General features: G+C 35.2%; 73 protein-coding genes, 3 long non-coding RNA genes and 1 pseudogene across 150 annotated transcripts; 40 read left to right on the top strand and 37 right to left on the bottom strand.

Annotated features, from left to right (window-relative positions):
• The first annotated feature begins 28,389 nt into the window (after positions 1-28,389).
• Positions 28,390-30,463, top strand: LOC136778962 (enoyl-CoA delta isomerase 1, mitochondrial-like). Of its 3 annotated transcripts, XM_066736199.1 has the most exons (7): positions 28,390-28,665; positions 29,038-29,162; positions 29,226-29,497; positions 29,577-29,755; positions 29,819-29,940; positions 30,025-30,209; positions 30,318-30,463. In XM_066736199.1, the coding sequence occupies exons 2-6, from the start codon at positions 29,060-29,062 to the stop codon at positions 30,183-30,185; spliced, it is 837 nt and encodes a 278-aa protein (XP_066592296.1). In that variant the 5' UTR covers positions 28,390-28,665; positions 29,038-29,059; the 3' UTR covers positions 30,186-30,209; positions 30,318-30,463. The 3 variants fall into 3 exon arrangements, with proteins under 3 accessions (XP_066592296.1, XP_066592295.1, XP_066592298.1); XM_066736198.1 differs by having other exon boundaries at positions 28,391-28,665; positions 30,025-30,463; XM_066736201.1 differs by lacking the exon at positions 28,390-28,665 and adding an exon at positions 28,720-28,861 and having other exon boundaries at positions 30,025-30,463.
• On the bottom strand, positions 30,299-33,668 carry LOC136778958 (dynein regulatory complex subunit 3-like). 5 transcript variants are annotated; one of them, XM_066736189.1, is made up of 9 exons: positions 33,567-33,668; positions 31,988-32,271; positions 31,753-31,925; positions 31,529-31,680; positions 31,250-31,442; positions 30,966-31,173; positions 30,639-30,887; positions 30,493-30,569; positions 30,299-30,433 (listed from the first exon to the last, which is right to left on the bottom strand). In XM_066736189.1, the coding sequence occupies exons 2-9, from the start codon at positions 32,204-32,206 to the stop codon at positions 30,313-30,315; spliced, it is 1,392 nt and encodes a 463-aa protein (XP_066592286.1). In that variant the 5' UTR covers positions 32,207-32,271; positions 33,567-33,668; the 3' UTR covers positions 30,299-30,312. The 5 variants fall into 5 exon arrangements, with proteins under 5 accessions (XP_066592286.1, XP_066592282.1, XP_066592283.1 ...); XM_066736185.1 differs by lacking the exon at positions 33,567-33,668 and adding an exon at positions 32,502-33,014; XM_066736186.1 differs by lacking the exon at positions 33,567-33,668 and adding an exon at positions 32,547-33,014.
• A 48-nt stretch (positions 33,669-33,716) lies between these two features.
• Positions 33,717-38,459, top strand: LOC136778960 (TOM1-like protein 2). 11 transcript variants are annotated; one of them, XR_010823505.1, is made up of 12 exons: positions 33,894-34,472; positions 34,547-34,756; positions 34,947-35,116; positions 35,199-35,480; positions 35,560-35,829; positions 35,930-36,221; positions 36,297-36,420; positions 36,497-36,683; positions 36,966-37,016; positions 37,137-37,414; positions 37,495-37,555; positions 37,622-38,459. XR_010823505.1 is itself a non-coding variant. In XM_066736190.1 (11 exons), the coding sequence occupies exons 3-11, from the start codon at positions 34,699-34,701 to the stop codon at positions 37,332-37,334; spliced, it is 1,632 nt and encodes a 543-aa protein (XP_066592287.1). In that variant the 5' UTR covers positions 33,738-33,836; positions 34,160-34,472; positions 34,547-34,698; the 3' UTR covers positions 37,335-38,459. The 11 variants fall into 11 exon arrangements, 8 of the variants coding, with proteins under 8 accessions (XP_066592292.1, XP_066592287.1, XP_066592293.1 ...); XM_066736190.1 differs by adding an exon at positions 33,738-33,836 and having other exon boundaries at positions 34,160-34,472; positions 37,137-38,459; XR_010823502.1 differs by having other exon boundaries at positions 37,495-38,459.
• Positions 38,460-39,283: 824 nt separating this feature from the next.
• On the top strand, positions 39,284-41,463 carry LOC136779197 (MAPK regulated corepressor interacting protein 2). 2 transcript variants are annotated; one of them, XM_066736644.1, is made up of 6 exons: positions 39,284-39,765; positions 39,845-39,944; positions 40,234-40,352; positions 40,443-40,511; positions 40,595-40,648; positions 40,711-41,463. In XM_066736644.1, the coding sequence occupies exons 1-6, from the start codon at positions 39,714-39,716 to the stop codon at positions 40,779-40,781; spliced, it is 465 nt and encodes a 154-aa protein (XP_066592741.1). In that variant the 5' UTR covers positions 39,284-39,713; the 3' UTR covers positions 40,782-41,463. The 2 variants fall into 2 exon arrangements, with proteins under 2 accessions (XP_066592741.1, XP_066592742.1); XM_066736645.1 differs by having other exon boundaries at positions 39,294-39,765; positions 39,860-39,944; positions 40,711-41,364.
• Positions 41,464-41,857: 394 nt separating this feature from the next.
• On the top strand, positions 41,858-45,177 carry BHD (Birt-Hogg-Dube). 3 transcript variants are annotated; one of them, XM_066736632.1, is made up of 8 exons: positions 41,858-42,049; positions 42,862-42,911; positions 43,044-43,149; positions 43,279-43,550; positions 43,624-43,736; positions 43,793-44,131; positions 44,202-44,436; positions 44,517-45,177. In XM_066736632.1, the coding sequence occupies exons 1-8, from the start codon at positions 42,008-42,010 to the stop codon at positions 44,656-44,658; spliced, it is 1,299 nt and encodes a 432-aa protein (XP_066592729.1). In that variant the 5' UTR covers positions 41,858-42,007; the 3' UTR covers positions 44,659-45,177. The 3 variants fall into 3 exon arrangements, with proteins under 3 accessions (XP_066592729.1, XP_066592726.1, XP_066592727.1); XM_066736629.1 differs by having other exon boundaries at positions 41,909-42,049; positions 42,505-42,911; XM_066736630.1 differs by having other exon boundaries at positions 41,911-42,049; positions 42,505-42,911; positions 43,805-44,131.
• Positions 45,178-45,313: 136 nt separating this feature from the next.
• Positions 45,314-49,304, bottom strand: TBC1D23 (TBC1 domain family member 23). 2 transcript variants are annotated; one of them, XM_066736628.1, is made up of 10 exons: positions 49,165-49,304; positions 48,991-49,090; positions 48,201-48,421; positions 47,900-48,104; positions 47,575-47,811; positions 47,133-47,508; positions 46,851-47,064; positions 46,442-46,777; positions 46,228-46,360; positions 45,314-46,147 (listed from the first exon to the last, which is right to left on the bottom strand). In XM_066736628.1, exons 2-10 carry the CDS (start codon positions 49,017-49,019, stop codon positions 45,877-45,879), a joined length of 2,022 nt encoding a protein of 673 aa, XP_066592725.1. In that variant the 5' UTR covers positions 49,020-49,090; positions 49,165-49,304; the 3' UTR covers positions 45,314-45,876. The 2 variants fall into 2 exon arrangements, with proteins under 2 accessions (XP_066592725.1, XP_066592724.1); XM_066736627.1 differs by lacking the exon at positions 49,165-49,304 and having other exon boundaries at positions 45,314-45,703; positions 45,871-46,147; positions 48,991-49,130.
• Positions 49,305-49,559: 255 nt separating this feature from the next.
• On the top strand, positions 49,560-52,591 carry LOC136779195 (uncharacterized). 2 transcript variants are annotated; one of them, XM_066736642.1, is made up of 4 exons: positions 49,560-49,698; positions 49,923-50,920; positions 51,017-51,208; positions 51,872-52,591. In XM_066736642.1, the coding sequence occupies exons 2-4, from the start codon at positions 50,675-50,677 to the stop codon at positions 52,052-52,054; spliced, it is 621 nt and encodes a 206-aa protein (XP_066592739.1). In that variant the 5' UTR covers positions 49,560-49,698; positions 49,923-50,674; the 3' UTR covers positions 52,055-52,591. The 2 variants fall into 2 exon arrangements, with proteins under 2 accessions (XP_066592739.1, XP_066592738.1); XM_066736641.1 differs by having other exon boundaries at positions 51,818-52,583.
• Positions 52,592-53,133: 542 nt separating this feature from the next.
• Positions 53,134-55,748, top strand: Nthl1 (Nth-like DNA glycosylase 1). 4 transcript variants are annotated; one of them, XM_066736639.1, is made up of 3 exons: positions 53,134-53,522; positions 54,510-55,153; positions 55,214-55,748. In XM_066736639.1, exons 2-3 carry the CDS (start codon positions 54,590-54,592, stop codon positions 55,604-55,606), a joined length of 957 nt encoding a protein of 318 aa, XP_066592736.1. In that variant the 5' UTR covers positions 53,134-53,522; positions 54,510-54,589; the 3' UTR covers positions 55,607-55,748. The 4 variants fall into 4 exon arrangements, with proteins under 4 accessions (XP_066592736.1, XP_066592734.1, XP_066592735.1 ...); XM_066736638.1 differs by lacking the exon at positions 53,134-53,522 and adding an exon at positions 53,547-54,035; XM_066736636.1 differs by lacking the exon at positions 53,134-53,522 and adding an exon at positions 53,547-54,035 and having other exon boundaries at positions 54,130-55,153.
• On the bottom strand, positions 55,644-57,018 carry vito (nucleolar protein viriato). The gene is made up of 3 exons (XM_066736643.1): positions 56,458-57,018; positions 56,263-56,368; positions 55,644-56,195 (listed from the first exon to the last, which is right to left on the bottom strand). The coding sequence occupies exons 1-3, from the start codon at positions 56,511-56,513 to the stop codon at positions 55,707-55,709; spliced, it is 651 nt and encodes a 216-aa protein (XP_066592740.1). The 5' UTR covers positions 56,514-57,018; the 3' UTR covers positions 55,644-55,706.
• Positions 57,019-57,273: 255 nt separating this feature from the next.
• LOC136779192 (uncharacterized) lies at positions 57,274-58,929 on the top strand. Of its 2 annotated transcripts, XM_066736634.1 has the most exons (3): positions 57,274-57,612; positions 57,688-58,584; positions 58,673-58,929. In XM_066736634.1, the coding sequence occupies exons 1-3, from the start codon at positions 57,330-57,332 to the stop codon at positions 58,690-58,692; spliced, it is 1,200 nt and encodes a 399-aa protein (XP_066592731.1). In that variant the 5' UTR covers positions 57,274-57,329; the 3' UTR covers positions 58,693-58,929. The 2 variants fall into 2 exon arrangements, with proteins under 2 accessions (XP_066592731.1, XP_066592730.1); XM_066736633.1 differs by having other exon boundaries at positions 57,688-58,929.
• A 125-nt stretch (positions 58,930-59,054) lies between these two features.
• On the bottom strand, positions 59,055-60,881 carry LOC136779193 (uncharacterized). Its single transcript, XM_066736635.1, has 3 exons — positions 60,468-60,881; positions 60,171-60,401; positions 59,055-59,913 (listed from the first exon to the last, which is right to left on the bottom strand). Exons 1-3 carry the CDS (start codon positions 60,776-60,778, stop codon positions 59,073-59,075), a joined length of 1,383 nt encoding a protein of 460 aa, XP_066592732.1. The 5' UTR covers positions 60,779-60,881; the 3' UTR covers positions 59,055-59,072.
• A 3,530-nt stretch (positions 60,882-64,411) lies between these two features.
• On the top strand, positions 64,412-70,703 carry ADPS (alkyldihydroxyacetonephosphate synthase). 2 transcript variants are annotated; one of them, XM_066736130.1, is made up of 6 exons: positions 64,412-64,832; positions 66,082-66,174; positions 67,353-67,633; positions 67,869-68,157; positions 68,436-68,745; positions 68,841-70,703. In XM_066736130.1, the coding sequence occupies exons 1-6, from the start codon at positions 64,735-64,737 to the stop codon at positions 69,612-69,614; spliced, it is 1,845 nt and encodes a 614-aa protein (XP_066592227.1). In that variant the 5' UTR covers positions 64,412-64,734; the 3' UTR covers positions 69,615-70,703. The 2 variants fall into 2 exon arrangements, with proteins under 2 accessions (XP_066592227.1, XP_066592228.1); XM_066736131.1 differs by lacking the exon at positions 64,412-64,832 and adding an exon at positions 64,927-65,845 and having other exon boundaries at positions 68,841-70,702.
• A 31-nt stretch (positions 70,704-70,734) lies between these two features.
• On the bottom strand, positions 70,735-77,624 carry Hel89B (histone acetyltransferase 1). Of its 2 annotated transcripts, none has more exons than XM_066736129.1 (9): positions 77,219-77,624; positions 77,084-77,130; positions 76,753-77,000; positions 76,298-76,674; positions 75,876-76,215; positions 75,161-75,783; positions 74,258-75,024; positions 71,023-74,161; positions 70,735-70,949 (listed from the first exon to the last, which is right to left on the bottom strand). In XM_066736129.1, the coding sequence occupies exons 2-9, from the start codon at positions 77,092-77,094 to the stop codon at positions 70,749-70,751; spliced, it is 5,706 nt and encodes a 1,901-aa protein (XP_066592226.1). In that variant the 5' UTR covers positions 77,095-77,130; positions 77,219-77,624; the 3' UTR covers positions 70,735-70,748. The 2 variants fall into 2 exon arrangements, with proteins under 2 accessions (XP_066592226.1, XP_066592225.1); XM_066736128.1 differs by having other exon boundaries at positions 77,433-77,624.
• A 969-nt stretch (positions 77,625-78,593) lies between these two features.
• On the top strand, positions 78,594-82,213 carry LOC136778952 (fibroblast growth factor receptor substrate 2). The gene is made up of 4 exons (XM_066736173.1): positions 78,594-79,381; positions 79,465-79,784; positions 79,864-80,261; positions 80,333-82,213. Exons 2-4 carry the CDS (start codon positions 79,476-79,478, stop codon positions 81,069-81,071), a joined length of 1,446 nt encoding a protein of 481 aa, XP_066592270.1. The 5' UTR covers positions 78,594-79,381; positions 79,465-79,475; the 3' UTR covers positions 81,072-82,213.
• Positions 82,214-83,339: 1,126 nt separating this feature from the next.
• LOC136778848 (serine/arginine-rich splicing factor 7-like) lies at positions 83,340-86,208 on the bottom strand. 4 transcript variants are annotated; one of them, XM_066735980.1, is made up of 4 exons: positions 85,886-86,208; positions 85,349-85,728; positions 83,533-83,784; positions 83,340-83,439 (listed from the first exon to the last, which is right to left on the bottom strand). In XM_066735980.1, the coding sequence occupies exons 2-3, from the start codon at positions 85,726-85,728 to the stop codon at positions 83,535-83,537; spliced, it is 630 nt and encodes a 209-aa protein (XP_066592077.1). In that variant the 5' UTR covers positions 85,886-86,208; the 3' UTR covers positions 83,340-83,439; positions 83,533-83,534. The 4 variants fall into 4 exon arrangements, 2 of the variants coding, with proteins under 2 accessions (XP_066592077.1, XP_066592076.1); XM_066735979.1 differs by having other exon boundaries at positions 85,857-86,206; XR_010823485.1 differs by lacking the exon at positions 83,340-83,439 and adding an exon at positions 83,914-84,564 and having other exon boundaries at positions 83,650-83,784; positions 85,857-86,206.
• Positions 86,209-86,442: 234 nt separating this feature from the next.
• Incenp (Inner centromere protein) lies at positions 86,443-90,179 on the top strand. The gene is made up of 9 exons (XM_066735975.1): positions 86,443-86,582; positions 86,883-87,335; positions 87,408-88,490; positions 88,561-88,713; positions 88,781-88,968; positions 89,066-89,249; positions 89,343-89,531; positions 89,617-89,731; positions 89,802-90,179. The coding sequence occupies exons 2-9, from the start codon at positions 86,892-86,894 to the stop codon at positions 89,993-89,995; spliced, it is 2,550 nt and encodes an 849-aa protein (XP_066592072.1). The 5' UTR covers positions 86,443-86,582; positions 86,883-86,891; the 3' UTR covers positions 89,996-90,179.
• Position 90,180: 1 nt separating this feature from the next.
• On the bottom strand, positions 90,181-94,636 carry WDY (WD repeat-containing protein WDY). The gene is made up of 16 exons (XM_066735974.1): positions 94,544-94,636; positions 94,361-94,465; positions 94,096-94,296; positions 93,775-94,017; positions 93,505-93,699; positions 93,210-93,417; positions 92,731-92,936; positions 92,454-92,654; positions 92,130-92,374; positions 91,768-92,034; positions 91,605-91,694; positions 91,265-91,524; positions 90,953-91,193; positions 90,693-90,867; positions 90,391-90,600; positions 90,181-90,314 (listed from the first exon to the last, which is right to left on the bottom strand). The coding sequence occupies exons 1-16, from the start codon at positions 94,634-94,636 to the stop codon at positions 90,243-90,245; spliced, it is 3,012 nt and encodes a 1,003-aa protein (XP_066592071.1). The 3' UTR covers positions 90,181-90,242.
• A 515-nt stretch (positions 94,637-95,151) lies between these two features.
• Positions 95,152-97,777, top strand: BBS8 (tetratricopeptide repeat protein 8). The gene is made up of 8 exons (XM_066735976.1): positions 95,152-95,795; positions 95,909-96,101; positions 96,196-96,328; positions 96,397-96,790; positions 96,870-97,045; positions 97,111-97,282; positions 97,362-97,568; positions 97,639-97,777. The coding sequence occupies exons 1-8, from the start codon at positions 95,622-95,624 to the stop codon at positions 97,753-97,755; spliced, it is 1,566 nt and encodes a 521-aa protein (XP_066592073.1). The 5' UTR covers positions 95,152-95,621; the 3' UTR covers positions 97,756-97,777.
• Positions 97,767-99,474, bottom strand: LOC136778847 (protein YIPF6). The gene is made up of 7 exons (XM_066735977.1): positions 99,093-99,474; positions 98,845-98,979; positions 98,694-98,772; positions 98,561-98,603; positions 98,349-98,480; positions 98,117-98,274; positions 97,767-98,045 (listed from the first exon to the last, which is right to left on the bottom strand). The coding sequence occupies exons 1-7, from the start codon at positions 99,129-99,131 to the stop codon at positions 97,933-97,935; spliced, it is 699 nt and encodes a 232-aa protein (XP_066592074.1). The 5' UTR covers positions 99,132-99,474; the 3' UTR covers positions 97,767-97,932.
• A 2,053-nt stretch (positions 99,475-101,527) lies between these two features.
• On the top strand, positions 101,528-105,285 carry LOC136778963 (neprilysin-1-like). Of its 2 annotated transcripts, none has more exons than XM_066736202.1 (18): positions 101,528-101,594; positions 101,699-101,769; positions 101,860-102,021; positions 102,100-102,183; positions 102,259-102,470; positions 102,542-102,739; positions 102,823-102,936; positions 103,029-103,170; positions 103,240-103,318; positions 103,419-103,509; positions 103,570-103,740; positions 103,822-103,922; positions 103,988-104,046; positions 104,142-104,193; positions 104,281-104,348; positions 104,440-104,579; positions 104,754-104,918; positions 104,998-105,285. In XM_066736202.1, exons 1-18 carry the CDS (start codon positions 101,578-101,580, stop codon positions 105,178-105,180), a joined length of 2,109 nt encoding a protein of 702 aa, XP_066592299.1. In that variant the 5' UTR covers positions 101,528-101,577; the 3' UTR covers positions 105,181-105,285. The 2 variants fall into 2 exon arrangements, with proteins under 2 accessions (XP_066592299.1, XP_066592300.1); XM_066736203.1 differs by having other exon boundaries at positions 101,554-101,572.
• Positions 105,286-105,560: 275 nt separating this feature from the next.
• Positions 105,561-107,622, bottom strand: LOC136779029 (uncharacterized). Its single transcript, XM_066736313.1, has 5 exons — positions 107,585-107,622; positions 106,952-107,280; positions 106,780-106,888; positions 106,042-106,211; positions 105,561-105,951 (listed from the first exon to the last, which is right to left on the bottom strand). The coding sequence occupies exons 2-5, from the start codon at positions 107,231-107,233 to the stop codon at positions 105,787-105,789; spliced, it is 726 nt and encodes a 241-aa protein (XP_066592410.1). The 5' UTR covers positions 107,234-107,280; positions 107,585-107,622; the 3' UTR covers positions 105,561-105,786.
• A 1,678-nt stretch (positions 107,623-109,300) lies between these two features.
• LOC136778925 (LITAF domain-containing protein) lies at positions 109,301-111,078 on the top strand. Of its 3 annotated transcripts, XM_066736117.1 has the most exons (5): positions 109,301-109,421; positions 109,541-109,721; positions 109,993-110,123; positions 110,189-110,345; positions 110,428-111,078. In XM_066736117.1, exons 3-5 carry the CDS (start codon positions 110,009-110,011, stop codon positions 110,531-110,533), a joined length of 378 nt encoding a protein of 125 aa, XP_066592214.1. In that variant the 5' UTR covers positions 109,301-109,421; positions 109,541-109,721; positions 109,993-110,008; the 3' UTR covers positions 110,534-111,078. The 3 variants fall into 3 exon arrangements, with proteins under 3 accessions (XP_066592214.1, XP_066592216.1, XP_066592215.1); XM_066736119.1 differs by lacking the exon at positions 109,541-109,721 and having other exon boundaries at positions 109,356-109,421; positions 109,996-110,123; XM_066736118.1 differs by lacking the exon at positions 109,301-109,421 and having other exon boundaries at positions 109,430-109,721; positions 109,996-110,123.
• Positions 111,079-111,806: 728 nt separating this feature from the next.
• Positions 111,807-112,616, bottom strand: mRpL52 (mitochondrial ribosomal protein L52). Its single transcript, XM_066736116.1, has 4 exons — positions 112,465-112,616; positions 112,283-112,349; positions 112,085-112,217; positions 111,807-112,004 (listed from the first exon to the last, which is right to left on the bottom strand). The coding sequence occupies exons 1-4, from the start codon at positions 112,523-112,525 to the stop codon at positions 111,855-111,857; spliced, it is 411 nt and encodes a 136-aa protein (XP_066592213.1). The 5' UTR covers positions 112,526-112,616; the 3' UTR covers positions 111,807-111,854.
• An 11,601-nt stretch (positions 112,617-124,217) lies between these two features.
• On the top strand, positions 124,218-462,667 carry Ten-a (tenascin accessory). The gene is made up of 27 exons (XM_066736696.1): positions 124,218-125,070; positions 191,883-191,918; positions 225,758-225,816; positions 236,399-236,644; positions 250,565-250,768; positions 250,956-251,111; positions 258,426-258,599; positions 337,783-337,858; positions 430,200-430,480; positions 436,557-436,676; positions 437,359-438,002; positions 438,465-438,678; positions 441,155-441,419; positions 442,453-442,583; positions 443,349-443,495; positions 443,692-443,899; positions 447,316-447,342; positions 450,919-451,038; positions 451,685-451,869; positions 452,166-452,317; positions 452,395-453,053; positions 453,128-453,363; positions 453,446-454,605; positions 454,686-454,908; positions 455,008-456,998; positions 457,250-457,433; positions 457,514-462,667. Exons 4-27 carry the CDS (start codon positions 236,410-236,412, stop codon positions 458,473-458,475), a joined length of 8,754 nt encoding a protein of 2,917 aa, XP_066592793.1. The 5' UTR covers positions 124,218-125,070; positions 191,883-191,918; positions 225,758-225,816; positions 236,399-236,409; the 3' UTR covers positions 458,476-462,667.
• Positions 462,668-462,674: 7 nt separating this feature from the next.
• LOC136779227 (tetraspanin-1-like) lies at positions 462,675-464,070 on the bottom strand. The gene is made up of 6 exons (XM_066736702.1): positions 463,804-464,070; positions 463,555-463,737; positions 463,283-463,453; positions 463,131-463,220; positions 462,904-463,026; positions 462,675-462,790 (listed from the first exon to the last, which is right to left on the bottom strand). Exons 1-6 carry the CDS (start codon positions 464,002-464,004, stop codon positions 462,722-462,724), a joined length of 837 nt encoding a protein of 278 aa, XP_066592799.1. The 5' UTR covers positions 464,005-464,070; the 3' UTR covers positions 462,675-462,721.
• Positions 464,071-464,204: 134 nt separating this feature from the next.
• LOC136779226 (ADAMTS-like protein 4) lies at positions 464,205-476,635 on the bottom strand. Of its 4 annotated transcripts, none has more exons than XM_066736697.1 (13): positions 476,498-476,635; positions 475,144-475,445; positions 469,429-469,576; positions 467,221-467,387; positions 467,023-467,099; positions 466,825-466,946; positions 466,600-466,729; positions 466,228-466,462; positions 465,943-466,149; positions 465,413-465,574; positions 465,001-465,177; positions 464,723-464,921; positions 464,205-464,631 (listed from the first exon to the last, which is right to left on the bottom strand). In XM_066736697.1, the coding sequence occupies exons 2-13, from the start codon at positions 475,183-475,185 to the stop codon at positions 464,510-464,512; spliced, it is 1,788 nt and encodes a 595-aa protein (XP_066592794.1). In that variant the 5' UTR covers positions 475,186-475,445; positions 476,498-476,635; the 3' UTR covers positions 464,205-464,509. The 4 variants fall into 4 exon arrangements, with proteins under 4 accessions (XP_066592794.1, XP_066592795.1, XP_066592796.1 ...); XM_066736698.1 differs by having other exon boundaries at positions 476,558-476,635; XM_066736699.1 differs by having other exon boundaries at positions 475,144-475,419; positions 476,498-476,628.
• Positions 476,636-480,827: 4,192 nt separating this feature from the next.
• LOC136778833 (adenylate kinase isoenzyme 1-like) lies at positions 480,828-481,682 on the top strand. The gene is made up of 3 exons (XM_066735962.1): positions 480,828-480,963; positions 481,036-481,328; positions 481,401-481,682. Exons 1-3 carry the CDS (start codon positions 480,828-480,830, stop codon positions 481,680-481,682), a joined length of 711 nt encoding a protein of 236 aa, XP_066592059.1.
• Positions 481,683-483,489: 1,807 nt separating this feature from the next.
• Positions 483,490-504,285, top strand: LOC136778916 (photoreceptor-specific nuclear receptor-like). Its single transcript, XM_066736096.1, has 8 exons — positions 483,490-483,864; positions 484,044-484,215; positions 488,240-488,672; positions 492,280-492,383; positions 495,884-495,998; positions 500,789-500,904; positions 501,385-501,885; positions 502,127-504,285. The coding sequence occupies exons 2-8, from the start codon at positions 484,089-484,091 to the stop codon at positions 502,363-502,365; spliced, it is 1,635 nt and encodes a 544-aa protein (XP_066592193.1). The 5' UTR covers positions 483,490-483,864; positions 484,044-484,088; the 3' UTR covers positions 502,366-504,285.
• Positions 497,116-499,632, bottom strand: LOC136779153 (leucine-rich repeat-containing protein 45-like). The gene has a single exon (XM_066736554.1). The coding sequence runs from the start codon at positions 499,630-499,632 to the stop codon at positions 497,116-497,118; it is 2,517 nt and encodes an 838-aa protein (XP_066592651.1).
• A 3,904-nt stretch (positions 504,286-508,189) lies between the features above and the next one.
• ERp60 (disulfide-isomerase A3) lies at positions 508,190-510,888 on the top strand. The gene is made up of 5 exons (XM_066735901.1): positions 508,190-508,545; positions 508,873-509,104; positions 509,193-509,401; positions 509,469-509,585; positions 509,644-510,888. Exons 1-5 carry the CDS (start codon positions 508,403-508,405, stop codon positions 510,416-510,418), a joined length of 1,476 nt encoding a protein of 491 aa, XP_066591998.1. The 5' UTR covers positions 508,190-508,402; the 3' UTR covers positions 510,419-510,888.
• Positions 510,888-523,324, bottom strand: LOC136778788 (hrp65 protein-like). 2 transcript variants are annotated; one of them, XR_010823481.1, is made up of 13 exons: positions 522,902-523,324; positions 522,068-522,253; positions 521,769-521,987; positions 521,277-521,578; positions 520,740-521,035; positions 520,466-520,656; positions 520,317-520,395; positions 520,220-520,239; positions 513,856-513,912; positions 512,959-513,032; positions 512,697-512,760; positions 511,463-511,833; positions 510,888-511,036 (listed from the first exon to the last, which is right to left on the bottom strand). XR_010823481.1 is itself a non-coding variant. In XM_066735900.1 (9 exons), the coding sequence occupies exons 1-9, from the start codon at positions 523,178-523,180 to the stop codon at positions 517,331-517,333; spliced, it is 1,794 nt and encodes a 597-aa protein (XP_066591997.1). In that variant the 5' UTR covers positions 523,181-523,324; the 3' UTR covers positions 516,519-517,330. The 2 variants fall into 2 exon arrangements, 1 of the variants encoding a protein (XP_066591997.1); XM_066735900.1 differs by lacking the exons at positions 510,888-511,036; positions 511,463-511,833; positions 512,697-512,760; positions 512,959-513,032; positions 513,856-513,912 and adding an exon at positions 516,519-517,552.
• A 5,842-nt stretch (positions 523,325-529,166) lies between these two features.
• Positions 529,167-653,873, top strand: cv-c (crossveinless c). Its single transcript, XM_066735919.1, has 16 exons — positions 529,167-530,139; positions 542,493-542,735; positions 590,565-592,175; positions 592,461-592,635; positions 592,709-592,948; positions 593,057-593,299; positions 593,645-593,838; positions 595,364-595,406; positions 633,563-633,634; positions 640,874-641,046; positions 648,186-649,917; positions 650,284-650,621; positions 650,705-650,856; positions 650,965-651,246; positions 651,334-651,513; positions 651,603-653,873. The coding sequence occupies exons 2-16, from the start codon at positions 542,541-542,543 to the stop codon at positions 651,715-651,717; spliced, it is 5,745 nt and encodes a 1,914-aa protein (XP_066592016.1). The 5' UTR covers positions 529,167-530,139; positions 542,493-542,540; the 3' UTR covers positions 651,718-653,873.
• Positions 571,585-573,550, top strand: LOC136778802 (serine protease 27-like). Of its 3 annotated transcripts, none has more exons than XM_066735921.1 (5): positions 571,585-571,775; positions 571,935-572,017; positions 572,116-572,387; positions 572,520-572,789; positions 572,875-573,550. In XM_066735921.1, exons 2-5 carry the CDS (start codon positions 571,939-571,941, stop codon positions 573,073-573,075), a joined length of 822 nt encoding a protein of 273 aa, XP_066592018.1. In that variant the 5' UTR covers positions 571,585-571,775; positions 571,935-571,938; the 3' UTR covers positions 573,076-573,550. The 3 variants fall into 3 exon arrangements, with proteins under 3 accessions (XP_066592018.1, XP_066592019.1, XP_066592020.1); XM_066735922.1 differs by having other exon boundaries at positions 571,588-571,670; XM_066735923.1 differs by lacking the exon at positions 571,585-571,775 and having other exon boundaries at positions 571,809-572,017.
• Positions 653,874-654,576: 703 nt separating the features above from the next.
• LOC136778832 (cilia- and flagella-associated protein 298-A) lies at positions 654,577-656,451 on the top strand. The gene is made up of 5 exons (XM_066735961.1): positions 654,577-654,715; positions 654,980-655,129; positions 655,225-655,310; positions 655,381-655,614; positions 656,227-656,451. Exons 1-5 carry the CDS (start codon positions 654,577-654,579, stop codon positions 656,449-656,451), a joined length of 834 nt encoding a protein of 277 aa, XP_066592058.1.
• A 1,855-nt stretch (positions 656,452-658,306) lies between these two features.
• On the bottom strand, positions 658,307-668,241 carry Teh4 (tipE homolog 4). Its single transcript, XM_066736293.1, has 6 exons — positions 667,828-668,241; positions 664,866-665,321; positions 664,365-664,575; positions 663,372-663,826; positions 661,740-662,043; positions 658,307-661,278 (listed from the first exon to the last, which is right to left on the bottom strand). The coding sequence occupies exons 2-6, from the start codon at positions 665,006-665,008 to the stop codon at positions 661,000-661,002; spliced, it is 1,392 nt and encodes a 463-aa protein (XP_066592390.1). The 5' UTR covers positions 665,009-665,321; positions 667,828-668,241; the 3' UTR covers positions 658,307-660,999.
• A 5,458-nt stretch (positions 668,242-673,699) lies between these two features.
• Positions 673,700-686,884, bottom strand: Teh2 (tipE homolog 2). 3 transcript variants are annotated; one of them, XM_066736302.1, is made up of 6 exons: positions 686,783-686,884; positions 683,955-684,109; positions 677,996-679,247; positions 677,652-677,916; positions 676,637-676,818; positions 673,700-676,497 (listed from the first exon to the last, which is right to left on the bottom strand). In XM_066736302.1, exons 3-5 carry the CDS (start codon positions 678,285-678,287, stop codon positions 676,644-676,646), a joined length of 732 nt encoding a protein of 243 aa, XP_066592399.1. In that variant the 5' UTR covers positions 678,288-679,247; positions 683,955-684,109; positions 686,783-686,884; the 3' UTR covers positions 673,700-676,497; positions 676,637-676,643. The 3 variants fall into 3 exon arrangements, with proteins under 3 accessions (XP_066592399.1, XP_066592397.1, XP_066592398.1); XM_066736300.1 differs by having other exon boundaries at positions 676,648-676,818; positions 686,783-686,877; XM_066736301.1 differs by lacking the exon at positions 686,783-686,884 and having other exon boundaries at positions 676,648-676,818; positions 683,955-684,170.
• Positions 679,241-682,250, bottom strand: Teh3 (tipE homolog 3). Its single transcript, XM_066736294.1, has one exon. It carries the CDS (start codon positions 680,775-680,777, stop codon positions 679,431-679,433), a length of 1,347 nt encoding a protein of 448 aa, XP_066592391.1. The 5' UTR covers positions 680,778-682,250; the 3' UTR covers positions 679,241-679,430.
• Positions 685,500-698,378, top strand: tipE (temperature-induced paralytic E). 3 transcript variants are annotated; one of them, XM_066736295.1, is made up of 6 exons: positions 685,500-686,414; positions 686,807-687,092; positions 691,543-691,875; positions 692,153-692,346; positions 693,735-694,057; positions 696,706-698,378. In XM_066736295.1, the coding sequence occupies exons 2-6, from the start codon at positions 686,888-686,890 to the stop codon at positions 696,767-696,769; spliced, it is 1,119 nt and encodes a 372-aa protein (XP_066592392.1). In that variant the 5' UTR covers positions 685,500-686,414; positions 686,807-686,887; the 3' UTR covers positions 696,770-698,378. The 3 variants fall into 3 exon arrangements, with proteins under 3 accessions (XP_066592392.1, XP_066592394.1, XP_066592393.1); XM_066736297.1 differs by lacking the exon at positions 685,500-686,414 and adding an exon at positions 686,536-686,561; XM_066736296.1 differs by lacking the exon at positions 685,500-686,414 and adding an exon at positions 686,603-686,732.
• A 4,158-nt stretch (positions 698,379-702,536) lies between these two features.
• Rho1 (ras-like GTP-binding protein Rho1) lies at positions 702,537-708,424 on the bottom strand. Of its 4 annotated transcripts, none has more exons than XM_066736303.1 (5): positions 708,268-708,326; positions 706,054-706,136; positions 704,032-704,192; positions 703,560-703,943; positions 702,537-703,473 (listed from the first exon to the last, which is right to left on the bottom strand). In XM_066736303.1, the coding sequence occupies exons 2-5, from the start codon at positions 706,109-706,111 to the stop codon at positions 703,435-703,437; spliced, it is 642 nt and encodes a 213-aa protein (XP_066592400.1). In that variant the 5' UTR covers positions 706,112-706,136; positions 708,268-708,326; the 3' UTR covers positions 702,537-703,434. The 4 variants fall into 4 exon arrangements, with proteins under 4 accessions (XP_066592400.1, XP_066592401.1, XP_066592402.1 ...); XM_066736304.1 differs by lacking the exon at positions 708,268-708,326 and adding an exon at positions 707,773-708,007; XM_066736305.1 differs by lacking the exon at positions 706,054-706,136 and having other exon boundaries at positions 708,268-708,424.
• A 1,513-nt stretch (positions 708,425-709,937) lies between these two features.
• Positions 709,938-712,304, bottom strand: LOC136779020 (small glutamine-rich tetratricopeptide repeat-containing protein alpha-like). The gene is made up of 4 exons (XM_066736298.1): positions 712,030-712,304; positions 711,102-711,432; positions 710,555-711,034; positions 709,938-710,267 (listed from the first exon to the last, which is right to left on the bottom strand). The coding sequence occupies exons 2-4, from the start codon at positions 711,419-711,421 to the stop codon at positions 710,156-710,158; spliced, it is 912 nt and encodes a 303-aa protein (XP_066592395.1). The 5' UTR covers positions 711,422-711,432; positions 712,030-712,304; the 3' UTR covers positions 709,938-710,155.
• A 124-nt stretch (positions 712,305-712,428) lies between these two features.
• On the top strand, positions 712,429-715,694 carry LOC136779022 (ribosome biogenesis protein NOP53-like; annotated as a pseudogene).
• Positions 715,695-717,047: 1,353 nt separating this feature from the next.
• Positions 717,048-718,733, bottom strand: LOC136778831 (cilia- and flagella-associated protein 157-like). Its single transcript, XM_066735959.1, has 5 exons — positions 718,578-718,733; positions 718,202-718,473; positions 717,956-718,109; positions 717,311-717,860; positions 717,048-717,182 (listed from the first exon to the last, which is right to left on the bottom strand). Exons 1-5 carry the CDS (start codon positions 718,685-718,687, stop codon positions 717,048-717,050), a joined length of 1,221 nt encoding a protein of 406 aa, XP_066592056.1. The 5' UTR covers positions 718,688-718,733.
• A 372-nt stretch (positions 718,734-719,105) lies between these two features.
• LOC136778800 (uncharacterized) lies at positions 719,106-736,610 on the bottom strand. 3 transcript variants are annotated; one of them, XR_010823483.1, is made up of 5 exons: positions 736,260-736,610; positions 724,075-725,770; positions 720,630-723,994; positions 720,304-720,547; positions 719,106-720,214 (listed from the first exon to the last, which is right to left on the bottom strand). It is a non-coding gene; the product is annotated as an uncharacterized lncRNA (long non-coding RNA). The 3 variants fall into 3 exon arrangements; XR_010823484.1 differs by having other exon boundaries at positions 719,107-720,214; positions 720,630-724,232; positions 725,522-725,770; positions 736,260-736,608; XR_010823482.1 differs by having other exon boundaries at positions 720,630-725,770; positions 736,260-736,609.
• On the top strand, positions 725,764-735,121 carry LOC136778799 (cAMP-dependent protein kinase catalytic subunit alpha-like). The gene is made up of 2 exons (XM_066735918.1): positions 725,764-727,331; positions 727,436-735,121. The coding sequence occupies exons 1-2, from the start codon at positions 726,721-726,723 to the stop codon at positions 727,848-727,850; spliced, it is 1,026 nt and encodes a 341-aa protein (XP_066592015.1). The 5' UTR covers positions 725,764-726,720; the 3' UTR covers positions 727,851-735,121.
• A 3,612-nt stretch (positions 736,611-740,222) lies between the features above and the next one.
• LOC136778990 (metalloendopeptidase OMA1, mitochondrial-like) lies at positions 740,223-742,374 on the top strand. Of its 2 annotated transcripts, XM_066736252.1 has the most exons (8): positions 740,223-740,339; positions 740,437-740,790; positions 740,874-741,013; positions 741,069-741,242; positions 741,334-741,441; positions 741,538-741,738; positions 741,814-741,990; positions 742,061-742,374. In XM_066736252.1, the coding sequence occupies exons 2-8, from the start codon at positions 740,460-740,462 to the stop codon at positions 742,166-742,168; spliced, it is 1,239 nt and encodes a 412-aa protein (XP_066592349.1). In that variant the 5' UTR covers positions 740,223-740,339; positions 740,437-740,459; the 3' UTR covers positions 742,169-742,374. The 2 variants fall into 2 exon arrangements, with proteins under 2 accessions (XP_066592349.1, XP_066592348.1); XM_066736251.1 differs by having other exon boundaries at positions 740,239-740,790.
• A 533-nt stretch (positions 742,375-742,907) lies between these two features.
• On the top strand, positions 742,908-752,243 carry LOC136779206 (small subunit processome component 20 homolog). The gene is made up of 11 exons (XM_066736669.1): positions 742,908-743,009; positions 743,074-743,357; positions 743,447-748,681; positions 748,773-749,028; positions 749,108-749,713; positions 749,802-750,365; positions 750,455-750,637; positions 750,712-751,045; positions 751,125-751,552; positions 751,630-751,899; positions 751,998-752,243. Exons 1-11 carry the CDS (start codon positions 742,965-742,967, stop codon positions 752,139-752,141), a joined length of 8,349 nt encoding a protein of 2,782 aa, XP_066592766.1. The 5' UTR covers positions 742,908-742,964; the 3' UTR covers positions 752,142-752,243.
• A 153-nt stretch (positions 752,244-752,396) lies between these two features.
• On the top strand, positions 752,397-808,465 carry LOC136779207 (probable cytochrome P450 305a1). Its single transcript, XM_066736670.1, has 15 exons — positions 752,397-752,654; positions 753,614-753,868; positions 754,618-754,855; positions 755,813-755,972; positions 756,052-756,157; positions 756,531-756,711; positions 756,944-757,200; positions 789,322-789,327; positions 805,180-805,409; positions 806,203-806,433; positions 806,527-806,637; positions 807,282-807,678; positions 807,785-807,862; positions 807,949-808,103; positions 808,257-808,465. The coding sequence occupies exons 1-15, from the start codon at positions 752,549-752,551 to the stop codon at positions 808,317-808,319; spliced, it is 2,574 nt and encodes an 857-aa protein (XP_066592767.1). The 5' UTR covers positions 752,397-752,548; the 3' UTR covers positions 808,320-808,465.
• LOC136779208 (methyl farnesoate epoxidase-like) lies at positions 758,425-762,209 on the bottom strand. The gene is made up of 8 exons (XM_066736671.1): positions 762,125-762,209; positions 761,796-762,047; positions 760,959-761,247; positions 760,642-760,877; positions 760,349-760,560; positions 760,060-760,146; positions 759,418-759,559; positions 758,425-759,085 (listed from the first exon to the last, which is right to left on the bottom strand). The coding sequence occupies exons 1-8, from the start codon at positions 762,207-762,209 to the stop codon at positions 758,874-758,876; spliced, it is 1,515 nt and encodes a 504-aa protein (XP_066592768.1). The 3' UTR covers positions 758,425-758,873.
• Positions 765,172-767,661, bottom strand: LOC136778982 (uncharacterized). Its single transcript, XM_066736237.1, has 3 exons — positions 767,569-767,661; positions 767,269-767,360; positions 765,172-767,185 (listed from the first exon to the last, which is right to left on the bottom strand). Exons 1-3 carry the CDS (start codon positions 767,590-767,592, stop codon positions 765,526-765,528), a joined length of 1,776 nt encoding a protein of 591 aa, XP_066592334.1. The 5' UTR covers positions 767,593-767,661; the 3' UTR covers positions 765,172-765,525.
• On the bottom strand, positions 782,985-787,132 carry LOC136778929 (uncharacterized). The gene is made up of 3 exons (XM_066736123.1): positions 787,005-787,132; positions 785,224-785,282; positions 782,985-785,131 (listed from the first exon to the last, which is right to left on the bottom strand). Exons 1-3 carry the CDS (start codon positions 787,017-787,019, stop codon positions 783,685-783,687), a joined length of 1,521 nt encoding a protein of 506 aa, XP_066592220.1. The 5' UTR covers positions 787,020-787,132; the 3' UTR covers positions 782,985-783,684.
• On the bottom strand, positions 795,309-799,353 carry LOC136779209 (clumping factor A-like). 4 transcript variants are annotated; one of them, XM_066736673.1, is made up of 3 exons: positions 799,303-799,353; positions 798,870-799,211; positions 795,309-795,869 (listed from the first exon to the last, which is right to left on the bottom strand). In XM_066736673.1, exon 3 carries the CDS (start codon positions 795,856-795,858, stop codon positions 795,328-795,330), a length of 531 nt encoding a protein of 176 aa, XP_066592770.1. In that variant the 5' UTR covers positions 795,859-795,869; positions 798,870-799,211; positions 799,303-799,353; the 3' UTR covers positions 795,309-795,327. The 4 variants fall into 4 exon arrangements, with proteins under 4 accessions (XP_066592770.1, XP_066592769.1, XP_066592771.1 ...); XM_066736672.1 differs by having other exon boundaries at positions 798,870-799,224; positions 799,303-799,347; XM_066736674.1 differs by having other exon boundaries at positions 799,038-799,224; positions 799,303-799,347.
• Positions 808,466-809,647: 1,182 nt separating the features above from the next.
• Positions 809,648-811,521, bottom strand: LOC136778851 (uncharacterized). Its single transcript, XR_010823488.1, has 4 exons — positions 811,417-811,521; positions 811,030-811,345; positions 810,415-810,619; positions 809,648-810,321 (listed from the first exon to the last, which is right to left on the bottom strand). It is a non-coding gene; the product is annotated as an uncharacterized lncRNA (long non-coding RNA).
• LOC136778850 (fork head domain-containing protein L1-like) lies at positions 810,687-813,154 on the top strand. Its single transcript, XM_066735984.1, has 3 exons — positions 810,687-811,059; positions 811,386-811,793; positions 811,881-813,154. Exons 1-3 carry the CDS (start codon positions 810,832-810,834, stop codon positions 812,064-812,066), a joined length of 822 nt encoding a protein of 273 aa, XP_066592081.1. The 5' UTR covers positions 810,687-810,831; the 3' UTR covers positions 812,067-813,154.
• On the bottom strand, positions 811,700-815,301 carry Gmd (GDP-mannose 4,6 dehydratase). Of its 4 annotated transcripts, none has more exons than XM_066735982.1 (7): positions 814,996-815,301; positions 814,662-814,904; positions 814,094-814,591; positions 813,810-814,025; positions 813,653-813,721; positions 813,512-813,591; positions 811,700-811,791 (listed from the first exon to the last, which is right to left on the bottom strand). In XM_066735982.1, the coding sequence occupies exons 1-6, from the start codon at positions 815,047-815,049 to the stop codon at positions 813,529-813,531; spliced, it is 1,143 nt and encodes a 380-aa protein (XP_066592079.1). In that variant the 5' UTR covers positions 815,050-815,301; the 3' UTR covers positions 811,700-811,791; positions 813,512-813,528. The 4 variants fall into 4 exon arrangements, 3 of the variants coding, with proteins under 3 accessions (XP_066592079.1, XP_066592078.1, XP_066592080.1); XM_066735983.1 differs by lacking the exon at positions 811,700-811,791 and having other exon boundaries at positions 813,341-813,591; positions 814,094-814,326; positions 814,399-814,591; XR_010823487.1 differs by lacking the exon at positions 811,700-811,791 and having other exon boundaries at positions 813,543-813,591; positions 813,653-813,742; positions 814,094-814,326; positions 814,399-814,591.
• A 244-nt stretch (positions 815,302-815,545) lies between these two features.
• On the top strand, positions 815,546-816,701 carry Prosbeta6 (proteasome beta6 subunit). Its single transcript, XM_066735992.1, has 4 exons — positions 815,546-815,756; positions 815,900-816,089; positions 816,158-816,394; positions 816,454-816,701. Exons 1-4 carry the CDS (start codon positions 815,659-815,661, stop codon positions 816,637-816,639), a joined length of 711 nt encoding a protein of 236 aa, XP_066592089.1. The 5' UTR covers positions 815,546-815,658; the 3' UTR covers positions 816,640-816,701.
• Positions 816,702-816,819: 118 nt separating this feature from the next.
• On the bottom strand, positions 816,820-818,003 carry mbf1 (multiprotein bridging factor 1). Its single transcript, XM_066735993.1, has 4 exons — positions 817,814-818,003; positions 817,682-817,733; positions 817,344-817,504; positions 816,820-817,241 (listed from the first exon to the last, which is right to left on the bottom strand). Exons 1-4 carry the CDS (start codon positions 817,886-817,888, stop codon positions 817,086-817,088), a joined length of 444 nt encoding a protein of 147 aa, XP_066592090.1. The 5' UTR covers positions 817,889-818,003; the 3' UTR covers positions 816,820-817,085.
• Positions 818,004-818,400: 397 nt separating this feature from the next.
• Positions 818,401-827,748, top strand: Not1 (CCR4-NOT transcription complex subunit 1). 2 transcript variants are annotated; one of them, XM_066735991.1, is made up of 11 exons: positions 818,401-818,598; positions 819,149-819,361; positions 819,439-819,876; positions 819,950-820,231; positions 820,318-824,040; positions 824,127-824,393; positions 824,472-824,689; positions 824,808-825,014; positions 825,106-825,226; positions 825,318-826,846; positions 826,923-827,748. In XM_066735991.1, exons 1-11 carry the CDS (start codon positions 818,497-818,499, stop codon positions 827,002-827,004), a joined length of 7,182 nt encoding a protein of 2,393 aa, XP_066592088.1. In that variant the 5' UTR covers positions 818,401-818,496; the 3' UTR covers positions 827,005-827,748. The 2 variants fall into 2 exon arrangements, with proteins under 2 accessions (XP_066592088.1, XP_066592087.1); XM_066735990.1 differs by having other exon boundaries at positions 818,402-818,598; positions 825,106-825,232.
• Positions 827,749-828,262: 514 nt separating this feature from the next.
• LOC136778790 (pyruvate dehydrogenase phosphatase regulatory subunit, mitochondrial) lies at positions 828,263-833,381 on the bottom strand. 4 transcript variants are annotated; one of them, XM_066735902.1, is made up of 14 exons: positions 832,718-833,381; positions 832,111-832,367; positions 831,826-832,038; positions 831,577-831,740; positions 831,147-831,494; positions 830,828-831,033; positions 830,447-830,762; positions 830,122-830,285; positions 829,901-830,049; positions 829,628-829,835; positions 829,331-829,420; positions 828,922-829,101; positions 828,638-828,838; positions 828,263-828,553 (listed from the first exon to the last, which is right to left on the bottom strand). In XM_066735902.1, exons 2-14 carry the CDS (start codon positions 832,356-832,358, stop codon positions 828,344-828,346), a joined length of 2,697 nt encoding a protein of 898 aa, XP_066591999.1. In that variant the 5' UTR covers positions 832,359-832,367; positions 832,718-833,381; the 3' UTR covers positions 828,263-828,343. The 4 variants fall into 4 exon arrangements, with proteins under 4 accessions (XP_066591999.1, XP_066592000.1, XP_066592001.1 ...); XM_066735903.1 differs by having other exon boundaries at positions 832,936-833,381; XM_066735904.1 differs by having other exon boundaries at positions 832,111-832,216; positions 832,718-833,380.
• Positions 833,382-833,533: 152 nt separating this feature from the next.
• On the top strand, positions 833,534-835,183 carry Mob3 (MOB kinase activator 3). Of its 3 annotated transcripts, none has more exons than XM_066736387.1 (6): positions 833,534-833,704; positions 833,813-834,016; positions 834,098-834,248; positions 834,320-834,547; positions 834,638-834,753; positions 834,824-835,183. In XM_066736387.1, the coding sequence occupies exons 2-6, from the start codon at positions 833,972-833,974 to the stop codon at positions 834,986-834,988; spliced, it is 705 nt and encodes a 234-aa protein (XP_066592484.1). In that variant the 5' UTR covers positions 833,534-833,704; positions 833,813-833,971; the 3' UTR covers positions 834,989-835,183. The 3 variants fall into 3 exon arrangements, with proteins under 3 accessions (XP_066592484.1, XP_066592483.1, XP_066592482.1); XM_066736386.1 differs by having other exon boundaries at positions 833,788-834,016; XM_066736385.1 differs by having other exon boundaries at positions 833,534-834,016.
• Positions 835,184-835,465: 282 nt separating this feature from the next.
• Positions 835,466-838,060, bottom strand: UQCR-C1 (Ubiquinol-cytochrome c reductase core protein 1). Its single transcript, XM_066736223.1, has 7 exons — positions 837,916-838,060; positions 837,389-837,607; positions 836,884-837,269; positions 836,629-836,822; positions 836,334-836,503; positions 836,001-836,255; positions 835,466-835,939 (listed from the first exon to the last, which is right to left on the bottom strand). Exons 1-7 carry the CDS (start codon positions 837,982-837,984, stop codon positions 835,799-835,801), a joined length of 1,434 nt encoding a protein of 477 aa, XP_066592320.1. The 5' UTR covers positions 837,985-838,060; the 3' UTR covers positions 835,466-835,798.
• Positions 838,061-838,570: 510 nt separating this feature from the next.
• Positions 838,571-840,896, bottom strand: LOC136778974 (heparin sulfate O-sulfotransferase-like). The gene is made up of 8 exons (XM_066736225.1): positions 840,802-840,896; positions 839,966-840,730; positions 839,655-839,884; positions 839,510-839,595; positions 839,301-839,439; positions 839,119-839,216; positions 838,891-839,048; positions 838,571-838,809 (listed from the first exon to the last, which is right to left on the bottom strand). The coding sequence occupies exons 2-8, from the start codon at positions 840,075-840,077 to the stop codon at positions 838,598-838,600; spliced, it is 1,035 nt and encodes a 344-aa protein (XP_066592322.1). The 5' UTR covers positions 840,078-840,730; positions 840,802-840,896; the 3' UTR covers positions 838,571-838,597.
• Ntmt (N-terminal methyltransferase) lies at positions 840,724-843,046 on the top strand. 6 transcript variants are annotated; one of them, XM_066736230.1, is made up of 5 exons: positions 840,724-840,862; positions 841,091-841,383; positions 841,491-841,677; positions 841,769-841,877; positions 842,081-843,046. In XM_066736230.1, exons 2-5 carry the CDS (start codon positions 841,210-841,212, stop codon positions 842,409-842,411), a joined length of 801 nt encoding a protein of 266 aa, XP_066592327.1. In that variant the 5' UTR covers positions 840,724-840,862; positions 841,091-841,209; the 3' UTR covers positions 842,412-843,046. The 6 variants fall into 6 exon arrangements, with proteins under 6 accessions (XP_066592327.1, XP_066592326.1, XP_066592324.1 ...); XM_066736229.1 differs by having other exon boundaries at positions 840,724-840,876; XM_066736227.1 differs by having other exon boundaries at positions 840,724-840,876; positions 841,057-841,383; positions 842,081-843,045.
• LOC136778973 (protein tipE-like) lies at positions 843,032-845,813 on the bottom strand. Its single transcript, XM_066736224.1, has 4 exons — positions 845,184-845,813; positions 843,814-844,989; positions 843,366-843,705; positions 843,032-843,171 (listed from the first exon to the last, which is right to left on the bottom strand). The coding sequence occupies exons 2-4, from the start codon at positions 844,538-844,540 to the stop codon at positions 843,105-843,107; spliced, it is 1,134 nt and encodes a 377-aa protein (XP_066592321.1). The 5' UTR covers positions 844,541-844,989; positions 845,184-845,813; the 3' UTR covers positions 843,032-843,104.
• A 425-nt stretch (positions 845,814-846,238) lies between these two features.
• LOC136778933 (uncharacterized) lies at positions 846,239-848,299 on the top strand. Of its 2 annotated transcripts, XM_066736125.1 has the most exons (4): positions 846,239-846,473; positions 847,344-847,440; positions 847,520-847,714; positions 847,884-848,299. In XM_066736125.1, the coding sequence occupies exons 2-4, from the start codon at positions 847,347-847,349 to the stop codon at positions 848,246-848,248; spliced, it is 654 nt and encodes a 217-aa protein (XP_066592222.1). In that variant the 5' UTR covers positions 846,239-846,473; positions 847,344-847,346; the 3' UTR covers positions 848,249-848,299. The 2 variants fall into 2 exon arrangements, with proteins under 2 accessions (XP_066592222.1, XP_066592223.1); XM_066736126.1 differs by lacking the exon at positions 846,239-846,473 and having other exon boundaries at positions 847,213-847,440.
• Positions 848,300-848,732: 433 nt separating this feature from the next.
• tsl (torso-like) lies at positions 848,733-852,945 on the top strand. 4 transcript variants are annotated; one of them, XM_066736102.1, is made up of 4 exons: positions 848,733-849,050; positions 849,395-849,484; positions 849,586-850,273; positions 851,568-852,945. In XM_066736102.1, the coding sequence occupies exons 3-4, from the start codon at positions 849,626-849,628 to the stop codon at positions 851,961-851,963; spliced, it is 1,044 nt and encodes a 347-aa protein (XP_066592199.1). In that variant the 5' UTR covers positions 848,733-849,050; positions 849,395-849,484; positions 849,586-849,625; the 3' UTR covers positions 851,964-852,945. The 4 variants fall into 4 exon arrangements, with proteins under 4 accessions (XP_066592199.1, XP_066592196.1, XP_066592198.1 ...); XM_066736099.1 differs by having other exon boundaries at positions 849,122-849,484; XM_066736101.1 differs by having other exon boundaries at positions 848,733-849,263.
• A 243-nt stretch (positions 852,946-853,188) lies between these two features.
• On the top strand, positions 853,189-855,907 carry LOC136778871 (uncharacterized). The gene is made up of 3 exons (XR_010823494.1): positions 853,189-854,665; positions 854,796-854,938; positions 855,488-855,907. It is a non-coding gene; the product is annotated as an uncharacterized lncRNA (long non-coding RNA).
• Positions 855,908-856,091: 184 nt separating this feature from the next.
• eas (ethanolamine kinase 1) lies at positions 856,092-858,890 on the bottom strand. Its single transcript, XM_066736010.1, has 6 exons — positions 857,944-858,890; positions 857,367-857,504; positions 857,021-857,286; positions 856,718-856,944; positions 856,418-856,640; positions 856,092-856,343 (listed from the first exon to the last, which is right to left on the bottom strand). Exons 1-6 carry the CDS (start codon positions 858,067-858,069, stop codon positions 856,286-856,288), a joined length of 1,038 nt encoding a protein of 345 aa, XP_066592107.1. The 5' UTR covers positions 858,070-858,890; the 3' UTR covers positions 856,092-856,285.
• Positions 858,891-859,127: 237 nt separating this feature from the next.
• On the top strand, positions 859,128-863,856 carry Blm (Bloom syndrome helicase). 2 transcript variants are annotated; one of them, XM_066736360.1, is made up of 6 exons: positions 859,128-859,574; positions 859,644-859,746; positions 859,823-860,422; positions 860,487-861,174; positions 861,286-863,623; positions 863,707-863,856. In XM_066736360.1, exons 1-6 carry the CDS (start codon positions 859,483-859,485, stop codon positions 863,792-863,794), a joined length of 3,909 nt encoding a protein of 1,302 aa, XP_066592457.1. In that variant the 5' UTR covers positions 859,128-859,482; the 3' UTR covers positions 863,795-863,856. The 2 variants fall into 2 exon arrangements, with proteins under 2 accessions (XP_066592457.1, XP_066592456.1); XM_066736359.1 differs by having other exon boundaries at positions 860,487-863,623.
• A 134-nt stretch (positions 863,857-863,990) lies between these two features.
• Positions 863,991-864,885, bottom strand: LOC136779056 (succinate dehydrogenase assembly factor 2, mitochondrial-like). Its single transcript, XM_066736361.1, has 4 exons — positions 864,837-864,885; positions 864,695-864,764; positions 864,488-864,636; positions 863,991-864,424 (listed from the first exon to the last, which is right to left on the bottom strand). The coding sequence occupies exons 2-4, from the start codon at positions 864,728-864,730 to the stop codon at positions 864,166-864,168; spliced, it is 444 nt and encodes a 147-aa protein (XP_066592458.1). The 5' UTR covers positions 864,731-864,764; positions 864,837-864,885; the 3' UTR covers positions 863,991-864,165.
• Positions 864,886-875,962: 11,077 nt separating this feature from the next.
• l(1)G0004 (lethal (1) G0004) lies at positions 875,963-877,176 on the top strand. Its single transcript, XM_066736078.1, has 3 exons — positions 875,963-876,159; positions 876,239-876,325; positions 876,399-877,176. Exons 1-3 carry the CDS (start codon positions 876,097-876,099, stop codon positions 876,921-876,923), a joined length of 675 nt encoding a protein of 224 aa, XP_066592175.1. The 5' UTR covers positions 875,963-876,096; the 3' UTR covers positions 876,924-877,176.
• Positions 876,931-878,960, bottom strand: LOC136778904 (EARP-interacting protein homolog). The gene is made up of 5 exons (XM_066736076.1): positions 878,379-878,960; positions 878,049-878,274; positions 877,765-877,985; positions 877,190-877,668; positions 876,931-877,129 (listed from the first exon to the last, which is right to left on the bottom strand). Exons 1-5 carry the CDS (start codon positions 878,418-878,420, stop codon positions 876,967-876,969), a joined length of 1,131 nt encoding a protein of 376 aa, XP_066592173.1. The 5' UTR covers positions 878,421-878,960; the 3' UTR covers positions 876,931-876,966.
• Positions 878,961-879,029: 69 nt separating this feature from the next.
• On the top strand, positions 879,030-880,472 carry Syx17 (syntaxin 17). Its single transcript, XM_066736077.1, has 4 exons — positions 879,030-879,528; positions 879,588-879,983; positions 880,048-880,264; positions 880,337-880,472. The coding sequence occupies exons 1-4, from the start codon at positions 879,397-879,399 to the stop codon at positions 880,396-880,398; spliced, it is 807 nt and encodes a 268-aa protein (XP_066592174.1). The 5' UTR covers positions 879,030-879,396; the 3' UTR covers positions 880,399-880,472.
• A 635-nt stretch (positions 880,473-881,107) lies between these two features.
• LOC136778903 (puratrophin-1-like) lies at positions 881,108-896,294 on the bottom strand. Of its 4 annotated transcripts, none has more exons than XM_066736074.1 (21): positions 895,623-896,294; positions 894,947-895,528; positions 894,632-894,829; positions 891,461-891,658; positions 890,162-891,323; positions 889,180-889,297; positions 889,007-889,100; positions 888,742-888,927; positions 888,445-888,662; positions 888,246-888,384; positions 886,552-886,677; positions 883,643-884,081; positions 883,290-883,515; positions 883,132-883,207; positions 882,875-883,048; positions 882,399-882,800; positions 882,176-882,319; positions 881,884-882,097; positions 881,684-881,800; positions 881,414-881,617; positions 881,108-881,335 (listed from the first exon to the last, which is right to left on the bottom strand). In XM_066736074.1, the coding sequence occupies exons 1-21, from the start codon at positions 895,659-895,661 to the stop codon at positions 881,124-881,126; spliced, it is 5,268 nt and encodes a 1,755-aa protein (XP_066592171.1). In that variant the 5' UTR covers positions 895,662-896,294; the 3' UTR covers positions 881,108-881,123. The 4 variants fall into 4 exon arrangements, with proteins under 4 accessions (XP_066592171.1, XP_066592170.1, XP_066592169.1 ...); XM_066736073.1 differs by having other exon boundaries at positions 881,108-881,617; positions 890,162-890,248; positions 890,336-891,323; XM_066736072.1 differs by having other exon boundaries at positions 881,108-881,617.
• Positions 896,295-896,853: 559 nt separating this feature from the next.
• On the top strand, positions 896,854-905,859 carry LOC136778866 (uncharacterized). Its single transcript, XM_066736004.1, has 7 exons — positions 896,854-897,271; positions 900,955-901,229; positions 901,673-901,942; positions 902,188-902,492; positions 902,575-902,873; positions 902,966-903,325; positions 903,409-905,859. Exons 2-7 carry the CDS (start codon positions 901,064-901,066, stop codon positions 903,851-903,853), a joined length of 1,845 nt encoding a protein of 614 aa, XP_066592101.1. The 5' UTR covers positions 896,854-897,271; positions 900,955-901,063; the 3' UTR covers positions 903,854-905,859.
• A 6,021-nt stretch (positions 905,860-911,880) lies between these two features.
• Positions 911,881-928,000, top strand: LOC136778917 (beta-1,4-glucuronyltransferase 1). The gene is made up of 4 exons (XM_066736097.1): positions 911,881-912,188; positions 918,227-919,221; positions 919,610-919,790; positions 925,502-928,000. The coding sequence occupies exons 1-4, from the start codon at positions 912,180-912,182 to the stop codon at positions 925,706-925,708; spliced, it is 1,392 nt and encodes a 463-aa protein (XP_066592194.1). The 5' UTR covers positions 911,881-912,179; the 3' UTR covers positions 925,709-928,000.
• Positions 928,001-935,654: 7,654 nt separating this feature from the next.
• On the bottom strand, positions 935,655-937,082 carry LOC136778830 (trypsin-like). Its single transcript, XM_066735958.1, has 8 exons — positions 937,007-937,082; positions 936,939-936,953; positions 936,775-936,896; positions 936,568-936,677; positions 936,316-936,454; positions 936,117-936,233; positions 935,836-936,019; positions 935,655-935,761 (listed from the first exon to the last, which is right to left on the bottom strand). The coding sequence occupies exons 1-8, from the start codon at positions 937,080-937,082 to the stop codon at positions 935,655-935,657; spliced, it is 870 nt and encodes a 289-aa protein (XP_066592055.1).
• A 2,362-nt stretch (positions 937,083-939,444) lies between these two features.
• Positions 939,445-945,624, top strand: LOC136778980 (trypsin delta-like). The gene is made up of 9 exons (XM_066736235.1): positions 939,445-939,583; positions 939,655-939,765; positions 940,147-940,296; positions 941,795-941,953; positions 942,032-942,090; positions 942,272-942,360; positions 942,496-942,634; positions 942,774-943,037; positions 944,407-945,624. The coding sequence occupies exons 1-9, from the start codon at positions 939,550-939,552 to the stop codon at positions 944,551-944,553; spliced, it is 1,152 nt and encodes a 383-aa protein (XP_066592332.1). The 5' UTR covers positions 939,445-939,549; the 3' UTR covers positions 944,554-945,624.
• Positions 945,625-945,856: the final 232 nt, after the last annotated feature.

Genomic DNA, 945,856 nt, shown 5'->3' with positions numbered 1-945,856 from the left:
AGCATGTGTTAACAATTGGTGAAGTAATGTATTTAATAATTATCACTACGATTTGTAGCTGACAAAATGTAATGAAATGTTATTACTGAATAAAATAAATTAAACCTTGATTTTGTGTGTTTTTAATTAAATTAAAAATGTAGATATTGTTATGTTAACATGTAAAAAAAATGGAAGTTGCCGGTTTTGTATAAGAATTATATAGGGCAGTACTTTATAATTCATTTTGAAGCGGGGTGATAAATGAAAAAAAGTTTAATTTGTTGAAAGTGAATTTTATTAAACTCTTAAAGGTGTTATGTAATTTAAAATTATCTTTTAATTAATATAAATATTTATAATTCTATAGAGCGATAATTACATAAAGGTATCGTTTCCTGGTTTCATGAAGATTTATTGGTGTAAAAGGACCACAATGATATTACGTCAGTCAAAAGAACTGGCCTAAAACTAGGAATAGAAAAAGTACAGCTTTGTAGTCGTATTAGATATAAAAATTATATATTGAAACCAATAATGAATATTTTACTATTTAGGTCTTCAATTAGAAACCAAAAGGGCCACCAATAAGCTCGCTACATCCTTGAATCTGTCAAAAGTCTCGTGTACTAACCATTTGGCAAAAAATGATTCTGTAAAAAATGACGTCATCTGGCTTTTCAATCACTGCTGCCAACCCAAATTCCCATGTTCAGAATTTTACTCGCTATGTTGTACAACCAATGCCAGGTATGGCTTTTTCTAATGTTTCGATGCATTTAGGAACTGCTTTAAAAAGACACCAGCGCTCTTACTATGTAGTGCTAATACGCGCGCCTATGTATAACTCATCCTCGCTTATCTCGTATATACACAATGGGAAATTAAATCATATGTAGTTCAGGCATCAGATAGTGTAGTAATGAATTAAATAATATAATTCAACGCGGGAAAGAAAACTATAGTATAATTAACGGGAATCCGTATACCGACATTACATAGCGAAAACTATTTCGCATGCAACGTCGTCATTTGTTGACGGATTGTAAAGTTATTACAGGTTTTTGGAAATGCCAGAAGCTTATCTACTAAGTTACGGTAGGAAAATTAACAAAAAATGAAAAAAAATTTTTTGTTTAAATAAATATATTAACATTATTGAGAAACAACAATTAAATCGCAAAATCCCCCAACGTACTTTACTAGATAATGTTCATACGTTTCCAAAAAGTCCACAAAAATGCAAATCTGTCAAGAAATGACGATGCTGCATGCAAAATAAATAATTGAAGAATTTCGTGTTGGCGACTTCCCGAACACGAAATTCTTCCATTATTTATTTTGCATGCAGCATCGTCATTTCTTGACAGATTTGCATTTTTGTGAACTTTTTGGAAACGGATGAACATTATCTAGTAAAGTACGTTGGGGGATTTTGCGATTTAATTGTTGTTTCTCAATAATGTTAATATATTTAATTAAACAAAAATTTTTTTTCATTTTTTGTTAATTTTCCTAACGTAACTTAGTAGATAAGCTTCTGGCATTTCCAAAAACCTTTAATAACTTTACAATCCGTCAACAAATGACGACGCTGCATGCGAAATAGTTTTCGCCCTGTAATGTCGGTATACGGATTCCCGTTAAGGTGTGGTGTGCTCTTGGCACTTCTACAAGATTCCCAAAGATCATAAAATTAATTCGAATCTTTTACTAATCGGAAGGGATCTTGTAGAAGTGAGCCCCCCCACCACGACAAGGTGGCACACCGTCGGGGAGGAGGCGGCGCCGCCTCACCTGAAACAAAAAGAAAACAAAAATATACTTGAAAAAACGAGTATTCAACCCGAAATGTGGAAGGATTTTCAAAGAAAATATTTCCACATTTCAGATTCTAATTAGGAATTTCAAAGACAGACAAAGATATAAATTAATTAATAAAGCATGCTACAAAAAGTGAATGAATAGAGAAACTAACTAAATTGTTACTTCTTTCTAGCTGTTAATTGAAAAGCTTCCTCCTCTCGAGCGTGAATGTTAATTCACACAAAGGTCAACCAGATCATGACTGATACTCTCCTCAGTGACTAATTACCCTTACATTCTTTATCCCTTGGTGTGGATCCGAGTTGTCACACGAAGAACTACTACGTCGAGGAAACGATTTACACATCAATAAAGATGGACCCCTATTAGGTGAACTTAATGAGCCAACATCGAGAGTCCACAAGGACAAAGTAAGTAAGGGTTGATAGTCGCTGAAGGAGGATCAGCCCGAGCCAGTTGACACTCGAGAGTCCACTTCTCAATAAACACCTGTACTTGAATTAACAATGAATGAAAGTAATAAAAATAAAATTTGCCTATCCTTGAAATTATATAAATAAATGTGGACTTAAGTAAACGGAGAGTGTTTACTTCCTACTCCTTGGTAGCCTTGTCCTATAAGCGTCCTTCCTAAAACATAAATTAAATTAAACAAGTATGAGAAATAAGAAAAGAATGTATTTGCCTGTACGTCTTCCTCCAACGACGGCTCGATTCCGAATGATGGTTTGACTCACTCCAGCCCAGGGTGGCAATGGCGCATGATTGGTGTCGGTTCGTGTTGGATTTATGCCGACAATCGACAATGTGGTCACTACCCATGGTCCTCTCCCGATCCAACTGAAACAGAAAGAAAACAAAAATATACTTGAAAAAACGAGTATTCAACCCGAAATGTGGAAGGATTTTCAAAGAAAATATTTCCACATTTCAGATTCTAATTAGGAATTTCAAAGACAGACAAAGATATAAATTAATTAATAAAGCATGCTACAAGAAGTGAATGAATAGAGAAACTAACTAAATTGTTACTTCTTTCTAGCTGTTAATTGAAAAGCTTCCTCCTCTCGAGCGTGAATGTTAATTCACACAAAGGTCAACCAGATCATGACTGATACTCTCCTCAGTGACTAATTACCCTTACATTCTTTATCCCTTGGTGTGGATCCGAGTTGTCACACGAAGAACTACTACGTCGAGGAAACGATTTACACATCAATAAAGATGGACCCCTATTAGGTGAACTTAATGAGCCAACATCGAGAGTCCACAAGGACAAAGTAAGTAAGGGTTAATAGTCGCTGAAGGAGGATCAGCCCGAGCCAGTTGACACTCGAGAGTCCACTTCTCAATAAACACCTGTACTTGAATTAACAATGAATGAAAGTAATAAAAATAAAATTTGCCTATCCTTGAAATTATATAAATAAATGTGGACTTAAGTAAACGGAGAGTGTTTACTTCCTACTCCTTGGTAGCCTTGTCCTATAAGCGTCCTTCCTAAAACATAAATTAAATTAAACAAGTATGAGAAATAAGAAAAGAATGTATTTGCCTGTACGTCTTCCTCCAACGACGGCTCGATTCCGAATGATGGTTTGACTCACTCCAGCCCAGGGTGGCAATGGCGCATGATTGGTGTCGGTTCGTGTTGGATTTATGCCGACAATCGACAATGTGGTCACTACCCATGGTCCTCTCCAGATCCAACTGAAACAGAAAGAAAACAAAAATATACTTGAAAAAACGAGTATTCAACCCGAAATGTGGAAGGATTTTCAAAGAAAATATTTCCACATTTCAGATTCTAATTAGGAATTTCAAAGACAGACAAAGATATAAATTAATTAATAAAGCATGCTACAAAAAGTGAATGAATCGAGAAACTAACTAAATTGTTACTTCTTTCTAGCTGTTAATTGAAAAGCTTCCTCCTCTCGAGCGTGAATGTTAATTCACACAAAGGTCAACCAGATCATGACTGATACTCTCCTCAGTGACTAATTACCCTTACATTCTTTATCCCTTGGTGTGGATCCGAGTTGTCACACGAAGAACTACTACGTCGAGGAAACGATTTACACATCAATAAAGATGGACCCCTATTAGGTGAACTTAATGAGCCAACATCGAGAGTCCACAAGGACAAAGTAAGTAAGGGTTGATAGTCGCTGAAGGAGGATCAGCCCGAGCCAGTTGACACTCGAGAGTCCACTTCTCAATAAACACCTGTACTTGAATTAACAATGAATGAAAGTAATAAAAATAAAATTTGCCTATCCTTGAAATTATATAAATAAATGTGGACTTAAGTAAACGGAGAGTGTTTACTTCCTACTCCTTGGTAGCCTTGTCCTATAAGCGTCCTTCCTAAAACATAAATTAAATTAAACAAGTATGAGAAATAAGAAAAGAATGTATTTGCCTGTACGTCTTCCTCCAACGACGGCTCGATTCCGAATGATGGTTTGACTCACTCCAGCCCAGGGTGGCAATGGCGCATGATTGGTGTCGGTTCGTGTTGGATTTATGCCGACAATCGACAATGTGGTCACTACCCATGGTCCTCTCCAGATCCAACTGAAACAGAAAGAAAACAAAAATATACTTGAAAAAACGAGTATTCAACCCGAAATGTGGAAGGATTTTCAAAGAAAATATTTCCACATTTCAGATTCTAATTAGGAATTTCAAAGACAGACAAAGATATAAATTAATTAATAAAGCATGCTACAAAAAGTGAATGAATCGAGAAACTAACTAAATTGTTACTTCTTTCTAGCTGTTAATTGAAAAGCTTCCTCCTCTCGAGCGTGAATGTTAATTCACACAAAGGTCAACCAGATCATGACTGATACTCTCCTCAGTGACTAATTACCCTTACATTCTTTATCCCTTGGTGTGGATCCGAGTTGTCACACGAAGAACTACTACGTCGAGGAAACGATTTACACATCAATAAAGATGGACCCCTATTAGGTGAACTTAATGAGCCAACATCGAGAGTCCACAAGGACAAAGTAAGTAAGGGTTGATAGTCGCTGAAGGAGGATCAGCCCGAGCCAGTTGACACTCGAGAGTCCACTTCTCAATAAACACCTGTACTTGAATTAACAATGAATGAAAGTAATAAAAATAAAATTTGCCTATCCTTGAAATTATATAAATAAATGTGGACTTAAGTAAACGGAGAGTGTTTACTTCCTACTCCTTGGTAGCCTTGTCCTATAAGCGTCCTTCCTAAAACATAAATTAAATTAAACAAGTATGAGAAATAAGAAAAGAATGTATTTGCCTGTACGTCTTCCTCCAACGACGGCTCGATTCCGAATGATGGTTTGACTCACTCCAGCCCAGGGTGGCAATGGCGCATGATTGGTGTCGGTTCGTGTTGGATTTATGCCGACAATCGACAATGTGGTCACTACCCATGGTCCTCTCCAGATCCAACTGAAACAGAAAGAAAACAAAAATATACTTGAAAAAACGAGTATTCAACCCGAAATGTGGAAGGATTTTCAAAGAAAATATTTCCACATTTCAGATTCTAATTAGGAATTTCAAAGACAGACAAAGATATAAATTAATTAATAAAGCATGCTACAAAAAGTGAATGAATCGAGAAACTAACTAAATTGTTACTTCTTTCTAGCTGTTAATTGAAAAGCTTCCTCCTCTCGAGCGTGAATGTTAATTCACACAAAGGTCAACCAGATCATGACTGATACTCTCCTCAGTGACTAATTACCCTTACATTCTTTATCCCTTGGTGTGGATCCGAGTTGTCACACGAAGAACTACTACGTCGAGGAAACGATTTACACATCAATAAAGATGGACCCCTATTAGGTGAACTTAATGAGCCAACATCGAGAGTCCACAAGGACAAAGTAAGTAAGGGTTGATAGTCGCTGAAGGAGGATCAGCCCGAGCCAGTTGACACTCGAGAGTCCACTTCTCAATAAACACCTGTACTTGAATTAACAATGAATGAAAGTAATAAAAATAAAATTTGCCTATCCTTGAAATTATATAAATAAATGTGGACTTAAGTAAACGGAGAGTGTTTACTTCCTACTCCTTGGTAGCCTTGTCCTATAAGCGTCCTTCCTAAAACATAAATTAAATTAAACAAGTATGAGAAATAAGAAAAGAATGTATTTGCCTGTACGTCTTCCTCCAACGACGGCTCGATTCCGAATGATGGTTTGACTCACTCCAGCCCAGGGTGGCAATGGCGCATGATTGGTGTCGGTTCGTGTTGGATTTATGCCGACAATCGACAATGTGGTCACTACCCATGGTCCTCTCCAGATCCAACTGAAACAGAAAGAAAACAAAAATATACTTGAAAAAACGAGTATTCAACCCGAAATGTGGAAGGATTTTCAAAGAAAATATTTCCACATTTCAGATTCTAATTAGGAATTTCAAAGACAGACAAAGATATAAATTAATTAATAAAGCATGCTACAAAAAGTGAATGAATCGAGAAACTAACTAAATTGTTACTTCTTTCTAGCTGTTAATTGAAAAGCTTCCTCCTCTCGAGCGTGAATGTTAATTCACACAAAGGTCAACCAGATCATGACTGATACTCTCCTCAGTGACTAATTACCCTTACATTCTTTATCCCTTGGTGTGGATCCGAGTTGTCACACGAAGAACTACTACGTCGAGGAAACGATTTACACATCAATAAAGATGGACCCCTATTAGGTGAACTTAATGAGCCAACATCGAGAGTCCACAAGGACAAAGTAAGTAAGGGTTGATAGTCGCTGAAGGAGGATCAGCCCGAGCCAGTTGACACTCGAGAGTCCACTTCTCAATAAACACCTGTACTTGAATTAACAATGAATGAAAGTAATAAAAATAAAATTTGCCTATCCTTGAAATTATATAAATAAATGTGGACTTAAGTAAACGGAGAGTGTTTACTTCCTACTCCTTGGTAGCCTTGTCCTATAAGCGTCCTTCCTAAAACATAAATTAAATTAAACAAGTATGAGAAATAAGAAAAGAATGTATTTGCCTGTACGTCTTCCTCCAACGACGGCTCGATTCCGAATGATGGTTTGACTCACTCCAGCCCAGGGTGGCAATGGCGCATGATTGGTGTCGGTTCGTGTTGGATTTATGCCGACAATCGACAATGTGGTCACTACCCATGGTCCTCTCCAGATCCAACTGAAACAGAAAGAAAACAAAAATATACTTGAAAAAACGAGTATTCAACCCGAAATGTGGAAGGATTTTCAAAGAAAATATTTCCATATTTCAGATTCTAATTAGGAATTTCAAAGCAGACAAAGATATAAATTAATTAATAAAGCATGCTACAAAAAGTGAATGAATCGAGAAACTAACTAAATTGTTACTTCTTTCTAGCTGTTAATTGAAAAGCTTCTTCCTCTCGAGCGTGAATGTTAATTCACACAAAGGTCAACCAGATCATGACTGATACTCTCCTCAGTGACTAATTACCCTTACATTCTTTATCCCTTGGTGTGGATCCGAGTTGTCACACGAAGAACTACTACGTCGAGGAAACGATTTACACATCAATAAAGATGGACCCCTATTAGGTGAACTTAATGAGCCAACATCGAGAGTCCACAAGGACAAAGTAAGTAAGGGTTGATAGTCGCTGAAGGAGGATCAGTCCGAGCCAGTTGACACTCGAGAGTCCACTTCTCAATAAACACCTGTACTTGAATTAACAATGAATGAAAGTAATAAAAATAAAATTTGCCTATCCTTGAAATTATATAAATAAATGTGGACTTAAGTAAACGGAGAGTGTTTACTTCCTACTCCTTGGTAGCCTTGTCCTATAAGCGTCCTTCCTAAAACATAAATTAAATTAAACAAGTATGAGAAATAAGAAAAGAATGTATTTGCCTGTACGTCTTCCTCCAACGACGGCTCGATTCCGAATGATGGTTTGACTCACTCCAGCCCAGGGTGGCAATGGCGCATGATTGGTGTCGGTTCGTGTTGGATTTATGCCGACAATCGACAATGTGGTCACTACCCATGGTCCTCTCCAGATCCAACTGAAACAGAAAGAAAACAAAAATATACTTGAAAAAACGAGTATTCAACCCGAAATGTGGAAGGATTTTCAAAGAAAATATTTCCACATTTCAGATTCTAATTAGGAATTTCAAAGACAGACAAAGATATAAATTAATTAATAAAGCATGCTACAAAAAGTGAATGAATCGAGAAACTAACTAAATTGTTACTTCTTTCTAGCTGTTAATTGAAAAGCTTCCTCCTCTCGAGCGTGAATGTTAATTCACACAAAGGTCAACCAGATCATGACTGATACTCTCCTCAGTGACTAATTACCCATACATTCTTTATCCCTTGGTGTGGATCCGAGTTGTCACACGAAGAACTACTACGTCGAGGAAACGATTTACACATCAATAAAGATGGACCCCTATTAGGTGAACTTAATGAGCCAACATCGAGAGTCCACAAGGACAAAGTAAGTAAGGGTTGATAGTCGCTGAAGGAGGATCAGCCCGAGCCAGTTGACACTCGAGAGTCCACTTCTCAATAAACACCTGTACTTGAATTAACAATGAATGAAAGTAATAAAAATAAAATTTGCCTATCCTTGAAATTATATAAATAAATGTGGACTTAAGTAAACGGAGAGTGTTTACTTCCTACTCCTTGGTAGCCTTGTCCTATAAGCGTCCTTCCTAAAACATAAATTAAATTAAACAAGTATGAGAAATAAGAAAAGAATGTATTTGCCTGTACGTCTTCCTCCAACGACGGCTCGATTCCGAATGATGGTTTGACTCACTCCAGCCCAGGGTGGCAATGGCGCATGATTGGTGTCGGTTCGTGTTGGATTTATGCCGACAATCGACAATGTGGTCACTACCCATGGTCCTCTCCCGATCCAACTGAAACAGAAAGAAAACAAAAATATACTTGAAAAAACGAGTATTCAACCCGAAATGTGGAAGGATTTTCAAAGAAAATATTTCCACATTTCAGATTCTAATTAGGAATTTCAAAGACAGACAAAGATATAAATTAATTAATAAAGCATGCTACAAAAAGTGAATGAATCGAGAAACTAACTAAATTGTTACTTCTTTCTAGCTGTTAATTGAAAAGCTTCCTCCTCTCGAGCGTGAATGTTAATTCACACAAAGGTCAACCAGATCATGACTGATACTCTCCTCAGTGACTAATTACCCTTACATTCTTTATCCCTTGGTGTGGATCCGAGTTGTCACACGAAGAACTACTACGTCGAGGAAACGATTTACACATCAATAAAGATGGACCCCTATTAGGTGAACTTAATGAGCCAACATCGAGAGTCCACAAGGACAAAGTAAGTAAGGGTTGATAGTCGCTGAAGGAGGATCAGCCCGAGCCAGTTGACACTCGAGAGTCCACTTCTCAATAAACACCTGTACTTGAATTAACAATGAATGAAAGTAATAAAAATAAAATTTGCCTATCCTTGAAATTATATAAATAAATGTGGACTTAAGTAAACGGAGAGTGTTTACTTCCTACTCCTTGGTAGCCTTGTCCTATAAGCGTCCTTCCTAAAACATAAATTAAATTAAACAAGTATGAGAAATAAGAAAAGAATGTATTTGCCTGTACGTCTTCCTCCAACGACGGCTCGATTCCGAATGATGGTTTGACTCACTCCAGCCCAGGGTGGCAATGGCGCATGATTGGTGTCGGTTCGTGTTGGATTTATGCCGACAATCGACAATGTGGTCACTACCCATGGTCCTCTCCAGATCCAACTGAAACAGAAAGAAAACAAAAATATACTTGAAAAAACGAGTATTCAACCCGAAATGTGGAAGGATTTTCAAAGAAAATATTTCCATATTTCAGATTCTAATTAGGAATTTCAAAGCAGACAAAGATATAAATTAATTAATAAAGCATGCTACAAAAAGTGAATGAATCGAGAAACTAACTAAATTGTTACTTCTTTCTAGCTGTTAATTGAAAAGCTTCTTCCTCTCGAGCGTGAATGTTAATTCACACAAAGGTCAACCAGATCATGACTGATACTCTCCTCAGTGACTAATTACCCTTACATTCTTTATCCCTTGGTGTGGATCCGAGTTGTCACACGAAGAACTACTACGTCGAGGAAACGATTTACACATCAATAAAGATGGACCCCTATTAGGTGAACTTAATGAGCCAACATCGAGAGTCCACAAGGACAAAGTAAGTAAGGGTTGATAGTCGCTGAAGGAGGATCAGTCCGAGCCAGTTGACACTCGAGAGTCCACTTCTCAATAAACACCTGTACTTGAATTAACAATGAATGAAAGTAATAAAAATAAAATTTGCCTATCCTTGAAATTATATAAATAAATGTGGACTTAAGTAAACGGAGAGTGTTTACTTCCTACTCCTTGGTAGCCTTGTCCTATAAGCGTCCTTCCTAAAACATAAATTAAATTAAACAAGTATGAGAAATAAGAAAAGAATGTATTTGCCTGTACGTCTTCCTCCAACGACGGCTCGATTCCGAATGATGGTTTGACTCACTCCAGCCCAGGGTGGCAATGGCGCATGATTGGTGTCGGTTCGTGTTGGATTTATGCCGACAATCGACAATGTGGTCACTACCCATGGTCCTCTCCAGATCCAACTGAAACAGAAAGAAAACAAAAATATACTTGAAAAAACGAGTATTCAACCCGAAATGTGGAAGGATTTTCAAAGAAAATATTTCCACATTTCAGATTCTAATTAGGAATTTCAAAGACAGACAAAGATATAAATTAATTAATAAAGCATGCTACAAAAAGTGAATGAATCGAGAAACTAACTAAATTGTTACTTCTTTCTAGCTGTTAATTGAAAAGCTTCCTCCTCTCGAGCGTGAATGTTAATTCACACAAAGGTCAACCAGATCATGACTGATACTCTCCTCAGTGACTAATTACCCATACATTCTTTATCCCTTGGTGTGGATCCGAGTTGTCACACGAAGAACTACTACGTCGAGGAAACGATTTACACATCAATAAAGATGGACCCCTATTAGGTGAACTTAATGAGCCAACATCGAGAGTCCACAAGGACAAAGTAAGTAAGGGTTGATAGTCGCTGAAGGAGGATCAGCCCGAGCCAGTTGACACTCGAGAGTCCACTTCTCAATAAACACCTGTACTTGAATTAACAATGAATGAAAGTAATAAAAATAAAATTTGCCTATCCTTGAAATTATATAAATAAATGTGGACTTAAGTAAACGGAGAGTGTTTACTTCCTACTCCTTGGTAGCCTTGTCCTATAAGCGTCCTTCCTAAAACATAAATTAAATTAAACAAGTATGAGAAATAAGAAAAGAATGTATTTGCCTGTACGTCTTCCTCCAACGACGGCTCGATTCCGAATGATGGTTTGACTCACTCCAGCCCAGGGTGGCAATGGCGCATGATTGGTGTCGGTTCGTGTTGGATTTATGCCGACAATCGACAATGTGGTCACTACCCATGGTCCTCTCCAGATCCAACTGAAACAGAAAGAAAACAAAAATATACTTGAAAAAACGAGTATTCAACCCGAAATGTGGAAGGATTTTCAAAGAAAATATTTCCACATTTCAGATTCTAATTAGGAATTTCAAAGACAGACAAAGATATAAATTAATTAATAAAGCATGCTACAAAAAGTGAATGAATCGAGAAACTAACTAAATTGTTACTTCTTTCTAGCTGTTAATTGAAAAGCTTCCTCCTCTCGAGCGTGAATGTTAATTCACACAAAGGTCAACCAGATCATGACTGATACTCTCCTCAGTGACTAATTACCCTTACATTCTTTATCCCTTGGTGTGGATCCGAGTTGTCACACGAAGAACTACTACGTCGAGGAAACGATTTACACATCAATAAAGATGGACCCCTATTAGGTGAACTTAATGAGCCAACATCGAGAGTACACAAGGACAAAGTAAGTAAGGGTTGATAGTCGCTGAAGGAGGATCAGCCCGAGCCAGTTGACACTCGAGAGTCCACTTCTCAATAAACACCTGTACTTGAATTAACAATGAATGAAAGTAATAAAAATAAAATTTGCCTATCCTTGAAATTATATAAATAAATGTGGACTTAAGTAAACGGAGAGTGTTTACTTCCTACTCCTTGGTAGCCTTGTCCTATAAGCGTCCTTCCTAAAACATAAATTAAATTAAACAAGTATGAGAAATAAGAAAAGAATGTATTTGCCTGTACGTCTTCCTCCAACGACGGCTCGATTCCGAATGATGGTTTGTCTCACTCCAACCTAGGGTGGAAATGATCGCATGAAAGGTGTCGATTCCTTATAGGGTTTATATCGTTATTGGATACGGGGTCATTAACCATGGTCCTCTAGCGCTCGACCTGAAACAAACAAAAAAATTAGAATAAATTTGGAAAAAAAACGAGAATTCAACCCGAAATGTGGAAAGATTTTCAAGGAAAATATTCCCACATTTCAGATTCTAATTAGGAATTTCAAGGACAGAAAAAAATATAAATTAATAAAGCATGCTACAGAAAGTGAATGAAAACAGAAGCTAACGAAATTGTTACTTCTTTCCAGCGGTTAATTGAAAAGCTTCCTCCTCTCGAGCGTGAATGTTAATTCACACAAAGGTCAACCAGATCATGACTGATACTCTCCTCAGTGACTAATTACCCTTACTTTCTTTGTCCCTTGGTGTGGATCCGAGTTGTCACACGAAGAACTACTACGTCGAGGAAACGATTTACACATCAATAAAGATGGACCTCTATTAGGTGAACTTAATGAGCCAACGTTGAGAGTCCACAAGGACAAAGTAAGTAAGGGTTGATAGTCGTTGAAGGAGGATCAGACCGAGCCAGTTGACACTCGAGAGTCCACTTCTCAATAAACACCTGTACTTGAATTAACAATGAATGAAAGTAATAAAAGTAAATTTGCCTATCATTGAAATTATTTAAATAAATGTGGACTTAAGTAAACGGACAGGTAATTAAGCCTTACTCGTTGACAGCCTTGCCCTATACTTGTCCCTCTTAAAACTTAAAAAAATTAAGCAAGTATGAAAAGTAGATAAATAATTAGGATATTTTTTAGTACGTCCTCCTCTGATGACGGTTTGACTCCAAATAATGGTTTGTCTTTCTCCAACTGATGGAGAAAAGGGTACAGGGTTGGTATGAATTCCATATCGAATATATATCGATATTGGACAGTTTTGCCACTAAGAATAGTCCTCTTCCACTCCACCTGAAAATAAGAAATGTTAATAAAATTTGAAAAAACGAGTATTTAACCTGAAATATGGAAGGTTTTTCAAAAAAAATATTTCCGTATTTCATTTTATAATTTGGAATTTAAAGAACTGGCAAAAATGGTATTTAATACGAAGATTATACCAAAAACATACGATTATAAAAAAAGGGAAAATGGTATTTGATTCTAGTTATTGATTGAGATGCATCTTTCTCTCGAGAGAGTGAACGTTAATTCAATTAAGATGTGCCTTTATTAGTTAAACTGGACATGTGGGAAGATAGAATCTCCGTGGAAAATGAAGTTGAGGTGATTCCCTTTATTTTAAAAGGAATTAAGAAACCTGAAAATGACACCCTACCTAATACCGAAAACTATAATGACTATCTATTCACTAGCTAAAGAGCCTACATATAACGCCAATCTAAACCTAATGAAAAACAGAAAATACGCGCAAAATAGAAATAGACGATACGGAGGATCTGAAAAACATTAAAAACAAAACAAGAAATGATTTTAACCGAAGAATGGCCAACTATAACCTACTGATAGGTTTTTGGTCATTCTTTAGTTAATAAAAAAAATTTCCACGGATTTACCCGTGGGACTCACTCATTCAGCGAATTCCCAGCCATAATTCTAACATATTCTGCGACAATACCGAAGATGGCAATGGTGATGTTGATGGCGATGATAATGGCGTTTATGACGACGATGGAGATGAGGACGCTGACGTTATGCACTAGCGAAAAAATGATTTTTAAACGGCACTGCGCGAATTCTTTTTAAGGTACACTTCTCGCGACAACCGCACTACGCGACGAGCAGTTCACGACTGTCACTACAGACTCGGATTTTTAAAGTAGCAGTGCGCTACCCGATTTCTTTTAAACGTACACTACGCGAGAGAACCGCACTACGCGACGAGCAGTTCACGACTGTCACTACAGATTCTGATTTTTAAATCAGCAGTGCGCTACGCGATTTCTTTTAAACGTACACTACCGGGAGAACCGCACTACGCGACGAGCAGTTCACGACTGTCACTACAGATTCTGATTTTTAAAGTAGCAGTGCGCTACGCGATTTCTTTTAAACGTACACTACGCGAGAGAACCGCACTACGCGACGAGCAGTTCACGACTGTCACTACAGATTCTGATTTTTAAATCAGCAGTGCGCGACGCGATTTCTTTTAAACGTGCACTACGTGGGAGAACCGCACTACGCGACGAGCAGTTTACGACTGTCACTACAGATTCTGATTTTTAAATCAGCAGTGCGCGACGCGATTTCTTTTAAACGTGCACTACGTGGGAGAACCGCACTACGCGACGAGCAGTTCACGACTGTCACTACAGATTCTGATTTTTAAATCAGCAGTGCGCTACGCGATTTCTTTTATACGTACACTACGCGGGAGAACCACACAACGCGACGAGCAGTTCACGACTGTCACTACAAATTCTGATTTTTAAATCAGCAGTGCGCGACGCGATTTCTTTTAAACGTGCACTACGTGAGAGAACCGCACTACGCGACGAGCAGTTCACGACTGTCACTACAAATTCTGATTTTTAAATCAGCAGTGCGCGACGCGATTTCTTTTAAACGTGCACTACGTGAGAGAACCGCACTACGCGACGAGCAGTTCACGACTGTCACTACAGATTCTGATTTTTAAATCAGCAGTGCGCTACGCGATTTCTTTTAAACGTACACTACGCGGGAGAACCGCACTACGCTACGAGCAGTTTACGACTGTCACTACAGATTCTGATTTTTAAATCAGCAGTGCGCTACGCGATTCCTTTTTAACGTACACTACCGGGACAACCGCACTACGCGACGAGCAGTTCACGACTGTCACTACAGATTCTGATTTTTAAATCAGCAGTGCGCTACGCGATTTCTTTTAAACGTGCACTACGTGGGAGAACCGCACTACGCGACGAGCAGTTCACGACTGTCACTACACACTCGGATTTTTAAATCAGCAGTGCGCTACGCGATTTCTTTTAAACGTACACTACGCGGGAGAACCACACAACGCGACGAGCAGTTAACGACTGTCACTACAGATTCTGATTTTTAAATCAGCAGTGCGCTACGCGATTCCTTTTTAACGTACACTACCGGGACAACCGCACTACGCGACGAGCAGTTCACGACTGTCACTACAGACTCGGATTTTTAAAGTAGCAGTGCGCTACGCGATTTCTTTTAAACGTACACTACGCGAGAGAACCGCACTACGCGACGAGCAGTTCACGACTGTCACTACAGATTCTGATTTTTAAATCAGCAGTGCGCGACGCGATTTCTTTTAAACGTGCACTACGTGGGAGAACCGCACTACGCGACGAGCAGTTTACGACTGTCACTACAGATTCTGATTTTTAAATCAGCAGTGCGCGACGCGATTTCTTTTAAACGTGCACTACGTGGGAGAACCGCACTACGCGACGAGCAGTTCACGACTGTCACTACAGATTCTGATTTTTAAATCAGCAGTGCGCTACGCGATTTCTTTTATACGTACACTACGCGGGAGAACCACACAACGCGACGAGCAGTTCACGACTGTCACTACAAATTCTGATTTTTAAATCACCAGTGCGCGACGCGATTTCTTTTAAACGTGCACTACGTGAGAGAACCGCACTACGCGACGAGCAGTTCACGACTCTCACTACAGTTTCTGATTTTTAAATTAGCAGTGCGCGACGCGATTTCTTTTAAACGTGCACTACGTGGGAGAACCGCACTACGCGACGAGCAGTTCACGACTGTCACTACAGATTCTGATTTTTAAATCAGCAGTGCGCGACGCGATTTCTTTTAAACGTGCACTACGTGGGAGAACCGCACTACGCGACGAGCAGTTCACGACTGTCACTACAGATTCTGATTTTTAAATCAGCAGTGCGCTACGCGATTTCTTTTAAACGTGCACTACGTGGGAGAACCGCACTACGCGACGAGCAGTTCACGACTGTCACTACAGATTCTGATTTTTAAATCAGCAGTGCGCGACGCGATTTCTTTTAAACGTGCACTACGTGGGAGAACCGCACTACGCGACGAGCAGTTCACGACTGTCACTACAAATTCTGATTTTTAAATCAGCAGTGCGCGACGCGATTTCTTTTAAACGTGCACTACGTGAGAGAACCGCACTACGCGACGAGCAGTTCATGACTGTCACTACAAATTCTGATTTTTAAATCAGCAGTGCGCGACGCGATTTCTTTTAAACGTGCACTACGTGAGAGAACCGCACTACGCGACGAGCAGTTCACGACTGTCACTACAGATTCTGATTTTTAAATCAGCAGTGCGCTACGCGATTTCTTTTAAACGTACACTATGCGGGAGAACCGCACTACGCTACGAGCAGTTTACGACTGTCACTACAGATTCTGATTTTTAAATCAGCAGTGCGCTACGCGATTCCTTTTTAACGTACACTACCGGGACAACCGCACTACGCGACGAGCAGTTCACGACTGACACTACAGACTCGGATTTTCAAAGTAGCAGTGCGCTACACGATTTCTTTTAAACGTACACTACGCGGGAGAACCGCACTACGCGACGAGCAGTTCACGACTGTCACTACAGACTCGGATTTTTAAAGTAGCAGTGCGCTACGCGATTTCTTTTAAACGTACACTACGCGGGAGAACCGCACTACGTGACGAGCAGTTCACGACTGTCACTACAGACTCGGATTTTTAAAGTATCAGTGCGCTACGCGATTTCTTTTAAAAGTACACTACGCGGGAGAACCGCACTACGCGACGATCAGTTCACGACTGACACTACAGACTCGGATTTTTAAATCAGCAGTGCGCTACGCGATTTCTTTTAAACGTACACTACGCGGGAGAACCGCACTACGCGACGAGCAGTTCACGACTGTCACTACACACTCGGATTTTTAAAGTAGCAGTGCGCTACGCGATTTCTTTTAAACGTACACTACGCGGGAGAACCGCACTACGCGACGAGCAGTTCACGACTGTCACTACAGATTCTGATTTTTAAATCAGCAGTGCGCTACGCGATTCCTTTTTAACGTACACTACCGGGACAACCGCACTACGCGACGAACAGTTCACGACTGTCACTACAGACTCGAATTTTTAAAGTAGCAGTGCGCTACGCGATTTCTTTTAAAAGTACACTACGCGGGAGAACCGCACTACGCGACGATCAGTTCACGACTGTCACTACAAACTCGGTTTTTTAAAGTAGCAGTGCGCTACGCGATTTCTTTTAAACGGACACTACGCGGGAGAACCGCACTACGCGACGACCAGTTCACGACTGTCACTACAGATTCTGATTTTTAAATCAGCAGTGCGCTACGCGATTCCTTTTTAACGTACACTACCGGGACAACCGCACTACGCGACGAACAGTTCACGACTGACACTACAGACTCGGATTTTTAAAGTAGCAGTGCGCTACGCGATTTCTTTTAAACGTACACTACGCGGGAGAACCGCACTACGCGACGAGCAGTTCACGACTGTCACTACAGATTCTGATTTTTAAATCAGCAGTGCGCTACGCGATTTCTTTTAAACGTACACTACGCGGGAGAACCACACAACGCGACGAGCAGTTAACGACTGTCACTACAGATTCTGATTTTTAAATCAGCAGTGCGCTACGCAATTCCTTTTTAACGTACACTACCGGGACAACCGCACTACGCGACGAGCAGTTCACGACTGTCACTACAGACTCGGATTTTTAAAGTAGCAGTGCGCTACGCGATTTCTTTTAAACGTACACTACGCGAGAGAACCGCACTACGCGACGAGCAGTTCACGACTGTCACTACAGATTCTGATTTTTAAATCAGCAGTGCGCGACGCGATTTCTTTTAAACGTGCACTACGTGGGAGAACCGCACTACGCGACGAGCAGTTTACGACTGTCACTACAGATTCTGATTTTTAAATCAGCAGTGCGCGACGCGATTTCTTTTAAACGTGCACTACGCGAGAGAACCGCACTACGCGACGAGCAGTTCACGACTGTCACTACAAATTCTGATTTTTAAATCACCAGTGCGCGACGCGATTTCTTTTAAACGTGCACTACGTGAGAGAACCGCACTACGCGACGAGCAGTTCACGACTCTCACTACAGTTTCTGATTTTTAAATTAGCAGTGCGCGACGCGATTTCTTTTAAACGTGCACTACGTGGGAGAACCGCACTACGCGACGAGCAGTTCACGACTGTCACTACAGATTCTGATTTTTAAATCAGCAGTGCGCGACGCGATTTCTTTTAAACGTGCACTACGTGGGAGAACCGCACTACGCGACGAGCAGTTCACGACTGTCACTACAGATTCTGATTTTTAAATCAGCAGTGCGCTACGCGATTTCTTTTAAACGTGCACTACGTGGGAGAACCGCACTACGCGACGAGCAGTTCACGACTGTCACTACAGATTCTGATTTTTAAATCAGCAGTGCGCGACGCGATTTCTTTTAAACGTGCACTACGTGGGAGAACCGCACTACGCGACGAGCAGTTCACGACTGTCACTACAAATTCTGATTTTTAAATCAGCAGTGCGCGACGCGATTTCTTTTAAACGTGCACTACGTGAGAGAACCGCACTACGCGACGAGCAGTTCACGACTGTCACTACAAATTCTGATTTTTAAATCAGCAGTGCGCGACGCGATTTCTTTTAAACGTGCACTACGTGAGAGAACCGCACTACGCGACGAGCAGTTCACGACTGTCACTACAGATTCTGATTTTTAAATCAGCAGTGCGCTACGCGATTTCTTTTAAACGTACACTACGCGGGAGAACCACACAACGCGACGAGCAGTTCACGACTGTCACTACAGATTCTGATTTTTAAATCAGCAGTGCGCTACGCGATTCCTTTTTAACGTACACTACCGGGACAACCGCACTACGCGACGAGCAGTTCACGACTGTCACTACAGACTCGGATTTTTAAAGTAGCAGTGCGCTACGCGATTTCTTTAAAACGTACACTACGCGGGAGAACCGCACTACGCGACGAGCAGTTCACGACTGTCACTACAGATTCTGATTTTTAAATCAGCAGTGCGCTACGCGATTTCTTTTAAACGTACACTATGCGGGAGAACCGCACTACGCTACGAGCAGTTTACGACTGTCACTACAGATTCTGATTTTTAAATCAGCAGTGCGCTACGCGATTCCTTTTTAACGTACACTACCGGGACAACCGCACTACGCGACGAGCAGTTCACGACTGACACTACAGACTCGGATTTTCAAAGTAGCAGTGCGCTACACGATTTCTTTTAAACGTACACTACGCGGGAGAACCGCACTACGCGACGAGCAGTTCACGACTGTCACTACAGACTCGGATTTTTAAAGTAGCAGTGCGCTACGCGATTTCTTTTAAACGTACACTACGCGGGAGAACCGCACTACGTGACGAGCAGTTCACGACTGTCACTACAGACTCGGATTTTTAAAGTATCAGTGCGCTACGCGATTTCTTTTAAAAGTACACTACGCGGGAGAACCGCACTACGCGACGATCAGTTCACGACTGACACTACAGACTCGGATTTTTAAATCAGCAGTGCGCTACGCGATTTCTTTTAAACGTACACTACGCGGGAGAACCGCACTACGCGACGAGCAGTTCACGACTGTCACTACACACTCGGATTTTTAAAGTAGCAGTGCGCTACGCGATTTCTTTTAAACGTACACTACGCGGGAGAACCGCACTACGCGACGAGCAGTTCACGACTGTCACTACAGATTCTGATTTTTAAATCAGCAGTGCGCTACGCGATTCCTTTTTAACGTACACTACCGGGACAACCGCACTACGCGACGAACAGTTCACGACTGTCACTACAGACTCGAATTTTTAAAGTAGCAGTGCGCTACGCGATTTCTTTTAAAAGTACACTACGCGGGAGAACCGCACTACGCGACGATCAGTTCACGACTGTCACTACAAACTCGGTTTTTTAAAGTAGCAGTGCGCTACGCGATTTCTTTTAAACGGACACTACGCGGGAGAACCGCACTACGCGACGACCAGTTCACGACTGTCACTACAGATTCTGATTTTTAAATCAGCAGTGCGCTACGCGATTCCTTTTTAACGTACACTACCGGGACAACCGCACTACGCGACGAGCAGTTCACGACTGACACTACAGACTCGGATTTTTAAAGTAGCAGTGCGCTACGCGATTTCTTTTAAACGTACACTACGCGGGAGAACCGCACTACGCGACGAGCAGTTCACGACTGTCACTACAGATTCTGATTTTTAAATCAGCAGTGCGCTACGCGATTTCTTTTAAACGTACACTACGCGGGAGAACCGCACTACGCGACGAGCAGTTCACGACTGTCACTACACACTCGGATTTTTAAAGTAGCAGTGCGCTACGCGATTTCTTTTAAACGTACACTACGCGGGAGAACCGCACTACGCGACGAGCAGTTCACGACTGTCACTACAGATTCTGATTTTTAAATCAGCAGTGCGCTACGCGATTTCTTTTAAACGTACACTACGCGGGAGAACCGCACTACGCGACGAGCAGTTCACGACTGTCACTACACACTCGGATTTTTAAAGTAGCAGTGCGCTACGCGATTTCTTTTAAACGTACACTACGCGGGAGAACCGCACTACGCGACGAGCAGTTCACGACTGTCACTACAGATTCTGATTTTTAAATCAGCAGTGCGCTACGCGATTCCTTTTTAACGTACACTACCGGGACAACCGCACTACGCGACGAGCATTTCACGACTGACACTACAGATTCGGATTTTTAAAGTAGCAGTGCGCTACGCGATTTCTTTAAAACGTACACTACGTGGGAGAACCGCACTACGCGACGAGCAGTTCACGACTGTCACTACAGATTCTGATTTTTAAATCAGCAGTGCGCTACGTGATTTCTTTTAAACGTACACTACGCGGGAGAACTGCACTACGCGACGAGCAGTTCACGACTGTCACTACAGATTCTGATTTTTAAATCAGCAATGCGCTACGCGATTCCTTTTTAATGTACACTACCGAGACAACCGCACTACGCGACGAGCAGTTCACGACTGACACTACAGACTCGGATTTTTAAAGTAGCAGTGCGCTACACGATTTCTTTTAAACGTACACTACGCGGGAGAACCGCACTACGCGACGAGCAGTTCACGACTGTCACTACAGACTCGGATTTTTAAAGTAGCAGTGCGCTACGCGATTTCTTTTAAACGTACACTACGCGGGAGAACCGCACTACGCGACGAGCAGTTCACGACTGACACTACGAAACTAGGATTTTACAAACGGTATGCGCGACTCGAATTTTATTTCAACGTATACTACGCGGGACAACCGCACTCTGCGACGAACACTTATCGACTGACACTTCGAAACTCGAATTTTTTAAACGGAACTGCGCGACGCGAATTTTATTTTAAGGTATACTACTCTGGAAAACCGCACTCCACGATGAGCACTTATCGACTGACACTACGAGACTTGGATTTTTCAAACGACACTCCTCGACGTGAAATTTTTAAACGCGCTCTCTCACTCTTTAGTGAAGTCGCTAACCGTAACAGACATAAATTATTGCATGTAATTTTATAGAGTTAATTTTAATTTATTTAACTTTAATATAATTAAAGTAAAACTGGCAGGCTTTAACAGTCTTTGAGGCTTCTGTCTTTATTCGCTGCAGCACTCACACACACATACACAATAGATACGCTCCGCACTGACTGTAGTCACAAATTTTCTATTTATTACGCGAATTACACACAGATAAAAGCTTTTATTTTCATCACAGACTGCATTCATTACTATATATTCTATTAAAATATCCCAACTGCATTACTTAAATTTCCCTCTTGACATAATTAAATATGCGGAAATTATATAGAAAAGTTAAGTTTAATTTTTAAACAATTTATTGTCACCAATGCCGAATACTTATAATTGCACAACACTATTAAAAAATTTTAACCAGAATTTTAAATTTATTTAGAAATTAATAATAATTAATAAAATCTTAAATAAATTTAAATTGTTTGTATAAAAATAATAAAAGCTAATTAAATTTATTTAAATTTTATAAAACGCGGCACAATTTTATTAATATTATAAAATAAATAGCTCATATGTGATGAAAATAAAACATTAAATTATTTTTAATCGCGACTAATTTAAACTAAATGTCAGTACTCAGTGGTTACGAAAAACCACAATGCGGGATCTAGTGACGACCGGTACGCGGATAATTGATAACTGAGTTGATGTACCCGCTACGCGAGAGGGCTATGCGGAACAGGTATCGCTTATTGTGGGCGGGTTAATTAGCAATCGCACCTGATTGGTTGCAATTTGAGATATTCCGCAAATAAGTTGCGACTGCTATCGGTATGAGTAGGATCTCTTTCACCAAATTTTAATATGATTATTTTGCCAAGTACGGATTGACCATTTTTTCGAAAATACTTATGCTAATACATTGTAATGTTAACAATTTTATATCATATGGCAAATTTAGCGTTTTAAAAGCCAGTGAAAAAGAATCTTAACGAGTAGTACCTGTCCAGGATGGTATTTTTTGAAGCGCGAGTTTCAGTTTATCTATCAAATTTCCGCGTATGAGTTGTCAGTAAATCGCGCTGTTTCTTTTTATAATCACTGACATTTATTTCGCATTAGTCGCGATTAAAAATAATGTAGTGTTTTATTTTCATCAAATACGTGCTATTTTATTATTATGTTAATAAAATTTTACCGCCCTTTAATAAATCTATGTAAATTTAATTAAAATAAATTATTTTGTTACAGTTTAATTAATTTTAAGTAAATTTTCATTCAATATTATTGATTTTATATAATACAATAATTTAATGGAATACTGTATGTGATGAAAATAAAAGCTTTCATTTGTAAAAGAAGTGTAATAATTAGAAAACTCGTAAAAATTGTAAGTGTGCAGCACACGCGTGTGCGTGTTTAGTGCTTGCACGATTAAAAGTAGAAGACTCAAGGACTCTCTTAACCCATAATTCTCATCATTTTATTTTGAAGTTAAATGAACTCACTACAGTTTAATAAAATAATATTTGTTATACATTAGACGATCTTATTCTAAAATGAATGCGCGTTTAAAAATTCCACGCCGTGTAGTGACATTTAAAAAATTCGTGTCGCGTAGTGCCGTTTAAAAATAATTCTTTTGTAAGTGAATATCGTCATTATATATGCTGTTTTGCAATTAATTTACAATAAAAAATGTAGTTAATAAATATTTTAAAACATCTGCATGTTATAATAAATGATGTTCTGTTAAACAAATGTCTGCATTTATACTATTTATAGTTCCCGCTTACATCTGACGTGTATAACGAAATTTACTGAGCTCAGACGAAGTTTTTTATAAGTTTTTTTAATAGTGTATAGACACTGTGGAAAATTGATCGCCGTCTTTGAAATTCGTAGAGAAAGTACGAAGTGAAGTTAACTGAAAGGTCGCCGAATCAATTTCCTATGGTGTATGTAGTGCACAGTGGGAAATCAGTGGAAAATTGAATCGTGTGTGATTCAGCTAGCTTCACTCTGTAATTTAACATGGAAAATGATTACTATACACTATAGCTGAAAGCACACACGATTCAATTTATAGGGTAATATATACATACGAACGAAGCAAGCGAGTGAGTTAGGTGCGCGAAGTAAAAGCGCTGGTCTTTTTAATGCGATTCCTAAAAGCATCGAAAAATTATGGGAAAGCCAAACCTGGCGATTACTGTACATGAGACTTGGCTGAATTGCTTGGTTACAACTGCCCTAACACAGTCGGAAATTCATTGCTAACAACTTAAAAAATTGAAGTTAAAAAATCAGTTTTCATGCCGGGCAGTTGAAAAGTTAAATAATCTGAATAAAGGTTGGAGTAATTATTTCAAGATGACTCATTTTCAAGTATAACTGCTCTTTATCTGGTGCGAAAATTGCTTTTTTAACTCCAATTTTTTAAGTTGCTAGCATTGAATTTCCGACTGTACTGTTGGCCCCTAGCAGTTCTAGGCGCCAGCCTGCCTGCCAGTTGCCCTATGAGCATCGAGCAATCTCCCGCAGCGTTGCCAACTCCGCCATTTTGATTATACTACGGTGTACAGTGATGTCAGTGATGCCAGAATCAAGTTTTTAGCAACAAAAATTAAGTTAACCGCTAGCCAGCAGCAGTATAGAAAATTAATTTTCTATACTGCTGCTGGCTAGCGGTTAACTTAATTTTTGTTGCTAAAAACTTGATTCTGGCATCACTGACATCACTGTACACCGTAGTATAATCAAAATGGCGGAGTTGGCAACGCTGATCTCCCGTTTCATCTCTGGAACTTTGGTTGCGCGTTTGTTTATGTACTGCCAGTACTGAAAACCTATATTTTACGTTACATACATTGTAGAGTTTTATTACTCGCAGTTTAGTGGTCGTATTCATAGTCGTTCCTCCACCTCGTCTCGAACTCGACTCAGGCTAAAATACTACAGTATATGTTACGTAAACTATAGTATTGAAACTCGAGTCGAGTTGGAGGAACGACCTCCGTGAAGTTGGCCTACCAACTATAGAATTTTAATAATTGAGGTATATAGATCGTTTGATAATCGTTTGATAATGTTTGATAGTCCATAATCAACATTTGATAGTTAATAGTTTTTCTAAAAAATTAAAAATAAAATTTAATGTGAAGTTAACCTGAACATTTATATTTTTCTTTTCAATTGACTTTTAATCACCCTAATTGATAGGGAATCGTTTGATAGAAAGAAATATTTCAAGTTTAGCGTTTGATAGTCCATAGTTTTCATAATAAATGAAAAATAAAATCTGCCCACTATGGTGAATTCATTGCACGACCGTCGCATTTTCGAACATGGACATTAGCATAATTTGCCAACCAGAGGCGTTGTGATAGGTCTAATCGAAAGAGAATCGTTTGATAGAAAGAAATATATCGATTCTGCGTTTTACACTTCGGCCCAATAATCCTGTCAAGGCAAGGGGTAGCGGAAATCAGAGGGGCAAGGGGATATCTAGGGAGTTTCTCCGTAACTGTCAAATGGCGCGGTTAACCTTCGTTTTTGTATCGTAGACAAAAGTAATTTTTTCGGAAAACGATTGCGGAAAAGAAGGAAGGATTTTAATACATAACAGAAGAAAAAATATATCAGATGAGTATAAGTTAATAACAAAAAATGAAAATTATTGTGAAATTATAAGAAAATATATTCTTTGTGGTTCTTTTATTTCTGTTACAGGCTAAATCCTATTCTTCATGAGTTTAAATCGCAGGAAAGAAATACTTAAAGAACGATGAATGAAAAAGGACTAATTTATAAAGCATTTCTGTGTGACCCAGTGATTTCAATAATTGTGACATAATGTTGTAATAGTGAATGTATAAGCGAATGCTGTGTATACAAAGAAATTTTATTACAAAATAATAATAATGTAGGATAATGTTTTGATTCCTATTATTATATATTAAAGCTAGTTCAATTAAAATTTATTATTTTAATTTCTTCCTTAACCACACACAAATTCTATACGTAAATAGTAATTATGTATTCTTGTAGAACCTATCTTTAAGCTACTCTAACTAAATTGCAACTATTTTAAATCTGCAGGTCATAACTATTTACTTCAATGATTTTTATTATTCAATGTGAGACAAGTTGTGTAAAATTTCTGCTAATTTCTTATTAGTCTGTCACATCCTTCGACATATTACTTTGTATGATATTTATATGCCTCCTTTGCACTATTTTCTTGTAGTCTATAACGTATAACAATAATTTTATTATTATTTGTAAATACACGCAGATAAGATGATTATGCTGATTTGTTATTAATGTTATAAATATTGGCATGATTGTTAAACCATTGTCTTATTAAATTTGGAAAATGGGCGTTTGAATGATGCTATTTAAATTGGGCCTCTCTTCTGTGAGACATGTTCTCTTCTCATAATACTTGGATAGATAAAGTTCTTTAAAAGTTATGTGTATAATACAGAGTTCATCTTATTTTTTAGCTTCAAGTAGTTTTCCAGCTACGTGTTTGAATATAGAATACTCTTATTTCCTTACTCTTATTATAATATTGTCAGGATTGATAGAAAGAAATGTCATTCATCTGAAAATGATAGGATATACATATGGCGACTGGATAAATTAAGGTTTTAGGACAGATAAGTCTCATGAACAAATAGGAATAATAAAATAAGTACTGCATATTGGGAATGGATATCCAAATATTTAGCTGGAAAATATAATTTAAAGCTGAAAACAAGATGAACTCCGCATTATACATAAACTTATTGGTCAACAATATCCTCTCAAATGGAAGGAAAAGATATCATGTGGATGAGGTGCCAAACATATTTAAGTATGTACTATCAAACGCAGAACTCGATATATTTCTTTCTATTAAACGGTTCTCTTTCGATTAGACCTATCACAACGCCTCTGGTTGGCAAATTATGCTAATGTCCATGTTCGAAAATGCGACGGTCGTGCAATGAATTCACCATAGTGAGGGCAGATTTTATTTTTCATTTATTATGAAAACTACGGACTATCAAACGCTAAACTTGAAATATTTCTTTCTATCAAACGATTCCCTATCAATTAGGGTGATTAAAAGTCAATTGAAAAGAAAAATTTAATGTTCAGGCTAACTTCACATTAAATTTTATTTTTAATTTTTTAGAAAAACTATTAACTATCAAATGTTGATTATGGACTATCAAACATTATCAAACGATTATCAAACGATCTACAGGGTGTTTCTCTAACGGCGGCATATAGGAGATTCGTGTTAGTTGACTATAGCGCTCAGGATGATGGTATCTGAGAGCGCTGATTGGTCAATATCATGTAGTGCCAACATGAAATGATACGTTACCAATAGATGAATACGAAAAATGAGACCCTTCCGCCATTTTGGAGTGGAGAAGTGTTTACATGCTAGTTGCAGCAGAAAGAGGTGTGAAATGGAAAAATGTCAAATAGTGAGGTTACTAAAGTAAAAATGAAAAATAATGAATGGAAAGTAAGAATATTCGAACTTTCCATTCACTATTTTCCATTTTTACTTTAGTAACCTCACTATTTGACATTTTCCATTTCACACCTCTTTCTTCTACAACTAGCTGTAAACACTTCTCCACTCCAAAATGGCGGATGGGTCTCATTTTTCGTATTCATCTATTGGTAACGTACCATTTCATGTTGGCACTACATGGTATTGACCAATCAGCGCTCTCAGTTACCATCATCCTGAGCGCTATAGTCAACTAACACGAATCTCCTATATGCCACCGTTAGAAAAACGCCCTGTATACCTCAATTATTAAAATTCTATAGTTGGTAGGCCAACTTCACAGAGGTGGAGGAACGACTGTGAATACGACCGTAGGAAGCGTAGGGCCGCCTGGGCCGGTGGGCGGTGTCAGACGTGTCAGTTGTCAGTACGAAAAGCAGATAAGCCTCATATCCAACATAAGAAGTAAAAATTTGAAAAACTGCCAATCAAAATGTGTACTTTCAGATTTTTGCAGTTATGTTGGATATGAGGCTTGCCTGCTGCTTTTCGTACTGACATCCCTCATGCGTGCTTTACCGAAAGTACAAGTCAATAAACAATTCGTTTAATAAAATTCATATGCGAATCAAATTGAACAATCCGGCGTTTGTAAGACAGTGTGCCAGTCCTAACGAGTCAAATGAACTTAAAAACACTCAAATTAGTTGAAAAATAACGTTGTACCATTGTGCCGTGTTCTTGAAGAGAGGTTACTTTTGGTTATTTCCACTTCAAGAACGCGGGAAAGTGGTACAGCGTTATTCTTCATCCGATTTGAGTTTTTTTAAGCTCGATTGACTCGTTAGAATTGGCACCTTGTCATAAAGAAGCCTATTTTTGCAATTTGCTTCGCATTTTACTTTTATTAAACGAATTGTTTATTGACTTGTACTGTCGGTAAAGCACGCGTGAGGGATCCCGTTAAATAAAGGAACGCTTTGGGTCAATTCGACCAAGTATTGGTATATTTGGTATAGTCCCGTCACATTGACTATACCAACTTCGAATTGACCCTTGACCCTTAAAAGCTATACATATGTACTATACTTTATGTAGGTGCTTCAGCATAAATTAATAACAAGTCTTCCGTCTGCTGGCTTCTGGCTCGTCAATGTCAGTCATTCATTATGGTCAATACACTACAGTCAATGTAGTGAGACGAGACTGTCTGTCTGTTACAGTGTATGTATGTACATACATACTTTATCTACTCAGCTTAGTCGCTTAGTCAACAGCTGATGAAATCTCTCTCTATCTATCTTATCATTTTTAATATTTCCTACTCCACAGTCCACATTCCATGAACTCTATCCCCTCTACTTTTGAAGATTTTATTGTTTTATAACAGGTTTCAACACAAGTCAGAGTAAACAAAGGTATTTAAAGAGTTTTATTCAACTAAAATTTTGTATTGATATTTATAATAGAATTGTAATTCCTGTAACGAAAGTACTAAATTTAAAATAAATATATAGTTAAACTAACAAACATTACTTATATCTCCCAAACTCCTCAATAATAGCTGATAGTAAAATGAAAAATATATCAAAAGAAATAAATAAAACGAATATGGTATTATATATTTATAGACTTTTTTATTTTTTATTAGAGTTTCTAAATTAATTAAATGATCATAAATATTCGAATTAGAATCTATATTTACATTTAGATCTTACTTTTAACATTACTATACATATTAAATTGGCATACATCAGTTTTATTACTACAATTGTTTAATATATTTACAGATAATAAAACTTTGCAGTTATCATGTTTGCTTTAAGAAGATTCATTCCCAGGACATCAATTTTTTTATTAAGAAATTATGCAGCTGATGCTAAGCTTGTTGAAGTTACTGAAAACAAAGAAACAGGTAAACCAATATACGTATAATAAAATTTGTTTTAACCATAACACATTAATTTTTATGGTACAGACATAGCAGTTTTATCTATGGCAAGACCACCTGTAAATGGTCTTAATTTGGAGCTTTTAGAGGCTCTTAAATTATCACTGAATAATGTACAAAAAAGTGATGCAAAAGGTGTTATTTTAACATCTTCAAACCCAAAAATATTTTCAGCTGGTCTTGATATAATGGAAATGTATAAGCCTGACCTTAAAAGAGCTGAGCAATTCTGGAACACATTGCAAGAAACATGGTTAACTTTGTGGGAGTTAAATTTGCCAGTTGCAGCTGCAATTAATGTAATAAAAAATACCTCTTAGTTAATTTTACTAATTTTTTATAAGGAAAATATTAAGTAAACATGTAAATTATAATTAGGGGGCAAGTCCTGCAGGAGGTTGTTTATTAGCTATATCCTGTGAATACAGAGTTTTTGTTGAGGGCAAGCATACAATAGGATTAAATGAAACACAGCTAGGAATTGTTGCTCCACAATGGTTTCAGGATATATATATTGCAACAATTGGTCATAGAACAGCTGAGCTAGCATTATTAAAGTAAATAAAAGTTATATATAATTACAGTTATTATTGTTTACTAGATATAAATTTTTGTTACAGAGGATCATTATTTACGCCACAAGAAGCTATAAAAATAAATTTAGTGGATGAGCTAGCTACTGACAAAAATGATGCTATTACTAAATGTAAAAAGTATATAGAATCTTTTGATAACATACCAGGTAAGGAATAATTATGATAATTGTTTTATTTATATTATACACAATATGTACAGAAAACCAGTTTCCAAATATTTATTTACTTAGTCAAAGCCCGAGCTATAACAAAGGATAATTTGAGAAAGCCCCTGACTGCATGGTTAAGAAAAAATCGTGAATTGGATACTAAAATATTTTTAAGTTTCATTCAAATGCCAAAAGTACAAGCAGGCCTCGAATTATATATGCAATATCTTAAAAAGAAATAACATATTTTTAAATATACTATAAAGGTACGTTATATATCTATTTTGATAAATTTTACAAATTTATAACTTTTTAAATATATATGTTTTTAATTTAAATATTTTTCACTCCATTTTTTTTTTATTAATTTTAAGCAATGGATGTATCATTGTATATTTTATCCCCTATATATGCTTGCATATCTTTCTTCTGAACCTCTAGGAAATGAGATACTTCTAGGATCTTCTTATTATTTCTTTGTTCTTCCTTTCTATTTAATAAAAACTAAAGAAGTTAACAACATTTGTTTAATATATATAATATACTTACTGTTTTTGTTCATCTGTGAATTTTTCTAACCATTCATTTAAACAAACTATTATATTATCTTCCCAATCATCAATTATCTAAAATTATTAAGTAAACTTTATTATAGTAATGCTTTATATAAATTATGTTAACTTAATTAAAATTACCTGTAGGTGCATTTCATTAGAAACATTCACATTATTATTTAAAATGTCTTTATCCCCACATACATTTATAAAGTGATTTGGCATTTTATCATTTTCATTAAATTCACTTATGTAGAATAAAAGTACAGAGTTTATACTATCTTTATACTCTGATTCTAAATTTCGCAATTCAGAAAAATATGTTCGAACAGTTTCTATAAAAGTTTCCACTATATCTTTTATATTAAATCGAAATGTTTCATTCATTACCTTCAATCATTAAGAATTAGTAGAATATTTAGTTTTAAATAAAAAAAGATATAATAAAATTGACTAATTTAAACATACTGTTATTTGATCATGCAATGTGAGCTCATTTGCAAGTAAGATTTTCCATGTTTTTAATATAGAATCATTAAAATCATCAGCAAATTTGTGTAATCGTGCAACATTTTTATCTATTACATCTACATCCATTTCTTCTTCAGTGCTTTCTTTTAATTGTTTAATTTTCATCAGTATTTCTGCCTTTGTTTTTAATACATCTTCAACTAGTCTTCAATCAAATAAAAATTTTGATTTTGAATATAATTTGTTCTCATAATTTTTTTGTTGGTAATGCTCATGCTTACGTTCTTGCTTTTTCCTCAACAAGTGTTTTATAATTGTCAACAACATCTTGAAATAGTTTTATTTCATCTAGGCGATAGGTATGTTGCTCTAATCCTTTCTCATACAATTCCTTACATATTTTTAAAAATTGGTTTCTGTATTCTTCAAAACAATTTTTTGAATTCTCATTGACCATATATAATAATTTGCCTTCTGAATGTATACAAAAAAATAGACATTTTGTTACTTTACTCAGCTATTCAAATATATTTTTATTAGGTAAAGTGATAATCTTTTACTTTTGTCATGATGAAACATATCCTGAAAAAGATAATCGTCTTTAAGATTGTCTATGCATAAGGAAGAGGAAAGATTAGTTTTATCCCTAGAATCTCTTTTGGAGCTTATTTCCTCCTCCTTTTCAATTTCTTGTAAATCAAATATTTCTTTGCTGAAAGAAATTGCATTATGTAAAATATTTTTATTACTATAGAATAGTAATTAAATTAATATAAACATTTACTAGTATTTTTGAGCAGCCACTTCTCTTTCTTCTTCATTTATAAGTTTATATTCAAAATATTTTAATTGTGGGTTAAATGCAAGTAAGTATTCTTTATATCCTTCTATTTTTGTGCATGGGTTATTTTTAATGGTAAAGCTTCTTAAATTTATAAATTTTCTCAAATAAATTACCTACAATTGTTATACTCATTAAATTACACTGTGAACTCAATTGCAAAATAAAATAATCTTACATGTTTATTAGTAGAAATCTTGTTATTTGCAACATTAAATATCCTTAATTTATCCAAATCATCTATGCCTTTAATATCTTCAATTTGATTACTATATAAGAGAAGCACTTCTAATTTAAGCAGATGATTTAAATTTTCCATAACTTTAATATGATTAAAAGATAAATTTAGTTCCTTTAGATGTACAAGCGCATCGAGGTTTTCGATTTTTTCAATCATGTTGTGTGACAAGGAAAGTTTGGTAAGATTAGGTAAAATCCAAAGAAAATCGATATTAAGGATTTCTAAAACAGGAAGTAAAGATTTGACAGACAACAAAAAAATTTATGTAATGAAATCTCTTACTAAAGGTTGTTCTCAACAAACATCCTTGAGCTGTTAATTATTGCGAAATTAGTTAGTACTTCGAATTTAATTGCTTTAAGTTTTTAATGTGATAATAAAGTTTTATAAAAAAAACTCGAGTAAATAAGATGAAACAGCAGTTACCAAAGAATGTAGTACTCTAACATACTAAGAAATTCAATATGAATTTGGTCAGCTTCTTGTAAATTTATACCATCTTTGACAAAAAGTTTTCGAAATTCTCCTTTGGGTCGTTGGTTAATTAATAAAGAAACAAGTAATTCCTGATCAATGACGGTTGGCTCTGCATTTTCTCGAAGAATTTCCGGAAGGTTTATTTCAGACATAATACTTTTTTTTTATAATAACGCACATTTATAGTTAAATATATTATACGAAGAAACCGATCTATTTTAAAAGTTACAACAAATTCATACACTTTCTCTTTACCCGATTGATCTTTATATCTTTCGTTTTCGTTTCCCCCGATGTCTCGAATTTAGTTTGCATAGAGCAGAGCAGACTGCTTCACGTCCTTTACGCTTTATACCGTTGATTATACATATATAGTTACTAAGCAACACAACTAAAATTTTTCTGAAATGACTAAAATGCGTATAGATGAATACAATTGAAATTAAATTATCTAGTTTTATTATCAATTGCGTACGATCAATTCAGTTGATTGTATTATTAATTTATAATAATATTATCGTAGGAAAAAAATAAGTAAATGCTTCATTTATCAAAAGAGAAGAAAATTAGAACATATATTGAAATGTCATATTTGTTGTATTAACAAAATTTTAGAGGTAATAAGGAAGCAAACATATTAAATGACTTATTTTAAGATAAATTCATATGTTCAAAAAAGGAGTGAATAAATTTTCAAAAATGGATGTGGTGGGTGTATGCAAATGTACATTTTGTTATAAATATAGGGACTTTTGTCTATTAACATAATTTATCAATTATATCCATCATAAGACTTTTATTTATTGTTATTTGCCTTGATCAGGACAGATTCAGAATGGTGCTCCACTGGTAAACCTCTTGACAAATTTATTTAATTATAATTTAATCGATGAAGATCTAATTTTGAATTGAATTTACGAAAATATCTATAGAAAAATACCAAAAAGTTAGATAACTAGCCTGTAGGTAATATATAAGCTAAAATACATATTTTGAAGTGGAAAGTAGAAGGGATTGCAAAATTATAGAAGCTTAACACCTGCTTAGCACCCTTAGCACCATTTAGCATGAGGCTTCTTCTCTTCAGCATTCTTTCTCCCGTATGTGCAACGGTATATAAAGTCAAGATTCGTTAGAATCTACAATTATGTATAATATATGTTACGTAAACTATGGATTTACAGGATACTTTCACTTGAGTTGAAGCTTAGTAACATAGTGCATGCATACGGCCCATTCTCTCTTTTCTTGAATCATCTTTTAATGGTGTGGGCGGTGTGGCCACTGTAGCCTGTGGGATTTAACCTAGGTTTGTCTGAGCTGTGATATCTTTCTTCTCTTTCTCACCCGCACGACACATACATTCTTGGCGCTTGCACACACACAATATCACACAATATTCCCTCTCTATTACTCTAATCAACCCAACCCTACCATACTACTACTACAACTAAACCTAACCATACATTGAACACTATACCGCACCATACAGTAGTAACCATACCATATCTATAGTGAATTAATACTATCAGAATACGATACTGAACGTAATATGTGGATTGTGGATATTGGTTTTTATTTACACGATGGAAATTGTTACAAAGCATTAATATTAGAAATTATAATTTAAAGTTTCAGCGCGATTAGCAAATCATCGATCAAACCTTCAATCAAATTGACAGATTAGAAGTGACGTATTCATATATATATACATACGTATAGAAGGAATACAGTCAACTGTGGGATTCGTCTGCTTATTTTACAGAAGTAAAAACAAATTTTAATTGGCTGCTAATGTTCAGTCTTGGGGTCTCGGGCTAAAAAATTCTATATTAAATACGACAGCACAAAAAACGCGTATGACTAATGCAAGTGAATAATAATCAGCAGCGGCCACGGCTATATTAAAAATTGTGTAAAAAGGTGAAAAGAGTGCCTGGCCTAGGTATGACATTGTAAATAAGAAAATTGGTTAGAGTGTTGACAGATTAAACTCATTTGACACTTAATTTGTTGTAGTGCAGGTCATATTTTTCCATTTAACACAATAAAAAATATACGAATCAATCATTAATTATAATCTAATTATCTATTATTGACAATACCAGATAAATAAAAGCAAGGAAATACATATACCATTTGGTTGCTTACAGCCATTCCTTTACAACAAAATGTCATTTTTTGGAGTTAATGTTAATCCATTTTCTACACCAGTAGGAATGCGAATAGGTAAGTTTTATTTTTATCTAACAGAATTTATTGTTCTCACTGACACTCTGTTTATCATATACATTGTTGATAAATCTAGAGAATTTATTTTATAACTTCAATTTTTATGCTTGTTGTTATATAGATATAAATTTTGTTGTAGTTTATGCAATTGGTATTAAAATATCTCTAACTGTTATTGCTGTTTTAGAACAAGCAACGGATGGTACCTTGAAGAGTGAAAATTGGGCTCTTAATATGGAAATATGTGATATAATAAATGAGAGCGAAGATGGTCCAAGAGATGCAATTAAGGCGATTAGACGTAGACTAAATCAAGCGGCTGGAAAAAATTATACAATAGTCATGTATACTCTTACAGTATGTAAAATTATTTTATATTAATTTATATTTATTCTGAGTTTAAAAATGTATGAATTTGCTTCTTTTTAAAAATTAAAAGGTTCTGGAAACTTGCGTAAAAAATTGTGGTAAACGTTTTCACACATTAGCATGCTCACGAGAATTTGTTCAAGAATTGGTTAAGTTAATTGGACCAAAAAATGAGCCTCCAATGTCTGTGCAAGATAAAATTTTAAGTCTAATTCAAACATGGGCAGATACATTTCAAAATCAGCCTCATACTCAAGGGGTGATACAAATATATCAAGAGCTAAAAGCCAAAGGCATTCAATTTCCAATGACTGATTTAGATGCTATGGCCCCAATAATTACCCCAGAGAGAGTAAGTAATGTTATTTATTAACTACTTGATGTTATTTGTTTATGGAAGGCAAAGGATATTAATTGTTACTATTTCTCAGAGTGTACCTGAAGTAGATCAGAGTACGGCTAACATTGCAGTAGCTGATCAACAATCAATGTTACCTACATCTACACACACACAGCAAACACAGCCTCAGTTATCCTCTCAGTTAACTAATTTGACTGAGCAGCAACTAGCTAAGTTGCAAAGTGAATTAGATGTTGTGCAAGGCAACATGCGTGTTCTTTCCGAAATGCTGACATTTTTAACAAATCCAGATCAAAGTGGTGATCAAAAACCTGATTCTGCTGACATTGAACTTTTACATGTATAGATGCACATTATTCAACTTAGTTTTATTTATTTTTATTGATTTAACTTACTTCGCTATAATACTGAAATTTTGTACTGCTCTTATTATATTTCAGGAATTACATGGAACATGCAAAGCTATGCAGGAACGTGTTGTGGATTTAATTGGGAAATTAGCAAATGATGAGATGACTGCAGAACTATTGCGTATTAACGATGATCTAAATAATTTATTTCTTCGTTATACTCGATATACAAAAAATAAGGTACCCCCAAGTACCATACTAGCTCAATCTATTGGGCAGTCGCAAGTCGACTCAGTAATAGCAGGAAAAAATAATGAACCAGAATCTTTAATAGACTTATCTGAAGGAGCTGACAGTTTAGAAAAGCAGATGACGAGAATGGGTAACCACATATAATTAGAGATATAATTTTAAAACTATGAATCAATAATAATTTGTTATTAATGGTTGAATAAAGGCATACCCGAGATTGGAGGTAATTCAAATAAGAGAGAACAGGGTGAGAAGAAAGATGGAGGAAATGATGAATTCGATATGTTTGCACAATCACGTAAAGCAACATATGAGACAGCAAAAACAAGGTATAGAGCAATCGTTTTTACTTCCTCATTATCAAAAAATTGAAACTGTTAAATTTTATTATAACAATTTTTACAGTAGCAGCAAATATGAGGATAATTTGGAACATTTGAGTGGAACTGGATTAAGTACAGCAATTCTTAACCGTAATACTATAAAAAATACACAACTGTCTACAGTAATGCCCACTTCAGGTACAACCCTCACACCATTAATTGCTACCACTTCGACTACTACTTCTGGGTCTTCTACCACCTCAAATACTGTAAGTAATATATTTATGTTTAATATTCTTTTTAAAACTTTTTATTGTGACTTAAAATATGTTCTTTCATGTTTTGTTATACTTTCATATTTATATTAAATAGCTACACTGTACGGCATATCATGTGTGTCTTTATACTTGCAAAGTTAAGGTATAGCAAAAGCAAAGAGAATGCCTATAATTTTAAAATCGCTATATTTTTATTTATTTGTTATTCATGTAATTTCGTAGTTTACTGTTTTGTTGAATGTTGTTTTGTTTTGTTTTGTTTCAAATGCTTAGCTAAACCAGGAAATAGAATTCAATGAGATGGCAGCTTGGCTGGAGCATACAGTAAGTACTTGAAGGAATAAGTTATAGAATGCATTTTGTTATTTGTCGCTTGTTGGTTTATTCTCTTTACTGAGACTAGTAAAAAAATAAAAACAACTTTGTTTACTTATTTCATTACAGCCAGGCGTACAGAACGATCAGGAATCATTAACATCATCAGAGTTTGAGCGATTTTTAGCAGAAAGAGCTGCTGCTGCTGATGCTTTACCTACAGTAACTGCTGGAACTACTGCATCTACTACAACAGCTACAACTAATAATCCGAATATCCAACGTCAAATTAACAAAGATCAAGACAAATCATTATTTGCTTTATAGATAAGCTCTCCACAGTTCCGTTACTACAATGTGCAAGTAAAGTGCGACAGAATTACTGAATTTGTGATTTAAACTTTAAGGTGAATTTTTCTTTATTCGATCGGCTATGTAACTGTCGATATTCATTGTTTTTTTATTTTAATACTAAAATTAATTGCAGCTTATACTATGTAGATTACACAGGAATAGAGTCGAGCGGTCAGGAAAAAACAAAGGAGAATGTAGTATGCTTTTACGTACTTATATTATTTATAAGGAATGATTAATATATATACATATATATGCAGGGTATCCCACGACCGATGGCCATACATAAACTTGGGTTCTTGTCTTTTGGTAGGTTTGTTTGCGCATTTCTCTCACCACGCATCAGTCACTAATAAGCGTCTTTTCGAATACGATTTATACTGCTGATAACTCAATAGTTTTCATGCGCCTAATAGGCTAACAATATTATTATAGTAACTCCCATATATATCAATTCTAATTTGTTAAAATAGTATAGTTTTTTTATTTGCGAAAGATTAAAGAAACCCATTAATTTTGGTATGATTTCTGTCTTGGGAAGTCCTCTATATTAATTGTAACGCATACAATCCAGCGGTACTAATTTTTATTATTTGTATATAAAATTCCACACATCAAGATATCCAAATTACAATTAATATTTATTCTTAATGCCTTAAAATATGTAAGAAAATAATGAAAAATACAGTAATTCGTATACAACGTTACAGTGATTAAAAAAATCATAAAAACGAAAACAGCTATTTCATAACTACTGTTTATATGCATTTCGTATTATACATTTTGTAGAAATATTTTTCTATGTTACTGAAAATTATATCTGAATTTTTTAAATTAAAAAAACATTTATTAAATATGTATTATAAATTCATCGAGTGTAATCTACATTTGTTATAATTATATAGTGCTTCTGATAAGATTATATTGAATATACATTATTATTATTATAAGCATCGTAATTATTATTACTATTGTAAAACATAGTAGCTGAAGAAATAGTTATCCTTATTATAAAATGCTTCTCATGTTGTCTCGGATATGTTAATGTGTATGAAGGCGTATTTTAATTATTTTTAAAATATATGCAATTCTAATCTATTGCACTTTATTAATACTGTTTTAGTATCATTAGGTTTATAGAAATAATTCGTTTGCGCTGTTTCTATTTAGACTGGCATCTGTAAAGCTTTATCATTGAATATGTAAAAAAATTAAGACAGACTGCAAAAATACGTTAACGTTATCTGTATCTTAAAGATTAATTTGAAAACTACATTTTTAAATCATAACATGCTAAAAAATAATGCAAATTCTAGAAAAATGCAGTGTCACCTACGAAGCTGCTTGTTGTTACGCAACAAGGGGCTTAAAATATTTCGCTTTTTTAGGGGGAAAAAAGAGCCTTGTCTTTAATAAATCTGGACTGAAATTACCATGTATTATCATGTATCATTCTTCATCTTTTATTCCTACATGCAAGTTGCTATTTAACTATCTTTTGTAATAATTATTTATTATATTCTATTTCCATTCGCGATATCCTCAAAGAAATTGCAATCGCTAGTAAGAATATAATGATCGAGAAAACCTCATCATAAAATTATGTGACAAATCAAAATTAAAGAATGATCAACAATTTGTTTTTTAATAATAATGAAAAAGGATTTCATAAGTTTTTCCAAGGTTCTTCAGGCATAAATGTATAATTGGTGTATTTGCACAGTTTGTTATTCGCGAAAAATAAACGGATCAAGTTGTTAACGTAACAAAATAGAGAATAAAATTTGAAATTGCGCTAAGAGTTACGTAATCCTGTTTCACGCTATTTATCATGATAAATAGTAAATACGGGGGAAAAACGATTGGTATATATGTAAAAATTATCATTGAGAGATTGATCTTTAGGATTATAATTAAAAGAACTAATGGAGTTGATGATTATATAAATTACATTTTAGAGGTGTATATGATTGACTTGGAGTCACGACCGAGAGTATTTGGTCTTTGACTAGTATTGGAGAGGTATTAGTGGTATTGGAGTTTGGAGCAAGTAGTACTTTTAGTTAAAGCGGTAGAGTGTGCGGTTCATTGGTACAAACACCAGGGCATATTACACCAGATCAGGATCAGAATCAGATCAGAGTCTCACTCAGTCTCAATCGGTGGTGATCGGTGGCTCGTTCGTTTCATTTCGTTTCGTCTTTCGGGTCTTTCGTCTCGTCTCATTCATTTACATCAGCATCAGTTCTTATATGTTATATCTCATGCTTTTTTCATAATATTTTTTTTTTAATCCCGAATGACCTGGCATCCCAGTGCTTTATTAGAGCTTTGTTTTTTTCTTCGAATAACATGTATACCGTCTCAAAGGGCCCTAGTAAAATAGTTGCAAAGACTCGGAGAGGTGCGCGATGGTTTTATATAAACGTGCTTGTTATGAATGTAACAAGTATGAAAACCTCTAATCATCAAATTCATTCAAGATCTTCGACTTTCAGGTATAAGTCAGAACTTGGAGAGACTGGATACTTCGCGTGATTTAATAAAAAAAACTCACTCTGGAAATAACCACGAGGCCGCCCGGTAAGTTAAAACATAACCTGGTCCGTCTTCATTAAATAAAATTTTAATCTTTTTCTTATTTTAATTTTTGTCATTGCACCCTCTTTACTGCATTTATAGTAAAATATAAATGTATTTTTTATTAGCCCAATAAAACTCGTATTTATTGAACTGCTACTTAAGTACATATACTTATTATACTCATAACATTACAGTGATAAGCTTATTTAGTAACAAAAGTCGAATAATTTTGAATATTTAGTTAAGATAGTTTACTCAGCATTTCATAGCTTTTCTTGTGTTTTTCCAGTCATGTGCCAAAACCAGTGTTCCACCTTAATGGAAAATCAAAATTTTACTCGCAAAGGCATCAGATACAAGAAGTCATCACACCACAGCATGAAGAACTTATCAAATTTGTTTACGATTGTATGTAATTTGTAATGTTTTCTTTTAGTTAGAATGGACCTTAGATTAATTAGACATATGGAGTATTCATCAAATTTGCGTTGATTTTAGCATGGAATCAAGTGAATCCTCATCCTAAAAATGAATCATTTGATAGTTCGCAGTGCTCTGATACTTACAGTAAGTAAAGCTTGAAAATTTTTGTAAATAAAGCAGATTTGTATTGATTTAAAAACTTTAAATGCCCTATTTATATGTTATAGATCCAAACAATATAGTGTACTACAATGATGGAGAACCAAGCGATATTCTTCAAGGTACATTTATTAAATTTTATGATTAACTAAATTCATGTTTGTCATATTTTTCCTTTTTATAGACTTTAAACCATTTGACTTAGAAGCATGGTGGGGTAAACGTCTATTCAACAACATTACTAAGTCTCTTTAAAATACATTTGGTTCTCCAGTCATCTGTATTGGAAAGATTACCAAAGTGCGTAGAAAATATTAGTGCAGAATTTTGGTACTGCATTTTCTAAAGTTTTAAAACAACTAGAGCTGAAGAACATTATAGTGGTTAATCTATATTCTAAAGCTTATTTTCTATTAAAGTAGCTAAATTGTAACTGGTAAGTAAACGATAGACAAAGTCTATTAAACAAGAACCTTTTATAAAGGAAACTATAAGAAGCTGTTAGTAAAATAATAATTTTATCAATCACTGTTTTTGTTATCTGTAATTTGTAATATTTGCAAGTGATATTACTTATTACTGAATATGCACCTGTTTATCAATTGTATCAAGTATCACCACATTGTTAACTTTTTTAAGATACGTTAAGTTTAGTCAATTTTATTATCATTGGTCATAGATGTAATCCTTTTTAATGGAAACCAAAAATACAACAAAAGCAATATAAATTTTACATTTATAGATCCAGGAAGAATGAATACATTATTATGAAATCTGTATGATAAGTAGATTAATGTACATAAATGATGGTTATAAAAACATAATGATTTTATTGTTACTATTATAATGACTATGCTTAATTATCTTTTCATAAGTGAAACTTTAGTATAGTTTTGTAGACTGATAATTATTAAGAATGTCACTGTAAATTTTAGTTGAGTTAATTGTCTTCTTTTACAAACTATGCTTCCAAAAAATTATAAAACAATAAAAAGTGTTGATCTCTTTATTTTAAATTAGTAGTAAATGCAGCTAATAGGTACTAAATTTCTATTCAGCTATCTTAAAGAAAGACTTATTATAATCTTTTAGAAAGCTTAGTTTGCAAATAGTCAAAATGTAGTACATTATGCTTAACTGCATTAAAGTGTATGGTGCAGTTATGACAATAAATATGTTTTTAGAAAATAAATGAATTTTTTTTCGTGTAACTATGGATATCTTTTATATTTATAGAAGTTATTACTTAACACAAGTGAAAAAAATCATTCATAATAAGATTGTAAATACCACCAAATTCTGGGAAGTATATGTTGCAAGTCATTAAGTGATTGATATATAGCCTATACATGTGTTAAATATCTACTATGTGTGTGTGCGCTGTGCGGTTATGTGTCCGTCAAATCGTTATAATTTAGCTTTTAGTGTCACGTGTTTTTTAGTTCTAAATTTTACTAATATATTTTGTAAATAATCATAAAATGTTTTGCGAAAACATATTTATTAATAATTACGAAGAAAATGTAAGTAATTAACCAATTATGAAGGAAAACACCTCTGAATTTTCTAATATCTAGTTGAAGAAGTTATACTATATTTATTATTTTTTAAAGGTTATGTGATGTATATTTTTTTTTAAAGATTAGCATAAAATTATGTACGTTGGCTAGTTAATGTAAACATAATAACAAGTATTATTACACACAAATTTAGAATACTTATTATTATTTAAGATCTGACTTCTGTTGTTTAATTTACTTTTCTGTACTTAATTATGTATTTTTTCTAATATGATATTTACTATTCTTCAGTGTTTATATCTGTAAATCGCACTATCATAAGCTTTGAATTTTAGATTTAATCTCAAAATAATGAAAAATAGATTTCTTTTCCGCGTTATTACGGCCTTTTTACAAACAAGCAATATCAATATTTAATGTTTTTAAGGCTTTTGTATAATTTGTATATAAATTTTTAGGTAATGTTAGCCTTTGTACAAAAACGTCAGTATAAAAAATTATTACTATAACTTTAATACAGTAGCTGTATTATTAATGTGCAGCATATAATTTATTAAAAAATGAATGCAGCTATATCGTTATGTATATTTTGTGAGATGCATGGACCAAAAATAATATTTACCACTCAGACTTATCATTGTTATGACAATCAATCTTCTGAAAAATCCAAGTTTTATGGTCCCAAAGAGCTATTAAAGCAAAATCAGTCTTTTTTTGAAAATAATCAATATGACTGCAATGCTTGTCAAAGTATGGGTAATATTAAATTTTTAAGTAATGAACATGAGACTAGAACGTCATTTTTGTCTGCACAGCAGTCTCTTCTACAAGATGTTGGAAATTTATTAAATCATGCATGCATCAGGTAATTATTATTTTACTGTAAACCTTATAAGTTGTTATATAGGGATTTTATATATGTTAGTTAAATAATGTTTATAGATTATTTTCTTAAGTATATCTTATTTCTGGCTCTCCTTTTAAAATTTAATTGCAGAAGTTTAAGCTGTGAAGTTCATCCAGGCAAGGAAGGAGTTTGTTACTTTGGAGATGAGTACAGAGGGCATGTTTTAAGTCACACGTTTACACTGAAAGATGCCCAGGTGAATTTTAAAACAAAATTGCATGCTTGACAGCCATTAAAATAAGGCTTTTAAGCCATGTTCATTGATGTAGATTGCAATACTTTAAATATTTAGTATTAATATTACTGAAGTAATTTACTTCAATAGGCAAGAGGCTTTCGCAGATGGTGTAGTTTTATTGTCTTTATGAGAGATAAACAATTTTTATTAAATATGTGGCCATTCTTAATTGACAATTTGAAAGAGGTAATTAAAGAACTACAAGACTTTGCAGAAAAAAAGTATATTATAGAAGAAACAGAATGTCCACAGAGAGCAGTTCGTTTAAAAAAAGCCAATAACTCTAACTCAAATACAAATTGTACTAAGCAGCCAAGGGCTCTTAGTGACATAACAAATGAAAAGCATGTTTTTGTTAGGTATAAAGTCAACATAGTTCACAATCTTTTTCTTAAGTTTTTTCTTTCAATAACTATAATTATACTTTTCTAGGATTCATATGTGGCTTGTGTGGATTCTGAGTGCTGGTGGAAGGCATTTTGTAGAAATCTTTCCAATGAGTTTATTAGATGATGAGCTTAATTATGATATGCTTCATCATTTTGGTAAGTGAAATAAGAAGTCTACAATTTTCTAATGTTTACAAAATAATAATATTTAGGAGGAATTTTAGAAACTGAAGAAGGATTTACATTAATTAATGCTAAACCTTTGATTAATATGAATTTAAGCATGGATGATGCAATAGATTTAGAATTTAATGAAATTGTGGAAAAGTCAATAATTGTAATCTTGAAAAAGTTGAAAAACGCCCTTGTTAAAGAGCAATTTAGGCAATTATTGTACTCTAGTTTAACCGGTGTACAGATTTTAGTTAGAGGACCAAAAATTCAAAGACTCGAATCTTTATATGGCCTTAGTTCTCTTATTCCTCGAGAATGCCGAAGAGTGAAATCTCAAGCAACAGAATATATGGACCCAAATATTTGTAATTTTATAGGTAAGTACTTTTCTTGGGTTGTAGGTATCCATTATATTTGCATAATTTTTATACAAAGATTTGGATGTAGGTGTAGATACATCTGTTGCGGTTCCATTGTCTTGTACAAATGTTTGTAGACTAGATATTATACCAAATGATCAGAAGATAAACAAATCTGAAGCTCACATGGTGAAGTGGGCAGGCACATTACCAGCAAAAGTACCGACATTAATGACAAAACTAGAGAAATCTTTAGACAATGAAAAACTGGAAAATTCTGTCTTAAAAGCTCAATTTGCTGCGCTACACGAAGAATGGGCTAAGTACGTTAATTTAATAGATTTATAAATTACCATTTATAATTTTTCAGGATTTGAATAATCTTATGCTATTTTTTTTGCAGTATTGCAAAAGTTGTGCATGCGATGCGTGGACGAGGTCATAGAGGAGATCTTCCCGCATTAATATTGAGTCTTGGGGCTGGACCACACGACAAAAAGCTATTAGATGCATGGTCTATGGGCTTACCATCAAATCCTGCGTGATTTTATTGCTGTTACTTAAGATATACTTTGATTGAGTTATAATTGGGATACAATTTATTTTTGTAAATAGCAACCTTTGCTTTCCATATATTTTTCTATATAAAAGTTTTATTATTGATGGCTATATATATTTGTTAAAGTCTATCTTATAATAAATAATTATATTGTTACAATTTAAACTTTTTCATATTTATGAATAATTTATCTTGCAGCTAACCTTTAATTGTACTAAGTATCTCATTGGCTTCATCAATTGAACAAATTAAGCCTTGGCTTCATAATTATGATTAATAAACTATTAATCACAACTATTTGAGTATCATTAATTTAAATAATAATTATTGATAATAATTTTTAATCAACTTTGATTGTAAAGAATTAAACAATAATCAAGGTTCACATACAATCTTATACATAGAAATGAGTACCAATAAAGCTATGTATTATCCAACTTTAGTTCTTAATAATTATATAAAATTTTTTACTTAAATTATATATATTTTATTTGCGTTGTTTTTTTTAAACATTGTCTAATGATGAAAATACGTATGCAGAGTATGTAAAAAAGAAAAAAAAATTTTGTGTTGAAGAAAAAATAATTTATCCATTTTTATCACAAAGTGATATTTGATATTTACCTATAATATTTAAACTCTTTATTTTTAATTTTTTACTCGTTAACATATATGCTATACATATATAATACAACAAATTTTATCCATTCATACTAAATCTTTTTGTTTAGATATAGGAGTACTTGTAATGAAATACTATTACTACATATAAATTAGTGCCCATTATTTTACAGTCATTTAAAGTATTAACAATATTTATAACAAATCCAAGAATGAATATTACAAATAGTATTGCAAAATTGTATAGATGTTATTGTTAAATAAGAAGTAATGAGTTTTATAAACTACTTGCAAGTACCAATCTGGATTGGAATACGTCCGCATTTAATGCCATATTAACGTATATCATGCAAATATGATAAATCCATAAGTTTTGCCAGTCTTGAAGAACGACCAAAAATTTGTGCTATCTAAAATTTTACGTTAAAGAATTTGACATAAAGAAAAAAGACAGCAATCTATCAGCTAGTAATTATATTTGAATAGATTTTGTCAACTGGAAGAGTAATGTTAAAAAGGGAACAACAATATTTGTCATAAATGCTGTCTCTAAAAGTTTGTACATTACTTTAATTACCTTTAATCATGTTTTTAGTTGTTCTAATATTTGTTGAGTAATTAATTTGGTAGCTTCGCTTGCATTAGGAATAAGAAATTTGTCCATATCAGAAATAACCGTGGTATCATTGTACTGCGTTGTACCATATTTAAAAGTGATTAAATCAGATTGTCGTTTTCTCGATGTTATTTTAACAATGCTTGTTAGTGGACGTTTTACAATAACATGAGCTGCACCTTTTCGACCTTGAATTTCACGTAACACGATCAAATGGCTATCGGTTACAAGAAGATGACTAAAAACAAAAGCAAATCTGCTAAGTCTTGCGATATTTCACATGTAGTGAAGATAATGATAAAGAAACAAAACATATACCTATCACATAAATCGCCGTTAACTTTTACTTCTTGACACTTGAAGGAATGTAATAATTTTGGATCTTTCAACCACTGTTGTATCGACACAACTTCTACCGGCTCTTCGTTATCATTATTTGTCATTGTTAAATCTGTAAAATATCACATTTGTACTAACTTTCAGAACCCTCCCAGCTATTAGGAGATTATTCAGGAAGAGATACAAAACCTACCTAGTTCTTGGTCATCATCTATACTAAAAACTGGTGCAGTTTTTTTTGGATGTCTAATATATTCCCCACTTGTACTGTTTCTCCTTTCATCATCGTTAAGTACACTAGCAGATGGATTAACTATATAATCAAATAACTTCCCTTTGACTTCTTGGCTTTTTAATTTCATCGCTAATCCAATTTTTCCAAAAATATCAGTATTATTATTTTTTACTTTGGAGGGACTTGCTTCATTAGAATTAGGCTCAGATATATTAGCATTGCATACTAAACAATGTTGTGAATTGTGATCTACTAGACTAGACACAACTTCATCTCCAAAATATTCATGAATTGCTAGCCAATAAAATGTAACAAGTATTAGTAATATAAATACTTACACACAAATACTATAAGTTTTGTACAATACCTTGATAGCCTGAAGTAACCATGCTCACATATTGAGTATGCTTCTTTAAGAAAGAAGCTACAACCATATGAGTATAACGATCTTCTTCTTGCCTACCGCTCCCTGTGAAGCATAAATGTTCACCTCCAGCTAATGACCCAACAGCTAAAGCTTGACGCTGTGCTTGTAATAAACCCTGTACTGCTGTTTCAAAAGCAGCTGGCTCTTGCAATAGCTATATAAATATCATTAGAAAATTAAATTATTGAACCACTTATGAAATTTAAAGACCAATGCATGTACCAAGTTACAATCGAGATGAAACGCCGTTGGCAGATGTCCTGCATTATATTGCTCAGCTGGCCTACAGTCTACAAGAAAAAATCTAACAGACTCCACAGGTCCATTCACCAAAGCTGGTGCCTCAATCGAATTCTCAACTAACTCTTGAGCCGATACTGGTAAACATAGAGCATGTGAAATCATTTTTTCATCTGTGGAGCTTCCAAATATTATAGGATATAAATCCTGTTTGAAAGATGATGGTGTTTTTAAAGCATAGTATTGTGCTAAGGAACAAAAATCTGTTACATCCTCAGCTTCTAAAGCACAGGGCATTGCTGAAATGGTATCTATTATATTTTGTTTCTCTTCATCTTTCATACCCAAAATTTGTTCCCTATATAAATTGAAGATTATTATTTAAATATTACAGAGATTTGAATTAGTAAATTTATAGGAATACCTGGCATTAATAACCATTATTAATGATAAGAACAACATAAAATATGGATCAGCCTGCATAAAGTACAAATCCCACATATTACAAACAGCTGGAAGGGAACATACTCCTGCAAAAAGAGAGTTAACCCATCCTTTGGCATACTGATCAGGTGATATTCTTTTTGTATCAAGAAAGGAACATAATTCTGGCTCATGATAAAGTATTAGCAATCTTAACAGAGAGCTGTATGCATCACCTCTAGAAATAAATGATAGGATAATATAATTTCAAGATTAGTGTCACTAAGAACTTATTTTCTACCATTATAACAACTTTTCATACTAACCTAGGGATATACAAATCTATTATTGCTTCAAACATATTGTAAGTAGCACTACGGGGTAACTTTAGGGCTATTAAAGGGCCCAAAATTTCTAACCAACCATTATCTCTTTCATATTGATTCCCCTTACTTTTACAATAAAATGTTAGAATTGATTCTAAATCAGAAACAATAGACACTCTGTCTTCATCATCATTTCCTAGCTTATCTATAACAATAGATGATATAATTGTGAATATCTCAAATAAAGTTAAAATCAAACTAAATAATAATTTTAATTTTAAATCTATGAAATTTGGCTTACCTACTAGTTGCTGACAATCTTCACGAATAACATTTTGCTCTGGTAGATCAAACACTTCATTAAATTGTATTAATTGGTTACCATTTTCTGTGACATTTAAACATGCCTGCCATACATCTGGCCTTAAATTTGATGGAACTGCCTGGCCTTTACATATGGCGTAAATATCAGATGCAGATGGTGTTTCAGCATCAAGAAGAGCAGCTTCTAACTCCAATAGCCTAACATAATAAATATATATATATATATATATACACATCCTAAACATTGAATATTTAAATTACAAATACCAACAACTAAAGTTCATAAATTCATTACTTCTTGTTATGGAGTTACTTATATTAGTTTAAATATTTATTTCCAAAATGTGGGGAAAAAACAGGATATAAATAATGTTATTTTAGTAAAATATAGATATTATTTACATAAGTATAACCATTGCTCTAAAAATTAAAAGTTACAATAGGCAAAATTAAAACACGTTAAAAATACAAAAACGCGTTAATTGTAAATTTGTTCTGTCAAATAATTGTATGGCATACACAGAAAAACATGATAAACATATATGCTATATTATTCTCTTACTTAAGCCGTTTCTGAGTAATTTATTCTCTGCAAAAATCATCGTAAAATCTATTTCAGATTTTATAATCGAGCCAAAGAAAAGGGACAGAAAAATTATTTTACATAGAAAGAAAGTACACAAGTTAAATAAATCACTTAATAAAAATTAATTCGGGCGAGTAACGTAAAGCCCTATTTATTATAGATAAAGCTCGTATTTGCTTACCAGGTATTTTCGTCGTTTTGTAATGTCATTTTTTCGAACGTCCCACAATGCTTTTAATACTTAAAATTTTTTAACAATTCGAAGAAAGGAATGAAACTTGCTTAAAAGTAATAAAAGTACTTAACATTCATAATTTTAAGATTATACTTGCTGTACCTAAATAGTTAGACATACGTATAAATGAAGAATTTTTAAAGAACCATTGCGATTTTGCAAAACTTTAACAGAAGAATTCATGGTATGTGACATGTTCTCGCCATTTTCTTAATAGGAGAAGTCACAAAGTTTACAACATGCGCAGCTGTGTTAAGTCTGCTTGTGCAGTTATCACTATCAGTGGTAAATAAGTAATCAGTCGGTTGAGCACTTGGAGTTGGATCGGGCATATAGCATAGTGCTTACTCCAAAGCCTCCAAAGAAATACATTGCGTAATACTATAGCATAAGAATGGGGATTGGTGTAGTGTGGAGGAAAGTGTGTATCTATATAATGGAAACAGGTATGCGTGCGATAGAATGGGAATGAATCACCTCTGCTGCAGAGTGCAGTCTGCAGAGAGTGCACCGCAGGGCGCAGTGCAAGGTGCACGCACTGCACGCACGCTGCAGAAGAATAACTGAAAACTGAAGTCTGCTGTCTGACTGAACTGTGAGTGAACTGAACTGTGAGAAGAGTGTGAAGGCAACGACTCAATACGGCAAGGCAAGGTACTGAAATCTGAACTCTGACCCCGGGATTCATAAACAAAACTTAAGCTCAAGTTCAAGCTTAAGGCCCGATTCCACAAGACTTGTTTAAACTGGATTAAGTTAATTATGCTATATTCTATGTGACATAAAATATAGCAAAATTAACTTAATCCAGTTTAAACAAGGCTTGTGGAACCGGGCCTAAAAGGTAAAATCTATAGTCTACGTAACACATCTTATAGGTTTCAAGGTGAGCTTGAACTCAAGTTCTGTTTATGAATCCCGGCCTGAAGTTCTGAAACAGCAGTGATTATTGCTGTGATTGGTGTAAGGCACTGTAAGGAGACGGGGAGAGCAGCAACTGCAGCGAGAAATAAGGTTATATCAGTCGGCAACGTAGTATGAAATGGAGTATGACTGTGGACTGTAGGTAGTGTAGGTGGACTAGGAATACTATGGATTTACCGACAGACAAATTTATGTGAGAGGTCGCCCTTGAGTTGTAAAGTAATAAATTATCATAGGTTGTCAATCTGGAGAATTCTCTCTTTCTTTGAGTTTGAGTCAGTTTGAGTACTACTAATTTGACTTTGAAGACTGAGAAATAGAGGAAAGAAAAAGGTAATTTAACTGCACAAAAGGCCAACATAGAAGATTATATTATTTCAAAGTAAAAAAAGGAAGAAAAAAATTGAAGAAACACCTCAAGAGTATAATATAAGACTACGTGAATATACATACACATGCATATTGCATAGTTACATGATAGATTCACGTAGAACTATCGAAGTGTGTTACAGTGGAAGCAGCACGGCTAATGATTATCAGTCAGCTATTATCAATATATATCTGTATATGCCTTAAGTGCAGTGGTAGATAATACTTTTTTCTTAACCGCTTTCTTTAGCTGCTTCTTGAGAAAGCTTGCACCATTGACGGATTGTTTCATACGCGGTGTTGCGTGATATCACAAATAAATTCTTGAGGTGAGAATATGCCTGATAGTGGTGCAGTTTATCAGCCTACTACTGTAGGCTATTCTTATGACACGGGTGGTGATGCCACTGCAGGTAGCGGAAATTTCAGAAATGCATTAGTAAGATTGATGTCTAGGCATAAGATTACTATTAGAAAATGGAGTGAATGGGTTTTGTTGTCAATTTCAATTTGTTTTTTTGTCACTGGTCTTACCACTATGCTTGTCAACTTAATTTCAACTGATAATGAGCAATATGATGTTGTAAGTACTAATATTTTATTAATTAAAGATTGACGTTCCAATGTTTTGTTAAACTACAAATAGGTGATAATTTTAAATAATTAAATGCAATTTAAGGCGGAAAGAGGAGAAGAAAATTCAACACTACCCACCAAAGTTGATGAACATATTGATGAATCAAAAGGCTCTATAGCATTAGGTGCTGGAATGATGCTGATTGGGTTTCTTCTAGGTTTCACATGGATATGGTTGAGATTTTTCCATCGTGGTAAATCAACTAGAGGTGGAATAACTGGAAGCGGTGGTCAGGTACTCTATTTGATTTTAATTGACTATTTAGTGCTTTAAAGTTTTCGCAAACTATGCGAGCCAAACTTACAATATAAAGGGGCATACAAATTACCTGAGCCAAGGCTGTAATGTTAATTTTGGTAGAAAATGGAGCATTTGTGTGTGCAAATTGAGATCCATGTATTCAGTACAATTTCTCAGTCAGTTGATCAATCAATTTTCATACAAAGTATCATACATGTACATTAATATGAATTAATTCGTACTGAGCTTAGAAGCATAAAGATGTGTCTTCTTTAAACACACACACTGTATATAAAACATTTGCGAACATCACAAATTTTTGTGCTACTGGCAGTTTTTGAGGTTGAAAGCATAGCGAAGGATTTTTTACTAAATATTCATGCATATCATTGCATCTGTATTTTCAAAAATTCATTGTAGCATCAAAATCTGTTAAGGTCATACATTTTTGGCACAGTATTTGTGATTGTCATAGAGATATCTGTAAAGGTTTGGCTTGCTGGATCTGTATGCACCTTTATGTTTTCTGATTTATTTTAATGGATACTGGAAGTTTTGGCTTCTGTGAATCCTTTATTTATCTTATGAATGCTATGATGAAAGATGTTGGGCGGGTTGAATCCATCGACTGACTTGCTGGTGGGTTCCACTTCGCAGTACGGGCCAGTACTTACGGAACTTCCAACTCAGATCAAGTTGAAGCAAGCTAGCTCCCATGATGTAACATCAGTTCCACTTTCGGATCAAGAAGAGGAAACACGTACGTTGATGCAAGATTCAGCTGTCCCTTTGAATACAGCCCAGGGGTCCATCATTAGTGATAACCAAGTTTCAACCTGAGTCCAGCAGTTGATTGGAAAATTTATAATGAATATGCAGGACACATATTGCTTTAGTTTTGTAAGACTTATAAGCAATTTAAACTTTTGGAGCCCTAATACCTTGGAAGATCCCTATGTCTCTTACTTTCAACTTGGAAGGCACAGTTTATGCTAAGACTTATTGCCTAGAATAATAGTATTTAAAATGCAGATTGCCATTGTACATAATGTATACTTTTTTCTATTTTTTTGCACAATTTCTGAATGCAGAAAAGCACTATAAAACTGCTAAGTCATTTTTTTATGGTCTAATATTTTGCACAAGCCAAAAGTTTTTTTCTTTTCACTCTTGATAGCTATTATTAGCTAGAGTAGCTAGTATAGCTATTTATTTGTCAAATACTGTAATTAATAATCATAGTGTTTAAAGTTTCTTGTTTATATTTTCACGACGCGAAGGTCAATATAAGATCTCATTTATATTATTTTTATAGACATTTTAACTATTTTATTACCTAATCATTACTTTACTCCGTCCATTATATAACATTTTTTTATGTTAGCTTTGGGTCCAGACCTTTAACGAAAATATTGATGTATAAAATAAAAATATATATCTTGAATTATATATGAATTAACAAACAATTCGTCTTATATTTTAATTCAGAAAGAAGTTTAATAACATTACTTTTTCTATATTACCATGGAAATTTAGTACATTATTCATTCATTATTTACATTTACTTTTAAACTCTTTTTGAAACCTATTGAAGTGAAATGCTATAATCAATAAATGTAGCCTAAAGTATATTTGCATATCAATTATCTAATCCTAATTGCCTAATTTGCTCTAGTATACGACATAAAAGTTTTAGATAAATCCTTTTACGATTTCAGTTTGAATATGTATAAATTTTTGTGACAACACTGACAGATTACAAGGCATTAAGGGCCGGTTGTTCCACCTATTGGTAAAATTTTTCTGCTTGGAAAAAATTACAAACTGTAGTAAATTCTATTCAATTTCAAGCTTTACCAAACGGATAAATTTATCCAGACGTTTGCCAATAAGTGGAACAACCGGCCGTAAGATAGTCAACATTGATCAGTGATTACAGACACCAACGGTGACCAACGCACATGAGAGTCAAAACCCCATCCGTGTATAACTTTAACAACATTTATACCTTGCAGTATCGTTAAAAACAAACCCATAATAAGGAGGGTTTTATGCCATATTGTAATGTTGTGTGTGTGAATTTATAATGTAATTCATGATTGGATTTCTGTAATAATGCGTGTATTGGACTTAGTGTACATATAAACAGTCAATAGGGCCAGACTCTGTATTTTGTCACTTTAACGAAAATTCTCATTATCAGTAAGGAGTATAAGGCCCGAAAACGAGATATATGTAGATCTACGTTTATCATTATACTTACCAATATTTATCGTTAACGTCGATCTAATAATACTGAAATTTGTCGGTAAGTACTATGGCAAATAGAAAAACTTAAATTCAGCAATAAGATGAAAACGAATCGATCACAGTCAAGAATTTTGGCAATGGCTAAACTGTAATTGGTTCATTTTTATTTTAATGCTTAAGTTTTTGTATGTACATACTATAGCCCTTCCCCCCCCCCTCCTTACGGCTTACGTGTACATACATACATACATAAGATCAACATAAGTTTTCACGTGGAAGTGAAGTAACATATACTATAAAGACTATGGCACACAAAAAAACTTAAGCAAAATTAAAGCAATAAGATGAAAACGAACCAATCACAGTTTAACCATTGCCGAAATTTTCAACAATGATTGGTTCGTTTTCATCTTATTGCTTTAATTTTGCTTAAGTTTTTTTGTGTGCCATAGCCCTAATACTTTAAGAGCAAAGTGGATATCGATATTATAGAGCGACTTTATTCAGTTCTATCTGAAATCTCAGTTATCAACGTACAATATATGTTATTCGAAGACTGATTTCAATTTTGGTAATGCCTTTTGAATCCACGGAGAAGTGTCTTTTGTATAAAACAATGAATTTTTCAAAATAATGGACTTTATTCTTAAAAACTTGGATATCAGGTGCAATCGCGTTCTGCAATGTTGGTATATGCCTTCCCATTATCCCGTTACAGTATACATATTAGCGCTGCAACCACTTCTATTGGTTTTGGTGTGAAGTGTAGGTCGGTAACTCTTCTTTCTCTGCTGACTGACTCTGATTAGTTTTTAAAGTGTTTAAACCGTTTAAACCCCTCGATGTGAAAATATAGCCACTGATTTAAGTATATTTTCGAGAATCTCTCTATTCAGATATTGTTCTTATTTCTTTTCTCTCTTCTCTTGCCAACTAAATATAAAATTAAAAAGAGAGGCTAAATATAATTGATTGTGATATCTGAATTGAAATTTTAAGAAGATGAGTAAACGATTAAAATTGAATAATTTATTTTCTCCAAAAGTATTAAGATCAAACAGAAACATAGTTTCTTCAAATCTTTCATTAGACAAGTCTCAATATTTTGATGAACCTGATGCACCCATGAAAGTTAAAAAGGAATTATGCGAGGAAATCATTACAAATACTACTAAATTGGAAAATAAACATATTATTAAGGACTTAGAAAAAGAAGCTAAAGAAAAGGAAGCAAGGAAAAATACCAGTAAATTAAAAGTAAATGCCAAGCAAAGGGCAAAGATTAAAATTGAATATGAGTCTAGTGATGTAATCAAATCTGATACAAAAAATATAAAGGAAGAAATAAAAGTTAAAAATAAAAGTGTTGCAAGCAAAAAAGCAGAGTCAGAAACAGAATGGGAACCAGCTAATTTTCAAGTTATTGTAAATAACATAAGAGATATGAGAAAACATGAAAGTGCACCTGTCGATACAATGGGTTGTCATAAATGTGCAGATGTTGAGGCTAATCCAGCAGTATATAGGTATCAGTCTTTGCTTGCTTTAATGCTAAGTAGTCAAACTAAAGATCAAGTTACTCATGCTGTGATGAAACGCTTAAAAATACATGGTTGTGAGCCACAAATAATAGCAGGCACTCCACATGACGAGCTTCAAAAATTAATATATCCAGTTAGTTTTTATAAGGTAGAGATAAGTATTTGATAATAGTATAATTTCTAATTTCTAATAAGTAAACTATTTTAGAGGAAGGCAGAATATATAAAAAAGGCAACAAATATATTATTAACTAACTATGGGGGTGATATACCAAAAACTGTTGGAGAGTTATGCAAACTACCTGGTGTAGGTCCTAAGATGGGACATATCTGTATGGATGTTGCATGGGGTGAAGTATCTGGTATTGGAGTAGACACTCATGTACACCGTATAAGCAATAGATTAAAGTGGGTGAGAAAACCTACAAAGACACCAGAAGAAACTAGAACAGAACTGGAGTCCTGGATGCCTAAGCACTTGTGGAGTGAAATAAATCATTTATTAGTAGGTTTTGGTCAAGAAATATGTCTTCCAAGATTTCCAAAATGCAAAGAATGTTTGAATGAAAGTATTTGTCCATTTAAAAACCAAACTAAGTAATATAACTTATAGCGCATGAAAAATGAAACCTGTTCAGTATTAATAAATGTTTTTTTTTATTTTTATACAAACATAATTAAATAGCACTAAACAAAATATCTTAATGTTTGTTTTTGCTCTTTTCTTTTTTTCCTTTTCCACCTTTTTGTTGCTTCCATGCTCTTTTTTTACTTTCCTTTTTATTCTTATGTCGCTCTAATTGTTGCTTTTGCTTGAAAGCTTTACTTTTTTGCACTTGTTTTAAAGCAGCTTTCTTTATTGAGCGTTTCAAATCCTTTTTTGAAGAAAGTTGTGGAGTTACATTAATGTCCTTTTTAACCTTATCTTTAATTTTTTCTTTTAAAGACATTCCTGCTAATTCATCATTCTCTTTTACTTTATTATCATTGTCATCTTTTTGCATTTCTTCATGTTCCTCATTATTCCCTGTATTGTCACCAATAAATATGTTCCCTTCAGCCAAGTCAGCTACATTTAACTCCAAAATACTAACAGTATGTCCTTCAGTTTCATATTGTTTTTCAGTTAATAATGTTTCTAATTCTGGCACATCACGATTTGATAATAATTTTAAATGTTGCTCTCTTGCCTAAAAAAGATGAAAATTAGCAAATAAAAATACTTCTATAGCAATTTCAATAATTAATAATTATTACAGTTTGTTTGATTCTTTTACGTTCCAATTTTAATTGTTGCTGCAATTCTTCTTGAGCTTTCTTGCGTCTTTCTAGTTTCCTTTTATGAAAACCACATAGGAAATCTCTGAAAATAACAGTGGAGTAATATATACACTTAAAACTTCAGCATTAAATTATGATAATCATTTTCTATTATTAACATTAATAATTTACCTTCGTTTATTTTCATCAAATATAAGTATGCCTTTTTTCTTTCTTTTGTTCGCCATTTTGAATATCAGCAATTGACCATGCGCAACCGGTATGTATGTACATACATACAGCGCAATTTCAGCGCAGCGAAAAATACTAATTACGATTGGTCAAATCGAGAAAATGCTAGTTGATTAACAGATCAACCAATAACAAGTATATTTTTCTGTGCTAGAAAAACGGTTATGCGTTTGCACGCAGCCATTAAAATGGTTTTTCATTAAAATTGATTTTGAATCACACGGAAGACCACAGAAAACAGCCAGCTGCCAGACTGCCAGTGTGCCAGTAGATTAGACAGACAGGACAGACACCACTGAGACACCACTAGTCCACTACACTGACTGACACTAACCTTGGTTCAGGGTGAGGTTCACCAAGCCCGGCTTGGGGCTAGCCGGGCTAAACTCATACAGCTCATGTAACGGAAACTATACTACTTTAGCCCGAAAGTATACCATATTAGCCCGGCTAGCCCTCAAGCCGGACTTGGCGAACCTCACCCTCTGGGCCCGGCCCAGCCTGATCGGCCCGGCCTGGGCCTGAAAGTGCTGTGTACATACATGCTGGTGTTGGTAGTGGATAGACTGGCCAGTAGTCCTACTAGTGCTACTTGCTAGTTTCAGTCTCATGATCAGCATTTTCCCTACGTCACTACTGATCATTACGTCACTACACTCACTATTGCACATTTGCACTGACTATGTTATTGGGTTTGGCTAAACCTTGATACGCCAACTGGTGGCGAAAATTAAAACAAAAAAGAGTAGGTAGGTTACTCCAGCAGCGTGTACATACTGTCATAACAACTCTGTGAAAAATTAATATTTTAAATGGAAACCGGTACGAGATTTTTACCGATAAATTCAAAAAGTAAAATATGCTGCTCCGTTTTTAACTGCAATAGTAAAGCGAAAACAAATCCCGAATTAAGCTTCCATCATTTTCCTGAAGCCGGTAAAATTAAAGTCAAGTACATGAATAAATTTGGACAGTATGAGCTTATTGATAGAAGATTGTTGTGGATTAGAGTTTTAAAAATGGGAAAAAAAGTAACTAAAACTATGCGAGTTTGTTCTCTGCATTTTGTAGCAGAAGATTATACTATATCACCAGGTAAAATATAACTTATCTTATTATAATAAATAGTTCAATTTTAGCTTAGCACTATAAATCGATATTTTCGTTTAGATTCTCAGGCTGGAGCAAGATCATTAAAAAAATCAAGCATACCATCAGTAAATTTACCACAGTCTAGTATCAAGAGCTCTATCAGCTACACTACTATTACTCAAATTACTGCAAGGAAATCTCGACTTGAAAATCGGATAAAAAAAGGTTTAATCAGACTTGAAGAAAAAAAAGAAGCGGTAAATTGTGACTGCTTTCTCAACAAAGATGAGATTCTAATCGAAGAAGAAAATCAAATGGAGCAAAATTCTAATAATGTAAATGTTTTTGTTGATTTTGGAGTACAAGTAACAAGTGGAGATTTATTACTTGATAAATCTTTTTTAAGTTTATTAAAAACTGATACAGAATTAAGTACTGCTACAGGAATCGAAACTTTTGAATTACTCAACAGTATTATTACTGCTGTTGAAATAGCTGCACCACACTTAAAAATTCATAATAGCATCTTAAATATTTCCGAAAGAGTACTATTAACTTTTATTAAATTGAAACAAAATGTAAGCTACTCATTTTTATCACTTTTATTTCCAAGAGTAAATGTGAGATATTGCAAAGAGATTATTTGTAATATGCTGGATATTTTATTTGAAATCTTAAATCCGTGTATTCACTATCCATCAAGAAACGAAATTTTAAAAAATATACCTCTTTGCTTTGCTGGTTTTGCTGACACACAAATTATTTTAGATTGCACAGAAATTGAAATTCAAAAACCAAAAAATTTATGTTGTCAAATCACAACATACTCGAACTACAAAGGAAGATATACTGTAAAATTCATGACTGGTGTAACCCCGGGAGGTATAATATCTTTTGTAAGTAGTGCTTATGGAGGCAGAGCATCTGATAAAGCTATATTTGAGCAAAGTAAATTATTACAACAATTAGAAAAAGGTGTGTCTATTATGGTAGATAAAGGGTTTTTAATAGATAATTTGTGTTTCAACAATAATATAAAACTAATTAGACCATCATTTCTTAGAGATAAAAATCAATTCTTAGAAAATGAAGCTGTACAAAATGCAGATATTGCAAGTGCCAGAGTACATGTTGAAAGACTGAACCAGAGATTAAAAGTATTTCAAATTTTGGGTAGTAAAATGTCTATGTGTCTTATGCCAATGTGTCAAAAAATAATTGTTATTATATGTGCCATAATCAATTTAAGTTCTCCAATTTTTAAAGATGATAAATTTCATTGCAATTAAATTTAATAATTTATTTTAATCTTTTTAGCATAAAAATTTTTAAATGTTAAGCAAATTTGCATATATATAAACATGTTCATATATTATACTAAATAATATAATCTGATATTAATATTTCTTATTAAAAATAATAAAAAATAATTAATACTAAAAGCGTAACTTTTTAAAATTATTTTATTCTGCAAGTCCTTCCTTAATACAAACATTATGCAACATTTCATTATAATAAACATTTTTTAAAGATACTAACATACTATCTGTAAAATCTTGATCAAATGGAATTGTTACAGTGAGAAAGCTATTGTCATAAGATGCAAATACAATAAAATCAGTTATATCTATATTTAAGATTGCCATTCCAATTTGAATTTGCGCATAATACATATGCTTCTTTTTCAATGTTAAATCAGTATTTAAATAAGGAAGAAATTGTACTATATCTGAAATAGTATTTGTTTTGCCAGCAAATGGACACTTGACTTCAATTAATTTGGTACATTTTTGATTCTCATCCAAAATAACACCGTCTGGAGAAAATCCTAGCCAAGGATTCATTTCTGGTACAACTAGTCCCATGATTTCAACCTTAACGCCATTATACTTTTCATATGTATGTCTTGCTATTGTTTCATATTCAATACCATGTTTTATTGCCTCTGTTTGTTTAAAAGGCTTTGGATAAAAATATTGATTTGATTTCTTCTCCCAATTTGGGGTTTTATTTCTCATATATGTATATAAGGCATAACATCTTGATCCTGTCACTCGAAATTGTCTTTCTTTAATCCATAATGCTCTACTTTTAAAAGTTTCTTCACAAACTAATTTAGAATTTACATTCAATGAATTTAAAAAGTTTGCACAACACTTTCTTCTTGGTAGACATGGGGAATTCTTTGCTAAAGACAACATTGAATTTGATGGAGAGTTATTAAAAATATTTTGTATCATATGACAATTTGCTTCCAAAGTATTATTATTTTCTTCCATGATTAGGGGTTCATGTCTTCCAGACCTATATTTTTACAAAATTAGTTAAAAGATAGAATATTTTAGAATATTACACATTTAATCTGGTGAATATTATAAAAAAAAAAGTAATTGTATTTAGATATATTAAAGATATTTAAAATGTCAAAGTTTTACTTAACGTCATACTACCATTTCAAAAGTAAAAAAATTTAACAAATAATGTTTACATTAAAAGACTTTAGAAAGATTCACTTTGACATATTTTTTTATCAAATACTATACAATTATACTTATGTATACATGTGCTTATGCAATGCAGAATTCTTATTTTTAGTTATCAGGACTTCTGATATTTCTCTTTTTTGGTAGTCTGTGAGTGTGACAGCTTTGTCTTTCTTAATCTTCTCTTTAAAACATTCATGCTCACAAAGTGGTTTTGGAGTATAAGTTTCCATGGATTTTAATTGTGGAATTTTCCATAAACATTTTGTGTCAGTGCATGATACCAAATCGAAATCATTAACATCAAATCTAAAACATAATTATTGTTAGCAAAGACTAATTATAATTAATGATAAAACAGTAAAAATATAATACCTGCTAAGATATAGGAAAACAGCTACGCTATGTTTACATTTTTTACTTAAACCAGCTTTGCAGGAACATTTCACATCTTTGATTTTTGCAGCAGAAGAAATTGATCCATTTATTTCATGAGGGCTTCCTTTCATATTAGATGTTTGTAAACAAAATGCTATAAAATTGAAGTCACTTGTCTCCTTTACACTCGTTGTTTTACCACAAAATATTATGTGCTTAGCGTTTAATAATTTTTCCCCTTCAATAAAATTACGATGTGAAGGTATTGATTTAGTAAAATTGCAAATTTCATTAATTGTAAGCTTCATCCTGATTTTTAATCGTGCAGTAAGTACATAAAGTAGTTCGGCCTATCAAAAATATTACCTACTCTTTTCGGCCATATTGTTTTTGTGACGTCACGACCGCCAATCCCAATATTCTGTACAGCTCAGTTAGACTGAGTCCGACCAAAACCTTAAAGGTAAAATTTTACCATGTAGGATTGCCAATTTTTCGAAAATACGTATGCTGATTGGCTAATTCACAGCAAATTGGCAATCCTACATGGTAAAATTTTACCTTACAGGTTTTGGTCGGACTTACCCTAACAGATCTAACCCTATAAATTAAAATAATCCAAAGGGAAGCCCCGTCTCTCTATACCTCTCCCTGACATGTCTAAGTACATGGGTTTATTCTTTTTGGACGCGCTACTGAACTTGTGCAATTAAGTTGAAATAAGATCAATATATGGTTTTTAATTGTAGTTTATTGCACCAGTGCAGCAGTGAATCGCGAAAAAAAACGAGTTTTTCACCTATATTTCCTCATCCTAGGCCGGGATTCATAAAGAGAACTTGAGTGGGGCTATACTTATATACTATACCCTGATAGCACGCGATGTTCGAGGGACATCCTCGGCATGTCTATTGGACGCGTGGATATCCTCCAAACGTTTTAAGGATGTCCTGGGAATATTTGTGCTATCGGGGTATGTTGAATGTAACGAGTTAGACACATACATATACAGGGCGTGTTAGTTAACCTGTTATATAGAGATAACGTTTAAGTTACCGTCATATTCATTATCCGCAAATATAACTGTAATATAATTTTTTTGACTTCGAGGTAAGAGGAGGGGAAGGGGAGGGGGGAATTTTGTGTCAATCGTTTGACTTTTAAACGTCATTTGAAGATTACATAAAGGTTTCTTTAGGTTTCTAAATGGAACACCACCTTTTATTATGTTTGGTAGTTAATCTCAAGAGTTTTCAAACACCGTCTTCCTATGTTTTTCAGTATATGCAGTCATTTACAAGATACTTTAATTTGAAACCTCGCGTAGGTGTGGGTTCGGCTGAACTATATATGTGCAATATATATATATATATATATATATATATAGAGAGAGAGAGAGAGAGAGAGGGGGAGAGAGTTACGCGTATGCTTAATATACATGTTCGTACAGCTACGTATATAATTTGAATTCGAAATATCTCGTCAATGACTGGATGGAATGAAAAAATGAAAACAGAACTTTTGAAAGCCCTCGAAGCCAAATACAAAAATACATGGAACAAAAAATAGACGACTCCATTTAAAAAATTTAAAATAACATTCATATAACTTTCAAATGACGCTTGAAAGTAAAATTAATGACACCATTTTATATTATTCTGAAAGTCAAACAATGCTATATTTGAATCATTTTCAATAGTGACGACACTTCAGGATCTCTTTAACGAGTTGACTGACATGCTGTATAATATACAGAGTGTCCCACGAACGATGGCCATGCCAATACCATCGGATAGGGGATAAAAATCTAAGTAAAAAAGTTGTAAAAACTTTTTTGCTAGCACCCTTAGTTAAAAAGTTATTTGCAGTTATAGATTATAGATTACAGTAGCCTTTCTTACAAAGGAAGATTGTTTTGGTCGCATTATAAGGCCAAAAATGCTAAGATTCTGTGAATTAAAATACTAAGAAAAACACAAAGCCAAACATCCACTTGAGCCTGTGAAGCGATTGAAGGCCGATCGGCAGTTTCGAGCAGTTTCGAGTGCAAGCACCATAAAAACAATCAAAACACAAACACTTTTGAGAAAAGCTAAGGGCTAAGATTGACAGTTTTGCAACTTTCGTTTAACAAATTAATTATTTATATTTTTGAATTGTGCGTATTTTTACGATAAAATGAGTCCAAACGTGACATAATTACGACTATTTTTAGCGATACTATTAATCAATTAAAACTTTTAATTAACACTAGAATTGACGTAATTATGTCACGTTTGGACTCATTTTCATCGTAAAAATACGCACAATTCAAAAATATAAATAAGTAATTTGTTAAACGAAAGTTGCAAAACTGTCAATCATAGCCCTTAGTTTTTCTCAAAAGTGTTTGTGTTTTGATTGTTTTTATGGTGCTTGCACTCGAAACTGCTCGAAACTGCCGATCGACCTTCAATCGCTTCATAGGATCAAGTGGATGTTTGGCTTTGTATTTTCCTTAGTATTTTAATTCACTGATTCTTAGTATTTTTAGCCTTATAATGCGACCAAAACAATCTTCCTCTTTAAGAAAGGCTACTGTAATCTATAATCTATAATTGCAAATAACTTTTTTACTTAGATTTTTGTCCCCTATCCGATGGATTGGCATGACCATCGTTCGTGGGACACTCTGTATATATAATTCTTTCATATTAAAATACAGAGTGAAATTAATCGAAACATAATTGAATCAATTTCCCGCAGTGTATAAATGGGTGCTTTCCAATTGGTCTAAAACTTGACACAATTAGACAAATGATAGGGGGAGTTCGCCGGGAGATTTGAACCACTTTTCACTAAAGTTAATATATTCGTTTTTTGTAAATAATATCGAGAGATAAAATTAATGGCTAAAGACATTGTAACTAATTGATAATTACATACAAAAACCAAAGTTTAAATTGATTAATATATAAGCAAAAGTGTGTCAATAAACTAATAAAATAGATTAATTCTCCTATCTGGCGAAATCTCCTGGACTCCCCCTGCATTACGAGGGATGAGGCAAAACAAATGTTAAACTGGCACGGTTGCTTCAACCGGCTTTAACCAACCAATGAATTACGGGAGAAAACGAGATAATGCAAGATTAAACCGATTACAATTGCGTGTATAAGGTTGAAAGTACAAACGCAGTCGGTGCTAAGTGAGTTGCAGCGAAGGAAAGCAAAGGGTTACTTCCACGTATGTATAGTAAGAGTAATAAGAGTTACCAGAAGCGGGTATATATAATAATTTCTAGGAATTCTCCCTCTTTCCTTCTTTACCAGACACACACATCCAAACACGCATATTCATTCATTCATCAGCATCTTTTTACACAACTACGTTTGTGCCTACACTGTGGTAAATTAATTCGTAGACATATTTCAGCAAAATTCATTCTGTACTTCTCTGGTCGATACGTCCAATACAGAAGCGAAGGGGAAATCGCTCCAGAGCAGAGGTATAGGATAGAGAGGTATGGAGTGAATTTAGCTGAAATGCCGGCGAATCAATTTGGCGCAGTGTACGAACTACAATTGTTGATTCTTTTTCTTCATTTCCACTTAAAAAGTGTGAATGGGGGAAGGGGGTGAAAGATGAGAAGTGAGAAATATGTGCTTGTGTGTAGAAAGAGAAAAGAATTCGATAAGCATTGATGGCAGAAAATTAGCGGATTATACAGCGGAAAAATCGCGAATGGAGTGGGGTATATATGCGGAGAATATACGAAGCAAAATGCAATCTTTACTCGATACATATACATACATGATGCATTTTAGTTGCCAAAAAGCGCCACTGACTGGCATCACTGTTGATAAGTTGATTGATCGCTAACACGATCGCTAGATGGCCACACATGAGCAGAAGGGCAGAATGTGAGGAAACGAGGTAGGCGCGAGATCAGATCTTTCGGGTTGGACTAGGTCGAGTAGTAAAGATAAGGGGAGGGATATCCACTTAGCCAGTAGTAAGCAAGTAGTGTGGAATTGGTATAACGATGGTTGGTCGGCGTCGGGCCGGGCGGGGGCTCTATTGATTTAAATTTGGTTTGCCGCTGCGCGTGTCGGCCGTGTCGGGTCGGGTGTCGACTCGGCTGTCTGTGTCGGCATAAAACTGACGGAACGAGCAACAAAAACGAGAAGAGCTTAAAAACGACAACGGCAGCCTTGCTTTATGCACGAGAATAATCTACACTCTTGTCTCCCGCTTCGGAAGGTTAGGCCTTTCATCTAGCACAATGTCCAAAGTCAAAGGAAACAATGCACCAATCGGAGATTCAGTAATACCCAGCCTAAACGGACCCGCCGTCGTCCAAAGTGTCATTCCTAAAATCAGGTCAGCTGCATCTATTTTCATTCATTCGCACTACTAAAGCGTCTTTCTCAATTACCGCTAAATTCCTTTACGAACCCTTTAACCCTAAACAGCACAGACGCGTATTTGTCAATCAAACTGATTACAATTACCAATCTTTTTTCTCGTCTATTGGTAGTTCTCTTTGTAAATTTCTTTCTAGTAAATATTTCATTCGACTAAATTTACTATATAGTTTTTTTGTCTCTACTAAAATATCGTTGGAGCAACTGGCCCTGTTGCATTTGTATAATAGTTGTATCATTGGGAGAGACTTTTCGTATTTTTTCCAAACGTGAATGATGTTAAATGTTAACTTGGAAGATTTTTATAGTACTCGCCGAGGACATTTGTGCTATTATAGGAACCTTGTGCTTGTTTCATCTCTCGTCTCTATGTTAACAATGGATTTACACAGCCACGACTAGGTTATTATTTATCAACGTGAGAATGAATCGTATCAACCAGTGATTTTCATTGCAAAATGTTTTCACGAGCATTAAAGTACACCAATAAGGCATTGGTGTAGTAATGTTTTTGTGCTTGGATACCACGAGAAATATCGATCGATATAGAAAAGATAGTCAACTTGCTGCTGTGTGCCTGTCTGACTGAGCATAGAGTAGCATACTGTATATGTATTGTGACATCAAGTTTCACGCACATGCACTGTCAACACACGTGCCTCGGCAAATAAAAATTCTTAGAATTATTTGAGAAGTAAACATTCCATTGCAGCTTATTATGTTATGCTTGTGACTACGAGTAATATTGATCGTTGTAAAAAACCGGCCTACTGGTGGTTGCAAAGCCATTCTAGCTATACACATCCTAATTATTACATTAGGCTTCCCTTTACATTACTTATTAGTGTACCACGTTTTGTACGTCTTATTTTATCATATGTAGGCGTGAAAGATTACGGGTTTAAGTACATTACACGCGTATACTGCGTGTATATATGTTGTTTACACTGCCTCAAACAATAAAGTTGTGTGAGTATGTTTCTATCTTATTTCCTCAATGCCATTTACTTATCGACTTATTTAAGACAACCCCTCCACCTTACTTCTCTCGTAGGCTTCTTTTTATCACTTCCGCTCGTAAACTTCATTAAATATAGCGTTCGGTGATTTTCATTAAAAATTAATCACCATTTTAATTAAACTGCACCCTTTATACCGGTTCCTTTTTCCTCGTTGATTAATCGTTGCATATTTATTTATTTTAGGCAGAAACTTTTGAAATGGAACGGCTGGGGCTACAGGGATTCTCAGTTTCGCTTAAATCCAGACACAAATATTATCGAGTTTACTGGCAATAGGTAAAACTATGTTTTCATTTCTTGTTTTTTTATGCGTGTTCTTATATTACTCTACGGCAAAATTGAAAATATTAATTTTAAATCGGAAGAAACGATCGGTGTTCTTCACTTTGATTCTCAGATATTCAGTAGATGCAAAATGATACCAAATTGACATCAAATTGATACAAAATACATCAATTTCACATCAATTTGGTGTCATTTTGCTTCTACCGGTTATCCGAGTTGTTTTATTGACGTTTAAAAACGATATTGCTAAATTGTACAGATCTGGTTCTTCTTTAAACGAATTTAAAAAATTGTTGTTACAGATAAAATATACTGAGTGTCTCGCTTGGTAGTTGTTTACTTTTTTAATACTTGGTGCAAGGTGCTACCGAGTCTTTTGTTATTTATATTTATCTGATATTCAACTACAAGGCTGCTGTTCATCAAGACCCGTGACAAAATGCACCTTTTTTGTTTTTAAAATATTTCTTTTACGACGCGATCGAGTTAAAACTTATTATTTTTTCTGTCACGTAGAGAGATATCGGAGAATATTATATTTATCATTCTTCACCGTACAAACATTGTTTATAGTTGAAAACAACCAAATATTGAAAGTTTTCGTAAATTAGGCCAGTTCAATTTGTCAGCACTTCATTCGAATGACGTACTGGAAAGGATTACATTTATTTGAGAAACGTTAAAAAGACAAATGCAGTTTTTACTGCCTGAAATGTAGAATGGTAATGCGCACGTCTTTTTTGTTTATTAAGGCATTAAGTAGCCGGTATACGTTGGTCTGCTGTAAATATGTATTGATTAACATAAGCAAAGATTGATTAAAGGAAAAAAAAAACGTCACTGTAAGAGCAACCATGGATTCTCCATGAATTTTAATACACATTCGAAAAAAGCTTTAACACGAATTTCCTAATAGAGAAATAATCTTGCTTATCGCTATGGAATGTTCGCACTACGGTTAAAGTGAAAGTCATGAAACAAATGGGCAGATTTGCTGACAAATGTCTCAAGTGTTAAGAAATTGTAATTAGACAAATTTAGTTTTCCATTAGTACATATTCAAGGAATTTTGTGTAGTACCGCTGTTTGTAAAATTCTTGTGGAAAATAGAATGAAAATGGTAATAGATAAATAGAGAGCTGTCTCTGACTGGTTTTCAAAATTTTCAGATACTCGATTGGAAATAAGCGGCTTCCATATTTCACGGAGTGGGTTCAGGATGTTATGAAAGTCGACCTGAACAGTAATGTCCCAGCTCTGCCAGTTCCAAAGGACTTCCCAGAACCTGTGCTTAGCCCGGAAGTCGTGGAGCATGTGAAGTCTCTGAAAATCGATTATTCGGTGGAGGGTATGGATCGATTGATAAGGGCACACGGGCACACTCTCCATGAAATTTTCCTCCTTCAACGTGGCTCCTTCCCAAGGATTCCGGATATCGTCCTTTGGCCAAGTACGTATTACCTCTTGCACTTGGACTATTTGCGCAAAGCGAGTCACGGGCAAAATATTTAAAGTTAAATTGCGTCGCTAAAAACAAATAGGGGGACAAGCTCGTACGAAATGCATTTATGTAAAGCAAACAGTGCTTAACATAACAAATCTTCGGGTTGCCTTCAAGTTCTTTCCTATGTTTACATATCTAGAACTCTATGGTAATGGTGTATTGATTTTATGTTTGCTTCTAGGATGCCACGATGACGTTGAGAAAATTATAAGAATGTGTGGAAACTTTGGACTCGTTTGCATTCCTTTTGGCGGTGGGACTAGTGTAAGCGGTGCAGCAATGTGTCCTCCGAAGGAATCACGCACGATTGTTTTATTGGACACTTCGCAAATGAATCGTATTCTTTGGCTAGATAGGGAGAATCTTCTTGTATGCTGCGAGTCTGGTATCATTGGACAAGATTTGGAAAGACAATTGCGAAAGATAGGCTTGACTTCTGGTCACGAGCCAGACTCTTACGAATTTTCCAGGTAAGATTCTCCAAACACCACTGAAATAATCATTTTAGAATGTAATAAAATGGTTTGGAAAGTAGTATATATATATATATGTCACTTGCTAATGATAGAAAGAGAGAGACAGAGAAAGAGAAATTATCTTTATGACCTGCTTCTTCTTTCCCTCTTTTTCTCTTATTATCATTAATAGCTTAACAGAAAGAAAACGGATTTATTTAAATGAATGTTTGGGGAGACGTAGAGAGAAGGTTCAGACCGTTTGAATGGAAATATTGATTTTGAAAGAGCAGTTTAGGAGGATGGGTGGCGACCAGGGCGAGCGGCATGAAGAAGAACACTTATGGGAACATCGAGGATCTCGTTGTGAGAGTTAGAATGGTAACTGGAAGAACGGATGATGCGGAAATCAGTCTGCAAAAGGATGCACTCGTACCACGCTCCTCTTGCGGACCAGACTTTGATCACGTAATCCTTGGTAGCGAAGGCACTCTAGGAGTCGTTACGGAAGTCACGTTGAAGATACGTCCATTGCCTAAGGTTGTAAAATACGGTAGCGTCGTGTTCCCCAATTTCGAGAGTGGTGTACGGGCAATGCGAGAGGTATGAGAAAGCCGGGAAGAGAAATTTGTGTGTGTTTATACTTATAAGTAAACGAAGAGAGTAAATGAAAAATATAATAATAATTGCTCTTGCAGATAGCGAGACAGAGATGCCAGCCTTCGAGCATACGGCTGATGGACAATGAGCAGTTCAAATTCGGCCAAGCATTGCGGCCTGAAGTGGGTTGGGGTGGGATGATATTACAAGGACTGAAGCATTCGTACATAACGAGAATAAAAGGTTTCAAATGGGATAGTTTATGTGTGGCTACGTTGTTGTTCGAAGGGAGTACAGTGGCTGATGTGACTAGTCAAGAAAAAAAGATATATGATATAGCAAAGAAATTTAATGGTGTTCCGGCAGGAGAGACGAACGGGGAGCGTGGGTACACGCTCACCTTTGTCATTGCTTATATAAGAGATCTCGGCCTCGAGTTTGGCGTGGTCTCCGAATCCTTTGAGACTTCTGTTTCTTGGAAAAAAGCAGCATCGTTATGTCAGAACGTTAAGTCTTGCGTGAAACGGGAATGTCACACTTACGGCATCCAGCACTATTTAATTTCTTGCCGCATCACGCAGACTTACGACGCTGGCTGCTGTATATATTTCTATATGGGCTTCAATGCTGCACATCTGAAAGATCCGGTAGGCGTTTACGAGAGGATCGAGCACGCAGCTCGCGAGGAGATCATCGCCAGTGGTGGCTCCATTTCTCATCATCATGGCGTTGGCAAGTTGCGAGCGGATTTCTATCCAGGTGCCGTTGGACAGACCGGAGTCTCTCTTTACCAAGCAGCTAAAGCTCACTTGGATCCTCACGATATTTTCGCTGCCAGAAATTTGGATCCAAGATACAAATCAAAATTGTAAATTTACCACGAGTTCGCCGAGATAAAAGATTAACTATTTGTTGACATAAGCGTATATTAATTATACCCCCTTTTGCAATAATGAGCCTAACTCTGCAAATTTTTTCTTCGTGTTGACTATAGTAATAATAATAAAAGACCTCGTCGAATAAAAGGTCATAACTTTCTCCAAAGATCTATGATTCAATTAATAATTAATCAGTTTTTGCCATTGTCGTGAAAATTATTTATTCCTATGTTTGTCATTTACTCGAGATCACTTGGCCTATGGTAAGTTGCAGAAGTCAGCATTAAATGATCATTGAAATAAGTTTAAAACATACATCAAATCTTGCTGTATAAGGGAAGGTAGTGCCTCGATGTACTTGCCGCTGAGGCATTACCGTGTCTGTTGATTAAAATACACAATCTAAACCTTCGAGAAAAAACTACGGCGGGTTGTTCCTTATTGTAAAAAGGGGTTAATTATATGCTCGTATCATTTTCCCAGTGAAAGTGTGCCAGTAGATCTTATACTAGAGAAGTAGAAGAAACTGAGAAAATTAATTATAAACACCATTGAGTCCTTTTGATACAAATAACGACTTTTAATTGTATTATTGGCCTTTTTATAAGTTATTATAAATAAAGAAAACGCTTGTTTACAAGATAAACGTTACATACTATAAAATCTTATTATTGGCTAACTTGTCTGTTTGGATCTTTGTTAAGCTACCCTATCTTATTCTATATTTCGCGGAAAAAAAATTAATTTTATTACAGAGAGATTGTTTGAATATTAAATAAAGAATACAATAAATTTGCACGCGAGTTTGAAATAATGCACTGAATAAAGAAAAGGGTTACTAATAAGCAGATTGAAATATTCATTGGTATTCATTGAGTATGGTATATTGTGTAAAAATAACCTAATTATAATATGGGCAATAAAGCGTTACAATAATGCAGAAATAATAATAGTTTAAGTCAATACAGTTTCTTCGATTAAAACTGTTGGAGGCTACATACAGATAAGGAGAACTGAAGCAAACAATAATAATAGCTTCTGAGTTACTTCAGTGCATTCTTTCAAATATGCTTCTACAGTCTAATCATTTTCGACAACTGCACAAAAAATACGTAATAACTAAGCTTACTAGCTTTCCGGCTTCAGACTTGAGAGAAACGAATCGAGATCATATTCATCGTCGTATTGTTGCTGCTCCCAAAGCTCGGGGAGTATGTCCAAAACCAAACGACTGACCCCAGTCAATCCACTCACCTTGGACACGCTATCTTCATCATGAGTATCTGATTTCTTCTCTTTCTCCTTGTCAAGAGAAAACAAGTCCAATAACTGTAAAAAAGGGTCAATGATTATCCCACAAATACAGGCTACCCGGTATCATATAAAAACGGGAGATTCATACCTGATCAGTGGCCATAGTTTCCAAACTAGCATTTTCCGGTGATATTATCGTATTGGCCGTAAGAAGTTTAAATTTCTGAAGACCCATAATTTTTTCTTCAACGGTGGCTCGCGTGATGAGCCTGTAAACATTGACAACTTTCTTCTGACCAATTCGATGAGCTCGATCCATGGCTTGAAGGTCTTTCATGGGGTTCCAGTCGTGCTCGACAAATATAACTGTGTCAGCACCGGTTAAATTCAATCCTAAGCCTCCTACTTGCGTGGTCAATAGTAGAACGTCGATGGATGGGTCAGCATTAAATCGAGCGACTACGGAATGCCTTTGTGCTGCTGGAATACTACCGTCGAGACGTAGATAGGTCACCGTTGGCAAATGAACCTTCAGGAGATCATTCTCAACAATATCAAGCATTGCCTTAAGCTGACAAAAGATTAACGCGCGATGCTGACTGACCAGCTGTTGCTGCTGATCCGCAGCAACATTGCTGGAAGAAGCATTTCGCGCTTGTTGTTGCTGAGGTTGACCAATTCCACAGTCTAGTAATAACTGTTTTAAAGCTGGCAATTTGGCACCATGTTCGATATCGGTCAACGCGGTTTGTTGCTGTTTCAACATATTGCAAACTACTTGATGCTTCGGGTGACGTGGACTCAATACCAGTTTGGGGTGATTACAAACGTTGCGCAGATATCTAAGTGCTTCGAACACGTGCCCACCGTGTTTATTGGCAGGCTCACCAGAGGACGAGGTGCTGGACGCCAAAGTAGCCGAGTGACGGACACGGAAGTCTTCATAGAGCAGCCGTTGGAGTGGTGACAGATCGCAATAGTAGTCCTGAGTAATTTTTGGAGGTAGATCTTGTAAAACATCTTCCTTATTTCTTCTGAGTAGGAACGGTAAGACCTGTCTATGCAGGGCCTCCATTGCTAAGGCGCCAGCTTCTTGTTCCTTAGGGCCGGCTTTTGGCTCCCTACATGCCAGGATAGGACGGGAATACTTTGCGGCAAATTGTTTCTCTGTACCTAGGAAACCTGGCATTAGAAAATCAAATAGAGACCAAAGCTCGAGTACGTCGTTCTGAACTGGTGTACCGGACAATATCAGACGATGATTGGCGTGTAATCGTTTAGCTGCTTTTGCGCTTTTCGTTTTACAATTCTTTATTACATGACCTTCGTCGAGGACACAATAGTTCCATTGCAGACTCTCGAAGAATTCGATATCCTTCCGTACAATATCATAGCTAGCAACAGCCAGCTTGTAGGTTTGTACCCAAAAACGTAACTTTTCTCTTTCCGATGGTGTACCTGCATACTGAATCACCGATAGATCTTTTACGTGGAAAAACTTTTCCGCCTCGTAGACCCAATGACCGGTTAAGGTCGGAGGGCATACCACCAAGCTAGGTGGAGCTTGTGGATTACGGTGGTGATCCAGAGCTAATATGCAGAGAGCTTGTAAAGTCTTACCGAGACCCATGTCGTCGCAAAGAACGCCGTGTAAATGGTAACGATTGAGGAAGCTTAGCCAATTTAATCCTTGCTGTTGATATGATCGAAGCTCCGTTGAAACGGATATCGGCAGTTCCGTATCTGGAATACTCCGCGGGTTCAGTAACTGTTCCAAAAATTTACGTTCCTGAGCCTTTTCTTCCACCAACTGAGGCGGATCCGCAATTGAACCTTGATCTAAAGGCAAAAGTTGAACGAGGGTGGCAAATGTAGCGCTGCAAGCTAATCTCACAGCTTGATTCTGATCGCTCATTCTACCAAGCAATGGAACCATAAATAAAACGGCGTAAGGTACTACTTTAACTTCCAATGTTTCGACTAGACAGGTCAAAGCCTCAGCAGCACCTTGCCTGATGGAATCCACTTGGTTCGGTTTGGTTGAGCCCAAAGTATTTGAGGTTAACGAAATTTTTTCACTTCCATTCATTTCCAATAATGGTATAACGCTATGTATCACGTGGACCATAGTCTTCGCAATATCTAATGAAGCCAGAACTGCTATGCAACGTGAAGCCATGTGTCTGACTGCTTTGTAAGGATGTGCCAATAGATGACAGAGTCGTGGTAAGCATTGAATGGCAGGTGGCAGTAGAGATTTATCCAAGCTTGGAGCCATTACTTCGAGTACTTGCAGGCCATTGATCAATCGATTGACTTCTTCATGGGAGCAATCCTGATTCGACTCATTGGATTCTTCCTCCCTCAATGTTTTTGGCAGTATAAGCTCCCATAGTTGAGGTAAACGTTTCGAAAGATTTGGACCAAATTGATCCGCAATTGCAGTCAATGCCAAAGTAGCTCCTCGACGTCGAGTTCTCGCGGCTTTAGCTTCGGGTTCCTCACAAGCTAATAGTTCTTCAAGAGGAATATCCGTGTTCGGAGGCCTACCAGGACCCCTTCCTCCTCCCATGCTATTACCAGCTCCACGATAAGCCAAACGTTCAGCATTCCTCTGTCTTTTGTTCAATGTTAGAATACCATCATACAGATCCGTATCAGTTTTGCTCAAACGTGGTGTAAACTCTGCATCGGAGCATAAGAATGTGCATAAATTCATAGAGATTTTGGCGTTTGGAGTTGGAATTCTATCAACGCACAAATCAACCAAGTGTGACAGGTGTATCGCTGCCAACTTTTGAAGTTCTTCATTCTCTTCTCGCTTGATAGACTCCATCAGCGGTTTCACCAAGGGATTTAGAGGTTGCGGAGATTCAGGAAGGCAATGAAGCATTGTGGCTGCGCCAGCTAATGCAGCCATTGATGTGATGTTAAGAGAAAGTTGTTGAGCTGCAGTAGTTGATGCGCCAAATTCAAGCGCTCGTCGTCTCTCTTCTAAAGTTTCGGCTAGCTTTGGTTTGAGTTTTACAGTTACATTATTGGCAGTGCTAGAATGGCCCGTGGTTGTAGTACCCGTGGTCACGCATAGGCCAGGTATAGATTTCCCAGCTAGCGCTGCAATTTGTTCTAAGGTCATTATTCCGGTTGCAGTGATCTCCACTGGAACAGGCAGTTTGTAGTGTTTTAGAGTGGCTACGTAATCTCTACTCTCGTGCAATAATCGCGTGAAAGTGGCTGCTATTTCATCATAGTATACACATTCGTTTAAACATCCCAGTAGCCTATCCCTGTAAAAATTATCATTATATTTTTAACCAATGGAGCATTTGGACTTCCATCATTGAAAATGGTTTATTGACTTATAATATTAATAATAATCATACCTGAGTATATCTGGTATCACAGGTGGATTAGACTTATCTACAGTAGCCCAATGGGACATCGTAAGACCTACTAATGTGCGTTGTAATGCGGATCGTGAATTAAGATGTGCCAATAATACTTTGGCGTAGCAAAGCGAAGGACTAGGTATATCAGGTGTGTATATGACACCCGGAGCTGGCTGTACTATGTAATGTGATAACAATCCTAACATTCTTGCAGCTCTGCAGCGAGCTTGAACAACATTATTCTGCCGTATGTTACGTGCAACAGTTTCAATTCCACCTATATAAGTCTTTAGCTCTGATAAAGATTTTCCGCTTAGATTGCTATTTTCTCCATTATATACATTCAATTGACTTTCTCCATTTCCTATCGATTGATTGCTTTTGGCTTGTTTATTGAGGGTAGCAAAAGTTATCAGTAAGTTTGGATTAAAGGGCACGTGTTCCGGCTGCATAGCAAGGCAAAGCCATGTACTAACCAATGGGCAAGCTGCATGGAGTAGCAATTCCAGATCACTGTAAATCACTAAGTTCTCCCATACACGCTCAGCTACTTCCTGTATAGCGTATACGTGTTCGATAAGTACACGTTGAAACACGTGACGCAAAGCTTCCTGCAACACTAAACCCCCACCTTCTCCCCATTTATCTTTTTTGTTTTCATTATCGCTATTATCACCTATCAAAGTTTGCAATGTTTGTAACGTGGCTTTGCGAACACTGGAACTCGAATGACTAAGGAATGGCCAGAGCCGCGGCAATACCTGCAACAAAAATTTATTTTTATAAAGATTATAATAATTAAATTTCTATAACAGTTTACAAAAAATTATTGTAGTATTAAATAAATAATAATTAATTAATTTAACTTAAGAAACAAAAATTTCCAAATTATATTACTTGTGAAAATGGTTGAGGTTTGAGACAAGCACGAGCTGCGGGTAAGGAAAGTATAGCAGCAAGAAGACCCATAAAACTGTTACAAGCAGCTGCTAGATCATCTTGTTCGCGTAAAAGTTCCCAAAGGCGAGCCACCACAGCTTCTAGTTGAGGTGGTTCCAGCAAACGTGGAAGTGCAGAAGCCACTGGTATCAATGCACTTGCTGCTGCTGCCCCGACATCATCCACAGGATCGGAAAGGCCTTTCATCGTCGCTGGAAATACTTTTGGCAATATTTCATCCAATAAGTCAGTTCGAACTGCTAGCAAATATTTTAAAGCTAGCAATGCCCCATGTCTTGCCTCCCATTCATCGTGTTCCAAAAGCTTTAACATAACTGATAATATGCCAGTAATCCCCTTATTTACTCCCTCATGACTTTTGTCCGTGGGCAATAAAAGTAGCAGAGAGCCTAAAGCTTGAGCACACGTTTCGCGTACAGGAGCCACTACTTGGTCAGACACAAAGTCTCCAAATCGGTCCAGCCCTAAGACGCACAAAAGTCGTAATGCTGCATCTATAATCCATTGATAATGAGCTTCTTTCATTTCTTTCTCATTTTGATCTTTAGATTTTCCAGCACCTGCCATGAAATTAATACAAACAAAGGAAAAAGAAATATAATATATTTGTTTACTTTTGGCTTAGTTATTACATCAAATATAGAGTATGTACCTTTTCCATGTAGATTTAAAAGCTCCCTTAAAGCAGTAGCCGCACCATGGCGAACTTCCCACTTTTGACTAAATAAATCTTGACAGAGACTTTTTGCAAAAGGTTCCAGTGGCCAATCTACTACTGTATCAGGCCAGCAGCCAGTAACATCTGGCACTGCAAGGCCAATTTCAGTGGGACTGCTGACACTCATTTCAGGCAATGTTGGCTCTTCTAATTTAAACTTTTTACTTTGTAATTCCCACGTATTACTACCAGATGATTGTGCATTTGTAGAATTTCCATGCTCCTGAACATCATCTGGATCATGAGACCGTTGCTTTGATACAGACTGCCGAGCCTGTAATAATAAGTATATATGTTATTCCTACAATGTTATTCAAAATAAAAATAACCTTTAACACATTTAAAACTTGAATTACTTTTCTTCTTGCCCTATTGATTTCCCTTCTACTCAGTCCTTCAGATAATTTTAGAGTTTCCCCAACAGATACTTTTGTATTTGTAGATTTTGAAGCTACTACTGTTGGTGCTAAGTCTTCCGATGTAAATAAATCTGTTGTATCAATGCCCATAAAACGTGGATTTAAGCCTAATTTTGCAGTCAATATGTTTTCATCCTGATGTTCAGTATTTATTTGTTCACCATCAGCAATTACATCATATTCACTGCCTTCAGATCCTGTGAGGTAGGAACTTTGAGCTAATACTTTTACCATGTCAAAATCTTCCAAAGTTAATTTATTAATAGCATTTGTTGATTGCTTAGCTTCAAGTTGCTGTTTTTCCTCTATTGTGTCTATAATTAAAAACAAATTTAGTTAAATTAATATAGGAAAAAAAAAGAATAATAAGCATACCAATAAAAGTATGTTACCCATAAATAAATCAGACTTAATTGGATCAGGGCTCCAAGGTGGGACTTGTTTAAGTATAGCTTGAACTGCATGTGCAGCTGAAATTCTGGTATCCCATTGTGTCGATTTTAATAGAGTTGACACTCTGGCTAACAAATGATGCAAATCATGTGGATGTAACCTTTGCGCTTCTCCTAACTGTTGTGCTGCAGCACGTTTGGTAACTGCATTTGTTCCAGTCTCTAGTAATATAAATAATCTGTCCAATCTGTACAAAAAAAGATAGCTTTTAAAAATTGAAAAATATGAATATTATAAGTAGTTTAAGCATTTATTCAATTAATACATTACCTGGATGTCATGATGATTAATTAGAATAGCCCTACACCTGAGAATACCTACAATAAGAATGGTGATATAGATGCTATATATTTTAAGTATCTTTTAGAAACATAAGAAATGAAGAAACAGATATAATTATCATACCAATGTACGTTGGGTCTCTGTGCAAGGATAAAATAGAATTCAATTATTTGGTATATAAGGATGCTTTGGAAGGTTAATGTATAGTAATTATTTTAAATACGTATGACCAGGAATTATAAAAATGGTACATTGGTAAAGCAACTTTAACAAGTTATCGTAAAAATACAATATGGATATATTCATGTAACATAATGACAAAGTAGCACTAACGAACCAGCTCTTATTGGGTAATATTTCTGTTTGAAACGCTTTCAGCTAACCCGCATAGCCGTTTCCCAGTGTTTCGATTTTTCAGGAATCACATTACGACTTGAACTTAGAGAAAATCGATCAAAAACTTCACTGTCTGTCAAATTTTTTGGAGAGTAACGCATGTTACAAGCATCAAATTTATACTGACAGCCATATTGCTGAAGCGCCCGAGTTTTGTCCCTCGATACCCTTCTTATTGGTCCATTTCACGCATGTCATTAAATCTTTGACCAATCGCACATTTCTTTATGAAGCTAATATCACATCGAGAGGAAGTTACATACACAAGCATAAGAGCGCACGCTGCACGCGGCACAGAGGTGACAGATATGTTGTATGGCTGCGTTATTCATGTCGGGACTGATAAACGGAACGGAACTTAAGTTGAGGCTCTTCTTGAAGCCTATAAGATTAGATTTTACCGATGTTAAGCTTGAACTTGAGCTTAAATTTCGTTTATGAATTCCGGACCCGGGGTTATTTAATCTTATTTTATAACCGTCCCTTGAAATTAAGGAAACCTCGAAATCTATAATTTACGTGACATATACTATAGATGTCGAAGCTTCCTTTAAATTCGAGGGGTGTTTATTAAATATGGCAATACGGGTAAAATCTATAGTCTACGTAACACATCTTATAGGTTTCAAGATGAGCTTGAACTCAAGTTCTGTTTATGAATCCTGATTCCTGGCCCCGGTCTTACAAGTCTCAGGCCCAAAACAAACCCCATAATTAAAATTTTATAGTTTCTGTCACTGAAACTATACCATTTTAATTACGGGTTAACTTTAATCGGAGGTTTTTTTGTCCTGGGCCTTAAGGACCAAATTTATAAACGGAACTTCGGCTTAATACATACGGTCTTAGTTAAGATCAATTGTATCACTTTTACTTTCAATACAGTGCTAAGCTCGGTCATCGTCTTTAGTAATTGCTATGCTGAAATTCGAGCTTAGTTCCGCCTTAGTTTGGTTTTGCGTAGCTACCAAAACTATACATATAAGATATGTGACGTAAAATGTAGACAATCAGTGTTATGTAGACACTATAGACAGTTAATAATGGAACACAGTCTATTTATTAAATTACTTTTGATGTTGATGGACAATATGACATATGACCTGTGTGTAACGTTGCGTATATGTATTACTCCTTTTTAACATTTGATCGTGTGACAGAAATAGACATATGATTTATTTTCTCTAAATTCTTAAATCACAAAATATAACACGTATTATATATTATTTGATCATGTCTGGTGCTCAAATAATACGACTTAATGATCATAGCAGTTTAATATCCATCGAAAAAATTTATGTTCAAATATAAGAATTCAATATAACAATTTAAGTTTTAAAAATGTTTACTCTTTAAATAATGGACTTATATCACAATATAAAAATAAATACTAAAATCAATGATTATTGAAGCTTTCATTATTGTGACATATAGCATAATATGTCGCTAAACAATAAAAGTTCATGATGTTAGGAGTAAATTTTACAAAAAGTTATATTTTATTAAAATATTTGTATGTATGGTATTGTGCCACATATGTTTATAATATAATTAATTTTAAATGATATCAGATAGCAAGAAAATAACTAGTGCATAATTATAATAAGCACTTAATTTTCTCAATACTTCAGTATTTTTCTTTAAATTTTTAAATTGAGGCCTTATTTTACAAAAGAACTTAATTTTCATGGCCTATTTAGTTTTGTGTAACACATGTATGTGGTAAATCAGCTGTTGGGATATGACACAAGTATGACTGTATATCTTCTCTAACAGTGTTAGTTGTTAGAAGGTATTATTTAAGAGGAAATGCATATTTTTACAATATTTTACTATAATGTGATATATTTACTATGGCTTGATTTTAAAATCTTTGTAATGTTGAATTTGGTAAGTTATAATTGTTATATAATTATGCAATTAACAAATATGTTGTATGCACAGTTTTGAATTTATTAATTTGCTTTATATAGATTGAAAAAAGATGGGTTGTGTCAATAGTCGGACAGATATAAATGATTTACATTCAAACATTTTTCAAGTAATGAATGTTGATGATTTGGGCAATTTAATTACACCTGGACGATTAGAAATAACTGACATAGATATAATTTTATATCAACGTGGAAAACCATCTATTAAATGGCCATTAAGATGTTTAAGACGGTATGGTTATGATGCAGAAATATTTAGTTTTGAATCTGGCAGAAGGTGTTCTACAGGACCTGGCATTTATGCATTTAAATGCCGTAGAGCTGCACATTTATTTAATTTAGTACAAACAAATATTCAGGTAGTTTATTAAAATTTTAAAACCCTCAAAACAAAACAATGGAAAATTGTTTGTATTATTGAAATATTTTATTTTATAGCATGTTTGTAATAATAGCACAGATGATACAATATCAAGGGAGCTTCCAGTGGTTGCTCATCCTGCTTCAACAGTACCAAGAATGACAATACCTTTTGAGCCTAATTATTTGGATCCAACTCCTGTTAGAGGGAATAATCGAGTAAATCATAGATTTGCTAGTAATCAACCAAATGGCATTGGAAGATTGGGAAGTATAGGAAGCAACAGTGGGCCTATGTCTCCACAAGGCACTATGGGATCTCCTTCACCCCCTCCTATTTTACCACTTCAACCACCGCCAAATACTTCTCAGCCTTATTTATCTCCAGTTTATGCCAATGATGACATTTTATCAGCTGTAACGAATGTAGAAGTAGAACATAATAATAATAAGAGTCTCCGACGAGCATTACAAAGGTAAAAATATTTAATTTTATAAATGTATACATCATGGTCTTTGGTTGTATATAAAATATTTTCTTTTTAAGGTCTTGCACAATAAGTAGCTCAACGTCTAATAGTGGTTTTATTGGCATAGAACAAATTCCTATGCACAAAAGTCAAGAGATTGTTAATCATGATAAGCCTTGTGCTTTGCCAACAGCATCATACATAAATGTTGATATTAATAGTGATATTAGTCCTCTTTCGCCTAGTCACAGTATTTCTGATGTGCCATCGTCTAAAGAGGATACTAATGAAGTGGATGGTTTGAGTCATGCCTATATGAACATTAGTCCTGGTCAAGAGAACGGAGATTCTAGTATTCTTCGAATACGTCCGCCTCCCTTACCCCCAATACAAACAGATATGGAAGATGGGGCAAAGCATTGTTATGCAAATTTGGAAGGAAATGAAATTGAAAATTTAAGAAAAAGATTCTCTGCAGTTTCGATACATGAGAAATCGCCATTACCACCATCAACTCCAACAGGTGGTAGTATTACTAGAGAAGTAAATTATGCTATCTTAGATTTGGATACCAAAGATATAATCACGGGGTCGCTAGTGGACTCTACTGAAAATACTTTACCATCGCCACCAGAATCTCCTAATAAGTTACAAAAAGGATACGCTACAATAGATTTTAATAAAACTGCTGCACTGTCACATTCAGTTAATCCTAATGTAGTTAACGACAACGAAGGCTCCAGAAAAACACGTCACAATTCAACGATAAATGATCTGAACCTTCCATGCAGACAAAGTTCGTCATTAAGTGAGTGACTCATTTTATGTTATATATATATATATATCATTGTTAAAGGTTGCGTTTCTAATCAATGCATAAATATAATTCGTGTTATAAAATTTAATAATAATGGTGATGATGAATGTTGAAATACTTGAATGTGATAAAAAAATAAAACTGTAGAAACGTAACATACAGTACTTTATACTGCATTTACAATTAAATAATAAAAACCTAAAGTTTAAAATCACATGAAATTTTTCTGTACAATATTAATACATATATGTATTTATCTATAGTCGGTCTGCATGCACACATGTATGCAAGTAATATATTTCTATTTTATTATAGATATAAAAATTAATTTGGTAAATAAGTATATACACAGTATAACATAAATCATAGATGAAATATTGTAGCTATAGATTCTATAGACTATTCTGAGTGAAAAGTTAAACACTTTCTTTTATCGTATAGTTTCGAACTATTTGATATTTTAATTTAGTTTATAACACTACTTCAATGGTAAGAACGAGAAAGTATAAGGAAGCAAAAAAGGCAACTGCTTTTCTCCCTTTTTCGTTCTCACCGCTGAGGCAGATTGCTCTAGGCTGAACTAAAAATCACATAATCTAAAATCGGTACGAGACAGAAATAAATTTATTTAATATTTATACGCAGTATTCTTCAAAGAATGCAGTCAAAATAATTTCTATGACCTGTGCTACACTGTGTATACAGAGCGAGGCACTTAAAAAAGCCCTACAACATAGATATAAGAGAACGTTTGTTTAAATCTTTGTAACAATAATAGATATCAATTTTTTATAAGGCCTCTTTGAAGCTTCTTTGTATTTGCATTCAAAAAGGTCTTGTACAAAAATTTGATACTCCATTTAGTTGCGGAGATGAATGAACTTTTATATTCTAACTCTGAGGCATAAAGTGCTTCTTACCCTATATAAAATCATTTATATATTTTTTATCATGTTTGTCTAATTTTATTTTTTTGCGATAATTTGTATAATACCAATTGCAGGGAATTAAAATTGCTTTAATATAATTTTGTTTAGAAATATTTGATTAACGTAATATTTCTCTTGGAAGCTTATTACAAATAAAAGTTTTTATATAGTTTATAAATATCTTCCTTCCTTTATTAAAAGTCTAATGTACATTATTGCGGAAAAAGTATAATTTTTATACAAAAACTATTTAAATTTTTAGAAACTTATAAAGAAAAAAGCATTTTTTACTAAATAATTTTGAAAATAAAGACAATTTACGCAGTTAAAACATTTATAAGTTTTGTGTAAATAGCTCAATACTAAGGACTCTAACAATATTAAATTAAAGCATTTAAAAAATTATAAGAACAAAAAAAGTTTCGTCGTTTTATGGTATAAAAATTTGGATCATCAATTATAAAGCTAAGCTTAAAAAATTGAATGAAATGATTGCAAAATTAAAAATATTTTACAATACAGCCAAAATGAAAGAGTAAAACTTTTTCATAGTAAGATATAAATTGTAAGAATGAATCAATGCAATATATATACATTTATATTATAGTTAGTATCATAATTCATCTATTATGTACATGAATAACTTTCTTATATTTTCACATAATAATAATGTTATTACATTTAAACTTTTTTTAAGATGGCGCACGACATAATTGATCAACATGACAATAACACTTATTTTTCATACATGGTTTTCAATTATATTTATGCTTCTTCCATTTTGTTAAGCACGCGTGCAACAAAATATAATGTACAGTAATATGGTTATCCATATTAATATAAAATTTGAAGAACTACTTTCAGTCAAATTTAAAACTCAATGGTCATAATACTTTTGTAAGAAACGAGTTTAAAAATTATATAATTAAAAAAAACGTGCACTTATTTTCTTATGTTATCCCATTTAGTTAAAAGAAAAATGCTATTTTACTATTAAGTTTATGTAATAGTTTTTTCAGTTTTAAATATATTGAATACCAATGAAGAAAGTCATATAACATTAAACAAAACTTCATAAAATTACACGATTTTATTTTTTTTTTTACATTTTTCATAATCCTTACAATATTTATGTCCAATAAAAAAAAAGTTCAACATGGTCACAAAAACGTTTAACTATAAAATAAATATAATGCATTAGCATACCAGCTAATACTTGTATCTTAAATACATTATGATATGTGTTAAACGATTTATTTTGGAACGAATTATGGAACATAATATGAAATTCATTTATAACGGTGTAATTTATTTTAAAAAAGAAATGATACTGTTGAATAATATTTCATAAATCTTATTATATTTATATTTATCAAAGTCGAATGTTTTACAGTCTTAATAATTAATCAAGCTTCTAATTATTCGTGTATCTCGTCAGCTGCAATATCAAATTAAAATTAATGTTACAAGAAATTATGATGGTTCCCTAATTATCAAAATTGAACTAAATTCAATTATGAGGCATACTGACCTTTACCTACTACGAGAACGTGAGCCAGATTTGGAGTTGGTCCTGGATCTCCGTGAGTTCCGATTTTTGGAAGTAGAGTTCCTTGAATTTTTTGCTGTTCTTTTCGTACGTCTGTCTCTACTATTAGATCTGCTACGAGATGAAGAACGGGTTCTTGACCGGTTACTTCGTGATTTTGAGCGTGATCGTGTACGGGAACGGGATCTTGAGCGAGATCTTGTTTTTGAGCGAGAACGAGACCTGGTATACGACCTAAAATAAAATGTAAGTTTAAGACAAAGACATAACAACAAATGCCTTAATTGGCGATGTTAATGAATGACTTAATTATACGTTTTACTTTTCAATAAACTTATTCCACCATTTGATTTTTCAGCTTACACAAATGTTTTGAAGATCTATTAGAGCAGTAAATGATATTCATAAGAAAAAATGTCTATCCTAATTATGTACCATCTGTGCAGGTTGCTTAGAGCAGATATAGGTAGAAGTCGTAGAGGCCACGTGTTGACTATGACGAGAAGAGAGGATTGGAAGAGCTGACTAATTATTTGAGTAGTTTGGTGAATAATAGAAGTTCTTAAACTGTGGTAACAAAGACGACGGCTTTTAGAACACGATTTTGTTACGGTTGAAGACGGTGGAGAGAGCAACAATAATGACGGCAAAGCAAAGAGCTGATGATGCCTTCAGTAATAGAGGCAACATTTTGTTTTCCATTTCAAATACACAACATAATTGACATGTTTTTATAAAACTATATTTTCTAAGTGCAGTCAATAATGTTTGTCAAAAGGCAATAAATGATAGTTGAATAAAAGATATTCTGTTGATTGAGGAAATCTGTAATAGTATAAGAATGCTGTATACATGCTCTCTATCAATGCTCGGCGGAAAAAAACTGAATTGTACGAGGATAACTCTTGGCTGTAGTTAATTATGCAGTGCGTCGCAATGTGAAGGCAGGGTGAATCTCGTTTAAATGTTGGTAACAGCACACTTCGCATGTATATGCAAATTCAGCTACATTTCCTACAAATAACAGGTAGTATTATATCTGCATTAATTTTCATTGATCTAGGCAGATTTTACTTGTGTATACCATTTGAATTAACATTACAATAAATTCTCGTTAAGCTTCCTCAAAATTCTCTTCACAAACTTCTGGCAGCTATCTCCACCAATTCATTTTTCTAGTCTTAAAAAGCTTGAACAGTGAGTAAGGCTAATTCCCTTACATAATAGTTAGGACAAAAATAAAAAAGCATGCTTCTATCAAATTTCAACTTTTTACAAATTAAATCAAATTAGTGTTAAAAACATTACTCCAGTTATTTATAATCTTATGATTAAAATAATTCCACAACACATGGTAAGTATCTGGCCACTGTTTGCAAGTCTAATGTTTCATTAAATTATTTCAATAAACAAATTATAAATAATTGCATGGTAATATTTATAATGCAATTTAATTGCACTTATATAAAGTTAAATTTGGCTTAACAAATGTTTTATTATTTCATCACTACTGTATATGGCTTAGCAAGTCAGTAGAAAAAATAACATTCATCTGCCCCTCTGCTCTCTGTAAGTTTCCAAGTTTTATTCTTCCTATTAATGCTAGAAGCTTTACGAGAAATTATTGTAAAAATTAATCTATTATCCTAGAAGTTTATCAGATAAAGATAATAAATAAATATATTTCCTGTATCATTAGTAATAATCTAGATATATTTTTGTAAGTTAAAAATTGAAACAAAATATTATAAACATTTGTCATAACTACAAATTTAAAGTAAATTAAAGACTAACATACCGTTTTCTTCGAGATCCTCTATACTGATGACAATCCTTTGCATAGTGCCCTCTTTCACCACATCCAAAACACTTGTCATCTGGATGGAAAGGTCTACCTCCTCCTCTTCTGTTAAATCCTCTGTCTCTCATTCGTTTTCCATTTGACAATTCAACACGAACCCGTCTTCCACACATAGTACGACCATCCAAAGCTCGTACTGCATCTTCTGCATCTCTTCCATCCTCAAATTGAATAAATGCAAATCCTGGTGGGTTCCTAGCTACCCAAACATTTTTTAAAGGCCCATAATATGAAAATTCACGTTGAAGTTCATCTTGTGTTGCCCTGCTTCCTAAATCTCCCACATAAACTGTGCAGTCTGATGAATGACGGGACATCTAAAAAGTAATCCATCAATTCTATTAAAAGTGAGATAAGTTTACAACCATCTTAAATCAACTAGTCTTCAAGCTAAGATAAATAGCCGATATTACGAAAAAGCCACACTGTGAATTTTGCAGGATACCTTTGAACTGTTATGATAAAATGGAATACCTAAGTTCTACATTAAACTTTATTTCATTTAAGTTTCGAATAACTTGATTGAGCTTCGTACGTATCAATGGCTTCTATGTATAGTGCAATATTGTAGAAACGTAACACCTTTATATTTATATTATGCTCCACTGTTTTGGTTCAGTTTATTGACTTATTATGTGAATAAGGCAATTGACGTAAATTCTTGAGCGTATTTACTGATATCTAACTGTATCAATGTCAGAAAACGGCAGAATATAGAGAAGCCAAAGAGAAAACTAAAATTACTACGGTGGAGCAGTGCGAATTGCGAAGAGAAATAAGCAAATGAATGTTGCGACGGAAGGAGAGGGGACATTTTTTTTACGTTTTTCATTGGTACATTCAAAAATTGAGTGTCAGCTGTCCGATTAAAGTGGCCAATAAGAGAGCTTTATTTTGGATATACGAATCGGAAGTAGATGGCGGTCTACAGGAAACTGTAACTTTTTGAAATAAAACTTGTTCGAACTTGAATGTATATACATACATATAAGTCCAAGCTGTCCAAGTCCAATAGCCGTTACGCGGCAAAAAGGGTTCTTGTGTTTTAATCTCGGATTTAACTTTTTGTCAGTTTTAATGTGGTACATCATTTAAACAGTGTAGTATTGCACTTTGTAAATAATATATTGGTGATTTTTACTTATATAACTTATATTTGTGTGACAAAAAAGTGAGTAAGCTGTGCAATTACAACATAATTATTTAATTGATTGGAGACTTCACATTTATTTTCATTTTACAATTTCAATACAGCATTTAAAAGTACCATCTTTGATGGCTTATTATATTAATAGTTTTTTGTCTTTTAAAGATTTTAAAATTTTGTTGTGTTTATTAACAGTTGGAAGTAGCAAAAGATGCAAATATAAAAACACAACCTTTAATTGTTGATGATGTTATATTTACTTATTGTATATTGAGATGCTACAATTATGATGCTGTATTATTATTTTTTACATTTATATTTTAGATCAGCATCATGAATAAAATCAAAGAAACAATTTTGAACGATTTCTTAGACTGCAATAAACGTTACTTGGATGTTGAAAGATCCATTTTACAAGATTTTGAAGAGAGTTTAGATTTTATCGATACTTTGTTTAATCAAATTAAACGTAGCAATTCTGGTCCTCTTATTACAAAAACTCCAAAAGTTTTGAGAAAGAAGACCTTTAAAGAAATCGAAACAATTCCAGAAGATGATATCCTTAGTAATAGTAACATATCAATTGCTTCACAAAAGAAAAGTATTAATGAAGATGAAGAAGAGAAGCAACAAGAAAGACAGATGCCACTTAGTCGATCTAGAAGACAAGCTTCTAAGAAAGCAGCTGACATTATTAAAGTTCAGCAATCCCTTACTTTAAATACAAAGATTCGTAGACCTAGCAATGATGAAAACGATCTTAATAAAATTAAAAAGGTATTAGTAAAATTTAATGTGATTTTGTTTAAATCTGTTTGATTAAAATCTGTTTTATAAATAAACTTTCAGAAAAAGGTAAGTCACCCAAAGAGAACAAAATCTTCAAGAAGCAGTTCTGAGGAAGAAGAGGATATAAGGCCATCTAAGCTTATAAAAGTTGAAGAGATCAGAGTGAAATTAGAAAGAATAAGTAGTTCTGGAAATTTAACAATTTGTGAATCTAATATTCAAGATAAAATAGAACAAGAGAGGCGTAGTAAAACTAAAAGTCCAAGGCAGTCTCATTTAATTGAGAGTGCTAATAAAATAGTAAACTTAAATAATCAGACGTTGACTGCTCAGTCAGAAGTAGAGGAATCTTCCCTGTATGAAGATGCTATTGCAAAAGATTTGCCAATTATGAATTCAACTTTGAAACAAACTTCTATTGTTGTAACTGAGAAGCCAATGATGAATGTTACTGTAGTTATAGAGCCTTTAAAATTGCCACATTTTTTGAATGAGACTGTAACCTTAAATAAAGCATTAACTCGTTCCAGTGGGAAAAAGAGCAATGGATCAGATGATAAGTTATCTTCTAATGGTTGCTCTTATAGAAAAAGCAATAGTACAAGTTTAATCAACAGAAATGATAAAACCTTTAGCATTCCTGTTGTTACTGGATGTAATAGTAAAAATATGCAGAAAGCAATAAACGATTTAATTACGGATGATGAATCATCTCCAGAACTAAAAAGAGTGAAAAGAAAAGTTAATGGAGCAAATGACAGACTTTATACATCCAGTGATGACGAGCTTGAATTCATACCACCTAAAAAATTATTGAAAGAAGCAAAACAGTCCCCATTAAAAAATGTAAAAAATCTTAAGAACAATAATGTTCTGTTCAGTCCTTATGCCAAGGAGTCAGTTAAGAAACGAGTAGAAGCGTTTGAATTGGCAAGTATGAACAGCCCAACTATTAATGACAGTGATGTTCCAACTAGAATGACTCGTACAAAGACTAAAGCATTACTAAATCAAAATGCAGAGAGTAATAATATTCAAGATTCTGGTAAAAGTATTGCACAACAGTTGGCACGAAAGTCACTTGCAAAGGCTAAAAAGGTATCTCGAGCTAGAGATACAAAGGAAAGTGATGAAATTAAAGAGGTAAGTAAAGTACTATTAATGTCATTTAGTAAATAATATAACAGTTTAAATAACCATCAAATACTTTTAGAATAATATTTACATGACTCAAAATATCAATAATAAAGCAGTTTTAAATGGAAAAGCAAAGCAACAGCTAAAGGCTACACCTATTAATAATACAAAATTGAAATTACCTGTATCTGTTAGTCGTATTCAGCATACACCCAATAATCAAGCAAGTGTAAGCCTAAGTGTTTGTTTATTTAGTTTTCAAATATTTCACTATTATTCGAGTTTTCTTTTTTCAGTACACAAAAACATTAACAGTACCTCGCTCTAACATTGCAACCCATATTGATTCCTTTTTACCCTCTATAAAAATAACCAATATTGATAAAGATAAATTGGAAGATAAAAGAAAAAAGGTGGTGAATGATGAGGATGCACGGCGTAAAAAAGATGAAGCTCTTAGACTTATAACAGAAGAAAAGAAAAGGTAATGTATCTTGAAGCTGATACAATTAATATACCGTAAATATTTGAAAGTTTGCAGTTATATATGAGATTATTTTGGAAATTATTGGTTTTGATAGAAAACGCCAAGAGAAAGAATTAAAAAATAAATTAGCAAGAGAGGCTAAAGAAAAACTAGACATGGAAAGGCGTCAAAAAGCAGAACGTGAGCGTGAAGAAAAAGCAAGATTAGCACAAATAATGCAGGAGAAACAGCGAGAAGAAATGGAAAAAAAACGTTTAGCGCAATTGCAGCGAGCTCAAGTAACTTATACTATTTACATAACATATTCATAGCTGGGATAAGCAATGGTATTAGTTATTATAATTTTTTCAAAAATGTTATATTATTTTTAGGAGAAGGAAGAAAGAAGAAAACACGAGGAACAATTAAGGCTGCAACGATTACAGGAACAGGAAGAAGCAGAGCGTTTGCTAGCTGAACAGCGGCGTAGAGAATATGAGGTAGAAAGAAGAAAGGAAGCTGAATTGAGAGCTCAACAACAAGCTGTAACAGAAGCAATGAAAAAGAATCAAATGATACAAGTAAGAAAAACGTTATGAGAACTGATTAGTACTTGCATCGTATGTCTAATCTGTACTGGTTATTTATCAAATTGTTAAATTTTAGTCTAAAGCACAAGATTCTAAAAATGCCGTTAACTACATTTTGGATAGCGAGCCAGATGAAGACGGAAGTGACGATGAATCTGAACCAAAGTATGCAATACCACATTGGGCAAAACGTAAGCGTATAGATTTATTTAAAAATCGGTGAAATATTATTTTGGTACTAAAATTGATAATGATTTTTAGCAAACGTACGTAAAACGCAGCTGGAAATTCAGAGATTCATCCCACAAAATGCGGTTGTTGCATTTTTCGATTCTCGAAAGTGTACGCCAGATTTAACGGAAATTTTCCAAGGCATAGATAGAAAAAAACTTAAACGTACATCAAGTGCCATTTGGAAAACTCCACCACGATATTCAATGATGTATTCAGAGTAATTAAACTCTTCAAATGTTATTGTATTTTAGAAATTAATTAAGTGTTAAATTTAATATGTTAATCACTGATCTGTCAACAAGAAAATGCATTAGTCCTGAATTAGCATTTAATGAATTTATAATAAGTCACGGACGTTTTAAAACGATACATTTGTTTATATTAATAAGATATATGTATAAAAATCGAATCTTGTTGGTGATTTATCCCATCAAAACATACAGTTTGCCTTTTTTAAATTAAATAGCCCTAAGGGTTAATAGTATCCAAAGCACTTATGCTTGATAAAGGATAGGATTTTAATTTGGTGTATACAGGAGTCTGAAAATATCAAGAAAAAAATAGAATTTTTATATATTTACAGTAAATGGAAGGAGAAACATATGAATGTAATTACAAAAGGAAGAGTGTTGTCGAAGACCAAAGTATCAGGGTCATCCAATTTCGTAAATGGAAGCTTTTTGAATTGATAACTAACGTTCTGCATTTCAAGTCTTTTCCCATACAATTTATACTTTTCAGTTTCAGGAATTTCCTTAATATTATCCATTGTGTCTGGAAGGTCATCTTCAGGGAACATTAATTTTCCAATTCTTTGGTGAAGAATCTTTGAGAAACAAACAAAATATAGAAATTAAGTAACGTTATTATCACTTCGATTTACGCAATACTAATAACTTTCTAATAAAGTATATGTACATTTTTAGTTGTTAAGCTTGCGACTCGTTTGATATCGACAGGTATATAATAGTTGTCGAAATATTGAAAAGCAGGCACATGAGAAACGATGGGGCTCCAGTTTCTAGTAGTTCCGAATGTTGATAAGTATTGCCCTCCATAAGTCCACAATCGTACTGTGCGATCTAAGCTGCCACTGAGCATAAGATATTTTCTGACATAAGCACGCTAATGCATTCGAAGAAATTCCCTTGAACAAGAATCCCAATGACAAAATGTACCTCATAATCAAGTGTGCACTAGATATAACTTCAACAGTAGTTATCCCTTGTAAATGAGCTTTCACAGAAGTAAGGAGTAATGGTAAATCTTGATTTTGCGTTGCTCGTTTTGCGCGACCTTTTATCCTACTTTTCCAAAGAAATGGAAATTCGAGTCTCAGTTTACATATGTTAACTTTTATTGGATTTCGAATAACGTAATTGCTAAGAAGCCAAACTTTGATGTATCCACTTTTGTGACCTACAAGTACATTGTTATGTAAGAAATTCATGAAAAAAAAAACGAAAGCCGATCTTTAATTTTTACAATACCTGTAACAAGAAAATCATTGGATATATCAGTTGCTAAGGTCGTGGCACAGTCTCTGGCAGAATGAATGGAGGAAAATGCAATTAAAAATCCGCCTCCCGGATGATGGCTCCAAACTTGTATCAATCCTGTTTCCAACGACAGTAGTAGCGTACCAGTGTCACTGGTAAATGGGCGAGCTTTTAAGAATAATATAGCACGTACTGCAACTTTCCGTGTAAAACGCAGAGCAGATTTTTGATGAGAACAAACTTCATCGACACTAATTATGAAAAGTATCGAACGTGAGTACTTTATAAGCTTGAAAAATGCTTAAATTCCACGATATTTTCAACATTATACCTTTTTTTTCCCCCATGCAAAATCCGTGATTGTAAGCTATCATCCATATTATACTGAATCGATTGGGTCTTATTTACAGAGATTTGCACCCTGCGAAAGAATTTATTTTCAAACCATTCCTGGATATAATTGTGAGTAAAATACGATGATAAAAAGACGAGACCTATTGCTGATATCGTACACCCGATAAGTTCTATATGGTAAACCTGTTTCAGCTGCCCATAAAATTAATTCTCCACAATAAGAAGCAGTGGCCATGGTCTGTTGTTGTCCGAAGGAGCAGCAAATAATCTCATCGGTGTGTCTACCTACGTCCCATTTTCTTCCTTTTGTACTAACTTCCGAATCTTCTATGCCGAATTCCGTAATGTATCGATTTGCACCAGCGCAAAGAATTTTATCGCTTAACCAAACTACTCCACTAACTTTGCTAAAACAGTTTCGATGAAAGAAGAAAAATAGAATATAAATGAGATATTAGTGAAAACTGTAGTAAATTATAAAAGCGTTTTTTTGGATTTCTACCCATGGTCTTCCAAGCAAAAAGATTTCAAGCACGATCCTGTAATAAAATGCCAAATCTTTAAGGATCCATTTTGTGCACCTGTTAGTAAAAAGTGCTCCGTTGGATCGAAGCAAACCGCAGTGATTTCAAAATATCTGCGAAATCCATGCACGTTTTGTCTGTGTGTCCCTCTAAGTGTATATAAAGCGTAGCCTGACCAAGGGTTCCAGACGATAATTTGTGAATCCATACCGGTGGTAACAACCTGTGGGAAATTAGTTGAGATGAAATATTGAAATAATTCATTATCCTTAAAAAATGTATGATGTCTGAAGGATGCACACCAATTGGAAGAGGTGGTTGTAGAGGATGTGACTGACAGTCTTTAAGTGAGTATATCCATCGGAAAGCTCTTGACCTATTACTTCTTCGCAAGCTATTACAGCGATCGTTGTGCTGGCGACAATAATCTTATTTGTTAAATTATTATAAATTATACTCATTGGAGTCAATCCACTCAGCTGATTCATTAAACCATTGTATGTCTGTAACAAAAAATGAGCATCATGAAAAATACAATCATTTTTGGTTCTTCATTTTTTACAATCACAAGAATCATACCTGAATACAGTACTGTCGATGAACGATCCAAACTTTTACGCATCTGTCGATCGCCAAAGTGTATAATTTGGTACCAGAATGCACGAAAATCACAGCAGCGATGCTGGTACGGTGACCTTGAAAAACACCATTTGCCTTTCTTGGTACAAGTGGGTTCCAAGTGCGCACAATACAGTCAGGTCCTCCAGTGGCCAACAATTGATTCTCTATCCACAGAATTCCATGCTGACTAAAGAGTCAGTTAGGAAAAATGAAAATTTAATGATTTTTCTTATGCCTCATGCAGACTTAAATGTGCTATTTGTATTACATTTTATATTGTTTTATCTAGAGTGCATTTAATCGAACTATGTATAGACGAGGAAAGAGTAGACGCTAAAAACAATTAAATTCTGGAAGATATTTTAAACACAACTATATTCTTTCACAGTCTAATGGACGTGTACATTCAAGTCTGGATTTGGCTTGAAATAATGTACCTTCGCAAAATGTGAAACAAGTGAATCCGAAATTAATGTGAAATTTGTATTGTATTTTTGACAACGATGGATCGCTAAGTAGAAGAGAACACTTTGAGCATCTACTGCTAGACAAAAATGCTCTTAAATTTTCGTAATAAGCAATCTGAGTGACCCAACTTGAGTGAACGTTTCTTGACTCTATTATGCTGAAATCTTTCATTGCACCCTAAAAAGTTGAGAAATAATGCAAATTATAATTTCTGTGCTTATGACGTAATAATTTATACTAATTTATTAAATTTATAAAAGATACTTTAGTCATAGAATTGTAGGAATATTCCAAGTCATTAAATTTAGGATTATGTTTGAAATAATTTAGAAAAGTTAAGTTAAATTTCATAACGAATATGGAGCCCTTGGTATCTCCACAAAAAATATACCAATCCTCTTTAGCATTCATGGATGAATGAGATGCTATACAAACGATTGGATGATCAAAGTTTGTTATCTAGAAATAAAGAAAAATGATATAAAATAAAAAAAAATGTATTTTGAAAGAATCATATTTTATACAATAACTCACTGTCAATTTCAAATGAAATTTTCTTGCTGTGACGTCGTAGAGTCTGAGGTCTCGATTGGTAGAACTCATAGACATCAATTGAATGTCTGGCATGATATTTACATCGGTTATAGTAGGGGGGTAGACAGATTTTGTAATAATTTTTACACTCTGTTGGAACTCTAAATCTAGAGACCAATAATTTATGGCCCCATCTAAACTTGCGCTTACGTAACATCCGCGATGAAAACTTACGCTTTGGCCCTAAAACAATAAATCTATATTGAAAATATTTGTACCAATATTATATCGTGCTTAGTCATTAAAATTTTAAAGACTTGCGGGTACAACTTCAGGATTGAATAGGATTCTACAAATGGGACTGCGATGGCGAGCATTTAGAATTTCTGGTGGTTGTTCAAACAACAATGATTGCTCGTTTAGGTCTACCTTCTTAAAAGTTTCACCTCTTGTACTGAACTCGAATAAAAGATACGAAACAAACTCATCCCATGATACAAAATCATCCAGATTTTCTTTCATCTAAAATGACAACTTCAATAATTTTTTCACAATTTAACTTGAAAGATATCATTTTAATTAATACTCGTTGAAAAAGTAGGTGAAAATCTTCTTCGGAAATCTCTATTTGTAATATATTCTTAAAAATATCTAGCAATTCGTTCGCATCTACACTGTGAGATCTTTTTGCCTATAAACATATAAAATATACATTTTTTTAATTTTTTCAAATTTATATACTACACACACACACTTGTGCTACACTTACAAAAAATATGTCGTGAAGTTTTATTAGTGTCTCTTTGCTAATCTGTTCCGTTAGTGACTTTTCTTTAAAAAATTCTTCACCACTTTTCTCCATTATATTAGCACTATTTATTAACGTTAAAAAAATTTGTTTTTAAGATTACACATTTATAGTCCCATGAATTTTTTGCAGAAAAAATGTATCCACGTCAGATTATTATTATAAAAAACTAGGAAGAGAATAGGTTAAAATTGCTGTACAAAATGTAAATTGACATATTCCGATTTTGCTCCCGAGATTAGAAAGAGAGAGACACTTTGGCTGAAACATCTCGATCATCAATTTTTCGAGGAATAAAATCGATGTAAGCAAGTGTATACATTCAAACTTAAATGTTTATTGATTTATATTACTTTATATATATGTATAAAGGTAAAGTCCGTTCTCCATTCCATGCGGACACACGGACTACCGCTGGATTCGAAAACCTTTGGGGTGAAAGATCCGATGATTCTGAGTAGAAAATCTTGATAAATTTTGTGTTTTAGTTCTTATATAAAAAACTGTTATCCGTTTAAACTTCTTAAATCTGCGTATTCTTATAGATTTTTTATCGACGTATAGACCACCATGAAGACGCGACGTTAAGTAATTTCAACTGGTAATAATTTATTTAAAAAAGGCTGAAGTGAAACAATTTATAGAGTTTTTGGCCCAGATTGAGTTTTTCTATTTAGAGTTTTCATACGGGTATCGATTTACGAAATACATTAATAAGTTTCTGGATTAATGAAAAGAGAGGATTAGATATTAAAAAAAAAGTAGATGAAAATAAGAAATAGTAAATGTGACGAAAGGGAACAGTATTATAGTGGATATAGTAGGTGGTAGATTATAGAATTTGTAAGTAAGCGGAGGGGTAAAAGAGGATCGATACGTTTAAATTTAGTAGCATTAAAAGCATGGAGGAAAAAGAGGAGGTGGTGGAGGGGAAGAATAAGTTCCTGCATGACTGGCTGGCTAGTATAAGTCAATACTATTGCCTATTACTATTGTCCAAGTACGCGTGTACTACCAACCAGTACTATACAAACTTAATATGCTTCAAGGCAATGCTATGCTACCTGATTATCCATCCACAGGTAACAATAAGGGTAACAACCACCAGAACAATATGAACTTGTTTCTTGCCGTGAGTTTGTTTAGTCGGCAAAAGTACGAAGAATGTGTTACTATGTGCACCGAGGTATTACGAGAAAACCCAATGGATCAGGCAAGCAAAGCATTATTTAAAAAATAAAAAAAAATATTTATAAACACAGAAACTATCGTATTTCAAACTCGATGTAAAAAAAGAATATGAAGAAAAATTTGTACTTTACTTAGGCTGCTTGGGTTTTAAAAATGCGAGCGCTGACTCTTCAAGTTTATGTGGATGATATCGAAGGTGAGGAAGAAGGAATAGCTGAGAGTCTCCTGGACAATTACACGATATCGTCTATGCCTAGACCAGGAACATCTTTGAAGAATCCTGGTAGCAGCCAGTCTGGTCAGGGATTAAGACCTAAAACTCAATCTGGTTTGTAATTTGATAGAGATGATTTTTCTTTTTTTTTTTCATTTAAAAGCTTTAAAAGTATTTCTGTCGATACATTAATTAGTTTTTAATTAAGGTAGACCAGTGACTGGAGTAATAAGACCTGCGACCCAATCCGCGGTATCCGAAACAATGGAGCAAGCTCTGAGGACACCCAGAACAGCTACTGCTGCAAGGCCAATTACTGCAAGCTCAGCAAGAAGCATAAGGTATTATGATCAATTTATCATACTACTGACTTAAATTTTTTGATTTTAATATACAAAAATTTGTACAGAGTTGGAACAGCATCTATGCTGACGGAACCTCAAGGGCCTTTTATACAATTATCACGATTAAATATATCAAAGTATGCCAGTCAGGCTGCTATAGCAAAACCTCTTTTCGAGTACATCTACTATCATGAGAACGATCCTCGTTATGCCCTGGATTTGGCTGTTCAAGCAACACAAATTTGTCAGTACAAAGACTGGTGGTGGAAGGTCCAATTGGGAAAATGTTACTACACCTTGGGACTAGTCCGAGATGCAGAGCAACAATTTAGATCAGCTTTGAAAGATTGCAAAAATATTGAGATAATTCTAAGACTGATCAGAGTTTACATTAGATTAGATCAGCCTCTGGCAGGCTTAGATTTATGCAGAAGATCCCTTGAATATTTTCCTAATGACGTTTGTAGTTATTTCTTATTGATTTATTATTTGACTTTTTTTCGTTTTTTATTTATCTTTACTTTTTTTGCTTTTGAAGGTCAGTACCCTTACTGAAATGGCACGTATTTTCGAAGGCTTGAATAATGCAGTAATGTCGATTAAGTATTATAAAATTATTGCGCAAGAAGATGCATCACAGACAGAAGCAATTGCAAGTATAGGTATGCATCATTTTTACAATGATCAGCCTGAAATAGCACTGAGATATTATCGGTGAGTGATAAAAGTATTTTTGGTTTTTAAATATAGTCTTAAAGTATAATTGCATTTCATCCCAGGCGACTTCTGCAGATGGGTGTGTATAATGTGGAGTTATTTAATAACTTAGGATTATGTTGCTTTTATGCACAACAGTATGATCACACAATATCATGTTTTGAAAGAGCCCTTAGTTTGACAACAAGTGAAAATGCAGCTGATGTTTGGTACAATATATCTCACATAGCAATTGTATGTATTAAAAAAGCTACGCATTGTTTAATTGTACACTTTCTTACTTTATTATTATATTGAGCTATTATATTTGCAGAGCTTGGGAGATTTAACATTAGCAGAAGAGTGCTTAAAATTAGCAATTAACGCAGATAATAGGCACGCTTTATCCTACAATAATCTTGGTGTAATAGAAATTAAAAATGGAAATGTTACAGCAGCAAGAACCTACTTTCATGCTGCTGCGAGTATTGCTAATTATGCGTATGAACCTCATTACAATAGTGCTTTATTAGGATATAAGGTAAACTCAATGGCAAAACTCATATGTATATATTTAAATAAATTTCTTAAATCAATACTTATTTTTAAAGGTTGGTGATCTACAAACCAGTTATATTGCGGTACAAAAATCATTAACTGCATACCCTGAACATTCTGACAGCAAAACACTACTTCAAAGATTACAACTATACTTTTCTCATGTTTAATTCATATGACATGATATAAAATAATTTTCATGCAAGTTATTGTTAGCTAATATAAATAAATCAATGTTTTTATAAAACAAAATCTTTAATACCAAAAGACCCCCTTAATATGTGTGAGTCAGTTAAACACAGTCTTTGTTAGGAAGAATGTATGTTTGTATAATAGCTTTTGATGTTTTATGTATGTGATAAAACTAACCAAGAGATAATAAAGTAAAATAAAGAGATAGGGTATACTGCTAAAGCTTTCCTCTCTATTGGTTGACTGTCTCCAAGGAATACCATTGAAGCTGAAAAAAGTAAAGTTTTTTAAAATGCAAAAACATATAGCAAATAATACATTATATTTTTAAAAACTTACCATAAGTAGCCCAAAGAAATCCAATCATAGAAATAATAAATCTAAGTATAAATAAAAGTGTACTTTGTTCTACTAATAATATTATCCTACATATTATTAATGCAATGGTAGTTGGTAATAAGCAGTATCCCAATACACATACACTTTGGAAAAATGATCTGAAAGTAAATAACATTATAATATAAAAATATTATGAAAAAGGAAAAGAGGTATTGATGAAATTAATACATACATGTTACCACCTAGTAATTTAGAGTTTAACGTTACGACCATTGATCCAATCCAGACAATTACAAAAACTTCTGCAAAATCTGGTCCCCCGTCATTAGAATTATTAGCCTTATCCGTATCTCCTTGCAAAATCCTAGATAAAAAATAAGTCAAAAGTGCTCTTCTCAACACAATATTTTCTGTATAATTTATTGCAAATTAAATTGTTCTTACATTGCCATAAATGTACATAATACCAAAGGTCCCCAAAGATCCCCTGTAACAAATGCCTATTTTGTAGTCAAAGATATTTATAGAAATAAACTATTTAAAACTTTTAAATAGGATGGCACTTTTATAAACTTACATTCTTTTAACAAACTTTTCTTCTCTTTAGGGTATAATACATGAAAGAATTTTTGTCCAACCGCTCTAACATCCCTAAGCTGTAAATGGTCTAACTATTAATTAAAATTTAATAACAAACAAAACCAAATAATAAACAAAAGGACTCTCACAATGGTATCTCTGATAGGTTCATCCAACGTATTAAAATCAGGTTCTCCAAGAGTATTTGATCTTACTTTTGGGCCTACTGTCATTTCTCCCTCAACATGTTGAGGATCTATATTATATGTAGTATCATCGTACATCTAAACATATAATAATTAGCATGAAATAAGATTAATGAAAATAATTGCATGAAATGCTAGTTGAAATTTTATAGGTTAATACACGATGTTTATCACTTTATCAAGTTACTTACGTCAAGTTTTGCTTCTCCGCCCGTAGCCATATTTAACATTTAATACAATTCTCTTAAATTTAATGATTCAAAAATGCACAAAAATTATCATTTCATTTCTATATCAATATTTCTTTTTCTGTCAAGCAGACATTGAGAAGACTTTTGCACTTGTATGGAGATTAGTATTAGTGAATGCGTATAGGCCGTATAGTAATTGGTAGTATTTGGTAGGCACCGTCGTGTGTACTACATATACATACACTACACAATGACGATAAGGTAATGATGGGATCTGACACGTGGGCGGAGTCTATATATATAGATAAATAAAAAAACGAATATGGCGCATGAAAGCCTAAGTGTCTAAAGCCGTTTTCCAGAATTCACTGTCAGTACTGCGAATATTCTTCTGTCTTCTTTCATGCTTCATTCTTGACAAAGATATAACGATTTCCGCAGTACTGGCAGTGAATTCTAGAACACGGTATAAATGTCTATTGAAATTACAGGAGGGTTATAATGATTTCGATGGAACATATCTGTACAAACTTTTCTCCCAAATTCAAAAGTTTTAAGGTTTTCAATAATAAATTGCAATTTATTGAAAAATATCCATAAGAATCAATGTAAAACCCGGGCTTCCTCTGCTTTCATTTTTTACCGCTTGGAGCGCTTCAACTATGTCAGATATCCCATATCTGAATAAAAGAAAAAGCTCAGATGGCAAACGTAAAAAAATTTTCTGTGCAGAAACGTGTATGCATGTGAGCTATTACACACATTGACATATTTTTACTTTCAGTGGCGCCGGCTGCCAATGGCGGAACTGTCAGAAGTTGCAAATATTGCAATGTTAGTAGATTGTGAATATTTGGTACCTTCACTTTATCTTCCTTGCGGTTATCAGTGCAGGGAGTAAGGATCGTATTGGGAGACCTAAATTCCCACAATCTACGATTACATTGACGCAGTCACGTCTCGGTGATGATACGTGGTGACTTGTGTCCGTGACGTCCGTGTCTAGTATAGACAGTATAGCATGTGTCACGTGGTAGTCCATCTGTTCATCATGACAAGACTAATGTAGAACCTGTAACTTTGTCAATTGTAGCGGTGTAACTGTGTCATGTGTGCACACTACATGCACAAAAACCATCTCAGCTCTTTAAAAATAAAGTTTAAAATAAATACAACTATAATGAAATCCCTACGTATAATTTTTAAGAGACAATTCTGAAACATTTCCTAACAATCATAAAATAAGCGCATGCATCAGTTTTTTGAAATTATCAGAGTTATGTTTTTGGAGAGAAATATGATAGAAACATTGCATATAAGGTTTCCGTGGGAAGCTATATATCTCAGGCTTATTTCAATCATTCTTTAGAGTTTAGGTAATATAATAAATATAATTAATTACATTTTATTTAAAATAATATATTTGCGTTCTGTATGTATATATAATTTTTGTTTCATTCTTATTCTTATCTGTTTTTTACTGCCTCCCTAATATATATAGTTTTTCCATTCTCTTCCTCTATAAGCTGTATAAAATGCACACTATACAAGGTATACCATACTGAAGACAAACGAGAGCATACAGATGAAAAAGTTCGTTTATCACTAAATAATAGATATATCAATCTTTTTTTCTACAACCTCTCAGAATGCAATCAGGAAGAGGGTTTCGAAAAGTTCCGAAGTATAAGAGTGATATTTTTTTCTTATTGTTTTAAAGATATGCGCATTAATTCTTATGTCTATATTTTGGAACGCTTTCAGTCACCGACCTTGTATAAGGCTAGATCTTATTAATTTTAGATAGAACAGAATATTATTTTAAAGTATTTATTCGTGTCATTGTAAATAAGAAGCACTATACGTTTTTATCTATTTTTAAATATAAGATCAAAAAGAACTAGTTTTACCTTGAATAACTTTATAAAAGCTAATATATACGAGATTATATTTTGATCATGTTTTCTAATTATCTTAATTATTTATTCTATTTTTGTATATTAATTTTATTTGCTTTTTCTCAAATAAAAAATATTTCTCTATATACAATCAATAAGATAAAAATTAGTTTTCGAAAATAATTAGTAATTACGAAATGAATAAGAAATTAAAGAACGCAGGTAAGTATTATTAGAGTTTTTACCTCAGAAAATTAATTTATAAGTTATTTTTTTTTTTACAGTTATTATATTTACAGTTTCTCTACTATTCAGTGATTTCATATTTTCGTGTATTGGTTTTTATTTCATTTGGAATGTTTATTATTATGTGGATATGAAATCGATTATGTGGTTTATCTATATAGCAAATAATATTTATCCTTAAGATTTTAATACCTACTACAAATAACCTTAGGCAGTAAGAACTTTAACATATTATTTATGACTTATCGATAAACATATGTATATAATCGACTAACATTCTACGTAAAACTTACTCTGTTGCAAATTTGTGGAAAACTGAATTTTCTCTTTAAAGGAGTAATATGATTTACCTATTTTTGTGCGTTAATTAATCTAATAATACTATAATAACGAATATTTTTCAGCAAAATAAACCGAAAAAATAATTAAGTTTAGATGTTTTGTTTTCTTTTAATTTATTAGGTTCCTGATAAATATTGCAGTGGTCATAGGAACTTCTGAGCTATGCGATACACCACTTTGTAACGACGTTGGTAAGTAATTGTGCTGTTTGAACAATTTGTCCAATTCTAATAGGTCCAACATATTTTTTTTAATAATTGTGAAACAATATTCCTATATAGTTGAATCAATAAAATCAGGAATGGACCCTTCTGTGAATCCTTGCGATGATTTCCATGGTTTCATATGTGGTAAATGGAATGAGAACAATCCTATTCCTCCTAATAACTACAAAATAGATGTGAATGTTAAATTAAAAATGAAGGCTGAGAGACGTATGAAAGGTATGTATAATTAAATATCGCTAAATTTTAGGATACGAATAAAAAAAAAAAAATAAACAGATAAACATCTTTCTTTAGAAATCTTAACGAGTCGGCTTAGGGTTGGTAGTCCTAAAAGTTTAAAAACAGCGAAAGCTCTGTACAAAATGTGCACAGATATAGGTGAGTATAAATAATCATTTGTATATAGTATAGAAATAAAACATACTGTGTAATTCAATTGATTTCTAATTATAGTGACTCTTGAGAAACAGGGAGCAAATCCACTTCTCAATCAATTATATAAAATTGGCTTTCCTTTATTACATCAACTCAACGATCCAAAATTTGCTAATCTCGACTCTTGGCAGTCGTATCATCTTAATTCATTTGACATTTTAGAACCAAAAGCTTTCTACACTTTAACTGTTGAGACAGACTTGATAACGCCAACAAAGTATATAATAACGGTATTATCCACCTCCTAAAAATACATTAAAATTCAGTAAGAACATTTGATAAAACAATTTGGATTTTGCAGCTCGGCGATCCTTCGGTAATGCTATCACGAGATCACAAAATAGGAAACCCCTCTGATGATTCGTTATATAATTATTACGATCAATACATTTATCTCGTCGTTGAATATCTTAACAAAGCTCGAAGTATAGCTATTAATGACAAAGAGCTTAAGAATGAAATTGGCAAATTGTTAAATTTTGATATGGAGCTAGCTAGTGTAAATTAAAGCTTAATATCGCAACAGAAAATTGTTGAATCAAACTTACTACTTGTTTTAATTTAATTTTATGGTTTTTGTAGTTTACATCTCCACCTGAGGATGCATATGACGCATTCAAAGTATATAATGTAATGACAATTAAGGCTTTTCAAGAACTGTACGATAAAAATGGGGGTAGCCATCCAGCAGCTAAGGTATTTTCTTAATTTTTAATAATAAACAATTATTCTTGATTGTTACTTTATTGACATTAATATTTATTTTATAAATATCTGTTGTGCCTCAGATCGATTGGCTAGAGGTACTTCGTCTTGAATTTGGAGAAAATGGATATGTGCTGAATGAATCTGAGAAAATAGTTATAAAAAATCTATATTTCTTTACAAAATTGCCAGGGCTTTTGAAAAAAACACCTGCACGTACCACTGGTAGATAATATTGTAATATTCCAATAGAAAAAAAGCAATCCTTTTGACACTCATTTTTCTCTGTTATAGCAAATTACGTTGTTTGGAGTATATTACGTACCTTGCTTCGTTATACTAACTTCAAAAAACCTGTAATCCAAGATGAAAAGTAATTGTTGCAATTATATTTTTGTTTATATATATTATGTTATTTTTTAGATAATAGAATTGAAAGGTTATTGATTAGTCAAATTTATACAAATTAATAGGAATATCGAATGCTTGGAACATCCAAACTTAAACAAAGCAATTTCTTACGCGTACGTGCATCGCTACTTTAACTCTCAAACCAAATGGAAGGTAACTATTACTATTAGAGATTAATATGATATAATATATTATTAAATGTTTCTTTCTCAGACGATTGATATGATTAATGATATGAAATTAGTGTTGAGTCGAATGATAGCAAGTACAAAGTGGATGGATATGGATACCAAGGTGAAGTGCGTTGATAAGGTACAGACTACCTTGCTGAAAATCGGTGATCCTTTCGATTCTGTAACTTATGTTGACAGCTTCTACGCTGATGTAAATATGTCTCTTTTGTAAACACCAAGTGGCTTTAATTGTTTACTCGACTATAAATATTTATATTATTCATCTTTCTAGTATGAGCTTGAGAACAATTATTTAGATAGTGTTATAACACTGCTGAAATTTTATTCTCGCAAAGAAAAATCAAATCTTCGAGATTTTTTCGATAGATTGGAGTAAGAAAAGCTTAGCTATCATTATACAGAATATATTCAATGTTTAAAACATTTAACGATTTTAGATGGCCATTGGAACCAACTGTTGTTAAAGCAGGTCATATTGATGCATCCAATAGTATAAGTAACTATCCAACAATTTAACTTTTATAATTATATCACTAATATTTAAGCTTATTAAAAAAGATATTTAGTATAAATAAAGTTTCAATGTTACAGTTATACCAGCTGCTTATTTAGAGACTCCTTTGTATGATATAGATAGGCCAGAGTAAGTAAATTTTGCATTTAGAGAAATGTTTTCTTTTATATTTTATTTTCTCAAAACTATACATGGTTTAACTTTTATCTTTCGCAGAGCATTAAATTATGCTGTGATTGCTTTCTTAGCAAGTCATGAACTTTCTCATGGTTTTGATACTAACGGTAGGCAAACATGCATTTAAATAAATAAACTAAATGATAGGAATAATATACGTGCAATATTGCTTAAAATAAAAATTAAAATTATGTATAGGTCGGCTGTATGATAAAAATGGAAGCGCTGTAGATTGGTGGACGCAGGATATGATTGATCGTTATATACCCAGAGCTAAATGCTTTATTGATCAATATGATGGTTATAAATTTTTGAACCCTTACAATGAGCTTATTTCAGTAAGTGTTTCTAAATGTATATAGTTTAGAAGATTAAAAATGTGGGTAATTTCATAAGTGGCATTAAAAATTGTTTCGAAATAAACGAAACTGTCAAATCGCTGCAAGGCTTAAATTTTCTCATACTTTTATAATATAAATATAGACATAAAAGTAAATGCTTTATTTGTTTAGATAAATGGAAGTTTGACGTCGATCGAAAATATTGCTGATACGATTGGCTTACAAGTTGCATTTACAGCTTTCAAAGAAAAACTGGCAAAACTCGGTAAGGAAGTAAAATTAAAAGGATTGGAAAAGTATACCTCGGAACAATTGTTTTTCATGCAAATTGGCAATGTAAGAGTATTGATAATATTTAGTTTTGACAGATTCAAATAAAAGTCATATATGATAATTAAATATTTCTTTTTTATAGTGGCTATGTGAAAATGTATCGCCGGGAATGGTAAATTATCTTGCAAAGACGGATGCACACCCTCCGGGTATTCTCAGAATTAAAGGAAGTATTGCAAATAATGCAGACTTTGCTCGAGTTTTTAAATGCCCTGCTGGGTCACCTATGATTTCAACTAAAAAATGTTCAATCTTTGGTGCCTAATTTTAGATTATTATTATAAAGTGATATCAATATTTGACAGAACGTATAATATAATATACAGGATGTTTAAAACAAATCTTGCAAAAATAAAATATTTTGGTATTTCTGGAATACATTTTTATATTAATTTGTCTCTCACCCCCCTCCTCATCCTTTAGTCATATTTATGCAGTTGACAAAGTCTTCATTTCATACATTTGAGTCACATGCAAAGATAATACTTTATCGTGTTTTGATTATAACTCGTCGTAGTTTAGGTAATAATATAAGCTAGATGACGTATACCTCGAACTGGGGTAGTTAACGTGTTAATAGTCGATTTATCAGAAATGAAGCAAAATGTTTGTTGGGTATTATATAAAATCAGTCGAAAATCCATGACTAGTTTAAAAGAATATATTTTCAGTCAGAACATATATTTTCATGTTATTTTCATATTCAGGTTTTTATTATCGGTTTTTTATATTATTAATTCATTAATTACCAGCGCAAATATTTGGCTATATCAAAAAGCACAGAACTCTGATGCTGGCAGGGGATGATTAACCCTGTGTATAATATTATTTAATTAATGAACACTAAAAAATGTATCACTGAAAGCTTGCATCAAGAATTTAATAGTAAAAGATCTATGAATGGTTTGACTTTGTAGATATAGGTGAAGACGGTGCCAATTTTTGCAGCTCCAGAAACTGTAAAAAGAGTATATCCTGTATAAGTAGCCAATCCGATAAGTGAGTTATTGTAAACTAAAACACTGCCATCATTGCCCTAAAATATTTATAATTTTATAGTACATATAATTGTAGAAAAATTAGTGATCTATAAAGAATAATTAAGTGTTTTCACAATAAAACGTACGATGTACACTTCATTCTCGTAACCACAGATGTTATGATCATAATAGGATAAGCCAGCCAAGGTTAGAGACTCTTTACAGAAAGGAATTCTTTCAATTACTATTGTCGTTCTTTTGAGGTTGGTACCAGATTCAAGTTGTCGTTTTCCATATCCAGAAAGTGTTCCATGCCCTGTGAGATATATGTATAAAATAAATTATATGATCGATGTCTTTCCATTTATGGTAAAATTTAGATATGTCTTTTGTTAAAAAGTAGAGCTTTCTATTAAAAAAAAATGAGCCGCCATTTTTAAAAATCACAGAATAAGGTTTAATCTACGTAAATGTTTCAAAAATTTGTTAAATACTAAAATAAGTTTTGGAACAGATCTTTTTTGCAATCATTATTAGTCATTTTCGAATTTTCAGGATAATCAGTGGCAGCGATTTAGATGGATGTTACAAAATGCAGATTTTTTTGTGATAAATATATTGATCGATCTATAAAGATTTAAAATAAAAGCTATAAACTTATCAAGCAGTCCAATTGATTTTACTCATTTCTGTCAATCTATAATTTCAGACGTTTGATAACAATTATCTTCTATAACGTGTTAGTTATTGCTTTATGATAAATATAAAAAAAGCGTACTTTCAACTACATTATATTATTTTTGAATATGTATCAAAATGCAAAATGCCTAAAAAATGTTTGGAAGAAAATAAGTTTTTTGTGTTTTTCTATAAAAAATTCTTACAATCCATGCGGAATAGCCGTGTAATCGTAGGTTTATCATAAAGGCCTTCTGGTAGACTAGCAATATTAATAGGACTCTGCGCAGAATTAATCTTCATAGGAGTTTTTAACTATGAAGGAAAATACCACTATTAATTGTCATAATCAATTAAATAAATAATTATATAACTTACCTTAAAAGCACCGATTGGATATAACACACCTGGATCTATTTCATTTGTATTTATTTCGTATACGTAATATTTTTTAACTTGGTGAATTTGACCTTTCCAAAGATATTTAGATCCTGTCTGGATTGTTATATGTTGTAGCTCATTTTTTTTATCAAGGACACAGGCTGCTGTAGCAAGTACAATTTTGGTACTAATAATAACACCATTACAATGATAACTGCCATAAGCCATTATAGCTGCCATATAAGGATGCTCGTTACGCTTTGGAAGCGTTCTACTCATCGTGGAACTGTGTATAAACAAACCATCGAACTCAATGGCTTGGGTGCCTAAAAAGGAGTTATATTTCTATATCTGGGGAAACCTCTTTTCAATGAAGCTGTAGGTACTGTGTAATGAACATCAGCTAAACTATATATAAGCCACCTAAAAACTCTATTACTTATGCGATCAGTTAGAACCTGTCGTATATAGTATAAGATAAAAACGATCCACGTGTTGGGTTTGAGGATTAAATGTTTTTACGGCTGTCTTCAACAGTTTGTGAAAACAGAATTTTATAAAGAGAGATGTTTAAGGGGATTGGTTCAATTAATCCACATTGTCAAATTTTATAATGTCTGCCATACTTACTAAATACAGCTAAACTCAAAACGACACAAAGTATTGCAAATTTGTTAAACATTATGTTTCTTTCAATAATCAGAAAATTTAGAATGGGTATATTTATATGTAAAATTATTATCATATTCTTCTTTTACTGCGCTCACGATTTACTGAGATTTATGGAATATCAATGCTTAAAACATCATTATATAGTTAATAATATGAGATCAAAAAATTATAAAATAAAATTTAAACCGTCAGCGATTTGAAGTTACAGGGTTACTTAGTTTTGCTTATATATTTCTAACTAAAAGTGGATTTCGCTGGAACTGTGATCATCCTCCGATCTCGTGGTAGTTTAGCGGTGACGTTCTCGGCTGTAGTGGGTGATTTCGTTGAAGGAAAAAATTTGCCCGTATGTTTTAAACAATTTTCATGAACATGTAGATTGCAGCAAGTTAAAGGAATGGATTACAAATATACATTAGTTAATGTCTAAAAGTAATGGCAATAACGATAAAAACAGTATAATGACTAAATGATTAAAACTAGAATAATGATAATAATGTTGAAACAAGAATTAGAAGTGCCTCGTGGGCTCTTTGACGGGGCTTTTACATGTCCAGAAGGTAGAATGTAATCGTTTTTTGGGTGCATGGTGGGGACGCGCAAAAGTACTTTTTTAGACGGATGTATTATCCCGCGACTGGTTGCATGGCTTTCTCTATCACGGGTACTTTACAATGGCTTATAATGCTACTTATTTTGTATGGTTCGACTTCCGATCCTCGGAGGAGTCTCCCCCCCCCCCCCCGAACCTATTTGGGTCTGAATTCTCCCTTAATACGCAAAATGTGCAGTTTCCACCCTTGGTATCCTGATACCGCAGCGCACACACTTCCTGCAGGTCTTTAATTTGGAGCCGTTCAGCGTGCACCCCGCGCATGGTCCACCGTATTTGAATTATATGAGGCATAAAGTCCATTTCTCATGAATCTAGTACAGCAATTTAGTGTACCAGAAACACCTTTTTGCCTCGTGTCTACAAGTCCTTTGCGTCATTTCCAGTATCTGGTTCCTAGAGTAATGTTGCCTGTGTGCATGCGGTATCCTTAAGTATAGTAGTCGAGATATTAATCCTGGGGTAGAAAGGGTTGGTTTTGGACGAGAGGCACACACCCTGGACAAAGTAGAGGACCTAGGATCTCCGGGTACATGAGAGATGAGGTTTCTCATGTATGTAGCATTCTCCTGTGAAGTTAAGGCTTTGGTGAAGACATTTCTCTTAATGTAGGAGCCAGGAGGCAATAAGCAAGACGCAAGGTTAATACTTATGAGCACCTTAGGGTCAATTCGATCAAGCAGGCCTGACTCAAGTCTGATTTAAACTGGTTTAGCGGGTTTAGCCATCGTCAGCCCCCCATCGTTACATGATGAACTATACCCTATCTGTACCATTTTTTAGCTCATGTCTGACTTGATGGTATATTTAATGTAACGGAAACTATACTAAGTTAAGAGTCTGTTCTTTATCGATGAGCTATAGAATTAGTGTAATTAGTTAAAACGAGACACATGCATATACATATTTTCTCTTTCTTACTTATTGCACTAGTGCAGCAGCGTAATGAAAAAGAACGGACCTTAAGGCAGGCTTGATTTAAGCCAGTGACATACATGTTTTGATATACTGTGTGCTTTATGCAGTTTTGTGTCTTGAATCTATGCATTTTATGGTAGACTCAGGAACTGGGAATCCTTGAAACACACCGAGCGAACATATGGAACGCACTCCAAATATGATAATATAACCGAGAATAACTGATGATGCATCCTTCTATTTCTATATAATTAACATCGTTAGGTAATATATATCTAAGGATAATATATATACACATACATGCTTTTGAAATCTTTCATACACCTATGTTTAATGGTATTGTACGTACACTTTTAGTTACATATATTTGTTACATGTGGTAGGTTTTTATGGGTATAAATACATGTATGTGTAAAAGACGGAACGGAAAACGAAGTGTAGACTTGTGTGTGTATAGTGCTTTGTGCGATTGAGACTTTTTTGGTCAAATAACAGTGGCACAACCGAAAATACAAGAGTAAATATTGTGACTGGAAAACTTCAATAAGTATTCTAACAATAGAGGTACATAGTCTTGACTCCGTATGTTTATAATAATCTTTTTCTTTATTTTGAAAACCTTGATTAATGGATGACGATTTCATATTCAAAATTGATTCAATTTCGTAATCAGGTCATGTATATTCAGTAAATGATCTTTAATATTTTGTCAGATATTTTAACGTTTATTAAGAATTTTTTTAATAATTTACAATCAGAACAGAAAGTCTGTATGATTTGCAATTTCTAAACATTTTATTCTTTTAATTTATTAATTGAAGATTTTGTTTTTAAGTAGTCAGGTATCAATCATGTACAAAAATGGGCCTCCTCCTCCATATGAGCCTCCTCCATATGCACCACCTAGCTACTCTCAAAGCGTGGGTGGTGTACTACCTGCCAGTCCATTTATTTCAACAGAAAGTTGTATGTATTGTGGAATAAGATTTTTCAATTTTATTTACCATATTTCATAAATTGCTTTCAAATAGATGCAAACGGACAAACTATTGTCACAACAATTGTACCATTGGGACCTGGCTCTACTCATACAATTTGTCCTCATTGTCATGCTGAAATTGAAACTAAAACAAAAAAAGAACCTGGAATGATTGCTTATATTTCTGGCGTGGTAATTGCTTTGCTTGGGTAAGTATAATTCATAATAAATATTTAAGGAAGCAGCTTTTAAATTCATTGTAGGCAGGTTTAGTAAAATTTTATTTTTTAGATGTTGGTTAGGTTGTTGTTTAATTCCTTGCTGTATTGATGAATGTATGGATGTTCAACATAGCTGTCCAAATTGCAAAGCATACCTTGGACACCACAGGAGATAAAGGAAATACAAAATTATCAACTGATAATAATTAATGCATTAAAGTACTAAATGATTTTTATAGCTAAAATATCTATAGCTAATACAATTTTATTGCCTGCTTAAAAATAGGTTTAATTTAAAAAGGGCTTTATATAACATTGAGGAATTTTTGCTACTTTTACTTCCTTTCCACGCTTAAAGTTTCTAATGTATAGTCTTGTGCACATTTTGTATTTTAATTTATCTTGTATTGTAATAAAATTATTTGCTATTGCAAATATAGGGTGTGAACATGAATAATCAAGCTTATTTTGCTAAATCTATTAGCACAGTGCAAAGATCTGATATTTGTAAATATAAATTTTTGCTATGCAGAGATTTATTATTATATACATGTAATCATACTATATTTATAATTAACTAAAAACATAGATAAAGCACTAGCCATTTATGTCACAAAAAAATTTGTAATATATGTATTAATAAGCTTTTTAAAATAAAACACAAAGCATATTCTTGTAAGAGTACTGTTAAAAATATATTATATATATTAATTAAACTTAATCATCAGATATTTTTTAATTGATTTCATTCCTCAAACCTTGATAAATGCCTATTGCAAATATTTCCTAGCTCTAGGTCTAATCTTTTCATATGAACTATATTTTATTAGAGATGGTATTATACTTTAAAAACTTTCTTTATTAGATATAGTTAAATTCTTAATTTTATAGATGAATCAGTATACTAATTAGGTCATTCACCAATGTAACTACTGTTGACAAATTCATTGTTCTCACTCTAATTTGCTCCAAAGTGTGAAAGTAAAAATTTGTTTATTTCTGTAAGTTTGGAAAATGTGAATTTTTTTAATATCCTTTTTGAAGGTTTTTTCTGTTTAAATTCTAATAGGTAAAGCATAAAATGTGATTATTTTTTATAATTGTAGTTAAATAAATATGAATGTCTATGCTCTATGGCAAATTAAAAGCTTGTATAAACAATTGACAAGGACTTTTCCACCTAGCAATTCAATAAGCTATTCAAATCATTCCTACTGACTCCTGAACTATTTAAGAAATACACAGTATAAAAGATTATATAATGTAGGAAACTGAATCAAATACTTTACATGCTATAATCTATTAAATCAATTGGTACAGAAGTTATTGCAGGAATTTAACTGAAATGTAGTTGAATTAATATTATAAACATGAATAAGGGTCTAGAATAAAACTAAGATATAAAATAATTGTAAATAATATCTAATATAAAACAATTTACTGTTCATATAAATATGAAATTTAATGGTTTATTCATTTAAATATATTATAATTAGATTAATTATGATTATCTTTTAATAACAAATTTCCTTTAGGTTTTAATTTATTTTCTAAAATTCTTTGTCTCTCTAATTCTTTTTCTTTCTCAGCTTTGGCATGATTTTCAACAGCTCTATCAACCTGACTAACCAATACTCTTATTCTTTCCTATGAAAATAGAAACATATTTTATGATTAAACAGCTAGTTTATTTTAACAGTTAAGTTAAGATATTTGTAATAAGATACCATGTATTGACGCTGTTTTCTTAACCTCCGGTATTGTCCCGTTGATAAAGGAGCTGGACGACCATCCTTAAAACTGTAGTCAGGTAAATTTGTAAGTGGCCCAAATGCATTAGGGTTTGCTGTTAACTTCTTTCTAGAAAGATAATAAGGTGAGACGAATTGAAATAATATAAAATAAGTCTAAAATTGTTTCAATACTTTTCTCTCCATGATTGGTTCAGATAATTTGTAGTAGATTTATGAAATCCATTGTAAGCAATATAACCTATAAAATTGAAAATACATTAATTTTTTACATTAATATAAGGTTTTTACACTCCCACATTTGCACAACAGATGGAAAATAGTTTATATCATATTTTAAATTTATTCGAACTTACATAATTGACATTGAAACTTGCATATTTTTGTTGATAACAATGGTATGATGGCCATGATCATGGGGGGATGGCTACACTGGGTGACACTTTATTACCGATTATGAGTATGTACGAGTGATTGCATTGTATGGAATGTGGCAGCACTGAGAGCATGAAACGTGCATCGCACAACAGTCCTACAAACTTATGACAAAAAAGACTGCAATAATGGCATGGTGGCAGCACTATCTCTTCTCTCCAATCTCTCTTCGAATAATTGCAGATGATATCTGATAGATGGTGCTAAAAAACCTGTATAGTTTGGGGAGGGGGATTAAACTGCCGAGGCCACGACTCACGAGTCACTCACTGATGGTAAATGGTAACTTGTGAGTACTGGGGCTGTTTTGGGTCTTTCGCTCTTATATACATATACAAATATTATGGTGCATTTGTTAAAACAATTCAGATCATGGATAAAATTCTATATCTTCTTAACTACAGAGATATCAATATTTTGTTTAAGACCTTTTTGATGTATCTTCTATTTATACAGTTAGATATGTCTTATACACAAAATTGATATCTCTTACAATTGCAAAGATAATAGGAATTTTACGTTCCGGCTCGAGTAATTTTAAGTAGTTGATCCTGTGAACAGATTGTCCCGTATCCTATGAGTTATCTCTAAACAGTCTAACCGATAGGCGGTATAGCCATCTGAACCATCTCCACTCGTTCCATTTAGACTAGTTTACTTTAACAGCTCTATACTCTCCTTTTCTTTATTATATTCTTTCTGTTTCTCTCTACTCACTACCGATTTAGACCATCTCCTTTACTTATATATATGTCCCTATTGCAAATTTTATTTAATCTGTTCTCATTTAAACATTTATTTATTCTACTCTTAATGATGTTAATCTAATATGATTGGCAATGTAAATAATTTAAAGCAAATCATTGTTTGTAGTAATTACTAATTAATAAATAATACATAGTAATTAAGTAATTAATTTATATTATTATTAATACTTAATAACTCCTTTGTTCCTAGTAGGGAGGGAGAAATTTTACATAATATTTTACAATAAGTTATTTTTTAAAGTGTGTTGGTGTAAATCTACAAAACTGTATAGATAAGTCCATCGAATTATAATGAGAAAACTTAGAGTAAAAATACGTCTTTGTTACATTTAGAGTTTATAATTAATTATTAACTCTGGATTCTTCGAGCGATGACTGGTCCAAAATAAGGATGCAGGTGACGATGCCTTATTTTCCAAATTCTGAGACGTGTTAGTAGCACATTGATCATACAAAATTGTTTTAATAATTCTTATTGTAGAATTTATAAACTATTGGTAATAGCACATAACCAAATTCTGTTATAATACCTATTTCTTTTTAAGAAATATTTTAAAAAGATTTTTTTAATGATTCTTTTAAAACCATGAAACATATTTCGGTAAAAAAATATTTTCTGTATAGCTATTAATAATTATAATTTGTTAAAGTCAAATTGATTGTTTAGGATATAATATTATATCATAATTTTTGTTTATCAGTGTTTCAACGTTGTAATCGAAACGCTGAAAGCTGAGGGGACAAAAAAACTAATTGCGTATCTTTGCTATATAGGATAATTCTTTTATTACAATCGTAGATTTCTTTTACGTTCAAAACAGAGATTTCACTCCATGAAGGTAGAAGGTGGATTTTCTAAAGGATGGATGATCTGTTCACGGTACATTTAAATGATGCTTCATACAAGCAGACTTATAAAGGCTCAGACCACCGCTGCGTGTACTGTATGAAAACAAGCTTCCGGTATATTCTACGAGGTGAATTTTCTGCGTAACGACAAGATTTTATAGTCGATTTTATTCTTTTCTTACAGTAAAATATTTTCAACTCGATGCTTTTTCTTGCATTCACTTATAATCCTATATACCTATAGTATACTCATGATTTAAAGTAATACCTATATATTTTTTAGCTCCAGATCTGTCGAATTTTATAAAAAGAACTATCTATTGTTTCGTATTGTATATACAGACAGATTTATTTAAAAAATACATTTGTTCATCTGAAAAGTATAATTAATTTATTTTTAAAAGAAATAAAAAAATAAATTTCTAAGTAAGCCTGGAATTATTATTTTCTAAGTAATTAGATAAAATTTTCCTTAACACTTAGCTACAGCAAAAGTTTAGAGTAGCCTAACATATTTATATAATTAAAACATTTAGACATTTATTGGTTTAATTATTTTAATTCTTTTTAGAATGCCTCTTTTAGGCATCTTTATGTATACATTTAAAGGGTTTTCACCTATTTCTTCTTTTTTCTTACTATCTCAAGCATACAAATTAAGAGAGATGACTACAACATTGACATTTCTCATCAAGAGACAATATTTTAAATGAAATTGAAATTTTGGATCAGGCGAAGACATATGTCCTGTAACCCATAATGTAGTATGACACACTTAAAACTTTTTGGAAAACGATGAAATTTCAAAACCGTATAAAGATCATAACAAAACAGCGTGGCCAGGTTTAATAGTTGTAAAATATTCAGATTTTGTAAAAACTGATTTTCTATTTCTTTCCGTGTATATAATCAGCCTTTTAATATAAAAGGCAATTGAATGATTTAAAAAATAACGAGACACTATAGTTTGATGTTCTAAGAACACAATTATTATTATTTAACTTAAAAGAAAAGCAATGAATAGAAATATTGTATAAAATAATGAAAAATCAGGCTTGTGTAAATAATTGTATACGTCGTATGATAGTAAAGAATATTTATTATCCGGACCTCTTTTGTTGTTTCTGCAGGGAAAATGCTTTAGGTGTTCAGGGATATCTTGGATTTCTGAAATAATATTACGGATGACGATAAAACAGCAAGAAGCTTATTGGGTTTGCTACCCTAGTTGACAGCTTCTATACATGGATTTACCGTAGCTCATCCTTCACGTAACGATGAGTCGTAGCTGACGAGTTTGTACGCCGAGCTTTAGCAAGAGAGCTATATGGGCTGGATAGATAGATGGTATATCAATATCTCGTTACAAAATTTGGTCCGAATAAGACTAAAAGCACACTAAATCAACCTAGAAAAAATTAATGCAATTATTCTTCGTAAATAATTTACAAAAACATTACATAATAAAATTAGTGTTATAAAATAATTATATTAAAATTATCTGGTAACGCCAACACGTAGTTGTAAACCTATACACATCTTCTTTGGTAACAACGACGCACACTGACAGTTTATGTATACATATATTATCTTATACATACACTCTATTTCGTTTCTCATTAAATACGACGATAGAATGTATTGAGCGAGCCTATATAGCGTGTTCTCCTAGCACGCATCTCTACCCACGTCCAAATTTCATCGGAGCTTATAATCTCAGACTGAATATATATATATATATATATATATGTTAAAAGTAATTATTTTACAAATCCATAATAATATAATTAGTGACAATTTTTTAAGTCTATTGCAAAATAATAATTACATTAAAAATATGGCGTGTTAACTACGAGTGATACGAAAATACTCGAAGAAAAGTAATATCCTCGATAGTAAATATAGTGATAACTGAGTTGCGTAAAAGGAGATCCATGTTAGGATGCACGACTATTATGCTCTAAATTCAAAAGTTACAATGCAGTAAATGTGTCCCGTGAGTTGGCCCGGTGAACGTAGTCGTGTCGTCGGAGGACAAGTAAGTTTAACTATCTCGTATATGCATATGTCGTGCATATGTATACAGCGTGAAGGGGGATGACCCTAAGGCCGTATAATCGTTCAATGCCTTTGACCCCGGGGAAAGAAGAGGCAACTGGTGGTCGTAAGCATTTAGGTTTAGCACATTTACAGTAGGTCATGCCCTTAACACGTTCCCCTTTATCCCACTATTCTTCTCTCACCTAGCTCTCTTTTTATTTACTCACTCGTAGGATCTGCGAGGATTTGCAAGACGCGAGCATGAAAGGATACCAGTAGAGACAGTGGGCACTCGACAGACAACACATGGCCTCAAGCACTGATGTTAGAAGTGAGACAACAGCAAGGAAAAATTCGAGTGGAGGAAAGTACGTATAAGTGTACGGAAAACTTACATCTATATATATATATATATATATTTGTTATTATATCATTTCTAGAATCATTGACACAAAATATTTATTCAATCAATGCTTAACCTGTAAGATAAACTAAAGAAGAGTCAACTGTGGGTCGTGAGCATTTAAATTTAATATGTTTATAAATGATCGTTCCCTTAATATATTACTGCATCCCATAATTCTTCACACACTTAGCTTTCTTTTTTTCTTTCACTCATTAAATATGCGAGTATATATAAGGATACCAGTAGAGTCAGTGAGCTCTTGATATCAAAACATAATCCCAAGGTCATGTAATCCTCAGCATTTAAGTTTGTCCATGAGGTAGTACGTTTACAGTAAATCATTAATTCCCTTAAAACGTCCCTTTATTCCACAGTTCGCCTCACCTGGTTCTCTTTTTATTTGCAGACTCGCAGGATCTGCGAGGATTTTCAAGACGCGAGCATGGAAGGATGCCAGTAGATACAGTGAGTACTCGACAGTCAACACATGACCCCGACTTCCAAGGCCACATAATCGTTCAATGTCTTTTACCCGGGAGGAAGAAGAGGCAACTGGTGGTCGTAATCATTTAGGCACGTTTACGGTAGATTCTGCCCTTAACACGTCCCTTTATCTCACAGTTCTCATCTCACCTAGATCTGTTTTTATTTATTCGCTCGCAGAATCTGCCAACAGCGATGCAATATCGTGGTCTTCCGTCTCGCCACTATGACTGCAGCTCTTGCAATATGTTGATGAGTGTGTGTGGAAGGCACGTTGGGATATCAAATACCCAAGCCTTGGATTATTGTCCGTGCAAGGATTTGTAAGACCCCAGAAAGGAAGGATGCCAGTAGATACAGCGAGCACACGACAGACAACAATTCATCTCCCATGGGTATATATGTAATCATTCGATGCTTTTTACTGCAGGAGAAAAAGTCAATTGGTGCACATGGCTGTAATCATTTAGGCATGCTTGCAATAGTTCGTGTTCTTATCACCCCCCTTTATCCCACAAATTTTCTCACCCAGTCCTGTTTTCATTTATTCACTCGTAGAAGCTGTGAAAAGTGATACAATATTATAGAAATTTCGTTTCTTCTCTTTGACTACTAACATTAGGTTGCGATCAGCACGCGAGATTCAACGCGAGGATCCGAAATACCCACGACTTGCATGACTGTCTGCTGGAATTCGTAAGACACTAGCATGGAAGGATGCCAGTAGATTCAGTGGGCACTCGATAGACAACACTTGGGAAGTCAACACAATGGAATTCATTGGTCGGTCCGATCGGTTGAACTGCTGGAGATTGGTTGTAGTCCGTTGGCCTTCGGCCAGTCTCTGCCTTCAGCGTTAAACGCAGATTAGCGTCCACCTCGTGCGCTGTGTAATTACGACGCTGCTCTTCCTCTCTCGCTCTATTTCCTAGGGCTGACTACCACTCTATTTTGCTCCTGTTTATCGCGTCCGAGAGGGCAAACGGAAGCCTTGCAAACGGCCGTTGCATCCCGTTAAACGTCGTAAACTTGTCAAAGCCCACCGTTATGTACAAACCTGTAAGCCCCCATTCGATTCAACTATATACATATCTACATTTGACACGTCTCGTAACTGCAGCTACCACAGACCTGTAGACAGCTTTATCAAACGAGCCAAGACTTTAACCCTTCCACGCGGTGATCATCCGAACCCTAGCTCCTTACCCGAGGCTACAATTTTAGAATTCCTGATATCTCAATGCGAAGAGTTTCTATAGAAAAGTTAAAATTAATTAAAAATGCAAAGTTATAATACAATATTACGATAATTTAACGTCTATAAAATTCATAGCACTTTCAAACATAATTTATCTACTTAACTTTACGTTTCTGAGTGTTCGACGTGCTTGATTAAAAATTATTCAAGGTAAAAAGGCTGGGAAAAAGGAGGGAAAGAAGGAATATTAATTCGAATTTAATCTGATATAGTTTTAATGATTTTATGTAAGAAACAGGGGTTGGGTGTATGGTTATATAGAAAGATCTATAATGAGCTTTTTTCCTCTGCGATAAAGAAGCAATGGCTGACCAACGCTTTTGGTCCCTACATTGCTCGTTAGGGGATGATGATGCGTATAGCGACTATACCTTTTCATTTATGCCACATGACAACTTATGGCCCTATTAGCCGATAATGGTGAGAAATACGGCTGGGGTAACGATCTTACCTTATAGTGATCATAAATGTAGGATAAAATGTCGCGCAACGCAAGAGGAAATGCAAGCAGTCGGGAACGAGGTGGGCGTACATATATCCACGGTGAGTGGCGTGAGTTATGAAAACTTCATGATATATCCTGGATACTTTATATATTCATGGCACAGCGCGTAATATCGTAAGGGCACATCGTCGCTTCGTTTTATATGGCTCCGCAATTAAAAGTGATTGCTTGAGATGTTGACGAGTTTCAAAATAATACCAGCCCTTAATAAACATAGCTCAATCAATAACACTGAAGTATCTGAGCTTTTCACGTGTTGTTTATATTATATCTCCCTTTTTAATACCAGTTTAGGATATATTTAGTTTAATATGTAGGATGAGGAGTATATATATATATAGGTGTATATCTAAAATAATATGTCTGCTGCAGCGTTGAATGTTCAGAATTTTTATGTTTTTCGCTGGAGAAATTAATGTCTGAGGGCAAAGCAGAAAGACGAGTGGAAGAGTTTGATGTTGGATTTTAGTATTATTTGACAGGTCATTGATTGTGCACGTTTGGTCCACTTGTTGATGAATATTTAAGGTACTCCATATCGAGTTAGAATCTGCAGATGCAGTTGTAGCTAGCAAATTGGGAAAGTTGCGGCACTGTCGAAGTTGCTAGAGTGCGTTTATGTCTTGTTGTATTATCTTCGAAAGTTCTTGACATCTTATAAGTTTCCAACTTTTGTTATATACGTATTCAAAGTTGTGCGCTTCAGAGCTATGCCATGTCAGATTACTATTGAATACGCGAATAGAGATGTATACAATTTACTTGCTCTTAAGGGTACAGCGACCGCTACTTTACGAATATTTTAACAATTAAACATTTCTTATTTTCTCTTATAAAGCTTATCGTACCATCGACTAATTTTGTTGGTTAGACGCAAATAATGCACGTAGGAAGAACTCAAGTTATCGTTAGTGACGGCTGGACTATTTTTGCCTAAAAATTTTCAAAATATTCGGTATGAATAATACGACGTGTATATATAAAGAATAAAAGATTTTACCAACAAAAGAGTAGCCAGAATTAAAGTTTTATTGGTAATAAGGAAAACTTTTAAACTGTTGATTTTAAGTTTTCTGGTATCATCATTTTATAACGTCTGTGCTAGTCAAAGCTAGCCTCAAATTATTAATATCAGGAGAGTCGATAGAACTTCATGCAAAACAGTTTTGAAAGTAAGCAAGTGAGGACGACGAGAGTCAAGGAGAATCTTTTTTTCGAAACACATAATTTTTTTATACTCTATTAAAAATATTGGTGAAACAAACAGTAATTTAAAATAAAAAAGACATTGTATTTACTCTTACTCTATTGCAATTTATTGCATTAGTGGATATTCATGCTTTTCCTGATCATTTTTATTTACAGTCCTGGCCATAAGATTCGTTATGGTTAAAATTTTTGAGAAAATATTGATTTATTGGGAAAACGTTTCCAATAAAAAAGAAATTTAGAAGAGGATATTATGTATTTGACATTGGCATGTCCTTAAAAAGTCTGTTTTTGATCGATTAAATATTCTTGTAGCTCATAGCTCGAGAGCTTTTTAAAACGCCATAATAAAGTATTTTTCTCTTACGTACTTTTCAACTTATAAGGCTTGAAAGTTGCAGTATTGCCAGCATACGCACTCTACCGATATACTACATAAAAGTGGTCCCCAGATAGATTTACATCTCATTCATGCGTGTGTGTGAGTATGAGTGTGAATGTGTGGGTGGCACAGGCAGGACATGAGATGTAAATCCAACTAGGGACCACCTTCATATAGTACATCAGTAATATATATATATATATATATATATATACCGGTGATACTTCAACTTTCAAGCCTTATAAGTCGAAAAGTAGGTAAGAGAAAATTATTTTGGTACTGTGTTTCAAAAACCTCTCAAACTAAGCTATAAGAATATGTAATTGATCAATACCGGGGTTTTCAAAGTGCTACCTACAGCCTACTTCCAAAATTAACTGTACATGACGAAAGATTAATAAATCTCTTGAAATAAATACTTCAACGATTGTTGCTTCTCTATAATGAACATATATTTATTATTAATATTGCATTATTTGTAGATGTAGTTCTTATTGATGGATTGTACTATCAAATTTACTTTTTATTTAGATGGTCTTTTTTATAAGTTCATTAAATATTATTTTTATTAAGGACTTTTATGATTTTTTCAAAATAATTTATCTTTTCTTATTTTCATTTTTTACTTATTGTTGCTTTCAGTAGGATTACTATATTTTACAAATTGATGGTATTCATTCTCTTATTTATAACATATTAGTAATTGCCTGAAGAAGCATATATTTATGATGACTAAATTCAAGTTCATTAACGTAGCTTACTAGAAATATCAATTAATATTTTTTACATATCTTCCCTTATAACTATGTGATTTCATTTTGAAATAGCAGAAATTTTTCTTTAATAAAATTGATTGATAGGTTGTTTTAAAAGTCAGTATAATAGAGATGTTGCATTGAATACATGATAAGTTTGGCTCGTATGATGAAGACACGTAGAAAGCAAGCAACAATATATCATGAATAACAAGTGAGTAGTTTGTCTCCCTACCCTATACTTGAACTGTCAAAACGATGTTGTTATAGTATAGGAAATCGTATTTACACATTCAGTATACATACTGAATTCTGTATTTCAATTAGTAAAGAAAAGCAAAGCTTTATGTTTTCATTGAATTTAAACGCGTTAGATTATCAATATAAGTTATGTATCGCGTATATGAGAATTTATAAACAAACAATTAAATGTATTTTTGTGTTTCCTTTTCGACATATATATATACTATTATACCTATAACGTCAGACAATGATAATAATTTATATGTGGTCAATACAGATGAGCTTGTAACGATTCCAAATTTAACAATAGAGAGTTTGTTGTGAAATAGGAAAAAGTGCTCAAACTTTGTCTGCCTTTGCTAATGAATAGTTAAACTATTGAAGTTATTAGTTGAGTTTTAGTACCTAATGGTAATTGACTATATTCCAGATTCCTCTGAACTGTATATGCACCCTGAAATATTTAACTAGGTAATTGAAGATCAAGCGAAATCCTGCGCGCTGTCCGTTTTTAGTAAAGGAAAGTAAACTAGTTAATTTAAGTGGTACTCTTGCGATAAATTTCTGTATATTTTAAATGAAACTAACAATATTAGCATTAGCATATGTAGGTAGAGTGATATAAGAGCGTGCAATCGATAGTTTATTAACGTTTCGAATAGTACGAAGAAAAGTACTTATATTGCAATAATAAGACAAATATCTGTAAGTACTGTGAAGCTATATAAGCTGCTAGTTTTTCTTTGAATTCCTAATCTATGCTTGATAATATTTAAATGAATCCACAAATTGCACACGTATATTAGTTAAAAACAACAATGTAATATGAATTTTTAAATAAACAAACGTATATAATAAGAAATCAATATTTTATTTCAAATGTTAGATACAACATGGCAGTAGATGTTTAATTTGTTTTATTTGAGGTATTTGTATAAGAGTCTTCACGTACCTGTGATGTACAGTATACGCTTTTAATGTTATGTCATGGTGTTAGGGAAATTAGAAAAGAATCGTGAGAAAAATAGCAGTGACAAATCTACCAGAGAATTTTATATGAATGTAAGAAACAAGTTTGGAAAGACACTCAAAAGTGAACATCTCATAATATTCTGACAATTCCTATATACTGATCACCAATATCTGCCCAGGTCATATAGCATCCATTCATCTTTTTATAGTAGTGAATCCACTGCCATCAACCTTTATCTTCCAAGTGGTACCACGACTCTGTGCAATCACTACACAGAAATATACTAGGAAAAAGAGTACTCTGGTGTTATTAGCATTCTCTCTTTTTGAAAAAAGTAGCAAGATGTGAAAAAAATATATAAGCTAATTAAATTTAATAGCAAAGCAAAGAATCGTAAGATATATTAAAAGAAGATGCTGTTTAAAAATCCAAGCATTCTTAAAGAAATCTCTGATTTTTTATCCTAGATTTTATAAAATGCATAAAGAGCCTATTGTTGAGGATGGGATAAACAGTGTTTCCAGTGCAAACTGTGGTGGCACATCAATCGCACCAGTTACTTAAATATAAGTAATTTCATGTGTGGTTTTTGCGATAAGTAAAACTAATTAATTACTTGTGGTACTCTCTTATCAATTTCTATGCGGAGCCTTATCAACTCGTATACGTATAAGAGTACGTAAGTATTACTTTTTCGTTCATAGTTTATCTTTTAAAAATTAATTATTTTAGTAGCATTATTCAAAAAGTTTATTCAGCTAAGTAAATACTTTAGAAATAAAACTTTAATTTGTTAACTTTCGCTCTCTTTCTTTTTTATTCTGTGTAATACTGTAAGGGTTCGCTTCTGCACTACTCTACATTATATTATGGTTTGACTTACATGTTCCAATCTGATACTATAGCAGTAAGTAATAATCTGTACTAATTACATATTTTTTGCTGCTTTAAAAAAATAAGCAAAGAACAATCGAAGCAACGTCAGTAAGAAATCCAGGGTGTACGCTGGTGGTTGTAGAAACTGAATTGTATAGATACGAAAGAGAAAGACGGGTGAAAGAGTTGGCGCATCGGCAGAAAAAAGGGAGAAAGGGAAGTATGTAATCAGAGCGAAGAAAAATTTGGCATAGCGAGTGCGAAGAAAGGATATATAGAGAGGACTGAAGAGGATGGGGGAGGGGGGTTGGTTCCTGCTCACCCCCGCGCGTGTTGCCATCGTCGGAGTACACACTACGCCAACACTGGGAGGGTACACGTACAGGAAGCGTCTATATTTTATATCCGGTGTGCCAGAACTGTCGCTATGGCGCAGACTCGAGCCAATCGGGGTCGGACGGCTCGCCAGTTAGTTTTCGCGATTCATCGTGGTCGCTCGACTGCGGCGCAGGTAGACGGATAGTCGCTTGGTTATCTAATGTGATAAGGGGGAAAAGAGGGGAGGGTCGAAAAAGACGAGGGTGGAACAACAAACGGGAGAGAACACGTGTGTAGGGGGGAAGGGATTGGGAGAAGGGTGAAGGGGTGCGCAGGTAGAGGGGAGGGGGAAGGAAGAGGGGTAGTGGTAGAGAGCAGTAGGAGCAGTGTTAGAAGTAGAAGTAGGAGTAGAGGAATAGGAAGGGAAGAGTTGAAGAGAGGAGGAGGAGGAAGGGAGGGGGGAGAAAGAGAGGACGCGATATGGCGAGAGAGAGAGAGAGAGAGAGAGAGAGAGTGACGGGGGGAGGGTTGTGGGGGACAAGGATCCATAATACCTAAGGCCTTCTCCAGCAGTAGTGGTAGCGGAGTGGTAGTAGTAGTGGTAGTAGTAGCTGGTCCCGCATCCGGACGAAAGGGGCAACTTGCGCACTGTTGCGCGCCCGCGTTATCAAGGTAGAGCGCGCGGGACGACGAAACGGATGAAACTGCGCCTACCCGTGACCCCTGACCGAGCCAGTCGAGTGCTATCGCGCAAAGTGTTTACGTCGTCGCGTTGGTAAACACGCGCGCTTTTCACCGTCCTCGCTCGGTCGATCAGCTGGACACCTTGTTCTTATCTCGCCCAAATGCGTAATCGACTTTGATCCCTCGATGCTTTCGCCATCGCGAGTGTTATTGCTTTTTTTCTTTCCAACTCGCGCTCCTCGATCTCTCCCCCCGCCGAGCGTCAACCTGTAACTTTTTCCAACCGATCCGAGTGTGTGCTGTGGTGCGGTGCAATCGTTTCGTTGCTTTCTACGAAAGTTACGTCAGTGTGCGAAGACCCCCTCATCTGGATTCGTTATAGTTGGTGCTTGATAATATTGTGGATTATGCAAGCTCTAAACGCCAATATCGAAGGATTTGATCATTTCGCCAGCGCGGTCACGCTATCCACTCGAACACGACGGCGCTTTTAGTGGATTTACATCTTTCCCATAAGTCCCGACGATTAAAACTGAACAAAGCTTCGTTCCCAGTGATAAATGCGGAGAAAGTCGAAGCTTTGGTAAATGTCGTTACCGAATCATAAGATATTGTCGAGTCTGGTCTCGGATGATTGTGAGCGCACGCTGAGCTACCTCGTGTAGTAGACTTACGTGTTCCAAAGTGACTTCTTTAAACCGATCATCCAACCAAACATCTAATCCCTTTGACGTCATTGTCAGCATCAATGACACACGCAGTCAAGTCATCGAATTGAGGTGAGCCTCGAGGATCGTTTCAAGTTTATTTGGATTGCAAAACGAGTTTTATTCGTGTTGTTGAACGAGTATTTTATTTATTAGTTAATCAGTTTTCGAGAATTTTGGTCTTGGACAGTTTCGAAATTTATGACGCGTGTCCTCTGTTTTTTCATGATTTTATATATATAGGTTTTTTATAAAAGAGTACAATATGGTACGAGGTAGGGCAATGCATTTTTTTATGATATAAAACAGAAAAGTTTAATTTCTTAAATATCGTTTTAAGCAGTCATGTAAACGTATTAAGCTTGCAAGATACCTGCATCGGATGCACCATCGAGCAGAATACTATGCAAATATGCTGAAAGCATAGCTGGGACGCTCGTGGGGTTTTAAAGTGCTACTTAGCCAAGCATTACGCGCACCGCTGGATCGATTTGTCCTCTTCTCACCCCCTTCGCCCTCGCACTACCTCATAACCACCCAAACCACCCCCTTTCCTCTGTTCGATCACCTCAGAACTACTGACAAGATTTCATTATCGTAACAAGATTGATTTCCAATTAGACAATAATCATAAGCAATTAAGCCTCAGAAGGTTGGGTCGGAGATGTCTTGGATCATCTGCATTGCGATTTTCGATGGGTGGACTATTTTCTAAATTAAGCCCCAATTTTTCCAAAGATTATACCCCTTTCCTTCTCGAAAACAAATTTAGCTTTAATTATGTCAAATAAACAATAATCAATTTGATAAAAAAAATTACAATTATTAATTAACTGGAATTAATTGTCGAATGGTTTAATTAATTTACTTTTACATATTATTTACATCGATATCTAAACAACTATTCTTTCATCGATATTTTTAATCTATCAATATTTTTAAGAGACGGTCAATTCTCTTTGTGCATTTGTTCATTTTACATCATAATAATTTGCTAAACAGTAGATTTGTTGAAAATAATTAATAATGTGCTATTTTATTATTCAGAAATTATTTGATTTAACAGGTGTTGGTGGTTATTTCGTTACGTTTTCCGTTCTACAATAATTTCACTTGGGTCATAATATAAATTGTGATTTATACTCACGTGATCTTTAAGTATTCATTTTCTACTACTTCAATACTAATTGTAGCTCTCTTATATATTTTTAAATTATCATAATGATAAATATCTAATGAAAAAGAATGAGACGAAACCTTGATATTGAAAATATGAAAAGAATGTGATAAAGAGGTAATGTAAGTGAGGAAGATAAAAAAGGAAAACAGCAGGAGCATATTATATTTAATGTCTTGACTTATCGATTTGGGTAACAAAGCTCGTGCATAGTGTTACGCACGCTACACTGATAAATATCCGATGACGTAAATTTTTATGGTACAAAAATAATATACAATCTTTTAAATGACAAATTTATCATAATTGGCATCACGTTGCCACGAAACATAACTGATATTTGCTTTAACCGACAAATGCATTGCATTAAATACAAGTTATTGTGTGCCACTATTAAATGAATAATTTAGTAAATAAATTGAGTGAACATTGACTCTGTTTATGTAAACAAAGGGTTAAATGTGAGCTGTTTTGATCAAATATATTACATCTGTGCATTAAAATACATAGTCCTTACGATAAAAATCATTATGATTTACAACTTTAACGTTTTTAGGATCAGTACAATGTAGAAAGGACTCCTTCCCCCCTTCCTCTCTCTCTCTCTCTCTCTCACTCTATCTATCTTTCTAACACACATACACACTGCCACACTATCACTCATCCTTTAAAGACTAAATGAGTATGAATGGAAGCCAAGTCAAGCATTATGACTTTTGCCAGCGATATTCTTTGCGACAACGCTTGGTAAACGCAGTTCTTGTTCCACCGTTAGTATTGGTGCTCTTACCTCTATTTTTCGTAATGTTGGGTGGAGGCGATACTTCCTATTTCCTTATATGCCTTATGGAGACTTGATGTGGTTATGTGACACAGAGCAGCAGCTTCGGTCATAATTCTTGGTATGTAGGCCAAAGGAGCTATAGAGATTCTGACTCACACCGTAGGATAGATTGCCAGGCGAAAATTCATGTGATAAGTCATGTCGCTTTGCATGCATCCTATACGAAACTTTAACAAATTTTACACTCGCTTCACATGAATTTGTCCTTTTTCATACAAAGACCAATTAATTTACACTTACTTAAAATACAAATATTCATTTGCCCGGTTTCCAAGAGATTTTATAATCCTTCGCTCCTATTTATTCATACATCCTGGCTAGTGTATGCGTAGAAAAGCAAAAGCTTATCATAAACTAAACCACTTTGATCTCTAATATAGCTTTAGCAGTGTAGGAAGAACAACTATAATTAAAATTTACCAAAGGTAATGTTGCAGTTTCGTCAAAATCAGAGAAAATCATCATGACGGGGCATAGCTCTCTCGTTTTAATAATATAAAACAGACGGATGGACAAGACGAAATAAAGTCCAAAACCACTGAAATTAACGCACAAATTTATTTGTACAAATTACTAATATTATCATACTTCACACATTAGAAATTCCTTAGACCCCTGTACTCTTTAATACAGTTTTAACGATCTCGTGGAATTAAACTAATTTTACAAGTAATTCTTATAATTAGAAAATTACAAGAAAATTATCCGTCCACTGTAAAAGTATAAGCTTCACGACAGTAAGAGCCTTATTTAAATAATTAATAAAGGGAGTGCAATCATTGATTTAAGAATAAGATACTTAGTGTCTGATTTATATCAGGCTTAACTACTAGTGGATAAGTACAAAGCTGATGATAATCTATAGAGAAGAGTAAAGGCTTGATTGAACATAGACGCATGAGTTTGGGTGAAAAAGGGAAGAGGATGAAAAGACGAAGAAATGGAGGAGAGAGGAGAGGAGGGGAGGGGAGGGGAGAGGGGAGGAGAGGAGAGGAATCGCATTAACATTGCCACAATAAAATGTCCAGTGGGTGAGCTTCACGGAGTCTTGCTCTCGTTATTCGAGTCACACGCGGCGAGATAACGCTTTTCCCCTTTCGGGGAAGAGAGACGTGTCTCCTTTCCCTAGCTTCCTGTCCACCGGGATCTCGTAAACCCGCTCTCGTAACAATCCGTGGCCTGCCCACTTCCATACCGCCCTTTTCTCCTCTTCGCATGCCCAATCTTTCCCTCTTCTTTCTCCCCCTATCCTCTTAACTACCTCTCCACTTCTTCCCCCTCTCCCCTACTTTCTTTTCTCTCCTCAAGCAACTCTTTTCTTCAGTTTCGCTCAATTCTGTTTTAGAATCCCTCGCTTTCTCCAATGTCCCTTGGCTCTCCACTCTCCAGACTCTTCCAAGATGGAAGCAATACCATTGTGGTCGCGAGAAATTCTTCCTACATTTTCTAAGCTCTCATCTGATTTTTTCTTCCTTCGCCGGAGAAGGGGGAGGGGGATGTCTTTAAATGCGTTGAAATACGATTGTGTGTTTCGAAGACCATCGTGCAGCTCTTTGCAAGTACATCAACCAAAATAAAATTTCATCATAAACATACACGGTCTCTCGCTTTGTGGAAAGGTAGGCAACCAGTTATCTAGGTTATTTTTCTGCTCTGAAATATTAAATGATCTTTCCTGACAGAGGGAAAGTTTAAATTTTCTCGAGAGATTAAATTATTTACTACCGGGTTTTCTCTCTCAGCATTTAAAAAAGTATCAACAACCTAATGAGTTAAATTTAAACATTCATTGATGTAAACAGGGATAATTAGTTACATAATTGGACGTGAATATTGTTGATGATTTTGATTTAAAGTTCAGTTTCAGTTTAAATAAGTGAATCAAAGAGAGAGAGAGAGAGAGAGAGAGAGAGAGAGAGAGAGATGGGGGGGGGGTAAATGACAAATAACGTGTTAATGCGAATGCTAATTCAGTGACATGTATTTATGGGTGGTCATTTCTATAAACAGACCGCATAAATACGCGATATATTAATAATTTTAGATTGGTATGACAATGCGTTGAAACATATATATATAATACTGGTATAATTATAGGGGTGCGTGCAGATACGTGTCCCAAGTTATGAACAAATTTCCAAACGCGGTGTTGGGTGGAAGCAACGAGAATACAGGAAGAATATACTATGCAGAGTTATACGTTGCATCTAACGCTAGGTCCATTTCCATTATATTCCGATGAAATATAAACCATGCCGTAAATAACCGTCCTGCTGTGTGCTACATTGTGGGTTTTGGGAGGCTTTCTCTCTGTTTCGAACGTGTATAACTGATAGATACGCATGAGTCACTTTAATAAAATGCATTAGGTCAGCCGAATCTATTAATTAATATTGCGTTTAAGCTTGTCAATGGTATGGAAATTTTTAACGTATATTAATAGTACCATATAAAATATATTTGGTAAATCAGAATTCAGCCTTGATATTAGATAACAATTTTTAATAAAAATAATCCTCCAAAGAGCTTTTTTTCTGTGAATTTAATTGTGAAGAATAATTTTTTGTTTTCTTTTATATAGTATATAAACTATTTGGACAATTTAATTAAAGAATTTTAAACTAGTATTTAAAATTTTAATAAAACAATTTTTGCTGAATTTCTTTCAACCTATGCAGATAAAATTAGTATAACATTTGGAGAGTGATATGGTTCTACACTGTTACCAATGTAAAAAATTGTATTTAAAATTGCCAGGATGACGAATAAAATGTAGAGGTAGTATTAATATATAGCTAAATGGTCATTTATTCTCGTGTCTTCTCAATAGCATCTTCAGTTATCTCTAATAAAAGCTGTGTTTAGTGATGCTAGAGGTCGTTAGCAAGGGTTGATCGCCTCCTATATTTGCAATAATCTATTAATTAACTATCGATATGTGGTTTATAGTTGACTCAAAGCAAATTGGGTATCTCGAGCAGGCTTTGGCATTCCTAATACTCACAGTAGGTAAAGTCTGTATTACTAGCGAAAGCTCGAAATGGAAATTGAGTTGCGGTTCTAGTTAAATGTTAGATTCGTGTTGCCAACGCCTTGTCCCCAAGGATGTCTTTGGATAAACGAAGCTGCAGCTTGAATTGCTGCCTGCTACTCAAAATTTTATTCAGTCGCTTACTTTTTTACGTAGCTTTAATTGTACTATTGTAGGTCTGTTCTTTTAGTAGTAGCTTCTATATAGAGATAGGGTAGAGTGGTATAGGTGTACGCACTAAAGTCTGTCATAATATAAAAGCGAAACTGCAAGAGATAAATACAAAATTTTAATTTTATTAGATAGGGTACTTATTTAGTTAAAAAATCGAAAATGATATAATTAAAAGAGTCAGTTTTAATCAAATTAGCTAACTGTTTGCGAAAAAGTAGCATTTGCTTACTTTTAACGCTAGGGTTGAGATAAGAGTAGGTTTGCATGAAAGTGGATGAGAGTACGCAACTACTTCATTTATGTTCTTCATCATTTCTTTTCTCAAAGTAGCTACATAATGCTTTTTCTACCAAGATTATACAATTTCTTTCTAAACTAATGATTAATATTCCTTCTTAATCATCTACATATTACAATCGCTTTCAAATTCAATCAATTAGCAATTAAACATAAATAAGGAATTCAAAGAATGAATTGTAATCTATATACTATTTAGTTTTACAATACTTGCTAATATTTTGCTTTTCCTAGAGATTTTAACACCTTTCTCTTCGTCAGTATTCTATAAACATTAACAAACTTGTGTGAGTAAAGTAAACCATTTTACCTCGCTACATACTGTTACATCAGTATATCCTAATTTGGAATAGTAATATGTGTATAAAAATGCTAGGAGAAAGCGAATTATTTAATCTTTATGGACCATATCACGTTTAATATCAAGCAAGTATAATGTAAGCAACCTCTAAAGGATATTGCATCGTCATATAATGTATATTTCATTACACATTACCCCGATCAACCGGGGAACGAATGCATTTGTAACCAAGAAATATCTTTGTAATCATACTAGTAGTTATGGAAAAATATCTTTATCATCTGACAAAAAAGAAACGAAGACTTTGCTACCAGCCAGAATCTGCATTGTTATAAAATTGCATTAAAACAAGGTAACAAATGTACATCTATTACAAAAAGTTGATTTTATTTTAAGTAGTCTGTAATGAAAATGAAGAAAAACTACTTTGCCAATAGGAAAACATCATTACGATGCATAATTTATATAGCTTTGGCTATTTATTTATATTTTGAGTCCTTATATAATTGAATGTGAAGATAAGCAAAAAGTATATATATTTTTTATATTAGCCACTTTTGTACTAAGATATTTTTTTATAATTTCTATATGAAAATTCTTAATTATTCAACTTGTATTTTCCTTCTGAGATTACTAGCATCAAGCAACACGGTAGCGTTATAACGCCAAGTAATAAAAGGAAGTTGTGCGAAAACTGTATACTTATACTTTTACGCCAAGTTACGTCGCTCTCGTCAAAAAAATGTTGTGCGATTTAATATTCTTAGGAACGGTTTATGGTATTTAGTTCTTAATACAATTATATTACGCGTATCTGAGTTTTTAAATGAAAACAACGGCGAAATTTTGTATGTAGTAGTATATACGAGCTCCTACCTGCTATTAAGGCTATACCTTCACACTGTACGTGATTATTATTTTTTCCTTTAAATAAGTCAGTTTTGTTAAAAGAGTATATATTTTAAATAAAGAAATTCCTTAATTAATTTATTAAAAATAAATGTTACTCTAATTCTGTTAAAAATTAATATATGAAAAAACTAGTATTTTTGAAATTATTGGAGAAGTTTCTTTGCTATTCAGCAATTTTTAAATTAACATTTATTTTGTTACTGAGGGATATATATATTTCTGTTGGAATACTTCTTTATTTTTTTCTTTCTTATGGGCTTTTGCAAAACCAAAATTACCTAATTTCAATAATTTCGTTGGAATTTGATTAAGAGTGAAATGGAACAAACGTTTAAGAGATATATTTAGAATATAACCTGCCACAGAAAATGACTACGTATATTTAAAATCAAATTAAAAATACATATTAACATAATCAACTGGATTTAACATTACATATGTATATGATTTCTGAGATTTGGTTTAAATTTTAATACAGTTTGAGAATAAAACTGTTTTAATTTACGTAGAAGGTATTTATAATCAATGCAAATCTTTCCATTTCAATTAGCGTTAATTTCGCTATAAACGCATTTTGATAAAATTATTTTGGTTGACTCATACTTTGTGAATAACAAATTTCTTATTGATTGTCATGGCCTGTATTGATAAACTCTTTATAAATATAATTATTCATTCAGTCTTCTCATGACTCTTGTTTCATTGTATTCTACGCTCGCTGTTTTAGGAATTTGTATGCTTGCATTTTTTCTGGTTGGATGTTAAAGTTATTATCATTATGTTTATACATAATTTAGCATTCACCTTTTTCCATAATTACAATCTCGTTAGCTCGATAGTGATGCCAAAACATGGCTATCATTTAAACGTTTATTTCGATGTGGATATTGCTGATTTTACTGCCAGTATAATTGCAATGTGTAAAAATATTATTATTATAACAATGGAAGATTATATTTCAGAGAAGCGCGGATTTTTGTCGAAACTTTTGCTATATTCCAATGAGAATTTATTATTATTGAAAGCTAGGCTTATTTATTTGTGAGTTACTTATCAATTCAAATAATAACTACATTGCGAGTAATTAATAAATCTTCTATTTTAACAGCTTTCTTATAAAGAATTTACTTTTAATTCACGTGTTAAATCAAACAGAACGTTAGTTTTTTCGATAATTAGAGATGTTATTTTTTAATTTTTTATGCGCAAGGTGGGCATTGACTTTACAAAGTGGCTCAATCTAAAATATTAGTTGAATATAAACAATGTTATTTGAAGACTGGTTTTAATTTCAGCAACGTTTTCCAAAACCTCAAGGAAGTATCTTTCGGATAAAACATTAAATTTTCATATAACATTGTTTTTTAAAACTTTATGATTTCTGCTGGAACCTCTCTGTAATGTTAGTATACTCTTCTTTCTTAAGAGAGGCATATACCATCTTCATCATTACTTCAGTTCGTGAAATATAAAGAAATGTTTTGAGGTCGAAATTCAGAGAATGAAAAAGTTTAGGACGCAGTTGGAGGACTGATTTCCGATGTAGTGGCAGAAAAGAAGTTATAACGATTGATTTTTTCATTGAAAAACTTTAACTTGCTGCTTCGAGTCAAAAAGAAGGTACACGAACTTAAAAACTTGTGCATGTAATCTCCTTAGACTAGAATTAGTTTTAGTTATTCGACGCGTAATGACTTTTCGTATGACCAAGAACAAGAACAATATCGAGCCATTAGGCTTCACTACTGCCAATAATATAGCTAGTAACTCACTACTCACGACCCAGCTGTATTTGATCTCTGCAGTATTTTGGGTCATAGCTGCGACTGTGGTTACTACACGACAGAAAATTTAATGTTGATTTTCCCATAAACCTGCAGGTGTTTCAATCAGCGTAACTTACACATTTTTTTTAAGTAAATATATATAGAATAAAGTTTGTTGACCGTATTCACGTTTAAATAATTTTAAAATTATTTAAAATGTAAGCTGACAGGATTACGTAACAGGATTTTTGCTTATGGACTTTGAAGTCCCTTTGACTTCTTTGAAAGATACTGAAAAAACTATTGCAAAATTGACAAAAGTAATGAATTTTAGATTTGCTAACAGCTTCTTGTTTGTGACTTACAAGCGCGATGAGCTATACAGTATTTCCTTGTTCTAAGAAATTTCAGAAATATTACAGCTGCGAACGGAACAACTGTAAACTACGTGTGCATGGGCGCTCAATATTACTACGAAAGAGGGGACGACATATTAATTTGCATAGAGAAAGAAAGAAATGAATCAAAAGTTATAAATAGTACTAAGACTTTGCAATAAGCGTTTACGACGTTTCAAAGGGAATATAGAGGCTGTTACGATAGTCTATGTCAAAGGTTTACAGCTTTTCATACCAACTTTACTTCTTAGTCACTCGATATATCGACTTTCAGACAGGTAAAGAAGCTTAAAAGTTAAAATAATGTTTATAAATCAAGAGGAATAAACTTTGTTTATCTGTACACGTACTGTACAAATCTTAGAATCTTTTACTTACAAAGCATCTAATAAAGAGATGCGATAGATAAACAATCGACCGTAGTTGATCAAATTCGAAATACTACATTGTTATTATTTTATAGAACCAGTTGTACAGAACTTTTGAAAAGCTACATTTTTTTTACTATGATCAGACTCATTCTATTCAGTTGTATATATGATATAAAATGTATAATATATAAACAACTATAGACTGAGATATGCTATTGAATTTTAATTTTAAAAAATGTTCAATTAGATTAAATATTTAAAATATTTCTTATAATAATATATATTAAATACATCAGAAACATATCTTTTGCCTGGGTGATTCTTCCGATGTTTATTAAAACACAAATTACATTGGTGTACTTAGAGATTATTTGCAAAGCTAAACGGTGTGTGGAATTCCTATGTAAAAGCTGTTTGAAACTTTACTAACTCTATGGACAAATAGAACCTGTGAACGTATTTGGGAGGTCTCGATGTATCCGGGACGAATAAAGCATTAACTATTTTGCCAGTAACGCCATTCAACTCTGAGATATATTACCCAAAGATTCGACTAAATTCTCAAACGACGATTTACACGTACAACGTGCAATCTTACCAAACTGCTGTAACTTCAGTCTTCAGAAATACCCATGCCTCCTCAATAGTGTACGTTAACGTGTTCCGTATACTGGACATATCCTAGCATACCTTGTATTCTGGTGTCGTATATAACTACAGATTTTCATCTATATTACGGCAACACTTGTATTCACTTTTAACTACTGTCGTAATCCTGCCGTTAACTTAAACCACCTAAATAACTGTCAAAATAGTCTATAACAGCTTATGTATATCGTTTGCAATAAACGATTTTAATTTCCAAGAAAGTATTTTTTTAAGCCAGCATATAACTCTCTTAAAAAAATTCTTCAAAATATTATCATGTACTGATTTATGCAAATGATCTATTTCTAAAATATGTAAAATTATATTGCACCTAAGAATTTGTGTAGGTATATATATATATAAATCTTTTTGAACAATGTAAATATTTTTTTTATTCAAAAAAATGATGATATTACACAATTTGCATATTTATACACTAGTTATAGGTAATAAGTATAGGGGAGGAACTGTGATAGGGAATATAATTTATTGAATGTCTTCCAACTTTACTTTTCATCTACTCTCTGCTCTGTTATTCCATCACCTTCTGTGATCATCTCATCCCTTCGACCAGTCTGCAGCATTCGACGCAGTAGATAATATCGCGTATGCGCACTCTTCTCTCTCCCTCTCTTATATATATATATATATATATATACATATATATCAGCAGCTTTCTTTTTCCTTTTGTGATCTAAGTGACTTGAAATTTATCACAGTATATAAAAGTGGTTCAATCCTATGAAGAAGGTACTTTTCTATATAAATACATTTTTTTCCTTTAAAATGTTAACATTTTACTAAGCTGCTTAGACGTTTCTCGCCAAAGGCCGTACTTATAAACTGTGGATTTATAAGTTGAAGTACATAATAAGCATGAAGGATATTCAAAGAAAATGTATAATATTCATATATGAGACATTTATTGAATTAGTCATGTAGGTGGCTGTAATGAAAAAATATATCTTTTAAATTTTATTTGAAACAAACATGATAATAATAAAACACGAGTATATATTCACCATTCACATGGACGCATATTACAATTATTAAAATAATAACAAAAACTTGATAACATATAATTTAATGAAAAGCTTACAGCTTATATACTGTATTAAAAATTATACAAGAAGAATGCTTAAATTGAACTAGGAATAAACTTAAGATGTAATAATCTTTTGAAATCTCTGGATTTCTTTTTCTTTCAAGCGATGGGAATTTTCAGACGCGAGGCGAACGAGGGTCTTCGTAAATTATTAGTGAATCTATGCAGAGATTAATAAGTAGCACCTAATTTTCATGGAGATGCAAGCTTATCGATGTACAGCTCGATGCAATAAATATTCAGAGTTTTATTTTCGCTTAATAAATTTGATAGATTTTAGACATCAAACCTTATTACTAACAAATTAATCAGCCATTCCTTTACTACACAATTTAATATATATTCTGCAAACACATCAATTGTACGAAGGAGGTAAGGTTGCAGCAAGGTTTTGCGTTCTATATTTAAGCCAGAGTAAGCTCAATAGCAACGTGCTTACGAAAGATTTCGTTCCGGGCTTTATCAGCATTCAGATAAGCCGTATCCAATATTATGCTTTCCCTATTTTACCAATATTGTGCTTCCGTAACGATGAAAACTGCAATCAGGCGAAGGTATACATATAACGAATCCAGGGATCTAGGGGACACTTGTAAATCTGTCTGCAACTCGAAGAAAAAAGAAACTGATGCAATACGCATGATAAAGAATTAGCTGCTTTTTAAGCTCTTAAACCGATGAATTGTGAGATTCGTTCTGATATTTTTTTCATTTTTAAAAAACAGCTGATATTTCATTTATTCCCTTGTTGCAGCTAACTTTGCAAATTTGCTGTTATTATTGAATGACTTTGATTAATGTTTCAATAAAACAGGAATAATGAGGTATTATACTTATTGAATATTCAATATTAATAATTATGATGGTTATAGAAGAAATAAAAGCTAGACATTGTATGGCCGTGGAAAAGATAATTATTTATCGAAAATCCATTAAAACTTCCGCTCTCGTACCAGTGCGACGTTGTGCTGTAATAAATTTAATCATAAATAAGACTACAGCATTCGTATTTCTCTATGAAGCTACTTGTTATTGCCAAGAATAGATTTGTCTAAAATTTGTACAACGCGGAAATAAATGTTTGTTAACGAAGAGTATCAATTTTTTAAAGTGTAGTGAAAAAGATGGAGAAATGTAAATAGAGCCAACATATATAGAGTAATTTTAATCTGTCCGATTCGCTATGGGGTACATACATGTACGTATGTCGTGGGCGTGTGTGGTGCCATTCCTCAACGAGACAGGAACAAGGCCTCGATTTTAGGGACATAGTAGAATTCACGATCTAGTTACACGAGTGCAGTTTCCCACGCAGCCTGAATGGTACTAAGCAGATTAAAGCCTGTTGTGGGAAGTAAAACCGCGGAAAGAGAATAGTTTCCAGCAACAAAAGATGCTTGACGATTTGTTAAAGAGATAATTCGCGGTCCAGTAACAAAGCGTGCAAAAGTTGAAATCTGTTCTCAAATTTCATGAACGTAAGATATGCTAAATACTTTTTCTTCTTTGCTGTACTTCCTTCTCTGGTTATATGAAACAGATATTCTTCAATTATTACTATAAATGTATCGAAAAGTTGTATTTCGAAGTTCGCTGTCTAGATGAAAATTGTTCAAATGGTGCACTTATACCTTATTATAACTTCATTTTTTAAACATACGTTAAATCATTTTTGCGAGTTATACATCTTGTTTTACAGTACTAAAAGTTTATATCGAACGAGAACCTCTCTTTTAAAAATCTACAATCAACATATAAATGAATTAGAAATCAATAAAGTTTACAACATTTATTTTCCTGTCTTGTAATTTATTATTCGTATAGACACCAACGATAGAACCACTAAAAACCCTAAAACTTGGAATAAAAAAATTAGCTGGAGCGTCAGAAATTATTTTACGATCTCGACAAGAGGTTTCTCCTATTCATAAGCAGTGGTAAAGGTCAGGCTTTTTTTTCGTCTCCAATGTAATTTAGTTGGTTGACATTCGTGCTAAAGGAAGTTATGATTCAAGTCACATGCGTCTTCCTGCGGCAAAGATGTAGAAGAGTGAATTCTGTTTTTAGCATTTATTCTGTTTTAGAAGTGTGCGAGTGTGCACATTTCCTCTTCAGAGACGGTAATCCCAACGTGTCAGATCAGAGACAGCTGGTATCCCTTGCTGAGTGCGCTCGTCTGTTCTGCTTTGGAAGCCTTGGGTGTTACCTCTTTTCCAAATATCCTTGCCCACCGTATACCCGTGCACTTTTTCCTTTCACTTCTCTCTCTCTCTCTCTCTCTCTCTCTCTCTCTCTCTCTCTGCACGCGCTTCTCCTTTCCACTTACCAGTTACCAGTATACCGCCTCGCGGTAGGAAGGCACACACACCTTTGGGTGGTCGATGCCGCATAGCACGTTTGCCACATTCCACGAGCCCTTCTGAATCCTGTGGATACGACGATACTGATATCCCCCCATCCGGGGAGAAAGCCCTATCTGAAATCGAAACATTTCCCGAGAATTTTCGTTTCTAATGGAACGAGGGACTTCACGGGTCCGAGCTAAAGTGAGCGAAGTCAGAAAATCCTCTTCCAAGCGTAAAGTGGATTTTTATTGAGAAACTGGCACCAATCTCGATCTGCCTGCCTTTTATCTCCTTTTGGACTTGGAGAGGCTATAATGTATCTTAACTTTAAAAATTGACCATTTTTCTTCGCCAGATCCCAATTTGGCCCTTATTACCCCATCCCCCTCTGCCTGTCAATAACTTATGAGAGAAAGAATTGCCAATTTATAAACCTATGAATTTCATTAAATCGAACAACCAGCTATTTTTACATCCAGACATTTACAAAGGGTTCTGCTGATCGGTTATGCATACTTGGAGAAAGATGCTTCGTTGTTTTCCAATAACACGAGTCATGTTCGATTGATTAGTCATGCTTAATTTAGTGTAAGTTGCAGGTGGCACCATTCTACTTCTCCGATGATATATATATATATATATATAGGAATCGATCTTGCGCTTTCAATTATCTGTTATTGCTCTTTATATTATGTATATAAGATATGTATAAGAGATGCTTGCACAGAAAACAATATGCAACGCGTTTCTCCAGTCTTGGACAGAATTTTTTCATTATTGTTTTACCTGGCCGTCCCTCTGTTGAGGTAGCGCCGCTAAAGAGATAAATTGTTTCTCTGCGATATTGGAGTATCGGGAAAGCATATTTCATTACGGAGCGGCGTAACGTAAAAATGCATACATACACTATTCGAGTGGTAACGAAATTGCTTCGCTTCCGCTTAAAAGTAACGCTTCTACGTAAAAATAAGCTATTCTCGCAAGAATTACGTTCCCCATCCAATTGTTTCCTTCCAAATAGACTATTTTATAATACTCTAGCATATAGAGATATACAATATATTATAATTGCAATTACAAAATTTCTTTTTTCTAACTCTGTGCCAAGGTCTTTCCTCTGAAATCCTCTTTTAATTTTCATCACCTTTAAAATTCAAGTAAAATTCTAAACTATTTTTAATTAGTTGCACAACAAATAATCTCGCGCTAGATACAGATTCTATCTAAAATTGCACCTTGCTTTCCTTAAACTAATTTATTGCAACTACATGATTGGTTGTATTAAAACTTTCTACATAAAGTTGGTACAAATTGTATCTGTAAAAGATGACACAAGACAAATTTAGTTTATGCCAACAAAGGGGAGTTGGCCCATTGACAAGAGAAGGGCGAATGAGATTAATGGCGTCTCTGGTCATGTGGTTCTCATTTACCCTCTATTACCGTGTCATAAATTTCAACTGAAAGAACTGCACGATATCACTGTGGTGTACGCCATTGGCTTAGAAAAGGATCTAATCTAAAGAATCTTTTTGCTTCGAATATGATTCAAAGTTGTTTATATATATATATATATATATATATATATATATATATTAAGCATATTTTTCAATTAAGCGATAATTATTTAGATCGATTCAAGGTGTGTTAATATGTTTTTGCTTTGTTGCTTCGTATTTCTTTCAACTTTTAATTAATGTTCCTATAACTCACTATATATAGTATATTATTAATAGAATACTGAGTAGTATACATAGAAATAAATCAAACGAAGCATCGTCGAATCTGCTAATAGAGAACTGATAAGGGAAATATATAACGAAATTCGAATGCTTACAGCAAACTCGTTTGTTCGTTTATTCGATCAATTTGTCTTTTGCAAGACTTTCATTTTATCTCTGTTTCTTCGGTCAGACGATTCTTCTCCTCTATCTCCAGCAGCCTCTTGCTAGCTTCGTGTTCCGTCCTGGTTAAGTGTTGGAAGAAAAAAAATACGAGCTGGTCAGCATAAGGTAACACCAGAGGGAATACCTTTGGGTCAACGGCGAGACCCGAGGGTGGGATGAATCCAAGTGGAAATTACTGCGACGCAAACTCGCTCATACGACAGGTTAAAGATTTTTTATAACGCTTCTTTTTATCGTATCAGATTTTCTGAACTGATATTACGCGGTAAAGAGTCTTCATCCTATTTTGTTGTTTTTCTCGGTCGCAATCGTGCATAAGCTACAGAAATAAATAGGAATTTTAATCGTGACTTTTTGTATTAGCTAATATAAAAGCATGTGTGTAGGTTTTAAATGGTTGATGATTTCATTAAACAATCAATTCGTGGGAATTACAAAATTTTGAAAATAAAAAATAGTGATAGATATGAGGGATGTAAAATATATGTGATTAGGGTAATATAATTATGTACCTATCGCCTTGTATGGGGCTCGGTTCGTTCAACTGAATAAAATGAAAAAACTCTATGAGTTCAGGAACAGCTTTGAAAATCGAAAATTTTGCTTTATTACGTATTTGAGGCTTTTGCAAGTTTAACACGAAGTCTGCACTAAGTTATATTTAAAACTTTCTAGCTAGAGCATAGAAATGTTAATGCTTGGAAGCATGATAAGTGTTTGAAATTTCTACATTCAGAAACGAGGATGCAGGATGCATACTCAATCACTGAAACTTATTAAATAAAAGAATAAGTAAAAAAAAGAAATCAGATAAAATATTTTATTTTGTGGTTGACACTGTATTACAGATTGACGTGTAGGTAAGTATGTAATCTATAATAAAATTGTTCATGCTTTTTACTATACAATTCGTATTAATACATTTGTCTGAGTTTCTCATATGCTTTCACTTGGATTACTTTTCTTTGTGCTCTTTCCTTCAATGGACAAGTTAATTATGTAGTTTTGCATGTGCAAACAATTACTACACATTCAAAGCAAGCTTTAAGAGCAAAGTCAATTAAGCGTGGGGAGAAAATCCAACACGTCAAAGCATCAATATCCAATTAACTTGTTTTTCTTGTAAAAATGCAACGATACAATATACTTTTTGCCTTTGATCTTCTTTTTCTTTTATATCCTTTGTCATTCTATACGTATAGAAATCATATGGGTAATAATAATATTCTTTTCATTACTGTAAACTGTAAATAAGCAATTTCATTGATATACAATCCTGTTGTCTACCAATCTTCTAGTCTTTCGACACATCGTTATAACATTTTCACGAATAAAACAAGGATTATTATTTAAGTGTTATACGCGTTTATATCCATATTGAGGCTACGTTTCTTGGCTAATGCTATAGTATATAGTCACATAGCTTGACGTTTAGATTAGAGCAAATTTGAAGGCTTAACTATAGAAATCTGGTATGTCGGTGGAAGTGCATTTAGATGCAGTCAGTCCAGAAATTTCTCTACAAATCACGATCGCGTTATTGGATATTTACGTGGATCGAATTTCGACGTGGTACTAGAAAATGAAAAGCGGCTTGCTCGTCTTCGTTTCTGGAATTTCATCAGGAATTCCGTCTTCTGGTAACTCGCCTTCTCTCGCTCTCGTACTGGAAAATTCGAAGCACGGTCGGGTGCTCGACTTTCAAGCCTTTTCCGAGCACCGCTTCAGTTATTACAGGAGCTCCTGGATTATCGTGCAATTACCAGATGGCGGAAAGGGCTTTCTACGACGATGTGAAATGCGAAGCTGCAGTCCGAAAAATAACATTGTTGGCTTCATATTATTATAATCTGCCAGATACAGTTTTTCCAAATATAATAACGCTTATTGTATCTACTATAATTTCAACTTTTTATTGTTTTCATCAATTAAGTTTAAGCAATTTTATCATAAATATATAGAACTTTATGCCAAATTTGATGAAACAGGAAATAATGTAAAATTAGAAAATCAAAATAATTAAACAGGAAATATCTTAAGTATGATTCTGTTATTGCTTATAGTCCGCAGGTTACTGTACGGAATAATTATTATCTCCCTAATTAACCTCTATATTTATTATGTATACTATTGCCTCCGTATAATCTTTATCTATGCAAGAGAATTTTGATAAGAAAATACAAACGTATAAGTTTTCAGCAAGTACAGCATTTATCGCAGCTTTGGTCAGATATTGTGTAACACGCTTTTTATTTAAACACGTCCTACTCTATTGGGGTGTGGACTTCATTCACTTATCATTATCTTGGACCTTTAAAGCCAGAGGCGACTACAAAACTGTTGCATAGTTTGCTGTGTGCCACGGATGGAAGTACTTCGGTTTTATTTCTGTAGCAATAATCGTACCAAGGATAGAACACATGCATATACAGGGTGCGCCAAAAATCCTCGACACTTCCTGAATATTGCAAAAACTATAAAAGCGTTAGAAAAAAATTAAAGAATAATTTGTATTACTTTAAAAAATCAATGAAATTTTTTTTGCATAATTTTGAGTGGAGGGTTCAAGGTCCTGTAAAGGTTACCTTAACTTTTGCAATGGGACATTCTATCGTTTTGGATAATTTAGTAGCTATTTTCGACAGTTTTCCTAAACACTATATTAATTTGTAACTGGCTCGGTGAAGTTACTCTAGCGAGAACACAGTGTTCAATTCAGTTTGAGCCGCTAAATACTGTGGAGGGGTAACAGTTTCCATAACAGTGCACTTGCACTAAACTTCTATAGCTCCCTGCGATATTGGCGTCACTATGCTGGTGCGGGGTGCCTTCAGTGGTCCAGGAACGAGATGGAGAAATATACGAAAATAGTCACAAATTCCAATGAGTGTGGGAGGTATTAAATGCATTTGATTGTCTATAAATTGATTGGCACCTGAGCGATTAGTTTTAATATTTATCACTGTAAACCAGAGCAATATATTCTTATTTCAGCAGTGGTACTGATTTCGTTCCATTGTCTATGATCGAATGTATTTTTAACCCTCCAGCCTCAGGCGATTTTCCAACTTTTCATTTTTACATGAAAAATATAAATAAAAAGAGCTCAATCAGTATAGAGTAACTACATAGAAATCATACAATACATCTTTATATGCTGTGATTGAACAGATCGTAGCTTGTTTCTATTTGTAAGCAAATAAGTGAAGTGAAAAAAGCCAAAGCGATTAAGGAATAAATAAGATGTGATTTCTACGTTACTCACAAGGTTAGAGGGTTGATAAATATAAAAATCACGTATTTAAAGGTTGCTTGCCAATAAAAATAAATACATTTTTTAACATAAAACACATTTGGTCTATCTTGGTTGGAAATTATAAACAATTTTGAGTATAATACTCTAAATAGCTCTTCTAAAATGTTAAATATATTCGAAAAAAATTGTCTAGACAGCTTTAAAGATAAAAATAACGTATCGTTCACCGTAGAAGAATTTCTGTCTCTATCTAGCTTCTTTAATTCATTCACAGGACTTATTGACAAGGAAATTATTTCAATAATCAGCAGTTATCTTGATAGTTTGAAATTATTAGTTAATTCAATAGAAGATACAGTGATATATCTGGCACTATAATAGAAATAATAATAACACTGATCATCTTGAAATAGTAGGTAATTCAATGGAGCGATTATTAGGAATATAAATAATAATGACAATTGAACAATCTATAGCTCCGGATCCTGTAACAATAACGATGGTAATTATGTGCCAACGATTGTCAGTTCTAACACTTGTAATAATGCTTTTGACCTACTACAAATGCTAGATAGTAATTCATCCAGTAATTTGATTTCAATAGCAAATTGGATAGGATCAGGTAATAAGGGATAACCAATCATAATATATATAATTCAATTTGTTGTTTTAGTTTTTGTTTTTCGAAGGATAATGTTTGGTAAGCATTTTGATCAGAAATATTCATTATTTCCTAGGCCTATCAGTTATAATTATTAGTTTTCCAGGTGAAACAGCTGATAGTTATCTCCTGATGTTTCCACGAAAATTGATCTTTCGTAGAGTCTCGAAGGCGTTGGAATAGTGACGAAAAAGCTACGTGCTAGTGTTCTGCACGGGTGACTGTTGCTAGTGAAAATGCACCTTTATGCACTTTCACGTGCACAATACTTTTTTTTAACCAAGACTCAAATTACTAAGGATTTATTTTTCACTTGCTGGTAATGTTTTGGTAAATTTATCTGTTTGGTAAAGTTTTAAATTAAATGTAGAATTTACTGTAGTTTATAATTTTTCTACCAAATAAAAAATTCAACCAAGTATTGGAAAAATTGGCCCTAAAGGGGACAGTTTGTATTACTATTCGACGCTGAATGCATTCTTACTTAAATTGACCAATTATATCTTTTCGAAATTGGCTTTTAACACGTTCACTGTCAGCCTACGAAATAACGCATAACAAACTACGAGTTATCTCGTAGGCTGTCAGTGAACGTGTTAATAATTAAAATTATAATATTAATAATTTACATGAAGGAATCAATAAAATAAGTATAAAAAATCGGAAATGATTTTATATAATGAACTAAAATATGTTTTATTCTTTATTATTATATCTAGTATTTTTATTCTTATAAAGTATATTTTTACTTTTTTATTATTTTCCTTTATTATTGATCTGATATAGCTCTTCCTCTCTTTTTCTTTGTATATTCTCTCTCTCTCTCTCTCTCTCTCTCTCTACCTCGTTTTCACCGAAATACAGCATTAACATAATCCTCGCGTACCCTATCTGGCAATGCTGCTAAGCCCTAGGCCCCAAATTGGTCATGCGTCGTCGGACTTCTCAAGGTTCCATACTGCTTACGTGAAAATTCGTCCGGGTTTGCTGTCGCTGCTTGAAATAAAATTGAGACCGTTATGCAAATATCCCACGGAGTTCGCTTAATAAGAAGAAACTACCATATTCCTTAATAAGGGTGAATGCAAACAAAAAATAATGAGCAAACAGAGGAAAAAACATGATATTATTGGCCAACAAAATAAAGCATAGAATTTTGATTTACAACTATAATGGAGGCGAATAACAAATTTTTCATCGCAAGGGAAATATTTAAAATAATTTGATTGGCATATTATAGCTTTTGGCGATAAAATCAATTTTTTCTGCAAAAGAGCTTCGTGTAGTGATGCGTTTGCAGTGTGCGTCATATCCATATACATAAACACAAACATAGATATGCAGTACATACGTGCACGATATCGCATCTCTGATCAGAAGCAGTTTTCATCGTTTTTCGCGTGCATTGGACGTTTAATGGTCAGAAGCTATTACCGTTGGACATGATGCTCGTTTTCAAGCATCAGCTTTGACATAAGTACTGCTCTGATGTCGGGACGGCTCCCCAGAACAGTGGGATATCAGAGAGGACAGGGGCTGACTAACGAACATTCATCCCAATATCTACGAGCCGAGCCAAATATTGGCAATTAATTCTAACCATGCGCCACCAATGCGCAGTAACTGTCCACTATCAGTTTCGAGCTTCGGGGAATCGTGTATGTGACAGGCAGAACCAGCCAGTCGCCACCACCGTTGAATTCGTACGCGTTCTTGTAACAATATCCTCCATATCCCAAATAACCCACCCTATATGATTCACGTAATTCGAAACTCTCGGACTTTCACTGATCTGCATCACTCACTTTTATCCTCTTCGTCGATATATCTATATATTTTATATATACGTGAATTTATTTATTCGTATATATATATATATATTCTGGAAATTGTTCAGTTCGCTTTAACGGGAAAGCCATTAGCTATGGAATAGTATACTATACTTTAAATTCAAAGCACAACTGCTATTTTAAATTTCACGAGCTGATTTTTATGCGAAGTGCGATCTGATGAAAGCTTTCAATGTTTCTTCTATCCTCGCCTAATGTAGGAAAATGATGAAGGTAGAGGAGATAGAGAATTTAACGTAGGGTAAGGTGTTTATACCCTCGCAACATCTTACCTTATAAAGCCTTATTTTCCTAGCTTCGAGCTAAATATAGGCTTGCTACCGCAAGGGAAGAAAGTGTCGGCCTCTGTTTTATAATCTGCGAGCCTTTTTCCTCCTCTACGTCGTTAAGTACTTTTAGGCTTAACCGTTACATCTCCTGGCTTTACTCTACAACATCAAAAGCTTATGCATGTATTTTTATGTAGATAATAATACAACTTTACGATTTTATTAATTTTCCCTTAAACCTGGCTGCAAAGTCAATATTTTATTATGAAATATACGAGTGTCTATATGGACCACTTAATTGTTTTTTCTATTATAAGTAGATAAATGAATGGGTAATTTGTTTGGTAAAATTTTTAACAGCTGGCTGATTTCTGAGCTAGTTGATGAAAAAACATCAAGATTGCAGAAATGAATATATATTTAACAATAAATGGTTCAAAAGGTATTATATAGAGTTTGATGTTATTTGAAAAACTCGTTTACTAAGAAGCAAAAATGCATATGATAAAGAAATATTGAATTTTAAATTTTCTTGAAGCTTTCCGTGATAAACTGAAACGTCTGTAAATCCATTGACGTCGTTCTACATTGTAGAAATATCGGGTAAATTCGATTTGTAGAGAATGTAAAAGCTGTGATAAATACACTGATATAAAAAATTTCTCGTTATCAATTATATAGAAATTTATTTAATTCTTTAAAATTTAACTCTTATTCAAATAAATATAATTTTAATAATAAAATATTTATTAAAAAATCCAATATTACTTATTTAAATTAATTAAGTTATATAATTAATTAAATGCATCCATTTAATCCATAACAAAATTCTTTTAATCACTGTCCTAGCATGGTATACATATATACACTTTATCACAGGTGGTCATGAAGATGCTCTTCCTAATAAAACATAGTCCACATCGTATTTCTTAAAAATTTATTATCTCACAACTGCATACACACAATAATGTTTTTAAGTTTACGTAAGGCATCTGTGTAAACCAGCAGAACTTTGAGACTTTTTAAGAGAAATTTCATGTTTTTTTAAAATTATTATGTTATTGATGATATGATGACAAAACAACATAGATGCCGCAATAGAAAGAATAATTTGATACGGCTCATTGAAATATACAGAGAAAAAAGAAAGTAGAGTGTTTTCCTCTGGGATCAAGAACAGAAAAATTGCAGTAGGATCTTGAGCGTCGACTGAACTATATACGGAACACGACATTTGCATTCCCCTCTGTGACGCGTACTGCTGTGCTGTGCCTCATGAATATAGACAGATATGATCCTGTCTTTGAATGCTTTGGTATGACGTCTGGGAGCAAAACCCGAAGCAATCGGCTCCCCTTAGCAAAGCCGATACGTATCATAGCAAGATTCCTGTGCGGCCAAAACGTTTTCCTTCGGCATTACGATGTTTACCGTACACGAACAATTAGATGCGAGCACAATGGGATTTCTTACTTGAAGAGAGTAAATAAAGTGAAAGATAAAAGGAGAGAGAGAGAGAGAGAGAGAGAGAGACGGGGGGCTGCAGCAGAGATTTTATAATTCCTATGAAGTTCTTCTGCTGAGCATTGAGTCGTCTGACAGTGTGTAGTGAAGCATAAAAATTCTTCTGAATAAAGCTTGGGTTGATTGCAATGATGCTAGCAAGAAGCGTTGAGCTAAACTGATGTGCTAAACTGAGCAAATATATACGGGAGCTTGGAAACCACGCGAAGCTCCGTCTTCAGAGTAGGACTAATTGTGACAAATAGCCACCTTTATCCGAGCTTATTTCTGTGTCGCTAATTGTTTGTTCATCGTACAATCAGCTGGCTGCAATCATTACCCTCGAAGTTTGAAATTACCTTACTTTACTATTGGATTGTTATATTTTAACTTTGTGTCATCAATAATATTATTTTTGTAAAGTTAAGAGAGAGCTATTATGTATCAGAATTAATATATTATTTTATTCTGTATTATTATAATATTTAGTATAAATCACTTTATATATTAGATAATTTAACATTTCAAAAGACTCGGTAATGTTTCGAAAGAAAATATTTTAAGAAAGCAGTGAAGACGCTACCAGCTTTTAAGGAAAAATTGGTGTTTCAATTCTTGGATTTTTTTTGAAAACTTTTATTTAATTACACTTTTCTATAATATTCGAACGCGCTCAGATTATTGCCCTATAATTAAATGTTTTATAAACGTTTAAGAGAAACAAAGGAGTGCAAGTATATCAGAGATCGTGTTTTGTTATGCAATAAATATTTTAAGTTATTAGGACTGCATGAAAGCTTCATTTAAATGTATTACGATTATATATCGTGCGTGATTATAATATTTAACAAGTTTCGGTTTCGTTAATTACTACCGTAGGTTATTTAAGCTTCTATTAATGAATCTACCTTTTCATTTGTTCAGTTGTGAATATTTATAAGGTTCTACTATCTTTATTCAAATTCTGTATGTCTATAAATTGTGTTTTCACTAGCTGATAATTAGAAGCTTAATATTTTATTATTCTGTTAATTGTGTGTGTTTAGAGCCGGATTAAATTATATGTATAAAATATATTCAAAATTTTTGTCTTGATTCTTTTGTAGTCTTTTTACAATTTGATCATCGAGGCGGACATTGTTTACCATCTGCTATTAGTAAATTGCCATTGTTTAATACAAGATTTATTTCTCATTTGTTCTTAGCATTCCAGAAAAAATAAAATCGTAAAGTCTTTAAGCCTTACCTTTATTGGTTAAAACTTAGTGTTTTTTGTTGGTTGTACACAGAACTGGTAGATCGTAATAAAAGTGACTTTAAAAGAAATCAGGAATAGTTGTTGATTTTAAGTACATTTAATTGTTCAGAAAAGAACGAAAAGTTTAATTTTTCATTCGTAGATTTCTGTAAATTTATAGTGGCAGACGCAGAATGATAATTTTGTTAAAATATAATTACCGCTTGTTTGTAGGAAGATTTCATGAAAACTGTAGGTTACAAGTTTAAAACTTGTTTGCACGAAAGCTTTGTAATGCCTTAGAGGGGATAACTTATTAAATTACTGCAAATCTTGAAGCAAGAGTCGATCGTAGACTTTGCGAGATTTCGTGCACACGGTTCAACCTTTTAGGAACAGTCGTCTTATAATAATTAGTCCTGTAAATACGTAATAATGAGATACTCAGACAAAATTAGAAAACTTTGCAAATATTAGATTAAACGAAACTTGTTGATCTAACATATTTAACTCTTTTGATGGTATAGCTAGGTAATACAGCATTCTTAGATCTATTATTGTTTTTTTTTAAATTGCATAAATTACTGAAAGGGATTAATCAGAATTTATTACAGTCTACGAAGTAATTCTAGTTTTCATCAGGATCAATTATTTAAGTGTTTAGCTCTATTGGATTAAACATTATTGATCGGGTGGTAGGGGGGGGGGGGATAATTCCACCTATCATTTTCAGCCAATGTCCAATATTATCCTAAAGTTAATGGGAAAAGTCAAATCTTGTTAAATCCGTTCCTAATTTTACGCGCAACTTCGGTTACGCGTGGATTCATTTAACATAATTTTCGTTCATAATCATTTACAAATACTAAAATATTCATACTGTTTAAAGATTTTTTACTTCTTATTAGAATAGATGCTTTTTTGTTTCTTTGTTTATTTAATTTTTCGTGGATTGCAAATCTAAAGTATAAACTGTTTATTTTAGATTACATATGTAAATACCTGATGTATTCAGCAATATATTTAATCAACTTTTAAATTACTAAATCGAATATATGTATAATTATTAATAGACCAATCTGTAGTACACGTTAGTCTAGGAACATAAAATCGTCTGAATGGAAGGTCCATGCAATGCCAGTTAGATCTGATATTTTTATAATTATTGATTTTCATAGGAATAGTTAAATATAATAAAATTTTAGAGAGAAATGCTCTAATAGTAAACGCATTTGCTTAAATTAATGTTCGTAGAATTTTACGGCAAGTGATTTTGCTGTCTGGCAAAAGTTTTTAGGCACCATCGTGTGCATCTAACCAAATCGGAGCCTTTATTTATTATCAAAAAGTCAGAGCTATGGTGTGGTTTTGGTTGGAGGGTCTTTGTGAAACTTGTGAAATTTGTTCTTTAAGCTTGTCGCGGTAATCGTATACCGAAAATTACCTTGCTGTAAAAAACAAAAATAAAGTTCTCAGTTTAAACTTTAAAATATAGTCTCAAAAGGTTTACCTCATATAATCGTTAAATTGCGCAATAAATTATAGTTGAGTAAACAAACACTGCATAAAAATAATAATTCCTTAATTTGGCCGTACACTCTTTCAGCTTTTTGCTTGCCAGATTACATAAAAGTTAACTAACGTACTAAACTTTGATTGATATTTCGTAAGATTTAACTGGTTTATTGCCTTATTCATTTTATTAGGTTAATAGGTTTCGCAAATTGGTACTTTTTTTTAAACGAAAAATTTTTCAAATTCAAGTGAAAAGCTTCTGATGTTATGCATCATATTCTATACAGCTGGCTGGCAGTTTTTGCATGATGCAGACAAAAACGAATCGACAAGAGGGGACGTGGCGCGAAGTCTAGAAAGGACAATGCTATGACATATCACCCTGTCATCACCACAAGTTCGCTACGTTCTGTCTGAAATTTCCACGCGTTTCTGTGTGGGTTTACTCTCCCGCTAAACGCAACTGCACTAGATTCTCAACTAGTTCCTTCAAATTATACTGTAAAAATTTTAGTAAATCTTTAACCTAATCCTAGTCGAGATTTCGAAAATATAAAACATTATATTTTCTACAGTAATACTTCAGTAATTGATATTAAGTCATGCTGTATGGATATAAAGAGAAATGTAAACTGATGTGAAAGCACGGTGTGTCCAAAAATAAGCAAGATTAATATTTAAACTATAGAAAATTAGGTGACTAATTTTAATGATGAAGCTAGGGGTCTGTTGACATATGAATGCTCTTTCATCATTAAATTAGTCATAAAATGTTATGTATATGTTTCGTAAATATTGAGACTGCGTACTCTTAGATACTGCGGCACTCTTACTTCAGTTTATCTTATTTATCAATCGAAAAACACTTTTTTTTCATTTCTTTATTGTCGTGTCGTTATTGAATTATTAGCAAAATGATCGGTGGAATATTTGGATGATAGTTTTATGATTAAACGGCACGCGGCATAGCAAAAGATTTAAAACCTACTACAATATTTCTAAAAGACAACTGAATTATCAATATTCGGTCAATGTTATTTAGATGGAATATTAAAACTTTTCAATTTGATTAGACCAGTTAATGCGTACCTTTAATTATCTATGTTTAATTTGTTTAATTGATCAGGTGCAGATAAAACACTTAAATAATAGATCTATCAAATAAAGCTATATTGTAAGTGACTCTGTGTATACTAAAGCTAATTTTCTTTATTGCTCAAAAGCCATTCAAATTACACCGTGTCTTTGACTGATCTTCCTTCATTTTTATTTTCTATGATCACAAATGCAATGTAATTTCTCATACGTATAACTAATTTATGAACATGGGGCGGCTCAAAATAGTATTGCATTTTTAGTTGAAAAAGTCTCATCAATATTCATTTGCATAGGTAACATGATAAAGAACACATGCATTTGTTTATTGGAAAATTATAAAATTTTTAATATTTATTTAAAAAACTGTTAGTATTAAATACAAACGAATATTATAAAATACAAATAAAATGTCCACTCTAAAATAGTATATATTTATTTCCTGACTTTATTAAATTATAAAAAAATACGATATATTTGTAAAAAGTAGTATGTAGGTGTAGTATAAAAATTGTTTACCATTTCGAATGAATAGAAATTATTTATTTGTTTTTAATTGTTTATATAATAATTTATGTCAAGTAATCATTTTTATCAATATTTAGGTGAAAAGCTGTTTTTAACATATTCTTTTGTTGATTATAAATAATCACTTGTCACAAAAGTAATGTAATTATTATAGACATTATTACTTTTTCATTTAAAATGGTTTATATTTGATGCTGTACATACAGTTTTACACTTATTGATTGAGTATCAGTACTTCGTAAAGGAACGATAGAAAAAAGAAACATCTTATTAAAATAAAGTCTGAGGACATCATGCGTTAACTGGAATTCCGAAAATGAATAAAGTTGAGTGTTTGCACTTTCCCGATATACACCTACTGGCGTAATTGTCAGTTGGGACGGACGTGAAGATAGCACAAAAGTTACTCAGAGTTGATTTCCGAGTTACTTTGGTATAAATTAAATTTATCAGGGAAGAAGCGTTTCCGTGTTATATGCGAGTTCGGGCAGAGGATCGATCGTGGCGTAGAAAGTGCAGTAGCGCGACCGACATTAAAGGAATCAGTCTGAAAAAGGGTTTTGTCCCCGTTTTCTTCATTACTTACTATGCACACTCTCTCGCACAGAGCTGTAGAACTAGCGTAAATCTATGGATAATCTTTTTTTTTTAAATTGTACGATATATTACTTTTTTATATACGTATTCAAATTATTACTAATAAATATATCTTAACCTAGGGGTAGTTAGAAATAAAATATTTACTGATTTTGTATATACTTAGTTTGCCTAATTGCAATCAAATCATTTTTCTGTAAAATTATATAATTTAAAAGATTAATGTTTTTGTAAAGTTAAAAAGATTATTTTATATAAAAATGATTTTTTATACAAAAAATAGAAGATATCTCATTAATACGTAAATTAATTGTTTCTATGGATGATCCAAACCAAGAAACGCGAAGAAAATGAAAATAATATTATTAGTTGTTTTTAAAAATAGTTTGTTTAATGACCACTTACGTTGATTTTGAACGCAACGGTGATTTTTGGTATTATAATTTGAGTTTTAAAGCAAATAAAACCAACAGAGATCTTAGGATTTTGTGTGCTCGTTATATTATATGTTATTTAGGTCCTTAGTAAACGAGCCTACTTTGTTTTTGGCTGTATAAAAACCACGTAAATCGTTGACTTACATGGTTGTTGCTTAGAATAAGGGAATAAACAAACTATTAAATAAATAATGTGTTAGGAAGCTTGCTTGGTTTTTACACTAAAGATACAATTTGCCCTACATTTTATATTGTTTTTTATTTATACAAAGTGGTCTATAGCTGCATTGTAATTTTTTTGATTTTGTGTTTTTAACAGATTTGTAACAATAAACTAATAGAAGAATGATATTATATTTTTTCACAAATAAAAATCCTCGAATCAAAAGGTATAAGGATAAAGTTTAACAATTTCATGAAAGTTTTTTTGTAAAACTTCCCTCCTTTTAGTTGATTATCTCGACACATTTAAACTAGACACCCAGTGTATGTATGATTCATAATTGAAGCTAATTCATCGGTCATAGCTTATATTTATATATGCATAAAATTTATTTTTTAATAATATATTAATTATTCGTAGCTTTTTGTCTGTGTACTTCACAGGGACTTAGAGGGTTCATGCCTAGTTGAATTTCGTAGCATAATATACGGGTACATCCCCTCTCCCTTCTAAAAAAGCCAGTCCACCAAGGTTATGGCTTTGTAAGTAAAAATGTGAAAAAACGCTTGGACACGTAAACTTTTATCTTAAAAGGGACATAATTTCCTGTTAATTTCATCGCTATAACTTCAACCCCTTAATGAGGTTGGCTTCTACCTAGTTTTTTCAAATGACAAAGGGTATATTGTGATTAATCATTTTAAATGATATTAAATTCTCTGGAAAATAGCGTTTTTTCAAATTAAACTTACTGCGAGAAATGGAATTTCAAGCACCCTACTGGTGGTGCTATTATGAAAAATGTTCAAATATAGGTTTACTAATAAATGCCCAGTTTTGGGAGTGAAACGTATATATATATATATATATATATATATAGTAATCGTTAACGTATTTCAATTTTTAGTAGCAAATCCATAACCTTCAGGAATTTTTTTCTGTTATATATCACATACATATTTCAAATGTAATTTTATTTCACATACACTTATGTAAGAAAAGTTTTTTTATTGTAATCTATGTCTTCTTTAAAGGCAATACTATATAAATTTATTCCAGACTTTTGATTATAATGCAAAGGAGCTACCAATTATGAAAGGGGAGTCTCACCTTTGCAAAATCAGATACGAAACTCTTTGACCACTGTCCTACTTTCTGAATGTATCTGCAAACTCGTGAGCGCACTTTAAATTTATAACGATACAAGCAAGACTAAACGATCCCAGTCACGTGTCATAAAAACTCTTTTTTATGTCACACACAGCTAACTTTAATGTCTTTTAATATTTTATCTTTCCTTAATACCAGCATATAAATAACAGATAATCTTATATCATAAATTGTTTTATGTGATCACTATTCTTATATTTTTAATTATTATCATTTCAATGAAGTCTATATTTACCCAACCTTGAAAACACCTTAGTATATTATTTTAAAACCGAACGAACTATGTGAAAATCATCTTTATTTTAGAAGAAGCTTGCATAAATCAGTTTTCTATTTCTGTAAAAGCAAATATTATTTACTGTTAAATGGAAGGAGAGGAAAGGGTTGAAAAATTTACTTCTATCATTATAATCATATTTATAGTTATCAACAATACTGTCAAGGCTTAAAACAAAATGTTACTCTGTAGATTCGAAGAAGCAACAATTATTTAAATTTAGCACGAAAAACGAGTGTTGTTTTTTACAAATTTTTTCATTTCACAGAAACTATTCCAGCTCATAGCTCAATATCGTATCACTTAAGAATAATTAAATTAAAGTCAAAATTAAGTAAGCGAACCAATTTTAAATATATTTATTTTTTATCCGAGCTTTAAAAAATTTGTTGCGCAGTTTAATCGTATACTATCGAGAGAAAAATATGTTCCACCACGTAAAAACGTAGAAGAACTGGCTGACTGGAACGATACGGGAGTCCAGCATACCCGAAGAGCCCCGTAAGATTGTAGCCCCAAGAGACCAATGGGCTCCTCGATAATTGACTCTGTCTTCAGCTCTGGGCTTCGTTTCCAAGATACCTAATTTATCTTCCCTACGTGGTGCCACGTATATTTTTCGCGTTCAACGTTCCTTCGTATACACTGTAAAGCTGCATCAAGTGGAAAAGATATCGCCGGACGTATAGTTCGACTGTAAATTGGGCCGTTCGGACCACCGCCTATACGAAGTACATACGTTTTTCTATATAGGAAATGACATCGCCAATCGTTATCGTGCGTTATTTGAGTGAAAATAAATTGGAAGAGTGTATCTTGCACATTTTTATTAACTCTATTCCTGTCCCAAACGTATGGAATTATAAAAAATTGAAAATATTTGATCAGATAACTTATTTTTAAATACATGCTAAATTATTATTCAAAATGCAAAAATGGATATTTCGAAATTGATCTTATAGCATTTCTTTATGCTAAAATTGTTTTTTTTTTACCTGTTTGTGATGGTAAGATGGTGATGACGCTGATACTCGAAATTAATGCTCAAGCAGCACCAATATACCTCTGAAAGGGTTAAGAACAATAAAAGCTAAGCACACAGCATAAATTTTCTTTAAATGTGATTACTTAAATCTCCACTAGCCTATACGTGTATATTTGATCAAAGGAAAAAGATTTTTATTTCGTAATAAGGCAATAAGTTCATGCGATGCATTTAACCATGCATGACCACTGTCTTTATTTCCTGTATGTGGAAAGTACCAAGAAAGAGTGCTAAGAATACGAATTCGTAATAGTATAGAATCTCGCTTATGTAAAGCTGCAGTATTTATTCTTCAAATCTATTTACAATACGAAACTTCTCTCTAGCTGGATTGCTCAGTTTTCATAAATGCGACAACTTTTTTCCCTCCACTTCAATTAAAGTTTTCTTTAATGTAGAAGCGAACTTTTTGTGAAATGCTGATTACGAGAAAATATGCTTTGTTGTCATTTGCTGCTGCTTCTTTAATTTAATCTGAGATTGCGTTAAAAAAAGTAAATCTAATTAAAGAAGTTTTTCTGCTTAAAATTAGTCTGCGAGTAACAATATGTTTTGGATTTCCGGGGGTTTAAGGGATGATTAAAGTTTTCAGCCTTTAATGAGAAAGCTGTTTGGTGGTATCCGTGGGGCTTAGAAAAGCGTGCATGCATCGGTTCGTTTGATCGACTAGTGTCGTATACTATAGCTATATATATTATGGTATATTGGTTGAAACGTGTTGCCCGCGTGGCAATAAATATCGATAATCGATACCACCGGCAAATGCGGTTTATCCTGTGGCTAGCGAGTGAGAACGGGTCAAGAGGCAGTAAGATTCAGGCTGCCTTTCAAAAGCAGAAGTAGTTCTCGGATTCGTATTAAAAAGTTTACGCCCGAGAAGACACTTTCAGTCGCATTGACCGGTCATGAGAGGTAAATTTGCGACCTCCCTTGCAAAAGCAATTATATTACCATTTCCTTCACGAATATTTCCTTTCTAACCCCACCCTGGTCAACCCTGATCCACCCCCAAACCTCTTATTCCTACTCCTATTCCTCCTTTTCACTCAATCCCCCTCATTCTTTCCTGTTGCGTTCTTCCATTCCCACCACCCCATCCATTCTCTATTACCAGCTCATCTACCTTTCCTTTTCTGTTTTATTCTCTCCTTCCTTTTCCTCGACTCTAAAACGGATGGCTTTTACATTTTCAAGCACACTGCATGGAAAGTTGCTCTCACATTCAAATCAAAAGCCTCAACCGTCCCTGGTTGAAAATTCTTCCCTCTAAAAAGACCGTGCTAGCTCAGCGGTAGGTTTAATCTCAGTTACGCGTTTGCCTCTTAACGTTTGCTTCATTCCCCTTAAATATTCGTCAACATTAGTCCTTAAGCACATATAATATTGAGTTTTATTTAATGTACCATATTAAACGATATCTTTATGCCATTCCACACTGGCGTAGCTTCAGAAATATAATGTCGAGAGAAGAACGTATTAATAAATTATTAAAATCACCGATAAATGTGCACTGAATTTTCATTAAAAAACTCGTTTAGCATGTCAATTAATGTGGCAATGTTGAAAATAAGTAACGTTAATAAGAGTATCGAAATAATAATATCTTAATAAGGTTAATTTTCTCCTCATTTGTTAGTTTTAATCGAACTTTGTGCAGTACACATTACATACGTTTAAACGCATTTTAGCAAATCAACGGTATATGCATATGTGGTGAGTGGGATAGTGGCTCTCATTCGTAATTTCATTTATAAATACATAATACATTTGCTTAATAAACGTACTAGGAACGCACTGGTCTGTAGGCAGAATTTAAATTAAGTTTATTCTGTATAAGCTATGTAGTTACGCGTTAAGCCTTGCATTGTTAGACCTGAATATTATACAAAAGACAAATCTGGCCTAAAATAGACGGCTAGTATATTATTGGCATGGGATGAAACTTTTAGTACTTATATTTTTCGTCCTCGTAATTTATTAACCTTGATTTCAAATTTATATTTTCCTTTGGTTTTCATAAAAAACTCATTTCACTCACTCATGTATATATAATTTGATCAGAATCTTTACGAGTTCCTTCAAATGTCAAGCGATAAAAGGATCAAACTTCTTGATCAGTATTTTCCTTATTTTGTTTTCCCCTACGGCGTTCAGCCATTTATATTAATAACAAATTTAACTTTTAGTAAAAATAGATGTTGCATGTATCACAAAATTTTTATAAAACAGAAGATAACTACAAGTGCGATATATGTACATACTAAATTTCAACATACAGACATAACAATATTAACAATATACAGTCGTGCACGACAATATAATATCTATTTGACACAACAAGAAAAGACCACGAGCCATCTCTTATATCGCGCGCTCTACGAGCCATAGCCAATGGGGATGATCGGGATCGATCGTCTTCGATTGAATTCGGAAAGGCTCGGGCGACGATCGAAGAGAAAGAAATAGGCCAGTCTCAAAAGAAGTCAGTCAAAAAATAGACACCAGAACGAACACACAAGCCACCTCAACAAAGTCACATTATACGAAAACCAATTCTATCCAGTAAATAAATTTAATTATTTATTTCTACGGGTAATAACCCAACAATAGATATATACTTATTTCGATTGTTATAAGAGCAGAAGGAATAAACTACTAGATTTACAGATATATTTTTATATCTTAGGTTATAACTTTGAAAATCAAACGGGGAAGACGAAAGTGTCATAAGCAAAGAAAGGACTATACGGAGAAAAATCTAAAAAGTAGAAACGGTCATGGGAATTCAGATTTTTGGTTTGAAATAGTAGAATGCTCGCGATGAGAGATGTTTATGTGCTATCAGTATAACCTCCGTGGTTAGGAAAATGTTGAGATTGGCTATTTGTTACGAGCAACATTCTCATGTGAAAAGCTGGCGCGCTCTTCTTTTACAACATATCGCACAGTAGTCGTATACCTGCATTTAAATATATGATTACAAAAATTTCTCCACACACAATTTTTCAACGCGTGATTGATACGCGATACGTCCGTGATGCAATATGAGAGTAGAAGGATTCTTATCAATTTTTCAACTATGCCCCTTCTACTTTAAACGGTAATGTATTACGGTTGTATGACTAAAAGTTACGTAACATTCTCTCCACAGCTGTATTCCCTCACAGTTTGGATGTAATCATAAGAGATGATGGCAAATAAAACAGAAAATATACGAAACTTGTATGCTTTATAGCTTTTTGAGATAGTTATTTATATTGTACAAGTTTAAGTAGCTTTTGTAATGTACTTGTTGAACATTTTCATGACTTAGTTATTTAACACAATAATAGTCGAATATGGTAGTAACTGCTTTATTATTCAATTTTCACACCCAAGAAGCCATTAAAAAAATGTCAAATTTTTATATGAATAGTTTATCAAAAATAAATCATGTTTCCAAAATTCCTAAAAATATTCAGTAAAGTTTATTAGTATTCGTTATAAGGATGCAAAGAAATTTATATTATATTTTTATTATTTCATGGATATAATTTTTAATGATTTGTACACTAGCTTGTCATATTGGTATACGCAGGTGTTATTAATTAGTTATCATACACTCAGACATTCAGTTCCCAAAGTACCAAGGTAATGCCATATCATGGTAATGGTTTTGCAGTTGTATCCCTTCGTGGAGTATAAACTCCTAGACAAATATTTACACAACCAACCCTCGCAGAAGTCTTTGCTACATTTCAGCATCGTTGCTGTTGATCGCATTTCATTCAAGACTCAATCTTTATCCGTTATACGAATCCGAATAACACGAATGTGTGAAGCATAAGCACGTACACATTTAACCCTTTAAGCATTTCATCGAATCAATTTATGTACTCTCACGCAAAACAATGGTTATGAATGCGTACGTGTAATATTAAAGCCTGTAGGAACAAAAAATAAAATAAAAATGGTAAACAAAACATTTTCAAGCATCGCTTTAATACTCAACAATATTTATTAGCAAATTGAGCGACAAGTATTTGCTGCCCAAAAACAAAATCATTAAATTTTTAAATAATTTTATTACTGCAATATTAATTGCTTATGACTCCCAAGTTTTTTTTTGTTGAAATGAACTATTTCTCCAAGATTCTTGTGTTTACCGTTTAAATTAATTTAGGTCATAAACATTATGTTTTGCAGCGAAACTTCAAACTTATTCAGTTCAGCGTGTACTTTATCGTAAGGAGTGCCGTTCATTGGCTATTGACTAAGTTTAGCGTTGCATAGTTCTGCGGTTAAAGGGTTTAAGACTTTCATCAATCAATGCACTTATATCGCCCAAAGTCACATCAGAGCTATGCATATAAACGAAGCGGTGAAACGAGAAAAAAAAATATCTACGAGCGAAGAGCGAAAGAATTCCCAGCTTTTAAAACAAATTAAAACTAAATTCATCGCTGCATTTTCCCCCTTTCTACGCTGGAATTGGTGATTCATTTAGAAAGCTGTATTTTTTTTTTAAATAAATTACAGCCACATCGAAGAAAAATCTTTTATTCGAGGGCGCCATTATGTACATTCCATTTCTTTAGTTCTCTGACAAATTGAAGCCAGTATCGATTTTACCGATGCTCCCTTGCCCCACAGGGTTGCTGACTTTAATATAAGTTTATTTCCACAATTTCCATGAAACTTAGCTTAGTGAATTTCATTAACTGTAACCGCATCAGCTTAATTTAAAGGCCAGTAAAGGGCATGTTAAGCAATGATTCATTTGCACTACACACTTGATTCACGTTTAATTTTGCTTGTAATATTATTAGCCTTGATGGAAAGATTCAGTGTTCTCATCGGTAAATATTAATTATTTAGGAATTGTTGTGCTCTTTGCAGAACCGGTAGAAACGTTAATTATAGTCGGCGCTTAATTTCCAGTTAATGTGTATTGTGTCTGCTAGAGCAGATCCAAATATACATGCAGTACATAATGTACAGGGAGGCATAGAGAAATGTAGCAGAGAGGTATTTTTAAGAAGCATAAATATATTTTAGAAAAGTGCTTGAACGTATAACAAGTGTTCATTTGAGGGTGGCTTGCATAGGGGGTTACTACCCTTAAAATCTAAAATAAAAAGAGGGATTAAGTGGTATATAATTTTAAACCATTTTTGATACTCTTTATAATGCCATGGATTTTTTCAATTTGGACCAGTGGCACCGGAAAAATCCTCTTGAAAAATTTGAAACAATTGCAGCTAATTGCTTACACGTTTAAACGAATCAAAGCAACTACCATACAATCAAAGAGATATTTTCTCAAATAGTATTCGAGCAAGCTAGCACATTATCCAAGAGTGTGTTAAAATAACAACAAATATGCTCTTAAATATTCGGCTATGATCTGAACAATACTTTTTTCATTGTTTGCTATAGTCAATGGTCAACATTACAAACGTTTGATTTATAAGAGAATAAATTGTTACCTGCAATCATTTTAAGTTTCAGAAAATCATTTTTCGGTCACCACTGGTCCAAATTAAAAAAAGTATAGTATTGCACAGAGGATTAAAAGTGCTTTAAAGTGATGTGCCACTTAACCCCCCTTTCCATTTAAGATTTTAAGGGTGGTACACCCTCGCTCGAAAGCTCGATGTAACGAGGTCAACAATAGAAAGAACAAGTCTTCCCCTCAAAGTATCACTTGACATGTCCTAGCATCTTTCTCAAATATGTTTTTCTATTCCTGAAAGTCCCTCTGTTACCTTTTCGATGCGCCACCCTGTATGTAATGCTTCCACAGTGTATGACAAACCACATGAATTAGGCATTATAGTTTCTAGGGATAGCAAGTTGTCGAATAATACATGCAGCAATGTCAAACGAGTTATATGTTTGTAATGTATTGCGGTTGTATAGCATGGTCCCTCTTGTCACAGATAAATTTGGGTTTCACATTCATTAATAGATATACAAATGCACTATACATTTAGGTTTATTGGATGTCCTTGAAAATCATATTTTATCTCTTAAAATGCAAATATTTGCTAAATGATCTGTGTTTCAATTAATTACAAAGGCTATAACATAAAGATTATATAAATATTTGTATATTTGACCTAGCTTATGATTTATCCATAGCTACAACACTGTTACACGAGTTACGATCTTACAGCAAAGGGCTTAACCCAATATTTGCTATTGCGTGTATCTTTTAAAGCAATCCATGCAAATTTTTATGTTTTTTTTTCAATTCGTACGCTGGGTAGTAAGAAAAAAGGGGGTAGATGAAAACATTTTAATCACATGAGTATTTAAAGTATTTTAATACCAAACGAAACTAAAAATTTTATGGTACTAAACATGCTCAAATTTCCTATCTCGTGTTGTAACCAAAGGTTAAATATATACATTCTTACAATTGCTTTAATTAAGACAAATAGCTGGTACTGATCATTACAGAAGATTTATGTTCTTTTATTTTTAGCAAATTTAATGTCTATTTTTAATAATTGTAAATAAAACGCATACTTAATTTGGCGCGAAATTACATCCAAGTGCTCAGAAGGTATTGTCAGTATGTCAATTGTAAATGGTTTCATCCGGCGTTTACATTGGCCGTTGTTCGATTCAAGGGACAGAATGGTAAACGAGTCGTTGTGATCGAACATCGTTGCTCACTCGTCCCCTAAACCAACCGCCGTCACCCACAATATTACAGAATTACTACATAGCATGTCCGTCTGTCCTGGCTCTGTCCAATATTGCGTACATTACGCGCATACATCGAGGAAAGCCACTGGCGCTAATATTAGTTCCAGCTAATGGCGCAACGAATTTGCATTAATAATACTAATTAAATAGGTTTGTTCATTAATTGAGTTAACAAGGCTCGAGAATTTCTGTGTATTATATGCATATATAGACTGTAGCAAGGCGTTTACATCGATTTGTGAGAAATGCAATTATAGAAGCGCTGCTAGAAAAAATTGTGCTGTATATCGTTCGGTTATTTTGTAATATTTTACCTTTTTAGGTCATTCATAAAATTAAAATTAATAGTGTATAAGTTACTTCGATTAGGATTTCAATTATTCCTTTGACCGTGGGGCAAATACACGTACAGGGTATATAAAAAGCGTGTAAACTTTTAGATATTTGGAAAATTAAGCGTTTGAGGAAAACATTAATTAATGTGCTATATTTTTAGTACTTTTAAAAATCTAACTAATGATTTTATCGATTTGATCTTGAGATACGTAGTGAAGGACATGTATGTCACCTTGAGCTTTTTAAATGGAAACCTATATTTTTATAAAGTATTCTTATAGATTCTCTCAAGAGAGCTTTACAAATACTATAATTGATCACTTTCCCTAATTGTTCACTAGGTATTTCAAATTAATAATATAAATAGATGACATAAACTATGTGTGCGTATACGTAGCGGTTGCGTGCTTTAACCAAACTCACACCTATATGTAATTTCAAATCGAAGTATCTAGTGAGTGATTGGATGAAATTAAAAATTAATATAGTTGTTTGGATGCTCTTGAGATAAGCCGCAAGAATATAAAATATAAAATAGGGGTTTTTGTGTAAAAATAGTCATTTTGTGATCTTCATTATGTGACTGTAAGGATACATTTTATGATCTAAACATAAATATAATCATAAGATAGCCCTTTTATTGTATGAAAAAAGTATCTTATTAATGTTTTATAAAACTTTACTGTTCTTAAGATAGCAGGTATATCCACATTTTTCGACACCATGTGTATTATTATTCAAATGCCTGAAGTATGTGCATGCTATAGTCGTTTCACTATTATATTACGTAGCAAAAAATTTAAGATATTTTGGATAAAGGTTATTTCTGTACCGTGACTAACATAAAACCTTGGATTATCAAATTTTTAATCGTTAGTTACTTTTTAATTAAGATATAAATTTAAAAATATTACAAAAGTTTCATTGGTATCATCAAAAATGTTCGGATTGTAAAAATATCATAAATTGAATAGCTATAGTATACATATATGTAGACTACGTTTTTGAGACAATTAATGACAATTTGATGGATAATTTGATTTCTCCAGGATTTTATCAGTAATTAACTTTCCTGTCTAATTTAGCAAATTGAACAAAGCAAAATCAATAATACTTATTTTAAAAATAGCCTATTATTTACTGTAATTCGCTTCATTTCTATATATCTGTTTTAGATTATTAATCGATGCTCTAATTGCAAATTACATAGGAACGAATTTCCAATAGTTATAAAAACAAGATAAATGATCATTGCACGTGTTGTACCTCGAAGTTATTCGGTGAAAACGCATCGGGTTCTCTCGTTCAACTCTCTGTCAGACCAATCTTTAGCACGAAACTGTTTTTCCAGAGTAAGCTAGATTTTTTGTTATCTCTTCAGCAAGTACTACGAGGATACGTTCCAATTAAGCTTGATCTACATTTTTTAATGGAAAGGCGTGGGAGAAATGACTAATAAGCTTAGAAATTGACACTCCTTGCAATCCGAGCAGCGTAAGAAGCAGACGAATAAATGCAGCAGCCCAACTGGCCTTTCAGGACACTCCTTGTCTCGAGGGAGGTCTGAGACAAATCTTCCAACAGCGAAACAAAAGTGTCCACTTCCAACCTATTTTATCTTAACTGCCATAGCTTTTCACGACTCAGCTTTCCTATTCCGTTATTCCTTTCTTTCTTTTCTCTTTGATTCATTTCTCATTTCGTTTTCCTTCTTTTATCAATTGCACCGACGTTGCGGAGTGAGAAGATAGAACGAGGCCAAAATATTAGTGATGATGACTGTGAGGAAGTATACATATATAATGTAGAAGGGTTGTTTGAGGGCAAGGTGAAATTTGCGCTCTTTCAACAACCTCGGGTCTATTTCCAGGCTCTTCAACATCACTGTAATTGAGCTCGTGCTTCTTTCTTTTTCCTAATTTCAATTATTTTTATAACATTTATCTTCTTAATTCTCAACGGAAATCGATAGCGAGGCACTAACGTATAGAGCACCTGCGGTGAAGCCGGTGAAGGACAGCTACGTAAGGTTCGCGCATTTTCTTTTACTTCTGCCCATTTAGCGCAGGAAGCGTTTCTGCTCCTACGTAACCAGTTGGAGTCTGCTTGCGAGCAGCCTACTTCAAAAGTCGAGCACAGGCGTTTGCAGCGATGCGTGTCTCGTTTAGCGTTGCTCAAACGTGACTGATGCTGCATCTTCCTCTCATTCTAAAATGCCAGCACGTTTTTGCAAAGCCCGAAGCATCTCGACCATTCTTCGTAGTCACCGTGAGCGCTCAAAATATTGTCAGCCGTGATAAATATAATAGTTCAACCTCAAACTCAATAATAATATATTATTTATATATATATATATTTATTTTTTAAGAAAGCTTCAGTTGTTTTTAACCGTTGCTTTATGTGATTTAAAGAAATTATGGTACACTAAAATAGATTCATTAAGTTTTTCTATTCTTTAGTTTACTACAATGTGTATGTGTGTGTGTAAGCAAACGTATTTTTTATTCTGTAGCGTACTTTGATAAATGTATATATATTTTTTAATTTTTTCGATTGCAAAATGTGTGAAGTTTCTTGGAATTTTCCCAGTAAATTTCTCTTAATCTTTTCAGCATAAATTGCTTATTATTAATGGTACGCGTTAACTAGATTGCATTTGAATATATTCAAATAGAGCTTTTGCAGCGCTGAAAGTAAAATAAAGAAGATCCAGGGAGGTTTTTTCATAACTATTTAGATTAAGCTTTCAGTAATTAAATTGAGAAAACTGTGAGCCTCGGTAGCGTTGTGATTGATCTATCTTTGTTACATCTAGCTTAACCTACATTAACGTATCTGATAGTACGGTGACAGTCTGTAAAATGTGAGATTTAATTATAATAATAAATTTCCTTTGTTCATTAAAGGGTTGTTATTACTTTTAAAAATATAATTTTTTATGTATACATAATACAAAAAAGGATAGAGTAGTAATTGACTGATTTGCTTTGGTATTTAATAATGGTAATTACAAATATAACACGATTTCTTGTGCTTGATGTATAATTAATTGAAGAGCTCGGCAGATATTACACTAAATACATAAAAAGAGATAGACCATCTAAACGAGGAACATTATTCAGAGAGTAGAAAACTTACCGAACTTTAATTATTCTTAATTATATTAAATCAATTAAATCGCGCCATTAATGAGATTATGACAATCTTTCTGTATTACTTTTAAGTTAATAACTCTTATTTCATTTTATAGATATCATATATAATAACACAGTTCTATTCGCTTTCAAATAATTGAAATCCGTTTCACCAACTCCTTCGAAACCTAAATAAAATAAAGACTTGTTTTCCCCTTAACTAGTTTAGAACCCTAGATTTAACGCATAAATTACAGCAAATTATTTTGCATTACGTCTGGTGGAATCTGAGAAAGGGATAGGGTTGAATAAATAATTATTTTTCCTATTTCATCCTAAGTTATAGATATACTTCGATAATTATACCATTAATGTGAGCTTTCGTTTTTCCAATAACACATTTTCTTTCCGATAGATGACCCAACGAAATATAAAAAATGTACAACTGCTCGAATACATCCTTTTGTAAAATAGATGAATAAAATGTATAATAAGCTTAACACTTCAGTTTGAAACAATGTAATAGCCTATATTTCTGTAAAAGGGATACATTACAAATGTATTAGTGGAACTCGAATTTCTAATGACTTACCTGGGTGATGTCTGGTTATGTCTTTATAAATTCCTTATTTTGTAAAACTGAGCTTAATATTGTTTAGACAAGTGGCATTGCATATTCAGTTTAGTTTAAAGTTTGATCATAACCTGAAATCAGGAGGCTGGGTAGTATTCCATCAAATAGTAAAGGCATTGTATAATATATATATATATATAGAAGAGCTGATGACGTCATTGTCCGAGTATCTTTACTCGATACATTTAGTATCGTTAATAAATGTACAAGTAATCTATGAATATCAGTATCATTTCACTGGTTATTCTGATTAGTCTATTTAAGAATGTTTCAGAAAGATAAAATAAGGTTAATTTGCTTCGACGTTATATACATTGACTATTGTTTTTTAAAAAAATATGAATGCAGGCTAGATAATGCTCCTTGTTTAGTCTAAAACCGTACATTTTGTTGAGATGTCTTTCTATTTTTTAGAAAAAAGTTATAATGAGTATAACTATATTTTATCTGGGATATAAATGTATAAACTAACCCGGGGAATTTTTTATTAAGTTTGCTAAAGTTGCTTATTAACTTATATAAGTCCTAGCTTTACAATTAATTAAAACATTATACGTATAACGCATGAAGGCATCTTTTATAAAGCAAGAAAGAACGAGATGAGCTATTTGCAAAGAATACTGTGCTCAGTTGGCAGGAAACATGAACTACAAAGGCATGAATCAGCCTTTAAATTTCTTATCAAAAGGAATTCTCTTAATAAAGGCTGTATTCGATTCAAAAAGCTTACGTCAGCTATTTTGCGTAAATTGTATAATTTATTTTGCAAGTTTTTCTACTTAACCTAAATAATTTTTTGTGACGTATAATTTCATAGCTTAAATACACGCTTTTCTAAATTAATTACGTAAGGCATTGCGAAATATTATGCTCGTGTAAAAAATTGAAAGCATCTTTAAAAAGCGATGTATTCGATGGTATCCAGTACGTCCAGTTGGGTATTATCGATAATTATGGGTTTCGTGCAGAGTAATAGACTTGATAGGGGCGTTCTCGTTGGCAGTTTAGTTCGGCCGGGGATATCCGTGGCTCAAAAGCAGCAACGGGGAGAAGGGAAAACTTGACACGCGACTCACCTCCTTCGAAACTTAAGCGAGCTCAGGAATTGTTCGTCAGGAAAGCTCTTAACTACCTCTCAAGTATTTTCTCTTTTGGTTTTATTATACTTTTCACGTACGTACTATAACCCCATATGCACTTTTGACACTTCCATCAAAGATTACTATTGCTTGAAATTTCCTCTCCATAATATAGCGTACTTTTTGCAAAATTATATACTTTTTTCTCTGTTCTGTTAAATGATACTTTTGCAGTTCAATATATCAGTGTCAGAACTACCTTGTTATTTTTTTATTTTAAATATTAACATTACACACGTATATAGATGATAGTTTTACACGTTGCAAAGGCCTTTATGAAATCTGCTTACATCATTTTGTATCTCTCGTTTAACTATACCTGTGAATTCGTATACTTCGTAAAGATAAAAATGCGACATTTTTATCAACACTTTGACCCTTAAGCATTTCCGAATAGTTTCTCGAAGCTCTCCTTTTATTCACTTTAGTAGAGCGTGAGGAAATATGGAGACGGAAGAGTGAACATGACTAAGGTGCGGGTCAAAGGCAGAGGCAAGAAAAATGCTACAATTTTCAAAGACAAAATTTTAAAAATGAACATTTTCTTTAACTAATAAATTTACTAAAATAGTGACACCTCTTCGTAGCTCGGATAACGGTTTCACACAGAGATTTCGACTGCATAAAGCCATTACTTTCATTAGTATCTCGCAACAGGAAACAAAGTTGAAGCTAAAAACTACCTCCAGGTACATTTCTTCTGGAAAAATACAGACGTCTACGTATTATTGAAGTTTTATAAAGTTCGTAAAGCCATTATCCTTAAAAAATCCGCCTTAAGCATTCCTCTCAAAATCAAAAAGAAAAGAATCTTTTTTTCGAAGGAACAATATTTTATTATTAGCAAAAACGTATATGAATTTAAATGTGCGGGACAAGATGTAGATATATTTCTACTATTTATTTTTATAAATTTACTTATTATTTTCTCGGCAAAGACTACATTTGTAAAAATGTTTTTTAAATACAATGAAGTACTGAGAATTTCCAATAAATCTACAAAAGAAAAAATATTTAAGTAGCGTGCCAACTTCAAACTGCTGGAGATTTCTTTTAAAAACTGTTTTAAATGCAGGAATAGGGGATTAGTCGTGAGATGTTCGATCAGAAACGTGGTGCTAATAAAAGTTCATACTGCCTAACTGATAAAAATTAGCATTGAAGATGCAAAAGTAAATATTGTTAAGTGGTCGGCTAGTCAGTAGAAAAACTTCATGCCATTAGGAAGTATTAAAAAGCTTTGACCCCTGTTGGAAGGCACGACAGCATTTAAATCTTGGACGATGCTAGGAATAAATATCAGGAATCTCGCACAATTAGTAAAATTTACCTGTACTTTAACCGCTACGAATCAAGAGTAACAAAAATGTATACATAACAAATTTATACAATGTTAAAAATTTATGCATTTTCGCTTTGCTGCGAATTCGCGCAAAACAAATAGAGTCGCGATATAAGCTTAACCGTAACAGTCGCTCTAATCTTTATATATTTATATACACTTTCGAAACTATAAAGACGAAGTATTAAAACTGGCAGAAAAAGTTGAAACAAAAAATTAAACAAAATAGACAAGCACTCATAATGCAAGAGCTGAGATTAATAAATTCAGATAAGGTGACCTCGTGTCACTTTAGTGATTACTGATTTTAATTTTTTAATCGAAATAGCCCGGGACAGGAAAAAGTGTAAAAAAACTTTTTTCCATTTCGAAAGCAATTTAATAATCTTTCTCGTATAGGTAATTTAACAGAGAGCTCTAAAGCGTACATAGATGATTAACGGGAAGGACTCGGATTAAGTTTTCATTCGATTCTTCAGCGAGGAAGAATCGATTGATAGAGAGGATTAGCGCTATGGTTCTCTTAACCAGTTTCAATTAATCCTTCCTGAATTGCATTCTTGGCTAGCGTATTCTTTGTTTTTTAGCGATAAGCCTTCGGTTATATAAAATTTCTAACACAATTACCACTAGGTAATCTAACGGATAATATTATCGAAGGGAGAGAGAAAACATTAGGAATTACGACTTCATTCGCCTTTCCCAAATAAAAAGCTTTAGATTAAAATTTGTGTGTTGGACCATATCCTTTTATTTATTTTGCTTTTTACAAAAGTGTGTACATTAAAAATAAAAGTTTGGTTAGTGTGAATGAAACGTATGTTGGGGGAATTGGAAAGCATGAGACAGAGCCGTGTTGAAGGGCTAAAAGTGCAGGAGGGCTTCATGGTCGGCACAGCAATAAGGTTTACCATAGCCTGCAGGTCATGCTGAACGAAATTCAGGATTAAAATAGTTTTTCCTCTCCAGCGCTTGTATAAGTGTGTGTGTATGTGTGTGTACGTGTTTGCTGGATAGGGAGAGGGTGGTGGGCATTTATACATATATATATATACGTAGAAGACCAGGGGGTGAGCTGCAGTACCGTAGCTTTTCGGTAGCAAGCGTTTATTCTTGAAAAACACACATGTGTGTATGCTGTATACATTATGTTTTTGTATACGTACGTTTTGATTGATTCTAGCCCGAGGCTCTATCGATTTTCAGCCATCATTATTGTCACATAGTTCACGTATATCAATTTTTTTTTACTCTTTTGTATATGACTTTTCCATAAGATAACGCGTATACCAGTTTTCAAAAGTACCCTAGAATACAGTGTTCTTTCACAACTTATCTGTTGCTCTTCCTTTCATATTATCGGTTTATCGTACGAAGCATAAATCACGCTCACAGAAATGCAAACTTTTGTCCGCATTATTAAAAAGATCAAGCATCGAAAATACTTTTACATTCGACAAAAATGCACGAGGATGTTAAGAATTTCAATCGATCTGTAACTGTTTTATGCATTCGTAGTTGTACAGGAAAAAAAATCTTCAGTTTGATGTATGCCTAAAAGTTTTTTCATCTCGAATCTCAACACTTTATTCTGGATGAAAGTTTTATCGCTTTATATTTGTGCATAAATCACATTAAAACCCGATGCTTCGCGCGCGCTTAGTTGTACAACCCGGAGAAATTAAAATGTTTTCGAATACAGTATAAAAGGGTTATCGATTAAATCTTCACTGTGTCAGAGGTTCAGATAGGTTCAGAGATGAAGCAGGTGCTGAGGCCATTGTTGGGTGAAATTCAGTAAGTGATGGAACGAGCCTTAAAACGTGCTACATCGAGGTTGTCTTTCTTACTGAAGAGCGAGTCAAAATCTGAAGAGTAGCCAATATCGTTTAAAGCGATTTCCAATAAACTAAAATCTAAAAATAATTGAACGCATATTAAAATACATCTAAAAATTTCAAAAACATAAACCTTATCATTGATTAATAATATTCAACACATAAAATAAGCGAAGTGTTTTTTAAATTAAAAAAAGGATTAAACTGTTCGAAATTTGTGCTCTTTCTTAAAATAAGATTAACAAAGTACTATATGTAAAAACTCGTAAAAAGTACCAAGCTCTCTTGGAAAATGTCTTACTACACCGAATCGTATCCCTTTACACTATTATATCCGAAAGATTTGCCAACACAGCATTTTTATTCCAACCAAAATCTTTTGGCTTCCAATAGGACAATACTGATAAAACGAAGCAAATGCAATTTATAAATTTACTTTGTCAGTCGACCACGTAGTATCGAATTGCAAAAGCAGTTCCATATTGTATACAACAAAGTACACTGGCCACAACTTCCTATAGTGCACTATAGCAATAATGATTATAATTATAGTATAATATAAGAGAAGACACGAGAGAAGGGTAGAGAGACAAGTAAAAGGAGGATAGTCCTTTAAGATGAGAAACGACAATCTAGAGACAGCTATGTACAAGATTGCAGGATGTTCGGCAATGTAGGTCGTGAGTGTAATCATTTGGGGACGTGCTAGAAAGGTTAACATTCGGTTGGCATGTCCCAGATCCAAAGACATTTTCACGCGGTGAGAATACGCGAGGTACACCGGTGGATAGGTATGTGTATGCATGTATATGTATATACACATATAGTATACATATATACGGTAGAGAGGGCACAGGTAGCCAAGCGAGTAGTGCTTCAGCGGGTTGGGCGAGAAGGCACGCGAAAGCAGACATTTTTATGCATGTATTCACACGGCTCCCCGATGCATACTGTGCCAGTGCAGCTCTCCTTCTACCGTGCCCCCGTGAGCTGCATAGCCGTTCGTACGTATACGTACCAGCTTGCACCGAGTCCCGATACTGCCGATAAATATTTGCACATGGGGCTACGGGGAAATTTCCTGAAAACGTGGCTTTTCCTTCGCTTTCTCTCCCACACCAAGCCCCTATATGTCACCCTTCTCTCCCACTCACATCTCTCCGTCTCTTTTCCTCATTCTCAGTCAACCCCTCCTCCCTATTTTACCCTTTTTCAAATTCTTGCACGTATGTCGTTTCCATCCACCACCGCACTGAACAAAAAAATGCTTTTATCTCAACGTCGCGACATATTTTACTGGACACCCCTAAAATGTTTTGATTAACGTCGAAAAAACCTGGTCAAAGCTTATTTGCATTCAAGATGAAAAAACTCATTCGCTAATGGATAAACAAACCTTTCAGCGAAGGCTTAATTTCATAAAGATTCAAAGCACTTGAAGCAGCCCGCTTCAACGGTTTCAGCAAAATTGATTAAACGTGGTTTGTGGAATAATATAAGACATGTGGGTATTGAAAGTCGTAAAAACTCAATTTTATTGTGAAAGTAATTGGTATAAATCATTTGAATTTCAAATCGCAGTAAGTTTTCAAGTAATTTAACGAATCGTAATAACAACGGAAATTGAGGGTAATCGAAAACACTTAAATTAAGGCTGTTGCAGAAAAGCATTTGCATGGTGAAAACGAGAAATCCTGTTAAACTGTATTAGTACTTTCTCTTACGAGAGATTCTTCTTGTGGCTACGGAGCCCCCTCGAGCGATCGATAAAGGAAAACATTTTCATGATGTCACCAAATTGAAACGCAATAGTCTTTATTATACTTTTTTATTTCTATTATACGCCATCGTGTCAAATGTAGATAAGCAGGGGCTGTCGATCTGGGTAGATACGGAGAGATGAATTGTACAGGGCTTAGCATTTATTTTCTTATTGAATTTACATTATTTAGCTATAAATCTGGCTTTCAACAAAGTGAATACATTACATAACTATAATTATCCGTTTAATTACTGTTCATTCGTGATAAGAATATATTATTCATTGCAGCATATATGTATTCGTGTTAGTTATTTGTTCAAATCAAAATTTCTACAATCAATCAAACTTACCGGTACCATAGTTTTATTAAAATTCAATTCAAAGCACATTAATTGCAGCTCAGTATAGTTTGTTTACTTTATTAACTAAAAATCTTAATTTAGATAAAAATCACAGGACAAGAGATGTAAGTTGTTTGGAGGTAAATATAGTGGAATAAAAAAATGGAGACCAAAGTTAAAATAGAAAATCAATAAATTATTAAAGAAAAAATGAAAAAAAAAGCTTTTTCAATTTGACTAATTATACGTGCATGTTTACTCCAAAGGAATTAATTCTACAGAGAAAGTTATGTTGGTTCCACGTCGCTTTACCACATTAAGCATACATGTGCACTTAAATAGAATCATACAGGGGGTAGCTGAACTCGAGCTATCAGACGATAGAGAATATCGAATGGCGCAGCGCGTAGGCAGCTTGCTGTACAGTAGAAATTGTTGGGCAAAGAGATGGCAAACGAAACTTTAGTTTGCCTCCTGGGGCTGATCGATCCTCCTCTTCGACTATTTTCTCTGTTGCGTGCCTCTTGCATTTGAGACGAGCAGCGTATTTCAATGCAGATGGTAGACTTCTGGTTCCAATCGCATTACCGCCTGATCAGTTTTACACCGCGCTAAAAATAAAGAGCAGAAAGCAATGTTTTTCTTTTAAAGTACATTTCCCTTCCACCCTAGTGTAAGCAATGTTTCATTACGCGTAATCATGCGGCTCATTTATTTGAAAGGCGCGTATTTTTAACAAGACTTAGTGCTCTTTCGTCGGAAGAGTCTCATTTTCAAATATATAAGATCGAATCACCTTGTTTATATTATATACGCGCAAACTTATATGCATATGCATATATATATATATATATATATATATATGAAAAAGCGTCGGCTGGAATGATTTTATTTCAATGGCACTCCAGCGTCATAAATTATTGTGTGATTTGAGCGATGGAGCGGAATGCACACAAATTTCTCTATTCTTTCCCGTCTTTCCACTCTTCCGCAATATCTGCATTCGTAAAATATACGGACGGCAAATCGTCTCTTCGAAGTCCGTGGTTCTGTGCTGGACGAAAATGGAACTTATTAGCGATGCAGCCAGCGTGTTCGAGCGTTAAACGGATTTGTCGTTTCGACGAGAAAGTTAATAGCGTCGTTTACTGCAGTTCACCTTGCAATTTATTGTCCATCTCTTTCGCCAGTCACATTTTCAAGTAATCGTCCGCTCTTACGCTGAATGAATTCAGATCTACTCGTCTTGTTTTGCGATTAGTAACTTAACTATTCCCTTTCCTTTCTCACGTTTTCTCTATTAGAGCTCGTTAGAAGCTTCGCTTGTGTGTAACTCGATCAAACTGTAAATTAGACTTTAAAACGTTTATTGGTGGCTTTTGCTTTCTGTTTACCACCAAGCACGGGAACAAACGACCATAATTTCTGTCTATTTTTTTACACGTTGCACAGAACCACTACTCCATTGATAATCTATATTTCAAAAGGGAGATAAAAAACGGCTGTCTCAGCTGCCTGATTAAGGGTAATGTACCGTTCGCGTGTCTACCTGCCGGTGAAATAATCAAATGATGCTCCTTTGCTAAATGGAATAAAGCAGGCAAAAGTGAATATCGAATCTTGCGCTTATTTCAATTATTGTAATACACTATTTTAAGAGGCGTCTGCAAAAGTTCTTAACATCTATTTGTTCTCTACAAATTTTAATCACTGTTTATGAAAATATAATACATTTTTGTTGGTCCAGTTTTAATATGAGTTTATAATTAATACTAAAATACTGAAAGTTTATTTAATAAAAAATTCAGAATCATTAATCATTTTTTTAAGTAAACATCGTTTTAAGGATTTCGTTTCAAGCGTAAGCTTATAGAAAAGTGTCTCATCATCGTAAGAAATTGGTATTGTATGTAAATCAGAAAAATATTTAGTGTCGTTAGTGCACAATGCGTATTCTCTTGCAAACTAAAACGCTCTTTTTAGATTTTCATAAAATCGATACACAAATGTAAATTTTTCAAACTTAAATCAGTTGTTCTCCCAGTTCAATATAATTTGCCTATTTTCGATTTGCGATAAAGTTTTGTAATACCGAAACAAAGGCTGACCAAGTTTAGCCATCGAAGTTGTAAAGTTGGTATCTTTGTAAACTGTAGTTTGGAGACCATGAAAAATTCCCATTGATAGGCTTCGAAAAGCACACTGTGCGATTTACTGTGGCCCAACACGCTGATAGCACATGGAATTGCCAAATAAAATGCCACATTACAAGCTTGGAAATGTTTTGTTTCTGCTATAAATTAACAGTAATTATTGAACAATCTTGTTAACCCTTTTAATGATACAATAAAAGCTCTTTTTATCAATAAAATATTTTAGTATCGATAAATCATATCGTAACTATACAGTTCATGAAAATCTACCGTATCATCATTTTAATCGTTATTATTACTGACTAATTTGGTTGAGTGCAAATTCTTTTCCCTTGTATTTTCTGTTTATGCTCCGTCTCGTGCACCCAGTGGTGCAACTAGTCGCAGAAAACAGTGATGAATATGGTGGTTTTAAAATATCCTGGTAACCCGAGCCGTTGAGTAAATTTTTAGGGTATATTTGAATAAATGGCCTTAAAAATAATATACGAGACTTTCTACAAAAGTGACCTAAGAGATTTTCTAAAAAAGCGTATTAAAATTTTTATAGTTCTTACTCAAACTCTGCTTAGATTAATATTTTTATATCCAGGAGACTGTATGCAAAATTAAATAATAATTTATGAATTTCGTCAAGGGTCCGTTTCTACGATTGCATCGGATTTAAAAGATTAGGTACTGCAATATTAAAAAAAAGATATACATATAGTACTGCCTCTCTGTTTTAAATTAAGTCAAAGGGCATAATGAATTTGACGGGTCTCATCAAAAATACACATATACAAGGTAATATTATCTGTTTATCAAATGGCTGCAGCCTGAGAATCGTGTGCACAACTACGGTCGCAAAAGCAAATCACAATTGCGATTCAATGAGGACAGTTGAGTCCAGCGTAGCGTGAAAATGCTCGCGCTCGTAGTGGCTGGTACGATACACATGCGTCTGTTACCCGTGCTCAGTGCTAAAAAATCCCGAGTTGGTGTAGCGAGTTATTGTGCTTTGCCAGTCCAATCTCGGCCAACTTCACTCATCAGTGACTGAGTGACTGAGTACCGTACTACGTTTATTGACGTTCCTATCCGCACGTAAAAACCAAATCTTTCTTCGACTTTCACTATAATCAACAAATCTCTAATGTTTTTCTATACATTTCCCATTGTTAGCTTTCTACTCTATCAAAATATTTGTCTTAATATTATGGTACATGCTTAAATAAAAATAATTCTTTCTCGAGATCAGGAGATTTCTCTCAAATCTAATTTCATTTTTATCAATAGAGAAGAGGATATACTTATCACAGTTTCAATCGTAACTTCGAATTTATATCTTTCTACACGAGGTAATTATATAATGGTTCATTTAAAGAGGAAACAACGTGATTAAGATGAGATTTTCACTCGAATAGTATTAAATATTTATTCAGAATCATACTTAAATAAACAAAGTAATAATATTTTTCATATTTGTAAGGAGGACAACATTCTACACTTGCCTTATGATATTTTATGGAAATCATGATCAAAATGATGAACTCTAATCTTATTTGTGATTATTAAAAAAAATATAATATTTTTCAGTAAATCTCTAACGTGGTTTTTTCTTGATATTTTCCATTGTTTGCTTGCTTGTATGGCGCATGTGTGTATCAAAATATTTGCATCAATATAGTACATACGAAAATAAAGTTATTCTTTTACAAAGTCACGAGATTTTTCTCAAATCCAATTTCTTTTTTACTGATTGTATAGGATACATCTATCACAATTTCAGTATAGTAGCTTCAAAGTTGCATGCATATCTTCACATGCTGTGTTTACACAATGGTTGATTTAAATGGGCACGAATGCGAATAAGGTCAGATTTTCATTTCAATAGCTTATAAATAACTATTTAGCAGAACAATTCCTATAAATAACGAAATACCTTTTAATATTCTGAAATAAAGAGAACACGAATTTGCACTCGCTTTATTATAGGAAACGTGTACACCAAAGAACGACGATAAAGTAAGAAAATGTATGATTTTATACGCAATGTGTACAGTACACTCAAAATATGATAAAAATAAACGACATAGACGATATGCTGATGGTATACACATCATTCTCAATTAACTGTCGTTGTGTTGGTGTGCTGGAAATCTAAAATTACAAAAATCATAGATATGATCGATCAAGTATGATTCCATTACTAGTAAAAATTATTATTTTCACAAAAGATCCAAAAAAAAAGTTGCACAAGTTGTCACGAAAAGCTTAGCTTTTTTGGTATAATAATTTATTTGCCTTATCTTCCAAGTCTTCGGAAGAAAACTGTTAGCATTTTCAAATGCTTTCGCATTCAGAATATTGTATATGTGCATATAGTGCTGGCTTAACCAGAAAAGCCAGAGGAAGAGAGAGAGAGAGAGAGAGAGAGAGAGAGAGAGAGAGAGAAACAGGAGTTGGGACTCCCTGGACCGTTGGCGTTGCTCCGCTGCTAATATTTAATCCGTGCGAAAATTGACGCGTTTCCTGCGGCGCCGGGATTGGATGAAAAATTCAAATTTGAGGAAAGAAAAGGATGGATGGCGGCGGATGGGAAATTAGCTCCGGCAGCTGTCGCGTGTTAAAACTTGTGAAACGAGCCGTCTTGCGTTTTAGCGAAGCCTGTCTTCGGCGTTAATTAACCAATCTTTTCATACCATATTGCTATAATAATGAGTTTTTCGCTCGCATAGTCACATTTTCCTACCGACAAACGAAATAAAAAACGCGAAAAACGAACCCTTTGGTATAATGATAACACGATATTGATTTATCCTCGTTAAGCTGATAGCAGCTTCCAGCACGAAAACATCTGGTATCGTAACAACTTTTTTCCACCAAGGAACGCTTTTTCATATAAAATAAAAAGCTTCGTTGCAGCAGGTGTTTTTTTTCTAAAAGCATCAACATTATATTTTTGAGTTACATGCATGCTGCTATACCGTAATGGCGTATCGAAATTGAACATAATCTTTAAACGTTTACGATGATGGAGGGAATATTGTTGTTATAATATAACAGTGTTGACACTCGCGTCGTATAATTGAAAATTGTTTGCAAATATTATAGCGAAGGAAAAAGGTTTATGTGTTTTAAAAATGCATATATATGGATTCGCGATTTTGTCGACGATGGAGAGCTAACTGAATTTTTTGGAATGCGGAGAAGTAGTGAGGTAGTATAATACACCGGCATCCAGCGAGAATAGTGGCGATGGTAACGCCGGTGGCACTGGCAGCAGCAGCAGCAGCAGTTTGAAGGTGAAAATCGATCGACTGGAGCGATTTGTATTTACACTGTCGAGTGGCGAGAGCGATAAATCTGTACGAATTTCTCGTCGACGCGGTGAACTTTCTAGACTCGCAGGAATATCAGTCGACGCTGAGCATTGGTTCGAGAAACTGCGAGGCGCGAGGCTGCCTTTGCCATTCACACTCTGTAATCCTACCCTTAGTGTAAAATATACATGTATATAGTACGCTATATCACCACCTCTTGATCCTAATCTGCTTTCGACAAGCGAAACGAAGAAGATAATTCCGAGAATTGTTTGTTTCCCCGAAAAGAGGATAGACGTTTTAGTCGCACACGATTCTCAAAACTTTGGCTTATCTTGGAATTATTTTCTTCGTTTTTTCAATGTTTTATTTTGCTAACTTAATTTCGTCCTTTATCAGACTGCATTTTTCAACGAGTGACGGGGTTTAGGATTGCAACTCTAATAAAGTGTGCTGGTACTACATTTTTCTTCTCTTCCAGATGCTGTATTAAAACCTATCCCCATCCTTTCTTAATCTACTTCTACCTGCTTCTAGGCACACTCCTATTTCTCAGATACCATTCCGTATAAATCGATTTTCGCTAAACTAGATAAGGTAATGCAAACCTTAATCGTGTTTGCATTTTCATCTCCGCAACTAGCAGCTTTTATTATCTAATTGTCACTAATCAAAAAAATATCTCACTAGATCCAATATTGCCTCTTTAGTAAGTTGATTAAATTTTAAGGTATGATAAAAGATAATCTTCTTACGGTTTTATTATCGATTTTGATATGTCGAAATATTTGTATTGAAATTTACCAGGGTAAGTATATCAGGTACATTTGCATAAAACTGTGATCGCTCATATTTAGTCTGCAGATGAATTTCAGATACAGATAAAAATTTCAAGAAAAAAACTCATGTGTCATTTTGAAGTACAATCCGATATTAAATATTTATTTATTAATATAATCATTTTTTGATTTATAAAAAATTTGTTTATACAAGGTATATTAATGGAACAATGTCACCACAGATATTATTGTTTATATAACAAAGTCTAACTAATGGGAATCTTTGAACTGAAATCAATTGAGAAATAATTAATGATCAAAATAAGTTTTTCTTAATAACAAAAACTGTAATTTATTAGAGTATATTTAAGATTTTCATGCTGGAGCGGAATCTTTGCACCTAACTAAATTATTTCGCTCCAGTGGATAAATCCAGTTCGTCTACGTTGTACCTCTCGAGAGCATTGGCAACGGAAACTTGAAGATTTGTGTCACTTGGAAGGTGGATTGTAAACAGAAAACTGATGTACTCTGTCCTTAAGATAAATCATATAAAAAACAAAGAGATCTAATTAGTCACTTGCAAAATTTTGTAACATTTTAGGCTTTCGAATATTTTAAAAGGTTTAATTGCCCAAAGACACTGCAGCGAAACGTAATAGTGCATTTAATCACAATGTCACTGAAAATCGTATCGAAATTAGATTTTGCTGAACATGCAGTCGAAGGATAAAGGGAACCCACTCTCCGTGATTGCAAGTCATTTGCAAGCTCCAGATTTCCGGAATAGAACGTGGATCAGCTAGCGTCAGGCAACTATCCTTTAACAGGGAAGTACCGTCGTTCTACAGCGTTTACTTCTAATTACTGAACAATTTTGAGTCGCTCGTATGCAATATAATCATTAATCCTCGCTCACTAAAATGTAGCTGACTATAATGGCACCTTCTACAATCTCCACAATGAGAGATTTTCAACATTTTTACGAACAATTGTATTTTACATTTGTCTGATCGTTTGTCGATACTATTTTCTCCAACCTAATTTTTTACAACGTTATTTCACCAAGCTTCCGTTACGCGAACACGTCAAATAATCTCGCTAATTTAGACAATACAAATCGATTTAAAATTTACAGTCATTAGCATCAAATTTTCATCTTTCTCATTAGCATGTGCTGAAAATATACAACTCCCCCATTTTACCCTAAAAATATGATCAAATATAGAGGTGTTTGATCAATAAAATGCTTAAGTTAGTTATGATACAATTGATACAAATCTTTTCAAAGTAGTTGAAAAGCAAATTTTTTATTAAAACGAATAGAAAATATTAACCGTGTCCCCGAGTGATTTGTAGACAAAATCAAGTGGGTTTAGTAAATCATGTTATCTTTCTTGAGTCAAGATCAAATGCACTATTTCGAATTTATTGTTATCGTAAGAAAGTCAAACAAAAGATTTTGAGAATTAGGTCCATATCATCGGTGGGCAAAGCTATTGAAGTGCAGATAGGACGATAACGTTGTCCATAAATCCTGTGAGAGTTGGTGGGGGATGGGAGAGATGGGGGGGGGGGTAGAGGGAAGGGAGAAAGTAGGGAGAGAGGGAGAGGTAGGGATCAGTAAAGAGAGAACTAGGTCACGCTGCTCTATCGATGCATTCAGCTGCAGCCATACTATACTCTCTTCCTTTTCCTCTTCCTCCACTCTTCCACTGCCATACCCCCCCCCCCTCCCCTCCCCTTGACGTTCTCTTCCTGCTTGTTCTTTCTCAACTCCTGCCGTTACACCATCCCATCCCTCGGTTGAAACAAACTCTGTGAGTCAGTACCTCCCCCCTCCCCCCTTCTTCTCTCTAGCAAAACGATTTCGAACCGTACTTGCCATGGAACACCAGCGATAGTAGTGCTGCATTTTGCTGGACGTTCTTTCTACGCGTCCAAACTCCCCCCCAAAATCTTATATTTATTCACATTTGCTTATCACAAATCCCAGTTCTGTGATTATTCGACGGTCCTTTTGGATTGTATACTATTACATAAAATATAACTCTCTTTTGGATTATTTTTATTCTGCTTTGCTTAATCGATTTTCTAGGAAACTGCAATGTATGTACGTTATCACAGCAGTATTCTATCCGGAAGTTTGCATTTGCGCAGTAGAGCAGTTCTCGCCTCTTTTTCTACATTCTCGCTATTGCACTTTAATCCTCACTCGACGAATTTGAAACATTATTTTTTAATTTTATTACGAAATGTATTAAGCTTTGTCGAATCTACTTAAATATTAATTTCAGATTACTGCATAAGATTTTATTGTTTTACAAGTATTATCAACAAATTCATTAAGTGTCTACAGGTAATTGATATTGGTTTAATTGCAATTAAAGTTGTACTGATCCGTTTTATCTCTTCTCATTTTGTTATTGTCACATTTTTGTATTATATTTAGGTAGTCTGTATATAATGTTTAATCATGTTTAATCCATAATAGGTTTATATTGCCTTCGGATAATACTTGCACTGGATATGCTGCAGAAAAGTACATTTTTAACAGTCAAGTTTGTGTTCAAACAAAGCTATACATATAATACATTATACATATCGTAGAAATGTTCTATTGTTTCGATGCCCTGACAGTGTTCGAATGTGTCTGAGGACTTAGCCAAACTGCAAATAGAGCCTTTTGTAAGACGATTGAATGTGTCTTTTGATGCCAACATGTTAGGATTGGTCAGCACCATTGCAGAAAGTCGTAACTCATACCTAAAAATTCTCAATCTGAACAATTTTGTTGTGGTAGCTTAACAAAGATATTAGTTGTATTTGCTTCATACAAAAGGCAGTAGACTATATAGTATATGATATTTAATTATATTTATTGCATATATGGCTACCTATTATTGTATATCCAAAAACTACAGATGATATAGAATATTTTTGTCCAAAAAATATAATATCTAGCATTTATATATAATAAACGTTTAATCGATTTTTTGCCTCTTCCGAACGAGGCAAGCGGGTTGAACGCGAAATGTAATAGATGAAAAGGAACTCCGATCACGATTTTCGTCGCGTGCATTTTACTCTCATCAATTCGATTTAGATATTCAAATGTGTAAAGTTACTTTAATGGTCTATATTTAAATTTATCCATGGATCTGTCTCTCATACAGTATTTTTGTCCAACTCTATCTATGCATCTTTTTCTATTAATAAAATAAATCAAAATGAGTTAATATATCCTTAAAAATTCAAAGTTTTAATTATCATGCTTTCATTATTTTGTCAAATAGTTTTCTATAATAATGCTAGTTTAATAAGTTTTAATGAAATTGAATTTAGTAATTATACACGAATAAGATTTTTTGGTTGTATTGAGTGACAAAATTTGTTATTCGTCAGGTGTGCAGTTAATTGTTACTCATACTAAAAATGAAAATAGACTTTACTAATGCTTAGAACTTAATTACTTTGGTTACAAAGTAGGTAACAGATTATTCTTTTATTTATGTAAACTTTGATTTTCATGGTATATCTATTTTTGGTTGGGGCTTGTCTCATGTTACTTAATATATTATGCAAAATCTAAAAGATACCGTTGTACGTAAGATATTAATATTCATAAGCTGTTCTAAGATATTCCAACTAGAGCTTAACGTAATCGTGAAGCCTGTGCTTAATTAAGATTTTGAAGAAAATTGACTGTTGATGAGACTATTATTTTTTTACCTTTATCGTAATAAATTGAAAGGAAATTGTTATTGTAAATTCATAAGTTTGTTAATTTGCTATTGTACATTCATGCATTTTCAATGCAAAATAACACAAGAACATTGTCTTTAAAAATATTTGCTCAAAAAGAAAATACAGGATACACCTCTGTTTCTATTCTATATAGTTAATCTTGAGGAAAAAAATAAATGAATAAGTTATTGGTCACTTTTTTTAATATCAGCAATAAACATGCTATAATTCTGGTAGTAATAAACTTAATGTTCTGCTATACACAAAACACGTCTCATGATATAAATCTAGCGGGATGACCATATGTAGGTTTACACTACTTACGTAACTAAAATACACGACTACTCTTGAATTCAACGCGTGATAAATACATATATACTCTATTTCTTGCATTTCTAGTACAAATTAATAAACGAATTTCAAATTCTCGTATATTATTATAATTAAATTATTAAGTTTAAAATTAGTTAAAAAGAAATTCAACAACCACATGTTACGTATCGTGATATATTACAATTATAATATTTATAAGTGTATGAAATTTATTATTAATTATTGCCGCTAATTTTATTTTATATTCGTAAATTATTATTTACTTAAACAGTCCTTTTGTAATAAATAATTGCTTTATAAACACGGTACAAATGATTAATAATTTGGATTCTACATACGTTAGTCGTATGTTTATTAAATGAGTACAAAATTACTTATCGTTAGCAGAATGTTGTCTGCGTATATTAAATTGATGCTCACCGTTAGTGCACATCTCACCTGGATCTCTGTAGCTTGCAATGGGCAAGGCAAGTTGAAGCAATTGTCTGTAAATGATGGATGTCTCTTATGTACGTGTAGAAGCAGTGGGTGTAATGTATATACGTAGGGTTACTTGGATCAAATGACAATTACCACCGCAGAACTCCCGTTGGACAATGACGTATGGACCACTTCATACCAACGGAGGGCAAGAGGAACATATTCTGTACGGAAACAAAGCTTAATGTTAGATCTTTGCTTGCGTAACAAGACTCCCAGTTATACCAAAATGACATAAAGAGCGATTTGTCGTTAGGCGACCCAGTACAACAACAAAGCTAGGATCTTATCCACATGATAGTCTGAACCTACTTAATTATACATCACTTAATAATATGTAACGCTGCAATAAAAGATAATGATTACAGATAACGCGGTAATTTTCTATATATTTGTTACAAACATATATATAGTTAGGGATAGAGTTGCAATAAATTTTTTGTTCAATGAAACAAGTTGAATATTTGTTTTTGCAATTTCATCAATGCACTTTTCTACAGTGTTTTATTTGATGGAACTACGTATGGTATTTCAGTGAAGACTTGCAATAGGAAATAATACTATATGTATTATGACGTTCGTTAAAGGTTATTTCTTTACTTTTTTTGTGCCAAACTGCAAGCTTTCCTGGTTGTTTTTTCGGAGCCGGTGTTCGCAGTACTTGAATCTCTATTCAATCAAGGTATCTTGTTTTAAGCTGGGTTGCGAACTGTTCGTAAGCACCAATCATGTCGATAGGACTTGATAGATAGATTCACTGATTCGTACCATGTACAAAGGGCTTACTGCGAAAGATATTCGTATTTAACTTCTGGCGTGTTTTTTTTATTTCCATGTACCAATAACGAATATAGTTCCATTTGATAGTAATTTAGACAATTATTCTCAGCGAATCGTATAAATTCTAAAGTTCTTCTTTACATTGCAGCACCGAAGTGATTTTTAAAGAATTGCTGTCAATTATTTACCGTTCCATAAAATCGAAACTTTAATTGAACCGAAAAGCAACATTGCATGGATAGAATATTTTCAACACACCGGCACGAGCCATGCTAATCTCGCAGATGGCAAAGCACCACATTTTTCACGCTAGACGCTCCGTATCTGCCAGCATTTCATTTGCAATATATTGCAAATCCATTACGAGTGGCAAGCCTCGGGTTGTAAACTTTATCACGTCCTCCACGGGCAAGTGCACTCAAAATGCCAGCGCTATATATTTCTCTCGTTGCATAGCTATGAGTCATAAAAGTGTGAAATTCCTTTCTTAAAGGACTTAATGACGTGTGAACTTTTACTAACAATAATACTTTTTAATCATTGTAAAAATCTTCCCACGAGAAATCTTACTCGATTTGTTGTATATTTGCCTTACAAATTTTTAAAAGAATTTTCATAAATTCGAATATACAGGGTTTTTACTTAATTCAGCCCTGAGTGTGGATGTAAATATTCATTTCTCTTCGCAAATATAAGAGATAATAATTTTTTTCATAGAACCTTCCTAAATGTAATTTTAATTCAGATCCAAAAGGACGTCTTATGCAAAAATTTATATCTTCTATAGTTACGAAGATAAATACATTTTTATATCTACACTCTGGGGAGAATCAAGTAATAAACACCCCACATATAGTATAACCAGAGTGGCTGCCACACAAGTGGTACGAGTCTAAGAATTTAATTATTTAGAAGAGCAAGAGTTAATTTTATACATAGTAGAATACATAAATTCTATAATTGGAATAAGATGAAGATATCCAAATCTGTCTGTCTTGACCGCAAGAATAAATTTATGACCAATCACGAAAAAAAGATAACAGCAACGTTTTCATTGTTCAGTTCACATATAAATATTTTTGGGCTTTATCCTTCTTATTGTGGTTTTCGGGTCGGTTCGATATAAACGCGCATAATGAATAATTGAATAAAAATGGAGCGCGTGCAAGGGGTGCCCGAGGGCTACTTTGTGAACATGCAAATTAAGTTGAAACAATTATTTAAAAACGCAAAGCCTATTATAGTGTATCAAGCGTGGAAATGCTTAAAAATTGCTTTTTCGTCGAATACAATTATCAATGAGTTTGTTGATTCGAAATGATTAAGCTATTATGGCAATAGGTGTTCGGGGGAGAATTTGGTGTATCACTGAGGAGGAATAGGAGAATATGCTTGGCCAATCAAGTATTTTGGAAATAGATGCTTGCATTAGATATAGATGGAGAGGCGAAATGGGAGAGTCGCTTGACCTCACGACTTGACACCACGATCCGTCATTTACAAGCAATTAGGTGTATTAGTGTACGTTGGGGCAAAGCGTCATACGTACTGGCTTCTACTTATCTGCCAGCCATTTGATCCAACGCGCCAGTATTATCAATCTGGTAAGCATATCGTAGCCCGGCAGCTCTATCCTGCATTACCTATCGGACTAATCTACTCACCTACCTATGCATGTCCGTGCGATGCAAACATCGCTCTATTGTGTCTATTCGTTGAACTGCACTGCAGCTGTACTCAGGATAATAGCATTGAAAATGATTCTATTCTCGGAAATAATGACGTCGGCTCACACTGTACTTTCCATGCATTCTATCTCACAGTTCTGCCACGACGTTATTTTACCTTCAAAACGAGTGTGTGAACCAGTTTTCCATTTTAGACTCCGGATCTTGCGTGGGTCCACATTTTCATTCTTCGAAATCTCTATTGGTAACCATTTAAATAAATTAATTATAACGGTTCTTGGGAGAAATATTGTGACTAAAATTTATTACGTAATTTGCTAATTGGAAAAATTTCAAATGAATTTATTGTAATAAGTATATGGTACGAAAAGGATTGTAATAAGATTAGTGTAAAGATTTATTTATGTTACGTTTTAAAATTATAGAACAAACGGTCCTGATTGTGTTAAATAGGAATTATTTCAATCGTACGGCTTCTTTGGAAGTCCCGATGGTTTAATGAAACTTCCTTAATAAATATTCGAACGATTCGGAAGGTCAAATTTATACTGTAATTTTAAGTGACAATAAATGGTTGAGTTTGAACGTTAGTTTCGCGTTGCTATACAAGTACCAAACGCGAAATTCATTTACTTCAACAATAAAATTACTAACGTTATTATGACTATTACCTCATTGCGTTGCAACTAACAGCGCGACACCACCCTTAGAATCGCTACTCGTCTCACTGGGCTTGGTTTCTGGTAATGGCGTCGTTATGACTTTTATCTTGCGTACCACTAAAAAGCAACGAGCCTCGAAGCACGCTTGAATTTTCTGAAATTTTGCCATTCTCGATATTTCTCCTGTCTTTTCTTTCACTCCAATTCGCCAAATAGTTGGCGCGCTTTCACGTAAAAGCTATTTCGCCCAAAAAGCTTTCAATGGTCGCGTTCAACAGACTCAACAGTTGTGCAACTGTTGAGTAATTCTTATTAAAATTTTACTGCTATTAATTTAAATTGTAAAATCTATTAGTAATAACCACTAGTAATATATCACTCCATTTAAATTTCGATTTATTGAATTTAGCTCAACGAATAATATAGTGTATAGCTTAGAAGATAACTGGTTGATATAATCAATCCGATATCATTGTTGTAATTTTGGCTAATGTTTCACATGTTATACGAGGTCTCTTAGGTGTACGTAGAAATTCTCTTGGATTGATTAATTATGAAAAAAGTACTACGATTTTTAATTTTGTTTGATAATTAACTAATTATTCTGCTTCTCGTTAATAACACTTTATATACGTATTAGGAATTAAATCTAAGAAGGTAGTTTCGAATAGGGTAATTAACTCTGCCTAGAAACGTTCTTTCATCACTTTTATGCTACAAATGAGCATCATTTACGGTTGATATGTGAAATAAATAGTGAAAAATGTAAAAAATCTGAAAGAATTGTGTTTGCAATAATAATGTTAAAATAAATTTTTCTTATAATGCTTTTTAGTATTATAGCAACTCCAATTGCATCCTCTTCCCTTCATTACACACCATATACATAATAACCGGTCGTTTAAATAAAAACAAAGTTAAAAAACAGCGTTTGGAGGCAAAGGATTAAAATGAATAATGAAATTGTAAATCTGGTCCGTTTTGCAATATCTTTATTATTTACAACTATAATGGATTTTTCGAAGTTTATGATGGTTATAAACAATATCGCTACAATCACCAGTAAACGGTGCACTTAGTTTAAAACTGAAAAAAAGAAAAATTTTCGATACGGTTGGTATTAAAATGAGGGAAAGAACTTAACACGCTTAAAGTAGATGAAACTCAGGCAAAATCACTATCTTTGCTCACGTTAGGGCTAAAATGCAAATTATGGAGGTACGACACAGGGATCGAAGGTATATAATATCATCTAGTATATACATGTACTTGTAGGTCCATGCACAAGTGGTAGGAACGACAACAACAACAGGGTACGTAGCAGCGGTTAATGGGGATGTTGTCGATACCAGCACGTTACCATATGCTGTGACCGTAATTTGCTCTCCCCCTCCTAATTATTGTCCTTCTTGACATATATATTTGTTCTATCACCCAGTATTCCTTCCATCTCTAATTTCATGCTGGTTGTATAAATTTCTTACTCTTCTTTTTCCTCCCAAGTACCTCATAAACTAGTTTACAGTATTGGGATATAGCAGCTTGCAAACATGTTTCTCTGCAACGTCCTGGACATTAAGGGAGTCAGGTATAGCGGCCGTGTATGCATGCAGTTGGCCAGCCCAATAGCTTATACTTCGGTCATGTGTACAAGTCGTATGTGTCGTTACTTATTTCGTTAAAACTCAGGAATAATGGAAGAAAAGATTTAGAGGTTAATAACAACATCGCGGAACAGGCATCAATGACCAATCAAGAGAGTTGTTAAGAACAGCATATTAATTTGGAGGATTTCAAGTTTGCCCATTATCGAAACTTGGTAGCTCGATAGCAGCTATAAGCAGGTGTAGCTATAATTACCATATTCAGCTATTTCTCAAAATGTAGTAAACATGTATACTACGTATATTTTCACTACATTCGACAATTATTCAGGTATATTATACAGATACAGAAGCACCGCAGTGAAAGCATCAAAAGGAATAGAGGTTTCCTACGTACTGCGGCTGTACTTATGTATACCGAAGCGATCATCAATTTTAAAGTTACGTGGGTAAAGTTTATTGCGCACGTTGGATTTGTGCAAAGGCTGACGCTATTGTAAAGTTACTGAAGTTGTTGAAGCCCTCCACTTTACCTTGCCCCCGACGCGGCCTTTTCTACTTTGACCCTCTCCTTCCCGCTCTTTTCAAATTCCTTCTTCTTCACTTCTCTCAATTCTGTTTCCACTCTTTCTTTACCTCCACCAGCGTCTGATGCTCTCTCGCTTCAGTTTATGGCTCCCCTTTCTCACCAATCGCAGTACGACGCACGAGAATTCAAAAGAGCCTGTTTGGGACAATATTATGTCTTGCGCACATGTCACTGACTCTAAAATCGTATAAATTGACTTGAAATAAGAGCTACACATTTTATACGAATCTTGCCATGTTGCATTTTCTCCTAATTCTAATATTGAAATATTATATTGCTTTTGCACAGTTATGAAATAAAATGGAATAATTTTCATTTAAGCTTGCTTTACATTTATTAAAATACATATAAAAATGGATTAATACTGACATGAGTCTTTGGTCAAGGGGTTTAATGGACTAAAGCTTCATCGCCCTTTGAACACTGAGTTGTGCGCTGTGGGTAGCTCGCTTCTTACCGCATAGCGTGTACTGAAGCTAGGATGAATAAGTTTTAAGCTTCGATGCAAAATATATTGATCGTACCTAATATAGTTTGAACCGTATTGCAAAACCTTCACAGAATTATTTATCTCATTGGAGATTTTTAGCATCATATAAGCATGGGAATAGTAACTACATTTACCTAATTCTAACTCACTTCCAAAGTTTTAATAAATATATTTGATACAACTATACAGGGTGAGGCACTTAAGCCGCCCCAGAATACGAATGCCGAAAGAGGTGTATCTCTTTAACTATAACAGATATTCAATTTTTCCATAGGACATTTTCGAAGCCTCTTGTTATTTGCTTTCAGAAAGGTTCTATGCAAAAATTGAATATCTTTTATAGATGAAGAGATACGCGCCTTTCTGCATCCATATTCTGGGGCGGCTTAAGTGCCTCACCCTGTATAATAAATGCGTAAATGAAAACCGTATTTCGGTATTTTTATAATCAGCATGACATATTTATTTAACTTTAGTTTTTTTAAAGACATGTAATTTTTAGTCAACTGATTTATTATTTCTTGGAGATTTTAGCTAATTTATTTTTTACTATTAAAAATATTGAAGACTAGGTCGAGATAATCTTCATTTGTAAAATAAAAGGTTTAAACTTATTTCAGTGGGTATAATACTATATCCGTCGGTCTTAAAGATTGAAATCCCACAGGAATCGTGTCCCCGAAGTGCAAACAGTCTGATGACATTTTACCAATTATAGCACTTTAAATCAATTTATAGCTACGCTTCACCACTTCTTGAGATAAAACAATTTTCTGTTTTATTTTTCTAATACTGTATAATTCAGTTCTGTATAATCATTTTATGTATATTTTTAACCTTTGATAAAACAATTAAGTTCTACTTTGCTTTACTCCAGCACGAAAATATAATTAAATAGGATAAAATTTTAACAAACTTAAGTATTTTGTTAAAATATCTATTGAGATAATTATCTTTAGGAAGTACCATTACTAGTTTTGCAATTACAATTTAATAAGATTTTAGAAATATATTTGAGCATTTACTTTCATTACAATTCTATTCGATTTTCAAGATCTACAAATTTCAAAATACTTTTATTTATCAAAAGAAAAATAATGACAAGATTAAATCGGAACTTTGATAATAAAGATGTGGTTATGGTATTGTCAATAATGTCAACGTTTGCAAATACATGTCGAGAAAGGGAACAAGAGTGCCAGCAATGTAATGTATGACAGCGCGTTTTTTGTGCTTCTGTGCATGAATCACTAAAGGTATTTTTAGTATCGCCAGGTGACGATAAATTATGTATAGAGCCGACACATGCAGTCACTGATGCGGTACGTACGTGATAAATTTTATAGATGATCGTTCACATACAGTTTGGTCTACGTTGCTAAAAATCCTGCCCTGCCTTTTGTCGTACTGTACGTCAATCATACTTCAATCTGGACAAATCTATTATTTCTATAAACATGCAATTATAGCTACTTGTTAAATGACAATTTTATGGATGACCATTTATACATACGGTTCGGTCAACGTTGTTTAAAATCCTTCCACGTTTTTTGCTGTATTATGCGTCAATCCATACTCCCCAATCTGGACAAATCTATTATTTATAAATATACAATTATAGCTACTTGTTAACCGACAATTCACCTCATTAAAGATGTTATCCTCAAGCTATTCAACTGTACGCGGTTTTCTGTTTTTAACATCAATTACGAAACCATTTGGTAGTTCGAGGACAACTTTTATATAGCATCCGAATTGCTGAAATAATTCCATTGTATGAGCAGCAGTAATGTAACAAATTTCATGATGAGTCTTATGTAACATTTTGTCCTCTGTATAAGGTACATGACTGAAATTCTCCAAAACAATTAGGAGACATACAATTTTGCTACTTTACCATGTTGATAATTATCAATGCATTGGATTTCGGGGAGGTACCATGCCTCGTATAAGTTGTGTCACGTAGTTGTGAAGTACATTCCACACCGTGGATAATGTGTTAGCGTCCACTAACCTAGTTGCAACTTAACTGATGAAACTAGATTGGACGTAGTAAATTGTTGCTATCTAACGTCAAGGTACTCGACTCTCTGCAACTATTAATAATTTGCCGATGAAAATTTATGCTATACATATTTTGCCGTTTCTAATTGAAATCATTTTTTACTTATAGGACAATAGCTGATATCAACACCCTCAGACGTAGTAGGTGAGTAATCGTCAAGAGAGTTGCTTTCTACATTTTATTAATATAATCTATAGTAATTATAATTAATAAAATTAAACATTTGTTTAACTAAGTTTAGTATATACATTTCTGTAAATATTTACATATCACACATATTGATTAGTAAACTATTAATTTAATAAATAGCACTTATAAACGTTTTTATAAGATAGTACAAAAACAGTTTATTAACAATATGATTATTTTTTAAGTTTTAGCTGTTTTATTATTAATTACTAAGGACTATTCCCCAAGAAATTCTCTTTTATATAAGATGTCTTATTTTCTGTATCCTTATTTCTGCCTCTTCTTTAACCTCCCCTTTCTCTTTTTATCGTACTCCCTCTATTTCACTCTGATTCTTTCTTTCTTTATTTTCTTTTATCGTGACGTAGTACAGTATATAATATATATGTGTGTAGCGGAAGTCCTAAGCTTCTGTGTGTTCTATCAGCAGTTCAAATTTTGTCCGTTCAGCCTGTGTCCAGAAAGGTTTTAGTGCTTAGCGAAGGCAACAATTTATTTAGTTTTTACTCGAAATTAACGAATCCCTCACGAGTGAAATATTTAATTAGCGTGAAAACTACGCATTGTTGACCAAGGAAGATATACAATGGACTGTAATTTATTAGACAAAAAATGGATTATAATCAAAGTGAAATAAATTCGCACATTGCTTTTTCACATAGTTGTTGCTTCAAATAATATTACAATCGTATGTTTATGCTAATAAAGAATGAAACTTTGATGCTCCTCTTCTTTTCATCTTGTTTATAACTTATATGAAACGTTTGTCTTTTATCTACTACAAAATGCAATAAACTGCGTAAAAATGAAAAAAAATATATAGATTATCGTAATTTTTTTAAATCTCGCTATAAAACGCTATAAAGAGTTTTTTAAGCATTTGATATAGTATTGAAAAAGCAAAATCCTCTCTCAGAATTATGACTCTCTGATATTACATCTTTTGTATGTTCAATTTAGTCCGTAAGAGCGCTATGACAAAGCCGATAATCTTCTTTACATGGATCAGCGAAATGGCCAGTTAGTTTTACCAAAGAAAGCATCTGCATTTTTTGCTTTCAAAATATAAATCAGGAAAAGAATCACTCTTTTATCATACGCTTGAAAGAAAGCATTCAAGGATATTAAAAAGGATTCTAAGTTTTTCTTATTAACTTTTAATTAATTTTAAATATATAATACTGGAATAAAACAACGTTCTATGCTGAAAGGTGCTAAACAGGTAGCTGCTCTATTCCTTCTTATTCCATTCCCGGCATACAAAATACAGTAACAGTGAATGTATACAAGTAAGAAAAAAAAATTGTCAATAGGGAATATGTCGTAAATATGAATATGATTTCTATATAGACATTCCTATACCAATGCCATTGTATCAGCATACACCCAGTGATATTTCAAACTAACATTTATAGAAATATCCAGTAAAATATTGCAATTACATTATATTTCATCAATAATAAATAATTTCTTAGTTGGTGCATTTCTGCAATGGCTATAATAAATATTAAATTATTATGATTAAAATTTTGCTGGTGTTATCAGGAATGTCTTGGAAATCATGGGTATATCGAGTTTTGATATAGATTCTATAATATGTGACCATGCGCATGAATAAATCGTAAAGATATATTTGGCGCAATGCCAAATTTGGACCCCTTTTAACCCCGTGGCGGTCAGCGTGCTTGCTCGACGCCCAGGGCTGGTTGCGTTATCAAACGATTTATATCGGTGTTTTGTAAAATTTGTGGAGCAGGCCTGCGAATGGCAGGAGCGGGCTAGCCGTGCGGAATGCACTAAATGTTACTGGCAAAATGGATATCTGGGCAGTATGACCGAGGGATTGGCTTGCTGAGAGAAGGGTGCATCGCCGCCACCAGCCAAAAGATATCGTGCGCCAGCGTGTTATCGGGTTTAATCAAGGTCCGTTAATGACCGTACCTCCGGCTTTTATGCCACACTCGTTTAACTCTTTGTCTATACACATTCGCTTCTATGCTATTCTCCGCATTCAACAACCACTGTGCTCCCGTCCTCCTCAACCCCTTCTCATTGGTTAACGTCTGAAAATACTTGTTTACCCTGTTTCCGAAAACTTGTGCTCTTCTGTTTGCTGTTTATACTTCGATTTGTTTGCCTATATCTTGAAGAAAATATTGTACAGCAACAAGGCGACATTTGTATTAAAGTAGTGTCAATTATACGATATTTAGTAGGTTATGATCAAGTCTCTTTCAGTATTAAAAATATTTAAACTGATAAATTTGTTTATTTAAATTATATAATTTTTACATTGAAATTGAACAAAAATAAGCTTAGCTTAATAAATTTCTAAGCTCTGATGTAAAGAGAGGAAATTTATATAGACGAGAAACGTTAGATCGTCTGTATTTATAATTACAGTTTGTTTCTATTTGATAAAGTTACTTTAGTGAAATATGTAATAGGGTTTTTTTTACTTATTTTTGATCATTTTTGCTATTGAGGCTATAGGAATTAGTCTTTGATTAGAATTTAGTAAAAAGTAAGTGCAATTGTTTAATTGAAGCTTCTTTGTCGTTCGAGTACATGTAAAATATTCTTGCATTTCACCAAAATGGTTTAGTTGTGAAAATGTTCAAACATATCTCAGTCACTTGAACTCAGGACTGATCATTTTACACTTCAAATTAAAATTTTTGAGAAGAGTATCATTTTTCTTCATTATTTTAAATATTTTTAGATATGGTTAAGGATCATACTGAATTCCATAATTAGATTAATATTATTCGTCTTGCAATTACACGTATTGACGTTAAGCTTACAGAAACAATGCTCATATGCGGCAGTCAAAGGAATAAATATAATTACGTAATTAGCGTAACGTTATTAAACTCTCGACATTACGACTGATTTTATTGGACAAAGTTGCTTTGTTGCAAATCTCAGTAATGCTGACCTTGCTTTCCCACATTGTCAATATAACACCAATCACTTACAACAGTCATATTGGCTTTGTGTGCACGTTATTCACAGTGTTTGTAAATCATATTAAGAACAGCCAGAAATGATTTGAAATGATAAACAACTGAGTTTTCGTAAATACCACATGCAGATTATAGGAACGTAATAATGTATTAAAAGGAAAGTGTGAAACTGATATAAAGCATTATTTACAAATGGCAGAGAGTTTTTCTTTCAAACCCATTCCAATAGTCATATACGAAAGATAAAACATATATAAAGAAGGGTAAGAGGGAAAGGGGGTATTTCGTCTACCCTTGCTGACCAGAACAATCCAGGCTCCCTTTTTTCGGCATTTACTTCTTTTTCAGCCAATAATAGTTTTTCTTCCAGTTCACCTCTCCCTGCTGCTTTTAGGGGACATCATACAACGTTCAAGACGCGCTTTCCCTATAGTAACATCGCATTTATCAGGGGGGCTTTCGTGACCAAAAGAGCACCAGGGTCCGCATTAAAGGCTCGGCTGGCTCCTTTGAACAAAGCAACCTTGAAACAATATTTTCGCCAGCTACAATCGTGGTGGCTGTATTGTCAGACCTTTCGCTCTTTACCCTTTTCTATTCTACCTTAAATTCTGCAAGATCTGCTATTTCACGTTTGTCCCTGACAATTTCATTTCCGACCATCCACCAGACAATTCTACTACTCTCTCCCAGCTCCTGTGCTATACGACCGTGTTTGGGATCCTGTGATACAGAAGTTCAGTGTCTTCGACCCTCGTGAAGAATCTAGTTTGGACCAGCTTATGAAGAAACTAATATTACTTCAAACGTCGGGGCTCTACTCCTCTCCCACACACATATATACCATCTCAGATCTGCTTCTTGATTGCCGGCTGCCAGATTTTACTCACCAAAAGTCCTAACATTCGGCTTTTTATTATCGCAGCTTGCGACAATTAAAAAGTTTTATCATAATTAGCTCGTTTGATCAAAACTCTGCTTTTTGTTCTTTGTACGAAGTATTCGATACTGATCAAACATCGAGTCGCATTTGAACAGCTAAGACAATTCAAATTAAACTTCGCTTAAGGCGAGCTCGTTTAATTTATAAATTCTCGTGCAAGTCGCAGAATTCAAGTGATTGCATAAAGGACAGAATTGCGAAAACTCTTGAGGATTCTTTTGGGAATCTGAGATGGCGGCACCGAGCGAATAACAGGAGAGAACAAAGAGCAGAATAAGCTGAAATAATTGCCAATTACAAAACCGAGCTGGATATTAACATTATCTCGAAAAGCGGTACTCCACCTTCCTGCTGATACAAAAGCGGTAGGAGAGTACTACTACGAGGACGTCGACGGCGACGACGAAAACGACTAGTGCGACGATTTTCTTCTTTGTGCAAACCTTTTCTTCAGTTTTTGCCGCCTTCCGAGATCTCGGCGAGCTGCTGTTACGCCAGCTATTTCTTCCTGATTACCAGTTAAACTATCGCGAGATAAAGAACACTCTCGCTCGCTTGAAAGCAAGTCTAGCAAGCACTTTTGCTTCCGAATACCTATTGTTTAGCTTTCAAATCGCCCGCACTCGATAAACTATGAAATATTTTATTATCACTTTAACGATCTTCATCTATATACGAGCTTTCTCAATAAAAATTACTTGTAATCCTTAAGTGGATTCTCTGGACACATCAATACTATGTACATATATGTATACTGTAAGGATTGTCTAAAATGTGTGCATCAGCAAATAAATGCTACCTGAAGTTTTTCAAGACGAATTTCATTCTTCGCGAGTTTGAATGATATGAAATGCGTTTTGTTTGTGAATAATTGTTTCTATATGGTCAAAAGAATGCTTTAAACGAAAAATTGGGATTCGCGTTTCCATAGAGAATTTTTTAACGAATTGGAAAAACTGGAAATAATCAAATCCAGCGTAAAATAACGCTGTTACTTTCAGCTTTGTAAATTAATAAATATCGAGATAAAAGATACAAGAGCGGGAAGGCATACTATCTAATTATTTTTATGCCGTACTAACAGTTTTTCGACTGCCACGCATTCACCGGTGATAAGCGGAACTATTTTCGTGCTTATCTTTTTACTGTTACATCGTGTATTTTGATAAATATTTTTTAATTTACGAATCTGATAGCAACGGTGTTATTTTACATATATTAATTCTATATAAAGCACTTTTTGCTGTTTCTCAAACTTCCAGCTTAACATCTCTTAAAGAACCAAAGGAGAATTGATGACATATGTCTTTATTGAATCAATTTAATAAGCCACTATAATAACAATGATTTCTTTTTAAGGAGTTAATTAATAAAGTTTCTATATGCAAATTCAGAGATAATTTTGAGACTCATTGTTTATTTCCTTTTTTTAAGTGAATAAAACCATAAATATTTTGGCATGTTATACTAGAGGAAATAAGTAAAGCATGGAAATACCACAAATTTGATACTCTAATTTTCGGAGCTCCCATCATAGCCTTTTAAGCAGAGCTACTATGAGCTTACCCTTTGTATTGTGAGGTCGCTTCTTGCCAGAGCGTGCAGCTCTCCGTGAGCCACACAATTTCGGACCCTCCACTCGGCAACCATCTCCCACTCGGGAATTTAAGATTAAATCATAACGTATTTATTAAACTCGTCTTGATTTAACTATAATAAATATTCGAGCTTCGCTTGCGCGGGCTTTCACGTAAAAATAAGTCGAGGGCGAGGAGATTGCAGTTGCGGAATTAATTACGCGCGGGTAATATTATTTATCAAAAGCCAAAAGGAGTGGGAGGGACAAAGATAGAGGCTATTGAAGAGAAGCAATATCAGAACCTACATTGCTAATGAAAGATAAGGATACGGCCATTGCGGTGGTCGTGAATACTGCTAGAAGCATCTCGCTTTACCGACTCCCAAGGGGTCGTCCAATGATTAGACTGTATTAATTGATGGAATGAAAAAATGAATGCAGTCCTCAAGAGTCGGATTCTGCATTGACTGAATTTCTCAGAAAGAAATCGAGCTCTCTGAATAGAAACAAATATAGTCGCAAGTTAATATGTGCTCAGGAGTGCAGCTCGCTTAAGTATAATTCATTTATTGTATAATTTTTAATTAAAATTGCTATGTACATATTTTTCTTAACTCAAGTAAAGAATAAAGAATTTTACGTTAATAAAATGTTGTTTTAAACTATTATATACAATGAATTGTTGAGTAGAATGATTTCTCTTTAAAAGGTACGACTTATATAAAAATTAACTACTTAGAAGTGGTAGTTTACAACTTGGCGTTCTCGGAGGGATGATATTTTATGTAGAATCATGTTTGCTACGTTGATATATATAGGTATATAAGTATATGTGTCTGGTTAAGGGAAGCGTGTTACCAATACATTTTAAACAACAAGTTTACATCGGGAAAAACAAGTAACTGCTTAAAGAGGAAAAAGGTTTTAGCTTGGCCGGACCGATTTATGGAACCGCGTCGCAGTTTCGGGCTTTGTGGCACTCGTTGCTTAAATTAAAGTGTCCATCGTCCTTTCGCTTGACGTATAGCGGCCGCATTTTTGGCGTAAATTGTATTCGTAAACTTCTTAAAATTGCACGGAGCAGACACTTTAGAAAATTAACCAGGCTCTTTACGAGGCTCCCTTCGTCCTACCATTTACGCGTATGTACTACGTTCTCGTGTCTAAGTTTCAACTTTTAAAGTGTCTAAACCCTTTTTAAGCTTTCGCACGCAATCTCTTTCGTGCTCACAGCCGACACCTACTGGAACAGATCACCGTGTTGTTCTTCCGACGAGCGAATAATTTGCTGCGTCAACCGATGGCAAAAGCTATTATTGGAAGCTTCTGCTTTCAATTGAAGAATCGATTCTGACTGTTGGCAAATATTTCTATTGTTTGAAAATAGATCGAGCGACTGTACGTTCTAACGGCTTTCAGAAACGTGACTATTCTGTTAAAACGTTGAATGTTAGCTCTATGTTACTTTCTACCATAGTAGAACTTGTAATAAATTATATACTAAAGATTAATTAAAACCTCATCGAATACCACGACAGCCAATTAATTAAGAAAATTTAATTTCCTTCTCGTTTTTCACCACCCTGCCTTCGTAAACATGCATTGTAACGTTAAACACTCTTGAATATATATATATATATATGTATATATTGAAGCGCGGTTACGAAACCAGTTTGATTTTAATTATTTCGATGACTTAAATTACTGTAGGGGAGGATGGCCTATAGCACGTACCCTGCCTAATGAAGGTCATTGCACTTATACTGTTATTTCAACGATTAGTGTCAATATTATCATTTGGCTATATTAGCCCAATGTGTGCGAGTCTAAATTAGTTGGGTTTCGTTGGGGAATACAGATTATATAAAAGTTGCAGCAATCAAATTTTTTTTGCCAATGTCAAAAAAATTTAGAAGGTAAGTTTATCTTGATTACTCTAAAACCGTTGTAACTATTTTTTCTACTTAGTACGTACCAATTCGAACAAGTATGATTTAACTTTAAAATGATATGTGAAATAATTATTTTTAATAATTTTCTTAGACGTTTTAAATGTTTAACTAAAAAGACTACTCTCGGGTAAAGCAGGTCAGACAAATTAATAGTTACAATTGGATATATAATTTGCAGATGATGAAAAAATATGTAAGGCAAACTAATAAGACATTTTGAAGCTGAGAAATAATGCAAAAGGTAATAGATGGAAACTAGAAAACAGAGTCAATAGAATAATATTTTTGTATTATTTGTGTGTGATAACGTGTACGTTGACCCCTTGGAAAAAACTGGATATATGGTAGGGAATGTAAAAATTGGGCTAACGGAGTTTGTACTAGTTACAACGATAAAGGATCTTATTTTCGTGATTTTTGCAAGAAATGAGGTTTGACCTAGAAGTCTCATTCATCAATGTAATTAAATTTAATGCTAATGATCAGTTAATTTTAAAATGTGATAGAACAATCAGAATATACGACCAAATTGTAAAATGTCTTATCTATTTTTCTTCAGTGATTTGTAACATTTATACATATAGTCCAAATGAGTTTTATGGTTTATTATAGAGTTGATCCAATTTCCCCAAAAGGCTACCCGTTTTAGACTTACATATAAGGAAAAGTGGATGAAAAACATTTTTTTTATTTTCCATATAAAAAAGTTTTAATATTAAATAACACTGAATGTTTTATTATTTTAAAGTTGCATAATTACCCTAACTGATTAAACCATAATTGTTTCTATTATCAATTAAAGTTACAGTTTTCTTGCTATATATATAAATTTTAAGTGATCCACATTGATCCACCATCTCTACTATATTTTTAACTTGAATCTCTAAATCAGAAATTTCCTCTTATTATCTAATAATATATTACTTGAATATCCAGTAATATTTTATAAAATATTCCCAAGTATGATTAGAATAAGAATGTTGAAATAGAATAGGATCCTTCAAAAGTCTGATGAATTTCATTTAATTATCACACACCATTCTTTATTAAACGTAAGAGGCATCCACGCCTTATAACGCAGTCTTTTTTCATTGGGGAAGAAATAACTGGCTCGAATCAGAAACGGTGGATATTGAGAATATAGTATAGAGGGTAGCTCGTGAAATTCCAGCAACAGACGTGCATCCAAACGTTATCAGAAGACGGCTGGCCATCGGCGCACCAGTCTGGAATACAGACCAAAGGGCTTTCTCTTGGAATTGTGGTTAGTCCATCCGTATACGTTATACTTGGAAGTCGAACCTTGCAATAAATTTCTCTCGTAGCCGGACATAATGCAATATTAAAGCAGAATAAGAGGAGGAAGCAGCAGGACTGCTATTGGCTTGTCAAGCGAGTCTTTTTCAGGAATCCATTTGGACGGGGAGTCATCGTCGACGAGAATAGACCATGAAATTGTGCTTACAAGCAAACTTGATCCTTTCTACCGGATGTGACTCCTGCCAATCGATTGTAGGCATATTGATCTGGACCCCTTGCATTCTCGTACGTGTGTCACATAAAAACTCACCAAGTACGAAGGATCAAGAGAGAATCTCCAATTTTTTATTGCCTATAGAATAGAGAGATTAGATTTAGCTGTTCGACTGCATCGAGCAGTCTTTCGTTGCTTGGATGTATAGCATACCTTCTTAATTTTGTCAGTTATCGTAACGTTTCTTCGTCTAACATTTAACTCTTTCTTACTCGAGGCTTCTTGAAATTAAATGAAAGATTAAATTGAGTAGGCCCAGATTATCTTAGAATGGTTAATATCTCCGATAAAGTGAGCAAACCACACAAAGCGGGATTTAAACCACGACTGATTTACCTTAATGAAGGCGACCGCAATCGGATCTTGCGGTTATGATTGCTCCAAGGCTCGAGAAGCTTTACGCGTTGATATCGTTCCAAGAGTCGCTTGAATCTGACTTGGCAACAGGAGCTGGATCTCTCCCCCTTTTATAACTATTGAAGTTTGGCCAATGCTTATTCCATGAAATGTGAATATAAGCATTAGAGTTAATTACCGAAACTCTCCAATTATAACAATATCAAAAATCGCCTTAAAACTTTTTATTTTCTTGCTTGAAAAGTTTCTAAATATTTATGAAATTAATGCAAGGTTAATAATAAATAGTTATCGACGTAAAATCATAAAATATTTCATACTATTAAGATTTCATGGAAGGAATAATTTCGAATAATATTTGAAAAGTTAAAATTAGGCATGTCAATACGAACGTATCGATATTAATAATTTTTCTGAAAAATCTTATTGGATAAGTGACATCTCTGCTCGTGTGTTATTCAAGGTACGCTTTATTTAAACGAAACACCGTGTATAAGCTCAATAAATGTCGCACGGCACTCGGTCCAATCTAGCATGTCCTCCGTACCAATTCTTTTTCAGCATGAATAAAATATAATAGCGCACAGCTACACGGTAAAGTAGTGGGTCAAAATTTTGAAATGCCCAGAGAATAGTGAGAAAAATCTCAATATCATGACCTTTTTTAAACGTACCAAACATTTTCATCATTTTAAAGAGCAATGAATTGTAGATTGTTAATGCAATGCACGCTAATATATGTATATTACACTGGTAAAGATTCCGCACGACTGCATATGTATTTGTGTCACTCAGTTGATAAATATAATATGTTTCGTACCTTATCCAGTAATATTTTAATGTTGAATATAATACCATTTTCCAATAAACGAGCTCCATACTGATAAAAAACCAATTAAGCTGGATTAAATTTAAACCATGAATATTAATAAAAAATTAGTTGAATTGAAAACTTTCAATGATAAAACTATTAATATTTCTTATGACGTCAATGAAAAAAGTCCATTAACCGGAAGAGAAAGAATGCACCTTTCGGATGAAACGCTACTATCTTTCTGCTTTAATTATGCCACTTGACCATTATGGACCACGATTATATGCGTTGTGTACACGTATATACATATACAGTACATTGGGAAAAATATTGAAGTACTTTTTCAGAGTTTGGACGAAAAGGAACGTTTTCCTTAATGAGCTGGCAGCAAGCCAGCTTCTTGTTCATCTCAGAGTCGAATGACTTGCGATTCAAGTGAATTTGCCTAGAGGCGGAAAATAAGTTGAAATACTGTAATATCCTTTGCGTAGTTTATTACGAACTGTAATGTGACATCGTAAGAGAGTTGCAACTTCCGTTGGGATCTTATTCTTTCTGACTGAAAGTAACAAGTCGGAAGACCCACAGCGAATCAAAACTGTTTTTCCCCTTAGAGGATTGTATGCTGACAATGATGGATTGTTCCGGAAGTTGAGATTTTTATGAATGTCCGAGATAACCTAGTAGTACTGGAGCAAGCATAATAGGCTAAATATGCACGACCGTATATATGTATACATATACTATACAGCAGCCTTTTTATATGAGACACATCGTTATTATTATCGTTCCAGGCTCACTGGCTGTACCCGTGCACCGTCTAATTCACATATTCCAGTCGAAGATGAAATTTACTACTTTAATAATGTAACCTTGCAAACTTTTGTTCTGCGGCTTACAATTCACGGTACCTATTAGCCAGTCCCCATTTCTCTTCCACCTACATTCGTTCGCCTCTAACCTCTACCTCTTTCTTTCCCTGCATCCCCCTCCCCCCCCCCCCTCTCCATCTTCTATTTTCTCTCTCTCTCTCTCCGTCCTTTATCCCAATACCATAAAACTTTAACTCTTTTGCTCTCCAGCCGCATTCTGCAAACGAGTAAAAGCGATTTCAATTATTTGGGTCAAGTTGTTCATAGCTCCTTGTTACTGACCGTGGACGCGTATACGCCATGAACGGAATTGCATAGCGTAAATTCAATAACGGCAAGCCAACTTCCTCCTAGTTTGAAGTGAGCTTGGCTTTCATTAACTAGTAGTCCGCTATAATTAGACCAAATAAGTGCCCAAAATTGGAACCAGTTCTTAGAGTCAATTTTCTTTATGAAGAGAGTCCGTAGAATATAAAACATTCCTATACTGCGTAAACTCTAATGGAAAATATTTGCTTTGTAGGAGGTTACAGAAAATATACGAAAATTTGTACTATGTCAAAAAGATGTTTCCGTGCTTTGATCTCTGAAAAATATTCGTTGTGGCATCTGTACAGTAATATTGAAAAACAAGTTGATAAATTTTATTTCTATGATATTTAATTATTAGACCCTTAATTAGAATCTTTCAATAGCGTAATTCAATCGTGAAATTTACATCTACAGCTCTTATGCAATTTGTTCATGGGAGTTAGAGTTTTGGAGATGGAGATTCAGGAGAATTTGGATAATATATTTATAAATCATGCTTTTCGTTAAATAATTAACAACGTGCACTCACTGTATAACGCGGAAGATTCCAAAGCTGAATGCAACTGAAAACATAAAATTGGCTTTAGGAATTTGTTCCAGTTTTAAACCTTATTTGACTGGACTACAGGGCTAATAATATTTCTGCAGGTGTAGCATAACGTTACGCGCGAGAGAGCTGGGAGTAAAATTGTGTAGCGGCTGAATAAAATACCGGCGTGTGCGTTTTACAGTCAGTCTACCGTAATCATGGATATCGATTTTAGTGGAAAACGATATTGGAACGGAAATATGCATTACTGATTATTAAAAAATTTCTTTCTCCATTATATCATCTTTTTTACGTTCTTTCCTAAATTACCAATTTTAAAATCTACAATGGTTATCAGCTATTTCGATTGCAGCTGCGATAAAATGATAACTATACATATGCGATAGTAACGTAATCTCGTAATAAAAAGTAAGAAAATCGTTGCAAAAATTGATAGATTTAACCTATTTTGTTTTCTGATAAACTCCTTTTTTCCTTTAAACAAATTATTCAATTGTTTCACTTATCTGGAAAGTCTGATTTCCCGAAGAATAATATTGGAGGATGGCTAATATAAGAGTAAGACCGGGGTGTGGTAAGGGGAAATAAATTAAGAGCAGTGAAATAAAAGAAGCATAGGTAGACAGAGAAAGGAGGGAGGGATTGCTAGTAGCAGTAAAAACGAGATGGTAAAGGTGGTTGGGGTAGTTTCTGGATATATATAAGTTAACGGATGGACAGGCAAACTAGGGCTAAATGAGTAAGGCTATACTCCAAAGCTAAACTACTTTACCCTGAGCAAGACGGGGGTTACGGGGGCTTGAGTGCTAGCCGCTTGTTCTGTAATCCAATAGAGACCCTAAGACCCTTCCCGCTTCGTCTCGATATACGTGGTTGCACTTTCTTATACAAAGTATACGGGAAACATGTACATACCAAATTTATACGTGTATGCATGTAAATTTCAATATGGCGCAAATCGGGCTTATGTATTTTCCCGATACTCCATGAAACGCTGAAAGCAATCTACGTAAATAGCCAAAAGCACACTTTTCATTGAAAAATATGAGGTTTCCAAAATTCATTGAATGGAACCGAGAATATTCTTCGCAGAATTCGCATTTGTATGATACGCTATGGTTATAGCCATTTATAAGCTTAAGTGCGCATTCGATGTTTTAAATTAGAAATCATCAATACCGTAACGTATATTTTATCAAATTCATCGCGAATTAGAGTTTTGTGGCTGTTATAAAGAAGATAGTGTATTATTTGATAATTATTCTTATACTTAAAGGTAATTTATTTTGCACTTCAAAACTTTTAAGATTATTAACAGATATTTATGTGCATCTTGTTTGTACGATGTATTATAAAGTATTATTCCTTGTTTTTTGTTTAAAAGTTTTACTTAATAGCAATCAAGAAATTTTTTTAATGACTTTGAAATTTTACTTGCTAATGCACTGATTCTTTTATATCATATTATATTTTGCGCTATAGCGTATAAAAAAATACACTAATATATAGAGACTATGAAAAAAGAGGATCAAAAACAAATGATAGTTAACGATTTATCAACTTTAATAAGCTAAAAGTGGACAATGGGTTTATGTGCTATTTTATTTCTTGCTTACATCTTAGAAAAGTTTAGCGTACGATTATATAGCAACACTCTGTGTCTCAACAAAACTTATTCTAACACCCACGCAGAAATATTCTTGAGTGAATACGAAACAATGTTGTTAATGTTGATTTTTTATATAACACATTTTTTTCCAAAGTTTAAAGCAGAAACATTTTTTTAAAGTAATAAATTAAAAAATATACCCTTAATTCACACAGAGGCCTGATTTGTTATAGCTTTTAGTTTCATTTTCATATCCATACATAAACACACTCACACATATTAACAAATTTGTTAGTTTGGAATAATTTGAACATGAAATTTCTTTCGTGTGACTTACTTATCGAGAAAATGTTTAGTTGTGTCTGAAAAAAAATTTGATGACGTCCCTGAAGTTTTTAGTCATTGAAACACTCAGTACCATAGCATTTACTGAAAAGAAAGTCTTATAGCGAGATGTAAATTGAAGTAGAATAAAATAATCATGTTATATACATGAATTATTTTGAGAAAGGTAAAACAGATTACTAGATGAGAAGCATAGAGAAGAAACAGGCTAGACGAACGCATGGCTGCAGCGCTAGTGACGTACTCTGCAGGGGGTACATGGGCTGGTGAGGTCGGTAAAGCAGAAACGTTCATCGTCTAAGGGTGGTTTATTGCCGATCGGGCATCCAGCATCCCTATCAAGCTTATGTTAAACAAAGAGCGCTGTAGCTAAAGCCATACGATGGAGTTACTTGTCTACCACGATATATCATCAACATTAGAATAAACAAAAATAAATTATTGCTATGATCAATTTCAATGAACCTGTTATCATAAAAATATGATAGGATTTATTAATTTTCTGAAGAAAAAAAAAACATAAATTGCATTGTGTAAACTGAAACCTAATTGATAAGCTTTAGGCTATGATATAATCTTATATAATAAAGAAAATACAGTGAACAAGAGTTACAGAGATCTATATTTATTAATTATATTAATAGCTTTTGATTACTCGATTACTGTTCGATTTGGCAATAAACAATAATTCATCGAGGGATACTTAAAGGACAGTTTTAGGTAAATTTCTTGCTGGAAATTTTGGTCTGCAGATGGTTTAACCAAAATTGATGACAACGCTATACCGAGTGTATTAGGTTTTCGATAGGAAGTGTGGCAAAGTTTTATGTAGCAACTTCAACGGTGTTGGAGGTCGTAAAAGCTAGAATAGGAACATCGCCTCAGCGAGATATCGATTTCATGTGTCTTACGTGTGCCGCGCCTTACAGCTATAAAGGTAGGGATTTGGCCAGCTACATTTATCTCACTCTTGGCAAACTTGATGCCAGTGAATGATGCAAAGTAAAATATCAAATTAAATGACATTAGCCTGCTGCTGTCTTACGCCCACGGCAAATTTATGCTCTAAGACAATGAAAGAAAATGAGAAGACTGAAAAACTGTGATGGCCGATAGATTTGACAAGTGTGCGCGCGCGCAGCGAAAATGGACTCTCAACTTGCCAGCCTATAAGCAAAACATTGATACAAACTTTTATGTAACAGATGTCAAAACAGCATGAGAATTTATACCAGAGTTACAACGACTTTCTTTAGTTCTAAACTCGATAAAGAAATGAAGATAGTTAGTATGCTATACATTTTCGTGTGTGCTCTATTGCCTGAGTTGAAATTGCAATTTCATGGAGTCAAAAAAAAAAATATACCAAATTTTAAGTGAAATATTACTTAAAATTAAAATAAATTGTTTTACCTCTTTATGAGTTGAAAACGTATTAGAAATGAATTTCTATGATGACAAAGAAGATCGCAATAGCCAAAGTTCAATTATTTCTATTTCATGATTTTCTAAGTGTAATAATCAGAAACATGTATAACGGATTTTTGCATGTTAGAGATTAATTCGTTCAAATCCGAAAAAGTTAAAAAGAGAAATGGTCTTATCGAAGAAATATTTTTCAAAAAATTTAGATGTTGCCCTTATTAAAAAGTTATTAATTAATTATTACAAACATTTCATTTCGAGGAATTCTATTCATCAACAAATTTTTCTACAGATATGCTTTAATAAAAATCCTTGAATCTAAGAATTTCCTAACTTTTTAAAAGGGGTTTGAAGCTAAAAATTGTAAAATAGTTTTCTTCAACCTTCTCCCTACTGAGGTTATCGGGTTGGCACGAATTAATCTCAAATTCCTTAGTTTCTTACGTATTATAAAACATAGCAATAATCTTCTTTCTTCGTTTATAAAGATAAGCTATTTTATGAGTATTTATAGTAAAAGCTAGTATACAGGCTGGCATGGAATTCCACTCTTTCGTTACTTTTAGAGCAACAGTAGAATTATAGTCGCATTATGAAAAAGGAACTTATTCAATCCTTTATTAATTTAAACTTTTAACAAAATTATGTGAAAAGACAATAAATTCAACAATATATTATGCAATTCTTTGCAATTACAAATTACAATATTATGAAACACACACACACACACACTAGTTAAAACCATGCTTTTAACAGATTAAGAATCTTTTGTTTTAAAATCAAAATACAGCTGAAATATAAGAATAAAAATCAAGGGATGAGCTGCTTACAGAACACAGATGAAAGACTTTTCATTAAAGATTCCTTTTCGATGATATGTGGATAACGATATCATCGAAATTAACAAATAATTCAACATTTATTTTTGAAATTTATACACATATAGGTTGTCTGTATATAACTTTGCCAGCAAAAATATCACGACACGTTAAAGTTGCAAAAATGTTTACAGAATAAATATACATAGCATTTGACACATGAAAAAATACGTTTAAAATTAATTAAAAATATCACAACTTTTCCGAGTCATCAAGATCAGCATGGTTTTATTTCAATTGCACCTCTTTTTTATCGTATATTCTTATACCTGACCTCGACAGCTTTCCAAAATCCTTATTTTATGTTTTCATTTCATCCAGTTGTTTACGAAATGTTTCGATTTGGAATTGTATGTTTGACAAAAGCAGTGTGTGTAAAGCTTAAACGTGCTACACATGCATAGTTGTGTTCACCCACATAAACTTTCAAATTCAAATATCTCTTAAACGACTGGATGAAATGAAAAAATGAAAAAAGAGTTTTCAAAAGCTTTCGAGGTAAGTTACAAGAGTATGCGATAAAATTGTGAGGAAGGGGGGGGGGAGGGGGGTGCATTTTCAAGAAACTATGGTGACCTTGGTAATTCGAAAGTCATAATTTTTTAAATTACTTTTTCAAGTGCATCGTTCTACCCGTTAAAAGTCCTATGCATTTCTCCCTTGTCCAAATCTTTTGTAACTCTAATTCATCCTGAGATATTTACTGAGTTATTAATAGATAAACACCTTGTCAATTTCTGGTAGCGATTTATAATTCAATTTTTACTGATAACATACTGAACACTACATACCACTATGTGACGTATTAGATTTATTATTTTTCACAATGTCACGACTAAATTCTTACACCAGGAAAATATTCAAATTATTTTAATACAAGTCAGAGTGTTAGGAATACTGAACAATGGAATGTATAAGCGAGCATAATATTTGAATAGTTTATTGACTTTAATTAAATGATTACATTAATCACGTTAAGCTTTGCCAAACGCTAAATCCATATTGAGCTCAAATCCCTCAATAGATATTCTCGGTATGTCTGGATATACTTATGAGATTCTCAGTATATACTAAAAATTTTTGTCATTAAGAGAGTCCATGCTCTTTATAACAATTTGCAATGTATTTGTCATGTGCTGGATCACCTTCACGAATTACGTTAGCATCAACGGTTTTCTAGTAAAATAACCACATAAATATAAAAACTATTAAAACAAAATACGCGCGATGATCGATTATACCTTTACCGGAATCATACACAAATAATCTGACAAGTGTCCTTAAGAAGTTGAAAAGGTCAAAAGACTATGCGAAATTTGACACCGGTCAAGGTGTGTGGGAACCATTTTAGTACAATAGGGTATTATAGTTTTAGGGGGGAGTTGGGATGATTCGCATACCTATTGATATTAGGTGTGTTATTATGACCTAACTAAGTAATAGGTCAGGCAATATGTGTCCGCTAAACAAACTCTACATTATAATACGGACTTCAGATGATTGGTATAGCCTCCCCCCCCCCCCCCTCCCAAGAGAAAAAACAATATACCATTTGTTATTCATAGATTTTTCATGCTAAACTAATAAACAAAGCGGACCATTCATCTTTCAACCTTCACTCTCAAGGACGGGTGATCACAATATTATTCGGACAGTCCTAGTGTCCTTGTAGTGTAAGCTTCCCAAGGACACTTTAAAACTTCATCCTTTAAAAGGTAGTAAATTTTTCTTTATAGTTACCGGTATTGCTTCCAGGCATTCGCGTAAGTCACTGTATGATTCCACATTATTGACCATCATTCCAACCCAAATTAAACAAAGAGCTAATAAGAACACCTTCATAATGCTTTTTCAGTAGGACTGTTACCTGAAAGAGTTTCACGCTGTTTTTTATGTTAGTGCTCACGTACAGTAGTTTTTATCTTTATCAAAAAAAAAAATAAATAAATAAATAAAATTTATCATCATGTTTAAAAATAAATAAAATCTTTTTCAGTTAAGATTAGTTCGTATGAATATGATTAGTTTAGTAGGTGGAGAAAAGAAGAGAAGAGAATTATTATAAGATTAGTAGATATTATTACTCTCAAAACTTTATTTTTTTATTAAATTCAATTTAAGGTTTTTTAACAGCCAAGCCTCGCTCGACTAATAGAATGCTTTGAAATGAAAAATCGATAAGTCTTAATTCCACATATCATACAAAATGTCAAAAACGTTCCTAAAACGTTTTAACTGTCCAATTAAGTCTGGGAACATTTTAGGAAGGCTTCTGAAAATATGTGTACTGTGAGAGATAACGTTTTAATAAGAATTAGATCTAAAAGATTTTATAAGAATTTTCTCTTTAAAACCTTTTCTTCTTTCTATATTTTTCAGGTAGGTGCAAACTAATCTCAAACCTGGTCTATCTAGAAATGACGTAAAACTAACACGAAATTTTAACTTTATTTCCAGACAGTAAAATTTATCGTAATTATTATAGCCATATCATGAACTTTTCCATTTTTTTCGTGTTTTTAAGCTCGTTACAACAGTCACCCACTGTATTTATTTCAATGCTTCCAGAAAAAAAGTCATAAATTTCGTAAGGTAAATGTATGAAGGATCGGTGAGAAAAACAAAGGTGGTACAGGAAAGGGAAATAGATAGAGAAAGAGGAAGAGAGGAAAAAGAGCAAGAGGCAAGTAGCGTGTAAAGTTAATCAAGCGAATAAAGTGATAACGATAATCGTAAGATATTGATTTCTGCTAACCGCTATTGAATAGCACAGCATTAAATCATCGTAGTAGTCGTACGCTGTGTTTTTAGCAGTAGTATAGCAATTCTTTCAATTCTTTTGCTCTTCTTGCAAATATCATTGTAAGTTAAAATTATTTCTGCTGTCGTTAAGACATTTCTCTTATAAATCTTCCTTCAAATAAATCATTATTAAATATTTGTTTTTGTAATTCTCTTTACATCGATAGAGAGAGATACAAATTGTAATCTGAGCTATGTACTCCCAGCTGTAAACAATATTCTATTGAGAGAAAAATTATAATAATCCTCCACACTGTATCCTTGAGAATAAAATTAATTTATAGTTGATAATTCATATTTTATTTTGTTCGTTCACTAGAGAAGAGAAATGAACAAATTGAAAGTACAATACGCACTTCGGTTTTCCGTGACATTGGAGAGTGATTAAAAACTTGATCCTACGGTGGGGACTCCATCCTTTATCTATCGGTACGTTTGCACTCTTCTGGGTTACGACTCCGACTTCGTTTAAGATATAGGAGATCAGACAATATATTAAAGTAGTGAGAGAGATGTGTGAGAAAGAAAGCCATGAGCAAGGAAGATGAAGTTTGCTCTATAGTGTCGGATTACAGGCAGAATTGAGAAGCTCAGACATGGGGAATAGGAAGAGATGGGAGAGCAGGTACGACGAGACAAAGAAATGGAATGGAGAGGAAGGAGGGAGATAAGAGAAAAGAGAGACAGAAATTATTAGAAATACTAAAAAAAGTAAAATATCAGTCAGAAGAAAAGTAGAGGAAGGTCGCAGTATACGCGGACCCATTTTCTCATTTCTTGTACTAAACTTGACTTCCGCGGCTCAACACGAGTAACATGCATATATATGTATATGGGTTATGGTATATAAATATAAAAATAAAAGCAGGAGGGTCAGAGGAAGAAAAATGGCGTTGCATGAAAATTCGATGATTATAGTATAAGAATAAAAGGGATGGTTGCGCGATACTATATGAAAAAGGGGAAAAAAGACAAAAAGAGAGTGGGAGGGGGGAGATGGGAGAGAAAGGAAACGAGAAAGTGATAGTAAGAAATGAGTGTAGCACAGGGATGCGAAGGAAAGTATCTCGGTGCTTTCTTTATTTTCTACGATTTATTTCATGATATCTCAACGCACACGAGTTTCGAGACTGGCACGTCGATAGAATCGGCATATATATAGAGGCTACATGTATGGGAGGAAATAAAAAAAAGACATATAGTATACAAGCATTGGCGAAAGCCCCACAAGCTTCGCCGTTGTCTGGTCAAGTGGAAAAATGTGATATTCCCTGACAAATGGACGCTACCATCTCGTATGTGTGCACCAGAGATGTACGTTTAAATGCGATTGTTTATTTCGTGCTCGATTGGCCGCTAATACCAATTTGCCATGTCCCGCGGTTTATCGGAACTCTATGATTTTTTCACTACAGCCCAAGGCTTCGTTCCTCTGCTCCTCTTTCAACTCGATTGCTGCGTGGCCGTTCGAAAATCGGTGGTTTTCCAAATTTCGTTTCACATCACCACCGAACGCCACTCCATGACATGCCATTCCACGCTACGTCACTCCACTGTTACATTCGGTCGATCGAGGCCGATATGCGTGATGAGAAGCCTCCGAACTTGTTATCATTTCTACGCCACGAGATGTACATGCAACTTTAAAATATACACCAGGACCATCGCGTAATAATTATGCTTGATCGTTACAATCATCTGTTGAAGCTTGAATTTCCATTCCAGTCTAATAAATACAATTTTTGTTTGAAATATTGCTCGATAGCTAAAGATCGTACGAGTGTTACTCAATTTGAGTTTATTGAAATAATCCCGAGGGAATTTGATTGACCAGGAATTATATAGGGGCAAAGGAATATACAGTGATTTAGAATTAATTGGAGGAATAAGTTGTTACATTCGATCGATGCTAGTCGATATTCGCGATGAGAAGCCTTCGAATTTATTGTCATCACCCACGCCACGATATTTTCAACTTTAAATTATATATCACAATCGTTATGATAATAATTATGCTTGTTCGTGTTATAGCTTTTAAAATTTTATTTGAAATATTACTGGATAGCTCAAGATCATACGAGTGTTATTCAATTTGAGTTTATTGAGATTTTCTCGAGTGAAGTTGATTGATCCAATGTCATACGGGTAGAGAAATATATAGTGATGATTTGGAATTGATAGAAGTATAAGTGCATTTAAAAAAGTAACGTTTACAAGTTGGACATCGAGGCTTGAATGATGTGGGTAAGGGGTGGTGGGGTTGCGAGGGTGTGAGTAGCGCGGTGAAACGGTGTGGAAGGTGGGGACGGAGTAGGGGGGGGGGGGGGGAGCAAGCTCGAGATATCGACGGACAGCTATGGCTGCTAGCGGGGGTAATTGTTATCCGATAGAACCAACGGAAAGGGTTGCCGAAGGATGGCCGTGACGTTACCAGAAACAGTTTCATCTATAATTGGATTTGTGATCGACTCACCTTCATCTACACCGCTGCTCAAGAACGTGTGCAAAAATACATTACTTACGTGTCTCTATCGAACCTTCCTGCCAAAACGGTAGAACGAGAGATTACCCAGAATTCGATAGTTTCATGAATACTTGAAGAGAAATCAACTAAGGATCCCGTGTCTAGTATAAGACTAAAATATTAAAACTACTTGAAATACTCTTTTTCTATTGCTTCATATTTTTTATTAACACGTTCCATTACGTACCTTTGTGATAATGAAAATATTAACCTTTCATCATCATGTACATTCGTCGTGCGAGAAAAATATGACTATTATTTAAATTAAATTCGTTTTCGCGACAGAATTACAGAGAGATGTTTAAAGAAACTGTAAGTTTTAATGAGAGCAATCTATTATCGAGGGGAGATATATTTGTGTAGTATATCTTTGCAATATACACATATACAAAATGTAGCTTGCTGTACTATACATATCTATGATAATATTTAACAGGAATAAGAGTAATTTGAAATGGACCTTACGGACCCTTACAAGCTATAATTACTTATGGTTGCTATGCCACGGTAAAGGGTTGCTGGATAAATTAACTCTATTCATGCGTGCTTTTCAACTGTACGGTTTGCTATTCTCAATCGGGAATTTGACTTATCGTTATGTATGCATGAAGCGAATTTCACAGTGATATGCCCCAGCATATCTACGAGAGCTGAATTGCACTGATTGTATTCTCATGCAAAATATGTTGGCCGTAATGACTGGACTGTTCTATATACCCCAGCACATTCCCTGTACTTATATATATGTATATATATAATTATTACCTTTTATTTTTTGTATTAATTTTTTTACAATTTATCCAACAAATGCAACGTGAAACGATATAGTTTAACGCGAGCCTTAGCTCGTGATGATATTATTCAGAGCGAATCAGACGTCGAACAGGGCATGTTAACTTTCTTGGCTCAAACTAAGATTAAACCAGCGTCTATAGCAACAACGATTGCTCTCTGTAATCTTTTACCAGAAGCTAATAGGATAGAGACGTTAATCAATCAGGCATGGCGCAATTAACGCACTCTTTTGACAGGTTGGAACGGGAACATCTGACGGGGATTTCTTTAATCAGTCACCTTCTGGGATAAGGATAGTGAACAGTCAGTAGAACACAGACGCGTTTCTGGCTGCAAAAGAAACGAAAGAAGAATAAGTTGTTACGTGAAATGAGTCGCGCGAGTGAAACTGACAGGTGATTTTTTAATAATCGTAGACTCTCGAGGAACTGGCTTATAACTACGCTAAAATACTCCAAGTCAATATTCCTTTAGTGAAATATACTTGGAAAAAAATTTATTTATATGAATGATACACTATTGATAAATCGGTCTAATTTCTGAGGTATGTGTATAGAGTTTAATAGTAATAAACTAATGGCTGTATGTTGTACATGTTTTATACAAAGAGAATTTTTAACATTTTAAAGCTTCTATTTTTTGTGTTCATATTGAAGATGCGTGTTAATCGACTATATCTATATGGACTTTATTGTAGGTAATTGTTGTTTTTGAACTTTATATTATTACAACACCTAGCCTAATAGGTTTTTTTAGTTACATTTTAATAGTATTATATGTTTGTATGTTTAACAAAATAATATAAAAGTGACTTAAGATCAGGTATTCCACAAGTATTTATGTTTTTCTATAATTAAGGAAATTTATTATTTTTTTAAATATAATATAATAATGAATAATTGCACTTTGTTTAAATTATTGCAAATTTAAACCAATCAATATTATACTTCACACAGAATAAACGCAATAATTTTTTTTAAGCGCTACGATCAATATTAGCTTATCGATAAAGCGTGACAATTTAGTTATTATAGGTATTTGTGATAATGCATTACGACCACTCAGCAGTTTAATATTTTAGTCTTTATCCTCCATTAATCCACAAATTTGTCGTGCCTACCCTAATCGAATCCCTTGACTCTTACCAAGCATTATTTCAAGAGAACATCATGCCAACTTCTGACTTTCTTACCATTCTCCTGTCGTTTGCTTCTAAAGAAAATTGCTGGCCATTTTTCTTCGTCATTTGGCAGCACCCCAGTAAATCGTATCACTCTTAAACTCGAAAAGTCTTTTATAAGTCATAAAAATGTTTATATTATCTTCATTGATTCCTTTACAAGAGAAATATGGTGTTTTATAGCAGTACTTGGTTCTGAATAAAAAATATAAATTTTATTTATTTTTACGAAGAAATAAATATCCTTGAAAATAAAATAGAAGGATATTGGTATTTCTGCAAACATCGTATTTGTATAATAAGCTATTGAGCCAGTTTTATTCCTACAGAGATATCTTATCTTTTAATTAAAATCGTAACAAGTAATTACTCGAAAAATAATTGCTGCTAAAGGTGAAATTGTTTAGAGGGTGCATAGAAAGTATTTGCAAAGAAAGAAGTGGATTCTGCAGGGACAAAGTTAATAAATCTCTGGTAATTAGAAAGAATGTACAGAGGGGATAAGATTGCGTGGAACGAGCAAGTTAGTCGACTTGTTAATTTTTTACGCAACACAAGCGCTAAAATCTCTTAATGCTCGGTTATAAATGATTTGTGAAACTAGAGCAGATACTCTTCGTCACAGCGCTATAACATTAATATCATAGTTGGCACTATACTTGCTCATTTGTCACGTAGGGTTTACGGGAATTAAATTAAAAGCTATACGCTTGTTCGCTCTAGAGAAACATATAAATACATATATAATATTACTTACCTTTTAAATAACTAAATTTATTGTCACTGTAAAAAGCGTAAAGTTTTCATTTTTCAAAAGCGTTCGCGTGTCAACATTTAGAGAATAAAAATTGGAGTGAGAACATTATTGGATGAAAAAAGGGTTTGATGAGTAATAGTCGAGCAGTGAATGACTGAAATTTTGTCTAATAATGTGCTAGTCATGTGTTTTAATTTTTAAAATAAATGATCACACGGAATTTGGATGAGGTATGTTGAACTTTTCCATCTCTTTTGCTCATATCTCGCTGTCCCATCTATCAGCAATGTAGGCATAAGAAATATAGTGAAAGTCAATGTGGACGAAGACCAAGGGAATTGACAAAACGCAGACACGGTCTGCTGAGCGAGAGCAAGGGATAAGAAAGATCCACACAGCTTCGTCCATATCCATCATCACTTATTTTAATAAGCGTGGACAGACCAAGGTATTCTGTAAACACATTATTCGACTGTGTTTCCAAATTTTCAGTCTTTCACGCTGTTTGCATTATACCCACTAGACTCTTACATAACTCAATAATTTTCTACTCCCTTTCCCACCCTTTATTCGCTACTTTAAGAAGTTACGCGAAGATATTGCTACACCCTATATATCATATATAATAGCCTATTAGATTGGATTTGACATGCTTAATCCTCCAAATTGAAATCTAATAGTCATTTCGTCGGAAATATAGTTAAACGTCTCAATTGCGGGGACTCCCACTTGCAAGTCCGGCTGGCAATAGTAATTAAGTGCTAGTGTACCCTCTTGAAGGGAAAGGGAGGACTTCCGAATCCGGAAATGAGGGTAGATGTAATTAGGATGAGTTGTAACGCCGGGACAGCAACCCTTGGCTTTGTTAGCTGCGTTGCACACATCCGCAAACACGGTGAAGTACACACAGCGGCGTGTATATGCGTAATCTATCGCCGACAGACCAGCCTGCTTATTACTGTCGTCGCCAAAATTTGATTACCGCTACTTTAGGCTGAGGCGTTATCATCAAAATAACGCTCCAACGAGTCTCGATACTACGCAAAATCGAAATCACGTCCTGATTCTTGATACTGTGCACCATAATTATCCTTTACAATCTGTTTAGTCAATTTAAGAAGTTTTTGTTATATTAATAACCTTTTGATGCAAAACTGTAGTAATTATTATTCAAACACTTTTACATTATATTTAATTCGATACATGTAACGCTGATTATAAATAACACGATAATAAAAATATATGGTTGCAAGGCAAGCTCAAACAGAGAGAATGGCTTTTTTCATGCACACACACAGCTACTTTAATTACACTATTTTATGCCTAATTTTAACATTTTCTTAAAATTAACCGAATATTATAATTGGAGTTATTATAATTTTCAATATATCTTTTTCATGTGTATATTTGAAAATAGTCACTGTACACTTTAGTTGATATTTGAAGGATAATGCGTTGAAATTTTGTGTAAGTGTTATTTAAGCGTTTTAAACTAAAGCCTTCCAGTAATTGTATTGAAAGGTATCAAAGTGCGATGCTCCTGCCAACCTCTTGTGCTTGAGTCAGGCGACGCTCGTAAAGACATCTCTTTCCCCCTCTACTGTGCGCATTTACGAGTCGAAGAAACTTTATGCACACCTACTTTCTCTAATTACCGGTCGCCAGAATCGCCACTAAATTTCCTTTACAGAGGCTGCACACCCAATCTAGAACTCATCAGGCTAAAAGTCTGTCTAGGTAGAATCGGTTAGAAAAGACTCCTACTATCAAAGATTATAATTAAACCTAATTGATCGGATTTTTTTTACAGCTTCAGCACTATACTACTTTAATCTTGTTAATACACTTTTACGAAAGAAATTAGTTCTTGCAGTAGAAATTATTACTCAAACCAATCAGCTATTAATTTAGAGAAAATCAGGGTTAACAAAATCAATATTTCTATAACAATGTCTTTGTTTTTTTTAGCTATATATGTGTATTATATCTACGTTATAAATAACTTGCTCTGGGAAACTTTCTGTTGTGTTGGATTGTAGATAGTTCGGTTGAAAGGTCGTTGATAACCGTAAAATCTCTCTTAAAAAAAGTGATGGACGAGATGAAATACGTCGCAAGTAACGGTGATTTCAAGAGTTGCAGTCGATCGACTCCAGTAGAAAATTTCCAACGCTTTCCATTCGGCGTTCACCATCAGCCCTACAAATTAAAAAGCCTTCCAGCTGTAATGCCATTCCCTGTATAAAACAGATGATCAGATCTGAGTCTCATCTCTCTTTGCTTTCGTTCGCCTTTCAATAAACACCTTCCTCAATCTCTGATCACGTTCCACCGCGAGTGACTTTATTACGTTCCACTCACCACGCAATCCCTTCCTCAGGCTAGCTCTTTCGTGCGAATCAATTTCTTAAATCGACGATGCCTCGGTAATCTGCTTTCTTAAGTTTTCAAAGCCCAAGCGAAAAAGAAGAAGAAGAATAATAGATGGAACGAAGGACAAGGAGAAAGAAAAGTATAGAGAAAAAGGATGAAAATGGAAAAAGAGTGAGCAGGGTCGTATGCGGTGTGGTCGATAGGGAAACTTTTGCTACCTCCGAATAATTAGCGAGATGGGATACTTACCTAAGTATTCACAGTAGGCCACGAGATCCTAACAGTGAAACTTAGGAGACACCAGACGAGAATTCGTTACCCTGGAGACAGTAATTTCAATAATTACCACTGTTCAAGAAATAAATGAAGTAACTAATTGTTCAATCGAACAAAGAAAATAATTTTTACTAAGATACAATTATAAATAATAATTATAATTGATAAAAATGTTGAAAAACAATTAGATTTATTAATTGCAACTTTAAAAAGTTGAAGATTTTTAAAAGAAAGAGATAAGTAGTAAATATTATTATGTAAAGGAAAAATCTTTCGTTATGATAAAACAATATCGTAAGTTAGCTTTTCCAGACAAACAGCCTTGAAATGGTCCACGGAATCCAAAGCCCGGAAAAGTTGGCGTTGGCGCGCGCATCTCACCCACTCACGATTTTCGTCGCCTCCACCCCATCTGCATTCCTAGTCCCAACGAGCCGCAAAGGAATTCCAATTTTAAACAAAAGTTTCCTTCCTGACGGCGTGGTAACCTCTGTAGCAGCCCCCCTCTTCTTACCGGGTTTGGCCTATCCCTCTTTTCCGCGCTCTCACCCTCTTATGTGCCGTACTGTCGACTTCACCGCGGATTCTAGCTACGCGTTCATGCATGATACCACTACGAACGTTCTATAGCCTCCGGAGCATTAAACTCCAACCGAAAAAACAATAAGCCCCTGCATTTGTTAAAGAAAGCATACATTCTTCCCTTTGTTGAAAATGCCAATCGCAAAATTCTTCGATTAATTGCGATAAGGATTGTATCATTTTTACAAACAGAATTGTTTGCTTTAAGATGTAAATTGTGAAATTCATGATTTTTTTTAATGACTTTTTCAATCGATTGTATTATGGGTCGTCAGTTGTGGATAAATTATGAATATTAACGAAAGCAATGCTTCGATGGGTAGTTTATGAGACTGAATTTATAGCATAGTTCATGTACAGGGTTCGAGATTAATGGGTGCCATCCGGGAAAATTTGGAAAGAGCAGGGGATTTTTTTGTTGAAGACTACAATCCTAATAAATTTTTGTCTATTGCTTTTGGTTCAGAAGTAATTAATTAGTAAAATTATTTAACTTACTTTTCACAAGTTACAAATTTTCTTAGTTAAAAACTCAGGTGTGTTTGCATCTGGCCTTTTTTTTCGTTCGATATTCGATGTTTAGTGCTTGCCTATATTCATACAGATCATATTGAGACTGAGATGCGTGTTCTATTGGCCACTTTCAAACCCAATGAGTTGCCCAGCTGCTAATCAGAGGCTTGCACAGTTAAATAATTTCATTAATTAAGTACTCCTAAATTAATGGCAACAGGAAAAAAATTAATTAGGATTGTTGTCTTCAAACTCCCTACACTTTCTATATTATTTCAATTGGCAGTAATAATTCTCAAAGCCTGTATAGATATTTAAATTTTAGTATTGACAAAAATATCATAAACCCCGGTATTTATTAAATAAAACAAACATCCTTTCGTGTATTGACATGTAAAATATAGAATCTGCAATTAATTAAGACAAATATAGCGTAAATGTTAAGAATAGAATTTTTCAATTCATGAGGTAAATTGCAATTTTTTTAATGTTGCTTTTTCACACAATTGGCTCTTCGTGTTGCTAGTTATGCACAAATTATGAATAGGAAGAATAGCAGTACTGAACGAGACGCACAGGGTAGAGTTGTGTTTCGATGGATCGTTTATGAGGCGAAATGTTTATCAAAGTTCTCTTTGGTATCGACATTCGTCTACGCATCCGTATGCGAGCGTCGAGTCGTTGGATGTATAACGGCGCCAATAGCTTTTCTTTAGCAACGCTTCGAGAAATACCTCTCTCCAGTCTCCAGCAGTGTCAGCATAACAGTACAAACGCTGCTGTTAAAGAAAGTATAAAGAGTGGCTCGTCAAACGCAGATTTTTCGATATGTCACGTCAACTACACAAGAACAATTCCGAGACTCTGGGCCATTTGAACGCTTTAAACAACTTTCTCAATATTTGACATTTCATTTACACCATAAAAACGACAAATGTTAAATTAACTGTATATTAATTGATCGGTTATTGCAATTTAATTATTTACCTCCTCTTATATGATTTAAGAATTCTTCACATCAAAAAGATATAAACAATTTAGATTAAAATATTAAAACTAATCAAGAATACATTTTTACTTCAGAGAGACTTTTATTTCATCTTGAAATTGATTTGCAATAACAAAAATTTTTCAGGTTTATATCCAATTAATCTTTCTTTTTAGTTAATATTTTATGTCATCAATTTTAAAAACAATCGAAATGTTTTATACTAAATTTCTTAGAATATGCTTTATTGGATTTATTTTAAACTTATACCTAAGATCTGAAGTTTGCAATTAGTTGCGATGACTGTCGTGTTCTTTGCAAGATATTTTGTCAGAGAAGCATCCGCGCAATTGATTTTTATAGAATGGTTAAACTAAAAATACCTAAAATACAGTTTTAATTTTCTTCAATACTTCTTGGATGTATATATTATAAGCTGCTTTAGTAGAATGTATCATTAAAAATAATAATGATCATTGAAAATCACGATTTTGCACCTTTGTATATAGCCCGTCTTATAAAGAGGACATATTTCTGAAAAAGTTAATCGCTTAAATATTTTCTTATATTGCTTTCCAGTCATATGGATAGGCATACTTATCATGTCTCTGTTAATCACTTTACTTTCAAACTTTCGAAACAATCAGTAGGTTATTTGGTGTATTTTTTCAAAATATGAACCTTATTTACTTTGTCGTATTATAGGATTGATATCATTAGGTATATAAGTGTATATAAATATTATATATTGCTATTTGTTTGTAAAGCCAGTGTGTAGAATCTCTTTTTCGTAAAAGAGGTAGAAAAATCTACTGAAGTCTAAGGAGAAACTCTCACCCCAAACCTGCATTCTACCACAGTTTGAGAGTAGAAAATTGTAGACTGTGTGTGTTATATTATTCGTAAGTTTTGTTGTCAGCAAAAGTTTAGGTAGTTATTGTAAATCTAATTTTACCAACACAGCACACCTCTTAAAAGCACACAATCCAAATTAGTTACCTAGTTATAATTTTTCTACATTGTCATCGTTTTTTCATGAATTCTAGAGTAAACGCTCGCAGCGCAGAAATTAGGATATTTTACGGAAGAGATTCAACAATTTTTTTAAGAAATATATTATACGTATGTAGTTACACTAGGTCAATCTGCCTGTATGAAATTGAAATATTATTAAAATAGAGTAATGTTTAAAATTTTTATTAATCGTAATTACTCCTTTTCTAAAACGTAGCATCGTAGTCTCTAATTAAATATTTTCCATGTAGAAATCATATATCCATTACGAGTTCGTATTAATTAAATTATTGAACATTTGTGTAATAGTTAAATTATCTCTAAAAAACAGGAATAATACCGTATAAAAAATATAAATTGCAAAATTGATTCCGCACATTTTATAAGGAGTTAGACTTCTAATTGTCATCAGAAAATAATGGCTTAAATGGAACCATTTATTCACAAATAGAGTATAAAAACGAAATTACATTTAATTCATCATCTACTTTATGTGTTCATTCACCATAGCTTCATTCGAAATAATAAAGCGTCCACTTTTATAAATATTTAGCCAAAATACGATAAAAAGAGTAACTTTTTGAGTAGGCACGAAAATTTATGCAAATGTGGACCTGATCTCGTAGCAAAGAATTAATCTGACATTGGAAATTTTCGTTCTATAAAAGGTCGATCTTTTTGACAAACATGAAAGGGATTTGCGTTACATCTAACTTTCTCAGTACAGACTATTATTAATTTTCAAGTTCAGTTCGAGAATCAGAATACCTTCCACAACGCATAAAGGTTGCTCCACGTACTGCAGAGAGTTACTGTTATTAAATAGTGCTTTTCACATGGTCCACTCATCTTCAGCGACTCAATTATAAAACATTAATTCAATACATTTGAGACTTGTTAAGGTATTAGAGGAATTATTTGAGAAATAACGTGCTTAAGCCAGGCTCTGACATTTCGTGCGTTCTTCGCGATGTACCGGTGATTTTAATTGTTGGAATGCTGCGAGAATAGATCCATGGGGGGAAAAAGTAGGAGGGAACAAAAGGTGATAACAAACAAAAGCTAATCTACAAAATCCTCTTACAAACGGCAGAAAGCACGCACTATATGTGCACTCTCCGACTCGAGACATATCAACGCTGCGACTGTTGCAATATCGATAAAACATTGATCCTCCATTCGTGCCGCGGTTCTCACGTATAGGATTCACATTGCCGCTAGATAGTCGATCTCGCAGCACTCCCCCATTTCCCTTTCACGTATAAAATGTGCGTGCATTCCAAGCACATTTCCGCCCATCCTATCCAAGTTTTGCGCCAATCAGCTTTCAAACTCGCTCAATCAAGAAGTCTTATATATCCTGATTTCCACGCAAATTGCCACTTAGTCATGTGACGTAATATTGACAAGATATATATCGGAGAAACTTATACGAATCATTAGTACAGTAGTTAGTAATAAACTGATAATATGCATATATAAATTTGACGATAAAGAGCAATTTTAATAGGTAATAAATAAAGGGAATACAAAATTATTTTAACAGAATAATACCTAAAATTATCATAATACTTCAAACCGATACCATTTTAACGACAAAATGTTATGAAATATTTTAAACACTACAATTTATATAATTTAATTGATTATTTATTATTATACTGCTATATAGACATACCTCCCATGTCGAGCATAGACTGTCAGTTTAACCGTTTGTCGAAGACTCAACGAGAAATTTTAACGAAGTGCTCTTTGCAAAATTCTTACAGTGTAATGTTTATTGATGTATGATCTGCAAGCGAGGCTTTTCCCAGCTAACAAGGACCTGATATATGGTCGATATCAAATTATCTCGTTTTACACTGATTAAACATAAGCTTTTACACGTTTTTTATCACAGTATATTGATTCGCCAGTGAGCGTACGAGGACGAGCTGCGAGCTTAGTACGAATTTCTCGCTTGGAATCACTGGGATTTCGAAATCGAAATAAATGAGACTCTATAATAATAACGTGAAGAATGAATCGATAAGGCCTTTGCAATCTTCAATCTTGTTACTGTATTAACACCGATATCAGGTAGCAGGAAAATTATTGGGAAAGAGAAGAAAGTAGCGAGTAAAAGCAGAGGAGAGTGGGAAGAGAAGGGGAAGCACAAGGGCAAGCAGCCCTTCGCTACCGACTGGGACTTTAACAGTGCGAGAGCAAGGGCAAGAGGCTAAGGAAGGACAGCGGGGATTGCCGCGGCTCAAACACTGCGGTGCAAAATTCACAATCTAATCCAACTAAGCAAATTGCTTCAACTTCCTAGGCGGCTACGCACGGTGTCCCATCGTCCGGCATTTCCACAAACTTAGATCAAAGAGGACCCTTTTCACTCTCCGTCTCTCTCCCTCTCTGCCTCCTCCCTCTCCCTCCCTCCATCCACCTCAGCCGTTCTGGTAATATCGCCCGGATCCCTTTCATCTCGTCGCTTCCTAGCTTCCTACTTCCGGTATCCCGCTTCTTATACTTTAGCTGGTATCAGCCATCCGGTTAGATATGCATGTCTGATTCAAAATCTTTTAAGCATAGAATTTTCTATACACGCATACACAGAATGGATAGCGAGTAGTGGTTCGTATATACGCGGATAACGTTTTCTCACCACCAACGCTCTTAATAATTCGAAGCCAAAGCGAAACTCAAGGGTTCCTTTTATTTATGAAGCTTCGTATTAGGTTGCATCGCGACTCGAATATAGGATACATGCGAGAGTAGAGTTAGGTTTGCAATGGAGGTAGATAGATATAAGGGAAATCGGTAGGATTGCTCGGAGGGGTGAAGCGGTTGAAAGTTTCCGATAAGTAGGCAAATCAGTTTTTGCCAACGGAAGCGCGTAGCTTTACGTTTCTGACTGAAGATACAATCGATTGAAAGAGGGTGGCACTTCCGGGAAGCAATATTGCACGGAGCGAACTAGACTGTAATTCCCACTTGCAAGGTCTTTGGAAACGAAGCTACGTCTGTTGATTATCCAACCGGTAAACACGAAGCATTGTTATCGATTGGGCCAACAATCTGCCGCCCCCGTATTGACGCAATACTGCCTTGCAGTTGCATAATGAATGGTTGGCTAATGACCCTACGGAGGTTGCGGAAACCGCAGTGAGAGGATGGTGGCCCCGGGCTCGAAGCACTTCCGGCATCAAACATGCACCATCCGTATCAAGCCGCTTGGCGAGTCAAACCGAGCTCGACCGAACTGAGCCGAGCCGATCTCGATTTAGTCTGCCCGAAGCTTATCATTCGTTATTCGCTGCGAAATTTTCTTTCATTCTTTCGATTCGTCCACGTTGTTCGATTTTTCGTTTCTCCTAAATAAACCAATCGGTGCTAGATGTGTATATCGATACCCACAAACGCATTAAGATAACGAATAATTTCGCATTGATGACGCTATTGAAATTCATAAAAACTATGGTAATTTTACGCTCCATTAATCAGTGATTTCTGGTTATTTGCAGGCGAATAGAAAATTATAGCTTGAAAATTAGCCCTTGGTGTGTGCTGTGTGTATACACACATGTATAGATTTAAGTTCTTTGTATCAGCAAAGATGTTCCCAAGTGGTTTCCCATTCAATTTCCAGCGAGTCCCATATGCTACTTAACTTAGTTGGTCGTTCTATGATCATATATCGCTGTTATATATTTTTTAAATTATATGACATGCATTTGTCACAATTATTAACCCATTTTTCATAAACCAGAGAATATTGTAAATTTTCTTTAAATTGTTCACACCTCGCTATTACAATACAGAGCAACGGTTAAAAACACGTATATATTGAAAGATTTATTTATTGCTTTCAGTAATCCGGACTACCCAAGTTCTGTTGCTGAACTTCTGACAACCAGCCTAACTCGTCACTGTAAGTCTATTTAGCCTTTTAAGTTATTATTGCCAAGCGAGACTCTAATTTGCTTAAATTAAAACTTTTGCCTCTCCGAACCTTTTTTTTTATCCTCTTTCATCTTCAATAGAAAAATTGTATCGCGTTTAAAATCACAGCTGGCCAAAATCCTGTGGCCTGATTTTATCGTAACGGACATCGGCTTTTCGTCACTTTACCAGACTCGACATGGTAGAGGATAAAACGTCAGACGAGGGTCGCGACTTTCACTGAAACTTCCGCTTTTGTCCTGTCCAACGCAATAACGACTCTAATCTCCTTACGTTCCGAGTAGTTTTTACCGAAAGAAAATGCTTCCGGCGTTGACCAGTCGAGTATAAGAGACTTACAATTTACTTCAGGCTAAGAGGCTTTGCCCGGTATACGCCGCATAAAACGCTGTGGTTTTTTCGTTCATCTTACTTAACGTTCATAACGGTTTACATTTACTCGCTAAGCAGCCGCGTATTTATTGCAAGAAAACACTTCTGCTCTCTCACTCGGCCTGGGCTTTTCTGTTACTTTGCCTAATAATGTTGGAGGGAGAAGAGGAGGAGGAGAAAGGATCCGCTGTGTATTTTTCAAGGATCCCTCAAAGATAACTTCCTGTAATCCTCGGTGTTAAGATTATGCACCGTTTCCAATTGACGAAAAGAGCAAGCCTCGTTCCATTCTTTTCCCTCGCAATTTACGCGAGGCGCCTTCCAAATGAAATTGCACAAAAGCTGAATGGTAAAATAGTTTAGCTATAGAAACAAAGTCGCTAGTGGTTCTTGTGTAAATGAATGTAGTTTACGCGCTTTGACAGAAGCCAACCTTATGGTATGCGCACGATTCACCAATTAAGACTTTGTGAATTTTACTGCAGGAGAAGAAAGAATTTTACATGGAACGCTTTATGGACGTAGAAGTGGGTAGAATCTCTTAGCTTTCGCTCCTATGCATGACAGCCTGGGGACTTTCCAAAGGACAATCCAATTTCCAGGACCAGTCTTACGCTTCAAGCTAGCTGCTTTCAGGGAAAACAAGAGTTCTATATATATCTACCGTCGTATATTTTTTTTCTTCTCATTCTCTAACGTTTTAGTTGATTTTAACGCAGTGCTTGTAATTTTATTATAGGAAATCACAGAAAATTCTTGATAGATATATAACAAAATGGACTCGTTGCACTTATTTAATTTGCACTTGAATCATTTAAAAATTAAGAAACGTCTTTTGAGCATGGTTTTGGTAATCTCGGAATGTATGTATTGTATCGATAAGTGTACTTGACACCAAATAGTATCCATTATCAAAAGCAACGTAGAGTAGCTGTGTAATTTAAAATTTCGGATAAATAATTAGCGTAATAAGCGCTTCGACGGTAATTAAAGCAGTATATTGAGATCGCATATCAAAGAATGTTGGTGGTAAAGCATAATTGCAAAAATTAATTATGACTCATGGAGCCGGAATTATCCAATCCATTGGGGAGGACGTCACTCATTGTACATTTATTCCACTTTTGGAGAGTTTAATGAATGTTTAATGCAATAATGCGCACCGCTCCGCATCCATTTGCACTTTACACATTTAGTTGCGATCAAGCGCTCGCTTGTACGAGGTAAACGAGTCAGGTCAATTTAATAATGCGCTAGGCCTTGCTGTTATCAAGTATCTTGCATAGCTAGAAAATACGCCAGGAATTGGGAAGATGTAGAAGGAAACATTGCTTTTAGAAGCTGTACAACTTGTCATTCGTGGTTGTTAAGTTAATTTTAATTTATTTAATGAAGTAGATGAAGCGTAATTAATATATATACAAATGAATTATCAACAGATCAAATTTCTCATTTCAAGAATCTGTCGTGGAATCTACTTAGAAAAAGAAAGTTCTCGTATAGAATACAAACTCTTGTTTTGTTCTAACAGTATGGCGAATTATATTACATTATTTACTTTTTATCATTTAAAAGCGTGCATCCAGAAAACGAATCACATTATACTTTATACCACATCGAAACAAAACAGAGTAATACAATAGCTTGTAAATTAAATTTTAGTGCAATACAATGTTTCTCTAATTTATTTGTGCAACAATTTACTTCTAAAGAGTTAAACAATTTTTTCTTTTTAGTTAAACTGTACATTTAATTTTTATTTAATGAAAGAACTCTCCTATACAATACTTTGCTTATAGAAGCCCTCTCATAATAATTGAATACATCAGTGGATGAAGGTGTCGTGTCATATTTTCAATATTTTCAGTAAATTAGAATTCAAGTTTTCAATAATAAAATATATAAAGTATGCATAACAAAACCAAATTGAAATTTTAAAAATTCCCGGATAGAATAAAAATGGTAGCATTCTTTTATTAACATTCATATTTTTATATAAAGTTCTCTAAAAATGTCACTGTCGATACCTTCATCCCCTTTTGTCTTTAATCGTAGAGGTACCATATTAACCATAAGCTTGGTAACGATTAGACGAATTTTGGTGCAAAGATTGGTAACGGCGATTGCAAGTAGCATGAGCCAGGCTTATACAGCTCGACGTTAGTTGCAAACGGCAGCGATTTAGCAGTATGGCAGTCAATGTGTCTTTACATCCCAGTTAAGTTAATTTCACTACGCACTAGCGCGCCTCGATCGATCCTACCCCTTGTGGAACCTTGCATCTTCTCCAAGCTCCTGATGACACAGCTACTATCTGGCTTTACCGACCATTTACTAAATGAAGACGAAATTCCAACATGGATTGCTCCTTGGCACTATCGATCTATGAACTCATAATAAACCTATTTGGTTAATTAAACGAAAAGTGAAATTTTCTGATTTTCATACATTTATCATCATCAATCAAATATACATAAAATGTGATAAAATTATTACAATTAATAATAGTTTCTTATTTTCTATCTTGTTTGTAGCACTCGAGTTTATTTTTCTGTGTAAGAAACAATATAAGTTACAGCATATTGAGGATAATTTTAAGAGCAATTTTCTCACGTGTTTTCGCGATAAATCCACTAGAGATTGTAAAACATTGTTTTTCCTGAAATCTCTGAACTATAAAGTTATCGTTAAAATAACTGGTAAATTGTCAAAGCAGTGAAAACTAATTAAAAGAAAAAGTAGAATATTACACTAAATATTGTTATTTTCCATCTATACAATATTCGGTTACATTTCTCCACAAGAGAAACAAAGTCTATCAGAAAAAGAACAATTTCGTAAAGAAACGATTTCCTTGACAATCGGTTTAACATTTTTAACGACTTTTTACGTGTTTTTCGGTAGATTGACAAGAAGCGATATTTTTATTGAAATTTCTACTAATGAGAATTATCGAGCTATTACAGGCTCTTACTCATTATCGCTGACTATTCGTGACCCTTGGTATCCCCCGTCTCATCGATAAATTCTACCCTACGGAAGGGGATCGCTCGCATCAGAGACAACAATTCTCACTGCGAGCAATTTCTGCGGGTAAGCCCTTCTCGTCCACTTGATTTCAATTGAATTTAGAAGCCCGCTCCCGTCATACCGATATTAAATAACTTCCTGGATTAAACAGCGGGGGAATTATATTGCTACATTTGAACGCGTGAATGAACGGATATTGTTATTTAAACATCATCGACAATTACACAATAACACCTTTTCATATACATATACAACCATTCGTGTATCAGTTGCAAAAACTTGAGGCAATAAAACTTTCACTCGAGAGTAAAAAATTGATCAGTGACGAGATTCGACCTTGAAGAATGATTTAATCCTTTTTATCTCTACATGGTTCGTTATACTATATATATAACTCTCCTATTATCATCGTATTCGTTTTTCGTCATTGATACTATGTTGGTAGGGAGCACGGACGGTCGTGGTGGCAAAAGTTAACGAGATGGAGTTAATTAAATTCAGCGGGGAGGATCGGGGGTAGACAATGGACAATTGTGGGGTTGCGGGGATCATTTGAATTCTCCGTTGGTCTCTCTCTCTCTCTCTCTCTTGAATATTGTCTGTCGCGCTAGTCGAATCCCTTTCCTTCCCTTGCGAGCGTTCACTCTGACTCCGATGAATCGATGACCGCTTTTAGTAATGATGTGTACATGGTGGGTCATCCTCTCCCGATGGAGCAGTGGAGCACTAGCCTAGCCTCGTGCAGGAGGCTAACGCGCCGCTGCCAGATCGTGTATAGTGGCAAGCAGAGTTTGCCGAGGGGGACTTATTACGTCCCTGGAATTACCATATAAATTATCATGTGATGAACCCGCTAGAGTGCGAAACTGGCACGCTCGGCCTTTGTCGAGGTTTTGGTTATAGTTAATCGGTCGGCTCGTTTAATTGACATTCTTCACCGCAAAATATACATTCCAACCCTCATCCTATAACTATATACAATAGACTCTTTCTCTCACTTTTTAGCAATCTTGTTAATATCGATTGGCGTACGTATTTGCATACAGTATGTTGTTTAAAGACGGAATAATAAATGGATGGAGCTATAAAAAGAACGAAAAAGCAATATTCCTGTAATGCTTATTATTAGGGAATTCAGTGATGTAATCAAGGTCCGGTCTGTCTTTTAGGCTTATAACTTAAATGTAGAGTTCTCGAGGAGTGAAGGTTTCGCGCAAGCTCGATGAATATGCAAAAGCGTTTTTCGAAGCATATCTTATACTGCTAGGACTACACCGCCCTATGCTTCATGCATTCAGATGCCCTTCTTATATCCCTGGAGAAGAGCACCAAGGGGGAATTGAACAATGTTCTCTAGTGTTAGCTTCATTAGATGCCATTTAAAAACCCGGTTCACATTTATCGTGAAAATCACGCCACAACGCGGCATGCAAATCCCACTCAATTCGCACGAGCGCGGGGGAACTCTTAAAGCCTTTTACAGCATGGCCTTTCTAAGGCTGAATTCGTGGTCTGAAGCTGAGAATGCTACTATATTCTTAAGTGTAGCTATTATCAACTGCGACTTTTGCCAATGTCGGAATAACACTCGAGTGCTTCATGCTTGGTTCAACGTCTACAGGATACAGTCACATTTCAGACATTCGGAACAAAAATCGACCAACTTATTAATTTTGATTTTTTACATTAATAATATCGAGTTTTTGGAATGGAAAAGGTGCTATGATCAGTAGTCACGAATGAAATATACATATATTACCAATTTTTTGCTATATGTGTATTATTTTATTTTTAGCATTTTATATAGAGATAAACAATTTTTTAGTTTGAATTGATTTTCAAACTAATTTATTGCTCTGTTATCGATCATACATCCAAAACTGTTGAATTTTAATATCATAGTTTGTCTGATTATAATGCGTTTATCGTAAATTTTCTTTATTAAATAAATACTATTATTTGTTGGTCTTAGTAATTGAAGCAATGCAATTTAATATCCAATGTATTTATTTGTTCTGGAATACAAAGTGAGATTGTCGTTAAAGCTAGTATTGGAAAACTTTCACGTTTCAGTTGGATCGTTGGCTCGTAGCAGGAGCAGCTCCTCCTCGGCAATAATACACATGTGTGTGACCTACCTCGATAATAAGTACAACTTTTCCCCTAATGTTCATTCTCTCTTGACATCAGATGCAGCAGCCATCTACTCGTCTTTTTCCTTTCTCTCCCCTTCACCATACTTGGCTAATGCCATTTCTTATCGCAACTTTTATTCGTTTCGGCGGAGCGTGAAAATGAAACCATAGAGCGTCATTACGTGCTGTGAATTGCACATAATACGTAATACGAAAACAGAACGCAACGATGAAATACTACTTTTACTGCTGAAAACTATAAACAGCAATTGAGAGTTCATTAGTTAACCAACCAAATCTTGGCAATAAATTGTTGATAAACATAACAATTTCTTTGTAAAAGCTTCTACGTTTTTCTTTTAAGTCAAATTATTTGAAGCTCTGAATGTTCATCATTGTAATAAATTTACAAAATAAAAGCCTTCTTTCACGTTTAAACTATATTTTTTTTCAATTCGTGGATTTAGTATAAAATCGTACGTTAATATGTGAAGAGTTCATTGTTTTTAATCTTCCTTTTTAACATTTGGTAGGCATATTGCACTCTTTAACAGAATTGGCCATTGACAGTCGATTTATTTATAAAAAATATTGGATAATAGCAATAAATTTAATGTAATTTATTATCTTTGAAGGAATGTGTGGAAAAAATGTTACACGATAAACGGAGTTAATTATTATCATTACTAAAATCGTTAAGTCGATCCCTTTATTTTTTCGGACATCGGTTTTTTAAGCTCCGGTTGATTCTCTTCTCCACACTCGCTGAAAAAAGACCAGTTCAATTCAGCCTTCCATATCAAGCTCAATGTCTTTAAAAAATATTTTTATCAATCGCATTGATGGCTATTCTCTTACAATCTACCAGATAGTTTTATATCTAACGTCCAGTATATAAAAACTATACTTTTTAAACGACGTGTTGATTTTTTTATTTGCTGCATCCCGAAAAATATTGAGGTTTTAATTTATTATTATTTCTTTGCAGATAGAATAATTTAAAGATTACCTAAATAATCTATTAGGATAATGCTCTACCTAAAGAACTTTAATTATTATTTACGAATTGCGTGCATATTTATGGTAAAAGGTTAAATACAATATAAATACATTATATTTTGTAATTTTACCGAGAACTGTTAATTAAAGCGCTTGGAAAGCCCGATGGGCCAGTTAAATAAATGACAATCCCCGTCAAAAATCCATAAAGGTAAATCAGTGCTTGAGTGCCTCACGCTTTTGTTTAACCAGATTAATCGAACCTATCAAAACACCTAGCGTAACTTAGTTAATAAGAACACAAGGTTTCAAAACCTTTTAACTGCTATATATATAATAACTTCTTAAATATGAGCTACATCAAAAAGTTTTAATGTTTTCTGCAATCGGAATAAGTCCTTCTACCCAGGATTTCCTGGTCAGTATCGACCTACAGGACACCCTGTATGTTCATAACGAAACACTAAGAAAAAATTGTTACTCCATCGGACTAAACGTAATCCGGTAATATTATAAATCATATAGTCATAAAATATCTTGACGCTTAAACAGGTTCTTTTCACGTTTATGACCACTTGTAAAAATGTTCCATTAAACGAAGGAATGTCCTCTCGGTGGATGCGCGTTAGTCGAACGCTACAATATCTACCATAAGCGCGCGTGTATACACTATATACGTAGGACGTGCCGCAATCTATCTTTTCCGTCGTTTATAGAATACAGCTGGTGGATAATTGGAAACTTTGACTAATAACACTAGAACCTTGAAGAGGACGAGGAGAGGCTATTGAGGACGCTTCGGATTCTTTCTCCAGCACACCAGACATACCTTAAAGTTTTTCAAATCACTTATAGTTCTCCCTAAAATGAGTGGTTAAGGGGACGACGAGGACGTGTACTATAGAAATACATACACACACACACACACACATGAAAGTTCGACGCTTTTGCAAGAGGGTATAAGATAGAATGCGAAAGGTGTGAGAAGGAAAGGGGGATGTAAAGGAGCCCGTACGTCGAAACAAAACATTGTCGTGGAGCACTCTTGTGCTGTGGAGGATGCGACCTGTTAGCCGTTATCGAGGCAAGTGAGAAAAGTGGCTGTGAGAGGTGTCTGGCGATGCATAAGGGCACGTTTCCAGTAACGGCTTATCTACCCCCACTTACTCTCCTTCACATCCTCTTACGACAACCACCACGACTTTCAGACACATTGAGATTTATTAGCATCCCCTCTATAACGTTGCAAAATATTTTTCTAGAAAAATCTATCGCGACCACGTGCTATCATTATGGGACTTTTCGTGAAGCTCCATTTACTATTGTTTGATGTGGCATCGAGTGATCAACTGTGCATATATTTATATATTATACTGAATAAATTGTTTATTAGCTCCTACTGGTTCTGCTACAGATCGTTTTGTGAAAACTAAAGTATGACGTTCAGAGCATTGAGATCCACTAATATTTCAAGAAGAGAGCACTCGATCACGTATGAACTTTCTTTCACTGTACTTGATGCAACACTCTATATAGTGTCTCCATGATTACCTCGCCATTTAACGTTAAAAAATATTCCTCGAGAAATATTTTGTTCAACCACGTGCCTTCATACAACGTGTCTGCCCATGAAGTTCCGTTACTACTGCGCGAGATGTGCATGCATTGTCACCAAGTAATTAACTATATATTGTGCCAAGTAAGCTGACTGCGGCACTTGTTGAATCTACGCCAAATTATTACGCTCAGCCGCGCAAAATCTTCCGACGATTCGCCCGTTAAGATTCAATTCAATATTTGCAAGTTGAAAACATTTCATTGAAAAGTCTTCGCTTGAGCTTCGGCATTGAAAACTTTATCTTTCGTTTCATTAAAATTTTACATAATGTTTGTTCAGCGAATTTCTTGCTCGTTTCAATTGAGTTGCTGTAGAGATGATTTTTTTTTTAACTCACGTTAACTCTGTTACGATAGAACATTACTCTTGTATTTTTCGTTTTCACCACCCACCCCCTCTTTCTCGGGTTTAGAGCTGCTGCTTTCATCAAGTGCCTGTATTTAATATCACTGGCTGAACGAAAAGTAGCTGGTACTGGTGTGTACATAAGAGGCTGACTGTATAGGATGTTATGGCGGAATTGCAAGCTGATAATTAAAGAAGCGAGAGTTTCTTCGTTTTGACAGTGATGAGGTTTTGGACTTTATCTGGCTTACGAGAAGAAGGCGTGGCTGTATTCGTGTCGAGGTCCTCCCCTTCGTGGTGGCAATCTCAAAGCGAGATTTCATAGTCGAAGGAACGGTGGAGCGATCTTAAGACAGCAAGCGCGCGGCCATGTTTGAGGCTAGCTCGGAGCATCAATCAGCAGTCTACGCAATCAAGACTGAGACTGATCTACTCGCGGTAAGGATGTCTCCATGGGAATTTCAAGTGGCACCCGCTACTCAATTATCCAGTACAATAGATATCGAAGACTCGATCGATCTTAGAGGCTTTCTCATGATTTCAATCAGATCCACCCGGCTTTTCAGAAAGAATTACAAAAACGCCTCGAATTTTCGTTGAATCTTACAATTTTGACGAAGCTTCTAATTTTATTAAGTGGTCTATGCTCGATAACGAAAATTTCTCCACGACTTCAATCAAATCCACTATGCTTTTTGCGAAGGAATGGAAGATTGCTCAAATTTCATACGATGAATTTTATCATTTTAACGCAGCTCCGTATAAATGGAGAGAAATATATCAATTAATGTTTTAATGTAAAAAAGTGTACTGATTAATGTGTTCAAGGATTAATTTGACATTAAGTAAATATCTAATTGTAAATAGTAAGTACTGTTTAAATGAGTTGTAATTTACCATAATTAAGAATATGCAGTAGTAAATTATGAAGGTAATTAAAAAGCTTTGGAGCAAAACCGAATAAATCCTTTTTTAGGAAAACGTGTATCAGGTACAATTTGCAATTTGTTAAAAAACACGATATTGAGTAATTATTTTAGTAAAATCAAATACTTACACTTTTTCTATACGATTTTGTTGAAAACTACTGCATTTATATGATAAGTTTTAAAAAATTAGCCGATAATCCCTACTAATAAACAATTTTATAACAATAATTAGTTTATTTGGTTTCGTAGCTCCTCAATTATCGTTGGAAGAAGATAACGAATAAATTCTATACATATTAAAAAAAAAATTTCTTAATAAATAACTTAATAATTCATTCTGTAAATCTGCGTTGAATTGCGATACGAATTTAGAAATTGATATTCGCTACTTAATTATCCAGTACACTATAAATGTCGAGGACTCGATCAATTTCAAACGCTATATCTCGATTTCAATCAGATTTACCATGTTTTCTGCTAACGGCAAAAACGCCTGAAATCTCATCCAGTGACTTATAAAACATTAAACGCGAATTTATTGGATAGAAAAAAATTTTATCACAAATCTATATACGTTCCGATTAATATTATATACCGTACAAATGATATTTAACGAAAAAAGTTTATGACTATCGTGTTTATTGTTGGACGTTATAGCAATAGCCGTTTACGGAAATTACTGGGGTGATTAACTATCTGACAATACAAGCTGCGGTTCAGGTGTAAACAAGGCTGTCAGTACTCAAACCTGAATTATGCACTTTGAATATCAACGGGTGTTGGGGATGAAATTTGATTTCAATTGGAACCTGTATATGTTTCTACCGTGTGGCCGTGAGTACTAAATGAACCACTGGTGTTTCTCGTTAGAGTGTTATGATCGTTTCTTACACTTATATATATTTAGTACACCTTCTAATTGACTTTTTATCTCCTACCATTTCCCTATATAAAACTCGCAGAGAGAACACTTTTTATTTTCTTTTCTTCTTTCACTTCAGGCTAAAATAGTGTAAAGATAGAAGAAAAGGAGCAGAAAAGAAAATGACAAATTGATCATCAGACTACGAATATTTCACGTGAGAGCTTAACGTAATAAATTGTTGCTTTTTTGTTGTATAGATGCCGCAGTGATGGACGGCGAGGGAACGTTGGGTCGTGGTCACGTGAACGGTGGTCGCGGGCTGCGTCGTCAACGTTCTTTAGAATGGAGAGACCGTCATTGTTATGGGCCCGGTGACCAATCAAGCAGCGACGATGAAGGCAACTCCCATCACGGCATAGCGCCCACTTCCGTTTCCTCTGGAAATAGAGGATCTAGAAGTCCTAGTCAAGCTTACTCCTCCATTCGGGCTCAACAATATGCCGGTAAGGCTTCTTCCTGCTCTTATATTTATCCATTTGCTTCATTTTCTAAACTATACCTATTTATTTCAATAATTTTTATCCTTTCAGTACTTTATTTCTTTCTAGATGGATTAAGATATTTAAAATATATTTCCTTTTTTTTAAGAGTGATGGTAAAAAAAGGCTGCGTCTGGCAAACAGATCCATCTTGGGAGAACTCAATTCTTTTATATAGTATATAGATATATATATATATATATATATATTAAATACAAGGTATATATATATATGTATTTAACTCTGTCGTCTCTTGCAATCGATGAATTTTGTATGCCTCGTCCATCATATTCCATCAAACGCTTAATAACAGTCTTCCTATTCACCTCACTTCTCTCAAGCTTCTCTTCAGCTTTCTAGCAAACGCATAAATTAAGGGATTTACCAAATTAGTTTTACTTCTTTAACGTCGTTTGGTACCACAAGCGGATATTAAGTTCGAAAGCAAAATAAGAAAATCTTTCGTCTCCGTTTTGTGCTACTTGCAGCAACTTTTTGCTGGAAGAAAGTGCTGAGAATTTCAAATGCTCTTAACAAACTTAATACAGATACGCGGAATCATTTTTAAACATTATATAATATTAATGCATTAAGAATCAGCCAAAGGTTTATGACAAACAACTGTTTAAATGTCAAAAAGATATTAATTAATTGTTTAAATATCAATTACTTCAATTTAGCCACTGCTTTTGCTCCAGCTAATATAAAGTTTCTATGCGATAAAACCTGTATTAAAGCTACCTTGTGAAATTGGCTATTTTTAAACAAATTAGAGATAATAATTTAAATGGCTATTCAGTTTCATTTACTTTACAAATATTTGGTATCAGAACAATGTATCGTGCTAGCTCGTACATATATACATACATGCATAAAACTAAAAGAGAAGCCTCAAATATTATATTTTCATTTATCGTGGACGATTGAAGAATATTGTACGCGGTCGAAAGGCTATATGTACGAAAAACGAGTGATTCTAAAATAGATATTGCTGGTAAGAACGATCAATGCAATTTTCCGTTAACCCATATCCGTGGACAGAGGTTCGCTTCCCGATTCCCACGAATGTCTCTCATCGATTCGTCTTAAAACTGGTCAAAATGGAAGCTCTGGTATACATGCAGTGTATATACATACATATATACAGTATATACGGTATATGACGAAGAATGACAAGAGGGAATGGGGTGGAGGATGGTAACTATTGGGGGAAATAGGGAAGAGAGACTCAATTAATACCGTTGCTAGGTTTACACCATATCTCTTGGACGTAGTATTAACCGAGCTAGAAGCACAGCTCACGTCTTTCTGCATTTGTTCCAATTCAGTGGCTGCCGATTACCGGCCCTCTCTACCCTGGATACCTGTTCCATACTTGCCCTATCCTCCAACGTCGTTTCATACACAGGCTTTTCCCATTTTCATCCCTATTCTTCCATTACTTCCCCTTTTCACTCGTATTCATACCCCGCGTACTCATAGCACCCATTTACCACGAGTTGCCTGGATGCAGTGTCACGTAACCGCACTCAAAGTGTATCGAAAAAGGCCAATATATTCGAAATACTATAACGATTCGCCTTAGCTGTCTATGCTCGTGAAAGCCCTTTCAATCCACCACGCAAACTGCCACTCTCTTTTTCCCTCGTACTGTATAGGGATAACATCTACTTCTCTACAAATCGATGCTGCGTACGCACGTAAAGCCAAACTTCGGATCTACCAAGCCATATTGCCTTTACCGCAATGCAGTGTCCACCTGAACGTCGCTTACCGCATGAATCTCCTGGAAAAAGATAAGAATCTAATCCTTTCCAATCTAGATGTTCCCTGCCTCAGGTGCTGTTTGCTTTTCGTGACATAACATATCTCCAGGTTAATCCATAATTTTAATGTAACGATAATGTCAATTATTATCTCTACCTTTTTTCCCTTTGAATTAACCCATTTTTGCTTAAAATTCGAGTCCTCTATGTAATATTGCTTTGAACGTTGTTTCTATATATAAAGTGGAATGAATTCATAAACTTGTATATGGATGGAAATAAAAGCGTTTTTATAATTGTATTATATTTTTCATTTTCTGACTATGACCATTAGAAGATTGAGATTTTTTGTTGGGATTGAAGCATGGAGTCTCTCTTTAATAATGGAATCCGATATGTCGCATTACAAGAGAATCTTTCCAGCAGTATATAGATGGCATCTCTTAATCTCCGTCCACGCAGTCATCAATATATCGATGTCGAGCCAAGGGAATCTGTATCTATATAGGCTTGATAGTTCAGACTGTTCTGGACATTATATTGTCAACTCATTACGTCGGCAACGGTTCGTATCACGCTTTACTACCTACGGATTGGAAAATATTGACCTCCCATATGACAATACACATACTGTTGAAACTAAAGCTCGTTATTTCCTGAATGTTAGAGATTCATGACCTTAATTCTCTATAATAAACAAAGCACTGTGAGGCTATAAAACTCCAAAACAAACCTATCTCGTCCTGCTGTCGAAGAACCCTTTCTGATCATTTTTTAAAAAGTGTATTTCGTATAAAATAACAAGTTAATGACTATTAATATTATGGAATAGATATGTATAATCAGTGGAATTTACCTTTTAGCACAAATATCAAAGTAAAACCTTACAGCAATTTACTGACATCCATCTAAAGTAAGATCTGGTAGGGCTGAGAAAGAAAAGCACTCCAATTTTATTTCTGCCATTGACTACGTCGGTTAAATTTACGTTTAGACATACGACGATACCGGCATCCCCGAATTGAATAATTTACACATGTCTGATCAGTAGATTTCAAATTGGATCACTGTCTGACAAACGTTTTATATGTCAAATTATAACAATTTCTTCCTTATTAAAATAATATACGTGACTAATTACATTACCATAGAAAGTTTATATCTACCAAAATTCTTCGTTTATACTAAATTCTAATTAATTTTAATTATAAAGGAAGAATTCTTCAATTATTTTTCCATTATAGCACACAACAATTTAATAAACTTAATTTTGACATAACTCCACTCTAATCACAGCAGATAAAATATGTAAAAAAATTTTACTATGATAAGCATTACAGTGGATGCAATTCGTCGTCTCTTCCCCAGTACACCTTACATGTAAGCTCTTTCGAAGCAAGCAAACAGTTTCGTGGCTTTGCATATTTGGGAACGAAGGTTTCGTTACATTATTGATATGCGAATATCGATATCGAGGCATGCGTACCTACACTCACCTACGAACTACAGTGTTCTTGGGGCAAAGTTAGCATTGACCAGACCCATTGCACTAAGTCGACTGCATGATTTAGATCATGCGTGACTTCGTGGACGGATAAGGGTAGCTACTAGCTAGTGCGGCCTTAGCACAGGCTGGTACACAGGCTAAATCTGTGCAAGGTGTCTTACAATATTAGTAATATCTCGGGCAAATGGGTTATCGCGTACAATGGCAGCACATAAGCTCTTAGCAATGCTTGTGCGATGTAATAGGTGGAGGCTGAAGGTAGTGGGTGATAGTTGGTGCTGGGTAATAGGTATAGTAGGCCTACATAACCATAAGCTGCACGAGGAGCACATTTCTCTCTGAATACTATATAGTAGCCCTCTCTTGCTTCTCGACCTTTGTTCTCTGTATCGTGCACCAGGCGACACCGCAACACCCAGGCCTACCAGCGCCTACATATGTACCTATCCCATAGTAGACATTACCAATAAATTTTCCTGCAAATCCTTACCACGCTTACTTCCTCATGTTCAGCTATATATACTAGCCCTACCCATACCATGCCCATGTATAACACACCTCTGCATCATTATAAAAGCTCTTCTTTATTCAAACGCAAATGTTTACGATGTTGTCTACTAAGCAAATGTGTTCATAAATATATTATACCGTGTATATACCTTTAGTATATTTTTATGTTTTATTAAAATTTTTTTAATTTATTACCGCTGTGTGTATGTATGTATATGTGTGTATTTATCGTAGGACTCTTTTCATCGAAGATCTTCCTTCTTTGATGGTCTCGTTTTTACGGCTCTAAATTACTTTGATCAAAAGTAGGAGCGGACAGTAATTGTATAGCGTCGGTATTATAAAGTTACGGGCATTGTGCAACAACGAAATTACTGACTATACACAAATTACGCAGTGGATACGTAACGACTCCTCCTCTGTCCTCCTCTGCTCTGTTATATCCTGTTCAGTTCCACTCATTCAGCTCAGCTATAGTCCAGCAACGCTTGATCATAGAGCTCGTTTCAGGACTACGTGCAAACCTCGTTCTAAATATCACTCTCGTTTTACGAAGGCTGTGACTTCTCATTGGTTGAAGAAACATACCTGGGAGAACCCTAACGTGGAATAGTATGCATTCAATCACTATAAATTATTATATTCACCTGTATATTTATTATCACTGACGCGTTATATAATTTCTCATCTGATCAAACAGATTGCGAACGCCAGATGCTGCTTGAATTTTACAACTTCTCTTAATTCCACAGTACGAGAAACGTTGATATAAATTCTCAACAGCAGTACACTAATTACATTATACCTATAAGACTATAAGCAATTGTAAAACCAATGACGATATATATCATTAAAACAAGTCATTGTTGGATTAACGATCAGCGTTCAATTAAACGTCGTAAAGCGAATAATCTGATTGCTAGAATCAAATAAATCATCAAATTTAACATTCATAAAACTAACGAAGAGCATTACCTACGATCACATTATAAAAAATATATTTAAGCAAAAAAGATAAGAGTATATAGTCACTTAAGCAATTTTATCATGAAAATCTTCATAAGCCACTTAGAGTGAAATAAATTTGACACACGAATCTAGTGGTGCAAGTTTTGTGGGGAATACTGTGGTCCTTTGACAGTAGTTGGTTGACTAGAAAGTTGGTAGAGAGTTGGGGGTGGGTGGTAGGGCAGACGATAAGGGATAAAAAGAAGAGGAATGAAGGTGAAAACAAGCGAAGCAGCCGATACGGGTTTCTCATTATTTTAAGTGACTTCCGAGGTAGCGTAGCACGTATATGCGTACCATATATCACCACTTGCCACTCAGTCCTGCAGTATCGTATAATCGAGTTGTCAAGCAAACTACCCCTTACGGAGAATGGGTCTACTATCGTTGTCGGCGCCGCAGACGCCACCGACGCCATAGTAGTCGCCTAATGCACGCGTTATTACATTACGCGCATTTAAAACTCCCTCTCCCTCTCCAACCCCCTCCCCCCACTATTAGCAGTTTACCGTCGTCTGTCGTCTGTATCGAATCCAGACCAGGTAGTAGCATCGAGACGCTACTTGTCGCTAATCAAGTTTCATCCTTACGGTATACTGTACGTACCTGTGTACAGTATAACTACACACACACACACACACACACACACACGCAAATATTATACACGGCAGCGTTTCAATATTATTCGTCGACAATGTGGATTACGAGTGGACAAATCACACAGGAGAGCTGCAGAATGGACCAGCATTTTCATCTTTGTATATGGTATTAAATTACGCATTTCATGCTCAATCAGCAAATTACACGCACTCTTCCTTACCCAATCAAGCATGGGGTATAATTATCTTAAATGCTGTATGTCCCGTGTATATAGCGTTTGATCTACCATAGCCCTTGTTGCTCGGTATTCGTTTTGTTAATCATAGTCGGTATATCCATTTCTGTAGTTGTGTACCATAGTCTTGTTGGAAATACACAAGCGGTACTCCCGTTATTGCTTTGATGCTCGAGCAGTCCTCTGAATCCTGAATGAATTTCTGAAAGGGTGCGCGGTGCATTAAGCGCAAGAAGATCGATCCAACGTTAAATGGATGGCTTATAATTTCCAGACATCTAACTGATATATTGCTAACACGTGTAGCAATATAAATCGACTAACGGACCGCGTCGTTGAACTATTGGTTGACCGGTGAAAAAGACTGATAGCCATCGAAAAAATAAAAACTTGCTATGTACATCAAACTTACAGATTACTCGACGTCTCAAAACATCAAGAAACTCGACGATAATCAATCCCTCGATGCACCGCGTGATAGATTACTACAGCGTTGAAAAGAAGTGATTAATTTCGTCTTCTGGATCAACTTCGACTCTTCGTTATTATTTAATGTTAATTTACTCTTAAGAAATTAATTAATACAATGCAGTATTCGGAAATTTATATTAGTTTTCAGGAATAATAAGGAATCACAAGCCTAACTCGTGTAGAGCCGCGCGAGAGCGAGGTCACTTAATAATGTAAATGGAAAATGCCCCCAGTTTTGGAACACCGTGTGTAAGTCATGATTAATATTTCAAATGTCTACTAGGAAAGCTGTGAAGGTGAGAGAGAAGGTAGGGGAAAAGTAGCATGGTAGAGGAAGCAACGGAAGAACTGACCATTGCAAAAGCGTAGGAGGTGCGCCATGGCTTCCTTGTCCAGTACATTGTTAATTATTCGCAAAGGAAATTAATGCTCACCTTGCAATAATTTATACCGACCGCAGCATGAATGGCGGCCAGACGGAATTATTCACACCTTATGCCTCATAATTTCAACCGTGGAGGTCTTATTCCTATCTAGGTTGAAATCAAAGATGTATCTGAATATTATATATAACTCTGCTGTATACAGCATTCATTACATTTTTTATAGTACGTGTATCAAAAGACGTTACGAGGCTAATTGTTACATAGAATTGATATCATTTTATTCTTGGATATCGCGAAAATGATACTTTTCTTTAACTTCGCTTCTTCTCGTTATTTATAACAGTTTCCATCAAAATTGTAGGTTTTAGAATTTAGTTAACGTTATATATTAGATTAGTCTATTTATCTAACTCGTTTCTTCACAGTTATTCTGCGCTATTCAAATTAAGGACAAAGCGATAACTAAGTTTTAATAATTATACGTTCATTGATTTTATGCTTCTCTTAAAATTACAGAGTATAAGCTTAACAGAGTTATTAAAAATGTCAAAAAGACACGGAGAAAATATTAAAATAAAGTTTACTGTGTGCCTTCATTTGTACTGCCGTATCTTCTCATACCTAGAAGAAATGAATGATTTTCAAGTGTAGTTTAATGGTCACAGAATAATTTTAAGTCTAAATTCAATAATTATATTTGGAAATGAAAGATATTACAGTAATACTGAGGGCATACAGTAGAAATTAATTTAACATATTTTCTATGGAGGCTTTAAACGTTACTAACATGTAAATTTATATAAAAAAATAAACACGTGAAAGTTTATAACTATACAAGCATTAACAAGATTTTAAATATATTTATAAGACATATTTAGAGAAATAATTTTATTATTATATTGTATTAAACAAAATAATATTGTTATATTGCCAAAATTTCAGAGTTTGTTCAAATTATTTATATAAAAAGTTCATATTAAGTTAGCATAAAATGAGATAGTACAATAAATGATAATTATTTTGTTCAAAAAAGGATTTAGCACCAGGTGGATGATGACATAGGAAGAAAAGGGGGAGAGCAATTTAAAAACAGCAAAAGTATTTTAAACCTGTCGGTTAAATAAAATTCCTGTACTGTTTATAACATATAATTGTAAAAACTTTTGCTATTAATAGACATAAAATTTGTGGGCGGTTTTATACCAACTACTAAGCTTTTGTTATTCTAAAAAACTATTAATTTGTTTATTACAGGGTTCGAACTCACCAACAAAAAAATATTGAAATAAGGATGTGTAGTTGTATGCAAGGTCAAAACTTTATAATTTATCGATTCACCAATACTACGCCATGCACTTTTATTATATGGTTTTATCGAATGATTCGACGGAATTTTAATTTAATAGTTTACTATAAGCTTTGAAATAAAATCAACGGGACTTACAGGGGTGAGTGAGTCCTTGAGACATTTGCCTTTGACCTCTGCAAGTTCACAAAAACCACACAAAGATTTTCCATTGGCAGCGCGTTCACTGGTGTTACAATTGTTGCGCGAATTAAACGCTCTTTTATCTTCACCGCACGCACCGCACTTCAATGTTAAATTGTTTTGTGGAAGATTGTTTAGACAATAATGAAGAGAAGAGCGGATACGGAAGGGGACACGGCACACGCGACGCGCACTGACGATATTCGCGCGTTTTTCACTTATTACACTGTATTTAAAGGGATATTTTTTATTAAAAATGAAGGAAAATGCGAATTCCGTCAAAATAATTGAGAAAAAGCGATGAAATTGCACTCGCGCATTAAAAAAGTGGAAAAGGCATAAAGTCCGGTCACTGTCGTTCGCGGTTGAAGATTCAAAAATTTCGCCGCGGCCGCCATGTTGGAGAAGAAGATGGCGCCGGAGCGGGGAGAGGGTAGAACCTGCTCGCTCAAATCCGAAAACTGGTATCAGTTCAGTTTTCGGATTTGAGCGAGCAGGTTCTACCCTCTCCCCGCTCCGGCGCCATCTTCTTCTCCAACATGGCGGCCGCGGCGAAATTTTTGAATCTTCAACCGCGAACGACAGTGACCGGACTTTATGCCTTTTCCACTTTTTTAATGCGCGAGTGCAATTTCATCGCTTTTTCTCAATTATTTTGACGGAATTCGCATTTTCCTTCATATTTAATAAAAAATATCCCTTTAAATACAGTGTAATAAGTGAAAAACGCGCGAATATCGTCAGTGCGCGTCGCGTGTGCCGTGTCCCCTTCCGTATCCGCTCTTCTCTTCATTATTGTCTAAACAATCTTCCATAAAACAATTTAACATTGAAGTGCGGTGCGTGCGGTGAAAATAAAAGAGCGCTTATATTCGTAAAAATTCGCGCAACAATTGTATAACACCAGTGAACGCGCTGCCAATGGAAAATCTGTGTGTTGTTTTTGTGAACTTGCAGAGGTCAAAGGCAAATGTCTCAAGGACTCACTCACCCTGTAAGTCCCGTTGATTTTATTTCAAAGCTTATAGTAAACTATTAAATTAATTCGTTTCGGTCCAATTAAAACGTCAAAAATTGTATCTTTTTTCACATTACTAAAAATAATAGAAAACATAAACGGATCTTCTGGTTGTATATACTCTTATAGTTTTAGAGAGTGCTCTGTCATTATCTTCCGTTATTTTTTATCTATCTCAACATATTTATTCAATATTACCGTTTAAATTTTGAAACACGTGAAAATTTCCCTATTATTTTTCAGTTACCTGTAATTTCAGTTTAGAAAATGAGGTTGTATTATACTGAAACATAGGATGGGGTGGCATTACAGATGTGTGCTTAGAGTCCACCAGGCCAATTAGAAAATTCAATATGTAATACCTAATATTGTGACGATTTTGTAGGAAAGTGGTATTTTTTCGCTTTCTTTCGATATTTTTAATTCTTTGAAAGTAGATATTGTTAAGTATTATTCAAAAATCAGTATTCCTTTATTGAAAAGTGTTACTTTCAGTTGCAATGCATGTGGTCAAATCAAACTAATTTTTTTGTTTGTTAATTTTAACTATTCTTTTGGGCTTTTATATTTTATTATAGAAAACGATTCTTGTCCAAATTGAATATATTTTTGGATATGTTAATTACTAATTTAAACTATAAATGGTAAAAATTAAAACTAGTGGATTCAACATGGTGGGATGTCATTTAAAGTATACAAAATCTGTCTAAAAACAGTTAAAATTTGAAAACAAAAATAAGTTTATTTTGACTGCAGGCCTTCCAATTGAAAGTAACACCTTTCAATAACAATAATATCGATTTTTTAACAATATTTGCCAGTATCTACCTTGAATTAATAGAAAATATAGGAAATAATTGGAAAATTACCATTTTTTCTTACAAGATCGTCGCCATATTGGGCACGCCATATTGAATTTTTCTACTTGACCTTGTGAACTGTAAGTAAACATTTGTATACCATCCGATTCTGTTTCAGTACAATACAACTCCATTGTTCAAACTAAAATTGCAGGTGATTGAAAAATAATTTAGAAATTTTCACGTATTTTAATATTTAAACTATAATATTGAGAAAATACGTTGAGATGGATAAAAAATAACTGCAGATCTGAAAGAGCTGACTCCTAAACCATAAGAATAACATAAGCGACAAACAGATCCGTCTATGTTTTCTATGCATATACATAAAGAAAAGTCTAAAAATTTAACAATGAATATGACTCTGATATTATGCATGTATATGCACTGTACTTCACATTCTCATTTTACTGTCATTGTATTGTTGCGCGCATTCCCTATATGTCAATGGATTTAATTATTGACAGATATTAAAAATTATATAAAGATAAATTAATTACCTAAAATTTATAAAGTATCGATAATAATGGATATTTTAATAAAAAAATTAATGATAATATTAGTTGACCGATTTGATTAAATGGGACTTTGAAAAAGAAGTGATTTTTAAACGCGAGACGTTTGAAAAATGTTAGGAAAATTGTGCATTGATTGAACAAGTTAAAAGCTGTGTATTGTCGATATTTGAACGAGACGAGACGCTCTTCTTCTCGAGAAACCCCTGAGGTGAACTGTTTCGTAAGCTCGCTGAAGCTTTTCATCGAGCTACTCTTAAAGGCAAAATGCATTCGATAGCCAGCTCGTAGTTGGCTGCCATGGTAACAATCACCTACAAACAAAATGCTGGCAACTCTCTCTCTCGCGGGGTTCCTCGTTGCGGATCACCTGCACCGTCGTCGTTTGCGTCGTTATTTTCGTCATCGATAACTCTGGAGAGAGATCTGCTTTCGCTTTCACGAAGAAGCAAATAAAGTTGAACCCTTGCTGCTCCACCTTCACCTTTATAGTCGCGATGGCTTACGCGTGAGTTCACTAACATGAATTTAGCCAGAAAAAGGATGAAAATTGGTCGAGTGTATAGCAGACTGCTTTTCCTAATACCGATATGCAATACCCTACATATATGCTAAGGATTATCTTATTTACTTTGCGAATGAAAGAATCTCAAGCGAAATCAACGAAAGTATTCCATAAATATCAAAGTACATCGATATTCAAACCCAGAGGCGAGGGAATAAAAAACTTGACTGTTAGAGAGAAGCTTTGTTAGGGAATAATGTACTGTATCCACAAAGGCTGTATTATTTTTTGCTAGTTGTTTTACAATAACCGTTTGAATCATCGGTATAGGTTCTGTGGTACTGTCATACGGTGCAAAATTGTTGAATAATGAAACAAAAGAAAATTACAAGGCAGGGGTGGTTAAAATTGTAGAACTGTGGAGAAAGCTGCTTTTAGATTTATATTGATTGGAAAATCCAATAATAAGTTGATAGAATGAAGAGGTGGAGAATGGGGCATAAAAAGGTAAGAAACGCGAGACGGCGCTTCCGAAGAGAACTTGGAGTAATTTGGTGGGTGAGGGAATGGGGAGCGTAAAGAGGGGTGATGAGAGATTGTGAGGGTTGGCAGATGAAAGAGGATGAGAGAGGGTTTAGAAAAAGAAGGGAGAGGGGAATGGTCGATGGTCTGGAGGAGGGAAGGAGAAATAGGGAGAGAGAGTGAGTATGTGTGTGTGTGTGTGTGTGAGTGAGAGAGAGAGAGAAGGGTCCGCGCATAACACAATTACACGTGGGGCTGATGCTGGATCGAGCTCGCTCTCGACACAGCATGCCCCAACGGTAGAGGCCAAGATTGAATATGAAAGTTTAATGCGAGCAATATCAGCGCCGCTGCCCCGACTCACGGCTACTCACTCTCAGACACGCGTCCTACCTATCACAGTGCCTATCTTCTTTGTATCTCTCTTACATGTATGTATATGCATCCCATATGTGCGTTTTATGCCACCGAGCCCTCTTCCAGTCTTTTCCAAAATCTTGAGTCACTCGTTTTTGTCCAAATTACACCACAGATTGCAATCGAATTTCTTATTTCTACCCTGACCTCCAGACAGCTATTCAGGAGTACAAATCAACTGAAAACATTTTTATTTTCTGCTAAGCCCAGTAAATAGTTATACAGCTTTCTATTTTTTTCTGTGTATATGTGTATCCATTAGGTCTGTGTGAATTTTAATACACAGACTCCTCTTTTAGTATTTTTTTTAATTCTTGAGTAACTCTCTTTGTTTCAAGCTACACCAAACATTGTAATCGAATTTCATCTTTCAACCGCCACTTCCAGACACCAATTGACAATTAAGATTCAATCGAGTAAATCTCTATTTATGCTAAGCACAATAATCAATTAAAAACTTTCCTTTCCTTCGAATAGTATTTTGCTTGTGGATAGGATTCATGAGGTTGCTAAAGCGTAGGGTTTTACTACGTCTTCGACTATTTGTAAAACTTTCCTCATTAATTACCGCAAGATTCACTTCCTTCGTTCTATCCGCACAGTGGGGTAAGGTGCGCCGACCTTTTCTTTTCTGAGCTTTAATTCTTCTTCTTTGTCCATGTCGAACAGAAGTTTGATGGAGAATTACATAGTGCTTTCTCTCATGTTTTCTTCCTTTTCTTTCGTCCGTGAATCATTTACCAATTTGCTAAAGCAACGAAAAACGATTGCTTTTTTTAGCTTTAACACAATCGGTGTAAACGAATTTTTGCTATTTGTATATATCGATGCTGAGAAACTTTTTTTATATCTTTTTAAGAGTTCTGTGTGTAAATTCACAGCGCAAGCTCTTTAATGTGTCCATCTTAAATATATTTTGGCAGTAACTAAAGTTTTAGCATTTTTTTGTGGTCTAGCTTTTAGCAGTGTATACCACAAGGAGGTCAGGTTTAGTTAAAAGTGAAGATATGAAGAAGATTTGAAGGTGAAATGAATTTTTTTTAATGGAGACCAGTATTTTTTATCGCATAGTAGAGGATCTACAGGTACATAAAAATACATAGATTCTATTAGAAAATATTTCTTCTTTACTATTAATACATGACATAAAAATCTCTAAAAACTAAAATATTGGCTATTTCAAGTTTTTCAAACCAATCCAAAAAGTTTCAGCATAAAATTAATTGAATTATTTAGTTGTAAATGAAAAAATATTACAACATTCGTCATTGAACAATACAATACCAATTGAAACTATTTACAATATTACCTAAAAGTAAAATTATTATTTCTATCCGAGAATGAGTTAAAAGACTATAGAAAATAACGAGAAAAATGTAATCAGTACAAAATTGTTAAGGTAGACACGTTAAAAGGCTCACCCTCTATATAGATTTGATTCGGCTGAAAATGTTCGACTGTGTTGCTTTTTTAGGAGCATCTTGTCGTCGCTCCTTAAGCTTTCTCTCTTCCTCTTACTCCTAAACTGTCTATCTATCTATCTATATATATGTCTACCCCTACGGGCGACATTGCACTGATGCGAATTTAGACGCGCGTCAGCTTAAGCAAATGCGGGTGAGGGCAACGGAGCGCAACGAAGTGCTCGGATCCGGAAGAGAGCCGAGTGGAACGCTGCGTCGCGCCACCTCGGAATACAAGGCACAGCGTGAGAGCTTCCTACGAATCTAGAGAGCTCATGGAGCAATAAAACTAAATATATAGACGACGGTGTTTTCGCAAGAACTCACCACTATCCTCGAGAATCTACGAAACGCGTCAATGAGCGATGCAACTTCATACTCGCTTGTAAACAAACCGTGGGAACTTCAAACAGACGCTATGTAATCGAATCAAGATGAAATCAATCATTGGTAAATCTTCCGGTTCAACGACTTCAATTTCAACTTTAAACCCCTTTAATTTAATAGACATTTATTATTGAATTTCAGTTCTTGCTGTAAATTTATTGAAGTCTCAAGAGTCAATTTTAAACAGAAAATTTCTAATATTCGTGTTGTATTCTCCATTTGCAGGGACTGGCGATCGCTCTTATCGCACTGTTTCGGATACAGAAGGTGCTGGGACCACGGACAATCCAACCACGCCATTTCCGTCATCACAACCATCATTGACTCCGAGTCATCGACAAGCTTCGCCATTTCCTCTCGAAAGCACGAATTCTCGTCGATACCATTACAGTGGAAGCGTGTCATCGGAGCGATCTAGAAATGGAAATGGTACGTATTGTGTGTGTGTGTGTGTGTGTGTGTGTGTGTGTGTGAGAGAGTCTTTCGTAGTAAGGTATAGCTTCTTATAAAAACCTGAATACCATTTGTAAATTTCATTACAAACGTCATGTTTGAAAACAACAAATTATTATTCAAACAAGTCCCTTAATGACAAAGTTCTTTTTTTTTATTTAAGGAGAAACGATTTATGCAGCACCTAGTAAAAAGGGAGGGTCTATTTGTGGTACCTTGAGCAGAAGATCGCGTCGAGGTCATACAAATGCTTTGAGCAGTAGTTCCGAAAGCGATGGTTCTGAAAATCCTGGTCATTCGGATATACATCTTAGCAATGGTCAGTATAAAATATAACAGTATAAAGAAATAATGCTCATGCAATCATGGATGATAACATATTCGTGGAAATCATCTGATATTTTGAAAACTATTTTATATTTTTAAATATATACATATTTAAATTTGTATTCACACACATAATACAATATATCGAAAGATGTACTAGTTTTCAAAGTAGCTATGATTAAATTTAACAAGTATCAATATTTGCACAATCATATGCAATGTAACGAAAGGTTTCTAAGAAGCTCTTTTATTAAATAACAATAATGAATCCCATTCTTATAAAACTATATAAAAATTAGAATCACAAAGCGTAGAGCACGCATGATGATTTATGGATTAAGTCGAAAAGCATTCTAGATTCACAATGGAAGTTACACCTATAATATTCAACGATATCCCCTTCTACGTTTCTGTCTTTGTCAGTGAAGTTACTAAGCTTCTGGCAATAGCCGAAGGCGATGAATCTTGGTAGTAGCAAAGGTTATGGTGGTCAGTGGGTTATCGCACCCCAGAACAATGCCACCGTAATCAGAGACCCTACCTTATGCAACTCGCTCGTTAAATAATCAAAGCACTTTCTGTTTTCCAAGTTCATTGAATTATTGTTAAAATAGTCCAAAGTTACCTTCAAAGTTACCCCCTCCTTCTCAGTTTCCCTCGTATAAACTGAGTATGAAAGCTTTGACGCCCTGTAGGAACATGCGTATATAATACAATAAAAACAAAAGCAAAAGAAAGTATTATGCAACACTTTCAGAGTTTAAAACATATTGTACTTAATGAAAAAAAAACTAACCTCCTAATTGTAGATACCAACGAATGAAACGCAGTTTTAATTTATTTAAGAAAATAATACTCGCGATAAAAAATTGAAACCCGTCCAATCATTATTATAGTAGCAACTAGAAGTTATCATACAATCAAGATCTTGTGTCACGTGACACCTTCACCCACTGTTATCTTCATATGGTACGAAGTATAGCGAGATTAAAGCGAAAATTAGTTAATTATTAGATAAAAACTTAATGGGAAGAGGAGTTTTTGGAAAAGTGCGATGAGGTTGAGCCACGTTGGAGTTGATACAGTAGTAGTGGTCAGCGATGGAGGCGACAACGCACCGGTAGGATCGCGCGACGGTAACTCCTCCGCTAGGCAGCTAGGAGAGCTGTTCTCAGGTAACCGAGTTAACAGTTAGTGCCAGGGCCGGGCTAGTTAGAGAGCGTAGGTCACCGAGAAGTTAGCACCGGGTGACTATATTGTTTTGGAACGCTGAGACTATTTAGGCCTCTCCGGCTTGACTCTCTTTACCCCCCCCCCCCTTCCTTACCCTTCTCGAGGGCAGCGTAACGCAGTTTTGCCAACCACGGCTCAGATGTGAAAGTAGCTTTGCGGCTTTGAGCCAGAGTCACCGCAGGCGTTGCCACCGCCACCACCGCTGCCATCACCACGACCACCCCAACGCTATAGTCCTCCCACCCCCCCCCCTCCCCGTTCCTACGTCTCCTGTTCTCCTCGCTCGCGCGCTGACCCAAACTTAACTTTTAAACGAAATTTCACTGGATCTCATCTCACGGCAGCAGTCACCTCGGCTTCGCGAAGCTGCCTGCCAATTACGTCTTTGCTACATAGCACCGAAATCCATTTTGGGATGTAACTAAGCATCCTATTTGATGCTAGAAAATATCTCATTCGCTTAATCGTTATCCTTCAATCAGAAATGTTGCTGGATACATGGAGAGTTTCTTGATTTGAGTTTATAGTGTTTGACATATCTGGTGTAATAGCATAATAAATCTGAAAAAAGATTGAGGGTGTTTTTATTATTCTAATTCGTCAGGAATTATCGGATTTGGTGCAATAATTTAACTGTTGCAATTTTCATGTAGTGACGTCTCTCATTTATCAGTAAAGTTACATTAATAATACACGCATTGCTCGGTGGTAGAAAAGATTTGTATGGATATGGACAGTGGTAAATAAGAAAATTGAAAATAAATAGTGAAAAGTAGAGTGTACAGAGCATATGTCAAGGATCGAGAATCTAAGCTCTAAAAAGTTCTATCTAAAGTTGTAGGGACCCTGTAACTTTGCAACTACGGTAGACTTAATACAGAAACTTCTTCGAAAGTCATTGCCCTGTCCGCTGAAGTGTAATCGCATTACTTGTGTATTCGAGAAAATTAGTGACTTGGATTAAGAACCCACTAACTCAACCTGAATACGTGAATTTCACGTTTGAGTTTCAACTGTAAGGGCTTCTTACACTAGTACTGGTTGGTCCATCGATGTATCTATGCAATTCTGTGTTGATTCTATATAAGTACGAATATTATGTTTTGGCATCTATTTTGTATACTAATAAATGATAGTACATACGTGGTCCTATCTGCCCGGCATCTGTCGGAAAATTGCGAACAAGTGTTTGAAATTTTAATAATTTATTATGTTTATGTTTCATATTACTAAAATTGATTTATTATTTTATAGTAGACTAACTAGTGTATCATTTAAGAAATTAATGAAAAATATAATTTGTATATTTATTGAATTATTTAATTTCTCATTTAAGTATCCACAATTCTTTCATTCTCCCCTGTATAATATGTTGTTAAATATAAAATGCAAGTGTCTAACTTTCGGTATTCAAACAATTATCGTAATCAAAGTTTGAGGGTATCCAAGAATTCTCATTATGATTTTAAGTAACAATTTTCATTACGATCAACGCAATCGCATAAGCAATAATTCGAGACTAAATCTCTGACGGGATATTGCTAGCCGGAATGTCCCTGCGGTCTAATGGAGGGACGTCGTGGCATTTATTAGCAAATGACTCCCAAAGGCCATAGTTTACCTACGCTAATTTCGTGCGCGGCTTCGCTAGAAAGACGATTGATATTCCGCTTTAACTATCGTAATCGACAGATGCTTTATAAATTTTTCAACTGACTAGAATTCCGGAAAATAACTTATATTTTTTCCTTGGGAAATGTCAATTTCATTGCGTACTTAATAATGGATTATTTTTTTTACTATATGAATTATAAGTCTCCTGAGAATGAGATAATTACGTAAATGTCTGGTGATCTTTTACCATTGGCCAGACAGAAATAGCAGGTAGAATTATAGAACCACAATTCTTAGCAAGAAATAAAGCAAAAATGATTTGCTACGTCGGTGAAGGTGTAGTCCTTCCTTACTTACCGAGTACGCCAGGATGAAGAACGTGTTATTTAAAACGTTTAAATAAAGCAGGCGATGCTTGTTGGCTCGCATGAAATGTTTGCGCAGAGTGACAAATTAATTGATCAATTAATTGCTTCATATTTCTAGAATCTGGAGAATAGATGCTCGTAGTTTTCAGTTTTATAGCTTCACTAGAGCTTGCAAGCATTTAGAAACGGTCACGAGGTGGAGAAAATTCTTAATTAAGGACACAACCGAAGCTAGGGGGAATTACAAGAGTATCCAGTAATGAAACAAGGCCAATTATTAAATAAGGAGACTAGCACAATAAGGATTTAAGCAAGCACTGCCCAAGATTAATTTAAGTTTAAGTTTTCTTCTCTGATAGTAAGGTAAACGTTTCTGTTCGAGGCACCAAAGCGTAATTAAGATATTCTTTTCTTTTGATAAATTTGCCTATGCAAAGATATACCTCAAATGTATCAGTGAGAGGTAGGAGATTTTAATAAGAAGGCTATCTCAACTTTGTGCTTTTTTATAAATAGTTCTCTAGAGTACATTGATCTAAATATTAGTTTAAGAGAGAAAATATTATTTTCTTAAATATTCTCATAATGCATCAGGAACCTTTTGTTTATACAGCATCTTAATCGACCCCGACTAATTAGCTTACCTATTTATTAAACTTTTCTACATCTGACCATGTGCAGTTTCATACTGTGTATAATAATATACTAAAATTAAATAATCTTCATAATTTGAAGTTCAAATCTGTTTTTTATTATAGTTAAGTAATTAAATGTTAGAATTATAACTTATTTAGAGTATTAAATTTTATGATTACCCTCATTAATTTAGTAGTGGGGCTTCTTCAACTATTATAATTGTAATTATTTCTGAATTTCTAGCTTATCATCTCGATCCTTGAGCGGTTTCTCAAGCAGGGAAGCTATGTACATACAGATTGACCTAGTTATTTGAATGGACCTAGTGCCCTTTAGTAATTTTAATGATTAATTAAATTATATTCATACCTGAAAATGTCCGTACGTTTGGCTTTGTGGTCTGTCTGTGTTTAGGTGATTTCCTTGGCCAGGCATAGCACAGATCTAAAGACAGAAAATGTATAAAGTAAAAGTAATAGGTAGCTCTGTCATGGCACATGAAATAATTCGTATTTACATGAATATGTATTGCTCGGTACGGTGGAGGCGTTAGACCATTAAATCGAATTACCAACGCGAGCCGCTAACCGCATCAAGTCACTGTCGGCCACCTTGCATCCCCTTGCAATGTCTGACTACCCTTCCTACCATCTACCGATGAGGGATAACCCGCTTGAACTGGGTGTCAGTGATGTGCCAGCGTGGCTCGTAATTGGCTCTCACCGATTGGCCAAGCCAGCCTACTCGCAAGCGTCATCTCACTTCCTGCATATTCCCTATTAGATGTCCTACCATTGTTATAGTTTTTACCCTAGCTTCCATATACGTCATTATTAGGGGACCATGAAATTTAGTACACGATATATCTATAAAAATAGGATCAATATACCTGAGAAGAAGCTTCTCGTGTAGTTTCTCCAAACTAACAGCTGTTTCACTGAATTTCCTATCGAGTCTTACACGTGTTGACAATTCTCTGCAGGATTTGAAAATTGTTTTGTTGCAAAAGAAATGTATACCTCCATTTTAGTAAAGTTTTCGAGTTAAGCCATAGACGCGTATGGTGCTGACAGAAGTGCATTGCACATTTCATGAACCAGTTTAATTAAGCAATTATTACAGCTTATTAAGGCATTCTCTGACTAAAGTAGTTTATGTACGTCCCATACGACACTGTTGCATCTCCTCAAATGTACAATTAAAAATGCTTTTAATTTATTCTCTGACAATGCAATTTTGCATTATTATTCTTCGTATAAATAACTGTTAAAATATTATTATATAATAATCATTGTTTTCGATGAATCCCTCTTATTGTTACTCCTGTATTTTAATAGCTTTGTCTCCCTTATCTATAGCTAGAGATTACAAAAATTATCACATGATTATATGGTTTCTAAAAATAATATACAAATTTATTAGGAATTTCGTCTATCCAAGCTGAATTACTTTTCATCATACAATATATTTTCCATTTGCTATTTTAATTATTTTATCGCAATCAGATGTCTTCTCATTCACCATCTTTATAGAAGTAAATATAAAAAAGTGCACTGCAACTGCAACATGCTTTTCTCCGACAGCTTATTCAAGGTTCCTAGCTCGGAGCATGTGAGCTATCACAACAATATTACACTATATCTACTCTTTACCGGAGACGATTTATCTGATCCAGCGCGCTATGGCCTTGCGTAAAGTTATGTTATGGCGAATGACTCGGTCCAAGCTGTTCAGTAAATGAAAAGTATGACGTCAAAAAGAGCGAAAAAGCACTAATTTTTAAAACTGTGATGATTCCATCTCAGTTGAAATAATTGAAGTGTAACTGAATGATTTATAATCAAATATCTAATCCAAAACAACTTTCTTAAAGCAATTACAGTGACTTAGTTATTTCATGTAAATAGTCATAATGTGTAGCCATAGCTTTTCTTAAGATTTCTATTTAAAATTTATGATAAATACTTTTGATAAAATTATATTTCATATTCCTTACATTATGAAATATCATATCATACTCTACCCATGAATGGTACTGTTTGGATCAATAAAAGGTGTAGCTACCAGATAACTGTTAAAATTAGAAATGGAGAACGAAGTTAAATTGAATTTTTCAAATTTTTCGATTGTATTGATTGGGTTTTCTGATGGCAAATTGTTCGGTTTATTAGCAGGAGATATCCTGAGCTTTTAATTTTCTGAATACCTTATTAATTTGCAACGATTACAAATCTGTTGGAGCCCATATCATGGGTGAGCTACGACCCATATTGCTACTTTTCGGTGAAAATTTTCAAATCAAATCTTACATCTTTGATTCGAGTTACTTAAATGGGATGTAAAATATAGTCTATCTGATAATCACACGAATGTTAAGCATTGGCTTTTAAAGGTGATGAAGGTATGTAATGCTGTAAATGTATATAGGGTAAAGCGATTAAAATTGTAAGTATTAAACGCTGGATATCAAGGAGTTTACTTAAACTTTTCCTAAATTATGCTTTACTAAGATTTTCAGTTATGGATGCTATTTTAAGTCAAGAAATAGGAAAGCTCGTTAATAAAACGAGAGTGACTTTAAATTCTTTAAAAAATAACTTTTCTTCAATTTTTATATTAAAGTCCTATGTTTGATAAAAAGCAAAACAGTATTAATGGAACTAAAAATACTCTTATTACACATTGCTTCAAATATATTTGGTGTGTTCATTTAATTAAAATTGGTTACTATATATTTGACGTAATATAACAAACGCGTATTAATTAATAAATTCCAATATCCATGGAATAAAAGCTTCCTCTCATAATCTGACTTTTTTCAAACGTCTAGTTATCGGGAACAGTCAAAGGTTCCTAAAGGAATAAAGTTAAATTTTAAATCCCTCTTAAACAAAAACAATTTTTACATTAAAGACTCTTTGATAATTGTTAGACATTATTCAAATTCAACTTCTACATCTAGTTGATACTACAATATTAGTTTATTAAAAATTTATTAAAATAATAAAGACAATAATCCAAATTACTATAATAATATCAAATACGAGACACAATAAGAGTCTGCCAGTTAAAACGTCCCAGAACATGAATGCAAGAAGATGTGTATCTCTAAACTTATAAAATATGTATCTATTAAAATTTTCCATATAGGACACTTCTGAAAACAAATAGTAAAACGTTTCGAAAAGGTCCTATGCAAAATTTTACTATCTCTTTTAATTTGGAAGATTCCCGTTTTTTCGCCTCCATGCTCTGGGGCGATTTAACTGGCAGACTTTATATACACGGCAGGTATATTTATCCGATATGTACTTAAAATAACTTCTTATCACGTGTGACAATCAAATCCGTAAAAAATTTCAAATGAATATTTTGTTAAGAAGAATTATACTATTATAGCTGTAAAGATGGAATAATGTTTATATGTATTTAGATAACTTCGCTCATATTTTCAGATGTAGGTAGAGATCCTCCTCCTGAGCCTGCACCACCACAGGTACCGACACGTGGTCCGTCTTTATACGCTACTCATACTTTGCGTGCGCAACAAAGTCGAAATGGTTGCCCTCCAAACGCAACGGCCAACTTCTCCTTACCACCCGACCAACCACAGACTGAAACATATACGGGTAAGTTCAAAAATTATAAACATAATTTATTGTATTCAGGTAGATTTACCAGGCACATATCAACCGTATAAGTTTTGTTATTTAATTCGAGTTGATAATTATAGGGCAGGTAATGATAACTTAGATAACAGGAATAATTAACATTTAATAACTTTGGAGATGAGAATATGACGGATTAAACAGATGCCCGATTAGCTGATTCTAATTAGCTAACATTTTGCTAATTTGCACGAACAAGCAAAGCTTCTAATTATCCTATCTCCGCAGCTCATCCTAGTTTGTTGGGCCCCTAAGGGTATATTAACGAATTATTACCTTTACGAAAGCTTACGGTTATTAAACTTTAAAAATTGTGCGTTCTCTGCTTTTCTCACTCCTTGCAATAATTTGCTTTTATAAATGTATTTATATAACAACACGTGTATAACATTAGAAATATTACATTGTTTAAAAGCACAGATAATAGTACGTATTCTTGTTTTTCTTTTTATTTCTATAAATTTCACGTAACATATATTGAAAATGATTTTAAATTTATTGTTCATACTATACATTATCCGCCATTTGAAACGCCTCAGAGTACAAATGTAGCAATACGTTTATCTCCGAGTAAATATATAAGAGTTATTAACTTTCTACATAGAAACCCTCGAAATCTCTTGTTAATTGCATTCAGAGAGGTTGTATGTAAATTTTTGATTTTTTTAATACTCACTTTAATAGATAAACACAAAAAATTTCTCTGTGCATATTTCGGGGAGTTTTAAATGGCGGACCCAATATATTAGGTTTTATGGGAAAATGAAGTTTTGCAGATAGGTATATAGATATACAGAATTGAAGAGTGAAGCATTATATTCGTTTTACTCATATCATATCGGTAGTGCTAGATAACGTGTTTCAGTTTTCTATAGCGAGTGTTTAATTTGGTGCATGTGCCGTTCCTATCGGTTATGTAGATGTGCAGATGCGAATATGGAGTGTAGGGAATCTGTTTAAACTAATGGGGAGTAGACCAGGGGTTTTGCATTAACGCCCCTGTTAATTCATTGTAAATATACTCAGCATATATTCGTTTCTCTATATTTCTATGTACATACCATTAGTATATTGCTGCGACTAAACACTCGTATCTATGGGGTCGCTACGGGTCTAAGCACTCGGTGCATAAACACGTGCACTCACGACCATTGTGCATGAGCACACGTATACGCGATTTACGTTTATCGTAGTTTTAATAATAAAATTTTTCCATGGTATGATGGAATTATGCATAAAATATACAAAATTCTTAGTTGGAAATATACAACGCACACATTTGTGGTTATTTAATTGAATTAAATTTACGTGAATATAATATATATCTTAAAGTAATGGAAGAGATACAAATGGTGCGATAGCCATGCACAAGAGAAATAAGTTATTACAATAATTAATCGTTAGATAATATTATAAGACTGACTTATCAAATTTGTATTTTTTTTTAATAGTCTAAAAATTAGTGCAAATTCAATGTGAGTCAATATGAAAAAAATGTGACTGTAAATAGGAATAACAATCCGTTTTGGTTGTCCAGCTTTTTTGTCAGAAACAGGATCGCATGCGTAACACTGTATTTGGATGGGATCACGCAAATTTTACGGGAAACATTTCGCGGCTATATCGGATGTGCATGGTTTACTGTGCTTACACGTAAATTTACTGGAATGCATTTTCGATAAGCCGTGTCGTTTTAACAGAGCGCAAAGTCTCCCTGGATACAATATCCTTTGGATTCATGGACTGAACATTATGCTTGTTTATAGTTACAAGCTTTTTTTCTAGCGAAAAATCGAATTTTAAACATGTTTTTTTTTATTTTTTTAATACCGTACCATTGATTGGTTTAACGATATAAACCGCAGGATATTGTTTTTTCCCCAATGAACTTTAACGTAAATTTTAATTAGGAGATTTCTAATTATTTGAATGCATCATTATTATTACATTTCTAAAGCAGGAAAAATAATGAATTATTTAATTAATACAATAAAATGACAGTAATTTGCATAAGCTTCAAGTGCTCGAGTGTCAGCTCTTTCAAGGGCAAAAAAATATCTAGTGCTCGCTCAATCGACAGATCGAAACTTACCATTTTTGTGTTCTGCTTCGCTATCAACCACCCACTGTACAAACCTGTAGCCAGACACCCTATAGCCTAGCCCTTTTCCACTCTATCTCCCTTTTATAACCCCTTCTCCACTCTCTCCCTCTTTCTTCTCTCCTCTCGTTTTTTCTCTCCCTTTCTCTCTATCCCCCAGCCTTTACCTCTCTCCTCACCCCGTTCCTCTTTCTCGTTTTACACCCTTGTCACACTTCCAGTACGTAATCAAGTTTCGCTGATGTATATCGAATTATACGCACCAGGTAATTTTTATTCTTTTTTGCGGGTGCCTTTGACGCATGTGACGGTAACGCAACGCCACAATCGTATAGGAATCGTTTTCATGAACAGCGGAGATCTGCTTTCAGCGACTATCGTAATAACGTCAGAAACAACTAACCGTAAAATCTGAAAATGCTTAAAGCGGCGCGTAAATGAAAAGAATTTATTCTCTTGTTACATTTCACCATCTTTTTATCCTGTACACTTTTATTTATCCGATATGATTATCAGAACAAATCTCAATTACTGCAAATAAATACCTTCGTCGACATCCTTCGTCGAATTCTGCAAAAAGAGTCTTGTACACGTAATCTATATGCTTTTGTATCATATTTATAATAATTTTACAAGCTTATTGCTACTTATTTATTAATGGCTACCAAAAACAACGTTGCCTGCATAGTACTCGTACATTCACAATTGTTTGAAAACGTTGATTTTCCAGTGAAAACATTTTTTGCGCTTTGTTCTCTTGGCTCCGACACGCTTCAATTATTTGGATCGTTTAACTGACGTTTTGTAATTTCTGTGATAGATATATGTATAGTTTGATTTTTATTAATTAGTTTATTCGATTTCATCATTGTTACAATATTATACGATTTATCACAAAGGAATTCATACTTTAGAATAATAGCATTGTTTCATAAATGACAAATGGCCACGTTGGCTAACAATAATAATAAGAAGATATGGAGTCTAAGTTTTCATGGAAAAACTTAAACTATTACGGACGTTGTTTTTCTGTGGAGTACGGTAAATACATTCCACCTATCCCCCTGCTATCCTCCCTCCCCCTCCCACTCGTTCTCTTTCTTAGCTGCGATCCTTCCAAGCAAATTACCATATAATCCGCGGTCGAGCAACTATTTTGTGATACCCATGAGAATGTCTACGGGGAAACGGATATTATCCGATGTACTTAAGCTCTACGTATTTTTGCATAAGAGGAAATGAGAAATAATTACTGTAGTACCGGTGGGAGTGCGGCTATTGTGTCGTATGACAGGAACTCTGTGCGATGCGAGCACCTTTTAAAGAAATTTTCTTTTATACCAATATTTAAACTTATTTTATTGAATAAAATAAAGATGGGAGAAAACAAACAAATTAAAAGTAGAGGGGCAGGAATTTTTAATTGGAAATAAATCGTTACAGTCGAGATATGACGAAGCGGAAATTAAAAGTATTATTGAGAGACTATATATATATATATATTTTAATAGTCGCACAGTCAATATAGATTATAAATGCTACTTTAATAAAACATTACTTGTTTACTTAACTAAACTAAGAAATTATGAGCGCAATGACAGGTACAAATAAATATAATTAGATTATGTGACATACAATTCGTTAAAATAGACACCACAGTCACGTATTTTCAGTCAGTAAATTTAAAAACTAGTTAACCCGGCAATGGGCGCGCGGGGTGTTCAGAACACCCCAAGAATAGAAATCTATTGGTAACGTAGCGAAAAATTTGTGCAGTCACTTAAAAATATTAGCGTTTAATTAATACAAATAATGTAAAGAAATGCAATTGCTATTGTATACCAAAGGGAACTTCGCATAGATGATATTTATTGAAAAATAAATCTGTATTTGTAAATGTTTTACGTCTAATAACGAAAAACAAATGGGGTGTCCGTGGCACCCCACGCGCCTATCTACGTAAAAAAAAAGCACGCGCCTATTGGCGGGTTAACAATGTACGTATCTCATTTCAGTTGAGTATTTTTGTAGAAATGCCGCAATTCTAGCTACTTTTTGAAAAATAAAAATGTCTTTTGGTAGTAAGAATATTGTATTAAAATAAAAAACACATATAACATTCAGTTGCATCAAGGCTCTTTTGTCTCTTCCTCAAATGTCTACATAGCAAAGTTAGCTTCAAGTTTTCGGGTATTCCTTGCCTTGTCACTAAAGATTTTTACTTTGGTGATATCCCTTCTTATTATATTGGCTCAATAGGAATCAAACCTCCATTCGAAAGAAGGACGATCTTTGAATATTTATATCACATACATACTTACAATATGTGTGGATTTTGTGTTATTTTCTAATGGAGATTCACACAGTTCAACATCAGTAGAAATGAATTGTTTAACATATTTCTTTAACGGTTAACATTGTTATGCCACAATGTTAGCAACGAAGCACTGTTGCAAGTGTGTCCTCACCTTTACACATTGCATTCAGTTGCTTAATGATATAGTTCTGTAGCTTAAAGTTAACTTCAAGTGGACGGTCACAGTTCTATTAAGTTTATGAAGAGCACGCGACCTGCCTGTAAGTGGCACTTGCTAAGATAATTATGAATATAACTTTACACCCAAATTACTCACTGTAATGTGTAAATAGGCATGTCAAGTCGAAGCATATGCAATGCTGGATTACACGATGTTCAACACGAACTTTACAAATGCTTATTGAGATAAATGTTACCATATACAGTATTCCCTATATAAGATAACAGTATTTTCCTTATACCGATAAAAAATCATCAATGTTAAATATTTTATTAAAAAAAAAAAAAAAAACAAACATACAAAGCTTTCTTAATTTCACTCACATGAGCGATATTTCCTACATACAATTTTTCTATAGAATATTTAATATTTCTTGAAAAAACTTGACATTCTTTTAAATCTACATAAACATACTTGTAATAGAAATAATTGGACTATTGAGGGCTCGGTATTGGTATAGGAGGGTGAAATGTGCGTGACCAGTTTCAAAGGACACCTTTAATCATCCTCAGTTCTAATGGGAATTCTTCGTATAGCTCTTCTTCGTGGAGTCTTCCGTATCCAGGCAGGATGAACTCGAGCTGCTATTTACCAACGATAGGTGAAAGGCGGGTAAATGTTTGCTTTCTTCCTCGAAGCCTTCCCGGAACGGAACTCCCTTCTAATGTCTCGCAGTAGAAGGCAGCGCCACATTGGCAAAGCGGCGGGAAATTTTATTAGTATAATCGTCTGGTATTAACGCGAGAGGTCATTGCACACGCGTACAACTTCAGTTGAGAGACGGCAACTGGTAGGCAAGTAGGCTGGGTGCGGTTCGTGTTGATCTCGCACTGCTGACCTCCTCCACGGTTCGCACTTCCTACTCTATATTAATTACCAAACTGCTAATTACTATTTATTATAGTAAAAGGTGTGCAGTCTGCACGTCAGCTCACGTCACGCCACGCTATACCATGCCGTGCCACCTCTGCAGCGGGTAGGCATCGCTCACGATTAAATCTTTCCTTCCTCCCTTCCTTAATTTCTGCCTTCCACTTTTATTCGTAATCTTAATTTTCTTCCCTATGTTAAATTAACCGTAACATTCCATCACTTTCAATCGCATTAAACTGTCTCTTTTTTTTTTTTAGTGATAAGGAAGAAAAAATTATTGCTTTGGTATAGTCCATTTTTTTAGGTATAATGTGTCAAGTTATTCTTGGATGATATTTATTTTGTAATTTTCGGTTTTATGCTTTATCTAAAAGTTTATAACTTCATACACTGATGTATGTATACATTGCTCCTACAATGAGCAGTTAAACACTGCATGCTTTTAGGATATAACGCTTATTTGTACGCGTAAATCATAATAAGCAGAATGTTATGATAGACCTGTTGTGTTGTAACGCATAGTAGTTTACTTACCTGTTCAAGATGTTATTACAGTCTGTTAGTAACGTTATTGTACTCGCTAGTTGCTATGCCGATGACGACAATTTTCACGCACGTGTTCGTTACAACGACTTCAAGTCAATGTTTATATTCTGTTTTTCTTTAGGCATCACTTACTTGGGATTTATGTTTGTTATTAATAGACTTTTTATAATGAACAAAGTGCCTATACATATATATTTTTTAACTTTTCTATCATTTTGAGAACGATAGTCTGTTATCAGTTATAGCACTTTCTATCTACACTGCATTTATTAGTTATTCAACTTATCATTAGAAAACCTTGAATCCTAAGTCTTTTTTTTCTCTTCGTACCTTAAGAAAAAACTTTAATTTGATTCTCATAGAAGATAAATATTAAATATTATTTACTTAAAAACCACACAATGAGAGAGTAATCTCATCGCAATCGATGAAATTCCTCAGTTACTTTAAGGCAAAAATACCGAGGGACCAAAAACCTATAACTTTCTCGACTTACCTTCGACGTGCATCGCACGCTTCTATCCATTTTACACTCGGTGTCGTCTAAAAGTCGATAACTGTTCACCGGCTGCTTTGAATAGCAAACGGTTAAGCGGACTTCCTACCCTGTACATACGCCTTAGAATGATAAGCTGTCCTCTTTCGATGCTAACGCTCGGTCCTCTCTACCGATAAAGTCGTTGCTTATTGTCAAAGTCTCAAATAGAGAAGCATTATTGCAAACGGTAGATCGCTTTATTTTAATAAGTTTTATAATAAGATCATAATATGAGGAAAACAAACTTTATTGATATTATATCACCATGAATGGTACACTACCTTTAACTGTATCTTTCTAAGCAGCTATATCTATACATTTAAGCACTATTCACCATATAATATGCCAATGTATTACTTGCATGTGAATAGTTCGTTGCTATAAATCAAATCGGTAAGTAGGAAGATCGCGTTTTAACACGGTATTACCTCGTAGCTATACTCTGCTTATTAATTGTAAAGCAGATTAACCTAATGAATGATTAATACAGTACCGGTATTGTGAAGGATCTCCCAATATGCTTTCATTGGATTAAATAAATTAAGGGCTGAAGATTACAATTAAAATTCTAAATGAGCTTGTTATAAAATATTCCTAAATTGCTTGTAAATAAATTATAAATTGTTTCAACGACCCATCGTGTATTCGAGAGTTTACTTTTTTTTTTAAAATTAGATTGTATATATATAGAACTTGATTTAAATCGCTATAAAGGAGAGGATGCAATCATTTACGCTAACTCTGGATTTGCTAATCTAAAAGAGAGATATGGGTATACAAATAAACATGGGATAACGGGAGAATCACTTCATATTTTAGCGTATCCGAATAAACTTCTCGTGCGCCGAGTACGCATTAGACAGACTAATTTCCATAGTATAGGACTGTACTAGTTTCGCGCAATTTCCGTCGTTCCAGCATCCAGTGCCACTGTTGATTACCTACCAACCCCTACTGCGCCGAGTTATACCGCTTTGCTTATTTTGGCTTAAGCAGAGATATTTTAGGCAAGCAAAGAGCTAGAGCGAGATGGAGGCTAGCTGCATTTTATGCTCGCGGGAAGGAAGAAGATATAGCTCAATTTTAGCGTTACATCATTTAACCCAATAAAAATTATATTAACAATACACACCTTATGTGTTATCCCTATAGGAAATCCGGTTATAACTTGGAGTACCGCACGTATTGATTATCCATTAACAAAGTCGAATGTATATTTAAGTGATTTCTATCATACATATATAGTATATATACACAACGATCTCTCGAACCGTTATGGTATTAGCTTTTCACGTAGCAATTATGTTCATTCACAAGCACTTTTTAATAAACGCTGTTTTAATTGCCCAATTATATCTAAAATTAGTCACGCAACGTCTATTTTATATTCAATATGAAAATATGATGTCAAAAAACTGTATAGAGATCCAAGAATACGATTATACTATATTGTACTCAATATGGATACTACGTAGGCATATAACAATTGCAATTAGTATCGTGTTGCTATGAAAAAATTGTTTATGCGTTAAACGTAACAATATATTTATATTTAAAAAACGAAAACACATACGTATGAGTACATGGTTATCTGTTATTTTTTACATAAATTAAAGTAAGATAAGAAAATATCTTTGGAAGGGAAGTTTGTGCAGGAAAAAAGGAGGTTGTACATTTAGCTAGGAATGAAGTGGCAACGCTAGGTTTAGGATGACAAGAGTTTTCTGGGGTTGCGTGTGATGGGGTTCACCCTATAAATCTCGGGTTAGCTAGTTTGGTCTCAGTTCACCGCACTACCCCGGGCAAGCTGCATCCGGGCGCCGGGCCTGGCCGTCGATCCGGTCGCCAGCGAGCTTCCTCATTGTGGTACCAAGTGGCATAACTCAAACTGTCCTCGCTTGTTGGTACCAAGCGCGAGGACTCGGCGGAGATTTAGCGCAAGATCTTATCGCAAGGACAACAATAGCGCTGCTACCACACAGAAACAAAGACAAGCCCTGACTTGGAATACTTATCGCTAAACGCTCGCGCGCGAGTCACTACGTTAAATTTATATACGAACTGTCAACGCTAAAGTGCAGTCGTCGCCTTATCTTTCACAGCGAAAGACACCGTCTGCACAGTACCCTTATACCCAATTTTCGACCAGTCACGAGTTTTCGATCAGTTTTGTATAAAAATACTCCCCTAACTTCTCCACTAATTGCGGATTACACTTTTTATAGACATCTCTTAGCATTTTTTCTTCCATTTCTCCATGAAAACGAACCAATGAGCTTCGAGGGAATTTAATTGGTTTCGTATTAACGCTCGTAATACATCATATGTTAAGGCTGGGAGGAGTCAAGTTGAAACCGATTGTAATGAATTATTATTATAGAACCATTAAATTATACAAATTACCGGAAGTACGGGATAATGAAATATAATATTTTCAAATAAAATTCAAACTTTCGCGGACACATTACTTCAATTGGGAAGAGGTTTGTCGGAATTATCGGTTAAAACGAAGACACCGACGCGTTTAACAGGATTTATAATATTATTAAGGTATTGTTATGGATAAGAGCGATTTATTTGAAAGTTTTATATATAAAAAATAAACTAGACTGAGTAACGCAGTGGAGGGAGGGAGGGAGGGAGAGAGAGAGAGAGAGAGAGAGAGAGAGAGAGTGAGAGAGGACGAAGGGTGGAGAGGAGAACGAGAGAATGTGGCGGCTAACTCTCGTGAATACAGTAGTTAATGTTTCGTGCTTACGCAGCGCGATTATCGAATTTACACCCTGAATCGAGTCTTAGTTTCCGGAAAAATATTGCAGTAGCGGGACACCATTTTCGGCTGAAAGCAATTTTCAGCTTAAAGGCTTCCACAGCTTTTATAGCGTCGATATATTTTTCCAATAATATCTGTACTCGCGCAAGCGACTGCCTATGGCGGTATACGCATGTAGACAGACCAAGCTGCTCCACGAATAAGAGACTGAATACTTTACTCAAAATCGAACCCGCTCGCTAGACCTATAACGAAAGCGTTCTACTAAAAATAAATTCCAATTTCCGTCGAAAATTTAACCTTCTTTAAAAGCCAATCCTTCTACCTGTGTTACATTTGTCCAATAATTCTATCTAGTATTTCGTTCATTTTTCAATATTTTTTATACTCTTTGTTCGGTTCTATTATCGGAACTATTAATCTTTAATCCACGTTTAACTTTTGAGTCGATTGTCTATATGAAACTTGAAAACCATTACGCTTAAAAATAGTAAGCTTTTTTGAAACTGTAAAAAGGATTTTAGTGTATATACTAAACCTTTCAATATTATCAAATTAACTTTAAAAACAGCATTATGTTTTATTCAACATTTTTATTATAAATATAACAATCAATATAATATAACTTTAGAAAGTTTAAATTATGTAGCTATATGTAATTGGCAAATTGATATATTCATCTAAATTTTAAGTAAAATAAAGAAACATGCGTATATGATTACTGAATTATTATTAATGTATGGTCTTATTTTTTCTCAAGTAATTTTATTGCTTTTGTTATTAATTTTGTATTATCAATTTTAGAGAAGCGAGTAAACAGGTAATAGATACTCTAATTCTCTTCCACGTACAGTATAATGTTTTCCTATTCTAACTACTTGGCGCGAGACTGTACCAGGTTTCTTGATTTTATAGGATTTTGTTTACTGAAATAGCATCAGATTCAGCAGTAAATTGTAGCTAGCAAGTTACTGTAGCTAAACACTGCTCAAGACTAAGTTCAGCTTCACTGGGCTTTCAATTCATATGGTAAGAGAAACGTTTGTTTTATTAACTTCAACTGAATTTAATTAAATATTAAGCAACTATTAATGAAATTATTTAGATTACAAGAGTATAGCTATTAAATCCGTTGCCAAAGTTTCTGAAAATAATTTCTATATTATATATTAAATTTATAGCATTAAAAATGTTAATTTCCCTTTTAGTTACATTTTGCATAATATTAAGTATAAATGAGACAAAATTAATTTGATATTTTCTTTATGAATTTGTTTGTTAATTACTTTTATATCGTTCTTTGCATTTATGCTGGTAATATAAAATTTTACCACATTTAATGATAGTGGAGAGAATTCGAAGGACGAGACTTAAGAGAAAATAATAAGAAATAGCAAGACAGCGTCATAAGATGGCGCAAGAGATTGTTTGTCACGTAATTAATTTGAGATTAGGTCGTGGAAGGGCGGACAAAGGCTAGAACGTTGGAATCAGCCACCCTCTCATCAGAGTCATGAGAAAGGGAGTGGATGGTAAAGGAAAGGGGAAAGAGCGAGTCCCCAGCCGCCGACGTAAAAAGAAAAATAACCGAAGCTCAGTATTTGTTGGCGCTCGCGCCTCGTAAATATTGCAAAGAGGTCTGAAAAAACCAATCGACTTGATTCTTTTTCTTCTTCCTGCACTTTTTCTTCTTACTTTTCTATTTCTTCTTTTTACACTTTTAAACGACGGTCGATTTAACGTTTTATAAAACTTCACGTAATCTATCGCAATTAGCTTTTTTCAACAAAAGTATACCAGAATAGCCAATTGATATTTAATTGAAGATAGCAACGCTCCAATGATACGGGGCAAAGTGATGAGAATAAACGCTTTGTTAAAAATATACTATTATCGATTAATAAAAACTTTAAGATTTTTATTTTTAACACGTGCTTTTTGACATTACAGTATATTGCATTGATAAACACAATGCTAAAGATAAAAATTGATAAAATTGCTTAGATTTCAGAATAAAATAAGTAACTTCAATGGAAGAATTTCATGAAAAAAAGAACAAAAGAAAATAATAAAAAGTACTGTCGTTATAAGCATATAATTTGGATGGGGCCTGCTGTATAATATAATTAGTGAGGTTTCGCAAAGATTACAGAGGAGTTAACAGGTTCGGTACGATAGTGGGCTGCGTTTTAAATAACGATTAAAATGAACTATTATACGCTTATCGTAGATTACATAATGTTTCGTTAGTAGCGATCATAAGTTTCATGTGGCGGCCGGCGGAATCCCAGAGGTAGTGGCGTGACCATGTCGCGTTATAACTAAACGCGCACGTGTGCGTATATACATGCATGTATACTGTTACTACTACAGTACCACAAGTAAAAGTCCTTGTTGATATCGGCGGTCATTGAGCTTTCTGCATTCTGAGAAATATCACTGAACATACCAACATATTCCACACAGCTGCAAAAATATCTTCAAAGTTTACAAAGTTTTATAACCCGTCATTTCCTATGCTGAAAAATAATTGAAGTAATTCTATAATTAATTTCTAGTAAAGTATACATAATACCAAATTTTTCTCATTTTTAAAAATCCATTACTTTTAATTTCATTGTATACAGTAGACCTATTTTATTGAAATGTAGATAATTTTGGGGGTGATTGGTGGTTTTTGAATATTTTTTAGGAAGAGTCTTATAATCTGTATCAAATAGGGAAATCTGCTGTAGGATGAAGGGGAGAATTCCTGAATTAATATTCCTTGGCTTATTTCATTTCGCACCGATCGGGCTGTTGCGTTCTTCAAATTCTTGGCAAATTGTCCCCTAGCCTCTTCCGCGTCGCGCGTCGCACTTTCCTTCCCCGAATCTTTCTCTCCTTTTCTAGCGGTCTCTGTCTCAACATATTATTTCCGGCAGCGACCTCCCCCTTGCGTTATCTACATTCTGCAAGATCCTTATAGTATACTTATATATCACGTGGGCTCGAGAGAAATCAACCCTGCAGGATGACCAACGCGAGATAATTGGTAAAAATATCATTACAGGCATTAGGAAATAGCTTGGAAAACCCTCTGGATCGATGGATAAAGCGAAACTATCATCCGTGTAAACTTTAATCGAATTATTTTCTTAGCGAGCACCGTGCACCCCATACTATATACCGATAGCCAAGCGAATGGAATCCGACTGGGCATTCTGGAATCTTAAGAATGCGAGCTCTGGCCATTGCTCGTTATTTCTCTGACGCGACGCTATTTATTAAGCGCTTAGTTATACCAACAATATTAGTGGTTAAGGATTCTACTTAAATCTTCTTAAGTAAAAATTAAAGCAGATGCTTCGGAAATTGAATTAACATTCTACAACTTTCAGCCCTGCTATTGATCAACTTTGGACAAGAACTAGCTCCAGACACAACATTGTTAATAATAAATGTGGAATTTTTTATTTCATCTCTACCAGGAGGTTTCATCACACGATACGTTGAAAATTTGATAGGAAGCAATCGTAGTAAAGCGATTTCAAGTATGTATAGGTTAATCAAAAAGCAAAGTATAGCAGATGGAAAAACGTAAGAGTAGTTTCGATTCGAAGGTCCCTCAGAGTCTGCACGATTCACAGGGGATATTAACTGAGAAGACTACAGCATCGCGCCACTTGCGCCAGCTACTCGTAAATGATGCATACCTTAAAATATAATGGCGACACTACCGCATGTACGGAAAGTGTTGCGAAAGAAGAAACTATGCATAGCGAATCATTCCGTTGAAAATGGTGGAATAAAAAATTTCTCATTTTCTCTCAACTCCATGTCTGGACTGTGTACCATAATTTTTACTCGATTTACTATTTAAGTCGCACTCTATCCTTTAAAACGAGAGCGAATAAATATTAACGCTGAAAGCAAGATATACTTTGCAGACAGCCTCATTTGACATTCAGTAAATTTTATACTTGATGTAATAATAGACAACAATAAATTATATAAAGTACTATGCGTTAATTTTATTATTATTTATACATTATGCATCAAGATAATTTTTCTCTCAAATTATTCATGTTTCTGTAGCATTGTATTATTTTAGTTGCTACATAGTAATTTTTATAACGAAGAAGAAAAATATTTGCATTTCGAGTAATAATGACGACAAAGTTTAACAAAGAAAAGGGAATGCTTAAGAAGGGAGTGGCTAAGCTAATATGAGACTTCCGGGGCGGTTTAGTTCACGTTTGAACGCCATTCCATCATATGACGTCATTGCTGCAACTGTAGAGTTCTGGTATACCCCTTATACAGTCACGGTATCCCAACGGGCGGCGCATCGCGAGTGCCAATTTAAGGACTGCCACTTCCTTCATATGCATGGATTTATTCCCTTCAAAGATATTGCCATGCAAATTACTTTCATCTCTGTGAAGCTTCACATTTCTTTCTTATGGCAATCAAGGGAGGTGTTACTTCATACAAGGATTAATCCGATTTCCTCTTCTTATTTACGAATCAATATTTATTACTATTACCCTCGAGTTGAATTTTATTACTTTCCAATGAATTGTATCTCATAAATTAACCATCTGCTTATATAAAACCTAATTATCTAAGAACCTTCTGATGTACGTATATAACTATATATATAGTAAAGACTATTAAATTTATATATAGCGACGGTTGATAGTCTACAAAAGTTACACCAGCTTTTTATTAATTGCTCAATCGTTGGTTTGCCTCCGAGTAATCGGCCCAATCGGAATAAAGTCACTTAATGAAATTGGAAGTAGCCAGGAGGGATATTATCATGGATGGAAGGTGTAGTGGTGGTGATAGTCGCCCCTTGCCAGTCAATATCGATATTGTATTTCATGCTTTAACGCTTCGATGAAATAATTTAGTTAAAGTTAACAAGTTAGAAGTTATTAGGGGGATGAGGGGATTGAGGTTGAGTAAAATATTGATGTAAAATTGAAAGATGTTTGGAAGAAGCTGAGAAAGATCGAATGCAAGCAGCGCTAGTCTAAAATTTCGAGATTAATTAGAGTAGGATAAAATCTCTTTGTATTCTCCTCTGTTGGAAGAGCTAGTTGGGCTGGTTGATCTCGAGACTGGCAAGAACACACTTGTCGAAGTGCAAAATTATGCGCACAGGGTCGGGAACTCTGCGGCGTAACACGGCAGGAGGCAAGTCTCGCTCGAGGCACCCTTGCCAGCACGCTCTCGAAGATTAACGCTAATTTACGTTATCGACGTTGGCTCATTGTCTTTGCCCACCGTTGTCGTGCCTCGATCTCTCCGCTCTCGCTCTTCCTTAAATTCTTACGCGTTTCAGTGCCTACAACTTAACAGCACAAACTTCTCATACGCATTTCCTCACTCACTCGTTCCATTAGTATAGATTTCGTATAATAATAATAATAATATTCTATTCTTCCTAGACGATTCGTTCGTAATATAAATCAACAATTTCCTTTATTTATAAACTATATATTTTTCATTATTAATTTGATTTTACGTCGTGTTTATCGTTAGAGCAATTGTCAAAGTTTTCGAGTAAGATGTGTCTAGATATCAGGAAATTACATTAAATTGATGATGGGATTCCTATCTCGAGCTGCTTGTTCAGCCGAAGAAATCACTGACACATTGACAGAGGTCGCTCGGCAAATTGGATGATAATAATAATTATAATGCCCTCGTAGCTTGACGTAGTCTCCTAGCAAGCTTGAAAGGAAGACGCTACGATCAGGCAGGGGGGAATGAATGCTTGAGTGAGTCTACGCTTGCGTTCTATCGATACTGTGCGTTGAGACGGATTTCCCTTTCGATCAAGTGTGTACAGCCAGGAAAGCTTGCTAATTGGGATGGTGTAGAGCAGAATTACTTCATCTCGCCTAATGAACAAAAAAGTTTAATAATACTGGAGTTAAATCATTAAATTTAAAAGATTTAGAATGCACGTTATTTTCAAATAAACGATAAATTATATTGAAATTGATATCCATTTAACAATTAGGTCTGTATAGTCGGATAATTAGTTCTTAAACATTAATGACTTTCGACTTTTCAATTGTTCGAGGTATTAAACAGTTTCATAAAGAGATATTCTAGTGGCGGTATTTTGCTAAGCATCGTTTTGTCTATAGAGCAAGTCGCGCAGCCTGCACTTTCGATGCCCCCGAGTGCGAAAGTTTTTTGGCACGTTTTACACGATGACGTACTTCCTTCTCTCACTTTGTTGTCCTCTCCGCCCCTATCTCTAACCCCCTTCCCCTGACCCCACCACCCTTTCGTTTTCCTTCTCTCTCTCTCTCTCTCTCTCTCTCTCTCTCTCTCTCTCTCTGGATCTCTATCGTCGCTCCAGGTTTGCTACCACGCCAACTATTTTACTTTTTCTCTTTCTTCCGCTAACTACATCTTGCTTTCTTCTCTTTTCATGCTTGTCACCCACTCTCGAGTCCCCGCTCTTCGACGATTTATGTTCCCTCGACGAAAGTGAGTCTTGAACTCTCGGACCAGCGGATTTATTGAAGTAACTTCGTGTGCACAATTCGTCACCTTTATTACGTTAGAATTGTTCAAATGTGATTGCTGTCATGCAGCTTCTCATCGCGTCATTTATGTTGACAATGCCGTACATTCAAAAGATATAGTACGAGCCAACGAAGAAATGTGTCGTATAATATTAATAAATAGCACAACGTTTTTCAAAAATATATATAAGATTCAATCTAATGAAAAACTTTTCTCCGGATAACTTTCTTATGAAAATTTGATCGAGATATCAACGTTTTAAAATATTTTCATTTTGAAACCCAATCTATATTACAATTAATACTACAGATTAGTCGCCAAGCAAGCTCATTCAATTTAACTAGTCTCAACTGATCTATTTTCCAATTATCGATTCTACAAATGCCAATCAAATAGAATAAATAGACATAGAATTAACTATTATCTATTCGATTTTAGAATATTAATAGAATCATAAGTTTATTATAGCACTGGTATAGTTTCGTAGTGTTAAATAATTTTACTTTTATAATACACGATTCGTTATGACATACACCATTTGATTGTGACCTATGACCTACGATTAAAAAAGAGTTTAACATCGTATTGACCAAAGCATACGGATCATTTACAGCACATTTTATACCCATTTTCTTTTTCATGTAAAAGCTAATAAAAAGGGGTGGAGGGGGGGGGGGGAAGTTCAGCAAGTATTATTAAAGAATAGCATAGTTTAAAAGAAAGTAGCAGGCTTGAATATAGTTCGGATACTCATGCTGAAGTTACGGAAACAAGATAGCTCAATTTGAATAACTAACTGAACGTCCAGAAATTTAAATACAGCTCGACGGTAAATATACGCAGTGATGCGCCGACTGCTCGATTCGGGAGAGTTCTATGGTCGGCAAATACTTGTGTCCGGATATTTAACAGTCGCTCGCAAAGAGAAGCCGGCAAGAGGTAGTAGGTGGACAGGGAAGTAGTCAGGGCACGCAGTTAGTCAGCCAGGCAGGCACAGGCAGACCGACAAGTAGTAGAGGCAGGCTTCTGACGAGATCTCCCTTTCTCTGTCGGTGTAATCGCCAAAGCTCCGTGAAACTCAAGAGCCGTCACTACCATTGCTGCCTTTTGCTCTTCGCGCGAGCACCAAGGATTAGCTCGTTCGTCCTTTCGCCGAGTTTTTGCGTAAGCCATAAAAAGACGAAATTACCAAGTACCCCTTAAAACGCGAGCATTAAATACACGTTTCGCGTCCCTTCAATTTTTACCCCTTTGTCACATATGCCTCTTTCATTTAAACCTAAAAGAGTTTGTATTTATTTCAATGTATTAGGAATCAACGTTGAAAACTGAATAACATGGTAAATGAATATTTTTGAAAAAACGCAGGTATTTTTCAAAATATGTCATAGAATATCTTTTACTTTGTGTATTTGTAACATCGTGAACTTTTCAAAATATTTTATGGATGTAGTATTTAATTTATGAATGTAAGAAAAATTTGCATCTTGAAGAATACATTTATGAAAGAATACACGTGTGTTCAAATGTGTAGTATTATGAACGATTTTCTATATCTATGAGACATTTACAACTGCAGCTTCTAATTTGCGTGTATCAATAATGAAGTATGAAGGAAATTAGAAAATAAAAAGATATGGTGCTTGCGTTGTGCGACTGCTGTCTTCGTGCTTCAGTGAGCTAAAGTATTTATTAGGTTCGTTGCTGTCCGTGGTAACCCCCTTCTTTCCTTTTCCACTTACAACCCGTATAATTCCCCTCAGCGTGCATCATACACACTTGCGTATTTTTACGCTACAACGAGCCAAGCGGAAGCGCTGCCGTCCATGCCCGTAGCCGATGCGCTACCTTAAGCTCAGGGGTACTTGGGCCGCCTAAGGGATAAGGGTAGTATTTGAAGTTTAGCGCTACGCGAAAAGCACGGAGATGGAAAGAGAAGAAATGAGACGCAGGCGAAAACCCTACGCTTGGATAAATTATTACGCTTGTCATCGCCCTAGCAATATCCGTGCTAATAGGAAATCACGAAAGACTGACTAAACTCTTTTCTGCCTTCATTTTTCTCCAAATGAAACTTCTTTCTTTCTCTCTCTCCCTCTCTCTCTCTCTCTCTCTCTCTCTCTCTCTCTCTCTGTCTCTCGCCCTTTTCCTTATTGTATATACTTATCTAACAATCTAAAATAAAATCGAGATCATTCTGAAACAACCATAACATTGAAACTTAATAACTTTATATATCATTCATTGTCTATTTTCAAAATTAATGGATATATTTCTTAATATTTGGATAGTTTTCCGGAGGTAAACTGGTAATTTTTCAACAGATTTTTTTATAAAATATTTATATAATTAGAGTTAAATTCTATGTAAGAGGCTAGTATTGTACAGGGTAGATTTTTTTTCCATACCTAAATATATTTTAGTTTAGATGTAATTTATAATACGAAAATAATAATTATAAAGGAATCAATAGCAAAATTATTTTGACATTCTTTTGATTTTTATCATTGTTATGAAAACATTATAACTCGGAATGGAAAATAGCAGCGATAAATCCAATATAATGGGCAGTAGTTGAAACAAGGAAATTTAATAAACTGACAAAGTCTTCATCGGTAACTAACAGTTTGTATTATACATTTGTTAGTTCGAAACTTTAACCACGATGGTTCATGGAGTAGTATTTCGCTTATCCCCGCTGGCATTCTTGATATATCTTGTCAGTACAGCAATGCATAAGATCCAAAACTCTGACTAAAGTATGAATATTAGTTTACAAAAGAAATCCAATGACCTAAAATTAATATATAAAAAGAGTATTTTTGATAACGGTAATTGCGATAAATTCCTTCAATTTTAATACAATCTCTATCTACATATTTATTTTATACGTTTTGGTTCGAGAGTCAATAAAATCTTTTGATTTGCATAAATTTATTCCTAATGAGCTTCTGCCTAATGATTTTTTTCTATCATTTCAATATATTTCTCAACTTTTTCAATATCCAATGTGTAGCCAGTATCTAAAAAGCGGGTTAGTAGCGAGCAGCAAAATACTTTACACACTGCTCGTCAGAATGAAAAGTTCTCTGGCTAGTAACCGGTTAGTATTCAGAAAAAAAGTTGCTACTTGGGAAATTAAAGAATAGTATTCAACCAAGCACTCTAAAAGTAATACAGCAGTTCCTCGTTAAGCTTTTACATTTTAAGCCAACCTGGGCATGAGCGAAGTCCGAGACTGACTCGCACACAGTAGGCAACAGGAAAAAAAATGAAACCACGTGAAAAAATTATAATTTTCTAAATTTGAATCAGCTTTCATTTGCTATTACCAAACAATTACTTGAAATTTAGATATTAAAGCTCTCTTGAACATGCTATAAATTGGATTATTTTTACTAAAATTTTCAGTTGGCTACAATGACTTGGTCAAAACCTAAAAAAGTGGGGATGACTCCTAGAGAAGCTTACGAAGGAAAATTTTTACTATCATAGAATCTCAATTTTTATGAAAGCTATGAAATTTTACACAGTAGATCCTAGTCTCGACAATTTTTAAAAAGACTTTTAGTCCCTATAGGTAATGTTTTTTACCAGTGAGCTGAAACGAAAAAAATTAAACCAGCTTGATTTAATTAAGGAGGCTTTCGCCAAGCTAAGCATTTAATAAAACAACACGACACCGTGCGTAATAAGGAGTTTCACTCGATTTAATGTGTTCCCACTGGCTATAACGTTGATAAAGATCATGCCACCCGACACCTTGTAAATTATAATATACTTCAAGACCCTCCTGAGAATAATGCCTGAATACGCAACGATCACACAACCGTTTGTTTAAAATTATTTAAAAATATTTATTACTATTATTAATTAAAATTAAATGATAAACAAAACGTTATTTTGGCAAGTTAAAGTTTAATCAAGGAAACTTAATTTTATTATGATTTAATACCTTGATCCATGTGAGAGTTCGAACCCCATTTATTTGGTTATGGTCGATTTATTTCAACCTCACCTAAATTGTTACATTTTCTATCACCTACAAGCGAATGGTTGAAAAGACGAATGAGTGAAAAAGCCTGAGATAACTTGTTATAGCTTTTACGTTCAAAAGAAGGTGCAAGTGAAAAAAAGGAAAAGGAGGAAAAAATTAAGAGGGGAAACTGCACTAGGGGCTTTCCCTGCTATAAATCTCCCGTGTATTAAAAATAATTGCTTAAAGCCACTCTGGTCTCTCTGCGTTTAATACATTGTGCTTTATACCTTTCGCAAGCTTAGATGTTAGCTTTACATTTCAATAAAGAAATTATTGCAGAGCGTACTATCTCTGACGTCAAGCTTTAATGGAACATCAGGAAACTTCGTTTGACATTCACCTAGTTAATTTCTGTCCTTAAATTCTATAGACAAGAGTAATCGAATTCAATGACAGTTATCCCTCTTGCATAGTTTCGTTTGTAATATCCTGGTTTTAATTTTTTTGTTCATTAATAGAAACGAATGTTCCGAGCGTAGCTTAAAAATTCCTATGTGAAATATTTTTAATTGCTCGAGTTTGCGTTATCATGAAATTTCTGAAGGGAAAGTTGGTGAGATTGAAGTGGTTTTCGTAACTGATAGAGGTGGTGGAGCTCGCTCGTACAGAGAGAAGGGTCGGCAGAATGTGATAGTTCGCGTGAACGTAACGCCTAAAGTTAGAGCAGTGATACGATCGTGATTAACCGGACGCACTTGACTGTAAACGCTGTAAACGCAGTCACCGTATACCATGATTCAGTTTATAGCATCGTCCAGCCTCCGGCTACCTCATATCGATATTTTGCTAATATACTTTAGAAGATCGACTGGCTTCGTGTGATTGCAAAAGTTTATTAACTGTACACGTGTTAGATTTTACTAAGCCCGCTATGAACTTCATATACTTTCAACGCTTTATTAATCTTTCCTTCTTGTTGCTCAACCACACAAAAACTCCAGAAGGATCATAAGTGCTTTATTAATCGAAGAGTATATTTCTTCTGTAGATAAAGGTGTGTGATTTTAAGGAAAAACGACTACTACGAAAAGGCAACTCTTGAAAATATTGTATTCCAGCCTCGTAACGTAGGAGGATGAAATTATCGGACGGTACGATTTATTCATGAATCCAATTTTATGCTGCAAATCTATTTGAATTACGGATGGACCAAGTAGCACCATTTGCGCATACTGAGTAGTTAGAAGGGTTGCACTGTACCCGTTAATGGTTGAGTAAAGTAACTTGACACTGAGCATGTGCCACTATTGTAAAGTCTTTTGCCATTATCCATCAATGCTTCAAATCTAATTCAAATTTAAGCTGTCAAAATGAAAATTCTACAAATTCTTGAATTTTTCACGCTTTTCATTAGAAATATAATGAAAAATATAGGGGAATGTAGTATGAATCAATCGATCCTTTTTTTAACTATCATTTAAGTGGGTACGAATAATAAAATTATAGCAACAGTAAATTTAGTAAAGCAACAAATTGGTATTTAGTAATAATGCAAAAGTAACCTATTTTACAAACATAACAAAGTTATTTCCTAATGTCCTTTAATTTTTAATACGTCAAGAGTGGAAGATACATTACTGGAGGGAAGATTCAATACAATCTGAGCAAAGTAAAGTAAAGCCTAAATGGAATTATTAATTTATACCATTTCTTCCTTATTTTCAAAAAATATATTTATTATAGGTAGGTTAATAGCACATGATAAAACTTTGTAATGTGTATAAATACGGAATCAGTCTATGTAGCATTATAATATATAGAAGGCTTCCTGACGAGTAAAAGTTTTAGCGATTTGTAATATTGGTATCCGTGAGCCACTTAATGTTAAATTAAAAGTGGTGGCAGAATAATTGATTGGCTTTGTTTACTTCGAAAATTCAAACCTGTTCTAGTTACATATTTATTGAAAGACTGCTGAAATGTGTGGTAATTGTAGCATTTTGTGTACTTACAGTTCACATAAATATTTACCATATTTGCTTCGTGTAATTCATATAATTAAAATAATAAAGCAGTATACATAATTTATTTATAGATTTGTTTAACAACAATATCTGTATTATATCACATTCAAATTTTATACTTAAAAGCAGACTAAAATATCTTATTTTATGCGTTATCAGGTGATTTTCAATAAATATTTATCACGAAATTCCTGTTTTTCTTATAGCGTAGTAATTTAAGTTTTTCTAATAATTCAACTTAATAAAATATAATTTTTAATCAAATAATTATTTTCTATACTATTATAACACACCCGGGAAAACAAAAGATTTATGTGAATACCACATTAAGAAAGATTGATCATTACCTCATTTTATAACGTGCAGTATGTTTAGACGGAAGAAAATTTTTAAATATATATATATATATATATATGTAGCTCCTTTCCCGCAAATAAGCAGTCGCCGAAAACCTCAACCAACACCCTACATCTCGCATTCCGCATTCTTGTGGTAATATGTGTGAAATTGCAGGGGTGAATTTTTAGCTCTACATTTTGAGATTGCATTCTGCGAATAGTCTCAAATTTTTTTTCGTCCGTAGCCCCCGCGGGAGTAATTTTATTCTTTCAAGGCCCATATCCATGCAAGCTATTATAGGATAAGTCATTAACCAGCGAATTTTATCCGGGGTTAATCAATTGATCAAAAACAAACTTCATTTTTTTACTTAGGATAGTCAACAATAAATGTATACTAACCTCTGCTGGTTAATTATAATAATTTAGTTGTACGTCAACAATGTAACGCTTCTTCACACGCTGCCCACAAAATTTTGCTGGAGCACTTCTTTTGGAATCTGGTGCCTAAATTTAAGCTGTCCTATTTCAAATATTTCGAATTTTAAGTTTTACACTTATTTGTTACTTTTAGCAATAATTTACATCTTTAAAAGGTTCTTAATACTATTATTTAATGCTGATATCATTGCTTTAATTTCAACTTCTGCACTAATTATGCATTTGCAATTCATAGACTAGCTTTAAAAAGTAATAAAGTCCAAAATTAGTGAATAATAAAATTCTAAAGTTATCGAAGATGAACAAGAAAGGGAGGAACGAGGAAAATTGGAAACTGTTTTTCTCTAAAAACGAAGGATAATTTTAAACACGGAAAAGAACTCTATATAGCAAGCTTATAATTATTTCTATTAGTCTCGAAGACTGTAGATAAATAAATATTATTTACTATTTAAAATTAATAATTTATAACAAGGATTTTCATCCTAGAAAATTTTTTAATTATTATTCTAAATTTAAAAAACACCAAGCTTGAAAGCTAGCATAAAATTCTAATAATAATGGTAGTAAAAACAAGAAAATTTGTACAGCAGTCTAAGTATCAGCGAAATAGGTCCAAGTACAATATACAAGCCGTAAATATATCATATGTGAATAAACATTTTGCAATAAATGAAAAAGGCATGACGATTGATCAATTTCGTGATTATCGTCTGCCTACATATTAGTTGCGTAACAAACTCATACGCACCATGAATAAATTTCGCGAGTAAAATTGTGGAATTGTAGGAAAGCCTGATCCATTGATGCTGTCTCTTGAGTGCATTCGAAAATTAATGTTCGCACAATCGGGCACATCTCTCTACATGCTTTGTAAGCATAGATGCGATAGTAAAGGGCACATGCATATTTGCATTGAAAATGTTGCCTGGTCGAGTGTGAACATGTTTCTGAAGATACTTTCTACATATATACGAGTCGTCTAATGGAAATGGAATTTATGTTCAGTTAAAAAACTGGTAATTGATAGAATTTGTAAATATTCTTTTGCAGAAATTATTATTAGCATAAGTTATTAAAAAAATAGCCTTATACCGTTTTCATATAAAATTACTCGTATAAGAATTCAGTTTACAAAATTAATATTACGGTACAGTTGGCTATTAAATGAGAATATGCTTAAAAGATTTTTAATGTAATTGTAATGGGCTCAAATGAAAGCCTCAAATCATTTTTAACTGATGCTCTATTGATTTGCACAAACAGTTTAATTTCTTTGTAAGTTACATAAAACGTATAACACATGCGTGTATACATTCAACGAACCTGCATAACGGTGACACGTGCAAATTGATGAATATATGCGTACACCATCGTATGGCATGCCCGGACGAGTCCAGCCTGCATACTTGTTTACGCAATGTGCGAAAGCAGAAAGTGTACGTACAATGGATGAATTCCCTCGGTTAATTGGCTATTACATCTCGTCAGTCTTTTCTCGAGCGAGATAATGGTACATTGTTGCGCATGACTCACTTTTTACTTAATCATGCGTATATCGATCACTATGAAGTAAACAAGTCGAATTTTTCCGTTACTCTCTAACTCTTTGCTTTATGCGCATGATCAAGGCAATGTATTATGGTTCAAGAACTTTTTACCAAGCGAAATAGTCGTATGAATATATTTGCAATTGAATTGCATAAATTAATAATTAATTTCACGTTAATTCATGAAACAGCTGCGTTAATACTGTAAGACTACTAAGTTTATATAGATGAGTTTATCGGAGCAAGTGTGCACACTGCCTAAATGACTGAAAGAAGCAGAGAATATTAAAATATTTTGAGAACAAATAATGTCACTATATAATCATATAATTTATTTGTGTTGTTGTGTTTCGCGATTCGTAATTATTTAGGCTTTCACAAAATTAATTTTCATGGATTTAATCTTTATATTTTGACATTTGTAAAAAGTGTGTCAAGCTCAGCTTTTCCACTTGACAGGGGTAAATAATATCTTACGTTTTCCTGTGACACTTTCGTATAAATATCAAAATGTATTGTAAGGCAGTCTGTTCGTTATTTTTATTTATATTCCGTTCAAATCGGGGGCAATAGATGTGAGCGTGCGCACGTATCTTATCTCGGGAAATGATTTTTTTGGCATATGGGCCAAATTACGTATTACGTATGCATAAAATATAGCAATGTAGTAGCTTTGCCCCTATTCTTAGTAAGTTTAATTATTGTTATTTCATTTGTATGTAAAACAAGAATAAGAATCGTCACTACATTACTCAGCAACAAATTGATATTTCTATATTAATAAAAGAAGGGAATAGTACTATTAAAATGTTTGTAAATTGTTGGAATATTATCAAGATGTTATTCTATTGATTATAATGTGCTTACACTTACCCTTTATAAGTACGCACAGTTACCCGCAAAAAGGGGATGACTCTACGCAAAACTGCATGCATAAATATAGTTTTTATGAAATAAAAACATACAAAGAAGAATTAGATAAAATCAATCAAACGAAAGAATCTTTTTTGTCTTAATGAATATCTCTAATTACAAATAGCAAATATATTTCAAATTTTTATTAAACGAACCATGATGCACCTAAATTATACAAATTCAAGATTAAATAAAAATGTTACTTATTATTTCAGGAAGACAAAATATAAATTCCATATCTCCGATATTAAGATGATTATTTTGTTAATAATAGTTTAATAATTCTTTGCGTATAGGTATACCTATAGAGTAAAAGAAATATCATCAGGGAAATGTTTGGATTTTGGTTATTTGAAAATTCTCTCGGTTGGGCAATTGCTTTGAAAGTTGAAATTTATTCGGGATAACAGAGAATCTCATCGTGGAGAATGCGCGATAGAGAGATGGTTCAAAATACAGGGGGGGGGGGGGGGGGGAGTAAGAGTAAGAAGAGGAGTAACAAAAATTGGTAGGTGTAAAGTAAGCCTTGGCAATGTCGGTGCCAGGTTCGTGTGACTCCAGCACAGTTAGATTTGACCCCGACTATGGCGAGGCATGGTAATTTGTGCCGCGACAATCGTACCCATGGGAGCTTTCCGCCTACATCACCCACGCACACTCAATACCACTGAGAAACACTCACACCAACACTGCCACAATTTCACATTCGCGCGTTCTTGTGATGTGGCGCGTGCGCACATGATAATCACCAACACAAACATATTTGCACGTAAGTGTGTTTTATAGGAATAATAGAGGCTCGAACAAATCGAATTCGTCGTCTTCTTCACACTGCACGTTCACGAATCTCATATTGAATGCACATGTGTCAATGCATATTTTCGTAAATTAATATCTCTGTTTTATGCACACCACTTATATGCAAATACAGAGTGAATAAACATCAGAAAATTGAGTAAAAATTTAGGTAGAAGAGTGTTTGTGAGACGATAGACGAAGCACGTAAAGGGAGACGGTAAAATACAGAGAATTTGTTATGGAGTTGTAGCAAAAAGCAACGCTCCGACCCTCGACCTCCGCTGTGTCCCCTTTTTACCTCGCTTACTGTCATCTATGTCCACCCACTTGCTATAACTTTGCAGCACCCTCGCCACACTGTACTATAGCTGCTCCAAAGCCGTATCCCAACTCTAATTGATACAAACGCAGTCGTATCGAACTTTGTGGATAACGAATCGAAACGTACTATATATGTACTTTATTCAAATAAAATGATAAATCGCGTTAACTTTTAATTTCTCTTTTCTACCTCTCTACCTTCTTTTCTATTTTCGCGAGCCAATCGATAAGTCACGTGTTTCTAAGTATAGGTGCTTTTCATTAATTTCGAGAGAGATAGAAATATGTCTTATTTAAAAATGTACTTTAAGGCAGCAGAAAGGTTTTCAAAAATTTCTTTCTAAAATAGGAAACAATTGCAATTTTTACTAATCGTCTTGACATGAGTAATCGCCCGTTTAAACGAGTGTTTAAATTTCAGTAGAAACTGTAAAAATAAGCTTAGCGGTATAATTCAGTTAAAATCTCCAATCGTATATCCTGCAATTTTTCACCTCACGTATTTTTTGATTTTGGAACTACAGATATATAACAATTATTTACACACGTTGGTTCCAAATATTAATATACCAGAATGAACACTTTCTTCACGAATTTGCAAATTGTTAATAAAGCTTGTACATTAATAAAAAGTATTGATTATTAACCAATGTTATAATAATTAGTGTAGCTTTAAATTACAATAACCAATACCAATTTAAAATTAACATTGTAATAAGTTTTCTAATAAATTTGAAATCGTTTACTTCTTGCATAGAAAAAAGGGGAAACATTTATTTTTATTCCACTTCCTCAAACCGTCACCTACCAAGGGAAATGCTGAAAGTACAGAAATGTGTGGTAAATACGAGAAGAGACGACAGGAATAATAAATGTGTGATACATAGTGCTGTACTTTTAGATACTATTTAATAAAGCTTCTGAAAGAATCATCACAATAGTCTTTCTCTTCAAAATATAACATTTTCTTAATTACCCCAATAATATATATGTTAACAATTTTATTTTTTAACGAAAGAAATAGAAGGAAACATAAATAAAGAAAGTAAAACATATGTACATAATTAATTATGTAAAAAAAATATAAAAAAATGAAAAGATCAATGACGTTTTAAAACTATCATGAAATCGCTCATGGAATGCTTATAATTTATAGTATAGTGTAAAGTACTGGTAGATATTCGTGTCATAGATGCGGAGGAAGTAATCTCAATACGTAGGATTATCAGTGCTCTCCTATTCGGTCGGAACAAGCGATACGCGACGCAATGTCCAATGTACAGCCCTGAATTCCTCGACGTATATGTATATGGTGGAGGTATTACGTAAAGGGATTGCATTACAATAGAATAATGCAGGCTTAGTAATGCACTATATTTTGACGTAATATGCGTTAGAGGAGTCGTACTCGCTCATGCTTTGCATATGAGATCCTACAATTCTATTTGTGAACAAGAGTCTTCCAACACCATATTGCACCGTCTATCACACAAAATAAAAACATTTGTTACAGCTTTGGAAAAAAAACAGAGATAGATAGTTATTGAAAAACTTTTGTAGATTTAAAACTATTGTAATTTCATCGAGAGTTTTACACTTTAATATTGGTTTTCCTCATTGTTTTTGAAATCGTTAACTTATTAAGTAGTAAAAGGCGTATTGAGTCTGACGGACGTGTTCAGAGCAATAATTGAACTATGGAACATTTATCTTATAATGTAGTTTAATTAACAAATTATTCATTCATTTGGTAAAGAAAGTATAGCATTGTATTGTTACATAAAAATTGTGTCCGTTTTCAACAAGAGTTACAAATTTATTCAGAAATCTCAGTTTTAGAAAGATCAGATTTGACGCTTAATTGTAACCGCGTAACATTATCATATTATAGCGCGAGATATTAAGTATCCTCTTTCCGAGAGAAAGTATATAATTTATAATACCATTAATTAGAAGCAGCTTCTTAAGTACATTAATTGCTGTATTTTGTGTAATTAAAGCTAAAAAATGATGAAAATCGTTTATTCGATAAATGACAAACTACCTTAAAAGAAAAGTATCCACGTATATTCGATTATTCATACAAATGTAGAAACATAGAAGAGTGCAGCACAATCTCGTGCATGATTGGAGTTTATTTTGTGGGAGATATAAAAGTTAGTAAAAACGACCGGTATCGTTTATCATTCTAAATATTCATAAACAGTTCAAATTGAAAATATGATTGGAATTTGTACTCAGGTGCGAAATCTTGTTTCAAGCGTTATTTATCAGTAAAAGCATACTCCTCGAAATAACTGTGAAAATGTGAAATTGAAATATTGTGAACTCGCTTGTTACTATTTTTATTTACAAAACTCTTTGGCATGAAAGCGTGTGAATTGTGGAGTCTGCGTGATGTAACGTGCATTTCAAGGCACACACTATACTACAATACGTTGGTATTGGTTTGTTTGAATAACATAGTAACGTTGTTAAACTTTTCGCTTGCACGGGGCTGACGAACGTGACGGCTGGGTCGGTGTAAATTTGATTTCGCAAAGCAATAAGATTTATTTTTCTAACCGCACGTGCCGTTCTTACCCGCAAAATCGCGTGCATGTGCATTTAAGCGTATACTTATAGTACATATCCGTACTTATGTATTTACATAAAGAGATATATACATACTTACTTGCTGATACGAACTTGTTTACTCAAGATATGATTCCCAGCGATTGCGTAAGAGATTTGTTTCAAGAAATACATCCGAAGACAATTTTTTACGGATAAAAATTCAAACAGTTGGACGAATAATCAAAAGAAATCCAAAGAACATTGAACATTATAATTTTTTACAAATATTTTAAAATATTTTATCCAAATCCACTCCAAATTTACCTTTTACTCGCTCAAAAGCTTTCTATTTAAAACCACACGTTGCATATATACCAAAGTTAAAACAAATATTAAAACTAGCAATCACGACAAGAGAATCTTATGAAGTGACATATGGGCTGAAAAAAAACCTACAGAAGCTTAGCTAAATTTAAAAGCATCGAGCCCATAGAAAATACATAGGACGTGAAGTGTTTGTTGAGTTTGCGATAATAAAACGGCATTAGGAAATCGGAAGCGCGGCGTTGAACGACATCTAGGAATAAGCCCATAAACAAGATGATACGATCTACGTATAACGATGTTTCCAACAAAATTAGAGGGAAACTGCAAACAACCCCTTTCGGCTCTCGCTCATTCCCGTTTAACCCCATATTCCTGCCTCCCCCTCCCCTCCAACTGCCTCCTGAGTTTCCCTGCCGCGTCCTTTCCTCTCCCCCACCCTCCTTATCCTTTCCAAACCTTCCATCTCTCCCGCGTTACGTATTCGTTGCGCAGAGAGCTACTATATATATATATATATATATATACATATATAACTACCCCTATACAGCCAGCCAGTCTGCGTAGTTGCGAAGGTGGTGGGCCGCGTAGCCGTTTCATGGTGTTACGCGACAACCCTTCATTGGACTCGTTAGGGTGGCAACAGGAAACGCGATACGAAAACAGTAATGAAAAGCCTATCCTCTGTACTCTGCTCGGTTCTTCCCAACCCTGAGAGAGCCATGCAGAGTTTGGTCGATCTGATCCAAAACCTTCGATGCACATTAACCCCGACCACGCCATGCTCCTGACAGATAACGCTGGCTTCGATAAATGGGCATCGCCAGCTCGTCACCGTTACGTTCGCCCTATAATTAATCAACTAATCAATCTTGAGAGCTTGACAATTAAAATATCCTAAAAGCTCACTCAATATTATACAAGGCATAACATGGTACAAATGTAATTATATCGTTAAATTGCAAAGAGGCGTGATAATTATATTTCGAAAGAAATCTATCGTTCCCACGGTTATGCGAGAGTAATGCGATTAAAATTTATCAATTTCACTGCCTTCCAGCAGATTATCAAAGTTTTCTAATGGAGGTGGTACTTTGATTGCGAGGCGCTTAACAAACATCAGTCAACTGGTCGATTAACGGGAGCCATCTCTCAGAGTGATCGATCATGCGCATCAATTAGAGTCCTTCTCGCGTTCGACAGATCAAAGAGGCGTCCTTGTTCGGCAATTTATACGCAATTTATATATAGCATGCTGCTTCGATCGAAACAGAGAAGCAGAAGCGGCTGAACGAGTCGAGGAACGAAGGAGTAAACTGGTAGGTCGATCGATTATAACGATTCGATGCTAATTAATAACTGAATCTCACGCGCATGCATACACACACAGGGATGTACTTGTGAAATTGCTATAGTTTTTCTTATCTTATTACGTATTTACTTTGAATAATATGCAAAACAGTCCAGATGACCCTCGCCTTTCTCACGTTTCCCTCACTCCACTCCTCCTTCCCCTCATTCGTTGCTCCTTTATCCAGAGACAACGCGCGTGCCATCCTCGCCTCCTCTCTAATTAATTCGTTTGATTTATATCGGCAAAGCACTTGAATGTTAATTTCTATTTACTTATTAGCCTACCAGGCGGCCTCTCCCCTTCATTGTGTCCCTACAGTCGGATTGCAGCAGCGAATCTCGGAGTTTGCAGAAAGGATAGCAAATAATCTGCCAAACACGCGAGACACCTTCTCGATAATTAAAGTAGCTCCTTTGTACGACTTAGATGGATAGACCCTTTGACGAATTCCACCGACTGTATGTGCGAAAGAAAACTATTTATCTTCTTTGGACAACTCGCTTGAGACAGACATATCCTCCCAGCCAACTCCAGACTGTCTCGATGTCCCCTCTTTTCTTTTTCCTTTCCTTCATTGCCTCTGCTTACTTTAACTTTGATTTTCTCTCTCTCTCTCTCTCTCTCGGTCTCAAATTCTCTCCCTTTTCCCTTTAGTCGAAACTATACAAGCCATAAAAAATAATTTAAAACTAAATCCATTCAAACTAGTGTATTTTATTGCAATTTGTATTACAGTATAATTTGTATAGTATACCATATTGCATAGATTATTAAGTAATATATAGTATAAGGGATAAAAGATATACGGAAGGATCGAATCTGATCGTTCTAAACAAAGAACCAAAAAAATAGTACTCGACAAGATATTTAAAACTTTCGATAAAACGAATATCCGTTTTTCAATCGGTCCAATTTCTAAAATGTCATTCGTTAAATACGAGCTTCTGGTTTCAGTCTTATTATTAATTTTGTCTGTCAAGTAACTCGGCCTAAAATATAACGATAAATATAGTAACGGCTATATGGATATCACTGGAAAATTATAATAAATGAAAGAGCTTATATCTGTTCATCTTAAAATTGCAAATTCCTCGTCATTCGTGATAAATAGTGAAATTATTTGGCAGTGCTAATGCAAATAATTCGTATGCAAAATGGTTTATGATTGCTAGGGTCTGCAATTAGCTAAAATCGATTAACGTCGTTGCGCGTTAGTAAATATCGACGATGTTAAAAATGTCATTTAGCATTATAGTGGGAAAGATTGAATGGGATGCGGTGATTCGGTATACATATATAGGGAATCGATGGACGTATAGATGCATGTAACATATGAGAAATTTTAATTTTAGAGCGACTAGTCGGTATTTTCGTATAATGTTTACATTACTCTGATCGGTCCCCAACTTGGTGATCATAGATGCTTGTCAATATAGTATATTAGTAAGACAAGTTTATAGGTGTGCGAGGATGTGTACGTGAGCGTGCGTGAGCGAATCAAGTCTTCCCACTGCTTTGAGCAGGCGGGTCAGTCGTTTTAAGCAAACTGCACGCAAGACCCTAGAGTGACGGTTGCGAGGGTTAATTAAAGTATTTCAATGGATGTGCCCACGTCAGGTTATCCCCAACGGGCTTTCATCTGGCACCCTCGCACTGACGGATACTGCAAACAAGTGCCTGCAGCGTTCAACCCGGATCCATGCGCATCCGCGTGCGACCCACACTAATAATACTTTCAGGAAGTCAAATATTGCCAACAATTCGGCTTCACTTTTCTTTCCGGCAGTTCCTATATAACGCAATAGGGCAATTAACCAAATCCGGAGAACCGTGAATGGCGATCAAATAGAATTCTCAATTCCATTCGTAATCGAAAGCAAGCTCGTCTGTGTGTAACGCTCCCTAACACAATTTTTGGTATACTAATATTTTAGACGAGGATAGCTAGAAATATACACCTTGCTATAAAAGAAAAGTATCTGATTCTTAAAAAAGAAATTTCAAGATGTAGCATCGAATAGTGCAGCTTATATAAGAACACGGCAGTTTTAGAAGAGGAGATCAATATTTTGTCGATATCTCAAATGTCACGTTGAATATTTTTGGAGCGCAGCTTTTGATTCATCCACGGGAAGATTAGTGTTGGTGGGAGAATTTGATTAAAGCCCTGGGTTACATCGGGGTAACCCGGACCCCCTCTGGCTTTGTTCGGAGTGGTCGCGTAGCGGCTCGAAAGCTGCTGAATAAACGGAACACCTTTACTTACGAGGCACCAAACTAGCCGTTGTCCATATACACATAGTCATAAACGAACGCTAGTGCACATACGAGTACGAATTTCACACGGAACTGGCTGTGTATGGCTGATCTATCTATACACATAGAAGTGGGAAGAACCGAGCTAGCATGGGCGGTATATTGGTTCAAACGCCGCGCACTCAGCGCTCATGAATATGCTCGAGCACGGTTCTTCAACTTTAGTGATCATCCTCCTTCCTCGCTCGCTCACTTCCTTCTTCCTCTTCGTCTCCTCCTTCTCCTTCTTCTTCTGCTTTTCCGCCTACTCTGCTCGCATTATCCACCCTCCTCACACTATTTCTATCAGCCTATATATTCTTCTATTTTTTTATTCTTCTTCTCATAGTCTCTCGTCGATATTTCCTTTCCGCTATCCAGAAAGGTAAGACTGAAATAAACCTGTCTTTAAAGTCAATGGGGTTTTACTATTCTATTACACCTACATTGTTCTATCATCTTCACACACTCACATACACACGCACACGTGAATACTTTCGGTCTTCCTCTCTTTGGTTAATCGGATTCGGAGAAGAGCCAACTTTCATTTAACAAATACACAGGTATTTTAATATTTAGATTTATTTAGTTTTAGCAGATTCACCGAGTTATTGCAATAAAATTAATTCTTTCGGTTAAAATTTTGATAACTTAACGGTAATCGTACTAAGGGATTTTTTATGAACGTGTATTTATATTTGATTAGGATCATCTGACCACCGAATGGTAATTTTAGTGTTAAAATACAAGTTAAACGCATTTAAAATTACTCTAGCATTTCAAAATCAAAAAGCAAGTCTCAACTTGTAAATATATATATTGAGAAACGGAAGTGCTTTACTGAACTAGACAGTTTCCCTTCATTTGACGTAAGCGATTCTACGAAAAGTGTCCTGTAAAATTCACGCGCGTACCGCTTGGCTTGTCTCTGTTAACTTACTTGAAATAGCAAGAAGTCGCGTGCACAAGGTATTACGCGAGAGCGGAAGCTACTTTCGGAAACTGCCTTACCGAGCTTCCGTTGCAGACCTTTCCGTCTACCGGAAACTGGGATAAGTCCAAAATCTCCACTTCTTCCTATATTTTCCCTGAGATTATAATTAAAATAAATGAACAAAAAAATACTGATATCTCATTATGGAGGATATTTATCAAAAAGAGAGAAGAATAATGAAATCCAGAGAAGAAAATTTTAATATAAGAGAGAAACTGTCTACTCGAAAATACGGAGTATTAATAGTATTAAAAATAGTAATAATGGCAGTAGGGAAACTGATATCCGAAAGTTTCGGCGTGGATTGACAAGTGGTGTGGCGTGGCGTACCGTGGCGTAGGATGGTATAGCACATGGCGCTCATTGGGCGCACGCGATTTCAACGTCTCTAATCGAGCTTTCGTGCCTGGTATACTTAGGTGGTATGATGACTGAGCGAATGGCTACCTCAGGATTTCGTACGGTGATTAGGAAAGTTATCATGTGCCTAAGTCCCAAAGACCGAGTTTGAGCCTGAGCTTGAACTCTCGTTCAACGGTTGCCTCCTCCAGCTTTGTCTACCTGTGTACCATCCTATGACCTCTTCTCCTTCACACTCTACACTTTATAACCATACTCTCTCGCTCTTACATTTTGGCGCTCTTGTAATCCTCAATTAATGCACAAGTAATGCTAACTACGCAAACTCGCCAACTTGCGCTGTATAGATCGGCCGCTGCAAAAGGCAGACACTTCCAAGAGTAAGCAAACTGAAAATTCTCTTCTGCAGGTCCATCTCTGCAGCTATCCATAACCTGTTACTTATACAACGGGAAAGAAAACATAATTATGATATTTTACGTAGTTTCAAATTTATTTCACTTATTTTATTAGCTGTATCCTTGCTGTAAATTATAATATATAGACTTTATCAATAAACATTGCTTCACAAATAAATGAATATATCATGCATTTACTCAGCATACTTTGTGAAAAGGTATTTTTTTAAAAATCTGAAAATGATAAAAAAAAACAGAATTCTTGATAAATTCCTGAAAATTACTCTCACTCTTTTTCTTTATTCATTTTAATAATTATTTAGCAAATCAAACAGCTTTTATCATTGGTCTTATCCCGCTAAAATCGAATATAATCATTCGTCAGAAATATCTCACCACAAATTGTTTGGCGCTAATAGATGGAAATAATGTAAACTTGTTAAAATAATACCATCACCACGTATTATATTTCCAGTATCAAAGAATGAATTTGCTTTAAAAGCAATTGAGTTTCACGAAACTCTAATTAGATAAATGTGGACCGCGCTAAACTTCATAACTTTAGTCAAATACGTATATTCCAATGAAATATTCAAGTATTTATTTCGAATGACCGAGAATATAATCAACAACTAAAAAGTTTATTTAAAATAAGCTAATTATATTATACGTGAGAGTAAAAAATGGAAACGACTGCTAAACAGTTTTTATCGCATAAGAAGAAAAAGTATGAGCTTGTTAAATAAAACAATGAGTAAAGTAAACGTGCGCATATATACGTTAAATAAATATAAATATAATATCAAATAAAAAAAGCTGGGCGAGAATTATTGCCCACTTTGAGAGAGAGAGATGGAAAAAAGGACTGTTTCGAACGAAGCGTGGACTACTGCTAACTCTTTGATAAACCAAATATCTAGAGAGAGAGAGAGAGTATACGTATACTACTATACGTATATATAGTAGTAGTCTACGGGACAAACGGTTAGGTAAACATTGAACGATCTGTCAGCGGCACGCCACGGAAGATCAAAGTTTAAGGGATAAGCGAAAAGCTTTTTTTCCTATCCACCTCTACCGTCAATACGACACATCAAATTCACTTTCGACAGTTTAGTTGGCGTTTGCACAAGCGCTGCGTTTATCGAAATTATTCAAACGATAATCTAGAGTGACTACCTTAACGAATCTACACACAGATCTCTAACAACCTATATATATGTGCATTGAAGTCGCACCGGTGAGCGGCATTAAGCATGCAATTAATGAATTTACGTCACTTCAGAGTTTTTCTACAAATAAATTTTCATATTTATTTATTTTTGTACTTGTAAAGGTAGAGGCTAATAATATTTTCGATAGAAACAAATACATGTCATAATTGAAGCATTTAAAACTTGAAGAACTTAAATTAAATTTTATTTATTTGTCAAGTAAATTATACTTTTTTTTATATAGCAGAGTATACTATATTTTTATTTAATAACTATAATTTCTAATTACAAATTTCATCAACTCATTGCCTATTACTCTATCTCAATAATAGTTTCAAAATACTATTAGCAAATTCTGGTAGAGGCACTATACTCTTTGAAATCATTCAATCGCCAATTCCGTTTTGATAAATTGTATTAGCCACGGTTAGAGCACAACGCATTCTGTGTAAACATGCTTTTATGATAATCATTTATGTGCATTCGAGGCCACAATCAGTTATAACGAATGAATCGTGTTGGATAAAATCAATTTTGTTCTTGTGATACTTTAGAGGCTTCGATTTTACAATGTCTTTTGATAAATATTGCGTTCTTCATACAATACGCTTTTAATCACGTACATTTTCATGCAGGAGATCCAGAATGATTAGAATTTTATGTATGTACGTTTCAAAATTTCTATTCTACATTAAATCTGATTATTTTTTACCATGTAAGTTTTCAAAAACTTTAAACTACAAAATGTTTTATATGAGTTGAAAAACACACACAAGCAGTATATAATCAGTTTAGTTAAAATTTATTTTTATAAAAAGGCAAGTATAAAAAAATAAAATTTAACCCGTATGAGTTTAATTTTATTAATATCTTTTTCTCTCTCTTTTAACTTATAACCGATACTCTATTGGCATAAAATAATTTATTTATATATGCGTAAACTTTCGATTAATATTTCATTCCATACAAACAAATTGAGCTATTGAAAATACTTATTCAAAATTTATTTATGTATTATATTGGATTAAACGTTTGTGAAAACTATGGAATATAATAAAAGTAAAAAAAATATCGAGGCAGATGGTGACTAAACAAACGATTAGTCTCGTTGGCGATTCTTGGCAGAGCAAATTTGGTGCGCGTAGCGACGCAGAGGGTATTATCTAAGGATTTTGCAACTAAACTGATCCATCTGGCACTGCGGTTCCGTTCTGGTAAAATGATTGGAAGCGGCGGGGATATTCCGCTACGGATCATCGAACTTAATCGCAATACGAGGGTCATGAATGTAACGGAGCCGCTGATATTCCTGGTGGGGCTTTGCATCGGATTCGCGTAAGTCCCGCGCGGATTTCTACATCACGAACGACGATTAGGATAATGGAATCGGTAATATTGCCTGTACTTTGTCATAGCAAAAAAATCTATAACGAATCTATCAGTAAATCGAAAATGACGAATATATTAGCATTATCATCGCCCCTCATTTGGGCTGACATTTTCATCCCATTCATTTCAATGACAAATTTACATAATCGCCTTAAGAAAGGAAGCGTCATAAAAAAGGATTAGAATTTCTTATTTCAATTTATAAATATTTATCTCTGTTTAAAGTTAAATTTAATAGCTATATAAATATATAGAGACTTTTATCATATAATTTTTACTTTTTGCTTTAATGATACAAAGGATACTGTAATTAAATATTAAAGTCTTGAGTTGAAAGATTGTTAAATAAAAAATTAAATAATTCAAGATATTTATTATAAATATCAGCAATTTTAGATATTGCTTATTATTTTTCTAATCTGCTTATTCATCAATATTTGCCCGCATCTACAGTCATCAGTTTGAGAATCTCCTCTGGAAAGTTTTTCTATGTATATACAGCAGAATAAATACATTTGTCTATAGTAGATGCAACGCAATGGCTACACACTACACTTGGCAAGGTATAATACGAACCTCTATTTACTGATAGTCTGGATGTTGTAGGCGCCGTTGACGTCACAGCCTCTGTATGTATTATAAAGGGCGTCCGAGAACTATTCCCAATATTAAAATTTGGAGGCTCTTAGGAGCATCGGAGACTTTAATCCATATTGCAATAGCTATGCATTATCGACTAATTTTTAAATTATTAAAGTTTTAAGCAGACTAATAAAAACTTTAGAGATTCATGTCTCGACGATCAAGGACGCTAGATTGAAGCTACACAAATCAATAAATTATAGTAATGATAGATATCAAAATACACCGTAAATCTGTGTTTCTATAATATAATTATATTTTTGTTGCTCCAGTTTTTATTAATGAATTAAAAATTCAATGTCGAGTTGCTTGGTATCTAATGTGAATTTTTAAACATACTATTGGTTAATTTGAACTTTAATAATTTAAAAGCTATTTCATACAGCTTAACCTTCCAAATAGTTTAGCATTTCTTATGGTGCGTGGAATCACGGGATAAAAATTTGAGTGGTTGTTCTGAAACACCCTGTATACCTTTACCCTATAGCTGCAGCGTCAACGTGCAATGACTGTAGCTGCCTTGCTACTTTGGTTATTTCTATGCGTGCGATCACGTGTGAGTATGACTATGGTTGTAGCTGCAATAGAGTTTTAGTATTATCCAATATAACTATAAATATAAAGAAAAAAATATAAATATACTTTTTTTATCCATTTAATATTTTAATTCGACAAATATAAAAGTCTTTTTTAATGGTACTACTAACATATTTCACTTTCCTTCTAATCTTGTTGACGCCCTAAATAACTTTTTCAATTATTTAAGGTCTAATCATTCATGTAGCACAAAGTCACTAATCGTATTTTACAGCAAAACTACAATTTGACGAGAAACTCTATTCACTTTCTTGCTTCCCTCAAATCTTTTAAGGAATTAATCAATTAATCAAAGCAGTGAGTAGCCAACAACTGTATCAAGTATCCGGAGGCATTTGCTTCAGTTATCACGCGTTATGTCTATCTAAACTTTAGCAAGCGAATTTAACGTTAGCGCTTCACCAATGTGGAATAACAGAACCGAGATTGAACCAAGTCAAAGCTCGTCGGATAGCATCATAGCATACAAATGCTCGGTAACTTCCTGCTTCTCCGTAACACGATTTGTTCTAATACATCGCTTAACTTTTTCATAACCATAGAAATGCACTTTCTGAATCCAATACGACTTGCAGTAATAACGCGAAGTGTCTGCATCTATTTGACAAATGGAATCGTACGGTTCAACGAAATAATGATGCGGTAAAGAAAATTGAGAAGCGGTGCTTAAAAATAATATCGAGTTATAGAAATTCGAAAAATCCGATCGACTTTTAGGAAAATGGAGGGATTGCTTTGCTTTTGCAAGTATCTGAATATAACGATAGCAAGAGTGCTAGAACAAGGCTTGATGTAGCATAGCGTAACTTATATTAGCCTGTAATTTATGCATCATGCTAATAGGTAAGAGACAGGTATTACTACACGTAGCGTTAAAGCAATGCCTTGGAAGTAACTTACGAGTCGATCGTTCCAAAGCAGACAGTGCAATAATGCTGGTGAATTCATCTCTCGCGTCTCATTCATCTGCATCCACAATTTCGTCCTCGTCCAATATTAATATGATCCCTCTCACAGCATTTTAAAAGCTGCTGCATTGTTCCGTTCAAACTAATATATGCCACGCGTGATTCAATGGCTAATTAAGGAATCGGAACTGGCAAGCAGGAGGATTTAATAAGCCTCTACTAATTAAGCTGCTTCTGATTCTATGAAATGGCGACAGAGGGACGTAGACAAGTGGGCAGATATGACTATATGTATATATATATTATACTATATTGTATATATATAGTATACAGCGTGGTGCATTACGAGATAGGCGATAAAATTTTCTCTCGAATGGAATAGAATGGTAGTGTTTACAACCGCAAGCTGCAAAATTGACAGGCAACCGCACCAAAGCATATTATGATAATGGAGTGCGGAGCCTTTGCTCGGTATCGACCACACGATTGTTCGATAACTGCAACGACAATGGTAACGCCTGCTACTATTACTTGGAAGAAAAGGTGAGGAGAGGCGAGAAAAGACGAGAATCGACGACAGCAACTGTAACGCAATGCCGCGCCAAGGCGGAGATAATAGCGCAAAATAAAAAACAGGGAAAAGTTGAAAAACAGGGGAGTCAAAAAAAGAAGAAGCTTATAGAATTGGTAATCAGGCTACCATTGACGGATGAAATGATATCTGAATGGGCGAAATTAGCGTCAGCGAGCTGTGATAATTGGATGGCGATGCATGCTGCGAATGCGCGTTGCGAACGCCTGCCGACGCTGATTTGCCGTGCGTGTTTCCGCTCGTCAAAGGGTTAAATGCGTGTAAATGTCCGGGCTCGTGGTTCGCATGATCGTATCAACGCCATGCATATTTCCATACCCGAAGAGGCGCAGATCCAACGCATCTATTCCGCGCGATTCATTCCTCGCCCTTCACCCCCCCCCCCCCCCCCCTCCCTTCCTCCTCCTCTCCTCCTCCTTTACATCCCTAGCTTTCTTCTTTTGTCTACGGCCTCCTAACTGCGCTGATTAAATCATTCCTCGTGATAATGTATATGCTTCATTGTAACTTGAGATATTTGCAGAAATTATATTGATTAAGTTTAAATGTGTCCAGATTCGAAATTTCCATTATTTTTTTAAATTTCAAAAGGATAAATACTTCCATAACCAAAGATACGTAAATTTAATGCATGTTTTCGGTCCCTCTCCTTGTAGCTTTCTTCTTTTCGGTATAGCCTCAAGGCTGTCCTGATAAAATCATTCCTAATAAGAAGACATCTATTGTTGCAATTTTGTATACTCGTATATATATATATATATATGTATATATGTATAGATATATTATCAATCTGCTTATAAGTCAAAGCCCCACTTTAATAATGTCTCTTTTTCCCTAGCTTCTTTTCTCTTCAATTATTGCTTTTTCACTCCTCGAGATCTAATACTAAGATCCATCCAATGAGAAGCTTTGCTTCTAGTGGTGATAAAAGTAACTGTGAGTGAAGGAGCGAGCGAACTGCTGTGTTCTTTGAGTATTCCTCTGTGGCAACGACGAAGCGTGTCTTGGAAAATGAAATTAGACCCGTGTTCCATTTGCAAGTCTTGCGGGCCAATATTCTTCAATTAAAGCTACGTAGCATAGACTGCCGATGTTTGCTTTACGCGAGACAAATGTTGCAAAAAAGTACTAAGTTTTAATACTGCCTAAGAAAAGAAAAGAAAAGAAGAAATAATTAATTTCTAACGCGTTGTTCCTCAATTCAAATTATTTTTAGTCGAATAAATATTGAATATTAACAAAATATCATGAATTTCGTTATATTTAGAAAGTAATGAGATAAAGGGAAATCTGGGAATTCGACTGTGTGATATGCTTTTAACATCAAATTGAAACTCTTTGAATTCGTTACAAATTATTTCTGCATTGTAAAATAAAAGTTTTTTTAACACTACTATAGAGTTTCTTCATGGAAGTATGAATGTAAATTGAATTTTGGCATTGTTAATTTAAACAATTTAATATCCGTTAAAAATATATTCGTAATAAGAGTTAATTAATTGGTAATTATGGAAGTATATCCAGTGAAACCCTATTAACATCTGATTTTCGTTCTCACGAGTCAACATGACATTTTCTATTAAAATGCTTTTCTTGCGTGATTAATAACTCAAACGTGCGTGCTCTTTATTCCCTCAGGAACACTTCGCAGTTCGATAGCGAGCAAATATAACACGTCGTATACATAATATTATCTGCGATAATATCTAAACGTGTGAATAATATAAGAGCTTACAAAAAGTATTAACCATCGCCAAAAACATTATATTCACATCGACCATTATTGTCTATTTCAGAAAGTTATATATACTACTAGTACACGATAATGAGAAAAATTCAATCAATATTGTTTTCACTCATTTATTAAAACAATAACAATGTACTTTTAGATATACGTACTCCAAACATGATCTACCACCAAAGTTTATGTTTCGAAATTTGAGGCATTTGCAGTTGTTTGAAGCATAACAAAGTTTCAATCGTAATGATTTTTTTTATTACTGTTCCAATTAAATTTAAAAAGTAAAAATTTATCTATTCACATGTTTTGAAAAAAAAAATGGTGAAAAAATATATTTCAGTAATTTGCAATTTTTTTCTGTCCTCATTACAGCACCTATACATAACGCATGGTAAACTAACGAAAGACGTCTAAAAAATTGTCGAAAATGTGAGATGTATTATCTCGCGAGAAGAAACATAGATACGTAATAAAAAAACCATTGTATGCTTAATTGTACTGTGCTATTTCAAGTCTTTCTGTTTTGGCTAATAAATCAAATGTAAAATTAAGTAGCAGATGTCCGTAAGAGTGTGTAAAAATGATAGATTGGCTAAAATGGTTGATGGGACAAAAGTTAAATATGTAACTTGATGTAGCGTATGAGATAGCATTGCGAGTAAACAGTATATGCGGGTGTACGCTGATTTGTGTGGAAATTCGCGCGAATCGCGCGTGTCCCCCTGGCAATCAGTCGCCATTCTCCGTCTAGTAGGACGCTGTTACGTGCTGTGCTTACGTACGTTATTACGTTGCGAATATGTGAGCAGGTTGTTGACGGGCCTCTTCTTCGCGTGTACGCTACAGAAAACCCATCAACCATATATCGTGCATACGCACAACGCTCGCCATACTATACGATACTATACCACGGTATATATATACTATAGCCAAACCATGCCACGCCACGTTGTGCTGCTGCCTTGCTTAATTAAGCAAGCAAAAGCGTACGCGCTGCACGCTTGCACGCTTCCTCGACAGCAAATTTTCCGGTTGTTCGAATAACTGTCCAACTATTAAAAATACCTTGCATAGTCTGGTAAAAACTTTGACGATCTACTTTAGGCCTCTTGCTTACCCTTCTTCAATGCGCTGATGTTTAACAAACGCTGGTCGCCCATTCAGTGCAGAGAAAAGTATTCCATTGTATATTTTTTATTAATCACCACAGAGAGCTTCTCTAACGGAAGCATATAGGAGATTTTGTACTATTTGATTGTAATATTTTGCATGACTCTATTTGGTTTAATTCAGTATTAAAAGTAACGAGATAGATTGGATAAAAGTATAGCTGTATTAATGAACAATGAGAGTTATTAAAGTAAACTATGGAAAATCAACGATTTTAGATTCGATTGCATGTAATATTAGTAAGTAGTATTTAAATTTCTTGTTATATTGGAAGGGAATGGTAAACAATTTATGGCAAATAGTGCAGTGATAGAAGAGTGAATTAATTGAAGATCACAGTTATTTTATTTTTATAATTTCTGTTCTATTGTCACAGTAACTTTTTATAAATATTTTTTTAAATGCATTAATTATTTATATGATGTATATCTAAGAGAATAATGTTACACTTTCCTTGTTAATTGAAAAGGTGATTAAAAATATGAATGTAAAATTATCGTTAATTTTGACGGAAAAGACCAAATGTGTCTCTAGTAAATATTTTACTGATGGAATGATATGTTCATTGGCTGACGCGACGAACATTATAATATAGTTTCTCCGTTAGTTAGGTTAATGAGCAATATTGGCATTCGGTCTAATTAATGTATAGTGACATCACGTCGCGTCACGTTGCGCTGACTTACGTCTCATCGCTTCGGTACATACTACGTAGTACATGCTGCCATTGCTGACGCTGGTTGCCCTCGCCGATCGATTATACGGTTTAACCACCACCTAATGGACAACGTGCGGCTTTCGTTATGAGAACTACAGAACCATAGACCATTCCCACCGTAACTCCAGGGGACGAGGGATTACGTTCCTGCTAATACTCCCACACACCCTACGTCGAGCATTTTTTCATCGTATTGTGCCAACCTATCCTTTGTCAGAAACCTCTTTGATCGAAAATAATTAAGATTACTATAATACGATCAATATGTCTAATGTATGACTTGCAATTATGTCAAATATTTCGAACCGCTTGTAAAATGTCCTGAACATGTTGTATATTAACCGGTGTATGCGTCTTTTAATTGAATGCTGCTTTTTCTTGCTTTGATGAAATGTAGTATAAGAATTTTGACGAGAAGTTTCGCTTCTTCTTTTGATAAATATATGTTTGAATAAATCGACTATAAGATTATCACTTGAGTAATAACGATAGTATGCATAAATATACACATTTATTTTTTCTGTTTTTTTTTTTTAATATTGAAGCGGGAGAGATCCAATCGCATATTTATAGCGAACTTATATTGTGAATCGACCTTTAAGTGGATGCATGACCGACGACAAATTTTATTGAAGAAAAATCTACAATTTTCAGATTATGACTTTTTTGTGGGGAACCATTTTACTCGTTTAACTGTTTTTAAGGACGTTACAGGATTGTTTTTTGAAAATTAAAGGAATAAAGAAATACAGTCGATAAACAATTTTTTGTTATATTTGTCAATATAATTCTCGAAAGGTAATACTGTATATACCATCCTCTAGATCAAAGTGTAGTTATTAATTTGATACTAGAAAGAAAGAAATAAGCTACAAATATAATTTCTTTTTTTAATAACTAATTTAGCCCTGGAAAAAATATTTTTAAACTGTTTTGCCGATAAAGATAGAAAACGAAAAGTGGCAAAATTGCTGAAGCAAAAGTTATACAGAGTTCTCTTTCACGCAGACAGTGAGACGCGCAATATTTTTTGGCCAGGATATCGGTAATATTATTCGGTTTGTATCGCATCCTTTTAAGCGATTTTACAAACGATGAGAAACTCACGAAAAATAACGATAGCTATACGAGACTATACGAATTTAGTGAAAATAGAATACAAACAAGTGAGCTATACGAGGCGTCTAGATCCTTTACAAAGTTTATCGAGTTAGTTGTGTAAAATTGAAAACTGTTACAAGGAGGTATATTAATGGCCAGTGCCAGTTCGTTACATTGTTTCGTATTAAAAGTCGAACACGTAAAATCATAATTTTATTGAAAAATTTATCACGGGATTTCTACACCATATCACCATAGTTGCCGGTTTTCCAAATGTGAAATAAATCACCATTTTTTTCATGCCTCCGTCACAAACATATACGCATTCACTTTAAATTCTGTTCTCGCTCTCTACGATCGTCCCTGTTCACCACCCGTGCAGCCACTCCCGCTACTGAAACTGCTAAAACTTTTTATTTATACTCTACGAGTATCTATAAGTGAATATTAAGAACGTTATAACGTTCAAAGTACACGTAAATATTGATCTCTGAAAGAAGATTGCAGGAACCGGAAAACTCGATCAGCAATCTTAAAACTTAAGAACTTTGTCGATTTTCTGTGTGCGCAATATTAATTGTTTGCGCAAGCCAAAACATTGGAAATTATTATAAGAAACTATTTATAAATACGAATTAAATAAAAGTTCTTAGTTATTTCCAATTTCGTAATAGCTTAGTTATATCTTTTTGTTCATAGGGAGAATTTGCAATAAATTTTTTTTGTGCTGGAATATTTTCTTTTCTTTCTTAAATGATCAATATTTTATCATCGTTGTGTGAATTCATTTGTGGCGTAGCTTTTCACAATGTATGCGACTTATTCAGTTCTACAGACGAGGCTCCGTCAGCAAAGTATGGCACACCGCCACAACAATCCACAATCTCCTGAATATTACCAGGTGCGTCGTTTATGTCAGTCCATATCATCGTTATTGACCGTATACGTCGGTATACATGGTGATCCTTCGTTGACGAGTTGCCGTCGTCTCATTGTGTCAGTCAACATAACTATCGCTGATGGCTTATAAACATATGTACCTACATACACGAAAGCCTAAATACACTCGCAAAAAATACTTAGGTTATTTATATAATAGTTTATACAACATGTTTTATAAGGTAATTTTTTAAACGTGAAAAGTAGATCATTGTTATCAATTTAAGTTAAGAATTTTTTAGCTCAAGTAGATGAAAAATAACATTTACTTAAATAAATACAAAAATTCAATTATTATTTGTTTCATTAACTATTAAATCTTATTGGCCACGATGTGCCAAATGTTAATTATTAATGAATGCAAATCTTGAAAAATTTTTGTTAAAAATCTCTGAAGCTTGTGTGACGTAATGATATTTTTTTATTCTACACAGAAGGTAACGAAAAATGTTAACGGCCTATTTCCGGTATTCGGTTGAAGACGCTTGCGAGAATGACATTCAGACCGTGTTGCCTTGACTCGTCTCAAACCGTCTTTCCGACATTTTGATGAGGTGGGATTTGGCCGGAGGCCAGCTTAAATGCCATTTTATCTATCCAACCTCTTCTACTTCTCTGTCCGCCTTTATCGTTTGCACCTTAAACCTTTTCCAGCCACCTTCGATCCTTCAGCCCACTGTTCAAGCCTGCATCACCTTTCTACAATGCTTTAAGAACTTTAATTTACTTAACCCATGCGCTATTATGTTTTTCAATTTTCCTTCGAATAATTACAAAATATCGAGAAATACTCTCAATTTTTCAAAATGATAGAGTGATTGTTTAAAAATGATTATTCGTCGTACACATTACATAACAATAAACATTAATTAACTGGGAATAATAACATTTTAAAGATGTTGTTGCTGTACAGCTTCGTATAAAAGCTACCTAAATTTTAAAATGATGATATTTTATGACTTTTTTTATTAAAGTTTATACATACTGCAGTATATTCATATCGTGTGAAAAAGTTATGTAATACTTTTTAATGAAAAATTTGTTACTGGCATATACGTTTTTGCCGTGGATTTACAATCGAAGTGTATTATAACCACTAGATCTTGACATTTTATCAATACTAATTTTTAAATTAGTAGAATGTGACGTTAATATATTTTTATTATCTAACTACAGCAAATTCCAGTCTACACTATTGTATGTACTGGTGATTTAAAATAATATTCTAATCTATAAATTCATGATAATTGTTACTACGATAGAATAAAATATTATATATTTTAAAAGAGACATTTATTAATATATTTATTTTTGTAGTGAAAATGTTTCTACCATTTTAACAACAACTTTGAATATGATTGTATGCAAAATTATATTACAAAAATAGAAATCTGTAAAAACCGAGATTTTGATCAATCCATTTATTGTCTAGTAGAAGTTACTCTAAAAATTTTTAAGTTTTGGCCTTTCACGAATGTCTTACAAGAGACCTGCAGTTATTGCACAAAATTGTGTATACCTAATTCAAGTTTTTCAATTTGAATGTTTCTTTTGTTTGTTTTTTTTTTACTTAATTTTCCGTTTGGAAATTATTACTATAGCGATTGCTTCGTCAGCAATAAGAATAATTTTTTATGCAAATAAATTTTTAACCTATGACAAAGAGAAGTCTGTGGTCGATATCGCGAAATAATTTTTCAGTCGCCATTAGCAACGTGACACGTGTCCAGCCCATTTGTCAGCTTTACCAGTACAGCTCCATACATGCATGAAAAGGCTTTGGTGCATAATACGCGCTGCGTATAGTGACAGGCTATAAAGCCTAGCTTGATCTGCGAGACTGTATTTTACAAACACCAGAAACGGCACGTGCTATCGGCTTTATAATGATTTCGGAGAAGTTTATTAAAACTCGTAATAATCAAAACGAACAATTCGCAGGAGGCAACGGACCGACATGAATGAATCGCTCCTGTTATATATGTATACATACATACACATAACTTTACCCTACCTTGCGTAATATAAAAATATAATATGCAAATAATCTTACATCATGTAAGTCCTACGGCTTTTACTTTTACTTTTAACTAATCATCTGTAGGGGTGACTAGAATCAATTGTAACAAAAATGAAAGTCTCATTTTTTCCCGAGGATTCTATTAATATTAAAAAAAATAATGATACTGCATATGTCTAAAATGCAAATTTATTTTTCTTGAAATGATATTTTAATTACTTTATACATAAACGATCAATATAGTACCACGTGCACAATTTCTTACATTCGATACCACATATAGATTTCAATTGTAACATCCTCGTGTAATTTCCATAATGTATAGATATCAAAGTAAATGAAGATGCTCCGGTAAACCGAGTATGTTATCTAAAGGTTAACAAATATTAAGAAATGAAATTGACTTAATTTAAAAATAATCTTATTTCTTATAACGTTTGAATATTTAATTTATTAGAACGATACTTATTGCAATATGCAATGAGTTATTATAAGCGCAATAGAAGCTTCTATTATTTTACTATTCAATTTAGCACATTACAAACAACACCAATTTACTTATGTTACAATTGAAACCACCCGTTTCAAATTACTGCGTAGTAAAATTGCGTGAACATAATTTGATATTTAAAAATTATTCAACATTGAAAAATTTACTCAAATATATATCGAATCCAGTCATGTTTTGAATGTTAATATTTACATAATAGTAAGTGGCAGTTCGAGGTTAAAGAACAAGTGAAATACTTACATATAAGTGCAGAAAACTTTTTTTCTCATTTCTACAAATAGTAGCTTATAGGATTGGCGGCCTTAAACTGTTGCAACTACAACGTCTTGTAGTATTGACGAAAGGTATTGAACGACTAGAAATTTGAATGTTATAATTGACGAGTGTTACAATTGATTTTTGTCTTCCCTACTTGAAAATTTAGAAGTATTTGACTTAATTTTAGTTGAGAAACTAAATTTAATTTTGCCCTCTTTCTCTGAAATATAACAATATCACCAACGTTCCAGAAGGGTATCAATGAGTACTCACGAGGATTGTCGGAAGAGAATATTTTCATTCCCATCAAAATCTATACAGCGGTTATAATTTATAACCGTTTAGAAGTAGCCCTTTTCATATTTTTTACTGTCCTGGGCAGAGCATCGAGTACCCGCGCTGCAAAGCTATGACGTCACCCAAGTGCCGTATCAGCTGGATTCCTCACGGGGCTTACGTTCGTTTATTGCAAGTGCTAATAGCCCCTATTTTTTATTTCACCCTGTTTCTCGAAAATATCAGTACTTACCGCAACTTTGAGTAATAAACAAATGAAACTCAAGGAAAAACAGATTTCATGTTAATATCTAAAAACATATAAAAAAAGGGCTAATTAGAGATGATCAGTGCATTTGTAAGATAATTATTAAAAATATCTTAACTAGGAATAAATATCATTGCAGTATAAATTCACTTATATCGTTCATACATTAAGTTACGTTTATGTAAGGAAACGACGCACACGCTATGTTTGGACTCTAAAATGTTCTTTTCATCAGTGATTATCCTGGCCATGGAATCTAAGCTCTGCACAACATAATGTAACTTATGTAATAGCTGCTTTTAGCTTCTTTATTCATTTCAAAGTATATTAAAAAAATTTTGATAACAAACTAAAATTAAACGCTTACGAGTATCGAGCCATTTCTCGAATTTTATTAACAAAATTGCATCATATTTGTTTTATTTGTGTATAGTTCGAACACGCAGAGAGAAAAAGGAAACCTTTATGGGCTGCTGAGTGCCGGATTGCATGGTGCCTGTGCTATCGGTGCAGCAATAAAAACCTTGTATTTTGACGGTGTGTTATGTTGTCTTGTGCAGATGTAGACGATGTAGTCAATCCACTAGTGAGTGAATTACAGCAAAAATGAGTTATGATGTGGATAATAAGTGTTCTGTGAACTGTTGGAATTTCTTCGATGAAAGTACCAACATTCTGCGTCATGAATCTTGGAATTTTAGAGATTTTTCATGTAATGTAAAGACAATTTAGAAACTTATTTCCAGTAGCAAAACTTTATGCTCCTAATGACGTCAATTTCCTGGCTATAAAAATATCAAACCGACCAATTTTGCTATCAAGGGTTGCCCGATAAGTTTTTACATTATTAAATTACTAAGCGTTTAATTCTACCAGTAATAATGATTAATGTAAAAATAGATTTTTAATACCGGCAGTTAACGCCAGTAATAAATAGCAAGCCAGGCCACCGTAAGGTACCAAGTTGACCGAGACTGCAGTACGGCACTGGTGTGACGTCACAGCGCTGCAGCGGCTCTGCCTCGGTCACCGAAAAGTGTCAGAAAACGCTTTTTTTTAAAAAACCTGTAAATTCGAGAATCAATGAATTTGACCGAATAGATTTAGATAGGACTTTATGATTTTACATTACACAGCCACAAGGAATACTCATCCTGGGGGAGCCTCGATGATATTGTTATATACCATTACTAATATTTTTAAGCCTTTGAACAGCATTCTTGAAATTTTCAATTATAAAATATCACAAGCTATTAAAAAAACAGATTCGACATAATGATTTAAAATTAAATCTTCTCGAAAATTAAATAATTTTTTGCAATAAAATATGAAATTGTATTTCGATTGCTGAGTCATTGAACGTGTGCGCAAAAATTCTTTAAAGTCATAGTGATTAGTATCGTGATAGGAATTAGGATAGAACGATTATTGAGAATTTTCCAGCGTATAGTATATGTATACGCGTTCAACAGTCCCGATAAAATATCCGATGAATTATAGGGGAAGAACTGAGAATGGGTATTGGAATAAGGATTTAGGTCACGTGCCACGTGGTACGCCATTGCGGTGAAATTTATTATATTCGACTAAGCGAGACTGATTACCGATTTCATATGCTCTTGAAACTTTCGAATTTGGTCTCCTATCGTTGGCAATCTTTCAATCTCAAATGTGCTTACAATTCATTCACGGAATAAATAAATGACGTCATTCTATAATATTTACAAAAATATTGCAACAAACGTGTGTATTATATGGCTTCAGGCGTGAGGTTTGTGAAAAAAACAGGACGTATGGATTTTAGTGTAATAATAAAAGCATGGTGAACCAACTTGATTGAACTTTGTTGTCGGTTCTGAAAGCCGGGAGCTCCAGCTCCTATATATGCAAACCATCGGAGGACGTCAACAACGTCATAACTCTTTCAATAGGCGAGTGACAGTAACGATTACGAGCAATCTCATTGCATTTGGCATTTATGAAAGCAAATCAGCGTTCGTTTATTCATGTCACTTTGTAGTTACGCTGGGAATATAACAGCCATTTAAGCGGCACGGTCAGAAAAGTCAGCTTAACTTCAACCGCAGTTCTGGAATTCTCAGCTTCATTAAAAAATAAAATGTACAATATTAGTTACAATATAATAAATAGCGAAACAGACGAAAATTGTTTGCGACGTAGTAAAGCTTGGATATATTTCTATGGACTAACTTGTTTAATTTTCCAGGTGAATTTTATTGATTTACTGTTACATTATAACATTGCTGCATGCACATTGTAAATATAATGTTTCCTTGGCTTATCTTGCTTACTACGTTTAATAGTAAATTAAATCTAATATGATAATACCGAATGCTATAGTCAAATAACACGAAATCTCCTATATACAATCGTCAGAAAAATGACTCTATATATATAAACATGAGATTTAATTAAATGCACTAATTTAGGATTTGAGATTAATGTTACGCACACTTGTAATTTATATATTTATCAATATATATTTTATAATGATGGTTCTTGAATGTTTTGACTCTTTATAAAAAAACAACAATTTTATTTTTAATACACGGTACAATTAAAAACTGATCAAATGCTTTATAAAATAATAAGCTTAGTATATATATCATCTATTTATATTTCTTACTTTTATCTATTAGCTTTTAGATTATATAGATATTTTTATCTGTGAGTTCCTTTATATGAAAAATGCATGAACTTAGGAGAATAGTGTTGGTAAATTGCTAGTTCATTTATAATAAAATAGGCGATATACGTACTTATATGACAAGAAATGTCATCTTTACCATAATCATTCTGGAATTCCCAACTTCCTTAAGTAAAACAACAACCACGATGTTAATTATAATCCAATACACATACCATATGTACCAAGATCAAATTCGTGATGAAGGAAAGGAGTAGAAGTTTGGATATTCTTATAAATTTACCTATCATAGATTTCCAGGTGAATTTTATTGATAAGTTTTTATATCATACGGATATAGAAGAGATTTATCCGAGTCGCAGCATATGCTGGATGCATGAACTTGGGATTCGAATTGCCTATATGGAGTGAAATGGACGATATACGCACACGTGCGACTGAAGCCATTATATCGTTTACAATAGTGCAGTCCGTGCGGTGCACAGTCAAAGTAATACAATGTAAAATATGGCAGATGTACAGCTCACAGCTCGTGTTCTAATTAACGGTAGCGTGGTACGGCGTATCGCCACTTGTGTCCCAGTCGAGGCTACCTGCATCCATTAAATGGAAAATTATTGAGCAATACTTATTAATCACGCATAATCAAAACGCTATCTCGTTTAATTAATTAATGCCCCAGTAAATACAACTGAATACTCTACTTTGGTCCAGACGACCAATATAACAATACAGGAAAAGCTTTAACACTCTTTGAGTGTACAATTTATAGAAAGTTTAACCTGTGAATCTTAAATACTTTTACATCTATATCCAAAAATAAATGTATATATACTTAGGGTAGTTTGAAAATTTCTAATTTTAGAGGCTTAGATACACCGGATTGCTTTCGATAAATTATTCGAGTATCGATCAAAGATTCAACCTTAATTGATGTGACAATAATCCGACAGCACGTGTAGGGTTACGTCATCGAAGGATAATTCGTAACGTTGCGTTTTAGCTAATATGCTTTATATTCCCTCCTTCCTTTCCCTTCCAGTTGGATTCGTACATAGACGACATGCTTAATCAGTAGTTGAGCGTTTGGCTATAGGGTACTCATGCTGGTTTCGTGTTTTGGGATGTCAAGCATCTACTCTACTCCATTATATAGTGCATACGCCCTCCCTGGAGAACCCCGTACGAATGCAAAAGTCCGTAAAACCGAATGTGACGGAACGAAATAGGGAGAGAAATTCGCCGTGGAGGTAAAGAGACGGAGAGAAGAAGTGGTAAAAGGGGAAAGAAAGCAGCACACTGTATAGAGAAGAATTGGACATGACGTAGGGAGCTGGAAACTGGGCTTTTGACGATTTTTTACAATCCGTTGCGCGGCAACATATGTCCTTTAATTCTCAAGGATTAAAGAGGAATAAAATTAACCAAGATTTATGGTAGACGTGCTTGCAATGTCGAAGGATTTTCCATGTATATATACACATATGTGTATTAATACCCTAAGAGCTACAAAAGCCTTCGCTAATATTTCCTATGCTGTCTTCAACCCCAAAATTCTTTAGTAAAATACCCTTTGAAATAGTTTTCTTCGCCTGCAATAATAATTATTTATATATCATCAATGAATTAACAACAAAGTTTAAAACGATATATTACGTTCCGTTTTTACTTATGTAGTAATAAACAAGCAATTACGTAGTCTTTATCGTAAGTAATGTAAACAAATTTGAGGTTTAGCAGAAATTGCAAAATGCGTACGTAATTTCTCCTTTTCTTAGATAAGGGGCTATCTCTTGTGGTAAGATTTGTAGATTCTTATTAAATACAAAATATTAATTGATTTTATAAAATTTAATGATAATCCAAACTCTCATTTTTCCAATCATGTCTTGAAAATATTATTCTAACTTGTATTATTATTATACAATGTTATAGTCTCAGTGATTTAGGGACATTTTGACCTATATTTCGGAGAAATTACGGAGTAAGCGTACCTTTTACAATTTCGTATAAAAATATAATTTTCAAGGATATTTCCTCGTACTAACAGGAATTAAACTATAATTACCCTATAACGCGTTAACGCTTAAAATCATTTAAGTTTTTTTTTTAAATAATTAGGAATTATATGGTGTTGAAAAAGAACTTTGCAAAATCCACTCTGTGTACTTAACCCTTTTCGTCTTAGTATAGGTAAAAAATACATCGGCTTTTGCAAAATGTGTTTCTCTATTTACTCCAAATTAATAATAAATCTAAAAATAACGATATATTATATAATTTTTGTAAATATGATATAATTTAAATTTTTTAAAGAATAACATTATATTTATTACGAGGTGCGATAGTCATAGTAACAGAAAATTGTTTGAGTAGCATTTCAAATATTAAATCAATTAGTGTAACCAGAACATAAAAATAATAACGAGCTGAGCTTCCAATAAATATTTATTCATGATTGAATGCTTCCTTTCCTTCTCAATTATTGTATACGTCTATCCATCAAAGAAAAGAAAAGCGACTCAAGAAACATTAAGATCAAAATATGAAGGAAACGAACTGCTGTTTATAAGCTACCAAGTAGCAAGAAAAGTATTGATTGGAAAAAAACATCGGCTTCTAATAATTAATACCTGCCTAACAATTAAATTATTGCCATTAAAATTAATCAATAATTTACCACTATTAGAAAAAAGTGAAAATCAGTAAACCTTAAACAAAAAGTCAAGGAATTTATTTTATATAGGTTTCAATTAAAAATAAATCTAAAATATTTAAATTGTACAGCTATTTGGAAATAGTTGGTAGCGTCGATAAGACAATAGTACGATAACATTAATAATTTGCTATATTTCAGTTTATTTCGTAATATCATAATCGTCAAAATTGATTCAGCAGTATATAACTTTTCATGTATTTTGTCATTGTCCATTTTATTTTTGATTTGCAATATTTCTAAAACTATATTTGATTATCAACGCGGGAACAGACGCAGCCGGTATTTACGGGGTTGATTTTCATGCGAAATTACCATGCGTTCGTAAAACTGAAAGCGTGTGTTGGTGCGTTCGTTGATTGAATGTAACTGTCGCGATGGAAGAAATTTCGTGCAGTACGTTACATCAATATCAGACTGGTCAGGATGAATATGAATGAAACGGCTTTACGGTCTGGTTGAGCTCAGCCTGGCTTCACATTTACATCCGTATTTGTTGAAAGCAAGGGGTGAGTAATAAAGGCAGTCTAATTTTCTCCTCGTTTTCGGTAGCGGCTGCCACCCCCCCCCCCCCTGGTGTGAAATGCATGTATACCTAGCCAATTGCCAAGGTGTCAAGGGATACTAATTATTTTTTTAGTTTTTTTTGCAACTTTTTGCTTGAATCTTTTGTTTGTTAAAAAACCTAACGAATTATTATAAAGTCAAACTACAATCAAGGAATCTCATAAGCAAATTTCATTTATGTAAATATGTCCTTACATCTACTTCAACAAACTCAAAAGTTTCCATAAACCAAATTCACGGAGAAATAATCTACAAAAAAAATTCTGGTTACTTAAAAGTCTCTATTTAAGATAAGCATAATTAATATATCATACACAATTTCCTCAATAACATTTATTGATCGTATTATTAATCTATGTTACATGTTTTGTAAATTGAAACTAAGTATATTGTTAAAATATTAATCGAAATCAAATCTTTACTGTCTTACATTTTTTTTATTTAAAAGTTCAGGACAAAATCTATAAACTATCGACGACATTCTAATCTGAGTCGTCTCAGAATTCTCAACCCCTAAGGAAATACGCGGTTAACGTAACTCTCTGTATTTCAATACTGGAGAGAGAAAATAATAAAAATATGATATCTTTATCTTTAATATTATTCTTTACTAAAGCAAAGCTTGTTTCAATCACATATATGTAAGGCACTTATATGATTAAACGAGAATAAAGGGTAAGCTTTCAAAATTCTTAAAACCGAAAAATTTGGTTAGTGAATAAACAAGGAGTAAATAGAGGAAAAAATTGGTGATGCAGGATGTGACGGCAATCTACTTTGCTCCGTTCAATCAGGTATCGATTCCTTCTATTTATTGACCGGCTTAGGGCAGAGACGTATGGACGCTGCCGTACTCGGCTGTCGTTACTTTGGTTTAGGGGATGACCGCCTATATTTCCATCCCTTCAGTTCCACTATTCTCACTCACCAGATTCGTATGTACGCCTTACCTTCAACTTATCTACACGCTCAAAATCTAACCACTAGCCTTTCAATCAGTTTTACCGTAACCGTCTTTCCGAATCCCAAGAATTCCGTCGATAGCGAGTTTTCATAGACGAATCTTTTCATGTGTATTTCTTTTCCTCTTTTTCCTCGACAGCTTATAAAATCAACGCTGCGAATAGGTTTTTACAGAGATTATAACTGCAAACAGTAATGTCAAATTTGAGCTTTTCGGCTAAAATTTGATATTAATTAATGTGCAGTATTTATTAACTACTTAGCTTATTATTTTAAACGAACACTGGGTGTTTTGAAAAATAATAAAAGCTTTAACGCCACTGCAAAAAAATTGCACATATTGCGGATAATTATTCTTTTTTTTATATTAAAAATGCCCTGGAATTATATTAATCTTTATTTACACATCTTCGACATATTCGTGATGATGATTTTTACAAATAGTTCGGTATATCACATTAGCAAATATTATACGAAGACAAGTTGGTGATAAATTGGTGTTATCTATATTGATAGAATATATTTTAACCTATCGTAGATATATTCTGGTTGATATAAATAAATTGCTATTGATATTTTTCATTTTATTAATATAGTTAATAGTTTTTGAGCAAGATCGTTATAGATCCAGCTACATTTAACTAGTTTCGATAGTGTAATTGTAAAATAGTTAAAGTTACGTCGAAGACGCAATGACGTGAAGTGGGTGCGGCTGGATCGATGGATTATAGTTCCGAATTGGTAGAAGCCGTTGAAACGACACACGGGGGAATAAAAAAAGACAGTAATATCGGGCAGTATTATTATGGTGCGCCGGTATCACAATGGTTATTGTACACTGTAGCAGAGGCATGAATATTTTGTTGGGTTCTGCGCGGATGTAATCTTTTCCTGGGGAAAACCTACGCAAAAAGATCAAAAGAAAACTTGCATGAAAGAGTAAGGGGAGGGGGAATAAGAGGATGAAGGGTGGGAGATAGAAAGTTGGATGAGGTAGGTGGCAGTATAGTATAACCAGCTTTATTCTTGTCTCGGTTTTTTCTTGTAGACTCATACGTGTGACTTTATTGTTCTGTGCACAATTATAAAGTATTAATACTTACTCGATGCAGTATACAACACTTTTAAAGCTACTTAAGTGAAAATAAGAACTCAGAAACTTATAGTTTACTATGTACCATCACCAATTTATATCAGAAGCTTTATATATTTATTCTTCTTCAAATTGTACCTTTAGTTTTTTTAAAATTTCACTATATATTACACTTATATGAATAAAGACAAATATATACATTTATACCTATTAGATATTAAAAATGCTTTGAGGTATTACTCCAAAAATTCACCCCTTGATTAAGTTAAAAAAGTTATTTATATCTAAAAATTCCTAAAATATATATTTTACTATTATACGAATACAACATAAGCAGAATTACATTATTTAGGAAACATACATACACCATAGAAGTATGTTATAAGCACAATAAAATAAATGCACATTGTATAAACAATGTTTAAAATGAATTTATTGAAAGTGTTATTGCTTTGCTTGATAATCATATGTACTCGAAATGTTTTCTCATAAATACCGTCAACATTTTGAAATGGGGTATCTTTAAAATATTGTTATATAAGTATAGTAGCTGTTTATTGCTTTTAAAGTAAACATTTTATTGTACTAAAATTTTGATCAACAATTTTTGCTACTTGTTTACAACTTCATTGGAGCTTATTTAACATGTTTGTTCTTTATTATCAAATACTAATTTGATATTTTACAATTAATTGCCGGATGTATGTCTATAATAATTTTATATAAATAAAAGATTTTTCCCAAATTATGAAGCAAAAACCATATAATTTGATGCTCTATGTTTTACTATTTTTTAAATAGAAGATTTTAACTAGTCTATAAAGCCTGACAGACAAGAAGTTTGTAGAGGACTCAGAAGACACAACGGTGGTTTATGTCCTCATCAAATAGATGATTTTATGTCAATTTTCGTAAATTTTGTTATAAAGAGAAATTAAAAAGTGTTTTTGTATACACAACATTGAAAGTGCAGAAACTCAATCTTTTTTCCTTTAATGATTAATATGAAGGGATAAGAATTAAAGGCATAATATAGTTTACAAAATCAAATGTTATACCGTTACGCGCTTTACTATTTTGTGTCTAACAGCTTGAAAGTGATATTGCTTCGGTCATCATATCCTCATCCAAACTGTTGTTTTGCTCTGAATGATCATTACAAACTTTTGATAAGAACGTGTACCTACATTTCTTTTCAGTCTATTGAGCTTCGGTGACGTAACTTAGAGACGCTTTAAATTAGACTGACCGTCTTGAGCAGAACAATAACTTTTTATTATAAATAATTCACAATAATTAATATAATTAACACTGAAGTTACGGGCAGCATCTCGAATAAAAACTTTTTAAATCTAAAATCGTGTATGACAGAAAATGAATCAGCAAGTTGTTTACTGAAACTGTTCATATGTATATCTTTTCCATTGTATATCAGATGCAACGCGCGATGCATTTCATCAACATCGTCGAAAAAAAAATTTTCTGGATTGTAGCTAATTAGGTCAATGATGATCAATTAAAGAGCTCGCAGAGATAATTTTGAGACAAGCAAAATTAGTAAATAGCTTTCTACCCGAAAACTAAATGAATGGTGTTGCTAATTGTTTAGACTTGCGTGAGCTGGATTTATATACATACATTTTGAATATGTATATAAATGTCAATCAAAGGTTTGTCTTCAAGTCTGGGCGTAACTAGCAATTATGATACTGTTTAATAAAAATTCTACAAAAATAATTCTAAACTTTTTAAATTGCAAAGATAAAGGACGCACTTGATACAAGCCCTATCCGCGGACCAATTATATTTATACTATAGGACCAGTTGCCGGCTTTCGGATTATAGGCAACGCATGATCAGTTTGATATCTGCCGATCCATAGGAGCTTGACCTTTTTGATGGATGAGCTCTATAAAACGTTGCACATCAAAAAATATTGTGCATGGAAACTTGTGCAGATAAATATTCTATTCGTCGAAAATGATATGTTGTAATATTGAATAATTATTTATAAAATATTAAAAGTAAAACGTATAGAATCAGTATTAACTATCTGACTATTTAAATTATCATTGTTTTTTTAGGATACACGTATCTAACAATTGACATTGAATTCAGCAACCGATATTACCTCAGTTTAAGTATTTTTCTCTTGTGTTATTCAATATTATTATATTGTAAATAAAAAGAAATAGTCAACATAAATACTTCGTAATTGGAAGGTTAACATCTAAATCTCTACATAACAAACGTATCTTTATACCACATGTAGTTATCTCTCAAAGAAACCTTCGGATATTTTTAAACCTTGTATTGGACGATGTAAATCTAAAGGCTTTATAAATAAATATGTATACATATGAAAAAGTATTTGAAGTAACAAACGTATATAATGCTTTACTTTTCCTTGCATCAGTTTTATCCCTTGAAACTATTTATTATTGATTAAAAAGAAATTATAATCTCTTCCTGACCTTTATATCAGCTGTACTCCAGAAAAGCAAAAAAAAAAATATTGAAACGATTATAGATGTATTAAATCTATCACAATAGCTAAATATTACACATTTATCTTTCACGAGAAATAAGAAAGGTGAAGAGTACTAATATGATGTATTAATCGAGCTGTTCAAGTCAATTGTGCAAAAGACATATGGAATGATATACAATCATACGATAGAGTTCGATCTACTAGATTTCGCAGAATAATTTGGGTAATGGAAACAATCGCTGTCGAATGAGTAGGCGTTTGAAGGGCAAGAGGGTATAAGTATAGCATAAGTAGTATAAGTGATCATTGTGGGTTAAAGGAGTGGGAGTAAGAGGGGGGTGAAGGGCTATCCAGAAAAACATATATATTTATGTACGTATATTGATCTGAAAGAGCAGAGCAGATTGGTAAAGAAGGCGGGGGGGGGGGGGGGTGGCAAAACTGAATGGTAGCAATGCCGAAAAGGGGTCAGCAAAGATTGGGGTAAGGGATAGGTGAGTAAATGGATAGAAATAGCATTGCACGATATACGAATATTTGCATGTTGGGCCACCCAAAGCCAGGGGCTCAGAGAGACACTGTCAAGACTCGAATTGAGAGGAGTGAAATTCTAATCAAGAACTGTAGGAAAACGTAATTTTACAATTTAACTTTCCTCTCTTGCAGTAGTTGCCACCTCGCCGTTACCTTCCCGCATCTCTTCCTGTCTCTTCTCAAGGAATTTACGACAACGATGGAATTTATTCGAGAGCTTGAAACGCTGCGTGTTGTACACTTATTTAGATTTGGATTAAAGTATAATTTGAAAGTCTGAAAAATTAAACGCACTTCTACCTTGATGCTTACGTTATTCCTCAGCACTGTTGTTTGTGCAAATTACCGATTCCAATTTTTTAAAACGCGAATAGGATTAATTAGGCAATTTCTGGTCTATAGATTAATTGGAGCGTGGTGAAAGAAGGATTTTTTTGTTGATGTAATAAATATAACTATATTGAAAGGGAGTAGTAAAAGCTATTGAGACAGCTGATGGTGGATAGTACTGGTGATGATGTGACAATGCACGTGTCATCTGAAGCTGTTGGACAGGGGATAATGTAAACTGTAAAAGACTTATACTTGCGGTATATCGTAATGACGGATGTGTGCATAGATCGGTCTCGGAATCTCATCTCTGGATAACTGTCAGATCGAATGGCAAAAGCAGTTCGCTCGACGCGATCAAGATTCAAACCCTTGATGCGTGACACGCGTATGACGATATAAGGGGTGAATGCAAGGGAGGGTATGCGTATGCCTATTTCTCATAGACGAGGAGAGCGTGTTAAATGGACGTGAATATCGTTATCGTCCAATAGCAATCTGCGGCAGCAACGAGTAACGCGGCCCCTGATATTACGTATACATAAAAGGCGACCCACCGAGGTGCGAAGTAATTTCAGTCGGTGCGGCCACCAGATATTATCATTGAACATATCTCGATGTCCAAAACGTCGTTAGCATGCCATTTCTATCCATTCAACGATCCTCTTCTCAATTTGTCATCATTCTTCCGTCAAAACTTTATCGACCAATATCATAGGCATACACACACTCTCTCAGAGCTCTTTCTTTCATTTTTTAATATCGATTATTCCGATGAATTTCTTTTAAAATAATAAAAAGCTTGGGAGATAGCTAATTCTACCACTTCATAGAGTTGCCAATCATGTATAATCCGATGTGTTAATAAATATCGTCAGTCGGAAAGTATTAGAGAAGCGTAACAGTCGACGTAGTTTTTCTGTTATTCCAGTAGATTTAAATAATATTCACTTTAGCTGATTTTAAAGCGAATTTCATTATTTTTCTCGTTTCCTCAGTGATTCGTGTCCCACTGGGATATTTATTTTGCACTCCCAGACTCTTGCCGTCAGTTTTTCACCCTCTTTTTTCCTTTCGCGCAATCATCTTAGTTTATCCTTATGGATACCTCCCGGCAACTCGAACCCTTTTACCCTTGTAGTTTCTCCGTTTAAAGGAGGCGCTGGTGACTCTCAACGTTTCGTTTCCTTTATGTTTATACGCGGAAATAACCCTTTAATGAGTTTTTTTCGTCCCATGAAATTGAAATCCACTGCTATTTTTCCCATTGGCTGGCCCAGCATCAAAGTTACAACTGGCGTTTTACGTAACGATGCATATGGGTGCACAATACAAACATTCCATTCTCTCTATCTGCTCCAGCATAACTACTTTACTATCCATTACACAAATAACGTAGTTTATTCTGTGCCATATTTCTTTAGAATTTCTTCATTGTTGTTTTTATTTTAAAATAACCATGCACTTTGTCATCAATTCTCGATCGTTATATCAGACTGAAATATCCAATTCTACATTTGAAGATTATTACACGCTTTATTAGACGATACACGAGTATTTTATTCCATCATATGTCTTGAGAAGTTTAGAAAGCCTTTCCAATAAAAATACGAAATAGTTATAAACTCGATTATTATATTCCGAGCGTTACAACGAATTGAAAAATCGACTAGGAAGTTTATTATTATTAATACGATTTCGAAAGATAACAGTAGACTCAATAGAATCTCCTGCCAAATAGTAAAAGAAAGCTACGCATGATAAAAATGATCTACCCTATTTATTATATTAAGAAATTCTTCACAATCACCATAATTAAAAAAAATCACATATTTAACCATCAACGCCCGATCGGTATAACGAAAAGAAAAAGCGGATCGTACACTGGGAGATTATTATACACAATATTGGACGATTATCAAGAGAAATAGATTATTGGTGGATAGGAAGAGACAACTCGATGAAAAGCAGTCCCTGGAATATTAACGAGGTTCTGGCCCCTGGCAGAAGTTACGAAATCTGACGCTAAGCGCGAACGGGAGATAGGATGATGCGAGGGAGATAGCGGAGAGACAGGCGTGACACGGTGAGGGGTGGAAAGGGGGTCGGACTGCGTGCTTGGGAAAGCGTTGCTCGGATTTGACAGTGTAGCGTTTTCCGTAAAAGGCTATGGGGAAGGCTTGAAAAGGGTGAGGCAGAGAGAATGGGAAGTCCTTATCTTACCTGAGCTCTGATGCCAGCTATAGCCATATATTCATAAAGTCTCGCGTTAAGCCTTTCTCACCCCTTTTGCACAGGGTTGGCTCACGCGGCTGTTGCTGAACCTACATTGGCTCCTACCAACTTGACCAAGTACGTATAATCACTGGAGCACACTAGTTACAAGCCATTAGACTTAACTCCACGTACACACCTCTTTCCTCGTTTACAATTTTCATTTTCCTCGACATTACAGCGCGTCCATATACAACTCTGATACAGATCTGAAACAGGAGAATCAATATCGTATCTATAAAAGTTTCTGCTCGAATCTTATTTTGCAAATGAATGGATGCACGAGTGTATGTGTGTGTGCGTGTGTGGTATGTACAAGTGGAAAAAAGGGAGTCGCGCAGATAACGAAGGAAGGATGGTCGGTAGGTGGGGTTAGAGGGTGAAACGGGTGCGGCCAGCAATTACAGGAGGATAGGCAAAGCGAGCGATATAGGTTGGTCGGCGTAATAACGAGAGGAGAGACGAAAGGGGTGTGGAGAGACAGGTGTGTAGTGGGTGCGGGCGTTTATTTGCACTGGCGTCGGAGAGCACGGCCAATGTCCCTTGCGCGTTAATTGGAGTCGCGCGGCCAAAACGCCAGCTGAATTCTCCCTGAAACCGTCCACTGCGTTTCCGCGCCACCCATCATACCCGTCATTAATTTATAAAACGCTCGTTAAGGCCGGCTCGGTATGCATCAGGCTTCTTCTGGATTTGGCCGCAGACTCGTTAATAAATGGCCAATGAATATGCATAAGCAACTGTCGGTTCGACCTTTAACGATCGTCTCAAATTAGAATATACAGCCTCGTGAAACTTGTGTAATTTCGTGCCACCCCTAATTAGAGAGAGAGAGAGAGAAGGAGGAGGGAGACAGGGTTGTGGGATGAAGAAGGAAAGGAAGACTGATTTTATATATATACATACATATTATATACATATACATTCTTGAACAAATCCATTTTCGTACTTATAATACATATAGATCCTTCATCCTTGTTGAAACGGCCCGTTTAGCTGGATATACATACTTGCTCGCTTTGCGACGTGCATATTTTTGCAAGTATTATAGCATCGAGGAAGATGCCCATGGCTCCCTGCGATCATGAGACAATCGTTAAATGGTGCATATTTTATTCAAAGGATATTCATTCAACGTGTATTATCTACCGTTATCCTGCCGCCGCGTTGTCGCTGTCTGCTGACCGCCTGTTGCGTACCTCGTAATAACATTTGCACGTTTCGCAAACTGCTGTGCAACATTTTTATCAGCTTCCAGCGTAACTACGATCTTAATCTATTTGCTTACATTAGCACATTTTTATTCTTTCGTTGATTCATCAACATAATTGAAATATCCCCACCAAGCGAAATACAATCTGCTTTAAATTATATTATTTGGTACATCATAAATCATTTAAATCATTCGATAATTTTGTATTATATTTACAACAATATTAATACATCTATTCAACATGAAATTCTCGTTTAATTGTTTTAATTACCACGAGAAATAATTGGAATGCAGATCCTGCAATGGTTTCGGCTAAATTTGGGCGATTATTGCGGTATTTTTGACCAAAGCTGTTCAATTGGGAGTGTTTTTGAGAATTCAGGGAAGCATGGTTGAAATGTGGGATGAGAATTGGCCGGGTGGGACGCAATTCGCGAGGATGGATCGTCGATACTTTACTTTCATTATTTTCCAACCATTTGACTATGGGACGGGCGTTTGCTGGGCTATTGGTGTTGCTTTTTCTTGCCTAACACCAATCTGTAAGGTATATGATGCATAGCCTTTCGCGTTCGCCCCGACGAATTCGCACATGCAGGGAGCTCCTCCGATTGCTTGATGTATGACGAACAGTGGTGGCTCATTGGTCTGTTTTAGGGAAACGTTCTCTGCCCCACGGGGCTGTTTCTCTTTTACCTTTTTTTTCCAGCTTGCCCATTTCGCTCGATACATCGTTCGAATATCTTTGAAATCGGCCATCCGCACTAACCACCACCATCACCCCTTACGCCTTACCTACACCGGGAATATGGGATAAAAACACACGCGCCGCAAGGATTTACGTGACTTTATCTTGGCTACGTCGATACCCAGCAGAAACATTCTGATGGAAATCCTACAAAAAATCGCCAGCTATATGTCGTCGTGTGAATCGATCAACCTTTGTACAGAACAATTTAAAGCGTTGAGGAAATAATGTCGATAAGAATTTGAGAGATGGAATAATATAGAGAAGTTGACGTGTTTGAATAATGAGAGAAAAAATCGGTGGTTTGATGTATTTTTCTAGTTATTGACTGAATTAATCGATGACTTTGTTAGCAACGCATTGTAACGCGATGCTCCCGCGGTGATACTCGACTATGCCCACGGGAGTAGCTCTGAGCTAGATTGTCCCAAAGGGGACGGGTGAAGAAGGGTAGGAAAAGAATGGGTCACGCTTAGTATTGTTATGCATCCAGCTCGGCATATAATAAAGCTCAGATGAGGGCGAAGGAATGGTCTAGGGGATGGAAAGGAGGTTCCTTCTTTTTCTCTCTGATAGTCTTTTCACTTTTTTCCCTTTTTTTCTCATGAACGAGTTTCACGAGGACTTGTTTTTTCTACGTCATTCGATAAATATCTATTAGCATCGTTTCTGATTATGTAAAATAGTAAAAGTTATTAAATATTTTGATCTGACAGACTTCTGCCTCCTAGCGTCGAGTACCAAGCATGATTACTAATGGGTCTGACACTGTATCAAACATTTGTACATGTCCAAAAGACACGTGTTAAATAACCAGAGATGTAAACTAGATTTTTGCACAAGTCTAGTGTGTAATGCGAATTCGTATGGTTTTACGATATTTTTATGCCTATTTATTTTATTTTAACGATTTTAGTACACACTTGTAATGAAAGCTTTCTATTTGCATAAATATGATGTGAAAGTGCATATAGTACACTCAACGTGATAACTTGGTCAACCGTTGACGTTGAATCACACATTAAATAATTACGATGTATCTTGAACCTTTTTGCAATTATTAATTGTAGCACAGAAATGTGTAGACAAATGCACTCTTTTTTAATTAAACATTACGTCACCTTCGAGCATGTCAGTATATTCAAAGTCACATGAGACTTTGATATATATAGAAGCTTTACAAGTACATTGAAAAACTGACACGTTGTCTGCAGCTAAAAACAATAGAGCTTTTACAAATTGCACACATCGTATCAAATGTACCTGTATAAATATTGCCATTATTCAGTATTTCCAAAAATGATATAAACTAAAGCAATTTCAACATAAAATTAGAAAGAAGAAAACGTTATTAGATAAATACTCAATTTTTGCAATTAATTAATATATCTTTAAAAATCATCAAAGATTACACAATCATTGAAATATATTATCCCTAAATACTACCATACTTACATCGAAAAATTATCCAAAAATTTCGCCTAGAAGTTTCAACTATTTTTCGACATTGTATACTTCTTTAGTGCGTAGATAATTTTTAGTGGCTTTGTTTTTAAAAAGTAATTATACGGAAATATATACAGTTGTTGAAGACTCGGTGAGAAAATTAGAGGAAGACGCAGAGGAGTGAGGATAAATAAGGAAACATAAGAGGGAGGGAAAAAGCACGTGAGAAAGAGAAAGAGAGAATGAGAGTGAGGGAGAGGGAGAGGAAGGGGGGGGGTGGTGCACGAATGGGAGGAGGAAGTTTCGCGTTCGGATGTTGGAGGGAACAGTCTCTGGCGACGGACAACTGGGCCAATCGATACCGCAGAGCAGCTTGGACGGGGGGTGGGGGCAGGATGTCACGGGGGTGGAAACGAAAAGCACCCCTACTGCGTGGCGCTACCATCGCAGGCTACCCTAACGTGGCGGCTCCGGTACCAGCGCACTTTGCGCAGAATCGTGCTCAGCATTATCAGAACGCCAGAATGTTGTCGGGTATATCGTTTTAAACCTCCATTCGATCTTTCCAACTTGTCCGATTCCACGAGAACCTGTCAGTTTCACCAGAAAAAGAACTTTACCAACGGCGCAGTTTTAAAGAACCACGCATAATCGTGCTCGAGATTAATCGCGAATCCACGCAACCATGGGCAGATATCTCCCATAACCTTAAACCTATTTCGTTAGACGCCCACTGTGCACCTGGACGACATCTGCGGCCTCGCGGAGAATCATCCTTCCCCCTTCCCCCTTCTCCCCCACCCCCAGGTGAACAACCTCTCCAGAACTTGGATATATCGCGGTTCACGGTGCATTCGAACTTTTCACCAATATTTCGGCCATCATGAAATTTTCACGTTTCTCCCTCATCCCCGTTCCTCCGTTCTAAAACTGGCAGGAGCTATCGTGACGTTTGAGTGATCGTGCAAAATATCCACGAGACCGGCATAAACAAATGGAAAATCCTACGGTGTCTCGTCAAGTGCGATGCGTCAGTGATGGTTGAGACAGACTCGCTTGTACTATTGAAAAAAAAGTGTCGTGATTTTGCGAGGGTAATTCGAGGTGCAGGTGGAAGGTGTAGGAGGGTAGGGGTAGCGGTGAGATTGAATTTGGGAAATATTGCGAATTTCGGGAGGGATAATTATCAGAGATCAAAGTGGTGAGGTAAAGAATAATAAATAAGGTGTTGAGTAAAGTAAATTTGTTGCGCGTGAGCAAAATCGTGAGACGGCAACGCGCAGGAAGTGACAAATGGGTAAGGGTGACCTAGCGACTGTTTGAGATGAAAGTGAGTAATAGCGTGGTAAAGTGATCGCTGTATTAGTCGTCGTCATGATCATTGTACTGCCATAAACCGTCGGCCGAGTGATTCAATTGGTGCCGCAAACCGGCGCAGCATCATCACGATGCATCACTACTATACGCAGGAAGACATTGACCGCGTTGGTGAGTATATCTACCACGCTGCTCCACCATCATTTTATTCTTACTCGACAATTACTTGCAATTTCGTATGTATGTCATCTGTACACATTCACTGTTTACATTAGTGTCCTTTTAACAGTGAAGTGGATCCATTGCTTTCTTCAGAACGTTATTGTCTTATTCTTTTAAATTTTAAAGTGTCTTTCTATGGTTTATAAATTAAGATTCAGGATATTTTTAATATTGCCATTGATTTGCGTGTTTAGATAGTGTCTAGAAAGCAAACTGAAAAAAGTCCTTTAACACCGTCGGTAAGGTTAACTTGGAAGATTTTTCTATTTATCAGTTTTTTGACGTTTCTTGAACGTTTTAAACTAATACGTTTGATTTTTTAATTTAGTTCACTTCGTTGATTTAAATTAATTGTGCAAACAAAGGTTTGTACTCGATCTTAACTAATTGCTCAAAGAAATGCACCCTCTTTTTTGCATTTTTGAGTATTCTTATATGGATCTTAAGTTTAGACTGGGATTATTGTAAGTATTACTGTCGGTTCACGTGTTTTGTCGTATGAATAACTTTTAGAAATCACACTGTAATAAAAAGTACCATCGATACCGTCGCGAAAGTTTAAAATGGGTTCCGTAATTTTTGTACAATCGACACTTTTTTAAACGTTTCTTAGTCGTCTTCAATAACCACGCCTACATCTTCAAAACAAACAAGTTGGTTAAATTATTCTTTAAATTGCATTTGTGCTGGATCGTGACAAAATTGTCCAAAGGAGTACAAATTCTTTTCTCTCAATGTCTATAGAGTATTTTGAAACATTTAAATCTTAGTTAGGAAAGCATTAGAGGTTAATTGAATTGAAAAGTAGAAGCTAGTAAATTCATTAAAATAAAATGAAACAATGAAATTGCGAGTGTTTTTAGAATATAAAGTAGAGGTATACCAAGATTGATTTTACCTCGAAAAAAAAAAGAAATATTTTTCCCCGAAGAAAGATTAAAAATTACACAATTATATCGACGATTTGTCTGTTTTGACGAGGAAATCGTCATGATATTTCTTCGTGTGGCTTGAAGCTCTCGCTGTCGTTACTGCAAAAGTAACAGCACGCACACGGTATTCTTAACGGTAACGCGCCTATTTGCCAAATGTATGCAGGTTAGATCCCAGGCGTACCAAGTGCCCCTTGTACCCGGGATTATATTAGGTTCTTCGGCCTCTCCGTGCGAGACCCACCCGGAATTTAAATTGGAACAGATACATTACAAGCGAAATGAAAGCACAGAATAAAACACGCTGTGCTTACTGACACATTAACTTTATCTCGTCTAATAAGTCCTTTTGGCACTTGCGAATAAATCAACAAACGTGTCTAGTATCCAATATAAAAATTATTTAAACAAATTTGCTTAACACATAGAATATGTTGACAGAATAAAACATCACGTTTGGGATTGCAATTTCTCAGCAAATTTTGCAACGGTTTCAGAGACAGGATGGAAATACCAGATCAGTGTTAATTATTGTAAAAGCATTGTATTTGTTCGAGTGTTTCCAGATCACGTATAGCTGTTGATTTTGATTTTAATCCAAGTAGTCGGAGTGGGCTGGTTGAATCGGGTATACAGGGGACACACGAATTGCACTCTAGGAGACAATAAGGAGAAGCCGAAAGAGCGGAACGTACATTGTTCGTGGGACTTGTATACTATATAAAGCATTGTGTTTTAAAGCCAGGCTCCACGTAAGCAAATTAGAATGCTGCACGTGGCTCGCATAAGTTTAGAAAACCGCGTGGACCACCATCACCCAATTCTACCCTTCCCATCGCTTTCTTCTACCATCACCCTTTCACGCTCTTACTTTACGATTTCAATCCATGGAATTGTGCTCACGCTACAGCAATTATCCTGCTTTATTGATAGGGCTACGTATACCTACACTTTTCACGCGCATTCCAACTTAGCCTCCCCTAGGACCATTCGTTTTAATCCACCGTGAAATTCCTTGTCTTTTACATGAAGAAACTGTATAATAACAACCGTGAATTTCACTTAACACCTTAATGAGTCTGATCGAGCAGATATTCAATTAGAAATGCATAATTCTTCTTAAACATAGCTATTTTTTTGCACAAATCGTGCAAGATCGTGAGTGATAACGTTGAGGTACGAGATAACTGTTGGAGCTAAATGTAAATTTATACAAGCGAGAGGGTTGAGTTTGTTATCTAAAATGAAATTAAGGTCGATAACCCGTAATTACGTAAACACATCACAGATGTGACTGAACCCTCTTTCATAATTCGCATTTTATTTATTCTCTCCTGGGGATTAGTCGGCAACTCTACCATTGTCCCTGGTGTCATTCGTGCTCTATCGTACTTTTTATCATAACATCGTTGCCTGGAAACTCTCATGGCATAAGTTTATGTTAAGACTGTACCAACCTTAGCGCTTTTACCAGATTGATCTGAAGATTAAAAAAAGTAATTAGGAAAGGGGTGGGTATAGGAGAAGGGGGCAGAGAGAGAGAGAGAGAGAGAGAGAGAGAAGTTTAGAGATTCGCAGAAGCCAAGACCGTCAGAAGGTATAACTCTGATCGTGTTCCTTGCCAGCAATGTACATAACAGCAGTGGACAATAGATAGTTCGATACGAAATACGAAACAACTCACTAACGTACCGCTACCTGTCGAAGTGGACCAACAGTCGAAAAGTTTCGGACATGACCACTATGCTACCTCTACCGCACTATATCTCCAAAGGAATTCTCGAAACAAGTACATACACACGACCAACAGATTATTGAGTTAACTCGCAATGACATTGGTTTCATGCAGAAATCGCATCTTGCCAAAGAACTAACAACTAAAGCTTTTAACAAAAACTTTGAAATTTGATTCAGAATAAAACTTAGGAGCAAATAAACCTAAATTACACTACTCGTATAACTAATTTATAACTTGGAAAGTAAATATTACCTTCTGTGGAAAAATTCTTGATCGTGTGGTTGTATAACTTTGGCAACAAATACGTGATGAAGAATATAAATAGTCCAGGAAGCTTTATTAATGTCTTTTGACAAGAATGATGGATTGACTGTACCAAATGACAATTCTATGAATGTGTTTGTGTCGATCGTGTTTTTTATTTCATTGGATCACTTTTTAAATAGGTAACTTCTCGAGGGAGGCAACAGAACCAAAGCCTTAGATTTAGCTAACATATCAGAATGTAAAAATACTATAGTCTCAAAGAAATCTCAATTTAAGAAACTTCATCTAAAGATGTATAAATGAAATCTAAGAATTTATAATTAATATTAAAGCTACTCGCTGCAAATTGAACGTCATTTCTAATATATATACATAAGTAAAAAACTTGTTCTATGGGTTTAACGTTAACTAATGTATATAAGTGTATATAAATGGTCACTAATAGCCAAGGGTGTTGATACCACCTCATTAATAATAGATAGCCAAGGGATATAAGAGAATCCTTTTACCACTACTTCTTCTTTTTAAATCCCTTCTCGCACAGCAACACTATACATACACCCGTAGCTTAATATCTACATTGTGGATGTTAGTGAGAAACATAGCTACAGTTATAACTATCCGAGAAAGAGCAACGAAGCGAGAGTGTTGAAGCGTGGTAGTCTCTTTCAGTTCGTATGTTTCTCCTCTCTACGTGCGCAGTTTTCCCACTCCATTCGTTGAACATTCGCTTCCCAAACAAAAACTATTCCATAGAAATTTGTTGCTCAGAAAGTATCAGGACCTATGTCCTGTACAATACATGTACTCTTGCGAAACACGTCTTGTCGAATAATTTTATAGTGGATCGATAAAAGCACGATTAGAGAAGCACGTTCGACCAAAAACGAATGCTTCTTTACTTACCTTTAATATTTGCAAATAATTTATTCTTGCTTCAGAAGAAATTTAAGTATAAACAAACATAATTTTCAAGCATCCAAAGTTTAAAGCAACTCTATCGAAACTATTATCAATTCGTAATGTATCAAAGATTGAAAACATTTTTCTCTTAAATTGTAAAATTGAAATATTTGGCTCTACTGTGGGAAACCACTTGTAGTTCTATTTTTACGTTAAAATTGCTCTACTGATTTACAATTTTTTTAATTAAAACTTTAACAGTAACAATTTGTGGCTCGCAACTATGCAGTTTTTTCAATATACAACTGTGAATGAATTTTCATTTCTCTAATAAGAAGATTCTCATTTTGGGAATAATGATATTTTTGGACTTTTGAACTTTTATATTTATTTAGAAGATTTGTAGGGTTTTCAAGCGGCAAATCTCTAGCTTGAATAACAGCGTATGTAAGAAAAGCAGAGAAATAACGTTGGCGAAAGGAGGTGCAAAAGGTTTAATGTAGAAAACTACGTTTAACACGATTCCCTGTAAAATGGTTGGGCGCTAATAAGATTCATGCGGAACAAAAGCGCTAACGTAAAACAGGTTACGTGACGCAAATGCACAATTCGCCAGCAGCTAGTGCACCAAAAGCGTGTAACAATTTATCCCCTCGTCGTCCGAATTCGGTCAGATACTAGCGATTCGGCTTTCCCTTGTAATGCGGGCGAATACCGCCATAAAGTCGAGTTTATTATGCCGCCAACCAGCTCTTTCATTGCTATTTCATTGTAAATTTGCAAAAGCCATTGGCACGATTAATAATCGTGGCCCGAAGCCAAGCATCGAGTAGTATTACTCTTTTCCAGCCAATTATTCTCACATGTTTATCTCTATACATTTGTGGCTTGTTATGTTATTTTGTTTCCTGATAACACCCACTGGCAGTAGGTGTAACAATAATCATCACTTTCATTTATTTGCTAACTATAATTAAAGTTCGAAGCTGCAATATTGATAAAAAATACTCCAAAATAATGGGCTAAGAACGTGTATTTAAATTTAATAACAAAGTGACTTTATATGGAATAACGCGAGTGAAATTTGTTTTGTTTAAAGAGTAAAGAGCTTTTTTATAAACAAGCTCATCAAGATATTTGTAAATACATCTACATATATAATGGGGATTTAAAATAAATATTACACAATATTTTCCATTTATTTGTGGATTTAGCACTTGGTACGTTAATAAATTGAAACAAAAATTTAAAAACAAGATGGTTTTACGTAGATTAATATTATGTAAAAATCTTTTTATAAAACACACACACACGATAAGAAATTTTTAGAATAATTAAGTCTCATTGATCCGTCACGTTATATTTCCTAAATCTTTCTGTAACGAGAGTTTGAAACAAGTCATACACTACTATTTGTTGACCTATCGCTTGGTAAATTAACATATTGCGAAGAAGTTTGATACAAATGAGATAGTCAATATGAGACACGGTCCGCGGTTCGTTCGGATGTACAGAGGCAATCTGGACGGAGGCCAGAAGCTAATTCCTACAGTTTGAGTTGATGAAGAGAACGAGACCATTTCGCCACGAAGCTAGTTAAACTTCAGCCACTTCTATTTCCGGTTTGTTCCTAATAGCGGCCACTATGCTCGCGGAGACACTTATACTATATACACACATACATACATGTACACATATATAAACGTTCATGTACAGTTTTCCCAAGTAAGCTGTAATGAAAGCAAATTTTCAACAAAGCTCAAATCTAATTGCCCCCTACGTTCAAGTCTCGGAATTTCCACTGTAGGTACATGCCAAAAAGTCTCTTCACATATATAGATACACGCTACTTGTACTACTTTACGATTTAACTCTGACACGTCCAGTATCTTGAATAGCTTAATTGCTTAGTTAAATATCACAATAATTGTTTTACTGCAAATTGTATTATATATAGATTTAAGGATCTGGCTTTGAATTGTTACATAAATTTGATGGGGAAAGAATTTTAAAGTAGATTATTTACTAAATTGATGAAGCTTATCTTCATATTATTATGAAAGCGTTTATAAGATGAATTAGAATTCACAATACAGATTGGAATACAATAAACGTACAAAGTAGAATAAGTATATGTATATAAATAAAAATTGCTGTGCCAAATGTGTAAATCATAGTTTATCGTTGAATTATTATTCCAAACACATCTGTATCCAAAGTAAGAAAAGGAAAGTACATCTAAATATTTGAGAAGATCAACTATACTTTTCCAATTTTGTCACGTTGTTAGGCATATTATTGGCACAGCTTTTCGATATCCTGTTAACACAATCTGGTAACTGTGATTGCACAGTAGAAACGAAGTGGAATACGGATAAAGGCGTTCATCAGGATGCCTGAGCACGCATTCTCTTGATTAATATTGATTGTCCAACAAGGCTCGAGAAGTTAGTTATACCCACATACTGCATTTGTTGACAGTTTGTCTCTCGATCGAGGGCTTTTGGCTATTTCGAATCTAGCAATTCCGCTATTATCGTTAATCACGAGCAAGTGTATTTACGTGTGTGGTCTTGTGCGAAGCCCTCCGAAGCCATAAACAGAGTAGGAGCACATAAAATATAATTGTGTATTATTTCTACGTGTAGAAATATACCTCACACATATACACACACTTTCACGAATAGATTTTTCCCTCAGGCGTACAATAGTATATAATATACTAAATTAAATATTTATATTTTTACACACATATAATCCACATTATGTATATATATAAGAACACATATGTCGTATGGTTTATGATTCAAACTCGTAGAAATGACTCGTCGTTTTACGACACCCTTGACAGTTAGACGTCATCCGAACGCCATGCGGATAATAAAGTTTTATTTGCTTGGGCTTGCTAATGATTCGTCATGCATTAGGAAGTCGCATTCTCCTAAGCTCGTGGCACCCCAACTATTAACAGACTTTAAGCTAGCGCGCGCGGACTAGAATTATGTATTCACCTTTCCTGTAATTTCATTGAAATTCTATCGCTAAAACGTATATTATATTTGTATAAAACGGCCGAATATGAAAAAATAATGTTATTTCCTGGATGAAACGAAGCTTGGATCGTTTAAAGCTAAATAAATGGAATTATGGTGGAAACGTGGGGGACAATAATTGACATTGACAGAATGAATACACGGCAGTTCACTACAAAAGTATGCGACTTGTCAGGCTTTACGTACGCACCGACTACTTGAGGTTTTCGCATATACCTACAGGAACGTAACTGCGAGAAGATCTCCCTCAGGAGAAAAAGGTAACCGTCGCGCTTCAGAGATTCTCTGGCCGACAGCCAAACATCCAACAGCCAAGAAACTCTCGACTCAACTCTACCTACTCTATCCGACTCCACCACGCTATCAACCCTTGCACCGCCTTTTTCCCCCTTTTCTCCTTTTTCCACCCTCATCCAGCCTTCCGTTCCTTCACCTGCTTCCTTCGTAACTGAAATTCCATTTTCTACCCCCTCCTTCCCCCCCCCCCCTACTCCTCGTGCCTCTTGCCTTTCCAGCACTACCTCGCTCGCTGTCCCTTGGCTTGTCACTCAGATCACTCCCGTCGCTCCTATCGCCTTCTCGTTATCACTCTCCTCCCTTGCTTTTATTAACTTTTCCTCTGCTTTTCTTATTTCTACATCCTCGGTCCTTTTGCTCCGCCTTCCAGTCTGTTTCTACCCCCATCCAACTTTTTCAACATATCCCACACTCCCTTTATCGTGTCTACCTTCTCGCTATAATTATAAAACAGCTATATATATATATAATAAAATAATGACAAGATGGGAAAGTAAAAATTGCAAGCAAAAATCAATAATTACGAGTACCATTCTCCTAATCTTTGCTCCTTTACAAAGAACGATCATCCCTGATGAATAGTATATCTGAATCCTCCAGGGAATTAAAAGCTATTCAAAGGCAAGCCTCCATTTACAAGATCCTGCTTAGCTAGCCAATAGGGAATCCCCCGTGGGTTTGGCTAATTTAAGTGTAAAATTATGCTTATGCGCTTTTCTGTTCGGAGCTTCCTATAAACGTTATTTTGCTCGCAGAGTTTAATTTGACTTTGTTGGATTCGCATTACGCATGCGCTTCCGTGTGCCAGCGTGCGTGTGTGCACGTGTAATTGCGAGTAATTTCATCGAAGCCTGGTACTAATAGCAGTGTATATAGCGAAGCACACGGGTTTGTGTTGTACCCGACCGATGACGGTGAGACTAACTCGATATACTGAAAATTTAAAGTAGATGCGTGATTGGAGTGCCAGGCTGTCGGTGGTGGTGGTGGTAGTGGTGGATAGTTATGCAATAATGCAAGCGTGCGAGTGAGTCAGTTAGAATTTGATGCGCGAGCCAACCGAAAACGCGCAGGGACAATGTCATCCGGGCAGCAAAGCTCATCGACCCAGTTTCTGTCGTGCCATTAGGCAGGATAATCACACTTTTCTTTCGCATACGTATATATACTCGTGCCCGTTCTTCCGTGAGCATCTCACGATCAACAACGAGCGGAACAATTTTCCAGAATCAGCTGGGAGCTCCGGACAAATTACCGAAACGCAGAGCTCGACTATTATGCGTGCACGCTCCATCGACCAAATCGTAATGAGCCTCGCAACTGGGTCGAATTCTAATTAAACCCAAAAGGAACCGAATAAAGCATCTACCCAGTTTTCTTCAAGAACACCGAATAACATCACATTTCGATCAATTGATTGGAAAATCCAACTAATCGTATTGGGTGTATAGGATTGTATTCCATATACGATAAGAAGTAAAATGAGTTTTGTAATTTGTCGAGAGAACAAAAGAGATGATTAAAATAACTGTAGCTTTCGTCGTATGCAATTTATGTATATATTTATCGAAATTTTATTCTTGGATAAATTTGAGATTTTCCGTGCGAATAAACTCGTGAGATTTGCGCATCACAGATTTTGAATCGATGAACCAACATTAGGCGCGGATATAGTGTATTAAGAATAAAATTGTAGATTTCGAGTGGAAGGAATGATGAAGAGATCCTTGAAACGCAGACAATGACAAATTGGCTTGGAATCGCAGTGCGAAGTGTAATTCGAGCAAGCTTAAAGATAAAAAGCGGTGTAGCCGATGTACTGTGTCTCGAAAAGGGAGGAAAAAAAGTAGGAAAGGAGCAAATGAGAAAATGGCAGACCAGTTTTGTGTTTTTCTCAGCTTTTTTTCTTCCTATTTTATTCTTTCCCCTTTCTTGTTTTCGCGCGGCTCGTGCGCGCAACTGCCGTTACATTCCTCTGGTTATTAATTCAGCAGCCAATCTTCACGTTGCGCGAGGTCGTTTCTTTCTTGCCGAGGAAAACATCGCACTCGTAAAACAGTTACGTAGCAGCTTGTTACTGATTTCGTTAAAAACTTGCCACTTCTCGACAGATTACAAATGAAACGATTACTATTATATATAAAAAGAGTAAGCTCCAATTTGGCAATAGATTATACGAAGAGCTTTTGTTCCGTTGGAGAAGGTATATAAGTAATAGGATACGGCATATTACATATGTTTGTATATGTGCAGCCTTTATATTCCATTTCATGGGAAAATTGCAACAGTGTAAAAATATTGCGAAGGGATATCGTTTATGCTGTCATATTTTGTAAGGATTCTGCTAGTGGCTTGGGTGCATTTTTAAGAGTCACATCGATCATAGCACGTGACGCGAAGAACTACTCCAATATCCGTTTGGAAGAACGCGAGGATCGATAGTAGACGGGTGTGAGTAGCTCTCGGTTGGCAGGCGTGACTGCCTCATTTCGGAATGAGTTTTGAGCGATTTGCTTGTTTGTCTTGGAAGACGAAAATTTTTCTGCAAAAAGGGATAATAAGAGGAAAAAATGGAGTCGTGGGAGAGAGGGAGGGAGAGAGAGAGAGAAGATAAGAAAATGTATAAAAAGAGCAAGCACGCTTGAAAGAATCGATCGATAAGGCGAGAATCGTCAGTGACGATTACATTAGTCATGAACTCATTAACTATACAGATAAAAGGAAGGCATCTCGCTACGTCCCGTCAACTAAAATATGTATGAGCTTTCCAACCGACAGACCAGGCCCACGGAGAATGAATGCCGAATTGAATGGCAGCGTCACTCTTCTGTTTGATAGCAAAGGATAGGCCAGAAATCAATTATTAATACCCTAACTGATACGTCCTATAGATGCATCATTACAAATTTTTGATTGACGATCGATTACATCGTGTTATATCAATTTGTCCGCAACGTCAACCAACGAATATCATTAAACCTATATATATATATATGTATATAATGGAAAATATTTCTACCACAACTCGGTCTTTCCAGAATTATTTTAATTATATATATATATAATTTAACCTCTCGCGCACAATAACCGTTTTACGAATTAAACCGAGCAATACAACTCAGAGTTTAGTTATAATAAGGAAAATTGTATCAAATCAAAGCGCATGTTACGGCAAACTTCATGCTGCACTCCATCGCGAAAACTTCTTTGGTAAAATTAAAAAGTAGGAGAAAGAAAAGGCGGTACGCTCTATTGAAATACAAAGTTTTTCAATTAACTGTCTCGAGAGGTTATAAAACGCCTCGACACCGAGCCATTGAAAAAGTGGCGCGTGAAAATTTTCCACGAAAGCCACCCTAAAACGGCGCAGGCGTTCATCAAAATTCTAAATCCGACACACTCGTGCTGCAAACATCTGGTCCGATGTTTTTGTACGCTTTGACGCTTTACACTCCAACGAAACATATATACATACCTGCTAGTGCGAAAACTGCCTGTTATTTCATGTAAATTTCTACCTTTGACGAATGCCTAAGTAAAAATGCTTCATTGACTCGTGATAAAAAAAAAAGAATATATATTATCCATTAAAGTTGTACCTTCATTACACCCTACCATTGAGTTTAGTCCTTTGAAGAATTCTTTAACTTTAAACTTTTCTCGACCAAAATGGAAGGACAGTGACTGATTGATCAATACATTACTGTTTCATAAGATGACTACTCAACGCTATATGAAGCCTTGAATTGTAGAATTTCTAATTACTCTGATTATTTTTAAATCGAAGTGCACGCATAAATTAATCTTTTTTTACTTAGATTAATTTCACTTTTTTCATATATTCAGGTTGACAATAATTAAATAACTACTGTGTATCAGAGATTCAGAAAATCTAAAAATACTATAGAATACAGTAAAAAAGTACATTAGCGTGAAATATGTATATGATTTATTAGGTAAATTTAGATAACTTTAGAGCTAGAGTCGTGATGGACAAAATTACAGCCTTGTAAAGGTTACATGTTAACCTGTTTAAATTCGATATTTTATTAATCGCAAATAAATACCTTAAATTTTAAACATTAAAGTTTCCATTCAATGACAGCAAAGCTTTGAAACTATTAATTTTAGAAATGATGCTCCATGCATCAGGGCTAATTACTGTACGCATATGTACGCTCCAATTTGTATTTTATTAATTGCGTTTAAAAATGTAAACAGCCTGAGCTGAAAGCCCTTAAGACTAGTGTGCAAAAAACAGCGTACGTAAATAAGTTTATTAATCGATTGAAATACGGGTAATTAAGATATTTTATTATTTCGACAATAAGAATTTAATTACATCATAATCTTTCCCAAACGTCGTAAATTTCAATTCGTTAAAATTGTACGAAGCTTTACGATGAATTATGATAGTATTTAGTAAAATACTTCTCTGCCATTCATTTAACTTAATATTCAAATATATTTGTGTTGCAGAATATTTGATGTCGGGAAGTCCAAGGAATTATCCAGCACGGTTTCCTGGTGTCGCTTCAACCCCAACAGTAGCTCGGTAAGTCATTTCAAGTCATACATATTGTAAGCACACATATAAAAATGATTTCTTATATGTGAATTCAATAATTTTAAAAAGTTTTTCTGAATTAAACAAAAAATATCTCTTGAATTTAATTATATTGAAAAAGTTACACTATATATTAACAATTTTAATATTTATCATAAAATACGTACCTGTAAAAAGTAAAATTGAAGCAATAATTCGTTTACCACTATTTTATCCCTAGGTACAAAATTTTAATGTCAAATCCGGGCTTTAGCAAAATTTAACTCATTAATTTATTTGGGATTATGCAAATTAATATTGACGTACTTATTACACAACTTAAAAGAAGAATGTCCGAATAAAAGGCATTGTAAATTCATTAATGAAATTCTGTGACCAGTGGCTTTGATGCATAAGCGAGCAAGAAATGGATTGTAATTTGCATAATTTGATATGATCGGTCAGATCTATCCAATGTCTTCTTGTATATTAATTGATACATGTTTCGAGGGTTTCGCATATCATTCAGCCTCCAACTTAGCATCACAGCCTGCACTGTCTCTGATTAACCCTTGCACAGGGCCACGCCAGACTTTCGTAATATTAATCAAGCATTTCCAATGATTGGCATTCCTGACAGATTTCTGTTCCATACCTATTCTACATTCATTGACATTCTCAGCAAATCCCATTCTCTACTGAGAACATTCTCATCAGGTCATTTTAAGACATATCAAATTTCATACAATAATTTTCATACGAAATATATGATTGACTAATAGATGAAACTCTCATATATTAATTTAAGGATCGTATGTATTTGATAAGCAGAGTGGCAAAGGTTTAATGTTAATTTTTAAAGTTATTGCACTTAAGTACAATGGTAAAAGAGTACAAGAATCATATCAACTTCTTAAAAGCTACTTATCACAAAGGAATTTTCTCAGCGTGTCGTTCGTTGATGGATGTATTAGCACAATAGACGAATCGATCTTTCGTTCTTTCATAATTATGGTTTCCTCCCTTATGTCAAACTGTGAAGCCATCTTCAGGCGAAATGAAATAGCGAGGAGGAAAGATGAAGGAAAGAAGGAAGAAGAACTATAATGGCAGAAGAGAAGAGTATAGAAGGGAAGAAGGCATCGGGTGTTAATGAAAACATCAAGTCAGCGAGACAGAAGGTACTCTGTTGCTGAGGCAACCGTGTTAAAAGAATGCTTACTCTTCTTCCATACCTCCTTTACTTCTTCCTCTTCATTCTTCGAGTCGATCAATTCATCGATACTCTTATTAATCGATTTTGAACAATAAAAACCTAAAGATGGTCCTTAATATATATTGTGAAAAAATTTCTATTAAGTGAAAATTGCTATTATATTCTTGAATCTAAGATTTTTTTTTACCAAACGTATTTTGGAAATGGAATTTTCATTATAGTCTTTGTATCTTATTTATTTTATGCAGATATTTTTTATTTTTTTATTACACATGACTTTCCGTACCGCAAAAATTGGTTTATTTTTTATAGTTTTGTGTTTCTTCTCGTAAAACGAAGACACTATAAGAGCAAGGGCTTCTTTGTTTTAATATTTTGAAATGATATGCATCAGTGTTACTGATTCAAGAGGACAAAATAGGCTGTGGAAAAGATTTCCCGAAATATGCACTTCTCGGCAAAGTATCAGCAGGGGTCTTAGCTCTCTCATGTTTTACACAAAGATGGTCATGACGGTAGAATTATGGGCCAGAACGATAAGACTGTCGCAGATTTATGGCTTAGTAGCACCCACGAAACACGGTAACCTTCCTTCTTACTCTTTGTTCGGTTGCTGCTATGGTATATTCAGTTCGTTTCCTGTGTAGCATCTTTCACTTTTTCTATTTTTCTTAGAATGCTTGTAGTAAAAAGTTTTGTCCACTCACGTACTTAACGATGTACAGTTTTAAATATATTTTCTTGGTATCAGAATTAATATTAATTCGTCGAAAATTAAACTACAATGATTTAACTATCATTTCAAAGATCATTTAACTTAACTATGATGTTTATAGTGTAATCATTTAATTATAATCTTCATTTTTGTTCTATTATCATATTTATAAATTTATTAAAACTTGAATGAAACTTTTATTAAAGTTTAGATTTGTTTTTAAAATAATTACAATTATACAGGGACAAGATTGAATTTGTTGAACGTGTCTGCAAGCTTAGTTATTAAAATCCTAGGCACGCGACACGTACACGTGACAGTGTTATCACTTGTACATACGCACCTTTGTTTAGAGACACCTTATACAATACACGTGTGTTATATAACACACTACACCGAATCACAGTCACACAGCACAGCAGAATTTTACAAATTCGAAAAGCTACGTCACGTTTTACGGTACTGGGTTAATGGGTTCGGCTAATGGTTGAATAAAAATTAAAAGCCTTTCCATTATACTCTGCTACTCGTATGCTATAGTATTTCCCACTGCAATTTGAACTACTGACCGAACGCTTAATATCAATTTAATTTGAAAATATTTTTATCATCAGATTACTATTTTACAATTAGTTTTATTAATTGAAATATTTTGTCGTAAATTTAATTTTCAATGGGACATGTAATATCATATGTTGCCATGAATTTTCAATATCTTTCTCTCTCTCTCTCTCTCTTTAACTTTATACAAACTTAATAACACATCTCTCTGTTTAACTATTACAAGTATAAAAAGGGTCAACTTCACCAATAATAACGAGAAAAGCTTTTTTATCAGATAAAGAATTATCCTCCTTATGGAAAAATTGTTCAAGTAAAAGTTATATTTGGCGTCAAGAGGGGAAACTTATATTGTACTTATACTTTTTATAGAAGGAGATATAAAAAAGATTTCAGGGTCACCTACATTTTTTTTAAATGGAGTGAGGGATAAAGTTTTATATAGTCGCATAATCTTTATTAAATTGAACAACTTCAGCTGGAAACGTCTTTCAAAATTGTGCACACATTAGAAGTTATATAATGATTCCATAGTTACAGGCACTTTCTTCTTTTGTCATACTTTGTACTATATTTATCACAGCTTCACAAAATGCACGTTATTTCTTAAATTTCTTTCTACAACGACTGTTACAGAGTGTAGGAAAATACCAAGAGTTGATTACATGAAAATGCTAGAATCTCCGATACAGTTATATCATTCTGTTGCAATGTTGAACCTTAGCTAAATTGTTATAAGAAAACATGCTCGTAATTACTTGGATTGTTTGAAGTCTGGTACCAGTTAAATTTAATAATTAACTGCAAAGATTTTCTCTTTTATAATATTTACTGTAACTTAAAGGACATTTTCCCTGAGCGTGTCGTATCGCAAACGCTGTAAATTTATACGACTGAGAACTTTTAATGGTATCCAATGTAGATGAACTATAAAGTATGGTGCAAGGCGAAGAGTTGAACAGCTATTCTCTCTATGAGCTTCATGCGGTTTTAACTTAGCGCCATATAAGAATAGCCAGCGCGTACCATAACGGTAAAACTTTCAAATATAAACTAAATCCCTCGTATATCATCAGTTTATTGTAAAATATTGTCAATACGCAATAAATTTTGCCAGATTTTCTTTTTCCTTATACCTTTAACAATTTCATGTTTCCAGTAAAATAGAGTTCTGCAACTTTCGTCAATAATACCTTTACTAATGCTTCAGAAACATTTAATTTTCCTGCACCTGCATTTAGATAAGCATACTATACTGAGTAATCGTATTATTATGTATATTCTTAATAATAGGTTATTAAAATAAATATATAGAAAATATTATTAAGCTATTGAAATTTGAAATATATTATTCATTAGCTTCCTGAAACGATAATTATTTTCTCAATATAATTTTAATTGTTTTTAATTTAAGTGAATTACGGTTAATTTAAAAAATATTTACTGTATTTTGTATCAGATTATTACGTCAATTCAAATGATTCCCTAAGTTGATTAATTTATACGTTTTTTTCATTAATATTAAAACTACTATTTTTCATCGTGTATATACTCAGATTTAATTGCTTCCATTACTACTTTCAACAATCAGTGTATTCAAACTATATCGTAAATCCTTTAAACTTTAGCCTAATTTCGTGTTTGACACCATGCAAAGCTTGCGTTACTCTTGTTCATAAACCAAGCTGGCCATAAACATTAATCCACCCTTATGACTGCACGCATGTCTACCTTAACAGTAATTGATGGTATGCTAATTACAATTTATGCAAAAATTTGTTACTGCAAGTGAAATAAGCTGCTCCAATCTTAGGTAATAGCTCGCTAATGGAACTTTTTTTAGTATGAATTTATTTCTCGACAAAGTTGAAATAAAATTTAGAAATATTTAATACCAAAAGGAAAGCTCGCCGTCAGGTGGAGAAGACAATTGAAAAGGGTCAGTCACGCGTCATTGTCCAGATGAAACGAAAGCTTTTATAAGCACGTGATTATTTCTGTTGCGTTCCATTATTAACTGCCAGTACTGAAACTTTATAATATTTGTCACGTAAAAGGTAGATTTTCGGTACTGCTAGCTAATGACGCAGCAATGCAGTATTCGTACAACTTAATTCAAATTTCGACATCGTTTAAAATAGAATCTCTTATTTTTTTTACTGTATGAAAAATTGTTTTGGAGAAAATAACTGCTATGCCCATTTCGCGTACACTTTTTTTGTGAAATAAGAGGAAGCAGTCTTGTTGGATGGAAAAAAAGGCTTTGCATATCCGGTTTCAATTATACGTTGGGAGGATCTGGCTTCTTTGCTCGCTCCTTTTGTTTCGCATCTAATGGTCTTATATCGAATTACACGTATTTATTTACTCATAGACTGTCAAACCTTATTTCTAGAGGCAAGAGAGCTTGCGAGCTTTCAAAAAACAACTCTTCGGGGAAGAACAGTCGGCAGCATCTTGCCATACTTCAGTAAAATCAAACATAACCGAAGCAAAACATAACTCATCCTAACAATACGAAAAAAGAATATGTGATAAAAACAGCATATTGAAACTCGATAGCAGTTTAATCACAGTATTATATTTATATACTTACAAACAATTCCGTAACAGTTTAGTGACATTTTTCCAAAAAATTATATTTCAGGGTAAAAAAACATGTTCTGCATTTTCGAATATCAAATGCTCATCTCGTATCTGTCAAGCATTCTTATAAAACAGTAAAAGAATAGTGACTAAGTGGACTATAGCAAAAAAAGCACACTATAATAGCTTTACACCTCATTCTCTCAAGTTCAACAATAATTAAATCTTTGAAAATAAATTACTAAAATTCACCTAATACTTCTGTCATTATTACACTCTCCTGTAATAATCACTTCGCACTTTTGATAGAAGCAATATTGTCCGGAGGAAAGAAAAAGTCTAGTCGTAAAATCTCGAATCCTAATAAAACGTGACTCCATTCCATTATACTACAAGGAGGGAGAGATACATTAACAACGTTATTTCACGCTGTGTGACGTCGTTCTTCTCTATTTTCCTTCTTGGCCAGCATTATTCTCTTAGACAAGCGTGTTTTCTACCGGTAACTTTTACCCAGAATTAGCCACTCGTTTTAGCTTCAGGTAGCTAGTGCAGGAAGACATTTGTAAAATAGAGAAAAAAAAAGAAGGTAGATACTATTTGTTTCAACGAAATTATTGGAAGCTTCGATGCAATTAAGGTTGATCAACGATAGGTAAGCTACAAGCAAAATAATAAAATGTAACAGTTTGTTCTCCCGGTTAAAATTTGTACAGGTATAATATCGATCGATTTGATTGTTTGCTTATTATGCTGGAAGGTCTCGATTTTGCAGGAGACCGTTTTCTATTAGGTTGTTAAGTCTCGTGAGCCAGGATGAGCTGGCCAGCTTTTCTTGCAGACTTTCGAGTGAATCAGATTTTATACGTATATAGATATACGTTCAACACATACACAAACGCGTGTGCTCGCTTACGCATGGTCTGCTTAGAAAAGTGGCTCTTCAGAGACCTCGGGCTATTAGAACGGTCCCGAGGAATGAAGGGGATTATTTTAAAGTGGCTTTAACGGCAGATAAGAGCAAAGGGAAGAAATCGCTGATATTTTCAGGGCGTGTCTGGTAATTTGAAGGATGCCTTCTTTATCTCAAACCCTCTCACGATCCTCGTAAAATCTGTGTATATTTTCCGTCTGCTTTAAACCACACACGATGGCAGACAGGTTTCTGTAAACAGCCTGATCTTTTTATGGCTGTTCTTAGATTATTTATCTCGAAACACAAAACGTCGATAAAAGCACAATTTCCTAAATTACACTTCCGACTTATATTTATTCGTAATATATGTTCGTCAATTTGATAGAAGATTTAATATATGTTTAATGTGCTTGTCATGTAGCCCAAAATTAAAGGCAACGAAGCGTGAGAGTTTTCATGATGGGCAAGCCACCCTCGGAAAATACTTTTTTCAGAGATTGAAGACACCGTGAAGACAGACGGTCATAAGAGTGTGCCTAGGGTCTTCGAACTAGTAACAAATTTATAGCGAGGGGAGAAATCATAGCTAAGATGTCGGTAAGAATTTTCTTTCTCGGATGTAATATCTTTTAATATAGCGTAGACACCTTGGCAGCTTTTACGTAAAAACGAGCATTTCCTCCCTAAAAAAGAATAGTTTTTTCCAAAAATCGAGTATATATAATGATGATCGCAAACTAAATCTGCTTTAGTGACTTTATTTTGTCAAGATATAAACAGGCTAAAATTGAGAATGGAGCTCTGTCAAAGGCTCATTAAGAAAGAAAATGCTATATGGAAAGATAAAGTCTCCTGTATAGGCATGCATAATGTAACTTATATTGAAAACGAGATTGCATAATTAGTGACGGGACACGAACATCTCGTTAACTGCAAAATGTTCTGCCTTCACGTGTATTTTAATTGGAATTATAACTGCAGCGTATAATGTTTACACGAATTAAAGGGTAACCGTTGTGTATTTGACACATGAAACCTCGAACTTTTACAGATCTGACGAGGATAGCTGCTCGCCAGCGTCATATAGCCGAGTATACTATATGCATGGTAAAGCTACGTGAAACAACGTGTTACGACATCAAACGCTAGTAGCTGGGGTAGAGATTGATTGTGTCACACCGTCAATGCTAAATTGTTCGTTTGTGAATCTCTTCGTTAATATTTTAATTAAATTCAATCAAGTAACGCCAACGACTCTGTAATTACGAGCCAAGCAAATTGAAAATATCGATAAGTATATAGCGTATTCTCTTTTGTAGTGTAGTAAACCTTATAACTAAAAGAAGATATTCATGACGATGAGTAATAATGACCCCGTGAAAGTATTAAAATTATTAATGCGGAGTACAGCATTCTCTCGCTCATACCCAGCCTAAATTTGATGCAATAGCTACATTAATTGAATGTCACAATCGACGCGTTCAAATTGCTTGACGCAATTATATTAAAAAGTTTTCCCCACCAATATCTTTAGGGATAAAGGAGGCAAGAGATGGACCCTTAATTAGGTACGGTAATCGCAAATCGCAGGGAGCAAATCCAAGTTTGATTTACCATTCACCTGTTTTATCTAGATGCAATTATGCACCCTCGTGTATATTGGGGGATCCGTATAGGCGGATTATGCAAAGGGTAGAGGGTGGAAAGGGGGTGAGAGGGGGTGGGGGATGGTGGATGCGAGCGAGATAGAGGGGAGAGGGAGTGGGAGAGAGAGAGAGAGAGAGAGAGATGGTTTGGTCACGAAGCCCGATCGTGACAGGAGAAAATAGGAGATAGGGGAGAAAAAAGAGAAGTGGGGAGGGGTGGGGGATGCTTTCCACGCTTTCTGCACCGTACGTAGTACGTACTACCCCCGTGCCACTCGCCAGCTGCATAACTCCATTGTTGTATCGATTCATGCAGTACGCGTCAGGTTTTCACTCCGTCCCTCTAGCGAAAAGAGCCGGGTGCTAACTCGCTTTAACGAGCTTTTTCAAATTCGATTTCAAGGTAAAGTTTTGTCAAGCAATGGATAAGCCTGTTAAATTGTCAACATTAGTACTCTCAATCTCGTTAGATTTATATTGATCAAATATGTAAATATATATGAATGTGTGCCATGTATCCACTGTGCAAGTTGTTTCAGAAAGAAAAACTGTGAATCGACTGATGCGAGGAATTTGATGAATGAATGAGAGAAGTATAAAAATAAATGCAGAATTTATAATTTTCTAACTTTTGTCACTTCAATTTTATGGTTTATTAAATTCGTATTTTTTGGTATTAGTAAATGGGAAATGTAGCATAAACTCAAATTTTATAAATGCTTATTGTTCTTATCAACTAATAATTGTTGGGCACTTTCGGATAATTTTGAATACCTGTTTCGGTGACCCAAATGGCTGGTCCTCTAAAGGTTAAATATTTAAATCCTGTGTAAATACTTGTAATTACACTTTACTACACAGCACATATTATAATAATATATAAGTATTTTATATACAGAGAACTATACACCAATATAAATGATTTTGATTTCTCTCGTTGTTGATACTTAATTATTAGTTAATGAGAGCGATTTATTAGCTTTCGTATGAAGCCTGAATTTAGCATTTATTTATTTATTCGTCAAAATCGATATGTCAGCGAATTTGTAGTTGTGTACCTATGTCTAAAATACTCTCTTTAACATACATATAATTCAAACAATTATTCTTTTCTCGTTTTTTGAATTCACTGAAAATAATTATTATGAAAATGATGAATTGCTTAAGATTGAAATATGTCCTTTTTTAATCAAATATGCTTTCGAATTTTTCACCGAGTTTAGCACAATCCAATAATCCGCGCGCTTGAGGTATAGAACAGATATAAAAGTAATAGTGAAGTAAAGAGAAATAATAATTCAATCTACTAACAGTAAAGCAGAAAAAATGGCAAAAGCCGAAGAAGTAAAAGCGTTGCCATAAAATTTTATCGTGCGGGGAACTAAAACTTACGAATACTTTTTTATATTCCATATTTACAGAACATAAATACATATTACTGCTACGATACATGATTCTTGTAATTTTAAAATATGTATAAATACACAAGAGTTAATAAAGTTTCAAGAGAAATATAATAATTCTTAAGTGGATCCACTGGTTTCGTTCAAGTCCATTCGATAAATTAATGTAAAGTTTGCTAGCAGTAAAAATTAATAACAACAGTAGTGAAAAATTTGCTAAACTTTCTCTTTATTGTAGAATACCAAATTTTGTAATAAAAAATTAAATGCTTTAATAGACAAAGTTATTAAAAGTTTTTACAATCCAAGCCAGTATGTTTAATCAAAACGTTTAATACATTTACAGCATAGCTATACCTATATACATGGGTAGGATTACCGATAAAATTATTATGTCACGAGTATAGAGAAAAGCATATCCGGCTAGATAGATTGCATTAGCAGGGCAAAATTATGATCCATTTTGTGTTACAAGATGTTTCATTATGTCCAAGGCAACGATATTAGATGCTAATCTAGACGAACAGCAGTAACCCGTCTAAAGCCCACGTTAGCTCCTCTATACCTATCTGGATCGAGAGATTGTGCAAATATCGTGTTCTGAAGCTGGACCGTAAATTAGTTGCAACCAATCGGATCCAACAATGCGATTATAACATGAAACGCGAATCTCTGAAAAGCTGTAATATTATTAATTGCAACTAAATCAAAATTAAGTCTATAATTTTATATGAAATATTCGATTAGTATGTTCTACATTATATTCTCTAACGATCGATATAATTCTTCAATACTATTCCTCATTTATAAGAACATTCTATCAAAATTAATTTAAAAATTTAAACAAAAATAATAAATAAACCGAAAGTACTTAAAAATTTGTTATATTTCGTATATCAGTTTTCTTTTAAAATGAATATTTTGGAGTACAACGAAGGACGAGTCGTTAGAAAGCATGGTGGGCCATAAGTGGAAATGACAGTATTTGCATTATAAATCATGGTTTTCACTAGCATATCAATGTAAAAGTTGCTTTATCCTGAGCGAAAGATCAAACCATTAGAGGGTAGCATGGCAGGTATATATACCGTTGTAGAAGGAGTTTAGTCTAGAAACGATTCACTTGAACTCGAAGACGCAAACAGAAGAGTTGCAGTATAATGCGAAACTTGTTATTGAGAAAGGTAGCCCCTGGCTGTAGGTTGCTGAGACTTAGGCGCCATACCGGAAACGCCATTACTTCCTCCCATTCAGTCAAGTCCTCATCTCCCTGGTTCGTTTATATCTATGTATATACCATATCTACATCGGCAACTTCGTTCTGCCGACATTACGTAACACTGCGCGCACACTATTACACAGTAACCGTCTATTGTAAACTTTCCAACAAATCCATCTTTCGGAAACGCCAACCACACTACTGCTCTATTAGTCCTTTGCAGTGTGTATCCTCAAAAGCTTTCTGCACTTGTCTAAGCTCAGAGTTTCTCTCACTCGCTTTCACATTACTATATACATTTGATCGAAACAATCAATTTTCACTCTTCGTAAAAGCAAGTTTCGTATATGATTTCTTTCTTTTATAGATTCATTTTTATATTTATTCTAAAATGTATCTGCTTTTTTTTCAATTTTCTTTTATTTTCTATTAGAATATTCTATAATTTTCGACAAAGATTGCAATTTTTTCCACATATTTATTTATACCAACGTCTTTGTGTGGATGAGAGGGGGGCTTTTATAGGGGCTTTTATAGCTGTATGATATTACTGGTCTAACGATAAAAATGTTACTTATCGTTTTCTTCTTAAAGATCCCACATGAAATTACACGAGATCGTATAAGGCGTATAAGCATATGGTTATTGTCCAATCACCATCAATGGCGAATATTTTATGGCGATTGGATAATACCCTTACACTTACACCCTAAAGGAGATATTCCTTACCGAATATGAACCAATATTATCCTATTTTATGAAGGAATACCAAAATATTAAGTGTAATTATATGTTATTTATCTCAAATCGTTTGTGCCCATAGGAAACTCGTGCGAATAGGAACTGATTAAACAGCGATCAAGTACGAGAGAATAAATCATATTTTTCTCTACAACCAAAATTAAATTCAGTAACGTTTCATGCCTTGAATGTCTCGAACAGTTTATAACAAAAAACGCCTGCTCATTGCACACTTGTCATGGAAAACTTGTCGTTTTTACAATTCGAGAAAATAAAACAAATTAAATGGAATCAAAAATAATATTTATACACGTATGTGTATTTTAAAAGAATATGACGATAGATATAGTATAAATATGTGTACAAAAGCTATATTCTTTAAAAGTTCATTGGAGAAAACGTCGAACAATAATCTTTCCTTTTTTTAAATGATGACTTTTGCCAGTCTGCAACGATCCTCTTAATTATAAGCCCATCCATCGGTATTTCCCGATGGGATTTAAGTAATTAAGTCCGATTTAACGAAGAATAGACGGTGGTGGTGGGGGCGGGAGGGGGTAAAAAGGGACGAAAGTTGAACGGCCACTATCAATGGAGTGGGCAGCAAATGAAAAAGAGAGCGGGATGGCACTAATGGCAAGAAAGTCCGATATCAAAATAATTGCTCCATCGGAATCGTGTGCCAAAGACTTACGCTTTGTTTGACGGTCACTTCAACGCCTTAATGATGGGATTTTTTTTTTGTCACATCACTCTATTATTTACTGACCCTAGCTTTTCTACTTTTAATAATTTCATACCTCGCATCCGTCGATTTAATCGATAAACCGATATACACAGGATTCCTCAAACATGTAAAAAAATAATTCGTTCAAATTGGTTATTAGTGTCATTGGAAATTTGTGCTGACAGTCCATGACATTCGGAATAAGTAAAAATGTCCTCTTACCACATACGATAATAATAGCAGAAAACTGTTGCTTTTATGAGTCTTATTTAAGACTATTCGAACACTTTCGACACTGACTTTTTTCAATTTGGTCTCTTTTTCGTAACAATCTATACGTTACAAAAAAGCCTATTTGAACGGCATTCTCTCTCAAAGGGCTTTATAAAAGCTCCAGAAACCACTCACTCGTCATATATCTCTATTTAATTAAATGAGCTTACATGTTTAAAAATCTTTTTATTTTAAAATATAGGAACTTTAAGTGGATATTGTGTTTGATTTTGAAAATAGGACCTATATAATCACTATAAGCACACCAAAATAGTGACATTAAAATGGGAAAGTGTAATGGTGCATCTGTATAGTATCAACGTTGTCAGTAAATTTTGTCATTTTTGTAACCTGTTTTTGTATAAGTGTACAATTACACATTCTTATTTCAATATTATTGTGTTGGTATGTACGTAAAGACTAACTTATGAAAAACACAAATTATTATTCTGACATAAGACTTGAACGAATGATCGGCTGTAAATATCAGTCAAAGGATATGTTAGGAGCTTACTAGTAGAAGTTTTGACTCATCGCGTGACTTGGCTTACTCTAGATCGACTTAAGTATCGAATAAATGCAGGTAGAAAGGGGCTGCAAAGCTATAGAAAAGAGCTAAGCGTTACTTTATTTTATCTTCAACTGATTTTTATTCATGCTCCTCTGTTTCATTTTCTACTTTACACTCCATTACGTATAATATACTACGAGTACACAGATGTAAAATCTTATTATGTGTATGTGAAACAATAAAAGGTATATAACTCTGATATGTAATAGCGTCAGACAGCTGTCATCCTGAGTGGTGACGTCATCCCTCAGGATTAAAACTGTCAATTAATGGCAGGACAAACCAAATTTAAAGTCACTTCTATTTGAATAGTATATCTATAGTTTCAGTTATTACTTCTTACTATACATTCGTACTTTCCTCATTCTTTGCTCACAATATGTTATTTCTTGTATTATTTAATCGGTCTCTCTTATCTAGCATTAAAATAATCAGTAAAATATTCATAAATAAACCTTAATATATGCAAAATTTTACAGGAAAATCAAATTCTGTTTTTGATGTACGATGGACGTTTAGCATTTTTTCTATGGAGACACCAAACTTTTTTACCGCTGATGCTTTGAAAATGACATATTCGACTCTCCTACTGATCGCGAATCTTTTTTTATTCCTTTTTTATTTCTTTTTAGTCCTTTACCGAAAATTCGGTTCATTGCCCGTCTAGTCACATAGCATTCGAAGCGACAGGATTTCCAATGCTGTACGATCAATTACTGTCGCCTAAACGAAGGCACTGTGCGACGGGTAAAAAATATTTTCGCTGAGTAAAATCATCAGAGATTCCTCACCGTACTTTCCCGAACAAATTAACAAAGTCTTTTTCAATTATACATCCATCGATTATAAAACTACACGTTCGTTCTTTTTTCAATATCAACAAAAATTTGTTTCTTCTAATATGCATCTTAGAATTTAATTCAGACTCGTTTATTATATTTATATGATAACTTATAAGAATTCTCTATATCTTATGTTTGACTGACACGTAATGTTTCTATGAAATTACAACTAGAGTTGAAAAGAAAATTAAGAAATCCTTCACTAAATAAAATACCTACCATGCCTATTTTCTGTTGATGCAATCGTCACACAGGGATTTACAACACGATACTCTTCATTTATTTTCAAAAGCGTAAAACAATTATTATATCGAACTATAGGTTAAATTTAATGCATAGAAAACTCACTCTGCCATATATATATATATATATACATGTATATCGAAGCTTTTTCCCTATATACATAGATGGTAGGGTCGAAGTACGTAATCAAATTCGTAACCGTGAATCGGAGATTGAATGGCTATGATTCCGAGCAGCGAGTCAGATTTCTGTTACCGCCTCGAGGCGCCAGCTACTCGGCCAACTTGATTTGTTCCGTTTTATCGACGGACTATATTTACCAAGCAACACCCTCCTGTATTTATTAGACTTGCTATATACGGACACAGGTTTCCCATCAGACTGCGTACCTTTCTGAAACAAATGCTTCGTTATTTATTGAAACTTTCGAGCATAATAATTGATTGGCATTTTTCAGTATTAATAAATGGAGCAGATATATAAAACGTCAATAAAAAAAAATAAAAAAAATGTAGAGATTGAGAACTGTAGAAAAACTAATAAATTATATAGAAAAATTGAATGGAATAAAAATAAACATGCGTTTTGTCAGCTTTGATTTTATTCGGTTTGCACGTGTGCCTGTGTGTGAATGGTGCGAAAACTCTCAGCTCTCAGTGGTGTCTGTGTTTTCTTCAAGTAGCAGATGTTACGGCTCTTAAGAGTCCTTTGTCGCGCACCAGTCATGCTTACTGCCGTGCACGTATTTCACCAAGCGTGCCCCACGCTTGGGAATAACGATTTCAATTGATCCTGATCCCAATGACAAACATGTGCGAGCATCCCAATGAAAAACTCTATCCGCAAAAGTATCCCTGCTATAAGCAGGGAATTTGTCTCGGGATACTCTCCGCGTTCATTGCAGTAAAATGTTAGCCGGGGGCTGCTATCAAAAGCTGGTAGCATGGGACCCCGAATTCCCGAGCAAATAATTAGAATTGTTGCTTTGAAAAAATTCTCCCTCACCTGCTACTGCTTCGGGCGATGTATGGCTCGATTGTGGAGCAGCCAGGCTTTGTCGCGAGGATCAAGGAAATTCATTACAATCAAGCAATGTTACAAAAAAACAGAGGCTTTACTGAGAAAGTAGCTAGTACGCCCTGCCCCTTAAGTTCTCTTACATTATTCTCTACAGAGCGATGAAATCTGCACGAAACACCTGTGTCTAATTAATAAAGCAGCCACTCCAGCTTCAAAGTCATATGGAAAATTGTATTTTCATCCAGTCGAGCTTTCCCTTTGAACGAGCAAGGACGATGTCCTCCGCTTCTTTCGTTTTTCCTTTTTTAAGTAGAACAGTCTTTTTACATTTTTCATTTTCTTGTCCTATTTCCTCAAGAATCTCGTCTCCTCTGGAAAACTTGTTAGATTTATGTCACTGCGTTAGGCGAAACGACACTCGAAATAGGTGAAACATGCAAATGTGTTAAAAAGGATCGAATAATTGATTGGAAGAATCAGGGAGCCAAGACAATTGCACTAAAGAAATAGAGCACGTTTTTTTCGAGCTTGCGAACAACGTAAGATGAGTAACTGGATATATTATTATCTAATTGGGATTTATTTTGAGATAATATTTCAAGAAGAAGATTCATTCCAATAGATTGATTTTTTTGTGTGTATTTTTATTAAATAAACTTTAGTCAGAAATGGGTCGTGATCGAAAACTTTTGAATTTCTTAAAACTGAGGGATATTTAATGTAACATGAAACGTCGCTTTTTGAGTTCTTAAAAGCATGTGGAAAATGTCATGAAAACTGTAACCTCTCCTTGTCAGTATAGATTGTAGTCTCCAAAGTGATTTCGGAGTACGAGTTAAAGTATAAGGCTTTTTAGCGACCTATTCTAACAAGATTGCTGCATCATTCATATTTGATGCATTGAAAAGCATCAAGCCCCAAATCATTACTGTCATATACCTCCTGTTTGAAGCGCTTATTCAATATCTGTCGAGGTGTTGAGGGGTTACAAGGTCGCATGTACACTCACAAAACCCGTTCATCATGAGTCCTCTCAACCCAGAATTCAGGCAGCACCCTACCAACCAGTTGCACGCCCTGAGAAAGTAGGCACGCATCCAGCTGATTTTAATCCTAAATCAACCCTTCTTTGACATACAGAGTTTTCACTAGTCACCCCTCTTCTTGGGAACCATCTTTGTCAAGTGTATATACGTATATATGTACATCCATGTATCTAACCAACGCTTGTGCTATCCCCCTTTACAGTTTCTTTGATCGTGCATGAACAGCAGGTATTTTGTCAAACTCAATTATTCCAACGAACGACATGACACCTATAATAAGTTACAATCATCACTCGTCCCCCTCACCTTTTTTCTATGATGCACAGGGAAAAAATATCGACTCAAACCCACGTGCAATATACCATATATTGAATATTTTTCTAACGGTGACATTTTTGTACTCGAGTCATTTAACTATATGTAGTCCTGATTTTTCATTTATTTATTTAATTTATTAGCTATCAATGTGTGTGTTTTTTGAAATTTAAATTTTTTCTGAACTCGTTTCACTTCTCAGGATTTGCTATTGAACTAAACCAAACATAATAATATTGAGTGCTATAGTCAAATACACGAAATATTCTATATACTTTTATTGGAGAAAAGAATTCTACAGAATATTTCTCTATTGAAGATACAGAGCACTCGTGTGATATGCATTATATCAATTGCCCACTATCACGTTTAGCCAAATCTCGAAACTTCGACTTTCCACTATTTTTCTAAATTAACAAATTCCACTGTCCATAGAAAAACTATTTTTAAACCAAAGTCCCTACGATTTATGCTAAATTAAATGAAATATAATCATACAGAGTGGTATAATCAAGTAAACGGAAAATGTTCTATATACCGTCGTTATAGAAAAAATGTGCATAGACAATACAGGTAGAAATTTGCATGTGGGATCGGTCAGTGTTGTTCGAACGAATAATTTTGGAGCGAAAGCAAGATAGAGCGCCGGTTTAACCGGGTTACATTATTTCCGGAGTGCAACGAGTGTTGTTTTTATCGAGGAAGAGGGCAAATAGTTTGATTGAACGTGGCAATCGTGCGGGAATAGGATGCGTCAGCGTCATTCTCGCTCGGATATTATTATTCGTCAGTGGAGTCGGCCGGTAAAGCTCGGTAAATCCTGACGCGTCGCTGCAATCTCGTTGTTGCACGCGAGGTGTGACCGGCCGAGATACGCGTGCTCAACTCGATTGTTTGCTATTCCGGTCGGCATTAGCTCGACGCGCCAACGACAATGACGACGCTACCCCGAGCTCAGTCTAGTGCTCACGATCCGACCGTCAATTCAATGCGAGAGCCAGAAATCACGCGCCATAAGGCGACCAGCCAAGCCTTCGGTATTTGTTTCCCACCTAACTATCGACCATATGCTCCAATTTTCTCTCCGCGTCAAGCTTATACCATTCTATATGCCATACTCTCACATTTATATTGTCACGAATCAATTGAATCATCGCTTCGCGAACCACCATTACTCAAACACCTTTCGTGAAAATGCTTATCACGATTTATTCAGCAGTGAAAAACAAACCAGTGTTTAATTTGGTTATTTTGTAGAATTTTTTAAGCTTTTATTCGCGTTTCAGCAATGTACTATCATTAGGGGCTTTGTATGTATAGAAGAGTGTACATAATATTAATTTATGTCACATATATAAGGAACATGAGAGTTTGTAGCAGGTTTCAGACCGATAACGATTTAATAAACAAGTTATTGGATGTATAAAATAAAATAAATTAAGGAGATAATATTATAATGTTTATTCTTTAATTTGTATTCCAGTAAATATATCAGTCGTGAGTATGAATCTTGTATATCATATGTGTATATATAATTTTTAATTTTTTTTATAATAAAATCAGCTGTTTGTTAATATTCGATATGAGATTATTGTTATTGTTTAATATATACAAATTATTTGATTAGCATTAAAAAATATTCCAGTATTAATGTTGTACATTTTTTTTCACTTTTTAATTCGTACTGCAGCGGTCAAGTACCACTCGTGTACGCAGAGGTTTTGTATATTAGGCGTTTGTGTGTATGTATCGTAGGATCAGAATAGTGGAGAGTTAAGGCTGTGGTAGCGCACTCGGTTGGAATGAAAGGGCAAATCGAAAGCAATGAACCCCTTTGTTTCTGTTTCGGTTCGATGCACCAGTCTTGGCCACATTGCACTTCGACCACTTGTGGACCCTTTCGCGCAATCTTTTTCTCACCAAGCAAAGTCTGAAAAATCTCTTGTTTTGGCATTTCGATCTAGACCAAGATTGAATTTTTATCAAACACCTGGATTCAAAAAATAAGCTCTGATTTTTACTTGACCCTTGCTTATAAAAACATCATCGAAGGAATAATTCTATTTCGCTTTAGTTTAATCTAATTTTCATTTTAATTGAACAAAAATATGACTTTATACTACACAAAAAAATATAAAAATACGAGCATAATTGAATTATAAACTGTTTTACTATAATGGATAATAGACAAAAGCTTCGAGTATTATTACTAATTGACAATATTATATAATATAAACATTGACAATTGTTACGGATTCTAAACCTATAGTATTCGTCTATTACAAAGTTTACAAGCAATCGGTATTGGATATGCGAAAATATTAGTGAGGTAAAAACGAACTTATCGATATACGCGATCGCTCGACGAGCCAAAGCCCATAACCCAATAACGAAAAATAACTTAATTTCTAAACAATGTCATTTCAACGGGCAAGTTAGGGCAGGAGCAAAAATTAGACGAAGCTTTTAGCTAGTAATCCTATTATCTGACGCTTTGGAGTACATTATACAGTGGTCTGTGTGTGGCCTGTCATTTTCAGCAGCCACTGACAGGCTCGAAAAGGAGGGAAGAGGGAGAAAAACCCAGAGTGTGAGGAAGAGAGTGGGTGTGTATGTATGTGTATGAAAGAGAGAAAGAGAAGAGTTGGAGGTAGGTAGATGCAGATAAACGGAAAGAGATCGACTGTATACTCTTACTTTCTCGCAATCCAGAAGCAGGGCTTCGGTCACTCAACACAGACTAGCTCGCCTCTTGGAAGATGTTATCCTTGACAAGAGACAAAAACAACAAGTTTTCGGTCGAACTAACGAATTTATTGAGCCTCTTAAGCAGAGAGCTCAGAGATCTTGCGTCAACGTTTTTCCGAGACGTAACCCTCCAGAATCCCTCAACTTACTCGAAAGGTCGACCCGAGCTATTAGAGGCTTGTACCTTCTGTGTGAAAAAGTTGGTGCACACGAATACATATAGAAATATAAATAATAAAATATATAGAGAGATGATTATATAGAACGTCATTTTATTATGAATTATTATATTTTTAACAGCAAATTTACTATTTTTAACTTTTACCACAACCTTACAATGCTATACATATAGAAAAATTATATAAGTGATTATATAGTTTGTTACGACGTAACGGTATATGTATATAGATAACTTTGATTATCTTAAATATAAGAGCTTTAATCTTGAGTATTTTTTGAGAGGTATGTCACGCGAGTAAAAAGATAGTAGCTCCGTAAGATAAGTATCGGAAATGCTGAAAATACTGCCAGGATTAGCACCCTACTTTATTATTTAGCACCTTCAAAGGGGGCTTATTCCACAAGAAAAAACCTTTTTTCCTCAAATTCGCCACTTACACTCCAGTACTTTAATTACATTCGTGGTCAATATATTCAGTTAACGAAAACTCAGAAATTACATTTTAATTTATTATATATACAGTTTAAAAAAAATAACGTATAATAATTCATAATCCGAATTATATTCCCACATAGCGCATAATGCGAGTGCATATTCTCAAAGTCTCCAAATGAAACGGTGATAAAGACCAGATGAAAAGGTACATAAAGTGTTGAAGGGTGTGCGAGAGTACTTTGCCAGTATATGCGAGTAGTGTCGAATAACGGGATATCTGGCTTGAAAAACGCACGGCATTCTACATGAAAATAAAAAAAGATGAAGAAGAAGCGTGAAGAGAGAGAGAGAGAGAGAGAGAGAGAGAAGCAGAAAGCACTTGTGAAGCAACAGCAAAGAGCAATTTCCAAGCAGTCGAGAGCTTAATAGACACGAAGGGCAAGTGTCGTGTATAGGGGTCCCGGAAGAAAATGCGACGGGTCCTGCAAAACAAATTTGAGGCGCGACAAATTTCGATGGCGTAGACTCTACGGGGGGCGCCAAGACCGAGTCACTCTCTCCCAGGAAACACATGCTTTGCAGATGCAACCCTGCCTCTTTCGACGAAGGATGTGGCCGCACGAAAATTGCTCCCCTCGATGCAATATTTCACATGTGTATTGTGTTTCACGACCAACATCACCAATACTACCCCACCACGCACTATATACGCACAATTCCTATTACCCCGAGAGTCTACGCGAATAAAGGGACAAGCAACATCGATTCCACAAATACTCGCACTGACGGACTTTTACCTCTTTATTATTCCTATTTTTATTACCATTTTTCGTCGATTGTATATCACGCCACAACAATACTTTTAATGCAATGAAGAATTTTCTCGCGCTTTTCAAATTTATTTATTAAAGCTTCTAACGCGTAAAAATCCACGGTCAGTTCTGCACGTCCACTGGTTTGTAGGGGATAAAAAAGAACAATAAAACTGGAAGGAAAGAAAAAATAATGGAAGGAAAAGCTATTATAAATGATGCACTGTGCGAGAGCAGCAAACGTTATTAAATTCATGGCGTAGAGCGGGAAAATTTGAAGCGAGCATTATGACGAGACGACCAGCATCAGAGGACCAATTTACTAGCTGGCACGTTCATGCTTTGTAACGGGATGAGAGTGACGAATTAATTGGATAGCCCTCAACGAGAAATTAAATGCAGTTTAATCGCGAACAATATACCATATCAATGATTTTTATTACAGCTGCCTGCCTACTCTCAATAAATTCAATTATCGTATTTTCAATAACTCTACAGTTGCGACGTATTGAGTCATAGTGAACATAGGAGTCGTGCATAAGCTACGTACGTTTAACAGTAACAAACGCGTCTTACAAATTGTTCGCCTTTCGAGTGCCATTATGACAAAGCAAGTATACAAATGTATAAGCAGTGTTACAACTCTGGCTATATTCTGTATTATTTATATTCGATTTCCTCGCGATAACTCAATTATAATAAGGTGCACACAGATTACTACCTTGGTCCTTCTGAGAGAAAAGAAAAAAATCCCATAACCCATTGTACACTATTTAAAGCAATTACCATCGTACTAAAGATGAAATGCATTTTACCCGCACCTGCACTTCGCTTAATCCAATTATTCGAGTTCGTTGTGCTCCAAACTATATGTATACCCAACGCGAATATGAAACGCTACGAGTTTTATTACGATTGTTTACTCTGAATTTACGAACGCTATTTTATCCAACCTATCGATAAATATAGGCATAATGGGCAAATTTATTTTATATAATACACTCGAGGTATTTTTAGAGATGAAAATCAATCTTAAGGTTTTTTTTATTCCTAGTATCCGTTTGATTGCTCATTTAGCGAAAAGCAATTCATTTATAATAAATTGTAAGCTTTGTAGGATTTACACATTTGTAGTTCTATTGCAGCTTTAATTTTCAATTTTACGTAAATATATATGTATTGAAGTGTTTTTCGTTTCAAAAATCGCTCTCGCTCTTTCACTATTCTCCTTATGCTTATATGCCCTACTTGATCCCTTTAACCTCTAGATATATGCATTCCGATACTTATCTCAGATACGTTCCGGAAATAAATATAAAGTTAAGTTATTCAGTCGTAGCAAGACCTAAATAAAATATTTAAATTTTAAATTAAGAATCCTGTATCTTAATGATAAATAGAGTTGCTGCATGGTTATCATTAAACTTAGTATCAAGTTATATTGTATACTACATAGTGTGTGTGTGAAATGACAAAAAGAATACATTATTTCAAAATAAATGCTGCACTATATAATTGTTATTCTTCCTCGACGTTAAAATATTTCGTACAATGAAGTTCGAATGTAATAATTGTTGATAAAAAAAAATTAATGTTGGAATTCCAAGCTCTATTTGGAGAAATCGTATTTGGAAGTAATACCTAAATTACTTTAGAGTGCCGCAGTAAGTCATAATTACATGTTTGGTGGTCTTATTTATTGCTTGCAACGTTCGCTACTTACAGCAAATCTATAATATATATATATATATAACTGCAACTATAACTGCACTATACAACTGCAGCAGCATTTACAGCATCGATCGATCGAATACACAATTCCCCTTTCTCCACTCTCCTCTCCTGTTTACACATAAACTTGCCCTAATGCACGATTTGCGTGTCATCCGCGGCCCGGTACAAATCATTTTACCGGATCTACCTACCTCGTCCTAGCTACGTCGCCGTCCAAGATTTACGGCCGTTCACCGAAACGTCGAGGGATTGTTTCCTGAAGCACGCTTCTCTACTCCTTTTCAAACTAAGGAATAATATTTTCAAACTCGCATTCCAAAGAATCCTGCAGGACCAAAAAATCAAAGCTTACATACAACTTTTGTGTATTGCATGCAATATTCTTCATCTTACCGTACAATAAATTATAATGGTAGCAATAATAAAAGAAAAACACATTGAAAAGTCTATTTTTCTTAATTTTGTATTCACATCACGTTTACATTTATAAAATATACAGAACACTCGGCAATCTAATGGCATTTAAATTCATGTAAATGTATTCATTTCAAGGGTGCAACTGAAGAAAATGTAACGAAGAGGGTTTGCAAGTACACATAGCTCAATTTCGTATTGATCTCATATACATGAAGAATAAATCACCACATGTCTCCTATATGTAAAGATACAAAGTCAGGCAATATTTAGCATATTCTTTAATGACAGTAAAAAGGCAGACTCCCCCACCCCCCTCCTTCCTCCTCCAAATAGTTACGGATAACATTGTCATTGAATGTAACGCATTGGAAATGTACGTATGTATACCCACAGAGGAAAAACGAAAAAGCAAAACAACTGAACAGAGTTCCCTAAATGTTAAGAAGGAATTTTTAATAATCAGAGAACTACCGAGTTTCGCTGAAAAATGTTTTAATTTCATATATGTATGAAGGAATTGCAGTAGCAACTACCATCTACAAAAGTGGCGAAAATAAGCTAGTAAAAAAGGTATGCATACAACGTAATTATGAAAATGAGTTTGGCCGGACCACGAGGACAGGACAAAGCTTTGAGAGATAACATTGACCAGAGTTACGAGGTTTTGCTCCTCCATTATTCAAACAGAACATCGTCGCCCGCTTATTGTACCTTTATCCAGCAAGCTATATCATTATAAAAACATAGTACTCGAAAAAGTAATTTTCGTTAGCGTTAAATAAACGGGTAGTCCCTAAATTTTCCTAAAATTTTAAATCGGAATAATCATTTCGTTAAAAAAAATCTCAACTACACAGATTATATGACAATTTTGAATATCAGACAGCTAATCTGAAAAAAGTATACAGGTGTCAGCTTGAAGCTATTGTTAATCGATTGCATTATTTATTACACAGATATGCAATATTATTTTTATTAATAATATATGCAACTGTATGAGATCTTTTCTAACAAATTGATCATGATATAATTTAATTAAGATTTATTTGATATATATTGTTTAGTAAGAAAGACTATCAAACCAGAATATTCTATTTTAACAATGAGTAACTGCTATGTAAGGAAAAACTTATTGCAAAAAAATCAATACCTTTTTTTTAAATGTTAGTGAGCAATATAACATAAAGGATTCAATTTTAAAGCACAATTTTGATTAATTCTACATCGCTACGCTGTTATTTCTTTTAATTATAAACTAAATTTTCAGAAGTTTATTAACTTAATTAAATTCCTTAACTTGTTAAATAAATTGAAATTTTAGCTGGTTGATACGATAAAGGTCAAATATTTAATAACGTACATATAATAAATACTTATAATATTGACGTGTCGAGCGATACCCTGTGGAATATTTCAGAGAAAGCAGAGTTTTAATCGAGTTTCGTTACGTCAAAGTGCTTCTGTCATCGTTCTTCCAGTTCCCATACTATACTACTTTTGTCTCCTCCTTCATCAGCTCGTTCTGCTTCGAGAATTAATCGTCGCCTCTAAAAATAGATGTTACTCTCCAAATTTTCGACCATCAGTAAAAAGTCCGAGTTCCCATTGCTATTTATGATTTAACGCTGGCGACTGAAGCACAAGGTTGCATAACATATAGATTTTAAATATTTTTATGTGTAAAAAAGTATTATTTTCACAATTATTACTTAAATCACAGGAGTAAAACAAAAATAAAAAGAATCATTTTTAAAAAATGGAATTTGGATATATAAAAAATAAAATAACACTATTTTCACCTATAATTATATAAGCGCAGGTAGAAAAACAAATATAAAATCCAAGTGTAACCAATAATTAGAAAATCAAACTCATGTCCTTTATAAATCATAATAAAATTAGATTGTCTCGTGTTACATCAATCAATTTCAGTCACCGTGCTATTTCGATGCATACATCAAATAATATTAACCACGTTCGTTTTAAGATATGACAAAATCTCTATATGATTGGCTTCGCAATTAAAACAGCTTAACTAAAATAGTATAAGAAAATTGTCCCCTGAAAGCATATACGAGGAAAACTATTGGAACAAAGCGTTAGGATTCGATTTTAGAAATGCTATTATAATTCCTTCAATAGGCAGATTTAGAAAAATAGGAGCGTAGAAGCTGCAGGCTTCTCTGACGTAAGCGAAGAAGGCTCCCTTAGTCGGCTCTTTCATGACTTTATACGGCGCGAGCGGGAAAATGAAGTAACGAAATTACGGAGTCGACTCGTCAGCAACAGACTCCGCTAAATCAACCGGCATCCCCTCTTGCCTTTATCTTTCTCCTCTTAGCCATTTTCCTTCGCTTTCCTCTCGCGTTTTACCGGTCGCTTCCCTCCGGCAGGCCTGTAATCTACGAATCTATGATTCAACGCCACTCGAGTGTCCCTAACATCTGCTCGAGGACTCCACTCCAAACTGTCGCGCTCACAAAGCTCGCCCTTCTCTATTCACTGGAATATTATCAAAAGAATATTTTTATCCACCCTCACATTCGGAAACGTCATCGTGGTGAGCGGACCTTGTTACAATAGAGTGGACAACGCTTGCAACAGGTCGACTTTGCAATATATCTTTATTCTTATCTATAAAACTTGAGTGAAAGGAAAGAAAAATTGTTAAATAAAATCTCATATTTTTCATGAAATAAATTTTCCACATGGTGGCTCTTTTCGCAGACCCTTCAGCGACAAACAAGCCTTTGAAAAGTTCTCGCATTGGCACTGGTTCTTCGCTATTTTCCGCGAGGGTGAAAAAAACAAGGGAGGTCAAACGAGGTCATAGCGCCCTGCTACAGCTGCTCCTTTAAAAATTCATCGCTTCCATGTCTGTTTGCTCCTTCGTCCGTCGGCTCGTCGCCAATTTTATATCTTTATTTGTATTATGCACGTCGTCGACTCCGAACTTTATTGCTCTATACACATCTTATTAAGACCAATACTTTCCTTCCAGTAAAATCTAGATTCATTCTTTTATATTCACTTCCTTCTCATAAAAATTACTCGCTGTATTATATAAAATTTACAAACTGTGCAAACAGTGCTTCTATAATTATTTACATATATATATATATATATATACAACTCTGCAATTTTCTTTTTCATTAATGAACAATTAAAAGCCAGTATCGGGCTACTGCGTCAGTAAATTAACTTTGACTTTTGAGCAACCGAGATTCGAGCTGATGGTAAGAGAGCTGGTAAAGACTAATTGTTTGCGAGTATATCGACGTTAGGGCTGAAGTAGTCGAGTCAATAATGTTGATTTATAACCGACGCGATCCTTGGTGGCAAAACATTAGGTCACGCGTTACATTTGAGTCAGCATGACGGCGCATGGGTTATGCGCGTTCGAATCGTCCCTATTCATCGAAATTGCTGGCAATCAAAGACAAGTGCGGCCACACAGGGCGCCGAACCGTGGCGCGTGTATCGATTAATTAGCACGATTGATTAGCGTGGAGAATAATAAGTCATGCGTTACTGCGGTCTCTTCCATCGATTCTGTCCCTAATTGCATCCCAGTCTAATGTTGCTTTGTATTATCACAATAAATATGCGGTTTACACAACTCTCTAAAGAATGATCTACCAATAACTGTAGAATTATTCTGTGGAACAAAGTGGAATATTATTTTATTAATATTCTCACAATGTTGCTTCATATTTTAAAACAATAAATAACCAGGTTTGCGCAACATCCTGATAAACAATGTAGAAATAAAAACTAGCATAGTTGCTGTAAAGCAGAGGGTGGTTTTTTCGTAATATCTTCAACGTTGCTTCATACTATTACACTAATTACACGCTTTTGCACAATTCCTTAATAAACAATTGAGAAAAAAGTAGCACAGTTTCTGTAGGATATACAGGGTAGTTTTTTGTTAAAATAATCTCGAAGCAATCGCTATCAGGAGAAATAAAATTTTATGTCTATACTTTTTTTTACGAATTAATGCACACCAGTGCACACCGCTATTGCAAGAAATTCGCATTAGAAAGTTCTTTCTCCCGGATATGGAGTCGCATCTCTCACTGTTCTTTTTCCAAGTGTAAGAACATTGTGGATCAGCTGAACAGTTCACTGTATAGCTATATACTAGATTTTTATATGAGAGACAGATTTTTTCAATTGCAGCTAATATTAATTTCAGTACTTGAAGGATGATATATAATCATCAAATTTCCTGCTTCTTTATTTTTAACCATTTTTTATTTAATATTTTATTCATATTGAAGGAGTAAGACCCAACAGGAAGAATACTTTTATTTACCGAACTACGAAAGGAAATTAAACAGCTTTAGTAATACTCTATATATAGGTAGCTTGAGTATACTAATCATTAATGCCACTTAAAATGGTGATTATTGCGGTTGCTGTATAATTTATCTTTATATAATTGTCGTCTTTAGTATTTTCAGCTGGTAGACGTTATCTCCGCTGGTCGGTTAAAATTACATAGCAAAGAAGAATAGCTTCTAAACATCTAATTTACGCTTAAGGTGGAAAAATGTCGACTATTTCCCTGGTAGGCTTGTACATACTATAGAGACAGTTTAAAGCGACATAACTACTTTTGGACGCTCCTGTAATTATCATTTTTAGTGTTTTCTGGTCCCTCGGGCAAAAACCTTGATCCTTCAGGAAGACACCAAGCGACGGTCTTGCGAGGGTAGCTCTCGGATTTCAAACGAACTGGCTTATTAAACTTTCGTCTCTTATTTCAAAGATATGTACAGCTTTGGCAAGACTTTGCCAATTTAACTAGAACGAAAGCTGCGTTATTCTCCTCTGAAAGATGATCGGAAACCAATCTTTCTTTAATTAAACCCGTTATACCTTTACAAATAGAATCATCATGATATCGAATAGCGTAGATTATATAAATCTAATAATCAATATTCAAATTAGTTTAATTCTCTAAAGTAAGTACTATAGTTACTTAATAAATTTATATACACTTTGCTGAAACAAAAGGCGAGAGTACTTTATACTTATGACGCAAAAATTGCGTCACAGCTGCACGTTTATTATCTATATTAATTCTTTTATACAATTACCTTCTTTCATCTTTAAATATATACTTCTACGTATTACATTAATTTACATTTGTCATTCTAACCTCAATATCTCTCAATTAGACAGATATTCGATAGTCATTAAATAAATGATAAGACGTTAAATTTTTAGTAATGAGACGAGCAAGTGAATAGAGTGGTAAAAAATTTGTTACTGAAAGTAATAAAAATAGGAAAAACTCTTTTAAATCGATGAAACATATTTTTCAATAGTTTTATGTATTTTTTTATAACAACCGTCAGTTATTACATCAATTCTAAATCCAATACCTATATACTTTTCCTTATAATAGAGACGGATCACAGCTGTGCTTCTCCTTTATATTATCTATCAGTTCTATTATACTACTATCCTTTTTCTTCTCTCATCTATTTTTCATGTTACACTAGTTCCAAGTCTTCGGGCAACCTTCAATATCTGTCAGTTTGATGGGTTTAATAGTCGTTGAATAAATGATTAAATATCTAATTTATAGCAATGGGATGAGCAAATGTAATGGGTATAAAAAAATCTATAGAAAAAATATCAGTGCTTTTAATGTCATAAAAATGAGTTGGACAGATTGCATTCAATTACTAATTGCTAGGATTAGAGCAGTTAGGCTTCTCACGTATCTGGGTCTATGTGTAGGGCAATAGTCTGAAATCCGCCACTCTGTCCATCCTTTCGTCTGCGTTTGTCCGTTCCTTCATTCACTCATCTCTCACTGCCCCTTTGCCCTTCCTTAAACCCTCTACACACTTTTGGTTTCGTCTCCCTATTCCCCCTTATCCCCTTGTTAGTTATCCAGACATTGCTTCCCCAGAGGGCTGAGTTCTAAGCACGGTCCACGCTCAAGTTGTTTTCGAAATTCCATGCCATGCCATGCCAGACCATTCGAAGTGCATCTAATTGACCGGCTCTTAATGAAAATGATCCATCCAACTGACTCTAATATCAGTTTTCTTCCTCCTACACCCAACCACCCACACGTATTATCATTTCATTTTATATATAGAAAATACTTGCATGCTATCGATAGCAAGTATCCCAATAAAAATAGAAATTATGTATAAATAAATAAACTTTATATAGTCGCTTGAAGTTTACCAAGGAAATACAGATGATTTTGCGAGAAATTTTTATGTAACTATATTTATTTTTTTAAGTAATGAAATTTGGAAAGCTCGTCATACAATCTTTTGAATGGTTTTTCTAGAAATTGTTGAAAAATCGTGAATATTTCCGAAACAATTCGAACAATTTGATAATGTTATATAACTGGTTGGAAAGGCTGACTTTATTATTGCTAATATAATCTAATCTTTGATCGTTTTGGGCAATGGTATGGGTCAGACCGGAGATGGACTGCAAAGGGAACGAAAGGGCGGCTAATAGGATATGTAATGCATTGATTGGCTCGTTCCTAGTATTTTATAGCCCACAAATCTTCTACGTGGTCTGCCTCTTTGGCCCCTCCAACACTCTCGTTGCCAAGAAGTGATTTCCAATAAAACGACCAATAGTCACGCTCCTCTTTCATCAGCTTTCATTAATAAAATCTTCCATGACTTCGTAATAGACCTCTTACCATTTTTATGCAAAACCCTGTCAAGCATTTTACATCTGCAAGCTCTAAAATTTGTCTTTCCTGCTCCAACAGAATTATTATTCAATTGACATGAAAAATATTGAACTTCCTGCAGGATTATTTCTATATGTACATTATCCATTATTTCTAATGCAGCTTTTGACAGGCATGTCAAGAAGATCGTTGATCGATCCCTTTGCAGCTGACTGAGGGTAATCCTTGATATCTGAAATCGCAATTAACGCGTGAATGAGGATTGAAATACAGGACTTTGGGAGCGAGTGCACGCGCAAACGGGAAACGAGAAAAGGAGTCTTGGTCGTTGTGGTGCTGCTGGATGTGACACAGCGGCTCTCAGTCATCTTCGATCCTTTGTAGGGGTATTCGCGTCGGTACAATAAACGCAGCGTTATAATAAATAAAGAGAGGCTAAATTAGATTTCTGAATCAAGATGGTGGTTTCATTGTCTTTGGCTGCTCTGGAATTAATTGGATTTCAGCAGAAACTTCAGGCACCGTCGTCTCGCGCGTCCAAATCAGAGGGGAGGTTGGTTTCTGGCTGCACACGAGAAAGAGAGATGAAACGACACGCAGCAAACACACAGATAGTACAGTACAGACACGTTCACCCTCGCGTTTAGACGGCAGGCGTGATTGCGCGAGACTGCAGATTCGCGAAATCAGAGGAACCAAAGAGGGATGAAGTTAGATAGAAGAGATGAAGATGGGGAATGCAGGGGTTTACGAGGTTGGTTGGCTTCTCCAAAAGCTTCGCTAGCACTCGACTCGAATTATTAAGGGATCACAGGGTCTGTCGGACAGATGCACAGATAAACAAACCAGTGGTTGTCGTATAACGAAGGAGGCTGGAACACTCGACAGAGGTCACTATACAGCCAGGCTATTAATTGTCATAAGGGAAGCCTTGTCCCTCGAGACATTATTGACGCTTCTTCCATGAGTACAACGTCGATACGTAACAAACGTCCTCGAGACATTCGAGAAATATCCTGTGTTCGTTTCTGCTTCTGTTGTTTTTTTCAAACTGCACCTGTTATAAGTATTTATAAGCTATGTAGGATACACTGAACGGAATATCCTGTACGAATTCCTTGAAAATTATTGAAGATGTCTACAAGTTGTGCAGGTTAAATAAGCAGTGGTTGTCATGATGAAGGGGGCTGTGACACTCGAGAGGAATCGACTATCAATTGTTATAAAGGAGTCGTTATTCCTAGAGACTTTGTTGATGTTTCTTCCATGTGTATATCAACACTAATATTTATACCAATCGTCCTGGAAACCTTCGAGGAACATCCTGTAATATCCTGCATTCGTTTATCCTTTTTTCTACAAGTTGCAGCTGTTATTGGCGTCTGTAAGTTATGTAGGGTACGTGGTATAAAATATTTTCTACGAAATCCTTGAAAAGTCACGAAGATAGCTGCCAGGTTCACAGATAAACGAACCATTCTTTGTCGGAACGATAAGGGTGCTGGACCGCTTGAAGGTCGTGTGTAAACTGACTATTAATTGTTACAAAAACGTCCTTTATCTCTGAAAACTTCATCGACGCTTCTTCCACGCGTATATAACGCAAATATTTATCAAACTTCCTAGAGACGTTCGAGGAATATCCCGTACTCGTTTACCTTCTTATTTTTTCTGCAATTTGCACCTGCTGTAGGCGTTTATAGGTTATACGAGATGCACGGAATGGAATATCTTGTATGAAATCCTTGGAAAGACCTGAGGATAGCTGCAAGAAGCTTTGTGAAACCGCAGCAAGAACGCATCACAGAGAACCTAAGGGAATTGCGGTCAACCGGAATCCTTGCTACTGAATTAGATTCCAGGAATCCTTAGCAAAGGTATCTGTTGCGCCATCTAGAAGCAGAATGGTCGGTCGAGAAGGAAGTCGGTCGGAAGGAACAGGTCGAATCGGGGGTTTGGTTCTACTCTGCTATGGTTTTGATATTACCGTGATAGCTAGTCGCGCGGGCATCGTCTGACCAGATTACTACGCGCCTCATTACTCAGTTACCGGCTGTGAGATACCTCCACCAATGAGCGAGGAACGCGAAATACGAAATGCCAAATGCTAACCTACCACAAGCTTAAGCTTACTTCCGCATGCAATGATCCAGCCACGTTGATGCAAGTATACTAATACCGTTTTCAATGAAAATTTGCCAAACCAATCGACGCTCGATTTAATATTGAAAATCAAAGCAATGTATTGTCAATTCTTTACGAAGTGACACAGTAGTGTCTCTGTGACGAGTAATTTTTAAAAAGCAGACGAGATACGAGTATTTATTATTTTTTACACCAAGATTGATGCTCCATTTTATAATTTCTTTACACTTGTAATTCCCGTTTATCTTTCTTTTGTTTTTATTAATATATATATATATATATATATATATATATATATATATTTCTTATTCTTTACACTAAGCGAGAGGACCTTTTATATTTATAAGAGAATGTAAAACGTCTAGTACCTTTGAGAAAGCCACTTTTCCTTGCTTCTCTCCTGAGTCTCTGCAATACTTCGTTCGCTGGTTTTCCATCTTCCAGCGACTAAGGCGGTATTAAGATTAGCACAAAGCACTGCCGGTGCTTTCCCGTAGCAACACTCTCTCTCTCTCTCTCTCTCTCTTTCTCTCTCCCATCCCTGTACAGCCAACAGCTCCTTTCACCACCACTAGCAACCCCTACCTCGTCATTTCGTTATCTAGCCAGACGCTGAGCTTCCGTAATTTGTGACGTAGCATGAAACCTTTGGCGTCCTTGCCAGTAACACTGATTACATCTCTCAGGATATATGCCTAGTAGTAGACCATTATAAATTCAAAAATTCCGAAAAGAAGGACTAAGATGCTTTCAAACGTACTCTTCATAATTAAAATTTTAATTGTTAGGGATTACAAGTTTAATTGCATAGATGCTTTAAATATAATCAATGCCCTCCCCTCTCCTCTTGTGGTCACTCTAATTTGAGACATACCATGTAAGTAGGTACCTACCCAATAAATAGTAGTAGAATAGCAATACATCGAAGATAATCTTTCAAGCTTGCCCGTAATCCATTGAGTATTTACTTCTGAGATTCTATCAAATCGTTTCTCATAGCTGAAATAATTTGCCTTAGATTAAGTAACGCACGTCAATTGCACGGTTTGTACAAGACAACCGCAAACGTTTCCAATACCAACCACTGCATTTTGCTAATCCTCTTTCCCAAATAATCCGTAGCAACTCGCTGGATTATTAGGCCCCCTGGGAAATTGCGGCTTAATCTTTGCTCGAAATTATCACGTGAATCGAAATCCCATATTCGTGCGAAGCCTGTCAAGACGACTGTTATTAAGACGCATGGATGGGCTTTCTATGAGACTTATTTCTTCTTTTCGATTTTTTTTTTTTTTTATTCACAAAAGTACAATATAAGTCTAGACATTTTTTCGTTAAATATGTATAAAGTCATAACGAGATTTAAGAATTTATATTGTACGATTTTGATGTGTTTGTGTAATCTCGTTAGCTATTGTGAAAAATCTCATTCTCTGCAATAATGTATAAATATTTAGTACTGTTGAACTCACGTCAGAAACGTAGAAAACCAATTCCTTGGCGTTCACAAATCAAAGCTTATCCTTTAGAAAGGGACAGTTCGAGCTGTCATCGTATGTTCTGCGTACACAAAGCGAACGAAGGGAAAATCCTATAGATTTGGTTTTCATCGGTAGGATCGGTGCGATTATCGTCCTGAAGGGATCCCTCTTCGCGTGCAGCAGGACGTTAAATGCTAATGTTAAACGATTGTCGTACATTGTCTGGCGGATCACGCGACTGTCCCGCGAATATCCATTCGGTGCAGTATACCATGTATATATATATATATATGCAAGCAACATCGCCTAAAGAAACGAATGCACTTCAGCCACTAGTGGACACATCTCCCATGCCTACCATGCATTTACTGTGGACACGTTTCCTGTACACAATCGCATTTACTGAAATTCTACTCTTCAAAATTTTTGTAATATTTTTACTTGTTTCGAGTCATATAATATTGTTTATTCAGTTAGAACTGTTTTTACTACACCTATATTTTCATAACAGCTCCTTGAATATCCACTTTGTATATTATACTTTACAAACAACATACGTATGCACTTTAGCCACTGTAACTAACACGATTCCTGCACAATAATATATTTATTAAAATTCTACAAAATTTTTTCAAGTTGTACAATATTGCTTGTCTAGATAAACCTATTTTCACAAAAAATTTCAAAATTTTTATTCTTATTATCATTGTATTATACAGTCTATTTCCTTAGTACGTGAATAACGAGAGATCAATACGTATAAATCTGCAATACTTGCCCAGTGTGTGTTTCGATCCAATATCCGAGGTTCAAATGCCGGATCCAGACTTGAATGGGCGTCTACGTTGAACACGAACATGTATATGTATACCTGCATTTATCTCTGTTCAACGTACAATGCAAATGCAATAAATTAACCCTTGCACAACACGTTTCGCAAATCATAAAGACAAGTATATTCAATGTTCAAAAGTCTTCGTTTTCGAAATATTGGGTCGTTTCAAAACTTCCTTACCACCCAGTATGCACGAGCGTGCTTAACGTACACGCACCGAAGGCTGGACCATTCGAACCGTGGTACGATATAGCAATAAAATTCAGATTGAATCGTGCGCGATCTCAAAACGATTTGTCTCTCTGTAGGATGTGCAAAAATCGTTATCAATGTATAACCAGTCGATATTGTTAGAAGGAAACAGTGGACGCTCGATTTTAGACAACGTAAATAAAACTGATGCAGAGCTGGAAATGCGATCGGCGCGTTAAAAAACATTTCAAGTGTATGAATATACTACGTGTATAGTATACGTAAACGAAATTGGAACGTGCAAGCTTTGTTTGGATACAATCAGATGAAATCAGATCGTCCCTCGAGTTATTGTCACTGGAGAACAAATTCGCTCGATTATATCGCAGACGTCATTTCCATGGCCGAGCTGAGCTAGCAGCAATAGGGGTCACAGTTGCACTCATACATACGCACATGTACACAGAGTATGGGAGGGTAGAAGTAACAGCACAGCAACAGCTGCAGGTAACCACGTACCAAAACATACGTGGCAACTTCGAATCTGTATATATATACGTATATAATACACACGCACACGTACACATATATATATACAAGTGGCACTGGCAATTTCCATGGCAGATTACTTTTTAGAAGTACATCTCTTCCTAAGGGGGTGGCTGTGTATACCCTGTGCACACCTGTACGTATCCCGATAAAACTAATTCCGAGTATCCCTGTGAAATAAGGTGCATGGCCCCTCGCATTGGTAATATATCCAACGAATGCTGTTCATGCGGAACTCTATCTCTGCGAACTTACCGTCTAGCCAAATTTATCTCCATCTGGATTAGGCCGTCTTTTCAATGCTAGCCTTGAAAGGGAAATCTCGTTATAGCTTCGTATTTCGTCACGCGTACCTAAGTAATCGCGTCAAGTGCGCAGGTTCTCGCGGTCTAAATGGATCCGGAGCTTTTTCTACCGAATAACATCCACTCATTCGCACAAAATTATCTTACTTACCGTTATTTTTAATCGTTTCTCCTTCAATTTCAACGTTCTTCCTTTATTACCAACTTTATTAAAGCTTTAGTAAGCATAATTATTTATATATGTGTTGTATACAGCTGCTTTATCATTAACAGTGTAAATAACGAATTTATTTTTTCTCTGTTTCAGGTGAGTAATTTCTGCTAAATCCATGGGTAATTACACCTACAAGGATTTGGTGTAAGTGTTTATTCAGTTAGCATTTATTAATGTTAAGTTGATATACGTAATTTCATAAATAAAGCTATATTCTATATAGTGTAGCCTGGCAAATGAAAACATTTATATTAACTAAAGAGAAATCCAGCGATTCCTGACAAAGTGGTGCTAGTCAAGCACGATGCAAGCTCTCTCTCTCAACTTGCTTACAAAAAGTTTAAATGCATCACTTCAGCTGACAATGACAGATGACGCTCTAGCCGCATTCTGGTACACTACCGCGATACATTATCTCGTAGGATGAAGAGTACTTTATTGACATCTTATAGTTCGATCAAGCTATAACACGCTATTGCATAATCGATATCTGATATACAGGGTGACCTATTTCAAGCAGCTTCTCGTAATATCTGTAAAAATGTCAATAAGGCGTTACAATGTTTCAGTTATAAATTCTTTGCCAACACATAAGTTATTTAATTTGGCCTTGAATCCATATTGACGAATTCTTATCCTGCGCACACACAATTACTCACACATTTAAACAAATTATATTCTATGCACAAACAATTTTCATTAAATTGACTAGGGGCTTATACATTTTTCTATTAACCAAACTCTATATCGATAAGCATAAAAATTAATAGTTTCTTCAAGAAATATCGAGTAATAATTGAGACCAGATTGTTTCTTATTCATTATATTTAAGCTTCGTGATGATATAATCTGACAAATTTAGTATTACCTTATGTTTCCTGGAACTATAATATGAGGGGAGCATATATAAGATCATATTGTAAACTCGTCGGTTTATTTGATGCGCACTAGGGTTTTCTGATTAATTCGACGACACAATACAACAGCATTCGATATCAATGTTGGAAGCAATAAAACTAACACGTGTATGAAATTTTGAATTTATACAGGGAAGGCAAGACATGGTAGTACGTTTGGTCTGGGGTAAGCTCAGCAATATTCGGGGTTCGCCAGTAACGAATGGCCGCTTCAGGTTCAGTAGAGAGGTTGAGGAAGGAGGGAGTCGTTAAGATATACTGGTTGAGACAAGTTGAGAAAGAGATTGATACTTTTGCAAAACTGAATAATATTGCTGCATTTAGCTTTCGTATGTGTTTAAATTAAATTAAAGTCTGTATGTGCTTTATTTTAAATAGGATGCTTTATTGTTTGTGCCGTAAAATCACGAGTGTCGTGTAAGCTTTTAAATAGTTGTATAAGTCAACGATCAAAAGTTCAGTTTTCCTGCGACATAAATGCCTGAATTAAATGATTTATTAATATATAGTGCTTTCGAAAGCTCCTGGTGTAAACTACAAGAATATGCAATTATAGAAATACAGATTTTTCCATTTAAAAAGCTGAAGGTTACTTTTATAATTTGTAGATGCCTCTTTTCCTAGAATAGTTTTAATATATTATCTATATGACCCACTGAAAGTATGAATCGATTTGACCGAGCAATTTTTTTTTTTTAATATTTGTAGCTCTCACGAAAATATACCGTTTATCTTTTCTGTGGATCATCCTCTATCTATAAATTAAATATATATATTTTTTTTAGATTTTTTAACAAGTTACTGAAAGAAGATAACTTTATTTAATGACAATGTACTACGTATCTATACACTAGAGTTGATTGACATCTTCACTAAACATGTAACTTGTTTTTTTAAATAATTCTATAACAAATAATATAAACTTAACACTGGATATACAGGGATCACAATCTTTTATAACTAAAGTTTCTGTACAGGTTCCTGTGTATTATCACTTGTGGAGTTTGCATCCTTTTTATGTAGACCGTACGTCTTTACATTATTTTTAAAGCAAGGTATACTGGTTGCATAAAAAAAGTTCGTTGACGCAAACTAAATTTTATTAATTCAATATCATCTATTGTCTGTATTTTTGACCCAACCACCACAAATGTTTACGACGAGAGCCATACATTTCTACAAGAGAGAACAAATAAAATAAAAATCCAGAGACGTAAGATACATGATACTGAAGTTTGTTGATATTTGCGTTTTATACGAGCATTTTCTAGAATCATTAAGACAGCAGCTGTTCCCTACTGATATTACCGATTTTCAACATTTGGAAGCAATATGAATCTTCTCATAAGTCATTTTTCGTTTATTTTATGAAAAAAAGATTTCAACATCAGTTTGTTTCTTTTTCTGAAAAATCTTGTACAATCTTTATTATCGAGAATATTACATTGTTGCTCAAAACTCTCTCAAAATACTAAATAAGCATTATTCTTAATATAATCAAAGAATCTTTTTTTAACCAACCTTTTTTTTATTTCTCTTTATTTCATCTAAAGTCATTCATTCGTATGAGTACAGGTATAGTTTGGACCTCATAATGCAACCAATAAATGTTCTAAAGAATTAAATCTAAAAATCTAACTGTCTTAAAACTTTATATTAGAAATATTTACTGTATTCCACTATGATTTTCTGTTCCATCTTTCGAAAACTTTATATTTGCCGGGTTATCATTTTTTATCTTCTTTTTCCAGGAAAGTTCTATAAAGAGGTTTTTTAATCTTGACGGCGAGAGTCTTCACTATATATATGCTACTTTTTATAAAGTAAAATATAATCTAAATCCTTTGTAAAAAAATAGACTGAATTAAAGTATCGTGCAATTTTCAAAACACATAAAAGTTTATACTTTGTAAGGTGAATCATCGCTCGCTCGAAATCTTAAGGTACCATTGTTGCTCCATCGCAGAGTTAATGAAACGCACATTATAATACGCGTTTAAACTTGCCACGTTACGTGTATACTTATGTTGAGAGTAGCATAACCACAAGAGAAAAACAAACTTATTGCAAAGCTATAGAACGATTGAACAGTTATTGTTTGACTAACGGGTGCCCAACACTCTTAGGGCAACATTGTCCAGTCAGCAGCAGGGTGTCCATCAAAGGTTCTCGAAATAATGGACGGGAAAAAGCGGCTTCTGGAAAAAACGAAAGAGAAAAGGCATTTTACTTGACAGGGACCAGTGTCAGCTAAGGTAAACAATACGCAGGAGGCGACGCCACCATCCCTCCGTATACTCGCTCTGCGTCCTTTTGAAGGGTCCGTCGTGTCCGTTTCTCAGAATTTCCATAATCTCCAGACAGATTTATCCGAGTCCTAGCTGTGCGACAATACGTGGCCCCTTTTTCGAGAAATAAACTTGTTCTTACGAACACATGGAAATACCGGGGAGGGAGGATATATAGACGCACAACCGTCAATCAAGACATTCTCGCAAAACTAAACAAGCAGCGAGTCCCGAGAGATACAGCCCAGGACGGTCTATAATTGCGAATAAATATAGAACTTGTCCCACCGAGACACACCAGACCATCATCCTTTCACGTATAACTCCCAGCAACCTTACCTTTACACATTGTCTTCGACACATTTAAATCACTTACAGTTACAATCATTTCAAAATATTTTCATACAATTCAGTTTTTCCCTCGAATCTTTATTACTGAAAACATTGTTTTTTGCCCAATTTTATCTTGTTTTGCTTTAATAAATATACAATATAGAAGGATGTGTGTTTTGCTAGAAAAAATTGGAAATAAAATACAGAACTTACAGAAGAAAGCTCTTACCATCTGTTTAGAGTGCGTTCATGGATTATGCTTACCACATCCCTCCATTTCTTTCCACGAAAATCTACGACTAATAATAATATTTATGATGCATGTTATGCTACACACGTGGAGATTCTGTGTAAAGACAGAAAGTATAAACAAAGCAATCCTATATATTTTATAAATTGATTTTTTCCTAGTCTATACTTCGATCTATACAAGTTCTTAGCCAAGGTATTCCCTATAGGAAAAGTGGAACACGTATAAGAGTGGGCTTTGTCGAATAAAACGAGAAAACGCTGTAAGCAGCTGGTCTGAAGAGCTCGCTTCGCGCTAGAAGCTAGTGAAATCTTGACAAAACAAAAAATAGAATACATCATTTTTCAATTAGGAGTATTTCAGTTGGTGCAAAAAAAGCTTCTTACTTTGAATAGCTTATTTTGAGACTTTCAATATATTGTGAAATACAAGGGGCTTTTTATAAAACGACTGGAATAAAGTTTCTATTTATAACAAACCCACTGCCCAGATTATTCGACTTTTCTTTTCAATATCTGGTTTAAATAGGAAAAGGTGGTTTTGGTACAAAAAGGGAAAAGGGAAAAAGGAGAAGTGAGGCTGCTGGAGAGAGAGAGAGAGAGAGAGAGAGAGAGAGAGAGAGAGAGAGAGAGAGAGAGAGAGTGAGTAGGGAAGAAAGGAAGGCAGCAAGGCCAATCAAAGCGAGCTCGTCTAGCACGTGCCACTGACAGCCTATCTCACCCCTTCGATCGTTCAAAATCCCATGACCGCCCTGGTCGTCATCCACGAGTGGTAATCCAACAAAAATAATCGTATTGAGCCCAGAATCGCATATAACGTGAAAACTTAATAAGGAAATATCTCCGTCAAAGCCGTCTGTTTTCGTCCGATTCCAACGTGTCAATCTTCAAACACATTTCGCTTGTTGGGAATCACGTTCAAAATTATCATAGAAATTGATGATTAATAATATCCAAAAGCTTGTTTAATTAACTGCGAGCATGATTTATCTATTATTAATATTCACACACACGTGTTCCCTCACACATATACCCCTATCCCTCAGTCGAGGACCTTTCCACAACTTTCGGCATTTCGCAGTAATGAAAAGCTGGCTAGAAAATAAAATAACAAGTAAAACATTATGCTTATACGTCGATAGAAAAGTAAATTAATATTGAGAAAAATCTTTTAAAGTTTTGTTGATTGGAGATGGGAGAGAATCCGTGCGAGGGAATCTTTTCCAACTGTTTCTGTCTTATATTTATCCGAGCTTCTCTCTTTCCATCGGTCGAGCGAGTCGCGAAACAGCCGGCTCCCAGTGGAGCCACGAAATCACGTTTCCGCCCGCAACTTTTGCTCTTTCGAAGTTGTTCTCTCCCTTTGCGGTAGCGGAACGCCCGCTCCAAGCCGGAAAGAATCGTCCGTGATAAATCTTGCTGGCGATGGGCTGGCGATTTACTTACCGGCTTGTTCGCAGAATTTTCGATCAAACTCAATCATTTCCATTCGAATGGCACGCACGTACTCGCTACTACCAACTCTCTAATCATCCAACCGATAACTTATACCAAAGTCAGACAAGACTTACTTAAGCCCATGTAGCCTATTCTTAAATACGTAATTGCATTAAACCTTTGTTTTACTGCCAGTACCGTTAGGGCGTCATTCATTTATTATCCTCATTCCTTCCTCATGTATGTACCTGTACGTATTTCAACGTCACTGTAACTCAAAAACTGGATCATTGATTATTCTATCAGTTTTTTATTTCTTCTTTTTTAAATTTTTAATTTAGGAAAGTGGTTTTGATTTACGTACCACGTGTTTGCATTCAAATAATATAATGAAAATATTTCCTTCAACCCCGAAGGAGGTTTTGACTTTTTTATAATGTCCAACTTGTACAAATTTCATGACAACTTTTCCAAAACATTGCATTGATACTGGAAGTCGAAATATTATTTGTCTAACGGGGTCAATGTGATCTAACGAAAGCTTTCATGACCTGAGTTATCTTCTAATATTACAACATTTAGAGCTATAACGTACTACTTTTTTATATCGTTCATATGTCTGCCGCTCTACTTACATCAACTGGTTATAGCAAAATTTTATGTACCTATTAATAATAATTAATTGGATGACAGGTCGTAAGCTTTAACATAAAAAGGCAGATTAAAAATGGCTCTATAATACGTGCAAAAGGTTATGGCGAAAATTACAGATAATCCAAACTAATTGATTTAGTTTTGATCAAAATGTATTAGAAAATGTGTAATTTTTTAGAATATTTCTTAGATTTCAAATGTGCTTGACAAATAATGAAACTAGTATAGAAACGTTTGTTTTCAATAGAAAACTTTGAAAACAAAATTATCAATCTAAATGCCCAGTGCGACATTTTTGACTTCTTTCCCTCGCACGTTGTACTCAACTTCCTAACGGACGTTTCTTACAACGTGGGAAACTAAGAAAAAAATTGGAATTAAAAATGAAATTTTTCCACCTGGTGCACTTCAGTCACGAGTGTTTATGTTATATATCGTCGGTCCCTTATTCGAAAGACCCATGGGGTGTAAAAAGGGAGAAGCGATGTTTTCTAATTCATAAATCTCACACGGGGCGTCAAACTTTAATTCGCATAAAAACTAATACCGAAAACCGTAATAAAAACCTGATTAATCGGTTTATTTAAATCTTTTTGATACTAAACTTATCGACAGGTTTTTCACACATATTTTTATATTTTTAAAGCATTTATTTGATCGCTGAATCGTAACTTTATACCGTTGAATCAAATATGATACATTTTATTCACTATATATAACAATATTTTCAAACGTTATAATTTCCAAGGTTAAATTTGGTAGTCCTAGAATTTCTATTAAGAAAAATCTAAAATTCAAGAAAGAAAGAAAAGATCGAGAGGGAGAAACAAGATAATATAATATTTAAGTATAAGTGCGCAAGTCATAAATTCGTATAATTTCACGGCGCCTACGGCGTTTTGACAAGTACCATCTGCCACGCTATGGCTAGAGGAGTCTCGAAAGAATGAATGAAAGCCGGAAAACGGCAAGAGGGGCAAAGGAGAAGAAGATAAACGGCAATACAATTCTTTGAAGGTCCTGCTGAGAATCGGCGTCCTTTGGACTCTTCCTTGGTCAAGTAGCCGCGTCAGCATGCGCACTTCAATCTCTCCAACAGGCTGCTCGCATCCTGTCAATAGCTGCCCAACCAACCAAAAATCCATTTGTACCGCACAATAGCGAGATACTGGAAGAAACAAATTAACAAAAAAAAAACAGAAAATTAATCATTAAGACATTTTTTATACAACCCATAAAAACATTCCGTTAAATCGCTTAAAAATTCATTATTCATAAATGAGTTTTCTGCAGGAAGCGTTACAGGGATAATACAGGTTAATATTCGTGCTTGGCACAATGTGTGCAGCCAGCGTTCGAGCCTAATAAAAGTTTTCGGCCGTGAAGGGAGCTAGCTAATATAAGTGAAAACTTTCTCGGCACTTTTGGAGTTTCCCCGAAATACCTAAAAGTAATCATGTATGTCGGCGGCTGCGGGGTAAAAAGGGAGAAAGAAGAAAGGAGAGAAGGAGGGGGAGGGGGAGATTGGGGTAGTGGGAGAGGAGCAAGGTTAGGGGGTGAAGAAGAGTTGGGTATGAGGGTTTCCGAGAAACCCGATACGTAACGGGCCATCTTACCGGTGAGTAGCGACAGAGCAACAGCAACAGCAGCATCCACCACCACCGCAACCCCACCACCCATTCACTTGCCCACCACCACCAACATCGAGGGAAGCCGTACACAATTATGGAGATTGTTTTCTTGGCTGGAGCACCATTGCTGCTGTAGTTACGTGATCGCTCAGTCCGCGCGCAATTAAGAGCTTCACGGCCAGAGCTACCTACCTACCTTCTTCCTCTATTAAACCGAACACGCGAATCTCGCTCGGTCAATTATCTGGGATTTACTTCGATCCTTCAAATCGGCGCACACCGAAGAGAATGTAATTAAATACTCTATCGCGTTACGTATGTGTGTATATACACTGTAAATTTTTATTCAGTATATAGAACAAAATTGTAGGAAAATTAAATTTCACAAGAAAAACTGTTTTTTTTTTTCAAGCATTTTGGTTATTGATATACGTATATACATAAACGAGTGTCTTTTCTTTTCTATCGAGACTGGGAAGAACATTGATTTCGTGTCAAAAACACAGCTTCCTTCTCATCTCGTTTTTCCTTGTGCCTTTCGCCAGTTTACTTTTACACGAAGGCCATATAAAGGGTGGATGTATATATATATATATATATATAGATACGTACCACCTGCATAAACGCCACTATCCTTCAAAAAGTTCTAAAAGCCTGCATTGGAATTCCTATCTACTAAGACTCAACTTTAATCACCCTTTATAAAAGTAACTTTAGACATCGGTCGGTTGCTCTTTAACGTACGTTTATGCTGTAGAAGCGATAAGAAATTTTATAGAATACTAGTTTCATTTCCATCTCCCTCCCTTGATTATTTTTTAAATCGGTCTTTCATGGAACTTCGATAGTTCAATTTTTCCAAAAAATACGTGTATGTTAAAAAAAAAACAAGAAGCTTTAGAATTTAAAAATGAATATAAAATCCAGTAAATTTGGTGGGATTAAGAAAAAGAAAAAAAAAGATTTGGATGATGAAAAGCAGAGATGATCCAATGCTAATAGTAGCACGCGAAGGATGGTGTTTTTCTTGTAAATTTAAAGGCTGTTGGGGTAAGAAAAGAAGAGGCTTTCTAGGAATAGCTTTGAGCGGACAAAAGTGATTAAAAGCAAACTCTCGTTCCACATTGCGGTGACTAGGCGAGGTAGAGGTGAGTCTTGGGGCGGAGTAAGCCACTCGGTCGTCTCATCGTGGCGGTGCAGTTGCAATGCAGCCAGTAGCATCCGGCCACTAATGTCGACCTCCGTTTTGCCCTCCACTTTGCCCTAGGGGCGGAAGCGAAAGGCGGGCTGGGCAGGTTGGCTAGTCCACGACACCAGGAAGTGGCCCCCTGTAATTAGCGTCTTCATTCGCCTCTTTGACGGAGAGAACGACTTCTGGCTTAGACAGGACAGCGAAGCTTCGCCTAATGGTCACCATCGACCGCAGGGTCCACCGGTCTATTGAGAGAAAAGAGAGCTAGAAGAGGGTGGGGGGGGGGGGGGGGGGGGACGCCTGTTGTTTGTTGCCGCCACTCCGCCGCAGATTACAGAATACACTCGTCCTCTGAAATTACAGGACTCTCGGACCATCTTTTCTCCTTTATGATCGTAAACTCGGTTCCTTAAACTCCGCTAGACGACGTCGAATGTCCCGATGACGTCTCTGATGAAAATTATTTACCTGCTGCTGTCCCTCGATTTTTCCATCGAGCGTCCTCCCTCTTTTTTTCCAATATTCTTCCTCCATAATTACCATCCTCCTCTCTCTTCAAGAATGTGTAAATTGCGTAGGCTGGCAGGTTTGGACTTCTTACATCAGGGTGGCATGAATTTAAACACGTGTTTATGGAGAAACGTAAAATTTCATAGAACCTTTTTTCGCGTGACTCGAATCAACTTTTATGGCCGCAAGGCTGGATGCTTTCATGAAGTTAGAGGGTAGTTTTACTTAGACGTGGCATTGCTGAAATTTCCAACCTTCGCGCACCGTCTGTGATACATCTGGCGTTGCTGAGCTCGACTACGTCATATTCTTCGTTCTTCGCTTGTATTAGCCTTGTTTCCTGCAAATTCTGCGAAACCTCTGCATAATAAAATCCCTTAATAAATCATTCGATCTGAGAAGAATCAGCAGCTCGGATTCTCCTGCAGTTATTCATGGTCTTTCAAAAATGTTTTTTTTGTTTTCAATATACCTAAATTATTAAATTTTGTTAAGCGCATGGACACGTAAATCCATTGCAATATCGCGAGGTTATATATATTTTTAGTTTCACTACGCTGCGGAATCGTTTTAATTGAGGGATATGGCTTGTTCATTCGACAGCTCATAAAAACTTTAATCAAGCCTAATGACCGCTTCTCATTTCACGGCCAACGTGTTACTTTATTGGTACGAGCAGTGCTGGAAAGGAGCATCGAATTATTACGAGCTGTGAAATAACGTCTTTTGCTTGTCAGAGGTAGTAATGAAAAGTTTTACACCGCCCTTAAGCGTCCCTGTGGTTTAGATTGACAAATAAAAATTGTAATCCGTATCGCCCATTAATATGAAAAACGAAGGATCGAGTTAATATCGATAAATAATTGAATTGCGGCTAGCAAATAATTCTGCGTTCGTACATATATATATATATATATATATATATGTATATAGTTACCACCAAATAGACAAAAGGTGATATTTGATTATGTCTGAATAAAAGATCCTATTTACACAGGTTTAAAAAAAGACGATTAGTTGACAGGCGAGCAAATGTCATTTAGGATTTATCAGGCGTGTCAGTTTGTTAGTTGCTCGAGCTGACTGGTCCCTGAATTTTACCCGACTACGTGCACGTTCGTCAATTTATTGCTATGCCTCGTTTTTCATTTCCGCACGAAGAGCCCACGACAGATCCGGCGTCGATCGACTTTTGCACGAAAAAAGATACCGGATATCCGTACGCTCTTTTATTCCTGAAAAACGTTCACGTGATATTCTTTGAACGTGCGAAGAATTCGCCGCTCTCTCGTGTTTTGCCAATGTCAGCAGGCTTGCTAATCTCATGGAAATCATCAAATATTCCATCGGTATCATTCAGAGAGTTATATTGTTGGAGTACTTACATTTCGAATGGGTGATTCTCGACGAAATATTTTTCTTCGTAAACAAATAGTCTTATTTCGAAAAGCAAAAATAGTTAAATCGCGGTTTAAAATGAAAAAGGAAAATTAGAAAAACGATTACTGGCTCATGAAATAAAGGTGAAATTTTCGATGGAGGGTCTTCGAACGTTATACTACGAGGCGCTACAAGATAAGGTTAAGTTGGCGTGACGTGGTGTCTATAGCGTTGCGCGTGGCGGATAACGCTGGATAAAATCAATTTCGCAGGACATTCCGCGCATACTCGAAAAATAGTAATGCGCCACGAATTCCATCCTTCAAGGGGATCATTTTAATGACGTAATTGCCCAATGGGAGGTAAATCGTAACGTTTTCATGGTCCATCTTGCAAGGAGAATCTGCCGGATGGCGCGCCATAAAAATCGCCGCAAAAACTCATCCCTCGGGCACCCCGAGCGTGAAGAAACAAGGGACCGAGGGGTGCGAGCCGATATTGAAAGGGTCGCGTGAGGGTGTTTATTAAATCTCCCGTTAAAAGGAACGAAATTAATTCCGAGAGACATTTCTGCATTGCATGCAGCGTCGCTCGCGCATTCAAAGAGCTTGGCTACCACCCCCCTTCCTCTATCTCACTCTCTCTCTCTCTCTCTCTCTCGCATACACACATACACACCCCTCTCCCCTCCCGAAATTTCGCCATTCGTTATTGGAAAAACTCCCTTTCTACTCTGCAGATAAGGGGTGCTTGCGTTTTCGTTGCAGAGAATAAAGTACAGGTGACAGATTTTTATGCAATAAAAATCCCAACTATTATATCACCTTTGGCAAGAGTGCTTAAAAGCAACAACGCAGAGTCTTTCACACCGCATATACTCTAATTAAGTGTTTTATTGTAATTATTTAGAAAAAAAAAGCCTTGCATAATATGAATGGACAAGCAGTAAACTCGCAGTCAAATAGAAAGTTATATGGTTTTTGTTGAAAGAACAAGGGGTAGCACTGGTGATAGAGAGATTGAAAAAGGAAAAGGAAATACGTGAAACGAAAGGCATAGTTGGTAGAGGGTAGAACAAAAGGGTGATCCATTGTGTGTACTATATTTGCTTTATTTTATATATCTTTTACTGTTATACTTGTTAGTTAAAACAGTAACGAACGCATATGAACCGAGCAAAAATGGAATTGTAAGGGTTTATCACATATATATGCCTTTAAATCGTAAACGAGTTTGTCTAAGGACGATTCGAAGCTTATTGTCAGATTTTCAAAAGAAAATACCTATTTTGTAAGAGTTTCTAAGCCAATGGTTGAAAGATACTCTCAAAGCGTTATAAAGAGACTAAATTTTATTCAGTCACACCCTTTTCATCCACTAGACAGAGAGGGGAATGAGAGAAACGAAGAAACGGGATGCCCTGAACAGAACGCATCAGCAACTACTGACAGCCGTCCAGTTTTCTCATAGGGTATAATTTACGTATAACTGTAGGAAAATTAGATTTCATATAGTGCTTCGAAAAGCTCCTTAAATCGAAATATTCAATAGCAATGGAGAGTTCCACTTAATACGAAAAAATGACAAGTACCCTTAAAACTCTTATGCACCCTCACGTTTGTAAAGAGATTAACGACCAAATGCTTTCTGTATTATTTCATATACAATTTTGATAATACGCATTTCTCGATATTATATATATATTACGAGGGAGAAAAATGTTTGAGATTCACAATTTTGTTCGCGCTCTAACGTCTACATGGCACAATATATATATATACTGTAGTGGAAAATAAAGAAGAAGAAATAAGGCTCGGGTAGCACAAGTTATTAGGTTGCTCCTTTTACCACGCTACGCGCTATTATTTTCTTTGCTGTCACCTAACGCTAGCTTCACCTTCTTTAAAAGCCCAACTGGTTTTTCGCATGTGCAAAATCGCAAATTCGCATCTACTCACCCTGCAGCTTTTAGCTTAATGAGGTAATGTGATTTAATCGTCTTTATAAGCCTATCCTGTTATTCTTTATAATTGCAATTTGGTTCTTCGCGTATATAATAGAAACATTACCAACGTTGTATGAGACCCGGTGAGAATCGCATTAATGTAACGTTATTTTTGAAAAATAAATAAATATGCGAAGGAAGGAAGGAAGGAAGAAAATCTTCTAATAAAAAGGGAGACGCGGCGGTATTTCGTTGTCTGATTTGAGAATTTGCATCGCCCTGGAACATGGCGACATTCAATTCTTTGCTATAATTGGCACTTTAGATTGAATTTCACTCCCACCCTGCATGGGTAAGGGGAAAACGATATTCTTTTTCATCCTTGCGCGCCGCGCCGACGGCATTTCAGCAGGAGGGTAAAGGTGAAGGCGACTTCAACGAGGAAGACAACGACGACGCAGACGACCTTCGTCGAACGGGCAGGCTTCCGCGATTCTCGCGTTAAATTTGCCGAACGCTGCTTTGCAATTCAATGAAAGAATCCAATCCTTGCAGGCCCGTGCCACCTCTTCTTTCTCCTCGGTTGACGCCTCGAACAAGGATGCCTGGCCTCTCGCTCTTCCTCTCAGCTACGAGTCTCTCTAAAATCATTGCCAGCCCGGACAAAAAGTGTGCAGACGTGGCAAAACGACCAAACCGCCCCTACAGGCCCATCCACGCAATATTCTCCAATGATACCCTTCCACACTCGTACCTCATGCATTTCTCAATAAATTTCCAAGAATTTCTAACATTTTAGGGATTTTCATCGCTTCCTTCCAGATAAATTAACACAAATCATTTTCAAGACGAAATTACAGAATTGTAAGAAGGTAAGAAGTTTGGAAAATGGATAGCAAAAGTGTGAATTTCTATTTTATTTATCATTATCACCCTCGCAAGCCTATATTCTGTTATGTTACCATTTCACATTCGCCACTCACGGATAGATAATCGAATCGTTTAAAATTGACAAAATTTCAGGCATACCTCGTTTGTCTCGTATAGCTTCGACAAAGTCAAATTAACACTATATAATTAATATCAATGCGAATTCTGGAAGATGAGAAAGCGCGAGGTTCCGAGGGTAGGCAGCAAAAGCCTCCAGATGTTTTATTGACGAGAAAAAAGTGATGAATCGCGGCGATATTATTGCATTGCGACGTAGCACGCCCAATCGAATACGTGCACAGCGTGCAAGGTGCAGCGCGCGCACCACCCTTCGAGCTGCGTCATGCCTTAAGGGGGACCACATTTCGATCCGATCGCGCAACGCGTAATACCTTTCACGCCTCTTGAAGAAAGAAAAAAGAAAAGCTAAGTCAAAAAGAGGAAGAAAGGAGGAGGGAAAAAGTTAAGAGTGGGGGGAGCCGAGCCGACAACAAAAACTATTCGAGAGTAAGAAATGGGAAATGCAGAATCATCGAGGGTCGATATGCTTTCCTCTTTTTACACGTCTGTCTCTTCCGATTCTCAATTTTTACCTCTCCACTCACTCAGACTATATACGCAAACCAGACCGCATTCGAGTAACGTAACTATCGTGACCATAGCTATATATATGTATATACCTTGCAGTACCTGTAAAAGAGCAAAAGCAAGTGGGGAAGATTGCTTCCTCTTTGCAGAGACACATGTCCTTTCCTTCTGCTTTCTCCATTTAATCAAGATGGGTACAAGAGAAATTTTTAAGGCTCCCCCCCCCCCTTTTTCCATCTCTTTTTATACGCCTGTCTCTTCCGATTCTCAATTTCTACATTTTTACTCAGACTATATGTAAACTACATTCGAGCAACGTAACTAGATTTGTTCGTCGCAGGTTGCAGCTCTCTACGCTTTCTGTAATTTTTACGGTGTCAACCTATGCGAAGAAAAAGACGAGCTTGCTGAAAATGTAGAAAGTGCAAAAGTGCAACCTAAAATAAGCAAACGTAATTATCGCGACAGAAGCTATATCTTGTAAATCTTTGACGAAGCAAATGAAAGTTCATAAAATTGCTTCTGATTTACAGAGACTCGTGATCTAGCTTCTTCCTTGCTCATTTAATTATAGTATATCGAAAGGAGAAATTTTTAATTTCACATCAAATGAATTTTTTGCAATTTCTTCGCCTCTCTTAAATATCCAAATGTGTAACAATCGTAATCGGCTAAAAATTCCTGTTGTTCCTGGCCTTTTTCAGAGAGATCATTGAATCTACGCTTTTAATGAGGTAAAGTTAGTTGAAGCAGGACAGAAGGGCCTAGCAGCTTAATCCTCCGACGTTGCGAAGCCGTCCCGAGTCGAGAAGAGTTAATCTGTCCGCGAATTATCGCTGGTGGTTGGTTTAAACTTCTGAAATTCAGCCAAGCGGCTCTATTCCTGATTTAGTAGGAAAATTAAGTCCGTTTTAGCGAGAAACCAAGATCTGAAATTTCATTGTTATAAGACGAAACCTTATTTCACGGAGTCTGATATTCTTTGTGGATGTGATTATTGTTAGGAGAAAATTGTTTGGGGCGCAAGAGAAATCGTGGTGGATTGACGCTGCAGGGAGATATTCCTGTGTGTTGCGAGCACAATTTATTTATTCCACCCCCACGATATCGTTCCTCGCTCGCACCATATCCAAATTTCTTGCGATTTACGAAATTTCAGTGTTCCAGTTGTTATTCGGTCGCTTTAGCAACACTGAATTAAAACGAACAATTTTCAATACGAATGGGAGAGAAAATGAGAATGCACGAGGGTTGGAAAGTAGCCGGGAAGAGTGTGCAGACGTGGCAGCAGAACGAACAAACCACCCTAGCTCGCAGGCCCATCCATGTAATATTCACCAATAATATCCTTCCTCTCTCGTACCTCGCATGCATTTCCCAGTAAATTTGTTGGAATTTACGAGATTTTAGGCACTTGGGCTATTTGGCCGATTTGGCAAAGTTAAATTAATATATGAATTATTTCAATACGAATGGCGCAAGAAGAGAATGCACGGAGCTTAGATTTAGTAGCCTGCACGAGTGTGCAGACGTGGAAAAACGAAGAGAAGCCTTCACAGGCCCATCCCCGCAATTTTATCCAATGATATCCTTCCTACGAAATGTTATTTCACGGTGTCTGATATTCTTTGTAGATGCGATTATTGTTAGGAAAATTGTTTGGGACGCGAGAGAAATCGCAACAGATTGACGCTGCAGGGATTCCCGTGTGCTCCGGACACACTTTATTTATTTTACTCCCTTTCCCTGGCAAAGATCGAGGGGGTCGCAAAGCCTACCTCAGTCAGACACAACACAGCAGTACACGCGCACAGCTTGTATTAGACGCTACGCGTAAACAGGAGAACGCGAGAGGGTAAACGCGCGGAGAAACTCGCACCGTGCGTCGCTTACCGCCCGCATTCATACAGAAAGTGACATGTGCACGCAGGAGGGTTACCCTTCTATAACTCAGCGGAGGCGTTTCGTGTCTGTGAAGATGTTTGACTCTCGAGAGGAGGGATCGAAAGTAGTTTATTCGATGAATGCGATAAGCCACGTAAAACCAATATTTCTCCAGTTTTCTATCAATTTTCATTTCTTTCTTTTGATTTACTTTTTTTAGTAGGATTTTAATCATTGTTAAAATAATGAATCAATTGAACTGACTTTTGTAATTTATTTTTGTAAGGTTGATAGTTTGTTTGAATGGGAAATGGAAATTACAGATAAGAATGTATTTTGCATACAATTGCTTGAAAAGTCGTAAGACAGGGTTGAATCATTATCGACGTCAAAATTTGATATAATCTCAGTGCTATATATATATATATAGCTGCTCTGCTCAGAATCAACAGTTGATCCTTTACACAGCTCTGTAACAATATGTAGTACTAAAAGCTCGACGTGGTTATCCAAACTGCGATCTTTACCAGTTTCATCCAAGCTTATGCTGTAAATACATGGTAGCTTTTTCTGCACGTGTACGCAGTGTCCCAAAACCACTGTATACCATATACATTTTAACGTTCAAATTGATTTCTATCGTTTAATGGGTATTTTCATTAAAAATGAGTCATAGTATTCATTAAAAATAGCGCTTAATGTAGTTGAATTCCTCGTGCAAAATAACTTCTGTTCATCTTTTTAATGGATAATGTAAAATTAATACAATATCCATTAAAAATTATGCATAATGGCATTCAAACAAAATATTCATCCATTTTAAATAAATAAAAATTCAATTGATTGAGCGTGTGCTTCATAAAAATAACAAGAAAAAATATAAATTCCAAAATTAAAAATAAAAGCAACAAATTATTGCTACTGAAAAGTTTTGCTACGACTGGTCGTTCCTCAGCAAAATAACTATTTCGATCAGAATAAAACGGGAGGAGAAATTGGAGATGAAATTGATCTTTATAGCTTATGAAACCATTGACCGTGGCTTAAGTAAGTCTGCAGCGTACGTATTGCTCAGTGACAAATTTCACGACAAGATTTCGGATCTCTATCATGAATCTTCGTGCGAGATTACTGCGTGTATGGAATGTGCAAGTATGCATGTATTGGTGTGTGTGCACTCGCATGGTCCGTCCCTCCAGTTTATCTTGGGCAGTGACGAAATACCGAGCAATCGATCAAAATCAAGGAAACGAGCCGTCAATGCAATTAACGACCTTTCCCGCGAAATTGCGTCTGGACCAATGTACACGCAGAGTGAGAGAGAGAGAGAGAGGCGTGGGGAGTCTACATAGAGATGCATGGTGACAATAGGGTCCTGAATTGCGGGTAGTGGCAAGAGTGTCGAAATGGGCGAGACACTCTCCTCCCACCCCTTTCGCTATTTCTCTATCGCTCTCTCCTCTATCATTCTCTCTCTCTCTCTCTCTCTCTCTCTCTCACATATATTATCTCTCTCGCACCAGGCTATATTAGCAACATTAATTACGCGACCCTCGCAGCCTAGTACGAACGTAGGGCAGTTTCCTATCCCTTGCTCACTGGCAAAACGTATTGACTGAAAGAAGCGAAGAAAACCAAGAGCCCCGAATAAAACCCCCTTTGCTTTAGCCAATCATTTCCCGTTACGTTGCTAGACAATCTTCTTTGTCGCCACACGTTTATCAATTACTTCCTATATATATCGCATCTTCCTCGTTGAGCTTGCGAGTGCTCTTGTCGCATTATTGGCTGGTACAACTACTTAAACCCACGAGTATCTATATAGAATTGTAGTTTTAATAAGAAATCCTCTTGACAATTTAAAATACAGATTAATAAATAAGAGATTAGACTTGTTTCATTTTGGTTTCCCAAGGAAAATTCTCTCTTCTTGTACGAGGAGGAAACATTAGGTTTTATCAATTAAAAGTGTATATAAATGAATACAATCAAGGAATTATTTTAGCACTAAATAAATATTTAATTGCAAATGGTGAATGTTTATTAAATTTTTATTGCTTCAGAGATGCAGTTAATTATTTTCTTGGTAATATCATAGTTTAATGGAGAGATTCTTTCCATGCATTAATTACTAGACAATTTTTCAATATAAAACGTTATAGTCGTTCATAAAGCATTACTTTTATCACGAAAAATTCTCCATTTTAAAGTGAACTTTTTTCTTACTTTATATTAGTGTAAAAAATATATATGAAAGAAAATTAAACCCATACCGTTTTTTGTTTCATTTTGAGAACGATAAGAATCTGTAGCTATAGCAATCTCAGTGTAATATCATTAAAGAAGGTTGAATATTTTTGAATAAGCGACCATCGGGAATCGACGTGAACACGACGCAACGTTAGGTAAGTGTGCGACTCGCCTTCTGCTGTAATTATGCCAGTTAAGGTGCTATCTGGTTTCCGCTTAACCTAATCGATCCCGAAGTCGTTTCTGATTTCTGCTGCTTTGAGGTGAAACCGTCTCTCGTTCGGCGAGTTTCTCGCAAAAACGACGCTCTGCTACGAGCCGCGGGCCTCTATAAGTATCTTATTAAAATTAATGGGACTTCGTCCCCTTGAAAAAGGACCCCTTTGTTATCCGTCTCGTGCATCCTAAAGTAGATTCGAACACCGCTTGTCTGTGCTCCAAGTTCTCCCTTCGTCTTCCAAACTTCGCCTCCTCCGCCTAGAAATAATGAGAATCGTATAATTCGATTTTTAATATAACTCATAAATTACAAAAGAACATCAAAGAATAATGTCGTTTCGTTTGCATTATTCGATTATATTTACCCTTATTGAACAAGATTTTTCTTTGGCAGGAAATATGTTTGGCAATCGGCTCGAGGACGAATGTCTTCAGGTATATATATATATATATATATATATCATAGGCATTGAAGAATATAATAGAATCGTTCGAAAAAATATTATATCCTACAGAGCCGAAGGATCAGTATCTGGTAACGAGTGTAGGCTGACCCCTACCACTACCACTTTTAGTCGCTTGTTCACAGTTGAAAAAAAAGAAGAATAACGACGGGTCACGTGTACCCACATTTGTACACAAGTCACGCAGCCTCCGAATGACCGACAAACGTGACGCAAACAATCGAAGCTATATCGCACTGTGATAAAGGAGAAAGGAAAAGAAATACATGTACGAATTTTTCTAGAAAAGGGACGCGAGAGCAACCAGTGTAGGATACTAATTAAAATAATCTATTGTTTTAAACGAAGAATTCAAATTTATTGTCTACGCAATAGTGCTCGTACACGCTTTTGATTCAACGCATACATCGGGCGAATGACTCCTCTTCCTTTTTCCTCTCCCCTCTTCATATTCCGCTTTTGACCACGCCTTCCCATTCTTCTAGTTATTTTATTATAATTATACAACTTTTTTTTATCTAAGAAAACAAAATAAAAGAAAAAGTAGGGATTTAAAAAAAAATTCTTGCGATAAAAATTGCTCGACAAAGGAACATAACATGGTGCTACTGCTCTGACCTTTGAAAAGTCATTAAAAGATCGCACGGAGGTCAGCCAGAGTGTTAAATGCAACACCGTCTATCTCCAGAGGTTTTCAAGATACTAGTGAATGGGATTATTTAACTCAAGCATTTTAAGGTTTATTCCATCTATATAGATGGATAGATTTGCTACAAAGGAAAAGTTCGATTTAAATGGAAAAATCAACGTCCTCCAAGGGGTAATAGTGACAATTAAAGTTATGTTGTACCATAGCGTTGTTGAGGTTTGTTCGAGGGAAGTAAACTCTAATTGAGCGCTTCTCGGATCGAACGAAGTGATCGGTGGTAGTGGGCTTGTCGGTATATCGGTCGAAAGGTCGGTTTAATATGGTTTCCTAAGTAGAAGAGTGTCATTGAGCGTGTGATTCTACGTAATGGTCTTTTGCTTTCCGGGCCGTTAAGCAGGTTGCGCTCCGAGCTTCAAGCTCCGAGCTCGCATCAGCTTAGAATGCTAGTACGTAGTTAAGACGTCGTCGTTTGTCGATCTATATACTCTTCTTTCTTTTCGTTTACTTCTTACTACGTAAACCAAACCATGCGACCTATAGCTCTTTCGTAAATAAACTTGACTATTGGCCGCTTTGTTGATATTTTTTCGCCCCGGTAATCTCGGCCGAGTGGCAACGGAAGTGCAAAAATCAACAGAGTCGTGTTTTCACTAGCAGATAAATTTTTATCTCGATCTTTATCTTACTTGGAATTTCAAGGGAGTCGTGTAGTAATAAAATTAGTAGGAATTAATATTATCAACACTGGTTGTGTTGGGTTTAGAGATATGGGAATGAAGAAACATTGGCAAGGTCCGTTGATAATTATCGTGAAGATATGGGAGGAAGTTGTCCGAGGGACTCAAAGGGATAAGGGCGCGAGTATGGACTATAATAGGAAATATATTCCTGGTAGAACGTGACGCGTTATACATATATATCACAAATTATACCTGTGGAGTGGACGTTCCATTATTCTTCATAAAGCTTATAATTATTGTAAATAACTCCCAAACCATTAAGGCATTTTTAATAAAATTAACAAATTGGTTTAAACAAATTTAAGCAACCTATCGATTTCAATTTAGTCACCAATTTTGGAAAACTCTGAACAGTGCTGTACATAGTATTATTTTTAGGATTCAGAGATGAAGAGGAAGGAGAATTTGTGCAAGGTTTGTTGATACTTTGCGTGAAAAAAATAAAAGTAGTGACGTCCAAGGGACGGAAACGGACAAGGGCAAGTATATCGATTTCGTAGTGGAGGAAAGTGTTGTCTGGCCTATAATAGGAAAGATGTTCGGGGTGGAACGTGACGTTCCGTAGCAAATGTACCTGTGGAGGAGGCGTTCTACGATCCCTGATGGCGCAGAGTGCGTGGCGAACAATAACCTTTTTATAACCGTGGGGGTCCGAAAAGTCGCGCGTGCGAGTCACGAGGGTCGCCAGGAGTAGGATGGATGAGCTTGTAAATGCGTTGCCCCACGCTGCAATATCATCCTGGCCAAGCCAAATGGCTTCTCCATCTCCTCCTCTTCCCTATATCCCTTCAACACACACAAGCACGCCAAAATACTAGCACCTTCCATTTATTCTCTTCAAGCGCAAGAATTTCTCAATCTTAAGAATAACATAAAGAATGATCATATGGAAAACCTTGACCAGTCATTTCCCAAGCTTTTCCTCCCTGTTGCTTGCTTTCAAAAAGCAAAAACCTTTCGGTTCTCTCTCAATGGCCACTCTTGGCTCGACTCCCTAATGATTTTCTAAATAAATGAAGACGAAATGAAATGTTTGAAATTTTCAAAGGTAAAATTTGGAAGGCTACCAGAACGCGAGGTCTGGGAAATGAGAATGGTAAAAGGGTGAGATAAGGGGGTGGGGGGTTAGCAATAGACGCTTACTTAGCTATAGAGTGAAAGGACACTGGGGAGATTGGCATTCAGCCAAACGCAGCGTTATCGCGACGCGCGTCAACTATGGCGGCTGTAATGCAATACGCGAGCCTGATTTGAATTATGCCGCCAGTGGGCTCCGGAGGTAGGCATTGGCTCTCGTGGGGCCAGACATCATAATATCCGCTAGAATATCGTATTAAGTGCTAAGTACTTTGAAGCCATTGCAAATAAACCACGCAAACGTATACATATATACCTATTTTTCCTGTTGCATAGAACGCTAGAAACCACTCTGCTGTATAAACAAATAAATGAAAAATATTCGTATAATTAATTATTATTTAATTGGAAGTTTATACATTATTTTCATTTGATCATAAAATCACTAGGAAAGTCTGTCGCTCTGTCGTAAATCATAAAGATTAACCAACTAATCGATGTGAGGAAATCTTGATATTATCTATCTCTATAGATAGGACGTATATGTATATTGGATGCACTGTTCACTTTTGCACGTAGCACCATGAATAAAGAGCCTTTTCAATGCTATTGTACTTCACCCTCCAAATGCCATTGTTTCCACAATAGAACACTGTGCAAGTACAGTAAATTCCGGTAATTCGTATAAGGTACTCGCTAATGCTTACTGTTTGAACATCCATCGCAGTAGTTCACGCGCCTACTTTTCAGACGATGCACGAGCTTGAAAGAAACAACCGCGCGCGCGCGTGTTAGCCTAATTTTAATTACTCCTTTCGGTAAAATAGATTGCATCTGGTAGAAATAAATATGTCTGTATAGGAAAAAAAGAATTCGTAAGGATTTTTTTAAAGGATTCGAAATGAAAGTCGAGTCGAGCCTGAAAAAAATCTATACACAGGCCGAGCAATGTATTCTTTCAGCCAATTATCTCGACATCGACATTGACTACCTGACAAAATTCAACTTGGAGCCACCATTTGCATAGAATGCATTCATATGAAATCGACCATTTTTCCTCGACTTCTCCACGAGCCATACATTCCTTCCGTCGCGTACGTCTTCCAGGCTACTACCACTCGGTAAATCCCGCTGAGGATACTTCGGATGTAGCCTGCGTCGCAGGAAATTGGTTCCGGTAACGACGCCGGAGCGCCGTACCCCTCTCTCTCCCCTCGCGTACGCTGTTACGGTTTTATAGTTAACCGTCTTGCCCTTCTTTTTTCAGCCTCGCAATCGTTTTCATAGAAACCTTCCTTCCCCCCACCCCCACCCCACCCCTTCTTTACTCTCTCTCTCTCTCTCTCTTATTTTTTACGTTGCCCATCCACCAGTCTCTATAGCTATCTTTAATTTTCCAGGAGACGCAATTTGCAATCAATTTCTATATTAGAAAACTCGATGATTTTACAGTTCTACATTTGATCCCTTATGGCCAGCCTTTAATAAATATAAGATTTCCTTTCTATCGAACTCGTTAAAAATGCAGTAATGCAATATCCTGCATTTTTAAACAAAGAATAACGTTCCTATTACCTGTATTGAGTTCTTTTTATGCAACTCTTAGACTAGTACTGATGAAATATGCAAGTCTAGATGGTTCAGGAAATAAGATGGATCTAAAATTGATGAGCTAGTAAAATAGTCGAGACTTGTAACCTAAATGTACATAAGTTTAAAATAGCAGTTTTATGGTATTAGATTCTACGTCTTCTCGTTTAAAATTGAGTAAAATATGTAAAGATCGTTAGAAACTGCTTTCCAATCAAATTTTCTACAAATCTTTGTAATAATAATGCTCGTGTGGAACCAATGCACACATAAGCTTGGTGCACAAATGAAATACGTTATAACGTTATTACCCGTAACATTATACAAACGAATTGCAAACAATAATGCGATTGATAGGGAAGAGCTAATCAGATCCTGGGAAATATGACGCTCACAATTCTACGCAAACCTACACCATTACAAACGGATCGGAAAACGTATATTATTATTATTATTGGATTCACAATGCCACGAGGAAAATGTATTATCATAGACAGCTTTCACATTTTAATAAGTGTAACGGAGACAAGCTCGAATCTTACAGATATGTGCTTTCAATTGTAATAGAAAATTTGTATTTATAGCAGGAAAGTGTAACGTACTAAGAATGACAAATGTGTCCCACTTATCACTCACGATTAAAGATATTATATTAAAGCTGAATAGCAAAGCTTTTAGAAAATTAAACAATGAACCGAATTAAAGCTTTTTCCAGAATAAGCGAGAAACAGAAGGTTCTTAACAGTTAACCTTGTGAAGTAATTTTATCACAGGTAGCCGCATGTTGTAAATGTTACATTGTAATTATTAAAAAATTATCACTAATTAAACATTAACTGGAAACTCGCGTTTTTTCTTTCAGAGTAGACGTAAAGTTTAGTTTGGTATAACAATTATAAGGAACTACGAGTCCAATTTCTTATCTTTAATTTGAAATTATTCCATCAACCTCTCATTAAGACAATAAATAAAATACAGATGACATTAAATATTAAATAATTGAGTTCAGAAATGTTTCTGACAATATTTTTTATGAAGAATTATATTGATCTTCAGCTATATATAGCATTGGGTTAATGTAAACCAGCATATTTACAGAATTTAAAGTTTAAAATATTTTGGTTTAAGAGTTTTTTTAAATATCTTAGGCATCTTTATAATTTAAGCATTTTTACTACCAATTTTTTCCTTAAAATTTGGTATATATACCAAATACAAAAAGATTTCACAATCGATACATTACATCAAAAGATATTTGCAATTGAAAATGCTGGTTTAGACTAACCTATGTGCTGCAAAATCGTAACTTGAATACAGTGGTGCAGCCGAGGGTTAACAAAGAGATATGTAGTTATGGATACTTTCACAAATGTTGGAAATAGCCACGAGTAGGTCTTTCAATCAAACTATCCAATTTCCTTTGTTACTGATGCCCTTAAAACAGATTTTAATGAAACTTCAAAAATGGACAACTCGATGTAAGCCATAAAACAATATTAAGCTGATATTTTTTGTTTGCACAATAGTAATTTTATCCTCCATAAAAAGAAGATTGATAAAAGTATAAATCAATTAATCAAAGCTTGCAATGTACAATACAAAAACCGTTCACTCTTTGAAGCACCTAATTAGTGCGTGGAATCTCTGATAATTGGTAAGTTATAAAAGGATATAGAGAACATAAGCTAGTATATATTGACATTTGTTTAAAAAGCTTTCCATTTGAGAAAAAAAATATTTGTTGAAGGGGATAATAACTGTAAGATAAAAAATCATAATATAAATGTGTGCAAATAATGCATACGTATACCAATGTTGAATTTAACGAATACTATTTTCCCCTGTACCAATTAACCAGCAAAGCAAATTTTGGATAACATTATAAAATTCTTGTAAAACACACACAAAACTTCTATGAAATTAAATTCAACTTTTTCCCTTTTTTTATTAAACATTCCTACTGTAATATTTGGATTGCAAAAGTCCATGCAAAAACAAAAAGAACTGATTGAATACATTTTTCAATACTAAATAAATTAAAATTTTTTAACAAAATTGAATATCTTTAGATTAAATATGCATTTATTACTGTTTCCAACTTATAGACATTGAATTTTTAACTAAAGTCACTTTGTTCATCTACAAATACACTCACAGTTAATCGATCAATAATTAACAAAGTTTAATACAAACGTTTTTAATCTATCTTACACAAACGAAAACGATGAGCGAGTTCTGACATAAAACTCAATGAGTAAGGGGGAAAAATGTAAAAAAAAAAAATAAAAAAAGTGATGAATAAAGTCAAGGAAACTGTACAGTATCGTTAACGTTGCACGTAAAAGTAGATGAAAAAAAACAAAGAATATAGTTTTTATTTGATTATAATATAGCTATATAGTAAATCTTATAGAAATCTTACAAATGCTTGGGGTACATAAATATAGCGAATGCTTTAAGTGAAATAGCTAAAAAAAGATAAAGGATTCAAGTTGTTTGACGGTAAATTATAGGACTTATGGATTAAACAATCTTTTCATTTATCTTGCTTTCACTTATCTCATTCATGTACTATTTTTCTCTTTTTAGCGTTCTTACATCTTTTCCTCCAACTTTCTCTCCCTCCTTCTTCATTTTTTTTTCTTTCCTTCCTTCTATCCGTTCATCCTTCCGCTATAAAGCAATAGCGTGTAACCGAGTACGTGTTTTATTAACCTTAGCTTGACTGAGTGTATCGGAGAGATGTACAGAGGAGATAATTAAAGTTCCCCCTCACGATTGCTCTCCCAGACTTGCGAAATGTGATGTCAGGTCATTTCAAGGGGGGTCGCCGTTATACTTTTGCAATTACTCATTGCGCATGAGCGCTCTGTTAAAGTTTTCGTGAAATTATATATCGATACTAGTTTTTACCTCGAAGAATTTTATCAAACATTTCAGTATATTAGTAAATCGATAGTTGGACTCTTCTCGGATAAACCGTGAAATAATCTCAAATATGTAACCTTTCTTCCCGTAAATTCTACTTGACAATATTTTACGGTAAATTCGGCAAAAAGTGGATTAATAATCGCTAATATATATAGCTATAATCCAATCAACCGAGGGTTTGTAAACATAAATATAAGGATGGTGAGAGAAATAGAGAAAAGTATGGGGGAGGGGGGGGGGGGGGTATTAGATTAATTGATAATAATGAATGAAATTGGAGAAATGCCAATGGTGCTTGGTTGATCAGGAGAGAATAGTAAGCGACGGTAATGGTACAAGTCTTGCCATGGTAGATCGATATGTGACTCGATGTCATCAACACCAACAAGCTACGGGTCGCCCTCAGCCCTGTCGTCTTTCCCGATCCACCACCATCACCATCGCACAACTACCGCATCTTTCTCTCATCTCTACACGCCTCACGCTCCGCTCTTTCCGACTCTCTCTCTCTCTCTCTCTCTCTTTCATTTTTTCCCACTTTGCCTCCCTCTCCCTTTCTCCTCTCCAATTTCATCAGCGAGCATTCGGTCAACGCATGCGCGCTCTTCCATCGCCCCGTGCGTCGCCCGTCCAAAACTGTCCATCCCAACGTCATCATACTCCAATGCACTCACTCACTCGCTCACACCCACACACACACAAGCTCCTCACCCCTCTATTTCCACACAAATTCGTCTGCATACGCGTCGTTGAATTGCACCATTCCAGTATCCAAGAGATAAGCAATTTTTAAAGCACTCTTAATTATTTTCCAACGAAAAAATATGAAAAATACGCAGTTTTTATTAAATTATTCACAAGAGCTGTTAGAATTCTATCCAGGTTTTAGTGACGAAGCGTCGTTCGGTCTTGTGTGATTTGTATGAGAAATTTGGGGATGAATGACGAAAGAAAGAATTTAGTGGGGGAGGTAGAGCAAGCAGGAAGGAAGGAAGGAAGGAAGGAAGGAAGGAAGGAAGGATGTCTGGGCTGGGGAGAAAGTCCTCATAGTCCTTTCGGCCTCCGGTAAGCGGCGCTGGCTCTACAGCCTACACACGAGGGTAGCGAACCCTACGTACAGACTGTAGAGAAATGTTAAAAGTAAGTGGGGAGTGCGCGTGCGCAGTGGGTACCGACGAGGAGTGGGGATGCGTTCAGTGTCACTTTGTGCCGGGCGTTGCGGCGCCTGCAGCGACCCTCTCAGCAGGCTTAAGCCAACTCAGTTGAGTTCACCTCAGTCTTTCATGCACTTCTGTACCGTAAACATGCGTTAAACGGTTGCATTCCGCGTCGCGTGGCCTATACCTCTGAAAACCCATTAAAATCAGAATAGTGTCGTGCAACGATCTCGCGTGATCCTTACGTCCCATTATATAGGTGCAAGCGCGCGATTTTCACTTACGCGCCGCGTTACTATATTTATACTCTAATTCATGCCGTGACCAAACGCAATTCCGATAAAAATCCAGAAAATTGAATCGCCCTGCCGCGTTTTATATCGAACAGTGTCACGCTCGGGCTCGAGCGCTTTCGGCATTCAGCTACGAATCCCAACATCCCGAGATCCAGAAAGCTGTATATATATATGTATATATGAGAAGGACGTACACAGCGAGATTGGCAAACGATTGGATTTTAGGAATTTAGCGCCGACTAATCGTCCTTATCCGCTGGATTTTCCTGGAAATTTTCGAGCTTGGAAGGATTTGCGTGTGCGCTTCGCGAACCCGTGACCTAATTAGTTCGGTGGCTGCCGCGGAACAGACAGCAAGAGAGCTCGATAACCGAGCTCGTCCAACCAGCTCACGACTAACACGGCTCGAAGCGCGCGCGACCAGCACAGATTGGATTCTGCGGTGAGCTAAACTCTCCTCGTGATACACGCGAGTGCGCCCAAGTGACACGCGGAGTGTGATTCCAACCCGATTACTACTAGTGAGAATCCTCAGTGAGTTTTTATCAGTGCACCATCCATTCTTTTCTTGTATATACATATACATATACAATTGCACGGTTACGAAAATTAACGATCGAGCGCGAATATAATGCGTTCGCCCCACTCGAGGGCACTCGATAAGGATCAACGACGAGATTCTTAAGATTCGTGCAGGGAGGAGAGCCGCAGGAAGAAGCAAGGAGGAAGATCGAGGAAAATTGTTTCGAACTGAGACTCGCGTGATAACAGTAGGAGAGGGAAATAAATGGGGGGAGAGTGAGAGTGTTGAGAAATCGGTGTATGAGTGAGTGGAAATCTGCCAGGCCGGCGAGGTAACCGGGAGGGGAGTCTGTCGTTTTCTTTACCGAGCAGAGAGTACCTGGTGAAATACCGTCGTCGGAAGGAGTCGAAACGCGACGTCGTCGGTCTCGGGGAGGCCGTCTGTGGCGGCGGGGGCAGCTGCCCCAGGCTCCTCGGCGACCAGGCCCAAACCGAAAGAGCAACGGTGAAGGGGAACAGTGGCTTCGGCGATTATTCCGCCGCCGGGGAGTTCGAGGTCTGGGGGGAGGATCATCGGGCTCCCGATGCCGTCACCCTAGAGCATCATCACCAGCTGGCGGCGAGGCCGCCTTCGCGGCAACAGCGATGCGAAGGCGGCGGATCATCCCTCAGGCCCCTCTTGCACGTCGCCCATTGCGAGCTTCATTCGCCCCGTGAGGCCGAGCTACTCAGGCTCGACCATCTCGAGGGACACAAGCTCGACCACGATTCTTACCCCGTCATGGATAACTTTCATAGCCCCGTTCCGCCACCCTTACCGAGACGCCATGTTCGGTAAGCTTGCAGATTTCATTCTTTGCTTTTTCTTTTTCCTTTTTTTTTTCACATTTTTCGACGAACAATTTTGCACGGTACTCGTTGCGAGCTTCGTTTGGCACGTGAGATGAGCTACTTGCGAAGGGTCATGATTCTTATCTCGTAACTTTTATTACTTTGGTTCACCGTACCTGGAATAACGTTGTCTTTCATCAACTTGCAGCAAAGTATGTTATTCTTATTCTATCAATTAGGATTCTGTGTATTCAATTTTTAGAATTAATTTTGCACGGTGCTCTCTTTCTCTACTTTGTTCTCCACGTAAAACTGAGTTACTCGAGGTAGAGTATCTTGAGGAGCACAAGCTCGGCCCAGGATTCTTACCCTGTCATGGATAAATTTCATAGCCCCTTTCTACCACCCTTTCCGAGACACCACGTTCGGTAAGCTTGCAGAAAATTCTTTAGTTTTTATTCTATCAATTTCATTTTTCAAACAATCTTCCACGTTGCTCGTTTTGAGCTTCATTCGACACGTGAGCTGAGTACTCATGTTAGGCCACGTTTTTCTTACCCCGTAACTTTTACAACTCCGGTGTACTATCTTTACAAAAACGATATGTTCTATCAAATCGCAGGAAGACATTTGTAATTCTTATTCCATCAATTTTATTCTTCGAACAATCCTGTACTTTGTTCGTTTTTAGCTTCATTTGACACGCGATGCTCGGTTATTCGAGTTAGGTCATGATTCTTACCCAGTTATAAAAAAGTAACTTTCACTATTCAAAACTCAACACCCTTATCAAATGCCCATATTTGGCAAATTGACATAAAAATATTTAGTGTCTAATTTTCAATTTTCATTTATGAACAATCTTGGTACATATTTACCCATTGTGAGTTGTACTTGTTAAGCACGTCTGAGCTTGACTGAGCTATTCAAACTAGACCATGAATATTACCCAGTAAATGGATAATTTTCAGAGTCATGTTCAGTAATCTCGCACGAAAATCTTTAATCTTTATTCTATATAAATTCAATTTTTTAACAATCTTGTAGGTTACCTATATTGCGAGCTCTTCGCCACGCGAGATCGAGCTACTCGAGTTAGACCACGATTCTCTTACCACGTCACAGGAAACTTTCATAGTTCTCACCTATTTGTACTCTAACTGCAAAAATATATTTAAACATTTTATAGTGTTTCACGCACACCACAGTCTTCAATCCTTATTGTATAAATTTAATTTTTAAACAATTGTGCACATTCGCCCGTCGTCAGCTTCATTCATTTGCACTGTAATTCTAAACTACTGAAACTTAACAATCTCGAGAGACACGATTCAACCACGCGATCTACCCCATCATGACCAACTTCCCATACCCTTGCAAACTCGCCACATTCTGTATAATTTCACAGCAAAATCTTCGCTTCTTATTCCATTAATTTAATTTTTGCACCAATACAGTAGTAACGTTCGATACTTCAACCAAGATAATTGTACGCAAATTGTTTGGTCGAGCTATAATTTAATGGCAATTGCTCTTCAGTGTCGCGTTAATTATTCGCGCGTAAACTTCCTCGGTGCCAGGACGAACCACCCAGCGACAGAATTAATTGCAGCTTGCGAAAGCCGCTCGATTTCGCGATTAGATTCTTGATAGTGCTTATCGAAAATGTCTTGGAGTTTTCTGTTACGCGCGACTGCGTTGGCTCGATAATTATTCATTCGATAATTTCTGCATGATTATTTCTTCCAGAAACTTTTAATTATATACCCGGAGAAATATAAACTGATAAAGAGGGGGGGGGGGGTTGTTTGTTGTTTTCGCCGTCCAATTTGAATATTAATTCGCTGTTCGATGAGTTATTATTATCGTACCACCTATAAATAATAATAATAATCTGAGTAATAAATCCAATCGAGTGAGATATATCTATGTATATGAAAAAGGAGAAAGATAAGAGATGCGTGTAAATTTGATTCGCGGGTTTGCGGTATTTTGCGCTACTTGCTTTGCGTTAACCCGCCAACCTTGCGCGTTACGGTAGCGCGTGCGTATCGATCGCGTTATACGAGTACATGCCGTGTTAGTCTACTACTCTGCTATTCCGCTATTCTCCTATTCTGCCACTGCAACGGCTAATACGAAATGCAGAAGCCTCAACGACTCGACTGCGGAACCACCGGCTCGTCTCATATTTGCCCCCGCAACCGTATTTACTGTCACGATACATAAAACGATAAACTATCCTTCCACTCTAGACCCTCCTCCAATCATCTTCTTACATAATTCCAAGCACAAGTGGCGCGGAACAACCTCGCCAATTTTTCCCTGACAGCCTCTGTACTAATATCCCGGTGTCCGAGATATCGATAAAATTGTGAAGAAAAAGTTGGAATTACTAGCATCTGCCAGAGAAATTCAATAGTATGCTTGAGAATTAAATTTATGGTTATGATGGAGGGAAATTAGTAGGTATGGAAATATAAGAATAAAAAAATGGAGAAAGCGCAATGATTATGGTATAAGGGTTGAGGGTATAAAATAGGGAAACGTGGTGAGGGATTGGGAGAGGAGAGAGTGCAAGCGGGCCGGTTGCAAAGCGTCGACGTTTCGCGGTGAAGCAGAGCGACCCCGTAACCATGCATCACCCTGTTCCACCCTGTTCCACCCTGTTCCACCCTGACCCACCAGCAGCAGCAGCAGCAGCAGCAGCAGCAGCCACCTAGCACACCAACAACAGTGAAGCTGCGGAAAAGGGACTGCCTGTCTGCCTAGCAAACCACTCACACTCCCACATATAAACCCGCCTCCCCGTCTACATACCACGCTGCTTTCATATCTTTTTTCTCTCTCCATTTCCTCCTTTGCTAGTACATACTTTCTTTTTCTTCCTCTACCTTTCTTTCTCCTTTTCTTCCTCTTCCTTCTCACCGCTTCTTAACATTTTTGCTTTCAAATTTTCTTCCCTACAGCCACCCGTGACTCCGTTTCTTCACATCTGTCATCCTTATTTTAACACGGTACATACTTATACGATATTTTTTAACTTCAAAAATCCACCTTACCTACCGCTTTACTCCATTCGTGCCTTTCAACGTCATTGACAAGAATTGCTATTGATTTTAACCCCCGACCTCCACCCAAAATTGCGTTTCATATACTTTTGTGCTTAATAATGGATGTAAATTTGAAAGATTTTCTTCTACGAGAGAGTGTAACATTTTATTCACCATAAGGATACCAATATTGGTTTGGCTGTAACAAAGTTTGGACTTTGACGTTTTTTCTTCTTACCATGCAAATGTACCCATCGTAAATCAATTTTTATTTTTGTCAGCAACTCGTATATGTATATGTATGTAACGTGACACGATTTGGTCTGTAAAATACGTTGTTGCTACAAGGTCTTGCTAGAGTTTTGTAGTTCCAATAAGATTTTAGCACCTGAACACTTGCTGTTTCTGGGAGTTTTTGTGAACTGAAATAAAGTGCTGCTACAAATCAACGGATTAGACAATTTTCAGCCTCTCAACTGTGAGTTTCAAGTTTGGTATGTTAACCAGTCACTATAGTTTCTTAGTGATAGATTCTTTCCACAAGAAAGAAAGGGCAAGAAATACCCTCGTTGGAAAGATAAGGGATTTACGTTTTACCTACAGAACATCCCTCATGAGCTATTACCAGCAATTTCTCTTTCTCACCACCAATTTAATATCTTCGTTGCTCTGCCCCGAAAAATCATTCTTGATACTAAAGATTATGTGAAAACTTGCTTTCGTTTTGTTCAAAACTTAACTATTTTACAACCATTAGTGTTTCTATATAGACTTTAACTTGTTATTGTTTATCGTTTATTCTCTCAGATGCCATCGTGTCTAAAAGCATAGAAAAATATGTGCCAAATGTTTTTGAGGATAGAGATGTAAGAGGGAGCTTGTGCAAACACACTTTACTACGCTAAAGCCACAGCTCTATTTACTCGATATTTCGCAGTACCAGAGACAGCTTTTAAGTGCTCAAGCATGCCAATTTAGATTCTGTTTTCACAAATTCATTCTTTTGTATGAAAGTAAATTTTTTACTTATTTACTCCAACTAAAATGAAAAATGAATGTTATTTTCAATTTACTAGATAAAGTTGGGAGGAGTTCATTAACGTTGTCTATGGGACCAATGATTCTATACTGATATAAATCAGAAGCGACAGGTAATGTCTGTCGTCTTGATATGGGCAAGCTAAAACGAGAGGCAGATGCGAAAGCTACAAAGCATACTGGGGAACATGCATACCTATATATACATACGTTTATAGACAGATAGATAAATAGATAGATAGGTGGGGAATTGGGGAGTTAACTCGTTGGTACTTAAGAGATAGCAACGTTTGGTATATATTGAGCAGCGTGTCACTTACTTAGACGGCCTAGACGCATTCGTAGCACGATTGATAAATAGACACGCTAAGCTGACCTCAAGGGACATCGGTACAACATCTATGCGGTGCATTTCTTCCCTCTTCCTATACTCCCCTCCTGCGAAATCTCCTTACTTAGCTTTAGCTCCTAAAATGCGCCCTCCCCCTTCCCCTCGCCTTCTAAACAAGTTTTTATCTATTTTGTAACACGTTCAACCCTTTACCATTATCATTTTACTAGATATCCACTATCTACACCCCTCCATCTTTCTTCCACATATTTTTTTCCGTCCTACCCTGACAATCCTCCTATTATTCGTCCTTTCCACGTGACGCCTTCCATAACCTCTACTTTTCCTGAATTTTTACATACTACTCCTACACTGATTCTTTGCACAAGATTCGACGCTTCTCTATCGCACCCCTTAAACATTTTCCAACGAAACCTAATTTACGTTTTCAGTGCAATAACACTATTTAAATTTTTCTTCTGGCTATTTCTCGTTTCTCCAGGTAAGATCTTGAGATTTTTTTAGCATTTGCTTAAACTCCTTTTTTCTTGTATTATTCTGGAAAGACTCGAGCCAACTTTATCATAAATTTGATATAATATATTTAGAAGACAATTTTGTAATATTTCCTTCTGTCCTCACAATATCTCTAGGCCCTTTCCACGTGGCTCCCCTTACTTTTCCTCCCATTTATATGTACATGCTGGTACACCAATTCTTTACGCCAGAACTACCATTTTTCGATCGTTCTGCTTTGACGCGTATATACTGGCTGGCCCAATTTACGTTTTCTTTGAAGCACCCTTTCCAGTTGCCATCGATAAACGTTATAAAACCACTTTTTCACTATTACCATTTAAATCGTTCATCTTCTGACCATTTTTCATCCCTCTAGTCAAGATTTTGAGAATCTTGGAACGTTCGACTTACATTAAACCTTGGGAAGACTTGGTGTTACCTTATCACAACTCTTGACCTTTCACTTTTGACACAGAAAAAATTCAATATTTCTGTCATATCTTTCCCAATGGGCTCTCTGTCATTTCCAGCGTCTATAATTATCGTTTCCTCTGCATCTTATACTATCCAATATTCATACTCCTACAAAGATTCTTTGCACAAAATTTAACACTTTTTCATTATCCTCCTTTGACGCGTTTTTTGTGCTCGCTTAAATATTTAACTAAATCCAATTTACGTAACTATCTGCTCCAGGCCCCAACCGAATATACCTACTTTTTCATCATCACCATTTAAATCTTAATTTTTACGACCACTTCTCATCTCTATTCAAGAATCTGAAAACCTCAAAGCTTTCGCTCGAGCAGTTTTCTTAGTATAACAAAACCGTTTATAGCCACCTTATCAGAAAGTTTGACCTTTTTTATTTGAAATAGAAAAATATTCATCTCTCCGTTATCTAAATTTTTTATTTCACGATTATCCAATTCTCCTTAACTTTAGAAATCTTACCACTCTTTTCAAAGATGTTTATGTGTATATACCACTAGCATTTAATTTCGAATGAATTTAAACTTAAATTAATATTATTTATAAGATTTCTCTCATTTATTTTCTATCCTTTTCGTTCTTTCTACTTGACGGTTCCAGCAAATTTCTTCGAGTTACTTGAATTTTCATTCCCTCTCGACTCTTTCACGACTACTCGTAGGGGTAGCGTTTTCTTAAAAGGTTTCGCGAGTAGCGCATCTTGCCGCTTCGCGAACAGAGATCTTATTCTTTCCTTTGATTACCATACAATTTCTTATACGCGCTGCACAATCAGTCTGAAATACTTTGCGAAGAAGTTAAGAATCCGATGAAATTGGCGGAGTCTTATGACTTTTATTGGTTGATTAACGAGTTGTCTTATTAAAATTATAGATTCTGATTGGAGGCAGACTGCTGTGAGGAAATAATTGCACGAAAATTGCATTAGAGCTATGGAAAATCATAAATTGACGAATAAAGTCAGACGATAAATGTTGCACTATTGGGATCCAGCATATTAGTCCCCTTCCGATCCCCAAGGAATATTCTTGCTCGACAAATACTGATAAAGTGGCAACTGTGAACGTAGTAATTGCAACCTTTACTTGCGCGAACTTTAATTATGATGCCGCAGTAACTAGACGATTCTTGTTATTTCTCCTCCCATTAAATGTTTCTACCTGTTCCCGGCAGTTTCGCGAAACGTTTAATTAATTTCCTTCTCCGTTGGGTGCTGAGTGACGTACACGCTCGCGCAACTGACGTGTCAATGAAAGTGTCCCTGTGCTTACTTTTCTTATTCTTATTTGTATAAAAGGCGTCGGTGTAATAAACTCTTTCGTGCAGCATTTCGAGTCATCCAACTTTTCACACCTTTTTATACCTTAGAGATTAATTTCATCTATCTATATAGTTAGCTTGACCCTGCTCCAAAATGACATATAAAGTTTATGTAACGTAGAGCTTTAAATATTGTGCGAATAAGACCGTGATAGAGTGCTGAGTGACGTATATGCACTTGTGCAAAAACTGACATGTCCAATAAAAGTGTCTCATCTTTCTTTAGTATACTTATATATTCAAAGGCAATGATGTAACAATAATTCAATCTTTATATTCAGTATTTGGAGTCATTTAACTTATCAAACCTTTTCATAGTACAAAGATTAATTTTACCGATCTGTAGTTAACTTGCTTAACTCTATTCAGGTCAAAGTTGTATAGATAATGTAAATTGAAACTATTCTATGACAATAAAGGCTGAGTTAACATAGTACAGGTAGTAGAGTTATCATCACACAAATTATATACTATTTAACTTAACCATGGGTTGGCGAAACTTAGCTTTAACTTGCAAAGCTTTTCTTACAACAAAATATCAATCAATTGAAATTACTCTGCTTGTCAATTCCCTGCCTCATCCACGAGTCCTTTTCTCTACCTTATTTCCAAGCACTGTTAAATATATTACTTATATTTATTTGTACACTCTTTGTTTGCATTCTCCCTCAACTTCAATTAACAGTCACCCCCTACTCCTCTCCCTCTCTTTCCTAAAGTTCTTTCTTATTTTTAATTACGCAATTAGTTATGGAAAGGCGAGAAAGCTGTACTAGATCAATTCAATTTAATTGTGAGATAAGGATAAGAGGAGGGGTTTGATGTAAGATAGTTAAAGGGACAGAATGGAAGGAGAAATCGACCATCTAGCTTTGAGCAAACAATTTGGCGACTGTTCTGCCGCTGAAAGGCATTTAACGTGCTGTCTGCAACGGACATGGTAATTTAGAGCTAATCTCCTTTAGTGTCAATGAGTTTTCGCACCATACCATCGTACGAACTTGACTAAATCTTCCTACGGTTCAGCAAAATTCAATAGATAAGAGGGTAGCCTAATTGCTTCGTCCAAAGCTACGCACATGTAAGGGTCTGTTTTAGCAGAGAAATAATTTTGCAGAATAATTGACTATTAATAATTTTTTTCTTAAATTACTGCTTCGTCTTTGCCAGATAAATTTCCTGATAAAACAGTTCTTGATTTTATTTTATTTATACGTGGAATAATATTCTTTCCTCAACCAACGATTCATTTTAAGAGTTTTAGCTGCTTTAATCCCAGTCTCACAGCCGAGTCTGGCTTGACATCTGACTCAACCGATTAGTGGCCCTTTCTGTCCTCTTATCTCGTTGCCGAAAAGCGGGCACAAAGGCTCCCTTGCTTGCTAGTTAATTCATCGAGCATCGTCTGGATTTACTAGGAAAAATAATTTGTCCAGTAATTTCACTCGCCGTCAGAATGCTTTAACGTCAGATGCGATATACATTTAATCGCTACAATTTTTGACAAATAATTTTCCTGAATTAATACATTCTAGCGTTACCTCTAAAATTGAAAGCAGCTTAACATAACAGTAATAATATTTTACTCATTCAACTTAAGTGAATTAATAGAAAGTTTAAGTTTATTTTTTATAAAATCTAATAACTTTGCATAATACTTCGAGCACCAAAAACTACTCGAGACAGTTTTAGAGTAATTATTAATTTTCATCGAAAAATACATCAAAATTCTACCACATACATAATCAAATAATTTCACTTCTTTATATTTTGTCTCGCTTCGAGTTATAACGAGTTAACTTGCTTCAGTTAATATTTCGTAGGTTCATTCCTATAAAATTATTCAAATAAATAATTTTATTTTAACTCCCAAAAAAGGAAAATCATTAAAATATATAAATTATTCCTATTGAAATAAATCGACGTCAGCAGGTGATTAATATAAAAGTGCTATAAAGCATGGGTATAATGGCACAGTAGTGGAGATGAATACTTAAAGCAGAATGATGGTTGATAAAGTAGAGGTGACAAGTGAATGATTTTCCAATGTGGGTAGCAAAAAAGATAGGAAAGAGCTTTGAGCTATAGCAGGGGGAGTTGGATACGCGTAAGAGAGGAAGAGTGGTAAAGGGGAGGAGGAGAAGGGGGGGGGACTATAAGTACAGGGAGTACATGAATACATACGTATATCCACAGCTCGTCTTCACATGTCAGCACCGAGTGCAAAGGCCTGAATAAATAAGCGCGATTGAGCGCATAAGTCTAAAAGTGAGTGGTCGGGGAGGTGGTGTAGGGGGAGGGGGGGGGGGGGGGTGCTGAAGGGGAGCGAGAAGCAAGAGACGTGGGTGCGTTCACCGACTGTCTCAGATATTCCACTATGACTAACTAACCAAGCCGCAGCTCACCGCCCGCGCTTACATATCACGAAACGGTTTATAAATACACCCACGTACCAGAGAACACACACATACGGCTGTTGCATGTTCCACGCACGCTTGTCGGCTCGGAGCTTGCGAGGTTGCGGGTTCATAGAACCACACACGCCATGCCACGGCGCAATATCTTTTGCGCACAGCGGATCTGCCAAAGATGATCCAACCGGAAGCATAAGTAATTCATCGAGCTGTCCCGCCATCTCTTACCACCTTCAGCTACTCATTCTCCAAACATAGAACTTCTCAAATAATTTCACTCGTTTACGTTACATTCCTTCGTAACTCACAGTTTACACAGCAGTTACGATTCTGCCTACTATAAGATACCTTTAAAATATTACTACAAGCCCTCCTGAAGGATTGACGACTCGAGCACCACGATACGGCCAAGAAGCTCTCTAAACGCACATGCTTTAACCATTTTTCTTTCATCTCTCGCTTCTTCGCTTTCCTCGAGTTAAAAATTTATTGGCGAATTCCCTTTGCTATTCGAGGAAATAGCTAACGTCGACGGTTCTCAAGCTAAAAATTATTGTGTATAAGAATGGCTGTGTGTACTTTTTATATGGATTCTTTTTTAATTAACTTGCAATAAGAATATTATAGCTGTGTGGTTGAATTGCTCGTGTGGTAATATTAAATATTATTTTTTCTTAGTGGGTCCTGTGTGTGTGTATGAATTAGTTAAGCTTACTATTGCTGATTTTGATATTTTATTGGTAAATAGAATATTGAAAGTAGCTTAGCATTGAATAAGTAAATTGTGTAGAATATTAGGTATACTTAGTTTGGCATTGGTTTCTCTCTTACTTAAGCAAAATAAGGAAAGTAAATTTTAATACTGATTAAAGAAAGAACACAATTATCTTTTATATTCTGTAAAAGGTCGGAATATACTAATTTATTTGTCGTTCTCCAACTATCTTTCCTTGGAATTTTTATCGTGTACGAACCATTTTTTTTAACTTTTTTCAATATAAAACTACAATCTTCTTGCATTACAGCAATATGTGTAAAAATCTGAAGAATGTAGTACTCGTAAATGAGAAGATAACATAAAATAATATTGATAAAATCAGTATGATATTTTGTTAAATATAAAGGAATCGAAAAGTGTTTAATTGAAACTTAAAATGATTGGGTGATATTTTATAACAAGGGCCACTGATGGTGTTTAAAGCAATTCGTTGGTTATCTACGGTTTGCTAGGTACATGTAGAGGTACTATAAAGTAATAAGTGGGCAAGCAGGCAGGCAGACAGGCAAGCAAGTAAGTAAGCAAGCAAGCAAGCAAGCAAGTAGGAGGCACTGCAGCCTCGTCGGATCAATATTGAAAGAGAGAGGGCAGAGATAGATGGATAGATATATAGATATAGAAAGATAGATAAAGAAGAAGGAAAATGGTAAGACTGGGAAGGAGGAGATTGGTGAGACAAAGAGATGACTGAAAACGGAAGGTGACCGGCCAAGGGGTTGTTGGGAGTACAAGGAGGTACATACAACCAAAAAGCTATTGTAAACTAGCTATTAGTGTTCTCTTTGTTCTATTTTGAACCTTTGACCACGCTGCTTCCATGTTGTCCTATAACTTAATTTTAATCAATAACTTTATGTAATAAATAGAACCATCGCGATTAATGTAAATCTTCCAACTGCCTTGTAATCCGTTCACATTTCTCAAAAATCCTGCTTGATCAATGCCTTCCGGTGTGTCGCGCCATTACTTTACCGTGGTTCTACTTTAGATCTCAAGTTTTATGATTAACGTTCTATTCTCGTTTTGACACGACACGATACTTTGCCATAACACGGGAAGCCGTAGACTACAAATTTTATTTCTCATTCATATTGTACGTTTTCAAATCACACGTTAACGTTAAAATAAGTAGTTCTATTTTTAAAAAAATAAGCTTACTTTATAAATACGTAGAAAACTACGCTGTATTCATTTTCAAATATTTATTACAATATCTTTCAACGACAGTATAAAATTTAGCGAATATCCTACACTTAATCCTTGACTTTACTTCCCGTTAAAATAACTCATTTTTATTTCAAAGACTGCACAGTTAAACTCTTAGTGGCTCGGGTACCATAAAATTAAAAGAAAAATTCATTAAAAAAAATCTCATCGAGGAGAATTTCCTGGCATAAAAAACTGAATTATATTTGATTCTTGCTGTAATACAGCCATACAAGGTATAAACTCGTGTTGTAAATAATATCTAGCTCACCTCCTTCACCAAATCTTGTTTTCATTGCTAAAACTATGTATATACATATGTATAACGCATAGAGAATAGCCCGGAGTATTATATTTGCGAATTTATAAGCGAGGAAAATAAGGATGTAATTTATTTTCGTTAAAAAGATTTATCGTTGGTGTTGGTTCTTCTTTCGTTGGCTTATTTCTATTTTTTAGATTGCAGCATTGCTGTAGTTGGCCAAATTGGCTCCCGAATGCCACAATTTACGATGGGTTAAAGTCATTAGCCGGGCGAAGAGTGACTGTCGGTAGCACGGACCGCAGCACCCTTTCATCTAGATACTAGTCACGACGTTTATCCAGTGCATTATCTATTTATAGGATCCCGCACCCACGATTCTAGCTTTTGCCCGCGCAAACTCTACCTCTCCCAGAGTAATGCAAAGCCGCGAGAAATTTTGCGAGTTGTGTTTCCTACTCCTGCCCCTATTCCCCAGCCCCATCGAGAGACGTCGCGAAAGGTCTGCATTAATCATGAGAGCCGAATCCGCGCGAGCCTTCCCTCTCCCCTCCCCCCTCACCTTATACCGTCCCCTGGTCTCGACCTCCGGTCCGTTTCCTACGCTCGTTTGTCACGCGGCCCAGCGCCATTGCAAATTTTCACCAAAGCCTCGACATTCCTCACAGATTTGCTTTTCCCTTCTCCTTTTCCATCCTGCTTCACCATACCCCCTCCCCTCACCCTCCTCCTCTGCCTCTTTCTCCTTCCCCTCTTTCTATTTTCAACGCTCTCATAATTGTCTCATTCTTCATCTCTTTTGCTTATTACTACAAATTACATTCTCTAGCTAATTTTTAAATTAGTAGACAGTCTTTATGACAATTTTTTACTTATTTATTTTTTTGGATTATATTCACGTCAATTTTAATTTTTATATATGTTTGATCTAAATTTTTCTATCGATCATTATATGATTAAAATTAATGTTTAAGCAATTTTATCGATCATTCTTTTACTTGGAGAGTTTTATTTTACATTTTATGATTTTTATGTTAAGTGCAATACTTCGTAGACTTAAGTATACCTTCGGCACATCTTTTAGAAAAGTAAGGTATTGATTATTTTCTTTCTTACTTTTCTTTCCTAGCAGGCTCGTTATACATGCACTAACTAAGTATCAGTGCTCTGAATATTTTATGGTGGATGTCTAGCAGGTACGCGATACCATAACTTTAACCACTCGTCGAGTTTCTCCACTCTAAGACATATAGACGGTTTTTTTTATGAAGGAGAGAGGCATTACACACGCTACAGCTTTCCAGGAACACAATTTTCTGATTCGAGAATCGTGAAAATGCTGATTATAAATTGCGATCCACGTACTAAATTAATAGATGCCCTAAAATATCCTGCAATTTATATTAATATTCACAATATTGCTCGTTGTGAAAATAAATATATTCACCACACTGCATATACGGATGCAATTAAAAAAAAGCAGTAAATATCAATTTATCTGAAATACAAATAAAAGAACGAATTTATTAAATTAAACAAGTAATGTAGTTCAATACAAAAAATCGATTCAGCCTTTCAAGTGAGTGAATGTATTACTGCCAAAACAAAAACTCTAAATTGACTACTATCAGTTATACGCTTTTACGCGTCCCCGTTAACTATTTTTACCGTTTAACAAAATCAATATTCAATTTCATGCTCAAATTTGCATTCTTAAAATGCAATACGACAATAATAAAATATTCTCAATTAGTAAATTGTGTTTTTTCTTCATCGTTAACACAACGAGAAACTAAAACATATTAATAGCAACATATCCAATAAATGTATGAATTTTCAAATTAAACACGATATCATAAATTCAAAAATGCTATCTCTATATATATATATATATATATATATATCTAATAGAGCAGAATCTTTGGTCTCCCCAGTTTTCACTCGCTTCCATAAATGTAAATTACCTGAATACTAATTCGAAACGCTCAACGCAATTGTTCTTTATTCACACTTATCAGAAAATCATACCTAATGTACTACACGTCTACAAGTTTTTCTCCCTCAGTTCTCTATCCTAATCTTAACATTACTTTTTTAAACGATCTGTATATATACTGAAAGCAGCTACATTGACATAATACCATTTAAGATAATAATAAAAATAAGCCCAATTTATAAACAAATAATTATTCCTCATGCTTCGTGTAATTATATTATCTCTCTATGGGGTTAACATTCATTTACACTCTTTGATCATCTTAAACTATTAACCTTTCACATTCACAATGAGAAAAATCTGTGTTTGAAACATGCATTAGTGAGCTCTGATTGAAAGCAATTTATAAATTAAACCTCACAATAGATCCAACAAGCATAGATGCACCCTATGTTCTCTGTACCAATGAAATTCTAAATATTGCATTAATTTTCGTTAATACCTTCAATTAAACCCATGATTGAAATTGAATTTATCGACATAGGTCATCAAAAACTAAATTGATATAATATTATCTTCTTGTCCTTCAGTGAAACAAATAAATGGATGATAATTTGTTTGTAACATACAGTTGCATCCGACACTACATCATTACAAAGTATTATTTAGCCATATCCAGTGTACGTCAAGTTACTGAAACACACGAATGTTAAATGAATCTAATGGTAACGCTTTGAAGAAGAATTTCTCATAATGCAGACCAGTGGACTGAAGATAACTGTTCCCCTGTGAGATATTTCAGGATTTAAGTAGTTTAAAGTCGGTCATGATGACCGAGCTGGGCGAAACCTCCCGTAGCAAAAGCTCTAATGCTCGAAAGAAGAATAAATTAATCTAAGCCAGTCATGCGAGTGAAAATATCATTTCCGCGGGTAGAAAATTTCGTGCCTCGAGGGAGAGTATGTGGAGTATAAAGCATTTTATGATATAGTATATGTATACAAAAAGAGGACATTCTAGCGTGGCTTAACCAGGTCTAACGAAAACTCTAGGGAGACCGATGAATGACTAAGGGTGGCTGCCTAAAAAGAAAAGCGAATGAGAAAAAGGGGCTGGCTAAGAGAGCAAGAGAGAGAGAGAGAGAGAGAGAGAGAGGGAGAAAGGGGGGGGAGGGGGGACAAGTAGAGAGTATAATACGATCATTAGAGGGGCGTCGTGTGGATTCTTTCCGACGTACAAAACTTAACACGAGGGCTGCTGTGCAAAGAGACCCTCGTAAATAAGGCCTGACTAACAGAGGAAACTCCTCCGCACCGTCGATTATGCTGCCGTATAATATCTCGCGTCCGGAAGAACGAGAAAAAGCTCGATTATTAATTGGCTTGGCACAAGCCAGTTTCGCTCCATATTTCTTACCTCTCTTTCTCTCAAAGCCGACGAAGCCGTAGAGATCAAAAGAAAAAGAATACGAATTTCTTAAAACGGTACTTTAAAATGACGTTCTTAAATACCGATTTAGGGAAAACAAGATATTTTTCTCGTGACTTTTTATTAACATGATTTATTTCGTTACTTACGATATGATTATATTTGCATCATTAATATATTTTTAAAATACATCTTCTTAGTGACAAACTTTGATGTTATTAGGAAGATATCTCGAAGATTTTACATTTCTCTCGTTAAGAGAATAGAGGTGTAAGGTGTTGTTTTCAGTTTAGCACACAAGTTTTAGTTGGAAACTTTAGCTATGCATGATATTAATCTCGGGTAAGAATAATTGGAGAGACATCGGATCTATAATATATATATATGCTAACTTGTTTAATGTATAACTATATCTTGTTCGATAACAGTTTCATGATAATAATAAATATATCTAGTTACAATATGTAGTTTTTCTGTAACTAATTAGGTTAATATTTTATGAGGTATTTATTGTTGCTATTCTCCAATTACGAAATAAAGCAAATAAGATATATACCTTGTAAATATACAAGTTAATAGCTTACACCGTGACTAAATATATTTGATATTGCATTATAAAGTAAAATCATGTAGTACACGATAATACAAAGTTTTTGAGATATACTCTGTTCCATAAAAGTACTAGAATGGATAACACTCATGAGCAAACTAAACTTCCTTCTGATGGCGAGGTGCTTCATCGAATCCTATCAAGAGGATAGATGAAAACTCTTGGGTAAAAACTATCATAAAGTAATGAATCTCCAAAGTGTTCAATAATCACGCTCGAAGAAAGATCTGGCAAAAATGCTGATGAAGCTGAATTTAAAATTGGTTAAAAAAGAAAAAAGTAGTAAGCGTAGAACTGGATTGAAAATTAGTAACTAGAACTGTTCAAAAATCAGCGTTGATCTCGTGATATCTCCATCGATCTACCATAAAGTAAAATTCGATGAAAATCATAAAAGTTATATAAAGTAATTTGAAGCAAATTTTTACACTAAACTCAATTTTGATGAGTATAAAATAAATGCAGGTGTGTTTAATTTAATCATCTATAATTATCTTTCCTCTTTGAATATCAAACTGCAATCTGGAAATGTTAGAAAAAGAGATCTGTATCTCTTCTTGTAGATATTAAACCTTGACTTGCTGCTAATAAAATCTTTCCGTTGACAGAAGCTTTTGTAGCACGAGTCTGGAAAAATTTCACAGAATTCTCGCGAGGCAAGCTTTACCTAGATAATATACTATGCCTCCAGCGCAATATCGCTGCTTAAAAGGAAACAAAAAAGAGTAGAAAATCGTTTCGGCATTTGAACCCTGCACGACAAGCATTGAACTGCAGTTTAGGATCAGAGACTCTCAGTCAGAATATTTTGGGGATTTAAAACGATGTTAAAGATACCCTGTTGTACTCTCTCTTTCCCTTGTTAAAAACTAAGCTCCAAGTAGCAAGACTGTCCATTAATAATTGAAAAACTTTGTTGTAACTTTTTGTAAATGATACTTGTGGCTAGTTATTTTCTCGAAGAAACATCCGTTAAAAAAGAATTAAAGCTCCAAGACCAGTATTACCAAGAAGCATCGCTTTCTAAAGTAGGTCGATCCATCCGGGATTCCGAGAACGACTATCGACTGTTGACGTATACCTGCAGCAAGAGCCCAGAACCTGGGAAAAGCTGGAGAAATAGTGCATAGCCATCACTGAGCAAAGAAGGAGAAAACTTTTTTCTTCCTCTCAGTTCTATTAAAATTGGAGAGATATCGAATTTCATCAAATTGACAACTCTGATATTATTTATCAAAAACGATTGTTGTTAGTATTGACAATTTATATTTTTCTTCAGAAATAGCTTGTATTTTAATAATAAATTATAATTTTTATTATCACAAAATTTCTAAAGTATGAACTAAGCTGCGATATACTCCATATCTGCATCAACAGTCGACATAAATTCTCTGGTCCATTTTCGATAAATTCTACAGTGCTCTATAATATAAATTCACTGCTAAAATGATTTCATAGATTTTTAATTGCTTGCAACTATTTCCTTGATGACTGAGAAGCAATTTAGATTATCTGAAATGTTATATAAATTATCAAAATTCATTTGTGTTAAGTTATAAATAATGATAAAACAATTAACTTTCTCCCATCCCTGCAGAGTAAACAAATATATCATTACCATTAATTCCATGAGTATACTTTGAATTTTTAATATAAACTCTAATTTTAAATGATTTATTCAAAATAAAGTGTCATTCCCGAATGGTCACTTATTTAGAAAGAAAAAAAACCGAAAACTTGATGCAAAGCTATACGATATAGTGTATTTGAGGAATTAACAAGGAAATGTCTGATCATTCGTAAAACCTGTCACTAGGCTAATATAGTATAATGCATAGTATCTCTTTTGGTCGTTACGGTGTGACGCAGAATCCCTCCTGCGGGTACTTGACGTATGTATCAACGAGGCATAGAACGAGGGGCGGGGTTGGGTGTCCTATGATACATGGATTGTACACTGGGTAACGAAGAGTATATCGAAGCAAGCGACTATATCGAGGTATGCCCATAGCTGATAGGCGGGGACAAAGCAGCAGCAATATGAAGAGGCTCTTTTTGGGCCCACCGAGCACTCGTTAGTTAGTCGGTATTGTTATCCTTAGCTATGGTGCTCTTCACAAATACATATATACATGCTGCCCTCCTAAAATCACAATAAGACCAGATGTAGCCCCATATACTAAGTCGTTTCTCATTGTATCATAGAACGCTCGTTCGCTCGCCCTTTACGCTCATAAACTCCGACGTATTATACAAAGACGATTCGTAATCCGAGTATGCAACCGTTGCGAACCTTGCGCTTCTTTTTCCCCAATGAATGCCTATACAGTGATCTTTTTTTCCCATTCCTTCTATTTAAGTTTAATGATCCTGCTTAGGAACGAATAAAGATTTATACACGCAGAAAATTTCTTTTTCTGTGCTCGATTTTTATACTTCTCGTCTCTTTGTAATACAATGTTACGATATACTTTTTTTTCATGCAAATAGGGGGTAGGGAGGGTAAATGGTACTTAATAATGATCAGACTACAAATTCATTTGCCAATAAAAATTTAATATCAGTTATGTATAGTACTTCCATAAATTGTATGACTTTGAAGAAAGAAATATTTTGGCAAAAAGTTTATTTTTCTAGTGAAACTAATATGAAAATTAAAACGGTGAAAATAGGTGACAATCGAGCTGGAAATATTAAACATAGCGTTTTTTCTGATGCTGTAAAAAATTAGTAGAATCTAAATTCAACTATTAATTCCTGATGCTAGGGTTAATTTCATACAAAATAGTATTACTCGTATAAAAGAATTAATGCAATCCCGTAAAATATGAAACTCAATTTTTTTTGGAGCTGCATAGAAGTATTGGCATTTGCTTTCAAGAATCAATTTCATTACAAAACTGATGAAATCCAAGTATATTACAAACACGAGCTATATTCTTTATAAATATTAGTGCATGATATTATCGATTGAGTAATATTTGCAACTACCAATACAAGATCAGAATTTGCACAGTGTATATCACATAAAGTTTCATAGATGTAAATGAAATGAGATTTTGATTGACTAGAAAAAAGTAATACGGGCACGCGTATCATTCGTTGAATCTCACAATTGGTTTAAAAATACGTTTAACGAGAACGTGGCAGGAAAATGGAGATTTTTTTTTAAAAAGATACCTTATATTGGAGTTGAGTTGAGCGAAGGGAGCTGCTAAATTGAGTAAAGGGGACGAAGCTTCCGGCTAAGTGAGGTAGGAGGAGGAAGCATGTTTCAAAAGAAACTTCTTTATTTCCCGAGAAAATAAATATTTGACCGAGGCGCACCAGCGGTGCGGGACTTGGGTGAATGGCTTCTTTCATTCTTAACGAGTGAAACCCTTGGCTTCTTGCTTGCGAATACTACTTGCTTCGTCGTTATTTCGTAGCTTTGGCAATTAATTCGACCCCCCCCCCCCTTTCTTTTTCCTTCTCCCATAAACATACACAGAAACACACACACACACCCTCTCCACATTTCCGCAAGATTTAACCTTGTAAAAAAAGAAACGCCAAGAAGTCACTCTGCTGCGTAAAGCTTTTTGTCCAATTTCCAAGTGTACGTATCTCCTTATACGAATGGGAATTTTTTCCTTATTCAACATACTCAATGTTTGCCTACACTATTATATATATATATATAATACATACAAGTTTATACACACGTATAGGCACGTGCAAAATTAGTTCATAGGAAACAGTACGAAACTCACTTATATTTGGCACAAGATCAACAGAATAAAAATATTTGAGAGAAAACGAAACTTTCTTCAGCGAGTAAGCTAACGTTTTCTGTTCGGAGTATGAAAAAGAAAAACACAAAAATTTACCAGCACCCTGGACAAGAGTCTTCATCAGAGATCTTAACGAGACATCTCATGGAATAAATTAGGTTGCTTCTTCTGTACTGAACTTTTTACCCCCCCCCATCCCCCTCCCCCGCTTCAACACCATCATACTCCACCCTCCTCTCACTCCTAGCGTCCCTTGTCCCCTTATATTAGCCTCTCGTGCGAAAGTTGACGATGCACGAAAGCTCGCTCTTTATCAAGCCTGTCGATCTCCATTGAAATTATAATTAGCCACTCAACTAATCTCCCACCTATCTTCACGAAGCTCGAATTGAGATTGTTATCTAAATGTCCATTGCCGGTCGTGAACTACGCACTGCACGGTATGCTTAAGTCATCCCCTTTCTCCAGTACATCTGCGCCTTCGCCAATTTTAAACATTCTACTTACTCCTATTTCTGCATTTTACACTGACATCATCAAGCCTGCATTTTATTAAATCAATAATTTCTTGTACCCGTACCAGTAGAAAGATTTTCAAGCTTATGTTAAAAAGAAAATCAAGTTTGGTTCGTGTATGAAACCAGATAACTTATAATATATAATAAGAGAATGATATCTTCAATTTGCACATCGTTGCTCGAAAAATTGAAAAAAGATTAAATCGTCGGGAAGACGTGGATGATCGCGCGCGCATGATATCCAAATTTATCGATGTAGAAGTTTTTAATAGTTTCTTCCACTTTTTTTATAGTGTGCTCCTTCAAATTTTAATGAACGCTTCTTTCCGGAAATTAAACGTGTATTAATAAATAAAAAGGCTTAAAATAACGTTAACAAGATAAAATTTCTTAAACGTTGCTGCAAAATTGTGCGTATCAAAGTGTCTTATACTATCTATATTATAATTTGGAGTTCTTCGTTCTTTAAAAGGATATGGATATATATTTTTTACAATATAATTGAATCCCTAGTCGAATTACAAACCAAGTAATCCTCTGAGTGCTTTGATACTTTAAAAGTTTTAATTTTACAATTAATAGTTTCCGTTACCACGTCGTAATTAGTGAAAGCCCAGGTGCGAGCTACACTGCGTCCATCTTCACCTTTAATTACTACCCTTCTATTTTTAATTCCTACCGCAGCCGTTTTTTTAACTTTCACTCCATTCCACTTTTTATCCGTGTTCTGTTTCTTTTTCTTATTACACTAAGCTATATCCTTATATTAATGTACAAATCGAAAAAGGCTTTCTTCGACCCTAATTATGATTTCTTCCTCCCAAAATTGTTACAATCCGCAAATTATTTCAGCGAGATTAAAAAGAAAGATATATAGAAGTCGGACCGAGGGAAATGAGACTGTGTGAGACGTGAAATAAAAAATTGTAGGCTGGAGGCCAAAAAGGAAGCTGCGGGAGACAGGCGCAGGCAAGTTATATGCATATGGGTATACATAAAGTGGAAGAGGTATAAGGCACACACACGGAAAAGGTGGCCATGCGTGACAGATTGGACGCAAGGGACTAGCAAATTCTACAGAATATATCCGTCCGCGCCCGTTCGGCCCACCAATTTGTCGATATCGTTCCCATCATTCGTACGCCGATCGATTTGTAATCTTCACGGACGGTACTCACGAGACGCTTTTTATTACAATTCGTACAAATCACCCGATATAATGCGTCCCTCGAACTATGAATTATTTTTTACTTTGCGCTTTTAATCGCTGCACCGATACATCAACGATAACAAAAATCGGTCATTACTGGATGATTAAAAATGCACGCGATGTTATAACCGGTATTATAAATTTCTGCACAATGCACAGTGAATTGACATGCAGAGATTGTGTAAATAATTAATACGGGATGGAAGTTTGGTCATTTTCATGGTGAGTTACTAGTGATGGAGGGGGGAAAGGTGCTAGCACCCACGCTGCTCAAGTTAATTTTGTCTGACTCTCTCTCTCTCTCTCTCTCTGAATGCGCTCGTTCCTGTGCAAATGAAACTATATACATTAATGCAGTATACAAATAGAAATATCTTCGCTTTAATGCAGCGTATCCGTCTTACCCCACCCGCCTGTTTCCAACAAATCAAAAGAAACAATTACGAGACAGTTACAATGAAACACCACTTCCGGTATGGGAGTGGCTGATATATATACACATACACACACACACATATGTTGCAACTAGCAAGAACAGGACGAGGCAACTTTTCTCCGCATTCCTCTGTCTCCCCTCTATGTTGTGCCCATTAGCTTAATTATTCCAATTAATAACCCCAGCCAATACTGTCAATCACCTCACATGCAGAGTAAAGCTTTTGTGGAACTCGTAGGAAAACTAATTTATTATAACAAAGCTTTGGACGATTGCACTCATCCGTTGCTGAAATAAAAGTCCAATAGATCGTCGATAAAGATGAAGATACCTCAAAAACTTTCGGAATAAGTTTGGCGAGAGTCGTAAAGTATGTGCTCGAATGGATTTGCAACAGATCGAAGTGGGCTCGCAGGTACCATAAATCGTAAACATCCGTATATTCGCAAGAGAATAAATATAGGCAGTAGATGCTTTAGTGAAAAGTCGAGAGAAAACAAAGCGATGGCCTTGCTCTTCTATAAATTCTTAATATTCCTTGAACGATCCTTGTTGCTATGTTTATATAAGAATAAGATTTTCAATTTATCACTATTGTGGATACACCAGGAGAAATGACCAAGTAAAGGTATGAAAGTGGCTGGAATGGGTTAAAAATGAAGATTCAAACAGAGCAAAGTAGTTTATTTTTGTTAAATTGTACGCAACTTTCGAGACGTAACTATAGTGCAGGAGGATAAGAGAGCTGAATTCAGATATCTTGAAGGACCCGTCCAAATACTGACCGAGTAAGAAAGCATCCTGCGCGCAGACAGGACATATATAATGCAGCGGACAATCGCAACCCTCTAAATTAGATTTACCGAATTGAAGTTGACTCAGGAGTAAAGCTTAGCTTTTCCGGAGCACGTAAAGAGTAAAATGGTTTTAGCAACCTCGAATCGATTGGCCTTACCTACCTCTGCCTACCTCAGCCTACCTTGCCCATAACCTGTCTATATCTATACCTATATATATATATATATATATATATATGTCTGTCTTTCTCCTCCCTAACGTTTTTACCTTATCTCTGCTCTTATACCTACCATATAAATCACCAAGTAGCTTCGCTTTGATGCGCCTCTAAGCGAGTAAAAACTCCCCACAGACTAATTATACGTACACTCCTTTTTTAAACCCTCCTTCTTCTTCCCCACCTGAATCCAAAAATTAATAGTAGCACGATTACTCTATGAATTATGGAGACATGTAATTGTTTTTTTTTCAAATAGTATCCACTTCCTAAATAGCATGTTATATGTTTTTTTATAGGATGGTCGATTCAGTTCTGCAAAATTGATATATTTGGGGGGGGGGGGGGGGGTTGCAAATTTGAAGGAAAACATTTTCATAAAATTTTTTGAAGTCAACATTAGTTTATTCTATTGACTAGAATTGATCGGGTGGTTTTAGGTACACTTATGCTTTTTTTAGTAGTCGAGAATTAAATGTTTAGAGTTAAAATCCACAGTAGAAGAGTACGTCTTTAAGAATAAGCAAAAAATAACGCCTTCCTGACAAATTTAATAATAGATGTATAATTTTATACAATTTTCATTAAACAGATTTGTAATTACTATTAATGAATTATACACATTTTTACGATGAAAATGAGAGCACAAACGATACACATACGACTATTTTTGTGTTGAACTCACAGAGCTAATTAAAAATTAATTGCATCAAAAATAGTCGTATTTATGTCACGTTTCGTCTCAATTTCATTGTAAAAATTTGTACAATCTATTAATACTAATTACAAATCTGTTTAGTGCAAATTGTTCAAATATGTTTGCTTGGTTTTGTAGCATCGTCTTTTGTTATAGAACGTAACTATAGACGTTGGACTTTCGACGCCTATAAGAAAAAGGAAACATTTATTTTTATTTCGTTAATATATTCTTAGCTCGAATATTGTAAAGTTTTAGAAATTGTTCAAACTCCAAATTTTCAAAGATAATTAAATTTAATTTTTCGAAGAGCCAGCGGCATTTTTAACGCAACTGTTATCAATAAGAAACAAATTTCCAGTCTACATACACTTGTAGAATGAGTGGATCGAAAGCAAAAAACGTATACTGTTTACATTCCTTTTGCTATTCTATACTCAGCTTTTGAGCATTTTTCTAAGCCACAATTGACCCTCGTATAGTACCAACACTTACTGCTTCAACGATTTTCAGGCTAATAGGACACCCGACCTTCTAGCAAATGCTCGTCTTACCTTCTGCTGGTGATCTCTGCTACCTTGCATTAATCATCTAGTAACTCACAGAGCTTTCTAGGTCAACGAGCCAATAAAGAACTTTCTCCAATTTGTAGAACAAGTTTATTAATTCATCCCTTATTTAATAAGACCATAAAGTGACAAATTACCTTATTCCATTCTTTATTCTTTCATCGTAACAGAAATTGGCAACCAAGTGGTATAAAACGTGTTACCTTATCTTATAATTTATATCTCGTTCAATCTTCATGAAAAGAAGCGAATCCGTATTTTAGGAATATATTCGCCTAAGAAGACAAGATTTTCTTTTAGTCAGATTTATGACAAGCAGTGCGAAAGCGACAGCAAACGAAACCCCTTGGTTTTGAGCGAATAACTAAGGAAAGAGAGAAAGAAAATGGTTGGACGGAAAAGAGAGTGTATGGGGTGAGTGAAAGGGTGAAAGAGAGAGAGAGAGGGAGAGAGCGAGAAGAGAGAAAGAGAGGAAGACGTGATTTTATAGCGTGAAAATCAAAATAGGTGCGTGCTCCTCCTGCGAGAAGAATGTCTACTGCAGGTGGATCGCGTTCAGGTAACGCTGAATACGAGTCCTGAGCGGCTTTTACAAGCTCTCTATTGCATTATTCGATTTGGGTTGTGCGAAATAAAGCACCGGAATAAAAGACGACTTACTCAGCAGCAGCACACTGGTATTCCCTTTGAAAAATCGATCTCAGCTTGCTGGGAAACAATTTTTGATAGGAATAGCAGATATAATGGAAATTCCAATCTTTTCCAAAACGGAAGTTATATAATATTATAGGAAAGAATCACTATTGTTCTTATTCGATTTCATTTTTCACAAATAGCAGTCTTTTATCTTTCCAATGGTTTTGCTGAACTCAACAAATGTAGTCTAATTTTTTATTAAATTTCTATCAAACGCCATTGTTATTTTGACGTAAATTTAATCTGAATTACACAAATATCCAAAACGAAAGTTTGTGATTATATAGGAAAGAACTATTACATGTTGTTTTTATTCTATTCCATTCTTCTCAAATAGCAGCCTGGATCTTTTTTCAATACTCTCATTTATATAAATACATATGTTCCAATTTAAATTTTAAATTTGTAGCAAAAACTTATTTTATCTTAGGCCTAATTTTGATCTGATTACGAAAAAACAGAAGCAATATTAAAAGCAGTTATTATAGTTAAAGCAATAAAATAGCCTATGGTAAATTTGGAAGGCTCTCGGAATCGATCATTGATCGAACTTTGAGTGTTGTGTATCTGCAAGAGCAGGAAAAATGTAGGAAGGGAAGAAACCGGAAAGGGAGGAGAATGATTCGAGCGAGGGACGATACATTTCCGTGGCAGTGGCGTGCAAGCAAAGATTGGATTTCGTTTCGACGACAGTGCGCTACCTGAAAGCAAAAGAGAGAGCGATTCCTCTCACGTAACACGCGACTTTATCTCGCTAGCAAGATACACAGTTAGTGGAGCTTTCCTTCAAGCAAGATGTCAATCTTCATCCGAAAATTCTTTATCTCCCATTTATTTTCAATAGTTTATTATTAAATGCCATATAAGTAACAAGAATCAAAGGTTGATGGGGTGTGATTGGAGAGGGAAAGGGGATAAAAATAGGAAGGAAAGATTGAGAATTGGAGAGAGAGAGAGAGAGAGAGAGAGAGAGAGAACTCTGACTAGAAAAGAAACTTCGACTGTACCTTGTGTAAAAACTTCTTTATCAAGATTGGAAGGAAGAAAAAGCTCTAAGAATTTATAACGTTTTATAAAACTTAATTTAGAAGCGTGATTGAATAGCCTGCGCTCAGCTAGGCGAATCTGCAATCTGCATCGTTGAGTTGTATAAAGCCTCGTGAGACATTTAAACGTAATAAAACGATGCGCCACGAGGCCGTAATAAAATCCAGCCTCCCTTCTTTCTCCTCCTCTCGATCCCTTCGTATTCTGTTTCTTATCAAGCCATTGAATGAGTCTGATATTTCTGTGATGCTCGCGTGGCCCCTTGTGCGTAGTTGCTATCCATTGCTGACTGAATAGCAGGCAATGTAGCACCAGGAACTGGCGCATGCCACAAACAGCCAACCAGGATTTACGTGGGATTGTATTACCAACATGTTGCAGCTGCGTGGTGTCACATTTTATAGTGTTATGCCAGACATTAGCTACCCTCTCTACCACCACTTTCCTCTCTCCAATTTCATTCGATTCAAAACTAGCCCACTTCTTTTTTAGAGGCCATATCATATTATAAGATACATATATATTTCTTGATTCAGTCCTCTCCTTTAAAGAAACTGAAACCATTTTAAAGTTTCGAATAAACTTTTGTATTTTACAGTACATCCACCAATTTTCTTCTTAGAGTCAGAGTAAAATTTTGTAATTTAGATAAATTTGAGGAACATTTTAAATCTACAAATTCTAAAGTAGTTCATGTTATAAGATTTATACAAATATACTATATTTATCGCTTTTGTTCCGAGGCCTGTTCATCAAATTAGTCAAGAATGTTGTATACGTTTACATATAATTGCAAATTGCAGCCCCGAAAATTCTATGGATATTATGAACGTTCTTTCTTAGCAAGAGGACGTTAATCATATTAATCGCAGTGGCCAGAACAGTGTAGCCAGCTAGCCAAGCGTTTCGCGGCTGCGTTAATTGTAAAGATATGCTAGTAGCCATAATTAATTCGGTGAGCGCTGGCTGATTAATGGGTCTTGAGACCGCCGCCGTGCCGGCTGTATTGTGTGATATGCTGTGCAGTAACGTAGTGGTGTGCATGTAAGAAAGACAGTTAAAGCTTTTGCAGTAATGTGCTATGTATTACTGCACTGTATACTGGACTTGGCTCGGCTAAGCTGGGCCTTTAATTCCATCAGCGTATTTTTATTAAAGCAAACTGAGCTCTACAATTAATATAGCGTAGGTCAAATGCTCCAAGCTAGATCGTAATCCAAGAACGGCCAACATTTCCTAAATTATTATTCAGTTCTTGAAAATAGTAAATAAATTAAGTTAAAATTAATCTAGCGCGAGTCTATTATATTCATTTTTGATTTAGGGTATTTATCTGCAGATTCAGAAAATGATCAAGAGGGTGAATAAAATTAGAGAGCTAATTTCCAAAATATCTTAAACCCTAATCCATGTAGTTTTAAAAATGTTTATTTTTCATAGGTCGATAACAAATTAGTTTTATTTTTCTATTATTTATCTATTCGTGCCAACCAAAATTACTTTCTTACCTGCTCGATATAATACCGAACAAAATGTTAAGTAATCAATTTTATGCTATTCTAAACAATTATCTATTCTTGAATAGTACTATATACCGAAATAAATATGAAATCAAATAAATTAGTATAGAAATAAACAATAGCTAAAATGTTTCGGAAATAAGCTCTTCAATTTCGTAGCTCTTCTTTTTCACTAATCTGTTTCTTTTTTGATGTTACGTTATTGTGAAGAACAAGTCAAACGCGATAAGAGCTACATGAGAGAGTTTCAAGGTAGGGGGCTTCTTTTAAAGATGAGAGACACGAAGGTTCTTACATTTGTGAATAGAGCAGAAAGAGAGTTCTGGCTGGTTGCACTTATTACATCGATCTTTTCGATTTTCTTTGAGAAGAGTAAAATCTCGAGTGGTCGACGCCACGATGGTTGAAGTGACTAGTCGACAATTGTACTTTAATGAAAGGCTTATACTCGTAGCAGAAAGGGTTGGTTGTTTGATGGCTCATGTTAATGTATTGGGACTTGTTTCTTGTTGAGAGTTCCACAACGGTGATACATTCGTTACGTCATAATTGAATCACACGCTCCAACGTATCCTCGGCTCATGACTCAAGCAGTCCAATCTTCCACTCAGACGATACTCGGTTCAATATGTGACAACGTAACTCGCAATTACCTTTTTAAAACCCAATCCATCGTCAGTCAAGTCAATTCCTTCGATAGCCTCAGACTGTCCAAAACTTTGTTAACCACTACATTTACACACATTGCTTTAAACAATTTTACCATAAAAAGAAACAAACCTGATGATTTTTATAATTATTATGTCCTTTTAATTTTTAGCCAAATATCTCATTAAAGCCAAATCGATACATAATTTGTGAGCAATAACATAAATTTGACAAATCTTGAAGAAAACACTTTGCATATTCTCTGGTAAAATCTTCAATGTAAAAATGTTAAATTCAAAAATATTAATGAAATAAAAGTAAACTTTTGAAAAAATGGAGAGTATTTTCCTTGAACAGCTTCATTCGTCTCTCTTCGTTCTTCCAGCTGAGTTAAGAATGGTAACGTTCGTGCAAAACAGCAAAAGCTTACAGTTTTCTATCGAATCTCGATCAAATAAGGCATCATCGCCCAACGTTCAACTTTTAAAAACCCCTATTATTTCTCCATTAAACTTTTTCAGAGTAGAATTTTGCTGCACGACGACATCGACCCGTTGATACTCTTGGTAAATTAATTTTCCACCCCGATCTGTTCTTAACTTAATGATCCCAAAAGGAACAGCAATATTTATTGCAGAGCATTCTCAGCCAACGCTATGTTTGCACCATCAAATGAAGACATCGGTGCTACTATTCTGTCGGTAATATTTTTTCTCCCCTCTTTTTGTTGTTTATACGTCGCGTCTGATTGCTTCCTGTCTGGAAAATATGAGCGGACATTTATAGGATGGCGAAGCCTACGGCTTAAGTTTGGAACGATTATTTATGGCATTTGTCAAGCATTGTTAGAAAATCGATATATCACAGTCGGGAGGAGCTTTGCTGATCTTATGAAAAACAAATTTCAAACTTTCCTCCCTATCGTTTATAGATATAAACTATATTTATTAAAATTTGCACAGAATTATTTTGGTAAAAATACTTCAAAGTTGGAGTTTAATTATTGGTTAATAATAAACATATATTTATACACTGCTGATCCAAAACTCTCGAATTTTCAGTATTAAAAATATTGGTAATTACCTTTTACACATATTTAAATGTGTCAATTCAATTACATCATGAATCACAAATTTTATTAATATATCTAAACATACTTTGTACTGTTTTACATTAATAAGTTACGACATAAGTGCATGCATGTTGTAATAAAATAATCTTCATAAAAAATATGTGCAGAGTAATTAAAGGTTACACACTTTTCCCTATTAAAATAAAATTTATGTACTTGTGTGTGCAATATAGTAGCGACATTGATTAAAAAGTATATAAGGTTTAGGTGTTAAGGTAAATGGATAGCTGTTAACTGGTTCGATTTTTGAATGTTTTAGGCTTCCACCACCGCAACAGCAGGTGACAGTGGGTTCGTTGGGAGGTACTTTGGGAAGTGGCGCTGGAAATGGCGGTGGGACTGGAGCTGCGGGGCAAGCACAGGCTACGGTAATGCCTGGTTTTCCACTACGAGCAGCCGCCGTTCCACAATATTCGCCGTACTCACCTTCGCGTTTTCATATCGACAAACGCTGCCAGCACAGATGCTCTTGGAAATGTTTCTCCATCGCCCTGATCCTCCTAGCCGTGGCGTTAACCGCTATGTTAGCGTACTTCGCTGGTGAGTCATAATCCCCAAATATCACTTTTCATAATAATCAAACGATTTTCATTCGTTAGCTTAATTAATACCGATAATTATATCTTATAATTAAGACCCTTGCACAATTCCAATTTTCGTAGCAAGGGCCATCGTTGAAGGTTAAATTTATCGTAATTCCGATAGATTAATCGAACGATCCAATTGTTTATACATATAGAGCCGAATAGATGCAGAAAAACATGCATAACTCTGCAATTATTAATGTTATCAAATTGTATGATAAGACTTTTCCGAATACAAATGTTAAAAAATTTTGAAAAAGGGTCTCGTGCAAAAGTTTAATATTTCTATAGTTATACGAAGATACGCGTCTTTTTGCATCTATGCTCTGGGGCGTTTCAACTGGGGAACCCTCTATATATTACTTATGTTAATTACTTCCTGCTCGCATATAAGCTACACGAGAGGATTAATCTATTCAATTATGCATTGTTCCGTGTTTCTATTATTTACTATTGTTGTATTATAATTTAACGACATTGGCAACAATTTACTCGAGCAGAAAATAATTTTGCAGTCGTTCGTTTTAAGAAAGCCAAAGCTTGCCTGACATTCTAAGAGATTTGAAAGTTTGTCAAGTTTTGTAAACGACAGGTCATTTAGGGCCGGAAAGTCGAGGGTGACTGGTAGGAAGGGAGGAACACCACAGACCACATTCTAATACTACTAGCTTCATGGTTCATTTAACACCGAGTGACTCGCGCTTCATCCGGTCTCGGAAAGAGGGAAGGAAAAATACATTATCAGTCGATACAGCGTTGAAATAACGAGGGGCGCATCTTAGTTAGATGGATATTGCTGCTAGCGTACATTTAATAGTTCTTTTTTATCGTAGGACGACGAGAAACACACAAAACAAAATTTATTTTTACCAATCGATATTCCAAACAAAGACTTTGTCCATTAATTAATGGTAAATGTCCTTGAATTTGTGTGTAACCTGTAATTTACGTCCGTATGTATTTTTCAATCAAACGAGAAAGTTAAAATGAGACAATCGGTAAATATATGATATACAAATAATTTATTTCCAGTAAATCTGTTTGATTCATTTGAAACCAGGGAAATAATCAGCCGATTTGGATTTTGAGTAATTGACTGAAATGGTTCGATCAATCATTCACTAAAGCTATCATGCATTAATAATCACCATACATATGGTAAACGTGTAACACTTATTGTGACAAAATTTAATATAAAATAAAACAATTGTGGATGTATATAGCCAATCGATATTAAGAGAAATGAACTTATCGATTCGTAATGACAGAATTTTTACTAGTGATGAGTTGTTCATGAAAATTACTTTTTAATTTTATCGGTATTATAAAAGGAAATAAGTAGAAACGAAGGAAGACGCATCTTAGATTTTTTTTATTAAATAGAAGATCTGTTTTATTATTTTGAATTTTGTACCTATTTCTTATTCATTTTGGCATAAATATATAATTAAAAAATTCGTAAAGCATTCCTTGAATTATAAACGATTTACCAAAGAAAATACACATATTTTATCGTTGATAAATAATATTGCATGTCGATAAAAGAAAATTTAAACGAGGATGGTTTTAACCAGAGTACACTGTGAGCAAAGTATATACCTTAGACTACGTGCATATATATATATATATATACTAATACTAAATTATATACCGAGAGTCGATGGAAAATGCTAGCCAAAATAAGTCCTTACGAATCGATAACCGAAACGAAGTCGCATTGTCTATTAATAATAGGTGTCTGTGAACATGGCAACGGTCTGCGTTTTACAGAAAATTGAATCTTGCCAAACTGAAATGAATCCATTTGATGGAGCGATAAGCCCGATCGATTGCCACTATCGTATTTCACTTCCACCTGATAACGCCCTCTTTTGCATCTATTTCCTCTTCGTGTGCTACTTAACATTAAAATCAAACCTGGAAGTACATAAGTTAGAAAACGTTCTCTTCCTTAAATATATCATATACCTACAATGATGAAAGTAAAAATTGGAAACATAAGAACTTTAAAGAAGCTTAAAACGAATGCATTAAAACAGTTGGCGGTTCGGTTAGAAGAAGCTTGGCACATTTCACGAATATTCGCGACAAAGCTGCTCACTGAATTAGGTCAACCTCGTTGCACTCAGGCTATTAAAATTTTTTAGCCCAGAAAATGGGAAAATTTACTATTAGCTAAAATAGCTATTCCGCATATCTCATCTTTGAAATAAGTAGTTTATAATTGAAGAAATTTCAAGAGGACTTACTTTTATCAAACGACACGATTCATCATAAGAATGAAACGGGAAATGTCGCATGATTGTACGTGTGTACAACTGTACGGATGGATATTGGCGACGTAGGATACGTGTTTGAGAGAGGAGCAAGAGCAAGAAAGGGAGAAAAAGTACATAGAAGTGGAGGTAAGAAGCGGAAAGCGATATAGAAGAGATTGCGAAGCTAGATCAGGCTGGAGAGAAGAGCTCGCCAGCTGTTGTTCCTGCATTCCAGTAAATCGAGTCGGGAATCCAATCTGGCTGTTTGCTGCTGCATCCAAACTACCCCTTCCCCTTGAATTACGTCCGTCTCTCCTTTAGCGAGACTCGAGCTCTCAGTCTACCAGCTAACCAACCGGGATGCTGCTTCCAGTATGTGGAAGGATTTTGAATACACGCGAAACTCGTCTTGCTTTTCGGTAATCTGATTTATGCGGCCTTGCACCGGATACGTTACTCTCTCCCTCTTTTTCTCCACCCTCCCCCCCCCCCTCCCCCATCAACCCCTCCTTTCCGCGAAGCTTCCTACGGATTTTCCAGCTCCTCGTCCAATTTACGAAGAACAACGTCCCCTCCTCGTGCAGTTCATCCGTATCCGTTTCGTTGCAATTGCGTACCTGCATAATTGCATTGTTGTTTACACGTGCACCTCCTACCGCAGTTACTGCCACTAACGTTATAAGCTTTTGCCATTCATCTCTTTTGCACAAAACATCACACCACTCTCCGGAAATCCTGCTTAAAGTAACATTAGCAAGTATCGTTCCCTAAAATCCCCTTCTAATCTTCTAAGCTCCCAAGTTCTACCTGGAAGAGTTCCGATTAATATTCCAATACTTCCAGGCTTTGCGATTCATTTTACGCTAGAAAATATAACCATCGCTGATATATTTTCGTTTACGTGTGCTTTGAATTTAATGATTTCTGGTTATACTCTAATTTTGGTAGGAAATTAAATTTCAAACATTAAGTACGTCAAAGACAGAGGTTTCGTGTTGGTAACTGTAGCAAGTTCTCTAAAATCCCTTTCTAATCCTCTAAGCTCCCAAATTATACCCTGAAGAGTTCCGATTAATATTTCAGTACTGCAGACTTTGTAACTCGTTATAATGTTCCAAATGTATCAATCACTAATATAGTTTTATATTTGTGTTTTAAATTTAACAATTTCAATTTAATTGACACCATAGATCCACTTTCCCGAAATGTTCTTTTGCTTTAAAAATATATTTCTACAAAAGTAATAAAATAAAGGAGATAAACATTTGAGCAATAATGATAATTTAAATTCACTTAAAAACATATTAAAGAACTTTGTAACGTTATAAAATTAAGAATAGTTAGTGCATAAATAATAAGGTTAACGCATAAATGAAAACTGTCGAGTGTTTAATAAAACGAATACATTCGTCAACCAGAATGAATGGGATTGGTTTAGAAAGACAGTAGAATAACCAATTATAAGAGCAGCCTCAATTTTCTGTTAAAGCTACTTATGATCAACGTTAAGTATTAATAAATTTAATTAAAATTACCACTAACTGTGGAGCAGTTTGATAAATAGTTAAAGCTCGCAAACAAGAGCAGGATAATCCTGCAAATAATCCAAGAATTATTTTCTGGAATGAATCGTCCTATCGATCCAAGTTAAAACCATAATTGAAAAAGTTATTCCTTTGAAAGTCTGTTGTCTACAGCCCCTTCTCCTGTGCAGCTACTCAACCCACGCCATCCAGAGCTTTTGGCTATCATCCCTTTTCCTTTCGTCTTTCATTCCTGAATTTCTGCACCGAATCTATCCCGCAGCATATTACGATCGTTTCAAATTTCCGCTTTGGCCGAAACTGTCCCGATCCAACATATATTAGATCTCGCATTACCCCGTTGCAGTTGGCGATACGTGGCGGGAAACGTAACTAGGGCTGCTGAACGGACATTGGCAGGAGCCAAAGGAACGCCGAATAAGGTCATTTTCACTTGGCTACAGGAGAATATTGAGTTTGACTATATATTTGTATATATAGACCAGAGTCTATCTACATATATGTATCTATTAGAAATAGAATGTCTGCAGTATTTTCGCTTAAACTGCAAAGATCTTTCTATATGATAGTAATTGATGTCTATTAACCTTAATGGAAAGAAAGAATAACGAGTGGAAGATAATTTAATTATGATGACATATATGGTTGTAACTTGGATAATTTTTAGAATTAGACGAAGGAGATTTTAGAAAAAAAGATGATTGCTAAATTAAGACAATGTTATTCTGAATCCGCTTTTGCCAAATGAGAAAATAATCAGGAAACTTGAATTTTTGCTACTTTATTGCATATTTTGGATTAATTTATTAATTGAATGCATTATCGCTTCGCAGGAAAACTGATAATTATACAATAACAGATTTTTTTACATAAAAAAAGCTATTTTATTCGTGACAATTTATCGATGCTACCATACATTAATTAATTACTTCAATATTAATAATAATACTATATATATATATACAAACGTTTATTATAATAAAACTCTCCAAACGAAGTAAAGTAACTATGTATGTGAGGACTGTGGTTTGCTTTTCAAATACACAATCTTAAGTTTCTTTTAAAGATTTAGTATAACAAGTTAAAATTTCTGTATACAAAAGGACAAAATCCGATAGTGGCATAATCAATAAGCAATTCTGTATAAACTAATAGTCCTTTGCAATTGTTAGCAGATCCTTGCTCTGTTTTAATAAAATAGCGCTTTCGTCGCACTTATCGCCTGATTGAACATTTTTCTTTACGAACTGCAACTCTTGTCGTTCTGGAAAATCCACCGGAAGCATCGTAATTCGAAAGCGATTGTTGAAATTTATGAAGCCATTAGGGCGCAACCGAACAGTCGCCCAAAGCCGTTCTTGATTCTTTGGCGCAATAAAGAAGTCCCGCTGCAGTTCTATTTTGTCTCGAGTGTCATCCTCGGACTACTTGGAAATAAAAGTAATAGTAGTACAGAGATGGTCCGCATTCTGCTTCCGCAGATTGGCCTAGCACATCACATTAATTTCAAGTATTGTGGGCAAAATTATCACTGATTCATATTTCATACACATACTTATAGCACTAACAATACCTTTCATTTAATATCACATGGTCATCGCAAACAGCAAATGGCATTACATTATCTAAATATTATAATAATTAATAGGACTTGCATTAAAAATATTAGAAAAAATATCTTAGTTTTATAATAATCAGAAGTAAATTTAATATTTACAAAATAATTGCACATAAAGACGTAATTATTTAAACTCAACTAGGACAACGCTGTATACTGTAACGTCATCGATGTAGAACGTGACGTCAAACGAGCAGTTTGACGTCGTGCACTGAACAAACTAAACGCGACAATGAGTAAAAAATTAAGTATTAGACTGTAAACTGCAAAAGTTATTAAAATTTAAAAAAGTGTCCGAAGTACGATCCTTTTACCAAAGTATTCAAACTTAGTAACACTCTGTATAACAAAGCGTGACGTCAAACGCGTCATTCGACGTCACGCATCGACCAAACTAGAACTCGTTATAATTGAAAAATGAGTAATCAGACTGCAAAACGGCAAAGGAACTTTTTTCTTGAAAAACCTTCACAAGTACGATCATTTATTTGGATTTTTAAAATTTGTCAGACCCTGTATACCAAATTTTTAGGTTACGTCATACCATTCTCTATTATATGTAACTTATAGCCACAGTTTTCGTAAGAAATTCTCATTTATTTATGTTTGCAGCAGTAAGCTCCATGCGGCCAATAGACAACACCAATTGCATCCTGGTGCAAGACATCAAAGCCGTCACCCACGAGAATACGCACGTCCACGATCCGATATCCACGCAAATACCTACGGAAGGTAAATATCGAGTCGTATTAATTTACGCAGCAGCTAGCGACAATTGCTTTCACGAACAGCCAAGCATTTCAATAATGCTGCGCGTCGACGATACATTTCTATATAATTTCGTTTCCAATTTTGGCGCAAGCAACGCGCGTCTGACGCAGCGTACACAACGTTATACACGGTTCCCCGTGCTCGATCACATTACGAGTGCGGAGCAAAAATTGTTTCATGCTTCGCGACCACGTCATACTATACATTCTTCCAAAAAACAACAAAATTCTATCGACGCTAATAAAAATGACTGGATAATTTTGTTGAAATCAATTAATTAAGAATTATTTATATAAAGCACGTTCAAATTTATCCATATAACGAGGCATTCGTTTACAGTAACAATCCCTTAGTGTGTACCTAGCCTACAACGCGTATATTTACCACCCACCATCATTACAGGTTTGTTTTCAATTGCCGTATCGTTTCGTTGCACCAGTGCAATAAGTTGGAACGAGGGAAAATAAAGTTGTCCAGCTCGAATTTATGAGCCCAATTCAACCTCGAGTTCAACGGTGCGGCGATGGAAAACAAACCCTAGGCGATTCGCAAGGACGAATCGTGAAAACTTACTTGGTCATTGATAGATCAGCTTTGCGTTGGATGATATAGTTAAAAAGGAGGAAAAAAATGTTTTGTGCAGAGTCGCTTCCAACGAGCACGGCTGAGCACTCGAGCGCGGCGGACAGTGCTGGGGACCAACAAAGCGACCCGCAAATTCAGCAATCGGCGCAGCAGTGGCCAGCAGTGCTGGAGCTGCAAGAATACAACATTGCGCACTCGGCTGTAATACCACCGTACCACTTTTGGAACACGGAGTTTCGCAACAAGCAGCCAGCTTTTATCAGGCTGAATCTCACCCTGCCGTGGGGGGCGAACTTTGCGGTTTACGGTAGACGGAACGTGGCACCCAGCGTCACGCAGTATGATTTTGTGGAGTTCGTGAAGGGAGGTATGATCGATCATCGCTTGAAAAGGGAAACGAGCTTAAAGTCCATCGTGCAAGAGGAAACGCAGCGTCAACAGGATCATCGAGACGCGGAGGATAAATCACGACGTATATTGGTCAAACGAAGCACTATCGAGCCAATGATGGTCAATGTTAGTCTTCTGCAATACGTCGATACCGGCCGTTGGTTCCTTTCCGTTTACAACGACGAGTTACAACCTTACAAGGTCACTCTTGTAGTCAGTGAAGCGGAAGGAGTCTCGACCACCTGCCCCAACGACTGCTCCGGAAAGGGATCGTGTTATCTTGGCAAATGCGATTGTATCGATGGTTATCAGGTTAGAGGAAATTCTTTCTTCGTCTTATAGTATTTGTGATTAAATTACTTCGTGATATAAGAGGATAAATAGTTCTTTGATTTTTAATAACGCAATGCTAGGATGTAATGTGTGGAAGTTACAGAGGTCGTAAAGTGTCTCCGTTCAACAATTTCTTAGCTGTCAGTTTATGGCTCTTGTGCTGCTAACGTCAGTAGAAAATGATCCACTAATTATAATTAAATTATTAAATCTGTCAAACTTTTTCTAAATCTCACATCAAAAGTATTCGCTCTAGAATAGAGAATATAAATTGTAATAGGTTTCCAAATCAGGAAGCTATCACATTTCTAAGCAGGAATATGCAATGATTTATTACCAATTTTTTGTGACATTGGAGCAAATTCAACGTTTTTATTAATTAACGATATAAATCGCATCAGTACAGGATATTCTGATTAATTTACATTTTTGTAATTTCAGGGTGTGGACTGTGGAAAGAGCGTATGTCCAGTTTTGTGTTCCTCCCATGGACAGTACGGTGGTGGTGTGTGTCACTGCGAAGATGGCTGGAAGGGAGCAGAATGTGATATACCCTTAGGAGATTGCCAAGTTCCCGATTGCAATCAGCACGGGCAGTGCGTCAGAGGTTCCTGTATTTGTAACTCTGGATGGAAAGGAGCATTTTGCGATGAGCGTGAGTATCCCTTTCCGATCTAACCTGAAAAAGAACAAATGTCGATAGTTATCAAGAATATCCTCCCTATCAGAATATTCGCAATACCAAGAAGAGACACATTATTTCTGAGAACTAAGATTTCCGTTTAATTATTGCATTATATATGTATATTCTCGTGGAAAAGCAGAAAAATTCACGTTTCTCAATCTGTAAAGCAACGAAAGTATATAGCTGTAGATATAAGTATGCATATATGATCGTCTGGGTGAATTCTATTTTCGCAACGATCACTGTTATTCCTTGAAATTCGTCACGGCACCATTAATTTTCCATAATTTGACTGCGCGCGCGGAGATTGGAGATATTCGTAATGGCGGGCTTCTAGAAGCGGGAACACGGTCGTCGTTCATGCACAATCCATAATTAATGCACGTGGCATTCTCCGAATTTACATATGGATCGACCCATATGCCAATTCGGTTCAATAATAATCAGTTTCGTACCGCTTCTCAGGGAACACGAGTTTTGCATGAGATACCAGCCAGAGCTGCGTGCTGCTCGATCGTTTTACGCGTATATATCGTGCGTTCACGCAATTCTCAACACGCGGACATCATTGGACTGCGAGAACCACTCGGATCGAATGATTTTATTCCACGGAAATTCCACGAAATTGTTTCGCACTTTATCACTTTAATTGCAATTTGCAAGGATCTGTTTGTAACCTAATCTCGCTAATACTGTCTCATTATTTTTTCGTATAGCATAACAATGAATGCTGCAGATGTTATGAATTTAATTGCACAGTACAATAGTAAACCACTGAGCGACCGCGAGCGAGGAAGCATGTACACAGAGTACTTTCGTACCACTGAATGCACACCAGAACACGAGACATAAGAACTCACTTATCCGAGCAACCATAAAAAATATCAGTTTCTTCAACAGAACCTTCTCCATGCTCCTCTCTATTTTGATTCTAAGAGGTTCTTATATATATATATATATATATATATATAGTAAAAAATTGTCATCTGTACAGTTTCGAAGATAAGCAAATTTTAACGTCCATACTCCAATAGGGGTTGCTTCAGTGGTACGACTCAATATTGTACGTTACCGCAGTAGTATAGGCGAATAATAATTGCTGAAAATTTTATGAATGAAATTGTATAATTGTATAGTATGAAAAACGGGCAGTAATATTTGCGGTGAGAACGAAACGAGACGAGGAAGAAAACGAAGAGATGTGGAAGGTAAGCCACTGAGCGACCGAGCGAGGAAGAGCCGCTTTGGAATTAAGTTTCATAATTTCCCCGGGGCGAGCGGCGAGATCCACGGGAATAATGCAATTGTTCCGATGCCATAATTTAAAAAGTTGCTCCATTCGTCCACGCCGCGGGCGCAATCAACGGTACTCGAGCGTGGCGCGGATCGGTCCGAAGTTTTGCCGTTATCATTAGCAGCGGGACGACATGCGGCTATTCCGTCATTCCGTGCTTTTTCCGTTTCGCCCCACCGTTGTCTACGTCACTGTCAGAATCGCTCCTTTTCAAAAGGACTATATAGTACACGTGCTTGGATACACAATTAATGTTGCTTCGTGTTGTCTACATTTTCTCCACTTTTGAATACAAATTTAAACTTCACTCAATACTCGTAATGCAAACTTTTCCTGAAAAGTGCACTTAACCCGAACAATTCGTAACTGTGTGAAAATCAACCCTTGTCTATTGTAATTTTTCATACTTTTTTTTGGCATTTTTAAAACTAGATATAGTTTATAGAATTTACTGAGAATATTTCTATTATTGCCTGATAAGTTGATTGTTTTTTACAATTTTATTGTGGAAATTTGTAATTGTAATATCTGACGCTGTTAACTTAAATTTACAAAATTGGTCGCATTTGCATAATTACGTACAGTATTAATTTTGGAGTACAGAGAGAAATGGAGCAATAATATTTAAATATTCATAATCATTTTTTACGTTACAACTGATTGTCCTGATCGGTCCTTTTCAGAGTCACAATATTATGCACATGGTTGGCCGGGCAATACTAATAATTTCTTCACATTCCCTACATTTTCTTCAATTCTAGTTGTAAAAGTGTAAATTTAACGATGCACACTATGTAGTTTAAATGAAATGTTTCATAAAAAATTGAGGAAACGCGTGCAGAACTAAAACTGCAAAAGAGAGTGGAATGAAACAGTTTATTGAGCAGTCCAGAATAATTTTAACGTGTCGGTTGATTATTCTGATCGGTCCTTTTCGAAGGAACAACATAAAACTCCGTTGTAGCTATAGGTTACGCAATATTAATAATTGTTTCGTATCGTCTAAATTTGTTTCACTTTTAGTTGCAAAAGTATAAATTTAACTGGAAATTCGCTATAAACTTATAATGAAATTTTTGAGGTCCTTGAAGGACTGACAGGAATGACGGAGGAGAGCACGTTGATCGATCAAGTATAATTTGTGCTTTTCAGCGGATTGTCCTGATCCTAATTGCGGTGGACACGGGGCATGCGTGGCTGGAAAATGTTATTGCAAGGCTGGCTGGCAGGGTGAACGTTGCAATCAGGTCGATCAGCAGGTCTACCAATGCTTACCGGGTTGCTCGGATCACGGCACGTACGATCTTGAAACAGCATCCTGCGTTTGCGAGGAACATTGGACCGGGCCAGATTGCTCGCAGCCAAGCTGCGGTCTCGATTGCGGATTACACGGATTTTGCGAACAAGGCCACTGCAAGTCAGTATACTTCGTTACACTTGATTATATATTTATGGAATAGAAACTCTGCTGCCTATGCAATAAAATACAGCTTGGTCCAAGGAATTCACTTTTCATCCAATTCAACATTCATATCGATCCTTTTTATCCAACCACTCGTAAACGTTTTATAATTGCATCCTATATATAGTAATACAAGAAGAGACGCAAAGAGAATTCTGACAGGTATTAACGCGAGAATCTGGAAGAGGAGACAGACGAGAAGACACTAATGACGGTTTAACTCTAATAAGGTTTTATAATAAGGAGGAGAAATATTTCACAGGACAAAAGGGAATAAGTGATAGGCTAAAAATGAGTAAATGCTCGGTGGGATCACTGGGAGAAAAGTTGAGGCTAAAAAGGTGAAAAATTGCGAGGGGTGGGGTGCTAGTCCAAGAGGGAGAGAGATAGAAAGAGAGCGGAGAGGGGGGAGGTATAAAGAAAAAAAAAGCAGTATTTTACTGGATAAACCAACTTATCACAACTCAAAGTACCAGCGTACCTTCCTACTTTCCTTTGTCAGAATCAAGGACGCGAGAAAGGATCTCCTTTCTCATATTCTAAAGCTGACGGCTCTCATCGTACCTCTCTTCTGCTCCTCTATCCTGCTTTTCTGGCCCGCGAAGAGCCTCTAAGTGCAAAAACTTCCCTCCGCCGAGAGGACAACTTTCCAACTGAGAGCTCAAACTCACATTTTTTATTAGAGCTACTGAAACCTTGGCGAATCGATTTAGTATTTGACAGTGGTAACAGTTGGTACGTACGAGCCTCTCTCACACTCTGTCTTTCTCTCTCTCTCTCTCTCTCTCTCTCTCTCTCCCTCCATCTCTCTGGCACACGTGTACACACGAACACTTTGACTCGCCTCCAGTTTAGAGCACCAAAGCTAACGTTGATAAAACAAGCTGGCTACATAGAAAAATGGTTTAATTTTTAATTGTGTTCTATAAAAGTTGTAAGGCGATTTAGTTTTTGAAAAACTAGAAATAACCGGATTCTCTTTTATCAGATGCCACGATAATTGGACTGGAGCCAAATGCGATCAAAAACCGTGCGATCCTCGTTGCGCGGAGCACGGCCAGTGCAAGAATGGTACCTGCGTTTGCAGTCAAGGATGGAATGGGAGACATTGCACTTTGCGTAAGTTCATACTCAAAAAATATAGCACGTTACATTTTATTCTAACAACAAATATGTTGTTCTACATTGTGGATGATATCTAGTTGTCAAATAACTGGATAATCATCGCAATAAAGTGATGTTTGCTGTGTAAATTAAATAAACGGGTTGCACTAATTAATGATAAAGAATTGACTGAGATAATTAAGCATTTAACATAAATGTCTTAGTACTTTAATTTAAAAATTAATTCAATACATAAATATTATTTCTTACAACCATTTTATTTTTATCATTATTACTGAGTTATGAATATCTTCATGTGCATTAATAGAAATACACAAAATATTGTCGTAATATTAATAAATGCTATTTTATAATATATTACGTAAATAGCAGGCTTCATTAGCAAATGAAACGATTGAACGAGAAGGGCTACTTTACTGGCTTCACAAAACTGATTATTTGTTGAATTTCAATAATAAAATAAATTGTCTCGATAAACTCATTTATTAATATTATGTCATATTTTCGTTGAGTTTAAGAACGAACAAGTTAATACTGACTGCACAAAGGCAAATTTTAACGTGAGTCTATCCTAGTTTGTTCTGAAAGAAAAACTACGACATCGTTTTAACAGTAGCTCAACTTATCTTCAGTTTGGTGTAATCAGCTATTAGTTTTTCTTGTATAAAACTACCAAAAGCGTTTCTTCGATTGAATTCAATAAGCTTTGAGAGAGAGAGAAGCAAACATTATACATAATCAAATTGTGACTTTTAACAGCCGGATGCGAAAATGCATGTAGCAGACATGGACTTTGTACGCTTCAAGACGGTGAATACAGATGCGAGTGTTCGACAGGGTGGGCTGGTAGGGATTGCAGCATTGCCCTTGAAATGGAATGTAACGATACCATTGACAACGATCAAGGTAGAATTTAAATTACCAAATATTATTTATTTTCTAAAATAGAAGAAACTATGATTTCGCTACAATATTTATAGCTGTATATATATATATATATACTATGTGAATGCAGCGTTTCAATATTGGAACAAGTATATATAATGAAGATAGTGAAAAGTTACTAAAGATTAACTTGTAAATCGTGTTATTTTGATCACAGATGACATGATGGACTGCTCTGATAGCGAGTGTTGCTCGCACGCATCCTGCGTTGAACACCTCATGTGCCTTGCTAGTAATAACCCCGTGGACGTACTCCTTCGCAAACAGCCGCCTAGCGTAACAGCTTCCTTTTATCAACGTGTCAAATTTCTCATTGAAGACAATAGCGTACAGAGTTACGCGCATATGAACGAATACACGGAAAGGTAAGATCGATCAATCTCAGCAAAAAGCGCAGTTACTCAGTTTAGAAAGCTTAGTTCGTTATTTTTCCAAAATTAAATAGGAAGGTCCGACGCTTGTATGATCGAACGTGTTAATCACACTGAGATATCGTCGTATCATTCCTATCAATCTTTTTACATCGTCCGATGCAATTTTTCGATAATACGACAATCGAAGAATTCGTGGAATTTCATCGATCGATATAAGCGTCGTTCAACCAGCGTAACAACATTTTATTTCTCATTAAAGGATTTTTAGTATAATATAGTTGCGAGTCATAGTTTGGCCTATAACGAGATCCATATACGAACGCGTATTGAGTTTATCATTTTATTGTATCGAACAAACGTATAAAGACCATCGTGAGTTCGGTATGAGAAGTTTCTATTCGTGTAGTTTCTTTCATATTTTTATTCTTTCTATTTTTTTCTCTTTCTTTTCTCTTCAAATTTCCTTCAAGTGTGCAGTTCAAACAAACAGCTAACATAGAATTAGCATATCGTTGAAATAATATAATTTTTAGATATAATACTCTTTTTACTGCACCCAATAACGTTGACATTTTTTCTCATTTCGGTATACTTCGTGTGTTCGGTCAAGTGGCAATTGTTTACGATGGGGTAAAGTTTCGAAGCATTTAATTTTCAGTTCTTTCAGTTTCTTGGTTTTCTTCTGAGTACTTTCAAAAGACATATTAGTACATCGTGTTTTTGCATTTGTTTTATATTTTTTATCATTATTATTATTGTTGTGCATGTGATAGCTTGTACGCAGATTATACACATTAACGAAAAAGATACTATATATATCATCTGTGTGCTATCATCTACCCATACATGACCTTTTTAATGAAATGCGACTTTAATATTTCCCCGTTGGTGTTTAATATGATGAAAAAAAATACTCTTTACATTTCAGATATAAAAAGAGCATCAAACATCAAATTAAATGTCCCTTCTTTCGTTAAAAAAATATTTTTGCAATAATTTCTATATTTCTGTATTTTTCTTTCTTTTTTTTCTATATAGTTAAGGCCATCGAGTTATATTTGACCTTTGATGTGAGATTTTTTCTAACGAAATCAATACGACGTATTAAAAAGAAGTTTTCCCCATCGTGAGCGACGAAAATGCCACGTAAATGTACATGTTGTATCGGACAAAATATGTCGATAATAGTCGAGTTGTCAGGAGAACTCCTCAATCAATGGGGTGACAGCCCTGCCAACCTTTAACTATCCTTTTCCTTATGTTACAACCTTTCCCTCCCCCAAGCGTCAGATACATCGATGAGCATCTCAATAAACCTTATCGATTATTAAATCATGGTATTTTTAGCTTTCAATAACGTTTATGATATCTTTGGGGTTGAGTAAACGGTCAATATATCTTTCTTGTACCTCCATTTTTCTCAGATCTTATAACTCGTTTCACCATTATATTGCTAATTATTAATTCAAGGTATCTTAAAAATGAGAAGCTTATTGCTCTTCCGAGATTTGAATAAGTAACAAGGTTTTACGTCACTAAAGAAAGGGGAGGTTTTTTTGTCGAGTCCGCAATTTTTAAACGAAGCAATTTTTTACACATTTTATGCTAAATAAACAATTATCGTTAATGATTTAAATGAGGTGCCAGCGATGTACACGGGCTTGATGCAAAATCGAGTCGTAAAAACGTTTTGGGGGATTCGTGTATTTTGTCTAGTGTTTATCCTCTGTGTGTATCCCGCCACCACCAAATTTACCAAAACCCAACAAAGAATCAGAGCCTAAAAATTAGGCTGATTACTCGTAACAGACTGACAAAACTAAGTCTGTATATCGAGAAAGTAGTAGAAAAAAGATTGCTTTTTTGTATCTTATTAGTTTGTCTTATTTCTTTCGCGTTGTGTATATTATGCACATTTCTCTATTACGATACGGACGCGATTTAGTATACATATATGTGTACTGCGCAACGGCAGCCTTGGTTTGTCAAAATTTTGTGTAAAGCAATAATTCGGCCATTCTCTAAACAATTGCGAGTAAATTCATAGTTAAAACTAACGGGTGGTCAAATCGCAATGAAACCCGGCATATTTCTGTAGATATCGCGCAAGAAATAAATTTCTCAAAGTAGTCCAGTACGTCGTCTGAGATTGCTATGTAATTTTTCATCAGCCATGGTAAAATTGCAGTTCGGCCAGCCGGAAAAGTATATCTAGGACTGGTAGACACAAGTTTGAAATTCTCGTGCCAAATCCCTCTTCTTTTTTCCCAGATCTACGTAACATGTATTACATGTCTATTGTGCCAAAAACTGTCACTGTTGTCAAAGACGTACGGAGAGCAAACAAGTATCGGGCTTTACTGGCTGTTTTATCGTTTACCTCTATCACTGGAAGTATCGATTACCGCACCTAGCATTTCCCTCATTGCATAAATAATTAATCACGCGTAATAACTCTTTCTCTCTCAGTTCTTCCAGCCTCGAATATAACGTTAACTCAAGAAATTTCCAATTTTCTGGAAAACCCTCTAAGAAACGTAATAATAAGTAGACACTGCAAGAATGTTTAATTTGACTCGTAAGTAGAGTAGGTAAAGCATTATATTTATTCTAAATAAATAAAGATTGTAGTAAAGAATGCGATACGACGGATCAAGAATAGTACTGCAAAAGAGGAAAGAGGGTGGAGTGGGGGTGGGGTATGGAAGAGGTTTGTCAGATTTAGCAAAGGATTAATGCAAATGGGAGGGTGAATGCAGGGAACTCTCGCAGGGGAAACTGGTCGAACTAGATGCAAATTAATATAACGGTCAGTCGCCCTGATGCTAGCTCTATAGCGTATATATATATGTATAAAATCTATACATATACATATACAAGTATATGTGTATACGTTGCGTAGTTTCCAACTTGTGTCTGTCAAATGTACCACTCTATGTTGAATGGGTCTGAGAGTGTATGAGATCGTGTTGCGTGACTGGGAGAATCGCGTGTCTGATGGGTACGCTTGATTAGTGTGTGTCTACGTCTATTGTTTCTGTAATGGCGTGCGGAGCATTGCGACGAGAGGAGGAGCATTCGATTTCTCAAAGCCGAATTCATTGGAAACGATCGGGAATGACCGATCGAGCAGTCCCTGTACCATAATGCAATTGAAATAGAGTCATAAACTTCCTTTGAGAATTCATACCAGAGAGTATGACGTAGAGGTAGTTTGCTCGTTGCACACAAAGAATACCGGAAGTGATATTAATTATTATCAAATTAATTATCGTCAAACGATTATCGCTGAGAAAACGATAGCTCGCGATCGCAATGTTGCGCGCGCGCATCCGTTTTGCCCGTTAATGCGGGTTTTGTGACCGTGGTAACGCCCTTTCTTCTCGTTGGTTTTTTCCCACACGTAGTACGTTCTGGAGTTCCTTTACACCGCGGTAAGTTGCAGCTCAAGCTCTCTCGCTAATCGTTCATTATTCAAAAGATTTACCATTCTATTGCTCGTCTCGCTCGTACATATTCATCTTACATGTTCCTTCGTATTATTTATTTCGATGATAAACCATCATTTTTCCTTTTATTTTGTCAAAGCAAGAGAATGAACGTACGCATATGTATTTGGTTCCTGGCGAACCGATTTCCTTTGTCCGTGCTCACACACACATTGCTGATTCTCTTGTCAACTAAGCCAGATTTACTTTGTTTATAAATATATATATATATATACATATGCGTATCCACCATTAAGCCTGCGTTTATGTTTACTATATATATCATCATTTACGTTCTGTCTATATCTTCTTTCTCCATTTTCTTTTATTTTTTACGCCTGTTATCAGTTTTGTACAATGATTTTTCGTTCGCCAATGTTTGATCATTCTTCGCTTATTTCATTCATCTGTCAATCCTTCTCTCTCTCTCTCTCTCTCACCCCCCTCCCCCTTCTCTCTTTCTCTATCTATCTATCTTCATTTCACGTATCTTCCACGTTTACGACCGCACGTTGATTTACGAAGCAATAACTCGTCTTTGGAATCACTTATTTTTCTGTCATTTCAAGAATCAAACGATCGTTATCGTGAGAATCATCGAGCTTTAGGATTCTTCAAATCAATCTTTCAAGAAACGGATATTTTTGCAAGACGTTTAACATTGACGTGCAATAACGTTAAACGTGCGGTCCGTAAATGAGTGGATTAAAAAATTCCATACATTGTACGTGTATACAAAGTACATCCGTACAAAAAATCGTCTATTTTTATGTTATCTGTGATATGTCGTGAGATTGTCACCCCTATCTTTTGTTATGTCTTGTCTTCTTGTCCTTTAGTGCGTTAGCAATATTATATACGTACAGTATGTTACATCATGTTACAACCCTTGGTCTTGTGTTGTTTGTGTTGCCAGGCTTGCACTTTATGTACCCTGTCGAATTGTCTCTAGTGAACGTCCTAGCATTTACTTACACTACGCTGACTTTATTGCGCGTCAAAGACTCTTACGTTTTCTGTTCCATGATTCTATCTCTTCTTCTTCTTCTTCTATTTTTTTGTTTCTCTTGTCACTATAATATTATAGAATATTATATATATATATATATAAATATATATAAAATACGAAAACACAAAATATGTAAATCGACGTAGAAATATATATATATATCACCATTTGAGTTTAACGATGAATCGGCAAAAAGAATTATATCTTATCGTTGTACGAAACGAGAGAGAAATCGTAACACTTAATATTGATAATGACCCAAGATCCATCCCAACCTGTCCCTTGTCTGCGTCTGTTATTACCTGTCTACATTGTGCCATTGACCAAACCGATGAACCCTGTGTCTGTCTTCATCCAAGATCCAAAACATTATAGTGCCTGCTGAGAAAAAGACAAGAAAGAATTACACTAGAGTAAAACTTTTGACCGCAGAATCTTCAGGTACTCCGTCTGTCAATCTTTGATTATCTCGCTGTCACGCGTGCTCTTTCTCTCTCTTTCTTTATTTATTTCTCCCCATCTCTCTCGCTCTCTCCCTCCTTTTTTAATTAGCTCGTCGTTATTACAGTATCGAATTAATGTTTTTTCTTGAAAAGGAAAAAAAACAGTCGAACATTGAAATATTAATTATTTTCCACGCAAATACATCGGGCAAACAGGAAGCCACTCTTACCTCTGATTAATTCTCTCTAATAAGACAGAATCACGCTCGATATAGACCGTAGGCCAATGGAAAAAAAAATAAATGGAAAAATGAAAAAAATATAGATAAAGAGGGAGAGAGATGGAGAGGTGACGAGAGGGGAGTAGATAGAGAGAAATATATAGGGAAGAAGCATTGAGACAATGGTATAATTAAAATATTTAAGGAGATGGGAGGAAATTGCAGAAAATTAAATTTTTAACGTCGCGTGAAGATGTATGATTTACCGTGCAGTAACACCGATGCGTAAACCTCACTCTAGTTCTTTGATTTTCGGTATCTATATAGAAAACAAAATCAGGATCTCGGTTTTTAGAAATCTTTATTTCCTTTTTGTGCCATTTATCATTATAGTTTTGGACTTACAGTTTTGACGACTGTGCCTGCTACCTTTCTCCGTGCTCCGTACTTGGAGGATCAGCTCAGTCCTTCCCATGAGTTTATGAATCTTTCAATATTCGCGAAATATTATTTACTTTATTCGGATGGTGCAAAATAAGAATTAAATTAACGATACGAGATGGCACGAGTTATCACGAATTTATTTATTTTTTCTGCTCTTCTTACAGAGATATACTACATATACACTTTATTATATTGTAAATATAGGTATTTCATTTTCATCATGAAAAGGGAAATAAGCAAAATGATCTTCTATATTCGAGAAGCAAGCGAAAATTGGTCATATTAAAAAAACAAAAAGGTTGCTTCAAAATAACGATGCGATCCTCCAAGAACGATGCTTCTCTCCCCCACCTTCTTAACCCCATCAAACGCATTCCCAAAGGGACCAATTATTATATATAATTATATTTACATTTCGATGCATTAAGCAAACACAGCTGGCTTCACACGAGATTTTACACAGTTTCCACTTATATAAAATCTCTCGTGTAACCAGCTATCCTCTATTCAATTACGCGACACCGTATACCATACCATATTGTGTATAATAAACTATATACAATTGACTTACATAACTTCCTTAAACACATTTGGCACTTACACATAATCGCTTATAAATTATATTCAGCTTAACATTCCAACTTTGATGCAGAGAATCCAATCCCAAAATTTATTACATACATATTTTACGTCTATTATACAAACCTATATACATGATATATGCATGCAGTTCTATTTTCACAATTAAGAGAAAAATATGAATTTTAAAAAACTGCCTGCCTTGGGACAAAGTATCATTTTATTCCCAGAAATCACTTATGGGGTTGGTTATATCCAGGGAGGGAGAGGGATGCTTTGTGGAAGAAGCATGTTCTCGCTTCGCTGCTAATTTTCACGCGCACGCCAGAATCCCATTAGCCCGAATGACTCTGGTACGTTCCTGGAACGTTCCTGGAACATTCGCGGATATAAAGTAACGTCGATTCGCCTCTCCGAGCGAACAGTCGTTCAAAGACTTCCAATCAGTAACTCAATCGATGCGGCGAAAGATTGTTCGAATAAAGCTGCGAACTTTATTGGCAGCGAAGTGGGAATATGAAACTCACCGAACCGTTAACCGTGGAAGCTGATTCGAAAGGCTGAGCGTTATATCGCGAGCCGTGTGCCTGAAAAAAAAATGATCGATAAGCTCCTCTTCACCGTGAGAATTTGATGGATGGACACAATCTAAAAATTGTAACGTCGTTCAAGCAATTTCCAATATTCTATGCTATATCGCTTTTCGAGTCTACCCCTTCGTCCAAGCTGTTAGATTTTTGCCGAACGAATCGGCAGGGGTAAAGTTGACGGTTCGGTGGATTTAGCCTAAATGGAAGAATCCCGATATATTTGTCTTTTGTAACAGTCGTGTTGCGGTGATGCGAGGCCAAGTTATAAGCGAGCAAGGACTGGGAGTTATAGGCATCAGAGTCGCAGTTGACAAAGACACTCGATTTGGATTCACCCTGACCAGAGCCGATGGATGGTAAGAGCCTCGACCTTTAACGCGAATCAATCCGAAAAACCGAAACGACGCTTCAGAGAGTTAATGACGGGACTTTGCTTCTCAAACTACTTTAGTTTCGATATTATGCAATTGAGATTTGGAGGAAACACGATAATGCTTACGATATAACGAACAAAGGAGTTACGGAAGCACGTATTTCACTTTAGTGTATATAGATATATAGAGGGAGCGTACTATATATTTAGTAATCCTAGCAAGGATAATCCTGGTATACAGAGAGACGAAAGGAAGTGGAACGGCAAACCACATCACAGCCGGAGCTAATGATGTCGAAAGCTTACTAATTACTACGTATAATCCGCAAACCTATGCATGATTAGTCTGCTTCCCAATTCTCAATTGCTATCCAAATTTTCATTTTATACATATATATATGCGAAATATATAGGATGTGATTGAATATAATAAACTCTCAAGTGGTTCGACTGAAAACTGCGATCGAGATATCAGTTTCAAGTATTAAAATCGTATTACATGTACATACACGTGATAACTTTGAAGCTTCTCTCAATTCCATGCAGATGCTAAATTGCAAAACCGCGTTTGCTTAATAACTTTGACGTATGAGTATCGGTTCTCACACATATAAATGTACCATAAACAGGTTCGACGTTCTCGTAAATGGAGGTGGTGCTGTGACGCTTCAGTTTCAACGTAATCTCTTCCAGCCCTTGACAAGAACTGTATTTGTGCCATGGAATCAGATTGTAGTTTTGCCGCCCATCGTTATGACGCTTAGTAAAAAAGGAGAAACTTACAAATCCAAACAACCTCCTAGCCCTGCTGTAGGTATGTATCGCAAAATAACTCAATCATTTTTATCAAATTTTTAGGACATTTCCATGTGTGTCTTAAATTAATCATAACTTATATATATATGAAAATCACGTTTGTACAAGGCGTTTCAATTAATTAAACATTTTTATATTCTAAACTCTGAAAATGAGAGACATTATACAATTAATTGGGACGCTACAGGTTTTATCGATTATATAGGAGAATATATGAGAATAAGAACAATTTTCTTAGTATTAATACAATATCACAAATGGTATTGTCATCGTATTTGGTATACAATATAATAGGTTTCCCAGGAATCTCGATGGGACTGTTTAGCGAGCATGGTCCTTGCATGGAACACGACCATGAAATTTTGCGGCCAATCATCGTTAGCACGTGGATGCCAGAGAAAGTGGGCGGTTTGCCAGGGAAAAGCTTGGTTTTTGCCGAAAGTCAAGTAAGCGTTCTTTTTAACAAACACCGTGCCACTTTTTTTTAGGAAATTTGCTAATATTTTCCACGCAATGTTAACAGATCGTTCAAGAGAGCATCGCCATTCCGGATTCGAATCTGCATTTGATGTATCAGAGCAGCCAGGCTGCCGGATATCTATCCACAGTGAGAATGCAGTTAACCGGACCGTTCATACCTAAATCGCTGACACATGTTCACGTTCACGTTGAAATCGAGGGTTCGGTGCATACGAAGACTTACGAGGCGGATCCCAATCTCACGCACACTTTTGCATGGAGCAAAAGGAACGTGTACAAACAGAAGGTGTACGGTATCGCCCAAGCCAGGATCTCCATTGGCTACCAGCACTCAACCTGCCCGAACGTAATATGGGAAACACAGACGGCAACTTTGCAAGGATTCGACGTAGATATATCTGATATAGGAGGGTGGGGCCTGGATATTCATCATCATTATAATTTTCACGAGGGTATCCTCCAGAAAGGGGATGGTACCACGCTCCATCTTAAGCAATATCCTCGCACGGTAAAGGTTGTAATGGGAACCGGGCTGCAGAGAACGCTGGTTTGTGATAATTGCGACGGCCTTGCTAAGGACGCCAGGCTATTAACTCCGGTAGCCTTGACGAGTGGACCAGATGGAAGCATTTACGTCGGTGATTTCAATCTCGTTCGCAGAATTACTCCGGAAGGCAATGTTTATACAGTTTTGATCTTAAGGTAAGACGTTCAAATAAATTGAGTCTCTCATTTAAGCTGTATTAAAATTCTAATCTCTCTTTTTTCCATTCCAGTGCGACCCAGGTGGCTTATCAGTATTACCTGTGCGTTTCACCAGCGGACGGCCACCTGTACATCAGTGATCCTGAGAAGCATAAAATACTCAAAGCGTTGTCCTTGGAATCGGTGGAAGATCCTAGAATCAATATTGAACCAGTGGTTGGTAGTGGTGAGAGATGTATACCTGGGGATGAGAGCCACTGTGGCGACGAAGGTCCTGCGATACGAGCTAAATTAGCCCATCCCAAAGGTAATTTATTTAATTAATAAAGCAGGAAGCTTTACGAGCAAAGTTTCGCCCTCATAAATAATTCTCAATATCGCTTGTTCAGGGATTGCCATAGCTGCTGATAAAACTATGTACATCGCTGATGGAACGAACATCCGTGCCGTGGATCCCCACGGTATTATTCACACTCTGGTGGGACACCATGGTCACCATAATCATTGGTCCCCAGCTCCATGCTTCGGTGCAATTCCAGCGCATCAAGCTCAATTACAGTGGCCAACAGGATTGACCCTTAGCCCTCTGGATGGTTCACTGCACTTCATCGATGACAGATTGGTCCTGAAATTGACGAGCGATCTGAAAGTACGCGTAGTTGCTGGAACACCCTTGCACTGCACCACTAATTCCAATTCCAACAACAACAGCAACAACAACGATCACGGTATCAACAATAATAACAGCAATGGTGATTTGGAGAACAGTGAGCAAACAAAGTCAAACATGAGTGCTGCAAATTTGAGCAAGAAATCCGACGAGGTCCTTGGAACGGTTCTAGCAGTCAGCTTCAGTCCCACAGGTGAATTGTACATAGCGGAGAGCGATTCTCACAGGGTAAATACGATCAGGGTTGTGGATTCGTCCGGAAAAATGTCGCATTTCGCTGGGCAACGTCAGGAACGTTTACGGGGTCAGTGCGAGTGTAACAACACTACACCCAGTACCAAGGACACCACCGACACCTGTACGTGTACGGATGATACGAGCAGTACCGAAACTCTCCTTTCGTCAAACGCAAAGTTTACGGCTATTTCCGCTCTGGCGGTGGCACCGGATGGCGTGTTACACGTTGCTGATCAGGGCAGTCTTCATATTCTTGCCCTTCAACCGTACCTCCCGAATCTCGACGAAAGTGGCGAATTTCATATTCCATTTCCACCTACCAACGAGGTTTACGTGTTCAATCGTTACGGCCAACACACCTCCACGACGGATCTCACCTCTGGAAAGACCAGATATTCCTTCCTCTATAGCAAAAATACCAGCTTTGGCAAATTGTCAACCGTGACCGATAGCGCTGGCAATAAAATACTCTTCCTCAGAGATTACAGTAGTGTCGTCAGTTCCATCGAAAACACTCAGGATCACAAGTCAGAAATAAAAATATCTGCGCTTGGATTTTTGGAAAAAGTTTCTACAGGTGGTAGATCAGAGATTGCTTTGGGTTACGATGGGTCCACAGGGCTTCTTACCAGTCGTTCAGGAGTGAGTCTCGATAATAATGCTTACAGAGGAAGCAAGCAAGTAATCATAAAATTTACATAACTGTGGTTTTTTCTTTACAGGGAGATGAGACCTACATCTATAATTACGACAGTTTGGGAAGAGTGACCGACATTATTCTCCCAACTGGAGAGAAGCTTAAATTATCGTCCGATTTAACCAATAACGAAGAGCTAACGGTTAAAGTATCAGCGCCACTGAGAGCACTGACCAAAGGCGACAAGCAAAGAATTATTGAATTAAAGATGAGAAACGGGAAATCTAAAATATTAATCATCACTGAAGGTAAGTAATAGTACTTTTAATAGTAACGAAGAAGAGAATGGTTAAATTACCATTGTTAGGAAGAATTTCTAAATTATAAACGACTCTTAAATTTTGCAGATTCCAAGGAAATGAAGGCAGTCGCGTTCACCAATAGCAGCCTAGAACTTTATCTACCTGGTGGCGAAAAAGTCCTGAGTGCAGCTATGACCAAGCATCCACTGTTAGAGGCAGCCCTACCCGTAGAAGCTGAAATGCTACCAATGTGGAGTTACCAAGTGACGTCACTCGGCGAATTAACAAATACAATGACGACGACTTACAGTCTCGTCGGTGATGTGAGTCACATTCAGCAAACTCTGAATCGAGAGATCTGGGTAAACGACTCGAGAGTGATAGGTGTGGAATTCGAACAAGCGTTCAGACGAGAGACGTTTTACGACAAGAACCGAGTTGCCCTTTTAACGGTGTCTTTCGACTCGGCTGGATTACCGCTAACGTGGCAGCCACACATACAGGGTCACAGTCTGAATATATCCTACGATCGATTCAATCGCATTGAGAAATGGAAATGGGGAGCTTCCGATGAATCCTACGGCTACGACAGACACGGGCAACTGGCGAAAATCACCAATAGCCAAGACGGTACCAAGCGATATACCTACAACGACTTCAATATGTTATCAAAAATTACACTCGCCAGCGATAGACATTTTTCACTGCAATACGATAACGACGGTGGCCTCAGGCACATAATCCTACCATCCGGGACCAAGCATTCGTTCTCTTGTCAAGCATCGTTGGGCTTTCTACGGGTCACCTACACACCACCTGGAAGCGCCAGAGCTTACTTGCAGCATTACAGTCACGACGGTAATCTACTACAGACTGTCTTCCCTGGTGACGGTGCCCGCATCGTCTACCGTTATCACACGTCTGGTCAATTAGCTGAGGTAGTTCACGGAGATGGCAAGACTGAAATCAAATACACAGAAAGTGGTTTGCCTTCCGAAGTGTTGCACTCGGAAAGAGACGTTGAATACAAATGGGATTATCAGTACAGTGCTGGGTTACTGATGGAGGAACGTATAGACTTCGGTGCTAAAACTGGTCTCAACAATGCCAAGTTTACTTTCGAGTACGACACTAATTTCCGGCTGATCGGTGTCCAAGGTAGAATCGGAGGACAGACTCTGCCACCGTATAGTATGGTTTACAGTTCGAGAACTGGCATGCTGGATCAAATAGGTCAATTCAAAATTAGCAGACCGCAACCGAATGAGACTACAGTCTCCGATGGGACAGCGTCCTTCTTCAGGGCGACCGATGATCGATATTTGGAGACTCAGGTGGCAGTGACGATACACCAGGTGGAAGTGTTCAGGATGGAGTTCAGCCACGATTCTCGAGGACGAATCAATCAGACGAGGACGTACACTCGTAACGTGAACGTCGATATGTACACGAATATTAAGAATTACACGTGGGACCCGGATGGTCAGTTGACCGGAGTCGAGGCACAAGAACCGTGGAGCTTCAAATACGATGAGAATGGTAACATGTTGTCCTTGATATATCGAGGAAACACTATACCCATGGAGTACAACTCGATGGACAGAATAGTGAAATTCGGTGAGGGTCTTTACAAATACGACAACAGAGGTTTGGTTGTTCAGAATGCAAGGGAGGAGAGATTCAGCTACAATGCGAAAGGACTACTGGTTCGAGCCACTAAACGTGGACGTTTCGATATACGATATTACTATGATCATCTCGATAGACTTGCCACTAGAAAGGACAATTATGGTAACGTTACCCAATTCTTCTACAATAATCAGAAACGACCCCATGAAGTGAGTCAAATTTACAATCCACGGGACGCCAAGCTCATGTCACTTGTGTACGATGATCGAGGACACTTGATTTATGCACAAATTTATCGTCACAAATACTACATAGCTACTGATCAGTGTGGTACTCCTATTATGATCTTTAACCAATATGGCGAGGGCATCAGGGAGATCATGAGGTCTCCCTATGGTCACATTGTTTACGACTCGAATCCCTACCTCTACTTGCCAGTTGATTTCTGTGGTGGACTTTTGGACAAGGTTTGTATCAATCTAATAAAAAGAATATACAATTGGTTCTCAGTTAGCAATATAGTTGAATCAAGATGTTAGAGTACGTGCGTTATAGGCTAGTCCATTATTTACAATTGAATTCTACATCTTAATGCAATTTAATAAAAATTTCCAAATTTTAATTATCTATAAATATGATGAATTACTCTAACAAATATCTGCAACTGAGGATTATCATTGTTTCTTTACAAAGTTAAAACATTGTGATGTTCCCACAGGTGACGTCACTGGTTCACATGCCAAATGGAAAAGTATACGATCCTCTAATTGGACAATGGATGTCTCCATTATGGGAAAACGTTGTTGACAGGCTAGATCGTCCGACTCAGCTTCACCTTTACAGATTCAATGGGAATGATCCGATTGGCGCACGTCACGACGACAGACGCAACCAACCAAAAGGTAAGTCGAAACTCTGAAAACTCATCGAAACCAACAATATTCTCAGCTACATATTAAAGCCTCGATATAAATTATTCCAGATCACATCGAATGGCTGAATTACTTAGGCTATGACCTCAGAAGTCTAGCCCCACAATTATTCCCCGAAGAGCTTCCCAGTGAGCTGGTACCACGAGCTTTCAGTCCAGGAACATCGATTTTCGGCAAGAACGGTCGATCGAGAAATATGGGCGTCCAGTCAGGTTTCCTGGCCCATTTGGCACAAAGACACTCAGGAGACGCAGCCAGCTTATCAGCTCCTCCACGTTCAGCCTTGAAGAAGGACATCAGCGAATTGATACCGAAACGACTCGGTGCTGCTTCGGATCCTCCCTTTGGCAAAGGAATCCTCGTATCAAGAACGAACGATGGCCAAGCAGTGGTTTCCAGTGTGCCAACGGCAAATGCCATTTACGGCGATGTCTTCACTTCAGTGTTCAACCGCTCGTACTTCCTCCCGTTCACGTTCGTCGTTCACAATGCTCAACAAGACGCGTTCTACTTCGTGAAGGAGGAGACTTGGAGGGCGAGCGAGGATCGAGGTCAATTAAAGCGTCTCGGGGGTCAAGTGAACACGACGTTCCACGAGAACGACAACAGTGGAGGCAGCAGCTCGCTGATAGACGTGAAGATCCATGGTGCCAGCTACGTGGTGAACCTTCGTTACGGTACCACAGCGGAGAAGGAGAAGCAGCGTTTGCTGCATCACGCGAAAGCTACAGCGATTCGCAAAGCTTGGCACAGAGAGAGGGAAGCATTGAAAGCTAACACTCCAACAGTGGTAGAGTGGATGGTACCTGAACAGGAGGAGATACAGAAATCTGGTTTCGCCTCTAATTACGAGGGCGAGTACGTCCACGACGCTCAGTTGTATCCTGAGCTGGCCGAGGACCCCTACAACATCAGATTCGTGAAGAAGACCGTAGATCCATCCAACAAGAAGAGACGGAGGAGGAGAGGCGTACCCTCCTGCAAGCTCTGGTGGCTCGACAAGTTCTGCTAGATCGGACTCCAGCACACTCGATGCGTTCCAAGCGCGACCTTCACAAAACGTCCGACTGTAATCGCAAACTCTCCAGTGATAAAACGCGCGTGACAGAACGAATTTTGCGTTGAATAGTGAGCTAAGTGTGTGCCGTAGCGCGTACACCGACACGCGTGTACGACTGCACGCGAGACGATGACACGTGCGCGTGAGCACACACACACACATACACGTACACATATATAAACGTAAGAAAATTCTACAGAGATGTACTGAAACTATCAAAAAAATTTTATACCAAAGTCTATTTGTGTATTTCAAAGATGCCAAACACATTTAACGATATAACGCGATAGAGTGTAGTCTATAAAGATTTTAAGTACGCGACGTAGGTCGATGGATGCCCATGGATTTTTGCGATCGAGCCGTCAGTGGCAGATTCGCTGAAGCCTTAAATATTACGACGGACAATTTTCCAGAGCCTGTTGCATCCGACGTTCGACTACTCATTCGGGAAAAAAAACAAAGGACCGATTCTCGAGCACGAAACTGTTTAGTGTTTCGATGATCGGGAGATTGAGCTATTATCGGACTTAATGTGTATAAATTGGGCGATTAGGCAGGTCCTGCGTCGTGTAAATATGCCTAAAAGAGAAATGGGAAAACTCGAAGCGGCGGTCACGATATTATTGTGTATTATTGTAAGAAAAAAATCAGCCGCGCGCCGACGTAAGGTTATTATACATACATATAGATATAAATATATTACATCATTAAGATATGGAGAGAGGAAATAGATGGTACGGGAGTGATAGGAGGAACGCGCGAAGGAAGGACGCGTGCACGTGCGACAAAATGCGGAGGAGATAATATTCGGCCATTCGTCGTTGAGGCGGATCGAGTGAGAGAACCTAGTCAATATATAGCTTTACATTGACGTATAATGTTTATTAAGGTAGGCATGATCGAATGATTATGAACGATGCAAATCCGTGAATTGTAACGCGTCTACTATTACTACTACTACTACACTACTCCTACTACTCTACTACTACTACTACTACTAACTACTATTACTACTACTACTACTTCTACTACTAACCAATCGAAGCAGAACGATATTTTAACGTCGTACTTAGGTAGCGAGGAGGAAAATGATGAAAATAACGTGAATTATGTGCATTTATTGTGGACTCTCGGTAGATACCGGACAAACGTGTTTATCTCAACAATGAATGGCCCAGAGAAGGTGCGATATGGTATGATGTAAGAGAGAGAGAGAACAGAGTATACTCGTACTCCCTGGTGTTTAATTGGAAATTTAAGCTTTATTAAGGACACGACGAATTTGTATTATATAGTGGTGCTTTCTCCGGCAGAGAGAATTGGTGCAATGTTTAAGAGAGCAAGCGTACAAGAACATCCAAGACGATAGTCAAAGCTGCTAAACGTATTTTTAACAATGAATGTTTCGTACCCTAGCACACTAGCGTCCATCCCCTTCGGGAATATCGTATCTCGAGCGTGCATAGAGTAAAGGAAAGAGATGTAGAAAGATTCGCGGTAGAGGGAGAGAGACAGAGAGTGTGTTTACATGTGAGTGAGAGAGAGAGAGAAAGTGAGAATAAGAATAAACGCTTGTGTGGATGAGAGAGGGAAAGCGTGTGAGCAGAGAGTTTCGTTCGCAAAGACACCAGCCCAACCGACGGAGACAACAAAGTGGCGTCGATCATGCGAACCGATGGTTGTTAAATAAAACCCACACACATTATTGGTAATAATACGTATACATATACATATTTGTGCTTGCTGGATATGGATAAAATAAAAACTAACTATGTTTCTCCACAAAGTACTAATAAGCGTATATCCAAATTAACGCCCATCGGTATCGATTGTTTATTGTAAATTATTCCCAATGAAAATCGCTTTTTCAATTGACAATTATTATAAAAAAAAAAAAACGCAACGTCAATCGACATCGAAGACACTTTTCTAATTAAAGCATGCGAGACAATGCTATAAATCTTCCAGCATTCCCCATTTCCAGCGCTATACGCTATTTTTTCATTTTCTCATCTCGCGATATTGTCAACAAGCCAATAAAAGCAGTAAAAGTTTTGCAGCACTCACTTCAATCTAATATTTTTCTCCGGTCATGCTATATCGATAAAAGGACGACGCAAAGAAAGTTTTTAACAATGAACATCAGTTTGAAAGAAGCCTGCAGTTTTATTATTCCCATCCGTCCCACGCGCGAGCCGTTGATTTGATTGCATTTTTAAAGCGTCATTATTAATAATATCGCCATAATTTCGCGACTGCTTCGACGACATCTCTAACGGATTGATATAGACGTCGTCATTGTCTTGATAGGTAAAATTATATAGTACTATATGATGAATGTAAAAATAGAGATATACATACGTACCACATAGGGCAGCTTCGTAATAATGTATTTTTGATCGGAACATCGAGTATCTGGAACTACGTGACAAATCCAGCCTATGCTACTCCCATAAATCTTCGCTGATCCGGAGCAATCTCTTGTTTCCATTGTTTCTATATATATATATTTATACATTTCGAAACCGTTCAGTAGCTTGCTGTTTCGATAATTCGTAAAATAAAAGGAAGACGAAAGGATTGATATAGTGAAAGCTTTCACGACGAAAGTAAAGAGTAGGCTCGATTTGTCGAGATCCAGACACTCTCCACCCTCGATCGTCTTCTCTATTACCATTGGATCGGCAATGGCGTTCAAAGAATCGACTATTTTTAAATATCAAGTGTCAAATTATATGCAAGCCAATTCGCTGAGTCCGTAGATGAGGAAGACTAGTGAGCGTGGGTCTACCACGACCCTATACCATTTCAAAGTTAATGTTAAAGATAAATTTACTAAGAATTCAATTCGCTCTATATAACTTCCGTGAAGTTTCATCTCATTTCGCAAAATTTCGTTCGTCCGTTTTCTCGATACGAGTGAAAAAGAGAACTGGCGTGATATTTACGGTAATTATCAACTAGAGTGCAGGTGGAAGAAATGAACTATATATGATATATGATATATATATATATACTTGAATTTAGGCACATAGGGTGGCCCAGATAGCTAGAGAGATCCGTCGGTCCACGCAGGGCAAAGTTCACCCGAGCGAACAAAGAATTGTAAGAGAGAAAGAGAGATATATAAGTGTGTATGTGTGTGTGTATGATAGAAAAAGAAAGAGAGGGAGTAAAAATTATTGTGCGTGCCTGCGCACTCTGCGCTTACGTTTAAATGTGAGAAGAAAAAACGAAGAGAGCGAATGGGACCTTTTGCGAGCGAAAAAAGCACAAGTCAGCCACGCTTTAGCTACTACGACCACTGCCCTAGATAGATTATGCTACTTTGCTGCTAATCTAATTGTTTACTGTCACGTGTTGCTGTAAACTTAAAACTAACGATACGATATATTTTATTTATATGATTTAAACGACTGTATTTATTGTAAATAGTCACACGATGTTTGCTATGATATAATATATCTGTCATTGGATGGAACCTGCCTGAACTGCGCCCCCAGCCCTGTCCCTTATATTTATGAAGCTGTAATATTCTCACCCTTATACAATTATCTTATCATTTCGTATGCGACGCAAAAGAAGAGGACGCGATTACGTGGAAATAATAAAAATGGATATGCAAGACAAAATTTACACTATATACACAAGCGATCAACGGTCGCGATTGCTCTCGTGAAAATATTATACAGAAATTGTTCCAATTAATACAGCCCGTAAAGAAAGGGTATGAACATTAAAGAAGGGTTAAAAGCTATTGATATTTCCGTAACGATATATTAGTATATACCTAATAAAAAACAAACACAGAATACAGAAGTCTTTGAAGAAAATATTGTCTAATCAGATTTTTATTATGATTCAATTTCCCTTAGCCTCAGACGAGACAGAGAGCGAATAATTGTCAGCTAATATAATTTGTATAAATGTATTTTTCCCTCTCGTTGAAATTTGAATTGATCGGTAATGAAGAATAAATAAGGAGAACAAAGAAAAACGCCATTATCAAGCACTGTGCTACGACAGTGTCGAAACCCAACCAATATGTCCAATAACTTACAATATTACTATCTTAAGTACAATATATTAAGTGTTTTCAGAAAATATATGATCTATATATGATAATAAAAATGAGAAAAGTTTAGTCTGACTTTTCATTCAATTTTGAATCACGCAGTATCCTTCAACCTCACGCAATTTAATCCGAAGTGGAATGAGCTGCTTTCAACTTTCTTATTAATCCATGAGCAATGAGTAAACTGAAAAGCTGAAAAGTGTAAAGGGAGGTTCGGTTATAGAGTGCAATGGACAAGCTGGAGAGAGTAGAATGAAGGAGTAAGACTTTCAAGGTAAGAAATATTTAAGAGTGCTTTTACTTACTAAGCAAAAAGAAATGAGTAAAGTTGACAATGCAACAGTTTGAATGTTCGACGTTAAAAATAGAATTGCCTGCTTTAGGCATCCTGATTGATAGGCTTCATCAGCTGATACATCATGTGGACACTAATTTTATGGAAATTAACAAAAATAATTATTTTTTTTTTTTTACAGTGCATAGATCAGAATGGTATCGTAAGATCGCAGTTAAACATCTACATAAAGTATACCTTAGTTAAAGATATGGAACAACAGCTTTGGGGTATTGACACGTTAAATTGTTCCCAATCATCGTAAGATTTTAATCCACAGCATCTCAACTGAAAAGATCTAATTTTTTTAAACTATGCCCTCTACCTTAATACGTTAAACAAATTCATACATATCTATGAGTACTGTCCCAAGCTTCTCGGGCCCAGTCTGCAGATCGATAATTCTCTATGGTTGTAATCATGTTACCGTAAAGTTTTCTTACAATTTGTTTAAATAAATAATAGCTGATGACGGCACATACAAAAATGACGATTAGCAACAGCGACAGATAATATACGTACTACGATTGATAAAAATCTTATTATAATCCTTTTTTTCTACTATATATATGTACATGTATGTATAGTAAATTTATCAAAATCCTAAGCCTTCTATGCTTACAAAAACTAAAACCTTCCTTTTCCTCCTCGAAAGCCCTATTATGCCAATCAAACCTAACGATGCACCGGCTGATCCTAGGAGCATCAAAATTGTAACGAACAAGCGTTGTGCGAGAAGCCTGGACATTAATATTCTATCTGATAACATCCATATCGACGTGATAAAAGCTGCTGTACCTGCAAACTTCAACACCAAGCTTTAATATCAGAATTTATTTTAAACAAACTAATATATAAAAGCAACACTCACGAATATAACGCCATTGATTACGTAAAACGAACATTTCAAACACTTTCTTGGGAAGCAATCGGAAGAGCAACTCAAACAACCGATGTTAAAATAATGAGACTCTGCTGAGTCCGTACTGTCATCCGTAATTGTAAAATTTTCATCAAAAGTCTCAGTTTCTGTTTCTATGTCACGATCATTTTCGTAGCGACGACGATGCATCGTTTTATTGAAATTCTTTCTATTAAAAGGTGCATTTACATTTTTACTTAAAACTCTTTAAAAAACATTCATAAATAACCACTTTCTCATAAGAATCATAAGTACTACGAATACTACACGTGTCTATATTTTGACGTTTTTGTGTGAGTACTCTTTTTATTTTTTTCATTCTTCTCTTGTTTGTAACACGTCCATCACACTTCATATTTACACATACATATATATTGTATATTAATTAACATTTGAATATTATAGAATAATTCGTTTGAGAGGCATAAAGAGGAGTTTCCTCGTGGGATATTAATCTGATGTTAATTGTAATATTGCATTAGTTCAAAATGCAAAAATAAATTATAATTAGTCGATACAGCAATTATGTATACATACAAGAATTCTCTGATTAATTATTTCGTCTACAATAAAAAAGCGAAAGTATAAATCTTCTTAAAATATTGCTAGTCTTCTACAGAGAGATTTTCCATTTTATAACATGAGAATCTCTTTTTCATTTTGTATAACATGATGCACAACAGGATTTTTGATAATACGGGTAAGTACAAAGGCGAGCTTGTATAACTAAATGGCAATTGGATATGGTGTCCTTGCAGTGAGAGTTTCCTTCTGGTCCTGATGAATGGATTAAAAGAAGAATAAATATATCATTGCTGCACTCATGAATATCAATAACAAGTCCATACAATAAATTCACGCAGTTTACCATTGAAAATTTCAGGATCGTTCTGAATCATTGCTGGTCCTTGATTATCGTGTTTACAGGGAAATTCGTTACAGTATCTCCGTGACTCTGGACGATCATTAGCTTGGCAGTGAACTTCATGATTCTCAGGCAATCGTCCTTCAGAATTCAAACACTTGACTTCTCGCTTCTGTACACCTTTACCGCACGTGCGTGAGCACTATAACAACCATAGTTTACTAAATATAAAAATATCTAGAAGAAAAAACAAATTTCTTAAAATAAACAAAAATTAGAACCTCTGTCCAATCAGACATAAACCAGTGAGAGGTGCAAGTTGGTCCTGTACAGTTTCTCCTCGTATCAGGCTTGTTGGCAGGACAATTCATGTCAAGTACAACACGCAGACTACCATGAAGAGTAGTTACACATACAACTTCTCTAATCTGTTCTCCTGTACCACATGCTGGTGAACACTGTTTCAACCAAGGGACCAATGATTAATAATTATATTTAATGATTTATGTCATTTTATAACTAAGTTCATTTAAGGTACATAAAAACAACTTTCACCAACGTTTTGAATGCATTTTTGGTAATTGTGTGATTGTTAAGTAGTGTATCATCAACAAGACTCATTTTGCCAATGTTGGTAGCAATAATATTCTTTAACAAATGTTGATCGTGTCGTCTGTAGGCACCATAACATACCTCGCTCCATGGACCTAAGAACCATTGGCCACTACATGTTCTATTGCTAGAACAAGATCTGGTAGTTTCAGGACGAGAAGCATTGTCGCAGAACTCTTTATCTGGACTTTGTTCGCAAAATACTTGTCGAGCTTGCATGCCTACCCCACACTCGGCTGAACACTACATTAAAATAATTTTATCACGTTTAATGTTTTCCCCTGAATAACAGTATTTTGATTTATTTAACACGTTGATGACAATAAATAATTTGACGTGACTTCTCTCTAGGATATACGACTATATTTGCAGAAAATATTGTTCTAAGTGATCATATGATGTCAGAAACATTTAAAAAAAATTCCTAACATGCTAGACACACAGTTCCTCATGTACAAAATTTTACCTATTACAGTTTGCAAATTTTTTTATTGTTCATTCTTTAATTAATAAATTTTTTATTTTGTTCGTATTAATATTTAACTTCTTACAATCTCCTCAACGTGTTAAAACTGTTAAAATTTATATTTTTGTATATAATAAATTATTACCTTGTCGGACCATTCGGTGTAAAGCCACTGAGCTTTTTGAAGATTCGACGTTATCGAAGTATAATTGGCTAGCACTGCTTCATCAGTGCAAGAACCCAAATCGCACGATTCTTTCGAAGGGGGCTTGATCATTGTGTCGCAAGAATTTTCTAACGAAGAACAAGTTACGACTCTCGATTTTATACCCGTACCACAGGTTGTAGAGCACTGTTTGAAATGTCATGATATTCTTACTTAAGTAGGATTATTCAAATTTAAAGCTGCGCGTATAAATAATATGTATACCTGCGACCAATTGCCCACGCTCCATTGACGAGATAATTGTTGTTCCGATATTATCACATCATTACAAAGCGTCGAGCTGCAAACTTCTGTGGCAACAGGCTTTTCTTCCAAGCAAGCACCTTCGGAGACCCTCATTGTTAATGTTGATCTTATTTCTTGAACACACTCCACTTCCCTCGTACGTATTCCAGAGTCACAAGTCACCGAACACTCGCTCCAATCTCCAGTTCTCCATCTGATAAAATTTACATTTTTAAATTTTAATAAATTTAATAATATTAAGCATTCACAAACTTCATTCATTCTACTGTGTCTAAGGACAGAAAATATGTCCATTCTTTTCTTTTTTTAATCTAATTAATGTTATCTTACATTGGTGGACATGGTTTTGTATTGCACCAGAGTCTTCCTTCCCTTGGAGCTTCCATAGAATGGCACCTTTTGTCCGGTACGTGAGCTTGAGTGTGCTCTCGAACACAAATGTACTTCATCCTTTGAATTCCTTAAAAACAGTTTTCAACACTCTTAATTTGAAAAGAAGGTTGATTCTATCTTTGCCAGGGCTTATGTCCCATTCATTCATATGAAATAAATTACCTCCACCACAAGATTTACTACATTCTGTATAACCATTTGATTTCCAAGCAAATTTTCTTTTCTTCGATCTTCTCAGTAAATGTGGCAGTGATGTTGCTTCATTGATAAAAGTGCTATTCGAGCTATAAGAATCAAACATTATCAAGGCTACCATTGATTCGTGGCACAGCATAACTATATATAAATAATTCTTCTTACGTTTTGGACGGTTCAATATTTTTAGATGTTATGTAATAACGATAAACTATTCCAGGATTTGGTTCTTGATACAGTACCTTTTAAAATAACAATGATTAATGACAGTAGTAATTCATGCAATACCTATTATTGACGAGGAAACGCTGTATAGCCCCGTATGCTTATAAATTTGCTATTTTTGCATCTCACATTACTTACCATGACGTCTATTGGCTCAAGCAAAGGACCAATCGCAGAGAAACTTTCCAAATTTTGAGAGTTTTGTCGAAAATATAAGAAGGTTGTCCCAACTGCTTTATACTCTCCAGACCAATTGATGTTGTAATTGCCATTCAGTAAATAAGTACCATTTTGTAGCCTGATAGCTGTCAATAAAAAAAAATTTAGTACAAACTGATATAGGCAAATGAAATCATTTTATAATATCTTTGGTTTCTTTAGCTTAATTACTACATAATATTATCGTACGTCTGGAATTCATACATTATAAAGGGACTTTATAAACAAGTTTTATTAGTCCATGTGTAAAAGCTTATGTTTCTATTACTCACGTATCCGTTGAAAAGTAAATGGCACGCTTATTATACCAGCGATGCATGAATATCGCGATATCTAACGTGTCATGAAGATAAACTGTATCGACCGATAAATAGTGTACTAAACTGATGGCTTTATTGGTAAGGAAAGATCGTGAATGTGATTAACTGATTTTCATAAAATTTTGTATACAAGCAGTTGAAACTCGAGTCAAAAGATAAGTGTTGTTTAGCACCGAATGAAATAAATTTTCTGAATGGAAACAATTGGAAAATGAATAAAAATTATTTTATAATATTAATTCACACACATAATGTTTATTGGATAACTTTTCGTAATTCGTTGATAAAATCGATGTTATCATAATCATAACAATTAACCTGATTATGAATATTGCTTCAATAACTACACTTTAATTAAAATTACGAACGAATATAACTATCTGGGTTAACAATAATTGATCAGCCATAATGCATAGAATATATATTTATTCTCATCTTTATATAGAAATTTACATACTTATATTGCACTAAGAAAATATTTCCACAGCTTTAAATCTAGTTAAACATCCATACCTCAGTATCTAAAACTATTATGAGTGAAACTATAAAAGATCGAAACATTTGCAATTCGATTGATACTTTCTCAATCTTTAACAAGATTAGAAAACCATTTTATGTTCGTATTAATGAATATAAAATTGAGTATATTTGTTAAATAATTATGTTTTTTTATATCATTACTGTTGCTATTTGAATCTAAAAATAGAGTGAAAATAACTACATCTGCGTTAATGTTCCCACATGATTCCAGCTTATAACTGAAATAGCGAAACTGTTGTGGACTTTCTAAGCGGATATAAGCAGCCAGATTGCGATACGCATGATCAACTTCTTATTGTTGATAGTCGGCGCTAATTACTGACTGATTTATTTAAACGCCATTGCTGCTCATTGCTGCTCTGCATAATTACCACTGGTTTAATAAGGCGTAAAAGAGATCAATTGCTAATTTGCTAGGTGGTAGTCTTGAAAAATCCAATCAAGTTAAAATATAACTCAAATATCATTAGTAAAACTGTCTGATATATTGGTAGTCTGGATTTAAAAACTGATATTACAAACTATTAATTATCTTACTTTAGTTTCACTTGAAATTTGACATATCATTTTATATACGCATGATTTCTTTGCAAGGATAAACAGATCTCAGTGAAAATATACGTAGATTAGTTAGAGAAAAAAGCAGAGGATACAAGGATTGATTTTTAATATCGGGGCTATTCGGAAAACTATGATCTCATAATCGTTGTGTTCGTGTTGGTGCCAATTACAATTATATTTCACGGTACTCAACGAAATATATGGACCATTAAAAGTCGGCAAGAGTAAAAGCTTCAATACAATTAATTCAAACATATATATGCAGATAGTAAACCATGCCTCCTACTTCGGTTTTATCTTAAGAAGTCACTTCAATTAATGCAGATGGTTCTTTACCGTTTTCAGAATTACGAAGCACTTACTATTTTGCAAGATTACCGAAGCACTTAAACAAGAGGAAACTATAAAAATAATAGCTTTAACTTTTTCGTTAATTTTTCACTTTAATAGTCATTTTAATATAGCATTGACTTTTAAATTTTAATGCAACACTTTCCTTAAGTTCATGAAGCTATAATAGAGCATTAAAATTTTTTATTGAACTAGTGATAATAATGCAGAGTTATGTAGCTCTTTAATGTCTCTACACATGGATGATTAAATTAAAATTCGGTTAAATTTAAAGGAAATAACTTTGTTTCACTAGTCCGACTATAAATCTGTAGAATACGTACGTGGAGAGAGTTTATACTTTAATATATCTTACCTAGATAATTTTGGGTGTGTCGTAGTTCCGTCACGTTCAAGGCAGACGCGCCTGCAGGAACACTTGCAACCAAATTGTAACCTGGCTTTAATGTTGGTTCAGTAAAAATTCCATCTATCAAATGGCTATGACACACCCATACAGTAATCTATAATGAAAATTTTCATTCAAGCACATTATATCAAATGTAAAAATATTTCTTTCAAAAGATTTATTAATATTCTTCATCATGTACGTCCAATTTTGGAAAGGACTGTAAATTATACTATGATACTGTAGTGGATTTTTCGTTGCTACTGTTATGCAACAATTAGCAGTATACTGATAAAGATCAGTGGCTTTTCACAAACGGATGGGAAAGGCTGATAATTTGAATGTAAATTATAAAAAAAAATATTTTGTATGGTTTCCAACAAATAAAAGGAATAAAATAATGATAAAACATTGAAGTTGGTCAAAGAGCATTGTTTTCATTGTTTTCATCGCACAAATCTGTAAGAATCAACCGTGCGTTAAATTGGTGTTAGCAAGAGACAACACGTTAGATAGCATGTAATAAAATCTGTCATTACAGCTTTCAATCGCAACATTAATTTTCTCGATTATGAATTGCAGTTGGCAAACGCTAGCAGAGAATTTAGACCGCAGCTTTCATTCGTCTCATTTCTGTACCAGCTACTGTGAATAGATAGGATATTACGTCTATGTGCAAAAATTAATTCAATAGCCTTCCATCAGATTATCATCTTCTCCAACTCGTATTCATTGCTTTGACAAACTTGCAAAGTTTCCTGCATCTTATTTCTAAAACCACCAAAATCTTGAATACATTTGCATACATACATACATCATTGAATTCTTTCTGATATTTTACAAAAAATGTAAGTCTGTAAGTTTCACCTAACCAGACTGAATACCGAGATCGTTAAATCTCGAAAACGAATTTCATACACACTGGAAAATCCAGTAGTTTAAATTTTACTCGTTTACCATCAAAGGAAAATTGCAAATAAAAAAAAGACTTTCCCAAAATACGAGTCGTTTCTTTAAAAAAAATTATTAAATAATATACCGAATGCCCCAAGCAAAGAGTCAACGTCCTCGTATAAAATTACACTTTGCATATTTTCTCTTATCTTTCAATTATCTCCAAATAAACAATTAAATATTTATCACTATACTTTTCTCTCTTATTTCCACTCTTCTTAAAAATTATCAGACTTTCAAGAGGCGAGTTTTATTTACATTTACGTTACAAGGAATAGTACAGAACAAATCGAGTAGGCTCTTTAAGAGGTTCAAAACTGTAAGAGGCGTTTTCGCAACAAGCTGCTACGCATCTGACCAAGTACAAAGTTACTGCGCTTTGGGCAGTTTAAGTGCACCGGAAATTGAGATCGCATTGAAAATGCGGACAGATAGGAGACAGGAGGCACGCGCGCTCTCTCTGTTAGAGCTAATGGTGGGTGCGCGTCTAGTTAGAATCCCGGACGAACGACGCACGAGATGGCACGATGCGCTCTTAGAGCGCTAGTACGCGCTATACAGACTGGTACAGACTACACACGGTAAACCAGCAGAAGTTTACAAAACAGGAGGCTAGCCAGAAATAGTTATCCGTGCGTCGCGCGTGCTGTCCGAGCGTATCGGCCTTTTTCCCGCACTCATCTCATATTTATGAGCCAGCTTTGCACAGATTACTATTATAACCAACTAAGCGGCTCTCAATTCTTCGCGTTACCGCACGCTCCTACAGTAAATAAAGCACACAAGCCTATTTCATTAAATCACACAAATCACTCGCTAACTCTGATCAACCAAACAGATATTGCACCCGTTTGCGAAAGCCAATCAAATATCTAATCAAACGCTGATTCTAATTATACAATATCGAAACGAATAATTAGAGTCTAAAGCACGTTGCTGCTATTGCATAATATAGTGAGTATAGCTATCTGTATGTGTATATATGTATATACGTTGAAATCACCCAGCTAAACCATAGAATATAATTTAAAGCCTCATTACTTTTATCTATATGTATATAAGACATGGTAATTAATTCTATCGTTTGGAAAGGGATCGTTTTAGCAAGTACACTTTATCAGAAATAATTGCGAACTGTGACTTTCTAAACGTAACGAATCGCGTTTATGAAGGTATCATACTACGAATATATTGTTTTTCATTATTCAATTATTACGCCTACTTTGGTAATTATATCGACAGTAAGTTGTAAGTGATCTGTAAAAACATTAAATTGATTGGACATTTTTTTAAAAATGCTAATGAAGAAAAAAATTGTCCATTGAGAGGGAAAGTTAAATTTTGCATACGTTGCTTTTTTTTATTTATCAGCGTTTGATTGGTGGGAGATTTGTGTCAACTCAAGTTATGCAGGGGGTTGCTTGATACGGATTATTTGAATATAGTATGAGTGCATTCATAAATCGATTTGTATAGCGAACAAAGAACGTGTCATTAAGGACAGATTTGCGTATATGCAATATCTCAAATACATTACATATGTTTATAATGTATTTTTATTATCTTACGATTACAACTCTTTGCAATTAAATTAACAATAATAGTACTTGTCATATGCAATTTCCGTTTTTAAACGTTTCCATTCAAGCATTGCTTGAATAATATCGAATAATTTGTCAACGAGAACCGATGAAATATTAATACGAGCGTCGAAGGTCAGGTATTCAAAAGTCCACTCGAGTACCACTATTATAGCACTCGTGTTATTTAAGCAAGCTGCTTATATTAAAATAAGTAACATCAGGAATAAGGCTGAATACTGATTAACGAATTAGTGGGTCAACCTGTTTATAAATAGTTGAAAAATTATTATAATCAGAAAGGAGCTGCATAATATACTCATGTTACAAAATAAAGAAATTATAACAAAATGATAGATTTCCACGAGAAGCAACATTACTGCAGCGGGGAATCATGTATTTTCGCCAAGAATCTCGACATCCTTCAATCATTCATAGTAGACTCGTAGCTGCTAGTAGCTAACAAAAATATTATTAACTACAGCTTATGACGGTACAAGAATATCTTTACTGCCGTTCCTATATTTACTAACCACATATTATATTCTGATGTATGGACAACAAACTTTTTCATTATCAAGTTCAACTATGAAAATAAATTATTTAACTTAGCAGACCTTGGATTCCCTGTAAAAAACATATTTTACTTGATTAAAGAAGGATCGATTCGAAATAAGATTTACAGTTTCCTAACGTCGTAATAGCCTGAGCAAACGAGTTTCAAAAAAATAAGGTTAGAAGGAGCTTTGTTTAATCCCAGTAGATTTAATGTGACGTCTCTAGAGCAAAAGTAGTGGGTGCTACTAATTTTTTGTTTGATACTATACCACTCGATCTAATAATACTACACCAAGCATTACTGGTAACATTTAACCAAAGGAATGTGTGATCTACGCAATATGGAATTTCCTGGAGAGATTCTTCAGACCTAAAGTGAACTCTCTGCATACGCGAAACAGGCTGGAAGTTTTTGCCAAGACATTTATTACATAAACATTGTTCTTTGGCAATATGCCTGGCTTTTCATTCTATAGAAATCAGTTATGAAAACTATATGTAAATACTGTTTAACATTCTACTTTTAGTAAGTTATTCGTTTAGCCTCGTATCTCAATCATGATTATTACCATAGGTATTGCAGTATTTTAAAAAGTGAAATTTTTCATATCACTTCAAAGGCAGTACGGTTTGATCTTTGTTTATTTTTTTTATTTAAAAATTTACATAAATTAATAAAAATGGTTAAATATTAGAAATATGATAATATTGTAATAATCGTCTCTAAGAAAATAAATTATATTACAGTTTTTCTTACACACGTGCAATACTTACAGTAACACTTGAAGGCAGTAAAATGTATTAAAAATATTTTTAAATTCTTATCTGGGTAAAACCCTGTATTTATCATTAATTGTTGAAATATTAGCGTCAAAAGTCTTCACACTTCAACTTGGCCAAATTGACACCAGCATTTAAAAAGTTGGAAACGATCAAATAATTTGTGTAAAATTAGAGAGAGAAAAGGTAAGATTTGAAGTAAAATACGTAATTAGTAATCGCGCGCGCGTGTTTCACTTTGTTTGATATTTTAGTTTATTATTTACACACAGCGAGGCCTCCTAATAATTTGCTAGCTTTGAACATTTCAACGCCGTTTTTGAAATAGTTTTTGAATTACTATATGCTCGTGTCATTATGCGATACTACTGAGAGGTCACACTGTGTATCTGGATTTAAAAAATATATTTCGATCCAAAGTTATTTTATATGCAACGATTTGATGAATGTTATACACGTACACGTAAATAGGCATTACCGAGCAACAGCAACATAGCAATTATGTTGATATTGGGTACACATCATTAAGTCGTTAATGACACATGAGTAATATTGATATGCCGGTTTTATCACTACAGTAAGATATTATAATGATTTTATTATAAAGTACTAACATAAATCTTAATTATGCTTTCTTACGTTTTTACGTTTTAGAAACTAGCTTCCATATATAAACGAATACTACGCATAATAAATACTATTAAATTTATGTGACACGAACGTGAAAAAATTTACATTACAACATTTAATTCTTCCCTACCTTGGGATGCCACTATAAACATTTTTATTCCATTAACTCGTTAGAAAGACGGAACTATTAATCAGTATAAAATAAAATTTTATCATTACTAATTTGTACATAAGGTTTGAAAAATTATATTTGCTATAGTCACAAATTGCTTAGTTTAACTCCAAATATATAATCCATATAACAAACTTTGGAAATTAATTAAAAAATTACTTTGTCACAATGACTTTTATTAGTATCAAAACAAATATTTCCGAATACATTTATTATTAACATTTATTGATAAACAATATACTTATTATGTGTATTAAAAATAATTTTCCTATTTGAAATGATGTTGCAATTAAGAAAATTAATGAATATATGCATAACTGGTATGTATATAGCCTACGTGTAGGTATGCGGATTGAAGATAACGATTAAAGCACACAACAATCGTACTTGTAGATTGTAAGAATTCTATAGAATAATTACTATTATTTATATTCGTATGGGTATACACATACAAATCTTGTACTATTCATGTACTTCAAATATTACGATAATTCATTGTTGTAAATGTGCAATATCGATGATGGGTAATAATTTTAGTTTTTTATGGTTATGCAGCGTTCATTAAGAAAACCAATAACACTCCAAACTGTCATTATACCTTGATTTATTTATTTTTACTATTACGTACTGTATTTTTCTACAAATTTACAATTATATAACATATGTAATGTATTTATGTTTAAATTTGTTCATCTACACTCATTACTATATCGTGTAGATAATAGTTAAATATTTGACATGTAACTGATTATATGAGTAAGTTTATTTAAATTAATTAATTAACATATTAAGATGTTTTACTCTGATTTTTTTGTAGCTTTTTTAAAGTCACACGGTGTTTTTATCAGTTTTTATCGCCCTATATTTGACTTACTACTATCAGTGTTAAATATCTTGCTAAATTTATATTATGCATGAAAGCGTTTTAAACTCAGTATGAAGCAAGATAAGGGTTATGTAAAAAGATTATTAAAAACTGTGGTTGAAATATAAAAGCGTAAGACTTACCAGGAGTGCAAGTAGCACGGTGCGTTGAATGCTTTGAAACATTTTGATAAATATCTCCTTGTAGATTTAATGGTTACACATGATTAGCAAACTTTGTCCTTCGACTTTTCGAGTATTATCCTTCATACGTTTTGTACAGGGCATTGCAGCAACAGGTTTGTTATACGTAATTCACACAAACACGTGGAAACGTGCAAAACAATTTTTCCAAATATTATTTTCATAATTCAATTCATTTAATAGTCAAAGTAGTTTTGCACTTAATTCTAATATACGCTGTAACAGGATTTCACGCATCGAGGCTATAGTAATTGGATTAAATTGAATATCGTCGTTAGTATAAAGTAAGATTAAATAGAACATCGTGTCGTAAGGGAAGTAAGAAGAACTGGATATAAATTTGCAGTATCGTCATAAACACAGATCAGAATAAACTACGACTATGACATATTTGTACCTAGACGAGTGAAACATGCCGAATATTTAGAAACTAAACACGTTTTATGAACTACAGATTTCAATCATTGTTACTTGTCTGTGAAGTTAGAATCAAGAATGAAAATTTACGATGGCTGCTTAATATTTAATGTCTTTGCAGCACGAGTCGCTGGATTGGTTCACTATTTTTAAAACACGTCCCCATTTCTTTCTAGTTTTTTTCTTTTTTTTTTTAAGAAATTTCTTATGCACCTCGTATCACTGATGGATCAAAATGGAAGATAAAAATACGACTCAATAGAAAATTTGGATAAAACAGCAACCTTCATTCTGAGATTTATTGGTGCAAAATGTTTTGCCACATATATTTTTTATCTCTCTAAGAAATAATTATTCAGATAAAAAGCACAGAGCTCCTGTATGCCATGAATTTTGATGTACGAAAATATTCTTAGATAGTCAACAGGGCTGTTCAAAGGTTAATGAATGAGATAGAAAATAGAACACATCAAAGAGAATGATTTTAGGCAGAAGTAAATTTTTTTCGGTTGATTAAGCGCTTTCAAGATTGCATTAATTTTCTGGCTAGTATATAAATTAACCAAATAAATGCGCATCACAGATGATACTTTGTAATTTATTATGACACGATGAATAATTAGCGTACATCGTATTAAATTAAAATTGAGAATAAATCTTGTATTCTCCTATTGACAATTTTAAGTAATCATATTTTTAAAGGTTATAACATAAACAAGATTTCCTGCATATTCATAGAAATTGATTTTATGGATTGCACTAATTAGATAAAAGCGCCACTGTTTCATTATCTCTTCCCCAGATAGGTTTTCTTAAATTTATGCTTCAATGAAAAGTTTAAAACGATGCTGCAAATCTCTAAATGTAAAAGTTATACATTTTTGAAAATTGTTAGACACTCGAAAAATTTTGATTTTCACTATTGTTTCACTATTACATTTCATTTAGATCGAAAGGAAAATCGAGAGATGAACAATGTAGAGTGCTAGTCTCATCGTGTTTCACCGAAGTCTCGTTTTAAACTGACAGTTTGCTCTGGTGAATCGCTGACTTTATACACGCGCGACAGACTGCAATCCCAAACTATGCATATAGGTTATACATACTATACATATACACACCTCTTCTCCACTACTTACTTGTCTACCTACCTATTCATTTACAATGACCTTTTCTGCTTTTCGTCTCTTGTCTTGCAATAAACTACCAAATATTAAGTATTTTTTGCCTAAAATATCTCTATAAATCCAAATATTTTTCAGAAAAGAAATCATAATATTTTGCAAACAGCAATGCTTTCGGTAACGTGATAAATTAAAAAACACTTAAGAGACAAAAATTGTGATCGTAATTTTAAAATCACTTCATAGATTGTAAAACAAATAGATTATAATAAAACCAGTGTGAACAGGCCAATAAATTTATTGACTATTGAGGAAATATTCCTTAGGGAAAAAAAGAAAATAGAAAGGCTTATGGATTGATTAATCGTGAGAATGATATTGAATTGATAAGATGAATAAACATGTAGCTATTGGAGTCCATTATAGCTGCCACCTGACTGAATTAGTCGGCTTCTCCATAGAGGATGATACAAGATGCTCCAGAATGAATTATCGAGAACCGCTCAGTCAGAGATAAAATTAGTCTGGTTGATATCGGTAAATTACTGCATTCCTACAAGACATCCGGCGTGCATCCTTCTCGATATATCGTCATCGTTCATCGGCCCCTGCTCTATATGCATTGCTTCAGTATTATAAATATACCACCTTCAGGGGATGATAGAAAATAGTAGATTTTTCGAAACATCTGTAGGATTTCAACAGAAATGAATGAGCTAATTACTGAAATCTAAACGTAACAGACAGAATCAATAAAGTGAGTGTCATATCATGCTAATTTATTCATTTGTTTACATACGTATTTTAATGTTCATAACGATACATAATTTTCTAAATTTCGAATTTTTCTTGATTAAATTTTCAAATCTAAAGTATGCACTCACAACAAATTATAGTTTTAAAAAGTAAGAAAAAAATGAACTAATTAATTGAGCATTGTTAATAATAAATGTTTATGAACACAATTAAGTTGTTAATATATAAGTAAATTTTTCTTCATTGATTGTAAAAAAAATTAGCATGTAACAATTTTATTAACTAGCAACATCAATAACAAGCTAATCAGTTTCTCTTCGGTCAAATGATCGATCGATTTCTATAATGAAGAATATCACTGTGGGCTAATTAATATTAATCATTCTATATGTATGTTATATTAAGTCATCGACTTTGATTTTACGGTATAATTCATTATGACCATTAATGCTCAGGTTGCTTCACAATTATAGCGCTTTTGACATTGATTGATTAGTATGTGTAGTAGAGAACTTTATACACACGGTTTTGTTAGATTAAATCTTATCATATTACAACTTTTATTCATTCGAACTAACGGAGTACAAAATTGTTAACTTATACATATATCCTGTAGTGATAAGCATTCCCTCGTTGTTTAACTACATCCGAGCAATAATATAATATTATTTTATAATTATTTTCTTGTACCAATAATATTTAGAATCACATAATAGCAGTAGTTATACTGATGTTTAAATAAATTAAAATTAATTAGTATCGACTATGTTTTCTTACCAATCTATATACTTTCTAGCGAAATAACTGCCCTACTATGTAACTTGAGTCCTTTCTTTTCGTAATAGATTTATGTATTTATGTAAAAGATGACGCAAAAATCGTGAAGGCGTTTAACACCACTGTAATTTAATTTCTTGGAAGAATTCATAAGAACAATCAGATATCGCTGAATTCAATATGGTTACTAAATACATAGATTTTTTTAATTGCTATGTATGTCAAATCTATTCAACTTATAAAATTTCACTTTTTCGTTTAATATTATAATAGGATAATGAATGTAATATATTTTTATATATTAGTCGTAAATAAAAAGAGACCAAACTTGTAAGTGAACGAAACATCCATAACTTTAATGAAAGCCTGTTAATTGGATAGTTTCATAATTTTTCAATCGAAATCGGTTTCCAGATAATACTATGCATTATATATGTACACCATTTAATCCACGTTATTCTTAATTCATTGAAACTTTGGTATTTTGTTGTGTAATGTAAACTGCATTTTCTTGCTCTAGTTGCTAATTTGGTAATAACAATTTATCTTCATCTACAAGATCATTGACCGTGACAGAATAAGGGCTACTTCGTAGAAAATGGTATTTCTTTTCCCATAAAATCAATTAATCGCTAAATAAGTGATCCATGCGTCTTCCATACACTATACAGGGTGTTCAAAATATCTTCCGAGTTTGTACCCTTGCAGGTTATCTCGAAAAATAAGCGTGCCAGAAAGAAATGTTGTAAATACTTAGTTTTATTATTTTAAAGGCTCTAATCAATGACCCTACTTATTTGACCTTGAAAGGTACACTGAAGGATACACGAAGGTCATCTAGAGTTTTTTATTTAGTATATGATTAACTATTCTAATTTTCAAGGAGATACAAAATTCCAGTGATTTAAGTTAATACAGCTCTCCCCTATAATTGTTTCTCAAGACTTCTTCAGTATTATATACAACAGATTCAGTCGATATCTTATCAGATATCAAATTTACTTACCATGCAAGTTAAGTTCTTATCGAATTATGATTTAAACATGTATAAAAATATTTAAAATTTTGTATACATATAATCAGTATTAAATAATTTTGAAATTAAATTTGACAATAGAATTTTTACAGGCATTAAAAAAGAAAGTATATTAATCTTTCCGCTGCTTGAACTTGGTAATAGATAATATAATTTATTAATAATAGGGAGAATGTGCATATGATATAATAATTAATTAATCTACAAACGTGATTAAATTAATATCAAAATAGCTATGTAAAAAATACATCACGCATGAATACTACAAGCACACGAGTATCCATGACATGATAATAAACACATATAGATCTCTGCATTACCAACGTTTGGTACTAAAACTTATATGATCACACAAATATGGTAGCATGTATTGAAATAAAAAATAGGGATATTTTTTGTGTTAACTGCAATATACAGGTGGGGGGATTAGAGATTAGTATTATGGACCCGTTTATAACGACGCTATTTTCCGCTGTGTAGCACTATACAGCTGTTCACAAAGCTATGCTGTAGCACAAATGAATACTGCTGCAAAATTAGCGCTCTTAATTTCATGCTATCAACAGTATCAATATTTGTTGGATTTAAACAAATAAAATTCTCCCACCCTGCTGATCTTGCTTAAAGGGCTCGTTCATGAACTGCGCTATTAGCACTGTCCACACTACTCCGCAAACATTTCAGGCAATTTTCTATGTGCAGCAGCGTTAATAGTGAAAATAGCGTTTTTCACGAACGTATCCAACGCTATTTGCCTAAATTACTTTACCATTGCGCTCGGGTAGTGTGAGCAGTAAAGTTTGTTTTTTTCATCTGGACACTTTTACACTTAAAATATTATAATACACATGTAACGTACGCTGTAGGGAGTGTAGAGTATTTTAATCAAATGTGTAAGCTAGGTGCCACTTTCTACACTTTTCGTCTGCTTATCTACTATTACCTTTGAGAAAGTTTAAAGAAATATAAAAAATAATAGAAGAGTATAAGAAATTAATACCCCAGATTGCCCTTGATTGAAGAATAGAATATACATAATATGTATTATAACAGAGTTGAGTGTAAAGAGCAGGTAAAAAAAGCTAATACTACTTCGCTAAGCAAACGATAATGATAGCTTTATTGGTGTTGGTAGTGAAGATAGTGTGCTACATAAACATATCGTATATCTAGAACATTATTGATTAATGCACCGTGACAAATGAGCGAGCATATATTTGGACAAAATAAAATAATTAGAATCGTATAATAACATGCATATACCAATATTATCCCACACAAACAACACACCAATGCAAACCAGTTCGTTTATCACTGTCCAGACTCTAGTCTCTCTGAAATTCTATGATATATGTAACATAAAATATAGAATTTGATTGACTAGTATGTAGCTCTACTCACAGTATAACATAAACGAACATAGCCACTATAGTATAAGTGTGGATGTCATCTGTGTGGTCTGTTAACAAATGGCGTTGACTTTGCAGTGATAAGAATATAATCAAAGTAAATAAATGGGTAATTGCTTGAGGAAGATCTTAAAACCTTTTCAACAGTCTATTCCCAAGCAAATGGCTGCCGATTCCTGCGAGATAAGAAGTAGCAATTTACCAATAATATTTTTAATCGGCGGACCAGGGGCTGGGAAACGTTTGTAGCTATTAGGTTAACTTATGCTATAATAGAAAATATTTAAAAATATTTACAAATTACGTCACTTAGAGACTCAATCCAGCAAAGCGGCTGAAAGGTATAATTTGGTTAATTTAAATACACTGGAAATCGTTCGGGAGGAAATAGTCTCGCGTTCAGAAATAGGAATAACATTGGCTCACACCTTGATGGAGGGTAAGCTCGTGCCAGCTGACGTATTACTGGAGCTTTTAAAGATGAGGATGATCAAGAGTTTAAAACACACCAATGGATTCCTCTTATCTGGTTTTCCAAAGCACATAGACCAAGGCAAGCTTTTCGATAAGAGAATCAAGCCCGCTGACCTCGTCATCTTTTTAGACGTGAGAATCCAAATTGTTTAATTTTACGATGATATTAATCCACATACACATGTGCACGTATATACACTACAGGTAAGAACTTCCGTAATGGAAGATCGAATAGCAGCAAAGATGGTTACAGAAAACGAGAGATACGAAGATTCTTCCCACGAGGTGCAGAAAAGCATAAATGAATTTGAAAAATTCAACGGACAGATTACTCGTCATTACAATAAACAGCTGGTTGTGATCGATGGTGAAGAGGAGATACCGATTGTCTTCGAAAGCATATGTCTGTCACTCGACAGTGTTCTGCGAAAAAACCAATCTTCTAAAGAGGAAAAGCTTAAGGACGATAATTATATAGTTACATAATTAATTGAGTGATAAATTAATTAAACGTCGTCTATACCAAAAGTTTACATTTAATTGAACAAAATCTGAAATAAATTATTTAACAGAAGGTATATGCTCATGATTTTCAAACGTTATCTTTTAACAGAAAGAAAGAGAGAGAGAGAGAGAATAAATGAAATTAAGTGGTTAGCGAACATCGACTCCAGTTCGACAATATAGAAGATGAAAGAAGAAAGACTGTACATATAGATAGTCCAGTTATATCCCAATTCTATTTCGATGCGATCTGATTTCATCAGCGCATTATACCATAGCTTTAATAGCGATATAGCTAGGGGTGGGGGATGAATACATGTGGGTGTGTACTATACAGGTTGCTTCGAATGAATGAGAATGAGAGTGAGAGAGGAATAGAATAGAGGTGTGTGGGAATGAGGGTAGTATTAGTGGGTAAGGCTAGCTGCCAGTGGCATTTAGGAGGGTTTGCCGAAATTGAAAAGCAGACTAGCAGGGATGGGAGGGTGCTGGTGACAAGCGAAAGAGCGTATCAGAGAGTAATCCTATTGGTGGACGGCACGATCGTGACGTCGCTCGATGATTGGCCGATGCCCCGGCGAATGGGCGTGGCCAGGAAAAAGTAGAGGCGCAGAGGGTGCATCTGCTGCAACCCTGGCAACGATTACCCCGAAGCCACAGGCCGCTCTATAACGCCAGAAATCCAACATGGCGGCCACCCCAGCTCGAACTACCCCCCTCACCCCCTTCATCCCCCTCGCACACCACAGTCATCGCGACAACATACTTCCTGCATCTCGATATTCGCCACCAGCATGCTTTCCACCTCTTCTTCCTCCTCCACCCCCTTATATTTCTCCTCATCTTCATCCCCTAACCCTCCCCCTCTCTCTACTCACCCATCACTATCCCTTCCATCAATGATCCAACCGACCTATGGCTGATTCAGTGTTAGCAACTCTCTACGTTATCCTCCAAAATTCACACGCATCAATCTGTCCGACAGAACATTTCAGGAATCGAAATTGTACGATCAACCACTACTAATCGCTAATCCCCACTTTATCCTCCTCATTTCCCCTTGAATCTTCAACAACATTCTTCTGTACTGTACTCATCAACGAACTCTATCCTGTATAAATTGTTCTCCACTCCCCCCCCCCCCCTCAATCTCTCTCTCTCTCTCTCTTTCAATATTATTATTACAACAAACGAAAGAAAAAATACAAGTAAGAATTATATCGTACTCCGAGATTCAGGATCAGAGCCAAGCAAGGATCAAGTCTCGATGGAAATTGGAACGTGGATGGTTGGAGAGAGGCAGAAAGGAGTCGGTTGAGGAAATAAACTCGATCAGGTCGAGGGGGTAGAATGGTTGGCGGGGTTGAGTTTGGGATTTCCAGGGGAGGTTGGGTCGTTTGGGCGTTGGAGTGGTAGGTGTATTGGTTAGGTACGCAGGCGCTCCCCGTCACCGGCGTCAAACGTGCCGTCTATACGTTAAATCCTGGCGCGTCTGGTTTTTCTCCTTTTTCGCGCGTTGCCTCCTGATCCCGCCTTCAAAAGTGCCCACGGACCAATCGGCTGGCAGGATGCGACGACCGGAGTCGAGGACGACCGGCACACGACAAACGACAACGTCGTCGTCGCCACTGGCAGCGTCACCACCACCACCACCTCCACCACCGCCGCCGCCGGGACCACCACCACTTCCGTTGCTTGCTGCTCCTTCCTGCCGTTGCTGTCTGCCGCCAACGACCATCCGCGTCGTCCAACTCCACGACTGATCGCCTCTACCTGCCAACGTCGCGACGTTCCAAATACTACCCCCACCCACCACCACCCACCCCACCCCCACCCCTCCCACCTCGCGATCTCTTTCATCGACCGACGGCGATGCGGCAAATCACGAGAAAAACGCGACACCGTCACACGCAATTAGCCTCTCTCGTCAAAAGATAAACAAGCCTCGTGTCTCCGAGATAAAGACGCGAAGAATAACACTCGTGCATTCCTTCCGGTTCCTCGTCCGCTTCCTTTCCTCCCAACCTCTTCCTTCGCCGCCAAATGACGCCTCTCCAGAAACCACACGATCAATCGAGCCTGTGGCCGCGACACTTCGACGTCTAATCTCTCTTGCACCACCAGTAGTGATCCTAGGATACTCGCCCAAGGATAATATACATAGGTTTGTACCACTTTCATTTTAATCTCTCTATCTCTGGTAAATCTTCTTGTATCATTTATTATTCTACTGGACAGTGAAATTGGGCTTTTAACTGGTGAAAATGTGTCGGGTTCTTTCTTTTTATTTGTGTGCTTTTGGAGTTTTGCCTGGATTCTTCTTGATCGATTTGTGTGTTTCAGGGAATTTTACAGTGATTCTAGTTTGTTTTTGTCGTTTCGGGCGTCATGAATGGATCGGCGAACATCGGATCCAGTGACGATCAGCAACATCAGATTCAACATCAACAAGCTCAGAATGAAAGTGGCTTGGAGCATCCCAGAAGTCCTGCTAGTCCTTTGAGCGTCCGTCATGGTGAGTACTTAGAGACGAAAAAGTGGAGGTTCGTGACATGTTTTTTTATCGTCTGCTGTTTCCTTTCTCTTTGACAAAACGTCTGGAAGATTTATTTGTTCAGAAAAGACTGAATATTGTATTCATGTAACGCTTGTTCGTGTTTCACGATTTGCCAAGACTGGGTTGTGGATTAAAGTGGCGAATAATGTAGGTTTGTTGTTCCGTGGCATGAAATAACAAAAGTAAATGCGGGAATCTTTATCCTCTTTTCCACTTGTATATATTTATCGTTTTGGGGGTATGGTATAAAAATAAATAACAGAAATATGAGATGCAAACTGATATATTTTCTTGATTTTCTTGCTGCAATATAATTAATTACATAATTAAACTCGTGATGATAAAAGTATAAAACGTGAAAACTTGAAATTAATTTATTGTTTTAGTATAATACAATCACTCCGCGAACACTGATACTCTGCTGATGACAATATAGTTTGAGAAAAACTGTTATTTAGTGATTATAACTTTCCCACCGCCTTTGTGTTATAACACAATTGTTTTACACACAATCGTACTTATATTTCTCTGGACCATAACTGACATTAAGGCGTATCACGAATATCGCGATGTTAAATGTAATCCTCGAGGGTAGCTGTCCTTATTTGTATGAGTGAGGGGGGAAAGAAAGCCGGAGAAAGGGGGTAGCGCTGCGGTACGTCATTATTCCATTAGAGTAATCAAATCTGAATAACTCGAGAAAGCTTGAGGCATTGCTAACTTAATCCCTATTAGAAACATTACTTCATTTATTAACTTTATATAAAATTTACTGTGCTAGACGACAGGTTAACCCTGGAACGAAATGAGATCTTAAAATTGTATAGAGCCGAATAGTAAATATAGAGATTTTCGTTAGCTATTATACTTTTCCTTAGAAAAAAAAAACATGAACTATTTTTTTAAGAATTTATCTGAAAGACGAGATATTTTATAAAAAAAAGTTATTAAACAGCAAAGATTTTACTGTTATTGGTCAACCTCACGTATTTTTTAGCAGTAAATTTTACAAGATATTTGTTTTTCTTATATTTTATAGTTATCAAATTAAAAACTATTATTACCAGAATTTGAAGCAAATATGCTGTATTAATTACAAATGGCATATGTTTTCTATCACCAAAGGTCGAGTTTAATAACACCATCAGATTTATTGGTGGACCCGATAAAGAAATGCAAAGGGAGAGAATTGCTGTGGAATAAATGTTAAATTTAAAATTGATTCAATGAGAAATGCAATGGATTGACGGGTGGGCAACTGTGATGCAAAAGTACGTCTAGTAGGGGCAGGTCACGGAGTCGTTAATCGAAGAATAGAGAGGGTCGTAGATAGCGAGCGAACGAGCAAGCGACGACGTTACGCCATTAAGCTAATCGAATCTTGACTGCTCACCGATTGCAGGGATAGCAAGGACTTGGTTAGAATTAAACAAGAAAAGATAAATTACGCACTGTAAACTATAATGATCACACCTATTTTTTATCAAATTTTAACATTCCGAATCACAACAAGAATTCTAGTAAACGTTAAAATTTATCCTTTATTTTTCTCTAACATTGCCAAAATTTTTTAACAAATCTTAATTATAAGTTTTACATTATCAAATTAATACTGCAGATTGCTTCTAAATGATGTTCTAATATCAAATTATACAATAGAATAAGAAAAATAAGAAATAGGTTAGATGCCACTTTTTAACAGCATGAACATTGTCTAAAAATATTAGTATATATTTTGCTTAATGTCCCATGACGAAATTTAAACGCCATATGTAAATAAATTATGTTTTGCACAGCTACTCAAGAACAATATCCCTTGTATAATTTTCTTCCCACTTTATTTGCTTTTTAAATTTGCTCCAATATGTGTGTTTGCCACACACTACCTTACGTTGTTCCACTTTTCAATAATTCGATCTCCCTAGAATTTCGATGAATTTAATATTTGGAAAGCTTTAAATTATAAATATATCAAGAGTTCTATGCAGTATTAGAGTTTTAGTTTGGGTTCAGTCGCGGTTTGCTCAGGTTTAATTATAAAATGGAAAAATAGGAAAAGATCTAGTGAAACGGTAGAAAGGAAGCTTGTGCAGAAACGTGCAAGGATGACGGGGCGAACATTGTTGGAGCAAGAGAAAGCGGAGGGTGTCAAATTTCATTAGCATATCAATGCTGGCGGATGGCGAGGCGCCACCTGCGACCCTGTATTATGGGATCATCGTACTAGTGCCAGGCTCAGAAGGGAATCAGGGGCTTTTCCAGCGAAAGGTCGGAAACGATCGAGCCACCCCCTCTGTCTTTCTCTTCCTATATCTCTCTCACTCGTTGAACTAATTGTTAGCACATTAGGGTGCGTTGCACGCGAATTCCAACTCGCGTCCTGCGTTCATTGCCTGCAAATTTTGGCTTTTTATTTTCTCTCTCTCATGTTTCCCTATTGCAGCACTATATTAACCATGCAATTACGGATCATATGTGTGTATAATACATTATCTAAATAGAAATCACGCGATTGGTCAATAGAGAATTATTATTTTGTAGAGAATATTATAGATTTTATACAGTGTTCCACTTAATTTGCTCCAAAAGGTAAACATAAAAATTCATCTGTCTTCGTAACGATAAAAAAGATCAATTTTTTGCATAAAACTTTTTTGTGCCTGAATAAAAAGTACTTTCTTAATTGTCTTATGAAAAAAATTGATATCTCTTATATTTATGAAGATTAATGAATTTTTAAGTCCATGCTTTAGGGCGAATTAATTACAACATCTACGTACTACAGGAATTCTTGTCTTCTGGGTGTTATTTTTACACTCCTTAGTCCTCTTTGCTTAATCCTATATAAATGACAATTAATGGATGAATTTCGAGATGCGAAACTTGCAGATCAATAATTCTATTCGCGAAATGCAGCCAAGGAATTATAGAGGATCATATCTAATGGCTTTTTGAATTGTTACTTATACATTTCTTCTATTGTGTTCTAATGCTGTATGCAATTTTTACGTAAGGGAGGGATGGGGATGAATATTAAGAAATGAAATACGTGATAACACGGGGCATTCCCGCCTCTAACAGAAAAGAAGGGTATATACCCCTATTTTATTATTGCAAATGAATGTTACGTATCAACACGATCAAAAAGCTGGATAGGCTTATTGACCATAACGTGTGCTGAATTAATTTGATCGGCTCAGGCTTAAAGTTTGTACTGGGTACAGCATAAAGGAACGAAATGCTTATTTTATGTTCTAAATTTAATATCGAATAGTTATCCAATTGGCAGATTATTTTATCCTTTCAAGTATTTCTATTTATTATTACTATTATACACAATCATCATAATAACACGTGCGAAAATTCACATTGTATATTTGAAGTATTATAATACTACCGAGTGGCTGGAAAAAATTTACCAAACCAAATTTGCTGCTCGCCCACTCTGATATAAATATTTATGTTAGCGTGACAAGAAGAACATCGAGTCTCTTTACTTTCTGAGCTTTTTCTGAACTCATTTCCCGATGTAAATATTGTTTGCCTTTTTTATCCAGTCCTTAAGCCTTTTGGGGATACCAAAGGAGGACCGATCCCGAAGGGGATTGTTTTCGTAGGCAACCTAAGCTTCCACGTTTAAGTATTCGTTCGAGCAAAACAATTCAAAGAGCATCAATTAAATACGTTTCAACCACCGTTCAAATGACTTTATTTATAAAAACACAAAGAAATTTATACAGATTTGAGTCAAACGTCTCAGAAAATTCCTTGTCCCATGCAAAAACTCCAAGATCGGATGAATCCTACGAAATTGTTTCATTTACATTTACGATAAATCTTGTTTCGACAATTGTGCAAAGTCTGCAATTATTAAGATAATTCGTTGTTATTAAGAGAAATTTTAACAAAGTAAAATAAAAATGAGATTATAGATGAAAGAATTTTTTTGTCGAATATTCAATTTTCCCAATTGGCCTTACAGATTCCGGGGAGAGCAGTGTGATTTCACCGGGACTTCCAGAGCGTTTCAGTCCACTTCCGGTAGGAGCGACGGGATCCACGTCGAGTCACGATCCTTACGCGTCGAGCTCCGTTCAGGATTGTCCTGTTGCGCTCTGCAGAGGAATGTCTGCTGATTTTCCACTGTCCAGATCGCCTTACTTGACTGCTCTGGGCAACGGGCACCCTCATTTATTGACGCAGTCCCAACAACAACAGCAAGTGCAGCAACAGCAGCAGCAGCAACAGCAACAACAACAGCAACAACCGCAACACGGAGGAAAACCACCTAGGAGTCTTGGCTTGATCTGTGTTGTGTGTGGAGATACCAGTTCCGGAAAACACTATGGAATTCTTGCGTGCAACGGATGCAGTGGCTTTTTTAAAAGAAGCGTACGCCGAAAATTAATATACAGGTGAGTTTCTTTTTTGCTAACTCAAGAATTAAGAAAAATTAAGGGAAAGCCTAAAGCACCATAGCAAAGTATCAAAAAACGTGACAACGTATCAAATTGTACCCAAGAATATTCGAGGAATGTTTCTGACACTACAAATTTACACAGATATTAATTTTGAAGAATATTCTATAAAATTCTTATCAACAACGGATGTACTCGACTTTTTAAACAAAGTAAATAACAAAAATTAATATTTAAATTTCCTTCAGCCTGATTCTATAAAAATTGAAAGAGAGGGGGGAGAAAATCCAAGTCACCATTGTAGAATGTGAAAAACTTTCTGAAAATATGGCAATGCATCAATTTATGTCCAGGAACGTTTTTGACACTATATGTGCTATGTGGAAGATTAATATAGCAGTTTGGTCGTGCAGTCGCGTTGAAAGTTTAACCGAGCATATAGGATGGCGCCATGTGGGCCAAGTTGAGTGGGCTCATCGTATAATACCGGTAACAATACGAAGCGATACAATGCTTAACCCACGAGGCTCATCCACCAACGCCACAGTGGACAGCCACAACCACACAACGCCATGCCATACAACGCAGTTTGCTTCGATAGCTTACTCTTGGCACACTGGCGCAACATGTGCACGCGCACGCCTTTGCTGCACTACTGTATGATCGAGGAAGAGCGCGAGAGAGAGAGAGAGGGGAAGAGGGGATTGCAAAGCCCGTTTGAGAAACTATTACCATCCCTTGGGAGCGACCATCGATCTCCATCGAATCCCTCTCAACCTGGAATCGCTCTGTGCCTCGTGTGAGATCCCTTTACAACTTTTTATTATTTTCTCCTCTCTCTCTCTCTCTCTCTCTCTCTCTCTCTCTCTCTCTCTCTCTCTCTCTCTAAGTTTCTATCCCCTCCCCTTTTTTTTCTGTATCCGATAAAGTCAAAAATTTGTTAAAAACGAAGACTCAACGATTTCGTTTAATGACAGTGTATATAGTGTCAAGTTAATTTTAACTTAGAATTATCGTCTGACTCTCTTGTACAAGGTAATTACTATAATATTTCACTATTTTCTTCTCGTTTACATATTTCTTTACTTTTCTGCGGAAATTAGAGATTATTTAGAAAGTAAAAGAAAAAGGAAATTATTAAAATTGAGAAAATTTTTTTCATTTACTCTATCTGTAATTATTTATCTTCTTCTTGAAAAAGTTATATTACTTTTACCATTTTTTTTTAATTTTACTCTCTTTCACCCCTCCCTTTCACACCCTCCTTACGATCGAGTCAAAGATTTATAGAATACAAAGAACAAACGACATTTTTAATAATAATAGCGCTCTTATATCAGCTGTGCGAAGCTGACCAAAACAGCTGAGCTGCTGGCAGTGAGATTACTCGCAGAAGTCTGTCATGTTTTGACAGGTGATAATACTTGACTGACGCTTTAACAATGTTTCTCTTTCACTGACTATCGTACTTCACCCGCAAAAACTTCAGAAAATACCTGCGTTCTTTTTCACCTGCACCACACTATACCGTACACCAATATTCACCAATCAAAATGAAGAAACAAAGTCTCATTTGAAATTATTACAGCAGAGGAAAACGAGAAAGAAGAAATTCTGTATCATTAACACTGTGGAATCAGTCGGTTTATTATTTTAATCTGGCGAAACGTCGTTTCTTTATCGGTGCGTCGACAAAAGCTATCAACAAAATATTGGATAAGCAAAAATAAACGAACCTGGCGGAAGTGGTTTTCCGTATTTAAAGAAAATGCTGCCGGGCAGCATTTTTGATAAAAATGGCAAGGTAATTTTTGTAATTTTTGCAAAATGTCGTATATAGGTTGGGTGGAAAAGTCGGATAATTTTTTACTCCTCGGGAATCTCAGAGTGTCAGATGGCCGTAACGCTGTAAAGACTGAAGAGGCTCTGCACAGATAACCAATTATTCGTGGACGAAAGAGGGTCGAATGGAAGGAGACGCGAATGCGACAGATGCGCCTCGATCCTATCCTATCCTGTCCTGTTGAGTTCGACCCAACTTGACTGGATATGGTCTCGATCCACGACGCGACGCGACGCAACGCCACGCACCGGATTACCGAGATCGGTTAGATACAATTAAATCCATCATCCGTCGATAAGATGCTCGCTCGCCTTATTCCATTACATTATTGTCCCACCCTATATATATATACATACAACGACAAAATGCCCATTCAATTCGAATCTCGTTAAAGCAATACCATTTGCGTTATATAGCTCGGCAATCAAAGTTTCGCAGGATCGAATTACCATATAATCGATATGTGTTATATATACACTATGTATTTATGTATGTATACAAATATAGAAAATAATGAACATTTGAATTTTCCTGCTAACAAGTAAATGCGAAAAGTGAAAATTTGAAACGATCAAAATGAAAATTTTCACAAATCTGCAATTTTATCTTCAATAATTTCCTTATGCCATGATTAATTACTGTAAAAACGTTATTCAACTTGGTAAATTTTTATTATTTTCTTGAAAAAAGTAGGGAAAAAGACAAATAATATATATATATATAGAAAGTTCGAAATTTGCACTTTTTATAGACCCTTGGATAATTATGGAAGCTGTAACTCGATAAAGCAAACAATGCTTTTGACGGAAGAATAGAGAAATGCGTAAATAAATGTGTCTGATGTGGTTGCTAAGGGGGAGAGTGGGGGCAAATAGAAGGAAGAAGCTGTGGTTTGGGTTTAGGATGGTCGATGTGCGTAAGAGAGAAGCGTGCGTGCGTTCGGGCGTGCGTGCGTGCATGCGTTCGTTCGTACGTGCGTACGCGGCAATGAGGATGCTGATGGAACAGGGGAAACGGGGGCTTTAGTGGGGTGTGAACGCAAATCAATTTGTACGACCCCCGCTGGCACGGGAGCAGCCACCCTTCCGCTGGTGGCAAAAGCTTGCCTCGGGACAAGATAGTTCTGCTGGAGGCCGCACCGATCACGCGGACACCTTGCGTGTGACTGACATTTGTTAAAATCGTGCTAATGGCTATATAAAAAGCGACAGAATCAGTTTCACCTCTCTCTCTCTCTCTCTCTCTCTCTCTCTCTCTCTCTCTCTTTCTGTGTGAATGCTGCAGTTCCACTACGAATTTTAAGAAATTTATAATAAAGCTTTGAGATCCTCTTTGATATAGAGATGATGAATGTAATAGAGAGAGAGAGGGGGGGGAGAAGTTTCCGTGGAAAGGAGCCAGTCGGAAATTGAAGAAGATTAAGAGGATAAGAAGGGATGTACGTGATGTTACGGTGGGCCGCCAGTCCGAAGAATAACCGAGTTAAGCCAACAATGAAAGTAATCGAATTTAACACCATCTCCTAAGCACGCATGCCAGATTTTCGACGAGAGTGCTTGTACATGCTCGTCTCTCTCGCAAGAGTGTGAGTCCACACACGAATACATAGACGTTGGAAAATTAGGACAATATAGTTGATTAGATTCTATAACAAAATCTAGCAGATCCCGATTAAAAATTGTCGAGGAAAGTGTGTATCGCGCAAGAGTGTGAAGGTAAAGGGAGAAAGAATTAAAGAAAGCATAAATTATTTCGTTGCAGATGTCAGGCTGGAACAGGAAGATGCATCGTGGACAAAGCGCATCGCAATCAATGTCAGGCCTGTCGCTTACGTAAATGCATGCAAATGGGGATGAACAAGGATGGTGAGTATATCGTTACACCTAGCTATATCTGATATTCCTTCATTTATCTGGAGCAAGTGGAATTAGCCTTGCATCAAAATTCTTACGTTGTCACGTAGCTCCAAAAACGTTGATTTTTGCACAACGTTGACAAATTTATGAAAAATTGTGCACCTCACAGTAAGCTATTACTCTTTCTTCCATAACGCTGCGTGCAGCCATCAGTCAAGTGTCTCTTACGAAAGATGGTGAGTGAACATACAAAGCTGGAAATTGAATCTTGTTTAAAAACAATTATAAAAATTATGGAGGGGTTGCGAATCCTTGCGAGTGTTTGGGGAGAGTTGTATTAGGATTAGCTGGGTATATATATAGAAAGATGGTTATGGGATTTGGTCAAAAGGTATGATGGAATAGTTGAGAGGTCGACGCAGGGGTTTATCGGTATGATTGGTATTGGCGGAGTGGCGCGGTATCAATCAGTGAATTCCGAAAGAAATTGGGGGTGCGCCGGAGGGAAGAGTGCGAGCTTTTATACGTTGACGACATAAATAACTGGATAAAGGCGGAGTCGAAGGTAGAGCGGGCAAGGAGACAAGCCAAGAAGCCGCTTTCGATTCGATTCAACTCTTAATGCCTTGGAACGAGACGTGAGCGCACCTGCCCACACTACAGCCCTTTTCTTCCCTCGACGTTCCGCCTTCTTTATCCCCCTCCCTTTTTCCTTTTCATTCCCATCTCATCCCTCCCCCACCACCCCTCACCCTCTTCCTTTTTTCTCCACCGTCACTCTTTCCCCTTTTCCAAGCGCCCGCAATCTCGACTTGCTACTAAGTTTCTTATTGCCGAACTTGATGTCGTAAGAACGAATTGGATCGGATCCAATCCCTCGAGGACTTCTATGCGACGCTTTGCCAGAAATGCCAACTCTCACTCTCACCCTCTCCAATGTCTCGCTTTACCCCCACGAAATCCCATGCAAAAATTCCTCCCTCCCCCCTCACGATTTCCCATAACTCTTCCTCATATCCGACGCGATTGTCTTTTCTCAACTTTATACACTTTTTTCTAACTCAAAAGAGCGATCCTCAGCGTTTTAATCGAAAACAGTCTTTAATTAACGCGTAAACTCAGTTTCTGGACGTTAAACAATGTTTTGACAAAATTAAGAAGTTTCCTAAAATATCAGTGCTATTAATTTAGATTGAACGAATTTTTAATCAAAGCTTACATATGTTTCTCCTAAACAAACAATCTTTAGACAAATTTCCAAAGAAAAATTAAAAACACTTCAGGTTTGCTCCTCGTTTCGTTGGAAGAACAATTTCTGATTAAAGCAAATGTATGGTTTCTCCGGAATAAAAAAAAACTGTTAACGCGACAGTTTTATCGAAGTAAAGGCGGAGTCTTTTTGTTGGTATATGTAGGGCTATTAGGAAAGACGCGTTAGTGTGCGTGAAGGCGTGTGATGTAACATTGATTGTGTGCTCGGCTCCGTAAACAGTGCGGTCGTTAGCGTTGGTCGCGTGGCTCGGTTTGCCGCCCGAAGGGTTAATTGGAGGAAATAAATGTATGCAACGAGCGGTACGCCATGCAAAGCAAAGGGAACACCCAAGTATCTGCATGTTCTCCGGCTGCCTCTGTGATGCTTCTCCGCCTATTTCTGCTTGTCTGCTCGTGTCTGCCCGTCGACCGTTAATGGTCCTCGCGTGGTTTTACTCCGTATCCTTCGAATTTTCTTGCTCGACAATTATCTTATTGCTAATACTCGAAACGCACACACATGCGAATAATAAGTCTCGATTTCCTAGACGGAAAACTCGTTAGCTCGAAGATGCATAGTTGGTACGGTAATGGAGCAGCAGGAACGTTTATGCGCTGAAAAAGAAAAAAGGAAGATGCTATGATGTATATACATATACATTTAGTATATAGCGTGTATATATGTGTGTATATATAAAAGGTAGAAAAGAGGGTAGATGGAAAAGCCAGGCGCGTCTGTGCAAAAGGCAGAGGGACCCTATTAAAGCTAGCAGGGAAACCAACGAGAAGACTGCGATGCAGCAAAACGAGCAAGCGTCGTACTTTTTATTATTATTACGAAATTACCGAGCTGCCCTCGCTTGTTCGGTGCAGGGTCAAAAAGGGCCGGAGGAAAATGCTCGCGAGCACCCTAATCGCGTCTCTATTAACTCCAGCCGAGTCTCGTCGTCGCTTTTTCTTCCCATCTCTTTACCTCCCATTTTCTATTCCACTCTTACCCTCGACTCTCTTTTTATACCCTCTCATCTTCCCACTTTCCTCCGCTTAACTCGACTTAATAGTCCTTTTCTACGCGAAAAAAAAGAAGGATTCTCTTTCCTTTTTGTCAACTCCATGCGTCGCTAATTGCTATACGAATCTTGCTCATGAATGTTCATAATAGAGCTAATAACGATAATGAGAAAATCAATATTAAGATGTTCGCTTCCATGGTAAAATTCAAAAGAGGCAATAGGGGTGAGAGAGTTATCTAACAAGGATGAGCAAACAATAAGCGGAAGCGAATGAAGTGGAGAGGGTAGACGAGATTCTGACTCCTGGGCGTCCGCCGAATGCGAAACGCTTGTCAGACGCACGCGGTCTCTCGTGACATAACCTCCAAGTTACGTGAATTTGACGAGTGGGCGGTGGCAGCTTCCTTGTTCCCCGATTAATCCCCCTATTTCAGCCAAACCTCCTTTAATATTTCCATAACGTGAAAATCTATTCAGTTCCCTCCCTCTCTCCTTTTCTCTCTCTCTCTCTCTCTCTCTCTCTCTTCCTTTTCATTTTTTCATCCAATAAACTTGGTTTATTTAAATATCAAATAAGCTCATTTTATATATAGAAACTTTATTTCCGTATAGTTCTGCAAAAAATAATCTATACCTCATAAATGCTGCCATGAACATTTCTCCTTTTTAACTGGACTTATACCACTTTCAAATTAAACGATTTATCCTGGCAGATTGATAAATTAATATCGAACAAATGATTTGAGGAATAAAATTCTTAAAAAATTGTTTATATAGTCCTTGACTAAAAAGTTAGTGAAGATTAACATTTTTTTTATTCAAGACCTCGTTTATTGATAACAGTATTTAATAACAGTCTCCTATTCTTCAGACACAGCTTGGAGAATCAAAGAACTAATAGGAAGGTCCAAGGAAGCTTCAAAGAAGGGAATGTTTATATCTGAATAATTTTATAATCAAAAACTAAATAAGATATTGCATAAGAATTTTATTTTTCAAATCAATCACCCTAAATGAATCTATATTTGAGCTAACTCTGGACACCTTGTACAGTCCTTCTCCCTCTTCAGAAAAATAAACTTATGCTTATAATTATATTAACACATGATCCACTCATATCAGTTGTACCTTAAAAGGAGCATATATACGACTACTAGCTGTAACTGTAGCATTGAATAGACAACAAGAAAAAATACACGACTATAATTAAACGTGATCTGTAGGAGGGAAATGCTCTTGTTGCAGCGGTTCAGAACGAAAGGCAGCCACGAAACACAGCTACGATAAGACCGGAAGCTCTGGTGGAAATGGACCAGGAACGTGCGTTGCGAGAAGCCGCCGTGGCTGTTGGTGTCTTCGGGTAAGTTAGTGATTGAACATCGAGATTTCTCGTACTCGGAAAGAGAAAGAGAGAGGAAACGTGATGTAACTGGAGAGCTTCGATCGAAATACGTCAAGTATGTTTAAAAAAGCGCGCGATCGATAATTGGAATCGAGATGGAAGAGCGAAGCGTTGGCACGTTTGATCTTGGCTGCAACGTTCTATCGTGTTTCGCCATCGTGAGCAACACACGCCACGCCGAGCGTGATCTATCATGAAAAATTACCTTTGACCAATAGCCTGTAGGGAGCCGTTTTCAGGTAACCGGGTAGCCAGGCCGCGCTTAATGAAAAATCCATAGATCGCCAAGGGGTGAACACGTTAAAAACGACGTCGTCATCGGTTCATCGTTATACCCCCCCCCCCTTCCCCTGCCCCTTACAAAACCTCCACGACAAACTTCCACTTTACTCCAACTTCCCAGCGACAAATACCTGTCGTTTTACAATTTTTTACTCTTTTTTGAAAATTGTTATATTTATTTCTTGTAAAATAGCCTTGATAAAAAATAATCATATAGTATAACAAGACGTGATACGTAGATGTTTATCTGTGCATAATTATACATGGAGATTATTTTGCTTCCAATGTAAATTCCTACAATTTCTAATATAATACAAAAGGATTGGTTTTGCAAATATTTATTATTCCTCTTATGGAAAATTCATTTGTTCAAGATTTTTCCTCTGTATCTCGTATACCTTTTTGCAAATCTGTTATAATAACTTATTCTTAGAAATTGACTCGTAGGGGGAAATTATTCATAAATTATCAATATTTAGGAATAATACCAGGTGGAATTTGAAAGCCAAAGGGGTGAACTTCCATTTTAATTCAACATCCTAATGAAACATTCCTGTCATTTATTTGTTTTTTTGCAAATTGTTATATTTATTCCTTGTAAAATAGCCTTGGTAAAAAATAAGTATACAGTATAATAAGATATATAATATATGTATATATGTCTACCTATGCAGCACGATAGATTCATGACTCGACGATGAATAGAGTCTTTGAGACAAGGGAGGGGGGGGGGGGGGTGGATAAAAAATCGAGTAGAAAGGGATGGATGTGGACACTAGTAAAAATGAATTTTCTATCCCACGTGAGAATTGAGATCCATTCTCGAGTCTCCACCAACAATTTGAGCGAAAATTGCACGAGCACGATCACTAGCCGACATGAAGTCGTTCTTCTTGCAGGTAAATGCATTTCTCGCTTCTGGTGAAACAACGTCAGGATTGTCACCAATATTTCTTTCCAGGCGTATGGAAGGGACTGGCTCGTGGTGTTTTTTGCGAACGTCGCTCTCGGAATACGCAAACTTTCTAGCGACGTCAATCTCATACCCACTCATGCCTGCTCCTTCGTAATCCCCTGTTTCCTCTTCATCATATTCGTCCGCAGCGTTCATTGAACATTCTCGGTTAAGATTTTCAGATTTTGTCTTTCGTACCAAATAAGTGAATCTTCTCTCAATATCTGCCCTTGCGGTAGCGTTTTCTCGAGCATTTTCGCTTCTGGCGGAACTCACCGGAATACTGTCCAACATGTTGAAGAGTTTATCGAAGGATTCGCAAATCTCGTCGAGGGAACGTCGACTGATCAGCAGAGAACCCTCCGTGTCCCTCTGTTTCTCTCGCAACGCTTTGTCCAAAGCCTGAACGTTGGATTTCATGATCTGCAGCTGGTATTCCGCAGCTTTGCGACGCGATTTCTCCTCGGCTAATAAATTATCCGTACGCTTCAACTCAGCCGAGAGTCTCTCCTGTTCTATTTTAGCGTCAACCAGCTGCTTCAGGATCTCGATCATTTCTTCCCTATCTGATGGTACTGATAGGGACTGTGGTGCTACTGCTGGTGCTTTATGGCGACGCTGATAATTCATCCTCTCCTTTGTTTCCGCCTGTTTTCTCATGGACCTCAGCTCCAGCTCCAGATTCTCCCTTCGAGATCGTTCGTTCGCCAAAAGAACGCTTTTCCTGTTAGATTCAGCCAGCACTCTCTCGTAATCAGAAGCACGATCATTAAACTGCTTAGTTTTAATAGGTTTCACAACTTTGCAAGGGACATTAGCAACGAACCTACGATCTTCACGAGAGCTCTTGGCCCTTACCATTTCCACTGTTGCAGGACTCATCTCGGCAATGTCCATCTCAGGAATCTCTTGAAAACCATTGGTTAGTTTGTCAGTAGTCTCGTCCTGACTCTTCGTTGGTTCCTCATCGATGGATCGTCTGGTATTCCTTACGGTTTCTTCAGGATCCTTCGATTCCTCAGCCTCATGTGAATCAAGGTTTTCAAAAGCACAAACGGTTCTAGAAGAAAACGCTTCTTCCTTGTCTTTCGACTCTTTTGGAATCGAACGAATTTGAGATTGAAGGTCCAAATACAAGCGAGCTTTGGTGAACGCTCTTGGCTCGTGTTCTCGTTGTCCCCTTTTCTCAACGATCCTCGGAGAGGACACGAGTGTTCTACTGCCCCCACGTCTAATAGTGTCAGGTTTGGAAATGGCTATTCTCCTTCGTGGTAGCACACTCTGGTAGGATCTTCTAGCTTGACCAGCGAAAGCACTCTTCGGTCTGACTGGCAATACCTCGCCATAAGGACTCTTCTTGCACGTAGCTGAAGCTATTCTTCGGTTCTTCTGGGGCAAACCCAGCCATCTGTACTCACTCGTGCAGGATCCATTATTGTTCTCCTCGAGTTTCCTCTCCACTTCTCTAACGAAATCGTCACTTAAGTTGGAATTCTCTCTAACGTCTAATATCACCAGAGTTTTGTTATGCTCCAGTAGTTGCAGAATCTCGTTAGCAACACTGTCGGTCAATCCACAACGCTGCAAATCCAAAGCCTTTAACCACAGACTATCTCGAACAGCCTCTATGATCTCCCTGAGTGCATCATCACCGATGTTCGAGTTGTCGTTCAATGTCAGTCTACGAAGACCTTGCATATCTTCCAAGTTTGGTTCTCGATACCTCAGCGATTCTTTCCAAGCATCGTGATACAACGACAGTTTCTGCTTGCACAGTGCCGCCGCTAAGATTGGTCCAGATTTTGAGGTTAAATTGCACTGAGCTAAGTTCAGCGATTGTATGCTCTGCACGTTGGATATTGTGCGACAAAGCAACTCGCATCCACTGTCACCGATGTACGTTCGTTGAAGGGACAAATGTTTGAGTGTCTCGGTGGAGGTTAGACCAACGCAAAGCACCGCGAGACAATCGGCTGGAAGTGGAATTCCCTCGAGTTCCAGGCTCGTCAAATTCGAGGAATTTCTCACGCATTGACCTATACTCTGCGATAGACACTCCAGCACGTAACGCGTGAGAACAACTGGTGCTCTTCCGAGTCTCGCTTTCTCCTCGGAATTCATCTCCTCGAAAGCTTTCCTGTACTGACTTCTGCTCCTTATTCCTATCGACTTTAAATTGCGATCGAGAGACAAAGCGTTCAGGATTGGTCCCCAGTCATCCATCTTCACGCGATCTGTCGTGAAATCCAAGCTGTGAGGCAGCGTGATGCAAATTATTGGCAAAGGTCTGAGCCGCTGCTGCTTGCACAGCTCCATGTAGATCGTTGCGAAATTTCGTGTCAGAGGTAAAGCCATTTTTCTCTTGCCGATGACTCCTTTTTATTTAGTACTGATTGATATATTCGACGTACTTGCAACTAGAGTCGCGGTTGATAGTGAAGGAGTCTCAAATCTATCCAACATTCGTTTCCCTCACTCTGCCCTCGACTTGACATTAAAAACTGATCGACACCTTGATCCTCCTCTTCGACTGAAATAAAATATACTTTTTGGTATTCTAATTTTTAAGAAACTTCATTCGCACTAGTTTCTTCAAACGAGTTAAAAAGTAGTTTCGATGGGGGATGGTATATAGGTTATAACAAAACGTCTATATCGATGAAAATCAAGAGTTTTGCAGTGATGTGTTTGTTATTTGGAAATTGATATATTGGTTAAGGGTTGGATGGGAAGGGAAAGATTGAAAAAGGATGAAGGATAATTACAGGATAGGGCAATGTTTTATCTTCGATTAATTAGTATTTATCTTACATTTTATCGGTCAAAGCAGAAACGTTTCGTAAACATCCGATGTACCGTACAAAAAGCCGCGTGTATGTACGTAGTAAAAACCATCCGAAGTTTGGCATGAAACGACGCTGTATGAAATTTCATAGAAAATGATTCTTGAAGCGGGCACCAACGAGCTTCGACTGTTTCGTTTTACTATTTCATACAGATCAGATTGATATGATCGTGTAGTTTTTTCTTCAAGTTGTGTTCCAAAATGCACCAGCAGTGAATTTTTAAACATGATTCCTTTTAGAAAAGAAATGATTGCGTATTATTTATTGGCTGCGTTTAATCGCATAACTGCTGTCTCAAGACAACAAGAAATTCTCGATGCGATTGGTCAAATTGAAAAAACGCTGACTGATTAACCAATCGTATCCAGTGTTTTTCGTTACCCTGCCACAACGCTTATGCGATTGAACGCAGTTATTGTATCCTACAGGGAACAGTAATTTTTATGAACTTTTTTCGTATATGTATGTATAGAGTTACAGATTCTCACTTCACGTCATTGCGTTGGATATAGAATTCTTTTTAATTATAAGCATTGAAGTACGAAAAACGTGAAATTATTCTATTTAGAGTACAAACAGTATTATTTATAAAAAATGAAATCTAGTAAAATTGTAAGAAACTTTAATACAATTTTATTAAAAACGAATTAATAATTTTTTATTAGGCCACCAGTATCATTGGCAATGGCTCGATATACAGCTCCACTACCTCTGCCTACTGTCGCTCCAACATCGAATTCAACGAGTGTTGCGACGCCACCGAGACAAGATAACGATGATGGTGAGTCACACTTTCTACATCTTTAATTTCCAATATAGTAATCCCAATTTATCCGAATATTTTTCAAAAATTGTTTTATACTTGTGTTCCCTAAATGATCATCAATCAAATATTTTCTGCAAATTAGTAAACTATAAATAACAAGTTACAAACGCATAATTACTGATAAAAGAAGCCATAAGTAGAAATATCGTCGTTCATAATCTCTCGTACTTCTACTCTAATTCATTACCAACTAAAATCAATATTCATCAAATATGAAATCCTTTGTCATACAAACTTGCACACATATGCATACTTATAAATACAACAAATATAAATGCCATTATTGCAGTTTATAATAGACAGCTAAAATGTACATTCACACCAAATAAAACACTTTCCTCTGAAATGAATTAAATAATGATTTATGAGCATAAAAATAGGATGTAAATTGAGAGGAAAACTGAATATAGTGCAACGTGACACATTGATGATTAGGTAACGGATCGGAAGATAGTATAGATGTGACAAACGAAGAGCCATTGACACCTGCCAGAAGTGGATGCGCCCAGCTTCCCCCTGTTCTACCGTCGCTATATTCACCTACGAGCGTCGAGACGGTATACGAGACCAGCGCGAGATTGCTGTTCATGGCAGTGAAGTGGGCGAAAAATTTACCATCGTTCGCCAGTTTGCCATTCCGAGATCAAGTGATTCTATTGGAAGAGGCCTGGTCGGAGCTGTTCCTACTAAATGCAGTGCAATGGTGCCTCCCTTTGGAATCCTCGCCTCTCTTCAGCGCGGCTGAACTCACAGCTCTCACTCTTTCACCCCATCAACATCCACACTCGGGTGGTATTATGCAGGCATCCACTGGAAAACCGAGCCAAGTGGCTGCTGACGTCAGACATTTGCACGACACACTTCAAAGATACAAATCAGTCATGGTTGGTCCTGCTGAGTTTGCCTGTATGAAGGCAATCGTCCTCTTCAGACCTGGTACGTTATAAATTCCATCTTTACAGACACGTTTGAAAAACTAACCCTTTCGTACTTGGCTTAGACACAGAGAAAATAATTTTGTGTTTTAATGAATTTTCAATGCAAGTTTCTTTATCATTAAATTATTCAGCTAAATTTAAAATGAGGCTTCGGATCCACTCGATATCCATAGATTTTTATTTTATGCATTTACGTCTGAAATAATTGATCAGTTTCGTTGTTACGTTTTATTCAATAGAAACACGAGGTTTGAAAGATTCCAGCCAAATCGAGAATCTGCAGGATCAGGCTCAGGTGATGCTAGGACAACACGCAAGGGCCCAACAGCCCACGAGTCCAGCTAGATTTGGGAGGCTGCTGCTGCTGCTTCCATTGCTACGAACGGTCCCAGCTTCCAGGGTGGAATTGATTTACTTTCATAGAACCATAGGGAATACACCGATGGAAAAAGTTCTCTGCGACATGTACAAGAATTAACTATTAATTCCTTTAATGATCCTGATCAGTGTGATGAGTAATATCTCTTTCGTTACTCGTTTGCACTCGTAGATTGTAACCCGTAACGCTGCCAATGTTATCAACTTCGTGTTGTATATTTGTATAACTAGCCAACTGGTAGCGAGAGATAGATTCTATCGTACTTCGTACTGTACTAAGAAATATACGAGAGGAGTCGATTGATTAGCTTAGTTGATTAGCATACTTACTTAGAGAAAGCAACAAAAATCCCCCAAACTTCCCACAAACGCTTTATAATCAACATCATAGATGGCCTAATCCCACACTCTTTTCGACATCCTTTCATATTTTCTCTTCTTAACGATTACAAGTTGGGTCTATTTTTGTCACCTACACTTTCTGTGCACTTCTTATCAAAAGTGTATACTTCGTGCAACCTTTAACGTATGGATTTCTCGAAGAGAGTGCAGAAAGTACAGACTACAAAAACGTGCAATGCCTATTGTCGACTATGAAGGGAGGAAAAGTAACGATAACACGAATTCGCGATAACATCTACACGGCCTCTATGAAATTAACTGTATGCATATATGCTATACTATATATACGTATAGTTTCTTTCAGGAATTGTAAAAAGAAAAAGCAAGAGCTAAATGGACAGAATAAACTGGACAAAATGATATTAATAAACTGGACTTACATATAGTGGCAATATCTTTTCGTTTTTACGATTGGAGAATAACAATTTGTATGTATAAATGAGTAAAGATGTGCATACATACAGGGATGGTAGCTGAGAATAGTTAATAAACGTTTTGCGCCCTGTATATGAGTACGTTTGTCTATAGTAAAATCTCTAAACGGTAAACTAAGGTTAATGAGGAGTTACGCTTTAAGAGGTATCGGTGACAAATTGAAACAGGGTATTTTTATTATGGTGAGTACCTAATTTGTTTATTCATAAAATCTGTTTCAAAAACAGTGAGAATATTAAAAATATACATCTTAATAACGAATAAACTAAATCAAAGCTTTTTAGTCACGTGGAAAACTGCGCAAAAGTTTATTAGACTTAAATAATTAACGTCTGCCCACACAATGAGGATTTTCATGCAAACGTGATGGCAATTGTTATGGTTTTTAATGTAACATTTTTTTCTCACAATTTCCTCAAATTGTCTTCCATTTCTTCATTTTTCTCGCAAAGAACTACTTTTTCTAGTTCTCCTGAACGTGTTAAAAGTTTTTATTTCACGATAAATGTAACGATGTGTTAATGACAATGGGAGCTGATTTACAGTTTTGCTATCGGCTCACGCAGAAAGTGATACCTGCACCTACGTGTCCCTTTGAATCATATTTTACGTAGAAATACGGGAATTTGGATAGACAAATTTATTTTTCAAAAATGTGTGTGTGACTTTATCACTATTATTATTTATTTTATTTAAATCGGCTTTCACGAACAGCAGCTCGGATTTATTATCCCTAATTTTCAATTAATCGAAAAATCCTCTAAGCTCTTTAAAATGAAGAGATTCGCAAAGGTCTCAGATTGCATTAAATAGAATACTTTAATAAATCACAGAAACCTTGCAGAGGAAAGATCAAGGTCTCCGTCTCTCAATTTGTTACCGATGCTCCTTAACTTTAAATTTGGCGAGTGTTGAAACTCGATAGAATGGCCGTAACGCTTTTATCTACAATGTAGACATTTTTAACGTGTTTGGCCAATGAAATTGGAAAGACAAACATAAGTATTCGCTCGCTCGTGCTTCTACCCTGTATATTTCGTGTTGTGATACTACATATATTTGCTGTAAAATTGTGATCATCGAAAAAGGGATGATACGCATTGTAACTATTGAAATACTTGTAATAAAATGTGAAATGATAAGCGAGAATGCAGATGATTATTCAATATATATATATATAATAATAAACTACCCTGATACCTTTTTCGTTTGCTTCATATACATATGTATTTATAAAATAAATAAAAGCAAAACTAAAAAGAGAATTTGATGAATATTATGATTCCAATAGGGTGTCATTAAACGTCAATCGATGTGTAACGATTTTGAGATAGTGGCTGCTGCATAAACATAGATATTTATTTATCAGCGTGTAATCCCTGACTTCCCCGAGGGGTTTGCCACATGGCAGTTTGACGGTCCCCGCGAGGGCGGGATAGCCCTGTGCCACCGTCGCTTATAAATTACAGCGAGTTGAACGAGGTTTAAGGGCCTGCTTAAGTTGTCAAAGCAATCGGGGAGTTAAATGCCCTGGCGCAGGGGTGCTTCAGCTCGCTTAAATGCCTTTTCCATCGCTGCGTACCGCGAAATTCCTGGCTTAGCGCTTTTGGCTTATACCAGCAACTGTCGCGTCGTCGATTTATTCCCATTTCTATGGATTTCCCATTCGCCGTCTCTTTCTTCATCGATCAAAATCACTTGGCTTTAATACCAATCTCATGCACATTCTTCGAATATTGCATAACATCTGAGAGCTGTATTGGACGATCGAAGCCTGCGCAGGGTGCATGGATCGAAATTTTCTTTCGACAATTTCACTTGACGCACGGAAAGGAGAGATTGGAAATTGAGTGTATGCTATATATTCTATACGGTTGAGTTTCAATAAGCAAATATATTGTATATTTAAAAGAGGGAAGAAAAGAGGACGAGAGGAGTGAGGGAGGGAGGGAGGGAGAGAGAGAGAGAGAGAGAGAGAGGCAGGGTAAAATATTGCGTGAGAGGCAGTCGATGGAGAGATAGTCGATGGTTGGGTACGGTATGGGATGAAATGGGGATGAGATGGAATGGGATGCGATGGGGTGGAGGTCGTTGTATTGACTCGGTCTTGCGGTGTAGGGGCGGAGTTTTCGACTTCCACCTACGGAACGGTAATGGGGGGAAGGAGTGCTGTGATGGAAGGGATGAGAGGGGTTGAAATGGCTGGGGCAAACGATCCTGCAGACCCTCCCCCCACTTTGCCCCAACAGCAACGAAACTGCCGCTGAAGGGTGAGCCAACAATGGCGTCGAGACTTGTTGTATTTCGCTTTCGAGCTGAAGCCCCATTCCTACTCTCTGCGAGGGTTGGAAAACCTGTTCGGGATGAGAGACCAAGTATAGAGGGGGAGGAAGGGGTGGGGGTGGGAGGAAGAGGATGGGGGGAGGGGTCATGCAGACAAAGAGCGAGAGGAAGGAAGATGGACAGATTTCTGTGTGTGTGTGTGTGTGTGTGTGTGTGTGTGAGAGAGAGAGAGGAGTCGGAGGCGGGGATCGAAAGAGGAACAGGAAGAGGAGGAGGAAGGAAGGCCAAGCTGTGAGATAGGAAAGAGACAGATAATTTCTGTGAAAAAGAGACAGCGTAGAAAAAGGGAGAGAGCAAATGACTGAGAAGCAAAGTATCCGGTATAAGCGTCACTCGTAATGGGTGGCGGGGAAGAGAGAGTTTGTCGTTCGAAAGCAGCAGCCTCCATTTATTTTATTACATTATCATACCAACTAGATGCTCGATAAGTGGGGATTTAAAGTGCTGCTCCTCAAATTGTTTGCTTCCATATAGTCGCCAATACAAATTTCTTTATACTACTATGCTCAAATTTCTTCCGATTTTTCCTCAATCTCAAACATCGCTGTCTATTCCGTAAATTTTTGTCAATTTTATTTACATGCACATATGACCCTTTATTTGAATTCTGCAATTCAGATTTTACGATACTAAAGTAACTCTTAAAAATAATAAAAGGGTCATTATCGGTTTTAAACGTTGGCAGTATATTTTATTTTTTTAAAAGTTTGAAATATGTATTTCAATGCATTTACTACATATCTCGTATGTTAAACTTGTCAATTGAAATTCAGGATTTACAGTGTAAAGGTATCCCCCCTAAATGTAATAGGATCATAATCGAATTGAAATAAGTATATTAAACATTGAGGAGATTAGTGATTTTTTGTAAAAAGTAGAAAGCATCCTAGTGTATATTTTACCAGTTTCATGAATATTATTTACTCTTTTCAATAATAATTCAAACTTCATCATGATGTAAAAATCCTCTCTGAAAATATAAACATTTTCATAACTGGTTTTCACCGTTTGCAAGATATTTGATTTGTTTAATAAAATAAAAGCATACATTCGATTGCATTTTTCAAATTTTAATCTTATCTATTGCATTGCTGGCTACACAGTGTAAATACTCCCTAATAATTATCATATAGGATTATTATCGGTTTCAAAAATCTCAAACATTGAAAAGCTATTTGATGTTTTTTATAGGAGGTGGAAAGTGTGTTGTAGGCGAATTGACTGGCATTTAAGAAATCAGGCTTTCTACTCACGTAGCACAGGATAATCCGAACATTCGCCTTCGACGAGGGCGAACCGACGAACACTACATTTCAAATATCCACAAACAGCAGAGATCCATTTTTTTTTCGGTCCTTTCTCTGACAAGTAAAGCACTGCAGTCTTTTAAAATCTACAAGTGAGAAATATCCATTTTGTTGTCATGTCTATTGGAAAAGCTGTTTCTACTGCAGTCTGAAAATATTCTTTTCGTCTAATGATTTTCAAAACAACTTTTAAATTTGCAATATAAAAACATCCGAATAAATTTATTCGCACGAAGAATACAAATATTATAATGGATATAAGAAAAATAACGAGTCTTTTAGCTTTATAACAGTATCGATTAAAGTTTTTCAAGAAAACTCAAATACTGACAGGAAAGATTGTTCAGCCGGAAATCTTCAACCCCTTTATTCTCTTTCTTTCAACCGCTCTTCTTCCTCCTTCCAAAAATCAATAGAAACACCAAATCACTATACCACTCTACCAAGTCCTGCAATATAAGCACTTATCGATAAATTGATACCCCTAGTACGTTTTAATAAAATTTAATCAATTTTTTTATTATAAATTATGCTATATTTTACTATTGGCAAATATTATTAAAGCATTTTTAATTACAGAAGAAATGTTTTCTTTTTATTACGTTTTAGTGAACTGAAGTGAAAATTAGAAAACTCAGTCATTTGAATGAATAACTGTACGTTTGCTTTGTTCTTTCTAAAAATTAATTTTAGAAACGAGGACCTTTGTGACTGCACAGTCCTTACTTTACATCGAGCAAATCCAATTTAGATTTAAACAAGAAGCATCTTCGCATAACTTACCGTTGCGTAAAATCCAACGTCAAAGGGAGAGAGGAGTTTGTCTTCTTATAAAGGCACGTTCACCCTTGAATGATTTACTTTGTTCGGTTGCATCGAATAAACTAACCAGGGTTAATATTTTTATAATATTAAAAAAATGCAGATTTTTACTCATATATTTTTGAATGTTTAACAATAAATACATCCAATTTGCAATTTATATCGCATTTTTATTAAAGTTTCAGTCATTGTAGGTAAAATGACTATTTCTAATAGAATTAGCTTGCAGTTCATTTAACAATCTGATCGTGATCAAAAGTTAACGGGAGTAATCATAATTTAATATGTTTTGCAAATCTGTACACTAACGGGCAAATTTAAATTTCCCGCTCCATGAAAGAGCGCGTCATTCGCGCAACCGGCTTTTTTCTCGTGCTTTAAAATCATTTAAATTCGTTAGGAAATACTATAATTTCCTAATGATTAAAATTTTTGGTCTTAACACTAAATATTGTAGGTAAGGACAAACAGAAATAAGTTAAAAGATAGAGATAAAATATAGAGATGAAGTGATTCTTTTTGTAAATCCGACGGACTGACACGAAACTCATTTCTGTTGGTGCTTGTTGGTTGAACACGCGGCCAACTACGGTTAACTGGTCAGTCCTGTAGCCAATCAGAGAACGACAGCACTGAAGGAGTCAGCCAGCAAAGCGAGATTTTACTCGCGGTGCGGTGCGTCGCTATTTGATATATTCAAGAAGACTCCAAGACTTACTGCAATTCAGAGTTTCGTGTAACGTCTTCCCAATATTGGTCAAGTCATTGAATTTTCTTTTATTGAGTGAATTCAGGTTACGCTAATTCTTTTTCACATCGATTTGCACGATGTTGACCAAGTGTTTCCTATTTACACTTTTGTTCCTAGTTGTTTGGGCTGAAGAGAAAGATGTCTTGGAGCTTACTGACGACACGTTTTCCCATGAACTTGAACGACATGAGAATACACTTGTCATGTTTTACGCACCATGGTAAGTATTTTGTCTCTCTTCATTAACCTACTGAATACTATTAATATTATGAAGCATTTCAATATTTAAATTCATAAACATTTCTCATACTTATGGACAATAGTTTCCTCAGTATATTACAGCTTCTACTTTACTTTATCAGACCCGGTTTTGAGCTATCTTTTGGTCAAACAGTAATATATTATTTGCATTCAAATATTAGGAGAGTTTTAATTACATGCAATTATCTATTTTGATTTCTATTTGTACTTCTTGATAGAAATATGAATATTTTTGTTAAGCCCTTAAGTAGCTTATTAGTCAACTGAAAATGAAAAATTCTTGCAGGTGTGGTCATTGTAAACGGCTGAAGCCAGAATATGCAAAAGCAGCAGAAATGCTCATTGGCAATGATCCGCCAATTACATTGGCAAAAGTTGATTGTACAGAAGCTGGAAAGGAAACTTGTAGTAAATATTCAGTTAATGGATATCCAACACTTAAAATCTTCTCTAAGAGTGATTTGGTGAATGAATACAATGGACCTAGAGAAGCAGCTGGTATTGCAAAATACATGAAGGTATTGTAATTTTTTTTGTCTATTTTAAGTCTTTTTTCACTTAAAAAAAATACTTATTTAACCTCAATATTGTTTAATGTTCTTTCAGGCTCAAGTTGGACCAGCTTCAAAAGAATTAACCAATGAAAAAGATCTTAAAGCTTTCTTAGATTCTAGCGAAGCAGGAGTAGTTGGTTTCTTTGAAAAAGATGACTCTGCATTATCAGCTTCCTATCATGCTGTAACTAAAAAACTAAGAGAAAAAGTTAGATTTGCACATACGAGTGCTAAAGAATTGCTGAAGAAGGAAGGACACAAGTAAGTAAATTAGACATATACTTGTAATCAGGAAGAAAAAATAATGACATTCATGAATATCTTTTAGAGATACAATTGTTCTTTACCGACCAAAGATCCTTCAAAATAAGTTTGAACCAAATACTGTTACTTTCAAAGATGGTGACTCCATTACAGACATCCATGACTTTATTACTAAAAACTAGTAAGTATATATTGAAACAAATTTTTTTTTCAATACAACTAATTGTTTTTCCTTACAGCTTTGGTATTGTTGGCATTCGTACGCGTGACAATTCTGTTGAATTTAAAAATCCACTAGTTGTAGCTTATTATGCAGTAGATTATGTTAAAAATCCTAAAGGAACAAACTACTGGCGTAACAGAATTTTAAAGGTGGCAAAGGACTTCCCAGAATTCAATTTTGCAATTTCTTCCAAGGACGACTTCCAGCATGAATTGAATGAATTTGGCGTCGATTATGTTAAAGGAGACAAACCTATTGCTCTTGCTAGAGATACGAAAAACCAAAAGTTCATTCTGAAGGATGAATTTTCAGTAGAAAGCTTTGAGACTTTCTTAAAGGGTTTACAAGCTGGTAATCTTGAACCGTATTTGAAATCAGAACCTATACCCGAAGATAACAGCGGAAGCGTAAAAGTAGCAGTAGCTAAGAATTTTGATGATGTAGTCACCAATAACGGGAAAGATACTCTTATTGAATTCTATGCTCCATGGTGTGGGCATTGTAAAAAGTTAGCACCCATTTTCGATGAGTTAGGAGAAAAACTTGTTAACGAGGATGTTGAAATTGTCAAGTTCGATGCTACAGCTAATGATGTACCTGCTCCTTACGAGGTTAGAGGCTTTCCTACACTTTTCTGGGTTCCAAAAGATTCTAAAGACAGTCCAGTGAAGTATGAAGGTGGTAGAGACCTGGAGGACTTCATCAAATATATTGCTAAACACTCGACTGACGGCTTAAGAGGATACGATCGTAAGGGTAAAGCCGTAAAGGCAGCATCTGACGAATTGTAATTCTCCGCTGATTTTATTTTAATGTATAATTATTCAACAAAACATTTGTCATCTCCACATGATCATTCACGATGAAATTATCACTTTATTATGCTTACTATTTCACATAAAATTGTGAAAAAGTAAGCGGTTACAAAGGCTGAAGCAAGTCTAAATAAATAATAAAGGTAATAATAATTGATGAAAAGTACAGTTTAATCGAAACACTTGCCAAGTGTAAAAATAGGTTTTTTCATTGATGCATGCCGGCATAAGGTGCAAACCTAAACTTATGTATATTTTTAATAATACACAAACGTGATAAAGAAAATCTTCGTATTAAATTTACAAGCCAAGCATTTTTTAAGATCTATTTGAATTAAAGTGAATTTGTTTTTTCTCATTCCGTTCATACACGCTATTCCTAATCTTAAGAAATTACGCCGTTCACTGATGTATTTCATAAATAAATTGTTTTATATGAAAAATTCTATACTTAGTTTTATATTAAATCTATTAATAAAATTAATAATAATCAACCATTTACTCTTTGTTTTAATTTTTATTAGTTTATTACATTCTGTATAAATCGTATATTGACTCTAAAACAGCGTTGATTCCTTGGTCGAATTTGACAATCTGTAACAAAATTCCAAATTTTATAGATGAAATATGTCAAAAATATCATTATTATATTTTTAAACAAATTTATTCAGATTGTGAACGAAGATTTGTCATCTCTAATTCAGGACTCTAGCCAATAATTCATCAGACTTAAGGAAATTCGTTGCAATCTTTTATCTTCTAGAAAAACAGTGCAATGATACCTAAGGTGCAAAAATGACTTAGTAATTTCATTTATCTTAGAATCTAAATTAAAATAAAAATAAAATTTAGCAGAGTCAAAGCACTTTAATACTAAAACTAATAACCATTTCTTAACACCTACTCTCTAATACATTAATGTAAAAGAATCGGAAAAATATTTTTACGTCAATAGGAGCTCAAATAATCATATTTTATTACTGTAAAAGGACTTGATCTTTAGAAATTTTAAATTATTACCATTATTTATCAAAAGGTAGGCTTCTAGAGACAGCAACTTCATAGCCAATATCAACGTCGATGAAAGCACCTCCAATCCACCACACCACCGCAGCCGTCAATGAAAGAACTGCACTTGACGAGGTGGCAACATTTACGATATTACTTGATGGTAATCAGATGGTAATTTATGTCTATCGTATAGTCATTCTCAGAATAATAAGGACGGAAATATTATCCGCCTATACCATGTTGTTGAAAATATTGTGGATATCGTCTCACTATTAACTGGTAAATGTGGTTCATCATGGATAACCGCATCATCCTAGAGCAGTCTGTATTTTAGCATTTCCAAGTTTATCTTTGCAGGCTCCACAATTCCTTGCACCAATCTATGAAATTGAAATATATATTAGTACTCTTAAATAAATAAATAAAATTTAACGAACTGATTATAATTGTAATCAGGTAATTAACACGTTGGGATACAGGCTTTATCATCAGATTTTCAGCCCCGAAAGGAAACATCATGTATATAAATGAATATAAGAGGAAAATCCATAAAGTAAACACACATTTTACAATATTTATCGCCTTCAATTTCGCTAGGCCCTAATGTTATAAGCTTTTATTCCTAAAGTGGAAAATTAATATTTTAATCATACGTTATAATTGTAACTAGTAATTATTTGCGATCTTTAAAAACTAAATGGGTTTCTTTGAAAAATATTAGCCATAAAATATTATAATCCCTGCCAAAAAGATTTAAAATTTTTCAGATATTCTGTGTATCCGCCTACAAATAACCGCTCTAGTTAAAAGGTGTAATTTTATAAGTTTCGGCGAGATATTAAAATATAAAGAGTGAATGCCATAGCTGAGAATTCCTTTAGCAAGCGCTAAATAAATAAATATGTATGAGACCTAAATACACTAGAAATCTTTCTTTTATGAACTTTCAGATGAGATATTTTATGTTTGTATGTTACATTACAATTGTTTCCAACAATTAAAGTATTTGTTTATGATTATCAAGTTTTTACGATTACGGAGTATGTATTTTTTTTAACTAAGACCTCTCATAATTGTTAAATTTGACGCAACTATGTATCACTTAAATTACTCATTATAATTTAAAAGAAATAACATTTTATGAACTCACTGCACTGTAAAACAAATCGAAAGCAAATAAATATGTATCTACATTTTTACTACTGTTATGTGTGCTGCTAATTTAAAATAAAATAATATTTACCTTATCATATTGGTTTAATTACTCTGTTCTCCAAAATCCATAGCACAACGGCAGTTGCTGAATACTAAAAAAGAATATACTGATCAGTAGATATTAAAATATTGTAGAGATTAATGACAAGTATTTAAGAGAAAGTCAGTGATATAACACGTTGGGATAAGGGATTATCATCAAAACTGTCAGTCCCGAAAGATTTATCATCATTATCATTCATTAAACTTATTATATTATGAGTATAGAGTATAATAAATTAATTATTTACCTGCACAACTTAATGTACACCAAATTTCCTAAGTTTCTTAGAAGTAGTCATTCCTTCATCTTGATTAATTATCACTGAAACATAAAAGTGGTTATATGAAGATTAGATTCTTTGTTTTCAACTGTAAATAATGATCGAAGATTTAATAATAATCAGTACACGTTGAGATAATCGATCACGAAAATTCACAAAGAAAACTTCATCATTTTTAGGCATGTAGAGAGGGCTAACTAGATAGGGCTGTTTTTTATTCATTACTTTCTACAAAAGATATATTAAAATTGAAAAACACATATTTAACACAAAAAGGTTAAGTTTTCTCATAACGTAGCAAGATTAAGATATTTAAATAAATATCATAATAAATTATTCCAAAAATGTTTCAAAGGTGTGGCTTCATTTTATACCCTCAACGACCCACAGCTTTTTTATAATACTCGCTTATTGACCTCCTGCATACTAACACGACGCAATAGAAGTAAAATTGTGTAATGATGCATATACACATTATCACTACTTATCAGTAAATTTGGTCAGTTGTGGGGCTATTTTTTTGTATAAGTATACAGTTACACATTTAACTTCACTATCATTTTGTTGGTATACAGCAGGCCTATAAGACAACGGAATATTAAATGAAACTCCAAAAAAAATTATAACTTAAACTAAACATTATTATTGGTTTATTTAGATATGAATTCAATATATTCAGTTGATTTATAAATTTATCATAAACCGATTGAGACTTATTAAGATATCATTTCGTTTAAACTTTTGTTTTTACATTATTTCATAGCTACTGTGACAATAACCTGATCTATTAATGAAAACAATAAACTTGAAATATATAAAAGAGTAATCCTACATTTTTAAAAATAAGTTTCCAACATTACTTACATCAATGAGTTCTAAAATCTCTTCATATTCTCTTTTTTAGCCAGCAACAGCGTTCATCTGTAAACATACAATGAGTAATTAGCTCTTCTCTCAACAAGTTCCCGTTTCAGTAGTTCAAAGATCCGGAATCCATAGTGCTACGAAAAGATCATCAGGTACTAACAAAAGTTTGATTTTCAAAAAATAACAATAAGATTTTATCTTCATTATACTTTGGAATTAGCTGAGTCTTACACTGTATACTATAATTAAAACCTGTAGAGGGACGACACTGAATTTGTTATTACCTTTCGAAACAAATGTATCATAAAAATAGTTATAGTAAGCTTTAAGTGTCAAGCACATAGTAAGTGTAAAACAGAAATCGTGGTAAGTAATTTATATCTCGGTATGTTAAAAACAAAAAAATAATCAAGAAACACAACAGGACTTAAAACTCCATTTTTCTGATATATTACAAAGTGGATTAGTCGGCCCTTTATAGGTTATAGAGGTTTAAACCATAAAAAAGGACAATTAAAATAAATTTTTATTAAGTTCTTTTTAATAAAAAGCTATTGTAGAAGTTCCTAAATTTTCTTATAAACCCACGAAATGGGCTAAAAAATATATTGAAATTATTTCTGTTATTGAATATTAGAGTATTTGTTTATTAGTAAAGAGAAGGACTATAGAGTGAAAATTTTATAAGCAATGTATTTCTCTAATTATGACTAAAATATGTATAAATAGTTCAATGACATAATTTCTATAATATTTATCTGATTAGTAATGGAGTACATTTAAACAGGAATTTTCATGTATATGCTACTTTTTTATAGAAAAATATATTGCTTATTAATTACTTGTGTAAAGACACATAAATTAGATTAATTTATAAGTAAATTGTTAATCTCTTACAAAAAGAATACTTCCATTTGTATAGATTTATTAAGCCAAATAACTTTTTCTCAAAACATTTCAAGATTTATGAAGGAAGATCTGTCATACAAATAACAAAAAGATGCATAAAATTCATTTCTAAATCTAGTAATTTCTTGGAGAAAAATAGTTTATTTGGTATGTAGTTTCAATTAATAACTTCAAAGTTATTAGATTTACTTAAATTCCCTTGAGTATTAATTTTTATATGCCACCTAAATTTGTGAATTAGAGTTTGCAGCCTAGATTTGTGAGAGTACACCAAGACAACCATTACTAAATATCCGCGTTAAAATATCGGTTGCCATTGGTTAAATTACTTAAACTCCAGGCTGATATATTAAGACAGGTTTTGATGTTGGTCGAAAATTTTCTTCGTACAATATTATTTAAAGAAGAGATGTTTGTTAACTTTGGAAGTCAACAGTAAACTTAAAATATACTGCAGATTTTCATAGAACGCCATCTCATCATTCCAACTCTATTCTCCATTTAATCGGAAGATGCATTGAAGAGGTGTATAATTTTTTATATGGCTCAGCTGTGAATAAAATCATACAAAAAATATATGCATATATCCATATAAATACATCATCATAATTTTGCTACCTACAAATCAATATTAGCCCACCCAAAGATTAATTTAAGATTACGCATAATAACATTTTGACAGTCTACTCACCTCTCATTTCAGTAGTGCATTGATTAGTAGTTTCAAGTAAGTAAGCATATGTCTTGTGATTGCAGTCCCCTCTCCATTATAAGATTCTTGACTCATTATGTTTAGTTTAAATAGCTTATTTTGATGTAACTGTAATTGCTGGTACTATTCATTCATATATTACAAGAAAAACAATTTTCAAGATTCTAATAACAGCTTTGAAAGCAATTAATATTTAAGACCAATTCTACATTATTAATATAAAAATTTACGAAGTATGACCAACAATCTTAACTTTTTGTTAGACTTAATTAGAACTTTTACTTCCGTTATCTAGTTGAATTATTTTTTAAAATAAAAGTTAGATAAAATCTAAATTATTTAAATATTGTGTATTATTAAAAACAATTAAAAATCACTTTTTAAAAAAGCCAACAAATATTTTTAGTAAATACAGATCAGAGCTGATTAACTTGAATAACAAATAGCGATTCTGAATTAGGTTAATATTTTTTGCATTTTGATATTTAACTTAACCTTCAAAAAATGTAAAAAAATAAATAAAAAACAGTTTATCATATTATACTTTAAAATATTAGAAACGATTTTACCTATAATAGACAAATAAGATGTAGTATATTCATTTCTTTAAATAGAATAGAATGTTGTATAAATTTAAAACTATGATTTCATCTAAATTATTTTATAAATAAAAAATAGATTACCTATTAACTCGTGTTTGTTAGCTAAATTTTATCACAAATACGTGACAATATAATGTACAGAATGGAAGATTAATAAAAAAGATTGTTGAGTTAAAAGATATCTGTTGCTCTTTCATATAGAAATAGAACTTGCTTGTGTAATTTTTATATAATTTAAGCTAAATAAATAAAAAAAAAATACAGTCGACAGTTCCATCTCAAATATTATTAAAATTATGAAGCACAGAAGAATATTGTATTATAATTGAAAAATCTCTCAAAAGACTTTACAAATAATAATAACGACAGTCATTCAACCTGAAACCAGAGATAGATTGATAATTGCCTAAGTAACGTAAATGAATTATATCAACGACTTGTTACTTTCTTTATTTTTATATATTTAGTGCCTACATGTAAATTGAATTTTTTTCAAAATAGTCACAAATCAATATACATAAGCGATATAAGATCCATTATTTAAGCAATCAATTTTTGTAATTGATATATATATATATATATATATATATATATATATAAATATATATTGGTAACATAAATTAACTGTTTATCATCTGCCTCGTAAAAAACCGAGTACTGCATACTGTATAAGCGATGTATTCCTCGCGAAGAAAGTAGTTTACGAACATCCACTTTTGGAGTAGTAACAAAAATAAAATTAATTGTAGTTTGCTTCATCGATTATGTTGTGTATTCCTTAATAAATAATGATACCTAAATATCAATCGTTTGAAAGAATAATATTCGATAAATATCGTTTAATCTATTTGCACAATTTTCAACCTTTACGATTATAGGAATAAACGTCAGAAATGTTAACAATAAGTTTTAAAATGCGTTCAATCTTATTCCTTCCAACCTTATTGTATAATTGTTCCTCGTAGATATGGCGGGGAAGAAGCATATGTACGTAATAACTCCTGTATTAGATACCTTTTCTTTCTTATAGAAGTCATTCCACTGATCCTGATGTCACATGTGAATCATATGACTTACAGAGATAAGTTTAGTTGACAACAACTATATGACATGTGTAGAGCTTTAACGCCAGAAGACGATGAATAAGAAAAATGTTGAAGATTGTTATCAGACGAGTAATGGAGGACGTTAAAATGTAGGATTTACACGATTATGCCTATAGATGGCATGATTATATCAAATGAGCTTATTAATACCGTCTTCTTTTATTAGGATAGTCATCCTGACGAGCACGGTCATTACCACCGGCTTGCCAACGGCCACTACTACTGCCACTACGATTACCCCCCATATTTCCCATGTCTACTCGCATATCCATCAAATCCATTATTGGTACACGATCGTCATTATACCCCCCGCCACGGTTTCCACGATCCATATTGTTGTATGCATCCATAAAAGATTTCGGATCCTGTTATTTCGCGTACAACAAATGTAAATTTTAGTTTGTTGTTTTGGTAACGGTTTATAATTAATTTCAATTAACGGTTAACGAGTGTTGAAGGTCACGGCCAAAAATGGCGTATAGCCACACATATGTAGTTCAGAGTAGAATAGTTTCGCAGATTTTTGATGTACCATTAATACATTTCACAGTTTCAGGGTGATCATCCATGTTTGACAGCAGCACAGGTCATCGTCAATTTTCGTCAAATCACATAGAAAAGAAAGGGGAAAATACAATGTTAGATGCTTGCTATTACGAGTATAAACGTGAGTAGTCCACGCTCGCGTAAAATAGAAATTACACTCCAAATTTTCATTATAATCTTTGGAGTATTTTCATCCAATATTGTCAATCGAGTTTGTTTTATAAAAGAAAACCAAGTGAATGCCCAACACATAGAATATTTTTTAAAATTTGCTTTAAGATAGTTCATAATCAATGGTTATAGTCTGTTTTAGTAATTTAATAAATCAAGAAAACTAAGTAAGTCATTTCCCCCTCAATGTATACTCATTTATTTGTTAAATACGTTAAAGAAAATCAAATAAAAAATAAACTGACTATAAGCATTGACAAATATACGTTAGTAAAATGAGAATTTAGTGCGAAGTAATTGTATTTCGTAATATAGAAATTTAAGTAACACTGTTACTTGATTAAATTGCATTATTTTTCAGTATTGTAATATCATACTAAAACCGAAAAAGTATGTTTAGAGGCTTGAAGAACTCCTATTTGTTAAAGAAAATGAACTAAAGCGTAATTCAGTATTTATTCTATATAAGCTGTAACAAGATGATTGCATCGATTTAATATAAGTTGTTTTTATGGTCTGTCTCATTAAAAGCCTTTAAATCCTAATAAAATTGATGCAGAGGTTCCAGATAACGCAACGGTATTTGCGAGATGGCACTGCGTCGCTGCGGCTTAGAACTGTCCACAAAAGCAATCTACCTTAAGAAAATGCGGTCATTTTGTCACACCTTGTATATTTAATTAAATAGACATTATATTTCTCAACCGCACACCAGTGACGATTTTTATATTAATTTTCAAGCGTTCAGTTTTTACTTGAAGATATTTCTTTACTGTAATATATAATATATGCTCAACCCTCCCATCTATTTTTCACTTACATGATTTTGGAGGTCCCATTCCAATATTTGAATTTTTTTTATAATAAAGCAGATACTGCTATTTTATAATATTTTCAATCATACAAAGTGTTTCTTAACACTATGGATTCTCTCCCATGGTTTTCAGTTAAAAGTTGTCAAAACAAAAAAAAAAAGATCTAGGTAATCAAAAACGGATAATGGGCATAGCGAAAAGAGATTTGATCAAGATCTCTTAACAAACTATGGACAAAATCCTTGCTTCCTAGATACTTTCATCAAATGATAGTGAAATATCATTTGGAGTTGAAGTATAATTTTGATTGCTTTTTTTAGAAGTCAGTTAAGACTAAAATTGTATATTAAAAGCAATTTTTCTTTCCCATACCCAATAAAGTATGAGGTTAATTGTACTTAGAGATGGCTTAGATTTGTTTCTGTTTATATATTGTCTAACAATGTTGGGCATTTCTTGGTGATAAGTTTATTATGGAACTAATGAATTGAACAAGGAAAATCAAATTTATAAAACAAAATAGTAATTGAATTAATTTTTCATAAAAATGAGATTTTCGCTTTTTAGTAAAGATTTGCGTTGCAGTTCCATAATAAATTGCTCAATTTTTAGTTTGACTAAAGAATGAAAAGCAGAGATCCAGGTCTACAAAGCACGTGGAGAAATCTTACAAGACAATAAAAAATAAGCGAACTAAGTTGTATCTAAGTTGAATACCTTTTTAGAGAATATAGTCATTTCTAAAGAAAAATCTTATAGGAAGTTCCTTATCATACGTAATACGGTTTAAATTAATAAACCAAACTATTAGTCTCATTGATATGAAATCTCATTAAGAACGCAATTAACCAACTGTTTTAAGAAGCGCTGAATGTTAAAATGTCTTAAAACACCTTCAATGAAACGAGATATCATACAGATATCACATATTTAAATGAAGCATTCATGTGTCTAGGATTGTTTGCAAAACTGCAAAGAAAATTTTTTAAAAGTATATATCGGTTAATTGTTACATATTCCGTCATTTTTAAAGGAATGGTTTCATGAGAGATTAAGGATCCACCGACTTCATAATTTTACGACTGGGCAAAATGTTTTTATATTTGTCCGTAGAACCCTCCACGTGTTTAACAAATATATATTTTAAATCTTTTGCAATATAAGCATTAGCGGATTAAATAATTCTATAAATTTGAAGACATCGAAACTCTGCTTATAAAGCATGCTGACAAGTAGATAATCGTGGGGACCCTAAAATATATCTTTCACAATTTACTCGCGGAAAAATTGCGAATACCAGAAATTGTCTAATTAAAATTTGTTTAGAGGTCTGATAATTAATCTAAGAACTTATCCTGTCTATAGCCCTACAAAAATAGACGTCCCCAAACAAAAAAATTCAAATGAAAAGTCAGAAATAAATCGACTATTAAAATAATTGAAAATATTAACAAGATAAATTATTTTTAAATAAAAATATTTAAAAAATGGATACATTACCACAGGTAAGTTGCTTCCACCTGTAAAGTTATTAATTGAAACAAAAGATTAGTTTCTGTGATTTCAACTCAATAGAAAAGTAGTAATCTATATTTACCGTCAGGTTGACCATATCCATCGCGATCGTTATTACTAACAGAGTCATAATTCTTTCCACCACTTCTCAAAGCTTGTTCCTAAAAATCAAAAGTGTTCTAATCTTCTGTTGAAAATCAAAAAGCAATAAACAAATTATTAATCGCGAACCTGCATAAATAGATTATTTTCTTGTTGCCTTCTGTGAAGCTCCTCTTCTTGTCGCCTAATGCGAATTGCCATTTCTTCCTGTTGACGTCTAAGCAATTCTTCTTCTCGTGTTCTCTGCTCTTCAGCCTGCCTCTCTTTCATCTCCCACTCCCGTTTCTGCCTTTCACGGTCTGCCTCTCTCAAGCGAAGTTCTAAAATAATCACATTAATAGTTAAAATCTCTCTTTAAATTTCTACAATTTAAACAAATTAAATTGATTACATCAATACATACGTTCTCTAAGTAGCTCAGTCTCATGCTCGTATCTTGCGAATTCCATTTGAGCCTCCAATTTTTCTTCTTCCATAACCATTTCCCTCTTTAATGCCTCTTCTTTTTGTTTGTACAATTCATGTAGCTGTTTCCACCTAGTTCCATACTCATGTTCGAAACTACCGATTTGTGCAAATCTTGGGCCAACATCTCTAGCCTTGAAGAGTTCTGGATTCTTACGCGGTAAATTCTTGTCAGGATAACCATCAATATCGTCTTGTTGCTCAAATGGTTCAACGACAACTGGTCGAAGCGACCTAATGGACATTAACACTTATCAAAAATTTTCTTCTCAAAGATTAAGAATAACATAAATATTTGTTTGTATTCCATCTTTTGGCCCACAGCGGACATTATCAGTTATACCATGGTTCCTAAATGGAATCTACTTTTTTTTCCCCTTTTAAAATGTATACTGACACTTGTTGATAAATATGAGTATCATACAAGCGTGGCGATAGGGTTCTATACATAAAATTTTTTTTATATGCAACTTACGCGGTCAAAAAGTAGCAGCCCTCAGTGCACTTCCTTAAAGCAAGTAGAGCTGAAGGTTTTCTGCAATATTCTACTATGCCCTCCCCAGTAGATTTTCCTCTATCATCAACAATTACTATTGCTCTTTCGATTTCTCCAAAAACACTGAAAGCTCGCTCAAGTAATTCATTGGAGATCCACGCAGTTAAATTTTTTACTTTGATTGTTGATGAGTTGGGGGCAAAACGAACTCTGATTGCACGCCCTTTTCTATTTGAGCCATCTAATTCATGTTTAGCTTTCTCTGCATTTACTCTGTAATCCTGTAAAAAAATACTATATAAATATCTACCTAAAGGTAATTTAAAAATATACTTTTACAAAGTTCATAATCATAATAGAAATGCAGCCAAATGATTATTATCATTTTTTTATCAAACGGTAATTATTTTAATCACTTTAAGAGATTGGCCATTAGTCTAAATAAACCAGAATAAAAAACTATAAATTTACCATTCTCAAGAAAGCAAAATTCTTTTCCTTATTAACAAATAGCTCTGATATTTCTCCATATTGTGCAAACATTTGTTGAATCTCTTCCTCAGTTACATCATTTGTTAAATTTCCAATGTATAAACGGTTACGACCACTAAACTTTTTTTCTGTAGTCTCCTGAGGAGGTAATTCATGAGTAGGTCCACTAATACTCATTACACGTTCCATCAAGCGGTCCTATAAACAAAAAATGTTAGATTAAAATAATTTTTATTCATTTTAATATTTAATTTAAACATCCAACAAAAATTCCTTACATCTTGTGAACGGTTCATGCCCATATTTCTATCTCCACCTCTTCCACCACGTCCACCACCTCCACCCCCACCTCCTCCACCACCAGGCATACGCATTCCTCCACCTCCACGTCCTCCCATATTGGGTCCACCTCCCATAGGACCTTCATTATCCATCCCTCCATCCATAGATTCATTCATTTTCATCTGAAAAGATAAACATAAGATTACAAGAAAGTTTAAATAATATTATTATCATTTCTTGATAAGATTTATGTTGTTCTCCAATTATCAGCACACAGTATAAATTGTTATACCATGTTTCCTATATGGACTATATTTTGATCTATCCCATAAAGAATAATTCTGGCACTTGTAGATAAATAAAATATCATACAAGCGTGGCATTGGGAAATGTATTTTTTTTTTTTTTTTTTGAGATACAAAAGCACGCTACCGCCATTTTGTTAACTGCATGGGGAAGCGCCGCCATCTTTTGAAGGTATTTCAAGAAAATAAATCAATAAATTTTTTCTCAGTCTACTACTGAATGGAATATTCAATTTCAGTAGGAAACAAGCCGATCCTTAAACCAAGAAGTTTAGTCTTCATCTCGATTAATTAAATCTTGTTACAACGTCGCGAAAAAGAGGATTCTTTACTCAATTAAAACCGAACTGATTACGTAAAAGATTTGTAACATATTTAGATGAATATAAAGTACTATTAAGATTACTTGGCTTGTGTAAGCCAAAGATAAGTACAATTTTTATGTAGAAAAAGAATAATTAACGCTATAAAACAAAAAAATGCTTGTTTCAGCAAACAAACCAGGGGGGGGGGGGGGTAACTTACTGGCATATCATTATTATTTCTGCCTCCCATTCCTCCTCCACGTCCTCCAGAAAAGCGCGAGCCACCTTTTCGGCCTCGTCCACGATTTCCACCGCCGCCACCACCTCCACCTCCACCACCTCCTGGACCACCACCACCGCCGCCACCGCCACCGCCACCTCCGCCTCCGCCACCGCCGCCACCACCTCCTGGGCGTTCTCTTTGATTTTCATTGCTGTTTTCTTGTGGTGGATTTTGTGGCCCCTCAGTCTTCACGTTTGCTACTTCTGGTCCAGCCATATCCGATAAATTACTCAATGCAATATACGAGGAAGAGTAACTCGTATACGATAATTAGTACTACGAAAAATGTACGTGCTTCACTTGATTCTGTATGTCGACGAGTGAAAAAAACAACCTATCACCACGGCGTCCGGAGTCACAGAGAACTACTCATCGAAAACTCCTTCAATTTAAAGGTAGTCCTAGGTGGCGCTGACAACGGCAGCGTCACTAGCTCCATCCGCTTTTTCGAACGGCGTTACCAACTAAAAATCTAACTAGCCTGGCTATCAACGCCGTCTGTGAATATGAGACATAACTATTTAAAACTGATATGGGTAGGATGAAATATTATTTAAATTCCTCGTTAAAGTAACATTGAAACTTGTTTATCGTATTTCATTTTCCTTCTGGAACTACTTAGATTTTGAAAAATTGCTCCATTCGTAAGGTTAGTCATCTATAAATGGTAGCATTCAGCAGAGGTAGCAGCTCAGTAACGTTACCAGATTTCTTTTTAAACTTCTACTTCTATTGGATAAAATTATAGAATCTAAGAGTAATAGCCAATAACATACATCGCTCCCTCAACATTTGTCTCTGCTGAATGCTACCAATATATTATATACATAATGTAATTATACGTCCCATTTTAAATGGGACGTCCAAGTTTTAGGTAGATTTTCAAGTTTTCTCTGAACCTAATTCTAGGAGAGAATCTGTCCCTTTTTCAAAAATTTGGATGAAATTTGAAACATGAATAGAAAGGCATTGATAGGGTAAGCCACACATGGTGAACTCTACAGAGCTAAGAAAAAAAGTAAACAGAAATAGGTAATGTATATTCCATTTTGAGAAATACAAATAAATAGTCATAATGGTTCAACATAAAAAATTATTTATCATTACCACAAACACACAAGTTTACAATCTTTCTCTATAGATAGCATAGTACTATAAATTTTATTAATCTGTATTATAAAACTATTATCTTCAGTGAAAAATTTCTAGCTGACATTTTGTTGGCGTACTTTTTTTTATTTACTAATAATTATTAAATATGCTCAATATTACATACATTACCTATCCTTTTTTATACTGAGTCCATCAATAGTTTCATATTGTGTAAACAAATACATGTGTCTCGTAATTTCAGTCTTAATAATAGTAACAATTATTGTGACTTTTTTTATTCATCTGTGTAAATGTTTATTTTATTATGATGAGATATACAGTTGACATTTTTAAAGTATGTAGTAGTCGCGTTACATATCTACGAAGCATGTTTTAAAAATGAAATAAAGATAATGAATATTCTTTTATAATTGAATAAACAATGCTAAAAAATCAATAAATAATAGTTGGAATAGCATGTAAAATAAATTACTTGTTTATATTCATTAGATGCTATGATATCAACAGTTTTTCATGTTTCTTTTCGAACTTAATATTTCTATTCGTTCCGGCATAGCAACACAAGTATAAAGAGAAGTGAGGTATACAATACACAAACTTTCGGAGAAAATTACAAAAATTTACCGATAGATAGCGCTAACAGTATGCATATGCATGAAAGGTGAAAACAGTGAATTTAATGTAGAATATATCTTAACAATTGAAAAATGATTTCTAAAAAAATAAAATCCACTGAAAATAATAGTTTCTTATAAAAAATAAAGTCTCAAGAAAAAGTTCAGACAATAAAAGGACATATGATGCAAGCATAAAAGTGAAGTATTTTGTTTTATATTCTATTTCAACTCAACTTTTTTGATATTTCAGAAGCATTAATTATTTAATTATATATCATAAATTTGTTTATTTCAATTTTAGGATACGTGTAACTGGTACAGTAGATTTCTAGCGCGTGAACTATACGTATATTAACAATATTACTTAAAAATAAATTGTAAATAATTTGTTATGTTTTTACCAACAGCGACCTACATTACTGACCGTATACAGAGCAGAAGTTATTTTAAGAATAATTTTTGCGGAAGTCGAAAGAAAAGTGTCGGTTTCACTCGTTTCACTATTTTTTTATAATTTTTTCTCTAGCTTCACAGGAATCATTCGTACCAATACTACAGAAGAAAATATATTCAACGTAATAGCGTTATTTGAAGTTCAATTTAAATTGCTTCAGCATTTTAATAACGTCACACATTGCTCTTTCTAATAAAATAATAATTTTTTGAAATATGAAAAGAATTATATTATAAAATTAATTATATTCGAAGAGAAAAGATGGTTTTCGAAAATCGGATCATTTTTCTAGAAAGGACAGCTTACAACGTCACTAAACTTATGTAATGAATTTAAAAACGATCGTCGAATCGCCGTATCCGTTGACACGAGTTTCCGTTTTATAATATCGGTATAGAGGATTCCATTAATCCCGACATTTCTCTATCCGAAAACGTCTGACAACACGTGTCCATAAGTCGAATATTATCGGACAGAATCGAAACATATATGTAAGAAAAGGCTAAACTTTACGTCGAATTTTACGGAGTGTATAAGAGCATAAATAATAAACAAAGTGATTTTAAAATCAGAAAGTAGCGTTATAAAAAAGGTACAATTTCGAGAAATATTTCCATTAGGATTTATCATACTTAATTAGAACATGCTATGATACACCAAATATATTACGTATTATGTGTATATTACATTTACTATCCGATAATTACCATCTGGTCGGGTATACTCTTTTTAATTCCATTCTTATTTAACTTGTAACTGAAATTATGCAATTTTACTTAGAAGATAAATATACATTGATAAAAGAAATTACTTTAGAAAATATATATATATATATATATATATATATATATATGAGAATATACAATATATTTACTTACATAGCTTATATATAACTTTATATATATTTAATGACAGAATTAGAATATACTTTAGGCTATTTTTTTCTCATTTCCAATAACGTTTAATTTTTTTCTAAATTAACCTTAGAACGAGATAATTGAGTGAATAAAGGATATAAGAGTGACAGAGTGATTTCGAGGAGTATTTTTTCTCACTGGTATTGCTAACAAGGTGTGGAAATTTGAAGAAAAATGACTGTCTAACATTTTCTTATGGTTAATCTCTTAGGGTCTCTATTTTTTACCTGCAGGAGGGTTTCTTGTTCTAAGAGAGAAAATCTCTATGAAATTTTAAATATAAGCCAGTTAGTTTTCTTACGTTCTTTTATATTGCTCTAGTCGTGATCACGTGATCCAATGAAGCAATAACTAGTTAATATTTTTAAATATAATTAACTTTTTTAGTTAATTATATATTTTGTTGTTGTTTTTACTAAGTTTAAATAAATTTTAATATTTACTGCAAGTGTAATTCTTTTACCATTCTTATCAATTTTTTTCACAGAAAAGATAAATTTAATACCAGTTGTTTCTTTGATAAATTTATTTTTTGCAGATTGCATACTCATCCAAAAAATTTTGATAAATTTGAATTAAGGTCTAATAAATTAATATTGACGTTACGAATAGTAAGAGAAACGACTCAATTGTGACAATTCTAAAACTAAGAATACGATAGGTTAATTACACGTTAATATTAACGCAGTATCTTGTGAAAATTTTCAGATCTAGATGAACTCACTGATTACACATACAAGAAATAAAAAGATATTAAAAAAAATCGAATAAATTATTTTTTCAATATTAATAAAGACTATATAAAGATTTAAATTTGTGATTATATGAAAGTTATTTTTAAGTTATTTAATCCCTTAGCCTACAATGTCGTGCCAGAGACGTGATACGCTGACCCAGTCAAACATCAACAAGACGTCTCAAAGACGTTGTAAAGCTGATCGGGCTACACTCGACATTCACACAGTTTGCTTTACTGCATACGGAGCTGCAGGCATACTTTTTAAGAAAAACTAAAAAAGCACACGCATTGCATATATCCCTATACAAATCATTGAGCATTTACGATTTGTATCAATTCAATTGCTGAGTAAAACTGTAAATGGTTTGATGTGCGAATTAACTTTTTATTATTTGGATTACGCACTATTGGGAATTAAATTGTAATGCAATGGGTTGATGATTAAAAATCGATGTGCTTTTCACATTTCTTATAATAACACTAGACTCTCTTTGCTCCGATTTGAATGTGCAATAACTTCAATGAAAACTATTTAAACTATACAATATGCACATGCATGTATATGTTCCGTTTTCTTATATATTGATCTACTTATGACGGGCGCGTTTAATGGAACACTAATTTGTTCATTTTAAACCCTGGAAATCTATTGAACCATTTTTTTTGTAATAGTTATGCTATTGGTTATTGGCAAAAATTTGTATGCATATACACACAAATTTGTGGAAGACTATGCTATGATTTTATATATAATTTAGTTATACTCTCTAACAGTTAAATAGGGAGCATGGTGCAAAAGTTCTTTAATCAAAAATATTTTTTATGATAATTTTTCAAAGATATTTAGACAAATTATAAAATAATTCAAAATTGTAACGCAACAATTACTCAATACAGAATTGTGCCTTGCAACGCCGAGAGTATTCGAATGGACTGAAATAAAAACTGAATTAGTACTTCTTCAAACTCGTTCCAACGCTGAATAATCTTAATTTCATATAAAATTTAAATAATCGTAGTTTCTCTTGCAATTTAAATATAGAGAAAGATGATTCTTTAAAAAAAAATGGTACATAATTTTCCATGTTATTTTATTTGTAAGTTCAGGCTTATGTAAAGCGTTGGAACGTATTTTGGCATAATACGAATTAAATTTTCATTCAGGTCCATAAGAACGTCCTGAGAGTAGCACGCAGATAATCTGAGGAATTAAGTTTGAGCTGTTGCTACGCCGCCATTTTGAATGTTTAATGAAACAATTATCTTATTTATTTAAATACCCCAATTGATTATAAAATTTATATATATTTAACAAACTTGTTTATTTATAAAAAAATACCCAAATGTCGTGATTAATGTGAAAGCCCAAGCCAATTTAAAGCGGCACAATCTAAATATTCCGATTAATCCACTATGATATTCCAATCGAGTCCTAGCATATCAAGGTGGTAAGTTTTTACGTGGAAATTCACAGTGGCGCCTACGTACATCCCCGCTTCAATGCACTCCTGTCCACGTATGTACAGTCAAAGTGTCCTCTACACGCATTTAACTGTGAGTGTGAGTGCGCACGGGCGATAGAGCACATATCACTATACATACACAGAATAAAACAGCTGAGGGTGCATCGAGGAGGGTTGTGTTACTTGCAATGTGCATCCAGAAGCGTATGCACATATCGCATTGACGACGAGTTCCCGCTCGGTTCGAGTCAACCGACCGTTCCTATCTGCTTTGGCAACTTGAACGAATAGCGTGCGAGAGTAGGAGCGACAAACTTTACTTTGGAAAATAAAAAGGAAGGCAAAGAAGCGAGGATAAGAATGAGAGAACGAAGAAATATGGACTTGGAGAAAAGGAAGCTACTCGAGTATAGAGGCGAGGAGCCTATCTTGAGAGAGAGAGAGAGAGAGAGAGAGAGAGAGAGAGAGAGAGAGGAGAAGAGCGTAGGAATGAGGGGTTGGGGTCGAGAAGAGGAGAGAACGAGAGAGAGAGAGAGAGAGAGAGTTGAAGAAAGATGAAAGGTAATCCGGCAACAGAATGAGTAACCAAGAGAGTAAGATGGCGCGCATTGAACAAGCGGATGAAAGAATGAGTAAGAGGCAAGATGTTGGAAAAGAGAGGTGGAGGAGTCACAGGGTAAGCGAGTGAGTGAATGAGTGAGTGTGTGTGTGTGTGTGTGTGGGAGAGAGAGAGGGAGATAGTGTGGGTAGGTAGAGTAGTGCGGTGCAAGGTTGATGCGATGGTGTTGGTTCGCAGCATTAGCAACGTGATGTGGTACGGGTACGGCCCAACCAACCATCCAACCAAACCAAACCAACCAGCCAACCGAGCTGTGCGCTTCGCTTGTTCTCAGCTCTTAGTCAGTATCGCTTCGGCAATCGTGGCAGTTGGTTCTTGATGTGTGTGTGTTTTTACGTCGGTGCTCCTTGCTTATCGTCTCGTTTCATTCGCGTTCTTTTCGGTGTCGTGCAATAGCTGGATGATATAATCACTGTTCGGCTACTCACGTGGAATTTATGAGACGGGCAAAAAGAACCTGTGAAGTGGTAGGGCCAAAAACGATATCGCACTTCACCGATATGCGAGTGAACGTTTGGATTCGCTAGCTCCGAATCTTTGGAGATAAAAAATATCAGTAATATTGCATGATAAATTGAATTTATGTTTTTACTTTCTTGTAGAAGGAATGGAATTTTATGCTTCGTGGAGTTCGATCTGGATAAAACGAGGGAATACGTATTTTCGCGATTTTGAATCTCCCGCCTAAATTTATTGACAGTAAACACAGCTGGCGACTGTCAAATAGTTTAATACGTTGGTTGTAAATGCATTTTCAATCTGATTTGTTATACTGGAAGAGCTGATACAGTGAGGTAATTAGCTGTACGAGATGTGGATTATAAGTATGTTAAATTGCAATCTGCCGGCATTTGTTCAAGTGTATTAACCTCGCACATGAAACACGTGGGTACGTGGATCGTACACACATTTCGGAAAGCAACAAGTATTTCCGCATGGAAAAATCGTTTTTAGCGGCAATGTGTGAAGTGTTAACGATATTTACGTTCTCTGTGCCAAAATGAACAATTTGGCTTACACTTTGTTAAATGTTTCAACGCGTTCCATGTTGAAAGTGACCATAGCAGATTAGTGTCCGGGAATCCTGCTTTGTTATTGATTGATTTTTACGCGAGTGAGTGAAAAAGAAATTTCTTTAAATACCGAATTTATTAAAATAACTGAGAGTGAATGCTTATGCGAGGCTCACGTGAATAGTTTTGCAATCAATCGCATCAGCTTAATTTTTTCAAGAGACAGAAAAGAATGTTTAGGTAAGCATCGACTAGACGCTCATTCAGTTAAGTGTATAATAATTTTCTACTATAAATAAACAATCAATTCGATGATAATTTTGACTGTACGTAAACACTGAACGTGAAATGGTTTGTAAGTAAGCTGCGGAATTCGTGGATCTTTACCCGGAAAGCATCAGTTTATCATTCTTCAGCTATAACGTCAATTCCTTAGAAGTTTTACAAGTAAACAATCATTTTCTAGCATGAATAATGCTATGACGAGTAAGTATAACAAGAGTGGAGCATCATCATTGTAGATCTTACGCCGCAATTTGCGACTGTGGGGATTTGGGGTACAGTCTGAGTTTTCGTAAGAGAATTAATGCTTTTCATATTGGAGAGAAAAAGCTGTAGCGATAAAGTTTTACTGGTCGTAATCATAAAATCAATTTATCGAGGAAAATGCGATTGGTATCTTGTAGGAACTCGTTCGGCAAGAAAGATTCTCAAAGAAAGTTGAAACCCTGATTACGATTCAAGTCAATGTCGCAGTGACATCATACAGTGACTACGGCAGATCATCATCCTCTTGGAATTCCCTGTCGATTAAATCTCCGCGCGTTCCGCGTCCACTGGCTATATGCGCGATATGTTCTTTTTTTCTGACTCGTGCGTCGGTTGATATCCCTGAAGTGAGCGCTTCATTGCGTTGCTTCTCAACTCTTGTTTACGCTGCCCATGAAGCGTCTTGTCCAAGTCCTCTTATCGATGTGCAGTACCTCTACTTAAGTACTTAGGTTTGCTTATTGGGGAAACTATAATAATCTAGCCCCATTGGTCCTGCTTAATCCTGATCGGATCGTTTCAGAAAATAAATAGCATTCCTTTCCAGTGGACCTTACGTTTCAGAACTTTTATGCTTTTTTTTTTCAATGAAACGTTAATTAATATTCATATCAATCGCAATAATTTTTCATTTTAAATAGTTTGTTGAAAGTTGTTAATGCCAGTTTTAGCATGCATTAATATGTAAATAAGGGAAAAGGTGTGCGGGGTTCTTAGTTTGCATTACTATAAATCTCTTTGGGAGTTTAATAGTATTAATTGCTGCATTTATTATTTTTGATTATTAATGCAATGATCGAAGAGTAATATTTGTTGCTACTAAAATATTTTTAGCATATGTCTTTAGCAGACGCAATTCGCTACACGGCGTATCAGTTTTGACTGGTGTCAATTTATCAGTTTCATTGCGCAAGTTAATCGCATCTGCGTGTTTGTATGCTACGCTGCGTTATGCTGTCTCGACCGAATACGTAATTGCCGTTTCCTTTTTAAAAGCACGTCACATGAAAATCGTTTTTTATTGCCAATCATTGATAAACTTTAATTATTGATCCAAAAAATACATTTTTTCTGATTAAGCTTTGTTATCGGTTACTATAATAAATTATACAGTTACATACGGTATTTTAAATGGCTTAAAATGGACGACAGTTGAATTATATTCTTTGATTCGTGAAACTTTCAAAAGGCGAAAGCGCGGGACTGTTTCAAATACGAGGTCAGTTGTTAATCTGTCATTAGAATTTGAACGGATATAGCATAATTAAATAGACCTTAAGCAAATACTGGCCGAGCTCATGTGGAAGTCAGACATGGTTCCTCTCCAAATATTTGAACCTTGATTAGAATCGGTATAACCGAATAGTTCACCGATTAAGAGTGTTTCGCAGATACTCGCTTCAAATGTAACATTAAAAAGTAATATCCCTGTGAAAGAGGCTTTAAAATGGAAGCACCTTTCCACCTTTTTACCATTAAATTTATGTTGAAAACAGGTCAAACGGTAGTGATTGTTGGTTTCGTAAGAAATACAATATTTAACGCTTGAATGGATTAATTGTGTAAAAATTCTGAAGCGTGACCATTATAACGAACGTTGCAAGAAACGACTACGTAGCGTTGATTATCTATCTATAGTTAGGTAAAGAGGTAAGAGACGAGATAAGTAAGGCGCAAGTGGCAGCAACAGTTATACAGTGACAGTTGCCGCGTAGGAGAAGAGAATGTGAAAAACAACAAGCCGACTTTGAAGACGAGGATGATGGCGACGAGAAAACCGAACAAAACTAAAAGGACCTCCTGTTTCTGCGAATTTTTCAAGTCCCTTCAACGACAATAGAGCCGCTCTTGGGTGCTAGCGCGAAAGCGGCTTTCTTAATTCAGCCCGGAGAGCAAGTTATTTCTGTGTGAGACGACGAATCGCACGTGACGCGCCCGCTGGGACGTGCAACGCATTTCTCTGCCACAAAATCCTACTCTCTTTCTCATTGAGATCTCACTTTTCTCTCTTATATATATATATATATATACGCTATATCGTAGAAGCATCAACTTCGCTTGTGCACTGCAACAAACGAATTCGTCAAAATAATCTCTTGGCGATCCTTTCCAGTCTACCACATGCTCAAGATTCGTCCTCTCTCGTACAATTTTTATGCGTTTCAGATATAGCACGTTGTTTCAATTTCCATTTTTCCATAAATCGGTGAACGGACAACGAGCGTTAATAACCTTTGATCAAACGCACGCGATTGTCTTTCCAGAATTCTGGGGAAAGGTCTTTACCAGTTTTCTAAGCAGTATACGAAACTCACACGGTAGTATTTTGCTTGCGGTGCGATAAGATTACATTCTACGATATACATATACACAGCACTGGATTACTCATTGATCACCAAAGGTATAGCTGATAGTGGCATTAATCGCGACGCTGACGTAAACCCTGTATAATAGAGGATAATACAACACGCCTGTTGTTCTCTCGAGACTAGACAATTATTATAACACTACAGTAAAAATTAATGTACTATTCGATCGTATAGTATCGCGCGAGACTATCTGTATAAACCCTTGTCTGCGAATAAAACGCATAAAATGTGTTGGAAGTAGCTATTCTTATTCGCAGCTTATGCAACACTTTTAATAACAAGAGGAAGTAGTAACATCTGAGAAACCAATCAATGACTGATTTTCATTCATCGCCAATTATGCAAGATCGAAACGGCTGCCGAGCAGAGGTATAGCAATGAAGTAGCAAGGTAAAAATGATGGTAGTACAATACGTCTGTGGTACGAAAGACTAGAAAATTATTATATTATCGTAAAAATATACTATTGTATTCTATTATGGTGCGACACCCACCCTTTAGACTCGCGTCTAAAAATAAAACGCGTAAAATGTATTTGAGGTATAATGCTTATCCACCTTAAGCAATATTTATTAATAAAAAGAGGAAGTAAAATCCTAGAAAGCTATCACTGGTGATTTTCATTCATCGTCAATTATTCAAGATTGAAATGGCTGCAAAGCAGGTAGCGAAGAAGCGGCAACGGCAAAAGTATCAGCAGCTGAGTGGTGTCCGAGAAATAAAGGATGGATCATACATAAACATTTCATACATTATACGAGAAGAAATATACAGGCATTTAAGAGCGGATATAAGTTAGTCTTATACTATTAGAGGAGAGAGAGCTACGTGCTTATCGACTCCTGCGGCTGTCCACGGAACAGCTTCTACGAGCTTAACTCGCACAAAATTCTATGAGATTTTACGTCACGACATAAACGCGGGATGTAAATCTTCCCTTTGACAGAGACGATGCCATGCCAGTTAGGTCCAAGAGAAATCACAATGCCAGCACACCCATCATCCTTAAACTTCTTTTGTCACAATTTTCATTAAAAAAGAGAAGAGAAATACGACTGATAATAATCTCTTTAATTGAAACTAACGAATGATCGTTTTTATCGTTACTTTCAACTGCAAAGTGGAAGATGTAGATATTGCATAATGATGTAATGTGTTTTATGATATTTTATGTAAGTACAAGAGCATTAGACTGGCAGAGCTGAGCATTTCAATTGGATTTCTAAATGTCAGACCCTTAAGGGCATTGTTATTCGAGGTCTATAAAGCTGATTATGACTAGCTGCTAAATACTAGGCAAGCATAGGAATTTGCAGTAATTCATTGCTCGGTCGTTCCTCTGGTAACACACACGATTTATTTCCTCATTAAGGACAATGACTGCAACCAAGCGTAAATAGAGCAGATATTGTTACGCAGTGCGAAATGCGTTTGAAAAATTTCATCGTGGGTTAAACTATTTGAACCGACTGGCAATAATGTCACAAAAAATGATCTAGCAATTCACTGAAACGTTCTTATGAAATACCGAGTTGAAATACGAACGTTACAAGCATGAAAGATTGGCAATGGCTGTGTGGGAAAAGTTGATAGTGTGATATAAATAAATTGAGGGTGAAAACGAAGAAAGCAGTAAAAATGTTTGAGATCTCGTCTGAAATGGGCAATACGCTTTGTTCAAAGCGACGAATACAATGAAGAGTCAGCATTTATCGAATAGAGGGGTCAAAGGGAAACTTGAAGAAAAAGCTTTTGATACAGTATCAACGTGCACGCGTATTACTTGAGTTATTTACCACGGTCTACTAGGGAGGATAAGGGGAACGCGAGGAAAAGAGATGAGTGGAAGAGGAATAAACGGACTGTGTCTGCTTCGCAATATAACCACTATAAGTGAGTCATATATGCTCGGGATCGCCTCTCCTCATACTTATTGCTCATTCAATCTCTTTACATAAACTATCTTAGTCACGCACTCTTTGCTCCTCCCGATTTAAGGGAATTTTCCTATCAAATCGACTTTCCTGGAAAACATTATATACAATTACATGAAAATTCCGTGAGTAAGTGTGAACAATTGTTTTTTTCACATTTTTCACGATATTCTATATTTGTTTCATTACTACGTCGTAACGAGAAGATTTCATATTTTATATCGTTTTATTTTATCGTCTTGTCCACATTTGTTTCCAAATGATAGCACAAATGACGACGAAATTAACTACCGAAAGCTGTGGAGGAAACTGGCAATACTAATTAATTGTTTCTTCTGTGCGTGTGCAATGACACGACTATATTCATTGTCAATTATTAGCATTTTTAGTCCTCGTAAATGTTTTTCATAATAAAATACAATGCCGAAAAATAATAACTTATTGAAATTAAGTATAAAGAGTATGATTAACTGAAAATTAAGAGCAAGAAAAGGTTTAGCTATACTGTCACGCTTTGTTTTTTTTTTGTGAATACTTAAAATACATAAATGAGGTTGAAAGAGAAAAAGTTTAATGCTTTTCTAACGTTGCTAGTCGTAAAAGTGAAGGGCGTCGAAGTGAAAAATATTAACATTTCAATGAATACCTCCCAGTATAACCAATTCTAGCCTTATAGTACGAAACTCTCTTAGACTGACAAATCACGTGACTAAAGTGGAATTTAACCCTCTTTCCCTGTGAATTATGAAACTTTTCACGTCGTAGCTAATTCGTATTTTGTGAGTTTTCTTTCAATTACGTAAACTGAGGTTACGCTCCAACCACATATAAATACTTTCAAGCCTTCGGTGTCTTTTATGCTCTTCTAATAGCATAGAGTTTCATAGAAAAAGTTATTGTGTATATTTATTCATACCGCAAAACTTGGTTTTTTCTCAAAATATATTCTAATCTATTTTATTTTCGTACTTGACTTTTTCTTTCTGTTAGCTGCCTTGTGTTATTTCATCATTATGATTCCACAGGTTTACTATTTCATTCTTGGGACCGTTCTCAGAACTTGTGTGTACCATCCATGCCGAGAGCGAAACTTAACATATTGAATTACAACGGTGGATAATGTTTTGAAATCGCTGAGACGATAAACAGAGCAAATAAACAACCTAGTGTATTTTTCCATTTGGTCATAATCATTTTAATTGTTTATTAATTTGATTTAATGTTGACGTACCTTTACGAGTTCTTCGACTTGATTGAATCAATAACAGATGCAAGCAACCTTGCAAGGTCTTCTAGCTAGCTCTTCCCTCTTACTCACTCTCCTTTTTGCCATCCTTGACTCCTTACCGGTGAGATTTGTCAGTGTGTATGCGTGTGTCCGTATACGTGTGGAATGGTGGGAGTAAATCGCGAGAGCAGGAAGAAGGAGTTGCCCTTCAAGATGCTACTGTGGAATTCTATGGTTTTTAGCGGTCGCTAAATGACTCTAAACACAGCTCTTGCGGAGTGAACGAATACTATCCTTATCTTTTATATTAGCTCCTGCTTTACCAATGAACCTACATTATCAGAGCTCCTATTATAGTTATAAGCACCTATGCTTACCTGTAGCATTATTTTCCGCAGAAAGTAAACGATCTTTTAACGCAATTTCCAGCATTTTTGCCATTCTGTAATGACACGTACACCTACTATGTTTAACAGGTATGGAGTACGTGCTTCATCAACGATTTATTCGTTTAAAGAACATCCGTTGGTTTTCCATCTTCTAAGGACACGAGATTTTGTTTATTTCATTGTAGTATCTTGGGAAAGATTAAGACAACATATTCTTAGAGAAGTCGTATTTTTCTATACTTATTTGCAGCTTATATGTTGACTATTCGTAATTGAGACACATAAAATATAGTATTTTATTTGTACTTGTGTTTGTGTGTGTGTCTTTGTGGAAATCATTAAATTTTCAATGTACATTTTAGCGTATTAATGACTCCTTTTAGGGCCTGATGCGTTTTACAAAGATGGTCTGAGAAATGCTACTGTCAATATGCCAGAATGGAATGGCTCCTGAACATCGTGCAGCAATCTTAAAGCAATATGCAGTCGTTTTATTGTATACTATTACTTAGTTAGCACTCTATTACTCCCCCCTTCTCCCCTTTCAATTTAACTTTTCAATATAACTTTTGATTTGAATGAAACATAAAGCTTGCTAAATTTTGATAGTTGTAAAACTAAATTAATATAATTAAAATTTTATATTCAGATATATGTGATTTTAAAGAAATGATAGTTTATAAAAATAGAGACTATCGGAGAAGATAATATTATTCGGATAAACAAAGCACAGACTGTTGTACTATACCTATTATATAGCTGTTATTCTCCTATACATATAGCTATAATTTTTCCTTAGTTGTAACAAATGGAGATATTTACAATTGCACTATGCAAATTCAGCATTACTTAAGCTCACTTCGTCGTTACTCCAACCATCAAAGATACGTAGAGTTCGGGAAGCACCGGATATTGTATCTGAGTTGGTGTAGTCCACTGATAAGTCTTGTACGCGTGTATTCTTTCCATTTCCTCAATATACTATTTTTCATTTTTATCAATGAGTAGGAAACAAGATTAGGTTTAATCTATAAGATTAGAAATAAGTCAAATAATACTATACATATATATCATTGAGAAAATGATCATTCACGACTAATATTTTAATACTTGAAGCAATGAACTCTCATATACCTTCCTGGTAACCTCTGCCTTTTTTCTCTCAAAGTGCTGTACGAGCACTATACTTAAAATTTCCAAAGACGCACAAGCATTTTAAAAGTGCTACATCGACTTGACACGATGATTACTATTTTCAAATGGAAATAAACGGTAAAGCACGGTACTTGAAAACTTCTTCGAAACAATAAAGAATGCGATAAAAAGAAGGAAAATAAAAATTAGTCCATAGAGATATGCTGCACGAACGGTATTATTTCTGGTGTTAGATCTATTGGCGTAATGACATAATTGTAAGTTGTAAGCTGTTACTAATGCAATTGCGGTTAGGCAACCTTTGACGGAGCCATTCTCCCGATATGGTTTAATATTTAAAACCATTTGGAGATACGAGAGGCTGCAGCATGCACACACATACACACCCACATAGCCGAGCACGCACGCACAATTGATCAAGAGAGACCGTGGCAGTGAGAGTTGCGTGAAAGGTAATACTATAAGCTTGTATAAGGAAATGGACATACCGTGTAGCTGTAATTACTATCGCTATCGTGGCATTTGTCATTTGATTTCCATTTGGCGATGCATGGGAAGGGATATCAAGGACGGGGGCGGTTACTGCATTTAATTCCAATTAGTCAGACCAATTAGAAGTATCAAAACCAGTTTTTGAACAGTGGCTGAAGATTATATTGGCTGGAGAATCCTATATCCTTCTTAGAGGATTTCTTTCGTAAACATTGGCTATCGAAAAGGAACGAGGAGGGCTTTGGAATTGATCAGAAAGAAGAAGAAGAAGAAGAAGAAAAAGTCAGAAAAATTCAAAGGAGATGTAAGACAAGCCTGTATTCTCGATTAACCATCGTTCTCCTTCCTTCCTTCCTTCCTTCCTTCCTTCCTTCCTTCCCTCTCGTACACTCTCTCGTGTCAGTCTATACATTAGCATCAATTGGTTTTCTTCGACGACGTAGCTATCAGCTGTTTCCTAATTTGAATAATTTATGGATCGATAAGAATAGTCTCCGATACGATTCAGCTGACTATTTTAACGTGGAAACCACTATTTACCGACTTCATAAAGTCGAACAACATTACTAGATGTTGGGAAAAACAATTTAATTATAAAAACACTTTGATAATGAGATATTAATAGTAATATATCAGAACATTCGTACCCTGATAATTATGGATTAGTCAGTTACACGCATACTTATGTAAATGTACTATGTACGAATAAAGCATGGAAGAAATTTGGATCGTGTATTTTACACGTTATAAAATTCGTATAAATGTTTAACGGGAGTAGGCCTGTGCGGAGTTCTTGGAATTATACAAGTTTTGCAAGCCAGCTCATCAAGAGAAGATATTCCGTTAACCGAGCTGGGTGGGGTACGTTTTAACATCTCTCTGATGCGAGACATTGGAAAAATAGAAGTCGTGTCATTGTGCAATGACTAATTCCTTTGTTCATCAACCAACTACATAGTTAATTGTTTCTCTCGTTATTATCCATTACTCGTCGCTTTATCTCCCAATCACTTATATCGTTTCTCAAGCTCTTATTTTTTGTACCAACTAATAATTAAGAAAATTGTCTGTCTTTCTCCCTCTCTCTCTCTCTCTCTCTCTCTCTCTCTCTCTCTCTCTCTCTCTCTCTCTCTCTCTTGTTGCATCACGACGTTAAAAATTCAAGCCAAACGTTAGTTTACCATTACAAAGCCAGCAAGTAATTAGAATTCTAGTTAGGTGATTTCTCGATGCGTGCAAATGTAGTGGGACAATCCTTTTGCCTTGCACGGCCAAACCCTTGAATTTTAAAAAGGTACGCGATGAATTCGTTGGAAGACAATAGCCTTTCATCGTAAGAACATATATACATGTCTAAGGTTGATTATTTAAATCACATGCCCCTTCCCCAAATTGAGGTCTACTTGGCACAAGCTACATGCAAAACCTTTTTCCAATATGCATATAATATCATTTGTTTTTATTCCTCAATAAAGCTATTCCCATTATCTTTACAATTTCTTATTTTGTTTTGCACGTGGCCTCTTTTATTTTTCTCTTGGCAACAGTTATGGCCTGGTAAGTTGGCGATATATCTCGAATGTCATGAAGCGTTTGATAAGGATAAATAGTCTATGACGCAGAGAATCCTTCAGGGCTGTTTTTTGCTCCGAATTATTTTATTTTGATTTCTCGTCGGTTTTGCTCCTGTCGATTTACCGACTCTCGCGATGATAGATTTGGCGCATGTACCAAGAGAGAACGGGAGGGACGGACGCGCGCGCCGCGAAGGAGAGAAGCTTTTGAATCGTAATCGAAATCGGAATCAGAATCGCAGGAATTCCACCTGATCCTCAAAGAAAGAACTCGAGCAGTTTTAGTTACGATTACGAGGCGGCGAACGGCAAGTTACGGGCTCGTATCTCGCTGTGCAGAAGCGCAGATACCAGATACCATCGACTTTTGCCTCCTGGGTGATCGATCAAGCCCCTCTGGCTGGGTGACATTCTTACATAGCGTTCACCTTCCCTCCTCTTTCATCCCCAGCTTGCACCTATCATTCATTCCAATTCCTCTGCTGCACAATTGTTTTGTCAGTTTTTCTCATTCAAAACCAAATCGAACATTCCTCATTCTCCTTTCGATAAAAGTCAATTAGCTGTAATTCTCCCAACGTCCTATCATTTCACTCGGATCGTGAAATTTACCGTAAACTTTGGGGAAGCTCTAGTCGATGGAGCTGATATTATACACGTGTTATGTGTACAAAACGATGGCAACAGGGGCCGAGACGAGCCAAGCCAAGCCGGGACGAGTGACGGGAGAATTTGCGATGTGCTTCGTGGTAGTGTAGTGGAGTGCGAGAAAGCAAGAGAGAAAGATGGGTGGAGGAGGAAAAGGAGGAGATGGCCGAATGCCTCGTAAATTATCCCGATACCGATGGCCTCCGTTGGAACGATAGCTCAGCAGCACCCGATTGAACGCTGCAACCTCGGTACAGCCGCAAGCACAAGCTACTCGTTTGCTTAGCAAACTGAATTAAACGTCCACCCGTTTCTATCAGAGTTCTTATCTCATATTGTCCTTTGTTCCTTCCCTCCACACTTATAACACTGGTGTAATCTTAAAAATCTTCCTAACACGTGCGGCAGGAATCACTTTGTGACACGTTTTTCATACATTTTAAGAATGAAAAATTCTGTCCCATATGTGCTGGTTGCAAATAATCGAATATTTATAGCTCACGAAGTTGTAATAGCTTTAACTTATATATAGTTGAATAGAGATAAAAGACCCTTTCCCAGTGTAACTTGAAAACGTTGGTATAGAACTTCCAACTTTTGGGAAACTAGAAAACGCGTTTACTCGAGTGGACGCGTCCACCCGTGTCTATCATCGCCCTTGTCTCATATTGCTCTCATTCCCACATAGCTCGCATAGTGTCAGTAACATTTGTAACACGTTCCTGAACTCAATTTGACTCGTTGGAACGTTCAAGGAACGTTTTTGACACTATGTGTGCTATGTGGATTCCTTCCTGCCTTTCCTTCATAGCGCACATAGTGTCAGAAACATGCCTAACACGTTCCGGGACTCAATCTGATATTTCGGAACATTTTAGAAACGTTTTAGACACCAGCGTATGTTGCGTGAGTTCTTCCCAGAAAAATATTCTATTCTCTCTACGCTCATTGCAAATCTTACGACATTTATTCCAACGCACATATAGCTCTAATATCAAGTGAGTGAATAGCCGAAAGTTCTTTCTCCAAAGAAACTTGAAACATGATATTAGATTCTCGAGTTTGAATAATGACGAGTCCGACTGCAAGACATGCTTTATCGCTTTTTCGCACATTTTACCGTTACCCAGCTCACTCTTAATTGCGATATTGTTGGATTAAGACGACGGATTAGCGTCACCGCAAAACAACACTAATCGCCTAATTTACCGGATGCTCACGTTCATTTGACGCAAGAGTGACATAATGTTCGGAAGGTTGCGGTCGCTCGACAAAAGTCGTATACAATAAGTATATATGCACGCTATACGTATGTGCGCGAGTACGCGAAGACAAAAATATAACTGCTATTGTTCACCTGTAAAATCACCTGACGGACAGGTCGTGGGCATTGATAATTACTCTTAGACATCCGGTAATTTTGTAAGTTTTCCGCCCTGTGAACAGCCAACCAGATCTTTTCATGCATGACTTCATTGTTAGCAAGCTCACTCGAGCCTGTGAGAACTTCCTATACTCGTTCTATACAACTGTTTGCCTATTGGTCTTCCGTTTTCTCGCTTATAGCTTTTCAACAACCAATACCCTCATCTTCCCGGCTCGCCTTTCGAAACTAAATATTACCCTCGTTAATTGCGACCATGCAACGGACAAGAAAGTCACGTAAAATATATAGTATACTATGTATTTCGCTTCCTTACTTTTGCACATTTGGATGGGTTAACTACTAATCCGTGATATTTATATATAATTAGATCCAGTGACTAATGCACGACTCGGTTAAATTTAGCAAAATGCGATCATAACAGCGCAGGTGGCCATTTTACCCTTTTCAAGTGTTTGACAAGCCGAGATTATATGCACGACGCAAGGTGCTTATGACTCATCATCAAATTAATTATAATTGTCTTACTTAGCAAACTTTGCGTCCAACTGTAATATAATATCCGATTGCTCATTGAATCCCGAGAACTTGATTCTAAATAAGATAGACGAGTTGCTTAGACACGCGCAGCGTATAGAAATTAAAACTCGCTTATTATAATCGACTCGAGATTCGCATCTACTAAAATACGTACAGTCATTAAAATCTTTTGAATTTACTCGAATGACATTCGTTTGACAAAAGAATAATAACCAATCTACCATATAAAAATGACTCTTAATGTAAGTTGATGTTTGGCGAGGCGATAGACGAAGATTGGATGCGATTGATAAAAAATGCATTGGAATAAGATTAAATGGTTTTATTGCAGGTACTACACATGAGATAATGCACATAAGGTCAAGGTGACAAGGCGAGCATGGAGCATACCATGCAAAACGGTGGTGGATTGCAAATCGATGATACACGAAGAAAGATCGTCAAAGGATTTAGCAATAGAGCGTCCAACAGATTAAAAATCATCGAAGATGCAACGGTGGACAAAGCGACGATACAAAAAGCGCCGGAAATCGATCCGTACAGAGAACTGGAGCTGTATCTTGCCAAAGTCAATGTAAGTTTCACCATTCTATTGAATTTTTAATCGTAAGCCCGCTGCGGAGATTTATCGTGACAATTAGGAACAATAGAACTCTCCAGCTGAAAAGAAAGTATTGCGCGAATTATACGAACGTCTATCTCTGTACATATATAGGAGGATGTAAAAGTGTGTCATTATTGTGTACACATGGTTACAATGTCGAACGTTTCATGTCGAATTGGGAAGGCTGCGGAGTGAAAGACGGCAGACTTTCACCATTCGGCATGTAATCAGCTCGGATTTCACGATCAACCAGATCAATAGAGCAAATTTTGCTATTGCTCCGTGGCCGGGGAATCTCTCGTATGTCTGCGCCTTGGGTATAACAAGCGTTTTCGCGTTTCATCTGTTATTTGCATGAAAGTTTCATTGCTATATGGTTCGAGCAGAAAAGGAAGGCTTGACGATGAGTGATTATACTGATTGGGATAGGTACTATTATACGCGTATAGGTATGCGAAGGTGAGTCTCGTTACAGGAGACGTCAGACGATTCACACGGATCGTGCTCGGGGGTCAAAAACTCTCGATTAGGTCAGTGCCACGCGGAGATCGTTGCTAAAGCGGCTGGCACGTAGCGGTTCCCCGTTGGTCAACCTTGAATTTTTCCCCCGGTCTTAATACAAACTTACGATCCCTTTCGCTGGGAATCCATGGTCAGGGACCTCTATTTACACTCCCTTCACCGCACATTGTTCCAATCGAGTCTCATTAATCCAATCTCTTCTTTCCTATTACCCTACGCCTCTATGTACGCTCCTGTATATGCATGTATATACAATATGCACACCATGCATGTGCCATGTGTACATCTACCACATGATATAAAGAAACCCTCGTTCGCATTTTTCTCTGCGCTTTGCACTTTGTACGTCGCTCCTTCACAATAATCTTCGCATCTGTTTATCATAATACACCGGTGTGTATTAACAGAATTCCCAGCTCGTATCTTCATCTCGCATGCGCATTTAAATTGCGTACAATGCAGGCATCTTGTAACGTCAAATGTAAGTCATAGCTTGAATAAAACCAAAACCAAACTCTCTCATATACGGTGTGTCTTCTTTATTCCCAGCTAACTTGTATTATAATGTACTATACGTAATTATAGCGTTACGCTTAAGAGACCCTGGCTTATTATACAATGTGGGAAATTGAATCCTCTTCTTCGTCCTATAGTCTGATGTATAAATTTCGTATGGAGAAAGTACAGAGTGAAGTTGGCCATGAAATGTAACCGAATGAAATTTTCCTGTAACATTAGTGCTCCGATAGCACAAATATCTCAAGGACATCCTTAGAACGCTCAGAGGATATCCATATACGTTTATTGGCCATGTTGAGGATGTCTCTAGAACAACGTGTGCCAAGAAAGGTGGAACATGGTTTTAACTGTATTTTTCGTAAAGAGTTAACGTTGGAAAATACAGTATTTAGCCATCTTGAAAGTAAAAGTCATAAAATGACTTTTATGGGATTTCGAAATAATTGAACGATTATAAATTAAAATACGTGTCCATGCATGATTAAAAAGAAATTTAAGACGATATAAATTACTGAAAAAAACCAGATGCGACATCGGAATCTCGCTAATACATGAAGTAACAGCTAAACCTGCAGGAAATATAAAAGATTGCAGATATAATTTCTATTCTTAATACTGCAGTATTAAAATCGAGCATTGATGCAAACTTTACGTCATGAATTTTTAGGTCAAAATTGTATTTTATAAGTTAATGGGTGATTGATAAAATTGATTGTTGAATTTATGGCTCGTATCCTCACTTTATCGCAGGCAACTTTTAACTTTTATTATAATATTCACATGCTATACGTAATTATAGCGGAACGCTTACGAGGGATCCCTTCCATATATACGAGGAACGTACTTTCGACTCAGTTTTGGATATATAAGAAGCAGCGCTCGCAAATGTATTATTAAGATCGAGTAACAATACAAATTTTGGGTTACAAATTTAGGTCAAAATTATACTTTATACGTTAATGATCATTGAACTTATGGCTCGTATCCATTTTATCTTGGATAACTTTCAACTTTACCCGAGAGACACGGTATTGTCACGGCGGCAAGCAATAACAAATAAGTTGAGATTATAATAATATATTATACGTAATTATATAGCGTAACTCTCTTACAAAACCTGGGCCAATATGTACGAGGAGCGTGCAATCAACTTAAATTCGGTTGAAAAGTAACATTTGCAAATATAGTATTAAGATTGGGTAACAATGCAGATTTTACGTTACAAATATAGGTCAAACTTGTACTATATTACGTCAATGATCATTCAACTTATGACTCGTCTCTCTCCTCTTTATCACAAAAATCTTTCCACTTTTATTATATACAATATTACATACGTAAATATAGCATAACGCTTACAAAACCCCACCATATATAAGAATTTGTGTTCGACTTAATTTTAAATGCATGAAAAATATGTTTGCAAGTACAATATAAAAGTCAAGAAACAATACATACTTTCCGTCACGAATTTAGGTCAACCTTGTACAAGCGTTGCGCGCTCGGTGTCATCGAAAACATTCCTAACATGTTTCCGGACTCAATTTGACACGTTGGAAATTTTTAGATAATTTTTTGACTTTATACTTGCTGTATTAATATACGTAAAATGATAAAGTTGATTGAATTCGTATAATTTTTATATTCTCTTTATTCCATATAACTTTTAATTTCAGCAAACAGTGACCGTAGTGCCTCGACGACAATGAATAAAGAAAGAAAAAAAAAAGAAAAACTAGGATTACAGTATAATCGCATAACACGCGTAATTATAGCGTGACGGTTACAAAACTCTAGTCATGTACAAGAAGCGTGTGGTTAAGATAGTTTTCAGTAAGAAATAACGTTGGCAAATAGAGTAGGAGGATCAAGAAACAATGCGGAGTATCCATTACGAATTTAGGTCAAACTTGTACCTTGTTACGTCAATAGGAGATTGATAAAATTGATCATTGAACTTATGGCTCAGAACGGCCGTTTAAATTACGTTTGTAGTTAACTAGGGACGCGCGGCAAATTAAACGCGACACCGTTGACCGCCATGCAAGACTACGAAACCCGTTTTATCGTGAACACTCGTTCTTGGTTGTCTTCTTCTTCTCCTCCCTCCCCCACTTCCCCCTGCCGTCACCGTATCACGGCTTATTTTAATCATCTTTCCTTTTGCTTACGTTGCCGCGACTTATTAAAAAGAAAAATCACATTTTCAATCCCCCCCCCCCCTCCCGTTACGTTATATCGCTTTGAAAATAATTCTTTACGACGAGGTCGTTGACCTCGCCGTATGGTGATGATGCATCGACGTCTGGTGAAACGCGCGATACCAGTGTGCTACGAATCTACCATTTTGATTTGCATAGCGTAAACAAGAGGATTCTGGTCGGTCGCGGTCGAAGATACAGCTATATGTATATACAGCTGTAGCGAAACGAATTGGACTGCGGAAGCAAACGCCTCCTCTAGCAGCTCGATTACAGCCTCCCACTATATTTCTGACGTGGAGAGTTTGCTACAGGCTGCTGCGTGCACAGCTACTGCATTACATTGCCACTAACTAATAAGTTGTGTGCACGCGATACTACACACCGTCCTGGTACCGTTTTATAATGAACCGACGGCTCTGCCTCGCGAGAAAAAAGCAGGGCTGAAACATTGAAAATTTAAGCCGTGCAACAACAAAGCGAGCAAAGCAGCGACTGGCCGACCGACCGAGCAAGCCAGCCAAGAAACTACTTTGCTCGAGTAAGCAAAGTCGTTCCAGTGAACGTGCGACGGCCAAAAACCTATCTTCCGTCAGGCTCGATAAAACAGGTTGAGCAATGTAGTCACGCCGGATCGAATAAATATCTAGCGTCACTTTGTAGTACGAGAGAATGATATATCGGTGCGAAGATAAAAGCAGTTAATGAATCCGAGTAATCCCATCCAGAGTTTTAGAGAAAGCAAGACGGAGTTGGACGTTTGACCAATTAATTAACGGAACCCTTCCATAGTCTAATAAGCTGCTTATCCGTTCCTCCAGATGATTAACGCAATTATAAACATTGATAAATCAATACAAGACTTGTACATTATAAAAGGAATATTTTTACCCGTCTCTTTATTCTTTCAGACAAGTACGTGAGAGAGAATATTTTTCGAGTAGATAAATAATAGTGAGCCTACTTGTACGGCGACCGATCGCGAGAACGAGCTACGCGATCGAAGGTCGGTCAAGAGAAATAACAAACAGTGTAGATGTTTCTTTTCTAGAACTCGTGATGCGTGGCTTCACACGGCTAAGAAAGCGAGGCAAAAAGCACATGCCGTAGCACACTTCTTCCTCTCTTGCCTTCTTAATTGACGCACGTACGGATAGGCCATTGCTTATCCAGACCCACAACTACCACTTGTTTACTAATAATTCGAAACTTTGTGTTTCTCAAGAAACTCCAACGGGAGATTCTAGGCTAGCTTTCGTATATATAAACGTAACTAAATTTATTAAAATCTATATAAAAACCCCATGATATCGACAGGACAATAATAAAATGAAATAGTGTGTAAAAATATATGTATACACTATCTGCGTGTTTATCAGTAATTTTGGTAAATTTTCAATTGTATTTTTCGTACACGTATATGTACAATTACACATTGTCACTTTACTGTCTTCGAGTTGGTACGCATGCACGGCCTCTATAGTCTACGTGACACGTCCTATTAGTGTCAAGGTTTCAGCTCAAGTTCCGTTTATGAAGCTATTGTTTTCATCGCGTTTCTTTTATCAAGTTACAATGTAAATATTACTTTCGTGTAATGTGCTACGGATGGAGCATGACGCACGAGCGTCATCTGTTTCTCAGTCGTGTTAGCAGTTGGTTTATCCGCGTTGAGGCAGCTGTTACGGAAGGTGTTGAGAGAAAATGTGTGAAGGAAGGGTGTGCAAAGGGCAAACTTCTGTCAGACAGTACCGGGTCAGAGTCGGAGGAGGATCGTAGGGTCTGGAATGCACGGGTTGCACGCAGGATGCATAAGAAATAAGGAAAAGAGAGGTTAGGGGAAGGTGGGGGCGCTGCTGTAAGCAGGATCTCGTTTTCTTAGTGAAAGGACCAATAGCGTCACATCCGCTTCGATGAAAAACCATCAACTCGCCCATAAGACTGAACGCGGTAAGCCGTACACGACTCTGGCTCTGAATCTTCGGCTGTGGAAGCTCGTTTCACGCGCGTAAACTCCAAATTTAGACTGGCGCTCGCTCTGCTGCGTATTCCAGTCAGTTTCTACTCCCTCACCTACCTTACTTACTTTCTTTCTGTATGTAGTATATTACTACGCGTCTGTAATAAATAAATTTTTACCTTCGTTATTCGCTCGATTATTGAAACCTTCGGTAACCCTCCTGCATTTTTTTCATCCGAGTTTCGCCAAAGATGTAATTTAATTGATCAGTAATGTATATGTGGGTAGTTTATTATGTCTTATTGAAAATCGAGAGATGGAAGAACGTTAAATATAGTATTAAAACTCTTTAACACCCCTCCTTTATATTTCCATTCGAATATCGATGAAAGAAATAAATCATTGATTAATGAGATATATACTATACGTTATTCAATCGAGGCTGAACAAGATCCCATACGACTTGCTTGTAAATTGCGCAATCCTTATCTTATCTCGCTTTAAACAAAAATACAAGATTATAGACCAATATAAGCGGAATACGAGAAGAGTGCGTATGCGCGCCACCAATTTACGCTTAATTTCTATCCGTATCTATATCAATTTACGACCGTTTTTATACAGCTACGACCTTTTTTCTCGCTTATAAACCATCGTATTTTATGAATAGATGAGATAAATCAAGCAACTCCTTAAAAATAGTTTACTTCGCCAACTTATCTTTTTCCAATTGTTTTTTACCTGTTATCTTTCAAGATTTTGTTAAATTTAAAAAATATAATGAGGAAGATTTAAACCGTGTCGGGGATATTACGTGATACAGCGTGATATTGCATGATTACGTCTACCGGATCAAATGATAACGATACTTTATCTTATTGACGATCCATTTGTCAATTCGCAGTTAGCTTCTTGGAATATGATATACTTGGCCTTTTATGTGCAAAAGACAAATAATATACGTATGATTATTCCAGGTAAAACATGATTATTACATGGAAACTATATTGCTACTTAATGATTATGTAATTCTGACTCGTTGCTAAAATATTAACGAACCAATGGATTCACTAGAAATTCGAATTTCTCTCATTGTTAAAAAATATATTTTATCATTTATCTTGTTGCACAAAAAAAGATTATGCATTAAATAAAATACATAAAGAAATTTGCATTACTTTAATTCATCACACGAACGTGTTCTGTAATTCCTATATAATCGGTCAGCTGGCTTTTTGACTGTTATTTTGAGTGGTGAAAAAAAGGAGCCGGGGAAGAAATGTTAATATCGTGGGAGAAATTGTGGGAAGTGGATACGTACAAGAATCGGATCTATATTCTTTGTGGATGATCTTGACCGTAGAAATCTTTCATAGCGGATTAAAGCGATTGGAGGACGATCTATGAGGACGATCAAGGTAGACGGGCGGACAGGTTTAGGATGGCTTCTTCCGCTTGATGCGTTACTCAGATCCTTCAGCACGATATTCTCGTTTAACGATCCTCTTACTCTACGCTTCCTTTCCACCAACATTTATGCCCTTTATATCTCTACAATAACGATTATGGAAAATTTTATCAAAAAATTCTTGTTTTTTTTTCTAAAAATTTTCAATTTATATGTATATTCAAAAATACAATCAGTACCAATTTTTGGTTCTGTGCTAAATTAATTGAAACTTTTTCTAGAAATGCAGGACAATGAATCCTCGTAGTTTATAATTTGTAAATTTATGTGTTTGAAGAATATATATCATTAAGCAATAAAAATAAGTTTAAACATTTTTGTTTTTGCTTGATATTAACACTCTTTGATCTGAGGTGTTAACTCATACATTCAATACCAAGTTATTTGTATGGTTTTAAATTAAGCATATTATGTTGAACTCTTCAGAGCTGGACTAAGAGCTCTTGTTGTTTGTTATTTCGAAAATTTAAGCTGTTTGAAAAAATATATCGTCAAGCGATAAAAGTAAGCCCAAAAAATTGCTTTCGACGACTGTACGACTAAATATTTATCTATAAGACTTACGCATTTACTTTTCTACCCTCTTTTTCCATTAAACCTCTATCATATGTTTATCCGATACTATTCTTGGAAACTATTTGTTACTTCGTTAATTGAACGTGTCAGTTATCGCGTAATTAAAGAATAAACTTTAACAGTTCGTTGATCGTAAACTTTTATTTGCCGCAGCAGATGTCTTTCCAATTTTTTCAGTTTTAGGGTCTCCAAACAATGATGGACTTTGTTAAACTTTGTAATGCTCTGTACTTCTTACACGTGGCAAGACAACTTTAAATATATTTTTTATAATTTATCAATTAAACAAATTAATTTCTTTATTTTTCATTTGAAGGATTCTAATCAAAATTATCTTTAATTATAATTTTGCAGTTCACAAATTCATTTAGTCTAGCAGAGTGTTGGTTCTATACTTTTTCAAGAAAACTGAAATGAATGTTTAAAAATGTCTTTACGTTCATTGTAAATTCTTATTTAATATACAACACGAGTCCCTTTTACTTGACAGTAATCATGTTTCTTGCCATTTACATTTTTCTAGTTTTGCGTATACTACTTTATGCATTTATTTTACATGTATGATATAAACTATACCGTTTAAATTGTCATGAGAAATTTTGTTACTTTCCTACCAAGGAATCTTGCGGTTTACTCTAATGTAAGACTTAACATTTCCTGAAAAATGTTAATTTGCGAAAGTAGTGGGAATATACCCAATACACGTTGCAATGAAAAATGATGGAAACGAAACTTTTCCACACTTTCAAACACAAATCTATGAAAGGAAAAAGTAATTTCCAGAAGTAAATTGAAAGTTAAATATGTTACAGCAAATAATAAATTAGATATTTTTTACAACAGATAGTAACTTATTTAAAATATGTTAATTTATAAAATAACTTAACAATTCGATATACTGTAAATATACATTTTTGCCATATAGACTTCAAATAAAATGTATACTTTTTCACGCAATTTGCTAGATACGCGCGATTTATCATTTGCATTCCTAAGTCTGGTACACGTGCCTTTATTCCTTTATATTACAAATCGTTTCTTATGTAATTTCCAATCGCCTGTATGCAGGCATGTTAGCTGTTTATAATATTATACACGTGCTACATTTTGCTGTAAAAAAAGAAAAAACCTGACAAGAATTGCCAATTGCTAGAAAAAAAAAATTCTTGTATGTAGGAGATATTGCAAATGGTGCAATGGTTGATAAATCGATATAATTCGTGTATAAAAAAACCATTTCCTGGATGGTGTAATTAGAGTTGGGTGCGAGTGAGGCGTGGATGGTTGACACGCGCGAGAGGAGGAGAAGAATATGCAGTAAAAGAGAAGAGAAGATAGAAAAGCAGAAAAAAAAGACACGCCATGGACCATCCACGTGTTAGCGCGTTAATAATTTATCCACTTCGCATTTTCCATATGCGCGTACACTGTAAAAATATTTAGTAAAATTACAACGCCAACCGTGAGTCACTTTGTAACCCACGACTGTCCTTGCGAATTTAAATTTTTTTAATTTGACAATAAATCCGTGGTAACAACTATTAAGTTACTCTTTTGCAGTTCAATGTAAATTTACAATGGCTGTCGTGGGCCACTTTGTAATCCACGACAGTCGTTTTAATTTTGCAAACATTTTTTCCATTGAGTTATGGTTCGGCTGATGTAAGGCCAAACCCAAACCGCTGGCGGATTTCACGCGTTTCACAGACATTCTGGCGAGTGCCAGGCCTACAGGAATAAGCAGGCAGATAGCCATAGGCAGAGCTAGCAGTCGACGGGATACTATATAGTAACTAGCACGACCGGCCACCAGCGAGTAAAACGCCACGCGGCTTTACTGTCTCGCGATCGGGATGCGTGTAATGCAACATAATCAGCCGAGCAATTCCTCCGAGTAAGTAATTAGCTTCCTTCCCCGATGAACAGTAATTGGATCATCGTTTTTCGCTTTGATCCGCCCGCTACCCCGACTCTTTTACTTTCCAACGATTTAATGCGGTCCATTGGCCACGTACCGTGTATTTATGCTATATACTATATAGTGTACCCCATCGCTATAAATTCAGCCCGTTACGTAGACTAATTCTTCTAAATTGCTCTATCGCTTGATCAATCGTAATAATAACCAGAGAAAATCCTATTACCTTGAAATCAAGAGCATGGCATCTGTTACAAATTGCAACTTTACGCGGTTTAACCTTCCCAAGCGGATTCTGTTACACTTGGACTGTGGATAGGATGGAATGTTTGATTTTGTAATTTATTAATTGATTATGGACATTGTTACAGCTTGCGTCACATCGCTAACCTAGATTCATTCATTTTAGCTCATTCAGGTGTTATTATGAGTTAAATGTGGGGGTCCGAGGAGAAAGAAAAATTAGAGCTTCTTTTGGTAATCTTTTGTGTTGGAACAGTTACAAAACTACGCCTATCTAAAGGCTTTACCATTCGCATAAAGCAATCGTCTTCGCATTGACTGAAGGAAAGGCTGGGTAACCTTGGGATTCCTTCACAACATTGACCACCGTTTGTGACCACACTATATTCCTACTAACACAAGAGTATTCTAGATTTTTATCAATCGAACGATGCAATTTAAAATATTTCAATTTTGTATGCATAAGGAATTTGTCGAATCCCTTCATAAAATATTTATTTACCTTCGTCAATTTCGTATTACATCTGTTTGTAAATGTGTGTGTATAGATATTAGTACAATAAAATATGTAATATGTTACGTGGTAAGATTACCAACATTACTGATGATTAGTTCTCCAAGTAAACAGTCATCTGATATATTCAGTATATGGAATTGTTATTAATTTATACTGGGTGGAGTATTTTAATTGATCAACGTAATTATTTTGAAAATAAAAATCTTTCCAAGAAAACATGCTTTAAACAATACTTTTATCACTTCGAGATGAACATTCCATGGTATTAATTTGTCTACAGTGAACATGAAAAACCCTCGAATATGTAATAAACATTTAAAAATTTTTATAAATATAATTTAGATAAATTATTACATTTCGGTTCAAGAATTTACAGCCGTTAACGATTCCAACGAAATTTTTATGCTTTCATTTTTTACAACGACAAAAGTTGTAAGGGACCGCTGAATACGAAAGCCGCCCATGGATTCGTTGAATACTTCAATGGCTCCTTTGTCAAGTCAGTGTACTTTCACTCTTTGTATCAGACATGCGAATAGCAGGTAGTATGTACCATCATCATTAATGGCTATTAGCATTCTTCGTTATATTAAAAACAAACAGCGAAGGATCAGAGTATAAAATAAAAACAAGAAATCATTTGTGTAATCAGTCTTCATCTTCGTCATTGGAGTAGAAATGTCTGTAGCGTTTTATGAAAAACTTAGGAATCCACTGAACAGGCACACACACCACGTTTTAAGCAACGAATACGCGTGTGGGTGGTAGTGTAGGACCGCCGTACATCCGGTTGGGTGTGTCAAATACGCTTCGTTCATACTTGACTTCGAATTAGTTTTTAGCAATTTATGTACAAAAAGAATCCTTTTAATTTATTAATTTCCAGACTCTTCTTGTAATAAATAATATATACAGGTCTAGTTGTGTCTTCCATCTTTATCAAACTCTAGATTAGATACGTATTATTAACTCGGTAAGCAAAGTAGCATCGAATAAAGAATTATACTACGTATATGATATTTATTGAATGTGAATGAGGATAAGAGTGAGACGGACTGATGCGACTCGAGTGTCGATGCTGAACGGAACGGATAGCAACATCAGCAAAACGAAACGCGATTGTGTGCGTCTCTGAACTTTATGAATGAAGAAACTGACGCATCAGTGTGCCCATGACTTCGATATTACGATTTCTAAGAATTAACTCCGATAGGTGGAATGTATACATATATATATATATATATATATATATATATACAGTGAACATCGTAAAAAAAGTTAAGTGTAATCCTCTTTTTACAGCAGTGGGCGTGACTAACTTTTGCCCCTTTTTTTCTTCGGGTCAGCTCGTAATAAAAATAATAATAATAAAAATAGTGAAAATTATTCTACCCAGTTCGAAATAGTCAGGAACGAGATGAAAATAGAAAGCACGGTAGCATGTGGAGAACGCTTCTTGTGACAATGAGTGAGATAGATAAAGGACGAGAGAAAGAAGCAGGACGGGGAACGGTCAGAGCCGGAGAACGATCATTGAAGCGTCGGCATAGCAGAGTATTGCGACACTTGTATATGCACAATGCCCGTTACTCGGAAACCCATGCGTGGGACAGCTGTTTCCTCTCGGTTTGAAAATGGAAACTAATTGCGCGGGTCGATGGACCCTTGCGGTGTGGAACAATCGCGTCTAAAACTGCGTCTGTATCCAGAATCTTCTCCCACTTTTGTCATCTCTCCCTCTCTCTCTCTCTCTCTCTCTCTCTCTCTCTCTCCATTTATCGTGTCTCTTATCCTCGGATGGGGGAGAGGCACCCTGACACCGATCGATAAATTCTGTGATCGAATAGAAATGCAACCGAAGAATGTGTTGATTTCTTTGTTCGTTCCATCGTTGATAAAAAGTGCAGTTTTTATCATTGAAATTAACGATCGAGAGATTTGTCTACGCAAGTGGTGTGTTTTGTCGGGGAAGCCGATTATGTCTTGGCAAGAGGTCTTATAAATCCGTCGCGACATTTCCATCTTATCAGCATTGCAAATTAAAGCTGCCGGGCGCGAGTGCGGCGTGTGTGAAGAGTGGAGAAAAATTTATTCGACTCAGCCGCGCGGTGATACCAGCATCGTGCCAGGGTATTAATATACACCCGTTTGACCTCGCCTTGCAGCAATTTTCCCTTCCCCTGACCTATTACACTCGACATCCCTTTCCTTTTCACGTTCGTAACCCTTTCCAGGAGCTATTGTGCATATTTCTTATTCTTAAATGCGAGGAAAGGGTACCGTTGGAGGAATGAAATTGTATGCGTGATTTCGTCAGCTTTGTTTTTTTATATATAAATTTTTTAAGAGTTATACTTGCTATATTTTAAATTACACAGCCAAAATATTGTTTGACCTTGTCCTTCAGTTGTTTTCTTACCCACTGACCTATTATATTTGATGTCCCTTTCCTTTTTCCGCTCGTAACCCTTTACAGGGGATTCTGTGCATAATTTTTATTCTTAAATGCGTGAAAAAGTTACCGTTGGAGGAGTGAAAATTGTATACATGATCTCATCATCAGACATATTTTTTTTAAATATAAATTTTTTAAGAATTATACTTATAGTATATTTTAATGTAAACCGCAAAAATATATTGTTTAACTTTGCTATTCAGTAATTTTCCCTCCTACTGCAGATCACATTTGATATCCCTTTTCTGATGTAGAATGCTTTCGAGGGCTTCCGTGTATCATCGCTACTATATATATATATATATACGTGGAAAGAGTACCGTTGGTGGAGTGGGTGTTGTTATACGTGATCCAGTCAGTCATTATTTTTTATGCAATTTATTTAAGAGTATACTATATATTACTAATATACACCGCAAAAATATTGTATTACCTTGTCTTCCATGCAGCAGTTCTCCCTTCTCCTGACCTATTACATCCTACATTCCTTTCCTTTTTCCGTTCAATAGCCCTTTCCAGAAGTTTCTGTACACCATCACTACTATATATACACGTGGAAAGAGTACCGTTGGAGGAGTGGGATTTTTTGTACTTGATCCTGTCAGTCATATTTTATTATATACGTACAATTATTTCATGTATTTGTCGTGTCTTCGTGCATGCTGCAAAAATATAATTTGGCTTTTCAAATGTTCTTTTTTTGACTTATTTTACCCAACATCCCTTTCCCTCTTTCATTCGGCCCTTTCCAGGAGCAACTATACGTATAATTAATCTTACACACGCAGAAAGTGTACCGTTGAAGGAGGGAGAGTTGCAGAGGAAGAAGGATAAAGTTTTCAAAGTAATTCCGTCAATTACATATTTTCTTTATGTCCAATAGTTTTAAAAACTTTCCATATTTTATATGCACTGTCAAAATATTGCATTAACTTATTTTACAATAGTTATCCCTTTCCTGATCCATTACCCTCAACACAGTTTTTATTCTTTATCATTATTTCCTTCCCAAGAGATTTTTCCAAGCTAACCCTCATTATAGACACTTGAATGATTTATAGTAACTTTATACATACCTCGTATATTTTGTTTACGTGGAAAATATTCTAAACTGGAACATCATAATTGACAGTCTCTATAGTATGAGATGCTCATACGCATGAAAAGAGGACGAATGGTAAAGAGGGAGTCAAGAAGGGTACACGGAGGGAGGCAGTGGAGGTACGTAATCGCGTCAGTCATATGCGTGCCGCGACAATTGGAACAATTGTTCTGTAGGTACTGCCGAGGCACGCTTCTCTATTCCCACGACATGCGCGGTTCATTTTAATTGGCGGGAAGGCCAACGAAAGACGATTACTTTAATGATGACAAAAGCGCGCCTATCGTTTCAGGCAATAAACATTAATGAATGACCCGGCGAGAATACTTGAAATTAAAAACGAAACCGGAGTGATGTAATCGAAAGTTCAGTCACCGCTGGGGCATTAATAAAAACACGTAACACGTATATCTATAGTGTATATATATATATATATACCGAAGCCTCGCAATACAGCATGCTCTATAAAGCTCGAACGAGGAATTTTTAATAAAACAGGACTCATCTTACTCTCAGGGAGAATACACCGACCCTATTCTTATATATATACATTTCCCTCTTTTCCTTCCCAACAGCTGCTTCGCGAATGGTCAGAAAGAATACTATGCAGCTGGTACAGGAATAAGGGAAGGAGATTATTGCACTTGCGAAATAGTGGTATTGCTCGTGGAAAATTGTATTGTGTGTTTTGTGTGCGTATGTATATACTATGCGTGAGGAAGCATTGTTCATGAACGTGGTGAGAGCATCAACAGTGACAGCGATAGAGAGCAATGAAAGAGCGACGGAGAAATTGCAGCTGGAGCTGCGGCGAGAGTAAGAGTGAAGGATGGTGAAAGGAGGTGGGGGAGGGGGGGGGGGGTCGAAGAGGTTACAGCTTGGAATTACATCCATTTAACGCTATTCGTATCAAGCTGCTCCGGACCACCAATTTGCTCGTCATCCCAATGTGTACTGTTGATCCAATACACCAATTCCACATCTATTTTTCCAGCATTCCTGCAAACACGTCATCTCGCGACGAGTACGTTTACGCAAACGTTTTCTTTAACGCTGCTATAGTTCGTGTATATACGTACATACAACCCCTACGTGTGTGTGCATCAAATGAGTTTAGCACGATGTACTCTCCGCTCTCAAGTTTTACATCCATCATCATTTTGAAGCCTGCAATCGTAACTGGTCTAGTCGACCTACTTGTGGCACGCTCCTGCAATGATTATGCACAAAAAATATGCACATCGTATTCACACTGTGATATGCCAACCACTTCTCTCACCGATGCTTCGTATTGGCCATTGGAACTCCATTGTCTTTATTCATACTTTTTAACCAAAAAAAGTTTCTATTTATTCTGCTGGGACTTTTAAAGCTTCATTTTTTATTCAGTTTATGTTAACAGAATGATTGTTAATGAGGCGAATACGAATGATAAATTAGTGGCTAAATTTGGAGTTATTTGTGTAAATAGTATGGCTTTGAAATGCTTGCAGCTTTCAGCTAGTCTCAATTTACTTGAAATTGCTATCGTTTATCGCCATTTCCGTCTGTCGTCGTCTTTGTTCTAATTTGACAGTACAGGAAACTCGGATGATTGGTCAAATGTCTCATTTCCGACCATTCTTATCTCGAGATTATTTGTAAAATGCAAATTTAAATCGGGTACTGCTTGGACGTTAATTGAGTTTGCATGATTTTAATTTTACTCGTTTTGGAGAAAATTATTATTAGCCGAAAGGACTTTGCATAAAATATTCATGGTCGGAGCAAAGTTTGCTTTTATCTGCGTCAACTATTTTTGTTTTTAGCTTTTTCTCTCGAAAACGAAACTTGTCCTGACCTTGTCACTCAGGAACGTGTCTTATGCAGTAGACTAAAAACTATTCAAGAAAGTAACTTACCATTCTTACCAAGGCTAGTTGTAGACGAAAAAACCCGATTATTCTTAGGTGTTCTGCTATTTTTAAACTTAGTTTCCTTGATTATAATATAACTTTGGTTTTTAAAAGGATAGAAACAAAAGAAATTTTTATTTAAAGAAAGAAAGAAAAATCTATTTAATAGAGTAAATCGAGAGTCTAGCCTTCATTGATTGGTTTTTCTCGACTTACAAAATAAATTTAAAAACTGAAACTAAAATTTTAAAGCCTTTACCATTGAAAACAAAAAATGTAAACAATAGGAAAAATTTAAATATAATACTTTTTTTAGCCTCTTTCGTATCACGCATGACAATAAAGATACCCGCATCTTTTCTTGCTTAAAAAATTCTGTTGACTCACAATGGGGAAAGGAAACAGATGTTTTGTAATGGAGCTTTTTGAATTCTTAGCTTAGGGTTTATACATAGTATCTCTTTCTACGCTTTCATCAGCGTGCGTCAATATAAACATTTTCTTTTTACTAAATATACATACGTATGTGGGTAATATTGAATATTTTGATTTAAATGTAAGAAAATGTTAAATATATTTTTATGGTCAGAATATACTACAAAATATATGAATAAAGCGTTTATTCATTTTTATTGTATAAATGCATCAGCTTCTGATAAGTAAGGTTAAGACTTACATTATATCTTAAAACGTGCTTAGATAACATTAGAGCATTTTTTTCGTAAACTGGTATCTCAAGGTTTCACTAAATGTTGAATATTCAATGAAATTAATATTGTTCAGTGAAATTTAACGATTAACTCTAATTCTATGGATATGAAATATCTTAAATAATTACTAATTTTTTTGTATAGTTTAGATTCTTTCTACCTAAAACTATTGAATTAACTCGTTTTTTATCTATTTTATTCACGGACTAATAGCACTTAGATCTAAATCTTTAACATCTACTTTACTACACACTTTTGATGTTTGTATAGCGGAGAAAAAGATTGGGAATTTTTGCAGTTTTAAACTGACTGGAAGAACCGGGGCATCTAATAAGGCAAGCTTTATAACTACTGGGTGGCAACTGATAAGAGGAGTTTTTTTACAGTGACTATACTATACATAGTATACATTTGTATGCATCCTAGTGATTATTCGTATCTTACGATAATTCATTAATATATTTAATAAATAATTATTTCCTATTCATTTGCCATTTTTTTAGCAATTAATAAAATAAAATATTATAACAAAATAATAAATACTGAAAAACAAGTTCCTATTAGTTGTTATACTATCGTTTTGTAGTTCAAAGATAAAATAATATTATTTAACCTTACATCAAACAAGATGTAACTGTGATATAGGTATTTAAGTGAAGGATTAAGTCAAATGGACAAGGTCTGTTACCATGTTTTCTAGATAGGAGTATTACGTCAGTAATGAAATGCATAAATATGCTCTACCGGGTATTAATCCTCCTTACATTCCCTTAATTTTTGTATAATTATTAATAAAACGTTTTAATCTTGAAACAGACTTGGGGCCTCTTAGAAAAGCTGTCACCATGACATCTTATCGAGTGTCACATTATCATATTGCAAAGTATACTCTAATATAAGTAAAGATGTAAATAAACTGAAAATGTAATTAAAAAGAATCTGATAAAAATACTTGCGGTATTTATTAAGATCCTAAATTAAATAATTTTTATGACTGAAATATCTTCAAATAACCGTTTGATTTAAAAATGGTATACTATAAAAAATTCAAGATTTAATGACTACAAATTAAAATAATTAATGAAAAGGAAAGGGAATTATAAGAAGTAAATGTGGATTTTTTATTCTATATCTTTTACAACAATCAGCGTTAATCATTGTTAATGAAATATTAAGTTATTTTCTCAAACATTTGAAAGTCAAAAAGAAAAAATTTGTTTAACTAACAGACGACGTTAAATTTTTCAACAGTGTAACCTGCTGTCAACTTCTACAACTTTATTAAAAAATTTGTGTGATGTCAGTAAACTTATTGGGTAATATCCTAATATAATAAAATAAATGGAAAATTACAGTTAGATTTATTTACGTTCAAAAATATGAAAAAACTCTTTAGGAAAGAGTTGAAAATTGAGCAAAGTGACGAAAGGATTTTAATCAGTGGACTGTTTATGAAGAGCCAAAGCGCACTATGTATTTTTAGAGGAATGCAGCAAATAAAACGTACGAGTTTTCACCGGATGGTTTACCAACGCAGCTTTCGAATAAGTAGCAACGTTTCACACACTATGCATCGTTGTTTTAGTACTTCCCGGACACAATCGCATAGCACGCAGTGTCAAAACTGAATTTTAACGGCTGACCGGAAGAACAATTTCGTGCAAATAGTTTAATACAAGCAGCTGCATCGCATAATTTTCTTCGTGTTTTCAACATTATTTTCTCGAATAAATTTTATTCAAATACCGTGCTGACCATTTTCACAGAGTGCGGCAGTAAAGTTTATGAGTTTTCACCGGATATGGTAACAACTTCACCTTTTAAATAAGTTGCCGTGTCACGCACATAGTATGCGTGGCAGCGTGGCTGTCATACTTCCCGGACACTGCTGCATACCGCGATGCATCAAAACAGAATAAATGGATGACCGGAAGGACAAACTCGTACAAAGGGTTTAAGTGGGGAAACTAATGCAAATTACGAACAATTTCAGGAATTTTAATCAACTCTTTATATTATTATTCATTGAATAAAAAATATAGTCAATTATCCGGTGCAGTAGTATAGTTCGATAAGCTTTAAAAATATTCGGAACGAATTCACTCCATAATAAATTCGTGGAGAACACTGTTGAAAGAGATTTCGAATCTTATTCTAATTTGTTTTATGGCACTATTTTTTAATAAATTACTTACTTTGGAAAATGAAACAAAAATTGATCAAGATTTCCATCCCCACGTGACTTTCCTCTTCCGATTCAAATAGTCGTACATATTTTTCTTTAAATTCTCAGTAACCTAGGTATTTTTTAAAATAATTTTTATCATAGTTTCACGCAAGTATTGAAAACAATTCTCATTCAACGTACTTTTTTTTTAAATGTGCTATTTTGTATTTATTGAAGTTGATGTTTTGATATTTTTAAATAAATAGATTAGATGCATAAGCAATTTACAAAGGAATGTATTTTTCATAGGTAAAAACTATGTAATATCTACATTTTCATAATTATTAATGATTTGAAACATTAAATTTTTTTTACACTAAAAATAACCATTCTTCTGAAAAATATCGTTTTCTTCATTATTTGTATTATATTGAGGACGTATTAAATTGATCGTTATTAAAGTAAATTGATGAAAAAATTCGAGAAGACAGAAGAAACATTAGAAATTGTAACGATTACGATACTTAAATACGTCTACGTGAGAATGAGTTCATGTGGTGTAAGGGTTGAGCGCTTGTTAAGCACGTAGGCGATTATAAGGTGGTGGCAATAGTGATGTTATGTCATCACTGTGAAGGCATGCCCCTGCAGCCTCTCATTTTATACCGTTCGCCACGTTACTTTTCTTTTCGAGCTAACTAAGCTAATTCCTCTTAATCATACTTATGCCTTTGCTTTCTCAACAGCGATCAAATGTTCAATGCTGCAATACGATTCCATTATGATAATATCAATTATGTAATATCTTAAAACTATAAAATGAGAAAAAAGTGAAGGAAGGGAAACTATATTATGTTTTATGGTTACAGGAGAAAAACTTGTTACATGCATCTAATCTATCACTAATTTTCAGAGTGCTAAATACTGTTAATCTATATCGAAAACTTATAGCTACCAATGATTTTATAATTATAAGCATATTATAAAAATTGACGTTTGCCTCGAAAATAGTATTTTTAGTACTAACATGTCCGTGAAGCTAAGAATACTGACTCTGATCGTTACTACATAAGATTAATTAGAAGCTTTTATTTTTTAAGTGATTTTATTGCAAATAAAATAAAACAATAATATGTTACGTGGAAAAGGAATGTGGGAAAGAATAAATTTACATTTTTTTTAAATGAATGAGTTACGGCTCATTAGGCTCAAGTTGAGCTCCTTGTCGTAACTGGTATGATTTCTAAATCTATACTGCTGTGAAATTACGTTAAGGTATCAATTTTGAAGGCTATTGGAATACATACTAAGTATTTAATTAACCGATAATATTTTAGCGTTATATTTATTATTAATAATAATCGTAAAAAACATTAATTTGTATCTTTCTGTTAAGTAAAAGATTCACGTCATTGCTATCCATCATTGACGGATTTCCTATTTTATTTTATAAATCATATTAATCTCGTGTTGTGCATGTTAAAAATATTTTTTGAGAGCAATTGAACTTGAATATTTTCAATTTTTCCAAAGGAAAAATCTACTATATATAGTTAAGACAAATCTTAATACAATGAAAGGTGACAATGAGAAAATTTATTTTATATACGTGCACTTTTGTTAGTATATATAGTCATAGTCTATAAGTACCAATATACCACAAGCAAATAAGTGTACACGTAGCAATTTGTCGTGTTGGTCCCCTGAGAACGTTCTTGCCGAGTATTAATCGTAGAACTGTGCCTCCGACAAAACCATGTTCCATGATGATAATTTATAGGGGTGTTTAAGAATGTATGCCGTCAAGCATTCAACAGTGAATTTCCCTTAATCTCACGCGTTACGACGTAATACATATTTATATCTGTAGAAAGATTCCGGGATCTCTGACCAAAGCTTACACAAATTGAGCTGTACACATAAAAATACTGTACTCGAGTGAGTTATATTCGAAAAATTACAATTCAAACAGTTATAATTATTATAATGTAAAAAATGCACTCATGTATGTGTGTATCACAATTATATTATATATATATATTACATAACATAATTAAACTTCAAATACAATCACTATTGAAAGATAACAAAGGAGTTGCTTAGATAGTATAAAAGCATTTTCTCGAGTTCTATAAATTTTCAATTGGAAGGATAGGCTGATTTCTCAACATCCCACGTTGAGTCGACGCTGCATGGCGTTAAATTTGTTTTGTTCCTATCAGTTTAGGGGACGCACAATATCATTTTTTCTGATAAGAGGTATGGCTTACAATCGTGCCCACTCTCGAAAACCTATGGCCACAACCCACCTGTGGCTTTGCTATCAGCTATCGACTAACGTCTCTGCGTATAAGTTCCTTTATCACGTGTTATATAGTACATATACTTGAATATTCCTATATACATAGTACGTACCATATGTAATGTACTATACCACTACCGTGTAGGTGTATGTCTATTTGTCTATTCGTTCGAAAGGAGACTCTTCGCTTGTTCTTCATTCCACACGTTTCTCGTACCCAGGATTACCGCCTACCTATAACCTATCTATCTATTTATCTCTATCTACCTTCCTTCCTTCCTTTCTTCCTTCTTTCCTATACCTACACATATATGTATATACTATATCTATCTACCCATCTAACCTTGCAGCTTTCATAGCTCATAATTCTCAACGAATCGACTTCAACTGTTTTTTAATGTCTTTCCACCTTCTGAGAAATTAATAATTAAAACTATTTCTTTGATAAAATACTAGTCTTCTTTTCGCGTCTTTGAAATTCACTCCTTATCCAAAAGGAAATGCCAGATAAATGAATGGAACGGACAGAATGGTATATTTTTCTAGCGTAATCGCACACCCGTTTTATAATAACTCCATGCGTTATATGCAATGTAAACTCAGCCGCTCTACGATAGGGCCACGTGCAGCTGCAAACTCCTATACATACACAGCTAAGTTTACATATACCGGAAGCAAGGTTAGGACAGAAAATACCTCTGTTTTCAACTACGAAACCATATCCCTATCGCTAGCATCATCACATTGACGTCGACCAAGCAAAGACAAAAATACTGTTATCAAATTTCACGTTCTCAATGACAAAAATGCTGTATTTGTCTGTCTAAGATTTTGTATTGTCAATACAAGTAGACGCGTCTCTCAGTTGTTTTTTTTAACAATAATAATGTATCTAAATATGACTAATTAATTAGTATAGATAATACAAATGACAAAAAAAGGTAATGACTGAATGTATTTTATATAGTGATAAAAGTATATTTAATAAATCATGCATAGCATTTTCACTGTTAAAATTAAATGGTTTAACAATGGGTACAAATATAAACTATAGTCGTTACATGTTCTATCTAGCGTAACGTTTAAACGTATATCGAGCGAGAAAAAAAACCAAAAGATACTATACTTTATTTACTTATCGAACGGCAATAAATAAAGTACTCTCGTCATCGTAGCTTTTGCCACACTGCACTGTTAGTCCAGAAACATACCACAAACTTTTAACAAACCGCTTTTATTTCGCAAAATTTCAATGTTTCATTCTTTCTCCAAAGCCACAGTCGACATAATATTCATGCCAATCTATGTATTTATCTACCAATTTATTCCACTCTAAATTTTTTATCGATGAAACGTAACGGCAATAGCTTGAAACAATTGGCAACTTTTCACCTACTGCAAATGCAAACAGCGCAGTAAAACTGCGAAACGTCGCCATATGTCTTGTCTCCTTTTATTTTCCCATTTCGTTGATATCGGTATAGGAAGTTAAGCAACACCGTTGTAATTGACAAGATTCTCGTATACTCTGCGAAAGAAAGGATCAAAGATCGTTTAGCGATTTCTCAGAAGGAAGTAGGTAAAGCGTTGAAAGGGTGCGATTTCGCGTTCAGAGAATTTTGAAGAGCTCGCCGTTTTATCTTCGGCATTCGACTTCGATTTGGCCAATCAGCAACGAGCAGGGACACGAGCTCTTGAGACACGAGTTCTTGAGACACGCTAACAAACACAAGAGCGATAGTGCTGTACGCTGCGCTGCACGCAAAGGAATAGGTAAGGAAAAGTCATCAGGATTTGACGGCCAGACTCTAGTGATCCGAGTAGCTGTGACGTTTCTCATTAAAATCGAGCGCGTTCAAGCGGCAATGTCTCCGGGCATCCTCGTAACTCCCCCTCCTCTTTTCTCTCTTAACTTTCCTTCCTTGTTTCGCGATAAATAATTCTCTCCTGTCTCTTTGACTCGAGACTGAAGGGGAAGGGTGATAAACGAACACAGCAGGATGCATTGTTTGTAGGAATGGCTGGCGAAGGGGGGAAGGGGGGGGGGCAGGGAGAGAGAGAGAGAGATATAAAATAGAGATCGATGTTGTTTATTAGCTCCAGTAGCTACATTATTATATATATACATAATTAGGCGCTTTAACGATACTGGCATTTACCTTCCTTGGAATCGCCAACGTACTTACGTACTACTACTTAATTCTAAATAACAAACTAATTATATGTGATAACAGCTCCACACTCTCTCCCTTTTTGTATATTGCACTAATTTCTTCCTAATGAGAAGAAAGGGAGGGGGGGGGGATTAATACAGAGTTGATTTTTATGGCTTCGAGGTATCATTATATTTTGTAGTTTACTTCTGGAAAATTCTTTGTTTTTATTATAAAATTATCTCCTGTGTCTCAGGGAATGATGATAAAAGGAGCTTTACTCGATATTTGCAAGATCATTGTTTATATGATGATTCGAGAAAAGGAGGATGAGAGAGAGAGAGAGAGAGAGAGAGAAAGAAAGTAGTGTGGAGAAGATTCAAGAGACGGAACGTTATCACTATCCTTTCCAGCTGAATCCGGCCTATCAGTTGATGAAATCACCGCCATGCCTCCATGTCACGCTTAATGTCTAGCTAGAAGAATTTATATCATACCTACCTACCTACCTATCTACCTACCTACCTACCTACAATTCTCCAATCACAAATATAATTATATGCGCCTTACTTTTCGCTATTATGTAAGCCGGAGATAAGCTTGCAGAAAGCAACAGAGAACTATGAATTGTATACACAAATATTGTACTGTGTGTCTTTTATATGTATATATACATATATACTCTACTTTCCATGTTTTCATTTTCAATTAAATTAAAATTTGAGCTGCAACGTTTTATTAAATTGTATATGGGTCCAATGAATAGTTCGGTTTTAGGAAGGAAGATTAATGGAAACGGTTTGTGGTGTAGTGTATTATTGGAGCTTGCTCTAGATGTTGCTGTGGCTTCAGTATATGAGCGTAAGTAGAATATATCAAGTAGCAGCAAATTATAGGCGAATGACCAGTATTTCCGGCGTCTGCGATAATTGCTATTAGATCAGCCACTCTGTGACTTGGCTAACAATTTACTCCAAGTGTATTATTACGCGTACACCTACCTATCACTGATACTTAATTCAAAACGCACAGCGCTTTACGTACTACATTATTTAATCATATGGTTCTTATTTAATATAATGCTTCTCGCAATTTATTCGATATTCCTATCTTTGCACTAAGCTAAAATAAGTTACGCAGCTGTTCTCTCACGATTCAAAACTTTTGGCACGAGCTCGTCAAAACTATTTAATGAAATGTGATATTAAACGAAAGATAATGTAACGAATTCTCACAGTTTTTACTTTTCCTTCTGTAAAAATATTTCTTACTCTTATAGAAAGATTTCAGAATTCATATTACACTTTGTATGATTATGTTGTGTGCATTACGCAAATTATGTGATCATGGATATACGAATGCTTACAAAAAAGCTTCGTAGAGAGCACATATTAAGAGTCGTTTTATAATTTGACGAAGGTTCGCTTGAGTAAACTCTGTCGACTTTTATTATTCTTCAATCTAGATAGATTAGATATACAGAGTGTTATGGTATTACTAAACTATTTTGAAGGGATGGATTCCTGAGGGTTTTCCAAAGAAAAATTGTTCAAGTCTCATCGGGATCAGTTCGGTGGGTCTCTTCGAGATATAAGAGTTTAAAAATAACTGTGCTTAGTCACTTTTCGATACATTATTAATGTGACGTCACATACATTTAGCTTTTTTATTGAGCAACCTTTAAGAATGAATACACCCTATCAAAACTGTTTGGTAATATTGTTACACCCTGCATTCGTCGAATGCAGATTTTCTCCTAGAATGTCCAAATCGAATCTTGACACAATCAAATCTCGTTATGTATTCTTCGCGAAATCCTCGCGTTTAATAAGATCCCAGCTTCCTGATCTCTCGGCTATGGGAACTTTCGATCAGTAGTGGTTGATCTCGTCGGTTCGCATCAAGATATACGACGAGAGATCATCAATTACGACTTTCCGCATCCAGCAAGCTGCAAATTGTTGTGAAGGAAATAATTTTCTATTTTATTTACTATAATGTGCTGCTTTTCAACACGCGTGGCCTAGTTTTGCTATATTTTTTATGAATCCCTGGGGAAACACTACCACATGCCGGCTGCTGACAATAAAAAAGGTTTTGAATTATTTATCGCGTGTCATAAGTTTTCTAAAGTAATCCTATTTGGGAAATTATATAAACTGGTTGCATAAATTTGAGTCCGCGGGCAGATTGTCGAAAGATTTGTGGGAACCCGTTACTTTGAAGGAACGAAACTGATATAATCCGATCGGATGGGCTCTTCGAAGCTTTAGAAACGAACAGGTAGGATGTATCACGTTTAGCGTGTTACTGGGGATTAGGCTTTTATTTCTCTATTCATTATATATGGGTATACGATATACGTATTAAGTACACACGGGTAGGCACATATGTGCATACATACGTGGATAACAGCTTGCACGTGTTGTTTGGAAAGAAAGTTCGGATTGGAAGAGGTGAAAATTTCGCCAAGAAAATTATAGAGTGACTCGCGACGCGGGTTCAACTTCTCGTGATGCTTCTCACGCGCCAAAGTGCCAAAGGAAACAACGAAGAAACGCCATTCACTCCTGTAGAAATCATTATGCGGATTGTACATAGTGGAAAAAATCTTCCATAGCTATAATATAACTTAACAGCCGCGAAGTACAAAGTTGGATGGTTGTGTTCTTCAAGGCGATTTTTTCTTTCAATAATTGGCTTTACACAGAACTGTTCACTATAATTTTCAATGGAAAATCCATGAAATTTGTATTCGTATAATTAGGGTCTCATATGTATACAATATTAAATTTTTATTTACTGTTACTGTTTTGTCGATTTTGTAGGCGAAGTATACCGAGCGTGAAATTAATGCGTGTCAATAGAGACGCTATATAAGGGAAGGGATTTTAAGGGGGAAAAGCTATTTGATAAATAAATTTTAGATATTGCAATTAATTAAAAAAATTATTAAAAGCCATATATAATAGAATTGCTCGAATTATGGATAGAAGAAATATCTTTCTATCCCCCCCTCCCCTATCCTACAATTGTCAGAGTTGGCACGAATTAATATCTCACGCTTAATATAATTTGTTCGTGTATAAATTGACTTGGTTGTGATATTGGCAGTTATCAAGAAAACAGTACAGCGGTATAATAATTACACGTCACGAGAATTTTTCTCATACTTATTTATTTATATCACCGGTTGTATGAATGATTTATTATTGGGAACGGTAAATATGAATGGCGGAAAGCATTTTGGCACTTCGTATGAACGTTCTTTGCGACGAACTAGAGCGATCGCCAATCTCGATTGGCACGGTAACTGCAAGACCGTTATGCCATAAATAATTGGTCACGATCGAGCACAAATACACATGGTGCTACTCATCAATGTGTGATAGTGTTGGCTTCTTTTCTATACGTATGTACTATTATACCATCTCATCTTTACCAGCTGCCATAAACTTTAATCTAGAATAATAAAATTTCAAAGTTTTTCCGGCATTTAGGAATAAAATTATAATAGAAGCACGTGGGTATGCAAACATACGGTATGATAAAGTGTTGAATATATTGGTTATGTGTACTAGTGTGCATACCTTTTAATGACATCTGCTGTGATGATTTCTTTTTTGTTATTGAATAACATTAATAATATATGTAGAAATCGCGACATTGGTATTATTCCGTTAATAAAATAAAGAATTATACATTTGTAAAAGTTAAATTTGCACAATATAGGTATGGTATATATATATTTTAGTTATTAATCATTTACTATCGTATTCGTGATTAATTTGAAATCGTGCTTGAGAAAGGGAAAGTTTCCTGCAAGGATATAATGTAATTAGGATTGTACACCAATACAATAGTTACATAATTGTAGTATTCATTAATCTATTTATAATTATATGCCTACATATGTATATGTGTTAAAAGATTAATGTTTTTAACTCGTTTGTTTTCTAATACAATGATAATTTAACCATGTGCTGATTAACAAACAGCGACTTGAATTGTTTTTAAAATTATAAAAGCCCATCAGTATATGTTTCTTAATGAAAATATGACTGCAATGATTTATATCATTTATGCAACTTTCAAAGGTGATTTAATGTTAATTAGGAAAATAACTTGAGAATCACAAAAAGTACTTGCTACTTTGAATAAGCAACAATTATAACTATAAATTATCTGTCAATGCTTTGCATCATTTCTAAAAAAAACCTGATGTCAAACTATTATCTTTTTCCGAGCCATGTAATTTTTATCCTTATATACGGTTTTATTTTTCGTTTGCATTTTCTTGGAAATATCCATCTCGTGAAGATCTATGATGGAATCTTTTAAGGAAAGCAAAGGCATCAGTGGTGTCTCGTTGCAACAATTCTCGTGGCTGGCGCGCTATTGACTTATTATCAGCCTGTGTAACCATTTTTCGAGGCCACCAGCTCATTATGCAAAATCGCGGTAAGCGGCGAAAAGCTATATTTGTTTTCCGTTTTATCCGTTGCGTAATTAGCTCTTTGCTGGTGTAAAAACAGCTTAGGTAAAGCCTACAGCAAATCTCTGTTGTTAACTTTTGGACACAAAATGTTACAGAAGATTTGAATAGATGGATCACCATCATTGATATATGAGTGAAATAACGAGGCATATGACGGGTGGTTAGTTAACTCCGATCTTTCATGTAAATTTGGATATTTATAATAATTATACGAATTAATTTCCTGTTCTACACATTTTTAAATTCAGCCTTTAACGTAGAAGTTATTAAGGAAGAAAAACTGTTTGATAGACATACCTGTATAATTATGAATTAAGCAGTTTTTAATCCTTTGTACCTGCTTTGGTAAGGGATAGATTAAAAAATGGTGTAAAAAACTTTATTCCTTACAATTAGTTATACTATTCAATTTTATACGCTTGGCTATAAAAAAATTATGTGGCACATTGGCACACATCAAAGAAGGATGTAGTCTTATATATTGATGATTTTATTGTAATAAATTTAATTACATACTGCTACAATTAATGCATATAGCTGTGAAATTAGCAATCTGCATTGGTTTCTTAAACCTACTTTTATTACATTTTCTTGTGCAGAACATGCATATCTCCTAAAAAAAATCATTAATTTACAAATATTATTTTTTATGGTAAAATTTTATTGTACCATACAGGTTTATGTTATTATTGAGTTTAAAATTAACCAAATGTGGTACAAATAGAGATTTTGTTATAATTATTTAATATTAATTGTTAAACAATTATTGACACATTTTAAAGAATTTAAGACAGGTTGTGAAGTCAAAATTGATTAAACGTTTTCCATTGTTTATGTGAGAAATAATAATAACAATATTTTTACAGTAAGTAGCTATTATTATAGACAGAGCTGTTTTAACAAGTGCATCATTTTCAGATTTGTTGACTATAAATTATATTTTAGTTGAATTTTAACTATCTACAAGATTTTCATTACAAGTAGTTGCAGTACTGGTAATCTATTAAAAGATTTGTTGATTATTTATTATAGATTTAATAGTTAATAAAAATTTACTGTATTTATGACGTCAGTACGTTATGATTGAAGAGAGATACTTATTGGCACAAGAGTTAGTAGGCATTAAAACATTATTAACATAGTGTTATATTTGTTTAAATTTATTATCGAACGTCAACAGAAAATAAGAAAATCTTTCTAGAATTGAATCAACCACTGACAGTAAATTCAAGTAATCTGATTTTTTGATTTCCTACTAGATAATTATAGACGATATTTACAGAGACATCCATATTTATCGCTCTAATTGATCATAAATTAAATAATTATCATGTTTTATTTCTTTTTATCATTATTCTAAATTATAAATAAATAACTAATTTCCCCTTCAAAGTAAAGCGAAGTCGAACTGCGGAGCAGACATGTGACAATTTCGTGAACGGTTTTTTATGATATTGGAACAAAAAAAAATACTAGAAATAATGACTAGAATAGAAAACATACTGATAATCTATCAATTTGTTATTTCAATAAAAACGCAAATAATGGCAGTGAATGTTACTATAAATGCATGCTCTTGAAGTTTTTTCGTACATTTTCTTTCGACCAGAATATAAGTAACTTTAAATTTTAAATTCATGACATTGTCCTAATATATATTGTAACTATTAACGCAAGATTCTATTCATATATAATACACGTATGTCTTTTTGTCAAAGTGTGTTTTTGTTTAATAACGAGATTAAATTAAGTACAATTAACAAAACAACTTCTAGTTTTTTAATGGTGCAGTTGTTTTTATAAGGTTATTTATAATTTTTTAATTTAGATTTGGTTTACTTACTTTTACTACATAAATAACGCATATTTAGTATAATCTATTTTTCTTCGTGACAGTACTTATAACATACAAACATATAAATTACTAGTTAATAACTTACTTAGTAAAGTCATTTCTTTATAGCAAAATGTCAGCTTTGTACAACTATATCGTTTATATTATTTTACTTGTTTTAATTCAGTCTTCAAATATTGCTGCTTCAGAATGTGAGTATTGCCATCAAACAATACAACATATTTTTCAATCAATTTTTGCTATTTACAAAAAACAAAAATAATATAAATGTATGAATTTTTTGTTATAGCGGAGAATATACAAATCGAGGTGTCAAATGCTACACTCGTCTCGGTGAATAGTAATAATCAACATATATGTACGGGCACTTTATTTGCACCAAATCTCTTGATAACTAGCGCATCGTGTGTATGTAATAATACTACTAAAAATTTGACTATAACCGCTTCAATTAAAAGAAGTGATAACGAAGAGAAAGTTTATCAGGTGCAACAAGTATTTTGTCATCCTTCTCTGTATATCTCTTCTAAGTCTGAGATTGCTGATATTGCAGTTATTTCGGTTTGTTCTTTTATTCACGAATGAATTTTTAATTATAATATATATTATTGTTTGTAATAATATTCGTACATTTGCTGGGTTATTACGCAGCTAAGATTTCGAAAGTAGAATAAAATTTTTTTCATTTTTCAGTTAGAAGAGTTTATTACAATAATTACAGAGCAACGCGTTGCTGTTATTTTACTTTCAAGTAACTTATTACCTAAAACTAATTGCTATTTTCTCGGTTTCCATGAAAATTCTAACGAAACTGTGCCAAATGTAGAGTCACAAAAACAGGTAGAAATTATGTCTACTGACAATTGTCGGAAAATAATAACAGATGATCCAAAAAAGACTCATAATCCTGTCACAGTTGATTCTTTCATCGCATGCAGTATATCAAAACTTCAAAATAAATTTGTAAATATTTTTTGTTACTTTCTAAACGATTATATATTTATTTACAGAATTGTTTCTATGGATTTCTGTTTCATTAAACTTTTAGAAAATAAAAGGAGCTCCTCTCTTCTGTCGTGGGCGTTTTTATGCAATTTTTGATGAAGTGATTCAAAATGGGAAGGAGAAGATTATAACAGTAATTAAAATTCAGGAAATGTTGGAATTTTTAACAAAAATAGGTCAAGCATACGGCTGGGAATTATCTGATAAAACATTTGAATCACTCTTCACACCTAGGCTTGGTTAGGTTATCCGAGCTTCAAATTAAAGCATGGAACCTCTAATGTTAATCACATCAAAGAATATAAGATACTTTAGTTTATTTATTTATTAAAGAATTAAGTAGTACACTTCTAGGAAAATTCTGAAAAATGTTGTATTTTGTGATTTCCGAAAATGTATTCGTTTTCTTAATTTATTTTAATAATCCTATGTACATTTGTTCGGTCGCGAAGGCCTCACTATTATATCGATCTGGATGGGATCTGGACCTTGTGTGAATTCCAGCGAATTCCGAATATCCATTGAATGGCTACTCATCCATCAACAACATACCACCGAGAAATCTATAGCCACTGAAATATCAAATTAGCCACTGTCTTTTCTCATTACGAATTCACGATCATAATGAATCGAGTTTTCATTCTGTAATGAAGTCATTATATAAAACAGAAGACGTGATGGTATCAGAAAGAATAAAACTAATTATGATTATAAAAGCAGTTACATTTGTTTGATTAACGCATTGTTTACTTATACCTTATACCTTATTGAATAAATGACGAAATTCGTAATTACTTATGATTTCCGAATTCATAACATTTGCCAACTCTGATCTTTCAATATTCCGGATCAACTGAGCTAAGATATCTCGGTCTTTAAATTTTTGGATTTAGGGATCATTAAACTTTTCTGACATTTTGTTGTGATTAGTCTAATTGACTTGGCGCCCAACATTACTATATCACATATTTTATTTTGCATTTAACTTGTTCTCACGTATTAAAATCTATTATAGGGAAAGGTGGGGTAAAATGATCCTTTTGTAAAGTTTACTTTAAATAGATTACTACAAAGTGTGTTTTACCTTATTCTCACCTAATTATAATAGTTATCATTGACTTTTATAATTACAAAATTTAATTAGTTTATATAAGTCGATCAGCAGCTCTGACTATTTATATTTTTTGTCATTTTAATTATTATTTTCAACATACATGAATGGTGGAAAAGTATTTTTCCATTCTAATAATTAAAACTAAAAAGCATAAATTATCCAAATCTAACTACAGAGCAGGCACGTGACAATTTCTTGAGCAGTTTTTTTTTATATTGGAGCATATACTATAAATAATGACTAGAGTAGAAGACATGCTGATAATTTATCAATTTGATATTCCAATAAATAGGCAAATAATAGCAGTAAATGTTACTATAAATGTATGCTCCTGAAACTTTTCTGCTCTTTTCCTTTCAATTAGAGAATATAAGTAAATTTAAATTTTAAATTCATTAAATTAACCTAATTATATATTATTATAAATAACGCTTGTTTTGTACAATTTGTTTGTTCTCGTGGCAATACTTATAATAAACATATAAATTACTATTTAATCATTTATTTAGTAGAGTTATTTCTTTATAGCAAAATGTCAGCTTTGTACAACTATATTGTTTATATAATTTTACTTGTTTTAACTCAATCTTCGAATATTACTGCTTCGGAATGTAAGTATTGTTATCAAATAATACAACATATTTGTAAATCGATTTTTGCTATTTAGAAAAAAGCAAAATAATTGAAATGTATGACTTTTTTGTCACAGCGGAAAATGTACAAATTGTAGTGTCAGCTGCTACTCTCGCATCAGTGAATAATAATGATCAGCATATATGTACGGGCACTTTGATTGCACCAAACCTTTTGGTAACTAGTGCGTCGTGTATATGTAATAGCGATACTAATAAACTGACTGTAACAGCATCGATTAAAAGATCTGATAACAAAGGGAAGATTTATCAACCGAAAGAAGTTTTTTGTCATAGCTCGTTTCATTCGGCTTCTGACACTGAGACTGTTGATATTGCAGTTATTGCGGTTGGTTCTTTTATTAAATAATACGATTGTTTAATTATAAAATATATTATTGACTATAACAATAATACTCGCGCATTTACTTGTATTAGTACATAGGTATAATTATACAAGTAGAATGAAGATTCGTTAATCATTTTTAATTCAGAGTTTAGGCAAAAATTTTACATTATAAAGCAATTCGGTCAAGTAAACATTTGGCAGGATCTTGAAAATAGTCTCTTCAAAACTTAAATCTATTTCATTTTTCAGTTAACAGAGTCTTTTACAATTGATAAAGAGCAACGTATTGCTGTTATTCTAATTTCAAGTGAATTATTACCTAAAACTGATTGTTATTTCCTCGGTTTCCATGTAAATTCTAATGAAATTGTGCAAAGTTTACAATCACATGAACATGTAGAAATCATGTCTACTGCCAATTGTCGGACAATATTAACAGATGATCCAAAAAAGACTCACAACACAACCACAGTTGATTCTTTCATTGCATGCAGCACATCGAAACTGCAAAATAAATTTGTAAATATTTACTGCTAGCTACGAAATGATTGTTTATTTATTTACGGAATTGTATCTAACAATTTTTCGTTTTCTAAACTTTTAGAAAATAAAAGGAGCTCCTCTTTTCTGCCATGGAAGCTTTTATGCCATTTTTGACGAGGTGATTCAAAAAGGGAGAAAGAAGATTATAACAGTAATTAAAATGCAGAAAGTGTTGAATTATTTAAAAATAATAGGTAAAATGTATGGCTGGGATATATCTTTTAAATCATTAACAACAACCTTCACACCTAGGCTTGGTTAGGTTATCCAAGCTTAAAATTAAAGAAAACACGCTCATAAAGTAATGGCGTGGTACAACTACATAAAGAATTTAAGATTTAATTATTTATTTATTAAAGAATTAAGTAGTATATTTTCAAGAAAATTCTAAATATACCTCTATTTCATGGCTTCTGGTATTATGTTTGTTTCCATAATTTATTTAAAAAATCTTATGTACTTTCGTCTGGTTGAGGACCTCTCTGTTATATCGACCTAGATTATTGCGTGAATTCCAGTCAACCCCGAATATCCAGAGTATTGCTACTCGTCTACCAACAACATACCACCGAGAAACCTATACATCCACTGAAATACCAAATTAGTTACTGTCTTTCTTCATTAAGATCATAATTGAATGGAGGTTCCGGTTTATAATAAATTCATTGTATACACCAGAAGACCTGATGGTACCTACAATAATAATATTATTTAAATTTAAAATTATAGTTAAACTTATCTGCCTAAATTATTGTTAGTTTGTATTTTACTTTATTGTATCAACGACGAAGTTCTTAATTATAATTATCGAATTCCATATTCATAATATTTCCCAATTCTGATCCTTAAATATACCGGATTAACTGGGTTGAGATGGCCTATCCTTTGAAGATTGTGGACTTGGGGATAATTAAATTTTTCTGACATTTCGTACTGATTAGTCTAGCCTACCTGGCGCCCCAAATATCTATGCAACGTATTTTCTTTAAAGTTGAGCTTCTCACGTATTCATCTAAAATATAATTAGCCATTGTATTTAAATTAATAAAGCAAACCTTCCCAGGACCTTGATAATATCATTCAAGGTCATATTTGCACTGGCCCTAGATGCAATACTGAAAAAAAACTTTTATCTCACAAATGTTTCCACCTTGGTCCGGTTTCGAGATATTTGGGTGGTACGGGTGGTCTCCGACATCCTGTATATTTATTTTATAGAGAACACGTGGCGTGCAAGTATATGAATTCGCGTCATGGATCGTAGTCCGACAAGACACGAGAGGGAGAACTTGTCCGATGCTCGTAGTACGGAGCTTTACTGCTGGCTTTTCCAATGCAGTATTTAAACCTAAATTTATAGGTTGTCAAGGCTCATTTATACCAACCATCGCACGGTAAGGCGCGATATACAGCGGTGCGGCCCTTGTGCCGAGCCCCGTCATCATCGCACCTCTTTTTACGTCCCCTTTCATCCCTCTATCGCTCCACATTATTTCGCCTCTTTCCTATTACGTAAATCTATTCAGTTGCAAAAATATTCTCTTAATATCACAACTCAAAATCAACTTATTTCCCTTCTTTATTTCGATCAAGAGAGTCAGTAGAACCATAAATATTTTCATAAATTTATGGAAAAAAATTTTTTATTATTCCCAAAAAGAGGATAGATTTTTCACAAGATCTAAGACTTATTTTTGTTGTGTGTACTTTCTACAAATTTTTAAGAAAATTCGCATATTATACATAACACGGAGTAAACTATTAATTATTCGTTCCGTGCTATCGAACACAATATATCAAAGTGAGAAAGTGTAAGTGTCTACATAAATGAAAAAAGTCCACCTAAAATGTGATAAAAGTGGACGGCTGATAGCACTGGCTAGTGTGCATATATAGTATTACACATTTTCACCTCAGTGTCACTGTGTTCGACTGCACGAAGCTAATAGAAGCAGTGAGTGTATTCATTTGCAAAAATGTCCTATTAATAATACCTCGAATGTAGCTATGTCTATACTTTCATCAGGAGTCAGTAGAACGTAGGTATTGTCACAAACGTATGGTAGACTATTTTAAATTGCTGGAAGAAAAGGAAATGGATTTTTGCATCAGTCTTATTTTATATAAAAGCGGTACTTTTAGAAATCAGCTTGGAGATTATTAAAAGAAGAAAACAAAACTAGTAATATATATATATATATATATATATAAGAGAAAAAGGAAAAAGAGACGTGAGGCGAATCGTGTCGGCAACGGCCATGGACCGTTCACCGTCCAACGTCCAAGAAGCGCCGATAGGACAAGATTTATGCAGGTTTCGCTTTGTTGAGGCAAACATCCTAGGGTGTGTCGCAAACTAGCCCTCCTATTTTTCAAATCTACTAATCTTTTCGTTCCATCGTATTTTTTACCAACCACATACCTATCATTAAGGCAATTCCTATAACCATAATTCATTTCAGAAAGAATAACTGTCTTTTTTGCTCAGTGGTCTTGTAACTGGTCGTTGGTGAAATTACGATTTTTATCGTTACTATTGTTTCAGAATTGTAATTAATTTAGAATATAAACTGAATTTAACAATTTTTCTTTGATATTTGCGAAAATATTAGAGCAATCGCAAGGCTTATTACTAATTCCACTTGATATGTTTGATAAAAAAATGTCATCTACATATATAAAACATCAGGCAATAAAAGTGCAGACCAATGCGTGGATCATTGATGATACCTTCTTTCAGAACTCCCAGCTCAGGTAGCCACAAACCTTTTACACCTTTGCGGTAGAACGCACATTTATCACGCCACCTATTCGCGAAACGTCGATGCAAATCTGTATACCTTCCCGCCCACATCTGTTTGAATTTTACTATCGCGTTTTCTTCATTTCGCTACATCGTCGTTACCGTCGTCACCATGTGACCCTATGGAAAAAATAATACAGAATATATTTAATATCGATGATACTTTTTGTATATAGTAAGTGTTACAAATTAATTGCTTATATATACGTTTAAAAATATAAAATGGCAGAGTTAAAATATCTAATTTTTTATTAAATATTTAATTGGAAAGAAGTTTTATCACGCGTGAATTTTTATGAATGAATTTCAGTACAAATGCTTGTGTAATTATTAAAAGTGCTTTACTTATTAAGCATAAATTACATAAGTCGCCCGCATCTCTTCGCTTCATATAGTGTAGCATATTAAAATCCATGAAAAAAGGGTCTATGGATTGACCTAGCGCGGCCTATCCTGTCATGAGAAAACATGAGAATATCGTTAATAAGCATATGCTGTTCAGTGGTGGTGTTACTCAATGCGACTAACTCCGCCCCCTTTTTTTAATCCCTCTTTCTCTCTTTATTTTTCTTCTACTTCTCATCGTCCCAATTATATTTCTTTACTTCCTTCCCTTACTAGTATCTATAATTTAATAATTATACTAACGCTTTATCTGTTTTTATTCAAGACAAACGTGAAACACGATTTATATTAAGTTTCAAAAATTTCCATTAAGAAAAAATGTGTACACTCGTTGTAATTAGTAAACTATTTATGCATAATTGAGCAATATATGTCTGGCATGCCATACGTCATATTAGTATTTAGAGGTCAAATGTATCTTGTCCCGAATATCGTTGAGTTTTTCATGAGAAAGCAAAAGTTTCTCCGAGGACAGGAAATATCGATTTTATACCAAAATATGCGTAATGTAAATTGCTGCACCAATATGTATATAATTCTACCCTGAGAATCAGCTGAGAGGGTTCATTGACCGCTGGAAACGACAAACATTCATGAGAGACTGCTCACGGAGCTGCTACCGATTTCTTATTCAAATCACGCTCACTCTCGGTCAGTCTTACAAATCACCCGGAATATTTTTCACCTATCAAACCGTTGAAATCCAATAAAGCCCTTTACTTCTTCCGCTCGGCTTACCTTCCAGCACACCCTTAACATTCCTCATTTCAAGCCAATTACTATTCTCTAGCACCACCTTCAACGTTATTCTAGATGAAAATTGTTTAAAGAAAAGTTCAAACTCCCTTCCTATCTCATTCAATGTAAATAATAATTAATATTTATTTGACAAGTCATTTACTCGACATTATTCTGTGTGTGAACAATTTTAAAGAAAATTTCAATCCTCTCTTTATATTTATTCAATATTCAGCTATTAATATTTATTTGACAAATTATTTATTCACCATACTGTTTCCTTTTTTTTAATTAGTACATACAAGACGACTGTGAGATGATGTTTCGTAAAATAATACAATTTTACTGAAACGGAATGTAAAAGTTCTCTAATTATTAGTTCAAAAGAATGTATTCAATATAATTTTTTGTATGCTGCAGAGAGAATAATATGAATTATTCATTATCCACAGCTTGAAAAAAACTTTTAACCTTTACCTTAAATTTTACTATTAAAATGACAAAAAATGAGATATTTGTAAATTATTATATTTTTTATTTCTAAGAAAAAAATGAAATACCGAAATATTACTATCCATAAGGATAAATTTTTATGGATTTTCGTGTATGTGCTTTTATAACAGAAATAAAAATGTGGAAATAAAGATAAGGAGTAGTTTTTTAAATAATCTTTAATATGCACAGTAAAGATATTTTTGAAATTACAGAGAATATCGTGGGCAATTTTTTAACCCGTGTATATTATTGTAAATTTATATCGGACTGTGTACAAAACAGAACTTAATTGTCATTACTGAATTAAAAAAGCACAACGACAGTCATGAGTTACGAAGTTGCCCACGATTGTTGTAATAAAAAAAATTTACAGTGTATTCTAATATTTGGAGTATCTCTCATAATTTCTTTTCCTTTCAAATACACTACCATACAGCGCATATATATGTATAGCGAGTATCAAATAACGCTTCTTTGAATATTTTCAAAAGCTGGACAGATCTGTAGATTCGATGAGATACAGTGCGGTTATTATAGTGGGATATAAAGTGGTTTTAAGTTTACTTGTACTCTATTTACTAGGAGTTTTTGCAGAATAGGCCAAAGTGGAGGCCTAGCTCTGACTAGGGTCAAATGCCATGAGCGCTGCGAACAAAGGCAATATGATCCTTTCTTAGAAGATCCTGCAATGCAATCTTGTCGTGATCCTGTGTGGGAAGAACGTTGAGAGGCGATTTTAAGACCGCGCCTTTTTTCATTCTTTTTTTTTTCTCTATTCTAAATATTTATCTTCTTTCCGGACAGCCTACTCTATGGGTCTTTCCTCCAATTAAATGCAAAAATTTCCTTTTTATTTTGTTTCTAAAATTTGTACATTTCTTAAAGGAATTTAGGCAGAGTAAACTATAATCTTGCCATTCTTAAACCTCGAGCCTCGTTTCATAAGCTGATCCTAGTTTGTTTTACATCATTACCATTTTTTTTTTAGTAATTATTTAATAACCTGCATCACATTTAGTATTATAAAAGAATGATTTTAATTTTGCATAAAGATATTTTCTTAGATTTTATTTTAACGTGTAGAAGCTAGTATTCAGTAAGTTTCAAATTCAAAGGTAGTAAAATAGCAGAACTCTAAGCTAGTTCGTAGGTTTAGCGACGGATGGCGTTGTAGTTGCATTTGTGGTTGCTTGTAACGTAGCAAGGGGGTGGGGGCAACAATATGTATATTTGCTGCTGCTTCTAGCAAACACACACGCTCTTCGTCGGCTAAGAGGGAATTCACTTTAACGTTCTAAGATTAACCCATCTTTCTTTCCCTTAATACTTACCATCCGCTGAGAATATTTCACTTAATTTTTTATTTAAATAATTAAATGCTCGCCTTATCATTTTAAAAAACTTTAAATATATATAGTCGTATATTTATTATGTAAATGAAAGAAAAAACTTTAACATATAATAACATACCTTAGTGCGTTTCAACAATTATTGTCAAAGAAGAAATCTTAGGTTGTAATTATTTTCCAGTTCAGCTCTGTTAAAAGATGATTAATTATTGGATATTTTTAAATTTTGAGACTTCCTGTTGGTCAGGCATGGATAACCTGATGACCTTGCTCTATTGGCCAGACATCGCAGAGACAATCTGGTGACTAATAGGGTATCTGGAATTTAACATTTCTTAATCAAAATAACTTTTTATCTAAGGGCTGGACCTAAAAAATGTATAAAAGATTTTTTTCTTAGAACAATCTTTTTATTATAAAATCCACTGATCAGCAATAATTGAGAGACCACATTGTATAATTATTGTAATCAAACTAAAAAAAGGAAAAGAACATAGTCTTAGAAAGCAAAATTCTCTACCCATTTCTCATTAAAATGTAAATTTATGTTCAAAAATTATATTATCTCTATTAGCAATTACTGATTAGTAATTCTATTTTTATACCAGCAAAATGTATAAAAATTACTATCACCCAAAATGTCAAAATATTTCCGTTTCACCAAAGAATGGGAGCCCTTCTCTTGTGCATCGACCTTTGAAAAGATATGTATACTTCCTTCGTAATATCGAGTATTTCTTACGAGAGTTGCTGCTAGAAGTAAAGAAATTACAAGTTACCGTATTAGGGCCGGACACGACGCTACCGTCCTCGATAGAATTCCAAATGAGTTGATTGAGAACCTCGCTACGTGAATGCAACATATTATGAAATCATCCAATTTCCAAGCTATTTTTGCTTCTATGATAAAAAAATGTAAAAAAATCAAAAGGAATTATGGCATAAAAGTGGTGAAGTTAAATTGAAAATAAATTTCTTATAAAAAAAAAACAATCGATGGGCAAGGATATACGATTGGAAATGGTAGAAAGAAACGAGAAACATGTTTGTATTATGGTGGCACGCAGTATCGTTGATTCTGTCCTCTAAGAAGGTAAAAGAAAAAAGATTGAGTTTTGATAGACACGTACATCCGCATACGTGATACGAAGACTTCGATTCACGAAGGCGACGCGACGCGACGCGACGCGACGCAACGCAAGGCGACGATCCGTTTCAAGAATCATGCTCTTCACGTGCTACGTCATTTGTCACTATCTTCCTCATCCTCATAGCTACATGCACTAATACAACTTTCCTTTCCTCTTCTTCGTCTTGTTCTCCTCTTGCTCTCCTAAATTATTATCTCTTCACATTTGCATTTACTATATTTCATTTCTATATTTAATAGCTATTTTCTTTATAAATATTAAACTAACGCTTTTCTTACAATCAAGGATAAATCATGATTTATCCTGTTATCCATTTACGCTTAACCATTTATATCATCTCATTTATTCTTATCTCTCATTATCCTTTCACATTATACATCGTTTTTTGATACATGGCTATTAATCAGTAAAAAATAATTAATCCACGACGAATTTTTCAAATTGATTATTTAAAGATACTGGCGTTTATTAGCATGATTATTAGTTTCACACAACCGGATATGTTAAACGAATCTGTGTTGCTACGATCATAAAACTGACAATGAATCATAAAAGCGACAAGGTATAGGTTTCTCATATTTCGATTTTGACTAAATATACCACATCTACAGTCATTTACGAAATATTCTAATTTTCTGCAAAGAAAACTGTAAAGTTTATGGTTAAAAATTGTCAAGACAATTTTTTTAGATATACTTAAAATGAGTGAAATATAACTTGGAATTTGAAAAGTTGCAAATAAGATTCGTATAAAACTTTTTTCCTGATATCTTGATATTTGGAGAAACAGGAAGATCAAACTCTCCAAATAGATGGTAAATAAATAACAAAGTAAAAGAAATTGAAAAGAATTCCCTGATAGTTTGTCCAAGTCTTCTTCAACCCAGCAGCATGTGAATAAGAACTTCAACATGTTTTATTTGTTTTGCTTTACTCTGGTGTTATTGTGTCTTTAAATTGTAGATATTTGCAAAACATTAAAATTCCAATCTAACAGCGCTGTCAGTACGAGAAATTGGAATGTTAACAATTATTAACGATGAGTAGAAGGATACTAAAAACATTATTGCAATGAAAATAAATCAAAAATTGGAATGAATAATATGTGGAAGAATTTCAATTGACCAAGCCTCGTTATTCAATGTGTTGTATTGGGTAGTCTCGTTCCAAGAAGTTATACATATTATATCTAAGTGTAATAAAAGCAACTGGGTTTTTGATTCGGACGGCAAGAAGCTGCATTTCAAACGGAAACGACAGTCCTGTTTGCCTCGTCGCAATCCTACTCTACAGCTTTTGTTTGTATTATATGTGTGATGTGACTTGCCTGTCTGCTAGCCTGTTCGCGTCCTATAAAATTAAATGTACATCGATTCTATTATATAGACGTACATTGCAACATGAAACTTTTCGAAAATCCTTTATTTAAATTAAGAAAACAATATAAATTTTGGAGTGCTTTATATAATAATTTATGTATTGCAGTCTTGATGGAAGATTTTATTTCTTGCAAAAATCTAAAGATTTTAAAAATAGATATTATTGTAGAAGAAGGGAGGGGGGAACTTTATTGGTTATTTTTTGAAAAAGATCATTAAAAAAGTCATCTATGAAATGTAATATTTTACACCTTTTTTTACTTTGATAAAACTGCCATCTGTGTAAATCTAAAATAAATTGAACATTCTAGAATCACTTTTTTAGCGTTTCACTGTATATAGGTATACTACTGACTCTGTAATTAACGCACGTTTAATTACCTTTTTCTGCTATTATAGAATTCCTATTAAAATTGCAACTTGACAGGAATCTAATTTTAAAGGAAAGGTTTTTTCGGATATCCGGTAAAAAAAAGTGTTCTGCAAGAGAGCCATATGTGCGACACTGTCGTGTGCATAAAAAGTAAATGATAGAAAATTCAAATGATTAGGTGATTGCAATACACTATAATTAATATTTAATTACATTGTTTTTAGTGGATTATGAAATTCTCTCACAAAGATTTTTATGCTTATAATTTAATATCATTTTACGCCGGATAAATAAATTAAAATAGGCATTCTGCAATGTTCTCGTCAAGGGAATAACGCATGATAATTAAATTTGGATCGAAAGACATGATTATGATCGAGGGGAAAGTAAATAATAATTAACACAAACAAACATTCGATGACCATTAATCTTTGACTTTTCGTGCCATATTTACGATATGTCACTAATAATCTTTTATTACGCTGTACTCAGGCCAGGATTAAGACATTTCATTCTTTGATGTGCTATGAAATAATAGCCATATGATTACTTACAATGCGGCCAATAGAACCAGTTTATATTTATGTCATACAAGTTTTATTCGCATTACTCACACATTTTTTCCACATAGCATCTGATGACTAAGCTTTTCAAACTACCAATGTTTATCATTATTGCTATCACGCCTCATGTTATCCTCGACCCCAAAATAATTATTCCTCGATCGAATATTCTGTTTTGGTTTTCTATTCTTTTCGATACATTGTTCGGACCTTCTTTTATTTCGTCTGGAATCTCATCTGTTTGTAACATTACGTTAACGAAGATAATCTAATAATTCAGTTGACAATGATTATGAATTAATGATCAAGGACATCGAGGGTGTGGTGTACGGTAGGGTATGGTAGGGCATATGACAGGCTGGGAACTTTACGCACGTGCACGTGTTATTCAGACGGAAATTTTAAGAGAAAGGAACCTCTGTGGCTGAGGCGAGGTCAACTCCTATCTCGAAGCAAGTTAAATGCCTCAGTGTTAACCGATTTACGGATTATAATTTCCATCATCGTTTCCAGCATTTTGTACAAATTTATCAATTTTTTTATACCATTTTTTTTACTACAAGCATCGGTTGTTAGAAAGTATAAATGAGGGGAGATAAAAACGATAAATTTAACCACGTTAAAAGTGAAGAAACAAAGCATATTCCGTTGTGGCCCATTGTGGCACGCGCTTTCAAGATAAGTATCAGCAATTGATAGTTGTTATCGAAACTTTCTCCAGTTCTGTGAAATACAAAGTGCAGCGGCCGCGTGCGTGGAACGTCGACGACAACGTTCGCGTCTGGCTTCGTCGCACAAATGAAAACTAAAGGCGATGGAGCTCGCACACTTCCAAAAGTGATGATGTTGTCTGCTTTCACTGTGGCTATAAGAAAATGCCTGCCTCTATGCGCCTGATAATTGGGTTCTTCAAACGATACTCGACGCTGGTTTGCAATATTAGCGAACGCCGTTTCCCGGAATCGGTTTAATGGCATAGATTTTCCGTGAAATCGAAAATGCCATTTCTCGGATATTCAGGTAAATATTTATTATACCGGGATATATGAAGCGTGAAGCGTCAAATTGTAAAACTTGAAATACCCAAAATTATTAAAAAAACTTTTGTTTATCTTAATTTCGAACTTCAAGCCTTAATCTATTTACAGATGAAAGGTTTTCTTTAAATGTATTATTTTATTAAAAATAACCTCCCCATATCTGGTTTTACACAAAGATCTATTAAAGTCAAATTTATAATCTATAATAATTTAGGAAAATCGGATTGAGAGTGAATATTGAAACTGTAAATGATTGATTCAATTATAATTAATAATTACGTTTCTCATAAATTGCTATAGGATTCGCGACAAGATAGTTGACGTTACTGGGAATCAGCTTACCAAGGGTGAGAGTAAAGCTGCTTAAAAAATAGAAAATCCCACACAATTTCCATAAAATCCAGAATGCTAATTCTCAGATATTCGTGTAAATGTTTGTTATATCTATATAAATATAAGAATGTTTCTGTTGAAACATTTCCAAATATCTCTACATAGATGCAATAATAATAATAATAATAATAAATAGCTCCATTTAAAAAATTGCTAAATGAAAAATAGTTTTATGGAGTAAACTTTATAGTGATAGATGGATCATTTAGACTTGAGCTTAGAATTGGAAATGATTGCAAATTACTCGCGCTTTCTCGCATTGTTCAATCTCCGATCACCGAAAGGTGAACACTGACTAACAATTTCAATGTGACTCGTCGAGAGTTGGAACATGTAGAGAATACCGGAAGTACCATTGGACTTTCTTTGTAGACTTTCGTCGTTTTACGAGTAAAGAGCATTGCTGAAGAAACAACCTTGCTTAGTCCTTTTATGTTTGTTTATACTCAACATATCCTTAAATATCCTCTATATCCACGTGTACATGCATAAACCTACACACTCTCCTCTGATTACAACCTCGCGAGTACTTTCAATTAATTAAAAAGTCGCTTTTGCAAAACATAAACCCTGTAACGCACTTTTCTCAGTGATCCTGCAAAAATTGCACGATAATTTGTATATCATTAGAGATCTGTTTTAATTTTTTCGCTGGCAAACACCGCCAAGGAGCGAAGAACGTTCAGCACGTTTGTGGTCACAGCAGTATTGCGCTTTCGCGTACAAGCAATTCTATCCGTGTTACTGCTTGCAGCAGGAAGTCTATGTGCGTTACACAGCCACACACACGTGCGAACGCAATCGATTTCTCACAGCACCATCCTCGCCTGCACAGATGGATCTAATTTCGTGGCACGGGTTAAGCATGACATTTTCAACTATGAGAGGCTCATTCACACAAATATCCCTCATTTCGTCGTTATACTATAGGTAATTATTATAGTAGAAAAATCTCTCAATTCTACTATATTTTTTAATTCCACTATGATCTATAAACTGAAGCTCAAGTTGTTAGTTTTTATAACGTTATATTTTTAATTTGTAAACTTTACAAGCTGTGAACTTAGTAAAGCGTTGCTACTTTAAATTTATCAGTTTTTATAAGAGTTTTGAGAAGTATTGAGAAGATTAAGATATCAAAGAATAAAGCATCGTTTGAACGATTGTTAGGGCCGAACCCGTTAGTGAAAATAATGATACCACTGACATATTTTTAAGAATTATTGTTTTTTTATTTATTAATTTTTAATATTTTATTTGTGCAATTGTATATTAGATTGTTATTAATACGAATTTATTAGTTTTTATATGTAGTGCTAAGTGAGAAATATTAAGAAGATTAAGATACGAAGGGATAATGCATTGTTCGAACGTTTGTTGGGAGATACCGCTCGTGGAAATGGTGATAGAACTGGCTTGCAACAGTTCTTGGCTTGGCCGATGTCATCCGGTGATCCTTGAAAAGTGCGATCGTGCGTGTACATTCCAAGCTGGTACTCTCATTCGAGTCTCGATCGCCGTAGATCGTACAGTTGATCGCGATCGCGCTCTCCTCTCTCGTATTTTTACATTTCCTCTTCTTTTTCTCTTCTTCTTCTTCTTCTCCGTCGTCTCCTTCTCATTCTCCTTTTTTTTCCTTCTTTTAATACCTGATCTTTCTTTCGCATAATGTATATGCACTATATCTTCTTTCCATATACCGTTTCCTTTCTCCCTCTGTTCGTTAATCTCGTAAGTTGTGTGTGCAAATTGAGATCTTATTTATTTTTAAAGCAAATCTGTGCCCGTTAGTGCGAGAGTGATTAATATAGTGAAAAGTAAGAAAATTTACCGAGCTGTTTTAATCGATAATACGTGTGGTTGTAACGATGATAAGAAATATTTCAATCGCGTATGAAAATTGTTGTAATATTAAGAAAAATTAGAAAAACAATCAAATCCTTCTAACTTTGTTTTGAAAATAGCTTTTAGTCGATAAAACAATATTTTTACTCGTTGTTTTCATGGCCAATACAAGGTTGACATTACACGTTTTACGTTAGTCAATGCGTTATTAAATTGAGAAAATTTTCTCATTAGAAATTGTTGAGACATCTTAATGCAATGAAAAGTAAGGAAATTTATCGAGCTGCTTTAATCGATAATAAGTGTCATAGTAACGATGTTAAAAAATATTATTAATAGTAAAATCTAACTTCTCCATCAGTGCTGCAGTATTTTGAAAATATCACTTCATTAATTACTATATAGAATCTTTTCTTTTTCTTTGTTCTGTACCAATAGAAGTTGACGTTACACATGTTACGTTCTATTCTATTAAACATTGATTTAGTCAACGTGCTCTGTCTAAAGGAATGCTTATTAGAAATTGTTGAGCCCTGTTAAAATATGCAAATCTTATTATTCCATTTAAGTTTGAACGTGGGTGATCTCGTGGGTGAACGTGGATGAATCGAATAAACAGAACTCAACTTTGCCTCATAAATCGATATAGCAGAGAAATGAGAAACAAGTATAATTTGAGGAAAATCGAAGGGCGAAATATTAAATCTTGGCGAATGAAAAAATTGTATATGCAAAACTGGTAAAGTGTTCGGCGAAGCTAAATAACCGTGAGATGGGGTACGAGAGAGTAAGTGACGTCATTAGGTTGGCTAGAAAGGCAGTTTTGTCAAATCTAGCTATAAAAGAGTTCATTATTTTGGCGCGCCTGCGTGCTCGTGGGCTCCTCTGTTCAATGCAGCAATGGGAAACATATTTATTGGCCGGTTTTGGTAGTGTTATCTCGGACATCGAGAAGCCGTACCTTCGCAGGATTTACGGCATGGCGATGAAACGCTTGACCTTGATTTGCCGATAGCCAAAATGCAGCAAATGAGTTGTGCAACGGTATATGTATGCTTGCCTCGACTCCCCCGTAAAAAAACCTGGGAAAGCTGTTATAAGATTTCATAAGAAATATATTATATACATGTATTATATATGATCCTACTTCCAGATACACTAATAGCGCTCTTATTTTTATATTTTCAAAAATTATATATTATATGTATATTGCGTAAAGTAAACGGTTACGGGATTGAGTCGTGCCAAAAGACTTAAAGTAAAACGTTACGTCGTTCAATTCTTTTTAAAGGCCATGCGTAAAGCTGTGAAAACATTTGAAGTTATTGAGAGGAACTGAATTGTTTACTCTATTCTATATATGTATATATATTTTCTGCATAGTCCACATTTACCTTGAAAAAGCTATTATAAAGTGTAATAAATGGTTTAAAAATTCATATTTAATATACCGATGTATATATATATATACTTATTATATCTTTTATCATGCTTATTTTTAAGAAAGTCGATATTAGCGAAGGACAAATAAAGTATAACATTTTAAAGACTTACGGTAAATGAATTTTTTATAAAACTTTGTAGAGTTCTCAAAAAGTAATTGATGCTAGAATGAAATTAACGCTGAAACTACTGAGAAAGTTTTGATACACCTTAGTTTACGTTTAAAATGTTCTTGCTGCATGGTAATCTAAGTATAAAACAATGATTTGAGGATGATCAATAATTAAAGGGAATTAAAACAGATAGTGATTGGATACGACAAAATACAGTAAGAATATGTTTGCTCGTGTCAAGTGGTACCTATACGTGAAAGAATTTATAGGAAAAGTCAAGCCTTATACTGCAGTAACTTCAGTGTTAAATCACTGATTTTTGAAAATGATAAATAATGAAAGTTAATTAAAACGAAAAGTTCTTCAATAGGTATAAAATGCACAAAAAATACAATTTGCTCGTATTAACAAATCCGTATAACAATAATTCATCGAAAAAGTTAAACAGTAACATTTAAATGATGAAATACCCCTTTAATATCACCTCTGAAAACAATAAAAATTTATATCACAACTTTTGTAAGCCAGTGATGTATATTTATTTTATAAATTGAACATATGTGTAAACTAAAAAATTCGTTTGACTATGATACTTTTCCATACAACTAATGTATATTAGTGAGCTGTTATATAGGTAGTAGTGTACTAATACTTGTCACAAAGGTTATTGATTGTTACGCTTCGAAAGGCTCATGTGTGACGAAGCCTTTTTTGTTTTTACGCTCGATTTATCTATGCCTCGAAGCAAAAGACATTGTAGCTATCGGTTGCCCATCCAAAATGACTTTACATCCAGCAACGTCGCTTTTACGATGGTATAATACTCCAGAAATAATAACTCGAATCGAATAAGAATGATTCAGCGAATTGAGTTTATTTGGAGAGAAACTAAACATTTGGTATAATAATCTAATAATAATAACTGAAGCTAAATAAGAATGATTTATCGAATTGAGTTTATTTAGAGAGAAATTACATTATATCGTATGGTTTGTTTTCTTGCAGGATGAAATTGGTGACATCATCGAGTCTGCACCTTCGACGCCACTGAACATTATCGATCAGCCAAAATATTCCAGGAGAAAATCTTCATTACGGCTGTCGGACTGCAGGAACGATCTGATCGCTACTACACCACTATCAAAGAGCAATGGGTGTACCTTTCGAAGGCAGAACTCCTTTGGTAGACCATGCAAGGATTTAGTGCAAGGCGATTGGTCGGACGACATATTAGCAGAATTCAATACGATAATAGCAAACGAGATCAACGAGTTAACGAAAGTCAACTCGAAAACGGCTCTCGAACGATGCAAGACCAAAGAAACTTCAGATAGGATAGTCCAATACAAAGAATTACTTAACGAATTCGGTATTGCCGATAACGAAGTCAACGTGTCCAACGCCACGACTTCCCAATTAAATCAGGATGCAAATTATTTCCACGAGTGCCTGCCAAGAAGTAGGTCGAATTTCTGTAAATCAGAGCAAAACGAATATTCGCTGAGCTCGGATTACGACGAGCCACGGGACTGTGTAATCCCGAAGGATATCAGAAGGAAAAGCGGGAGTTTACCGGACAATTTGCAGATACTCAAGGGCAGATTTTACGCGTTGGATAGCTCCGATTACGAAGAGCCCAGTAATTTTTCGTCGAGCAATCAACAAGTGGGAAATGTCGAGTCCTTTCGGATCAGCTCTAGTCTACCGTTAAAGCTGGAAAGCATGCTAGATTCCAAGGAAGCTTCAAGGTTGGATTGCTTGAAGTGTGCGAACGAGGAACCAAAGAATACTTTAGGATTAAGCAAGGATTTCAAGGTTGGGATCAATGAGGACACGCAGGATAAATCGGTTGCTTCGCGCAGACGCGTTTACGAGAAGGGTCTCATGTTCAGTGCGAAGTTACCTCCGAGGAGCAGACCAGATGCGAGTAGAAAAAATAGTCTTCCCATAAGTCTCAACAGCCAGAAGCGAAACAAGTCCCCTCACACAAGACTGCAGAGGATCAGGAGGGACACGGACGAACGTGACTCGGTGGATCCGGATTACGACGATGTCTTTGTTCCTAATTATCAGAAGAACTCTGTCAGTGCTTGCAGATCAAGGTCCTTGGAGAACCACGTGGCAAAGTCTGCACCGGTCACCCCAACCGAGGATAAGAAACCACCGTTTTCCAAACTCTTGAGAAAAAAGCTCTCGCCTGTGTACCATGAGAATTCCAATGACGTTGTGCTGGTTCGCGTGTCGTCCTTACCGGATCAAGATTTATTTTATATGGATGAAAATCTACGTTGTTCTTTTGCTAAAAATACTCATAGTCTACCAAAGGATACCTTTCCCAAAAAGAGAGCCATCTCTCCTTTAACTTTACGCTCGGATATATCAGCCAAGAGACTCTCGGAGTCCGACAAAGACGTTAGGCAAATCAGTCCCATCGACCTGAAAAAGTTTTCTCTCGGGAGCAGATCGCACAGCAACGATGTAGCTGTGCACTGCGACTTGTCGGAGGATCCTAGATTTCCTTCGATCAACGGTGCAACGGATATCAACAGATTTCATCGGATTGAGAATAACGTGAAAAGGACACTGCAGGAACAGCATGGTGCAAGATCTGGCTCGGTAAGTCATAATTTGCTAATAAAAAGCTTTTGGTCCATGATACCTAACAATTATACAAATAAAGGATTATGAATATAGTTGGTATATTAATTCTTGCGCTATTATCTTGTATTTTTATTTATATAATAAAACGCAATATTGTGTTACTAAAATTTTATTAGTATATAAAGTGCTTTGCTTTCAGTTTTATTGATATTGCGAATAAAATTTTACAAGCGGATTTAGAGAGATACTCTTTTTAGTATTTGTTTGCCAAAGTCTCTTAGTTTTTCGATTCTATTGCAGCTACCGATCTCGCTTCAATCACTACTATCACGAATACGAAATGGCTCTGGATCTTGTTGTCCCAACAGTCCTCCGATAGAATCTCTTGCCTTTGCTGACGTAGCCACGCAAACCTCGCCAGCTTTATCCAGAAGCTCCAGCTTTACTTGGATTAGCGATTGCGAATCGCCACGAGGTAATTTTAAAATACAAGAGAAACAAAATAAAGTTTTATTGTTAAATTAAATCCTTTGTTATTGCGTTTGTAGCAGGATCTCGTACAGATGGTCAGTTTTTGCAAGATGAGAGCACTTTAGACCCGGAGTCACCACAAGATACCGTAGATGACGACAATAGATCATCGTCGTCATCGCAAGATCTCTTACAGAGCATGGACGAGATTTCCTCTGGAAGTCTCTCTCCCGACAGAACTGATAGAGCTTCGCCCTTGGAAAGTGGGATTGGCACTGCAAGTCCTCCCAGGAGTACGGACCGACGCTCGCTTAAACGTAAGCCAGTGAAATTATTTTCTCCCATCCTTCTATCTACAAAGCTCCGTTCCATACGAGTAAACCAATGAAATTCAATCGAATTCGTTTTTCATTATCCAATTGTAGCCTCAACGTTGAACAAATGTCATCGCAAGGAAACTTGGGAGAGGATTCGTCGAAACCCATCGATATTGAACACTCCAACTGACAAAACCTTTCAGGACGTCTGGATCAAACGAGAAAGTGTGCATACGCAGACCATGAAGGAAAACGACAATCAGTATTGTGATTTAGTGGATAGCAGTAGTGGTGGTTTGGATGCTTCCTTGCCTAGAAAGAAAATTTGCAGGCCAAATAACTTGCCTCTGTGTAAATATACTTTTATTATTTTTTTTTTGTAAAACCTAGCTAAATATCAATGCTGTAAAACAAATAGTATCATCATGGTCTTCACTTTGGCAATGACACTAAAATTTAGTAGAATATAATTGTTATTACAATTTCAACAGCCTCTCGATTACTGTAATTTAAAACAGCATGTAAATTACATGTAAGCTACTTAAGAAATTACATGTCAAGCGCACGTGTTGTTATATTTTTATGTTTGCAATTTTTAATTACAGTAATTGAAGAGTTATTGCAATTGTGACCGTAATTACATTTTGCTCCCTGAATGAGAAGTATCATTCTTCATATTACTCTTTTTTTATATAGCTCTATCTATAACAGCAAGTAGTTCTCTGAGCTCTGGAGAGCTACTCGAAACTCCACCACGCGCTCCGTCCTCGCCTTCCACTGGTAGCCTTCAGTTAAAACCAGAACCTCTGCTGGTGGAGATGGGTGGTAAAAGTAACAGTGCACCTCTGCTAGAGAACAATGGCACAGAGCAAAATGGGAGGAAAACGCCTGTGAGTAAGAAACAATTTCTTCATCTTTTTAATGAACTTGGATAGAGAGCTTGAATTATCTGTCATTGATTGCTGATGGGTAGGTTATCTTGGGAGGCTAGTGAAATGATTATAGTTGGTGTATTACGAGGCTAACTGAACTATCAAATAGTGTGGTGATATTGAGAACGTCTTGATAGCTTTTCGACGTCGAGTAATCAATTGTGGGGTAATAAAACGTGTGCAACATCAACTATCTGAATTGCTACACCTGATGGATGATCCATTGATTATTTCTTATATCAATAATTAGTCTATTGCACTTTTTATCACCAATACTCTGACATTCATTTATCTGATTTCAATCATACGTCGTTGATAAATAGAAATTCAAAATTTAATCATATATTCTGCTTAACAACTTTTACACGACTTAGTTACTGGGTAATTGCGAAAGAAATCGTTCTATATTAATCTAACACAAGTAGGTATATCCATTACAAATATGTGTGAAAATGTAGTATCTGTAGGATCTCTAACAGCTTTAACCACAGATGTGAGTGATCATGAATGTGTCAGTATATCGATTCGAGTGCAGTTAATCGCAAGAATGTTCATTAAATTTGAGCTTTTATGATCCACGTGCCGAAACATAGACATCCTATACGCTCTTAAGTAACACATTCAAACATGCGCACACGTAAAGGAGCATGTAGTACACAGAGTATTCGCGCGAGTGTAAGTTTAGTGAATGATCAAAGCTAATCGACCAGCGAGCTGTGGTAACATATTAATCGGTTGGTATACCTCAACCCTCCAATAGGTATGACACGTAACTATTTACATACACATGTAATAGTGCTAAAGCTTCAACCCTTGCGATAACGATAAAGGTAGGAAATTCTCTCGCAATTAAGGTAAATAATTTTGTATTTTTGCGTCGAATTTGAAAAATCGCTTGACGTTTGAAATCTTGACAATCAAATGTATGAATTGAATAAACTCTCTATTTTCAATATTAATTGGCGATTACATTGTAAGCTTTCAAAGGAAGCAATTACCATTTTATTGACGAGTCACTGTCATTCAATAAACTTCCATTTTCAGCTCAGATTTTTATGCGTAACGTTGCATGGTTTCCGCTTAATTTAATTTCTATAGAAAATATGCATTTAAAAATTACATAAGTGGACCAATTATTTAAAGTCATCACGTGCATGGTATTCGTCGAACGAAACATCCATTCCTATGTGGGCATGCGGTAGGTAAGGTCATGGTTATTCGTTTGTTTCGAGGCCACCTGGCTCCATTCCATCAACTGGGTCATGGTTCGATCGTTGGTTGTTAGTTATCTTGTATAGTTAGAAAATACGAAGGTAACTGAAACGCGCAAAATACTGGGTAAATGGCGTCGATCCATGAAGCGAATTAAGCAGTTCTATTCTCTTTGCAAAGTCTACCGCTGCGTTGAATTGTTCAAATAGTTCTTACATGCAACAAATTTTTATATCTCCCTCAACTATTTATCTTTTATATTTTGTTTCAGAATCTGCAGCAACCACGTTCGCAATCGGAGCGACAGTTATCAGGTAAATTATTTTTCACGCATTCTACTAAATTCTTTAATACTAGTCTTGTAATATCATTTAGCAATTAAGTGATTTTTTGCTTGTTGTTATCACTCCTGTCGTTATTTTCGTAATTGCTGTCACAGAGGAGAATTTAAATTATGTTAGAATATAAATACAAATACATTAAAGCAAATTAACAATAATATTTGCTTACTGTCGGTGTCTGCTTTAAATTTAAAGCAGAAGAATTATTTGATTTGAAGGATTTTCAGAATTCGTTGAATAATTGCACGTGGCTTGTAACGAATTCCTATTGATCGAAATTCCTAATTTTACGCTTCTCTCAATCATACGGTTGAAGGAGCATTGCTTACTGAGAAAATAAGAGCAGAGACTAAGAGCAGTGGTGAGGGGTCAAGCGGGGGATAGAGTAGCTGATATTAATGTGACAGATATTAATTAGATTGTTGAAAGAATCTAAGCGAGCATGTAAATGCCTCCTTTCAATTGCCAAGTGGGATTTGTAAGAAGATGGTACGGGATTTATTTTTTCACGTGCGTTGCGCCATCACCGAGATAAGAAAGACCGTTACACTATTCCAATAATAATTATAGGCTATGACCTTCTTGCGAATTCCTTAAGGAGCCTCTATGAAAAATAAACCGAGCACTCTCATAACTGGAGATTTAATTGATGGGATGAGTAATAAGAGCAATAACCTTTGATTAGCGAGTGGAAGTTTTCTAGGAAAGACAGAACGGGAGGGAGGGGGAGGGGGCTGTATATTTTGATAGATCGAGGGGCTAACGATAGAAAAAGGAACGATACATCACGAGGAGCAGAAAATTTGGTAGAAGGACGCACGCGCCAATCAGCTATGTCACCGATAGTGAAAGAGGGTGGGTTTTGTGGTGGTGGTGGTGGATGGCGATGATGGCGGCTACAGTTTTGGAGTATTATGGAATGTCTGCGCATATAATGGTCTATGGAAAAAGCACGTGCAAAGAAACAGAAACTATTTTAAAGGAATAGTAAAATAATAATCAAAATTAAGAGGGAGAAATAAAAGATTGTGCGATGACGAATAAAATAATATATGTGATCAGGATGAAGAAGAAGAAGAAGAAGCTGATCAAGAGAAGAAATAGGAATATGAGCAGAAGAAGCAATGAGCAATGTCAGTAGCAGCAGGAGCGGAAGAACGGAAGCAAAAGAGGGAGCTGGAACTGAAGCGTGGGCAGGATCGGAAGTGGGAAATGGTTGATGGGGGAAGGGATAAGGAGGGTAAGGGGTGCGAGTACGGCTAACGGCATCAGCAGGAGGAGCGCGTCCGCGTCGTGCCAGTCTTCGGTATCACGAGCAATAACGAGCACCGTACCGGTGCTGCTCACAGTTTACGAGGCGCGCGTTTTCTCTGCCTCTTTCACTCTCTCTCTCTCTCTCTCTCACTCACTCACAAACAGCCTCTTTCGATTCTCTTCTTTCTCTCTCCTCTTTTCAACTCTACTTCTTCTCTCTTTTCTCCCCCTCCCCCCTCACTCACCTACCTTTCTGCATCTCTTCCCACTCCTTACACTATCCTACTCCCACTTATTCCCCCAATATCTCTTCATCTCTATGTACATATTGCAATTCACGCGATCTCTCGTATCTATCTCACCTGGTTGTTTGCTGCAATGCAGCCCAGATTTTCGCCTCTCCGGCCTACCACCGAGATGTCGCGGACTAATTATTGCGCGCGTTATTATTTGTGCCAATAATTACAACTAAAAATCGTCAATATCATCGATGCTTTCTTATCTCTCCTCTCTTCCTATCAAAACTCAAGATTCTTCTGTCGTGGGAGCAAGCTGCTTTGTTGATCTTCCAAATTTTCATAATTTTGTCTTGCTGTAAAATCATCAACTATTATTGTTCTCCTAAGAGTTTACACGATTGGACTAAGTCGCATTCTAATTGAAACGTATGTGTAAAAAAGTTTCACTAGCGTGTTCTGTCATTTTTAAAACTAACTGATTTTGTTATAAAATGGTTGTTTCTTTTAAAATGTTTAATGTTGTATTTATTTTCTTGTAGAATCTCTGAGTGCACTCGGAAATTCCTAAACTATGTATTATTTGAACAAGTCTGTCGTTGTTAATTATTCGGAGAGAGTATCAAATAAACGCATATTGGAATACATCAGTCGTCATAAACAGTGCTAAAGACATTTTTTCAGAATGCTTGTTCATTAAGTTTATTATAGGTCTGCTTAAGATTTATATTTTAATTGTAGACGCACACATGTATTTTTCTACTCAACACTCGCTCTCTCCTCTCTCTTTTTTATCTTTTACTTCCTTTTATCCATAGTACCTATTAAGTATAAATCTACCTTCCATTGCAATAATTTATGTTTAAATTCAGTAATTAGAAATGAAACCACAATGTTAATCAGAATTTCCAGCGAAAATGCTCATAGTTGCAGATTTAATTTGTGCCTTGATTAAAATATTTCCTTTTTTACTTGCAATCGTCCGGTGCATGCTTCAATTCCGCTCATGATTAGACACGCTATAAACTGTGTAGAGTATAGGTATAGGTAGCGAGCAAGCACCAATTTCACGCTTTATTTTTGCATTGTAACTTTATGCACTTTTATGTATTTGTTTATCGATTTACTCTCAGCGCTTGAAAATGTCGCCTGGCTATTTTTAAAATCACTCTCGCTTCGAGCAGGGCCTCTCTCTTCATATTTATGCGAAGCTCCTGCTTGTCCGCGCTCTAATCAAGTGCATTTTTTTCATGCCATTTTTGTTACACATGCAAAGCTTTTGCGGGGTCCGCGTATACCATTGCATTTTCATTCCATCCTTGTGACACGCTTGATTGCTTGCCGATATAATTATTAAATTAAGCATCCCTGTTATATTTGTAGCGAGCACACAAAACTTACGCTCTGCTAGATTACTCATTCAATTCCAAGTTTTGGGCATTGTTGACCTACGAATTTCTGCCAACGAAAAAAAAACTCAACTAGGTCGAAAGTAGATAAGAGGAATAAAAAAGATAATATAGTTCAAAGTAATTACTTGACAAGGAAAAACGAGTTAAAGTAACAAATAACGAGCGCAATAAAATTGTTACTGCCTTGGTTAATATTTTGCATAATATGCTCGAATGAATTTTTAACAAGGTATCCTCAAGCTCTTTGAAAAATCGAAGCCTTCGTTTTATTAATAAAAAGAGTAATAAAGTTAGAAATTAAACATCTTAAAGTGATGGTACATTTTTTTAGTAAAATACTATCGCGATCATCGTACGGTACGTTTTAGGCTCATTATCCGTTATAGGATTAAAACGATACCGAAAACTAAAAAGAGCTATATATAGCTCGTGACTTTCTTGATTGGAAAAGTCAATGAGGGTCTATAACTAAGAAGGACAGCTTGAACATAGCTCGCTGCTAATTGCTTGATAGATCTTCGCTTTCACCTCATGCATTTTTTTCTCTAATTATTTTACGGTGATTAATTAGCGAAAAGATAGACTTAATTGTCAGTATATCTTTAAATAATAGAGTGAAATTAAAATTTAGGTAAAGAGGGTATAATTTCAATGAAAAGATCAAACGTGTACGGCATAGTAGATATTTCTGGTGTTTTTTCCATTCGTACTATAGGTATATGTATGTTAGATTGAGTTTGCTCATTACTCGTTGTCGTTCGTGCGTCAATTTCCACATGACCTTTCGGAACAATACCGAATTAGGTTTAAGCTCACCATTAGGTGTTCTGAGCTCTAATCGATAGCCCCTATCGTGTGTTTAACGCTCTAGGGAGAAAGTTAAGGAGGCGTTGCCTCCGATTGGGACTGAGTTATCTCCGTGCACTATTTTATTCTACACTCTCTACTTTCATATAAAACTCACTTATACGATCAATATCATAATCTAACTGTTCTATATATCTTCAAAATCAAACCACGCAGCATATTTGCTCATCGTGGTATGGTCAATTATCAACTGGACAGGATATGTGCAATATTGTGTCGTTTCATTAGTGTCCTTTAAATCTACGAGTTTTTCGAAAAATATTATTAAAAATTTCGGATGCTTATAATAAATTGACAAATGTAATGAAAATATTTTATTTGCATTCAATCACACTCATTATTAATATTGAAAGGTTAACGTGTTGTCATAATACATATTCAATGAGTTTCAAACGACTTAAAGTTGTAAAAGATTGTAGGAGAAAATTTGATTCAGGTGAAATTTTGAAAAGAGTGTAGAAGAAATAAAATGGTGAGATCAAAGTGAGCAAGGGCAACGTTTATGGAAGTTAGTTTGACCTTTGGAGGGCTGGGGTTGGGCCACATATGTGGTCAGTAGCAAATTTGCAGTTTGTGTGAATCATACAGGTTACACATATAGTATGCATAACCTTTTCTAAAAAAAAATTAAAATTTTTATATTAAAATGTCGGTTCTCTAAAGGTTAAATTTATTCTATTGTATTAGATTATAAAAACAAATTAATTAAGAGTTTTGTTATTCAAATTTTTGAAGGAATCCGACATTTATTTCTTTACAACCTCGTATACGTTACATAAAAGATATTCGAGGTGCTCCTTTGGAATAATAGAACTTCAAAATAGTTACTTTTTAGCATTTTCAGTTTCTTCAGTAATACTGCTAAATATAGTACTACTTTATCGTCATGTACTGCGTACATTTTGACAATTTACATCAGAGTAACCACATCGTCTCTGAAACAATCGTACAAACTGTTTAAGATGCTATTACCGAATAATGAAGCTATTACCTACTGAAATTAATAGTCTTAGGAATAACTATATTTTGAAGCAGGTTAGTGAATTTGTGATAATAGAAAGGGAATGGCGCGCGATAGAGAGGAATGGGAGAAAAGTAGAATAAAGTATTATCGACGGCTGTCGCAAGCTGGTTAAGTTAAATGTCGTCACTTACAGCGTTACAAATCGCTCGTTAGGCCCTGTGATTACAAGTTTCCTTCGACAATATAACCCGTACATCATGTAATAAATCTTTGTGTCATTCGTCATCGAGAACTGCTGGATAACCTTGAAGTAAAATACTCATATGTATCTGTAATATACGTGGGTGTGCAAATGACCACGCATGCGTGTATGCATGAAGCTACTGCCACAATTTCATTCATTCGCCTACCGTCATTGACGTTTCTACCATAATTTATCACGTATAGATACCATTGCCTTATTTCCCTCGTGTCATTTATTTGTTCTATTCCTCTACTACGGTTTTCATGAATCCTTGCAAAGATCGAACATTTCACTCAACCCTTCAGCTTATAATTATATGAATTCGTTCTAGCTTGATCACACGTGACAATTTCTGATATTTCTATCTTCTCTAAATCTAATTAGTTCCACAGTTCGAATCTTCAATGTTTATCCACTTTGACATCAAAACGTATTAATTTGCAAGTCATTTGACCAAACTCAAACTGCATACCTTAATTTGTGTGTATCATTGATGGGTTTTTGTACATAAAAATTGTAACGAATGGCAGTGTGTATTTTAAATCTTGACGTTTCTGAGTATAATATAATATTCGATTGGAATCAGTGCTTTCTCATAGCAGCATACTCCCACGTTATTGCGAAGAAATGTGAGAAAAGTCGTGAATTTGTTGTCAAATATCAACATTGGTGATCCTTAGGATGCGAGAGGAGAACTGCATCATCATCCATTGCGAACAGAATAAATAACCCCTAGAAACTATGCATTCTTCGCTATTGAATATATCTGTGCCTAACGAAGTATTTTTTCACCAACAGTCGGCCAGATATTTTCTAACCGATGCAAATAGAGTTTCGCTCTTCGTAAAATGTCATTTTACGACCACTATAGACGACTATTGCCATGGATCAAATGAAACATTGAGAAAAAGAATAAGAAGAAATGCTGGGGAATTGATTGAGAATTTTTATTGGAGCATTGAAAGATAAAATATGCTACAGTAGTATGATAAAAGTTCGGTAAGTTATTACTTGCTGTTTCGTTGATAATGTAAAGCTGAAGAGGAAAGGCTAGAAGTGAAAATGTCGACGGAGGATAGTGGTGGTGGTGGCGATGGTGGTACAGAAATTCCAGTTAAAGGCTCTGGGAAGAATGAAGAGAGTAGGGGACATTCGCATGGAAGTAACAGAAGAATGTCGCACTTTAAAGAATACAAGTTCTTCCGCAGTTTCAGTGCCAAGGTTGAAAACTGGCCAATGCGCAAAGCGGAAGCTCTCTGGCGACGAATGCGCGAGAGAAAAATTGCAGGTACGTTAACACCTACCAGCCAGCAATTAAACCGTAAAATCCCTTCTTGCCGATCACTTGCAACCAAATTTTACGATCGACTCTTAATAGTAGATATATATTTTAGTAAAAATAAATAGATGAGTAATAAACTTGTTTTTATTCAGATTTAAAAGTTTCTTTTTTTATGATACAATTTGCGATTGTTGAAAATGTATAAAATTTTCCATGAGTAAGTCACACACACACACACATATTATCATATATATTTATTATATTTAACTATGGCATCATAGGGGAGGGTAGGAATTTGTTTTATATTATCCATAGATAGTACCATGTGTCAGAAACGTCGCAGAAACATGTTTACGGAATTAACTTGACACATTGGAATGTTTTACAAACATTTTTGACGCTGAGATAATGATAAAGTTTATCCAATATTGAATATTAGATAGGAAAAATGTTAAAATATAATCAAAGGATACTTTTTATTGCATATAGAAGAGTCTCAAGACGAGGAAAGCTCGAATTATGCAAATAGTCAAGAGACTTAGTGTTCGTATTAGTATAAGTAAATGGAAAATTGCATTTTTAAGCATAAAATCGATCATGAAAAGAAAAAATAATAAGACTGTTTCCATTCACTGGAAAAAATCTTTTATATCATAAGTAAAGTAGGATCAGCCCTTGACTTTATACACAAAGTACGAACAACCCTTTATTTTGTACAAACTCGAAATCACCACTGCTCGTCATAACGAACTAACAACGAGTGGGTCGTCAAACAACCCTCCATGGTCCCTTTTAGATCTCTTGGGTCTGCTAACTAGGTTGATTACTCACTGAATTCAATACTTTGATCTGACATTGAAAACAAAGAAATAACTTTATTCAAATAGAAATAATTCTACGATGAAATGTATATTTAAAAATGTATTTTCTAAGCTGTTACATGAATAAAAGTATAAAAATATCATTATTTAACCATAGAGATAAAAATATTCCATTTTTTTTTTGATAGGATATTTTAGATAACCTATTTACGTGGGATAGGAGATCATAATAAATGTTCAACTAATAAGTTAAATGATACACCTCCAGTTGTACCAATGGTTACTTCGTGGGGTTATTTATTGCAGATTTGTTGTTCATTAATTATGCATAACGCACAGCTATTAATAAACCATTGTATATTTACCTTCAGTAAAATTAATTCAAAGCGTGATATAATGCTATTTGTGATTGAATGCAGCTTTAAAATAGATATAGTTTTAATGTCACTTTCAGAAATGCATAAAAACTGATATAACAAATGAATGATATAATTTAGCCTACTAAAATATTTTTCATCGCGAAAGAATGCAATGCATATAACTGGGTAATTATAATTTTAAGTAAATTCTTAATAAAAAAGTTTCGCTTTAAATTAAGAAGAGATACTGTGATCAATTATAAATAAACAAATCTATGTTTGTTTTGACACTTTGTTTATGTTTCCATTTATTAATGGTAAAATAATCGCAATAAATGGTACCTTTTTATTTGGCTAAAAACGTAAAAAAGTGTTTTACATTTTACAATAATTGCAGTCGTTTTACCGAATCTTTTTTTGTTAATATTCAATATTATATGTATACGTTTACAACTTATGGTTACTATAATATTTAATCACGAAAAAATATCAAATGAAATAGAAGACGATAACCGTAAAAGGTGTATGAAAGTTTTAAAATTCACTCAGTGACTTATACGAATTTCAGATACAGCGTAGCGATAGAAAATATTAAAGCTTCATATTAAAGCTATGCATTGCCTCTCTCGAAATAGTATGTATACTATACTAAATGATACATGAATTATATTATGCAAGGAGCAGAACAAATATCTAAACACTGACTTTAATTTTTAAAGTTTATTGATAAATAACAATTGAAAAAATTGAAAAGTATCTTGAAATATAAACTCTTTACGAAAGTAGAATATTCTTATGTTTAATATTTATGTTGTTAATGAAAGAAAAATTATATATGATTTCAGCCAATATACATTACTGTACTTTAGTCATATAGTACAACAACGGTTCCTCTATATTATTTTATGAATTTATTTTTATGTAGTAAATTCTAGTTCATACAAGACTTTTCTCACATATTTATTAAATAATCACATCTAAAATTGTTATTCGCTCATTTAGATGTGCAATAAACACTTATATCTGGGTGATCATTTGAATGAAATGGAAAGTGTTTTATTTTTATGTATCTTTCTGAACCGTGTGCATTCTTCTAATGAAATATAATTCACATATGCATTAGCCCAGAAAGGCCTCGATTTAGTCAAATCAGTTAAAAATGTCAGCTAAACAGTTTCTATACATTTACTGTGTAGGTATTATTCACATTGAATCTACACGGAAATTGACTGTCTTCTATGAGAGTCATATAAAGTACTACTTATTCCTTTCAAAAGTTTCTGTATATCTAGCTATACAGTTGTACAGAGTTACTTGAAAAAAAAAGTTTATATCGTTTATGATGCAAATATTTTGTTATGAAATCAATTGCAACTGGAATTTATATTACTTTTATAGATTGTTGCTTTACTTGCTAAACTGTTTAATAAATTATTTCTTGGTAGATAAATAATCAACAAGAAGATTTAATTATTTTTCTAAAGCTTAAATTCATTTAGCTTTCTATTTAAAATACAGTTTTTAATTCTTAGATGGAGTTTTTTAAGAGTGTCTTCAAAAACAATTTTTAAAAACTTTTGGAATACATTTTCTTCTTGATTAATTCGTCCCGACCCTTGCAGAAATTTACCTAGTTTTCCCAGCTTATCTAGTACTTAATACGATAAACTTATTAAAAGAAACAACTTTTGTCATATATAAATTTTACCTTTTCAGATATTAATTTCTTTTTTGTAAAAATTATAAACTATAATAAATTAACTAAAATCTAATATCTATTGAGATATTAGTTATAGTCTTTAGAGTTTCGTACAAATTGGCAACGGAGAATTATCTTGACCTTGACTGATAACGAACTCAATCTGCAGATGAAGAAAATTAAATTTGTCCTACCTCGATCGATTTAATCGTATTTCATTGGTAAAATAGTCATATTTCTTGTGATGGTAACTGAAATTTCATTGCTCGATGAAGCACAAGATCGATATGACTGTTAAAATTCTTCAAATTAATATTGTATTTAAATTATTGTTAAACTTGAAAGGCCACAACACTCCTTATATAAACCAAAATACAAATCTTATGAAATCAAAGTTCTTATCGGTTCATTAAATCGATTGTCAGATCAATTCTAAAAAGGGTGATTAAATTATTAAAAATTGTGGTGGCCCTCATACTTCGGATGATTTTTGAGAGATTTAATCTATTATATTTTTTAGAAGCTCTGCACTTTTTGTGTGTGTTTTGTTGAATCCTACAGTATATTACTTCTGAAAAAAAAGATCTCTTAAATATTAGTTGTGAAATTCTAGGAATTTAATGATTTTGCATAAATTTATTAAATCATAGAATCTTCGATTACTTATCAAGGAAACAGTTTTTTCTACCATTTTTGTATAACCTGCGCGACACGAATGAACGATTTAATTAATCTTCAACAGTATATATACGCCACCTATAACTTCCATTGGCTTTTCACATTGATCTATATTTCGGTAAACATTTCATAGGACTCGCTTAATTGGAAACTATCGACGGGTTACGCCGTTTGCACACGACTTTTCTCCCTCGTTCCAATATAGAAAGATCGAGAAAAAATCAGTTAAAGTTAAAAAAGGGTAATATAAGGAGAGAATGTTTAATCAGGATTTTTGATGTTTTATATAACACCAGAGAATTCTTTTTGTAGTTCGTGATTTAAGCATTATCTTCATATGCATAGTATTATTTTGGATTATGCTTGAACTCTCTTTTATGTAGAGCAATGAAAAGTGGGCTAACTGAACAAATTTATTTTTAAAATTAAATGTTAAGAAAATGACCTAATTTTTAGAATAATCCTTTAATGCTTTTCACATATATATAAGAATTCGTAATGTACTTGATTTGTCACTTACTAATTTTGAGCATTTCTGTAGACCGCGAAAGAACCACTTGATGTAAAATATTACAAATTAGTATGAAATCCAAGCTACGTCGATAATAGAACAAAATTCTTATACAATTTTTCGATCTCTTTTATCTTAAAATTATTCGCTCTAAATGAATTTACCGTTTTGACACATAAGCTAATCAGAAACATTGTGATATAACCTTATCTAATAGAAGTCTCTCAAAAATCAACCAAGCACTTTTAAATTGCATTGGAACTTTCTGTACACCATCAGCTATTACCCTTTCATAATTGCAGTATAACTATTTTCGCATTCCTAAGTTGCTTTTGGAATTTAGTTAAAAATAAAAGGCTGTAGGAGTTGAATTTTACACTCGGATCAATTTACCTTCTACAATTCTATCGCCTTATTTATGAAACTTGATGTATTGTTGGTCAATCGGAGCACAATATAAAGGGGTCAACTCAGAATATTCGTATATACAATATACTTACTATTGCAATAATATTAATCTATGCAGGATTGTATTGTTTATCCGGATAACAATATATATATATATATATATATATATATAGTAATTTTGTTTTGCATAGAGAGATAACAAAGATAACAAGTTAAAGTAGTTGAAGAACTCCTTATGTGTGAAATAAGAAATTGTTAAGAGAACATTATTTATCTAATGCTTTCACGGACGCATATATGTCGCTTGAATCGTGCGCTTTTGTTTGAGTCTTGATAATACAAGCCGCTGCGGCTCATAAATAACGACCCTTTACGATCTCGTCGAGAAATTCCAAAAGAGGAGAACGCAATGTGAACGTTTATAATGCCGAGTCCACCCCACTCCTTCCCTTCCTCTCCTTCCAAACCGTCAATATTTTTTTTATGCTTTATACAGGCTCAACGAGAATTCTACTCTTTTTTTTGCATTATGCATTTTATTGGCATGGTGTCATTACTGGAAAATCTTCCATTAATAAAGATTATTTTTTTTTACCTGGATTCTTTTTCTTAGTAATTATTTAATGAATTAATTTCTATTTAATTAATCAACCTTCAACATAGCGTATAATCTTTACTAATAAGATACATTTATTGAAGCTAAAACGCGATCTGAACGATTTGTATTCTATATAGTACATTTGCTTATAAACAATTGACTCATAAAAGTTAAATATGATTTTGGCATAAAATGAACGCATAAACGACTTGCTACGCTTACGTTAATTATAGTAAATTATGGTTATCGAGTGTCTCTTACAGGGTAAATTTTTACTTCACGACAAGTCTTCGCATTAACGCGAAACGAGCAAATAATTGCTAAAAAGAAAAACTTGAAAAAATGGCAATGAAGATAAATTTAAATTTTTTATAGCTGCAATATGCCGTACGGACACCATCAAATGCGTCATCAAAGCCAAAACACCATTACCACGCCACGTATTCGCGTAGCCTCTTGATTATTTCAACGTTTTTAGTTCGTCGTTACCTGCACGTGAGGAAATATCACATGTCGTCGTTTTTCTTTCTTATCGAATCAACCAAACAAATGTTTTTGCTACGCAGGATAAAGGAAATGTATTAACTCAAATCAGATAATCTTAATCAGCGAGGGTAATTAGTCTTTACGCGTTACTTGGATCACTTTGGGGAAAACAAATATTTATTAGACTCATATATGACATGCAGTTTCAACATACACGATACACTTAAAATATTGTTTGATCGGAGAATTTAGGTTGGATTTATCGGCGATAGTGCATGGTTTTCCCAAAATACTTGTTACATCAAGCCTTCATTTTTCAATCTACAAAATATAATATATTCGTAATTCTCTTTCCCGGTAAATTCGTATGCTGGTCTTAAAGGTATGAGGAAGGCATAATGTATTTATGGTAGAGCAACGGGTGCTTTACGACTCATGTTTTACATTCCGATGACCCGGCGCCGTACACACGAGCGTCCTGAGATTTTCAGGATTAATAGCTCCGTAATAATGTCAAGCGCAAAACGGCTATGTCGTGACCAGATTATAACCACCTCTACCGCCAAAAAATTTTACTACACCATATTACATCCATTATCCCATCGAGGTGATTATTCCTTAACCTTATTATTATTAATACTTTCGAAAAACATTTGCTTGAAAATCGATGGGTATAAAGTTAGCCCCTTCTATCCTCGCCACTCCCCCTCTAATGTAATCCTCTGTGACTATAAGATTCTCCTCCAGCTATCCAGAGAGATTTTAGGCTTAAAGGTTTACCCACCAGTGACATAAAATGATGAGTTTTAACTGAAACTGTAGACGATGAAATTATGGATTAATTTTATTACCGGCCCACAAACTTTTTAGACCCGGCGTTTATAATTCAAGTAATTGAAGTATCGAATAGCTGCGTGACTGGATTATAACTACCTCTATACCGTCAACAAATTTAACTATACCATATTACATACATTACCCTAATTATTATTAATACTTTCCGGAAACATCTGGTTCAAAATCGATGAATATAAACTTATGGCCCTTTTTGCTCCCCCTAGTCTAATCCTCTCTGATTATAAGATTTTCCTCGAGTTACCCGGAGAGATTTTTCAGGCTTAAAGAATTACCCCAGCATTGATACAAACTGAAGAGTTTTCACTGAAACTGTAGACGAAGCATTAATCACTGCACAGGGGCTGACATTGCTCGCTACGAAAATTTAATTTAGGTATTCGGGTCACATATTTCTTAGATTCAGCTTTTGTGACTAAAGTAATTAATGTACCGGATAGCTGCGTTATAAAAATACCTTGATAATAAATTAAATTTGCAACCTTATAAAATTTTATTAGCAATCGGAATCCTTATATTTGCAACTTTATTCATAGCGAAACCCTACTCTATAACTAAATTTGATAAAACAGCCAACAATTTATATAATCAAGCTCAGGTAATATAATAACGCATCACTATTATGTAGTGATATATCAAAATTAAATGTGTTTCTTCGACACAACAATTTAATTACTCCCAAAGTTCTTTGGCTTTCATGAAAGACGAAAAATCAATATAAATTTGTTGAATATTGCAAATGATTAATTAAAAGGACTAGTACGTGAAATTAATAATATTGAATCCCGTCATATATCGGCTTGTCTGCAATTTCGACAATATATAGTAATTATATGCATATTGCTAACATACGTAATAGGATAATGCTTCGAATCGTGTTTTGCATACAGTCAAATGATTAAACATTTGGAGAAAATGTAGCTTTCTTAAAAGGCGAGTAATGAAAGAGAAAAATCACATGTTGCAGTTTAGAAAGTATAACGTGTGGTCCATTGTATTACATTAGCTGAACGAGACACGTTTACACCTGAGAATGCTTGCAGTCTCCAAGAAAGGAGCGTACAGTGGAAAATGTGCAACAGTGCATTTTGATAAGTTCGTGGGAACAAAGCTCTCGAATCCTCCCTGCTTAGCTACTTCTTAACCCTTAATGAATAGACCTATTCATCGAGGCCTTAGCCATTGTTAGCATTGCAAAGGGTTGTGAAATATTCTGAAGATAGTTAATAGAATTGATAAATGGTCCACATGGAATTAGTAGAGATTGTTTGAAAGTCTGGGATGCAAAGTGTTACGAATAGCAGTAGTCATCTAATTGTTAGTATCATTAATATTGTTACTAGTGTGGCTATTCTTGCTACAATTGTGTCCATCATATAATAGTTATTAGAAATGCTCAAGCATTAAAATAGGGTCTATTCACCTCAGGAAAATCGAAGCAACTTTTTTGTATTTACTTGATTTTTTTATTGAAAGCAAATAGATTAAATTTTTTAATAACCATATAATTTTTCAGGAAAAATATTTAGTCTTTACTATATAAATGGGAATCACGTTTTATTGAAATTTATAAGAAAAATATAATGTATAAGACTCTGTCAGTAATTTTTTTATGTTCGTTTATAAAATATTTAAACATGCTTTCTTTGGTTAAATACTTCTTTTTAGAATTCTACGAATTCTCTTGACACGAGAGTTCTTTGTAGTTTATATGGGCCAACGTGACCAGACGTCCCACTTTTAAACCTATGGACGATATATCATTCTGTTCCCCAGACCCCACAAGGGCCGGCAAACTGTACCAACTGTAATCAAAAATTTAGATTGCATCAATTTTTATGAAATATTAGCTATTCTTAGCTAGTACTTTTGACTTAAAAAAATTAAAACAATGTAGTATTTTTTTAAACGAGATTGTTAGATTTGTTAATTTAATTTCTCCATATTAATACAAGGGAGACAGAACGAAGAAATATTTTCTAATAGAATGCAGAATTGAAAATTTTTGTGAAATGACAATTCCTTAACAAAGTTGAATTCGTGCTTGGAAATGATTTCGTACACCTTGCCCGTAATTGTATTTTTGCAGCACACAAAATGTTTTTGGAAATTATTGCCAATTTCTTTCAATATTGCTTTGTCAATTTCATCTTCGACATTTTCTTTAAATTACCTTCAGCTACAAGTCTTACGTTTGCACGCATACAATTTGACCTTGACGTAATTCCTCAAATTACGTATGGACACGTCAGAGGGCCGTAAAGGCTCATCGATGAAACCACCAAAATCAAAATAGCATTATTGGAAAATGTGAGTAATAATTGCCAAAAGCACCTTGAAAGCTGCAGAAGTGATAGTGTAAAAGGCGTTGCTTTGGTCTTGTGGAAACCAATTTTGTTGAATGACATTTTAATACGAATTTAATCTGTTAGTAAATTTTTGTTTCGGTAAAACATTCACGATTTTTTGACCTTTTAAAAAACGTTCATTCTTTCTGCTTCAATTTATATTACACATAGCTAAAGACCAGATAGTATTTGTTGTATTGATTAATTCCGTTTGCATGCTTGATTTCAGTTTATTCAGTTTAAAGTAGAACTCGCTACAGCAGTATTATCGCAAACTTTCAACCTGTCAGTTAAAACTCTAAAATATAAGAAGTATGTTACCTTTAAAATTTGTTAGTAAATTTACAATATTATACATTCATTAAATATAACATTATATAAGATTTCACACGCGTATTACTTAAATTGGTTTATCAGGGGTCAACATATTAATTATAATTTCTCTTACTTTTAATGCTATATTTTATATTTTATACAATATTCTGAAATTTTTTGTAATTACTTTTTCAGGTTGAGTTGTATCGACAATGAAACATTTTTCTCTTTAATATTGTAATCGAGTAAATAATATTGGAAATGACTCTGTCTTTAATTGTAACTTAATATTCTGTATCAAATTAAATGAGTTTCAAATTAGAAATAGGTGAAACTTATTTATACAGAAGAAAATTGTAAAATTCTTATACTTAAATTTTATAACAGAAAATAGGAATAAGATTTCAGGATTTAGAATGAAAATTGCAATTTAATCTAATTAAGTCTGTATTTGATTAAATATTTAAAATTGCTTTCCCACTAAACAGATGTTCAACGTTAGTTATGAAAAAAGCAAGTAATAATATTTAATAGCGAAATGAAGTTTTTGCTCCAAATATTTTCTTCTATATACACACTCTTCTCTCTCATTCTCGTGAAGTAAACTATTAGCCATAGAAGCAAGGCCATATAATACTGAAACAACTTCTTTGGCTGTAAAATATGACACAAGTGCGTGAGCTATGATGAATTATTATCCTTTAAAAAGGAATAATACTACCAATAAACTATTACAACACTGATTATCGATAATAAAAATACTAAATAGACTTTTAATCGGTTATTAAAACTGCTTTATTGCAGTCTAAATGAAAATTAATCCGTGGTAATTAATTATAAATCCTAAGATTTATTTGGCTTCTCGTCGCGTGTATTAAATTGCTCTCTTTGTGCTACTTTCTAGTTAGCTCTATCGCTTATTTATTGATAATATTTGACCTTGGAACTCCAATGAGAGTTATTTACATTTTAAATCAACAAAAATTAAATGATAGATCAAAATTAATTCATTTAAAAAATCAAATTAACGAAGAATTTGTAAGCTATCATTCCTGAATAAATGCTGTTATATCCTATATATGAGACTGCAATATGGAGTTGAGTGACTTAAATATTAGATTAATAATTACTCGGTATAAAAGAAAATAGGCATTATTTGCTTTCCTCGCTCTTTTCATTTTCCTTATAATTTCTCGTTTTTCTCGTTCTTGACTTTCCACTTTTCTACTCTTACTTCCTGTCACTACGCTGACAGAGTCAATTTGCGAGACTGCCAAGATTACTTAGAAATTACTGAAATAGCGCAGTACCGCAAATAGCAGCCCCTGTTGATCCCAAAATTAATTTGCACAAGGTTTGCCTTGCCTCGCTTTGCTTACTTACGTACTTATACAGTTTGTGCATGCCACTTGTGCGATACGAATATATTTGTATATGGTATGTGTGCGTGAATAGCATACATATACACACCCACAATCACACATAGGTCACAGCTAATTCACTGTTTTGTCTGCAGTCTAATTACTGTTTGATCCAAACAATATATACATATATATATATATATATATATATATATATCTATACATACACCTATAAATATTTGTCTCCTAAAAGAAGAGAAACGACGATTGACGATGGAGATAAATAAAAACCCCTTTATTCTTCGCTAGACATTTAAAACTGATGCTGCACGTTTATCAATAAGATAAGTTACTGCGTGCTTTAATCGCATATTGTTCGTTACATGCGTGATCACATTAAAATAGAAAGTCATTTCGCAGAGGATTTTCCCGCAATAGTCTAATGACATCGTTATTTGCTTCTCTGTTTCAGGTAAGCATCAGCTATAGAACGATGGCAATAGTAGTAGCATATAGCGAATCATACAACTAAATTCGTGCGTAAGTACATCCTACGTTTTAAGGCTCGACCAATCAGCATAAAATAGTGTCCAAGGGCATGTCGTTATGAGGGACATAGAATTTGCATTTTCATGGCCCCCGATGCGCTTCGGGTTATCCACTTTCAAGGTGGACTACATTTCGTCCCCATGCGAGCCACCGCGATAGAGATCTCGGATAAATGTACCTTAGGCACCTGTAAGCACATCCCTGTGGATCCCCCCTCCTCTCTCATTCCCTTCCTTCATCACTTAGGATTTAACAAATTCTCTCCAAGACGATTAACGATCAAACTTTTCCTCACCATTTAACCCCTTTAACCCCTCATAAATGAAACCGTCTCTTACGTACTCGACGCCTTGTGTTAGCTAAACTGTTACACACGACTGCAAATTTAACGATCCTATATCCTTTTTCAATTCCAATCGTTATTCCCTGTATATAATTATTTGCTTCGTTGAATCCAAATCGTTTATAAAAATTATGTATAAAGCTAGGGTCTTGAGATTTTTTAAACCAAAGGTGACAAAAAGGCTATTTCCCGAGAAAACTGAGGCGATGAAATTTTTATGGAGGCTGAATTATTTAGGACAAGCTCCTTAATATTAAATAAGGGAATCCTTGTCAGCCTGTGCATGCTGGAATAAATAATTTATTAGTTTTTGGCTAAGAGCTTCTTTCAGCTATCTACTTTTTTATTAGAAATTATCTTTTTATATAATAATTAATGTAGCATTTATGAATATATGTGTGATTTCTGTGCCTGGGTCTGCCATGTAAAATTTAATTTGTCATCATCTCTGGACTTTTTCTTTTGTGTTTTGGCTTGGTGGATCGACCATGGTTGTATGTACATATATTGCATACTCACCATTTTCAATTTTTACTGGTGAATGATGAATTTGAATTTTTTATTTACCTTTTCACTTTTGCAAACTATAAAGGAAAGAACTAATGTATAATTTATAAAAACACACGCACAGTCTGACTAAATTACAGACCAATCCTTAATTTTCGGGCCACCAGGATAATTATTTAGTTATATATATACGGATGACGTAATATGACGCGTATGGCATGACGCTCTTTACCAACGACTTGGGACGCATTGTCGTAGCAATTTCGGTAGTAAGCCAAAGCAATCGATAAACGCTGTCGATAATCATTCGATAAAACTGAATGCTTTCTGATTGCTTCCGATTTTCTATAGCAGTTCGCTGTCAACGTCATCAGCGAATGGTGACGTCAAACACGTCTTTTCTATTACGTGTTTAATAAACAAAAGTCAACCTATCGCGTTGACAGCACAGTGACGCCGCATGAAAAAAATAGTTTTTGAATAAAATTTTTATTTTCATAATTCAGAAATAAAATAAAATATTGTATCAGTAATGAAGTTTAAGTATACAAATGCTAAATTGAAATGTATGCTTTTTCCATTTAATCAAATTTTGAGAATTCTGATCGCAAATATCGCGATTGAAGAGTGTGACTAATAATATTGATCCATAATTGAATATTTCGCTTCGAATATCACAGAATTATCAAGTTTTGAAACGACACAAATATCCACCGATTCGTAAAATATAATTCATAGCCGATGTTTAACCGTACAATTTCCGGCTGACCTTTTGGTATTAAAAGCGTTGATAAACAGTGATTGACAGTGAGAAAAACGTTTATTCTATGGTTTACATTTCAAAAAAGCATTAGAGCAACGTTTCAATGAAATTGGAATTTTGAAAATGAGTTTTCGAGGAAATGTTATTTTTATTGATTGCGACGCCACTGCGCAGTCAACGTCATCGGCAGAGCGTGACGTTGAACGAGTCTTTTCACATAACCTATTTAGCTAACAAAAACAGGCAGCGAAGTGTGAAAGGAAATTTAATATTTAATAACATCAACAGCAGTACGACCCTTTATTGTAGGGTTCAAATTTTAAAACACGTCCTGCATAGACTTTAATAATGCCGTATAAACGTTTAACGAGTATGGGGTTTCCCATCTTTGGCACCTTTCAAGCACCTTTTTTATCACCTGAGACGCCGTAGATCCATTCTATTGTACGATATCTCTTCCTAGAAAGATTTTCTAAAATAAGATAAGACAGTTTTCTCTCTCATCACCTAAAAAATTTTATAATCCTCGCACCACGTATCTCCTTGCAAATGAAGATCCACTCTGCGTTTTAAGTTGAAAGGTGCAAGTATGGGCAGTAAAATCACTTTTGAATGAAATTAAATCTTCAATGTTATACCAAAGTCTTTATCTTTGGTATTTCTTAAGGAATCAAAGCTAACCGATTCAGCGTTGAGGTAAATTCCCATAAAAACTGGGCACAACGCAATGCAGAGCGAAACAACGTAAAACCACACAACGCAATGCACGAGCTTTATGCCTCCGTTGAGTATCGTTTGCAATGTCTGTTTGCAATTTACTGCCATCCTACACAATGATTTTATGTATCTCTCTACCAATACTCTTTTCACCAAAGAATATCTAGAACTTTATTGCTCAATGAACATTTGGACATTAAACGTCTCGGTCAAGGATTACAAAAGACTACCATCAGTATACTTCGTAAAACTATTTATAAAGCAATCCTGCCTCAAAATTTTCTTTCTTCACATATTTTCTCTTCGTTCCTTTTAAACATTTCTATTTCGTTGCGGATAGAAGCAATCATTCATTCGAGTCAATTTAGATTGCAAATCTCACTTGTTCAATAGTACTTGAGAAGTGAATAGTACTTCATACTTGAATCAGTACAGTACGTCAATTTCAATTCTGTTACAAAAAAAGGCCATTGAGTGTGTGCATTAAGTTAATATATAAAAAAATACTTCATACATCCCACTGGCTCGCTTATAGAAGAGACTTTTTATAAGGATATTCTGTTTATTAACAGCACGATTCTGAAGAGGCTAAAACGCTGTGAAAATAATTATCCAATCTACTTCTGACAGTTTAAGCATGACTTTACAGAATAGGATATATAAAAATATTCGTATAAAATTTATGATATTAGTTTCTTAATGTTTTCCTAGCTGATAAGTTAATCGATTGTTCCATACTATGGAAAAATTGTGTTAGTAAAAACGCATTAAATATTCTAAATATATTTTTATTATTACATACTAATAGCTACACTGTAGTAATTAGTGCTAAATGGCATAAACATGTAAATGATTTGTAATTACTACAGAAGAGCCAAGATAAATTTATTGCACAACCTGAAAAATGTTGAAATAGGGAAGAAAGTTAAATAGAAAACACTTAATTATTAAATTTTTTGACTTAACCCTAAAACCTGAACGCAAGAAAGTGTTTATCTTTGCAACTCTTAGAGATATCACTTTTTTACATAGGACCTTTCTGAATGCAAATAGAAAGAGAGTTCGGAAAGGTCCTATGCGAAAACTTGATATATCTTAAGGTGCCGGTACACGGCGCGTGTGGATTTACGCACAATGTGGGCATTTTCGCGTGGCGCGAAGGCTTTCGTGCAGCGTGTAAATCCACGCGTCGTGTACCAGCACCTTCAAAGTTACGGAGATAAACGTCTTCTTACGTCTATGCTGTGTAAATAAATCTTTATTCGGGTATTAGGAAAGGACGCCTTGACAGATGAACACAATTGAGAATAAATTAATCCGACATGGTTAGTGATAGGATTCAGCTAAACTTATCATCTAATGAAACGTCAGTATTAATCAGTGTCATTGTAGGAGGATAAGAAAGGTGAGAGAAGTGATAAAAATTAGAATCTAAGTAGAGATGATTATCGGTGTGAAAATTAAAAAATAAAAATAATACTCGAGAGCACTCTCATGCTAAATTTCGTTCAAACGAGTAAGCCCAACAAGAATCTCTGCTGTTGATCGATCGAGTACCCAGCTATCAACCAGCTAGCTCCTTAATTTCAGGCATAATAAATATACTTTATTAGATCGTGTGCACGACACATAATTAAAATTTGATTATGACACTTATGTCGTTCTGAAAGATGGTGCTTGGAAATATATACGCGCTCGTGCATGCGTTATTTACGATGGGGTATCTTTCAAGCCTGAACTAAATGTTACAGAAGCCCTCGGCATACGAGCTGACTAGCTCAGGCCACTTTATAATAGTGCCTAGCTCCAACCTACCTCTTTGTACTAGACTATGCAACGGGCTAGAAGTTAATATAAACGTAAATGTCAATCAGTGCACTAATAATACTATTTGTTAAATGTTCTAATATGAAGTAAGATGCAAGCTATATAGTTTATTATAATAGATCAACTGAAGTGCTCTTTCAGATTTGCATAATTGTAAAGTTTAAAGGGCTTTCTTGGATATGTTAAAATAACGTGATTTCTAATATTCAAATATAATTATAGCGTTTTGGTTAATAGGGAATACCAACATGGCACTTATCGAAAGCGATTTGACAAGACGATTAATTACTTCTACATTAGTAAACTACAAAGTAGTTTGTATGAAATGGGGATTTAAAAGGCTGTCATTGGGTGACATTGGATTATTCTGAGTGAAGGTTGGCAGATCATATGAAGATCACTTTGAGCTTTTAAGAGAAGTACTTTTTATTTCATGCTCTTACAGCTGCAGTTTTCTAAACACTTATATAATATTGGAACTACCGAAGTTAAATATCTTAATCTTTTAACTGGCTGAGTTTGAGTTTCATTAAAATAATTGCATTAAAAAATTATTGTTTGTTTCTAGTAAGCATCTGTGTAAAATAACACTTTTTAAAATATTGCAAAAATATTTTTGTGAATCAATAATTTGAATAAAAACACCTAGAAATGTCAATTTGATGGGTTGGTAGTTCTAATATTAACGCATCATTTAACCCAATCATACCTTATGCAATTTGCTCTGTAGCATTTTTATTCATTTATGTTTAATTCACTTCAACTCCTCCCTCTTACAGTTTTCTCTTTGTGAATAACTTATGTGGCCTGGCATCCAATGAAATACCCTTAATATTATAGTTTTATTTTTATTGCCCAATTTGTAAAATTGACAAATACTTTGTCACTCTGTTATGCCTCTCCTATTCGTATATAGTTCTAAGTTTGACCGTTATTCAAGGAACGTTTGGAGAATACAGTTATATACGGGGTAAAATAAAACTTTAAACCCATACAATGAAAACTAAGTAACCGATGTAATAACTTTTTTTCAAATTGCTCGAAAAAGGTGCACGACTAGATTTTCGTGATAAATAGCATGGCTTTATTTGAAATGAAATATAATATTATACTCCCACTGTCTTGTTTGACTTTGAGTCATGCCAGCGAGAACTTATATCGTAAAGCAGGAGTTAAAATATGAACGCTAACCGACATTGTAAATGCCTTGTATGAGAAATGTAATAGATATTGCTCGCTACCTTTGGTGATTGCAAGTAACATTAGTAAGTTCTGGATATGAAAACCATTTAATTTTGAAATTGATATTCTGAAAAAAGCAATAATGTACATATATATCGTTCAATATGGCCAAAAACTTGAAACTGACATATTTCATTGATTTGCTGAATAAAATTATCTATGTGCAGTAAAAAGTATAACATATCCAAATATTCGATTGATATTTTCTGGTATCTGAAAACTAAGGTCCTTTTAAAGGGTATGCATATTATACGATATTATACACCACGTAAGCTAATAACACTTATAAGTCTTGCATCATTTCTGCTTGAATATTACGTGTATGTGCATAATATAGGATGGAAGTGTATGTGCGTATGTGTGAGAGGGTATAGTATAACGTATTATATAAGCTATATGATCCGATAAAGCGGTCGATGCATCATTTCAATCTGACAGTAAACGTTATATCATTCAGCACTTCTAAAACAATGCAGCGCATTGCTTCTCCCTTTCCTTCCTCAATATATGTTCCCTCTCTCAGATTATTGAAACGCGCAGAAAATTGATACCATCCATGTTCGATGTAATTGGCCATTATTTCGATTTGGTAGATGAATTAATCGTCACATTCATTAAAATTTGCTTCAATATTAGATTAATGATAGAAATCTCGGTAAAAAACTTTTGGCTAGAATTAGATAGAAATTTGTATGCCTCTGATTAATGGTTTTTTATTTTATAAAAATTTATGAACTATGTAGCTTCAGTCTGGAAGACAGAAAAGATAAAGAAGAAACTTATAAAAGAGTACACCAGAGGTAGGATTGCAATCGCGAAAATGTGTGTCACTGGTGTCTATGTCACCTAACGGCAACTTGCCCTCGGGGCGATACTGTCTAAAATAATAAATTGTTATTATATATTTACTTTATAACATGCTGCACACTGTGTCATCATAAATGAATAATACATATTAAATCAAATGATAGTTTTATACTTTCTGTTTACATTTTGACAAAACCTGCAATTAAATTGTTTAAATTAATTCTATAAATTGACTAAAATTGGTAAATAAATTGAATAAAATATATAATATAATAAACTAATATACAGAGTGTGGAAACAATTTCGGGAATGTCGAATATTTAGAAAAATATGCGTCTGAGAAGAAATCTGTAATGAACTGTTAAAAATCTATCAGGCCATGCTCTGTATTTAACGTTTGGTAGAACGTCGAAGATTATATAAATGTCTTTTCAATTTTCTTTAAATGAAACTGCCTAATTTTTATTACATATTTTTATAAATTATCTCAAAAACGTTTCAAAAAACCAAACAAATGTTCTATTTAATTCCTGGGAGTTTATAATATATTTGGATTTAGAGTTAGAGGTGAGAATCGAACGAATACACAGTTTCAGCCAAATTTAGACTTATGTAAAATTCCAAATTTAAACATTTTTTAAATTTCTGAATAAAATGCTTAGTTTTCGAGATATTAGTCCATCTCAGCCTTGTGTTAGACCTTGTATAGATACTGTTGCTACTGTGCATTCTAACACTTCACGTGTCATTAGTTATTTGTTTTCACTTATCTTATCGCCACGTCTCGTCGAGCCTCTGCAGGATCCCTGTATATTCTCTGTGATTTACCAACTAAAGAAATTAATTTTCAAACAAAACAGAAAAAATAACGTACAGCCTTCGGAAGTGTAAAGAGAATAGTTAAAACTATCAATTTATCGATTCACCTAATTATTATTGAATACTACAAAAAAAATTTGAATCTAATACTTTTTAATTTAACAATAAAATATAAGAGGGGTATATTGATTTAAGCAAAATGAAAATATTTCCAATTTTACGTTTTCTATGCAAGAGAGAAGAAATGTTTATTCTATGGAAGGATGAGCCTGGTCCTGCGTGGGCTATACCTCTTATTTGTCCACTTAAGAGATGAGAGCTTCAGTCTCTTCGGTATAAGATACGGCATGCATCTTCTTACATCTCCTGCACTCATCGCCAATGCTTTTTCTTCTTCTTCTTCTTCTCTTCTTCACGAATTTTCACTGGAAACTCAAGCGAGTATCTATCCGGTTAGCTACATTCCTATTCACCCTATTTCACTCTTCGGAAGATTCCTAGCGGGATCTTACTTTCCAGCATAATCCAAACAGGTCCATTTGATGGAAAAGGATAGAAAAAAAAATAAACACAAAAAACGCTTCATTTCTTTGCTATATCTTTTAAGTGAACATTTATCGTATTGTCAATGGAGAGATCGAGGAGAGATCGTTCGATTAACGTTGCCTTCATCAACGAGGCTTTTCTCTTAGATACGCGTCTACAGTTATTTTATTGACGAAGATAGAGAGCAGTGACTGTAAGCATTTTATAAGATACTTAATGGATAAAGGGAAAATTGTAAACGATTGTGATAAGGTATGTGAAAAAATCTCTTTCTGCGATGGGAGGTTATAGTAGTAAACAAAATGGTATGCAAAATAAAAAAAAATGGTAAAATGCGATAGTGTGCTCGTAGCGACGAGTGAGGTTTGAAAAGGTGCGTCGTTAAGGGAACGTTTTTATAGTATAGCAAAGCAAAAGGAGAGAACGAGAGATAGTTGAAATATATGAAGGATCTGAGGAGAGAGAGGAAAGGGTGAAAAATGTTGAAAAGCAAGAATTTTAATAGCGCCTCTGATATTCTGTGGTTTGTTATTACATCAATGCAATGCTTATACTTGGATGCCAAATAAAATTGACAAGAAACAAGCTTATGCTATATTTTAATACTATTAACAAAGCAGTTTAGAATTACCTGTTTTTAATAAAAATGCATTGAAAAATTGTAACAAAAATTTTGAAGTAAAAATAGTACTGATTTGTTGTGTAAATCAAGAAACAAACGTGTTGCTTGATTGTACTCTTTTCACTCATCTCCACTTAAGTTTCCGTCGATGCGTGAGAGATCGTAAAATGGATCGAAAAATTGGAGCACATTTCGAGTAAAAATAGTAGTGACTCGGCGTCTTTTTTAAATTAATTTCCATCAAGATACCAACGTGTCGCTTGATTGTATTGTTTTTACTCACCTCCATTTAAGCTTCCATCGATGCGTGGCAGATTGTTAAATGGATCAAAAAATTGGAGCAGCAAATCTACGAGGAAGAGAAACGCGCGATACGCGGTGGTTTCCTGTGAACCGCCTCGTCGAAAAACTACTGTGCTGCACCGCCTTATAAAAATATGTATATATTATCTGTGTTGGTGTGAGTCACTTCACACCCTTTTTAAATTTAATTTTTATAACACGTGCACGTAAATAATTAGTATTCTCACCGCAGTTTTCCGTGCTAAAAATTGCTACATCTTCGTGCCAATCTTACCCGCGCATGCGCAGTCGAGTTTTTCTTTACTTCCGTCCCTTAGGAAACATTTTACGGGATGAAAAGCCACTTTCGTCCCTGTTTTGCGGGCTGAAAAGATACGACAGTGTTGCTGCCTTGCATTATTCAACTTTGATACGTGTAGTTTTCGACCTTAGAAAACTTGGAACAAGTATTTCACGTGCTCCTGTTATAAAAAGCATCGTGTTTCACGCCGAACAAAATCCGTCGATTGCACTCGGCAATAGTCGGGAATTGATTCGTCGACCTTTCAGCTAACTTCATTCCGTACTTTCTCTGCCAAATTTGTATTCTACACTGAACTGCAGCACAAAGAGGACGATTCAATTTCCAACATTGTACTATGCCGTTAAGACAGTACCGTCTCTTGGTCGTATTGTTTTCACCCACCTGCATTTATGTTACATCGATACATGTTAGATTACCACATGTATCGAAAAATTTATGCAGTAAATTTTCGAGCAAAGGAAATATAATAGCGGGTTTGTTCATTTTGGCTGAACTTTTTACCCTTTTTTTGGTGTCAATCTATATGAAGAGCAGAGACAAATATTCCAGAATGCAATACAGTGAAATAAACTACAATTGAGAAACTATTTCAAAAACGTTTCAAACAGAATGTGCATAATTTTATAAATTTATACTTTAAATATCTGTGATGTTGAAAATAAAAATTAATCAATAGACTTGATTATACTCCAAGTAAATCTTTTTCTGAAGAGTATGATATATTATAAAAAAATATGAAATGTTTATCACTAGTTGAATATATAGATAAGACATTGCAAATACAACATTTTGGTAATAAGCTTTTCCATTAAGGAGATTAATGAGCAATTGCTAAATATCTCGAAAATGGATCAAAATCGAAATGGAGCAAGACCAGTATATTTCTGTTCTCGATGAATGTTCGAACTACCCTCGCCCAATCAGGATAATTGAGAGAAACATTAGTATACGAGTCTCTTTCTGACCCGAATTTTCCCAAACCTATTAAGTTTTTATCATCCCCTTCTAATTCAAGCATTTTCGCTGGCGATTCTAAGAAGAGAAATTCCTTGCGAATAAACCTTTTCGGAACTTAGATTATCGAGTAATCTTTTCTCTTACTCTTTTTCTGTTATTGTTTTTCCCTCCCTCTTTTTTCCAAATCACCCTTCTTCTCGTAATTATTTTTCTTTATATGTTTTTGCGAAATATATGATTAATGATCATCTAAACGCTTTTTACAGCTCACGCCAATTTACACGCATTACTAATTCCTTTCTATTAAACTTTAATTCGTCATTTACTGATATAAAAGTTATGACAAAATAAATTTCTTAGGGCTATACATTTTAATAGTAAAATAATACGTTTTTTTACGAATTGATGCATGCAGCACATTTGTTTTCCAAGATTGAAAATCATGCGAACCTAATCCATCTAAATATTTAAATGGTCAGTGATTCTATCAGCAGTATTAATGATTGATTATTTATCGAACACTACTGTTTTTCTTTCTAAATATTTAATTAAAAGCTTCCTTTCATTCAACTACTTAGGTTAAAGGTTGTGCATTGAGAGATGATCCTAAATATTCTTAAGCATGTACGTATTTGCTTTCAGTCAAAGACGCACTCACGCTACGAATGATTTGTTACGTCACAACCCAACGCCTCTCTCGCCACAGGGGGTAATAGATCCCCTTGAATTATTCTGACTAAACTAAAGACTTCCACCTGCTAATAGACAGACTTAAATGTAATAGGTGGATTTAGGTATTTAATCAAAGCCTAATACTCACTGAAAATTACATTCATGCATGTAAATAGTAATACAAATTAAGACTACATAAATAGAACGCTAATAATATATTAATTATTATAAATATTTCATTCGCATAATAGACCCATAAATTAAAATCTGTTTCATTCTTTTTATGAATTGACATAATGCCTACTTATTAAGCGGGAAGGTTATTGTTATTCGGATAATTTAATAATAATTCACAAGAATAGTATCTATTCAACTTGAGAAATATTATCTTGGTAATTCAACAGCTCGTTAAGTTTAATAGAACTCATAAAAATACAGAGTTCTTTTACAGTTTCTACAGTATTTCTACAGTTCTATATAAGATTCTTCAATCATTTTCAATTTAATACCTACAAAGAATAACTAATGTATAGTTGGTTGCTTCGTCAATATTCTTGGAAATTATGAGAATTTATATAAATTGATTGAGACTCGAGAGAATTTACGATTAACAGAGAAAAAACATTAAATTTAATTCTTATTTTAGTTATAAAACTTTATTAATTATGTAGTAAGTTGTGTTTATTATTAGAACTATCAAATATAAACCAATAGAAAATTCCTTTACAATCCATTACAAAAACATGAATTAGCATTTATCAAAGGAATAGCAAAACACACGTAATGTTCTTATAACAAGTTTCTTGTTAAGGATCGTATAGTTGTGTGTTATAGGAAAAGCTAACTGAGATTAGTTTACGATGATAAGATTTAATTTTTAATGAATTTTTAAGCACGGTCGTCGTAACATCATTCGTTACCTACTTTCCTATAAGGAAAGTTGAGAGCTCGATGAGCTATTAGGATTTAGTAAATAATGATAATAATCACCCAAAAACAATAAAAAAATTAATCTAGAAAATACAAATTGATTGTCATTAAAAATGTTAAATAATTCAAGCATACACAAGCATAGACGTTTTTATACAGACACACGTATGCATGCGTAAAAATAGGAGAAGCAGAGTTATTTAGAAAATGTACATGCATCGTGTTTCATTGTGATAATGTATGTTTTTCTGGTGTAAGAAAAATAATGGAGGCATAAAGTTAAACTCGAGTGGCGCTTAGCGTTCGATTTGAAGCGAATTATCGTTGACCAAATAATTTACGCGATCCTGAACAAGGTGCTTGTACAGCTCTTTCGAGGATAAATAAGGTCTAAAATAGATGGGACGTTAATAGTAAGAAGCGTCGTTTATAAATGGTCGAGCTTGATGCATTGTTGAGAAAATATACCTACTCGTACTGAACTGGCGCCATTATTAGAAAAAGCCAACCTTCGCGTTCTTCATATGCCAAGTTTACTGCCGATATACCCATACCATCTTCTTTCATTCTGTTTTGTTTATTTTCTTTATCAAATTTTCTCAAGATCCTTTATCCTCTCGTGCGCATTGAATTATTTTTTGTCGCCCACAATAACCATATTGCTTATCTTTTATATCTCTTTTCTTACTTCTTAACCCCATCAACGATTTATGATACCGCTTCATTAACAAATTATTCGGATAACATTAATAAATTGTTTCTTCGGTTCTTTCAAGGGTCTAGTATTTGCTTATTCTCGTAGGTGTACTTTTCCATGGACAGTTGGATTATATCTAGCAACTCCTTGTGTGTGTATTTTACTTTTTCAATCTTTTTTGAATCCACGGGACATAGAGTTTATCGCAGACAATGGAATCTTGCGACATGACATACTGATTTTGAGCGAATGCAAATCCATTTTGAGAGGATATGCGCGAGCCAGGAAAGGATATAGCATCCGTGAAAGTTCAATGTACGCCTAGCCCATTACATTAGAATATCGGCTTGGTTTACGCCTCCACCGAGTAATCTCTTTGTTCTTTTGGCTTCCAATCTTGATTTCCTTCAACAACCATTTCCAACTTCTTTCTGTGCAACGAGTCCCTTTACAGCCACTTCCACCCCCTCCTTATCCTCTTTATACATTTTGAGATTTAACCAAGGATTTTTTTACTCGACTCAACTTATTCGATGGTATACAAAGTACTAACAAAGTTATAAAAAGTAAAGTATTATTAGCCAGTATATAGTTGCATAATATGAAATCTTAAAGAAAGTTAAAGAGAGACCATTCATTTATGTAGAAATTTTTATTTTCTATGGTAATATATTTCAATAACGAAGTTTGTAGAATTTATTCAGAGAATTTGATTAAATTTGGTAAAATCTATTCAAACAAGTGATGTCTGCAAAAATTTAAATTTAGGATAAAGTGCTCCGAAGAATAAATTATATCAATAGAGTCTTAGAAAGTCTAGCGTGATAAGTAAATTTTACACAGATTTCACTTAGAGAAGTTTTAACGATAAAAATGATTCTAATCACTCGTGACTTCCGCCAAATCAGCTATAAAACCAATTAAAAGTATTTGATGTAGACACTATTTATACAGCAATAAATTTATTTTGCATATATTTAAAAAATGAGCAACTTTTTAGGTGACTCTCCTCTTACAACATTTCATACCGAAAATTCTCCTACATAATATAAATCCTATAATAATTGCAAGACTATAGTCTGAAATATTTAATTTGAAGTATAATGCGAATAAACTTTCATTATTTATTTCTAATGGAGAAGAGGAAAGGTTTCTAGCTATACAGACAGGGATAAGTGCTCTATCCTTTAATGTAAGCTAGTTACATGGTTTGGTCGTCTATTACTGAGACTTTAAAGACGTGCTTTCTGTTCTTTCCATTTAAACTAACGCGAGGATTCTACACCTATAACTTATAGCCCCTGGCTCATGGCATATCCTTTTCTTCTTTTAACGAATGCATTTACCTTCCCACGAGCCGTTATTACCATCACTATGCTATGCAAACCTCCTTCGGTGCACCTTTCCATTCATTCCACTCTCCTCTTTACCTTTTTTCTTCTGCTTTCTATACCCCTCAAAATATTTTACATTCTATTATACACACCCATTAATGCCTAATTTCTTTTTCAAACATTCATGATTTTAAGCCACGTCCACACTTGTGGAAATATGCATCGAATACGATCAACTGCGTAAATTTTGGAACGTGCGTGAAAATTCGTGCAAATGTAAACTTCACAACGCACACAAGGATTTATCGTACATTCGACACATACGCTCTGAAGAGGTCTGGGTTTTTAACAAACATCAAAGGGATTTGCGCCGCATCCAACTCTCGATATAGACGATTCTTAAGTTCTACGTTTAGATCGAGCACCAGCACCATACCCGACGTATAAATTTATCAAGAAATAATTGATTAATTTTTTACGTCTTTATTAATTTCTTGTTCATTGCATATGTGCAAAATTTTTTGATTACTTTACGTATCTGCATTTTTTATTCTATAAAACGTACTATACATGAAAATTGACAGATAAAATCTTATATTTCTAAATATTTTATCGTACAAAAGTTTGTCAATATAGGTTAGTAGTTTTATTTGATTGTAATTTATCTTTTATAACGATATTCGATAAAAATAATATTTAGAAAATCACTCACAACACTTTAAGAACAACAGTTAAAGCGTAAATATCTTTGGAGTATTCTGGGCCTCTGTTGTGTGTTGATAATCAAATTTAATACAATTTTTCCTCTGATTAATTCGCATTTTAATATTTATCTTGTAAGAGCTAAAAATGTTCCCTGAAGGAAGATGATTTTTTCGCTGGTTTTCAATTGCTACGTTCTGGCATTTGGTACACTTAGGGAGACTGGATAAGAAACTAAATTTAGAGAAAAAGCAAGATGCTTTTCAATTTGCACAGATATTAATTAGTATTCAAATTAAGCAAAGGAATCTCGTCGGTAATGTTGTCGATGTTACCCTAGCGTAAGACTTTTTCAAAATGAGGATTATAATATATTGTAATGATGAAAAGACGTGACACGTAACTATGATGATTAATAGCACAGACAGAATTTTGGACCACCCAGCATGGGAGATCCGGAAACAGCTGCTTTAAGTCTACCTGACCTCCGAGCAAAACAGTGAAGCTCATATATATTCTTACACACTTGCTGTTTTGTCATTAAATTTTCTTTATTTTTTCCTACGATTTTCTCAGAATTTAACGAAATAGCATTAAGCGAGTTAGCAGTATGACCCTATAGCAGTATATTGTTCGTGTGCGTGGTAACGTATATCGAAGTTGAATAGATAAGTTTATTGCTTCGTTGGTACATTACACGCACGTATCGTAAATGCCTACTTAGCTCATTTGAATATGCGTATACACGCAATGGACGAATGGTCAATTCAAGTCAACTTAGAACATGCCAAAGTTAGTTCGTTAATGAACTACACTATTAGCAGTATACACACAATACACCAAATCGGATTTGCATTAACACGGCTTTATTGCGTTTAATTAAATCACCTTGCAGCCAGCTTATCCGTCGTTCGCCTCATGGCATTCTTTTTATACTCAATTATAGATTGACAAATAACCTATATAAATATCAAATCTCTTCGATTTTTACTAATTACTGCATTTTTAATCGTTTTTATCGCCAGAGACTAATAACCATCTCACAGCTTCTTCGGGCATTTTATTTAATTAATAGTCATGAGTGGAAGGGGGTGTAATCGTGTAAAGTTGGAAAGTAAGCTAGATTTCATATTTATAATATAGATAAGTATAGGTATATTATCAAAGAACGAGAAGCAAGCGAAGAAGAGTCGAAATATCATTAAGTCTTCTCGTAAATCACCGAGGTACACGCGCGCACAACTACGGACACTAAATTGCAGCTTGGCTAACATCTTGAATCGCGAGGGCGCGAGCGCACACTTTGTCGTTCATTTACGGACACGCCTACACGGAAGAAGTATAAAATAAGGGTATGGAAGTGCGGAGTGAAAACGTTTCTTGCGCGCAACAGCTGATTTTGAACGGCGAGTGTGCAAAGCTTACATTAGAACGTATAGAGGGTGTCCCAGAAGCAACGAAAAGTTTTCGTTTGATGCTTCCTCGACGTTCCTGCAACGACAAACATTGAACGCAATTTTTATTATTATCGCGCGTAAGTTTTAAATTATAAACACGCGTGTTTATTTGTTTATATGGCATTATGGACCATTTTTTAAAGGGGGTACAGCTAGGTGAAAATCTGTTTGATATTTCTGGGACACCCTGTAGATGATGAGGGGTGGAAGCGAGAGTATATATAGTAGATAGAAGCCAGGTTACAACTTCTAATTTCATATAAATTTATCAAGCTGAACGAATGCCTCCTCTTTAACAGTTTATTTTTATCAGATTCGTTTTTACGCTTAAAAATACTTAACTCGTATAAACGGTATGAGAGAATAATCATTATCTATGATTTGATTTTTTCATTATTCTTATATGCTGTTGTTTTAATTCGGAATATACTATATAAAGCTGATCTCTCAAGGCAAGTACTCTTTAAGTAAATCGTTTTCTCCCTTTTATTATAACAGATAAAGTTATGTTATAAACTTAGAGTAATTACTTTTTTTCTAATTAAAAATTCGTTTTAAATCCGATCGAATAATGTGTTCTACTTAATTCTTATAAAAATTGTTCTCACTGAGGATAAAATGCAGCGATTATGCATTATGATCAGAACACTTAACAAGAATTTAACTATTGTACTTTTTTGAAAATTATGAACCTGCCGTAAAAATTCAACACGAACCCCCATTGTCTTTCTTTATACAACTTCAATTAAATTGATATTTTAAAAACATGCTTGCTGAGAATGTTTTTTTAAACAATTATCTTCACAGCTATATTCTATTATTTATTTTCCAGAATATGATTCTAATTTTTTCCAATCAAACTATCAAAAATTGAAAGAACAAAAAATAAAATTGACAATTGATCATAAAATAGATAATGAAACAGCTTTTATTTTCAGTTTGAAAATATATGTAATAATAGGTTGAATATAGCTGTACCAGTACTATAAACCAAAAGCGAACAATAGCATATTTTCATTTTCATATCGTGATCGCTGTTTGCATTTTGGACTTTTTCCTCCGTGATAGAGAAATGAAAATAAAATCACAGTGCAGTAATAAATAGTGCTGGCAGTAGAAAGAGAGGGGGAAAGAGTAAGAGACAGAGAGGAGGAGAGACTGTATAATTGTTCGGGACAATGGTGAAAGTGTCAAGAGCTCTCCTTTATCGCAATATCTTACAATAGCTTGAATAATTGTCTGGTGAACGCCGAAGGAAATTTCCAAGGAAAGCGCAAATGTATAGCGTCTGTTCAAGGATAAATCAACAATTTCACCAAAGATCACACTCCAAACCCTCCCTTTTGGTTTCATTTAACATCAACGAGTAATTGTTATTAACCAAACACACACTATTAAAATAAATCCAAGCTGACTATATTTCATTGGGAATTTAGAACGAGTTTAATCCTGTTTCACGGTAGGATGTATTATCGTTTTTAATAGATTTTAAAGTGGCAAAGGACCGGTGCTAATATAAGTGGAAAAACGTTTACGATGTCATGTAAGGACAATAGAAATGCTAAACATTGCAAAAGAAACTGCAACTCTGTTAGTAGATAAATCATTGCTTATGTTGCGACAACGTTATACCGCTTGTAATTCAAACAATACAACTGATTGCGCGATTCAGGATATTACAATATATCGTGCTCCTTAATATCTATTCTTATTCCCTTTTCAAGAACAGCCATTACTTATTCTACTTAGCAGTTGGATCAAATATTCATTTTCATTCAATTTTGCTTTAATGTCCTACTCCTCCTCCCACCCTTTCCTCTCATCCTGTTCAAAGGGCATATTTTATTATACGTAAAAGTACCTCGAAAATAAAAATCACGAAATCTACTTTCCTTGGCAACTAATCATTTAGTTTTTACATGTGAAACTACTCACGTATAATATGGGTTTTTAAACGATAAGTTAAAGAATTTTAAATGAAACTGATCTAAATTATATAAAGGAGTACATTTATTATTGTAAATAATAATATTAAAAATAAACAATGTATTCATTTCTACTTCCTCATACTACAGCAGGATTAAGTTTGTGATCTATCATAAAGAGTTGAAGAAGGTTAAGAAGCCTAAGGCCAAGGTGAGGAGCTATTTGTCTGACATGCGTATCAAAATTTTGAACTTATAAAACCGGTTTTTCTATTTACGTTGCCGACCATCCTGATGTATTTTTTTTTAGATCCCGCTAGGAGATTAGAGAACTTCTTTGCAAACTTATCGTTGTTCTTTTAATTAGCATATGCCAATCAAACCTATTTTCCAAGACTATAAATAGAATATCTATCCAAACAATGCTGAAAATTGTTTTCCCAAAAATAGTTTACATAAAAAACTAAGTAAAGTAAACAAATAAAACTTTATATAAAAAAAAAGAAAGCGAAAAATTCGTAGAATAATAAGGTATGGAAAACGCACACGTTATATTACATTAAATTAATAGTTTCGTTTAATAAAATATAAATTATCAATTATTGAACGTAATTAAATTTCAGTAAAAAGAAAGAGAAATAAGCATTGGGATTACAGGTATCATTTAGTTTCGATTTAAGTAAAGAATCTATATAATTGGAAAAGAGACTGTTTAATCGGAAGTCTGCATTACAGGGATCGATAGTTTATTATTTAATTGAGGTCGAATAGGTATATCTCGGGTATATGTGTACGTTAAGATATTTAATCGTGAGTAAACTTGACACCGGGAAGGCGAACAGCGCGCACCAAGCAAAAGCTGTTCACTCTTCGAACACTCACGATCCATCTTGCCTTTCTCCTTCATTGTTTGCCAGTTCCTCTTTTTATTCTATTCCTTCCTTCTCTCGTTTCTTTTCTTTGATCTTTACTCTTTTCTTCCCTCTTCTTTTTTTATGACTTTTTTATGACAGAATCACAAATTTGATCACCACAATTTCTATCAATCAACTTACCTTACTCAAAAGTTAAATTTTCCTACCTTAAGTCATCGAATCAAACACTATCTTAATATTAAAGCAAGAAAGTACAAGTACAAAGGGGAAAAAATTCGATCACAACTTTATTTTCGCGCACTACTTTGACTCCTTCTCAGTCTTTTCTCCTTGATACGAATATTTTATCTTGTTACAAGTCGCTCAGGGAATCTAGGGGGTAGGGCGGGGGCGATTCCTTTCTCCATTTCTTTCTTTATTCCACAATTCTCCTAGTAGAAAATTCCGCCGTCGTACAAACCACTGCAACTTTATTGCATCTTCTTGTACAGTTATCGTATAAAATTCTTTTTTCCACATATCAACATGCTAAATAAATTTGCATTTAACTATAAATTACTCTTTCAAGCACCTTTCATCCTAGGTAAGCCATATAAGTGGCTTCTATCTATCTCTCTATTTATACATTTTTTATTTCATTTTGTTTAACAATCGATATAAATTTATAGAAAATAAACATGTTTCTATATTAAATACAGACGCTCTGATAAAATACATATTTAGTTACTATGTAAAATTAATATAACTAATCTTTCTTATTCTTATTATAAATTTGTTATTTTAATAAAGTATTTGTAAAATAATACATTATAAAAATATATCTCACTCGTATAAGCCTTACGTTTTCTTTGAATAAAGAATTTATGTACAACTTGGTAAAAAATAATATTCTTAGACATCTTCCAAAATATTTAAATACAATCTTCCCTCGATCAAATGTTTTTTCACATTTTAATTATTCTTATCTTTTTAATTGCCTCAATACTCTTTTTGTATGATTTGTGTAATAACTGGAACGACAGTATGAATATATACCTACTGAATATCATCCGAGCGTGGATACTCCTATCTAGCTGTTAAAATGCAGTAATTGGCGATTGGTTTCATTCTCTATTATAATCTCCATATATATTCAATGCCAGAAATTAATAGGTTAAGTAAGTGAAGAAGTAAAAAAAAATGATGGAGAATGATTTGAGTTAAAAACAAAAAGACGAATAGAAATGGGTGAATTTAATCTGAAAGACATATGCATATTCTGAATTGCTTGCCTGTAGAGATAAATGTGAAGCTGCAAATAGCGTGAGCGGAAGTCTTTATACCTATACTTGTTTATTTCTATGTATGCATATACGATAATCTAATGACAATAATAAATATTGTATACAAGGTGTTCTGTTAACTAAAACCAAACCAATTATTATATGAATAATTTTAAGAATAAGAATCCTGTACTATCTTTTAGCTTGTAGCTAAAAGGATATTAACCAAAAAATCTTGTTTTGCCGTTTGACCAACGAATTAAAATAACCATAGATAGATATTTTTACTTATCACCATTCAAAGAATTCATGATTTAAGCTACTATATATACCATACAGAGAGAGTTACACATGTATATACCAACATAAAACATACACCAGCGAATGAACATTGAAGGACTCGTCGATCGAAGGGCGCTAAGAATATTTGCAATAATAATGTCAAATGACGATCGATATTTATGGATGCTGTAGGCCTGCGAATGTTTGACGTCAGGAACGAAAGTAGGTCGAGCTTTGAAGAAAGCACGAATCAGAAAATTAGTGTAACGTGTTAAACGTGAGAGCCTAAATAGAATTGAGTTATGCAGTTCCTCATTGGACTTCGAGTGAGAGGCCTAATGAATCGAGTAACTGTAATTAATTAAACGCTTGAAATAGTAATGAATTTTTTTCTCCAATGGCAAAAAGAATGTTATTATCCCTGGCTGCATGGTCGTCCATTCTGAAACGCACGTGAGCCTCGACAAATTCTTGTTCTTTTCTCGCTGCTGCTGCTGCTGCTGAATGAAAGAAAGTATAGACTTTTAGTTTGTACCGGTTGGGAGATTCGTGCGTGTTCTTAGAAGCTAAAGCATCGTGCAGCGTTTGAGCTGCGCGAGGAATAAGCGGCGGTATACGTTCACAGTTGCATTGGCTGAAACGCTCGCAAGTTTTTCACGTAACGCGTCGTCGTCTCTCGTCGTCAGTCCTGTTGCCTCGCTGGCCTCTGTTGCACGCTGTGCAAAACAAAAGCAGACAGGCATTTCGACATGCCAACCACTTTTTCTGATTTCAGTATGTACCCTTTCCATCCCCCCTCCCCCTCCCCGTCCACCTACCCATTCAGTCCTCGCTACCCCTGCTACTACTTATTATGCCAGACTTTAACAATTTCAACAGATACTACTTTTTCTGCTCACTCCCATCTTTGCTGCCCGCCATAAAGCATCGTTTCATTTTGTTATTGATCGATCTCTTCCTGAAACATGATTTTTTATCTCTGTTTGCAGAGATTGAAGCCCAAGAGGCGTGCAAATGGCTTCGAGCAGCCGGATTCCCTCAATACGCGCAGATGTACGAAGGTAAGATTTTTTTCAGTTTTCTCTATACCAACAACTTAATTATATTTTATATGTTTGAGTATATTTTTTTTTTCATGTAAAACTTAAAGTATTTTGGTGCGTTATTCGTAAAACTTATAATTTCATTAATATAATGGTTAATACGTGACTAAATTGCGCTTATTACCAGTCTCCAGGCATTAAAATATATTTGTTGTTGCAATCATATTTTATAAAAGGGCTTAAAAATGGTTTCGATTGTAGTACTATTATTACGTGCCGATGTAGATTTGTTTTTAAAAACATGCAGAATGGATGATCTGCCAGCTCATTGGGAAGTACTGTATAGAGAGAAAAATAAATAGGAGGGGGGAGGGTGTTAGAAGAACGGTGGGAAGGAAAAAATGAAGAAGAAGAATGAGGAAAGGTAAAAAGAAAAGTTTAGCACGTGCAACATAGTCCGCGACATTAAGAAAGGGCTATTTTGAGCAGTGACAGTGAACTGTGGAAAAAAATCAGAAGGATGCTTTTGCTTCTTGCACGACTCTCTCTATTCAAAGCACTCGGTGGTACAAGTTTTGAAGAAACTTTATGAAAACTGATATATATGCAAATTACTTTTTAACGCACTACCTAACTCGTTACACTTAATTGAAATAACTAAATTCTATATAACGAACAGAGAAAGTTACGCTGAAATATATCTTTAAATCAGGCACATATTGGAGCTTGAAATTTTATTAAACAAACTTCTAATTCAATCAACAGTTTTAAACGGATGCTGTTATTTCCGTACAGTAATCAGTTTCCATTCGCATATCTTATATACGTTCGGACGAGGCTGCTCGAGTAGCACACAACTTTGATTTCCCAAAATACAAACCGTAAATTATAATATTCTTCACCCTAGAATTGACTGACAGCTCGCCTCTGACTATCGATCAAGGCGAATGACCTTTTATCACTTTCACTTCAAATTTTTAATCATTTTTACTTCCTAATTCATTACGCTATCAATTTCAATAAAACGAACATCGTTTATGTAAAATAATTGAAAACAAATTTTTTCTTTACGCTATTCATTTATCAATGAATGTTGAAAGCAGTATTAAGAGAGTGCTTAAACAATTTCTATTAGATTTTTCGGTATAATCGTTTATTATAAAATCATATGTCGAGCTAAAAATAAAGACTTGTTTGCTTTATCCAAAATTAACACTTAAAAGCTCTACCAAAAATAAATATTTGAACTTTTGTTGAATTTTGAGAATTTATAGCCGATTTTATTGGAGAACGTTATTTCGTCAAATTTCTCTATGCTTTAAAACTTGATTTAGATTTGGGATTTTGCCAGAATGAATACAACAGACCAATATTCTCTTTTGCAAATTAAAGTGGAAAAAATATTTTCTGTAATTTATAATTCTTTACAAACTTTTATGAACTTTAATACACATATTTTTCTAGTATTACAATCGCGAATTCTTGTAAACAGTTTTTAAATAAATATATATTATTTGTGTAATAATGAAAGGAAAGGTTTGTTCTTACTAATAAAAAAAGAACATTTGTACCATGCTTTACATCTTTTAAGTATATTAAAAATTAATATTCGTTATATCGTCTAAGGTTTCCATATTCATTTGTATTTATCAAACAATGTTTTCCAACTTCGTGATATGAAAAAGACTAATTTAACCAGTATATAGGGAAAATCGATTTTCTCTCTCTCTCTCTCTCTCATTGTACTTTTATAATCAAATAAACTTGGATGTACGCCAATTTGAGAGACAAGCGTGGATAGTCTGATGCGCTGCTCTGTGTGGTTTTTGCATTAAGAAACCAAAAAGGTCTTTGAAGCATCTGTTGGATTCGAGCCAAAATATCCTTTGCTACCGATGAGTAAACCACACCTGGATAAACCAAGATACATTCTTACCTTTATACAGGGCTTTTCTCATTTTCAATTCCTCACCTGTTTTCTCTAAACTTTGTATCCCTCAGCATCAAGATAGCATTTTCTTTATAAAACGTTTAATAAAAAATCATATAAATATAGCCATGCGCAAACGAAAGCTTTCTATATATATATATATATATATATATCTTTGAAATTCTGGCAATAATTATTGCAACCGACGAAAAAAAGGTATCTAAATGATTTTGGTAAATGATGCAATGGGCATATTGGGATAGGTATATTAAAACGTCAGTTCAAATCGCTTTTCTCAAAACATCATTAGTCATATTAGAGTGAAAGCGTCTTCACACTTCAAAGTTGAGCCATCGATCAGTCTCTTTTGACAATAAACGTGAGACGAAGCGGATTTGACTGGCGGGACAGCAACTAGTTTCGGAGAAAGTTCTCAACGATCAGAATCCAATGATTTATGTTAGAAACGATCTAAAGACTGAATTATTATACATATAAAAGTCTAAACGTTCACCGGGGAAGATGGTGACCCTAGAAAATCCATAAGATAAATTATATAAAATACATAAGTAGAAAATGTAGAAATAAACATTCGATCCGAAGCTGACGTATTTCCTGCATAAACCTGGATACTTTTAAATGCATTTTGTGTGCTACGAGCATATTGGGGATGGTTATGGTATTCGAATAAATAAATATGAGAAACGCGCGAGGGTCTAGGTAACGAATAGCACATATGCACAGAATTTCGATGAGGATCGTTCCATGGATAAGAGACAAGAAGGGTCTGCGACAAAATCTCCTCTGTTACAAATAAGATCGAGTAGTGGTATAGGGGGGGGGGGGGGTGATGCAGAAGAAGAGAGAAAAAGAAAGAGAAAGCGCAGCAGCAGGATAAAGGGAGGGAAGAGGAGGGGGGAAAGTCGTGTGCGTGGAGTTGTTGCAGCTCGTCTCACATGCCATATAGCCATGACTGTTATACTGTTGGTTGGTCGGTTCATGCCGCCACGCTCACTCCACGGAGGAGACTGCAGAACGGCAGGTCGAGCATGAGCACGCCACCGTCCGGATCCCCGTCACCATCATCGTCATCATCACCGTCACCGTCACCGCCACCGCCACCGCCACGCCAGATTCCCTTCCATTCCTTCCCAAGACCAACCGAGCCACTGTGTGAGGCACTGTGAGCCCAAGCAAACCAAGGCAACCAAGTTGCGCTGCTGCTTGGCTTGCTTAGTTGCTTGCTTGCAGTCAGTCGGCATTTAGCCGTCCTCCTTGTTGGCTGTAATGCCACTCTACGCGAGACCATGCGTCCTTAAACCAATTCCACACATCTCCCATTCATAAAATCATCCAGTTCGAATAATCCAAATTTTTTCAATGTGTCTGCAAATTCACTTTAAAGTGCTCTTTGAGTGCATTTCTCTTGAATTTTTATTGTAATATTCTCCTGCATATAGGATTGTAATTACTGTATAAATCTTAATGTGTTTTTCCATCTTATTTCTCTGTGTCTCTTGAGTTTTTATCATGATATATTTTTGTAACGCGTTGGTCCAACGATATTACGCGTCCTCAAGTTCCATCGACCATTCACGAAATTCATTTACAACAATTGGAACCTTCCCGATGTGTTTGCAAACTCGCTTCACAGTGTCCCTCGAGTTTTGATAACTATACTCTTTTTTTGATAACGGGTTGGTCCACGTTAAGAATGTTTTCTTTGGACAGGAACACCGGTGCACTGTGAATATATTGTGTTCCGTGATAAAGCAAGTTTTTGTCGTGAAGCAAAAGTTGGCAGTTTGAATGGGCGTAAAATGTGAAGAACGACAATTGGCAAAGCAAGCAGAGCTTCAATTGGCAGATATTACGTGTGTGGCGTGTACACGATGTGGTTAGGGTAACTCGCAGAGTTGTTCGAGCAGAAATTCCGTATCCTTCGGTCGACAGTAGCCATGAATGCAAGAACAGAGTTTTCCACTCGCTCCCGATAACGCACGTGATAAGAGCTCTTCGATAGGGAAATCTGGAAACAGAAATTTGCCTCGTATCGTATATTTCATGCATATGCCGGCACTGTCATTGGGAAAAATGAGAGGTAATCACGCAAGTCGCTTTTTTCTTTTTAATAACACTCCGATGTTATGTGTACCGATACATCGAACTTTTACATCCATTAACCAATGAGGAAAGCTCAAATATATGGTAGATCGACACTGACTGGGTTCAATGCCCTTACGAGCATTTACAGCATAAACATTTACACATTAAGCTTGCACCCGATAAATAATGGCCGCTTTGTCCGATTATAATAGAGCGATCAATTGAAACATCTTGTTTTCCATGCTCAAACTTTATTTTTATTGCTGATGTTACAATAATAAATTCGTTTAATTCCGTATTTTTGAGACTGCCTCTTCCAACTTAAGGAGCTTCCAAGTTGATTCTTCTATTTATTATCGTATAATATGGCAGACGTTTTAATAACATTCGTAAAGAAGTTATGAAGCCAGTTGCAATATAATCTTTGAAAACATTACGTTATCCTCATTCTTTTGTAAATAGATGTAAATTGCATATAATAAGGGTTAACACTACATACTCGGTAGTCACATGAATGAGCGTGTCTATACTTCACTTTCGCTATCTTGCGTAGGTGAGTGACGCGTTTAAAATTAATATTTCTTGTGCAATACTTACTTAATATTTTCAATGCTTGCTCAATTTCTTATGCACTTATGATTTAATTTATCAATTACTGCGAATCGTTGTGAAAAAAAGCAAAAGTTACATTCGTAGGTCTGTACGAAACAGAGATGTTTTTTAAAACTGATTTTATAATGGAGTGATATAAAAAACTGTTATCGAATAATCAGGGCTTATATTCAATTTATAAATGGATGGTCATCTTCGTGAAATGATTTTGATTGCAAAATTTATCCAATCCATTCATCTCTTTCATTTCTGATGGCTATGACGTGAGCGTATACGTTCTATGTAGATGTACGAATTACAATAAGTGGATTCCAACGAGTCTGTATCCGGTTTTGGATGAAATCATCCAGCCGAATAAGAAAACATTCGTATCTGGATCCTTCGCATGTTCCTTCGTATTGCTATTCATAATATTGTTTTAGAAATATAGAGTATCTCTGTTGAAAGAAAACAAATGTAAACTGATACAATACATACACATGACTGATGTAGGCATATAACTTCAGTAGTTTAATTATTTTTATAAATTTAAACGAATTGCAACTCGAACAACACGAGGATAAACTTTTGTCATCGCAACAAGAACTCTTCTAATTAAAACAGGAAAACAACTTTAACATATACACGTTATTTGAAACTCAATGATTCTCCTTACAAATGAAGCAAGGATAAAAGATTTCCTTATTAATAATCAAGGTCTACCCCGTTACCTTCAAGCACCCTTTTTCGGACCATCCGATGCTAATCTTCTTTCTACGTCGTTTATTAAACCATAAACTGAATTTTAAAAAGTGACGTGTATTTCATTAATCATCTGTCAAACATACATGTTCATTTTCTAATTTTGATTTTCATATTAATGACTGTAACTGAATAAGTCAATAAAAAGTAGTCTTTAACTAATAGCTAGATTAATAGCTTAACGTCATTATTAAAACTTCTTTTCGACCTTTCCATAATAACCATTTTGGTTTCTTTTTTCTGCAAAAGAAATTTCTAAGAATTATGAAAAATATCACTGGATGATTGCTGATAGAAAATCAAACACTAAATTTCATTAAAATTAGTGATAATGTACATAATAATAATTGTTGTTAGTATTGGTATAGCCTCGTGCGAAAAGATTGTCATAAAAGTTTAAAAAGAAATATAAAAGATTACGAGATCTGTTAAATGTAATTAATTGCTCTACAGTGAATGTTCTCGCGATTGGAATTCACTATGAATAGTAGCTAATTGACCTAGTAGAGCCTGAGAGTCAAGTGGAGGAAGAAGCCTTGATATAAATATACAAGACTGATACTGAAGCGTTGGTGAAATCTACGGGTCAAGAAACATAGTGGAGAATACCACGTGGGCGTTTAATTATCGCTAACCCGGAAAATTTTAAATAGTAGGTGGGTGATTCTAGCAAGAGATTTCCTAACTTAAAAAAACACACTATTCAGAATTATCACTTCTTTAATTTGCCATAGATTGCGGCATCTAATCAGTAACAATGAATAATTAATCCATTTTTTATTTTTTATTACGCATGTAAATTCAAATTTCTCCATAGAAATTATGTTTAGATTATACAGTAATATATTTAAGGTAATGATTAGTTTATCCCTACTATTCTCTGATTAATAATAATAAATCTTAAATTAAGCTAAAATTTATCATTATACTTGATCATAAGTGATTATGGAACTTTATTTCGTTACATTCTTTTGCGTTATCCTGTTGGTTTTAAATTTTCCGGACGACGAATATGAGAGTTTTAATCATTACGCTTCGCTTATGAAGAGGAGAATAGTAGATATTTCAATCGTTTGATCTTGCAATCATATCCATTAGTGAAATAGGAAAGTGAGAAAACTGGTGAGGGCTATAATTATAGTTTGAATACATAATACTTTACCTATACTTGCCGTTAAGTGGAAGAGTCTATCAAAATTATCTATTATATTATTATCAGATAATAACTCACTTCATATACATTTTTGCCTCGTCATTTGTAAGAGTTTTAAATGTCAATGTGTTAAGATGTTCGTAGAGGAAAAAATGAAGACATTTATCAACGTGTCTTTGAATCCTCTGCAATTTGAGTAAGTCTACTGTAGCTTTTCAGCAACAAGTACATGTTCATATTCCAAACAAATAAATACAGACTGATTTAAAGTTAAACTTTATTAATACAATACAAGTTTATTTTTAACGTGGTAGCAGCTGCGATATAAAAGTTGACAAACTGTATGTTACAATGTCAGTGTTGCGGTTTTAATATAGTACATCCGAGTAGATTGTTTATACAAGAGTTGAAATGAATACTGTCATTTAATTATTGCAGGTATAATTGAAATGATATAATTCGTAAGAATGCACATTCGAATGAATACATGTCAGAAACTCCTAAAAATAAAAGATATAAATTTGGACTATATTCCAACGTAATTGAAATATCGAAAAGCTTGAGTTTTCAGTGCTAAGAAGTATAGCACCCATTCTGCATTTTGTATCTTGCAAACTAGCATTTGCATAGAACAATTGATTCATAATCACACTGTATTTGAAAATATTTTGAGAATTTATCAATTTTCATCGATATAATTTTGTTGTTGTTGTAGATTACCAATTTCCAATCGATGTTTCCGGAGTTGAAAAGGACCATCCTTTCCTCGAAACGGATTCTCTTCAAAGCCTCTTTCGTCGTTTACATGCATTAAATCGTTGCGCTAATATGAAACTGGACACCCACCACCATCACACCCATCATCACAATACTAGTCACGGGAAAAGTGTAAGTATTTATATATTTGTACATATCCAATACGAATACATTGTATTCGTAGAAATTATCAAATTAATTTAAAAACAATGTTCTGGATATTACAATAAAGTTGGATATTAATACTCTGAGGTTTACACTATATAGCCCGTTAGTCAATTTAAACGAAGCATTCAGCCAAAATGTGCTTTATCTATTTTAAATTCCAGCCGTTCTCTCGTGAGTTTTATTTAGTTTCAAGTGGTAGTTGATCGGTCTGCTTTAGTTTCACTTCTAATCTATATACGTTGTCTGATAAGAGGGATAAAATCATCACCAAACAAAAAATTACGAGGGCTTAAAAAATAAATTATTTTCACATCAAAGACAATGAACAGATGACACTTAAGGATCCTTGAAGTTTGGATTCAAGGCGAAGCTTGTTTTTCTTTGACAAAGCCTTTGGCCCATCGAGGTTATGTGATTGCATCGTGAAAACAGACTGTATGTGATTTTGCTCAAATGGGCTACCTTAGACATTACAAATTTAATTAGAGTGATTTGAAAAAAATTGGTAGCAGAATATTTCCTTTGATTAAATTAAGTTAAAATTGAATGTACAGGTTTCATATCTCTTGTATTTTCTTTTTCTAAATAAATAGATTTTTTTGAAGGTTTTAGTAGAAAAACATAAAGATAAATTTCTTATAATATATTTAAGTTATATTTAGTATCATTTTATAAACTAACTCAAATTTGTAGCACGAAAAATATTAATTTATACTTGACTATGAGCTATTTCTTCGACGACCTTAAAAAAAAAATGCAAACAGCTGCAATTGTAAGGTACGTCATAGTGCTTGAAATAGAGAAAAGAAAATAAACGGGGCTCAAACTAGATGACATTCGTCGTACCGTGAACTAGGATTTTGAAGAAATATTAAAAATAGATATAGCACGATGCTTTCGAAAGAAAATCTAATTTTGCAAAACATAAACGCCCGCTTTTCACGTTGCAAATTTGCATAAAATTCCTCCAAGTTCCTGCAGGGGAATGTCCCTTGCGCCGGATGTTCAAGCAATTTGGAGGAAGCATGTTAATAATTTAATTGATAAATTCTGCTGTGTCCAGTATTAAGCGAAATATGCTCATCCGATAGCAGGGAATATTTATGCATAAAGCAAAAAATAGAAAACAAACACAATTTAGATGATTAAATAAGGTTAAATTTATATAATTTAAGAATACTTAATGTCGCTGCTTATAGCCGCAATAGCTAATATAAATTGCTATAATAATATTTTAAATTATGTAGAGAAATGAAAATTACACACTGCAACGTGATGACCGGTATCAAAATAAATATAATAGTTCATCATTGTTCAAGGATACAAGATTAAAGCATGTCGTGGCAGACACGTCGTTACTTTCCTATTTCACTACTATCATGTACGCGTTTTCCCTATTTCCTGATTTATATATACGTAGATACTACTTGTTTCTTGTGGTAAGTGATGTCAAGCACGTTTGAATACTTCTCTTATGACAAAACATGCACTGAATATACCTTCAACATAGCACAAGTCCAATTATCAATTTATTCGCTATTAGAAATTGCAGTCATTTTGTGGAATGTTGTTTCGTGTAAATTGCATTGAAAGTTTTAACTACTGATTTAAAATCATTATAATAAAGCCAAGAGCAGAAACATTCGACCATTCCATTATTCTTAAGCCAGAATGACGATGTTTTGAAGCAAAGAACTACTACGAGCTAATTTGATCTTCTTTATTATTGTACATCCACATTTCTACCTGTATACTTATTAGGATTTTATCAAAGCCTAGAGATGAGCATAGCGGTCCAGTAACATGCTCCGACGGCAATGGTCGAGTTACTGGCTACTGAGCAACTGTGCTACAAACCTGTCATCTAAAGAAACATTTAGAGCGACCTATAATAATTCAGAAAAGTATTCTATATATTATAAACTAAAAAATTAAAAAAAACTATTTTTTATTTTAATGAAAAACCAATTAAGCATTTTAATGTTTTTATTTACCTTATATATTTATTTATATTATTCGCCTCAATCTTGTCCCTTATTTTTATTAGTCTTATACATAATTTACGTTAATTGTTTAAAATTCGTTTAAATATTAATTTTTCAAACAATCAAATATATTCTCAAAGATTTTCTTAAAATACCATTGGAAAAATTATAATTATTCGGGGGAAAAAAAAGAAATTAATAATTAGTTTCTCCACCCCATTTAAATACCTAAATTTGATGATTTCTGACTGTGTACAGCTTTTAGCGGGTTTGGGTTATCTTTCGTTACATCGTTATATCGTTTGTTAGCATGTCATGCAATGCAATGCGTCCCATCCTCGTGCCACGCCACACCACGCAACGTCTGTACAGGATTTGCGCGCGTGTGTACGCATGGGAGAAAAAGAGAAATACGGTGTGGAGGGGGGAGACAGGGACTTTCATGCCCATAAACAAACCACACGAGTATATTTTACCCGACCGTCGGTATTCGTACATACTATATATACATATAAACTAGCCACGCTATTCTCCGTGTCTGTACACACTGCCAATCTCTGGCACAACAGTTTTATCATCTCTCAAGTCACCATCAACACTAAGAAAATAAGTTTCTTTTCTGCGAAACTTCGAAGATAACTGCGTTTTATCGACCAAAAAGACCAAGCTTCTTTAATGCTTCTTTACCTTGAAAAAGTTTTCACTAACCTTATACATCGACTCTTCTTCTATTTAGAAATAAGCCTAATCTGAGGACGTTACCTTATAAGCATTCGTGCAGAAAACGCTTTGCATTAATTACGTCGGAAATGCAATGCTTAAGCCATGATAAGTTTGCTTTCAGCTTTGAATCAAAGAAAACGTTTTTGTCTCCATACGAGTTCATCAAGTCCAAGAACGGATTTCTTGTTGAAATTCGAAGAACGCCAGAGGATTGATAAATGCGGTTTCTTGCGTTTCATTCAAGTACGACGCGATACCTTGCAAGATACTCCACAAAAATTGGGGTAATCTCTCAACTTTACGCATTTGTGTGCCCGTACCAGCTCGTCATCGATGCAACTTTCACTCGATAACATTCATAAAAAAGTGCTTTCCATTTGATATATACTCGTCAATGAGGCTCGAATTCTCTTTCAGGTTTCAAGTGATGTTTATACGCATAACTTGAGCATCGAATGAATGATACGTTTATTTTTTTTTTCTTATTTAACATTTTCCAGTCGAATCAATCGTAACGAAATGATTTAACATTGGGTGATATTTAAAGTAATTAGATTAGAAGTGAATTTATTGGAAGAGAATCGTATCTTCGTTGGTGCAATGGGATGCGTATACTACAATATGAGAAATTGATTGCTCGACCGTTCATAGCTAGCTTCACTTTCCGTAATTTTTTCACCAAAATTTATGTAGGTACACTGCAGCAGGAATAAACGATTCAATATCCTATAGTGCACTTGTACTAGCGAGTATATTGGGAGTTTGTGTATTATAAGGAGTCACATTATTTATGTATTAGGAATACAACGGTAACGTAATAAAGGATATTTCAGATCACATAGCCACCTCCTATAAAATTCTAACGATTAACTTTTTTGGGAAATTAAAAAAAGTTATTTATTATCTTTCTCGAACGAGACCATTCATGTAATTGCAATCTCAACCTGCGGTTGGGACCGGAAGTGTAGTATTTGTAGCGAAAGTCTGTTTTTTATTGCATATTCTTGTAATCGGAAAGCCTTTACCAAACATCCTTTTTAATTTCTCATTCCATCCAGTCGTTTACGAGATATTTTGATTTGAAAGTATACGTAAATGAAAAATTAGGTATGTGTATGTATAACAGAAATATACGCTCTATACATTAATCAAACCCACGAGTATGTGCAGTTTCAAATCGAAATATCTGGTAAATAATTGAATAAAATGAAAAAATGAAAATTATATTTTGTAAAGGTTTTGAGATAAGTACAAGAATATGTAATAAAAATATATACTTTTAGTAACAAATACTACACTTCCGATGGAAAGAGGAAGTTGAAAGCACCAGCCCAAACGAGAGTACATTTTCGGAAAAGCTAATAAAATTTTCTAAAATGCTGAAAGTCAATTTTCTGTATTTTTAAAAGGACGAGCTGATGGTCCGATACACCTTGTATACATAAACATACGTTATCCTTGCCCTGCATATGAAACGAGAGAAAACAAAACCTGTGTGAAGAGCAGCGAGAAAAGCTCGTTAATTATTGTCGATTGATTACCCCCTACTCCATTAGACTGTTACCTTTGACAAGAACCAATAAGACGCTGTCTCTTTTCCACCAAATGAAATTAGTACTCGCCTCTGCACTCATGATCGACCGTAGAAATTACTTTGAATTACTTTTTCCTCAACGAGAGGCGGAAGGAAACGACAGAGAAATTGATGATCCGAGCAAAAGAAAAAGGTGATGGGAAATGAGATATATGCAGAAAAATTTGAAGAATTATTGTGAAATAGCATATACTATAATGCAAATGGTTGGAGGAGCAGGAAAATGTGCAGGTTGGAATGTGGTGAAAAAAGAAGAGGAGTAGAAGTGGGAGGTGATGGCGCGCGTAATTACGTGTATGTGTGTGTGAGGTTAAGACACGTTGACCGAATCGCGTCGTTAGTGTATAAATGGTAAAAGAACTGGTTCGACGTTCGCTCGGTGTCGGTCGTATACACGAACACACTTGCTCACTCTTTCTACCACCTTCCAGTTTTCGCGTTCCACCTCTCGTCTCTCGACACTGTTCAGCACCCACTTTCCCCTCCCTCTTTTCATCTTGCTAGTCACAACCGGTGGTATCGTGGTGGTGGTGGTGCTGCTGCTGACTAAGCGGGCGGGAGACGAGACAACTGGTATTGCTATATATACAAACATATATATATATGTGTGTGGCAATAACATCAGACCGCATCATACTTATACGAACGACACGCGATACACGAAGACACGCGTAGTACATACTACGCTATCGGCTATAATGGGGCAGACTGCGTGGCACGGCCACTCGTCCTTGTACACCTGCACTTCACTTTATACTCTTTTCACAGCCCTGCATTATTTGCATCTCCATTCCATTCCTCCTTGAACGTCACAAGTTTTCTAAACTCTTTCAACGACGCCTTCGTTCACCCCTATCGTACCTTCTTTCAATTCCACACTTTTACATCCTGTCTAAACTCTTCTTTTTCCTAACAATATAAGCACCGAATGCGATCATTTCTGCGGTCTGGTCACGCGACACTTAATTCTCACGCTAGCGTTCACTTTATCGCTTATTAACACACTTGGCAACTCTTGCGAAAGATCTTTATGCATCTCAATCTCTCCGATTCATCGTTAACATAATTATCATAATGTAGAAAGTTCTTACTTCGCAAAACGTGAATCGTGTATGGAAAAATGTTGAGCAGAATGCACATTCTCTCTCTCTCTCTCTCTCTCTCTCTCTCTCTCGTGTCGTTATAAGGTAGCTATAAAGGACAGATATTGTTTAACAAAGTAACCTGGCATATTTACGTAAGATATATTCTAACAAGGTGAAAATTAAGTAGAAAGAAGATAGTGAGAGGCGAGAAAAGGTTATTCAACCTGCCTGAGCGGAAGTGACGTATAACAGCTGCAGGATCATGTATATGTACATACACAAACGGTGTGCATACTTCATATAATTTCGACCTACACAAGAAGTAGTAAATTTCTTGCTAAAGCAAGCTGATTATAGTGAATAAAGCTTACAAAACTAAAGTATCCTTGCGAGGCAAAATGTTTCTGCTTCAAAATATAATGTGAAATGAAGATTAACTCGAAACGACATTTGTGAAGGTTATTTAACCTGTACAAGCGGAAGTGACGTATACAACCCAAGAATTGTTTGATGTACACACAAATGGCTACGCTTGCTTCGTTGTTATTTCGATCCATACAAAAATTAGTAAGCTTCTTTCTATATCCAAAAAAATGATTAGAGTTTATAGTAAAAATGTATTGTACACGACCAGAACATTCCCACTTCAAAAACAATACAACAATGGAAATCAATGTAAAACTGCATTTTTTTTAACCTGTACATCTCAAATATTACACGATATACTTGTTAGCCTTTTTATGCATTCATTGTTTTCAGACTTCAGTCTCCTCTGACGGATAAAGCTGTATAATTTATAGTGTTTTATTTGTCTTGGTACTTTTACAAACAAAATCTGTGAACTGTCAGTAAGTGTTGCTGAGAATAAACAGGAACAATAATGATTGAGCAAGTAAAGCTGGCAAAATGCACCGAAGTAACACCAAAAAGATATTTTGGTCTGACGGGGTGTTTTATTTTAAGGCTATATCCCGTTTCTGCAATGCCGATTATTTTTAACCGACCTACTTTTGAGACACGTCGATTATCCATCGTCCATATAATCGCCCAAGTCTATAATTTGACCATGTTGCTTCTTATGAAAAATAGTTCCTCCATAGATTTTCATGTATTTCATCAAGTTACCTCCTGCCATCAAATACTGTCTCTTGAAACTGAAAGGTTTCACAAATTTTCTAGTCCAGACTCCTAATTAGAATGTTACCATGTGTGTGTGTGTTCCCCAATAACACAAATATTCCCAGTACATTTTTAAGACGTTGCGAGAATATAATGCATCCATTGAAATTATTGAAGAAGTCCTCTGAATATTGTGTACTGTCAGGGTTACTTCCTATGAAAAATAATTTTTTTTTACACCTTCATTTCTATAGCTAACTTACTTGTTTCTAACATGTACTGTTAGCATATACGAAAGCTTTCGAAAATTTTCAAATCCAAACCTCTAATTAATAACTCATTAAAGATTAAAAAATCATTAGTCCCAGACTTTCTTATAAAGACCAAGAAAAATCCGTTAACGACACAGTAAAATGGACCAATTTCTACCCATTATACATAGCTTTCTTTGACCTAATAAAATCTCGTGAGCTACACTATTTTAATACGTATATTTAGTCGACAGAAATGTTTTGTAATCCAAAAGCATGATATACCGAAATAGAAAAGTTAAAAAAAGATGGAATGGAGAAAAAAATTAAATTTTGATGATTTCAGGGAGGAGGAGAGGATTCGGATGAAGACACGCAATGCGCCCTTAGTGAGAATTGGACATTCGAGAAGAAAACTCGACGTTGGTCTCGAATAGTGGACGTGACACAAGCGAATATCGAGAGATTGCAAGGATTAGCAGGTCAGAACGCATCGGAGGAGGAGTCGCTTGAGGACCGACTGGAGGCGGAAGAGGCCGAAGACACGATGCTGGAGAACGTTAAATACGGGAGTCTGCCACCGGGGACCTTGCCCGAGGAGATTGGTCCACGTTTCCGTCGAACTGGCTCCGAAAGGTTACGAGACGGAGCTAAGGCTTTCCTCAGGAGGGTCGAGTCCCTGAAGTCTCGACGCCGGAAGCGTCACAATCGAGATCGAGATGGCGTCGTCATAAGCGGTCCTCAAGTTTTGGACGTGGCGTCGATGCAACAGAAAATGAAGGAGTTGAATTGCGTGGACGTGTCGCCAACGGTCACGGCTGCTCCCGTATCGTTCGGCGAACTCTTACCGTCACCTCTTCATCAACACTTGCCCCAGTCGCCGTCACCGTTCACCAACTCGCCGAGTCCATTCGGCGACGATTCCTCCAGCTACTGCTCCGATGGTTCCCAGGGTGGTAGCGTGGCCACTACCACTCCAACTAGAACCAAAATGAACCGCGCTAGACGTCTTCTGCACAGAAACAGAGAGGACCAAGGTGCCCTCAGCGACTCCGAATGTCAGCCGACCAGCTGGAGACACAGATATTTTCGAGATGCCAACAGCAACCACGCCAAAGTCCTCGAGTACATCGTGGCTCATCCGGCTCAGAGTCCGAAGGATTCGACTGTTTCAAAACTAGCGACACCTTCGTCGCCATTGGCGTCGCCCATAAATACGCGTGGAGGTAGTCTTAACCTCGGGAAGGAGTCTCAAAGATTTCGCGACAAGCTGACGCATAATCAGGACTTCATGAGGGAGGACAGAGCTAGCAAAAGTTTCAGGCATACTCGGTCTGGCGACGCGAAACTGGAGGACCAGCGTGGTACCGTTAGCGTTGGTGGTGGAGGGAAGCCTTTGTTGAAGGATGTCACGATTTATCGTGAAAAGTCCAGATCCAGAAGCTCGGAGCTTGCGGGTAGCCAAGAGAGCAGTTCTACAGCCGCCAGCAAGGACTCCGATCAAGAAGAGGACTCTCCGAGACACAAAGGAACCGTCGTGAGGTGGCACAGTTTTCAACGTGGCTCTCTCTATCCGGAGCCTCAGGATCATCCTCTCTGTCCACGAGCGATGGCCTCCATGTCTTGCGGACAGCTGCTGGTGCTGAGGAAATTAGCCCTCCTGAAGCTCACAGCCTGCATGGAGCGTTACTGCCCGACACATCGAACAGGTTGGAACTGGGAGCTGCCCAAATTCATCAGGAAGATCAAAACGCCTGACTACAAGGACAAAACTGTTTTTGGCGTACCCTTGCTCTTGTCCTTGCAACGCACTGGCCAAGCTCTACCAAAATGCATTCAGATTGCTCTCAGATGGTTACGAGCCAATGCTCTCGATCAAGTTGGCATATTTCGTAAAAGTGGCGTTAGATCCAGAATACAGAAGCTGAAGGTCATGACAGAGACTCAGGGAGATAACATCAATTTTGATGGACAGCAAGCCTTCGATGTGGCAGACCTTGTGAAACAATATTTCAGGGAACTACCGGAAGCATTGTTGACTAATAAACTGTCAGAGACATTCACAGCTATATTTCAACGTGAGTATATGTATATAACGAGTGAAATTGTCTTTTGTATAATAATTAACATTTGCTTTACATACATTAAGTAAACCAAACCTCATTAATTTTTATTTGAAATTCATCAATTTATTGATTTCTGTACACACTAAAGTAAAAACTATAACTATTATAAAATTCCTCAGTACTTTGCCAGTTTTAAGAAATATCCATAAATATTTTAAAATCGTATCGTTGAATACTTATAAAGTTTTGTTGGTTAAACTGGCTTGGATATTATACATTCCGTGTGTGTATGTTTCGTAATTTTTCCGACGAGTGAATAATGAAAGTTAAGTATATACATGTGAACTATATACATATAAGAAATTTTTTTATGAACAGATGTACCAGTGGAACTTAGACCAGATGCCGTTCAATGTGTTCTTTTGCTTTTGCCGGATGAACACAGGGAAGCCTTGGAGACTATGCTCGACTTCTTGAATCACGTTGCTACCAATTCTCCGTATAATCAAATGACAGCATCGAATCTGGCGGTATGCCTTGCTCCCAGTCTGTTTCATTTCAATCATACCAATACGAGCGTGAGCAACAGATCGAACAGTGTGTCGCCTCGCAGAAGAAAGACCGTGGGCATTCCTGATCAACGTGAACTCTCGGAGAACAAAGCGGCTCATGACTGTCTTCTGTATTTGATCAAAATGCATCGTGAATTATTCATGGTAACCACATATAATATTCCTCTCGTATTCGTGAGATCCTTGCGACATGAAACGTATTTTTCTGAATCTAATGAAATTTTTAGATTTCATCGGACATGTTGACGCAGTGTCATTTCAACTACATGGAAGAAAGCATACCTGTTGCTCTGGAAGAACTTGGATCGGAGCTAAAACAAGATTGGAGAGGTTATTTATATGCTTGTACCACAGCGTTGTTAAAGGAAGCTCGCGAAAAGTGAGTTTCTTTTATATTTCTTGATAAACATTTGTGCAGTTGCTCCACTATTAAAAGATGAGAGAAGAAAATATACAAGGTAGTCTAAAGTGTTATTGGTTTCAACAGATCGCGTGGCTGGGTCTCTATAAATAATCCTGCCGATAACTCCGTTGAAATGGCATATAAAAAAGTTGGTGATGGTCATCCCTTACGCCTCTGGAGAGTTTCTACAGAAGTTGAAGCACCGCCAAATGAGCTGCTTCATAGGGTTTTACGAGAGAGACATATTTGGGACCCTCAATTACTAAAATATAGACAAGTCAATAAATTAGATACGAACGTTGAAGTTTTTCAATACGCTACTGGAAACATGGCTCCATTACCAGCCAGAGACTACTGTGTTCTGAGGTTTGTAAAATGCTGAAACTAGAAGAAGCACTTTAATATTTTCAAGAATTTAGTTTAATATACGATTGATCCTTTAAATAATATTAGATCATGGCGCAACGACTTACCAAAAGGAGCTTGCGTGATTGTGGAAACATCAGTGGAGCACCCAGGAGCTCCGGTTATGTTAGGTGGAACCAGAGGAATAGTTCTTGCCTCTAGATATCTCATAGAACCCTGTGGTAGCGGCAAATCACGAATAATGCATCTTTCCAGAGTTGACACAAAGTAAATAAATCTTAATTAGATTCAATTAATTATAAAATTTCAAATTAATTTTCATTCAATAATCTTATGAATTATAATTTTTATTAAAGAGGTCGTACGCCGGAATGGTACAACAAGAGCTATGGACATATCGTGGCTCTTCATTTAAGCAAGATTCGGAATTCATTCAAGCACACTACTGATGGCCCAGAGAGTAAAGTCTGAGAAGAAATTACCGTGCAACGTAGAACGTTGCACGGCACCACCACTCTTCAGGAACCGAATGATCAGCATTTGGAACACGGTAATATAAAAGATTCACGACAAGTACAACCAACAATTGACGAGGAATAAAACAAACAATCTCGTTTATCTGAGCTTTACTTATGAATCAGATTTAGTAATGACAAAACAATAGCCTATCAAAATACACGAGTGAAGCGACAGTAATTGTAGTAGAACAGTAATGGTATAATACTAGTGGTAGTTATAGTAGTAATGATAGTAATAACAGAAATAGTAATAATAATAAAAAGGAGAAAGCTAGTAACACGAATGGTCATCATCAATTTCGTTGTGATGAAATATTACAAGAATTGTTAAAGTAAAGTTTTATTGAGCATAATACCTGAATGTGAATGTTTATAACTGTTTATTATAACTGGTTTGAAGACAAATCCAATAATATCGTTTGATAAAAGAATCATGTATAAAAATTAAAACCTGAGGAGGAATAACCATTCTAGGTTAAGCTAAGAAAGGCCATTAATTATTTTCTAAGCTCAGGAAAATTTATATTACATTCCTGGCTGTCGATGTAACACCACACTGTTTGAACAATAACAATATAATTATATAAAAGTATCCACGAGCAAATTATATATCAGTTTCTACTTAAGATGAAGCATTAAATAATTGCTCATAAAAATCGACCAATATTGATCATTACTTTCGGCTGCACAATTTATCAAGAAATCTTTTATCACAGATTATATATATATATATCACACTAGACTCGCTAGAAAAGATCAAAATAACTTTATTAAATAGATTATACCCTTTATATACAATCCGTGTACAAAAGAAACTATTTTTGTCGACTATCAATGCGTAAGAGAGATGTCTCTCTTGTTTGCTGTACAATGTCATAATGAATCGTGATACTGTTGTGGCAAAATCAAAGCTTTCACGTCTAATGAACATATACATATATATTTATAAAATAGCTGATAAGCACAAGATACGCAGAATTTGTATATTTCGTTTTTGGACCAAATATCATTTTGATAGCATTACATATAAGTCATATCACGCTTCGTCATATCGACTAAATTAGTTTAATTTAGATTTATTTTTTATGTGTTATAATAGTCATGTGTAAAAGGGATTGTACAAATATCATGAATGTTGTGAATGTATGTCTATTTATAAGTGTAGTGAGACAAAGAAGATAAATCGGCATAATTGTTTGACGTTATCGTATGATACGCAATCAAAAATTTTTTATTATAACACGAACAAAAAACATAGATAATTATTATCATACATTTTATTTTTAGAGTAAAATACTGTCAAACAAACAATGTATATGAATTTTAGATCATACCTGGGTTGATATGTGAAAGAACCGTTTAAGGAATGAAAGTGAAGAAAAAGCTGTTATTTTTTACGAAATCTATTCATTCTTCGGTACTTGATTATTTTACAAGGTTTCTTCTTTTTTACAGAACTAATTTATTCTGTTAATTTAGCCTCTGTGCCTCTAATTTTGGATGTTTTTACAAATTGAAAGTTATACGTATAAGAAAGAATAGATACTGGAACAAAATTGTTGAGCTTTCAGTTAAAAAGTATTGATAGAGGATAATTTTTCGTTAATCCTGTAAATTCAAATTACTGTTCGTCAGCAATTAATTTTATCGAATCAAAAGTTAATCGCTAATATATTTGAAATCGCTTAGACATATTTATAATGCAATTATCACTTTGGGACCAACTTTTTCTTTGGGGCCCAATTAAAACTAAGTTCCGTAAAATGAACGTCATCGAAGCAAAATATATTTTAACAGATAACTAGTCACTTACACTATATCAAGATTCAATCTATATAAATGCTATTATGAGAGTTGTATAGATTTTTATTCAACAGAGTTGAATCGATAATGTTTCAAGAAAGAGAGAAATAGTTATGCGGAAATGCAAGATATTTTTGTCGCCCATCATGCCAGTAGAAATGCGTCGAGGGAAAAAGTCGTGTTTCTTGATGTTTATTAATAACAATAAAATGTGTTTATTCTTGTAATTCGTGTTCCATTAGAATGTAAATATGTATATTATGAAGCAATGGACTATAATTATACTATTATACTATATTCATTAAATATGAATTCTTATTTATGTGTATTATGTTTATCCTTTTATTATTTTTTGTTTAATTTTCATTCGTTCCTTCTCCATCTCGTTTAATTATAATTTATTCGCTACGTGCATACCAAAATAATAATATGGACACCGTGCAAGTCAACACAACGATACTCCAGTGGGAATGTGTATCTATATACATATACGAAAAATACACTTGAAATTTAAAAAACTTAATAGTAGACAGAGTGTTCGTAGCATGCACATATTCTACTACAAGCTCTCACTTCGTTATCGTTGTTTGGGTATGCATGGTCCCTATATAGAGATGAGAATGTGGAAGTGTACATATGTGCATACTGTCAATGCTGTAAATTTGGTCAATTTTTTCGGGATTTTGTCGTATACACTGATACAGTTACACATCTTCTCTTAATTCTTTATCTTGTATTGGTGGGCACGAAGCGAATACAGGCTGCATTGAAAATGTTTCACAAATACAGATAAAATTTACCACCATGAATGGACTGTTTGATCGATATTTCCACGTTACCAGACTAGGGACTGGGCAGCTGAAATTCTGCTATGCTCTGTTTTCTTTATAAAACTGCTATTTCAGTCAGTACTCAGTAATATATTGTTCGTGTGAAGCTCGTTTTTAGACTACGCCACATAAATAATTTATTTTACGTTCCCACCTTCATTCATAATACATAGAATAAAATGGTTCGATTTCATGTGAAGAAAGGAGATGAAAGTCAGTTTCTTTATGATTGTTCTGTAAATGCATCAGTTGAGGATATTATTAAAGAGATTACTATAATCTATAATGGACGATTAAAAGTTTCAAGAATTTGTTATGGTATGTCTCATACTACTATCTTTCACTAGTCTAAATGTATTTTTATTTTTATAACCGCTAATCTACGTCATTAAATTTAAACTATACAATAGAGATTCTTATATCATGAATTTCCCAATAAGCTATATTTTTACCATTTTTTCGTGCATCTATAATATACAATTAATTTCTTTTCATATTATGTATTTTTAAAATATAGCAAGCTTAGAGAAAAAGTTAAGCTATCCCCAACATTTCTCTTTTTTAATAAATTTTTATAATTAGAAATAGAAGAATTGGCCAAACATGGAACCATGCTACCACATAATATGATGGGACTAACCGACGAACAAATCGAAGAATTGAAATTAACTGATGAATGGGGTGACAAATGCACTCCAATGGGTGGCTGGACATTCAATAAGGATGTTATTGGTAGTTATTAATTAGTTTATTGAAAGATTATTAATAAAATATGTTCGGAATATAGAATTCTCTCTCTCATGATTCGAATTTTATACTATATATAGGACGCAGGAATGGTAAACAACCAAAAGAGAATATGCAAAATGTTCTAAAGAAAGCTGTAAATGAGACTCGTGAAATGATATCAAAGGTAAATTCGACATAGCACAGAATAATTGTTATGAATGCACTTAAAACTTGAATTTCATTCGCGCTTTCAGAAATTAATTCAAGAAGATAAATTGGTAACGCAGAAAACGGTGCAAGATGCTCTTGATATACTTCGTGGCGCCGTGACTATCGTCTATCCAATGGGATTACCACCTCACGATCTCATTAATGAAGAATTTCAAAATAATGAAGATCTTAGTGGAACTCAAGCGTCTCTCGAGGTACATAATTTTCCAATTAAAAGAGTTGTTTCTATAAAAACAGGACATCGAAAAAGTGGAAGGGTAAACTTCAAATGAAAATTTATAAATCGAACTTAAGCTTTTGTAGCACTCTCTTAGATAAGGTCAACTTATCTCACTTTAGCCTTCAATCGAATGCTGAGTTTGGTTTTCATCTTAAATGGATTACTAAGATGAATTTCGAGCTTAGTTTAGTTTGCCGATACGGTTCTAGGAATAGTTTTATAGTAATATTATACTAGCCTTATATTGCAAATACTAGCGTGATAAAAATTTAAGACGAAGCTAAATATTAATTTTATAAATTTATACTTAAATTCGTGAGGGAATTATAAGATCCAAATTATAATGCTTTGTTGTTCCGTCTAGTGTGACTTAATCTACCTTGAAAATTAGGGTTTGCTTGCACGTTCGATCAGTTGATCGATGTTAAACCGCCGCGACACTGTAATGTCACGCAGGTACCATAATAATTTCAAATTTATTCAATAGCTTCAGTTATTTCAATGCGATTTAAATAATTTAAATTGAGAAAATAGGAAAATAGTTTTTTTTTTAAAGTAATTTGTGATTATTTTATTACAACGTATATACTTATTATCATTTAATATTTTATACGATTATATCAATCGCATCATCTTTAAAATATTTCAGGTTATGGATGTGCAGCTAGCTCAACTGTGGTTTTCTGGTAAAGAAATGTTGCCTAAACATTTTGTGAAGGAATATACTGGACCCAATGAGAAAACAAAGGCTATTATAAAATTACAAAAGCGTGGATCGGGTCAACCTTGTCGAGAACCCCTTATGTCAGAAGAAGAACGAAAACAGTTGATGCTTCACGCCTACAGACGCCAAGAAGAGCTTAAGGTAGGCTAACTACACTGACTTGCTAAGGGCCTCCGAATCCACTTTCCGTAAATTGTTGCACTACATGAAGCCAGGCTTAAACTGAAGATTGGCACGTACGAAATATTCAAATATTATATTCTTGTAAGGAACTGAGGAACAATGTCTGTATAATATTGAAATAATTGAACGATAAAATATTTCGCGTTTGCATCAATCTTAAAATTAATTTTCAGTTAGTTCTAACGTAACGTAATGGTTTACGAAAAGCATGTGTGGAAGTCCTAAAGCAGAAAGTCGTATCTAAAAAAAAATAGTGTGTATTTTTATGTTATATATATATATATATAAACTTTTGATATAAATTTACCCTTGATGAGTCCTGTACAAGATCTCTTTAATTCTATAGATTTTCATTCTTTTGTATATATCTATACTATTTTTCAATGCAACGTCAGTACTACTACTCTTCTTAAAATTTAAGATCAGAAGAACATTAAACTTAATGTTTACTTTTGGATAGGAAAAATTAGGAGAACTATGAATTTTTATGTAACAATTATGCACTTTTAAATATTTAAGCGGAAGGTATCTATTTTTATCCATACTTAAAATTAGGTTTTGCTAAAATTAGATACATACAATATTTTAAAGTAATATTCAAGGCTGTATTAAGAAACTTTTCCAATTAATATAATGAATAGCTTCTTAATATAGGATTGATTTTAGTAGCTTTGATCTTATAAAACCACAGTGTACCAACTATGCTATTTTGATGAAGTATGCTAACTAAAGTTTAAGTAGTCTTCAAACGACTTGGTCAGCTTTCGCCAATGTTGCTTTGCAAACGTTGGCCACGTGGTGTGAATATTTCAGCATATTTGCGATATATACCAACACAATGACATGAAGAGAGGAAAATGTATAGTTGTGTGTATGCAGATTATCAGCATTATAGGTAGGCTTTTCATTGTATACAGGGTGCTCCTTTAAAGACGATGTGTAAAGGATTTCGTATTCCTAACTATTAAAAATCAGATTTACTATATTACCTTTAAGTTATTAAGTATACTGAGCAAAATGAAATGAGAAAAAATAACATTTTTAATGAACGTTAAAAGCTAATTAAAGGTTTAAAATTTTATTAAATATGATGAGAGACAAAAAAAGTATACATAAATATTCCAGTCAAGTCAGATAATTTTAATATCTCTACATCATTTTATTGTTTTTGCTAATGCACATGCACACACACGGAGTTAATATGTAAGTCTTATTGGCATTGGGAATATAGATTTTTGTTTGTCGACATAAACTGTTTATTTTCTCGTGACTTTGTGTTTGTTAAGTTGCATGTAGTATCCACTTGAGACCATTTTTCCAGTTGAGTGATTCAGCTCGCATGCAGAGTTATCAAAAACGAGCAATTTCTTATGTAATGTAGGGAATAAGAATCCCAATGGGGAGAGGTAATAACCCGTTTCTAGCAACTCTACTTGCAAGCAAAGACTGAGTTTGCTTGGTTTGAGCAGCTTAATATGAGTCAAAGTGCTTTATTTCATATGCAAGCCGAAACGTTCAACTCGAGCAACGCTCGTAAATGGATGCATACTCTGTGTCTGCTGCCAGATTGTAGATGCTCAGACCTCCTATTATGACCCTCGAAAACATAAACTTGTACGGGATTAGGAGTCATAGTGGAGCATCTAACCGTATCTAATCTGACATAACACACACATACATACAAAACTTTTTATACGACCTTAGCTCATAGAAATGCAGTATTATGCTGTTCTACCATATTATGTTTAATAGCTTTCATAAATGTCATCCTTCCAGGGTAGTAAAGAAATTTTATGATTTTTGCTATGATTTGAATATTTTGTTTATTTAGTTAAAAAACAATATAATTGATTAGAATAATACGTATACTTTTAAATCAAATATTTTTTACAAACACATTATTTGTATTGCCCATCTTCTTTTAGGCCTTTTTCGGTAAAGTCTTATATGGCTTGGTAGTAGCAGAAATTGTCATAAAGTTGTCATCCAATCGAGAGTAAAGTTTTAAAACATTGCGTGGAAAAACTATTTGCTATATAAGCTATGCCTTATTATTTATAAATAGTTTTGAATAAATCTTATACAAGTCTGACAAAAATGTACAGATGATAGGCAGGAATTTAATAGTTTTATAAAGTAGACCGAAACATCAAAACAGAAATAGTTATAACAATACAAGGTAAGGCACTTAATAACACTCCTGCTGAACAAAAAACATAAATATTCATTTATCTGTATAACTTCAAAAGATATTAAATTTTTACGTAAGATTTCTTTAATTGCAAATAAAAACGACCTTAAAAAAGATCTCATGCAAAAATTCACATGATCTGTAGCACAGTTAACAAGATGATATATTTCTACACACGTCTCAATACCTCTACACTCTGTAGTGTGTTAAGTGCTTCACCCGGTATAACATGTTCTGTTTTTACAAAGTAAAAAGGCACTTGTTTGTCAGTTAAAGAAATTTTTACTTATAAATATTATCTTTCTTTTAAAATTTGATAAGAAATTTGTAGAAAGCAGTAGAATTTAATTGATCCCAAATATTCGAATTAGTCATGCCCATTTTGATTTGCCATAAACCTAAGTAATATCTAATTAAAAATTGCTGAAATCTTTAAAATGCATTTCATTTTTTAAAAATTTATAATCCATGATAATTTGCAAAATTATGTAAAATTATCGAAACTTTAATTACTCAACAATCAACACGTTAAAAAGATTGAAGTATCATTTACACATGAAATATGAAAATAGTCACACGATAATGAACGACCAAAATAGAGATAGATTTTTACTATCATTGGATGAAAGGTTTCTTACCAGATAAATATTCATTCATGATAACAATATCTAATTGGACCTATAGTTATGTAAAAGAAATAAACCTGTGCTTTTTTAAAAATAAGTTAATAGCATCAAATGTTGAGAAATAGAATAAAAAATATTATAAATCCGCAGTCAATTTGCAAAAAACAATCCACTTAACTAGACGTTGTACAATTTTTTACTAAATTTAGTAGTTTTTTAGATAACAGTTTTAAAAATCTTAAAGGTGCTAAGCCATAAATTCTTGATTTCTCCCTTTTTGCATAATTACATCCAATTGAAAAATCAATAATTTAAAGCTCTTCGCTTGAAATACTCTTACGGATTTATAACTGACATTAAGTAACGATAATCTTTTTTATGCTTAGTTAGAGGATTGAATATAGCTGAACAATAAATGTTTTTACAATAAGCTTAACGGTAAATTAGATATAATGGTATATCGATCTCGATTTTAATGTCCTTAACAATAGTTGCCATCTTACATATTAGTTTACATACATTCTGAATATACAGAATATATACATTTGACTTAAATGAAACGTTAACTATTAATTTGTACATTAGTAATACATTAGGTCGCCAGTAAAGTATTATAGTAAACTGAAGGCGTGTCACATATAAGGCAGCAGCGACTGCATTAATAAGTAAAATGTTACTAGCGTATTTTTACTTATGTTGGCCCCTTTTGTGAGGTAACTAATATTTTTAAATTTCATTATATAGTTAAACATATGTCAAATCATTGTCCTTTCATTTTTAATTTAACGCTACAGCAGGAAGACAAGAATACAAGACATTTTAGCATATAGTATGTAACTATTTCTACAGTAGGTACTGAAATGTGTTTCTTTTTTTTCTGATGTCTGTATTCATTTTTTCAAGACCATTGTAGCAACACACATTACTACTTTTCCTTTCTCTCCCACTTAAAAATTGATTCGAAGTTTAATAGTAATGTGCATTTTTCCTTTCCTTCAAAGTTCAGCCGTACTTTCTAAATAAAGTGCACAACATACAAAAGCTCACATCGTTGCTTAAACATTCAATAATAACTTTTATAAAATTCAGTAATTCTTTAACGCTAAATATAGTTTTAATTAAAAAAATCTTTTACGTCTAGCACATATATCTTATACATAATATATATATATATAAATATAAATCCAGAATAAAATTGCAGGAAAATTAACAGGATTTTTATAAAATATATGTATATATCATAGTCGGTTAGTTTTTCTTCGAGAATAAAAGCTGTTTTACGTAGAAATGTGACAAATTTGTATAATATATATATATATATATATATATACAATTTATAGCAGTATTCAAATAGGCTTGATTTGCAGAGGACGCGTCATGCACATTGCTTTAGAAATGCTAAGCAGTATACATACATGTGTAGTGTACAAATATAGATATAGATTTTGATTTATAATAGTACATTACGAATAACAGTAATAATACGGTACATCGTGGCTTCGTCGTAGAGTAATGGTAGAATGTTGAAAAAGTAAATTAGAGTATTTTCGGTATTTAGGACTAAGGTCGAATGTATGTATTCGGATCGAGAAGGCTTTGATGCACGTTTTAACAGGAGTGCTCAGCATGATGGTCGGTGTCGATCAATGGTACCCTCTCGTAACCAGCAAAGATAGCCGCAGCGGCTGATTCCAAGTGCTAGAGCGTCATACCCCCCATCTCGGTCTCATTGCTGAGACCTTGAGGCGAGGATGGTGCTGCATCGACCAACCCTTCGTCCTCGTCCTCGTTCTTTCGTTTATCGACGCAACACCTACATCGCATCTTAGCGTCATCGCCCACCTGAACGGAGCGTGTTATAATCACCAGAGTCGTTAAACTGATAACAAATAGACAGGACGGTACTATAGTGGCTATCAGTAATTCTGTCTTCGTCTTCTTCAAGTCGAACCTCGCCAAAACAAACGACGAATCATTCTGCAAAATTACAAATTTTTTCCACAATTAATTTCCCATTTAATTACTCTGAATCATTTCTTTACTCTTCTCTTTTTGCAATGTAAATACAAAGCATGAATAAGTTAGAGAGCATGCGGATCGATGAGTTTATGCTGATTGCAAGTAAAATTAGATCGCAACTTCCTATACGTCATACGCCTGCTCTAAATCCCAACCATTTTTATCATTTGCTGCTACATAGCTTCTATTAAGTTTTCATTTTTTATAGCTGTGCTTTTACTTTTATTATACACGACTGTACTGGAACGCGTACGATAAAATCGTGTTACTTTTCTATTAATAGTGAGGATGTAAAGAAGGTAGTAGAACGACCAGTTAGAACTATCGCGGAGAGACGAGTATAATGTAGTGCTGTGATTTAAATGCTATTAAAGGAAAAAAAGTGTGAAAACATTGACATTAGAATTGTGGACCTTGACCTTTTTATAGTAACAGAGATATCTACTCTGTGCGGTATGATTGTCTCCATCTCGACCATGAGTTTGCAAAAATTCTCGGCATTCACCCCTAAGAGTATTGACACAGCCCTCCAGATTGATGTAGAGACGAGAAGTGTTATAGATCGTGAGTGAACGCTGGGCAGGGATGTAAACGTTGTTAAGATCTACTGGGTTCTTTAAGCTCTTCTCATAGATTTTTAGGAAATTCGTAAAATTAGTAAATGGTCTTGGTATTTTAACGTCTGACTCGTGGATTAAAGTGCCATTCACGCAGTCCTCCGTTCTGAAACAAAATATACAATTTTTTACAATTTCATTTTTTATCTTCATTAAATTTTAATACTACTCAAAAGTTTCATTGGTATTTTATAGGAAATATCTGATTTCATAGAATTATGTATACACGAGTAAATGCTATTATTTGTTAAACGAAAGAATTAGCAATTTGTAAACTGTCAAATTTTTATGGTTATTTTTGTTTGTTTATTTTAGTTGTTTTCTTAGGGTGTAATGTGAAGAAATGGTTTCACTAAAGCGTTACAAACAGTAGACGTCAAATAGCAAGGAAGATATTCTAGAAAGGGGATAGTAAAAGGAAATCGGACTGTGCTTGCCAGTAACACAAGATCAATGGTTGCTATGGAAATACCCTTAATAGTGCGCAGCCTCTCGTAAAGTATTCGTAAAATGTTTGGGAGCGTTAACGTATTTATATCCAACGCACATCCTTATGATAAAAATCAATCGGGATGTAAGGCTAGTTTAGATTATTTACCACTATAGTTAAAGAAAATCTTTTATTACATACTTCACGAAGAGTTTAAGCATTATCATAATTGAAAAAAGAGGTTTCCTTTCCTACTAACGAAAAGCAGGTTATAAAACTTTTTTTAAATAGCATTTTTTGTCAAAAATACACACACAAAAATTATGATTAAAATTAATTTTGTATATATAGTTTTGTTATTTTACATTGCGAGAAAAATGACTGTTTAATTATATAAGTAATTTTTCTCCTAGTTAAACACATCAGAACTATGGCTGTATAGCATATTTCATTATATTTCCTTTTCGTATAACTGGTAGGAGGTTGAGTTAAAATATTTTACAATTTTTTTTATAATTTTAAAGAGCAACTAAAATTATTTGTTAATCTTGATTCACAACATTAAAAGTCTTCCCGATACGTTCATGCCTCAATAAAAAAATTTTACATAAGTAATAAAATGATGAAACTAACGTTTGAGTAATGTCGATAGTGTGAATAAATTCTTTTATTTCTTATATTTAGTATATTATTGAAGCAAGGCCAACGAACCATACTTATAGTCACGATTGTCACGAATCGAACTCGACCCGAGAAACTGGATTCTCTGGGCCATATAAAGCCAAGAATATTGGACCCGACTCGAACGATGCCAGGCTTGAATCGAATTCGATTCACGTCTCTGAGTATCACGGCAAGTCGAATCAGTCGACAAGATATCCAAAGTGAACTCAAAATGTGAATAAATGCTTAGGATTGAATTTGAAAATATTTGTAAAAATGTTTGGTTTTTCGTGAGTATATCACAAAAGATTAATATGTTAAGTAAACAAAAAAATGTTTACCTAATTAAATATCCATCTTTGCGGACCACTAAACAGCTGGATATTATTGCTCCATCCTCATCCCTCCATATTTGAAAAGGTGTTTCCAATCTTGTTCCTGGTAAATTACCATTTGCTTTATTTAAAGCCACTGCCGCAGAACATCTTGCGGTGATGATATTATCGTCTTGTAGAAAATACACATTGGTGTTGTTAGTACTGATTCTTGGACAGTAGCGATCGCAGGAGAATGCTCTTTTTATCTTGGTGCATCTAGAGTTTTGACAGCTAAAGAAGCCATTTAACTTCATATTATCCTTTTCACTATCCACGACAATTCCGTCAGCCTTATGATGGCATAGCATTAATTCACTCATGTTAGAACAGTGACCCAAAGAGCAATTAAACACACCAGTTAACATGCTGCATTCGCTTCCATTATTACAATTATATTTTTTCAAACTGCGCATATTTACCTATTTGTCAAGAAAAACAATAATATATTGTGTTCACGCGTAAAAATTGAAAAATGAAAATACGAGAGGGGTAAGTGCCATTATTTTACTAATTGAATTTTTGACTTAAAAAAATAGTGATTAATAAATATAATGTTGAATGATTCAGGAAAGTATTTAAAGGTCTCATAAAGTCATATTGTAGACTAAGAAAAAACTCATTTATGTTATATAAATCTATTACTAAAAAAAAGTGCCAATTAAATATTTATTTGCTATTTATAGAATTTAATTTTAAATATAGATTTGATTCATATATTTTTTAAAGCAATATATATATATATATATATTTAATTGACACTATTGAAAACAAGGATTTAATTGAATTAAATAGTTTTCTTCATCACTGACAGATTCTCGAGAATGACATTTTTTTTATGTCTCATATAAATTTTGTTTAATTTGCTACAATAATAATTGTTTGACGTTTACTCCTTTTGGTATTTTCACTCTTCAATTACTTTCACAGCATATATAATTGATAGAAATTTATACGAACCTGCGGACACGCTACACTACTGAATCCCGTGCAGTTCTTAAATATTACATCAGTCCCATTTCTTCTAACTGTCGCGTGAATCTGCGGGCAAAATCCAGTTGTTTTTGTTAAACACCATTCACCGCAGCTTGCCCAGGCGCAATTATTCACCAAAGTTGCATTGACAGTTTGACACATTACAGGATCCGGCTCAATACCAGCATTGAATGCTCTAAAAGCAATTAAAATATTTCTCTACTTATTTATTTTACTTTTTAATCGTAATCTAAAGCAGATAACTCCTATTAAAGTATTATTTTCCTTCATAACTAATTATTCATTGATTATTAATATTACTACCTAATAATAATGCATATTTAAACAATTTGTATAATAATTGAAAAAATTTAAACAAGCTTTCATTTTGAACATTATTATCGATTTGGACAACATGCTAAAAATTTAGATATTTTAAAGAAATATATCAAGTTCTTGACAAGGTAAAGTGTAAATGAGTTTTACCTGTGAGATGGCATATAGATAGCAACACTAAGGTAGACCAAGGCGACACAGCTAATTACTATTGTGAATTGACAAAGGCAAATGCTACCACATATCCGACGATCCTGCTCTGGTACTAGTCGGCGCTTATGTTTTCGTCCCATTTCTAATGAAGGATCCACTAAATTTGGTACTCTCCTCTAATCCCTTTTTACGAAATATCTCTGCTCCTGTTACTTGCGAGTAAAAGCAAGGTTTAATGAAACCCCTTAAAAACGAGGGTCACGACCCAGGATAAATGGTTCGGTCCATCTCTCGACCCATCTTCGATATTTCTTTTTGCCTTTTCCAATTGCTATTATTTTTTTCCAACCACTCTCAATTTTACGTATTTCGATCTCTTTTTATGTTATTTTTTCTATCTCTTATCTTTTTTGGAATTTTCTTGTAATAAGAAAGACGCTTTCTAAAAATTATCTGAAAAATAATAGCAGAATTTAAATAACCGAAAATAAATATTTTTATTCTGTCCAGGTGATATGAATGAATTAAAATAAATAATATAAATTTTTTATAGGATTCACTAATGAATAGATAATCATTAAAATTTATCGATTTCTGTCATTTCCCCTGTATTACATAGGTAATTAATTATTGTCAAATTAAACATGTCAAACAGTATGATTAATTAGAAATTTGTTAAATATTGAAGAGAGAGAGAGAGAATAATGCAGTGTTCCTATTGGCTAGTGACTTACTCCAACGACGTTTCTGACAAATAGGTCAAAGTCATAATATCGAGGTCTTTAATTACTCACTTTTTAATTAAGAAGTAAACTAAAAATTACTACATTATTTACTTATAATTCTTAACCGGTATTTTGAATACAATTAAATATTGCAAATTTTAAATGTTAATGATATCTCATCCAATTCGTATGTGAATGACTACTATAATTTCTATACGTAATACATATGTAATATATGTTATAGTGTAAATCATTCCCGATTACTTGAATATCGAAGAAGCAAAAATCATCTTTCAAAACAGATAATATCCATTTTAGATATTTCTCTTCTGGCATTTTTTCAGTAGAATTGACAAAATAAAGGATGATTTTATGAAAGAGTTCTTTTTTTTTACGTGGAACCAATTTTTCAAATAAACGTAAGTGCTTCCATTAATAAAAGTAATCGATATTAATGGCTGAAGTAGTTATAAGTTTGCTTCGATTTATGATCTAAGCTGCTATATAACTGTTATTCATTCGAATAGAAACTTTCTATACGTAAAACGCGATGACGTCTTATTTTAGCCATAATATGTTTTCGTTTTAACTGAGTTTAAAATATTTTATTTATAGAGATTTCAATATGCATTTAGTCATCATTAATAATACAAATAACCCATATTTTGTTTTCATTCCGCAATAAACAAATTTCTACAGCACTATAATCATTATTAAAATTTATTTATATACGTATAATACTAAAGTTATTGTTCATTCTTTAATTAACGCTAATTCAACGAAGAGAAAAAATTCCTGTGTTATTGACATTTTAAGATATGAGGTGCTCTCCAAGCTAAAGTTCTGTTTAGTTTGACGCTCAATTAACATAAATCATCTTAGTATAGTTATGTACATACAAAGAATCTCCCTCAAGAATATCCTAATATACAAGGTGTTCTGTTATTTTACGCCAAAGCAATAAATTGATTTAGACTAATTGATTTTAAGAATTAGATTCAATTTTGTAATCTAGCTTTCAGCCTTTACAGAACGTCATGTTTCTCACCAATACTTTTTTGTTTAATTGTTACAATTATTATTAACGCCATTGAGTTAAATTTAGAAAAGGTTAAATAAAAGAATTCCTTATCTTAAAGCGTCCTATCAGTCAACCTATTACCTGCCTATAACAATTTTTCACCAATACGAAGTAGCCATTAATTAATTCTGTCAAAAGGAAGTTCTGAATATTCTTTACATATGTTTAATTAAGAGCTAGAAAAAAATGGTATACAAATTTTATTCTTCGAATACCACACTTTGTATAAAATTTTAGTTTTGGCAAAAATTAACCAAACACCTTGTGCAATTAATTATTTTTAGTATCTACCGAAAACATATTGTAATTTATAAAAATTCATTAAGGCATACAGCGTCAAAACTACACTTCTGAATTAATTAAATCGTTCAAACTATATGGTTCCGCAGTATATGCAAAAGGATACGATTTTCAAGACCGAACTCGTTTAAAAAAAAGATACTTGTAACTCAGTTTTACGCACATAGCTTGTCTGATTTATAGCATGTTTAACTACTTAGCGTGAGACCAGCAAGTCTCCTAATAACCACAATAAATATCAGCAAAATCCTAAGTTAATGTTTTATGTATAACAGTCAATAAACAGTAATAATACTCATTTAAAATGATTTTTATTGACAATATAAGTGAAAAACGTGAATATAATTTCCTGAAAAGATTTACTAAATCGATATACTAAAAACGTTAACTCTATAATAATTGTAGAATATGGAAAACGGAATAGAATTATTTATGCTTTAAAATGAATAATATTTATGATGCGTTGGCACGATCGCTGTTCTCCAGGAAAAAAAAGTTCCATAATTGGTTTCACAGAATTGCGCGCGTGTCAATAAAAAATTAGTAGCTTTACGTAATAAAACCGAAATAGACAAAAGAAATAGCAATTTTCATTTTATTGTTCTTAATCTACTTAAGACATTATTTTGCTATTACTTTAAAATTGAAATGAATGTGTATTAAAGTACTTAATCACACATGTGATAATAGATCATATCCAATTGATTTATTTATATATACTTTTTCAGATTTAATTACATTTACACGACCGCGAAACAATGAAGAAAAAACAGTAAAGGCAATTTCAAAATCATAATAAATATAATTAAAATATCATACAATGTAATAAAATTTTAGAGTATGATTGACCTACCCTATATTATTAATATCATATTTCCGTCAACGCTAACATCAGTCAGTTGTTTGAAGAAAAAACCACCATCTAAATAGATTGTCCTTTTTAACCAAAATTCCCCGTAATAAAATTACTTTGATTCACTTGATTTTCCATATCGGGTTCATGTTAGTGGACAGAAAAAGTAATATTTTGCATGCACATTTGAACAAGTCCGCTACACACTCAGCACAAGCACTTTAAAATAAACAAAGTGCTGTCAAGTCACAAAAAAGTAGATTCAAAAGAAGATACAAAATTCTTTAAATTTATTATTTTTTTTTTTTTTTTGTAAGGAAAATGGAATAGCAGAAAAAATTGAAATTTTATCAAAAGATTCAATAGTTAATGGCAAAGTTTGTATAAGAATTGTAAAAGTTCGTCCTTGCCCAGCAGTCGCCTACTCGCAACTGCTGAGCTTTATGTTCGGTTCAGCTCGGTCCTTGCAACTCGTAACGTGGCAGGCGCGACGTGCTGTGACGTGCGCACGCACACAATCCCTCCAATTCTCGTCGTCTAGAGTGGACTCTACTATGGTTTGGATTGGCCTCAAAAAAGCTGAACGGAGTTTCAGCTTTAGCTGCTTTAATCCAACACAATCACATAGTCAGCCCCTGCTCGTATGCTTTGCCCCATTAGAAGAAAAAGCAGGCCAGCCCAGCCCAACCTGCTGAGCCTAGTAACGAGGAGTGTAGTGGTGCAGTGTTTACATACATTAGAACAGAAGTAGGCACGCGTAAGGTTAATGAGAGACACACTCTTCTTTTTCACGTATATTATAAAAAAAGTTGTATACTATTAAAAATAAAAAAACACTGAAAGTTAATTTAAATAAATTATATTAATTTTACATTTAACGCAATTCGACGAAGAAAGTTGTAAAACCCTGAAGTAAGAATTTAAATTCTTAACGAAGCCCGCACTCGAGTCAATGAGGAGCCGGATACGACTACGGTTGGACTAGATAGATATAGGTCAAAAGCGTCAACAGGCAAAACTAACGCGCCAGACCTGCGCCCCTGCGTACCTTGTATACCTACAAAACTTATCGTCTCTTTCGATGTCTCATTCCTTATTAATATTTAGTCTACCTTGTATATCACTATAGCTGTCAGCTATTGATCTGTATATGTAATGTTAATTAAGTAGCTTATACGTAATTTCAATAACGTAATAGATATTTGACAGGTAATAGAGAAACAGCCTTAGGGTGAGAAAACCAATTCCAATTAACTCGAAAACGCTGTAATGTAGGTTGATTTTACTCGCCCTTAATATTACACAGAGATATAGGTCAAAGCATCAACAGGCAAAGCTGTAACGCACCAGACCTGCGCCCCTGCGTACCTTATACATATAACTATAAAACTTATCGTCTCCTACATGTCTCATTCCTTATTAATATTTAGGCTACGTTGTTGATCACTACGTGTAGCTGACAGTTACTGATCTGTATGTAATTTTAAGCATCTTTGATGTCGTAATTTCCATAACGTAACATATATTCGATATTAATAAGGAACGCAAGCTTAATATTATATACCAGTCAAATGATAGTAAACGAACTCCATAAAAATCAAAACTTATTCAATACGAAAAATTGCCCCAAACGTTACCTTTGTAGAATTTTCTAGTGAGTGTTTAATGTCTTTGCTGAAATATTATTATTTTAAATTTTATACTTATAGGAAACTCTCCTTTATTAAAATATAGGAGTGCATTTGATGAAAATTTTCATTCGTTCTAGATTACTTATAAACGTGTACATAGTACAAATTAGTTACAGCATTTATAGATGATTTTAAGCGACTTGATTATCACGATTAATTAATTTTAAATGAATTAATTCAAAAACCTGTTTTAAATAATAAAACTTTATAGTTTCAAATAAGATTTTTAACAAATGTTTACAGTTTAGGTATTTACAAAGCCTTGCATGTCTTTATGCAGTACATTTGCCTCAATCGTCGACAAACAACACAGTTGTTTGCTATCGTTTCATCAATCAACAACTTTTTACTATAGATTTTAATTTTGATTCTATTTTAATTTCCATTTAGTTAGAAGATGCTGCTACTATTAATTAATTGAGTAAAGTAATCAATATGCATGAGAAGCCATCGAAAAACTCAATAAATTAATATTGATGTAGTGGCCTCCTGTTTTATGCAAAGTACAGTATAATAAGTTGATCGATTAAGTGACCTTTTTTATACCACTCTAACCTCCATAAAAAAAGAATAAAAACTTCTATTCTCGTAAGATAATTCTCTTAAGTATACAATTTACCATAAACATTTTATACACAGATATTTGTCAATAACGCAGACTAAAGAAGAAAATTAACCCATTGATCATTGCTAAAGCTTATTTATTTAATACTTACCTATTTTTCTTCATATCCAGACATGTCAGGGGACTTTCTCATATTTATTACATACTAACGCATACGCCTTTAGATTTATGATCTTTTGAAGAAATAAATCAGGCAAAATATCTATAAGTTGACGTCACATTTATATATTTTCAGCTAAATCATACAACTTTATATGTATATAAAATATTTTTTCATATGATATCAAATGTACTCTCGAGTCGTGTATGTTTCAAAAATGCATAAATGTCATAAAACTTTAGCGATATAGCACATAAAATTGAAAATAACAGCTTTAACAAATATAAAATGAAATGAAATATTATATACAATTGAGTTTAAATGAGATAAATTATGAATACAAATATAAACCAATAACATAATGAATGTAAAGCAGTATAATACGAAAGACGGAAAGTGATTTTAAGTTCTATTTAAACAATGAATGAAAATCTATTTTATTCTAGTTAAATTTTCATTCGACTGAATTTATTATTTACATAGTGATTATGAAAGCTTTTTACATAACAATTTAAATACTTTGATCAGTAGAGGAGACCGGGGGAGGGGGGGGGGGGGCTAAGTCGACTTGTTTTTTCGTATACATTTTTCTAGAATATAATTAACCCACAAAAATCAAGCTTCACTTGTAAAAAAAGGCGGCAAGTACCTAAACCATCTCTAGCATAATTAATATAGTAAATAAAATATTTCGATTAAAAGAATTAGTGAAATCCAAATGTTAAGCATGTATACATTTTTACCTTGGCAAAAGTTAAAATGTCGAAGAAAAACTAGCAAAACAAATGTTAGTTGCCGAGGGCCCGTTGTATACAATCGTATTAAATAGCTATATTTTGAACTTTATATAATAACAACATGTCACACGCACTACGCACTAACGATAATCACGATTTTTTTGAATTATTACATTGTATTTTAGCAGGTAATTTAGTTATAAATCGAAAAAAGTTAAAATTCACAACACAAGTGCACACTGTACGCACCCGACACCAGCATTTTCACGATTTTTGATGTTACTACGGTGTATTTTGAGAGATTTGGTTCAAACTCGAGAAAAACACGAATGCATATCATAAATACACCACACGTACTACGCACTGACAATATTCACGACTTTTTAAATTACTTTATTGAATTTTAAAAAATTTCTCAATCAAAAATCCAGAAAACTAGAAATGCACAACACAGGCACAACAAGTGCACTAGGGACTGACGTTTTTCACTTTTTTTCACTTTTCGCGCGCTCCGGTGCACTTTCGTCGCTTTTCATCAACAATTTCACCGAAATTCGCGCTTTCCTCCACTCTGAATCAAAAAATCTCCCAAAATACAGTGAAAAACTCGTGAAAAACGTCAGTGCCTGGGGTGTGTGGTGTGCCTGTGTTGTGCATTCCTACTTTTATCAATTTTTTATTGAAATACCCTTTTAAAATACAAAGTGATAGCTCGAAAACTCGTGAATATCGTCAGTGCCTAGTGCGTTTGTTGTGTTTCCCTTGTGGATTTGCACTTTTCCTAGTTTATAATTAAAATATCTTTTAAAATATAATGTAATAGTTTAAAAAATCGTGATTATCGTTAGTGCGTAGTGCGTGTGATGTGTTTTTGTATTGCATAAAGTTCAAAATATGGCTATTTAATACGATTGCATACAACGGGTCCCCGGCAAGTAGGTTTTGTGTTACTATATATATATTTTTTTTCGAAATTTTAACTTTTACTAAAGTAAAAATATATGTTTGGCTGACATTTGTATTTCACTCATTTTTTTAATTGAAATATTTTATTTCATTACATTAATTATCCTAGAGACGATTTATGTCCTTGCCGCCTTTTTATACAGGCGAAGCTTGTTTTTTGTTAGATATATTTGTATTGTATTAACGCAATAGATCATTGTGTAAGTGTAACATTACATTTAATGATAAACAACATTTATTTTACTTAAAGTCGTTTTTAACATAACACACAAAAAGTTATATACATATGGTATTATCAAATTTTACTTAACATAATGATCATTCATGCTTCATTATTATAATTTGAGACAATACTAAATACATATAACCGCATAATTAATATCAGCAAACAAAATTGTCAAAATTAAAAATGGGCTGGCAGTGCAGCAGTAGAAAAATTACGTCAAAGCGACTAACTTCAGGGCGAAAAAATCTGCCGAGGATTGAAGGAAAAGCAGAATAATCGTAATATTTCGATGTATATATATAAACAATACAGAGTATAAGATCTCTGGATTGCGTGAGCCGTTTTAATGTTTAAGGTCTCACTCAAAAATTCTTTGAAAACATTCTTTTAAGATAAACTATGGTTAAATCGTGAAAATGCGTAATTCACAAAGATATGTCGATTTAAAAATTGGGATGGTTAAACTTGCTGTATGAGTTACACGGTAGCGCTTGACTATAAATACGTAGGGTGTCCCATGAACGGTGGCCATGTCAATGCCATCGGATAGGGGACAAAAATCTAAGTAAAAAAGTCGTAAAAACTTTTTTCCTAGTACCCTTGGTTAAAAAATTATTTGCAATAAAAGATTATCGATGACAGCAGCCTTTCTTAAAGAGGAAGATTGTTTTGGTCGCATTATAAGGCCAAAAATGCTAAGATACTGTGAAATAAAATACTAAGAAAAACACGAACCCAAACATTCACTTGAGCCTATTGAAGCGGTGTGTTTGTTTTGATTGTTTTTATGGGGCTCGCACTCGAAAATGCCGATCGGCCTTCAACCACTTCAATAGGCTCAACTGGCTCAAGTAGATGTTTGGCTTTGTGTTTTTCTTAGTATTTTAATTCAAAGAATTTTAGCATTTTTTGCCTTATAATGCAACCAAAACAATCTTCCTCTTTAAGAAAGGCTACTGTAATCTATAATCTTTAATGGTAAATAACTTTTTAACCAAGGGTGCTAGGAAAAAAGTTTTTACAACTTTTTTACTTAGATATTTCTCCCCTATCCGATAGTATTGGCATGGCCATCGTTCATGGGACACCCATCTGTACTTGTGTCGTCGTGACACACTATCGTGTCTCTTGATAAACAAACATTTCCTCGTACAATAAGAATAACGACACTGTTTCAAACCAAGTCAAATTTTGTTGTAAATATGTACTAAACAACATGTTTAAATAATTTTATTGAACATATTTTATTTGTAAATACTGACTTTAGCCCAATATCGACTTAGCCCCGGTTCCACCTTCTATTTTATTAAAGTATGAATAAGCCCGAAAAATACGTGTATAACACCTATGAGCTCTTAGTACTTAAAATACTTATTAGTATGTCAATTATCATAAATCAGAAGTGGACTGTGAATATAGAATTTTGAATATTCTCCCTTCTTCTGATAAAAATATGAACATGTAAACACAAAAATAAATATGTTTGTGTGTTGCCCAATTTACTAATAATTTTTCAGTATAAAACGATTTATTAAAAATAGTTTATTTTTAATATAATAATTTACAAGCAAGTTTTACAAAATCATATTTGTAAACTCTTCATTAATTTTGCCATATGAGGAGTAACTTTGTTTGAGCGTAATTTTCTTATGGTTGACATGCATTATTATAGATAGATTTGAAATTAAATCGCTTCATGGAAAAATTTACGTACCTCTCTTAAAACTATTTAGCTAAGATTCATCAAACTATTTTAATTATAACAGGATACGTAAAATCGTTCATACATGTGTAGAATACCTACTATAAATCAACTCTGTCTTTATGGCGCATCACAAGAGTTTACCAAAGTGAAGAAATGCCTATAAATAAATTAAAAAATCTCATATTTATTAATTTCAAAAATTAAATTCAAAACATTCATTTATTGAGCGATGCTTTATAACTCATGTTACGTTAATGTAATTTGTTTAGAGGTAACTGAAAATAATCATGCAGGAGCGTATCTCAGGAACACTGCAGATGTTTTCCAACTATACACAAATTGCACGATAGTATATTGTAATTTTTACTTCGCATCTATACTAATGTGTATAACTAACGTAAGGAGTGATGGTCAATGATATACCAGACTTCATACATATTTAGTTCAACAGACAAGCAGAAACCGAAAAAGATTCGTGGATTTTTGTAATTATTATTCGAAAATGCAAAGTTACTGACTAAAATATTTGTTACTTTCGACATTTTTTTAACATTCAAATTTGTAATTTCCATAAGATTTTAGACAGAGATAAGAAAAGGAAGTTATTAGAAGACAAAGATAATGATTATAATCAATGACTGAACTTTCCTCATTTCAAAAAATTCATTGATAAATGGTATTTAGATGTTTAAAAAATTACAATTAAAAATTAATAAAATTATAAGTTAAGTTTACAGGTTTTTAAAATCTCAATTAATATTGATTGATGATATATTACTTATTGTATAATGAATATAAGGTCATTGGTATAGACCTATGCGGTATCACTCACTGTACTTTCACATACTTTATTTCTGAAATCTTACATACATTTGCCGTTTCACGCAATCTATCGAGAAATTGTGTATAAAACATATTTATTACAATAATATTATATATTATTTAATCGCAAGCTTATCTGTTTATTATATTCACAGCCTAGGCTGGGCCGATTTATGCTATATTTTATCAATAGCTTAAAATAATTTAGTGAATTCGATGCTTATAACGTTATGCTTTTCTATCTTCTTTTTTTATTGATTTGTTTCTTGTATTATTTACAAATGATGCGCGAGTTAGTTTTTCACGGAGAAACAACTAATATCAATTTTAATCTAATAAAAAAAAATATTATTATTAGCATTTTATTAGCATCTATTTGGCGTATCCAGTCATTATAAATGTAAAGATAAATAACGATTATCGTAGCTGACATAAAAAATTGAGATACATCGTAACAGCATTCGGTGTACCAATTATTATTCTCTTACATGCTTATTTTTCTCCTTTACATTAGAAATAGGCAAAGAACAAGCAAACTTTCAATTTTATATTCACTTTACATGTCACCTATCGAAATTATTCAATCATCACTTGGTACAAATTTCTTAAAAAAAAACGAATTAACCATTTTAATCGTTACAGGACGCAATTTGCATTTATTGTTATTAGATCGAAGCATTGATTCGTTAATTAGTTTAATAGCGATGCCAGAAAGTTTTATTTCAATTATTGATTTAGAAAGATTTAGATTATAATGAAGCTTTAATAAAATTGTACAAGTTCTTTCTATAGGAAGAGCTTTTTATCTTTAATGAGAGCCACAGATTGACTAAAGACCATGCTACCACTGGATTTATTATTGGGAATACATAAAAGAGTAAAAAATGAAATATGCCTTAGAGGTATAATACACTGATATTTTGCAGGAAAAACACTGTTTCTGTTGTTAAAGTCAAATGGCTAGTTTATAACTTAATAAATAAATGTGGTTTAAGAATATTTACACAATATTTTATTAATCTTGTATCCGACTAAATCAATATGTCTTCAGTAAGCACAGCGCACGTCTGTACAATATTACAACCTTATTTTCATTATTTAAAATAATGAGAAAAAATCACTACCTTGTAAGTTCATCAAATAAATTTTGTATTCCCAAAGTAAAATTAATTTTAAAAATAGACGTTTAATATAATTGCGTTCTATACCGAATCTACTATAAAAGCTTTAAAGCAGATTTTCTATAAAGTTTACTCTTCTGTAAAAATCGAATTCCAAGCAGCTAAAATTTTCAAAAAGTTTAAAGTGGCGTCGTACATTAAATCATAAACTATTAGATCGATTTTTGAATTTGAACCAGACCTCTATTTCGAATTCCTGAAGAAAGCAAAAAGATTAATAGATCCATCGCATCAAAAGGATCATTTGTTCATGTAGAAGCAGAAGTGATACGTATTGATGTAACTTATTGCTTACTTATTAGTACTGAATTAGAATATCTAGATTAAAATCTTTTTGTATATCTAACGATACGACGAAGCTTCGAGTAAGAGATCGTTGATAATAGTAGAAAATGTAATAAAATCGACGAATCAGTGGCGTTAGGAATGAGTCGCCGCGACGCGTGCGAATTGATTGGAGTTTCCTTGAGCAGTGTCTATTAGCAGATATTGATGATTTATTTTCTCTCTAGAGTTAAACAGGTTTGATGAGGCATCACTCCCGAGCAGGGGGGTGAGCCCTTGGCAGCAGTCAGTATTCCTCCTCGTCCTCCTCAGACTCATCCTCTCCCAAAATACTTTAAAAAATAAAGACAGTGACAATAAATGAAAGCAGCTCAAATATTAAAGATAATTCAATGAAATTAGATCGATATTATTTATTATATTGATCGATGAAATAATCTAGCCAAATTTCGTTGCTAGTTGCATACATACACGTTACTTACTCTTCCTTTCTATCGTACTTCTCAATGAGATTTCGTCCCTGATTTGCTCCGCAGTTTTTACCCATTGGTGGGCAATACCAAAAGCACAAGACTCCCAGTGATACAGTAAACAATACAATGGGTACGACAAGTGCCAACACCAAATGTCTCAAGTTTTCATCCCAGGAATATCTAAATAATAATAACAATTAGTCGTAGCATTGAATTGTCGACAAGAATATAGAAGATAAAGATTTTCGACTCTTCGATAAAATGCTTAATTCAATTCTCGTTTTAAGTAATTACTAAACTAAAGTTTTAGTGTAGTTTCCATGATCTATATGGTCCTATTTTTTTCGTACATACCGACACAGTTAACGTTCAGGTGAGAAAGTGTAGTTTTAGTACATGTATATACCCTATCAGCGTTATCTATTTGCAATTTTAATCTTTCTAGAAGGACTTTTTTCATATACATATACTGCAGTAATCCATTCTCAGTTTATTACATTTTTATCGGTATGCATAAAGTGAATAATTTTTTAATCAAGTGTGAACTAAACTAATTTTTTTCATACTTTTTTTCATCTAAATTTTTGCAATCGCTTTGGATTGTCGATAAAGATGTAAATAAGGGTCGTGTACCACTTTGTAATTGACTATTACTACTTAGATACATATTTGATTTGTTTTTCTTCTCAACTCTTTTATACTGAAAATTGTTTAATTATCCAATCAAGTGCATCGAGCGAACTTTTGTTTCTACACAATTCAGTTGCTATTTTCTCACCCTTTAAAATAGATTCAAAGTAATGGACGAAATATATAGAAAATAACAACTTAACTCCAACTTGATTGTGAAACTGTAGGCAAAACAAAAGAACAAAAAATTCCATGTCTCTATAAAGGGTGACGTCAAAACAAAATAATCTTACTACTATTCAAACTTGGAACTAAAACTAACAATAGCATAGAGGCGAGTAAAATACACTTTTCTCTCAAATTACTATATTATAAATGTTTACCTAGCGACAACAGTTTCTGGATTGGTTCTGCTATAATAGCATGGAAAAATCATTCCCATGTTTCGGTAACCATATTTTCTCGCGAACGCAGAACAATTCACTTTTGGGGGATAACCACAGCCTTCCGTGTTGACGAAAAATTTCGTGTCCCAAACGTCCCAATGAAAAGGTCCCGAGTCTTTTCGTTTCGTCATAAACTCGTCGTAAGCTTGTCTCGTGTAATTGACTCTGATTTGATGGCAACGAAGTGCAGCACTGGTACATCCTGTCGAAAAAAAGAGCTCTTACAAAAATTGTATAGGCAACTTTTATTAAATTATTTTTAAGAAGCAAAGAAATTTTACCTTCCCTACAGCTTGACCAGGAACAATTTTTTAGGCCTTCTGCATAAACATGACTAGTAACGACACAGGCAACAGCGTGTGGTGAGAAATCAGCCAGTATCGTTGAAATTGCTGGCTCCACAACGAATGGTATCAAAAATAAGAATCCAAACACAGCCAGGATGGCCGTGGTACCAAGGCACAAGGACGTATAGAACTTGGCCTTTTCCACCAAGGATTGAACCTCCACTACTGGCAAAACTCCACCGTCTATACTGTTACTAGACTTTGCGTCCTCTTCGTGAACACCCATCCTGATTCGTCGAATTTTTTACTTTGGATATCTTTCTTACTCGCTTATCTTAAATCCTAATCAACGTTTTTTAACAAAGCTTTCTTATAGACTTAACAACAAACGGAATGATCTCCCTTCGTAACACAATTGGCTTTAATCATCGTTCTCTTTTTTTTTTGTTACTTTTGCTTTTTGTAATTATATTTTTTATCTTTTTCACTTAAATTTTTATCTTCCGTCTCTTGACTTTTTTCTTCCTTTGCTTTTTCTTTCTATGGTAAAATCTATATTAAGAAAGAGAGGTATAAAGAGGAAGGAAAAGAGAGAAGGAGATTATGGGGATACTGAAGCTTTTCTCCGAAAATCAGTAGAACATACTACGTCACCGCAACATCATCTTGGATAAAAGAAAGAAACTAACTATATAGTTGACAAAATACAGACATTTCTCTGACAAAGTCATGTAAGTTCTAATGATAGCTCGGTGTAATATACTAAGCTTTTGTGACGATTTCTGCTGTCCAAATCATTGGAGAATAATGGTATGGACGCAAAAAAGGGACGAGTCCTTTGGAAGGATCGTTTATTTAATAATGCCCGACCAGGTGCAACCAAACAATACAGGAAGGGAAGGAAAAGGCTTCTATTTAGCGAGTACTCTTCTATTGAAACATATGCAAATTACTCTCGCTCCTTTGAACTTTAACCCTTACAGGAGAATCTCGCGTTTCTCCTTCGTGATTAGGAATGTGTGAAAAGCACTTGTGCTCTCTCAGAGTAGCTTTTGTGCAGGCAGTGTGCGACATATAATTATTTTCTTGCTCGTTTCTGTAGCTCGATCCTTAAAACTGTTTTGGGCTGAAAACGTCGGGTGTTGTTTAAGCACGCGTTCCCCCCTTCCCCTCCCTACTGTTCAGTAGTGTCCACGAAGGGAGAAAATCGACTGACGAGCCGGACTCTCTTCCAAGAGGGGAATGCCTGTAAAATAAGAAAAAGAAGAGAGAAAAACGAGATTAAAATGTTTGTGGAACCAGCTGGAACACAAATACTCGACTCAGGAGTGAAATTGAATAGAGGCGTTCATTTATCTATGTATGTAATATATATATGTATATATATATTTAGTACTCGAGGTAGAATGAAATCCTTACGTGACGGATCTCAGAGTGCCATGACGGAGTCACCACCGCCAGAATCTGCGAGGTTCCCCGAAGTGCTTTTGTCCAAAGGGTTCATCAAGGCTGCACCAGGGGACCCCTTGAACCTCATCTTGGCGTCATCACCAACGACAACGGTTCTCTGGCAGCAAATCAGAGTGACACAACTCACGATGAAGAGAATGCTTGGTAACAAAAGGGCAACTATAAATTCCTTGAAGGTTGTCTGAAGGTCAAAACGAGACACGACCACTTCTGTGTTGCCCTCTGCATAGTAGCATGGGAATCTGGCTCTAGCATTGTGATCAGAACCATCTTTGCCGTACAAGTGGAGGAACTCTCTGCACTCGTCACGTAAAGTATTCACACAACCCTCCAGATTAATCAGAAGTTTGCTCTCGTTGGCTATGATGAGGTCTTGTTCGGGTGGTGCCACTCGTCTGGTCTCGTCCAGAGGCTTCGTGGCGAATATATTCAAGTAGGATAGATAAGTGAAATTCGTCAGATCAGCCAGCAACTCCTTCTGCAGCACCGAGCCATTTATACAATCCACTGCTTCCACCCCAATAGTCGAATTAAAGATCCCATAACAAGAAGCCATCATAACGTCCCCCCTATCCTCTGTCCATATCGTTTCGTTAGTCTCTGTGTCTATGGCGCTCTCGCATTGACTCAAATACACTTTGTCACCGCTCAGTAGAATCATATTTTTATTTCTAGTAGGTATATCCACGCAACGCCTGTCGCAATTGTAAGGGGTCCTTATCTTTTCGCAGGTTCCACGGTTGCAATTGAACAAACCGTCTATGTCGATGCAGGTTATCTTACCGCGTCTTCCGGAACACTTTAAAGGTGGGTCCGTATCGTGGAACATGCACTCGAACGCGTCCGTTATATTGACGCACACCCCAGTTGTGCAGTTGAAGGTACCTGTCAGGTTGCGGCACTCGTCAGCTATGCATTTGGATTTCTTAGCATTCTCCTGATCGATACCGTAGCAAGTCTTGTTTGTCGTATTTGTGCAATTGGCCAATAAAATTGTCGAGCCGTTCCTACGTAGATTAACGTGAATCTGAACGCAGGGACCGGATGTCTTCGACAGACACCACTCCCCGCAGCTGCCCCAGTCGCAATTGTCCGCATTTACGGCACGAATCGTTGTGCACATTACTGGAACCTCGCTGATGCCCGATTGGAATGCACGCGTACTGGGCATGTAAATAGCTACTGTCAGATATACCAGAGCTACCGATGACAGCACTGCCGTCATTTGGCAGATGCATATCGTACCGCATATCCTACCGTCTTGTGGTGGTATCACCAAATTTTCCACAGCTGTCTGCTTCGGCATATTAACACTATATCGCACTGAAGCGGATTATCTTTACTCGAACACTCTTGAATTAAATCTTGATGAGCGAGTTTTCGTTACAGGGTTTGGATTTTTTCATCTAATGCAGTGTGAGTTTTTTCTACGTCAATTATCCTGTCTTTTAGATTTTTTAGCAGTAGTTCTATTGTAATATTCGAAGGTGTGCAAATTTTTGTCTCTGCCCTAATCAATCGTGATTGATTAAGTAATTTAATATCATGGAATGGATATAATGGAAATATTTGTCTGGACCGATTTAACCGAAGACTTTCCTTTTCAATTGCACCTCAATGTGGTTGCTTTTAGTTACAGTCTTTTGTTTTATTGATCCAATGCATTATGAATTTTTCCTGTATTATCTTGGTATCAGAATTCTTCGCAATAATGATTTGTTGCAATAGTCGAAGTTTAAGAAATGTTTACTCCTGGGCTGTTCAATCGTAATTAATTCATTATTTTATCATCATGAAACAGACGAAATAGAAGAGCACATCTGGACGAATTGGACTGAAGACTCTTCCATTTATGTTTACTCGAAGGCTCTTAAACTGCACCACGACGTGATCATTTTATACAGTTTTTTGCTTCACTTTGTTCATGCGTTGATTCTTTCCTAAGTAAATTATTTTTTATATAAATAGGAACGTACATGTGGACAACAATTTGACTGAAGACTTTCGTCCCGTAGCTACATCCGGGTGTACTCGATTATTCAGCTCTGCACAAATTAATTCTGATAAATTCGTCGATTAACCATTATAGAACAGACGAAACGTACAAACATGCATATGGACAAATTTGATAAAGACTCTTTAACAACACCTGGCTAAACTCGTTTTTATTCCAGCTGCCCTTCACTGCTTCAACGCACCAAGACTCTTTCCTCGATCTCTCATCCTGTTATCACAATATCTCATCTCTTCAGCCTCAATAATATCCTAAAATCCTCAAAGACGAACAATTATGTTTACTTCTGCACAAGTCTATCGTAACAAATCAATTAATTTCTTATCACGGAAGAAACGGAGCGAGAACGTGCGTGTGGACAAACTTGACGTATGTTTCTCTCAGCCATTTTGCCATCTGTATTTCTGGCTCCACCTTAATCTTACGTTCTCTCGGAAAAATCGAGATCAAGTTGGTCGTTACGTATCTCGAACAGAACACACAAGGTGACTCACTGAGGAACCTTTCTGGATGGATATTTGCACCGTGAACGGCTTAGGGATTTTTGCTGAACGTCTGTGCCAATTTGCACGAACGTTCCTATGGAAACAACGGGAACAGCAGCAAGAGCAGTGTATTTGCAAGAACAGGAAGATTTTTGGTCGTTACTCGTTGACGGATGATATAATTGCACTGCAATGACTTGGTCAACGCGTTCGTGTGCGCGCGCTTAACAAGGAAAAACTAGTATTTTCAGCCGTGGTCCCGTGTAAAACGATTTCTATGCAGTCGCGTGCATGTTGGATTCTCCGTCAGGCATGCGCATTTTCTGCAGTGTTACATCAACGGGGAGAGCTCGGTTCATGGGCCAGGCGCAAATCGATCGATGCAGGAGACTTGCGCAATATTCCAATCAGCCGACTTGGCTCTCTCTCTCTCTCTCTCTCTCCTACACTCTCTCACTAGCTCCCCTCTCTTCTTTTCAATACCAATCAAACTTTTAAAACAGTTCTCTCAAATTGATAAATCAATTTATAAAGCAACTAACTATTCTTGACCATTTCTCTCCTGTTTTTATGTGTGTACGCTTTTCAGACTCGAGTTGACTTTTTCTATAGTCATCGAAATTCTCGAGAAACTTTGTCTACCGTACTTTGGCCTTTTCAAGTAAGGGAAATCAAGATAAAAATGTATAAATAGGAGAGAGAAAAGGAGCTATAAACAAAAATAGATCATAGCGAGTAAACACGTAAAGCGGCTTATCGAGCGTCATACGTAGACAGCAGGGCGCCTTTATTCTTTCAGAACTTTCAACTTGCAAGGCTTTACGCTACTCCTGTTTTGTCCCCGTTTACTTTTTGAGAATGCACAGTGATGGCGCTTCTAAACTACTATACGCACGCTTAAAATCCCTATTGGTATCTATAGTTATAGTCAAGATAATGAGATAATTCTGCAAATATAATTATGTCATTGTCATATTGCAAAAGTGATCTTATCCACGAGATTTACATAACTGTAGTATAATGCTATAATTTTCTAATTATTTTTAAATAGAATATGTCGGTTTTAAATAGTATTACAGTGACATTGAGATTAATAGTAAAAATCATTAATTTTCAAATTTATTATTTGACGCGATGGTCCACTGAGTACTGTGATTTATTTTATTTTTGTTTTTAAATATTTTCTATATTTTTGAGTAACAAATTGTTTTTAAAATATGTCCTGGAAAAATCTGTACGTGTTTGTAATTTTTTAAATATAGATACATTAGGAAAAATTACGGGAGAAATATTGAATAGTTCGATGATATCACTCTATTGTGTGCTTTTAATATTTAAATTATTGTTAGTAATAACTCTCTTCCATAGTGTTCTATTGACAGTTAATCACAGTTTGCAATACGAGTCAAATATAAAGTCATTTAAAAACAAAAAGATTATTATTTAATTTAAGGTTTGAATATTGAAGTATTATAAAAAGATAATGATTCAAGATGATACCATTAATGCTCCATTTCTGTCTAATGACGAGATCTTAAGCAAGAATAAAAGAACCGAAAAGTGTATCGTTGAGTGGAAAAAGTTTATCGTAATAAAGCACGTTGCTATTAAAGGGCCTCGTGATCTTCTTGAGCAGCTGGAAGTTGAACAATGAAACCCACCGGTACTATCTGTTTTACACATATATACACAGCACTCACACACACACAAACGTTCACTTGATATTTTGATATTTTGCTGAGTGGTGGTTAAGTGTCAACCAATATAACTTTAAAGACTCGTGCATTACCTCTAATCAATTTTACTCCTTATCGATGCTTTTGATCATTTATTTATCTAATTTTATTATTCACGTCAACTTTAATTAATATATCAAATAAACCAAAAATGTTGATTCAAAAAACACAAAATTATGATATTTTTCTCCAGGTCAACAATGTTGCTTAATATTGATTTATCAAGGTTTATAAATAAAATGTCTTACCCGAACTACAAGGTCGATGATTATTGACAATCGAAGGAATCTTTTGGCAATTCACTCTCTCTTTCTCTGCAGTATCCCTGCTAGTCTTCAGCAGAGCAACAAAATATGGCGGTCGACCTGTAGCTGTACTAGCTCCACCTAGTCGCTGCCGGATTCTTATAGCAAAATCAATATCTACAATTCATTCTCCCTCCCTCTCTCATTTACTCATCATCTTTCATGCTTAACATAACAATGTTCTTTATAGTAACAAATGTACTGAAATAGTTGATAACAACGTCTTTGGTATATTACGATTATTTATTTTGTTTTAAATTATTTAATTATTCCAGAAACAGAGCAAAGCAACCAACCATTCATTCGTTCGAAAGTAGTACAAATGCAATTTTATCGGACATAAAGATTATACGATTCTATTCAATTGTATGTCATAACAGAAAAAAATAATAGTAATTTTAATAATTCCAATTTATTTATGTTTTAAAAGAATTACTATTTATTGAAAAATATCGCAAAAACAATCATTGTAATCATTTAATTGTACCTTCTTTATGATCAATTCGTCGATTTATTTCTTTATTATACTCTTTTCATACAACGTATCTTTTTCTTTATAATGGATAGATAAAACCGGCTTAAAAAATGATGCGTGTGGTTATATTTTTAGAAAATCAATTGATCGAGTAATTTTACTTATTAAATAGTATAAAGTTGTTTTACATAAAAGCTACTTGAATAGCCTACTTTTTCACAGTAATGTTTCACATTGAACGTGCACTTACATGACTTACAGTCTTTTATAAATCGGGTTTAGCGCGTTTATAGTGTTTCGCAGTTGAAATTAAGCACTATTCGAAACGAGAATTTAATAGTATTAGAATTTTTAATTAAAAACACCGTAAAAAATATTTTATAAAACTGGTTCTACAGAACTCTCTGTGCCCATTTTTAACTCTATGCAATCTAAAATGTGAATTCTCCAAAACGAACAAATTAAGCTGCTCTCAGGAAAATTATTTTTAAAATACATGTAATTAACAAATAATACTAAATACGACTAATACAATCATACTCGATATTTTATCTGTATAGAGGAGATAGACGCCTTAAAAAAGCATTTGACATTTACCCCTTAACTGCCAAATGGACACAAGCTAAATTTAAAACTATCCTAGAAAGGTATCAATAATACAACTGATTAAACATCCGAAAATAGTTTAGCAAAGGGTTTGCATGTAAAAACAACAAGGAAGGTTAAATATGTGACGTCACTGAAGATAATAAAAATTAATGTGAAGAACGAACCAAGACCGAAGGTTGATCGTGAAAGGAACGCGAGCGCAACATTTTTCGGCAGAGCAGTGAAGAGTAATGAGAATATATTTTATGAGTCAAGTAAACAAGGAGGACGTTATTTGCTTGATGGGGAGGAAAAAAAAGAGTTGATTTTTAAAGGGGTTGAAAAGAGGCAGACGTCACGCGGTGCTTATCCGTGAATAAAATAGAAGAGGCGAGGAAGAGAAAGAGAAGGGGGAGGTCTGGGGTAGGCAAGGACGAAAGATGTGATGACGTCAGTGAGGTTAAAGTATTATAGAGCACATAGATTCCACTTGCGTACACAAGAGAGAAGGTCTGGCTGCGTTAGGTTAGGGCCAGTAAAGAGGAAAGCTGGCAAAGCTGTTGTTAGGTGCCGCTGCAGTCGCTGGTCGATGCTACCGGATACCGTTGTGTAGCGCTGCTGTCTTTTCGGAATAAGCTCGTCCACGTCCACCAGCCACCACCAGCCAGCAAAACCTTCTCTTACCTTCTCAGTACTCTCAGTAATACTGCAGTCTGCAGTAACTGGCAGTAACCCAGTAGCCCGGCATCCGAGACCGTCGGCGCCGAGGCTGGGAAACACGATTCTTCCCAGAAATCTTTCTTGCTTTTCTCTTATTTACATCGACGTGTATTAACAAACCTATCCCCTTCCCCCTCCTTTTCCAATTGTATCCCAAACGTAAAATATGCCAAGAAAATTGGGACTGCGAGTGTAAGCTTCTTGAGACGAAAGTGATAAAGAGAGGCGCGAGTGCGAATTTCAACGTGATGAGGCAGCTTACCGAACGACGCAGCCACGACGACGACGACGACGACGCTGATGCCGAGGCCGAGGCCGAGGCTGAAGCCGAAGCCGTCCCCGACCCCGACTTTCATTACGATTTTCTTCTCGATTTCGACCTGTAAAACCGTTAATTCTCACGAGCACTGAGTATATTATATTTGAATATACACACAGGTGCTTTCTCAGAGTGACTATGGACAGTTAGAATCTCAGACTTGGGCTGAGAAATCGCCAGTGAGTTCAGTTGGTTTATGTCAAAGCCAAAGTTGTGCCAGCAGTAATAAAAAAGACAATGACGGTGCGGGGCCACGAGAAGAGGCCGTCGAGCCGAAACTTTGCTTCAATTTTACAATAGGGTATCGCTGTCATGCCTACATTCATTTTTATACTATACTATATGCGTACATATATTTATATGTATGTATATGAATGATAAGAGTCGCGTGTCTGCCACCCCCGACCACATCCCCTTCCAGGAGCCCGCAGCACAATGCCACTTAATTGTACCAATTCTCTACCGCGTATTTATTATATTTTGAAATTCTATAACAATTATAGCAAACGAATTATTTTTTTTTTTTTATAAAAGGAAAAACGCTTATTGATTGATTTTTCTTTAGTTTCTGAAAGTAACGATAATAGTAAAAATGGAATAGGGAGCTATGAAGTAAAAAGTATATAAATGATTGTCAATGGTATAAGAACTGAGAGTTTATTGTTGGACCTGTTGTTGTTATTGTTGGAGCAGGGTAATGAAGCCCCGAGGACGACGACGAAGCCGAGCTGAGGATCCTTCGTGTAACTAGCACTGCCGTGGTGACTCTCCGTGATGGCGGACGAAAAGGAGAAACAGACGTTTTTGCAGAAACTACTGTTCTACACGACAGCATTCTTCATCCTCCTCAGCACCTTCAGCCTCTTCGCCTTCCTCTTTTTAGTCCCTTTCGTCATCGACCCTGCCTTCAACACAATCTTCATGCAGTTTGACACTCGCCCAGCCGAGTGCGTTACCATCGATGTAGAATCTAGAAGAGGTGACCAATGATCTCGTTGTTCGCATTACCCTCCCCCCTCATCCTCCCTTAGGTTTCATGAACCCCCTTCCACTATGTCGTCTTGCATTCGGTGTTGTTGTTGCTCTTCCTCAAAATAAGTCTGTGATGATATATCTCTCGTAAATCATGATAATCGTGCAAACGATTTGATTATATAAATAAAACATGAAAACATCGTGTTTCATTAGTTCTTCTCTCAGTTGAAATCCATTTTCAAATTTTTCGCGATGGATATAAATGTTGGCTAAAGTTTAACACATGTATATGAAGATTTTTAAATTTGATTATTTTTTATTACGCATGCTGTTATGCAAATTTCAATACTGATTACTTCTTAATTAAGCGAAACTTTCATAGTAATTTCCTGCAAATTCAAAAATTTCTTTTAATGATTGACGCTTATTTATGCAAAATATTTTTTAAATTCACGTCACAAACTTTATTAGTATATTTGTTGAAATTTTTAATAATAATTTAACGCTTATACTTCTTTAAAGCATGATAATATAAGATATGTTCAAAGTATATCCATACCGTTATAGTCAGACATATATTAAATTTGGAACAAACCAAATTCTGATATATAATTTAAATATTATCGAAGAAATAATTCAAATGTAAAATAGGAGAATAAAGTATAAAATATTTCAATTAAATTTTTCTTTATTAACATTGTTATTTCGATAATAAAATGCATTATAATCATTAAAAATTTGCTCTAAAATTTCATTTGCTTCATTGCAAACATGTCTGACTAGCCGTATGAATGCACCTCTAATAAATCTTTAATAAAGATTTATCTAGATTTTTTGTACAAACCTTTTTCCCAATATTTGAGCTTATTTTTCAAAAAATAGCAAATAATGTTTGTTCTACTGTTCAGTGTACTTTGTTACCAGATTACTCGAAACTTTCTCTTGTCACACGCATTTTCTCATGCATGAGTTACGCCAAGCAGTAGATTTGTGTCGGTCTCTGCATAGTCTATATTTTTGCAAATAATCATTTTGGAACAAAATAATAAACTGACGTTTTTTATTCGTACATTTTTATCGAAATAAACCATCGTAGTAACTTTATTGAATCAAATATTGTTATACTTACAGCAAAATACTTAAACATGTAAAAATGTATTTTTACGTTTCGATAATTGATGTTTGCTCACTTGATATTTGACTAGGTATTTTCTCACGACTATGAAATACACCCACACAGATATTACTTGAAAGTGCCCGATGCAATTGCATTATCGATTTATTCGCTTAAACACGCGTTGAAAGTACTTCCTTAAAATTTTAATCCACCAATGTCACTATCAAATTATCATAATTCAAAGCATAGTTACTGCTTTAATTTCAATGTTTACTACTCGTTATGGTATATATTATATTTTTACTATATAATTACAGATGAGATTACTTTTTTGTCATACGACCTCACGGTATCACATTTATGCATCATTTCCGCAAAAAGTGAACATGAAACTTCCTAGGTCCTCATTTATCTTTGTCGCCATAAATAATCCGGTATAGTTGAAAGACAACCAGCAGCCTGGTTTCTTCTTTCAAATTTTGTTGGAACAACCTAAATTTCTTTATAAAACTATCGCTCTTCTATTAAACAAAAATGCAGCTAGTAAAAAGTTAAGTCATGATACAAAAATCTGCTGTAATAGGAATAATTTAAGTGGTAAATGATGAAATTAATCAGACTAAGAGAGATCAGGTATTATTACAGTTGGAGCAATACCTTATTTTGTAATATCTGCTTAAAGTGGATATTTAAGAAGCAATATTTTAAAAACATTATTGAAACTAGCATACCCTAAAACTCCTAGCGTAGACTAAATAAAACTAATTTTGCTATAAATATGTAAACTACTTGCAAAGATCCAGCTATTTAGGATGAGTCAAAAACGAGTTAAAAAAACATACTGATAAATATACCACCAACTTTTGATTATTTTGAAAACCTTTGAAACTTTAAATAACTATTTCTTTTTTAATTAGATATTTGATTATGTAATTTTAAATTTCCCAGCATTTTCACAAGGACTCACAGACAGTTTATTAAACACAGTACAAAATAAAGATAAATATATCTTACAAAAATTATTCGTCATAGAGGCAACGTGTTTTATTAAAATAAATTTCACCGCAATAAAAAAAAATGTTGTTGAAAGAATCAAGAAATAGTGAAAAGATCAACAAAAAATATGAGAAAGCTTGACAGTAGTACCATTAGTTACCATCAAGATTGAAAATATGAGTGCAACACACATCATTTTTATCACTTAGGAACTCAGATACTTGTGTTTTTCGGTTTTCCATATCTCCTAGGAAAAAAAATCCTAATGCGTTTTATTATTTATTACATTACTTAGTATGAATTTTTTAAAAACATTTGCTATACATACACTAATGACTATTTTAGATGAAAAAAAAATTGCTTCAGTGAGAAGCCACTTTTTCTAATTAATTGAACCAATCGTATTAATGAACAAAAACATGAAGTTTACAATAATGAGCTTGATATCCTTCTGAGGACGTTGCTAAAGTTACAAGAATATTACCGTCTATGCATTATTTAGGCTATTCTCATCGACGTGTATTTGTGGAGCGTAGCCATGCACCTGCTATTCATCATTAAATTTTTATTGATTTCTAGAATATACATATACCACAGACTGTATACATTTCTCTCTCAAGGCAACGGACAAATCGACCCAACTTTTCTCTTTGCTTCATTTACAAAGGGCAATATTCGACAATCGTAGCAAAATGTCATTATAACTTTTACACTTTTCTTATATTTTACGTAGATTTAATATGTATAATAATCGAACAATATTAATGAAGAAACTAATTATGCTAGAAAAAAGAGCAATAAAGTCAGATTTGATTGTATCATGCATATATTAGCAGGCATTTGATTTGACAGTATTTTTTTTACTCCATAATTAATCTAAAGAATTGAAATTATCAAAAAAAAAAGGTCAAAGTTATTGAGCTTTTCATTTATACCGTACTAGTCAGATATGCTTTAAAATGGAAGTAAACCTACTTCTAAATTAAAATTGGATACCTAATAATGACGAAATATTACAAAATAACAAACAATAGAAAATTATATTTCAGTCATATATTGACAATGAATTCAATTTTATTACTTCAACATTTCGTTATTCTTTTTTTAATTATTGTTTCTAAAGAAAGTATTCATATTTTTTAATTCTGATTGTAATATTTAAAGTCATTCCAACAGTTCAAATTTGCTTTACAATAAATTTTACCGACGTCATTGTTCTAATTAAACTATAGTAAGAAAAATATTAATTAGTTTTACGTAATTCAATTTCTTTTTGTAAATAAAATAGACTGATAAATGTACGTTTACGATATTTTTGAAAAATTGATTCTATAAAAGCAAAGAGTATATTTCGACGATTAAAATGAAGTGCAAATATAAATTATTTAATTCACAAGCCAAAAACAAAAAAACTATAGGTAATAAAATTTTAGATAATATCAATCTGCTATTGAAATAATTTTTAAATATTCAATTTACTTATGCTACTTAGATTTCTAATGTCCTATAACTTGTTAACTATTTTGTAATTTTTCATTATTAATTATTCAATTATAAATAAGAAAGTGGTTTCTCTAAATTACACAACACGTTTGACTAATAAGTAATGAATAGCCCAACAACCTTAAGGTATCGAGAGCTACTTATTTGACCACTTAAGTAAGGTGACAAAAGTGAACTGAGGCATCTGAGTGGCTTTATGCTCTTGATACTTAAGCACTGTTTACGAAACGTCTTTTGTTCCCTTCGTCAAAGTCTTATCTCTAGCTCTATTATAAAATCACTCGTAGATTGCTAATCAGCAATGCATGTGAATTTTCTTAAAATCCACTATTTTTTATTACTTATTATTAATTAAAACCCGAAACACAATCACTTCTCAGCACTTTAATTGTCACATGCTTCCAACAAATATCTTTGTTTCTTCAAACAACTATTTTTTTTCATCCCGTATAATTGTGATGACAATGGAGAGAAAGCTGAGTGCAGCTGAGTGGCAAGTTTTTCGCGCGCAAGTCTGCTTTGTCATAGCAAGGGTGGCGCATTTGTTATTCTGTCGTTTGTTGCGTATACAACATTTCCACTCATAATCAGTTTCCCTCGCAAAGACGCGAATCTATCGTCTCTGACATTGGTTTGTCCCATCGTTCGTTATAGAATTGTTGTCCCTTGTAACTCTGTTGTATGTGTGTGTTACCATAAATGTACTATATATGTATGTTTATCGTTACAATCAGTGAAGCTTAATGATCGATGTAAAATCTCTTCGCTTTTTACATCTCTCTGTCTCTCCCCTTCCTTCTCACGTTGGACAATTTGTCCGGTGTTCGATATTGTCCAGGTACGAGCAACTGCTCATGGACATCGTGTCGAGAGGGTTGCACCAAGGAGCTCTACGACTGCACGCAGATTCGTGTTAATTACAAGCTTCCGACTAATGTGTCTAACGAGAATGAGAACGATATGTATAAAGATAAGGAGAAGGAGGACAAGGACGAAAATGAGGTAGGCGGAGTGGTAGGAGGTGTCGAGGACGACGAAGAAAGCAAACGGAAAAGATCGAGAAAGCTGTTGAGAAAAGAGCGTGCTCTTAGACCATACGATTATGTCGAGGAGTTTGATGAAGATTTCGCCGATGAAGACGAGTCTGACTTGCCGAAACCTTTACCAACAGGTATCTCGACCTTGACAACTTTTTAAGATTTACTATCGCCCGCATGCTAATGTACAAACTGTACAACATCCCACAACTTACAATGCCACTGCAACTGTATAATATATATATATAAATGTGTGTTGTAACGTTAACTCCATCATCTGCCTGATTCGATTCGCACAATCTCGTTCGAAATGACTGCAAGCGTGCAGAAAGCGAAAGAAACGGATCAGTGAGATGAAGGTGGTAGTGGATCTCGTTTAGTTGGAAAGCGTAAACTGTTCGAGTTCCACAGGTCTGATGGGCAACGATTCCGAGTGGTACTTCACCGGGGCCAAACTCTTCCCGAACGTAAAAGGCTGTGGTTATCCACCTTTGTTGAACTGCAGTATTTTCTACCGGCAATACGCCAATATAGGACGGAACTTTAGCTGTTATTACTCAAAGGTGGATCCTGGGATAGTTATCAGCGACCTCGACATGTGGCAGGTCTTCGTAATTTTGTAACACTATATTTATATCGTTCATTCACACTACATCCTTCCACCGAAAATTTTCTCCTACGTCACTGACTGTACTATAGTATTGTATGTTCGAATCTCAGTTTCAACTTATTCTCCATTTTTCTTTTTTACTATTGTACCATGGATGTTGTCCTTGTGAATATTGTTGGCTCATATGGATAATGGAAGACTCTGACATAATTGTAGATTTATACAGACCAGATAACACATATACTGTCAAAAACTTTCCTAAAGCGTTCCAACTTGTTAAATTGATTCCAGGAAAGTTTCAGGAACGTTTCTGACACTATGTGTACACTATCGTGGAGGATGTCCCATACCAGCCATACCGAGTTTAAACGGGTGACTTCTGCAATGTGAACGTAAAAAATAAAATTTTTAGGAACTTACTAAAGCCTCAGTGAACCATTTTGAACATTTGAAATTAGTTATTACATTTACAAGTCAAAAGTTAAAATTTACAGCAGGAATAGGAGATTTCTGTATATTCTAAGAGTATTTTAAATTCTAAAATGTTAAACTTATGCATCATTCTAACACGTGTAAATTCTTTCGCGACTCACGACGTTACATTAATTTGAGACTCTACAATTACATTTACATTTTTGCTGACACTTTATTTGCACTTAAGGTTATTCATCAAATTTTACTGGAAATGCACAGATTCCATATCTTCTTTCGGTTTGATACGACTTTCACTGTCCTCAGACTATTAGAATGACATTTTGCTCATTTGACTATTACGTGATCAAAAAAATTCTTGATAAAAGCATTTCATGATTTTCGAGTATCGTGTGAACCTGTCACCCAGTACTCAACCATAATATATGCACGCGACTTTCCTGCTTATGTTACCTACAACATTATGTAGTAGTTGAAATCAATATGTCAGTTCCAATATTCAGTAGAAAAAGCGTTTTATTGGAGTATTATTATTTTCAAAATAGTACATACATAAAATTAACTCATTAGCTTCAGTGTTTTTGAAATCAAAGAAATAATTAGTTGATGTAGGCTATAAAATTAAAAAGAAGAAAAAAGAGATATAGCATAATAACGAAATATTTTCGGTACGTTGTTTTTTGCGAAAACTAAGACTTTCTTGCAGAGTCTATTAACTTCCTTTGTTCATATGAGTCTTTCTTATATTCACGCAAAAGAAACAGAAGGTAATGAAGAGTAACAAAAAGGTCGCAATGTCAATAATATTAATAGTGAGAATATGAATAAGAACGTGAGAAGAAGAAGATGAAAAACAGTCAAGAAGACGCTGGCAACGATGTTGACGTTGATTTTGATGTTCTCTTGACGGTGTCAATGTAAATAAGCTTATGAGTCTTGTACAATTCTCAGGTTTACATGAATCTTGTGTACGCAATGGCAATTCCAATACCATCTTTTATAATCTCGGTGATATACTTGACGATCGCCTACTTCAAGATTTACAACGAAGACGAGGAAATTCTTGTTGGAGCCGAAGAGCCGGTCGACGGTGTTGAAGAGGGCGATGGTAGTAATGGAACCCCCTTACCACCAACTAGTGGCGCCCTCACACCGGGTAGCGAAGCCTTTCGAGAGGATCTTGCTAGTTTTGGTCATCAATACAAAATTGCCATGGTAGATGACATTAGCAGAGAAGGCCTCGATGCAATACCTAATTCATCCTCTATTCAGAGGTAAGACTGGTTGAATACGACCCTTCTTTCCTCTTTAACCTTGCAAACATAACCACCCTAAAATACCTTTTTTAATAGAACTTTTTCATGTAAAAGTGTGATGTGCCGAAACGTTGCATTCCCGCAACGTTAAGGAAATGGCTATCTATAGTTTTTTGCTAATCTTATAGTAATATAGTACTTTTTGAATTTTAAAATTAATATCTTTTAAAGCTACGTAACACTGAACTAATGGATTTTCTAAAAACTTAAGCAGGCAGGAATGTGATCGTACACATTAATCAGGTGAAAAGAACAAATTAACAGATTCTAATCGAATTAGAAAAGACAAAATTTGGTGTAAATCCTACTTAATTAAAATTACTATATAGAGTTAAAATAGATTTTAATTTCAATTCACTGAACGTTGCCCTGCTTATTATGTAATACAGTTAGGTGCTCTACACAGTAAAACTTTACTTCTTAGTATCGCTAATACTTTTCGTATAATACTTTTTATTCAATGAGCTTATACAAATGTACACAATTTAATAATAAATATCTATATATTCAATATAGGGCATTGATTTTATTGTTACAATTAATATATTTTGTTAGACACGCCTCAGTTTAGACTTAGTTCAGGTAAGGTCTGGCTTAAACAAAATATGGTGACTTGCTATTAAGAATATATCTTCATAGCTAGACATGATCAAAATTTTTAAATAAAAAAATCTTGATATACAGGATATATATATATTGTTGGAATATAGGCGCCCAGTAATGAATTTGATCCTGATGACGCGAACATGACGGAACTTGTGGTCATAATGGCGTAAAAATGATTGACTTATACTACTGCTGAATATTTCGTATAGTATATTCGACTATATTATGCGGAATTTCCATATTTGATTTAATTTAGTATAACTTAAAATATATTGAACGAGATTAGTTAACAGGAAATTATATTTATGATATAAGAAAGTTATTAAACTAACAAATTTATGATTGATTGTGATTATGTATAGCAAGCGCTGTAGTGAAATAACGAGAATCCATTCTGTCGCCGTTGGAAACTCCCTTGTATCATGAAATAATTAATTATTAAATATCAGAGACCGTTATAGAACAAGACCAGTACGGTATTATTCTGGTACATTCGTATAATGAGCACATAATTGGTTTGTTCTTTTTAATTACTCTTTTTACATAAAAAATGCTGCAATAAACGTTATGCGTATCAGAGAATTTTAAGATCAAACGTAAGCTGAAATACTTTCCTCTTACTTTTTTCGTTTGGTTTTCTCCTATTTTCCTAGAATTACTCAAGAGTAATTGTAAAAAACTGAGAATAACAGATGAAAAATAAGTAAAAAGTATAAGGAAATAAGTTTGTTTGTTTTAGCAGGAAGTCGTTACACTTTTTACATTTGATTTTAAAATTACAGTATACACATAAAGCGTATTATAAAATTTTGAGTGTAAAAAGTTTAACGGAAACAATAAAATCTATAATTTTATTACCTTTTGCCACAAATTAACTACTTAAACTTTCGATCTTTATGCATTAAACAATTATAAGCTAAATTAACGCATAATGATCTTTTATCTAGATTCATTAGCTATTCCAAATAACGATACAACTTTAAATTTTTTTAACTAATGCGAAATTAAACAGCCTTTCCCTACGTTCCAATTACTATGGTAGTCTTAAAGATATGAATAATTTTCTCATTTGCCTATTAAACGTTTCTCGATCAATGGCTAACAGCCATTAAAGGACTCTAATGAACTTTAATTATTAAGACTTTAACGACAATCGCAAATTATGGTATAGAGTTTAATCTGTTAATGCTGCATTATATTGATGACTATTGAGTGCATATATAAGAAATATAATCCTTTTGTGTGTGAAATTTAGAATCTAATTAGTAAATTTTTATCGAGGTTTTGAATTGATTACTTGCATTTTTGGACAGATATATAAAATGCAAGGCATGAAATGTTCATATGTGAATATAGTATACGACGATTATGTGTATTTGTTATAGTTAACTGCAAATGTTGAGATTTTATTTTCTATAACTAACAATGATTTGGGTTGTATCGGAGAATGTCTGATGCGAATTTCCAAGAAAGTTATTGATCAGCTTGAAACTTTAGCGTGTCAAAACCACGCGATGAAATCTGAAATTTGAAATAGATCTGGCTATTAAACTAGAATGGTTACATTTTATTTAGTTTAAGAATGTATATTTCGTTGATATTATTCACAAACTGATTAATAAACTATAGTCTTTTTATACGAAAAATTTAGGATACTTAAAAAAATGTGAAATATTATTAGAATTTTATCATATATTATCGTCTCTCTCCTCACCTCTCTCTTTTTTTGCCTTATTAAATCTTTATCTCATGTTTTTTACATTTTGCGTTGAATCACGAACCTTGGAATATCCTGATCCGCTATAGGATTTTTACATATTGCGCAAAAAACGAATTATATAGAATTATTGAAATTCGCGTTTAAACAAAATCAAAATATTTGTTTTTACCTTTACTAATGTTTAAACAATTATTTTGAAATATCTCTGAATTGAATATGGTTTAAAGAATTATAAAATAGAAAGCGATATATATTTTACTTATAAAATATTATATTTCAGAAACTTGAGCAAGACGATGACGACGAGTATCTCAACTCCCCCTGGGCCGACGGCAGCAGTATGAAACGATATTTTCAAGGTTTACGCAATATTTCATGGAAACCATCTCATAATTAACACAATTTTCTTCACTAATACTGTTATTGACGACGCAAAAGTAGATGAGAATAAAATAAATGAAACAAAACAAATATCGAATGTTGTTAAATAAGAAAATTCGCTATAAAAGCTGACTACTGAGTGAACCAGAGTTACGCAGAACAATGCTCAAGCTTCAACCTTTTAAACATTTTTTAAAAATCAAATCTAAAGGGAGACAAGTATAAAAACGTAGATATCATTTTACCAAATAATACGCTGCCGCATTACAGCTTCTCTATATATGCACTACTGTCAGATTTAAATATATTGATTGTTCTTAAAGCTTGTTAACTTAATTTAGCTAATTATTCTTTCACTTACGAAACACGTGTTTCATCACATCATTAAAGTGACAACTATAATAATCATCTATTACACTTTTCTCACATGAATTAATTATTAATCGCTCAAGAGAAAAGAAATCTCTGTTACATATAATTTGTAAAATATTGTTCAATGCAGCAAAATTGTTCAATTATTTATGACAAAAATTTAATTGTTGCACAAATCCATTACTACGTCGAAGCAAACGCTGCTTACTCAAACAATGTGAATCAGCTTTGAAATGTTACTACAAGAGATTGAAAAGGCAATATAAAAGTGTTATTCTAGCAAGCGTGGCATGGCCTTGAACCAATATGCTATGAAGAATTGTCTATTTTACTACGACATTTGATATTTTTGTTCATTCCGTGGCGATTAACTAGAAAAGCACTTTTGTTCTATAGCGCAATCGCAAACCAATTAAGCTTATGCTTCGTATACAATTAAATGTTTTTAATAATCTATTTAAGAATACATTAAACATGTAATGTTTACATATTATATTTCTGTTTGTTTGGTTAAGGATTGCAAAATGTACAAATACTGTATGAAAACCTACGGATGGAATGAAGTTTTCGTAAGGAAAGTTAGATGTATTTTATACAAAAATTTGAATAAGTGAAATACAATTTGCGACTTTAAAAAATATCCTAGCGCTCAACTTGGTAGTCCTAATGATAGTGTTTACTCATAGAGGTACAATTAGACATCTACTCTGGTTCACTCCTCGAAATTACGTGACTACGATTTTCACACGATTGCTCTCGAAAATGAGGTAGAGAAGAACACACCTGACACTCACACAAAAACGCGCACACACGCATGAAATAACAGCAAAATACGAAAATGGAATAAAGGAAGCTTTTAATAATAAATAATAAGAAGGAAATGCAACTATAGTTAGAGTTATTCTTTAGAGAATTCGCTTGTTGTACGATCATAAATTACGCTAAAATCACACGCGAGTGCAAAAGTTTCGTATATATAGACTTATTGAAAGACAAATGCGCCTGAAAAATGTTTGTTATCTTAATTATTATATTATAAAATTTATGAATGTTAATACGAATCTATAATGTATAAAGAGTTGCGATTTTATCCACTGACTATTGAGTCTCGTGATTTATCATATTCGCTAACGCTCAAATTGCAAAAATATCGAATCCATTTCTATCAGTCATTATCCAAGTTGATATTCATGGTATAAACTTTCAACCATCGCATTATAATAATTGGGGTAATTAATTTGGCTTTATTCATTTGTTCTCAGCGAGATTATATCTATCCTGCGTAAAATTGAGAATTTTGTTTAAAATACTCATCAGCGTCGATAAAGCTGATTACTTAAAAAATACAGCAATTTATAAACGAGACATATGCATTATTATAGTATAACAGCGTAGTTCCAATAAGTACCTCATCACTTGATTCACGTCCCTTGTTCTTCTCTCTAATACTTTTTAATTGCTCTTTTGTTTTTAAAAATATTGTCATAGTGTGCTTATCTTACAAACACAATTATAAGAAAAGAGCACGAGATAATCAACCATTTCACATTTATTTATTCAACCATGAGCAATAATGTTGTAATATCTATGATGAGAGACTTGTATCTCGTGCTTGAAGATAGCTCGAACTGTCCATTTGCCTTATTGATAGTGAGAATCGCTGGAAACAATCATAAAGTTTTGTTCCAAATTATAACGATTTTTTCGTTTATGTTACTATTATACACTATACATATTTGAGCGGATAAACAATTTTATAAAGCATTTCTGACTTCAATTTTGTTGATTCGTTTCTTTTTCTCTTAATATGATTTTTAGTCTCAATCTAATTGATACATTAAAATAATGGGAAGGTGAACTATATATTTGGCTTGCAATCAACGTCATTAAATAAAAGTAAATTGACAAAAAGTAAGATAAAGCCCAATGGGCAGATACACAAGATATGGAGTTTTTTCATTCACAAATGAATTCATATATACAGACCATTTAACCACTTACATACAATTTTAACTAAAAATAGCAAGAGAAAATGTTTATTATATCGCATTTACACAATACACTACAAGGGAAATACTTTAATTGTTTTTATGGATTAAGAACAAGTTGTCTGTGATCTATAATAATATATATAAGTGCTACGAGAAAAACAAAATACATTTTAAATGATTCTACGTTAAACCTAAGCCGTGAATCGCAAGTTATCTAACTATATCAAATTCATAAAAGTTGAAATACTAGGCTTTCATTTTTCAAGCAAAAATAACTACCCATAGAGCACCTAGTAGCTTTAAGACAACTTTTAGGTGTCTTTTAGTCAATTGGATGACTAAAAGAAGTCTATAAGACAACGTTTAGTCAAGTGTGCTGCATGGGTACGGCAACTTAAATTTATTCAAAGAGTATTTTCATTTAAGAGACTTAAAATCATTAAAAATAAAAATGTTCTGTGTAAAAGAACATAACTAATCTTTCGTCAATTTTATTTACGTTCATTGTAATTTACACGAAAATTCTCGTTGAAACTTCTCTGCATATATACTCATCTTTACTTAACACTAAAGCTACCATTTAGCGGTCAAATTGACCTTTTTAAATGTAAACATGCGTATATAAAAAATCCTCGGTACGTTCAGTGTTAATTATTGTTGCTTGGTCGAAAAATTATAATCTATTTAAGTTTAAAAATTTTGAAAGATATTCCAGTTATTTCATTAACTTTGAATACGGCTTTGGTTTAACGAAACAAAGTATACAGAGTTAAAAAAGCAAACACACACAGGCGCAGCAATTAATAATATAAATTTTGAAAATACAGAAAAATAATACGCGTGCGCTAGTACACTTACAAGCACGCACAACACGCGCGCACATAAAAAAGGTAAGAAAAGACAAAAAATATCGAATGTCGGTTAAGCAATTATCAAAAATATACTGTGCGACTAAATGAAATTAATGGACATTAGACACTCAATAATATTAAAAAAGTTTTGAGAAAATAAATTGACAAATGTAACATAAAAATTTATGATTGAAGTTGACGAATAAAGGGTGGAATTATAGATCTTCACAATAACGTAAAACACCAAAAATCGTTCCTTCCATCTCCTCCGGCCGTGTTTCCATTATTAAACTTAAATATGTATGTAATAATGGTGGATATCTTTATTAAATCTGGACAAAACAAAAAGCGCAATTTAAATTCAACGAATACATCATTTTGCGAACTTGAGAAAATTCTGGAGAAAATTGTATAGCGTTATTAGGGAGTAAGAAGACAACAAGCTCCGTGTTGTGTTTTAGCAAGTGTTGCGACAGATATACGAGATCATTTTTCTACTATTTATGTCGCGTGAAAAAGCGTGCAGTAACATTGTCTTTATATTTATGTATAACATTCGATTAAAAAAGGTTTCAACTATTGCTGTAGAACTACGATTGATTTTGTGTGAAAGTGTATATGGCTTTTTTCTGCGATTAATAATAAAATGTTGTCAAAGCTTTTCTTACGACAAATATCTCTTCTTTACGTTGCTTTATTTCTATTGAAACTTAAATGCCAATAATCCTATCTCCCTTACATCTCTATTTATTTTCATAAATGGTGTAGGCACGTTGAATATTATACGGTGTGATAAAGGAATACATGCACCATAAGTAGCTTTAAAAAGAAGTAAACTTTTTATCTTTAGCACGCTTTATTTAAATTCTTCTCTTTTTATTAGTAAGATTATAAAATACGCATTTGCAAAAATTTTATTTAGTTTCAGATAGTAAAATAGTAATGAATAAATAATATACCACAAATTTAACCATAGGTTTTGTCTATAAATGTACAGTGCTGCTTATATGTATATGTATATTGAAAAAATTAGGCAAAGACATAGAGGCTTTCGCAGGCTCTTATTTGTATATCATAATGTTACTGTAAACTAATTGATTAGCCCAATGTCTAGTACGCATTAATCGAATTAGATTATCTTAAAAGTCTTTCAATGACAAAATACGTTAGTAATTGCAACTGTAAATTATTAGAATTGTAACCAAACTACAAATGCTTTGATTTGTACAGTGTGTGGCGCTTAAAAGTTTGCTTGTTTCTTACATTAGATACAATATACAAAAGTTTTGATTACATGTTTACGTTTTTCTTAAATCTTTATTATAAATGTTATGAACGCTTATTAAAATAAGTCAATCGTTCAGCAGCCATCATTAAAATGGCATTACATTTTTGTGTAATGTGATTTCATTTACTTTACTTTTTCATTTATTGTATTGTATTTAAATGTCAAATAAAATATAAATAACAGGTAACAATTATCTAGTATGTTCGACCTCACATTGAACTTCTTGAAAGCAAAAGTAAAATTTATTTAGCTTTGAGCGAAAAGTGACAAAAAGAGCCTACTGCAATAATTATACTTGCGACCTTAATCTTAACCATCACTATCGATCTTGTCTTGATAAACAAAAAGGAAGAAAAACATGTTAAAAATAATGCATTTCTCAATAACCTCGTAACTTTAAGGTATAATAAAATTTAATCTTAATCACAATTACTAGACATTGAAATGGTTCAATATGTGTAATTAATTGTTTAGAAATAGCGTTATAATATACATTTGATAATTATCGTAGCACTAATTATAACTCTTAAATAAAAGAGAACCAGTCATAAACTTCACCATTGATTAATTATTATTATTAAAGAGGTATATTATCATGCAACCACTGTGGTTCAATTAACGATCGATGATGAAGCATAATTGGAATAGTATTCTAATAAGGCTGATTAGAGTATAAAAAAGTTCTAAGTAATGGGAGTCGTTTCTATTGCATTTTAATGAAAATATGTATGGTGTTACTGAACACAATTATACTCAAGTATTCAGGCTTTACACTTGACACTTGTTTTATCCATTAATATACTCGTCTGTCATCGCATGGTCTAGCAGCATTATTGCTTGAAACAATGTGTAAAGAAATTCGCCTGTGTCATAATAAAAATAATACAGCAAGCTGTTATTTTACGTATAACAGCAGTAATTAAAATAGTGTATTTTCAATATTAGTAAAATTCACTTGTTTATTTATCATAACAATTTCTCATATCAATTAAGCATTTCACAGCTATACTTGGAACTTTATTATTTGTGTGATATAATCTATGATAGCGATGTAACGTAAGAACAAACAATTGGGATATACATTGTAAAAGGATAAAGAAATAAAAATTAATTGCATGGACATATTACGGTAAGTGAACAATGATCCATGGTGCTAATTAAAACATTATTCCTTACAGTTGAATATGAAGGGTACTTTTAGGAGTACACAAATATAATAAAGCCGATGTTACGATCCAATGGTTAGTGTCAATGTATTACAATAATGTATTATATTAATATAGTAATAATAATAATTAATAATATATTAAACCTAATTAACGTTTTAAAAATCAACGTACTTAGCTGTTCTCTTTACGCATATTTATTTCAATATTTGATAGGGTTTTTGTTTTCCTTGAAAAAAATAAAGATAATGCTGCTGCTATTTTATTTATGCTCTCGGTGCGAACTGGACTAAGAGCTTGTATGATATTGCATTATATTAATTAATAATGCTCCGACAATACCTCTACCTCTTTACACTAACAACGATGACCAGCACTCCCTCTTTCTCCCATTACCATTACTCTTTTCACGCGCATTAATTTTTCTTTTGATCTGTAGGAAATCGAAATTCTAGCTAAAAATTGAATATCAAGTGCGACAAGAGTAGAATGCGTATTCGATAATGACAATAATGAAAAGAAAAACAATCAATAATAATAATGATGATGATACTGATAATTTATACCAATAATATTAGCTGCAATAATAAAAATAATTATGAATCACAAATGTAAATAGTTGGTACGAGAAGATGACAAACATTTTTTTTTAATTTTTTTAACTTGAAGCATAATTCATTAACATTAAAAAATACAATCAAAATAGTCACAATGTACACTGCGGTTCTTCACATGTAAGGGATGCTTGTATCGAATTTTTGTCAATTTCTTTAACAAGTTACAGTATGCTCTTAATCATTGTTTTTTTTTCTGCGGATTGTTTTATCATATAAAATAATTAAAAATAAGTTGTTATTGTATTATTGTTTCCGCTGGGGCCTCCGGTATTACGACTAGCTTCGTTGCTAGATTCGCAATTCCAAATTTTCTTCTGTTGCCAAACACAATAGACAACGCATTTTAAAGAAGCCTACATCTTCCTTTCTTCTTCTTCTTAACCTAACAAATAATCGCAATCATTAATTACTGACAGCTTATATATTGGTAAAAAGTAAAAGATATATTAATATTAGTAAAGAACTTACTTGCAATGCAGCTCGTGTTGCTGTTTCAAATACCTCTCTAACACCTTCCTTACTCTTAGCAGAGCATTCTAAATAAGCGAATGCATTAATTTTTTCAGCCATTGTTCTACCTTCTTCTGGTTTTACAGGCTCTTGCTTCATTTTGCCGAGCTCTTTAATAGTATTAGGATCATTCCGCAGATCTTTTTTATTTCCAACAAGTATAATGGGGACATTTGGACAGAAGTGCTTCACCTCTGGTGTCCACTTCTCAGGAATGTTCTCCAAGGAATCGGGACTATCGATGGAGAAGCACATCAATATAACGTCCGTGTCAGGATATGATAATGGGCGTAGCCTATCATAATCCTCTTGCCCAGCAGTATCCCAAAGAGCTAATTCCACCTAGAAAGAGAGATACACAAGAATATATATTTTTTCATATTCTCTTACTGCCAATAAATAGCGATATTTTCTAGATTCCAAAACATACCTGTTTAGCATCTACTTCAATGTCGGCGACATAATTTTCAAACACAGTTGGTACATAAACTTCAGGGAATTGGTCCTTACTGAAGACTATTAGTAAGCAGGTTTTACCACAGGCACCATCACCTACGATAACCAGCTTCTTCCTAATGGCTGCCATGAATCCTGCAATCATTCCAGATTGATTAAATGAATTGGTTTACTCATTATTCTTTTCTTGAAATTATTTTTACTTGTTCAATTTAATTTGTATATTCCATACTTTTAAATTAAAATTATTAAAAAAACAAATCTTATAATTTTTTTAAAATAATTATAAATGTTCTTCTTCCACAGGCTTCCTTTCTCATCATATGAAAGTATATTTTTAAGCTTTGCATACTTTAAAAATATAAATAAAAATAAAACAAATCAGTCAACAATGTGTTAGACTTTAATTAAATTCTTAATAAAACTTTCATTTCAATTAGTATGCAAAAAAATATTATGAAATTAATTTTGGGCTTCACACATACAATTACATACAAATTGCAAATTGTATGAGTGCATAAAAATATCAAATTAGTGAAAATTAAATTGTCTAATGACCTGCTTTTACTTAACTTCTCCAAAATATTAAACCTATGAAGGTTGGTTAATATGAAAACATATAACAATAATTAAACAATATGCAAATACTATTGTTACGTGTTTTATGCAATTACTTTCTTTTATAACTATTCATAAACATTATATTTGCAAACAAAACGTTGATAAAAATGTTAAAATTCAAAAAAAAAATCTAAATAAATTAAATGTCATTTGCAAAGATTATTCATGTTAAATAACTGTAATTTAATGTACATTGAAAATATAACATATTTATAATAAAATTCATGCAATTTTCTGATTACTAACCTATCAAAAAATATAAAATATTGCGAACTTGGAAAATTTAACAAAGACATTCAGAAAAATAACTATTTTACTAAAACCAGACGTAACAAATAATAATATCTGTACTAATTTTTTATAATGAAATTTATATACAAAAAGAAACAGTCTTTTTTCAATTTTCCAAATAAAGTACATTACATTAATTGAGAAATAGTTTTAAAGCAACTACCAATATATTAAAAAAAAGATAATGTAATATGTAAAGTGTATGAATATAAATTATAACAGTTGTTTTACTCCTTCTCCTGGACATTTGTCTTAAAAACAAAGCCAAATAATAGGTCCTAAAAACAATTATATAACTAAGGATATATACATTTATGTATATAGAATGTCCAATCTTAAGAAAAAGCAGAAGAAAGGTTTTGAATTGTGTTATCGTATATATATTAAAAATTAATTTTTTCTTAACCCCTGCCTTTCTCTTTTTCCCCTATAAAATAAATTTCATTGTTCTGTCTTTCAGTATTTGAGAATCAGCATCATACAAATGAAAATTCATGTTTACTAATTACTCAATATTTACACTTATTTTGAAAAATGATAAAAGAATTTTGTTTTAAGATGACCTTATACAACACGTCTCTTTGGTCTGTTATGAGGAGTCAGATATCCTATTGAACAAATATACATGTATATACATTTATAAAGCACAAAGTATTCTTCAGGATAGAGTTAGGAAAAACTTTTAAGATTATTTAGTTTGATTTTCCTCTTATTTTAGAGGTACATTAAAGTGACTTAATTGTCACATGACACATTAAATAATTTTTTCTATAAAGCTTCAATTATTCTCTTCATATATGCATATATATATAATATTTATGTACACATTTATAAATATAAATATATACATATATATAGCTACTCATTATTAGAATAAGTTTGCATATGGAAAGATATAAGTTAAATAAAGCCCTCTAGACGTATTCAAACTTTTTTCATAATTTCTAAATCAATTGTCTAGCTTTACCTACAAAAATTATGTTTTGCAGATTGTAAATTGCTTATACTAAATTTTGTGTCTACATAAACACTATAAAGAAGCAACCTACGAGGGCTGAAGTTTGAAAAATTGTCTGGGTCGTACCTGATCCAGGGTACCCTGTATCGTCTGGACCAAGGCATCGGCCCGCATTGCATCCCATGTTTTTTGTCTTTCTTTCAGCGTCTCTGTTTTAAGTGGACATTCGATATGTTAGAATGGGTAGGAGGCTACGATATGATCACTAATATCACATACCGTAATAAATTATATGTATACATGTATGTGCATATAAATACATCCATATATTATATATACACACACAAATACATACATAAATACATACATAGATACACACACACATACAAGTACATGTGAATCTCAAATTATTTTCAAGAATATTTATTTATGTAAAAACTGGTAATATTTATCAAACCTAAAGATTTAATTCATAACTCTTTCCTTCAGGCAACTTAATAGTTCAAAAGTAATACCATTTAGCTCACATATTCATAGTAAAAGTTATTAATCCTATTATAAAGCTCTATGTCCAGGTTTTTTTATATTTTTACAAATATATCATCTGACCTGTATACCCTAGTAGAAAAAATCCTCATGCATGTAAAAAAATGAGAACTTATGCATTCCTATAAAAGCTAATTAACCTTAATTAAGAGCTTTATTGTAACAGTAATAAGATTTGAATTTATAATAATAGAAATATATATAACATTGTTAGACCTATTATTATAGATGAAATGTTATAGCTTTCATTTACATACAAGATAGATAGAAAAAATTAGGGCTTCAAACTTATGTATATCTTTTAAACAAGTATGAAGCCCTACGATCATTTTTATATATACATACAGTTTTAAAAGAAAAACTGTATTATTTTGATCTGTCATATAAATGAAGATGTTGCTTTACCCAAATCATCTTTAATTTAGTTATGAATATATTTAATATAAAACAAATTTCATAATTATTACAAAACTAAGCTATTACATGTAATGTTAAACAAAAATATAATATTTTCCATATTGGTGAAGTCGAATGCCAGAAGAAAATTATGGTTTTCATAAGTATTTAAAAAAATACTAACCATATTCAAGTTATAGTTTAGATTCCAAGAAAGTTTAACACAAGTATAAATAAAGATATGATTAAAAGATAAGAGCCGAGGATTGAGAATTAAGATCTAAAAACTTAAACTTACAAACTTAATAATATGAATAATAATGGATAATAGAAAACTGAGGACCGATCAAGTGTTTGACGTATATAATAGAGAGATAGATATAAACGAATGAAGTATACGTCAAAGCACGCACAAACCTTTTATCTATTGTAATCGCCGAGTCACCGATGAAACTGAAATGCTATGGAAGAATAAGATATTGCACACACGAGGGCATGTATACACACACATACTCCTTTACGCGCGTTAATGTGTACGTGTACGCTATGCGTGTATAAATATACTTGTATATATACGTATACATGTATACAGAAAGAGAGAAAGAGAGGGAGAATAATGAATACCGAAGCACTGTTAAAACTTATAAAAGATCTCAAATAACGAGAATATAAAATAACATTGCCAAACCGGATGTACAAATACAAAGCCATCTAAAAGAGAAGCAAAGAGTGATGATTAAAAGCTTCGGAAGTCGGAAGTTGATGAGATACATAGGCAGTAGGATAGAACATGGTAGCGTAGAATAGGATAATTTAGTAATTTAGGATGGAAAAGGATAAATCAGGAGAGTGTAAAACAGGAAAGCAACATAGAAGCTATAATTTAAGAAACGATTTACTTACTCAACTAAACGAAGTCACGTTGTGTCAAAATATTTGCTTGAGCATATCCAAAAGAATGACCTGAAATCTGGGCGTTCAAAATCTACCTAAAAACGACGCTTGTCAAATGCTCCTAACTAAAGTAGCAATTGCACGATGAAATACTGATCGTAATGCACGGCACTCCCTTGGATATCTTTCTTTCTCTTCTTTCCTCCCCCTACTATTTCTAACTTTCCATCTATCTCTCTCTCTCCCTCTTTCCCTGTATATATATAATATATATATTCTATCTCTCTCTCTATTTCTTTCTCTCTCACACACTCACTCACTCACTCACTCTTTCTGTATCACACGATATGCCAAGGAAGATTCTCTGCCTTCATTTATCAGAGTTTTTTGTAGAGCTACCGTGAAAAATCAACACTCCACATATGAAAACCACGCGAATGCACAATATAGCATAGCCTTCTATTACGCCAGGCAAAGTTATTTAAAAAATAATAGCTTATTTACCTGAAATCTTATGCGACAGAAAGTCAAGAAAATGGCTGCCCTCGGTGGCCACACCTCAATCTGTTGAGTGTGTACAGTACAGTAATTGATATGGAGGGGGCCCAGCCACGTATAGCAAAGTTTCTGCACCCCTTTCTCTTTGAACAACCCCTCGCACTAAACGCCACCTATATTAAACAAAATCTTTTCCCTCTTTTGACTTTTCCGCTTTCTTATTGCCTCTAGTACATTTGTTTATATTAAAGAAAATATTAAAAAATATCTGTAATATTTGTATTATTTTTACTTACATATATTTTCATAAGAATACCACACTAATAGCTGTACATAAACGATGAGTCAGAACCTTAATAATTGTTTAGATAAATCCCGTAAATCGATGTATATGTTTTTTAATAAATATCATATAACTTTACTTATTTAATATAAATGATTTTTAATTGACAGGTGTAATATAATGTTTACACTTTGTATCTTTTACACTTGGTTAATTTAATTAATAATGATTTGTGCGGAACGTATTATTTGTGCTTTTAATTCATAGATAAATGTATACAGCACGCAACAAGACATTTATATCCGTAATTATGATAGATGTCAAATTATTCATAGGACCTTTTGGAAAAATCTTTCGATCTACATTCAGAGAGGACTTATATAAAATATGGATATCTAACTCTAAATAGTTACGGAGATAAACTATTTCTTATATTGCTTTGGGGCGTTAGCGGCGAACCAGCTGTCATAAACTAGGAAGATATAGGCTGCACCGGTTACACGTCCCTGTTTGTTTTAAACGCTTTAAACCGGCAACTTACGAGCCATCTAGAGGATTTCATGAATAAAGTTTAAACATAATAACCCGAGTAACCGTAGTATCAGTACGGAAACCAATTTCCCGCGAGTAATAAAAAATTAGCAAGCAAATTAAACTTGAAAACAATTAATTGATATCACACTTTCTATTTTCAATTACTTTGCCTTTAAATTGCGTAAATTATTTATAACAAAGTACTTCAAATCATATAAAGATACGTTTACATATATATAAAATTGGGAAAATGCTCAGGAATACAAACAAGGGAAATAGTTTAAGGAAATAATATGCTATGTAAATTTGCTCAATTTGTAGTCTGAGCTACAATTCGTAATTATAAAATCGAGTAGAGACTACAGTACTGTGATATTATATTTATGATTATTTAAAAAAAAAAGTAAACTTTTATTCTTTTACACACATTGTAGTTATATATCTATCTAACATTAAATAGTAACCATTTTAAATAAAGATAAACCTTATAGTTATATATAATATTCTCATTTATTCAAAGCATGCTTTGAGTTTTTTTTCTTTTTAGAAGTAGTCCATTTCAGTTTAGTTTTCTTTCTTTGCCTTGCACTTTATTATAAACATGGAGAAGTAATGCAGAAAGTTAAACATAAATTATGTCTGTAGTTTATAATACATTAAAAGATATATACTTATGCTTAAAACTAAAACTTTTCTGATCTCAAATGAAAGTTTTAAATCATGTAAAGTAATGGATTTTTAATGTTTTTTAAAATATATTTAAGTTAGTGGAAGATAGGTTTATAATTAATTGCAAGATGAGATTTTGGCAAAAGCAAATTAATTTGTACAATGCTTAGCAAAATTTACTCGCTTCATATACAAAAGGAATTTTTTATTTTTCCTATTTTCATTATAAGTGTAATAAAATATTAGTGTACAAATAGTTTGTACAATAATTTAATAATGAAATATATTTTTCCAATTTTAGACAGAATTAAAATGTCTTGTATTTACTTCAACCTATTCTTTAATTTATAAATGAATCCAATCTTCGCATATCTTTATCAGACCAACTAAGACTTTCATAAAAAAATATTAATTTTGCTGTGATGGATCAGGATCGTTTGGATTTCCTCCCATTTGTCTTCTTAAAGATTCAATTAAATCAGGATTGGCATTATGCATTTGTTGAGCTAACTGCTGACCTCTGAAATAAATTATTGTTTTAAAATTATTTTTTATACAAGGTATATCACTTAAATTGTCACAGAACATGAAGATGATAAAACATTTATCTCCATAAAAATATAATAGATATTATTTGCACAGGGCCGCTTCAAAAACTTTGCTATTTGCATTGTATAAGAGGTCTTTAAGCAAAAATTAATGTTACAGCTTCTTAAATAAGTAAATGCTTATGTCCCTAGTCTGGGGTGATGTATAAGTGGTATGAGAAATAAATAAAATATTAACTTCTGATAGTATAATGCTTACGCTTCAATAAGTGCATCCATACGCCTTCCCTGATCAACATTCCCACTCATAAGATTTGTCATCATACTTTGCATTGCAGGATCTGATAGCATTTGACGGGCCATATTCATCAATGTTGGATTGCTTAGTAAAGAGGTTAAATCCATTTCTGGTAATCCTTCACTAGTAGTATTACCGCTTAGAACCATATTGCATACACCTTGTTGTGTCAGTTTCTCTTCCATTAATGTCATATTATATTTATAACTCTCATTATCTGGTTCCATTTCCAAAGCTTTTTGATAACATTCCTTTGCATCTTTATATTTTTGTAAACTAGTATAAGCAAGACCTAGTCGACCATAGGCTTTACTATAGGTAGGATCAATAGCCAAGGCAGAGTGACAATCCTTTATTGCTTGCTGATGATTACCCATTTTGGTATAAACAGCTGCTCTGTTGCAATAATATACTGCATTATGACCATCCAACTGTATTGCCCTACACAAAAGAAAATATCAATTCAGATCAAGACATTAGTGGTATTTAAATAATAATTGAAACCTACTTTGTATAATTATTTAGAGCTTCTTGATATTTATCAGCTTTAACAAGCATATTTCCTTCATTCTTTAATCTTTCAGCTTCTGCTTTTGCTTCAGCTGTAGCTGGTTGAATATGAGCTGGTTTATTATAATTAACAAATGATTTATATGTATCTTGTAAATCAAAATCAGGTGGAGCATCTGAAGCTTGTACATTATATGCACTTTCCAAACACTGAATTGCTACTTCTAAACTCTCACGTGAATCGGCTGTAATATCCCCATCCTCTAATTGTTGCGTTAAAAATTGCACAATTGCTGCTACTAATCCTTTGACAGCCATTACTAATTCAACTGGTAAAAAGAAAATAGAGAAAAGAGATATGAATATAAAAAACAGAAAAGAAGTTTAGGATTTAAAATTCAGCTTTCTTGAAAGATGTTAAGAATTTTTTTTTCAACACTTGCTTCCTTTGTTTTTCCAATTTTAATTATTATATTAGTTACAATTATATAGACTATGTGATTTAAAAATAGAAAGTGCACCAATCATAAGAAGAAAACATGTTGAATAGCTACATCACATAACCTCTATAAACATACAATGACTCTTTACAAAAAAAATCTGGATTTAATGACCTATTAGAAACTGGTAAATGTCAAGATATTTAGACACAAAACAATTCAAATTTGATAATAATAACATTAATCATAATGAAACTAATTTTTCTTAAGACTCAGTATTCTTTAATCTAACAAAGACATTTTCTAATATTTGTAAGTAATAATTTAAGCTAAAAAAAGCTTCTACCGTCAAAAAGAAATTGAAACAATCTACAAATATATCATATAAGTTTAATTAAACATATGTTATACATATTATAATTTTTAGTGAAGTTATGTGAAGCGGAAAAAATATCATTCAATTTTGACCAAAATATATATTATTACCAGAGATTATTGGAAAGATTTATTATTGTTGCTTATGCTTATATAGCGATAAATGCGGGCTGCGGCAATCCCGGCAATTCTTTGGATCCTTCGCATGAGCAGCCGTCGTCGTCGTATGATAATTGCAATTTCGCAAAAACACGAAATACTATTCACGGAGAGCACTTGGCACTTAGGCTGCAGGTATATACTCTCTCATACACACATAAATACTGATGCCACTGATGGAACTGGATGGAAGTGATGGAACTGGTGGTCGGTGGATTCGGGTGGATACTGTGGATAGATATCAGTAATATTACTATTGCATTTAGGCCCAACGCCACCAAGCTTGGCTTAACGGTTAGCCCCAGCTAAAAGTAGTATAATTCCCGTGACATGTACTATGCTAAGTAAATTGTACTAAGTATAGAACATGTCACGGGAAGTATACTAATTTTAACCGTTACCAACCAAGCTTGGTGGCCCGCCGCCCGTGGCGTTGGCATTGGGCCTTAGGCCTTAAGCCGAAATCAGACGATGCTTTTTTTTACGCTGTATTGCTTGCTTGCTGAATTGAAATATTTTTTGCTGATTGGTCATAATAATGCAAATATCTAATCAGCAGTCGTAATTCTAAATTCAGTAAGCAATCCAGCACGAGAAAAAGCATCGTCTGATTTCGACTTTAGTTACTTAGGGCCAGTGGACACATATCCAATCTCTAACAATATTTATTGTTCAGTCTTTCACGGTTAATAGCGAATTAGAAAAAAATAACTTTCGGACGATTTGAAAATCCCCGATAAATTTAAAAATCCTCCCAGACGTCCCCGTAAAGTTAATAAAAGAGGACAGTATCTGGGGAAAAGAGGACGAATAGAGTAACCCTACCTAAGAGAGGTGATTGTACTACTGATGTTTGGTTCAATAAACCCAGCACTAATTTATCATATATAAATGAAGGATGGATGACCGCTGATACCATAAGACATACCTTAACTCACTTAGGATTGAAAAAGAGAAAATTGCCCACCTCTATATGTCAAAAATCATCTTTGTTATCACCTATTGAAATACGCATCCTGGTCTATCTTACAATCCACCCTTTGATCACCATTAATATCTATTGAGAGATATAGCTGACAAGGAACTGGCACTAATGAAGGAAGAAGTTTATTTGGATAGAGTTACTACAAAGATGTTTCAGAAAGTAATGCAAACTCGTACAAAATAAATATTAGCCTACGTGCTTATTGTTCATGCAAACTATCCTTTGTTTTACAGGTTTCAATAGAACAAAGAGATCAAATAATCATGGAAAAACTTTCTAAAGGTTTACCATCAATCTCACAGAACTCCAAGGAAAAGTTAGTGTCATTGAACATTCAGGACTCAGCATCTGTGACAAAAGTATGCTCTCAAAGTTTAAGAAAAACCAAAAAACAGAGACGCAAGTAGAAAGAACAAAAAGAATTATTAAAGCAATTGAAAGAAAGGAAAATAGAAAAGAAAAAATCACTGATATATATAGGCTGAAACATATTAAAATGAGCTTAGAAGCAAGTGACAAAAAGAAAGATATGTTACAGAAGAGAGGAGCTCAGAAAAAAGTTAGAAAATGCCTTGAGCCAAAAACTTTGAGCAGTGTGAAGTTTATACCCCTATAATCAGATTTTAAATTAGGAGAAGAATTGATAGGATCTTTAAGAAATTCTGAACCTAACAACAATATATTGAAAGATAGATGCAATTCTTTACAGCAAAGAAATATACTTGCTCCTAAAAATAAAGTTTTGTAAGTATATTTTATAACATTTTATTTTCCTTTACATTTTTGAAGATACTTGTTCATCTATTCAAGCTAAATCATAAGTTTCATTATTTTGTTCTTTTTCTTTTTTTCAGGAAACTTAATAAAGCTACAGTGAAGAGATTCATAAAACCGGATCATAAAATACTGTCCCAAAAAAGATATTTGTATATAAATAAAATAAAGTAACAAATTTTCATAAATAATATAAGATACTTTGATACAAAGATTTTAAGATGACAATAATATAATGTGTCATTCTAGTGTATATTTAAAGCGATATTTAGAACTACCGTTCCTCTGATTTAGTTTTGTCGGGCGTCAGCTTAAAAGTCCGATCACCCACAGCTTTGAAAATTGGTAAAAATCACTGTAGAATTTAAGGACACTTAAAAGTAATCAAAAAGGTGGAAGAACCAATCGTTTGTTCACGTATATCCATTGTCTTCCTCTACTTGATGCAAATCTGGCATATCTTCTCTTGACATCAGATTTAAAAAATGTTGAAAAAGTTTATGAATGTTTATTGTTTCCGACTGATCTTCATCGATAACCTGATAATATACGTAACATAAAATTTTAAGAAATGCGCTTTCAACTACTGCGCATTCTTCTAGCTAAATTACCTGAAGCATACGCTTTAAAGCAGATTTGATAATGCATGAGATTCTCGTGCATCTTTGTATTTTCCATTGTAAATCAGTATGCTTTGATCTCAAAATATGTAACTTTGATAATTCCTTATAGAGATTTACTTCACTACGATTAGCTTTCTCCACACATTGATACATAGTTTTGTTGAGTGTTGTCATAGATAATTCTTTTCCTACGAAATCGCTAATATGAGGAAAACTCAACATTGACTTTTTTATAGATTCTATTTTTTGGTGAAATATTTCGAGTAAAAGCTTCTGTATCTTGAATGCCAATAGCTGCCGCTTAGTATCTGGTGCTGCAAGTGCTGATGGTTTCCCTTCATCTTTTGTCTTTAATTTTCTTTAAAAGGCCAAACATTCAAATATAATTTTTCAATTTTTAAAGGAAGTATAGTTGCAATACAACAGTCGAAAGTAGAATATGAGTAGTATATTTACCGACAATACGCTTCACTGCAATCGTTACCAAAATGGTTACGGGAAAGTGAGAATACTTCGTTGGAAAGGATAATATTCTCACGCGTAAGTTTACAAATAGCTGATGTTTCGTTGCTTTTCTCAGTTTCTTTTTGGAAGAATATGGAAAGATCTAATAACTTTTTATACATTTCAGCTTTCAGTCTGCCAGAGTAAAGAAAGAAAACAGGAGACATAAAGTTCCACAGCTCGTACACCGTGCATGTATACTACGATTGTAATTGATTAACATTTAATCATACATTTCCTTATTTCTCTGATTCTTGCAATCGACTTGATCTACGTTTCGTTTATAGTTTTGCTCCCTTTCATGCTTCGTGTCTTCGTTTAATAAAAATTTTTCATTAAGAATCGTCCTCAAGTTCTTGTATTGCTCGAGAGAATTGATTCTGGCAGCTGCATTATGGTTGTGTCAAGCCAGTGGAAAAGTTAAATAGAGAGGAAGAAAAAGAACAAGAATTTATAAAGAAAAAAAGTGAGATTGGAAAGAATAAATGCATCGAGAGATACGAGTTACTCAGAGCTTTTAATTTTGAGAGTAGAAAAATCCTTCTTCTAACATATTTTTCTCTCATGCTTTCGACCATTTTCAAATGATCTCGTCTCTCATCCAACATCCATTTCTTCACACTGTCCAGTCTCTTGGTATTATCGTCTAATTTTATCGTCTCATCAGCAATCAATCGGTTTAAGCTGCTGATTGAATCTGCGCTACTTATTTCCGTTGTATTTAGAGTAATCTCATCTGCAACGAGCCTCTCCAAAATCGCATTATTTCGCGTTTCTAACCTGGCGGTAGAAGAGAGAATAAATAACAAATTGAGTAAGTATCATTGGTTGCGTTTCGAGTAGCATATAAGGCGCTTAGAATATATTTCTGTTAGCCTTGTTATAGAATTTAAATGGTTTATGCACGCACGCGTATGCTTGACTCGGAGCGCAGCCATTATCTGTCATCAATCTTATGAAAGGAGAACACACAGAAAGAAAAATTTGCCAGAAATGACAAGCTTTTGTCAACTCTGAAGAGAATCTTACCTCTGCGATCTCTTCTCAATGTCATCAATTTGCAATAAGTCAAAGGTATCTTGCATGACGATTGACGAGTCGACGATGTATTTAGTTGTATGTGAGCTATAAGCTAAATGCTAATTAATTACACTCGTTTATACTGTATTGGAGGCTTATTGCAGGTCTGGTAATTAAGCTCTAATGTAAAGTGTGTGTTACAGTCACATACATTTGGAATTGGATGATTTGGATGAGGGTAAGAGAGGGAAAACTTTATTTGGAGGCGTGCAACAACACACCCCTACCTGACCTTTCTATTACTCCATATACATATTGCTCTTATCCGGCGACTTTTCATTTGTTTTCACGATTTTCGACCGTCGAATGCTTTTACAATATTATATATTTCTTCTCTACTAAAAATGTAAATAATTCACTAATTTTCATCGTCGCCCGTCGGTCCAATCTCTCAGTCCCAGAACTATTTCTGATTATATCCTATACGCAAGTGTTAAATTTGCACGAATGGATTAGGATCATTGTAAGATGTTACAAACAGTTTCTTTACGTTCTTTCTATGTGTTTTGCTCTTTTTACATTAATTATAAGGATATATTTGATGAGAAGTGTAGTTAAGAAATTAGAAATGGTCCAACAAATAAATATCCTTGGTTGAAATATTGGTCATTTTGATGTCATTGGAATGAATTTTAATACCAGAGATACGATCGTTGGTTGGAGGATCCATTCCAATTAATTTAAGACTATTAATGTTCTCTTGCTCGTCATGTCATTGTAATTTAAGCCAGTTTGAAAATAGCAAACGAAAGATGCAGAAATGTATCATTCACATCGCAATGGCTGACAAATTCATTCATATGGAGAGTGTACACTGTGTACTAATGGAAATTTTGTTGAAAAAGCAGAGTAAAATTAACAGAATCAACTTTCCGCACTATGATATATGATAGAATTTTGTCTGTTGTTTAAAGATATAAATATTAGTATAATTTTATTATATTATTCGTATATAGCTTTTATACATAAATGAGCTTTCAATGCAACCCAGGCGCTGTGTCCGTTTAATCGGCCCATTCGAAGGATTCGATGTCATCTTCTTTCTCCAATATGCTTAATAATGCCTCTAGCATTTTTCTTTTGTAATCGATGCTGCAGAGAGTGCAGCTATCCTCCACATTAGTGGTTCCGTCTATCGCCTGTAAGAAAATTCATGCGTCGCATATAGTACTACATAATAACATAAGGAGTACGTGTATAAACTATACACCTCCTATTGATGCAGAATATAATAGAAAAAGTAAAAAGGAGCTATAATTATAATAACCTTTAGAGCTTCCACAATGGATATTTTAGCATCGTGCAACATTTTTTCCAATTCCATTAATTGTTTGGACGAAGAATTTATCTGTTCGATTAATCGCTGTTTACTTTCTTTAGCTTCTACAATATTTTGTTCAAAAACAATATTCTTTTTCTCAAATGAGGAGCATTTCTCTTTGTATTCTTTCAATATCTGTTCATTTCTGCGCAATCGTTGCTCGTTTCGGCAAAGCTCCCCATATTTCGTACTCAAATATATTCCATCGTCAATGAGCTTGTTGATAAGGTCCTTCTGCTTCATTACCTTTTTCGATATATTTTGATACTCGTTTTCGCGCAGCTCCTTTTTCAATCGAAGTTCGTGCTCCTCTAATTTCTTATCGTTCAATTTAACAAGAAAGCCACGACAAACATCAATTAATGTATTTAATTCACGGTGGAGCGCATTATTCTCGGTTAATGCACGCTGTGTTGCTTCCGACCTACGAATATTTCTTGCATCCCTGAAGCTTTCCGCTAATTTTTTTAATCTCGTCTCGATCTCATCCTCCATTCTTTCAAAATGATCAATTAAAAATTAGAAAATTACGTAAGAGGGGTTTTAAAAGTAGCATAGAAATAATTCAAATTTCGACGAATCAATATTTACTTAGCCTTTCCAATTATAATTCCTTTCTCTGTCTCGTACAAGCGCTCTTGGTGACGACTTTCCTGCTCTCTCATCTCCTTCTCCTGAATCTCAAATTTTTCCATTAAATCTAGCCGCGCTAGTCTCCAATCTTCCAAAGCGCTAAGCTTTCCAGCTTAAATTTTAAGCGTAAAATGTTTGAAAAAATTCTCAAGCCAAAGATCTCTACCGTCTATACCATTTAAAAATAAACTAAATCTTCTTTACCTGCGAGCTTCACCTCGGCGTTTAAATTATTCTCCATTAAGCGATATTCGGATTCCATATCATTCTCCTTTTTTTTAAATTTAGCCAATTCCACCTTTCGTACTTCCTCCAAGGCTTCTAACTTTTTACTTAATTCAGCAACTTGCTCTATTTTTTCATCCAATTTCCGGTTTAAATGCGCTACTATGTCCGCCCGATCTTCTTCCAATTGTTGAAGGCTTTGTTTCGCTATCTCCACTTCATTTTCCAATTCCTCGTTACGAACGCGTAATCTGATGCGACATACGATTGCAATCAATTATATATAAACATCTGCTCCAATAAATTGATCCTTCAAAAATTCTTTACATATATACGATTCAGCCTAAATACTTACTTGGACAATTGTTTATTGTAATCCTCTATCTGCTGTTCATACGTTAACGCCTCGGTCTCGCTGGGTCCAATTTGTTTCTTCTTTCTCTCCTTTTTTTCCTTCCCTTTCATTCCTTTCGGTTTTATTTATCCTACTTTCCGAAATTCTTCACGTCCTTTTCTTTCTAACCCTTCTCATAGCTCTCGTCACTCGTCAGCCGATCAACCCTCGTTTGTAGTCATACCAGAATCGAGCTACTTTGCAGCAAAGAGCAGAGTGGAGAGAGATGCATACACATACCACTGACGCACATCAGCTTGAAATAGTTGGAAAACACGTGTTGTATTTCAGTTGTAAAAGATCAATTCTTAGCTAGCATCGTAGCACAGCTCGTTTATCGCTCGTAACCACAGCAACTGAGCAGCATGAGCAGAGAAGTTCTTACTATAGTGTTTCAGTACCACAAAACTCCCTTGTTGGATAATTCGAAAAGATGAAGGTGTAAACAGTCTTGGATTTAATAAAATTAACACACTTCAATTTAAATAATAAACTTTAATTGCAATAAACGATAATAAAATTCAATTACAAGCAAAATAATAGAAAAGAAATACAAAACAAGTATAACTACATAAGTCACTAAAAATAACATTCAATATGTAAATTTAAATTACAAAATCTGTGCATTAGAAATATATAAATGAATTGTATAAGTATAATTCACATTAACATTAAAACTGATTAATACTATTTAACAGTCATTTGATATTGCTATAGTGCAAATCATATAAGTAACGAATGATGGGCAGTTTAAGTGTCATTTAAATAATGTTACTTAATTAGAGTTTTTTATCAGTTGAAAAGTTTGTATAGCAATAGGACTCTTTATTGTTAGAGAGTTGATTGGCAAGTCTATACCTCTATTCTAAAGAGTGTACAAGAAAATAAGAGTTAAATTTAAACAATAATGCAGTATATATATAAAGAAAAGGCCTTTTTCAAAATCCTGTTTCTATTTGGAATTTACAATTTTTAGTTTAAGTAGAAAGAATGTGTTAACCGTATATACTTAGGTCTAGTCCTTATAATTATAGTCTGTTCACACTCTCAAAGAAATATGTGAAAGTTCTTCAACAAATTAAAAGATACTAAATTTAAACTAAGTGAACCGATTTATCATATACATTGAAAAATTTTGAGTATTTTCAAGAACTTTGATATACTTTTTTGATCGTGTAAATTTTTATAATAATTTTTAGCTAATCGTTTCGAAAATCAGTCTTCGTTGTCGATGAAATTATTAATTTATTTTTAATTGAATTATTGTGAAATAGAAGCTAAATATAAGCAAATTCCACGAGTTTTATATTAGTTGTAGTTTGCAATTACGAAAAGAACTCATAAGTAAAAATTAAGGATAAGCGTTTCGGGTGTTAATTTTATCAGCCACAAAATAAAGGATGCGCGAGCTAAGAATTTGTTGCAACCGTACCAAATGTAGTGACGTGTTTTCTTTCTTAAATTTTTTAAATGACAGCGCTAGTAATTTCTTCCATCGTTTTTGCGTCCGAAAGTTTGAGGATGGAAGTTTTCATTTTGCAGCAGCCACTCCAGTAGTTGTGAAGATGAAGTAGAAGAAACCCTTCCAATAGACAATCCTAAAAAAATTCACATCATAAATAAGTAACATGATTAACAAATGTACATTTATATTAGTTTGTGGATGCTGTTCGAGTGGAAACATTACCTGTTCAAGAAGGTTGTTCATATCGTACTGAGTATATGGATCCCTAAAGATTTTTCCCTTGAAATATGTATTCCAGTTCATTATATATACTATAGATTTAAATTTTCCAGATGCAGTGACGTTTTATGTTTTCAGCATTTGTCAACTTAATCCATTTCCTGTTAAATGGCACGTCTGCAGTAAGTTGGTTCAAACGTATGTTGGATAAAATCTTATTTGAATCCTGGATTCCTGGAGCAATGAACTATAAAATATGTTTAAAATTTATAAGTGTGTCTCTAAAATATATTAATTCATCTATTACAATTAAATTTTTATTAATATACCTTTGATGATGCCAATAGTTTCTTCAGCAAGATACATGGTTTTTACATAGCCTTGTGTTAGAACGTAAGCATCTTTTTCAAGAACATTAGGCGAAGTAGTAAATAGAGAAAATTTTATCAACTTCCTATTCATATCGAATTTAAGGCATATTTTACTTATATTGAGGTATTTTATTTCATTTCTGTTACGATGTCAAGTGTTCAAATAAACAAATACTGTTTATACTCAGTTCCTTCCTTTTATGAAATAAATAAAATGTTTTGTGATGGTATTTTAAGAACAATGAGCTTCGAATGTTGGAACGATTTACGGTTCGTACCGACAAATATTAATACCGCTATTTTGTTAAAGCATCGAAGGTATATCCATCGTTATTGATGATTGGAAATTCATTCCGAAAAATTAGAGAATTCGGTTTTGTCTTTTCCTGAAAGAGTGTGCCATATAAAAGAATCTTGACAACGGAATAAGAGATCGGACTCCGAATGGTATATCCATTGATATTTATACTTTGCAGACCTCTCTTGCATTTCACACAGTTTCCGACGGGAATTTTATTTTGCTAGTAGATACTCTTAAGTTGCAATCCTTGAACTTAAACAATTCCCCAGAAATCTTGTACGTCTGCACAGTAAATTTTAGTATAGTCATATTGCTTCTAGCATTGTTTGTGGTACTTCATTTGAGATGAATAATAATTAGCCAATCGTCAAATTTAACTGCAAAATATACTGTTCTCCGCGTTCAGTCTAAACTGTTGTTTGTTATTTCTTTAATATGAAATCCACCAAGCACTATAAATTGCATTGAATGATATCCATTGCTCGATAATTTTATATTTCTATATCCTTGTTTGAATTTGTAGATACATAAGTCTCAATGTATTTAAAATTGCAGCTGTCTACTTCTAAATATTTGATAGCTCATCTGTAGTCAAATCCAAAGAGTCCCTCGACGCGAAGAATGATGATAATTACATTGATATAAAAATATTGGAAACTGATCCGTCAACATTTTCATTAATTTATAATAAATAAATTTATATTTTGCCTACAGCAAGAAAATAAAGGAATCTACATATATGGTCTTATTTCGGTTTTCTCCACTTCGTATGGTACATTTTATAATGTTCCATAACTCTATGTATATTATAGTTCTACGAATTGAAATATTTGAAATTAGTCAAAATGTTAGGGAATCAATTTGCTACAAAACAAATCTTTAAATGCAGAAGTCTTTTTGTAAAATTTAGCTTTTGCCGTGGATATGTGCAAGTTACCTTTATACTTAATTTAAAACTATTTGTATAATTTTTATAATAAAGCAAGGACTCTTGTATTGATTTACAAACTTTCAAACAAGAGGCTCTCTTTTTCCTTTTTACGTCACCAGTACAACGAATCTGTTAAGAGATCTTACACAATTTTCACATTATTATCATATTGAACCGGAACGACCATTGAATACTATCTTTCGTCATAAATATACTTATGTATTTATTAAAATTATTTATATAAGATATTCCACTACAGGGACTGTGTACATCCACATGACATTAAGGCACCAATATCTATTTATATTATCAGCACTATCTGATTCGTTCAATTTTAACTAAATCTTTTTGTGTATCATATACAGTTACGCATTCTCATTTCACTGATGTGTTGATATACGCAGTCCCTATATATTTAAACTATTTTATCGCCCTAACAAAATTATTCAACAATATTGATTTAAAATGGTTAATGGATAACTTTTCATGACTACTTAATTGAATATAATAAAATTATTTGATCAAATAGTTACTTTATTAATATAACAAAATTTTCTGTGTTAACAAATTTGGTCATAAAAAGCTGTCAATTAATCACTTATAATTATTGGCTCAGTACCGTGTCTCTTGATTACGAAGATAATTTTTTGAGTGCAAAATTAGTGCCTGCAGTATTAATAAAAATTATTGGCTATTTAGCCACTGCATGAATTAGTTTCTAAAACTTATGTACTTTAGAATGTTTAATAAATTTCTGTAAGCCATTTTTGTATGTTCCCTAAGAAGTTAAATTGTGTCATCTATTTTAGAGAAATTTATTTACCATAATGAACCAATTTATGAATATTACATATGCGGAAATTATTGTACCATTGATGTATGAATATTTTGTTAATTAGTTTACAATGAATGGAAATACTGTGCGAAAGGAAGTTGAAAGCTCTTTAGGACAAAGGTAAAATTTGGAGAAGGAAAGGAATAGGCATCGCCAAACTTAGGATGAGTGGTACCAAGATCTGTAAGGTAATATTTTATCATGTAGGATTACCAATTTGCTGTCAATTAGCCAATCAGCATACGTATTTTTAAAAATTGATAATCCCATATGGAAAAATTTTGACTTACAGGTTTAAGCCAGGCGCATTACCCTACACGCCATATCGTGTACCTCTGGTGATTACCTGTATAAAAACTACAAATAAAAACTTTTAAAATTAAGAATCACGCGCCATATTTCTGTATAGATCGAAGCCACTTTCTCGTACTCGTCTTTTGTAAATAGTAAAATTTCATAACACTCAATCTGAGTGATTAATTTTATATTAATATCTGATAATTAATTTTATAAATCACTACTCTCGAGAGCAACCAAAATCCAAAAGTATAAAGATTTAATATCATTAAACCGCCTAAAAATATTGTTACACGATACTCTCCACCAATTGTAACTCGTGATATTCTACAGGATACAATCGAGAAGAGAGGCTTTATTAGTCCGAAAGGCCTCCATCAGCTGTAACTATATAATTTTTTACTTCTTCAAAAAAATGTATTATTCCGAAATAATTTCTTTAATCTTAACAAAATGGAAAATTGAATAAATTCAGTAGAGAGCACAACCTCAGCAGAAATAATTAAAGATTTGAAGTCTAAAAACTACTCACCAAAATAAATAAGCTGGACATTTAGCCAACATTAACGTCATAATGACTTCGCGTGGTTTTCAGTAACCAGTGACATAGTGCAGCTGCATAGGGACTGGGTTTTAATTGCACCTCGATTCCCGTATCCGGTATTCCACTTTCTTCCCCAATTCTTCTCCTTTCCGGATTAGTCCAATTCTAAGTCCTGATTCGTCAAGAGCAATCGACGATAGGCGTTGACGTATTACCAAAGCAACTTAGCTATCCCATCAGTCTTCACCAGAGTCCAAAATATCCAGAGATACAGAAAATTATCCGTATTTGACAGCTGCATCAGTCATGAAGATGAATGATGTCGAGAAATGATAATTCGTTCGTTAATTCAGAATTTTTCAACAATTCGAAGATTACAATTGCTTGAAACAGAACTGACTGTAGAGAATGATTCCTAAAGAATATTAACATTGTTTTAGGTAGAAAATTAATTAAAGCCCATGTCACACTAGACTGGATTTTATACTGGTTCACCTGCTATATATTTTAGGACCATTAAATTTTTAAATTTAGTTAACAATTGAATCGTTATATTTTGGTCTTCATAAATTTAGCAAGCAATCCAATAAGAAGTTCAGCATAATGTACCGCGGACTTAAGTTTATTTCACTTTTTGAAAATAGTGAGTCTTCCTAGAAATAATTGATTGATGTGTTAATTATCGTTAAATGTAGACTCGATTTATGCAATTAAGCAAGAGACGATAGGTCTTTCTTGTTCCCCTATACTCTGTCCCACATGGTTGCGTTTATACACCCTAGTGCTGAGTAAAAAATTCACCACGATTGGTAATTTTTTGTCAATTTGTTGCAGATCTTAAGAAGCACTGGGTTGTATAAACGCAGCTATCGAGTGCATCCAACCGATGCTCAATGGTTTTAGCCATTAAAAAGAGTACACATATGATTGATCGATTAGTTGAAATTGACTCATCATAAGCTTATTTTACTTAGCACCTTATATCGCTATAAGTGTCGGCTGAATGCACTTATCCTCCTAAATGAGCACAAAGCTAGATTCACACATAGCAACGCAGTGCGACATGAGGTGTCAAAAGTTATTGTTTTATTATAGTATATATAAGATGTAATACAATAAAATATTCGTATGCATTTAAAAATAAAACAACGTTTTTTGACGCGTCGCACTGCGTCGTGTCAAAATTCGTTGTTTTGTTATTATATATTAGTGTAATACGATAAAATAATATACGTACATGTATTCAAATATAAAACCACGTTTTTTGACTCGTCGCATTGCTTCATGTCAAAAATCGTTTTTCATTATTTTTTATTAGTGCAATACGATAAAATATTATTATGAATTCAAGAATAAAACAGCGTTTCTTGACACATCGTGTCATAACTCGCTGTATTATTATTATTTATTGTTGTGAAACAATAAATATGACTATATATTCAAGAATAAAACAATGTTTTGTGATGCATCGCGTCACCCTGCGTCGTTATGTGTAAATCCAACTTATAGCTGATGGATCTTAAAAAACTAAAGAATTCTAGAATATTAATATGCGAATAGCGATAGTTCATGCATGCATAGATGCTCTAGTCTGGGTCCACCCTCATTGTTCACCCTGTGCGTCCAAAACAAAAAAATGTGACGAAGTTAGTAGCAAACTTTTCGTTATGCAAAGTGTAAAATCTGCGATATAATTTTCGCGACTACCTTCACGATGACCTTTTGTTGCAAGTTTAAACGTGCCTTAATATTTTGCTTCAGCACTATTTTGTTTCGGCGCTGTTAAGTGATTTTTCCTGAATGTAAAGTAGGAGGGCGTTAAATCAGAAATGGATAACCATTGAATATTCTTGGAAGACTGAGTGAATAAAGATATTAAGGATATTGACGTTAAGTATAGATAAAAAGAACAGGAAGAGAGGTTCAATTTTAGCACTCATACCGCTGTCAAGGAGTCATCTTTACTTCCTCCATCCGGTAAAAACATAATTATTTAATACCTTCAATTTCTATCGTAACAGAGTATTAGCTTTATCTCACGTCGACTATTTATACAAAAATATTTTCCTGCTTGCTTAGAGTTCATAGTGTGGTTGTAACAAGTCCTTCTTTATTAATTTTCCTAATCAAATTTCGATTGTATCGCCAGATCTTACGATACCCTTGTATGGCTGCTTTCCAACTATATAACCTAAAAATGATAAAATGAAGTACAAAAGGTACATGACGTGTCATATAAATTATATTTTTTATAAACTTGTTGCTTTGCCTACATCGAAAAGATAAACTTATTTGGGAGTGCAAATGCTAATGTTAAAGATGACTACAGTTGATGAACTTTAACTCTGTCTCTTTAAGTTGTAAAACAGTTAAATATATTATATTGAGTTCTAATAATCATGACAATTAAAAAAATTATATTTTTTTAATAAAATGAAATCAAGATTAATTAAGTAAATAGAATTATTAAAGATCATTACTGCAAATTATGCAGCTAAATACAAATAAAAACGATGTTAAGCAAGTCACATCACAGCCATAGCTATTTAAAAAAAGAAACTAAAAATATATCGAAGAAGAAGAAGGAGAATCTTGTTGTGAAAAAATGTAGAAGAGTCTTAATTATTGTAAATAAGTGTAGTTTTAAATAAACAGAAAAATTAATAAAAGCATTAACGGGATCTCTTACACCGGCATTATAAAATAACAACGTGTGTCTATGATTTAAGGACTGATTTCTAACACTTAATCTAGGATTTTATTGAGTCACAAACTTCTCTTCACACTATAAAAGTTAAATTTTCGAAAGGAGGAAAAAAAATGTAATAATTCGTTTTATAGAATAAAAAACTTATAAATGATAAAAAGTTATAATTTTGGTAAAATGGGAAATTCCCAACTTATTGCTATATGTTCGAGGCCCTTGAGAGATCCTGTTAAATACTTTTCGAATAAGAAATAAAACTGAAGAATTTTATAAAAGTTTTTTAACCAACTTCTCTATCTTGATTTTTCAAGAGCTCATGCTTAGAACGTCTATCCTATATGTAGAATTATATTAGGTAAGCATTGAAAATCTCCCCGAATGAAAATCATCTGTATTTGTTTCATGGCTGTATTTTACAGGTCGACAGGGATAAAATGACAAAAGATTACAAAGAAACTCTGGATAAGCTTAAAAAATCATTCTTGGAAAAGTGGGGACAAAAGCTGTCAGCGAATGGTAAATTGGATGAATTTGAATGTTTCCGGACTGTAGGGACAGGAGCCTTTGGTAGGGTAATTCTGGTCAAGAATAAAAAACATTCAGAATACTATGCCATGAAGATTTTGGATAAAGAAAATATAGTAAAACAAAAGCAAGTCCCACACACCCTGAACGAAATCAAGCTCCTTCGTTCAATGAACTTTCCATTTGTGGTTTACATGGAGTTCTATTTCACCGACTATTCCTATATCTACATGGTATTGCCGTTCATTTCCGGTGGAGAAATGTTCAGCCATCTCAGGAAAATGGGAAAATTTGACGAACCACTCGCAAAATTCTACGGTGCCCAAGTCACTCTTGCTTTGGAGTACATGCACCACTGCGGTCTTGTTTACAGAGACTTGAAACCGGAAAATATTCTGATTGACAGTGACGGATATATCAAGCTGACTGATTTTGGATTTGGAAAAATGATCGATGGACGTACGTGGACCTTATGTGGCACTCCTGAGTATCTTGCTCCGGAAATCATTCTGTCTAAAGGGTATGCTCTATATATATTTTATTATTAAAGTTCCACAAATCATCCATTTCTAAGGAAGGAGGCTTCGACTTGTTCGAATGTAAATAGTGCAGATTCAATTACAGATATGGTTTTGCTGTTGATTGGTGGAGTTTTGGAGTTCTTGTTTACGAGATGAACGCTGGATATCCGCCGTTTTCTGCTCAGAACCCCATGAAAATTTATGAAAAAGTCGTAGCTGGAAAATTTAAGTTTGCCGGACACTTTAACGACAATTTGAAAGATATTTTAACGAATCTTTTGCAAGTAGATCTGACTAGACGCTTTGGTAACCTTAAAGATGGCTGCAACGACATAAAAAATCATGCATATTTCAAGTCGATAAACTTCCTGGAGATCTACAGAAAGGAAGTTAAGCCAACATTTATCCCAAAAAGTGGAGAGCCAGGCGATACAAGCAATTTTGATATTTATGACGAGGATACAAAGAAAAAGGTCGAAACAGAGGATCGCTGGGCCAAGGAATTTGCCGAATTTTGAGCAATGTATAGGTTGATTCAAATCTGACATTTTCTAGGTCGCAGACTATATCTACTCTTAAGTACTGCTGACTTCTTCTTCGCCATAAATATTGATTCTATCAAAATCAAGTCAATATAATTAATAACATAAATATATTACAAAACAGAAATAGTAAAAAAGAAAATAATAAAAGACAATACACAATTGTGAGAAAAGTAAATTAACATTGCTCTAAAATATATTCTGGAGCTAATGAACAGAGCGATTGAAGGCATCACAGCATCAGCTTAAAATGAAGTGCAGTTGTTTGGCGAGAGTAATGGAGTTCCACTCTGAAAGCTTTTGATACTATAATATCTTGGCTATATTAATCAATAGATTATAATAAATAAAAAGCACCAAATATTTAAAAGAAATGAAAGAATTGGTTGAACACTATTTGAACAATCATAAACTTCATTCAAAAAAGAAACGATGTGTGAGAAAGCAATTACTTGTAAACAGACTTAACAAATTGGAATAAAAAATTTACAGAGGTAGATAAGACACACCAAATTTGACAGAAGTACTTTGGGCTTCTAGCATTAAACATGTGGTGCAAATAATGATAAGAAAGTTTTCCCATATAGAAACTCAGGGAGATAGTTTGAAAGAGTTATGGATTTCTTACAACCTCATTAAGAAGATGAAAGGGATTAAATTGAGGAAAAATCTACAATTTTATACACATCGAAAAATTAAGTTAAGGATTGGAGCTATCTAGGCAAATTACAAGAGCTAACCGGACTTCGTGACATATTATTTCTCGAAGTCTAGTTTACAAAAGCCATGAAGTGTAAGTTAATTTTGATATCCCCTCTCTCTTTCTCTACCATTTATTATTCCTATTATTATAATTATTTTAATTAAGGTGGAGCACTGCCGTGTAAAGATAGCATAAAAAGTATTATATTTAGAGCTCCTGGAGAACAAACCGATAGTAAGAACAGGAGGCAGCACTTACTTCAATCTGTCATCAAAATTTGAAACGGAATGAATGTTTACTACGTTTCTTTCTGAAAATAGTAAAATACAGTAAATTATTTGCAGAAAAATGTAAGAATCTTTTTACACTTGAAAAAAGGTATTTGGTTCACGATACAAAATAAGAACGAACGTGTGTCTATATAGTTTAGAAAAGACTGACGAAGCAAAAAGGGTCCAACTCTCTTCACTCTACAAAATATATCAAGATATTTCAATTAAATTTTAAATTATTTTCTGAAATGTAAACAAAAATATTTGTATAATTTATTAGTAAGATCTTTCTCAAACTGCGATAAAAGTGAATTTAAGCTATCCTTGGACCTTTATGGGAAAAAATGGATTATTCATTGGTAGCTATACTCAATCATGAGAAATTATTATTATTAACGAAAATTGTTGAAAATATAGCACAGGTATTGATAATATTTTCTAAACGCGGCTCACGAATAACACATTGGCACAGCTTTCGACGACTCTCAGTTACAGTCCTCATAATTCGATAAGATAGTTATGTGGAATGAATACAAATTGCGTCAAAATAACTAAATGAAACAGTAGAATATTTTTTGATCTGTGAAAAGAACGCTGACTGAACAGTATTATAAAAATATATAATGTATTGTTTTTGTATAATATGATTTATATAAACAAAGTCACTGCACGTTGCTTTATGTACAGATTAATACTTTCTTTAAAATAGCTAATTGTGTGTGTATTCAGCGTTTTACAACTTTATTAATTTATAAATATAATCAATAATCAAAGAACTGTTAAAATAAAACTTTCAATTTTTATAAAAATATGTATGTATATATATATGAGTCTTCAAATAAATTACTTTTTATCAGTCTTAGTTGCTTACCGTTTATTTTTACGTTTTCGATAGTAACAGGTTTCCAGACACTAATACTCTTTTTGCTGAATTTGGTCATTATAAAAAAGTTAGATTTTCTTTAGTACACTAGTATCAAATTTTGCCAATATTATTAAAAATGATAAAATTTGTAATAGTATATGCATCTATTAATATTTTCTATGAATTTTAAAGATTTTTAAGAGCAAGTCTTATTGCTTTTTAAAACAGATAATTTAAATTGAGAAAAAGTATGAATGATTTTTAGTCTATATGCTGCTTTATAATTTTTACCTGGCAATGTTGTTTAAGAATAGTCATGTGCACAATAATTGATTATAAACATTATTAGATCTTTAACGGGATAAAGTACATAGGAAATTTTAGAACTGGACAAAGTGTCTACCAGAAAGTTGGTCAGGAGGCGTGGTAGAAGTTTTTCTGAAAATCTGAAACTTATAAATGAAAATAAGAACTGGTTAAAGACCTGCGAATATTACCACGCCACTTGCCATGTGACATCAGATAAATGCATATATAAACACAATCTAAAGAAATAATATGGCGTGCAATATTAGCGCGATTTCAATCAGTTCCAATTTTCGTACTTTTAATCGTATAATGAGCTTAGATTGAATAGCTAAATTTTGAAAATATAGTTGATGAATGTAATATATGTACAGTGGTGATTTATTGTGTTATTATAATTATTTAGTAGGTGCTCAAGTTCCTTCTAGGAATACTTTTGAACTAACTGCTAAACAGATCATATAAAAAAAGAAAGTTAGCAGAAATTAATACATCTGGGAAAAAAATAAGGGAGGTATGCTTCGTCTGCTCTTCTCACGATAGTCGAGCTGAGATTAAAAAAATTTGAGCAGCTATTATCGTTGGACGATATTCTTTCTAGACGTATATATTACACCTTTCCCATTATTAGTGCGTAGACGATGCGAAAAACAAATAAACTTAATGTCATGTTTATGTAATACGTCAGCGTCTTCGGATATTTGATCCAATTTGTAGCTCAGAATTTCCAATTTATCTAACTTTTTTTTTCGATAGAGTATGATGAAGCTTGATATGTCGTCAAATTAATTACAACAAAGTATTTGTCTTTTTTATATTATGAAATAAAAGAAAACTTTACTTTCTAGTTCTAGGACGTTTTAAGTGCTTCGCCTTATATACAAAATTATGTGGCACACTAATTACTGGTATTAATTATGGTTGGTAAACAGTGCAAACTAATAATTATAGGCATTCAGTTGAACTCATAAGACATGAAGATTGATATGTTATATCGACATTTCAGCCACTTCTCATAATTTATATTTTGAAAATAGTGTACTATGTGCTCATAAAATTTTTCATATTGTCTAATACTCCAAAATCACTTCGTAACATTATATTCAAAATTGATTTTGAATGTTATTTCTTTATTTTATAGATGAATTCAAATTCAACAGAAAAGCAGCAACCATCTACTAGTAGCATAAGATTTATAGTTTATATAAAAAGTTTTAGATTGGGGAATGTTTTTACATATAATAACTGTTTTCAACTTAGAAAAGTTGTATTGACTTAAAATATGAAAAAATGATGGAGAAAATGGGATGGATTAAAGGTCAAGGCATAGGGAAGCGCGGGGATGGAATAAGAGAGTCCACATCTGTTGAAACTAAGAATGACAGATCAGGATTCGGAAAAGATATAGAAGATTATGGGACAGGATGGAGTAAAAACAAATACATAGGTAAATATGAATTACAAAGGAGCATTGCTACATTATAATAATAAATAAATAATTTCTTTCGAGTACAAGTAATGTTTTCTCGAAGGAAAGCAGCCGACGGCACAATTATACAAGTATTGCCAGGCTCGAAAAATGGAAAAGCCTAGATTCAAATGTATAATGGAAGAATTGGTCCAAAGAATGAAAAACGTTACAAATACAAAGCAAGTATTCCGCAACATTTTGTTCGTCTTATTTTTGATTAAATGATAACCGAAAAACGGAAAGATTATTATATGTTGTCGCTTCTTGCAAAACGAATTCAATTGCAAAGATAAAATTCTTAAGAAAATATGCAACAGAAGTTCGTGCGAACTCTTAGTGCACCATATGGATTTCTAATGAGTTATATTATGAAAAAGTTTTTATAAATTCTTTATTGTTTATAATCGGCACTTGTTTCAAGTTAACGATTGAAGATAGTTCTTCAAGTTTTAAATGAAGATACTGCTGTTTAGGAAAAATAAAGAATGAATTTATAAAATTTTTGGAAATCGTATGGTTGACGTTTATATTGATACTGTTATAAATTCTCGGAAAATTTGGAGATTATGAGGGTCCTTCGTCAGGAAATAAAAAAACAGCAAAAGCGGAGGCATCAAAAGTATACTTGAAAGCAATCCGTGATCCATACGATACATACATATAAACATGAATTTTGTTGTATCAATTATTTAAATAAATTAGTGATTTATGTCCTGTATCATATTATTTAGATAAAAACACTCTAGGTTCATTATGCATTAATGACAATGTGAATTCTTTTAGTTATCCGATGACGAAAAAAATGATTGGATCATTGATAAAATCCAAAAATCTTCCTCTACCAGTAAAAAACAGGAGGCCAAGTAAAACTTATGTGATCAACCAAGTTCGTCAAAAGTAGAAAAAGATAATGATAATTACTGGAGAAATACACAGGTAAGATATATTAATTTTTATAGTATTCTCCTGCGCAAACATATTTCATATTGAAAAACATTTTTGTTTTAGTATGACAAAGACGTCCAAAATCAACGCAAGAAGCTAAAGATGGAGGAAACAAAACCATCACAAAAAAAGATCTCTTACTCCAGAAGGTAATAATTGAAACAATAAGATACCATTTTAATTTCATTTATTAATAATTATAGTTTAGAATTAATATTTTTATAGGATTTTGGACATTCAATTTTGATACAGCTCATCTGACGGATCACAATAATCCACATAAGTTATAGGTAAAAATATCTAATTTACTCTACCATCACTAACTAAAAAAAATAGTGAATTAATTGTTAACAAAATTATATTGCAAGAAGTCACGGATCGTAAGCATATTGGAATCTTCAACTCAACCACGAGGCAAACTGTTGACATTCTGCAGGAAGTCTCTGCATAGAAGGTCTGGAAGCCATATTCTCTTCTATAGTGGAAATAGATGAGGTCGAAATCTGTATAGCAAAAGTCCTATACAGAAAATACTACTAGAGATATATCCAAGCATTTACGAGACGTTTGAGTTAGAAATTGCTGATAAAAATATAAAAGTACTATCACGTATTTTGTTGAAACTAAAACCCCTGTTGTTTGAAAATTTTGTATCTAAATGATTTCCTTAAAAAGATATTTTACTGATTTTTTAAATCTGTACAACGTATTCAGGATATACATACCATTTAAGGTACAATAAAGCATACTTATATCGGTATCTGTCAAAATTTTCATATCGTTGTATCCCCAATTATAATAATTGAAAAATTGCAGTAATATTAATTGCAATTTCATTTTGTTTAACACTGACATAACAGAAGATAGTTAAAAGGGAAATTTTTGTTAACAATGAACTTTTTCTTATAAAAGTGGAGCATCGATGGAAAGGCAGAGAAGACGATGTGCCACATGGGATGGAAAAAGGGGGGAGGGGCTAGGAAAAAATAAAGAAGGCATAAAGGAACCTATATTAATTACACAAAAAATGGACAGAGATGACTTTGGGAAAAACGATGAGGATTATGTTAATGGATGGTTTGGCGATAAATATAAGGATAAATATTAATGAAATGTGTACAAAACTGCATTATATTCATATCGAAAAAAGCTGATATTAACGAATTAAAAAAAAACTGTATTTTAAGGAAAACAACGAACAGAACAGCTGCATGATTTTTGCACAAAAAATGAGAGGGAGAAGCTGAAATACTTGTTTTCGGAAGAAGGGCCTGAAAATGCAAAACATTTTAAATGCAAAGCAAGTATTCAATAATATGTAATTGGAAATAATTATTAACTTTTATAGAAAAAAATCTATTCATATTTACAATTAGAATTTAAAGCATTAGTAAAGAATTACTTTCTTAACCACGTATTCGGATATATAGTACGGTTTCTTAAAAATCTATCTTTATTATATCAGAAGTTATTATATATATATTCTTGACAGATCATTCATTTCCACAACAAATTATCTAAAATGTAAATGAATGATTATAACAGTTTATATTTATCTATTTATAAAATTATATTAAATGAAATTATTAAATATTAGAACTATTACATATATACTATTACAGCTTACCTTGGGAGGTAAGCTTTTGTCACTACACCTTAATTATTAATCTACTATTTAACCTAGCAATTTACGAGATATTTGGATTTAAAAATATAGACTATAGTGAAGAAAATCGCATTTGTATATATAAAGATTAAATAATATGTAAAAAAAATATCTAACAAAATTATCCTTATACGAATTTATAATACAAAATCTACCGTACTCTTTCTGGAAACAGTTTTTAAATAAATTCTATTAAATACTACAGCTATTAGACCAATAACCTTTTTAGCAGATTCATCTACCAATGAAAATTCAAAAAGCGGCGAACTATTATATTGATTATTATTGCGATATAGTCAAATTAAATTCTCAATTTTTAATTATGATACAGAGCGGAGCACTTTACTTTATTTTCTTTTACATTTACTTTAATGGCTTCATGTTTTATAATAATCAATTTTATGCCTTTTTTATTGTTATTAGCAATTGCAAATATAAAATCTGTAGAACTTATAATGGCTTATTTTATTGAAAATTTGATCAGAAACATATAAGTACCTATCAATTTTCCTTATTAAATTTTTAATATTCGGAATACGAGTCAGAGTTTCACGAAAACTATGCATTTTTACCCTCACCGAGACGTATATGAAGCATATAGATATTTCATTTGCGAAGCAGCCGTCGTGCCGGGAGAGCGCATAGTGTTTGTCATTTCTGGTCATATCTCAGACCAAACAAAAATTGTTTAGCCCTGTAGATCACATATTTCATATATCAAATGCTAATTTGACTGGCCTAGATGTATTAAGATATCAGTTTTGCTCAGGTTTTCGCGGAACTCGTCGATTCTATAAAATTGCACTTTTGGCTAATACGTTTCAGGTTTGTTCCAAGAGAATTTTCAATCTAATTCGACTATTTTTGTATTATTTTACGTACGTATGCTATTTTCATTTTTCAATATTATAATATCGCCTGTTATATAACTTGCGAATCTTTCATAATTTGAATATAATACGTATATAGGATGTCGCATTTTAAATAATGACGTCAAATATCTGTGTGCTTCAATTATATCTTATAAAACACAGATGATACAAATAAATTATGTCTTCTGAATTTTTTACAAAAAAAGAATAACTTTTCGCAATTTTTTACATATTTAAACTACATTGTTTCATACTCTATAAATGTCTTGATACCATTTTAATGAAAAAAAAATTCTTTTTAAAAATTTTAGTGTTGCTACCCCCCTATCTGCATATTCTTCCATTTTAATAACATCAAGCATATTTGTTCCTTAGCGCTCCGAGCACTCTTCACATTACGTGGAATATTTAATGTATCTCATGAGAGTAAATAATATTTCATGATGCTACCGACTCTTATTCAATGCCACAGCTCAGCTATTGTGAGAAAAATGAAATGAGAACGATTCACACCTCTCATAACATATTTTTCAAATCTTACTATTATTCAGTAGCTTCCTTTTCATTAATATATCTGTTTTACAGTCATTATAACTAAATAATCTTTAAAAATAAGTTTTGAAAATTAGAAATATCTTGTATATTATTAAAACATTAAGTAATCACCTCTCTCTGTCACATAATATTTATTCAATAGTTAATTCCTCCAACAAATCTACTATGATCCAAGTAAATTACAAGAGTTACTGAATCACCCTGTACATTTGACAGGATCTTATCAAAACATTAAAACAATAGGTTATTATAATAAAGCATTTAAATTGAGTAATGTTAGTAATAAAGAGACTATAAATCGAAAAATGACAATTAACTGTAAATATAATTTGTTATTACTCGTAAATATTTGGATTAACATTCACAAAATAAAAGTGCGATGAAATTTAATATTACATAAATATTTTGTTATTTCATTCATGTATCTTAGCCCATTTCTTACCAACTTTACTCAGAGTTATCAATAGCTTCATATTTCTGGTTCCATTTATACTATCCGATAAAAACTTCCTTTCTTTTGAAATGAGTAAAATATATTTATTAAAAATTGTTTATACTAACTTAGGAAATCAATCTTGAGATAACACATTAATTTTATTTATTTTTAAAATCACATAAGGTCCGAAATACAAAAATAAATTATGTAGAATATAAGACTTTTCCATTTCAACTATTATATGTAGATGAGCCAAAATCCAAAATTGATTAAAAATAAAGTATTTTAACTTACTTGTGAATTTTCCAGTAGATTGAATAGGAGAAAATTGGCCTTCGGGTTTCCTTATACTTTTTGAAAGCATAGCTTACAAATTCTCTGTCACTCGAATAATTTAAATAGATGAATATATAGATAAAATAAATGAACTTAACAAAATGAATTACATTACAAATCTAGCGTAATGAATATTAATTAATTTAATTACATAAAGCAAAAGAATGGATAAAAAATACGAAAGCTCTACAAAATAAATCGTAACAAAAAGTATTCTAATGCAAAATTACAAGATCTGTGTGTTACAGCAGACTTAGAGTTAGAACTATACTGAGCGTCACAGTTAAATCAACGTCGAAACTAATTAACGCTCTTCTTATATGCAGTCACACATAGCAAGCTAGGACCCTTCAGAAGTACTGGCTTAGTTAGGAGTGCGCATGTCACTTAAGCGAAGTTAAGTTAGGCGGCGTGGTTTAGATGCAGAGAAGACTTCTAATTGGTTCTTCTAGTTGCAGCAGCCCCACTACTAGTGGAATTTATACTCCAAGACTCCTGCCTTGTAAATGCTTGGATGAATTCAAACAAAGCCTGAAAGAATATATTAAATAAAGAATCTTAAAAGCGTCCTATTAATAATTCTTAGCAAAATAAAAAATCTTTTAATCTTCATTTTTGTTAATAAATTTTATGAGTAATATAATGTAATCAGCCAAATTTATTAATTTAAACATTTTGTTGATCATCGAAAAGTAAAATTAAACGGTAGAGCATTAATTAGGGTCAATTGTCGAATTGTCAACTGATTAGAATTTTATTATTATGACTTAAAGGGTTAGGTCATTCTAAAATTTTGAAAAAATCGATTTTTTTTCGCTTAAAATATAGTTTAAGCACTTAAAATTATTTTCCCAAAAGATAATTTTTGAAAAATAAGTCTAAGTGCTTCAAATTCTAATTCTGCCACATCGTGTTTCGACCGGCCAGTAAAGCACCTTTTGTACAACGCTTTGTGTCGTCTGTTTTATGAGGGGTAAAGCAGGTAAAAAGGTATAAAAATGGCACAATAGACGAAGGTCGACAACGTCTTGTATGATTGGTGAGGAAGGTCAATTCTAAGGAAAAGGCATCACCGAGTAAAGATAAATATTAATAAATAGCATAATGAAAAGTGTAGAATGATGTGTTACTGGCAAATGGAAATTCATAAAAAACATCAGGATAATAGATAATTCTATATATTTACGATGATTTGGTTTGAGATTCAATTTCAAAATAATATGCAATTATTTCCAAACTGTTGTCATACAAATTTTGAAAATTTTATTGTTTTAATAACTTGAAAAATTATTAAAAAATATATTGTCCTTAAGTAGATATACACATAGTAATCGCGTTCGATCACACAATATGTGCAATCGTCTGCAGGTGGAACAATTGAGTTGATGATTTTAGCGCTTTTGGCTTTAACGCAACCCTTATCATTCTTTTTATTTATTGCATCATGCAAATAAATATATGATATTGCTTACGGTTACATTTTGAAATCAACAATTTCAGTTTCGAAATTCAAATATAGAACATGCAAGCCGACGTTGCCCAGTTTTCAGCTTGCTCGTGAAACTAGAAAGAAAAAACCCCTAGCTATTTATTAATTGATCGTCAATTTTTCGGAAGCAGAATCGATGTAGGCTGGTGTTCGACTTCTGCGCCCAGAAGATCGCGTTGAAGTTGAAGTGCGGTTCCATCCATAGTAGCCAGGGAAATCTAAATAGTATGAGATTGGTCAAGTTGTAACAGTGTATTAGAAATCTCAATTTTTATTCAAAAACTCTCGTAATATTGTTATTATACATGTTTTCTAATTAACTTAAAAACCGACAAAACGAGACATAATTAGTACATAACGTATGTAACGAGCTATATATTTTATTGTCCTGCCGCTTCGCCAGTGGCCTACGTGGAAAGGATATCGTTGATTAGAAATGCTGATGTCAACGGGAAAAGTAACTACGCCTGATCGACCTTATCTCCCTCTTAACTTTTCTGCAGCCTCGTCTCTGCGCTTACAAACATAATTCCACTGCGAAGAATGAAACCCGTTGTGTTATCAAAGGGAGCTCATATTTATAAGACTAGTAAATAAATGCATACATTTCATGTCTTCCAGAAGAAACGTTGAATATACTTGAGAGAGTAATCTTCTTTGCTATACATTGCTTAATAAAAAATATAAATCCTATAATTCTGTAGTATTTCAATAATGAATTGTCACATATTGTACAAAGAGTTGGAGTTAGCTACATGTTCTATTAATTTAATTCATGTAAAACAGTGCTCGAAGTTAAATGTAACTATTTATCGATTTTTAAAGTGATATCAATCAAGTCAGAATTAAATTGTTTGCAGTAAAAATACGAAAAGGGGTTACATACACACAATACGACACACATTTTTGTGGGATACGCGACTGTGTCTTTTTTTTTACAAAAAAACTCAAATCTGACATTACTGAGTAATACCCTCCCCTCACTCGCCCTGTCCCCTTATAAATTTAATACCTCGTTTCACGAGACTCGTGGCCAGTCGTGGCCTGCGAGATAGTTATCTAATGAAACTGCCACTATGCAAAAGTAAACGAAGGAAGAGAGAGAGAGAGAGAGAGAAGAGAGAGAGAGAGAGAGTTGCATCCTTCTCAGAGTTCTCATGTAAAACGTTGGAGAAAAAGATTGTGTCATCTAAAGTAAAATTCTACCCAAATTAGTTGTTTATCTGGTGTCTCTTTTAATTGTACGAATTACTCTAAAATCAAATTCGGCGAATATAATGGTAATTTCTCGCCGAATTACAGCCTAAAACATAGAAGAATGACCTCGATCGAATGGCATGCAGACATCGGCAGGCGAAATTTGTCCGTATTAAAAAAAATCTATTAAATTAAATCAAGAACACATGAGTTCCAGAAGATAAAACAATAAAGTTAAAAATCGAGAAACGAGGTAAGGATTATAATTTTATGTATATATCCTATATGTTTATATTTAGACCTATACTCCTTCCAACACACAAGACAGTATAGTGAAAATATGTAAATGAGTAAACATGAAGTCTCTGATAACGTGAAGAGACATGTAAAACCTGAGCGAAAGGAATTGGACATTATAGACATAATACTTAACATGCGATAATGACAATGCGTATTGCAATAGAACGCTTCGAGATTTCAGCAGGAACAAAAGAAGATCATATTGTTCACTGCATATCACATTGGAATAACAAGACAAAATGGCTTAACAAGACACTTGTAGATAAGGCCAGAGCATATTCAATAGACTGTAAGCTTAATAAAGAAATATAAGGTGAATGAGCTATATGCTCTTACACGCAAGTGTATATTTATTAAATATAAGTCCCAATGAAGCAATTGACAAAATATTCCAGTAAAACCTGAAATCATTTGAGAGATCAAGCAACTGCAATCAGCCGAACCCGCCTAATGGTTTGAATCAATAGTGACAGATATAGCAAGGACCAAAGACAAACAAATTTTTTATTTAAAAAACAGGTGTCTAAAAAATATTTGTAAAATGATTGAAACTTTTTCGATGGCTAAAAGATATGTTTCTTACTGCTATATTAATTTACTTTTACACCTATAGTTTAACTGATTGTTTAACAGGAAAACGTATACTGATATTACAGAGTGGTTTCATTTTATATCTATATAGGTTTAATAAAACCATGTTATTTGAAAATTATTCTTTTTTATTCGAAGCATCTTTTTATACGGATCCCAAAACCATCGCTGATATTGAAATCGGCCTTCCAATGGCATTACTTTTTAATAATTAAATGTGACTACCACGAAGCCCGGCTTGAGGACTAGGCATTAGTCGAGTTAAAGTGGTACATACAGTTTCCCTGACATGAACTACCGCCTAGCTAGCGGCTAGCAGCAGCTAGCTAGACCAAGTCGGAAGACGGACTTGGTGTTGGTGGGAGTCACTACTCACGTGCTATAAAATTGCGAGTGGAGTCACTCTATAATATCGTCATCCACCTGGCTCATTCCGCTCATTCATAATGTGCTAATATCACGTTGGTCTTTGTTTTTATTTACTGATTTTAAATGCATGTATAGACGGTTTGAATGATATTGCATAATTTTTATTCAATTATCATGGTTTCTTGACAGAAGCAGTAAATTTTAGTAGATTCATGTTTCGAATATTGAAACCCAATCATTTTCAACATGCAAAAAGATTGGTCAATCCTGATCCAAAGTGGTTACGAGCAACGTTTTATAAAACGTCTGTTCCAGAAAATAAGAAATATAATGATTTCAAAAGGTTTCAAGAGCAAAGAAGTTTATTTCACACTACCAAACCATGCAATATTCCACCTATGTTGGCCCTAATATTAAGGCCAATACTACGGGTAGGTGCTTTTTTAGCTGGACGTCAAATTAAAAAGTGGTGGTCTAAAAGAACAGAAAAAGAAAAGGATGAGTATCGACTATGGTTTAGAGAAAATACAATTACATTTGTGGGTAAGCGTATTTATACGAAGGAAACAAAATTTTTACTTTGTAAAAAGGTTAATTATTATTTATAACCTTTATGTTTGTTTTAGGATCTTTGGCCTTCATGATATTTCTTAGTATTGTGTATTATTTATCACACCTTGAGACAGAGCCTATAACGAAACGTAGACGATTTATAATGTTCAATAAAAATCAGAAAGATAATTTATACAAAGTTCTTTTTGAAATGGTAAGATAGTATGATTAAAATATTCTTACAAAATTTATTTGTATTTATTCAATAGCATTTACAAGAACATAAAGCACACATAGTACCTGGATCTCATCCTGTTTATTTGAGACTGAAGAAAGTTGTTGAGAACATAATTGACAAAAATTCAGATTTGATAACCAGTGAATATAAGCCATGGACATTAACCGTTGTTGATTTACCTTTGAGAAATGCATATGTTTTGCCAGTTTGTACAAATTAAAATTAATAGTAGAATACTTAATCAATGATTTTTCATGTTTAGGCATATTGGTAATCATTTTCTTTGTAAATTATAGGGGAGAAATATATTTGTGTTTACTGGAGTACTACAGGTAGCAGAAAATGATGATCAACTCTCATTCATTTTGACACATGAAATGGCTCATGCATTATTAGAGCATAGCGTAAGTAGAATTCCATCAAGTAAATTAATTGCAATGATGAAAATCATAACTGCTTTCCAAACAACTTAAAAAGTAGAATCCTCTGTTATGGTCTAGATGGAGCAGATTTCAAGAGAGTTCTTCGTGGATCTATTTTTGATTATACCCACGATATGTGTTTGGGCAATATTTCCTGATGTGAAAGCACTTTTGATCCACTTATTAGGACTCAGCATCGTAAATGTTTTCAGTGACTTGCCTCATGCAAGAAAATTAGAAAATGAAGCAGATGATATAGGAATTATATTATCAGCAAAAGTATTACCCCTTTTATTTATTAAAGCAAATTATTTGTAAAATTTTGTTGCTATTAATTCATATATTATATTTTAGGCATGCGTGGACGTACGAGAAATTGTAGTCTTTTGGGACTTGATGCACAAAATAACCGATAGTGGAGATGAGATAAAAGAAATTCCATGGTTATCCACACATCCTACACACGCTGATCGGTCAAAAAGAATCAACAAAAAAATTCCAACAGCTTTGAAAATGAGGGAAGAAGCAGGAGTACGTACGATAAATATTTTTTGCAATTTACTAGATTCTATTTAATAAATGTTTACTAAATAAACTTTAGTGTCCTCCGTTGGATTCACGTGATCCCAGAGATGATTATAGCAAACGTTCAAAAGCAGAAAATGAAGAAATGCTCAGAAGAAGGGGAATTGTCATAAACCTCTCATAATATTCATCTCAGCTTATCCTTTAAAGAAAGTCCAAAAATATGTAAAAAAACACCTTGAAGAATTTTATATAGTAACTGATATAGATATGTAGAATTTTAATAATGAACATGTACAAGAGAGCAATATATATTTCCAAAAGATTATCTACTGTGTTTGATAAAATGTATAGAAAAGTTGTTAAATATAATTGATGTATTCTATCTTATACCGAGACCTAGATTAGTTTTGGAGCAAACTGATCGAATAAATCCATTTTTACGAGAACGGCTATCAATGGCCATTATCCATTAATTTGTTGAAATGCATCATATAAATTAATAGCTATTAGCCATATTAAGCCAGATGTTCCGGATAATAATACGGCATTATTTAAAAAATCGATTTTTAAGTCATTATATGTTAAGTGACGCCTTGTACTCTGCTCTACTTAATAAGATAGTAAGATAAAAATTATATTAAAAAAGAAATTTTAATAAAATAATATTGTTTCAGTTTTTTTTATATCTTGCTGCTTCAGTTAAATAATAGTTTATAACGTCACCAAAAAAATATAATGTAATAGAAATATCACAGAGTTAGAGAAGAAATTTAATTATACCGACGTGTCGACCAGTCTGACGGGAAATCCAATGTTAATTCAGTTTACAAGGTTTACAACAGAGGTCACTAGTCTTTCTTTTGGCGGCACCCTAGCAATGTTTTGATGAAACCTAACCTAGGCACCTAACCTCTATCCTCCAAAAAGCACATGGATGGAGCAGTGAACGCTAAACACTTTTCTTTAAAACAGTAAAAATGAAAAATAAACCGCTACGACATAAAGAAAAAAATAGATTTCAGGTAATGATCTATCAAGTAATATTGAAAAAGTATAACACAACCTCTAATTACTTGTCTGTTACAGTTTAAACCATTTTCTGAAAGGATAAACGAAATCGATGTTGATGTATTTCACCGTGTTACACATCGCAATGAAGATTTCGAAAATGATGAGGTTGAAACATATTTTTATCAAACCCTTAAAAAGTGGAATGTTCTTAACCTTACACAGGGCTACTGTGACTTCAAAAAAAAAGTACACACAATTGTTACTCTTCCACAATTGCTTAATCAAAAGCAATATGTAGTTGATATGTTAAAGGAATATTTAAAGATGAAAAATACCTTGTTCTTGCAACCAATTCTTGAGTAAGTACTATATATACAAAATGCAATTGTGTCTATAAGGTTTAATTTTTTTTTAGACTATCCTTAATTTAACTTTTTAATTTTTATAGATTAACAATTGCTTTAGCAAGAGACTTACAGAAAGATTTTTATCCATATTTCCCTGAATTTTTAACTATTATAATAGATTTGCTGCAAACAAAAGATACTGAGCAAATAGAATATTCATTTACCACACTTGCTTATTTATTTAAATTTCTATGGAGGTATCTGATTAGAAATGTACCAACTGTATTTAAATTATTACTTCCTCTATTGGCTGACACTCAACCACTATATATCAATAATTTTGCTGCTGAAAGTTTTGCATTTGTTGTACGAAAAATTAAGGATAAAACATCATTTATAAAATTAGTACTACAAGTCTTAAAAGAAACTCCAAATGGAATACCAGGTTGTGGAAAACTACTGTTTGAGGTAATATATGGTACATCAGGTCACTTTCATTCATGTGCTGAAGATATGCTATTACTTTATTTTAAATCAATGCAAGATGATACTGTTGATCAGACACTGCTATTTGATGTCTTAACAAAAGTAATCGAATGTATATTATTAAATATACATCCACAAAAATCAGAACTATTTTGGAAGGTTTTACTGAATGTAATAGATTTATTTGCTAAAAATGATACTAATGAAGGTGAACTACCGCGTAACAAAGCGACAAACTTAATACTTATTATGCAACATGTACATTCAGTTATCATTTTCAAGGATGGTAGGATATTAATAGATCCTAATCCATTAGTTAAAAAATTGGTGTTTCTGTTTAATCTATATGAAAATGATTCTTCTACTTTGAAAGAAATACTAAATGTCTTTGCTGATATTTTATTGGCTTCTAATGTTAAACTTATGCAAGAAACTTCTAGCCAACTATTAATGAAAATTATGTCTGTAAGCTATACAGATCTTAAATATTTAACTATTGAAAGATTAATCAATTACTCATCGTTTGACACAATAGTTCTACCTACCTTAATAAAAAGCACAGCTTTGACTAGTTTTGATAGTACATTGTTGAAGTTATATGCAAAAATAGTCAGATCCAAAACACATACCTGCCTTACAGGTATAAAATTAAAACAATGGAAAAGACTTAAATTGGATTTAGATATTGAGTCTGACAGTAACATTAATTATTTTCTGCAAACATTAAAAACATTGCTTACATCAGAAGTATCAGAAGATGCACTACATATTTTATTAATTTATCCACATTTGAAAACAATACCAATATCTGTATTAAATACGGTAAAAGAAGGTTTCTTATCTTTATATGATAGAATGTTAAATCATGAAATGTCAGATGACGAAATTATAATTAATAATATTGGTAAACTTAGTTTTGTATTTTTATTAGTACTAGAGTCAATGATTCATAGTCTACAGCCAAATATATTGTATGATTTTATTACACAATCAAACATAAATATTTTGGATGTGGTAAAGAAGCATAGGGATAATATATGTGTTCTATCTGCTGTTGACTTATTTTTAACATATTTTCAAGCATCTCAATTTGAAGATAAATTTATAACTATGGAAGTATTCAATGCTATGAGTAGCGAAATAAAACATAATTTAGGCCTTCCTACACAACAGAATAGACTTATATCTGCTCACATATATTCTTTATTCTGTGATATGAAAGACTTGGTAGGCATTACTAATGATAATAAAAATCCATTAGAAATTATGTTTTTCGCAGAATGTGAGAAAGCAACTGTACATACTTACCGTAATAGATTATTACATTTACAAAGCTTGTCTTTTCAAACTTCTGCTATATCAAGTTTAAATCCTAACTATTATGAAATTCCTTTAAGATATTTGATAGGAAATTTGTACATAAACTTTTCATTATTGTGGGATCCTGTTATAAAAATTATAAGCACTTATGCCAACACAACATTTTCTCAATTTTGGACTGTTTTTAATGAAATTTTAAATACTGAGAAGCCTTCAAACGTAGCTCAACAGATATTTTCTTTTAAATATGATATAATCTCAGAATTAGAAATTGAATTATATAAAAATGATGAGAGTCCTGATTATGAAAATTTTAAAATATTGCTGTGGAAGTGTATGGCAGAGTTTCCAAGCCTGTGTGAATCAAAAAACAGAGATTTGACAGGATTATTTATTGATCATGTAAATAATCATTTCTTCAAATCCAACAGTGAAGATGCTAAATCTTGTAATATTTTAAAATACAAGAATGAGGATAATAAGGAAGATTTAAAAGACATTGATAAGCAAAGTGATGATGATGATGCTACAGACGAAGATAAATTAATCATTTCTGAAAATAATCGTGATATTAAAATTGTATTTAGTAAGAATTTCAAAACTAAATTGCTACTTGGACAAATGGAAATTTTTGCAAAAATGAACAATCCTAGGACTTTGTATAGAGAGCCAGAAATTCAAAAAATTTATTATGACCTTTTATTATCAAGAAACACAGATATACAAAAAGCTGCTCTAAATTGTCTTTTAACTTACAAATACAAATATTTAACGCCTTATAAGGAACAGTTAAATAGCTTGATAAATGAAAAAAACTTAAAAAACGAATTAACACGGTTTAGAATTGATGAAGAAAGTAATATGATAAAGACGGAACATCGTTCAGATTTAATGCCTATTCTGCTGAGAATTATTTATGCTAAAATGACAAGGAAAACTGGAATGAGAACTGGAGGTAAAGCTGGTGGGATCTTAAGACGAAAACTTATATTGCGTTTTCTTGCTGGGGTTCAAGAGGATGAGATGATAATGTTCATAAATATGGCTTTTAGACCATTGCGTAAATATGTAACAGCTTCTGAAATAAACTTACAACTGTCAGTGCAAGTTCGTGAAATTATGAATAATGTAGATTTAACTAATGTTATACCACCAAAACGAATGCAAAGTGCTGTGAATTTATTAGGAATAATTATGGAACAATTTGGAGCAAAAATGGACAAAAACCTTTTACCGAATTTGTTGAGAATGCTACTATGTATCTTATCTGAAATAACAGGTATTTTAAAAGAATCACATCAAATCCATTCTGGATATCTACATATAATAAAAAATGTCAGGACTCATTGCATAATAATATTTGGCCGAATCTTTTCACAATTTGAAAATTATAATTGGACAGAGGATGAAATTAATGCCCTTTTCGACGTCGCTGTATTTCCCTGGTTAGAAAAGCTTCCAATAGAAGGTATTCATAGTCCTACAGCACTATTAAAATTATTTGCAGTTTGGTGCACGAATCCTCGTTACTATCCTTTACTAATCAAACACCATGAAAGCAATCAATGTATCACTCCACTTCCCTTTATCATAAAATTACTCTTAACGGGTAAAACTCATTTATCAGTAATTAATACTATTATTGGAATGCTTGAACAACTTCTAACACTGCAAGATTATGGAAAACAGAATGAAGCTAACAGTATGGAAATCGATGTTCCCTATCTTCCAATGTCGAGTTTTTCAAATTTACTATCAGTGTCACACGAATTAAATAATATAAATTATGGATCAGCTATACTTATACCACACGTAGCTGATATTTTATTGTATATGAAAAACAAGCTTAATAGGTCAAGCAAAGGAGTCAATAAGTCAGAAACAATCATTTTGTCACGAATATCTGAATTTATTAAAAATGCAGAGATATGCGATACCTTGTTGACCTTACTCTTACCAATTTTAAATAGAAAAACTTCCTGCGGGGAGAGCGATGATATTATCATTGAAATGCTTACAACAATTGGTAATTTAATAAAAAATGTTGACAAACCGGAAATTCATATAAGATCTGTAAATCCTTTACTGGGTCTAATGTCAGCTGTGGATGCAAGGAAACATGTAATTCAACTGTACAGTACTATTGCTAGTGGATCGACTGAGGAACATCGGGAGACCATGTTAAAGAATAGTGAAATTTTGATTGAGCTAAATGCCTGGGATAGTAAATGGATCGATCAGCCAGATTTTCAGAAGAGACTGGATGCATTTACCAAAATAAACGAGCTACTTGAAGCAAATATGTTAACGTTAGATTTTGGTGTAGCTATAATATACAATTGCTTTTTCTTCATAAAGAATGAATCTGACTTGGCATTGAAGGATTGTTCTGGTCAATGTTTAAAATCAATTGGGCCAAAATTAGCAATAATGCATAAAGATAATGTGCAGAATCGACGGTATTTATTGGATGATACAATTTTAACAATTATAAGAAAAGGAATCATAAGTAAAAATGAAACTGTGCGTTTACAGTCCATAGCTTTCATGGGTACTATGTCAATGGAATGTCCTGAAACGCATCCTATTTTTCGGGACTTGTCTGTACTAACTAATAAAGTAGATCCTGAAGTAGATTTCTTTGAAAATATGCAACATCTACAATTACATAGAAAAGCACGAGCACTGTTGAAGTTCTGCTCTATAGCAAAGACGTTGAAGAAGCCTCCCAATCCTAAGACTCTAACACAATTTATTCTTCCGCTTGCCTCTTCTTATTTGTGCAATGAAAGTTTTATACATAAAAATAGTATAATCGACGCAGCAATTGAAACAATTGGAGTAGTTTGTAAGCTCTTACCTTGGTATCATTACGAGCTTACCCTCAAGTATTATTTAGCAAAATTACGTACATCGGTTGATTACCAGAAACAAATGGTTAGATTACTTGTGGCAATACTGGACAGTTTCCACTTCGACATCTCGAAATTTAAAACGTCGGAAGATATTGCTAAACGTACCAATGAATTAAGTAATGAAAGCGATAACAAAACTTTGGGTAGTACTGAAAGGACTGATGAAGAAAAACCTACAGTAAATGAAAAGGAGAGAGATGATGCAAATGCCGAGGATGCAAATGCCGAGGATGCAAATGCCGAGGATGCAAATGCCGAGGATGCAGAGGAACACTTCAATGAGGAATTAATAAAGGACGATGTAGAATTTACTGGAGAAGTGGAAGAAGGAAGTGCTGAGGTAAAATCTGAAGACGTAGCTGCAATTGAAAAGCAAATCGTTATGACACAGCAAGGTGCTCAACGTATAGTAAACAGTATCGTACAAACTTTACTACCTCAGTTACATCGAAGTATAACAGCCAAAACTCGTTATGATCATAGTCATAAGATAAATAAGAAGAAAATTGCTTCAGAAACGGAGGAAGAAGATCTGATGCGTGTCCCAATTGCACTTGCTCTCGTCAAGTTACTACAAAAATTGCCAAAGTATTTGCTTGATGCCAATCTACCAGGGTAAGTTAATTTTATGCAGAATGTTCCATGCAAATAATAGAAATTCTTATGATTTAAGTATAATTTTAATTATCAATTTTATTCATTTCAGAATATTTATGAAGATATGTAATTTCCTGAAATCACGATTGGAATCCGTACGACGTACTACACGTGAAATATTACAAAATATTATGGTTACCTTAGGCCCAGAATACCTTCATCATCTTTTGGCAGAGATGAATACGCTGTTAACCAAAGGGTTTCAAGTTCACGTTTTAGCTTTCACGGTTCATTCTGTATTAATCTCGTTGAAGCCGTATTTCAAGCCTGGTCATATGAATGATAATTTACAAAGTATTTTATCTGTATGTATATAGCTATTTTTTCATTGCTTTTTTTATAATAATTTATGCAGTGTTTTAATTATAATTATTGTTAAACAAGGTCTGCAAAGTCGATCTATTTGGGTTGTCTGCTGAAGAGAAAGAAGTCATCGGTTTTGTGAAAAATGTATCAGAAGCAAAAGCTACAAAGAGTTATGGAATATTTCAAATTATGGCAGAATTTATAACAGAATCTTGCTTACTGGATTTAATATTGCCATTAAAAAACGTTCTGGTTAAAACTCATTCGCACAAAACCGTTACCAAAGTTGTAGAATGTCTGAGGAATGTTGTCTTAGGCTTAGCAGACAATCAATTTATACCGTTGAACCAAATGCTTATATTCTTGTATGGCGTGGTATCAGAAAGCATTCCAGATTTACTACCAGAAAAGAAATCTAAAAAATTATCTGAAAAGGAAGCTGAAATACTGAATCGACAAAAACCAGATTGCTATATTATACAACCCGAGCCTAAGAGCAGAATGGGCATCAAAACTTTGGCCAAAACCACAAAAGGTGCTAATGCTCATGTCATAGTTGAGTTCGGTCTAAAGCTGTTTCATGTTTTGCTTAAACGTGAAAAATTTCCGATCGCCCAATACGCTAGCTACTTGGAACCTTTTGTTTCAATATTGAACGATTGTTTGAAGTCTCAGCATGTCAAGGTAAGGTCTTTCTATACGTCTTTTTAATTTTCCTTATATTCCTTAGCATAGAAGTTTATTATACATTAATATAAATTGTTGATTTTAGCTAAGTACTTTAACTTTACAATGTTTGAATTGGGCGCTTAAAATGGATTTGGAATCGGTGCAAACGTTAGTACCCGAAATTTGTAATTCGTTATTTGCGATACTTCACAAATATGCAGCTGCCGGACTAAGCAAGGGAGACAATTTTGATCTCGTTATGGCGGCATTTAAATGTATGTCAGTTTTAGTACGAGACGTTAAGCATTTTATAATCAGCGCAGAACAGCTAAAAATGTTAGTATTTTATGCCGAGCAAGATTTACATGATAGTGACAAGCAAGCGACTGCGTTCGCGTTGCTTAAAGCAATAATTAGTCGTAAATTAGTAATTCCTGAGATGCATCCAGTTTTGGAAAAAGTAGCGGCATTAAGTGTCACGTCAGAACTGGAACATGTCAGAGTGCAGTCTCGTTCTCTGTTTTACATGTATCTCATGGAATATCCGCTTGGCAAGCATCTGAATAAACATGTTGCATTTTATTTATCTCAATTAAGTTATGAAATGCAACCTGGGCGTTTGAGCGCGCATCAAATGATACATAGCATGATAACAGGTTTTCCAATAGTAAGTTTGCTATTCGTTCATATATACATTTTTCGAATATTTAATAATCTATGTTTATTAATTCCATTACCCCGGTTTTCTTTTTGCAGAAAATTTTAATTAATCAGTCTGGAGTTATATTTATCATGGCTAGTGCTCGCTTGGTTAATGATGAGGATCCTACTTGTCGTAAAATTTGCGCTAAATCTATTAAAGAAATGATCATACGTTTACCACAGAAGGATAAAAAAAAATTATTTGAAATTGTTATAGAGTGGTTAAAGGATCAAAAGGTAACATTTGAATTTTCTCAAATGATATAAAAGATTGTATAGCTTTTTAAAATTTACATCAAATTTATAAACAGGTTGCTCATAGAACATTGGCAGCTCAATTATGCGGTATATTTGTCACCATTGAAAAAGACAATTTCGAATCTTATTTAAAAGAATTATTACCTCTTTTGATTAAACAATTTTATCCGGAGGACGATGGAAATAATACCTCAGGAGCAGGGCGTTTTGTAAAGTTATCTAAGTCAGATAGTTTGAAAGACAATCAATTTAAAAATATTAAAGATCCGGAAAGAATGAAGGATCATCATTTGTTCCAAATTTTGCAATTATTATTAAAAATATCAACGTACTGCAATCCATTTTTAAAAGGCGATCAGTACAACTCTTCGATTAAATCATTTGCAGGTAAATTTTTGCAAAGATATTTTTTAATTTAAACTTTGAATTTGCACAGATCTATACACAGATTTTTTGTTAATTTCAGAATATGCACAAGTATTATTAGGTTATCCACATTTGTGGGTACGATTAGCAGCTGCTCAACTAATAGGACTTTTCATGGGTACAATTGATGTTGAACAAACTGCAAAGATTTTGAGTAATACAGAAGGAATTAAGATAGAGGCAGATTCAATCTATACCAATCCTGAAGAAATACGGAGCTTAACGTTGGATTTAGTTGCTCAGTTGTATCCCGATATGGTTTTTGAAGAACTGACTGATCAAGTGGTAAAGAATTTGATATTTATCAGTAAAATATTGAATGTTGTGAAAGTCGTTCATATTGAAAATGCTGAAATGGATGATAATAAAGAGGCTAAAAACACAAGCTTATCGGTTGCATGGGTATTTCGTAGACTACGAAAATCTCTGAACACAGAAATTACCCAATCTCCAAAGTCAACATCCGTGGTAAGTTTTTCGCTGAATACGTCTGTGATATATAATGTCAGTTATGAACCAACGATAAAAAGACATTTTTTGTACAGAGAACAGCGGTTTTTAAATGGATTGCTGGATTAGTGGTGACTTTACCTTTGGAAGACTTGCAGCCTATTCTTTTTAATATTATGTCGCCTTTAGTCAGGGAGTTATCAACAACAGAAGAATTTAACGCATCTTCGCGTCGATTGGCGAAAGAAGTAGCCGGGTTGATAAAGAAGCAAATGGGAAGCGAGGCTTATGTTAGATTGCTTAGCAATGTTCAACAAAAATTGGATATTAAAAAAGCTGAAAGAAAGAAAGTTCGGGCCCAACAGGTAATAAACTTAATATCCATAGTATATTTATACAAATACAAAAGAAATACTTTGTTTTTATTCTTTACGGTTAAAATATTACTTTCATTTTATTACAGTTCGTGACTGACCCTGAATTAGCAGCGAAACGTAAAATAGCTAAACAGCAGAAGAAGAAAGAGGCGAAGAAAAGAATGAGAGAAACGATGAAAGGAAAAAGGAAACCTTGGAAAAAGCAAAAGAAGGATATAGATGAAATATAAGTTATTAGTACATATTTTTATATTGGCTAAATATTTTGTATAATTGTAAATGTGTTTTATAATAGTGATAATAAAGCAAATTTTATTATATGAGGGCGTATGAAAAAATAATTATTTGTATTTATTGAAGATACTGTTTCCATTTACCCGCATACGTATAACGTATCGTGTACATATATAGGCTTTGCGCCAACTAGTGCTTTACCAAGAGAAGCAGTTACGAGCTAAGTAAGACACGGGACGGTCGTATCTAGTTATATCGTTGGTAAAAAATCCTGGTTACGTAAGCAAGGTCAATAGAACCACGTGTGCATAAAGTATATTGTGATAAAATCTCTAATTTCAAATTTCCCCTATACATTAGCACAAATTTTATCATTTACCTAAAATCAGTGTTTAATAAAAAAATGCAAGTGCCTGAAATTTTGCTGTTAGCATCATTAATTTTACTAGGAATAATGCTTATACTCCTCACTACATTTCGTTGTTGGAATTGGAAAAATCGACCGCCCGGTAATTATCATCTGATTTCTTTACAAAATTTCCATTCATCATTTTACACACGTTATTTTCGCTCTTATTTTAAGTAATAAATGATAATTTATGAAAAAACAATATTTCCTCAAATCTTGCCTTTGTCGCTTTTTATTAATTGATCACCATTTCAACCAAACAGTAATCTCACTCTGTTAGTGGACAGGAGGTTGTGTGTTTGCATGAATGTTGGCCATTATTAGAAGCGACGGGAGACCACGACTAAAAGAACATAATCACTCGTTTAACTGGTCATGTGCTTGACACACGTGTGAAAGTGATTCAAAGGCCTAATCGTTTTCCGTTACTTCCTTTCCATGTCATCTTGTAGTAATAGTCTATTATAAATTGTGAATGACCGATAAGAGAAAATTAATTTGGTCACAAATTAAATCCCAATCGCACGCACACTTACAACATTAATCGATTTAGTCATAAATCTTTTTAAAATGGTGTATACAGGCTTGCTTAAATTTTTGAATAGTTATTTGATTCACGCACAAAGGCGTCCTTTAGAGGTCAAGAAAGGGGACACGCCTGTCCCTAAAAAATAAACAACGTAACCTTTTTCACTTAGATATGTATGCTGCTGAACTAATCTATGTACATAAGATACACCCAGACTTGAGCATTTTACTCTGCACTAATCAAATAAGCATACCAATACTCTTATCTACATAGGTGCATTTCATGAAAGGAATATTGAAGTATTAGTGCGCGCTCGTTCGTTTCGTGCGGAGCCAGATGCTCTAATATCTACCGGAACTAACATGAATGATATCATGCCTTCTTTTGAAAAAAAAAATCCTGTTACTGTATTTGCCTACAAATGGTAACTTAGTGTTAAATAATAATAAAGGTCGACTGCGAAGAAGAACGATTTTGCTTGTATCTTGTGATGACATATTTCATAATTTTAATTTTTTCCCTTTTTTAAGGACCAACTCCATGGCCATTCATCGGAAACATGCGCACTGTAAAATCTTTAGCTCGGAAATTGAAAGGCCAGCACTTTGCTTTTTTAGAGCTAAACAGACGATATCGTAGTAACATCATATCGCTGCGTCTTGGTGGACAAAAATTTATCGTTGTTTCCGGCCAGAAATATATTCAAGAAGTTTTAAGAAACGAGGTATTCGACGGAAGACCATGGAATGAATTTTTTAAACTACGAAACATGGGCTTGCGAAAAGGTTGCCAAGATTTTTCATTTGTATTTTTATTAGCACTAAAACTTCCGGCGCGATAAACGTCTAATTACCTTAATTAATTAACTCGGAAATAAACGCTTTAGAAAACGTTATTTATTCATTTAATTAACATTTATTTCACATGAAAATGTATAAATTATGACAATAATATTTTTTTGTTAATGAATGAATCAAGAATAGTGCAACTCGCGTAATTAGTTAAATTGACTGATTCGATCACAGCACGTATTGTGCTCAGAGCATATAGTGCTTCTTTAATTGTTATAATAATAATAAGAACAAAATGATGTCTCAAAGCGATAATTTTGACGAACATAGATTTATTAATATTATACTTAAAAATGATATTATATATACTAAAATATTACGCATCCAGCTCTTTTTAAATTGAATTAAATATCCGGTGACTCAGGTAAAAGATGTGTCGCTCACGCGTGAGAAATGACGTTATGGCTCATATTTTAACATACGCTTATATATTTGCCAGCATATAACTTAATTTTATTAATTAGCGTGAGACTCTACCGAGTCTCCTGAGTTTAAGGAATTAAATATCATCAAAAAGTTATCATTTTAAAAAGAAACGATGACTTAATGCATCTCAGCACATTCCTATCTATCGTATAAATACTAACTGGAACAATTATAGTGCTAGTTTATATGAATACAACAAAATTATTTAGTTTTTATTTTCTTCAGTATGATAAGTAGATTTCTTAATAAATCTTCAGGAATCACGTTGAACGACGGTGAGGAATGGAAGGATATGCGCGCATGGCTAGTGAGAAGTTTCCGAATTATTGGACTGGGAAAGCGGGAAGCGTCCGATTTAATCGAGAATGAGCTACGAGAGATTTTGGAATCCCTGAAGAATGGTGGGGTATATTGCATGAAGCCCATTATAGGACCAGCAATCGTCAACGTCCTCTGGACATTGATAACTGGAAAACGTCTATGTGAAAGTACCAGGTACACATTATATAAAGTATAATGATTCCTTGCTAATTCAAGGATAAACAATACAATTTCCAAATTAAATATCTTATGAAAGAAAAATCGCATAATAAAAATTAACAATATGTATTTTGGAGATGAAAAAGAGCTCTATAAATGCAGTGATTGGAAATTCATTACTTAATTTCTTTACTTAGATATAAACTCGAAAGATTGCTTAAAATAACTAATTTTAACAATTTAGATTTAAATCTGTAAAAATTCTGAAGTGATAGAGCAATTTTTTTGTTGGCTTTGATTGCATCGATTTTAGAAAATAACGACTCAATTGAATAAGTAATAAAAAAGAACAAAAAAGAAAATTGTCGAGAAACTCGAATGATTGGCCGATGTTTGGACAAATAGTCGAAGAATTTCTCGGTGAGTGCAGACAAACTATTCGAGTAAAATGATTCGGTAATAAATTCTGCTTGTCACTGTGTATATAGTTACTATTACAGTTCGCAGTCACGAACGCTGTTTCGCGATTTCTCTACTTGAATTCTTCGAGAAGCAAAGATCGTTTACTTGCAGTGCACGACATCCGGTCGGTACAGGGTGTAACAAAATGTTTTCACACTTTTAAGGGAAATTGTTCTCTACAGCGTTCTAATTAATCCCGTTCAAGTCCCATTAAAATCGATGAATTAATTACCAAGTTACAGACCTTTGAATATATAATTTTGTTGACATTCTAATCGTGATTTTATGATGCCACAACGTTACGTAGAGTTATTTTGTTCAAATAAATATTGGAGAAGAGGAAAAACTGAATAAATCTGCCGTAAATTGGTACAATTATTTTGTTACACCCTGTATATGTATATATGACTTAAATTAAATTACCACAAATTAGAGCAAATATTAATGGAATATCAAATGTTACGGAGAACGCGAAGGAAAGTATCGATAGAATTTTTCTTTAATTCCTAGGCTGCAATACTTCATTCGCTTGATGGATCGTCGCGCTACGGCTTTCGATATGGCTGGTGGCTGGATCTCAGCTTTCCCTTGGATTCGACATATTGCTCCTGAAAAATCAGGATACAATATGTTAGTGAAACTCAACAACGAACTCCGGGACTTCCTAGTGGTATAAATCAATTATATTAATTCGTACTCATTACCGACCCGTGTATACATCAAGCACGCACGTGTATCATTTTCATTAGGAGGCGATAGAAGACCATAAGATAAACTATAGCGCGGGAAACGAATCTGATTTGATAGATCTCTTTCTCCGAGAATCACGCAATGGAGAAAAAAGTGATTTTGACGGTATTTATTGCCTGCTATTCCGAGTCAAAAAATATGACCTGATTTTGCATGTTTTTGCATATTAAGATTGAAAACAGGTACAAAAACTTGAATTTATCTTAAACAATGTAAAAAATTAAAAATTGATCAAGTATCTCTTTTTTCGTAACGTGACATGATTTTGTTTCTGGTTTTTAGTTCAGACTACATATGAGTATATATATATATATATATATATATATATATAACATAATATAAATGTCTCTTTTTGCCATAAATTTATTTCAAAAGCAGACGTTATTTTTTGGCTCGATTTCTGATGTTTTTTATTTCTATGTAAGAGACACGAAATGATTGATAAGAGAGAAGTACAATTATCACTTTCATTTTTCAGAGAATAATCTTTTGATCATTTTGATGGATCTGTTGATCGCTGGCTTGATCACGACTGCCACGTCTTTGGACTTTTTATTTCTAAATATGATTGTTCATCAAGACGTTCAGGAGAACGTTCGACGAGAAATTGACGCGATTATCGGCTCGAGTCGACTGCCGCAATTAAACGACAGGCCCAAGTAGGTATTTTTGCATTCTTGGATAAAGGAGATCGACCGAGAACGAACGCACAATAAATCGCTTAGCTTTCTCTTTTTATAAAGAGGGCTGGCTGCGTACAGCTCTCTTTGGGAATTCCTATGACGGCATAAGGCTCGATTCACGAATTTTACGTGGGATAGAGAAAATCGGATTATCTTTGGTGAAAACAAGCAGAGTCGAATAGAAAGCAAAAGTTCACAATCGTTTCAGGTTACCTTATACGGAGGCAGTGTTAACGGAGAGTCAACGTATGTGGACAGTAACACCCATTATCGGACCTCGTCGGGTTCTTCAAGATATAAATTTTGATAGGTACGCCATAGAAAAAGATACCTCCGTCCTAATCAATATTTACAGTGTAAATATGGATCCAAGCTTGTATCCCGAGCCAGAAACCTTTAGCCCTGCTAGATTTTACAAGGACGGTGCTTTCATACCTGACGAGAATCTCATACTCTTCGGCAAGGGTAAGGCATTTTAATTTGACTTTTTCTCACCTTTAACCGTGCAATATACAGAAGCGAATGCTTTCCAGACAGATCTCCCTAATATTTTCATAATTATCACGTATTATCGGATCTTCTTCCTTATTACAATTTTTTTTGGTAGCTTTAATCATTTATAATGAATATTGAAACTTGTAACGATAATTATACTAATTAAGATATGGTCTCGTGACATTTTAGCCAGTATTATGTAGAGCGGTGCATTTTATAACATTTCGTAGAACATTAACTACGTTGATGACCACCTTTGGTGAATCGTCATTCATTCACAGTAAACTACTGCATTTCATTCTCATATTGTGCATAGAAAAGAAATATCTAAGATATGTTTTGCAAGTGGAAAAATTGATAGGATATGCTAACATTCGAGATAGACGGGTTGCTTGAGGATGTTAAAAAATACTATAGACTTTAGAGAGTGAACAACAATACCTATAAATATTATGATATAAATTCGAGACAAATAACTCTAACAATGCTAACCGAGGTATATAGAAAGTAGGGTATTTATTTCTTCAGAATGCATTCGCTTCTTCCAATTGTACAACGCTTTTATTTCCCTATTCAATCGTCCGTCGAAATCCAAGAGAAACGACTTTGTCAAGAATGCGCAAGATATTTAGATTCAATTGCATATAAGCATATACATGTATGCAGGATCGTACAGTACACTTGGCAACGTTCGCTTGCAATTTGATCAGTTGGATGGGATTGGATTGGATGTGGATGAGACTCCTGTTGCCTCGTCCCTTCCGTCCGACTCCCTCGTTGCAACGCTGTATACACCGGAACATCGCCAATGCTTTTGCCTTTCACGCTCACTGAAAAACCAACTCGTCTCCTCATGATAATTAACGTCGAGGATAGAATAAAACGAATTTCCGCGTCTCTTCCTGCACATTTTCTTCATAACATTATCCGTTCCTTTCACACCGCCTCCATAGCTATTAAATCCACCAGATTTTGATCTCTTTCTCTCTTATCCAATGAATATGCAGGAAAGCGGAGATGTCCTGGCGAGGCTCTTGCTAAATCAGCTCTCTTCCTCCTGTTCGTCGGCATGATGCAAAAATTTGAGTTTCGTCCAGTACCGGGTGAGCGTTTGACCAAGGTAGAAGCAATTCCCGGTATGACTATAGCACCGAAACCGTACGAAGCCTTGCTCGTACGCCGATGAATCGAAGATTAGTCAAATTTTCCTAGTGCAAATAATAATAATAATTGAATGCTCTCTCATCCCTATCCGTTTTAATCCAAGGATTCGGATACATTTTTACAGAATAAACAATGTAGCAAAGCCATTAAAACACAAAGCAGAAAATGATTTTGTAATGGGAATTTCGAGTGCGTTCGGAGCGTAATACTAGATTGACTAGCGGGGGGGGGGGGGCTCCGAGCCGATTCGAACCGAGACGGAACGGAAGAACGCGACTGGCCTGAATTCTGTTTGTTTGGTAGTAGTGTGTATGTGTGCGTGTGTCGTATGGGTATGATCGTAAGAAGGCTCTGGATATCGTAAAAGCTCCTCCTGTATGAGAAGCTGGTCGTTGTTTATTGTTTTAGCCACGTGAAAGTTGCTTTGCCGAACGTTTCACGCGTTCGAGGAAATCGGCCCGTTTCGCGGAAGTCCAAATCTATCGTGCGAGCGACGCGTCGGCGTTGTTGTCGGTGCGCAGTTTCAGCTTGAGATGATAGGGCTTGGGCGATACAGTGAAGCCATCGAAGCCATTGAGATCTGGCTGATCGTGCTCAGGCGACATCTCCACGTCGAACTTGTGAATTACGGATGCAAAGTACAGGAACAATGACGATCGCGCCAAATTCTCGCCCATGCATCGTCTCTTGCCTAAAACACGTATAATCATTCAACGTATTAACGTTGCGTGAATTTTCTGTGACACCAGTGAGCAGGAGGCTATAAGAATAACTTTATGATTTTGATTTATTAAGCAAAATTACCATAAAAGTTTTATACGACTATGAGAAGAAACCTGTAAATCTTCTGCTATTACTCGTCTACCTTTTAAAATAGTAAAATTCGCTTTCTGATTGTATACAAGCTTTTTGCTGTAATATTTGTTAATAGCTCGATTTCATAGATTTTAACTATTCTACTTGCTCGCTGATGCCATAAATATGTGTTTATATATTTGTATAAGAAGAGACACGATAAACTACCCAAGCCAAATGCTAAAGTCGCACTGCTCTGCTGGAATTGGCCTTTGTCGTCTAAAAATCGCTGGGGCCGAAATTCCTCAGGTTTTTCCCAGTAAGCCTCGTCATTGTGCGCGCTGTGGAAATCCAGCAAGATGATCGTATCCTACAAAAAACAACGATCATTTTGGATAACTTTCAAGTGAAACAAACATGCTGCCTGTAGGGTTATTTTGAAACTCATTGTCAATAATATTATCGACGATTGTCGTCTGCGATAATTGTCACGTTATTAACCTATTCGTGCAATATTTTCTGTTGATTTTATCCACAATTCTATGGTTATTGTTAATATACAACCAACAAAATTTGACACTACTTTTTTTATTATTTTGAAATAAAAATAATTTGTTACTGAAAATATCGTCGAGGTGAGGGTACACGGTGCGTGAAATACGCGCTCGCGCGCCGCGTTTTCTTTTGCGCGGCATACAGGTTTTTGGCACGACGTTGGAGCGGACGCGTGCTGTAAACTCGCGAAGCGTACAGTAGAAGCGCGGCGCAAAGTATATCCGTAGATAAAGCCGCGTGTTCGCTCTACGCGTCGCGCGCAGTTTCCCCGCACCTTAAGTCAACTGCTGCGATTTGCTCGTGTTTAGTATTTACCTTAGGTATTTGATATCCTTTGAGAGTGGAATTCTTCATTGTTCTATGAGGTAACCCCAAAGGGGCCAACACTAAGAATCTTTGTGCCTAAAAGAAAATTTTGTATAAAACGCCTGTCATATTGTATTTGTAAAATGCATCCTGTCAATCTAAACGACAGCTTAATGACCAATTAATAGTTATAAGAATCTTAATATCGGATATTCCAAAGAATATAGAGGAAATTAGTGTTAAACGTCGGTGCTAAACGCTTATTATGCTAATTTGATAATAGCCGTAAAGTCTTTACCTCGTTCAAGAAAGCTTCCATCATCGGTAGGAATGAATAATCATCCAAGCATGGCAGCCGAGATCTACCCACTACTCTATCCATCTCATTCTGCAGAATTTTTATCCATTCGGTGTTATGACTGATGAATGCAAAAGTCATTGCTAGGGTATCGGTCGTAGTTTTCGAACCAGCCAAAAATAAGTCCAGGCATAAGATCAATAAATTTTTACCTGAAACGAGCAAACGATGCCATTCGACTTTATTTGTTTACAATGAGATTCGTTGTTTTGTTTCAACGTTTCACGACTCACGCTCAAAAATAGTATCCTCTTCTGCACCGTGCGAGGCTATTTCTAAAAGAAAAGTATCGATCAAATCTTTCGGTTGTGCGTCGTCCAAGTTTTCCTCGTGATTTTTAATTTCCTCGTCCAAGTAACTCCAGAGTTTTCTGAGAATTCTCATCAGGTCGTTGTAGCCAGAAATTTCGGGAATAACAAAGCGTAAGAAAGGCATTTGCGACATAATACCACCCATTGTATCCATCAGTCTTTACAGAACACAGTAAAGTGTTATTATATATATTGTTGGTATCTTAGTTTGTAATTATATATATTAGACCGTTTATAACCTGAAAGCCTCGTGTATAAGGGGCAAGATATCCTGAATTCTTGGATCGCCGTAATGGAATCTGTGTCCAGCAAATAGGAACCAGAGAGCATTCAATACCGAAATGTCGAACGCAGTGTGCATAGCTACAGCCCCACACTCGCTCTGACGTTTTAAATATTCTACCAAATGTTCAGCTTCCAAGCTAAGCTGGTTGGCCATTGTTGATCGACCCCAACCAAAAGTTCGCATATGCTTCACAGTGAAATTGCGACATTGCGACCAATTTTGTCCATCCTTGAATAAAATTCCTACGCAAGTTGTGATGTTATTTATTTTTCTTAACCTATTACCTCTTGTAATTTTAGGGATAACGATTTTTTTTCTCGTAAATATATTTATGTCAATAAGACACGAACGTGGAAAAGAGATCAAAAATATCATCCAGGTGTCGCTGGTTGAAGTACATCAACTCTTTAATAGCCTATTTACGAAAGAATAGTAAGCGCTGCTTAAACTTTAATTTTGATTTTTATGTATTATAAGCATATACGTGCGCATTAACTTGTTGGAAGCAAGTTATATTTTATTTATTTTACGAGAATTAATTAACAAAGAATTAATTGAAACAAAACATTTCGCAGTAAAGAGAATAGACTAATTCTTTTTCATAAATTAGATTTTACCTTCATTTGAACTTTTCAACTTTATTCAAGGTCATACTACATCATGACAATATTATTACCTATTTAATAAGAAAATGTCTAGCTTACTAAAAATAAAATTTTATTTTTTAAAAACTTACGTTTAATAATCACCAAAAAGTTTAATACGATAATATAAAAGAAACAGTACATACCCCTGCGTTCTCCAAAGGACCTTACGCGAAAAAAGAATCCATCGGGACGTCCATTGAACTCATCCCGAAGAAGTGCCTCTTTCACCAAGTCGTACGACGAAATGAAGACAATTTTCTGGTTTCCCAGCTTCAAACCCACTATCGGTCCGTACTTTTTGGAGATTTCTTGAAAAGCGAGGTAAGTATATCCATACTTGGAACGCAACTTTTGAAACAATGGATAACATCCGACCAGTGGTAACCAAGGTGGTCCTGTGTACGGAGAAATTAGTCGAACGAGAACTTTGCTTAAACTGATCGGTTATTAACTATATAGTCCTCCTAGGTACCTGGAGGAAATTTGCTCGGCTTGCAAGAATCAAAGACGAAATAGAGAGCAAGAGCTAAGAGGAGCCACAGCAGCCAGTACAACATCTTTTAGAAGCACTGCTAAAGTATCTGTCTTTTTGTCCTCTGCATCCCTTTTATGGGTCGTTCGATACTAGCGCACTTCCATCTCCATGCAGATGGCTCTCTAACAAATACGATTCCGGTGGCTTAGAGCGATATTATCAACTTGACTCCTTTGACCCCAGGTAAAAATACCAACCTTCCCCCTGCTTCCTCTCTTTTTGTACTTACAATAACGAAAGTGCGTCTGCCTACATTGGAAAGTCTGATTGTTTCACTTGTTCCGACTGACTAGCAAATTATCGGGGAAGTACTAATTTGTTTATGTGCTTCTGATAAAGAGAAAACAGCGCTTGGCATCAGTCTCTTGTTCCGTCAATATTTGCCAACAATATATTAAAGCACTCAAAATTATGTAATAACATTAACGTTACGTTGATTTTGTTGAGGATCTCAGTAAAATTAATAGTATTGCAGTAGCATATTTTCATTATTATGCAAAATGTATGTGATAGGTATTTATTATTATAGAATGGAAATTTATATTAGCATAATTGAAATGCTGAAGAATTCAAAGTTGTTAGTTAGATTTGAACGTTTTACAAATGAGATTAAAATCAAACTTTTAAAGGGTTGACCCTATCGTATCCGTAGTGGCAGCTGACGTCAGCGAACAGGGAAAAAACATTAGTTAACCCTTTGCACTCTTCCGTCAGGAATTACTATACAGCGAGTGCAAAGGGTTAATGGATTTCTCAGGCTGCAGCATTTTTATGCACCTCTGTACGATCGTACCGACACAACCGTATATCCATGTGGGTGATAATATTTCACGGCGAGAAGAGAATAGTTGGAAACAAGTAGTTAAAACGTTGCTTCATTTACAGCTAGGATAACATATCAATAATTGCATTTCTTTAATTTAATAATTACAGTTTATAAGTGTTATAATTTGTATTTTGCAGAAAATATTTTGCAACCTCTGTACTTTTTCCCTTACCTTGTAATTTTCAACTTAAATTATGGAAGAAATGAAAGAATTAATTATAAAAAAATACTTTTATAGCAGCATTTTTACAACTTTCGCCTTTTTGCGTTCTGATATGAAATTACCAACAAATTACAATTAAGAAATTGAAAGCAGTAGCCATGCATATAGCTAGTATTATAAATGAATGTATAGAATGATTAATTAATCCATAATGTTTTGGCGAAGCAGCTGTGCAGAAGAGAAAGAAGAGAGAGAGAGAGAGGGAGGGAGGATGCAGCAGAGAGGCTAGAGGCAACTTTCGAATATAGATTTTATTCGTCGATTTCCTGGCTAGACAGGATAATCAGGGCTGCATAGTCTAAAGCTGGCATCTACGCCATCAGATGTGATTGGTCACGTGCGGCACGTTAATTATCCGTTATTCCAAAATCACGCTTATTCATTCCTACCTGACCTTCATCAACAGCGTGAACTTTAACTTTTTTTATAACCGAGGATTTCGACGTTGGAATTTTCCTCGGAAGAAGGGGGGGGGGGAGAGAAGGGAGAAAATGGCAAAATAATGATAATTCATAAATAATCTACATCTTTTCACTGAAAAGGTTTCTTCTTTTGAAGTCGCACACTCAGCTCGACCGATTGTTTGCAAAAATTTTAATGCGAGATAATTAGAGCCGTTGCTCGTTAGGGAAATCAGAAAATTAAAGCATAGACCAGTGACACGCGTCCCGCTATTGTTCTACAGCCGCGAAATCGCTTCAGACTCGAGTTACACGTTGAGCCTTGAACGATCTTAATCTAGGAAATCGTGTACGCGTATAATATTATACCATTCAACGTGCTTCGCATTTACATTTCAATGAGTTCTGTCAGTAAGAGAAATGCAAACACAAAAAGAATCCTCTTAAGCGAACAACCTTGACCATATCGGTGCTAATATTACTCCCATAGTGTTTATAGAATACGGAAATACCTCTTCCGACGAGGAAGCTTCGTTTCTTCAATTTTTTTCTCACTCATGGCGCAAAAAAAAGCTCGAATGGGAAAAGTTGACGCATTGAAAAGTTTGTAAAAACTTGGAAGGTTTGCGAGAGAAGTCAAAGGATCTATGTACAATCGTTAGTCTAGCTGTTATACCACTAGTGACCTGGACGAGGTAAAATATTGCTGTAATGATCGAAATTAATCAAATAAGTAATTGAATTTTCTTCATAGCAGCTTTGTGATCATAAAGGTGCTAATGTTGCTACCAGTAGTTATTATAGAATACAAAAATACTTCTTCCACTATGAAAGCTTTGTTCTTCCAATTTTGTCTCTCTCAGAAGACGCAAAAAAAGTTTGAATAAAAATTTAAAAAATTGAAAGTTTTTAAGAGAATTTAGGAAAAATTATGGTAAACCTTAACCTACTGAAAAATTAATATACGGGCGAGGTAAAATATTATCGTAATAATCGAAATGGACGAAATAGGAAATTGAATTGAAAGTGGAAACGCTTGTCAATTGGAAATTGAACTTTTCTCCGGCTTGCTCGGAGCGGTTGGCGGAATCCGGTCTTACGCGTCTGGGCCAGTGAAATCTGCTGGTTTACGATACGAGAGAAAGAGAGTATAAGGAAAAGGGTGGGAGCAGAGGATTGAGGAGTTAGCAGAACTGACCGGGATGCTTGATGGACAGGACGGCCCGTGCGGTGGCATGAATTAATTTCTACCGGTCGAGCAAAGCGTGGGTGCCTCGGTTTTACTTACTTACTTTCTCCATGCTCGGTTTCCTTCGCATACAGCACCGACTTCCTTCCATAACACAGAATCTACTTTCACCATCCTGAAGGTTCACGCGCGCACAACTGCTACACTCTCCTGCGTTGCAGTATACCCGAGAGCGTTGCATCACGAAATCGGGACGATTTTTCCTATTTTCTCCGGTGAGTGAAAATAAATGCGACACAGGCCGATTTAACAAAATATTAAGAAATTTTATTCGTAACGGCATTAGTTAACAATGGTAGAATAACAACAACGTGTAAGGTAAATATATATAGAAAGAAAGAGAATTATAAAAAAAGAAGGAAAAATTATAGGCTAACGAGCACGCGACTTTTTCGCTCAGCCGAAAATTTATAGACGAGGCGAGTCCAGGTCAGTCGAAAATGCGAACAACCAAACTGCAATTAATACTTACTTACATCAGAGTTGTACGCGACTTAAGCCTAAAACAATCATATATACAGCGGCTTATATGTTACAATACTCTTAAGACGAAGGGTTTTGTACAGGCGTTTTTTTAGCATAATGGTGAGTACGAAATTAGATGGGTAGGGACGGAATTTTCATGAATTTCCAGAAAAATCAGCGCCTGGGGAAGGAGAAATTGGGCGTTGCTCCATTTTCCTTCGATGGAACGGGAGGTGGCACGAGATCCTGAGTGATCGTAGGCAATGGGGCACCGATCGATGACGACCTGTCCCACCTGAGTTTGTTATTTTGCAATTGCTCCGCTTGTGGCTGTGCCAATTGCTGATGCAATTGTTGCTGATGCAATTGTTGCTGATTGTTATTTTGTACCGCTGTGTTTTTAGGGGCCAGTTGCGTTCCCGCGGCTTGAGTGTCCTTCCGATCCTGCCATCCGTGATGGTCGTGGTGATCCTCGCTCGGGAACCACTCGGAGATCCAAACTGGCTTCCAGATCTTCTTCCATGCTGGTACCCAGATCTCTTTCCACGCAGGAACCCAAATCTGTTTCCACGCTTCTTTCCATGCCAGTTTCTTGTCCGGTATCCACTCCAGTTTCTTGTCAGTCTTCCAGATCTGCTTCCACGCTTCTTTCCATTCCAACTTCTTGTCCGGTACCCAAATTAGTTTCTTATCGGGTCGCCAGATTTGTTTCCATTCTTCCTTCCACGCGAGCTTCTTGTCCTCCACCCAAATCTGTTTCTTCGCTGGCTTCCAGATCTGTTTCCAGGCCTCTTTCCACTCGAGTTTCTTGTCCGACACCCAGATTTGCTTCTTCGCTGGTTTCCAGTATTTCTTCCAGACTGGCTTCCAGATGAGTTTCTTCTTCCACAGATCGTGGCTGGTGTACTCCCAGCCATGGTGATCCTTGCCATGGTAATGCTCACCAGGAATACCGATCTTTACCCATTCTGGAACCCAGATCTTCTTCCAAGCAGGTACCTGAATGTCTTTCCAGGCTGGTACTTGTATCTCTTTCCATACTGGCTTCCAGATCTGTTTCCAGGCTGGTACTTGGATCTCTTTCCAAGCTGGGACCTTTATTGGTACCCATATAGGCTTCCAGATCTTCTTCCAGTCCGGAACTTGTATTTCTTTCCAGACTGGTACCTGAATTTCCTTCCACACTGGTTTCCAGATCTTTTTCCACGCAGGTACCTGAATCTCCTTCCACACGGCCTTCTTCGTTGGTTCCCAAACTGGCTTCCAGATCTTCTTCCACGCGGGCTTCCAGATCTGTTTCTTAGCTGGTTTCCAGATTTTCTTCCAGCCTGGTTTCCATATCAGCTTCTTCTTCCAATAGCCGTGGTCATGATGATGGTCATCGTGATGATCGTCACCTCCGCCTATGTCACCGCCACCACCCCCAATGTCTCCACCGCCGAAATGTCCACCGCCTCCGATGTCACCTCCACCTCCGTAGTCACCACCACCTCCACCGTGATGATCTCCGCCACCTCCGAAATCACCTCCTCCGTGATGATCTCCACCCCCGAAATCACCGCCGCCACCACCACCTCCGAAATCACCTCCTCCGTGATGGTCTCCGCCCCCGAAGTCACCGCCACCCCCGCTGGGATAGCCACCTCCATCACCTCCATGATGATCTCCACCTCCACCTCCACCGAAATCACCACCACCGAAGTGACCACCGCCCGACGGTGGATATCCACCAAAATCTCCACCTCCTACATCACCGCCTCCGGAATGACCTCCACCTCCACCAAAATCGCCACCTCCGTCGTATCCTACTCTCTTTTGCGCCGCTACGTTAAATCTGCATCGTTCGGAGAAAAAGAGAGGTTTAATGATTCGTTGAGAAATTTTTGCTAGCTTTGAGAAAAACGAAACTGTACTTACGGTAATCGCTGCTTAGTCTGCAGCTGCAGCTGTGTTTGATCCAAAGCCTTACTCGCCACAAGACCGGCCTGCAGTAGCACCACTAGTGCAGCCTGTACAAATTTCATACAAAAATTACAATTCATAACTCTTACAACGTTTCAAACATTTATTATTCAAAAAAGCACATTCTAGTTGCAATCGCACTAATCACAGTAGGAGAGAAAAATAGGTTTATGCAGGGAAAAGTGACGGACAGAATAAGCTGAGATGTTTGCAGACAGAAAGAGATAAGAAAAAGATGATGGAAGTAAAACTGACCGCGTATCTCGGGCGAATCTTCATATTGTCGCAGTGCCGGCCACCGGGCTCGGTCCGCGGTCGGTTGTTCCCTGAGCACAGGAAAATGTAAGTTACTTGGCCCAATAAGCGGAACGTCGCTGTTATATAGGCGCGTATCCTCCCCCAATGGCAAAGAGCCGGGAGGTTGGCAGCGTGGAGCAACAGGTGGCAGTGGTAGTGGTAATGGTGGTGGTAGTTGCGGAGTTTCGCGCCAATTGACTGGACGAGGATGGTAGATGGAACTGGTGGTGGAAGAATTCCAAGGTGGCAGTCCGGAACTGGCGGTTCTCTTTCACGCTCGATTCTGGAACCCCGTTCCCCTACTCTTGTGACAGGAACCCCCATCGATGGGTCTGTGACTCGATTCGATCCTTCTCTTTATTCCACCCATTCCACTTGGCCGAACGACCGCGCAAGCCGTCGTACGCTCGGGAGAAAGTGATCGAGAATGTGTGTGTGTGTGTGTGTGTGTTTGTGCGTGTGCGTGTGCGTTCGACCATTCGCCAAATCTCCCAATCGGTCCGTTCTTTTTTCCCGCTCGCTAGTCACTCCACTCGCCGTTGAAGAATCCTGTTCCCGCAGCTCTCCGTCGAAGCCGAAGTTCATGCGGCAAGGTTATGCAGCAAGGTTATGTTCGACTTGCTCTAGATTATTCGGGAGGGGGGAGCATTACGGTTCTCGGGTTCGAAGTTTCGAACGAGTCGTGCGTGACGAATGACGTAGAGGGCAGCAGCATTTTAATGGGATTCCGGTTTCAGTCTTGGCGGTTTCACCGCGGTCAATCTTTGGTGGACCCGTTGCCTCGCTCGCTTTTTCCTTCTCTCTTCTAGCCTACACCTCCGAAATGGGAATATCCGCCTTCTTTACACCTACGAATCTACTTTTCTCTACTCTCCCCCTTTCTCTCGTGTGCGAACGCTGATTGCTTCATTATTACCGTTAATTGTAAGGGCTTTCTCATTTTACTTTTCTTGTGTATCAACAAAAATTTCTGTGATCCAGTTATCGTTAACCAGCTCGGTTTTTTTTATCAATTCACTAATAGACTGGCGCAATAAATTGATAAAGTAAGAAATGGGATAGAAAACAGATCAGTCGCATAAGAGTGGCGTCACTTCCCATAGAGCACTAAATGACTTAAAGACATCTTTTAGACAAGTATGCTGTATGGGTTATCAAGGCCAGTGCAGGTTCTGACAAATTTTGAAGGTGCAGACAGAATAACATAATATCATAGATACCAGTGCCGTTAGGCATATATTAATCATTCGTGGACGAGTGATGGATGAGCAGGTTACGCTACGGGCTATCAACCCGTGTAAAATTTAATCGCCCAGTCCCCTCTTGGCTTATGCTATGCTAGGTGGAACGGCACGTGATTAAATTTGGGCATATTATAATTCCTGAATTTTGATTTTCAGCCACATGACTAATCATTCTTATTTTTTCCCCTTCTCACCATAGCTCACATCTCGCATTCTCTCACGTATGGACACGGTTTGGCGGATGAAAGTGAATTTAAAGAATAGCGTGAGTACCGGTAGAGTATATATTACGTGTAGAGCGACTGTGTACATGCTATTCCGGTTCTTAAATCATCCGGCCAAAAGTCTGCTCACAATTTTTATCTAGTCAACGCGGATCTCGGTCTGTCTAGACCATAAGAGCAATTTCACTTGTGTAAAAATTAAATGTAATAATTTGCCCCTTTTTTCTCCTCTAACCTAACCCTTTCACCAATACAATTTCTATCCGAATAAAAGAGTTTCGGATTGCACAATCTTCTCGTTTTGACACGAGCATATTACCAATAGTTGATAAGCAAATAAAGGAAGAAAGTATTTTATTAGCCAATGAAATTTTTCAACGTGATTTTTACAGTGAACGGGCTTGACGCGAAAGCTGGCTGTAATCAGCGAAAAGTAGATAAGCAGGTTTTCTTGATACCTTTCGGATTTAATTTTTGTCATAATGAGTATTCGGAGAGGCTCAAGAATTTTACTGGAAAAATGAAAGAAATGGGGTGTGCGAAGTAATCTTTTAATTGGTCGATTGTTCAGTGAAACGGGACTAATTAGAAACTTGATAAAATACGAAGCGGGGCTCAGGTTTCGTGAGACAGCTTAACGTTTACTATTGCCTGAATGATATCTTCCTCTTTTATTTCTTTCTGTGTAAGGAGAAAAAACGTTGACAGGAAATGCCGTGCAAAGCGAAATTGCTAGAAAATATTGTGCATTTGAGACGTACCGGGAAGAGATACATACAACTTTCAATATCTACGTTAATGAGAGACTGTTATTACAAAACATTACGGGAGTAAATGTGCAGAATCGGTACGCGGGAACTTTATTGAAACACGAAAATATTTACAGCACACATCTAATAGAAAATTCAATATCGATCTTCCTCTTTCGCGCATTATTTGCTTATTAGCTCTGTTATTAATATTATTATTGTTATATCGAGTTTCACGATGAATATACGAATTCCTAAAAGTCCATTTACATACGAACGATTCTCTGAATCTTTTGGTGTAACGTTTTTACAGCACACTTTCTAATTGAACCGAGCCTATACATATATATATAGATACTCATAACACAGGCCCATGAAACATCTTTAGTTCCATGATCTTACTTGAGTTACGCACACAAGGAACAGGATTTGGTAATAGAATTACTTGTGACAGTATTTTATGTGATTTCCCAAAGGAAGTTTAGAAAAGAACTGTCGTTTCTTTCTTTACAACGAAGACCGTTATTTTTCACCACATTTCAAAATCGACTAAAGAAACCGCCTCAAACACATTGTTTAAGAATAGATACATTTAAATATTGAATAACGATCGCTGAATAGGTGTTTCCGGAAATCGTGTAGAAAACATTTCATCATTACTTAAAAAATAATAATAAAAAAACGTTCTCGATCATCGTAAATCAGCGGTGAATAATTTATCAGAAATGTCCTGTATAAATTTAATCCCTGACCATTTCCCTGTATTGACTTTTCCGCTTGGCATCTTAGCGGTCGTGATAAACATCTCCATTCTCCGAAAGTTTCCAAGAAAGTTTAAGTCGTTTTTTTTCTCAAAACAAATCTTGTATCCATCGAGGCTTCTCCGACAGTGTCTCATCATTAATATAATTGTTACAAAAACAAAACAGAAAATAAAAATAAGGGGGGTCACAAAGTACTAAGAAACTTAAAAGAAAACTGCAAAGCGGAAGAAGCACGGTGGAAAAAAATCGATAAAAAATATAAAAAAAGTTGGAGATATATAATCTTTATCACCGTGGGAGCAGCTGTAATACTTTTACAATCTTCTTGGTACGCTCGCAGGTCTTGGATCAGTGAAATCTGCGAAATGAAATTTCGCCAGAAAAACTTCATTGGTGCTTGTTTGTTTATATATTACCAGGGCGAGCCACTCGAAAGTGAAAGAGAGGATGCTTGTCTGGGTCTGGGTCTCGGATTCAGTTCTGTAGAGCGTTCACGCTACGCGATCGACAGTTGCGTGCGTACGTGCGTACGTGCTCGTGCCACAGTCAGACAGATAGACAGAGAGCCCGAGACCAGACAGATCCTTGGTGGGTAGAAGTCTGTAGGAGTGTACCCTCATTCACGTTCGATTCACATTATCGCACAGTAGCGTAAATGAGTGTTTAACACACATTACCTAATACAGTTGCACATACTTTATCACCTGTTGCTGGCTAATTCCTACGCTCATCGGCAATTAACACGATAAACGCGTTTCGTCTATTATTAGGTACTACTACTATCACTCTCTAAGCGTGTACGACTTCCCATTGATCGAGAAGCACGTACCAAACAACCGCAACTCTCTTGCCAACGGTTATAGTTCATACGTTTACTTCGATTTTAATTGCTTTGATTAGTATTCTTCTCGTTACAACACCCTTTTTGTTTCCTACAATTCTCTTTCTTACAATCTTATAATTCAATTGATTTATTACGCAATACCAGAGGGAATAGGAATATTTTTTTGAATGGGACGTGTGATTCGCTTTTATTTAAAAATTTTAATTTCTTAATAATCCAATGCTAGTTAGAGTATTTTATTGATTAGGAAAGAATGAGTGAGTCCTAGAATTTTTGAAAAATATCACAAACGTGTTTAGAAATTTATTAATTATAAAAACACAAGTAAATTAGAAGAAATTAATTTTTCAATTTAATTTCCTAGTTAAATTTAAAATTTTAATTTGATCTTTTGGTCAAAAATGATGATTGATCTAAAAACATAAATCAGTTGTATTAACTATAAAGTGAACTAGATAAAAAAGGAACGATTTTTCATTGTTTCAGAAAATTACATAACCAATCCTTATTGTTTTTGTTTGAAATTCAAAGCATGCATGCTTCATACTGTTATGTGAGTGATTTGATCGAATATCCTTAAGTCCGTTACTGGTAGGTGGATTAAATCGTGTAAAAGTATGGAGGATGATCAAGCGATTAGTTTGCGAGGAGCGTGATGGGTGTTACGAAGGAATCGTTCAGGCATGCGGCTGAGGAAATACGCGCAATACCGTTTCATATGGCCCATGTCCATGTCACGAAGGACATCGAGTGCGGAGCGTTTGTACCTGTTTAAAGGTTCCCCCCCCCCCCCCCTTCCACACCTCTCGTGCAATCATATGAAACGGTATCCGGTCTCTTCGACACGAACAGCATTGGTGAAAGTGATAATAATTAGTTTCCTGATCTCGGATGCTCGATCTTCATTTCACCGAAATACTAAGCGTATACCTATATACATATAATAAATTATTATATATCAATACAAAATCTATATTTAAAAAAAATACTCGAACAAAAGTTACAGTTTGAATTCTGAGAAAAGTCCAATGGACTGTATCCGTCGTTTAAAGGTGAAATAAAAGAGGTTGACAATTAAACAAATTTTTGCTTTGAAATCTAGAATGTTGTTTTTGCACACTTGCTTACAAACTTGGACTTTTACTCTCTAAATACTAGAAAATCTAGTTCTTTTTTTTCTTCTTGTGGTTGTGGCATGGAAGCGTGAGAAAAATAGGAAAGCTGATTGACAGGTTTTTTGTAGTACAATTGTAAGGATTCAATAAAACTGTGCAAGGGTTATTGTTTGGTGTGATTCGTTTTGAAATGGATAGTCGTAGAATGTCACGCGTTGCATTCAATAACAACCAGAAGGTACTAGAAGAAGCTAATGAAGGTTGAAGGACAATGTCAAGGTATGAGAGGCCGTTAAACTTGTGGCTGTCGGGACGTCAAAGCTGCTTTATTGCGTGGTAAATTGTCAGATACTATGTACTTTTCACATGATTGCATTAGGTTTACGAGTCACTCAGAGGTGTCGTGGAGGTGTCCACGAGGGAGAGAGAGAGAGAGACAAAAGGATAAAAGGAGACAGAGACGCGAAACCACAGATTTATTCAAGTATACACGTAAATAAGTATACAATGTGTGTATACATATATTGTTGGGCTTGGAAACTTCTTCAGCAGCCTCGTTAAATATCACCTACACTAATTTACCTTCTGTGTATATCAATAGTGACAGAAGCAAATTACCTTTTGTACAAAGATTTACCGGTTAGCGCTTGCTAGGAAGGAAAACAATTTATTGACAATTCAAACCACAATAAACACTAATATGCACTTTGTTTAAACTTTTGTCTATTATATTTCAAGTGAATGATTTATGTGAAAAGTTGTAAACTAATATTCAAAAGTTATTTAATAAAGGAATCTCCGCATTTTGATAAATGGATTATTTAAAGTAATTGGTTTTTAAATCATTTTTAATAGCAGCTATTTTTAATTTGAATTGTTAAAATTTGAAAGCAAGGTTTTTTTGAGTCATGGTGTAATTTATTATATTAAATAATGGAAATTTGTTAAGGAGGATGAATATTTGAGAAAGTCAATTTTTATAAATATAATAATAAATCTATAGCATATATTTCTAGTATACACTAAGCATATTTAACAAAATTAAAAGAAGACGAAGTTTGTGTATAGGTTTAGTATAGATCGTGAAAATTATAAGTTATTTTCATATGTCGAAAATAAGTAATGAAAAAAGTTTAATTTTCACGTTTTATCAAATGTATTCGTCTCCCTTAAGAATGACAAATGGAAAAAGTAATTGAGTAGCATGGGAAGTAGACGTTTTCTCATTTGGATGATGAGAGTATAAAGAGGTCTTATATATAGTTTACAGCAGTAACGCGTAGCATGGGAAAGTGGTCGGTTCGTGAAACTTTGGTGTTGTATCTCCTTATTCACCGAAGAATTCTTACGGGGAGTCAAGGTGCATCGTGCATCGTAAAGGTAAGTCCATGTCCCCTTCTCCAAGCCTCTTACCATGTGCCTGCCGGAGACGCTTCCGCGATGTGTAACACGATTAAGTAGAGAGCGTATCACGTGATCCTACCTTCGAAGATGATACTTACTCGAAAGTGAAATTGCTGCTCCGTACCATCCGCGATTTCCTGCAGTAAAGCTTGCGTTCAATATAGTACTCGGTTCACTATTAGCAGATTCTACTTGAACATCTTGTCTTCTTTAAATCTGGCATAATCCGTTAGTTATATATATGTAACTTATTTGTCTGATGGAAGAAGATTGGTAGTTCAATATAGTGACTAGGCAGACTCAGATAATACATTACACTATTGAGTCAAATATAGGACATCAACTATTGGAAATTGTAATTTTGAATTGTATTATAGGGGTAAATCAAACTATTAGAATAAAGTGGCAGAAAATTATAACGTTTATTTCAACATTCGTAAATTATTTGTTTAATATTTTGTCTTTTAATAAATTAAACAATTCAAATACTCGTATACTTTATTTATCTGGTATATGAATAATAGTGCAGGAACCACAATTTCGAATACCTGTTGAATCAATAATGTTGTTTTATTTGTCAATGCTGATTAAATTATTGACGTAGCGTTAAAGGTAAACCTTATCACATCAAAATTATCTACTTCATTCGTCACGGAAAGAAATATTATTTAAAATTCATCAAGATAGGTATAAATTAATTAATTCGAAAAATTACTTAATACCAAGCAGTATCTGATTGTATATAATAAATGTTGATTAAACGAATAATAATACACTTCAATTAAAAAAACATTTAATATCAAAATAAAAAGTTAATTAACCGTGCAGATATAAAAGGAATGAATTTTATATTTTAGATCTTAAGAAACTAACTATAATAATAATAATAATTCTAATAATAGCTTAATAATTCTTTTTATGTTTCTTAATTAATGTGCCAAAGTAGAGAAGAATTTTCATCCTAAAATTCTTTATACTTAGCCTGAAGTATATTATCCTGGAAGGAAGTAAGTACTTTTAAACTAGGCAAATGCAGTGGGTTAATGCTCTTCACGCCTTTGGAACTCTTAATTAGTTTCTTTAACTATTATTGTCTTAACCCGGGTTAAGCATTCATTGCACAATGCCAGTTTTTACACATGTAGAATTAAAGCTTGGTAAATGGGAAATTATGAGCCCCTTCGAAAGGTTAACGTACCAGTTAAACACTGAAGACTTTATAGGATATGTTTAATATACACTATAGTATATTATATAGTATATCACTCAGAAAGTGGAGAGGTTAAAGTGCTGCAAAATCATTGTTGCATTTTCTCCTCCATTTATGTAACGGATGAGTAGAGAGCGATGTACGAGTACCCTAAAGGCATTACTCTATAGGAAGATGAGTGATTATTCCGGTTCGAAAGTGAAATGACTCTGTAATAAGCACTCTTCGCACATTACTGAATCTCTCACACATGATATACTTCTTCTTAATATTTATTATATTTCTCGACATGTATCCCTCAGGATTCGACCGAACATACTTCCTAATGAAAAGAATTTATAGTAATTTTGCCAAAAGAAGGAAACTGCAAATATTTTCAAAAATAATAACAAACATAAAAAATCTAATATTTCTCTTTTAAAGTAAATTAATACTATATTAGAAACAAGAATAAATAGTTGAAGTATTTTTTTTTACACCAATTGAAATTTTATTTTTATCTCAGGACAGTACATATCATTAATATGAAATCACTTATGCAAATGGAGCAACCACTATGTTCTAACAAACCTTTAATTCTCAATTATGATTCATTTATAAGCGTTAGAAAAAATGTCTGCTTACAAAAGCGTGTAATTTTTCTCAACGAGAATTTTACCAAAATTGCACTTGAAGATTTCAATTGACGATATAAGGAGAGCAATAAAACTCTTGAGTTTTCTAAAAGTTGTTTCTACGTTTTTGAGAGATCTACCTGGATAATTAGGTAGTTGAATACGACGTTTAGCAAAGTGTATTACGGCGCGATTCGAAAGTGTATGGTTCCGATGTTTGAGTCCATGATCAACGATGCGCGTTATCTAGATCTAGGTGAAATTACCTCTACTTAATAGACATCGTATCGCTCAGTCTTATTACCGTACACAGATGCCTATCGCACGTTGCCAATTCAATTTAGACCTGATATCATAGAGTGTAAAACATAAATCGATGCTATAACTCGCAGCTGTAATCGTGTAATGGATTAAATAATGCTTATTTCTTCCCACACAGCACGTATAGTGTTAAAAACGTTCCTAAAACGTTCCAACGTGTCAAATTGAATCCGGGAACGTTTTAGGAACGTTTTTTTGACACTATCTTACACCTATATATATATTATACGAGGGTTGCTAAAGGCTCTTCGTCTCTTCGCAATGCCAGAGGAGTTCCGCTCGTTGAATAAAAATCGTTTCGACCCTTGGTAAGGCACGAGAATGATTGTGAAATGATTGCTGTAGCCTGAGTAGCAGGAACGGTTGACATAACGGACGTAACAAACGTTGAACAATGGCTTATGAAGTAACGAATAATAGGCCGACCTTAGAGAGCGGGTTGAGACTTTTGTCGTATACGTTGCGTCACTTTTCGTGGAAGGATGAGCGAATGATTAGGACCGGCAAAAATATTTCTAACTGACGGGATTGGTGAAGGGAAACAACGAAAGGAACGCTCGTCACTTTCGTTCTCTCCGAGAGTCCCTGTGTATCCCTGCCCATACCTATCTATATATAGTAATCGTGTGAAAGTGACCTTGTCCTATTCACTCATCTTCCAGTAAGTTCCACTCAGAAATAAATATTTTGCAGATATTTTAATCTTTACGATAGAAAGTTCTATTCTACATCGGAAAATAAATGATAATAAGGTTAAAAATAAAAAAAATTAATTTGTACTAGGAAATGCATTTATAAAATGTTTCTACTATTCCAATCTGATCCGCTTAATATAACTATCGTTGGAAAACTGGTCATTTGTTTTGTTTACGTTGGTGCGCAGAACCCGTCGTGCAACTTTGCACCGTTGGCAAGCTTCTGATATTATTGTAATTAGTTCCTGTTATATTACGACAGATCAAGCGTTCTAGTGTTAATGAACTTTACTTTCGAATCTTTCAACCCTGAAGAAAGATCATGTTCAAGGCAGCTGCTTGTTTAAGTTCAATAATGTTATTTACACTTAAATGGTCGTTTCATAAATGTTGTGTGTTTTTATTAAAGCCGTTAAAGCGTAGAGCTGTTGATGGTGTCCTCAAAAGTAAGGTTGTAATAGAAATTTCTCGAAGGTGCTTATTCGGACTATTTTCTTTCTCTGCGTGATTGCGAGTATAGCGAATATAGTTGTAAATCGAACTCTAGCATTTTCACTTTCTATTGGGTAATACGTGTGATCGTATTGGTAGTACTAGGTGCACCCACGTCCTCTCCCAGCGTAGCATCACGCATAAATAGAAGCTTTCGATGCTTGTATTCAGCTCGAATAATAACACATTGATTAACGGAAGCTCGATACCCTAACCTTTAATTTCAAAATTATATCTCGACACAGAGTTAATTACTGAGACAATTATCGGATTCGTTAGATCATTAATGATTTCTTGTGGAATTTAAACACATAAGGAACGAGTCGAAAGCAAATAGAATATCGAAGCAAAAATTTAATATTGGCTTTTAATGTGTATATGTCTAGTCATAGATTTTTTTATTCTAAAGGTTGTATTTGTGTTTTATAACATTGATACTATCCAACGTTAAATAACACCTATTTTTTGAGAGAATTTAAAAATCAGATATCTTTCTCTCTCTTTCTCAGGATGAATATACTCAGTGTCTTGCCCGCGTGCAACTTACTTTTACTACTTAACGTGAGACACTACCGAGAGTCTCCTGATATATTATGGCATGTACGATATAACTGTTGATGGAAGTTTTCAAGTACTTCTGATAAGGGAAAAATTAAATACTCTATATAATAAATATTTAAAGCTTAATAATATAAAAATACAAACAGAATAATCGAGAGATATTTTTTTCAATTTTAGCTATTGCTAATTTTATCAGTGCCGTCCTTTTTCATTCCATATATATATAGTTTTAGAACTTTTAAACTCTATTTTTCCATCAAAAGAAAATTACCTCTGTTCATTAGTGTTCAAACCAAATCATTATAAGTGGCAATATTTTATTAAAATTGAAGATTTGGAATAGAATACAACATTATTAGTATAAAATAACCTACTATAATATACACTGAAAAATATACATTTAAAAATAAAAAAGTATACCTATCATATTCTTCTAAAAAAAAAAAAATTCTTATTTTCAAGTCTGCAATTACTACACAATTTTCATCTTGAAAATTGTACCGACCTTTACGCTGAACATCCTTTATAGATAAAAGCATGTATCGTTGAGAAGAAAGTGGCTCTAACGAGAATCATCTGCCCATTGAACTCTCTCACAGGCTTGGTAATTGCGAGGTAATAGGAGCTTGTAAACATAGCGAAAAAAAAAGTTTTTAGTATCATTCGAAATTGCAACTAATTTATCTCGGTATTTTACGAATGTAATCGGAATTTCAATAGTGCTGTTTACGAAGTAGTCGACCAAGATTCGCCTCTCCCATAGGACACTCGTCATTATAATCGGTTTCCGCGAGAGCGAGGTTGTGTTCTTCCATATGATACATGACTACGCGAGTTCGTGGTCCGTATTTGTGACAGGATTGGTTAGAAAGTAAAGTGGTGGGGGTCTGCTAAGCCGGTTTAGCACGAAACTTTTACCAATTTAATTGCCTTTTTAAAAATATCAGGTATATATTAGTAAAAATTCTGTAAAAGTTGGACTCCAATATAATACATTACTTTGTGCAAATGTATGAACAATATATAAGATAAAAATAAATGTTACTGCATTCGAATAAAAATTCTGACTTAACCAATATTTAAATAGAAAGAATATAAAATTTCTGACCTTCTTTTACCAATCAATTGAATATTTTTAATATTCCTCCTGGCTGCTGAACGAAAACTGGTGATGGCAATAAATAACTTCTTCACAGAATATAACTTAACTGGAACAAACTGTAGTCGTTACACAGATTTCCCGCCAATTTCGTACACTTCCACAAATTTTCAAATTTCTAAGGTAAACTTAATCTGATGTAAACATCAGCAAATCAGGCAGTATGCTGTCGGTCCAGTAGAACGATTAAAACATTTAGAGCCATCAAAATCTGTATGCTTGCGCCATCTGCTATAAATCGAACAAACTATAGTAAGCAAAACGCACTTTACTCTGTAACCAATTTTAAAGATATACTATCACGCCACCTATGAAGTGCTGCCAATTATCAGCCTTAATATTAGTTAAATTCTTAGGTTGGCTAAAGATTGCCTTCGAGCTCTGAGGGACAGATAAGAAAGGGTGGGGGTAGCTGAGTGTCCTACCCCTGGTTTAGCATATACGAATAACATTGGCATACAGAAACAATTGTACACCTATACACGTAAAGCTATTCGTGGATGCTCTCATAAAAGAACGCGTACCGACAGCTTCGGCTCTATTCCATCGAGATACTCGCGCGACTAACCTAACTAAACACTCTTATTTACCGATATTTTCTTACCTACTAACTCGACGACTCTCAAGCAGCCTCAACCAATTCGCTTTCTTTTTACGATTCTTCTCTAATCTTCTCGCCAATTTCCCTTTTATTTCCTTGCCTCTATAAAACTCACCAAACGATTTTATTTTCTCACCGTCTTCAAACCCAACTTTTCATCCTACGACTCTTCTTTGTTACGTTTTTTCTCCCATTATTTAGTTACACTATATTTACGCCTATTTTTTAGTCGTTTCAAACGCGATATAAAACTTTATTGTTATACGTATTGTAATTATTACATAAAAACAGATAATTGTTTTTAGTAACTTATCTTAATTAAAAACAGCTTAGCTATTAGTCGTATCATTTATCGCTTAATTCTGTGAATTATGGGCTGTAAGGTGCGCAATCGTTAACTCGTAAAATATCGTATCTATCGTTAATGCGTTAGTGACATGTAGTGGACTCTTGATGTTTATATAGTATTCCAGCCCACGCTTAATTAGCTGTGCAAGTATAATTGCTTCCTAGGATCTAGCAAATCACACGAGGATAAAAATTTCAAAAATTACACGCTCGTCGGAGCCGAAAACTTTGGAAATCGCGCTGAGCAGGAAACTTGAATAAATCGCTAATTAGTGTAGACAGTTAATTCGATTTGCATAATAACATATATAATATGAGTATACATATAGGGTGTATACTTTAACTCATTCTAAACTATAAGCGTAAAAATTGTTTTGTTTCGGTAACTACAAGAGATACATTTTTTTAATCTAAGATTTTTAAAACTTTTTCTATTTAGATCAAAAAAATGTGTTAATTAAAAAAATGATATCAATTACAGTTATCGAGATAAATGGATTTTTACGTTTATTCTACAATGTGAACTAAAATACACACCCTGTATAAATTAATCAATAATTCTTGATCACTATAATTTATATGTATATAAAGGTGAATCTTTAGAATATTCTCCTATATATCTACATACTAACGTGAAAATCGTACGCATTAATCGCACACCCGTTATATACCAATGGCATCGCCTTACTTATCAAAACTCGTCAGAACGAGCTTAAAGATTCGCCACACATGAGCCATGCAGTCGTATGACACATATACACGAAACGCGAGGTGTTTGATATTGGTTAGCGTGATGCAAAGAAGTCGGCAGTCCGGTTACGCGAGAATGTTCGTCCAAACTTTCACTTTCCACGGAAGTGTGTGCGTGTGCACTGTTATGCTCTGCTCTGTCCTGCCTCGTTAATCAGAGCTTTTCTCTGCAGTCAGCTTCGTTTTCCGCATCCTATATATATATATATATATATATATATATATATATAACATAACATATGAGAGTTTCCCGTTGACGAACCGCCGAGACTATCAACCGTCTCCTCTCCCAGCCTTACCTTTCTAAATGCATATCGCCCTCGCTCTCTCGTAACTCACTTTGGCCAATAATTAATATGCGACTGTCTTTACTCTACAGGTTTTTGCCGATAGGAGCAAGAAAAGTGCCAACGGTGGAGAAATTTGTTTCAAGAAGAAGAGAAGAAAAGAGGAAGTGGATGATGTATACAAACTCTCGAGGCATTAGTTTTAGTTATAAGCTATAAATACACAGATAAACGTGCATTAGACGTATTTACAGTGGTGCAGCTTGAATTCAATGGGAAACTTTAATGGAGGTTGCCAAAGCCACAGTGCAGTATTTTTTTATCATGAGTGCATATCACCCACATATACTATAAGGCATTGATAACATACTTTGGCCAATAATTAATACGCGACTGTCTTTATTCGCAGGTTTTACCGGTACCAGCAAAAAAGTGCCAACGGTGGAGAAATTTGTTTAAAGAAGAGGAAGAAAAGAGGAAGTGGATAATGTGTATAAACTGTTGGGGCATTAGTGTCAGTTAAAAGCTATGGAGACTGTGCACACAAACACAATGACACTGAAGTGAGAATACCTATAAGTGGATATGTATATATTAAATGTGAAGTCTAAAAATTTCAAAATTAACGATGTGTAGCGTTGAGACCATTTATATGCACTACTTCACATTCTCACTTCGCTGTCATTGTGTTAGTATACCCAGTCCCTACAGTATGCAAATATATGTGCATATAATGAATACAAGGTGTCCAATTAACACATGCCAAGCTCATCAATTCAAATAGAGTAAATGATTAATAAGACTTTTATACCATTTTCGAATTTAAGCCTCAACCCTTAATTAAAAAGGTATATCATCGATAAAAATTCCTTACTATGAAACTAATTCTTATTATTCCTCAATTGCCCAAGTAGTGTCTGATCAAATAGAATGTTTTAACAGATCGACCAACAAAAAGTGTTCAATCACTGAGTCTCTAACCTTTAATAACTCTGTTTACTTAATGATTAGTTGAAAAATAGTATAAGAATTTTATTCTTAATATCATTTGCTTCATATGAATATATCAATTTGGCATAAATAATTTGGACACCCTGTATACTGATATTACACCGATTGGATGAGAAACTTTAATAGAGATTTCCAAGACCAGTGCAGTGTGCTTTTATCATAGGTGCATATCATCCACACAAATGGACACACACATACATAAAACACAAGTAAGGAGCACATATGCGAGTTTTCACGTGACTCTCGATTAGTCGAAGGGGGAGGATAAAATGCTTGTGACACTTCCGGCTGCCCTTTCTCCTCTCGGCGTCTCGCGCTTCTCATACTCGCTTAAGCGCGCGAACAAGAGAAAGTAAAGGTCGCCTCGAGTTCACATCCTGCGCGCGACCCTGCTCAACCTCGATGCTTCGCGCTTCTTTCTTTCAGTCGTCGCCTTATCCCTAGAAAGCATCTTCCTTCAAGTTCCGTGGATACACTCTCACAAATACACACATACACAGATACTTAGGAAGAATCTACCACTATGAACTTGCACTCCCTACTTCTTCCCGATACTTGCCTAGAAACCAGCACTTTCATCCTACAACACTAATCAATTGAGACAATTGATTCCTTTCATTTGTCCCTCCTCACATCTATACCTATATATTGCACACACACATACACCCACTCGATCTCATGACGCCAATCAACCACAATTCGCATTGTGATAGGCTGATAAACCGATAGCAATTACAACTTGATTTTTGCAACAATTGCAACTCACGAGTGTTTTAACGAGTCGACCTTGGCCGATGAGGATAATTTCACCGTTGCACGTAACTATCGCTATTAAGCGACTCGCTCAAACAGGAAATTGACGCTGAGATCCGGCAAAACAATCGGCTCTCGTGTTATAAAAAATGGGTCTATCATTAAAAAAAAGGTTATTTATTCAATTAACATAAACGATAAAAGTACAAAAATATCAACACTCGTTATTATTTACAAATGGACATGCTTATCAATTACACATAAAAGTATTTGTAGCGTACGCGTGGCTAACCGGACACAAAATTGGCAATGAGTCGCTAAAAATAAATCAGCAAATTGTCGAAGATTTAATTTTCTCAAATTTGAATCCATCGACGATTGTTGCAACGATTTGCATGGGCAAGGGTGCAGATGGGCAGCCCGTTACGGAACAGTCAAAGAGAAAGACAAAGGGAGAGGAGGAGGGGGGGGGGGGGTGGATTGGGAAGGAAATAAAAGTTTCTTTTTGCAACCGATAAAAAAAGAAACAGAAAAAAAACAAGAGGAATCATCGCGATGCTATCGACTTTCTCGCATTACGCGAATATGTCATGCTTTCTAGCAATTAGCGGTAAGATTTTCGCAACGCATGTAATACATAGGCAGTCTTTTTACTTTGATTACAATTCCCTTGCGAATGTATGGGTGGCGGAGGGAGGCGAGTGCGTTTAGCAGAAGAAAAGTAACAAGTTGTGCAGTCTCCATACTGTGGTCCCCCGTATACAATGATAGATACGTTTTCGAAGTTGAAGCGCTACAGGTCGTAGTAACAGCACACCGTCTATTAATAATAAGAAAAATGGACAGGTGTGATGGTCGCCCGAGGCAGGTAATCAGGCGCTTTGGATCGAAAACTATGCCGATTTAAGTGGAAAAAGCGACTCTCGAATTATTTGTAGCCAGGATGACCTTCATCGTGGTGAGGCTCCGGGGCCGGTACCCAAACTTTCTCCCAAACTGGCTTCCAAACCTTTTTCCAGGCTGGTACCTGCACGTCCTTCCATACTGGCACCCATTTGCTCTTCCACTCATCCTTCCATACCTGTTTCTTCTCTGTGACCCAAATTTGCTTCTTCTGAGGAACCCACACTTGTACGGACTCCTCCTTCCAGACGAGCTTCTTGTCTGGTACCCAGGCTTGCTTCTTCTCAGTCTTCCAGATTTGCTTCCACTCAGCTTTCCATTCCAATTTCTTGTCACTCACCCAAGCCTGCTTCTTCTCGGTTCTCCAAACCTTCTTCCACACTGGCTTCCACACGAGTTTCTTCTTCCATAGATCGTGGCTAGTGTACTCCCAACCATGATGATCCTTCCCAACGTATTGTTCACCTGGAATTCCAACCTTGATCCATTCCGGTACCCACACCTTTTTCCAGTCTGGTACTTGAACTTCCTTCCAAATTGGTACTTTAACCTCTTTCCAAATTGGTTTCCAAACTTTCTTCCACGCAGGCACCTGAACCTCCTTCCACACAGCTACCTGAGTTTCTTTCCACACAGGTTTCTGTACTTTTTTCCATGCTGGTACCTTGATTTCTTTCCACGCTGGTACCTTAACTTCCTTCCAAGCTGGTACCTGAACTTTTTTCCACTCCTGTTTCCAGGTGAGTTTGGACTCTGATTTCCAAACTTGCTTCCAGTCAGCTTTCCAGGTGAGTTTTTTCTTCCAAACGCCTTTTGGTTGATCGTGAGCAGGTGGTCCATAGGAATCTGAAGGAGGTCCGTAAGAGTCGGAGGGTGGACCATAGGAATCAGAGGGTGGACCGTAGGAATCGGATGGTGGAGGACCGTAAGAGTCCGACGGTGGTCCGTAAGAGGAAGAAGGACCGTGAGAGTCTCCACCGAAGGATGATCCATGGTCACCGTCGAATGATCCATGGTCCCCACCTATGGATCCCGAATCAAAGCCATGGCCACCGGATGGAGCACCGTAGGTGCTCGCAGGGGCTCCATAAGAGCTCGATGGAGCTGAGGGGACTCCATAAGAGGAGGAAGGCGCTGGTGGTGCACCATAGGAGGATGAAGGTGCTCCGTAAGAAGAAGACGGAGCACCGTAAGAAGGTGCTGGTACCGCTGGGGCCCCGTAGGAAGAGGAGGGTGCAGGGGCACCATACGAAGGTGCTGGCACAGCTGGCGCCCCGTAGGAAGACGAGGGTGCTGCAGGGGCACCGTAAGAAGACGATGGGGCCCCGTAAGATGACGATGGCGCTGCTGGTGCTCCATAGGATCCTGAAGGTGCTGCTGGAGCACCGTACGAAGACGATGGTGGTGGTGGTGGTAAACCTACATCTGGAGCTCCATAAGAAGTAGCTGGAGGATTATACGAACTTGGTGGCCTGCGAATGATCAATTTCATTAAAACAATCTCTACTCCCAGAAAAAAAACTAATGTTTATTGAATAATTAAATAATTTTTAATCAAACTCACTCTCTCTTTGTCCTAATCGGATCTCCGAGCGTCGATACGAAGAGGAATCCAAAAATTATCTGAAATGAACGGAAAAACTGATTATTCCCTCTTTCACGGTCAATTCTACAGCGATAAAATTAGAGATTGGCTCGTAATGTCAGTACGTGTAGGAAAAAAGTCATTTGGATTTATAGCTATAATCGACATAAATTCCTCGTGCTGAGTTTAACGATAATGTTGGTTTAAAAGGGAAAGTTGGAGTGGTCGTGATGGACGCTTTTGAATTGGATCATGATAAACCCTTCCGGCTTGATCAGCTTCTTGTCGTTAAGTGGAAAAACAGAGCATATTGAGTCAAAATATTTTATCGAACGAGAGTCGAGAAAGTGGTTGATCTATTAAAGTTCGCTGGGATATCGGTCAAGTTACGAGCGAGAAGCAACCATGGACTTCCGCGTCTTATGCGTTTCGCTCTAATTGCATCAGCTATATAACAACCGGCATGGTGTGGCGTGGCACCTTCAAGAGCACGTTTATACGTTATACCGAGCGTGAAGATCAAGGATCGAAAAACATTTTGCTCGTTATCCAATAATTTCTTTATTTTCACGACCAGAAAACTCGGTAGAGTCTCAGGCCAAGCTATAATAGTTAATATAATTTTTATATAAAAATAAAAATAGAAATATATATTATATATATATATATATATAGCAAAAATCAGTAAAATATATATATATATCATATAAATTGGAGTTTCGTGGTGGTTTTTCTCCAACTCGAAGCCTCTAACGAGATACGCGATGCTCCGTTAGCGAACACACCGAGTCCAAAATATCTTAACATTTCTTTTAATTAAAACACACGTCGTCGCGTGTTACACTTTCGAGAAATGTGTAACATTCGATACACGCCGAATCCATTTGCAAAACTTTCCATTCTACAGGAAAACACGAGCAGTCGTGCCAAATTCTTTGCATCGTGCTAACAGTAGAAAATACCAGTAATCTTCAGCTACAAAACGGGTCAGTATTCGAGAAAGAATACCGAGGAATATTTTCCGTCCGATCTTCTCCGAGATTGTATTCTAAAACGTAATAGCGCAAGGAGAAAATCGGTCAGTAGGCCCGTCCGTCTCTCATAACACCGGAGTTGGTTTATCCAGGCAAGACCCTGATACTGGATAACGATCTCTTTAACAACTCGAGCCTCTTCCAACTTTTTATTTGCCATTCAAGAAAAACAGAACGAATTAAACAAAATCATTAGAAAAAAATAATTATCATCTCTTTAAAAATAAACGACCGATCACACACACATCAACTTTCGATGCACGTGTAATATCCAGGCAATACTATTATATTGGATAACGATCCTTTTATAAACTCGATTTGTCTCCAAAATTTTATTCGACATAAAAACTCAAAACAAAATTAAAAAAAATAAGCTACGTAATATATAAAATTAGAGACTCCCAAAAATATTATCTATCGTGCGATAAAAATTTCAGAAGAATTGCAAAAAAAAATTACGATCTATATAAAATTGTACAATCTATCACCAACTTTCGATGCACGTGTAACAAGTTAGCAAAAGGGAAGCAGCTCCCTTTCGCGTAAGAGAAAAGCACTTGGCGGGAAAAAAATGCACAAAAGAACAATAAAAACGGTAAGAACAGCACAGGATAAAACACACTGCAATATCACATGGATCTATCCTAGGTTATCACTGTGGTGTCAGCGGGGAAGAAAGGGGAAAAATCGAAGAAAAAAAAGAAGAGAATAAACTTGGACACTGACCAAAATGGACCGCATGTTGCGTCGTGGGGCTGTTAACCGCGAAAGGGAAACGGCAAAAAGTGCCGCTTTTTTCGGCTCGTCACTCTTCTGACGAATTCCTAGTGACACTCGAAGCTTTTATAGCGAATGCTCCGCCGCCTAGACGCCTAGGTGCTCCAGGTATACGGCATACTGTTTTCGAGGAGGGGCACGCGGTACCAGCGAGTTGGTGCTATATGGGGGTCCCAGGCCCCAACTACTCTGCACGTTACATCCTAGCATCTTCTGCCTACGGAGGGGGAATTCTAGCCCCCGCCGTAACCTCCACAATTGCTACAGAAGCTATAGCTATACGCGTGTATCCTACCCCCACCCCCCCTCCTCTTCTCCCTCCTACAACATCATCATAATCATCCTCCTCTTTTTCTCTTTATTAAGCAAGCATTGCACAAAATCATCATTCACCTTGTCCTTACATAATGCTCAACTTTTTTTTTTGGACAGACACTCCACAGTTTCAGTCTACCCACTGGGTACAGCGCGAGATTAAGATTATTTGATTTACGAGCGATATAGGACCATTTGCAAAAAATTTCGTGTAATTGAAGAAATGAGAAAGCGTATATAGTGATTACCGTGCGTTATATTTTTTTTGTATGTGTATGGTTTTTTATAGTTATATATACTCTACAAGTTTTATTCCAGTCTCTCTGTTTTCAATCCTGGTGAGTTTTGATATTGGATCACCTGCAATGAAACTCCGATGATTAATTAGATTCACGAAGTTTATAGTGCAGGTCTTTCACAGTATGTATTATCGTTTTGATTAATATTCTAATTAAAGGTAATTATCAATTAGCACACCTGGCTCGTAATTCCATCGTAGATACCATCGAGCAAGTTCAAGCTTCAAGGCTGCATGTAAAATGGTGAACGATTTTTCTAGGTTGTAGACTGAACTTTTGAAAGACTCGTTATTCAAGGAAGAGGATTTTCCAGCGCGAGACTCGGTCACTTGCGCAATTAGGTATATAGATATTATTTAAATGTAATGTGAGAGCTGTCACAAACGAGAAATGGGAACGGTATTATCCGTGCCATCCCTGCTATAAAAAATATCGTCGGGGCAACAATCGTACCGGACAATATTACACGTAATAAACGCCAGAAGATGTGAGCCATAACGACGCTTTTGCCTTTCAAATTTATAATATCCATTTATTTATTGCGCTTTAGCAACGAACTAAGAGCCGGCTACTGTTTTGCCATTTTAACAACGCTTAAACCAAACTCGCGTAAGAATAATTCTGCTTCTATACTTTATGGATGGATTTAATTAGATGAAAATATATTACTGAACTTTAAAGATGCATCGTTTACTCGAGAAAGTTCCATAACAATTTTAATAACTCAAATGGCTGTTTAAACGAGCACGTTTTGGTACATTGCGTACACAAACGAAATCTTAGCGTCAGAAATTACTGGAGAAATGTTTATTACGCTTCCGTAAAGCTATTTCAGGATTTTCAGGGTTTTTTATTTTTCTCGTTTATATTGACAAAAAGTGGAGGGATTAAAGTTATTGGATTTAGTGGTCGTGGTAATGCGTGTAACGTAATGTTTTATTAAAAAACCGAGAGAGAGAGAGAGAGAGAGAGAGAGAGGAGGGGAAGAATAACGCATGCAATTCTGATTTCTCCTGGCAACGCATGTGGGAAGATGCACGTTTTTACAAAGAGTGAAGCGTTTTCGATGCTAATTACTGCATAACTATAATTACTGCATTTCCAGGCTTCTGTTTTCTGATATTCCCTCGAGGGTAAAAGGGTGAAAAACTATTTTACTAAGAAATATTCATTGTGAACGTGGTTTCACTTCTACTTTACTTTTTCCCTTTGTGTTTCCTTAATAAATTGAGTTGTAAATTTATTTTAAAAATTTATTATTGTATATGGATGAGAATACACTTGTATCGATATTTTTTGAAGAAAATAAGAGTTACCATTAAAAAAATATATTTCATTGTGTATATGAATTTAACTTCACTTACCTTCTTTCTCTTGATATTTCCCGAACGAAACAAGAGACACTGTTTTAAAAGAAAAATCATCGTGTGTGCGAATTTACCTGCACTTTGCTGTTTTTTCCTGACATTTTCTAAACGAAATAAGAATGAAAAATCATTTTATTTCCGTTATGTGTATGCGAATGTTGAATAAACAGGTAATCGTGGGAAGATCTCGTACCTTATTAATTTAGAACAAACAGAATGAGCAATAATAAAGTAATTAACTATAATCCATTAATCAGTTTCTATCGAATGTAGAAAAAGAGAAAGTTCAACGTCTAAAATTTACCTCCACCAAAGCATTATTAAGTAAATCACGAAAAGTTGAAGTTTAAGGTTAAAGTCGTTAAGAAGTCAGTGGATGAGAGTCGAGAAGGAAGGAAAAAAGAGGTTGAGATGACTCGCGTCTGGTGAGGCAGGTGAGTATCCATAATATTAAATGTTTGCCCGTGTGCGTAAAAGAAGATCTATGCTATCGTCTATAATATCAATAAGGAATTTCTGTATCCGGACGTATTTCGCAAGCTTCGACCGTTGGAAAAGATGCTCGAGGAGAAAAAGAAATTTGTGAGTTTTCAAATTAGATGCTAATGAAGGTATTTGATGAAGAGCGAGAGACGGAGGGGTGGCTTGGAAGTTGGAGAAAGGTCTTTCGCGTTTGGATCGCGCGACAGGAAAAGGTACGTGAGATATGTAGCCAGGTGGACACTTTGTGTGCCCACTAAAATGAGCATGACAGTGTGTGTTGAAAAAGGATGCAGGAGAACCGCACCTCTGTAATTGTAATCCCCGCCCATTTCACCGTTTCACGCTAACTGGTCGCTCAACAAAGTGCACGGTGCATCCACTGCACTTATCGCCAGCCAACTCACCAAACTCACTTTGACTTTCTTTCGATTCGACTTTCCGGTATTCAGCCTTACAGGCTTACCCGTTACCCACTCGCGGTTCTTCCCTTTCCCTCCAATCTCTCTTTTCATCTCTTCGAAAACACTCTCGACTTCCTCTCATCAAATTATTCCTACCTTTCCCAAACTTTCCCCCACTATCCTCCTTTAACAGCCAATTAGCCCTTCTTTTTTTCTCCCTCTTTCTCGCTTCACGAATATAGCCATGTGACAGGCATGGTAGATTTTTTGCAAGCATTCGCACAGACATTTCCTAACGGTTCTTCCCCCTCACTAAAAATTTTACTCAACACTTTCGATTTCTTTTCAAATTACAGTTTTTTTATCAGACTTCTCCTCGTCGTCCTTCTTAAGAACCGAATACTTTTTCTGTTTCTTCCGCTATAATAATCATGCGACAGATTTAGTGGAGTTCTTGCAAGTATACTTGTGGACGGTTATCTCTTCAAGGTTCATTTCCCTTTCTCCAATATCTTTTTCTTCTCTTGAAGAAAACTCTTGATTTCTTCATAAAGTCGTTCCCCCCTGCCTCAAAAATTCAAAGGAGCCCTTTCTAATTTATTAATCCTTTATTGCTTCTCCACGATTAATCGTGATCCAAACAGGTGGTTTTTTTTTCAAGTTCCGGTTCTTCCTACCCCCTCCAATCTCTTTTCAAAAATACTCTCGATTTCTTCATAAAATCAATCCTTTCTTTTGAAAAAATATGAGAAAAGGAGACTTCTTTTCAACTTATCAATTTCTTATCGCCTCCTCCACAAATAACCGTGAAACAAGTAAGGAATTTTTTCAATCTCAGTTCATAATTTATCGCACATGTCTTTAAAAAAAAAAAAAAACAATTTCTTCAAAACATTATTCTTCCTTTTCACAAAAAAAATGAATAAAAGTCCTTTCGACTAATCACCTCTTCATTAATTGCTTCTTCATGAATAACCATAAGACACATAAAGGTGGTGTTTTTTTGCAAGTACCCGTGCGCAGCTTTCTTCGGATATTAAGTAATTTTAACCAAGCGTTACGTAAGAAAAGTTAGAGGAGCACTGTCGAAGCTAAAGGCATGTTCTCTTGGATCTGTTACGCGATAGAGCTTGGCGAGTACCACCAAGTGCTGCAGACTCTTTGACTTTCTTTCAATTTAGGTTTGTGGGATTCGTCTGTGAACTTCCTCCATAGAAGAGAGTACGTATCGTACACAGATTCGTTACCTTTCACCAGCCACTATTATACAGGTACGTGCACATTATAAAGTCAATATCGGATACCCTGGGAACTCGCAGCTCGCGCGCACAACCATGCAATTCCTATATGATTTTAAATCTATCGACCTCCTCCGTTGCTAAAGGAAAGTGGCGTTGATAGCATGAAAAATTGTTATTCCTCTAAATTCCATATATATATACCAAACGACACACCTGGTATTTCATAATTCTTACGCAAACCATATATATAATATAATAATATATATATTGAATCATCCCTCCCGTTGTTTTCAACCTTATCGCAGGATTCGCCTTGCAATCTGCTTTTTCTCATATTTTCTCATTTTTTACACTGCTGAGAATAATTGGTACCAGTTACTTTCACTCGCGCCCGAAGCATGAGCCTTATACGACGATTGCCTTTGACCAGTCATCGTTACGAGGTTCCGATGAGCCGGGCAGGAAACTTATTGATAACCCAAGTGGCAAATGCTGCTTTCGTAAGGTGGATCTCGTGTTGAAAAATTACTACCTTTTCAGTTTTATTATTCACGAGATTCTCGCTTGTAATTTAATTAATACTAATCACGAAGAGATAAGCTGCGAACGTGACACGGAATTTCATCGTTTATTCGGCCGGTACATTAGAGACGAACTTAATATTTAACGATCGATAGTTATCTTGGGAATAGGCTGTATTTTATTTCCGATGTCAAAGTCAATTCGCAGCTCTGGTCTGTAAAATGGAAAGGGGGAAAGGCCCTGCCTCGTAGTCCTCGATCTCTTCTAATTCGTCGGATTCCCCGCCTAATAGGATGGACTATTCGGGGAATTAGATATTTCTCTAGGATTGCGATAAGGATTTCACTTTTTTATTGTCGAATTTCAAAATATTTCCAAGCTTTTCGCACGCTGAGATTTCATTTCCCCTCGCGAAAGTCTTTCTGCATCATCTCTCACGTCGTTAGTTCACTTCGCTCGTTGAATGCAGCAGCGTCATAACTGGAAAAACCTCATTTCGTGCGGAGCTCAATTTAAGATTGATCATTTTCAAGGAGTATAGTCATTAGTGATAATAAATGGATTTCATTTGTTTCGAAAGAAAATTACGAAAGTCTATGCAAAAACTCTTCAAATCTATCCTTCGACTTATTTTCACGCGATTGTTAAATTATTTAATAACAAAGCCTATTTTTTAATCTTTAAATTTTATGGTTTAAGTAATTAAAATATACAGATATTGATCAATTTTACAAATTGGTAGGACTTTATGTATAAAAAAATTTAATATTATTATGTGCAAAAATATATTTAGGTAACTCTTTTTTTGAATTACTGTATATTAAAATTACAATAGAAGGAATTAAATAACAACACAGAAAATAAATCAAGAGGTATTGATGAAATTGTGACATATTTTTTTAACATCTTCAATGACTTTCTAAATTGATTGACTAATTCAAGCAGATTTATTTCGTATTCCTTATACGTATACATTTACCCAAAGTTTTGTGTTAATTATAATACAATATACATATTTAAAATAAGTTACTTAAATATTTTTCTGCTGTATATTCCTATTTTTAAATATTAAGATTTATTTACTTTTGTAGCTGTAAAAAATATCTGTTTATTTTGACACTATAGCTCAAATTTTTTTAAGAGATTGATACATTCTACTTACTTATGTATATAATTAAAAAATTTTAATTTTTTTGTTGCGACTTTATTGTACTCCATGAGAGATTTCTCTCCCTCACCTCTCTAAAAAACGCATTTCGCTACTTTTGGCGTCTGTGTGCAACTTGCCGCGACCACTTAAACTTGACAATGTGCAGCCAGCCAGCCATTGGATCAGCCGGAATCATTTGTCATGGAAGGTGCAAGTCAGGATGCACGAAAGAGAAATTCTTTCGCTAATTTCAGATATTTTAAAGCACCACGATAAGATTAATAATGTAAGCAATTTATGATTTCGTCAAAGGGTGAATATATTATTTTAATGAAACGAATTATGCGCGTCGTTGATAGAGACTGAATAAGTAGGCAAAGTTGAGAGAAATTTATTCCTATTGGTATTGGTATGTGAATTGATAAAACTAAAATTGAAGTGACAGTCGTATCAATTTTGTGCGACGATTTTTCATCAAGATCGAATTCTGCGCCCGGGGTAACGAAGGGAACGTGTTTTCTGGCTAGTGAAAGCGGGCAACTCAGTTAACCCTGTTTTTAACCACACCATAAGATCCTGCAGTAAAAAAAATCACTCACGATGATCCTTATGATGAATGGGACGCGATCTTTGCTCTCCTCGATCCAATTATTTTCTATTATCCGCTCACACATACACGTCAGTATCTTTTATGGCAATTTTCAAATGGCGCTTGGCGCTTTTACGCCCCCTCGCGACTCTCGTGAATAACCTAACCTCACTTCATCCGGTCTCACTTCGAGACTTCCAGTCCAGCTTTAACAACTTGTTTTTCCGTAAAAAATAAAATACTTTCACAAATATTGTTAAAATATTGAACTTTCATCCACGATAAAATATTCTCACGAGTGACATTAAAATATTCCTTATTATACCGCATGATTTCAATGCAGCAATGAGCATCGAGCTTCGATACTTCGATAGTTCCGATGTATATGCATATAAATACTATACATATAATTTCTTTAAAACGGTTTACCATCACGAAAACACTTTCCTTCCGCGTTTATACATACCACATGTATAAGGTGTCTGGTTAACTCATGCCAAGCCGGAAATATAATATATAGTGAGTACGGATTTCAAAGATAATAAACTTCTGTATCATTTTTTACATAGCTCGTGGTAAAAAATTATTAAAAATTAAAAACTCATTGTTTGGAAATGTCTCATTAGCAAAAAATATTTAGTAACCTTCTATACATTCGTCAGTTATCACAAAGGCGATTTTACATCCCTAATAATTTTCAAGTGATGGGTTATAACAAGAATCGACGTAGGAATTTTATTCTTAAAACTACTTGTTCTACAAGAATTGATCAATTTGGCATGAATTAACCAGACACCCCGTATATGCCATAATAAATCGATATTGTTATTTCCAAAAATTAGTTATAAAACTCTATTCCTACCATTTTCGTAATTTTCACTCCATTAGCAACAAAAAATGTCTTTATGGTGAGTTTTTCAGCCATTTGTTTAAACAAACCTTTGAGTGGAGCGCGTGAGAAGATTTCTACTCCATCGAAACCAGGAAGTAGCTTCAACTTCGCGTCAGTGAAACTTCTGCGGGCTATTCTGCCAACTTGTTGCATAATCGATCGATGCTTCTCTTGCGTATAATATCCGGAGCGTATACATAATTCCACAATATCGTTTGCTACTTTTATCCCCTATTATAGAGACTCTGCTACTCTTTTTTATTTACGTTCCTTTACACGCTGAGAGCGGAGCATATCCGGAAATGAATTTGACAGATTCTCCGTTAACTGTGAATTTAATTACGCCGCAAGAACAGTTTACGTAGCTCAACCAGAATGTTTTAAGCACTTGCGTAGATAATTACGCTTAATAGTCATACGGTAGCATCTTGGCGATATTTTACGAGTCCCCTGCGTGATACAGTGACTCCCACGTGAAGACTACAATTTACGTCGATTTTCTTACTAGCAACAATCACCAGTAACATTTCCTTGATAACTTTTCTTCCGCTTTTGCTACATGCCACCATCAACCAAGATCATTCTATTAAGATCATTGCGCGCAAACCTTGTATGGCGCAGATGAAAACTTCCATCAATGCGGTTAACCCCAGTCTTCTTGTTCCATCCGTTTCTATTTCTCTGTGAACGCGTAATTCAGTAGTTAACGATGAAACTGATCACGAGCTTAAGATTTTCATAATGTTCAAGCGCGCTGTATATGAATACTGTGTGTATGTAAGTACAATTATTAATTGGCAGTAATTTCCCGATGCTATCAACCCAGTCTACCGTACAAAAACAATCGCAAGAGAAATATATCCCATGAGCCATCAAGGAGATCTCGAGGTCAAACCTATTTCTGGCTTCTACCAAATGCTCCCAGTCCTGAATTGCCAAGTACAAATGTAAAAGTCGCAGACTGGGACACACGGAATGATACAAAAGCTTTTTAATTTAAAACAAAATTTATTTTAAACTAATTTTATTCCATTCATATTGCTTAACACAGATCTTAAACGTCGTCTTAGTAATAATAATCCTAAAATTCTTCTGCGCAATGCGGCTTGACTCGTTGTGCCACCATCACCATAGCCCTCATCAGTTTCTTCTTCAAAGATCTCTTCATAGTCTTCGCTATTTTCCCCCTCGTACCAGTATTCAGCATCTTCATCGTCTTCATCGTATCGGTCTTCCGAATCTCCTTCGTAGAAATATCTCTCATCTTCATCACTATCGACTGCTGAATCTTCGTTGGACAAGAGATAGACGTTATAGTAGCGCTCATAAAAGTCTTCGCTCTCTTCGGAATCCTCAACAATTTCGGTGTCGTTATCATCTTCGGAATCCTTATCAACTTCGTAATCGTTATCATCTTCGTAATCGTTATCATCTTCGAAATCATCATCATCTTCGGAATCATCATCATCTTCGCAATCGTCGTCACCTTCTACTTCGCTGTCATCTTCTATATTGCAGTAGAAGGTTTGTTCTTTTATTTGCATTTTTTGGCAATCTGCGAAAATTTAAGAGAAACATAAATCATTAACAACTGTTCGCCCAGGTCAGGCATCTATATTATTATGCAACAAGCAAAATCCTATTGAGAAATGCCAAAAACCATCCGTGATGAAATTTATTATGCAATTCATCGTGTATTTAGGTCATATTTAGCCTAATTAGCAGGAATTATAATCGCACTTATTAGAATTAACATTCCTTTTCGTTAAAAAAAATTAAAGAACTGAATTTATCAACTATGGCTTTCGGTATGTAAAGAGAGTGGCATGTGGGGTTCCAGCGAGAAACTTTCACGGTGATAAATAAAAATATACATATAAAAGAAAAGGTGATGCGATTCTTTGCAAGCGATGGACGTAACATTTAAATAGTTATAAAAATTCTCTCCGTCCACAAGATCGTCTTGCATAATCCTGCAAGAATGTGAAGGTACACGTAAATAAAACAGTTCCTGTTTGCAAGGAGCTTCAATTCGTTCCAATGCATAAATAACTGTAGCAAGGACGTGACCGCCAAAAAAGTCTCTAATTTTGCAAGAGCTCCACTTAAAGCAAAAGTCAATTTAACATCTTCCACTACATCTTATAAGAGTACTGACCTACACATATACATACTCTACCGACAAAAATCCCAAGACAATTGAGTATCTTAAAAAGTATATAAGTATTTTAGAAAAAAACATCAGAAATAAGTTTGATAAGCTATTGTTCAAAATTTATCTGCTGGTATCTTAAATTTAACCTTGGTTAAAGTATTCAAGGTTGCATATAACAACCCCCTTGAATTGTTAAATGGAAAAAAACATTCAAGATTTTTATTTCATATCTTTATAGTTGTTCCTTAGTATTTTCCAAAATATAAACGAGCGTACTATTTAATTAATACGTTTAAGTAATATTTGAATTTTTAAAATTGTACATAGGTGGGAGTTTGCCTGAAGTTATGTGCCTGGTTACTTTTCTCATCCACCGGTGACTATCCGCTAAAATCTACCTTTGATGTACAATCCAAATATCTTTTAAACGCCTGGATTAAATAGTATATTCGGTTTATATTTTGAAGATATCTTAGAATAAGTTATAATAAGCATATTTAATATAAAAATAGGGAATTTAAATTAACAAATCTCATAGGGTTTTTCATATAACCTTCAACACTCCACACAAGGTTAAACTGAAGATATCAGGTGACAGATTTTTGACAGTACAATTTAAAAGAATATTCCAAATTTTTGTCTAAAATCCTGTTTTTGAGATATATGACCGTACCGGATCTTGTATTAGACCTTGTATATGCATATCAGATTTAATCTCTACCTTCGTATTCCGCTGACAAAGAATATCACGAAAACAAAAATTTCCCCGAAAATCTAATTTTCCTCCTAAAACAAATATACTGGCTATAATGTTACACATATTGGGCCTAATCTCACAAAAATTGTTTTAGTAATACGGTAAAGGTGACACGCGCGTCTGTTGTTATCCAATTACGACTGTAGACCGTTAGAAGAAATTTCCATAACATCTGAAAGAAGCTAGTATAAGTGGTATTACACGTAGACTAATGTGATTCCAGTGTAATAACAGTAATTCATATTTAAATTGCATATTACAACACTTCACTTGAGACAAGTAGCCAACTTCTAGTATAAGCAGATAGGCAGTAACGCACAAAAAAATTTGTGTGTTCTGTATCATAAACACAATGCCAACTGTGTATTTGCATGATGCGAAAAACCAAATTAGCAAATGCTATTTCGATGTTGAAATCGCTTTTTGTATCAGCTATTATAATTAGCTGATTTCTCACATCCGGCTAATTGTTAACTCAATTAACCTCGCTACGAGTATACCGATCGATCTCTATAATTACTCGTTGTTGTCGATGCTCAATTAACACAGTTTTCAGCATCGACACTTTTCAATCATCACTATTTCGAACGAGAATCCTCACTTCTCTCAGAAAAAATCATTCAATTGTTTGAAAACACTATCTTTGTGGTAACTGCCTGTCTGTATACTATGAATGCTTTGAAAAGATTCTCTTGCCTTCGTGTCATTTTGCAGATAAATTCAGAAGGGTCTTCGAACAAAAACTGTTGCAATGTAAGGTGTAAAAATAGAACAAGACAGAAAAAAGGGGCTGTAGAAAGTAAAAGCAGTTTTGGCGTGGCGTCTTCGTTGCAGTGAGCGAACGACTGGAATTCTGGCATTTCTGATTTCAGCATTGTTTTGTGGCGCGTAAATTTCCTCAATAAAGCACACAGAGCAGCGTTTTCGAAATCTGTCGCGAACACCGCAGCGTATGAAGAGCGTGCGTTCGAGCACAGTACGCTTCACGAATATCAATTATTATGTATTATACGATGTAATCGACAATCCCCGCTGCGTGAAAGCACGCGATGATAGATCGATAGCACAAGTAGTACAATATAATTCGTTCTACGATCCAATATAAGCTAGAAAAATTTTTGGGGGAGATGGAGGATTCATCCAGTCTCGAAGCCATAAACAAACAAGGCAAGATTCGTCATGCGGATTACAATTTTGATTTAGAGCCTGCCTCAAACCCAGCGTAAATCTATTCGCTCTGTTCAGGGTGTTTACACTTGGACTTCTCTCTCAATGATTTATCGCTAATCTCTAGCAGGAAATGTTTTGCCCAATAACCAATTAGAAACTCGCATTTTTCCCAACTTTTTCTTTTAGACAACGGACCCCCACAGCGTAGAGCCGATGCTATTCGAGCAAAACTACAAATATTTAATTCAGTATCATTTTCTCTCTTTCTTTCTCTCAATGATAACCGTTTCACAATTTTTCATGACCATTTTCGTTGTCACAATAAAAATTGTATTAACCAAACACATTCGTCATATCGACGTTTTGTTTAATTCAATTAACCTGAGCATGAAAATTTGTCCCATATAACCTCTTTAATCAATATTACGCATTAAGGTAAATGAGTCCAACTAATGAATCTTGTATTTCCTCACTCCTTATTCTGACGTTCCTCTTCTTATTTCAGCTCAAACCTTTTTGTCGTATTAACACTGGTCAGCAAGGAATATCTCAACGATCGTAGCTACTTGCTTTCACCTCCTCAAGTTATTCTCCACCAGCGGTGACGGATACGAATACCTGTACCTACTTTATATATGTACCATCTGATATCTCCGCGATTTAGAATAATAATTACGACGACAGAGGTGGATTGAGTCTTGTTTTAGTCAAAATCTCAGTTTTGTGTTGTTTACTCTTCAGCGAGGGCCTGTTCGAACCTCGAACTTATTCCTTCGAACCACTCAGCACTCTTAGTAGCCTACTGATGCCAATCACTGAAAACGAAAACTACCATCACAATGAAAATTATTTAGATTGCTAATGCAGCATAAAGTGAAATTATTATGTACAGAAAATTTTTTATACATTTTTATACTCATTTCTATTTATAAGTGTAACTTTTGATTATCATGCACGTCACATTTGCACTTTGACCAGTGTCACCAACATAAATAATTTTCATTGTGCATAGAAATATTTGTTTTCCAAGGTTGGTAATACCTCTTAACAGCTGAAGTCTGATCTGGTTCGAATAAAGCTTTTCAAATTTGTCAACTAATCGTAGTACTATCGATCAGCAAAACTTTAATTCTTAAACCGATTTCGTAGATATAGATATTATTTATCTACATAATATACAATCGAGTTGGTCGAATCGATGAGGTGTGTCAGTGGCAAGTGTGACTATCTTAATAAGATATTGGAAAACGGCGGGCGATTAGACAAATTGTTTATTGATTGATGATCATCTCCCTCCATCCTACTCTCTTTACTATATTGGCAAAAAATTTATACCAGTTACGATTTGTTGATTTTAAGGCGGTCTGAAGCATGTAGAAAAGAAGACAGATATTTTATACTTAACTATCCCATTAATCGTGTAGCTTGAAATTCTCAAAAAGTATTTAATCTGTGTTGTTCGTTTGTGAATAATAACTAAAGTTGCATAATTATATTGACTACTATCATGTAGTAAACAAAGCAGCGTTCGATGTGATAAACCAATGTGATATTATAGCACGGAAATTTCAAATAAAATTTAAAAAAATCTTATCAACAGTGTCAAATAGTTTTAAAGGAACCAACATTTATTTTCAGAGACGATATTTTTTTGTATAATTAATATACTATGTAAAGGATAAAATGATTGCTGTGGGACCAAATTTGTAATTATATAACAGAAATTTGCTTGTGGCAAATTTAAACATGTCAAATTATAACACACTGAGATTCTATCTTCTATACCATTCTTAATGAATGACTAGTGATAATGAAAAGTGAGATTAAACGCTTGTTCCAATTATCCAATGAGCAAAGATGCGGTTCGAGAGCACTTCCTTACAAAAGGAAAGGAGAGGCAAGCACATCAATTAACGTTCACGGTGAAATTACTTCCGCACTTTAATCAATGGTCTCTTCACGACCACGTGAATCCTCTATTTTACCTTTAAACAGTTCGATTTAACATTTTATCTAACTTTGGTAAATTCGCTACTATTTTTTAACACGAAGAAAGTAAAGACAGTTACAATTCTGAGAAAAATGTTGTACTTAAAGATATAATTAATAAATATTTCTAAGAACTACGCTGTTTCGTTCAATTTTATTTTTCAATACTTTAAATAGAGACGATATTCGTATGAGTAAATTGGAAGTATCGAAGAATCACAGTTCCAAAAATTGTATACTCTATATAATTAATCGAAATTTTTAGACAAACGCACACCTTCTGTTTTTAATATCCTATATTTCGACTATTTTCTTTAGAAGATCAGATACTCACAAAATATATTTCTAAGAGTTCATAAGTTACTAATTATTACCAAGTATTAAATACAATAATTTTTTATTTTCTTAAATAGAGATGCTAATTCGAGTGATAAAAAATTGTTATTTTATTTATTTATTTACATGTCCAAGCAATTAGAAAATCTTAGAAAGATTATAAATTAATTAAAAGGGGCTATAACAGTTCTATATAGAACAATCATTTCAGATTTCTATATAGTAAATCGATTTTCTTCCTCATTTTTCTTTTTTTTTACAGAGAAAATAAAAATGAAATACTTTTGTATTTTCATTAAAAAATTGTATCAATTTATATTTCAAAGTTGAATGACAGAGGTACAGGTTTGAGGGAAGGAAGATCAAAAAGTGTCGAACGTACGTTATATTTGAGATGGACTGAAGCATGGTTGGTTAAGTGCAAGACGAGCGTAATACGTTACACAAGTTTCTATTACGCAGTCGATGAAACGAGGTATCTGGACGAGTAAGAAATGAGAACGCAGATCACGAGGAACGTTTGGCGCTAACCCCTAATCGGATAAGCTAACTAGCTAAACTTCCTCCTTTCTCGTATGTGAGAAACTTGTCCCTCCTATCTGCTTTCATTTATTATACTACGTACATATACACATAAACCATTAGTATTCAATTATTGCAACTAGAAATTTCCAAATTGAAAAAATTATTCTCAGACAAAAAAACTATATCATTCTCTAGAGTATATAATTCTTAATTAAAAGGTGATTAATGATTAAACAATTTATTTCAATGAAATTTCTTATTCAAATGAATTTAACTGTTAATTAAATGATCAGTAGCTAAATATTCAAAAACAATAAAGTAGTTATTTCTATATTAGCAGTATCGATTCAAAATTATAAATCGTTATTTGTGTATAAATAAGTATAAGAGAAGGTAAAAACTGCACCATTGTATTAAAATTCCTCCTGCCTTTAATAATTTAAAATTATATGTAAAAAAAAAGAATTTTTCTCGCAGATCCTCTATTTAATGAAGATATATGTGAATGAATTTGCTCGACACGCTTTAAAAGATTTTTTCAAGATAGTGAAAGAGAGAGCGAGAGAGAGAGAGAGCTTAGTTGAGATAAAACACTTGACTGAGATTTTATCGGACCGAAATATTTTCATTTAATTCGCGTTTTAACACTTCGAAGCACGCACTGTGATTCTCGAAATCGCGTTTCGTAAAGCTAGACAATTTAATGACTGGAAACACGAATATGGAAACTGCAAGGTCGAGTAACCGTCGAACGTTATAAATCGTTGTTTTTCCTTCATCGTCGTTTATAACCACTGCTACCGATCGAGGTGATTGGGAAAGTAGGAGGAATGTAAAAAGCTCGAGGCGTGATCGGATGAAGATGGACGGAGAAGAGTGAAAAGAGCGGGAAACTGGAAAAGAAAGGGCTCCAAATGTAGTCAATGATAAAATCTTTTTTAAGCTCCTTACGCATATAAATTAATTTTCACATTCTAGCTCTGGGGCGTCATAAATGTGCCTCTCATCCTATATGTATATATATATATATATATATAATACTAGATAAATGTAATGATATAGGAAAAGTACAGCAAGTTTTGCTTGGAATATCATATTAAGCAAATAATTGGAAAACTGTTTCCAAGACACCGAAAATTGCAAACAACATAAACAATATCCTAAAATTACAAAGTTTTCAGTTATAATATTACAATATTCCAATAACGTTCGTTTATTACCAATTTATGATTACACCCCAGAAATGTCCAACGTTTAAAATTCGGGTTAAATCATTATCAAAAATATTCATGAAATTCGAACGGTTTACATTTACGGGAATATCACGTTAGGTGAAACTTGCAAAAATGGTCCCGAGACACTAAAAATTGCAAATAACACGAACAATCCTAAAATTGCAAAACTTGCAGTTATAATTTATTACCGATGATGTCTTTTTTTTACTAATTTACGATTAAAACCCAAGAATATTCACTGTTTAAAATTCAGGTTAAATCATTATGAAAAATATTGATAAAAATCGAACGGTACATCTTTTACGGGACATCATAAGGCATCGTATTTTCTCGACGGCGAGTAGTTGAAGAAAATGTCATTTAAAGAAACTTATTCCTGCTTTTAATACAGGAATTACGATATATAGGTCGCTCTAACGATTTCATGATTTTTGGTGTTCCACATTTGCCGATGGTTCTCAACGAAATTTGGAATGGTGAATGGCGGGTCGTCGCGGTGTTTGGATTTGCTGGAAACTTTTGGGTCACCGTATCCGTGTATCTTGGGTGGGACGGATCTAAAAACGAAGCTAAGTCGGCGGCGCGTCGCGTCGTCGTGGTTTCGCCGCGTTCACCAAATTCCTCAGCGGCGAACTTCACTTGACCTCACCCGAGACCCTAAACGCTTTCGAAATCGTTGCTTCTCGAACGCTTGCCGATTTAGTAATCGTCATTGACCATCGTCCTTATCTAACGATTACATTCATGCATACTAACCGCTGGCTAATGATCTGTCTCGCATGAAACTCAAAACGATGTACGAACAATATTGACCATGAACATTTCTTACCTTCTGACCTAATTTTAACATCTTCAGGCACATCTGTAGGTCCTTCACTCATTTATAATTATTCATTAATGATACTGTTCCAATAGTCTCGCATGAAAATCAAAAGGATGTATGAACATATTGATCATGAACATTTTTTACCCTCTGAACTAATTTTAATATCTTCGGTTCATCTGTAGGCCCTCCACTCATTTATAATTATTAATGATGCTGATGCAACTGTCTCGCATGAAAATCAAAAGGATGTGTATGAACAATATTGACCATGAACACACATTTCTTACCTTCTGACCTAATTTTAATATTTTCGGACTCATTTTAGGTCCTTCACTCATTTATAGTTACTCATTATGATCATGCTACCCAATTGTCTCGTATAAGAATCAGACGCCTGTCTGAAAAATGTTGACTATCAAGAGACAGAGTATTAGTGTCTCGATGGCAAGTACATATGTCACATATATTATGTATAGATATTTCTTAGTATTCTCCGACGAATTTTAAACATATTTATATGCATCTTCCATCAATTTACAATAAGAATTTTTACTATAAATAGAATTCTAGTCATTTTCCCTAAACTTTTTTACATAGAAATATATTTTTTAATAAATCAGTATGAATAATGTAAAAGTTCTCAAAAAAATCTGACGTCAATGATGATGGGAAGCTTCGCTGATTTCTCTGTATGTATGCTTTGTAAAGTATGACTATATGTACGATATGAAAGTTTAAATCTCTCTCTCTCTCTCTCTCTCTTTTTCTCTCTAACTCCTACCTGTATTATTAATGTACATTTACGTTTAATCAATCGCAGTCGCACGATTACGATGAAAAACAGAAAGATTTGAGAAAAAATGTGATCGTATCTAATCGAGTAGAATTGACTGATAAAGATTTCGTTTAAAAGGGTAATAATGATGATACGATTAAACAGTTTTAGGAGACCGTTTAATACAGTCTGTAAAATCGTCAACCATGTTCCGTTATATAGTTTCTTTAATTTTTCTGTGTTCCATTTCCCTAAGTTTAGGTGAGAGCTTGTTTTATCATATGGTTCTCCTTGTTTTTCGTACTTTCTTCGACGAGTTAAAATATGTGTGTTAATCATATATCTCGGTGTATCAGGGATTCGAAAGAGCGAAGATTGTACGCTTGAGAAAATTGCAAATAGATTCTTCATCCTTGCAACCGTATAGTGAACCACATAGTATAGCGAGACGCAAAATCCGTTTACTCAGCAATTTCTTTTAAAGCTTGGCAAACACCGCCGGGTAGAGAAAGATAAATATGCGCCAGCTAGACTACCGGTCTTTTCCTTTTCCTTCCTTCCCCAAACGCACACACACACACACACACGCATATATTTATATATACCAAGACACCAAACACCAATCTTTCGATTCGATGAAATTCCATAAAAATTTTCTCATAAAAACATTAACACGTTTAAAAACGCAGTGATTTCAAAATACAAAAATGACACGTATAATTAATGAAGAAAAGCCTAAAATAGCAGCATGATATATAACAAACTTATATTTTATATTTGTAATATAGCTGTGGGTAAAAATGTGGTGCTGGTAGTTTCTCTGAAATAGTTTTGAGATAATCAATACACGGAAATACAAGAAACATTTATATCCATAGCTTATCGGTAAATTAATAATCGGAGATTGCGTTAGTAATTGACTTATCGTACATCAATAGGTGATTTATTATTGATTATATTTCGAGAAGAGATTCGATAAGCTGTGTGATTGATACGAACTGTTTTATCGGGAACGCGTTGCTATTAATATAATACGGTTGGGACATGTTCCCGAGTTCGATTTTTCATGGTTGATTAAAACTGAATAAAAACTACAGGAAAGAAGGGATTTGGACCAGGAGAGCAAGAATGGGGCCACGTGACGGTACGAAAAGACGCCCACATGTTTTGGTGGTTGTACTACACGACTGCAAAAGTCAACTCGTATTATGATAGGCCCCTGGTCATCTGGCTGCAAGGTGGACCCGGTGCATCATCCACCAGCTATGGAAATTTCATGGAACTTGGTCCCTTGGACCTGAACCTTCGAAAAAGAAACTATACCTGGGTAATCACTATATCTTACCCTAACTCGAGTATATATGATTTCATAATATTCCAGGTAGCAGGCAAACGTTACTATTACGCTACAAAACAGTCACGTGTCGTCATATATCGTAAAAATTTCCAATTTCGATTTATGACCTAAAGTGACGTCATATGGTAATGTTTTTTAGACATCTTATTTTGGACATAAACTGGTAAATATGCATTATTCATTAATATAAGGATATCAAAAGTTTATGATGTGATTTTATAGTGTATTCTTGGCTCTTCTCGGTTTTTGCTTGATACCTGAATCTGATTTGAAATTGTAAACGACTACATGTTGATAATTATCGATGTTGTCGGCAATATTTCTCGATAGATTTGTTCTTTCTTGCATTTATTTGTGCCCTGAAGCGTTTTAAATGGAAGACCCTGTATATACAGGGCGTCGCAGTTTTTTCGCCCTATAGTAAAAAATCGGTTTCTTGAGTCTGTTTTCAGAAAATTTTCCCTCTACCATTTTACAGATAAATTAGTAATTTCTTAATTATTAGGATTTTAATTTGCAACGTCTATTGATGCGATTTACGTCAGGATAGATGGATGATGCGTTACTTTACATTACATTAAAGCAAATTAACTAATAAAGCATATATTAGGCTTTAAAATGCTGAGGGATGATATTCATAAATATTCAGGAGAACAATCTTATATTATTGTACATTAATATTCAAACACCTTGTATATTGAGAAACAAAATGATTTTCGAATTTTTATGTTCTATCTCACTTTATTGCCATTTTATTTTATAGGTAAACGATTACAACGTGCTATTTATCGACAACCCAGTGGGAGCTGGATATAGCTATGTCGACGCTTCAACGGCTTATACAACAAATAACACCCAAATCGCTGCTGATCTTGTTGCCTGCATCAAAGGAATCTTAGGAAAATTGCCCAAATTTCAGAAAGTGCCCACTTACATCACTTCCGAGTCGTACGGTGGTAAAATGGCTGCAGAATTTGCTCTTCAGTGGTACAGGGTGAGAAGGAATGAGAAAAATCCATCCTAGAAATATTCTGTTTTAAATATTTCCAAATTAATCTTAGGAAAAAATGTTTTGGATTTTTGATAGGCCCAAATATCTGGTCTCGTTAAAAGTAATTTGAGAGGCGTTGCACTTGGTGACTCCTGGATATCTCCGATCGATTCCGTGATGACCTGGGCCCCTTTCTTACTAAGCACGGTGAGAACCTTTATAAAGTCTATTTTCTATTGCTGAACAATTGCAATAAGTTAGAATGACAGAGCATATACTTGTTTTACTCCAACTTATTCTATCGATTTAAAAATTCGACAATAGAGATTATTTTTATCTGTTTCATCGCCTACACTTTCAACGCTTTTGTTGCGTTGCAGTGATAATTTTATATAAGGCTGATTTCACAACAAATCGACACTATCAATCGCGTCAGTTAGGGCACAATTTTAAGATTTATAATATCAATTATAACTCAATCTTGAAACAACCTCATCTATTATTTTAATTTTTATTAAATACACGAGCTTCAAATCGTGATAAGATAAAAATTAATAAATATTTTGTATCCCACATAGTACACACACGCGGTGTCAGAGACATTCCTAGATTCAATTATATAAACACGTTGGAACATTTTAAGAGGATTATCAGCATTATATATCATAAAATCGTTTAAAAATTCCAACTAAATTGCTTTGCAGATCTAGTTAAGACAAAATTTGGTTTAAATCTTGTTTATGAATACAGTGTTCCATCAAATGTACATTTTTTTAAAATTGCAGAGAATGAAGGCATCGATTCAATATTAAATTAAAATACATCTCTATATCTCATATATTAATTCGTAGGGTATGGTCGATTCGGCCGGATTTAGAAGAATCGACAAATCGGCAAAACTTACGAAAGCTGCCGTTGAAAGAGGTAATTGGGAATCAGCAACAAGCTTGTGGGGTACGACAGAAAACGTTATCCTCACAGTTACCGAAAACATCGATTTTTACAACATCTTAACCAAGGTCTCCTCGTATGGTAGACAATTCGCTACACTTTTGGAAAATTCCACCTATAATGGCGAGAAAGCTACTGCTCTTCGACTACTTCCTAGAATTGACACGGCGGACCTAGAGCGATTGATGAACAGTCAAGTAAAAAGGTCATTGAACCTGACTGTACCTCACACTGTGCAATCTGGAATAGTGTTCAGGTACTTGTACGAAGACTTCATGAAACCAGTCGTACACGTGGGTTGGTATCGTGTGATAAAACAAAGCTTCTCCTTTGTTTTTCAAATTTTTTAATTTTGAAAAGAAAATAGATTAAAGTTTTCATATAAAAAAAATACAATTTTCAGTTGAACGTTTGTTGAACGAGACGAACATTGGTGTGTATGTATACAATGGTCAATTGGATTTAATCGTGGATACACCAGGTACCAAAAGAGTCTTTCATTTTAATCCACGTTAAGTACGGTTGTTTGATTAGCGCGTGGTTTTCTATTGGCATTTCTTTTCTCAGGAACCTTGGAGTGGGTCGAGAAATTAAAGTGGAGTGGCTCATCGGCTTGGCTGAGCTCGCCTAGAAATGCTGTTGTCGCGAACAACGTAATTGAAGGGTACGTCAAGGCATACGGAAATCTTAAAATGTATTGGATCAACAGAGCCGGACACATGGTACGCACAGTTTACTTTCACGTCTCTGTTAAAGGCGAAAGTCTTTCTCAATTCTTAATCGACGTCTCACTGCAGAATCCAACTAATTCTCTTCTTTTATTTATTGTATATGTACAATTCAATTTCACTGATTCGTATCCAATTCCACCTCAGGTACCAGCTGACAATCCTACTGCAATGGCCAAAATACTCCAAGATATAACTGGCAATGTGTAAAAAGATGAATTTTATTGTTCAATAAAAACACCTGCAATCACTCATTTCTCTCGTGTACTCGCACGTGCCTATTTCTTAAAAATGCTAAATTATGCGATCTTTCATTCTTTGAGAAAACAGAAGTAATAAAATCATAGTGAAAACGAGCTGGTAAACAGAGGCGCCTCGGTGCAAATATTATTTTACCCATAAAGCTGGTATTTTAGAAATGAATCATAGCAAATTTGCAGGCTTTATCGTATAAAGCTTTGAACGAATTAAGAGGGTGGGTTATGCAGTGTGAATTCCACGAAATAAACACATATCATGGGCAACGTAACTCCTTGGATCAATATGCATTGCCATTCGTGGTAAATTTTATGCGCATTGGAATTTCGACTCCTCGTAAAAGCAACGCTGTCCAAACAAAACGTCCGGAGGAACAAAGGCCAGGCAACCGTTTATCGGCAGCCCGATTTATCAATCCAATCGTTAATGGGACTGTGCAAAGGTCTTATTTACAGTGCATCGCTAAACGTTAGTTAAGCTCATGGCTGAATAAAATGTGACTAATGTATGATAAATTAAATTTTTTTTTTAAATATTTAACATTTTATGCCTTACTTATTTTACAGGCTTATGATACGTTCTTTGAGATCGGCTCTCCGATTTATCAAAATAATTTACAATAGAATTGCAACTGCAGCTTACTTATAGTACAACGCTAAACCTTGAATGAACGCATGTCTAAATGAGACAATAAGCTTATAATAAATTTCTAAAATTTGCTTCACAGCTCATTTTACACTTGTATGAATCGCTTTTTGAGATTCTTAAATAGTAGCAGTTTGAGTCGATTTACCGTTACAGTTATGCGGTTTGCTGTTAATTTTTCCTTTCCGAAAATCCACGTTGATTTATATCTTCATATTTCTGGTTACTGGCGCACCAGTGAACCAGGGGTGTGGACACTGAACGGGGCGTGGAGAGGGACGGGTGGGGATAAATAAATAAGCGTCCTCTTCGGCCGAATGCGTGCGGATGCTGATCTTCTTGGATTTTAATGCTCTTCTGCCAACGAAACTAGACGGCTCAATAGGAAGCAACTGAAACGACAAACGACTCCGTAAAATATCTACCTACCGATATAAGAAAACTAAATTTATAACAGGATGTACTTAGAAAACATGCCTGCAAAAAAATAAATATTTAACGCTAAGAGACCAATTTATTTATAGGCACCGAACTCAATAATTTCTTCAAAATTACAATAATTATTGGACAGCATTTTTAAAGAAATCTTATCTTTAAAAATTTTGGACAATTATCTTACAGGCAAGGTTACACTATCTTTATAGTTAAACGAAACATAAGTTGAAGTATATACGTGTCCCTACTACTTCTTTAAAATAAATAAAAAAATATTTATAGATTAAATATACAATTATTTAACCACAGTAACACAGTACTAAAGTAATTACCACGTAAAATAATTATAATGAAAATTATTTAAAGTAAGACTCTGAAATATTTAAACTTTTCAACTGCTTTATTACAGTCACTAATAAGAATTCTTTATTATTAACTATATAGCAAACAGCTGAAAAGTGCAAAAATTTCCAAGCCCTCCTTTAAAGTGTGTATCGTAGTAAATGAAGAATTAGCAAAGATTGCAGTTTTTTTGAAAGAACTTTTGAGAAGGGAGTAGGGGGGTGATTCGTTAGCATTAAGGGATTAAGAAACAGGAGTTATTCCACGAAGCTATGGTACGATTTCGTTTTAATTTGCCGCAACTGTGTTTACATATTGGCTCGTTTACTGTTGGCGTGGGTGTTGGGACAGCATATGTGTAAACAGCAATAAAACATGTAGTGCGGTCTTTGGATTATGCGTATCCTCGGTCTCAGCGTTGGTCTCAGCATCAGCACCCGGGTATCAGCCTCCTCCCCCAAGTAAGGAACCAAGACGCGTAGCTCGCTAAGAAATCTGAGGTGGGCGGAGTTGAACCAGCCTCTACGTCTTCCTGTCAAATAAAACACTTCTTTACAGAAATCACACATGGAGACCGGCAAATCACAGCTACGTAGTTTTCCCGCTGCATCCGAATCTGTCTTACCAGGCTGGATAAGCCAGTTCATTTTTCCTCCTACTCTCAATTAGGCTCCGGAAACTGTCGTGCAATCTCAGTTTTAAACGTCTCATTCCAAACTTCTTATGATAATTATTGTATGCAGAGAGTTCATCCGTAAATAGTGTGTATTTAAGTATACTGTGTTGCAAACATGAAGTCATAACAATTTTTCGGACCATTGGTTTCACACCTGTAAATAATTTACAAACAATTCAATTTAACGATACAAAGGATAAATATTGTTCCTGCATGCACGTGCACATTTCTCGATAAAGACCAACTAGATTTTAATGGTACACAAGTTTTTGACACTTTCCTATTAAAAGTTTATCGCAATTAAAATAGGAAGAAGCAGGAAAAAGCAATAAAGTGAAGTGGGTGTAATTTGTAAACAATTAAACAATGGATATAAATAATAGCATTAGCCAAGCTGTTTGGCAAGGTGTAATTCATAATAAAAGGCAACGGACTTTGCTAATGCAGGAAGAACCACAAATTGTGAATAAACCTTTATCAAGTGGGTCTTTTACAGGCTACTGCAGTATACAAAATGTGATGCCGGAAGTGTTGGGAACCGACTGTCAATCTGGCATGACTTACGGTGACATAACTCCATATTTGTCATCCCTGGTAAATACCATTAGCCATTTAAAATTCTTTTTTATCCTCCTTTGGTTATTATCATCTCAAACTTATCTAAACATTTTTTTCTTATCAAAATTCAATCGAGAGTAACTTAACAATTATTGTGATTCGTTCAAAGCAAATCAACAACCTTCCGTGTTTTTTTTTTATACTTATTTGCCTCCAGTGCATTGTAATGTATCTCATAATTCAATTTTATATCTTAACACGTAGACTGCCACCCATAAGAGAAACCATTTGTCCATATATAAGTATATGCATCAGCATAAACCTGTAAATAAGATTAATTTGAGAAAATAATATTTATACAGGGTTGGGTACTTCCATTGATAAAATACAAACCAAAGCCACGTTACGAGAAACCGCCCTATTCGTACATCGCTCTTATCGCAATGGCAATCAACTCCTCGCCAAATCAACGATTAACTCTGTCAGGCATTTATAAGTTTATCATGGATAAGTTTCCCTACTACAGAGAGAACAGGCAGGGCTGGCAAAATAGTATCAGGCATAACTTGAGCTTGAACGACTGTTTCGTTAAAATTCCTCGTGACAAGGTCACCATTGTAAATGAAGACAGTTGTTCTGGAAAAGGTAGTTACTGGACCTTAGACTCCTCGGCCAATGAAATGTTCGAGCATGGTAATTATAGGAGAAGAAGAACTAGAAGACAACGGTCCGTTACACAAACAACTCAGTTTCACTCCACGCCATTGCCTGTAACATAAATTATTTTAATATTTTTTGCAACTCAATTAATTTTTTGTTAAATATATTATCCTCTTTTCTTTTATTTCTTTCAATAGATGACACCATTGCTGGACACATCGAACCACAACCATTTTCAGCCATACTCCCAAATTTCTAAAGAGAAGATCTCAACTATGCAAACGGAAATACGCTATGCTGATTCTACAAAGAAATCTACAAAATCCGCTATGTTTACCATCGACAATATCCTCAAAAAGTCTTCCTTTGAACAAAAAACTTAGCCTCAACGTATTAATTAGAACAACTGCGAAAAGAATATTTTTAACGGACGTAAAATTAATTAATGAAAAAGCAGACACAAGCAAATAGGAAATTAAAGAGATTTAGGCCTAGCTGATAATTAAGAGTCATTATGCAGATTCAAAAATAGTTTTTTCGAAATAATGCAAGGAATCGTTACAATTGAGTAATCCGTTAATCAGTAAGATTCCTTCGATTAAAGAGCATTTTAAATATAGGCTAAATGTGCATAAAGGAGACTAGGGATAAGGGCAATGATACGACTTCGAATTCTTCGAAGTACGATATCGGAAAGGAGCTTGCAATCATGTACCCTCGACGCCTTTCATCGAGTTCCCAGTATAGCACTAATACCGATAAAGAAATTTATAACTTAAAAGGTGTCCAGTGACCATGGTATGTGTCTTCGTATCAGGGAATAAATCGCGAAACAGCCAGACCGAGTACCCAAATACAGAATCCAGAATGGAGTCATACCAACACGATACTGTGTGAGGATAATGATGATGCTGTATTTCCAGTTAACAGTGAAAAGTTATTGTTTATAAAAGAAACAGCTCCTATTCGATGCCGCACAAAAATACGCTGGAAAATTCGCTCAAAAATTCTTAGGGCCCTGTCTAATAATCAGCGCGCCCTCTCCTATTGTATTTGAGTTAAGAAACGCTAATAGCCAATCCATCGGTCCGCTATACAAAAAGTTAAAGCTTATATAAACAATTAGATATTTATAATATAAATGCAGCAATCTTTCTTTATTATGAATGTAATTAATCGTGTTAAAATTGTCCCAATAGGTGATACAAATATAACATCTGACATTACCACATAAACCATTTTTTTTTTCTCTTTTAGCGGCGATCTAATAATAAAAGCGTTTCAAGGTAATTTAAACAAAAGTTTAAACAACAGTTTATGATAGTCCGAAAGCATTTCGAGTCTTAATAAACAAGTGGTTAACAGATATTTAAAATTTGTTATATTTGTCCCCGATCTCTTCTGTAAATATTTATAGAATTTATAGGCTCCATTTTTCAAAAATGTGCCATTCATAGTTGAGGACGGGTATGTTTCTTTTTTTTTTTTTACTTTTTACTAAACATCAAACACATCTATGAAAATTTTTTTTAACTTCAGCCAGATGAGATATTTAATTGCCCCTCTAGATACTTATGAATACTAACCCTGTGCATATAAGTTTCAATTTATTATATCACATATTTATTTACAAATATATAATTCGTCATATATAAAAATGTAAAATATGGAATGATGTTAAAATTATAAAATAAATACTCTATTTTAAATTTACAGTTTGTGTCAGAGAATGTACATTAAGGAAGACTTTAGATATAAGTGTTTTTCAATTTCTCAATATATGCTTGGTTATAATAAAAATTAAATTTGAAATATTTTTCATTTATACCTATTAATTTAATACTTTTAAGCTGTTGGATCTCTTTTCATTAAAGCTAAATCAGCATCCATCATATCTTTAACAAGGTCCTAAAATCATAGGTAATAAACTATTACACTGGATAAATTCAAATATATTGGTTAGTAATACCTGAAACGTTGTAGTAGGCTTCCATCCAAACTTTTCTTTTGCTTTAGAAGCATCACCCAAAAGTACATCCTAAGAAATAAAAAATTTTGCCTTTATCAATTATTAATTAAAAAGAAAGTTTAATATAAACTTCTGATAGAGTTTAAAAAATACTAACTACTTCAGTTGGACGAAAATACTTAGAATTTATTTTAACTAATAACTGTCCTGTTTCTGCATCTTGTCCTATTTCTTTAACACCCTCTCCTTTCCATTCTATTGTACGCCCAACATATTGAAATGCAGTTTCCACAAATTCCCTTACACTATGAGACTCTCCAGTAGCTATAACATAATCATCTGGTATCTCTTGCTGTAGCATAAGCCACATTGCCTGATAACAAAATACATGTTAACATTTAAAGATAAAATATAATAAGTATCTATTATTTTACCATATACCTCCACATAATCTTTTGCATGACCCCAATCTCGCTTAGCATCTAAATTTCCAAGTTCAAGGAAATCTTGCAAACCTAACTGTATTTTTGCTATTGATCTTGTAACTTTCCTTGTCACAAACGTTTCTCCTCTCCTAGGACTCTCATGATTAAAAAGTATACCATTACAAGCAAACATATTATATGCTTCTCGATAATTTACTACTATCCAAAAGCTGTATAATTTGGCACATGCTATAAGTAAAAGTATTATATCATGTTTAAAATCTTGTTTCAAAGATATATAAAAAGAGTAATAATTAATACCATAAGGAGAACGGGGATAAAATGGAGTTCTCTCATTTTGTGGTACTTCAGAAGTTCTTCCATATAGCTCTGATGTTGATGCATGATAAAATTTTACAGATTTCTCCAATCCACAGGTACGTATTGCATCCAACAATCTTACAGTACCTACTGCGTCTACTTCAGCAGTATATTCACTAACTTCAAAACTTACCTAAGAAACATAAATAAATAAGAATATTTTTTTTTAAATAATACATAGTTAAATAATAAGATGTGCTAACCATAACATGGCTTTGGGCTGCTAGATTATAAATTTCTGTTGGTTGAACTGCAGTAATAACTTTAATTAAGCTACTAGAATCAGTCATATCGCCATAATGCAACTTCATTTTTCCTGGTCGATGACATTTTGGGTCTTCATAAAGATGTTGAATTCTAGCCGTATTGAAAGAACTAGCACGTCTGATAATTCCATGAACCTCATAGCCCTTTTCCAGTAAAAATTCTGCTAAATACGAACCATCCTACATTAACAGAATAGTACTTTGTCATTTACTGTTTAAAGGTTCTATTTAGAATTCTTTTTCAATAGAGTTTAATATAAAAAAAATGTACTTGTCCAGTAATTCCAGTAATTAATGCAACACGTTTGTCAGAGTTTGTTGACATTTTTGATCTTTTAAATTATAACTGTTAGATAAAACTGACTTTTTCGCTTCTAAGAACAAGTTTTAATTACTAAAAGTAACAAATTTGTATGTTTTTCTTTACTCCTACTTTTAAATGAAAAGGTAACTCAAAACACTGAAAATATTTTTTCTTTTTTTTATAACAATCTAATGTCTCCACGAGTTCAGCTTCCTAATTTCCTAACGATAACAATTTCCGACTTCCGACTCCGAGTCGCATAAAGCCGAATAAAGCGGCGCGCTCAAAGCCTCAAAGTATAGAATATAGTTCATGTATAGTTTTCAGGTTATTGTAGATAGAATTTTAGCGCTTTAAGTGCGCATATGTATGCAATATGTATACATACATATGTATTTATGCATGACCATGCGTGACTCGAGATTATATTTTACGTGACATACATTGTAGAGTTTTAGTACTCGCAGTTAAATAAACGAACGCAGTGGAACGCAGCCTTATGTTGGTAACATGTTACTGAAACAGGACAGGCAGTGAAATTGAAAATGGTGAAAATTTTGTAGTGTCATTGGCTAAAGGTACTGTTACAATTAATTGAAAGTAATAATTAGTTGAAGAATATTCGTAAAAATGGCTTATATGACAGAAAATAGTAGCCGTTATTTGCCAGAATATGAGGTCCAAGGCGCAAAGAAAGTAGCATTTAGCCCCTATGCTGACAATGGAGGGTAATGAAATAATATAACCTAAATAAAATCTTATCATTTTTTAATGCTTATATACGAAAATTTGAATACAAAATCAATAAGTATGCCAAGATAATATAATATTTAAAAGATATACTTAATGCTTAAATAAGTACTTTTTATAGGAGTGTGATTGCGATTGCTGGTGAAGACTTCTGTGTAATTGGTGCTGACAGTCGTCTCAGTACTGGTTATTCTATTAATACACGGAATCAACAAAAACTATTTCAATTGTCCAATAGTACAGTCTTAGGATGCTCTGGATGTTGGTGCGATATTTTAACGCTTACCAGGCTTCTTGTAGCTCGTATGCAGGTATTTGATATCTACATATTCTTACCTTCTGTTAACTACCATTTTCACAGAAAAGTAATATTATTTAGATGTATAAACATGAGCATCAGAAAGATATGACTACCCCAGCTGCAGCTCAAATGCTTTCAACTATGTTGTATTATAAAAGATTCTTTCCTTATTATGTGAGCAATGTACTTGCTGGTTTGGATGAGAATGGAAAAGGATGCGTATATAGTTATGATCCTTTAGGCCATTGTGAAAAATTTAAATACAGAGCCAGTGGATCAGCTGGTGCACTTTTACAACCATTCCTTGATAATCAGGTCTGCTTTTATATAAAATTGGCAATGAATTTCCTATAGTAATGCTTAAAACTTTCTAGGTTGGTCTTAAAAATCAAGAAAATATAGATTATGTCCCATTATCTCAAGAGAAAGCTCTTGCAATAATAAAGGATATATTCATATCTGCAGCAGAAAGAGATATTTATACAGGTGATGGAATCAATATTAGAATTATTACAAAAGATGGCATACAGAATGTTGATTTTGATTTAAGAAAAGATTAAGGAATTGGTGAAAACAATGTATAAGCTTTCTTTTTAAATAAACACGTTTCAATTTTTCATAACCTCCTTAATATACTAAAGATAAGGTTATTAACTTTGAAATAAACATTTAAGATTTATAAGACTAACACTACATTTAATATAAAGGGAATAAAAGATATCCATTGAAAAGACAAAAAATTTTCATGATAAATTATTTATTAATAATAAACTGTGCTGGTAAACTAAGATTATAATTCCTTACAGTATATAGTCTGATCTGACAATTAATGTTGGAACTGGTAACTTATAGTTTATTTCCTCCAAATTTGAAATTGTATTATGCTTCATTATAATATGCTTCATTACATTATGCATAAAATTTAAGTTGATTTTACAATCTCCTTACAATGTTTTTCTTGGGAATAATATATAAGTAATAGAAAGTAAATTTAAACCCCCGAGATTTACTTTTTGGTCCCGGGGGCTATTAAAGGTTTTCCACGATCTTTTCCGCGTAATTTTATTCCAAGTACTCGTTCAATTTTACCAATAACCATCTGATTAGGTATTCCTCTTCCTGCTTCATAATCATTTATTACTTGTGCTTTCTCATTAACTTTCTGTTTGTAATATGAAATATTGAAATAAATATAGATAATAGTTAAAAATACTGAAAATATCAAATTACAGTCAATTATAGAAAACTTTAACAAACAACTTACAGTTGCCAAATCTTTTTGAGACAGTCCTTTATTCTGACGACCTTGTTGAATTAATTTACCAAGATCAAGCGGAACTTTGTCGTGTTTTAATTCTTCAGTCTCACGATCTAACTTTGCTGTATTCTTGGTTGTTACGTGTTGTTTATTAGCACCACCTCCCCCTACAAAATGAATATTTTATGAGTAATTCCAATAAATGAATCAGTAATTGATCACTTTAAATTAAGAGAGTTAAAAAATAAATAATTTTATTATAAAATAAACTTTACATCAATATGAAAAATTAAAAATTTTTATTTTATTCATAAATATTAAAAATGTAATAGTTTTGACCTTACACTTCACTTGTGTCTCAATAGCAACACCTTGTCGGCGTGCTGTATTAATCGCCTGTAAATAAACACATCAACAAATCATTAATAGAGAATTAAAAACTGGCCATCTAGACACTTTTTTCTAATAAATCGTACTTGTTCTGATTTCAAAGCGGATGCTTTTGGAGCACGTTTCCTTAAAGTAATAGGTGCCGTGTCCCAATCTGACATAGTTTAATTTTTAATTGTACTTTATGTTATCGTCGAATGTATTTTAACGTTGTATGCAGCTTTTATTAGTAACACACAACCAGACGATATCTTCCAGCAATTTCTCTGTTACGTTCTGAAAATCATAATTTCAAAATGAAAGTGGATAGTAGGATTGGTAGGTTCCTGAGAACGTTCCCGTTGCTCCCATTAAGGAAGTTTGTCCAGTTAAATTTATACACATACCATTTCTATCTCATCGACTTTTTATTTACTAATGTGTATGTATATTGACGTATGAAGTAATTTTTATTAAAACAAACAAACAAATATATACAGTAGTTCATTTTTCCTTTCACATCACGCGTATGAAATTTTCCAAAAAATATCGAATCGGAAAATGATAAGGTTATAGGGGTATAAAGGCGGTAAAGGCGCTTTCTCAAATATAAAAATCTGGAGTAAACTCGATAGAGGCTCCCTCGTTCGGATAGGGATAGACTCGACAGAGGCTCCCTCAATTTCGAGTAGACTCGACTTGATGGTTGAGGCACCATCAAGTCTGAGATGAGTGTGAGTAACGACTATAAATACGGCCGTGAAGCTTTCGAGGTCGTATTCATGGAACTATGAACCTGGACTCGTTATCTTTTACTTTGTCACAAATCAGTTATTTGGTTGTGAATTTAAATAAGAAAAATTTTCGTGAGAGTTGCCAAGAAATATCAGTCGTAAGTAAAAGAGACCTGTTGTTCCGTTCTACGCTTGTTCTCCTTCTCTCTCTCTCTCTCTCCTTCTCTCTCCTTCTCTCTTTCTCTCTCCAAATCCCCTCTGTATATCTCTAATCTCTCTATACTTCCCTCCCCCTTCCCCTTTCCTCTTAAATCTATCGCACGCCGTTTGTCGTTCTTCCTCCCCCTTACTCCCAAATAATGCAATATGTTCAATACTGTTATTTTTATTCACTGTTTTCATTTGCTCTATTCAAATAAATTATTATTTATCAATACATCTTTAAACACGTATTTTCATTTATCTGCTTTTGAGTAATATTCCTTATTAATTTATTAACAATTTGAATTCGGTTATGTTGCAATCTAAATATTTAGAAATTATTTTAAATGAAGATAAAAACATAGAAATATTGCCTTATAAATCTTATAGTAATATGCACGCAAAGTAAGCATTGCTTAGTTCTTTGTTAAATCTATCTCCTTTGAAACAATTTTTTTTGCTGAGTAACTTGACTTTTTAATAAATTAATAGCTTTACCTTTTATAGCTGGTGCGGTGGAAAGGTCTGGAGGCAGACCGACACTTACTGCGTTGTTTGCTCTCGAACATTGACTTTTCAACTGGAAAGCCACCAGAGACTACTGCTAAAGATTACTTTCAAGTACAGCTTCTCAAGCAAGAGTACACTAATCTTCTTAGTAAGCCATCTTTTATTTCAAACCTTTGTTTTGCTATAGACCAGCCTTTACATCAACAAAAGGTATAATACTTTCCATATTCTTAAAAGTTGAGCATATTCTTTGTAATAATGTATTTACATTAAATTACTTCTTTCAGACCTTAAACCCCTCTCCAAAGTTTTTTCAAAATTTAAAAAAAGTACTTGGTTTAAGTTTGGTACAAGAAGTTGCTTTTGCAATTGTTTTACAACATTCACAAAATTCTGAACTTAGGGCACTAGCTGTAGACCACATTCAAAAACAGTTACCTAAATTGATTAAAAATTATATAAATTCTGACACAAATAACAAGCAACCAGAAGAAGAGGGACTGCACGACTCATCTCCAGAAGTCCTTCATTTTATTTTGTCCCAGGCATTTACAACTCCAAATCCATTTGGTTTGACATCAGAATCAAAAGAAAAATTTCTCAGAAACTTGAGACGAGATTTTCCTCGTGAACTGGTACCAGTGGTTTTAGCACCATTTTTGTATCCAGGTGACGGGGAAACACTTCAAAATAAAATAGAGATCAACATGGCATCAAATCAAATAGTAAGGAATATTTATTTCTTTTTGTAACAGATCAAGAAATTGTAAAGCACTCATGGTACTTGATTTATTTTAGGACAGTGATGCTTTAGCAGAATCAATTATAGAATTAGGTTATGAATTTACTAGTAGCGTAGAGGAATGCCGAACCGCACTAGCAGGACTAGGTGCAAAAGAAATAACTCCAGCATGCGTTGCTCGAGTTTTATCCTATATGGCCAGAAGATGTGGGAATGTTAATGACTATGTTCTATCATTGTTACGGTTTACTGGTAGCCATGATAATACAAAAGAAAAGTCTGTAGATGGCAATACAACATGGAATGTAGAAGTCTTTGTTCAGGCTTTAAAAGAGATTGTATACTTAATTATTACATAAATCTATGATTGCACACTTTGTTTTTATTAGATTATCTGTAATTATTTACTACTCATTTGTTTTAGCAATCTTCGCTATCGTGGAACGAAGTCATCATGAAACTTGACCATCCTGAATTTTTAATTGAAGATAGACGCGGATTTAATTTGTTGATTACTGGATTAAGATTGGGTCTTCAACATCAGGGATATCCACCAGATGTATTTCCTGTTGAGTTCTTCTGCAGGCATTGGGACAATGTGGAGGGTCAATTTTCTCTTATTGAACAAATTCTGAAAAATCCGGACATATTCTGTTTTGCCGATTATCCATATCATTCTGTTATCGTTGATGTATTAAAAGCAGCTCCAGAAAGTGACAACAAAGAAGCACAAACTTGGAGGTCTTTAAATGTAGTAGAGCTTCTTTTGCATATAGCAGAACTTCATAAGCCTGCTCAAGAATTATTCAAATGGCCTATACAGCATTGCCCGGATGTCCTTGTGTTAGCATTACTGCAAATTAATCCAACTATCACCAAATTCAGACAGGAGCTTTTTAGTACATTGATGCCAATTTTTCTTGGAAATCATCCAAATTCAGCTGTTATACTGCATCATGCCTGGCATGCGAATAATATTAAAATTAAACCTATTATAGTACACGCAATGGCGGATTGGTACCACTGTGGAGATCGTGATCAAACAAGATTATCGCGTATATTAGACGTTGCACAAGATCTGAAGGCATTGTCGTCATTACTAAACGCACAACCATTCCCTTTCGTAATAGATCTGGCTTGTCTTGCCTCACGAAGGGAATATTTAAAATTGGAAAAGTGGTTAACAGACAAAATTCGAGATCACGGCGAGCCATTTGTTAAAGCTTGCGTGAAGTTTTTACAACGACGTTGTCCGCAAGTAATGGGACCTGCTATTAAAGAAGATCCTATTGTTCCAAAAGCGAGTCAACTTCCGCAAGAAACAGTTACAACAATTCTCGCATGCTTGCAGGTGTGTGCAGGAACAGTCTCTCCAGAGTGTTCTGAAACAATAATGTTGATGGTACAAAATTGTAGTTTAATGGTAAAACGGCCTCCTCAAGCAGGAGTTCTGAGACATCGAGGCTTGGAAACATTCAATCCAGCAACTTTGGGAGGACAATTATTTCCTTCAAAGCAAGTTGATCAGCTTGGTAACTTGAGTTCCAGTTTAGCCTCAATGGGACTTGGCTCTAGTCTTGGCCCACCCAGTAGTTCAACATTCAATTTATCAGGAGCACTTGGCCCGCTAGTTTCTACACCTGGTTCACCATCTAGATTAATGGGACCGTCTCCTAGTCCGTTCACAATACTACCTTTGTCATCACAGTTGCATACCGGTCCAATTGGATCACAGGGTCCTTCGGTTTTACCTGGAAGCGCAACGATAGGTGGCCTAGGTCGACTGGGACCACCAACCGGAATTGAAAAATCAAGAATGCCGGAAACTTGCAATCTCTTCACCGATATGACTCAAAATGTTTCTAAGGAAATTGAAGATGAAGCTAATAGCTATTTTCAACGTATCTATAATCATCCACCTCATCCAACATTATCAATCGATGAAGTACTTGACATGTTAAAAAAATTTCAAGATTCGGGTATTAAAAGGGAGCGAGAAGTATTCAATTGTATGCTACGCAATCTTTTTGAGGAGTATCGATTTTTTCCTCAATATCCAGATAAGGAGCTTCAAACAACAGCACAGCTTTTTGGAGGAATTATAGAAAAGGGCTTAGTCAATAGCTATATGACCCTTGGACTAGCTTTGAGATTTGTTCTAGACGCACTCAGAAAACCAGAAGGTAGTAAAATGTACTTCTTTGGTATCGCAGCGTTAGATCGCTTTAAAGGACGTCTCAAAGATTATCAAACTTATTGTGAACACGTTCGAACCATTCCTCATTTTCATGACTTTCCAGCACATCTAGTAGAGTATGTAGAATACGGATTACAAGGACAAGAGCCTCCCACAAGACCTCAAGGTCCAGTACTCCCAAAAACGATTGCAGCAATGTTGGCCCCGGTTACAACACCTTACAAAACTTTAACAACAACCACAATAACCACAAGTACCACTCAATCAAAACCATCAACAACACCGACCACTTCTTTATCAGCAAGACCTTCAATTGCCAATGCTACTAATATTGATACGCTTCTAGTTGCAACGGATAAGGAGGAGAAGATTACCGCTCCTCCCGAGGCATTGCAAGACAAAACTGCATTCATCTTTAACAATCTAAGTCAATTGAATTTGCAACAAAAATGTGACGAAATTCGCGAGATAGTTACTGAAGAATATTGGCCTTGGATGGCCCAATATTTGGTAATGAAACGAGCCAGCATAGAACTGAATTTTCATGCTTTATACTCCAATTTTCTCGATTGTTTAAAATTACCTGAAATATACAAAATGGTTACCAGAGAAACTTTTAGAAACATTAAAGTTTTGTTACGTAGTGATAAGGGTATAGCAAATTTTTCCGATAGATCTCTCCTGAAGAATTTAGGCCATTGGCTAGGAATGCTGACACTGGGAAGAAATAAACCAATACTTCAAATTGACATAGACCTTAAAAGCTTGCTGGTCGAAGCATATCACAAGGGACAACAAGAATTACTTTATGTGGTGCCCTTTGTTGCAAAAGTTTTAGAGAGTTGTGCGAAAAGCCGTGTTTTCAGCCCACCAAATCCATGGACAATGGCAATAATGAACGTCCTTGCCGAACTTCATCAAGAACCAGATTTAAAATTAAATCTAAAGTTTGAAATCGAGGTTCTCTGTAAAAATTTGAACATTGATGTTGGTGAACTGAAACCTGCAATTTATTTGAAGGATCCTGAAAAATTACGTAACTTGGAATATCAACTGTCTCATCCAAATAAGAAAATTGAGTCTACAAATAATCAAGTTCAACAAGGCCAAGGTACCATTGAAGAATTGGTTGGACAGACAGCTGCTGCTCCGATTATTCCACAGCCAGTTCCTCCTGCAAATACAACGCCATCTCTACCAACTGGTCCTCCAGAACCTCGGTTTAATTACATGGACATATCCATAAGTGGAATAAATAGCATTGCACAGCACATAACTATCAATAACCAAATACCACTCTTTCAAACTCATCCACATCTCAAGCAATTTATTCGACCAGCAGTGGAAAGATTTATTCAGGAATGGCTACGTCCTGTTGTTGATCGATCAATTAAAATAGCACTAACCACAAGCGAGCAAATTGTACGGAAAGACTTTGCTCTTGATCCTGATGAAAATCGATTGCAGATTGCAGCAAGACATATGGTACGCAATTTAAGCGCTGGCATGGCTATGATAACGTGCCGTGATCAAGTATTAACAACAGTCGCCACCAACTTGAAACAAGCTTTCTTGACTGCATTGCTGGATGCAACACCTCAGCAGAAAGAAGCCATGGATCAAGCGGCAAGCATGGTAGCAGCTGACAATATGGAACTTGCATGTGCGTTTGTGCAAAAGACAGCAATAGAAAAAGCGATACCAGAAATGGATAAACGTTTACTCAACGAGATAGATTTGCGCAAAATTGCTCGTCAAGAAGGACGCAGGTATTTCGATCCTGTAGCCAAATATCAAGCGGATAGAATGCCTGAGCAAATTAGATTAAAAGCAGGTGGTGTAACACCACAACAAATGGCCGTATACGAGGAATTTGCTAGAAACATTCCCGGATTTTTGCCTCTTTCTGAACGAGACGCTCAAGCATTATTTATGCCAAAACCAATTACAGTAAGTATTCGTTAACGTGTAATATTGTTCATTTTTCTATTTGCAATTGGAAAATTTAACATTTTTTCTTTTAAATTGTCGTATAGGAACAAACAGTAACAACATTCACTGCTACCCCACCAGTTGCTGTACCAACAGCGCAGCAGGTAGCAGCGTATACAGCGGTAGTAGGTAACGATGAAGTAGGCGCTATGTTAGAAAAACTTGCCGTTGAAGCCGAGGTATTACTTACGGCAATCGCATCTGCAGCTTCTCCACCTCCACAGCAGGCTGCTCTACACAGCCTGTTAGAGTCAATTATTTTGACCAGAAGATCTAGAGATGTAGGCGCCGCAATGACATTGTTAAAAAAGGTAATATTTAAACTATATAAACAATTTTTACCCTGGAAAGGTCAATTCTTCAGCTTTTTGTTCTTCACACGATTTCAGGCTGTCGAAGGTTTACTAGATGGTTCTACTATCTCAAGTGGTGTTGCAGACTCCGAACTTATCTTACGCTATCGTGACTTGCATCTACGTATTTTAAAATGTCTTCAGGACCCTCGTGCTTATGGCATGCAATGGACAAATAAACACGTTACTCGTTGCTTGTCTGAATGTCGGGAAGAATTTCGATTCAATTTTGAGGCTGTTGATTGTCTTCTCAGGTATCTTTGAAACTTATGCTTTCGTTTAATCACAATACTCCCTTTCTATCTTATTTATTAAGATTTAAAGTTAAATCCCGATACAAGTATCAAGTTTGAAAGCTTTCCTCTCTTACAGATCTCATTTAATCAATCTTCAACAATACGACATGGCATTGGCACAAGCCATGGATGCTGGTAATGCTATGGCAACAGCTTTTGCCATGCAGTTAGTACAACTATATTTGATTGATGAAAGACAAACTACGCATGTCAATGAATCAAATCTATTTCATACTATTGAAATACTTGCTCGGATGACTCATCACAGACAACCACCAGAAGGGTAATAATGAAATTACGCCTTAAATTATTATAGAAAAATTGTTATTTAATAAAAATTTCATAAATACAATAACATCATTACATTTTTATAGGATATCGCTCTTTAGATTAACGACATTGATTGACTCATTAAGAGCAAATCATGATCCTGCTCTTCTTGCCGATCGCACTCCTGCCGGACCAACCGCACATATACACTCTGGAATTCAACAGGTGAGCGTAAGTAGACCCAATAGTTAAATTTTCTTAATGTAAGTTTATTGTTCTATTAAAGTACATTATTTAAAATGCATTCTAATTATAGGCTAGGGATTTCGATGACCCACCAGGGCTAATGGAGAAGACTGAATATCTATTACGAGAATGGGTATCAATGCATCATAGCCCTAATCATGCTCGTGATCCTACGAAAGCTTTTGGACTATTTGTTCATCAGATGAACATTCACGGAATTCTAAAAACAGACGATCTTATAACTAGGTTCTTTAAATTAAGCACACAAATGTGCGTTGATCTTTGTTATCGTGCGTTGGCTGAAACTAATGCAGCTCCGTCCGTTGTTCGTGCCAAATGTTTTCATTCGTTGGATGCTTTTGTCCGCCTAGTCGCATTACTCGTCAAGCACTCGGGCGATACCACGAATACGCACACGAAGATCAATTTATTAAACAAGGTACTGGGAATTGTTGCAGGGGTTCTATTGCAAGATCATGAAATCCGTGGAACGGATTTTCAACAGTTACCTTATCACAGAATTTTCATAATGCTTTTCCTTGAGCTCTGTGCACCAGAGCCTGTACTTGAAGCAGTTAATTACCAAGTGTTGACAGCGTTCTGCCATACGCTTCACATTTTGCGTCCAACCAAAGCCCCAGGATTTTGCTATGCCTGGCTTGAATTGGTATCCCATAGAGTATTCATCGGACGTATGCTAGCGATTACGCCACAACAAAAATGCTGGGGAATGTACGCACAACTTCTGATTGATCTCTTCAAATACCTAGCGCCCTACCTTCGCAATGCTGAATTAGCCAAACCAGTCACATTACTCTATAAGGGAACTCTTCGGGTTCTGTTAGTGTTACTGCACGATTTTCCTGAATTCCTATGCGATTATCATTATGGATTTTGCGATGTTATTCCACCTAATTGCATCCAAATGCGTAATGTAATATTAAGCGCATTCCCTAGGAACATGCGTCTTCCTGATCCATTTACACCTAATCTTAAGGTGGATATGCTCCAAGAAATAGCTCATGCTCCTCGGGTTCTCACTAACTTTGCCTCAATGATTCAGCCATTGAGTTTTAAGAAGGAGCTCGACTCGTACTTAAAGGCTCGTGCACCTGTAACATTCGTTCCAGAATTACGTAGTAACCTGCAAGTCTCTCAGGAAGCTGGAGTACGGTATAACATTCAATTGATGAATGCACTCGTGCTTTATGTTGGGACACAGGCGATTGCTTTTATACGTAGTAAAGGGCATACTCCAAATATGTCGACAATCGCGCATTCTGCGCATATGGATATTTTCCAAAACTTGGCTGTTGATCTTGACACGGAGGGTCGTTACTTGTTCCTCAATGCAATTGCTAATCAGCTACGCTATCCTAATAGTCATACACATTACTTCAGCTGTACTATACTTTATTTGTTTGCTGAAGCAAACACAGAGGCCATTCAAGAGCAAATTACTAGAGTTCTTTTGGAAAGACTTATTGTCAACAGACCGCATCCTTGGGGACTCCTTATCACTTTTATTGAACTCATTAAGAATCCGACTTATAAATTCTGGACGCACGAATTTGTCCATTGCGCACCAGAAATTGAAAAGTAAGACTTTATTCTCTTTTATAAAATAACAAATATATAAAATGACTATTTATTCTTTATTTTTTAATTCTTTCAGATTACTCGAGTCGGTTGCCCGATCATGTATGGTTCAAAAACAAGTACAGCCCACACCAGATTCGGAGATCTCGGAGCAATAAGTTGAAAAGCTGTTAATTTTTTTTCTTTATTTACCGAGTTGTGTACAGTAGAAAGGCATAAGTAAGAAACGCGTGTATAAAGTTCTTCATGTACTAATAAGTGTACTATACTTTGAGCTTTACCTCAATTTTTCCTTAGATTTTTAAGTAATTAAAATGATATGTTTGGTGATGTAATCGTTAATGATAGTGGATATAAGAGGAAATATTATGTTAAGTTTTATTAAAAATCGTTGCATCGATTAGAAGAAGCAACGTAAAATCTAGCCTCACAAATCGTGTTTTTCAAACGTTTTATTTATAAAAATGGTATATATATATATACAATATGAATAATGACAGTGTTCAAAAACTAAATGGGTTTAAGAGCCAAGTACCAAGTGAAGTGCGTTCTATATAGCAGACCGAACTTAGTATGTATACTCATTAACTGTGTGATTTTGAAACTATGTGAGATAATAGCTTACGACTACCTGTAATAACTTAATTTTTTAAGACTCGTTGGTATATAAAGAAAGGAATATTAAAAACCTTTTTACATTATTTATAAATATCCTTATCAATCTGTAACGGCGAGAAGATATTTTTAAATGGCTTTCAGAGTCGTAGCGAGTTTGATGATATTTAATGTATATACTATACTTTTGCACCATTCTGTACCAAATTACAAAATGTAATATTTCTCGTAAAGTGTCACATGAACGAAACTACATGGATTTAGTGAGCTTCATTTTCCTGAGAAATTTTCAAAAGGTTAACAACAGTTTTTAATATGCTTATTTAAATCTATTCTTGAATGATTTTTTGTTTATTTAGTAAAAATGTAAAACAGCATGCTTTGTGTTGTGATATGTTGTTTCAAAAATTATCATAGAAAAACATTTCTAATCATTTACTTTTTAGGACGAGTACTACCAAGCTCTATTAAGTTAATAGCTGTTGTTAAAGTGGGGCATAGTTCATTCGACGGAAACTATACCACTTTAACTATTAACTTAATAGAGCTTGTTAGGACTCATTCTTATTAACATGTAGTCATCATTTCGTATGATATAATAATAATTAATTAAAATATAAACAAAAAACTATCGGTCAAAATTGGAAGCCACTGAAATGGCTCGGTGGAAGCTTTAGTTTTTTCGTAATACAACATGATATTATTCAACAGATATCAATGCTGTAAATGAAAAATCATAAAATTATTTTTAAAAAATCTCATTTTCTGCAGGTTAGGGTTAATTTACAGTGATACTAATAATAATGATTTACCAACGCTTAAATTTATTTATATACAATATCTATACACACATAAAGTTTCAAGTAAAAAGTTTCAAAAATTTTACAAAGTATTTTGGTCACGCGTTGCGTGATAAGCATCTCTTTCCTTATCGGGAAATTTGGTAGGTAAATTCGGACTGTGCAAATGACATTTAGCATGAAATTTCATACCAGCTACATCTACTTCATAATCTCCAGACAAAACGTACTCGTTTGTTACTTCTTGCGGCTGTCCCTTTGAATCGAAATTCTTTATAAATCCAAGACATACCTATGGCAAAAAAAATGTTTTAAAATCAATTAATCATAAATTCGTAACATAATGATGACAATAAGTTATTCTAAATATCTTTACTTGTTTTTTAAATGTAAAGCCATAGCCAGTCGTCGTAGTCATCCCACAATATTTCCCGTCTCGATATATAGGCTCGCCTCCCCAGCACCAAGTGTCTAGCTCAGAGTCATGATCATTCAGTAACAACTGCACATATTTGCGCTTAACCCCTTCTTCTCTTTGTCTTAGAAGCGCATCGCGACCAATAAAATCAACACCTTTCTACACAATTATATTTATCACATAAATCTTCAAAAATATTCAATATTTAAAATTCATTCAATAATACAGCATAAACCTCTTACGTCAAATTTTACTCTCCAGGAGCGACCGCATTCCAGAGGTGTAGTAAAAGTATCAAGGTCTTGTCCCCAAAATGCATAAAATTTTTCAACTCTTAAAGCACGCGTCGCATAATAACCTGCGTGTCTTATACCATATTTAGCACCGGCATCTATTAAACGTGTATATACATGAAGAGCAAACTGAAAACATCAAAACGATCATCATTGTATTTAAAGCATCGTAAAATATTTTTGTTTATATTTAAAAAATACAAGAAGGTAGCATTGCTTATAATGAATAACATCACGGCCATTTTTTAACTTTAATTTGAGTAACAGTTACATCTGTCTATTATATATCGAATTTATTAAAGAAATTCATAAATTCACAACATAATAATTATAAATCAATCAAAAAATTCAAACAAACCTCATTTGGTATATATAGAACATAGCCGAGTTCTCCAGTATGTGTTAGATTCATCGTGCGTACTCCATTTGCAAGACCAACATCAAGCTCCTAGTGATAAAATTAAGTTTAATCTCAATTCAATATTTCATATAAAGTTGAAATAACAATTCGTGTTAGGGTGAAGACAGAGAATTGTTTGTAATCACTTACGGATGTTGTAATTGTAATCTGTAAATGACCACAGTACCGTTCTCTGCCTTCAGCCTCTCTCTTGTTATAGAGTTAATAATTTCATATATATTTTGTTGACGTTACCTTAAATGTAAAAAATGGAAAGTTCTTAGGGTTTAAGTCAATATCAGTTAACTCGCTTAATAACTGCCTCGTTGCGGGACCCATGATACAGATTGTTGTATATGCTGAAGTAACGTCAGATACAGCCACAGAGCCATCAGCTGGTAAGTGTCGACGTATCCAATGTTTACAACGCGTTTGTTGAATAGTTGGGGCTATCATCATATAGCTAAAATATTATTTTGTGAATACATATTTGCTAGTCTAACTTTTGATTTAAATAAAATATCTTACTGATTTGGAGCAATGCGAACTAAACTACAATCATTTTCATAGCCTCCACAGTCATTTTGCATCCCTGTATGTATAATACTTCCAATAGGTACGTCTACATCATTTGAGCATAGGTATTGCAACAATTCCACAACTTCTGTGCCATTTGACTAAAAATGTATCCTTACATCTTTATAATTGTCTATTAAATGAATTGCAGTATTCAAAAAACAATGACTTACCCATAGATCAATTTTTGTAAAAGATGAGTAATCACTTATTCCAACAGTTTCTCTACAAGCAGCATATTCTTTAGCAACTGGTTCAAACCATGGAGGCTTACTAAATGTATTTGTATATGCTATCTTATAGCCCCGAAATGTATCTGAATTATTTATATCTAAATCTAATTAATAAGTGAATTAGAAGCTGTTTATGTGAATAGGGCTAACACCTTAGATTAAAATATTAGGTTGTAAAGCAATAATTGGCGATTTTTCTTATTTCATTATGTGATAAAAACCATCATTTTTTTCTTTACAATCTAATATATCAATTTTTACGTACGATTTTCAATATCTGTCTGAAACCAAGATGGTCTTTCATAACCCATTACTTGTCCAAACACCGCACCTGCATCCCTAAGTTTTGGATATATTGGTGACATTCTTAAATTTCTACCAGTTTTAAACTCGTGATGAGGATATTGTAGAGCATAATGCATCCCAGGAACCTCTCTCACACGATCCCTTAAAAACTTTCTATTGTTATGTAACCCAAGGAAGCGGGATACGTCTAATTCATAAATGTCTAATGAAGTTGAGCCATTGGCTATTAATTCAGCAGTAGCACGACCTACACCACCTGCTGCTGCAATCCCTACCTATTACAGAGAAAACATTGGGCATAAAAAAGAATATTAAAAAAGGATAAATTAATTTTACGTACCGTCTTCATACCAGCAGCAATATAATAGTTGCGTATTTCAGGAGCTTCGCCCATAATCCATTTACAATCGGGAGAAAATGCTTCAGGACCATTACATAATCTTTCTAAAATTGCATTTCCCAAAGTAGGTATTCTATGAAGCATCTGCTCAAGTAAGATGTGAAAATGATCCCAATCCTCTGGTAAAATCCTTTCATTTGTTGTTTCTACAGTTAAAATTAGCAAGCTTATTTATTGTGAAAATAAAGTTTTCTCTTTACTTATTAATGAGACTACTGATAGAATTAAAAGCGTGCAAGATGAAATTACATTTCCTGACCAGGTATTATTCCATCCTCAAATGCTGGTTTTGCTATTGGCTCGAAACCACCTGCTAATAAGCTTCCCGAATTTTCTCGAAAGTAAAAAAAACCATCCAAATCACGTACTACCGGCGTCGTTGTGTCTAAGCCGGCAATAGGTTTAGTATGAAGATAATAATGTTCCACTGGGTGTAAAGGTACTTTTACATATGGCTCACTTAATTTCCCAACATTACGGGCCCAAAATCCTGCACAGTTGACAAAAGTCTCACAATTTATCTTCCCATGTACTGTTTCAATTGCTTCAACTCGTCCATTAGAGTTTATGATTTTTCTCACTTCACAATTTTCATAAACTCGAACACCTACATATTTTAACAGATATACAATATTTACTGAATTTAATATAATATAATCTTTTATACTTTTACCATTAATATACAATACCTCTTTTCTTAGCCTCATTAACTAGTGCCAAACAAATTTTATGTGAATCTCCTACTCCATCACCAGGAATCCATAATCCACCTGCAAGGTCGCTTGTTTCTAATAATGGACATATATCTTGAATTTCTTTCGGAGTTACTAAATAACATTCAATATTACGTGACCTATGAAAAAAAGTAAAAACGTTATTTTTTACAATTTTATAAAATTTTATTATATACTGTGGTAACAAAATTTTGTAATACTCACACGGATTGTGCATTCATTCGTCTGAACGAAGTCATACGATCCCTTGTCCTTGCTAAGGAAAGGCTTCCGCATTGTTTCCATCCTGTTGATAGACCTTTTTCTTCTAATTCTTTATACAATGCAATACTATCTTGTGTAAGCTTTACTTGTGCAAGACTAGGCTTAAATGCTCCAATTAAACCTGATCCATGCCATGCTGTGCCTCCCCCTAATCTATTTACAAATATCATAATATAAATTAATAAATAAAATATTTCTGATAAAAACTCAGCATTATTTAATTACCTGCCGCGTTCAAGAATGATTGTTTTTTCACCAAAGCCCATAAGTGATAAATGGTAAGCCACTGCACCACCCATAACTCCTCCTCCACATATAACCACTTGAACATCTTTGGGAAGTTCATAATCACAGATTTCATCATTATGCTTATTAATCTTTGTGCTTAATAACTTCAAATCTTGATAATTGGTAAGTTGTGCTAATGTTTTTACTTTCACTTGATCAAATAGTAGTTTCGAGCGCTGCCACATATTCCTACTCTAGTATATTTTACGTAAATAATTATTTACTTAACATAAGCTATTTATTGCAATGAAAATATAATATCAAAAATATTGATAAAAATTTATGAGAATGATACAAAATTATTTTAGAACACCTCTAACATTTATTATCCCAGCAAGATTTTACAAACATAATCACATAACAAACTTTAATTCTTAAATTACACAAATAATATTACAATTTTTTGTATTTATCGAATAAGGAATCAATGCTTTCTTCATTTCATAGAAATGTAGGTTAAGTATTTCAAGCTCATCTCTTGTTTTAAGCAAGGTTGTTCTAATTCTAATACAATTTGAACCCAGTATAAATGAATTTAAAGTACCGTTATGTGAAATGCAGCACATGGAGGTGTTACATTTCAGTACCCTTTGATAAATTATTCTTTGTTAAGCACTTAAAATTCTAAAACTCTCCTTACAAGGTTTCATTACGAGCTTGCAGTTATTGCAATTTGCATTGGCCTATAACCCAATAACCCATTGATAATTTCTTAATAATAACGATTAGTAGCGAGGCAATATGTGTATTAATATGTATCACCGGAGGGCGAAGAACCCTTCGAACTTCGAAGTTTGAACCGTTTGAACTGCTTCGAATACTTCGATCGAATCCTTGCAAAAGAAAAAACACGAGAGAAAAGTAAAAAAAGTTCTTTTCCTGTTAGCTAGCGCCCGGCTCACAGCCACAGCTGTCCCGGTCCAGTCCCGGCTTGGCAAATTGGCAAATGGCAATATTGGCAATGCCCATGCAGCCCATGCCCATTGCCCAATGCGCCTAACCCAATGCTAGCTCGGTCGGCTATGGGCTAGTGGCTACTGCTACTCACTAGTCACTAGTCACTACACTACTGGCTGGCTTAGCTGGCTAGCATTCATTATCATTACTGCTGCAGAAGTGCAGAAGTCTACAGGGCACACTGCACTCTGCTGCCTCTGCTGCACTCTGCTAGCGTTGCTTTTGCTGACAGTGCTGACACTGCTGACTGCTGCTTGATGGCACCGCTTGGCGCTCACGGTCTCATCCCGACACAGCGGACACAGTACATACTACATACATACATACACACCTCCGATCTCCATATCCAAGCTAGTATCCAACTCCAAAATCTACAAATACTCCAATCCCGATCATCGCGCATACTACCGACTCTACCGAGACGACCAAACGGCAGACGACAGAAGAGGCCGCAAATGCACCGAAAATAATGCAAAATATTGAAAATTTCGCAAAATGTTATAATATTATTAGAAATGTAGTATTCATTACATTTTGCTCACATCTAAGCGCGGATTCAAGTTCATAATAAAAAGTTTGTAAAAGAAGCATAATTATTATTCTCGTAAACTATAATATATATTAATATGTAAATTATTTTTACATACATAAAAATAGTACTATTTTCATGATTTTATTGAAGAATATATAAGATAAGCTAGAAGAAGGTTAAGGTGCAGTATAGCTTCCTAAGGACTGATACTTTCCAAGCTTTCTTCAAAGATGCTTTTATAATATATAGTAAAAAAAAAAGATTATTACTGTTCATATTGCTTTTTACACCATTATATGTATACAAACAATGACCACTTTAACTGGATTCATAGAATTTTTTCAAAAAGGAAAAGTAAGTAATGCATGTAAGATAATAATTATAATTAAAATTTCATAGTTAATAGAGATAAATGATTCATTGGTACTATTTTAGACTTTTCGGCCAAAGAAAAGATTTGCTCATGGAACTTTGCGCTATTCTTTACATAAACAGGCACAAGCTTCTCTTAATTCAGGTCTTAATTTAAGATCAGCTGTTAAATTACCACCAGGAGAAGATTTACATGATTGGATTGCAGTTCATGGTATAAATCTGTAATGTATTTCTTAATTCGTTTTAATGAAATATTTTTAATATATAAATATATACTGTTAGTTGTAGATTTTTTTAACAGAATAAATTTAATATATGGTACAATATCTGAATACTGTGATTCAGCATCATGTCCTACTATGAGTGGTGGAGCACGTTTTGAGTATTTATGGGCTGATGGTGAAAAATATAAAAAGCCAACAGCTTTACCAGCTCCACAATATGTTAGTTTACTAATGGATTGGATTGAAGCTCAAATTAATAATGAGTCAATATTTCCTGTATGCACAGGTATAATTCAATTTAATTAGTCAATTGATATCTATAACATATATGTTTAAGTAATATATTAATGATATATGAAATTTTTCAAAATTATAGATGTACCATTTCCTAAAACATTTATACCACTATGTCGAAAAATTTTAACCCGTCTTTTTAGGGTGTTTGTTCATGTGTATATTCATCACTTTGACCGTATTGTAGCTATTGGAGCAGTAAGTAGCCTTTGCTAATACATTTATATTAAAAGTCATATTAATGTTAATATAATATTTATGTTTATAGGAAGCACATGTTAATACATGTTACAAACATTTTTACTATTTTGTGTCAGAATTTGAGTTAATAAATCTTAAGGAATTGGAGCCTTTGCAAGAAATGACTGCAAAAATATGTAAGGATACATTAACACCTCAAGATACTAGTGTTACAAATAATTCTTCCAGATAATTACCTACAGATGCGGTTCAAAATAATAATTCTGTGCAATCATATAATTGATCATTGTATGTTTTGTTTTATCATGTTTTATAAAAAAAAAATTAATTTAACTATATATTTTCTTTAATAAACTATGTTTTTTAATTCATATAAAGTAAATAATATTTATTTTATTTCTAATGAATGTACAATTAAAAAGTAAAATTAAATATATAACGGTATTCCTATAAGCCTTTCATATAAATTAGCTAATAAATTTAATTAATGTAGAGAAAATTGCACAAAGAAATTTGAATTTATAATCATTTTTGTTACTGAAAATTTAACTAAACACCTCAGTTACATATAACCAGCTATGAAAATTCATTTAAACTTATATATATTTTGTCTTAAAGGAAAGTTTTCACAATTTATGATTCTACATTTTTACTGATCTTTCAAATATAATCTTTAAATTTAATTAAGTAAGAATAGGACAACTTTTATCTGTTTTTATTTTAATTTATTGAATATGATTTTACATTTTATTTATATACAATCATAAACGTCGGGAAAGAAAGACAAGTGCCTTTATTAATAAAATAAATTAACTATATCATTTCCAAATATAAGCCATATTTAAATATTTCGATTGATATTTATTTCAATGTGGTGGTATACACGAAATATAACTTTAACCATAGAAAAGTTACAATGCAAGAGTTCAAATATGCAATTTTTTAATTTTCTAAATGGCTCTATTCAGTAAAACTTGATAGTTTACCATTTTCATAGTTAATTTTTAGTTCAATTCTTTCTACACATGACACACTAAATGGCTTATGTACGTAACCAATACATTTGACTTCGAAGTACTCCATAATCTGGTAGGTTCTCAACAGGACCTACAGCTGCAATAACTGGACATTGATCATAGATATATTTCATACCGATTGCACGTATATCATTGACAGTTATAGCCTGTAAAATTTCAAATTTTTTTTTTATACCCATAACATTAGTGTTACAATTTAATACATACATCTATTCTTGCTTCAAGCTCATGAAGAGGAATGCGTCTGTTGTAACAGAGGGTTTGACGACCAATATCTTCACAAATAGCTGTTGTTCCATCAAGTTGTAAAAGCATATTTGTTTTTAAAATGTTTTTAGCACGTTGTACTTCCTTTTCTGTACAAGAGGTGGCTAACCTCACCCATTCATGCTGAATTTTCCATGCCATATCTTCACATTGCATGGGATCACATACATAATAAACTCCCCATAGACCAGTTTCCTAGAAAATCAATAAACGCTAAGAAATCTATATTATTTGAGACTATAACAGCCCTATTTGAAATTGAATGAAGGCTACCTTGTAACAAGTATTAAAACTTTGGAAACTGTGACACAACCCATCTTCTGCAGCACCTTTGGCTAAACGGCTTGCATTATTTGCACCACCTCCTTGACTTCTGTCCCATGCACCCATTAGTGTATTTGCAACCATTAAAGGAATATTGTCTGCATTATCCCATCCAGCACCTACAATATAAAATTTAGTAATACAGTTTTACAACAGTGAAATTTAGATGATATACTAACATTGGGGGGCTAGGTTGCAATGTCTGATTTGTTAAACATTAAATGATGTGTTTTAACATAGTTACCTTCAACTGCTATGGCAATGTGTGCAAGTGGAATAGAATCATCACGAACCCTAATTTCAGAGCCTGTGTAACGTGAGGGCATATTAAGACTTGGAATTTCATTGTAAATAGGTTCTGATACTTTTCCAAAATATTTATTTCCCAATTCAACAAGCTCATTATGGCTTACACCTCCAGCACCAGCAAGAACAAACCTTTGTAAAAATTGATTTTAGAACATTAAAATAATAAATATTTTTTCAAATAAATAATTACCTGGTTGAGCCATAATTAGCTTTTACATAATTTAGAAGGTCATTTCGTGTAATTTTTTTTATGTTTTCAGTTGGTCCAAGAATTGTATTTCCTAGAGAAGTACCTTGAAAGGCAGTAGAATGTAAATGATCAAATACAACTTCTTGAAGATTAGTTTCAACTTCCTGCATTTCACGTAAGATTACACCTCGTTCTCTTTCAATTTCAGCTTCTCCCAGTTTTGAGTTTAAAATGATATCACTTAAAATTTCTACTGCTTTTGGTACATCTTGAGATAAGCATTTAGCATAGAATACAGTTTGTTCACGACTTGTATAAGCATTCAAGTGGGCACCCATATTTTCAATTTCTAATTCAAGATCTGTTTGAGAACGTTTTTCAGTACCCTGAAAATCATAATTGATACATTAGCAGAATAATGATTGAACTGAAGAAAATGGACATTCTTTATAGAATTGTCTTGAAAAAGCAAGATACATTTATAAGCTTGTATAATACTATTTACTTTAAAGGCCATATGTTCCATAAAATGTGCTACCCCATTGCTTTCTGCATCTTCAAAGCGACTTCCAGAGTCTATCCATAAACCAACTGTTGCGGTAGGAGCTCCGCTGTCTTCACTAGCAATTCGCATTCCATTGTCTAAAGTAGTGCAATCTGTTCGAGGTTGATTGATCAGGATTTCTTTTAAAGATGCAGCAGTAGATCTCCATTTTTTAGGAGTCTGAGATCAAATAATTCATTGCTTTTACTTTATAACCACATTTTATACTAAATTAAGATATACATAAAAAATATTTAAGAAATAATAAGTATACTTTAATCCCTAATATTTGTACATAATTTATACTTATTGGCTTTAATTAATCTTGCATTTTTTATTTTAAATTAAAAAATTAATAGAAATTACGTAAGAATCGTAAATTTTACGTTGATAAACTTTAAGTTAAAAAGCAAATTGACAAAATCAACAAATACTTTTAAAAATATGTGATAATGTTAGTATATAAGAAGCAATATTTTACAAATTACCTGTATAAGTTTAGTTTTATCAGAATAATTTCGTAGCAAAGAACTTAATTTTAATAAACGAGTCGCCATTTTCAATGAGTGCTCTGTGTGCTACTGGTTTTACACTTTTACAGTATAGTAGTTTAGTAGTGTAAGTCAGTGTAAGTGTACTGTGTGTGTGTAGTACATACTATAGTAGTTGAGTAGTAGTTGTATGCCAAGGCCGTGTTCGTTTATTAACTGCGAGTGCTAAAACTCTACAATGTATGTCATGTCAAATATTGGTTTTCAGTACTGGCAGTATATAAATGAACACAACAACGCAGCCAAAAGTTACACGTTGCCGCTGTTTTTTAAAAAAGGATTTTAAAGTGGGTTTCCTAATTTTTCTTACTTTATACAATCAGAAAGGAATGATGCATGTATGTATATAAATATCAATGATCAATCACATACATACAAGTGTTATTGTTTACACATTTTATCTGCTATTTTTTCTGCTTTAAGTTAGGTGGAAAAGAAAGCTTAAGCGAAAAAAATAATTGTCCAACTGCAATGATTCCACAAAAAATAATAGTAGCTGTAAAAATCTACAATCCTGGCAAGTTTTATATTGTACAATCAAATTAAATATATATGTGTGTCATATTCATACATTTAAAATATATTATACGCGTTTTATTTTACAATTATTATCACACATTTATTTCGGACGAATCTTTTCATACATAAATCGCTGATGTGAATCCTGAAAAGAAGCATCTATAAAGCGTTTTTTTAGGGCGTGAAAATGATTCAGGGCATAATTGTATAGTTCATTCTCCATTTTCCATATAGATGTTCTTTGAATTTTTTCAATAGTTTCTGGCAAAGGATTTAATTTTTGCGTTGTTTGTCGCAAGTGCGATTTATTATCTGAAATTATATATTTTACTATATAAACATTGGATAGACCAAATATTAACATTTTCGTATCGTTCATTCATCTTTACTCACTGCGTATAAAAATATCATGAGCTCCCTTAAAAAATTGTGGAAGTATAGTTTGCAAAACTAGCACAAAATCTTTAAGCTCCTCAGTTACTCCTACCAAAAGATAACGCTCTCGTATATTTCGCTTAGCTTCTTCCAAAGCCCACCCGTTCCCAACTTCCCTGTTATTAGAAATTGGTTTTAAAATCTGTGTTGTACATCACAGGTACGTACCTATATATAATCGCATACCAACACGCTGGATCGTGACCGCAAAGAAATGGTATCTGAAGCCACATACCATTAGGATCACAGTCGGGTAGTCCACCAGCGACGCATTCGTCAAATGTCTGTCATAAGTTTCATTTGGCTTTAAATTAGTTTGATAAAATATTTGCAAATTATAAACTTGCTTAAACACTAAATGTACTAACCTTTGTATCTCCATGCTTTTTTCTTATAAGATGAGGCCTAAAATTATCACCATATCTTAAAAAATAATAGTAAGAAACAAACCTATCCAATGGCTTTCTCAAAAGGTTTAAATACAAGGGCATTCCCCTAATACCAAACCTGTGATACAAAAATATAAAATAAGTTGAAGTTTTAGATATCTTTTAAACTAAAAAAACATTGTACCAACTTTTCAAAGTTGAGAAAAGCTATATGACCATGATAAAAAGCAGGTTTTATCGAATTCCACTTTGAGATATTATAAGCAAATTTAATCTGGAATGTAGGGTGAGTGTTATTTAAATAATTTAAAACAAATGTTTAATTATACAAACCTGATTAGGTAATGTAAGAGTATGCATGTTATTCGTAACATTAATATGTAAAACATGATAATTATTTTGCTTGCACAAATCATATGCCAGTCCTACGAAGCTAGTAGACCCAGTTTTGGGCACCCTATTATATACAACAATGGACTCCTCAGCATCAACTTCTTTTACTTTTTGAATCTCGTCATTAATACTATTTTTAATTTCTTCTTTTGTTTGTACAATTGCATTATCTGAAATTTGAAAAATAATAGAGATGGATTTTTATACATGAAACTGCATTGAATATTGGATTATTTTCAAATTTTACTCACTTAACCATTTACTATTTTCCTCCAAATAGGTTATTTTTAATTTTAAATAAAATATTGTAACAATAAATATTACGAATAATACCCATTGAATCGATAAACTTCTAACCATCATATTGCTTCATTTTGCTCACAATACACTTTTTAATTAAAAGTATAATATTAGGTGTTGGCAAAAGTTAACGAACTGATACAAAATATATAGAGCGCTATTAGAAAAGGAGCCGAACTGCCGGAAGCAACTAATTATTATTGTTCATATATATGTATTACTAAGGTAAACTATTATTTTTGAACTATCTTTAATAAAAATAAGAATAAAAAGCATTGTAAGTTAGTCAAATTTGCTATAACTTGTATACCGCATCACACATCGAAAACATGTCGCCATTATATATAATCGCGAGATTTGCAGGTGGTGGCGGTGGTGCTATTGTTTATTATTACTACTCTCTCTACACAACTACGCACATTCTATTAAAGGCTGCGTTCCGTTATTTGCTGTCAGTACTGAAATTCTGTATAAGATATGTAACATAAAATATTATGTATAAGATTTTCAGTAAGACTAGAGCAAATAGGCTGTAATGGAGACAATGGACTGAATGGAGTAATGTAATTGAATGTAATGTTTATACTTTTACACAGCAACAAAACATTAGCAGCGTAGCAACAAGTAACCACTAAATGAACACTTATAACGTCTGACCACTGTCCGATGTTAAAAAGTCTCAGTAGCTGTCATTTTCAAACAAAAGAAGCGTGAATCTGAAAAAATCAGGGGAAATTTGTATCTCTTGTTTATCAACCAATGTTTACTTGACGAGAGATTATTCTACCACGTTTCTGATCCGAACCTCTGAGGCCCTGAACTCCACCGGTGTATGTAGTACATACAACGTATGTATACATAGGTGTGTAGGTAGTTTAGGTCGTAATAAGTACTGATCGTATTGACCGACTGATGGTGACAGCAGAGCGGCGGCAGTTTTCTAACCTCAATTATCTATCCAATTCCCACAGACAGCTCTTGTCCTAAGAATTGTAGGAGTAATCTGGAATAACAAGACTAATTTCTTCCGACTTTCCCTCAGGATCGGTCATCGACTAACTTTCGGTATTATTTAGGAAACATTGAATTTGGATTGCTGGTATAAACGAAGTATAGAGATAGACCTAGAGGCTAGAATCTGATAGATTCAGACACTCAGAGTCAGACCGCATGGATTGGAGTCCGATATACGGAGATGGACATGGAGTCTAGTTGCAAAGACAAACCTCAACCAAATAGTTTTTATACTGCAGCTGAAAAATACTGGGATAATGTTCCTGCCACGCTGGATGGTATACTAGGAGGTTTTGGGTTTATTTCGCAGACCGATATCAGCGGATCCGACTCCTTCTTAAGTGGATTGTTTCAAGTATGATTAAAGAAACTTTATACTATACTATATATAACTAACCTATGATGATTCTTAAATGTATAATATCAAGTAATAACTTTTGCTTTTAAACAATAAAATTTCAGTTGGATGACCCTCCGGGCAAAACGTGCGCTCTAGATTGTGGTGCTGGCATCGGTCGAGTAACTAAAAACTTATTAGTCAAATGGTTTAAACAGGTCGATCTTGTTGAACAAAACAAAAAATTTATAGATACCGCAAAATCAGGGTTAAGCTCGTACTCTAATAAAATTGGACAATTTTACAACACCGGTATTTTTCCCCCAATATCAATATTTTATTGATAAATATATTTCTCTCATGTTTACAATTTTCTTCATCTTAATTCGGCTGTTTGTTAAAGGACTACAAAACTTTTGCCCAGAACCAAAAAAGTACGACGTTATATGGTGTCAGTGGGTCTTGGGCCACCTAGAGGACGAAGATTTGATACAATTTTTAAAAAATTGTTCGTAAGTATCTCGATGGTCCAATAATAAGTATCGAATTAATTTTCGGTACTTTTTTTCTACAACAATTTGTAGAATTTTGAATAAATTACATTTGTCTTGAGATATCGGTAATAGTTTTCTTAAACTAATGGCAGCATTGGTTTGAATATCGTGATAATAATAATAATAATAGTAACGAGAACATTTTTCGTTTGTTCATATAGGTTAGGTCTGAACGAAAGTGGCATCCTGATTATTAAAGAAAACGTTACATCGTCCGATGAGTCAGATATAGACTCACTGGACTCTTCTGTAACACGCTCGTTAAAAAGCTTGAAATACCTGTGTGCCGAGGCTGGCTTAATATGCGTAAGACTAGAGCAGCAGCACAATATGCCGGCAGGGCTCTATCGTGTTTATATGATGGCTTTAAGGCCCGACATAAAATCTAGAGAAAATGCAAGTAACGTATATTTTCTCTTTCATAAGAAGTTATCTGTAACTGATTCCCCTCTCTCTTTTTTCTTTACAGGATTAATTCCAATTGCCGCATAATTGATAATGAGTCTGCCACTTTTATACGCATTGTCAACAAATATTTTCAATGTAAATTGTACAGTTAAATGCAGCAAAGATACATTGAAAGATGTGTTAAATTTACCGAGAGATCGGTGTAACAGACGTGTATAATGTTTCATGAAATTCATCGGCCGTAACACAGAGTACGTTCATTCGTCTGAACCAATTATGGCATTGGTCGTGATATCCCGCCATATGTATAGCTAGAATAAATTGTAAGAAATGTTTAAACTTAAATAGTATTTATTAAATCTCTTTCATTGAGAATTACGTTGGAGTTGCGTCCAATAATCAGTGTGATATGTAATTATTAAAGGAAAAAACTATAAAAATATGAACCAAATGTCTTTTAAATTGTTTCCCGGATGAAAGGAAACGTAAAATGTCGTTGGCTAGTAAACGACTATTAGAATGAGAGAGGTATTGCTATTGATTCGCGTGTTGATGATTGTGAAAATCCTGTGTATGTGTAGAATCTTTCGCATAAAGCATTATTCCTAGAGACTAAATCTCCTTCGCGATGGTGATGATGTAACACGTTGAAGCCTTTCCTACTACACACTACATACTGGTCAAGGATTGTGGTGGTGGTACCGTTGAGCCGTCGTGCAATGGCCGGTTTGTCAGGTCGCGAACAGAAGGCCAATGATCTTTGCCGCTTGTCGCGTGTCACCGAATCGCGTTGTCCTGTTGCGTTTCTTCATCCTCCCGAAATGGTCTCCAGATGTAGTCGCAGCTAAGAGAGAACATTAAGCTTGAGTGAGACGTTAAAAATTCGAGGAATGAAGAAACAGAATAATTCACAGACTGATTCGTGTACATATAAATACGTTTTTTTCTTTAACTTTAAAAATTGAAGTATGCTCGTAATCCTACTTTGCTATAAAGATTATAAGAGAGAGATAAAGTTCTCGTGATTTATAGCATTACCTGAGATCATTGGCTCTGTGCCTTCTGATGCTCCGCGATGAATGGCGTGGCGGTGCCGCGCATCTGCAATCACAGTGCATCACGCAGAGGGCTACGCTCGTAGCCAGCGTCACTACGAAAGGAGCTGCGAAAAAGTGCATAATAATGGCCACTTGTGTTTCACGACTGTAGCTGGCCATAACGATGCTATTGTTTACGCGACTGTAATAACAAGGAAATTTGATCCCTTCGCATCCCAGGTGCCTCGTAAAGTTTTCACAATCAATTCCAGGAGGGTAGCCACAACCCTTAATGTTTACCAACAATATAGCTTCGACGATCTCACCGGACGTATTTTTAGCTACAACGAATAAAGAAAAATATAGAATCGCTGTAAAGGATAATATTGCAGATTTCTATAGCGATTGAAGAAGACTCGTATAACCAAGTAAATAAAGAACGGGATTACCTGTGACGGATGACGAAGCGTTGGTGGTAAGTTGGATAGTAAGATTTTCAGAATCATTGGTAATATTGTTTCTCGTTGCATTGCTGTAGGGGGAATAGGTTACGTAGATGTGAGTACATTTGTAAACATCGCTGGTGCATCCTTCTCGGCAAGAGCTCCATGTGCAATTAAATAAACCAGACAATTCTTCCCGTCGAGAAGTAGTGCAGGTTACCGGTTCAGGCGAAAAGTCGGCGGCTAGGGTACTAATCGCTGGATCGACGTACAGTGGAACTAGAAAAAGGAGAGCAGCTCCACCCGAAGTTGCGACAAATGCGAGAGCCGAAGTAGCGTAGAAATTGAACCGTTGTCGGAAAGTACGGCGAGACGGTCGGCGCCGCGAAGCGCCAAAACCGAATTCCAGCAGTTTGCGACGACGTAACTGTTCTTTTCCTTCCACGTCTTGCTCCGTATCGTTTTTATAGCTCGTGTCCTGTTCGGCTTCCTCCTTCATCTCTCGTTCTTCTTCCTGCTGCAGCTGTTGACGCGGTTGATGCTGTTGCTGCTGCTGATAGGGAAGGTGATGGTAATGATGATGGTGGTGATGATGGTGCTGATGTTGATGCTCATGGTAATAAAGTTGTTCCTGCTGTTGCTGATGATGCTGCTGCTGCTGTTGATCCTTTCGGCGATCTTGCCATTGACCACAACTGGCTTCCAGCAGAAACTCCGAGCTATTCCCGTGCATCGTTGTTTACAACTGGGAAAGAGACTTTTTCAAGGGGCCAAATTTTTAAGCCCGAATTTTGCAGTTTTCTTCACCACTGTTTCTCGGCGTTCCGGACATGAAGGGAATATGATTGCGTAACAGTGATGTACCGATGATCTTCTAAACTCGTTGTCTCTATCGCGTGCAGTCTTTGGTGCATTTATTATAGGAATAATTTGTCATGGGAGCTCGTGTCATTATTATAGAAACTGGTTGAAAAATCGGAAAATTTGCACTTTTGTCCAATTTAGTCCCGCTGGCTCGCCCTTTTGCCTCATCGTTATGCATAACGACCTTGCGCGTTTAACCTGCTTTAGGCCATCAGGCTAGGCGATCGATTCCGACCTTTCAATGGCAGTCGCGTTGTCGTGGACGGTGCAGTACGCAGTGCGACCCTTTGCACTCATTCTTCGCTATTCACCTAACATCTATAATAATAATGCATAGATTTCGATATGTACAAATATATCGTCAATTTTCACTTTATATAATCTATATACGATAATATTTCTAACGTTATATATATATATATATATATACGTTTGTCCAGCTTTTCGTATATAATTAATTATCGCTTGGAGAACTGGTCGTGTACGGAGGATAAACGTTTTGGCAGACTTACCGAAAATTCACAGCTCTACTCCGTGTGTACACATGTACGTTTATACTTTGTATTCTTTCCATGGGAGATACTGTCGAGTGCCGTTGTTCGTTCGCCGAAAGGGTTGACAACGCCGCAAGTCATGACCGTTACGCAAGCACGATTTTAGCACGGTGCTGTTGATTTTTCAGGAAAGAAGAAAAACCAGGCATCATCGATCGGATATATAGGTCAATACTGGCTGAAACTAAAAGCAGCATATCCCAAGACTGTGTAGCCTTATGGATCGCCAGGCAAAGCGCGACTGTCGCCGTCGTTGCCGCGAATATCCACGACGGTGTATTGGCGGGCGGTTGAGGCGGCGGCGGTGTTGCCGTTGCGCACGAGCAGACATTTTCTCCAGAAAACAACCCTTTCGCTCGAATCGCTGTTTTTCACAAAAATCCCTCGAAAGGGCCAGTTTCTCTCCATCGCTGTCAACTCGCTTGCTTCTCTATACGCGTGAAACCAGAGTGCCGTGTGTCCCGTTTCACGCTTGTACAAGAGAGACCCGCTACGTACCTTCAACAATAAATCTATCCAGCTGAAAAACCGTGCCTGTTCAACTCGAGCAGCGGATCCATTAGCACACTTTCTTATATTATCGCTATATTCACGCATACTTTTTGTCCTGTATCTTTTATTATTACGTATTAAATGGCAATTTCTCAATTTAATCCTATGTCCTTTATTTCATTCCACACTTCAGCATATATATATATATATATATATACATGTATATAGACATGCGAAGTTTGTGAAGATGGCCGAGAGAAGGTGGAGGGGGGGGGAGGGGGAGGGGGAGGGGAGGAAGGGAACACGAAGATATCGTCATACTTTCGTCGACGCGTACTTTGTCACTGTATAGAAAAGCGGGTGCGGGCGGCAAAGCCATTTCAAGCAACATACGGTATATTGTACACATGTAAGAGAAGGCCCGCGAGCGAGCAACCTGGGGGCCTGAGGAACTTGCAGCGCCTCGCTGGTGGTGGGAGAAATTTAGGTTACTCGTAGCGCAGAAGAGAATGTGGGCCAGCTATATACTGGTTCATCACGATTCTTCAGCAGTCCAGTCTTGCAGTCGAATCTCTTTTCTTCGTTAGTTGGCAATACCGCGCGTTTATACCGGATAGACAAAAGTTTTCATTCTGTCAATATACACAGGAGGCAGGAACAGACCTCTCTCTCGCTTTTTCTATCTCTCTCACCAACACACACACACGTACACATTAACAGAAACACTGTATCTCTCCCTCTCTCCCTCTCTGTACCGTGAGTATTTTTCTGCTCCAAGTGTGCATAATATAAATATATGTATATATTATATGTATATAAAATTCCAATCGGTTAATTATAAGTAATATCGCAATTACGCGGAAGCGAGCTTGAACGATTTACATGTACGTAATGTGGTAGTATCTGTAGTATATGTATAGAGTTCGTCGCGTTTAAAGTTCCACGGAACGTGCACAGGGAGGAAAATGTTCATGCATGTTTATCTCCGTAACTATTATATTAGAGATATGAAAATTTTTCATTGGACTTCTCCGAAGGCAAAGAGTGAGAGGCTTCGAAAAGGTCCTGAGAGAAAATTGAGTATCTTTCATGGTTACGGAGATACGCGTCCTTTTACACGAAAGCTCTCGGGTTTCTCGGGTGTTTCGAGTGATGGACCCTGTACATTTATATAGAATTTTCATAATGCTGCAAAGGTGGAAGGGAACCATGACATTTGGACTAAAAGCCTATTCTTGTCGTTGTTCTTCTTCTTCTCAGCTACAGCATTTTGTCGCAAGATAAAATCTTTGATAAATTGTGCAAGAATCCTGCAATCCCGGCTCGAGGATGATTTCGTTGTTAAATCTTAGGCGTTACGGCAACGGTGATGAGGTGTGTATTCATCGCACGTGATATCCTTTCGAAAGTCATCAACACTTTGCGCAACTGCGATGAGTCTTGCGCAAGAAAAAATTATAATTGCCTGTTGCGCGAGCAATCCTGCCCAGGCAAACACGCGGCTCGACTAGGCTACCGAATATGCCCCGTCGATAGACCGCTATATAAATATATAGACATTTAAAGGAACGCGGTCTTTGCTAGTTCTGAAGTCAACCTAAGCACGTTTCTTCTTCGCTTCCCCAGATCATGAGATTCGTTTGTTTGCTGCTGTTTCTCGGAACGATCGCTGTTGATGCTCAGCGTCGCTTGGCTTTACCCGACCCACGAAGCTGCTCGAACCGTTAGTATCACCTTGTGATAATCGAATAATATTAATAGAGTGATTGCAATCTGTGAAAATGATACAATTGTGCAAAAAGGTGTCCGGCACGCTTCCTACCGGGACGCAAGGGGAGTCGCACACTCGTACTTTTTCAGTTGGGAGCATCAACCGACGAGAAATCTTGAGGTAGATTGGCTCGATGCGCGTAACATTTGTCGCCGCCACTGCATGGACGCGGTGTCGCTGGAGACGCCACAGGAAAACGAATTTATCAAGCAGAGAGTAGCAAGGGGTGAGGAAAGCTCATTTTTAATCGATAATTCAATTCTTTGTTCATACTGTCATTGAACGGAAGCCCAGAACTGTTTGAGAAAATTCTAACAGCTGGTAACATGGTACCTTTCTTTCTTTCTCTCGTCCCGACTAATTAATATACGATGTACGTTCCCCCTTGGTTATAGGAAACGTGAGATACATTTGGACTTCCGGTCGCAAGTGCAACTTTAACGGCTGCGACCGACCCGATCTGCAACCTCAGAACATAAACGGCTGGTTCTGGTCTGGATCAGGAGCGAAGATTGGTCCGACCTCGCAGCGAAATTCCGGTGACTGGAGCAACACAGGTGGCTACGGTCAGCCACAGCCCGACAATCGCGAAGCTGCTCAGGGCAACGACGAGTCTTGCCTCTCGATACTCAACAATTTCTACAACGACGGTCTCAAATGGCACGACGTCGCTTGTCATCACGTGAAACCATTCGTCTGCGAGGATAGCGACGAATTGTTGAACTTCGTCGCTTCTCGAAACCCCGGCATACGCTTGTGAATCACGATACCCCATGTAATATTCATTCAGTTATTTTTTTATGCTTCTCTAATTTAATCAAATAAACGAATAACAATGGGCCAAACTATCTTCCTCGCCCTCCTCCATCACGATCATCGTATATCACGGTCAATTCGAAGCAAGTGAACGAGAAAGAAGCTTCGTGGCTCGATCCGATCGTTGCAAACGATTTTAACAAGCTGTCCCATTACTGTTGGAGGGAGGGCGCTGTGCAATGATGGATGAGATTTCGTTACGGTCAATTCCGCCAGGGAGCAGAGCAGGATGTGTGTGCGACGGATCGCCGCGAGAAGAGAAGAAACCTATACGTATATATCCCCACACAAGGATTATCCCATCGCAACGTCCCTTTCCTTTTCCCACGATCGCTATATATACAATATGTATAGAGCTGTATCGGCAGCTTCCCCCCCAGAGAGCAGTATGCGCCACTGCTAACAACAACAACAACAGGCTCGCACACGAATGAGCGAGTAATACGCACAAAGGTCTCTCCTTGTATAATATAACAGTATACGCGCAAGGCCTCGACTCGACTCGACTCGACTCGCCTCGCCTCGCCTCGACTCGCTCGCTCGCCTGGCTGGCTGGCCTCGCTCAGCCGTGGTTAGCCGTGTCATCTAGGCGAGTCGAAATCGAATTCGCGTTACGATCGCTCCATTCGCTCGATCTGCCATCACTGGAGCTCGCTCCGATCCAGTGGAAAACACATGCTGCCTCGTGACGAGTCAATCATCGACTGATAGCAGCATCCGCATGCTCCGTGCTCGCCTCGCAACAGGTTGCTACGAAATCTTTAATAGTAATATCGCCATCGCTCCTAGTCGTGACAACTACGCAATCTTCCAGTAGAAATCTTACAGTGGTAGTATAGCAGTGACTTGGTATCAGTCGCAGTGACACCAGCCGCAGTAGCAGCAGCAACAGCACAGAAGCACAAAGCTCTCTGCACTCTAATCTATGTGGGCCAACGCGGACTCAGCAAATTCATCGCGTGCGTAAAGAGGCCCGTCCGAGAATGTTTCTTTCAATATCACAATGTTGCACATTTTTCATCGCCATAACACAGAATACTTTTGTCGAAGCAGTGTTGCTCGCGCCAATCGACGATACTTCTAATTTCAGGATACACTCTGCGTGAGAATAGGAAGATAGGATTATTCACAGGCGTTTCGTACGTGAAATGTCCCTTTTTTGAGTGAACCTTCGCAAGAAGTATGTATATATTTATGTATGCGCGTGTGTGTGTGTGTGTGTGTGAAGTTGGAATATTAGATTTTAAGCAGTAGATGATTAAATATTCTTCTCTTTTTCAGTTAGGTACTGTGCAAAGCTTTGGCGACGAGTGTTGCAAAGATGCATTGGGATTTGCGTTTGTTACTTGTTTTGGTAATATTGTTAAAGTACAGAGTGGAGTTTGCAAAGACGCAGAGGCCACGTCTAGGGGGAGCGGTGAACATCTTCAGTCGTTACGGATATTTGAGCATCAGTATGAGAGTTGTACCGCGAAACGATACTGATACGTGGGTCTTTCGAGAGCCAACATTGGACGTTTTTAAGAGTCCAGTTGCAGAGCTCGATAATTACGAGACGAGGAACAGCCAGAAGAACAACGTTATGTTCGCCGGTGATTTTCACATGGAGTTTTGCGACAACGTCAAGCAATTGCTGCAAGCTTATTTTCGAGATTTCACGTTCGAGGGACTGGAGAGACCTTGGCGAGCATTTACGGGAAGTTGGTCAAAGACAGCCATAGCTAGGCATTTGGGAATTAATTCGTCCTTCGTAACGGGCGAGCACTGTTACGTTTTAGTGAGAGTCGCGAGATTTCACCAGAGTCCAAGACTGGCGGACACATCCTCCCATTCTCTGCCGTTTGACGAGAATGTCTTGCGGGAAGCAGAGAACGTTACAGTCGGTGATACAGGGAGCGTCATCAATTTTATTAGAAATTTTGGCTCGCATTACATTGCCTCGTATACAACCGGTAATTCCCTCTACCAGGTGAGAACATATTTTCAAATTATACACAGAAAGATATTTCCTGTAAATTTAACGTATTAAGCAGCATATAACCAGATGATGAAATAAAGTCCTCGAAATTTTACTCGGGTGAATAAAATAAAGCCTTTATAAGGTTATTCAGCTTCGACTACAGCTCACTTTTCTTCGAGTTAAGATTTTATATCGAAACATTTTTAGTTGCATATATCTCTTGATTAAATGTACGAATTGTGCAGTCTCTCTTTAAATTTCTATGTCAAATTGTAAGAAAGAGAAAGGGGATAGGTGAGAATGTGTTTTAATTATACGGGCACGAGAAGTAAATCAAGAAAAAATTAATTTAAAAAATTCCAAATTTTAAGTCTAATAAATCTGGGCTATTGCAACCCAGTACTGTAGCTCAGTGTTAGCGCTTGGTTGCCGGAGTGAGTCGATTTGACTCTGATCCGTCAATCTAATGTTCAATTATTACCTTAGCTATATACGTGTGTCCCACGAACAATGGTCATGCCAATACTATTGGATAGGGGACAAAAATCTAAGTAAAAAAGTTGTACAAACTTTTTTCCTAGCACCCTTGGTTAATAAGTTATTTGCAATTAAAGATTATCGATGACAGTACGTAGGCTTTCTTAAAGAGGAAGATTGTTTTGGTCGCATTATAAGGCCAAAAATGCCAAGATTCTGTGAATTAGAATACTAAGAAAAACACAAAGCCAAACATCCACTTGAGCCTATGAAGTGGTTGAAGGCCGATCGGCAGTTTCGAGTGCGAGCCCCATAAAAACAATCAAAACATAAACACACCACTTCACAGGCTCAAGTGGATGTTTGGCTTTGTGTTTTTCTTAGTATTTTAATTCACAGAATCTTAGCATTTTTGGTCTTATAATGCGACCAAAATAATCTTCCTCTTTAAGAAAGTCTACGTACTGTCATCGATAATCTTTAATTGCAAATATATATAACTTTTTAACCAAAGGTGCGGGGGAAAACAGTTTTTACAACTTTTTTACTCAGATTTGTGTCCCTTATCCGATGGGCATTGGCATGGACATCGTTCGTGGGACACTCTATATAAAGAATTCGAAGAATCTGGTAAATATCACGATAAAAATATTATTATTACCAGTAGTTTTCACAAAGAGTATTTCTCAAACCTACATATATATTACTACAACAGTAATTTTCATTATATTTAATAATAAATTCTACAAGAAATATCTTTCTTTGTATATACAATTAAATCCGCACTCAATGAACATCAATTAATCATTCCTTTTATGTCATGTAGGTTTACGTGTACACGCCGCAGGTGTACAGTAGAATAAAGGAACGTCTAAAATCCCGCGGCGTGGCTGAATTATCGTCAGTCGAGCTTGGTAATTATTTCTCACCGTGGTATACGGAACACATGGGATCCATACAGTCTGCCAGCGGTAACCGGTCGGTCGAAGCTTGGGCAGTGGAGAACTTGCGTGTACAATATTATATATTCGCGTATGCTAGCCTTTTGAAGTTGCACGGTGACGCATCGCTGTTGAAGAAATTGGACGTTCTTTTGGGTAACGAAGCTCTCTTACAACTGGATTTGGTCACCTTGGCCCCCATCTTTAAGGATTCGGAACAGCGCAAATGGTTTCTGGAAGTGATGGATAATTATTTCAAGCTATGGGAAGTGAACATGTAACAGAAGAGCTTTTTCGATGTGGAATATAAATAGAAAAGAGAGCCGAATCTAGTCAATTATAGTATATCGAGTGAGAAATGTAGGAAGAGGCTGTGTGTGTGTGTGTGCATGTGTGTGTGTGTGTGGAACGGTCAATTAATCGAGTTGGCACTCTTTTCCATTTATATATATATAGATAGATAGATAGATAGATAGATAGATATATATATCTCTCTTTAAATAACGTTATAGAAACATAATCATTGTTATTTTACGATTTTATCTGTGATGTTGTATAAACAGAGGAGTTTGAGTGAAGGAATCAGTGGTGGTGGTTGTAGAGACAGTATTGAATGAAGAATGAAATTAGAGACGGGTGACAGGGTTTTTACAAGCGAAATATTAGCAAAGAAAGCAGAAACTTAACTGTGCTGCATTCTGGTATGTATATCAGTGATGAAGCGTTTAATTTTTTGGAGTATCATGTTTCATGCTAGTGCCTCTGTACGCGAAGAGGCTCCACCAGTCATGATCGGGAGAGACGGTAGTGGCTCGACGGCAAGTAATTTTAAAAACGCTCAAACACTACCATCTTTTACGCAATTTCTAAATTTCTGCCTTATATAAGTGCTTACTCAATGTGTGTATGTGTGTATATATGTGTGTACGTGTAAAACGCTACATTTTTAATTCAATATACTACGGTGTACATATCCACACGAAAACCTTGCAAATAAAGATTGGACGAGCAGCGATAAGACAAAGGAAGAGTATCATTTTATTAATTTTCCGATGGTAGCTGTAAGGTATTAACAATTAATTATTTTAAAATTAACGAAAAAATATGACAACGAAGCGTAAAAGTAGCTAAAATTTTGACGTTATGGATGAAGGGACAGGACAAAAATATTTTTTTCACTTCTACAGAATCTAACGCGCGACTATAGGCATTCTCTGTTGAAATTTTATTGAGGCAAAAATCAATATACGATTAAATTTAATTAAATAAAATTAAAATGAATCTGATATACAAGTTCCTTGAATTTAAATACAATATATAATAGATTATATAAATATATGCCAATCAGTTTTGCGTATTTTTATTGTGCATGATAAAACTACCATATTTTCTAAAGGAAGAGTGGCCCTGAGGGTTTTCCAATAACAGACCTTCAAGTCCCATTAAGGTCTACGTAGTGGTTACCGCGCGCACGTGTTATATACCTTTGTAAAAATCAGCTGTTTTTGACACGTTCGATTCGACCGAGCCGTCAAGCGGTATGACGTCACGCAAGTGTCGTAACGTAGCTGGTAGCAGAGGCTACTGCCTAGGCTAGATCAGCTGACTATACCCATTACTCGGCCTTCTCTCGGCTTGTGTTTGTTTATTACTCCTAAATTGCCCCTGGTATTTAAAGCCTATTATTGTTACTGACACATTTTTAGAATACCCGTACTTGCAGTAAAAAACAAGTAGAAGAAGCTGAGGAAAGAACAGTTTATTGTGCAAATAGCGCGAGAGGCGTGTTTTTTTAACGAATGTGAAGTTTGTCGCAGGAGCGTAACTACGATCAGTCATATGTACTAGTTCAAAAAAACATCACGCACGTGTTGCACTTATTAATTTTTTAAACGCTGTGCGAGAATCTCGACTTTTCATGCAAGGCCAGCATACGAGAAGCAGCTGCTTTACGCACTTTTTTTCAAACAAGTGCCTGAAATGACTGATTTACGTCGCTTTATAGCTTTGCCTGAGAAGTTGAGTCTTTTGCTTAGTGTTTCAAAAAAATAAATGCACCACGTGCGAGATGTTTCTTTAACTCGTGTGGCTGATTAGAGAATTTCGAACTACTCTCCTGCGGCAAACTTCAGACTTGTTAGAAAAATACACGTTTCTCCCACTAGTCGCATAAAATACTATTTTAATGTAATTTATCATTCGTATATACTCGCTCCTTGCACAACACGAACGTAATGCCCGCATTCAGAATCCGTATCGTTAAAGTAGTTCTATGCAAACAGCAAAAATGTCGTGATTGGTCAAATTGATTTAATTGACCAATCATGATATAGCGCTACCTTAGCGCTAGGGATTCTGAACGCGCTTAACGAAGTGCAATGAGCAAGTGAGACTGTGTATACGGAAAAACAGTTTGCTCAAAATGACAAAAGTGTCGATGGATAACATAGGTCATATATGAATAGGTCTGTTCTCGTTGCCTACACTTTTTACACTTTATGCACTTTTTAGGGTGTCAACTTATACAATGGACAAAGACAGAAATACGGAAAGTGTAGAAAGTGTTAAAAGTGTAGGCCAACGAGAACAGACCTAATCATTATCCATTCTCATCTTAATGTCAGTGTGTTGATATGCACGGAGCAAACATGCTCATGTACAGTGCAACAGCGACTGTGTATTCACGTTGAAAATCAAAACGCTGTGTAAACACTGCAAGACAAGACAAGCAAGCTAGGTGATTGTTCTGCATTCTGTTGCTCTATGTCGGAAGCTCATGAGATGTATTTCTCTCTTTCTGCTTCATTGAACTACACTGCAAACATCGCATACACAGCACTCGTTAGACGAAAGAAAATACTGTATTTGCTTGCGTTTAATCTAATGGTTTAATTTATTACTAGAATTAGTTTAGCACCCTTTAAAACGCATTCGAAAGACAAACTATAGTTTTATGTATCACTGATCACAGGAAAAAGATAAGGTAATTTATTTCTACATAGTTATCAAATTTGATAGACAAACGATAACTATATATATATACCTTTTTTCGTTCCTATATGAACTTATAAATAAGTGAATTACGTACGTAAAACATAATTTAAACATTATAGGTAATAATGAAGTATCTGTGATGACGGTAGAAAATCTCAATTCAATGAAAATTTTGTTGGGTGTATGGAATGTTTCTACCAAGGATAAAGGCTCATAACAATTAGGAAAAAAAACGTTTATCAAGTTTGGCGAAAAATGTATCGTAAGTTTGATAAATAATTGTATAAACTTGTGTAATTAATTATACGTAAATAATTATCATTTTTATCGCTTCTTAGAGACATTTTTCTACTACCCGCATTGGTATTTCCTAGTTCATAATAAAATTCAACGTTTTCTTTTAAATATGTTATAAAACGTATTCATTTATCATTTACAAATACTCATTTTATCTCTTGATCCAAAGTATGAAAATTACTATTCATTATGGCAGTGCTGATATTTGTTATTTTATTCCAAAAGTCGAAAAGCTTGACTTAGGCCCGGTTCCACAAGCCTTGTTTAAACTGGATTAAGTTAATTTTGCTATATTTTATGTCACATAGAATATAGCATAATTAACTTAATCCAGTTTAAACAAGTCTTGTGGAATCGGGCCTTATAGGCCCAATGTTTCAAGGTTTATCATTCTATATTATATGTTACGTAGAATATACCATGATTAACTCGATCCAGGTTAAAGCTTGTAACACCGGGCTTTATTGACTTATTTGTTGTTTATTCCTCCAAAAAGACTTTCTTTCCTTATTAGTTTTACTAATCCCGGTGGTTCTACCCGTTCTACCCTCCTACCTGGCCCCGAATCAGACGTTTTAAGCCACGCATTATATGGACTGTCTGTAGTGGATTGTAATTTATTGGTGATCATAGTGAATGCTGTGAATGGTGAGTGTCTGCAATGTGGCATCACTGATTACAAACTCGCTTCTCTTATCTTATTTTATTATAAATTCAAGTGCAAAAAAATATAAATTATACCAATAAATAATAAGTTTGTTTCTTGTAATTTTTATATCATCAATAATTTGAACCTACTTTTACATACATTTTCCTCATCAAAAAATACATCATAAAAATCTTAACCTCACAAAAAACAGAAATCTATACGCGCTAGTCAAATGTTGAATACATATCCATGTTATTGTCAATTCATGAAGGACATTGAAACGATAGAGATGGGTTGATGTTGATGCTGAATGATGCTAAAACTATACAGTCAGCAATTAGAGTGCAGGAATTGCGATTCTCAAAATTACTGTTCTCACCGTAACCGATGAATAAAATTTAATTTTAATTTGGTAAGTCAAAAATGCAATAATTTGTATTATAAAATTTTTATATTGTATATAAATTTTAAACTAAATATATAGTATTTGATCTGTATAAATATACACAATATACAGTTGTACCAACTATAAATTGCCACCTGTGCAATGGATTTGATTTTTAATAATAACAATGATAATTTTGTTTAGCACCTATAACAATGATATATTTTCAGTACTCTATTCCAAATGCATTATCTGGAATGTTTTGTTGCTAGAAAATATTAAAATAAATTATTTTGTTTTCTATGGAAATATTCGTTAAACCTTGAAGCAGCGTATCTAAAACAAAAAATACATTTTTTTGTACTCTGTAAAATATGAGGATTCAGAAACGTCTGTTACTTAATACTCACTTCAAAAAGTCAAAATCAATATGAGAATACTGACTTTGTACCAAAGCCCAACAACCCCAAAAAAAGTGTGCTAAAAGAACAAATTTATTCACATGTATATATAATTTATTAACATCTTTTTCATCCACATTGTCAGTCTCATTATAAGCTTGAAGATATTCCTTTAGCCATGCTTTTTGAAATTTCTCATCTGGATATAAAGCAAAATCAGGAGAATCTACACCTAGTTTCATAAAAAGATTTTTCTGTTAAAAATAATACTAATTTAAAAGAAAACACAAAAGTACAGAGAGAAATTACCAGCAAATTCTGCAAAATGATTTGCAATATCAAATGCTTGGTAATTATAGCCAGTGTACTCATAGTCTATAAATGTTACACTATTTTTCTTCTTATTGTATAAAATATTTGTCAATAATAAGTCATTGTGGGCATAAACAACAGGACTACCTAATTTGGTAAGTTCTTCTTTCAAAGTATTGTATTCACTTTGCAATACTTCATAGGGCCTGATTAATTCCTGAAATCTAACAAATTATAAATAAAAAGGAACTATTCAACAATTTAAAAATATAATTTAATAACAAATTCTATTCTGCATACCTTGATTGTTTAGAAGCATCAGAAAAACATTTAGGCATGAGTGACATAAAATTTTCAGCTTTACCCCATATAACAGATTCTTGGAACTCTTCTAGATGAGTAGGCTTTAAGTTATGCATCTGTGCCATTCTTTTTGCTATTAAGCAATGTATTTCAACATTTCTAACTGTATCAACTGTAAGTGTTTCCCCCTCCAAAAACTCATAAGCAAATCCATTATTGAATGTTGCATAAATAGAATGTGTAAAGCCAACTTTGTTTAGAACCTGTAAATAATATAATCTAATATTAGGTTAATTTAGATATAATTTTATTCACTTTATATTTTAATTTATATTAATATTACCAAAATATTTTCTATTTCATCACTTCGATTAATAAGTAAATCTGTCTTGTGGCCATACACTCTCACTAAAACCATTTCATTATAGTGTTCAGGATAATAAACTCCTATAAGTTTATTTGTTATTCCATTGGTAAAAACCTACAAAAAATTCTAATTTTTTTACTATAAACTTTATCTAAGTTCTGTAGTAACTTTATCTTTTATGAAAACTTAACACAGAAAACAAAAATCCAGGAATCTTTGTTCCCTGATAAGATAACAGAAGATAGAATAACATAAGATACATACTTTCATGATTACCTTGTTATTTTTACATCTTACTTACTAAATTATGTATAGGATAATATTAAAAATAGCTCAATGTTTAATATTAAATATAAATATATTTTTCATTCAATAATATTCTGCCTTAATTAGTAAAAATTCTTATTTTAGTGTTACAAAGATTATAGCTAAAGTAAAAATCAAGAAAAATATTGTATAAAAACTTGAAAATTTAGGCGATAGAAAATTAAATTAAAATGTATACATAGTAGCTTGTTTGCTAAATAAAATGAGTATAATTTTAATGGAGTACCTTGAAATATAGTTGATCCATAGGCCAATATGGCCTAATCTTTTTTATTATTTCTGTTGCACCTTTATTTATTTCATTTTCATCTATTGTAATATCAAGATGCAAATCTGCACATGAGGTTTCCATAATCTTAATTCTTTAATACTTAAAGCAAAAAGTGGTTGGTCTTTAAAGAAAAATTCACTCGTCTCAAAATGTAAATATTAATAATTTAGAAATGAGCTGAACATTTAATTAAACATTGAGTTCTAAATAAAGAGCTTCTTCCAAGCAAACATGAAGAGTAACTTGCTGTTCCAGCAGCTCTTGTAAAACTGGCATTAAGTTCGGTGCAGTTATTCTGTACCTAGTGATAAAGATAAGTGACATCATAGCACAGTACCCTAACTTTTAGCTCATTAATACTTCCGTATCGGAACTCGGGCCCCCAGCTTCATTTATGAAAAAATTTGTCGGACGAAATTAACGTTAAGCACGATATCCGTATTGCTAATAAAATGCAGCATTTTCTTTACCATCTTATTACATTATTAAATTAATTTCTTGTTTTTATCTTAAGAATTTTTTGTTTGCTTAATAATTTAGTATTGTACGCACGTAATTCACACATGTTATAATTTAATTTATTTTTATTATTATTTGAGAGTTTATACGCTGACTAGGAAAAATATTTACACATTTTTAATCATGACGTGACATACTTTGTCATCATTATGAATTTGATGGTTTGCAATATAATTCTGTATTATTTATACGCCACTTAATTATATAAAATAAATTAAATTTAAAAAAAAAACTATATTATTGCGTATATTTGTTGAAAGCTTAAAACTAAAAAGTAAAAGTAAATGACGGCTGTAAATATGTATATTATACCTATATGTATATCTACATAACCTATCGCGGATTATCTTTTTTATGACCTAGTTTGATTTGATGATATGCAACAGACTTCATAACAGTTAGCGCTTGCTGCCTTGTTGCCGCTTTATAGAGCGACTGCGCCATGTTTCTCATGGAAATTTCTCTTTACTTAGGCCGTGTTCCGTTATTGACTGTGAGTACTAGTAATCTATAGTTTGCGTAACATAAACTATAGATTTTCAGTACTCACAGTCAATAACGGAACACGGCCTTAGTTTACTTAAATCTCGCGGTTTCCCGCCAACTTCATAGAAAACAATTGTTCAAGGTTCTTTAACATGTTATTAAACTTGACTCCACTCATAATACATCATAAATCATTATAAATGTATTTATTTTCAAATTTTATTACTTAACTGATGTGGTTCATTAATTTTATTAGATATTAAAGTTTATTGTGGTATATGCGTGCATGTTTTGAGCCATAAGTTTGATTAACTTTTCGTCATTTCGGAATCTTTGAAGAAGTGATGTGTAAACGCTGGTTATAAAATAATTGTAATTAATAGTATTTAAATTGAGATATACAAAATAAACTACAAGTATGAACAAAATCTGTATAAGATATCTAAAAATTGAATATTGATGTTATGATGCTTGCTAAACCCATTAATAATGATGACTAAAAAAATACCCATTTCTCAAGATGATGCTCAACTAAAGCTAAAGCAATTAAGTGGTGACACCGATAAAAATGTAGTATCTGGGTATGAAACTTCGAAATCTTCAATTAAAACCAAAACTTCTGTTATATATGAGACCTCTCTTATTTTCAGAAAACATTTCAATATTATAGATTCATCAGACAGTGACGATGATGTATTACAGAAGAAGAAAAATCCACTTCCAATTCAAAAATTTTCATCAATTATTTCAATAGTAATCTTTATTTTATTTCTTTTCTTTAATAATTTTTGAAAAAAGTCATAATTTTTAAATTATATACTTTCCTCAGGATAGTTCAGAAGATTCATTTAATGTTAGTGATTCTAAATATTTAACTGAAGAGCAAAAAGCTGCTCCTTTAAAAAAAGTAGAAAACAAATTAAAAATTCAACAACTCTCTCTTAGTAATATCAATAGAAGAAATAAAAACAAAGAAAGGCATTTTATATTATCGTCAAGTGAAAGTGAAGATGAAGTGCCCTCTTCTCCAGTGAGTAGAAAGGGCAATGCTCATAATGATAGATCACTCACTAACAGTTCTCAAGGAGAAGCTAATGTTGAAGTTTCATCGCCATCTTCTGCCAAAGAAAAAATTTATATAAGTGATGATTCTCTTCTGGACAATTCTCAAAAAGAAAATATAATTGATAATGAAGTGCAGTCAAAGTGTATATCAAATGACAGTATGAAAAAGGCTGATAGTTTACAGTTCAAAAAAGATAAAAATGTAACAAATAATTCTTTAAGTCCTGTAAAAAGTCCATTAAATATTGAAACAAAATGGGCTGGTCCTGATTTCAAATTAAACTTAAAGCCATTAGGTATTGATGAGCAGCTACTCTCATGGGTTAAAACTGTTAATAGTAATCCATTGTTATCTATCTCACCAGTAAGTACTTACATTGATTATTTAATTATAAAGTATGATTTATTTTTTCTCTTACAATTTGTAGGATACAAAAGAAAAATTGAAGAATGTGTCTACTGAGTTAAAGGAACTTCAAATAAAAGTTCTTGAGAAATTTTTCTTAGCTCTTGATAAAATTCCCATGGCAGTATTAGAAAAGTTTCCTAAATTTGATAGCTACTCTTATAAGAAAATGAAGGAGCTTAATCAACGTATAAAAGCTAAGTTAGTATTAACAGAAAAAAAACTGTCACGTTTTATTGATAATGAAAAAGCAGTCACTGCTTTAAGTTTAGAAGCTGATGATGATTTTACAAATGTCACTGGAATATCTATAGGAAGCAGTTCTTCAAATATGGATATTAGCCTAAATGAATCTAAAACTGAAGAAGATTTAAATATAAGCAATACTGTATCCCCAGCGAGAGATAAAGTAATTTTGTCACACTTTAAAATGAGAATAGATAATCCAAGTGTTTCAGATTGGCATGATAAAAGTCCACAAAGTGAATGGAAATCTACCATAAATACTTCTAATACTTCTAGTCAATCTAAGCTTGATTCTTCTACAATAGGGAAGAAATTCAGTTTTCAGCCGAAAAAACCCATTAAAGCATCATTGAGTAGAGAGGCTTCTAAACAATTAGGGGAAATTTTGGAAAAACATGAGCAGACTAAAATTAACCTAAATGAAAGTTCTTCTAATGCTTCATGCTTTACCAGTGATCATAGAGGTATACAAACAAGCAATAATAAAAAGTTGCCCTTGAAAGAATCTAAAGAAGTAGTAAAAGACGAATCTGAATTTGATTTATCTAACAATGATCCTTGTTTACATGACGAAGAATTAGCCAGGACACTGTCTATGGAACTTAATCAACTTCCATCTTTCGGAAATGAGGCTAATGTTTGTATGGACAAAGCAAAATCAATTTCTATGGCAAAATATTCAAATCCTTTGAAAAAAGATAACAAAAATTATGATGAAACGAATGTAAAAAATTCAATAACTACGACGGGAACCCAAGTGGCCCAGTTCACGTCTAATTACAAAAATGATGGAAGTACTGGTGAATTCGATAGTACTGATTATCCGCACTTTCGAGAGCTGTACAAAATCTTTCGACAAAAATTTGGATTATATAGCTTTAGACCTAATCAGTTGCAAGCAATAAATGCAGCTCTTTTAGGCTTTGACTGTTTTATTCTGATGCCTACAGGAGGTGGCAAATCGCTCTGCTATCAATTACCAGCTCTTTTGAATCCTGGAGTCACTATTGTCATATCTCCATTAAAAAGTCTTATCCTCGATCAAGTCCAAAAACTAACTTCCCTCGATATCCCGGCAGCTCACATGTCTGGAAATATATCAGATTCACAATCAGAAGGAATATATAGGGAGTTAGCTAAAAAAGATCCCGCCATCAAACTTTTGTATGTGACACCGGAGAAAATCTCTGCTTCGCAAAAACTATGCGCTGCTTTCAAAAATTTATACGAGAGACAGTTGTTAGCTAGATTTGTTATCGACGAAGCTCATTGTGTAAGCCAGTGGGGTCATGATTTTAGGCCTGATTACAAAAAGTTGAAACTTCTCAGGGATAATTATCCCAGAGTGTCGACAATGGCCTTGACTGCCACGGCCACTCCAAGAGTTCGAACGGATATCTTGCATCAGTTAGGTATGAATAAACCCAAATGGTTCATGTCAAGTTTCAATAGACCTAATTTAAGATACAGCGTAATATCTAAAAAAAGCAGAAATTGCTCCGATGAGGTAGTTGCTATGATAAAATCTAAATACAAAAATGACAGTGGAATCGTCTACTGTTTATCAAGAAAAGATTGTGATGACTACGCAACGCAAATGCAGCAAAATGGAATTCGGGTTATGAGTTATCATGCTGGTCTGTCGGATAATCAACGAAACGATATTCAAAGTAGATGGATCTCGGAGCAGATTAAAGTAGTATGTGCTACTATAGCTTTTGGTATGGGAATAGATAAACCTAATGTACGTTTTGTCTTACACGCCGCCCTCCCAAAATCCATTGAAGGTTATTACCAAGAAAGTGGACGCGCAGGTCGCGATGGTGATAATGCGGATTGCATTTTATTTTACAATTACTCTGATATGTACAGAATTAGAAAAATGATCGAGATGGATTCTCCTGGTAGAGAGGTTTTGAAAACTCATATGGACAATTTGTATAAGATGGTATCATTTTGTGAAAATAAAGTAGATTGTCGAAGGGTTCAGCAGCTCAACTATTTTGGTGAAATATTCAATAGAGATAATTGCATTGCTAATAAAGCTACGTCATGTGATAACTGTAGATGCATAGGAGATTTTAACTCAGTGGATGTAACGGAAGACGTGAAAATTGTTTTGAATGGTGTAAAAGAGATTACGCAAAAGAGAATGTGTAGTTTAACCATTATTTTCCTAACGGATATTTTCAAGGGCAGTGATTTAAAAAAAATAAGAGAATCGGGCGTTTCAAAACTTAATATGTATGGAAAAGGAAGATCGTGGCAAAAAGGGGACATTGAGCGATTCTTACATAAGCTGGTACTTGACGAATATTTACTGGAAACTATGTACATTAATAACGAAATTGCTTGTGCCTATGTACATATCGGGCCGAAAGCGTCAGAATTTATGTTAAACAAAAATGCAAAGTATACTATAACTGTGAAGTCGTCATCTAGTAGTTCTAGCGGAGTAGCGACTGTTTCAGTAGTAACAAAGAAAGTTGATGTTGTAATAAAAGAATTGCAGGATCAATGTTATACTGAATTAATGGCTATTATTAGAGGAATTGCAGAAGCTTTAGATGTTTCTTCTGGTTCTATAATGAATATGATAGCTCTTAGAGCTATGAGTAAACATCTACCAGAAACTGGCGAGGAAATGTTGAAATTAGAACACGTTACTAAAGCCAATTTTGAAAAATATGGCAAAGCTTTGCTTGATATTACCCAAAAATATGCCGCGAAGAAAAAGATAGTTTTAAATGAGATGGAAGCAGATCAAGGCACCGATAATAATGATGACAATGATTCTTGGGATATCCCATTCATAGCTGGAAGCTCAGGAGGTACTACGGGAAGGAAGCGTAAAGGAAAAGTTAATTATCGAGGCAATATGAAAAAATTTAAGCGCGGTGGTGGTAATGCTAGGTATTATTTTAACTTCTTTATTTAAATATTTGTATTATGTAATTAAGAATTAAAACATTTTAATCATTTCTTTTAATTATTAGTTCACAGAGAGGTAAGACTTCTACGCGCGGTAGGAAAACAGCAGCAAGTAGAGGAGGAGCGGGGATAGGACTCGTACATTTAAAATAATATTTATCAGACTTTGACATTCATAAATATTGGATAGTCATGTACATACAGGTATAAACCATTTTAATGAATTATTAAATTAAAAGTTTTTATTAAATTTTTTTTAAATATCTAATGTACATTTTGTAAACATTACTTGAATAATGCGATTAGAAAAAAAAATTCAATATTGAATGTAAATAACTACTACTTAAAGCAAGATTCAATAAACTTATTTGTGTATTTTTGTTTATTATTACACTTGTGCACAAATACCTAAATATATGAGTCAATTTACAGATTTTCCTACGCTAGTTTATTTACAATCAGATTTTTACAGCTTAAAAATATAAACTACATCAGAATTAACTTATAAATTCAGAAATAAATTTTTACAGGTTTCTAATTTCCATATTCTTATTACGAGTGTGTTCCTTTAATAAATCCATAATTTCATTATCAAATTCTGGTGGCACAGGATTGTGTTCTATTGCCCAATAATATATATCCCAGTCATTAGATGGTGCATTAATTAAATTGTCATACATCTGTAGCTGCTTCTCATTAAATCCATCTAAATATTTATTTGCAAATGTCCCAAGAAGCAAACAATTTTCTAATATACCACGTTGACGGGATTGATATATTAGCCTAAAAACAAAATGGTTTTTATATATATATAGACAACATGTTAAAAATATTTTAAAGTCCCACCTTGCTTTTCTCACATCTTTCTTTTCTTCTTGGTGTTCAATGTGAATTGACTTATTAAATCCTTCATTTGATGCACGAATGAAATCCCCGGTATTTTTGAATTTTACTTCCATTTTTGATATGCCCCTTGTTATGGTAAAATTTTTTGTCTATAATAATGTAGAAATTTATTGTCATATTTCTGTTTATTGACGTTTTTTTACTTACATGTTTTACTATTGAGCTCGAGACGAAATTCATCATAATATTTCATACAATTCTACAATTAAACATATACCTAAGAGAATTTTATAACTATGAGAGAGAGAGGTTAGATTTATATATAGAATGATGTTTTATGTTTACTAACTAGCGACTTGTCCGACCCCGACCCCCGTTCGTGTTCCTTCTTGTTCCTGTTCCTACTTCCTAGGGTGCATTCCAAATTACGCATGAAGCAGCGTTGCCAAGTGTAGTATAATTATACTACCGTAGTATAATTTTCCTATAGCGTAGTATCCTTAGAATACATACTACGCTACAGTTTCTGTTCCCTGCGGGATCCTACGCTATAGTTTCTGTTCACTGCGGGATCCTACGCTACAGTTTCTGTCCTTGCGGGATACAACCAATGCCAGGTATGGCTTTTTCTAATGTTTCGATGCATTTAGGAACTGCTTTAAAAAGACACCAGCGCTCTTACTATGTAGTACTAATACGCGCGCCTATGTATAACTCATCCTCGCTTATCTCGTATATACACAATGGGAAATTAAATCATATGTAGCTCAGGCATCAGATAGTGTAGTAATGAATTAAATAATATAATTCAACCCGGGAAAGAAAACTATAGTATAATTAACGGGAATCCATATACCGACATTACAGGGCGAAAACTATTTCGCATGCAGCGTCGTCATTTGTTGACGGATTGTAAAGTTATTACAGGTTTTTGGGAATGCCAGAAGCTTATCTACTAAGTTACGTTAGGAAAATTAACAAAAAATGAACAAAAATTTTTGTTTAAATAAATATATTAACATTATTGAGAAACAACAATTAAATCGCAAAATCCCCCAACGTACTTTACTAGATAATGTTCATACGTTTCCAAAAAGTCCACAAAAATGCAAATCTGTCAAGAAATGACGATGCTGCATGCAAAATAAATAATTGAAGAATTTCGTGTTGGCGACTTCCCGAACACGAAATTCTTCCATTATTTATTTTGCATGCAGCATCGTCATTTCTTGACAGATTTGCATTTTTGTGGACTTTTTGGAAACGTATGAACATTATCTAGTAAAGTACGTTGGGGGATTTTGCGATTTAAATGTTGTTTCTCAATAATGTTAATATATTTATTTAAACAAAAAATTTTTTTCATTTTTTGTTAATTTTCCTAACGTAAGTTAGTAGATAAGCTTCTGGCATTTCCAAAAACCTGTAATAACTTTACAATCCGTCAACAAATGACGACGCTGCATGCGAAATAGTTTTCGCCCTGTAATGTTGGTATATGGATTCCCGTTAAGGTGCGGTGTGCTCTTGGCACTTCTACAAGATTCCCAAAGATCAGAAAATTAATTCGAATCATTTACTAATCGGAAGGGATCTTGTAGAAGTGAGCCCCCCCACCACGACAAGGTGGCACACCGTCGGGGAGGGAGGCGGCGCCGCCTCACCTGAAACAAAAAGAAAACAAAAATATACTTGAAAAAACGAGTATTCAACCCGAAATGTGGAAGGATTTTCAAAGAAAATATTTCCACATTTCAGATTCTAATTAGGAATTTCAAAGACAGACAAAGATATAAATTAATAAAGCATGCTAAAAAAAGTGAATGAATAGAGAAACTAACTAAATTGTTACTTCTTTCCAGCGGTTAGTTGAGAAGCTTCCTCCTCTCGAGCGTGAATGTTAATTCACACAAAGGTCAACCAGATCTTGACTGATACTCTCCTCAGTGACTAATTACCCTTACATTCTTTGTCCCTTGGTGTGGATCCGAGTTGTCACACGAAGAACTACTACGTCGAGGAAACGATTTACACATCAATAAAGATGGACCCCTATTAGGTGAACTTAATGAGCCAACGTCGAGAGTCCACAAGGACAAAGTAAGTAAGGGTTGATAGTCGCTGAAGGAGGATCAGCCCGAGCCAGTTGACACTCGAGAGTCCACTTCTCAATAAACACCTGTACTTGAATTAACAATGAATGAAAATAATAAGATTAAATTTATCTATCCTTGAAATTATTTAAATAAATGTGGACTTAAGTAAACGGACTGGTAATTAAGCCCTACTCGTTGACAGCCTTGTCCTACAAGAGTCCTTCCTAAAACATAAAATAAATTAAACAAGTATGAGAAATAAAAAAATAAATTATTTGCCAGTACGTCCTCTCCCGATGATGTCCCGATTCCAAGCGAGGGTTTGACTTGGTCCAACCCAGGATGGCAATGGCGCATGATTAGTGTTGGATTTATGTCGATATTGGGAAAATGCGGTCACTATCCATGGCTCTCTCCCGCTCCAACTGAAACAGAAAGAAAACAAAAATAAAATTGAAAAAACGAGTATTCAACCCGAAATGTGGAAGGATTTTCAAGGAAAATATTTCCACATTTCAGATTCTAATTGGGAATTTCAAGGACAGACAAAGATATAAATTAATGAAGCATGCTACAAAAAGTGAATGAACAGAGAAGCTAACGAAATTGTTACATCTTTCCAGCGGTTAGTTGAGAAGCTTCCTCCTCTCGAGCGTGAATGTTAATTCACACAAAGGTCGACCAGATCACGGCTGATACTCTCCTCAGTGACTAATGACCCTTACTTTCTTTGTCCCTTGGTGTGGATCCGAGTTGTCACACGAAGAACTACTACGTCGAGGAAACGATTTACACATCAATAAAGATGGACCCCTATTAGGTGAACTTAATGAGCCAACATCGAGAGTCCACAAGGACAAAGTAAGTAAGAGTTGATAGTCACTGAAGGAGGATCAGCCCGAGCCAGTTGACACTCGAGAGTCCACTTCTCAATAAACACCTGTACTTGAATTAACAATGAATGAAAGTAATAAAAGTAAATTTGCCTATCCTTGAAATTATATTAATAAATGTGGACTTAAGTAAACGGAGAGTGTTTACTTCCTACTCCTTGGTAGCCTTGTCCTATAAGCGTCCTTCCTAAAACATAAAATAAATTAAACAAGTATGAGAAATAAGAAAAGAATGTATTTGCCTGTACGTCTTCCTCCAACGACGGCTCGATTCCGAATGATGGTTTGACTCACTCCAACCCAGGATGGCAATGGCGCATGATTGGTGTCGATTCGTTATAGGGTTTATATCGTTATTGGATACGGGGTCACTATCCATGGTCCTCTAGCGCTCGACCTGAAACAAACAAAAAAATTAGAATAAATTTGGAAAAAAACGAGAATTCAACCCGAAATGTGGAAGTATTTTCAAGGAAAATATTCCCACATTTCAGATTCTAATTAGGAATTTCAAAGACAGACAAAGATATAAATTAATAAAGCATGCTACAAAAAGTGAATGAAAACAGAAGCTAACGAAATTGTTACTTCTTTCCAGCGGTTAATTGAAAAGCTTCCTCCTCTCGAGCGTGAATGTTAATTCACACAAAGGTCAACCAGATCATGACTGATACTCTCCTCAGTGACTAATTACCCTTACTTTCTTTGTCCCTTGGTGTGGATCCGAGTTGTCACACGAAGAACTACTACGTCGAGGAAACGATTTACACATCAATAAAGATGGACCCCTATTAGGTGAACTTAATGAGCCAACGTCGAGAGTCCACAAGGACAAAGTAAGTAAGGGTTGATAGTCGCTGAAGGAGGATCAGCCCGAGCCAGTTGACACTCGAGAGTCCACTTCTCAATAACACCTGTACTTGAATTAACAATGAATGAAAATAATAAGATTAAATTTATCTATCCTTGAAATTATTTAAATAAATGTGGACTTAAGTAAACGGACTGGTAATTAAGCCCTACTCGTTGACAGCCTTGTCCTACAAGAGTCCTTCCTAAAACATAAAATAAATTAAACAAGTATGAGAAATAAAAAAATAAATTATTTGCCAGTACGTCCTCTCCCGATGATGTCCCGATTCCAAGTGAGGGTTTGACTTGGTCCAACCCAGGATGGCAATGGCGCATGATTAGTGTTGGATTTATGTCGATATTGGGAAAATGCGGTCACTATCCATGGCTCTCTCCCGCTCCAACTGAAACAGAAAGAAAACAAAAATAAAATTGAAAAAACGAGTATTCAACCCGAAATGTGGAAGGATTTTCAAGGAAAATATTTCCACATTTCAGATTCTAATTGGGAATTTCAAGGACAGACAAAGATATAAATTAATAAGGCATGCTACAAAAAGTGAATGAACAGAGAAGCTAACGAAATTGTTACATCTTTCCAGCGGTTAGTTGAGAAGCTTCCTCCTCTCGAGCGTGAATGTTAATTCACACAAAGGTCGACCAGATCACGGCTGATACTCTCCTCAGTGACTAATAACCCTTACTTTCTTTGTCCCTTGGTGTGGATCCGAGTTGTCACACGAAGAACTACTACGTCGAGGAAACGATTTACACATCAATAAAGATGGACCCCTATTAGGTGAACTTAATGAGCCAACATCGAGAGTCCACAAGGACAAAGTAAGTAAGAGTTGATAGTCACTGAAGGAGGATCAGCCCGAGCCAGTTGACACTCGAGAGTCCACTTCTCAATAAACACCTGTACTTGAATTAACAATGAATGAAAATAATAAGATTAAATTTATCTATCCTTGAAATTATTTAAATAAATGTGGACTTAAGTAAACGGAGAGTATTTACTTCCTACTCCTTGGTAGCCTTGTCCTATAAGCGTCCTTCCTAAAACATAAAATAAATTAAACAAGTATGAGAAATAAGAAAAGAATGTATTTGCCTGTACGTCTTCCTCCAACGACGGCTCGATTCCGAATCATGGTTTGACTCACTCCAACCCAGGATGGTAATGGCGCATGATTGGTGTCGATTCGTTATAGGGTTTATGTCGTTATTGGATACGGCGTCACTATCCATGGTCCTCTAGCGCTCGACCTGAAACAAACAAAAAAATTAGAATAAATTTGGAAAAAAACGAGAATTCAACCCGAAATGTGGAAGGATTTTCAAGGAAAATATTCCCACATTTCAGATTCTAATTAGGAATTTCAAAGACAGACAAAGATATAAATTAATAAAGCATGCTACAAAAAGTGAATGAAAACAGAAGCTAACGAAATTGTTACTTCTTTCCAGCGGTTAATTGAAAAGCTTCCTCCTCTCGAGCGTGAATGTTAATTCACACAAAGGTCAACCAGATCATGACTGATACTCTCCTCAGTGACTAATTACCCTTACTTTCTTTGTCCCTTGGTGTGGATCCGAGTTGTCACACGAAGAACTACTACGTCGAGGAAACGATTTACACATCAATAAAGATGGACCCCTATTAGGTGAACTTATTGAGCCAACATCGAGAGTCCACAAGGACAAAGTAAGTAAGGGTTGATAGTCGCTGAAGGAGGATCAGCCCGAGCCAGTTGACACTCGAGAGTCCACTTCTCAATAAACACCTGTACTTGAATTAACAATGAACGAAAATAATAAGATTAAATTTATCTATCCTTGAAATTATTTAAATAAATGTGGACTTAAGTAAACGGACAGGTAATTAAGCCTTACTCGTTGACAGCCTTGCCCTATACTTGTCCCTCTTAAAACTTAAAAAAATTAAGCAAGTATGAAAAGTAGAAAAATAATTAGGATATTTGTCAGTACGTCCTCCTCTGATGACGGTTTGACTCCAAATAATGGTTTGTCTTTCTCCAACTGATGGAGAAAAGGGTACAGGGTTGGTATGAATTCCATATCGAATATATATCGATATTGGACTGTTTTGCCACTAGGAATAGTCCGCTTCCACTCCACCTGAAAATAAGAAATGTTAATAAAATTTGAGAAAACGAGTATTTAACCTGAAATATGGAAGGTTTTTCAAACAAAATATTTCCATATTTCATTTTATAATTTGGAATTTCAAGAACTGGCAAAAATGGTATTTAATACGAAGATTCTACCAAGAACATACGATTTTAAAAAAAAAGGGAAAATGGTATTTGATTCTAGTTATTAATTGAGATGCATCTTTCTCTCGAGAGAGTGAACGTTAATTCAATTAAGATGTGCCTTTATTAGTTGAACTGGACGTGTGGGAAGATAGAATCTCCGTGGAAAATGAAGTTGAGGTGATTCCCTTTATTTTAAAAGGAATTAAGAAACCTGAAAATGATACCCTACCTAATACCGAAAACTATAATGACTATCTAATTCACAAAACTAAAGAGCCTACATATAACGCCAATCTAAACCTAATGAAAAACAGAAAATAAGCGCAAAATAGAAATAGACGATACGGAGGATCTGAAAAACATTAAAAACAAAACAAGAAATGATTTTAACCGAAGAATGGCCAACTGTAACCTACTGATAGGTTTTTGGTCATTCTTTAGTTAATAAAAAAAATTTCCACGGTTTTACCCGTGGGACTCACTCATTCGGCGAATTCCCAGCCATAATTCATACATATTCTGCGATAATACCGAAGATGGGAATGGTGATGTTGATGGCGATGATAATGGCGTTTATGATGACGATGGAGATGAGGACGCTGACGTTATGCACTCGCGAAAAAATGATTTTTAAACGGCACTGCGCGAATTCTTTTTAAGGTACACTTCTCGCGACAACCGCACTACGCGACGAGCAGCTCACGACTGACACTACGAGACTCGGATTATTCAAAAGGCACTACGCGACGCGATTTCTTTTTAACGTACACTACCGGGATAGCCGCACTACGCGACGAGCAGTTCACGACTGTCACTACAAATTCTAATTTATAAAACAGCAGTGCGCTACGTGATTTCTTTTTAACGTACACTACGCAGAAGAACCGCACTACGCGACGAGCACTTCACAACTGACACTACAGACTCGGATTTTTAAATCAGCAGTGCGCTACGCGATTTCTTTTTAACGAACACTACCGGGACAACCGCACTACGCGATGAGCAGTTCACGACTGACACTACAGACTCGGATTTTTAAAGTAGCAGTGCGCTACGTGATTTCTTTTTAACGTACACTACCGGGACAACCGCACTACGCGACGAGCACTTCACAACTGACACTACAGACTCGGAATTTTGAAGTAGCAGTGCGCTACGCGATTTCTTTTTAACGAACACTACGCGGAAGAACCGCACTACGCGACGAGCAGTTCACGACTGACACTACAGACTCGGATTTTTAAAGTAGCAGTGCGCTACGCGATTTCTTTTTAACGTACACTACCGGGACAACCGCACTACGCGACGAGCAGTTCACAACTGACACTTCGAGACTTGGATTTTTAAAGTAGCAGTGCGCTACGCGATTTCTTTTTAACGTACACTACCGGGACAACCGCACTACGCGACGAGCAGTTCACGACTGACACTACAGACTCGGATTTTTAAAGTAGCAGTGCGCTACGCGATTTCTTTAAAACGTACACTACGCGGGAGAACCGCACTACGCGACGAGCACTACACAACTGACACTTCGAGACTTGGATTTTTAAAGTAGCAGTGCGCTACGCGATTTCTTTTTAACGTACACTACCGGGACAACCGCACTACGCGACGAGCAGTTCACGACTGACACTACAGACTCGGATTTTTGAAGCAGCTGTGCGCTACGCGATTTCTTTTTAACGAACACTACGCAGGAGAACCGCACTACGCGACGAGCAGTTCACGACTGACACTACAGACTCGGATTTTTAAAGTAGCATTGCGCTACGCGATTTCTTTTTAACGAACACTACGCGAGAGAACCGCATTACGCGACGAGCACTACACAACTGACACTTCGAGACTTGGATTTTTAAAGTAGCAGTGCGCTACGCGATTTCTTTTTAACGTACACTACCGGGACAACCGCACTACGCGACGAGCAGTTCACGACTGACACTACAGACTCGGATTTTTAAAGCAGCTGTGCGCTACGCGATTTCTTTTTAACGAACACTACGCGAGAGAACCGCACTACGCGACGAGCACTTCACAACTGACACTTCGAGACTTGGATTTTTAAAGTAGCAGTGCGCTACGCGATTACTTTTTAACGTACACTACGCAGGAGAACCGCACTACGCGACGAGCAGTTCACGACTGACACTACAGACTCGGATTTTTAAATCAGCAGTGCGCTACGCGATTTCTTTTTAACGTACACTACGCAGGAAAACCGCACTACGCGACGAGCAGTTCACGACTGACACTACAGACTCGGATTTTTAAAGTAGCAGTGCGCTACGCGATTTCTTTTAAACGTACACTACCGGGACAACCGCACTACGCGACGAGCAGTTCACGACTGACACTACAGACTCGGATTTTTGAAGCAGCTGTGCGCTACGCGATTTCTTTTTAACGAACACTACGCGAGAGAACCACACTACGCGACGAGCACTTCACAACTGACACTTCGAGACTTGGATTTTTAAAGTAGCAGTGCGCTACGCGATTACTTTTTAACGTTCACTACCGGGACAACCGCACTACGCGACGAGCAGTTCACGACTGACACTACAGACTCGGATTTTTAAATCAGCAGTGCGCTACGCGATTTCTTTTTAACGTACACTACGCAGGAAAACCGCACTACGCGACGAGCAGTTCACGACTGACACTACAGACTCGGATTTTTAAAGTAGCAGTGCGCTACGCGATTTCTTTTAAACGTACACTACCGGGACAACCGCACTACGCGACGAGCAGTTCACGACTGACACTACAGACTCGGATTTTTGAAGCAGCTGTGCGCTACGCGATTTCTTTTTAACGAACACTACGCAGGAGAACCGCACTACGCGACGAGCACTTCACGACTGACACTAAAAGACTCGGATTTTTCAAACTGCACTACACTAGCGACAGAATATGCAGTTTATCTCTCCTATGTTTTCACTTGTCGCTTGTCGCTCGTCGCTAGCAGCGACATATTCTGAGGCGGGTTCTTAATGTAGGAACGAAGGAAACGGGTAATCGCTAGCAGCAATCGCATAATGGTTTCTTAGGGGTAGTGACTGTGGTGTCGTGTTATGGTGTATGACATTTGAATTTAATTTGCATGTATAAAAAAATTGTGAATATTCAAATAATAATCAAAAGTTATGAGGTATGCACATATATTGAATGAGGAATTAATAAAGGTTTCATATATATTTGAAATGAATGTGTTTTCTTAAATCCTTGTTATGAAAATATTTCCTTCATTTTCCTATATAGCATGAGAGGATGAAAATTATATAGTTCATATATCAGAAAATAATAATTTACATTAGTAAAGTTATAATTATCCTTAGTTTGATAATTTTATTAGTAAAATTCATTGTTGCTACATGTTACTCATAATAAAACTTAATTGAATTTATTTTGTAATAAAAATGTTACAATTTAAGATTCTGTTTTTAGTAAGAAATCTGTACAGGGTGAGGAACTTAAACCGCCCCAAAACATTAGTAGAAAAAGATGCATATCTTTTTAACTATAAGAGATATTCAATTTTTTTATATGACCTTTGCGAAAGCAAATAACAAGAGGATTCGAGAATGTCCTATGCACAAATTGAATATCTTTTATAATTAAAGAGATACTCGTCTTTCCGCATCTATATTCTAGGGGGGTATAACAGCTTCACTCTGTATATATACCGTATTATTTTACAAGCAAAGCCTGTTTTTTGGGTTAATTATATTCAACGTTTTTTATATATTAATTACAATAATTATTCATTATATTATTTTAGCTTCATATGTATCGGCTTGCTATAATTGTGACAAATGTATTTTCAATTTGAATTTCCATCCATTTTTCAAATTTAAAATTCACACGATCCGCCTGTTCCGTTCCATTGAATACATAGTATACAGAGCAGCGCTACAGGCGATACGGGCGATACTAGCGATGTCGCTGAAAAGTTGGATAAATTCAACTTTATTTCAGTGTCGCAGAAAGTGTATACTTTATCCCACGTGACCATTTGTCGCTAGCGACGAGCGACAAGTGAAATCGTACCTTTAAGGAGGTTGTATCGTTAAAAGAATTAACATTGAGATTTGAACAAAAATTTAACCACCAATCAGTTCATGACTAATAAAGCTCCAGTTAAAATTTCGTTAAGATTCAGAGCCTAGAAGCCAAGAATAAAATAATTTTAATTAACATGTACCCTTATGGAAAAGAAGCAATTTTTTGTAATATCTTAATAATTAATATTAAAATTAGCATCATAATTTATTAATTACCGCTTTCCTAAGCTTTAAATACATGTTATAAAAATTTTTAAATAATTGAATCAACAGTTTTTACGTCTCCTATAAGTTTCATGCTAATTTTAATATTAATTATTAAGATATTACAAAAAATTACTTCTTTTCCATAAGGGTACATGTTAATTAAAATTATTTTATTCTTGGCTTCTAGGCTCTGAATCTTAACGAAATTTTAACTGGAGCTTTATTAGTCATGAACTGATTGGTGGTTAAATTTTTGTTCAAATCTCAATGTTAATTCTTTTAACGATACAACCTCCTTAATGGCCAAAACACGTCTGAAAGCACTGAGAGCTTATTATACCTAAAACACTATACTTCGTTTCTTCTCTGTGAATCACACTTACTATACATTTTGCGTGGTATATTCAATTCTCGCCAACAAACTATACAGCGTAGTATCTTCCAACATGGCGGACTTGGCAACGCTGGCATGAAGCGCATAGAATGTACAGTTTATGTCACATTTATTATAGAATTTAAGTGCTTACTGCGCGCATATGCGTGACTCGGAACGCACCCCTACATACATGCTAATAGCCTAATAAGGGTGAGTTAAAGGCCCGATTCCACAAGACATGTTTAAACTGGATTAAGTTAATTATGCTATATTCTATGTGACATAAAATATAGCAAAATTAACTTAATCCAGTTTAAACAAGTCTTGTGGAATCGGGCCTTAGGGTCAATTCGACCAAGTAGGCTAGAGCCCAAGTCAGACTTAAGTTGGTATAGTTAATGTGACGGGGACTATACCAACTTAAGTCAGACTTGGGCTCTAGCCTATACTTGGGGTGCATTCCAAATCACGCATGAAGCGCATAGAATGTACAGTTTATGTCACATTTATTATAGAATTTAAGTGCTTACTGTGCGCATATGCGTGACTCGGAACGCACCCCAAATTACGCATGAAGCGCATAGAATGTACAGTTTATGTCACATTTATTATAGAATTTAAGTTCTTACTGCGCGCATATGCGTGACTCGGAACGCGACCAACGCGCGGGCATGTGTCATGTGTGGTGGCCGGTGCGAGCATACGAACGAACGAGCCATCCATGTGGCTTGCCGCCAATGCCGCCTCGCCTCGCCAGCGGCCAGAGTCGCCACTCGCCAGGAAGAAGCAGGAAGAATATCAAGAAGATAGCCAGTCAGTAGCTAGCTAAATTAAAAATGGCGGAGTTGGCAACGTTGAAAACCAAGAAAAAGCGACATGCAAGTGAGAGCCGCATGGAAGTATGTAAATTGTAATGATCTTTTAAAGAAACTATTTCAGGCGCCGTAGATTTGTTTTAAAAATATTGTATGCTTTTAGGTAGATACGGTGAATGGAATTGAAGGTAATATTAAACGCGTTGGTTCCAAGCGGGTAAAAAATGTTGAAGGAGGAGAACATAGAAAGGTTATACGTTTATAGTATATTATTTATAGCTTTAATATTTATTGGAAATATTAAAATAAATAAACTTTTTTAGGTACCAGTTCCAGCACATCGTTATACACCATTAAAAGAAAATTGGATGAAAATTTTTACACCAATTGTAGAACACTTGCAGTTGCAAATTCGTTTTAATTTAAAAACAAGAAATGTAGAGTTACGTACATCTGCAGAAACTCCTGATATATCGTATCTTCAAAAGGGAGCTGATTTTGTGAAAGCATTTATTTATGGATTTGAGGTTGAAGATGCATTAGCCTTATTAAGACTGGATGATTTATTTGTAGAAACATTTGAGATTCAAGATGTCAAACCTTTGAAAGGAGATCATCTATCCAGAGCTATTGGTAGATTGGCTGGTAAAGGAGGCAGAACAAAATTTACAATTGAAAATGTAACAAAAACTAGAATAGTTTTAGCTGATAGTAAAATACACATTCTTGGATCTTTTCAAAATATACAGATAGCAAGAAGAGCAATATGTAACTTAATTTTGGGTAGTCCACCATCAAAAGTTTATGGACAATTAAGAAATGTTGCAAGCATTTCACTTAGAATATAAAAAAAAATAAGCAATATTTATTTTTATTAATATAACATATTAATCATAAAAGTATTTGGTATTTGTATTTACGTGGTACTTTGTTAAGTACTAATCGACCATCATAGCTTAAGGATGCAAATGTCCAGGGATCAGCTGATGACCACTCAACACCATATACACTATCTTCATGCTCTTCGTATCTCCCTACAACACCATCTCCCATCCTGTATAAAATTTCAAAGATTATATAAATAAAACTCAATTCTAAACTAATGTTTACTCACTTCTCTTTACTAGAATTTTCATCATTTTGATCACAGTTTTCTTCGTGGGAAGCCATATGACCAAATGATTCTGAAGATATTGATGCAATACTATATAATATGACTCTTGAGTCACTACTTGATGTTAGTACTAATTGATCATGAAATTTATTGATCCTAATGTTCCAAACCCAATGAGAATGCTCCATACGTGACAATACAGGTTCTGAGGGCTGCCTGATATCCCAAAATTTCATATATCCATCATCTCCACATGTTGATAGAAAATATTGCCTATTTACATTAAAATCTAAGTCCCTAATTATTTGGGAATGTGCAGATAAAATTGTCCATGCTGGATCAGAAGGAGACCTAAGATCCCAGCCACGTATATTGTTCTCATTCAATGTTATAAATTGATTAGATCCATTATGGGGGTTCCACTTGCCATTTGTAAATCTTGGCTGGCCTTTACTCATTAAAGTACCTACTGTCGTAATCTGCAAAATTAAAAAATTGACTTATACATATATATATATATATAGATACATTTGAATAAATAAATAATCTTAATATATATATATATATATTATCACCTGAGGAGCACTTTCTGCTAAATCCCATAATATAAAATGATTATCCACAACAGATACAACTTTTGTTCCATCTGTAGGATGATATGCAATGGTCTTAAGGTCTGATCCATACTCAGAAGTATCAATGTCTGCTACTTTATTTAGATCTGATATATCATTTAACTGTTCATTTATTTCAGGTAAGTGCCAAAGCGCTCCTTTCATTTGACAAATACCACTTTCTATATGGACAATGATCTATTTTATAATTTCCTTACTTTAAATATAATAAATAACATAATTACCATTAAGGCTGTTGTAGCAAGTTATAAATTCTTCAGATTTTACTGGAGATGCTTGTAAAGACCATATTTCGCCAACAGGATGATGAAATATTTGTGTTTTAACTCCACCTGTCTCTTCATTGAATTCAACTAAATGAACTTGATTATTTGTAAATTTTAAGGATTGTGTACCAACCAAAAACCTCACAATATCTGTTTCTGCAGTTTGTGCAGAAAGAGCTCTAGCCTACAAAAGTATTAGTTATTATAATTAAACATAACATCATAAAAGCAATAGTATGGATAAATGTATGTAATTGAATGTGCTATATTTTAATATTATATTATTACTTGAAATTCCAATCCATAAATAACAGGGCTGTCACTATCCATTTTTGTAAGATATGCGTGTACTATACAAATATAATGATTGTTACTTCATTGTTTTCAACAAGTGAAAAAAAAGAAAAATTTTTCTATCATTATTTTGCAGCCAGATCAACCAGACTGATTTTAAAATCCAAAGAATCCAAAGAATCCAAAGAATTTGTACCACAGGCAGCAATGTGCCTTTAATGTCAGACTCAGACTTGAACTGGAGCTGGAGCCTGGCCTGGCCCTGGACTAGCTGTGTTTTATTTAGCTACACTTTTAACACTTTTCTACACTTTCCGTATTTCTGTCTTTGTCCATTGTATAAGTTGACACCTTAAAAAGTGCACAAAGTGTAAAAAGTGTAGCAACTTTTTGCTAAATAAAACAGCTATTGATAACCAAAACACAGAATGCAATACATACTATGCATCGCATTGATACCGGGTGTTTTGGTCGTATGTATGACTCGTATGTAGACTGTAGACTGTAGAGTAGTGTAGAGTGTAGATAATACATATACTAGATATGTACTACTATAATAGAAGCAGGTAAGATCTGTCCATCTGTCGGCGACTGGTACGATGCATAAGTTGGGTTAACTATGGGTTAACTTAACCCAGAGTTAAAGTGGTATAGTTAATGTAACGGGAACTATACCACTTTAACTCTGGGTTAAGTTAACCTGACTTGGTAGGGTTCACCCTTAGTAATCGGGTGTTCGCTCTATATTTTAAAATTAATCATAGATCGTTATAAACAATACAAGGGATTATCTTTCTTTGCTATCTTGCACAATATTTAAAGATATATTTATAAAATTATTATTTAGCTATTACCATTATGTGACGAAAAAGCTACTTATCATTATTTAAGTTAAATTTTAGATTTTTATAGTAATTATATTAATTTGAAAGTGGTGTAACGCTTAATTTTTGCTGTGATTGAAAAACTTAATTATCTAGGATCAAAGCTGTGTTTATGCGAAACTAAAAAAATGTCAATCGCATCTGAAAATATTGCAATTAAACAGCCTATTAAACGATTAGAAATTCAAATAAATAATTTTAATGTTGCTATACCTCATCATGTAGATTTATTGAAACAGTACAAAATCAATATAAGAAAGGTTGGTGCAGTTTTTGAAGGATTTTAACACTTTGCCATATTTATCTATCACTTTTCTAGTATCAGCAAAAAGAAGAATGGGTACAAGTTCGGAAAGAACACATAAACATTACAAGAGTTATAAAGCAGTTAAAAGAATTATTATATCAAATGGATACATTAAGATCTCAAGTTCTGGATAACGATATTAATGAGTTTGATAAATTGACAGCTAGTGCTAGGAACAGTATACTGCAGGCTACCAATGATTACTTGAATATGAAAATTGAATTGCCTTCATCCACTGCACATAAACAAGATTCTCAGGATGATTCATTATTCAAAGATCATGCCCAAATATTACAAGAAGAAGAGATCCTACAAAATCAACAGGCTTGCTTGAGTGCGTGGAATAATTTACAAATTGATATACAAGAGCTTCAACAGCTGTTTATTGATTTTAATGAAATTGTTAATGTTAGTATGATTAGATTAAGATTTAAACGTGAAAGGGATAAATAATCTTATGATTTTACGTTAGAGTCAAAAAGAACTTGTAAACAGAGCAGAGGAACACATAAAAGAAACTGAAATTAATGTGACTGAAGGTGAAGGTTTACTTCAAAAAGCATTGAGATATAAAGCTGCAACATATCCAGTTGCAGGAGCGTTACTAGGTACAATCCTAGGTGGACCTGTTGGTTTTGTGGCTGGTATAAAATTAGGTGGATTGGCAGCTCTTGGCGGAGGGGTTTTAGGTATACTATATTACAAATTGTTTTATCATGTTTTATTTGACTTAAATATGTGATTTTCTTTTATATTTCTAGGATTTACTGGTGGAACAATTTTAAAGAAAAGAAAAATATCATCTATAAACAAAAATGTTTAATTTGCTTCTATAAGAATTACAAATTGTCAGTGCCTTTTGCTTAAGTTAAGGCTAGAAAATAATCAGTTCGTGTAAAGTAAATATAAAAATTTTTGTAAAAACTTGGATTCTTACCCAATGAATTTCTCACATGCAAATACATAATTTATTTACAAATAGTGTATATAGACTATTGATTGATTACATTAATGGATTGTATGTATAAAATTTTGATAATAAATTATGCTACAAACTGAAATTAATAATTCATTAAATTTTATCTAAAGGGAAATCACTATTTTATTAATTATAGTGGTAAAATCTAAACATTGACGTAAAAAACTGGCAAGGAACCTTATCATATTGTTTACACGGCATTTAAATAAACAAGTAAATATACGTTTTATTTGAAGTACAAGGATTTCGAGCGGAATGTGGTATGTGAAATGGCGTGAAAGAATGCTAGTAATTGCTTTTTAAAATGAATATTCTATTAAACACAAGACATTGTATAAAGTCACATATCGCTGAAACAGAAAACGGTACCATTAAATGTAAACGCGCTAGGGCAGAGCGAAATCTTATTCGTTTACTTGAATTTTAGCTTTAGGAATGTTGATGCGCTAAAATTCGTCAACTCGTTAGGAGAAAGAAGCATCCACGAATTTCAATCATATCAAATGAATGGAGAACTTTCATTAGTTGATTAATACTGGCTTCTTCGTATATGCGTAAGACGTTGGATTTCAAAGATTAATAGACACATCTTGATTATATTGCGTGATGCTGGTATCAATAATTTGTATGGTTGGATTTGTCGGTGATTCCAAAGGAGTAGAGATTGCTGGTGGCTGAGGGCTCGTCGGACTTTCCAGATTTGGGCTCCAATGGATTCTATCAGGACAATCCGCGCTACTGTCATCAGAGACGACAGAGATGTCAGCTATTATACCACTTTCTAATGGAAGAAACGAAAGAATAAAAAACCTTTCAAATGGTTTAATGAATAAATTACTTTGAACGGATGAATACGTGCCTATGCTACACTGGCTGTTCAAAGTCGTGCTTCGATGATGAGGTCGGGGACTGGTGTCCAGATTCAGGTTGAGCGTGGTAGGTGGACCGCTGCTACCGCCACTGCTCGAAGACGAGCTTACAGAAATAACACTGTGCGGTCTTCTGTTGCAGCGATTAACATCCTCCCCTACCGAAACAGCGATTGAATTTCGAAATCTTGGTGCTACGCAAGTAGAATGAGAGTTAGTCACTAGCTTTCTATATAATCTTCGAGTCAACAACTAATTACCTTTCGAGAGCTGTGCCGCACTGATAGAACGATCATTGATCTGATCAACGCTAGGTCTGATGTCTAGGCAAGGCTTATTACCTATACCCATGCTGGACATTTCTGCCAAACGGACTTCTGTGAATTTAAATCGATATTGATGTATCTATTGTTGGCTAAAACTATTGCATGTTAAAAGGAAACTGACAGCCGCCGCATACCTCTATTACGGAGAGCTTGTTTCCACAGAAGATTGCTAAGCTCTTCTGTCCAAGCATTCTTGATCTCCTCGCTAGCACATTGCAACGTGTATGTATCGCCAGGCTTTCGCTTTCTAAACCAAATCTCAAACTTTGTCGGAGAGTCAGCGATCACTGCGGTTAAACCAATATCCGTCGTTTTTATACTGTGCTTGTATATGTAGATGTCGAGATTCTGCAAACAGTAATTTTTCATATTTTGATGATGTTTTAAGGTGGGTAATAGATTTAGAGTGAGTCTATGTTTGCGTACTTTTCTGTCGGGAAACCTTCGTGCCTTGCTGAAGAGTATAAGATCTTCGAAAAGGAAGACTTGTCGAAGACATTTCTTGCTTTTACCTTGCCAGACTAAAAATTCATTTTGCCTTAATAGCCTACCCTGTTCCTTCACATTTACCTGAAGGAACAAGAGAATAGTGTTACTTGTTAATATACTAGAAAAATTAAATGCTACATTATAGATTATTAATACATACGTCACAATCGCGCAAAGAGTCCATCGCCAATAAATCATTACCATGGCGTAATTGAAATCGAACCATTTGCTCCGCAGCTCTTAGATCCGCTTCATCCTCGACCACCGCTCTTGAGTTCTCTTCCCTTTGTCTCGTGCGTCCTCTCGATAAGGTTTCCTCTTTTCCCTCGTTTTGCTCGGACATTCTTGCAGCTAAGTTATTGCCAGCCTTCACAAGTTGCTGAAGAAGAAGAGCATACTTGCCCATTCTTTGCACAGGTTTCAGTAAATAGCTCGCAAGATCCATCTTATCTCCCAATTCCATTTGCTTCTGCTTGAAGAACGCCGCTCCATATTCGGCCATCAACGAATCTGAATTTGGCTTATTTTTATTGTACAGTGCATAAAGATAGAATTTTTTTTCCTGAAATTTGGAAAGTTTCTTAAGACAAAAACAACACTGGGGACAGCGGCAAGTGTTATGCAAAATTCACATACGTGTCTTAGGAAACATTGACCAACCCTCATAGGCGACTGCTCGCATTGCTCCAATTCATGTAAAAAGTGCATACTGTGAAACTCGTAAATTTTCTCCACGTTTCCAAAAATGACATTTCTTTGGCCTCGAAGGGCTTGAGGGATGTCTTCTCGAACGAGTTCCGGAATATAATTCTATACGTACAAGCAAATCAAGCAGGTGAATATACGTCCAACTGTATAAACAAATAAAATGCATTTGTTAAAAGAGAAATTACCTCTATTATGTATTCTAATGACTTGACATAGTCCCGTTCGGTCTGTATCATTTCCCTCATTATAAGCAGTATTGTCCTAGAATACGAAGACCCTCATTAACCATTTTCCAAGTGGAAAAAATAACAATCGTCGAAGGAAATTCGAGCGAAAGAAATACTTTTTGGCTTTCATGCCCGGAGCAACGCTGGCAGTTCTTTGAAGATGAGAATTGACCGGCGGTTTGGTGAATCTTCTCGAGCACGGCGGAGAGTCCAGTGTTGGCTCGATGCTTTCTCCTTCGGCATTGTTATCGTGTGAATTTCCTCGGCCATTAGTGCCATTACTGGACTCGGCGCTTTCAGTAGGACAGGAAGCCCCGCTATCGCTGTCGTCCCACGAAGCTCCTGAGTACGTCCACGACACACGAACAATTAAACACACACACATACACACACAGTACATATACAATTAACAGATAAATATAAACGAGAAAACCAGCACGTATGGCACACATGCGAGTCGGTTACTGACTTTTGGCATAGGAGTCGTCCCAGGAAGTGGAGGAATCGGAAGTGACGAAGGATCTTCTATTTGCAGCAGACGCATCAGGATCGAGAGACTCGAGGGCTTCGAGGCATTTTTGCTTGACGAGTTTGCACTGCTCGATGAGGAGCTCGTTGGCCAATTTTTCAGCGAGCGATATCATCTCTGCAAAGTGATCCGGGGGCAGGGGTGGCCTGGCCATCAAAAACTGCTGAGCCTTCTCTTCTCCAAAGGCGCGAGCCTCTCGAGCCCATTCCTCGGCGCGCTCTTGAAGGTAAAAGCACCTCGACGTGTCCTCCACGTATTCCCGACGACTCTCCAACCGGGAACCAAAGCTCCTGAGATGCTGCTTCAGGGTCCTCGCGAGTTCGCCAAGACCAATCGCGCTGGCTGTCTCCACAAGGTCATTGCCTTTATCGAGCTGCCTCTGCAATTTGAAGAAAGAAAAAAATCAGTGACGTCACGCGTGATAAACGCCCACTCGTACTACTTTCTATCGAGTTAGTAATGCCAATGCTAATGCGAAGAATAACGAATAAGAGTGTTATATTGGAACGACACACCTCTCGGGGTCGAATATTGAAAAATGCTTCTCGCGGAGAATCGACTTATTTTCACCTGCGATTTATTGGCGAGAAAAGTGAAAGGCGCGCGAACCTATAGGGACCCACGGTGCAGCGCTGCTTCGAGTCTTAAAAGAGATTGTCTCGGTCTCGCATAGTATCGCTCGGTCTTTGAACCGCTTGATTCAGCGCGTTACGTGATTTTCTGGCGAAATGGAAATCACTTTTTCCCTACGCTTAATTATATTCGCTTACGTGAGAATCGCCGCTCTAATTGCTTCTTGCACAATGAACGACTCGATCGGTTTATACGCGACTATACGATAATTGAATTTCACGTTTAATTTCTGCATACATGTTCCGTATATACCCATCGGTAGCAACTCACGTTATTGATACTTTTCTTTAGAGACGAGGCTCTTTTATAGAATCTCCGTCTTCGAAGGATCCTCGCGCGTTCCCTATCGATCCTCCTCTGACTTTGGCTCGTCGACTCGTCCTGCAAATTTCTACCGATTCCTTCATCGAGATACCTCACGGCTATCAAAGTGCAACCACCGCGGTCCTTTGGACCGATCCCAGCGACATCTGCACCATCCGCGTCTCGCAAGTTCGTCTCGCCAGTCTTGCAGAGTTTCTCCCCGCGCCGGAGGATCCTAAAAACATCCCTAACGCCAGAATCACCGCAAGAGTCGATTATAGATCTTGCAGCAGCTCTCTTCAAGGATTTGCGAGCAAAGTTTCTGCTCCTTCGAAGTGCGGCTTGACGCTCGAATTTGTATCGAGAAGCTTGGTCGATATCGGTCGAGCATCTTCGAGCAGACAGCAATCGACAATTGTCGTCCTTCTTCGGGAACAAATACATCTTTGTTTCTATGTTGTTTGCAATATTTTTCTTTATAGCTTGACGGAGATTGCGCAATGCTCGTGTTTTTCGCTAACAAATACCCCCTCGTTTTCGCGTGGCTCGTTTATTTTCGTTCGTCGCTGCTTGGAAATTTCACAGTGTCTATCCTTTTCGGACGACGAATGCATCATCGTTTCTTCGTCGATCACTTATTTATACTTTCGTTTGTCGCTGCGGTTTGAAGTTTCACAATGTTCATTTTCTTTCGGCAACTAATGGATTATCATTTTTTCGTAGCTCACTTATTTGCCTGCGTTTGTCGCTGCTTGGAAATTTCACAATGTTCATCCTTTTCCAGCAACAAACACATTATCATGTTTACGTGGCTCACTTATATTTACTTTCGTTTATCCCCTCGATGGAGATTTCGCAATGGGGCTGCGCCGTAGCATTTTAGCGTTGCGAAAGCCCAAGCTCGTTGGCTGCGATCGAAGAGTGAAAAAATGACGCGACGCGAACTTTATAAGGATTTGCATGGCACGCGACTCGTCGGCGAATAGCGGAACGGTGCGAAGGCGTCGGGCCGGGTGCCGTTGGCCTACTGTAGTACCCAGTACCGTGCTCCGGCGGCTCTGCAGCCCCCCTGTACCGGTCTGGTGCCGGGCTATTTCGTGTCGATCATGCGGCTATAGTGAATGGTGACGCGAGACCAAGACCAAGACCACCACTGACGGCCCCCCCCCCCCCCACGCGATTGTCTTCTTAGATATAAGTGCACTGGAAACCATTAGACTCCTTTGGTATTTTGTTAAACAATACAAATTTTTATATACAATTTTTTTCTACACACTTCTATATTTACAAGAACCTAAAGGTACACGGTGCTAGCGCGCATTAATTGTTATGATAAAAATTAAACTATTTTATATATATATATTTACACACACAGTGTTGTTTGTATCTTATAGCTCGGGTTACAGTTATGTTTTCCATTCATTTCTAAGCGAGGCAGGTATCGACGAGCCAGTTTCTTTATTCTTCATGGGCAGCACGTACTGGTTCTCGTGTACACGTACGAAAAATGTTCCTCTTACCTGAATATCTATTTAAATTTGTCATGTGAACCGTTCTCCGATCAATCGCGAGCAAAAGTGCGCGAGAAACAAAGTTTTGGAGTAGCGAGTGAAAGCAGGCTTGATTTGCCTGATTAATAGGAAGGAACGGAAGTACTTTGCACAATGGCAATCGATTACTGATAAGAAGATACATAGCTAACCACTTTGGCTTATTACAAGCTTTACCGGGTTTCATCGACTATTCGCTCTTTCTATCCTTCCCTCATTCTCGTTACAGAAGCACTTTGCGAATTCGTAGCAAGAGCTTCGCGACACCCGAGTCAGGTGGCGCCACGCTACAGCCTCGGGCGTTAGGTTAGGAGAGATAGTAAAAGTAAAATCTGCCATAATGACGGATCTATAATAACTCACCATCGATGTAAAGTAAAACTTGTCGAATTCCCTCTCGTGAAGGCGTGCGGAGGAATGATTGGTGGAAACTCTTCGCGCGTCTTTCCACAAAATATCCTCGGCGGTGTTGCAGAACCATCGAAGAACCTGCGAAAAAAACTCCATCATTTCCGTTTCTCGTTAAACCAATCGGCAATCGCATTAATAATGTGGAGAATTCTGATTAGGCTTTTCAGAATTATTTGCCAATGTAGCGTTGTTCCCGATAATCTTACAAAAGGGGTCGTACTTACTGCGTAGCGCTATCAGTCATTCACACTCGTGCATCTGTAGACATATATATATATATACTGGGTGTTCCACACGAACGATGCCAATGCCAATACCATCGGATAGGAGACGAAAATCTGAGTAAAAAAGTTGTAAAAACTTTTTTCCTAGCACCTTTGGTTAATAAGTTATATATTTGCAATGAAAGATTATCGATGACAGTAGGCTTTCTTAAAGAGGAAGATTGTTTCGGTCGCGCATTAAAAGGCCAAAAATGCTAAGATTCTGTGAATTAAAATACTAAGAAAAACACAAAGCCAAACATCCACTTGAGCCTATTGAAGGGGTGTGTTTATGTTTTTATATGGCGCTCGAACCCGAAACTGCCGATCGGCCTTGAACCACTTCAATAGGCTCAAGTGCATGTTTGGCTTTGTGCTTTTCTTAGTATTTTAATTCACAGAATCTTAGCATTTTTGGCCTTATAATGCGACCAAAACAATCTTCCTCTTTAAGAAAGCCTACTTTAATCGATAATCTTTAATTGTAAATAACTCTTTAACGAAGGGTCCTAGAAAAAAAGTGTTGACAACTTTTTTACTTAGATTTGTGTCCCCTATCCGATGGTATTGGCATGACTATCGTTCATAGGACACCCTGTATACATACGGTATATCGAGCAAGAAACTTGCGTGGTTGCGGAACGGGAGGTCGACAAATGGGCAAATAACTATGTATTTCCATAGGTCGTAGGTATTTAAAGCTAGAAACGCGTTTGTGAATTTCCAGTTTTGCTAGCGCGACCAATTCTATACTTTCTCACGCATCGCTTATCTCTTCGCGTGGCCCAAGAAAGAAGAAGAAGAAGTAGAAGAAGAAGGAAGGCAAATGAAAATCAATCGCGGGATAATGATTATACTAGGATGAGAATGAGATAGGGAATCTAGGGTTTGAGAAAGATTGCGTCGATGACGATTGTGAAGGAGATCGAGACAGGCGAGATTTTGTTGCAGGAGTACACGATGTAGGGTACTTTGTGGAAACGATAAACCCACGCGCTTGAGGAATAACTGGTAACCGGTTCGGTCAGAGCGTTGCAGTGAGCAGAAAACGTTGCCTTTGTACCTATAAGGTATTATGGCTGGAAGGAGAGCTTCGTAGCTTTTTACATGTGCACTTTAGTATAACAATGGTATCAGCCGAGGACTTGCATCATTCCTAGTTGGTTCTATCTCGTGCGAGTATGGTCTCTCATGGCAAAGACAAACGGCCGATGCATTTGTTATATTACACATCATTTATCGGCCCGTTGCACGCGAGACACCGTTCTTGCAGCAACTTGAGCCACCTTTTCCCTCTCTCTCTCTCTCTCTCTCTCTCTCTCTCTTCACAGTCTCTCCGTCTCTGCTCTATACCGTATAGCAACGATAAAAAGCTCGACTCACCTCGTGAGCTTGGTCCTCGATATTACGTTGAACGCTGAGATTCCGAATGAACGCGCGTCTTGCCTCGAGGGACAATTCCAGCCTCGTAGCAGCGTTTCCAACTTCCTCTATTAATCTCTTGGCTCGATTTACGGATGACCTGAGAACGGATCGAGAGTTATCTATATATATACAATATACACCTGCAGACCCAACTTACTTCACGTGGTCCATGTGTATGAGGGGTGCAGCCAGCTCCTCGAGACTCTGCATAACCTCGTCAGCATCCTTCGAGGTCTTCATCAAGCTAGGATCGGTTATGAGTCGATTGAGCGGGGCAAGGCTGCCAGCCAAGTTTGTACACTCTTTGAGTACCGACATTTCCAGAGCCAATCTGCGTCCAGCTGTTTGCCACTCGGCCATCAGAGAATCGTACTTCTACCAATTTGTATATAATTCTCTTCTTATTTTCCCTTCACATTCGATGACTAATCAGAAAAACAATCATTCTATGTACCTTGTAAAATTTCAACCACTGCATATGGTTGCAACGATTCTTTTTCACGTTGACGAATTTATCGATCGATCCAGCATCCACCAAGGTCACCTTGGTATGACTCAGTGGTAGTTTGAAATCCGAGGAAAAATCCAGTTGAGTGATTGGTAGCAGAAGCATTCGAGGCGAATCAAAGTCCATCCTACCCTGTGAAATCAATACAAATATGCAGTGTATATGAATTGAAATATCGCACGTTGAGATGCATTAAAATTCGTATTCTCACCTGTAAAAGTTGCAGAGTTTTGTCGATCATGTCGACGAACTCGGGAGATTTGGCTCGTGCGAGAAGAGTGAATTGGCATTTTTTAGCATCCGTGCTGAAAGTAATAATGATAATAGTTAAAAGTTGTCGAAGAGCTATCAGGAGGAAAATTGTGATGAGAGGGCGATGATTACCTTATCAAGCGAACGAGGTACAGTAAAAAGTTGGCTATATCCACGCGAAGAAGCATTTCCCATTTGATTGGATCATCGTAAAATTCAATGATCGGTTTTCCCGCTAGGTCCGTCCAATCTGGAAAGAATAGATATTATACAGAAGAGGTACGTGGTATATACGTGTAACAGCATACAGAGGAGATTGTGCATTTTGAGTATATATATATATATATATACATATATATGTGTATAGATAGAGACAAAGGTATAAGTGGATAATTTCTATTCCCTTAGCTGGAAAGGAGTGTGTCGTCCATTTCATTAGCTAATCGGTAACGAAGCGGTTGCTTTACCAACTATGGGATTACAGTTAGGTATTCGAAAGAACTTGAGAGAGCCAGCTGAGCCGATCCGATCCGATCCTATCCAATCCATGCTGTACCGCGTCGCGCACCGCACCGCACCGCAACGAAGAAACTTACAAGATGGATGAGAACTGTACATTCGGTAGTTGCTATACAAGGAAATTAACGACCAAACAATGATACTTCGTGACGGTTAAAACCGGCAAGAAAGTAAACGGATAATGAACACGAATTCTATTACCCTTAGAATCGATCTTGTGTCACCGCAGCGGGTACGATGGAAGAGGAAAAAAAAAAGAATTCTGAAATGTAATATTCTCGCGTTTCTCTCCTTATCGCGCTTATGAATAAATGCAATCGCTCGGTAGTAGTGGTTTCCAGTAGTGGAGAACGTGCAGCGCATCGGGTTCGAAGTGCATGAGTAAACGTAACGAGTCTTAGGATGCGGGGGCGTGTGAACTTAGCATTGGAGCTGTGAGTGCCGTTGGGCGTGTCACAACTTCCGCATACCGTTTGCAGCCTTTTTTCCTTGCCCCTTTTGCGCTAAAAAGGATCCTTGGTTTCTCCACGGAGCGGCACGCGTGTGTATATATATATATATATATATAAGTGCGTGTGTATGTAGATGGACTTACCGGAGAGCGTTAAACCGCACGTCAAGGCGCTACTCGCTATATCGTGAATGCTCCTGGCCACAGTTACGCGTTCGGTGTTCCTTGACCCTGAAACAGCCGAGTGACATCGGGGCCTTGGATTTTTAATCTTCCAAGCAGCACAATTATCGTTACAAGCGTGTAACGAACCCTCACCGTAGCCTATTCTTATCTCCTCTTCGTCATCGCTATCAATGTGCTTTATTCCATCGACTTCGAAACTCTTTGATTCCTCCTCGTCCCTCGCAGCCCTCTTCTTTTTCTTCTTCTTCTTCTTCTTCCTCTTCTTCAGAATCCCCTCGCTCTCCTCCTTCTCCTCGTCCTCCTCCTCTTCCACGCCTTCCTCCTCCTCCTCCTCCTCCTCCTCCTCATCTCCCTCCTCCTCCTCGTCCCCGTCATCAACCTCGCGTACCGCATTGTAAGCCATAAAGCAATCGCAGCCCAACAATGGATCATCCGTATCGATGTTTCTACATACTGGACAGGGGAAGGTTAAACTGTCCATGCAGACTCTCTCGATTTTTCTCTCGATGATGACGAGCAGGGTGCCTATGTAAGCCGGCAAGTCATCGTCGCTCACTTGGTCAGGATCGTTGTTCAAGAGAGCAGCAGGGTTCTTGAGATCGGCCGGTACCAGGACTTTGCCTCTGGTCTCGCTGGGATTGCTGCTCCTCCAGCCGTCCATACTCGATGTTAATCTATCGAGAAAACGAGAGTGCTCCTCATCGAGGCCCCGATTCCTCGAATCCCGCTGCTTCCAGGTATCGAGAGGAACGCTGGAGGAAGACTTTGATTTCATCACGCTATCCGAGCACGTACGTGTGCGGTCTTCTTCAGCGTCAGCATCGACCGGGGGATCCTGGAAAAAATCCACGCTTCCAAGGATCGCTATCTGCTCCCCCCTAGCGTCCTCCCTCTGCTCCAATCTATCCACGGATCTGGTTACCACTCGCTGCTGCTCCAATTCGCCCAGCGTCGTCGCGTTCCTGTTAGCCGAGCGCGATTCTCGCGACCTTCGACCTTGCCTCCTGTATTTCGCGGAGTCCCCGCGTCGCCGGTCCATCGACTGCTGCTGCCGCTGGTCCACGTCTTGGCGAATCCAGCTGTTGGGAAGCCTCATGGACTCTCGCCAGATCAGAGCGATCTAGGCAGAAATTTTACAAGGTTATCGCGGGCAAACTTTCCATCGGTTGCATATGGCACGGCACATCCGCTGCCGCCGCCGCAGTCATCGCCGCCGCGAGTCGCATAGGAAAAGAACGCGTACGACGCGTGACTCACTTCAACGGCATTTCGTTGCTTGATATTGCAGCTGGTTGCGCCTGGGGCCGGCTCCGTTGTCGCCGCAGCTGCGCTCCTCACGCAAAGGTAACACTCCCCGAGGCGTAGCGTCGAGGCCTCGAGTTCTCCAAGCTGCAGAACCAGAGCCCTCTCGCCCAAGGTCAGTGGCCAACCCTTTGGTATCACCAATTCGCTCTCCTGCCAATAGACAAATTTTTATCAATTTTTCTTCCTTCTACATTATACTATATAAAGATATATATCGACATACTCTCTGCTTTCTAATCATTTCTCTATCGCGTCAAAAATACATAATAGCTATATATATATATACTTGTAGAAAAAGACGCGTGTGAGAACGATAGAAAAATTTCCCGCTCGCCATTCGACAGTTTCCCCCTAAAAGCGTCGCAGCGTGAGAAGCATCGCGATTCAGCCGAGCCTTTTCCTGCGTCGAAGAGTTTCGTTGACCTTGAAGAATCGCATATACACACACACACACACACCTGACACCCACGCGTGCGGTTTTGAAGGATGCGACGGTTAATTTCATTATCGCTCTCACGGGATTCTCTCGCTCCAATAAAACTGACAGTCTTTATCGAGCTGGATATATCTTATCCTTGTGTGTGGGGAGGGTTACAGCTTACTTGTACGTGTGTTTGCTATTGAGTAAGAGAGAGAGAGAGAGACACATCCTGGAAGATACGCACGTTGAAATATCAACATTGCGATATCTCAGAAGAATTGTCACCATTAAACGTAGATTGTGCTCTCTCGGTGGTCTAACCTACCTATGAGATTATTACCAACGACTTGACCTGCCACCCAGAATCATGGTGGGTGTAGTATACTGCATCACCGCTACTATACTTCGCTATATGCAGAACGAAAATATCCCAAATCCATCCAGCCTTTTCTCGTATTTTACCAGAGAAATTTTCACCACACAACGATCCTAGTAATTTTTTTTATATTCCTCCTCCCTCCTACCCCCTGTACTTTCTTTGTATGCAGGATGGCGCTCTTCCAGTTCTCACGCTATCGCTGAGAAACCTTGAATATGAGAGCATCGTGCGGGCGGAAATTAAAAAACCTTGCAGGCGATCATTAGGCGAGTGATCGCGATGAAATCGAGGCGAATCCTGCACTGGAGAGACGGGAAAACCCCAAGCTTTTATTATTGCGTATAAAGTTACTTCCTATATATATATATATATATATATATGCTATAAGAGGGTAGATGGATGTCGAGTTTCTTAATACATTTATCAGTGACGTGATCTCGATGCATGGCGAATAGCACTGGTGAGAAAAGGGATGAATAGCCGGCGAATCTGGGAAATGGCCGATCGATATTATAGGATGCCAGGGGGAAGCTATTTTTAAAAGCACTTGGTAGCGTGTATATGTACTTATAAAACGGCTGACTAGACTTATTAACATACAATAAGAATATAATTCTCCCTCCCCCTCTTTTAATAAAACTACTTTGTGCCACCGAGCGGAGAACACACGGAGAATGCCCTTGTCCCTTGATACTCACGATTTCCCGGTGCCGAGGCTCCTCTCAGTTCGGTCCTTTCCAGCAATAAAAATATATCCATCCAATTGGGAGCTTAATAACTATTTTTAACGCTGCAACGAGACAACTTCCGGTCTTCTATTGTTTCCGGCGCGTCTAGCCTCGCGTAGCGCGCCAACGCGAAATGTGCAGCAATATATTCTCTCTCTATATACATATATATATATATATATATATATATATATATATATAACACGATAGCCACAGGGTCTCGCGAGGTTATCACTTTGGATAAAATGCACACTGACACTGCAATTCTCCGGCGCGGCTCGGTTGTCTTTGCTGTTTTGTCTTTCACTGTTTAATAATAATAATAATAATGATGATGATGATGATGACGACGACGATACAAATGTTTGGTAGCAGGAATTCTTTGGTAGTTGTACCAATAATATCGATAGTTGGATCGGTGAGTCAATGGAGAAGAGGCGACTCGCGACAGAGGGTTCGAATGCACGTGGGAATTTGGAGCGCAAAGTGGAGGGACGGCTGCGAAGGAGCGCGACTGTTGCGGTAATGGGCCAACGCGTCGAGAAGACTCCGCTTGAACCGCCAACGCGCCATGCTTCGACGAACGTGGGGGGACCACTATCTCTGTGCTGCTCCACCACCATACCACTACAACAACAACGTCAACCCTGTAATCGACAATTTCATTCTAACCCCCGCGGAGAGCATCGACGCGGCTGCTACTATTACACATGTGTGAGTGTATAGATTGCATTTTGCAAGAGATCCGCGAGTAACCGGATCTGCATGGTACCAATACACAGGCATCGAGCACGTGTAGCGCATAGAACAAAGGGGCCTCCGCATAGCAAAGTCTGCTACTTGCGCTATGGCAGCGGCAAGGCGTGCGTGCCAATGCATATTCGACTGATTACACGTGATTATCATGGGTACTCTCAGTCAATAACTCACGGAGCGATTATGCCCCGACCAATCAGCGAGGGAACACCCGAGTCGCCGTGCTTCCGTCCCTAGGACGAAGGCCTCTCGATTATATAAATAATAACAAGAAATTACCGAGAAGAAAAAAACTCTACTCCCGTTCCTGCCAAACTTCCTTTTTAGTACGAAAGTTTCAGCGCCTTTTTTCCTTACCATCCGCCCTCTCATCGTATTTTCATTTAGGAAGCGGGTTCTAGTACCAGCGAGTGCCGAGCAGTTTGTCGATTAAGTAGTCGTTAATCCGGAAGATAAAAAGATTCGAGGTACGGAGAGAACGCGCAAAGTACGACTTTTAATTGCATCATTTGTGGTATTACCCTCTTCGTGGTGTGGTGTGTTAGAGGGAGGGAGTAGTGGGAGTGATTCCGGGAAAAAGGGAAAAGGCTTATCTCTACTTTTCATGTGGCGCGAGTCTCTTATATTTAGCACGAATCCGTGAATAGTAATTAAAAGTCTGGCGTCGTCAATCAAGGCGCTCCGCGCTCGTGCCCCTGTCTTTCCGGCACAATGTGCGATTGCGTATTGCTTCGTTCGCGTTCCTCTCTCTCTCTCTCTCTCTCTCTCTGTTTATATACTTTCACCCCAACTCTCCCTCTCTCACTCGAAATCCTCAAGGCTACCGCGCGCCGACTTACCTTTTCGGGTGCGACACGCTTGACTTCGGAGAGCAAAGATGCCGCTGGCGAGAGGTAGGATTTCACAAAATTCTCCACATTCCCGTAGAAAGCACACACGAGAATGTCGCGTGCCTGTCTTATCAAGAGATCGATAACACCATCGCCATAGATTGGACCCAGCAAGTTTTGCACCAACGAGGCGACGGCACTGCTAGCCTAACGAGTTTACACACACACACACACATATATATATATATATATATTCTTAGAATTTTTCTCTTTCATGCTTTGTTTACTATACTCGATAGACTGTGTGTTTTCATCGCAACTCACCCCAAGCACGCACGGTGACGGAGAAACGCACTGTTTCGACTCCCTCCCACCACCTTCCTCGTCCACATCCTCAATCTCACCCATTACTCCCTGTTTACCTTTTTCCGGCCCACTTGACTCCTCCAATTGAGTCGCGCCAGTGGACGCAACGTTGCTCGACGTTGCCTCGCATTTTCTCTCCAGCCTTTTCAGCAGATCGTCGATAAATACCTTCTCGAGACTGTAGCATGGCTGCAATTTGAAATTCTCTAATTTCTCAGAGTCCTCTTTGCGCGAAACGGAAGCCTCCTCGGTGTTTTCTTCGAGGGTTTTTTGCGAGACAAATAGTGGAGGTCCAGCAGCGTCGCATTCCTGCACTTTTCGTGCTTGTATTACCTTTTTGCACGCTTTCTTCCAATTCTTATTTTTCTTCTGTTTCCCTTTGCACGAGTGCAACTTAATTTTTCCACTTTTCTCCGCCCCTCCCTCTGCCGACTCTCTGCTGCCAATTCGACAATCCGCGAATTTAGCCGTTGCCTCCTCATCGGACAGAAGCCAAGTTTCCTCCTTCTCGACAGCTTTTCGACGATCCGCCGGAATAACCTGAAATCAATCCAGTGGTCATATTGTCGAAGACGTCATTTGATCGATGCGAGGAATCTATATAGGCTTAACACTGCTGGTGAAAATACTCTACCTTCTTTCGGCGCAGTAGTTTCCAGTCAAAGTGACTCATTTTGCAGGACTCACTATTCTTCTAGAATTATCACTGATTTCATGAGAAAATATCTCTGTATAGCATTAAAATAGCGACGTTGCTCTGTTGAAAATTCGATCCTCGAAGGATAACATGGTAGAAAATAGTCTGAGCGTTTTTTCTTAGTTTAAAAGTAGCCGTGCCACTCGGAGAAGCGTTCATTTCTCAAGTAACTAATTAAGAAAGGCTCGAGAAGCCGAATTGGCCATTTTAGACGCGTCTGTCGAACGTCCGAGCGAAAACTCGAACCTTCCCGGAGCTCCAGTTCCGCGAAACATCTTATGTCGTTAGCTTGCTTGCTTTAGTTTTATCGCTGCTCACTTAGGACAGGGATGAACGCGAGCGCGCTGGCTGGATTATACAAACACTGGACATGGAGGGTAGTAATGCTAGACGAGGAGTGACCTCGTTCGCGGAACAAAGCTCGCTCCAAGTCGTCCAAACGGTTGGATTCTTTTGAGCCATGTCGCGTTGGAAAACCCGATTCCTCCCCGAGATGCAACGTGCTTCGGTATTGGCGATCAACCGACCTGTCCTTGATGCAACGTAACTCGCGCAGAGCTGTCGTTCCGGCGTTTTCGACAAGTCCGATTCGGGGCGGCGTACTGTCAAAATATACCGAGAGAGGGATATAAAGTAGGAAAGGGAGAGAAATGTGTCGGCGACCTCCGTAGATGCCACACGGGCATGCGTAATCCGCACTTTGCCCTCTCTGATCGAACCGCGCGCCTCTTTACCTCCTGTCCTCGCCTCCTCTTTCATATATATATATATATATATATATATGCAACTAAACTCTCTCAATCCATGGCAAATCCAACACGAGACTTCTTACTCATTTCCCCTGAGCTGTACTTTGCTTAATCTGTTATTCACGAAAACTCTTCGAAGCTTTTTCCGATCTTCAACGGTGAAAAATCACGCAGGGATTATGGAATTGTTATATTTGTCCAATGTCAAAACGAGGAATTTGAAATAAATTTATTTATATTAAGCAAAATAAATACACGCAGCACAACACAGGTATTTCTTCCTTATCGATCCATTTTCGAACCAGGTAGGTGAGAGCAACTTTATCGACTGGAGAGGAGAGTCTACTTTATCGACAGAGCAGTCGAGTTTGTCCATTTTCCCGCTGTACGTGTGGATGGAGCCGCAGGTTAACATTTATTTTTCAATATGGCGATTTCGGCAAGAGAGCAGGCAGGCCACCGTGCAATTGTGCGACGACGACGTGCTCTACGGCATTCCCCACCATATGATCAGTAGTTCCTCGGTTGCTTAGCCGACGAGTAGTTAGTTGTTGTGGGTTCATTTAGGCGATTCGTGTCAAATGAACAATTAAGACTCGTAAAACGAGGACGTTCACCAGCACCCATCGCTCATTTACCTATAAAGCCTATGTAAAGTGATTCCGTGCGTTCCCACCAACTGTTCATGCAAATTATGAACTGACATACAAATAATCCTATGTGTGTTTACTGGAACAATCCTATACGTACATGAATGTCTGTTTCCGTTTTCCTCCTGCAAATTCGCCTGTTTGTATACGCTATCACGGGGAATTTTTACACCTCGATATACTACTGGTAAGTATAATAAAATTCACAAAACTTTTCTCTCTTAGCTTTTACGGGTGTTATCTGTAATGGATACAAATTGTCGAGATATCAGGAAAAACGAACACATACGTGCTGAAACGGGACTCTATTCACACGCCAATCACACGAGCCATCATTTATCTGCGAGTTTAACAATCATGAATTCCCGTTTCAAATCGAACATGACAAAATACACGCAGCACTCGTATATACTGCTATTTATTTTTAAGTGAAAGTTTGCGGTATTGTGTTATTGATCCGGCAGGTTTTTCGCGATCAGGCGTTACGATAATGATTAATTATTGTTTTACTGTGTGTTGGCTCTGCCACAGTATGGATAGTAGAGTCTATCCGCACAATTTTCTATTCCCTGTTATTATTAGGATCGTTCAGCCAGAAGGCCACGTTTTTCTCGTCATTCCTAGGCCCGTACACAATTGGAAAAGAAGTCTGCGGTAGGTAATAGGTGTACGCAGGGTTTGTAAAAAGTAACAATCATTGGCCGGGTTTGCCAAGCAACTTCCGAGAAAAACATTTTCTCCTTTGGACTTTCTAAGAGTTGACAAATTCGTTCGGGATTGGCCGGCAAATTGGAGCTTCTTGCGATTCATCAAATCCGATCAGATCTTACGAAATTGATCCGTGCGACGATTAAGAGGAGGACAAGTGTGTCGCGCGCGAGAGACGCTGCCCAATCACCCTCAATTGGAATCTTTATAGCAATTCTCAATGCCAAGTGGATGCAAAACATTTTATCAAACGTACTTGAACCTTTCATCGTTATCAAAGGTCGTTATTAATAAACAAATCTGACGCTTTGCGTAGCATATTTGGCTGAGTTGTGATAATAAGAATCACTCGCAGTGATCGAACGGTACAAAAATGAATACAAAACGAGTGTATGTTCGCGTCACGTTAGATTCTAAAAGCATTACGAATACGTTACACTATACTATGATCGTTCTCCGTTAAGCCTTGCCGATGTCGGCATAGCTGTAAAAACCGGATGTACTTTTTGTCCCAGCTGTTTTACATTAAACTTTCGAAATGTTTTCCCTCCACCGAGTAGTCAAGCCGCAAAATGGAAAATGTGTTTCCCAAATATGCAAGTGTTCCGAGAGAACATAAGGTGGCACGACGGACTACCCTGCGGTAGCCCGATAATAACGATAAACATTCCTTTACGTTTCGGAAGGCACGCCTCGATTTTTCTCGATAAGCCAGTAACATGGATAGATAGAGAGAGAGAGAGAGAGAGAGAGAGAGAGAGAGAGAGAGAGAGAGACACACACACACTTTTCTCCCCTTCCATTCTTTATCTCGCTCCAATTTTGGTTCATTCGACCTAAGTATGTTGCGAGATAAAAACGAGACCGAGCGAAGATCCAGCAGCAACGATAGCTTAACCTTAACGAGCCAACAACGAGCTGGAAGGCTGTAAAATAAAGATAGAAACCTGATAAAATTAAAGTCAATCGCGTAAATTTCGCTCGCTTCCTCATGACTCGAGCAGCTTTTGCGTTGGAAAGTGGAAAATATGCGAGCTGCTCATTAAGGAACGTCCTTCGGAAAACTACTCATCGCTTTTATTCCGGAGATGGCGCAGCGAATCACTCGCGTTTACCGGTCCCGCGCTCGTTTCACGACTCCCGCCATTTTTCGTCGAGCGAGATTTTTCTCTCTTACGAGCATCGGCCCGGAGAATCACCCAGCCGAGAATTTCCACCTTCCATTCACCATTTTCCAAGCGTTTATCGGCGAAAGCAAAACCAGTGAACCCATCCAAACGCGATCGAGCCCTACACTGGCTCCACCTATGAGATCCAGCCACACGCTTCAACACCACGCCACTTTGTACAAAAGGCACTCAGTTTGGCGCCCAATCATCCAACCTTACTTTTATATATACTCGTCCCGAAAAGCCTAAAAGTTGGAAAGCTTCGGGCAGTTTTCTCATAGTTTGCCGAGTGCGAGAAAAGAGCATTAATCATGCTGATACCCGTTAAGGGCTGATGGAAACCTTTCGAGATCCTCCTCGGTCTGCTGGATAAATGGAATAGCGTCGCGGTTGCAAAACAGTTTCTTCAGCCCCTCTCCCCTTTTTTGCTCAAGCAGATGCGAGCCGGGGGAAAAAAGCTTTGGCAGCGTCGAGATATTCGTGGAATTCCTTTTGACTTTTTTGTCGATATAACCTCAAATCTGATCTCTCCATAGGCTCTATATAGGTACAGCCTTTGTTTACATTATTGATTTGAATGTTGAAAAGCGTTCTTGCAACACTGTTGTCCAGAGGGGGAAGAAGGAACGTGGGTGAGATTTGCGCGTGCACGATGCATCCTGAAGGTAAGAGACGACCTTGAATGAAAACGGAAGCGCGCGTGCCATCGACATGTATCCATCTCAGTAAGGCGAAGAGTGTCGCTCACTTCCGTTTCTTCTCCAATAGCCAATAGCGCCTCACACGTGGCACTGATATAATAATTATTCTATAGAAGGCTCGAAGGACCACTTTGCTTCAACCCTTTTCTCCTCTCTCTCTCTCTCTCTCTCTCTCTCTCTGTATCGAATGGTCCCGTATTCGCTCGTAAAAAACTATAGACTTGGTTGGTATCATAAAACTTAAACAATATAGCATTCGGTCGTAACGAGAAAAACTCGTGGCGACAGGTATTATTCGTGCTCGTTCGGGCACATATACCTTTCCGGTTGCGCGATCGCTTCCCGCTGCCCGGTAGTAAACCGACAGGAAAAAACTCATCGAGGCATGCACTTCGGAAGTAAAAAATATAATTACAGGACAGCTGCAAAGCACGGGGGGTTCAAATTGTTCCACAAACGAGATCTCACTGAGATATCAACAAACCTCTCGTAAAGCCTGCCAACTCTTTGTTGCTTTTCCAACAGTTTAGGAAAAGTTTGGCACGGTTGCTCCGTGAACACGTGGCACCCCGAGTATCCAAAGAGTGTACATCCTGGTACACCTACACTTGTAAAAGCGTGAGTACACTTGCACCGGCCAGAATCCCGTTTATCGAGCATCTCGCCGTGTGCGCGCCACTTGATATTACCTTCTTTCTCGCGCGCGCGCTCTCTCTCTCTCTCTCTCTCTCTCTCTCTCTTGCACCACGAGCAACCTACATTTACACACTCGACGTATGTATAAAACACAGGTTAGAACCGCTGAGTTTACCAAGTGTTAAATTTTCAAAAACCGTGCGTCTCTGGTTTTCCAGCCAATGAAATGCGAGCTTGCGTTCGTGTCTTCCGATCGGCCAAGCCAATCAGCTGGTGGCGTCGTATAGTCTAATCATCGAATTTCTCTCGAAGGATCGGGAAAGAAAAGGGAAACGAGCGATTTAGCAAAATATTTGTAACTAGTTTGCAATTTTTCAGCAAGTATCGTATATTACTCGTTAATCGAGCGAGTCGAATCACCGAAGCCGAACGAAGCTGCTGTTACGGCCAACGGGGAATATATACGTGTGTATAAATATATATTATATACCGTTTAGTCTAAAGTCCCGGCGGCCAGTTGAGCGTGTCCCGCGACATACCATTGCGATAGGACAGCGCGCAATGGAATCGTAAATTAGGTTGGAAAGCTTGTCGAAGAACCTTCGAACTGTGTGGTTGAAAAAACGCCTGATTTCGGTGCATTTTCCTGATTTTAGAAAGCAGCCGCCAGAGAGAAAATGGGGTCGAAACGTCGACGCAACAAATTAACAAGGATGTCGCTGAAATAATAGAGCGGATGAGGAGGAGGAGGCGGCAGCCAGAAAAATGACGACTGCCATGGCCAGACTGCCTTGCAAACAAACATCCCCCACGCATCAACCAAGGACTAACGCTAACTTTGCAAACGGTAAAAGCGTGTATTGGGATATGCAGCCTAGGAACTCTACGTCTTATTACATTAGGAGTCATCATCAACACGCGGATCACACTGGTAATGATACTGGCCTAATTTTCACAAGCATCCACTTATCTCTCTTCTCCTTTCTTTCGAGTCTCGGGGAAAGGGGCGCGAAAGTAGCAATTTTTTACCCCTTCCCGATCGAGTGCTGTATCTCAAGTTGGTGCTGTGTGATAGAGCAAAGTGTGTAAACAGAGTGTTGGCAGACTGTGTTCTTCGAAAGCTGCTCTTTTTGCGCTCTTTCGGTGGATGCACGTGGTGCTATCGAGCAAGAGACTCTGCTTTGTAAAGTACACTAGACAGTCAAGATTGTCTGCACGAGTGTTCTCTGTGCTTTGAGGCACTCTGTTTTTACTGGATGCTCTTGGAATTCAGTTTTTTTTCTCTTTACCAAAGTTCAAACATTGTTGGCCTATCGTCACACGAGTGACGACGCGAAGTTTGTTTCCTCCGTTTGACGTCGTTCTTTCTTTCAGGGAAGCGGAAGAGCGCGGTGGAACTATTGCAGGAATCGAAGGCTTTTTACGTAAAGAGCGAGATCGTTTTGGATCGTAAACAGGAGTTGAAGAACAGCGGACACCTGCAGGTGTCGCAATTGAGCGCACCCGGTGCACCGCCCAGGTTGCTGCGAAAATGCACCAACAATATACAGCCGTGCTCTCTGCAGCCGACTTCACCGTCGCAATTGCCGATCTCTGCTGGGCCCACACCCTGCTGCTGGAACACGTGTCACGAACCGGAAAGACGTAAGAGCCGCTGGGGTCCTGAGATTAATCGTTTTTGTGGCTCAAATTAATTTTAAGAGCTCCGTGATTGCTTCTGCTGGCTAATACCACGTGGCCTTATTTTTTGCGCTTTTATTCATTTATCTCTGTAATATACTATGTGGTTAGGGTTATACAAAAATAGATGGGAAATGTAATGCTACATGTGGCGTTAATGGGCTGGAAAAAGGCTTAGCCATTAAAAGAGGCTCCAATGGTGTTTTCAGCCGAGGGTATTGTCAGTCCTCAACAAACACTGCCACCAACGCTGCCGCCGAAGAGTCCGCGTCTGGTACACGTTCCACAGCGACGTACTATTTCTGGCCCACCGAGTGGTACCGGCAGTGACCAGCTGCAAACAGCCCTTCGTCTTCTTCTTAACACGGACAGCAAAGAGAACGTCTTCTTCCCGGAAAGCCCTACACGAGCCACGACTCAAGCCAACAATGCGAATGGGTCGCAAAGAGAAGAGAAATATAGGTACTCACCGGGGAATCAATCTACCGGCTGCAGGGAAGAGGAGCGCTTACCGGTATGCCGATTGTTTACAAGTTCTTAGATTCCTTAAAAGCAAATTCTTGTTTAGCATTTTGAAAAATATTTCCTTTTTGTAGCATCGTGCGCCAACTGATGTGAGGTTTAAATTTGGGAGGAGTAACTCGCATTCTCACACCACTGGAAGGTCTGAGAGAAAATCGACTGGCTCACCGTCGGCTGACATTACCGTGTGCCACAAGTCATTGCCGGATCTGCACAAAAGTACTCGTCGTAGAGCATCGTTGTCGCCTCGTGCTACTAGCAGAGTAGCGGTTAAGGGAACTCATTATTTATCCAGCAATAATTGTCCAGACTGCGATACTTGCTCGGATTATTCGGAGCACAGTTTCAAGCGTGACTCCAATCGTTATCGCAGGTAACGATCTACCTTAGGACATCTGAAGATATTTTGTTTTTTTCACATTTATTACAGTTCTCTTATTCGATTTGATTGTTAAACAATTTTAGTTCCCGACATATCAGACGTTCCTTAGGCTCGGGAGGTGGTGATGCAAGTAGCGTGCTATCGTCGGGAGGAAGAACACAGAAATCTTCGGGATCCAGTAAGCTTAGTCACGGGGCTGCCAGGGATTCGGGAGGCTCGTCGGGTCATTGCACTCATAGAAGCGAACCGCCTCCTCGAATACAAGATTGCTACAGTCATGTCCGCAGGGATAGCGGAGCGTCCACTCAGCACTCCACGGAGAAAGATCGTTCGAGAAAAGGCAGTTACGTATCTGGTACTCCGCCGTTGGTGGCTAGACATTACAGCCCCGAGTCGGATAGTAGAAACAGTCAAGCGGATTACAGTCCTACTTGCAATTCCAGGTACATATATAATTATTGTAAAAGAGCATTTTTTGTTCGTGGAAACATAAATACGTTTTATTCGTCTGCTTTCAAAATTGCAGATTTTCCGATGGATGGAACGAATGCCGAGGTAGACCGATTTTAAGGTCTAAATCGGATATTAGTGACCGATACTCGCGTCAGGATAATACTCGATCTAATAAATCGTCACGCCCACCTCGCTCGATGACACAGCTAGAGAACTTTTTCGACCGTCTTGGTCTCAACTCTGATAATTATCACCAACTCATAACTGAATCCGACACCCGATCTTCGTCTCCCGTTTTTTTCGACAGCGTCAGTTCCGTTGACTCTGCCCTTGGTCTGTATTCGTGGGTGGGTAGCAATCGCGAAGGATCGCAATGGCAGAATAACAACTGTAGTACTGGTATGGGAAATGAAGAGTGTATTCAAAGAGTTAGCGAGCCACCTAACATCGTTGAGCGCAATGCCAGGATCATTAAATGGCTCTGCCAATGTCGAAAAGTTCAGCTTGGGTACAGTTAAACAACGATATGTATTTCGATGTGCAGACAAAAAGCATCAACTCCCATTGTACGAATTCTAATCAACGATTACGTAATCTTTCTCAACTTGCCAACGAAAGACTGCGAAGTCAAATCGTTCTATACAGATATTATAGTAATGTATACACTCCATGTACACAGAGCACACACCTTCATACCTAAGACTTTCATATTCGTATTTGTCTGTCCACTCGGATCGCTAAGATTTTTCAACGTGTGATCAATAATTGTATATTATCATTCCTTTCCTAATTTTCTATATTATAAGGTAAAATCAAACATGTGCCATCTAGTTTTATAATTGTAGGCAAATTTGCGTCATTTTTACTTGATTTGAAACATTTAACATTTTTACAATTTATTATTACATTTACAATTTGTTTACATTGATGAATCGTTATTGTACATTTATTAGGTCTACTCTTAAATGCATGTTTAATGAATTTATGACGCGTTGGGAGAGTATTTTTCCATTGTGATAAAGCAATAATTTGTAGTATAGCAACGAAATTGGTGTGATTTTATTAAAAAAGTTTAAATTCTAATAAATTATTCCACTGATAGAAATGAAAATTTATTGAATAGTTGTTTGTTAAAAGCCTCAAAGTTTAAAAGTTGCTGATCATGTGGAAAAGTGCTCAATAAATGAAAATTGTATTTAGGTTAAATTAAAAGAATTATTATGTACTTCAATCTAGAGTTTACAACCAATGCCTTCTACTCGATGGCATAGAAGCCACAAACAGGAAAATCAATCAGTGCATTATAAGGTAAAATTTAGAGGACTGATTAGCTTTATAAATAATGTAATACTGTATAATGATCAAAAGGTTTGGCCGTAGAACGATAGGAATTGAAATTAAACGAGTTAAATTTGTGTGAATTACGCAATTGGTACATTCTGACAGAAGAATATTATTTGCGCAAAGTGTTTTGCATTTTTTCTCCGATAGCATATATACACACAAATAAGACCAGAAATTTTCACAATAGTAGAAAAGTGACGACTAGCCGGTAAAAAAATATCAAAATCAATATGTATTACGTAATTTTGAATTATTAGAGATCCTTAAGCAAAGCTTATATAAACTTTGAACGTTTGCGTATCAATGTACTCAGTATTGATTATATGCACAAATTTTAACGGATATTAAGATAAGGTGTTTATGATAAAAAAAAATATATATATATATACATAGGTGCTTTGCAAATAATTTTCAAAATCATGCACAATTGTAAAAGGGTATTTTGAATTTTCCAAAGCTTAGGTGATTTTTATCAGCTTGGTAAGCTAGTGGTAATTTTTAATTAATCAGAGTAATCTCTTAATCGTATTGAATAGTGCTCGGAAATCAGTATGTTTTTCGTTGTTGTCGACACTGCGAAATTTAATTAGTTTATTGTTATTGATTTTAGCTATTATTGCAAAATTGAAATAAAGATGAGACAACCAGCAATTCTTAAAATGTATCAATCTTAGTGAGTTTTGTTTGTTGATAATATTAAGAAAGTTTTATGCATTTCGGTCTCATTTTCATTGTTATATTTTTGAACGGCTGAGAGAAATCTATTTTAAATACCGAATAAAACGTAAAGTATAATTTCTATTTTAATAGAATCGTGTAGAGTATTTTCATATGTGAAGAACTTTATTCGCAACTGATTTGCATTTTGCCTATAAATAAGAAATGCGTGCGTTATCTAGTTAGATTGCCTGTTTATACTTTCCGAATATTTTAATTAATCTAGTTAATTATTATTAAAACACAGAGACTTTAAACTCTTACTTGCGTAGGATACAGAGTGCATTTCTAAAATTATATTGTTTTAAGGTAAGATATACGAATACAATGCCGACTACTATAAATGTCCGCGAATAATTTGTGATGCACAATATTGTTAAATTTATTTGGTTTTAATTGCTTTTTTTTACAATCTAGTCAAGTAGGTCAAAATATTTTAAAATTGAAACAATATATAAAAAGATTTACGCATATCATGTTCTATTATTTCTTTTTAATTCCCCTTAAATGATATACCGTGTATACATAGTATGTGGAATACCATACTGACATATCTCTGATGGAAAACAATGCGAAGCTAAAAGTTTGTAGTCTAGATAAAATCATGGAGAACTGGTTTATCCCCAGAACTTTTGTTTTGAGCGATGAGAAGATAGCATAAAACCATATAATGCCTGGCGAAGTTTCTTGAAATTACCACTATGAAGATAGTCGGATTAGACCGGAAAATAACACAAATACTTTTTTCCTTTTACCATTCGTCCATGCGCACCCTTATCAATCATGTGTATTTAGTATGTGTACAGAAGCATTCCCATACAACAGTCACACTAATAGCACTAATTGATACATTAATACTTTCATGACTTTCATTCATTTTTCTCATGTCGGATTTTTCACTGGATTCTTTGGAGGACGAAAATAAATCTTTGCCTTTGAAACGCGACAGTTCGGAGAGCCGTTTATTAACAAAAAATGGTGCTGCGGAGAATAAAGACAAGAAGAAAAATCAACGAAGTAGTCACCGATCGAAATTACAACTTGAGAAGAAGTCAGTAACCTATTTGGATATTTATCGGAAAAAGAGTGGTTAGTTTTATGATCTATAAATAAATTAGAATAAAAGATCATTCTTTTGTACTGGAGATATCGTAGAATACGTGATCCGACTTTTAATAAATGAAAAAATCATTTTCAAAGTCGGTATTTCCACGGATTGTGATCGGAGTTATGATTGAATCAGAGCACGGACCACCGTGGAAAGGGCTTTCTCCAGTGTGGATAACGCGATTTCCCTGGAATTTTCTAGGACGCGATAAACTGATTTAGTCGTGCAACACGCGCGCCTACATACGTGCAGTGAGTCCTTTTTGAGGGAGCAGGCAAGCGCGCGCGCGCGCGCGCACGCTATAGGTAGAGGGAATGAGGGGACAGGGTGGTGGGGCCGGACCGGAACTGGATCTGGAAACTTGCTGCAGAAAGTCCGGCGTTACATCCGATAAAACTAATTTCGAACGGACACCGCTTGCATGCATCTCCACTCGCTGATTTTCCTGCAGGTCTGCAGCTCCGCAAACATTTCGCCTCTTCCGAGAGATCGAAATTACCGATTTGCGGTGAGAGCCAACGCGACGCTTTGGAAAATGTATCTGATTCTACAGATGAGAAGCAATCCCATTCTGATCATTTGCTCGAGCAGTTTCAACAATTAACCATCGACACTAGAAGAAAACACTTCGGTAATGATTAGCAAGGGCCGAATTTATAAACCGAGCCAAGTATTTCAAGTTGATCGAATTACGAGTATTGTTTTGAAGATTAAGTCAGAGCATGCAGTTGATCTCAACTAAAAGAACGCTAAACTTAAGGCTGTTGCCTTTTTCCACCTATTGGTAAACGTCTTCGTAAGTTTATCCATTTGCCAAAGCTTTTTAAATTGAATGGAACTTATTACCAAAGTTTGCAATTTTTACCAAACATGAATCTTACCAAAAGGTGCAACCACCAGTCCTACCTAAGCAAGGTTTATAAATACGACCCTAACTTCTGTATATACATATATACATGCACCAATAAACACTAGTTTATAAGTCGACTATACGTTGATCAACATTATCCGTTTTATTTTTCTTGGTAGATGAGATATCTGATTCACTTTCATTTTCTTCCTTGGGGTTTTTGCCTGGTGCCGAGGAAAATCACGGTAGTCCTTCAGAATTGGATTACCCCAAGGCTGCTGCTTCTGAGAACACATTACACAAGAGAATTACTTACAAACCGTATACCGTACAAGACTACAGGGATTTCCTGTCAACGTCCCAGCTAGACCGATCTCTCGGACCTGATAGCATCGAACTTCGGGCTAAAGTAATTTCACCTTTTTTTCTATGGTATTTTAATTTTATTTCCTGAGATTGTGAAAATGGTGAAAGGGAGCACACACAACACGGACGGCAAGATTGGGAGTTGTATGTATGCGTTAGAGGGACGTATGTACATGCATACCACCAGCTTGATTGTCTGTAAGTTGGTACGAGTTAAGAGAGCGAAGTAGAAGAAACTTGTTCGCTGCTACGTCGTCCCCCGCGTCACAGTTTACAATTTCGTGGAAGGGTCCAAAGTGAATTAGACTGTCGCTAACGTAGCTTCGTAAGTTCAATCTAATAAACATGCGATTATTCCTTCTGCTTTTATTCTCCCTCTCGCTCCGTCGCGCCATCTAAGAAGATATAATCCAAAAGTTATCTCGGAGTATTACTAGACGATTTGTAATTAAAATTCAAGCAGTTTTGCAGTGCCAGTGGAGTATCGATTTTCTATCAAGGTAAGTCCGCGCGTGTACTCTCTTTTAGACGAATGCGAGTAAACTTCCGTCAAAATTCACGGTAACAATTTTAACGGATTGGAAATTAATATTTTATGGTCTACTCGAGAGTGAAGTCTGCCTCGGTCGGGACGGTTAGCGGGAACATTCTTTCTTCCCTCTCTATACCTTTCAAGACCTCTAATAAGACCATTACTCAATCTCCGCCGTTCGCTGAATTTTGTCCTTTGATTTCGTCAAGGTATAATAAATAAAGAAAAGGAAAAAGTGGCAGTTTAACGAATGCTCTTTGGGCAAACTCATCCTGAATTATTGATGGCCTCTCCGGCGGATTCGGCAAAGGGCGATTCGACGTTTGAATAACTTTTTATTAATTCAACGTTAATTTCTTGGAGTCGATGGATATTGAATGAGGTCGCCGCCCTTCGAACAGGTAGATTTGAATAGAGGATGGGGCTTAGAAGGGGATTCGAGTGTCGCAGTGCTAACCATTATAACGTTGAGGTTAAATTAGTATAGCGATGTAACTTGGCACGATGTTAACTCTAGCGACATGTTTAATGACGTCCTCTATGTAATGCTAACCGATGAGTGCAGAGATGATATGCTGCCAGCGATCCTACGTAACAAGCTACGGTAGAACCTATAATGCATCCGCTAATTCCACTATCTAACTAGCACTCAATTAATTATTAACAATAAAACACGATCCACTGCTTGATTTTATTTCCATTTACCATTGCTTCAATTATATAGAACGCTTAACGCCGTGTTTTTCTTTTATAGTTGACAACAAAACTTGGTGGGACGTATTTGGCTCGGGCTTCAGCGATGGCGTAGCTCGACGCTCTAAAGGTTCTTTGTTGTTGTTCCAGAGAGAGTGGCTGACTCGACGAAGGTCATACGGAGATACGGCTAGTGCACAAAATCGCCGTCGGATTCTCTGCTATCTGCAGAAAGTCAAGGTACGTGGATCTCGATCCTTATTATTACACCTTTTTTTACCTATATAAGCGATTTATTCATTTATTTGCCATTTACGTTTTCGAGCATCGTGGGAGATTGGTTTCCAATGAAATTTCGCCATTGTAAATTTAACGCTGGAAATGTCGAGATGGCTGAAGGGAGGGCGAATTGAGAAAATTGTCATGTGCTAGGCATCAGTTTTGGTCAGGCCCAATTCAGTTTAATCAAAGGTGGCAGCGATATAGTGGCAGCGGCAGTGGCTGGGGCAGGAGCAGGAGCAGCAACAGCAACGGCTTTTGATATCGATCGATCGGCGAGATGGAAATTATTATAGAGATGGGTTATCCCATAACGGTCCGCAATTGGAAACGATCGAATTCCATTAATTTACCTGCCGTTTCAAGTAATGGCCATTGCAATTTCACGCTTCGGCATTGCCTCGGCACGGAATCGTCATAGTTGCATCTGCCGTGGTCCACCAATTAATCCAATTAGCATATTCACGCAACAACTTGCACGGTTTAACTACGAATCCGGCTCGAGCAAGCTTTCTCCAGACAAAATCATTCAATTATCCGCGGATGGTCGATGTTAAAGGCCAATTAAAAAGCGACGAGATTCGTTGGCTCGTGAAAATGAATTGCGCAGAGTGAAATTGATGGTTATTAATCTGATATAAATACTGGAAAGGATGGATTGTTATCCGTCAAATGCAGTTTTTTCCCCAGAGCTATGGGGAGATGGGTGAAAAAAAAAAAAGAAAAAAAGAGGAAAAATTGATGCATCAGTGATATTTAATTGTCGGGGATCAAATGGTCCTATATCATGAAACGACAATTCTAGCAGGATTAAATTATTTTGCTGCTTTAAATTAATTTTACAATTTTTTAGTGCCGGTATGATAAGCACCTGCATTGTTGGTCCGTAATTAAATTTAGTAATTCGTATTATGTCGATGGAGCGACATTGTACGAGTATAAAGAGAAAAGTGGCGTGGTGGGGGGTTGTAGAGGATTGGAAGAAGGGAGGGGGGGGGGGGAGGACTTGGGATGAAACAACGTTATCCCTACGCAAATCCAATTATACGCACAAAGCGACTGGCGCCAGCCACAATGTCCGTCCGTCCTCCGACCAACCGATCGACCACCGCGCGCGTCTAGTAGCATGGACCTGGATGTCGCGAGGGAACGGGAACTGGAGTAGCGTGATGGAAGGGGGGAGGCAAGGGGGTTAACACAGACATAGCTCTGTACAAGCTCTCGCACGTCAGATGTATTTATGCCGCAGGACGTAGGATCCCTGTCGAAAAGAGAGAAACCCTTTCGAAATTCAGCAATTAGATTTATATGCCCTCTTCCGTGTAACCGGAAGTAATTGCGTGCACGCATCCTCGATGGGATAATCGGTGCTTTTTGTCCGCAGGCGAGACGGCTTAAAAAAATTGAGCTCCCTGTGAAAGTTAAAGAATGCAAGAGTCAGGTGATAATATTAGAGTAGGATGTATTTTCAGTGGAGAATTTTTCATGCACATTAACGCCTTTGTCTTCCTTGCAGTGCGAAAAATCGGCCAGTAGCTGCTGCTTTGATGAAAAAGTTGCTGCCAAGAACAAGCTGAAGAGTTTTAAATCGGGAAGTAATTCCTGCGCTGGAAGATTAAAAGATTCTGCTGGCGGGGCAGCAGCAAAGAGCCTTACGCAGGATAATAAAAGTACGAGTGACGACCGCCACCAGTACCAGCACCATCACCAGTACCAGCACGACTTGCCCCACGACTCTTACTTGCATAAACTACAAGAACAACATTTGCGAGAGTGCGAATTAATCGATAAGCTGCTGAAGAAAAGTTCGGCTTGTGGAACAACGAGCAGTAAAAATTAACGTCTCGTTGAAAATGTTCTACCATTTGGATTATTAGAGAGAATAGAGATATCCAGGTCCGGATGCTGTAAGGTTTTCCCGCAGCAGCCAGTAAATTGTAGTATGCCCAGGAGATTAGTCCGGTCGATGAAATATTTAAACTTAATTCCAGCGGGATAAATAATTCATCGAATGCTATCTTGGGAGCGGATGTAACCTGTAACAGGCTGGCCGGTGTATCCTTGTTGCGGCGGATGTTACCGGAGAGGCTTCATCGCGTACGTGGGTGTTGGAGGTGGAGGATGAGACGATCGTAGAGGTGGAGGTGAATGCGAATGCTACGTGAGTCCAGCCCCAGAGTAGCGACAACGCGTTCTCGCATTCATACGAAAGACATACTTATGGCACGTCCGGGAGCCCCACCGAAATACGACCTAGCCAAAATTATTTACGCTTTTTTCACTTCGCATACTAACTAAGTAGACCGCGAGCAACAAGGAGATATTCGGGCATGCGGCTTATGATTTACGTTGCGTACGCTCCTCGGGCGACTCGAGGAGGCTGCTCCTCGGCAACGTTCGTGCAAAAGAAATGGTCGGTAGGTCGAAACGACTAGGCCAGCCGCTGGCTGTTGCGAGTGTTCTCCTACCGAGCAGGAAATCGATCGGGTCTAGCGTTGCGCGCGCGCGCGTGCGAGCGCAACGCCGGAGGAAAGAGGGAGAGAGAGAGAGAGAGAGAGAGAGAGAGAGAGAGAGAGAGACTCTTCGTGTGCCATGCCTCTCTTCCTGGCGCATGAACGGCATGAACGCCGCGTTTGTCATCGTCCAGAACTAAAGCCTCGAACCGAGCAATTGTGGTGGTTGAGTGAAAATAAGCGCGCGCCTTTTTTATGGGAGCGCGAGTTCGGCTGGGCGCGCGTGTGCTTCGGAGTATAGAGAGCTGGCCTAACCCACTGGATCAGGCCTCGCTGCTTCCTCGTTGCTCGCGTTCTTCTCGGGGCGTGTGTCAAGAGAGCGAATGCCTGCCTCGCAGCGAGATTAGCCGGATGTGGAGAGTGAGCGAACCTTCGGCGAGACCCGGACGACCCGAACAACTCGAAGGATCAAGGCCTACGCTTCGTCGAGCAATTATCTTCGATGGTTCAGGTAAAGCGAGCCTCTTCTCCAACCACCTAGGCTGTCTTGGCTGTCTGACAAATTTCTCTCTACTTCTACTGCTACGTGTTGTTCAACATCAGCTGTGACCTTTGACCGGCCGCCAGACAGATGTCGCTACTCGCTTCTACCCCCATATTCGTTTCTCTCACTCTGTTTGACCTTGAGCGACCAGCAACACCGACTATCGGTACTCTGACTGAATCGATGTTTATTCCAAGTTTCTAAATTGTAATTTAATGCCTCGGAGTATCTATTTTGGTGGGGGTAATATTGCAATGGGAATGGAGTGTGGCTAATTGACCACGCTTCTGGAATTTTTATGATCATTAGCGTGAAAACTTGTAAATTTTTTACTGCAATCTTCCGTTTCTGGATTTTTCTGCAAATAGAGATAATGGGTCTATGTACGGTTTAACTCTCAAGGTTTTGGAAAGCTCCAGCGAACAATGAGAAATTATCCTTTTATCCCCTTTCTTCGTTTCTCCTCCCTTCGATCCTTTCTCCCTCTTGTCCATTTTTTTTTTTCGACCGTAATTACTCGGCGCATCTTAAACAGGCACGCTTTTTTTCTTCCACGTACGGCTTCAAATCTGTTTTGTTCGTCGTTGCTTCTTGTTACGATTATTGCCGAGAGCGGAAGAGCGAGAGAAAGGAGGGCGAGGGCATAATATTGGTAAAATGGAAATCGTTGGATAGAGTATTCAAATTTTATACGAATAACTTTTAGACAAGAGCACATTGCGAAATGGCAAAGCGACTTGTTTTACTCGGCAGAAACACATCTACTCTGTACTAGCTGCACACTAAACCATAATTCACTGGCAAATAGAGCCTCGCCGTATTGACCAATCCGAGTTACCGCACTTGAATTTTTTACGAAACTGCCAAGCCTGAGATTTTTATTCCAGCTTTCACCATTATAAGTTAAGAGCTTTTTGTAAAAAATCCTCCGCGTATTTTGCCTTTCTTTTTCTTCAGTGGCAAAAAATTAATATTACATTCTTCATGAAGTGAAAAATGTCAAGTGGTGGTGGCACGGAAGCTTGCTAATTACTTTTGAAAAGAGTTTGCGTAGTTTTTTCTTGACATGATTTGCAAGGGTCTCGCAGGTGGAAGAAGAGTCTTAGCGTTAGTGCGTTTGGATGTGGAATCTTGAAATTGTGGGCTGTGTGTCTCTAAATTTCTCACCGTTTGTGCAAAAGCAAATGCGGGCGCGTAAGAATTGAAGGAGGCGTTGATTGTGGTAAGCGTTTTAAAAAGAAGAAAGGATGATGAGAGCAAAGGGAGGTGGGGGGAGAGGGGTGCTACCACCCCAGTAGAGTAACTTAATTGCTGTAGCTCGAGTTGAGAAGAGCGAGGCTTGCTTTCCCAGCGTGCAGTTATTTTCGGACTGTTCTGGCAGAAAATATTGCTCGACGGGCGGATAGCGGTTCAGCCAGGTGGCGTGGTGCTCTCATCGAAAGCGACTAATTAGTGTTTAGTCTGTTTATGGTGCCCGAGAGCTCGGCGAGAAGCTGCTAAACGGAAACGAAAAAAGCAACTATAGCTAGACGAGAGAGCTGCTTGTCGATATACTATATACACGCACACACACATATATATATATATAGAAAGAGAGAAAGGTACTGTACATACACATCAGCATAGGCGTAGTTAAACAAAAAGTAGCAGCAGCTGGATGCTCTCGGCCTATGTATAAGGCTATAAGCTGCAAACGCGAGATCGCATCGGGTGTATCTGACAAGGTAGCAGCTGTTGCCCCTCGTTAACCGTTTACGAAGCTCGTACGGCCTTTACAAGCGTTATTCTCGGATCGGAGGTCCAGCCAGCGCTCTAAAGCTGACTTTTTTATTATTAAGCTGTCGAGAAAAAGAAAGAGCCAGCGGGAAAAAGGACCAAGAGATGGTCCTTGTCGCCATAAATCCTTCGCCGTTGCGATTAGAGGGATTTTTCCAGCGGCCGATAATACACTTGGCTTATCTCTGTTGAGAGCTTTCTCCTTCGCTATCGCGAGGAGCATCTCTTCTCAATGGGCTTTTCACTCGGCATCAACCCGTAGAGTGAGTGAGTGAGAGAGAGAGAGAGAGAGAGAGAGAGGAGTGAGGGGGTTGGGGGGTGGTTGAGGAGAATCTAAGAACTGGAGAAAGGAAAACTTGCGAAAAAGGGATGAGAGAAAGGACCTTCAAAGAATTTTCAACTATGAGCTTTTCAGAGGCATAGTCGTTGGCGGTGTCGGTGCCTCCACCGCCGCTGCCGCCACCGCCGCCGCCTCCGTTGCTGCTGTTACTACTGGATGGTGCTTCTTCGCTTACGCGCGCGGTAATGGTGCAGCGCGAGCTCGCGTTCAACGGTTCAACTGGGAGAAGAGCAACGTAATGAATGGCATTCAGTTTATTCTTGGCTAAGTTATGGCCCGACTCGGCTCCAATCGACTCAAGCCGTCTCACCACTTGCTTTCCTCAGCATCCCGCCACTCTCTCCTGGAGCACCTATAAAATAGGATTCTTCACCTAAATTCAAATGCACCCTTTCTTTTTTTTTCTCTCCTTTCAATTTTTCCACTGTGCGAGTGGTCTTCCTCCGGGGAGACCACCGTGAGAAATCTTCGTTCTGTTGGATGACGTTTATATGATGCAATAAATTGAACAATAATCTTGTACACAAATTAAATGCATACAACAAAGTATAAAAGTATTTATTATTTATGTGTCGAGCGGCCCGCGTGACGGAATTAGCGTTTTTCAGCGTATCTTTGTGGCCGCGCGTGGCCAGTGTTTTCGGCTGACCGATGGGTAACAAAAATTTTCAATCGCACGACTCGTCTATGTCAGGATTTCAACACAATCCAACGCTATGCTGAACTCCAACCAACTAGCCAGGACCGCGGAATGCGTCCCAGTCCGGAAATTGTACAATCGGACGAGCGCACGGCCCGGTTCCAAATGCCTGATTTTTCTCTTTTTTTTTTTTCCACTCTTTTCCAGCCGAAATTGTTCCTCGCTCCCCATTGGCCGTTCATTTGGCGCTCCCGCGCCAAACCGGATTTTATATCCGGATACGAGGGTCCGAGTGGAAAACTGTGTTGTTCGGGCTTCCATTGCTACTTGATTTGTTTTATGCGCGTTTTTATACGGTCGTTGCGCGCGAGAAACTCCTTGATATTGAAATTCCAGCTGATTAAATTGCGCGGCATTAGCATTAGCATTAGCATTAGCGTTGGCAGGAGCATTAGCCTCGGACGGAGGTTGGCAAGAGCAACGCGTTGGTGGCGGAGCAGCGGCAGGGTAGCGCGCTCGCTCGAGTTGCCTCAGTTGCCACTGGGAATGGTGAAACGAGCGAGGGGAAAGAAGCGTGCATCGAAGAAAATAATTAATGGAGAGAAAATTGGTCGGTTGATTAATGAGTTTAGTTGGAAAAGGATTGGTCGGTTGTTAATGCAGATTACGAGAGGGTCGGGAGAAGGGACTGTGTCTGCAATGGGGGTGGTGTGTGGCCTCCGCAGCTGGCCGTCCATCCGTGCATTGCTCGAGGAATTTCAGAGAGCTGATTCGACCGATCGAAGCTCTGCTACGGCTTCAAGGCAAACTGTCCGAAAATTCAATTGGCCAGAACGTGCAAGTTGCTGCTTTCAGGCTTTCCAGCGGGAGAACCGACCGACGAGGTACGCGCGCGGCTGGTAAAACGGTCACTGCGGTCGGCGAGTGACCTAACAAAAGCCCAAGTACACAATTTGATAATGGGTTAGCCGTGTAACCGGGCCACATTTGTACACTGGCACACGCGTCCCACAATCGGAATCACTGATAACGCTCTCTCCGGCCCTATATGTATATATATATATATATAGCATGATCAATCCTCCCCCGCCCCCTTTCTACCTACGCAAATACACACAAACGCGAGCACTTGTGTACACCTCGAGTGCACACTCCGCGATGCTTATCATCCTCGCAATTTTAAATTACAAAATACAGCAAAATTCGGACGAAGCAACGATTCTCTGAATTTTATTCAAGAGACACCTGCAATTTCAAGATTTAATTAAAAATTCTCTTCACGAATTTACTGCAGGTTACGTATCAACACCTTTCTTTATTTCGTGTCGCGGAGAATTTTTATTTACTCGAAACAAGGTTTCTACTGCTCTCTCATAGCTTTGCAATCGTCATAATATTACGGAAAAGGTCGTTGCAGCAAGTGTCGCTCGTAAAAATGATAGTCAGCCAGTGACTTGTTTCTTTCCCAGAATCACGTGAAATTATTCCTCCGGCAGCATCATAAAATTCCTTTCATATTTCCATTTGCCTATTTTTCATGTAAAATATAGAGATGATCGTGTACACTGTACATCATGCTAATTTTCTTTCAAATTAAAAAACCTACTATTTCCCCCCCCCCCCCCTCTCCCTCTGCATATATACATCATATATATCTATATATAGTATAAAACTGTGATTGTTGAATCTCGGGAAATAAGGTTCGTCGTCGTCGGAGGTTTCTGCTCGGGGGATTCCTCACGAGTCGTGTTTAGGTGACTCGACACAATAGCCACAATCCGTTTCTCCTATTTAACACCGTAATCGTGCTATTATTGCGAGTGCTGCGGACCGTGGTATCTTCTGTTTCCCAGCTACTATACCAGAGGTGTACTTTCCTCAGCATCCCACGTAGTAATACAACGCCGGATCGTGATCGTTCGGATAGCAGTGGTACACTCAATAAGAGAAATCTTGCGGATGCTGGACTCACGCTCGATTTCATTAGCAAATTCCCCTCTCGGCCATTGAGTTATTACCCCTCGAACAAACTTCTTATCTCTCTGCTTACAGAGTCCTCGACTCGTGGCTGGTCGGCTGCAAGTTTGTTTATTGTCCTATGTATACACACGTATACAGTATATACATATATATAGATATAGAGCATGGTGTGTATCAAGACAGGCCATTGTTCTGGCGCGTACATTAAACCGGAGGTCCTACGCGAAACTTCGTCGAGATGATTTTTGTCCCAAAGCCAAACAACAAGAAGCTACCAATGGAGGAGTAATTAGCGAGCTAAAATCCTCCCCCGCTGACACAACGCTTATCTCTCATACACTTGGCGCCCTCCACTCCTCTCCAATGAACTTTCTTCTTCTAGTCTTTTCTACTTCCCCCCCCCCCCCCCCCTCCTATCCCTCTTCTCGATAGTTTCTTCTCTCTAAATCAGTCTCGCGAGATTTTTTCTCATATCAACGCTTATCTCTCATACACTGGACGACCCGCACTATTCCTCTTCAATGAACTTTCTCCTTATAGTCTTCTTCACCCCCTCCCCCCTCCCCCTTCTCAATGGCTTCTTCGCTATTAATCAGTCTCGCGAGATTTTTTCCTATATCGACTTTTATCTCTTTTACACTGGACGACCTGCACCGTTCCTCTTCAATGAACTTTCTCCTTCTAGTCTTCTTCACCCCTCCCTCCCCCCCACCCTTCAATCGTTTCTTCCTTCTAAATCAGCCTCGCGAGATTTTTTTCCTATATCAACGCTTATCTGTCGTACACTGGACTACCTGCACCATTCCTCTTCAATGAACTCTCTCTTCTTCTTCGGTCTCCTCTCCCCCCAGACCGTTACTACGCTGTAAATCAGCCTCGCGAGATTTGTTCCCATATGAACCTTTACCTCTTATACACCGGAGGACGATACGCGCTATATTCCTCCTCAATGAACTTTCGCCTTCTATGCTCTTCTCTTTATATAGCACTTCTCGATCGTTCCTTCGCTCTTAATCAAGCTCGCGAGATTTTTTCCTACATTCTTCATTATATTTCTCATATAGTGTATAGTTTGTATTTTGCCTCGCCACAGCTATCCTTTTACATTTACGAGCTCCATCTCGTAAAGAGAATGCTTCCGTCAAAAGTTTATCGCTTTTTATTATGTTCACGAAAAAGTATTTTATAGCGGAGCTTCCGGTTGGCGGAGCACAGCCCATTATACATTTTATTGCACGTTAACCCGACAAGCGATATTTCATTTTTCAGCTGGGATGCCGCCTATGGAACCTGAGCTTCACCAGCGTCATAGTAGTGGTGCTGTCGAATATTCTGCTGGCGTTTCTGCTCTTGCAATCGGATAGCTGTACACCGAGCGTAGCGCCAAGGGAGCAGGAAGCTGCAGCGGTGGGTTTGGCTGCAGTGACCGAATGGGGAATCGCCCCCATCTTCAAGGATCAGCAGCAGCAGCAGCAGCCTGAGGAATGCACCACGCAGGATTACGAGCCGTCCGCTGATGCTTCCCTCCTCAGGATGGATGTGCGACTGGGTAGATGGGACGCCAGGAGATTGTACAAGAGCTTCGACAATGTCCTCGTTGGCTCGAGATACCTCGAAATATCAAGAGAGCACAGGGTGTGCTTGGCCACGCAAACCTCCGTTGAGAAACTGCACTCGTTGGTCCAGGTTGGTCATCAGTGGACAGGGCCATTATCAGTCGCAGTATTCGCTGCAGGGGACGACGAATTCGACCTCCTCCAAAAGTACCTGTATTACTTGAGAAAGTGTTACAAAGCCATCAGAGAGAGAGTCAGCTTCTCGATAACTACACCGAAGAGCAGACCGCTCAAAAAGCAGCCAAAACCCTTCGAGATACCCCAACTGATCGATTGTGCCAAACCGGAAGCCACTCTTAACGACCTCGTGGCTAAGATACCGAACGAGCAAACCAGCTGGAGGATACGTAACGTTTATCCTCAGAACCACATGAGGAACCTAGCGAGAAAGAATTGTCAAACTGACTATGTATTTCTTACCGATGTTGATATAGTACCCAGTTACAACCTCACTGTTTTCTTGAACGAATTCCTCCGACTGGACGACTGCGACAAATGCGCCTACGTCATACCGACCTACGAGATAGACTCTCGAGTGAATTTTCCTCAAAACAAATCAGAACTGATTCGACTGGCTAAAAAGGGCCTGGCTCGTCCCTTTCACCAGAAAGTCTTTATTCATAATCAATTCGCAACGAATTTCAGTAGGTAAGCGTGTAGTTGCTATATATGAATTTTTCAAAATTTAAGTATCATCCTCGCATTTACACAGCACCCTGTAGCAAGTACTGTACACACAGGGTCCACCGGTTGAAAAATTCCAAAGTATGGATCCGAGAAGACTTATATCTCCATAATCATTATGATTATAAAAATTTTGCACAAGATGTTTCCAAATGCAAATAACGAAACATTTCTAAAGGATCTTATAAAAACTCTTAATATATACAATTTCATAATTATACACGTGTATAATTGCACCCATTCTCTGAATCTTTTGATCGATAGACCCTGTACAAACCGTTCCAGGCCTGGCTCCTTATACTCGTTACACAACAAGTATTTAGTTTCTTTTATAAATTTCGGTTGCTTACAGATGGGTGCTAGATGCAACGCCGAGCCATAAGAATTACGAGAACGTGAGGACTGGTCGAGTTTACGTCAGTCACGACGTGACCAATTTCGAGTTCCTTTACGAGCCCTTTTACGTGGCTAAAGACGTCGTACCTCCACACGACGAAAGATTTATGGGATACGGATATACGAGAAATACGCAGGTACCTGAATGTCGTACACGTATTCGGTAATTTCGTCAATGTCAATGAAAGAGTGTGGAGAAGAGGAAGAAATTGAATTAGCCATCTCCGGTACGTACGTAGCGTATACCAAATGCGTATATGTGGCAGAGGGTAAAGAGGAGAGAAAATCTCGAGTCGTCTTTTGTAGCTGGGTATAGTTGGTCGGAGGTGGGTGGAGAAACAGCAGCAACAGCTTCAACAGCATCAGCACCAGCAGCATCAGCAGGTTATTACGTTTGTTGCTGAAGAACGTGCATAGGTCTGTGTGTGCGCACCACTGCAAGGAGGTTGGAGGATAACGCGCTACGTAGGTAGATACACGCACGTTGCATCGCGTTCCTGTTTTTCCCAAAGAAGCGACGTTCCCGTCGGAGATCCGTCGAGTGGAAATAACGAAATTCCATGATGCGCGGTGAAAATCCGGGCGCGACCTAGCTCGGTCGGTTAGTGTGTGTTCGTAAAACGAAGTATGCTGTAGAAGCGGCAATAAAATAGGCGTAAATCTACGTAGCGCCCGTCACGGCCGATGCACAGCTCCTCTGTATATGTATTGGTGGCTATGTACCACCGTGTACATGAGGTATATACTATAGAATATAGTATATGGAAGGTTACCCCTGTGCTTTCCGGGGCGAAGGCCACCCTGCTCAACCAACGAACGACACATTTACGAATACACACGGTACATTGGTATTCGCGCGCGTCTCTCCTCTCTCTCTCTCTCTCTCTCTGCGGTTCGTTCGCGTAACATCTATTCCCTCGGGAGGAATGAGAATAGATATCGTTCGCATTTTCCCACCAGCATCCACCAACCCACCGCCATTCTTGACATCTCGCACCGACCGTGCTTTGCTTCGCTCGTTAATCGTTAAATAAATCCTGTTATAACGTAATTTACTCGGTAACCTTGGAGAACGTCGTGTTTATTTTTCGATCAATCCTCCATAGAGCTGCTGCTTCCTTACTCTGTGTATGCTATATATATATATATATATATATATATGTAAGAAGCGATTGTTGCGAAAGCACAAAGCGTCTCAAGGGGAGTAAAGTGGTGGAATGAGGGGGAGCTTATCGATCTGTCATTGTAATTCAAGCCGGGCGGCAAACTTTCTTCATTGTTGTATTTAGCGAACTTGCCAATCAATCGCGGCACCAGCCGACAGGATGCTATCTAATCGACGCGATCCGATTGATTCCGGTCGATGCCCGGTCCGACGCGCGGTCATTCAACGAATCACACGGCACCGTTGCTACGGGGAGAGCTATCGTTTTCGGTTTTCGTTCGCTCGTTGCCCCGTTCGTTCGTTCTACGTCACTTCGTTAGTACGACAAGTCGATTTGCCGTTCTATTAAATTTAAGTCTCGGCCGCATCACGCGTTTCATCCAACTCCTGTATATATATATATAGTTGTGTATAGAGGGTGTAACAGTGATATATGCGACGGAAATATAATAAGCTATGCGGAATATTGTTTTGAATATTATTTGTTAACAACTTTTTGCAATCCAGTTTGATTCCTGCTTTCTGAAAGATAATATTTTCAGTAATTAAAAAGATGATTGTATATATAGTTTCTTTTTAAGTATAAGTGAAGGTGGTTGTAACCAAGTTTGTTTATGTTTGAAATAACTCGATTAAGCAAGAGTTCCGTTTTTTGCGTTTTTTCTTCATCTTGATTGAGAGAAGTACCAGATTGATGTAAGAGAAAAATTGCGGTTTTCAGATTTGGTACCAATTTGAGAATTATAATTCCTTTTGTACAGAACTTATACTTTGCCTTGCAAAATTCCTTTGTGGTTCTTGAAAGAAATGAAAAAACCAAAATGCTCGCTGGATTTATTTAAAATGTAATCAAACCTTTTTGCATTGTTTACAGAGAGAGTAATGTAATTTTTTAAATTATGCCAAAAATTGGCTTTCAGGAAGCTAGGATTAACCGTAAGAGCAAACATTTGTTAAGAAAAAATGTTTATAATCAAATTCAACAGAAACCTGTAAATTTTGTTGAATATCACTGTTACACCCTGTATATACAGGGCGCGATAATGATTTTCTATACTTTGATTACATCTTCATCATTTGTATGTACAAATATGAAAAACTATTTTATGAAAGATGACCCTGAAACTAGATCTCTGCTTAGGTAAACACTGTTTGTATCGTAATATTTCCCCTTCTGTACCACGCAAATATAACATTTTTTAATATTTCCAGAAATGACGTAGCCATTCAAAGTAAACAAAGTTCTCCTACCAGCATGTACATTACACCCCAACTGACTATTCAACGAAGAACCTTCTTCAGCGCGATTTTCGACGAAAATCCTCGGCAAAAGATTATAACGAGCGTCCGCTTCGGTTATTTAGCAGTTAAACGAAAACTGAGAAAGGGAGAGAAAAGTTTTGGAGAGGGCAGCAATTTTGCATTCTTTCATCTCCCCTTCGAGGCGAGGAATAACGGCGGGAATGTAAGATAAGTGGTCGAGGCTGGCTCCATACGGTAGGATGCCTTATTCACGGGGATTTACACCGACGTGCGATCGCATAAAGCTCAATTATCAGATTTCCAGCAGCTGGCGCGTTTCTGAGCGTCTAAAATCTCAGGTTGAAAAAGTTATGCGAGAACTGCCGCTGCAGGTAGGCTCGCTCGACGGATAATATGCCGCGGCACGTATCGCAGCGATTCTCTAATTTCTTCCAAGAAAGTCCGCAATTGATTTACAAAGCGATTCGGAGATTTCGGAAGCAATTACGTCAGTACGGTGTGGATGTACAATTATAGTGGCTGAGCACAAAGGAGATTGCATCCTGTAATCCGTAAACACTAATGAGCACAGATGAGGAAGATGCTTGGTCGAGGTTTGCGAAGGATATATTCTCGAAAATCTTGATTCGCTAGTGGTGGATCCTATAAACAAAGAGGGACTGGTCCTTGACAACACTGTGACTTCTGGAGCAGCAATAGCAGCAGAAACGACATACACTGTAGTATAGCATAGTACACACGTATATATATATATATATATACATATAAGGATTGCGCGCAAGGATTGAGGAGGTCTTCAATTTCAAAGGCCTGTCTAGTCTAGCCCCGTAGTCCCTGAATTTCTAATGGTCGAATGCCACGAGCTTCTGTTACAAGGAGCTCGCGTGTTTACTCAGGAAACGTAACGCTCGCTGAAGGAAGACTCCAAAGTAAAGGTCTTTGGCCCATTTGCTCGTTCCACTGTCAAACGGCTTAAAAAGCACGGCGCGCCATCTACTATACGCGGGACTATGAAGCTCTAGCGTTTGTCGAGAGCTTATAGTACACCTACCTGCCGCGATCGAATAAACGACAGCTGGATAATACATCGCGGTCTCATCAGTAATGACGAAGCGTGAAATTAGCCCGAACATACACACATTTCCCCCAGGAGCAGGTCCGCCAATTGCTCCCGTAAGTCCAATTCCCTTTATGAGTGGAATGCAGCAGTGTACTCGTCCCGTCATACGCATACGTGTTCTCTCCATTGTCGAATGCATCAATTTACCGCTCCATATACCGCCTTCTTGTCCTCCTGATCTGTGAAATTGTCCATAATTCCAATGTTCCTCCATTAATTCCCTTTTTTTCCATTTTTCAAACGCAGGAATCTTCACTTCGTGTATATATACATGTGAACTCCCTTTACGAGTGGAATGCACCAGGGTACTCGTCCCATCATATGCATACGTGTTTTCCAGTGTCGAATGCATCAATTTACCGCTCCATGTATCCCCTTACTGTCCTTTTGATTTATGAATTTGTTGATAATTTTAATATTCCTTTTTTTTTATTTTTCAAACACATAGGAATCTTTAAATTTCATTTATGTGTGGAATGCAGCAGCGTATTTGTTCCACTATACGCATACGTGTTTTCCAATGTCGAATTCATTAATTTACCGCTCCATATATCCCTTTAATGTCCTTTTGATTTTTGATTTTCGTAATATAATTCTAATTTTCTTTTTTTTTTCCTTTTTCGAACATAGGAATCTTTAACTTTTTTCTTTATGAGATGCGAGTACAGCTGTGTATTCGTCCTTATTATACGCGTATATGTGTTTCGCAGTAAATGACATATAATTTACCTCTCCATATACTTTTTTGCTGTTTTCCTGATGTTCTAAAAAAAAAACTTGCAAAATTGTTCAATCCGTTAACCTATTTATAATACCAATAAACTAAATTGGTTTATATTATAATTAATACACTAAATAACGAATCAGTTACAATATTCATAAATTTTAATTTATTGCAATTAATAATAATTGTTAATAGGTTAAAACATTATTTCGAGTATAGTCTATGAAATTGTTAATAATTTTAATTTTACTCAATTAACTTCTTCTGGTTTTTTTCTTTTTCAAATACAGGAGTCTTTAATTTCTCTTTATATGAATAGAACGCAGCAGTGTACTCGTTCCATCATATGCATATGTATTTTTTAGTATCGAATATATAAATTTATCATTCCACATGCCTCTCGTTGTCTTCCTGATCCACGAAACTGTTGATAACTCCAATATCACTAATTTCTTCTCTTTTTTCCGCATATAACAAACACAAGAATCTTCATCTTATGTATATGTATGTGAACGGTTTATTTCATTCCCATTACCTCGAATAAATTTTCAGTGCTTCTGATGAAGAGGCAATAGTAGCAGCTGGAGCTGTTTGAGTTTTGACTCCTTTGATGAAAACTGAGCGAAGGCAAAGCAATTAGAGCGTATCTTGTATGCACGTATACCGTCATTGTTACGATTATTCGCCAAGGTGCATTCAAGAAAGATATAGACAGAGAGATGGGGGGAGAGAGAGAGAGAGAGAGAGAGAGAGAGAATAGTGTAGTCTGCGTGAGTTGTCAACTTTGACCTGTCCTAGATGGCATTCCAGCATTTTGATTATACAAGCTCCCCCCTCTCCTTTTGTTAAATCAATGTAGCAATGGTTATATACTCGTGACTACATATTGGAGTTTCCTAGATGTGCAGGGGAAAATTAATATGGTAGATTGAAAGGAGACTGTGGGGAGCAGGAGTGAGAGAGGTTAGTTGTCGTTCCGCACGTCCTTCACCTATCATTTCGCTGGATTTTCTCCATGGCATGAGAAAGTTTCGATGCGAATTTCGTGATCGATCGTGTCACACGCGAATTTCAGTCAGCACCAGTCGCGTCGACAAAGTCGACTGCCAATTCTACCCATGATGATTCTCTCCTTCTTCCTTTTTCACTTTTTTCCCCTCTTTTTACTTAGAGTTTCGCAAGGCCGTTCCTTCCAACTCCGTTCGTCGAGTGCTAAAGATTATAGCTACAGTGCCTAATAAAACTTTTACTCACAACTGTAAGGAGACTTTACGCCCCTGTAAACCTTTCGCGCGTTTATTGCAATTTTTCCACCACCGTTTCCACCATAAGTCCAACGGTGTGATAAGACAGCTCCACCGATGGTCCCTACCAACTTCTTATACAACTTTTAAAGCCTGTCCGACTCGATCTACTTTCCTCCAGCTATATGCTAGAAAAATAAAGAAACAGTCACACTTTGCGCTCTTTTTCAGCGACGGAGAAAGCAGCAGCCATTTTTAATTGTTTAATTTCACTGATTTTATCGATAGCCTCAAGACATTGAATCATGCAAAGTTTTTCGTTCGATTCGCAGGTTTACGAGATGTACGTGGCGGGGTATCAGTTCAAGGTGCTCTCACCAATCTTCACGGGACACTGGGGCTTGCAGACGAGAAAGAGCAGGCCAGCCTGGCGAGAGCGACAAAACAGTGCCAACAGGAAGCATTTCGAGACCTTCAAGAAGGAGGTCTTCGCGCGGTACATGAGGGACCCCTTGAAGATGATCAAACGTCAAAACTGACGCAGGGCCCATCGAAGATCGCGCCGGCTCAAATAATTCAGGTGGCGATCGATCTTTGAGCAAAATTGTAATCATTCGCCGATCATCGCGTTCAGCGGAACGAAACTCGAGGAGATTGCATCTCTGTTTGTTCGCTCGAATGACTGGTTTATAGCGTATACAGGGTGTAAAACTTTGTTTCCGCCACAGTTTAACGATACATTCTTGAGACAATTATAAAGAAAAAAGTCTTATAACATTTTGTTCTATCGCCTCTCCTTTTCGAGATATTCCTCTTTTGAATCAACCAATAGCGTGTCACGTGACGTATTTGAACACGTGACGGCGCGAGAGTGCTACAGTTTATCAAAACAAAGAATAATTAAAAAATGAAAGGTGATAGATGAGAATTTCGTAAAACTTTTTCATTTATAATTATTCGAGGAATCTGCGTGTCCGGTGGATAGAGCTTCACACCCTGTACAGACTGGTCAATTTGTTTTCAATCGAGGCAATACAACGGTAGCCGCACACGGGGCTGTGCTTAGTTAGAGAGCATTCGCGAGCGAATGACGATAATAAAGCGAAGAAATTTTTTTATTCTATGCAAAGTTTTTACTGCACGCCTTTAATAAAATATCATTTTCGTCCTGCGTTACGATATAACGAGCATAAAATCTCGTTTGAATTTTATTTGGCGTTTGTACTTTCGTATTAGCAAAATCACGCGTCGACTTTCAAAAGCAGTAAACGCACGTTAGCGTTAGCACCGGTTCGTGATTATGTTGCACGGTGAACGGTTCAGGTGAACTCTTAAGTCCCGAGGTAAGCCTGTTCTTCTGCCACTCTTGATCGTTCCAGTTTAGTAAAGTCTGTTTACGAGCGCCGTATCTCGTTATGGAAAGCCTAGAAGAAACGTGCAAGGTGCAAGCTAGAGGATTCCACCTTTACTGCTCTACATAGATCTCCTTGCTAATATATATATATATATATATATATATATATACGTATGTATGTGTATATACACCACTGCGAGACTTGATGCTGGAAACCCCTGCCCCGAGACGTATCAGCCATTTTAAGAAATCTTGAAGCTTTGAAGAATTAATAACTTCGGGCTAACTTTATTATACGTCAGAGAAATTTGCCTGTGTCTTGGGGCGACAGCTTTTATATCGATGTGTGTTGGGAGATTGAAGAAGATGAAGAAGTCCAGGCTGCAGACCAGCATGAGAAGACGGGCTAGCGAGAAAAAGAAGAGGAAGAAGACGAGCAGGAAAAGTTGTTGTGGCCGTAAGAAACGTTCGATATTGTGCATGTGGAAAAAACGGCAATCGTATACAGGCGTACTGGTTTAAAGTACAACGCACAAAGTTAGTTTGACGGTAACTACCAAAGTTATATACTGAGCTCTGAGCCCCGGGCTAAAACTTTGTAATCACCCTTTACATTGGTCCTGGAAGAAGTGTTTTCAACCAAAATGAGATGCAAAGTTTGCACGGGTGGCGCTTCTTCTTTTGTTTTAGCTCTATAATGTCGTCAAGACGTGCTTAAATACCCATTATAATCATACAAACCATGCTAATACACTGACTTAGTGCCTCTAGTTTACCCCTGCACTCTATTTTTCGTCACTTTGCTTGCTCCTCGAATCTTCGGAATTTTCGAATATCGGATAATTTTACAATTAAGTAAGAGCGTCAGTCTCGTAATTATTTATCGTCCTAATGACAAATTGTACTATCTATCGATTAGACTTATCATTGGCCAATATTGCAAATGCCAAAGAGGGTATCGTCGAAGGTCACACTGTCCTGAAATATTCCTATCAAATGAAGTTTTTATACTTACGTCCATGAGCGATTGTTCAATAGATCAAATTGTACATAATGAAATGCCATTAACAGTATTTATCCGAAAGCATAAACCTTACACGCTATATCGGGATCGTGAAAATGTCCACGAACTCACGTATAATGTGCTCAAATCGATTATCTCATCGTTGTTGATAGCGAATGTGTGTAAGGTTCGGTTTGTTTCATGCTCTTTTTCCTTTTTTTGAGGAAAGAGAAGAAATGGAAAAAAATATAACATTGTGCTTTGTTATTTAATCGCGAATAATGTTTATGTTGGATGAATGTTGCATACACACGAAAATGTAAATAATTATACAAAGTACGAAAAGAGATTTGGGAAATATAATATATACGAAAGGCTTCGAAGGAGCTTTATCGATTGCTTGATTATTTCTATTCTCGATAAATGACGTCCCTTTAATTCCAGCGGCGTTATAAGATAGTTGGTTGGCCAACGCCAACTACCCACACAGCGTGGCTAACGGGAGTAGCTCTCCGGTTCTATGCGACGTTGCCTAATACGAGAAGCAGACTAATCCTGTCTAATCTTGAATAATCTCAACTAATCTGTTGCAATCTAACGGATGCTTTCAGCCCGCGATGCGAGCCGCTTCACGGAATAGATTTGCTTTCAATTATACCTGCATAAGTATTTTTTGCGCTGATATAACGGACTTTCTGCAATTTTATTCTCATCGATCAAAGTCCGAACACATCTTTCCTCGGAAAAAGAAGAAAAATCCAAACGTATAACGTTAATTACGAAATAATTCACGACACAGAGCTGTATTTATATACAAATTCGATTAAATTAAAGCATAAATCAAACGGGAGCAATTAATCGGAAATGTTGAAATCGAAGAACCCGGCAGAAAGGTAAGTTTTCTCCAATGGTCAATTACGCAATTCTGACGGATGACTGTGAGTTAAGGACTTTGGAGAATTGTGCATATTCACCAGACTGATGGAGAAGATCGTTCCCGAACGTTTTCCGCTTTCATTCATGAGCGCGCACCGGAAGGATTCACAGTGGAGGTTTCCTTTCTGCTCCTCGCGAATTCCGAGTGTCAAATATTTGCCATGCCGCCGAGGGATCGCCGTTCTCCCGGCCAGGATTGCATGCGGGGATATGCGGGTAATCAAAAGTTCAATGCTAGCTAGTCGTCATTCTCAAAGCGGAAGAAGAAGAAGGAGAAGAAGTAGGAGCAGAAGGAGGGGGTGAAGCGGGGGGTAGGAGAGCTGCTACGAGAGTGAATCACTGCGGGACGTGGTTGGTGTGCCAGCTGCATGAGGCAACTCTAAGGAGAATCGTTATGTAATTGATAGGAGTGTTTGTTCGCGTTTGTAAATACCATTCCATTAGTGCTTTCGTGAGGCTGAACTACGCGAACTTGAGCGGAGTGCGTCCAAAGTTTTCAGCTTTCTCCACTCGTGGAAATCATCTCCCAAAACGCCTCGCAACTCGTTACCCCATGTTAATATTCACCCCTTCTCAGTGTACCCCCACCCTCCTTTCCCCATTTCCTCTTGCAATTACAATCAATCGAATTAATCGTTGTCCCCCTTAACAATGTCATCAAAATTACAGCGAGTCCTCGACAAGGTCGTTTTTCAGGTCGAAGCCGAGGATAGATGTTTCCAATTTTGGGATCTACAAGGGAGAGCGCTGATGCAATTCGCCGTGTCCGCATCTTGAAGCACGTAGGGGCTTGAGATAGCTGGTTGTACGTGGAGCGAGTTAACACGAATACAACCATTCCGGTTACCGTTCAGCCATGGATCCATAATTCTCCGAGTGCGAGCTAGCCGGTTAATTTAGTAATTGCCGAAAAGTCAAGAGAACAACGCTCCCGCGTTTCACTATTGTTACACACAACGATAGCGCCTAATGTAAATTCTTACACTTCTATGCAACGCGTATCTCTGCGACTACGTAGAAATTTAATTAGAGTGTGCATATACTAACGAAGAATGTGTATACATTGGACACTCTCGCGACTGACCCTTTGTAAACGTACCGATGAGTAAACAAAGTTAAAATTAAAGGTAGACCGTCTAGTTAGCAAACAGACTTTTGTAATAAAATTAGCCTGATGCGTTGCATCGTTAATTTATAGCCTCGAATAAAATTCTCTAGAATTGCATTATTTTCTTTTTTTTTTAAAGTGTCGTATAAAGTTTGTTACGAGTTTAATAAATTTGTTTAACGCGTGTTATTCAATTGAGATACTGGACCCGATTCGTTCCTAGCGTTGTGTCTATCTTATGGTCCAAGCTGTCGATTTTTTACGAGTTAGAGCCGCGTCCAATTGAGTTTCGTGCGACGAGCTGACGGTTGGCTTTAAGGCGCGTTTACAATTGCACCTTTCGCTTGAGTGAAACGTGCTGGGGCAGTAACGTGGTTGTTTATAGCTCGTTTGTTCGTCGACGTATCTGGAACGATTGGCTTGTTGATTTTTAAATGTTTTATCAAAGAAATTTTAAGGTGGATGCAGATGTATAACAAAACAGCGTAACGTATAACTGCACTGTGCTTAGATTCATATCAAGCTTTTCATTGTTATTGTGGTATGGAGTGTGTACGAAATGTAGTCTAGATTTGATACAAGATGATTCTACGTGTTGAGCTGTTCCCTTACAAACCTGGATCTACCCTAAAGGTGGATGTAGACGTGTAACAAAACAGTGTAATATAACTGTATTGTTCTTGTGTTTCATATAAAGCTTTTCATTATCATTATGTTATAGAATGCCTATGAAATACCATTCGGACTTGAACAAGATGAGGTTACGTGCTGAATTGTTCTCTTGCAAAGCTGGATTCACCCTCAAGGTGATGAAAACACGTAACAAAATAGTGGAATACACCTGTATTGTGCTTGGTTTCATACGAAGCTTTTCATTATGATTATGTTACACTATATTTGTGAAATGTCATCCAAATTGAATACAAGACTATTGCAAGTCTGAACGAACCTTGAAGACGAACTCAGATTCGCAACAGAACAGCGTCGTGTAGCTTTATCGCCTATCAAATCTGGACGGCACTCCATAGCACAATGGAAATAAAAAGCTTGATACGCGTGAATAAGCAAAACACATAGCTACGTTACGTTGATCCGTTGCGTGCCTGGATCCAACTTGAAGACACGCAACACAGCAGCGCAACGTAACCATATCGCGCATCAAGTTTGGATGGCATTTCATATATGCATTCGGTAAGATAATAGAAATAAAAAGTTTGTAATTTATTCGCTACTAAACACAGGACATTACGTTACACTAATCTGCCGAGGTGACTCCAGGGATGTAATGGTGCAGTGTACGCGTGTAACGTAACTTTACATCAAGTCTGGACGACACTTCGTACGGTACTCGGTAATATATTGACAATAAAGAGCCTGATACACACGACTAAGCGCAATATAGTTACGTATTACATTCTCCCGTTACACGTCCGGATGCACTTTTAGCCGAAGGCTTTCGAATCGCCTCGTGTATCTCAATGTTACACCTTTCGCTAAAAAGTAACGAGCGCTGGTAGGTTGCCGGTGCAAACGCACCTTTAAGTCGTGTCCCGTGGGCGCGTTTGGACGCTGCGTCGCGACGCAGCCATATCTCTCTCGCTGTACTCACTACTCACCACTTACCTCTCACCACTACCCACCACTCACGTTTGTGCATGTCCGGTATAGGGTACAGCGTGCCCCGCCGGCTCACAAGTACCACGATGGATTATGCGGCTAATTTCTAAAGTGCTCCGGAGGACCTCTAAATTATGCGCCACTATCCTTAATGCGTTCGACTCACATCGATCCTTCCACCCCTTCCCCCCACCTCATCTCCCACCACCGCCGCGCCGCAGCTAAAATGCACCAAACAATTTCATGCATCCTCATTTGCATCATTGGTCGCCCCCCCCCCCCTCTACCCACTCCCACAATCTCATTTATTTCCATCAACCCACACATATCGACAGCGTATCTAATTCTGGCATACGAACGCTTCTACACTCTTTCGCAAAAATTCCAAAATAAAACAATGGCGTATTAAACGTATTAATCCCAGCTACGCCAAATCGCCGCTTATATTTGGACTTTTTCATTAAACTTTCAATCCATGCACTTTTCGGCTCTCCCCCCCCCCCCCTCTTGCATATTCCCTTCAACCACCCACTGTTATTGCATTAAACCCTCGGTTTTTATTTCAGTAGAAAAAATTCGTTCCTTCGCAGGAGACTGGTTAAATGAATTTCGAGTTGCTTACTTTTGACCGGAGTTTCAGGAATAGCAAAGTGATGCACCTCGATGGAAAGTTTTCTGCGTGAATCGGAGAGGAGAAACAGACAGAGATTCAGCATAAGCAAACAGATATTGGACCAACTGTTGGATCACCTCGGTACAGGGCCAGAGGATTTTGGATTGTGTGCGGTTGGCCGAATGTAAATCTTGAAGGAAAAGAGAGGCAGAGGTAGCCAGCTTGCATTTCCGTTCTATACCGCAGCTTCGTATCGTGTCGTGTCGCATTGTGTCGCGTGGTACCGGAGTGTCGTGTCTCACCGTATTAGCTAAAACTGTATAGGGAATGTGTATCCTCGATTCACTTACATTTGGTAAAACCTTGCGACAGAAACGGGTTGCTATATATAAGAACTCCTTCTCTTCTGTATTTATACACACATATATATATATATATATATATATATATAGTGCAGTGTGCAACATTGTAAGAATGACTGGTCGAATCAAGTATTTCAAAGATTGCTCTATAATAAATAGATGAATTTTAGAAAAATGCAATTCATTCTTTTCATTCCTCCATACCTTTCTTCGTTGGTTTTTCATTGGGAAGCAACATGGAATATATACTCTCACAGGCATTTCCCCGGAGTGCCTTCAGTGGTCGCAATAACCATGCGATGCTATTACTAGAAAATTCTCATCGATTTTATTCCCCTAAACAATCTGAAATTCTTCCCGATGGTTCTTTTGCGTCGAAGAGTTTCCCTCCCATGGATAAACGCGAGAATTTTGACTGGTTTCTATATATAAGATGGTTCGAAAAAAAGGATATAGGAAAGGAGTGGGTGGGGGGGGGGGGAAAGATTTCAATCGGAGGCTTACGTCCGACGTAACTTGTCGTTTGCGGTTCACCGCGAAGTGGCCAAAGTTAATTTCGCGTCCATTCACGTCGAGCAAGAATGCCCGACTATCGGCATGGTAGTCTCTAGCCGTGCTGGGAATTCAGTATTAAAAGTTTAACCGCGGGGAGTACCAAGGAGGCTTGTGCTCGGAAAAGCTTGAAATTCCGTTACGCAACTGTGGAAGCAGGAATTCTGTTGTTCCGTGTGGTCACCGTTAAACACCACCACACTCGCATCAGCTAGACCAAGCTGCCTTGTTTTCTCGTAATATACATGTAAAAAATGGAAGAGAGTAAGCCGGGGAGAGAAGTACAGGGAGTACTCTCCATTTTGCTCACTCTTATATAAATTAATTATATACTAAAATTTTGCAAATAAGGATTACTTTAAGCAGACTTGAAATTTTGTTAAAATTGTTGCAGCTCCCGCCCCATTCCCGTTGGAAATGCAACTTTTTGCTTGTTAGCACGAAGACTCGATAAGACAAAAGGTATATGGAAAAATAATTTTCATATATTTTTAGTTCAAGTTTCCAGCTGAGCGTTTTACACTCGAGTGGTCATAATTCAGCCCCTCCAGAATCTCCAGTATATTGCGCACGGAGTTAATTTTGCAACTTGGTCTACGTAACGAGTTCTATTTACGGAATGTAATGGTCTGAAAAGAATATAAACGAGCAGTGAATTTACAATAAGGCACAATTAGTTCGGTAAAACAGTTTGCATAAAATGGCAAACTTCACCTCTATGCCTTGAAAATTTATATTTAATAACTTTTTATTTCACACAAGATTCCTTCGGTCTCTTTCTCTCACTCCCCCCTCCCCTCCCCTCCCTCCCTCCCTCTCTCTCTCTCTCTCTCTCAAGCGCAGAGAAACTCAATTCCATTTTCCACTCAGACCAGGGGGGAAGTTTAATCCGGAAAAATATTTGGACATTTTTTTGTCACTTTCAGCAAGAGAATAGATTAGCTTTTTAATTCTGGAAAGCACGTTCATTCGTTTAATGCAACAAAAATTATCACGGCGCTTTGGGAAAACTCGAGGGCGCTTTACATTTTGGCTGTTTGCAGAGTCTGGTATGCGTGTATGTGCGAGACATTTAAAAGTTTTATGAATATTAAAATAACGTTTGTAGCTGCCAGCACGGATCTTGCAGAGTGACACGCGTCAGAGTAAGCTCGAGTAGTGTGTCATGGTGATGTGCCAGACGCTACGGAAAGGAAGAAAAAGGGGGTGGGGGTAGAGAGAAGAAACGGAAAGGTAGGGGATGAGACCGACGGCTGCCAGAGGCCCCATGTTCCTACATACGTTACGACGTTTTATCCCGTCATTGTTTTCCCGGAAGTTTTCGTCCGTTCCCACGAGCCAACGTGGCTCCGTAAACTTGACATTTCCCTCGGTGCTACCTTTTTCACTAGCAGCCGCACACTCCCCCTCCCCCTACCTCCTCCTTATATTCCCGCTCAACTCGAGCAAAGAAGCACTATCAATAAAATTCTCTCTCTCTCTCTCTCTCTCTCTCTATATATATATATATATATATATATATATATATATATATATCGAGATTATAAAACAATTTGTCGCCTTTTTAAACCCAAACTCCATCCCAACTATTAAATTGATACTATCGTAAAAATTTCAAAGCCTATATACGTATGTTTCTCTACACGCGAAAAATATTATTTTATCCAAGTATCGCTGACAACGCGAAAGCTTGGTTGAACTGGTAGTTAAAGCGGATACCGCGTTACGACACGAGGAAAACTGGAAACAAGCGCGAAAAGCCGATTTCAATGAAGCCAGCGGTTATCTACGTATGTGTGAGTGCGCGTGCGTGTGTGCAGGCGCGAGAGGTCGAGGTCTCGGTAAATCGAGGGTTAGGAGTTAAAATTTCTATGTGGCACGTTTACCCATTCTCTTGATGGCGGACGCGCGGAAATTAACAGTTTTCATGAAATATCAAAGTTTGACCGAACGAAAATGCACAATAGCGAGATTCTTGGGGTGAAAATTGAATGGATATTTCAGCGCGGACGATTGTCCGGGTATTATGAATAAAGAGTGCTTCCAGTGGGAATCTTTAAAAATAGGACATCCGTCGACGGAATACGAAGCAAATTACAAGAGTATAATCTTTACGGATGCGACCATTCGTCACTCGTTAAGCTCGAGCTGCGCGGTACAGTCGAGATGCGAGGAATTTGCTTTTCCACAGTCTTTTCCGGAATTTCACTTCGTATTCTCGAGCTTGATAATACTGTTAAATTTTCGTTAGGCCGCGGTAAAAGTCCGCCAAGTCTCGGCTTTGTAAATTACTTAAAGTAAGAGAAACGATCACGCTCCCATACGCGACCAAGAACACTCCAAGTCACTCACTCCCACTCTCTCTCTCTCTCTCTCTTTAGTCCGCAACTCTTACACAAGTTGCACCCTTCTTACTCCGCGCGCGAACTCAGACTCTTCTTATCTCCGCAGCAACAACCCGGATTAGCTTTTCGCTCCTTATATTCCAAAGAAAAGTGTTCCGCCACTCCTTTCTTTTTTGCTCACCCCTCGCACACCCTTACATCGCTCAGTTCGCACGAGCATTGTCCCCGCAACTTGCTTTGGCATATTTTGCGAAAAGTCACGTTGCATCCAGTTGGAAATAACGCGTAGCGAACGAATGAACACGCGGCTGAACGCAAAGACCGGGTATCAGTGTCACGATACATCGGATCGTATCGGATAGGAATGGATGGGAGATGTTCAGATCCGCAACTTAATAGGATCATCTCCAACCGAGACTCCCGTCGCATCAGGATTAAAGCATTTTTATACCGGTGGATCCTCCTCCACCCCCTCCCCCAACCCCCAATGATGAAAGAATTTCGCCAAAATTGCAGAGATGGACGAGCTTTGTTTTATTCGCCAGAAAGTATGATACAGATAAGAGGAAAATTATACAAACGCCATGACAAGGGATTAATTAAATTTTTTCGTCGTTTCTGTTATCCAGTCGAGCATCACCGAGACATCGACAAAGGCAGTTGGGTATCTGTACGCACACGATGGACTCCAAGATGTTACACCTGGAAAGAATATTAAATTTGTTGTGAAATATTGATCAAGTGGGGTGGGGAGTATGATTGACAGGTTTGCAAACCTATTAGAATTTGATTTATCACTGCCGGAGTTCCAGAGTCCCCGATGCACGGACCTTGCCCATACAAGAATGCACAAAACATCCTCTCGGTGACTGAGAGTCCACCCATTGCAGCAGTGCACTCGGTGGAATTTATTTTTAGTATTGTTGTGTGCTCGAGCTTGTCGGAGGGTTGGCCGAGGAGCTGAAATAATTTTTATGCTTTCTATTTCTCAAGCGAAATGCACAAACGATGTAAATGGTGGGAATAAAGAATCACTTTAATAAATAAAATCTTTCACCTTTTTTGCTCCCCAACCAATAACATCTATACGAGTACCGTCCTTGATCGCCGACCAATCCTCCCCTGGCAGTTTAATCGGTTGCTTTCTCTCGTCGAATCTTATGCAATCTTTCAACTATATATAGGAATGTAAACAAACGAAAATTGTAACGTGATAAGGGACGAATGTTTTTCTGGTGATAGAAAAATCTACTTACCTTCAACAGTCCTATATCATAGTCCGAACTGATTTCATCGAAATTCGGATGTATCACTGCAAAATCGATTTCATATATTTGACCCTCTTTGTAGTAAACATCAGTGCCTGCTCTGACGTGAAAATTTTGCCTGCGTAGACTGGAATATAAATGCAACAGAAATAATAGGTTTGCAGATTTTGTCGGATTGCATGTATCGATATCGGTTTAATATTGTAACTGTTAGCGCGTGTATGACCTTGGTCATCGTACCTCTGGGCGCAATGCGCTGATGTTATAATCCATGACTCGTTAATAATACTGCCACCGCAGAAATGTTCAACTTCGTGGCCGAAAAACGTGCCATTGTTCTGTATGGAGACCTGTGAGAAGAGTGTATATATATATATATATATATATAGTATAACAATTTTCTAAATGCCAAATCGAGTGTAAAGATCGATTGCACGTTGTACTAACCGCAAATGGGTAGTTCTCTATCGTGGTATCCTCTCCTCCAATAATCCTGGATCCTGACTGCGAGCTATCGACCACCACCGCTCCGTTCGCTGACTCCAAAGAAATTCTTTTCCAATAATTGTCTACGAAACATTCGCGTAAAAAGTAAATCTACATTTTTATACCGATTGCCGATTGAGCTGCATCAGCATAAAACGAATGATTAAGACAATAAATTTTGTCTGGCTCTTACGCCCAAGTCCATTGGCAATAAAAGACTCCAGTGTGAAACTCGTGGTGAAAATAATTATTATGATTGTAGGATGCATCGTCGAGTGGCTCGAAACTCTGCTTCAAGACTTACGCAGATCAACGAAGAATTGGTCTTTATAAACCAATTTTCTATACAGTAGGATGAATGCATTTTTTTCTGGAAAAATTGACACTTTATAATCCTTCATCTGACGACATTCGTTTTCTGGGCTAGTTTGCAATTTTCACAGAAATTAAGGCAATTGGAATTGAGAAATTAGCAAATTTATTCTCTAGATAATACTACATATATATATATATATAGTAAAGTCTTATCTATTTCGCAATATTAATATTTTCCACTGAAAATGACTGCATCCGTTTGATTGAGTAGAACGTTAAGAGGAATTCCTCGATGGTCTTTATGGACTACTGCAGCATCTATATATATATATATATGTATGTGGTGTAATAAGAAGCGACGAAGCAATTTATTCATTATTTATGATTATTATTGAAAGCATTGGCGAAAGTGATCTCTTTCATAAATAACGCAATGCGACGTGCTATTATGATCTAAAATGCATCGATAACAAGAAATATCATTCAACTTGGTGATATATCATACATATACGCTTATTAGAGTTTTATTAGCATATAAATATGACGTCCATTTCGAGTGTCGTTATTAGCATATCCAGCTTTTCGTATTATTCACAAAATTTATTCAAATTCTTCCTTTTACCTCCTTCAATTTGAATAAAAACTTTTTCATGCCTTCATAAAGGCATTTCCTTTTATTTATTGTGTTTTTGACATCATCAAAACTTGAACCCTCAAGTCGTTAAACGAGACACATAACGAGATAAAAGTTATACGAGAAGATTTTTATTATTTGCTCGTCATTGCATATTAGCTTTTATCGCTAGCGCGATAATTTGTTAAAGTTATTGCCTACTTATAAAGTATATAAGCAAAATGAAAAGTTTGCATCTAATTGAAGGAGAGAGGAGCAGAGCAGTTTGCCCTTGCTTCGTATCATAAAATCTCGTTAATGATTCAAGTTCGAAGCGAAGATTTGATAGGGTGATTGAAATGATCCTCGTAATTGTATGGTTAACGACTGATTTGCCAATGAAGCACAGTGTTTGTGCACAAATCTATATAGGTATATATCTAAAGCAGAGGGGGGAGAATGTGGTAGGGACGCCAAAGCTCGAGTCGTTCAACGTCACACCTTGTAATCCGGAATAGCCGTAACGTACGATTAAGATATTTTTACTGAAAGCTGCGCTCTATACGCTTTCGTTAACATCGAAACATTAATTATCAACGTCTCCTTCATTCCCACTATTATCATCTTTTCTTCTTACTACCACCGCGCTCCAAGCTCACCTTTCTTTCTCCCATTATCGATCCTCTCACGCGATTTTCCGCTTTACTGGAACACTCATCATCATTAATTTGGATGATGCTAAAACATTACTTTCATATACTAAAATATAGCATTTATTATTTCGTACAGTATAATCATTAGATCCATTAATTTCCTTGCCCGATACTCCGACTTTGATAACGGACGTTTTGTAATCTACCATGAATCAGTATAACAGTTTATCACTCGCAACACCGAGGTATATTCGGAATCTCGCTTTTATTATTGACGGAAAATCGTGCACAATGGAATTTATGCCGGTCTTATTCCTATTACTGTTTCTTCTTGTGCCAAATCTGCTTACGGAGTGCCTTCCTCTAGAATCCAGTGGAGGGTGTATAACTACGACGATAGAAAAATATTCGTATCAAGTGACACGTGATATTAGTTGATCAACGAACCTAGTACCTTGGTATTTCAATATATTTTATAAATCACTAATGAACTTTTTCACATTTTTTCTCCACCAAGGTTTCCATTCACAGTGATAAAACTCTGGAATGCGGTGGCTCCATAATAAGTACATATTGGATTTTAACCGCCACTCATCGCGTTTATCGGTTTGTAAAATTTCTTGCAATGCCACGTTCAAATTAACTCCCGATGAGTAATCCCACTTAATCAGCATACTTTATTTGTGCCTTCGTGCAGAACCATCAGCAATTCCAATGAGTCGCCGATGTAAAACTTTTTTCATCCCGCTTAATTAAGGAGCAGTCAATTTTTTCCCTCCGAGAAATATTGCCAATATTTCGACTCTTTGCAGGATACCGCCGAATCACTTGAAAATACGATACGCTATAGTAGTTACAGTACGAAGGATGGCGTGTTGCTGGAAAAAGTGGCTCGTATCATCTTGCACGAGCTCTTCGACGAGGACACATTCGACTACGATATACACCGAGAAAAATTGTTCATGCATTTTGACCCAATTAACAGTTATTCATAATATACATAAATTTAGTTTATTGATATCACGAATACCTGTTAATGGGATCAAAATCCATGAACAATTTTTCTCAGTGTAACTGTTGTAAGGAAAGGACCTGGTGACTACAGACATATATATATATATTGATTAAATATATATTTGTATTAGATTTAGACTAATGATCCATCAACTGAGAATCGCTGTACAACAAGGTGATTTTGCATAGGCAATTTGTAAGAGCGAGTAGATAAGCTGATAACGTATCAATTGCGCTGTATTGCAGGTTTCGAAGCCATTGGCCTTGGGCAAGACAGCGAAGATCGTCAAGTTGGCGAAAATTTCGACAGTGGCGACTGGGAGTCAGGCCGAAGTGACAGGTTGGGGCAAAACGTCGGTAAGAAAAGTGCACCGCCAGAGTTTCTCTCTGTTCACGTTCGATTCCCGTGAGCGCACTGACGTGTTCCACATCGATGCGCCTTGTTTGTTTGCCCAGCTCGGTTTGATGCTTTAGCCAACCCAGTGACTGATTAACGGGGAATTCGCGCAAACAGGAAGGCTTGTTTGCGATCTGTCGACGTTGACCAGTTACAACCAACGTTTGCCAGCTCTTACACCCCCCCCCCCCCCCCGCTCCATCCCTCACCCCCACTCCTAACGATGAAATCAAGGGAAAAGCCGCTCGCGAATAAACGAATAAGGAAAACCAAACAAATAAAATAACCAGCAAAGGTCTCCGCTTGCTTACTCCGATAATGAAATCTGTGGTGAATTTTAGGCAAACGGCCCAATGTCCGCAGCACCGAGGACCCTGAAAGTTCCGATATTCGATCAGAAAGCTTGAGAGAAAATTTATGGATTCCTCAATCCTGTCACCACGAGAATGCTTTGTGTCGGGGATATCAGAGGTGGCAAAGACACCTGTCAGGTATAAAATTCACAAACAAATTTATTGCTCTTAAATGGTTATCAAAAAACTCAAGCTTTTTAATCTCAACGTATATTTTTCTTCTATTTGTATCTTCGAAACAATACAATTTTTTAAATGTGATTGTTAGTTATATTTGCAAAGTACAATCATCGTTATTCCTATTGCTGAATTTTCGGTATATCGGAAAGGTGAAAAGTGAAAAACTGAATATATATATGTTTTAAGGGGCGATTCCGGAGGACCACTATACCATTGAGATCGGTATATATAGTGTCTTGGGGTAGTATTTGTGCAAAACCCGGTGTTTACACTCGCATAGGAGCTTTGCGTGGCTGGATTACCAAACATACGAAAATATAAATTCTGATTCGCTATACACGAGTGTTTTCTTCTTATCTCTCACGCGTGTCTCGGTAGGAAATGCACAGGAGCGTAATTATCACGTATTAATTAAGTGAAAGAAGCCGAGAAGAAATGAATTTCATGGAAGCGATTACTGTGCCTCATTAGTGGCTCTCTGGAACGAGCGTCGCAGCGTAGTATCTGGCCGAGTCGAGCAGAACAAGCCCGCTCGCTAATTATGACGACGATCATTTTCTTCGAATTCCACGCAACGAGCTCGTAATACCAGCGAGCGCCATATCGACAAAAGCATGGCTTGGTTCATTGTCCTAAAAATAAGCGGAAAGGTAATAAAAGCGTTGCAATGCGGATATTCGTGGAGAAGTATGGATCGAGTCCGGTCAGTCGAACTGAAGCTGTCGTCCCGAAGAGCGAAGAGTTCTTCGATCGTGCGATTATGTTCCGAGCAATGTAAAATTTCCCTTGTAATTAATGGCGGTCGATATAATTTAATTAATTAACGCGGTGTTTTCTTTTTGCAAAGGGTTAAAGGAGGGCAGGCAGACTTTAGCCGGAAGTGACTCGCTGTGTTTGCATAGTGAGAGAGAGAGAGAGAGAAGAAGAAGAGGACGAAGAGAATCTTGAGGTTGTTTAAAGACAGATGTCCCAAGGCGATCCATTAAGAATATCATGACAATTGCGACAGGATAAATCCAATGGTCATTGTGTAGTCGGTGAGCAATCGATAATTCCCGGTTATCGGGAGTGTTGGCTAATAGTTCAGCAGCTTGTACACACTGCTTCCGCGCATCCGGGCTCTCTGATAACAATGAATTATACGCAGGCAGCTTTGTTGTTGGCCCGCGGCAGCAGCGCCGTTGGCGCCCGTTCCAGGAATGCTGAAACTGATTTACGCGCACAATCCTCCTCTCTGTTGCCTCTCCATTCGATATTTATTTCGTTATAATCAACGTCGTGCTTGCTTTTAAATATAATATTAAAGGTCGAACATGCGGTATCAGGAAAATCATTGTTATTTATTATCTCCCTGCTCCCATCTACGCTTCATTAAAACCAATAAAATCTATTTTCATTGTTAGCTTTTAATGAGCCTCGTTTCGGATATCACTCAGCTCGACATATTTTTCCTTAGAGTATCGATGGCCATTAAGCGCCGAATTTACGGATAAAAACACAGAGAGATTTCACGCTGGCGATCAGTCCCATTGCTGTGACACACCAAACGCCAACATGTATCTAATCTTTGCGCTGCTTCTCTTCACGCCTGGTGCTTGGCTTCAAAATTACGACTGTACGTTTAGAACGCTCCTTTTCTTTACAACTTCTCCAGCGATCAATCTGGAATAACATTTTTTTCCAACTATTCTAGACGACGAGGGTCGCATAGTCGGAGGTCAGTTGACCAGTATCGACTCGCATCCGTACCAGGTAAGCTCTTCGACTTTCTTCTACCTCGTAAAAAGTTGTCTCGCGAGCTGCCAATAGGGATTCCAAGAGAAGCGTTTTCTATACACGAGTGTTCGATAGTGACAATTATTCAGGGTCTATGGCAGCTCGCGAACCATGGATTTTCTGGAAAAGTGACATGCGTGCGAGATTCTGTATGTAGGTATCCTTGAGATATAACAATCGGCACGTTTGCGGTGCTGCCATCATTAGCGAGGAGTGGATCATAACGGCGGCTCATTGCGTGCAGGGGTACGTACAGAAGCTTCCTTCTTATTTACCGCTCTCGCGCTCCTATATGAAAAGAGAAAAAAGGGAAGAATAGGGGAGCGCAAAGATACAATTCCAAGTAAATATTGTATATCGTTGTTGCGATCTACGTTGTAGGTCATTCATGCGGTACGTCTCGATTAAAGCTGGTGTCTCCAATCTCAACGACCGAGGCTTTGTGATACGTGCGCAGGATATCATCGTTCACGAGGATTATAGCAGAGATACTTCAGACAGCGACATTGCTTTGATCAAGGTAAGTGGCAGCGGTCACGGTGTGTGTTGATGCAACAAGTGTATATATATATATATATATATGTACGTGCGACCACAAAGCGTTGCATTCTCGCGATTATTTACCGCTTCATCTTTCTTCATCGATGGCGTTATCGTAGTTGGAGAGACCTTTGAGTTTCGGGCCTCGAGTCAGCGCCATCTCATTGGCGAGTGGAGACAGTTGGAACTCGAACAGTGGTACGGCCACGGTGACCGGCTGGGGAGTTTTGAGAAGTCACGGATCTTTGACCAATCAATTGCGCCAAGTTGACGTGCCGCTAATCTCGTCCTCGCAGTGTTCCATGCTCTACAAGGGACGTATGATCTCTTCCAAGATGCTCTGCGCTGGATACGTAAACACCGGTGGAAAGGATGCCTGTCAGGTATAACGTCTCTATATATAGTGAGAAACTGCGGCCCGTATCATTAAGCTGGCTCCGTCGCGCTGTATCTAATGTACTAGTCAGACGTCCTTTAAATATGAAATAAACCAATTTTTTATATATTTTTGAATATATAATACCGAAATACCAAGTAACAGTCTATAAACACAATTTACAAAAATATCACACGTTTATTTTGCTTTAGATGCAATTTTATACTCTACAACTTTACCAATTCGAATTTTTAGAATGTTAAGTGGGCTTTCAAATATATTTTTTTTTCTACAATAAAATTGTTTAATTAGTTAAATGTAAAAAGAGATAATACTTCTTTTTCTAGATTTCTGTAAATAATAGGAAATAGATTTGGTGAATTTGTGGAGTATGTTTTCTCGATTAAAACGACTCCGCAAAGGATAAAATTGGACGAACAATGAAACTTTTTTATAGGAAAAATTAAGCGTAACAAGAATGGGAAAAAGTACAGATAATAAAATGGTACCTGAAGAAAAGATAAATATGAAATCTTTTTTTTTACATTATTTTTAAACTATTATTTTGATATTTCAGCATTATTTATTCAATTATACGCCAAACCTTTGTTTATTTCATGCTTAAGACATGGCTGACTAGTGCAGTAGATACAGTACATCCGAGCCACCTTAAGCTTATTGTTAACGTTGTTCTCGCTAATATCAGGTTTTCTCGCTTAATCTTCAATACAATACTTTAGCTCGGTCTTCGTCTTAAGTAAGAGTTCGATAGAAGTCCAAACTTAACTCCGTTTAGTAGTACACACCTACGTTACAATAGCGTAAAAATCGCTGAATTTGTGAAAATTCGAATTAACATTTAGATTGTACATCTACACGTAAGAAATTTCGATCATGAACAGAAGCTGTTCCTAAGGAACGGTTGATAAGTATCGAGTTAGCCAAGTTTTCGAGATGACTGTACAGTGCACGTATATATATATATACATACATATAGCTGCTTGTAAGCTTTATGGATTTCCAGGTCAGACCGTCTCTTCGTTTTACTCGACTCGCGGTCCCTAAGGTGCCTCTATTTTCTACGTAATAATTTTTTTAGTACGATCGAGCCAAGCAGTCGAATGCCGTCTGCACCGCCGACACTTTCATGTCACGTAACACGTATTCAGGCAAGACCGCTAAGTTTACTTGCAAAGTGAAACTTTCTCAGGAGCCTTGCTAACAGAATTTTTCCTTCTTCGAATTTTTAGATTTGCTCTTTTAACTTTTATTCGCGTGTAGCGATAATCGTAATTATACTTTTTTAACGAATAAATATAGAATGTAAATTCGACGGGTTCCACGCGTCTAAAGAAATAACATTTTATATTTTACAGGGAGATAGTGGTGGACCATTGGTTCAAGGTGGCAGACTGATTGGAATCGTTTCCTGGGGTTTCGGATGTGCAGAGCCGGCATATCCTGGAGTTTATACTCGCGTTGCGTATTTCCGTAGTTGGATCAGAAGTGAGACTGGCCTGTAAGGGGTGGAGAATGCCATGTAAATAAGTAAGATCGAGCAAGCCAATGGACACTCCGATCTTGCAAAGTCCTTTGTCGTCTCTTCCAAATCAATTCTCTGTTTCACAGCTGTTGCTTTTTATGTAAATTACAGCCCGAATCGCTATTCGATTCAACGCGAGAGAACCAATTGTTCCTTTACTTTATCCAAAATATGTAGTTTTATACTATATTCTTTATATTTACAATTACCATTTGTCCCGTTTTTAGAGAAATTTTCTAATTATAACCAAATAGATTCGGAAGAAAAAACTCTCCCGTTTTTAAAAAACTATATACGAAACATAAACAAAGAGATATAGGTAACGCCGTGACCCGTTTCGATAAAGACAAATAAATGGTCTCATTATCTATATTACACATGCAGTACAAATCTGAACGTTTGTTATTAATAGTTTTTAATTATACCGTGTATGGGGAAGACTCATCTAATTGCAACTGGCGGGTAATGCTGGAGTTGGTATTTTAAGCAAGGGAACGAAGTAGGAACTAGTACAAACGATTCATTCACACGTTTGCGTATTGTTTAGAAATCCATTAAGTCAGTTAAATATTTGCAGGTGTTTTTATCTAATTTTTATATTCTGTTTAAAAGAACACAGGTTTTGTAGGTTTTCATATTAAAGTATTGATGAAATACTCTTCAAATGTTTCTTTCTTTCCAATTATCGAAGAATTTAATTAAATATAAAAGTTGTACAAATCATATTATAACCTATAAAATTACTGTTTGAGTAATTTTATGCATCGTGGGATAAAACGGAATGAGTTCGTAAGCGTTCAAAAACGTTCTTGAATTTTTATAATTTTGTATTTAATGCTGCAACTCTTGAGAGAGCTATGCAAAAAGTTAAAGATGGAAACATTAATTCAGACAGAGCCGCTTCCACCTATTTGATACCTAAAACCACACTTGACATGCAAATGAAGGAACCAACATTGAAAAAGTGAGAAACATATAAAAAAGTGGAATATTAAAATTAAAGAACAAGAAAGCATAATCAAGAAATTAGTGAACTTGGAAAAAGAACAGAAAATTTTAGAGTTATTCAATATTACTCGACCATGTTCATAATTCACCAATAAATTATAGTTTTGAATAAAATACAATTTACTCAAATTTTTCTCATATAATTGATTCATTGTACATCAGTACTTATTAAAAATATTTATGCTACTAATTAAGTCTACTTTTTATTAACGCTTATCGTTACTTATGCTAATTAGTTAACATTCCCCTACTTTTTAATTGCTGTACAATTAATC

This window comes from Prorops nasuta, unplaced genomic scaffold (assembly GCF_024137725.1).
Source record: "Prorops nasuta isolate Cenicafe-Biocafe unplaced genomic scaffold, Cenicafe_Pnas_1.2 PNAS00015, whole genome shotgun sequence".
Lineage (NCBI taxonomy): Eukaryota > Metazoa > Arthropoda > Insecta > Hymenoptera > Bethylidae > Prorops > Prorops nasuta.
The sequence above is the reverse complement of the archived record's forward strand: the minus strand, read 5'-3'. Positions and strand labels throughout refer to the sequence as shown.

Coding starts and splice junctions, on each gene's coding strand:
- LOC136778963 (XM_066736202.1), top strand. Junction 102,740..102,822: donor TTGATATGGAGCTAGCTAGT/GTAAATTAAAGC, acceptor TGGTTTTTGTAG/TTTACATCTCCACCTGAGGA. Junction 103,171..103,239: donor AACACCTGCACGTACCACTG/GTAGATAATATT, acceptor TCTCTGTTATAG/CAAATTACGTTGTTTGGAGT.
- LOC136779020 (XM_066736298.1), bottom strand. CDS start 711,421: ATGGCTGTCAAAGGATTAGTAGCAGCAATTGTGCAATTTTTAACGCAA. Junction 711,035..711,101: donor GCTCTAAATAATTATACAAA/GTAGGTTTCAAT, acceptor TCTTTTGTGTAG/GGCAATACAGTTGGATGGTC. Junction 710,268..710,554: donor ATGGATGCACTTATTGAAGC/GTAAGCATTATA, acceptor AATTTATTTCAG/AGGTCAGCAGTTAGCTCAAC.
- LOC136778960 (XM_066736195.1), top strand. CDS start 34,699: ATGTCATTTTTTGGAGTTAATGTTAATCCATTTTCTACACCAGTAGGA. Junction 35,481..35,559: donor CAATAATTACCCCAGAGAGA/GTAAGTAATGTT, acceptor ACTATTTCTCAG/AGTGTACCTGAAGTAGATCA. Junction 35,830..35,929: donor CTGACATTGAACTTTTACAT/GTATAGATGCAC, acceptor ATTATATTTCAG/GAATTACATGGAACATGCAA.
- LOC136778790 (XM_066735902.1), bottom strand. CDS start 832,358: ATGTGGCAGCGCTCGAAACTACTATTTGATCAAGTGAAAGTAAAAACA. Junction 832,039..832,110: donor ATCATTCTTGAACGCGGCAG/GTAATTAAATAA, acceptor ATTTGTAAATAG/ATTAGGGGGAGGCACAGCAT. Junction 830,763..830,827: donor TTGCTGCTGGTATGAAGACG/GTACGTAAAATT, acceptor TCTCTGTAATAG/GTAGGGATTGCAGCAGCAGG.
- tipE (XM_066736295.1), top strand. CDS start 686,888: ATGGCGGACGAAAAGGAGAAACAGACGTTTTTGCAGAAACTACTGTTC. Junction 687,093..691,542: donor CGATGTAGAATCTAGAAGAG/GTGACCAATGAT, acceptor GATATTGTCCAG/GTACGAGCAACTGCTCATGG. Junction 692,347..693,734: donor GCGACCTCGACATGTGGCAG/GTCTTCGTAATT, acceptor TACAATTCTCAG/GTTTACATGAATCTTGTGTA.
- Teh2 (XM_066736300.1), bottom strand. CDS start 678,287: ATGGGTGTTCACGAAGAGGACGCAAAGTCTAGTAACAGTATAGACGGT. Junction 677,917..677,995: donor CTGGTCAAGCTGTAGGGAAG/GTAAAATTTCTT, acceptor TTTTTTCGACAG/GATGTACCAGTGCTGCACTT. Junction 676,819..677,651: donor CCAGAAACTGTTGTCGCTAG/GTAAACATTTAT, acceptor ATTATTATTTAG/ATATTCCTGGGATGAAAACT.
- LOC136779207 (XM_066736670.1), top strand. CDS start 752,549: ATGCAAGTGCCTGAAATTTTGCTGTTAGCATCATTAATTTTACTAGGA. Junction 755,973..756,051: donor AACTCCGGGACTTCCTAGTG/GTATAAATCAAT, acceptor CATTTTCATTAG/GAGGCGATAGAAGACCATAA. Junction 807,863..807,948: donor TTTAATCGTGGATACACCAG/GTACCAAAAGAG, acceptor TTCTTTTCTCAG/GAACCTTGGAGTGGGTCGAG.
- mRpL52 (XM_066736116.1), bottom strand. CDS start 112,525: ATGATCATGGCCATCATACCATTGTTATCAACAAAAATATGCAAGTTT. Junction 112,218..112,282: donor AACCAATCATGGAGAGAAAA/GTATTGAAACAA, acceptor TTATCTTTCTAG/AAAGAAGTTAACAGCAAACC. Junction 112,005..112,084: donor GAAAACAGCGTCAATACATG/GTATCTTATTAC, acceptor CTATTTTCATAG/GAAAGAATAAGAGTATTGGT.
- LOC136779227 (XM_066736702.1), bottom strand. CDS start 464,004: ATGCATCGTCGTCGCTACGAAAATGATCGTGACATAGAAACAGAAACT. Junction 463,454..463,554: donor AAAGGAAGGTTTTAGTTTTT/GTAAGCATAGAA, acceptor TATCAATCGTAG/TACGTATATTATCTGTCGCT. Junction 463,027..463,130: donor GTTCCATATCTTTAACTAAG/GTATACTTTATG, acceptor CCATAAAATTAG/TGTCCACATGATGTATCAGC.
- LOC136779153 (XM_066736554.1), bottom strand. CDS start 499,632: ATGGCTTTACCTCTGACACGAAATTTCGCAACGATCTACATGGAGCTG.
- tsl (XM_066736102.1), top strand. CDS start 849,626: ATGCATTGGGATTTGCGTTTGTTACTTGTTTTGGTAATATTGTTAAAG. Junction 850,274..851,567: donor CCGGTAATTCCCTCTACCAG/GTGAGAACATAT, acceptor TATGTCATGTAG/GTTTACGTGTACACGCCGCA.
- LOC136778933 (XM_066736125.1), top strand. CDS start 847,347: ATGAGATTCGTTTGTTTGCTGCTGTTTCTCGGAACGATCGCTGTTGAT. Junction 847,441..847,519: donor CCCACGAAGCTGCTCGAACC/GTTAGTATCACC, acceptor TTGTGCAAAAAG/GTGTCCGGCACGCTTCCTAC. Junction 847,715..847,883: donor CAAGCAGAGAGTAGCAAGGG/GTGAGGAAAGCT, acceptor CCTTGGTTATAG/GAAACGTGAGATACATTTGG.
- Gmd (XM_066735982.1), bottom strand. CDS start 815,049: ATGTCAACAAACTCTGACAAACGTGTTGCATTAATTACTGGAATTACT. Junction 814,905..814,995: donor TTACTGGAATTACTGGACAA/GTACATTTTTTT, acceptor CTGTTAATGTAG/GATGGTTCGTATTTAGCAGA. Junction 813,722..813,809: donor ATTTTCGTCCAACTGAAGTA/GTTAGTATTTTT, acceptor TTTATTTCTTAG/GATGTACTTTTGGGTGATGC.
- WDY (XM_066735974.1), bottom strand. CDS start 94,636: ATGGAGAAAAGTGGTGAAGAATTTTTTAAAGAAAAGTCACTAACGGAA. Junction 92,655..92,730: donor ATCGACAGTACTGTATTCAG/GTATGATTCTTG, acceptor TTTTTGTTACAG/ACATACAATGGTTTAATGAA. Junction 91,194..91,264: donor CAATGATTTTCTTGTTACAG/GTATTGTAAAAA, acceptor ATGTACTTGTAG/GTCACAAAAGTGGATACATC.
- LOC136778832 (XM_066735961.1), top strand. CDS start 654,577: ATGGTTCGATTTCATGTGAAGAAAGGAGATGAAAGTCAGTTTCTTTAT. Junction 654,716..654,979: donor AGTTTCAAGAATTTGTTATG/GTATGTCTCATA, acceptor TTTTATAATTAG/AAATAGAAGAATTGGCCAAA. Junction 655,130..655,224: donor ATTCAATAAGGATGTTATTG/GTAGTTATTAAT, acceptor TACTATATATAG/GACGCAGGAATGGTAAACAA.
- LOC136778847 (XM_066735977.1), bottom strand. CDS start 99,131: ATGTTAAATATGGCTACGGGCGGAGAAGCAAAACTTGAC. Junction 98,980..99,092: donor GCGGAGAAGCAAAACTTGAC/GTAAGTAACTTG, acceptor TTATATGTTTAG/ATGTACGATGATACTACATA. Junction 98,481..98,560: donor TTATGTACATTTATGGCAAT/GTAAGAACAATT, acceptor TTTTTTATCTAG/GATTTTGCAAGGAGATACGG.
- LOC136778904 (XM_066736076.1), bottom strand. CDS start 878,420: ATGGATAGTGACAGCCCTGTTATTTATGGATTGGAATTTCAA. Junction 877,986..878,048: donor TTGCTACAACAGCCTTAATG/GTAATTATGTTA, acceptor TTGTCCATATAG/AAAGTGGTATTTGTCAAATG. Junction 877,669..877,764: donor TAGCAGAAAGTGCTCCTCAG/GTGATAATATAT, acceptor TTAATTTTGCAG/ATTACGACAGTAGGTACTTT.
- LOC136778788 (XM_066735900.1), bottom strand. CDS start 523,180: ATGGCTGGACCAGAAGTAGCAAACGTGAAGACTGAGGGGCCACAAAAT. Junction 520,657..520,739: donor GACTGAGCTACTTAGAGAAC/GTATGTATTGAT, acceptor TGATTATTTTAG/AACTTCGCTTGAGAGAGGCA. Junction 517,553..520,219: donor GTGGAAGCAACTTACCTGTG/GTAATGTATCCA, acceptor GCGAAATAACAG/GATCCGAAATCTTTTATGGA.
- vito (XM_066736643.1), bottom strand. CDS start 56,513: ATGGCGAACAAAAGAAAGAAAAAAGGCATACTTATATTTGATGAAAAT. Junction 56,369..56,457: donor TTTGATGAAAATAAACGAAG/GTAAATTATTAA, acceptor TGTTATTTTCAG/AGATTTCCTATGTGGTTTTC. Junction 56,196..56,262: donor GTAAAAGAATCAAACAAACT/GTAATAATTATT, acceptor CATCTTTTTTAG/GCAAGAGAGCAACATTTAAA.
- LOC136778833 (XM_066735962.1), top strand. CDS start 480,828: ATGGGTAATTGCTTGAGGAAGATCTTAAAACCTTTTCAACAGTCTATT. Junction 480,964..481,035: donor CGGACCAGGGGCTGGGAAAC/GTTTGTAGCTAT, acceptor TACGTCACTTAG/AGACTCAATCCAGCAAAGCG. Junction 481,329..481,400: donor ACCTCGTCATCTTTTTAGAC/GTGAGAATCCAA, acceptor TATACACTACAG/GTAAGAACTTCCGTAATGGA.
- LOC136778958 (XM_066736185.1), bottom strand. CDS start 32,679: ATGTCTGAAATAAACCTTCCGGAAATTCTTCGAGAAAATGCAGAGCCA. Junction 31,174..31,249: donor GTTGAGGAAAAAGCAAGAAC/GTAAGCATGAGC, acceptor ATTTGATTGAAG/ACTAGTTGAAGATGTATTAA. Junction 30,434..30,492: donor TTCACAGATGAACAAAAACA/GTAAGTATATTA, acceptor TTTATTAAATAG/AAAGGAAGAACAAAGAAATA.
- LOC136778866 (XM_066736004.1), top strand. CDS start 901,064: ATGACGACTGCCATGGCCAGACTGCCTTGCAAACAAACATCCCCCACG. Junction 901,230..901,672: donor TCAACACGCGGATCACACTG/GTAATGATACTG, acceptor TCTTTCTTTCAG/GGAAGCGGAAGAGCGCGGTG. Junction 902,493..902,574: donor GGGAAGAGGAGCGCTTACCG/GTATGCCGATTG, acceptor TCCTTTTTGTAG/CATCGTGCGCCAACTGATGT.
- LOC136778848 (XM_066735980.1), bottom strand. CDS start 85,728: ATGTCCCGTCATTCATCAGACTGCACAGTTTATGTGGGAGATTTAGGA. Junction 83,785..85,348: donor AGAGGATCTCGAAGAAAACG/GTATGTTAGTCT, acceptor ATTTTATTTTAG/GTCGTATACCAGGTCTCGTT.
- LOC136779056 (XM_066736361.1), bottom strand. CDS start 864,730: ATGATGAATTTCGTCTCGAGCTCAATAGTAAAACAT. Junction 864,637..864,694: donor CGAGCTCAATAGTAAAACAT/GTAAGTAAAAAA, acceptor ACATTATTATAG/ACAAAAAATTTTACCATAAC. Junction 864,425..864,487: donor AAAGATGTGAGAAAAGCAAG/GTGGGACTTTAA, acceptor TTTTGTTTTTAG/GCTAATATATCAATCCCGTC.
- LOC136778917 (XM_066736097.1), top strand. Junction 919,222..919,609: donor TTCGCAACGAATTTCAGTAG/GTAAGCGTGTAG, acceptor GGTTGCTTACAG/ATGGGTGCTAGATGCAACGC. Junction 919,791..925,501: donor GATATACGAGAAATACGCAG/GTACCTGAATGT, acceptor TTCGATTCGCAG/GTTTACGAGATGTACGTGGC.
- Prosbeta6 (XM_066735992.1), top strand. CDS start 815,659: ATGGCTTATATGACAGAAAATAGTAGCCGTTATTTGCCAGAATATGAG. Junction 816,090..816,157: donor TTCTTGTAGCTCGTATGCAG/GTATTTGATATC, acceptor AATATTATTTAG/ATGTATAAACATGAGCATCA. Junction 816,395..816,453: donor AACCATTCCTTGATAATCAG/GTCTGCTTTTAT, acceptor AAAACTTTCTAG/GTTGGTCTTAAAAATCAAGA.
- Rho1 (XM_066736303.1), bottom strand. CDS start 706,111: ATGGGATGCAATGCGGGCCGATGCCTTGGTCCAGACGATACAGGGTAC. Junction 704,193..706,053: donor TACAGGGTACCCTGGATCAG/GTACGACCCAGA, acceptor GAATGATTGCAG/GATTCATGGCAGCCATTAGG. Junction 703,944..704,031: donor TTGAAGTAGATGCTAAACAG/GTATGTTTTGGA, acceptor CTCTCTTTCTAG/GTGGAATTAGCTCTTTGGGA.
- eas (XM_066736010.1), bottom strand. CDS start 858,069: ATGGAAACCTCATGTGCAGATTTGCATCTTGATATTACAATAGATGAA. Junction 857,505..857,943: donor TGGATCAACTATATTTCAAG/GTACTCCATTAA, acceptor AATTTTTTGTAG/GTTTTTACCAATGGAATAAC. Junction 857,287..857,366: donor ATGAAATAGAAAATATTTTG/GTAATATTAATA, acceptor TATTATTTACAG/GTTCTAAACAAAGTTGGCTT.
- BBS8 (XM_066735976.1), top strand. CDS start 95,622: ATGCTTCAAGGCAATGCTATGCTACCTGATTATCCATCCACAGGTAAC. Junction 96,102..96,195: donor AAGACCTAAAACTCAATCTG/GTTTGTAATTTG, acceptor TTTTTAATTAAG/GTAGACCAGTGACTGGAGTA. Junction 97,283..97,361: donor ATATATCTCACATAGCAATT/GTATGTATTAAA, acceptor TTATATTTGCAG/AGCTTGGGAGATTTAACATT.
- Incenp (XM_066735975.1), top strand. CDS start 86,892: ATGAATAAAATCAAAGAAACAATTTTGAACGATTTCTTAGACTGCAAT. Junction 87,336..87,407: donor ATCTTAATAAAATTAAAAAG/GTATTAGTAAAA, acceptor ATAAACTTTCAG/AAAAAGGTAAGTCACCCAAA. Junction 88,714..88,780: donor CACCCAATAATCAAGCAAGT/GTAAGCCTAAGT, acceptor TTCTTTTTTCAG/TACACAAAAACATTAACAGT.
- TBC1D23 (XM_066736628.1), bottom strand. CDS start 49,019: ATGACATTACAAAACGACGAAAATACCTG. Junction 47,812..47,899: donor ATAGATTTGTATATCCCTAG/GTTAGTATGAAA, acceptor ATTTATTTCTAG/AGGTGATGCATACAGCTCTC. Junction 46,778..46,850: donor GGTTACTTCAGGCTATCAAG/GTATTGTACAAA, acceptor TTTATTGGCTAG/CAATTCATGAATATTTTGGA.
- Ntmt (XM_066736230.1), top strand. CDS start 841,210: ATGGACATGGAGTCTAGTTGCAAAGACAAACCTCAACCAAATAGTTTT. Junction 841,384..841,490: donor TCTTAAGTGGATTGTTTCAA/GTATGATTAAAG, acceptor ATAAAATTTCAG/TTGGATGACCCTCCGGGCAA. Junction 841,878..842,080: donor CAATTTTTAAAAAATTGTTC/GTAAGTATCTCG, acceptor TTGTTCATATAG/GTTAGGTCTGAACGAAAGTG.
- LOC136779206 (XM_066736669.1), top strand. CDS start 742,965: ATGAAAAATAAACCGCTACGACATAAAGAAAAAAATAGATTTCAG. Junction 748,682..748,772: donor CTTGATGCCAATCTACCAGG/GTAAGTTAATTT, acceptor TATTCATTTCAG/AATATTTATGAAGATATGTA. Junction 751,553..751,629: donor CTCCAAAGTCAACATCCGTG/GTAAGTTTTTCG, acceptor TTTTTTGTACAG/AGAACAGCGGTTTTTAAATG.
- LOC136778799 (XM_066735918.1), top strand. CDS start 726,721: ATGACAAAAGATTACAAAGAAACTCTGGATAAGCTTAAAAAATCATTC. Junction 727,332..727,435: donor GAAATCATTCTGTCTAAAGG/GTATGCTCTATA, acceptor ATTCAATTACAG/ATATGGTTTTGCTGTTGATT.
- LOC136778980 (XM_066736235.1), top strand. CDS start 939,550: ATGATCCATCAACTGAGAATCGCTGTACAACAAG. Junction 939,584..939,654: donor GAGAATCGCTGTACAACAAG/GTGATTTTGCAT, acceptor GCTGTATTGCAG/GTTTCGAAGCCATTGGCCTT. Junction 942,361..942,495: donor GCGGCTCATTGCGTGCAGGG/GTACGTACAGAA, acceptor TCTACGTTGTAG/GTCATTCATGCGGTACGTCT.
- LOC136778903 (XM_066736072.1), bottom strand. CDS start 895,661: ATGAGTCACTTTGACTGGAAACTACTGCGCCGAAAGAAG. Junction 884,082..886,551: donor AGTTTTACTTTACATCGATG/GTGAGTTATTAT, acceptor TTCAAATTGCAG/AGGCAGCTCGATAAAGGCAA. Junction 883,049..883,131: donor CATTAGAATACATAATAGAG/GTAATTTCTCTT, acceptor TTGTACGTATAG/AATTATATTCCGGAACTCGT.
- LOC136779226 (XM_066736697.1), bottom strand. CDS start 475,185: ATGTTTCAAAGCATTCAACGCACCGTGCTACTTGCACTCCTG. Junction 465,575..465,942: donor ACACCGAATGGTCCGACAAG/GTAATAATTTAT, acceptor ATTTTAATGTAG/TGTTCAGCCGAGTGTGGGGT. Junction 465,178..465,412: donor TCTTAGGTCCATGGAGCGAG/GTATGTTATGGT, acceptor TGGTTGAAACAG/TGTTCACCAGCATGTGGTAC.
- Not1 (XM_066735990.1), top strand. CDS start 818,497: ATGAACCTGGACTCGTTATCTTTTACTTTGTCACAAATCAGTTATTTG. Junction 819,877..819,949: donor ACATGGCATCAAATCAAATA/GTAAGGAATATT, acceptor GATTTATTTTAG/GACAGTGATGCTTTAGCAGA. Junction 824,041..824,126: donor TTATGCCAAAACCAATTACA/GTAAGTATTCGT, acceptor ATTGTCGTATAG/GAACAAACAGTAACAACATT.
- LOC136779029 (XM_066736313.1), bottom strand. CDS start 107,233: ATGAGTAGAACGCTTCCAAAGCGTAACGAGCATCCTTATATGGCAGCT. Junction 106,212..106,779: donor ACGGCTATTCCGCATGGATT/GTAAGAATTTTT, acceptor TATATCTCACAG/GGCATGGAACACTTTCTGGA. Junction 105,952..106,041: donor ACGAGAATGAAGTGTACATC/GTACGTTTTATT, acceptor TAAATATTTTAG/GGCAATGATGGCAGTGTTTT.
- Teh4 (XM_066736293.1), bottom strand. CDS start 665,008: ATGGGACGAAAACATAAGCGCCGACTAGTACCAGAGCAGGATCGTCGG. Junction 663,827..664,364: donor GTAGTGTAGCGTGTCCGCAG/GTTCGTATAAAT, acceptor CTTGACAAATAG/GTAAATATGCGCAGTTTGAA. Junction 662,044..663,371: donor AAAGATGGATATTTAATTAG/GTAAACATTTTT, acceptor ATTTTGTTTCAG/AACGGAGGACTGCGTGAATG.
- mbf1 (XM_066735993.1), bottom strand. CDS start 817,888: ATGTCAGATTGGGACACGGCACCTATTACTTTAAGGAAACGTGCTCCA. Junction 817,734..817,813: donor CCGCTTTGAAATCAGAACAA/GTACGATTTATT, acceptor GTTTATTTACAG/GCGATTAATACAGCACGCCG. Junction 817,505..817,681: donor TATTGAGACACAAGTGAAGT/GTAAGGTCAAAA, acceptor TTCATTTTGTAG/GGGGAGGTGGTGCTAATAAA.
- BHD (XM_066736629.1), top strand. CDS start 42,607: ATGAATGCAGCTATATCGTTATGTATATTTTGTGAGATGCATGGACCA. Junction 43,737..43,792: donor TGATATGCTTCATCATTTTG/GTAAGTGAAATA, acceptor AATAATATTTAG/GAGGAATTTTAGAAACTGAA. Junction 44,437..44,516: donor CTACACGAAGAATGGGCTAA/GTACGTTAATTT, acceptor TTTTTTTTGCAG/TATTGCAAAAGTTGTGCATG.
- LOC136778929 (XM_066736123.1), bottom strand. Junction 785,132..785,223: donor CCGATTAGGACAAAGAGAGA/GTGAGTTTGATT, acceptor GATCATTCGCAG/GCCACCAAGTTCGTATAATC.
- LOC136779195 (XM_066736641.1), top strand. CDS start 50,675: ATGCCTGATAGTGGTGCAGTTTATCAGCCTACTACTGTAGGCTATTCT. Junction 50,921..51,016: donor ATAATGAGCAATATGATGTT/GTAAGTACTAAT, acceptor ATGCAATTTAAG/GCGGAAAGAGGAGAAGAAAA. Junction 51,209..51,817: donor TAACTGGAAGCGGTGGTCAG/GTACTCTATTTG, acceptor CTATGATGAAAG/ATGTTGGGCGGGTTGAATCC.
- LOC136779197 (XM_066736644.1), top strand. CDS start 39,714: ATGTATACCGTCTCAAAGGGCCCTAGTAAAATAGTTGCAAAGACTCGG. Junction 39,945..40,233: donor AATAACCACGAGGCCGCCCG/GTAAGTTAAAAC, acceptor GTGTTTTTCCAG/TCATGTGCCAAAACCAGTGT. Junction 40,512..40,594: donor GCAGTGCTCTGATACTTACA/GTAAGTAAAGCT, acceptor TATATGTTATAG/ATCCAAACAATATAGTGTAC.
- Mob3 (XM_066736387.1), top strand. CDS start 833,972: ATGACCACTTTAACTGGATTCATAGAATTTTTTCAAAAAGGAAAA. Junction 834,249..834,319: donor TGATTGGATTGCAGTTCATG/GTATAAATCTGT, acceptor ATATACTGTTAG/TTGTAGATTTTTTTAACAGA. Junction 834,548..834,637: donor AATATTTCCTGTATGCACAG/GTATAATTCAAT, acceptor TCAAAATTATAG/ATGTACCATTTCCTAAAACA.
- Syx17 (XM_066736077.1), top strand. CDS start 879,397: ATGTCAATCGCATCTGAAAATATTGCAATTAAACAGCCTATTAAACGA. Junction 879,984..880,047: donor ATTTTAATGAAATTGTTAAT/GTTAGTATGATT, acceptor ATTTTACGTTAG/AGTCAAAAAGAACTTGTAAA. Junction 880,265..880,336: donor TCTTGGCGGAGGGGTTTTAG/GTATACTATATT, acceptor TTATATTTCTAG/GATTTACTGGTGGAACAATT.
- LOC136779192 (XM_066736633.1), top strand. CDS start 57,330: ATGGAAACCGGTACGAGATTTTTACCGATAAATTCAAAAAGTAAAATA. Junction 57,613..57,687: donor AGATTATACTATATCACCAG/GTAAAATATAAC, acceptor ATTTTCGTTTAG/ATTCTCAGGCTGGAGCAAGA.
- LOC136778982 (XM_066736237.1), bottom strand. CDS start 767,592: ATGAAGATTCGCCCGAGATACGCG. Junction 767,361..767,568: donor AGATTCGCCCGAGATACGCG/GTCAGTTTTACT, acceptor AAATTTGTACAG/GCTGCACTAGTGGTGCTACT. Junction 767,186..767,268: donor CAGACTAAGCAGCGATTACC/GTAAGTACAGTT, acceptor CGAACGATGCAG/ATTTAACGTAGCGGCGCAAA.
- Teh3 (XM_066736294.1), bottom strand. CDS start 680,777: ATGCCGAAGCAGACAGCTGTGGAAAATTTGGTGATACCACCACAAGAC.
- LOC136778831 (XM_066735959.1), bottom strand. CDS start 718,687: ATGAAAGGGAAGGAAAAAAAGGAGAGAAAGAAGAAACAAATTGGACCC. Junction 718,110..718,201: donor CGCCGAGGTGAAGCTCGCAG/GTAAAGAAGATT, acceptor TTAAAATTTAAG/CTGGAAAGCTTAGCGCTTTG. Junction 717,183..717,310: donor CCATTGTGGAAGCTCTAAAG/GTTATTATAATT, acceptor ATTTTCTTACAG/GCGATAGACGGAACCACTAA.
- LOC136778990 (XM_066736252.1), top strand. CDS start 740,460: ATGTTTCGAATATTGAAACCCAATCATTTTCAACATGCAAAAAGATTG. Junction 741,739..741,813: donor GAATTATATTATCAGCAAAA/GTATTACCCCTT, acceptor ATTATATTTTAG/GCATGCGTGGACGTACGAGA. Junction 741,991..742,060: donor AAATGAGGGAAGAAGCAGGA/GTACGTACGATA, acceptor AATAAACTTTAG/TGTCCTCCGTTGGATTCACG.
- LOC136779208 (XM_066736671.1), bottom strand. CDS start 762,209: ATGTTGTACTGGCTGCTGTGGCTCCTCTTAGCTCTTGCTCTCTATTTC. Junction 760,561..760,641: donor AGAGGATACTATTTTTGAGC/GTGAGTCGTGAA, acceptor TGCTCGTTTCAG/GTAAAAATTTATTGATCTTA. Junction 760,147..760,348: donor TGGAAGCTTTCTTGAACGAG/GTAAAGACTTTA, acceptor ATTTTCTTTTAG/GCACAAAGATTCTTAGTGTT.
- UQCR-C1 (XM_066736223.1), bottom strand. CDS start 837,984: ATGGCGACTCGTTTATTAAAATTAAGTTCTTTGCTACGAAATTATTCT. Junction 837,270..837,388: donor TGGAACATATGGCCTTTAAA/GTAAATAGTATT, acceptor TATGATTTTCAG/GGTACTGAAAAACGTTCTCA. Junction 835,940..836,000: donor AGCTTGAAGCAAGAATAGAT/GTATGTATTAAA, acceptor GAAATTTTACAG/GCTATAACTGTCAATGATAT.
- LOC136778973 (XM_066736224.1), bottom strand. CDS start 844,540: ATGCACGGGAATAGCTCGGAGTTTCTGCTGGAAGCCAGTTGTGGTCAA. Junction 843,706..843,813: donor CGCTTCGTCATCCGTCACAG/GTAATCCCGTTC, acceptor TATTCGTTGTAG/CTAAAAATACGTCCGGTGAG. Junction 843,172..843,365: donor CACAGAGCCAATGATCTCAG/GTAATGCTATAA, acceptor GTTCTCTCTTAG/CTGCGACTACATCTGGAGAC.
- ADPS (XM_066736130.1), top strand. CDS start 64,735: ATGTCCAAAGTCAAAGGAAACAATGCACCAATCGGAGATTCAGTAATA. Junction 67,634..67,868: donor GGATATCGTCCTTTGGCCAA/GTACGTATTACC, acceptor GTTTGCTTCTAG/GATGCCACGATGACGTTGAG. Junction 68,158..68,435: donor GACTCTTACGAATTTTCCAG/GTAAGATTCTCC, acceptor TTGAAAGAGCAG/TTTAGGAGGATGGGTGGCGA.
- LOC136778802 (XM_066735921.1), top strand. CDS start 571,939: ATGTCAGCTTTGTACAACTATATCGTTTATATTATTTTACTTGTTTTA. Junction 572,018..572,115: donor AAATATTGCTGCTTCAGAAT/GTGAGTATTGCC, acceptor TTTTTGTTATAG/CGGAGAATATACAAATCGAG. Junction 572,790..572,874: donor CAAAACTTCAAAATAAATTT/GTAAATATTTTT, acceptor TTAAACTTTTAG/AAAATAAAAGGAGCTCCTCT.
- ERp60 (XM_066735901.1), top strand. CDS start 508,403: ATGTTGACCAAGTGTTTCCTATTTACACTTTTGTTCCTAGTTGTTTGG. Junction 509,105..509,192: donor GTATTGCAAAATACATGAAG/GTATTGTAATTT, acceptor ATGTTCTTTCAG/GCTCAAGTTGGACCAGCTTC. Junction 509,402..509,468: donor CTGAAGAAGGAAGGACACAA/GTAAGTAAATTA, acceptor AATATCTTTTAG/AGATACAATTGTTCTTTACC.
- LOC136778925 (XM_066736117.1), top strand. CDS start 110,009: ATGTACAAAAATGGGCCTCCTCCTCCATATGAGCCTCCTCCATATGCA. Junction 110,124..110,188: donor ATTTATTTCAACAGAAAGTT/GTATGTATTGTG, acceptor GCTTTCAAATAG/ATGCAAACGGACAAACTATT. Junction 110,346..110,427: donor GTGGTAATTGCTTTGCTTGG/GTAAGTATAATT, acceptor TTTATTTTTTAG/ATGTTGGTTAGGTTGTTGTT.
- LOC136779193 (XM_066736635.1), bottom strand. CDS start 60,778: ATGAAGCTTACAATTAATGAAATTTGCAATTTTACTAAATCAATACCT. Junction 60,402..60,467: donor GTTTTCCTATATCTTAGCAG/GTATTATATTTT, acceptor ATTATGTTTTAG/ATTTGATGTTAATGATTTCG. Junction 59,914..60,170: donor TCTGCATTGCATAAGCACAT/GTATACATAAGT, acceptor GTAAAAATATAG/GTCTGGAAGACATGAACCCC.
- Nthl1 (XM_066736636.1), top strand. CDS start 54,467: ATGAGTAAACGATTAAAATTGAATAATTTATTTTCTCCAAAAGTATTA. Junction 55,154..55,213: donor ATCCAGTTAGTTTTTATAAG/GTAGAGATAAGT, acceptor AAACTATTTTAG/AGGAAGGCAGAATATATAAA.
- Hel89B (XM_066736129.1), bottom strand. Junction 76,216..76,297: donor TCAATAGGGCAAGAAGAAAA/GTAATTCAAGTT, acceptor TTATTATTACAG/GCTCGGCAGTCTGTATCAAA. Junction 74,162..74,257: donor GTGATACCAGATATACTCAG/GTATGATTATTA, acceptor TAATTTTTACAG/GGATAGGCTACTGGGATGTT.
- LOC136778830 (XM_066735958.1), bottom strand. CDS start 937,082: ATGCATCCTACAATCATAATAATTATTTTCACCACGAGTTTCACACTG. Junction 936,678..936,774: donor TAGAGAACTACCCATTTGCG/GTTAGTACAACG, acceptor CTCTTCTCACAG/GTCTCCATACAGAACAATGG. Junction 935,762..935,835: donor GATAAATCAAATTCTAATAG/GTTTGCAAACCT, acceptor TATTCTTTCCAG/GTGTAACATCTTGGAGTCCA.
- Ten-a (XM_066736696.1), top strand. CDS start 236,410: ATGGACGGCGAGGGAACGTTGGGTCGTGGTCACGTGAACGGTGGTCGC. Junction 443,496..443,691: donor TACCATTGACAACGATCAAG/GTAGAATTTAAA, acceptor TTTTGATCACAG/ATGACATGATGGACTGCTCT. Junction 453,054..453,127: donor TATACAGTTTTGATCTTAAG/GTAAGACGTTCA, acceptor TTTCCATTCCAG/TGCGACCCAGGTGGCTTATC.
- Blm (XM_066736359.1), top strand. CDS start 859,483: ATGATGACTAAAAAAATACCCATTTCTCAAGATGATGCTCAACTAAAG. Junction 859,575..859,643: donor GATAAAAATGTAGTATCTGG/GTATGAAACTTC, acceptor TCTTATTTTCAG/AAAACATTTCAATATTATAG. Junction 863,624..863,706: donor CGCGGTGGTGGTAATGCTAG/GTATTATTTTAA, acceptor TTTAATTATTAG/TTCACAGAGAGGTAAGACTT.
- LOC136779209 (XM_066736673.1), bottom strand. CDS start 795,858: ATGCAAATAAAAGAACAAACCTTCTACTGCAATATAGAAGATGACAGC.
- LOC136778850 (XM_066735984.1), top strand. CDS start 810,832: ATGGATATAAATAATAGCATTAGCCAAGCTGTTTGGCAAGGTGTAATT. Junction 811,060..811,385: donor CTCCATATTTGTCATCCCTG/GTAAATACCATT, acceptor ATATTTATACAG/GGTTGGGTACTTCCATTGAT. Junction 811,794..811,880: donor TTCACTCCACGCCATTGCCT/GTAACATAAATT, acceptor TTCTTTCAATAG/ATGACACCATTGCTGGACAC.
- LOC136778974 (XM_066736225.1), bottom strand. CDS start 840,077: ATGATGGTTAGAAGTTTATCGATTCAATGGGTATTATTCGTAATATTT. Junction 839,049..839,118: donor GGTCACGATCCAGCGTGTTG/GTATGCGATTAT, acceptor TTCTAATAACAG/GGAAGTTGGGAACGGGTGGG. Junction 838,810..838,890: donor TCATGATATTTTTATACGCA/GTGAGTAAAGAT, acceptor ATATAATTTCAG/ATAATAAATCGCACTTGCGA.
- LOC136778952 (XM_066736173.1), top strand. CDS start 79,476: ATGGGTTGTGTCAATAGTCGGACAGATATAAATGATTTACATTCAAAC. Junction 79,785..79,863: donor TAGTACAAACAAATATTCAG/GTAGTTTATTAA, acceptor TTTATTTTATAG/CATGTTTGTAATAATAGCAC. Junction 80,262..80,332: donor CTCCGACGAGCATTACAAAG/GTAAAAATATTT, acceptor TTTCTTTTTAAG/GTCTTGCACAATAAGTAGCT.
- cv-c (XM_066735919.1), top strand. CDS start 542,541: ATGGAGCATACCATGCAAAACGGTGGTGGATTGCAAATCGATGATACA. Junction 542,736..590,564: donor TGTATCTTGCCAAAGTCAAT/GTAAGTTTCACC, acceptor GTTTTCTTGCAG/GATGAAATTGGTGACATCAT. Junction 593,839..595,363: donor AAAATGGGAGGAAAACGCCT/GTGAGTAAGAAA, acceptor ATTTTGTTTCAG/AATCTGCAGCAACCACGTTC.
- LOC136778916 (XM_066736096.1), top strand. CDS start 484,089: ATGAATGGATCGGCGAACATCGGATCCAGTGACGATCAGCAACATCAG. Junction 484,216..488,239: donor TCCTTTGAGCGTCCGTCATG/GTGAGTACTTAG, acceptor TTGGCCTTACAG/ATTCCGGGGAGAGCAGTGTG. Junction 488,673..492,279: donor CGCCGAAAATTAATATACAG/GTGAGTTTCTTT, acceptor ATTTCGTTGCAG/ATGTCAGGCTGGAACAGGAA.
- LOC136778962 (XM_066736199.1), top strand. CDS start 29,060: ATGTTTGCTTTAAGAAGATTCATTCCCAGGACATCAATTTTTTTATTA. Junction 29,163..29,225: donor TACTGAAAACAAAGAAACAG/GTAAACCAATAT, acceptor TTTATGGTACAG/ACATAGCAGTTTTATCTATG. Junction 29,941..30,024: donor ATCTTTTGATAACATACCAG/GTAAGGAATAAT, acceptor TTATTTACTTAG/TCAAAGCCCGAGCTATAACA.